Source organism: Carcharhinus amblyrhynchos, chromosome 1, assembly GCF_965287045.1.
Source record: "Carcharhinus amblyrhynchos chromosome 1, sCarAmb.v2.hapA, whole genome shotgun sequence".
Lineage (NCBI taxonomy): Eukaryota > Metazoa > Chordata > Chondrichthyes > Carcharhiniformes > Carcharhinidae > Carcharhinus > Carcharhinus amblyrhynchos.
Window position 1 is genome coordinate 124,399,215 of NC_137324.1, and position 1,153,433 is coordinate 125,552,647.

Consider the following 1,153,433-nt stretch of genomic DNA (forward strand, 5'->3'; position numbering starts at 1 on the left):
GATTGAAGTCTCCTCAGGGTGAAAAGCTTCCCATCCACTCTGTACTGGAAGCTGATTCCAGCAACACTGTCCTGGGAGGCATCATTCAGCATGGCAGTAAACATAATGCTGAACAGTGTGGGTGCAGCACACAGCCCTGTTTGATGTCATTGGTGACTGGGAATGCCTCAGAGGATTCTCCACCATCCAGTACTTTGGCCATCATGGAACTGGCGTACCATCTGAATGAATTTGGGGGGTCAGCCGAACTTTGACATGATCCTCCACAGGCTGTGTCGGCTGACAGTGTCAAAGGCTTTCGCGAGGTCAACAAAGATCGTGTAGAGCTCGTGATTCTGCTCCTGACACTTCTCCTGAAGTTGGCGTGCAGCAAAAATCATGTCAATAGTCTCGCAACCTTTGTGGAAGCCACACTGTGACTGTGGAAGCAGATGAGTGACCAGACAATTTAGCAGTACTCTTGCCTGTGATGGAGAGCAATGAGATTCCTCGGTGGTTGTCGCATACTTGCTGATTGCCCTTCCTCTTGTAGAGGTGTACGATGGAAGCATCTTTAAGTTCCTGAGGAATGAATTATTGATTCCAAAAGGACTGGAACAACTCAGTGAGCTTCTCGAAAAGTCCAAGACCAGCAGCTTTATAGATCTCTGCAGGTATGGCATCTGTCCCTCTGGCTTTGCCACTGGATGACAACTTTCGTGACTTCGGCTACTACCAGTGGGTTATCCATGACGCTGTTGATGTCAACCTGGGAATCCTGTCTATTGCCTCATCATTAATAGATGACGGTCGGTTGAGGATGGTTTCAAAGTGTTCAGCCCATTCTGCAGGACCTGAGCCCTCTCTGTAATGAGAGTTGTACCACCTGTACTCAGGAGGGGGGAACTCCCGAGAGATTGAAGTCCACAGAGTGTGTTGAGGGCTTCATAGAAACACTTCAAGTCGTTTCTGTCAGCGTATCCCTATATTTCATCTGCCTTGGTGCTCAGCCAGACATCCTGCATTTTACATAGTTTATTCTGGATTGTCCTTTTAACCACGTCTGAATACTGTGTTATTTGAAACCAGAGTGATGACATTGGAAATGTCACTCAATGTCACCGTTCCCAATAAATCATCTCCCAATGCAGAAACCACTCTCATTTTGGGAGCGTATTAATCAGCCTTTTTGCTCTTTGCAACCTCTCTGTGTCCTCCTCACAGCTTATCTTATCACATAGCTCAGTAATATGAGAAAATGTTGTTAAATGATTCTCTATCTCTTCATCTAAGATATTAATATAGATTGTAATTAGCTGAGCACCAAGAACTGATCCTCCCAATACTCCACGATTCACTGTCTGCCAACTTAAAAAAGACCTGTTTGTGCTCAATCTCTGCTTTCTCTCAGCTAATTAATTCTCTATCCATGCTAAAATATTATCCACAATTTTGTGAATCATTATCTTACATATTAACATCATGTGTGGGACCTCATCAAATGTCTTCTGGAAATCCATTTATACCACATCTACTGGCTCCCCTTTATCTATCCTAATAGTTACTTCCACAAAACACTCTAATAAATTTATCAAATATGATTTTTCTTTTATAAAATCATATTGATATGTTCTTATCATATTATGCTTTTCTAAGTGCATTATTAAAATTTCCTTAATAATTGACCTGGGTTTGATTCCCACTATGATAAATGATGGAATTTGAATTCAATAAAAAATATCTGGAGTTAAGAACCTATTGCTGACCATGAAACCACTGTCGATTGTCAGAAAAACCCATCTGGTTTACTAATGTCCTTTAGAGAAGGAAATCTACCGTCCTTACTTGGTTCGGCCTCCATATGACTCTAGAGTCACAGCAATGTGGTTGACTCTCAACTGCCCTTGGGCAACCAGGGATGGTCAATAAATGCTGGTCAGCCGGTGACAAAAAATGTCTCATGAATAAATGAAATTTGATTTCAAAATTTTCCCAACAATGTCAACTGCACTGCCTCTCTACCTTCTTGGTTACCCCTTCAAAAAACTCAATCAAATTTGTGAGACGTGATGTCGGTGTAGCTGGCTGGTAATTCACAGGTTAATTTCTCCCTCCTTTCTTGAAAAGCGGGGTAACGTTTGTCAATATCCAATCTAATGTTACAACTTCCATAGCAATTTTGGAAAGTCTTGAAGAGAACAGTGAGTGAAGGAGTAGAGTTAAGAAAGAAATGAGGAAGGCAAAAAGACACAAGATTGATTTGACAGATAAGGCAAATGAGAATCTAAAGAGCTTCTACAAATAAATAAAGGGCAAAAGAGTAACTAAGGAGAGAGTAGAACCTCTTAAGGATCAACAAGATCACTTTGTATGGAACTAGAAGAGATGGGTGAGATCCTAAATGAATATTCCTCATCTGTATTCATTGTTGAGAAAAGCATGGATGTTAGGGAACTTGGGGAAATAAATAGTGATGTCTTGAGGAGTGTACATATTACAGAGAAGGAGGTGCTAGAAGTCTTAAAGTGCATCAAGATAGATAAATCCTTGGGACCTAATGAAGTGTATCTCAGGACACTGTGGGAGGCTAGGGAGGAAATTGCGGGTCCCCTAGATGAGATATTTGAATCATGCATAGTTACGATGAGGTGCTTGAAGATTGGAGGGTGGCAAATGTTGTGCCTGGGAACTACAGGCCTGTGAGCCTCACATCTGTCGTGGGTAATTTGTTAGAAGGTATTTTGAGAGACAGGATCTACAGGCATTTAGAAGCCAGGACTCATTGGGAACAGTCAGCATAGCTTTATGAGTGAAAAATCATGTCTCACAAATTTGATTGTGTTTTTTGAAGGGGTGACCAAGAAGGTAGAGAGGGCAGTGCAGTTGATATTGTCTACATGGATTTTAGGAAGACAAGGTACTGCATGGTAGGTTGTTGCATAAGGTTAAATCTCATGGGATTCATGGTGAGATAGCCAAATGGATACAAAATTGGCTTGATGACAGAGGACAGAGGGTATTTGTAGAGAGTGGTTTTTTAACCTGGAGGCCTATGATCAGCGGTATGCCTCAGGAATTGGTGCTGGATCCATTGTGATTTGTCATTTATATTAATGAGTTGGATGAGAATCTAGTAGGCATAGTTAGTAAATTTGCAGATGACACCATGATTGGTGGTATAGTGGACAGTGAAGTAGGTTATCTAGGATTACAACGGGATTTTGATCAAATGAGTCAGTGGACTGATAAATGACAGATGGAGCTTAATTTAGGTAAATGTAATATGATACTTTTTGTTAGGTTGAATCAGGGCAGAGCTTACTCAGTTAATGGTAGGGTGTTGCAGAGAGTTATAGAACAAAGAGATCTAGGGGTACAGGTTCATACCTCCTTGAAAGTGAAGTTACAGGCGGACAGAGTAGTGAAGAAGGCATTCGGTATACTTGGAATCATTGGTTACAACTTTGAATGCAGAAGTTGGGATGTCTTGTTGAAGTTCTACAAGACATTGGCAAGGCCTCACTTAGACTTCTGTGTACAATTCTGGTCACCTTATTATAGAAAGGATATTATTCAACCGGAAAGAGTGCAGAAAAGATTGACTAGGATGCTACTGGGACTTGATAGTTTGAGTTATGAGGAGAGGCTGGATAGACCGGGAGTTTTTTCTTTGAAGCATAGAAGGCTAAGGGGTGATCTTATAGAGGTCAGTAAAATAGAGGGGCATAGATCACCGAGATAGTCAGTATCTTTTCCCAAAGGTAGGGGACTCTAAAACTAGAGGGCATAGGTTTAATGTGAGAGGGGAGGGATACAAAAGTTTCCAGAGGGGCAATTTTTTCTCACAGAGGGTATTGAGTGTCTGGATCAAGAGTTTGTAGTAGAGGCGGATACAAGTTTGTCTTTCAGAAAGTGTTTAGAAAGTTACATGGGTAAGATGGATATCATGAAATATTGGCCAAATGCGGGTATTTGGGACTAACTTTGGGGTTTAAAAAAGGGGTGGCATGGACAAGTTAGGCCGAAGGGCCTGTTTCCATGCTGTAAACCTCTATGACCCTATAAGTCATAGCCACCACAATCACTTTCTTTGCAGCTATCTCTTTTATTGCAATAGAGTGAAAGGCATCAGTCCTGGAGATTTTGTCTCTTAAATGTATCCAATATATTTTCATAGAGTCAGAATCATATAGCACAGAAACAGGCCTTTGGCCCACCATGTCTGCGCTGACCATCAAATACCAATCTACACTAATCCCATTTACCAGCACTTAGGCCATAGCCTACTATGTCTTGGTGATATAACTGTTCCTCCAGATGCTTCTTAAATGTTGTGAGAGTACCTGCCTCCACCATCTTATCAGGCAGTGCGTTCCACATTTCCACTACCCTCTGGGTGAAAAAACTTTTCCTCGGATCCCCTCTAAACCATTTACTCCTCAACTTAAATCTATGCCCTCTGGTCTTAGATACCTCTGCCATGGGGAAATATTCTTATGATCTACCCTATCTATGCCTCTCATAATTTTGTCTACTATCAGATCTCCTGCTAGCCTCCTCTGCTCCAGGGAAAACAAACCCAGCCTATCCAGCCTCTCCTCATAGCTTAAATTTTCCATCCCAAGCCACATCCTGGTTAATCTCCTTTGCAGTCTCCCCTTGCTGTTGTTAATTTCCTTGCTCTTTTCAGCACATTGCTTACTATTCCTGATCTGAACCTTGCGTCTTCTACAATGAAAACAGATATAAAATATTTGTTCAATCCTCTACCATTTTCTTATTGGTCATTATAATTTCTCCCGATTCTGCTTCAAGGGTACTAGCAATTACTTTAGCTACCCTCTTCCTTTAATAAACCGATAAAAGCTCGTACAGTTTTTTATTCCTGGCTAATTTACTCTCATATTCTACTTTTTCCCTTTCCAGCAACTTTTTATCTGATTTGTAAAACACTCCCAATTGTCAGACTTGTTGCTTTTGTTTCCAACATTTGTAAGCCTCTTCTTTTAAGCTAACTAAATCCTTACCTTTCTAAATAAGTCACAGATAGGTGTATCTTGCTGATTTTTTATTTTTCAATAGAATATATTGTTGAATATTTTGAAGTGTACTCTTAAACGTTTCCCACTGTTTATTTACCACCAATACCTGTTGGTATATTTACCCAATTAACCTTAAACAGTTCTCCCCTCTTGCCTTTTAGTTTTGTTTTAAGATTATTGTTTGCAACTAGAATATGTCACTTTCAAACTTAACATGGAATTCAATGGTATTATGATCACTATTTCCCAGTGGATCTTCTACTACAACATTATTAATTAATCCTGTTTCATTACACAACACTAGACCTAATATCCTATCCCTAATCAGATCCACAATCTATTGCTCCAAGAAGGTGTCACAAAAACATTCTATAAACTTATCTTCTAGGCTAAATCACCTAACCAGCACGTCTTTTAGACTGTGGGACAAAACTTGAGCACCCAGAGGAAACCCATGCAGACACGGAGAGAACGTGCAAACACCACACAGTCACCCAAGTTGGGAATCGAACACGGGTTCCAGGCGTTGTGAGGCAGTAGCGCTTACCGCTCTGCCATCTGTCCACCCATAGAATGCATCAAAGGCATTATGTGGGATAATGTCTCTTCAATGAAATGTCTCAAAAAAGGTTGCTTACATTTTTATCCTATCAAGAAATACACATTCTTTCCAGACTTGGGCAGTTTTGTGTATATTTACTGGCAAGGTAGGGGAATACCTGACTATTTAACTCCATTTAATTTTATGGTAAATTGTCCGTTTTCTACTCATTTTCAAAAGTAAAGAGTCTATTTTTTTTCAAATTTGAGAGCATAACCACAAGGTCATGGCAGGAATTTAATTCATGGTGACAGGGGACTCACGAATTGTCTGGACAGCTGGACAGAGCCCAGTGTCACCTCCTTTAGGGAAGGCCCAAGGTTTTAAATGGAGGGCCTTCCCCAGAATCAAGGACCATGGAGAGGAAATGCCATCCCTGAGAGCTGCCAGCCAATCAGAGGAGCAATAATGGGCACCAGTAATGCACCTTATAAGGGAGACTGGATGCAGCGAGGCCACAGCTGAATATGGGGGTAAAGGGGGTTGTAGGGAGAGGCTTTCTGGTTGGGAGGAATGGGTTGGAAGCTGTTTCTCAATGCCAGTTCCCTCAATCAAGTACAGGGTGCCTGATAACGAGACGCCCATCCAACCTGAGGGCCCACAAAGAAATTCAATCAGAATTTTAATTTTCAGGTTTCCCATATACTGACTGACCAACCTGACACTAGTTGAAATACAGTGACAACAAAATGAGCCCTTAAGTGCTCTGCCCATGAACATTACCGTCCAAACTTAATTGGGCAGCGGTGGGAGAGCAACAAAATTTCTAAACCACACTCCCTAGCTTCATTAAAAGCCACCTGCTCACCCATAACTTCCAAACGTGCCTTGGGGTAGGGTATTAAATTCCGCCTATGGGTGTATCTCAACTCTTAGCTAAAATGCAGTGGAGAATTTCCATTGTGATTCATGCTTAGCAGTTCTAAAAATTGAACAACATTCTTAAAAGTCGACTGATGATTAATGTTTCACTTAGAAACAGGGATGGGTCACATCCAGTACAATCAATAGGAAGTATAACCTAATAGAGTTCCTGAAATGATATCATAGGCATTGCCACATGAAGCAGCCAACCTTTTGCTTTTTTTTCAGTACTCACCACACTTGGCTTCATCAATTTGATACAAGGGAAGATTAATATACCCTTTGTGGCACAAGACTTAGTTGTACATCAGCTTTCTAATACAGATCATGTGGGAGACTGAATTTCTTCTTGTAATGACCTTGACTATACTGATACAAACAATTAATTTACCTTGGATCTCCTTGTCAACATTCTAGAAACAAGTGACGGTAACAATTAATAGCACCTACCCTCTTGACTGGACAATTTATTATAATACAACACAGATCATTCTCTGTAGCTGTGGCCTTCAGAGTTCAATACGTGAAGGAGTGAAAGTGGTTTCACATATTTTATGGCTTATTTTGCCACATCTATCCCTTTATTCAAATAAATGAAATGAGTTCATGGAATGGATTTTAGAAAAAAGTATGCCAGCCAGTAAGAAATTTAGTTCTCTTAGAAACACTGGGAGTTATGTTGAGAAAATGAGTTCTTTATGTTATTACTTCATATATTACATAAAAGCAACCTCGAATTTTAATAAAGTGCAAATGGTGATCATCCAGCATTTTATATTATTGCAAAAAATGTATTATTCTGCAGCCTTGTGTTGACATATTGGTTGCTGCGAGTTCCTTCAACTTCAATCTGTACACAAAAACAATGTGGCCTGATGAAGAAAAATAATACTTTAGTCTTTACCAGCTCAGAAACCACATCATCTTGTGTAATAGGGCTATCAGGGTGACAGCTCTGCCAAACATTTTCAAAAAACACTGGTATGTTGTAAAGCATTTAATCTCTCACATCCTAAGAACATCAAGGTGATTTAAGCATTATGTTCCCTCTTCCTTCTAATGGGCCAGGTTCTCCAAGCTCACCTACAGCTGGGATTCTCCAGTCCCGCTGCAGTGTGGCTGACCACCAGATTTTCCATTCTCACTGGCAGCAAAGGCGGAGAATTCTGGCCAATATTTCCTCTTTTCCTCTTATGAAATGAAACCATTTACTCCTTGCTTGAGTACGATTCCACTTGGTCTAAGAGGACATTATTGGTTGCGTGCATAATGTCAAGTCAGCAAGTTATTGACCCTGTAGGAACATTACAGTTAACCCAAGTGTGGAAATCAGCTGACATTCATATATGTGGGTCTATAGTGGGAATTAGTGAATAGTGATAAGGTGGAGGAACCCTGGCTGATTTTTCTGTTGGTTGTTCAGGAATGCAAAGCTGAATTGCAGACACCATTAGATCAGTTAACTAGATCCTGGATTGTCACCTGTCCATTAGTTACAAATTTACAATGAGGGATGTTCAGGGGACCTAATATCAAGGACATCTGACAAAAGAACTCAAAAAAATTAGCATTGGGACTAAAACTTGCACAAATTAAACACAGACTGCCCTACCCATAAAATGAAATGTTTTGCTCCTCCACGATGCTTGTAAAAACAGCACAGTGCATGACAACTCTACCTTACTGTCTCCGAAATTTCAACAGATGTATGAAATATGGACGGACACTGGTGCATGCTATCTAGTTCAGAAACTGATATTATATAACCACTGACTGGATGAGAATCAGCAAATGATCCCACTGCATATACAAACTTTCGTTTCCTTAGAGAGGCAGACTTGTCTGCTGAAATTCAGAGTTGACGAATCAGGTTGTATTTATCATTTTCAATTTATTCAGACTCAAAATGAGGTTCAGAACTCATCCCTGTCTGTCAGCTATAACCTAATTAAATGAGAGACAAGTGGTGAGAGATCAAATAACTAGATATGCAACACAAAGTTATTGAGGGAATAGAATGTGACTAACACTGAGAAAATGGTCGTTGGATTGGTCGTAAATCTTCTATCCCCATCCAATTACTATTTGTAAATTTAATTTAAAATAAATGAAGTAGGTGTTGAAGCTGCGAAACTTCAACTCCATGAGGAATAAGGAAACTGTGAGTCGGAGTTATGAGAAACATGAATAAGCATAAAACAGGAAGGAAATGTTTCAACAAAGGAACGGCTATCTTCAAGTTGAACTTAGGCAATCCCTGATAGCTCACACTGACAGGTTTGTGCAGCAAAGGTGTGGGAAAAAACTGAATGTATAAGAGTAGATGGAAACATTAAGTCCTAATTTATTCCTTGCTCATCAAGAAAATATTCATGGAGGAAGAATGAAGTGAAATCTTACTTCAGCAGGACTGCAAGATGGATGACAGAAATAAAAACTTGATTGGGAGTAAAACAGAGATGAAATTCCAGATTTTTGCCAATACTGCGAACAAAATTGTCCAAATAACTTAACCTCATAGAATCAAGAAATAGTTACAGCACAGATGGAGGCTATTTGGCTCATCACATCTGTGCTGGCTCGCTGATGGAGCAATTCACCCAGTGTTGTTTCCCTGCCTTGTCTCATGGTCCTGCACATCCTATCTGCTCAGGTAATAATCGAATTCAATTCTCTTTGCCTCATTGAACTTGGCTTCACCACACTCTCAGGAAGTGCACTCGAGATCCTAACCATTCGCTGCATGAAAAATTTTGCTTATGCTACCATTGCTTCCTTTACCAATTACCTTAAATTTCTGCCCTCTGGTTCTTGATCTATTCCCCAATAGGAACAAATTTTCCATATCAATTCTGACTCGCCCCTTACAATACTGGAATACCTCTATCAAATCTCCCCTCATCCTTCTCCAAGGAGAAAGGTCACAACTTTGCCAATCTATCTTTGCAATAACTGAAGTTCTTCACTGCTGGAATCATTCACGTGATTTTTTTCTGCACCCTCTCAAATCCCTTTGTATCATTGCTAAATTGTGAACCCCAAAATTGGATGCAGTACACCAGTTGAGGCCAAACCAATGTTTTAAACAAACTTAATATTACTTCCTTGCTTTTGTATTCGATGCCCCTGTTGATAAAACCCATTAACCGCCCTCTCAAACTGTCCTGCCTCATTCAATGATTTATGCAGATATGCATCCAGGTCCCTCTGCTCCTGTACCCAGCTTCGCATTGTACCCTTTACATTGTCTCTCTACATTCTTCCTGCTAAAATGAGCCACTTTATACATCCCTGCATTAATTTTCTTCTGCCACTTGTTCAGCCATTGTGCCAACCTATGCCCTTTTGCAGTTCTACATTAGCCTCTTCACAGTTCAAGTTTCATATTGTCCGAAAATTTTGAATTATGCCTTGTACACTAAGGTCTAAATAATTAATATATATCAGAAACAGCAAGGTTCTGAACACTAACCACTGATGAACTCCATCATAAACCTTCCTCCAACCATTAATCTATGTTTCCTGTCACTGCGCCTATTTTATATCCATGTTGCTGCTGTCCCTTTTATCCCAAGAGCTCCAACTTTGCCCACAAGCCCAATAGTGTGGCATTTTCCCAAATGCCTTTTGGAAGTTTATGTACACCAGCTCAGCATAGTTACCCTCCAAACTCTCTACTATCGCATTGAAGGGCTAGTTGGCCTACTCCTGCTCCTATTTCTTATGTTATGTTCTTGTGTTAAAAAATCAAGCAAGTTAGTTAGACACAAATTTTCCTTAAAATAATCCATGCTGGCTTTCTTTAATTTGCCCACATTTTCCCAAGTGACTTTTAATTTTGTCTCAAATTAGCATTTCTAGAAACTTCCATACCACCATGGTGAAATTTACTGGCTTGTAGTTGCTGGGCTTGCTTTTGTACCCTTTATGAACAGAAGTATAACATTTGCGATTGTCAAATGACCTGCACCACTGAAACAAGATTGGAAAATTTTGACCAGTGCCCCTGCAATCTCCACTTTCACTTCTCTTAGTACCCTTGGATGCATCCCATCCTGACACTTGATCCACCTCATTTCCAAGAACCTTAAGTGGGATTTTCCACACAACCCACCTGCGTGTTTCATAGCAGCAAAGGATGACTGCCATTGGCCAGAGGCAGGCTCTTCGGGTATGACGGAGGTGTGCTGTAGGTACAACTGGAAAATCCCACTGCATGAATGGCTGGAATATTCCAGCTCAAGTCTTACAATGCATCTATCGTGTTCTACAACAAACATACCATTGTAACAATTTCTCGTGCACCCACTCTATAAACATTTGCTTCTCTCTGAATGATTTATTTTTCTTGGGTTCTGTGCTTGAAGTCAGTTCCTTGGCAATTATTTGCCAAACTGCAGTTAAGTGCCATAATTTTTTTCAGTATGTGTGGACTAAGTAGGTAGGCCCCCAATCTACCTCAGTCAAAAGAGGGATTGCACCCTGTGGTATTGCCAAAGTCTGATCCATATACTAGCCTTCTAGCCATCTGACCAGCCAAACAACTGCCCACACTATTACTATCACTGGATAATTAAGGTCTCCCATTTTATCTTAACTTAGTTCACACAAGAATTAAAAATTGAAATCTAATTAAAAAACAGCTAAACATTTCCTGTGATAAAAAGACAATTATTTTCACCGAGGCAGGAGAGACAGACAAGAGGCCTTGGAAACAAGCTTTCCAGACAGCTAACCGGGATAAAACAGATGCTAGTGGGCAAGATAACAGAACTCAAGCAAACTGTAATTCTTGCACCTCTCTGTAAGGAATGGTGTGTATTTAGTAGGATTATCCCTGTCATGTTTTTTGAATACATGTTTCATACCCGTAATCCTATAGTCTTCTGGAATCATTCTCATATCCAAGGTGGATTGAAAGATTATGGTTAGAGTTTCTGCTATCTCTGCCTTGTTTCCTCCAGCATGCTTGGATGTATCCCATGTGACCTGGCTAACTTGTTCACTTTAAGTTGAACTTTGGTACAATTCTATTTAGCAGTTCTCTTCCAACTATTTCTATCTTATCCAACCTCCTCCATTTCTTCACCATTAACTTTGTCCTCTACTTTTGCAAAGACTTTTGCAATATACTCATTCAGTACCTTAGAAGTGCCTCCTCAAAAGGATTCCCTATTTTTCGCTAATGTTAAAATCCATCTTTACTTTAACCATCATTTTGCTTGTTCTATATTGATAAAATATTTTAATTCCCTCTTATGCCCATGCTCCCTCTTTGCCCTTCTTATCATCTTTTGCTTTCTCATCCACTATCTGTATACTGCCTGTTCTGCTTTCTGCATCCGGTTCCTGAAATTATCATAAACTATTTTTTCTTTCATTTTAACCTCTATTTCTTTTGTCACCCTGCAGGCTCGACCTCAAATAAAAGCAAAATACCACTGATGGAGAAATTCATAGTAGGTTAAACAAATTTTAAATAATCAGGGATTCAAGTCACTAATAAAATGCTAGCAATAAGTCAAATGACCTCAGATCAGCAGGGGAACTATCTACATGAAAATGGTATGAAAACAGTAGGAAATTTAAGTAAGTATTAGATTTGAACAAGTATTTCTGATTTAAACATGTATCTTGGTATTTTAAAATATATTAACTGTACTGTTAAAAGTAACTATGCACTTCAGCCAAAAGCAGGCTGCTACGAGAGATGATGGGATGAAGCTTTAGCAGACAGAACCACATTCTTTAGAACAATGAAACCACAGAATGTGCAAGTTCTTATCAGTGAAAGTTACTAGCAGTAAGGTTCTCAGAGCCCCTTTGTGAATAGGGTTGTTCTCACTGTCAACAAAAGCCAGGTCTTCTCAGATGTAAGAATGTACAACTGTCTGGTTTGGCCAGTGACATAGCAGGAATTAGTGGAAACATTAACTTTGACCTCTGTAAGCATCAGCTAAGCAACAGAGGAAGAAGCATCAGCAATAGGGGGAGGAAGCATCTGATGATATGGACCAATGAAATCCAATGATATCAGAGAGTAGAGTGTAATTGGCTAAGGTATATGACCATTGTTAACAATGATTGATTTGTATAAACATTGATTTGTCCATACCTCCCGCAGAGCGGGAGGAGCAAACTTGACAAATGTATAATTGTTTTGACAGATGAACTGTAACCTCAGAGTGGTATTGGAATGCTCAAAGCCTTCTCTCTTCGATCATTGGGCAAATAATGATACATCTGGGAAACTGGTTTTGTGAGTCTTTGTATAAGAACATAAGAACATAAGAAATAGGAGCAGGAGTAGGCCATCTAGCCCTTCGAGCCTGCCCCGCCATTCAATAAAATCATGGCTGATCTGTCGTGTCTTGGTTCCACATTCCCGCCCTCTCCCCATAACCCTTAATCCCCTCTCTTATCAAAAACCCATCAACCCGCGTCTTAAAAATATTTAGCGAGGCAGCCTCCACCACCTCAACGGGCAGAGAATTCCAGAGATTCACCACCCTTTGAGTGAAGAAGTTCCTCCTCAACTCTGTTTTAAACCGCCCCCCCTTTATCTTGAGGCTGTGCCCCCTAGTCCTACTGTCCTTTCTGAGCGGGAAGAGTCTCTCCACTTCTATCCTATCCATCCCATTCATCATCTTATACGTCTCAATGAGATCTCCCCTCATTCTTCTAAACTCTAACGAGTACAAGCCTAGTTTATTCAGCCTCTCCTCATAGCTCAACCCCCTCAACTCCGGTATCAGCCTAGTAAACCTCCTCTGCACTCCCTCCAAGGCCAAAATATCCTTGCATAAGTACGGTGACCAAAACTGCACACAGTACTCCAGCTGCGGCCTCACCAATGCCCTATACAGCCGCAGCAAGACCTCCCTACTTTTATATTCAATCCCCCTCACTATGAAGGCCAGCATCCCATTTGCCTTCCTGACCACCTGCTGCACCTGCAGGCTGGGTTTTTGCGACTCATGCACAAGGACCCCGAGGTCCCTCTGCACCGTTGCCTGCTGCAGTTTTTTGCCACGTAAGTAATAGTCCTTCCTACCATTATTCCTACCAAAGTGGACCACCTCGCACTTGCCAACATTAAATTCCATTTGCCAGTTCCTGGCCCATTCGCCCAGCCTATCTAGATCCTTCTGCAGGCTCTCCACACCCCCCACGCAATTTGCCGTTCCACCAATCTTGGTGTCATCAGCAAATTTCGACACCATACACTCGGTTCCCTCATCTATATAAATGGTAAATAGCTGAGGCCCCAGCACCGACCCCTGGGGTACTCCACTGGTCACCAACCGCCAATCCGAATAGCACCCATTAACCCCCACTCTCTGTCTCCTATTTGACAACCAATCCTCTATCCACGCTAACACCCTACCCCCAACTCCATGCCCCCTTACCTTCTGCAATAACCTCTTGTGAGGTACCTTGTCAAACGCCTTCTGAAAATCAAGAAAGACCACATCCACCGGCTCTCCTCTATCCACCGCCCTAGACACATCCTCATAGAACTCCAATAAATTTGTCAGACACGACTTCCCCTTAACGAAACCGTGCTGCATCTGCTCTATCAAGCAATTCTCCTCAAGATGCCTCGCTATTTCCTCCTTGATGACGGATTCTAACATTTTACCTACAACAGACGTTAAACTAACCTTGGCTGATGTTTTTGGTCTCCAGAGAATCCTACAACAACTGCAAATGCTGGAAAACTGAAATGGAAACAGAAACATATTGGAAAACCTCAACAGATTTGGCACATCTGTGGAGGGAGAAACAGAAGGGCGATCTTACCGGTTCATCATGTCGGTCGATCGGCGTGGAATCTGCATGACTTCTACAGGGCAGAAGAGTCTCTCTCTTCCTCTCTCCACAGATGCTGTCAGACCTGCTGAATTTTTCAAGCATTTTCTGTTTTTATTAGCCTGAACTTCAGTTTTTTTTTAAATGATTTCTCCTTATGCGACTGAATTATCTCTGCTTTGAAGGCTGTTTGTTTGTTTGATAGTTTATTTTACAGATAGAGTCATAGAGGCTTATAGCATGGAAACAGGCCCTCCAGCCCAAATTGTCCATGCCATCCTTTTTGTTTAACCACTAAACTAATCCCAATTGCTCACCTTTGGCCCATATCCCTCGATACCCACCTTACCCATGTAGCTGTTTAAATGCTTTTTAAAAGACAAAATTGTACCCACCTCTACTACTGCCTCTGGCATCTCGTTCCAGGCACTCACCAATGTCTGTGTGAAAAATTTGCCCCTTTGGACCCTTTTATATCTCTCCCTTCTCACCTTAAACCTATGCCGTCTAGTTTTAGACTCCTCTACCTTTGGGAAAAGATATTGACTATACAGCTGATCTGTGCCCCTCATTATTTTATAGGCCTCTATAAGATCACCCCTAAGTCTCCGTTGCTCCAGGGAAAAAAAATCCCAGTCTATCCAACCTTTCATAACTCAAGCCACGTCCTGCTAGCATCCTAATAAAACTTTTCTGCTGCCCTTTCTCGGTCTGTATCTCTCTATAAGGGGCATTTTCCCATCCCGCCTGCCACAGGAATTGTAGCAGGTAGGACTGGACCATGTAAAGGTCCGTTGACCTCTGGCAGGATTTTCTGGTCTTGGGGTGAGCTCGGCCGAAAAATCGCACCCAAGGTCTTTCCCTTTTAAGATGAATTTTTTCTCTCGGAGTGTTGCTAGTCTTTGAAATTCTCTTCCACAGAAAGCCATGGAGGCTGGACTATTGATTACATTCAAGGTGGAGTTAGACAGATTGATCAATAAGAGAGTGAGGTGTCCTCAGAGGCAGACAAGAAAGTGGATTTAATGCCACAATCAGATCAGCCGTGATCTGATTGAAGAGTGGCCCAGAAGGAAAAAAAAACAGTTCAAAATGTTCTAATCTTATTAGAAAGCAATAATACTGGCACCAGCAATACTGGAACTGCATTTTAGAATCATAGAAAGTTTACTGCACAGAAAGAGGCCACTTGGACTATTAAGTCTGCACCGGCTGAAAAACAAATCATCCAGCCTAATTCCACTTTCCAGCATTTGGCCCTTAGACCAAATGTTATAGAACTTGGGATGATACCTCTTAAAAGAGTTGAGGATTTCTGCCTTTGTTACTTCTTCAGACAGTGAGTTCCAGACCCTCCCAATCCTCCTCCACCTCATCTCAAATTTTTCTACCAATCACTTTAAACCTATGTCACCTTTCATCACTGACCTCATTGTTACAGTAAATAGCTCTTCCCATGCACTCTGGTCCAGGTCTCTCAACATTTTGTCCATCTCAAACAAATCTCCTCTCAACCGCTTCTGTTTCAAGGAGGGGAAAACAGCCTATCCAATCTTTCCTCAGAACTGCAATTTTCCAGTCCTGGCAACATCTTTGTAAATCTACCCTGTACTGTTTCTAAAGCAATGACATCCTCTCTTGTAATGAGGTGACCAGGACAGCACATATTACTCAAGTTCCAGTACTTTTTGTTATTCATTTATGGGACATGGGCATTGCTGGCTGGCCAGCATTAATTGCCCATCCCTAGTTGCCCTCAAGAAGGTGTGGTGAATTGTTTTCTTGAATCGCTGAAGTCCATGTTCTGTGGGTTCACCCATAATGCCATTAGGGAGGGAATTCCAGGACCTTGACCCAGTGACTGTGAAGGAACGGCGATATATTTTCAAGTCAGGATGGTGAATGGCTTGGAGGGGAACAAGCAGGTGGTGGTGTTCCCCTGTATCTGCTGCCCTTGTCCTTCTAGATGAAAGTGGTCATGTGTTTGGAGGGTGCAGAATAAAGTTCTTTGGTGAATTGCTGCAGTGCATCTTGAGATAGTACACACTGCTGCCACTGACCTTTGGTAGGAGGGAGGGAGTGGATGTTAGTGGATGTGGTGCCAATCAAGTGGGCTGCTTTGTCCTGGATGGCATCAAGCTTCGTGAGTGTCGTTGGAGCTGCACCCATCCAGGCAAGTGGGAAGTATCCATCACGTTCTTGACTTGTGCCTTGTAGATAGTGGATAGGCCTTGGGAAGTCAGGAGCTACTTGCTGCAGTATTTCTAGCCTCTGACCTGCTCTTATAGCCACTGTGTTTATGTGGTGAGTCCAGTTGAATTTCTGGTCAATGGTTAACCCCAAGGGTATTGACAATGGCGGATTCAGTGATGGTTACACCATTGAATGTTAAGGGACGATGATTAGAGTGTCTCTTATTGTTGATGGTCATTGCCTGGCATTTGTGTGGTGCGAATGTTACTTGCCACTTTTCAGTCCAAGCCTGGATATTGTCTAGATCTTGCTGCATTTGAACATGGACTGCTTCAGTATCCGAGGAGTTGTGAATGGCGCAATTGTCGGTGAATGCCCCCATTTCTGACCTTATGATGGAGGAAAGTTCATTGATGAAGCAGCTGAAGATTTTTGGGTCTAGGGTACTATCCTGAGTGGCTCCTGCAAAGATGTCCTGGAGCTGACATGACTGATCCTCCACAACCACAACCATCTTCCCAAGACTCCAGGCAGCAGAGTGTTTGCCCCTGATACTCATTGATTCCAGGTTTGCTTGGGCTCCTTGATACCATACTTGGTCAAATGCAGCCTTGATGTCAAGGGCTGTCACTCTTACCTCACCTCTGGAATTCAGCATAACCTCTTTGCTCTTATATTTTATGTTTTGACTAATAAATGAAAGGATTCCATTTGCCTTCTTATTCATCTTATCAATCTGCCATGCTCTTTTCAGGGGATCTGTGAACATTTATTCTAAAGTCCCTCACTTCCTCCTCACCTCCCAGTATTCTTCCATTTATTGTGCAATCCTTTGCCTGGTTTGACCTCCCCAAACGCATCATTTCTCAGTTTCTCTGGGTTGAATTCTACTTACCACTTCTCTGCCCACTTGACCAATTCATTGTTGTTAGCTATGGGCCAGTTGCAGGAAGGTGGGATTACAAAGGCACCTGGGTGTCCTCAGGCTGGTATGGGGAAGGTGGGCCAAATGGCCTCCTTCTGTGCTGTAACTTTTCAGTGGGTTTAATTAAAATGTCTGCATTATCCCTCTCTTTTGTGAAGAGAGATTTAAAGTATTCATTAAGAACCATACCCATAACCTTTCCCTTCACTCATAGAATAGAATCCATAGAATCCCTACAGTGCAGAAGGAGGCCATCTGACCATAATCCCATCCACACCCTATTCCCATAACCCCACATATCTACCCTGACATTATGGGGCAATTTAACATGGCCAATCAGTCTCACCTGCACATCTTTGAAGGTTGTCTTTTTGGTTATCTTTTTGCTCTTTTATGGACCATACTCTTTCCTTAATTATCCTTACTCTTAACATATTATTAAAACATCTTTGAGTTCTCCTTGATTTTGCTTGCCAATGTCCTATCCTTCCTCTCTTTGCTTTTCTAATTTCTTTTTAATTTCCCCCCTCCTCTTTTTATACTTCTCTCAGTTTTCTGTAGTGCTGAGTTCTCAATGTCTGCCATGAGCTTTTCTTTCCTGCCTTAACTTAAGCACCTTCCCAGCCAAATGGCCCTAGATTAGACCATCCCATCCTCTTTACTTGGGTTTACTCTGAACCCTTTTAATCTCCTTTTGAATGCTTCCCACTGCTCTGACACTGATTTACCTGCTGTCTCCGGTCTACTTTTGCTAAATTGCTCCCCAGCTTAATAAATTTGGCCTTGCCCCAATTTAGAATTTTAATCCAAATAAAAGCAAAACACTTTTGATGCTGGAAATCTGAAATAAAAACAGAAAGTGCTAAAAATACTCAGCAGGTCTGGAAGCATCTGTGGAGAGAGAAAGAGATTTGAATGAGGAGTATTGTTCAGAGTTTCTTAGAATTTTAGCTCCTGTTTTATCTTCGGCCTTTTCTATAATTCCATATTTTGTCTGTACTTACGTTAAAACTAACTGAATTATGATCACTACTGCCAAAAGCCTGTCCCACTGTGACTCCTTCCACTTTCCTGGCTTAATTTCCTCAAACTAAGTTCAGAATCACACCATCTTGTAGGCCAGTTACATTCTGGCCAAAAAGGTTCTCCTAAGTGCAACTTAAGAATTCTGTTCTCTCCATTCCTTTCGCAACAAAACAATTCCTGTTAATATTGAGATAGTTAAAATATCCTATTCTTTTGCAGTTCTCAGAGACTTAGCTACAAATTTACTGTTCTGTTTCTCTCTGGCTGTTTGGGAGTCTATAGATTGCTCCTGTTTAATTGGCTGCCCCTTTTTTTGCTCCTAGCTCAATCCTTAAGGCTGCAATTGAAGATTCTCGTGACATATCTCTCCTCACAACTGTAATTATTTCTCCTCCCTTTTTTATCACCCTCCTTACTTCATCTTAAAGCCCTGTAACCTGGCTGTTACAAGATATACAAGACCAGTTGAGATACACTTTATTGATAGCCTTCATTTTCAAGTCTTAGTGCTTTTTCCTCTTGGGAGAGCAGGCTCAAAGGGCCAGTGTGGGTTATGCCTGGTCCCATTTCTTGTGTTCTTATAGTTTTATGAGCACAAATACTTCAAATAAAAAGGTAAACTTCACTCTAAATGATTGATACTGCAATGATACATCTTAGGCAAAGAACATAAGAACATAAGAAATAGGAGCAGGAGTAGGCCATCTAGCCCTTCGAGCCTGCCCCGCCATTCAATAAGATCATGGCTGATCTGTCGTGGCTCAGTTCCACTTTCCCGCCCTCTCCCCATAACCCTTAATCCCCTCTCTTATCAAGAACCCATCAACCCGCTTCTTAAAAATATTTAGCGAGGCAGCCTCCACCACTTCAAAGCATAAGTATTCCTCAGACAAATGTGGCATTCTGTCATACCACAAATGCTGTTCTTCATTTATGCAGGGTAGGTCAGGGGTCCTATCTTACAACAGCTTTTAGCTTTGAATTTCGCAGGTAAGATTATCATCAGGAAAGCACACTTTTATGAACTCTCTCTTCACTGGATCATTAATCATTAAGAAGGTTTGGAATCTATGAATTAAAATATCTTTACAATGCACGTAGAAAAGCATAGTATGATTAGAACAAGTCAACATGGCTTTATAAAAGGGAAATCCTGTTTGACAAACTTAGAGTTTTTTGAGAATGTGACTAGCAGGGTAGATAAAGGAGAACCAGTAGATGTAATATATTTGGATTTCTAAAAGGTATTCAATGAGGTACAGTATGAAAGGTTAATACACAAGAAAAGGACTCATGGTGTTGGGGTGATATATTAGCATGCATAGAGGATTAGTTAATGGACTAGAAACAGAGAACAGGGATAAATGGGGCATTTTCAAGTTAATAGGCTGTGACTAGTGGAGTGCCACAAGGATTGATGGTGGGATCTCAGCTATTTACAATCTATATTAGTAATTTAGTTGAAAAGATGGGAGCAAATAGATCTAGGTTGACAGATGACACAATACTAGGTGGAAATGCAAGTGACTGAGAGGACACAGAGAGGCTACAAAGAGATAGAGGTGGGTTAAGTGAATGAACAAGATCACAGATATAACGTAGGGAAGTGTGGGGTAATTCAGTTTTGTCATAAGAATAGAACCATAGAATCCCTACATTGCAAAAAGAGCCCTATTTTCCAAAAGGGGACCCCATCTATGCCCTCCACTCTGTCCTATCCCCATAACCCAGTGCTTTTACTACTGCCCAATTGACACATCTTTGAAGGGCGGGAGGAATCTGGAGCAATTGGAGGACATGGGGAGAACCTCCACAGCCGTACAAGGCCGGGATCCAATTCAGGTCCCTGGCACTGCGAGACAGCAGTTCTAACCACTGTGCCACCGTGCCACCGTGCCACACTAGAATACAAAAGCAGAATTTTTAAAAAAGGTGTGAAACGTGTAAATATTGATATTCAGAAAGACTTGGGTGTACTCGTACAAGGAACGCTAGCAGGCAAGTACAGTAAGCAATTAGGAAAGAAAATTGTATGTTAGCCTTTAGTGCCATTAATGAATATGGCTAAGGCAGAGATAGAAAGATTTTACTCTGTCAAGGAGCTGAGGGATATGGGGATGGAGCAGGAAAGTGGAATTGAAGCCCAAGATCACCCATGATGATATTGATTTGGTGAGTAGGCTTAACTTGTCATATGATCTTCTCCTACTCCTATTTCTTTTGTTTTTATGTTCTTGAAGGAAACCTGATTTTGTCGCAATCATATATTTTCAAATTTGACTCAACTATAAGCTCTTCTTTATGATTTACGCATTAATTCAGTCTGTTCTTCCAACATGTAAATCATTAATGACACTGCAGTTATTCGGCAAATGTTAAGCAGACATTACTCCCCTGAATATTAAAAGGACTATTAAAAATGTGTCCATAAATCATGTATTATATTAATAGTTATGGCTCTTTTCATCTTCTATGTGAGACCTGGAACTGAAGGCATCATAAAATGTAATGATCCTCTTAATTATGAGGGATAATTTTAAAAACAATCGACAGAACAAGGTGGCAATTACATACTGAATATTCAAGTTGGGTTTCTACTAACAGATTTTGAACAATTACCTCCATGGGATATGTTTTCAAACACAGATTTATTTGACACGCATACCTACTTTAATAAAATACACAATACAATGCAGGATTTAGCTGTGTTGCTCCTAAGCTCAAGAATTCCCTTCTAATCCTCTCTGTTTCTCTCTGCCTCTCCCTCCTACTTTCATTTGCATCTTAAAAACTTACCTCTTTGACCAAGACCCTAATCACCTGACTAAACATTGCCTTACATAGTTTGGAGTTGAATTTTCATTTGCTAAAGCTTCCTTAAAGTGCCTTGAAGGTACTTTACTGTGTGAAAAGGGGTGTATAAATGCAAGTGAAATCACACAAAGTAGCTGAGACCAAAACTTTGTGTGATTGCAAGAAATTAGTTATAGCTCTTGGGGCTAAAAAGATCAAAGCATATGGGGGCAAGCGGGAATCAGGACATTGAATCTGATGATCATAATGAATGGTGGAGCAGACTTGGAGAGCCAAATGGGATTTTCCTGCTTCTAGTTTCTATGTTTCTACTAGTGGATTAGCAGGTGGATTAGCACCGAAGAGTGAAGAACTCTCTCCCTGTTTGTTCTGTTTCACCCTTACATCTTCCCTTCCTTCTCTATAATTCTACATTTTCAGTTCTTTGCACGCATAACTTCAATGAGATCCTCTTCTCTCTCTAACCACCAAAGCATCTCTCTTGCGGGCATTAATTCAAAGATTCACTTCCATGCTAATTCAAATATCATTTCAGCAGCACCTGTGTCCACTACCAGTATCTGTGATATAACTTCAGTTAACATCTTGTAATCTTCATTTTCAGCATGTTTTGAAATGCTTCATAAATGCTGAAATAAATGACCATTTTTTAAAGTTGAATTTTCCAGTCTGAGGTTAAGCTTTCAAGCCAATTCTTTACCTGATACATAAATTATTCAATACAATTACAGACATAGTGATACACAGGCATGCAGACAGCGATAGATCAGGAAATAAAAAGATTAAGCAGTGTTGTCATTTGCAAATACAGACAGAATCTTTCCACTTGTGCTTGGAACTAATGAATACTAAGTAGCAGATATTTTGTTGAATTACAACACTGACATTTTCTCTATTTTGCTATTAATTTCCCTGATACTCTAAAAGTCTTGATCTGTGAATGAAGCAAGTGATTAGCACTACTGGCACAGTGCTTAACACTGCTGCCTTACAGCGCCAGGGACTCAGCTTTCATTCCAGCCCTGGGTGACTGTCTGTGTGGAGCTTGCATGTCCTCTCCATGCCTGTGTGGGTTTCCGCTGGATATGTTTCCTCCCACAATCCAGGTTAGGTAGTTAGGTGGAATGGCCATGCTCAGTTGCCCTTTAGTGTCCAAAGATGTGTCAGTTAGGTGGATTAATCACAGCAAGCGTGCGGGATTAAGGTTTGGGAGGGTGGTGAATCTGGGTAAGGTGCTTTTTTGGAGAATTGGTGCACACTTGATGGGTCAAATGTAGTGATTCTATGACTATATGGCAACAGAAGGTCAGTGCATTTACTTACGTTTAATTCTAGAACTTTATTCTGCATACAAAAGTGGAAATTTGTCAAACTATCTACGTGAAAGCAAACTAAGGTAATAGGCGGGTTTTTCTGGCTCACTTCTGCTGGTGGAACCTTTTTGTTCTGCGGAATTTGACCTTCTGCAATGCTTCCCTGGTGGCAGGAAAGACAAGCCACACAAAATGCTGGAGACATCAGGACCAAGAGTTCACTGGCAGACAGCGAAGGAAATTTCATCATGGTGATGGGGGTGGGGGGAATTGTTTCTCCATACAGCGATAGTTATGTTGATCTTTGCTAGAAGTTGCTGTACACCTTCAGAATGCTGGTTAGCAGTGCTTTGCTTCTCTTGCATTTTCGACCATGTTCTAGTTGTAATGGGATTATTTGATTTGCTGATTGTATCATCATCATGATTTGACACCTGTTTCATTGCATTGTCATGCCATTTGGTGTTCGTACTTGAAAGTATTTGGGTTGTGTTGACAATTTCTGCTTGAGCCCATGAGCCATCAGTCAGGTGTTTATCTGATGTCCAAGTCTACTTTGTTACTTTCATGCCACCTGTGAGTATCTTACATCCACCCCCCGCACCTCTGTTTTTTGAGTAATGCATGAGGTACTCCTGGGAGTAACAATGATTGACCACTGGGGAGGTTTGATTGCATTTTTCTACCAAATAGTAATTTTGTATTGGTTCTGCAGCAAGGAGTTTGCAAGTTTGGAATGGGCTTGCATTCGTGAGCATATCGTATTCAACATGAATTGTGCTGTGCAGCTTGAAGACCTGCTTTTCAAAATCAGTGCTCTTTTCCCAGTCAAACATGGGGTTTCCAATGGTGCTTCTTGTGGTCTTTACCATTCTCTTGACGACATAATGGATGGTAACCAAAGGCATGTTTCTACATGCTAATAGGCCTGCAATCACTGGATCTGAGATGTTCACAATATAAAATATCTGGGGTGATCAGGGTGAGTTGTTGTAGAAACATTTAAGTGTAATAGGTTCCAAGGACACAATCATTAGATGAGTATACGTGTTGAGTTTGCCAGTGGTTGACTGAATCATTGTTTGCCACTTCTGTGAGTACGTACATTTCAGTACACAAATGAAAAGATGCTTGCACCCGCACAGATGTCCAATTTTAGAAGATTGGCTAGCCCTCCATGTTGGTATATAACCCAGATGGTGGCAAAGATTTCTGTTGGTACCAATACATTTTTTGGTATTCACCATGCTGAATGTCAGTTTACCTTGGGTATCAATGATCTGGCCATTCTCATTGTCTGTCCATATAAGTTGGCCAGACATTTGGTGGATCTTGTCTTGACGTTGGATGTATGTACTCTTGGTTGATTGGAATTTTGCACTTGTCTGGCTTTTGATTGTGGCTTCTCATGATAGCGGACCACTTGTTTTGGCCTTTGCTTTCTGCAGTGACACTTCCACTATTGTCTGGTGCCGTATGCCTTGCATATAGCATTATATCTGGTTAATTTCTGGGTCCAGCTATGAGGTCGCACAGCCCATATTGCCTACTAAGCTCGCCTTCATTGACTATTAAACCAATGGTGGATGAATTACATATAGCCTACTGAATCTGTCTATCGATGATTAAGGCTTCATTCTTGAGCCTGCTTTGTCATAATGCTTCCATATTATAACAGCTGAGTTGATCCAAGAGATCTTTCTGGTTTCCATTTGGATAGATGCTAACACAAGCTCAAGTATTCTGCAGGCTAGCTCTGCTATCATTAAGATGTACTGGCTTGTCTCTGCATGTACTTATTAATCAGTCAATTATTAATCGGTCTTGGTTAGTTGTTGCCTAAAGGATATGAATTCCAGGTGATGCATTCTGAAATTGAGTTTCACTCATAATTGGTCTTCAAGTGTTGAGTATATATTATCTGGATTTTTCAGATACTCGTCAGACTGACCTGATGGGTTCAGTCAATGAATACCTTTATTGCATATCAGTGATTTTAATGTCAATGATTTGTTCATCTGGTTCAGAAGTATTGAGGTCTGGAAATCTTTACTTGACACATTGTAGGAGCAAAGCAAACTTAGAAAATAGAACTGTTACCTTCCAATCGAGTTTTGGAAATTTGTGGTCATCTTTTAACTTTTTATATGATTTGTAATGCTCCCTGGAGCTCTCAACAGCTATGCAAGTTTCCTCCAACTCTTTTATAGTTGATCTAACTCTGAATTGCAATATCTTTAGTGACCATTGTGGTCACTACTTGAACTGCAATAATGCCGTGGATGAGGTCTTTACAATATTTCCTGGGCTCCAGTCACAAAGCAATGAGTCAGGAAGGAAAATGGCTGCAGATTTCAAAAGTGAAAGCAAACAGTGAAAATAGCTTTTTTAACAGGTTTCTTCTAACTGTTAGGATCTGTTACTGGATTGATTTTTCTTCCCAATCCAGTTTGCAGTTTTTAGTTTCCCCATACTTCCTACAGGGGCAGTGAGCAATTCTCCTGTTGCTGGAGTTCCACTTCAAGAAAAATCACCTGGAGGATTCTGTTCAACATCTGTCCTTTCTTAAACTTTGCAGCAGGTAGACTTGAACTGTTTACGTACTCCCAGATCTGAACAATTGTACTGGGACCTAGTGCCTGCTGGCTGGAGCATGGTGCAATCCCGGAAGAAAGAGATAGTGTATGAAGGATTCGTGCAGAGCTGCAGAGTCATTTATACATGGTGAGATTTGATGGTTGTTTCACTTTGACACCAGTTTTACTGGTTGCGGAGTTGAAGCTTGCACTCTACTCAGTCAAATCTTTAAAACTATGCTGCCACCCTGCTACCATGTTATGTTCTTATTCTTTTTGACATAAATGTACCAATTATACACAATGACTGGTTTAAAAATAATGTGGGTTCTTTAATCGAAAATATGACTATGTACTGATAATATTCACTGAGATGCTAATTATAATACATCTAATCTCTACCAGTGCTGCTTGCAGACTGACTACAAGTCATAGGGCACATCCTCTCAAGGTGTGTAATGATTGATGGTATAGATATTGCATGTCATCATATCATACAATACCATGGGATCTTTCACTCTGAGATGACATATGCAATCTCACATTAGCATCTCAACTGAAAGGTAGCATCTTCAATCGTGCAACACTCCATTAATATTGCATTAGTGTTTGAGCCTAGGAAAAAAACATACCACAGTTAACGTTTATGTCTTCACCATCTGCCCTGCCAGCAGAAACTTGCAATGAGAGAGGAACAGTAGCAGATACATGTCTAGAAGAAATAATTATGTGACTGTGCATGATCACAGTTTATTTTAAATAGCAGGGCAATCTACATTAAAGTTTCAGATAAACATATGGACATTGGGCAAATAAGCTTAGTTTACCGTATGTGTTGATTTATAGTACCAAATCCATTGATTCTCTGATATTGTCCTCAGGGCAGAGACATCTTTCGTTATTGCAGAATAAATATATCACCCCGATCCTCACTGAGAATTCTTAGTAAAGAAGTTATAAGGTTGCTTCTTTGAGCTCTGGGCACAGATCTTCATCTGCCCAGGGGGCATATTGAGAGAACTGACCCATATAACTCTGAAAGTTCAAGCAGTTAAATGAGGGTGAGAAAGTCATCAGATTGGAAGCTTGCCAGCTTCCTGCCTGGCCGACACACCACATGGATTTCCTTACCTGCTTGTCTGTCTGTGTAAGAATTTTCCTTCAAGTGCCCAGCAAATTAAATGCTCTTGCGGAAGCCACTGAACATCACGTTTTGCCAAGTAATAAGCTGTGTCCTCAGTTCACCCATTTCAAATGGATGCGAAAGATTAGTCTGGTTCTTGGTCTTTTTAAAAAACCTCCTTAAAGCTTTAATGATTGTGTCATTTTACTCCCAAACAATTGAAACATATCTTCCAGCCATTGGATTTAATGGAATAGAATGAAAGAGAACAAGAATAGGATACTAGGAGTGTCAGGTGAACCAGAGTCAGACGGACTGCATCCATTTACTGTACTACCAGCCATATCTGGGCAGCATGGTAGCACAGTGATTAGCACTGCTGCCTCACAGTGCCAGAGACCTGGGTTCAATTCCTGGCTTGGTCCCTGTCTGTCTGGAGTCTGCACGTTCTCCCCATGACTGTGTGGGTTTCCTCTGGATGCTCGGGTTTCCTCCCACAGCCCAAAAAATATGCAATGAGGTTGATTGGCCATGCCATATTGCCCTTTAGTGTCATGGGGAATGAGCTAAGGTAAATGCATGGGTTATGGGGATAGGGCCTGGGTAGGATTTTTGTTGGTGCAGACTCGATGAGCCAAATGGTCTTCTTCTGCACTGTGGAATTCTATGATTCTGTCCAAAGCCCAGTATACAGCTACTTAGCAATATTGGAAGGGAACTGCCTTTGCAGGCTCTGTTCAGCTTGGTGGCACTTACATTGTACCATCTGCTTCTTGGAGGTCTACAGCCAATCTCCACCATAGGGAGAACACTTCCTGGATCAGTCAAAGGGGCCAATTATATGCTTCTTGTCCGTTCCAGACATTGTCGTCATGGCAGCAAAGTTTTTCTTCATATTTATCAGACAAGTGATTGTTTAGCAGGACCGATTGTTTCACTTTTTTTCCCCCCAGTAAACAGCAACAGCAGAATAATAGGATAATTCGCTGCACTGATGTACTCTTCAAAATATAAGGATGATTGATGACACTCATGTAGTCTAGGCATTGTGCCAAGATCTACATGAACAAAAAAAGCTTTGATTCCATCAGTGTACAGCTGGCTAGTGATTAGTGGCAAGTTAATATCTATTCCTCAGACAATACTTTCATTTTAGGAAAATGATACTTGCCAGCCTTATGTCAAGGGAAAGACTGACCTGAAGGATTACTCTTCAGAGAACAATGTTCTGCCCTTCTAAAAATGACACCCTTGTGGCAGACATGCATAGGAACAGTGTGTGGGTGCAACAATGTAGGAGGATCATTACAGGAAATACAAAGGACACATTCAGCCTCAGTACGGGTGGCACGGTAGCACAGTGGTCGGCAGTGCTGGTCAGCATTGCTCCAGGGACCTGGGTTCGACTCCCGGCTTGGGTCATGGTCTGTGTGGAGTTTCCTCCGGGTGCTCCGGTTTCCTCCCACGGTCCAAAGGTGTGTGGGTTAGGTCGATTGGCCATGCTAAAAATTGCCTCTTAGAGTCCTGAGATGCATAGGTTAGAAGGATTAGCGAGTAAATATGTAAGGATATGGGGCTGGGGCCTAGGTGGGATTCCGGTTGGTGCAGACTTGATGGGCCAAATGGCCTCTTTCTGCACTGTAGGGTTTCTCGTTCTCTAACTTAATACAGTTGGATTTTCCTGCGACCACTTCTCCTGCCCTATTACTATCCAGGAGCAGTGTTCCTGAAGTGCATCTCAGCTTACAGCTTTGCATCAGACCTGACCTCAGACCTGACATGGGCGACATGGTGGCACAATGGACACATGGTGGCACAGTGGCTAGCGCTGCTGCCTCACAACACCAGGGACCTGGGTTTGATTCCAGCCTTGAGTGATTGTCTGTGTGGAGTTTGCACGTTCTCCCAGTGCCTGTATGGGTTTGCTCCGGGTGCTCTGGTTTCATCCCACTGTCCAAAGATGCACAGGTTAGGTGAATAGGTCATGCCAAATTACCTCTTATTATCCAAAGATGTGTAGGTTAGGGGGATTAGCTGGGTGAATATGTGGGGTTACAGGGATAGGGCTTAGGGTAAGATGCTCTGTTGAAGAGTCGGTGCAGATTTGATGGGCCAAATGGCCTCATTCTGCACTATGGACATTCTATAATTCGTTGAAGATTTGAATCCTTGTTGTAGTGGGAGATTTTAATCTCCCTGGGGTGGTGTAACAAATTGACCCCAAATTAGTCTCCCCTCAATCTGGTTTCCAATGTGCCATAAGCGTAGACAAAGGTCATGGGTGGAAGAGGGAACTCACAATGTTAAAATGGCAGCACGGGCTCGTTGGGCCGAAGGGCCTGTTTCCCGTGCTGTGTTGTGTTGTTGTTGTTGTTCAGCTACATACATGCCCATGTGAAGGTACCATTATATTTGGGCACCTGTACCTGTGTACACCTCAAATAGTCTGCCCAATATTTTCTGCCTCATTTGCCAAAGTCTATCCCCGTCAACTCTTTTCCCTCACTAACTCCCCCTGTTGCCACTTCATGGCCCCCACACCCCAGGAAACCTTCAAGAATCCTTGGGCAAAGTAAAAAGGACAGAGAATATTCAATCAATCAACAGGTTCTGCTACTTTTTGGACCTTTGCACCCAAGGCATGGTTGTCCCGTAGGCCAAAGTCCAGAATGTATAATGTCACAATGTCTTGACAGATTACCAAGGTCACTAAGATCATCCTTATCTGCTACATGGTTCAGTCTCTTCATACATTTCAATGCAAAAAGGTTTATCACTGGAGGAGGAGATAGCAGACAAGGATAGCACTTGTTCAGGATTTGAGTGAGAGCCAGTCTGAATTCAAGGGTTCTAAGATTGAGTGTCAAGAAGTGAGAAACAAAAATGAAACAAAATACATTTGCAGCTGTTATCTCTGAAATAAACACTCATTTTGGTGTAGCTATTTTTTATTTCCAATCCTTTTTGAACAATCAATAAAAAGCAACAAAGAGAAACAAAAGGACACATTGGATTGTAATATGTGCTTGCTCTTTGTGTTATTCCGAGGGCCACTTAGTGTTCAGTTGACAATGTATTAATATCACACACATTGACAGTCATAGATTTGTGACAAGTAGATGCATTCCGCCATCCATTTGCTGAAGAGGTTGCGAGGACAGTGACCAGTGTCCTCATTGGCAGCAAGAAGACGGAGACAATTTGGAGATTTCACCTGATTTAGATCATTGAGTAGATCAGTCTCATTTTGCATTGCAGTTGCAAATTTCCTTGCTGCAGATGACACTGGTTTGGACATGTATCTCTGCTAACCAAGGAACTTTAAATGTAACATGATTGATAACAGATAGGTGTAACCACGCCTGCAGATACAGATGGATGTGAACAATCAATTATACTGTCTGTTGATTACTCTAGCATTCTGTTTTGATGCAGTATCGTTGACTGTATGACATTATTTGAAAGAGGTGCATTTGAGTAATGGTCCATCATGACGCTTAGCCAACAATCACATGACTTTGCTGTCCCAGCTAGCTTTGAGAATGCAGGAATCCATTCACACTAACCACTTCACCTCCCTCTGCAAACACTAAAATCTTGTGAGCAGCCTGACCGGCTTGTTATCCCTTTGTTGGTCCGCTGCTTCTCCAAACACATCAGGTGGTGGGGACAGGGGGGGAGTTACCTGGGAAACCCTTTCATGAGGAAATGGTGGGCGGGGGGAGTCCCATGCAGGAACATTTTAAAATTACACTGAAGCTAGAGGTGGTATTATTTCTTCTAACTTTTTCAGAGTTTCTATTAGTAAATACTGGCAGAACCATCTGAAGTTAGAGATTTAAATCATTTTGTCAGATGGTTCCCAGTGCAGCGTAATTGTCCAGGGGAAGTTAGCACTTCTGGACAGCTGTCAAGTGAACGTGTGAACATCCGAGAGGGATTCCCCAGTACATCTTTGGGATATCCCCCAAACCTGATATTGGGAGCCAGGAGGGTACAGAATATTTTTATATCTGGTAAAGAGTAATATTAAAAAATACTTTTTTTTAAATGTCCCAATGATTTTTCTCCAGGCTGCATCCTGGAGATTGATCTTCAATTCCTGGAGACTCCAGGCCAATTCTTGCGCCATCTTCAAATGTATTTTAAAATTAAGATTACACTCCTTTGAATTCAATACTTTCCTGTCCATTGGACAGTCTTTGCAAAACGCCAACTGACGAGAAGGGCTAATGCTGTATTTATTTCTTTGCTCAGTTTTTTTGTTTGGGCCAAAATATTTATATTCATGAACTGGCAAATCAAACATGAAAATTAAGGATTTATCTTTCAAATATTAAAGTTGTAGAACAAGCAAAACAAAAGAGACAATTTTCATCATGTTATTGCCTCAATTGAGTTCATAAACTGTGTGGTAGCAGGCATTAAATTAAAAATTATTTCCTCTCCAGCACTTACCAACACTTTCACAATTGGTTTGATTTTCCAATAATACTGACCAGATATTAAACAATTAAGTGTGTGTTAGGTGAGGTCACGAAAATGGTGCCATTTTCCAACTTTACTGCTTAACTTGGTGCTCACATTAACCAATTACAAATCCTGAGATTCCCATTCGAGTTGTCATTTCAAGGGGTAATCTGGTGCTCTCTTAAAATTGTTGAAGGCCCTTAAGATTTGATTGGATTTGATTTATTATTGTCACATGTAGTAGTATACAGTGAAAAGTATTGTTTCTTGTGCGCTATACAGACAAAGCATACTGTACATAGAGAAGGAAACAAGAGAGTGCAGAATGTAGTGTTAGAGTCATAGCTGGGGTGTAGAGAAAGATTAACTTAATGCGAGATAGGTCCATTCAAAAGTCAGATGGCAGCAGGAAAAAAGCTGTTTTTGAGTCAGTTGGTACGTGATCTCAGACTTTTGTATCTTTTGCACGATGGAAGAAGGTGGAAGCGAGAATGTCTGGAATGTGTGGGTCCTTGATTATGTGGGCTACTTTTCCGAGGCAGTGGGAAATGTAGCCAGAGTTAATGGGTGGGAGGCTGGTTTGACTGATGGACTGGGATTCACTCACGAATCTACAGCACTGACTAATTTCCTGAATCCCAATTACCAAGCTGGCTACGTGGAGTACATTTCACATTGGCAATTAACCTCAACCACACAAATAAGGCGTGAAACAAAAACTGGGAAGGATCCATCGCCAAAATATAATTTTGCTGCTCCTGTTGCCCCACAGTTTTGTAACTTGAGTAGGAGATAGTGTTACTGCACTGAATCCATGAGGCTGAGAACTTCTTGAACAGCACATTTAAAGATGTGGTCACACCACAACCTAAGAGTATGCAGGGAGAAAGAGAACGGGTAACCACCAAATATTTAAAAAGCAACAGGTAGGTAGTGCATCCCACTCTTCAACTAGTGTTCAGTTCTGATTGGTTGCAGGCAGAGATAGCCATTTCTGTGGTTGCAAACATAAGTTCATTGTCCGGGTTGACGCTCTAGGGTGCTGAGCTCCCTGGTGGGGGGAGGGTGAACAGCCAGCAGTCATGGTCCACACATTGATCTGAAAGACATAAGTAGGCTGTGGGCCTACAGTCAGAATTTAGGGAGCTAGGTAGGAAATTGGCAGAATTGACATCAAAGCTTGTAATCTCTGGTTTATTCTCAGTACTGTGTTCAAATGGATATAGGACCAGAAGGATAAAGCAGATGAAAGCATGGCTGGAAAGAAGGTGTAGTAGAGAAGGAATTAGATTCTTGGGGCATAGGGACCAGTTCTAGTGAATATAGCTTGTACAGGCTGGGCAGATTGTATCTAAATAGGCCTGGGACTAAGTTCCTTGTGTGTTATTTTTCTTGTAGCTATTTGGGAGAGTTTACAAACTAACTTGGCAGAGACGTGGGAACAAGAAGATAATATTTGAGGGGAATATCAAGGTCCACGATTGAAAACAAATAAGAACAATCTAGATTAAGAATGATTAATTGGAGGAAAGTCAACTTAATGAGGGGATGAAATAACTGGAAATGAGAAAATGGCTGAGGCATTGAACAGGTATTTTTGTGCTGGTCTTCACAGTGGAAGACACAAATAACATGCCAAAAATTGATGACAGGAAGGCTATGGCAGGTGAGAACCTAGAAACTATCATTATCATGAAAGAGGTAGTGTTGGGCAAGTTAAGTCTCCTTGTCCTGATGGAATGCATCCCAGGTACTAAAAGAGATGGTGGGAGAAATAGTAAATGCACTAGTGGTAATTTACCAAAATTTGCTGGGCTCTGGGGTGATTCCCGCAGATTGGAAAACAGCAAATGTGATGCCACTGTTTAAAAAAGGAGCTAGACAAAAGGCAGGTAACTACAGGCTGGTTAGCTTTACTTCTGTAGTAAGAAAAAGGCTTGAATCTGTCATCAAGGAAGAAATAGCGAGACATCTGGATATAAATTGTCCCATTGGTAAGACGCAGCATGGGTTCATGAAGGGCAGGTCATGTTTGACTAATTTGGTGGAATTCTTTGAGAACATTACATGTGCAGTGGACAATAGGGAACCTGTGAATGTGGAGTATCTGGATTTCCAGAAGATATTTGACAAGGTGCCGTACCAAAGACTGCTACATAAGATAAAGGTGCACAGTGTTATGGGTAATGTATTAGCATGGATAGAGAATTGGTAAACTAACAGAAAACAAAGAGTGGGGGTAAATGGATGTTTTTCTGATTGGCGATCAATGACTAGTGGTTTGCCTCAGGGATCAGTGTTGGAACCATAATTGTTTGCGATTTACATAGATGATTTGGAGTTGGAGACCAAGTGTAGTGTGTCAAAATTCGCAGATGACACTAAGATGGGTGGAAGGACAAAGTGTGCAGAGAATGCTGAAAGTCTGCAAAGGGAGATAGATAATCTTAGTGACTGAGTGAGGGTCTGGTAGATGGAGTACAATGTTGGTAAATGTGAGGTCATCCATTTTAGTAAGCATAACAGCAAAATGGACTATTATTTCAATGGTAAAAAATTGCAGCATGCTGGGTGTCCTTGTGCAGGGATGGCAAGGAGCTGGTTTGCAGGTGCAGCAAGTAATTAAGAAGGCAAATGGAATTTTGTCCTTGATTGCTAGAGAGATGGAGTTTAAAAACAGCGAGATTATATTGCAACTGTATAACGTACTGGCGAGGCCATACCTGGAGTACTGTGTACAGTTTTGGTTTCCTTACTTGAGAAAGGATATTCTGCCACTGAAGGGGGTGCAGAGGAGATTCATTAGGTTGATTCCAGAGTTGAGAGGGTTGGTTTATGAGGAGAGACTCAGTAGACTGAGGCTATACTCCTTGGAATTCAGAAGAATGAGGGGAGATCTTATAGAAACCAATGAGATTATGAAGGGAATAGATCAGATAGAAGAAAGGAAGTTGTTTCCACTGGCGGGTGAAACTAGAACTAGGGAGCATAGCCTCAAAATAAGGGGAAGCAGATTTAGGACTGAGTTGAGGAGGAATTTGTTCACACAAAGGGTTGTGAATCTGTGGAATTCTCTGCCCCGTGAAGCAGTTGAGGCTACCTCATTGAATGTTTTTAAGGCATGGATAGATACATTTTGAACAGTAAAGGAATTAAGGTTTATAGTGAGCGGGTGGGTAAGTGGAGCTGAGTCCACAAAAAGATTAGCCATGATCTTATTGAATAGCGGAGCAGGTTCAAGGGGTCAAATGGCCTACTCCTGCTCCTAGTTCTTATGTTCTTAATTGGGGTAAGAATGGATCTGGTTTGAATAAACTGGAGTCAAATCTTGGCAGGAAAAGTAACAGCTGAACAATGGAGAAGATAGTTCAGGCGCAGTCAAAGTATATTCCCTCAAAAGGGAAAGGTGGGGCTAACAAATGCAGAGCTCACTGGATGACCAGAGAGGTAGAAAGAAAGTTGTGGAAGAAAATGTGTGCTTACGACAGATATCAGGTTGAATGTACAATTCAGAAACAGGCGTAATCTAGAAGGTTCAGAGCAAAGATGATAAAGCAAGTAAGAGAAGCAATGTTTGGGACGTGTGAACCAACACTTCCAGATCTATTGTCAGGTCTGATTGGTTCACTTAAAGCACTATTTGTCCTGATCTCCTTTGTTAAAGCCATTCACTATTCAAAGATAATCCTGGAATGTAAAGATAATTCCCAACATCTCTTCACCACCTCAAGCTGGCTTCTTAAACTACCCTCCTGTGCCTCTTCCATTCTCACCTCCAATAACAAGCACAAGGAGCTCACAAGTATCAAAACCATGCCTTCAGCTATGTTTGCTGTCACAATCTTGGACCAGATTCCATCCAAGTTTAGTTATGATCCAGATAGTGACCAATAATTTTGGTTTAAAGTAGTCAAAGTTTGTGATCACAGGTACTTATTAAAAGAACAAAACCATAGGATTACACAGTTTTTTTGAACAAACAAAATAAACTTTACAAAGTCAGAATTTACAATATCTAGCCTTTATTCTCACATTCAGAGTTAACATGATGTACATGTGATTGAACAGATAACCTGTGGTCAAACACATTACACAACAGAATAAATGGTAGATGAGATGAAGACAGATTCCACAGATTTCTCAGCAAGATGTCAATGCACACAATCTGCTTCAAGCTCTGTCTTCTTCACAAGGGATTTCAAGTCTTTACTTTTGAAGATCTAGTATCTGAATTCCTTTCAAGGTTGCTTCGATTCGGAAAGCTTCACTGACTGCTTACCTCCAAATAGTTCAATCTGTTTTGCTGAGACTTTGTTCCATGGATCTCGCAAAGGTGCATTCCTACCTCTAATTAGCAGCACATTCAAGTTCTTTCATAGTCCGTTAGGTTCACTAAGCTGACATCATTCTTGGGTTCCTGCCTTCTGGCTGCACTGAGCTATAAATGTCTTCCCAGGTTCCTTTTGAGGCCTAACCTTCCCCAGCACAGAACTAGCAAACCTTCACTACCTTCTCAGCTTTTCACAAAATCTCCTGAGCCCTGACTGTCTGGATACTGCTAACCACAGCATCTCCACCACCTCTAGCCACTTCTCCTTATTATTCAACACACCCAGTCATGTGGGCTTTCTTGAGCTTCACTGTTCTAAGCTATTTATGTCTCCCAAAGCTTCTTCTAAATCTTAGCAGTGTGCAACCACCAAATAGTCCCCAGAGCTTTTTCTAAGCCCCTACTTCATACAGCTACCAAATGGGTCCCAGGGTTTCACTGCTCCCAAACCCAGTCCTTCAGATCTAATCACAGCACTTTAGCTGTATTGAATATCTTACCCTGCTGCTGACCCTCGAAATGACGAACACTTGAGCTGATCTAGGCAACCCATCAGATCACACTAAGAGGGTCCCATGTTGGCTATTGGATCAAATGTAATAGGTATTGGAATATCCTAGGCCTTATATGCTATAATACCCACAGGTACTATCTTACAAAGTACACGTGGACAAAAAAAGTTAATTCTGTGACACTGCTGCTTCCTTCCTTTCCCCCAAACAACCAAGCCGGACCTTCTTTAAGGTTCACTGCTGTCCTGGAATGAAACTCCAACTTCCTCTAAATTCCATCCCATTTTAAACCCTACTTTTTCTGAGCTCATGCTGTCCATGAGCCCCACTTCTTGTTTCTGCTAACTAACTCCCACCAAATTGCTGAGCACCAAGCCTCCCTTCCTGGCTATCTTGCTAGTTTATCTAGTTAATGGTTCTTTCTCCTCAAGTATCATCCCCCTCTTTTAGATCTGCTTTTATCACCCCTTTTTTCAAATAGCCAACCCTTAGCCCCACTGTCCTTAAAAATTATCACCCTGTCTGCAATCTTCCTTTCCTCTCCAAAGATACCAACCTTAAATCCATTCTCGTTTTTTCTGCAATTCTAAGTTTACAATCAGAATTCTTCTCCCAAAACAATACTAAAGCCATCTTTATCAAAGTCACAGAATGCTTTCTTTGTGAATCTGAGGGTACTTCCTAATCTGACCACGGCATCCTGCTCCAATGTCTCTACTCCATCACCCACAGTGTGTCCAATGGTTCTTGCTTGGTTCCATCGCATTTATTGAATTATAGCTAGGGAATCACCTGCTTCATTTCTCACTCCAGCACTGTTGCCACTGGTGGCCCCCACAGATCTATCCTTGGCCCTTTTTATTTCTTCTCTACATGCTACCTTTTGGTGATATCATCAGGTTCCATCTGTATACTGATGACACTCTATCTCATCTTTACCTCTCTTGACCCCTCTGATTTGTAACATTGTTTGTCCAGCACCAGGGGCGGCACAACGGCATAGTGGTTAGCACTGCTGCCTCACAGTGCCGGGGACCCAGGTTCAATTCCAACATCGGATCACAGCTTGTGTGGAGTTTGCACATTGTCCCTGCGTTTGCATGGGTTTCTCCTGGGTACTCTGGTTTCCTCCCACAGCCCAAATTTGTGTACGATTGGCTATGATAAATTGTCCCTTAATGTCAGGGGGATTAAGAGGGTAAATATGGTGCATTATGGGGATAGGACAAGACCTGAGTGGGATTGTTGTCGGTGCAGGCTCAATGGGTAAAATGGCTTCCTTCTGCACTGTAGATTCTATGATTTGCAGACATTTCTACCAATAAATATTGGAAAGATTGAAGGCATCTATTTTGGTCCCTGCCTCAAATTTCAATTTCTAAATATTGTTTCCATCCCTCTCCTTGACAACTGTCTGAAGTTGATGCACACTATTCACAAACCTGGAGTTAGCTTTCACTCCGCTACAAGCTTCAGATCACATATCCATGTCATTACCTATTACTTCTATCTCTACAACATAGCTGGACTCTGACTCTGCTTCAGTTTGTCTGCTGCTGGAATCCTCACCCAAGATAAAATTGTGAGGAGGGCAAATGGCAGACACATGGGGACACCACCACCTAGATGTTGTCCTCCAAATCATTTGCCATTTTGATTTGGAAATATATCGTTGTTTCTTCACTGCCACTGAGTCAAAATCCTGGAAATCCCTCTTCAACAGCACTGTGGGTGTATCTACACCATGGGAACTGCAGTAGTTCAGGAAGAAAGCGCACCATCACCCCTTCTCAATTAAGGCAATTGGAGATGGGCAATAAATGTTGGCCAACTCAGCAATGCCTACCCCATATAAATTAATAAAAAAAAGTAAACTAATTCAAGTACTCTTTAATTGTTCAGTAATCACATGAGTGAGACTTGATTTAGGACTTACCTTTGGGTAGAACACAATGTACGAATGGATATGAGATAACGATATTCACATTTGCTATATAAATGCCAACATTAGAATATTTAAAACATTTTAACAATTATGTATGTGAGAATTTGGCAATAAGATTTTTGCTCTCCTCCTATTCCCACTTTTTTAAAGTAACTCTTTGTAAGCAGAAAATGATGGACATAAGAGTGCCAGCTTGCAAAATACTGAATTAATACAACTTTACCATTCCTTCTAAACTACATAAGAACATAAGAAATAGGAGCAGGAGTAGGCCATCTAGCCCCTTGAGCTTGCCCTGCCATTCAATCAGATCATGGCTGATTCCACTGACCCGCCTGCTCCCCATGACCCTTAATTCCCTTATCGATCAGAAATCTATCTACCCGTGACTTAAACATATTCAATGAGGTAGCCTCCACCACTTCAATGGGCAGAGAATTCCAGAGATTCACTACCCTCTGAGAGAAGAAGTTCCTCCTCAACTCTATTCTAAACTGTCCCCCCCCTTATTTTGAGGCTGTGTCATCTAGCTCTTGTTCCCTTTCTAAGAATCTGTCTGCCTCTACTCTATCTAGCCCCTTCATTATCTTACATGTCTCTATAAGATCCCCCCTCATCCTTCTAAACTCCAACGAGTACAGGCCCAATCTACTCAATCTCTCCTCATAAGCTAACCCCGTCATCTCCGGTATCAGCCTGGTGAACCTTCTCTGTACTCCCTCCAAGGCCAATATATCCTTTCACAAATAAGGGGACCAAAATTGCACTCAGTACTCTAGTTGCGGCCTCACCAGTACCTTGTACAATTGCAGCAAGACCTCCCTGCTTCTATACTCCATCCCCCTCGCGATAAAGGCCAACATTCCATTTGCCTTCTTGATCACCTGCTGCACCAGCAGACTGAGTTTTTGCAATTCATACACAAGGACCCCCAGGTCCCTCTGCACAGTACCATGTTATAATTTTTCACCATTTAAATAACAGCCCATTTTACTATTATTCCTTCCAAAGTGGATAACCTCACACTTACCAACGTTATACTCCATCTGCCAGATCCTCGCCCACTTGCTTAGCCTATCCAAATCTCTCTGCAGACTTTCCGCATCCACAGCAACATCCAGGAGCCATCAGCAAAGACCCACAAACCTAACATTGTCTTTTTCTGCAGATTGTGTGTATTTCTTGTTGTCTGCAGTTCAATGGTAAAGATTTAAAAAATACAGTCAACTTTATTTGATTCAGTTTTTTAATGCCATTACATAAATGGAAAGAAAGTCCACCAAATAAACACTGATTGAATCCTTATTTTGCCATTCTATTTCATCCCCATTGATTTTCATTTATCCTTTTGAGAGATCTCCCTACATAAAAAACGTTTCCTGTTATTCAGCTGTTTAATCACTTACTGCTGGAATAAACTCCCAGGAGGTACCCGTCTGCCCGTTTGTGCATGAAAAATTACCCAGTCATTATTTACTAGCATTAAAAAGAACATGGCTTCCTTGCATCCTGGGTGGTGCATTCAGTTCTGGGGAACATACATCAGGATAGTTTGTAATCTAACCCTAACCCTAATGTAAAAGTACTTCATCTAAATGACATATTACTCTTGCCCTTTTAGAGTCTGAGACATTGTCTGCTGGAATGTTTTTGGAGCAGATGCAGTTCAAAATGGTAATCCATTAAAGCAACAATGATCAAATTATATTATAAAAATGGTCAGTAGTCTGCATTCTTTGTCCAGAGGAAAAACCAAAATCCACTGTTTGCATTTGTGTAATTTATATGCAGTGAGGCAGTTTTAGTGAGTTAGCAAGATTGTCACCCTCTGATGCCATTGGGTGGATCTCACATTCCGCTGGTTTGTTTAGTTGAGTCAAGTCCACACAGATTCTAACTGAGCCATTTGGTTTTGAGATTGTGACTATTTTGTTGATATGGTTAACTCTTTGCTGTTACCCAATTGCAGCTTTGACTTATCCAAGTGCCTGTGAGGGGCCTTGCTTGGTGTGAAGAGGCAAATTGGTTCAGCATCAGCTCTGAGTGTAATATGGCATTTGGTTTTCAGTTTTCCCAAGGCTCTGAATAACCTTGGAAATTCATTCCTGAATGTTCTACCATGTTCCTCATCAGCTACCTCATCAACTTTATGCACCCTCTCCTTTCCTTCTCTATGCATGGTATGCTTTGTATGGCGTGCAAGAAACAATACTTTTCACTGTATACTAATACATGTGACAATAATTCATCAAATCAAATCAGATCAGAGATTGCCAGTTCCTCCATGACTTCCTTTAGTTTGAAGTTGAAGTGGATGGTGTTACACTGGAACAAATAAATAGGTTTAGAGGCAGACAATGACAGAAGATGGTAGATATGAAATCGAAGTCAGAAAAAGGATTGAGATAACCAAAAATAATTTTGTGAGAATGGAGGATGTGTTAGCAACAGCAAACCTCCAGCTTTTAACAAGGAAAAAAGTCATAAGATATTGCATTCTATCCACTTTCATGTACGCCTCAGAAATCTGGGCAACAAGTAATGATCTGTGAAAGAAAATAGAGGTTTTTGAAATGTAGGTGCTGAAAATTCCATATGCAGATCGGACAAATGAAGAGATGCTTAGAATTGCGAGAACAAAAAGAACTCTAAGAGCAGAAGGAAAATGTCAGTAATTCGGCCATTTGATCAGAGCTGAAAAGCTACAGAGATCTCTTCTAGAGGATAAAGAACAGGACAGCAGAAAGAGGTGCTGACCAAGGTGTAGTTGGATGACAGAAATTACAGAGCAGTTGGAAACGAGCTATAGTGGATGTATGAGGATGATGCATGGCAGACAAATGTGACAGATCATGACAGCAGATCTCCTGGTGGGAGTAGCTACAAGCAGCAATAGCAGCAGCATCAGCAGCATCCGCAGTAGCAGAAATAACCAACAATTGCATAGCTTAATTTATTTCAGGAGAGTAAGGCTCAGTGTCTTCAATCTAAAGCATTTCAACCTGCTTCTAAAAAAACGCTCAGTGTTTCTAAAACCGTACAAAGTGGAAGTTGTCTGAATGATTAATTACCAATTCTAGTGAAGTTTGAATGTCCATTCAGTAGTGTCATGTATGTTTGGGCCACTAGAAAATGTAATCTTTTCAGAAAATATATGTATGTTATTTTATAGACTGGAATATTGAATGCATCCCATTGCATGAGTAGAATTTTCTTTTATTATTTTCTTTATTCAATGTTAATTCTGTAGTTTCAAATAGTCATTAGCAAGGGCTAATTCATTCTCTGAGCAATGGATTTGCATCTGCTGGGGTCACATCTATAAATATTTGGAAATCTGTGACAAGTGCGTGCCTAACTCACTCTTGTTCCAAACAGGAACAAAAATGGAACTCATTGGGATGATGTTGATTACAGAACAGGTCCGTTAAAGAAGTCTTTGAAATCTTCTGCATGTTAGCAACACTTGTATTTATGTACATATTTACAGGGAAAAGAATAGGCAAGGTGCTATCTCGATGTCTAGATCCTTGCACCAACACCACATTGACCCTTGGTCAGAGTCATTTGTTTTTGTACACCTCTGTGTGGTCAGCTCTGTACTCAGTCACACCTTAACCATTTATGTGCCAGACTCTTATTCTACATCTCCCCCTCAAGTCCTTATCCCATAGATATGGAGTTACGCTAGTTTACTTCATTTCTCACATTGTTACTGGCCTTCGGCATTTACCTTGAAATTTGGAACAGTGGCATAGTGGTTAGCACTGCTGCCTCACAGTGCTAGGAACCTGGGTTCAATTCCCAGCTCGGGTCACTGTCTGTGTGGAGTCTGCATATTCCCCCCGTGTTTGCGTGGGTTTCCTCCGGGTGCTCTGGGTTTCCTCCCACATTCTGAAAGACGTGTTGGTTAGGTGCTTTGGCAATGCTAAATTCTCCTTCAGTATATGCGAACAGATGCCAGAATATGGTGACTAGGGGATTTTTCACAGTAACTTCATTGCAGTGTTAATGTAAGCCGACTTGTGACACTAATGAATAAACTTAAATTTTAATGCTATTACTATTCCAACATTCTCACTGACCCACCTCTCTCCTTTATGTCCATTGAAGGTTCAGGTGATTTGATGGCTTTATAAAACTTTCCATGCCTTGTTTGCCATTCTGTCTGTGAAGTGTTAGTTTCTATTGGTTCCGATTCCTGTTTTTGATGTGGAGCTTGCATAGGCATTTGAGCCTCAGCACTGATAGCTCTCCACCGTGTGTTGGAAAGAGCCAGTCTAGAGACTGGGCAGGGACCCCATTTAGTCAGGCTATGCCCGCTGCTGTGCCAAACTGGTAGGATTGGGCCAGTCCTCATTTCATCAGAGGACCATTCCTTGTTTCCTGAGGTCTGTCATCTGTCCTTATCACCCCACTGCAGATGTTTCAAGATAGATCAATGTGACAGATCATGATATCCAGACCTCAACCTTAACCTTTACAAAACTCTGGTCATGCTTCAGCTGCAGTATTGCACACATTACAGATGTCAAGACCTTGGCAAGAGTATAGAGGATGTTTACCAGGATAAAAACGTGAATTAGGAGAGGTTGAATAACCACAGAATTCTTACACAAAGAGGCCATTCAGCCCAAAAAATCTCCACCTATTCTCCAAAAGGGCATCTTTCCCAATCCCACCCTCCTGGGCCATCCCCATAAACCCCCTGCAATTACCATGGTTAATCCACCTAATCTGCAGGTCTTTGGACACCAAGGGGGCAATTTAGCATGACCAATCCACCTAACCCACACATCTTTGACCTGTGGGAGGAAACTGGAGCACCCGGAGGAAACCCGTGCAGACAGTCACTCAAGGCCAGAATCTAACTTTGGTCACTGGTGCTTTGAGGCAGCAGTGCTAACCACTGTGCCATCCCAAAGCTGAGGCTGTTCTTAGCACAGTGAAGTTTAAAGGATGACCTGTCAGAGCTATTCAAAATTATGGGGAGTTCAGGCAGAGTAAGTAGAATTCTCCAATTTCACCCACGGCTGAGATTCTCCAGTCCTACTGGAGATTTGGTTGAGTGCGAAATTCTCCATTATCACTGGCAGCACTGTTTCTCTGGCAAGTGGGTCAGTAAACAAAGATCATAAATTTAAAATAATCAGCAAAGGATCTGGAGGTGAATTGTCTTCACACATAAGGCTGATGAGATCTGGAACACGTGAACAAAGCAGCATTGAAATTAGATTCTACCAGAACTTTTAAAAGGCAATTGGACGTGTTATTGAAGATGGCTGACCTGCAGAGCTAGGGAAAAAAGCTGGGGTGGAGGACCACATTAGACCTGATAAAGGTGTACAAAATTATGAGAGGCATAGATAGGGTGGATAGTCAGAGGCTTTTTCCACAGGTAGAAGTGTCAATTACAAAGGGGCACAGTTTCAACGTGAGAAGAGAAAAGTTTAAGGGAGATGTGTGGGGGAAGTTTTTCACACAGAGATAGTGGGTTCCTGGAATGTGCTGCCAGAGGAGGTAGTGGAAGCAGCAACATTAAAAACATTTAAGAGGCATCTAGATGGGCACATGAATAGGGAGGGAATATGGGATATGGACTGAGTAAGGGCAGAAGGTTGTTCTTCAGTTTAGTTAGGGCATTATGATCGGAACAGGCTTGGAGGGCCGAAGGGCCTGTTCCTGTACTGTACTGTTCTTTATTCTTTGTTCTTTGCTTGTTCTTTCAAAAACCATCCGAAGCACGATGCTATAAAATTTCATTAAGAATGCCAAAATGTAACCATAAGTTCCGAAATTATTAATGTCAACACAAAAGAAGGAACTAGCAATTATTTAAAAACATCAACACTCCCCAGTATGGATAATTGCATTTCACAACTGAGACATTGCATTTGAAGTAAAGCTGCTGTTATTACGGAGACCAATGAGAGACAATGGGGCTCATCTCACAATTTAATAGCAAATGTGGAATAAATTTTGCAATACATCAACAAGATGTTATTAGCTAAAGCAGCAAGGGATGTATTTCAGTGCCATAAAAAAGTTCAACAAATAAAACCTACCGTATTTCATGATCGCTGTGCATCAAGCAGACCATGTACTTCCTTTCAAGCAAATTAAATTTTCAGCTCCAAGTCACTAATCTTATTTTAAGTAGTAAATATTCTCATTACTGAAAATCAGATTAACAACAATCAAGTGAACGTTTCAAGTTTCCACTCCAGTAGTGCAGAATTTTGCAAAGCAGAACTGCCAATTTGAATGAGTAAACGTTCATTGAAAATTAAATGTGATGAATCACTCAGGATAAGTGTTTAAATCTTTTGCAGTAAAAAGGCAAATAGGGTAGTGGGCTGCATTGTCAAGGCAATTAATGCAAAGGAAAAGAATTTTAGATTATTATCATATAAGATGTTGATTGGATATCTTTTGGTGTATGTTTTGCAGTTCTGGGGATTAAGGTAATTGCCCATGAGAGGATACATTAATAAATAGCAATGGTGGCATAGTGATAATATCACTGGGCTGGTGATCCCAGAGCCTGGGAAAAGGAGTTCAAATCCTACCAACGCAACTGGCGGAATTCTAATTCAGTTAATAATCTGGGATTGAAAGACTAATCTCAGGAATGGTGATTGTGAAATTATTGTCAATTGTCATAAAAACCCATTTGAAGCTCTAAAACACTTGAAAGGAAATTTGCTGTCCTTACCTCCTCTGGCCTATACAGGACTCCAGACCTCCAATGATGTGGTTGTCTCTTTACTGCCCTCTGAAATTGTGTGGCAAGCCACTTTATTCAAGGGCAATTTTGGATAGGCAACAAATGCTGGAGCTTGCCAGAGACACCCACATCAAATGAAAGAATGAAAAAAAGACAAATTTCAGGTATTTTAAATTCTGAGGGAAGGTTTAGAAAGTTTGGCTTGGTTAATGTGACCGAATTAAAGCTTCACCATCAAGAGTTTTCCACTGTTTATGAGGGAAATAGTGCCCAAGAGTATCAATATTAGTGAGTGCAAGTTAAATAAAGGGAAGGGGGGAGCTAGACGACAAAACCTTTTTACAGAAATTACAACTAGTTTGCTGAATATGTTATAAAGTAAGGCAACAGAAGTCATGTGAATGATATAAGTAAGTCCAAAAGGGAAGTGGATATATTTCTGAATTAAAGCTTGAGACACATTTTGAAAAGGTGTCTACTGGAAAGTGAGTTCATTGAAAAGGATCTGCAGTTACGGGGGTTTCTTTCATCTTCACCGTCTGGCTTGTAATTGGTAGAATTTAGTTAAAAACCAACCCATTAAGTTATAGAATCAACTTGATTTTCAATCAGTTGAGATTGTTTTTTTTTTGACTGCCAGAGATTCATGTCTCTTTATTTCATTGCCTTTTCTGCTTAGACTGGAGTCAAAAATCGGGCAATGGAAATGTCAGATTCAAGTATTTTACAGCCGTACACAATTACTAAATCAGCATCAAGAGAAAAACAAATTATTGTGGATGTTGAAATCTGGAACAAAAACAGAAAATGTTGGAAAATTTCAGCAGGTCTCACAGCATCTGTGGAGAGAGAACAATTTCCAGTCTGGGTTCAGGTCATTCAGACACAAAACATTAACTCTGTTCTCTCTCCACAGATGCTGTCAGACTTGCTGAGATTTTCTAACAAACCTTGGTCAGAAGATACCAATTTCCCAAGTTATAAATTACAACTGTATGCTTATTTCCCCCCATTTCTTCTTCTCTTTCCCCAGTTCTGTTCCTTTTATTCCTCCATGGGATAAGGATCTCACTCACAAGTCTGGAGTTAGTGGCCAAGCTGATTGGTTTGTTTGTCCTTTTCAGACAGCAGTTAAAAATCAAACACACAACTGTGGGTCTGAAGTCAGGTGTAGGCCATATCAGGCAACAAAAGCATATTTCCTCCCCTAAAGGATGTCAGTGAACCAGTTGGGTTTTTACAACACGCAATCATAGTTTTATGGCACCATTGATGAAATTGGCTTTCAATTCCAATTAACTGAAATTTTATTAACTAACAATTTAAATTCCATCAGCTGCTTTGGTGGGGTTTGAACACATGTCGTCAGGACATTATACTATGCCTTCACCTTGCCTGCTCCCTATTGCTTGCTGCTTGCGTCTCTTTACGTTTCTCATCTCCTGTCCAGGTGCTCTTTTACACCAAATTTGCCATTTCAGAGATTATTCTGTAATTACTATTGAATAATTAGCTTGTGGTAATTGAAAATACAATTTTAATCAGTTTGGTTATCAGTGATATTGCAGGGATAGGCCTGGGTAGGATTGTTGTTGGTGCAGACTTGATGGGCCAAATTGTCCCCTTCTGCCATGTCGGCATTCTATGAAGAAATGGCCCTATAGGCAACCCCTGTGCCTAGAGTTCTATCAATGCAAGTCACTGTGATGTTTTAAGCCAGGCCTGGGCCTGAGGTCCTTAAGAGGAACGGAATTGCAAACACATTCCCGTCCATTCTTGATCATCAGAAAGCTATTGGGACTGGAGCCAGTAAGTGGAGCAGCTTCAAAAATATCTTTCCAACACTGCTAACTTCATATTTATTCTCCGTACACTTTAAAGCTGCATCAGTAGTTAATTCAACATCAACCACTATCATTTAATGGCAAGTTGACAACAATTGTCCATTTTGAGCTGTCAAGCCAAGAATTCTGCTCCTGTCTTTCACAAACCAGTCAAGTATATACATTCCCTTAATCTACTAAGACACTACAGGAAGAACAACTCATAAATCAACAAAAGTGTTTGACTCGCTGTTGCTCCAATGTTCGTGTTTTTGTCTTATATAGTATATTCAGTCACTCAGTCACTTATACATTCTTACAATCAGTAAAAGCAAACATTTACAGTTTTACAGTAAAATAACTATTGTGTCCTTTCGCATTGCTTCAGTGAGACCAACACAGATAAATACAATTTGAAAGCCACCAGAATTTAGAAAACTTTGCCATTTTTAGCATCCTTCCATCTATGGAAGATGAGGGAATTACAACAAAGAATCCATTTCAGAAGGGGTGCCTTCCTATGGCGCACCTTTGCTGATCGTTGAAGAGGCCAGTCTTGAGATGCAAGTTCTGCCACAAATGCCCCATGTAAAACCCATGCCCCAGTACCAAACTACCTCATTAAGCCCCTGTCAAATTGCAAAATCCTCCTAAGTCCCCCATTTCAGCACTAACTCAGCACAACAGCCCTTTATCATACCAGCAAAGTCTTCTACCTCACCTCAGTACTAGATCCCTTAATAAAGCTCTCAGCTCTAAATCACTCCACCCAATCCCTACCTCACCACAGTACTCAATCCTCCAAATATAATTCCTCATCACAGCAAGATTCCCCAATATTAAAGACCCTCGATATGGACTCACTAACTCAGTGCTAAAACCAAGTCAGAAAACATACAGCGTCTGTATAGTAGCTGGTCCCTTTTAGGGGTGTACAGGAGGAGGGTTATGTGACTCAATGGGGACTGAGCACAGGGAGCTCAGTGCAGAGCACTGTTTTTTCTTTTGCAACCAGATTCGAACCTATAGCTGGAAGTGAGACCATCGTAAAAGTACTCTGCATATGTATGTGTTTATAAATGAACCGTTATAGTTTGTTATACTAACTGGTGGTTGCCAATCCTTGTAACTACTACACTCTGGTTAATCAGCAAGGCGTGATGTGGATATGCTGGCGTTGGACTGGGGTAAACACAGTAAAAAGTCTGACAACACCAGGTTTAAATCCAACCGATTTATTTGATAGTAAACTCACTAGCTTTCGGGTTTGTCCCTTCATCAATAATTGCTGATTCTAATCAGTAATCTGTAAACTGTCAGTGCTTTATATGCTCTGTCTGAGGCCAGAACTCTCCATTCACCTGACGAAGGGACAAACCCGAAAGCTAGTGAGTTTACTATCAAATAAATCGGTTGGATTTAAACCTGGTGTTGTCAGACTTTTTACCGTAATCAGCAAAGCCACAGGGTGGCCTGAGCTGGATCCCCAGTGTCAGGGGAATAACTCCTGCATTGTTAGAGGGAAAGGCCCTCCCTCCCAGACTCCAAATAGCAGCTCCCAGGGTAAAGCCAGCGGGCCCTGTTCTGAAGCCTAACACTGCACTGTACCGTTGAATTCTCCCCCCATCCCCACCAGGAAAAGCCCAGTTAAAAGCAGCACTCCCTCCCTCTAGCCAATCATTCCACTCCCTGTCGCTCTCTCCTGAACACCACCTCTCTCCCATTTGCTGACTCTCCTGCTCACCACCTCTCTTCCACTCACTACCTTGCTCCCACTCACCGACCCTTCTGCTGGTTGACTGTTTTCTGCTCAATGTTCTCTCCTTGTCAACCCTCCCATCATCTCTTTCCTTCTGCACATCAGCCCTCCCACTCACTGACTCTCCTAAAATATTTTGCATTATTTTTGTTTTGCTTTTGGCACTCAAGTTAGCAAGCCAGGCATCAATAATTTGTTTAATAATTCCACTTTCTATAAAACCATACGATAGAGGAGCAGAATTAGGCCATTAGGCCCATCAAATCTGCTCCACCATTTAATCATGGCTGGTAAGTTTATCAACCCCATTCCTTCCTCCCCCACTGCCATAACCTTTGACTCACTTACCAATCAGGAACAGAGGTTACAGGGATAGGGCCTGGGTGGTTGGTGCAGACCTAATGGGCTGAATGGCCTCCTTTTGCACTGTAGGATTCTATGATCTCTGATTCAAACCTATCTATTGCTTGTCTTAAATATACTTAGCGACCTGGCCTCCATAGCTTTCGGTGGCAATGAATTCAGTAGATTCAACACCCTCTGGCTGAAGAAATTGCTCCTTATCTCGGCTCTGAAGGGTTGCCCTTTATTCTGAGGCTGTCCCCTCATATCCTAGCCTCACCGCTAATACAGTCACTCAGATTAATGTTCTCCACTATTTGTGCTTTTCCTTTTGGAAATGAGTCTCCAGCAGTAGAATCAAGGAATGACAATGTCGTTTTCCTCACATGCAAAAGACATATAATGAGAAAAAGTAGAGTGTGGAAATTAAACATGGGGAAAAGAGAGATAGACCAAGAGGCTAAATCGGGGACTGAAAACACAGTTGATGAGAACTTTGAGGAGATTTTTCAACACTGGAAGGTGGTAAGGAAGAATGGAAGTGACAGAAAATTCTAGATAGTACAATCTTTATTAAGCGCCAATTGTAGAGCTGAGAAAGATGTGATGTGAAGAAATCAGTCATTAAATTAATATTTAAAAAATGGGAGGAATTAAAGCCATTAATGTTTGATTTGTTTTCATTCTTACGCATCATGATGGCGCCAGAGAGAGGCAACTTCTGAGCTGTCCCCAGTACAGCCCCTAATTCTATCTTTTAAACTCTTATTCTGTGCTTTTAAAACTGTACTCTAACTCTAATGTTGATTTGAGCAGGGGTTTGAGAGGGATAGGAAATTTGAAAATAGCAATGCTTAAAGTCTGAAGGTGTTTGAAGAGGGTGGGACTGGATGAGGTAAGCTTTGATTTTTGGGTGGCTGATTGCTCAAGCTTTCTACAATTTTGAAATTGTTAAATTCTCCCAATGAGTTGAAGCTGTGCTAGTATTGTTCACTCTCCAGATTGAAGACAGTAGGTGGGATTTTACGGCCTTGCCTCGTCCCAAAACCATAAATGCCTGGTTGCGGTCAATGGACTTTTCCATGGTCTGCCTCTTGCCCACTCTGATATCTGCGGTGGGTGGGTGGGCTGGTAAATTTGCAGCCAGTACATCAGGGTGGTGGTGACGAGGAATGGTCGGGCTCCTGTGATGACAATTTTTCCGAACTCTGGGAATAGCTGGTTTTTGAAATAATTGAACACTAGCCTTTAGGAAACCTTTACTCTTCCATTGCCCCTGCAACTAGTTAGATGTGCACCGTACAGTATACAAGCAGTTCATATTTCAAATGGTAAGCTTTTTCCTATTTATGTCATAAGATCCCAATTTCCATTATTAAAGAAGGGGGTGCCTTGGAGTGGTAAACACCTATCAGAATAGAATTGACCTTATCACCCTTGTTAAGGGAGTTATTTAGTTAATAGCCCCCTGTTGAAGCTATTACTGTCCTGCAACATCCCATAAGAACAATGATCAAAGAAAATTACAGCATAGGAATAGGCCCTTCAGCCCTCCAAACCTGCACCAACCATGCTGCCCGACTTAACTAAAGCCCCCCAACGCTTCCTTAATTTTAACAAGGGCACTGGGAATCCATGCCAATGGCGATGAGGGCATAATCTGTGGCATTTTAATGAGCAGAAGCTCGTGAAAGGTTGATGTGGGAGTCCAGATTGTGGAATTATAGAATCCTACGATGTAGAAGGAGGCTGATCGGTCCATCGAGTCTGTACTGACAATGATCCCACCAGACCCGATCCCCATCACCACACACATTTACCCTGATAACCTCCCTGATACTAAGGGGCAATTGAAGATGGCCAATCGACCTAACCCGCACATCTTTGGACTGTGGGAGGAAACCGGAGCACCCGGAGGAAACCCACGCAGACACGAGAAGAACGTGCAAACTTCAGACAGATAGTAACCCAAAGCCAGAATTGAACCCAAGTCCTTGACGCTGTGAGTCAGCAGTGCTAACCCACTGTGCCACCATGCCACTCTAGAAGATAGAATTAAGTTAGAGAAGTCAAATATTAATTTGATAGATGCATGAAATATATGGTTTTATTTTTCATTCTTGTTTAGGATATGTGTTATGGGCAGTTTTGAAAGAGAAGTCACGTGTTAGAGTGGCAGACTTTCATTCCCGGAATGACAGTGAATATGTTTTTAACATCTATCTATCTAACAGCTATCTGAAGGCTTTGCTAGTTATTTTTCCAGGTCAAGTGAACAAATTAGCAGATTACCATATTACCAGTTAAACACGTGACCTCTGGCTGCCAGTCCTTTTGTCGTATGGGCATCACTGGTAAGACAATTAATTATTGCCATTTATTTTTTATTACTGTGGTGTGGATGTTACTCGCCTCCCTGTCTTTCTCATTACCTGAAGAACTACAAACTACAAATTAAGTATAGGTGATGGAGTAATAGAATGATGAGTTGGATTGCCCTACTTTTTATGGACCGGGCTTGGCTGAGCAATTTTCTATATTTTGTAAGGACCGCATGTTGGTACAGTGGTTAGCTTTAGGGTCCTGGGTTCAATTCCAGCCTTGGGTCACTGTCTGTGTGGAGTCTTCACATTCTCCCCATGTCTGCGTGTGTTTCTGCAGGGTGATCCGGTTTCCATCCACAGTCCAAAGATGTGTGTTTAGGTGGATTGCCCATGCTAAATTGTCCCTTTAATGTCAGGGGGATTAGCAGGGTAAATATGTGGAGTTACAGAGATAGGCCCTGGGTGGGATTGTTGTTGGTGCAGGTCTGATGGGCTGAATGGCCTCCTTGTGCAATGTAGGGATTCTATGATTCTATATTGTTAGGTCAGTGTCAGTGCTGTAGCTGTTACTAGGACAGCTCTGTCAGACATACAGTTACTTCTAAAATATAGTTCTGCAGCAGAAGTTGATAATTTAAAGAAATTGGCAAAACAATAGAAGTGATACGAGGAAAAAAACTTCTCCTCACAGTGAGCAGTTATGGCCTGGAATACACTGATTGAGAGTATGCTGAAAGCACGTTCAATTGGAGCACTCGAAAGGCAATTAGACTATAACAATTTGCTGAATTTGTGAAGAAAGAGGAAAGGGAATTTGGGAGTAAACTAGCAAGGAATATAAAACATATTGTAAAAGTTTCTGGAGGTATGTAAAAAGAAAGTAATTAGTGAAAGTACAAGTGGGCCCCTTAGAGACAGCGATAGGAGAAATTATGACTGGGCACAGGAAAATGGTAGAGACATTAAGTGAATCATTTGTGTCTGTAATCACAGTAGAAGACAAAAAAACTTTCTGGAAATAGTAGGGAATCAAGAGTCTGTGAAAATGAGGAGCTTAGGGATATTATTAATGGCATAGAAATGGTACTGAGGACAAGTATGGGGCTCAAAATCAACAAATCTCCTGGACCTGCATCCTAGAAGAGGTGACTGCAGAGGTAGTGAATGCATTGGTTTTGATCTTCCAGGATTCCCTGGATTCTACGATCGTCCACATTGATTGGAAGGTAGGAAATGTAAGCCAAGTATTCGAGAAGAGAGGGAGTGAGAAAATAGGAAACACTGGGCTCATTAACCTGACATCAATGTAGAGAAAATATAAAATCTATTCTTCAGAACATGACAACAGTGAACTTAGAGAATGATAATATGATGATGCAGAGTCAACATGGATTTATGAAAGGGAGTTGTGCTCGACAGATGTTTCAGAGTTTTTTGAGCTTAGGTAAGGGGGGAATCAACCCATGTATTGTATTTGGATTCTCAAAAGACATTTGATATGGGGAAACACAAGAGGCAGAATTTTTCCATCCTGACCACCACGGGAATTGTAGCAGGTGGGGGCGGATCATGCAAAGGTCCATGGACCTCGGGCGGAATTTTCTGGTCTTGGGGCGAGTGCTGCCAGAAATCCTGCTCAAGATGTTATTATACTAAGTTAAGGCTGCTGGATTGTTGTAACATATTCGCATCGTTTGAGGATTAATTAACAGAAAAAACAGAGAGGAGAATCGGCGCTTGTCATCTCTCTGATTCACAGAAGCAGACTGCCATTTAACTCTCACCTATGCATTTATTGGCAATGTATAGGACTTTCATCCACCATTGGAAGGAACTCTTGTCCGTGAAGACTGTCCAACCAGTCTGGGTGTGAGATGCCAGAGGTGGACTGACGTAATCACAGTAAAAAATCTCACAACACCAGGTTAAAGTCCAACAGGTTTATTTGGTAGCAAAAGCCACGAGCTTTCAGAGCGCTACTCCTTCATCAGGTGAGTGGGCAGTCCCAGTCTGGTCACAGTGCTGCTGTGGCCAGAAGAGGTACTGCAGTACTCAATAAAAGCAAATTACTACGGAGCGCTGGCTGACCCTTCATCAGGTGAGTCACCTGATGAAGGACCAGCGCTCTGAAAGCTTGCGGCTTGTTCTACCAAATAAACCTGTTGGACTTTAATCTGGTGTTGTGAGACACCTTCCTGTACTTACCCCAGTCCAACACCAGCATCTCCACATCAGAGTAGGAATAAACAGGTCATTTTTGGATTAGCAGGCTATAACTAGCCAAGTACTGCAATATCTCAGCTATTCATAATCTATATTAATGACTTAAATGAGGGGGCTGAATTTAATGTATCCAAGATTGCTGACAGTACAAAGTTAGATGGGAAAGTAAGCTTTGAAGAGAATGTGAAGAAAATGCAAAGGGAACCAGGGCGATTAAATAAGTGTGCAAGAACATGATGGATGGAACATTATGTGGGGAAGGTCGAAGTTTTCTAATTTGGAAGGAAAACTTGAAGATCAGAATATGTTTAATGGTGAGAAACTGGGAAATGTTGGGATTGATAGACATTTCAGTATCCTTGACATAAATCACAGAAAGGTACAACAAACAACTAAGAAGGTAATTTAGCCCTAATCCTTTATTATAGAGGAATTGTAATACAATAATTGTTCTTACTGCAATTGTACAGTGCCTTGGTGAAATCACAGCTGGAGTACTGTGCGTAATTTCGGTCTCCTTATCTAAGGAATAGTAAGAAGTCTCATAACACCGAGTTAAAGTCCAACAGGTTTATTTGATATCACAAGTTTTTGAAGCATTGCTCCTTCATCAGGTGAGTGCTCTTGTCTAGAAACAGCGTCCAAAAATTCCACAAAGCCAAGATACTCGGGGACCTCTGACACAAAGTTTGGACTTATCTTTTGAAGTGTCCCTGACCATTTGATCCAAAAAGGGGATGCAGATCCAAGGAGCTTCTTTGGGGATCACCCAGTATAGCTGAAGGAAAAAGAGGCAAAAATCCTTGTAGATCTCCTCGCATTTCTATACAAAGCCGGTGCAGACTTTGAGTTAAAATGTCATTCCTTACCCATCCTCAGGGATAGCTATGAAAATTCTGGCATAATGGGGAAAAGAAGGCACACACAGACTAAAGGATAGCAGAAGTAAATTAGCCATAATTATTTTACTACCCCACAAATAAAATGCAGTTGTTTGTCACAGACATACTTACATTAACACTATAATGAAGTTATTGTGAAAATCCCCTAGTCACCACACTCTGGCACCTGCTCGGACACACTGAGGAAAAATTGGCATGGCCAATGCACCTAGCATGCAGGTCTTTCGGTCTGTAAGAAGAAGCCAAAGCAAACCCATGCAGACACCGGGAGAATGTACAGACTCCACACAGACAGTGACTCAAGCTGGGAATTGAACCTAGGTCCCTGGCGCTGTGAGGCAGCAGTGCTGACCACTGTGCTACCATGCTGCCCCAGTCTGCCATTTGTAAATTTTTCTGAATGTATGCTTCAGAAGACATTCCTCACATTCCATGCTCCTGTTCTCACTATTCTGTTCTTTGCACAATAAATTCAAATCTGTTTTCATAGTTTTGCCAGAAATTATCATCAAACATCAGCTGAAAATGTGAAGCACTTGCTTAAAAACTTGGAGGATAGATTAGCTGCTGTGTAGATTGGGGAAGGCACCAGTCCAAGTTGTATATGAGTTGAGAATCATTGGGCATTTTGCCTTGGATTTATGTTCAAGGGGGCATAATTTCCCCTTGGCCAGTCTTTGATTGAAACCCAAGTATTATTTTACTTGCCACATAGCTCTTGGCAAAAGAACAAAAGATCTGTCACCACCTGAATGACCATTGGTGATTATTACCAGCTCCTCATTTTGCTATTAATGCTGATTAATAAATGACTCAGATGGGCAACAATCGATTTCCTCTGCCAAATAGACATACATCTGCTTCATAACTTAAATCACAATTAAGAGCAATACTGAACCGTTGTATTAACACCCAATGCATTCTCAAGTGGGGCATGCACCCAATAAATTAATTGGTACTTTCCTTTACCCTGGGTTGGTCAGGAGTTTCCTGTTTCATAAGTTCTCAGCCTGTGTTTTTTTCCTCTGATCATTTTAGTGGGTGGAATCTTGCAGAATGGTGAGAGTGGGAGCAGAAAAACTTGGCTGTTGATGAACTTGTTGACCATTTCCAGCATTTTCAGCCTTTTACTCCCTTTCTGCTGGACTGCTGTGAAAAAGTACAGTCAAATAGTGTCAGCAACATCCTGAAATAAAGGCAGAACACCACAGATGATGGATATCTGAAATAAAAATGGAAAAAGATGGATACACTTAACAGATGGAGAATCCACATTAAATTTCAAGATGCTGTCGATGGAATTTTACAGCCTCGCTCACTCTGAAACCATAAAATCCCTCCTGAAGTCAATGGATCCTTCTATTGTCCATACCACACCTGCTCTGATTCCCATGGCAGGCGGGACAGTAAAATTTCAGATAAAAGCAAATTACTGCGGATGCTAGAATCTGAAACCAAAAGAAAAAATGCTAGAAAATCTCAGCAGGTCTGGCAGCATCTATAAGGAGAGAAAAGGGTCATCTGGACTCAAAACATCACCTGATAAAATTCAAGCCTGTTTCTTTCTCCACAGATATTATATTATAATTTTTATGTTTTAGTTATCTATTTGGGTTTTAATGTACAGTTTTAAATTACAACTGGCACAATCTTATTTTTCATACAACCCATTCTAAATCGCAAACAGTAATAGAAATGACACCGCATGGGCTGAATTTTACCTGCCCCTGGTAGCTCTGCTTCTTGTGGGAAGGGGGAGGGGGAAGGGGGGGGGTGGGGGCAGAAGAACATTATGTAAATTGGATGATGGTAAAACCTGCAATAGGTTTCTTATGCCTTCTGCAATACATGAAAGTACCTTCTTGTTATATGTTTGAAACAACACACTTATTGTCACTCGAGAGAAAGAAAATGGGTGTTGGCAGCAATGTTTAATTATCTTCATAATGAGATTCATAAATCTTTAATAAAGGGAGCGCTGGCATCGGTAAAGTTTAAGTTTAGTTATAGAGGCTGACATTCCCAACATAGCCTTGGAGACTTTTCCAATTCATGCTCACAGTGATGCAAGTAATGTGCTACAGGTGAGAATGATTTGTATATTCACATGTCATCAATGTATTCGGAAATGGCATTGTGTCGTCAAAAACAAACAAGGGTTTTTCAAATAATTCGGTATAATAAATCATCTGAAATCAACAGTGATGCTTGTAGCAAAATAATAAATACATAAATTTTCTGCTGATATTCCGCAGTGAGTTCACAATTTCAATGTTCTTGCAGGTTTTTAGAGCCTCCATAAAAATGTTATTACAAAACATCTTCTGATCGTATATTTTATTTAAATACAAGTTAAGCACTTAAGTGGATTGAGTAATCAGTGATAAGTGTAAATCTGCAGGAAAGAGGAAAAATGGGAATTCTTTCTGAGGGAAATATTGGAAGCTAATTGGATGCATCCTGTTGTATCATCAGTATTGTTTATCCCATTCTGCTTCTGATAGCGAGAAGCATTTTAACACATACACAGCACAGCATGTGAAACCCTCCAGTCCTCAATCCTGGAGAGGTTCATACATTTTTAATATCAGTAGTGCTTGTGAAATAAAGGGCAAGTTTTCAACTGGAAGTTGTCTATTCTATTAATCCCTTTTGAGTACGAAGTTATTTGATTCAATCCAATCAGCTAATGGGTCTTAGCTCAGACCCTAACAATTGTAAAATGACTTACAAGTGTTTAATACATAACCTCTTACCATAGTCTTCGTTAAAATTCCTATTAAAATTTACAAGGGCACTAGTTTTGCTCAGGACATATTTTGTACTTCTCAGGCCAAGTGTGATTTCTACAGTTTAATGTTAAGGATATTCTAGTCCCTGCATGTCTACAAAGCCACTGCTCTGCATGATGTTATTATCGTGTGTATAATAGCCACTTGTAAACAGTTTTCTTTCAGTTATTTTTCCAGTCTGCAATCACAAAATGTGCAATTGCATTCACAGTGCTACTGCAATGGAGCCCAGCACCTGACTAAAACACCCTTTAAAAACAAAGAGTTGGAAACGAGAAAGAGAGCAAATACACATACAAGGGGAGATATTTTATGATCCTGTAAAATTCAATGAGCCATTGAAATGTCCATTGATTTGGGTGGTCTGGAAAATCCCACCAGCATGAGGACTGGAAAATCTCATCACCACAAGGACTGGAAATTCCTACCATGGTGGACTGACAAATCCTACCATAGAAGACTGGGAAATCATGCTGGTGAGTGGAATGGAAAATTTCACCACCACGAGGACTGGAAAATCCCACTGCCACAAGGACTGGCAAATCCCACCAGCATAAAGACTGGAAAATCCTGCCAGAATGAGGACTAGAAAATCCCACTGGAGAGGAGTGGAAAATACCACCTCAGGATGGAGAGAGGGGAAACAGAAAGATCGAGAGATTAAGAGAGGAATAAAAGTTCAATTACAGGCACAATGGCCATTTGTTGTTTTTTTATCTTTTGCAAACAATGCCACAAGAAATTATCTGATATAAGATTATACAAAACAACATGACCAGATGATAAATCGTGCTGAAAATAATCAGACACAGTTTGTGACATTCTACTTTCAAGCGGCACGGAAGTTTAAACAAGATTTGAAGAAATCTGACATTGATGATACCCTGACTTGAAGGCATGCTGAAAAGTTCACATGAAGGGGAAAAAAAATTGATGATTGACGGGTTCCAGGTCCTAAAACTGATGCAAATCTCAAGAGATATAAACAATCAATTTGATTGTGGAGGAGGGGAGAAAGGATTGCAGGATAAAGGTTGAAACACCTTGGAGACCATTTCCACACAGTTGTGCCTGTAGTTTGACCTGCAACACACACCTTCCTTCAGGGCACACCTTCTTGGTTAAGTGTGCACTCAGAACAGTTGCCTCAAGGCTGATGAAGCCTCTGATCACTAATTAAATTGGCTCCAAAGACTCACCAAAGAAGATCATGCATGTGACTTTGCTGATCAGTGCGACAGTTACTGATCTCGCAACTAATAATATTTTTTATAGACTTTGTCTGAGTCGTTTGGAGAATGAGTGTTGCGCATCTTATTGGAGACTTCGTGGAAGCCCATAGGAAAAGGGGAATGTTTGGTCATGGCAAATGTGGGTGTCTGCCTGGATCTGGGAGAGGCAGGGAGGAGGACCTGAATCCAGGCAGAACAGTACCAGTTGCTGAAGGAGATAGAGAGGAGGGAGAGGAAGGTTCCAGACTTGTGGTGACTGTTTCAGCCTCCACAATCTGGCGATCATGAGACCTAAGCCGTTATTGTATTGGGGTCAGACTTATAAGCCACTGGAGGACAAGGCTGAGGAGGAGGATGATGATGAGGTTGAGGAAGAAGAAGTTGAGGAGAAGGGAGAAATATGACAGTAAACAGGACAGCACCAGAGGGCTCCAGGTAAACCATCTTCACATGAGAGAGGCAATTACTGCCGCCCAATGAAAGATTGCTTTTGAGTTAAGTCCTCCAGTTAAGTCCTCTACCAGCAGATTACAGAGCATGCTGCCAGGTGCCTTACCTTTCACAATTGAGGATCCAATAAGAAGTCTGTCTGCTGTGCCCAATCCTTCCAATCTCATCTCTATGAAGGACCCAATAAAAACACTCCCAATTCCACTATTACTCACGTATACTGAGTTTCTACCTAGAGCAATAACAATGGAATGTAAAATAACTGAGAGCATTTACAAATGTCAACCAATTAATGACAGTCTCTTTCCTACTCCAATACTTCAATGAAAAACAAAATGCAAGTGGCAGCTGCAAAGTGATACTTGCAAAGCCACACTTTGGAAGGATAAACCAAAATAGAACGAAGAGTGAAGTTGAACACAGGCATCTGGGAATACAGGTACAGGATTCCCTAAAAGTGACGTCACAGGTGGATAGGGTCATAAAGAGTGCTTTTAGTACATTGGTCTTTGCAAGTCGGAGTATCGGAGTGTAAAAGTTGGAGTGTTACGGTAAGGTTGTATAAGGCAATGGTGCAGCCGAATTTAGAGTATTGTGTACAGTTTTGGCCACCTAGTTACAGGAAGGATGTAAATAAGGTTGAAAGAGTGCAGAGAAGGTTCACAAGGATGTTGCCGGGATTTGAGAAGCTGAGTTACAGATAGAGATTGAATAGGTTAGGACTTTATTCCCTGGAGCGTAGAAGAATGAGGGGAGATTTGAAAGAGGTGTATAAGATTTTGATGGGTATACATAAAGTGAATGCAAGCAGGCTATTTCTCCTGAGGCCAGGGGAGAATATAACCGGAAGGCATGAGTAAAGGGTGAAAGGGGAAAAGTTTAAGGGGAATATTAGGGGGGGCTTCTTCACGCAAAGAGTGGTGGGAGTGTGGAATGAGCTGCCGGATAAAGTGGTAAAAGCTGGGTCACTTTTAACATTTAAGAAAAACTTGGACAGGTTCATGGATGAGAGGGGTATGGAGGGATGTGGTCCAAGTGCAGGTCAGTGGGACTAGGCCAAAAATGGTTCGGCACAGACAAGAAGGGCCCAAAGGCCTGTTTCTGTGCTGTAATTTTCTATGGTTTTTATGGCAGCTGAGTGAGTTCAGATCCTGCAATTCCCTCCCGTTTACAGCTCTGTGGGTGTTCATGCATCACCTGAACTGTAGTGGTTGAAGAAAGCAGTTTACCATCACCTTCTCAAAGGCATTTAGGGATAAGCAACAAATATTGATCTTGTCAGTGACAACTATATCTTATGCTTGAACAATCTAGGTCTGCCTGGCTGACAGACAGTGGCGGAGGGGTAGGGGATGGAGTAGGATTGCTACCATCCAGAGAGAGGCCAGTATGTTCCATGGTTCACACCTCATTATCTCTCTGGACAACTATTCAGCCTTCCCAATGATATCCTGGGGGGAGATACCTAAAAGTTGAGACATTCTGTAAGCCATTTTCAAATGAGGAGCCCGTAGCCACCATGCCAGCTGTTTGAGTTTCACTGCAGCCCTTGGACATTCCATAGCAACTCATTCACAAGCTGTTTGAAATTCCACGGAAGCTTCTATGACTGCAGTAGAAGCTTCAACCTCACTGATTAGAAACTTGGTGGGATTTGTCAATCTCTCCACATTGGTGATTAGACTCTGTCTTGAATCACAGGTCAAGCTGGAGATGGGCTCCTCCACCCCACCAAACCACAATCTATAAGCTTTCAGGCAGACTCTTCATTACATCTCCTCCTCCTTCTGGTATTATCCTCTGAGAGGGCATTGGCGACCATAGACTCACACTGGATTTGTCCATTATTATGCTTGGCAAAGTACTGCTGTGTTATAATCCGTTCATGGGATGTGGGCGTCACTGGTTAGCCAGCATTTATTGCCCATCCCTGAGAATTTTTAAGAGTTAACCACTCTGCTATGGATCTGGAATCACATGTAAGGCAGATCAAGTAAGGATGACAGATTTCCTTCACTAAAGGACACCAGTGAACCAGATGGGCTTTTACAACAATCGGAAATGCTTTCTTGGTCATCGGTAGATTCTTAATTCCAGACTTACATTTAATTCAAATTTCAACATCTAACAAGGTGGGATTCAAACCCTGGGTCTCTGGATTATTAGTTCAGTGACTATACCACTACGCCAGTCCAGATTCGAGGCATCATACCAACACTGTGTAGGCACCTATTTCCAGGTAGGTCAGGTGATTGAGGGAGGTCTCCAGCTTCCCATCCACCAGCTGGCATCAGGACATCATGCCTGGAGGACAGTGAGGAGGGAGTCTTCATCGAAACACAGGACAGTTTTGGATCTTCTTCCCTGCTTCTCTGGTACTCCCTTGCCTCGGGTATCAGTGGAAGAAAATGAACTGAGCAGCTGTTCACTTTTCAGATCTTTATATCTTGTAGATGATCAGAATTCATGCCATCTGTGTTCACTGGCAAAAACACTGAATTCTCAGTCTTTGCAGTATTTGACATTTTTTCAGAGTGGTAAGACTTACCTCAGACAATGCCTGATAATCTTGCTGAGTACAAAAACTTCCTTCTTGCTGTGACCTTGTGAAAATTGCTGGGTCACTTCACAGTGTCCTGTGCCAGGTGCCCCTATAAACGAGTTGCCATGACCTCCTTCTGGGTCACGGCCTTTGGGTTTGATCACTGGACATCCTGCCCCCTCTCTCTAATTGGGCAGCACCGGGGAGGGGGAGGTGGGGAGGGGAGTGTTTGTCTTGACAGTCCAGCATCTTGTAACACTGTTGCTGTTAGTTAGTATATTGCCATTTTATATGATGTGCTATGATGACGAGGGAGTGGGAGCTGGCAATCCTCCTACTTTCATGTGCAAGTCCTGCCCATCGAAATGCAATGTATTATTCAGCCAACTGTTCTAACAATGCCTCTCGGTTATGCATGATGCTGATTCCTGAGCTGGTGCCTATGACAATGTAGTGACTGATGCAGTTCCATCTCTCTTATTGTAGGTTTGTCTCAGGATTCCTTTGTTTCTTTCTCTTGCTGGAGGCAATGGTCTTTCATTCAAAAAACTTAGATTTACATCACTATTTACAAGGTGTGTAATAACAGGCACACCTTGTAAACAGAACATCGGGTCATAGAAACTGTTACATTCTTTAAGATATTGATCATTTTTCTCAGTGAATGACATCAGTATCAAATTGTTCCTTGCACACATACTTAGTAGCTACCACTAGAGTGAACTCTTTAATTTATATCTTCCTCGAGTCATTGTTGCATGTTTTTACACATACATCTTCCCCAAAAGTCTCTGCTTTTAAAAGGATCGTCACTTTGGTGGTTTCTCCCACCTTCCTGAATGAGTGTGGAACTCTGTCTGCAATAGTTGGGGATCCATTTGCTCTGAGGTTGGTTTCTGGGGGTTGTCACGCCTGGTTTCCGTCATTTGTGGATCTGTAGATGGTATACGGCTCATCCTGTTAATGATTTTCTGTGCATTGAATCAGGGCAGCTCTGTTTCTTTGAATGGTTTCTGACCAGATATGATCTTGGTTGCTGTAGTTTCTCTGTTACAGTATCTTCTTTCTGCTGGTCTCTGATCCGTACCCTCTCTCCTCTTATGAGAGAGGAAAAGTTGTGAGGCCACTGTCTGGTTCAAAGTACGGGCTTGCATTTCTCTGTAAATTTCTTTCTTTTTTCTGGCCTGATTATGGTCTTTCACCAACATGTGGGGAAGGAAAACCAGATGGGTTTTTAGCTTTCAACCCATCAGAAATTTGCATGGGGCAAAACCATTCTGCAACGGCGTAAAGTGAATACAGAGCACAACAAACTCAAAGTTATCATTCTCCTTTAGTAAGTCATTCACAGTGTGTGCATCTCACTCCACTCCTCTGTTAGACTGAGGCTGCTTCAGCAAACATGTGACATTTAACTTGATTTGATTTGATTTGTTATTGTCACTCGTGCGTTCGTATTCAGTGAAAAGTATTGTTTCTTGCGCGCTATACTGACAAAACGTGCCGTATGTAGAGAAGGAAAGGAAAGGGTGCAGAGTGTAGTGTTACAGTCATAACTAGGGTATAGAGAAAGACCAACTTAATGCGAGGATGGTCCAGTCAAAAGTCTGATGGCAGCAGGGATGAAACTGTTCTTGAGTTGGTTGGTATGTGTCCTCACCTTCCTGACGGAAGGAGGCGGAAGAGAGAAAGTCTGAGGTGCATAGGGTTTTTAATTATGCTGGCTGCTTTTCTGATATGCGCGAATCTGTTTGACTCTGCAAAGGTTTGGAATCACTCATTGGTAAATTCTGGCCCATTGTCAGAGATATCTGGAATGCTATGTGTAATAAACATTCTGTTCAAGGAGGTAATTATACAGCTTCAGAGGTGAGGCCATGAGGCTTTTGCGTCTCTTTCCATTGGGGATAATTGTCCACAATTATGAGACATATTTCCCTTTATATTCAAACAATTCCATGCCAAGGTATTCCCCTGCTGTCTGTGAATGGTGCTAGTGACCAGCTGGAGACCATCAAAGTGTGAAGCACCTGACCACCATATGAACTGTTGTGTTCTGGTTTAATACTTGACAATACCAAAATATCCTTGGTGAATCTTCCAGGCGGAAAGCTTGCAGTACTCCCAATCTTTCATCATATACCCAGAGGTCACTACAACTAACATGGTGACATTGTTCAAGGTGTTGCCTCAACCTAAAGACGGGCTTCTTGGAATGTATGTGGCCATCCATCTAGGCAGTATGTGTGAATCTGAATGCACTCTTCATCTGGTCTCTGGAAACCATGAAATTGTTGATACTTCTGGTCTGTTGCCAACAAATATTGAGCAGTCAGGGCTGTGAAAGCTTCAAAATCTTCAGTGAAAGTTTGATCTTGTTGTACTGGGTAATTGACAGGTATCCTTGACAGAGTGTCAGCTGGAGTCTGATATTTACTTTGTACATCTGCCAGAATAAAGTCAGATCACAGTCTTAATCTGAGTCACTGAATCCTCTCCAGCAACTTCATGATTTCTTTTGTTTTCAGCAAGGTTACAAGCAACTTACGGTCAGTCTCGACTACCGGCCCAGCATGAAATCAATGAATTTCTTGCACATTCGAGTCACTTTGAGAGCATGTTTTTCTATAACAGCATAATGCTGTTCAGTCCCAGTTGATGACCTGGAGACCTGGAGACATGATAAATAGATTTGGTTTGCTCTCATTTTGGACCAGGAATTTCACTGTTCCCAGTCTTGTCGCAGATGCATCCGCTGCGACAATCGTGGGAACTTCAGGATCAAGTGGTCGAGGATCTCTGAGGATGTTAGCGTTGTTTTGATTTCTTCAAATGTCTGCTGCCGATACTCAGTCCGGCACAAAGCCCAGGCCCTGTTGTAAGGAATGTCTGGGGGGGGGCGGGGTGAGGGAAGAATTTACCTAATTGATTGACCACGCCCAGAAACTTTTGGAGTTAGGTGTTGGAAATTCTTTTGTTGCTTTTGTTTTCTGTCAGTCTTTGGTAGTTGCTTGTATAAAATCCCTTAGGAGCTTTGGTTCCGTAGTTCCAGTTGCTTGTACAAAATGCCTTAGGAACTTTACTGTGGGCACAGAAAACTCACATTGTCATTCAGTATTAAGCCAGCCTTTTGCACTAAGTCTTCTCTGATCCATATTGCTTATGTTCTTCTTTCATTGAGCTACGGATCAACATGTTGTCCATGTGGCATTGACAGCTTCCATGTCCTCCAGCATGTTGGACATTGTTGAAAAATCTCTGGGGCAGATATGATGCCAAGTGGCAGACAGTTTGAACAGTACCATCCAAAGGGCATTGTGGAAGTGATTAGGAGTTTTGACTCCTGATTCTGTGGAAGTTGCCAGAATCTTCTATCAGCATCCTGTTCGGGGAAGGCTGTGCATTTTGCAAGTTTGGCCAAGTTCCCATCTACCGATGGCATTGAATTGATTTCTTTCTCCACCATCTTGTTGAAGTATATTAAGTCGACACAGATTTGAGTAGAGCTATTAGATTTTGAGACTAGTACTACACCAGAACAGCAATTGGTTGGTGCAGTGACTGGTGAAATGACACCCTGTTGAAGCTTCACCTTTATCTCACTCCTGACTCTTTTCAGAATGGGTGTGGAACCTTCTTTAATGTAAATAAACAAATAGGTTTAACATCTGTTTTCAGTGTAATGTGGGATATGGCCTTCAGTTTACCTTAGTCTTTGTAAAATGTGGGGAATTCCAGATCTTGTATCCAGAATCACAGAATTGGTACTGTGCAGAATGAGGCCATTTGGCCCATCATGTCTGCATTGGCTCTCCAAATAAGCATTATGACTTGTTGCCATTCTCTTGCCTTTTCCTTGAACCCTTGCACATTATTTCTATTCAAATAACCATCTACTACCCTCTTGAATGCCTCGATTGGACCTGTCTCCACCATATTTCCAGACAGTACATTCTAGAACTACTTGTGTAAGAAAGCTTTTTCTCACATCACAATTGATTCTTTTGCAAATCACTTTGCCTGTGTCATCTTGTTCATGATCCTTTTACAAACAAAGCAGTTTCTCCTGTCTACTCCGTCCAGCCCCCTCATGATTTTGAACATCTCTATCAAATATCCTTTACGCCTTCTCTCAAAAGAAAACAGTCCCAACTCCCCAATTTATTGTCAAAACTGAAGTTTCTCATTCCTGGAACCATTCTTGTAAACCTCTTCTGAACTCTCCCTAGTGACTTTGCACCTGTCCTATAGTGTTGTGTCCAATACACAATCTTGTTTAAATTTAGGAGGAAGCTCATTTACTTCAATGTTAGCACTCCAACAGAGGCTCTTATTTTCCTCCATTTCCCCAAGGAAGATAATTCCCTGGGTTTTACGGTTTTGAATTTCTTGAATGGGGTTCTTTTAATTGAATTCTCCTTCTGTCTTTTAACAGAATTCTCCCTCTGTCTTCTAAACACAGATTTCCTGGAAAGGCAGATCTATTTAAAATGGCTAACCTTGCCACAGCCACAACACTGCACAGGCATTCTGTGGACTTTCTTCCTGCCACAGCAACAACATTCTGCAGTTTTACAGCTCACAAGCTGAATGGGTGGGATTTTCAAGCTGCAGTCGCCCTGAAACTGGAAAATCCCACCCAACATCAATGGACCTTTCTGTGGTTCACTGCTACAGAGAATGAGAAAATTCTCCCCAATAGCTTAATTCAGCTGTTCCTGCACGATTTCCCTCATATTTCTTTCAAATATCTTATTCTCGACCTCCCCTTTCGGTCTGTCTAGTCAGATATACAACTACATTTGAAGTTACATTTTCTCAAGATTGTTAGGAGTCAGCGTGGTTTTGAGCTGAAACACCAACTATCTCTGATCTGGTCATCTTTTAATGGTCCATGCTAAGAATTTTTGGCTCAGAACAACTTGTTGATGAACGGATCAATCCCTTCACTCTGATTTTGATTGCATCAATTAAATTTTGCCATCCCAATCACAATACTTTTCTGAAGACTGAAATATGAGCCAAAGACTGTGACAACATCCTCGTTACTTACTTCAGCCCATCTGGTGAGCATGTCATTTGAGATATTCCTGATAACATACAGCAAACAGCTAACTTAGTCTTTGTTATCTTTATCATAGAATCTTACCTTGCAGAAGAAGGCCATTTGGCCCATTGAGTCTGTGCCAACCACAATCCCACCCAGATCCTATCCCCATGACCTCATGCATTTACCCTAGCTAGTCCCCAAGGCACTAAAGGACAATTTAGCATGGCCAATGCACCTAACCCGCATGTCTTTGTACAGTGGGAGGAAACCAGAGCACCTGGAGGAAAGCCATGCAGACACGGGGAGAACGTGCAGACTCCACACAGACGGGAATTGAACCTGGGTCCCTCGTGCTGTGAGGCAGCAGTGCTAACCACTGTGCCACCATACTGCCTTTACTCGCAAGATGGAGAGCGTTGCAATACCCAGTGAATTATCTTTATCAATTGTTGCCATTGCTAAGCTTGTCAGGGGCCCTCAATACTTTGAAATGCTTCTGGTGAGGGTAAAGTAGAAGACATTTCTCATTTGGGTGATGGTTCTGGTTCCCCATACTGCTTGCCTTCCTAGTCATTGGGGTGCCCTTGTGATTCTTTTCAATTTCTGGCGTGGTTGTTGCACTGGCGTGCTCTACCTGCTGCTCTGTAAAGTTGCTGTCTTTCTCTATGGGTGCACTCACTGCTGTCACCATCTGCTATTGTGCGTTTGCCTTGGAATTCCTTGGTTTCTTACTCTAGTAAAGATCCTGCTTGAGTCAATGGTTTTCCATTCAAAATACCTTTATTTACATCACTATCTATTTACAAGGTTATAGATGATCAAAACATGGCTACAGCTAGGGTTACTTTCTGAGGTGCTTTGCACTCATCTTCTCCCAGTGAGTGGCATCACTATGATATAGCTCCTTATGTACATGCTCAGTAGCTATCATTAGAGTTAACCCTTTATTCTGCACTATCTTCTTCAAACTACATCTCCACCTCCTGTTTCTGCTCTTCTAATAGGGCAAGATGGCTCATCCTCCTCTTAAAGTTAAGGTTAAGCTTACATTAACACTGCAATGAAGTTATTGTGAAAATGTCCTCGTCGCCATACACCAGCACCAGTTCAGGAGAATTTAGCACAGCCAATGCACATAACCAGAACGTCTTTTGGACTGTGAGAGCTAGTTACTCCAGGATGTCAGGTGGATCTTGTACCTGAAAGCCTGCCATGTAAAGCTAGAAAGGTTAGGATGTAGTTTGTGTGTCCAAGAAAGGATGTATGTGACAAAATATTTGGAGTTTGAGAGTGTGAATAGCTTTTGGCAGTTTAGGGATCAGGAACAGCATTTAAGAAAACTAGAATTGCCACATATCTCTGGGGATGTACTTCTGTCTGCCATTCCTGTCCTGATTACCACTAGCACTGCCTCCTCAGGCGAAGTTCTATCATACAGTCCTGCCTACCTTCTCCTGGTCAGATCCTGTGAATGCCTTTTATGTGCATCTTGTCCTGGAAGAGAAAGCGTGATTGCTGTGAATGATGCAGATGTGTGTGATGAAATGTGCCTGCAAACATTATAATGTACGATATGACAGATGTGTGTGTGTGTGTGTGTGGGTGTGTGTGCGCGCAGTGTCCATGTATGTGCAGTGTGCATGTACTGTGTGTGCTCACATGTGTTTGATGCCTCACATTGAAGAAGAGCCTTAAGCTGTATCTCATGTGTGAGTAATGCCTGTGTAAGAAACAATAAGGTGGGGTGTTTGAATAGTAATGTACATACATGGCAGCTACAGTATGATTAGGCTTTAATGGTGATGATGGTGCAAATATTCAGAAATTGCACCATCGGGTACACGGAGGGAGAATTCAGCATGGCCAGTACACCTTACCAGCATGCCTTTTGGAATGTGGGAGCAAGTTCCTCCAGGACATGAGGTAGAATCTTTTCTTGACCACTCACTGCAAATGATTATACTTTTTGCAACATTGGAGCCATATCCTAGAGGCAGATCTCTTAGCTGCAACTTCCATAGCGATCTCCTTCAACATCTGCCACATCATCTGGCTCTTTGACCTCCATCTGTCATGCAGGTTCACCGGAACATCCAGTTCCGAGAACATCTCTCCCATGGTCTCTAGGACAACCTGAATCATGTCATTGTCTGTTAGCCTGCCGGTGCCACATCACCAGTAGAAGCACGTGCATGGAGACTAAGTATAATATTCCAGGAAAATCACTCATAATCAGCACTTAAGTGTTAAATTCAGGAATCTATTTTAGGACTTTGAGCATGTTTAAATCATGGAAATCTGCAATGATCCCCAAAACTGCAGGTTAAAACCAAACTTACAGACAGGCACATCTTATGAGCATTAAATCCAGCATACGCTTTTCACCCTTTCCACAATATAAACCTGCACATATTCAAGTGAGACACAGGATTTAAATCTGTTTATTCCATCAGGCAGCAGCTAAATGGAATGGAATACATGGCTTACACTGTGCTAATGAACTCTTTCAATAAGTATTTTGTTGAAAAGGATATCAAAAATGTTAAAATAATTATAGTTGTATTGTTCAAGTGATCAGATACCCATGATATCCCTGTATAGCTGAGATGTAAGAGATTTATTAGAACATAAGAACATAAAAAAAGGGACCATTTAGCCCCCAGAGTCAGCTCCACCATTCAGTAAGACCATGACTAATTTGATTGTGGCCTAAACTCTACTTTCCTGCCTGCCGCCCATAACCTTTGATTTTCGTGGAAGTCAAAAAACCGTTTAACTCAATTTTAAATTTATTCAATGACACAGCCTTCACTGCTATGAACATACATACATACGTTTTAAAGTTTGAGGTTTATTTGTTAGTGCCACAAGTTGGCTTACATTAATACCACGATAATGTTACTGTGAAATTCCCCTAGTCACCGCACTCCAGTGCCTGGTCAGGTAAACCGAAGGAGAATCCAGCATAGCCAATGCACCTAACCAGCACAGCTTTAGAACAGGAGGAGGAAACCGGAGCACTCAGAGGAAACCCATTCAGAGACAGGGAGAATATGCAAACTCCACATAGACAGTGACCCAAGCCAGGAATCAAACCTGGATCCCTGGCACTGTGGAGCAACAGTGTTAACCACTGGGACACTATGCTGCCCCTATTAACATTCAATTTCGGAGTAAGAGTAGATAATTCAGCCCCTCATGCCTGCCATTCAATGAGAGAATGAGTTATCCCTTGTCTTTGGCAAGTTGAAGAGCAGAGATTTAAGGATGGATAAATAATCTAGAATTTTCTGGATTCCAACACATTTAGGCATAGCATATAAGGCAGCATGTATTCAAATAATCACACCTGCAGTTTGCAAACCTCTTTGTATGCTCCACCTACTTGGCTCTTGCAGAACAGGATAAGATGAAACTTTTTATGTGTGTCCACAGCCCCAGTGACATCCTGCTATTGTGGCTGCAGCAGTTAGGAGATTTCATTCACAATCTCTTTTATGAAGTTAATGTGATTTATGGATTTGTCCTCACTAAAGTTGAGGTAAGAGCTTTTCCTGCTGAAGGCCTTCAACTGATATGGCTACTTATTGAGTTCCCTTCTCTCCCCTCCTATTCCAGCAGCATGTCCCACTCTGTGTGACCTCTTCATTCTTCTAATCACATTTAATTTCCAGAATAAGCCCTGCCAGCACACTCATTTCTGAATGCATTTTTTTTGCATAAACATTTAGATAAATAGAAAGATATTTAATCAGCAACCAGGTCCAATTGACTATTGAAACTTTGAACAACACAGGAAAGCACTAACAACACATGTAGTCGCTAGAAAAAAAGGTCCACTCTTTAACTAACTAAATCAACTTGATCCCTTTAAATAGCGCCTTTATTTTGTTTAACATTGTGTTCAGCTTAGCAAGGATAAGACAGGATAGGTCTGGAGTATGACTGTTAGAAAACCACAGCACTGACATTAAGTTAACATTGCCCACTGATATGTGTCATGATCTGCCTGCTCTGAATCAGGCCAGCAATTGTTAAGTGGATGTACATAAAACATTTTACCAATGTTTGAATAGATATCTTTGCATATTTTGGCTTGTGATATACACCTAATCAGATGCTCAGATATAGTTTGACCTTGAATATCAATGTATGCAAATAATGGCTTGTCATTCATACACAACATGGAATATCATGTTAGAAGTGAGTTGCTGATATTTGAGAGGATTTTGACAGCCTCAGGTTTGAGACATATCAGCTGTAAACCAGCCAGAAGATATGCAAAATGAGACACAAGCGCTACAGGGAGTTGTGAGAAAAGGAGGGCCTGAAAAGATCATGGACACATCTGTTGTTTTGTTGGGTACAGAACGTTGATGTGACCTCCCTCAAGAGCTTCTTATACAAATGGGACAAGGGTCATTATTCCAAAAGATGAGAAAAAAGATGCTGAAGCACATCCATACAAACCATTAAGGGATCAAGCCTAGTCAGAGAATGACAAGAGAAGTGCTTGACAGGCCAGGCAGGAACAAAAAGATTAGGCACTGTATCTAATGCAGTGCTTGTAATGAACAATAAATTATAGAGTCATTCTTGTTTCACGACATCCCAGACAGACCATGGATGGAGTTTCAAATAAAGTCCACTGTCAATGGAATGGGTTATCTCAATGTGGCTGACTACTATTCAGACTACTTGATGTTAGATGAGCTGATGTCGACAACAACCTGTGAGATGGTGGAATAACTGAAAACACATTTCAGTCATTGTGGCATTTCTTGCGGCAGCATGGTAGCACAGTGGTTTGGGTGACACAGTAGCACAATGGTTAGCATCGCTGCTTCACAGCTCCAGGACCTGGGTTTGATTCTTAGCTTGAGTCACTGTCCGTGTAGAGTTTGCACATTCTCCTTGTGTTTGTGTGGGTTTCCTCTGGGTGCTCTGGTTTCCTCCCACAGTCCAAAGATGTGCGGGTTAGGTTTGATTGGCTAAAATTGTCCCTTGGTGTCCTGAGATGTGAAGGTTAGAGGGATTAGTGGGTAAAATATATAGGGATATAGGGGTAGGGTCTTGGTGGGATTGCGGTTGTTGCAGACACGATAGGCCTAATGGCCTCTTTCTGTACTGTAGGGTTTCTACGGTTCTCTGACTCTGACATTGTGATGAGTGGCAACGGTCCTCAGGTCACAAGTGAAAAATTTTGACACGACATAACATCGCCATTCTATTCCCAGTCAAGTGGAATGACTGGTGCAGTGGAAAAAATGGCCAAAAGGATCATCAAAAAATCTACTAGATGCAGGACAAATGAATACAAGATAATCACAGAGTTGGGAAACACTGACTGGCAGTATCAAAAGTAGTTCAGTCCAGCAACTAATGAAACGCTGATTGCTTTCAACAGCTAAGAAAACTACTGAAGCCAGAAGTAGTAGAGAATGAGTGACAAGATCAAAGAGTGAAACAACAGAAAGTCAACTTGATAAAGCTGCCAAACTGTTGCCAGAGATGAGGGTTGGAGACCCAGTCAGAGCGCAAACATCCAACACCGTGAAGAAATATCAACCACTTAACAATGTGGAGAAGCTGACACCTTATATCATTGGTTTTTCAGCAACTTAAAAAAACAGGGTGCAACTACTTGCACATTTCCTTAAAAGACAAAAAAGACTATTTGCACATGATATATCAATATCACTCCAAGATGATCTTCTGGAATCTTCTGGAATCTAAAGGACAGAACTAGTGGGAGTTGGCATTCAATGCCAAAAATGCTATGTCACACAATACTTGAATTGTTACCAGGGTTCACACTTGAATAGAATAAATAATGATGCTGGCAAAGATGTAGGTTCATAAAATCCTTTAACTAATTTTAGTGATCTATGTTTGAAAATTATAAATATATGCATAGCACATGATAGTTGATGAATAGTTCAAAAGATGTGCTGGTTAGGTACATTGACCATGCTAAATTCTCCCTCAATGTACTTGAACAGGTGCAGGAGTGTAGCGACTGGGGATTTTCAAAGTAATTTCATTGCAGTGTTAATGTAAGCCTACTTGTGATATTAATAAACAAACTAAACTAAACTACAGTGGAGAAGAGGCCATTCAATCCATCAAGTAAGCACTACAAGTGCCAGAGTAATTTACCGTCTACCCTGCCCTATAACCCCACACATTAAAATGGCTGATCCATCTAGCCTACGCATCTTGGGACACTAAGTGCAATTCAGCATGGCCAATCCACCCAACCTGCGCATCTTTTGACTGTGGGAGGAAACCAGAGCACCCAGAGAAAAACCCAAGCAGACAATGGGAGAATGTGCAAACTCCATACTGACAGTCACCCAAGGTTGGAATTGGACCCTTGTCCCTGGAGTTGCAAGGCAGCAGTGGTAACCACTGTGCCCACTGTGCCAATGATTAATTGCATGAAGAACATACAGTGTTATCAATGAGATAATGGGATGCAAAAATCAAGTTATAAGTTGGAACTTTTTCTGAAACAGTAACAATTTTCAAAACACTTATTAAACAGTGCTGCAAAATGACCTTGCAATAAAAATCAATTTGGGACAATTTGAACTATGTCGACTTCCTAAAGAACATTTAGGGATTAGAATTTTGCATCCAATTTTCTTCAATATTTGTACAATTCACTTTTCTTTCTCCAAAGACAAATGGTGGAATTTTCCCATCCTGCCTGCCAGGAACTGTAGTGGGCCAGACACAAACCATTCAAAGGTCTGTTGGTGTATGGTGGGATTTTCCAGTCTTGGGGCAAGAGCAGCTGGAAAATCCCACCCCGGAAGATTCAGTGGCCCAGCTAGAGGTCACTTAAGTTTCAGCAGAACCGGATGATCCCACCCAAAAAACTTTGAAAACTAAAAGCAAATTACTGCAGATGCTGGAATTTGAAACCAAGAGGAAATGTTGGAAAATCTCAGCAGGTCTGGCAGCATCTGTAAGGAGAGAAAAGAGCTGACGTTTCAAGTCCAGATGGCCAGCTTTGACAAAGGGTCATCTGGATTCAGAATGGCGGTCTTTTCTCTCCTTACAGATGCTGCCAAACCTGCTGAGATTTTCCAGACTTCAAAAAATGTTGGGTCACTTAAAACGCTGAAACTTTCGGTTTCAAAGCATAACCAGTTACAGGTATTACAGCTCTCCTACTAGAATGGTCCTGTTTCAGTGAACTTACCTTCTAACAAATTGACTTCAAGTGTTCAAATTTTTCACTGTCACCCTTTAGGCTTTGTAGTGACATTTACTTCTTTAGTGGTCAAAGACAAAATAATTATCAGTACATTCATATAATGTGCAGTGTGTTTCTGACTCATTAACTGTACATTTTTATTAGCTGGCAGCTACAAAGATGACTTGAGGCATACACTTCTGAAATCCGTTGCTATCCTTCTTCAGCTTGCCACTTCTGTTAATTAGCTATGATCAATGTTACAATTTGACTCCTCCAGTTTTCATATTTACATTGGTTGTATCTTTGCCTTCTTCACAGCTATGCTGGTTTCATGAGCTCTGAGATATATTGCACACATAGGGGCACTATATATAAAGTCAACGGAAAGTAAAAAGTTTCATTATGCATTCTTGGCTTAGAGACCAGAAATCCATTATTGAACTGAAAACCTGAGTCCCAAGATGAACATTACTTGATCGACACCTCTGAATTTCTGATCTCTTCTGCCACAGCAAGTCTTCTTTGCATTACCCTTGCTGAGAGCACCCTTGATGCTGAAGATCATTAAACCTTTGGAGACACTGAAGCCATGTGCAGTGCACCACATTGTGCCCACTGACCTGTGTGCCAAACTCTGGTCAAGCTTTCTTGGTTAAATGGGGCAGTCTTCTCTTGCCATTACTGGGCATCAGTATTTCCAGCCTGGTATTGACTTCCTCCACCAGAACCCTCAGGCACCCATCTGAATAATGGGAGATGTTCAGCAACATGCCCACCCATTTTCCATACCCACCAAGTGCTGAGGACAAGACCACCTTAAATTCTATCTTCAGTGGGTTTAGAAAACTCACTCTGCCTACCCCACATTCCCTAACTGCTGGTTGGGTGCTGTCTGCAGAGCTGTTAAACTCCTCCCGGGCTCTGCATTAAACACTGCCCTGATTCATTCCCAAACCAGCAGCACTGTCAGCCCAACTGGGAGATGTGTTTCAAGCTGGCTGGGCCATAATTGGTGTGCCATTCCATGGAGAATATGATCTTGACCAACATCATGTTCTACATCTGTTTCTTGGTAGAATTCCTGCAGCCAGAAGAGGCCATTCAGCCCATCGAGTCTGCACTAACTCTCTGACCATAATATCGTACCCAGGGCCCTCCCCCCATCCCTGTAACCCTACACATTTACCATGGCTAATCCCATTTAACATACACATAATGGGATACTAAGGGGCAACTTAGCATGGTCAATCCACCTAAACTGAACATCTCTGGATTGCGGGAGGAAACCCACAGACACAGGGAGAACGTGCAGATTCTGCACATACAGTGATCCAGGAATTGAACCCAGGTCCCTGGAGACGCTGTGCAATGCCAACTTGGAGTGAAGCCAAATTTAAGACCCAACACCAGTTCTCACAGGAGTCTTATGATAAATTTAAAGCCCACTATCATCTCAGTTTAAGGGTCTATCTGAAAAGAAGCTCCTTCCGAAATGCAACATTCCTTCAAGGCCAGCCTAGACTGTTCCCTCATAATGGACGTCATTGCTTCTGAAACTCAGCCAAAAGTGGTGCCAATTATGTCCAACTGATATTTCAATCCCATTTTAGGACATTATCTCGAATATATTGTATGCAGTATTCCAAGGTCATCCACTGGAATAAACCAAGATGAGCATTCAGGAGGAAATAGAATCTGAGTTCTCCTGGGGCCTCATCCAACACCACCAACATTCATACTCTCCTTGACTGTCTACTTATTCTTGCAGTGTGCAAAATGGCTGCTGAAGCTATTTCCAGATTTCAAGGATTACATAACTTAAAAGTCATTCATTGAGAAATGTTACTTCACTACCTGCTGAATACATTGCGACTTCCACAGGGCTGAGTAAGGAGAGTGTAGAATTGTACTGAAACAAGAGGACAAAAGCATGGTAATAATATGCAGCTATTATTCCATTACATCACAAAGAACAGCTGCAAACACAGCAAAAGATATCTTAATCTTTATAAGTACACTTTTTTTCTCCTGTTCTTACTAATTTATGCTTTCCCTGACTCTCAAGCGGGAATTGACTCTTTTCTAAGATATATACTGTCCGATACCTCAATAAATGAAGGTAACTACTTTTTTTCCCTTTGTCGTCAGGGTCAGGTCAAGGCCAGTTAAAGCACCAGTACCTACATCACACTGAATTAATACAGAATGGAGTTGAACTTGGGACCTATTCAACTTGGAACACTAGGGGTCAAGACCAATCATCAACCCCCCTGCATACTCCCTCACCCCCCAATTCCCCACCCCCACAGCTCCTACCCCCAACAGTGAGAGGCTTGCAAAATTGCAATTCCCATTCTCTAAAGTCCAAGTAATTTAACAGTCTGTTAGCATAGTCATACATCTGTTTGAAGTTGAATTGCATAAAACCGAACTATTTTCTTTGCACACGTAACCTGGGAACAGCATTAAATATTTGAAAGGACGATAGTAGATTGCAAATCCATAAAGAAAAATCAGTGAAAGTTCAATGCTTCATTAACCTTTCGTATAAACATTGCAATGCAATAATAGTTTTCAATCTAGCTGTCAAATGGCCTGTAAATTAAGAAATCAAACTCTAATAGACATAAGACTGGAAAAGAGATTCACATACAAGTCTTTAATGTCCTTTTTGTAGTTTTAGCTGCAGGCATCTTATAGCTGAATGCACAGCTGGTGTTAAAGTCTTAGGAGAATTACAAAGTACATGTAATGCAACCTATCTTCTACTTCTCAGGGAAACCTTTGAAAACTTGTTTCACAAAATGATTTCTTTTAATCAGGTCCCCAGTCCAACTTTTAAAAATCCAAAGATTTTGACGTCTAATAGCCAGATTACAAGGATTAGTAATGTAGCACACACACACACAGACACAAAATGATTTGGCAATTGAGTTCATTTCAGATTGTGTTGACCTAATGTGATGTACAGGTTATGAAGGAAAAGAAAGCAGCGTGTCTGCCAATTCAAAGAAACAATTATGTGGAATATTAAAGAGACAATAATGTGGTACCCAAATCATCACACATCTCCAGAAGTGGAATTCATTTTAGTAAAGCTAATTGGAAGAGAAAGGATTTTAAAAGCATCCAAATAAAGCTCTGCTGGAATGATATGAATTATTGCAAATTACAACACATTCCTTATCTCCTTGTTTTCATTTATTTTCCAGATTTGCACATGTTAGTTGCTTGCAACAAACCATTGACTGCCTGAAAAGGCCTTGAAACAAATATCTGCGTTTTGGGCACATTTCCTCACAGAAATCAGAGTAGTAGCTGAAATTGCCAAGTCACATAGATACTATTGATCACTTTGATGGCGATAAATGGCCAATTTTCTTTTGTCCATGTGCGGGGAAAAGGCTTGAACACAAGCACATTGATTGAAACCATTAATATTTTTGGATTACCTAGTGCCAGCCAGGCTATAAAAAGTGAAGAAAGTTTGATGGTGGCATGACTAACTGTATAGGCCTGGTTTGAAATTGATTCCTGAGGTTTGTAATAAATATTACTTCCAGTGCAGTTGTCAAAGGCAGAACCATTCAATGTTCTCAATGGAGCTAGGAGCATAAAGTACAAAGACATCACAATGTTATGAAAGTGTACAAATTAGTTTTCAGCTTCTGAACTGTAGTGTTGAAAGTAATACTAATATTACAGTAAAACTACTGTTATGATCCTGGCCCAGACCCCCATGTTTTTGGTAAGATTCAGTTTAATGTTTTGTTTGAAGTGGACAAAGTTTGAGATTCAAAATACTTGCTCAAATAATAAAGCCACAATATTCCATGGGCTTGAACAAAGGAAAACAGACTTTATTCTCCAAGTTCAGAAAGAAAAAAACAATCTATAACATCTATCTTATACTGTAAAATTCAGGGTGAATATAAGGTACATTTGAATTAATAGGCAAACACACCACACTGCACAATAAATGGCAGATGTGACCAAGACAGATTCCATTGATTTCTAACTAACCCACCACGCAGCAGTAAACACCGTGAGCCAACAAATCTTATTAAAGTTTTGTCTCTATCATAAAGGATTCCTTTCTTCACTTTCAAAGAACTTGTGTTGGAAGTCCTTCCAAAAAGTGGTCCAACTTGGATGGCCTCAAAGTTTGTAAGGTCTCAATCTCATCTCCAGTCATTCAGTTCTTCTGGATTCTTGAGTATTCACTCAAACACTGGGTCACAAGTACAACTTTAAATTTTCGGCTGCTCCAAAGTGTACCTTTGCCCCAGTGGCTCTCAATATGGAGTCACCAACTCTTTGCTGTCTTTTTGATCACCAGGGTTTCTTCTGAGCCCTCTTCAATCACCAGGGCTTGTTTTGACTCCCTTGCTATTTAAAGTATGCCAAGTCTCTTTTGTCTAGAGTTTTGAAGAATGAGAGGTGATCTAATCTACAAAATACTTAAAGGAATAGACAGGGTAGATACGGGTAAGACAGTTCCCCTGTTTGAGGAGCCCAGAACTCAGGGGCACAATTGCAAAATAAGCGGGAAGCCATTTATGACTGAATGAAGAAAAAAAAATTTAATCGGAGGGTTGTGAACCTTTGAAATTCTCTACCTCAGAGGACACTGAAACTCAGTCGTTGGGCCTTATTTTACTATTTGATTCCAAGTGCTAGGCAGACTTGAAACAGTGAGTATTTCAGATCTGACTTTTAGACCCATTCTGAGGTGCCCCCATACGCGCTCTACCTGAAAAAATATCAGCAATACCGAATTGTGCTACACAAGCCTGTGGGTGCGGCTTAACGCAGCCGAGATGCTGCAGCTTTGAATGGCACTTCCAACTACGCATGCGCAGAAAAACAATGATAGAATGAGGCTCCCCTCCCACATCCCTCCCGGGTTGGGTAATGCCTCCCCTTGGCCCCCAAAGATATTGCCCCACCCACACAACATTACTGACTCCCTTATCCCTGCAGGCCCTTCCCCCCCTTCCCCCACACTGCTTTCAGGCAGAGTGGCAGCGGACCCCCCTTCCCCCCACTGATCTCAAGCAGAGAGCCATTGGACTCACCTTCACCACCCCTGCCCCTACCGATCTCAAGCCGAGAGCCGTTGGATGCTAGGCACCTACCCCCTCACTAACCGGAGTGCCTGAATCAGACTTCTGTGCAGTATGTCTATTTTGCGCCAATTCTGGCTGGGCGAATGCAATGATAAAGGGGGAAGTGCCGGTACAGTTGGGCATGCAGCCCATTAAGTCAATTTTAATATGTGCTCAAAGTCCCGATGGCATATGGTCCAGATCATGGCCATTTTCAGGCTTTGGTAAAGGGAGAACCAGCACAAAGATGGGTGTGAACCGTGCAATTCACCTCAAGCCCGACTTTACTCAGATTTAGCGCCTGAAAATGGGTGCAACTTGATGGTAAAATTGGGCCCATTGAATATGTGTAAAGAAGCAATTGACAGATATTTAAATACCAATAATATAAAAGGATATGGTGTTAGGGTTTGGATCAGAAACCCCCAGGTATATTATGAAATTAACTAGACCCCAACTATTTGCTATTTTGGCCTTACTGTGTGGATATGATGTTTTACTCCATTGTTTGACTGACAAACTGGGAAGCTTTTATCAAAACAAACTTTACTTAACAATACAGTATTACTATAACAAATGAATTAGCTTGACATTTAACATTTATATAACGTTTAAACATGACATTGTAATTTTTAACTGCTAACCTATCGCTATGAATTCCAATTCAAGCAATATTCTTCTTACAGACTTAAAACCCCTGTTAAAATCAGTTAGCACACACGTGCTTGGGATTATATTGCCAGTCCTAGATTTTTGTTTGCTGGAGCAGACGAGTGAAGGAGCAGAGAGACAGATAAGAAATTACCTGTTAAAAACCTGTTTAAATAAGTTTAAAGCACTTTCGTAGTAAGAACTTACCTTGTAGAACTATTTAAATCATTTAGAAGCATTTTTGCGGGCTTTTTGTATTTACCGCTTTAAGAATTCTAAGGGAGTGGATAGCAGGGATTTGTGGGTGAGCAGGCTTTAAAACAGCGCCAGGTTTAAAAGGAGGCCTGGTGTAGACTGTGGGCAGCGTCGGAGCGGGCAGCGGAGTGAGAGGGAAGCAGAGTGAGCTATTAGGGCTTAGGATCAAAAGGGCTTGGGGGAAAAAGGGCCAAGTAAGTTCGTGTGGAAATTTTCAATACTACTACAGTGAATAATGGAGGGGCATGTGATGTGCTGTTTCTGTATGATGTGGGAGCTGGTGGACCCCAGGGTCCTTCCCAGTGACCATGTCTGCAGTAAGTGCAGGTTGCTGGAGGAGCTCCAGCTCAAGGTAGATGAGCTGGCCTCTGAGCTTCAGACACTGAGGCTCATCAGGGGGAGAGAGGGTGCCATTGTCAATGGGGTGCAAGAGACATCCACCCCCCCTAGACTGGCTAACTCTAAGGGTCAGGAACAAGAGGGGGCTGCTGAGCGGAGGAAGGAGGGTGGGGAGCGGAGGAAGGAGGGTGGGGAGCGGAGGAAGGGGAGTGGGGAGCAGAGGAAGGAAGGTGGGGAATGGAGGAAGGGGGGTGGGGAGCGGATGCCTCAGCCTCTCAATCTGCATAACAGGTTTGAGGTTCTTGCTTCCAGTTTGGACGAGGATGAGGGAGGTGAGGTTGGTGAGCAAACTGCACACGGTACAGTGATGCAGCAGGACATAGGCAAGGAGAAGGTGAAAAGGAACATAATCGTAATTGGGGACAGTGGGGTTAAGGGTATTGACACTGTCCTTTGTCACAATGACAAAGTGCACAGAAGGGTGTGTTGTCAGCCTGGTGCTCGGGTCCGGGATGTCGCATCTGGGCTGCAGAGGAACCTGGAGTGGGAGGGTGAGAATCCGGTCGTTGTGGTACATGTGGGTGCCAACGACATAGGCAAAATGCGAACTGAGGATCTGGGGAGGGAGTATGAAAAGCTGGGAATGGAATTAAAAAGTAGAACCGACAAGGTGGTTATCTCTGGGCTACTGCCTGAACCGAGTGCAGACGGGCGTAGGGTTGATAAGATTAAGGAAGTGAATGGGTAGCTCAGGGATTGGTGTGGGAGGAATGGGTTTGAATTTATGGGGCATTGGCATCAGTATTGGGGTAGGTGGGACCTGTTCGGGTGGGATGGGGTTGGTCTGAACCGTGCTGGGACCAGAGTCCTGGCTAATCATGTAAATAGGACTGTAGACAGGGCTTTAAACTAATTAGTGGGGGGAGGGTGCGAGGGTAGGTGATGTTACGGGGTCTAAAGTTAAGGAGAGGGTACAGGTAAGGGAAGAGGCCGAGGATGTCCCAATAATAAAGGGAGTAAGGGGCGTGAGTATGGTTGGTGGCGTTACGGCAAATAGGGTCCAGGTGAAGGCTGGGATGAAGGCACCTTATCTGAATGCACGAAGCATTAGGAATAAAGTGGATGAGTTGGTGGCGCAGATCAGCACAAATGGATATGATCTGGTGGCCATTACAGAGACATGGCTGCAAGGTGACAGGGACTGGGAGCTGAATGTCCAGGGGTATCAAGTGTTTAGGAAGGATAGGCGAGGGGAAAAAGGGGGGTGCGTGGCTCTGCTGATTAAGGATAGCATCAGGGTGGTAGCAAGGGATGATATAGGAACCAAAGAGCAGAACGTGGAATCGTTGTGGGTAGGGATTAGGAACAGCAAAGGGAGGAAGACGCTGGTGGGTGTCGTCTATAGGCCCCCGAATAATGATCTGGAGGTGGGGCGGGCTGTTAACGCGCAAATAAGTGCGGTGTGCAGGAATGGGATGGCCATTGTTATGGGGGATTTCAATCTGCATATTGATTGGTCGACCCATGTTGGACGCGGTGGGCTTGAGGAAGAGTTCTTGGAATGCTGCCGGGATAGTTTCCTGGAACAGTGTGTGTTGGAGCCGACGAGGGAGCGAGCTATCTTGGATCTGGTGCTATGTAATGAGGCGGGTAGAATTAGGGACCTTGTGGTGAAGGATCCTCTTGGGGAGAGTGATCATTGTATGGTGGAGTTTCTGGTGCAGATGGAGGAGGAGAAAGTGGGTTCCCGGACACGTGTCCTTTGTTTGAACAGAGGGGAGTACGGTAGGATGAGAGAAGAATTGGCGAATGTTGATTGGGGGAGCGTGTTGGAAGGTAGGTCTGCTGAGGAGCAGTGGAGGATCTTTAAGGAGATCTTTCTTGGTGCTCAGCAGAAATTTATTCTGATGGTTAAAAAGGACCATAGGAGGAAAGGTAATAAGCCATGGATAACGAAGGAGGTGAAGGAAAGTGTTAAATTAAAAGCGGAGGCGTTTAGAGTAGCTAAGAGTAGTGGTCGAGAAGAGGATTGGGAGAGGTTTAAATGTCAACAAAGATTGACAAAGAAGTTGATAAAGAAGGGTAGGAGAAACTATGAAGCTGGGCTAGCGCTTAATATAAAAAAGGATAGCAAGAGTTTTTATAAATATATAAAAAGGAAGAGGCTGGCTAGGGTGAACATTGGACCCTTAGAGGATGAGAAGGGGGACTTAGTGGTAGGGGATGGGGAAATGGCTGAGGTCTTGAATAACTTTTTTGTTTCGGTCTTCACGGAGGAAGACGTGAATAATTTGCCGGGTGTTAGCGATGGAAAGGTGGTAGGACTGAAGGGTCTCGATGACATTACTGTTACTAGAGAGGTGGTGCTCGACAGACTGGAGGGGCTGATTGTGGACAAGTCCCCAGGACCGGATGGAATGCATCCGAGGGTTCTGAGAGAAATGGCGGAGGTGATAGTGGATGCCTTGGTGGTTATTTTCCAGAAGTCGCTGGATTCCGGGGAAGTGCCGGAAGATTGGAAAGCAGCTAATGTTATGCCGTTGTTTAAAAAGGGTGGCAGGCAAAAGGCAGGGAATTATAGGCCGGTTAGTTTAACGTCTGTGGTAGGTAAAATGTTAGAATCCGTCATCAAGGAGGAACTACCGAGGCATCTTGAGGGGAATTGCTTGATAGAGCAGACGCAGCATGGTTTCGTTAAGGGGAAGTCGTGTCTGACAAATGAGGATGTGTCTAGGGCGGTGGATAGAGGAGAGCCGGTGGATGTGGTCTTTCTTGATTTTCAGAAGGCGTTTGACAAGGTACCTCACAAGAGGTTATTGCAGAAGGTAAGGGGGCATGGAGTTGGGGGTAGGGTGTTAGCGTGGATAGAGGATTGGTTGCCAAATAGGAGGCAGAGAGTGGGGATTAATGGGTGCTATTCGGATTGGCGGTTGGTGACTAGTGGAGTGCCCCAGGGGTCGGTGCTGGGGCCTCAGCTATTTACCATTTATATAGATGATCTGGAGGAGGGAACCGAGTGTATGGTGTCGAAAATTGCTGATGACACCAACATTGGTGGAACGGCAAATTGTGCGGAGGGTGTGGAGAGTCTGCAGAAGGATCTAGATAGGCTGGGCGAATGGGCCAGGAACTGGCAAATGGAATTTAATGTTGGCAAGTGCAAGGTGGTCCACTTTGGTAGGAATAATGGTAGGAAGGACTATTTACTTGCGTGGCGAAAAACTGCAGCAGGCGACGGTGCAGAGGGACCGCGGGGTCCTTGTGCATGAGTCGCAAAAACCCAGCCTGCAGGTGCAGCAGGTAGTCAGGAAGGTGAATGGGATGCTGGCCTTCATAGTGAGGGGCATTGAATATAAAAGTAGGGAGGTCTTGCTGCGGCTGTATAGGGCATTGGTGAGGCCGCAGCTGGAGTACTGTGTGCAGTTTTGGTCGCCGTACTTACGCAAGGATATTTTGGCCTTGGAGGGAGTGCAGAGGAGGTTTACTTGGCTGATACCGGAGTTGAGGGGCTTGAGCTATGAGGAGAGGCTGAATAAATTAGGCTTGTCCTCGTTAGAGTTTAGAAGAATGAGGGGAGATCTCATTGAGACATATAAGATGATGAGTGGGATGGATAGGATAGAGGTGGAGAGACTCTTCCCGCTCAGAAAGGACAGTAGGACTAGGGGGCACAGCCTCAAGATAAAGGGGAGGCGGTTTAGAATGGAGTTGAGGAGGAACTTCTTCACTCAAAGGGTGGTGAATCTCTGGAATTCTCTGCCCGTTGAGGTGGTGGAGGCTGCCTCGCTAAATATTTTTAAGACGCGGGTTGATGGGTTTTTGATAGGCAAGGGGATTAAGGGTTATGGGGAGAGGGCGGGAATGTGGAACTGAGCCACTTCAGATCAGCCATGATCTTATTGAATGGCGGGCAGGCTCGAAGGGCTAGATGGCCTACTCCTGCTCCTATTTCTTATGTTCTTATGTTCTTATGTTCTCGTGCACTTCTGGAAATAGTGACAGAGAGACATGTCTTGCTTCTTTCAGAACCAGGTAGAAGCTAACTTTTAAAACATTGTCTCTGCTGCAAGTTTATCTCTGCCCATTAATATGTGATACTGTTCCTGTCAATTAACCTAATAAAATCCTGCTCTGAAACCCAGGGAAACCTAAGTAAACATAAATGCATTAACAAACACATCCCTAGCTAAAATCAGTCATTATTCCACATGTTCAACATTTGAGTTACTTGCTGCCTAGACAAATTGACACATTGTAAAAAAGAGCTGACTTTTAAACATACCTCTTACAAGAAACATGAAAGAATATATTTTTAAAGGCACAGTATTATCACAATGGAAATAGTGTGAGGAAAAAGCATTGAAATGGATGACCATATTGAATGGCAGAGAAGACTGAATGAGCTGAATGCCTTACTCCTGCTCCAATGTTCCCACATTTCTAACACCATTCTTTGCTGTTATGAATCTGTATAGCTCAGAAGAAGAGTCGTACAGAATTAAAACATTAATTCTTCACTGATACTGCAAGACCTGCTGATTTTTTTCCCCATCATTTCCTGTTTTTACTTCTGTGAGTATATTCCAGTGAGAGCACAGCACGGAATCAGAAGCAGAGCTGTCAATGGATTAATGTGTGGCATGACGGATAAACACAAATGGACCCCATCTACAAGGAAGTGGAAAGGAAGCAATAGGACTGGAAGGAACCATATGTTTCTCATTGAATTTAATTGATTTAATTGAACCTGATTTAAATATCTGGACTTTGATTCCTGGTCAGATTGAGCCATAGCTGGCTGTCAGGTGGGAAGGCCTGCAGCATCAGGTCAGAGCTGGAGAGAGGAGTGGAGGAAAGAGGGACTAAATATGGGTCAGATACATTGGGGTTTGAGGTTTAGTGAATTGGATAGAATGCTGACAGAGCGGGAAAGATATAAAGGGGAGTGGTAGGAGTGGTAACCAATGATAGATCACTAGGACTAGGCAGGACCTACGGGACGGGTGAGATTTTTGCCCATCTGATCATCTAGGCTGCTTGGGCAGTCATGCCAGTGAAAATGATGGCCCTGTCACTGTTTTGATTTATTATTGTCACGTATTAGTATACAATGAAAATTATTGTTTCTTGCATGTGAAACAGACAAAATATACCATTCATAGAGAAGGAAAGGGGCGAGTGCAGAATGTAGTGTTATAGTCTGGAGAGCAGGTTGTCGCACATCCCCTGAACCTGCTTCTGTTACAACTGGAAGTGGGTTTGAAGTCAGAATTCCAATTATTTAGCCCCTCTCTATACATCCCTTGCTTCCACCCCCAACCCCCCACCCACACTGCCTACCTTGGGAGTTGAAACTCAGCCATACTTGGCAAAATTAGGAATAAGTGATTCAGGACGCAAAGATACATCAAGTAATGATCAAATAATAAGCACCTTACCATGTTATATGATAAGGCAGGCAGCTTTTTCATCACTCAGTGTATGTTAATAAGCCCATCATATTTCCAACTTTGGCACTTACTTTTCTAAAGTTCGTTTCCTCCTTTTGTCCTTCATCCTTACCAAACTTTCCCGAACAACAGGACTTCATCTTCCACTTAAATGAATTAAAGTTTGTTCTTTACCTCTCCTCGCGTTGTGTGTTCTTGAAGAGTGGATGTTGTTCCGCCTTGCTCAGTAGGAATTACTGAGGTACTCTCGGAATCATGCTGGGATGCTGGCGCCTCACGACTAATTTTACTATTCATGTTTTGAACCTTGCAGATACATTTTCTGCAAGTTTTCTTTTTAAATTAATCTCTGTGGGGAATAAAGTTTCTGCCTTTCTTTATGCTAATGTGAAAAGCAGGTTCCACTCAGCAGGTACTAAGAGACATCTATAAGGCAATTTCAAACAAAATGTTTAAAGCTGATCATTTGTGGAGCTTTTCCAATGCCTGTGAATTAAGGCAAAGGAATTATTTCAGAAGGTTGCAAAAAATTCCCAGCATTTTATCCTGTGCCCATCGGCCCAAAGTGCCTTTGTTTTGGTAGCAAATGGCTTAATGATTTTTTTTCTGATCAGCTAGGGATTGGTTATATTTATTCTTCTGCAGCTATAAATCACTAATTACACAAAATAAAGTATTAATCTTAAAAAGAAATTGGCAGTTTCTGAATGGGAAGATTTGTGCATATAAATATTACTCCTGTAACCTAGTTATATTAATTAGAAGGGTTTAAAATAAGAATAGCCAGATTCCCCACAGCATTGATTTGCTTTTAATTAAGTTGAATATTGATTGAAATGCAAGTTTCACACATTAAACAACTTAGAAGATCTAAACATCAAAACAACACATTCGTACAATTGAATGAATTGAGCAATTCGTATTGTGAATATTAACTAAAGTAACAAAGTCCATACAGTAGTGGTAAAAGTACTATTAATTCAGCAAATCCGTAATCACCAATGATTTTAAAGAGAACGACGTTATGAAAATTAACTACTTGCTGTTTCAGAGGAGTAATGGTGATGTATTTGATGTCCTAATTTCTGAGAACATTGGTGTTGTTGAACATTATGGTTGTTAAAATGGATGGGATATTTACTGATATATCTTTGCTGTGAGTGTCTGCAACTTCACCCCAAATATATTTTTATACAGTAATGTCGCCTTCATGAAATAAGATTGCCTTCAGTGCCTTCAACTGCCAGAGACAACACTGTAGATTCACAATAAATGGTCTGATGCATTTGCCATTCAATGTGGTGCAACCTTTCTGGGATTTAGATCTAATCCTGCTTGAAGCTGAGTTTCCACCTTCTCACTGAAAAATAAAGCATTGAAACTTATGGGAGTGAGGCTTTAGAACAGGGAAAGAGCTACATTCAGGAAATCCAGGAATGTTGGTTCCCCATACATCCTGGAGCTTCAGGGCAGATGTGATTGATTTTCCCCAATTAGCAGGCTCTAGGCAAAGCTCTAGGCAAAGTCGCAACCAAGGACCAAGTAAATTTAGTGAGGGTGGGAGGAGAGATCTCAAGACAGTGCAGGGTATATTGGTGTGGTGGGGACAGAGAAGCTGACAGACCATGGTATCAGTCATCATCAGGGTGGATGGGAGTGGGGAGGAGGACTCAAGAGAAGATCAGGGATTCTGTGATCATGAATGTTCACTGATTTGGGGAAAGGTTATGGAAATGAACAGAGGGTATATAGCTTTGCTTGTTGGACCTGGAGGAAACATTTGTTCTCCTGGACTGCCAGCATCACTGCAAAGTACTTGACGTTTATGGGTCAAAGCCTTTTTGCTTCCTCTTACTTGTCAGGTTTTTCAAGGGCTGGGAAACCAAGGTCAATGTGGCTTAATAACGTGACCATCATGTCCTGGAGTGAGACTCAGACCCGGATCTTCTAGTTCAGAGGCCCACAGCACCACAAGACCTCTCCTCAACTCAGGCTACAGATTCAGAAATCATTGAAACAAGAATACATGCTAACAAGGCCTTTAAAAGTAAAAATTATATTCATTTCTAGAAGAATTGAAATTGAGAAAAGCTATGTTCAAGGTACACAACGCTGTGTATACTACTAATGTTATACAAAATAAGAAAATAAAGAGAATGTGGGAGATACCAGAACTGAGGGAGTAGAACTATCAGGCAAGATGAAGAGACTCAAATTCCTTCCTCTAAAAAATGAGAAGACTGAGAGGTTATCCAACAGCAGTTTTTAAATTATGAAGTGGGTCAATAGTAAAAATCCAGAGAAAATGGCCGGTATTTTGTGACCTTGTTCAGATGAGGCTTGTAAAACCCCGCCCCACGCCAACGGGGAACTCCATTCTGTGAGCTGCACCTGCCCTGATTCTGGGACATGAGTGGCGGTAAAATTCCAGCCAATGTTTCCATTTATGGGGGGCCTAAAACTAATGGTCATCAATCTAGGAAAATCACCAATAAATCCAGAAAGGAATTGAGGGGTAACTTTGTTACTTAGTGAAATGGGTGTTGAGGGGGAAAGCTAGAGGATTAAAGAGGAAGAAAGGGAGAGAAGGACATGCGAACAGGGTTAGATGAAGAGAAGTAGGATGAAGCTCATGAGCAACATAAACATTGGCATTGACCAATTGGATTGAATGGATTGATTTTATGATCTAAATCTATGTAGAGTGCTGCATGGAACAGTGTCAGCATTGCAATTTGGTCAATTGGGTGAACTCAAAATTAGTGCATGCACATTAAATATGAAATCACATTTGTGACAACTATATTTGTGACTGTTGACTGTGGATAGTTCTTTATTCTTGTAAGTCCACTTACAGTATAGCCTAAGGGAATTTGGCACAGCAAAAACTAGTACATATTGATAGACCGGCATTGCAAACAGGATATTAGGGCACTTTCTTGCAGCAAATTGTAATGTGCTGCTACTGCTACAAACATTGAAATATTCATGCCTATAAGTTTTCATTAATTCTCACTACAAATATAAACCAATAGGCACATTAAAAATAAATAATTGTTTCAGGGAAATAGACCTCCAGATTTGCTTTATTTACTATCTCCATTTCAACTCACTGGAAGGCTATTAAATCAGTACAAAAAGTGTGCGCTCTGGCATCCAAGTTTATTTCTGCCGTGTAAAGATATTATTAGATTACTAAGAACATGAAAGAAGCTTGTTGCATTTATCATCCTGTCCTTTTAAATTCATAAATGATTCTGTGAAAACATAGATCTTTGTGTTTGCATCACTTTCATAGCATGTGGGTTGAATACCAAGTCTCAATAAGCCATTGTCGGTCCTTGTCTTGGGAAAAAATGAGAAGATTAATGCAAAACACATGCCTTTTAAAGGTTTATACCAAACAAGCAAAAACCTGAAGCTCTAAGGAGTCATACCACTGTGCTTGCTGACTTATTGTGGCTTCCAGATAAGCAATGCCTTGATTTTAAAATTTTCATTCTTGTTTATAAATTCCTCCATTATTCTCCCTATCTCTGTAATCTTGTCCAGGCCCCAAAACCTCTGCGATGTCTGTACTTTTTTAATTCTGGCCTTTTGAGCATGTCCTAGTTTAATCTTGTCACCTTTGGTCTCTGTGTTTTCAGATGCCAAGGCTGAAGCTTTGAAATTCCCTCCCTAAACCTCTTTGAGTCTCAACCTCTCTTTCCTCCTGTAAGACATTCCTTAAACCCTACCTCTTCAACCAAACCTTCGGTCATACGCTCTAATTGCTCCTTATGCGGTTCAGAGTTGAGTCTTGTTTTATAATGCTCCTGTGAAGAATCCTGGGATGTTTTATGCCATTCAAGACGTTCTATAAACAGAAATTATTGTTGTTTATCCAAATCAATTAACGAGCAGGATATTGTACCACTGTCTGGTTTATCAGCTTACTAGTCTACAAAAGTAGAAACAACTATATGGTACTGTACCAGAAATCTCACGGTGTTTAGCACTGCTGCCTCACAGCACTAGGAACCCGGGTTCAATTTCCGGCTTGGGTCACTGTCTGTACGTTGTCCCTGTGTCTGTGTCTATTTTCTCAGGGTGCTCCGGTTCTGTCCCACAGTCCAAGAGATGTGCTGTTCAGGTGCGTTGGCCATGTTAAATTCGCCCTCCGTGTACCCGAACAGGTGCCGGAGTGTGGAGACCAGGGGATTTTCACCGTAACTTCATTGCAGTGTTAATGTAAGCTACTTGTGACACTAATAAATAAAAAGAAAGAAGCAATTGATGTAATTTAGATGTGGAAATTAAAACTTTGCTGCAAAGATGAATTTATAGAAAGCGTTTTACTCTAAGCAATGGAAGCTGTGCTGTGTGACCTTCATAATTAGAGATTACAATTGCAATTGTGTAAAGAAACTCAGTTGTTTACACAAAACTAACCTACAATTCGAATAACAAAAGACAGTTATTTGATTAAAAATGGAAACTTCTTAATTAACATGAGCTGTTGCAGTTCACTTACATTTAAACCACTTGTTTTTATTATTTATTCCACATTCAATGTTGCAGTTCATCTAAAATTGATGAAAGAAATCAGTTACAAATAAATTGAAATGATAACTATAGTATCAAACTGTACTTTAGTTGTAATCATTTCAATTTATTTGCTCATGTTTTCTTTCACCAAATTTAGTATCAAACTGTATTCATATAATGCTTCTCGTGACACCGCACATTTTGAGAGAAATGAGAGGAGAGCCTGAACATTAGGCCGGAATAAACGGTGTAGGGGCTAGAATTGAAAACACTACAAAGGCATTCAAAATTCTGAAGAAAGAGGGTGAGTGGGCGGTAAGGCAAAGTTTGAGTTTTCTAAACCACGGTGATGTGTTATTTGATGGTAGCATTGGGGAGCAGACTTGAACCAGCCTGCTATTCCACCTGAGGATTATGAACATAGAACAAACCGATTAGGAGCAGGAGTTAGTCATGGGGCCCCTTGAGCATGCTCTGCCACTTAATAAGATCGTGGCTAATCTGCTTATGAACACAACTTGATATTCCTTTCTACGCCCAATATCGTTTGACTCCCTTGGCAAGAAACAATCTAACCCTGCCTTCAAAATATTCAACAACCCTACCTCCAAAACCCTCTGGCGAAGAGAGTTCCAAAGATTCACGACCTGAGAGAAAAAAAATTCTTCTTATCTCTATCTTAAGTGATCTCCTGATGCAGACTGCTGTTGTTCACCCGCTACGATAAAGTCCACTTGTAACTCCCTCTTACCTAAGAGGAATCTAGTGGAGATTCCAGGTGTCTCATTCTTCGCTCACATTAGTAATGTGATGGCTTGCAGCTCTGCATGTATAGCCAGGATCCCCTGAATGTGCTGCTGGTACCGGCCTGCCATTCAAGTTGCCAATGTCACAATTAAAGAAATAATACATGCAGAAAGAGGGAGGTCGCTTTGGTTATGCTGTGGATGGACTCTTTCACTGTCCTTGTCAGGGTATGTGTACCTCTGGAAGCTCTACCAGATCTTCATACACCTCCCACTGTACGCTCACCACTTGTCACCTTGGGGATACCTCCAGAGTCTTATTACCAACCCAGGCTGAATTAACGGGCACTTCCATACTCTGAGTGTTAGATGCCTGGGCTGTCACTGCCTCCAACAGCTGCTCCAACTCACTGTACTGCAGAGATTAAACCAATTGGTGCTTCCCTTTCAGCCAACACTCGCAATCCAACATGAAGTGAGCACCTGAGCTGGTGGAAGATGAAGACCAAGGATGGGCCTGTGCACCTTCAGGGTAGCCTCCTGTTCCACAAAGGTTGATATCTGCCTCTCAGGGATGATGGCTGCTGGGGATGATGGCTTACCTGTTGGAGAAGCCAGAGAGATGTTCAGAAAGAGATTGCTGTATTGCAGGCAGACACCTTCACTATTTAACCCCTGACACGTAGTGGTGCCCTCCCAGCCTTCCACTACCACAGCAATGATCTCTCAGATTTTCACCTGCCATCTCTAACTCCACCCTTTCTGGGGCCAGTGAATCTATACCCCAGGTGACTGGCCAGTTGCAGGGTGTCCTCCTCTATCTGAATCATCACTGCCCCATCAGTCTACTCTCAATCCTCAGCACACGATGGGAGGTGTCATTGACAGTATTATCAAGCAGCACATGCATAGCAATAGGCTGCTCACTGGCACTCAGTTTGGGTTCCACTAAGGTGCAGACCTCATTCCAAACATGGCAAAAAGAGTTGAATTCAAGATTGAGGTGAAAATGACTGCCCTTGACGACAAGTAGCATTTGACTGTATGTGATCGCAAGAATCACCATCAAAACTGGAGTCAATGGAAATCAGGATGAAAAACCTTCTTCGATTGGAGTCATACATGGTACAAAGAAAGATTGTTGTGATTGTTGGAAGTCAATCAGCTCGGTCCAGGGACATCACTGCAAGAGTCCCTTAGGGTAGCTTCCTAGGCCCAACCATCTTCAATTGCTTCATCAATACCTGCCCTCCTACATAAGGTCAGGAATGGGAATGTTCACAATGATTGCACAATATTCAGTACTTTTCACGACTCCTCAACAGTCCTCCTGAAGCAGTCCGTTTCAGTATGGGGCAAGACCTGGACAAAATTCAGACTTGTGCTGATAAGTGGCAAGTAATATTTGTGCCATACAAGTGCCAGGCAATAACCATCTGTCCATATTTCCTTGTCATTCAATGCATTACCATCACTGAATCTCCCATTATCAACATACTAGGGAGTTGCTTTGGACCAGAAACTGAGCTCAACCAGACATAAATACTGTAACTGCAAAAGTAGGTCAGAATCTAGGAATGCTATGGCGGATAATTCACATCCTGACTCCCTAAATCCTGTCCACCATCTGCATGGAACAAGTCAGTAATGTGATGGAATACTTTCCACTTGCCTGGATGAGGGCAACTCCACAAGACTCAAGAATCTCAACACCATCCAGAACAAATCAGCCCACTTGGTTGGCCATCCTTCCACAAACCTTCGTTCTCTCCACCACCGACACACAGTAGCAGCAGTGAGTACCATCTACAAGGTGCTCTGTAGCAACTGAGAAAGGCTCCTTACAAAGCACCTCTAAACCCTTGACCGCGACCATCTGGAAGGACAAGGGCAACAGAGACATGCGAACACCACCACCCAGAGGTTCCCCTCCATGCCATACACCATCCCAACTTGGAAATATATCACTTTCCTTTGCTGGGTCAAATCCTGGAATTTGCTCCCTTACAGTACCGTGAATGCACCTACACTACAGGATGACAATTGTTTAAGAAGGCAGCTCACCACCACCTTCAATTAGGGAAGGGTAATAAATGCTGTCCTAGCCAGTGAAGCCCACACCCTATGCCTGAATAACAAAAATTATAATAGTGGATTGAAAATCCCTCAGAATACAGCACCAATTAGTTCAAAGAATCATAGAATCCTTACAGTGCAGAAGGAGGCCATTCAGTCCGTCAAGTCTGCGTTGACCACAATTCCACCCAGGCCCTACTCCTGTAACTCCACATATTTACCCTGCTAATCCCCTGACAAAAGAGTCAATTTAGCATGGCCAATCAACCTAACCTGCACATCTTTGGACAACCAATGTTTGAATGCCCCCACTGACAATGAAAACAGTTTCTACTGATCAAGCACTCTTGGGCCTGTTTTAAAATCAGTTATGTGATCTCAGGAGTTATAACTGAAATATTTGGGATTTACTGTCATAGTTTATGACATTATTAAAATCCTGCCATCAAATAACAGTCTCGTAAAATAATGCAAGCAACTGTTATTTTATAAGATTTATAGTCAAATCAAGAATGTGATTTGAAGCCTCTCAGTTCAGACCCACGGCCATAAGTGGCATCGAAGTGGAAATGGTGGAGATGCTGTTCACCATTATGTTTCCAGTGGGCCCATAATTTCCTGACATGGCTGTTAAATTCCTGAGTGCTGAGGGGTTTCCTCAAGATCTCACTCCACAGCCAGGATTCAGGGAATACAGCTCTTTATTCCATCTACTCTCTCCATACTCCAAATGACAACTGCCCTCTCAGGGTGGTTCCCAGCCAGCTCGCCCTGCACCTTGGGTCACATGACTTGTTCCCTTAAAGTGGCCATGCTCCAACATACATAACAATAGTAATGCTTTAGACTCGATGGGCCCTATTTTACCATTTTGATCCTAAGTGCTGGGTGGACTTGAAACTGGAAGTGTTTCAAATCCGACTTTTAGAATTGTTCTCAGGTGCCCCCATATGCAATCTGCCTGAAAAAGTAGCAGTGATTCTGAATCGCACTGCACAAGTCTATGGGCGGGGCAAGGCTTAACATGCCCGAAACACTGCAGCTCCGATTGGAGCCACTAACTGCACATTCGCAGTAAAAAAAGAAAAACGCTCTCCTGCCATGTCTCCCTCGGGGCAGATAAAGCCTCCTCCGGCCCTCACAGACGTTGCCTCCTGCCCGCACCCCCGCCCCCTAGATCACACACAGAGTGACAGTGGACCCCTCCTGCCACCCTGCCACTGATTTGAATGGAGCCATCTACTCCCCTCCCTCCCCGCCTTTCCCCCCTTCCCCCCCACCGGTTTGAGTAGGGCCATCTGACCCACCTCGCTCTCTCCCCCACTACTGATCTGAGTCTGAGAGTCACCTGACCCACCTCCCTCTACCGCACCCCCCCCACCCCACTCCCCACTGATCTGAATCAGAGAGCTGCCGGAAGCTCAGAACTTACCTACTCAGAAGCTGGAGAGCCTGAATCAGACCTTTGCGGACCACATCTGTTTTACGCTGCATCTGGATGGGTGAATGCAGTGGTAAAGGGGGAAGTGCTGGTAAGTTTGTGTGTCCAGCCCATTAAGTCCACTTAAATGCACGCAAATACATTTAAATTGACGTCGCACCAGTTTCAGGTGTGGTCCCGATGGAGGCCATTTTCAGGACTTGGTAAAGGGGGAACCGGTGCGGATGTGGGCGCGGATTGCACTACTCGCCTTGTGCCTGACTTTACCGAGTTTTCGTACCTGAAAATGGGCGCAACTTGATGGTAAAATTGGGCCCAATACAAGGGTTTGTACTAATAAAACTGGCCTTATCAGCACTGTTACCACTTGTGATAAGGATTGTAACATAACAGCAGTTTATTTTTCATACCAAATATTTGTAAGCAGAGGATGAGTGGAATTGTAAAAGTGGCATAAATTGGTTCAGACTGGAGTGAGAAAATAGCAGCATTTTACACATTTTTACAAATAACACTTGAATGCTGTTAAATTGATTGCATATGGATCTTAAACTTAGTAGACTTAAACTTAGATTTATGCTTGAACAGAAACTCTGTGAAACAAGCCGACTAACAAAGGTATTTTTAAAATCTAAAAACAGATGTAAACAAACAGAATTGTTTTAAATATTTAAATTTTCATTCATGAGCTATGGCATTACTGACAAGGCCAGCATTTATTGCATAATCCTAAATGTCCTTCATTAGTTGGTGGTGAACTGCCTTCTTGAACCATCACAGTCGTTGTGGTGTAGGTACACCTACGGTGCCATTGTGGGGGTGGAGGAAATGCATTCTCGGATTTTAACTCAGCGACCAGGAAGGAAAGGTGATGTAGTTCCAAGTCAGGATGGTGCGTGATTTGCAAGGGAACTTGCATAAGAACATAAGGTAAATTGCATTGCAAATGGTAGTGTACCCAGGTACCTGCTGCCCTTGTTCTTCTGGGTGTAAGAAGTTGCAAGGTTGGAAAGTGCTGCTCAAGGAGGCTTGGCAAGTTGCTGCTGTGCTTCTTATAGTACTCACTATTGCCACTATGCTCTGGTAATGGATGGAGTGAATGTTTAAGTTGATGAATCAAATGGGCAACTTTGTCTTGTATGGGATCAAGCTACTTGAATGTTGTTGAAGAAGAACTCATCCAGACAAGTGGAGAGTATTCCATCAGGCTCCTGACTTGTGCTTTGTCGATGATGGACAGGTTTTGAGGAGTCAGAGTTGAGTTACTCCCTGCAGAGTTATTCTCTGCAGGGGGGGCACAGTGGACTCTGGTTAGCACTGCTGCCTCACAATGCCAGGGCCCAGGTTCGATTCCTGGCTCAGGTCATTGTTTGTGAGGAGACTGCATGTTCTCCCGATGCCTGCATGTGTTTCTTCGGGATGCTCTGGTTTCCTCCCACAGTCCAAAAGATATGCTGGTTAGGTGGATTGGCCACGCTAAATTCTCCCTCAGTGTATCAAACAGGCGCTGGATATGGTGACTAGGGGATTTTCACAGTAACTTCATTGCAGTGTAAATGTAAGCCGACTTGTAACACTAATAAATAAACTTTACTTTAGAATTCCCAACCTCTGATCTGCTTTTGTTGTGTATGGCTGGTCAGGGTAAGGCTCTCATCAATAATAACTCCTAGGGTGTTGATGGTGATGGATTCAGTAACGGTAATGATGTTGAATGTTAAAAGAAGATGCATAAATTCTTTCTAGTTGAAGATGGTCGGTGCCTGGCACTTGCGTGACGCAAATGTTAATTGCCACTTATCAGCCTAAGCCAGAATGTTGTCCAGGTCTTGCTGCATTTGGACAGAGAATGTTTTATTATCTGTGGAGTCATAAACAGGACTGAATATTGTGCAATCATTGGTGAACATACCCATTTCTGAGGGGGAAGGTCATTGACAAAGCAATTGAAATGGTTACCCTTCGACCTTTGTCTTGAGAATATCCTGCAGTGATGTCCTGGAGTTGGCCTAGACAACCACAAGAATCTTCTTTTGTGCTGGATTTAATTCCAGTAAGAGGAGAGCATTCACTCGATTCCCATTGACTTCAGCTTTATTCCACTTTGTTATTGCCACACTCAGTCAAATTCTGCTTTGATTTCAGGAGCAATCACTCCAGCCTCACTCTGGAATTTAACTCTTTTGTCCATGTTTACTCCAAGGCTGTAAAGTAGCCTGGAGCTGATCGGCCCTGATGAAACTATAACCGAGCATTAGACCAATGGGCTAGTAATTGGCTGCTTTGGATTTGTGCGGCCTTTTGTGACACAACATACCAGCTCTATTTTTCACACTGTTGAGTCAATGCCAATGTTGCAACTGAAATGGAACAGTTTTACTCGAGGCACAGCTGGTTTAGGAGCACAGGTGTTCAGTGCCTCAGCTGAAATGTGTCAGGGCCCAAAGCCTTGGATGTGCCAAGTGCACTGAGCTGTATTTTTGATATCATACGGGGTGCATCAAATTGGCTGAAAACTGATATCTGCGATGCAGGGGAGCTCAGGAGGAAACTGAGATGGATTATCTACTTGACACTTTTGACTGAAAATGGATGCAAACAATTCTGTCTTGCTTTTTATACTATCAAGTTGTCTTCCACCATCATTGGGAATATGAATGTTCCCATTAGTTGTTTTATTGCACATTCATTCCTGATCTTCCAATTGTAAGAAATCAGACCAGGAGTAGGCCATTCAGCCAATCAAGCCTGTTCTGCCATTCAGTAAGATCATGGCTGATCTGATTGTGGCCAACGTTTTCTTGCCTGTTCCCTGAACTCTTGTCTCTCCTGTAAATCAAAAATCTATCAAACTCAACTTTGAACATATACAATGACCCAAATTCCTGCTTTCTGCAGAAGAGAATTCAAAGGCTAACAATGTTAAGAAGTGGAATGGGAAAGAAATGTCTCCTCATCTCTGTTCTGACTGGGAGACCCACTATCTTTAAACTCGTTCCAGATACCCCCATTATAGAAAACATCCTCTTACCATCTAACCTGTCAAGCCCCCTCAGAATTTTATGTTTCAGTAAAATTACCTTTCATTTTTCTAATGAGTTTAGAGAACCTACACAGCTCTCTGTGTAGATGTGTAAACACTCTTGAGTAAACACTCTCAGGACTTGCGGTGAAGGATCCTCAAAGATCCTCTTGGAGAGAGTGATCATTGTATGGTGGAGTTTCTGGTGCAGATGGAGGAGGAGAAAGTGGGTTCCGGGACACGCGTCCTTTGTTTGAATAGAGGGGAGTACGGTAGGATGAGAGAAGAATTGGCGAATGTTGACTGGGGGAGCACGTTGGAGGGAGGGTCTGCTGAGGAGCAGTGGAGGATCTTTAAGGAGATCTTTCTTGGTGCTCAGCGGAAATTTATTCCGATGGTCAAAAAGGACCGTAGGAGGAGAGGTAATAAGCCGTGGGTAACGAAGGAGGTGAAGGAAAGTGTTAAATTAAAAGCGGAGGAATTTAGAGTAGCTAAGAGTAGTGGGCAAGAAGAGGATTGGGAGAGGTTTAAATGTCAACAAAGATTGACAAAGAAGTTGATAAAGAAGGGTCGGAGAAACTGTGAAGCTGGGCTAGCGCTTAATATAAAAAAGGATAGCAAGAGTTTTTATAAATACATAAAAAGGAAGAGGCTGGCTAGGGTGAACGTTGGTCCTTTAGAGGATGAGAAAGGGGACCTAGTGGTAGGGGATGGGGATATGGCTAAGGTATTGAATAACTTTTTTGTTTCTGTCTTCACGGAGGAGGACGTGAATAATTTGCCGGGTGTTAGCGATGGAAAGGTGGTAGGACTGGAGGGTCTTAATGACATTACTGTTACTAGAGAGGCGGTGCTCGACAGACTGGAGGGGCTGATTGTGGACAAGTCCCCAGGACCGGATGGAATGCATCCGAGGGTTCTGAAAGAAATGGCGGAGGTGATAGTGGATGCCTTGGTGGTTATTTTCCAGACGTCGCTGGATTCCGGGGAAGTGCCGGAAGATTGGAAAACGGCTAATGTTGCGCCGTTGTTTAAGAAGGGTGCCAGGCAAAAGGCAGGGAATTATAGGCCGGTTAGTTTAACGTCTGTGATAGGTAAAATGTTAGAATCCTTCATTAAGGAGGAAATTGCGAGGCATCTTGAAGGGAATTGCTTGATAGAGCAGACGCAGCACGGTTTCATTAAAGGGAAGTCATGTCTGACAAATTTACTGGAGTTCTATGAGGATGTGTCTAGGGCGGTGGATAGAGGAGAGCCGGTGGATGTGATCTTTCTGGATTTTCAGAAGGCGTTTGACAAAGTACCTCACAAGAGGTTATTGCAGAAGGTTGAGGGACATGGAGTTGGGGGTGGGGCGTTAGCATGGATAGAGGATTGGTTGTCAAATAGGAGGCAGAGAGTGGGGGTCAACGGGTGCTATTCGGATTGGCGGATGGTGACTAGTGGAGTGCCCCAGGGGTCGGTGCTGGGGCCTCAGCTTTTTACCATTTATATAGATGATCTGGAGGAGGGAACCGAGTGTAGGGTGTTGAAATTTGCTGATGACACCAAGATTGGGGGAACGGCAAATTGTGCGGAGGGTGTGGAGAGTCTGCAGAAGGATCTAGATAGGCTGGGCGAATGGGCCAGGAAATGGCAAATGGAATTTAATGTTGGCAAGTGTGAGGTGGTCCACTTTGGTAGGAATAATGGTAGGAAGGACTATTACTTACGTGGCGAAAAACTGCAGCAGGCGACGGTGCAGAGGGACCTCGGGGTCCTTGTGCATGAGTCGCAAAAACCCAGCTTGCAGGTGCAGCAGGTGGTCAGGAAGGCGAATGGGATGCTGGCCTTCATAGCGAGGGGGATTGAATATAAAAGTAGGGAGGTCTTGCTGCAGCTGTATAGGGCATTGGTGAGGCCGCAGCTGGAGTACTGTGTGCAGTTTTGGGCGCCGCACCTGAGCAAAGATATTTTGGCCTTGGAGGGAGTGCAGAGGAGGTTTACTAGGCTGATACCGGAGTTGAGGGGCTTGAGCTATGAGGAGAGGCTGAATAAACTAGGCTTGTACTCGTTAGAGTTTAGAAGAATGAGGGGAGATCTCATTGAGACGTATAAGATGATGAATGGGATGGATAGGATAGAGGTGGAGAGACTCTTCCCGCTCAAAAAAGACAGTAGGACTAGGGGGCACAGCCTCAAGATAAAGGGGGGGGCGGTTTAGAACGGAGTTGAGGAGGAACTTCTTCACTCAAAGGGTGGTGAATCTCTGGAATTCTCTGCCCATTGAAGTGGTGGAGGCTGCCTCGCTAAATATTTTTAAGACGCGGGTTGATGGGTTTTTGATAAGAGAGGGGATTAAGGGTTATGGGGAGAGGGCAGGAAAGTGGAACTGAGCCACAACAGATCAGCCATGATCTTATTGAATGGCGGGGCAGGCTCGAAGGGCTAGATGGCCTACTCCTGCTCCTATTTCTTATGTTCTTATGACTGCTTCCAATGCAAGTATATGTCTCCTTAAGTAAATAGACCAAATCTGTACACATTCCTCCAAGTCTCATCTCATAAATATCCTGTACAATTATAGAAAGACTTGCCTGCTTCATTACTTCATTACCTTTGCAATAAATGAAATAATTAGGAAGGCACATTTAATGTGCCTTCCTAATTACTTGCTGTATCTGCATGTGAACTTTTTGTGATTCATGTACAAGGACATCAGATTCCTCTGTACTGCAGCATTTTGCAGTTTCTGTCCACTTAAATAGTATTCAGCTTATTCATTCTTCCTGCCAAAGTGGACAATTCACATTTTCCCGTATTGTACTCAATGTGCCAATTTTTTTGTCTATTCACCTAACCTATCTATAAACTCTCCTCAAAACTTGCTTTCCTATTTACCTTTGCATCATCTGCAAATTTGGCTACAATATTTCAATAGTTAGTGTTTGTCAACATGAAAATGATCCACTTGTTACCACTCTCCTTTTCCTGTTAGTTAGTCAATCTTCTCTCCAGGCTATATCACTGGGAGTAATTCTGTTTATTTGGCAGAATGAGTCAGGACTGCAGAAGATTAATCTGTTGGTTGTGGAGTTCTTTAGCTCTCTTGATAGCATGTTGCTTCTTCTGTTTAACATGTATGTAGTCCTATGTTGGAGCTTCACCAGGCTGTTAACCTCATTCTTGGGTGTGCCAAGCACTTCTCAGGCCATATTCTGCACTCCTCATTGAACCATGGTTGGTCCTTTGGCTTGTTGGTAATGATAATGTGTGTGATATGTTGGTGATGAGGTTACAGGTTGTGGTTGAGTACAATTTTGCTGCTGCTGATGGCCCTCAGTACTTCATGGATATGCAGTTTTTAATTGCTAGATGTGATCTGAATCTATCCCATTTAGCATGATGGTGGTGTCACCCAACACATGAGGGTGACCTCAGGGTGAGTACAGGCCTTAATCTCCCCAAGGATTGTGCAGTGGTCATTCCTACTCATCATTGGTGGGTCTGCCACAGTTAAATTTATTAGAACAAGATCATATTGTTTTTTTCCTTTTAATTCTCTCATCACCTGCCAAGGGCCCTTTCTGACAGATATGTCCCCCATGATGTGACCGCCTCAATTAGTAGTGGTGCTACCAAGTCATTTGTAGTGTTAGACTGTCACCCACAGCATATTCTTTGCCCTTGTCCCTCTTCCAGATGCATTCGACATGGATGAGTAGTGGTTCATTATTTGAGAGAGGGTGGAAAGAGATAATCAGCAGGAGGTTTCCTTGTCTATGTTTAACCTGATGCCATGGAACTTCATAGGGCCCAGATATAATGTTGAGGACAGCCAAGGTCACTCTCTCTTGATTACACAATAGGGTGTTGCCACCTCTGGTGGGTCTACTCTATCACTGGGATAGGATATACCCAGGGGTAGTGATGGAGAAATTTGGGACATTGCCTAGATTGTATTATTTGGTGAGCATGACTATGTTAGGCTATTGTTTAATTGACCCATCTTTTGGACAGCTCTCCCAATTTTGACACAATTTACTGAATTAGTGAGGAGGAATTTGTAGAGTCAATCGGGCTGTGTATGCTTTGTCATGTTCCATGCCTGTGGACAAAGACTAGTGGTTCATTTTTTAAAAATCCTTAATTGAGTTTTCTTAAAGGCTGTTGAGAGTTTCAATCTCCAAAGGGCATTCTAGAATCGAGTTTAGAAAGCCTCATATTTAAGGCCAGCCTAGTTTCTGGTTGTACAATGCAGTTCCAGACAAAGTTATAGTGGGAGTCTGCTGGAACAGGAATGGGTTTTGGGGGATTATCACTTTCATTCTCACGATAAATGATGGTGGCATTACTAACGCGCCAGTGCTCATGACTAAGTGTATATTCCTATTATGCCATTTACTTAAATAACATAGATGTAGGAGTACCATTGGCTATAATTGAGAAGTAGCTGCTTGGTTTTAGGATAAAGGCTTCTCTGTCAAATCCTTCAATCAAACTGTCTACCTTCAATTATAGCTTCTGTACTCCCACACATCCATTATTACTATAGTCAGTTACATTTTTATTAACAAATGTTGACAGTTTCATTGTTAAAAGCAATAGCTAGTTCTCAGTTGAAGGTCAATGCAGTTGGAACTACTCAGAGGCAGTTAAGAAATGTCAAGGAACTGTTATTTAGCTGACTCACAGGCAGGATTTTGAGGTCGGTGGTGAATGCATAGCAACATTATGCTTGCAGCTGCCCACGCACTTTTAGTGCGGCAACTTAGGGTAAGTGAAGAGCATTTTAAGTGTCGCACCCTCTGCAGGAGATCAGGAGTGGATACAGGGGTAAGAATGCGCAGGGGTTAAAATATCTTAAAATGCTGACATGATTCCTCTGACTGTTGCATTTGACCGGTATGCATTGTGAGGTGCACAGGAATCCCCTTGATGCAGGGTGGGTCAGCAATGCAAAGTGACTGAGATTTAACCCAGCAGTCTTGCTTTAATATGGGTTTCCCAGACTGTCAGAGTTAACAAGGCGAGAACATGGACAAAGTGTTACAAGACATGCCAGAAAGCTTCCTTACTTGAGTGAAAGGCTTTTGTTTATGGGACTTGTTCTGAGTTTTCATAGCTTTGGAGGTTTCCATTTAGTGGTCATTTCTGCCATCTTGGACATTCCTGACTTGGATCTGAGCTTCCTTGCTGTCAGCTTTTGGGAACAGTTGTAGCTCTATTTGGAACTCACATCTGAGAAACAAGAGGAGCAGCAACATCAACACCACAAGCAGCAGGAGCAACCAGTCTTCTCCTCAGCCACCTGCCCTGAACAGAACAGCAGGGATAGGTGCAGAGCTCCAGCTCAAAGGAGGAGATATCCCGAATATTGGAACTTGGGCTGAAGGCCAGCTTTTAAACCTCACAACAGTGGGTGGAAAATGATGAATGGAAGGAGCCCAAGGCGAAGATAAGATGATGGTCATCTTTACAGCCACAGGAGATACTGTCCTCATTCTGCTCCAAGGCTGTGCTTCCGCCTGCAACAGGTGACAGATTTCAGTAAGCTGTGAGTTCTCGGTATTATTTGAAATTAAATTCTCACTTATATTCATTTTAGACCTTAACCATTTAGACAACAGGAATCAGTTTGGTGAGGTAACTTAGGAAATTTTTAATACGTTGTTGATACCTACTAAAGACAGGGCAGGACTTCATTTTTGCTCTCCAGTTCGGCCTTGGGACACAGACTGAGCGAGACTAGAAAATCCCATCCAAGGTCAACTGCTCACTCCCTACCCACTCCAATTCTGTGGCAGATGGGGCGGTAGAATTCCAGTGTCAATCTCTATTCTCTCTCTGGAACTTCTGCTTCCCTCTGGACAGCAATCATTTACTGCACAACCTACTCAGAGAAAGCTTCTGCTTATTAACTCATTGTTAGCCACAATCCACTGCGTGATCAATGATGTTATTGGATTCTGATTGGTCTAAATAAGGCAAGGCTATTTTTAATTGGCTTAATAGGTGCGTGGTCAATCTGTGGTTGGTCTAGGTGGGCATGATCAGTTTCTAATTGGTTTCTCGAGGTTAATGATTATCTATTGATATCATTTCCCACAGCCCCCTGACTGGACCTCTAATGTGTCAATTACTTGTGGGACCATCCCTCTTATTAATGTTTGTTCCTGTTACTTCTTGCTAAGATAAAATAATGTTTTCATATCTTCCTTGCCCATTTGTTCAGGATGGTGGAAATATACTGCCATGCGCCAATGATTGATAGCTTGAGCTCATCGTCACAACATCTCATTTAATTAGCATTTAAATCAAACCCCTATCAGTGACTTTATCTGTTGGGCAGGTTATTTGGAGGCTGCTGTCGCTCCTCTCTGTTGTTACTTGGAATGAGTTATTTGACTTTTAAAAGAAAGAATAAAATGGTAAAGTTGCTTATAACCTTAAAACTAAGAAAGAAATTTAGAAAGTACTGATTTGAAATATTATGCATAGAATGTAAATAAGAACAGATTTTATGTCTGCTTTTACTTGAGATAAATCAGCATGCGATGTCTAAGAACATGGATTGAGATATCTAATTGATCCGTTGGACTGCATTAAAACAGACACTGGGAAAGCTGGTGGTGATTGTCACGGGGGTGGGGGCGGGGGAGGGGGCGGTGGTAGGGAATGCTGGCAATTATTGTTGGCGGGGGGGGAGGGAAGGAGGGAGGGAATGCCAGTGGTGATTGTCGGGAGGTGGGAGAGGGAGGGAATGCCAGTGGTTATTGTCAGAGGGTGGGAGAGGGAGGGAATGCCGGTGGTTATTGTTGGGGGGTGGGAGAGGGAGGGAATGCTGGTGCTGATTGTCAGAGGGTGGGAGAGGGAGGGAATGCCGGTGGTTATTGTCAGAGGGTGGGAGAGGGAGGGAATGCTGGTGGTGATTGTTGGGGGGTGGGGGAGGGAGGGAATGCTGGTGGTGATTGTTGGGGGGTGGGGGAGGGAGGGAATGCTGGTGGTTATTGTCAGAGGGTGGGAGAGGGAGGGAATGCTGGTGGTGATTGTTGGGGGGTGGGGGAGGGAGGGAATGCCGGTGGTTATTGTCAGAGGGTGGGAGAGGGAGGGAATGCTGGTGGTGATCGTTGGAGGGTGGGAGAGGGAGGGAATGCTGGTGGTGATTGTTGGGGGGTGGGGGAGGGAGGGAATGCTGGTGGTGATTGTTGGGGGGTGGGGGAGGGAGGGAATGCCGGTGGTGATCGTTGGGGGGTGGGGGAGGGAGGGAATGCCGGTGGTGATCGTTGGGGGGTGGGGGAGGGAGGGAATGCCGGTGGTGATCGTTGGGGGATGGGGGAGGGAGGGAATGCTGGTGATGATTGTTGGGGGATGGGGGAGGGAGGGAATGCCGGTGGTGATCGTTGGGGGGTGGGGGAGGGAGGGAATGCCGGTGGTGATCGTTGGGGGATGGGGGAGGGAGGGAATGCTGGTGATGATTGTTGGGGGATGGGGGAGGGAGGGAATGCTGGTGATGATTGTTGGGGGATGGGGGAGGGAGGGAATGCTGGTGGTGATCGTTGGGGGGTGGGGGAGGGAGGGAATGCTGGTGGTGATCGTTGGGGGGTGGGAGAGGGAGGGAATGCTGGTGGTGATCGTTGGGGGGTGGGGGAGGGAGGGAATGCTGGTGGTGATCGTTGGGGGATGGGGGAGGGAGGGAATGCTGGTGATGATTGTTGGGGGGTGGGGGAGGGAGGGAATGCTGGTGATGATTGTTGGGGGATGGGGGAGGGAGGGAATGCTGGTGGTGATCGTTGGGGGGTGGGGGAGGGAGGGAATGCTGGTGGTGATCGTTGGGGGGTGGGAGAGGGAGGGAATGCTGGTGGTGATCGTTGGGGGGTGGGAGAGGGAGGGAATGCCGGTGGTGATCGTTGGGGGGTGGGGGAGGGAGGGAATGCTGGTGGTTATTTTTGGGGAGGGGATGGATTTTCGGGGAGAGGGTGGTTCTTCGGTGCAGAGAGAATACTGAGGGAGGTAGATGGCTTCATATCGGTAATTATTCAACCTTGAAATCTTACATCACTTCCTTAAGGCCATATGTTCTTTGTCCCTTTGAGTCAAGTTTGAGTGTGATGCTAAGCCTATATCATCTGATAAGCCTGTTCCACATGAAACCGTATTGCATTGACATACTTTGATTGTGCACAAACTCAACTAAAACTAATCATTAATCATCAGGTTTCTTATAAAGTGCCTCCTTTGTGAAACAGAGATATCACCTAATCCATTCTTCACTGTAATGGAAATGGAGAGCTTGTTCTCTGAAGAGCCTGGGGACACAGCCTCCTGGCAGAGTTCTTCTATCCTTCCTCCTCCTCCCCCTGTAAACAACTGTCCTCTTTTCTGTGCTGTCTCATATTTCCTGACATGCTGTAGGCCAAGGAGGATAGAACGTACAGCATCCATGGGTGCGGGCAAGTGGTCTGAGCAGAACCCAAGATCTTATCACATGCTGCACCACTCCTGTAGACTATGGTACTTAACTAGCAGCACCCCAAACACTTCCACTAACGCAGCAACAGCTAGCAGAAACCAGAAGCAATTACCCTGAATGTGATCTTTTTAACTAACTCTGCTGTGTGCTCTTTCCATGCTGAACACGTGTTAAGATATGGTGTTAGCTGAAGCATTCAGGTCAAAAATGGCAGTGCAGGCATCAGGTCAATGTTATATTTTGGAAAGTCTTTAAAGAGTGGAACTGCATACTACTGCCCTGCCGAAATGAATGATTTGTGCTCACGGGAAGAAAAGCAGAAAACAATTGGAGCTACTCAGCAAGAACTGTGGAGAAACAAAACAAGAGTTAACATTTCAGGTCAAGAACCATTCTCTTTTTTGTAATGCAGGGCATCAGAAGAGTCAAAGAATCCCTACCATGCAGAAGGGGGTCATTTAGTCTATCGCCTCTGCACCAACCACAATCCCACCCAACCCCTATCCCCGTTACCGACTTATTTACTCTACTAAACCCCTGCCACTAGGGTCAATTTAGCATGGCCAATCAACCTAACCTGCACATCTTTGGACTGTGGGAGAAAATTGGAGCACCCGGAGGAAACCCATGCAGACACTGGGAGACACGCAGACGCCACACAGTGACCCAAGCCAGGAATCGAATCAAGGTCCCTGGCACAATAAGGTAGCATTGCTAACCACTGTGCCACTGTGCCAGCCTAAAGTCACAGACATAGGTGGGAAGTGACTAGACATAGGAAGGCAGAACAGAATCAAGATAGGAAAAAAGTGTTCAATAAAGCAGGAACAGGATAACACATTCCAGGACAGCCCTGCTGTGGATGTTGGGAAGGAGGTAGAAGCGGGCTGTTAGGGTTGGGGGTGATGAAGTGAGAGATTGTTGAGGAAAAGATCGGCAGAGGCGATGAGGGCAGTGACGGTCCTGGAAACAATGCTTTGAAGTTCAGTATTTCCTGGGGAAGTAGGATGAAGTGTCAGACAGTTGGTGCTCAGCCACTGTCAGGCAGTGGTCAATTGGGCAGGCAACAACAACACCTATCGATGTCAGGAGGAGACCTCAGCAAGCAGAGTGCAGCAAGTTCAGCGAGGAAACAGATTAGAGTGAGGGAAGGAAGTAGAGAAATTAAGATGTCATATCAACAATTCTCAATTAAAAGATCAAAAGCAGTTAAGAGAGCAGAGAACAGGCTCCAGGTGGAGAGATAATATATGAGATAGGTGAAGGGCTTGCTGATTTGAGGGGAGGACTTCTGCACAAAGTAGTGAGCAGGGCGGCTCATTGATCTGAATCTTGTGTCCCTCTCCATGCTGTGCTGTGTAACCTGCTGAATTTTTTCAGCATTTTTCTGGATTAGATTTCCTGCATTCAGGAATTGTCTGAAAGTATGCTTTCCCTGCTTTACAGGTGATTCCCAAATTTTTGGAAGGCACTTTTCATTCTTTGAACTTTGTCCAATTTGATCCAGGTTTGCAGGCTTTGCAGGCAGTCCCAAATCCCTTTCAGGGGGTACCAGAGACAGGTCTGTGCCCAGCAATAAGGCTGGGTGGCTTTTCAGGGGCAAAGCTTCTGTTGGGGAAGTGGTGGGGGGAACTGACCTGAGACATGGAATGGAGCTGCACGGCAAGGGCTCCGCTGGGGAATAGGGGGTAAAAGTGGGGAAGGATGCACTCAAACACATAACTGGGGGTAGTGGGGCATTAGGGATCTATCCTCAGTGGCAGGATGGGGAACGAGTCAGTTACAAAAGGACACAAGTGACTTTGGGCCAGAATGGGAATATTGCTCAGTGAAGAAATGTTGAACTTACAAAGTCTGTCCTTGCCACTGTCCAGCCAGAGGGAGGTCATGTCAGTCCAGTTTCAGTCATGCCCAGGATGTTGTGCACAGGACATTGTCATAATATCACACATACTAGATCAGGGGTTTCTGGCAACATGCTGGGCTGCAGATAGTATGCTTTGTTAGGGAAGGCATCTGCAGCCTTTAGTTGGGGAAAAGGTATTGTGGGGATATTAAAGGGTGTTGAGGTGGGGCTATGTGTCAGATTGTGTAAGTGTCCCCAAGATGGGGAGGAGTGAAATCTACATAGGCACAACTACCTCACCACGTTCCAGGGGCGACAAAAGAACATCCACCACAACAACAAAGGGATCAGGGAATATAGGGAAAGGAGTTGGGAAAATCAAATTTGCAGAGGTAGCCACGAGGAAGAATTCATAGCACGTATTCAAGACAGTTTCCTAGAACCATATGTTGTGGATTCAAACAGGGATCAAGCCATTTTGGATTTAGTAATGTGTAATAAGGCATGTTTAATTAAAATCTCAGAGTAAAAAATCCTTTATGAAATAGTGACCATAACATGATAGAATTCACAATAGTGACCATAACATGATAGAATAGTTTGGAAAATTAGAAATGTGTTGCCAGCCAGAAGCGTGTATGAGCTCATACCATGCAAACCTTGCTGGATGACAGAGAGCACATGGAGTTGCACAATATATGGTCCTCCTCTATGTGTAAGCACATCCCTTCTTGGACATACCATATTCACCTTTCAAGAAATGCAGTCAAGATTGGAAACCACCTCTTCCACAACTAAGAATGAGTATAACGTGACCCTGCAAAGGATGTGAACAAGCTCCATTGCACAAGCACGCTTACCAGTAAGATCAAGGCAACACCAATGTTGAGAATAATCTGAAAAAGGGACATTTACTGTGGTAATAAACAAATGCACTCATAGACAAGAGACTGATGATAATGATATCTGTGATAAGTGGAGGGAGGCATTACGGTAACGCACCTGATTGACAGCAACACAGCTCACCAGAAAAAGGAAGCATACACAAAAGGAAATATGAAATGAATGTGATTCTATTGTTATGATCAATCATTCCATCATTGTGCTTTTAAATTTTTCTAATATTCCTAATTGCACTGCTATATCTGGATGCATTCTGACATCCTCAGCAGAGATTGGGCCAGTCTGCTGATAGCTAGACCCTATTGCCTATGATGATTTTGGCAAGTATTCTTTGGAAGGCTGAGGTCTGGAGGTCCCCAGCCTGCTTTGGGTTTCCTGCTGTGGGTCAGGTAGACCATACAATCACAACCCCATCCCATTATTACCCACCCAAGCTCTCATTTCCCGACTAATGACCACCTCCCCACACCGCTACTACCCTCCACCTTTCATGACTACTCAACTACCTCCTCACTGGCCTGATCACCCAACCTTCCTGGCCCCCAAACTAGTTCCAACGACCCCGCCACCATTCCCCAACCCCCGAGACCTGTCTCATTCACCTGCCTTCCTCACTTACCTTCTCTCCTATGAAAGTGGCTGAGACCTTTAAATTTACTAGTGTTATGGCAGCTAGAAAGGGATTGTGACAACACATTCTCAGATGCTGCAGCACTGCACAGAATGGATTCCAGGAGTCATTGTGCTTTGTATTTCTCAGTCTCGGAAGTGCAGGCAAGAAATAGACAGTTCCAGGCTAGAGTAAATACAAAAGACTGGAATGGTAATCCAACAGTGATTCCCACTCCACGGAAGATTTGGCCCATGGTTTCCCAGTCATATAGTCTGTGTGATAATAGTGTCCCTTTAAGGAAGGGTTTTTTTAAAACATGATTTCTGCAGCTCTCAGAGTTTCAGTGGGTTTCTTAGCTCAAAGCTTCAGTTATTGTTGTTGGCTGGATCACGATGAGTCCTTTTATTGCTTCCTAATAGTTTAAATGGGGTTTTTTGTGTTTACTCTGGGATTAGTTTTATGATCCAATATTGTTAGGAGAAAAGTCATGTGTTTTTGGACAGTTTATTTTCCCTTCCACTGAGTTTAAGGTTTCAGTTTTGTAAGTTAACCAACATTACTAAAACAGATGATCTGATTATTTATTTCATTGCTGTTTATGACATTTTGTATGCTCATTGTCTACTTCATTTTCCTATACTACATGATAAAGGTATATTTCATTGCACGCGGCACACTTGTTGATTTTCTGGAGAAAGGAGAAGTATTATTATCAGTGTTTTCGATATAAGGATTTGGAACAGGTTTGGCCAAATGGTTTCTGAAGCCTGCTTTTCCATTCAGTAAAATCATGGTTGATCTCTGAGCTTAATTTCACCTTCAGGTATTCCTTAATTCCCCTGGAGAGCAAAGGTCCTCCAACTGATTTTTTGACTTCATAGTTCCCTGGAGTAAAAAATTCACAATGCCCTGAGTAAAGACATTCCTCCATTTCTCAATCTTGACTGATCAACCCCTTATCTTGACTTCCCCCGATTCTCTTCCTGCACCTAGTGGTCCATTAAGACAGACTTCTGTCTATTTCCCATAGCTAGTATCACTAGTCTGTTACTAGGGCTTTATAACTTGAGGGCACCACTCCACATCAAGCATGGTTGACTGGGTTCAAACATTGGCATGTTTGGGAGAATTTGCAGCTTGACACTCAACCTGTTTGACTGCGTATGAACTCACCTTCATTGACCAAGTCTTGGGGTGGGATTTGAACCTAGAACTTCTGGCTCAGAGGCAGAGACGCTACCCACTGTGCCACACAACATCTTCCCCTTAGTCTGACACTATCGCCATAAATCTAAATTCTCAAGTCAGGGGAAACAATCTCTCAGCATCTACTCTGCCAAGCGCTCTCAGAATCTTCCGTGTGAACCATTTAAAAAAAAATCCCAATCTGACACAATGAGAAGATCCAATAAAAAGTACTTTCAAATGGATTCAGTGGCTGGAATGAAAAGAAGACCACCAGACTTGGCCTAGCCTTTCAAAAGTGCTAAATTATAATCTTCCATCAGCTAACTAAAACAATTTACTGCATCCAATGCAACTAACATGGCTGATCTTACTTTGAAAATGTCTTAGGAACCCAGTGAAATGTTATATACTGTGACCAGGGACAAATCCTTTGGGACACTCCCTTCCCTGCAAGAATATTAGTACCCTGTACACTATGTTCACTTCAAATATAGGAAAGCTGATTGTCACTCAGGAATAAAACATCAGTGGTTAACTCGCAAGAATGGCAAGCAATGGATTCCAGCAAAGCCTTTGACAAGGTCCCACAAGGGAGTCTTGTAAAGAAGGTAAACACACATGGGATGCAGGGTAGCTTGATAAAATGGATTTAAAATTGGCCCAGTTGTAGGAGACAGGGTGATGACAGAAGGCTGCTTTAGAGACTGGAAGCCAGTGTGCACTGTCATACCACAGGATCTGTGTTGGGCCTCCTGTTATTCATCATTTATATAAGTGGCATAGATGACTACGTGGGGGGTAGGATTAGTAATTTTGTGGATGACACAAAGATTAGCCGGGTGGTCAAGCGGAGTGTCCTGGGCTACTAGAAGATATAGACGGAATGGTCAAATAGGCAGATAAGTAGCAGATTGAGTTTAATCCTAAAAAATGTGATGTGGTACATTTTGAAAGGAGTAATTTGACAAGGAAGTACTCAATGAATGATAGGACACTAGGAAGTTCTGTGGAATAAAGAGGCCTTGGCGTGTTTGTCCACAGATCTCTGAAGGCGGAAAGGCAGGTTAGGGTGGTGAAAAAGGCATATGGGACATCGCTTTTGTTATCTATGCCTTGATTGATAAAGGCAGAGGAATCATGTTGGAATTGTATCGAACTTTGGTGAGGCCACAGCTAGAGTATTGTGTGCAGTTCTAGTAGCCACATTATAGGAAGGGTGTGAATGCACTGGAGGGGGTGCAGAGGAAATTCACCAGGATGGTGCCTGGAATGGAAGATTTAAAGTATAAAGAGAGGTTGGATAGGCTTGGTTTGTTTTCGTTGGAGCAGAGAAGACTGAGGGGCAACCTGATTGAGGTGTAAGATTATAAAGGTCATGGAGTGGATAAGGAGCTTAAGTTCCTCTTAGTTGAAGGGTCAGTCATGAGGGGACATAGTCTCAAGGTGAGGGGCAGGAGGATTAGGGGTGATGTAAGGAAAAACATTTTTTCGCAGAGGGTGGTCTCAGTCTGGAATGCACTTCCCAGGATGGTGGTAAAGGCGGGTTGCCTTATATCCTTTAAAAAGTACCTGGATGAGCACATGGAACTTCATAACATTCAGGGCTGTGGGCAAGTGCTGGTAGATGGGATTAGGTGGGAGTTCAGGTGCTTCTAATGTGTCGGTGTGGACTCGATGGGCTGAAGGGCCTCTTCTGCACTGTATGATTCTATGATTTAATCTGGATGTGAACCCTCAGCACCAGTATCAGCAACACCATGTATAAGGGCCAACACAGGATTGTACACTATACACACCCTACCTCACACTAACTTCACAAATTTCATCTTATTGAATCATCATAGAATCATCACAGAATCTCTACAGTGCAGAAGGAGGCCAGTTGGCCCAAGGAAACTGCACTGACATCAAGCCTACCTAGGCCCTATTCCCGTAACCCCACATATTTACCCTGCTAACCCCTCTAACCTACACAACCAGGTGCAACTTAGCATGGCTAATGCACCTAACCCACACACCTTCGGACTGTGAGAGGGAACAGGAGCACCCGGAGGAAAAGCCACGCAGACATGGCGAGGACATACAAACTCCACACAGACAGCGACCCAAGCTAGGGATGGAACCCGGGTCCCTGGAGCTGTGAGGCAGCAGCGCTAACCACCGTGCCACCCGAATGACAGTTCTTGGGGCTATGGCAGAAAGGGAATGCACACATTTTATTTTTGGTAGCTCAAAGACCATGACAGATTTTGCTCTCCCAAACTTTACAGCCCAGTGCTCTCTTGGCCAATTCATTTGAACATAAGAACATAAGAAAATAAGAAATAGGAGCAGGAGTAGGCCATCTAGCCCTTCGAGCCTGCCCCGCCATTCAATAAGATCATGGCTGATTTGTCGTGGCTCAGTTCCACATTCCCGCCCTCTCCCCATAACCCTTAATCCCCTCTCTTATCAAAAACCCATCAACCCGCGTCTTAAAAATATTTAGCGAGGCAGCCTCCACCACTTCAACAGGCAGAGAATTCCAGAGATTCACCACCCTTTGAGTGAAGAAGTTCCTCCTCAACTCCGTTCTAAACCGCCCCCCCTTTATCTTGAGGCTGTGCCCCCTAGTCCTACTGTCTTTTTTGAGTGGGAAGAGTCTCTCCACCTCTATCCTATCCATCCCATTCATCATCTTATATGTCTCAATGAGATCTCCCCTCATTCTTCTAAACTCTAACGAGTACAAGCCCAGTTTATTCAGCCTCTCCTCATAGCTCAACCCCCTCAACTCCGGTATCAGCCTAGTAAACCTCCTCTGCACTCCCTCCAAGGCCAAAATATCTTTGCGTAGGTATGGCGCCCAAAACTGCACACAGTACTCCAGCTGCGGCCTCACTAATGCCCTATACAGCTGTAGCAAGACCTCCCTACTTTTATATTCAATCCCCCTCGCTATGAAGACCAGCATCCCATTCGCCTTCCTGACCACCTGCTGCACCTGCAAGCTGGGTTTTTGCGACTCATGCACAAGGACCCCGAGGTCCCTCTGCACCGTCGCCTGCTGCAGTTTTTCGCCCCGTAAGTAATAGTCTTTCCTACCATTATTCCTACCAAAGTGGACCACCTCACACTTGCCAACATTAAATTCCATTTGCCAGTTCCTGGCCCATTCGCCCAGCCTATCTAGATCCTTCTGCAGACTCTCCACACCCTCCGCACAATTTGCCGTTCCCCCAATCTTGGTGTCATCAGCAAATTTCAACACCCTACACTCAGTTCCCTCCTCCAGATCATCTATATAAATGATAAAAAGCTGAGGCCCCAGCACCGACCCCTGGGGCACTCCACTAGTCACCATCCGCCAATCCGAATAGCACCCGTTGACCCCCACTCTCTGCCTCCTATTTGACAACCAATCCTCTATCCACGCTAACACCCTACCCCCAACTCCATGTCCCTCGACCTTCTGCAATAACCTCTTGTGAGGTACTTTGTCAAACGCCTTCTGAAAATCCAGAAAGACCACATCCACCGGCTCTCCTCTATCCACTGCCCTAGACACATCCTCATAGAACTCCAGTAAATTTGTCAGACACGACTTCCCTTTAATGAAACCGTGCTGCGTCTGCTCTATCAAGCAGTTCCCCTCAAGATGCCTCGCGATTTCCTCCTTAATGATGGATTCTAACATTTTACCTACCACAGACGTTAAACTAACCGGCCTATAATTCCCCGCCTTTTGCCTGGCACCCTTCTTAAACAACGGCGTAACATTAGCCGTTTTCCAATCTTCCGGCACTTCCCCGGAATCCAGCGACGTCTGGAAAATAACCACCAAGGCATCCACTATCACCTCCGCCATTTCTTTCAGAACCCTCGGATGCATTCCATCCGGTCCTGGGGACTTGTCCACAATCAGCCCCTCCAGTCTGTCGAGCACCGCCTCTCTAGTAACAGTAATGTCATTAAGACCCTCCAGTCCTACCACCTTTCCATCGCTAACACCCGGCAAATTATTCACGTCCTCCTCCGTGAAGACAGAAACAAAAAAGTTATTCAATACCTTAGCCATATCCCCATCCCCTACCACTAGCTCCCCTTTCTCATCCTCTAAAGGACCAACGTTCACCCTAGCCAGCCTCTTCCTTTTTATATATTTATAAAAACTCTTGCTATCCTTTTTTATATTAAGCGCTAGCCCAGCTTCGTAGTTTCTCCTACCCTCCTTTATCAACTTCTTTGTCAATCTTTGTTGACACTTAAACCTCTCCCAATCCTCTTCTCGACCACTACTCTTAGCTACTCTAAATTCCTCCGCTTTTAATTTAACACTTTCCTTCACCTCCTTCGTTATCCACGGCTTATTACCTCTCCTCCTACGGTCCTTTTTGACCATCGGAATAAATTTCTGCTGAGCACCAAGAAAGATCTCCTTAAAGATCCTCCACTGCTCCTCAGCAGACCCTCCCTCCAACGCGCTCCCCCAGTCAACATTCGCCAATTCTTCTCTCATCCTACCGTACTCCCCTCTATTCAAACAAAGGACGCGTGTCCGGGAACCCACTTTCTCCTCCTCCATCTGCACCAGAAACTCCACCATACAATGATCACTCCCTCCAAGAGGATCCTTCACCGCAAGGTCCCTAATTCTACCTGCCTCATTACATAGCACCAGATCCACGATAGCTCGCTCCCTCATCGGCTCCAACACACACTGTTCAAGGAAATTATCCCGGCAGCATTCCAAGATCTCCTCCTCGAGCCCACCGCGTCCAACATGGGTCGACCAATCAATATGCAGATTGAAATCCCCCATAACTACGGCCGTCCCATTCCTGCACGCCACACTTATTTGCGCGTTAACAGCCCGCCCCACCTCCAGATCATTATTTGGGGGCCTATAGACGACACCCACATGCGTCTTCCTCCCTTTGCTGTTCCTAATCTCCACCCACAACGATTCCACGTTCTGCTCTTTGGCTCCAATATCATCCCTTGCTACCACCTTGATGCTATCCTTAATCAGCAGAGCTACGCCACCCCCTCTTTCCTCCTGCCTATCCTTCCTAAACACTTGATACCCCTGGACATTCAGCTCCCAGTCCCTGTCACCTTGCAGCCTTGTCTCTGTAATGGCCAAGGACAGCCTTAATGTAGGTGAACTAACCTCCCCCTGTTAGCTGCAATAAGGTACATTCCACCTACACTCATGTTCAGCCCTCACACTAACAAAAGAAACATATGCAACATAACTCAATCCAAATGAATGAAGTTTCTGCTCAGAACTTGGGGAAAAAGAAGCATGCATTTTTGGAATTACTCGCACAGCTACAGTGAAAGACCCCTCTGACCTTTTAGGAGGAGACAGCAGCAGCAGTAATAAATCACCTATAGGCAGTCAAATACAATGACCCCACCAACTTAAATATCAGCAGGAACATTAAGTGCCAGAGGTGACACATCAGTGTTTAACTGAATTGACTTTACATTATTATGCAAGGTCAGTTCACTATACCTTCAGACTGTGGCACCAGATTACATTGTCCTCTTCACAGTTTCGAGTAATAATACTAAAGAGTGGAAGTAACTTTGCCACCTTAGGTGGAGGAAGATGGAATTGTAAAACAGAAAATGCTGGAAAATCTCAGAAGCAGCTGTGGACTGAGAATAAAGCCAACAATTCAAGCCTGATCCTACAGCTGCTGTCTGGCCTGCTGAGATTTTCCAGCATTTTCTGTTTTTGTTTCAGATTCCAGCATCCACAGTATTTTGCTTTTATCTTAAGACAGAATTTTATCTGGTCAGCTTTTTCTGCTTTTTAATTGGCTCTACGTTCTCTGTATAGAAAAAAATATTAGATACCATCAGAGAATGCAAAATGCTGCAAGATACACAAGGGACATCATTAAATAGGCAGCTGAGACCGTGCACTCTTGTGCAATGACTACCTAAGTTATCTCATGCTAGAGAAACATCTCATTCAAAGTAATTGACAGAACATCTGATCTTCCTCTTTGAATAGTAAGGAGTTAGAGTCAGGATATGCTCTGGGACAATACTCACTTGCCATTATACAGACATCTTTAAAGGTGGACGCTCCCTCCCAACAGTGTTCATCATCAGTTTTAATAATACTCAGACTGTTTTTGAGCTTTTCTGAAACAAAAGTCTAAGTGATGTTAAATTTATTTAAAGTAAATTGTAGATATTAAGAAGATATTGAAATTACAAAGTGAACACTGTGATCTCAGGAGAAAATACAACTGGTCATTTTGTTCAGCCTTATATCTTCTTACTGTACACACTGTGGCAAATTATAACTCACAAGAAGGTTGGTTCTGAGGGAGATGCTAAAACTTAAAAACATTTCAAAAGCAAACTTGATTCATCTCTAACCTCCTATTTTTGGATGTTGCAAAGGCAGGGCAAGGGATAGAGAGCCAGGAAGCAGTTTAGTCATTTCAAATAATGCAGTGACACTGGCTACCACGAATTTAATCTTGTTTTCAAGTTTAATCCTGAACAGTTGAAGTGTGGCGAGGGCAGCTTCAGGGAGATGTATAAGATAATGAAAGGGATGGAGAGGGTAGAGGTAGAGAGATTCTTCCCACTTAGAAAGGATAGCAGGACTAGAGGGCACAGCCTCAAGATAAGGGGCGGGGGGGGGTGCAGTTTAGATCAGAGTTGAGGAGGAACTTCTTCACTCAAAGGGTGGCGAATCTCTGGAATTCTCTGCCCGTTGAAGTGGTGGAGGCTACCTCGCTAAATATATTTAAGTCACGGGTAGAAAGGTTTTTGATAGACAGGGGAATTAAGGGTAATGGGGGGAAAGTGGAACTGATCCACTTCAGATCAGCCATGATCTTATTGAATGGCGGGGCAGGCTCGAAGGGCTAGATGGCCTACTCCTGCTCCTATTTCTTATGTTCTTATGAGAAGGCAAGCAAATTTAGCATACTGCTCGCAGTCCAAGAGGCATTTGAAGTGCTTTCTGTCAGCCCCCCTTACACTTGGCCATTTTCCTTGGATCAGACCCCTGCTCTCATCTCAACCATTCAAAGATGCAGCAGAGCTGGGGTTTGGGCCTCTCCCTGGTGTGGAGATTCAGACATCTGCAGGATCAGGCTGCCTCGTGGAGTCAAAAATCAGACTCCTCTCCACGCTCCTACCAGCTCCCGCACTCTCCAACAGCACCCTGCCTATCTGGTGCTCTTTGCCAACTGGAATCCAAACCTAATAATCAGCCTAACATCCATGATGTGGAGATGCCGGCATTGGACAGCGGTGGGCACAGTAAGGAGTCTCAGGTTAAAGTACAACAGGTTTATTTGGAATCACAAGCTTTTGGAGCATTGTTCCTTCATCAGGTGAGTGTTGACTCGCCTGATGAAAGGGCAGTGCTCTGAAAGCTCATGCTACCAAATAAACTTGTTGGACTTTAACCTGGTGTTGTGAGACTCCTTACCGTGTCTAACACCCAGACTGAGAACCTGGCAAAAAACTAAATATCCAGTTGTGTAGACAAGACAATGCTTCACTTGCGAATTTTAGACTTTTCAAGGGAGGAAGCCTATCACATCCATACCACAATCCAATTTAAATACACTTCACTAATGGGTCAGGCGAACAGATAGGAAATATTCAAAAGCTTTTTAATGGAGAAAGACCATTTTCTTATTTAACTTGTCAGGAGATTGCTTGTCTATAATAAAGGATAGAATGACTGAAAACCTTAAAATAATTCAGCTGATCTGAGAGCCAATATGAATTTCTAAATGTAGGTTAGGCCTGGCAAATTGATGTAGTTTTTTGAAGAGGTGATTGATATGCATAGGGGAATGTCCCTGGTTTTTCACTCCCAGTTTGGGAGTGCAGAGTTGGAAGATAATTCAGATTCGCAAGCCCAACTCAAGAGAAAATGACCTGGAAGGATGGATTTTTGTTCCAAAGTGCAGGGTTCCCTGGGAATCAGGCCAGATGACCCTGGAGTGAGTACAGAGGATATAGGGCATGGAGGTAGGCTGGGTAGAAGGTCTGTCTAAATGTATCAACACTGAAATTGAAAAATACCCAGCAAAAACCTCCTGCCCTCACTCCTCATGCCCCTCACACTTTCCATAGGTTCCACCCATGCCAATACATGCTACTTCATACTCCCACCTGCTCTCATGATTGCTCATACCTCCGTGTCAACTTGTGCCCCCCAACTATCTCCATGGTCTATAATGCCCTTTGTGCTGACCTATGCCCCTCTGCCCACCTTCCATTGCTGCTTAAGTATTCCATGCTAACGTTTGCCCTTCTCTGTAACCCCAATGGCTATTTATATCTCTAAGCCAACATAGTGCCAACTCATAGCCCAATCCTTTGCCCTTGCACCTATTATGCCAACTCACACATAGCAAATCTCAGGACCTATGGTCAGATTAAATTAAGCTGTGTCTATTGTAGACTTTGCATTTAAAAATTCTCATTCATTAAAAACATATGTACAACATTTACATTCCTTCAGCTACATTATCCGTTATGGCAAGAAATTTTTCATTCAATTGCATAATCCCTTATTAAAAAAACAAACATTGGGATTTATGGTCCTGATTCGAAGAGTCCCTAACCACTTGGCACTGTCAATCAACCTGTGAAATAGCAGGCACCCTACTACAATAATAGACCACTGTGAAATCAATGTTACAGCAGTAATCTAGTAATATTAACCCTTCTGTGGGTTAATATTGACAGCTACTTTTGACATCTTTTTTATTCATTCATGGGACATGAATGTCACTGACTAGCCAGCATTTATTGCCCATCCCTAGTTACCCTTGAAGGGCAGTTCAGAGTCAACCACTTTGCTGCAGCTCTGGAGTTATATATAAACCAGACCAGTAATGACAGCAGATTTCCTTCCCTTAAGGATATTCATGAACCTGATAGGTTTTTCCAGCAATTGACAATAGTTTCATGGTCATCAGCAGATTTCTTATTTCAGATATTTTTTATTGAATTCAAATTCCATTATGTGCAGTGACGGGATTAGAACCCAAATCCCCAGAACATTAACAGAGTTCCTGGATTAAGAATCAGCAATAATACCACTAGGTCATCACCTCCCCTACATCTCCCTTAGACAGTTCAGCTGATATTTTTCACAACTGTTTATGATTGTTTCAATGAGCTTCACAGTCCATGTATGTTTTAACACACATTTGTGTCTACTTTTAGAATTGCAAAGGGCACATTACCGTTCCAAAAAGGTACCCTGGGCATTAAAACAGATCCACAAAGTTGAAGCCTGCTCCTGCCAGTTTGTTTTGTGTGCATGGGATTTGAGATACCTTTCATACCAAAAGCACGCATCAATGGAGGCAGCTACTAATTTCTATTTCTTTTGTAAAATCACTCAGAGAAACATGGGATTATAAAGGACACTTGGAAGATAAAAGTACATGTTATTAAAGTGCCAATTTAGGTGTGAAAGTGCTAAGCAAAAGGAAGCAAAGAATGGAATGATTGTTCTTCTGATTGAACAGAAGCATGCAGTCAAGAGAAGTGTGCATAGAGTAGAATCATAGAATCCCCACAGTGCAAAAGGAGGCCATTTGGCCTATCAAGCCTGCACTAACAACAATCCCACCCAGGCCAAATTCTCCACCCTCACTTGCAGCTGTGGCGAGGTGTGAACAGCCAGTATGATCACGTCCCCAGTCCCAAGATGACTAGACACACGTCCACCTCTTCAGCAGAGTGCCCTAGATATGTCACACAACCTGCTGCTCTCTGCTTTCAGAGCCGTTGTCCTCTTACTAGGTTCTTCAGGTACCAGAAAACCCGTCCTGCTGTGCATCATATGCTTATAGACATGAGTGCAAGTTGAAGACACCATGGGACACCAATAAACATTACACACATTCAAAGCCAGAGTCTACGGCTGGCAAGGATTCAGAGGTACTAGTCCCATTACAGAAAACTCTCGTGTACACTTAAAAAAATACACCATTAAGTTACATCTCATTCAACAAGTTTGTAACTTATTCAAGGGGATTATGGTAAAACCATCAGTAAGTGAGAATGTTCTTGCTGATTCAGTTGGTTTCCATTTGTTTTAGCTTGGGGTGCCTCATTAGTGAATCCTTCGGAGAAGCATTGAATCACTGACAACCTCTAGATTTGTAGGTAATTGCACTCATTTGTGGACTCGGGATGTTGCTGTCCGTTTCAGTGGAGTGGTGGAAGTGAACACTGACAGTTTCATTGTCATTACTGCCATGGCAGTTTTCCCAACTCCACCAGTGATGGGCATTGTCGTGGACGCGACAGGAAAATCTGGAGAGCAGCCAAAGGTCAATTAACATTTGATGCAGGGCTTCTGCCCTACCTCAAAATACAAATTGTGTGCCAAGGTCTCTCCACCAGGAATTCCATGCTGAATCCTAGTAAGGATTGGACAGTTTATCAATCTGTTTTTATACAAGTCTATAGCTTGCTGAGGGAACATCCAGTATTAGGGTAAAGGAGAAGCTGGCCAAGCATGAGTTCGTAAAGGTGACAATCAAGAAATTATTTCCAACGTTGGCTTTTGGATGGTAATATGTTAGGGTGGCACGGCGGCCCAGTGGTTAGCATTGCTGTCTCACAATGCCAGGAACTCAGGTTCAATTCTAGCCTTGGGTAACTGTCTGTGTGGAATTTGCACACTCTCCCCATGTCTGGATGGTTTTTTTCCGGGTCCTCTGGTTTCATCCCACAGCAAATGTGCAGGTTAGATTGATTAGTCATGATAAATTGACTTTATGTGTTCAAAGATGTGCAGATTAGGTTGATTGGCCATGCTAAGTTGTCCGAAGTGTCTGGGGAATTAACAGGTAAATAGGTAGGGTTATGGAGTTAGAGCTAGGGTGAGATTGTTGTTGATGCAGGCTCGATGTGCTGAATTGCCTCATTCTGCATTGTAGGGATTCTATGATTCCAACATCTGTCCTTTATAGAATCAATGTTTGAAAGCAATGGAATAAAAATTAGGTAAAGGGTGGACAATCTGTTCTGTCATATTAGTGCCCAGGTAATAAAGTCAAAAATTACATCCCAACTATGTAACACAAAACAAAATTCAAGACAAACATCTCAACCATGATTGGAGAAAACGGAGAATAATTCTCTTCTCCTGCAAAGGTATGCCTTGGGGAAATTCATTAATTGAATTGCATGGACAAACACACCATCTAATACTTGCAATAGCCAATTGTTCACCCCTCATCTGGAGAGTCAGTGGATATTGCTAGTTCCTGCATGAAGGAGTTGCATACAAGTTCACAACAGCCATTACCTTCAGAGTTACCTACCCTGCATTTATTTTCCAGATCTGCTTTCAGGGTTGGTCATTTTTACAACAGTTATCTTTAGGAATCATAGGGCATGATATCCCCAAGTTCACGCTGTCAATGGGGAACAAACTTGCAAACTATAAGTAAAAGTTTAAAATTTATTTATCAGTGTCACAGTAGGCTGACATTAACACTGCAATGAAGTTACTATGAAAATCCCCTAGTCGCCACACTCTGGCACCTGGTCAGGCACAGTGAAGGAGGATTTAGCATGGCCAATGCACCTAACCATCACATTTTTCAGACTGTGGACGGAAACCAGAGCACCTGGAGGAAACCCACACAGACACAGAGAGAATGTGCAGACTCCGCACAGACAGTGACCCGAGGCTAGCAATCAAACCTGGTCCCCTGGTGCTGTGAGGCAGCAGTGCTAACCACTGTGCCATTGTGTCGCCCACAAAAATGATAAATAATAGTCAAGGGGCAGATACAGCTGATTCCCAATGTGCTCACATCGCATTTTCCTCCTCGAACCTTTTCTGAAATTACAAATAGTTAAAAAAGATTTTCTGCAGCTGCTGTTTCTCATAAAATTGCATCTACTCTTCAAACGTGTTTCCTTTTTCATTAGAAACACTGAGAAGAGGAAATCTTTCTGAGAGCATTTTAAAATGTCTGTGCAATTTGCAACTGTAATAAATTTAATGGAAGCCTCCTACATAATGGACATATAATTGGAACATTATGATGTCATGAAAATCATCATGGCACCTTTGTCTGTTCAGAGAGTGTTCCTGCACTTTGCTTTCACTTGTGAAATGGAACTGAAAATGTCACATCTGGTTAAAGTGAATTCAGCCTGATGCCTTCTAATAATCTCCCTTAGGCTGTATATTATTTATTCACTTCACAGCTCATCTTACTTAGTATAAGTCTTGACAGTTGCATAATACAGATAATAAGTATGCATCTACAAAGTGCAAGATGATTCATACTGTCATAATGAAGAATTTGGGCCAGTTGCAAGATCTTTTCTATAAAATATACACAGCAGCAGTTGCATTCATCCTTTAACATCAGTAATTCCATATAGATCCAAAGTATCCTCTGCATACTATCTTGTAGCTAAAATAGCTTCTTGTGAATTAGGATGTGTTTAAAGCATTGTTATGATGGCCCAGAATTTCCACCACTTGTAAGATTGGTGACGTGCACTGTAAATGTTGCTACTTTGCACGTCGTTCTGCTGTGAACTTCCTTCAATGTTGACCAGATTTGTGATTTGAATATATTGCAGACAGCAGGGTGGGAATCAGAATTCTTGCAACAAGCAATCAATGTGGTCTCAGAAATTAAATACAATGAATTGATCACTACACCTGCCACATAAACTCTTATTCTCATTTCATAAGAAACTTAATTCCTGTTTGCAATTAACCCAATAGTTGAAATTTTCCAGCTGTTGCTATCAGTAGGATATTCTGATCCCGCAGGTGGTGACTTTCCCAGTGCAAGTTCACCAGTGGCAACAGTAAAACCTGTTGGCAGCGTCAGGATCAAAACATCCTGTCACCAGCCAATAGTGGGCTGCCTCTAAAAAACATGGTACAGGGGTGGGGTGAGGTGAATATGGCGGGTTAGCTGGTGGCGCAGAGGGACAATTTTTATTCATTCATGGGTGTTGCTGGCTGGTCAGTATTTATTGCCCATCCTAGTTGCCTGAGGGCAGTTGAGAGTCAGTCACATTGCTGTGGATCTGGAGTCACATGTAGGCCAGACTAGGTAAGAATGGCAGATTTCCTTCCCCAGAGGACATTAGTGAACCAGATGGGTTTTTCCGACAATGGTTTCAAGGTCAGCAGTAGATCCTTAATTCCAGATTTTTTTAATTGAATTCAAACTCCACTATCTGCCATGGCTGGTTTTGAATCCGGGTCCCGAGAACATTAGCTGAGTTTCTGGATTAATAGTCTTCCGATAATACCACGATGCCATCGCCTCCCCTTGGATTGCTTTAATGGTTAGCTGATCTAACCATAGTACCATTTCTGAAATTCAAACCCAATTCATCAGTCCCCCTCTGGACTCATTTTAACCAGATTCTCAAATGGCATGTTTGGCGACTGTTTTACATTCTAGTTTTGCTGATGAACTCACCTGATCATAAAATTGAAGCTCAATGAATAAGATCTTGGGTGGGATTTTCCACAGTGTGTTTTGCAGCAGTGGAGATGGTCCACCGTCCACTTCCACCGAGGTCAACGAGGTTTCCCGTTGTTCGCACTCCCTGCTGCAAGGGAATCCATGGAGGGGGCTCGCATGCAATAGGAATGGACGATTCCACTGCCAGGAATGGTTGGAAAATCCTGCCTCTTATTTTTCAGTTAAATATTTTACAGCCCTTCAGATTGAACATTGACTTCAACACTTGTAGATGGCAGCCATGGTGATTTCTGTGCTTTTACATCTCCGCTGGATCCATCTTTTTTTTTCTTAACTTTTGCCATTACCATGTCCTTTTGCCTTGCACCCTCACCCCCTTTTGTCATTTCATCACTGCTACCTTCCATCCTACATTGAGTCAGAGAGTCATAGAGGTTTATGGCATGGAACAAGGCCCTTCGGCCCAACTTGTCCATGCCACCCTTTTTTTTAAACCCCTAAGCTAACCCCATTTGTCCGCATTTGGCCCATATCTCTCTATACCCATCTTACCAATGTAACTGTGTAAACACTTTTTAAAAGAAAAAATTGCACCTGCCTCTACTATTATCTCTGGCAGCTTGTTCCAGACACTCACCACTCTCTGTATGAAAAAATTGCCCCTCTGGACACTTTTGTATCTCTTCCCTCTCACCTTAAATCTGTGCGTTCTAGTTTTGGACTCCCTTACCTTTGGGAAAAGATATTGACTATCTAGCTGAGCTATGCCCCTCATTATTTTATAGACCTTGATAAGATCACCCCTCAGCCTCCTATGCTCCAGAGAAAAAAGTTCCAGTCTATCCAGCCTCTCCTTATAATTCAAACAATCAAGTCCTGGTAGCATCCCAGTAAATCTCTTCTGCATTCTTTCTTGTTTAATACTATCCTTTCTATAATAGGGTGACCAGAACTGTATACAGTATTCCAAGTGTGGCCTTACTAATGTCTTGTACCACTTCAACAAGATGTCCCAACTCCTGTATTCAATGTTCTGATCGATGAACCAAGCATGCTGAATGCCTTCTTTACCACTCTGTCCACCTGTGATTCCACTTTCAAGGAGCTATGAACATGTACCCTAGATCTCTTTGTAACTCTCCCCAACGCCCTACTTAATTGGGTAAGTTCTACCCCGGTTCAATCTACCAAAATGCATCACCTTGCATTTATCTGAATTAAACTCTATTTGCCATTTGTCAGCCCATTGGCCCAATTGACCAAGATGCCGTTGCAATCAGCGATAACTTTCCTCACTGTCTGCTGCACCGCCAATCTTGGTGTCATCTGCAAAATTGCTAACCATGCTTCCTATATTATCCAAATCATTAATATAAATGACTGTCATAGACTTTCGCACTTGTTCTTTCCTCCCATGCCCTACTTTCTCTGTCTCTGTCTTGCTTATAACCTGTTATAGCTGTAACTTTATCATGTCTGTTCTCTTGACAGCATTTCACATTTCGTTACACTGGTAGCTGCTGTTTGGATTTGTCCTCTTCTTATCAGGCAGTCCCTCAGGATTAGGAATGACTTGCCTCCGCTCCGATCCATGAGTTCTAGAATGATAAGTCCAATGCGCGATCTACAGATTCTGCCACATGCAGGGCAGGTGATCCAGAGACCGGGAGACAGAGGTGCACAAAGTGCAAAACACCAGGATCCGGGGAAGCCTGGCCTTGTTGTCATAAATGAAGTACTTGCCATTGGCAAGATTAAGCAGCCAGACCGTCAGATCCAGGGGATTGGCCTTAAGGAACTCAGGACAATCAGACCAGTTTTGCTGGCAGTTGCTGCATCGCTGTTTCCAATCTTCGGACAGCTTTTTGGTTCCAATCTTTTTTTAAAGCTCACTGGGCAACCATGAAGCTGTCCAGGCCTCAGTGGCAGCCTGGAATAATATCTTATAAATACACAGAGCTGATCCTGGAAATAGTGAGGGCTGATTACAGAGGCAAATAACATCACTGGGAGTAAATTCAGCTCAAGGTGTAAAACAAACATTCTGAGCTTGCCATTACGAGGTGAGTTAGGATGAAACTGGGTCCTCCATTCTTCTTAGTCACAAATTCATAGATTATTTATAATTCTAACACAAACAAGAACTACAACTGCTAGGGAAGGCAATGACCTAGTGACATCAGCACTAAATCCAGAAATTTAGCTTATGGGCGGCATGGTAGTACAGCGGTTAGCACTGCTGCTTCACAGCTCCAGGGACCTGGTTTCAAGTCCCGGCTTGGGTCACTGCCCGTGTGGAGTTTGCACATTCTCCTGGTGTCTGTGTGGGTTTCCTCCAGGTGCTCCGGTTTCCTCCCACAGTTCAAAGATGCACGTGTTAGGTTGATTGGCCTTGATAAAATTGCCCCTTAGTGTCCTGAGATCTGTAGATTAGAGGGATTAGTAGGTGGATATGGGGGTAGGGCCTGGGTGACATTGTGATTAGCGTGGACTCAATGTGCCAAATGGCCTCTTTCTGTACTGTAGGGTTTCTATGATTCTATGCTATACAAAGCCTGTCATTTCTGAAATAGATTCCACTTACGCACATTCAACCAGTTTCTTAATAATACATACTTGATACAAATATTACCCAAGGAATGTTTTTATCGATTCTAGTCCATATGTTCTTCAAAGTTGAAAAATAAGCAAAGAACTAATCAGAAATTGAAGAGAAGCATCTGTTGACCTGTGCTGGACAATTACAAGCACTGCTGGAGAGACTCTTTAATCTGACTTCAGTTAGCGGAATTACAGCTCTAGGCAAAAATGACTACGTTAAGTTCAAGGCTTTGGGCAGGACTGAGTCCTTCTGCTGAAGAGTAACAGAAAAAATAAAAATAATTTGCATTTATGTAGAACTTGAACAAGTCTTCACAATATCCCAAAATGCTTTATCCTCAGTGAATTGTTTCTGAAGTTCTCCCTGTAGTAAGGTGGGTAAACCAGGGGCAGACAATCATAAATTGCACAGAAAGTAAATGAATGATTGATCAGAAGATCAGTTTTTGGTAGTATTGGTTGATGCAGAAATATGATGCAGAACACTGGAAATGGTGTAACTGAACCTTATGTCCACATGACCTGACGTGTAGAGGCCAGATTTTCATCCCTGCGTCTGGTTCATCCAATCATGAGATTTCCCAGCTCAGCACCACAGCAAGGATTTTGGGGGTGGGGGCAGGTAGTTGTAGGAAGGTAAGGGGGAGGGGGTGAAGGGCTGAAAAAGGAGATTGGGGTGGGCAGTCCCAGAGCAAATGAGGAGGCTGCTGGGTGTGGAGGTGAGCTGGGCACAAGACCTGCCTTTGTGCTATGACACATTGTTTCAATAAATGATAAATAATAATATAGGTGGCACGGTGGCACAGTGGTTAGCATTGCTGCCTCAAAGCGCCAGGGTCTTGGGTTCGAATCCCGGCTTGGATCACAGTGTGTGTGTGGTGTTTGCATGTTCTCCCCTTGTCTGCATGGGTTTCCTCCATATGCTTCAGTTCCCTCCCAAAGATGTTCAGGTTAGACGGATTGGCCGTGATAAATTGACCCTTAGTGCCGGGGATTAGCAGGGTAAATACGTGAGGTTACGGGGAGAAGGCCTGGGTGGGATTGTGGTCAGTGCTGACTTGATGAACCAAATGGCGTTGTAGGGATTCTATGATTCTATAAAACAAAAAAATCCCTCCAACTCTGACCTGCCTTATCCTCACACGCTCCTTATGCCTCATTGAGGCCAACCTGTGACAATGTTTATCCCCCAGTCACCACACTTTTACTTTACCCCTCCATGCAAACACATTTAATATCCTTGGACATTTTTTTCAACAGCTTTGACACTTCTTGAATGATTTTGACAGCAGGACGGTTCTTTAACATTTCATTGACATCTGGACAATTCATTAACAGTTGGACAGCCCTTTAACATTTCCTTAACTGCTGGATGATTCATTGATAGCTGGACAGCTCTTTAACAATTCCTTAAAAGCTTGACATTTCTTTGACACTTGGTCGGCTATTTGACATCTTGACAGTCGTAATGAATTTGTGCATTAAAAGTTGCACAATCATGTTCACTTTTAACAATTCTAAAGGGTACCTTACCTCTCTCAAAGCTGTCTCAGGACCTTATCTAAGAGGTACCTTACCTCTCCAAAGGGTTACACTGGTGATACAAATGCATCCAACATATTCAGACTTCCTCTTATCTGTTCTAATTTGCACACTTCAGATTCAATACTCCTGTTCTTTCAAACTCCCACTTCACGAGACGCAGCTTCTGGTTTAAATGGCCAGCTGCCTCCACAAATTGTGCATGTGTGCACCCCAGTCTGATTCCAATCCTTTTCCCACAAATATGGGAAAAGCCATATTCGAAGCAGAACTTGGAAATTTCAACCACTTCTGGAATTTTTCACATGGCAGAGAGGCTTTCCATTATGGGTGAAAATGTATGCTTGAGTCTCCACATAACATCTCATTCAAAACACAGCATTTCTAATAAGGCAACACTCTCTGGGACTCAAATCCGTAACCATCAGACCTGATGGGGAACGGTGCTGTAGCTGTAGCAATTCAACCCAATGGATATTAAAAGCTGGCGAGATTAACCATATTATCATGAAATATGTAATTTTAAATAATTCAAATTTATTCATCATGTTGCTTTAAATCATAGAAATTTCAAAAAGTAACAAATAATATTTGAGTGAATCAACTGATCACCTTTACTTACCTTCTATTATTGGCACGTTCTCTTGACTGGCAGTCCTGGCTTGACAGTTTTTCCTAAGTATTTAGTCAATTTGCATTAGTTATTTTCTAGCTGGTTACTTGCTTTTTATTTGCCCATTGGTCTGTAAAGATCATCAAGTAATACACTTAATTTTGCATATGAAAAAGGAATGAACAAGTTATACTGTATGAACTGATCTGCAGGTATGAAGCTCTCACATTACCTTCCCTTGAAATTGCTAAGGCTTGTTGAATGCAAACTAATGGGGAAGCCAAGGAAACTAGACAAAACTTTGCATTCAGTGCACAAGTTAGTTATTACTGCATTCTTTAAACACAGATTCCCTCCTTCTGCTCTGGAGACATAAGGTGGGATTTTATGGCCACGCTCGCCCAAGTCTGGGAAATCCTGCCCAAGGCCAATGGACCTTTGCGCGTTCCATGTCTTTCCCATTACAATTCCTGTGATGGGCGGAATGTGAAAATTCCATCCAGAATCTTTTCACCGGCCTCTTTGTAGGAGCCTTTCAGCTGTACTGAACAACTTGCAACAACATCTTCTGGGAGCCATGGAAGTGAAACTGAAAATGAAAGAATAGGAGGGAAAATGAAAGAATTGGCGGCACAATGGCAAAGTGGTTTGCAATGTTGCTTCACAGCGCCAGGGAACCAGGTCCAATACCAACCTTTGGGATTGCCTGTGTGGAGGTTGCATGTTCTCCCTGTGTCAACATGGGTTTCATCCGGGTGCTCTGGTTTCCTCCCATAGTCCAATGATGTTCAGGTTTGATGGTTTGTCCATGCTAAGTTTCTCTGAGTTTCAAGGAGATTACCAGGGTCAATACGTGGGGGTATGGAGATAGGGCATGGGTGAAGTTGTTGTCGGTGCAGGCTCAATGGGCTGAATGGCCTCATTCGTCACCATAGGGATTCTATAATTCTATGAGGGAATGTCTGTTGGTACGGAAGATGGAACATGCCTGGGGGAACCATAGCTTAGACTTGCGCCAGACCAGAGCTGGAACTTGTCTTCTATGATGCTGAGTTATCTTGAGCAAGGTAAGTGAGTGCTGTGCCATTGTGTCTTGGGAGGATGGCAGCAGCTGAGGAAGCAACATGTTAATGCGACTATCCCTTCTCCTCCCTTCCCTGCCTCCATCCCTTCCACAATTCTCCAACAAGAAACCATGCGAATTGTAGGTTGGAGACAGTCTTTCCCTCCTATACAGAACAGATAGTCAGAGTATATATAACAAAAGCTGAAAAGTTTTCTTACGATCTTGGTTACAAGTATTGAACCTTTCCCCAAATATGAATTTACTGTCATCATGTACATAGGGCGCAATGCGCCGAACACATTAATGAGGCAGTCTCCAAATCACTGTCATCATCTGTACAGTGTTTAAACAATGGAATATTTTCCTGTCAAATTAAAAACATTGCACAATACTGTTAAAGTAAACTTTGTACTTTCTGGTTTGTTTACTAGTCACAGTGGGATCACCTACAGGGTGCACCCAAACTAACACTATTATATCATTGATGCTGTTTGTATTAACGATCCATGCTGCATATTGGATGATATTTGTAACCCTTTCCCTTTGACAACATCAGTTTACCAGGATCTGAGATCTTTTTGGTCAGTTGATTAGTGAATCTTGAAAGGAGAAAATAATAAATTGCATAATTGAGGAGGAGGGGTAAGTGGCAGCGGGTGGGGTGGGGGGAAACGATGGAATAATGTGCCTTGAAACAGGAGGACAAGAACCAGCCAGTGATTCTCCCCCTGACCCTGAATGAAGGGTCAGCCAATGGAGGTGTGTGTGTTTTCTCTGCATGCTCCTGACAATATCTCTCAATGTGTTTGGCTCATTCTTGAATGAACATCTCACATTCATCAGTGACCTCAGCCAGTCTGTTCATCATTTATGAGAGACCAGTAGATGTTGCTTATGCAGTTGTGTCACATTGCCTTGGGAATCTGAATCATGCCACACACATTATCACCAATGCAGACTGACCTCAACCACACCACCCTATTGTTGACTACACAGCTGTGATGTCTTTTGGTTCCAGTCATTCAGCAACAACTGCCAAATGTAAAGCATGACAATGCAATATGTCCTCCAAAGGAGGATGTGCCAACAAATCTACATATTGCACACAATGGATAAGTGAACAAAATAAAAATAAAACCCGCTGCAAATATTCAGCAGGTCAGGCAGCATCTATGGAGAGAAAGCCTTAGGCCCTAACTTACTCAGAGTAGCAATCAATGATGTCGGATTGCCAGTTCATACCCACTCACCTGCCACAAATTTCTTCAGGTCCTGTCTCACTAGACCGTCCTGACTCAGGCCAGATGATGTGCAGACAGTGAGACGGATAGCTGTGTCCAATATCGGAGTCCAAAGGATTTGCAACAAAGGAGCACAGGCCCCTTTCATTATGGCCAGTCTCATAATGAGGGAGAAAACCAAAGATGAATATGGGGACCAACCTTAAAGATGCACGGGAGTTCTCCAAAAATGTGCAGTGGGGGGGAAGAGGGGGGTGGAATTTGCAGGGATACTCCTTCAGAGGTTCCCAAGTAATTTTATTTTATTAATTCATGGACATTGGCTTTGTTGGCTGGCCAGCATTTATTGCCCATCCCTAATTGCCTTTGAGAAGGCGATGGTGAGCTGCCTTCTTCAATTGCAGTCCATGTTCTGTGTGGGTTGATCCACAATGCCATTAGGGAGGGAATTCCAGGATTTTGACCCAGCAGCAGCGAAGGAACGATGATCTATTTCCAAGACAGGATGGTGAGTGGCTTGGAGGGGAACTTGCAGGTGGAGGTGTTCCCATGTATTTGCTGCCCTTGTCATTCTAGGTGGAAGTTATTGTGGGTTTGGAAATGCTGTCTAAGGATCTTTGGTGAATTGTTGCAGTGCATCTTCTTGGTAGTGCATACTGCTGCGACTGAGTGTCGGTGGTGGAGGGAGTGGATGTTGCGGATGTGGTGCCAATCAAGCGGGCTGATTTGTCCTGAATGGTGTCTAGCTTCTTGAGTGTTGTTGAAGCTGCAGTCATCCAGGCAAGTGAGGAATATTCCATCACCTTCCTGACTTGTGCCTTGTAGATGGTGGACAAAATTTGGGGATTCAGGAGGTGAATTATTGCCACAGTATTCCTACCCTCTGACCTGCTCTTGTAGCCACTGTGTTTACGTGGCGTGACCAGTTGAGCTTCTGATCAATGATAACCCCAAGGATGTTGACAGTGGGGGATTCAGTGATGGTTACACCACTAAATGTCAGGGGGCGGTGGTTAGAGTGTCTCTTATTGGTAATAGTCATTGCTTGGCATTTGTGTGGTGCGAATGTTACTTGCCACCTGTCAGCCCAACCCTCAATATTGTCCAGATCTTGTTGCATTTGAACATGGACTGCTTCAGGAGTCGCGAATGGTACTGAACATTGTGCAAGCATCGGCAAACATCCTGACTTCTGACCTCATGATGGAGGGAAGACCATTGATGAAGCAGCTGAAGGTGGTTGGGCCTAAGACACTCCCTGAGGGTTGTTCTGGAGCTGAGATGACTGCCCTTCCACTACCATCTTCCTATGTACCAGGTATGAACCCAACCACTGGAGAGTTTGTCACCTGATACCCATTAATTCGAGTTTTGCTAGGGCTCCTTGATGCTACACTTGGTCATATGAGGCCTTGATGTCAAGAGCTGTCACCCTTGCCTTACCTCTGGAATTCAGCTCTTATGTCCATGTTTGAACCAAGGCTGTAATAAGGTCAAGAGCTGAGTGACCCTGGTGAAACCCAAGCTGCCTGTCTCTGAGCAGGTTATTGCTGACCAGGTGCTGCTTGATAGCACTGTTGATGATCCCCTTCCATCACTTTACTGAGTAGACTGATTGGGCGGTAATTGGCCGGGTTGGATTTGTCCTGCTTTTTGTGTACAGGACATACCAGGGTAACGTTCCACATTGTAGGATGGATGCGGGTGTTGTAACTGCACTGAAAGAGCTTGGCTGGGGGAGCAGCAAGTTTTGGAGCACGGATCTCTCGTACTACTACTGGAATTTTATCAGGCCCATTGCCTTAGCAGTATCCTGTGCCTCAAACAATTTCTTGATATCATGCGGAGTGAATCGAATTGGCTGGAGATTGGCATCTGAGATGCTGGGGACCACTAGAGGAGGCCGAGATGGATCATCCACTTGGCACTTCTGGCTGAAGGTTGCTGCGAATACTTCAGCCTTATCTTTTGCACTAATTCCACAGAAGCAACACTTTCACTTGGACAATTGCCTTACACTGAAAACCAACTGAAGCCGCGATTTAAATCGGAGACTTCAGATAGATCTGATTGGGTAACACCGAGATTTACCCAGAAACAATTACAATGATTTAAGCCTCTTTTAACTTCAGGACAACTATTGTACTGACCTGGACTAATCCCCTAGGGATTCTCCTAACACCTCCCTCCCCACCCTCCAACTACACACCCTCAGCAGACTCCCACTCCCCCAGAGTCTTCCTACACTGGCCCAATGATCTCCTTGACAGGACTCACCTCATGTCCCCAATCCCCTCGGGGTCATCCCTGCCTATTGACTACACCACCACAAGACTCTCTGACCCAACCAAACCCCAACCCCCCCCCAGCAGTCACTCTCTCAATTCTAACTACTTCCTTACATGGTATTTCCCCAACACCCTCCCACACCCCTGCCACCACCCTTACTGTGAGACCCAATCCCCCACACCCCACCACTTGGCGAGGTGCGATCCTGCCCCCTCAGGGATAGTACTGTAAAAGTGGGCGCTTCCCCCTCTACTTTGACTCTGCTGGACATGGACGCCAGGCCCCAAGGCTGTGCTGCACTGCCTGGACTTGTCTAGTCTGAGATGGAAGGTTAGAACAAATGGGGATTGAAAAAAATTGAGGTAAGTAATTGGGCACAGAGTGACAATCTGACACTGATTTCCACGCTGAGGAAATATTTAGACTCTGTTTGAGAATGCATGTGTCCTGAAGGATTGGAAAGTTGCCCATTTCCTAAAGGGAGCCTGGGATAACCCTGTATAATTATAAGCCTATGGTCTGGAATATGTTATATTCTTGTCAATTAAATATAAATATCTTGATGTAGAGCAAATAATTAGAGGCAGCTAACGTTGACTTCATGTGATCTTTATCCTAGCTGGTCCCCCTGACACAAAGAGGCGATTTTAGCATGGCCAATCCATCTAACCGGCACATCTTTGGCTTGTGGGAGGAAACCGGAGCACCTGGAGGAAACCCATGCAGAAACAAAAACTCTAGGCAGACAGTGCCCCTACTTCTGAGCCAGAAGATCCAGGTTTGAGTCCCACCCCAGGACTTCATGACCAAGGAAGATGTATTCATAGCATGTCCAAATGTGTTGAGGGTCAATCTGCAAAACCCTTAGAAGATGCTAATGGCGGGTGGTAAGAGTGTGAGGCATTCCTGGCCAGCTAACATTGATGCAGAATGCCTCACCTCAAGCTATAAGCCTCTGGCAACAAGCTAGTGAGCTGTTCCAGGAAAAACGCGCTATAGAATCAGATGAAATCATGCCTCATGCACCACTAGGTGCGTGAAGAAACAACACTCAGGACATGGACTTTGAAAACAAAAAAAATGGAAGCTTGACCTGGGATAGTTCTCTGAGATGACAAATATATCAATCTGGGGAGATGTAATTCATTTTTAGAAATCCATTTTCAAAGAGCAGGATTCTTCTCCCTCTCCACTATGTGTCTTGTAGCAGCGGGAGGTTATGCACCACTCACTGGTGACAGGATCTTATGGTCTCGGTGTTGTCAATAAGTTTTCCTGTTGAATGCAACTCTCTCTGCTGGATAATACGCAGTAGGGGTGTGCCTTGGGTGTAGGCATAAGATTCCGCTGGTGCAGACAGCAACAAGATTTTGGCGAATCTGTCACACAGGAGAAGATTGTAAATGATCAAAGGGGCAGGGAATTACATAAAAACATAGATAATAGGCCATTCGGCCCATTGAGTCTGCACCGATCACAATCCTACCCTATCCTCATAAACCGATGCATTTATCCTAGCTAGTCCCCCTGACATGAAGGGGCAATTTTAGCATGGCCATCCCATAAACCCACACATCTTTGGACTGTGGGAGGAAACCAGAACATGCAGAGGAAACTCATACAGACACAGGGAAACATGCAAACTCTATACAGACAATGACCGAAGCAGGGAATTGAACCTAGGTTCCTGGCATTGTGAGGTAGCAGTGCTAACCACTGTGCCAGTGTGTTACCCTGAGCATTCATTATGATCCTGGCTGATCATCCAACTCAATAGCCTGACCCCAATCCCCCCCCATATCCTTTTATACCTTTCACTCCAACTGCTTCTTGAAAACATTCAATGTTTTGGTCTCAACTAATTCGGTGAAAGATAACAATTAAGATCAAAATCTGATTAGAAGGGAGGATGCAGGGTAGGATTACATTTCTCATCGTGGTTAGAAGCAGGTGGTGTGGCCTCATGGAGTTCTGCTCTGGTTTGCTTGTTAGCTATGGTTTAGTTGGTAGCCAACTACATCTGAATGAGAAGCTTATGGGTTTCAGTTCCACTCCAGGCACTAGAACATTAAAATTTATCTTGATATTCTACCACAGGACTGTCAGCTGTTATGTCTTTTGGATGAAATGTTAAACCGAAAGCTCTGCCTGCACTCTAAAGTGAGCACAAAAGACCCCACAGCACTCCCCAGTGCCCTTGCACATATTTATCCCTCAATCAACATTACTAAAAAGTGGATTATATGATCATTATCACATTGCTGTTTGTGAGAGATTGATGACATGAATTGGCTATCACACTTCCTATGTTAAAGCAATAGCAGCATTTCAACAAGTAGCTCATTGGCTGTAAAGAGATTTGGGATGTCCTGAGGTTATGAAAAGCACAATCTATTTTGTTTTTCCTTTTTCAGTTTACAGTACACATCACTGATTTAGATGTAGGGCTAGAGGGAGTGTCCAAATTTCAGACAATACTAAAATAAGAGGCATGGTAGTAAACAGCTCCAGGAGCAAAGAAAACTGCAAAGGGATATTAACAAGATAATATAATGGATAAAAAGGAAGTAAATGGTATTCATTGACAGTAAATGTAATAATTGCAGCTTTTGGGAAACAAAAGCCAATAGCTATACTTTGAATAGAGTTGAGAGGCTGAGAAATGTGAAGCAGCAAATTGATAAGGTTATTAAGAAATCTAATGGAGTAGCAGCTTTTGCAAAAACAGGTACAAAATATAAAAACTGAATTGCTCCAGTGACTACACTTCAAAGAGACTTTAATTGATGAATCTTTGGCTGTGATTCAGTTGCTCGTACTCCTGCCTCTGGGTCTGAAAGTTTCAGGTTCAAGTCACATTCCTGACCTGTATGGGGGAAAGGTTTGAGGTGTTGGGGGTAGATTGAGGAGAGGTTTGTGGGGAGATGGTAGAGAGGTTGGTTGGGGCTTGGTAGGGGGAGATTGGGATATTGTTTGTGAGTTGGGGGAGGTTTGAGTGAGAGGTTGGATGGTGGTGTGGCAGAGTTGGCAGAGATTGGTATGGGGATTGATGGGAGGTTGATGCGGGGTTTGTGGAGAGGTTGGAGGGGGTTTGATAAGAGAAGGTTTGTAACTGGGGGGAGGTTCAAATGAGAGGTTGGATGAAGGTTTGGCTGAGGTTGGAAGAGATTGGTATGGAGATTGGTGGGAAGTTGGTGGGGAAGTTGATGGTGAGCTTGGAGGTGTTGGTAGGGAGAGCTTGGGGGATTCGAGGAAGGTTTGAGGGAGAGATTGGGGAAAGAGTTGGATTGAAGTTGGTTGGGGAAGTTATATGGGGGAGTTTATAAGCAGAAGTTGGGGCAGGTTGAGAGAGTTTGGGGAAAATCTGGGGGAAATTTGGACATATTCATCTGGCATTGATCAAAGAACAGAATGTTTAGCTACAAGAATGGCCCACAATTAGTGTGGTTTAAAGGGCAAACACCCAGATTTCTAATGGGTAATTTAGAATAGCTTCCATTATACAAATGCGCTGGAGTGTTTTTGGAGGTGTTGCGTTTAAGCTGCAGGATTTGGCAGAGAGCGTTGCTGCGTCTTCACAAGGAGGGTAGAGGACATGGTGATGTGTCCATTCACATGCTGCAACAGATATTGTATGGGTGTTCTGGATCTGCAGGCTGACAGGGAGATCAAGCAGAGGTGTGGGGAAGGCAAACTCTGCAATATTCCTTCTGCCAACTTGGAGCCTGATTCCTCCATGTTCCCTGACAGCAGTAGACCAGCCAGTGCATCCAACATCTCGTTGTGCAAGTCTATCAGCATACCCTTGTACACTGCCTCAGAACTCCTCATCTGATTCTCTTGGAGCAGAACTCATTTGCAGTCTTGCCCTCCAGTAAGAGGGCACACTCTTGGCACACAAACCATCTGCTTCTTTCAACCTACCTGCGATCCACACATGTTAAGTGACTCATCCTGTGCTGATCCCAACCCTGAATATCCTCCAAGGTACAGACAGTGACAGTATCTGAGTCAATGCTTGTAAGTTTCAGAACAAGTGAGAGCATATCTTTTCATCAGGGTTTTGCTCTTGCTCTTGGTCTTTGTTCTTGGGCTTCTGTGGTTCAACAGGTAGATGTTCATGGATGTTGGAAAGGAGAAAATCAGAAGGGAAAGGCTGAGGTGAAGAAGGTGGAGGGTAGCACAGTGGTTAGCACTGCTGTCACACATGCTTGGAATTTGCATGTCCTCCCTGTGTCTGCGTGGATTTCCTCCGGGTGCTCTGGTTTCCTCCCACAGCCTAAAGATGTGCGGATTAGGTGGAGAGTCAGTGCAGACTCGAAGGACTGAATGGCCTCCTTCTGCACTGTAAGGATTCTATGGTTCTATTGTTCAATGGTTCTTTGGGTTGGAAACCACGATGTCCATGGTCACAGCATCAGTGAGATTTCATGCAGGATAGCAGATTGGGAGTGACTTGGGAGATGAGAAGGGTGTAAGGCAGAAACATGCATAATGTTCAAAGTTCACAGCAATGCTGAACGTCACAGGCTCTGTCACAGCTGGCCCCATGACCCTGAGTTCCATCTCTTTTGTGGGGTTCAGGAAAACAAGCATCATAGCCACCCCAGTGGTTCTGCTATGCTGCCTTCTAGTGTGTCTCACTTCGTCTTCCAAGTTACAGAGCAGTGACTGTGTTTCCAAAAGACCATAAGGCCACAAGATATTGGAGTAGAATTAGGCTACTCGGCCCATTGAGTCTGATCCGTCATTCAATCATGGCTGATATTTTTCTCATCCCCATTCTCCTGCCTTTTCCCCATAACCCCTGATCCCCTTATCAATCAAGAACCTATCTATCTCTGTCTTAAAGACACTTATGACCTAGCTCCACAGCCTTCTGCAGCAAAGAGTTCCATAGATTCACCACTCTCTGGATGAAGAAATTTCTCCTCAACTCTGTTTTAAAGGATCGTTCCTTTAGCCTGAGGTTGTGCCCTCTGGTTCTAGTTTTTTCTACTAGTGGAAACATCCACTCCACATCCACTCTATCCAGGCCTCGCAGTCTCCTGTAAGTTCCAATAAGATCCCCCATCATCTTTCTAAACTCCAATGAGTACAGACCCAGAGTCCTTGACCATTCCTCATACGAAAAGCTCTTCATTCCAGGGATCTTTCTAGTGAACCTGCTCTGAACCCTTTCCAAGGCCAGCACATCCTTCTTTAGATTATGTGGTCCAAAACTGCTCACAATACTCCAAATGGGGTCTAACCAGAGCCTTAAACAACCTCAGAAGTATATCCCTGCTCTTGTATTCTAGCCTTCTGGACGTGAATGCTAACATTGCATTTGCCTTCCTAACTGCCGACTGAACCTACACGTTAACCTTAAGAGAATCTTGAACAATGACTCTCAAGTCCCTTTCTGTTTCTGATTTCCTAAGCATTTAGGAAATAGTCTATGCCTCCATTTCACTTTTTGGGTGTTGTACCTGTTGCAGCTGAACAGTGGGAGGTGCGAGGAAGCAGTCGGATTGGGTGTGAAACTGACAGTATTGAAAGGTATGTGACAACAAAATGGGGTAGCTGGATGTTAGGCAGGAAAGCTAGCGTCAGCCATACCTGTGCAACATTGAGCAGCCTGAGAAGCTGCTGGAGCAATGTCAGGTGAAGATCATTTATGAGCTTTACCACAAATGTGAAATCATTAGACTTCTGTGGCAGACACCTGAACCTGCTGGCCATCTGCTCTCAATCCTTTCTAAGGATTGTCCTCGAATGCTTCTTGGCATTTTGGCACTACCCTTTTCCATCTTTCTTGCTGCTAACCTCTGCTACAGAGGCAACCAGTATCAGCAGCTTGGTTGCAGCAGTAATTAACACTGTTGCCTCACAGCGCCAAGGACCCAGGTTCAATTCCGGCCTTGGTCACTGTCTCCAGGTGCTCTGGTTTCCTCCCACAGTCCAAAGATGTGCAGATTAGGCGCACTGGCCATATTGAATTGCCCCTTAGTATCAGGGAATCAGTAAATAGGTAGGGTTTTGGGAATAGGGCTTGGATGGGATTGTGGTCGGTGCAGACCCGATGGGCCGAATGGCCTCCTTTTGCATGTAGAATTCAATGATCATTGAACTTGGAGCTCTCCCTTTGCCTTGTTTAGTATTGCAGTAATAACATTGAGCAGCAGCCTCCAATAATTCATTGCATCTCTCTTAAAGAAGGAAACATTGACTACATCACACACTATCAGGACATATTGCTTGGTCCCCTCCTGAGTGCTCAGGCAGCAAGCAGCATGGGCCTCCTTTGGAACCAAATCAGGACAATGAGGAAACAACGCCAAATTTGCATACCTACCATCATCTCAATGGGCAGAATGCGGTTGTGACCTTGCGTCTAAAAGTTGGCATAGATCAATGTTTAAGCCCAAAGGTTTTCTGGTCCATATAATTCATCTAAGCACTGTATGAAATAAATTATTGGAGAGAATCAGTCACATATCTTGAAAAGCCCCAGTGACACATGTTAAGTCTTCCTATTATCAAATGTTAGTTATATTAGCTAACTTAGGCACACAACTTATTTGAGTAATTTTCCAACTGCATACTAGTGATGGTGAAATCACATCGAAACTCCATAGGGCACATCAAAAAAATCTCTATTAAGTGAACAATGTTTATGCTTGTTTACCTTGCACAGTGTTATCTCAATGTATAAATCTCGACAGCTCACTGCAAAGAGAGTTGGCAAATTCTATGTTGAGCTAAAAGAGTAGAAAATTTATGAGATGTTTAAGCGATTGTATCTCAAGGTCACCTGCAAAGCTTCCATGAAGATATTGGAGCTTTACAGTAAGTCTGCATTGTACTTTTCATCTACACTTGTGTTAACCTTTACCCCTGAGAACCGCATGAGCAATTGTGTCTGCAATTTTACCGTCAGATTTGATACTGCGCTCATGCCCATAACAGTGATGGTGCTAGATTCATTTAGATAATGAATAAAGTTTTTTTCTGCCCTACATGATGGTGGGGATTGAAATTGTATACATTGCCGCAGAAGTGAGAACTCAAGTTAGATAATGAATAACAGTTCTGTGCCCCTGGGAGAGATAGGTAATTTGTGCACTCAGAATTCAATCTCCTGTTGCAAGCTCAATGCAGACAGCATCTAAAAGTCAAAGAACCAACCACATACACATAGGATATCTAACAGTCCTGGCAATATTATGTACTGTTACAGCCAGAGGGCTATGAAGTGCCATCTGGAATACCTGATAAAATGATACATCATTTCTGAGACCTAATTTCTAAAGTGACTGCTGGGGATAGCTGACAAAGCCTTGGCTCAGATTTTGGAATCAGTCTCGCTTAAGCTAGCTCAGACTCAGACCCATAACTAAAAAATTTGCATTCTAAAGCCATTGGCAGCATTAGCAATGGTCTATAGTGAAAATGTGTGTCTCAGTCTCAAGTTATTTTCAGATAGCAATGAATGATCTTGATGCTGTCACAGAAATAATCTGCATAAACATATCAAATTCTCTCGATTACAGATTAACATTTTCATTAAAATAGCAGAGAAATTTCATGCGAACACATTAATCTGATCACTATGAATGTCACATTTCAACCCATTAATGAGGTTGCCACTTGCTGGTATGCACATTTGTATGGTCACAACAATATGTAACCCTAGACATGCTAACAAAGCTAGAGGCTAAACACATGGTCCTCTCAGAAAAAACATACATCTGCTACTATACCAGTGGAAATATACATGCAAATATCATCACAGTCAGTGGGCCTTAGGACTCTCAGTAGAAACAAATGCATTGTTTTTAGGTGTCAGCCATGGCTTTTACTCCAGAGTGAAGACATTACGGGCTCAGGTCCAATTCCAGGGCCTTCAGCACATAATCCAGGCTGACACTCCAAGTGAAGCAATGAATGACAGCCGAACTTTCGGAGGTTCTTTTGGATGCAGCATAAAACTGAAGGCTTGGGCTGGAATTTTTTTGGCTGTCCACGCTCTGTTGCTGCTGTAAGCAAGGGTGGAGAATTTGGTGCTCAAGACAAATCTCCGCTCACTGCAGTGGGATGGAAGAATCCTGCTGGCGTGAATGGCTGGGAAAATTCCGGCCTTGATCTTTCCAATGGATGTGAAAGCTCCCATCGCACTATTCAAAGAAGAAGAGGGGGTTCTTCCTAGTATTCGGGCCAATGTTTATCCCTCTCCTAGCATTACTAAAAGAGTTTGTCTGGTCATTATTAGATTGCTGTCTGTGTGCAAATCGAGTGCTGCAATTCCAACAATAAAAAGTTACTGTACTTTAAAATTATTACAAAATGCTCAGCAATGCCCAGAGTTGTGAAAGATGTTGGGATGATTCCCCCAGACTGCCGCGCTGCTCAAGCAGTGCAATGGGCTGGGAGACATCAGTAGAGGCCAGTTAGCAGGCTCCCCACTGGGCGCCATGACTTCCACACATCTCTGGCTTCACCTTTTTTCGAATCAATCAGTTCCATGTCAGGAATTAATGCAGCACTGATTTAAATTTTGAAATTTGAATTTAAATCCCATTAGCAGCGCCTGGGAATGAAGACTCGAGGCTCGCTAATATCAACCCCCTCCACCCAATCAGGGATGGCTCACTCCAGCGGGGTTTACTCCTGCTCCCCACTAATGGGGGATAGGTGGCTGACTTGATCAGTTGGGCCAGTGGGCTGACCAATGGCAGATGGACTTTAATTTAGACAAATGCGAGGTGACGCATTCTTGTAGATTGGACCAGGGCAGGACTTACTCAGTTAATGGTAGGGCACTGGGGAGAGTTATAGAACAAAGAGATCTAGGGGTACATGTTCATAGCTCCTCGAAAATTGAGTCACAGGTGGATAGAGTGGTGAAGAAGGCATTCAGCATGCTTGGTTTAATTGGTCAGAACATTGAATACAGGAGTTGGGACGTCTTGTTGAAGTTGTATAAGACGTTGGGAAGACCACACTTGGAATACTGTGTGCAGTTCTGGTCACCCTATTATAGAAAGGATATTATTAAACTAGAAAGAGTGCAGAAAAGATTTACTTGGATGCTACTGGGACTTGATGGATTAAGTGATAAGAAGAGGCTGGATAGACAGGGACTCCTTTCTCTGGAGCGTAGAAGGCTGAGGGGTGATCTTATAGAGGTCTATAAAATAATGAGGGGCGTAGATCAGATAGATAGTCAATATCTTTTCCCAAAGGTAGGAGAGTCTAAAACTAGAGGGCATAGGTTTAAGGTGAGAGGGGAGAGATACAAAAGAATCTAGAGGGGCAATTTCTTCACACAGAGGGTGGTGAGTGTCTCGAACAAGCTGCCAGAAATAGTAGTAGAGGCGGGTACAATTTTGTCTTTTAAAAAGCATTTAGATAGTTACATGGGTACGATGGGTTTAGAGGGATATGGGCCAAATGTGGGCTATTGAGATTAGCTTTGAGGCTTAAAGAACAAAAGGGCAGCATGGACAAGTTGGGCCAAAGGGCCTGTTTCTATGCTGTAAACCTCCATAACTTCAATGGCGGGAACAGAGGCCAATTGGGCCCTCCCCCAGGAGGTAGGGGGTAAGGGTGGTGTCCCCTTGGCAGTGCCAGCTTGGCCCTGCCGAGGGGCAAACTGGCAATGCTCAAGGGTACCTTGGCACTGCACAGCAAGCACTGGGGCATGCTATGAGGGTGGAGCCAGAGGGAGGTTGAGCAGTGGGAGGGGGTGCATTCCTGCTGCCACTCTGCAAAAGACTCATGGGCAGAGGAAGGGAAGGGGGTGATTGGGTCTGACCATCTGGGTGGCAGAGTAGTCAGGACTCCTGGGGGTGGGGGTAGAATTATGACTCCCAGCGGGGGAGGGAGGAGGAAAGATGGGGTTGCCGGGGAAGAGGGGGGGAATAGGATGACATGGGCTTGCCCAGAGAGATCTGGGAAGCCAGTAATCAGGAGGTTGAGGGCTCAGAGGGGCAATGACACAGCATCATGGGGCTGGCCAGTGATCAAGCAGCAGGCAGTGCGGAGTTACTGCGTATGTGCTGATCTCCACTCTGACAGTGGCCTGCTCAGTGCTATGCTGGCTGCCTCTCCAGCAGGAATAGCCCCGCCCACTGATTTTCAGTGTGAATCCCACTAGGACACACAACGCACAGAAAATCCCACTGAAATAATCGACGGGAGTTACTCGAGTTTTCATGCAAATTCGGCACTTGGAATTTTTTTGGGACAATCGCCCCATGCTATGTAAGTGCAAGTCTTTGGAATGTAACACTCCATGCCAATTTCCTCTCTTAAGCTTGCATATTGAACATGTTTTCAGCTGCAGAAAGGACCCCACCATTAGGTCTATTTCAAGGAATGGAACCCCATCAACCAACCCCATCAACATACTTGTGGACCCAAGAGGATGCAATGCCTGATGATGCTCCCTTAAGAAATGGCATTGCCACGACTGTGTAGCTGTGATATCATAGATTTTGTACATAAAAACTAGTCTTTTTTTAAAAAACACACAAGAGACAAAAGTCACCTGACCTTTTACGACTACAATAGGCGGGCTTTTCTGCCCTCCTCCCATGTCCCCCACACCATGTTTTCTGGCAGGAGAGGCAACTCATCATTGGCCACTGATGGAATCTTCTGGTCCCGTCAATGTCTGCAGTGTCGCTCACCCATCTCAGGGGGATCACCATCAAGGAAAGTAGAAGATGCCACCAGCGGGTAAGACTGGAATGGACGGCATAGTGGCACAGTGGTTAGCACTGCTGCCTCACAGCGCCAGGGACCAAAGTTCAATTCCAGCCTGGGGTCACTGTCTGTGTGGAGTTTGCACGTTCTCCCTGTGTCTGTGTGGGTTTACTCCGGGTGCTCCGGTTTCCTCCCACATCCCAAAGCTGTGCTCTTCAACTGATTGGTGTAGCAAATTGTCCCTAAATTAGTCTTCCCTCAATCTGGTTTCCAATGTGAAGTGCCATAAGTGTAGACAAGGCTCATGGGTGGAAGAGGGAACTCACAATGTTAAAACTGCGGTGTGGGCTCGGTGGGCCAAAGGGCCTGTTTCCTCTGCTGTGTTGTTCTTTGTTCTTTGTATGCTGGCTTTCCTTCATTCAATTCCTTTGTTTACTTTGTTTTATTTATTTGTGTCATAATTAGGCTTTCATAGTAAAGTTACTATGAAAATCCTCCAGTATGTGACTCCAGAGGCACTTAGAGGAAAGTGAGGTGGCATTGAACACCCACCCACATCTCATCTGCACTACTTGTTTCCCAGTGTAAGGGTAGGCTCCAGCCTGCCTAATGGAGGATTCCTGGACTTCCTACGGCACTGCTTCAGGACTGGAAACCTGTTGCTATGGTTCCATTTCCTCTTGAATGTGCCAGGGGATGGAATTACAAAGAGAAACATTTTTAATGCAAACACGTACAAAGAGTTTTTATTATCCATCTATGCAGTGCGGTGAATGGCATTGTAGGCGGCTGTAAGCAGCACAGAAATTGAAAGTGTTTCTGGTATTCCTGGAGTTATTATTTTGTGACTGCTATTGTGGGTTGATGCAGTTTTAAAAGCAATTGAGTGGACCAGAGCTTCATTAATTAGGTTGGCAAACAGTTCTTGCAATGGGAAAACTCATCAAATGATAAAAGAACAAAAACAGTGACTACCAGTAATTAGCTTTTACCCAGCTAGTTTGTGGAGAATATTAGAATAGCAAGCAATCCAGTACAGTTTGAATTTTAAAAATACAGCTCTGTCTGCCAATAACTACAAGGCACCATTATTATGGCCCAGAGGCTGCATTTTGCGTGCAGTAGGATCACTTATATTCTGGCACAGTACTAAAAATGTCAAGGGTCACATTGATAGAAGTGTCATCTGGCACTTCAGACCATTTAAACGGTAAATATATGCCATTTATCTCACGTTGCACCCAGTTAAAATAGCAGAGGAGTTCCAGCTCTTTTATCATCAACACAACTTACACTGCTCTCAGTATAATTGTTTATAAGTGTGCATTGCCACAACTGTGTAGCTGTGATATCATAGATTTTGTACATAAAAGCTAGTCTTTTTTAAAAAAACACACAAGAGACAAAAGTCACCTGACCTTTTACGACTACAATAGGCGGGCTTTTCTGCCCTCCTCCCATGTCCCCCACACCATGTTTTCCGGTAGGAGAGGCAAATCATCATTGGCCACTGGTGGAATCATCTGGCTCTGTCAATGTCTACAGTGTTTCGCATTGCTCACCCATCTCAGGGGGATCACTATCAAGGGATGCAGAAGATGCCACCAGCGGGAAAGACTGGAATGGACGGCATAGTGGCACAGTGGTTAGCACTGCTGCCTCACAGCGCCAGGGACCAAAGTTCGATTGCAGCCTGGGGTCACTGTCTGTGTGGAGTTTACACATTCTCCCTGTGTCTGTGTAGGTTTCCTCTGGGTGTTCCGGTTTCCTCCCACCGTTCAAAAGACGTGCTGGTTAGATACACTGGCCATGCTAAATATTGCTCGGTGTACCTGAACGGGCACCAGGGCGTTGGGACTCGGAGATTTACACAGTAACTTCATTGCAATGTTAATGTAAGCCTACTTGTGACGCTAATAAAAAAAACCCACCAATGTTTCTGGCGTTTCTAGAAGGCTACAAGTGGATTACAAATAGAAACACCCAGACATGTGAAGACATTTGAAATTCAATGTGCATTTCCAGAAACACCTTGACACTGACTTGCCTAGAAGGATGAAATCTTTTTTTAATCTCACCTAACCTGGAAGAATGAGAGCCATCCAAGTTAATGGCAGAGAAATTTAAAAAGTCAATTATCTTGGCTAAAAGACCTGGGCTGACCCAATATCTCAGATGAAAGTATAATTTGACAGTTTGGAATAATAGACATTTTCAGTTTTGAACTGTATAAAAAGAGTACGACCAGTTTGCGCAGAACCCTAGCAAAACCTTGGAGAGGCTTCATGAAAGAGGTGGCACAATGGCTCAGAGGTCAGCAGTGCTGTCTCACAGGGACCGGGTTCAATTCCAGTCTCGGGTCACTGTCTGTGTGGAGTTTGCATGTTCTCCTCATGTCTGTGTGGGTTTCCTCCGGGTGCTCTGGTTTCCCCCCATACAGCAAGGTGTGCGGGTTAGGTTGATTGGCCATCATAAATTGACCCTTAGTGTCAGGGGGTTAGCAGGATAAATAAGAAGGATAATGGGGATTGTGATCAGTGCAGATTTGATGGACCAAATGGCATCTTTCTGCACTGCAGAGATTCTAAGCTTCTAAAAGGATTCTTGGCCAATGGAGGCCAAAGTATTGTTTTTTTGAAAGACTCCAAGGAATCTGCAAATGCAGAATTATAGAAGAATAAATCACCTTCTCTCTCTCCTTAAAACTTGCTGAATCCATCTGAAAAGACAAATGCTGACTAATTGACTACAGAAGCCATCACAGCTACTGAATCACAAGTCTTTAACTGCAACATTTCACTCCTGACAAATAACACTTTAACTTTGTTATATTTATTTATCTTACAGTAATAGTTTAGTAACACAAGCAATCTTATCTTGCGTTAGACTAAAGCTTTGCTGTTAGTTATTTTTAATTTGAGCCACACCCAAATTAAAAGTGGGCTGCATCACAAGCATACAAATTCCTAGTTCACAGACCACTTTGAGGAAATGCCTTTTATATTGTTGCACCAACATGCTTTGTGTCCTCTGCACATATGACATAATTAATTTGCAACAATTACTGTGGGATACAACTATGATGTTCCTTGTCTCATGCATTCTCTAATTAAACCTACAATTTTGAAGAACTTTGGTGGTAAAGTTCAATAAAGGACAAAGTTTGGCACTGGATCAGTTGGCTAATATGTCCCCTGTCAATCTTTCTTTCATTGTGTGATGATGATGATAGAGAGAATAAACCACAGAACTACGCACAAAATATTGAACTTTAAAAAAGACTGCAGCTTTAATTTTCTAGAGGCAATCAAACCCAAAGATAGCTGAAAGTGTTTATACCAACAATTTGTTGAATTACTCCGTACTATTTCTCTAAAAGTCAATGAACCAACCCCCTTACCACCCCCACCGCCCACATCCCCCCCCCAACCTGATGGGGAATGGGATGGTCGTATCAATTGACAAGAGTGCCTTTGCATTCATTACAACTGTGCCTGTGGAAATAATGCTCAGAATTTCACTATGAATCAAGTGTTCAATCAATCACAAAGTGAAAAAGAGGATTACTCTCAGACATAGACGTGGAGACCCTGGAGAGAGTGCAGAGGAGGTTTACCAGGATGCTGCTTGGTATGGAAGGGCTGGGTTATGAGGAAAGATTGGGCAAATTGGGGCTGTTTTCCCTAGAAAGACGGAGACTGAGGGGAGATCTAATAGAGGTATATAAGATTATGAAGGGTATAGATAAACAGTGGTAAGCTTTTTCCTAGATTGGAAGCGCACATGACAAGGGGCCACGGGCTTAGGGTGGTGGGGGCTGGGGGGGGTTGGGGGGTGGGTGGGGGGGCGGCAAGGTATAATTCAGATGGTAGAGGAAGGTTTTTCACACAGAGGGTAGTGGGGGTATGGAATGCTCTGCCAAGCAAGGTGGTGGAGGCAGGCACGCTGGAGTTGTTTAAGAGTTACTTAGATAGGCACATGAGCAAGATGGAGTTGGAGGGATATAGGAGACTGTTTTAAATAAGGTTCGGGAACCTTGGGACGTCCCTGGGAATCAATTGATTCCTATGGACCTTCCAACATATTTTCTGGCTCACTTGTTTTACTTTTGAGCTTCTGGGGATTCCCTTGAATGCCTGTATAAGGATGTGTATGGTATTGATGTTTTTCTCTTTTAATTCACAGGTGCTTCAGTCCGCCTTGTTGTCCAACAAGGGGCATACACACGATGGGTCGTACGAGGACTGCTCTTGGATGTTTCGAGAGTTGTCTAGTACTTCACGTCATTAGTGTACGCTTAAACTGGACCAGATGCTGGGCAACACGACAGCTCAGTGACTATCACTGTTTGCTGTGCAGATACATGGATTTGGGCCAGTGTCTGCGGGAGTTTGCGCATTCTCCCCGTGCTTGCGTGGGTTTTCTCCGAGTGCTCCGGTTTCCTCCCACACCCCAAAGATGTGCTCTTAGGCTGATTGGTGTAACAAATTGTCCCTAACTTAGTCTTCCCGCAATGTGGAATGCCATAAGCATAGACAAAGGTCATGGGTGGAGAGGGGACTGATAATGTTAAAATGGCGGCGCGGGCTTGTTGGGCCGAAGGGCCTGTTTCCTGTGTTGTGCTGCTCTTTGTTCTTTGTTCTTTGAGATCAAAAAGACAAACAAGAGTTTGAGGCAAGTTTTGAGGAGTCTTTCAAAGGAGGGGAGGGAGATAGACTGCGGAATTTTATGGCTCTGTCGCAGAGAATACAGCAAGCCATACATAAGTTCATTGACTTCAACTGGAGTAGAAAATCCTACCAGCGCAAAATTCCACCCAGATAACCGGGAAAGGTTCAGAGAGGGACTCCACCTGGGAGTCCCCAATGCTGAGCCCCTTGTTTTCAAGCCCTCCCACCCTCTTGCCAACCTCCGTTAAAGAAGGGCACTCTGAACTGTGATATGGACAGGAACTCAGGAAGGAGGACACGGGAAGCGTTGCATCCATATCGGCCTTCGCAACCCATTTAAAGCAAAGGGCACCCCAAAATGAAGGGAAGGAATGGCCTGTAAATGATCCCTGTGACCCCTACACCTGATATGATGATCATGGGGCCGCCCCCTCCTCCAGCCCTGAGCTGCACTTATCTGTGCCCCCCTGTATCCTCTTCAGTGCCCCCTGCGCAGTGAACTCCCTGGAGTATTTAGGCCGCCTGAGCGCTCACCTCTGATATCCTCCTTGGAGGTGAAGGTGTCAGGCTCACGCTTGTGGGGAACTGCTGTAAATGGCAGCAGTGTAATGTTGCACTGGCGCCCACTAAATAGAAAGGGGAAAGTCTTGGAAAGAGTGCTCATTAATGACATGCTATTGTATTAAAATGGTTTTTCTGCGGTCCCGCAGCTTGTTTCACACCATTCTACTGGCAAGGGGGCTGGAAGATCGGAATTCAGAAACTAACCGGTGTGAATTAAACTTTCTAGATTTTGACCATGCGCCACCATTCCCACAGAGAGTGTGGGTTCAAACTTGCCCCTCTAGAATCCTGCTCTAATTGATTTCTTGCTGTCATGTGAAAGGGGCGGCACAGCTACCTCAAACACCAGAGACCTGGGTTCAATTCTGGCCTCAGGTCAATGTCTGTATGGAAACTGCACTTTCTCCCTGTGTCTGTGTGGGTTTCCTTTGCGTGCTCCGGTTTCCACCCACAGTCCAAAGATGCGCGGGTTAGATGGATTGGCCATTCTAAATTGTCCCTTAGTGTCAGGAGGATTGGCAGGGTAAATGTGAGGGATTATGGGAATAGGCCTGGATGGGATTGTGGACAGTGTGAACTTGATGGGCCGAATCTTTTGCAGTATAGATTCTATGATTCTATGTAAGAGTAAAAATCAAACTTCAAAGTACTTAAATGTGGCAGGTTCATTTTAAAGTTGACTTATCCTTATTGTTGGCAACAGAAATACTTCTTTCCACTGAGGCTGACCAGAGCACCAGTGATGCAGCCATTGTAAGATATTATAATAAATTCTACAAGCTTGTGTGACTGGCAACCCATGTGGAGACTGAAATTTGTATTCGTTCCAGGTAGAAGAGGAGAATGCTGATCCGCAGCATGTAAATAATCCTCCTGGAGGGAATTTGTTCCTTAGTTCAAAGCTACTACGATACATTTGGCTCGTCTTCTCTTCTTTATGTAATCGAAGAAATAATAGGAGTATTTCAACTGATAACCAATAGTGAGCTTGCTCTGATAGCAATCAAACTTTTCCTTTGATCACAGTAAAAGAACAGGCTGTCTGAAGGGGACTATTTTGGAGTCACGCTGTGAAATCCAAGTGATATCAAAATGGCTTTGTGTTTTACTTTGAATCCAAAACTGAGATGCACTTGTCCTTGGCCCCATTTTATTTGCATGCAGACTGCTGATACATGTAGCTCTTCTTGGAGAGCTGTGAGTTATAATCATAATAACCACTGCTATATTTTACTTCTAGCTCCTAGTTTGGTGGACTGGGCTTGAATTGAATTCAGATCTTGGAATTAAATCCAAACTAGTATTTTTATGCTTCTTTCATATTATAGGAGCACTGCCATTCTGAAAAAGTCCTTGGTCAACTTGTTGCATTTGGGAAAAGTACACGCTTCACATGAATGTCTGAGCGACGGATTTCAATTTCCTTTAACCCAGTCTGGTGGCTATGCTGTAAGCTACTTCAGATCTAAGTACTAGAATTCCCTCTCTGAACCTCAGGGGAGGTGTTAATAGCAAAAAATTCAAAATGGAGGATAGAGTTCATGGTCTAAAGTTGTTAAACTCAATGTTGAGTGCAGATGCTGTAAAGTGCCTAAACGGAAGATAAGGTGCTGTTCCCCCAGCTTGCACTGGACTTCACTGGAACATTGCAGCAGGACAAGGGCAGAAATATGAACATGAGAGCAAAATTGTGGATTAAAATGGCAAGTGACTGGAAGGTCAGAGTCATTCTTTTGGACTGTGTGGAAATGTTCTGCAAAGCAGTCACCCAGTCTGGTTTTAATCTCCCCAGCGTTGAGGTGACTGCACTGTGAGGAATGAATACAGCAGATTAAATTAAAAGAAGTAGAAGTGAAACATTGCTTCACCTGCAAGGAGATTCTGTGTTCTTGGACTGTGAGGGGAGAGGAGGTAAAGGAGCAGACGTTACACCTTGTGCGGTAATGGGAAGACGGCGTGGGGAGGGGACAAGCTGTTGGGCGTGATAGAGGACTGGACCAGGTGGAATCCTTGGTTCAGGAACAAATAAATATCGGGAGCCCTGTGGTGGAAGGTAACATCATCAGAACATGTGTGACAGAGATAGAGTATCCGGAAGAACAGAACAGAGTCCTTACTGGAAGCAGGAGGGTGAGGAAGTGCACTCGAAGTAGTTGTAGGAGTCGGTTAATTACAGTCTATTCCCAGAAATGGAGGCAGAGAAGCCAAGTAAGGGAAGGGATGTGTTAAAGATGGACTGTGTGCAGGTGGGAGAAGAAAAAGTAATGATCTTTCTCCCCCAGTTAAGGGGAAGAGCAGCAAGTGACACTGATACTGTCTTTGATGTGAGCGGGGACCCGAATAGGACTTTAATAGTAAACTAAAACTAAAATAGTGCGGATGCTGAAGATTTGAAATAAAATGATCATAAAATCATTGAATCCCTACAGTGAAGAAAGAGGTCATTCAGCCCATCAAGTCTGTCCTGACCACAATCTGCCCTCCCCCCTCTCCAGGCCCTATTCCCATAACTCCATGCATTTGCCCTAACTAGTCCCCTGAAGCTAAAGGGCAAGTTAGCATGGCCAATCCACCTAACTTGCACATCATTGGACACTGAGAGGAAACCGGTGCACCCAGAGGAGACCCACACAAACATGGGGAGAACATGCAAACTCCCCACAGACAGTGACAGTGGGAATCGTGGTCCATGGTGCTGTGAGGCAGCAGTGCTAACCACTGTGCCACCCAAATGGCCCAGTCTCCCTGTGATGATTTAACCTCCCTTGATTCAGGCAGAGATACCAGGGGTTGGTATGGGGTTTGTGGCTGCCGCTGGTGGGATATCAAATAGGCTCAATAATGAGCCAGTTGACACCCATTAACCCTAAGCCCACTGCAAGCTTTTACTAGCTCAGAAATTAAATGGAGGCCCATGGCTTTTCCGCCATACAGGAGGCAAATGGTAAAGCCCCAGCATTTGGCATTTTGTGCCTGATTTAAGGACCCAACATCAAGAAGGGGTGAGGGCCCCTAAAATCCCACTCCTGCCTTTGCCTCCGGTACACCATCTCCTTTCTCCCATGACTCCGATACACCGTGACCCCCACCTTGCCCTCAATCACCTCAGGTCAGGGATCCCATGATGATCTTGGACCTCTGATAAATGCATTGCTGCCAACTACCATCTTTCCCACTACCAGCAATGGACACTGGGCAGCCTCTGATTGACCAACCATTCTTGGCAGGTAGGGCTTCCCTGCTAGGGACCTCAATCATAGGACAGGCTCAACAGGCTACTTAAGTGGCTGAAGAGCATTTAGTTCTATCAGACCTCCCCGACAGAAATGACAGGGGTTCCCTGCCAGTCTCCCCACTGAGATCCCCAAATCCTGACAAATAAAATATTTTACAATATTTTAATAGCACTCCTCATATGAAAGAATGTACTCAAAACATTCAACTTTAAGGAAACAGTACAGTGGATGATAAACAGGAAGGAGAGGGGAAACCAGAAGTGGAAGGCTCAGCAGGGAGAAAGGAAATGGGTTTGATTCCTGGCTTGTGTCACTGTCTGTGTGGAATTTGAACATTCTCCCCGTGCCTGTGTGGGTTTCCTCTGGGTGCTCCAGTTCCCTCCCACAGTCCAAAGATATGCAGGTTAGGAGCACTGGCCATGCTAAATTTTCCCTTAGTGTCCCAGGATGCATGTCTTTGGGAGATTAGTGGGGTAAATATGTAGGGTGTAGGGATATGACCTGGGATGCTCTTGAAGAGTTCGTGCAAACCCAATGGGCCGAGTGGTCTTCTTCTGCACTGTAGGGGCTCTATGAACCCAGTTCTATATTTAAAAACATATTAAAGGAAAGAGATTTTGAGGGAAAAAATGGATGTCAGAAGGCTTTATTGAAGTAGGAAGAAAGGTAGCCAGGTTAGCACTGCTGCCTCATAGCGCCAGGGACCCAGGTTCGATTCTGGCTTCAGGTCACTGTCTGTGTGGAGTCTGCATGTTCTTCCCGTGTTCTGCGTGTGTTTCCTCCCAGTGCTCCGGTTTCCTCCCACAATCTGCAGATTTGCAGGTTAGGTGGATTGGCCATGCTAAATTGCCCTTTGGTGTCCCAAGATGTGTAGATTAGTGGGGTTATGGGAATGGGACTAGTGTAGGATGCTATGTCAGAGAGTGGGTGCAGACTCAATGGGTCAAATAGCCTGCTTCTGTTCTGTAAGGATTATATATGGAAGTGGAATTAGTCCAGTGAGTTCCAGTGGAAAATAACATAATATAACAAGAGAAAGACTTACATTTATATAATTATTTTGATGATATCAGGATGTGAGGTACGTTTGAAGCATAGGCTAAGGGGAAAGAATCACTGAAGTTCCGCATATCTGCTGCAAGGCTAAGCTTCTGAATCCACAGAGGTATTCATAATTAGGATGTCTATTTAAAACAGATATTTTATTACTTTATTTTCAATGCATTCAACTGTTGTAGAGTTACAGCTATTGAATGATGTTTTAACTATAAAGTTAAGTCCCATAGGCTACTCTCCCCTCTCCGTAAACTGACTGCTGGTAATTTAGCCCAAGAGTAAGATTGAGAAGTTGGGGCCTTCGTGAATAACCACAGTCAGCATGGGAATCGAACCCACGCTGTTGGCATCACTCATCATCACCCGTCCAACCAACTGCGCTAGCCAGATATGCCTGGAGAGTTTGATATTACTTACCGTTTTCCTTCTCTCAAAGAATTCTGGTGTAATTTTGCTTCCTATATATTATTTGTTTTCCATCTTATATGTTTGTTTATTAGTGTCACACGTAGACCTACATTAAGCAATGAAGTTACTGTGAAAATCCCCGAGTCACCACACTCCGGTGCCTGTTCGGATACACTGAGGGAGAATTTGCATGGCCAATGCACCTAACCAGCCCATCTTCCAGACTATGGGGGGAATCCAGAGCATCCAGGGAAACCCATGCAAACAGGGGAGAACATGCAAACTCCACACAGACAGTGACCCGAGCTGGGAATCGAACCCAGGTCCTTGGCGCCGTGAGGCAGCAGTGCTAACCACTGTGCCACCATGCCGCCCCTGCCTGCCTGCTGCACTTTCTTTTGCATTCTCACATGGAAAGGCTGTAGAGGTAGCAACAAGTGCAATTCAGATCTGAAGTGGAAGAATTAAGAACCGAAACTCAACAACTCATAATCATTGGGAAACAGACCTTATGATATCCATTCTTTTCAATGCTGCACACTCTAATTCGGCTGGAGTGGGACAGGCCAGCCACTCAAGAGCAATGTGATGAATTCCCATTAATACCCACTTTTTTGGTCCAGATAATGTGACAAAATATGGTAAACGAGTATCAAAGTTAGGGGTGTCTCTGAGGTCAAAGGTCAATGTACCATAAAATGAAAGCTCAGGGAAAAACACAAATGTAATATTTGTGGAACTCTGTGGATGGATAAAGATGTAAGGATGTAAGAATTAGGAATTAGGAAAGAGATATACATTAAGACACAGGCAACAGGGGAGTTTCAAGTAAAGAGAGATTACAAAGAAAATAAGAGAGAAATTTAAAAAAATTAGGAAGGCAAAGAGGAAACATTAAGTTATCAAGGAAGATAAAATGAAAAAGTAAAATATTTTACAGACTCATCAATAATAAAGGAAAGATTTGATGGAATAGGATCATTAAGGAATAGATAGGATAATACCACAGGTAATGATAGAGAAGAGGCAGAAATAGTGACTAATTATTTTGTCTTAATATTTACCAGAGAGATAGGACAGGTAGGCATGAAATTGAATGATGACATTAATAATGAGATGTCTCCGTTAAAAAAAATGTGATGTATTGGATAAACTAAACAAACTCAGAGAGGATAAGGCCTTAGTATCTTGTGGTTCCGAGCAGTTTGAAATAATCAGTCTTAGACACAAATGATTGGACTTTGATCACAGAAAGGCAAGTAAAATCCAACGAGTGACCTCCTGTTATCTGTCTGCCCGCTTGTCTGAAGTTTTTCTATGGGAGAGGTGTCAGGCAGCCTGACCCCTTGAGCTTATTGTAGCCGTAAGTAGCTATTAATTGGTCAATTCAGGACCTTGTCCCATTTTGTGTGGGAAGCCTGGGAGTTTTAGCTACTTGGGCTGACATTAAGAAAGTGGGTGAGGAGAGAGTGGAGACACCCTTTGAGGGTCCATAGGAGGCAGCCCCCAGGGATTTTCCACCTGGCCTCTTGAAGTTGGCCTCTTAGCATCCCCACACTGAGACCCCCAATTTCAGAGTTACCTGGGTGTCTTGGCATGGGACATTCTATAGTCACAGCAATGGCCATTGGCCCTGCTTGGTGCTGCTTGGACAGCAGAGCTGCTGGCCATTCAATTAGCTAGAAGCTTGTTAAGGTGGGACTTCCACTTGAGAGAAGGACAGGAGTCTCACCCTAAAGCAATGAATGCTACTTCCAGTGTTAAATTGCTGTGGGCAGTCATTGGGATCATAGATAGATTTCCTTATAGCCAGGGAAGTGGGGATCACATCGCCCAACAAAATCCAGACCAAATGCTGGAGATCTATTCCTCAGGTCTCACCATGTGGAATGGACTGATACTTTGGCCCATAACTTCCTCCTAGCAACCAGAAACAAGTGAATTCCTTTCGAAATTACCTGCATTCATAATTGCCACTCTAACTCCTGATGGGAGCAGCAGCCTTTGGCCTTCAGGGGGACAATCTTCGCAGCCCCAGTGTGGTGAAGGAAGATCCTAGCCACACTCCCTAATGACAGGGAGCAAATTGAGAATGCTTGTGAGATCACATTGTGAAACAACAGTTTTAAAGTGAAGACAGAGAGGTCAGGAAGATTCCCTGATATTATTAATCTATGTTGAATTTTTAAATTGGCTTTTAAACTGATTTTTGCAATTTCTTTTAAGCAAGAAACTAGGTTTAAACTAGTTTGACAGGAAGGTGGGATCCAAAGCAGTAGGGAGACAGAAGAGAAGTTTGAGGACAGCATAGAAGTTAAAGAGCATACATTAATTAGTAAAGGCAATGTATCCTAGTACCAGATAGATCTGACAGAAGCAAGACAGAGAGCAGGGGGAGTCCAGATTAAACTGCATTTATTTCAATGCAAGAGGCCTGATAGACAAGGCAGATGAACTCAGGGCATGGATGGATATGTGGGACTGGGATATTATAGCAATTACTGAAACATGGCTAAGGGAGGGACAGGACTGGCAGCTCAATGTTCCAGGGTACAGATGCTATAGGAAAGACAGGACATGAGGTAAGAAGGACGGGGATTTGCACTTTTGATTAAGGAAAGCATCACGGCTGTACTGAAAGGGATATATCCAAGTGTTCAGCCACTCAGTACTGTATATGGGTAGTACTGAAAAATAAGAAGGGGCAAATCACTTTGATCGGGTTGTACTATAGGCCCCAAATAGTCAGCAGGAAATTGAGGAGCAAACATGTACGGAGATTCCAGATAGCGCTAAGAAAAATAGGGTGGTAATAGTCGGAGATTTTAATTTTCCCAACATTGACTGGGACAGCCATAGTATTAGAGGGTTGGATAGAAAGAAATTTGTTCAGTGTATTCAGGAGGAATTTCTCATTCTGTATGTGGATGGCACGACTAGAGAGGGGGCAAAACTTGACCTCCTCTTGGGAAATAAGGGAGGGTAGGTGACAGATGTGTTAGTGAGGGATCACTTTGGGACCAGTGACCATAATTCTATTAGTTTTAAGATAGCTATGGGGAATGATAGGTCTGTCCGAAAAGTTAATATTCTAAACTGGGGCAAGGCCAATTTTTGTGGTATCAGGCAAGAATTTTCAAAAATTAATTGGGGGAATCTGTGGTAAGGAAAAGGGACATCTGGTAAGTGGCACGCTTTCAAAAATATGTTAACCAGGGCTCAGGGTAAACACGTTCCTCTTAGAGAGAAGGGCAAGGCTGGCAGAAGTCGGGAACCCTGGATGACTCAGGATTTTGAGGCCCTGGTCAAGAAGAAGAAAGACGCACATGATGCACATAGGTAGCTGGGATCAAGTGAATCTCTTGAAGAGTATAGGGAGTGTAGGAGTAGAGTTAAGAGAGAAATCGGGAGGGCAAAAAGAGACCACAAAATTGTTTTGGCAGATAAGGCAAAGGAGATTCCAAAGAGCTTCTACAAATATATAAAGGGCAAAAGAGTAACAAGGGAGAGAGTAGGGCCTCTTAAGGATTAACAAGATAATCGATGTGCGGATCCACAAGAGATGGGTGAGATCCTAAATGAATAATTCTCACCAGCATTTAATGTTGAGAAAAGCATGGGTGTTAAGGAACTTGGGGAATTAAATATCGATGTGTTGAGGAGTAAACATATTACAGAGAAGGAGGTGCTGGAAGTCTTAAAGTGCATCAAGGTAGATAAATCTGCAGGACCTGATAAGGTATGTCCCAAGACATTGTGGGAGGCTTGGGAGGAAATTGCGGGTCCCCTAGCCGAGATATTTGAATCATCGATAGTCACGGGTGAGGTGTCTGAAGATTGGAGAGTGGCAAATGTTGTGCCTTTGTTTAAGAAGGGCTGCAGAGAAAAGCCTGGGAACTACAGGCCAGTGAGCCTCACATCTATGGTGGGTAAATTGTTGGAAGGTATTTTGAGAGGATCTACAGGCATTTAGAGATGCAAGGATTGCTTAGGGACAGTCAGCATGGCTTTGTAAGTGGAAAATCATGCCTCACAAATTTAATTAGTTTTTTAAAGGGGTAACCAAGAAGGTAGATGAGGGCAGTGCAGTTGATGTTGTCCAGCTGGACTTTAGCAAGGCCTTTGACAAGGTATCGCATGGTAGGTTGTTGCATAAAGTTAAATGTCATGGGATCCAGGGTAAAGTATCTAAATGGATACAAAAGTGGCTTCTTAACAGAAGCCAGAGGGTGGTTGTAGAGTTGTTTTTCAAACTGGAGGCCTGTGACCAGCAGTGTGCCTCAGGGATCAGTGCTGAGCCCACTGTTATTTGTCACCTACATTAATGATTTGGATGAGAATATAGGGGGCATGGTTAGTAAGTTTGCAGATGACACCAAGATTGGTGGCATGTTGGACAGTGAGGAAGGTTATCTCCAACTGCAGTGGAATCTTGATCAATTGGGCAAGTGGGCTGATGAATGGCAGATGGAGTTTAATTTAGACAAATGAGATGTAATGCATTTTGGTAGATTGAACCAGGGCAGAACTTACTCAGCTAATGGTAGGGTGTTGGGAAGAGTTACAGAACAATGAGATCTTAGGGATCTTGTTCATACCTCCTTGAAAGTGGATTCACAAATGGACACAGTGGTGAAGGAGGCATTCGGCATGCTTGGTTTCATCGGTCAGAACATTGAATACAGGAGTTAGGATATCTTGTTGAAGTTGTACAAGGCATTGGTAATGCCACACTTGGAATACTGTGTATAATTCTGGTCACTCTATTACAGAAAAGATATTATTAAACAAGAAAGAGTGCAGAAAAGATTTACTAGGATGTTACCAGGACTTGATGGATTGAGTGATAAAGAGAGGCTGGATAGACTGGGATTTTTTTCTCTGGAGCATAGGAGGCTGAAGGGTGACTGTATAGGGGTCTATAAAATAATGAGGGGCATAGACAAGGTAGATAGTCAATACCTTTTCCCAAAGGTAAAGCAGTCTTAAACTAGGGGGCATAGGTTTAAGGTGAGAGAGGAGAGATACAAAAGTGTCCAGAGGGGCAATCTTTTCATACAGAGAGTGGTGAGTGTCTGGAACAAGCTGCCAGAGGTAGTAGTAGAGGCGGATACAATTTTATGTTTTAAAAAGCATTTAGATAGTTACATGGGTACGATGGATGTAGAGGGATATGGGCCAAATGCAGGCAATTGAGATTAGCTTAGGGGTTTTAAATAAAAATAAGGGCGGCATTGATAAGTTGGGCTGAAGGGCCTGTTTCCATGCTATAAACCTCTATGACTCTAATTAATCTTATTGTCATTGACTCATTTAAAGTGTAATTTTTAGTTTGATTTTTATGATTAAAGATGATTATTATTTGATATGTACAAATGAATACAGGTTTTGGTATTTGTTTTAAGTCTATGAAACTACTATTTATATCAACATTATGTTATTATATAACTTTACATTTTGCATTCTTATAAGTGCTCGTATGTTTTAATTTAGAATATGGAAACTGAAAGTGTAATTGGGAGGAAGGAGTTCGGGACTCCTCGGACAATGATTTGGATACCTTATTGCATGAGGTTGAACAAAGGAGAGTTCATATTTTGGGCCGCGGAAATTCTAAACCACCGTGTGTTTATCATTCTTCTGCCTTGTTTACTTCCATTATGTTATTCATTTATCTCACTTTTAAACTTGTTTTAATGTTTCAATAAAGCATTTATATAATTTCACATAAAATTTCATAAAAAACATTTATTAAAAACAAAGCTATAAATACAAAACTTTGATACCTGGTTAATATTTAACTGAACAATTAAATATAGCAGCTGCAGTATGACATTTTGTTTAATGGCCTCATCTTTTCCAAATTTATTGCAATAAAATATATTGTTTCACTTTAAGACAAAGATCAATATTTATTTTTAACTTTAACACAACAGTTCTGTTGTCTTTATGTAAATAAGGAGGTAAGGGAGGGAGGGATGTAAGAAGAGATATGGAAGGGAGTGGAAGGGAAGGGGAGCAGAGGTGAAGGGAAGGAAATGGAGGAGTGGGGACAGGAGGGGAAAAGAAGGGAAGAGAGGTGGAAGGGAGCAGAGGTGGAAGGAAGGAGAAGGGAAGAGAAGGGAAGAGGAGGGTTTGAACATATTAATTGTACATGTTACATGTAGCCTGAGTTTTCTCTTATGATCTCTGTGCCCACATCAAAGCTTCAAAAGAACCTCAGTGATTTTAAGAAGCCAAGCTAACAGTGTGATGTACAAGTGGTTGTGGAACATGATTCCAGATTTTCAATCTGCACTGGATTCTGCAATACCTGTCCAAGAGATAGTTCGCATCAGCTTACAGGAGACTTGCAGAAGTCAAATAAGGCAGTAAAATTTCCTAAAAGCATTTGAAGTAATCACTGAGGCTTGTAAGAATCAACATTATATCAGGGAGACTCTTAAACAACACAGCTTAAAATACATTGCAAAATTGAAAAGTACTTTCATGGAAGCTTATTATTTACTCAAAACTCACATGATCCATTATAGTTCCCAAAATGACAAACTAAAATCTAAAAATAATTTAAAATCTCTCTTTCATTATTTGTACTTTTTAAACATTATAAACACAAAAGATTAGCTCACTTATGAAATGCTCTCAGATGTGTATCATGCCTCTGCTCACTGATTCTAGAGGAAGAAAAATGTGCAAATAATCAGGCGTAAATACTTACCCAACTTCAGGGCAAGCAGGCCAAGTTAGAGCTGTTGTGTTTATTTACATTTAACTGCTTTAATGAAGAATTTGCAGGAAATGTTAGGATTGGAAGTTTGAATCTAGAGCATTTTCAGCATGCATGTCCATGTGTTGGGACTTCCGTATTGTGACGTGCCTGTGCCGTGCACAATCTCCATATGCCAGCATTTGGTATGGAAGGTATGGCCCATTAGTTCTCAGTAGCCTAACTGTAGTGCAGTCATGAGTGATTGGCACCCCACATATACATGTATACACAGGCATTATAATATTCCTAAATCATAGGGGAATAATATAGCCCTTGTCCAGATAGATTGTATTAACGTATTTTGAAAGAATCTAGGGAAACGTTAGCAGAGGCATTACTACTTATATTCAATACAGCATCAAAAAGAGGATTATTGCCAGAGGACTGACAGATAGCTCACGTTACTCTTATATTGAAGAGGGGGTCTGAACATTTCCAGGGAATTGTAGAACTCAACATCAGTGGCAGGAAAAGTAATGAAACCCTTACTAAGGAAGAGACTTAGTAAGAAATAAGAAGTTTAATAATGAATAGTCAGCATGAATTTCAAAAGGGAAAATTTTACTTTATCAATCTTCCTTACTTTGTAGAAGAGATAATAGAAAAATAGACAATGATAATGTCATTGTAATTTATATGGACTTTCAAAAGATGCCCTGTAACAGATAGATGAATGAGGCCAGAAAATGTGTAGTCAAGGGACAACTGGCAGAGTGGCTTGTTAGCTGGCTTCAAGAGAGAAAGCAGAGAGTGTGAGTAAAGAGTTAGTTATTCTGGATAGAAGAAGGTGGGAGGTGGTGTACCAAAAGGATCAGTGTAGAAATGGTGGACCACCTCTGCCAGACCCTGCAGGAGCTGGCACCACACGGAATGAGAGGACACCCACTGCCTGTGGCTCTTAAACTCACAACCACTCTGAATTTCTCTGTGAGTGACTAATTCCAGAGCAGCATGGGTGACCTGTGTGGCATCTCCCAGTCGAGTGCAGAGATAATTTACAAGAATTATACCAGAATTGAGTGGGTTTATATATCAGGAAAGGGTTGACAGGCTGGCTTTCATTGCATTTGGAAAAGGCTCAACGGTAACCTATTGGAGGTCTTTAAAATTATGAAAGATTTTGATAGAGGGATACAGAGAGTATGGCCAGAAATTTATCTTTAAAACAATGAAAGGTTTTGGTAGAGTGGGAACAGAAAGTATGCTCAGAATTTTACCAGCATGCCTGCCCAGATTCCAGGGGCGGGCGAGACTTGGGGAACAGCATTCTCCGTTAGCCTCGGGCGGGATCATCCTATGAATCTCGGGCGGATATGCTGGTAAAATTCCACCCTACATTTCTTCTTGTCAGGAAGAGTGTAACTAGTTTCTATCAATATAAGAAAGCCACCAAGAAATCCAGTAAGGAATTCAGAAAAAATGTTTTCATCCAAATTATAGAATGCCTACATTGCCGAAGGAGGCCGTTTGGCCAATCAAGTCTGCACCAACTCTCCGATACAGCATTTATGCAGACCCTATCCCTGTAATCGCACATATTTACCCTGCTAATCCCCCTAACTTACATATCCTGAGACACTAAGCAGCAATTTAGCGTGACTAATCCAGCTAACCTGCATATCTTTGGAGTGTGGGAGGAACCTGGAGCACCCGGGGGAATCCCACACAGTCACGAGGAGAATGTGAAGACTCCGCAGACAGCCACACAAGGCTGGAATCAAACGCAAAGAGTGGTCAGAGTGTGGAGCTCATTTCCAAAAGGAGTGGTTATTGCAAAGTATAGATGTATTTGAGGAGAAACAAAACAGGAACATGAGTGAAGGGAATAGGTAGTAATGATGATGGATTTAGATTGGAAAAGACGAAAGAGTGCTTGAGTGGGATGTAAACACGGACATGGATGGGATGAGCTGAAGTGGCTGTTTCTGTACTGTATAACCTATGGAAATCTATATAAAATAAAAATATTTCCATGATAGTTTCACACATTATCTTGAGTCGGTTCACTTGCGCCAAAAAGAACAGGAAAAGAAAAAAATGCAAGATAGCAGAAATATATAATGACATTGACAAATTACTGGAGAGCCAAAACAAAAGCAGGAAACATGCTAGAAATATTCAGTATGTGATGCTAACATTTTGAGTCAGAACTGGAAAACATTGAATATGTAATGGATTTTAAGCAAGTACAGAGGCAGGCAAAAAGTGGGAAAGAACAGAAGGGAAGATCTGAAAGGTGGAAGGCAGGAGGGATTAAAAAGGATGATTATGCAAGATAAGCAGAGATGGTAATGGAACAAAGAAACAAAAGACTAGTCCAGGAAAGGTGTAAATGACAATAGCAGGATCATTAGAGCTGCTTTCTAAAAAAGCAAAATGGTGGCAGTGTTTCTGATCTGAAATTATTGAGCTCAGTGTTTAACACCTGAAGGTCGGAATGTGCCAATTCGAAAGATGAATGTGCAGCTCCAGTATTCATGCTTTACTGCGTTTCATTGGAACAGGGTCAGGGTCTAAGGATAGTAAGGTCTGGGTTAGATACTAACACCTCTCTGCTTCCTCCTCTCCTTTCTCTTACTGTATTGCTTCTTTCAATCTCACCCATTGCCATGTTGTCATTAACCCCATAGACTTCCCCTTGATCAGTCCCAAACTATTCCTCAGCAACCGCCTGAGCTTCATCGTCTAATGCCTCGATCGCCACATGTTTCAAGCTCCGCACAACACAAGTTTCATTGCTTCCATCCCAATAATTTATTGGGAAGCTTCCCTTACACAGTTGATCCATTGTCCTGTTCCCAGCATCTCCCTTCATCTGGAACCCTCCAACTGGCCACTTACTTTCTCAGACCTTTTAATTGATAAGATCCAGAATTCCATCAGCTGCATTAATTTCTCTGTTCCCCTCACCAGCTCAAATTCCTTTCCTCTGAATTTTCAGCACTCCATTCCCACAGGTCCAAAACTAACATTAAACAGTGACAAGACTGACACAGCCTTCACAGGCTGGACACTGACTCTCTGATATCTCCTCCTACCATCCTTCGAGCAGGGCCATTATTTTCAATGACTTCATCTCTTCTGAAGATCCTCTTCTGCAGTCTCCAACCTCTGAACCCTGCAACACAGCATAACTTGCTTCAACATCATTCCCGTTATCCACAAACAGGATAGCTCCAGTAGATCCCTGGGTCAGAATTTTACCGGTGTGCCCGCCATGGGAATTGGAGTGGGCAAGGAGTGGAACATGGAAAGGTCCGTTGACCTCGGATGGGATTTTATTGTTTCAGGATGAGCGAGGCTATAAAATCCCACCCTTGGTTTCACCCTGTGATTGCCCCCAGAACAGATTCCTTCCTATCTCAAACAGTTTGTTTTTATCCTCGGGTCCAATATCTTCCCACTTACATGTGTGACTGTTGCACCCTCCACCACTGCAGCAGTTCCTTGGTCCTAACCATCTCCTTTTCACCAAGGACATTCATCCCCCACCAGGACGAGCCTGAATGGCAAATATTTTACACTTGGGCTCCCCAACTTGATAATTTCTTCATAGTTATTATTCTTTCAACTGCAGAGTAGAAGTCTTGCACTAAGGTCTCCACTGCAGCTGTTTGCCCCACAGTATTGACCTGGTTGTATTGGAGTGTATGCACTATCTTGACAGACAGAAGGTGATAGGACTTCTCCATTTTGTCGCTCAATCCAAAGAGTGGAGCTGAAATTCCTTCTTGATGTTCCTAACTTTGCCTTTGCAGCTCCAGCAACTGAGGCATTACAGAGTCCAGACTGTCAGCTGACTGGGACTCAGCAGATTCCTGACTTCCAGCAACCCCTGAGTCCCAGCACCCTGGCATGTCCCTGCCTCTGCTTGCTGTGGATCAGACAGAATGAGATGCTCATCAATCTGTAGCTCTGAGGCTTCTCTAAAACTTGGTCCCACTGAGGTGTGTGCCTCTACATTGGAGGATGTGGGTCAAATCTGTGACAATTTCTCAATGTTCACATCTGAGAATATTTTTGACTGTTGTCCGTGCCCTCTTTCTACTGGCTTGGCTGTTCCCCTGATGTTCTGATGAGAGAAGGGAAATTTCATTAGCACCTGGCAAGGGCCTTTACATACAGGAGACACGACTCATGTCAGTTTCATGTGACGAATGATACTGTTTTATCTCTGCCCACCTCACCACTGGCACAGGAGCAGTCAACTTCTTCCCTGGCCAGCTGAAGGGCTCTCTCCTCGAAGTTGGAGAGGACTTTTAAACTCGGGCGCTCCTCTGCCTGTCTGGAATCCCTCCCTCTTATTATGTGCCAACTTGTCCTGCATGGAAACAGATGGAGAGAACGTAAACAGGACATACACTGGGGCAGATGATAAGGATGCCTGGCATGTGGGATGGTGAGTGGTAGCCATGAGATGATAAGGAGACAACCCACAGGGGAGATGAAGACGTGTGTGGGAGGGCAAGTGCCAGTGTCCCTTGAGCTGGCAGTGGGTGATCTCCCTGTGGATGTGCATATGAGTGTGTGCATTGAAAGCGATGAGAAAGGTAACTTATTGTGGCAGAATAGAGGAGTCCATTCATCCTTTTCCAGCACTAGATACCTGTGCTATGCAACACATTGACGCTGACCACTGTGGCCACCACCTCTCATACTGGGCTGGTGTCCCAGGTAGCTGGTCTCCACCCTATGTGAGGTTGGAGAACATCATGCTGCTCCTCCACAGCATCCAGCAGTTTGTTGAGGGAGGCAGAGAACCTGGGGGCAGAATTCCTTGCAGTCATGAGTAGGTGTGGACCAAGCAAAGGCAGTTAGTGAGCACTGGTGTCTTAAAATGGAGCACCTCTTGATTAAAGCATTCAAGTCACAGCAGAGCAGACAAATCAGAGGTGGTATACATGGAGCCAGCATGAAACCCATAACCTAACATCTTTTTTTCTAAGGGGTGGCACGATGGCACAGTGGATAGCGCTGCTTCCTCACAGCGCCAGGAACTCTGGATCAATTCCGGCCTTAGGCGACTGTCAATGTGAAGATTACACATTCTCAGTTCATGTGAGTTTCCTCCAGATACTCCAGTTTTCTCCCACATGCCAAAGATTAATAGGTTATGGGAATTAATGGAGTAAATATGCGGGGTCATGGAGATAGGGCTTGGGTAAGATGTACTTTTGGAGAGTCAGCACAGACTAGATGGGTTGAATGGCCTCCTTCTGCATTGTAGGGATTCTATGATAATGTCACAGAAACCCGCCAATAGGCTAAACGTCAATTTTCCCACCTGCCATCAGACTTTGTTTAAAGTTTAAAGTTTATTTATTATTGTCACAAGCAGGCTTACGTTAACACTGCAATGAAGTTACTGTGAAAATCCCCCAGTTGTCACATTCTGGCACCTGTTCGGGTACACTGAGGGAGAATTTAGCATGGCCAATGCACGTAACCAGCACGTCTTTCAAACTGTGGGAGGACACCGGAGCACCCAGAGGAAACTCATGCAGACACGGGGAGAATGTGCAGTTTCCGCACAGACAGTGACCCAAGCCAAGAATCAAACCTAGATTCCTCGTGCTGTCAGGCAGCAGTGCTAACCACTGTGCCGCCCAAAATGTAGGGAAAATATGCCAAATATAGGGAAATTTCCACTCTTGGTTTCTCACTTCACACATAATCCCGATCTGCTGAATACTTCCAGTATTTCCTGCTTTAATTTTGTATCATAGGATGACAAACCTCATTTGGGCAATCTGTGACTTTGCCCAAGAGAACTGAAAGATAATTCACCATTACTACAGAATAAGTGACAACTTGCTACATGTTATTTTCCAACCAATGGGACAGGCAGGTGACCTGCATCTGACTTCTGTCAAAGTAACTCAGAAGGTACTAGATAACAGATGATTTTGAATTTCTTCAGCGCAAATGAAATTGCAGCAGCATTTCTGGGTCCCCTTATCTGAATGACCTAAATACCATGAATGCAACACAAAATAACTGCGTCAGTGAAGCACAAATGAGATCACACATAATTAATGTTGGAAAATAAACATTTCTGTAATGCTTTTGCAAGAATATTATCAATGTGGTCAGTTATTTTGCTGCAAATTTAGGAAAAGTGATAAGCTTGATGTTGCTCTCAACAACATTTTTTTGCTAAAGCTAAACTTCACTTTAGACTATGGTGTTTTGTATGTACTGAGAGCCAATAAGGGATCTGAGATCTATGCGAACAGGGTTAAAAACTGTGCGTCTCCTTAGCCAATCACATTGGAGAATTGCTACTGAGCAGTGCTAAGTCTGAATCAATAGGTGTCATGATGGAAGTGAAAGCATTTATGTTTCTTTTTTAAAATTAGATCTCCAAAAATAATTAACATCTGAGGGAATGAGAACCCATACTTGTAAATGTTAACTTTCAGTGCCAGAGTGGTTGTTTGGCAGAAATTAAGACTTAACACACTGCTAAAAGGGAAAATGGAAAAACTTTCATGTTTTTTCTGGCAAATTGTGTTCTTAGCATCTTTCTTGATTATAATGTATTTGAACAGGGTGCCAGACAGCAAAATGCCATTTTCAGGAAGATTTTCAAAGAACATTGCACCTTGATGGAAGCTTCTGAATTTTAGCTGAGACCAGATATTGCTATCGGATTTCAACACAAACACCACTGAACAGGTTATCATTTTTGCAGCAAAATCCGACCAATTATTTTCTTGGGCTTGTTATTGTCAAAATATAAAATATAGGATCGAATCACCATGAAGTTTCTCCCCCTCATCCACGTCAATTTCAGTGCCTGAGGGAATTCACCCCTGCTCCCCCATAAAGTAAGCGATTTCAACATTACATTGATATTTATTCAAAATAAAACACACTGTACTTCCAAAAACATAATGCAAGTCTATGGGTGGAACTATTGGGTTCAATAGCAGATGGTTAGGGAGGTGGGGGAGGGTGACGGATGTGGCAGAGGACACCTCAACAGTAGTCCAAGAATAAATTTTACATGGCTTGAATTTTCAGCAGGATTTTCCACTGGTACGTGCCACAACAGATCAAAAACCTACTGGAAGCCAACTTAAAACTGATCAGCATCCCACTAGTGGGATACAAATGAAGGCCCGACTGGAATCTTCCATCCATGTCCATGACACCAATAGAAAACATGCCAGTCCAGATTTGGTCTGGTACAACATGATATGTAGAAGTTAAAACTTAGCTAGAAAATGCCTGGAGCTGCCTTCGAAGTTGGGGATCGAGACCACCAGCAATCCTGAACCACAGCAGTGGGTGGGAGGGAGCATCTATCAGGTGAATCTTCCAGATACAGTGTCATTGAGGAGGTCCATGTTCCAGCCTCAGAACATTCCTGGATTTCCATCTACTCTCTCCAAAGGTGAATCAGTGGTGAGGTGTGCCTTTTTACTATGGTACCCAGATACGATGGCAGGACTCACACCATCATATACGCCATACCACGGAATATGCTCTTAAACTCCCTGTTGCAAAACTGAGGTTAGAGCTAGAAGATACGCTGTGGTTATCTCTTGGCCTCTACTGTGGGAAACATTCCCCATTCCTGCTCCCACCATGGAACCTAGTCCCGGATGGGAGAATTCCGCTGTCTCACAATTTGTAGAAGTGGCAATTTTCAGTAATTTTCGAGGTGGCTCACACCATAATTCAACAAGAGGCCAGAACAGTTTGTGTCCTGACCTCAATGAGGAAATCGCACTCATGTTTGCACATGGTTGAGTTTCCACCAGCTTTTTCCATGGTCATGTATCAGAGGAGGAGGTGTTAGGGGCAGAATTTCCCTAAGATAGATGTTTCTACATCCTTGACTCATAAAGAGCTCAGAATAAGGCTGGACGACTGTGGTGACATGGCCCCACCTGAAAGGTGACCCTTTGTGGGCCACATTATATGAAGAAGCCGTGTAGGAAGCCAAGCCAATTGGCAGTGCCAGCCTGGCAGTGTCAGCCTGGCATCTTAGCAACGCTTGCCGGGCTCCATGGCGCTGCCTCCGATCCCCCCAGCATGGCTATGACGCCTGGTCTCTGCTATTACAAGCGGTAGTGATTCTCGCCGCATGGCGTCTCACCAGTGAGGTGGGAAGCATTTGAAGCATGGAAGCAGCCATCCCTCACACGCTAATGGCATTTAAATGTGGGTAATCTTAAGCTAACAAGCTTTGCGCTCTTTCTGAGTACAAAACCATTCTCACTGGTAAAGTAGGGCCAGGTAGACACAAAAACCTTTCCCCTTGTATGCTATCTTCTCAGATCACCATGCTGATCAACCAGCTCTGTAAGCCAATGAGACTGTCTCCCTTATCTGGAATACCTTGGAGTAGCACAGTGGCACAGTGGTTAGTACTGTTACCTCACAGTGCCAGGGACCCGGGTTCAATTCTGGCCTCGGGTCACTGTTTATGTGGAGTGTGCACATTCTCTCCATGTCTGCGTGGGTTTCCTCCAGGTGTTCCAGTTTCCTCCTACACTCCAAAGATTGTCCATACTAAATTGATCCTTAGTGTCAGGGGGATTAGCAGTGTGAATACCTGTTATAGGGAAAGGGCCTGGGTGAGATTGTTTGGCTCGATGGGCCAAATGGCCTCATTCTGCACTGTAGGGATTCTATGATTTACTTTGATTGGCATCGGACTCTGAAGCACAGCTTCAGAGGAATGATAACTGAATATACAGTGATAAATTATGAAGACAGGTTGCATAAACTTGGCTGTATTTCCTTGAATTTAAAAGGCTGAAGGGGGAGCTAATTGAAGTAGTTAAAATGATGAAGAGATCCGATTCCAGAGCTCACAGTCTTAAAGGAAACGGCTTGTAATCCAGGAGAGAAATTAGGAAGAATTCCTGACATTAGTTTTTTTTTACTTTCAGACTCACCTTCTCACAAGCAGAAGCTCGCTCATGCAACTGTTTCTCCTGGACGATAGGTGTTGACACACCGATCAAATTCAGTAGTTTGTGTACAGAAATGTCAGGAGTAATTCTGGGTTACTAGTGCTACCTATCTTGACAGCAGTAGCCATGGACGCTGCTTCCAAAATGAATGAGCCCCCAATGGTTACAGCACAGAGAATTCCTGACAGTGCAGATCAGGATCACATGTGTAGGCTGCAGACCTCCTGTGTAACATGCAGCTTGACAACTAGTTCATCAGTCGATGCCTACCATTATTACTTCAGCTAAGAGAACAATTAAGAGTAAGACGCTTCCACAAGTAATATATTGCAGTGAATTGATCACAAGGGATTATTTAAAACTCTTTAGGAAAACAGACTGTAAACTCCTGTAAGATGCTTTTGATTAGGGCAGAATCTTCCATTTTGGAGATTAAGTGCAGTGGTGGGCAGGATTCTTGCTGGGTAGTCGGCTGGGTAAACATGCATCATCTCCCTCTTTTCAGCTTATTAATTATCATAGAATCTCTACACAATATAAGGAGGCCATTTGGCCCATCGAGTCTGCGGCGACCATAATCCCAGCCAGGCCCTATTCCCATAACCTCACACATTTATCCTGCTAATCCCCCTGAGACTAAGGGTCAATTTAGCGTGGCCAATCAACCTAATTCACACATCTTTGGAGTGTGGGAGGAAACCAGAGCACCCTAAGGAAATCCACACAAGCATAAGGAGAAAGTACAAACTCCACACAGACAGTGATCCGAGGCTGGAATTGAACCTGGGTCCCTGGCACTGTGAGGCAGCAGTGCTAACCACTGTGCCGCCATGCTGCCCCTCAAGCTTTAAATTTGCCCCATCTTTGGGATTGGGACTCTATTGGGATTTGAACCCAGGTCGCTGAGTTCCCAGACCAATACATTCCCTCTGTGCCAATGTCTCTGCGCAGTTATGCAAGGAACTCAGCAAATTTCATGCTGGGACAGGCAGGAAATCGCATACCCTGCTGTTAGCTCAAGGGGTTCAGGGTCCTGGCATCAGATTTGAATGATACCTGGACAGATATTCATTCCTGCAGGTCAGGAACCCTGCATTACTCCTCAAGAGTTCTTACAGCCGCTGCTCATACTGGTGAAGTTACCAGATGTGAGCCAACTATTTCCTGGGACATACAACGTGCCTCCAGCTCTAGATAAGAACACCGCCTGCGATATACCCATTGTTGGGTGACTGCTCACTATTGCAGTGCTCCATGTTCACCAGCCTCTTGATCTTATTGAAGCCCCACCGTTTCTTGCTGCTCAGGCCATTGCTCCTCACAGTCCTGTGCTAACCAGCGACAAGCCCACCATCTCCTCATCTGGATGACAGCCATTACCAAGGTAGGCTTGTCTGCAGTCTGCATCATCAAGGTCTCAGTGGATGCATAAACTGAAATAAATGAGTACATCCTCCATCTCAAAGCCAAAAGGCAACTGCTAAGCCCTTCAGTCTACTTCATCTAGATAACGCAGCCCAACTCACCCCCTCCAGGTAAAGGATATCCTGGAGGACCATAGAGGGATATTCCTCCTGAATGAATATGGGGACATGACTCTTTGACTAGGATGGTGAGAGTTATGTCCAAGAAGTCTCATGTGGATACTTATCTCCACTACTCTCAAGACTCTATAGAGAGAGACCATTGCATTGGCACCATAGCAAGACTCAGTGCATGATCCCGTGTCAGCCATGACCACTCACCCAGGAGGATGGAGGTTTGAATTGGCTGCCATCTAGCAGTCACACCTCTTGGAGGCATCCACCACCCTCCATCCGTCTCTGTATCTTAATATAGCTGATGGTAAGTGGCACAGAATGATCAGCAGCTCCAAACCTTGCTGGGAGAACACAATTGAGCATCTTTGACATCTAGTTGCCTCAATTATTAGTGTGCTCCTTTAGTTGGCCCCTTGTGCTGACCTTGAACTCAACCCGCCCAAAAAATTCCTGTTCCCACTTCAAGAATTCACATGTCCCAAGCAAGTGTGTTGTCAAGAATAGCCTTGAGATAATGGTGCACATAAGTCTTCAGACAGGCTCCACCAAGTTCTACCTTCCCCCTTTCAAACATGAACTTCCACCCATCACCATCGACCCACCCAATATCAGCATTCCTTTCCCTTCTGTCATCCTCCCCCTGTTATCGCGGACCCTATTGCAATTCACCTCCACATGCCTTCATTCTCCTCAGAGCCGACACCTATTGCCATCCCCATGCCCATCCTGACCCTGCCCCCTCCCATTATCCAAGCCACCTGTCTTGGTCTGCCTACATGACCATCTGATCAGACTTTCATCTACCAGACTCTCACCCTGAACCTATCACCCTCCCTCCTCTGTCTGTCCCTCCTACCAGCAGTACTCTGAGTTCTCTCACAAGACCCCGCTGTAACATTACTGAATTCTCTTTCAAGATATCCTCCACCTGCCATCCCCACCCTTTCCCCACCCATCCTCTGTAAACCTACCTCCCCTGTCCAGCCTGGCGCAGTTTATGATACAAGCGCCCAAAATCATTGTAGTGAAGTTCCTAAAGGCAGGTGAAAGTCTAACATACCTTCAAATCATTGCTGAAGTGACGCTCGCCAGGTCCACATTGCCTATGCACAGTGAGGAACATTGGAGTGGGAACATTATTCAGGTGAGTTGGCCTTTTAATGAGCATTCATGATATGTAAATTAATATGTAGTTCCCGACTTCGATCAACAGGAAACCTGACCCACCTGAAACCCAAACCAATTTGTTGCCAGCGGAAAATTGATTTTTCCCGTCACACCAAACTTAGTGCCCTGATTCTTACTGCCAACAGGAGTGGAAAATTCTGTCATAAATGTCCTTCTTCACAAAATAATATTATGTAAGTTTGAATCTATCCTGTAGTTTATCATTCCTTTATTTACAAAGACGTGAAGCAGCATGTGCACTGTTTTGGCAGTTTTCCATAGTTTCCATGAATTGCTCTCTATGGTTGTGGCAGGTAATGGGGAAATGCCCATGGTAATATATTATCATTATGCGATGCATTTTGCAGGTTTCAGTGGGCATTTAAACAAGCAGAAAATGGTGCTCAAACATTTCAGATAAACCTCCCAGTAAACCAAGATCCCTGTTGGTAGTAGAATGTCCAACATTACTCCCATTTGCTTTTCAAAAACAGTCACTGATGTTGCACAGGGACAGATACTGCATGGTCCCACAAATAAGAAATAAAATAAAAGATCAGATTTGTTTTAAATAGTTGTGGTCATCATTAAATGAATGGCACTGCACTTAGATGGTGTGATGCAGAAAAACAATGGTGAGAAGCCAATCAGATTTCTGTGATGTCCAAATGAAAAGTCTTCCCATGCTCATTTTCAGCTAGAAAGATTATCATCTTGATACTGAAAGTAAAAAGCGGGTGGTGGTGTTGGGTGGGGGAGAGGGGTGTAGGCGATCAATGCCAATCTCTTACTAAATAATAGCAAGAACTTTAAGGCATAGCTATCCTCTATGGTGTAACCATTCTGTCATTTTCAGGAAGTAATAATATTGGGTGGAATTTTATGAATTTCTTTGGGCCAGTTGCAAATCACAATTTAGTGTAAAAAAAGAATCAGGATCCGATTCTTGCTAGTAGTGCAGGGGAGGAGAGGAACGAGCAGAGCCTAATCTTGCCACTGAAGTTGGCTGCTGATCTCTTGAGGCCCCATTGTGCAGACACCCAGATCTTCCAGTGTACTGAGAGATATCCTGCTCCCCTCCCACATGTACACTGGGACCCCTCTCTAGTGGGCAGTGCCAGGGTGTCTGGTGGACACTGCCAGGCTGACTCTGCCCATGCTGCACTGCCTAGACCTGCCCCTGTCCATCTGTAATCTGCAATAGCATACATTCCTACTGGGAGACCATCACATCTGGTCTCTACCAACGGAGACCCACTGTCCAGGATTCACTAATGACACTAAAATGATGTAACTAATATTGAAATTTATTTTGCTGATGAAATCAGCTTTGCACCCAGAAAGGGCACAAAGCTTTTTTAATCAGCAAAACCTTGCCAGTACAATCAGGAGAGGCATGAAACCAGATACCAGCCCAATTTTAAGCCTCTCTCCCTGTTGCCAAACGACCAGCATGGCAAGCCAATAAAATCACACCTTTTATGTTTTCTAGGAGCCCCTATTCACAACACAAACGTATTTGAGTTGCAACCTGTAATATTTAAAGAGACTACCTTTAATTTTTCATCTATGCAACTGTAGCAGACACAATGGAGGGTCAAGATAAGAGCAGATTACTGTGGATGGTGAAGTCTGAAACCAAAAGAGAAAATGCTGGAAAATCTCAGCAGGTCTGGTAGCATCTGTAAGGAGAGAAAAGAGCTGACGTTTCGAGTCCTGATGATCATTTGTCAAAGTCTCATAATGGAGTATGAATTGTCCATTTGGAGTAACTAGCTAAATACATACCTGGTGCATTTCAGATTCAGTGGAGTTCAGCTAAAGTTGGGTTAGGTTAAGAAGCGCCTGCCAGTGAGAATTGGATTAATGAGTGCAATGCATTTACCATCTTCCCTCATTCCTTCCCCTGCTCCCTACCTGTACACCAATCCACACAACCATGAATAATGCTCTGTTAACTGAAAATTTGCTCTTTCTTTATTCAACTAATTAAATTGGTCTGATTGTAAGGTATTTTTTAAAATGCTTCCTCTTCCTACCCAAAGCTGCATTTTTTATGTTTCATGATTTTCTTAAATGTAATATTTAACAGTTTTAGCAAGAAAAGATTTTTCTCTCGAACTAACTTTCTAAAACAAGAATCTTACCAAAAGATAGCAAAGTTTCAGGATCTGACTGAAAACTGACATGTTTCTCTCCAGGGAAACAAGCAGGTTTTCTCTGCAGGTCTTATGACAATTTGTTAAAAAAACAGGAAGCATTTTTAATGCTGTAATTTTGAGGGGTAGGGCCTGAACATAAAAGTTTAACGTTTATTTGTTAGTCAAAAGTAGGTTTACATTAGCACTGAAATGAAGTTACTGTGAAAATCCCCTAGCTGGTAAAGGTGCTGTACTGAAGTCGGGGTGCTATTTTTAAAGAGTATCCTGATCAGACTAATAAATAACCTTCCTCACTCCACCACTGAAGTGTCAGAGGCTGCCACCCCATCCCCAGTCGACACCAGTAGCTCTTTTCCCATTCCCCCCCCCACCAACAGTTATCGCATGGGTGCCAACCTGGCACACCAACCTTTGCCAGGAGGTAGTGCCAGGGCACTGTCTAGCCATGTCCTTTCCCCCAGGGGCTATATACATGTTTGCACCCTGGGGGGACCCTGAAAACAGGTTCATGAACATTACCACAGGTGAATCTGTTGTAACCCTTGCCAATGTGACGTTAAAGGGTACAAAAGATTAGTGAAGGGGGAAGATTTTGATTTCATTTGATTTGATTTATTATTGTCCATAAGATCATAAGACATAGGAGCAGAATTAGGTCACTTGGCTCATCAAGTCTGCTCCGCCATTCAATCATGGCTAATATTTTTCTCGTCCCCATTCTCCTGCCTTTTCCCCTTAACCCCAGAACCCCTTATTAATCAAGAACCTATCTATCTCTGTCTTAAAGACACTCAATGGCCTAGCCTCTACAGCTTTCTGTGGTAAAGAGTTCCACAGATTCGTCATGCTCTGGCTGAAAAAAATTCTCCTCATCTCTGTTTTAAAGGATCGTCCCTTTAGCCTGAGGTTGTGCCCTTTGGTTCCAGTTTTTCTACTAGTGGAAATACTCTTTCCATACCCACTCTATCCACACCTTGCAGTATTCTGTAAGTTTCAATAAGATCCCCCCTCATCCTTCTAAACTCTAATTTGTACAGACGCTGAGTCCTCAAGCATTCCTTGTACGACAAGCTCTTCATTCCAGCAATCATTCTTGTGAACCTTGTCTGGACCCTTTCCAAGACCAGCACATACTTCCTTAGATATGGGGCCCAAAACTGCTCACAATACTCCAAATGAGGTCTGACCAGAGTCTAATACAGCCTCAGATATCACATGTGAAAAGTATTATTTCTTGCAGATGAAGCATACCATTCATTGAGAAGGAGGGGAGAGAGTGCAAAATGTAGTGTTACACTCATAGCTAGAGTGTGGAGAAAGATCAACTTAGTGTGAGGTAGGTCCATTCAAAAATCTGATAGCAGCAGGGGAGAAGCTGTTCTTGATTTGGTTGGTATGTGACCTCAGATTTGATCTGGCAAGGGGTCTCTTTAATGGCATTCAAATTTATTTAGAATCATAAGAATCCCTACAATGCAGAAGGAGGCTGTTCAGCCCATCGAATCTGCACTGACAACAATTCCATCTAGGCCCTACCTGTAACCCCGCATATTTACCATGCTAATCCTCCAACACTAAGGGTCAATTTAGCACGACCAATCAACCTAACCCCTACATCTTTGGACTGTGGAAGGAAACCAGAGCACCCGGAGGAAACCCACGCAGACATGGGGAGAATGTGCAACCTCCACACAGGCAGTGACCAAAGCCGGAATTGAACCTGGGTCCCTGGCGTTGTGAGGCAGCAGTGCTAGCCATCCACTTAAGATTTAAGTGGATGTAAATCAGGTTCTCGCCCATCATGCCTGTGAACTTGACTATGCCGCCAGCGAGGGTGTGGCAGAAATCGCTATCTTGCTGGTGAGATTTGGGATTTCCGGGTTTTGTTGTATCTTGAGATCCTCCTACCAATCCCACAGACAGAGAGTGCAGCCTCAAGATCTCCCTTGAATTTTTGGAATGGGAGTATTTTCAACAATACTACTCACTTTTGGTCTTTTGTTAAATCTAGTGGAAGAGGAAGATATGGACCTAAATCTCACAACTTAGCAATCTTTGTTCCTTTGTTTCATGTTTCTTTTCTAAAAATAATATTAAAAACTGTCAGCTGGAATCAAGATTTATGCAGCTCTCTCATGCGTTTTATCCTACCTAACCGTGTGCTTATGAAGATTTTATTTCAAGAGGCTGTTTGTTTCTTGGAAATGATCTTTTCTTCACTCTGACGCCGACGTCACAACTGATTATTTTCCCTTGCTCTCCCAGACGCAGCTCTGGAGCTGATTTGTGGGCAGAGATATCACCCTCACAGGGATGAGGGGAAAGGTCACTCTTTTGCATTGAGCCAGTTTTGAGCAGGGAATATAAAAATTAATTCACAAGGGAACATTGGATCTCTTCCATGAAAATGTCAGTAGCCTTTAATCATCACAGACATTCGCATTCAATTGAGTGTGAGTAGATAAAGCAGGAATTTAAGCCAAGTCTTCTGTGTGAATTGTTTTGGACAAATGAAATGTAGCAAAGGAAGATGATCCCTGGAGCAATATATTTCAGGTGCCAGAATGCATATTGAATATCTGCTTTCACTCTGCCTCAGCTACTTATAATTTGGTTTGTACCATCACACAAGCTCTTACTGGAACACTGAACAATGACTACTTTTCATTGCTCACACCCAAAATTGACAATGCTTGTTGAGTGACCTACATAGATCTTCAGCAAACCAACCCGACATTATTCATTCTGAATACATTTTGTTTTACTTCCATAGCTTCAGGTAAGAATTAAAGTCAATTGGCAGCCACAGCGATATTTGATGGTGATTTGAATCATCAGTAGAAAATAATGTGTAAATTAAAGATTTTGTCTGTTTAAAATCTTTGTATGATACACCACAGAAGGTAGACATTTGTGCCAGAATTTTATTGCCTCACCCAACCCGAGGCTCGAAAGTTCCTGCCTGAGGCCAATGGAAAATGTCATTCTGCGACCTTTCTCCAGCCTGGAATTGAGGGAGGCGGGCTGGTAAAATTCCGGCATTGATCCACCTTATTCATGCTGCCACTTTGAAAGGTTTATCCAATTTTTGCCATTTCCATGTCCTTTCCTCATTCTCCTGCAAATTTTCAATTTCAAGTATTTATCTAACTTCCTGTTGAAAGTTACTATTTAATCTGCTTCCACCACCCTTTCAATCAATGCATTCAAGTCCATGTCAGTTCACTGTGTAAAAGAAATAGCTCCTCATCTTGTGTCTAGTGCTTTTGCCAACCACCTTAAATCTGTGTACGCAGGTTACTGACCTTAAAACAAAATAACTTAAAACCTCAGTTAAAAATGGCAGGAAACTTTACTACAACAGTACTGAGCAATCATACAATAACATTGATGATAGTAATTTTCAAGCTGAATTGTCCAAATATAAACTTGGACGTCTGTTTCCTTCCGAATCCTGACCCATTTCCTTGGGATAGAATCATCGGAGATGCATATGACAGGATTCCCATAACATAGAGGGAACCCACAAGCACTAGGGTACAAATACAATGGGAATGCAGCACCAGACATGTCAGCAAAGGATTCAGAAGCACACCAAATATATCATCAGTGTTCCCATTGAAAACTCTGGATGAAACTGTATCCTTCAGCAGCTCGACCTAGTTCTGACAGGGAGGGAGAAGCTAGAGTGTCCTATCCCTCTATTGGGAGCTGCAGGGCATACTGCCAACTTCATTTGATGACAGTGTGAAACTGCAATAAGTGGAGTGGGCAAGAATAAAGCCTCTAGCTCTTGAGTCTCATCCCTTCTCTCCACAGTCAATGTGAATGAATACATCTTCACATCACATCTCAGACCCACCTCTCACACTGCTCAATGCACCACATGCCCATTGTTCACTGGCACTGTTCCGTGACACTCACCTTTAGGAGCCATATATTGCACCTCACCCTCACCAATCTTCCAATCATGTCAGCAGCACACACACCTTGACCCACCTCTGCTAATATGCAGCTATTGAGCTATGGAAAGCACATTGAACTATGACACATATACGCTGCCTCCCCTTAGGCCCTGCCCCACTCCTTAGGTTCTACCCTTTGGATAGTGCCAAGGTGTCTGGTGGGCACTGCCAAGGTACCAAGATGGCACTGCCAAGGTACCAGGCTGGCACTGGCAAGAGGGCATGGCCTACCTCTGTCCCTGACCATGTGGGGGGGACTTCTATGCCCTCCGGTCCCACCAGCGAGGCCATCACATCTCGTCCCTATTGGGAGGGGACCATATGTGATCCTCGCCGGTGGAAGTCCTCACCGGCAAGGCCATTAAGGCAAGCGATCCCAGGTGATTGTGACCCTGCCTCACTAATAATATTAAAATTAGAGAATGAATATTTAAATCAGCCTTGTGCCCTTCCCGGTTTCGAGGCTGATTACACGACCAGGGCCAAAAATATCGCAAGAGTCAAGAAACCAGGCACGGACCTGATTTTTTGCCTCTCTTGCCACAACGATTACAGTCACTGATGTTTTGATCTTTCATACATACATGTGAGCTACAGAACTGGTGAAGGACCAGCATGTGTGAATCCTACTGAATGTCTTTGAGAAGATGGTTCATTGAATCCTCAGGCCACAAATCATTTTAAGGGAAGATAAATTACAGGAATTCTTTATGTTATCCAAAATCAGGAATGCTCATCTCTGAGCTGGAGAGTCCATTCAGACTTACTGTTATGATTTGGTAAATGGTAGTTGCTCAAATCCAAAAGTGAAATTTGGGACAAGCTATCACAACAATTAGTATTTTATGATGAGAAAGTATCAGCACTGAAGACAGGTGCAAAAATTTTAAACCACTTCTAGAGATACTAATTATTAAATTTAAACATTTTTTAAAAGAACCTAACAGACACAAGATTACATTTACACAGTTAACTGCAGCTCTACAATGACTTTCCAAAAAGGTTTCTGTGTAATTGAACTCAAAGCTAAACATCCCTTTATGGCAATAGTTCTCAGAGATTTTGTCTATTAAAAATACCACAAATATCCACTGCTGCTACAAAGTCTCTGAAAATGGTTAGAAGGTGCTTTCTTTGCTGTTTTCAGCACACATCAAGATCTCATGACTATACCCTCTATACAGCCTTCAATATCTCTTTAACTGTGCTTCTGTCCTTTTCATCATTAACTCCATTGTTTTTATTTTCCTTTGGAAATCCCTTTTCCCAGAACATACGGATCTTTAATGGGTACTAGTTTTGGGAAAAAATAAATTTAATACTTCATTTTATCACAAAATCACAAAATACCACAGTGCAGAAGAGGCCCTTCGGCCCATTGAGTCTGCACCAACATATGAAAGGTCCTGACTTAATCCCACTTGGTTTATAACCTTGAATGTTATGGTGTGCATCATTTAGGTACTTTTTAAAGGATGTGAGGCACTGCATTCCAGACCGTCACCACTCTCCACATTTATGATCCAAACAATTGTATATTTTCCTTTCAAAAAACAATATAATTAACTTTAAGTCACCTCCCTTATCTTCCAAATGCAAATTTCCATTCATGATGCTCCCTGGTATTTCATCTTAGCCTTGCTCATGTCCTTCAAATTTCACACCTAACCTCTTTTTGTTATGTTTAACCTTGCAGTCTAACTGTCTCTGTCTAGTTAAATTAGTCACACACATGCGCAAACCTGTTTCACACAATACCACAGTGATGTTAGGAAAATATTGAAAAATATAATTTCACAGCTTATTTACAAAGTGAAGTAGCTGAACAACCAGCACAAACCAGATAACTTCAAGAGAGAATTTTCAAAACTATTCACAGGTCTGGGGAAGATGCAAATGACTTAACATATTACCTTAAAGTTAAATTCTGAGCCAATATGCTCATTTACCAAAGAGAAGTCCGGCACCCACTCTTAGAAAAGGTGAAACAAGAGATGTGGTGATATCGCCGGTAGTACAATCCACTTGTCAGTGCTTCAGCACGTGCCAGTCCCCACGTGTCTCACTACATATTTGTGTGGACCTCACACAGTTGAACAAGGCAGTGGAAACAGAGATCCACCCAAAGCCATGAAAGATTGACAAAGCTTAGAAGAAACTCAGTTTTCCCTAAACTGATTGCAAATAGTGGATTCTTGCAGCTACAGTTAGACCAGGAATCAAAATTAGTAATTGCATTCGTTGCACATCAGTCATCTATAATTTGGAATCACTTCAGTACCTGAGATTTTTCAAAGTAACATGATTGGCATTTTGAAAGGGCTGGAAGGAGGCATCTATCATATGGATAATATTGTCATTCATGGATCTCAGGCTATTATGCCAGGGTGCAAATAGTTTTACACTCAAAGAACAAGAACAAAGTAAGATGCTTTGTCAGAAAGTTGGTGTAGACTCGATGGGCTGAATGGCCTTTATCTTCACTGCAGGGACTTTATGATTCTGGAAAACCTCATGCAGCAAGGATTTTTCACTACTCTTTATGTTGCAGGACATCAGGACATTAATGTTTCATGGGCATTGTCAATCAGTTGGGTAAGTCCTTGCCCAATCTTGTATACATCAACGATGGACCGCCATGACAACTCCTGAAAAAGAACCAATTCTGGTATTTTTGGCCCATTACAACCCAGACCCAGCCACCATAGTTCTGGCTGAGACATCATCCATTGGACGAGGCATCAAATTGTTCCAACTAAGGGCATCAGCTCTCACGGACCTATTCTGCCTCACAGGCACTGACAGATACAGGGCATTGGTATACTGTGGCTGAAAATGAGGCTCTGGCAGTCACCAGAAGTGAAAAATTTTCAGATAACATCCTGAGACTCAAGTTTTCTATCCAAATGGATCATAAGCCATTTGTCACCACATTTAATAATAAAGAATTGGAGACAATACCATGCTAAATTTAAAGGTTTCAATTATAGTTCACATAATTTGACACCACAACTAAATATGTCCAAAGTGAACAAGAAATCACAGATGAAGTTTTATCTCACTCTCCTCTGGTGATTTGATTGATTTGATTTATTATTGTCACATGTGTTAGCATACAGTGAAAAGTATTGTTTCTTGCGCGCCGTACAGACAAAGCATATCATTAATAAAGAAGAAAAGGAGAGATTGCAGAATGTAATATTCCAGTTATAGCTTGGAGAGGTAGGTCCATTCAAATGTCTGATGGCAGCAGGAAAGAAGCTGTTCTTCAGTTGGTTGGTACATGACCTCAGACTTTTGTATCTTTTTCCTGACGAAAGAAGGTGGAAAAAAGTATGTCCGGGGCGCATGGGGTCCTTAATTATGCTGCATAATTAAACTTGCACAGAACAATGACTCAGCGATGGTACCAGTAACATTGGGGTTGGAGGATTAGTTGGGAATGAGGGGGATACAGGAAAATAGGATGTGTGAATATTTAATGAGTAGAATGAAGACCTCGGGGGGAGAAATGTGGTATATCGACGGTTGATGGCTATTCTGCTAATAGCTAGTATACATCATCAGTGACATCTGATCACATGTGACCAGAGCTCAGACAGAGATGTTTGTGTAAGAAACCTTGTGCTCATCTATCTCTGCACATGGCTGTATATAGTTAATAAATATTTGAAAATTCCTTGAGGCTCTGTGCCCAGCAGTCTATGTTAAACACACCCTGAGACTGAAGGACCAGATGTGCCATTGTTGCTTCTGGTGCTAAGCTGATGCTAGGTGGCCTGCCCTGTTCTATTATTTTTTGGCCTTGATAAACTTCTGATACAACTGAGTGGCTTTCTAGGCCATTCCATTTATTTATTTATTAGTGTCACAATTAAGCTTACATTGACACTGCAATGAAGTTACCGTGAAAATCCCCAAGTCGCCACACTCCGGCGCATAGTCGGATACACTGAGGGAGAACTTAGCACGGCCAATGCATCTAACCAACACATCTTCCAGTCTTTGGGAGGAAACTGGAGCACTTGGAGTAAACACATGCAGTTATGAGGGAACATGCAGACTCCATACAGACAGTGACCTAAGCCGGGAATCGAATCGGGGCCCTGATGCTGTGAGGCAGCAATGCTAACAACAATGTCACTGTGCCACCCCTGGGAATTTCAGAAAATATTTGAGAATCAATCATATTGCTACTTATCTGGTAAGGGTGGCAGATTTCTTCTCTGAAAGGATGTTAGTGAACCATATGGATTTGGAATGACAATCACTGAGTATTGCATGGCCTTCGTTACTAGAGCCACCTTTGAATTCCAGCTTTATTAATTAATTGAATTGAAAATACATCAGCTGCCATTGTGGGACTTGAACCTAATTGCTAATTAGGTGACATTACCACTAAGTCATCACCTCCTCCTAGAACATGGGAAAAGGGAAGTCAATGCATCAGAACACCAGCACCTGTAAGTTCCCCTCCAAGCCATATGACCCCCCTACTCCCACATGGAACTATAATGCTGTTTCTCCATGTCATTGGGTCAGCATTCTGGAACCCTATACCATACAGACTACAGTGGTTCAAGAGCCTGGCTCAAGGGTAATCAGGAATGAGCAACAAATGTTGACTTTGCCAGCGATGCTCACAACCCTGGACAAATTAAAAATAAATAAATAAATTACCCCAGAACACGGCCTATCTCATTTCACAATGTTTGTGGTTTTAGGATTGGATAATGAAGACATTGCCTGTAAATATGCTGGCCAAATCTAGTCTGATGGCATTACATAATTCTGTTTGGGTCATCACACTTCCAATGTCATTAGATACACGCAAGAGAAGCACCTGCTTATGCCACCCAACTTCACTGGCGTCATATGCCACGTGGAAGTGGCCAGCAGCATATTGCATGCATGAGGGGTAGGTTTTCACAGTGCCACCAGAAGCTACATTCTGCAATTAAATTTCACACCCCATTTATTTGTCTGACTGCTTATGCACTGTCAGATGGAAGCAAATCTGGCTGGGATCACAGCAAGCCGTGCCTTAAGCATTTCCTGTTAGCTGTTAGCAAGTCACTTTCTTGTGGTTTCACACTTGAATGATAGAACATAAACTAACTGTAAAATAGGTAATTCCACTTAGACGTGTAAATGTAAACATGAGCACAAAATGCAGCTCAGTGTTGAAGAATTCCAGGCATAATTAAGAAAGCAAATTCATTTTCAATACAGTTTCAATGTGCAGTGGGCATTGTATAGGAGATGGTGGATGGTGGGTGATGTGGGTTGACAGTGAGCCATTCATAAAATGTGGTAGGCGGTGTGTGATTACGGCAATGAGTGGTAGGCAGTGAGTGGTGGGCCGTGAACAGTGAGTGGTGGGCAATGAATGATGGGTGATGGGCAGTGGGCAGTGAATGGTAAGTTATAGTGGTGGCCAGTGAGTTGTAGGTGGTAAATGGTGAGTGATGCACAGTCGGCAGTCAGTGGTGGGCAGCGAGTGGTGGGTGATGGGTAGTGGGCAGTGAGTGATGGAAGGTAGGCAGTGAGTGGTGGGGAGTGGACTATAATTGGTGAGTAGCGGGTGGCAGATGGTAATCAGGGAATGATTAACAGTGGGCAGTTTTGGCAAGTAGTGCACAGTGAGTGGTAGGCAAACAATGATGGTGGTGCGCAGTGAGTGGTGAACAGTGGGTGGTGGGCAGTGGGTGATGGTGCTGGGCATTGGGCAGCGGGTGATGTGTGAAGGGCTGTGGTTAGTGGATAGTGGCTATTGTGGAATGGGAAATGCAGAGAGGCAGTGTGGGTCTGCAGTAGACAGTGGGCATAGACCAGTGTGTATTGGGCGGTGGGTGATACGTGTTGGGCAGTAGCTCTTTCCAGCATTGATGGACAGCTCACAGCTTGAGTGGGCAGGGTACCTGACATACATGTAGAGTAAACTTGTATCTCCTAAAGCAAAATACCTTTTCGTTAATCATGCTTATGAAACACAACTTCTCATGTTTTCCAGTGCATCCTATTTTTGTGATGCAGCTGTGAAGTTGTAAATGGAGGAGATCCGGACCAGGAAGGAAGTTCTCTGTGCTTTGGTTTTGGAAAGTCACTTAAACAAAATCTCAGCCACTAGGCGTGGAAGACCATGGTTGGGTTTGTGAATGCAGACAGCATATTTCCAAAGTTCTGACTGCCTTGCCAAAGATTCAATGACCTTACACGCACAGGAGAGATGAAGATGATTTATTTACCTGTCCTTCGTTCTGAATGAAGACTTGCAATAGCACACTTTAGCTTCAAATCTATCCCTTTCTCTCTGCACATGCTCCCCTTCTAATCACAATGCAGCATTGCACCCCTATTTTTCAGCAGAGAATCGACAGTGCTGTCAGACAGGAACTAACAACGTTCTACTTTTACAACAACATGAATGCAGCTCACTGCTGTGCCAATTCCTTGCTCACAATTGTTTTTCTATGTTGTTTACAACTTGCTGCTTCACTCTCTCAACAGGCACTTGAACGGCACAGTGACACAATGGTTAGCACGGCTGCCCCACTGCGCCAAGGCCTCAGGTTCAATAATGGCTTTGAGTGGACACTTAGCTGTGGGACCGGAGGAGATGGGTGAGGTTTTCAGTGAATATTTCTCCTCTGTTTTTACCGTGGAGAAAGACATGAAGACTTGGGAACCTGGGAAAGTTAGTGGCAATACACTGGGGACAGTTCACATTACAGTAGAGGAGGTGATGGATGTATTAAAATGTATGAAGTTGGATGAATCTCTTGCCCTGACCAAATGTATCCAAGAACACTGCGTGAGGCTAGAGAAGAAATTGCGGGAGCCCTGGCTGAAATATTTGCATCATTGCTAGTCACGGTTGAGGTACCAGAAGACTGGAAGGTAGCAAATGTTGTGCTCTTATTTAAGAAGAGTTGCAAAGGAAAATCTGGGAATTATAGACCGGTAAGTCTAATATCTGTGGTGGGTAAGTTACCAGAGAGGATTCTGATGGATAAGATATATAGGCATTTGGAAAGACAGGGTTAGATTAGGAGTAGTCAGCACGGATTTGTGCATGGGGGGTTCTTTGTTGAAGTGACCAGGAAGATTGATGAGGGCAGGGTGGTAGATGTGGTCTATATGGACTTCAGTAAGGTCTTTGATAAAGTTCCACATGGTAGGCTGTTCTGGAAGGTGGAATCCAGAAGAGCTGGCAAAATGTATATATAGTTAGTTTGATGGTACGAAGCAGAGGGTTATGATGGAAGAATGCTTGTTGGTCTGAAGGCCTGTGACCAATGCTGTGCCTCAGGGATCAGTGCTGGGCCCATTGCTGTTTGTTATCCATAACAATGATTTGGATGAGAGTGTACAAGGCATGATCAGTAAGTTGGCTGATGACATTAAAATAGGTGGTGTTGAAGACATTGAGGAAGGTTATCAAAATTGCAATAGGATCTTGGTCGGCTGGGGAAGTGGGCTGAGAAATGGCAAATGGAGTTCAATACAGCTAAGTGTGAGATGTTGCATTTTGGAAAGTCAAATCAAGGTAGGACTTTCATGATGAATGGTAGGACTTTAGGAGTATTGTGGAACAGAGGGGCCTTGGAGTTCAAGTGCACAGTCCTCTAAAGATGGAGTGGCAAGTAGATAGGGCAGTGAAGATGGCTTTTGGCATGCTGGCCTTCATCAGTCAGGGCATTGAGTATAGAAGTTGGGAAGTTATGTTGCAGTTGTACGGGACATTCGTGAGGCTACACCTGGAGTATTGTGTTCAGTTTTGGTGGCCTTGCTATAGGAAAGATGTTATTAAAGTGGAGAGAGTGCAGAAGAGATTTACAAGGATGTTGCCAGGGCTCAAGGGACTGCATTATGGGGAAATTTTGGACAGGCTAGGACTTTTTTCTTTGGAGCGTAGGAGACTGAGGGGTGATCTTATAGAGGTGTATAAGATCATAAGAGGATGGATAGGGTGAATGCACTTAGGCTTTTTCCCAGGGTTGGGGAATTGAGAACTAGAGGGCATAGGTTTAAGTTCAGACAGGAAAGAATTAGTGGGAACCTGAGGAGCAACTTGTTTACACAGAGGGTGGTATGTATTTGGAATGAGCTGCTGGAGAATCTGTTGAGGGAGGGACATTGACACCATTTAAAAGGCATTTGGACAGCTGCACAGATAGGAAAGGTTTCGAGGGATATGGGACAAATGCAGGCAAATGGGGTTAGCTTAGATGGGCTTTTTGGTTGGCATGGACCAGTTAGGGCCAAAGGCCTGTCTCTGTGCCACAGATTCTATGAATCCAAATTCCACCACGGTGGGATTCGAACCTGAGTCCTCAAAACATTAACTGAGTTTCACCACTAATAGTCTAGTGGTAATACCACTTGGCCATCGCCCTCCCACATTACACTGTGTTCCTCTCCTGCAATTCTCAGTACCCTACCATTAATTCTGTATTTCCTCGCCCTTTGCAAGTTCCATTACCTAACATTTCTCCAGACTGAATTCCATTTGTATCTTTCCTACAAATTGAGTTCATTATAATCTTCCTGCAATCTGAGGCTTTCTTCCTCACTATCAAATACACAGCTAGCTTTTCTATCATAAAAATATAGAAGCCTAGAAAATTGATAGCACCATAGGAAGCCATTTGGATGGACATATCTGCACAGGTCAAAAAAGCTTCACTCCATTTTGCAGTTCTTGCTCTGTAGCTATGCTGACCACACATGGATGTTGAAGCGTTCTTAACATGCATTAATATCTCTGCATCTATCAGTCTTTCTGACAGTGAGTTCCAGATAGCTCTTGGTGTTGAAATTATTTCTCCATTTTCATCCATTCCTTCTAGCAATTATTTTAATCAATGCCCCCTTGATTATTGACCTCTTTAATGAAAATAGGTCCTTCCAACCCATTCAAAATATATTCCAGAGGCTCCAAATCTGAAATCGGAACAGAAATGCTGCAAATTATCAGCAGGTCTGTCAACTTCTGTGGCGATAAAGAGGTTTCAAGTCAATGACGTTTCATCAGAACAACAAAACCTTTCCTTTCCACACGACGCTCCCAACTGATTCAATTATTCCACACAGCTAGAATTCTCTATTATTGACAGCATTTTCATAATCCTCCTCTGTACCCTCCCTCTCTTTTGTGATCACATTTTTCCTGTAATGCACTGTGCAGATTTGTATGTATTACTCTAGCTGCTGTGAAAGTTGTGCTTTATATAGTCCGAGCACAAGCTCACTGTTCTTATACTCTATGCCTCAGTCCGTGTAATCTGCTAACACCTTAATCTTGTTCCCTGTATTTAAGTCTGAATCACTGATAATTATCACGAAAAGCTGGAAACCTAGGAGTGAGCACTCTGAACCTTACCAAAAACAAACTTTCAATCTCGTGAACACACATTGACTGTCACTGGATTTATTTTGGATCCAACTTGCCATTTCTCCCTGATTCCCACAAGCTTTTACTTTTCTGAGCCTGACCAGTCTGCCATGTGGGACCTTGCCAAAACCCTTGCTAACATCTATTCAGACTGCATCAAGCTTGCTACCCTCTTGGACTGGGAGGGTTTGGATAGATTAGCAGAGGGGTGGAGGGGAAGGGGCGGGTTTATTGGATGAAACAGGAAGCAATGAAGGGGGACCGTCAACAAAGGGCAGCCCCTGAAGGGCAATTCTCTTCCTTCCTTCCCAACTGTGAAGCATTTGATTTTAAAATTCAGGCTTCCCGCTTGTGTCCTGCTACCATGCCAAATGCTTCATGAGATGTGCAGCATATTATGAGGGTGAATTAGCTTGATAACAGGCCTAATTGGCCCTTGACTCTTCATTTTAATTTGCCAAATTCAATGCCTGACCGGCAAGTATTTATATAGCTGGCCCAGTTCAGTTTCTGATCAATTGTAACTCCCCAGGATGTTAACAGTGGGGGATTCAGTGATGGAGATACCATTGAATGTCAAGGGGCAATGGCTACATTCTCTGTCATTGGAGATGATCATTGCCTGGCACATGTGTGATGTGGATGTTACTTTCCACTTGTCGGCCAAACCCAGGATATTGTGCCGGTCTTGTTGCATTTGATCATGGACTGCTTCAGTATCTGAGGAGTCGCAAATGGTGTTGAACATTGTGCAATCATCAGCGAATATCACCACTTACGATGGAAGGAAGGTCATTGATGAAGCAGCTGAAGATGGTTGGGTTTAGGACACTGCCCTGAGGAACTCCTGCAGTGATATCCTGTACCTGCTGCCTTAATGTCAAGGGCAGTCACTCTTACCTCAGCCCATCTCATCTCAGTTCTTGCCATAGCTGTGATTGTTCTTCGTCCTGTTAATGTACAATCCATCTGACTTGAACAGGTACAACTTTTGCCACAACCAGTCTGAATCTCGCAGAAATATAAAGGTCTCCCTCTTACATCGGGGGGAGGTGGGGTATTCTCCAGCCCCGTAGGAATGGTGCTGGTCTGGAGAATTGGGTGTCAGCAGAAACAGCTGCAGGCAAGTTCAAAAACAGCTAAGTGCTTTTCAGTTCCTCTCTTGTAGAAACATTGTGGTTAGGACAATTGGGGGCTGGAGTACTTGAGATGCATTGAACCATGAAGGGATAGATCAACAAATAACCTATCTGCATGCTGTTTAAAAACCATTAACCTGTCAGTCAAAAGAGAGTTCAAAGAACTGGACTGACATTGAATGGAAACAAGGCTTTTCAAAGGGTTTAATGGGATTTCAGAGTCTTCCAGCTTTCTATGAATGCTCAGAGACTTGAAATAAATTCTGTGTTAGTGGAATGGAGCTGACTTCTATCAGTCACACAAATACAATCCCTTCTACTGAATGGAGTGCTTCTGGTGGGGGTGGGGGTAACTGAGGGGAGAGCTTGAGGGAGTTGGGTGGGTGGAGTTGAGGGGAGGCTGAGCAGGAGCTGAGAGGTGGGGCTGAGAGGGGCTTGAAGGAGCCTAAGAGGGGTCCTGGTTTGGGGGGGGCGGGGAGGGGGCGCAGGGGTTTCTGAGGCGGGGGGGGGGTGCTGATGGGGACCTGAGAAGAAGGGTTCGGTTGCATGGAAAATAAGAAAATCAAAATCAAGATTAAGATAGGAGTGTAAGTTAGTGATGAGGAAGATTGTTACCAGAAAATAAAATGTGTGAATGTCATTTTGCAACAAAGAGTTTACAAAAGTAGAGAAAGTTAATAATCGAACAAACTTATAGGCTTTGTATCTGAATTCATGAAGGATCTGGAGCAAAATTAATGAGTTAACAGCTCAAGTAAAGACAAAGGAATATGATTTGCTGGCAAGTTCTGAGATAAGATTACAAGAAGACCAGGTCTGGGAATTGAATATCCAAGGGTATTTCAGAAGGATAAGGATGAGGGTGAGAAACTGGAATCCCACACATGCAATTTGTAGTTAAACAAGGTAATTACATAGACATGAGGATAGATTTGGCTCTAGTGGACTGGGCAGGAAGGTTAAAAGGTAGGCAGTTCTTTAAAGGGGTATTCAATTCCTCTCAACAAAAGTATATTCTGGAGAGGAAGAAAGATTGTAAGAGGGGAAAAACATCCATGGCTAAGCAAGGAAGTTAAAGGCAACTTAAGACAAAATTAAGACATGCCATATTGCAAAGGCCAGTGGAAAAATGGGAAACTTTGAAATATCAACAAAGAATTATTAAAAAAGTGATAGAAAAAGTAAAGGTCAATTATGAAAGAAAACTAGCGTGAAATATAAAAAAAAGGCAAAATCTTATATAAATATATAAAAGGGAAGAGAGTAGTTATCCCTTGGAGGATGAGATTGGAGAGTTAACAATGGAGAACATAGAAATGGCAGAGACATGAAATCAGCATTTTGTTTTCAGAATTGAGAACATTAGTACCATCCCAATAGTGACAGGTACTGCAGAGGAAATAGAAAGCGAGGAACTTAGACCAATCATTATCAATAGGAAATTAGTAGTCAACGAACTATCAGGATTGAAGTTACACAAATACTCAGGGCCAGATGGCCTACATCCTTGGGTATTAAAGGAAGTGGCAGTAGAGATAGTGGATCCACTGGTTATAATATTCTAAAATTCCCTGGATGCAGGAAAGATTCCAGTGGATTGGAATTCAAAATGGGAGGGAGGCAGAAAGTGGGAAACCATAGACCAGTTAGCTTAATATCCTGCTGTTGGGAAATTGTTAGAATCTATTATTAAGGAAGTAATAACAGGACATTTGGAAAGTCAAAACGCAATACATCAGGGTCAGCATGGTTTTATGAAGGGTTAACTCTGTTTGAATAAATTGCTAGTGCTTTTCAAGGAAGTAACAAGCCAAGTAGATGATGGGGGTCCTGCAGATGAAGTATATCTGGAAGGCAGTTGATAAGGTGCCTCACAAAAGGTTAAGATTACATGGGGTTACGGATAGTTAATTAGCTTGAATGGAAGACTGACTGATTCACAGAAGGCAGAGAGTTGGGATAAATGAATTATTTTCTGGTCAGCAAAATGTGACTAATGGGGTGCCACAAAGTTTGGTCTTCAGGCCTCAACTGTTCACAATCTATATTAATGATTTGGATACTGGGATAATAGGTACCAAAGCCAAATTTGCAGATGACACTAAAATAGATGGGATACTAAGTTGCAATCAAAACATGAGAAATTTACAAATGGATGTAGGTCACCTAGATGAGTGGGACAAAATGTGACAGATGGAGTTTAGGTAGCTAAGTGTGAGGTTATCTATTTTGTCAGAAAAATGGGAAGGTGCTTCAGTACAGAGGAATCTAGGTGTCCTCGTGCACAAGTCACAGAAAACTGGTTTTGCAGGTACAGCAGGTAATAAGAAAAGCAAATGGAATTTTGACATTTATAACTGAATGATTAGAGTGTTGCTATGGAAGTGTCACATGGATGATCCATCTCAGCCTCCTCCGGTATCTCAGATGCCCATCTCCAACCAATTCAATTCACTCCGCATGATATCAAGAAACATTTGGAGGTACTGGATACTACAAAGGCAACGGGACCTGATAACATTCCGGCAACAATACAGAAGACTTGTGCTCTAGAACTTGCTGCGCCCCTAGCCAAGCTCTTCCAGTGCAGTTACAACACTGGCATCTACCCAACAATGTGGACAATGTGGTATGTCCTGTACACAAAAAGCAGGACAAATCCAACATGGGCAATTACTGCCCAATCAGTCTACTCTCGGTCATCAGTAAAGAGATGGAAGGGGTCATCAACAGTGCTATCAAGCAGCACCTGCTCAGCAATAACCTGTTCAGTGATGTCCAGTTTGGGTTTTGCCAGGGTCACTCAGCTCCTTACCTCATTACAGCCTTGGATCACACATGAACAAAAGGTCCAGAGGTGAGGTGAGAGTGACAACCCTTGACATCAAGGCCTCATTCAACCGAGTGTGGCATCTAGGAGCCCTAGCAAAACTGGAATCAATGGATATCGGGGACAAACTCTCCACTGGTTGGAGTCATACCTGGTACATAGGATGATTGTTGTGGTTGTGGAGGGTCAGCCATCGCAGCTCCAGGACATCTCTGCAGGAGTCCCTCAGGGTAGTGTCCTCAGCCCAACAATCTTCAGCTGCTTCATCACTGATCTTCCCTCTGGCATAAGGTCAGAAGTGGGGATGTTCACCGATAATTGCACAATGTTCAGCACTATTTGCAACTCCTCAGATACTGAAGCAATTCATGTTCAAATGCAACAAGATCTGGACAATATCCAGGCTTCGGAAGACAAGTGGCAAGTAACATTCACACCATACAATTGCCAGACAATGACCATTACCAATAAGAGACACTCTAACCACTGCCCCTTGACATTCAACGGTGTAACCATCACTGAATGCCCCACTGTCAACATCCTTGAGGTTACTATTAATCAGAAACACAACTAGACTCACCACATAAACATATTGGTGACAAGAGCAGGTCAGAGGCTAGGAATACCGCAGTGAGTAACTCACCAAAGCCTATCCATCATCTACAAGGCTGTGACAGGAGTGTTATGGAACACTCCTTAGTTGCCTGGATGGGTGCATTTCCAACAACACTCAAGAAGCTTGACACCATCCAGGACAAAGCAGCCCACTTGATTGGCACCACATCTACTAACATTCAATCCCTCCATCACCGACACTCAGTACCAGCAGTGTGTGCTATCTACAAGATGCACTGCAGCAATTCACCAAAGATTCTTAGGCAGCACCTTCCAGTGGTAAATCCATGACCAATTTTATCTAGAAGGACAAGGGCAGCAGATACATGGGAATACCACCATCTGCAAGTTTCCTTCCAAGCCACTCACCATCCTAACTTGGAAATACATCACCATTCCTTCACAATCGCTGGGTCAAAATCCTAGAATTCCCTCCCTAACAGCATTGTGGATCAATCCACAGACTGCAGCGATTCAAGAAGGCAGCTCACCATCACCTTCTCAAGGGCAATAAATGCTGGCCAGGCTGCGACGCCCGTGTCCCACAAAAGAATAAAAAAACTCTATACAAGGCATTGATGAGACTGCACCTGGAATATTGTGTAGTTTTGGTCCCTATTTCTGAGGAAGGATGCAGTGGCATTAGAGGCAGTTCAGTGAAGGTTCACTAGATTGATTTTAGAGATGAGGGGTTTCTCTTATGAAGACAGATTGAGCAGTTTATGTCTACACTCCCCGAAGTTTAGAAGAATGAGAGGATATCCAATTGAGCTATATAAGCTCAAAGATATTGACAAAGTAAACATGAAGAGGATCTTCCCTCTTGTAGGGCAATCTAGCACAAGACATCATAGTTTTAGGATAAGGGAGTAGTAGGATTAAAACAGAGATGAGGAGAAACTAGTTCTCTCGACGGATGGTGAACCTATGGAATTCACTACCCCAGAGTGCAGCAGATGCCAGCAAATTTAAGGAGGAGATAGACAGATTTTTAATTAATAATGGGTTGAAGGATTATGGAGAACGGGCAGGAAAGTGGAGTTGGAACTGAGACAAGATCAATCATGAGCAGGCTCGAGGGGTTGAATTGCCTATGCCTCGTAGTTCGTATGTTCTTGTGTTCTAGACTGTGTTATGGACTCAAATTGTTAACTGTTTCTTTTTCTACAGAAGCTGCCAGGCCTGCTGAGTTTTTTCCAGCACTTTCTGTCTTCAACTGAAGACTGCTGTTGTTGAAGTATTGTTTATTTACCTCATTCATTTATCTTCAGAGCTCCTCATGTGTGCTCTCTGTGTCTTCATTTTTAATTCTGAGAATTCTCTGATATTTGTTCCTCAATCACTTGGCGCTCTGCACCAACTGATGATCCTCACTCGCTGGCACTACCTTTTAAATACAGATGTCTCCTTTTCATGCTGATTGGAGACTCACTGCCGTTCCATTGTATAGCAAGCCAAGGAGGGTTCTTAGTTCAGAAATGAGTTGCCAGAGGCATAAAACAGATTTCTTATTGAGGAGAGACTGCTTCAAATTCCATGGAGCCCTCAGCTTAAAGAAAGCTTATATGTTTGTGCACATCTAATTGAGAAGTTACAATTTTAGAAATAGTGGTGGCTATTTTGGCAGGAGGGTAAAAGCAGAAGATAAATGGATGCAAGGCTAATAAGACATGTCTGTTTGACAGTCAGAGTTTAATGTTCTAATTCAATATGGGAATGCATGGCACCTACACCGTTAAAAAAGTTTATTTTTCATTTGTGTCACAAGTAGGCTTACATTAACATGGCAACGAAGTTACTGTGAAAATCCCCTAGTCACCTGGGGACACTCAGGGAGAATTTAGCATGGCCAATGCACCTAACCTGCTCATCTTTCAGACTATAGAAGTAACTGGAGGGAACCCACACAGTCACAGGGAGAATGTGGAGACTCTGCATTGACAGTGACCCAAGGAAGAATTGCTACCACTGTGCCACCATGTATTATGACTGCTGACATCATTCCAAATAACATTGCATCAACAAAGAACAGCAGAATAAAGGCTGTCCTCCACAGAGAGCCAGGAAGTGCTCCAAAGACCATGGAGACTTAGAGCAGTTGTGATCAGGAAGTGAATGCAGCACTGCAGTTTAAAGATCTCATGCATAGTCAATGGCAGTAAATGTACCTTCAAATGATGTATCCCACCACCTGCACCACTAGGCTCAAGCAAACAAAACTCACTCAGACACTGGAGAAAGATGATGAAGACATGCTCACTCAATCACACTTTGAACAACTGGCATATGATTGCTTGGCTCACCCTAATGAGGAATCATAAAACCATAAGACAGAAGACATAGGAGCAGAATTAGGCCACTTGGTCCATCGAGTCTGCTCCACCATTCAATCATGGCTGATATTTGTCTTATCCCTTTTCCCCTGTCTTTTTCCCATAACCCCTGACCCCCCCTCATTAATCAACAACCTACATATCTCTGTCTTAAAGACACTCAATGACCTGGCCTGCCAAAGAGTTCCATAGATTCACCTCTCTCTGGCTGAAGAAATTCCTCCTCATCTCTGTTTTAAAGGATCATCCCTTTAGCCTGAGGTTGTGCCCCTTGGTTCTAGTTTTACCTACCAGTGGAAACATCCTCTCCATGTCCACTCTATCCAGGCCTTGTAGTATCCTCTAAGTTTCAATAAGCTCTCCCCTCATCCTTCTAAACTCCAAAGATTGCAGACCCAGAGTCCTCAACCGTTCCTCATACGACAAGCTCTTCATTCCAGAGATCGCTCTTGTGAACCTCCTCTGGGCCCTTTCAAAGTATAGCCAGTATATCCTTCCTTAGAAATGGGACCCAAAACTGCTCACAATACTCCAAATGGGGCCTGACCAGACCCCTATACAACCTCAGAAGTACAGCCCTCTCGACATGAATGCCAACATTGCATTTGTCTTCCTAACTGCCGACTGAACCTGCACATTAACCTTAAGAGAATCTTGAACAAGTGCCTTTGTGTTTCTGATTTCCTCAGCACTTTCCCATTTAGAAAATAGTCTATGCCCCCATTCCTTCTTTCAAAGTGCATAATCTCACACTTTTCCATGTTGTATTCCATCTGTCACTTCTTTGCCCACTCTCCTAACCTGTACAAGTCCTTCTACAGCCCCCCCTGCTTCCTCAATACCACCTTTGCCTCTACATATCTTTGTATCTTCTGCAAACTTAGCAACAGTGTCTTCAGTTCCTTCTTCCAAATCATTAATGTATATTGTGAAAAGTTGCATTCCACTGTTGTCAGTGTACGGGCTCCGACAGTTGAGGCAACAGACGAGGTAATTGAGGGATTCTACATTAGCCTTGAGAAATCCCTTTGAGCCCCAGCCAGCCAATCCTTGTCAGAGACTTCAACAGAGGTGGCGGGAAGCACAGAGATCTCTGAAATGGTAGGATTGGCAAGGAAGGATTACGGCAAACAAAATGTCTAGAACATGACCTTGTCATAACCACACCTCGGGCTGCTGTTCTCACTGCATCCTGAGATCCACGCTCAGTGCCGTACGCAGCCACATGCACACCCCTGGAAATATCTCTCCCGACCCACTCAAAGGATAAAGCTGTAATTGGTGATCAACCCTTCCTTGTAAGAAGGTCAGTCAAAAACATTTCCAAGTTCTTCATGGCAATCCACCCAGCCTAGAATGCCCAATGGGCCCCATTACCATTTCAACAATGATCTAAAGGCCAGCTTCTTCCTGCTGTCCACATCGTGAGACAAAAATGGAGTGGGAACCCTTAACATATTAGTAGGTGAAACTATTGACACAACATCAGAATATTAAGGACTCTGAATGAGGCAAATGAAGTGACTGCTTCAGACTCAACAAAATAGGCAATGGGTGCTGTTCAGGTTTCAAATTCAAGCCTTTCCTATCTGTATGACTTTTCTGTCCCTCAGTTTTTCTGATTGATGCTGGCAGTTCACTTTTTACCCTAAGGACATTCCGGACCATTAGCAGAGTTCAACTTGCCTGTATCAATACAAATGTTTGTTACAATATGTCGTATGCAATTTTAATATATTAACTATAATGTAGTTCTTTATGAGATCTTAATTCAAAACTTTCTGCATAACAGGAAGTAAATTCCACAAAATGATACTTCAATTAATGCATAAGTATTCAAATTACAATGACTAAATGTTACTTAAACTCTTCTTTAATTTGCAGTGATAAGTCTTCTTTTTGCACACTGATGATTTTAATTATGCTTAATTTAGATACACGAGATCATAATTGAATCCAACATCAAATGATTTTATTTTTGTTATAGATCATTGTCACGGTTAATTGGCTGAAATAGCCAAGAAGTTCATCATTACAGGATAGCTCTAAGGACATACATGGAATATTAAACATCATAAAGACTGAACAGAGAAATGCAATTTCTACAATTGAATGTTATTCAGTAATGATTTATGGAAATTGGATGATGTTGCTAAAAATGTATTACACTTTCACACAACACTAGATTTAAAGTAAGACAGTGAAATTTAACTCCTCTAATTAGAATAAAAAAAATTGGATGGGATAAATTCTCCTGCTCTCCATCTGTATCTTCAGTAAAAGTATAATAGCAATCCCTGTAGAAAGGTGTAAGGATGTTACATTAACCTCCATCATTTCTTGGGTGTCATGGAAAGATAAGACATGGATTTCCTGTAGGACTTTCTAATTGCAGGAATCTTCTAGAACCAAGCATTTCTGTGAGGCAAAATATAACATCAGGATTAATTTGAACAATTTAGAGTCTAGTGACAATTCAATCATTCAAGGAATCTTGCTTGGCTAGCTGATTACATTATAAAACTGCAAAAATATTTTTAAGCATATTCTTTATCTGAAGTTTTAGGTAGGCTGTTGACCGTTTCAATCAATTGGGGTGGCACAGTGGTTTGTACTGCTGCCTCACAATGTCAGGTTCTTGGGTTCAATTCCTGGCTTGGGTCACTGTCTGTGTGAAGTTTACATATTGTTCTCATGTCTGCCTGGATTGCCTCTGAGTGCTCCGGTTTCCTCTCACAGTCCAAAGATATGCGGTTAGGTGGATGCTAAATTGACCTTGGCGTCAGAGGGACTAGCTAGGATAAATGCATGGGGTTATGGGGATAGGGCCTGGGTGGGATTGTGATTGCTGCAGACTAAATGGGCTGAATGGCCTCCTTCTGCACTGTAGGATTCTATGATTTTAATCAAGCTTCCAGCATGATCCAGAGAGAAAATCAGGGCACTGCTATAAATGACTGAAGGTTGTCAGACGGTGAATCATTCCATACTGCAATCTCCCATTCCCATCGCCAGTTCAGGAGGAGCACCGGCAGAGCGTTGTCATTCATGGTGTTTCTGTTTCTCCTCAAGGAAATAGACTATGCTACAGGTGACAATTCTCCAAGAAATTAAGGAGACAAAAAGTTTAATTAAAAAAATATATAAATATAGTTGATTGGTTGTGTAGAATTTGAGTATTTGCTAGAAATAAAATGACACATTGAAGCTTTTCGTCTTGCACTCATCAGGACACTTTGCAAGAACACCCTTATATGATGAAAGGAATAATTTATACTGTACAAGAAGAGAGTTCTGATCGCTGGCAAGTGGACTCTGCTTAGACGAGACATTGCCATGGAGAATGCATCAGTTGATGGTGGCTGACATCAAGACCTGGCCAGCACCTGGCTAGCATTGTCATCTTTGAAATTCCAGGGTGGCCATGGTGTAATTCAGTAACTTTTGGGCAAAGCCACAGGAGATGGGCAGTTATGTGGGAACCCCCAGAGGATGATGCCATCCTCAACACCGAGCTTGTCTTTCTTTGTCAGATAAGGTTTTAGTTCATCTGAAAGCTGTCCTCTAAATTCCCCATGTAATATGGTGTTTTAATTTAGACAAGACTAGATCCTGTTGCATCTAGGTCTTGATTTCCTTTGCTGACACCGGTAAGCTGTGCAAAAAATTGATGCTCATCACAATCTTTTCCACAGCTGGTGATGAAGCTGGGTTTATGGACAATGGCAGATGACTCAATGCATTAGTGTTGGCTATCTGGTTCCCGAGGACAAGAGTTGCCGTTTAACACGGTTGAAAGCCTTCAGTTGAGGTAGTGGACAAACAAGGTACGGTGCAGTACTGGCTTTGGCCTCTTTTCAAAATAGCATGCGTTTGAACTGTCCATATATTCTTATCTCAGTTGTGGTCTTCTGCAGCACTTGCAGTAGTACATTGTCTGGCGTCCACAACCTTCTGGAATATGCCCCTTATGAAGCTGTCCCTGTCCTTCCTACACTGCCTAGTGATGCAACTTGGGCTCCACTGTTACAGGGGATTCTGTGTTTATTTTACTGATACCATTGTTCTCAGTTGAGGGTTGGACCTTGCATAAAGTCCCTCCCTGCAATTGGAGGACATTGCCATCTGATGTCCCCTGTAGTTCCTGAGCTTCTTTCTCTGCATTCTCCAATGATAGGGCTATAAATCTTTTAGAGTCAGGAACCTCCGGGTAGACTAAACCTTTCATTGCATTGAAGGTCAGGATCCCGCAGGACATCAACATCAACAGGACCGCTTCAGCTTCTCATCACCACAATATTGTTGGCCCAAAAAAGGTAACGCATGCACTCTGCCCAGTCTTCTGTGCTTGCATCCTGGGCTTCAAGTTTACCAAAGAGAGGCATTTCTCTTACTGGAGGATTACAGGTCTTGACACTAAAGATTAACATAGAAACATAGAAAACAGCTCATACAAAATATCTCTTTATCTCTGTCCTAAACCATCTACTCTGTATCCTCAGACTGTGACCCCTGGTTCTGGACATCCCAACCATCAGGAATATCCTTCTTACATCTACCCTGTTTAGTCCTGTTAGAATTTTATAAGTTTCTATGAGGTTCCCCTCTCATTCTTCTGAATTCCAGCAAATACAATTTAATTGACTGATGTTCTCCTCAGGTATCAGTTCTACCATCCCAGGAACCAGTCTAGCAAACTCTCTGCACTCCCTCTAGAACAAGAACATCCTTTCGTTGATAAGGATACCAAAACTGCACACAATCTTCTAGGTGTGGTCTCACCATGGCCCTGTATAACTGCATCAAGACATTTCTGCTCCAGTATTCAAATCCCCTCACTATGAAGGCCAAATTAACATTTGCCTTTTTTACTGCATGCTTACCTTCAGCGACTGGTGTACAAGGACATCCAGGTCTCGTTGCACACTCACTCCTCCTAATTTATGGCCATCCTGACAGTAATCTGCCTTCCTCTTTCTGCTACTAAAGTGGATAACCTTACATTTATCCACATTATACTTCATCTGCCATTTATTTGCCCACTCACTCAACTTGTCCAAATCAAACTGAAGGATCTCTGTATCCTCCTCACAGCTCACCATCCCACCCAGCTTTGTGTCATCTGCAAATTTGGAGATATTGTATTTAGTTCCCTAATCTAAATCATTAATATACATAGGCTGTCTGAAGTGAAGAACAAAACATATTTTGTTCCTCGTCACCAATGTAATAATCTCACTGAGACCAGTTTTCTGTCACCATCACCCTTTATTTACAACGTGCATGAAGTGCAGCTTGGTGGCTGCAGTGTATAGGTCGAGCACCAATGTCTTTGGACTGCCTACCTGAGAGGAGCCAGCTGGTTTTAAACCTGCCCACTGCTTCATCCCTGTTGGGGGAGTCTCCTGTCGCCTAAATGAGGAGCTCATTTTCTAACAGTCTCACATTGACTGTCTCCATGGTCATCATAATAGCTTTGTTGGGACCAATGTTCTTTACCTTACACGTATACATAATTGTTCTCAGGAGTCAGAAGAGGAGGATTGAAATTGATTTTGGGCAATGGTTCAAAGCAGCGATAACAAATGAGCAGCCTGTTTCACAACCTATCCAATGCTAACCTGACTTAACCTCAGGTTAGTTCAGTTCTGGTTTCTTGTCTTCCCCCAACTTCCTCAATCGTTCATAACTACACATTGAATAAAAAACCTTCACGGACAAGCTTAAATTCTTCTTTATGATGACAATGCCACCATAAATATGATAAGGCAGGACCTTCACCCTCCTGACTGGTGCACTGCTGAACTCTGCAAATTGTCTGGGGTCAGTCCAATTTCAACAAATTAAGGAGCTATCCTCCAAGCCAGGGAAAGTGTCTAACCTCTGATATTTCTAACTGTAGTCCTCGAAATTGATTGTTCCATGATCAATTACAGTCCCCGTTGACCTGAAAGACTTTAAAAGGCCTTGCTGGCCCTTACAACGTTGAATGTGTGTTTTGGAAAGTGCCTGTTATTTTCAGCATTGCTATTGAGCTAGTAACAAAAATGTGATGAATGAGATCTGTCATCAACACCCCATTAGTTCAGGACCTCTTTTTTAGATGTGATACCATAAAATCAATATAGCCCAGTGAAAGAGTGGGTATCTGGAACAGCATATAGCCACCCAATTCTATAGGCTTGTCGACCCAAATTACTCATGAAAATTTAAGCAACTACAAATCAAAATTCTCCCTGCAGCATTCTGTAATGCAAGCTCACTTTGAAGGTATCTGTTGAAGTCAGCATTTCAACTGATATCCTTCTTCCGTCATTAAAGGCCTGACAGTGTTGCTTTCCAGCATTGCTGGGGTCCTCAAGACAATACTGCCTCGTATTAGGCTTCTCTTTCCCTACCCCTGCAAGGACCAGTGAGCGTACACACATGCATATGCACACATTAACACACGTAGACACTCTTCATCCTTCTGGATCCGTCCAGGGATCTTGTGCAGACATTTGTAGGAACTCACCAAAATAAAAGCAAAATGCTGTGGGTGCTGCAAATCTTGAAAAAAATGCTGGAAAAACACAGCAGGTCTGGCAACATTTGTGGTGAAAGAAATCTTAGTCTCACTGAATCCACCGATGTACTGCCAACTTTACCGTTTTTTGTCCGTGAAGAATCTTCCACCGAGAATGCCTTGCCTGAGTCCAGGTCAGAGTTCATACAGGATCATCCTGCTAAAGAACCGGTACTTTTCCAGGGTGAATGTCAATTGGCAACCATACTTCAGTCCCAGCTGAATGTCGCCTTCTCTCTGGAGTTGAAATTAAATCAGTATTTATGTTTACCTTTTAGCTCCAAGTGTTTGTTTAAGTCTCATCCAATGGCCTATGTAAGGAGGAGGGAAGCCATCTACTGGCAACAGCTGAAAGAGTTAATTCATTGCTGGTTCAAAATGGTCTCCGCTGTACCTGGGTTTAGCAGCTCCCTTTGTTCAGAACAGACACGCTGGGCGGTATTTTCCATCGTGTTCGCCGCCGGAATTGTAGCGGGCAGGAGCGGACCCCGCAAAGGTCCGTTGACCTCGGGCGGGATTTTCCAGTCTCAAGGCGAGCCCGGCCAGAAAATCTTGTCGTCTGTGTGCGACCAGCACCGAGTGCAGCTTTGGATGAAGTGTGGAAGTTTGATGAGAAGGGGGAGTTTGGTGAAGCAGGGAAGATTGTATCCCTTTGCTTTTCTAACTTTTTCACCCTGTCGGAATTGGTCTCTGCTGTCCTACACGGGAGGAGATGATCTGCTGGTGAGTATCCTGTGAATATCTGATAAGTGATCAAGGATTTTTCATTGTAGATTTAAATTTGTCCTTCCATTTGTGATAAGATTAATTAATGTCTGAAAGAAAATAAATAATTGAATGAAATAATTAAGTAATTAGTTAAAGATCGTAAGTATGCCAGTATAGGTGATGTGGCAAGGCTGCAACATGTGAGAGTTCATAAATACTACTGTTATCCAGGCAAGCATATCTGCAGTAAGTGGCTGAGGCTTAAGGAGCTCAACTCAGAGTCATTGAGCTGGAGGTTGAGCTGCAGACACTGTAACACATCAGAGAGGGAGAGAGATACCTGGACGCTTTCTTTCAAGAAGCAGTCACACTCCTTAATATAGAATCTTCCAGTTTGAAAAGTAGTCACGGACTGGAGGATGTGACTGAAGCTGAGGCAGGCAAGGGAACCAAAGGGCAGGAGTGCCAGCCTCTGCAATTGTCCAACAAGTTTGTGGTTCTCTCAGCTTGTTTGGATGAGAATGGGGGCTGCAGGCTGGATGAGCTGACTGGTTTGGCATTGTGCTACAGGAAGCTATTTAAGTGGGGAAGCACATAAGAATGTAGCGGTAGTATGGGCCAGTATAGTGAGGGAGATTGACACTATTCTCTGTAACAAGAAGGGGCAGTCCTGATGGCTGTATTATCTGCCCAGTGACAGGGCTCAGGACATCTGTTCCAGGCTGGAAAAGAGTTTGCTGTGGGGGGGGAAGGATCCCATTGTGGTGGTCCATGTAGATACCAATGATATAGGCAGAATAAGGAAAGAGATTCTTCATAGAGAGTTTGAGGAGCTGGGCACTAAGCAACAGAACCTCCAAGTTTATAATCTCTGGATTATTACCTGAGCTGCATGCAAATTGACATAGGGTACATAAAATTAGAGAGATGAACATGTGCTTCAAAGGCTTGTGTAGGAGAAGTGGCTTTTGGTTTGTGGGGCACTGATATCAGTATTGGGAAAAGTGCAGGTGCACCATTGGGATATCTGGCTGCGATGAGTGTTCTTGCAAATCACATATCTAGGGAAGTAGAGAGGGCTTTAAAGGGAGTGGGGGGATGGTTCTGTACAGGGGATAGATAGTTTTACACAGCAAAAGGACATGGTAGCATTACAAGGCAACTATTTACATAATGATACCCAGAGTGTGACAGGAAGTGTCATGCAGCTCAAAGCGCGATTCAGTGCTACAGTGTATAGGTCCCCAAAGTGTTTTGACTGCTGGCCTGGGTGGAGCCAGCTGGTTTTAAACCCTCTGCTGCTCCTTCCATATTGGGCGAGCCTTCACTCACCTAATAGGGCTGCTTGTCTTCTGCAAGACTCACGGGGGGGTGGGGGAGGGCGGGAGGAACCTATTGGCCATACCCCATCGCCATCGTAACATGATCCTTTGAGACAGATCCATGCAATCGAATAAAGCTGTCCAGCCCTGGTGCACCTGCTTTGTTGACCTTCCCATTTACCTCACCCCAGTTAGAGTGAAACCTGTGACATGGGGAATTCCTGGATGTCACCCTTTGATGGAACCAGAGTTCTGCTGAAATCCAAATGATCCCTCCAAGTATTAAACTTGTTCTGCTGGTCATCTTTTTTAAAAGGGAAAGATTGAATTAATCCAAGAAATTGGAGATCAGTTATTTTAACATCTGTAGTTGGGAAACACTTTCACAGAGCTGGAAATTCATATGTCCAACTTCGGATATGGGACCTGTGAATTGTGATGTGTCCTTGCCCATTCAGACAGAGGTGAACATCATGCAAAATTTGAGTACAAACCTCACCTGAATAACTCTGGCAATGGCTAGTGTGCATCCAGAGCTGTTCTCTGCTTCCAAACAATACCGGTAAGTTCTGTACAATGCATGGAGTCACTGGCTGGATCTTCTGAACCCACTGATGGTGCACCCCACCGCAGGTTTCCTGGCAATGAGATGTGAATTCAACCAGAAACCCTGTTGACAACAGCAGGGACCAGAAGATCCCACCACTGACCAACAGCTGGCCTCCTCTTCTGCCACGAAACACATCATGGGTTGCATGGAAAATCCTGCCACCTGTGTCTGTCTTTCCTGGGCAACATAGCAGAGTAATCTGTTGAAGAACAAATTGTTGGACTGTGGTACCACTCTTGGCAGACCTGTGAGCTGGTATGGAAGCAAGCAGATCTTGCGTGACAGCAGACTGAACTTGGAGGCAGCATGACAGAGTTCCGAGCTGTGAATGCAGCACCCTGACATTAGGTGGCATCTGCTTTGTGTTCCAATGGGAGCTGACATCAGCCGTCAGGCACTGCATGGTGAATGGGTTTGCAAGTATGCTAATTGGAGTTGGCCACCTCTTCCATGCTGAAAAGGATGGACTCCAAACACATTGGAGAGCATTGTGCCAAATTGATGCTGTACTGCCCATGCTCCTTGACAATGCAGGCTTCCTGGCAGACTTCCCACTGCGTCAAGCTTTTGATTGTACATACCCATCAGCCTTATTTTTTCTAGCCTAACTAATTGGAGTATTCATCAGAGTCCTCTGCAACAGAATGCATGTACGGCCTCACCCTCCAATGGGCGGGTACTTTCAATAACCTTGCCGTCATGCATGCTGCTTGACTATGTGCAAATCCTGCCTCTGTGCTAAGCTCATACAGTGCCAATATCTGAGCTGGTTTCTATTGAAGGTGATCCTTTATCATCAATATCTTGTTGCTCTTCCACTTATTGGCTGCATGGCTATCTGATAGTTCTTGAGTGTCTGAAAGCATCCAATTAAGAAAAGGGTGAAAGGTTATTCGGGTTGGCAGGAATGTGGGGTGGAAGCTAGTATTAGATTAGTTTATTTTCATATGTATATTTCATATGTGTATATATTTTATATTTCATTCATCTTCTCATCCTTTCTCTACATATCCCTCTATTCCTGTCACCATTAGAAAATAAAAAGCCGACTCCTTTTTCAAATTTTCTATGTTTCTATGAATCTATTATGTATCCATCTAGTTTCCTCATAAGTGCATCCAGTTTCAACTATTTCCTGTGAAATTTCACATTGGAACCACACTCTGAATAAATTAATCCCTCAATTTCTTTTTGGATTTCTCAGTTTCTATCTTATACTTATGAATGCTAGTTTTGGTGTGTCTCCCACAATTAGAAACACCTTAAAGATCTCTATTAGGTCACCCACCCATCTTTTTTCTCAAGAAAAGAGATCCAATCCATCCAATCTTTCCTGATAGGAACAAGTTTTCCATTCCAGCGTCAATCTTATGAATATTTTTCCCATGCTCCACAGTGCCTTTATATCTTTTTATAATCTGGAGGCCAGAATCATGCACAGCAATCAAAGTGAGAGTTAAACTAAGTTCTAAACTCATTTTAGATAATTTTGCTGCTTTTTAATTCTGTTCGTTTAGAAATAAACCTGAGTGTCTGGTTTTTATTTGTAATGGCCTTATTATAATCTGCATTATTATGCTTAGTCATTTGTATCCCTCCATTCTTTTGATTGTCTATCCCATTTAGACTTATTTTAAAGAGGATGTGGCCTCCTTCTACTTCCTACCAAAAAATAACAATTACCTATATTGAAATTCATTCACTAATCACATGCCTATTCTACAAGTTTACTAATGTCTCCTCATATTTTGTCACAGTCATCCTCAGTATTAACAATACCTCAAATTTGGTGCCAGGTGCAAACTTTGAAATTACGCTCTTTTAAATCTTATCGATTTATCAATCTTAGTTATATCCAAGGGGAAGCACAGCAAGAGGAAAGAAGGAAGACTTAATTATATATTTATGGTCCCTTACCCCATCAAAAATGTCCCTGAGTACTTTACACAAAATGCATTACTTTGAAATGCAGTAATTGCTGTTACAAAGGTAAACAGCATGAGGCACCGAACACTTATGATTAATGGGTAGCATTGGCATGATTGATGAGGAGTCGGTATATACAGAAAGATATCCAGGTAGTTTTGCAGTGGGACAGACCTCCACCTATTTGTGGCGTTCTCAACGAGATCACATTGTTTATGCAGGGTGAGGAGTTAATGGTAAAGTTATTGGTTTACTGCTGCTGAAAAGGAGACATGGAACTTTCTGCTGCAGAGTTTAAAATGCTGCAACCAATTCTTTACCATGTGAAGCAGCTGAACAGAATGACTACGACTGAGGATGGAGTTGTGTTGGTGGGTTTGGGGCAAGGGAAGACAGTAAACATCCAACCATACAGTTGTCATCACCATATGCCTGTACTGCAGTGAGGTCTGGACTTTGTATCAGAGACACATAAGAGAACTAGAGAAATTCCATCAGCAATGTCTCTGCTGCATCCTTCGGACTCAATGGGAGTCTATTGCACACACACCAGTGTCCTTCTCAAAGGTCTTTGCTGACATAAGTTGTGAAAGATGAAGCCAGTACAATTAATCAATGTTGGATTGTCTCATCAATGGTGACCTTCTGAGAGAAATGGCTGCCCAGGTGTGGAAAATGCTCAACATATTCCAGAGTTTCTCCTTCAAGAGAGTGCCTCAAGGATCTGTTCTGGGACCCTTGTTGTTTGTCATTTTCATAAATGACCTGGATGAGGAAGTGGAGGGATGGGTAAGTAAGTTCGCTGATGACACGAAGGTCGGTGGTGTTGTGGATGATCTGGAAGGATGGCAAAAGTTGCAGCAGGACATAGATAGGATGCAGGACTGGGCGGAGAAGTGGCAGATGGACTTCAACGCGGATAAATGTGTAGTCGTCCATTTTGGCAGAACCAACGGGATGAATGAGTACACTATCAAGGGCAGAAGTCTGAGTAGTGTTGAGGAGCAGAAGGATCTTGGGGTCCGGGTCCACAGGACTCTTAAATCGGCCTCGCAGGTGGAGGAGGTGGTCAAGAAGGCGTATGGTGTACTGGCCTTCATTAATCGAGGGATTGAGTTTAGGAGTCGGGAGGTAATGCTGGAACTTTATAAGACCCTTGTCAGGCCTCATTTAGAGTATTGTGCGCAGTTCTGGTCGCCTCACTATAGGAAAGATGTAGAAGCTATTGAAAGGGTACAGAGGAGATTTACAAGGATGTTGCCTGGACTGGGAGGCATGCCTTATGAAGTTAGGTTGAGGGAGCTGGGACTCTTTTCCCTGGAGAGACGAAGGTTGAGAGGCGACCTGATAGAAGTTTACAAAATGTTGAGAGGAATAGATAGGGTGGACTCTCAGAGGCTATTTCCCCGGGTTGAAATGGTCGCTACGAGAGGACACAGATTTAAGGTGCGGGGAGGGAGGTTCAGAAGTGATGTTAGGGGTAAGTTTTTCACTCAGAGGGTGGTGAGTGAATGGAATCGGCTGCCGTCAGTGCTGGTGGAGGCGAACTCGCTGGGGTCTTTTAAAAGACTCCTGGATGAGTATATGGGGTTTAATGAGATTGAGGGTTATAGATAGGTCTGTAGGTTGGTAGGTGATGATGTGATCGGCGCAACTTCTGGGCCGAAGGGCCTGTTTGTGCTGTAGTGTTCTATGTTCTATGTTCTATGTAAGATATATGAACGATGGAATATTTGTGGGCTAGGGTGTGAGATGACATACGAAATTTGATTTGGCAACATTCATGAGCAGGCCAAATTTCTTCTGTGCAGAATTGAAAAGCTTGCGAATGGCTTGCAAATGTGGTGCAGATTGGACAACCAGACTGCAATCATCAACACGGTATAGAACATGTATGTCTACGTTTAGTTCTGGCATGGAGGTAAATAATGTTAAAAAGTTTTCATCCAGATGGTATAGAACATAGAACATTACAGCGCATTACAGGCCCTTCGGCCCTCGACGTTGCACCGATCTCTGAAACCAATCTGAAGCCCACCTAACCTACACTATTCCAATATCGTCCATATGTTTATCCAACGACCATTTAAATGCCCATAATGTTGACAAACATTAAAGTATTTAATACTGTGACCAGAGGGCTGTTATTTTTTGGTGAGATGAGTAGCTTTGAGATAGAAGTCCTGCAAAATCGACTTCAATGGGCTGATCACTGTGTCCAGATGACTGAAAATTGCTTCCCCCATCCAGTCTTGTTTTCTCAAGTGACCAATGGCCCACAGAAGGACAAACAGCTCTGCTTGAAGCACAATGGCATTGGCATTAATGACTGGGAGAAGCTTGCTGTAATCATTCTGAATGAGGAAAACTTGTCCATCCAGCAGCATCGTGTTTTGACGAAGAGCGGTGGCAGAGAAGGAAAGAAAAGGATAGATCCTGTCTTTGGATCCTACTACCTCATGTGATGACTTCCCCATGTGTCCAAAGATCTGAGTTCACTCAGGGCAGAAACTTACAACCTGAGTAGACATCATCCTCAAATCGAGGGGCAGTCGCTGACAAACAGTTTTTACATGTATCCTGATGACATCCAGTTTTACCTCAACATCACCTCTCTTGACCCCAGTGTTGATAAATTGTAAATCTCTCGATCCAATAATCAATACTGAATCAGCAGAAATTTCCCCTAATTAGTTATTGGCAAGAATGAAGTCATTGTTTTTGGTCCGTACTCCAAACTCCATTGCCTAACCCCTGACTCTATTCCAGACCCAGGCTGAGATTAACTGGACTGTTCACAACCTTGTGTCATATCTGGCAACTTAATGAGGTTCTGATCAGTATAAATACCTACTTCCACCACAAATAAATTGCCTGATTTTGCTCCTGCCTCAGCCCATCTGCTTATGAAGTCCTCATTCATATTTTAGTTATCTCTCGATTTGTCGATTCCAATAAATTCCTGGTTGCTCTCCCACATTCTATCTCCAGATAGACAAGAAAGTCTGGCAGTAATTTATGTGGTGAAAATGTTTCATCTATATATACATAGGGTAGACATTTCACCATAGTATTGACCATAAGCCCTTGTTGGGTTTATTCCAAGAAGATGAACTCGTGCCACCAATCGCTTCTGCGAGGGTACAGTGATGGGCTCTATTGCTAGTTACTTACAGTTACTCTTGTTGGCATTGTCCAAGAATGCAATATCAAATGTGGATGTGCTGAGCTGTGTACCTCTCCCATAAACAATACCTTCACCACTGGTACCACAAGGAATTGTGTTGGTGCTACACTTGATCGAGACTTTGCTGGTCTTAGCAAATCACATAATGGCCCAAAAGAGACCTAGGATTATCAAAAATTCAGAGAATGGTGAGGATGATATAAGTTGGAGCAACTTCAACCTTACCAGCAGCATAGGACGGAGATGTAAGGATGGTGCATTATTATGAAGGACTCATGTTATAGCGCCACCTAAAGGACAATGGATTTTATTACAGCAATTACGTGACACACCCAAGACTAAACAGGATGAAAGTGCTTACCCGAAGTTATTTTGGTGGCTGGATTTCGATTTAACAAGCATGTAGATCATTTGAGGAAGATGGTTGGGCCCGATACTGGGGACCAACAGATATCTCCTGTGGTTGACTTGTATTCAGCAGTTGCTGATACAGTGTTATAAGTGTGGAACCGGGGCAATCAACTGTTTTTGAAACAGAGGAGACAGTAACTACCGAAGAGAATCTCAAACCCAGGCTGATGAGTTTACCTTTTGTAACAGCCTGCTCAGATGCCTTACTCACTGAAGATCAGACATTCCTCCAGAGTCCGGGAAGGTCCTGACAGACTGAATTTGTAATGGGTTTCCTGATGGTATCCCTCATGTTGTGTTGAGTAGGCGTGCCTATGTGTAATGGTGTTTCTTTTGTTTTGTTCATAGGTGATCTCAGAAGTTAGGGGAGGAATGTGTGTTGTAATGTGGCCTATGGAGAGTTAGTGTGGGGAGCAGAGCCAATCGGGTGCAAGGGCACATTTCCTGGGTCAGGGAGGATCCTCAGTTGGAGCTGGGGAGCAGAAGAATGTAGACGTATATTACAGTTCTGTCAGACCATTGTTTGTACATCATATAAATATTGCTCACAACAAACCCTTCTTAACTTGAAATCATCATGAATCGCCAGTTATTACAAACTGGAAGAAAGTGATCTGAGTCAGAAGCTGGTAAAAATATTTATTGAGCATGTATATGCGGACGTCTGCCTTCCTCAACTTTCCAGTATTGTTAGTAGGCTGTTAATCATGGCTGCCCACTCATACTATTAGTAAACTGTTGTTGGTGCAATAAAAATAGCATTAGTTCCATCACCTTTTAATTGTTTTTCTGTAATCACCAAGATACACAAGGGAAATAAATGGCACAAATCTTGGATAAATTTAGCAACTGTTCTTCCCCACAGAGCTCCACAGGCGTCGCTTTATTTAGCTTTATTCAAGTTTCACTGCAGTCATGTTAATCTAAATAAGACATCGAAAAAAGTTAATTGGTACTATTTGAAGTGTATTCAACCTGTACCTGATTCCTATAAACTAAGTTCAACGTAGCTGTTGTACATAATTACATGGGGTGGAGGGAGATTAATGCCCAAACATTGGTGCGAATTGGTTTGGCTGTGCCAAATTGGAAAAGGTTTCAAACTAGGTCCAACCTGTCTGGGATTAGCGTGCACAACTGAGGCAGGACTGGGGATTAGTTTTCTTTTTTTTTTAAATCTATTTACTCATGGAATGTGGACGTCACTGAATGGGCCAGCATTTATTGTCCATCTCTAATTCCCTGATATGGCAATTGAGAGTCAGCAACATTGCTGCGGGTCCGGTTTAACATGTAGGCCAGACCAGGTAAGGATGGCAGATTTCCTTCACCAAAGGATATTAGTGAACCAGATGGGTTTTTATAATAATTAACAATAGTTTCATGGCCATCATCAGACTTTTAATTCCAGGTGTTTATTAAATTTCACCATCTCACATGGTAGGGTTTGAACCTGGCTACCCAGAGCAGTACCCTAGTGGCTGGATTACCACATCAACACCACCTCTGTGAGGTCATGTCCATCTTCAAATCAATGTGCTTTTCTGTACTGGCAAAGAAGGCATCATTGGCTAGCAAGATGCAATTGTGCAGCCATTCAGTCTGCAGCCAAAGTGAAGAGGTTCAAGGCCATGGTGAGTTTAATAGCTATTGGCAGGATGTGGTGACCAGTGACGCAAATTGTGAGTTATTCAGTAATGACGGCTTAGATGTCAGTGACCATCTGCATGGAGAGTCGCAAGATGGAATTCTCCGCCTTGAGAATAAGTGTGGTGGTGGACGACTCCAGTGGCACCTTTCCTGCTGACCAGAATAGCAGGACCCTCATGCCAGATTCAGTAGACTGTGCAGGATGTCAGCAATCCAGAAAAGGGAAAAGGTTAGCAGCCTCAAGAGGAAGTCTATACCTCAATTCAACCACCTTGCCCCAAGTCCAGAATCTGCAAGGTGCCCATGCCCTATTTGGATCTCTACATCTAGAGTCTTCATACATCCCCTTCCAGTAAACTATACAATATCTCTTTGACCTCCTTGTTTGGGAGCTTCCCATGCAGCCTTGTTAGAGTCCAGTTTCCCTCCCCTCGATCTTTCTACTTCTTATTGTTTGTCTTCTTCATCCATCTCCTTGTCTCTTTGCATGCCATCATGAGCCCTTGCTCTTCCCCTTGCCAACTCCCTTCCCCACCCCTCTGCTCCTTGCACAGCCCTCCTTCCATATTATTCACCCATGTTTTCATTCATGGCTTCTGCCTCTCTTTCCTCTTCCAGACCCATCTGTGGTTGTGTCTTTTTTGCAAACGTTGCTACCCTTCATCACCTCTGGGCTCAAAATCAGAGAGTTGTGCTCCCAGTTTTGGTTGCAGCCTTGCTTTTAGGCAGGTGGTTATCCAGCTGTGATTTGCTCTTCAGCCCCCAGGATGCCAGGGGAGTAACTATCCCATTTGATATCTGATTGCAAGGCCCTGAGCAAAGGAAAGGGCAGCTCCTTACAAAATGTCCTCACTTTGCCCTGTTGATTCTCTATGGGGCTGGGGTGATGTTCTGTGGTATCCTCAGTGTGCATATCCAACTGCCCTCAGCCATTCAGAAACTGACAGCTTTTAAAACCAATGTACCCCTTTAAATATTCCACTATCCCCCTCCACTAAGCCCTTTATGGGCTTTTCGATTGGTTTCATTGACCTCAGTTGAATGGAGAATGGGTTTCATATCTGCTCCCACCTCCACTCTGGCCATGATTGGCATCTCCAGAATTAGTGCCTTAAAATTCATACATCACATGGTGCCAATATTTTCAAGGGCCCATGTCCCCTTTCTCACCTTCAGGGGACCCTAGCAATTCAGACCTCTGTTTCTGGTTAGGCTGATCACAAATACTAGGCATCATTAAAGTGTGTTTTGCATATTCCATCTTCAAGTATCCCATACTTACACAAGGCAAAGATATTTCAGAGATGGCAAGGTTCTCCTGCCAGGTCCAAAAGCTAAGGACTAGACACAATGGCAGTCACTGGGACTACTGTCCCAGTAAGGATGGTGTTCTATTCCCAAGAGGTGCTGTCTCTTCAGAGGGGCTTTTGATAGGACTACATCTGGAGGAAGAGGACACATTATTGGAAATGAGTCCTCAAAGTAATGTAAGTGGGGTCTGGGCTTGCCAGAGCTAGCTATGTTGATGCAAAGAGGGCAACTATAATCACTAGAGCACTCCTTCATGAGCCAAAGAGTGCCAAAACAGGAGAACCTCTCCTCAATGGAGCCTTGTAGGAGACAGCTAGGATTGCTGATGGCCTTCCTAAGCGATGGGGGATCCTATCGCTGAGAAATGCCAGTGGAGGTGGGAAGGGGCCCTTAATTAGCCTCTTAAGTGGTCAATATGTTCCTGCCTGTCTGTCAATTTTCCCTTAGCTGGCAAACTTGCTTGATGGTGGGAAGGCGTCAAGCAAGCCACTTGAAATCATCCTGATGCCAATTTTCCAACTTTATCTCCTCCGTTGTTGTAAGTTAGGGAAGGAAGGAGGTTGCATACTTAGTTTGTATTGTCAAGAGGAATTTCAACCACAGAGAGTTAATTAAAATATAGGGCTGGAATAAAGCCAGTGTAAAATTAATGAATCAATGCACTTTATTCACAGTTGGTGATTTAGAGTGTGCAATCTCCAAAATGTACACAATGGTCAGATTATTGCATATTAATTCCATTGATTGCCAGTAAGATAGAGCAAAATGGAATAAATCTTGGGAAAGGAACTGATAAAAATGTTTTGAGCGATTAATCATCGCATGAAGACATAAGAACTAAGATGTGAAGTTAATTTGCCCACTCTGACACATTATTCATCATTCAGAGCGTTACAGGAATGTAAAAGAAAATAAAGTCCCATCCTATTCTCTAACCAATTTAAGTTTATTACCATTTCAATTTTATTTTCTTTCAATTAAAATATTGAAATTTGCATACTCTATACATATTTGGTACTTCCAGCCATACCCTTAAGGACCCCTGGTTAGGCTAAGTAGAGCCAGACTGACACCTACTTCCTTCAAGGGTAAAAAAATTTTGATAATAGATCATAAAATATTCATTCAATCCCACAGTGTAAGATACTTGATTTAGGTGGCTGCCAGCAATACCTGTGTCGTGTATTTGTGTCTGAACCAATATGGTACTGGATGTGTTTTTAATCCTGTTTCGTCAGGACAGGTTGAACACTACATTGGATATCTTTGCCCCCATTTGCTGACAAAAAAACAGCTGGAACCAAGATCAATTTCACTCTGATAATGCTGCTGAATTTCTTTTGAATCATAAAATCCCTTGAGTGCAGAAGAAGACCATTTGGTCCATCAAGCCTGCAGTGACAACAATCCCACCCAGGCCCTATTCCTGTAACCCCATATATATCCTGCTAATCCTCCTGACACTAAGGGGCAATTTAGCATAGCAAGTCAATCGAAGTCACACATAAGAACAAAGAAAAGTAAAGTACAGGAATAGGCCGTTCAGCCCTCCAAGCCCGTGCCGATCATGATGCCCTAATTAAACTAAAAAAAATCTTCTGCTCTTACTTAGTCCATGTCCCTCTATTCCATTCCTATTCATGTACCCATCCAGATGCCTCCTAAATTTGCTAATGTGCCTCCATCCACCACCTCCTCTGGCAGCACGTTCCAGGCACTCACCACTCTGGGTGAAAGAATTTTCCCGCACATGTTCCTTAAACTTTCCCACCTCTCACCTTGAACCTGTGCATTCTTGTAATTGACACTTCCACCCTGGGAAAAAGCCTCTGACTATTGACCCTATCGATGTCTATCATAATTTTTATAATTTTTGGACTGTGGGAGGAAACCAGAGCCCTTAGATCTTAAGAACATAAGAACATAAGACATAGGACCAGAATTAGGCCACTCAACCCATCAAGTCTGCTCCATCATTCAATCATGGCTGATATTTTTCTCTTCCCTATTATCCTGTCTTTTCTCTATAACCCCTGATCCCCTTATTAATCAAGAACCTATGACACTCAATGACCTGGCCTCCACAGCCTTCTGCAGCAAAGAGCTCCACAGATTTATTACTCTCTGGCTGAAAAAAATCCTCTTCATCTCTGTTTTAAAGGATCATCCCTTTAGCCTGAGGTTGTGCCCTCTGGTTCTAGGTTTTCCTACTAGTAGAAACGTACTCTCCACATGCACTCTATCCAGGCCTCACAGTATCCTGTAAGTTTCAACAAGATCCCCCCTCATCTTTCTAAACTCAAACGAATACAGATCCAGAGTCCACAACTGTTCTTCATATGACAAGCTCTTCATTCCAGGGATCATTCGTGTGAGCCTCCTCTAGACCCTTTCCAAGACCAGCACATCCTTCCTTAGAAATGGGGCCCAAAACCACTCACAATACTCCAAATGGGGTCTGACCAGACCCTCATACAGCCTCAAAAGTACATCCCTGCGCTTGTATTCTAGCTCTTGCAACATGAATGCTAACATTGCATTTGCCTTCCTAACTGCCAACTGAACCTGCACGTTAACCTTAAGAGAATCTTGAACAATGACTCCCAAGTCCCTTTGTGTTTCTGATTTCCTAAGCATTTCCCCATTTAGACAATAGTCTATGCCTCCATTCCACCTTCCAAAGTGCATATCCTCACACGTTTCCACATTGTATTCCATCTGCCACTTCTTTGCCCACTCTCCTAACCTGTGCAAGTCCTTCTACAGTCCCCCCTGCTTCCTCAATACTACCTTTGCCTCTACATATCTTTGTATCATCTGCAAACTTAGCAATAGTGTCTTTAGTACCTTCCTCCAAATCGTTAATGTATATTGTGAAAAGTTGTGGTCCCAGCACTGATCCTTGAGGTGCACCACTAGCCACCTGAAAAAGACCCCTTTATCTATACTCTTCGCCATCTGCCAGTCAGCCAATCCTCTATCCATGCCAGGATCTTATGCTTAACACCAGGACACTTAATAAATTGAACAGTCTCCTATGCGACGCCTTGTCAAAGACCTTTTGGGAATCTAAATAGATCATGTCCACTGATTCTCCTTTATTTAACTTTCTTGTTACTTCCTCAAAGAACTCTTAACAGATTTGTCAGACATGACCTCCTCTTGACAAAGCTGTGATGACTCGGTCCTACTTAATCATGCACATCCAAGTACCCTGCAATCTCATCTTTAATAATGGATTCTAAAATCTTGCCAATGACTGAAGTCAAGCTAACTGGCCTATAATTTCCTGTCTGCTGCCTCCCTCCCTTCTTAAACAATGGTATTACATTAGCTTGAAGCAAACCCAGACAGACACGGGGAGAATTCATAAACTCCAGACAGTCAACCAAGGTCAGAATTGAATCTGAGTCCTTGGTGCTGTGAGGCAGCAGTGCTAACCACTGTGCAACCGTGCCATAATTGCCAGAGGTGTTTTTTAAAATCCTTTTGACACATTCAACATTTTAACTCTGCTTGTTGGAGAAGGCACAACGTAACAGAAAGGTGTTAGCCTCAGCTCACTGGTAGCATTCTTACATCTGAATCAGAAAGATGTGGATTCCACTCCAGTTACTTGAAATCTGACCCTTCAGTGAAATTCTGAGGGAAGTGCCATTTTTCACAAGGCATGTTAAAACAAAAGCCGTTCTGCTCTCTCAAGTGGATATAAAAGATCCCATTGTCATTTGGGAAGCGGTAGGGACTTTGCCCAGTGCCCCTGCCAACATTTATCCCTCAACAATAATGAGAAAAGAAATACATGATGTTTATTTCGCTTCTGTATGCTAGACCTTGCTGTTGCATATTTTCCTGTATTAAAATAATAAAATTTACCATGCCAAACAGGAGTTACCCACCCATTACACAATCAACTGAGCGTCAGGCACTTTGGGAAATCCAGAGGTTATGAAAGGAGTTACATGAATGCAAATTCTTTCTTCTTAACGAATGGCACAATTTTAGGCTACTGAGTGCATTTCAAGAGATTAGGCTGGAATGTTCTGCCACAAGGAGCATGAAGTCAGAAGTTAGTATCATCTTTTTCTTTCCTTTTCTTTTCACCCTGTTCATGCTCAGTTTTCCAGACATATTCTGAGGAACAACACCATGAGTAAATATTTGTTCTTATTGTTTAGCTGAGAATCTGACAAAGTGGGTCACCTGCCTGTTTCTCATCTGCCCAATTTTCATTCCACTCGAACTGAGGTGAAAATTTACCATGTCAAACAGGCGATAGAAATTAGCCACCTATTAGGCATCTCACACAAATCTCCTTTTCAGGAGATTTTTCAGTGAGCAGGGGACAGATTACATGTGGTAGCATTGGTCAAAAAAAAGTTGATTGTTCTTGTTACACTCACAGGTGCTGACAGAGCTGTAGAGATTTGGGGCTTGTCTTCAAGTCCTTTTTCAGGCATTGTACTGGGAGCCTCCTGAAGAACAACTCCTGGAGAAAGGATCAGGAATGTCCATCTTGTATGCTAAGCCTGCTCATTGTGATATCTCCAGGTTAGCACCCTCCCCCTCCATTACTAACCATCCTTACTACTGTAGGAAAAGTGATAATTTCCCTCTACAGGTGACTGTCATCTTGTGGTCCCAGAACCTCAGTGTTGTGGCACTGAGCGGATTTCCACTCCACTCCTTTTTACGTACCCCAGATCTAGAGCTCACGCAGCCATCCAACCAAGCCCTGCTAAGGAATCACAGCTGCTCCTGGAGTCCCTTCTGTGTAGTGCAGCAGGGTCAGGAAGTGAAACTACGACCCCCTTTTTGTCCACTAGCTGCTATAAATGGTAAATTTAAAGGCCCCAGCCTTTTTGAGAGGCAGGAAGGTAAGTAGCATCCCAATTTGTGGGAGCAACATGAATTGCAAGTAATGGATAAGTTGCCTTCATAAATACGAAGTGTTGTGAAAAGCTGAAGAGCTTTTCAAGCACAATGAAACCTGACTCGGCAAATTTTCCAAAGTGAACCGGTAATCTGGCATAAAAAAGCTTTGCATTGCTGTTTTAAGAAGCATTTACTGTGCTAGTTTGTTGCGTTATTTACAGCTGCTAGGAGTACTCCAGTGCAAGGTGCACCATAGGGATAGACATTGCAATCCCTCTTTACAAAGTCTATACGAAAGATGAGGTTGAAGACAGGGATAAGGAGGGAGAACTGCCAGTTGCAAAGATGGTTAGCAATGGAGGAGGAGGGTGCTGACCTGGAAGTACCACAATGAGCAGGCTTAGTGTACGAGATGGACATTCCTGGTCCTTTGTCCAGGAGCTGTTCTTCAGGAGGCTCCAATGTAACACGAGTTTAGTACAATACCTGAAAAAGAACTTGAAGCCAAGTTCCAAATCTCTACAACTCTGTCAGCACCTGTGAATGTAACAAGAATGTAATCAACTTTTTTTGACCACTGGAAGGTTTCAAGCACCATGTGTAATTCTATATCCTGCTCACTCAAAAATGTAGATATTCCTATTGCCCAAAGGTTGTTCATATGACTACGCCCATGTAGCTTTCGTGCATCAAGAACAGCAGAACTGCCCACAAATTTGTGTAATGATGCACTTTCTTAGTGAACAACAAAGGATTTAGTTAAAAAGATCAACAAGAGCGACAGCATATCTGCAGTTAGTTCTAGAATGTCTCTGCCTAAGAGAACTCTGAGTCCCAGTTGGTCACCCAGGCCGGGTGACTCTTACTCTGCTGCGTTGCCGTTTAAAGGGCTTATTACCACAATTTTCTGCTTCTTTTATTTTATACTTGTGCTGACCATGAAATATTTAAACAAAATTCTCTATTTTCCCCAAGGCAGATCATGCTTTGGGTCAGTTGAAAATTGATTTGCTTTCCAAGCCTACAGAAAACAAAATTCTTGCACCATAATTTCCCACAATCGTAATGTTGTTTGTCACAAATGGTATACCTTGTTAAACCTGCTGTAATTGTACTTGTGTCCTGAGCTGAACTGTTATTTTCCACACAATTTTCTTCATCAGTACCTTTGGTTTGTTAAGTCTGTAGTGAGAGGGTGTAACCAATCACAGTTCACAGTGATGCTGGAATCTGAAACAAAAACAGAATGTGCTGGAAAATTTCAGCCAGTCTGACAGAGAGGAAAGAGCCAACATTTCAAGTCACCATCCTGACTCTCTCCACAGATGCTGTCAGACTGGCTGAGATTTTCCAGCACATTCTGTTTTCTTTACAGTTCACAGTAAACTTTTTATTAATACACAGAAGACAAAAATCTCTCATTTGACTGGTCTGAAATTTGAATTACATTGCAGAAAAAAATTGTTACAGATTCGTACTTGTACAGTTGCTAGTCACCTCATCCATTCAAAACATACACCCATTTCATATTTCCATTAATCAGATGGTACTACTAATTAGTACGTTCGCAGCTCATTATCTACAGATTTGTTCTTCTCAATTTGAAATAATATTTCAGCATTTCAGTTCATTAATATATTATGTTAATGTACCTATAACTGTACAGAGCATTATTGCAGCATTTATTTCAGAATGCAGGATTGATCATTGCTAAAGGCAAAATCATCAGCAATTGCTTGCTCACAATCCACTGACTGACTACTCCTAAAATATCAACATGTATAAAAAGATTATGTTTGTATGCATTGTCAATAAGTGGGTGACTTTTAAATAATAATGGAAAATTATATGTGATATTCAAGGTTTCCTTAAGGTAAGATTATTATAGTACCAATTTTAATCGAATACAATTTATCTCACTCAGTTAAGATAAGTAATTCCTGCTTGAAGGATCCGAAAATGTGGCTTGGGCCATTTTAAGTTCTAAGTCTAATTTGATGAGATAAAGGAGAGGATAGAGAAAGGTAGTGCAATAGATGTATATCTGGACTTCCAAAAAGCACTGCAAAGGATAAAGGAAAGGGCGGGATGTGAGACTAAATTAAACAGCTATTCCAAAGATCTGGCACTGATACGATAGGCCAAACGGCCTATTTCTTCTGAGGTAAACAAATCTATAAGAGTAACTAACACAACCAAAACTTGAACTGGATAATATCAGAGGTTAACATTCATAAAGTTGGGCCAGGAACTCAACGTGCCTTGAAATAGTCCACTTCCGGTTTTAACAGAGATGAAATGTGGGATGGCTGACCACGTTATAGAGGTATGTTGATCATTCAAAGGTTATACTGATGCTGCCATGATATTACCATGTCAGCTGGATTTCACACACCTCAGGAAACTTGATATGTGAAAGGATGTGAGAAGGGCTGAATTCATAAAGTGCGTGTCTTTACAAAACTGCTTGTGGGCCAGTAAAAACAAAAATATTTCCTTCAGGTCCAAGAACGCTACTCAGTAAGCCTGCTCTGCAATTTGTCTGCCCCCCACTGCACTATCATTTGACCACTTCCTGCTGCCCTGACACCATCAGGTGGACCCTCCACCCTCCAACCCCCCCATCCACCCTGAACTCCATCGGACCCCTCCAGTCACCACTTGCTCCAAGGCACTACCACATAATGCCTCAGCCGTCTCCACCCCTGCCAACCCTCTGTGCTCTGCAACCATCAGGCAGCACTCTCTGAGGGCCATCAGACCCTTCCTAATAACCATCTGCCCCCCCGCAACCAGCATCAGAAATCCCACTCAGCCACGACTCCACCCCTGGCCAGCATCTATTCCCCAATCACCAAATACACCCATTATTACCAGTTGCTTCATCCCAGCCACCATTGGATCTGACTGCCCCAATCACAACTGTCCACCTGACTGTGATCGAGATTCCCCCCTCCATGATTGGGATTCCCATCCCATGATCGCGAACCTACTCCTCATCATCAGGAACCTTGCCCCACGAGGTAGGATTTGGCATGGGAGTCACAGATTACCCAGAAAAGGTGGTTGAGTTTGTAATTGATTCTAAAGCAATTTATTCAGAAGCAACAGTTTCAATCTGATGCATGAGCTAAATAACAAAGAAAGCACAAGATCACACTGTGGCACAGTGGTTAGCATTATTGCTTCACAGTGCCAGGGACCTGGTTTCAACTCCAGGTCCCTGTCTGTGTGGAGTTTGCAATTTCTCCCATGTCTGAGTGGGTTTCCTCTGGGTGCTCCAGTTCCCTCTCACAGTCCAAAGATGTGTGGGTTATGTTGATTGGCCATGCTAAATTGACCATAGTGTAAGGGGGATTAGTAAGGTTATTATGTGGAGTTATGGGAATAAGGTCTGGGTGGGATTGTGGTCAGTGATGGGCTGAGTGGCCTCCTTCTGCACTGTAGGGGTTCTATGATCTGTGACAGGTAAAAACTGTTTATCATTCCTAAGGCCAATAGACAGATGATGCAGAGTGAGTATTGATCTTTATAGCTGATGAGTGGCAATTGCTTTTGCTCTCAGCCTTCTTCTGCTAACCAAAGTGTTGGGAAGCTTTACTGTCTTTCTCCATCTGGAGAAGGCTGAAAACATTCCTACCAAATAGCAGCTGTTTATCTTATTTCGAGAGGCTGGTGGGTGCCTCCTTGTCAATCACTTTTTCCAACCAATTTACCCGATCACCTAAAGACAGGCACTCAAAGTAAACCCTCCTATTTCCATTTGAAACCCATGAAGCCACCTGGTCAATTATCACTTGCTAAGATATTGTGCTTAATCTTTAATCAGCTGGATGGTACCATATTTTTGTCATGGGGGCAAGAATCTGGAGTTGGGAATTTTTCTGATGTCACAATTGACCTTCCATTCTGGCAGTGCCAGTCAATGGAATTTTCATCTGGCAAAGGTGAGAGCGAGCCCCAGGCAGAGGTAGAGGTGAATCAATGCCAAGGGGGCAGGTTAAATGGCCCACCTCTATTCACAGAGACATCATCCCCAAATTTCAGGTCAGTGTAATACCCCCAACTCACACCTACCTAACAGCCACTGTCCCCTTCTAGCCTTATGCTCCCTCACTCCCTTAGCCCCATCACCTCATATTTATTCCCATTAAACTCTTACCATCCATCACCCCTTTACTCCCTGCCCCCTTAGCTATCACTTACCTTTCTTCACCTCCAACACGCTTCACACCCCCGACCCCTCTTATTTTACACTCCCACCTTTACCACCTTTCCCCCTCGCTCTCCAAACACTCTCAGATCACCCAATTCACTTACCCAAAATCCACTATAAGCGGTACTCACAAGCACTATAATAATATTAGAAGTCTTTGAAAACACCTAAATCTGACAAAATAAATAAATATTACTGGAATGGCATCTCAAAATAATTACCCTCATCAGAAACTCAAAATAAACAAACATTCCTTGTTACACACTTAAAAACCATTAGACTCTTCAGATGCTCACAAAGTAGTCAAAATGAATCTGCCCACTTTCCCCAGGACAAACCCTGCAATACAGAACCGATTAATGATTTGGAAGACAGCCAAGCTATCAAACTGACATTCATGAACAACTGTGTAAACAAACCCTGTGGAGCAGAATCCCTTAGAGCCTTTGAAGACAACCAAAAGCTGAGGAATCCATCAAAGCTTTCAGACAGCCACATGGATAGCTGGGCTGTTCTGTAAGTATTGAATGAAAACCATGGGAAGAGTGGAATCAATTGACTCTGAATTGGACATTAATCGAAGCTTTTCATATTATACAATGCAGAACAACATTTTATCAAGTGGATGATCTGTTCCAAAGCATCTGAAGACTTTTTCATTTTTACAATGTCATTACTTCACATGGCAGCTCACAGTTGTCAGAAGTTACAACCTGACAACCAGATTATTTAATATTCATTTCATTTTTCCAATCACTGCACTGCCATAACTCACTTTAATGAACGTAGATAAAACTCAGGATGCAGCAGTTCATGATGAATTGTAATGGAGGCAGCACCTTTTTTTTCATGTTTTATACTCCTTCCATCTCCAATCGTATCTCCATGTGTCTCCAATCATTAGGTGTGATTTAGAAAGGCTTCCAACTGCAGACATATTGCTGGATATTGCAGGAGTTCTGAAACGTCCATTTTTTGAATGGTGGCGTCAACTTTTAAACAGCGGCGTGTTGGGGGTTCTTCACTCATGCCCTTTCCCAGACCATTGAACATGGTGGAGATAGGGATGGGGACAGAGCTTGTGGATCTGCAACACAGCCATTGTTTTTTCTCCCTGAACTGTGTGTGGGTTATGGTATTTGTCAGGTTTAGGAGTATCTTCAGTAGAATTTTCCCAGAAGTAGGCACAGAGGCGCAAAGGATGGGAAAAATATCCAGAGAGTCACCGGCCCCGAAGGCAGTTTTACCTGTCATATTGTTTGGCACGTAACTGAAAAAAAAATGAAGGAGCAAGTCCCAGGACCTCAATTGTAAAAGATCAAAGTGCTGTTTTAAAGGGCACCCCGATACAAGAAATTAAAAATAGAAACCTCTGCCCAACAAAAATCACCCCAAAACACTGCACCCATAACAACCTCCCCCCCCCCCCGAAGCAACCCCCTACAAAAGGCAATACCCCCCCAATGCCACAGTTTCTCCTTCCCCTCTCCCAAAGGGATGCCCCAGTGCAGGGCCCTGCCCCATGGCACTTCCCTCTGACATTCCCAGGAGACATTGCCTGGGTATGGCCCTCTCCCCCATCAAGCCAAGCACTCATCTGAATCTTTCTGGTGGGTTCTGCTTGCCAGGGGCATGCTGTAGGAGACTGTCATGATTCATGTTGGTGTGTCCTTGAGGCGGGGACAATCAGTATGGGAAATCTTGTCAGTGTAAAACACGTTTTGGGACTCTTGTGGGATTTCCCACTCCACTACCAATCCTGCCCTGTGAAAACGGGAATGCAATTCCTCTCCCACTACCCGCACTCCACCCTTCTCCCCCCCTCCCCCCAACTACCCCAACTACACCCTACCCTGCCCAACCTTGCTTCAGAGCCTGCGCTTGAGACATGTCTTTGGCAGAGATACCAGGTCTCAGGCTTACATTGACTATTTGCTTGGTGGGAGCACTGCATTCTAATTATTTGCTGGTCTGAAATTTCTGATACTATCCGTGTCAACAAACTTGACCGAGCTGCTGGGTCCGATACGCTGAGCTCTATTGTCTCTCCAACTCAGGGTCTACTTCATGAAGGTTAGTCTCATATGTCCTCTTCCATCTTTGCTCTAGGTCAAATCTTCTTGGGGTTCAGTCTTCTCTGGGAGTGGCCTCCAGATGCCTCTTCTTATCCCTCCATCTTCGCGCCCTTCTGGAAGTTTCCCTGGTTTCAAGCCAATGAGGTTATTGGGGCAGTGGTCACGGCACCCAATGAGATTGCTGATTCCATATATGGAAGATGCCACCCCCTCAGTGTCCATCCTCGGGGTGTATATAGCCTTTTGCCATATGAGATGACAGAGGGAATCTGAGGTACCAGAAAAAACAGTTCGAAACTGGGGAATACATAAATACTGTCCTTATTTTAGAAGCATAGAAACCCTACAGTACAGAAAGAGGCCATTTGGTCCATTGAGTCTGCACTGACCACAATCCCACCCAGGCCTATCCCTACATATTTACCCACTAATCCTTCTAATCTACACATTTCTATGGGCAATTTGTTTTAAAAACATGGTCAATCAACCCAACCGGACATTTTTGGACTGTGGGAGGAAACCAGAGCACCTGGAGGAAACCCACATAAACACGAGGAGAATGTGCAAACTCCACACAGACAATGACCCAAACTGGGAATCAAACCCAGGTCCCTGGAGCTGTGAAGCAGCAGTGCTAACCACTGTGTTACCATGCCGTCCAATTTTGTCAAGATTGAGCACCTCTAGTTACATCCTCCTGGGCAAGTCCAGAATTACCTTTGCTCGTCTTTGACCCAGGTTTGTGTTTTAAACTTGGCCTATTTGAATTCCCATCAGACCTGGCTGTAGAGATTGTTGATCACTGTTTAACTTAGATTGTCTAATTCTGTGTCGGGCCCAGTTGTTCAGGCCACTGGCCGCTTGGCCACACTTTGCCTCACTCGTTAGTGAAGAATCTATTTATGTTTGCCTTAAAATTATTCAATGACCCTGCCTCCATCATTCTCCAAGGAAGAGAATTTCAGTGACACATGACCTTCAGAGAAAAAAAACAAATTCTCTCTACCTTAACTGGGAGACCTCCTTATTTTTGTGTCCCTACTTTAAGTTCTTGCACAAAAGGAAACATCTTTTCAGCATCCACCCCATCCATCCCCCTCAGGATCTTCTATATTTTAATAAGATCATCTCTCATTCTTCTAAACTCCAACAGATACAGATCCAACCCGCCCAACATTTCCTTGTAAGATAACCCCCTCAGCCCAGATATCAGTCAAGTGAATCTTCTCTGAACTGCTTCCAATGCATTTGTATCCTTTCTTAAATAAGGAGACCAAAACTGTACACAGTGCTTCAGATGTGGCCTCGCCAATGCCTGCACAACTGTAGCAAGCATCCCTACTTTTATATTCCATTCCCCCTGCAATAAATTATAACATTCCGTTTTTCTTCCTAATCACTTGCTATACCTGCATCCTAACTACTTGTGATTCATGGACCAAAGCACCCAGATCCCTCTGTACCTCAGGATTCTGCAATATCTCTCCATTTAAATAATGTGCTGCCTTTCTATTCTTCCTGCCAAAGTAGACAAGTTCACATTTTCCTCATATTATACTCCATCTGCTAAATTTTTGCCTATTCACTTAACCAAAGAATCTCTTTGCAGACTCTTTATGTAGTCTTCACATCTTACTTTCCTACCTATCTTTGTGCGAATTTAGCAAGCTTTTATTTGCCCCCTTTATCTAAACTGTTGATATAGATTGTACATTGTTGAGGCCCCAGCACTGACCCCATAGCTTTCTTCACATTGTGCCAACTAGAAAATGACCCATTGATATCTACTCTCTGTTTTCTGTTAGCTATGATGTGGAGATGCCGGCATTGGACTGGGGTAAAACAGAAAGAAATCCTACAACACCAATTTAAAGTCCAAACAGGTTTATTTGTAGCAAAAGCCGCAAGCTTTGCTACAAATAAACTGGAACTCCCAGCCACCTGAAGAAGGGACAGGCTGTCCTGAAAGCTTGCGGCTTTTGCTACAAATAAACCTGTTTGGACTTTAAACCGGTGTTGTGGGATTTCTTTCTGTTCTGTTAGCTAAACAGTCCTCTATAGCCATGCAAATATGTTACCTCTAAGGAACTATTATTTTGCAACTTTGATGTGGCATCTTGTCAAATACCTTCTGGAAATCTGGATATACATCAATCCGTTCCCCTTTATCCATTGCTTGTCCCTTTCTTAAAGAACTCCACTCAATTGTTCAAATATGATTTTCCTTCCATACAACCATTTGACTCTGCTTGTATTGTGATTTTCTAAATGCCCTTCTATAACCACCTTAATAATAGGTTCCAGCAATTTTCCCATGACAGATGTTAACCTAACTTGCCTGTAGTTTCCTGCTTTCTGTTTTCCTTCTTTCTTGAATAGGAAAGCACATAGGAAATGAAGAATGGATGTTGCTAAAAGTTAAGTGGGAATGATGTGATGGATTAAGCTTGGCAAGAGAGAGTGAAATTTGGGAGGGGAGAGTGGTTGCTAAATCACAGGATGCCAGGTGAATCAGCAAATGTACTCAATTTTTCTGATCTGGATTTGTCATTAAACTACTTCCTGAATCCCAGATGAGGGGGTACAACATTTCTGCTGTTCACCTCCTCAGCTTCCTCCAACCACACCTTGGTGAGAGCAGAAGGTTTGTTTCTCCCAGTTTCTGGGGAAAGATGTCCATCCTGCTCATGACTGCGATCAGCATTGATTCTGGGGATTCGTCTTTGAGCCTGGGCACTGCTTGCGATCTATGTGCTGCATCAATCATGAACACCTCTAGTCTCCTCCAATCTCCAATGGGTACACTGTCTCTTTAAGTGCATCTCACATTGCCTCCTGTGGGTATGCATCACACCCACAGAGTAGCCTAGTGATGCAAAACTTGAAAGTCATTGGCCAGAACTCTCTGACCGTTCACGCTGATGGGATTCTCCAGTACCACTGGCAGTGCCCCCTATCTGCGGGTTTCCAGTCAGCGTGGGATGATGTCAATGGGAATTCCCATTCATAGCAACTGGACCAGAGAATCCTGATGCTAGCAGACAACATGCCACCTCCTGCCGTCAGGAAACATGTGGCTGGGAGGCCAAAGAATCTCAGCCGATGTATATTGCCTTTACTAAGATGGGACAACAGGTTCTGACCCATTCAGTTGACTTCCAGATTTCACTCGCATAATTCCACACCCCTGCTCAGAATCTGTCAATTAATATTGAGATTATTATTTCCATTGGTTAGCAAATCAATGACAGTGTTGCATAAACATAGGAATAAATTTCTAAGTAAATGGAAGTCTTAATTGTAGGATAGAAGATTTACTTTAATTTGCAGAGAATTATTGGAATATAGAATGAATTGCCACAGCAGTTTTGAAACTGTCAATCACAATGTTTAAAGAAAAAATAGATAAAATCTTGAAGAAGAATACTGTAATGAGATATTGCGGAAAAAGCAGGTGAAGTAGATTGAGAGCTCTCTTTAGAGTAGTACTAACATATGCATGACATGCAAATAGCCTTTTCCTGTACATAGGATTTACAGCATAGCAACAGGCAATCCCATCCAACTGATCTGTGCTTTTTTAAATAATTCATAAATGCATCTTCCTACCTCATCTGACTCTGTCAATGATCCTTCTATTCCATTCTGTGTCATGTAATTTTCTAGATTCCCATTAAATGCACCTATGCTATTTACCTCAGCCACTCAGTGTGATAGCAAGTTCCACAATCTCACCATTCTCTGGGTGAAGGAGTTTCTCCTGGGTTACTTACTGAACTTATTAGTGGCTGTCTTATATTTATGGCCACTAGTTATGGACTAATCCATGTCTCTACGCCTATCCTGTCAAATTGCTTCCTAAATTTAATTAAGTCTATAAGGTCATAACTCATCCTTTTCTTTTCTAAAGAAAATGGCCCTAACCTGTTCAGCCTTTCCAGATAAGTATAACCTACACTCAAGCAAAGATATCAAGGAGATAGGCTTGACATAGATTGCAGCCAATCAAAATAATACAGCCTATTTACTGTAAGAGACAGCCAGCAAAGCCCAGAGCAATAATTCAAGCTGCAGTCAAGTATACCAAATTGACACAGGGTTAAGTCTTTCCAAGAAAAGTATGTTCTAAGATTTACAAGCACAGACTGAATGAACCAACAAGACCATTGGCTTGATCAACCCATAAAGTGAATTTTCTAGCCACACACCCCCGAATGGCGGCGGAGGTGGCCTGCCATAGGCTGGCGATGGAATCTTTCAGTCCTGCCGCTGTCAATGGGTTTCCCTATTGGTTGCAACCTCTGCCACCAGGGAACCTTTGACGGGATCTGGGGGGTGTGGGTCATTACCGTTGGCCATATTGAAAGATACACCAATGGAAATGGCATGAAAACCTTGGTCATTATGTCCAACTTTAGATGTGATTCTGTGATTGAACAACACTTGAAAAACACTTCCTGACTGGGCCAAGAGTGACAATGAAAATCAATTTAAGATTGTCAGTGGTTCAAGAAGGCAGCTCACCACAACCTTCTCAAGGACAAGCAGGGATGGGCAATAAATGTTGGCCTAGCCATTTATAAAAAAATGATGGTCAGTTTTTGTATCAGAACTGTCTTCTCATTTCTTATAAAATTAGTAATGGATTCTTCAAAATCTTCCAGCATTCAACACAACTATGGTGCCATTCAGTAGACCCCTATATGAAAGATTTACACCACTTTTGTAAATGATATTATCTGCACATGTAAAATTACTTCTCAAAATATGTTGTTCATTTAGGTGTGCAAAAAGCTACATATATTCCCGCACAGCCACTGTCCTTTGCAGACAAAAGCAACATGTCCACACATTTCAATTAAACTGAAGCTCCAGGAGGAGTCATTCCCTAATTTATTTCTCAGGAAATGCCTTGACTAATCAGAATTTATCTGTCTGGTTTAAACTTGAACAAAGATTGGCAGTTAACTGTTCCATGCCCCATTCTTCAAAGCAAAGCCACTTGTCAACAAATCAGCACTCTCTTTCCATGCAGTATAAATTGTTGTTCGTCCATTACATTTTAAAAATTCTTGCAAGCTATCCTGATGAGCGCAAGGCAAAAAGCTTTTGATATCATCTCTCCTTTTTACAGCAATGATAATAAAAAAAAATTCAACACTTATGTTACAGAAATTATGCAACAAATCACCTATGAGCGTGATTCAAGGAGAACAAGAATACAGATAAGCTCCCACGGGGGCTTTCTAACTTTTATAACTTTGCAAACATAAGAAGGTGAATAACATTATTACATTTTCAGTTATAAATTGAAGGATATTGATGTCAGCCAGCAGACACTCATGATTATCTGCTAATTTGCTAAACTCAAACTGTCAAATGTTAATTTTTTTTCAGCAGTCACATCTGATGAAATATTGATGATCTTGCCATTTGGAAAATGGAACACATCGCTGGACTAATTAGCACCCTGCCACTTCTGCCCATCATTTTAATGTATCACTGGAGTGCTTACAGTTCGAGGCTTTCTGTGTGTTTAAATGATTAGCATTATCTTGAGAAGTAATTTTACATACGCAGATAATATCATTTACAAAAGTGGTATAATGCTTTGGTACAGGGTTCAACTGAATGGTAGCAGGGTTGTGCTGAATGCTGGAAGGTTTTGAAGCATCCTTGACTACACTCATTTCATAAGAAATGAGAAGAGGATCGCTAATACAAAAAAATTATCATTTCTTTTTTTAATTTATTCATTGGATGTGGGCATCGTTGACTAGGCCAACGTTTATTGCCCATCCCTGATTGTCCTTGAGAAGGTTGAGGTGAGCTGCCTTCTTGAACCGCTACAATCCATGTGGTGTAGGTTTATGCTGTTAGGGAGGAAGTTCCAGGGATTTGACCCAGTTAGGAACAAGAGCCAGGATTTTGATCCAGCAACTGTCACTAAATCTATGCAAGTTTCAAATCTGTATGTCAAATCAAAAATACGTCATAGAATCAAGGAGGTTTACAGCATGAAAACAAGTCCTTCGGCCAACTTGTCCATGCTGTCCCTTTTTTAATCCCTAAGCTAGTCCCAATTGCCCGTGTTTGCCCCATATCCTTCTATACCCATCTTACCCATGTAACTGTCTAAATGGTTTTTAAAAGACAAGATTGTACTTGCCTCTACTACTACCTCTGGCAGCTTGTTCCAGACACTCACCACCCTCTGTATGAAAAAAATGCCCCTCTGGACACTTTAGTATCTCTCTCCTCTTACTTTAAACCTATGCCCTCTAGTTTTAGACTCTCCTACCTTTGGGAAAAGATATTGACTAGCTGACCTATGCCCCTCATTATTTTATAGACCTCTATAAGATTACCCCTCAGCCTCCTACACTCCAGAGAAAAAAGTTCCAGCCTATTCAGCCTCTCCCGATAACTCAAATCATCAAGTCCTGGTCACATCCTAGTAAATTTTTTCTGCACTCTTTCTAGTTTAAAAATATCCTTTGTACAATAGGGTGACCAGAACTGTATACAGTATTCTAAGTGGGGCCTGACCAATGTCTTGTACAACTTGAACAAGACATCCCAACTTTTGTATTTTACATTCTGGCTAATGAAACCAAGCATGCCGAATGCCTTCTTCACCATTCTGTCCACCTGTGATTTCACTTTCAAGGAGCTATGAACCATACACCTAGATCTCTTTGTTCTATGATTCTCCCCAACGTCCTGCCATTAACTGAGTAAGTCCTGTCCTGGTTCAACCTACCAAAATGCATCACCTTGCGTTTCTCTAAATTAAACTCCATCTGCCATTCGTCAGTCCACTGACCCAATTGACCAAGATCCCATTGCAATCCTAGATAACCCTCTTCACTGTCCACTGCCACCAACCTTGGTGTCATCTGCAAACTTACTAACCATGCTTACTAAATTCTCATCCAAATCATCAATATAAATGAAAAATAACTGTGGGCTCAGCATTAATCCCTGAGGCACACTGCTGGTCACAGGCCTCCAGTTTGAAAAACAACCCTTTACAAACACCCTCTGGCTTCTGTCATCAAGCCAATTTTGTATCCATTTGGCTTCCTCATTCTGGATCCCATGAGATTTAATCTTATACAACCATATATCACGTGGTACCTTATCAAATGTATGTGTGTGTCTGCATGAGTGTATGCCTTTGCATCTGTTTGGAAAATACAATGCCAGAATGGAGAATACAAGCAAGTATATCCTCCAGGATTGGTGATGTCTGACAAGTATAAGGATAGAATGTACAGCTGCCAATCAGGTGGTCTACATGCCCGCACTTTCAAAAAATGCATTATAATGACACCGAGTTGGCAATTCAATGTCATTCTGCTAGTTTCCAATATCACAGAAGGTGAGTGAGTTCTGAAATTGAAAACAATTCAATTCAGAAGCTATTGAGTTGATTAAAAAGGCAATGAACTGCAATTTTACGTGCACACTCCATTTTTCGGCAGTCGCATGGAAAATCAGTGGGAGTTATTTGCATGAGGTATGAGGAGGTGGCGCAAGTGAGAACGGAAAGGACTGCAATAGGAGGCAGAGAGTGGGGGTCAACGGGTGCTATTCGGATTGGCGGATGGTGACTAGTGGAGTGCCCCAGGGGTCAGTGCTGGGGCCTCAGCTTTTTACCATTTATATAGATGATCTGGAGGAGGGAACCGAGTGTAGGGTGTCGAAATTTGCGGATGACACCAAGATTGGGGGAACGGCAAATTGTGCGGAGGGTGTGGAGAGTCTGCAGAAGGATCTAGATAGGCTGGGCGAATGGGCCAGGAAATGGCAAATGGAATTTAATGTTGGCAAGTGTGAGGTGGTCCACTTTGGTAGGAATAATGGTAGGAAGGACTATTACTTACGTGGCGAAAAACTGCAGCAGGCGACGGTGCAGAGGGACCTCGGGGTCCTTGTGCATGAGTCGCAAAAACCCAGCTTGCAGGTGCAGCAGGTGGTCAGGAAGGCGAATGGGATGCTGGCCTTCATAGCGAGGGGGATTGAATATAAAAGTAGGGAGGTCTTGCTGCAGCTGTATAGGGCATTGGTGAGGCCGCAGCTGGAGTACTGTGTGCAGTTTTGGGCGCCGCACCTGCGCAAAGATATTTTGGCCTTGGAGGGAGTGCAGAGGAGGTTTACTAGGCTGATACCGGAGTTGAGGGGGTTGAGCTATGAGGAGAGGCTGAATGAACTAGGCTTGTACTCGTTGGAGTTTAGAAGAATGAGGGGAGATCTCATTGAGACGTATAAGATGATGAATGGGATGGATAGGATAGAGGTGGAGAGACTCTTCCCGCTCAAAAAAGACAGTAGGACTAGGGGGCACAGCCTCAAGATAAAGGGGGGGCGTTTTAGAACGGAGTTGAGGAGGAACTTCTTCACTCAAAGGGTGGTGAATCTCTGGAATTCTCTACCCGTTGAAGTGGTGGAGGCTGCCTCGCTAAATATTTTCAAGAAGCGGGTTGATGGGTTTTTGATAAGAGAGGGGATTAAGGGTTACGGGGAGAGGGCGGGAAAGTGGAACTGAGCCACGACAGATCAGCCATGGTCTTATTGAATGGCGGGGCAGGCTCGAAGGGCCAGATGGCCTACTCCTGCTCCTATTTCTTATGTTCTTATGTTCAAACGGGGCCATGGCTACAGGTAACAGCTGAGCCTGTTGCTGAAGGTGGCAGCATTTGGTTGGTAGTAAACTTTATTTCTTCAGTTTTATTAGGCTGGCTTTACAAATAAAGTGAGAATAAGAAGGCAGGGGGCATTTAAATTGGTGGCCACGACTAACTTCCAGTTTACTGCCTGAACCCTTCTTTCACCTGAGGTCCCACTCCAGATGTGCAACTGGGCTCAAAGCTCCTCTTCACAATGCTCATTGCTTGTTTTCTCACATAGCATCCACTAGTAGGCCCTCCAAAGCTTGATTCACAGTGTTAAGATGGAGGAGGTAGGAACAAGCAGAGCATACACTTCCCACTCTGCCTCCATTACCCTGCTGGAAACCATACAATCCAGCCCATAGTTTCTCTCAGGTTTGACCAAAATATTAAAATGAAGGAATAGTGAAAAAAAGCACTAAAATTAACAATTTGATTCTGGCACTGCATTTTTATTTTAAGTACAATAATTAATAAATAAATCAACCATAATCCAAAAGACCCAAAGGTGATCATTTTGTGGAATCTCAAGAAAGATTAGTTTTCAATTAAAGATGTCTCTATTTTGAATATAGAAATGTACATTCATGTGACATGCACCAAAACACAGATAATAATAGTAAATTATAGTCATGGGCACATACCCTGATGGAGTCATATAATTTGGAATTCCTTCAGTAAAGGTATGTTAAGAAAGTAGACAAAGATTGAAAAGACTGGATGATCTTTTATTCTCTCATGTGGAATAATAAAGGAATTGTTATTTTAATTCGTGACTGTTATAAGCCAGGTCAGAAATTCCGAAGTGTTTTACCAAGTTAGCCTAGATCATAAGTTTTGAATTTGGTTCGGGTGAGGATAAAATGTTTGATAAAAGTGGGTTACTTGAATCATACCTAGAGGGAAACAAAGTTTATTTCAGAATACGTTTAACATATGATAAGAAAATTAGCATAACTTTTACCAATTACAAAAAATGAACAACCATGATATTGTATAAACCTTAACAGTTTAATATACTGTTCCAAATCAAACATACACCTGATTCTAGGCTTAGCACAGAAAGCAAATATGCTCACGTAATGCTAGGCCTTGCAGCTTTCCAATACCTGCTGTGGATTACTCCTTTGGATGTTCAATTGAAAACAATGAGGCCTTCTCAGTACTGGAACTTCCAGCACACCTTGAGAGACACAGAGATAATGCATGCCTCTAGCTTCTATTTGCAGGTCTTAGACAGCAGAATTTCCATTTGAGAGAGACAAAGAACATTGCTCTCAGTCTGCAGTCCAAATAGTTTCTTCCCAAACTAAAACCAAAATCTTTGGATTTTTCCCATTAAAAAAATTGCACTATAGTACTAACTGACTTATCATTCAGGCTCCGCCTAACAATTCCAAAAGGTCATGAAACATCAGGACACTATATCAGGCCCAGATTAAAAATAAACAAGGTGCCCATTATATTGCTTCAGCAACAATAAAATATACTGGTACAGATAGCATGACAATAACAAAAAGGCCAGGCCTGCTTAAAACATTTGCAGAAAAACATGAAGAACATATTGTTCTTAAAGGTACAGTATTGTCACACGACCATAACCTATTCAACACTGAATAAACTATTAAAGATCTCAAAATCAATTCTATTATTGTTGTGATGATTTTTGCTCATCAATAGCTTCAGCTGCGAGCATAAATCCATATATTCAGTATTATTGTTAACTTCTTCATGAGCTCATCCTTAGCCTTGAATTCATCAGCTGTTGTAATGCAGGTATTAATATACACATGAGTAGAACTGCCAAGCCCTTGACCTCGGATGTTAACTATCCTCTGGTCATTAAAAAAAATTAACACGAGAAACATTTGGAAGAAGTAACACCCAACAGATGCACTGGGGAAGAATTTCAGTTGATGTTCTTCCACTGTAATTTTAATGATAGATTGGCAGAAACTCTGGAAAATATTCCATATTTTTAAGTGAGTTTTCTATGTAAGCTTGTCACCAGATGACTATGCAATCTGACAAGCTAGTTGCCACAAATCACTTAAAATGCTTTCAGACGTTTTTTTAAACTGAGGTGACTGGCAGCAAGGATAATGATAGAATATGTAAGTTGAGCAAACGAGAAGTGATAAAATGATAATGTAGTTCGAGCATTTAATTGTGACAAAGCTAATACACAACCTCAGCAAGAAAAAAAACATACCTTGGGCAACGTAAGTTATAGATATCAGGACGACAGGGATAAGGTAAATCAATTATTAAAATATCAGTTAATAATGGTGAAAATCGTGAGCCCTGTGCTGTCTTGAAAAATTAAGATATGGTGCTAAATATATCCCGCGGTCCTAGGGGATTCTGTGCATACCTTTATCATTTCTAAACTCAAGAAATCATATCGAAGGCATAAAGCACTCAGGAGTGATCATCAATCTCACAATTAGATCATTTACAGAAATATGTCATGGAAGAGCATGTCACCTCGGGAGTATTGCAAGGTTTTGAGGATATGGAGCAGGAATCGCCATGGACAAATTGGTCAAATTCTGTTGATATTTTCTTTTCCTCTGCTCATTCTTAACACTTTTAAAAATGGTCATGTCAAAAAAAGCTCTCATGAGTGGCATACTTCCCAGTTTAATTTTATCCACCAAATGTCCCACTCAAGTTAATATTACAATAGCCAAATGGGCCTCATAGCATAATCAGTCTCTGGTCTGCCTCTGTCAGTGAGGATCCACCAATATTGGGAGGATGGCTTAAACACATATCCAGAAGTCAAAACTACTATGTCGTGGGACCTGACAATTAGAAGACGTGTGGGTAACCTGGGGATGTCTAACTGTTCACTTGCTCAGTTGCTGCTGGGTGAACATCAATGCCTTAGTTTCAGAAGGTAAAGGGTGCAATTCACCTGAATCAGCAGGAAACCAGAATGTTTCCCTGTGGCAACACTGTCAGGTGTGATTCACCCACATGATAAATGCAAATTCATGCATTGCATGTATCACACCAGTCAGCATGGGTGTTCATAAATTGGGGGGCATTTTCTAAATCTCCATATTTCTCTCTCCCCAAAAACAGATATGGTTACCTCCTTGTTGACAAGGGAAGCATCACCAACCTCTCAGCAAAGAGGGACAGCTTCCCCCTACTACTGAAACAATTGGTGACACCCTCCCATACCATCTTGCCTCAGACCCCCTCTGATCCTCCTTTCAGGTCCCACTTTGGGCTCTGCGCCTTGACATGCCAACAGTGCACTGCTCCCTTTCAACCAAATACTGACACTTTGGACCTCAAGGATGGGAGATGGGAGGGGTCAAGGAGGTGGATCCAGTGCCCATATGCCCTTCTGCCAGGCTGCAGACGGAAGTTCCCAAGCATCCTGGAGGGGTTGGGTGGGCATGGGCTGGGGTCAAGGGATTGACCTCACCACACTCCCCTGGGATGTGGCAACTCATGACTGGTTTGCCCCTTCCAGCCCTGGGAAAGGTGTTATTCAGTTTCCCTTTGCTTATTTAATCTGATAAGGCTACACAGCTGATCCTTGCTTGCACTGATTCCTCATCAATCTGTCATGTGACTTCCTGTGGCCATCTGAGCAGCCATGTTGAATTAGGAGTAGATATTATCAAGAAAATTGAGGGGCGAGTGTCAGAAATACCATCCCTCCAGCACTCAACCTTTTGTGACATCACAGTATTCAGACAGTATGTCTCCTTCCTCCATCTCAGCCAGAATCTGAGATGGCGGTGTTTAGCCATGGAGGTGGTCACTGAACTGAGCAGGGCAATGATGGTGCAGCCAGCAGTTATCAAGGTCACAGCAGCCCTCATTTATATGCTTTAATCTCTTTTTTGGCATCACTGGAAAGGAAAAATCAGAGAGTGTGTACACCAGGCAGCTGATGTGCGAAGTCCAAAGATGTGCGGGTTAGGTTGATTGGCCATGCTAAGAAATTGCCCCTTAGTGTCCAGGGATGTGTAGGTTAGAGGGATTAGTGGGTATAATATGTAGGGATATGGGGTAGGGCTTGGGTGGGAATGTGTTTGGTGCAGACTTGATGGGCTGAAGGGCCTCCTTCTGCAATGTAGGGTTCTATGATTCTGATCTGTCACTGCCAGTTCTCCACAGAGTGGTGAACATTAAATTTTGCACCATAGATTGTCTTTGAGCTGTGACTGAAAAACAAATGCAGAAAAGGATCTTAACGGTTGCACATTTTTGTAGAGGATGATAGGGCAATGGTTCCACTTGAAGAATACCTACATTTCAAGCATTAGTTATTCTTGGTTCCTGAAGAGTATTCAGTATTTGATAGATACAGCACATGAGGGCATGAGTGCAAGCCCTTTAGTTAAACTTCAATCAGCCTGTGCCCCCACTGTGTTTAAGATGGCTGCAGACTTAATGGTAAATAATGCAAATGGAACATCAGAGGGGTCTTCATCCCTTTAATTTTCCCAGGTCTGCTACATCTGGATTTGGATCATTGTGCACAGCAACATTTTCTAAATATAGTAATAACATTAAGGCAGCTATTATGCCATATGAACAATGCCGAGTAATCCCACTGACATTGCACTAAGACCTCATAATAAGCCCTCACAGTCTCTGAGATCCTATGTCACCTTTGTAAGAGTTCATTTGAAACTAATGCACTGCAGTGCTCCATTTGCATATTTGCAGGCAATTATATTTGAAAGCGCCTACAGTATCACTGACTTTGTCACTTCCATAACATTTATTAGCAATAAGAAACAGATTCATATTCTGCTTTTCATGTCAGCCGCCAAATAGTCAAAGCATGCAAATTCTGACAGCACTCAGCAATTATTTTTGCTATTCAGCTAACATCTGATCTTGTTTTGCTGCTGATCTGATTAGCTGACAGCTTCTCTTACATTGAAGTATATCTTACATAGATTATTATGAATATAATATTGTTTAGACAATAGTTCATATCTTCGAAACTTCTCCTTGTATTTTGGTAGGTTTTGAGGTGCATCAAGTGATAGGGATATAGTGGAGAGTGAGTTAACCAACTCAACAGTCTTTGCTTCCACACCTGGAAGTTTCCACCAGCTGTGGATGTTCCTCACTCAAGCTGGCCAAAGCAGTATCAACATAAATATCACTGCGGCATCACCATATTTACTTCAGCAAGCCTAATCCCAGGAGGTCCTGTCAACCCTGTCACCAATCCAGCAGTATGCCTGTTGGATCAGAGTATCCAGGTCATTGTTTGCTAAAAACAGAAAATGCTGGAAAATCCCAGCAGGTCTGATGGCATCTGTCAAGAGAGAATGGAGCCAATGTTTCAAGTCCAGATGATCCTTCATCAGAACTGTAAGAAAAAAAACTTAAAATTATAGAATCATAGAATCCTAACAGTGCAGAAAGAGGCCATTTGACTCATCGAGTCTGCACCGTCAACAACCTTAACCTGGCCGTATCCCTGTAACCCCACTAATCCCTCTAACCTATGCATCCTGGCACACTAAGTGGCAATTTAGCATGCCAATGCATCTAACTTGCACATCATTAGACTGTGGGAGGAAACTTTTGCTAAAAAAAATTTTTGTTGAAACTGAGTGAGCTTGTAAATTACTGCAGTTTTATCGTCAGAGAAACAATCATAAAGAAAGATACAAGACCTTACCATATCCATCAGAAATCTCTCAGAACATTTAACAACAAATTACTCGAAAAGCAATGGCTGCTGCATCGACAAATACAACAGTTGATTTGTCACACAGCAAGACCCCAGAAATCCCAAAGAAGTCAATGATCGGTTAATCTTCCATTGTGATATTGGTTGACAAAAGATCATTATTCAGGACAACAAGGGTCCTCCTTTCCCTTCTTCAAATGCTATGAAATATCCAACATTTGCCTGAAGAGATGAACAAGGGAGTGGGGAGTGGATTTTACGGACCCTGCAAGAGCAGAAAACATGGTGTACAGGGTGACTGAATCAGGCAGGATGCAAAATCTCCAATTCTCAACACTGGGTTGAGATGCAGAAAATCAGCATCAAACGTTAAAGTCAAACATGGTGGTGTTGTTGTGACACGTTGAGCTTCACAGTAACTTGTTAAGCCTCATGCTTGTGTAAGGCTCGTGTGTTGAACCTCACACAAGCATGCTGAGCTTCACACTGGTGTGTTGAATCTCATGTTGGCATGTTGAACCTTACACTAGCATGTTGAGCTTCATGCTAGCATGCTGGGCTTCACGTTAATATGTTGAGCCTCATGCTAGTGTATTGAGTCTCTTGTTGGCATGCCAACTCACATTAGCTTGTTGAGCCACACACTAGCGTGTTGACTCTCACACTGGCGTGTTGACCCTCACACTAGCATGTTGATCCTCATGCTGGCATGTTGATCCACACACTGGCATGTTGATCCTCACACCAGTCTGTAATAAATTTGAATGTTGTGATTACTCTTAGTGTAAAACATTCTTTTAAATTACATCAACCTTCAAGTTAAAGCTAGTAGCACATGAGAATCTCATGTCACTCAGTTCAGGCTTGCTTAAAAGGGTAGGCACTTGTCAGCTTTGTTCATTTGTCTGTCAGACTCATGGTTTTTCTTGTTTAACTCTATGGAACAAGGGAGGGGAATGGTTGAAAAGCAGCTTGCATAGTGGTTCGGGATCAGCAAGAGAGAGTTAGTGCTGAGGGGCATTTGGTGTGGAATGGGATGGGGGTATGAAGGAGTGATGTGGGAAGGAACTAGTGTCCTGAGTGTGTTGGGTGGAGGGGTGATGGGAAAACACAGTGAAGGTAAGAAAATGAAGAGCCTAGAGGGCAGTATCAAAATGAGTCACACATGACTCCATCCCAGGCTGGGGGCTGGCAGAGCCCTTTTAGGGCTTTCAGTTCACCTACAACATTTCAATTATTCTCACTGAGATTAATCTCAGATAACGCCCTTTACAACATCTACGGAGGTCCAACTGAGTCTGTCACCTGAGCTATATCCCACAGACTGGGGAGTACAACACTGCGCATGAACACCAATACCCAATAAAAAGTGAATTAAAAAAAAAGTATTTAATGGTGAAAGTCCTCCTGAAGAAAACAAGGTCTTCCTCACCACTTTGTTCACCCAGAGGTTCACCCCCTTACAGTGTGGCATATCCTTGTCAGAACTCCTGATGGGCAGGAAATTTTGCGCACAACTCCTGATCCAGGCAAAGAAACTCTTACTAGAGTTGATAGCTAAGATCACAGAATCAAGGAATCATAGACTCCCTACAGTGCAGAAGGAAGCCATTTAGCCCATCGAGCCTACACCATTATTTCACCCAGGCTCCATTCCTGCAACCTCATGAATTTACCCTGTCAGTCCCCTGACACTAAGAGGCAATTTAGCGTGGCCAATCAATGCTCATCTATGGACTGTGGGGGGAAACCGGAGCACCCAAAGAAAACCCACACAGACATGGGGAGAATGTGCAAGCTCCACACAGACAGTCACCCGTTGCTGGAATTGAACCCAAGTCCCTGGCCCTGTGAGACTGTGTCACCATGGCACCCTAATGTATCAGGCCATACAAGCAAAAGAATAGTCATGCAGACTGAAGCAAGCTTCTGCCTACAAAGACGGCACCACACTGGACACTTGCCATAGTTGCAGCTGGATGACAAGATCTAGGTCCCTTACGTCAGAGACAAGAAATAGTCCTCCAATAAAATGAGGACCAACCATGGTCCTAGCAGAATGTAATGCCAGAGATCACAGTCAGACACAATGGGAGTCTTCACCCTCTTCCTAGACATCTCCTTCTATTGCATGATGGATGATTATTGATATGGATACACAAATGTCAGTTTAATCCCTAAGCCAGAAACAAGAGCCAGATCCAATAGAGCCTGCCACTCTTCCAGCAGAATGGCAAACAAAACACAAAAAGGTATAAGACCTTTAGCTTGAACCTCCAACTTCAAGGATTCGAAGAGGTGAGATGGGATTTGGAGAATATTGTTAGTGCTAATATTGTAATAGGAATAATGTTGTAATAGCATTAACGTAGCATAAATAATGTGATGCATTACAGTTATTATGACAAACCTAAAAAAAGAGGAGAAAACTTACCTTTTTAAGACTGAGGTTGGGTCCTGATGGTCTATAGACATGTTGCCTGCCCTGAAAAAGGCTGCACATGTACACATTCTTCTTTTCATGATTTTAGGTTTCTGTGCATGCGCTGCCAGCGAATGGCAGAACATGTGCAGTTGGTGCATTTTTCCAGTTCCAGGTCGACAAACTTTTGCAGCTTGTTTCCTTTCATTTCTTTAGATTGGAAATCACTTCAGCACATAGAATCCCTACCATGCAGAAGGAGGCCATTCAGCCAGTTCGATATCAACAGTGCCATGGATGATCCACCGGTAGTAGCCAAAAGTCACGAAAACTGTCAGCCAGCTATCCAGTAGCAAAGCCCCAGGGGCAGGTGCCATACCCGCAGAGATCTACAAAGCAGCTGGTCCTGTACTTATCGAGAAGCTCACTGAGTTGTTCCAGTCCTTTTGGAAGCAAGGGTCCATTCCTCAGGAATTTAAAGATGCTTCCATCGTACATCTCTACAAGAGGAAGGGCAATTGGCAAGTATGCGACAACCACCGAGGAATCTCGGTGCTCTCCATTGCAGGAAAAGCTCTCGCAATTGTCCTACTAAATTATCTGGTCGCTCATCTGGAGCTGGGCCTGCTTCCAGAGTCACAGTGTATCTTCTGCAAAGGTCGCAGGACTATTGACATGATTTTCGCCACGCGCCAACAACAATGACACTGATCAGTATTCGTAAGTCTCACAACAGCAGGTTTAAGTCCAACCAGTTTATTTGGTAGTAATCCCACAAGCTTTCGGAAATGGTGTTCCTTCGTCAGGTGTGTGGAAGGTTCTGATCAGAGAAAAGCATATAAGAACACACACAGTTTACGGAATACTGATTAGAATGCAAGTCTTTGCAGCTAACCTGCTATTCAAGACTTGCATTCTAATCAGTATGCTGTGAACTGTGTGTGTCTTTATTTGCCTTTCTTTGGTCAGAGCCTTCCACACACCTGACGAAGGAACACTGTTTCCGAAAGCTTGTGGGATTACTATCAAATAAACTGGTTGGACTTAAATCTAATGTTGTGAAACTTCTTACTGTGTCTACCCCAGTCCAACGCCGGCATCTCTACATCATCAGCATTCAAAAGCCAGACTACTGAAGCAGCAGGAGATCCTGAGCTTAGGACAAGCATGAAATCTACAGTGCCACTCCCTGAACCATTCCAAAGTGCTGAAAGTTTTCCTCTGGTTCAAAACAGGGACAACTAGTGAAATAAATTGTCTCCATATTGAATAGTTTCGGCTTTGCACAAAGAGGAATAAAAGACTCCAATCAGTATTTTATTCCATGCAGTTGGTGCTGTTGCCAATGACAAAGTAGTGAGCCAGGGAGGAAATGAGGCTTCAAGTTCTTATGGTGAAGTCCTCCAGACATTCAATTAATAACTCAGTGTTTGAAAAGATTTAATAACTGAATGAGCAAAATTCAACAAGCAGAAACAAAGTGGCATAACTGTGGAAAGTTAGGAGATTTTAAAATTGTTTGCCAATCTAAAACACAAGTAGCCCACAAGTCAAAACAGAAATAAATAAAGTGAAATAAAAATAACTTACCTTGGGGAAATTAATGAAGCAAAAAAAAATTACTGGAGCATTAAGATAGAAATGGATGGACACTCCACAGAACATAAAATAGACGTGCAGGTGTTTCAGTCTTATCGGAGAAGTAAAGTGGCCTAAATATATCACACTACAGATCGAGCACATGTTACAGCAGGGGGTTTTCCAGTAACCATACAACAAAATGGTGTTCTGGCATGGTCACAGTACTCATAATCAGCGTGAATTTGACTCAATTAAACAAATCATGTGAGATTAACCTAATAGAATTAGCAGATGAACATCTTACCAAATTAACAATAAGTACCCACTTCACCAAATTAGGTGCAAAAAGTGGCTTTTGGCACTTGATTCTAGACAAAGAATCCAGATTGCTGACCACTTTCATCACCATTTGGTCATTATTGTTTTAATAGGTTGCCGTTCAGCATTGCTTCTGCACCAGAGATATTCCAAGAAACAATGTCTCAGACTCTAGAATGAGTAATATGCCTTATGGATGTCCTATCCAGATATGGATGAAGGAGAAAACATTGGAGTGGCACAGTGGCAAAGTGGTTAACACTGCTGCCTCACAGTGCCAGGGACCTGGGTTCAATTCCAGTCTTGGGTCACTGTCTGTGTGGAGTTTGCACTTCCTCCCGTGTCTGCGTGGGTTTCCTCTGGGTCTCCAGTTTCCTCCCACATTCCAAAGATAGGCAGGTTAGATGGATTGGTCATGCTAAATTTCCCGTTGGTGTTGAAAGGTAGGTGGATTAGCCATGGTAAATATGCAGGGTTATGGGGATAGGGTGGAGGGGAGGGCCTGGGTGGGATGTTCTTCCGGTGAGTCAGTACAGAATTGGTGGACCAAATGGTCTCTTTCTGCACTTTAGGGATTCTATGATTCAATGAATGTGACCATCGAAGTGAGAAGAGTCCTGAAAATTTTACAAGCTGCAGGTTTAACACTGAATGAGAAATTTAAAAATAAAAAATAACTGTATAAAAAATGGGAACAGGGCTGGCCAATTCTGGAAAGGGTGGGGTGGGGGTTGTAGAGGAAGGATACCAGCCTTACTCTTAGGAAGATGGATGGGCAACAATAGACTTGACAGTTCTTACTCCTTTCCCCCAACACCTCTGAAAAAAATACCTCTGACCCATTTACCAAGAATTGCATCTCTGGTACTGCCACCTACTAACCATGCACCAGGCCTGTTGGGTGTAAGCCAGGACTGGTATTCAGCATTGGTAACCGTACAGATCCAAACCTAATACAGATCCGGTTAGTAAAGGCACCCCACACACACAGCCCCCCTTCTTTGATAAATGAGCCCCTCTCCACATTCACTCCATATTTAACATTTGGACATATGATTACTGACCCACTCGGGGAAGTACATTAGAAACTGAGTTGGACTGATCTGAACAGATAACAGTCCAGAGATTGCATTGCTGATGCAGTTTTCTTACCTTGCAATAAAAGACAGGAAACAGATTTCCAGTTACGCACTTAATGAAAAATAAGAAACTGGGAGGATTGTCTCTGATCCAGTCTGATTTTAGCCCCCTTTAGACACAAAAGCAGTTTTAAAAGATTCACTTTTCTAATGACTAGGAGCAGTATTGTTTGATCGACGAGTGGGACTGATGGTGGACAAGTCCCCAGGACCGGATGGAATGCATCCCAGGGTTCTGAAGGAAATGGCAGAGGTGATAGTAGATGCCTTAGTGATTATTTACCAAACTTCGCTGGATTCCGGGGAAGTGCCAGAAGATTGGACAATGGCTCATGTTATGTCGCTGTTTAAAAAAGGTAGCAGGCAAAAGACAGGCAATTATAGGCCGGTTAGTTTAACGTCTGTTGTGGGAAAAATGCTTGAATCCATCATCAAAGAAGAAATAGCGAGGCACCTTGAGAAGAATTGTTTGATAGAGCAGACGCAGCACAGATTCGTTAAGGGGAAGTTGTGTCTGACAAATTTATTGGAATTCTATGAGGATGTGACTAGTGCGGTAGACAGAGGGGAACTGGTGGATGTGGTGTTTCTCGATTTTCAGAAGGCGTTTGATAAGGTGCCGCATAAAAGGTTTCTTCAGAAGGTTAGGGGGCATGGAGTTGGGGGTAAGGTGTTAGCGTGGATAGAGGATTGGTTGTCTAATAGGAGGCAGAGAGTTGGTATCAATGGGTGCTATTCTGATTGGCGGCTGGTGACTAGTGGAGTGCCGCAGGGATCAGTGCTGGGGCCTCAACTATTTACCATTTATATAGATGATCTGGAGGAGGGGGCTGAGTGTAGGGTATCAAAATTTGCTGATGACACAAAGCTAAGTGGAAAAGCAAATTGTGCGGAGGGTGTGGAAAGTCTGCAGAGGGATCTAGATAGGCTGAGCAAGTGGGCGAGGACCTGGCAGATGGAGTATAATGTTAGCAAGTGTGAGGTTATCCACTTTGGCAGGAATAATAGTAGGAGGGATTACTATTTAAAGGGTGAAAAGCTGCAGCATGCTACGGTGCAGAGGGACCTGGGGGTCCTTGTGCATGAGTTGCAAAAACCCAGTCTGCAGGTGCAGCAGGTGATCAGGAAGGCGAATGGGATGCTGGCCTTTATAGCGAGGGGGGTAGAATATAAAATTAGGGAGGTCTTGCTGCAACTGTACAGGGCACTGGTGAGGCCGCAGCTGGAGTACTGTGTGCAGTTTTGGTCGCCGCACTTGCGCAAGGATATTTTGGCCTTGGAAGGAGTGCAGAGGAGGTTCACTAGGCTGATACCGGAGATGAGCGGGTTGAACTATGAAGAGAGGCTGAAGAGACTGGATCTGTACTCGTTGGAGTTTAGAAGGATGAAGGGGGATCTTATAGAGACGTATAAGATAATGAAGGGGATGGATAGGGTAGAGGTAGAGAGATTCTTCCCGCTCAGAAAGGACAGCAGGACTAGAGGGCACAGCCTCAAGATAAGGGCGGGGGGGTGCAGTTTAGAATGGAGTTGAGGAGGAACTTCTTCACTCAAAGGGTGGTGAATCTCTGGAATTCTCTGCCCGTTGAAGTGGTTGAGGCTTCCTCGCTAAATATATTTAAGACACGGGTAGATAGGTTTTTGGTAGGCAAGGGGATTAAAGGTTATGGGGAGAAAGTGGGAAAGTGGAACTGAGCCACTTCAGATCAGCCATGATCTTATTGAATGGCGGGGCAGGCTCGAAGGCTAGATGACCTACTCCTGCTCCTATTTCTTATGTTCTTAAATTTAAACTTGCATAACCCACAATTACCAACTGACTCAAGAACAGCTTCTTCCCTGCTGCCGTCAGACTTTTGAATGGACCTACCTTCCATTAAGTTGATCTTTCTCTATATCCTAGCCATGACTGTAACACTACATTCTGCACTCTCTCATATCCTTCTCAATGAATGGTATGCTCTGTCTGTGTAGTGCGCAAGAAACAATATTTTTCATTGTATACTAATACAGATGACAATAACAAAATCAAATAAATCAAATCAAATTACAAGCTCCAAGACTAACCACTGACCCACAGCCAACTAATGTGATTGGAAAGTTCCCGCAACCCAGGAATATCACAGAGCTACAGAGATTCCTAGGACTGGTCAACCAAGTCAGCAAGTTCCTACCAAATTTGACAGAAACCAGTGAACTGCTGAGACAACTATTGAAGCAAGATCAACAGTGGTGCTGGAATGAGGACTAGCAAAGTGCTTTTGGGAAGATCAAAAATCTTCTAAATTCACCCAAACGTTTAGTACATTATAATCCAAAATTCCAAACAAGTGTAACAGTGGATGGATTGTCTATAGGCTTGGCCAAATTCAAAAAGCTGGAAAAGAAAAGAAAAGCTTTTTCCACCTTAATATCACTCACAATCACTGCAGAGAAGAGGTATGCAACTATTCAGAAAGAAAATCTGGCAACTGCACAAGCATATAAGAAGTTCCCTGATTATGTGATAAAATAAAGGTTTAAAATTGAAACTGACCACAAACCTTTGATTTCTCTTCTTAACTTAAAGCAGATTGTAATATCACCTGGAATTCAATGCTTTAGCTCAGGCTAATGAGGTACAATACAGTGACTGAGTATGTTCAGGGAAAGTACCAAACAACAGCAGATGCATGATCAAGATTACCATGGAAGGAGTCAAACGGGAATATTCAAATTTTATTGAGGAAGTGGAAACAAATACTCATTACTAAACACCAGCCACTATGATAGGACTATAAGAGATTAAGTAAACACAACCACAGGGTGATGAATGGATCCAAATTATAGAGCATTGTCAGGGAGGATGATCAGTTTATACTTTGAACATCCCAGTAATATGCCAGTACTTCAAACAGAGAAAACATTAACAACAATTAGCTAGTCACGCTTAAAACCCCTGGACTTGAAATTCTCCAAAATAAATCAAGGCCACTGAAGGACAGCAAAATACTGAGCAAGAGCCCAGCAATCTGTCTGATAACCAAACACTAGTCATTCAATTGAAGAACGATTATAGGCGGCACGGTAGCACAGTGGTTAGCACTGCTGCTTCACAGTTCCAGGGACCTGGGTTCCATTCCTGGTTTGGGTCACTGTCTGTGTGGAGTTTGCACATTCTCCTCGTGTGTGTGTGGGTTTCCTCCGGGTGCTCCGGTTTCCCCCAAAGTCCAAAGATGTGCGGGTTAGGTTGATTGGCCATGCTAAAATTGCTCCTTAGAGTCCTGAGATGCGTAGGTTAGAGGGATTAGTGGGTAGGGATATGGGGATAGGGCCTGGGTGGGATTGTGGTTGGTGCAGACTTGTTGGGCCAGATGGCTTCTTTCTGCACCGTAGTGGTTCTATGAGTCAATGAACGAATTATAAATTGTCTTAATTGTGCCAATAGCAGAATGAATCACTGGCACCCTCCATTTTTTCTCAAGGCAATGGGAATGCATCAGAATGGATTTATTTGCATTTAAAGGCAGAGGACGAGATTTTGCGGCCTCGTTCATCTCATCAAATCTTGTCTGAGGCCTATCCGTGGTCCACCCCTTGTTTGCTCCAATTCCTGTAGCATGGTAAAATTCTAGTCAAAGTCATTCAGTGTATCACAGAGTGTGTCAGCGGGATTCTCTCTGAAAATTAGGGGCAGAGCCTATTCCCACCCCAGAAACCGGCAAAGCATTATGCCGAGCAGGCCACTCTGCATGCACCGACCTGTCGGCGGTGGAGATCTGCACATACTCACTGGCCCCTTGTTGCCGGCTTCGTGATCACTGGCCAGCCTCACAACCCTCCCATTGCTGGCCTTATAGAGAACCCAACTCCCCTGCTTGCTGGCCTCTCAGACCTCCCCATGCAAGCCCTGATGTTTGCGCCCCATCCCTGGATAGCCCCGATCACCCCAATCTCCACCCAGCCAGGCCCAATCTTCCGATCGCCCCTCCACCCCCAGCAGCCCTGAACCTGGCCCCACCCTATCGGTCAGCCTCAATCCCTCCCTCTGCCACAAATTCCAATTCAGAGTGACAGTGGAATCCTCCCACTCCTACTAATCAACCCCAATGGGACCTCCTCTGGCCCCATCCTGGTGCCCAGTGGGCAGTGCCAAGATGTCCGGTGAGAAGTGCCAAGCTGGCACTGCCAAGCTGACACCATCTAAGGGGCACCCCCCCTTATCCCCAACCTTCTTGAGCAGCCTCAATGGCCTGTCTTTCCTCCAGCGGAGTCAGCCACCTGTTCCCCATTAATGGGGAGCAATTGTGAACCCCATTGGAATGGGCCACTTACAGCGTGGGGAAACATTAGCTGGTCAGGCACTCAGTCCTGGGCCCACTAGAACGTATAACTTAGAACAAAGAACACTACAGTGCAGTCCAGGCCCTTTGGCCCTTGATGTTGCGCCGAGCTGTGAAAACCAATCTGAAGCCCATCTAACCTACACTATTCCAATATCATCCATATGTTTATCCAATGACCGTTTAAATGCCCTTAATGTTGGTGAATCCACTACAGTTGCAGGCAGGGCATTCCATGCCCTTACTACTCTGTGAGTAAAGAACCTATCTCTGATATCTGTCCTAGATCTATCACCCTCAGACATCTGTCCTATATCTGTCATTGCAGTATCATTACTCATATGGAAATGAAGATTTCCATCTTGTAATCAGCTCCGCGTTGATTTCCAGCATGGAGCAAATGACGCTGGAAATCTTTGGCTGGGAGATGAGCAGAGGCCTTGGAGCACAGTGGGAAGCCCTCAAAATAGCCCCTGCTGATTTTTCCAGCACATGGCACAGTGGATTGGTAGAATCACACCCCTGGACTCACTCACAAGAGGGAACAACTTTTCAACATCCACCTAGTCAAGACTACTCAGACTCTTATATACTTTGATCAAGTTACCCCTCACTCTTCTAAACTGAAGTGGAAACAAGTCCAGTCCGTTCAACCTATCCTCATAAGACAGCCCACTCATTCCAGCTATCAGTCTAACAAAGCTCCTCTGAACTGCCTCCAACACATTTACATTCTTCCTTAAGTGTACACAGTATTCAAGATGAGGTCTCATCAATGCCCTGTAAAGCATAACATCCTTACCTTTATGCTCAACTCCTCTCCTAATAAAGGATACCATTTAATTGTTCTTGATTACATGTTGTACCTGCATACTGACTTTCTGCAACTCATGCACTACAGTATCTAGATATCTATACACCTCAGGATTCTGCAGTCATTCTCTGGTTAAGCAATATTCTGCTTTTTTCATTCTTCCTGCCAAAGTGAGCAACTTCGTATTTTCCCACAGTGTACTCCACCTGCCATTTTTGTCGCCACTCACTCATCCTATCCATACCCTTCAGCAATGTCCCAGACACCACAATCATACCTGGGTATGTCCTGTGTCACTGGCAGGACAGAACCAGCAGAAGTGCAGCGCAGTGATATACAGTCAGAAGGGAGTTACTCTGGGAGTCCTGAACATCGATTCTGAACTGCATGAAGTCTCATGGCACTAGGTCAAACATGGGCAAGGAAACTGCCTGCTGATTACCACGTACCATCCCCGCTGAGCTGATGAATCAATACTCCTTTTTGTAGAACACCGCTTAGAGGAGGCATTGCAGGTGGTAAGGGTACATAATGTACTGAGTGTGGGACTTCAATGTGCATCACCAAGTGTGTTACTTGTCCCTGAGCTGGCTGGTGCCTAAAGGATATAGCTGCTATACTGAGACTGTAGCAGGTGTAAGGGAACCAACAAGAGGGAAAAGACACCTGATCTCATCCGCATCTGTCCATGACAGTATCATAAGGAATGATTACTGCACAGTCCTTGTAGGGACAAAGTACCAGCTTCAAACTGAGGATATCTTCCATCATGTTGTGTGGCAATCCTACTGTGCTAAATAAGATACACTTCAAAAAGACCCAGCAGATCAAAATCAGACATCCATGAGGCATTGTGGGCCATCAGCAACAGCAGAATTGTACTCAATCACAATCTGTAAACCGATGGCCCGGCATATCTCTCACTCATTACCATTACCACCAAGCCAGGAGATCAACTCTGGTTCAGTGTAGAGTGCAGAACAGCATGCCAGCCTGGTGAAGCTAAAAAACAGGACTACCTGCATGCTAAGTAGCATAAGCAGCAAATAATAGACAGGGCTACACGATCTCACAACCAGCAGATCCGATCTAAACTCTGCAGTCTTGCCACATCCAGCCGTGCAGGGTGGTGGACAATTAAACAACTCGCTAGAGGAGGAGGCTCCACAACTATTCCATCTTCAATGATGGAGCAGCCGAACACACCAGTGCAAAAGACACAGCTGAAGCATTCGCAACAATCTTGAGTCAGAAGCGCCAAGCAGATGATCTATCTCAGCTTCGTCTGAAGATTTTCAGCATCACAGAGCCAGTCTTCAGCCAATTCAATTCACTCCACACATGGTATGAAGAAATGACTGAATGCATTGATATTGCAAAGGCTATGGGTCCTGATAATATTTCAGCAACACTACTTGTGCCCCAGAATTTGCCACTCCCCTAGCCAAGGTATTTCAGTTACAACACTGGGATCTACCCAGCAACGTGGAAAATTGCCCAGGTATGTCCTGTACACAAAAAGCAGAAAAAATCCAACCTGGCCAACAACTGTCCAATCAGTCTACTCTCGGTCATCAGTAAAGTGATGGAAGGGGTCATCAATATCATCCTGCACTTACTCAGCAGTAACCTGCTCAGTTTGGGTTCCGCCAGGGTCACTCAGCTCCTGACATCATTATGGCTTGGGTTCAAACATGGACAGAAGAGCTGAATGCAGCGGAGAGGTGACAGTGACTGCCCTAAACATCAAGACAGCAGTTGACCGGATATACTATCAAGGAGCCCTAGCAAAATAGGAGTCAATGGGAATCAGAGGGGAAACTGTCCGCTGGTGGATTCACACCTGACACAAAGGAAGATGGTTGTAATGATTGGAGGTCAATAATCTCTGCTCCAGGACATCTCTGCAGGAGTGCCCCAGAGTAGTGTCTTAGGCCCAACTGTCTTCAGCTGCTTCATCAATGACCTTCTTTCCATCATAAGGTCAAAACTGAGGATGTTTGTTGATGACTGCACAATGTTCAGTATCATTTGCGATTCCTCTGATACTGAAGCAGTCTACGTCCAAATGCAGCAAGACTTAGGCTGATAACTGCCAAGTAATATTTGCGCCACACAGGTGCCAGACAATGACCATCTCCAACAAGAGATAATCTAACCACCAGCCTATGACAGTCAATGGCATTTCCATTGCTGAACCTTCCACTATCAACATCATTAACCAGAAACTGAACTGGACCAATTATACAAAAACGGTAATTACCAGAGCAGGTCAAAGGCTAGGAAAACTGTGGCAAGTAACTCACCTCCTAACTCTCCAAAGCCTGTCAACTATCTGCAAGGCACAAGTCAGAGGTGTAATAGAATACTGTCCACTTGCCTGGTGAATGTATCTCCAACAGTAGTAAGAACACAAGTCCTCATTCACCTGATGAAGGAGCCTGAGACTCCAAAAGCTCGTGCCAAATAAACCTATTGGACTTTAACCTGGTGTTGTGAGACTTCTTACTGTGCTTATCCCACTCCAACATCGGCATCTCCACATCTCCAACAACACTCAGAAAAGCTTAACACAACCCAGAACGAAGCAGTCCACCTGATTCTTACCCCTTCCATAGACATTCAATCCCACCACCACCGATGAACAGTGGCAACCATGTGCACCATTACAAGATGCACTACAGGAACTCATCAAGGTCCCTTAGGCACCATCTTTCATATCCATGCCCACTACCATTTAGAAGGGCAATATCAGCAGATACCTGGGAATATCACCCCCTGGAGCCTCCCCTCCCAGTCAGTCCCCATCCTGACTTGGAATTTCTCACCGTTCCTTCATTGTCACTGGGTCAAAATCCTGGAACTCCTTCCCTAACAGCACAGTGAGTGTACCTACCCCTCAGGGACTTCAGCACTTCAAGAAAGCAGCTCACCACCACCTGTTCAACGGCAACTAGGGATGGGCAATAAATGTTTGTCCAGCCAGCAATGCTCACATCCCATAAAATGAATAATTTTAAAAAATCTTTTGTCCTCTTCACAACAAACATTTCTACCTTCTTTGTGTTATCTGCAAATTTAGTTGTCATGACTTTTCTCCACTTAAAGTCATTGATCGTAAAAAGCTGAGGCTCAACCACAAACTCCTGCAGGTCACCACTCATCACATCTTGCCAATCAGAAAAAGACTCATTTATGCATTCTCTCTGTTTTCTGCAAGCCAATCCATTTTCTATCCCCTGGCACCATGAGCTTTTATTTTCTGTAACAACCTTTGATGTGGCCAATTGCCAAATGCCTTATGGAAATCCAACTACAGTATGTCTATCAGCTCCTCTTCATCTACTGCACATGTTACTCCATCATAGAACTCCAATGAAATCCATAGAATCAAAAAACCCCTATAATGCAGAAGGAGGCCATATGGCCCATCGAGTCTGCACCAATAACAATCCCACCCAGGCCCTAACCCCTAACCCCACCTATTAAACCTACTAATCCTCCTGACACTAAGAAGCAATTAACATGGCCAAATCAACCTAACCCACACATCTTTGAACAGGGGGAGGAAACCCGTGCAAACTCAGGGAGAAAGTGCAAACTCCCCACAGACAGTGACTCAAGGCCAGAATCAAATCCAGGTCCCTGACACTGTGAAGCAGCAGTTTTAACCATTGTGTCACCACACCGCTCAGTAAATTGGTTAAACATGATTTCCTTTCACAAAGCAACACTGATTCTTCCAGATTACTAGGTGTCCAACTGTAATCTCTTTAATGGTCAATTCTAACATTTTCCCATGACAGACATCAAGCTTATAGTTTTCTATTTTCTCCCTCTCTCCCTTCTTGAATAGAGGGATTATATTGTCTACTTTGCAGTCTGATGGAGTCTTCCAGAATCTAGCAAATATTGGAAAATTAAAATTAATCATATTCTACCTCATTAGTTACTTATTTAAAACCTTAGCATGAAGTGAACCAGGACTTAAGTACTTGTTAGCCTGCGGCTCCATCAGTTTCCACAGTACCACTTCCCTAGTGATTGTAGTTTCATTAAGTTCCTGTCTCCCTTCCACTCCTGATTTACGGCTATTACTGGATTGATTTTTGTATCTTCTCTCACAAAAACAGAAGCAAACTATTTGTTCATTTCATCTGCCATTTCCTTATTGTTCACTATTAACTCCCCACTGTCATTCCCACAAAGATAATCACTCACTTTACTAACGCTTTTCTTTTTTAAATACTTGTAGAAACTATTTCTGTCCACTGGTTTCATTTCTGTTTACCTTCCTCTCATACTCTAATTTCTTTCTCCTGATTAACCTTTCAGTTATTCTTTGCTGTTCTTTATATTCTGACCAATTACCAGACCTGCCATTTACCTTTTGTGCAGTTATAAACTTTTTCATTTGTTTGATTACGACAATGCCATGCTGTTAAGAAATGCATTTTTGTCATGTTTCTGCTGCAGATTTTTTTCAGCAGTCACTTCTGTTTGTCGGTGCTACTTTGTCTCTAGCTGGCATCCTTGTTGTTCCTGCAGCAGCATAATTGATCTTAATGGTTGGAATGTCAGTTTTAATCTGAACTAATACAGGGTTGTTATTTAGTGTCCTCCCCTGGGGCTTTTCAGGGTGGGGTTTGATTAGAGTTTTTTGACAGGAAAATTTATTTGGCTGGGCAGGGCTAGAATCACAAAGAAACCCAGTTCATGTTGGTGCTTGGGAGCTGCAGAGAGAAGTAATTTTTTCTTTCTCTAAAGATTGGAGACTGGGATCTGTCAGAAAATATGCATCTTTCTCTGAAGTTCTGCTGATTGAAGCAGCCTCTCTGGAGGCTGCTGATTAAGAGTCAGAAGACAGGTGTCTTTCTGGATCTCTTTCTGAACCAGAGGACACTGATTTAAGATGAATGATAAAAAAATGAAAGACAAACATGAGAAAAGGCGTTTTTTTACTCAGCAAGTGGCCATGATCTGAAACAAACTGTCTGAGAGTTTGGAGGAAGCAGATTCAATCGTGGCTTTCAATAGGATATTGGAAAAGCATCTTAAGGCAAAATCAATTGCTGGTCTATGGGAAAAGGCAGTGGACTGGGACTAGCTGGCATGCAACACGACATGGCAAATGGTCTCATCCAGTGCTATGACCATTCTATGATTCTATGGGATGTATTTTGCATTCCTCAGCAGAGTGCAGAGGCAGAATGGGAACTGAATGGTCTGTTTACTATCCCCCTACCATCTCAATCTCTGCCATCTTCATTCAATCAAGCATTGGAAAGCCAATTAGTGGCCGTCTGCTGGGAAAGAGGCCTAACGATACAAAGAGGGACTCCACATCTATTGGCACTGTAGGCCGGGCATCACGCTGCAGAGGGACAATGACACAAACAGACAGTCGGTGGGACGTGGCTACAACTTTAAAGGCCCCTGCTCTCAAAATTAATTATTCTTTTATTGAAGTCTCAAAATGGATTTGAAAATTAGTTTAAAAAGAAAGTGCAGATGCTGACCATTCCCCAGCACGAACTGACACTACATTCAACCATGTCCTCCATGGTAGGCAGTTTCTTTTCCACCCTTTCATTGATACTTCATCGCTATCATAAGAAATTCTCAAACATTTTCACATCCAGCGTTGGAAGATTGTAGTAAGCATCAAAAAATTTCAGACGACTGGGTTGTGACCAAGTTTTAGAGTTGTTAATTAGTAATTTCCAAGTGGAGGATGGGCTGCCAATTTTCACGCCTGCTTGCCTTCCATAATTTGGGAGACTAGGGCAGTGCTTCCCGACCTTTTTAGTAGCAGGGCACACTTCAATGAGACAAACAATTCCAGTTTTTTTCAACTGAATCGATTAATCATAAACATCATATTTACTTACATTTACTATGGTTACAGTCTTATGAGAGAGGTTTGTAACATACAACTGAAATTCAATGGGTCAGAGCAAAGATAAGTTAATAACAATTTAGTGAGTTAGTGGAAAACCAAAATTTGACAAATTTATTTGAGTGTTTTGAGGATGTAGCTAGTAAGGTAGATTAGGAGGATCCAGTAAATGTAATATTATTAGATTTCCAAAATGCATTCAGACAAGTTGCCACACAAGATAAAGGCTTATAGAGGAGATTGTGGATTGACAGGTAGGGCAGGGCTGGGGGGGCGGGGTGCAGGGAACGGTACATATTAAGAGGAGTAGAGGATTGGTTAATGGAGTGGAAGCAGAGTGTGAAATGACCCTGTATTCTTAAACTGATTTTCTATGCATGGTGATAAGAGGCCCACTTCTCAGTAGCTCTACATTTAGAGTGACCAAAACTGTCATAAATCAACTGTGCACTGTATCATATCATACATCTCTTATTTAATTTCATAGTTTTAATCAAAACATAACTGTTTTCCAGTGAACTGGTGGTGGGGGAGTGGGGAGGCGAAGCCAGTTTCAGAGATTGGTCAGTCCCATTGCTGCCTCTAATCCACCTCATCAGTCTTCCCATTTCATTCAGCAAAAGGGCATTTATATTTATATTCACAAATGAACACTGGCTTCAACTGGTGCCCCAGCTAGTGGACTCATCTTTACGTCAAATTTGTTGTTTCAGGCTCTGGTCTCTATGGAGCATCTGCTGCCTCACTCAGCGCCTCCAGCTCCACGGCAACAACCTCAGCCAGTCTCATCCACATCAGTTTCCCCTGCAACCAACCAACCCCCCTCCCCCCCAACACCCAACATCCACACCCATCCCCACATCCACCCACATAGGGCCATAACTACTATCCGAACAAAATGCCACAGCCTCACAATGCAAACTGCTTCACTCTCTTTTGAATTTCAAATACTCGGGCTTGTTGGATGGCTTGATGCAACGACATGTGCGCAGGAGTGCCGGTGGCTGTGGCACGCTTGTACACTTCCCACAGCATGTTGTGACACAGTGGTCAGGAACCACTGGGCTAGAGTGATGACGGTGTATTGCTGACCCAATGACATCATGCCGTATTTTACAGTGAAGTTGGGGGGTGGATGGGTGGGGTTGGTTTACCTGATTTGCAGATAAACAATCCTGTCCTATGGATGGGATTTTCCAGCCCTTCCCACTGCTGGGATCTTTTGGTCCCACCAAGATCACCAGGGATTTAAATGGACCATGGGAAAAACTCAGCACGGTGGGGCTGGAAAGTATCGACATATCGCTGTCAGGGTGGGGTGTCTGATAGAGGTAAAGGTGGGAAAGGTCTTTGGAAGGGTGGTGCCAAACGGCACCAGAAAGTTCTCTGTGATAATATCCAGGGAATAAGTAAACCTGCTATCCGTTGGCTCGCTCGGCATGGGGGCGTTAAGCACATTTCAGGCCTCATCTATGAAGAAACCCTCTGAGCCCTGAAGGTTTTCTTGGAGAACATCATTTGGGACTTGGTTACCTATACCAAACAGGCCAAATGCAAGACTGTCAGAGCAAGCACGTGATGCTTTTACTGATACATTTCTCTAGCACACACTACATCAACTGAAATGATTGAAGTGCAGTTTTCATTCCAAAATGCAGGTTTAATTGAACAATCTTTGAGGTTCTTTTGGAAAGCTCAAGCTAGATGCAAGATGGTATTTTCCAGGTTTGCAAGCTAAACTTTGCACAATTTAACAAGTTTGTGAGCTGCATCAAGATAAGGACACTTAAGGCTGAATTTTAATTCCAAAATGAATTGGTTGGCATCTCGTTGGATGTTAAAATGCAAAAGAAATCTGAAACAGAAATTCAGTTCTCTTTGAATATATTCATTTCCAATATGAATGAAGATGGAGAAGGGGATGGTGACCAACCTTCTTAGGAAGTGGGTCAGTTATATAAAAATCAAATCAAAGCTGCCAATCTTGATTTTAACACTTCCTCTATTTTTAACTCATGTTATACAGGTTTCCTAGGCTTTGGGAAAAAAAACAGCAAGTGCAAGGAGACAAGAAGAGGCAAACCCATAGGGCTGCTGCCTCCAGACCATTAGTGGTAATGTCAAATCCCTTTACAAAAGCTAATAGAATTTAAATTGAATTAACAGATCTCGAAGTGAAAGCTAGTCTTAGTAATAGTGACAACCTACCATTGAATCTTGTAAAAACTCATCTAGTTTATTAATATCCTTAGAAAAGGAAATCTGTCATACACCATTCTAGCCTATATTATTTGATTTGATTTATTATTGTATATACATGTATTAGTATACAGTGAAAAGTATTGTTTCTTGTGCACTATACAGACAAAGCATACCATTCAGAGAGGAAAGACTGATGATAGCAGGGAAGAAGCTGTTCCTGAGTCGGTTGGTACATGTCGTCAGACATTTATATCTTTTTCCCAAAGGAAGAAGATGGAAGAGAGTATGTCTGGAATGCATTGGTCCTTGATTATGCTGGCTGCTTTTCTGAGGCAGTGGGAAGTGTAGACAGTTTCAATGGATGGGAGGCTGGTTTGGGTGATGGACTGGGCTTCATTCATGACACTTTGTAGTTTTTTGCAGTCTTCGGCAGAGAAGGAGCCACGCCAAGCTGTGATAATGATCAGAAAGGATACTTTCTATGGTGCATCTGTAAAAGTTGGTGAGTCGTAGCGGACATGCCAAATTTTCTTAGCCTCCTGAGAAAGTAGAAGTGTTGATGGATTTTCTTTACAATAACACCGGCATGGAGGGACCAGGTCAGGTTGTTAGTGATCTGGACATCTAAAAATGTGAAGATCTTGATTTTTTCTACTTCGTCCGCATTGATGAAGACAGGGGCATGTTCTCCACTACGCTTCCTGAAGTTCTTGACCTTTTCTACTTCGTCCGCATTGATGAAGACAGGGGCATGTTCTCCACTATGCTTCCTTCATTTTGATTTGATTTATTATTGTCACATGTATTAGTATACAGTGAAAATTATTTCTTGCACACTGTACAGATAAAGCATAACATTCATAGGGAAGGAAAAGAGAGAGTGCAGAATGTAGTGTTACAGCCATAGCTAGGACGCAGAGAAAGATCAACTTAGTGTGAGGTAGGTTCATTCAAAAGCCTGATGACAGCAGGGAAGAAGTTGTTCTTGTGTCAGTTGGTACATGATCTCAGACTTCTATCTCTTAGTCCCAATGGAAGAAGATGGAAGAGAGTATGTCCGGGGTGAATGGAGTCCTTAATTATGCTGGCTGCTTTTCTGAGGCAGTGGGAAGTGTTGACAGAGTCAATGGATGAAAGGCTGGTTTGTGTGCTTGATTGGGCTTCATTCACAATCGTTTGTAAACTTTTGTGGTCTTAGGCAGAGCAGGAGTAATACCAAGCTGTGATACAACCAGAAAGAATGTTTTCTACAATGCTCTCGACCCTTTCTACTTCAACCCCATTGATGAAGACAGGGACATGTTCTCCACTACACTTCCTGAAGCCGATGACTGTCTCCTTTGTTTTGTTGACATTGAGGGCAAGATTATTATCGTTGCACCAGTTCACCAGATTGTGTATCTCTTTCCTGTACTCTGTCTCTTCATTGTTTGAGATCCAACCCACTATGGTCACGTCATCAGCAAACTCAAAAATTGAGTTGGAGGGGAATTTCGCCACACAGTCATAGGTATATAAGTACAGTAGGGGGCTGACAGCATAGACTTGTGGGTCACCGGTGTTGAGGATGATTATGGGGGTGTTGTTGCCTATCCTTACTGATTGTGGCCTGTGGGTTAGGAAGCCTAGGATCCAGTCACAGAGGGAGGAGCCCAGCCCCAGGTCACAGAGTTTGGAAATGTGTTTCATAGAAATAAGAGTGTTGAAGACTGAGCTGTAGTCGATAAATAGGAGTCTGACGTAGGTGTTTTTGTTATCTCAGGTTCCAGGATTCAGTGGATGGCTAGGGTGACGGCATCTGTAGTGGACGTATTGCTGCAGTAGGTGAACTGTAGTGGATCCAGCAATCTGGGAGGCCAGAATTTATTCATGCTATGACTAAACTTTCGAAGTGCTTCATAATGATGGATGCCGGAGCCGCTGGACAACAGTCATTAAAGAACACTGCTTGGGTTTTCTTTGGCACCAGGATGAAGTAAATAGAGACATCAGATTACTGTAAAGAGATGTTAAAGATGTCTGCGAATACTTCCACCAGCTGGTCCCCAGAGGATCTGCTCATCCAAGCAGCACATCCTGGCCAGTCACTTTCAATGGATTGACCTTTGAGAAGGCTGCTCTGACATCTGCAATGGTGACCTCGGATACAGGTTCATCTGATGTTTCTGGGGATAGAGGACATGCTCTGGCTGACCTCTTGCTCAAAACGGGCGAAAAACGCATTGAGTCACTGGGGAGGGGTTCATTGGTGCTGGCAACTATACATGCCTTCATCTTGTAGCCTGTTACATCTTGAAGACCTTGCCATATTCGGTGAGACTCCGTATGCTAGCCTGGGACTCTAGCTTGGTTCGATACTGTCTTTTGGCATCTTTGATGGATCTCCATAGATAATATTTAGATTTCTTGTATAGTTCAGGGTCGCCTGGCTTGGACACCTCAGACCTGGACTTCAGCAAGCAATGGATATCCCCGTTCATCCATGGATTCCAACTGGGAAACACACAGATTTGCTCTTGTGGCACACATTCTTCTACACACTTACTAATGAAGTTAATTACTATAGTGGCATATTTGTTCAGGCTGGTCGTTGAGTTTTAAAATATTGACCAGTCCACTAGCTCAAAGCAGCCCCACAGGAGGTTATCCAATTCCTCAGACCAACATTGCATATTTTTCCTGAATGGATTCTCCCGTTTCAGTTTTTGCTTGTAAGCCCAGAGCAGGAGCACAGTCTTGTGGTCTGATTTGCCAATATATGGGTGGTGACAAAGCGGTGAGCATGTTATATATTTGTGTAGCAGTGGTCTAGAATGTTTGGGCCTGTGGTGGAACAGAAAACATGTTGATAGTATCTTGATAGGATGTTCTTGAGCTTGGCCATGATGAACAAGGCCTCGGGATGTTTCGTCTCAAGGCTATTCGTAGTGGTGTATATTTTGTTCAGCGCGGTCTTCATGTTGACATGGGGTGGGATATAAACTGCCATCAGGATAACAGAGGTGAATTCCTGCAGAAGGTAGTAGGGGCAGCATTTTAGTGTCAGGTATTCTGGGTCCGGGGAGCAGAAACTCGTCAGTGTTGCTACATCTAGGCACCAGGAGGTGTTGATTAGGAAGCAGACCACAGCTCCCCTAGCCTTGCCTCAGGCTGCTGTATGGTGGATTGAGAAGCTGTCTGGTTGTAGGGCACAGTCCGGTGAAGTATGAGTGAACCATGTCTCCATGAAACAAAGCACACAGCAGTCCCTTTGAAAAGTGAGTCTGGCTTTAAATTCATCTAGCTTTTTTTTGAATATGTGACTCCAAACACAAAATAATGTCTCTTAATTCTTCTCAAGGGATGGACAACAAATGCTGTCCCCATCACAGATGCCCACATTAGTGAATAAAAAAATAAGTTCTCCAGAAAACAATCCATTTATAATGTGATTTATCTGTTTCCTACCAAGTGCCGCCAGACTCCATGGATGGGATTTTCTGGCTGCATTCACCCAAAACTGGAAATTCCCTCCCACGGTCAACAGACCTTTGTATGATCCGTCCTTGTCCGCTATGATTTCCGTGGCAGGTGGGATGGGAAGGTTCCGCCCCATGGTTTGTTTTCAGGTCAAAGGCAAGAATTGGGAGACAGGACTAATCCCGCCATTCCTTTCCTATCTCTGTCCTAAGACACTGTGAGTAAGTGGGATCTTCTATGGGTCCAAGCCCAATTTGTGTAGAGATAGGCCAGCCAATGCAGGCTGAGTCCAAGGTGAGCAGGTTAAAAGGCCAATGTCCACTGCCAAAAATCTTTAGCCCAGTGCTTCTTATGTAATCAACAACCTATCAGTTGAACCTTTTGATCACGCTGAAAACCACCTCTCACTCTGCTTCCCCCTTCATCTGCACTCTTTCACACAACCTACCTTCATCATCTGTACCCCTCTCACTCATTGGCCACTTTATGAACCAAAATCATGAGCCCTATTGTATGGAAGCCATTGTGTAGCCCATAAAACTCCCTGAGTAAATAAACAGACTTTAAAACTACCATCTCAACAGATGTCTCAACTGAATAAATAAAAGCAATGGAATAAGATTAAACATTTACATCAGGTGAACATCCTAGACTACATGTTCAATTGAGTGAGACTGACTTTACCTTTTTATCCCTTAGATGAACATTTTTAACACAAATGGAGACTTTTCCACATTTACAATATTGATTTTTTGCTTGACAGCTTCTCAGATGGCTGAAGCAGCAATCTGGCAAACACATTGTTTAAAAGATAATTTAATTTTCCAGTCATACGTGTCATACCTCAGCTTAATGAACATAGATCAACTTGCGCTGCAGCCTTTCACAGTGAAGTAAGGAAAACAAAACCAATTTTCTTACCTTTTAAACTTCTTATGCCGACAGCTGCTAAAACTCAGCTGCCTCTGTGAAAATTAAAAGACCTACCTGGGGCCAGGCACTCAATGAATTCATGACACAGCACTTGCATCTTTAATGGATTCTGAGGCACATTTCCTCACCTGTCCTTGTGAAAGTGTAGAAGTAGAGATGGGAATTACAGCTGTGATCGCCATCAGTTCCCATGACCACCAACTACTTTCCCATCCACCATTGGTCTCCACAATTATCATCTGGGTCTGCTAACCTACTTCAATCCCAACACTCTCAGAGCTTGCCCCCAGGCTAAAATCCAAGCTTTGACTTGGGTTGAAATAGATATTCACAAAGAAAAATAATTCACATGCAAGGAACAAATGGAATGAGAGCAGTACAGTGGCACAGTAGTTTGCATGCTGCCTCACAGCACCAGGGACCGGGTTCAATTCTGGCCTCAGGTCACAGTCTGTGTGGAGTCTGCACATTCTCCCCGTGTCTGTGTGGGTTTCCTCCGGGTGCTCCAGTTTCCTCCCACAGCCCAAAGATGTGTGGGTTAGGTTGATTGACCATGCTAAATTGACCCTAGTGTCAGAGGATTAGCAGGGTAAATATGTGGGGTTATTGGAATAGATTCTGGGTGGGATTGTGGTCAGTGCAGACTCCAAGGGCCAAATGGTCTTCGTCTGCACTGTAAGGATTCTATGATCTATGACAATGATCAGTGTTAATCAACAATACTGCATACACTATTTCACACATATATTTTCAACACTTTAGGCCTTTTTTTGAAGTAACAAGCGTACCTACACCAAAAAACACTGATAATAACACAATGAAAGACATTTCTATTTTTATGAATTTGCAGGATGTGGGCATTTCTGGCAAGGCCAGCATTTATTGCCCATCCCTAGCTGCCTTTTGAGACCTTAATTTAAGTCAGAGTGAGCCTGAGGTAAACTGTGAAGAGACATTAGTTAGCATGTCATTGGAACATAGACACGTACAAACAGAAGTCAACCATTCAGCCTCCTGAGCCTGTTCCAATATTAATTAGATCAAGGTTGATATATACCTCAATTCCATTTCCTCATCATTTTCCCATGTTCCTTGATACCCTTATTGGGAGTCTATTGATCTCAGTCTTGAAAATATCCATTGATCAAGTAATCACAGCCTTTTGGTGATGGAGATTATCCATATTTCTATCTTTTGTGTGCCGAAGTGAACCACGTTTCCAGCCAAGAGTGGCCCTGGAACACAATTTCACATTGGCTGGCCAATTAAATATGGACTCGGAAAGGCTCAGTGTTGCTGGGGAAGGTGGAAAGACGGCAAGCACGGAGAAATGGGAGGGTGCTTCTAATATGTTTCCTCAGGGGACAGCTGATGCTGTCTCAGAGAGCTGTAAAAAACAAATTACAATTGAAAGTGCATCTGGACAGCACATTCAAATATGAACCTCAGTCTCCAAACATCTTTCAAAATTTTATTTCAGCTATTTCATAGAATCATAGAATGCCTTCGGTGTAGAAGAGGCCATTTGGACCATCAAATCTGCACTGACTCCCTGACACAGTATCTTCCCCAGGCCCTCTCCCCCACCTGATCCCTGTAACCTCACACATTTACTATGGCTAATCCATCCAGCCTCAACATCTAAGGGGCAATTTCCCATGGCCAATATACCTCAACTACACATCTTTGGATTGTGAGAGAAAACCAGAACATTCATTGGAAACCCACACAGACATAGAAAGAATATGCAAACTCCACACATTCACCCAAGTTGGGAACCGAACCAGGGGCCTGGGGCTGTGAGGGAGCAGTGCTAACTAGTGTGCCACCGTGCCACCCAATGTCGAGGTTATAGCAAAAACGTAAGGGCCATCTTGCTAATCAGCCCACCTGCCAAGCATTAAGGCAGATGGGCCTCATAACATTGAAATCAATTGGTTCCTTAACGGCTAAATTGCCTGCTTGATTGTCAGTGGCGGATGCTCTTTCGACTCTCATCTGCGCTTGCCATCTGGAATATTGCGCAAGTGAGCAATGATGACAGGATTCGCGCCCAATATCTTTTCACGCAATTTCACATGCTTCTGGATCGGGCGCCCAAGCAACATAAAGTTCTGGGCTAGGTTTACACAATCAATTGTCATGGTTCAAACCTCTAGGCCGTAGGGTTATCTAGTGATAACCCTATATTCCATATTCCTGCTATATTCCATGCAGGTTTGGTATCCAAAACTGAAGACCATTCTCTAGGTGAGGTGTGTCAAAGACTTAGGTACAACTCCAATATGATTTTTTCATTTTCCATTCCTGGCCAACTGACATGAAGAGTCATACACATTTAGCATTTTTGATTATATTGAGAACTATTTCCAAAAATTCCCTGAGAAATTTTTCAGTTATCATTTTTCAAGTTGAAACGAAGTGAAATGTTGCATTCTCCCTATGGCCATTTTCCATGTTTCGACAGCAAATATATGCAGACAAGCAAGTGTGCACATCTGCTTAATATCTGCTTAATTTTGCACTACGTTTTGATCACACAGAATTATGTTTTATGCGGTCTGCAGGGAATGTCAGAATCAGCATGTTTAATTCATTATCATCAATGTACTGTTTGACTGCTGAGCTTAAATATGCCTCAAGAAATAATGCTTCAGGAGCTAGTGACTGAGATTTACCTGCAATTCATGGTTATCTTATGTGTAAAACAAAAAAAAACTATTTTAAATGCCTTTAATCAACTTCTTCCTTTCATCACAACTAACCTCCAGCTTTTTGCTGTAAAAAGTTGTTTTATCACAAATTATCAGGCAATTAATAATGACAGCATGGCACTACATCAAACAGGAGTATTATTACACATACACTTGTCTTTATATTTTCTCTTTTATTGCTTTTGTTGGATTCCATACCTATCGCATCCCTTGCAACTGCTTTGCAACCAAGCCTGGGAAAGGTTTCAGAATCGTGTGAGTGACCCTACTTGAATGTTTCAGCTTTCCTTAAGGAGAGCACTTACGAACATAAGAACATAAGAAATAGGAGCAGGAGTAGGCCATCTAGCCCCTCGAGCCTGCCCCGCCATTCAATAAGATCATGGCTGATCTGAAGTGGCTCAGTTCCACTTTCCCGCCTTCTCCCCATAACCCTTAATCCCCTTGCCTATCAAAAACCTATCTACCTGCGTCTTAAATATATTTAGCGAGGCAGCTTCCACCACTTCAACGGGCAGAGAATTCCAGAGATTCACCACCCTTTGAGTGAAGAAGTTCTTCCTCAACTCCATTCTAAACTGCACCCCCCCCGCCCTTATCTTGAGGCTGTGCCTTCTAGTCCTACTGTCCTTTCTGAGCGGGAAGAGCCTCTCCACCTCTATCCTATCCATCCCATTCATCATCTTGTACGTCTCAATGAGATCTCCCCTCATCCTTCTAAACTTCAACGAGTATAAGCCTAGTTTATTCAGCCTCTCCTCATAGTTCAACCCCCTCAACTCCAGTATCTGCCTAGTGAACCTCCTCTGCACTCCCTCCAAGGCCAAAATATCCTTGCGTAAGTGCGGCGACCAAAACTGCACACAGTACTCCAGCTGCGGCCTCACCAGTGCCCTGTACAGTTGCAGCAAGAACTGGCTGGGAGGGGGGCAATGCGAGAGTTGGAGATGTTTACCCACAGAATTCCTATAGCGCAGAAGGAGGCCATTTGGTGCGTCAAGCCTGCACTGACAACAATCCAACCCAGGTCCTATCCTCATAAGCACATATATTCATTCTGTAAATCCCCTGACACTAAGGGGCAACTTAGCATGGCACAACTTAACCTACACATCTTTGGAGTGTGGGAGGAAACCGGAGCACCCAGAGGAATGACATTGGGTAAGTCTGCACACGGACAGTGCCGCCATGAGGCCTTGGGGTACAAAACAGAGGGATATGATTTAGTCATGGCAAAGTCACAATCATAGCCATTACCACATGCTCAATCTTCAGTCATTGATGAAATAAAGTCAGCATACGTTTGTCACACAGTTTGTAATTCTGTCATCAGCTAATTGTGAGCTTTCTGGCTCTCCAACCCCAACTGAGAGGGATATGGCTATGTTACTGATCTCAAAGGTCTCATTAACAATAGCCAGCTGGATGATTTGCGATGGTCTATCTCTAGCCCTCTTCCCTTTGCACTCTCCTCTCTGGTAAAGGGTGAAAAATAAAACTGTGAAAGAGAGAAGGTCAGCTATTCAATTGATGGATGCAGAGCGTTCAGTGAGTATGATAATACAGAATCATTGCATTGCATAACAATTAGGATGAATGGTATTGTCAGATGGATAAACAGGGAGTTGATGAAGTGCAGAGAAAATGAAGGCTGGGTACGTCTGAAAGTTGAATGGTTGTGAGGAGTGATGTGACAGAGAATGCTAAACAAGGCAAAGTGAAGGAGGTCAGGAAGAATTAAAGTAAGCAACAAATGTACTCACTTTTTCTGATCTTGTTTAGTCATTATATTGCTTCCTACAATACATCCATGACTGGATCACAACACTCTTGCTTTTGCTATCTCAGCTATCCCCAACCACACCTTTATGATGAGAGCAGCAAGTTTATTCATCCAATGCTGGAGAGAGATTAGTTCACCCTGGTCCTGACTGCATTCAAAAGTAATTTCAGTGGTGTGTCATTGAATCTGTATATTTTCTACAAACTATAGAATCATAGAATCCCTACAGTACAGAAGAAGGCCAATCGGCCCATCAAGCATGCACCAACAACAATCTCATCCAGGCCCTGTCCCCATAACTCCATATATTACTCTGCTAATCCCCCTGACACTTAGAGGAAATTTTACCATAGCCAATCCACCTAACCCACGCATGTTTGGAGTGTGGGAGGGAGCCAGAGCATCCTGAGGAACTCTATGCAGACATGGGGAGAATGTGCAAACTCTACAGACAGTAATCCAAGGTCAGTATCGAACCCAGATCCTTGGCACTGTGAGGCAGCATTCCTAACCACTATGTCACCATGCCATCCTTCTATCCTGAACACCTTTGTGCACTGCCCCTTTAAATACAGATAAGATCATATCAAGCAAGAACACTTCACATTCATGCTTGGTTTGGAGACCCGAAGCTCAAAAATCAAAGTTAATTGCGGCGGCTGAGTTGAGACCAAAGATTTTGCCGAATTGATATCTGGTTTTACGAATGCCTTCCATGGCCCCATTCTGAAACCACTGTCAGATTATTACTGGGGCCTTGGTCTCTGCTTGCTATCTCACCAATATGCTACATTAAAAACAGCGGCAATTCAATAAATGAGGAATCATAGCAATTTGCATCCATCACAGTGTATTGGCACTTCAGTGCATTCCACGCTGCTACGAGATACAAAATTGTTTTCCAATGAACAGCCTGACAGTAAGATAATTGATCAGCTCATTCTTTTCATCATACTATTTAAAACCAATAGGATTTCCTTTTACAGAAATGCCTGCCCACACACTTCCACAATTGTTTCCTCTTTGTTAGTTAGGCATTTTGTTAGGGGTCAGCATGGTGGCACAGTGGTTAGCGCTGCCACCTCACAGTACCAGGGATCTGAGTTCGATTCCCGGCTTGGGTCACTATCTATGCAGAGTCTGCACACTCTCTCCATGTCTGCGTAGGTTTCCTCTGGATACTCCGGTTTCCTTCCACAGTCCAAAAGATGCGCTGGTTAGGTGCATTGGTGCATGCTAAATTCTCCCTCAGTGTACCTGAATAGGTACCCAAATGTGGCGCCTAGAGGATTTTCACAGTAACTTCATTGCAGTGTTGATGTCAACATACTTGTGACATTAATAAATAAACTTTAAAAAAACTAACTTTCAAAGTTCTTCACTTTATGTCCATCATAGAACTAGTAATTGGAGAATGTTGATTAATGAGCACAACAATCAAAAGAGTTGGATTGCTATAAGTGGCACTAACTCTTTAAGTAATCGAAATCACAGCTTGTGTTACATTCAGAATATTGATAGCAATCTGCTGTTGGCAATATTGTTTCCCAGTTTGTTCACCATCCTTACATTGAACTGCATATGATAATAATGCAGGGCTTCTTTTCATGTCAGTTTTGATCACATTTTCAATAAGCTATCTCATATTGCACAGAGGTCTGGAATGATGAGTACCATTTCTTTTTTCATCAGTTGCATGTGACAGCTTTTTCCTTCAGTTACAATAAAACCTCTTTTAACTAAAGTCTGTGGCTAGAATTCTCCAGATGTTCACCCCAGCGGGATTCTTTGGTCACACTGGTGACACACACCCCCTACCATAGGTTTCCCGGTGGCATGGAGTGGCTTCAATGGGAATTCCAATTGACAGCGATAAGATCAGAGGATCCCGTCACTTCCCAACGCTAAGAAAGACGCCGAGGAGAGGCCAGAGAATTTTGCCCCCTATTCAAAATTTGTTGCAGTCTTGAAAGAAAATACAGCAATCATTACATACATCTGAATTAGGAGCAGGAGTAGACCATCTGGCCCCTCGGGGTCTGCTCCACCATTCAATAATATCGTGGCTGATCTGATTGTAACCTCAACTCCACATTCTTGCTCAGCCCCAATAACCTTTTATCCTATGTTCATCAATAATTTATCTAGCTCTGCCTTAAAAGTAGTTAAAGACTGCTTCCACTGCCTATTGGGGAAGTGAGTTCCAAAGGCTCACAAACCTCGAGAAAGAATTTCTCATTCATCAATATTGGAAAATATGTTGGGCAGATGTGCAAAAGAAAATAGTTTTTGATTTTTCATCTCATTTAAATATATTGGCCAGAATTTTCCAGCTGTTCACGCCCCATCACCACTGTAAGAGAGGACAGAGAATTTGGTGCTCAGCCAAATCTCTGTTCACTGCAGCGTGACCACAGAATCCCACCAGTGTGAATGGCCAGAGAATCCCACCCATTATACCTTGAATCTAAAAACATCAATTCTGAAAATGTCGGACAAAGATTGGTTAAATTATGAATTTAGCCACATATTAAAAGTTGAGTGATTTCACTATATTTCTCATTATGCTTTTGTTTGAAGGCTTCTTTAATTTTGAAAAAAAATGCATAGAAAATTAAAGTGAAAGCAAAAACTTGTGAATATTTTCTTGTAAATCTAGCAATGCATTCAGGTATTAATTTAATTAACATTCAGTTCCCACAATAATGATACAATTAATTGAACTTCAGAGGGGTGGGAGGTGGGGAGGTGGAAAAAAAACCCAGAAGGCGATCTTACAATTTACTGCCACAGCAGTGAGAATAGTAATTGTATAAATTTCCTTCCCTACCAATCAAATGCATTGCAAAAACCGTTACAGTCATCACGTTTAAATCGTTTGGGTAACAAGTGGAACAAGATATCCACAAAAGCAAAAAGCTACCAAAATTACTTTCCTTTAACAATATACTGATAGAGTGCAGCAAATAAATGGTGCTGCACTAATAAATAAGCTGCATGACTGAAGACTGCCAAAAGTAATTTGAATGATACCAGAACATTGGGTGACATGAAAATCTATGAGGTGAATGGTACCAATAATCACAACAGATCCACTTTTTCCTTTCTTTCTTACATTCGTTCTTAAAGTGAACTTAACATTAGCAGTAAAACGATTCGTCGCTTTATGTTCCTCCATGTCTACTGAAAGTAATTTATACCCGGTTTTCTCTTACGTCTCAGATTAGGGCATGTTGTGGCATGTTGCAATAATATATCTGATGTGTGTGAAAGAGGAACAGGCTGTGCACATTTTACGTTCATTCCTTCAAGGGATGAGGGTATTGTTGCAAGGTCACATATAGTTCCCATCTCTTGAGAAGGCGACGGTGAATGCTTTGTTGGGCCACTGCAGTCCACCTGGTGCAGGTATGCCCACAATGCTGTTTGGAAGGAAGATCCAGGATTCTGACCTGCACCAGTGAAGGAACAGCAAAATAATACCAAATCAGGATGGTGCATGCTGTGGGAGGGGAATTATAAAGATATGGTAGAAGTCATGAGCATTAGAAATACTGTTGAAAATCTCTGGCAAATTTCTGCAGAACTAAGCACATGGTACAAACTGCAGCTGCAGTGGGTTGGTGTTTGAGTGAATTTATATTTAAGGTAACACTGTGGTCATGGTACTTTCATGGCTGGCTCAGATAAGGTTCTCGCCAAAAGTGATCCTGGAATATTAATGATGGAAGATTCAATGATGGTAAATGCCAAAATAGATGAGGTTAGATTCTGTCTGGTTGGAGATTATCATTGTCTTGCACTATGCATCATAAATTTTATTTGCCATTTATCAGCCCAAACTAGACCCTTTCTCCAACTCATTGTGTCCTGTGTCATCCTCCACAACCTTGTTATTGTGAAAGGGTAATACTTGCTACCAGGCCTTGGGGTGTGAGATGGAGGGAGAGGGGAAGGAGGAACAGAAAGGAGACATCTGGGGCTTTATCTCTCTGGGTGGGCTGTCACTGAGCATCAATACAGACTCAATTCTTTTAGGACATCATCCTATCACCATCATTGCTCTGTGATTCCCCGCGTTTCAATCCATCTGCACAGCATCACAGCATCCTCTGGACCAAAATCATATTTTTCATATCAGTCATACTTGCAGGCAATATTAACTAGTCCCTGACTATACTTCCCCTACCGCTACCACATTCCTTTTCACTTCCCACACTTGAATGGCACCATGGTGCCCTCCACCCTGCAATCCTTGTTCTTTCCCATCGGTAGCAAGTGTTTTCGGCAAAGTCAAGACCTGAGGGTCCTCCATCACAATATACTGGATTCCCATGCCTGCCTGACTTTCAGTTAATCTCCTGCCCCTGACCATTGACTAACTCTATATATCTACCTAACCTAAAGAGTGTGACTGCCTCCTGGAACAAAGTACCCAGACACTCTTCTCCTCCCTGCTTCCCTGCAATATCGCAGCTCAGCCCCACAATCAGCAACTTTAAGACGAAGTTGCCCAAACCTCAGGCTGTTGCTGCCAATATGATTGTCTGGGACTGCAATGTATTCCAAAATTGCCCTGTGTTGGCACTCCACCTGCTCTGGCATGTGTGCCTAACCTTACTTATTTATTTTATTTAGAGGAAATTACTGGGGATGCTAGAATTTGAAATCAAAAGAGAAAATGCTGGAAAATCTCAGCAGGTCTGGCAGCACCTGTAAGGAGAGAAAAGAGCTGACGTTTTGAGTCCAGACGAACCTTTGTCACAGCCAAAAGGCATAGAAAGTCAGAAAGTCGTAGAAAGTCCTTTCTATGCCTTTTCGCTGTGACAAAGGATCGTCTGGACTCGAAACATCAGCTCTTTTCTTTCCTTACAGATGCTGCCAGACCTGCTGAGATTTTCCAGCATTTTCTCTTTTGGTTATTTATTTTGTTCTTTACTGGCTAAGAAAATTAAAGCAATAGCAAGTTATCCTGTTGTGGCCAAAAACTCTCGCGAGAGGGCTGTGATGGAATTTGGGCTGATCAGATCTCAGAATTTGATCTTCCCCTTCCCCACCAGAGAGGTAATCAGGTTCACTTGCAGTGCGGGCTGGAACCCGATTACCATCAGTTTAATGCCATACCATCAGATGATCCCCTCCTACCAGTGTAACATCATGCCAGTTGGAATCACTACTGCTCTGCAGCAGTTGAAGTTATCTTGCCGGGGGCACAGAGCCCAGTGTAGCCTTCAGGTGGTCAAGGATACGGCAGGTCACTACCCTGGCACTGTCTTTGATACCCTGGAAGTGCCAACCTGGCACCTCTGGGGCTAGGGCCAAGTGGGCAATGCCATTGGTGGAGCCAGGTGGCAGGGTGATGGTGTGGGGAAGATTGCTGATGAATGAACCGGCAGGGTTGGTGTGGATTGGCAGGTGGGACGGGTGGGAGGGGGGGAGGAGAATGCCACCCGAAATGAACAATAGTTTAAGTTTAAAGTGTCACAAGTAGGTTTCATTAACACTGCAATGAAGTTACTGGGAAAATCCCCTAGGCACTCCAGCGTCTATTTGGGTGCACTGAAAGAGAATTTAGCATGGTCAATGCATCTAACCAGTATATCTTTCTGACCATGGGAGGAAACCAGAGCACCCGGAGGAAACCCACGCAGACACAGGGAGAACATGCAACTCCACACAAGGCAGGGAATTGAATCCAAGTCCCTGGCGCTGGGAGGCAGCAGTGCTAACCACTGTGAAACCATGCTACCCAATAGGAACCCCGATGTCCATTGGTGATGGAGGGATCTAGGACATTGGTGAAAGATAAGATTTGGTAAATGACTTTGCTGGGACACTGTTTGATATCTCTCCAAATTTTGAGGCAAGTGCTTAATAAGTATTATGAGGAGGTCTTTGTAAGGTCAGCTGGGCTGTGTACGCGACTGATGCATCTATCCTCTATCTTAGTCAATGACAAGTGATCCATTTGGTTTAATTCTTGCTTAATGTTTCTGTAGCTGTTTTCATACAATTGATTGACTTGCTAGGCTATTTCAGAGGGCAACTAAAACCACATTGATATGGGTATGGAGTTCCACATTGGCCAGACCGGGTAAGTATGGCAGATTTTTTTCCTCAAAGGACACTGGGGGACAAGATGGATTTCCACCACAACTCAATAACTTCCTGGTCACCGTTACTAATACTAGCTTATAATTCCAGATATAAAGAAGTAACTCAATTTAAGTTCCCCAGTTCTGCAGTGCGTTGGAACTCATGCCTGCAAACCATTAGTCTAGGCTATTAGATTAAAAAATGATTGAAAATGATGGAAAAATTCAGCAAGTCCAGCCACCCACCTACAATTCCCCGCAGTGCCACTGGGAAAACAGCCAGTGTGAAACACATGTGGAACAATGTAGCATGCAGATGTCAGGACTCACCTGAATAATATCTGGGATTGCCTATGGAGTTCAAGATGGAGGCCAATGGCAACCCTGGAACCCTAGAACAACACAGCAGTTGGTAGGGGAAACATCTACTGGTGAACCTTCCAGATTATGCGTTCTGGAAGGGTTCCGTCTTCCAGTCTCAGAACTTTCCTGGAGAATGGTCTTTATTTTCAGGGGGCCAACTTATGGCCTCAGAATGCTCCCAGAGATCTATCTTCATTTTCAGGAGGTCCACCTTCTTTCTTCAATAGTGGGTCAATGATGTTGGGTGCCTTTTCAATATGGCATCCAGATAGGATGGAGAACTTTGTGTCATCAGGCCTACCCCGCCACAGAATATGGCACAAAATGCCCAGTTCCATAATTAATAAGCTTGGGGATGGAAGATTTGGTGTGTTTTCCCACGGGCCTTCATAGTGGGAAAAGCTCTACATTCCTACCCCCACCACAAGACTTAGTCCTCATAGGAGAATTTAATCTATAATCTATTTTTATACATTAAAAGCAGGGCATATCTTTTATTTTGTAAATTAATAGGTTTTATATTTAAATTAACCAGTTTATCTGTCAGAATTAGTTACAAAATACAATTTGTTATAATTGTCAATGTCTATAGAATGGGAAAAAAATCATTGGACTGTTCAATGAACAGGAAAGCCAATGTCAACATTGACCTCAGTGTCACCCTTGCAGAGTTGATTGTGTTCTTATTTCTAAGTTCTGGATTCAAATCCCACCTTGGGCTGAGTGTATAATATGAGCTGCTGTTTCAGTAAACCACTGTGGGTATACTGCATAGTTGGAGTTCTGTCTTTTAGGTGAAATGTTAACTTGAGTTATTTTCACTTGGTGAGGGAAGGTATAAAATGTCACTTGGCATTATTTGAAAAAAGATGTTGGGGGCAATTCTGCCATCCTGCCAATATTAATTTTCTAGTGCAGCGGGGTGGGAGAATTATGGTTGGGCATATTCCCGCCACGAGTACATCTCCTAGTGCCGGATTTCTGGCGCCATCAGATCTGCACTGGAAACCGACGGGAGGACCAGATAAGTGATTTTAATATAATTTAAATCTGTTTTTAATGTAATTAGCAGGCCCATGACTGAATTCTCCAGGCCTGTAGCCTCTCCCGCCATCAGAGTGTTTCACTCCAGCAGGGTTTACTTATGGTCCCCATTTTCAGGGAATTTTCGGGATGACCTGGCTGGAGTGAAGGGGGCAATTGGGCCCTCCCACGGGTCGGGCGGTGAAGCTTGGTACCCCCGGGCACAGGCAAACTGGCAATGCCAGCCCTTGCCCTGGCACTGTCCAAGGGGCAAAGTGTCCATGCCCAGGGGCACCTTGGCACTGCCCATCAGGCATGGAGCAATGCTAAGCTGGTGGTGCCTGGTGAAGGAGCAAGGCTTAGGGGTGATCGGGGTGGGGGGGGCGGTCCCACTGCCACTCTGCGTAGGGATCAGTTGAGGTAAGGAGGGAGGCCAGCAATTAGGACAGGCTGGGGGGGGAAGGTTCTGTGGGGGGACAGGGGGCGGGAGTCTGCTGGGAGTGTGTGCCGGGAGGGTTGGAAGTCTGCCTCTGCACTGTGGTGGGGGGGACAAATTGTGTGTGGGTTGGGGGGTTGGAGATCAGGGCGGTCTGGGTTGGGGGGGTTCGAGACTGGCCTGGGAATGGTTGGGGTGGGGCTGCAATCAGGCCATGGGGGTTTGGGAGGGCAGCACTGCGGGGGTTCCGGGCTGGCTGGCATCGAGCTGGCCAGTAAATGGGGAGGTTGACAGTTTGGGCCACTGCTCATGCACAAAGACCTGCTGATTTAAGTCCTTCTAACAAGAATAGGCCCTGCCCTGAAATCTAATTCAGGTGGCCTCTGCAGTACATAGAGTATGGGAGAGTCTAGTGTGAAGTCCCACTGAAAAAAAAGTGTGAATTACACCAGTTTCCCACAAGTTTAATACGTAGAACCTTTTTGGGAGGACCCCGACCGTTTTCTTTCAACCGATATCAATAATGTAGATTATCTGATCATTTGTTTGCTTGGTGTTTGTCGACAGTTCGGCGTATAAACTGACTGCCCCACTTGCCCAAATAAAGCAGTGGCTACACTTAAACACATACTTGCTGGTTCTAAAATGCTTGGCGCATCCTGAGAATGCTGTATAAATACAAGTTCTTTATTCAATTTTATGCACAGGGAACTGTGGAATTAATTGATTTTTTGCAAATAGATCCCATTTACTTCCTAAAAAGCTGCAGAAATTGGAAGCAATAATTTCTCTTTGGGAACCACGTGTATTTCTATGTAACAGTCTGTTAAACAAAAGCTCATTTTATTCCATTATTCGTAAAGTCACCAAAGGATAACAGAGAAGCTTCACTGAGTGAAGGACACATGGCAAAGTGAACAGAGAAATATTTTTGGAACTCGGTCAATTATTTTTTATCGCATGCATTTATAATTGGCTAATAAGAGATGACAAAATGAATTGCCAATATTATTTAAAATGCATAAGGTAACAAAAAAAACTCACAAAGAATGAAGCATTGCTTTAGCACTGAAGTCCTGCCAAAATTCTCCCCAGACAGTATTGGATTTACTTATTGTGCACAGTTCTCGTTTCCATCATAGAAGCGGGAGTATCCTTGCCAAATATTATGTTCTTCAGCTACTTTGCAGCTGTGTGAGCCAACACTTCATATTGCTGAAGATATATATTTTAAATGACAATCTTGGCACACGAGGTATGAGTCAAGCAATTTAAACTAAATTCTCCTGTGCATATGCTCATTTTAGTCTTTCTTTCAAGCCAATGAATGCAAGCAGAAGCACAATTCAAAGTGGCATTTTTCTCATAACTACAGTATGGTTAAACTGATTATCATTTTCACAGTGGAGCCCTCAATTTAAAGTTTGTACATGCATATTTCACTATTGCATGCATAAACATATGTAAAACAATTAGTGAAATGCTGTTTAGAGTTTTAATTTCATTAGTTATCAGAAATATCTTGCTCTATTAGCTCTTCCAGCAACCTAGGGCGATGATTTCCTCTGCGCTATGTTCAGTCATTATAAAGGAATTTATGATTTCATTACACTTAGCTCACAGAGATTCTCTCTTCGAGAAATATCAGATTGCACTTTTCTTTCACAATAAGCTGAATGCTAACATATAAAGGACCAGTAGTAGAAAATTGCATCAAAAACCAACCCTGAAATATTGTTTCTGCATGTAATTCCCCAAGAAACCCCAGCAACCACATTATAGCTGCAGACCATTTTGCATTGTAACTGACTACTCAACCAGCCCGATTAGCAACTGAGGGCATAATCTTAAACCTGGTGATGCTCTCTGGTGAATTCAGCGTGTTCCATCTCTGTACTTATTCCTTTTGGACAAACAAATTGAAAACCGAACACATGGAGCCATTTGGAAAATAGCTGTAATACAGTAAGCACTGAGACTCTGGTGGGAATGTTTTTGTTTTTCTCTGAATATTAATTTAGGCAAAAGGTGCAGGTGCATAAGCAGGCAAGCAAAACTGATATAAAGTGACAGCAGAATTTGCTCCCTTTGTAATTCTCCTCTGAGCCTTGCTGTCTCTTGAAATCTGTTAATAGAGATTAGCAAAAAAAAGATTTGTGAAGGACTATTATGATCTTGTTTAAACGCCAGTCATAAGAAATTTATGCAATATTACAAAGCAGGATAGAAACAAAAATTGAATCCTGAACTCAGGACCAGCATTAATCGGATAAATGAAGGGCAATATTTTAAAATGTCACAGCAGTGGCAGAAGTGAATGTACAGAGGAGTTTTCAACACAAAGCTTGAACGTAATAGCTATTACTGGCTATTGCAGAAAAAGGGGAGGGCAGCACAGAAACATAGAGGTCATACAAGGCACATCAGTTTTCAGAACAAACTACTCCAGACAGCACTTTCAGCACACGAGATTCAGCAGTGGATAAATAGGGCTTAGCGACAGCAGGGTGGCTGTGACTGAATGACACCCAACTGGTCCACAAAGACTTGTAGTTGGTCAACCATCCACACTGACTGAACATCACTACAATACAATATTATGCAACAGTGTCCTTTAAAAAATTACATGTTTTGTACTTAGTGTTTGGGGGATAAAAGAGACTATCTAGCTTTTTTCAAAATAGACAATATGTTGCTGAATTTGTAAATGAAAGACTCTGATGATGTTCTGTACAAGACTACCAAATTAAAATAAATTTAGAAAAAGAGTTGGCAAAGTTAGATTTAGAAATTCGCAATCGCTTATAATCACAGGTACATAGTGGAACAATTTTAACAGTTGTTATAAATAGCTTCTTTCTTTATTGCTATCAGTATTTATTTGCAGATACTTGTCCAATGCATCTCAATGTGACATTAATGAATATTTCACTTACATTAAGACTTTGGATGAAACAGAATATTGGATGGATTTGTTACAAAATATGAGAAAAATATTATCCAGCAGCTCTTTTACAAGTTTTATTTCAGGATCTTTTTCTCTGCACGTACACAGGTAACTGGATCTGAGATTAACTTCTGAGCTCCCCAGTATCGGATTTGCAGGGTACTCAGAAGATGTGTTAGGGAATTCCTCTCGGAATTTCACAGGTAAGCATTTGCACAATAATCGCCCAGAACTGCAAACTACCCCTGGGCAATTGTCTTGTACTGTTCAGAACCATCTGAAATTGTGATTTTAATTGCAAACTTCTGATGGTTCCGTAAAGGGTATACCAATAATTACTCATAAAAGCTTAGAAGACTTAAATCCTCATCTAACTCCTGGGTAACTGCTGTAAAGATTCAGTCCAGCCATTCACAAAACTTCCCCCACCTCCCTGAACCTCCAGGGAACTCCCCCACAAACTCAACCCACCCAGGGTACAACAGCCCCTTCCCCCACCACTACCACATTGACTAACACTCCTCCACAGTATTCTCTTCCAACTATTGCATTCACCTGACTTGCACGGTACTCCTCAACCACCCCTGTAGGCCCTACAATCATCCGTGGCTCAACTGGACTCACTTCCACATGACTTCCTAACTGCAGGCACAACCTGACCCTCTCCCTCTCACCCTTGCTGTTGTCCGACCCAAGCTTCACCATCCCTAAGCCAATCTTCTCTCTTCCCTTCCTGTGAGCAACACATCTCCGGCTCCGCACACCAAGGAAGGCAGTACTGCAACATCCATTCAGCATGAAAGCAATCACAGATTCTGAAGATCCGGGACCCCCGGGGACACCCACCAATATCATAGAATCATAGAAACACTACAGTGCAGAAAGAGGCCATCTGGCCCATCGAGTCTGCACCAATCACAATCCCACCCAGGCCCCAGCCTCATATACCTACAAATTTACCCGCTAGTCCTGCTAACCTACGTGTCTCAGGACACTAAGGAGCAATTTTAGCATGGCCAATCAACCTAACCCGCATATCTTTGGATTGTGGGAGGAAACTGGAGAACCGGAGAAAACCCATGCAGACACAAGGAGAATGTGCAAACTCCACACAGACAGTGACCCAAGCCGAGAATCGAACCCAGGTCCCTGGAGCTGTGAAACAGCAGTGCTAATCACTGTGCTACTGTGCCACCTGTCATCTCAGGCAACAGGGCATGGAAGGCAACAGGTTGCCTCAACCTCAGTTGTGGATCCTGGAGATACACCTAAACATAGCAGAAGGGTGAGAAAAAGTAAAAACACTTTAGGTACTTAATAGGCAAAGGGGAACATAGGCATTAGTAGAGATAAGTCTTCATTCTAATATAGCTCTTGTATTAAACATCACATTGTTCACATTTAAATCCTCAACACTGTCATTTCATGGTGCCATGTTCTGCAACCCCACCATGCACACTTAGTGCTTCAATCCTGTGGAGTGAGAGAATGACAGCGCTATGTCTCTGCCACCTCCACACTGATGACTCAGTAAAGATGCACCACTGTTTGCATAGGCCCCACTGGACGCACTCCCCCAAACCCCCAACACCCACACCCCAGTATCAAGGCTGAGGCCTCTCATGTCTGGCACTCTTCTTCAGCGATGACGGGGCCAAGGGCTGACAAAGTGTTGAGAGGCTGCCAAATTGGAGAAAAACACTAGGAGGGGGCAGTGGTCGCTGAGATTAGACATAGAATCCCTACAGTGCAGAAGGAGGCCATTTGGCCCATGGAGTCTGCACCGACCACAATCCCACCCAGACCCAATTCCCGTAACCCCACATTTTCCCTGCTAATCCCCCTGATACCAGGGAAAATTTAGCGCGGCCAATCAACCTAACCTGCACATCTTTGGTGTGTGGGAGGAATCCGGAGCACCTGACACAGACAAGGGGAGAATGTGCAGACTCTGCACAGACAATGACCCGAGGCTGGAATTGAACCCAGGTCCCTGGTACTGTGAGGCAGCAGCGCTAACCACTGTGCCACCGTGCCGTCCAGCATCTCTGAACTCCATAATAAGCTCGTTCATTATGGGTCACGCTCGGCTCTCTGCCAGGCAGGAATAAAACTTATCGCCAAGGATGAGAGAAGCATTGCTCGATACAAGTAATCATCATTCTCCTGCAAAAGTTTGGCCAATGGCTTAACACCCTGCCCATGAATGTAAGCACCATCAGGAGGGCTTCTCCTGGTATCACACTGGTGAATTGATGTTAGACCCCACACTCAGACAGCTGTGTGAGGACAATGGGGATAAGCTGCCTGAAAGCTCAAGCCCACTGGTTCTAGAGTTTTGACTGAGGGATTAATGTCAGGGTGGCAAGTTGTTACAGATGGATCATTTAATTTGCAGCCATTGTGAGCTGGGGGAATGAGGGGCCCTGGAAGGATAAAGTTGACATGCTAATTGAAGACTTCACACGATTCAGGTGTGCCTCGCCTGCCACAAGAGGAAGCAAGTTGCCTGATCAGCTCCCTGACGAGTCAATTATGTCACTTAAGCCATAACTGCAATACATGTGTATACCGCTAATCAGAGCCCAGTTACCCAGGTACTGCAGGGATTGGGGTGCCTTATTGATCCTCTTAATCACCTTTGTTTTAATGCTTTAGATTTATTTGTGATTTGCTTTTGCTTCAGGTGGTTTCCCCTTCAATGGGTTGCCCCTTTTATTTTGTCCCTTAGTTTATTGAATTGTGTAATTGTTTAACTGAAAGAGGTGGAAGTGTTACCCCTTTCTGACCAACGCTAGCCATGACTTTAAAGTGGCCGTGCTTGAACCCGACATCACACATGGCCTCGAGGAGGCATAGTTGTGAGATGGACTCCCGTCTGAGTGCACCTGCTCGAACGGCATTTTATATCAGCCCCATCTCACGGCAATGCCCTCCATGATCTTTGCTGCTGCATGGAGAAACTTCCTGTACGGGCTGTTGCTGCACACCTTCCACTTCCTTGCCCTCGCCTGTCTCCCAGACCTTGTTGCTGTCAAGCAGCAGTGGTCCTTAGTGGAGGTTCCTCTGCAGAGGGGTCCTCCTCTTTAACTTTGCGAATCTGAGGTAGAGGGTGTTGCACACAGCAGTGCCATACAACTGTAGGTTGCACCAATTCATAGACTCCCAAGAAAACTGTCCTTTTTGCGATCTTGTGGAGTCCGTGGACTATGTTTATATGGGGTGTTTTACACTGCAATCCCTCTTTTGTTATTAAAAAAGATTGTTACTCTTTTGTTTACATTTCAGCCCCATGCTCCTGATCGATGGGCACCTGGTGCAGAGGAAGGCAGGGAAGGAGGAAGACCTCCTCGTGAACCTATTCCTGGGCCTGGCCAAACTTGCCATCAACAAGTCTAGGCAGCAGGTAACCAAGGGGGTTGTTCAACCTGACTGACTGTCCCTCTATTGCGGCTACATTCACTGCCAGGTGTCCTTGGAGATGAAGCATGCAGGGTCCATGCGCATTGTTGAGGCATTTGGCATACATTGGGCACTGCAGGGATTGGAGCTCATTATTGACCCTTTTAATTAGCTTTTGGTTTGATGTTTAAGTTTCATTTGTGCTTTGTTTTAGTTTTGGGTGGTTCCTCTTAAAAGGGCTACCCTTCTTTCTTTGTCCCTCAGTTTATTTGTTTGTACTCAAAGTGTTACTCCCAAGCATTGAACTCCAAGCTTTGGAGTACTAATGTCTACATTAGAGAGATCACACTAATGTGGACCCCAGTGCAAGGCATGATGGTGAAGCCACTCATTACCCTCCTCATTCAAAGCCATAATGGGAGATATTGTTGATGTGCTCTGTGAGGTATCAACACTGGTCCACTGCATGCACACAACTGCCCTAACACTAAACACTTGGGGGAAATGGGGAGGTTAAGTTGGGGGTGAGGTATCACTGAGACTCCCTAGGATTGGTGCACATCGTCTAGGTGGAGTTGAGATGGACAACTGTGGAGAAGTGGCTGTTGTGTGAAAGGGAAGAAAGTGAGGCATAGGGTTGAAAATCAGAAATCATGATCTCACTGAATAAATTAACATTTTTTGATTCCCACCAGATTTTGCACCCGACTCAGTGGGTGGTCCAACGCAAGGTTAACATGGGTTCAAAATCACCTCCACTACATCTACTCATTCTCCTTTATCCACCCATAAAACCAAATTGGCTCTGTCCGGTTGTGTTATGATTTTCTGAATGTCCTGCTATTACTTTCTTATAACAGATTCCAGCATTTCTTAACAACAGATATTAGTCTGACAGGCATCCATTTTCCTGATTTATATCTCCCTCCTTTCTTGAATAGAGGTTTTCCAATTTCAGTTTTCCAGTCTGTTGGGCTCTTTCCAGAATCTATATAATTTTGGAAGATTACTACAAATGCATCCACTATCTTTGCATTAAGACTCATCACTCCATTAATCTTCCTTTAAGATTATAGGATGCAGCCCATCAGGTCCAGGGAACATGTCAGCCTTTATTCCCATTACTTTGCCTAGTGCTTTTTCTCTGGTGATCATGATTGGAAAGAGGAACTTAAAACATTCTGCCCGCTGCTATTCTTCTGTGCTTAAGATATCTTTTGTGTCTTCTACCATGAAGGCAGTTACAAATATTTGACAAAGTCTATTGCCATTTCTTTGTTTCTCATTATTGGTTCCCCATTCTCACCTTCTAAGGGTCCAACATTCACCTTTGAAGTTGGCTTGGTTGGAGAGGATATTGGCTTGGATTGGAGGGATCAAGAGAGCGATGGCAGAACTCAAGAAGGTCACAGTAGCAAGTTGGAGTTCAGGTATCAGACTGGGGGGAGAGAACAGTGGTTGGCAATGGCCTATGTGGTTTGTATGTGGAACCAGAATGCTCTACATTCGGGTAGTTATATTTTAGCACTTCCCTTTGTCCCGGACAGAAATTGAGTGCTTTATTGCTGTCTGTGACCCAAATGTTTTAATGTTTGAGGCTACTGTGTTTTCTTTCCTCAGAGCAATTTGTCCCAGTTTGAATCTATCCAGCAGCAGGTTTTTGTGAATTTAAAAATAAAGATGATTTATTATTGCATGCTTATTATTACATGCTTGCCCAGGAGGTTTGACTGTGACAATTCACCCATACTATCTCACACAAAGATTATGTGCTGATGAAGGAACAAACTATGATTGCAATCTGGAATTATTTCAGCCCTTTTCATGGCAGGGCTGCAATTTCTTAGATGAATTCATGCTTTAGGTCTTGCAAAAGCAGAGAATTCCAAGTAAGCTGTGACACATCATCTGGTTTAATTGCACTTTGGTTGCATGATTGACTTGCATCTTGTTTGATGGCTTAGATGGTGCTTCTGACAGTATCTGTTCCAGAAAAGCTTCTGCTGTGACATTTAAGAGCAGGCAACAAACATGGCCACCTTACCCATGTAACCTGCTACAAGTCCAAATTTATTTTCCAAATAAATTGGTGTGTTGGATCAGCAAACATGATAGGCAGATTTTCCAGTTGGGCTCCCTCCAAAATCTGAAAGTCCCACCTGAGGTCAACAGACCTTTGCATGGTTTTCCCCCACCTGCTATGATTTCCATGGTGGGCAGGATGGCAAAACTCTCCCCCCATGTGTCATTCGGGTGATCAGATGTTCTGTATTGCCAGGACAGTCCTGGTTTTTCATTAAACATCCTAGTGTCCTCGCAATTTCCTCACAATACTTTGAATGTCCTGTTGTACAGCTTTCCCATTCATTCTGCAGGGGTGGAACAAATTCAAATACTGTTTTTGTTTATAAATCCGGCCTAGATCTACCACTTTGCCCTGCTGTTGGTTCAATTTGTGTGCCACTTTGCCCCACAAGGTGACATTATACTTTGAGTTAAGAAGTGGTCAGCAATTCTGGTTAGGATGGAGAAAAAGTTGGGTAGCAGGAAGGCAGAAGGTACTTGTTCTAGTTGTTTACATCTACAGAGCATGGTTACCTCAGGACATGGTGGGAAATAGACTTTGAAAAGAAGAAAAGATATTGATTTATAGCCATTTCACATGTTTCTAGTAGTACAATGATAAAAATGGAGATTGTGCTGAGGAGTTGCAGAGGGAAATTTGTTGTGAGGGAGTATTCCCTTAGGATATCCCAGATCTCACACCTTTAGATTCTCAGATGGTCAAGGTTCTTGTGTTTGGGATGAGGAGCCATCACAACACAATGTAAGGTTGATGAGATCCATTTCATGTTTGTCTATTATCCATTGAGCTTCAATGTTTCTATTCTACATAGTGGGACAGAAAAGGCAGGTTAACTGACAAGTTACCACCCTTTTTTGTTGATGGTGCATCTTTCACAAAGGAATGTGTAAATTTTACAAGTGGCTGTGGTTGTCCATTACTTTAGTTAAGTATTTTCTGCGTAGAGCTGAATCCTGCCAGGTCACATGATATCTACCACCACCTTAAACATCCTTTGATGTCCACTTTTAAAAATATATATAGCTTTAAAATTATTAACATCTTCATATCTGTACTGGGTGTGACACCTTGTTAGTTGTGACTTGTACTAACTAAATGATTCCTGTTGAATTTAGGAGCTATTGTAGAGTGGGTCCCAAAACAAACAGTGGGCACCTGATTTGAAAATGGAAGTACCCTAACATCTATTTTGGCCATGGGCTCTAGATACTTCTTTTCTTGACCTTAACTCAATAGGGCTGATGGCGCATCATCAGCTCATGCACTGACTGTCTGTCACACTGGAGGCTTAGGTATCTACTTAAGCAGACAGCTTTTAACAGTGTAAGCCTTGTAATACTACTCTTATGATGCCAGTGTCAACTTCTTCAAACAGAATTTAAAGCCAAAGTCCTGCAGTTGAGAGGTAAGAGCACAACAAACATATGACATGATTACTACATGTAAAAGATTTAGGTTATGTAATTACCTCAAATGTAGAGGACCACACCTTTCTTATCCTAATTTATCACTTGCAGCAGGAATAGCAATTTGAGTTATCCAACTGTATAAATTCAGTCATGAATAATTGATTTAAACAGACTAGGTAACTTTTGAAGTATATTTTTACTAAACAAATGTTAACCCAGACAAGGTGCTAAGGAGCATTCCAGTGTGTTTTGATATTTTCCCCACATACACAGCAGCAAGAACTCATTTACATTAAATTGAAACACACCTGTATGAAATGAGGAAAGATTTGCACTGTGGTTGCTGGAAGTGACATGAAAATCAATTAGGATATTACAAAACACAGACAACAACCACTGCTGATATGCTTAATAACTAGCCCAACATACCCATGTGTACATAATGGAAATGACTATTTTACTTTATTTTACAGCCCAACTGATTTTTCTTACTTAATTAAGTAATGAATTATGACCAAAAAAGATCACAGCTGAATTTCAGAGTATTAATCCCCGCTGTTCATAATTAAATTAACCTTTCTCAAGCTGCTCAACCCCCATCATTCATGATTTGCCAACAGCGAACCTGATAATCTACTAACTTAAAACTTTCTTCTGAAAACATATGACAATGCTTCAAGCTTTGCTGGTTTGGGAGAACACCAGAATCCAGTCACAAATATTTCTGGCTCCAAATTAAATTAAACTGCCTGTCAGCTTTGTTCAGCTGGCAACACTAGCCTTTGGGTCAGAAGTTGCGGACTTGTGGTCCACATCAAGGCTGAGTGTGTAATCCAATTGGCATTCTAGCACAACATTGAAGAAACATTTCATTGTCAGAAATCCCATTTTTCTGATGAGATGTTAAACGCAGTATCTATCTATTAGCTCAGGTGGATGTAAAAGATCCAATGCCACTAATAAGGGAATTCTCCCACTGTAATGATTAACAGTCATCCTTCGATCATTAAAACAAAAATCAGATTATCTGGTCATTCACCTTATGTGATTTGTGGTACAGAATGGCTACTGTATTCATCTACATAATAATGACCTTGCACTCCCAAGTTAATTCATTATCATCATATTCAGAATGGTTACAGCAAAGAAAGAGGCCATTTGGGCTGTGACGTCCATATCAACAGTCTGCAAAAGCACCTCAGCTGGTTTCATTCCCCACCCTTTCCTCAAAGACCTGCAACATTTTTTTCTGATAATTATCTAATTATCTTGAAAGCCATGACTAACTCTCCCTCCACCATACTCTCAGGCAGAGAATTCCAGATCCTAATCACTTACTGTGTGAGAAAGTTTACCCCCATGTTGCCATTGATACTTTTCCCAATTGCATTAAATCAGTGCCCTCTGGTTCCTGAATCAATCAAGTGGAAACAGTTTCTCCCTATTTCTGCTCATAGCACTTAAGATTAGGAACACTTCTTTCAAACTTCCTTTAATACCTCCAGCCCCAGTTTCTCCATTATATCCTCATAACTAAAGTCCTTCCTTCCTTCATTTAGCAGCCTCAATCAAATCTTCTCAGAATCTATTGGGGGAGAAATTGATTTGCATAGTACCACTTCTTCCACTGAGGGCAAGCAGCACTGTGGGCCTTTATCTATGGAGCCCAAGTGATTTTGATCTAATTCAAGAGTGGGTAGCATGGTGGCACAGTGGTTAACACTGCTGCTCACAGGTTCAAGTCACTGTCTGCACATTCTCCCAGTGTTTGCATGGGTTTCCTCTGGATGCTGCAGTTTCCCCCCACAGTCAAAAAATGTGTGGGTTAGGTTGATTGTACCTTAGTGCAATTTAGTCTTAAATTGCCCCTTAATGTCAGGGAGACTAGCAGGGTAAATACATGGGATTAAGGGATAGGGTGGGTTTGTTGTTGGTGCAGGCTTGATGAGTTGGATAGTCCTCTTCTGCACTACGGAGATTCTATGTTTCTAAAGTTGCCATGCAGGCCATATGGGTAGCAAGTGCACTGGTGAATCAAAGTAAATTTGCAAAGCATTGTTCTGAGGCCATTGTGATAATTCATGTTCCTTAAACTAGGAGTCAGTGGTTCCCCTTGGAATATTTCCCAGTGAGTGGGAATCTCAAGTAAACAGGATTTAAAAAGCAGATAAATTCAGGAACAGCAGACATGGACGATTATAAATCTATTAACTATAAATAATGCATGAGAGTCAACATTGTGGATCACTATAAGAATAAGGACTGCAGCAGTTTAAATAGAAAGATCTCTGCCAGTTTCTCAGGGTATCTAGGGACGGCCAATAAATGCAAGTTTACTAGGATCACTCACGTCTGAAAAGCACAAAGACAATTTGTCCATCCAACATTTTATGGAACTGACAACAGATATGGCAGAATAGTTAGAAATAGGCAGCATAGTTAGTTGTAGAAACAACAAGCTGAAGGTTTTCTTGAAGAAGGTGGCACAGTCCTATCACTCTTCAATTGTTAGATGCATTGCTTTACATTCATTGGGCTACTTTTGATTTTGTGTTAGTGGATAATTGCGATGGAAAAATCAAGTCAAATTTATGTAAAACATGGACTTCACACTGACAAAATCAAAATTACCCACTCTGGGTAGTGACATATCAATGAGTTTTGCAAGTTTGGGTCTGTTATCACTGATGTCTTTGGCATTTCTTATCTGCCTTCTTTTCAAGTGGGGGTGGGAAACACTGACAATAATCTTCATTTCTTACAAGTGAAATAATCTAAAGTTGTTACTTTTAAGCTTCAGTTCCTGTCATGCAAGAATTTGGCTGGCATTTACTACTCATTTGATATGCCAGGTTAGTGCATTGCAAGAGTGGTGATGGAAACAAGAAAATTGTAGGTTTCCATTCACTAATATCTTGAATGCATTTGAATTGATAATGAGGTGAGTGCGCAGCCTTTTTAAAATTTACACCAACATACAATCCCTTATAAGAAATTTCATCTTTGCACTCACTGGGCAGGAAGTTTGAGGTCAGGAATTTATAAAATGAACGTCGCCACTTGCATACCTGTCAATGGTGCGGGAAATTAAGCCTAAGAGCAATTTCCAGACTATAAAAGAACCAATTTGAAAGGTGAATCAATACCAACTATGTTACTTTTACATATTAATTTAGTTCCGAGAAGAACTATCAGTTGTAGAGTTATGACTAGAATATTAAATAGCTTTTTGGTATATTTTTTAAAACTTATTTTTATTCTATTTAATTTTAAAATATTACCAGGTGCAGTAGAGATGGTACCTCATGTAGCACAGGCTGATTTGATGAGACATAAATAATGCAGAAGGTACAATATCTTCTGTCTAAAATATATATCAATCAGCAACTCATAATGTGATGGAATAGTATTTAAAAACTAATGCATTATCATAGGAGGATGATTTAAATTATCCTTGAAATATAACCAATAACATGAACTATTTAATAAGAAGAGAGGGTTCTTTCTGTATTTTGAATAAACTTACTCTGAGTAACAATTTCGAGTAGATTTTCACCTTTCTTTCCTGGGCAGGGAGGATTTCAATTCTTTAAAGGAATTGGTGATTTTTAAGTCTTTTTTTTAAGAGGTTTAATTAAAGAGAATGAAATACAGTGGAATTGGTGTAATGGGTGAAATTAGGCTCAATTTTTGTCCATTCTTGGGGTGCAGGGTACACTGACTGCTGTATTGGTAAAGGGGCATGACATGTGCATAACTAACATCTGACAAAAATATGTAGGGCAGGCAGATCATGCCATCAGTTGGAATGAAACAGTGATCTGATACCAGTGATGTCATTTTGGAGCTCCAAGTTCCAGCCTCATACTCTCCCTTAAACTCATACAGCTGAATACAATGTTAAGCATTATGAAAGACCCCTACCAATGTTATACACAGGCAGCAAAAACTTTCAAGTCAGTTGCTAGTTTATATCTTCTAGTTAGTGCTACAAACTTACACTTTTTGCACTTTTCATTATTATTTCACATTCCAAAGATTTACAGGGTGTGGTGTGGCAGGAACTGAAGCGCTTTTTGCTTACCTCAAGCTTCAGAAAATCCATATTCTCCCAGGTACGTATTCACTAGTCCTCTCGGAATCAAATATGATTGAGAGAATGAGCGGAGGTCACACAAAACAGGATTAGCTGCCAGAGAGAGGAGGGGTAAAGAGCAAAGCGTTCCCAGAAGAGGGTGATATCTGTCCTAAGTGTTCAAGGAAGAATTCTTCAGTCTGACTTTTATTGAGAACCAATGTTCAAGATACCTGCATTTCACCCAGGAAGTTGTCATTGGCATCCTGGCACAACAATTCCATGGCCTCAATTCTTCTGGAGGAGTCCTGCAGTACTTGGCTGAGTGGATCTTAAGACTTGTGGTCTTATGCTGAATGCAGCATAATCTTGTGATCATGAAGGAACAGCACATGCCACTGCCTATCAGGTGAGATGAAGATCAGGGACACAAAGAAGATGATGAGGTGGTGAGGACGATGAGAACAGCAGGAAGCAAAAGTGGGGGGAGTAGAAAACAGGCTGTAACCTAAGCAGCCCTTTTCTGCAAGACTTGTGCATAACAAGCTCACAACAGTGTGATACCAATAAATTCAATTCTCTTTTCACCAACTGCTAATACAGAGGATTTTTATGGGCAGAGGATTTTATGTTCATTTGCATTCAAGTGATATCAAATTATTATTTTTATGACAGGGTACAACTACTATAATCTTCACTACTGAATACTTATGGAAGTAATTCACAATTAATTTAGTTATTTCTAATGTATTCTTAGTGTCATCTGCATCCTTAAGGGAATTAAATGTGCTATTGGTGTTAGAATCCTGTCACATCTGGCTTCTAAAGATGTGCTCATTTCTAATTCCTTCTTTCCTCCTCTGACCATCTCTTTTCTTCTTAACACTTGTAGGAGACTTTGGGGGCGATTTTCCCACTTGCAGCACCTGGCGCAGATCGTGCTGATCCAGGGAAATAGCAGGCAGACCTAAATATCAGTTTTGCACCCTCTCTACATCCTGCATAATTTTGTAAGCCTCAGTCAGGACATGGGTAACAAATGCATGGGAACACCGTTACCTGTAATTGCACCTCCAAGCCAAACACCATCCTGACATGGAATTATGTTACCGTTCCTTCACTGTTGCTGGGTCAAAATATTAGAGCTCTCTTCCAAACAGCACTGTGGGTACCTTCACCACAAAGACTACAGAGGTTCAAGAAGGAGGCTCACAACCACCTCTTCTACAGTGATTAGGGATGAGCTGTTTCCTAACTGTTGATGGGTCAAAATTATGGAATCCCTGCCCAAACAGCACTGTGGATGTACCTAGATCATGGATTGCAGCTCATCTCATCTTCAAGCACAATGAGGGATGGATAATCAATGCTTGCTCGCAAGGCTCGCATCACATGAATGAACAGAGAAAAAAGGTCAAGTAAAATTAGCAGAACAAGAGACTAGTAGGAGTGTAACACAAAGCTTGTAGATCCAGTACTGAAAATGATTCAGTGACCTGGCAGGGTGACAAAAACTCAGCATACATCCACCTGTAGCCACCCTTAGCAATACACCACTCCTTCATACATCATTCACAACACTTGCTACCCCTCCTTCACTTCCTCAGCACCACTGGAATATTAAACACACCATCTCTCATCCTGACTCACTTCACATATTCATCTTCCAATTTCTCCTCTCACTACTGCCAAAAACTCCAATTCTTATCTCATTTCATCTAACCCGATGCATGTGCATTTATTCCCATTGTATTTTGTGAATAGGCACCATAGCCACTTTCCTCAATGGAATACAATCACCATTCCTTTTACATCTGTCTGATTCTATCTTAAACTCTATGCATTCGATCCATGAGAAGCATACATTCTTGAGACCAACTCATAGAGCAATTGTCTCCTCGCTTGCAGGGGATTGGCACAGAATGTCATAAAGAAATCTTAGACTGGTGAAGGAGGATCACATGATTATTGATATGGCCCCTGCGAAGGAGGAAGCATTGGAATTGAGCAATAACTCGGGCATTGGCAAGTCATGCTGCAACTGTATAGAATCTTAGTTAGGCCTCATTTGGAATATTGTGTACAATTCTGGTCTCCATATGACCAGAAGAATGTGGATGCTTTGGAGAAGGTACAGAAGAGGGTTACCACAATGTTGCCTGGTCTGGAGCATATTAGCTATGAGGAGAGTTTGTATAAACTTGGTTTGTTCTCACTGGGATGATGGAGGTTGAGGGGGCGACCCGATAGGGGTTTACAAGATTATGAGTGGCATGGAGAGAGTGGATAGTCAGATGCTCTTTCATAGGATAGAAAAATCAAGGGGATATAGATTTAAGATGCATGGGGAAAAGTTTAGAAGGGATGTGCAAGGCAAGTTTTTTTACACAGAGGGTGGTGAATGTCTGGAACACGTTGCCCGGGGAGGTGATGGGAGCAGGTACAATAGCAGCATTTAAGGGACATCTAGACGCATACATGAATACAATGGGAATGGAAGGATATGGACTCTGTAAATGCATATGGTTTTAGTTTAGGCAGACATCATGATCGGGGCATGCTTGGAGGGCCGAATGGCATGTTCCTATGCTGTACTGTTTTGTTCTGTTCTTTATCTATGATGGTGAGGTTGGTAGAGAAATGGGGTCTTGAAACTGCATTAATCATTCAGCTCCAAATCTCATGCAAAGCAATGTCATATTCAAAGGCCTTTGGCACATCAAAAACTGTGGTAAAGTTCTTCAAGTGCACATTTAAAGCTTCTCCCTTTCTGGTACGTCATGGTATTTTTTTACAATGATGGAAGTGGATTCAATCATCCCCATTATATAATTGGGGCATTACAATAGTAGGATCATATGATCAGAACTATTTGTGCATTTTATGTATGTCCTTCAATTTCTTTTGAGGCGGAATGGGGTGAGCTAAGGCTGCATTATTTAAAAGTGAATGAACAGATAGCACAGCAGGCATGATAAGATTTACTAAAATTTAAGCTATAGTCGTTGCATTCAGATAATAATGCAAGGAAAAGAACATCACATGCTTATCCATTGAAGAAAGGCACCTCGCTTAAAAAAAAAGTTTTATTTACAGTTCTATCCTGTATTTTGACCATTTCATATTCTTGCTTCCTACCTTGCACTTCATATTTTTAAAAAACTGGTTTCCTTTGCAATCTTTCCTGAAGCTTGCGGTCCCATAACTGCATCTCACTTCTGATTGTAGTCCAGAGAAGAAACTGAATGGACAGCAAGAGAGGCACACAGCAGTGCACATCCCCCATGACATCCCCTAGGCAGAACAGGAGGTAATTGGGTGGTACTTGAGGTTTTGGGAGCACTTGGGCATCAGGAGGAGGAGTTGGAGGTTCAGTGGGGAGTCAGGTCTCAGTTGTAGAACTCTTTTTAATCCTTTTAACTTCTTTGGGTAAATATCGTTGTAGGTGAATCAGAACTACCTTAATTATCCAACTTTAATTCACAATTTTCAAGGGTTCCAGAGACAGGGCAATTTCCCAATGGAAGTTGGGACATCCAATGCAATTTGCATGGAGTCATTGTATTAGAATTTCTGAAGGGTCCCTCGGTGCATCTGCCAGGGTACCTCCAGGGTGCAGCCATCCAAGGAACTTAAGATCTTGGACTATTACCTCAAATTTGCAATTTAGCAAAAGAAAGCCAATTAAACTTATCCACAAGTTAAGTGTGAAATATCACCATCTATTTCCTATTGCATAGTTATGATTTTGGGCTTGCAAACAATTGGTTGGACAATTGCCAGTATTGGTAATGCAATCCAAACTAGCTTGACATAAAAAAATTTATTGGAAGACTCAGAGAGGCCAGGGTAGACTGCAGAAGACCATTGACAACAAAAGGCAAAGAAAGGCTGGGCTACCAGCCAGTCTGAGAACCAGCTGAAAGTCACATAAGACCATAAGAAATAGAAAACAGAAGTAAGCCATTCAGCCTTTTGAGCCTGCTCCGCCATTTAATAATCATAGCTGATTTAAAACTCATGGACAGATTTTACAGATTGCTTGACCCAAGACTGGAAAATGCCACCCAAGGTCAATGGCATTTCCATGGTCCGCTCCTTGTCCTCTGAGTCCATGGTGGACAGGGCACTAGAATTCCAGTGACTAAATCCACTTTCTAGCCTTCTCTCTATAATCCTTAATTCTCCTACTGATTAAAAAAAAACTATGTCTCGGCCTCAAAAATGCTCACAGCTTCCTGGAGTAAAGATTCACCACTTTTTGAGAGAAGAAATTCTTCCACAATTCCATCATAAATGGGCACCCCCTTATTCTGTGACTATGTCCTCTGGTCTTACACTCTCCCATAAATGGAGACATCCTCCCAACATTTACCCTGTCTAACACCCTAAGGATCTCATGTTTCGATATATCACCTCTCACTCTTCTGAACTCCAAGAATTTCAGACCCATTCTGTTTAATCTTTCCTCATATGGCAGATCCTCTATACCCGAGATCATCGTAAGACATCAAAGCAAAAGTAGGTCATTTGGCCCATCGAGTCTGCGCTGCCATTCAATGAGATCATGACTGATGTGATACGATAATCCTCAACTACAATTTCCCATCTTATCCCCATAACTGTTGATTCCTTTACTGAGTAAAAGTCTGTCCACTTAACCTAGAGCATACTTAATAACCCAAGTTCTCCGGTCTTCTTTAGTAAAGAATTCCAGAGACTTACTACCCTCTGAGAGAAGAAATTCCTCCGTATCTGTGTCATAAATAGGCGACCCCCTCACTCTGTGAATATGCTCTCCGGTTCACGACTCTTCAATAAGGGGAAACGACCTCTCAGCATCTACAATGTCAAGCCCCCTGAGATTCCTATATATCTCAATAAGGTTGCCTCTCGTTCTTCTAAACTCCAATGAATACAAACCCAACCTAGTCAACCTCTCCTCATAAAAAAAAGCCTCCATATCCAGGATCAACCCAGTGAATCTTTTCTGGACTGCTTCCAATGCCAATATATCTCTCCTTAGATAAGGGCCAAAACTGTTCACAGTATTCCAGGTGTGGTCTCTCAAGTGCCTTGTATAGTTTTAGCAAGTCTTCTCTATTGTTATATTCCGTTCCCATTGAAATAAAGGTCAACATTTTATTTGTCTTCGAATTATCTGCTGAACTGACATATTTGCTTTTTGCAATTTATATACGAGGATCCCCATATCCCCCTGTGCTTTCTGCAGTCTTTCTCCATTTAAATGATATTCAGCTCCTTTATTCTGTTATGATTCAGGTCAGAAACTCCAAAATATTTTCTGGAACCTGTCTGGATTATAAGTTTTGCACCTTGAATTTGGCTAGGATAAGCATGATAGGTTTCACATCAGGTATGATTCAAATGACCCACTGGGGCGCTTTTATTGAACAAAGTTTATTTAAGAATATAGTTAACATGTATAGGAAGAAAATTAGCAAGAATTCATATCAATTACAAACAAAAAACAAAACAACCACTATAATGTACAACCTTTCATAAACACATCTAATGTGTTCTAATCAAACCAATCTCATAGACAAAAGACCCTTTTCACAGATTTATCACAGCAAAGACTAATACTCATGTGATACTGAACTTGAGACCTTTGGATGAAGTCTGAAGTTCTCTGGGTAGACTCGGGACTGTTTAAATCAGAACAGCTTCCCAAAACATCAGGGACTCTAGGCAAGCCACCAACATGTTCCTTCCTTCAGAAAGGCAAGACCTTGCTTTCAGCTAACCAGCAGAATTTCCAAAACTAAGGAGAGAGAGAGATTTATTTTCAGCTTGCTGCCCCTTCTAAAACTCCACTCTAACTGCAGCCAAACAGAGAGTGAAACTTTAAACTCACTGGGGAAAAAAAACTGCAAAAACATATGACTGTTTTCCTAACAATGCAGGATCGTAAAAAAACCCAGAGTTAAGATAAATAGGTCCTATTTAAGCTATTGAAGTAGCAATAAAAGCACATCTCCAGTCAAACCATAATGACATCAGCTGAGAAACACTGACTGTGAGAGGTGCAGAGATCATGATTTTTAAAAATCTCATAAAAAGTACAATAATGTCACAATTCTTCTTACAAAAGTACATAACTTCACATTTCTCTATATTGTATTCTATCTGCCAAATTTTTGCCTACTCAGCTAACCTGTCTACCCCCCTGTAAACTCTTTGTGTCATTCTCACCACTTGCCTTCCTACATATTTTTGTATCACCTACAAACTTTACAATCGTACATTCACTTCTCTCATCAAGTTAATAATATATATTGTAAATAATGTGTCCCACCACTGATCTATGTAGCACTCTACTAATCAGAGGTTGCCATTCTGAAAATGCCCCTGATCTCAACTCAGTCTTTTATTAGTTAACTAATCCTCTGTCCATGCTAATACATTACCCCTAACACCATGGGCTCTTATTAAGTAGCCTTTTGGGCGATACCTTATCAAATACTTTTTGGAAATCCAAGTATATTACATCTACTGATTCCCGTTTATCCATCCTACTCATTACAATCTCAAAGAGTTCAAATAAATTTGTCAGACATGATTTCCCCTTCATGAAGCTACTGCCATGCTGATTCTGCTCTATCATGTATTTCTAAATGCTCTATTACATTCTTTATAATGGGCTGTAACATTATCCTGATGATGGGTGTTAAGCTATCTGGCCTTCTATTCCTGCTTTTTGTTTCCTTCCTTTTTTTGTACATTGATACACTGGCAGCTTTCCAATCCTTTGGGATTTTTCCAGGATGTAAGGATTTTCAGAAGATTATTACCAGTGCACCCACTTGGTTTGTAGCTACTTCCTTTAATATCCTAGGATATAATCTATCAGTTCTTAGGAACTAATGGGCCTTTAGCCCCATTAGTTTCCCTAGTACTTTTTCTCTACTGATAGTCCTTGTATTTATTTCGTCTCACTCCCCTTTTACCCCTTGATTATATAGCATTTTTGGAATGTGATTACCATCTCCCACGGCGAACACTGATGCAAACTATTTGTTTAGCACCTCTGCCATTTATTATTGCCCCATTCTCGTTCTCTTTCTCTAAAGGGAGTATGCTCAATCTGGTCTAACTCTTCCTATTTATATATTTAAAAATGCTCTTACTATCTTTTTATGCTACCTGCTTCTCTACTCTCAGTTTATTTTCTCCCTCTTCATTATGTTTGGCCATCTTTTGTTGATATTTTAAAAAGTTTCTAATCTCCTGGTTTACGCTAATTTTGCCACATTGCATGTGCTTTTTCAGTTTAATGCTATCATTAACATTCTTGGTTAACCATGGTTGATTTATGCCATTCCTAGAATCCTTCTTCCTCACTGTGATGTACCTTTGTTATCAGTCATGAAATATTTACATAAACATCTGCCATTGCTGGTCAACTATCTTTCCCGCTAAACTCCTTTCTCAGTCCACTACAGCCAACTCTTCCCTTATTCCTTTCCATAGAATCCCTACAGTGCAGAAGGAGACCACTCAGCCCATTGAGTCTGCATCAACCACAATTCCACCCAGGCCCTATCCCCGTAACCCCTCACATTTACCCTAATTCCCCTGACACTAGGGTCAATTGAGCATGCTCAATTTGCCTAATCTGCACATCTTTGAACAGTAGGAGGAAACTGGAGCACCCAGAGGAAACCCACGCAGTCATGGGAAAAATGTGCAAACTCCACACAGGCAGTGACCTGAGACCGGAATTGAACCCAGGTCCGTGGCATTGTGAGGCAGCAGTGCTAACCACTGTGCCACCGAACCACCCTTTATTTAAAATGTAGCACATTTGTTTCCGACCCAAGTTTCTCACTCTCAAATTGAATATTAAATTCTGTCATGTTACTGCCACTGTTTCCTCAAGGATCCTTTTCTCAAATTGTTAACAAAACCTGCCTCATTACACATTATCAGGTCCAAAATAGGCTGGTCTCTGGTTTGATATATTGTTCAAGGAAACTGTCCCAAAGACTCTATGAATTCTTCCTTATGACTACCTCTGCCAATTTGATTTCCCCAATCCACGTGAAGATTAAGTTTGCTCGTGATTAATGCACTTTTTTTTACATGTCTTCATTATCTCCAGATTTATTCTCTATCCTACAATATAGCTACTCTTAAGGCCTATGTATAGGCTACTCCTGCCAATTTCTTCTTTCCCTTGTTATTTCTCATCTCCACCCAAGTGGATTCTGTATCTTCTCATCCAAGTTTAGTTCCTGTTATCATACCTATTCCATCTTGTACTAACAAAACAATGCCACCACCTTTTCCTTCCTGTCTGTTCTTACAAAAAGTCACATCCTTGGAATATTTGTTTCCCAGCTTTGATCTCCTTGTAACCACATCTCTGTGATGAAGATAAGTTTATAATCATTGACTGCAATTTGTGCCATTAATGTATTTACTTTGTGCTGAATACTATATGCATTTAAGTAAAGAGCTATCAAGTTGGCCTTGATACCATTTTTCCCTTTTTGACCCTATTTGCTGCTTTTTTTTTATGTTTGTACACTCTGTCTCCCCCTGTCACACTATGGGCACATTACCTGAATAACTAGCTTGTAATGCTGCCATATCCTTGTGCTTTGTAAGCTTAAATATTCCCTCTCCAGAACCAAAGTACTTAACCTGTTCCAGTTTCAAAGTTCACGTGAGAATCAACCTCTTAATTGTTTAACCACAAGAAACCTTGGGGCCTGCTGTGAACCCTTAACTTTACAGGACCTGTATTTCAACTTTGAATCATGGAATTCTTTCAGGAAACCATAGGCCTGCCAAGTGGGAGACTGGAGGTCATAAATCAGAGAGAGAGTGTGCGTGTGTATGTGCGCGTGTGTATAAGAAACAGAGTGCATGACATTGCAATAATTCAGGTAAGTGTGTGGAAATAAATCACCTTGTTTATTTTAGACTAAAGCTTGAATTATTTAGTTTGAAATGCTTACTCCAAGGGTAAGAAAATCACTTCCAATCAATACAAATCATACTGATTAAGGGCAGTGAGAGAGCAAGCACATTCGTTGGAATTCTAAAGCCTTGCCCACCATGGATTCAGAGCGGATGAGGGGTGGACAATGGAAATGTCTGCTGACACTCAAATGAGGCCATAAGATCCCGCCCATTCTGTTTGTGACACTATTTATATCACCATTTCAGCCCTACAATGACTTGAGATCAGCATGCTCTTCAAATGCTGGCTTTTTTGCAGTTTTATCACTCCAGCATTGCAGGAACTGCCTTCAGATACCTAGATCCGAAGCTCAGGAGTTTCCTCTCTAATCCTCTCCACCTTTCTGTCTCTCTTTCCTCCTTTAAGACATTATGTCTTTGTCAACTGTCCTAATACCTCTGTTGTGATCCCCATAAAGGTCAATAACTTTAAAGAAATATAAATTTCCTCGGGACTAATTCAAAAGATAACACCATAAAATTTCACATTTTAAGATTCTCTTACTTCTCTTACATTGATTAACCAAAAGCAACATTGACTGAACATTACAAAGTAGGCAACAAATACACTCAGCTACAGGTAAGATTTTACTAATTAATTTCTTAACACAACCCAAAACCCCCCACATCATATTTATACATTATACTGTACCTTGTGAGATCATCCATAATCTAAATTTCCACCTGCAATCCTCCAGACTCACAGACATTGAGCTCAGCCATTTTAACTGAATCATGATCACTGGATTGTATGTCTGAAAATGCTGAATGCGCTTCGAATGTCATCCCCATGAACAAACCCTGCAACAAAATCATTCAACTTTCTCACGGACATTGCAGTTTTGTATTAATTTTCTCAAATAAGATTATGGGTGATTTACTGCGCAACCTCATGTTTTGCAGCAGCAGGAGGTGGCCTAATATTGGCCAGCAGCGGGACCTTCTGGTCCTGCCATTGTCAATAGGGTTTCCCTGTTGAATGCACTCCTCACTGCTGTGAAACCCGTGGCAGGGGTGCACAGTCAGCGGAAAAGAATATCACACCGCTGCGAACAGCCAGAAAATTCCACAATAAGTTCACAAGTAACAGGTGAAGGAAAAGGCCATTCAGCCCATTGAGTGCATTCACCATTCTAAAAGATCATGGTTTATCTAATAGTGTAAACATATTAACATAACTATGTTCCTGCCTGCCCCTCCACCCACTGACCGCCCCCCCCCGACACTATAGCCCTCGACTCCCTTGTAAATCAAACATGTTTAACTCAGCCTTGAATATCTTCAATGAACCAACCTTCACTGCTCTCTGTGCAAGAGAGTTTCAAAGACCACGTAACCTCAGAAAGGAAATTCCCTCTCAGCCTCATCTTGAATGGGAGTTAGTTAACCAGTTCTCCATCAATGCTAATGTATTAATGCCAAAGCCTTGAGCTCTTACCCCAGAAAGGAAAAAAAAACAGTAAAATGAGGATATAAGCATATTGGTCTCAACTTGTCTTCTATACTTTAAAATACAACACCAGTAAGATGGGGAAATAAGAATACTGGTCTGAAATGTTTTTTCCTTCTGGGATATTGTACAATAACCTTTGAAGTGGCATCTTACTGAATGCCTTTTGGAAATCCTCTTTATCCCTTCTGCTTGTTACATCCTCAAATAAATCTAATAAACTTGTCAGACATGATTTCCCTTTCACAAAACCTTGTTGAGTCTGCTTGATTGTATTATGACTTTCTAAATGTGCTACTTACCTCTTAACAATAGATTCTAGCATTTCCCAATGACAGATACTAGTGATCCTCTGAACCAAGATAATGTCTCACTTCTGATCTCATCCTTTATTAAGAGAACTACCCCACCTCTTTTCACTCCTTCTGTAATGTCAAATATCCTTAATATTCAAGTCCCAGTTGTTGTAATTTTTCTAATAACTCTCTGGCTGTGATTTTCCATCCTTGTCCTGGTGGGAACTAATGCTGGGAATGTGGCATGGGTCAGTCAAAAGTTCAATGACTTTCAGCAGGATCGAATGATCCTGACAGCAGGCGGACCTAAAAATCCCACCCTTGGTAATGGCTATCACATCATACTCATATAATTCTCTTTGTATGATTAAAATGGTTTTCTTGTTGTGAATGTTTCATTCATTCAGATAAACTGCCTTTAATTCTGTTTTTTTTTAATAACCATTTTTCCTGACTTTTTTTCTGGTGCAGGCTTATGTTTCTGTGCTCTGTCCTTTTCTGTTGCACTCTGGTTATCATCACCTATGTCATTACCATGTATTATTGCCATGTCCTTTCTCTTTTGTCTTTCAAAGCTCCTCTCACTATTTAGTTAATAAACCTCTCTACTGCCTAATTATACAATTCACCATGACACAGCTTCCAGTGCAGTTCAGTTAAAGACAGTCCCATTGGTAAAGTTTTCTCTTCCCCCATCACTGACACCAGTGCTGCATGAACTGAAATCCATTTCCCCCACACCAATCTATCAGCCACATGTTCAACTCTCTGATCTTACTTACCCAATGCCAATTTGCTCATGACTCAGAGCTTATTACTGCTATGACTCTGCTTTTTAATTTAACCCTTGGTTGCTCATACCACCTCATCAGAACATTTTTCTTAGTTCTACCTATACCATTGGAATCCACATGACACAAAATAGATCTCAACCCTTTCCCTACTAAATTTAGGTACATTGCAAATATTTGTTGCCACGTTAAAAACCAACATTTAAATCTTTCTCCTCTCACTAATTAAAGTTCACTTTTTCGTTTCTCTTTCTTTTTGCCTAACTTTCTAATACAACTTGATACATTTTTAATTCTGTGAATTTTTATGAATTCTAGTTAACTCAACCTGAGTGCTATCAGGATTACTCTTTTTTCCTTAAGGTTCAGGCATTCAGCCAATACTTCAACAATCTTATCCAATTCAGACCCAACTCTTAAGCCAACTGTTACTGATCACACAGATCCAGGCAATTCATTTACATGTCACTCTTCAACCAACAAGTGTAAAGCTGCAAAGTGGTTCTTGCATCAGAATTTCTCAAGGCAATAGCCAACAATATTGTAAGCAAGATAATGTTCAATCTTTCTGGCTAATGCATATTGGCTGTAAATACTCTGATGTGTTTTTGGAAGTGTTCTGATGAGTTCCTGGATTTGCCACACAGTGTTGCTGCATCTACCCAGAGACAGCAGTGAACTTACTGACTTGCCCTCACAAAGGCTGCAACAAGTATAGAGGCGGCAGCTACAGTGCCGCTGGGTCTGTAGCATAACAGAAAATGGAGCAGAGGCCACATAGATGACAAGCTCTGCAAAATGTCCTCTGCCATGTTGGAGGCAAACTACTCCATGATCCTCCAACCTTACTGCAGCTGGCACAGGTCATGCTGATCCCAGAGAATAGCGTGCAGCCTAAAAATTGGTTTCATGCACAAAATAGTCTGTGATTTTCCCAGCCCCTTTCTAATGGCGCAAACCGAATTGCGCCCAGAAAGGGCTTTGTGTAATGGGCAAGAGCATCCATTGTAGGATGGAGTCCAAACTCTGGTTAGGAGCAGTCAGAGCAATCAAATGAAATATTTGATTGTGGTTTGGACCTGTATTGCAAATGTCCCCAAAAGTGCATGTGATACACAATAATGTGCATAACCATCTTTCCATCATTGCATAGTTTTGGATAATAGATTAATTCACATAGTTAGCCAGGGATTGTTGGATATTTTACATAGACCCACTGAATGATAGATGAACCGATTAGATCACAATCTTATCTTATCAGAAGAAGTTATGAGGTCAGAATCCATTGCCATCACAACAGAGAAAAAACTATGCTAATCCTCTGGACTGGGGTAAAAAGGTTGTATACAAATTATAGTCCTGAGAACTTCCATATTTCCTGATAATGATACAAATGTGTCTGAAACTATGAGAAAACTTGGCAGAATCAATTCCTTGAATCTTTGAATAAATGTATAGGAGTTTCATTAACAACTGCTAGAAGTAAAATGATCGTTTTCAAATCGCTGATGTACTATAAATATATTTCTGAACAGTTTCTGATCAGTTTTACTGACTTTATATTTCTTATTCTAACGAAGTAGCGAATTTTGCCTGAAAAATTGTGTAGAAAATACTGAACTGCTATTTTTGGTAGGGTATTTCATAACCTTTTTGTCAGAAAAAATAAAATCATGTTGACCTTATATCAATCTATCATTAGTTGTGGTAATTGATATGACGAAGTTACCATTCTCATAAATTGCATTTCTGCGAAATAAGTTTCAGATGTATTGCTGACAAATTTCAAGGAAGTTGATTGCTGTGGTCATCTGGGGAATGATTCGAGTACACTTCCAACTCTATTTCTCCCTGGAGTTGTGGGTTTTCTTCCCCTGCAAGGAGAGAAAACAGAGGGTTAGGGTACTAACTCTCTTAGGACAGCACGGGGCACAGTGGATAGCACTGCTGCCTCATAGCGCCAGGGATCCGGGTTCAATTCCAGCCTTGGGTGACTGTCTGTGTGGAGTCTGCATGTTCTCCCCATGTCTGCATGAGTCTCCTCCGGATGCTTCGGTTTCCGCCCACAGACACGCTGGTTAGGTGTATTGGCCATGCTAAATTCTCTCTCAGTGTACGTGAACAGGCGCCAGAGTGTGGAGACTAGGGGATTTGGGAGTAGGTGAGTAACTTCATTGCCGTGTTAATGTAAGTCTACTTTTGGCACTAATAAGTAAACCTAAACCTGAGAGAAAAACCAACATTCTGTTAAGCTTCTTGATCACACTTTATTTCTGTGCACCACAAAAACCAAAATCCCTTTGCTTCTTTCTCCACGGCTCCTAATCTCTCCGTTTATAAAATATTCAGATTTCGTCTTCCTGGGTCAAAAAATAGATTACTTCACATCATTAGTCATGAAACTGCTGTGACATGATCCACAATTAATAACTTTTTGCATTTCTATGGTTTCAGTTCTAACTGAATATTTTCCGATCACTCCAATAATGTTGGAATATCTGAAATTGTGTGTCAACTGTTTGAACCATAAAACATCACTGTTGCAAACACCATCCCACAAATAGAACTATACATTCCAACATGGTTAAAATAGCACCATTACATCAGTTCTTATACGATAGAAATGAGAGCAAAATGAGTGGAGGAAAGAAAATTTTAGATTGCAGATTTCAGGCACTTGACAAGAAGCAAATCGGTATTAATTTTGTTGATATACCTAAGTAGAAATAGTATTGGTTGAACAACATAATACACCTTTGTTTCACAGTTGTAGCATTCTGTTAGTCACTTGTTAGGGAATGTAAAGGTTCAATCATTTGATTCATTAGGTATTCAGATCTAAGTTGGCTGCAGTGGAAGCCTAGTATAAAAAAAATTCAACATTAACAGTTGGAATACAATTTAATAAATTAGTACTCAAAAGTGGAAACTTTAATCACATGACTTCCTTCAGGCTTAGGCAATGCCAGGAGACTGTGCCTTAGAGATGGGGCTGTGTGCAAATTTCCCACTTAACAACACTGAATTCAGTAACAAAACTGCCAGACAATGACTGAATCAGATATGGGTCAAAACCTGAGAAAAACTGAGGGAAGGGCTTGCAGGCCAGTGGGGAGATTACTATCAGCTTTATGATCAGAGGTGAGGCATTCTATTCATTTTGCATTCTGCTATGCTGCTGGCTGCTTTCAACTGCAGCAAACTACAATAGACAAATACTTACACAAACAGCAAATTACTCTTCAGTGACTGATCTGTATGTAATGATACTTACTACATTTGAAGCCTTCAAGGCAATACTTCAATTTGTTTCTTGCCTTGGTGCACATGCTTCATTGAGTGTCATTGATCCTCTATATTGTTATAACCCAAGTTGAATATGAATGAATGGGTCTTTTGCTGGTACTAACTTTTGCCTACGTTGTAACAGTGACTACATTTCAATAAAATACTTCTTTGATTATAAATCACTATGAATACTTTAGGTCATGAAAGGCTCCAGGTAACCCCGAGTGCTTTGACTAGCAGCGGCATTCAAAGTAAGATTTCATAATATATTACTCATTTGCTAAATCACACCTTCACCTCGGCCTTTGATTTCCTAGGCCATAATAAAACTTTCACTCTGATGTATCCCCTGGTACAGCTCTCATCCCGCTCCCTTAAGTTCAAGGTAGACAAACTTGAAAAGGTATGGCAGACAACTGGTTTCATCATTCACTGCCAGATCTGATTGAATCACAAAGCATTATTGGATCCTGCTGTCAGCTGCTAAAACTGTTCATTATTCCAGGATCATCCTGGACAATCTTCTTTGCAACTGAAAATAGTTACTCTGTACTCTCACCTCCAATAATAGCATGAAACGTGATAGAAGTTCATGGACTTCTTGTCATTAAGACTGAAACCATCTAATCATCTGTCTCTGCTGGATCCCTTCCTTCCATCAGCTTACTATGCCACACTTCCTCTAAATATTCCCCTGCCATAACATCTTTCCCCAGTTGCTCTCCTATCTCCCCTTATGCTCTTGGCAAATCATCTTGTCCATCAGACACCATTTCCACTAAACTGCTAATTAAGTCTGTCTTCAGATGCTGTCCCTCCCTTCTTGAAATCTGCCACCATTACTCCTTTCCTCAAAATCCAACCCTTGCAAATTCTGCCTCACTTCCAACTTCCATTTTCTCCTCAGATTTCTTAGATATACTGTCACCTTCAAATCCGTGCCCATCTTTCCCAGAACTTGAATTTGAATCCCATCAATCAGATTGCTGCCTTGCTACACCATTGAAATTACTTTATTCAAAGTCACAAATGACATCCTACAAGACAGTACGAAAACTAAACTAACCCAACCTTGGACACAGTTGACCACATCAACATCTAGTTGGATGGTATTGCACATGCTTATTTCATTCTCATTTATATATTCATAGCTGGGGGCATAATTTAATGTTCTAACCTGTGGCGAGTTTGGTGATGGAGGTATTTAATAAGGTGGGAGGGGATCCTGCTCCCTTACAGCTGTGTTGTGATTAAATCTGGTGGAGGATTGGCCTTCCCACCCTAGTGTCAATTGAAGCCCTTGAGTGGGCAATGAATATCCACAAAAAGACCTCATTCTTTCACCACTGCTATTAACCCAGCAGTGGGGGGAGATAGGCCATGCATGAAGCCTGAAAGCAAACCCTGTTGGGATTGCTCGCAGACGTCTGGGGAGGTGGTGGGCGGAATAAGTATCCCTTGCTCTGTACCTGAGTGAGGAATTTAGCATCGGGAAGGAGAGGGCACCCACTGAGAACTACCCCTTGCACTTGCTGCTGACCTTCCCCTCCCTACTTCTCTATGACCCTATTACCTCTGCCACTGCCCATCATCACCCAGCTGTGTCTGGAACCCTTAGCAAACCTGGGCCACACGTTTATTACTAGCAACAGTAATACTGCTGAGTGATGGAGAGCTGCTGGCCTCTGATCGGCCTGCATCTTGGTGGGTGGATGGGCCTTCTACCACCCTGCCACCAACCAACCAACCACCTCCCTCCCACCCCCACCGAGTCCTTGACATACAGCTGCCCAGTTAAGTTCTTGATTGGCATTTAATGCAAATAGACTTCCCAAAAGAGGCAATGCAAAGCTCTCACCCGCTCACCTACCTGTGGACAAAACTCTATCACTGCTATTAATTACTGCTCCTATGTCTACTTCCATAGTGTTAACTTTCTTGTCCCCCAAGGAACTATCTTTGGTCTCATCCTATTTCTCATCCTCATGCTGCTCCTCAGTTATATCATTCAAAGCATGCTAGTTTCCACATGTGCACTGACATACAGCTTTATCTCATCACCACTCCACTTGACCTCTCCGCTGTTACTAATTATTGGATTGCTTGGCTGACATCCAATACTGGATGAGCAGAGATTTCATTTAAATTTAAATTTAATTTAAATCAATTAAATATTGGGAAGACTGAAGCCACTGTTTTTGATCCCTGCTGCCAATTCCATCCCCGGGCTACAATTCCATCCCTCTTCCTGGTAATTAGTCAGAGTCTGAACCAGACCTTTGACAACCTTGGTGTCATATTTCAGCTTAAGATGAGCTGCCAGCCAGAAACCTATGCCATCACTAAAACTGTCTATTTCTACCTCTGTAACATCATCCAACTCTGCCCCACTTCAGTTTGCTGATGAACCCCTCAGTCAGGGCTTTGTCACCTTGAGACTTGATTATTCTAATGCATTCATGGTTAGCTTCCCACATACTACTGCATGTAAACATCAACTTATCCAAAAGTCTGCTGCCTGTGTCCTCATTCATACCAAGTCCTGTCTATCTGTTAATATTGAAATCAGCAAGCCACATTGGATCCTGGTGAAGCGATGTCTTAATTTTAAAATTCACACCCATGTTTACAAATCAGTCCAAGGCCTCACCTCTCACTATCCTCACAATCAGGTTCTCTGATCAGAACCTTCCACACACCTGATGAAGGAACACCGTTTCCGAAAGCTTGTTGGATTACCATCAAATAAATTGGTTGGACTTAAACCTGGTGTTGTGAGACTTCTTACTAATATATTAATACACTGTTAATATTGCACACTATTCAGGAACTATTAAATGCTAATATGACCTAAGTTTTTTATTGCCCAATTTGGTCAAGTAGGAATTTTGCATTCATTTATAGTAATATATTTTGTTAATAAGTTCAGCACCACAGGCACTGTAGCTTAGTGGCTATGGTACTGGGACAGCAACTCAGGCAATTAGTTTCAATCCCACAATGGCAAGTTGAAAAATTGAATCCAATGTATCTGGAAATGACCATGAAAATGATTGTAAAATTATCTGTGCCTCAGGGAAGAAATTCTGGCAACCTGGTCTTTTGATGACTGCAATAATCATGGGCAATTTTAACATTTTTAAATTCATTCAAGGGATATGGCTAGACCAGCATTTATTGTCCATCCCTAATTGCCCTTCAGGTGGTGAGCTGTTTTCTTGAACCAATACAGTCCATTTCCAGGATTTTGACTCCTATCAATTAGGCAAATCCAATTTGCAAAGGTGGCCTTGAAAATGAGTTCATAGTGTGTAGTCAGGTCAGTTTCCTGGAGTAATACATTTTCAAACCAACAAGAAAACAAACTATTTCAGATTTGATAATATGTAATGAAACAGGAATAATCAATGATCTCATAGTAAAAGCCCCTCTAGGCCATGATCAGAACATGTTAGAATTTCACATTCTGCTTGAGGGTGAGAAACCTGGGCCAGAAACAAGTACTTTAAACTTACGTAAAGGCAATAATAATGGCATAAGGAGTGAGCTCAGAAAATGTACTAAAAAGAGGGTAGAAAAGAAGTGACAGGCTTTTAGGGAATATACTTCCTAACTCTCAACAAAGATATGTTCCTTTGAGAAACAAAGATCCTGAAAAAATGCATTATCTGTGGCTCCAGGAAATTACGGATGGTATCAAATTGAAAGGAAAGATATACAATCTACTGCAGATATTAATGATTAGCCAGAAAATTGAAACCATTGTAGAAATTAGCAAAGGATGACTTGTTTTAGAGTGTCTTGCCTGCAGACAGATCTTCAGTAGTTATTCACCAAACACAAAAGTGTCATGAGTTTTACTCTAGGTAGGGCAAGGAGGAAAATCCCAGATGTATCTCAGCCAGAGCAGAGGTCGAATTCCATGCTGTTGGTACTAATCTGATCTATATGCTGGCCACTTGCTAACTGAGCCCCCAGAAGTATTCAAGTAAACTAATAAGAAATATTTTTTAAAAAAACGAGCTTTTACAAATGTACAAATGAGAGTAGATGAAGTGAGCATGATCCCTTAGAGGAGAGACTGGAGAATTAACAACAGGAAACAGGCAAATGGTAGAGACTTTCAGCAAGTATTTTACATTTGCCTTCAAGATAGAAGACAGAAAAATTCTGAAAATGTCTCAGCAGAAAGCAAGGAACTATAGCAGCCTACCATATCATTGGAAAAATACTAGAATCCAGAACATTTAGAGAATAACAATACAATCAAGTAGATTTGACATGGATTTATGAAAGGGAAATTGTTCTTGATAAATTGATTAGAGGTCTTGAGGATGCAACAAGCATGGTGGCTAATGAGGAACTAGTAGATGTAGTTTATTTAGATTTCCAAAGAGCATTCAGTAAAGTGCCATATAAAAGGTTGCTTCATAAGATAAGAGTTCATGGTATTTGATGTAATATATTAGCATGGGTAGCGGCTTGGCTAACGGATTGGCCACAGAAAATCCGGATAAGTGGATCACTTCCAGGTTAGCAAACTGTAACGAGTTGAGTGCCACAGGGATTAATGCTGGGACATCAACTATTTACAATCTATATTAATGACTTGGATGAAGGCACCAAGTGTATTATAACCAAAATTTCTGATGATACAAAGGTTGTCAGGAAGCAAATTGTGAGGAGGGCTCAAAAAAACTTTGCATAGGGCCTAGATTAAGCGAGTGACAAAAGTTTGGCAGTATACCATGGGAAAAAGTAAGGTTATCGTTTTGATGGGAAGAAAAGTCAAATAGAAAGTACAGAGGGATTTAGGTATTCCTGCACATCAATTTCAAAAGGTTAGCATGCAGCTGCAGTACCGCAAGGGGCATGGAGTATAAAAATAGGGCAGTCTTGTGACAACTGGACTCTGCATTTGTGACATCGCACCTGGAGTACAGTGAATAATTTGGTTTCCTTACTTCGGTGGGATATATTTGCATTGGTGGCAGTTTAGGGAAGGTTCTGAGGAAGTTTGATGTGGTAGCTGCAGAGTGGAAACTAAAATGAAAGCAAAATCCTGCAGATGCAAGAAATCTTAAATAAAAAACTCAAAACTTTGGGTGAAATTTTCTCCCCAAAATTCTAAGGGGGCAACCTTACCAAAAAAAATTGTAAAAGTGTCAAACGAGCATGAAAACAGGAATGTACACAGTATACTGTGAGATCTCTTGTCACCCCACACCCCCTCCCCCTCTCACACCCCCCCCCCCCACCAGGCATCACCAACCACTACCCCCTACCCACCAACCCCTCCTTCTTCCCCCCACCCCCCTCCCCCCCCCCACCCCCGCCCCCCACCACCCATTGCCACCCTGGACTTCATTGAACCAAATCCTCCCAATATCCGTCATGGCCAATGACCATCCCCATCCACCCCACGCTCACCCTCCCCCCTAACACCACTGTGGCAGATCATCACTTCCCCCCTCGATTGCCACCTCAGCTGATTTCCAGCAACGCCAAATCATCACACTGGCAGATCCCCACCTTCTCTTGATCACCACCCCCGCCGATCCCCATCCCTTCAATTCAGAACCCCCTCCTACAAAGCTCCTCCCACCTCACTTCATCATGGCCCTGTCCCCCATGGGCCTCCCCTTCAGACCGCATGGGTACTGCCAGGGTGCCAGACTAGTAGTGGCAGTGTGCCAGGCTGGCACTGCCCAAGGGGCACTTTCTGGTTCTGGCCCCAACCACCTGGAGGACTTCAATGACCACTGGTCCCACTGGTAAGGCTATCACATCTGGTCCCCATTTAGTGGGGACCATAACTGATCCTCACCAGTGAGGAGCTTGAACAGGTAAGGTCAAGTGAGTATGGATAATAGCATCTGGGACTCACTAATTATATTTGAATTATTTAACCAACATTGAAATTAGCTTTGTATCTCTTATGGGCATGAAGACGATTTCGCTGACAAATTATTGCCAATAACATTGTGAGAGGTAAGAAACCAGATGCAAACACAATTCTTCACCTCTTGCCCAATCTTGCCTCATTGATTGACCAGTGGAATGAGCTGATAAGATCACCCCTAAGTATCATAACAGCATGAAATAGGAAAGTTCCATGCTGGTCTTTGGATGAGCTCGGCACTGCAATCTTTTGCTATTCTGTCAATTTTTCTGACAGCTGGGAGTTTTTCGCCAGTGGGTGGGGAGCCTAAATACACGGTGGAAGCCGGCTTCAGAGTGCTGTGCAGGACATGTTCTCCCAACCCCCACCCACTCCCACAATCATCAGAGATGGCCATCATCAGCAGTATTGTTACCCCCCACACCAACATAGGCCGCCAGCATCAGGACATCAGGACTCTCTCGAAGAATCCCCTTACACACCTGAGATGCACCCCCACCCCCCCATATTAGGATGCCCACTCCTGCATGGCCCCCCCGCTCATGGCCACCCTTGCAGAGCTCTCAAATTTGCACCCACATTCCCCTTGCAGACCTCCCCTCATTGCAGAGCTCCTCCCCTTGCAGAGCACTCCCACTTGCACAACCATCCTCCTTTGCAGAGCTCCACCCCTACACGATCCCCGTCTTGCAACACTCCCCCACTTGTAGCACTCCCCTCCCTTTCACAGCTGCCCCTTTGCACAGCTTCCTCCCATTCATATCCCCTGTCATTGTGCATGGCATCCTTATCATAGCCCTATACACACTGAGGCTCATGGCACTGCCCCATGCATACAGTGCCCAATCAAGCACTGCCAGGGGCTCTGATCCCCTTAGCATGGCCATGACACTTGATCTCTGCTACTGGAAAGGAGTAGCGATTCTCACCACTGAGACGTCATGCCGGTGAGGGGGCGATGCATCTGGGGGGGGGGGGGTGGAAACCACCATGACAGACCCACTAACTATGTGTTAATGTGGTTAATTCTATGTAAACATGCTTTGAGTGTGAAGCCATTCTCGTTGGTGAAGCACAGCCAGGAAGATAGTGATCTGATTCACGCTGAACAAAAAAATAAAATTTTTGGCCTTGCACACTATCTTCTTGGCTTACCATACTGATTGACCAGCGAACCAAGCTGAAACGTTTACACCAGTTATCTGTTTCTCCCTGCACAGATGCTACTGGATCTGTTGAGTATTTGCAGCAATTTAAATTTTTATTGTAGATGCAGAGAAGGTTCTTCTCCTTATGCAGAAACCAGGATTAGGGACACAGTTTCAAAACAAGGTATTGTTATAATATGTCTTTAAACGATAGCAGCACATCATCACTCAAAGGGATGTGTATCATATGATTTCACTTTGGCCTCTGAGCATACCACAGCAGAGATAGCCCTGCTGATGTCCTCAAGCTTTCTATTCATGCATACTCCTGTGCCTAGTCCTAATAAATGAACACATGTGTTTACACCATTCCTTATAAGTGATTAGTGCCTTTATAGCACTGAAAAACACAACAGGGGTCTTCCATTCAAGGCAAAGATGAGGATGCATGTTCTTTCTCAATTGGTTGTTAGTCTTTGGAACTTGCTGCCCGAGAGAGCAGTGGCAATGGGATTAGTTAATATATCTGAGGTCAAGTGAGACAGATTTTTAATCTACAAGGGAGTCAAAGATTAAGGGGTGCAGACGGGAAAGTGGAGTTAAAACCACAATCAGATCAGCCATGATTTTACTAAACGACAGGGCTCCTTGGTCTTCTCTTGCTCTTCTCATGCTTTTATATTCACTAGATTTTTGGCCGCATCTCATGAGTGCTTATCATTCAATCTCCTCCCCTATCACCCAGAAGATAGAAGAAATGAACATAGGCACATATTAGGTGACAGTATGAAAAGTAATGATGTGTCTTTTGGTTGCAGCACTTTAGTCTTTGTATCATTAGGTAATAAAGGATATTCTGACTGTAGGGGGCCTGTGATTCAATTGTAGGAGAATCCAATGACAATGAAGCCAAGAGAATATCTAAAATTGACTCAAATTTTGTAACAGTGCCTTTGGATTATTTGATCACATTCATATTCAATACTTGAAAAAAAATAGAAAATCATCACTTCGTACTGATTTGTATCTTCACAGTTCTCAAGAGTCACATAACCTGTCAAACCTCCCAATGCCTGTCTGCAAATGAATATGTAACTTTGAACAATAGCGTGATAATTTCCTGCAGTGTCTGAAAAAACCCTGTACAGATGCAATTAGTGACTGTTATTGGTCCCAGATTACTGGAAGAAAAACAGGAAGTCCCTGAGGTAGAATTTGGCTTATATCTATGAATCCCTAAATGATTATATCATCTTGGACATTGTTGCTAAGCAAATACTAAATTATCAGCTCTGATTCATGCAGCTTTCATTTGCATATGGCCTCCTCATAATATCCCCTTCCTTTGTACCAGCCTTTCCAAATTGTTCTGCTTCCACTCATTGAAAATGATGGTTGGCACTGTTAAAAAGAAATATAATTTGCAAATGATTAGAAGGACTGCATTTGCTTTGTTGATTGTAATTTACCATGCTACTGGATAAAGATTTAAAGTATTTAAAAGCAATGTAGCAATTCAGCTATATGCCGGCTTCCCGTCAACAACACTGTTTATTGTGCACCAAAGGAAAAGCCTGCTCCTGTGGCTTACAGTCAGGTAGTCTTTACCTCGGGACCATCAACACCAATCCACGTAAAGATACAAGCTTAAATACCCCTGATGGCTGCTTCCTATTGGGCAGGCCTCCACTTGCTTAACAAGGCAGCTTGTACTCCAAGAAGCCAACTGTGGATCAATTGATGATTCCCCATGGCCTTCGTAGTCATTATAACAACTAGAAAACAAAAATCCATTAAACCACACACCTCTGGCAAAACTAAATTATAAAGATTTCTTCCCCAGAAGGCAAATGAGACTGGCTCATTGAATTAATCCAAGGCAGAGTTAGATAGATTTTTGCTGGACAAGGGAATCAATTGTTATAGGGGGTCAGACAAAAAAATGGAGTTGAGACCACGACAAGATCAGCCACAACCTTCTTGAATGGCAGAGCAGGCTGGAAAGGCTGAATGGCCCACTTATCCTTAAGAACTATGTTCTTATTTTCCTAAAAATGAATGTTGGCTTACTATTTGAGATCATTTATTGCTTTTTACACAGTGAACTACAGAAAAGAATTAAAACCAATAAAAATGAACCAGCTATCCAAAGCAATATTTCCAAATCAGCATCAAGTGGCTTGTAAGTTTTTTTAAGAAGTTCCCTTTCCAAGTTATTTAAAAGTTTCACTTGATTTAAAAAAAAAACAAGATATTGTAGCATCACAAAATGTCACCACATCCCAGTAGGGGAAAATAAATCTCCTTAGTAATATAATGTGTTACTCGTGATTTCAGATTCACTAAAGCCAACGAACAGGTTGGAGAGCTTCTCTGGAGAGGGAAACAGAGCAACACAAACTCAGTATTTGCAGCACAGAATCAGAGCATTCAAGCCACAAGATCTAGATTAGGGTTTATTTATTATTACTTAAACTTGAATATAATAAGATTAACCAGCAAACCTTAAAAGCTCTTATATAGTGTATGTGGACGTAAAGTATTCTACAAGTGTTTACCAAACTGCTGCTGAGAGTAATTTGCTGCTTTGTCTCAATGACATTACTGCTGCTGAGAGTAATTTGCTGCTAATGTCTCAATGACATTACTGTTACTAGAGAGGCGGCGCTCGACAGACTGGAGGGACTGATTGTGGACAAGTCCCCAGGACCGGTTGGAATGCATCCGAGGGTTTTGAAAGAAATGGCGGAGGTGATAGTGGATGCCTTGGTGGTTATTTTCCAAACGTCGCTGGATTCCGGGGAAGTGCCGGAAGATTGGAAAACGGCTAATGTTACGCCGTTGTTTAAGAGGGTGGCAGGCAAAGGGCAGGGAATTATAGGCCGGTTAGTTTAACATCTGTTGTAGGTAAAATGTTAGAATCCGTCATCAAGGAGGAAATAGTGAGGCATCTTGAGGGGAATTGCTTGATAGAGCAGACGCAGCACGGTTTCGTTAAGGGGAAGTCGTGTCTGTCAAATTTATTGGAGTTCTATGAGGATGTGTCTAGGGCGGTGGATAGAGGAGAGCCGGTGGATGTGGTCTTTCTTGATTTTCAGAAGGCGTTTGACAAGGTACCTCACAAGAGGTTATTGCAGAAGGTAAGGGGGCACGGAGTTGGGGGTAGGGTGTTAGCGTGGATAGAGGATTGGTTGTCAAATAGGAGGCAGAGAGTGGGGGTTAATGGGTGCTATTCGGATTGGCGGTTGGTGACTAGTGGAGTGCCCCAGGGGTCGGTGCTGGGGCCTCAGCTATTTACCATTTATATAGATGATCTGGAGGAGGGAACCGAGTGTATGGTGTCGAAATTTGCTGATGTCACCAAGATTGGTGGAACGGCAAATTGCGTGGAGGGTGTGGAGAGTCTGCAGAAGGATCTAGATAGGCCAGGCGAATGGGCCAGGAACTGGCAAATGGAATTTAATGTTGGCAAGTGCGAGGTGGTCCACTTTGGTAGGAATAATGGTAGGAAGGACTATTACTTACGTGGCGAAAAACTGCAGCAGGCGACGGTGCAGAGGGACCTAGGGGTCCTTGTGCATGAGTCGCAAAAACCCAGCCTGCAGGTGCAGCAGGTGGTCAGGAAGGCAAATGGGATGCTGGTCTTCATAGCAAGGGGGATTGAATATAAAAGTAGGGAGGTCTTACTGCAGCTGCATAGGGCATTGGTGAGGCCGCAGCTGGAGTACTGTGTGCAGTTTTGGTCGCCGCACTTACGCAAGGATATTTTGGCCTTGGAGGGAGTGCAGAGGAGGTTTACTAGGCTGATGCCGGAGTTGAGGGGGTTGAGCTATGAGGAGAGGCTGAATAAACTAGGCTTGTACTCGTTAGAGTTTAGAAGAATGAGGGGAGATCTCATTGAGACATATAAGATGATGAATGGGATGGATAGGATAGAGGTGGAGAGACTCTTCCCGCTCAGAAAGGACAGTAGGACTAGGGGGCACAGCCTCAAGATAAAGGGGGGGGCGGTTTAGAACGGATTTGAGGAGGAACTTCTTCACTCAAAGGGTGGTGAATCTCTGGAATTCTCTGCCCGTTGAAGTGGTGGAGGCTGCCTCACTAAATATTTTTAAGACACAGGTTGATGGGTTTTTGATAAGCAAGGGGATTAAGGGTTATGGGGAGAGGGCGGGAATGTGGAACTGAGCCACAACAGATCAACCATGATCTTATTGAATGGCGGGGCAGGCTCGAAGGGCTAGATGGCCTGCTCCTGATCCTATTTCTTATGTTCTTATGTTCTTTGTCAGAAGTTTTGATGATCCATGAATCAGACAATTAAATGGGATATTAAAGCAGTCAGTACTGACCACTCCACATTACTATCCACCCATCTCACTTCATTTCACTGTATCAGTGTTTGTGTCGATGGTTTCTGCTGATCAGAGAAAAAGATGAAGGAAATTCTTGCCTGCAGCTACTGGGAAAATATATTTTACAAATCTATTGAAAATGTTGATCAGTGCACGTCAGGAAGTTTAGGACAGGTCAGGTTGAAGGCTCAGCTGCAGGACAGCAAGAGCATACAAGATTGGAAGCAACAACAGGAACTTGAATAGCTAGTCTAACTCAATGCAGCAGAGAGTGACAAAAGGAATTCCAGGGGACTCATGCAACAGAGCCAGTCACTGGTCACAGGACTCACGCATGTAGAAGAATATGACAAAGATCATTCAGCAGTGTGAAAGCAGGTAGGAACTAGCAGAAACATTTTGGACTTATTCCAACATAGGACATAAGGGGTAAGAACTTTTTCACTCAGTAAGTTGTGAATCTATGGAATTCTATATCACAGAAAGCTGTTGGGGCCAGTTTGTTAGATATGTTCAAAAGGGATCTTGGCTAAAGGGATCAAGGGGCATGGAGAGAAAGCAAGAGTGGGATACTAAAATGTGTGATCAGCCATGATCATGTTGAATGGTGGTGCAGGCTTGAAGGACAGAATGGCCTCCCCCTGCAGCTACTTTCAATGTTTCTATAGGGTGTAAAGCCACAGTGGAAGAGCAAAAACTGACTCAACAGAAGGGAGGCCAGATAGTGGATTACAGGTAGTCCAGCAGAGAACGTGACCTCTGTAGAAAGTGGAACTGAACATTCTCAGTAAAGCCTTGAACATAAGAATATAGGAAATAGGGTATTTGGCCTATCAAGCATGCACAGGTGTTCAATGAAATCATGGCTGATCTAATCGAGGTCTTAACTCCAACTTTCTGCCTACACAATGAAGTTGGGCTCCATTGTAGCTCAATTATTGCCTCACTCAGCCTGAAATATCTCCAATGAACCAGCATCAACAATTCTCTGTGGTAGAAACTTCCAAAGATTATTGACCCTCAGAAAATACTTTCTCAGCATCTTAGTCTTGAATGGGAGGTCCCTTATTTTGAAACTGTACTTACAGTTCTTGATTCCTTCATGGGGAGAAATATCCTCTTGGCATCTGCACCATCAAGCCACCCTGGAATCTTATGTTTTGTTAAGATCACCTCTCATTCTTTGAAATTAAAATGAGTATAGGTGCAAACTGCCCAATCTTTGTGTGCAAAACGATGCCTTCACCCCAGAATCAATCAAATGAACCTTCCCTGAACTGCCCAAATGCAAATATATCCCTGATAAAGTACAGAGGCCAAACCTATACAAAGTACTCCAGGTGCAGCTTCACCAATGCCCTGTAGAGTTATAGCAAGACTTCCCTACTTCTGCCAAACTCCCTTGCAATGAAGGCCAGCTTTCCATTTGCCTTCCTTATATCATATGCACCTGTATGCTAACTATTTTGTGATTCATGTATGAGGATACCCATATTGCTCTGTACCACATAATTCTGCAAACTCTTTCCATTTATGTAATATCCTGCTTTTCTATTCTTCCTGCCAAAAAGTGGACAACCTCACATTATATTCTATTTGCCAATTTTTTGGCCACTCAATTAACCTATCTGCGTCCCTTTGCAGGCTCTTGCTGTCTTCTTTCCTACTTATCTTTGTATTGTCAGCAGATTTTGTTACAATACATCCAATCCCTTTATACGTGTCATTTTTTTAAGTATATGCAATAGTCACCAAGCCAGGCAATAGCTTCCACAGTGGCTGATTGGAGTTCTTTGAGCTCTCCACTGAATTTTGTGAGAGGACAGTCTTCAATGATGTGAAAAGTGAAATGCTTGCTCAGGTTTCAAGAATCCACTGTCCCCCACATCTAAAGCTGCAAGTAATAGTAACGCAAGTCATTAACATAAATTGTAAATATTTGAGGCTCCAACATTACCTCCTGTAGCATAATACTGATTAAAATTTGCCAATCAGAAAATGTCCCATTTATCCCATTAATTAGCCACATTTCTATCCATGCTAACATATTACCAAAAATCAGGAGCTCTTACCTTGTGTGGTAAACTTTTTTCTGGCAAATATCTTTTAGGAATCCATATACACTACATCTACTGGCTTCCTTTAACCATCCGTTTTATTTATGTCCTCAGAAGAACTCCAATAAATTAGTCAAACAATTTAGTCAGTGGAGAGGTGGTATTCTGTGCAGGACTCAACATAGCAGCAATGTAAAGCAGAGAAGCCAATAACATACTGATGTGTGACTTTTAATTTCACTGTGACAGATTTTTTTGTTACATCTAATTTTATCAAATATATTGCAATTGGGTTCAATGCTTCGAAGAAAGACATGCATTTTTACATTACATGAACATTCATTTCCTTTGCAAGGACACCAATTATAGCAATTTCTTGTGTGTATCTCTTTGGTTTACACATTCATGTCAAAATCTTGTTTGCAGTATTCTAACTGAGACTTCAGCTAAGTTTAACTAATATACATGTGTCAAGCCCATGCATCATGATGCTTCATTAATGGATTATTAATTATGACACTGACATTATACTTCTGTTTTTAAATGGAAGAAAAACATTTAGCTCCAAGTGAGTGAACACTTTGAGAAACAGAATTTGGAAAAAGTGTCAATCAGCATAAATTCAGGAAAAAACGGGACTAAGTTGAATAATGTGCTGAGGTTTTTGAAAACATTGCGATCATGAATAGGAAATTTCACTTCAGTATTTAATGTCTAAGGTGAGGAAGAATGGAGCAAGATGCAAAATGTGATTTTGAAAATTTGGTTAGAAACATAAAAAGAGCAGGCAGCCAAAAAAATTGGAAACTTCTGGCTGCAAATAGGTGACAAGCAGGATTCAAAAAGAGAAAATGCTGGAAAATCTCAGCAGATTTGACAGCATCTATGGGGAGAAAATAGAACCAATGTTTCAAGTCTAGATGACTGTTTTTGTTTCAGATTCCAGCATGCGCAGTATTTTGCTTTTATTTACAAGCAGGGTGGTTCGGGAACAATTTTGAAACTCCTGTTACTTTGTATTTGGGTTAAAGGACATAAATTTCAAAATAAAGAATTTGCATTTATACAGCAAATGCATAACTTCTGGGTATCCCACATCCAATTAAGATTTTTGTTTGAAGTGTAACAACTATTAACATGTAGGCAAATATGGAAAGATTCTTCAAATTACTTTGGAATAAAAGTTTTGATAACATGTTAATGAAGCTGACTGAAGAATAAATGTTAGCCAAGACATTAGGAAAAGTCACCTGCTCATCTTCAAATAGAACCCTAGAGTGCAGAAGGAGGCCATTCGGTCCATTGGGTCTGCACCAATCACAATCCCATCCAAGCCCTAGCCACATGACCCCATGCATTTACCCTACTGAGTCCCCCTGGCACTTAGGGGCAATTTAGCATAGCCAACTCACCTAATCTGCACATCTTTGGACTGTGGGAGGAAACTGGAGCACTCGGAGGAAATCCAGACAGACACAGGGAGAATGTGCAGACTCTACACAAACAGTGACCCAAGCTGGGAATCAAACCCAGGACCCCGGTACTGTGAGTCAGCAGTGCTGACCACTGTGCCGTTGTGCCAATCCATGGAACCTTTACCCTTCAATTAAGAGGGCTGATGAATCCTCAATTTAATTATCTTTCTAAAAGGCAGCGGGTGGGACTTTCTGGCCATGCTTGCCCCAAAACAGGAGCATCCCACCCGAGGTCAATGGGCCTTTGCATGGTCTGCCCCTTGTCCACTACGATTCCTGAGGCAGACTGGATGGGAGAATTCCCTCCAGCATTCCTGAAAGTGTACTATACTAAATGTTATCCCAGATTATGTGCTCAAGTCTAGTAGGGCTTAAAGTCATGACATCCTGGTGCAGAAAACAGTCTGCTACTACTGAGCTACGGCTGAAACCTAGCTCTTATCTTACTTGTTAAAACTCATTAATAATAAACATGTGAAGCATATTTTCTACTAACATCATTAAGAACTTATTAATGGTGGGATGCTGTGCTGTAATGGGGGTTCATAGGCATCAGGCATTTTCTGAGGGAGGTGAGGTGGAGGGAGGCAGGTATATAGTGGCAGCCCCATGGAATTACCATGATCATAAAAGGTTGAAACACACAGAGGGGTCCTTACTCATTGGGAGGCAGGTGACAATGCTCAGTGGAGGTGGCAGGAGAGTGGACAAAGCACTCATCATCCTCCTGGCACTGCAGAAGTATAACAGCAGGAGCAACCTACTGAGGTTGGTGGTCACCTGAACACGAGGAAGACTGCAGCTGGCAATGGAGGCACAACCTCATTTTTGTGACAATGCAGGGCTATACCCTCCACAGGAAGATTAAAGCCTCGGGTATCAGGAGAAGAAAGAAATGCAGCAGGAAGGACACAGAGGCCATACCTTCAATATAGGATCTAACAGCGAAAGTGGAGCTATCTGGGGATGACTGAGAACAAGTGTCAAAGAAGACTGTGACTCTCTAGGTAGATGTTTATAGGCTTCTATTGACTCATCACATAAACCTCAAATGTTGCAGGGGTGGAGGAACAGAAGCAGAAAAGCAAGGAAGTTATGCTAAATCTTTATAAAATGCTGGCCTGGCTTCAACTGGAGTATTGAGTTGAATCTTCTTAAGAGTGACAATCGCCATCAGATTGTAATTTATTGATCTTGTACTGGAGCTCCACATTTCCATCCAGACTTCCAAACTAGGCTGGGGAATCCAAGCCACGTCCCTATTTTTACAGCACCAGCTGGTGTATACCATTAAATTTAAATGTCCCAAAGCCACTTAGAGAAGCTGCAGACAGAAAGTTAGACATTAAGTAAACATGTAAGGGGGTAGGATGGTCACAAGGTGGATAAGGGGCTAGGGTGGCAGGTGCATAAGTGAGGGGTTAGGATGGCAGAGAGGTTTGGGCGGCACAGTAGCACAGTGGTTAGCACTGCTGCTTCACAACTCCAGAGACCTGGGTTCAATTCCCGGCTCGGGCCCCTGTCTGTGTGGAGTTTGAACATTCTCCTTGTGTCTGCGTGGGTTTCCTCCGGGTGCTCTGGTTTCTTCCCAAGTCCAAAGGTGTGCGGGTTAGGTTGATTGGCCATACTAAAATTGCCCCTTAGTGTACTAGGATGCTTAGGTTAGAGGGATTAGCGGGTAAAATGTGTAGGGATATGGGGATAGGGCCTGGGTGGGATTGTGGTTGATGCAGACTTGATGGGCCAAAAGGTCTCTTTCTGCACTGTAGGGTTCTATGATTCTCTGATAATTGGGTGGATGAGGGGTGGGGGGAATTGGGTGATCAGGGGGAGTGGTGATCGTTGGGCTGGCTGTCCAATGTTGAGTCAAGGGGGCTAATCTGGGGAGGTGACCCTGCAAAGTTTTCGTTACTAACATTAGGAGGCTTATGCCAAAACTGGGAGAGCTGTGTCATAAACTAGTCAAGTAACACATGATGTAGTCTTACTCACAGAATCATATCTTACATACAATATCCCAGACACCACCATCAGGGTAGAAGTCAGCAGTATGATGGAATACTCTCCACTTGCCGAGAAGAATACCACTCCAACAGCATTCAAGAAGCTTGACACCACTCAGGACAAAGCAGCTTGCATGATTGCTACCCCTTCCACAAACATTCAATCTCTCCACCACTGTCAACCAGTGGCAGCCATATGCACCATCTACAAGATGCACTGCAGGAACTCAGCAAGGTTGCTTAGACAGAAACTTCCAAAGCCATGCCCACTTCCATTTAGAAGGACAAGAGCAGCAGATACCTGGGAACACCACCTGGAGGTTTCTCTCCAAGGAACTCACCATCCTGACTTGGAAATATGTCACCGTTCCCTAAGTGTTGCTTGGCCAAAATCCTGGAATTCCCTCCTTAACAGCACTATGGGTGTACCTATATCTCAGGGGCTGCAGTTGTCCAAGAAGGCAGCTCATCACCACCTTTTTAAGGGCAAGTATAGATAGGCAATAAATGCCCACATCCCATAATTTTTTTTTCAGTTTAAAAGGAGATTTGACAGTAGTATTCAAAATCATGAACAATTTTGTTAGAATAAATGAAGAGAGAAACTGTTTCCACTGGCTAAAGTGTTGATAACAGAGGACACAGATTTAATGAGAATGGCAATAGAAAGGGAGACAATATGAGAAAGCATTTTTTTTTAAGCAGTGAGTTGTGATCTGGATTGCACTGTTTGGAAAGGTGGTGGAAGCAAAGTCATTGGTGACTTTTGAAAGAGATTAAGATAAATACTTGAAGGGACAAAAATTACAGGACTATGAGGGAAGAGCAGGAGTGTGGGCTGAATTGACCAGTTTTTTCTATCTGGTGACACAGGCACAATAAACCAAATGACCTCCGCTTCTGTTGCATAACTCTATAAATTCAGAGTTTTCGTCACTATTTCCTTTGAAGGATTTTTGAGGTTCAGTGAGATGCAGCCTGAAGTCCATCTACAATTCTATTAACTTACTATTTTACTGGCTCCTTTGACAGTCGTTTTTATATTTTACTGCCTGATTTCTTTCAGTCTAGATCGGAATGAATCCACTCCATTGATCTCTTCCAAGTAAGCTGACCTCTTGATGATGAATTAATCATGGCCTGGTGTCCATAGCTTATAAAACTATCTGTTTTAATGTCTACTACAGCTATTTTATGTAATATTTCAAGACGTCTGATTAGAAATTTTCTAGGTGGGCCATATTTGCAGCTTATGTCTTTTTAAGTATTTTTCACCAGATAAGACTTAACTTTTGGTATGTTTCCCTCCTTGTACTTTTCTTTTATACTTTCTAATTAACGTTAATGCCATTAAAAAAAAGGATTTTTTTCCCAGAATCATTTTATATCTTCTCTCTGACTAGCCTCAAAGTTGATCATTTACAAATCACTGTGGTAGAGTTTTGCTCTGGTGTCTGTGGGATAAATGATATTACCTACACATCAGCACTGAATCTTTAAAGAACAAAGAAAATTACAGCACAGGAACAGGCCCTTCAGCACTCCAAACCTGCACCAACTCAACTAAAACCCCCCACCCTTCCAGGGATCATATCCCTCTATTCCCATCCTATTCATGTATTTTTCAAGACACCCCTTAAAAGTCACTACCGTATCCGCTTCCACTACCTCCGCTGGCAACAAATTCCAGGCACCCACTCTCTGTGTAAAAAATCTGCCTCGTACATCTCCTTTAAACCATGCCCCTCACACTTTAAACCTGTGCCCGCTAGTAATTGATTCTTCCACCCTGGGAAAAAGCTTCTGACTATCCATTCCATCCATGCCTCTCATAATCTTGTAGATTCTATCAGCAAGTTAACTTCACATTAGAAATTTAGCATCCAGTTGCCACATTTCACTTTGCCACGGAAGACTTTTTATACTTAAGGTTATCAGAATATCGAACAGACTTCTGAACTTAACTTGAGAAAATGATGTAGATTTGTTATAAATGGTTTTTCAGTCAGTTAAAACTGACTTTGGGTTAGAACTCTTACAATTATCTCTATTTGGCATCCTTGGGATTTTACCAATAAAACAATTCTCATTTCTTTAACCCACTGGAAAGCATGTTATAGTCAATACGTGATGTGGAAATGCAAGTGTTGGACTGGGATAGGCACGATGAGAGGTCACATGACACCAGATTATAGTCCAATAGGTTTATTTGAAATCACAAGCTTTTGGAGCACTTCTCTGTTGTCATGTACAATGATGAAATGAACAGTGCTCCAAAAGCTTGTGATTTCAAATAAACCTATTGGACTATAATCTGGTGTCATGTGACCTTTCATATAGTTAATATAGTGCAAGTAAAACAACAACTATTTCTATAGCATAACAATAGCTACATAAAGAAACATGAGGATGTGTAACCAAAGGTTTGGTCAAAGAGAGAAGATATGAACAGCATTTCCAAGGAAAGAGGAGAGGCACAGAGTACAAAGAAGTGAAGTCCGATATCTAGGTTCTATTAAGGCCAAAAATATTCATTCCCTTCATTACAGACGCACAATTTCAGCAGTATGTTCTAGCAACAAGATGCATTGCAGCACCTTCCAAACCCCAACCTCGACCACCTAGAAGTATAAGGGCAGCAAATTCATGGCAACATCGCCATCTTTCAAGCCACACACCATCTTGACTTGGAACTATATCGTTGTTACTTAACTGTTGCTGGATCAAAATCGTGGAACTCTCTTCTCAATAAAAAGTGTATCTAGACTACTTGGACTGTCACAGTTCAAGGACGTAGCTTGCCATCACTTTCTTAAGGGCATTTAACCATGGGAAAGAAGTGCTGACATAGCCTGCAAGATCCATATTCCATGAAAGGATCAAAAAAGCAGCCCTAGTTATCTCCTACTTGAAGCACATGCCCCTCAACAGAGGGAATGGACACCAAAATCCAATTTGAAAGAAGCAATACCCCCAACGCAGTACCTCCAGGGTCTTTTAGAAGTCCTTATATACCACATCAAATTAACCCATTATCTTTCTCTGTTACCTCATCAAAGCAATTTTAAGCCCCACCCCTCCAACTTACCCCATTTGGCTTTAATAAATGTGTTCTGGCTTTTCCTAATTGATCTAGACTTGTCGAAGTGACTGCAAATCCTGTCCCAGATTCACCAAGATCAATTGACTGACTTGCAGTTAGTATGTATTTTTATACCTGTTCTAAAAAAAACATAAAATTTGCAAATCCCACATCCCCTGGCATCACCCCAGTGGTGAAGGATTGGAAGACTGTGGCTACTACTACCACAATTTCCACCTTTACTTGCCTCAGCACTCTAGAATCCATGTGGCCCTGATGACGAGGTGCAGCCAGCTCTCCAGTATTTTAGATTTATTACTTTTCAGCTCATCTAGCATCTCAAAGATTTTGGATTCTCTTTTGTATTTGCTGCCAGTCTGTTCAAAAACTATCTCTTTGAGCTTCTTATTTCTTTTTTCACTTCCGCTCTGAGCTTTTTTTTATTCAGCATGGTGTTTACTTGTATGAACAACCTGACTTCTTTCATTCACACTTTTTTCCTGTTTCATCTTACTATCTACCTCTTGCATCATTCAGCCGGCTTTGACTTTGGTTGCTCTACCAGTGCACATACGCTCTTTGGGGACATACCTCATCTGTATTTGACCTATTTCATATTCAAAGACAGACAATTGCTCATTTACAAACTTTGCCTGCCAATCTTTTGATTCCAATCAATCTGGATCAGATCCATTTTCAGCTCACTAAAATCAGCCTCTAATAATTATCTTCACTTTCGCTGAAATGTTTCCATACAGAGACTGGACCTAATTCATTCCACAGATTCAACAATACCTCCTTGGGCTAGAAGTGCACTGCTCAAGAAATACTCCTGAACCTGTTTAAGAAACCCTTCTCCTCTCTTCTCTTTATAGCTTTATAAGGATAATCAAAGGTCCCATTATTACCACTCTATAGTTCTTGCACCACCTTGTAATTTTTCTGCAAATTTGTTTCTTTCTATCTTGCCCTCAAATTATGCCCTACAGAATACATTCAGTATTGCAAAGGCATCTCTGTTGTTTCTTAACTCTGACCACACAGATTCTGTCCACGACCCCTCCAGGACATTGTCTCTCTCCAGTTTGTAATATTCTCTTTAATCTATACTGCCAACTCTTTTGCCTTCTTACCTTCCCTGAACATTTTCTATCCAGAAATACTAAGTTCTGCCCTTTTCTTAACCACCCCCCAAAAAAATGCCAGGACTCCATTACAACCACAAAATCAGGTTCCAAGTGGCTCTCTGTGCTTGCAGTTCACCAAACTTTGCCATACATATTGGCATCTGTGTTGATCCAGAGACAGTTTTGTAACAATGACATAGTTACAAGTCAAGGTGATGTGTGGCTTGAAAGGGTACTTGCAAGTGGTGATGTTCCCATGCATTTACTGCCCTTATACTTGTAGGTGGTCGAGGTTGCAAGTTTGGAAGGTGCTACAATGCATTTTGTTAGTGGAACATACTAATGAAATTGTGCGTCAATAATGAAAGGAATGAATGCCTTCAGCCTTAATAGATCCTAAGTACCAGATTTCATTTCTTTGTACTTCATGCCTCTCCTCTGTCCTTCAAAATGCTACTTAAAACTTCTCTCTTTACCAAACCTTTGGTTACATGTTCTCATATTTCCTTATGTAACTATGCAATGTGTTCAGTAAGTATGATTTTGTTGCAGACATCTGAACAACTTATTTCTCAGCTGGCATTTTACACAGCACTTGGGGAATGCACTCAAAAAAAAAATCAACACCTTTTAAAACAGTTTATTGTGGCTCAGCTGTAAATATTTCTTAACGATTCATAGCACTGGAATCTGAATTTGAAAGTTATAGAATGTTTATATCGAAGAAGGAGGCCATTCAGCACGTCTATATTGTCTCTTTGAAAGAGCAATTCACCTGGTGCCACTCTCCTATCATTTCCCCCATTGTCCCATATGTTTTTTTAAGTTCTCTTTTGGAAGTTTCAATTGAACTTGCCTCCATTACCCTCAGGCAGTGCATTCCAGATCCTAATCACTCACAGCATGAAAAAGATATTCTTCATATCGCCAATGCTTCTTTGCCAAAAAAAAATCTGCATCCTCTGGTTCTCAATCCTTCCACCAACATGAATATTCTTTTCTTATGTACTCTGTTCGGGCTCCTAATGATTTTGAATACCCAGAGAAGAGAGTGACTACTACTCCAATCTTTTTACCTACATGAAGCCATTCTCAGCGATCTTCTCAAATGCCCTTGCGTACTTCTTAAAGCATGATGATGAGAACTGGACACAATACACTAGTTAAGGCAAACCAATGTTTGTATAAAAGGTTTTCTTCCTTAATCATGGTTTTACACCCAATGTGGTTAACAGGGCTTTGAACTGTGTCCGACCCACCTCCTGGGCCACTGCTCTCACCCTCTCCCTCCGTCCCAAAACCAGGGTAGGGATCCCTTGTCCTCACTTTTCGCCCCACTAGCCTCCACATTCAAAGGATCATCTTCCAGTATGATGCCACCACTCAACACATCTTCCCCCTCACTCCTGCTGTCAGCATTCTGCAGATACCGTTCCCTCCGGGACACCTTGTTTCACTCCTCCATCACACCCAACATCTCACCCATCGCTAATGACACTTCCCATGCAATTGTAGGAGGTGCAACATCTGCCATTAGAGAAAGATAGATACTCAGCGAGACCTTGGTGTTTTCATACATCATTTACTGAAAGTAAGTATGCAGGCAATAAAGAAGGCAAATGGTATAGTGGCCTTCATAGGGAGAGGATTTGTATATAGGAGTAGGGATGTTTACTCCCGTTATACAGGGAGGTCATACCTGGAATACTGTGTGCAGTTTTGCTGTCCTTATCTGAGAATGTAAGTCATTGTTATAGTGGGAGTGCAGTGAAGGTTTACCAATCTGACTCCTGGATGACAGGTCCATCATTTAAGGAGTGCCTGAATCTTTGTATAAAGTTTAATACGACCCAGATATGTGACAAACGACTGTTAATTACCAACGTTTTTTTTAAAGGATCAAGATCCTTGATAGCGACACCATCAGGAAAAGGTTTTTAGGATAATATGTCCTAAACCCGACAAACGGGTGGACTCTGACACACACAGCCTGTCATATAGCGTATTCGAAATTCTTATCCCTAATTTTTGAACAAAATCTCTCGCGGTTGAACCAATAAAGTTTCCTACGTTCAGTTTTCAAATAGTTAATAAGACATGATTTAAACGAGAATATTCAATTTAAGAGAAAACGAGCTGAAGCTGGAAACGCAGTGCAATGTTGGTAACTAAGACAAACCGCAAGGAGGCGCTCATGTACCTTTACTCTGAATTTCTGAGCAAAGCGTATGAGAAACCGGGTAGGCTGCTCCTGAAAGAGTACCTTTAAAATAATCTGGCCCTTCAGTTACTTGGTCTGTCAAAAGAGTGACATAGTTGTTAATCAGCAATTCAAAGAAAATTAGCAATTACATAATGCTGTTCCTTTTGAATGGCGATAAACTGTTCCAATTGCTGGATTACTCTTGTAGGCACCAAGTATATGTACAAAAATGAATTGAGAGTGGTTGTTAAACTCTTGTAACTGGTCAACGTTTGACAGTTTCGGGTGACTTGCTGTTTAACATACGAGTGGTGGAAGGCGGCGCCGAGCCGCTTTTGACTCCGATTTAACATCTGGGAGGCTGCCAGTAAATTGATGATCGATTTTGCCAAGAATCTTCAATGCAAACAGTCGGGCTAATAGGTCTTGTGACCGATACAAGTGCTCTAAATATTTTCACTAACACAACACTTTGCAAGTTGTAAATGTGTTGGCATCATACATTTAAAAAAAAAGGTGTATATTTGTAACGTTGTTAACTCTGAAACTTGAGAAAGCACAATTAGTTTGCGATCTGGAGATTAACATTATTGCCTTCGTACAATCACAATGCCTAAGGTCACGTTAAATCCCTTTCTGGGACGAGACTGTTGAATTATTAATTATCTTCACTGAACTCCCTGCTTGTAATGGTTTTGTGGTGTTAAGGCAGGGTTGTTGTAACTGTTATCGGCTTGTGTTAGAAACGCCAGGAGAGATTTTAGCCACCTCCTTGGCTCTTTTATAGTCTTCACGTTTATTATGGATCTGGAGCTAACTGTTTATCCATCCACAGGTATAAGGATTATCGGAGAGCGGTAAGCCATACCCTAGGGTTGAGATGAGACATGAACGAGGAACACTACTTGCACCGAATTGCCCATTGCTGCTTTTAAAAGCGGCTTCGATGTACTTCTAATATGACAACAGATCCGTCAATGTCTCAGCACGTGCGTTTTCCAGATTGAATAACATACTGCAGTCGTCATTTAAAGTTGGCAAAACTGTTTTAAATGTATGAATGGAAGCAATATGAATTAAATATTAAGATACTTGAATCAGTATGTTTTTATACTTGGAAACTTGAACCTTGTTTTTGTTTAATTCCTTCATGTTGCTGGTCTTGTCAAGCCCCGGATTCCGGGCTAGCTGAAGTGAGACGTTGGTGTGTGTGTGTGTGACCGTGTTACATTTGGGTCTGGAAAAGGGGTCACACGCTGCAGGTGGTCGGAAAAGTGCAGCTGCGTTTTGAATGAGCTTGCGGAATGGTGAGCTTGGGGGGCGGGGGTAGCGCTGGAACTCTACTCTTGCAAATTAATTGAACTAAATGTTTTATTTAGCAAATCATTCATGGCGTAATTACAATAATAGCAATTCCAGCACTAGCAATGACAATTAAATCCTACAGTAAAATGTTAATGGTTATTATTTAGGACAAGTATGAAAGAGTGCTGGGAATGCATTGCAGGTCAATTAACATCGGCAAGAACGCTTTCGAATATGATAATAGATAGATTTGACATTCTGACGCATCCTAATCGGGATGTTGGGGCACACTTTTCTTTCCGATAGGGATCGATGGCCGCGCATTTGTATTGACCGTTCACATTTTCAACAAAAGACGATTTGTCAAGTTTTTTTTTGGGGGGGGCAATGAGAATGAGAGAGCTCGCATTGAAAACTGTCAAAGTGGCATTACAGCAAACATGACCTCGTGTGATCATACATAAGAGGAGAAAGTAGAACAATATCGATGTATGGTGCTAGACATGTCTGGCCTCCAATACGTCTCTCGTATTATATAATTTGATATATTAGCTTCCTGAGTAGCGTTCAAAGCAGCAAGACAACTCCACGAAGTGGCCAATTGAATCATAATGTTATGTTGTGCATCACAATTTCACACATTACTGCTGCTTGAGTGGGGGATAAGGAATATTTTGGGGTCAAATGAACTTCACCTCCGTTCAAGCGACCATCTAGCTAATTCGACTCCCATCACTTACGAAGGCACATTTTAAAAATAATTCAGTAAGGTGGTAGACGTTTAAAAAAACGAATACATTACACATTGCAGAAAATTGATAGGGGAACAGTTAACTCACTTGTGAGCAAAGTCCTCGCCATTTCACACAAGCAAAATACTGTGCGGGTGCTGGAAATGGGATTTTTTTTCCAGATGCAATGCTGGCAATACTCAACTGGTCAGGCAACATCTGTGGAGAAAGAGAAGGAAAGTTAACAGTTTAGGTTCAGATGTTATTTTATCAGAACCTAGGGTGGGATGGGGTACTGGATAGAAACGCAATGACTTTATTGTGGAAGGGGGGATAGAACTGCAATATCTTTTGTGGGGGGGGGATAGAAATACAATGACTTTTATGGGAGGGTGACGGAGATAGAAACGCAATGACATTTATGCGAAGAGGAATAGAAATGCAATGACTTTTATTGGGGGAGGGGGGGCAGGGATAGACTTTTATGCGGAGAGGGGGGTCAGAAATGCAAGGGGTGTGGCAGGAATAACATATTTAAATCTGGTCACCAAAAGTGGCTGGACAGTGCTCTCAGTTGCCCTCAACGCAGGCAGGGTCTATTGAATACATTCGTGCGAGTGTGCGCCACAGTAAAGTGTCAATAGGCAAATCAGCCTCCCGAAGCCCGGTGACCGCTGCCCCCGCGCGCACCAGCATCGGCCTGGGAGCGCGCGCCGGGCCGCTCGGGCTCGCGCCTTCGGAACGCGCCGGGCCGCTTGGGCTCGCGCCTCGCCTTCGGAACGCGCGCTGCCGCTGCGCCTTTTCGCGCGCACTCTCGCTGCCTGCCCCAAGTGCCGGCGCTCGAGCCAGTCGCGTGCGGAGGGAGAGGAGCTGGAGGCTGCACATTGCTGATAGCTGCAGCGAAAAGCAAGGGCAATGGTATCCCACACTCACTGACAATTCTTACACTATCAGTTATATTAATCTGTTCTCACACCTCGCTTTTTATCCCGATGTTTTCACTTATAGTGTTTCCCCCCCTCACACCCTGCCCTCCTCTTATTTTTACAGATGATAAAGGTCTTCATGTGTGTTGTTGCTGTAGCCTTCCTGCAAATAGAAGGCAGACAACGGGCGACGTCGGACAGCGGCAATTTTCTGGATGATAAACAATGGCTGACTACTATCTCCCAGTATGACAAGGAGCCCGGGCACTGGAATAAATTCCGAGACGTATGTACCAGTTTTCAGTGCTGTTGAGTGTTGAGGGAGCGTTGTTGCTTTTTTGCAGAAGTGTGTGAGAGAGGGGCTCTGAGTCTGTGTGCGCGCCGCTGTGAGTGAACCCAAAGCTCCTGAACTCTTGAGTATCTGCTGCGCTAACTGATCCCGTCACCTGACTTTTATTTTGTCTTCAAACTCCCGGAGATTTAGAATGAAATGTCACCCTGATTTATGCTGCGATCCTGACGTTTCTTCATTCAACTTTTGTCTTGCACAGGGATAAACCCAGTGGCAACTCATTTTGCCATGTGTCGACATCAGGAACTGGTATTTTTGTCTAATTGCACTGCTCTGTGACTGCAGACAGTTGTCTATCTCTGCCCAGTTGGTAGCCCCGGAATCTGATATGTTAAAGAAAGGCTTTCTGGACACGCGTGTATGTGTTAGGAGCACCATCCAGCTCCAATTGAACAGGCACCGCGAAGTGCTCAAAAAAGAGCTGGAAAAATTGGGTTCTACCCGGCTGGTCAGACCAATAACACCTTTTATAGTCGCCCCAGTGCTACCACTCGAACCTTTAACGTCTTTGTTGATCTGAATCGATTTGCTTGTTTCTCCTCTTCAGACGGTCTGCCGTCAGTTTTCTCTCGACATTCCAAGCAAACTTATTAAATGCATCAAATTAGGGTGAATGTATCCGGATGGGGAAGTAACAGAATTGCTGCCTTCGTGTTTTTCGCTGGGGTGCGGTGGCAAGAGGGCGTTCGGGGAAATTAAGCTACATTCTTAACAATCTGTTCAGCTGTCTTTTACGGCATTTTCATAAGGGTGCGTATAATGCCTTTTTTTTGCAGGTTAGTAATGAGTCAGTGGAAATCAGAAAATATTAGAAACGGGGGAATATGCGAGATGAAGATGAGCACCAGCCTCTGGCTAAAGAACACTTATTTTTGAAGGACATTGGTGGGAAAAAAAATTGAAACTGCAGTATTTTTTTAGAACGCAGGTGTAAGCAAAATCGCGACCACCCAGTTAGTTGCAGGTACAACGTACCTGTTACTTACATCGGTGCACTTAATGACCCACACACACCGATCAAGCCCCAAACCAACTTAGTCGTATGCAACATGATCCGAGACCGCCCGCACCGACAGAAAGATAAATTAGATGTGCACATTACATTTTACGTTTTATCTATCGAGGTAGCTGACCTAGTTCTGTGGTTAGATATATTGATCTATCAAACAGAACATACCATTATAGACTTTTTCTTGGCCAAAGAAGTCTCCCCCCTCCCTCCCCCAAGACAACAGAACACTACAGAGCTGCATTTATCCTGAAAGATAAAGTGATTTCAGTTAAGTGATTTAAAACTAATCGAGTCTATTATAATTGTTTGTTATATATGTTAAATATCAAGCTATATACCAAAGATGAAAGCATTGTGAAAATAAAATGCAAAATATCACAGCTGCTGGAAAATTGAATTAAAAACTAGAAAATACTGAACAACTCAGATCAGACAGCATATGTTCTGTCATCAGAACTGGTTAAAAATTGATTTTTTTTAAAAAGTGCTGGAATTAGAAAATCATGTAATTTGAAAAAAAGAACTGAGTATTACAACAGAAGATGCAATTTCTCCTATTCTTGTAATTTTTCAATGTTACCATTGATTTTTATTCTGCAAGTCCATTATTAACATTTAAGGAAATGCACAGTTTTATATAAATGCATTATTACATGAGAAACATTTTTTAAGAACAGAAAAATGTAATTAGATCCAAACAAGACCACATGGTGTAGATTTCTCCTCTGTTGCATGGATAGAAATCTAATGGCATAATCAATGGAATGAAGATTAGATGGGTTATATAATGGGTTGACAATCTCTTGTGCCTCTGACACCAGTAAGGGAATGTTGAAAATGATCTCCACATCTTTATCACTGATCAAATCCACCTATGGCTTTTTCACAATATCCATTAATCCTTACTCTAACTACACATTCAGTTGACTCAACCCTGTTGATGGTGTTCAGTAGCAGTCCTTGATAACATTACTAAATCACTATTTCCTAGTGAAAAACCTTTAATTCCCTTCTTCTGACTTATTAAAATTCTGTTCTCTGACATTTAAACTTTAAGTGCAGTAATTCCTTTTGTAATTTGGGAAATATCTATTCATATACCTAATATTCAAAGAAAACATGCCCAGCTATCTAGCCTCATAATTCGTATATTGACACCTAGACCCATTCTTGTTGCAAGAGCACATCCTCAGCTGAGAGGCACTGCCTTGTCTAGAATATTTTGCGTTCATTTGACCTGGCAGTCAGCATTGCTGCTGCCTGAGCCTCCAGTCTCAGGTGAGCATGATGGAGCTGAGCAGTGTGGTTGTGTAATGCATCATGATGGTGAGACTTTACCTGGCAGGTTCCTTATAATCAGCAGCTGGAGCTGGTGAAATGGGGAAGTGAAAGCAGGGCTGTGAGATTCAAAGGGAGGAATGCAGGTTTATAATGTAAGTATTAAGAAGAACAACTTTGAGAAAAGTTGTTGACTTCACCACAGTGATCATTGGATTTATCTTCTTGCATCTATTTCATGGTTGCCCTCAGCTTTTTCTGACTGTTTACTTCTCATAACAAAAGTTTGCCATGGATAAAAGGTACAATGCTTTGCACATGCATGAAAGGCTTATTATTATGGAAACATGCTGATTTCATTACGCATGTCTGGCTTTTGTGAAACCTGTCAAAAACATCACCAGTCGCCTATGCTTGCTGGTTGTCTCTCTATCCTCTCAAGACCAATAATATTCTTCCATGATTCAGTGACCAGAATTTTACTCAGTATTTTGCACAGAATGTGAATATTGACTTGCATCACAGCAGTATGAACCTTTTAGATTTGTATTTTAATCTTTGCAAAAGCAACACTGTCTTAAATAAAGCAGCTAAGCACGGCAGCTTCACAGATGTATCTACTATAAAATAATGTCCCATTCACTACTCTTTAAACTGAAAGCTGAGATTCCAGCAGTGCCCTCCAACACTGATCCTGTCGGAGTTTGTGGGGTTCTGGAAGGGAAGCATGTCACTAGAAGTCATTTTCATTATTTCATTATCTTGGGTGCATCTTGGTTGCATATTTCAACCCACCTCCCCCAAGACTGCAATCAGTTCCAGTTTAAGGGTGATAGTATATTTATTTAATTGTCTGATCTTCAGGGATGTAGATAGCTTTTGTGGCCTGGATTCATTCACCTCTCTACTGGAGGCCAAAAAACTCAGCTTAATGACCTTTTATGGTACATCTTTAAATTATGAGAAAATGTGAGGTATGGCATCTTGCCATTTTGCCTCTTCCATCCTGACAGGACTATTTTGTAAGGGCCCCTTATCACAAATACAGGGAATTCCCAATGAAGGCTGAAACCTTCCATTTTATTCCTGACTTTTCTTTGGTTCCATGGGACTGTAGACCTCTACTTCAATGCTAGGAATATTATAGGTAAGCCTGATGAGTTAAGGGCTTGGATTGACAAGTGGAATTGTAACATTGTTGCCATCACAGAGACCTAGTTGACGGAGGAGCAGAACTGGCAATTCAACATTCTGAAGTATAAAATCTTCAAGGGAGGGTGATGTTGCATTATTAACTAAGGAGTGAGTTACTGCAATAAGGAGGGGCAATGTCTTGGAAGGGTCTTCAAATGAGCCTTTGTGGATAGAGCTTAGTAATAAAAAGGGAGTAATCACATTGCTGGCTGTGTATCATAGACCCTGAACAGTCGGCTAGCAATAGAGAAGCAGATATGTAGACAATTCACCGAGCTGTGTAAAATAGGGTATTTGTATTAGGAGATTTCAACTTCCCCAACATTAATGGGGATGGTCATTGTATAAAGGGTTTGGAGGGGGCAGATTTCTTGATATGTATTCTGGAGAACTTTTGATTTTAATATGTAGAAGGTCAACAAGGGAGGGTGCAGTGCTGGATCTAATTCTGGGGAATGAAGTGAGGTAGGTGTTCAAGGTGGTAGCAACCACAACACAGTATGATTTAAGTCTTTTATAGTAAAGAAAGACAGTCTGCAAAAAAAAAAGGTTTTGGATTGGGGAAAGGCATATATTTAAAAAAAGCCAGGATCGTGGTAGACTGGGAACAGCTTATTGTGGGAAGATCTTCAGCAGAGCAGTGGGGGTGGGGGGGTGGTGCAAAATGGAAGTAGAGAGATTATCGGCTCAGCATATTTCCTTCAGGGCAAAATGTAGGGGCAATAAGCCCTGGCAACCCTGGATGTCTAGGAATATTTAGGACTAAATAAGAAGAAAGAAGTGGGGCGTTCAGCAGATAGAAAGGGAATAAATCAGCAAAGGCCTTAGTGGAGCATAGAAAGTGCAGGAAGGAATTTAAGAAAGAAATTAGGAGCAAAGAAAGGACATGAAAAAGCACTGACGTGCAAGATTAGGGAGAATCCCAAGATATTTTATAAGTATATTAAGGGGAAGAGGATAACCAGGGAAAGAAAAAGAGCCGTTAGGGACCAAGTGACGCAATCTGTGCATGGAGCCAGAGAACATTGATCGTATGTTAAATGAGTACTTCAAATCTCTTCACATAAAAGAAGGTAGATGTAGGTACAGAATTCAGGGAGAGAGGCTGTGAGGTTCTTGAAAAGCTTGATATAAGGAGTAAGGAGGTATTGGAGGGCTTAAAAGTGGACAAGTCCCCAGGTGCAGAAGAGTTGTTTCCCAGGCTGCTGTGGGAGGGAAGGGAGGAAATTACAAGTGTTCTAACCCAATTTTTTAATTCCTCTTAGCCACAGGAGAGGTCCCAGACAATTGGAAGAAAGCTAAAATGGTTTCACTTTTCAAGAAGGGTGGTAGAGATAAACCAGGGAATTACAGACAAGTGAGTCTTATATCAGTGGAAGGAAAACTATTGAAAAAATTCTAAAGGAGAAAATTAGTCTCCACTTGGAGAAGCGAGGTTTGATCAGGATGGCTTTGTCAGGGAGAAGCCATACCTCTCAAATCTGATTGAATTTTTTGAGGAGGTGATCAGGTGTGTAGATGATGGTAGTGTGTTGACAAGGTCCCACTTGGGAGACTGATAAAGTAGGTAAAGTCATATGGAATCCAGAGTAATTTGGCAAGATAGTTCCAAACTAGCTTTATGGTAAGGGACAAAAGGTGGTGGTGGAAGACTCTGTGTGACTGGAGGTAGGTGTCCAATGGCTTACCACAGGGATCAGTGATAAGTCCTTTGTTATTCACGATGTATGTTTACCATATGGATGAGAATGTGGGAGGAAGGAGGGTGATGATAAGCAAGTTTGTTGATGGCATGAAGATTGATTGGGTGGTTAATAGTGAAGAAGATGTGGACAGGTTGGTCAGATGGACAGATTGGTGGCACGTGGAACTCAACCCTGAAAAATGTAAGATAACAAGACAAGGGAAAAAACATGAATGGCAGGACACTGGGAAGCTCAGAGGACGAGGAGGATCTAGGGATGTTCATCGATAGATCGTTAAAAGTGGCAAGACAGGCTAATAGGTTAGTTAAGAGACATTTGCACAGAATTTAAGAACAGGGAGGTTATATTAGAACTCTCTAAAGTCTTGGTCAAGCCACAGCTGCAGTTCTGGTTGCCTCATTATAGGAAGGTTGTGATTCCACTTGAGAAGGTGCAGAGGAGATTCAACAGGATGTTGCCTGGGATGGAGCATTTGAACTATGGAGAGAGGCTGGATAGGCTGGGGTTGTTTTCTTTGGAGCAGAGACAGCTCGGAGACCTGGTTGAAGTGGATAAAATTGAGAGATATGGACAGGGTGGCTAGGAAGCAACTGTTCCCCTTAGTCGAATGGTCAGTACAAGGCGGCATAATTTTATGGTGAGGAACAGGAGTTTTAGAGGTGATTTGAGGAAAAACCTTTTCACATAGAGTGGTGGGAGTCTGGAATGCACTGCCTAGAAGGGTAGTAAAGCTAAGAAGCCTCACAACCTTTCAAAGGTAACTGGATGAACACTTGAAATGTCATAAGATTCAAGGCTATTCAAGCTGTGGGCCAAGTGCTGAAAAGTGGAATTAATGTTGATTTAGTATAACTTTTGTTGGTGCAGATTTGATGGACTGAAGAAGCTATTCTGTAACTATATATCATGTATCATATATATGTGTATGTATTTGTAATCTTGTCTGTGCATCCTTTCTCTTTAGAATTTCCATTAACATCTGTTATGTTTTTATCCTTTTTTCTGTTACAATTTCTGTCACAATGGCCATCATATTTTCCTGTCACATTCTATTCTTGGTCTATTGATATTAGGTATCACTTGAATCCTGCAGTACTTGATTTTTGTTGTAGTGGTGATGCTCCCTACTTATCCTTTGAAACCTTCAATGTCTGTCTTATGCTTTAATTGCATTGGGGGAACTCATTTGAAGCATTCAAGTGAGTTTAGCTGTTTTAAACTTGACTTTTAAAAAACAAACTTAATGGGTTCTTGCTTGCTTCTACCAGATTGAGGGCATTCACAATATGAGAAGATAACCAATGATAACGTTAGATCTGTTATAACGTGACAATAGTAACATGCTGTGAGGGTCAGCTGATTCTGTAGACTATGTAACCAATGACAAAATGATGTGGTGGGCAGCTGACCACCTGACTCAGTATAAATAAGAAGCATTTGGAAATTGTGGGGAGTGTGGATAGCCCAAGGTGCCAAAGAGGTTTACAGCATGGAAACAGGCCCTTCAGCCCAACTTGTCCATGCCATCCTTTTTTAATCACAAGGTTAGTCCCAATTGCTCACTTTTGGCCCATATCCCTCTATACCTATCTTACCCATATAACTTTTTAAATGCTTTTTAAAATACAAAATTGTACCCGCTTCTACTACTACCTCTGGCAACTAGTTCAAGACAGTCCCTACCTTCTGTGAAAAAATTGTCACCCTGGACTCTTTTATATTTCTCCCCTCTCATCTTAAACCATGCCCTCTAGTTTTAGACTATAAGATGATCTCTAAGCCTCTTACACTCCAGGGAAAAAGTCCCAGTCCATTCAACCTCTCTTTTTAATTCAAACCATTAAGTCCCGGGAGCATCCTAGTAAGTCTTTTCTGCGCTCTTAGTAGTTTAATAATATCTTTCTGTAATAGGGTGACCACAATATTCCCAGTATGGCCTTACTAATGTTTTGTACAACTTCAACAACTTCCCAACTCCTATATTCAATGTTCTGACCAATGAAACCAAACATGCTGAATCCTTATTCATCACTCTATCCACTTGTGAGTCCACTTTCAAGAAGCTATGAGCCTGTGCCCCTAGATCTCTTTGTTCTATAACTCTCCCCAACGCCCTGCCATTAATTGAGTAAGTACTGCCCTGGTTTGATGTACCAGAATGCATCACCTCAGATTTATCTAAATTCGGTTTGGCCTAAGCGTTGGAGTAATGAAGTTTCTTAATTAAACCTTTTTCTTTGATTTATTTGTTGGAGCAAGTTTTGTTTTATTGTTTGCAACCAAAGAGTTCCTTCTGCTCAGTGAACAACTAATTCCTCATACTTGTCTGGTTTTGTTGCCACTTTCTTGTTCCCTTTACTGTCCTTGAACCATCCTTTCTTGGGTGCTGGAAACAGATGACCCTATTTCACTACCACTGGTTAAGCCTTGGTTCTTATACCTCCTCTTTGAGTAAACCCATGTCCCCATTTCATGTTTGGACCTTGGTCTGCTGTGGCTTCCCATGAAATTTTTCAATGAAATTGTGTTGACGTTTAACAAGCTTTTTTTTTATAAGTTTTCAGCTATTGGATTTCTTAAAATCATTGTAAAGATTTTCAGATAGTTTTTTTGATATATTTGATACTGTTTTAAATCATTAGCAAACTGGCCTTTGTTCAGTTAGTGAAAGAATAGATACGTGGCGAAAAACTGCAGCAGGCGACGGTGCAGAGGGACCTCGGGGTCCTTGTGCATGAGTCGCAAAAACCCAGCTTGCAGGTGCAGCAGGTGGTCAGGAAGGCGAATGGGATGCTGGCCTTCATAGCGAGGGGGATTGAATATAAAAGTAGGGAGGTCTTGCTGTGGCTATATAGGGCATTGGTGAGGCCGCAGCTGGAGTACTGTGTGCAGTTTTGGGTGCCGTACTTACGCAAGGATATTTTGGCCTTGGAGGGAGTGCAGAGGAAGTTTACTAGGCTGATGCCGGAGTTGAGGGGGTTGAGCTATGAGGAGAGGCTGAATAAACTAGGCTTGTACTCGTTAGAGTTTAGAAGAATGAGGGGAGATCTCATTGAGACATATAAGATGATGAATGGGATGGATAGGATAGAGGTGGAGAGACTCTTCCCGCTCAGAAAGGACAGTAGGACTAGGGGGCACAGCCTCAAGATAAAGTGGGGGTGGTTTAGAACGGAGTTGAGGAAGAACTTCTTCACTCAAATGTTGGTGAATCTCTGGAATTCTCTGCCCGTTGAAGTGGTGGAGGCTACCTCGCTAAATATTTTTAAGACGCGGGTTGATGGGTTTTTGATAAGAGAGGGGATTAAGGGTTATGGGGAGAGAGCGGGAATGTAGAACTGAGCCACGACAGATCAGCCATGATCTTATTGAATGGCGGGGCAGGCTCGAAGGGCTAGATGGCCTACTCCTGCTCCTATTTCTTATGTTATGTTCTTATGTTATGTTCTTATGTTATGTTCTTATGTTAGATTGCTTTGTTTACAGCATGATTTGGGAGCAACAGGATAAAGATTAATTTTTTAAATGTTTAGATTATGAACAAGATTGATGGGGCCCTATTGTGCTGGTAAGAGGAGGATGGAATCAAAGTTCTATAGGTAGTAGGTCAACTTGGGAGTTGGGTCTATTATGAAAGCAGCAAAGTGATTTTTCTTTTGCACAGCAACAGTATCTTAATTTTGAATGAAATTTTTTATTGCCTCACAAAAATGCTGGCAGTAATGCAACACAAGAAAAGCAAAGTTTCCAAATATCAATATGTATTTGAAAAATTCTCTCCAAATCTTTGTCTTAAACATTATTATAACAAGCTCACAGCTAAGCAACAAATTCCATCTTTACAAAATGCAAGTTCACACGGCAAGTAGTTGGAATTTTTTTTGCAACACCCAATATGTGACAAAATTACTACAGTGCCATCTATAGGCATCACAGAAAAATATTGCATAGACATGTTTCAGGGCAGGTGTGGACACATTGTAAGCAAGAATTCATAGCAACTATTTATGTAGAAGTTTTCAAAGACAGAACATGTGTGTTTACTAACATTAGAATTTGAATGAATTTATGTTTGGCACTTCTGGTTTATAAAACTTTTCCTGAATTGTTGCTTTAATGAAAAGTTGGCAATGAATGAAAATAATTGGTATTTTGGAAAATTAATTACTAATCTTATCCAAACTTAAAACATTTATGTCATTTATTTAAATTGTAAGTAATGAAGAATGTTTCATTAATTTCAGAGCTGGAAGATAGGCTGCATTATTTGAAATTATTCTGAAAGACTTTCTACGGTCATTTTAATAAGCAGACCCTTAATAATCAAATCAGGATTTTAGCGATTATACCTACCATCAATGCCATTTTTCCCCAGTAGGTCATTAAAAAAGAAAGCAATGTTTTTATTAGTTCCAACTGGAAAATTCAATGCTGAGTGCCAGTAACATGGCCTCATAATGAAGACCTGGCATCTCAGATCATCTGCCTGGAAAAATTTCATTCAGATAATGCAAATGTTAATTTTTCTTTATTACTAAAACCGATAGATACCAGCATTCTTTCTGGTCCTGAATACAGATTTTAAAATCTTGCCATGCACAGTTGTTGTGACCCACATTCCTGGACCCCTGGGTCATCCTCTGAACCAGTATCAGCTTACATATTACCTTAACTTTCCAGAATGATTACTCACCACTTGCCTGCTTTCCAAGTAACTGTTATAAGATGCTGGGCATAGTTGGGTAGGTCTTATTAAGGTTTTAGTAATCTTGGGTAGTTTAACAGGAAATATTTATTAACTATCAGAAACTATATACATAGGAACAGTAAAGGTCCAAACTAAGAGCCGTTTCCATTCTTGTTTCTACACACAGCTCAATCCAGCACCACATTGCCCTCTGGGTTTTGGTTGTGTGTTCTCTTGTATCATGTGTGTTTGATACTCTGCTGAGTCCCACATTAACTCTTGTGTGCCAGACTCTCATACTCTAGTAACCTGAGTTTTTAATCAAAAAAAAGTTTGCATTTAACTAGTGACTTGAGACCAGATGTCTCTGAATGAGCTTTTTGGTCAGTGAAGTAGTTCTGAAGTGTAGGTCACAAATGCAGTTTCCAAAACACACCAACCAGTTTGTGCATAGCAAGCTCCCATAGACAATAATGTGATATTGGTCAGATCTTCGATTGAGAGATAAGTATAGGCTGGAACACCCAGGGGATAACTCCTCTGTTCTCTTTTGAAAGAGTATCTTGGGATCTTTTATGTTCATCTGAAAGGGCAAACGGAACTTTGTTTGATGTTTAATTCAAAAGATGGCATCTCTGATAGTGCAGCACCCCTTCAGTAATGCATTGGAGTGCCAGTCTTAATTTCTGTACTCAAGTCGTGAAGTAGGACCTGAACACTAAACTTTATGTTTTGGACAAGTGTCACCAACTGAGCCTTGGCTGACATCCAAGTTAAAATTAACTACCATGGTTCAAGTGAGGAATGAACAGAAATAAAACCTGCTGATTTAGTTTCCACACAAATATGCAGATAATTAAAGGATTTGTGCTTAAATTATTATTTGCATTTCTATAACTATTCTAATAAATAGAAACACAGTTTGACTTGTTCAATCACTAATCAGCAACATATTAAATATTTAGTTTACATAATATGTCAAAACAATTGAGAATACCAATTGTGTTGCCAGAACTGGATAGGGCAGAATACTAAATATTTAGTAAGGCTTTTGCTGTGATTCTGATCCAAATTCCAGAATGGGGGGCTCATTTAAATAATTTAAAGTCTCCACATGTAACAGTGCAATAGGAATGCTTAGCCCTTGGAGGCAACAGAAACTTGAATTTTACTGGCTGCTCAGTCTAAAGATGAAACTTGAGAAGGAAACATATTTTTCCTCTTCTGATGTTTGGCACTGTTGGCAAAGCAGCCACTTCTATTTGTATTGTTGATTGCCTTGTGGATGTTAACCCTCAATGTAGGCTCACAGCAAAGATTATGCCTGTTCTCAGACTTAGAACCTGTTAGAACTAGTACAATTCTGACAAAATGAGGCAGTGCTTTCAGACACCCCTTCATGCACTGTCATAATGTAAGGAGGAGGATGGGCAGATAAACTGTTTGGATCATAATTTACTGTGTAGCATTAAACAAATATATCAGTGCTAATTTTGGATTAGGTGGATTGGCTATGCTAAATTGCCCCTTAGCGTCATGGGGACTAGCTGGGATAAATATATGGGATTATGGGCTAGGGCTTGAGTGGAATTGTGGTCGGTGGAGACTCAAGAGACTAAATGGCCTCCTTCTGCACTGTAGGGATTCTATGATTCTAAAAGAATTACCTATATTAATTCATTATCTGTAAAACATATTATTTCTGTATAGTTAATGTATTAACATTCCTGGATATAGTCCACCCTTCCACTGTTACGTTCTTGTTCTCTTTCTGTCATACATTTTTTAAATCACACCTTTCAGTCATGTTAACCAATGTTAAAAAGGACTAAAGAACTGAACAGTAAGGGAATGTGTAAATCTAAAGTGAGGAAATAGAAAGGAAATGGCTACCAAATACCAATTACCTTGAATCCATAAAATCCTGGATGATTACTTGGGAGCCCACAAATAAGTAAAGGAACAGGAGAATGAATCAAGTTGGTGAAAATTGTCTTAGGGCGTGATCTTACAAAAAATTTTCTAAGTGCCGAATGAGCGAGAAAATGGGAGAGAATCGCGCTGCTTTTTTGGCGAGCTGCAAGTTGCAATCTTATGGCACTTAGTGCAAAACAAATGCCAGGAGATAATTATCATCAGGGAAGAGCGTGAGTTCACCAGTGAAGCTTGCTGCTGAACTCTTGGGGCACCATTGCACAGCTGCCCTGATCTCCTAGTGTACTGGAAGATCTCCTGCCACCTCCACCACACCCCACAAACATTGCCTCTTCACCCCTGTAGAATCTCCCATTTCCATTCACCAATCAGCCTCATCTTCAGGGTTCCTTCCCTCCCCAATTGCCACCCCTGCAGAATTTCCTCCCTCCCTCCCTGATTGCCTCCCCTGCAGAGCTCCCCTTTCTCCCCCAACCCCCTGCTGTCACTGCTCCACCCCCGTTTAAGTTCTTCCCCACTCAGGCCCCACCTGTTTGGCACCACCCATGGCACAGTAGTTGTGCTTGGTGCACAGTGCCAGGGTGTCCAGTGGGCATTGCCTGGCTCTGTCCTGACCAACCTATCGCACCCCCTCTCCCCTCACCCACCAGCCCAGGTGAGGCTATCATGTCCATTATCCCTTGATGAAGACCAGCTGTGATTCTCACTAGTAAGAAGCTGGACCGGTGAGCAGACACCGGGGTGGAACAGTTGCACAGGGAGCGGCACCGTAGCACAGTGGTTAGCACTGCTGCTTCACAGCTCCAGGGACCCGGGTTCGATTCCCGGCTTGGGTCACTGTCTGTGTGGAGTTTGCACATTCTCCTTGAGTCTGTGTGGGTTTCCTCTGGTTCCCCCCCACAGTCCAAAGATGTGTGGGTTAGGCTGATTGGTCATGCTAAAATTGCCCTTAATGTCCTGAGATGTGTAGGTTAAAGGGATTAGTGGGTAAATATGTAGGGATATGGGTGTAGGGCCTGGGTGGGATTGTGGTCAGTACAGACTCAGTGGGCCGAATGGCCTCTTTCTCTGCTGTAGTGTTTCTATGATTCCATAAGTTCAAATGAGCCCAGACAATAGCGTCTGAGACTCAGTAATGATATTAAAATTGGCTTCATGCCCAAAAAGGGTGTGAAACTAATTTTGCTGGTAAACCAGAGCCGGTATATTCAGAGGAGATGAGAAATTGGGCTGTTTCTGATTTTTCGCCTCTCACCTGATTGTACCATCTTGCCTTGCTGAACAATAGGTGGGATGAGGTCATGGGATTATGCACTTCAGCATCATTAATTTTCTCAGTAACTAAAATTCTGGATGTTTGAAATAAGGTTTCACTAAGAAGGAACTTTTACAATATGACCATTGTATTTACATGCAATTAATTTCTTTAACCATTTTGTGAAGTTTTTGCTTCAAGGTCTCAGCCTTCAACAACTTAGCCAATCCCAAAAGCCTGGGCTTGCACTCAATCATAGATTTCCCTCTGTGCCTAACATTTCCTGGATACTGTAGTTTGAATATGTGGAGTGCGCAGAATTTTTGACCTTGCGTCAGGATGATTTTATTTCTCAATGTACAGTGCAAATCTGTCTTCCTTTATCCTGTAAAAGATTTTTTCCAAACTGTACAAAAATCAATTAGAAAATACATTTTAACAGCTTTATTCACATTATCTGTTATTCATGAAATGCTTTATGGTGACACAAAGACCTGCTAAGGTAATGTATAAATTCACATGATTTTATCATATTTTAGAAGGGTCATATTAAAACTACTATGAAGCCTTTGATTTTTATTTCAGAAGGATGATAGGAATTTCTCTCTTTGAGCCAGTCACCTTGCAGCATTGTGTTAAAGTGCAAAGCGTTGAAACAAATACATCATAAAATTTAATTCATGTATTTTGGTTCATGGCACCTAAGAACACCGGCAAGATCAAGATTTGCCCCCTAACATTCTGGCAATTGCATGACAGGATAATTGAGTTTTTGACTAATCACAGCAATTAATCTCTATCAGTCTGTAACAGACCCAAATGTGAGAAAAATCCCAGTGGTGGAGAACCTTGGGAACCATAAGTTCAAGCCGAACTGTTCCTCTCAGACATGCTGCATTTACAGAATGTCATATTTCAAATTACTCGTACTGTACCCCAAGTGTTTTCTTTCTCTTAAAGAAATTCATTTAATTTCTGATTGAATGAATCAATGCTAACTGCTTCACCATCTCCCCAAGGAGCCTGTTCCATTGATTGATCATGTGCTGACAGAAATATTGTTACCCTTTGAAGCGCAGATTGTCCCCTTTGGTTCTGCTCTTCTGGACAAGGTTGAAATAGCTTGTTTTGTCTGTTAGTTGGTCCCTTTAGAATCCTGAAAACAATGATCGCATCCTGTTGCAACCATCTATTTTTGCAGCGAGAACATTCTTCAATAATTTAATCCTTCCATTTCAAGTCATTCTGTTTGCTCTCTTCTGAGTTGTTTAGATTCCTGCAAAATCCTTTCCGTGCTGTGGTAACCAAATTCAGACACAACATTCTGTGTGCAGCCATATCAATGATTCATAAACTGACAGGTTTGCCTTTTTATTTCAGTTCAATATTGACCTTTTCAATACACCGTAATATTGAATTTGCTTTCCTTGCTATCATTGAGCTTTAGTTAGTTGTCAATCAGAATGCCCGATCACTTTCATTTTCCATGCTAATATTGTCCTTTCATTGAAGTAATAGCCTTTTCCTGGATTTTCTATCCCATTTGAAGCACATTGCACTGGTCTGCGTTAGATTCCATTTGCTATTTGTCTATCCAGTTGTCAAGTATACTGAAAAACTCCTGTACCTTATCTGTTCAGAGTCAGCCATTTCATTTTATGTGAAACACTTAGCCTTAGATCATTTATAAAGAAATGAAACAAAAATCGTCCCAAAAACAGACCATGTTGGATTCCACCCTTCGCTTTCTCCAATCCCTGTGTCAGTACCTTCTGATTTTTGTCAGTCAACCAATTATATATCCATTATAAAATTCTCTGCGGTTCTCTACTATCTTCATTTTTTAATACCAACCTTTACAGAGGCACACATGTCCAACTGTACCTTGCTCTGCATTTAATTATATTTGTTCTCTTTTTCAAAACATGAGAGTAAACTACATTTAAGAAACTTAAAACTATCAACTTATTTCCATAAGTTAAAGATGGGAGGCATGATTGTCAAATTTGCAGATGACACAAAAGTTGGCTGTGTAGTTGATGGTGAAGAGGACGGCTATCGACTCCAGATGGGTTATGATGGTTGATGATGGTTTAGTTGAGTGGGCAGAGAAGTGTGAGGTAATGCATTTAGGGAGGGCAAATAAAGTAATGGAATGCTTAATAAACACAAAGTTATGGTGGCGGGTGTCGGGGGTGGGGGGGGGCAGTGGTTTGAGGGATTGAGAGACCGTGGAATGCAAGTCTGCAGGTTCTTGAAGTGGTCAAGAAAGCATATTGAATGCTTGTCTTTATTGGGTGAGATTTTGGATACAAAATCAGGGATGTAATAATGGACCTTTAAAACACTGGTTAGGCCACAGATGGATGGTTCTGGCCATTGCATTACAGGAAGGATATAATTTACAAGAATGTTGCCAAGGCCTGAAAATTGCAGCTGAGGAGAGTTTGGATAGGTTTGGGATGTGGTCCTTAGAACAGAGGAAGCTAAGTGATACTCTAATTGAGATGTACTAAATTATAAGTTGCGGGGGTGGGTGGGGGACAGGACGGTGGGGAACGCACAAAGAGAATATGCAGGAAAGACTTGTTTCCCCAAATGAGGAATCTCTTACCGGGGGCATAGATTTAAGGTGATTGGTAAAAGGTTTAGAGGGGACATGGAAAAACTATGTCACTTGGGATGGCGGGCATATGGAGTGTACTGCCTAAGTTGGTGGTTGACGTTGAAATGCTCAACCCATTTAAAAGGTATCTGGATCTGCATCTGGCCAGCACAGACATGATGGGCTGAATGGCCTCTCTCTGCACTGTCACTTTTCTGTGGCTCTATAATCTAGTAGGAAGAAAAGCATGGTTTGAACATCTGTTTTGCTTTTGGAATGGTTAAATATACATGGCTACTGCTTATTTTAATCATGTTGGATGCAGCTGCAGTTGTTAATAGAAGCACTAATTAATGATTTTGAAAATTATTCGTCAATGATTTGCATTCTTCTTCCCCTACAGATCCTGCCCACTAAAGTAGAATCAAAATTGAATAGATATTTCTGAATAAATTATTAGGGATTACTTTGTTGTGTATATACAGTTTACATTTATTGGAGTTGCCAGGTTTTTATTTATTGCCAGCTTCTGTAAAAACTGAAGTTCTTTCTTGATTGATAAATTACTTCAGCACCTATTTTTCAATTTCTTCTACCTGGCTCCAAGCCAAAGTTGCAGACTCCCAGGGCATTGTAGCAATGTTGCCCAAAATTGGGACACTTCCCCATGTTGTAAAAGCCCCATGGGTTCCACCTAGTGCTTAAAACCCAGGATTTCCCCATTCTCGCCTATTATTTATGTACAGGACTAATTTACTGTACTGTTCCTAAACCCCACCATTATGACTTTAGCGAGGCCCATGATGTGAGCTTCTTAGGATACAAGCACTCAGATTAAGGCAGTCGTGGCTTGTCTAGTTAGGGAGACCTGCATGTGTACTTAATGTGGAGTGTCAGGGTTACTGGCACTCCAGGTTTGTACTCTGTACAAAGAAGTACCTGTCTGATTGTTGCTTGCGATGTAAATATATCTAAATTTGGTGAAGGACACTGGCCTCGGAGGAATTATTTCAGCCATTGTCCTCAACCCAGTATTGTTAATGCCTAAACCTGCACTTGTTACAATTGTAGACTATTTCTCCAGGTTCAAGCCCATATGAAGTCTGACAACACCAGGTTTAAGTCCAACCGATTTATTTGACAGTAAACTCACAAGCTTTCAAGTTATTCACCTGACGAAGGGACATACCCTGAAAGCTTGTGAGTTTACTATCAAATAAATCGATTGGACTTAAACCTGGTGTTGTCAGTCTTCTTACTGTGTCTACCCCAGTCCATCGCCGGCATCTGCACTTCAAGTCCAATGCCAGGACTTGCTGACTACAGGAATGTTCAACTTGGTTTAATTGACTTCTACCACTTTTCCCCAAAAGATTAAAAAGAAGGGGAGAATTAAAATGTGCTTAAAAAGCAATCTTCATGAAAACCTAGGACAACTCCTAACTGCTAAATACTATAAAACACCTGAATATGAGGCTCAGACACTGCCACAAGAGATAGTATTATACTGCGAGTGTATGTGTGATTGATTAATTAAGGGAAGATCTGGTTGAGGTATTTAAGATTATTAAAGGAATTCATAGGCTAAATAGAGAGTATCTCTCTATAGGTTTTGGTGGAGAGTCCACAGCATGGAGGCATAACCTTAAAATGAATCTGCTCTGAAGAAGTCACACCCAATTCAACATTAACTCTATCGAGGATTTTCTACTCTCATTTGAATTGACTGGTTGAACAACAGGAGCAGGAAATATCACAAGATTAAATTTGTGTTTCATGATGAAGTAGAAGCAGAAAGTGATTGTCCTTCCCCTGTTAGTGACAAACCATGTTTCCTGATGATCAATGTTGGAGCCTCATTGCAATAAATTAACCTACAAATATCAGGTCCATATGCTGGTATCATACCCTGTGCCAACAAATCCATCCACATTATAATGTCAGAATGGCATGAAGCACAATTGGTCTCGGAAGACGTGCATCTGGCAAACAAGACTCCCAGGGGAGCATGAAGGTGAGTGCAGCGCTCGAGGGAGAGGGCAGTGCCAGCTTGATGCTAAGGGGAGGGGGCGCATCCTGGGTGAAGCTTATTACTTGGTTTGCTAACTATATGCTGGGGTGACCTGTAAAAATGTTGTCTGGATCATTGAGTCATTGATTTGATGGTGAGGTGGGAGAATTGAAGGCCACCTGCCAGCGATCTGTCGTGGAATCTGCGACTGTAACTCTTTTTCCTTCAAGTTCCGAGCCACATGGTAGAAAAAGCAGCTATTGTCATTTGAGGCCTCAACACCTCTTTTCCCTGACATCAGTCTGCCAATATTGGAGAAAATCCTTCTGTTTCCCTTTTCACAAATGCTGTCAAACCTGCTGAGAGATTCCAGCATTTTCCTGCTAATTTAAAATTTCCAGCAGTATTTTGCTTTTACCTTAAAATTAGAGCTAGGTGTTTGAAAATTTTGGAACTGAAATAGATATGTTTTTGTTAGACAAGGATAATAACGAACGAAAGAGGGTAAATTGTCAAAAGTACAGACCAATTATGGTTACATTGAATGGCAGGAGAGGCTGGAAGGCCTATTCCTATTCCAGTGTCCCAGAGACAGCAATTTGTGAAACAGTTCAAAACTCTGGTAAACATTGTCCTTTTTGGTCTTTTGAGTGAGATATTTTATTGTAACAGAGTAAGTGTTTATCCCATTTTGGGAAAGCAGTAATTAGTTTTATAATCACAGTAGTTGTAACAGGTAGAAGTCGAATTTGAGCCTTTGGAGAGGGCAAAATGTCTTTAGAATGACCATTCTATACGCCATGACTGCTATTTAAACAGCATTTAGTGTTTCATTTCATTGTTTAATAAAATATGTACAGTAATGGATTTCAGCAGTGTATTGAACTTTAATGCTCCATAAAAGAAGTGTCCTGCATGAGTGCTCACCAGATTAGAAAAACGTCTACCCTTTTTAAAATTGATGTTGTAAAGAAATACAATAGAGCAAATGCAGATGGCAGCTTTGGAGTCGGGGATAAACTTCATGTTTCAGATTGTAGCAGTGATCTCAGCTGTTCAACTGTTTCCCAAGTCATTAACCTTTGATATTGCAAACACCATCAATTCTCTAACCCTTGAGGCAATAGTTTACCATTGTGATTATCAACTGCATCCTATATGTATGCATACACACAAAGGCACTGAGACCCAACTATTTCTGATGAGAAATAGTGCTTACTGAGATAGCAGTAATTTGAAAATTGCAGACTAGCCTGTCAAGATTCACTGTAAATTTAAATTAGTGAATGGAAAATCAAGGGCTACAGGCCAGCCAGTTCCAGACCAGCGTTCCTTGTGAGTACTACATCTCACGTAGAGTACCTGACTGGGGAATTAATCCTATTACAAAATTCTTGATTGTTATTTCAATTAGGTATTCTGTTTTCAGCTGGAACAATCAGTTTGGCATAGAGAGAGAAAAAGGGGCATGCTGTACTGACATTCTTGTCAGGACACAAACAAGAATGCCAAATTTCAAAGGGAACTTCAATCTATACTACATAAGTAGTGATTAGCTGGCGTGTCAGCTCTGGTTGTCATGGTGAATTCACCTTGGAGCTACTGGCCCACATATTTTTGTTTATTGAAAAAGGTGCAATGTTTGAATATATTTATTTTATCTGTAGAGAAGTAATTTTTGCAAATATATGTAGCTTCTGGCATTAGTAAGTGAACTACATTGTGAGCCTGACTGATAATAAAATTGGCTGTTAATGTAATTGTTAGCACACTTGAGATTATTCAGCAGGTACCGTTCAATTACTGTCTAATTGCAGGACAAAATCGAATATTGGAGATTATGTTCTGAGTTTTGCAAGCATGGGTCGGTTGATTATGGTTAGTACTTTTCCAGTTGCAAGCAGCCAAGGAACATGCTGTTTGATACGATCCACTGGTTGTTGGGATGTGTGAGTTGCATACCTGCTATTACACCAGCGCTGAAATTCATTTACCACATTACTCTTTTTTGTGAAAGTCAACATTTTTTAGTTCAATAACAACATCCTGCTGGTAGAGAAAATCACTCGTGTTGCCACTGCATAGTAGCAACTTCACATGCTTTTCAAATTTGAGATACTTTACCATTCCAGGAAAATTTGAGATAGATTGGAAAATTTTCAGGTTCAAAAGTGGTGTCTTTAGGCTCATTTATGAGTGTGTGTGATACACAATAAGCAGTGATCTGACTGGGGTAAGGAGAGACTTGATGAGCCTTATTTCAGCATCAAGCTTGCATGGTGAGCAAAAGCTCATGTACGATCTACAAGATGACCAGTAAGGCCAATCCTGTAGCTTGTGGATCTATAGAAAACCCAGACATGTATATTGACCAATGAAGGTATGCATGTGGTCAACAGTGGTCCATTGGTGGATCTCCTAAGCAACATATCAAGGAAAGGAAGCACATTAGACTGCTCTATTTAAAAGATGAATTTGAGCTCACTATGGAGTGCATTAAATTGTGTCGGGACATTCTTACATGCAGTTGCATTTTCAAATATTACAAATATGTAATCTGAATATTAGAATTATGCAAGGGGGAGAATTAGGGGCTATTCTGTTAAAAATGTGTTTCTTGTGAAAACCAATGAAAATACTAGCAAGAGGGGAGCCTAGAGGGGGAGCAATAGCTCCATGATATATTTGCTATGGCAACATCTCAACCAATTAGAGCCAACTTTGCAACCAATAAACATCCTATTTCTCATGCAGTATAAATTGTTGTTCCCTCTGAACTTTATTATTCTTGCATCTTCTTGATAGCAAGAAAGGCTTTGTTAGTATGTCTCTTTTTTTTCAGCAATACTCAAGTTCTGTACCAGTATCCGGTGACTAAAGGGGAAAACATTAGAGCTAACAGATTAAAAATCTGTTTTCTCTTTCACAACATCTCCTTTTGAGATGAGAGATTTACCTTCATATAACAGTTGCTAACAATAATTGCCTATTAGTTGCACATAGTTCTCAATTGCCCTGAATTAGTACAGCACAGTTTAAAATCTTTACTTCTGTAAAGGCTGCATATTAGAGATGTGAGAGTAAATTTTATGAATTTGTTAGTTCGATTTAAGATGTTCACTCTTCTGACAATGCTTCTGGAGAATGCGTATGGAGGTCAGCAGGCTGTGTCGGAATTCTACTCCATTAAATCCCGAGGTCTGATATTACTCAAATGAAGGTGGGTGGATCTCTGTTTCTGAGTACTGAGAGCGGTATCCTGGGTTGTAAGAATGTTAGGAAAACTGAGTGAGATTACTGCATTTGTGATCACGAGGGGAGAAAGCAGTTCTGGGGACTCAGAGGTTGGAAATAGTGGGCATTGAGGAGTTGGTGTCAGACATTATTGGATCCTTGGATCAGACAAAATATATTATCCCTTGTGACCCTTTTAGGACACCAGGCATCTTTCCCATTGTAAGCTCGTATCCATATTAACCTGTACTGAAATACTAGTAAGTTTGCTGAAGTTTACCATCTTTTATAAACAAATTTCCATAAAAAACAAAAATGGACTTGTGTCCGTTTGTTATTCAGCTGAGAAAAGATTAAGTTTAAAATATTTATGAGTAGCATTTTTATACTGAATCTAGAGACAAGATAAAGATGCTGGGAGCGTCTCATGATCGATTATGTCCATGTCAATCATGCCAGACAAACCATAATGAAGAGCGGAGAGAAGAGGCCAAATAGCCTAATCCTTGTGCTTTTTTTCTTCTGTGGATTACAATGTCCATTTAGGCTTAAATTATATAGGACAAACAATAAAATATTTTAATTGTGAAGATCAATGCAAATTTGTGGAACAGCTTTCAATTCAACATTCGAGCCTAACAACTTTGGACTGTGAACTTGGTCCTCCATCTTGACTCCCCATTTAAAAAAAATGCTTTGTGTGTTTCTTCTCTTCACCTCCCTGCCCACCCCTTCATACACACACACACACACACACACACACACACGTGTCCATCTATTACTGGTTCTCAAGTTTTGCTTTCATTGAGCACTTATCTTTTTTCTTCTATTAACACTTTCCATTTCACATTTTGTCACTATCAACACCTTCTGTTGTCCTTAACACTGCCATTAAAATTTCCTTTGTCTTGTGCCTTAAAATTTTTGTACAATCTCTCCTACCGCTCACCTTAATCACTGACCTATTTTGCTCCACTCCCTCTTAAACAGTATAAACTCTATCACATTCCTTACTTTCTTTAGCCCTGAAGAGTCATATGCACTCGAATCTGCCAAATGTACTGAGTTTTTCCAGCATTTTCTATTACTGCAGATGGTGGAAATCAGATTTTGCTTTTATTTACTAAATCTTCTAATCATTCCATCAATTAAACAGCCAGTTATTGATAAACAATCTTACTGTTTTCTAACTTCTAACTTTCTAACTGTTTCAAAAAATAAAGCAAATATCTAATGAATCATAAGCCTTCTGTATTGGTGAAAATAAAAAATGAATAATTGTTAAAAATTCCAAATATGGACAGCTTTGCAAATTCAATCTTCAGTTTGTTTCAGAATCTTTTGGAAGAAGCAGTGTATCAGATTTCCCAAAAGATAAACCTTTATGCTTCAACTCAGCAAAATCTACTGATGAATTATTGGGAAATTCTCCAAATTGCACATTCTTGGATATGGTTGGTAACCCCCTTTAACTTTATGGAAGAGTATATTGAGTTGGTTTCAGTAAATACCTGCCTTTTGAAGCAAATCCCGCCTTGCTGTGAATTATCTTAGTTTTCTTAAAATACTTCTCACATTTTAAATTCTTAAAGCTTTATTTCATGCAAATTATATATTTAAATTTTTTGAGGCATGCTGAGACTTTGATGTAAAAACTTCAATGAGGACAAAATATAATTCAGTGGGTAGATTTAATAATATTGCAAGACCATTTGTACTTTGAACAATGTGCTGAATAAATTAAAGCTTTATCTGTCAACAAAATATTGGTTGGTTACTCAGGCCTTTCAAGATTTGTTATTTTCGTAAGTCTTCAGTTTGGCAGCTTTTTAGCTGCTCTTGGTTTTGATTCACCTTCGATGATTGGCTTCAGTTTTACATTGAGCCAATTAATACTGTGACAATAAGAAGTTAGCATAATAAAGTTTATTTTGTTAGTCACAGGTAGGCTTACATCAGCACTGGAATGAAGTCATTGTGAAAATGACACGGTTGTTGGGCATTCATTGCAAAACTTAATCTCATGGTAACATCTGTGGAGGTAGAAACAACTGATGTTTTGAGTCCAATTGAGCTCTTCTTCAGAACAAAGAAAGGATTGAATGCGATGGTTTTGTGCTTTTGGATAAAGGTTAGGAGGGAGTTGCAGGGCGAGCAAAATATGTAGATTGATGGTAGGTAAGATTAACAAAGATGCCATGGAACCAGAAGCTAAATGAGTGACATTTCTAGCATTAAGGAAATAAGGAACTGGCCCAGAGTAAATGTGAATAGCAGAATAATGGTCAAGTCTGACTGAAAACAAAATAGAATGTGTTAATCAAATTAATCTTCCTTGTGCTGCCTAATGTTAGTCAGATGAATTATGATTTGTAACAAGCATAGAACTACTTCTGGAGCAACCAAAGTGGATAGGAAAAGGACAATGATATTTATGGACGTGCTATGTATGCCGACATGTTGATTTCAAAGGACAGGCATTGGATACTCTGGTGCTACTGGTGTCATAAGTGCATTTGGTGAGATACAGGAATTTTGTATATATGTATACATATAGTATGTCTAATATAATGTCCAGAATTTTCTGGCCATTCATATTCTGCTGTCGCTGCGAGGTTGAAGAATTTAGCACTCAGTCAAATCTCCATTCATTGCAGCAGGAGCAGAGAATCCTGCTGTAGCGAATGCCCAGAAAATTCTGGCCTTGTATGTTTACGATAGAAGCTGTAAATGTTGTATCCATCTTATTGTATAATTCTTTTCAATGCAATTGAGAATTGTTGGCATGATATCTCCTATTTTAAAGTATTAGAGAAGCTGAACAACACAGTACCTCTTGAGTGCATTCAAGATGTAGTATAGATAAATGAGAAAGCAAAGGAATAGGATTTATAATGCTTTGATTGTTTTTGTTTAATTTTATTACCCCATCCCATAACCAACTACATCACCCTGGCATTCAATCTCAACTAATTTTTATTGCATTGAGATTTCCAAGTTTCCTGGGGACATAGAACATAGAACATTACAGCGCAGAACAGGCCCTTCGGCCCACAATGTTGCGCCGACCAGTTAAAAAACAATGACCCGCTAACCTAAACCAATCCCTTTTCGTCCATAAACCTATCCACGGATCTCTTAAACGCCCCCAAACTAGGCGCATTTACAACCGCAGCAGGCAGGGCATTCCAATCCCTCACCACCCTCTGGGTAAAGAACCTACCCCTGACATCCGTCCTATAACTACCCCCCCTTAATTTAAAGCCATGCCTCCTCGTGCTAGCTTTCTCCATCCGAGGAAAAAGGCTATCACTGTCCACCCTATCTAAACCTCTAATCATCTTATATGTTTCAATAAGATCCCCTCTTAGCTGCCTTCTTTCCAGCGAAAACAACCCCAAATCCCTCAGTCTCTCCTCATAGGACCTCCCCTCCATACCAGGCACATCCTGGTAAACCTCCTCTGCACCCTCTCCAAAGCCTCCACATCCTTCCTGTAATGTGGGGACCAGAACTGCACACAGTACTCCAAGTGCGGCCGCACCAGAGTTGTGTAGCAGAGTTTTTTTTTGAAACAGGCATAAGAATTCAAATTGAATTAATTTTGGTCAGTGTAATGCCGCAACAATTCCTGTCACATATATTTCTCAACACTTGAAGGGAAAATCAGTAAACTGAATGCTTTGATGTAGCTGGTCTTGAACATTGAACTTGGTCCCACAGCCCTAACCACAGCTTCACAAACCTCTACCCTCCACCCAGACTTGAGAAATTACAATAGACAGGGAAGACAAGTGCTTCACTTCTTTTCATGCTCTTTATTGATTTTTATGAAAGGAATGGGATCGTGGCTAATTATGCTTTCTAAATTTGCTTTTGGAGGATAGCAGTCAGTTGCTTTGGCCTCTTCTGTTGGATTTTTGTCTTATATGTAGATGCAAGACTTTTCTGGGGATAGAATCTTGCTTGAGATGTTTTGGATCTGGAGATGCACTAAATCTACAAACCTGCAGATTTACATTTGAATGGGCAATACACGATACAGTGCATGTTGACTCTGTACGAGAGGGGGCAAACAAAGTCCCTGTCTATTTGTTTGCTCATTACTGATTTCCTTTGAGTCTTATGGCACAGAAAGCAGGCCCTTTAGTCCACCATATCTATGCCGACCATCAAATGCCAATTTATACTAATCCCATTTACCAGCACTTGGATGATAGCCGACTATGCCTTGGCAATTTAAGTGGTTGGCCAGATGCTGCTTAGATGTAATGAGTACCTGCGTCCACCACCCTTCCAGGCTGTATTTCCATCACTCTTTGGGTGAAAGAATGCTTCTTCAGATCCCTCTAAACCACTTACTCACCTTAAACCTATATCATGTGGTCTTAAAGATGCCTCTGAAATGGGAAAACGGTTCCTACGATGTACCCTATCTATGCCTCTTATAATTTTGTATACCTCTCTCAGGCTACCCCTTCCGTCCTCCCGCCCGCCCACACACACACACACACACACACACACACACACACACACACACACACACACACACACACACCCCCTTCAGCTCCTCTGCTCCAGGGAAACAAACCCAGCCTAAAACCTGAAACCTGAAACTTTCCATCTCAGGCAACATCTTGGGGATTCCTCTTTGCAATTACATCCCTCTGATAGTGTGATGACCAGAATTGCACACACTATTCCATCTATGGCCTAAACAATGTTTTATAAAATTTTACCTACTCCTATGTCCCGGTTTATGAAGACAAGCATTCTGTATGCCTTCTTCACCACCCTACCTGTCTGTGCTGTCACCTTCAGAGATCTAAGGACTTGTACACCAAGGACGCTTTGTTCCTCAATACCCTCAGGGACCTACTGCTCACTGTGTATGTCTTACTCATATCAGACCTCCCAAAATGCGTCACCTCAATGCTTATCAGGATTAAATTCCACCTGCCATTGTTCTGCCCAACTTATCAGTTGATCAATATCAATCTATAGCCTAAGACTACTAAGACTATATTATAACCAATGTTCTTGTCATCTGCAAACTTAATCATTAGACCTTCTACACTCACATCCAAGTCATGAATGTATATAAAAAAAAAGCAAGGGTCCTAAAAATTATCCCTGTGGTACACCACTGGTCACAGCCCTCGAATCACAAAAATAGCCCTCCACCATCACCCTTTACATCCTATTAATGAGCCAATTCTGGATCCAATTTGCCAACTTAGCTTGGATTCCATGGGCGCTAACCTTTTGGACCAGTCTTCCATGTGGGACCTTGTCAGAGGCTTTACTGAAGTCCACATAAACCATATCAACGGTGCTATCATCATTAATTTATTTAGTTAACTTCACAAAAAACTCAGTTAAATTAGTTATACAGGATCTCCCACCAACAAAAATATGTTGACGTTCCTTATCAATCCCTGCTTTTCCAGCTATTGATTAATCCTGTCCTTCAGAATTTTTTCAATTATTTCTCTACCACTGATATTAGACTAACTGACCTGTAATTACCTGGTTTATCCCTGCTGCCACAATGGGTGCACTCTGAAATGTTCTGCTGCAAAATTTTAAAAATTGGACAGTTTATCTTCTCTGTAGGGAATGCCTGACCTCTGTAATGTACCTTGTTACAACAACATAGTTGAAATCAGTAACATAGTAGGGTACAGAAAGTGAATCTCCATTTCAGTTTTGTGATGGTGCATATCAATGCTCCACTGGTACATTTCAAGGTAAGACTAACAAATTCATTTGCTAATCGCTACAATTCACAAGTTGTGAAAAATGCAGCAATACGTTTAGAAGTAGAATGATTGTAATAGCAGGACCGAATCATCAGAATTTAGGGTTTACACTTTCTAAGGAACCAACAATTAGAACTATCATTCTTTTAACATTAAATATTGAGTTATGGTTTTACTCCTTTTGGTGCACTGGTGAATAGTTTAAATTCATATTTTGTATAATTACCTATTGATAGTGACTTCCATGTTTCAAAGTTTCCTAACTGTCACAGTTTATTACCAAATGAGGGAATGGTACTTCATTTTATAATTCAGTATTTTGTCATCAACATTCATGTTATTTTAGTGTCATTGTACACCAGTACAACCATAGTTATGTATACTGTTTTCGTCTTGAATTTAGTTTTTTGGATTTCCACTTTAACAGCCTAAGAAATCCATACTGTACAATAAGATCCGTTCTTTTCTCTGCAAGTTCTCATGGTATTCCCTGGCAAAAGCTGTGTTGTTCATTAACTCAAGAGTACCATCAAGTTATTGAGTACATTTTGAACATCAATATCTGTTGTTTAATGACCGGGGTTTGTGCTAAATGTAAATTGTATTTAAATAGATTGCAGAGAAATATAGTGTGGCTAGGTGACACTGTTTCAAACCCTTGAGAAAGAAGGAGCTTGCATTCATATAAAGCCTTCCATGATCATGGGACTTCTAAAATGCTTCATCCTAATAAATTATTTTGAATTGTAGTCCCGTTATTGCATGAGCAGATGTAGTGGTCAATTTATGCACTGCAAGTTCCAGAAATAGCAAGAGATAAACATTTTATTAGTAATATAGATTGAAATTGGAAAACTCCACATTGTTTTCAAATAGGACTAAAAAAACCTTAGAAACCCCACAGTACAGAAACAGGTTGTTCAGCTCATTGAGTCTGCACCAACCACAATCCCACTCATGCCCCTACATATTTACCCACTAATTCCTCTAACCTATGCATCCCAGGGCACTAAGGGCAATTTTTAGCATGGTCAATCAACCTAACCCACACATCTTTGGACTGTGGGAGGAAACCCATGCAGACACAAGGAGAATGTGCAAACTCCACCCAGACAGTGAATTGAACCCAAGTCCCTGGAGCTGTGAAGCAGTAGTGCTAACCACTGTGCTACCATGCCGCCCACTTGCAAGAATGGATGGAACCTCAATTTAACATCTCATCAGAGAGATAACATCTCTGACAGTGAGACAGCACCTTTGGCAGTGCAGCAATCAATACTGCACTGGAGTGTCAGCCTAGATTTTATTCTTTAAGTCAGGTCAGAGCATGGCGACTTCTTGTGAACTGTCCCCAGCATACCCTCTAATTCTATTTTTAACTCCATTGTATGCTTTTAAAACTTAACTCTAAATCTAATATACTCTCCAATACTGTTACATACCTTACATTAAGTTAATCTTTTTCTACACCCTAGCAATGGCTGTAGCACTACATTCTGCCACCTCTCCTTCCCTTCTCCCCAGGTACTCTATGAACGGTATACTTTCTTGTGCAAGAAACAATACTTTTCATTGTATACCAATACATGTGACAATAAATCAAATTGATTTACAATGAAGTACCTCATGCCTAGACATGAAGCCCTGAACAACAGGTGGATGGAGGGAGAGTATGAGGGATGGATAGCCATGGCTAGAACAAGTGTTGTAGGAAATCAGTGGTCAGAATTACAGCTTCAAACAAGAAGTAAGCTTGGATTTCAGCAAAACAGCTATTCAGTGCTGTGAGGAAGCAGTGATAATGAGATGCATTTTTGTGGTTTCCATCTCCATGTTCTGGGCTGTGGAGACACTCTGGAACAGAGGGCTGAGGTTTTTGAAATCCAGAAATGCCCCACAAATTGAAAATCCACCCCTGCTTTAAGCACAGTTCTTAGTGACAGCTGGGTGACTCTTCCAAATGAAGTGGTTTGTTAAACGGTGATGGTAGAAAGCTAGTGAGTGTGGGAATTTAATGCAGCAGGAGAACAAGGTGCTAAGCAATTTAAACCAAAGGACAGCAATAAATAAGCAAATGTATAATTACTCAGTAATTATTTAAATCTAAGGGGATAAAATTAAAATGAAGTAGAAGTTAAGAATATTAAAGGCATCAAATTGAATGAAATTAATCTGATACTCAAATGTAAAGTGATACAAGCTAAAATGTATGTTTGTTTGTCTACATCCATATGTGATCATAACTGAGCTAAACAATGGGACAACTAAGACTCATTGCCAATAATCCTTGTGCCCTGTAGAAACTTTTCTGGATGCTTCATGCATCTGTCTCCAGTTATTTGAGCATAAGTTCAAGAGGCAGAATTTTACAAGTCCCAGATGATGGGAATGGAGAGTGGGGAACCTGTAAGATAGTAGGGATCTATGTTGTCATCAACCGCATGCTTCAAGAAGTTGAGTATTTATTTCCACAATTAAAGGCCCCATTAAGGGCCATTTCATGGGACCTTCAGCATCTTGCCAAATGGCAGGGCATTGCCTTCTCCATCCCTGCCTGAGGAGCCTTTTTCCACAGAGGGGTCATAAAAAATTGGAGCAGAAGGAGGCCATTTGAGCTGCTCCAGCATTTATTATAATCATGACTGACCATCCAGCTGAATATCCTGATCCGGCCTTTCCTCACCATACCCTTTGATCCCCATTCACCCCAAGTAGTGTATTTAACAACTTCTTGAAAACATACAATGTTTTGGCCTCAACTATTTGCTGTGGTAGTAAATGTTACAGGCTGATCGCTATGTGTGAAGAAATTTCTCCTCATCTCTGTTCTAAATGGTCTACCTATATCCTCAGTCTGTGATCTCTGGTTCTGGACATCCCCTTCAATGGGAACATCCTTCTTGCATCTACCCTGACTAATCCTGTTTGGATTTTATAGGTTTGAGATTTTCCCCTCATTCTTCTGAACTCAACTAATACAATCCTAACTGACTCAGCCTCTCCATATATCAGTCCTGCCTCCTAGGAATCAGTCAGGTAAACCTCTGCACTCTCTCCACAGCAATAACGTTCTTACTCCTATAAGGAGACCAAAACTGCACACAATACTCCAGGTTTGGCCTCAGCAAGGCCCTGTATAATTGCGGCAAGACATCCCTACTCCTGCGTTCAAATCCTCTTGCAATGAAACCCAACACACCATTTGTCTTGTTAACTACCTGCTGCATCTGCATATTTACCTTTAATGACTTGTGTACGAGGATACCCAAGTCCAGTTTCACATTCCCTTTGCCTAATTTATGGCCATTCAGATAGCAAAAACTGGAAAGTAGATTACTACCATGGTAAGGAGAGGCAGCTCCCATGGCCCCAATGACTCTTCCTTGAGAGATTTGCGCTGTGAGGGACTTGGGCCTCCGTTGGCCATCTGAGGGTATCCCCATGCTAAAGTGACCTCTTGATGGCTTGGAGAAACAAACATCATTAGAATAAAAAGTAGTTCAGATGGGGATCAGTTGGAAGAGAGAGTCTTAAAAAGAGCATTGATATTATTTGGGGTTAAACCAATTAAATTGAATTATGTGTGCAAATGTACAGAGCATGGTAAGTAAAGTTGGTGAGTTGCAGACACAGGTAACTACATGGGATTGTAATTTGGTGACATTAATGGAGACCTGTCTTGCAAAAAAAAGGGCAAAAAGGCATCTAATATTCTTGGTTACATTATATTCAGGAAAGAGAGAAGAGAACAAAAGAGATAATTAGATGCTGGAAGAGGAGTGATGCATTTGAAAGTACAAAGATATTGAAACTTATGGTTAGAATTAAAGAACAATAGAGGTAAGATGATGACTGACCTAACAGTGACTTCATTTTCTTCCTCCCCATAACCCTCAACACCATTGTTGATCAAAAATCTAATTTACCCTTGAATATATTCAATAACTTTGTCACCACAGCTGTCTGGGGAAGAGTTTCACAGACTATAACCCAGAAGAATAATTTCTACACAGTTTTAATTGAGATATTCCTGATTTTTAATCTGTATCCCCTTGTTGTAGGTCCCCTATAAAGGGAAACATCCTCTTCGCCTCAACCCTGTCAAGTCCCCAAGGATCTTGTGGTTCAATAAAGTCATCTCATTCTTTTAAACTCTAATGGGTACAAACCCAACCTGCTCAACCTCGCCTCATAAGCTAACCCCTTCATCACAGGAGTCAGTCAAGTGAACCGTCTCTGAACTGCTTCAAATGCGATTATATCCTTAAGTAAGGAGAGCAAAACTGTACACAATACTCTGGATGCTGTCTCAATAAGCCCTGTACAACTATAACAGCACTTCCCTACTTTTGTACTATATTCCCCTTGAAATAAATGCCAACATTCCATTTGCTTTTATAATATTATGAGGATGTGTTTTTGTCAAATACTGGGGGGATGATTCTCCCAGAAAAAATTCCAAGTGTTGAATTCATGTAAAAACTGGAGTAAATCCCAATGTTTCTTTTCAGCAGAAGTTTCAAAATGAATCTCCCACACTCTGTGCATTGCAGGTTGAATCATCCTGAAATTCAGGGAGCGGTGCCTCTTCCCGCTGTTGCGGCCAGCAGCTTAGTGTTAAGTGGGCCACTGCGCATGTGCCGATCTGTCAGTGCTGTGTCCTCCCAATCGCTGGGTAGCTTGATTGCTAGCCAAGCCCACGACCCCTCATCACTGCTCCTCCAGTCTATGACAGCTGATCACATATCTGGGTCAGCCTCGACCAGCCTCCTTCCCCTTTCCCAAGCAACTCGCTGTACCCACTGACACCCAGCCCTGATCGCTGGCCTCCGCTCCTCTGTCACTCAGCCCAATTGCAGAGTGGCAGCGAGCCCCAATCTCTTGGCACTGCCTGATGCCCGGTGGGCAGTGCCAGGGTGCTCCCTGGGCATTGGCACTTTGCCCCTTGGGCAGTGTCAGGGGCCCAGGCTTACATTGCCAAGCTGGCAATGTCCAGGGGACACTCATTGGCCCTTGATCCTCTGGGGGGGGCCTTGATGGTTTCCCTTCACTCCAGCGTGATTGGGCTTCTAGCTCCCTGCAAGTGGGGAGCTATAATAAACACCATTGGAGTGAGCCACTCCTGGCTGGTGGGGGGTGACATTAACGGGCCAGAGATTTCAGTCCCAAACTCACTAATGATATTAAAAATATATTTAAATTGGAATTTACGTAAGTTATGCAACTCCACGCCAATTTCTGGCGTGGAGCTGATGATGCTGGAGATGCACAGAGGCTGTGGCATCCAATGGAGAGCCTGTGAAATGGTTTCTGTTAAAGTCTCCTGATCTGCTGCACTATAAAAGCAACGCAGCAGGCTGGCAGAATCACTCTCTGGATTTTTAAAAGATTTTCTTGAGACAAACCAAAGTGATTTCAAATCTATAGCAAGACAATCAAATCCATTTACATTGGCATAGCAAAGATGTGGGAGCTGCATAATTAATTAGCTAACTGATTTAATTTGGTTACTGTAGTCCCAATTCAGTTAATTTTAGTTCAGCCTAAACAAACTGAGTGCAAGCTTTTAAGGGAGGAGACGCAGGGAGGGCATGGGAGAACAGAAGAAAGGAATGCATTGGTAATATGGGACAGTATAGTGAGGGAGTTTGATAAGTGGAGAGTTTGTTGGGGGGGTCCTTTCTCAGCCATAAGGATTAGTTCTTGCTCTATTGCAGGGAAAGGGGTTACCTGTTTGGTGAGAATCTGGTAAGTGAGTCAGTTTTACTCTATCCCTAAGGTTTAGGACAGTGCACAATTTGGTGGTTAAGTTAATAAAATATATAAAAAACACCAAAAATAAGTAAATAATTTAATTAAGTAATTGTTTTAACCACTTTAAGGATAGCAGGACAGGTAATATGTCAAGGCTACAGCATGTGGGTGCTCCTAGCTAACAGTATGACAAGAACAAACAGTCAGCAGTAAGTGTTTGCAGTTTGAGGGACTTCAGCTCAGGGTCATTGAGCTGTAGACTCTGACAAATCGGAGAAGGAAGAAATTGCCTGGATGCTTTGCACAAAGAGGCAGTCACACCTTCTAAAGGCAAGATCTTCTGATTTGGTCAAGAGCAGGAGGCTGTGAGAACGAGAAAGATAAATAATGGGACAGAAGGCAGGAGAATCAGCCTCTGCAATTGTCCAATAGGTTTGCATTTGTTTGGATGTGAGGGGGGCCCCATTGCAAGAAAGCATAGAAAACCATTCAAGTGGTACTGGGGTTTCTTTTAAGGGAGCAGATGCAGGGAGGGCATGGGAGAAGAAAAGAAAGGAATGCATTGGTAATAGGGGACAGTATAGTGAGGGTGATTTATACTGCTCTCTGCAGTTAAGAGCATAAATCCAGAAGGCTGTGTTGCATGCCTGATGCCAGGGTTTGAGACATCTGCTCCAGTTTGGAGGGGGATGATCTTGTATGATGTACCCTATGTCAATTTGCTAATGGGCAGCATGGTGGCGGAGTGGTTAGCACTGCTGCCTCACAACTCCAGGGACCCAGGTTCGATTCCAGCTTGGGTCACTGTCTGTGTGGAGTTTGTACATTCTCCCCATGTCTTTGTGGGTTTCCTCCGGGTGCTCCGATTTTCTCCCACAATCCAAAGATGTGTGGATTAGGTTGATTGGCTATGCTAAATTGCCCCTTAGTCTCCCAGGATGCGTAGGTTAGAAGGATTAGCGAGACAAATATATGAGTTTACGGGAATAGGGCCTGGGTGAGATTGTCAGTAAAAAGTCTGACAACACCAGGTTTTAGTCCAACCTATTTATTTGATAATATACTCACAAGCTTTCGGGGTTAGTCCCTTCGTCAGGTGAATGGAGAGTTCTGGCCTCAGACAGAGCATATAAAGCACAGACAGTTTAGAGATTACTGATTAGAATGCGAATCCTTACACCTAACCTGCTGTTCAAGACCTGAAGTGGCTGATAATGTGAGTGGAAGGAGCACTGATCACAGTTTAAAGAGATGTGTATTGTCTCCAGACAGTACAGTAAGTGAGGTTTTGCAAACCCAGGCAAGTCATGGGGGTTACAGATAGTGCGACATGAACCCAAGATCCCTGTTGAGACCGTCCTCATGTGTGCGGAACTTGGCTATCAGTCTCTGTTCAGCGACTCTGCGCTGTCGTGTGTCGTGAAGGCCGCCTTGGAGAATGCTTACCCGAAGGTCAGAGGCTGAATGCCCGTGACCACTGAAGTGTTCGCCAACAGGAAGGGAACAGTCTTGCCTGGTGACTGTCGAGCGATGTTCATTCATCCGTTGTCGTAGCGTCTGGGGAGACCATGCAGTCTATACCTGAACCATGCAGAGTTCTTTTACAGCATTACTAGGGAAGTATAGAAAGCTTTAATCTAATAGTGGGGCAAGTGTTTAAATGTGGAAAGATGTGGTATATATGAGTAGAACTGAGGGAAGAGAGGTAAATACTAATCTAGGAAATGAGATAAGAGAATGGCAAGAAGGGACAGAAAAAAGAACTAAAAATGCACAAAGAATCAAGGCTAGTTGTTAACAAATGTAGAAAAAAAAGATTAAAGGCTCTGTATCCAAATGAGCATAGCATTCATAACACAGTAAAGAAATTAATAGTGCACAACGAGTTAAGTAAATATGATTTAATAGCCATTATGGAGACCTGGCTGCAGGAGGACAAGGATTGGGTCCTGAGTATTGAGCGGTATATGACATTAAAGAAGAATAGGAAGCTAGGTAAAGGTGGAGAGGTAACCCTGTTGATAAAGGATGGCATTGGCACAATAGTTAGTGATGATCTTGGTTCAGATGATCAGGATGTGGAATCAGTTTGGATGGAGCTGAGGAATAGTAGGGAAAGAAGTCACCAATGGCACTGGGTAGAAGCCCACCCTCCCCCCTCTACCGCAATGTAGAACAAAGTATGCAGGGAGAATTATTGGATGTTTGTAATAAAGGAATGGCAATAATCATGAAATACTTTAATCTACGTAAACTAGAAAAATTAGATTGGCAGCAATAGCCTGGATGAGGAATTCTTGGTATGCATTTTGAGATAGTTTCTTAGAACTTCATGATCTGGAACCAACCAGAGGAAAGGTTATTTTAGACTTGGTATTGTGTGATGTGACAGGATTAATTCAGGACCTCGAGTAAAGCACCCCAAGATAGCAGTGACCACAGTATCATTGAATTTTACATCTAATTTGAAAAGGAGAGGTCTAAGACTAGTATTTTAAATGTATATAAGGGCAACTATTTGGGCATGAAAGCTGAGCTAGGTATCGTGAACTGTGGGAGTAGGCTCGGGGATAGATCAATAGAGGAGCAGTGGCAGATATGTAAGGGAATGTTTCAAATTACTCAGTAAGTATTTCTGATGTCAAGAAAATTTCTAAAGAGAGGGCCCACTATCAACGGGTAACTAAAAAGTTAAGAAAGCTTGAGGAAAAAACATATAACTGTGTAAAGACAATTGGCAGGTCAGATAATTGGTTAGGATAAAAGAATAGCAGAGAATTAAGAAAAGGTTAATCTAGGAGAAAGAAATTAGAGTACACAAGGAAGGTGACTCAAAATTTAAAAACAGTAAGAGTTTCTACAGATATTGAAGTTGGAAAAGTGTAAGTAAAGTGAGTGGTCCTCTGGAGAGTGAGAATGGGGAGTTAATACTAGATAACAAGGAACTGGTGAATGAAATGAACAGATTACAACATTGTAATGAACTGTCCACCTTGCATTGCTTTTGTTCAAAGGATTTGTATACACTGTTAATTCATTTTACTGTGAAGTTGTTATCCAATGTATTATTTTTGAGCTGGCAAAAGGTGCTGTCCATTTGTTTCTCCGTACAACCGCTAGAATCAATGCAACGACTTTGTGACACCCATCCTTGAATTATATTCCTGTAATCGGTCACTTGTCTTTAAATTCAGAAGCAAGCATTTAAGGGCTTCCCTATAATGCAACCTGTACCTGTACCTGTGCTCAATTAAGCCATAAAGTTCTATTATATGTCTTAAAGTATAATGCAATAATTTGAGGAAATTAAAAATATGAACAATTATATCTTTTTCACTTGATGCACCTTTGTGATTTCTGCAGTGACAAAGCATTTGGAAAATGTGACAATTAAGAAAAAATGAGCAGAATCTAAACAAAATAGAGGAATTTGTCAAATTTGCTGAAGATCAATGTAAATATATTTGATAGTTTTGGTAATCAGTCTCTATTACACTGATAAAATGAAAATTTTATAAACATGCAATGAACAGAAACATTGCACCACTTAAATTGATTTTTAACCTTTTTTTGTTTAAAAAATACCTAAACTGCCCTGTGAAGATTGCTTGCAATACTTCACCCTGCAGGGTAAACTCACACCTCCTGCAGTGCAAACTGCATCAGTGAACATCAATGACAGGTGAAGTGTTTAACGCTGCTATACCAAGAGATGAAACTATGCAAAAAAAAATCCATTCAAGGATAACAATGAGTCTTTGAAATGAATCTGCAATACTCAGTTTATGTCTGTCCACACTTCTCTGGTCACTGGATTGATTTGGTGTGCAGAGTCTGGTGCATGTGAACACATGTCATGGGAAGGACTGAGTTTGTGTTGCTTGTGTGGCTGCCAGTGTTTGGTTGTGGCAGTGGGTTGGGGTTTTGGTGGTGGTAAAGAACAGTGCGAGTTAAGTGGAGCTCAGCATTAAAATTATCCTGTTTAGAGAGATTTGGGGATGTGTAGTGTTGATTGTTTGGGTGTCTGGTGTGTGCAAAATGGCAAAAGATGGGTTATTGTTGGCAGTGACCAGATGCAGGACTGTTGGTTGAGGGAAAGTTTATTAGTCACAAGTAAGGCTTACATTAACACTGCAATGAAGTTACTGTGAAATTCACCTAAGCCAAGTGGACCCCAACAAAAACAAGTGCCCATCTGGTTGGATTATGGAAGAGCCTGCAGTGCATGGGAGTGAACGTGCAGTTAAAGGTGGGTTGGTGGGCGCAGGAAAAAGAACAGGAAAGAAAGGTAGGAAGAACCTGATGACAGTTACCCCAACTGCAGATATTAAGGTTGAGTGTTAAATGTCATGAGAGGTTGGATGGCAAGACATGGATGGATGGTATGAGGCAATATGCAAGATCAGAGTAAAGTAGTGGGTGAGATGACATTAGAGGGTGTATGGGATGGGATATCATGGGAGGTGTGGGATGGGAATGGGACAGCATGGAAGGGGTGTGGTTCTCTCATAATTTACTTCTCTGCCATTGGTTGTATTCCTCTTGTTTTGCCCTTTTGCTGAGCCTGTACAGATGATGTCTTGTAGTTTTGGACATCAGAAAATCAAGTGCCCAATTTCATCATTTTCTTTCTAAGTGCTGAATCTGGGCGCAATTCAGATCCAGTTTGGAAAACTGCTCTCAGGTGAATCCATATGCACTCAGCCTGAAAAAACAATAGCGAGTCTGAGTCGTGCTGTGGGCGGGGCTTATTGTGTCCGAAACGCTGCTGGACTGATCAGAGCTTTGAACTGCACATGTGCAGCGAGAAAATACTTGGAAAAAATGCTCCCCTGTCACATCACTCCCGAGCTTCAGAAAGCAGGAGTGATGGCCCCCAAAGACATCGCTCCACCCGTACAGCATAACTGTTCCCCCTTATCCATCCACCCCCCTAGCCACCCAAACCAATTGCAATCCTCTGCCCCTCTTCCCCCTCACCGATCACCTGCAGAGTGGCAGCCATCCTCCCCTGCTCCCTGCCCCCCCCTACCCATCTAACTTGCCCACCCAACAGAATGCCCGGGCCTTCCCTCCGCCAGAAATACATCTGACCTGTCTTCCTCCTCCCTCCCCCGGCCACCCCTGCACCAGAGTATGATCGGGCCTTCCTCTCCCCTCTCCCAACCAGAGAATGATGGGGCCTCACCCCCCTCCCCACCCCACCAGACAATGATCCGGCCTCACTCCTGCCTTCCCTGCCCCCTCAACCAGAGAATGATCTGGCCTCCCTCCTCTTCCCCCTTCTCCCCCCACACCAGAGAATGATCTAATCTGCCCTCCCATCACCACACTGATCTGAGTCAGAGAGCCGTTGGAAGCTCTGAACTTACCTCTTCAGAAACTGCAGTGCCTGAAATAGACTTTTGCCGAGCATGTCTACTTTGTGCCAAATCTGGACTGGTGAACACGATGGTAAAGGGGGAAATGCTGGTAGAGTCAGATAGGCAGCCCGTGCCTGTTTCGGGCACAATTCGGATTGCAGCCGTTTTCAGGCCTTAGTAAAGGGGGCATCTGAGCGGACATGGGGGCAAATTGCGCTAATCACCTCACACCCAACTTTACCAAGTTTTTGCAATAGTAAAATTGGGCCCAGTGGTCAATTACTGCCGCATCAGTCTACTCTCAATCATCAGTGAGGTGATGGAAGGTGTCATCAACAATATTATCAAATAGTACTTGATTAGTAGCAATCTGTTCATTAACTCTTCATTTAGGTTTTGCCAGGACCATTCAGCTCCTAACCTCTGTAGCTTTGGTTCAAACATGGACAAAAGGGTTGAACTCCAAAGGTGATCTGAGTGATAGCACTTGATATTAAGGCAGCATTTGACTGAGTATGGCATCAAGGAGCCCAAGCAAAACTGAAGCCAATGGGAATTGGGGAAAAAAATCTCAGCTGCTTGGAGCCATATCTAATAGAAAGGAAGATGGTTGTGGTTGTTGGAAGTTCATGATCCCAGGACATCACTGCATGAGTTCCTCTGGGCAGTATCTTGGGCTAAACCATCTTCAGCTACTTCATCAATGACCTTCTTTCCATAATAAGGTTAGAAATGGGGATGTTTGCTGATGGTTGTACAATGTTCATTATCATTTATTCACAGATCCTCCGATCTAGTAGCAGATCACGTCCAAATGCCACAATACCTGGACAATATCCCGCTTAGGCGGACAAGTGGCAAATAATATTTGTGCCACACATGCCAGGCAACGACCATGTCCAACAAGAGAGAATTTAACCATTTGATATTTGATGCTGGTCTGATCGGAGCTTTGATCAAGCAACCCCTTGATATTTAATGGCATTACCATTGTTGGATCGCCCACCATCAACATCCTAAGGAAGGACTGCCATTGACCAGAACCTGAACTGGACTAGCTATGTAAGTACCATAGCTACAAGCACAGGTCAGAAGTTAGGAAACCTGTGGCACATAACTCCACCCGATGCTCCAAAACCTGCCTGGACATCTATAAGTTGCATATCAGGAGTGTGATGATAAACTCACCATTTGCCTAGATGACTGCAGCTCCAGTAACACTCAAGACATAATCCATGACAAAACAGCCCACTTGATTGGCACCCAATAACCAAGTTAAAAATTCCACACAAGCGCATGGTAGCAGAGGTGTATATCAATTACAAGATGCACTGCAACTGCTCACCAAAGCTCCTTTAGCAGTACCTTCTAAACCTGTGACCTCTACCACTTAAAAGATTAAGGCAGCAGACATACAGGAACACCATCTGCAAGTTCTCCTCCAAATCAGATATCTTCCTGACTTAGAACTATTTTGCCATTCCATTGTCACTGGATTAAAATACTGGAACTCTTCCTAATAGCACTGTGGGTGTCCTTAAACCTGATGGATGGCAATGGTTAAAGTAGGTGGGTCACAATCACTTGTTCAGGTCAGTTAGGGATAGGCAACAAATGCGGGTCTTGCCAGCGACGCTCACATCCCCATGAACAAATAAAGAGAATGATGTTAGTAACTTTATTAATCTGACTAGTCTTACTTTAACATCATGTATCCCCTGTCGATGAATGGTAAAAGTGCCTGGTCCCTTTATAAGGGGAGCATTTGAAAACCAAGAGAATGCTTGTGGCAAACAAGTGAGTTGTAAGAGTAATTTTGAATAAATAACATGCTTGGCCTTTAGCAGGGGTAATTTACCTGACACCTTGATGCTGTGAGAGTTAGAGTATGATCAGTAAAGCTGCATGAATGACATGTCTTTTGGCACCAGAATCTCGACTTGCCTTGGGCAACCTTGTGACGTCATTGAATTTAGTCCTGCACAATACCAAAATAAATAATTTTGCCGTGCCAACAGAAACAGATGTGATTTATTTCTGTAATCCATTCTAGTTATACCATCAGGGCTTATTCATTAGGATCAGTTTCCCCAAATTTGCCCCTTGCCTGAGGTGTGGTGATTCTCAAGTTAAAAATTATTCCCAGTCAGTTCTCACCTCCCACTTCCTTCCCCCGCTCATGGAGAGAGCAACCTATTATCTGGGACTATGGCAATTTTACCATTTTACTGTAGATAACACCAGAATTAAAATTTTATACGTTTGGAAACTTAGCCAAATTTTCTCTTTCTGGTTCAATTGTTTCACAAAAGTTTAGAGCTAGTGCTAATTCTATTGTTGTCGTACTTTGCTAATTGATAAGCTGTTCTACATCTTTAAGGAAAGAATAAAAAAGATTGGATTTAGATAGTGCCTTTATGAGCTCAGGACATCCTAAAGCACTTCACAGTAAGTGTAGTCATTTTTGTTAACAAAAGGAAATATGTGCACAGCCTGCTTCAAAAAACAGAAAAGGTACGAAATGGTCAGATAATCTGTTTTGCAGTGATGCTGACTGAGGGATGAATGTTCATTGGGACAGAAGGGGAGAAGTTCTTTGCCATTTTTCAAATGGAGTCTTATCCAACCACTATGATGGAGCTTTGATTTAAGTTCTCATCTGAAAGAATGAGCATAAATCAGGTCAAAAGTACATTAGTAGTAAGACCGGCAAATATAAAGCAATGAGAAATAGAGTGAGAATAACTATTGCAATGGAGCTTCTCTCTTGACAAGCTTAGAATGTCTTCGGAGTTGCAGAGAATGGGAACAGCACTTCCCAGCCATTGACTCATCTCCATGCATTTTCGTATTCTGAAAAAATAAAGGAAAAGGAGATTCTGTGTGGAGTTTAGTCTGTATATTGAGAGTTCTAACATTGATATGTTCATCCTGTAATGGATGTTAATACTCCACGTACATGTAGCAAATGGAATTTGACTTTACTTATCAGACTAGTAATGGCGATTGCCAAGTAAGTGATGCAATGCCTTTAAAAGTGATTGTTGGCATCTTGATGGCCAGTCTGACTTGTTTTCTGATAATCACCCTGACATGCTGTTTCACGTGCAGTACCATATAAAGCTCTATGTGTTGTAATTAGAATTCATTTAGTGAACCATTCAAAGAAGCAGTTAGATAGGCAGTCACAAACTTGTGCCATTGTAACTGTTACTAGTTGGGGCTTTCACTTGCATTAATTTCTGCTGAAGTCATATGCTGGAAACCTCCATCCAGTGCCACTGAAGTGAATGGAGTTTTGGTTCAATTGCCAAATTCTCCATTCTTTCTTGCAGCAGGGTGGCACAGATGAGATCAGGGAATCTCACCCACTGTGTTTTTCTTTTACAACTTTTAGAAGTGAGTGGTACCTTGTGCATTCTAATTCACCTGCCATCCCTTCAATGGTGGGTCTCTTCTCCAACCAATTGGCAAAACCAATCGGAATATCCACTGAGGTATGTTGCAGTGTTTTGGAATAGTAAGTAAACTATTCTGAGAATCTATTTGCCATGGGGAGAAAAATACAAATGAATCTGAAATGGCCTCAAAAAGGCAAAGTTTTCATTTTAAATTTCTTAGATTTAACTCTCTCCTCCAAAAAACTCTGAACCTTTGACTATGCTTTTAAATAAACACAGTCATGATACTCCCATATCATAGTTATTGGCTGTTTTCAATGGGAGGTTGGTCCACTGGAAATGCACATTGGATTTCCACCGGAGTTATGCTCACTAACAGGTTCTGTCCATCTATCTGTTAACATTTGAAAGTGGGCAATGTTGCCACAGTAAATCAGCACCTGTACATTGTGTTCATTTGTTGTATTTTTCATTTTAAGTATGTAATCAATATCTCATGATGTCCTGTAATTGACAATAGTTTTAAAATGTGCTTTGTGTCTTCATCCCTCAGTGTTGTGGAAGTACCAGTGAGCTCCTTTTATGTTTAAGAAAAATGATTCTGGTGGTTGTTCAGGCAAAAATTAAGCTGCCACTAACTGTTAGATTGAACATTGATTAGGTTGCTCAACAAATTTCTCTGTCCCCACAAGGAGATAATTGTCAGCAATTGCTTGTCAGCAATTTGGTCAGCATTTTCAGATGTAACATAGATAGTGAGGGTTGAAAGGAAGTTGCTTGCTCTTCCTCCCAATTTAGAAATTCTGTGTGTAACTAGGACAAAATGAAGGATAAACATGTAACATAGAGTACTTAATTGAATAATTCACATGAAAAAATGTTTTTTAGCTGCCAATTAATCTCCATGGATGTCAGCAGAATGATGAAAAATTGGTGTAAAATTTACAGGCAGATTTAAAAAGAGTTGCATCAAAGTCACAAGTCATTTTTAAGTGCTTTCAAATAATTCTTTGTATACTATGGGACTTCAACTCAGTTGCTAGTGATCAAATGTGTGGCTGTAGATGTTTATTTGATGCCCTAAACTTGTAATGTAATGTATTCTACTGCTCTTTTTAAGTAATTAGGTTTGATACATATTTCAAAATTAACACCATTCCCTGTCTAACAGGACTAGGAGCTTCAGAGGAAATATTAATGAGTAATTTTTATTTTTGTTAATATAAAAACAAAATACTGCTGATGCTGGAGATCAAATACTGAAAAAACTCAGCATATCTGGCAGCACCTGTGGGGAGAGAAACAGAATTCATGGTTGGAATTTTACCACCCTGCACCACAGGAGTTAAGCAGGTGAGGGGCAGAATGTGGAAAAGTCTGTTGACCTCAGGAGAGATTTTACAATTTTGGGACAAATGAGGCTGTACAATCCCATCCAGTGTTTCTTGTCCAATATGATTCTTCTTTGGAACCAAAGAGATTTAGAAACATGATGAATTTTATGCTGTTGCTCAAAGAGGAAGTGGGTTCAGGTCGAACAAAAGAGAAAGTCGTTAGATAGTTTAGCGGATAGGAGAGATTAAGTACCAAAGATGTCATAGCACATGAGGCAAAGGGATTTGTAACGGACACAGTAAAGAAACAAACGTTGACCTGGAGAAGGTTTTAATATATAATTAAGGTTGGCTGTGTCTAAAGGCAGAAACATAAAACAAGACACAAACTGGCACTTGGTTGGTGGTTGTTGGGGGAGGCAGGTGGGTGGAGGAATCAAAATTGAGGAGTGAGTTCATGGTTTGAAATTGCTGAACTCAAGTGTTGAGCCCAAAGGGCTGTAAAATGCCTTATTGGAAGATGTTGTTCTTCCCAGCTTACATTCGGTTTCACTGGAACATTGCAACATGCCGAGGATAGGAATGTGAGTGTGAGAACAAGATGATGTGTTGAAGTGAAGCTGAAGGTTGAGATCATGGTTCTGAAAAAATTGTCTTTTGTTCTTTCACATTGCAACTGAAGTTTAATTCATTTGCCTTTTAAATTTGTGAAAATCTGAAACTTGAAACAAAATGGATTCAACATCTGGCAGTACAAACACAGCAAATTCTGTGATTTTTATCTTTACTCATTTTAAATAAACCCATCTCTGAATTACAATTTACATTCACACAAAATCAAGCGCAGAAGAGTCTCTGAACGATTGCCATGTTTGCTAAATATATATTTTCTATCTCCTCAATAGCAATAGTTCTGTTTATCCACTTACTGGATGAAAGAAACAAAATACAGGATTCTGGGAAGTATTGCAAATGGGTCATATCAAATTGATCAACAGCTTGACACACACACATCACAAAGGACACTGATTATTCATTTTCTATTGTTTATTTTGAGCTACCACCTCAGATTAATTTTACTGTCCGGTGTGGGACAGAATTTACTGTGCCCAGCAAATGAATTGTGCCTACCATTTGTTAGGTTTGCTCTTGCCCTTCTAATTTTCATGAGCTTTTGGAGGCAAGCTGCTTTAAGTGAAAAATCAAAATAGTGCACCATTCTGTACAAGGCATCAGGGATCTGTGTGAACTGGGTGAGTTGCTGTGAACTTACTAACCAATCAGATTGAATAGTGAACTCATGCCAAATCAGATAGAGTAAAATAGACAAAAGGCAGATTGAGAGAGATTTTAAAAAAAGACACACAAAAAACATTTTTTTTAAACCTCCAACAAGCAAAAGTTGAAGAAATGAAAGGCACATAAAACCCATAAAAGTTGATGTTCAATGTCAAAAGTTTTTTTAATCAGCGAGTAAGAAATGGATAAGCCCTAACTTTCTTTAGTCCACGCAAACCATCAAAATGCAGAAACATTGCAACATTCAATTGAGTTGAAGGGAGTCAGGCAGCCAGTGGTCATTTTTGGGATGCTAATGGACTGCAATTTATGGATTCCATTGTTTAACCTTGAATGGTTGTAACTTGAAGTTGCCTTGCAATTTGTGCATAAATAATATTGAATACTGTGAGCTTCACGATTATTTTGACAATAAATTCTGGCCACTCTGCACACTTCAGTATGTCATTTCACTTAATTGCTTACTCCAATTCAGGGTTGTGGAGAATTGGAGACTATCCTGATCGACACTGAGTGGTAGGCAGGATACACCCAGAATGGGGCAGGTGCACACGCAACACATCATGCATGTCTGTGGACTGAAAGACGAACCTGCAGTACCCAGCAAACATCCACGCTGTAACAGGCAATGTGTGCAAATGCCGCTCAGATGCCCAAGGCTGGAATCCCTGAAACTGTGAGACAGCAGCATAGCCACTGCACCATAGTTAACACAAGTTTAACAGTAGGAAGCACCTTCCTCTAATTTGAATCACATTCTTCTCCACGTCCTCCTCACCTCACCCACAATGTACATATATTCATATGCATGCACGCACACGCACACACATACCCATTCGTGTTATTTAATGGAATTGTTCACTACATACAGCTTAATTGCTGGTTGACTTCAAGTTTTGATGCTTTGTTGCTTTTTCTGCTTTGCTGCAAGTTGCAGAAGTCTAGAGGTGCTGAAGGAGTTTTTGATAAATTCAAAGCTTCTGAACAAACTAGTTAATTTGCAACGTTGGAACATCAGTATGGAATAAGCATGACTTGGAGAATGAACTGAAGCTTCACAAAGCAGGCAAAATCACTGGAAGTGATAAAGAAGAGCTGTCAACAGGAGACAATATTTATCTAGAATGCTCAAGGACCAATATCCTGCATCCTGAGGAACATTGTGCAAAAACTTCTGTGTTTCAATAAGAATACCCTCATTGAAATCTGCCCCATGCTGCAGTGAAAACAGCAACCTTGGAGCAGGGAAAGGACTTGCATTGCCAGGAGCAGTAGAGGTGAATGTGGTGATGAACTTTGATATACTTGGCTCCTTCAAGACTGGACATATTTTGAAATATCTTGCACTTTTCTGTTCATTGCTGCATAAAGGAGGCCATTGAGGCTCTTGACACAATAAGGGCTAACTACATTTCATTGCTACTTGCCAAAGAGCAGTAGCAAGACAAAACACATGGTTTTGCTAATATTGCTGTCTTTTCCATGGTGCAGGGCATTATTGATTGCACATGTGTTACTTTGCAGGCACTGCATATCAACTCTGTCCTATACCATAATTGAAAGGGATTCCACCCTCAACGTTCAGCTACTGTGAGATCATACAGGTCAGTGCCTATTATCCTGGCAGCTGTGATGTCTTTCAGAGAAAGTTTGCTATGTCAGCCATATTTCAATCACCATGGCAGAAAAGATCTATCTGCTGACCTCATGGTTAAATACTCCAGTGCAAAATATACTTGTGTATGCACAGTACATGTCACCATTAATCAGAAACTAAAATAGACCAGCAATTTTTGGTCCACAGTTACCCTGTAGAGAAAGTTGAGGTTGAGAAACATGGGAAAGGATGACTTGAAAGGTTGGGGTGATGGTCTAGGGTTGGGGAGGGATGGAGTGAATGTAAGATGGAGATAGAGTAAGTCTTAGGATGGATAGGAAGAAAGGGTGGAATGAAGTTTGGATGATGATGTGAGAGGGATGTAAGGAAAGTGATGGGTATGGCTTGACAGATATTATGGGATGGGGAAAGTAGTGTTGCAATAAAAGCACTAATTGCACCACAAACGTTTTCCAGATCTCTGCTGGTTATTTTCCATGAGTGATCACTTCCACTGCCCAATGTTGTTTTTCCTTTATGACATCCTAAGCGTGGCATGTTGTATCTGTAACAAGCTGCGACCAAAGCCAATGAGAGAAAGCAAGATGTGGGTAAATAGATAAAATGGGTCACCTGTTCATTACCAACTTTTCTAGCATTCATTCAAGTTGCTGAAGTTGAAAGTTATTTGTATAGTGATTTGAAATTTTTGGGATAGTTGTGCTTTGTGTTTTCAATTTCAAATCAAATCAACAATTATTAGTAAGCAGAATGGGCATTACTCTTAAAGAGACAAATATGGTGTTGTTCAGAGGTATATTTTTCCTGTTGATGAGATATGATAGCTTATGCCTTGAGGCATTTAATATACTAGTTTTCCCTTTGGTTCAATAGATATTAAACCTCTCAGTGTGATTGTGGAGAAGAAAGTATTCAGGAATGAGATCAGGTAATGAATTGTTTATGGACATGTCTTATATTTTCTGAAAGATTTTTTGTAATAATATGCAAATGTTTGCTGTACAAAAAGTATCTGGATCACAGCAGCATCATATATTGAAGAGAATTAATTAGAGATTGAAAAACAACACCAGTACAGGGATCAAGTGGGAAGCTTTTGATATAAACAGTTCCGCTGGAGTTCAACTAAAGTGTGAAAACACCCCACTGAGAGCTATTAATTAAACTCTGCCCCATTTGAGATATTCGTGAGAGATTACATTGTGAGTGCAAGTTAAGACCACAAAGATTGGCCTGAACAACACCAAATGAAAATGCCTTAGTAATTACAAACCCCATGAAACAAGAATCTACTGTTCAATACTGGACATTCTCTCTTCCACTTCTGTCGGGAAAAAGATGCAAAAATCTGAGGCCATGCACCCACTGACTCAAGAACAGCTTCTTCCCTGCTGCCATCAGACTTTTGAATGGACCTATCATATTAAGCTGATCTTTCTCTACAATTTAGCCTTTTCCATAGCACTGCATTCTGCACCCTCTCCTTTCCTTCTCCTCTATGTAGTCTATGAGCAGTATGCTTTGTCTGTATAGCGCACAGGGAATACTACTTTTCACTGCATATCAATACGTATGACGATAATAAATCACATCAAATCAATCTATTTCTCATTTTTACCTTATAACACTCAGCAGTAGAGTCAGAGGTTATTTATTGTATGCTGGGAATTATATACGTCTTAAGAAGCAAAGGTCTGGTCAGAAGCAAAAATCCAATACAAGCAAAGTTGATCAAATCAAAAGATTGCATGTTAATATATTAATTATGGTTGTGACCTCTGTTGGGTAATTGTTTGCATTTGATTCTGCTAGGTGAAATTAGATTAGGACCATATTAAAACCATTCTCCTAGAGCTCATTTAGAATTCTCCAGTGCAACATATCTTTGCTGATTGTGCTTGAGGCATGTTTTGTACTTGTTACATGGATCCATATGTAATAAAAGTAGAAGTTAATGTTTGGGATTAGTTTTAGTCTTGAACTATGAAGTGTGTTATTACCATGGACAGCACCGATGTTACTTCAGCCAGATAGTCGCGGGAAAAATAAAGACTTAAAATTACGGTCGCATCATTCATTATCATTAAATACTCCAAAGCACTTTGCAGCGAATGCGATACTTTGAAGTGTAGTTACTGTTGAATGGTAGGTAATGCAGGAGCCAATTTGTGCATAGCAAGCTCTGACAAACAGCATGTATTAATGACCAAATAATTTATTTTTGTGACGTTAATTGAAGGGTAAATATTGACCAAGGTACCAGAGGTAACTACATTTCTCATCTTCAAAATAGTGCCATGGGATTTTTTTTGTATCTTGAGAGGATGGGTAGGATCTCAGTTTAACATCTTATCTATATTTTTTTGCTCATGTTCTGGAGGTAATTGAACACACAACTTTATGACTGTAAAGAGAATGCTACCAAATAAGCCATGGCATGAAGGATCAAGGATGAGTGCACTTTTCGGTAAGAGCATTAGGGCTTCTCACATCAACCTCATGATCGACTTAATTCTCTCAGGGTTTCCTCTGGGCGCTCTGGTTTCCTCCCAGTCAAAAGATTTGCAGGTTAGGTGGATTGGCTATGCTAAATTGCACCTTATTGTCCCAAGATGTGCAGATTAGAGTGATTAGCAGGGTAAATATCTGGGGTTATGGGGATAGTGCCTGAGTAAGATGCTCTGTAGGAGAAACCTAATGGGCCGACTGATGGCCTCATGCACTTAAGGGATTCTATGATTAACCAGTAAACATTTATTTGTACTTACTAAATGTTAAGGTGGGATTTGATCATAGAATCTTTTTTGCAGAGTGTCACTTCCCATTATCTTAGAAGCAACTTGACCAATTCATTATGTGGAAGTGATTTGTGTTCTAGTTTTTGAAAGGAAACAACATACTATGAAATCATCTTTACAGATTTCACTGAGAAACTCCTGAACAGAAAGGAATGCCTTGGGCTCAATGCCTATGTAAAAGATTGAGGTCAAATCCGAAAAGTGTTTTCTAAGATTTGGTTGCTAAAGCTAAAGGCATTAACACGGGTTTTGCGATTAACTGGTGCAGTTTCTGGGGTTGAAAGAGAAAAATGAAAGTTGGATCAGTGTGACTATACTTGAGGTAAAAACTAACATTAGCTATAATGCTTGTAACCATATATGCAGATGCATGTTCCTCTGCTTGGGAATATCTGAAGACTGTCATCCCAGAACTGAGTTTCATTCAGGAACTAGTGATGGAGTTGCAGCTGCTGCAATATATTTGCAAAACAAAATCCTCCACAGTGGCAGCACTTCCAAAGGGAAATAGTTATCGCAGCTCTCAGCTTCTGTGCCTGTGGTTTCTTCCAAGCTATCTCAGAAATATCCTGTAATACCAGATAATAGGGTAAGGATGCATCAAGCAAATCACCGATACTTTGTTCATTAGGACAGATGCCGTTGGCCCTTTTCAGATGGAAAAGCAGCAGAATCAGGTGTCACTAAATTTCTTTCATTTAACAGTGAAGCATAGTTTTCATGGAATCCATATCTGTATGTCTTGAACACAGAACAATTTAGTACAATCTGTGAGGCATAAATGCACATTATTGACGTACCAGTGCCTATGAAGAGCACCTTAACAGATCTACATTGTTGTATTTATCCCAGTGTGTTTCTTTCCCACCAAAACTGAGTAGTTTATTTCTTATCAGTTTTTGGATTTTTTATAGCTAGGTAGGATCACATTTACCTCGTGAACACGAGCTGTATAAAAGCATAATCTTAAACATGTAGTTTCGACACTTATTTGTGTCTTGACTGGAGTGTTGTTGAGTATTTATGGTCATCTTTCTCCCTCAATTCCCACCTCACCCTAACAATTGGCTTAAGCAGTTCTGAGACATTCGTCTTTAAGTTACATAGCTAAATCTGAGATCATGTTGTAGATGATTCACCCAAAAAATTCTAAGTGTCGAATTTGTGTAAAAACTGGAGTAAGTCACGCTGTTTTTTTCAGCGGGAGCTTCAAAGTGAATCTCTCTCACTCATGTATTGCAGAATCCCTCAGACTGAATCAGTATTCCCGCTGGGGAGGCTGGCAGTATAGTGCTAAGTGGGCCACTGTGCATGTTTCAGGTGGAAGATGTTTTCACTCTGTGTATAATGAAAAACGTAAGGGAGATCACAGCCAAGTCTCGTGCAACTATTGAAAATTTCAAATTAATTTTTAGTTATGAGGGAGTTGAGCAAATGATTCATCTCCCATGTGTTTGAATTAATGAGTGATTGCAAGTGGTGTTTCCTACCTTGCTGCAGCTGGTGAATCTCTTTTGTTGCTGCTGTTGGCTAATGTACACTGATGGAATGTACATGTTGGCAACCTTAAGGGGGCTAAACTCAGTAGCTCTCAAAAATAAACAGGGGGATCCTGATGTGCAATTAATTTGCATCCATTTGTTGTGATGCAGGCTGCATGTCAACTCAATACTGCCTGCTGATTGATCTGAATATGGTAGCCAACTGTGCTGTTGAGTCGCTACATAGTACAGTAGGGGGCCTAAAGTTGTAAGAGGCGAGCACCACTTAAAGCTGGCATGCACAATATAAAGCCAGACTGCCCCTTTGAAAGGAGAGATCTATTGTGCACGGAGCAGGTGATGGAAGTAATTCTGCTACTACTCCAGTGCAGAAAAGATTGGGGATTTGTACAAAATGTCAGAGCATGAATAACATAGTTATCAAATGCTTCATTGAAGGCCCCAATGTAGGAAGTGGAAAGGAGGAAAGACATTTTGTATCTGCCAGGGTTCAGAGGCAGATGTGCACAAAAGGCAGTGGGATCAGATAGCTGTGGAAGTCATGGCCAGGAGTTGAGTCTGAGGGTATGAGTGAGGCATCGCAAGAACTTCAAAGACCTTAAATAAGTAATCAGTGCGTTTTCAACCCCACAATTGATTTGTGCACTGAGCCTATGTTAAACAATATATGTATAATGTACTGCATCAGCTGGGATATATTTTAAAAATCCATAGCATGATATTGTTGATTTTTAATGGATGTCTAACTCTTCAAAATTTGTCAGAGAGCTTTTCCTCACAAAGAAGCTTTATGATTGCTTTTGATACCATTTGCATGCCATTATGCACTTTGAAGGTAATTAAATGATGACAAATTATGTTGCTTGAGTTTTGTATAATTTAAGTTGATGTCAGTTGACCGAAAATTGTCAGTTTATTGCTATTTAATTAGTTGGAATGTTAGCTGCTGATTGTTAAATATAAATGTCATTTTTTATGATAGGGTTCCAAACATATTACTTGCTTCCCTTTCAATATTTAAAAGCGACCATTCCCTCTGTGACACTCCTCCATCAGCCTCTTCTCGCTCGGAACTGTGGAAGTGCAAGACATAAAATGCATTTCCTCTCACTTCATCACTGCTCACCATGCAGGTCTCCAAATACTAATTATATTTAAGCAACAATTTATTTGTAGAATAGTTACAGAACAGAAGGAGACCAATTTTCTCACTAAGCCCATGCTGATTCTCAGTGAGAGCAATTTTGCAGTCCCAGTTTCTTGACTATTCACATTACTGTGCAATTTCTTTACCTTTGTGTGCTCATCTGTTTTGGTTTTGAAAGCCCCAATTGTATCTGCATCCACCATTCTTTCAGACAATGCATTCTACCGTTACCCCATGTTATGTTAGAATTTTTCCGTTATATGTATCAATCATCTTAAATCAGTCTCCTCATGATCTGGTCTCTTTTGGTGAGACTAAACTCAAATTGGGTGATCGTTTTGCTAAACACGTCTGCTCAGTCTGCAGATGTGATCCAAAAATCTGGTCACCTGTCATTTTAATTTTCTGTCACATTCCCACTCTGACCTCTCCAGTGTTTCCTGCACTGTTCCACTGAAGCTTGAGGAACAGCATTTCGTTTAGGCACCTCACAATCTTTGGGCCTCGAACCTTTAATGCAGCAATTTTGGATCACAACCACTGCTCACATTTTCTTAACAGGTTCTGTTATTCTGTTTAGGCCTCCTCTACATTCATCTTTTTAAAATTTCTTCCCATCCAATTCGTATGTTGTGCTCTCACTTATAAACCTCTACATCTGTAAATTCTTCCAGTTCTGACCACCATCATCTTTTGTAAACTTTAGGAGCAGAAGTTGTTGTCACTGCTTTAATGTCAAGTTCCTTTACTAGTCCAATACACCCCTAGGGGGCAAGTCTAACTCCAAGATGTCGCCATTGAACTTGTGTTGGGTGGCCACAGTGCTATGTGCTCTATAGTTTGGTCAGTGTTTCTGCAGTGACAGCCAGGTAAGATTTTGGGGTGCTATTTGTACATCAGGTGGTCATGTTGGTTATGACCAAGCTGTATACTGGTGCTTTGTCTCTGGAGGCTGGATGATGATAGCCTATAGAGTGGAATCTTGAACTCTCAAACCCATAGCTAAGATCATCCAACCATTCCTTTGGGGCCTTCTGGTCAACAGAACAAAGCTAAAAATCCAGTTCTGATGAAAGGACATTTAATGTGAAATTGTGTTTCTCTCTTCCTCCAGGTTGTATTACTAGTTTATTTTAACATAGCAGCAGATACCGAGTTTTGCTTTTTTAAATATTTAAGTAAGGTGGTTTATGTAAGATTGGTTTTCATTTCATTGTCACTGGCCTTATGATCTTTGCAATGTTGTAAACATCATTAAGAATTGTTCACAAATGAACACCACCAATGCAATACCACCAAAACAAAATACCAAATTATAAAACAAAATCTTAAATTTAACTTAGTCCCTTTTAATAAAATAATTCTGTTTTTAATACAAATCGGCGTGAATAGAAGGAAATGAATTTATGTGACCAGTAAAGTGATATTTGGTGATCATAGAATTGTTACAATTTGGCAAATGGAGACCCGTATTATTGAATACTCAGGGCTGTTAAGCCTCCATTGTGCTCTGTGCCTTAAAAGGCAATTTGTAAGCATCATTCATGCTGAGAGTCTGTGTGCACCAGGCTCATTAAGATATCAAGAAGCATAGATGAGGCCATGGTATCATAATGTCTGAATATCAAGCCAGAACTCCAGATGCTCGGCATTCAAATTGGCTAGAGGAAACACAGCTATGATTTTGGGTTCTTTAACTTAAAATCAACTCTTTTTTTTCTTTTACTTACTGTGAGTAGTGACTCTGTTTCATGTGAATTTATTGCTTTCTCCTCCCAAGACTGTACTTGATGAGAGCTGTATATATGCCTGCTCTCTTAACTATGCTGTACCTGTTTCTCAAGGGAGCTATTGTTATAAGTGCTAAAGATATTTCTCTAGGTATTCATTTCAATTCTGGAGGAAGAGGTGGAAGGCATAAAAGATAAGTGCATTTCTACTTTAGGGGATAAAGTATGATAATGACAGTGGCAGTGACTGTGTATCATGAACCTATTGTCCACTGACAGAATGGCGGGATTTGGTTTCCCACCACAGCTGTGGTACCAATGCCCTTGTCATTACCTGTTGGTTAGCCAGCCCAGACTGCTGACATCCATGCCAATGTGGTACAGTCCAAGGCCAGGTTTTCGCAATCCAGTGCTACTTAAGGTCATTCAGGACATGTATGAGGTGTCAGGGAGGGGTAGTACCTTTGGTGGGGGAACATGTCATGTCCTTTCAGGGCAGTTTGTCCACCCTTTGTCCCCACCTGGCACTCAGCTCTCACCTGTGGCTCCCCGTAGCTGTTGGCATGTGACAGTGGCCACACCCCCGGCAACGGCTTCGACAAGCTGGCTAAACCAGGTGAGGGTAGCCAACAGGTCTCAACCTTTGGTGAGATAGGGAGATGTCTATCCCAGCATGTGAAGACAGACTCCGGCAGATTGAGCGGAAGAGACTATTGGAAGGTCCAATGGTCAAGAAGGCGGTCTCTGCAAGCGTTGTGGAATGCAAAGAGCAGGACAAGACACAGAAGATGTCCTGATCATCCATGGCACCTAGTCCCATCTCCAGCCGTCTTTACTCTTGTCTTGCCACTGGATCTAGATGGGAATTGGGATGAGAGGGTGAGGCTGATGCTGCGCAACTCTCCCTCACTTTAATCCAAATCAAGCGCTAGTCTCGACACCATCATCATCATCATCAGTTTCCACGTGACTTTCTTCACAGAATATTACACATCAGATGGCAAAACAAAGTACCAGACACTGAAGTCCTTTCTAGAGCAAATCTGCCATCAGTCCACACACCGCTGATGAGAGCGCAGACCTGGTGGGTAGGTCATGTCATCCATATGTCAGATGAGCGCACCCAAGCAGCTCCTTTTTGGAGAACTCTCTGAAACGTTTCTTCTGCCCTCCTTGCGAGCTTCTTCCGGCAAAGAGACACTCAAGGCCTCCCTGAAGTTGCTGGACATAGACACAACCACCTGGGAAATGCTGGCACAAAACTGCCTTACCTGGCGCTGCCTCATTCACAAGGGCTGTCAAGCTTACGAAGCAAGGTGCATTGCTGAAGCACAACTTAAAGCGCGAGCTGCACAAGTCCAGAACCACCAGTGCAACAGCCACAATGCCCACACAAGTCTGCCCAATATGTGCCAGGACATTCTGTCCCCGAATTGGCCTGATCAGTCATCTTCAGACACACCGCAACCAGTCTCAAAATGACTAATGATGTCAAGGCCCTCATCGATGATGATGGACCAACAACAAGGACGTTCAACAAAGTCTCCCTCTATCCCCCCCACTAAATGTCACCTGCCTTCTATCAGCCATACTGCAGCAATGAAAGTGTAACTGCAGTGGGGAACTACGACAGCCAGAAGTGCCAAATGAATGATTAGTTGACATTTGTTTGGAATATTGGATGGTTTGATTGATAAGGTTGGTTTGGAATGTTTGCTCTAGTGGCTTTTACTTCAGCTTTGTGGCCAAGAAGACATTGTGTCAGTAACCTTGCAAAAGTTTACAAAGGTTAGTATGTGGGCATTTGGATTTGTTTGATGGTGCCATAGCTGGATGTGCTAATAATTGACAACACAGCTACAAAGGCCATGTTTTGATTGCCTCTTCTCTTTTCTCCTTTCTTCCCTGGCTCCTCCTCCTGTTCCTCTTCTCCTCAGTTGCTAACCATATATCTAATAAAAAGGGACGTGTGTTTCTATTTTTTTTTAAATTGAGAGAGACATATTGGACCCAAAATGGCTTTCATACTGCTTTAAAAAGAAGGCACCGGACAGTGAATTTTGCAGCCATGGAAATTGAAACGAGAAAATTAGGTTTTTGATAAATGTCCAGTTTATAAAATTGTACATAGCCAAGCTGAGTGAAGAAAATATGGGAGAATTGAAAAAAGAAATAAGAGCAGTAAAAAGACTGCATGAGAATAGAGTAACAAAAACAAAACCTGAGAAGTTTTTTCTAAAGATATAAATAGTAAAAGGGTCAACCAAGGAAAAGTGAGGCTTTTTTTGGGGCATATGGAAATGAGTTTGTGGAGTCAAAGGGTATGGCTGAGGTCCAACTTCGTACTTTGTCTCAGTCTTCACTGAAGGTCATACTGTCAAAATCACAGTAAAGAAAAGACTGGCAGTGCAATTGGATAGAATAAAATAGATAAAGAGGAGGCACTAATTAGGTTGTTGGCACTCAAAGTGAAGACACCCAGTTTCATTCAGATTCATCCTGTCTTGCTACAAGAATTAAGGTTAGAATTGATAGTGTATATTGACTTCCAAAGAGTTTAACAAGTTATGAAGTCACGGATTTGTTAGCAAAATTGAAGATCATAGGATTTAAGGGAGGGTAACAGTATGGATATTAATTCTGGGAGAGTTTTAGTAGATGATTGCTTTGTTGATTAGTCCTTCCATTGTTCCTTTTGCTATCATCATCCAAGATTTGATATACAGGACATAATGTCAAAATTTGTAGATGGAAGGAAACACAAATGTAGTAAACAATGAGGATGGATGTAATAGACTTCAAAGTGCTAGGCCAGCTAGTAAAATGGATAGAGTCGGAACATACGGAGTTTAATGTAGAAAACTGTAAAGTGATGCCTTTTCATAGAAAAATGAGGAGAGACAATGTAAACAAACATACAAACTTATAAATTAGGAGCAGGAGTAGGCCACTCAGCTGCACAAACATGCTCCGCCATTCAATAAAATCATGGCTGATATGATTGTAACCTCTCACCTACTCCTGCATATCTTTCACCTGTTTATCAAGAATCTATCTACCAACAACTATAAGTTATTGCGGAGAATAAAAGCTTAAGATATGGCACCATATCAAATGCCTTCTGAAAACTAAATGATACAACTTTAAAGGGATGCAGGAACAGAGACCTGGAGGTATGTTTGCAAATCTTTGAAGGTGACAGGACAAGTTGAGATTTGGAGCTGTTAAAAATGACATACCAGATCTTTGGTTTCATATACCAAAGTGTAGTGTACAAAAGAAAGGAAGTTATGCTGAACCTCTTCAGATTACTCTTTCGGCTCTAGCACTGCACTTTTGAAAGCGTATTAAGGCCTTGCAATGCAAGGAGATTTACTAGAATGATACCAGATGTGTGGGACTTAAGTTATGTGGGAAGGTTTGAGAATCTGTGGTTGCCGTCTTTGAAGTAAAGAAGGGATAATTCATGGAGGTGCACAAAATTATGACTCATTTTGACAGACTAAAGGAGATACTTGCTGGAATTTTACCACCTTGCCCGCCATGGAATCAGGACTGGTGAGGCTCGCAGAATGGAAGTCTCCATTGGTCGCGGGTGGGATTTTATGAGCCTTGCCCGAGCGAGGTCTTAAAATCCTGCTAATTGTTTTCATTGGCTGGAGGGCTGTTAACCAGATGACTTGGATTTAAGATAATTGGCAAAAGAACCAGGGATGAGATGAAAAGTTTTTTTTTAAGGCAGTGATCTGTACAGAAATAATTTCCTGAAAGGGTGGTGGAAATAAATTAATCGTAACTATCAAAAAAGAAATGGATAAGTATTTTAAGGTGGAATATTTACAGTGCTACAGGTAATGGATAGGAATGGGACTAATTGGATAGCTCTTTAAAAGCTGATGGAGACATATTGAGCTGGCTGGCCTTGTTCTTTGCTGCATCATGGTATCATTCTGTTCAAGTACCGATTAAGAATTTGGGATCTCCTGCATTTCTGACAAAACATGTTGCAGGATGTGTTACATTTGTTACACATGATATCAGATGATTTAACCCATTATATGCCTTGCTCATTTCCTTTCTTTTATCCAGGTATTTTGTTTGAAGTTTACAGCTGTCACACCCCATGAGATGATAGGAAAAATGTGTTTTCTTAATATTTTTAAAATAATGGAAATTGAATATTGATATTAACTCAACTTACGAACATTTTTCAAATGTATCGATTCAGATGGATAAGTCTTATGTACAATATATGATTTGGTTCTTCTGCATGATGAATATACGCATCTTTCTAGGGTTCAGATAAATTGCAAATTCTCAGCTGATGTATTCGGACTACTATATTCTTATGTAGTTTTCTGAGCATAATATTGAAGGATATAATATTCTAGCTCAATATTTCAAACTGGCCAGTATTCACTTTTAAAACAATTGTCAGTTTCGTATCATTTGGCTTAGGGTTTATTCATAAATTTTGGTATTTCTACAAAGTTGGGAGGAAATCACAAATTGAAAATTTAGTAGACATTAACACTTGTAAATATTAATTATTTAATAGCTTAATTCAATTTGTAAATTAGTTTGAATTGAATGTACTTACTCAAAAATCTCAAGAAATTGTTAGAATCTATTTCCTGTATGATCAAATTCTGCTTATTGGTTTTGCCATGTGATGAAGTGGCTTAAGATTTATACAGTTAATGGATACTTTTTATGAATGGTCAAACATAGTATTTTTTCTGACTTGCATTGTAGGCATTAAATTTAAAAAAAACTCATCATATTTGGGATAGGAAATTGTTCAAACGTATGTTAATATTGTTAAAACTGCTGTCTCGGCGAGGTTCTATAATTTATGGTTCCAGATGGGATACCCCTAACTTATTATGTTCCCAAGTGGGGAGAAATGAGTTGGCTCCCCATCTTTATTCAACCCCCTTGTATTGGTCACAGCAAGGTTACTTTACAAAGGACCCCGTCCCTTGTGGATACCTTTCAAAACAGCTTTTTTTTGAGGAAAAGAGTGAGTTTATTAAGTACTAAAATACATACACGCAGATTATAATTGAGAAGTGAGTCCAAAAATAAAAGTTAAAAAGAATCAGTCTTTGATTTGTCCATGCGCAGTAGACAGTAAAATGTTATGGTTGCTAAGTTGACTTTATTAGTTGGTTTGAGATGTCTGATTATCTAATTCTGCAAATTAACTGAGGAGTTATCCTGCTTCATTTTTGACTGACTTTGCTGACTTGCTTCCAGCAATCAGAGAGACTTTACCTGCAACAAGAAGCATGGCTTCTTGGATGTTCGTCAGCTATGATCTTCACAGCAAACACAAGCACATAAGAAGTAGAACATCGGGCTAGCATACAGAGACCAGAGTGCAGCTGGTTTTTAATTCCTTGTTATTGGGGTGGTGGGGTGCGGGGAGGAGGGGGGAGAGAGACAAATATGTCTGGGGTATAATTTGCAGGAGGTGGTTCTGCTGACGTGGTAATTAGCTTCCATCATCCCCACAGAAGATGACTGTTCAGAATCTGCATTTCTCCCTCTGCAAAAGGGTGTAACATTCCATTGTCTGTATCTGGATTGAGTACAATCCACATAGGAATTCTGGCAAGTGGTTTGTTTTGCGATCTTAGCCACTTTTTGCTTGTATATCCATTTTTTTTAAATCCCGTCTTATTTAAAAGCTCACTATGTCCATACAATTCATGGTTATGATCCATTGGTGCCGTATGTACTTTTTTTGTTTAAGTGACCCACGCTGGAATGCATAAATTTTACAGATGTTGCACAGTGGTGACTTAATTGCACATTGCAGTCCCCTGATGTAAACTGTGTCATCTGTATTTTGATAGAAACATGTTATGGCCATTTATTTCCCCTGAGTTTGATGAGGGTTGATATATGTACCACTTCAGTGGAATGTGAATAATGTTTTGTTGCTGTGTACCTTTAGGAAATATCCAGCAATTTTTTGTTGGCATCTAGGAAATTGCCTAATGTAATAGATTATTTAAGTAGCAAGTTCTATCATCTCTTAAAATAGGTCGTTATATGTAATTTCACCTGTGTAAAAATGTCCTTATTCTGGTGTCTAAAATGTTAATTCAAAAACATTTGGTGTATGTTTCAATTGATTGTAGATTTTGTTTTAACGTTCTTGGGAACATCACAAGGTACACGGCCAGAAGGCCCTGTTTCTTATAATCATTCATCTTTGCCTAGCATCAGTCCTCTCTCTCGAATTTCTCGATGCTATCTATCCCAGCCTCCCCAAGCTGTCCTTTCCAAGTATTCCCCACTCGCTATGTTTAAGTTATTTAGTTGCAAGTATTCAGTACTTTTATGATACTTTTAATCTATTCTGTTAAACTAAACACAGTCAGACCAGATGAATCTAAAGCAAGACAACTATTTAAATTCTCTCATTAATTGCCTTTGTTAACCTTATATTTTTCACTGCTTCAGCTGGCAGGGTGAATTAATCATCTTCTCTCTGGGTCACTGACTTCTTCCTGCTTGCTGTCACCTTTGTTCCATCATTAGCTGACAGGAGGTGATGCCCTGTTGGCTAACCTTGTCCAGGGAAGGTAGCTGAGTTTAAGCATTGGTTGAGACTGGGATATACAATTGACACATTTAGTTTTAGGTTTGGTTCCTACTAAGTCTTTGTGAATGCTGTTTGATTTTGTATTCTCCAGAAAAGAAAAATTGCAAGATGATCAAAATAATGCTTATCTTTTACAAGATAAAATGAATAGTGTAATATATGAAAATGAGGAGAGGGGAGACTTTGATTTAGTCAGAAATCTCACTTTACTCAGACAAAACTATATGTTTTTAATATGAATCTTCAGAACTTAATTCATACATGTGTGAATTTTAGATAAGCAAACAATGGGTAGGTTTAAGCTATTTATTCCTGTTTAAGGTGTACGTAAGCCTTTTGACAATGGCCTGAATTTTTTGGCTGTTGTGAAGTGATAGCAATCACTACTAACTAAAGGAAAGATGCCCACAACAATCTAGTGGTCTCTGTGGAGCAAGCTTCCACTTTCCCAAAATTAGTTTGATTCTGGTGGTAATTTTGCGAATATCTCCAGGCATCTAACACAGCATTGTCATCAAACAGGAGAAGTAGCCAATCTCATTAAATTATTCTCACTGACAGCAGACCAGGAAGTAAAACAGATTTATTTTATTCTCTGTTAAAAATGGTATAATAAATGATTGAGAAATGCATATTGAATTGAGGTAGACGCTTAAATATGAATGTTAAAATTATTACATTAAAAATAAGTGGCATTTCTTAAATTTAAGAAAATTTGCATAGAGGCAGAAAGACAGTTTTACATTAATTATGAACATAATTCATAAGATGGCACAGTGATTAACACTGCTGCCTCATAGCGCCAGGGTTCCAGGTTCAATTCCAGCCTTGGGTGACTGTGTGGAGTTTGTATACTCAACCAGTGTCTGCATGGGTTTCCTCCAGTTGCTCAGGTTTCCTGCAACAGTACAAAAATGTGTAGCTTGGGTGGATTGGCCATGCTAAATTGCTCCCAAAATGTGTAGGTTAGATGGATTAGCCATGGTAGATGAATGGGGTTGCGGGGATAGGGCAGGGAAGAGGGCCGGGGTAAGATACTCTGTCATGAGTCGCTACAGACTAGATGGGCTGAATGGTCTCTTTCTGCATTGTAGAGATTTCATGATTCTATGCATATATCATTTAAAAACACAGTAACATCTCATTCAATAAAGTGCAACTTCTTTGAGGCTTTCTACAGAGGCTAACAGTGTTAAAGTGGAAGCCCTCCTCAGTTCAAATGATTTCTAATTGACTGCAGTATACAGCATACGTTATGGAAAAGTATGGAACCATCGATAGAAACCTCTGTGCACATGTAAACTCCAGGGGGCTGAATTTTATGGGGGTGTGAGGAGGGGATTGTTGGGGAATGTGAGGCATTGCTCATCCTCCATGTTATAAATTTCAATTACAAAATAACCGTTATAAGAAAAACCTTGCTGCAGTAACACACCGCGGGCAGCCTACGCGAGCAGAGAGTGGGACTTCTGCTCCTTTTTGAGCTGGGGTTGGGGAGGGGAGCGGGAATGGTCAGGAAAGTGTGAGACCTGCGCCATCCTTGAGCATTGGACACCCCTCCCAGCAACGTTTCTTCCTGCCTTTTCACCTGTTGGATTAACAAATGACCTTCTACACCAACCTTATTATGGCTTGGGCAAAGTAATATTCTGGTAAAATGATTTGTTAATGAACTCCATTGTGCATTAATGCAGTTCGCGCCAATCAAAAGGGGCTGGGAAGATTATAAACATTTTGGCACCAGGTGCGAATTGGATTTTTAGCTCCTCTCGCTACTTCCCCAGCTTGCTGTCATTTCTCACCAGGCGCAGCGATGTATTAAAATTCTGCCCATTGGTTTCGCTGAAAGGACAAATTCTGTTCCTGTGCTACTTCTCCCTTGTCCTGTACATTTTTCTTTTTGAAGTGCACATCCAGTTATTTTGTTATTATGAACCTGCTTTCATCACCTTTTGAGATAGTGCAATCTAGATGTTAACAATTTGCTGCCTGAAAAAATCTTCTCATATTCCTTCTATTGCTTTGACCAAACAGCTTATGTCTTCTGGTTACTATCCCATCCATCTATAGAAACATTTCTCTTTAATTACTCTCATCAAAACTCCTAATGGTTTTGGCCATATCTATTAAATTTGCTATTACTCTTCCCTGCCCGAAGGAAAACAATGCTAGCTTCTCTGGTGACTCCATATTACTGAGTCCCTCATTTTTGGTAATGTTCTTCAAAATCTTTAAACTTTTTTGAAGGCTTTATCTTCCCCAAAACCTGATGCCCAGAAATGAATACAGTAGCTAAGGCCTACCTAGTGATTTTAAAAATATTTAGCATAACTATTTTTCCCCTTTATAAAGCAAAGGTTCTGAGTGCTTTCTTTTAACCGTTTTGTTAACTTGTCCTGCCGCCTTCAAAGATTTAATAATGTTAAGCCCTGGCCTCTGTTTCTGCACCCTATACGACATTTTATCCCTTAATACACATTGCATTTCATTGTTCCTCCCAAAATTTATTTTCTGCATTAAATGTCATCTGTGTTTGCCCATTTCATTAGACTGCCCATGACATCCTGAAGTCTGTTCAGCTATTTACCATTTATATAGATGATCTGGAGGAGGGGGCTGAGTGTAGGGTAACGAAATTTGCTGATGACACGAAGATGAGTGGAAAAGCAAATTGTGAGGAGGGTGTGGAAAGTCTACAGAGGGATCTGGATAGGCTGAGCGAGTGGACGACGACCTGACAGATGGAGTACAATGTTAGCAAGTGTGAGGTTGTCCACTTTGGCAGAAATAATAGTAGGCGGGATTACTATTTAAAGGGCAAAAAGCTGCAGCATGCTACGGTGCAGAGGGACCTGGGGGTCCTTGTGCATGAGTCGCAAAAACCCAGTCTGCAGGTGCAGCAGGTGATCAAGGAGGCGAATGGGATGTTGGCCTTTATAGTGAGGGGGATAGAATATAAAAGCAGGGAGGTCTTGCTGCAACTGTACAGGGCACTGGTGAGGCCGCAGCTGGAGTACTGTGTGCAGTTTTGGTCGCCGCACTTGCGCAAGGATATTTTGGCCTTGGAGGGAGTGCAGAGGAGGTTCACTAGGCTGATACCGGAGATGAGGGGGTTAGACTATGAAGAGAGACTGAATAGACTGGGTCTGTACTCGTTGGAGTTTAGAAGGATGAGGGGGGGTCTTATAGAAATGTATAAGATAATGAAAGGAATGGATAGGGTAGAGGTAGAGAGATTCTTCCCGCTTAGAAAGGACAGCGGGACTAGAGGGCACAGCCTCAAGATAAGGGGGAGCAGTTTAGATCGGAGTTGAGGAGGAACTTCTTCACTCAAAGGGTGGTGAATCTCTGGAATTCTCTGCCCGTTGAAGTGGTGGAGGCTACCTCACTAAATATATTTAAGTCACGGGTAGATAGGTTTTTGACAGACAAGGGAATAAAGGGTTATGGGGAGAAAGCGGGAAAGTGGAACAGATCCACATCAGATCAGCCATGATCTTGTTGAATGGCAGGGCAGGCTCGAAGGGCTAGATGGCCTACTCCTGCTCCTATTTCTTATTTTCTCAAGTTACTATCTTCCTAACTGTTTACTACATTCCTAAGTTTTGTGTTATTTGCAAGCTTTAAAATTATATCCCTAACACCCAAGATGAAACTATTAATATGTCAAAAAAGCAGTTGTACTCTTACCAAATTCAAGGGAGTAGCACAATATACTTTCACTCAAACTGCAAAGCAAATTTTCACCATTGCTCTTTTGTCAATTATATATTCATGCTGTTCCTGTCCCTTTAATCAATTTATTTCAGGTAGGCCTATGAGATGACAATTTATTACATGTATTTTGAAATCCATATACACATTAATTGCACTACCTTCACTGAAACTAGATAAATTAATCCAAGAACCCAGTCAAGTTTAAAAACTTAAAAATAGGAGCAGGAATAGCCATTCTTGACCTCTTGAACCTGCTCCACCACATACAATCATAGCATATCTATGTCAATTCCCATTTTTTCACATTATCCCCATTTTCCTTAATTCCCTTCATAATTAACAAATCTAGCAATCATTGTTTTGAATATACTCAACTGATTGTGGATTTACATCCCTCTGTAGTTTCAGAATACCAAAAATCCAGAACCTTTTGAAGAAATTTTCCTCATCTCAGTCCTAAATGGTTGCCCCCTTATTCTGAGACTATGACATTTAGTTCCAGGCTCCCCAGCCAGAGAAGACATCTTCTCCCATTTACCTGACAAGCCATAACAAATAAGATTGTTCTTCCCACGTTCTTCTGAATTTGAGGAAACATAGATCTAATTCAATCAGTCTTTACTCCCTGTACAATTTATTAATACCCAGTACTTAGTTCTGGTGAAACTTTGCTCCAAAGCAAGGCATATCCTTCCTTGGCTAAAGAGACGGAAACTGCAAACAATAATCCAACTGTGATCTCGGGCTCGATGAAATTCCAGTAAAACTTTGTTACATACTTCAATCCTTTTCTAATAAAGGAAAACACAACAGCAATGTGTACTTATAAAGTGCTTTTAATGTAATAGTATATTCCAGATGCTTCACAGGAGCATTATAAAGTAAAACTTGACAATGAAACACAAGGCAATATTAGGGCAGATGGCGAAATGCTTGGTCGGAGAGATAGATTTTCAAGAGCATTTTAAAGAGGAAAGAGAGCCATAGAGATGGAGAGGCTTGAGGAAGAAATGCCAGAGCTATAAGACCTAGGAAACTGAAAGGATGTTCACTAAGAGTTTTGGGGTTACAGAAGAGTACAGAGATGGAGGATTGATGCCATGAATGGTTTTGAAAACACAGATGAAAATTTAAAATCGAGGTCAGTGATGACAGTGGCTGCCAGTGAATGGGACTTGGCATCAATAAGGACATGAATTATGTATGACCTCAAATTTACAGATGATAGATGTGCATCAGAATGATCAAGTCTAAAGGTAACAAAGAGCTAGATGAGTGTTTCAGCAGTGGGAGAGTAGAGTCAGGACCAGAGCTGAAGTTCTGGAGGCAGAAATTGGCAGTCTTGTGATGATGGAGACATGTGGTTGGAAGTTCACTTGGGGTCACATGATGACAAGTTGCAAACAGTCCACCTCAGCCTCAGACAATTGCTAAGTCAAGGGAAACTAATAGCTAGGGAACAGTGTGTGTGGTGGCAATTGAAGGCAATGGCTTAGGTTTTTCCCCATTGCCCAGAAGAAATCTCTGCTCATCCCAGTACTGGATGTCTGACGAGCTGTCTGATTATTTAACTACTCTGGAGGAACTAAAAGAAGTGCCAGTAAAGTAGAGCTGGGTATGATTTGAAAGCTGGAGCTTTCAAAGAGGTTAATAATGGCACAAGTCAATTCTGACCTCCCAGATTGCCAAGATCCACCACAGTTCGCCTACCGCTACAACAAGTCCATGGTGGACACCATCTCCCTGGCCCTACTCTCAACGCTGGAATACCCAGACAATAAAGCACTTATGTCAGACTCCTATCTATTGACTACAGCTCAGGTTCAACACCATTAGTCCTATGAAACTTATCTCCAAACTGTGTGGCCTGGGCTCGGCTCCTCCCTCTGCGACTGGATCCTAGACTTCCTAACCCACAGACTGCAATTAGTAAGGATAGGCAACAACACCTCCAGGATCACCCTCAACATTGATGCTCCAGAAGACTGTGTCCTCAGCCCCTTACTATACTCCTTATACACCAATGGCTATGTGGCCGAATTCCCCTCCGACTCGATTTTCAAGTTTGCTGATGACACCACTGTAGTAGATCAGATTTCAAACAATGATAAGGTGGAGTACATGAAAGAGATGGAGAATCTGCTGAATGGGAGCACCAACAATGATCACTCCCTCAATGTCAACAAAACAACGGAGGTAGTCATCAGCTTCAAGAAGCATAGTTGAGGACATGCCCCTGTCTATATTGATGTGACGAAGTGGAAGTGATCAAGTTTCTAGGTGTCCAGATCACCAAAAACCTGATCATGTTCCATGATGCACTATAGTTAAGGAAGCCCACCAATGCCTCTACTTGGGAGACAAAGAAAATTTGGCATGTCCATTACAACACTCCAACTTTTACAGATGCACCATAGAAAGCATTCTTTCTGGTTGTATCACAGCTCGGCTCCTGCTCTGTTCAAGACTGCAAAAGGGCTGTGAATGAAGCCCAGTCTACCATGCAAACCAGCCTCCCATCTTTCTACACTTCCCACTGCCTTGGAAAAGCAGCCAGCATAATTAGGACCACGCACCCTGGACATACTCTCTTCCACCTTCTTCCGTTTTGAAAAAGATACAAAAGTTTGAGGTCATGTATCAACTGACTAAAGAACAGCTTCTTTCCTGCCATCAGACTTTTGAATCGACATACCTCATGTTAAGTTGATCTTTCTCTACACCCTAGCTAAGATTGTAACACTACATTCTGCACTCTCCTTTCTTTCTCTGTGTGGTATGCTTTGTCTGTATAGTAGTGTGCAAGGAACAATAGTTTTCACTGTATTCTAATACATGTGACATTCAAAAATATTTGATTTATTGACATTACAAGGAAAAGCATGGAGGTAAGAAAGAAGAGGGATCCATGCATAGACCCTTAAGAAATCAAAGATGATGGTATGGGAGTGAGAAGAGAAGACATTGCTGTATAGTGACTACATTAAGACTGGAATCAAACAAATGCAATCCCACCCAACTGGTGACAGTGGAGAGGTACCGGTGGAGGATGATTTAGTCATCGGTGTCAATGGCTTACATTGGGTGTAATTTGAGACTTTAATTAAAGCTGTTTCTATTCTAATGGCCTCTTGGTAATTCAGAACTAGGACTTTTTTCCAAAAAAGAGGCACATTATTGAAGCTTTTTTGTCTTGCGTTCATCAGGACAAATGCAAGAATTTCAAAGGGAGCAAGAAATTATACCGTGTGAGAAAATAGTGCTGATTGGCAAGTTGGCTGTGACTGACTGAGGCATTGCCATGGAGAGGTCACCAGGGAACTATGCACGGCAACATAGTGGTTAGCATAGCTGGCTCACAGCTCTAGGGACCTGGGTTCAATTCCCGGCTTGGGTCACAGCCGTGTGTGGAGTCTGCATGTTCTTTCCATGTCTGCGTAGGTTTCTTCTGGGTGCTCTGGTTTCCTCCCACAGTCCAAAAGACATGGTGGTTAGGTGTATTGGCCATGAGAAATTCTCCCTCAGTATATCCCAACAGGCACTGGAGGGTGGCGACTAGGGGATTTTCACAGTAGCTTTATTGTGGTTAAACTAAGATGCCTTGTGAGATGAGTAAATAAACTTCAAACTTTAAAAAACTTTATTGCTGCCATGCTTTTGTTCCTTTTTTTTAAAGTGCAATGTTTGGGCAGTCCCTGGACAAAAAGTATTGATTCTTTCAAAGGATCATTTAGATCCAAAATATTAGCTCTGTTTCCCACCACAGATGTTTCCAAACTTGCTGAGTTTTTTCTGTATTTTCTGTTTGTTTTCATGGTAATCTAAGCTCTCAATAGACCCACCTTGCTCAACCTTTCCTCATAAGCTATCCCCGTCATTGCAGGCATTAGTCTAGCGTACAATCTCTGAAGAGCTTCCAATGCAATTATATGATTTTTTTTCAAGGAGGGAGACTAAAACTGAATAAAGTACTTTGTTACTTTTGTACTCAATTTTGCTTTTAATGAATTCCAGCATTCATTTTCCTAATCACTTGCTTAACCTACATATTAACTTTTCAGATTAATGTACCAGGACACCCAGACCTCTGGTTAGGGGCACTTTTAAAAATGCATATTTCTAATTGTTAAGTGAGGTGAAAATAGTTTTATTTTCATGTAAGCTTGGTGTGAGCCTTGGTGCCCAGAAATCTGGGTGGACCTGAGCTGATGGGTCAGTCTTTTGTTTTACATACATGCATTTTAAAGAGGTTTTACAACCCCTGGAATTAAAGAGATGGGTTAAATAAAGGGTTAGACATTTAGTGTTTTTTTTGGGGTGAAAAACACAGTAGAAAAACTAGGCTGTTGCCTAATAAATATAGTCAAGTGATGCAGAGAAAAACGGGAGAGTTTAGTGCACATCAGTGAGTGAAAACAATGATTCTCCATTCTTTGAGAAATAGTACAAAACAACTGGGAGATTAAGTTTAGGTAATGCTTGTGTGTTTACTGAGTAGTTGAAGCAATAATGATTTTAATATGCAGTTTTGGGTGTCTTGGGAAGAGGTACAGGTTGGGTGAGAAGCATCAAGTGAATACTCAAGAACTCACTAGAAAGCCATTGCAAATCCATGCAAGAAGCTTTCACGTTAAATGAGTTCCTTCACTGGTTTAAGTGCCTATTAAGATATTGCGCGGTAAAGGAATATTGGAAAATTGAAATCCTCCTGTTGTGATTGCATTGAGATGTTTCCAACATTTTTTGCCTGCTATTCATTTTTTTTGCTTTGATAAATATTTTATTCTTTGTGTTGTAAGTTCATCAGCAGACTCCTGTAAATTTGTTCAGTAACTTACCTCCATGGTTTCTAAAAAGAAGTTAGGATCTATAAATCCAGATTGAATTCTGGAATTGAACTTGTCTAGTAGTAGTAATAGCTAGGATTGTAACACCATGTAGTCTTTCTCCATTTAAATAACATATCACTTTTCTATTCTTTCTGCCAAAGTTCAAGAGTTCACATTTTCCTACGTTACATATACTTGATCTGCCTATTTTTTGTTCACTTCACTCAATCTATCTAAATCACTTTGTAGACAATTTGTCCTCTTGAAAACTTATATTCCTGCTTATTTTTGTATCATCAGCAAATTAAGCAACCGTTCATTCAGTCTCTTATCCAAGTAATTGATGTAAATTGTATTTAGTTGAGACCACAGCACTGATCCCAATAACACTTGACTAGTTACAAATTGCCAAATAAAAATGATTTAACTCAACCCTCTGCTCCTTGCTCGCTGTCCAATCCTCTATCCATGTTAATACATTACCCCCATACCAGAGGAATATTATGAAGTAATTTCTGGTGTTGCTTCTTATTGAAGGAATTTAGGAAATCCAAGTATACCACATTGATGGGTTTCTCCTTATCCACTTTGTTTGTTACTTTGTCTTAAAACTCATATAATTAGTCAAGCAGAATTTTTCTTTCACAAAATCATGTTGACTTTGCCTGATTTTATGATGATTTTCTGAATATCCTGTTATACCTCCTTAATAATGATTTCTAGCATTTTTTCTTACAGCAGGTGTTAGGCTAACTGACATATAGTTTCCATCTTAATTCTCCACTTTCTTAAATAGTGATCTCACATTAAGTAATTTTCCAAATTGCTGGGACCTTTTCCGTATTGAGGGAATTTTGAAAGATCACAGCTGATGTATCTACTGCCTCTGCAGCCACTTCTCTTCAAACTCTAGGATAAAAACCGTCATGTCCAGCATATCTCTCAGCCTTTTGTTCTAATAGTTTTCCTAATACCTTTTCCTATTGATTTTAAGTTTCTTGCTCCCTTTTACCTCTGTTTTCAAGTATAATTGGCTCTTTCTGTGTCTTCTATGATGAAGACAGATTCAAAATACCTGTTAACTCTTCTGCCATCTCCTTGTTGCCTATTATTAATTCCCAGTTTCCATTTATTGGGTACTAACATTTGCTTTAGCCACCCTTTCCTTTTTGAATAATTACAGAAACTTCTATTAGTTTATATATTTCTTGCTACCTTTTTCTCATTCTCTAATTTATTTCCCTATTTCGTCATTCTCTGATGTCTTCTAAAGTCTATGCAATCTTTTGATCTACGACTAAACTTCTCAGCATGGTATGCTTTTTCTTTCAATTTAATACCACCCTTAACTTCCATAATTAGTCATGAATGATATCCTTCTCAGAGTTCCTCTTTCTCAGTTAAATATATCTTTGTTGAAACTTATGAAATATCGCCTTATGAAAAATCGCCTTACATATCTGCCATTGTTTCTCTACTGCTCAACATATTTCCCCAGTTTGTTTTAGCCAACTTTTTTTATGCCCTTGTAATTGCCTTTATTTAAGTTTGATCCACACTCCTAACCCTCAAACTGAATGTGGAATTCTGTCATGTTATGATCATTGCTGCCTGTAGGCTCCTTTTACTGTGAGATCATTTACTAACCCTGCTTTATTGCGCATTCACAGGTCTAATATTCCTTTATCCATACTTGGCACTCAAACATTTACTGCTTGAGTCCCTTATCATGAATATTCTTATGAACTCATCTTCCAGGCTAACTTTGACAGCCTGATTCTTCCAATATATATGAAGATTACATCACTACTGATTTTGTGGTACCTTTCTTACAACCCCATTACAACTTCCTACATAGTCTGTCCTATAGCATAAGTATTATTTGTGGGAGGGAGGTGGGGGGAAATGCTGTGGAATATCCCCACAAGTGATTTCTTACCTTTGCTATTACTTTTCTCTACCCAAACTAATTCTTCACCTTCTGAACTGAGGTTATTACTCTGTTGTATTACAATTGCCTGTAATGAACAGAGCTATTCCACCATATATGTCTAGCTGTATTTCTTTTCAAAAACTTACTTTGCAAATATCAAACATGTCAACCTAGAGTCAAATGTGGCAAAATAAAAAGTGTGCAATAACTTCTTGGATCAATTTAATTGCATAATTTATTACATATCACACTTCACATATTGCAGTTACTGTTACATATGCTTTGTTTGTTTATTTGCTTTCAGCTTCCATGTTTTGGGGTTGAAAGACATCATGTGACCATTTGAGGTTATGGTGGCACACATTCAGGGAAATAAACACCCACAGAAACACCTTTGATCACCGGCAGCAAATTAGATTTATTGTGGTTGTAAATCACTGAAAATAGATTCTTTGACTCTAAATAAGGCCTAGTAATGAGATTGTCGTGTTCACTTTGCTTCAGGCTACTGTAGACTGAGGGCAAAAGAATTACAGTCTGTCTTTATTTCTATTCTAACATGTTTATTAAACTGACAGTACATTTTATGACATTCTTCCATCTCTCAGAAAATAATGGATGGCCACATATCTAATGCAGATCTGTATCTTTTCCTGAATTTGTTTTGGGCTTCTACTTTTTTAAAAAAACTGCAGTTCCAAATGTTTCTTTACATTTCAAACTAGTAAAGCACACAATCCCATCTGTAATATCTTTTGTTTTATCATATAGACAATTTACTGTTTTGGATTGTTATCTTTCCAGCTCATTTGTAACTTGTTTGGAATACTGAGCACACTATAGATAGCAACAAGCAAAATCAGGTTAGAAATGAAGATCTGAAAGTGCATCAGTATATACAGACAAAAGCAAAATATTTTTTGAATGCTCAGATTATAACTATCAAATCATCCAATTTGTCCAGCGCACATTAGAATGTGAAATATAACCTGAAAATGCTGGAAATTTCTAAGATCTGTAGACAGAGAAACTGAGTTGACGTTTCAGGTCTGTGGCCTTGCATCAGAGCTAGAAAACATATAGGTTTTAAGCAGTTGCAGGGAAAGGGGAGGAAAGAATAAAAGAAAGCTCCTGTGAACAGGAGCATTGAAATGAACAGTAGAATCCTTACCAGCACCTACTATCTGAAAAAATATCATTTTGACTTAAAGGTCTTCCAAGTAATTTATGTTACCTCACGATGCCACAGTAAGGTGGCATGGTGGGCAGTGGTTAGCACATCTGCCTCAATATCAGGGACCCGGATTCAATTCCAGCTTCGGGTGACTGTGTGGAGTTTGCATGTTCGCCCTGTGTCCACATTGATTTTTTCCACGTGCTCTGGTTTCTTCCCACACTCCAAAGATGTGCAGGTTAGGTTTGGCCATGTTACATTGCCCCTTAGTGTCAGGGATTATTGGGAAAGGGCCTAGGTGGGTTTGTTGTCAGTGCAGGCTCGATGGGCCAAAAGGCCACCTCCTGCACTATAGGGATGCTATAATATGTTGCTTTAGATAAATTCAGTAGCTAATAACAATTCCTTGTCATAACCCAGGGAGTTTAATTGTATACCATTGGTGAACTCTATAGAACTTCAAGATAAACCATTCAAATATTTTTCAGTTTGCTAAATATAGCCTGTATTAGGCAATCAAAGAGCACAATGTAATCTGACATGCATTCTTGTATTTGCTATTGTGATGTGTTTTCTTCCCATCTATTAAAGAGAAGCAGACACACATACTTGATATTTATACATGCATTTTGCACTAAAAAGTTTATTTATTAGTCACCACATGGCAACGAAGTTACTGTGAAAATCCCCTAGTCACCACACTCCAATGCCTGTTTGGGTACACTGAAGGAGAATTAAGCATGGCCAATAATCCTAATCAGCATGTCTTTCAGACTGGGAGGAAATCGGAGCACCCGAAGGAAATCCACGCAGACACGGAGAATGTGCAGGCAGCGATCCAAACAGCGAATCAAACCCAGGTCCCTGGCACTGAAGTAGCAGTGTTAACCGCTGTGCTAACAAGTTCTCATATTCAAACAGTGTAAGTTTGATTACTCTGCCTTTCTAAAATTTTACCTCCTGATTCAATTGAGAAATGAATAGTCTTGTGACAGTGGATTTTCCACATCTGTGCATTACCCAAATAGTGTAAACAGCACTTCCTTATTTTGCATTTGACTTTTTTAAAATGAGCTTTATTACTCTAATCTGGGGAAGAAACTGTTCATAAACGGGGTCACTGTTTTTATTTCCAATTTTTGTTTTGCTTAAAAAGCAAAAGCAGTTAATGCTATTTCAGTAAGATGTATTTACAGCTTTCTCTCTCACCTTGGTTCTCCATCTTCCTCCAATATCACTGAGTTATGTATTTGCCTTTTTTCCTAATCACCGTAGCAGTTAACTCAGAGAAATTAAGAAATAAATTCATTTAAATTGCTGCCTGAAAATCAGACACATGAATGAAAAATTGGAAGCATCAGATAAGGAACCATCCCAGAGACTTCAATCATCCTTTAAAACCTATTCTAGTTTTAAGATGCTTTTTCATTTTAAAGATATTGCATATTTATGAGTGGAATAGTTAAAATATGCAATTAATGAGATTTAATTAGTTGTATTTAACATCCTAATTATTCAAATATGATTTGACATCCTAATTATTCAAAAATGATTCTCCTTATCTTCTCATTTACTACTTAATTTGTTTACACATATTAAGGAAAAGGAGAAACATTAGGCTTTGATTTTAGTCTGGAGAAGAGTTTCATGTTTCTGTGTGCGTGTGTGCTGGTGGCAATGGATTTTCTGAATACCCTGCAGCTTTTAACTACAGGGTTCCTTTTGATTTTTTTTCTTTGCTTCCTATCCACAAGTAGTCTGGACGGGCTGGAAGCCTGGAGAGCGGGCATGTATTGACCCCTGCAGCAGAACAAGCAGTCAAACTGGCTGGGGAGCGCTCAGTTATGGGTGGAAAGGTTGGAGTGCCAGTACAACAGAGTGAGGATGCCTCCAACCTACTGTCGAAAACTGAAAATACAAAAAGCACATATGACACTACACTGGGAAATGGGATTGTGCATTAAGTTAATTATTTGTGTTCTCCACCACAGGTCTTCACAGCCAGGAGACATGTCATCTGCAGTCTGCTGCAAGGCAAAATTCCACCTTTGAAAATGGTGACACTGAATATTCAGAGGATGCACCATCCTTTCCCTGCATCTCCACCAAAGCAGAGATTGTCACCTCGGTGAGAATCAGTCATGGTTTGGCTTGGTCGCCAGCTGGCGAACACGTCGTAGCAGCTGATGGACAATGTGATAGTCATATCCCTGACAGTCTGTGAATTGCTGGAGACCAAGCCCATGCTGAGCCCTGTGCCAATGCCGGGCATCTGGGCAAGGCTGCAGGAAATCTGCTGGAGAATATTTGGCACACACCTGCAGTATTCGTTTTCACTAGTGACAAGCCAGCTGCACGTTGATGAAATGAAATCTCTTTTGATTTATGAATGCTGCTGACTGTTCCAGGAAGCTTTCAGCACCATGTGTGCAATCAGCTGCCACTTATTTGTGGAAACACAGCAATGGAGCCAAATCCAAGAGCTCACGCTGCCAGGCTGTTGGGTTCTTTGGTTAACCTCACACAACCATTGGTCGCTTTGAACATGGCATTGGTATACCCTGTTATGCATTTGCGCCTGGGGGTTGTCATAGGCCCTGTATGGAGCCCTGGAATGTTCTGCTGGTATAGAAATTCAAGTGACTTTTCAGGCAATTGGCACAAAATTGGCTCCCATTCCACAGAACTGGGTCTTCCTGCAAGTACTGACATAGGTCTGAGACTGCTGTGACAATCTCAGCCATCTTTGACATTGCCGCTCTGACTTTTGCAGTTACTCTGTCTGCGCTATATTTGCTTACATGGCATTGTTTGCTGTGGCACAGGTCCGTTGTTGCGAGCATACTAAGCATCCTGATACTGTTCTGCCAGCTCTTGTTGTTCTTCTGGTCATTTGCTATACCTGACTTTTGCCCATTCTCTGCCAGTTCCTCTTCTCTGCCGCAACAATAACAAATGCTGTATATATTAGACGCATCTTATTTGCCCAAAGTGAACTGCAGACAGAAGGCTGGCAGTGATCTGCTCAGCACAGTTTGTTTGGCCTTTCTTCCTGATTTGATTGTGAACCAATAAGAACATAATAAGAACATAAGAAATAGGAGCAGGAGTAGGCCATCTAGCCCTTCGAGCCTGCCCCACCATTCAGTAAGATCATGGCTGATCTGAAGTGGCTCAGTTCCACTTTCCCGCTTTCTCCCCATAACCCTTAATCCCCTTGCCTACCAAAAACCTATCTATCCGTGTCTTAAATATATTTAGCGAGGTGGCCTCCACCACTTCAACGGGCAGAGAATTCCAGAGATTCACCACTCTGAGTGAAGAAGTTCCTCCTCAACTCCGATCTAAACTGCTCCCCCCTTATCTTGAGGCTGTGCCCCCTAGTCCTGCTGTCCTTTCTGAGCGGGAAGAACCTCTCAAACTCTGCCCTATCCATCCCCTTCTTCATCTTATACGTTTCAATAAGATCCCCCCTCATCCTTCTAAACTCCAACGAGTACAAGCCCAGTCTATTCAGCCTCTCTTCATAGTTCAACCCTCTCAACTCCGGTATCAGCCTAGTGAACCTCCTCTGCACTCCCTCCAAGGCCAAAATATCCTTGCGCAAGTGCGGCGACCAAAACTGCACACAGTACTCCAGCTGCGGCCTCACCAGTGCCCTGTACAGTTGCAGCAAGACCTCCCTACTTTTATATTCAATCCGCCTCGCTATGAAGGCCAGCATCCCATTTGCCTTCCTGATCACCTGCTGCACCTGTTGGCTGGGTTTTTGCGACTCATGCACAAGGACCCCCAAGTCCCTCTGCAACGTAGCATGCTGCAGCTTTTCGCCCTTTAAATAGTAATCCCTCCTACTATTATTCCTGCCAAAGTGGATAACCTCACACTTGCCAACATTGTATTCCATCTGCCAGGTCCTCGCCCACTCGCTTAGCCTATCTAGATCCCTCTGCAGACTTTCTACACCCTCCGCACAATTTGCTTTTCCACTTATCTTTGTGTCATCAGCAAATTTCAACACCCTACACTCAGCTCCCTTCTCCAGATCATCTATATAAATGGTAAATAGCTGAGGCCCCAGCACCGATCCCTGGGGCACTCCACTAGTCACCAACTGCCAATCGGAATAGCACCCATTGACACCTACTCTCTGCCTCCTATTAGACAGCCAATCCTCTATCCACGCTAACACCTTACCCCCAACTCTATGCCCCCTAACCTTCTGTAACAACCTTTTGTGCGGCACCTTATCAAACGCCTTCTGAAAATCGAGAAACAGCACATCCACTGGTTCCCCTCTGTCCACCGTACTAGTCACATCCTCATAGAATTCCAATAAATTTGTCAGACACGACTTCCCCTTAACGAATCTGTTCTGCGTCTGCTCTATCAAACAATTCTTCTCAAGGTGCCTCGCTATTTCCACTAGGGGCTAGTTGGTGCACAGCAGTGGACTTTTCATTGAAGAAAAGTTGCTGTGCACCAACTAGCCCCTGGTCTCCTCCGGTCACATCATGGCTAACTCTCACCTCGAACTGGTCTCCGACCACTAGTTGTCAAAGCTATGTCCCTGGACACACACACTGAGACACTGGCGCTTCAAGCCATTGCCATGTATCTTCACTCACCTTCATGAACTTATCATCCTTTACTTGCCCATCATCACCATTGATCAGCTATATGTCAGTCTAGAGTGGCTCTGTCACCATAGAACTACTTTCTATCAGCCTGGCCCTGCCTCCCACGATCACCACCAACCTACCAACTATTATCCTTAAATCTTTCTCTATCACCCGTAACCTCAGTTACCATCAACTCTCCCAATCTCGCCATTGACTGTCCTAAATCAACTTGATCTTTTTATCACGCTTGAGCTGCTTCAGCAGAAAATGGCCTTCCCTATGTCATCCAGCTCCAATCCTTAGTTTCCTCGGCCCTTCTAAGGGAAGTCACAACCCAGCCTCCTTCCCTTGGAAAAACATTTTTCCCCTTGCTGGATGGCTGCCATCCAACATCAATGCAGCAGCTCAGCTTCCTCTCCCCTAGTCCAGCAAAGTTTCCCATACTAGCAAAGCAACTCATATTCACTCAAAATCCTCCAGAAAGTCTGCTATGCACCGTTGTTAAACAGTCATGAATTTGAAGGCCTATGTTTCTCAGTCACTGCTGACTTGATTGCAAAGAAAACATTCAATATTGTGATTGTGTTTTAATGAATATGCATGATATGCTAATGGCTTAAAAATAGGCTCAGGCCATTTGCTTTTAGGAACCACATTCTGGGCAGGATTTTACAGCCTCACTTGACCTGAGACCGGGAAAATCCTGCCACCTGTGGTCAATGGACATTTTCATTGTCCGTTCCTCACCTGCTCCGATTCCGTGGTGGGTGGGATGTTAGAATTCCAGCTCCTTTAATCTAACTTACTTCCCAACTATCACCCAGTTGTCAGAAAGCTGTAATTTCCACTCTGGAATAGGTTAGTGTCCCTGCTTACCTCATTTTCCATTCCTGGGAGGCTCATTAGATTCCACACAATACTACATTCTAAAAAAGGTGCAGGGTCAGAGGGACCACAGAGTGCATGTGCATGGCTACAAGATACATTGAGAGAGTGGTTAGTAAAGCATAAGAGACTGGGAGTTCATAAATAGAGGCTTCAAGTGCAAAAGTGGGGCACTATGTTGAACCTTTATAAAACTTCGTGTTGCTTCCAGATCTTGCCACCTTGCTTTAGGAATAATGTGCACATCCTTGATGGGGTGCTGAGGAGATTTACTAGAATGATTCCAATGATGGGGAGTTCAGCTAAAAGATTAAGTTGGAGAAGCTGGTGATCTCCTTAGAGCAAAAGAGATTGATGGGACATTTGATAGCAATTTACAAGATTACAACAGGTTTGGATGACGTAGAAAAGGAAAATATCCTCGCTAAATATATTTAAGTCACGGGTAGATAGGTTTTTGATAGACAAGGGAATTAAGGGTTATGGGAGACAGCGGGAAAGTGGAACTGATCCACTTCAGATCAGCCATGATCTTATTGAATGGCGGGGCAGGCTGAAAGGGCTAGATGGCCTCCTACTCCTCCTATTCCTTATGTTCTTAAAAGCTTCCATTTGGTGATGCTACAAAGACAAGGATGCGGGGACGGGGAAATGTAAGTTTAACATTTTGGCAAGGGATGCAGGGGGAATATGAGTGTTGTGGTCCTCAATTGTGTTACTACTGGGTACCAGGTCCCAGAGTGAAACCCTGGCTTGATAGACCATAACTTTTATGTTTTGTTTAGAGACATGGATGAATGGACAGTAGGACTAGGGGGCACAGCCTCAAGATAAAGGGGGGGGCGTTTTAAAACGGAGTTGAGGAGGAACTTCTTCACTCAAAGGGTGGTGAATCTCTGGAATTCTCTGCCCGTTGAAGTGGTGGAGGCTGCCTCGCTAAATATTTTCAAGAAGCGGGTTGATGGGTTTTTGATAAGAGAGGGGATTAAGGGTTATGGGGAGAGGGCCGGAAAGTGGAACTGAGCCACGACAGATCAGCCATGATCTTATTGAATGGCGGGGCAGGCTCGAAGGGCCAGATGGCCTACTCCTGCTCCTATTTCTTATGTTCTTATGTTCTTATGTTCTTATGAGTCACAGGAATGCTGATTAATTTTTCCCAAAAATCAACCATTAATTAACTAAGAAAAAGATTAACTTTAATACACTGCTTATTTTTCCCATCTATATCTTTTTAAAGTTAAGTTTAAAGTTTATTTGCTAGTATCACATATAGGCTTACATTAATACTGCAATGAAATTACTGTGAAAACCCCCTAGTCATCATGTTCCAGCACTTGTTCAGGTACACAGAATTTAGCATGGCAATGCACCTAACCAGCAAGTCTTTCGCACTGTGTATATACAGATTTATAAGGATTACGTAAGTTACAAAATATATCTTCTATTATGATGTTCTAATTATGTACACAGTCCTTGTAAACTAATAAGTGATATGTGGTGAGGTACACCATGCTGTGAAATCAAGTGACATAAGTCACCCAAACAACTTATGTGGATTTTTCATCAAATAACCCAAGATGCTTGTTGCATTGTGAACCAATTAATCTTTCTGGAACTCTGGTTTCAATGAGGGTTTTCAAATCCATTTTCAGAACTTTTGGAAACTGGTCCCAAATAACCCGTACACTCAGGTGCCTTCACGGATCCACATCCAGGATTTCAACCTCTCTTTTAGTTTACCTGTGCCCTGGAACACCACATGTATTCAAATTTTCACAGAATCTCTTGGGTACCCAGTCACAGACCACCATTGCTTCAAGGTTATACTAAGATGTTACCGCTCTTAAGATCACATCAGATGACTGGTAACTCACTAGCCAACTTCTTCAGGTCTGCATCTTTTAGCCCTGTCTTTAACTGACAGCCTCACTCTGTCCCCTCTTTAAATTTGGTGAAGAGTACCTTGTTTGGATTCTGGTTCTTGGTTTCTTGGAATTCTTCTTTTCATTCCCAGATTTCCGACTTCTTTAGCTTCTGGGATTTGCTTTCTGACCCTTTATTGTCCTGCTTATACTGGCAGCCTCTGTGAACAGTGTCTTCTTGGCTTACCTGGTTCCAACCACAAACAATGTTTCTACTTTTCAGTGTGAGCCTTTGGTTGCTAAGTAGCAGTTTAGTTTATTTTTCCTTGTAATTGCTTTTATATTGTCAACCTTTAGTTATTATACAGGTAGGCTTAAAGTGAAACCAAAACCTTTAGACATGCAGACCCCTTCTTTAAAAAGAATCTAACTGAAGTTTTAACCCTTTCTTGGTGTACTAATTATGGTTAAACTTGTACTTCATTTTGATACCTAAATAAATTGTTTAAACCAGCTGTTTCCTATAAGTGAGGCAACACTTTTTTAAGCCTGAAATGTGCTGGAACACTCTGGCCAGGAGGGTGTTGGAAGCAGAAACAATTACCTCAAAAATAAATCAACTGGGCACTTGAAGGAAATCAACTTGCAGTGCTATGGGTATCAATTGGGGGAATCAGTGACTCATAGAGCTGACATGGACTCAATGGTGGAATATTTGGAATGGTGGAATATAACATTGAGCTTGGAGGAGTAACAGGACAATTTGGCCATAATTATATCGGATCTAAATAGGTTAAGGTTGAGGTCAGATTGCATCAACGAGGAGGCCAGAAACTATTAAACTCTTTGGGTTGTATGCCCCAGAGGATGTTTGACGTGAAATGTGAAATGTATAATGTAAGCACCCTTTGTAATTGAAAGGTAGTGAAGCACCTCATGTTCTGTACAAAAAGCAATTGATCTGTATTTCAATTTATGTCATGTTGAATTTGAACTGTTATGTAACAAGCTTCCAGAAAGTGAATATATAAAGTATATTTTTGAAAAAAATGCTATCGTAGGTATAGAAGATTAAGAAGTGATCTAACTGAGGTGTTTAATGCATTTGTTTGGATAGATAGCAAGAAATAGTTTTCTCTGGTGGGAGAGTCCAGCACAATCTGAAATTAGTTTTAGGCCATTCAAGGCTGATGTTGGAAAATATTTCTTGTACAATAGATAGTGAAAATTTGAAATAAAAAGAGAAAACGATAGAAATATCCAGCAAATCTGGCAGCATGTGTATCAAGAAATAGTAACGTTTCAGGCCAGTGACCTTGATCAGAAAGAGAAAAGTTAGAGATGCAAGTTTTAAGTAACTACAAAGGGAGGAAAAGTCAAGGAAAAAACAAAGGACTGTGATACTATTGAAGGCAGGAATGCTTAAATGATTAAAGGGATGATGGTGAAAATGTGGTAGCAATGAGACAAGTGAAGATACCAAAGAAGGGTCTAGAGTTTGTGTAAATGCCACCCCGTCCCCAATACTACTCCACTACAAGGTTTATGTGGCTAGGTCAATTGAACATTTCAAAACAAATTTTAAGACTTTTGTTTGGCAAAGATATTTAGAGTTACAAAATTAAGGCCAATAGTTGGAGTTAATTCTACAGACCAGACATGACCTAACTGAATGACAGAAAGGACTGAATGGATCAAATGGTCTATTCCTCTTCCTATGTTTCCATCAACAGCAAAAATGAAGAACACACTTTTGTATAGAATTTGTCATAGGTTTTTCCAAAGTGCTGCACAGCCACTAAGTTCCTTCTCAAGTATTCTTGCTGGTGTTTTGTAAATAAACGTAATAGAAGTGGACTCCGTGTTTTTAGCAAATGGTAGGATTTCACAAAGTTCAGTATGTCATTAATTCACACCAGTCCTATGTGTTCTTGCTGTATCAATTGCAAAGATCACCACTCTGTTGAGTTCACCTGTAACTGTACAGAATCGTGCAGGTACTTGGTCGTTTCAGTAACAGTGAAATCCACCCTGTCTGCTCATTTGAATTGTAAGTTTGCTCCTGGGAAATGAAGGCTGTCTATGAGATTGTTGATACTGTAACTGTGTATATCTATGTTCAGCTGCCAGCCACAGGTTAAATAATGTGCATGCATCTACTCCAGCCACATTGAGCACAAGGTAACCAGAGTGAAATCTGGAAGTTTTAACAGTTTAGGGACATTCTTCAGTAGAACCTGACTGAGGTCTTGCGCACCATTGTTATTTTCTGCTATAACTCCATTATACAATGAGGACACGGCATAGAGCATCCAGAGGAGAAGGACCCAAGCTATTGAGGTAGCTCACTGCTCTATGGCCAAAAGAAGTGCTTCTCTGAACAGAAACCAGAGATCATTTGGCTGCAGGCTGCACCATTTTGGAAGTTGCAGAGGCGACCTAGACCTGTAAATTAGAAATTAATTGTCACACCATTTTATAAATTTAAGACTAACACAGCAGATGTGTACATGTCTTGTCATTTTGTTATAGCTATAAATAGAGATATGATGCAGAGCCCACCTGAAATACTAAAATGATTTATTAACATAAAAGCCTAGCATCTACCTGTCTGTGGTCCCATTTACAAAGCTGGTCTATCCTGAATGCAGGAGGTGTTAGGGAAAGGTAGTCTACAAATGGTCCTGCTAGCAATCCTTAAATTGCCATCTAAAAACAGCCACCAAAAAGATCAGTTTAATTAAAAGAAAATCCTTAATGTGGAGTCAGCAGTTAGAATTGGGAATGGGAATGAAACTTTAAAGATACGATGTTAAAATGGAGAAGCACAGTAAGAAGTCTCACAACACCAGGTTAGAGTCCAATAGGTTTATTTGGTAGCAAAATCCACTAGCTTTTGGAGTGCTACTCCTTCATCAGTTAAGTGGGAGTTCTATTCACAAACAGTTTATGAACAGAACTCCCACTTATGGAGGAGCAAGCACTCCAAAAGCTAGTGGATTTTGCTACCAAATAAACCTGTTGGACTTTAACCTGGTGTTGTGAGACTTCTTACTGTGTTTACCCCAGTCCAATGCCAGCATCTTCACAAAATGGAGTAGAGCAGAGGAACCTTGGGTATAGAGTGGTGCTTGTCATTGAATATTGCTGCAATTGTATAAGAACCTAATATATAAACAAAGTTTATTTTTGTATTCTGACAAAACCAAAGAAGCATTTATGAATTCCTAGTTGAGCAATGGTTGAAGTATTAAATACAGTTTTGGATACTTCATTAAAAGAATGATATAAAATAGAATGATATAAATCAATAAAAATAGAATTAGATACAATAAAATGTAATTATAAATAAGGTTTTGTTTTTACTATGACTAAAGCTTTGAAGTTAGAACTTTTCCATGAAGGTTAAGGTGTGACCAGATTGAGCTTATTAAAAATTTGAAAGGCAGTGATTAGTTAAATAATAATTGTTTCCACTATTTATGATAATGGGAAAGAACATAAATCTGTGTGCTATAGTTGCACCCACAGTGTTGTTAAGGAGGGAGTTCCAGGATGTTGACCCAGCGGCAGTGAAGGGAAAATGGTATATTTCCTATGCAGGCTGATATCTCGCTTGGTGGGTAACAGGTGGTGGTGTTTCCATGTGTCTGCTGCCCTTGTTCTTCTGGCTGGGTAGCAGTTTTGGGATTGAAAGGTGCTATCTGAAGAATGGTGATAAGTTTCTACAGTGCAACTGGTAGATGCTGCTCATTGCTACCACTGTGCGTTGATGGTGGAGGGAGAGAGGAATGTACAAAAATAACATACGCACATACGAATTAGGAGCAGGAGTTGGCCACTTGGCTCTTCAAGCCTGCTCCGCCATTCAATGGTTCATCTGATTGTAACATCAAATTCATGCTCCCGCCACAACTGATTAAGTTTCAACGCCTTTCTTATCAAGTATTTATCAAAATATTCAAAGATTCTCCTTCCACTTCCTTTTGAGGAGGAGAGTTCCGAAGACTCTCAACCCCTAAAGAGAAAAAAAACTTAATCTGTCTTAAATGGAAGACCCCTTATTTACAAACAGTGACACCTAGTTCTAAATTCTCCCAGAGGAGGAAAAATACTTTCTAGATCTGTCCTGTCATGAGATAACCCTCCCAGTCCAGGTATTAGTCCAGTGAATCATTGAATCGCTTCCAATGCATTTGCATCCTTCCATAAATCAGGAGACCAATGTTGTACGCTGCACCCCAGATGTGATCTCACCATTATCTTGTATAACTGAAACATAACCTCTCCACATTTGTATTCCGTTCCCTCAGAAGAAATGACAAGCATCCATAAGCTTTCTTAATTACTTGTGAATCTGCATACAAACCTTTTGTGATTACTGCTAGAGGACACATAGATCCTTCTGCACCCAATGTTCTGCAATTCCTCATCATAGATAATATACTTTTTTTTAGTCTTCCTGTCAAAATGGACAATTTTGCATTTTCCCACAATGTACTCCACTTGCTAGGTATTGACTGGCCAGTTCCCTTAACCTATTTATATCCCTTTGTAGCCACCTTGAATCCTCTTCACCGCTTACTTTTTCACTTCTACTTGTTTCATCAGCAAATTTAGCAACCATACCTTTGGTTCCTTCATCCAAGTCATTATTAACAGTTGAGGCCCTGAGCTGATCCCTGTGGCACACCATTTGTTACATCCCACAAACCAGAAAATGACCGATTTATGCCTACCCTCTGTTTCATGTTAGCTAGCCAACTATCTGTTACCCTGTCACCACAAGCTTTTATTTTCTGCAATAACCTTTGATGAGGCATCTTATGAAACCTAAGTACAGTATATCCACGGATTTTTTTTTCTTTCCCCTTTTATCCACTGCACATATTACTTCAAAGAACTCCAATAAATTGATTCAACATAATTTCTCCCTCATGTTGACTCTTCCTGATTACCTTGAATGACCTGGGGACTTTTCAGACCATACCTCCAACAATTGGCTCAGTACCACTTTCCAGGTATTCATAATTTCCTCTCTTCCATTTCTGATTTATAGATATTTCTCAGATGGGGAGTTGGTTAGTTCAGTTGGCTGGACAGCTGGCTTGTGCTGCAGCGCCCACAGCGCGAGTTCAATTCCTGTACCGGCTGACGTTAGTCATGAAAGCTCGCCTACTCAACCTTGCCCCTTGCCTGAGATGTGGTAATCCTTGGGTTAAATCACCATCGATCACCTCTCCTCCTCAAAGGGGAGAGCAGCCTATGATCTATGAAACCAAAAGAGAAAACGCTGGAAAATCTCAGCTGATCTGTAAGGAGAGAAAAGAGCTTTGACAAAGGGTAATCTGGACTTGAACCGTCAACTCTTTTCTCTCCTTACAGATGCTACCAGAGCTGCTGAGATTTTCCAGCATTCAGATTCCAACATCCGCAGTAATTTACTTTTATCTGGGACAATGGTGACTTTACCTTTTTATTAACTTGTGTCCTCTATTGTGTTTACCAATGCAAAATACCTGTCCAGTTCATCTGCCATCTTATTTTCCATTATTAATTCTCTAGACTCACTTTTTCTTTTGGATAACTGCTCACTTTGTTAACTTATACTAAATTACATATTTCCTGCCATCTTTTTCTCATACTGTAATGTTTCCCTGCATATTAATCTGTTAGTCAGTCTTTGTTATTCATACTCTGTGAATCATTTGACCTGCCACCCACCTTCGTTGAATTATGTTTTTTTTAAGTTTAACCCTATCTTTAACTTTTTTAGTTAACCATGGATGGTGGCTCCTTTTCTTGGAATGTTCCTTACTTGTTGGATCCTGTGTGTTCTGAAATATTCCCTTAGATGTTTGCCATTGAATCTCTATTAACCTATCCCTTAACCTAATTTGCCAGTTCAATTTAGCTAGCTCGGCTTTCATGCCCACATTGCTTCCCTTATTTAAATTTAAAATGCTGTATAATCCCACGCCTCTGAATGCAAAATTCAATCATATTATGATCACTGCTTCCTAGCAGTACCAATGTCTTTGCACAATACCAGATCTAGAATAGCCTGCTCTCCAAGTGGGACCAGAACTTCCAGTTATAAGAAACTATGCTGAAAACATTCTGAATTGCTCATCGAGGCTACATTTGCCCATTTAATTTTTCTAGTCTGTATGTAAATTAAAATCCCCCATGATCATCACTGTACTTTTCTGACAAACTTTCATTTACTTTCTTTATGCCTACCACTTGGTTACTGTCAGGGAGCCTGTAAATCACTCCCACAAGTGATTTCTTGCCATTATCATTACTCATCTCTTTCTAAACCTCTTCCACATTCTGATTTCCTGAATTTAGTTCATTCCCCTCGCTTATGCTAATACCAGTGTTAGTTTATGGGGCTACCTTTCAAACATTTCCCAGCTTCCTGTCCTTCCTAAACATTATGCATCCTTCAATATTGGAGGCCTAATCTATATCATCCTACAGCCAGGCCTCTGTAATGGCTATCAGATTGTACCATTTATTTCTATTTCTCTACTATCAGTTTATCTGTTTTCTTTCAAGTGCTATGTGCATTCAGATACAGAGCCTTTCATTTTTTTTTATTCTTTGCAAACTTCTGCTTTATTTGCTGATTTAGGCTTGGATTTCTCTTCTGTATTCTTCTTGTGGTCTTTCTGACTTTTTTTATATTAATATTTTTCTCTCTTGCCTTGTTTCTACTCTGTGATTAACCACATCTTCCCAAATTTGGCCCCTTGCTCCCACTATTTAGTTTAAAACGCTGCCCACTCTCCTAGTTATGCAACTTACTAGAATACTGGCCTCAGCACAGTTCAATTGTAGACCATCCCAACAGGACAGCCCCACTTCCTCCGGTACTGGTATCAATGCCCCATAAATTGGAACCCACTTCTCCCACATCAGTCTTTGTGCCATGATGCATTCATCCCTAATTTTATTTACCAGGGCCAATTTGCATGTGGTTCAGGTAATAATTCAGAGATTATTACCTTTGAATTTCTGTTTTTTTTATTGTGTTCCTGGCTCCTCATACTGACCAAGCAGAGCCTCTTTCTTGTTTCCATCTATTTTGTTGGTGCCTAAATGTTCCACAGTTACTGGATCCCCATCTCGCTACAAGTTCTTCTCTGACTGAGTAGATATCCTGAATCCTGGCACTGGGCAGACAACACAGCCTCTGGATTCTTACTCTTGGTTATAGAGAATAGTGTCCATCCCTCCTGACTACTCTAACCCCTATTACCACTACATACATTTTTGCCTCCCCTATTTGAGTGATTTCCTGGACCATGATACCATGACCACTCTGCTCATCCACCCTTGCAGACCTCACTTTCATCCACACACATTGCAAGCACCTCAAACCTGTTCAACATTTGCAAATGCTGAGGCTCCCCCACCACTGTCGGCCTGGTCTCTTTATCTACCTCACTCGTGGTCACACCCTCCTATTCCTAGCCACTGACCAAAACAACCTATTTTGACCATCTTTTGATACAAATTGTCCTGACCTGAAATTCCTCTAGCTAATTACACTTTCTGCAGATGTGTTTGACCTGAATTGTATTGATGTCCAGGAGCTTCCATGTTACATAGCTGCAATACAGCACCTGCCCTGCGATTGTTACTTATGTTATTTAATTACTCATATAACTTGCGTTATATAGTTAACTTGGAGCAATTCCAATGCATACAATTTAATGTACTTATTAAATGCTCGTGCCACTTTCAGCTAAGTTACAATTAATTTTTAATTAGCTTACCAGCTACTCACCAGCCACCTCCTTTCACTGCACCAGAGTAAGAAAATTTAGAAAGAAGAGCAATTCCTCTCCACTCACCAAACATGATAGAAGCGAGAAGAAAACAAACCTAGAGACAGGCTTCACAGCCAGGTCCTCTACAAAAACATGTACTGAAATTAAAAAAAATATTTCAATCCTTATCTCCTTATTGGAAGTGTTTTTCACATGCTGTGTCTGTCTGTAAAAACAGTTCTTGCAGCTGCTGTTGTTTGCCTGAATTGTGTCCCCTTCAGGAATGCAGTCAATTTTCAGCTAATCTTTAGCCTTCTGAGTTTTAAAATGTAGTCAAGTTAGTAGTGTTAGTTAACCCCATACAGTCTAGCATTTAAATATAATTGCATAGGCAGAAAGATCTTAAAATGAAGTCTTTGCATGGATAAAGTCTTTGCATAGACTGAAGCAAACAGGGCTAAGCGTACAAAGGATGTCTCACATGGTAAATAAATACTGATGAATACAAATATGTTTACTCTTGTTCTGTTTAGTCGTGATACATTTGCTCTTATGATTGCTGAACAATGCTGCCTTGCTGTAAATCAGATATGGAGGACAGAGTGTCTGCCTTTGCATCTTTTATTCTCCTGATGTAAATTCCTTCATATCTCATTTCACCTCACTCAAAGGCTGTCAATAAACTGCCATGTAACATCCAAGTAGCACTCTCCATCAAAACAGACAAATACTTCCACTTTTAAAGCTTACACTAATGTTATGTTTCTGTCTTTTCCTACTTCGTTGTGAAATTCTAGAGCCAATTTTCTCCCGTGTTTACTTCAGATGTGAAGATATTATTTACATGGGCACTTTCAGAACATGACCTGAGCTTTAGACATGCCTTTGGCGATGCCAAACTGAAGGCCTGCCTTTTCAACCTTGCCCTTTGCTTGAGGCATCGTGATCCTAAAGTTAAATCACCACTAATCAGCTCTCCCCCTCAAAGGGAAGAGCAGCCTATGGTCATCTGGGACTGTGGCGACTTTACCTTTTCATCACAGAATATGTCAGTTTAATTTGCTGTTATTTTGAAGTTCTTTTCAGGAATAGGAAGGTAATGTTGCTCATGAAGGGTCACAATCAAATGGTACTTTGGAGATGCATGTGCAGCAGAGTTATATGTCAATTGCATTATATGAAAAGTGAGAGCCTGCAAGGCAAGTGACAAAAGCATGTATAAGGGTTTCAGGGCTGGAAGGACTGAAGTAAGTGGAGGACTGCATGGAGGTGGGCAATTCTGGAAATTAAAGTACTTTCTTGATGAAGCAAATATAAGGGTGTTACACAGACTGATATCGATTCTTCAGGGACCCAATGGGTGGTGATATTTGGAGGGGCAGGCGACACTGTGGGCATCCTGATGTACTTGTCCACGTATCACTATTATTGAAGTAACCTGTGTGGTTGCACAGCTGGCAACCTAAGGCCCTGCCCTACACTGGGATATCGACATAAGTCAGTGTCGTACTACTTGAAGCAGCATGACACAAACAATTGTTTTCCCATCATGGTATCTGAAGGGTTGAATAAGTGGTGAAGAAAATTGCCAAAACAAGAAGAGAGTGGCAGGTAGGATGTTCAAATACCAATTGCTAGCTTACCATTCCAATTGATGACATAGTTCTGCAATCTTTGTTACTTGTTCATTGTGTGCAAGTTGACAGGATATTCACTCAGATTTGTTGTTGTATAGATTCTGAAATTATTGTTCAGCACATTTGGTCCAGGTTGTCTTTAGGTTTAGAATTAACTTCAACAAAACTGAGCATCTGAGAAGCTAGACTTGGCAGGTTGCCTGTATTTTTTAGACGTTAAATGTTTGTGTTCAATTGTTTTCTTCTTGTCAAACAGTACATTGCTTGAAGTATGTTTGTTCCTACTGTCCTCTTTTGAAATAACTTTTCCATTATTTAATTTGTAATCTTGACTGAAAATGGTCATTTTATTCTAGGCCTATCTATTTCAGTAGTTTTCATTTTTCTTCCTCCACTGTGGTCTAATATTTTTGCAAGTTAAGTTGTTTATAGTAGGAGCATGTAGCGCACTTTCTTCAAGTGTCTACTTGACACAATAATCATTGGGTTGTTGGTTTAGATTCTGTTTCATCATTATTTTCTGCATCTAGAAGCAATCTTGGACTTTTTTCTATCCTGGCACTTTGTGTCTAGTGCTTTTGAAGACGGGTTAGCATGTAATCTTGTTACTATTATATGCCTTTCTTCTCTCTCTACTAACAATCTCTATTTTATTTCTGTTTAAGAAAGACGTTTGTTTCCCACTGCCAAGATGTTTACTTCTGTTTTTGTTTTGAATGTTGGTCAGGAAAAACTAGAAAAAGGGAAATTAATGATTTTTATGCAAGTGTGATGGAAGCCTTAAATTATCCAGAATCATGATGATGCCATCAGGTCTCAAATTCTATTTCAACTCTGAAAAAGCTCTGTGGCTTTCCTGCCAATGGAAGCAAAAGAGGGGCGGCATGGTAGCACAGTGGTTAGCACTGCTGCTTCACAGCTCCAGGGACCTGGGTTCGATTCCTGGCTTGGGTCACTGTCTGTGTGGAGTTTGCACATTCTCCTCGTGTCTGTGTGGGTTTCCTCCGGGTGCTCCGGTTTCCTCCTATAGTCCAAAGACGTGTGGGTTAGTTGGCCATGCTAAAATTGCCCCTTAATGTCCTGAAATGTGTAGGTTAGAGGGATTAGTGGGTAAAATATGAGGGTAGGACTATGGGGGTAGGGCCTGGGAGGGATTGTGGTTGGTGCAGACTCGATGGGCCGAGTGGCCTCTTTCTGCACTGTAGGGTTTCTATGAAGACTTCTGTGAAGGTAATTCAAGTAGTTTTTTAAAACAAATTATTTCCTTTTATAGAACAGAATCCCTTTAGTACAGGAGGTCATCATTTGGCCCATTGAGCCTACGCCAACAAAAATCCCATCCAGGCCCTATCCCTGTAACCTCATATATTTACCCTGCTAATCCCCCTGACACTGAGGGGCAATTTAACATGGCCAATCAACCTAATCCACACACATTTGGACTGTGGAAGGGGCATGAAATGGCTTTGGCTGGTAGGATTAAGGAAAATCCAAAGGCATTTTATTCCTATATTAGAGGCAAGAGAGTAGTTAGAGGGAAAATTGGTCCTCTTAGGGACAAGAGTGGAGAGTTATGTATTGAGTCGGAGGGAATGGGGGAGCTCCTGAATGAATACTTTGCGTCGGTATTCACGAAGGAGAGGGGTTCGGAATCGTGCGGTCTCTTGGAGGGAGCTGAGGATCAGTTGCAGGAGATATCTATTACGAGGGAGGAAGTGCTAAGGCTTTTAGGTAGCGTAAGGACGGATAAAGCTCCGGGGCCTGATGGTATTTATCCCAGGCTGCTTAGGGAGGTGAAAGATGAAATTGCTGGGCCTCTGGCGCAAATCTTTGCCTCTTCTTTGGACACAGGTGAGGTCCCAGAGGACTGGAGGGTAGCAAATGTAGTACTGCTGTTCAAAAAAGGTAGTAGGGATAACCCTGGAAATTATAGACCGGTGAGTTTGACATCGGTGGTAGGAAAATTAATGGAAAAAATACTTAGGGGTAGGATGTATGAGCATTTGGAGCGTTGCGATCTGATTAGGGATACGCAACATGGCTTTGTTAGAGGGAGGTCTTGCCTTACGAATCTGGTGGAATTCTTTGAGGAGGTGACAAAAACGGTTGACGATGGGAGAGCCGTTGATGTCATCTATATGGATTTCAGTAAGGCGTTTGACAAAGTCCCTCATGGTAGGCTGGTAGAAAAGGTTAAGGCGCATGGGATACGAGGCCAGGTAGCTAGGTGGATTGAGAACTGGCTGGGTAATAGGAGACAGAGGGTAGTTGTGGAGGGGACCTTGTCGGGCTGGAGGCCAGTGACCAGTGGTGTGCCGCAGGGCTCAGTACTGGGACCTCTCCTCTTTGTAGTATACATAAATGACTTGGAAGAGAGTGTAGGTGGTGTGATCAGCAAGTTTGCTGATGACACCAAGATGGCAGGGTTGGCGGGTACTGAAGTGGATTGTCAGGTGATACAACAGGATACAGATAGGTTGGTGCATTGGGCAGATAGGTGGCAGATGGAATTTAATCCTGACAAATGCGAGGTGATGCATTTTGGAAGGAATAATGCAGGGAGGAGCTATGTGATAAAAGGTAGACAGATTAGGAGTGTAGACATACAGAGGGACCTGGGAGTGCAGGTTCACAAATCCATGAAGGTTGCGTCACAAGTGGAGAAGGTTGTTAGGAAGGCGTATGGAATGTTAGCCTTTATAGGAAGGGGTATAGAGTATAAAAGCTGCCGTCTAATGCTTCAGTTGTACAGAACGTTGGTTAGACCGCATTTGGAGTACTGCATCCAGTTCTGGTCACCTTACTACCGGAAGGACGTGGAGTCTCTGGAAAGGGTGCAGAGGAGGTTTACCAGGATGTTGCCTGGCATGGAGGGGCTGGGTTACGAGGAAAGGTTGGAGAAACTGGGACTTTTCTCCTTGGAAAGACGGAGATTGAGGGGGGACATGATAGAGGTATATAACATACTGGAGGGAATAGATAGAGTTAATAGTGAGAGACTGCTCCCTAGACTGGGTACAAACACGAGAGGTCATGATTTAAGGGTGAGGGGGGAGAGGTATAATTTGGAAGCGAGAGGAAGGTTCTTTACGCAGAGAGTTGTGGGGGTATGGAACGTGCTACCGAGTAGGGTGGTGGAGGCAGGAACGTTGGACTCGTTTAAGGTTCAGTTAGATAGACACATGAGTGAAACGAGGATGGAGGGTTATGGTAGGGGCTATTAAATAAGGTTAGAACCTCGGGAGACACCGGAAAAGCAGGCTTGTAAGATTAACGTTTTTGTCTTTTTATTCTGCAGGTGGAGGTCCACCTCATGTCAAACGAGGGGCATGCACACGGTGGGTCGTGCGTGGGCTGCTCTTGGAAGTTCCGGGAGTGGCCTAGTACTTCGTGTCAGTGTGTGTGCTTGATCCTGGACCGGTAGACGGGCGCCGCAACAGCTCGGTGACTAGCACTGCTAGCTGTGCAGATGCATGGATTTGGGCCTGTGTCTGTGGGAGTTTGTGCATTCTCCCTGTGGTTGCGTGGGTTTCCTCCGGGCTCTCCGGTTTCCTCCCACACCCCAAAGATGTGCTCTTAGGCTGATTGGTTTTACCAAATTGACACTATTCTCCCCTGAATCTGGCTAAGTTAGGGGTTCCATTCGTAGACATGCAGGGTAGAATAGGTGTAGGGTGATGCGGCAGTGTGGGCTCATTGGGCCGAAGGGCCTGTTTCCCGTGCTGAGTTGTTCTTTGTTCTTTGTTTGAAACCAGAGCTACTAGAAGAAACCCACGCAGACACGGCAAACTCCACACTGGATCCATGGCGCTGAGAGGCATAGTGCTAACCACTGTGCCACCATGCCATGGACTTGGGGAAACAAGAGTGCATCTCCAGTTCCCACAAAGATTGTTTAGGCCTCTCACTCCACAGGCTCATCTCCCCTCTTACTGCAATAAAATGCCAGCCGGCAGCCAAGGGTGCTTGCTGGGGCAGCCACTTACTAATGTGATTTCCATCTGATTCAGCTGGGAAGTCAACCTTCAGTGTGTTAATGAGGCCCAAGGATTAAAATTGTCATTGCCTTGTTTTGCTTAGTCCGGCAGAACATTTAACTTGGTTGCCTTTAAAGTTAAAATCCACCACTAGCTTTTAAAATCCACCACTAGCTTTCGCAATGGTGGAATCGTAGTCCAAAGCATTCTCGAATCAGAGGCATTGTCAACAGCAACATTTCAATTGTGTATTACCACACTTTTTTTTCCTTTGTTAAAAAAAACTTAATCGTTGTCCTTTGTAGAAAAGTTTTCAATTGCGATATAGGTGTTTTAAGACCTTTTGGATTCTTACAGAGGAACTGCAAATAGGAACTGGCATATACCTACTCAATATAGTCAGGCAAATTGATAACCAGATTAGCATAGATACTATCAAATTCATGTTCTGTGCAGCAACTACAATTGCCTATTCATTGCCACTCTTGAAGAACAGCTGTACAAATACTTTACAACATTTTACTGTTGACCTTTCATGGATTTATTTTATTTTCCTTCGCACTGCTATGACTGCCAGTTTAAACCATTCCAAAAGCATTTAACTTCTGCTTCTATGCCTCCATCAGAATTTTTCATGACAGAGCAACATGCTCTGAGTGAAACAAGGAATGAAGTCAGTTGTCCCTGGGCAATTATTCAGACCCTGTCCACACATCATGGATCAATGTATCAATACCACTTGGAATGATAGCAGAGGTGGGAAGGCATCCGCTGACTGCAATTTGGGCTGGTGTTAGTTAAATTATAACATAATCTGGCAGAGTTGCTAGCAATTGTCAGCAATGCCTTCCTATAACCCACAAAAGTAGTATAGACGTTCCTATTCTATGTTCCAGTGGATAACAGTTTTCAACTTGATGCAAAATTAAGCAATTTAAACAACTGTTACTCTGACTCTGATTTGTTAACAGCATGTTAATCCCATTGTTGTAACTTGAACTGTGCATTACTCATGATCTTTCTTTTTTCCCATGCAACTGCATTTAATATTAAATGTTGGTGACATGCATGGAAACATGCATTTCAGCAGCAGGGAAGATTTTAAGCAATGAAACCCACTGTGAGCTGACAATGTAGAAGGTACATGAAGCCTCTGCATCACAGACACAACTTTACTTCACAACTCCATTGCCATTGACATAAGGCTTGAGAGCAGAAAGATGGCAGATGGCATAGGTGTATTTCCAAATTTAAATATTACTTGAATATATTTCATATTATATTGATTTCATTTTATTGTGTGTATCAGCATTATTTGTTGAGTCTAACTTAATCAGAAATCTAGATGTATTGGCAAACCTCATGTTTGGCAGTGTGTTGATTACAGGGGAGTTGAGGGCATTTCCTTTATTCTGGGTTCCTGCATTCATTGAATGTGCAAGTCAGTGTCCAGAGTTGTACTTGTCACTCTGTAGAATGTGGATGAACTTGCAGGCTCAGCTGACCTCCCTTCAATGCATCATAAAGGAGATTGTTCAATCTCTCACACAGTAGGGATAATTGAAATGTAGGCAAGCTTAAAGCCCTGTAAGGACTCTACTCAACACTGAGATGGACAGTACTGAGTCCACCTTTTAGGTCCTCCTTCTCTTGCCTCTTTCTACCATCCTACCCCCAGTAAATTTAGGATGCCGACCCCTTATTAATCCACTTCTCCCTGCCTCCGCCTCCAACTCTATCCCACAACCTCCCAGACCAACTGGATCATCCTTGCCAGTTCTGAGTCTTGCAAGTTGTAATTTTCCTGCTCTCTTCCTTTGTGCTGTAGAGTAAAACAACAGAAACTGCTGAACTTCGTCACAACTGCACATAGTTGACTGATACACACCACCTTCAAACAAATATGAACTGAGTTCCATGAGATTCTGGAGTGCTGCTGATTTTATCCCGAGATTAACTGTTTCATGCTCATGAATATTCCTGTTATTTACTACAAGTATAAACCCACCTCAGGCTGTTGTAATGCTTGACCCGCCACCACATACACATACATCAATTGTGTTCTTATCTCAAACCACCATCAGGAAATTAAAATTTTGCCTCCTGCGTAATTAAGGCATGCCACTTTTCTCATTCTTTGAGGACCGGGGTGGGGGAGGAGGGGGGGGCTCCATTAAATCCTGCTCCATAAACCTAAAAATGCATATTTTGTTTAGGGATTGTTTTTCTCCTTGTGGTTCAGTAGCAAGAACACCAGTGCATAAAACAGTGTGATATTATCTCTGGGACCTAGGTCACAGTTTAACCCAGATAATTGGTATGTCTCATGCCTAAGGTGGATTAATAGGAATTATTCCATACAGGCTGTGTTTGAGCATGGAACATTGGATGCAAAGGAAGATTGTGCTACATTCTCCAGAAGTGTCATCACTCGCTTGATGAACCCTCAAGATAAAGAAACACAGAACTCCCTGCAGAAATACCAATTACAGTCCAATAGATAGTTACATAGCTGTACCAGAACAAATATTTTCTCAGAAGAGGTAGCCAATTAGTTGCAATACTCATAGCAGAGGATTAACTTCTTTTGTTTGCTGTAGATATTGACACACTACCAAGAACAATTGCCTTTAAATTTACAAAACAGCATGAAATATTGTGACATTTTTATTTTATGATCTTTAATTGTTTAGTAATCAAAAATCTCTTATGTGATTTTATTATAACCCTCTCCCACTTCTTTCCCCCAAGTACCCCTCCTACCTAACCAAACACATACCACCATTATTTTTTTGTACCTATTTATTTTCCTGGAATTGATCAGGAATACTTATTTACTGTCTGAGAAGATGCTTCTCAAATGTCTTTCCTAATCCTTTCATCATAAGTAACTTGTATTTATTTAGTGCATTTAAGGTGATTCAGAAGAACATTACCAGGCAAAATCTGACACTGAACCACGTAAGGGACATATTTGAAAAAGTGACCAAATTAAAGCTTGGAGTGTTTTACAGATGTATAAATTTAGGGAGGCAATGCTGGATTTTGACAGCTGAAAACATTGTCATTAATGCTGGAGGAAAGATATCAGGAATCTTTGCAAGTGGCCAGAGGAGCACAGAGACCTCAGATGGCTTTAAAACTGAAAGAGGTTGCAATGCTAGGAAGATACAAAATTGGAGGAGTTTGAGCATAAGAATGGGGATTTTAGAATCCAAGTTTTGCAGAAATTGAAGCTGTAATAGCTCAGCAGACACATGGCCAATGGGTAATTCTTCTGTTTCTTTGCCTCAGTTATCTGCCACTGCCCCCCTCCATTATAGCAACTTCTGACTCACCAGGAGTAATACCACAGGAAATATTAGAATCAAGTGTTAATGTGAGATGAATTACACTACCACCCACAGTGATGCAGAAAGATTCCAGAGTCCGAGAATGGGATCAGCTCCATACCTGTACCTTCTACAATAACAACAGAGTTGTCATGACGGGAGACTTTAATTTCCCAAATATCGATTGGAATATCCCTAGGGTAAGGGGTTTGGATGGGAAGGAGTTTGTTAGGTGTGGTCAGGAGGGTTTCCTGACAGTGTGTGGGTAAGCCTACAAGAGGATAGGCTGTACTCAATCTGCTATTGGGCAAATAACCTGGACAGGTGTCAGATCTCTCAGTGGGAGAGCATTTTGGGGATAATGATCATAACTCTATCTCTTTTACACTAACATTGGAGAGAGGTAGGATCAGGCAAGCTAGGAAAGTGTTTATCTGGAGTAAGGGGAAATATGAAGCCATCAGGCAGGAAATTAGAGACGTAAATTGGAAGGAGGTATTCTTGGGGAAATGTACCGAAGTAAAGTGGCAGATTTTCAAGGAATGTTTGTGTGGAGTTCTGCACAACAACGTTTCGATGAGAGAGGGAGGTTTTGGTAGGTTACAGGAACTGTGGTACACCAAAGTTGCAATGAATCTAGTCAAAAAGAAAAGAAAAGCATACAAAAGATTCAGGGAGCTCGGTAATGTTAGGGATCTAGAGGAGTATACAGCTTGTAGGAAGGAACTTAAGAAGGAAATTAGGAGAGCCAGAAGGGGTCATGAGAAGGCCTTGGCAGGTAAGATTAAGGAATACCCTAAGGCGCTGTACAAATATGTGAAGAATAAACAGATGAGATGTGAAGGAATAGGACCTATAAAATGTGACGGTGGGAAAGTTTGTAAAGAACCAGTAGAAATAGCAGAGGTGCTCAGTGAATACTTCGGTATTCATGGTGGAAAAAGATCTTGGTGGTTGTAGCGCAGGCTTGCGGTGGACTGAAAAGCTTGAGTATGTGGACATTAAGAGGATGAGTTGGAGCTTTTGAATAGCATCAAGATAGATAAGTCACCAGGACCGGATGGGATGTACCCCAGGTTACTCTGGGAGGCGAGGGAAGAGATTGCAGAGCCTCTGGTGATGATCTTAGCGTCATCGATGGAGACGAGAGAGGTTCCGGAGGATTGCGAATGTGGTTCCTATAATCAAGAAAGGGAATAGAGAGAGCCCAGGAAATTATCGACCAGTGAGTCTAACCTCAGTGGATGGTAAGTTGATGGAAAAAATCCTAAGAGACAGGATTTATGAACATTTAGAGAAGTATAGTATGATCAAAAGTAGTCAGCACGGCTTTGTCAAAGGCAGATTGTGCCTTATGAGCTTGGTTGAGTTTCCTGAAAATGTGACTAAACACATTGACGAAGGAAGAGCGGTGGATGTAGTTTATATGGACTTCAGCAAGGCGTTTGATAAGGTCCCCCATGCAAGGCTTATTGAGAAAGTGAGGGGACATGGAATCCAAGGGGACATTGCTTTGTGGATCCAGAGGTGGCTTGCCCATAGAAGGCAGAGAGTGGTAGTAGATGGGTCTTTTTCTGCATGGAGTTCGGTCACCAGTGGAGTGCCCCAGGGATCTGTTCTGGGACCCTTGCTGTTTGTGATTTTTATAAATGACCTGGATGAAGAAGTGGAGGGTTGGTAAGTTTGCTGATGACACAAAGGTTGGAGGTGTTGTGGATAGTTTGGAGGGATGTCAGAAGATACAGCGTGACATAGATAGGATGCAAGACTGGGTGGAGAAGTGGCAGATGGACTTCAACCCGGATAAATGTGTAGTGGTACATTTTGGCAGATCCAATGGAATGAAGGAATATAATAAGGGTAAGACTCTCAGCAGTGTGGAAGATCAGAAGGATCTTGGGGTCCAGTTCATAAGACTCTCAAATCGGCTTCGCAGGTAGAGGATGTGGTTAAGAAGGCATATGGTGTACTGGCCTTCATCAATCGAGGAATTGAGTTTAGGAGTCAGGAGATAATGCTGCAGCTTTATAAGACTCTGGTCAGACCCCGCTTGGAGTACTGTGTTCAGTTCTAGTCGCCTCATTGCAGGAAGGATGTGGAAGCCATTGAAAGGGTGCAGAGGAGATTTACAAGGATGTAACCTGGATTGGGTGGCATGCCTTATGAGGATAGGTTGAGAGAGCTTGGTCTTTTCTCCTTGGAGAGACAAAGGATGAGAAGGGACCTGATAGAGGTGTATAAGATGTTGAGAGGTATTGATCGGGTGGATTCTCAGAGGCTTTTTCCCAGGGCTGAAACGGCTGTCACAAGAGGACACAGGTTAAGGTGCTGGGGAGTAGGTACAGAGAAGATGTCAGGGGTAAGTTTTTCAGAGGGTGGTGGGTAAGTGGAATCGGCTGCCGTCGGTGGTGGTGGAGGCAAATTCAATAGGGTCTTTAAGAGACTTCTGGATGAGTACATGGGATCTAATAGGATTGAGGGTTGTAAATAAGCCTAGTAGGTAGAGATATGATCAATGCAACTTGTGGGCCGAAGGGCCTGTTTCTGCTGTATTTTTTCTATGATTCTACTATAAATGTGGACATAGTTGCCAGTTGTTTATAAAGACTTGCTGTTAATGTAGTTGAGACTAGAAGTTGACTTCCTGGTGTCTGAAACAGAATTCTTCAACGTTGCATAGATGACCATTGTGCACGTCACCTGCATGTAACAGCTATCGACTAGCCCCACGTACCTGTTCTTTCCACATAATGATACAAATTTTGTATCAATTAAAACAAGGGTTCCACGGTCGGTTCAGTTAAATATTTTTTGAGTTACAGAACTTTTTTATGATAATAAATGTATACAAAGAAGACCAACATCTTGGTGTTTGTTTTGTATGTTTGTACCTATTGTGCAATAATAATGCATTGCGGTTTAATTCTTCAGTATAAGAATGTTTCTCAGAGGTTCCATCAATACTCTTGGGAAGTCAAAAGGGTTCTGCTGCTGGAAAAGTTTGGGGAAACCCTGAATTAAAATGTTTGGTAAAATTCATAGCCATGTTAAAATAAGAATGATGCCCAAATAATTGTGTCAGTAGCTCACATTGTGTAGTAGAAATAGATGTTGCCAGATAAGTGAACAATAATTCAGATCTTCAATGCTTGGACATTAATCTAACAGAACAGATTGCCTAGTTTTGCAGAAAGTACCTAATGGAATGAAAATTGGGCAGTTCCTCTATAGTGGAGGATGAGCTAGCCATCCAAGTGCTGAAGATGAATACTTCACTCATTATTTTATTGCACCAAGTAATCTTTACAAAATAAGCAGATTTCATATTAAACTATAGTATTTAATTCCCACTCATGATTTTCCTGTAGTCACCCAGTAATCCCTGCTGTGCATTGTTACTCCCAATGCATGATTTATTCAGCACACCTGTTTTAAAATGGACACTCTGTGCATCGCTGTACAGATATTTTATCTCATTTTAAATAGGATTTCCTCACTTGATGTTTAACCATCTGTTTAATGTTAAAAGATAGAGTCTGTTTATTGCCTTGTCGTGAATGCCCTTCCTCTATTTGTTGCTACATTCTACATATTTACATAAACAAAACAGGGTTTCTGTTTCTTGTAGATCCCTTTCCCCAACCTCACCCCACTTAGCAGCTTAAAGCCTTTGCAACCTCCCTACTTACCCATTCTGCTTGGATATGGCCCCATCCCTGTTATTCAATGGAACAGTTCCTTCCTGTTCTAGAATTGGTGCAAGGGTCCCATGGAAAGCAAACCCCCTTTTCCATGCCAGCCTTTATCCCATGTGTTACTTCTGATCTGTCTGCTCCTATGCCATTTGCATTGGCTTAGCCTAAAGATTACCCTCAAGGTTCTACTTTGCAGTTTAGAGTTTAATGCTGATGCTCTTTCAGTAGTGTCTTCTCCTTATTCCTACCTATGTGATTTATTTGAACATGGACCATGACAACCGCTCCCTTAAGTTCCTCTTCAACCATCATGAGGTATCCCTCACCCTGGTATCAACACATCTTCCTGGATTCCCCTTCTTGGCACCAGACGGTGCTACCTAGGTTCCAGATTATACAGTTCCCTATTACTATTCTGCTCTGTTCCATTCCCTTGTCTTTTCCTGGATTGCTTTCTGAGCCACAGTGCTTTGCTTTGTAGACATCTGCAGACATGTTTGCTCAGGATGGTTTTGCTGCTCACAAATTTCCATGTTCTGCAGTTCAGACATAACCTGCTTTGCCATGTATTAGACTAGCTTATTTAATTGAAATCTTTGTTCAATGATTATTTGTATTTATACCATGGAGTTTAGCTAGTTATATTACACATTTAACACAGTACTTACACTTCCCTGGCTCAAGTCTAAACTCCTGTCCCAGTTGAGAGAACAAACAAGCCTCAACTCCCCAGTTAATTAATTGCCTACTTAACTAATGAAAGCTCCTGGACTTCAGCACTCTGGACTCACTGTCCCTTGTTTCCTTTCTTGGATCATTCCCTTTTTTACAAAAGATCACGACAGCACCTCTTTCCTCACTATGTTGAAATACTTTACTCAAATTCCCTAGTTAAGTAAAGACTCTGTTGCAACAGTAGTCCATTGAACCTCAATTTGTGCAACTTACTTTGTGCATAAATATTTATGCTAGCTAGGATTCCAAAGACCTGGACCATGTCCTGCTTACTGGGTAACTGATTGAGAATTCTCCATTCACCTGACGAAGGGACAAACCCCGAAAGCTTGTGAGTTTATTATCAAATAAATTGGTTGGACTTAAACCTGGTGTTGTCAGACTTTTAACTGATTCTAACGAGCTACATGATTAGCTAACTGGCACTGACAAAGATCAAAAGAAAAAAAGTTAATGTTTGTTATTTGAAAGGGCGCATGATTGTGGTCAAAACAGGTCACATGACTTGATCATGCGGTCATGGGGTAGGTTTCTGTCTTAGTTTAATTTTCTATTTTGTGCAGAGAACATCTGTTTCAATAAACCTGTTATGTGCTATTTTGAATCTATATGTGAAAACCACATCTTATTTTTGTTGAGAGCCCATAACCCCTAATATAGGACATTACAATGTTTAAAGTTACCTTAAAAACTAAACGCGCACTTGATTGTATAAAGAGATGAACCCTTAACATTCTTTCACTCACTAAGTTCCCCAAGTTATGTAATTACCCTATTGCAGCAGGCCTCCATTCTGTCATCAGGTATCTCTTTTGACACATTCTGTTCAAAGGTACAAGTAGAATAAGAGAGCCATTTTTTATTCCTTCATTATATCCACTTGTTTAATTTTCTATCAGCAGTCACTGAATGGAGAATAGGATAAGGAGCCTTTGTATTTTTTTTCAACCATGTCTTCCCCACCCCTGCCAAAATCCAGGTTTACCAAGGATAATTGCAACCTGCATCCACAATTAGATCATGTAACTCCACATTGATATTTGCACCTGGGACTTTTGTGTAGTTAATTCGCTACATTGGGTGATGTACTTATTTAGTTGATCAGAGAGCACAGCAGTTATTTTAAAAGAACTTGAGCTATCAATTCATATTGAACCTTAGAACTGTTTAGAAGTAAAATAAAATAAAGTCATGTTCAATATTTTTAAATATGTTTCTATCTGGCTCCAAAATGTCCAGAGGCATTATTTGTGATGTAAGCAAAGCAATAACACCAGTGAAAAATGAAAACACATATTACACTATACAAATTTTAGTTCTATGTTAATTTTTTTATATTTGTGTACAGTTTTCTTTCAAAAGCTGAAAAATGTCTTTTATCAGTCAAAAGTGTCTTTAATTTGCAAAGAACAGTTATGTAATACTCAGGATTTCTTTAATTGAACTATGAGTTGATAATTTTAATTTTAAATATATAACTTTTTTGATATTAATTATAATAATTTTTATGTACAAAAATCACCCGTTATGTGCTAGTGAAGGTCAGTATTGAAATTATCTTTGTGATGCTCTTATCTATAAAATTGGATTACAGGTAGTATTAGGATTCTTGTAATTGATTTCATTCTTCATACATTTGCAGCATTGATACCCCATTGAAACAGCAGATTAAATCCAGCTTTAACATGAATGTATTTGGATCATAGAAATGCATAATTCTAATGAAATGTTAATTATTGTAGAGTGGAGATTAGAATTTATTTTGCACCAAATTGCATGTCTTTAATGCTGTGAAATTGCAGTTCCTTAAGACGTGTTCTCTCTAAATAATATTCATTACAAGGATCACTGAATTGTGGATTTGCCCCTTTTAACTGCTGCATTCCTTAGGAATTCATATCTTGTTCTAATTGAGCTTGACATCTTTAAATTTATTTGAAGATCTGAGGTACAGAATTTGCCCTGTTTTGGCAACATAAATGGTGTTTTGAAGCCAAAGTGGCTTTCAGGCCGTTGACATTCACTTCCAACACTGGCTGTGCAGATGACCATCTTGGCGAAGGCGTTAGTGCAGCTGTTCTGAGCATATGGCAGATGCAGGCAGATTGTGACATCAGTTAGCATTGATTTGATGCAGGTGTTGCCACTTTGGACCTCACCGCTCTCATTCCCTCTCTTAAACATGCTAAGCTAAACATTCATTCAGCAGCATGAAGGACTCCCTTCATTATTAAGATGGGTTTATTTAAAGGGACAGCAGCTTATGAATTAGTTCATGATTACTTTTCCACAGTGTTGGGCGTGAAGCCTAGATGGAGTGATGCTTGCTGCATGTTGGGCAGACATTGCTCCCAGTAATGGATCTATTGTTGCAGTTCCCTCTTTTCCTCTTGAAGTGCTGTATCAGAGAACTAGAGAAAAGGCAGCAAATAAGAGATCAAGCAGCTCAGAATGAAGAAGCTCTCATCAGGAGGTTTTGTCTACTTAATGTCTTCTGGAAGCACTTATTTTGCCTTCACCTAAGCCAGGAGCAGTGTGTTCATTGCATTCACAAAGGAGGTGGCCTTAGAATTCTACAACTTCAGACCTAAATGAGAATGGTTTTGCCAATGAATGTGAATGAAACTGCAGACCAGTATTTCTTCATGTCAGGATTCCTTCAGGCTGGAACAGGGAACATTTGTACTATTTCCAAGTTCACTGTCCACGGTGCATTAGAGGGGAAACAGAGCCTCTTTATGCCAGCAGAGGGAATTTTGTTGTGTTCTCCTTGAACAGTGAGAGTTAGGCAATGAATATATGTGGTTTTGCCTGGATAATGAGCTTCCCCACAGTGCAAAGTGCTATCAACTGCACACATGTGACTTTGTGGTTGATAAATTTCAATTCTGAGATGCAATGCAACCACAAAGTTTACTAAACTCCTGAGTGTGGTTGGTATACATACAAACCCAGAAGATTATGCTGATGGATGTTTGCTATCCTGGCAGCAGCATGCATCAGTCATCCTACACACTCCACCGTCCAACAATCTTCAGCTACAATGTCATAAGAACATAAGAAATAGGAGCAGGAGTAGGCCATCTAGCCCATCGAGCCTGCCCCACCATTCAACAAGATCATGGCTGACCTGAAGTGGATCAGTTCCACTCTCCCGCTTTCTCCCCATAACCCTTAATTCCCTTGTCTGTCAAAAACCTATCTACCCGTGACTTAAATATATTCAGTGAGGTAGCTTCCACCACTTCAGCGGGCAGAGAATTCCAGAGACTCACTACCCTTTGAAGAAGTTCCTCCTCAACTTCGATCTAAACTGCTCGCAACCCCCCCCCTTATTTTGAGGCTGTGCCCTCTAGTTCTGCTATCCTTTCTAAGCGGGAAGAATCTCTCTACCTCTGCCCTATCTAGCCCCTTCATTATCTTGTATGTCTCTATAAGATCTCCCCTCAACCTTCTAAACTCGATGAGTACAGACCCAGTCTATTCAATCTCTCCTCATAGGCCAACCCCCTCATCTCCGGTATCAGCCTAGTGAACCTTCTCTGCACTCCCTCCAAGGCCAATATATCCTTTCGCAAATGTGGCGACCAAAACTGCACACAGTAATCCAGTTGTGGCCTCGGTGCCCTGTACAGTTGCAGCAAGACCTTCTTGCTTTTATATTCTATCCCCCTTGCTATAAAGGCCAGCATCCCATTTACCTTCTTGATCACCTGCTGCACCTGCGGACTGGGTTTTTTGTGATTCGTGCACAAGGACCCCCAGGTCCCTCTGCACCGTAGCGTGCTGCAGCTTTTCACCCTTTAAATAATAATCCCTCCTACTATTATTTCTACCAAAGTGGATAACCTCACACTTGCTAACATAATACTCCATCTGCCAGGTCCTCACCCACTCACTCAGCCTATCCAGAACTCTCTGCAGACTTCCTGCACCTTCCACGCAATTTGCTTTTCTACTCATCTTTGTGTCATCAGCAAATTTTGTTAACCCACACTCAGCCCCCTCCTCCAGATCGTCAATCTGAGTTGAGGCCCTAGCACCGATCCCTGCGGCACTCCACTAATCACCAGCTGCCAACCAGAATAGCACCCATTGATTCCAACTCTCTGCTTCCTATTAGACAACCAATCCTCTATCCACGCTAACACCTTACCCCCAACTCTATGCACCCTAACCTTTTGCAGCAGCCTTTCGTGGGGCACCTTATCAAACACCTTCTGCAAATCAAAAAACACTACATCCACTGGTTCCCCTCTGTCTACTGCACGAGTCACATCCTCATAGAAATCCAATGAAATCCATAGAAATGTTAAACACGACTTCCCCTTCATGAATCCATGCTGCGTCTGCTTGATCAAACCGTTCTTTATTCTAGGTGTCTCGCTATTTTTTTCTTTGATGACGGATTCTAGCATTTTTCCAACTATGGACGTTAAACTAATCGGCCTATAATTCCCTGCCTTTTGTCTGCTACCTTTTTTAAACAGCGGTGTAACATTAGCTGTTTTCTAATCTTCCGGCACTTCCCCAGAGTCCAGCGAATTTTCATAAATAATTACCTAAAGCATCCACTATTGCCTCAGCCATTTCTTTCACAACCCTGGGATGCGTTCCATCCGGTCCTGGGGACTTGTCTACCTTCAGTCCCATTAGTCTATCAAGCACTACCTCTCTAGTGACAGTAACCGCATTAAGGACCTCATCTCCTACCATCCTTCTATCTTTAATATTTGGCAAGCTATTTGTGTCCTCTTCCGTGAAGACTGACACAAAAAACCTATTGAAAGCCTCAGCCATTTCTTCATCACCCACCGCTAAATCCCCCCTCTCATCCTCCAAGGGTCCAACATTCACTCTAGCCAGTCTCCTCTTCTTTATATATTTGTAAAAACTTTTACTATCATTTTTTATATTTAGAGCTAGTTTAGCTTCATACTCTATATTTCCTTTCTTTATTGCTTTCTTATTCATTCTTTATTTTTTAAATCTTTCCCAATCTTCTAATCGCCCACTATTTTTAGCCGCTCTGAACACATCAGCTTTTAATTTAATACTCTCCTTTATTTCCTTTGATAACCACGGCTGCTTATCTCTTCTCCTACAGTCCTTCTTTACCATCGGAATATATTTCTGCTGAGTACCGAAAAAGATCTCCTTAAAAATCCTCCACTGTTCCTCAGCTGTCCTACCAACCAATCTGCACCCCCAATCTACATTCGCCAATTCCGCCCTCATCTTACCATACTCCCCTCTGTTCAAACAGAGGACACAGGTTCAGGACCCTACTTTCTTATCCTCCATCTGCATCAGAAATTCAACCATACTATGATCACTCGTCCCAAGAGGATCCCTCACAAGAAGATCCCTAATTCTACCAGCCTTGTTACACAGTACCAGATCTAAGATAGCTCACTCCCTCATAGGTTCCATTACATACTGTTCAAGGAAACTATCCTGACAGCATTCCAAGAACTCTTCCTCAACCTACTGCATCCGACTTGGGTCATTCAATCAATATGCAGATTAAAATCCCCCATAATTATCGCCGTTCCATTTCTGCACGCATTAATTATTTGTTTGTTTATAGCCCATCCCACCTCAAAGTTATTATTTGGGGGCCTATAGACCACACCCACCAGTATCTATTTCCCCTTACTATTCTTTATCTCCACCCACAACAATTCCACATTTTGCTCTTTGCTCTTCTATTACTATCATCCTGATATTATCCTTTATTAACAGAGCTACCCCACCTCCTTTTTCCTCCTGTCTATTCTTCCTAAACACCTGATACCCCGGATATTCAGTTCCCAGTCCCTGTCACCCTGCAACCACGTTTCCGTAATGGCCACTAGATCATACCCATTTGTGCTGATTTGTGCCATGAGCTCATTCACTTTGTTCCGAATGCTTCATGCATTCAGGTAGAATGTCTTTATCCCAGCCTTTATCTGGACCTTATTGCAGAAACGCTACTAACCTCTCTCATGCCCCCTACCCCTTTACTCCTTTAATTAACTCCTTTAATGTCAAATCAAGTGACTGCACAGCACTAAGGGAGATCAACTATATGCCTTGTTTATGGCTCCCTTCAAAGCTCAGTCACACCTGGGCAGCATGCATATAACACAGCTATGCTGCCATGAGAAACATTATTGAGTAAATGACTGGAGTGTTGAAGCAATGGTTTAGTTGCCTGGACCAGTCTGGAGTAGCTCTTCAGCACTCATAGACCAGGTATCATGATTCAAGGTTCTGTGGCAGCATTGTAAGAATACAATCGTTCCTACCAGGGATTCAGTAAGTTTCCTAGAAAAAGGAGGAGAAGCTGCAGGAGAGGACACAGTCTTCATATCTACATTCTGGACTGGCTGGACTTGAGAGGCTCATTAAACTCCAGTCCCCATTGCACAACATCCTTACCACATTTCTACTTGTCTGCAATGGGAGCTATTACAGAACAACCATTTGATACCAACAAAATATCAATATCCCTTGTACATTTCCTTAGTCTCTGTCTTGTGGGGCTCTTTGCCTTGTCTAATGCTCCTATGCAGTGCTACCCCAGTAGTTGCACTCTGGCTGATGGAAGCCTCTGACTTCCCATGAAGAAACTAGCAGGAGACCTTGTAGAAATACCTCAAGCATTTCTGGGGCTAGAAGTGCTGGTTGCAGATTACACCACATTGTTTGGAATGCAACAATCTGGGTGGCTGGCTCAAGCCAAGGATAAAGTAGTAGTAAAAGCACAAATGCTATAATTCTGAAAGTGAACAGTTAGTTAGTGCTCCATGGAACCATTGCCACTCCCCAAGGCATTGCATCAGCAAAATAATAAAAACAAAATATTGTGGATGCTGGAGATCTGAAATAGGACATGGTGAAAAATTCAGTAGGTCTGGTGGCATCTGTGGAGAGAGAAAAATAGTGAACATTTCCTCTTCCAGTAGCACACTGAAGCAAATTCTTGAAAAACATGCTGCGTTGATTGATTTCAAATTATTTGTTGATTTTTGCCAACTGTCTTTTGCCAATACTTTGCTCCTAAAGTTGCATTACTGAGATTGATGGTCCTTTACGTTAAAGGACCGGGCCACAAAACAGTATCTTGCAAATGGTACAGTGAAATTCGTACTGAATTCAATATGACATTTTTGTTTTGTGTTTAACTGAAATAGCAACAAATATTTATCATTGTATACAGCATCTTGACCAACAATTCTATAATGGAAGCAGTGATGTAACAATGGTTCAAAACCAATAGAATAATGCAATTTTTATAATTTTATAAGTGAGTAGAATTGTTATGCAAATCCGAGCCTTTGTTAATAGCTTGAACATGGATAAATAATCTTGTGTTCTGTAAAACTAGGGTTCAACTACTGCACAGTTTGATTGTGAATTGACTGGCCAGCTAGTTTGAGGATAAGTTGTTGGTTGAATGTCTACAAAAATCTGATTATAACACACAAACATATGGCATTAAATATATGTGTGTGTTATAAACATCAAATATTAAAGAATATTTTCTTGTAAAGACTATACAGTCTAGCCATATGAAGATTGCTATTTATTCAGGCATTGCAATTTGTGACTAACAGATTCAGAATACTTTAAGTCATTATATATTTTTGATTCAGTGAATTATTTTGAGAACTGAATAATTATATAGCTGCATTTGTTTTTGCTAATTATTAATGTCATTAAAGTTCCTGTGTATTTTAATTCATTTATGGGATGTGAGCATCACTAGCTAGGCCAGCATTTGTTGCCCATCCATAATTGCCCCCAAGAAGGTGGTAGTGAGCTGCATTCGTGAACTACTGCAATCCGTGCGCTATAGATACAGAAAACATGAAATTATAGATGAATTAGCTGTCATTTTTTAATTAATCCATGTACATAATGTGGGTGTTGTTGACTGGGCCCGCACTTGTTGCCCATCCTTCAGAAGGTGGTGACAAGCCTTGAACAGTTGCAGATCCTACAATGTAGGTACACCCACAGTACTGTTAGGGAATTCCAGAATTTTGACCCAGCATTAGTGAAGGACCAGTGATATATTTCCAAGTCAGGATGGTGAATGACTTGGATGGAAACCTCCAGGTGGTGGTGTTCCCAGGTATCTACTGCTCTCGTCCTTCTAGGTGATAGTGGTCGTGGGTTTGGAAGGTGCTGCCTAGGGAACCATGGTGAGTTTCTACAAAGCATCTTTGGTGTACACAGCTGCCACTGTTGCTTAGTGGTGGAGGGATTGAATGTTTGCTAAAGGTGTTGCAATCAAGTGGGCTGCTTTGTCCTGGATGGTGTTGAGCTTCTTAAATGTTGTTGGAGCTGCACTTGTCCAGGCAAGTGGAGAGAATTCCATTATACTCCTAATTTGTGTCTTGTAGATGGTGAACAAACTTTTGGCGGGGTGGGGGGGGCGGGGGTAGCGCGGTGGTGGAATCAGGAGGTGAGTTCTTTACCACAGGATTCCTAGCCTTTGACCAGCTCTGGCAGGGACAGTATTTTAATGGCTAATCCAATTTAGTTTCTGGTCAGTTGTAACTTCCAGGATGGTTATAGTGGGGGAATCAGGATTGGTAATGCTATTGAATATCAAGGGGCAATGGTGAGGTGTTCTCTTGTGCCATTTATGTAGGTCAAATGTTACCTGTCACACAAGTTCCAGGAACGCCTGTATCAGAGTATGATTCTTTAATGCTCCTACAATCATTTATGTCTTTTTTATGAAAAATATGAGCCCAGTTGTTGTACTCAGCAGCTTGCTGCTGATCTTGAAGAAAGCTGTCTGCAAAGATCAAGTAATCTCTGTGACATAGATTTCACTTATCATGATGTTCATTTGAATCTTGCACCAAGTCAAAGGGGATCTCGGCACACAGGACTAGTAACATTGTCAAGCTGAGTAAGCAGGCAATCATAATGAAGAATTCTTGTTGACAGCAAGCCGGGGGGAAAGAAAACTTAATATTTAAAATAAATTGTATATTACAGACAGTGAGATTGCTATATACACATTCAAATATGAAATACAATAAACATTGACATTTTATATTTAAAAATATAGAATTGTTGTAATAAAAAAGCACTTTCAGAAACAGAGAGGCTGTCCAACAGTAGTTATGATTTATCATGCTGTTAAAGGTCAGTTGTATCTCATTGATACGGTTCTTTCAGAATTTTTTAGAAGTGCTATTTCGGCATGAAAGGCAATTTTTTGATTTAATGATTTCTAAAGATTGCTGTCAGCAGGGCTTAAGAGTGCACGCTACATGAGCAGACAGTCACTAACAGGAAATTTTGGATTTTCACATTTAACAATGCATGTGTGGATGCCAGAAGTTGCTGTCAGTATAACAGAGTAATGATGGCAAACGCTGACAATTTCACCATCATTATAGTCATAAAAACCTGGCCGGTGTATTTTGCTTTCATTTTTAAATCTTTATAATGGTTACACGCAATAATGGGGGATGTTGCATCAAAAATATACATCCACTCATAAGCTTTTGTGTAATCAAAGGAAGCAATTAAATATTCATTAACTGCTTAATAGCATAACAAGGTGCCTCAATGTCTGGTATATTCCTTTATGGCTTTAAACTAAATCTTTTATACATTCTTAGCTAGGTCAGTGATTTTATTGATTGAACTATAGTGAATTCATATTACTAAATCTGCTAATATGAGGATTATTATATCTGACGTTGTAGATAGAAAATGGCATGGTGGCACAGTGGTTAGCACTGTTGCCTTAAAGTGCCAGGAGCTCGTGTTCAATTCAGCCTTGTGTTACTGCCTGTGTAGAGTTTGCACATTCTCCCTGCGTCTTCGTGGGTTTTCTCTGGGTGTTCCAGTTCCCTCCCTCAGTCCAAAGATGTACAGGTTAGGTAGATTGGTCATGCTAAATTGCCCCTTAGGCCCAAAATGTGTCAGTTAGGGGAATTAGCAGGGTAAATGCATGGGATTACGGAGATAGGGTGGGTTGGGTAGGATGCTCTGCTGGAGAGTCAGTGCAGACCTCATGGCTGAATGGCTACCTTTTGCACCATGGGGATACTATGATTGTTAAACCTTTAACCCATATAGATCCTCAAGATGGCAAAATGTAAATATAAAGACAATTTTTCTTTGCAACTCACAAAAGCTATATTTTTGGTGTACATACAAAGCAACTTTGACAAAGGATCATCTGGACTCGAAATATCAGCTCTTTTCTCTCCTTACAGATGCTGCCAGACCTGCTGAGATTTTCCAGCATTTTCTGTTTTGGGCTCTGCATCTAAATGTGCATAGCATTCATGACAAAATAAGCAAATTGATAGCACACACTGAAGTAAATAAATGTGATCTGATAGCTATTATAGAGATCTGGCGGCAGGAGGATTAGAATTGGGTCCTGAATATTCAGAAGTGTATGACATTCAAGGAGAATAGGAAAATAGGAAAGGTGGAAGTAGCCCTGTTGCTAAGGATGGCATTGGTACAATAGTTAAAGATTACCCTGGTTCAGGAGATGAGGATGTGGGATTGTTCGGAGTGGAGTTGAGGAATAGTAAGGGAAATAAGTCACGAGTGGAAGTAGGCTATTGGCTCCCTAACAATATAAGTAAAGGAGAAATATTGAGTGCTTGTGATAAAGGGCCAATAATAATCATGGGTAACTTTAATCTACACATAGTCTGGAAAAAAAATCAGTTTGACAATAGTAGCCTGGATGTGGAGTGCGTGGTATGCTTTTGTGATAGTTTCTTCAAACAGCATGGTCCGGAAGGAACCAGAGAGTAGGTTATTATAGACCTAATATTATGTAATGTGATAGGAATAATTAATGATCTCAGATTAAAGGCACCCAGAAGTAGCGGTGACCTCAATATGATTGCATTTTGTATCCACTTTGAAAGGAAGAACAGTGGATTCAAGACTAATATTTTAACTTAAAATGCAACTACATGCGCATAAAAGCTGATACTAGGTTAGAGGTAAATAAATAAAGAAGTGGTGGCAGGCATTAAACAGGATATTTCAGAATCAGTATATTCCTGCTGGTTTTAAAACTAAAACCTAAGGGAGGAGCCACCATGGTTAACTAAAGAAGTTAAGGAAAGTGTGGCATAGCACCAGTGGCCCTGGTTCAACTCTGATCTTGGGTGACTGTCTGTGTGGAGTTTGCATGTTCTCTGTGTCTGTGTGGGTTTGTTCTGGATGGCTTGGTTTCCTCCCACTGTCCAAAGCTGTGTAGGTTAGGTGGATTGACTATGCTAAATTTCCCATTAGTGTCCAAAGATGTGTAGGTTAGGGGGATTAACTATGGTAAATGCATGGTGTTATGGGCAGGGGAGAGGACCTGCATAAGGTACTCTGTCAGAGAAACAGTGCAGACCCAATGGGCCAAATGGCTTCCTCCTTTACTATAGGGATTCTATGGGAAAATATCAAACTTGAAGAAAAAGTATATAACTGCTTAAAGATGAGTGGTAGGTCAGGTGAGCGGTCCAAATGTAAAGAACTGCAGAGTGTGACTTAATGGAGAATCAGGGAAAAAAAATTAGAGTACGAGAAGAACCTTATAAGCAAGGTAGCAAGAGTTTCTACAAGTATTTAAACAGAATAAGCGTAAGTAAAATAAACATTTGTCCTTTGGAGAGTAAGAATGAGGAGTTAATAGGGAAATGGTGAATGAAATGAACAGTTTTTTTTGGTATTCACTATAGAACAGACTGGAAACATTCCAGTCATAGCTATAAATCGGGAAGTGGAGGGGAGAAAGAAACATGGAAAAATTTCAATCACTAAGGAAGCAATATTAAGCAAACTAAAGGAGCTGCAGGCTGACAGGTCTGTGGGTCCTGATGGATTTCATCCTACGGTTCAAAAGTGATGGCTAATTAGATTGTAAATGCGTAGGTGTTAATTTTCCAAAGTTCATTAGATTCTGGAATGGTTTCATCAGATTGGAAAGTAACAAATATGATCCCTCTATTCAAGGGAGGGAGACAGAAAGCATGAAATTATTGAAGAAAGAGATGCTTTTTTTTGTTAAATTCATTTATTCACATAATGTGTGCATCACTGACTAGGCCACCATTTGTTGTCCATCCCTCATTGCCCTTCAGAAGGCGGTGGTAAGCTGCAGCCTTGAACCACTGCAGTCACCAAGGTGTAGGTACGCATATGGTGCTGATAGGAAATTCTAGGATTTTGACCTAGCAATAGTGAAGGAATGGCGATATATTTCCAAATCAGGATGGTGAATGACTTGGAGGGGAACCTCCAGATGGTATTCCCAGGTAACTGCTGCTCTTGTCCTTCTAAATTGTCGTGGTCATGGGCTGGGAATGTGTGCCTGAGGAACCTTGGTGAGTTCCTGCAGTGCATCTTGTAGATGGTACACATGCAACTATTTGTCAGTGGTGGAGGGAATGAATGTTCATGGAATGGGTGCCAATCAAGTGGGCTGCTTATCCTGGATGGTGTTGAGCTGCTTGTGTTGTTGGAGCTGCAATCATCTAGGCAAGTGAAGAGTATTCCACTACATTCCTGACTTGTGCCTTGTAGTTAATGGATAGTTTTTAACTGATTAGGAAGTGAGTTACTCACTGCAGGATTCTGAGCGTTTGACCTACTCTGGTAGCCACAGGATTTATACAGCTGGTCAGTTCTGCTTCTGGTCAATGGTAACCACCAGGATGTTGATTGTGGAGGATTCAGCAATGGTAATGCCATAGAATGTCTAGGAATGATGGTTCCCTTGAGGAGATGGTCATTGCCTGGCACTTGTGTGGTGCGAATTTACTTACCACTTGTTAGCTCAAGCCTGGATTTTGTCCACGTTTTGTTGCATTTGGAGATGGATTGCTTCAGTATCTGAGGAGTTGCAGATGGTACTGGACATTGCACAGTCATCTGCGAACATCCCCGTTCTGACCATATGCTGGAAGGAACGTTATTGATGATGCAGCTGAAGATGGGCCAAGGACACTACCCTGAGAAACTCTGGAATGATGTCCTGGAGTTATGATGATAGACATCTAACCACCTTCTTGCTTTGTGTTAGGTGTGACTTCAATCAGCGGAGAATTTTCCCCCTGAATCTCATTGATTCAGCTTTGCTCGGGTTCCTTGATGCCATACTTGGCCAAATGCAGCCTTGATGTCAAGGGCAGTCACTTTCATCTCACCTTTGGCATTCAGCTCTTTTGTCCATGTTTGAAGGCCGTTATGAGGTCAGGCACTGCATGACCCTGGCGGAACCAAAACTGAGTGAGCAGATCATTGCTGAGTAAGTGCTGCTTGAACGTGATTGATGACTCCTTTCATCATGGTTGATTTGCCCTGCTTCTGGCTTATTGGACATACCTGGGCAATTTTACACATTTCTGAGTAGGTGCCAGTATTGTAGCTGTACTGGAACAGCTTGGCTAGGGGCGTAGCAAGTTCTGGAGCACAAATCTTCAGGACGACTGCTGGGATATTGTCAGGGACCATAGTCTTTGCAATATTCACAGCCTCTTGCTATCACATGGAGTGAATTGGATTGGCTAAAGGCTGACATCTTTAATGCAGGGGGCCTCTGTAGGACGCTGAGATGAATCATCTACTCAGCAGTTTTGGTCAGTCCAAATGGGAAAGGTGGTAGAATCAATCATTGAAGTTATAATTGGGCATTTGGACAATTTAAAGTCAATTTAATTTGGATGAATCTGCATGCTTCTATAAAAGTGAAATATGTCTAACCAATTTACTAGAGATGATTGACTGAGTAACTGGAGGGGAGCCTGTTGACGTACTACACTTGGATTTCAGAAAACATTTGATAAGGTGCCGCACCAAATGTTATTGAAAAAAAAAGCACACAGTGCAGGGAGAGTAACATATTACCATGGATCAAAAATTCGCTTGCTGGCAGAAAACAGAATGCATAAATGGTTCTTTGTCTGATTGGCAGGATGCCAGTGTGTGATAAGTAGAGTTCTGTAAGGGTCTGTGGTGGACCTCAACTTTTTATAATTTACAGCAATGAAATAAATGAGGGGAGTGAAGGCATGATACCTAAAATTGCAAATGATACAAAGGTAGGTAAGAAAGTTTTTTGTGAAGAAGACCTATGGATTTTGCAGGTTGAGTGAGTGGGCAGAAATCTGGCTGATGGAATATGATGTGGAAATGTGTGAAGTTGTTGACTTTGGCAGGAAGAATATAAAAGCAGCATTAATTAAATGGAGAATGCTGAGATGCAGGGGGATTTAGGTGTTCTCATGCATGGGTCACAAAACAGTTAGTACCCAGGTACAGCATGTAATCAAGAAGGCTAATGGAATACTATCCTTTTTTAGTGACAGAAATTGAACATAAAAGTTAAGAATATTATGCTTCAGTTATACAGGGCATTGGTGAGACTGAATCTTGAACATTATGCAGTTTTGCCTCCTTATTTAAGGAAGGATGTAAATGTATTGGAGGCAGTTCAAAGGAAGTTAACTGGGTTAATACCTGGAATGAGCAGCTTGTCTTATGAGGATAGTTTGGAAAGGCTATGCTTGTTTCCACTTGAGTTTTGAAGAGTGAGGGGGTGACTTGGCTGAAGTATTTAAGATCCTGAATGGTATTAACAAGCTGGATGGTGAAAGATTGGATTAACCAACAAGAGAAAACAAGGGCACTATTTTAAAATTAGAGGTCACCCTTTTAGAATCAAGATGAATGTGGAGGGGTGGGGTGAGATAAGGGAGGAGGATTTCTTTGGGTCTGCTCCTATGTCTGGCAAAATTGGTCATTGACAGATTCAGGCAATGAGGGGTAAGGGGGTCATCCACTCCAGCTACTTGCTCCTCTTCACTTGGCATATTCACAACTGGTTGTCCCTGGAAGGGTGCACCCAGTGTTCGCTGGTGTGATTGAGGCCTTCCATGACCCCCACATTGTTGACCTCCAGAACCACATTTTAATTACATTTTTTTTTAATTTCCTTTGTGATTTTTGTCCTTTTGTTACAATGTCCCTTTATGGGGATATTCTCTTAATTTGTCAACTTGTTACTTTGTTAATTTGACCTTTTTATTCATTTGATCTACCTATAACATAAACAGCAACTGTGATAATAGGAGGGGGTAGTTGTATGGGAATATAGCTTTCTGGAAGAAGTAAAATCTTGGTTTATTTATTATTAACTAGCCATTGGATTTTACATCTTGGATCATGAACCACTGAAAATGAGTATTTACGAATGATGGATGAATGAGGCTTGGAGCAGGTTATATATGGACAGCAGAGTTGCAGATGAGCATAAGTTTATGTGGAGTGGGATGGGTGGTCAGCCAACAGAACATTGGAATAATTCAGTCTAGAGGTCACTAAGGCTTCGATGTGAGTTTCAACAGCAGGTGAGCTGAAGCAGAGTAGGAGTTGAATGTTGTTATTCAGATGGAAGTAGGCAGCCATACACATGCATTAGATCAGTATCTCGCATGACAATTTCCAGGCCTCTAAATTTTATATTTTGCACATTAAAATTAGATAAAAGACTAGACTCTATTTGATACTGAAAAGAGCATGACTTCCAACCATACAGTTTTGCAGCTATATTTTGTAAATGAATAGCTGGGAGAATGAGTCAGAATTGGTGCTATGCTGTTAAAGCCCGATTCCCATCTGGTGAAGATGTGATCCGGCTGCACGGACTTATTGGATTTACGATAATATCTGAACTTTGAAAACTTGTTTCCAATCAGTAAAGGCTTTGGGGTTGAAATTCGTGGGGGAATTCAACTGGATAATGGATCAACCAATTTATACACCGTGCCTCCTTTTCCTTTCTACTAATTTCAAGCTGACAAAAAGTGTGACCCAGGCTCTCTCAATAATGGCTATCTCCAACAATCCTGCATGGCTGAAGAAGTCCAGAGAGCACATTGAAGATGGACTGAACGTCCAAACCCATTGTGCAAATCATCAAAGCGCTACCCTGCCTAATCCCTTCCTGCAGCAAGTTCATAGCCTGCTTCATAGTTCATTGTTCATGGCTTCAAGCTCATATCTAGCTATTTTTTGTGTGCTAAGAATTTCTGCTTCTCCCATCCTTTCAGGCAATGAGTTCTCTCTTGGTGAAAAAAGTCTACCCTCTTCTGTCTAATCCTTCCACCAATTGCTTTACATTAATATCCATTATTTTATGACCCCTCTACTATGGTAAATAGTTTGTACTTATTTACTCGAGTCCTCATAATTTTATATGCTTTAGTTGCATCACTCTTCAGCCTCCTATTTTAACTGCAGCCTTTGCAATCCTTCCTCACAGCTAGAAATTTTCAGTCCTGGCAGCATCCTCATAAATCTCCCCTGTACTCTCTACAGTGCAATCAAACCTTTCAGTAATATGGTGATGAGAATTGTATGCAATATGCAAGTTTAACTAATGTTGTATACAGTTATATATGTTCATACAATGCAAGGTGTGTTACAAAGAACACAGGACTCTACACGAACAGGACCTTTGGCCCTCCAAGCCTGCACCGATCATGATGTCTGCCTAAACTGAAACAGTTTGCACTTATGAAGTTTGTATCCTTCCTTTCCCATCCTATTCATGTATTTGTCTAGTTGCCCCTTCAATGCCACTATCATACCTGCTCCCACCACCTCCTCGGGCAGTGCATTCCAGACATTCACAGTCTGTATGTAAAGAAAAACTTGCCTTGCATGTCTCTCAATTTTTCCCCACACACCTTAAACCTATGTCCCCTAATACTTGGCTTTTCTATCCTATGACAGAGCATCTGACTATTCATTCTGTCCATGCCACTCATAATTTTGTAAACCTCTATCAGGTCATCCCTCAACCTCCATTGTTCCAGCAAGAACAAATCAAACTACATTGATGTGTTATCCTTTGTCCATATTTAAAATGCTCAGAAAGTCCCAGAACTATAATCATGTGGTCAATGGTGTCCATTTTATCATTCCAGTCAGTTATATCATAAAAAATTATAAAGAAGGTAGTGATGATACATATTTCTTCCTGTCTCCTGAGTGGGACAATACCCTGTCTTTGCTTTCCTAACTTCTCTTTAATTTGAAAAATCTCATGGTACTATTTGAAACAGAGAAGGTGAATTATCTGCAGTGTCCTGCCACCACTATTTATTGCTCAAACAACATCACAAGAACAGATTATCACCCTAATTGCCCTTGAAGGTGGTGGTGAGCCATCTTCTTACATTGAAACATATATAGAAAATAGGAGCTGGAATAAGACATTAGGACTTTTGAGTCTGCTTCACCATTCATTATGATCACAGCTGATTATCAAATTCAATATCCTGATCAGTCTGGTAAACCTTCGCTGTACTCCCTCTATATCAAGGAGATCCTTCCTCAGATAAGGACACCAAAACTGAGCACCATAGGTGTGGCCTCACCAACACCTATACAATTGCAGTAAAGCATTCCTATTCTTATACTCTCATCCACTCACCATAAAGGTCAACATATCATTTGTTGTCTTTACTGCCTGCTGTACCTGCATGCTTTCAGTGGCTGCTACATGAGGACACCAAGGTCCCACTTAGTATCCACCTCTATTTGCACCCATTCAAATAATAATCTGTCCCATTATTCCTACAAAGTGGATAACCATTTCCTGATTAACTTGAACTTTTCTTACTGCTTAACTATAACCTCATTAATGATCAATTCTAACACCACCTCCACAACGGACAGTCTATAATTTCCTGCTTTCTGCCTCTTAAATAGAGGGGTCACATTCTCTTATTTTCAGTCTGATGGAGCCTTTTCAGAATCTAGCTAATGCTGGAAAATGAACACTAATGCATCTGCTACTTCATTAGCCACCCTTTTTAAGATCCTAAGATGAAGTCCATCAGGACCCAGCTTGCAGCTGCCTCAGTTTGTTCAGTACTGCTTCCCTAGCAATTGTAATTTCAGCAAGCTCCTCTCTCCCTTCCACCTCCTGATTTACAACTATTACTGGAATGTTTTTTTGTATCCTTTATAGTAAAGATAGAAGCAAAATATTTGTTCATTTCATCCACTGTTTCCTTGTTATCGACACTCAGCTCCCCATTGCTGTGCTTTTTTTCCTATTATTTCCCTGCACTTCCTGTACTCCTCTATGCTCTTTGCACTATTAACCTCTGATATCTGACAGACTTTCCTTTTTTTGTTTTATCTTGCCATCCACTGTGTCATCCACAAGGCTCGATATTTTCTTTAGTGTTGCTGAAAAAAGAGACATGCTTCAAAGCTTTTTGTTTTGTATTTCCGTCATCAGCATAACTCTCAAGAAATTTCTGAAGGTAACAAGAGAATGATGATTTATACTGCATGAGAGAAGAATACTAATTGTTTGGCAAATGGTTTCTGATTGGTGGTGGTATTGCCGTGGAGAATGCAGCATGAAACAGTTAACTGCCAACTTTATTCAAATTCAAAACTGGAAGATCAACTCTAGTTGCTGCACTGTCCTGGGGAAAGATTCAGCAAATGACTGTTCTCTGAGCTTTTGTTTAGTTGAAAAAGGTGCAATGCCTGGACATGTTCTTCCCATCTGCGTAGCAAAGGGCCAGTGTTGAATATGTGTAGCTTCTAGCAAGCGTGTGTAAGTCAAAGTGACAGTCTTAAATTGGCTTTCAATGTAATTCTTAGCACAATAAAGATTGTTTAGTAGGCGTTGTCCAATCCACAGAACTTGCTATCCCTCCAATGCAGAGAGAGGTCATTCGGCCCATTGAGTCTCTACAACTCTCTGAAAGAGCTGCCCTGGAACCTCATGTATTTACATATACACATCTTTGGACACTAAGTGGCAATTTAGTATGACCAATCCATGTTACATTCACATCTTTGGACTGTGGGAGGAAACCAAAGGAAACTTGCACAGAAGGGGAGATATATAAATTCCACACGGACAGTCATCCAAGGCCAGAATCAAACCTGGGTCCCTGGTGCTGTGAGGCACATAAGTAAATACTGTGTCATCATGCTGCCCAATCACAGAATCATATCTAATGTTGAACACTATAATTTAAGTTTGCAAACACAGGCTGGTTGATGCAGTCATTATTTTGTCTGTTGTGAACAGCCAAAGAGATGTGCTGTTCATACAATCTGTCAGTCACTGGGATGTGCAGCTTATGTAACTGGCATCACACCAGCACAGGAACTCAGTGTCCATTTGTGTGATAGGCAGGACATTATTTTGGCTTAACAGCAGCATTCTGTTAGTGGAGAATACAATTTGTTTTGCTGTTGCAAAGTAACAGCGTGCAACATATGTTGCTCAAATTTTGAGAGATTTTTTGCTTCCCAAGCAATCTGAGCTAGACCAGGCATTTTTCAAGAATGAAAATGGTGGCATTAGGCCCACTCATGACTTTGTGTGATATACAGTGAGTGATGCTCTGATCAGAGGAGCTGATATCCTGCAGGATGGCTTTAATGCATCCTATTTCAGCATCAAGCATGCATGGTGAACAAATGCCTCTTGTCCTATTTACAAAGTTGCCATTAAGGCTGATCTTCTAGCATATGGATGTATAGGAACACAATGTGTATATTTACCAGTGATGGTAAGCAGTAATAGGTAACCCACTGGCAGATTTCTTAATGAAACTTGTTTATCCTAAATCCCTTGACCTTATTGAGGGCCTCCTATTATTGTTTCACTGGTTTTGTCCTCCAGCAGCTGTTTCAGCTCACTTTGGTTAAATTGCTTACCAGCCTCCCTATGCCCCTGCCAACTTTTAACATATATTCATATTTTCTGTCTTTTTCTGTAACAATGTTGAATCTAATCTAATAATGATCGCTATCATAAAAATCCCACTGATATTCCTTTTACCTGCCGACCTCATTCCCTAAAGCGAAATCCAGAATTGTCCTCTATTAATGCTTGTCGCATGCTGGCTAAAAAACATTTCCTGAATACAATTTAGGAATTTTGTATGTGCTGTTATGCATAGAGGAAGATGTGGGATAATTTTTCCCTGTTCTCACCTCTTGGCTGACTGCAACAAGATGTATTTTTGAGGAAGGTTTAATGCTGTGATTTTAAAGAACTGACACTAAAACAGTCTTTCTGATAAATCTAAATTTAAGACAAAATCACATCGCCAGGATTCTCCCAAAAAATTCTAAAGCTGCAAAGTGCAGAAAAATGGGAGTAAATCTCATTGTGTTTTTTAGTGTGATCTCCAGAATGAATCTCTGACACTGAACACTGCGGAGTGCCTCCGTGATCCACTCTGGTAAGCAGAGGGCGGGCCAATTCCCACCCAATAGGCCAGCAGCATAGCACTGTCAGCCACTGCACACGTGACACCTCATTATCGGCCTCCCGATCGCTGGTCAGGCTTGCGAACCCCCATCACTGACCTTCCAACCTGACCAGCCCCCTCCCCGGCCGCTGGCCTCCTGGAGCTCCCTGGGCAAGCCCTGATGTTCTGCCACACTCCCTTCTCTCCTCTTGGGGGCGTCTCAGTGGCCTCTCTTCACTCTAGCGGGATCAGGCCATCTGTTCCCCCTTAGTGGAGAGCAGGGGAAAAATCCCACTACAGGGAACCATTCCTGGTGGAAGATGCTAGCAGGCCCAGAGACTTCAGTCCTGGACCCACTAATGAAATAAAATCGCGATTGCATTACTGTGAGCAGTTCCGCACCAATTTCCAGCGTGGAGTTGATTATGCTGGAAATCTTAGGCTGGGAGACTTGCGGAGGCTGTGATGCCCAGCGGGAAGCCACGAAATGGCCCCTGCTGATGTCTCCTGGTCCGCTGTGTAACTAGGGCAGTGCAGTGAGCTGGGAGAATCGCCCCCGTATTTTCCACAACACCTAAAATGTATGCAACAAGCACCCACTCATCTTTTGAGTCAGTGTTCTTCCTGTTCACTGGGTGACATCTCTTCCTCTGTCCATGTTGATCCCAGACTTTTTGGGCTGTTCTTAGAGTAAAAAAAATTAGTTATCTCCAGGCAGTTTTATCGCTGTGACAATATCAGTGTACTCCATTGTCCTTACAATGGCTTGATGACAGTTATAATTGACACAATGAAGAATGAATGATATTCCATCAACATTCCAGCCATAGGTAGCCTCCTGAATGCCTTTATTTCAAATCCCACCATCATGGGGCCAGTAAGTCCTAAAACAGTCATTGTCACTTTAAGTCTCTTCAACTGAAATGGAGAGTGTGGTCATCAGTACATGGGAAGGCCATTTACATTTTAATTACTTTCCAAAGATGTGTCCAGACCTGAAATTAGTCCCTGTCTGTATAGAAACCATAAAATAAGTCACCTGATTCTCTCGGGTCCATTTTGAGGGTAATTTCCATATTTCAGGCTTCCTTTTAAGCAAAGTGCCCATCTTCTGAATAGGTTTTACAGGCATGTGCACGATCGTGACACTTCTGCATCGTTCATACTGATTTAATATTAGGATGATTGAAATCTCCCACTATTAATGCTTTAATATTTTTGCATTTGTCGGAAGTTTGCTGTTCTATCCTCTTGGAATCTTTGGTAGTCTGAAGTACAGTCCCAACAGCAAGATTGTCTCTTTTTATTCCTTAAGAATATCAGAAATTGAAGTGAGAGTAAGCCATTCAGCCCATTGAGCCTACTCCACCATTTAATACAATCATAACTGATCTGATGAAGGCCTTAATGGATTTTCCTCCCTGATGTCCATAACCCTTGACAACTTTGTAGGGAGTCTAGATCGTTCTTGTAGTCCACACATCTAGCCTTGATTGGTGATTCTGTTAACATATCTTTTCACATTGCTGCAAAAGCTTCTTCAATCAATTTTGTGATCCTCATTCCCCTTTTTATCTGCTCTCCTATTTTGTCTGAGAACATTGCTAGAATGTTAAACTGTGATTCCTGCCCTTCTCCAAGTTTTCGTAATAATAACTAAAAAAAAACAAGGGAACAGGAGAAAGCCATGATATCAACCAGTTGAGCACTAGAAATATGTTTTAGATTTCTGCTTGCCTTGGTCTTCTTGACTTGAGTCTGCTGACCACTTCCCTGAAATACTTGTGAGATATCACAAAAACCTTTACAATGCCAATACTTGTTCCTTCACTCACGTAGAGAAGCAGTGATAAACACATTAAAAGATATATGCATGCATATTTCCTGCATTGGTGATCTTCCCTTTATTCATTCATGTGATATGGGCTAAGCTGGCAAAGTCACCATTTATGGCCTCTCTCTAACTGCCCTTGGAAATGAGGTGGTGAACTGTCTTCTTGACTGCTGTACTCTATGTAGGGTAGATACATCCACAGTTCTAGAGGACGTTCCAAGATTTGGATTTGGCGATGGTGAAGGAATGGTGATATTTTTCCAAGTCAGGATAGTTTGCGATTTGAAGGGGGAACTTGCAGGTGGTGGTATTCCCACATACCTGCTGCCGTTGTTCTGTTTAGTGGTAGAGTCACATGTTTAGAGGGTACTGTCAACGGAATGTTAGTAACCTGCTGCATGTGCACATTTCTTGCATTGGATGCTGCTAGTGGAGGGAGTGGATGTTTAGGTTGCTGGATAGGCTGCAAGTCAAACAGGCTGCTTTGTCCTGGATGGTGTGAAGCTGCTTGGGTATTAGAACATAGAACATAGAACATTACAGCGCAGAACAGGCCCTTCGGCCCACGATGTTACGCCGACCAGTTACAAAAACAATGACCCACTAGCCTATACCAATCCCTTTTCGTCCATAAACCTATCCACAGATCTCTTAAACGCCCCCAAACTAGGTGCATTTACAACTGCAGCAGGCAGGGCATTCCAATCCCTCACCACCCGCTGGGTAAAGAACCTACCCCTGACATCCGTCCTGTAGCTATCCCCCCTTAATGTAAAGCCATGCCCCCTCGTGCTAGCTTTCTCCATCCGAGGAAAAAGGCTATCACTGTCCACCCTATCTAAACCTCTAATCATCTTATATGTTTCAATAAGATCCCCTCTTAGCCGCCTTCTTTCCAACGAAAACAACCCTAAATCCCTCAGTCTCTCCTCATAGGACCTCCCCACCATACCAGGCAACATCCTAGTAAACCTCCTCTGCACCCTCTCCAAAGCCTCCACATCCTTCTTGTAATGTGGGGACCAGAACTGCACACAGTACTCCAAGTGCGGCCGCACCAGAGTAGTGTACAGTTGCAACATGACACTGCGACTCCTAAATTCAATCCCCCTACCAATAAACGCCAAGACACCGTACACCTTCTTAACAACCTTAATAACTTGATTCCCAACTTTCAGGGATCTATGTACACATACACCTAGATCCCTCTGTTCATCCACACTATTCAAAGTCCTCCCGTTAGCCCTATACTCGACACATCTGTTGCTCCTACCAAAGTGAATTACCTCACACTTCTCCGCATTAAATTCCATCCGCCACCTCTCGGCCCAGCTCTGCAACCTATCTAAGTCTCCCTGCAGACTATGACACCCTTCCTCACAATCTACCACACCTCCGACTTTGGTGTCATCAGCAAATTTACTAATCCACCCAACTATACCCTCATCCAGATCATTAATAAAGATTACAAACAACAGTGGCCCCAAAACAGATCCCTGAGGCACACCACTTGTAACCGAACTCCATGATGAATATTTACCATCAACCACCACCCTCTGTCTCCTATCTGATAGCCAATTCCTGATCCAACTTCTTAGATTACCCACAATCCCATACATCTGCATTTTCTGCAGAAGCCTACCATGGTGAACCTTATCGAACGCCTTACTAAAATCCATATATAACACGTCAACTGCCTTGCCCCCATCCACCTCTTTGGTCACCTTCTCAAAAAACTCAATAAGGTTAGTAAGGCACGACCTACCCGCTACAAAACCATGCTGACTATTTCTAATCAATTCATTACACTCCAGATAACTATAAATCCTATCCCTAATAATTTTTTCTAAAACCTTGCCCACAACAGAAGTAAGACTCACCAGTCTATAATTCCCGGCAAAGTCTCTGTTCCCCTTCTTAAACAATGGGACAACATTCGCTATCCTCCAATCCTCCGGGACTACACCAGAGACCAATGACGACCTGAAGATCAGAGCCAGAGGCTCTGCAATCACCTCTCTAGCCTCCCAGAGAATCCTAGGGTAGATCCCATCCGGACCAGGGGACTTATCTATTTTCAGCCCCTCAAGAATATCCAGCACATCCCCCTTATCAACCGTAATACTGTCTATTGTTTGAGTTGCACTTATCCCAACAAGCCAGCAATATTCATCACAATATAAATATGCCTTGTAGATGGTGGACAGGCTTTAGGGAGTTGATGAGGTGAGATACTTGTTGTGGGATTTACACTAACTCTCAGAATGTAGTTGGTGGAGGATTTAGTGATGGTAATGCCCTTAAATCCCAAAGGGAGAAGGTCAGATTCTTTGCTGTTGTAGATGGCATTGGTGTGGCTAGAATGTTACTTGCCATCTAGCCAAACCTGAACGTGGTCCTGATATTATTGCATTTGGACATGGACTGCTTCTTTACCTGGCAGTTTATGAATGGGACTGAATCTTGTCCAATCATCAGCAAATATTTCCACTTCTGGCCAAATAACGGAAAGGTCATTGAAGCAACTGAAGAAGATTGGTCTAGGACACTGCCCTGCTGAGACTTTGATATTTAGCCTCCCACAACCACAACTCTGCAAACTCCAGTGGAGATTTTTGCCCTGATTCTTCTGACTTCAATTTTGTTTGGGCACCTTGATACCACACTTGGTCAAAGGTTGTCTTGCAGTCATCTTCGCCTCACTATGTAATTCAGCTTTTTTTTCCATGTTTGCAGCTAGGTTGCTCTGAAATCTGACTTCAAGTCTGGCAGAATGTAAAGAGAGCATCGCTGATCAGGTTATTTATTACTGTATGGGAGCCACATGATAGCTTAGTCAACTACAATGTACATCACCTTGCTGACAATGGCAAGTGGACTAATGGAGTCATAAATGGCTGCGTTGGGTTTATCTTGTTTTGTCATAGGACATACCTGGGCAATTTTGCACATTGTCAAGTTGATTTCAATCAGGGCCTCCAGCTCAGAGGGGGCCTCAAATTTAGACGCTTGTTAATTTTTAGCTATTCAATAAGTTTTGCAACTTGCTTTTTTGAGCATAAGGAAATAATATAATAAAAGAAATCAAGTTTTGCTGTTCCATATTGTACATCAGGTACATCAGCGCAGCCTGTCTACTGGAGAAAAGTACGTGCATACGTTAAGGTAGCAGAGCTACTACACAGTTGAAGCTGTCATACTATTCACTCAGTAACTCTTTATAATGGATGGTTTTTCAGCATAAAGTCCTAAGTCAAAGAAATTGCTTCAGGAAATACTCAAACATGGGCTCTCTGCAGTGTTTCCTAATACCATATTTGCATTGCGTATTTTTATCAGTTTACCTGCATCGGTAGCTTCACTTGAATGGACTTTCAGTGTGTTGAAGTAGGTCAAAAACTTTCACCTTTTGACTGTGGCCAAAAATGTTTGAATGAGACCCCTGTTTAACATCAACTGTGACATTGCATGAAAACTCGATTATGCCTCAATAATTAATGCATTTACACAGAAGAAAGGCTAGGAAAGCATTTGTTAACTAATTTATGCCTCACTTTTTTGATGTCCTATTTAGTTTTCATGTATCATAATTTTTGGGACACAAAAGCTACAAGTGGGTTGGGCGTCTTTGAACCTCCAAAAAGGCCACATTTTGGAGCACTAGGCTTTAGAACTATAGCTGGAATGTTATTAGATCGTATAATCTTTTCTGTGTTCCGTGTGCTCAGCTATGTTTTGATGTTATATGGAATTAATAAGTGATAGTGATACGTAAGACCTCAGAAGGAAACTGAACTGGGTCACTGCAACTTCTGGCCGAAGCTGTTGCAGATACTTCAGCCTTGTCTTTTGCTTCCAGAAATACTTTTTGACACATGACTTCTAACATATAATGACAATTACACTGCCTTCATTCTCAATATTCTTTCTAAAGAAGAGATCAGCCCTCCATTGGGGATGACAGATTGCCAATAGGTCTCCCAAGGCTCTTGCTGGAAAGAGTCAACCTGCCTTCTTTGAACCTCCTGCCACAGATGAACCACCAATTGAAAGGCTACATTATTGTAGGGATGAAGGGAAAACATATAAAAAGAGGCAGGAAAACACAGACTTGGTTCAATTAAAATGTTGACTGATACGAGGCAAGTTGGAGGAATGCATGCAAGAAAAAGCAGTGAGTGGAAGTCACTGTAATTTGGGAGGAGAGCTACATTTTGTATATAAATGGGTTGGTGGCAGTGTTAAAGGGAGAGAACTTTGCTTTTACCATGGACATGGATCTTGGATGGAACATCACCTCATGAGCTGTATTTATAGATGTATAGAAGCTTACATGTGAGGTCCTGGGGGAATTCTTCCTGAAGTGGAGCCATCAATGTCTGTTTATCTTAGTGACAAACTTCACCTTTGGTAACAATGGATCTTTCTTCTTCTTAATATATCAGCAGATAACCAATAACCTTGGTGTCCAATTTTGCCGCCCATACTTCTTCGAGCAAGACACTCTGCTGCCAATAGGGTGGGATAGTAGGATCTTTTTTATTCCCTGATAGTGTGAATATTAAGTAAATTATCAAGAGCAGAACCAAATATAGGCCATTCTGCATTGCCACATGTAAAATCTTGGGTGCAGTGGTACAATTTTCTACCTATTCAAATCAGTAAAATTATTTTGCAAGGACTAATGCAATTTTCCACTTAAAGATTTTGGCTAAAATCCAGTGGTTAATGGAAAAGAGAAATACCAGAGGGATAAATTAATCCAACTTTAGGCTAAAAAGCATTTAATTGATTTACCAAGTTCATGGCTTAGAAATTACAAATATTATGTTTTTAATTATTTCATGGGCTGAGGGTGCTGACTAGGAATGTAGTGAGCTGCTTCCTTGATGCTTTCCATTAAGGACGGTCACCTCAGCACTTGGCTATACCGCAAGCCCACGGATAACCTCATGATGTTCTACTTCTCCAGCTTCCACCCTAAACACGTTAAAGGAGCCAACTCCTATGGACAAGCTCTCCATTTACACAGGATCTGCTCAGATGAGGAGGATCGCAACAGACACCTACAGAAGCCTTCATAAAAACAGGATATGGCACTCGACTCATTGATCGACAGTTCCACTGTGCCACAGCGAAAAACTGCATCGACCTCAGAAGACAAACACGGGACATGGCGGACAGAGTACCCTTCGTCGTCCAGTACTTTCCTGGAGTGGAGAAGCTATGATATCTTCTCTGGAGCCTTCAACATGTCATTGATGAAGCCAAACATCTCGCCAAGGCCATCCCCCCACTCCCACTTCTTGTCTTCAAACAGCCGCACAACCTCAAACAGACCTTTGTCCGCAGCAAACTACCCAGCTTTCAGGAGAACAGTGACCACAACACTACACAACCCTGCCACAGCAAGCTTACACATGCCGGGTCACCAACATGGATGCCATCATCTTGTGTGAGAACACCATCTACCAGGTACACGGTATAAATTCTTGCTACTTGGCCAAAGTCTACCTGATACTCTCCAGGGAAGGATGTCCTGCAGTATGGTACATTGGGGAGATCATGCAGACACTCTGATAACGGATGAATGAACACTGCTCGACAATCCCCAGGCAGAGGTGTTCCCTTCCAGTCGGGGAACACTTCAGCAGTCACGGGTATTCAGCCTCTGATCTTTTGGTAAGCGTTCTCCAAAGCGGCCTTCACGACACATGACAATGCAGAATTGCTGAACAGAAACTGATAGCCAAGTTCCACACAAATGAGGACGGCCTCAACCGGGAACTTGGGTTCATGTCACGCTATCTGCAACCCCCAGGACTTGCCTATGTTTGCAGAATCTCATTAACCATCTTGGCTGGAGACAATACACACCTCTTTAACCTGTGCTTGGCCCTCTCTCCACTCACATTATTTGTACCTTTAGATTTGATTATCTGTAAAGATTCGCATTCCAACCATTATCTTGTAAATTGAGTTTGTATCTGTATATGCCTTGTTTGTGAACACAGCTCTTCACTCACCTGATGGAGTAGCCTAAGACTCCGAAAGCTAGTGCTGCCAAATAAACCTGTTGGACTTTAATCTGGTGTTGTGAGACTTCTTATTGTTCTTGAACTGTTGCAGACCACGCAGGGATGGACTACCTAGATTTTCACCCAGCGACAATGAATAATAATGAACTAAATCTTAAAACATTTTTAATGCTTTGTTATTTGTCTTTTTCATACAGATATTCCCTAATTTATTTCAAGTAAGTTAATCCCACAGGTAAAACAGCAAACAGTAGCTGATATACAAATGTATTGTGCGGTTCCCAATTAATGTCACTCATAATATCAATAGATAAATTTTTCAGTCAATATTTTGATTATTTTGCTTTCAATGTCATATTCAATTTTTGTAATTAATATAATTAGGAATGAAAATTATATCCAGGAATGTTGGTGCACTAACAGCAATATTTTTAAAGTGAGTTCTTAAAAACTATTTCAACTGATTTGTGAGATTAATTTCAGAATTTGGTATTCAGAGGAAGAGTCTGATCTAATTGGATTCCTCTTAAATTAGTTATGAAAGTTAACAGCACGGGGTATCCCGCCTGAGGACAACGGGCCTTCCCATTGTCCGTCCCTTGTCCACTCTAATTCCTGTGGCAGGTGGGGCAGTAAAATTCCAGCCAGGATGTTTCAGCACGGCGCTCAAAATATTTTATGTCTAGAGGTCCTTCTAAAAAATAGGAATTTAGCATAACTGCAATCCATGAAATCAAAAGGCCTGAGTTTTCAGTTTTAACAAAGATAAACATAAAGAACAGACACCATGTATATTTGAGGTAAATTGTGTTTAACTAACTTGATGATGAAGTAGTGGAGAGGCTTGATGAGAGTAATTCTGTTGTCATGTATATGGACTTTTAAAAAGTTATTTGAAGTACCACGTAATAGACTTGTCAGCAAAATTGAAGCCCCTGTAATTAGAGCAACGATATGGTTACTGGGATAGCCCCAAGAGCTCTATTGGGAATCACTAAATGATCTCCCAGTGGAGTCACTGGGGGGAAATGTTTATGTCCCGCCCACTATAGGAATTGTAGTGGGTGGGAGGCCAACCATGCGAAGGTCCCACTGACTTCGGGTGAGACTTTCCAGTTTTGGGGTGAGCACAGCTGGAAGTTCTGCCCATTGACTCTCCCCTGGTAACAGGTAATGGTTTGCACCGCTGGAACTCATTACTTGAGTCTTTTATAAGGCAAACGTAGGACTGAGCCTGCAGAACTTAGTCCCAGGTAGGAACTAGTGTGTGTGTACCTCATAATTGTGGCTTTACTTTATGTTCTGTAAATAAATTATGTTCCTTTTCAGGGTTTCCTGAGTTATTGCAGTTATACATTTGGCTAAGGGACAAAAAGCACAAAGTAGCTGTGAAATAGTTTTTCAGAATGGTGTGAAACATAAAGTGGTATTTTATAGCAGTCATTATTAGGATTCCTACTCTGGTGTATTAAAGTATGACTCAAATTGAGTACATAAGGCACAGCTTCAAAGTTTGGGAAGAACATGAAAATAAGAAATGTCATAAACAATGTGGAGGATAGTAACAGACTTCAGGAAGACCTTGGTGAATTGGTGAAATGGGCAGATACATGGCAGTTAAAGTTTAGCAGAGATGGATGAAGTAATGTATTAGAAGTTTACAGCATGGAAACAGGCCCTCCGGCCCAACTTGTCCATGTCTCAGAACAAAGAATGAAGAGAGGCAATTGAACCAAATACTGTTTTGAAAAGAGTGCAGGAACAGAGATACCAAGGGTTTACATAAATCATTGAAGATGCCAGCACAAGTTAATGAAGATGTTAAAATTACATTATATCATTTTCTTTATAACTAGAAGCAGAGGCCAGAATTTTTATTGGCCTGACCAACAGATCGTGAGTCAGTCAGAAAATAATGGGAGGGAATCCACAATTTGGAATTCCTTCAAGGTTTTACAGAGTGTCTCTAACATTGGCCAGTTTCCTGCTTGGAGACCAGCCTGATAGATAGAGTGGACCACCAGTTGGATGGGGTGACAGCCACTGTCAGTCACAGCAACAGGTAACTCTGCACTAGAAATAGGGAGTGGGTGGGGGGTTGATCAGATGATGGGGAATGTTGAGGGACTCACGAGGGTGGGACATCAGGGGTTTCGTGGTAGAATGGGTTTGGAGAATTTCCACATGAAGGAGGGGGTGCTGATGAAGCTTGGCTTGGCTGGTGAGGAGGATTGAAGTCTGGTGGGTGAATTGTGTTTTGGAGGCTTCGGGCAAAGGCATGGAGGTAGAATGCCATGGAAGCTTTACAATCAGCTCCAGGATCCAGGACATATGTATGAAGGCACTTGCCTCCTGAATCCACCACATATTTGCCTCGCGAAAGATCCAGGTAATCTTGCGCTCAACAATTTTGACTAATAGCAGCTAACTTTAAAAAGCAGAATGACAGATGCTTGCCTCGTCATTATGGTTAAAACTGTAACTTGCTTCCTTGGATTGTGGGTTGGTCACCCGACAGCTTCAGGTCTCCGTTAAAGCTGCAAATGGGCGGGTGGAAATAAGTTTGGATTGGGAAACTGATTTCTTGGACTTCAGCCCCCTCTCTTCTATCTGACCCAAAGCTGCCATTTTACAAGTTAAAATTCAGTCCCACCCCTATGCATTACACTTTAGGAAACATGTTAGGACCTTGCAAAGGTTACAGAAATATATATATAAATAGTGCCAGAGATGAGAAACTTCAGTTATTGGCAAGGTTAGAGTAGCTGAAATTTCCGTCTCGAAAACGAAGAGATTTAAGGGAAGATTTAATACAAAAGTTCAAAATCTTTTGAAGTTCTGATGGTACATAAGGAGAAGTTGTTTCTGCTGTAAGATGGGTCCATAAGATGAGGACACAGATCTAACATAATTAGTAAAAGCACCAATGTGAGATGAAAAGTTGTAGATATGGAATGTACAATTTGAAAGGGTGGTGAGCACAGATTCAGTTGTAACTTCCAAATAAGAACTGGATAAGTACTTGAAGGGGAGAAAATTGCATAGCTATGGGAAAAGATCTGGGGAATGGTACCAAAGAACTGGTATAGGTACAATGACCCAAATAGTCACTTTTGTCCTGTTAGTTTCTATGATTCTAAGCACAATTTGAAAATAACTGTATTGCCTCAATTGGATGAGAATTGAGGTGATAGTAATGATGATAAGTTGCAAGATCAAATTTAAGTCTACATAAAGAGGGAGGGAGGTGCATCCTTCTTCCTGTATTAAACTATAATTTGCCATCTAAACATAGGGAATTATCCATAAGTTCAGAACTGATAATTTGAATGATGAGCAAAACTCTGTGCCGAAATGGAAAGATATCCAGAATAAAAAAAAATCAAATGAATACTCTGAAGTATGCTATTTGATGAACTGAAGTTTAATTTAAGTATAAAGAAAACATTTCCTTTTTGGACAGCTCAATATTCCATAGAATTTTAATTGCCATTGTACAAAATAAAGGTTGTTGCTAGGTCCAAGGTCACAGGATGCCAATTAGAAAAAAAGTTAAACACTTATTGAGATACAAGTCAAAGAACCCAGATGATTGTATGGTGCCTTCATAGTCATTAAGTTGTTTAAGGATAGCATCCACTTGTAGAACTGTGCAAATTCACAGCACTAAATTATGCTCCCAGCTAAGTACCACTTCTTAAATCTGGAAAAATTAAATAGTTTATATGCATATTAGTATTTAAATAGCAAAATTTTTGATACTTCAAAAAGTTTAGTTTAATCAAAGGAAGAGTTTGCAGAGCATTAGCAGAAGTGCAAGGTACAACCTGAAGCAGAAAGGAACTGATGAACCATGGGGGGCAACAGTCACTGTGGCTGCAACGTTCCTTACATAGAATGCTGATGTATTACTGTAAAGATTTGTGATCCTTTGCCAGTGTTAGAAATTTGAAAAATGATCCAGCAAACCAGCGAATTTCTAAAACCCAAATGAAACTGTGATGATTGAGATTATACTGCAGTTACAGGTAGTTTGAAACCTAGGGCAAAGCTGCTGCCTCAAGAATTTCTCCTACTCAACCTAAATTTTATATGGAATTGGGATTTTTAACTATAACAAAGACATATGGGACTTAGCTACCCTGCAAAATTCATCCAGCAGCAACAGACATAGCACAGTCAGAATGTCATTTTTGCTAATGTGGAAGGCATAGAAACATATTAATCAAAAATCCCTCATCTAACTTGAGTAAATTTACCAAGGTGCAGCGTGAGGCTCCAATAGCAGCACATACAGTTGGGGAATCAGGGTTAAAAGATTGAAGTCTGATGCATGTATCTCACATCCAGACATATATACACATGATTATACCAGGAATAAAATAAAATCTAATTTCTATGCAAACACTTGACATGTTGCAAGTTTGTAATTTAGCCAGTCCATGATTGCATAATTTAGTGGCTGTGGCAGAGCATATCAGGAAAAGAAGAAAACAGTGCTGAAGAAGACACGGTCCAATTTGTACTAATGCAAGTTGCTGTCAATCATTCACGTTTGCTCCAGTAGAGAGTAGCATCTGAAGCACTGAGAGCTGTTAACAGTTCTCCCTTTCTAATTGTAGCTTGTACATTTCCTTTGCTGTGGATACACAAACATTTGGTTATTAAGTCCCAGGCTTGCTTTTTTATGATGTAGTCCATTATAGGTTTGACAGGGTTTTTATTTTTTACAAAATATCATCCAACATTCAGCCAAACAATTTGCATAAAATTTGGATTGTTTTGACTTGGTTTGAACCTATGTGTGGCTTGATCACATCATACAACCAATCTGACAAATCTGGGCTGCCAGTTGAACTTTATTCCTTCTTTCTCTTTCCAGAAGAGCACATAGAATCAATAAACATGATCAGCCAAAGCAATCAACATAGACTAAAAAGTAAATGATCTGACATTGATTTTAAACTGGACAAAAAAGGTCAAAGAAAAGGAACAACAACTTTTGCCATTCTATTGTAGTGAATATCAATTAATATTCATTTAGTGTACAAATCCAAATGAAAACTAAGGGAAGCAAATTAATGTACATTTTCTGGGTATAATTTAAGGACATTTCACAATTACCAAATCTGATCAAAAACTTATGTGCTTATATTTTATAGGCTGCTTGGTTTTAATGCCTACATTTAATAATGACATGCTTGAAATGAGCCAAGTCAAAACTCTAGACAGACGCTGTTTTGTGCAATGGAGAAAAGAAAACAAGCAAATGTGCTGAGAATCACATTAAGCACAGTTGGATAAACTGTCGTCTTATGAAAAATGTAATTAAAAATTAGCCTCGTTTAGAGACATGCATGCAGACTCAAAACTGAGCATACTTTTCAACAGTGCACACCAATAAAGAGCAGACACCTGGGTGATCTTCCTTTTCTTGAACAAATAAATAAGTAACTGTTCTTACTGTAATGGAGTGAAAATCTGCATATTTTGCTTTTATTCCAATTAAAGCTACTACTAGAACAGTTTAATACGCATCTTTGTGCCTGTTGCATTGTAATTTGCAGTGCACATTTTGTTCATTTGAAGACACCATACTGATACCAATTGTACCAGTAGAGGGAGTCTGAAAGTAGAAGCACAGAATCTAAAGAAGTTGTTTTATTAAAAGAAACCATTGTACTTGTGCACTTTTAATTCAAGCATTCTCTGGCTGCTTCTAGTTCCAAAAGCCTTTCATTGGCATTGAGGATGGTGCCAGATAAGAAGATATACATCTTCTTGCAGGCTGTTGCCAACTTTCAGAGGAGAGAACAGCATTTTAGCTGCAATCTTAGGGAAACAGTCAGGCTGTTTCAAAGGCGCACACAATCTCAGAGCAAATAAGCAGGAAAGCTTGACAGCCAAATTCTATCACTTTTGCTAATGAAAATTGCATTGTCTACATCCAATCTGTGACCCTTTGCAGTAGATTTGGAGCCATCATCTATGTTCTCCCATTGGCAAAAGTGATTGCAATCAGTTTCAAAAGGTTGATGGCAGGATGTCTTTTCATCACAGAGGATAACAGGAAAAAAAAATTATGACATTGAAGAATTAGAAGATATTCTTGAAACATTTTTGCCTGAGCAAAATTACTCTGACTCTACAAAGAAACTGATGCCCTATTTCATACCAAAGAAAAATGCAATGTACAAGGCAATTATTGTCAAAAGCATGAAGCAATAATCCAGCAAGACAATTGAACTCATTGCCTGTATTTGACTCAATTAGTAACCAAATGTGACTTTAATGGTGTCAACCATGTTGAGAGGAAAATCAAAATATAAATCAGCAAAGGTTTTCTCTCCACCAACAATGACAAAGAACACAAGAGAAAAACAGAAAGCTTCCTGTGGTGTTGGAGTTAGCAAGATCAGTCTCATTTTGAGTTCAGAGCTATAGAAGTTGTGGATGCCAAAAAACACACGCCCAAGTTCAGCTTTTGTGAGCACTGTTAATTTCTTACCTGCCAGAACACCTGCAAAGCAACAACAGCAATCTTTCAAACAGAATTACATGTCCAAGCAATGTTTCCACTGTGGAGTTGGCTCCAGACAAAGTATTGGGTGAATAGTACAAAGCCTATGGAAACCCAGCCATTTTGCTCGTGTTGTTCATTCATCAACAAAATCAATTACTATGATCAATATCAACAGAAGGGTGTCACGTATGCAAAGCACGCCTAAGCAGTGAGGGAATCCAAGCAAAGTTGAGTCAGATGACCCTGAACCTCCCTGTGTGCTTTCTTTTAGTAAAAAGTCTGACAACACCAGGTTTTAGTCCAACCGATTTATTTGATAGTAAACTCACAAGCTTTCGAGGGGACTGCCTCTTCGTCAGGTGAATGGAGAGTTCTGGCCTCGGACAGAGCATATAAAGCACAGACAGTTTAGAGATTACTGATTAGAATGCGAATCTTTACACCTAACCTGCTGTTCAAGTCTTAATGTGGCCGACAATGTGTGTGGAAGGAGCACTGATCACAGGCGCACTGATCAGTGCTCCTTCCACACACATTGTCGGCCACTTTAAGACTTGAACAGCAGGTTAGGTGTAAAGATTCGCATTCTAATCAGTAATCTCTAAACTGTCTGTGCTTTATTTGCTCTGTCCGAGGCCAGAACTCTCCATTCACCTGACGAAGAGGCAGTCCCCTCGAAAGCTTGTGAGTTTACTCTCGAATAAATTGGTTGGACTAAAACCTGGTGTTGTCAGACTTTTTACTGTGTTTACCCCAGTCCAACGCTGGCACATCCACATCATGCTTTCTTTTAGACATGACAAACAGCCATGCATGACAGTGACCATTGGCTACTCAAAGTAAATGCTCTTGTAGATGGAGGCACAACTATTATTGTCATCGGAGACAAAATGTACAAGAAACTTCAGGAATGCCAGATTCTCTGAAAACCAGGGAATACAAAAGTTTTCCCTTACAAGAGTGAAAGATCACTGAAAATTCTCAGAACTTTCAAAGCATCAGTCTCATTCAAAGATACCAGATTGAAGGCTACATTTTATGTCATATCTGGAGACTGTGAATGTTTATTAGTTTCCACACGCAACCAATCTTCACAAGATTGCTGTCACATATGCAGTTCCTACACAGGCCATAATTTAGTGGCAAGAAACTAAATTGTATGCTGACTGCCTCATTGGTATCAGCAAACTGAGGGATGTTGCATGTAGACACAAATGTACCCCCTCTAATGCAACAACAAAAATGGATACCATTTCATGTTGGGAAGCAGACTGAAAAGGAACTTCAGCACCTGCTTGATCCTGATGTTGTTGGCAATGAAACTAACCATTGGGAATGAGACTCCATGCATGATATAAAATTGAACTTGCAGAAGAATCAACACATCTTGCAATATTTTGCACTCACACTGGACTTTTTGGATAGAAGAGGTTCAACTTTGCAATCATTTCAACAGCTGAGGTTTTCAGCATTTCATTCAGTCTGTACTTCAAGAACATAAAGATATGCTGATCATCAATTATCACATTCTCATCTATGATCCTTCTGAAAGTGAATTTAAAGTAACCCTACATTCATTGAACAAAGACAATTGTTTGTTCAATGAAGGTAGAATAAAAATCTTCAGCCATGTGTTCAGTAGTGAAGGAGTATCACCTCATCCACAAAGTTGAAACCATGACAGATATGCTATGGGCCTGACAAATGTGTAGGAACTTCACAGTCTGCCTGGACACATTATGTACTGTAGTCACTTCATTCCTGACCTTGCTATGCTATTTGCCCCCATGCAGTCTGACAAAAGAAACAACTGTATGGGAGTAGATTACATCACACAAATAGCCGTATACAAGATCAAACAATACTTGTTAGCAGGTTGCATGAATGCCTATTTTGACCATGAGAAAAGTACTCAACTAGACATGCACTTAAATGCAGTTCTCATTAAAAAGGACAAAAGCAGGGAACACAACAGTTGTTTTGGTGGCAAGATGATTGCTAGTACCTGGGGACAATGTTATTTACAAGCAGGGAGAGAAATGCTGTTCATAACATTGGGTATCGTACATATCCATTTGTTTGTATGGAAGGGATTTTGAAGCTATAACTGATCACAGATCATTAGTAAATGGCTTCAACATCCTGTATAGGTAGCAAACCAGTTGTTAGAGCATTGGATACTCAAAAGAACAAGAGTTCCATGTTGAGTAACAGCCAGGTGAGCTCAACTCAGCAAATATCTTTTGTGATATTTGTTGTCAGCACTCAATCCTCTAGCCATCAGGAAAAGGTCCCCAAACAACATCTTAACCAAATAAGATCAAATGCCGTGCCAGAATCATTAGTGGCAGCAAAATGAGATGAGCCTTTACAACTAAGTATTATGGAGGTAGAATCACGAAACTGGAAAGACATGATCAAAGTGAAATTGTTCACGCTCTACAAGGTCTTCATAACATTTGAAATGAGCCCACTGTCACAATCACATTTGGTCTTGTGTTATGCAACACACAACTTATTGTTGTGTTGTCAGCGTAGAGCATGAAGCTCGCCAAGATATTGTCAAAACCAAACAATTCCTTAGGGAAAATATGGTTTCCAGGATTTGATATTAAGGTAGAACACAAAATCAATCTGTGTTTGCCATGTCAAGCAACCACAATGTCACATCTTCATCCTCTCATGGTGTCTAAAATACCTCCAGAATCATTGATTGAGATTATTGCTAATTTCAGGTTTTCACACTAGTGAACATCTGCTTGGCATCACTGACAACCATAGCAGATTCCCAGTCATGGATTTAGTTCCATCTACGCCAATAAAAAGTCATACCAAAGCTTGACTAGATTTTCACCTTGTTTGCAATCCGTCAAATGGTGAAAAGTGAAAATGGGTCCCTATTCAACAGCAATGAGTTCAGTAAATGTGTGAACTATCTAAATTCTAATCATCAAAAATCACACCCCAGTGAGCAAGAGTAAATGGAGAAGCTAAGAGATATATGCTCATGTTTTTAAAAAGTGATGCTTGCATCTACAGCTGAGAGAAAGTCATGGAGTAAAACCAGTATCATTTCCTTTACAAATACAAAATGACTTGACTTTTGGAAAGGCTCCAGTTACTCTTAACATTGCACATCCTTTGTGCACTTGTTTTCTTGAGCTACCCTGTGGAGCTAAGGATTGGCAGGTATGGAAATATAATTGACCTCGGGGTCCTTGTGCATGAGTCGCAAAAACCCAGCTTGCAGGTGCAGCAGGTGGTCAGGAAGGCGAATGGGATGCTGGCCTTCATAGCGAGGGGGATTGAATATAAAAGTAGGGAGGTCTTGCTGCAGCTGTATAGGGCATTGGTGAGGCCGCAACTGGAGTACTGTGTGCATTTTTGGGCGCCGCACCTGCGCAAAGATATTTTGGCCTTGGAGGGAGTGCAGAGGAGGTTTACTAGGCTGATACCGGAGTTGAGGGGGTTGAGCTATGAGGAGAGGCTGAATAAACTAGGCTTGTACTCGTTAGAGTTTAGAAGAATGAGAGGAGATCTCATTGAGACGTATAAGATGATGAATGGGATGGATAGGATAGAGGTGGAAAGACTCTTCCCGCTCAGAAAAGACAATAGGACTAGGGGGCACAGCCTCAAGATAAAAGGGGGGCGGTTTAGAACGGAGTTGAGGAGGAACTTCTTCACTCAAAGGGTGGTGAATCTCTGGAATTCTCTGCCCATTGAAGTGGTGGAGGCTGCCTCGCTAAATATTTTTAAGACGCGGGTTGATGGGTTTTTGATAGGAGAGGGGATTAAGGGTTATGGGGAGAGGGCGGGAAAGTGGAACTGAGCAGCGACAGATCAGCCATGATCTTATTGAATGGCGGGGCAGGCTCGAAGGGCTGGATGGCCTACTCCTGCTCCTATTTCTTATGTTCTTATGTTCTTATAGAATGAGAGTAAATACAGTGAAACATGAAACTCAAAGCTGTAACTTTAAAGCCAGGATACAAAGAGCTAGTGAAATATGATGGTCATGTTGGGATGGAGCAATCCCTTATGGCATTCAACCATTTGTGACCAACATAAAAGGATCAATGATCACTTCATAATTCATCATTCTTCAAAGCACTGACAACCCCATGTATAAGCATTGAATCTGATTCCAACATTAAGAACATAAGAAATAGGAGCAGGAGTAGGCCATCTAGCCCTTCGAGCCTGCTCCGCCATTCGATAAGATCATGGCTGATCTGATGTGGATCAGTTCCACATTCCCACTTTCTCCCCATAACCCTTAATTCCCTCGTCTGTCAAAAACCTACCTACCCGTGACTTAAATACATTAGCGAGGTAGCCTCCACCACTTCAATGGGCAGAGAATTCCAGAGATTCACCACCCTTTGAGTGAAGAAGTTTCTCCTCAACTCTGATCTAAACTGTCCCCCCCTTATCTTGAGGCTGTGCCCTCTAGTCCTGCTATCCTTTCTAAGCAGGAAAAATCTCTCTACCTCTACCCTATCCATCCCATTCATTATCTTATATGTCTCTATAAGATCCCCCCCATCCTTCTAAACTCCAGCGAGTACAGACCCAGTCTATTTAGTCTCTCTTCATAGTCCAACCCCCTCATCTCCAGTATCAGCCTAATGAACCTCCTCTGCACTCCCTCCAAGGCCAAAATATCCTTGCACAAGTGTGGCGACCAAAGCTGCACACAGTACTCCAGCTGCGGCCTCACCAGTACCCTGTACAGTTGCAGCAAGATCTCCCTGCTTTTATATTCTATCCCCCTCGCTATAAAGGCCAGCATACCATTCGCCTTCTTGATGACCTGCTGCACCTGCAGACTGTATTTTTGCGACTCATGCACAAGACTCCCAGGCCCCTCTGCACCGTAGCATGCTGCAGCTTTTCGCCCTTTAAATAGTAATCCTTCCTACTATTATTTCTACCAAAGTGGATAACTTCACACTTGCTAACATTGAAGGACATGAATTAGATAAGACCATACCTGAGGTTAGATAATATCATATTCATGAGAGAAATCATCCATCATACCTGTGAAGTGAACTATTTTCAGTTGTTGAGCAAATCTTTGATTATATATAACTGGGTGCATTTTTAAAAGTAATGTAAGAATCATAATACGTAATGCACTGTTCAAATTATGTTTCAGTTTATTATATAGACTTTGAAGATGAATCATTAAAACATGCAATGCCTCTCATTTACTGAGGAGAGGAATATAGAGCAGTAATATTTTTAAATTGCAATGTACATTTTGTTCAGTTGAGGATATAATACAGAATTGTACCAGCAGAGAGAGTCTGGAAGCAGAAGCAGAATACTAAGATGCTGTTTTAATAGACAAAGTCACTGTGATTATGCATTTTTATTACTGGATATCTCTGGCTATCTCTTGTCCCAAAGCCTCACGGTAGGACCCAATTAAAATCAGAGTAAAAGTTCCTGCATGGTGCTTTACATTATCAAGTTTATACATGTCAAGCAAATTATAAAGACCAGGAACTAATCACTACAAAACACTACCACCAGTGGTTGTGTTTAATCTGTCTGTGCACTGATGGGATCTTTTAATATGCTTGAAAAAATCATGTTCAGTTACTGAAAATACAATGCTTAATAATTGAAATGCATTAGGAAAGTATATTATAGCCAGTTTCAAAGTAGGCTCACAACCTGATCAATGACAGCAACCAGCTTTGAGTTTGTGTCAATTATGCAGCAATTTGGTGTAGACTTGTCTGCTTACTATAAATGATAAGTCCTGTGTTTTTCCATTTCAATCAGATATCAGTATCTGTCAGTTCCTTTCTGGTGTGACACAACTTCTGGCCTACTGACAGTTGTTTTGTAGAAAACCAAATTTCACCATCATTTTATAGTGGGAGGAACTTGTAAAGAGAGACAGACATGAAGATGGCCAGGTCAAACATTTAAGGACATTTCAAAGACATCATCATGCACTGGGTATGGTCATAACATGCCTGAGGACCCACCTGGATGACACGGTGGCACAGTGGTTAGCACCGAAGCCTCAATTTACTAGAGACCCAAGTTCAATTCAGCCTCGGGTGACTGTGTGGAGTTTTCAAGTTTCCTCCATGTCTGTGTGTGTTTCCTTTGGATGCTCTGGTTTTCTCCCATACTCCAAAGATGTGTGAGTTAGATTGATTGATGTGGATGTGCCGGCGTTGGACTGGGGTAAACACAGTAAAAAGTCTGACAACACCAGGTTTAAGTCCAACTGATTTATTTGATAGTAAAGATGTGGATATGCCGGCGTATCAATTTACTATCAAATAAATCGGTTGGACTTAAACCTGGTGTTGTCAGACTTTTTACTGTGTTTAGATTGATTGACCATGCTAAATTGCGCCTGAGTGTCAGGGTAAAGTAACAGGGTAAGTATATGGGATTAGGGGGACGGGGACTGGATAGGCTGGTTGTTGATGCATTCTCGATGGGTCACATTGCCTCCTTATGCACTGTAGATAGTCTATGATTCTATAACACACGAACACAGTTAACACACTGCTTATTAAAAAATAAACTATTTACAATTAGATTAACTATACAACTTTAAACACAGATCTTTGAAAGTATGAATACTTGGCAGAATAACAACTGATTATTTTCCTCCTATAAGTCAAGTCAAATAATTGGTTTGCAAGCTGACTGACAGGGTCCTCAACCATATCCAACCCATCTCCCCTTTCTCCTAGAACCATCACAGGATTTCCCTTGTCCTCACTTTACACTTCACCAGCCTCCACATTCAAAGAATCATCCAACTCCAGCATGATTTCACTATCAAACACATATTCCCTTTACCTGCCATGTCAGCACTCCACAGGGGCCGTTCCTTCTGTGACACTCTGGTTCACTAATCTATCACTCCACCACCCCCTCAGAAGAAAGACCTCACCCCCTTCCCATGGCACCTTCTCTGCACCTTCCATGTTCGCAAGAGTTGAGAAATCAGAAGGGCAAAAGAGGGGCACGGGATTACTTTGGCAGATAAGGTGAAAGAGAATCCAAAGACATTCTACAAATACATTAAGGGCAAAAGAGAGCAGGCTTCTTAAGGATCAACAAGGTCATCTATGTGCGGATCCACAAGAGATGGGTGAGATTCTAAATGAATATTTCTCATCTGTATTTACTGTTGAGAAAGGCATGGATGTTAGAGAATTTAGGAAAATAAGTAATGATGTCTTGAGGAATGTACATCTAACAGATAAGGAAGTGTTGGGACCTGATAAAATGTATCCCAGGATGTTGTGGGAGGCTAGGGAGGAAATTGTGGGTTTCCTAGCAGAGATACTTGAATCATCGACAGCCACAGGTGAGGTGCCTGAAGATTGGAGGGTGGCAAATGTTGTGCTTTTGATTAAAAAAGGGCTGCAGGTAAAAGCGTGGGAACTGGAGGCTGGTGAGCCTCACATCTGTAGTGAGTAAGTTGTTAGAAGGTATTCTGAAAGACAGTATCTACAGAAGCAAGGACTGATTAAGGACAGTCAGCATGGCTTTGAATGGAAAATCATGTCTCACAAATTTGAGTTTTTTGAAGGGTAACCAAGAAGGTAGATGAGGGCAGTGCGGTGTAGTTGATATTGTCTACATGGACTTTGGCTAGGCCTTTGACAAGGTATCGCATGGTAGTTTGTTGCATAAGATTAAATCTTCAGAATCCAGGGTGAGTTGCCAAATGGATACAAAATTGACTGGATGACAGGAGACAGAGGATGGTTGTAAAGGTTGTTTTTCAAATTGGAGGCCTGTGACCAGCTATGGGCCTCAGGGATCAATGCTGGGTTCACTGTTATTTGTCATTTATATTAATGATATGGATAAGAATTTAGGAGGCACGGTTAGTAAGTTTGCAGATGACACCAAGATTGATGGCATAATGAACAGTGAAGAAGTTTATCTTGGATTGCAACAGGATCTTGACCAATTGGCCCAGTAGGCTGACGAATAGCAGATGGAGTTTAATTTAGACAAATGCGAGGTGATGCATTTTGGTTGCTCGAACCAGGGCAGGACTTACTCAGTTAATGGTGGGGCGTTGGGGAGAGTTACAGAACAGAGATTAGGGGTACGTGTTCATAGCTCATTGAAAGTGAAGTCACAAGTGGACAGGGCAGCGAAGAAATCATTCGGCATGCTTGGTTTCATTGGTCAGAACATTGAATACAGGAGTTGGGATGTCTTGTTGTAGTCGTACAAGACCTTGGTAAGACCACACTTGGAATACTGTGTGCAGTTCTGGTCACCCTAGAATGGAAAGGATATTATTAAACTAGGAAGACTGCGGAAAAGATTTACTAGGATGCTATTAAGTTTGATGATATGAGTTACGAGGAGAGGCTGAATAGACTGGGACTTATTTCTCTGGCGCATAGGAAGCTGAGGGGTGATCTTATAGAAGTCTATAAAATAATAAGGAGTATATATCAGTCAGTATCTTTTCCCAAAGGTAGAGAAGTCTAAAACTAGAGGGCATAGTTTTGAGGGAAGAGATACAAAAGGATCCAGAGGGGCAATTTTTTCACACAGAGGATGATGAGTGTCTGGAACAAGCTGCCAGAGGTAGTAGTAGAGGTGGGTACAATTTTGTCTTTTAAAAAGCATTTGGCAGTCACATGAGTAAGATGACTATCGAGGAATATGGGCCAAACATGGGCAGTTGGGACTAGTTTAGTAATTTAAAAAAGTGTGGCATGGACAAATTGGGCCAAAGGGCCTGTTTCTATGCTGTAAATATCTATGACTCTACCACTGATCAGTCCATTTGATAGCCCATGTATATCCTCCTATAATCTAAAGCGATCTTCCTCACTATTTACCACCCTTCCGATTTTTCTAACTTCCACAAACATACTGATCATCCCTCCTACATTTGAGTCTAAATCATTTATATAAACCAACAAGGGACCCAACACTAATCCCTACATGACCCCACTGGACACAGAGTTCCAGTATGGAAAACAGCCCTCGATCATCACTCTCTGCTACCTGCCACTCGGCCAATTCTGGATCCAATTTGTCAAATTTCCTTGGATCCCATGGAACCCCACTCTCACTATTAGTCTGCCATGTGGGATTTTGTCAAAAGTCTTACTGAAGTCCAAGAAGACTATGTCAAATGCTTTGCCCTCATCTACACACCTGGTTACTTCGAAAAATTCAATCAAGTTTGATGGATATGACTTCCCTTTGGCCAAACCACGCTGATTGTTCTTGATTAATTCATGTGTTTCCAAATGCAGATTTATTCTGTTTCTCAGAGTTGCTTCCAATACTTTCCCTACCACTGAAATTCGACTGACTGGCCTGGTTTATCCCTTCCTTCTTTAGCACTATCGTCAACATTCCCTTTGTCTTGTGTCCATGACGTCTTTGTCAATCTCTCCCACCTATCCCTGACCTTCTAATCTATATAATCCGTCACATTTCTACCCCTCTTCAGCTCTGAAGAACAGTCATACTGACTTGAAATGTTTACTGTGATTCTTCCAAAAGTGCTGAATTGGTGAGAAAGCTGTTCTCAATCCTGACTGTTCTGTCAGTTCACCTTCTCACCTGAATCTCCGCAGTCTGTGCACTGAAGAGGTCCCAGTCGGGAATCTCATTAAAAACCGATGGGGGGTGGGCTTATTCATGCAGGAGTTTGACAATTCTGGAACTCTGTGAAATGTCAGTCTCCCCGTTTGCTGGCCAGCACAGGATCCCCTCAGTGCTGCCCCTCCAGCCCCCCTCATGGCCCGATCGCGTCCCCCTGGGCCAGACCTGGTAGCACCCCACCCAGGCTGGGGTGCCCATGCCCAGGTCGCACCATTCCCCGCTTCCCAATCCCCTGGGGGCCCCAATTGCCCCCCTTCATTCCAATGGGGTTTCCCGCTACTTCCCCAAACGTAGAGAGCTCGGCTGAACGCTGCTGGAATGAAGCACTTCTGGCGGAGTGGGAAAAGTGATTGGGACCCATCCGCCGGTTTCCAGTGTGGTCTGACCGGCGATTGTTCACCGGCTCTGGGAGATGCACACGCGCCAATCCCCGTTCAAGGCTGCAGATGCACTTCTCCCACCTCGAGCGGACAGAAAAGTTGCGGGTTGCAATGGGAGAATTGCGGTTCTTGTCTCTGTCGCTTTCTCAGCAAATGCTGCCAGCCAGACCTGCTGAATTTTTCCAGCATTTTCTGTTTCTATTTACAATTTCCAGCATCTGCAGTATTTTACTTCTATTTTAGTGATTTATAAAGCCCTTCTGATTAGGTTTTGTTATAGAGTCAGGTTTCAGGACCTGCAGAAGATTTAACATTTTTTTGCTGTATTTGCTGTCTTTTAATATGCATCGATATTTTTGTGGTTCATCAAGTTTTTGTAATCTCGTCAAGTTTATTAACATCTTGCGTTCTTCTGGTACATTCCTGGTTGGTTAAATTCCAGCTGCAATATCTTGTTTTTCTTCACAAAAGTCCGTGTGTACTTTTTGAAATAGGTGAATTTCACATGACGATGGCTATAAAGGAACTTAGAGGCTTATTTCTGCAATTTGATTGCAAAGATGATGTTAATTGTTTCCTTTTCTATTTATGAATGGAAACTTCACCATCCTAGTAGATACGTCACTGCCATCTTGCTTATTTTGTCATCATGGTCTCTATGCTGTTTGCTGGAAGAGATTTTGTATTTTAATCCCATTTCATTGCTACAAAACATTATATTGGGAGGAATTTGTAAGAAGAGACATAACAATGTTATCTGATCGCAAATTTAATAGCACCATTACTGAAAATACATACGTGTGCAAAATCTTCTGTTTCTTGTGAGGGAAGTGTGTTAGTATCCATTACCGGACAGGAAACTGTGTAAAATGGGTAACAGTGAGAAAAGTTACACTATTCTAAGAGGAAGCAATGGCTGAGAAATGTCTTAGAGCTGCTCCCATTCCACCAGTGCTATTCTGCCTGACTTCTAGTGGTACATAAGGAAGAGTTGGACCAGAGGGATATGGTGACAGGGTGGGAAGAGGTATGTGGAATAAGAGAAGGGACATGTGGAGAATAATGACTGGCATAGATTAGCTATTTGAAATAATGGCTTATTTCTGTGTAAATTGTAAAATTGTAGCTAATGATCCATTTGGTAGGATTTTGCAGGCACTTTTTGCTTCAGCTTACCTTTCAGCCAAAATTGTTGAATACGAGAACTTATGGCTAGGACAATTCTTGCAAAATGTTGTTAGATTATTTGTTTCCTGTACACTAGTCATGGTTCATACGTGATTAAAAACCTAAATTCATCTGCACATAATGGTCAGCCAATTTAATATGCAACAGTTCATCAGGATAGGCTTCATTTGAACATGCACCTGCAATTAGGAGTTCTGTGGTGGACACGGTCTAGTGTAGTCAACATGCTGTCACAAATAGATAACACATTGTTATTGTAACAATTGGGTACAATGTGGATCAGTTCAGTCTGAGGACCAGCATCCTATGACCAGGATTTTATCGCCTCTCCAGCCTGGCATCATGCTGTTATCCTATTGAATTGAATGGTGATTTAAATAACTTGCTTTATTTTCCATGAGGAGTGATGGTTAGATGCGTCCATATAATCCTGGGCCGTGCTTCTTTTCAGCTTAAGGAAGCTGAAGTCAGCTTAAGTCAAAACTCTATTTAAACAGAATTGCAGGAGAATTTATGGATGGAATTTTACAGCCCCTCCCACTCCGTTCCCACCGCAACAGGACTATAAAATTCTGCCCTAAATTTACTTTTAAAATATTTACAGCTGCTGGCCTGCTGTAGATTTGTTTATTTCATTTGATAATCTGATTGGAATTGAACGCACACCCTCATCATTATTAGTATACTCCAATTTGTGATATGCTCCAATGAGTTAATGAGCATTGTATTTTATTGTATCTTTTGTTCTGATCTGGTTTGTTGGAATCTGGCAAATATCACTGAAGCAAGCCATGCTGAGCAGCAGTTTTGATTGACAATTGTGACTGGGATTAAGACATGGCTTCACTTTGTGGAAAGAGCCAGGCTAAGACTGATGATTCATGTGTACAGCCTCAGATGGATAGTTCCATGACATGGAACTAGTATGCATTGGCTGATGTGCAGGCTATCCTCATCCAGCATGTCATTCAGTTTGAGGCTAATGAGGAGACAAAGTTAAGTTTGGAATCCCACAGTAGTATGAGCAACCACTTACGTGGACCATTGTTGTGTTTTAGTTCAGGAGAAAAACCATTGCTTTTTTGAAGAAGAAACCAAAGTGACCTATTGTAAATATATTGTTTGTGATACCGTTCATTAACTTGTCTTAAGCTAAATATATTGCCTTATGATTTATCACCAAGCTTCAGTCTGTTGGAATGTACATTCAATCTGCTTTCCAAAGATTAGAGCTGGTAATTTCATCAGCTTACCACTGTTATTTTACCACAAGTGTGGCAGAAGCCCCATTTGTGCATCTGAGGAAATTTTCTTCAGGCAAAGTTATGTAAATGAATTGAGGGTTAGAAGACAAACTTGTCCATATATACAAATAAAACTACTTTCTAACTGTTTGTTCTGTATCTATAAATCTTGCTATATTTCAATGGCACAGATGTATTACAATGATGATGTTCCACCTGGTGCTTCTGTACACTTGTGGAGATAGGGAAAATCACAGGTGGAATGATGTATTCTTCTGACACAAAGGCATTTTGGATTGACAGTGAGCCTTCAAGACAGTCTAATTAACATATTTACAATATCTAGATTTAGCTTTGTTATAATTTAAGCAGTAACAATTAAAATATTTTTTTCATTCAATCCCATGTGCCTTTGAGCACAGCATATCTTCCTAGCAAAAACTATTAGTATTCAGGGTTTAATACTGTATCATATAAATCTTGCACAGTTTAGTTAAATATTTAATTATGTCATCAAATTGGTAGTATAAATGTTTTATAAGTTTTGTTAAAATACTTTTTGGAATCTTTTTAAAGGTTTAAAATGAAGGTAAATCTTTCCCAGTTCAATATTTGATCAGTCCAAAGCAACATTCCGCTACATTTTTTCCTCAGTGATCAAGTTTTGACCAGCTAAATTTCATATAATGTTCCTTAATGAAAAATGTCGGAAAATGAATCATAAGCTTGATGCTATGTAGTAACATATAAAATGGCTTATCTGAATAGTTGATCATATGGGAGTTTAACAGTTTTCATTACAGTGATGAGAGAAGGTCTTCATTTGAAGTTTTCTTGAAGTCAGAAATTTCTACAAATTTGATAGTAACGTTCAAAAGAGAATTGGATAAATATTTATAGTGGAAAAGTATAGGAAAAAACAAATGACTGGGATTAATGGAAGTGCCGGAACGGACACAATGTCTGCGCTTTGTCACTTACTAATTCTAAGGTAGTTTTCACATTTTGTCTTTTGCCTTGAATCTATTTTTGCACATTGGCGTGGTATTGATTTTTAACAATTGAATTTGAATTTTGTATAATTCTCAAGTGAATTAAATGCTAGGAAAAATACCTGATTACTATGATAAGTCAGCACTTTTTTTTCCACGGAGCAGTGGTTATTCAGTAAAGCTTAATCATTAGAGCATAGCCTGATTGTATATGTTGTTAGGATCATCATGCTATGACCATGAACTACTGTTAATCACTAAGATTTTAAATCCCAGTAGTTTCAAACGTTTATATTTTTCTCAACTTCCACAAATGCTCATCCTTCCTATCGTGTAATAAAACAAAATGGATTATAAAAACTGGGAAATCCTCTCCTTTTGCTGTAACTACTTAATTGATGAAGGTCTCAAAGGATAAAGGTGATTGACAGGAAAGTAGAATTGAGAGTAGCCATGACCATATCAAATATTGAAGCAGGCTTGAGGGGCCAAATGGTTCATGGGTTTGTTTGTCCTGCAGAGTGGGAATTGCAACCTTCCAGTGGCCCTATGTGCATGACTCCAGTGAAGTTCTGGGTTCGGAAATTTGCATAGTGATGGCAAGTACCCATGCCAATATTAATGTACCTCGAATTAGATGGATAGAGACTGCTGGAGTACTTGCCAGCCACATTTCAGTGAAGCCAGTAGTCCAGTGGAAAGAGCTGCAAAGATTAGCTCCTTATTGAGAAAATTAATTTCACTGCGACCAACAGATTGGTCTTGGGGTATTTTATGAACAGTGTCCGGAAAGGTTTTTTGAGCTTAAGTTCCATCCTTGGAGGTGCTATATTTGTCAAAAAGAAGACATTGCAAGGATATAGGGAAAGAACTGTGGAGCTAATTGGATGGATCTTAAGAGTTAAGCAGATATGAGGAGCACAATGGTTTCCTCCTGTTTATTTATGATTCTGGATTGTATAGTAACTGATGCTGACTGCCATATAGTACATTGGGGGCATAGAAATAGTGAAAATTCCAATACCATCCTCCTAATCCTTTTACTATCAGACAGCAATGGGCAGATACCAGTCTCACCTGATTCCAACCATAGAATAAATCCTGACATCCATTTACTTGAGCTGGAGACCTGACATTACCAGCTCCCACCCTATTTTCTCCTACATTGAACTCACCTGCCTCTGTTAACGCCAACAGTCTTTCCTGAACTTCAGAGAAATTAATCATTAACATATAAATAATCAGCATTGGGAAAATAACTTTAATTAAAAGCTGAGCACCTTGAACAAGTTTGCAACATGTAGTAAAGGGCATTGATGTCACTACTGAGTAATATGACCTTGTTGCACAAAGCATTCCTATTGCTCGTAACACAAGAATGTTATACTAGGTATGAAATCATGAGTAGTCTGAATCTCCAGCGGAACAGCAATCATTTGTTGGACAGTCACACCACCACAACATTTCCATGTCCTGACATCGCTCCAAATTTTTTGCTGGGTCTGTGAAACCTAACTTCTCTAGAATTGTGAAATACAGCATCTATCAAAGAGCGACATTGCAACACTGCAGTGTCCCCTTTATATAGTTACAATATGGTAAGTTTAAAGATGTAGTATGAATGTTAGTAAATGGGTTAATGAACAAATGTATAAATGTAAATGTATGTTATCGCATCTGCATAATTTGCTTTTGTTAAATGTCTAGAGATGTTGCAATTGTAGAGGAATTCTCCATGGCAATGCCTCTACCAATCAGCCCTGGTTTCTCATATAAAACTAGAGGGCATACGCTTAAGGTGAGAGGGAAGAGATACAAAAGTATCCAGAGGGGCAATTTTTTCATGCAAAGGGTGGTGAGCGTCTGGAACAAGCTACCAGAGGTTGTAGTCGACGGGGGTACAATTTTGTCTTTTAAAAAGTTACATGGGTTCGATGGATATAGAAGGATATGGGCCAAATGCGGGCAATTGGGATTAACTTAGGGTTTTTTAAAAAAAGGCAGCATGGACAAGTTGGGCTGAAGGGCCTACTTCTATGCTGTAAACACCATGACTCTATGACCTCTATATAGTATAAAAGTGTTGCTTCCCCTGACATTGGTATTCTTGCAATTATTTTGATGAGACAAAAAATTTTGACAAAATGCATTTTTCAGCAGTACTCAAGTTCTGTACTACCACATGACTATTTAATAACTTTGTTGATAGTGCTATAATATATACATGAAATAAGAATAGAAAAAACTGGAATTACTCAGCAGGCCTGTCAACATCTGTGGAGAGACCAAAATTTAAAATTTTAGTTCTGTGACCTTTCATCAGAATTTTCAACTGTGATATAAGTGTTAGTCTTTTATTGGGTTTAGATGTTAAATTATTTCTAATTAAGAATATTGGTCTGTGAACAACATTAATATAGTTGACAAAATCATTAAATCATTACAGAGCCAGCTATTTTTACTGACCAGTGACTTCTCTATTATGCAATAAATAAATTTTATATTCACAAGCAAACAATACTTTGAAGTGTGACTTAATTGGTCTGTGAGTGAATGAAGGACAGGTGCATCGATGCTATGTTATGGCAGTCTTCATATATATGGATGTGGATCAATGAAAATATGCAATTTGTTTATATGAGAAACCAAACATTAACATATACCCTATACTAATCTATAATGTGTATCTGATAAAACATTAAGGGCTCACTGAGCAGTAAGAATCAACACACATCATTCGCATCAACTCTTCAGAGGCAGTATAAATTGTTTCTGTAGAAATGAAGTGCTTTTTTATATAGATCTGCAGTTATCATGGTCCTGTTTCTATTATCATTATAGGATGTTTTGACTGTGTATAAAATAAAATTATAATTATAGCATACCACCTCTTTTTTTGGCACATGCCTCTGTTTTCTTCTTTCTGCAGAGCTACTTCTCCCCCACTCCAGAGTAAGCTCAACAGGAAATCTTTGTCCATTGCAAAGGTAGTTTCAGTTTATATTTCCTCAACCTAATGTTGTAGGAGCTGGTACATATAAGCATTAGTTAGATGAAGATCAACCCACAAGGTTTGCTTCATGGCATACCATGTCACATCATACATCACACCTCTTTCTATCATTTAATCGAGGTTGTAATAGTGAATTCTGCTAATTAGGCAATGCATTAAGAGTTGCTATTACAATTTATATTTCCAGTTTAAATTAAATTAAATTAAAATCACACGTAGCATTTTAAGAATACAGTCCTGTACAATTACAGGGGAATTTAGAAATCCCCAAGGAAAATTCTCCCATTTGGCAATTCCCAATTTATAACACATTGGGTGGAATGCTCCCAAAAAATTTTTCAAGTGTCATCATGGTGATCCATACCAGTCCCTTTGGTGCTCTCCATACTGCAGTCCATCAACATTTAATGCACTGAAAGAGCCTCCATGTGTAACACATCATTATGAAGTCCCCAAGCATGTGACCACCAAATTGTCCACAGCTGTGTGCTGTCAACAATGGGGAGCTGCATTTAAATGCTCCTCATTACTCTCAGCCAGTCACGCAGACTGCCGTTTATGGAGGGAGAATTCGGACAACTACTAGATACCTTGGTGGAAAGGCAGAGCTTCCTGTGTCCCCGGGACAGAAGATGACCAAGAAACAGGGACTCCAATGCAACCTGGGATGTGGTGGCTGCGGCAGTCAGTGGCCATAGCCTGACTCTGAGGACCAATGCTCAATGTCAGAAGAAGATGAATGATCTGAGTGTCCCCATCCATCCCAATCTGGTATCAGTCCCATCTGTCACTTCTGGAATGTACACCTCAACCCAGTCCTGATGCCCCGTGGCCGTCTCATACCCAGTGACCCTCCCCCGCCCCCAGCATTCTCCTCAAATCTTACACCCACCAAGCTATGCCACCCATCACTCATGCACTCAATCTCATGCTCCTCATTCTTGCACGATGGGCTCAAACCTTTAGCATCTTTAGAAAATGGTCAGGAAAATTGCAAACTGTTTGGTGCTGGGAGCAAAACGGATTTTTAGGCTTGCACACTATTCTCTTGCATTGGCACAATCTACTAATGGTGCAGCGAGGTCAGAGAATTGCACCGGTCATCTCAAATTTCTTGCTCAATTCTACACACGCAGTGGTCTAAGCACTGTTTTTGCGCAGCATCTAACCTATTTGTTGCTCAGGGATAGACTTCCTATTTTACTTCCTGCATCAGTCCTGTAACAGCAAAGGTGACAAATTTTCAGCTGCTTCCATCAAACAGTCCAGTGAGAAACCTTCTTCCTAAATTTAATTTTTTTCGGTCTACAGAGATTGTGGAAAGATTACATGGTTCTCTTAAATGCCCAAGAGCTTGACTTCATTTCAGCCTTCCTTGCCTCTTCTTTCGTTGATTTGCTCTGTTTATTAAACCTGTTCCAAGCTCACCCAAATAGATTGCAAGTGCCAGAGGCCAGCGATCCGCAAGTCTGAATTTACTGTAGTAACCCGGGCTATATATCCTGAACAAAATATCTGCTCAGGTAAAATGCTTTAAAACGTATTGCCCATTTTTTTCAAAAACTTGAAAAAGGGGCAGCTAGGTTATCCATGTGGAAATAGAGAAAATAATATAACTTTCCAATGCAAAATTATTAAATCTTAATTAGTTGACTTGGAATTCTCCACTACCTGCATGGTCCATCATCTTTTGGTTTTTTATTTAGGTCCATTAAATGTTATATATTTTGCTGCATTTTAATGTAAGGATCTGGGGAGGGAGTATGAGAAGCTGGGAATGGAATTAAAAAGTAGAACCGACAAGGTGGTCGTCTCTGGGCTACTGCCTGAACTGAGTGCAGACGGGCATAGGGTTGACAGGATAAAGGAAGTGAATGGGTGGCTCAGGGATTGGTGTGGGAGGAATGGGTTCGAATTTATGGGGCATTGGCACCAGTATTGGGGTAGGTGGGACTTGTTCGGGCGGGATGGGGTTGGTCTGAATCGTGCTGGGACCAGAGTGTTGGCGAATCGAGTAAAGAGGACTGTAGACAGGGCTTTAAACTAATTAGGGGGGGGGAGGGTGCGAGGGTAGGTGACGCTACGAGGTCTAAAGTTAAGGATAGGGTACAGGTAAGGGAAGAGGCCAAGGATGTCCCAATTGGTGGCGTTACGGCAAATAGGGTCCAGGTGAAGGCTGGGATGAAAGCGCTTTATCTGAATGCACGAAGCATTCGGAATAAAGTGGATGAGCTGGTGGCGCAGATCAACACAAATGGATACGATCTGGTGGCCATTACAGAGACGTGGCTGCAAGGTGACAGGGACTGGGAGATGAATGTACAGGGCTATCAAGCGTTTAGGAAGGATAGGCAGGAGGAAAGAGGGGGTGGCGTAGCTCTGCTGATTAAGGATAGTGTCAAGGTGGTAGCAAGGGATGATATCAGAGCCAAAGAGCATAACGTGGAATCGTTGTGGGTGGAGATTAGGAACCGCAAAGGGAGGAAGACGCTGGTGGGTGTCGTCTATAGGCCCCCGAATAATGATCTGGAGGTGGGGCGGGCTGTTAACACGCAAATAAGTGCGGCGTGCAGGAATGGGACGGCAGTAGTTATGGGAGATTTCAATCTGCATATTGATTGGTCGACCCATGTTGGACGAGGTGTGCTCGAGGAGGAGTTCTTGGAATGCTGCCGGGATAATTTCCTTGAACAGTGTGCGTTGGAGCCGACGAGGGAGCGAGCTATCTTGGATCTGGTGCTATGTAATGAGGCGGGTAGAATTAGGGACCTTGCGGTGAAGGATCCTCTTGGAGAGAGTGATCATTGTATGGTGGAGTTTCTGGTGCAGATGGAGGAGGAGAAAGTGGGTTCCCGGACACGCGTCCTTTGTTTGAATAGAGGGGAGTATGGTAGGATGAGAGAAGAATTGGCGAATGTGGACTGGGGGAGTGCGTTGGAAGGTAGGTCTGCTAAGGAGCAGTGGAGGATCTTTAAGGAGATCTTTCTTGGTGCTCAGCAGAAATTTATTCCGATGGTTAAAAAGGACAGTAGGAAGAGAGGTAATAAGCCGTGGATAACGAAGGAGGTGAAGGAAAGTGTTAAATTAAAAGCGGAGGAATTTAGAGTAGCTAAGAGCAGTGGGCGAGAAGAGGATTGGGAAAGGTTTAAATGTCAACAAAGATTGACAAAGAAGTTGATAAAGGAGGGTAGGAGAAGCTATGAGGCTGGGCTAGCACTTAATATAAAAAAGGATAGCAAGAGTTTTTATAAATATATAAAAAGGAAGAGGCTGGCTAGGGTGAACGTTGGTCCTTTAGAGGATGAGAAAGGGGAGCTAGTGGTAGGGGATGGGGATATGGCTAAGGTCTTGAATAACTTTTTTGTTTCTGTCTTCACGGAGGAGGACGTGAATAATTTGCCGGGTGTTAGCGATGGAAAGGTGGTAGGAATGGAGGGTCTTAATGACATTACTGTTACTAGAGAGGTGGTGCTCGACAGACTGGAGGGGCTGATTGTGGACAAGTCCCCAGGACCGGATGGAATGCATCCGAGGGTTCTGAAAGAAATGGCGGAGGTTATAGTGGATGCCTTGGTGGTTATTTTCCAGACGTCGCTGGATTCCGGGGAAGTGCTGGAAGATTGGAAAACGGCTAATGTTATGCCGTTGTTTAAGAAGGGTGCCAGGCAAAAGGCGGGGAATTATAGGCCGGTTAGTTTAACGTCTGTGGTAGGTAAAATGTTAGAATCCGTCATTAAGGAGGAAATTGCGAGGCATCTTGAAGGGAATTGCTTGATAGGGCGGACGCAACACGGTTTCATTAAAGGGAAGTCGTGTCTGACAAATTTACTGGAGTTCTATGAGGATGTGTCTAGGGCAGTGGATAGAGGAGAGCCGGTGGATGTGGTCTTTCTGGATTTTCAGAAGGCGTTTGACAAGGTACCTCACAAGAGGTTATTGCAGAAGGTCAGGGGACATGGAGTTGGGGGTAGGGTGTTAGCGTGGATAGAGGATTAGTTGTCAAATAAGAGGCAGAGAGTGGGGGTCAATGGGTGCTGTTCGGATTGGCGGTTGGTGACTAGTGGGGTGCCCCAGGGGTCGGTGCTGGGGCCTCAGCTATTTACCATTTATATAGATGATCTGGAGGAGGGAACCGAGTGCAGGGTGTCGAAATTTGCTGATGACACCAAGATTGGGGGAAAGGCAAATTGTGCGGAGGGTGTGGAGAGTCTGCAGAAGGATCTAGATAGGCTGGGCGAATGGGCCAGGAAATGGCAAATGGAATTTAATGTTGGCAAGTGTGAGGTGGTCCACTTTGGTAGGAAGAATGGTAGGAAGGACTATTACTTACGTGGCGAAAAACTGCAGCAGGCAACGGTGCAGAAGGACCTCGGGGTCCTTGTGCATGAGTCGCAAAAACCCAGCTTGCAGGTGCAGCAGGTGGTCAGGAAGGCGAATGGGATGCTGGCCTTCATAGCGAGGGAGATTGAATATAAAAGTAGGGAGGTCTTGCTGCAGCTGTATAGGGCATTGGTGAGGCCGCAGCTGGAGTACTGTGTGCAGTTTTGGGCGCCGCACCTGCGCAAGGATATTTTGGCCCTGGAGGGAGTGCAGAGGAGGTTTACTAGGCTGATACAGGAGTTGAGGGGATTGAGCTATGAGGAGAGGCTGAATAAACTAGGCTTGTACTCGTTAGAGTTTAGAAGAATGAGGGGAGATCTCATTGAGACGTATAAGATGATGAATGGGATGGATAGGATAGAGGTGGAGAGACTCTTCCCGCTCAAAAAAGACAGTAGGACTAGGGGGCACAACCTCAAGATAAAGGGGAGGCAGTTTAGAACGGAGTTGAGGAGGAACTTCTTCACTCAAAGGGTGGTGAATCTCTGGAATTCTCTGCCCGTTGAAGTGGTGGAGGCTGCCTCGCTAAATATTTTTAAGAAGCGGGTTGATGGGTTCTTGATAAGAGAGGGGATTAAGGGTTATGGGGAGAGGGCGGGAAAGTGGAACTGAGCCACAACAGATCAGCCATGATCTTATTGAATGGCGGGGCAGGCTCGAAGGGCTAGATGGCCTACTCCTGCTCCTATTTCTTATGTTCTTATGTTCTTATTCTCAAACAGCTTTTTTTTTTCATTTTCTGCAGTTCTTGTGCCCTGTACTTTCCAGTTTGGGACAACAGGCATTTAATTTCTAGAAAAAGTAAGACTATGACTTGGCTGGTGAAGGTCTTAGTGTCTGCAAATTACCTTCCTCCTTAAGGAAAGTGTTTGCCCTTCATTTGCTAGAATACATTATGTCCTAGCGAAGATTAGCAATTTACTGTGTGGTGTTAACTTGATCCTATCATTTCATGGTACCACACACTGTGCTGTGCAGTGTTGCTGTTTAATTTTTCACTTTTTTTCATTTACTGTAACATTTTTAAAACCATTTGTGACAAATCGAGATAAATTTAGGAATGACGTTGAAATGTTATTAATCAGGTACGTTTGAAAAATGTAGATGGCCACATCAACTTAATGTAACTTGTTAGCATTTTGCACTGATGCACATACAATCCATATTCAGAGTCACTGTTTTATAATGACTGGATAAATAACATTTCTTATTTGTAACATGGAATTCTGGGATTTTTATCGATTTTTCAGAAATTATGTTCACTGCCTACACGATTTATAATAAGGGCTATTTGTTTGATAATTGAACAAATTATTTTTTAATTTCTGCCAAGTTTTGGGGATTATATTCCATAAACATTTTATTTCTGTGAAAGCTAAAAATGAGTTACCTTAATGTTTGTGGATAACCTAAACAGCATTATTTAGATATTATTGGCTTCATTCTAATTTAGCAAGTTAGTTTATATTGCAGTTTTAATGCATTATTATAATACAATAAATCATATCTCTTATCAGGGAACCTGACCTCGTGTATGAGTGGGACTTTGGTCTGCTGTGCTTCATTTAGTTCTGCAATTCCAACCAATGTGATTGTTATCATGAACATTGCACTGTACAGTACTGTACGACAGAATAAATCATTTGATTATTCTGCATAGAATGTAGCAAACCTCCTGCATCCTCACTAGTGCAATACACAATTTTTAAAAAATTAATATTTTCTCCATTTGTGAATAAAGGGTTAAATTGCCTTTTTGTCAAATGTAATAACTGCTCATCAAAATGTTACCAAAATGATTTTGTGAAACATATTTTGTGATTTGAAACAAAATAAAATCAAAATAGTGCAACTATCATTGTGACTTTAGCATGCTAAATTAACACCTAAGCTGTACAATTGATGAAAGTTTAAAATTCCAGCTCAGCAGTGCATAATACTCATGTGCAATACTGCAGAAAAATGTTGAGTTACTTACTAGATTCTGTATCCCTGGCAAAATGTTGTTTGGAGCGTAGCAGTATTTGTGAAGCTCATGTTGCAGGGATCAGATCATATTCAAGGTAGCAGAGAAAGAGAGCCAAACTACTCTATGAGCTTGTTATAGTTCCATCATATTATCTGACTAATGAGTTATTAATGTTTTATTGAGGTAATAAAACATTAATGTTTCCTGCATTATAACAGTGACTACACTTCAAAAGTACTTCATTTCTGTAAAGCAGTTTGGGACATCTTGATATCATGAAAGGTGCTATATAACTAACACTTCTTAAAAAGGATGGTTCTATATCCAAAGACATAGCACTCACTGTTGTACAAACATATAGGGTTGTCCTTCAATCTATGTTATATTCTTGATACCAATGACAGTATAGGCAATATTTTTTATAATGTATAATTACCAACTGGCATTGAAGCTCATTAGAAATGTTCAACATTTTTCATCACTGCCCTTAATTTATTGATGAGCAAAGCATTATACTGTAGTTAGGTTTCACAAAAATGTCATGACAAATAAATACAAATTAAAAATATATTTTGTAGGTCATTACCAAAGCTATTGGCATGAGCATCATGACAATTTACTAAGAAGGCTATGAATCTATTGCCGTGGTTTTTCATTTAATTGTTCTTCAAAATTCTAATTATTTCTTTGCAATTCCATAGATGATTAATTGATTGCTTTTTTTTGTGGCTTCCCCTTGAAATAAGAGCTGAACAGAAATACACAAGCAGAAATTCAGATGGCACTGTTACATCATTGGAAATATCGCGTGGCAGAACTTAGGCTTACTGTTTTCTGTCTGCCAATGTTACAATGTGGATATGCCGGCGTTGGACTGGGGTAAACACAGTAAAAAGTCTGACAACACCAGGTTTTAGTCCAACCGATTTATTTGATAGTAAACTCACAAGCTTTTGGGTTAGCCCCTTCGTCAGGTGAATGGAGAGTTCTGGCCTCAGACAGAGCATAGCTTTATATGGTCTGTCTGAGGCCAGAACTCTCCATTCACCTGACGAAGGGGCTAACCTGAAAGCTTGTGAGTTTACTATCAAATAAATCGGTTGGACTAAAACCTGGCGTTGTCAGACTTTTTACTGTGCCAATGTTACGGACAGGAAGGATTTAATTTAAAGCAGCCTGATTTCTCCTCCCCCCATCCATCGGTAAACAAAGATTTCTAAAATTTGTTTGATTTCTTCTTTTTGAAGTGATGGGGTATTTTCAGTTTTTGAGGGATTCAATCCTCTATTAAAAGCTACAGCAAACACGAGATAAGGTATAATCAGAAAATTAGTTTATTTTACACACACTCAAAACGCAGGATAGAGGGTTCACAATGTAGCCCTCAGTACATTCAGACAATAAAATAGGGATAAGGGAAAGAAAGTGGTATGGGGTAAAGAACACAGGCAAAATAAGATTTATTGCTTCACGTGAGCCTGGAGTCCAGAATCAAAATTCGTTCAGAGAGGTTAGTCGGCTGAAACTGATGTGGCGTGATCCAGTTTTCCAGTGGCACCGACTTCCATGATGGAAGAAGCACATAGAGCTGAATCAATCTTATAGTAGGTACGAGTACAGAAATTTAGATGTTGGCAGTAGAAAACAGGATAGATGAAGGCCATTTTAACCTGGATTGAGCTCTGTTTCAGGGCCTCTTTGTCCTCAGAGGCCTATTGGCTGGAATTTTACCATTCCACCCGCCATGGGAATCAGAGCAGGTGAGGGGCGGACCACAAAGAGGTCCTTTGACCTCTGGCAAGGATTTTATGGTTTTGGGATGACCAAAACCATAAAATCCAACCCATTGTTTCTATTGACCAGAACACACAGAAATGTAAAGGATTTTTGGGCATTTCCTTTCAATTTGTTTCCTGCAATCATAGCGAGCAATTGCGCATCTTCAGGGATAACAAGATCGTTGATGTTTTCTGAAGGTTAAAAATTTCTTGTGTTGAGCAGCTAGTCAGGGTTCAGTCAATGTAAAGTCTTCACCTGCCATTTAAAGAATAATTTTATAAGTAACCAGGATAATATAGGCAATTATATATTCCTTTATATCTTATGGACATGAAACCCTGTTTACATTTATTGTGTTCCCAGCTTAAATGCCATGGATGGGGGCTTTTTAATGTGTTTTTATGTAATTTTAGTGTGTTTCTGACTAAGCTCATGGCGCAAGAGTTCTCTCAAATGCATCTGTATTATCCAATGCATTGTAGTGACGTGGATCAGATCTACATTTATTAAGCAATAAATGAGAGCTGTTTTTTTTTTGATTATAGTGTTAATTTAATTGTAATGAGTTCTGGATTCACCTTATTTGTTTATAACCTCCTCACCCGCACAATGTTCCACAGATTTTTTCAGACTAGTTCCTTAACAAGCATTTGATAGCTGTTAACAAGTAATTTGCCTTTCTTTCACATGTCAATTCAAGTTGCAATTCTTTTTTAACGTGGCAGCAACTCACCTCGGCAGTAAAGAAAATAAAATAGTTTATTACTGTTTGTCCATTAGAAAATGAAAAATGGTTCTACCATAAGCAGACAGTCCACACCACCAGACAATTTGCTCCAACAGTTTAATGCTTAAGTGAAGGTCAAAATTGTGTTCTGTATGTCCTGTCAAACAACCATCTTTCTATTCATGCTGTTGCGTTTTCTCTTACATGTCTGGAATTTTCTAGGAGGTTTCTCGTGCAACAGCATATTGAACATCACTTGTAAATTCAATATGCAGATCTGGCAATTGGATTTTAAAAAATCATTCAGGATATGGGTGCCATTGGCTAGGTCTGTATAATTTGCCCTTCCCAAGTTGCCCTTGAGAAGATGGTGAGTTGCTTTCCTGAACCACAGTCGTCCATGTGGTGTAGGTACACCCACAGTGCTATTAGGGAAGGAGTTCCAGGATTTTGACCCAGTGACAGTGAAGGAATGGCAATATATTTCCAAATCAGGATGGTGAGTAGCTTAGAGGAGACCTTCCTGGTGATGGTGTTCCCATGTATCTGTCATCTTTGTCCTGGATGTAATGAGTTTGGAAGGTGCTGTCTAAGGAGCATCGGTGAGTTCATGCCATGCATCTTGTAAATAGTACACACTTTATATTGGTGGTGAAGGGAATGAACACTTGTGGATGAGGTGCTGAACATGTGAACTGCTTTAAAATGCACTTAGGGCAGGATTTTCCGGCTCTTCCCACCAGTAGGATCTGATCCTGCCGGAAGTGAACTCACGAGGCAGTGAGACATGGAAGCAGAGTGTGTCTCCCTTTTGATATATGAATTACCAAGTCTTGAGAAACCCAGTCTGCAGCCATTACATTTAAATCAGACTCCCAATTACATCCAACACCAAGACATGATCTTCAAAAGACTCGACCTGCTGCTGAAAACAGCAACAGGTGCAGCTGCAAAGATTGGTAGCCTGCTGTCTGTTGTATTGGATTTGACCCCCCATCCCTTTACCCTCTTCCTAATTGCAAAGCCAAAGCAGATGGACTTTGTCTTTGGCCATTTAACTTCAATAGAAAAGAAAGTTTGCAGGATGTCAAACTGGTTGCCAGTTCACGATTGCTAATTTTGTTGAATTTCTGAAGACAATCTCACACATTAATAAATAGAAACAGAAAAAGCTGGAAATATTCAGCAGGTCTGGTACTACGTGGACCAGAACACTGATGACCATTTGTCAGTACTGGAAACATTTAGACCTGTATCAGGTTTTAAGCAAGAACAAAGGCAGGCAAAGGTGTGAGGAAAGGAATAGGACAAAAGGCAGACCTGTGATAACATACAAAGTAGGAATGATTAAGTGACAAAAAGAATGAAGGTGCAAGGAAAAAGAGGATTGTTTTGTTGGGACTAGATTCTCTGCTTTCTCTCTCTTGATATTTTTCAACTATCTCAGATAGCATATGGAACTGCATTGCTTTGCATTCTGCTTTAAAAAAAATGGAGTCAAGGTTTTTTCCAGAATTAGCCAAGGAATTTATTGCATGCTGGAGAATAGCCCATGGAATGGACTTCCAGGTAGAAGAGAAAAAGGCCTGAAATTGTTGAAGCAGTGTTACGATCCCAGTTGATTTTAATACTGGACAAGCCAAATCTCCGAGTGAAACCTGGCTTGATAACTCCTAAGTTTTCTTTATTTTCAGAAATCATGAAGAAAAGTTACTGAACAAATCCACAGGAATTTGCTGATGAAATTTTAACAAAAAGATTAACACATTTATTCATCAAGAAAAGTGAACTATATTACATTAGTAAAAGGTTGGAAAGATCTCGATACCAACATAAGAAAAATATTCAAGTATTGATGATTCCTTCACGCCAGCTATATTTTTACAGATACATACAAATTCAGAAAGGTAAAACAATTTGCCAAATCTGTCTTATACTCTAATATTCAGGGTAACTATGCAGTATGTGTGAACCAACTGGTAAACTGTAGTTGGAAACATCACACACCAAAACTAAATGACAGATCTGACCAAAACAAATTCTGTGGATTTCTCAACAATCACCCAGGCACTTGTCACATTGTGATCAAAAACTCTCTTTTTCATGAGAATTTTCAAACTCCACATTTGAAGAAATCACTTTGGAACTCTCTACAAACATTGCTCCACTTGGGTGGCTTCAACATGGATCCGCCTCCAGGGTTTCAATCTTACCTCTGGATTTCAGGTTTCACCTTCTAAGCACATTCAGCCTTGCCAAGCAGAACACTACAGTTCCAAAAATTGTTCTTACGGCCCGCAGCGTAGAGCCACCAATCTTTGGCTGTCCTCTTAGATGTTCAAGGCTTCTTTCAAGCTCACCTTGTCTACTTCTCACAGCTCTCTGTTTCTAATCCAGAGCCTATGGCTCTGCTCCCCTCTTCACAACTTTACTTAATGGGGATCTGTTTCTCATATTTGTCCTTATCCTTTACCTGGGACATTTTTCTGAGACCTGTTTCTGCCCCACTTTCTGGTTTGGGATCATCTTTGTTTGTGACTGTCTCCCTGACCCCTCCTCATGTCCTTGTCCCCACTACATCATCTCTGCAATGGCGTTCCTGTTCAGGTCACCTGACATGCAGTTTTACACTTTCACTTTTCTGCATTTGCAGAATCTGGCCTAAAGACTTGAAAATGGAGAACTGCACATGCATTGTCCTTTCCCAGCAGAAGTTCTGAAACTCCAAACTTATGATCTAAACTCAAGATAAGTATCGGAGTTTGTCACCGAGCAATTAGATGATTTAACAGGTGGAATAAAGGACTATCCTGGATTGATGATATAAGTAGTTTCTCTTACCTATAATTATTATGATTTTTATAAGATTGTATTGCTTGAGATCTATGGTTCAATGTGTTTTCTGTATGATTTATATTCATTTGCTGGCTACTTTCTGAAAAGTCACGAGTTTTTAAATCTTTACCTTGAATGAGATTTCGAATAATGAGAGGCTCCTTTTAGAACAACAATTTATTTCTCATGAAGTTGGGATTCAAATTGATTCAGGAACTTGTAGAGCAATTACCAATAGTTTGAATACTCACAGTATTTTCTCAATAACTTCATTACATTGTTGATGTATACCTACTTGTGACTAATAAATTAACTTTAAATATTGAGTTAGCCTAATGTTAGGGAAGGTGATGCATCTTCTAACATCAATTCCTATTTAGTCTTTGTGAAATTAATTTCCAGTTATGAACCAATACCCATTTGAAGTATTTGTATATGTTATAATATCCAGCTAGTGGATATCTAGGTTTTGATAATGTCTTTCCACCATGGGTGATAGTTAGCAAAGTTTTTAACACATAACGCCTAAAAATAAAGCTCAGGTAAAATAAGATCTTGGGTTTAGCAATGAAAAGTGCAACTTCGTTTCATGATATTATCTGACTCTTACGTTGCAGTGGTGAGAGATATTTCCCACTGTATTTGGAACAATAAATCTAATACTGTTAATCAAGGATCGGAATCTTCAAGTGGAAAGTTTAAATTAAAGTTAAAACAGCTTAAGAACACAGATGTATGAGTTTGGAGTAACAGAGTCATCTGGTGGATTGAAACAATCTACATTCACCTTAGGGACCTGTTATAAATTCTAAAGATTCAAACAAGAGTCGAAAAGTCCACTGTCTTCAGAGGCTATAATAACCTGTTGTGAAATATGTTTCAGCAGTCACAGTCATGCTTCTGGTGCTTAAGGTTCAAAGTCTGCAGCTAAAATTGCCTAAGTTCAATGCCAGGTGTCATTCTCACTTAGAAATGCAAGTACAATGGATGATGTTAGAGCAAATAAAAATGTTTTTATTGCTGCAAGGAGCGCTCCTTTAGTGCTGAGAATAAGTCAAATTTCTACAATAGTGTAGAACATAAAGAACTTAAGAAAGAGGAGCAAGAGTCGGCCATCTGACCCCTGGACCCATTCCGTCATTCAATAAGATCATGGCTGAGATGATTGTTGCCTTAAGTCCACTTTCCTGCCTACCTCTCATAACCTGTGACTCTCTTGTACATCAAAAATTTGTCTAGGACAGCTTTGAATGTATTCAATAATTCGGCCTCCACCGAACTCTGATCAAGGTAGTAATTGCAGTGGCCATGTGCCCCAAGCACCAAGTGTCCTGTGGATCCCTCCAAAGTGGACAGTCTCACATTTTTGCAAATTATACTCCATCTGTCAAACTTTGGATATTCACTTAACCTTTTTATGTCCCTTTGTAGTCAGTCCCATTATTCAAGTCATCAGAACAGATTGCAAATAGTTGAGGCCCCAACATCAGACCCAGTGGCAACCCATTAGTCACAATTTTGTCAACCTGAAAATGATGCATGTTCCCCACACATTCCTTCTCTTGTTAGCTAATCCTTTATCCATACTAACATGTTACACCCACATAGTGGGAGCTTTTATCTTGTGTAGTAATCCTTTAGCATTTTATCTAATGCCTTTTGGGAATCCTAAATACACACCTGCCAATTCCTCATTATCCACCATGCTTATAAATTCCTCAACTCATTCAAATAAATTTGACAAGCATGATTTCACTTTCATAAAACCACGTTGACTTTGCCATTGATTTTCTAAGTGTTCTCTACTGCTACCTTAATAATGGATTCCAGCCTTTTTCCAATGACATATACTTGGCTAAGTCACTTCTAAAAACCCGAAGCGGGGAACTTGAATAGAAATGTTACATTTCTGATTTTCTAATTCACCGGGAACCTTTCCAGAGTCTATGGAATTTTTGAAAGATTACAATCAATGCATCCACTATCTTTACAGCCACCTTTTTTTAAAAGAGGCTCGGGTGCAGGAGGAGTTAACCATTTTATACCCAACCTTGGGAATGCTGGATGCACAATGGGATTCAAGGAGCGAAGAAGTCAGTCATGTTTAAAAGTTAAACCTCTATTCAGTATAATTTCACAAGTAAGTTTATACATGATAGGAATGATTTCAGAAGCAAAGTATCAGGCAAAATGTGGAAACTATTATCCTCTAGTGATATCCAAGAATGTTTCTGCAGGGATTGGCTATTGGGTTGAAGAATAGACTTTTTCAATGATTTCTAGCTGTGCAACTAATTACATTGGAAGCAACTCATAGTGGTTTCAGTTACAAAAGCAAAAAATACTTCCATTGCTGGAAATGGAAAATAAAATCCGAAAATGCTGGGAATACTCAGCAGATCTGGTTGCATCAACAGAAAGAAAAATGAAATGATTTTTTTAGATTGGTGACTTTAGTAAACAGGGAAGAATGAGCTTTCTTTTTCTCTCCAGGGATGCTGCCTAACCTGTTGAATATTTCCTGCACTATCTGTAGATAATGGGCTGAATTTTCCAGCCCTAGTACTGGTGGGATCTTTTGAACGGATGATCAATGCAAAATGCCATTGACATTGGCAGGACTGGACGATCCTGCCACAGGCCAATGGCAAGCCAACGGAAAAACAATGTGCGGGGTGCAAAATCCTGCCCAATATTTCTGTGCAATGAGTGGAAACTTATTTTGATTTTAGAGTGTAATTCAAGGTTTCATTTATATTTTTGACAAAATTGATTCACCAATTCATTATTTAACTTGTTTTTTCTTGTCTCTAATGCTTGCCCTCACAGGAGGTTGAGGTTTGTATTCATTTTTCAATTTGTATGCATTACGATAATTTACTCACGAGAAGGTCAAAACATTACTAATCCACAAACAGATAACATTTATTTCTTAAATCCTTTTTTTGTACTTTTTCAGGATGACTATTTCAGGAGCTGGAACACAGGCAGACACTTGGACCAAGGTACCGTGTCACAAATCTCTTCAAGATTCTGACTAATGTCGTTTATTAAATTTGAGTTTTCAATCCAAAAAGATGTTCAGAACAACATATTCATAAAGTTGTAAAATCAAAAGTACTCGATGACTGAAAAATTCAACAAAGTATATAATTCCATTATAATTATATTTTCTAAAATCTCAAAAATCTAATCTTTGCCTTCCATTCACTGCAATATTCCTGCAGTTACTGATCTGCTCAATTACACCACACCCTCACCTTGAATGTTCTAGACCTTACAAACCTTACACTCTCCGACCTAGTCATTCTCCTGGTACGGCTTTCATTTCCAACCTTCTAAGTCCAAGGATTTCAGATTTGAATTGTTATCATAGAATCCCTACAGTGCAGAAGGAGGATAATTCAGCCCATCGAGCCTACACCAACGACAATCCCATCTAGATTCTATCCCCGTAATCCTGCAGGTTTACCCTGCTAATCCCCTGACACTAAGGGGCAATTTAGCATGGCCAATCAACCTACCCCGCACATCTTTGGAGAGTGGAAGGAAACCAAAGCACCTGGAGGAAAACCCCGCAGACATGGAGAATGTATAGATGCAAACGTGGGGATGAACAGACATTCATGACATCTGGCTGGATGACATGAAGCATTACTGGATCTAGTCTTTGGATTAGCTCTCGGCTTCTTCTCCTTGACTGCGAACTGTCATCTTAAATTCCTCTCCATGATTCTTCAACTCTCACAATAAGTGAGGGCATAATTACGATTAAGATTGACATGATCTAATTAGGTACCCCTGACACTTTCCTCCCTTCTGGTCATCCACCAGGCAAAACTGACTCAAAGGTTGCTCCTTGTCCTAACCATTAGCATGCATCTTTCTCTCCTTGTGCCATCCTTGAGTTTATCTTGTCCGTCAGATCCATAGCACTCTCAGTCAAACCTTTTCCAACTAAACTGCTGACCGCTCAACCTTGACTCCTGGCTCCAGTGTTAGCTGATATTGTTAATTGTTCCCTCTCCTTCAAATCTGCGATCATTATCCCCTTAAAAAAATACAATCCTTGACCCCTCTGCCCTTGTAAGCTATCACCTGATTCCCACCTCTTTCTTATCCAAATTACTTGAATGTATTGTCACCTCTTAAATCCATGTCCATCTTACCAATTCTTACAGTCAGGTTTCCACTCTAACACAGTATGGAAGTAGCTCTTATCAAAGACATAACTTAAATTCTTTATGATTGTGGAAAAAGTAAACTATACTTAAGTTATCTGTTTTCTGCCTTCTGAATCTATCTGCAGTCTTTGACATAGTTGATCATGCTGTCATCCTCCAATGTCTCTCCAGTGTCATACTCTCATTCAGATGGATGGAACTACATTAGCGTAGTTCCATTCTTTTCTCTTCTCTCATATCCAGAGTTTCACTTCCAATGGCTTCTCTTCCCGCTATTGCGGAATTACCTCTGGAGTCCATCAAGGTTCTATTCTTGGTCCCCTTCTTTTTCTCATTTACACGCTGTCATTTGGTGACATGATCAGAAACATAGTTTACAAATGTACGCTGACAACACCCACCTCACCATTACCTTTCAACCAATTCCTGATATCTATGTTGCCATCTAACTTATCTAACATCCAGTATTGGATGAGCAGATATTTCCACTAAAGTCACTGACTTTGGTCCCTCCCGGAATTTCAATGCCTAGTCTCTGACTTGATTCCTTTCCCTGGCAAATGTGTGAGGCTGAAGCAGACTTCACAGCTTTGGTGTCACACCAACATGAGATTCTGACCACTAACCTGTACTGTCACTGAGATCTCATATTTAGAGTCCCAGGCTCTTCCCCATCATCATTCATCCATGCCTTTGTTACTTTGTGACTTCACTGTTATAATGCACTCTGGCTGTTTTCTTTGTTCTGTCCTCCATAAACATGAGGTCTTCTGAAACTCTGCTAGCCATGCTGTAACTCACGCCAAGCCTATTTCATCAATCAGCTGACTTAAATTGACTCTTGGTTAAGCAATACATAAATTTTTAAATTTTACTCCCTTTCATTAAGGTTCTCAATTGTCTATACCTCCTTTTCTCTAATCTCCTCTAGCCCTGCAAGCCATCAAGATTTCTGCTTTCCTTCAATTTTGCCTCTTGAATATCCCTATTTAGTCACTCCTTTATTGGCATTTCTGTCTTCAACCGCCATGGCCCTGAGCTCTGGAAATCTCTCCATAAATCTCTTCTTGTCTTTCCACCTTCAAGGTACTCAGTAAAAACAATCCTTTAGACCATGGCTCAGTGTTTAAATTTTCATTTCTACTATTCTATGAAGTGCCTTGGGACATTTTACTAGACTAAATATTTGTATAAATAAAAGTCATTTTTGTAGCTGGATGGAACATTGATTTAAAAAAATAAATAAACACCAGCAACTGATCTTGATGAAAACATTTGTTATGCATATAGCAGAAACATTTGATAATAATGTGTAAACTGGATGCTGTTATTATTTATATATAGTACCAACAAGTGTAAAATAATTTGTAAAAATTGATTCGTGGTTACACCATTATAGTTCAAATCAATATTCTCCTCCACAGAAGCTAGAATTTATTTTTCTGAATCCTGTATCACTGGTGCAGATATTTGTCAAGGACACAATATGTTAGAGAAGATTTTAATTTCAGCACGAGGACTGAAGCCATTCTTGTTAAACCCATTAGCCAAGTGGGCAATTTCAATAACTTTTCCTTCTGAAAATCATCTTGTAATAGACCACCTTAAAAATATATAATTTTGTTCTTTTAAGCCATTTACAGATCTTGTGAACTATATGTCAGTGCTTATGTTAAGAATCTGCTAGAAAGCAATATGCAGTATTTGTTTATAATTTCTCTGGATTATGTTTATGTATATACCTTAACAGTAGGAACCATTCGTTTGTTCAATAAAAGCAAGAAGCATGCTTCTTTACCAGCTTTAATAATCAACCAGAGTCATGTGAGCGAAATTCAGAACTTGCATTGACACTGCAGATGCCAATCTGGAAGCCTATGCTGCAGATCATCACATACTGAGGAAGATACTAATGCAGCATTGCCTTTGTACAGCAGAGGTATGTGACCTGGGGTTATTATAATATCACTCAGCCACACAGATATCATGGAGGATCAGTTTCCAAATTTGGACCATAGAAGGAGGCCATTCGGCCCATCAAGTCTGCACCAGCAAAGATCCCACCAAGGATATTTACCACACTAATCCTTCTAACCTACACATCCCAGGACACTAAGGGGAAATTTAGCATGGCCAATGCACCTAACCCACACATCTTCGGACTGTGGGAGAAAAGCAGAGCTCCTAGAGGAAACCCATGCAATGGGGGAGAATGTGCAAATGCCACACAGTCAGTGACCCAAACTGGGAATCAAACCCAGGTCGCTGGAACTTTGAGACAGCAGTTCTAACCACTCCGCCGCCCATGCAGGAGCATTCACTAAATTTGCTTGTTCCTCGCCACTCACCAAAGAACAAGCCCTCAGCTGCCTACCATTAGTGTCACTTAAAGGACCAAGCAGCCAACTTGCCATTAAGAGAATGTTGAATCATTTGAGTGTTTCTGGAGAAAGTGGTGAGCTTTTGGATTTTTTGAGTGTTGCTGCATCCTCATGGCAAGGGCAGAGGATTTGGTGACCTCTCCACCTGTGGCCTACAATGATAGTGCCTCTTTGCCTGCAGCATGACAGGGAGATAGAGCAGAGGGCACGGAGAGGGTAAGCTCTGCAAAATGCCCTCTACCATATTGGAGCCAGCTTCTTGATGGCAACAGGCCAACCAATTTATTCAATGTCTCAGCGCATTGATGTCAGTGTTCTTCTGTGTGTTGTCTCATCAAAATCTTCATCTGAGTTTCCTGTAGTAGAACTTGTCTGCAACCTCTGGTGAGCTGGTACGTGAACCATCTTTTTTCCCTTGGTGTGGCTCCAGCCCACTCATGTCCTATTGCCCATCACATATAGATTCCAACTTTATACTAGTCTTTTAGGTACATTAGGTGACATTAGCTGAGCTGGTGGCTTCAAATTATGGCCCTCGCATCAAGAAAATGATAAGATCAATTTTTAACACCATAGTTCTACATCTGGCATTCTGTGCATTAAAATAAAATATATAGGCTACAAATGTGCGTAACAATCATCTTTCTCATTCTGCAACTTTCCTTTATTATTTTGTGTGCCACCAGCTGTTTGCAAACAGGCAAGGTGCATGCTGCCACATATTATAGTGATTTTTTCTTTCAGAAACATTATTTTCAGGGAGTCACATGATGAAACATGTTTCTGTGAGCTCTGGTGTCGCTTATCAATAATCCTTTCATTTATCCTGCTGCACAGCTCTTAATTACCTAATCCTGGAGTGAAAATTCCATACTATGTCCCTAGAAGATTTCTGGCTAAGTATTGGTGAGAAAGTGTGGAAAACTGTCAAAATATAATCCTTGATTAAAAGGAGCATCCAGAGGCAATCAGAGTGGAGCTGAATCCTCAAAGTCCTTATCCTTTTAAAACCAGGGACATCCATTTATTTGTGGTGGAGTGCAGCCCTCAGTGTACTTATGATTGAGGAAAAGGCTGTGTATGTTGTATGGTTAGTGGGCAGGCTCTTGATTTGGTGCTGTCAAAGGCATTGGAGAGGATGACTGCCAATGTTATTGAAGTTATCGATGACAAATTCAGCCTTTTGTCACAGAATATCAGTACTCACACTGCTGACCTTCCAAGTACCAATAAGAGATTTAATGAAGTCAAGGAAAAAATCTTTACTGTTGAGAACGCAACTTCCTCAATTTAGGCAATCCTTGGAAAATCAGCTCCATGGTATATCAGATATCCTGATGGAGAACCCAGGGCCAGAGAAAGAGTATCTGTGTATCAGTTTTCCAGAAGGAGCTGAAGATAAGCTCCCAGTTACATATTTGGAGAGATAATCTCGACACAAAAAACTGGTGGTATTAAACTTGAAGGGACACATCATATCTTGTCTATGAGGCCTAGGGGCAATCAATGAACCCGGCATGTTGTTGTGCATTTTCATAACTTCAGAGATTGCCAAAGAATATTGGATGTGGCGAGGCAGTGCTCTATGATGGTCCTTTTTTTCCAAGCCTTCTCAACAGCGATAAAAGAGAGGCGCAAAGGTTTTGATTAAGTTAGACAATGTCTGAAAGCTATCTGATTGCAGTATGCCCTGCTGTATCCTGCTACTCTGAGAGTTACATATGATCTTCAAGGATGTTCGACAATTCTACTGAGGCTTTGCCCTTTCTAAACTCCACAGAAGGCAATGATTTGGAAACACAATCTGCAGTTCATTGTTAATACTGGACTGTACCCCTATTTTGTTTCTTATCATTATTGACGGGTAGTCTAGTAAATGAGCACTGAGATGAATTCCGCCTATTATCCTTTTAAAACCAGGGACATCCACATACTTTTGGTGGACTGCATCCCTCAGCATGATCCTTTTGTTTGAGGAGTGTGCTATGTAGGTTGTATGGGACATGTGTGGTGCGATACTCATCCGTCCTCTTTTACAACACTTGCGTTTATAACGGTGGAATATACTGTGTGGTATCTTTTACTGTAATAATGGCTAATATGAGTAATGCCACTTCAGAGGTTGGAAAGTGGCTTAGTACAGAGATTTTGGGTATGGTCCTAAGAGTCCTCTCAGTTGCTGAGGAAAACCTCCTTAGAACTAATGATGTCATTTTTTTTGTATTTCTGTTATTTTGAAGACAAAAAACTTTGACTTACTCCTGTAACAGTACAGACAGATCGTATATTCTGGGAAAAATACATTGTTTTGTATCAATACCATTTCCAATGTAGTTGGAGATGGGGAAGTGTATTCTGATGCATACCCAAGCGTGGTGTTAAATCCTGTAACTGAGGATGTGCACCGCTTTGCAATATACTCGTGGCTTTATCTCTGAAATATCTTTTCATTGTTTATATGGTGGGAAGTGCCGATTGCAATGAATAATCCAAACTAACTCTTTTGGCCTTTTCCTGTCTTTTTCTGAATGCACGGAAAAATGATAAAGCTCTGTCAATTCTGTAGGGTTTGTTGCGTTATTTGTAAAAATGGGAAAAATCTTCAATAAAAGTATATATTTTTTAAAAAGCATTCTTTACGAAGTGATATTAGGTGTGATTTTTGGGTTCTTCCCGCCAGCGGGATCTTCTGGGGATTTCCTGATGGCGAGGAGTGGAACCAATGGGAAATCCCATTGACAGTGATGGGTACAGAATCATAGAGTCCCTACAGCGCAGAAAGAGGCCATTTACCTCATCGAGTCTGCATGGATCACAATCCCACCCAGGCCCTATCCCATAACACCACTTATTTACACCACTAACCTGATACTAAGGGGCAATTTAGCATGGCCAGTCAACCTAACCCGCACACCTTTGGACTGTGGGAGGAAATCGCAGCTTCCAGAGAAAACCCCACTCAAGCACAGGGGGAACGTGCAGACTGCACAGGGTCACCCAAGCCGGGAATTGAATTCGAACCCTTGACGCTGTGAGGCAGCAGTGCTAACCACTGTGCCATCATGCTGCCACTGCCTCGGCCAGCCAATGGCAGGCTGCCTCCTGCTGTCGAGAAACGTGCCATGGGGTACAGAGATGCAGAAAATCCTCCATTGCCTTCTGATAATGTCTTCCTTTTTGTTTCATTTCGCATGCGTCCTTGTCAATAGAAGGAAAATGTTGCACTTGGTAGACAATGGTAACACGATTTATGTTAAGCACTTTTGAGTATTGGCAACTTCAATCAATTGTCAGTAAATATTTCTCAACAGAGTCTTTGTAGAGTAGTCGTAAATGTTGCTAAACAAAGTCGGTGTTGGATCGATTCATACCTCCAATCATTTTTTTCTTATTGGTAGAGTTTCTAACAAAAGTTGTCATTTCTCAAGGAGGTTTTGGAAATATTTGGAAAAATAAATTTCTCTAAATGAATTGTTTCAGTGCTAATATTTTAAAAGGAATCTACAGAATAGCTGATTTTGTGGCAAATATTTTGTTGAAACAGAATTTAAAAAATGAAATGCGTGACATAATTTAATCTGAGCCCTGAGGAAGATAATCGCTCTATGATCAATTAAAATCACGAGCCCCTCTCCACATGAACTGGATGTAGCCACAAAGGAACTTCCTAAGGGAGAAAAAATGATCATTTATCTGAATCACCTCTCGTTTAAGATAGGGGTCTGACATGTTTGCACAAGTGAAGTGACTGTTCAAGTTTTAAGTAACATAGCTGCAATTCTGAGAGACTACATCCAATTAATGCTAATTTCCCCTTTTTGAGACTTTGACCATGTAGGCGATAAGAGGCAATCTGGTGTCAGAATATCAGGAAACATTTATTAAATAATGAAAGATAATACTTAAAAAGTTGGACAGTGGGTTGAATTCTATGTGCCCCGGCAGGCATGTTCCCCATCGGAGAATAGCACATAAAATGGGATCCTTCCACCGGATTCCTATCCATCCCTGAGCTCATCTCTAATATGGGGTATAGGCAAGTGCTAAAATCAGCAGCCCACCCATTTTATGTACTTGAATAATGGAAGGTTAATTAATCTTGTTGCCAAACCAATTGTTCTTGATAATATGCTGCTCATGCCATAAAATATTCAACATGGGCAGTAGGGCAGGAATAGAAAGCCTTTTTTTTAACCTCAAAAACTTAAAGGGCAGGAAGGAAGGGGGACAGTCTTTGGAGGCTGCCCTTTGCCAGTTGTGGAGCCACCTCCCCTTAGGGTGAATCCTCTCTTCTTTTCTATTCACTTCCTCCCTCCCTTTAACCTACATATCTCTCTTCCTCACCCTCCTGACCCAAAACTATTGACAAAGCTGTTCTGTGGACCTAAGGACCATGGTCTTCTTCAGTGCCAGCAGCAGCCACATGCCTTCGTGGTGCTGCCAAACAACTTTGACCCAGTGAGGGTTGGAAGCCCCACTTAGCCTTCATTAGTCTGCCCTACAATGTATTTTTTCTTTGAGGCAGGTGGCATGGATCAAGCCCGTTTCTCTCTCTCTCTCTCTTTCTCCAATCCAAACCGTCTGATTTAGGCTCAGGTGCAAGACAGCACATGGTCCTCCCTCTCTGTCACTTCTGTGATCTTCTGGTTACAATTAGTCTCTTGCCTGTGTAAGTTTTCAGTTTTCAACCTCTGCATGAGTTGCTGGTGAAAGCTGGTACTTTATAACTCATTCTGATAGGCTGCCGATGCACATGATCATTGGTATTTCTGGACTGGTTTGGGTGCAAGTTTGCTGATGACATCAGGGTTGGATCTCAACGATGAGACTGAGTACAGGAAAGAGGTAGAGAATCTGGTGAACTGGTGCAATAATCTCTCCCTCAATGTCAACAGAATGAAGGAGATAGTCATGTACTTCAGGGAGCATAGTGGAGGACTTGCCCCTGTTTATATCAATGGGGACAAAATAGAAATGGTTGAGAGTTTCAAGTTTTTAAGTGTCCAGATCACTAACAACTTGTACTGGTCCCTCCAAGTTGATGCTAGTTGAGGATGCCTACCAATGCCTCTACTTTCGCAGGAGACTAAGGAAATTTGGCATGTAAGCTACAACTCTCACCAATTTTTGCAGATGCACCATAGAAAGCATTCTTTCTGGTTGTATCACAGATTGGTATGGTCCTGGTCTGTCCAAGACTGCAAGAAACTTCAGACAGTCATGAATGAAGCCCAATCCATCACTCAAACCAGCTCCCCATCCATTGACACTATCTACACATTCTGCTGCCTCAGAAAAGCAGCCAGTATAATCAAGGACCCTACGTACTCCAGCTATTCTCTGTTCTACCTTCTTCCATTGAGAAAAAGATACAAAAGTCTGAGGACATGGACCAACCAACTCAAGAACTGCTTCTTCCTTGCTGCCATCAGACTTTTGAATGCACCTGCTTCGTATTATGTTGATCTTTCTCTACATCCTAGCTATGACTGTTATTTTACATTCTGTACTCTCTTATCTATGTACGGTATGTTTTGTCTGTATAGCGCGCAAGAAATAATACTTTTCACTGTGTACCAATACATTTGACAATAATAAATCAAATCAAGTCAGCAACAATCAGTTCCTGATTCCTTAAGGTTGGCAAGCATCTATAGATGTCAATTGCTGTTACCTCCTAACTGGCAGTGGTGAACTTGCATTTTATGGGGCCGCATGCTCACCTTCTTTTCAGTGCGCCCCATGATGACATGCCTTGCCCTCTGCGGTTTCATGCCCAAACCCAATTAAGTCCCCAATGACATTTGCATTTCAAATGCTAAATAATTAATGGTCGGTCTTTAGCTAATGTTTACACTTCAAGAATTAATAAAAGTTGTCTACTCCGATCAATATATTGTGCTTCCAATTAATGTTGCTACATGTGATGATGTGAACATTTATAAGTAGTTTGAACAACTTTCTAAAAAGTAACTTGTGTTAGTAAATGCTTGCTTGTGTGTAAGTTATGCCAGACTACAATGTAAGGTGCAAAAATTATCAGATTTTTGAAAACATTTAAAATCCATTATGTATTGTGTTAAATCTCTAAACTCAAAGTCTGTTGTTTCCCATTTGAAATATTGCTTAAATATTTTTTCCAAAAGCAAAAGCATATGAACCTTATTTTTTTAGGAGTAGTTTTTTTATAGAAGAGTCATATTATTTTGAATGATTGAGCCCTAGCACTTTATATCCATACAGCCCAGTGATTAGGTATCAATAGCATTAGAAAGCATAAGGTAAGGAAAAGTCAGAATAAAGTTGATAATTGTTTTAAAATCAAGTGTTTCCTAGTGGTGAAGGGGGTTCCTCGCAAGCTTCCTTCATGAATGGGATCCTGCTCACCCCTTCCTTTATAAACCAGTGGTTGATAGAAATGGCTGGTCGAAGTTCTGCTTGGCAAGAATCATGATGGTCTCCACCAGCGGAGACCAGGAATGATGGCTTCGCAAGGGGGATTGGAGACTGTTGAAGCCCCTTGGATTGGGACAGGGCCAGTCTGTGCCAATGGGGCAGTGCCAGCATAGCAGTGCCCTACTGGCATCCTGGCACTGCCGACTGGACACCCACGCAGTTGGGGCCGGAGTGGGGCAGAGCCTGTGTGATGGACCTATGATGGATGGGAGGGGAAGGAGGAACTGTGTCGGATAAAAGGAAGGGTGTGACTCTGCTGGGGTTGTCATTGGGGTGGGAGGAAGGTAACTCTGTGGGTGGGGACGATCAATGGGGTCGGGGGGGGTGCGGTGTGGGGATGCGGTGATGTCAGTGGGCGGGTGTAGACCAGCATAAGGGTGATCATTGGGATGGAGGGGTGCCTGATGTCTGTGGGGTGGAGGGAGTAAACTGGCACAGGAGGCAATTGGCCTGGGTGGGGGAGTGGCAGGGGGTTCAAAGGGTAGGTCCTGATATCTGTGGGGCAGGTGGGTGTAGATGGCAGGAGATCTCCCAATACAGCACATTGGCATTCCTGAAGCTCAGCAGCCGACTTCTCGCACAGGTCCCCACTCCATCTTGCTGGTGAGAATCACATCTTGACACTTTTTTTTTGCATCAAGTGCCATCAGATTTCATTTTCAAATTTTCCAAAAAAAGTGGCCTGAAATTCTTCCATTTTCTTGCTCGTTTGACACTTCAAACTATTTTTGTTAAATTGCCCTTAGAATTCACAGAATCCTCACTGTGCAGAAAGAGACTATTTGGTCCATTGGGTCTGCACTGACTGTCCAGAAAGCATGCCACCCAGGTCCCCAGGCCCTCTCCTTTGCCCTAGCTATGTAACTCTGAGCATTTACCATACCTGAGCCATCTAACTTAAATATCTTTGAACTGTGGAAGGAAACCAGAGCACCTGGAGGAAATCTATGCAGACATGAGAATGTGCAAACTCCATGTAGTCACCCAAGGTCAGAATCAAACCCGGGTTCCTGGTGCTGTGAGGTAGCAGTGCTCACCACTGTGTCATTGTGCCACCCATTCGACTCATTAGATCTGCACCGAATCTCCAAAATCTTACCAAGGTCCACCCGCCTGCCCTATCCCTATAGCCCCATGCATTTAGCATGGCCAATCCACCTTACCTTCACATTTTTGGATATTAAGGGGCAATTTTGCGTAGCCAATGCACTTAATAGAGCCTTGTTAATGAGTCCTAGGTATTGAAGCTGATAAGCGTTCATTGCAAAGGAAGTGCAGGTGGACTTTCTGGTTACAGAGTTGGGTCTATTCAACCTTGACTGACTTCACAGCAATAACTTTGCAATTGAATAATAAATGTGCAGCTTTGAATGTAAGCTTATGCTATATATCACTTGTCAAGTAAGGATCTCCACAGCCACATGGCAACAGTGTCCAACCTTGATTGCAATGAAGTAGAATATAATATTAGGTTAATTGATATTTGACTTAATTATTACACAACTAGATTACAAACTAATTGTTAAACATTAATTTTGTTGCAGTTTCACTTTTTTTTAATCACTGATCAACTGCTGTACCAAAAAGTTGCTTGTAAATATATATGTTAGTAAAAGTTGTAAGAAGTTTATGATGTGAAAGCCTGTATAGCATTGGATTGAACACTTATAGTGGCATACACTTTCCCTAGTGAGAGCATCAATTCCACTGTCTTTACAGAGCAGAATGCATTGAAACTCCCAAATGACACAATTTCGGCCATATATTTTTCTGCTTCTAAATTCTCTATTTCATTATTTGTTCTTTCCTTATCTTTTTGAGAGAGAGCAGAATTCCAAAAATGCATAGAATTAGAAATGGAAAATTCATTCATTCTAACTGAGAAAGGAGGCCATTTTGACTAAATACGTAGCAGTCCTGAGAGACAGTTATATGAAATGGTTCTCCTGGCATGAACTTCGCTTTCTGGGAGTACATTTTGAGAGTTTGGGAATATATTCCATGTGGTTTTCTGCATGTTGATTTAATGAAATTACTTTTCGTGTCTCCTGAATGCATGAGCAAAGCGTAATTGCTTTAGCCAATAAAATGTCTTGGGAAGAATGCACCTGAACTTGAGAGTTTATTGGAAAAAAGACAGCTTGATACGTAAGTTGACATTTTTCTGTGAAAGAAAATTGCATCTCTTTTACCTAATGAAAAACTCAAGAAATGAAGCTTTCGTTTCAAGCCTGATGGTGATCTCTGTAGTTAAATCCTTTCCAATTGCACTAATGAGGCAGAGATTTTGTGATGCTCTGCACTTTTTTTCCCCTTGCAGTTGCTGATTAAGTGCATTGTACTTTTGGTACTGGTAGCCGCATGACTGCAAAAAAGAAAAGAAGGCTTTACAAAAAAGGATATTTATGGAAAACAAAGGGGCATAAAGGAAGCATACATTGTGTGATTTGGCACACAAAATTGAGAGCAAGCAACTGAAGAAAATATAAAAAGGAGAGAGAACAAAAAGATGATTGAAACAAAACCTCATGATGAACCAAAGTAGGGCAAGCAATTTGGAAAGAAAACGACTAAGCAATAGAAAATTTCTAAACCGGAGATAATTTGGGTTCAATCTAGACATACGTGCATAGATGTAACGAGGTGTGTCCAAAGCTAGAGACATTTTGTTGAACGAGAAAATTCAACTGAGACTCAAAAAAGAAGCACTTGATTAATCCAGGGCTAATAATGCAAAGGAAAACAAGCTGAGTATAGAAAATACATCTCTGAAGCAAAATAGATTCTTAAGCATTTCCTCTCACACATGCACTTTAGTGCTAGAGGTCACAAAAAGGTACAGTTACTTAGGCTAATGTGGTTACAGTGGATTTTCAAGTCTAAATGCTGTAAATTCATTAAAGGGGAAACATAGGTTAACTAGGATTAAACCAAGGAAAAGGTTTTAAAATGATGAAATGCTTGAAAAATGAAGGTTTTATTCATTGGAGCATGGGGGCGGTGAAGGACCATATACAAGTCCTGAAGCTTTTACATGGATTTAAGAGAGCAGAGGTGGAATATTGTTTCAACTGATCAGTGAACCATATACATTTAGAATTAGCACAGGAGGCATAAAAAGGCAGCTGAATGATTGTCTTTCCTTGCAAAATATGATTGAAATATGTTATACATTACAGCATTTATGAAGAAAGTAGATAAATGTTTAGGAAAGAAAAATATTTAACAACAGGGAAAAAGCGAAGGTGATTGGAATCGATGTGTCAGATAGTGAACAGCAGTACAAACACAGTGAACCAAATGATATTCTCTATGCTGAAATCTCTTCTCAATTTTGGAAACTGTTCCGAGATTTAGGGGTGAGGACAGGACCAGTATAAAGTTAGCGCAGATGGCGGGAGTGTGAAATATTATTGGATGTTGCAGTGGTCCATTGGGGAAGGGAAAATTGTGCCCTCCAAAATCCTATTCAGCCCGTGAAATTTTATTTTATGTTTGTTTATTTATTACCCACTAATAGGTTTACATTCACACTGCAATGAAGTTACTGTGAAAATCCCCTAGTCGTCACACTCCAGCATCTGTTCAGCTAGACTGAGGGAGAACTTAATATGACCAATGCACCTAACCAGCAAGTCTTTCAGACTATGGGAGGAAACTGGAGCACCTGGAGGAAACCTATGCAGATACGGGGAGAACGTGGAAAGTCCACACAGACAATGACCCAAATCAGAATCAAACTCGGGTCCTTGGTGCTGTGAGGCAGCAGTGCTAACCACCGTGCCACCCCATGTGGGTGGGATTCAGCATTGATAATTGTCTGTTGGACAGAAGATGTTCTTCATTTGGGAGTTTAAGTGGTGTATTGTTGGACTTTTTAAATCACAGAACCATAGAGTGCAGAAGAAGTCCTTTGGCCCATTGAATCTGCACTGGCACACGAGAAAAACACCTCAACTCCCACCTAATCCCATTTACCTGCACTTGGCCCATAGCCTTGAATGTTATGATGTGCCAAGTGCTTATTCAGGTACTTTTTAAAGGATGTGAGTCAACTTGCTCCCAGCACACTCCCAGGCAGCACATTCCAGACCATTACCACACCCTGGGGTTTTTTCTCACTTCTTCCCTAAATCACTTGCCCTTCACCTTGAACCTATGTTCTCTCAAGATTGACCCTTCAACTAAGGGGAACAGTTGCTCCTTATCCACTCTGTCAACGCCGCTCATAATCTTAGATACCTCAATCAGGTCACCCCTCTGTCTCCTCTGCACCAATGAAAACACAAGCCTATCCAACCTCTTTTCAAAATTTAGACCTTCCATCCCGGGCAGCATCCTGGTGAATCTCCTGTGCACCTCCTCCAGAGCAATTGCATCCTTCCAATAATGTAGCAACCAGAATTGCACATAGTACTCTAGCTGTGGCCTCACCAAAATTCTCTCCAACTCCCAACATGACTTCCCTGCTTTTGAGATCTATGCCTCAATTGATAAAGGCATATTTGACACTTGCCTTTTTCACCACCCTTCCAATGTGCTCTTCTGCCATCACAGGTCTATACACAAGCACACCAAGGTCCTTTTGTTCCACGGAACTTTCTAGTGTCATGTGGTTTATTGAATACTTCCTTGTCAAATTACTCCTTCCAAAGCGAATCACCTCACTACTGTCTGTGCTTATTTTTTCTTCTGAGTGTTGCGTTCTTCTATGCCCTGTTTGCTGTGGTTCCTGATTGAATGTCAACAGCTCTCTTCAAATGTTTTGTTTGATTAAAGTGCAGCCACTTATTCTCCTACATGTGCTTGCCAGCCTTGGGTTTATTGTTGCTGTCAGGTGGAAATTGCATTTTTGTTCTTTCTATTCCTTATTAATTCACTCCAAAGCCAGATGGTGAACTAGGAAACTAGACACCAATCTCTTTACTTAATACTAGATTTGTTTGTCAGAATGCAACATTACATTATGTCTGCCTCCTCCCTAACCAATACCCAGTGATTCAGCAGTCTTTCTTTATACTGTTTGAGTGAAACAAATGAACAGAAAGATCAAATTAAGAATTGGAACAAATTAAGTAGGGAGGGGTGGGGGGGGAGGGGTAGTCCTTTAAAGGGACACCGTCCAAAAACAAATTCACAAAGGAATCTTATAAAACTTTAAATCACATTGTGGTTTTTGGGGTCAATGATGCACCCCAGCCACTGTGGTGTCCACTGGCTATGGGAGGCCTCAAATCATGCAAGTGGACACTACACTCCACCTGTCTACAGACACTCAGCCACAAAGATACCTATGGAAGAGGGGCAGACAGTTGGACCAGAGGACCCCCTCAACTGCTCAATGCCTGGACCTGTTAATGGCCAATTTGGCTCAGCCCACAAGGAGGGCTCCCCCCATCCCCACTCCTCATGCCCCTCCCCCCCACCAGGTGCCAAAAGATCAGGAGCATGGGGTTGAAGTACAAACAAGAATTAAATGAAAAGTTATTGAGAAAACCAGAAAGGGGGTGCAAATGCTTATAACCTATGTACATGTGGTCCATAAACTCTATAAGGCTGCAAAAAACCCCTGTGATCCAAAGGTTCAACTAAGGTTGTATGGTATTTCTTTATGCTGTTTTGACAAAATTTTAACAAAATGAACATATCAACAAATTAAGGAAATGGATAGTCCCTTTTGTTTTGTTTGTTTGAAGGGACAAACAAAACCCCAAAAGGACACTGAATAGTTTTCAAATCAGTCAGTTTCTAGGGAGAAATTATGCACTTCAACCCACGTGGTGTCCACTGATCATGGCAGAAGTCTTTCTTTCTATATGCACAAGGTACTTTGTTAATCATTGCCTTTCACCTGTGTACCCTTAACTCCAATAATAAAATTAATGTACTATTAACTGTCTTCAGAGAGAATCAATGGAATGTTCTAGTGATTCTATTCCGTTCTATGAGAGCTATACCCCAAGGCATGTCTTTGAGCAATAGCCACAGTAAAAGGCTCTAAATGAGTGGCTACTGTATGGGCAGCACAGAGAAATGGGGTTTACAATACATTGAACTTTTAATTTAAGGAAACTGTTCAATTGATACATAAACATTGATTTTAGGTTCTGGAGAAGACAGGAAACATAACTTAATGGAGTTATCACCTTTTAAGCGTCCTGTTAGATTTTCCTTTTCACTTGATTTCACCATTGCTTATTTTTCACACCTATAAAATTTAAAATCTGTTTTATAGTAATGATCAAGTGCAAAGTGGACAGTGGCAATAACTCAGAGGAACGTACTTCCAGTCAATATCTTGGCATCATGAAGCATGGTGCTACCAGTAATTGGAAGGATTTAAAGGCAGGTCGCTTACAAGAATAGGAGCTCAGCAATAGCAGCAAAGTTTAATGTTGAGGAATAGAATTTTTGTTTGCTGATTGGGAATTGTGAATGGTATGTTGAATCCTTGATGTCAAGGTGAAGATGGCCATCATGAATTGAGTAGAAAAATATCTAATAAAGGAGGTGGAGCAACCAAAAGTTGAAAATTTGGTTCCATCCAAGTTTTTAAAGTTGTAATTGCTATAGAGTGTCTTTATTATGCATTTTCTTATTTAAATCCATTGCTGATTTCATAATTAAGTGTTGTTATAGCATTAGTTGTTGTTGCCACCTGTGTATATTTGTATTTATCGTTATTATTTCTGATTCTTTGCTGTTGCTGTTATTTCGATGTTTAAGTAGCTGCTCCTGATTTTGGGTTCCTACTTTATTTTAAATTTCATTATTTTTATAAAGAAATTTAACTTTCACAAATTTTGACTACCTTTCAGTGGCCAAGTTACTACAGTAATGTCTGCATGGAATCTGAAATAGCCAAGTAGTCTCTGCAGTTCACCTGAAAGCATTTGCAAGACAATAAAATTGTGGATTGCTGGTTTTCAATATAACCACTGGCTCTGGGATGCAGTAGTTCCTTTGCCGGGTAGTTTTGGTTTGTTTACACACTCTAAAGTGTAATCCTACTGTAACTTCAGATCGGCCATAATTCCCCAAAAACTGGCGGTTCAGATGCTCATATTAAGGTTCGGGTGACAACTTGGTCCTGGACATCTAGAAAAAGATTAATATTTTTCTGACACGCTAAAGCAAACCTCTTTGTATGGTGTAGTTGGGCAAGTTCTTCTGTTCTTAAAGCAACATTTGGTAGCCCACAGACACAGTCTGCAGGTGCAGCAGGTGATCAAGAAGGCGAATGGAATGTTGGCCTTTATAGCGAGGGGGATAGAATATAAAAGCAGGGAGGTCTTGCTGCAACTGTACAGGGTACTGGTGAGGCCGCAGCTGGAATACTGTGTGCAGTTTTGGTCGCCGCACTTGAGGAAGGATATATTGGCCTTGGAGGGAGTGCAGAGAAGGTTCACTAGGCTGATACTGGAGATGAGGGAGTTAGCCTACGAAGAGAGACTGAATAGACTGGGTCTGTACTCATTAGAGTTTAGAAGAGGAGATCTTATAGAAACATATAAGATAATGAAGGGGATAGATAGGGCAGAGGTAGAGAGATTCTTCCCGCTTAGAAAGGATAGCAGGACTAGAGGGCACAGCCTCAAGATAAGGGGAGGGCAGTTTAGATCATTGTTGAGGAGGAACTTCTTTACTCAAAGGGTGGTGAGTCTCTGGAATTCTCTGCCCGTTGAAGTGGTGGAGGCTACCTCGCTAAATGTATTTAATTCCCCTGTTTCTGATAGACAGGGGAATTAAGGGTTATGGGGAGAAAGCGGGAAAATGGAACTGATCCACATCAGATCAGCCATGATCTTATTGAATGGCGGGGCAGGCTTGAAGGGCTAGATGGCCTACTCCTGCTCCTATTTCTTATGTTCTTATGTTCATTTCCTCTGAACTTACCAACACATTTGCAATGGTTCAATAGTGAAGAGACTCCCCCAAACCTGTGATCTTTGAAGTTATCAGTGGTAATGGTTCCAGTTGGACACATCTTTGCGTTTGATGCAGATTTCATTTTCCCCTTGCTGTGAATTCTTATATTTTATCTCTACTAATCTGTAACAAGAATGGAGAGAATTTAAAGCACATTGGGCTATTGCTATAAGGCTTCCCAGTGTTGGAAATGTGTATATGTTGAGTTGGAGAAATCCAATCCAGAATTTCTGAGGTAAGGGTTTACACAGAAATTAGCCAGAGTTATCACTTGAGAACCCTGAGAACCATCCAAAAAAGTGACTTAAATCACTAACTTCAGATGCTTCTCCAAAGGTTAAACAAATAGTTTGTCAGAAGAAGTTGCAAGAAATAAAACCGGTCCCTGCATGGGACTTGCCCAAACCCCCCAGTGACTCCCTGTCATCACCCTCTGCCCACGGTCTCATCTCCCAGTGATTTTCCCACCCCACAACCTCCCCCCCCGCCGTTGCAATTCTTTCCATGCTTCGACTGCCCATATACCCGAATGGGAAGCAGACAACTTTATTGTTTTATAAGCAATTTTTGCACGCTAAATAATATCAGTAATTCAAAATGGTCAATTTGTTGTGGTTTAGAGTGTTTGTCTCAGGAGAAATCTGTATACACACCGTAAGATGCCAGAGGGAACACAAAAATTGTACATATTTTCTATGCTTCACAGCTACAGATATTGGACTATTTGTCAATACTATGTATGTGCAATCACTTGCGTAAAAAATGTAATCATGTTGCAGATGGACAAGTGGCACTGAAAGTGCCATATTTATAAGTGGCATATTTATAAACAAACGTGTTCACACATTTACACATAATCAGTTTGTTTATAATTGGCAAAATCTGTCTTTTTGAAGGTCATTTTCATCTTTCTGTTGAGTTCAGAGGAAAATCATGCAATTTCTATAATGAGTAAGTTATTTGCTCTGTCAGTTTGCCACCCAGGTGGCAAAAGTGAAAATGATGAACTTTCGGTTCCTTGTTCGCCTTGATTGGTGAAATGAAATCTGCCGAATTGTAAAACTGCCCCTCCTCCCCACACACATACCCACATACATACATCTATATTTCTTTCAATAATTCATAATGTCAATTTTTTGCTATTGTTTTATAATTTTAAAATGCTGTTGAATAGTAGCTAGCGTTTGAAAAGTGATAAATTTCATAATCAGAAACGAAATTTACATTACTGATGTGAAATAATATACAGCTGTATGATCAGGCAGCTTCTTCATTAACTATCCTAAATGAAAATACCACTGCAGTCTGATTGTGCATTTTCAATTAGTTGATTCAATTAAATTTAAAACAAAAATCAGAAATTACAATTAAATTCAGACCCAGGTAAGCATCAAACTCCATCATGCATGCAGTATTTTGACTATTTTTGTGATGCTGTTGAAATCATTCTGTGTCTGCTTTAAGGGATGACTTGCATACTTTTAGTTGATCTACCTGACCTTTGGCAGCATTACATTCACTTATGCAGAATTATGCACTAGATGGTGATTAGTTCAACGACAAATGTCAATATACAAATGTCCAAAATATTAACTTTAATCAACTTATTCAATGAATAAAATATCTACACAGAGAAGTCATGTCTGACGAATTTATTGGAGTTCTATGAGGGTGTGTCTAGGGCGGTGGATAGAGGAGAGCCGGTGGATGTGGTCTTTCTTGATTTTCAGAAGGCGTTTGACAAGGTACCTCACAAGAGGTTATTGCAGAAGGTAAGGGGGCATGGAGTTGGGGATAGGGTGTTAGCGTGGTTAGAGGATTGGCTGTCTAATAGGAAGCAGAGAGTGGGGGTCAATGGGTGCTATTCGGATTGGCGGTTGGTGACTAGTGGAGTGCCCCAGGGGTCGGTGCTGGGGCCTCAGTTATTTACCATTTATATAGATGATCTGGAGGAGGGAACCGAGTGTATGGTGTCGAAATTTGCTGATGACACCAAGATTGGTGGAACGGCAAATTGCGTGGAGGGTGTGGAGAGTCTGCAGAAGGATCTAGATAGGCTGGGCGAATGGGCCAGGAACTGGCAAATGGAATTTAATGTTGGCAAGTGCGCGGTGGTCCACTTTGATAGGAATAATGGTCGGAAGGACTATTACTTACGTGGCGAAAAACTGCAGCAGGCGACAGTGCAGAGGGACCTCGGGGTCCTTGTGCATGAGTCGCAAAAACCCAGCCTGCAGGTGCAGCAGGTGGTCAGGAAGGTGAATGGGATGCTGGCCTTCATAGCGAGGGGGATTGAATATAAAAGTAGGGAGGTCTTGCTGCAGCTGTATAGGGCACTGGTGAGGCCGCAGCTGGAGTACTGTGTGCAGTTTTGGTCACCGCACTTACGCAAGGATATTTTGACCTTGGAGGGAGTGCAGAGGAAGTTTACTAGGCTGATGCCGGAGTTGAAGGGTTTGAGCTCTGAGGAAAGGTTGAATAAACTAGGCTTGTACTCGTTAGAGTTTAGAAGAATGAGGGGAGATCTCATTGAGACATATAAGATGATGAATGGGATGGATAGGATAGAGGTGGAGAGACTCTTCCCACTCAGAAAGGACAGTAGGACTAGGGGGCACAGCCTCAAGATAAAGGGGGGGGGCGGTTTAGAACGGAGTTGAGGAAGAACTTCTTCACTCAAAGGGTGGTGAATCTCTGGAATTCTCTGCCCGTTGAAGTGGTGGAGGCTGCCTTGCTAAATATTTTTAAGACACGGGTTGATGGGTTTTTGATAAGCGAGGGGATTAAGGGTTATGGGGAGAGGGCGGGAATGTGGAACTGAGCCACGACAGATCAGCCATGATCTTATTGAGTGGCGGGGCAGGCTCGAAGGGCTAGATGGCCTACTCCTGCTCCTATTTCTTATGTTCTTATGTTCTAACAGGTATTGGGCTATATTAATATCATGCAAGAGGAAAATAATATTCTATAGATGGAAAATATATTGACTTGGAAACATTATTGTAAGGAAATTACCTTAAAATGTCTGCGACATTTACAGTTGTCTTCAAGAATGTTTGAACAGGACTTTTACATGTTTGCCTCATTTGTAAAGGGATAGCTGTTATTTTCATGGGTGTAGTAGCTTGCCCCTTTAAGGGGTGTGTATCATGCGATCTGATCGCCCAATCGGAAATGAACAGAGCGCGAGCTTTGCAGCCAGATTGATCCTGGAACTGAGGACATCAATTAAAGTACTTTGTATAAATTCATAAATAGTAGTAAAGCCACTGTTGTGTGTTAGCTGACTGGCGTTTGCCAATTGGTGACGAGGTAAACAACAAAAACTCAGATTGCGATGAAAAATTAAAGGAAACTTCATTTACAAGCATTGCAGAACAAGTCCAATTGAGTCCAGCCTACAGAAGAGGGAAAAGTAGATGCGCCTCTCCTCTGAAAATTATAAGCTTTCAAAGCTGCCACAGAAGGCTTGGTAATGTATGTGGAACATTTATAATATGTTTTCTGTGCTAATGGAATAGAGGAGGAGGATAAGAAGAATGTTATATTGCTGACTGCATGTGGCACCCAGAGATATAACTTGATCCAAAGTTTAACATCCCCAGATGCTCCTGACACTAAAATGTGGCAAGCTTGTTGAGCTGGCAAAGAGGCATTACCAATCTAAGCCCTGAGTGACCTGACAAAGATACAAATTTAATTCCATGCAAAGAAATTCTCCCGGGGAGATCATTACCACCTTTATAGCAAGGCTATGACAAATCGGAGAGCATTGCGATTTTGGATCAGCATTGAATGAAAGGGACTGATGTAAACAACACAGCTATATAGAGAAAAATGTTAACTGAATCAGAGAGAACTTTTGAAAAGCACTGGAAATGGTGTCAGTGATGGAGAGCGCTGAGAAGGGTGCCCAGGAGCTTCAAAGTATGCAGAGCAATGAGGTCCACCAGTTGGGGTGGGAAGTGAAGGCGCTGGTTTAAGTAGAAGCATAAACGCAGAAGGTGGAAGAGTCACAAAGTATAGTAGAATTTAAGTAACAGCCTAGCAATAACGTAGAGTGGTGCGGGTGAATAATGCTATTGGTGCGGGGGAAGTTACTGTCTGGAAATGTGCAGATTTAGAGAAGCAGAGTACTTTGTGTGTGGAAGTAAAGAACATTTGAAGTAGAAAGATAAAAACAAGCGAGGCCTGCCTGGTACCAGCAGAGTTAACAATCCAGCACCAGTGCGTAGTATGGAGGATTACCAAACTGGTGAAGAGAGCATTTTGTCATTGAATAAGATGAAAGTGGGCAAGGTATTCCCCATCACAGTGGTGTTCTTAGTGAATAGCCACAGGAGGCAGACCCCTTGGTCCCCCACAGTGATGGGAGGCAGACTCTTCTTCCCCAGCCCTCCCCGATCGCTGTCCTCCCTCCAGCCCCAACCAATTTTGTCTGCAGAGTGGCAGCAGGTTTGCCTCATGGCCCTGCCCCTTGACACTTCCCAAAGCCAGGTCAGCAATGTCAGGGTGCCCATGCCCAGGGGGTACCACCCTCGCTTCCTGATCCCCTGGGGTGCACTGATTGCCCTCCCTTTCACTCCAGTGGGGTCTCCTGCTATTTCCTCGAAAATGAGGAGCTAATCTAAACCCCGTCAGAGTGAATTTGTATTGGTGGGGTGGGAGATGCTAATGGGCCTGGAAAATTTGGTTCTGGGCCTGATAATTACATTTAAATTGCATTAAAATAAGACTTAAAGTACTTATCTGCTAGTCCCGCTGGTTTTCTGCATGATCCTGTGTACGCCAGATATCCAGCAGTGGGAGATTCGCATGCATCGGAAACGCATGTGCGAATTCCGCAAGTTGGCGCATGCACGAATCTCCCGGCCTGACCCAGCAAAAAAATTCAGCTAGTCGGAAAGGGAGAATTGTGCCCCCATATCTGCAGTGACTACAAGCTGATGGTGAAACAGGCTGTGAAACTGGATAGGTACCCCATCCCCAAAATAGAGGATCTGTACGTTAATTTTGATGGGGGTCTGACAATTTCAAATTGGACATGAACCATGCATACCATGCGTTAAAACTGGATGATGCATCAAGAGGATATCTAATCATAAGGGGGATATACTAATGTACACATAGACTGTTTGGTATTTTGTAAGATTGCTTCATTTTCCAGTGCACAAAGGAGAGTTTGCCGCAGGTTTTTCCTGGAGTTGTTTATTTGGACAGTGGTTTAATAATAGAATCCACAAATTTGACCAATTTGGATGAAGTTTTGAAGAGATTTCAGGAGGTAAGAGTGTGCCTAAAATGAGAAAAGAGTGCTTTCCAAGCAAAGGAGATGGCTTATTGGGTGGATGCGAGGAGTTACACCTGTTGGAGGAAAAGTGAGAGTGATTAAGCACGTCGTGCCCCTAGGAACACCTCAGAATTCAGATCCCTCCTTGGAATGGTGAGCTATTAGGTGAGTCCCTCCTAAATTTGTCTACATTGCTAACACCATTGCATGTGCTGTTAAAGAATTGCCAGCAATGGTACTGGAAAACACCACAAAAAGAGGCTTTACCAATTTAAGTAGGCACTTGAGTCATCATAATTATTAGCGCATTTCGACCTCTCTTAGAAAATAGTGCTTACATGCAACCAGCTCAAAGGGTTGTGGCTGTGTTGTGCCATATAATAGATGATGGGTCAGAGAGAGCCATTGGATATATATCAAGAACCCTATTAGTTGTGGAAAGAGGAGCGGATACTTCCATGATAGGAAAAAAGGCCTAGCTGTTACCTGCAGCATCAAGAAATTTTATCAATCCACATACCATCAATACCATTTATATAGATGATCTGGAGGAGGGAACCGAGTGCAGGGTGTCGAAATTTGCTGATGACACCAAGATTGGGGGAAAGGCAAATTGCACGGAGGGTGTGGAGAGTCTGCAGAAGGATCTAGATAGGCTGGGCGAATGGGCCAGGAAATGGCAAATGGAATTTAATGTTGGCAAGTGTGAGGTGGTCCACTTTGGTAGGAAGAATGGTAGGAAGGACTATTACTTACGTGGCGAAAAACTGCAGCAGGCGACGGTGCAGAGGGACCTCGGGGTCCTTGTGCATGAGTCGCAAAAACCCAGCTTGCAGGTGCAGCAGGTGGTCAGGAAGGCGAATGGGATGCTGGCCTTCATAGCGAGGGGGATTGAATATAAAAGTAGGGAGGTCTTGCTGCAGCTGTATAGGGCATTGGTGAGGCCGCAGCTGGAGTACTGTGTGCAGTTTTGGGCGCCGCACCTGCGCAAGGATATTTTGGCCCTGGAGGGAGTGCAGAGGAGGTTTACTAGGCTGATACCGGAGTTGAGGGGATTGAGCTATGAGGAGAGGCTGAATAAACTAGGCTTGTACTCGTTAGAGTTTAGAAGAATGAGGGGAGATCTCATTGAGACGTATAAGATGATGAATGGGATGGATAGGATAGAGGTGGAGAGACTCTTCCCGCTCAAAAAAGACAGTAGGACTAGGGGGCACAGCCTCAAGATAAAGGGGAGGCGGTTTAGAACGGAGTTGAGGAGGAACTTCTTCACTCAAAGGGTGGTGAATCTCTGGAATTCTCTGCCCGTTGAAGTGGTGGAGGCTGCCTCGCTAAGTATTTTTAAGAAGCGGGTTGATGGGTTCTTGATAAGAGAGGGGATTAAGGGTTATGGGGAGAGGGCGGGAAAGTGGAACTGAGCCACAACAGATCAGCCATGATCTTATTGAATGGCAGGGCAGGCTCGAAGGGCTAGATGGCCTACTCCTGCTCCTATTTCTTATGTTCTTATGTTCTTATATGGGAGACATTTTAGTATTATCACAGACCACAAGCTACTTTTAGGGCTTTTCAAGGAAGACAAAGTAATTCCACCACTTACTTCTGCTGGAATACAAGAATGGGCACATTTCTTGATGCCCTATGGATATACCTTTGAACATCGGCTCAGGGCTCACATAGCTACCATAGAGACCCACTACTATCGAGGATTAAACATATGATACTACATGGGAAGCAGGATGAGAGAGCTTTGGAGGAAATGAAACCTTCTCAGCTCAGGAGAGATGAGCTTGGTTACGAGCATGGTGTCATCTTTTGGGGAGCGAGAGTGGCTGACTCAATTTCAGGAAGAGAGTTCTTGTTTGAAGAACTGTATAGTGCCCATGCAGGCACATCAAAGATGAAAATGCTGGCAAGAAGCTATGTTTGGTGGCCTGATATCATTGCTGATATGGAAAGGAGTATCAAATAATGTGACCAGTGCCAATTACAGCAGAAGTTACCTGCTACAGCACCCAGGTTGGCTGGGGTGAGAGTTTGCATTGATCATGTTGGTCCATTTATGATTGCAGTGTTCCTTTTGTGAGTGAATACTCATTCAAAATGGATGGAGGTGTTCAAAATTCAGTTCACAATTCATATGCCACAGTCGAGAAACTGCGCTAATCCTTTGCTACTAATGGCATACCAGAAGTAGTTATCTCAGACAATGTAACAGAGTTTATAAGTGTTGAATTACATAGACTCCCTTCATCTAACAGATTGGTTGAGCACGCAGTTTAGACTTTCAAGACTGGTATGAAGAAACAACCACCCGCATCACTAGAAACCAAGATAGCATGAGAAACCATGATTCGACAAAAGTGGAAAGAGCATTTGAGATAAGTAATTCAGTTTTTGTAAAGAATTTTGGAAGTGGACCAAGTTGGGTCCCAGGAGTTGTTGTACCAGGACAGGGTCACTGTTCTATGAATTGAAAGTGCAGCACAAGTTTCTGAAGAAACACATAGATCATCTGCAGAGATGGGAGGCAGTGTCACTGCCAGATCCAATTGTACCAGCAAATAATGATGTTTGTCCAAGGACTGTAGGTGACTGCTCGACCAGTAACAGACAAAGTGCTGCTCCCAGTAGAACCATGGAAATAGTGGAAAGTGATAGTGTTGGTACCAGGAGAGAGACTGGGGAAAGCAAATCCAACTGCAACTACTTCTACAGTTGAACCTCAATCAATTGAGCTACGTTGCTCCCAGAGAAAGAGAGAGTCTGCTGACAGACTGAGTTTCTAATAAACCATGTTAAAAGTGTTCATTATTGATAACGTTTTGAAATTGTATAAGTTGTAAATGCGTTGATGATAAGGGATGTAGAGGGAGGGATGTAGTAGCTAGGGACCCACATCAGTAGGGTCATGTGACCCAATTGTCTGATGGGGAATAAGCATAGGTATCTCTGGGCAGAGTTGCAGCCAGATTGATCTGAAAGCTGAGAATGAACACATTGGTAAAGCACTCTGTTTATAGTTATAAATAGTAATAAACCCATTGTTGTTTGTTAGCTAACTGGTAGTTGTCAATTATTGCATTTACTACAGTGGATAATATCTAATCTTGATCTATGTGACCTGGCTCCTCTTGACTTGAAAACAGTAACAACTGGAGGGAAATTAAGACCAGAAACCACATGGCCAGATGCAAAGGAGAATAACAAACAGAAGAGCTGCAGGGTGAAGACACAGCTTTGGTCACAAAGGAAAAACAGACTGAGAGAGAAGAGGATCTTTGTGAGATGAAGAAGTGCATCACTTTCAGGAAGAAGTCAGTTTTCTATTTGGCAGAAAAGGAGACAGGAATTCTTGGAGGCAATGTAGGAGCTGGCTAAAAAGATTTAAAAACTGGAAAGTCCTGTGAATAGCTCAAAGATGCTAAAGAGCTGTGTTTTTTCTTCAGAACTGGCCAGCTCTTGAATCGTTGTGTTATCCCTTTATCAGTTGAAAAGGAACACTGGAAAGTGGCACCATCAGGACTATCATGACATGAAGCAAAGTGGGTTCATTGGAGTGTGTCTTGCTGAAACTGTTAGGTGAAGGCTGCTGTTGGAAAGGACTTATAACTTACCCTGCATGAACAAAAAGCAGTATGTTCTGGAACTGTGCCACATGCCCACAGTAAGTGATGTGGGTGATAATGATTATATAAGAAGCATCTTTGCTGTATTGACTGTTCAAAATAAAATTTGTTTTTCCATGTCAAGTAAAATTTACCTATTGGTTCATGTGTAACTTGCTACACAAATTGGAATATTGTTGGTAATTTCTTCATTGGGGGTCATTCATTAAATTTGGATCTTGATTTAAGATTTCCCCATGGGTATTGTAACAGTTAGTGCTATTTAAAATACATTAAGTAACTTTTCATTTGTAGGGTCAGGAAGTTGTGACTACCACTGCAGGGGTATCTACACCATGCAATGAATCCATGCCAATGGAAATTCCTATGTTAGTCCACCCATGCACAAGGCTAGTGAAGCCCCAGGAATCTCAAGTCTACTCATTTTTAAATGTATGTCAGATTAATACTTTTTATGGTTAATGCATAAAACCTCACTCATTATATTGCTATCATTAGTAGTTCACTGTGACAGGCAGCAAATAAGTTCAAACAAAAATGAGTCATTGCGGTTATTCTTCAGATGTTCACAACTGCTGTAAGTTGTGAGCTGAAAAGTCAATATTAACATTCCTGCTACATCCATCATGGCTACAAGGCTACAGATTATTTTTAAATGCATTCATTTGACAGACAGTGACTGACATAGAACAGCTTACACATGCAATTTACTGATGTAGGTCCTGAGATTTCTCACTGAGGCTATCTTTTTAGTTGACAAAGTATGTTTTCATCATTTGGGCTTTTATATACAAAAACAACAGCACTGTTTTTGCTTTAGAAACATGAGCAATAGTAGTAACATGAAAGACAACAGGGGAGGACAAGCTGTGACTCTGTATACATAGGGGAAAAACAGTTTGTTGGAGTATATTTCTCAAATTATATGTGTCTAAAATTAAATGGATTAACTTGCTGAAAGTTAACTAAGTAATGTACATGGCCTCTTGTACTTACCAAGGAAGATTAAACATGCTCAAGAACAGGCAACCATCGTTAAACTAACTTTATACTCCACTAACAGAGAGGGCAGTGTTACAAAATGCTCAGCTATTTATTACACTCCATCCCCTCTTGGAAGAACAATTCACAAATAAAATGCCGAATGGCACAGGTACAGAATTTTGCAGGATACAATATGACAAAACCAATATCCATACCTGAAAATTTAACAGGCTTTGTTGCATATTTATTTCTTCTGTGTTCGAACACTATCTTATTATGTAAGCAAGTTTATGTAGATTGTGGGATTATTCTACAAGAAAATCGAAAATTGTATAGCCTTTATCAAAGAAAGATATACAAATTACTACCTAGCTTGTCACCTAGCAAATACTTCTGCAAGATATCTTCACAATAAAGCTATCCACTTTACTAGAAATATTTCAATCCATTATTTGCAAACCAACTTCTAAAAACCTTTAATTTTGACATTTGGGTGTTGGACATAGCAAATGAATAAATGTTGAGGCTATTGCTATTGATCAAAAAAGACACTTTCACTTGCACTTCAAATACATTGACATACACTCATTCCCATGGTTTTCTGGTATTTCGCCATTGGTTGAAAGGAATCTTACATGAATCATTTCACCTTCTGAGACACAGATCATAACTTTTCAGTAATTCTGTAATATTTACATCTATCTTTGAATGCCAAAGATAGTATTCTTGCTATTTTAAAAATAGTTTTCATACAAACTATCCCCATGTGTGTTTGATGAATTTCTTTTAACAATATGTCTTTAAATCATAGTAGAATAATGACTATTAAATCCCATGGGAGACAATCTTGACCTACACTCAGTTCATTTCTAAATGTGAAATACTCCTGCAATTTTTCATCATCACACTATTGAGGCCAGCCATTCAGAACATAATTGAGCACTTTACTGAGCTTCACATCCTTGCAAGCTTCTTAGTTACTTTTTTTCTAACAGACACTGGCACATAATTTGCAAGAAACTCAGTGGCTAAGAATGAATCAGTCTTCACAGGAATCTTGAAAAAATGTCCACAGTTGCATGATCTGCTAACTTACAACATTTAATATTGTACTGACAGTCTTTGTTGTTCAAGCACCATTTTGTGTTCTCTTCACACTTCCTCAATGTTAGACATGTTCTTATTGATTCTTACTCTGAATAACTCCGTTTAGTTTAATTGTACTTTCTTAAACCAATCCCTTTCCATAAGGAAGTTTTACTTCCTCTGAGTAACATCAATGGCAAGCAACAAGACGCATTATCATATTCCAATCTAACACTAACTTCACCTACACTGGAATACAGTTATTGGAATAATCACTCAATTTCATACTGATTTTACATAAGGAAACATGGTTTAGGGACAACTTATATTCTCCTTCTGAGATAACAGATAGAGTTGCTGATGTGTCAACAGTGAAGCTATGTTATGAATCTCCAATCTTCATTTCTACTGTGGGTGCTGGCATTTTATCTTCAGCTCTTTCATTTATATTTTGCGTATGCTTTTTTTCTGCGTATCTGACTGAGTGCAACTCTTGATCTTTCTGGTTGAATACATCAACTTCTATTTGTACATTTGTCATATGCACATTCGAGGAAACCCAGACTCCTGAATTAGCTGCCACAACCTTAACCTGGAGCATCACTGCAGCCTGGAGTTTTACTGTGATCTGGAAAATTCTAGTTTTCTCAACTGCCACATCCTCCCGGTCTGCATATGACCAACTTTACAAAGGCATAGGACTTTGACTGGAAATGGGAACATACAAATGATGGCTACCATGGCAATAACGGCATTTAAATTTCTGACTGAGACTGTGTGATCATAACTGCTGTGGCCTGGATCTTGCCAAACTACAGAGGACGTCCCTTGTAATTCTCAACTATATCTCTTTCTGTCATTTCTATAGCAAGTAACATTCATGCCACACAAGTGTCAGATAATAACCAGCTCCAAAAAGAGAGAATGTAACCGTTGTCTCTTGACATTCAATGGCATTACCATCTCTGAATCTCCCACTATCAACACCCGGGAGGTTACCATTTATCAGAAACTGTATTAACCAACCATGAAAATACTGTTGGCCTCACTGCTGGAACCGGAGGCCATTCACTTCACCTCTGAATCTTCCATATCACCTGGTTCTCACTTGTATTGTCAACCTGGCATCTGTCATAAGCATGCTTTTTCTTCTACATTTTATTCTCTATTTCATATCAAGGGAGCTCTGGATTTTGTTGATCTACCTTTCCTTTTGTTGTATGTTCATGTTATTTCTAATGTTTCCTCACTTAACAGCCTTGCAGTGGAACACGGGCATTTTAAGAGACCAAACATGTGATGTCACTAATTATACCACAGGCAATTTGCATGGGCGAACTGGCAATCTATCTTAGCAGCCTGCAGTGTTAATATTTTTTCAATAAAGTTCTTCGTTTGAAACTTCGTGGTCTGCAACCTATCTTTTAAAGCCACCACAGTAGGAATATACCACGACTGTGCTTGAACAATCTCCTCATTAAAGGCGGCCTATTCATTCAGTTACATTTTTGCCTGCCAACTTTTGATTGCAATTGTTCCAGCCCAGATATTACCCTATTGAAGCTGGCTTTCACGCTGTCAATTATTCTTCCACTGGAAGGTTTCTTGTCCTTTTCCATATCCATCTTAAACCTTATGATACAATGATCATTGTCAATCAAATATTTCCTGACTGACACTTGATCCACTTGGCCCACATAACTTTCAAGCGATACTCCCATCCTGCTGTGTTAAAAATCAGGGCAGCGGGCCGGGAGGTTTAAAAGGCACCTGATTCGCGGGACTGGTGCTGGGTGTCTGGCCCTCGGCGCATCTCTCAATGCTGGATTTATGGCGCCGTCAACTCCACACTGGAAATAGGCAAGGAGCTGCATAAATTACGTTAGTGTTCATTTTAATATAATTTAAATGTTGTTAGCAGGCCCGGGATTGAAATGTCCAGGCCCACTAGCCTCTTTGCTCCCCCTTCCAGGAGTATTTCACTCCAGTGGGGTTTACAGGAGCTCCTCACTTTCGGGGCTCTGATGGCCTGAGCTCGTTGGAGTGAAGTGGGGGCAAACCAGGACCCCCGGAGGGTCAGAAGCCAGAGGTGGGGGGCACCCTAGGCATTGGCACCTTGGCAGTGCTAGCCTATGCTCAAGGGGCAAAGTGCGAATGGGATGGGGCCTAATAGGAGCGATCTGTGGGGGTGAGGGTTCCACTGTCAGTAGAGGGAAAGAGGCCAGCGTGGGGGTGGGGAGGCTGCCTAGCAATCGGGAAGCCGACACAGGGGCCACTGCACACATGCCAATCTCGGCGCTGACAGATCAGCACATGCACAGTGGCCTACTCAGTGCTATGCTGTGGACTTCCCAGGTGGGAATAAGTCCCAATAACAAGATTTTTAAAATTGTGAGTGTGGGGGATTCTATTCTGAACTCCCACTGTAAAAACCAGCATGATTTCCTTCAGTTTTCACACAAATTCAATACTTTGAATTTTTTGGGGAGAATCACCCCCAGGTCTATAAATGCCTCTTTTCTCATTGGATTGGAAAGTTACTGCTTAGAAAAAATTCCTGAATATACTTTAGGAACTCTTGCCTTCTCTTTTCCATGTTATTATTCCTGTCTGTATTCAGATAATTAATGTCCCCCATTATAACTACTCTATAATTCTTGCAACTGTCTGTAATTTCCTCACTCCCTAGATTCTGACTGCAGTACCACATTATTCTTTCTGCCTGTCTTTGACCCTAATGTGGACATTGGCTGCTGGCTGTTCACTTTCACCCCTCGGAGTGCTCTACAACTGCTTAGCAAAATCCTTGACTCTGTCCCTGGAGGCAAAATACTATCCTGGTTCCTGTCTGAGGCAACAAAAACACTTGTTACCCTAACTATCAAATCTCCTATCAGTATTGCTCTTCCAATCTTCTTTTTGCACCCTTGTGCAACTTAGAGCCAAATTTAGAAGTTCCAAAAATCATGTCATAATGTTCTTAAGCCCTTAATTTCTCAAATACATTAAAACACATTCCATCCTATCCTCATCATCGCCTCTCTGTTGTGTATTGCAGAGTAAGATTAACACATGCTCAACTGCAGGCAGTCATTATTGAGCTAACTTTATTTATGCCTGCCTAACAGAGTGGGCAGTATAATAAAATGTCCGCTAATTTGATACATTCTCATTAACTAAAGAATTTTCATAACAAATGTACATTTTCAAAAGAGCAAGAAGGGCTTAATAGAATTTCTAGTTTTGTGGAAACAATTTTGCTAAATAAAGGACTAGCCTACAGCAGCTATTATGATGCATTTGTGAAGGGCACAAGCTGCTTTATGAAGTCTCACAGACTACAGAGCTCTCAGTGACAGGGAATAACATAAGCCCAGATTGAAACCAGAGAGATGTTATGTGACCAAGAAGGAAGTAAAGAGTTTAGACCAGTATTCGTATGTCCCTGGTTTACTGGTGTGTCATGATGTAGAGATGCCGGCATTGGGCTGGGGTAAACACAGTAAGAAGTCTGACAACACCAGGTTTAAGTCCAACCGATTTATTTGATAGTAAACTCACAAGCTTTCGAGGTTAACCTCTTCGTCAGGTGAATGGAGAGTTCTGGCCTCAGACAGAGCATATAAAGCACAGACAGTTTACAGATGACTGATTAAAATGCAAATCTTTACACCTAACCTGCTATTCAAGTCTTAAAGTGGCCAACAATGTGAGTGGAAGGAGCACTGATCAGAGAGGGGATTAAGGGTTATGGGGAGAGGGCGGGAATGCGGAACTGAGCCACGACAGATCAGCCATGATCTTATTGAATGGCGGGGCAGGCTCGAAGGGCTAGATGGCCTACTCCTGCTCCTATTTCTTATATTTTTATGTTCTTATGATATGTATTGTCTCCAGACAGTACAGTAAGTGAGGTTTTGCAAACCCAGGCAAGTCACGGGGTTACAGATAGTGCGACATGAACCCAAGATCCCTGTTGAGACCGTCCTCATGTGTGCAGAACTTGGCTATCAGTCTCTGCTCAGCGACTCTGCGCTGTCGTGTGTCATGAAGGCCGCCTTGGAGAATGCTTACCCGAAGGTCAGAGGCCGAATGCCTGTGACCGCTGAAGTGTTGGCCAACAGGAAGGGAACAGTCTTGCCTGGCGATTGTCGAGCGATGTTCATTCATCCGTTGTCATAGCGTCTGCATGGCCTCCCCAATGTACCATGCTTCGGGACATCCTTTCTTGCAACGTATCAGGTAGACAACGTTGGCCGAGTTGCAAGACTATGTACCATGTACCTGATGGATGGTATTCTCACGTGTGATGATGTCATCCATGTCGATGATCCGGCATGTCTTGCAGAGGTTGCTGTGGCAAGGTTGTGTGGTAATGTGGTCACTGTTCTCCTGAAGGCTAGGTTGTTTGCTGCGAACAATGGTCTGTTTGAGGTTGCGTGGTTGTCTGAAGGCAAGAAGTGGGGGCGTGGGGATCGCCCTCGCGAGAGTCCAGAGAAGATGTCGTAGCTTCTCCACTCCGAGGAAGTACTGGATGATGAAGGGTACTCTGCCCACTGTGTCCCGTGTTTGTCTTCTGAGGAAGTGTAAAGATTCGCAGGTTAGGTGTAAAGATTCGCATTCTAATCTGTAAACTGTCTGTGCTTTATATGCTCTGTCTGAGGCCAGAACTCTCCATTCACCTAACAAAGAGGTTACCCTCAAAAGCTTGTGAGTTTACTATCAAATGAATCGGTTGGACTTAAACCTGGTGTTGTCAGACTTCTTACTGGTGTGTTCCATTTTAAAGTGTACGAAACCAGTTCAGATCAGTATTCCTATTTTTCCTATTTTCTGTGGACTCAGCTCCTGAGTGTAAAATATATAGGATTTGGACTAATAGACTGTCACAAGTGACAGAAGGGGCAACAACTTTACCCTTTTCTTTCTCTGAAATCTCTGTCATTGAAGCTGAGCTGTTTGTGATTTGAAAACCTACCAAAAGACCCCAAGAATTCTTAAAAGAAGATTCTGAATCAAGACCAACGCATCTTAGAAGAAAGAGACTTAACTAACTGTGACTGTTCCAGTGAGAAACCCAAATACCAGCATCTATTGTGGAAAGTGCCCCTCCAGTTGTAAACAAACATCCGGGCAGTCCGCAAATATGTTTGGGGCAATGATGTAGGGCCAGGAGAGTTGGTGGGGGTGGGGATTGTATTAATGTTGTTTTTGTCTGAGCAGGTGGTTGGACATACGTATGCGTTTTTACCCTTATTTTAGTTCTGCATCTTTGCCCTAAGTAAATTTTAACAACAAAATTCTTTACTTGTTAACTTAAGAAACCTGGTTGACTTATTTCTCCCATCAAACTACATACAGTTAAGTATATATACTGAATTAGTAATATCCTTATAAATTCAAACTCTGTTCCAACCAACCCAAAAGTGGGATATAGAGAGGAGTCAGTTCACCCCTTCTAACCTGGTTTTAACAAGTCATTAGGATTATGACAGGTGATTGGCAGAAACCCTGTGGGAATTTAACCTGCTTTGCTTTACCTTCTGACTAAGCTACTTGTGAAGGGACTAATCAAATCAAATATATACAGATATTCTCAATGCTATTTCTAAAATTTAAAAAAACTGGACAAAGAATGCCTGAATCTATATCTGCCTGTGATCCTCGAAGAAAAGGAACTACCTCGCAGTATCAAAGAAGTTTGCACTTTGATAGCCCTAAAAAGACCTTAATACCCCACTGATGATTTCCCAGACCAAATTCAAAGAGAGCGGTCCAAAGGCCGTCAGCATTTCATTTCCTGAGTTGGCTAGCCAACCCAGGAAAAAGGGCCTCACAATCTTCCTTTCAGTCTTTAGTGATTGAGACATTTAACCATCTTGGGGACCCAGGCAAAGGATACACGTATCTGGTCAAAAGTAATGTGAAGAAGTAGGAGTCACGTAGCATGGACCTCCAGCTTGTGTAACCAATAATATGCCTTGCTATATTACAAAGTCTCATCCTATAAGCAGCCTCACAGAAAATGAGCTGTAGCTCAGGTTAAATACGTGGCCCCCATCAGCAGCACTGTTTCTACTGGAATTATATACTGTTGCCTACAAGACTGGTCCACCTCTCCATCACCTTGTATGAAGTCAACATCACTGGAAAAACTGAATGAATCAGTTTTGGTTCTCAGCTCTCAAACCTCCTTGAATTAGTAACTTGTTGGACTTAGATTCTAGGCTCTGGGACCCACATAGAACACTGTTTTTTTCTGTGTGGTCTCTGCAACATAAATCTTTACTTTCGCTATCTCTCTTTTACTGTAAAAATGCAAAAGGAGCAATGTTGCGACTCCCCCCTCTCCACCACCACCACCGTCCATTTTGAGCGTGTGCCTGTCTACGCACTCCCTTGAGTTCATCCTATCTTGAGTTTGCTGTGGGATCCTTAATAGGAATTGGACCACACCAAAATGGAGATGTTGGGAAATAGGCTGTGGCTTATAAATGGAGAAAAAAAATCAAAACGCCTTTTCATTTATGGCCAGTTGGTGAGAGAAGAAGTTGGTACTATTTAAAATTAACCGGTCTCCTGTCCATAAAATACTGTTCTGCAGAGGGGAATGACCATGTAAGATCTTTCTTTGTATGCTGGATGAGGATTTTTTTTATAGTAGTCAGCAGTTTTCCTGCGAAGGTTTGTACAGTTGTGGTAATGTTAACATTCAGTTGTCCGCTCATGCTATTGCACCACAATTTCCTTTTCTCTCTGAGGGGCAATTCGAAACAGGTTTTTCAGCTTAGTCCCTTTGATCTTGACATACTTGGGCATAGTTGCAAGGCTCATCACTGCTGCAGAACCTCACAATTTTTACCCTCCTATTTGTGTGTGCCGAAATGGTAAGTAGAATCAAAGAATCCCTACAGTGCAGAAGAGGCCATTTGGCCCATCAAGTTTGCACCAACTCTCTGACATTGTATTTTACCCAGACCCTCTTCCCTGCCCTATCCCTGTAATCCCACACATTTACCACTGCTAACCTCATCTAACCTACACATCTTGGGATAGTGAGGGACAAGTTGGCATGGCGAATACACCCACCCTGCACATCTTTGGACTGATGTCTTAAGTACTATATAACTGGAAATGAATGACTTGGTATTCTGCAAGGCATTTTGATTTTCAACTTTAATTTTGATTGCTTTTGACAGAGAACATGGTGTTTCTATATTTATTCAATTTGCTTCCTCTGTCATGTCATACTCCACCTCCCTGCCCAATTTCAATTGGATATTGAATCACCTGATGATAAAAATGTTTTTTCACTAATTAATTTTGTTAAAGCTACATGCAGTTGTAAAATAAGTATTTCCTCAGTAAAGAAGACGCTCCAGCCATTAAGTAAACAGCCTTCCAATTATTTCCGGAATGTTTAGACTTGGGCCCTGATTTTCACTCCTGGGTCAGATGCATTAAGATGGGAAAATTCCTGGCTCTACAAACTTAATGTTTAAAACTGGCCAATTTTCTGATTTTTGTTCCGGGGTGGAGGTTAGTCCTTTGATAGCTTTGATAGAGTGTCTTCCCTATCCTAAAGTGCACTTATCCTCTCCCAAAGGTGTCATCGGACCAAATCCAAAGGGAAACCTTATCTCTCCTGACTATCCAGATGAATCTACCAAGTTGCAACCAGCTCTTGCCTGTTCTAAGCTGCACACTCCAATTTCACACTCCTGGCTTAGCTTCTGTCGAAGCAGCCAGCAACATAAGTGGCCAGTTGCCTCCACTGAGAGGTGCTTTGTTATGGTGAAATCTGGGTCTTTACAATTATGTGACCAATTATATAACCTTTTATATGACCTTTCATGACCAATGAAGTACTTTTAAAGTGTAGTCATTAGTGTAATGTGAGAAAGATGGCAGCCAATTTTTGTACAGCAACTCTCACAAATAACGATATGATAATGACCAGATAAAACATGTTTCTGTGATGTTGATTGAGGAATAAATCTTGACCAGCACACAGGGGATAGCTCCCCTGTATTTCTTCAAGATAGTTTTTTGTTCTCATTTCAGATAACTCTGGGAATTCCACTGAAAGGGTGAGTGTTCTGTGGGAGTCCTGAAAGGTATTACATTCAAAATGACTCCCTGTAGATTCTAAAAATGTGTTTGGGATGTGGTCTGCACCTTTAAGCATAGGCAACCAACAGTTCCACTCTAAAAAGTAGGACTCCCAGAAGTTTGAAGGTTTGATCGCCATCAAATTATAGTCCATTGAGAATATGCAGGATTTGTTGCACAATACGATAGCCAACGTAGGGGAGTTCACTACCTACCCTTAATCAGATTACAGAATTGCAGTTTTCTGTAGACCACCTCCAAGGGCATCCACAAGGAACTATTCCTAAAGGAGGTCCAGGCCTGGTCATAGGATATTTCAGAATTCTGTAACTAATGGCATGAAGATCTTCGGCTTCAATCTCTAGAAGACCTCTCTCAGGGGATTTTCTTTGCTGGTGAGTCACTTGGACAGGACCATAATGTTATTCCAGCAATCTTACCACAACAGTGTGCTGTGCTTCCCGTAAACAGATAACCAAGAGTGCCAAGAAAGTGCTAGAAACAGAGACATGAACGGATGAAATGAGGGGAGCATTTCGCAAGATGACTCATCTTCTGTGATACTCAGCTGTCTCATTCCAAAAACTCCTGCCAACCCTAAAAATGAATAGGCCAAGATAACCACCACTGCGGATTAACCAAGATTGTATATTTGCAGGGAGTTTGTCTGTGTTTGTTGAAGGGCTAAATAACCTATCTTATCTTAGACCTTTGAGAAAACCAGGAAATAACATCAACTTTTCTTAATCCTATGATTGAATTTAGAAACACAGGTTGTAAGATAGTACAAAATATTCAGCATTAGTTGTCACCAAGGAAAGAAACAGTGCAACATGCAAAATAAAAAGTATGTTCAATCAATAGCTTTAACACTCGCCACTAAGTTTCTAGTTAAGAGTTAATTAAGATTACTTTGTCTGTTCTCTCAGGCTAAACTATTGCATATTTCCTGAATTTTACATTTCTGTTTGTTGAATTTGTTAGGTTTTCTTTTGTTGTCATGATACTAAATGGGATTACAGTAGTAGTCCAGGAAGAACCTGGCTGCTCTTTGTAACTAATTATCCATTTTAAGTGAATTGTTTCTGGACTTTCTCTTTGTGTTTTCTAATCATGGTGCTCAAGTGAAACTAACTATCTGCTAACTTTCCTTCAATGTTGCACACAATTGAACCTATTTCTGCACCTACTGCATGTTGATTTTTCTTCAGATAGTAAAATTATGATGGATTTAGCACAGCACCATAATTTTAGACCTGCACAACAATGCTTCTCTATCCCAAGTTGAGTGGTAGAATTTTTGCTTCAGTGGTTCAATAACATGCTCTAATTAGTTCCTGGAGATAGGTGCCTCATTATATGATCTGTGATTACACACTGTGTCATCAGCCAGCTGAGATGGTTCTGTGATCTCTCAAGATCCATTCATCTATGAAGAACTCATGAAATAAAGGTGTGCTGTTGATTGTGAATGAATGAATCAGGGAAGCATTTTGGACAGCTCACGTCAGTTATACTTGTGTGGTGCAACAATGATGGTCACAGACAATCTGAACATTTATGAAGTTGAATCGCTTCCGGTCCATCTGAACCTTACAAAACGTAGAAAATTGATAGGCATGAGAAAACCAGCCAAGCTTGTTCCACAGTCACAACTGCTGGTGTATCACAAGACATTTCCCATCTACCCTGACACCTTCACAACCCCTTACCAGCCATATAAGCCATATATGGAATAAAAGTTAAAATTCTAAATTGGGGCAAGGCCAATTTTGGTGGTATCAGGCCGGAATTTTCAAATGTTAATTGGGGGAGTCTGTGGGAAGGCAAAGGGATGTCTCGTAAGGGACACGCTGTCAAAAGTGTGTAAACCAAGGTTCAGGCTAAATACATTCCTCTCAGAGTGAAGGGCAAGGCTAGCAGAAGTGAGGTACCCTGGACAAATCTGGATATTGAGGCCTTGTTAAGAAGAAGAAAGAGGCACGTGACATGCATAGGCGGCTGGGATCAAGTGAATCCCTTGAAGAGTATAGGGAGTGTAGGAGTAGAGTTGAGAGAAATCAGGAAGGCAGAAAGGGGACACAAGATTGTTTTGGCAGATAGGGCAAAGGAGAATCCAAAGAGCTTCTACAAATACATAAAGGGCAAAAGAGTAACAAGGGAGAGAGTAGGGCCTCTGGAGGATCAACAACGTCATCTATGTGCGGATCCATAAGAGATGGGTGAGATCCTAAATGAATATTTCTCATCAATATTTACTTTTGAGAAAAGCATGGAGGTTAGGGAACTTGGGGAAATAAATAGTGATGTCTTGAGGAGTGTACACATCACAGAGAAGGAGGTGCTGGAAGTCTTAAAGTGCATCAAGGTAAATAAATCCCCAGAACCTGATGAAGTGTGTCCCAGGACATTGTGGGAGGCCAGGGAGGAAATTGCAGGGTCCCCTAGCCAAGATATTTGAATCATTGATAGCCATGGGTGAGGTGTCTGAAAATTGGAGAGTGGTAAATGTTGTGCCTTTGTTTAAAAAGGGCTGCAGGGATAAGCCTGTGAACTACAGGCCAGTGAGCATAACATCTGTGGTAGGTAAGCTGTTGGAATGTATTTTGAGAGACAGGATCTACAGGCATTTAGAGAAGTGAGTACTGATTAGGGACAGTCAGCATGGCTTTGTGAGTGGAAAATTATGTCTCACAAGTTTGACTGAGTTTTTTGAAGGGGTAACTAAGAAGGTAAATGAGGGCAGTGCAATTGAAGATGTCTATATGGACTTCAGCAAGGCCTTTGACAAGGTACTGCATGATAGGTTGTTGCATAACGTTAAATCTCATGGGATCCAGGGTGAGGTATCTAAATGGATACAAAATTGGCTTCTTGACAGAAACCAGAGGGTGGTTATAGAAAGTTGTTTTTCAAACTGAAGGCCTTTGACCAGAGGTGTACCTCAGGGAGCAGTGCTGGGTCCACTGTTTTTTGTCATTTATATTAATGTTTTGGATGAGAATATAGGAGGCATAGTTAGTAAATTTGCAGATGACACACCAACATTGGTGGCATAGTGGACAGTGAAGAAAGTTATCTCCAATTGCAATAGGATCTTGATCAATTGGGCCAGTGGGCTGACAAATGGCAGATGGAGTTTAATTTATACAAATGCGAGGTGATGCATTTTGGTAGATTGAACCAGGGCAGGACTTACTCAGTTAATGGTAAGGTGTTGGGGAGAGTTATAGAACAAATACATCTAGGGGTACATGTTCATAGCTCCTTGAAAGTGGAGTCATAGATGGACAGTGGTGAAGAAGGCATTTGGCATGCTTAGTTTCGTCAGTCAGATCATTGAATACAGGAGTTGGGACGTCTTGTTAAAGTTGTACGAGACATTGATAAGGCCACACTTGGAATACTGTGTGCAATTCTGGTCACCCTATTATAGAAGGGATATTATTAAACTAGAAAGAGTGCAGAAAAGATTTACTAGGAATCTACCGAGACTTGATGGATTGAGTTATAAGGAGAGGCTGGATAGACTAGGACTTTTTTCTCTGGTGCGTAGGAGGCTGAATGGTGATCTTATAGAGGTCTATAAAATAATGAGGGGCATAGATCAGCTAGTCAATAACTTTTCCCAAAGGTAGGGGAGCCGAAAATTAGAGGGCATAGGTTTAAGGTGAGAAGGGAGAGATGCAAAAATGTCCAGAGGGACAATTTTTTCACACAGAGGATGGTGAGTCTCAGGAACAAGCTGCCAGAGGTAATAATAGAGGTAGGTACAATTTTGTCTTTTAAAAAGTATTTAGGTAGTTACATGGGTACGATGGATATAGAGGGATATGGGCCAAATGTGGGCAATTGGGATTAACCTAGAGGTTTTAAAAGAAAAGGGTGGCATGGACAAGTTGGGCCGAAGGGCTTGTTTCCATGCTGTAAACCTCTATGATTTTATGACTGTAATCAGATAGGAGGCAAACAAAATGTAGGCAAAACACAGGACTAATAAAAATTAATTTGCTGGAAAACTCCTTTCCTGCCCACTCAGGTGATCTAAACCAGTCCAGGATGTAACATAGACCATGTCTATCTGTAAAGTCATTTCCCTTCAATTTGGTGCAATCTCTGCAGTATTTCATGTCAACTCTGGGATGCAGTTTTTTGAGGGACCAACATGGCTTCAGTAAGGCTTTGACTATGTGTCTTCAGGAGTTTTCAGAGCTCCAGCATTTTACAGATAAACGGTTATGACTTTCATGAAAACGTATCAGGGAAATCCAAGAAATTGGAAGATTTTCTGTAGGAGTTATCTGCTTGTTATGTATTCTAAACTGAGGGAATATGAGCAAGATCATTAAGGCAGGAACAGTGTGACTGGGAATCTAACCGTGCATTTGATAGACTACTGAGTCTAGCAACACTGCAACCTGATGTTTACCTGAGGCAATACAGTTACAACGAGTAAAAAACATGAATAAACCTGATTAGGTTATTAAGGATTCAGAGGAAGAGATGCAAGGCATGAAGGAAAGGTGCCATAGGAAAGATGGAGTTTACTTTTAAATTCTAAGAGCTAAAATAGAGAGGTTATGATAATTAAGCCTAGAAGAGTGTGGTTCTAAAGAATTTAGTTAAGATAAGGGGAACATCAAAGGGAAAAACATATTTAGGGGGATACTGAAACCTATGCAAGGGTGCTGATTTAAATCTCAACCAACAGCAGGTTAGATGCTCAACTCCCAGCAAGCAGTCTGTGAAGGACGTCAGATTTGCAAAGCCAATTGCTGGTTAGACCTCAGAAGGTCTGACTCCAACCGACATGAAGGCACTGTGTGGTTAAAAAGTTGTTAAATTTTTATAGACCTTAAAATCTATAAAATGTTGTGGAACAAATTGGGAAGAGTTAGCTCTGCAGGTAGTTAAGATTGTTTGTAACTGCTTAAAATAGTAATACTATGTAAAGCCATTGTACTATCTAAATATACTTCTAGTTTAGTCTACTTTTTTCTGTTTCTTAATAAACTATTACTTTGTTGAAAATCATCACAAACAGCTGGGGACATAATTTCCAGATTTCTAATCTCTCCTCTTAATATGTGAATTGCAAGCACCTTTGAGTGTAGTTGTTTCAAGTTTCCCTACTGGTATTGAACAACTTGGCATTTGCCATTAGTCATACCCTTAACATAATGTTGTATCAATGGTATGATGTCTCAGAATTCCTAGGATAGCTCTCACAAAAACTCTGAAGATGTACTGATAATGTCCAAGGATGTGTAGGTCAGGTGGGTTAGCACTGATAAACGCATGGAGCTGTGGGGTGGGGATGGGGGCTGGCAGGGGTTGAGGGGGGGGAGTGGTGGTGGTGTATACCTAGGTAAGATGTTCTTTCAGAGAGTCAGTGGAATTATGATGGACAGAGTGGCATCCTTTTGCACTGTAGGGATTTATGGTTTTACAGCTTAAGCCAGGGAACAGCAGAGCAATCCCAATGATAATTCCAAATCCTGTTTTCGACACTGAGACACCAGGCTAATTAAAAGTACATGGGAGCATAACATTAACTTCTATTTTGCATTATATAAAAAAGACCATTACAAAGAAGAATTTAAGTCATAAAACAAGCTTTAATATTGTTTGATTTCTTGTAAGGGTGGTATATGAAGCAGCACCTTGGCATTCTACAACTTTTAGCTATAGGTCATATAAATTCTTCTTGGTTTCTGAAGCAAGTTGTGTAAGTAGTCAATGCAGATTATTGATTTAATTTTGTAATCAATATTTGCTATCCTGACTATTTCCATTTCACAATCAACCTCTCGTTTGATCCTAATTGTACTGGAGCCATAATATTACATTTGATTTTCTGTGTGTAAGTCTAGTCTTTCTTTCTAATCCAAAACCAAAAAATTAACCAATTTTCTTTATAAGAATCAACATACATCGTATTCTCTTTCAACTTGCATTATAATGGAAAATGCATGGGGTGGCTGTTACTTATAGCAATCGTGAGTGGGAAGAAATGGAACAGAGAATTTTCGTGGTCTATTTACCATGGGCTCAAATCCAATTATGGCTGAAAACTCTTGTTTAAGTTCTTCCTCATTCCCTGCTGGCAATGTAATCATGTTAATGCTCTGAAAGGGTGGGAACTGATGCTGAGTGGATTGGTGGGGGGATACATGTATGTTGGGGGGTGACCCAAACATGGCGGAGGTGGGGAAGTTGCCGCATTTTGGTCAAAGGATTAGGAGTGTTCCACTTGTTTGCGGGGGATCAAAAAGTCCAGGGTGAGGGTTGGAATCTGAGACTTAAAGGATGTTCCAAACTCTGTAGGATCTATGAAGCCCCACCCTACCAAAATGGTAACACAAGATACACCCCAAAAAGCACAGGCTTTTTTTTTGCATAAGTGTCAGAAAATCTGGGATGAAAACCTGACTGTGTTTCTGGGGGAAAAAAAACATGCTAGTTTTCATTCAGAACCTGACACTTGCCATTTTTTTTTGGAAAATTCCACACGTCATTCTGCAAAGTGGGCGGGTGTGTGTCTATGTGGGGAGATTGCAAAAACACTAAACGTCAGTAGGTCAGGAGCCCATTGATTTTAACATTTAAATGGTTGTTTTGGAACAGCATGGGAAATCCCTGGGGAAACAATTAAAGTATGTTTAAAAAACCATTGACTGAAGATCTTACAGTGCATTCAGGTTTTAATGTCGGCACATGGGTTTGCCAAACTCTGTAAATTCATTGGGGTCAACAAGGCAAAAAGAAAGTAGGGATTGATGGAACTGTGAAATTGACAGGCTACAAAGTGTTTATAGAATCCCTACACTACAGAAAGAGGCCATTCGGCCTATCAAGTCTGCACTGACCATAATCCCACCCAGGTCCCACCCCCATATCCCTGCATATTTTACTCACTAACCTCTATAACCTGCACATCTCAGGACACTTAGGGGCAATTTTATTAGCATGGCCAATCAACCTAACCTGCACACCTTTGGTCTGCTTATGCAGGGGCAGTTACTTTTTTGCCTAAGGCTTTTGCTCAGAGGATTTGTTCTGGGAGTGTGTTTCACCGCCTTAGAGGTGATTTTCAACATTTTGACGGTCAAGAAGAAATTAGATGTAGGTCTTGGGGCTAAAGGGATCAAAGGATATGGGGGGAAGGGGGGATCAGGATATTGAATTCGATGATCGGCCACGATCAAAATGAATGGTGGAGCATTCATTCAAAGGGCTGAATTGCCTACTCCTGCTTCTAGTTTCTATGTTTCTATTTCTGCCATCTTGGACTTTTTCTTACTTCGATCTGCACTTTCCAGTTGCCCACTTTCACAGCAGCAATGGGAAACAGCTCCACCTTGGAGTTCTGATGATGAACAAGCGAAGCAGCATCAGCAACCTTCTTCTAAACCACCGGCTGCTACACAAACAGTTATTGAGATAATTGCTGAAAAAACTCAGCAGGTTTGGCAGCATCTGTGGAGAGAGAAACAAATTTAACAATTCAGGTCCACATGACTCTTTTCAGAGCTCTCTCTAGCTTTGAAGAAGAGTCGCACAGACTCAAAATATTAAACTCTTCTTGCTCCACAGATACTACCAGCCCTGCTGAGTTTTTACAGCATTTTCTGCTATTATTTTAGATTTACAGCTCCTGCAGTATAGTGCTTCTACCTCCAAAGTTATTGGAGTTATTTAAGGATGTAACAGGTGGGATGGATAAAGTTGGCGGGTGGGGGGGAACCAGTAGATATAGTGTAAATGGAGAGAGAATGCAGAAATCTGCATACAGACATTTCTGGGTATCTTCAAACTTTAGCATGCAGTTACGGCAATCAGTTAGGGAAGTGAAGTAAGGGGGATTGCAAGGGGGTGGAGTATAAAAATAGAGAAGTTTTGCTTCAACTTGATAGGGCGTTGGTGAGACAACATCCTTATTTAAGGAGGAAAAGTACTTGCATCACAGGCAGCTCAAAAGAGTTTCACTAAGTTGATTCCTGAGAGGATGGGGTTGTCTAGTGAGGAAAGATTGAGTAGATTGGGTCTGCACTCATTGGAGTTTAGAAGAATGAAAAGTGACCTCATTGGAACACACAAGCTTCTGGAAGCTTCACAAGGTAGATAGTGAGAATATGTTTCTCCTCAGAGAAAAATCTAGAACCAATGGCCAGAGTTTGAGAATAAGGGGTCTCCCATTTAAGATGGTGTTGAGGAGGAATTTCTTCTCTCAGTGTGTCATTAAGTTAGAAAATCTCTATTCCAGAGAGTAGTGAAGATGGATCATTGAATATAGTCAAACTGAGTTAGACAGATTTTTAATGAAAAAGGGGGTGAAGGATTTTGGAATCCTAACAGCAAAATGGACTTGAGGCTCTGATCTGATCAGCCCTGATGTTATTGAATGGTGGGACAGGATCAAGAGGCTAAATCACCTACTCCTGCTTCTATTCCTTATGTTCTTATGATGCACAGGACAAGTACTACAGAAGTCACATGAACACGAGTGGTTACTGAGCAAGCCATTGGACTGCTGAAGATGCTGTTCAGATGCTTCGACAGTTCTTGGGGCACCTTCAGTATGCAACAACAAACAAGTCCCGAATGAGTTATCTGCTGTACCTTGCATATCATGACATACCAGAATGGAATGGAGCTGCAGGCACATGAAAGTAATAACTATGCTGCATCTTTGGAGGAAGAGGAATAGCAACAGTAGAAGGAGGAGGTTGTGCTTTTTGTGCCAAGTTCTCTCCATTCGCATATCCAGCTGCTAATGATTCACCAGACTGTGTTATGTGGGCGTGGTATAGCTAGTTTGAGGCTGTGAAGACCTGTGGCTCATCAATAATGACCCCACTACCCTTTACCTCCCTCACCCCAACACAAAACATTCCCACAGTCCACTCACTGATACTAGCTGCGCAACTTCAATCTCTTTCATGTTATCATACCATTTACCTAAAAGCCTATGTTCACTTTGCAGGCAAGAGGAAACAATGGTGATGACTGGACAATGGGTACCTAAAATAAAGTTTATGTTGCTTTACAATTATAATATCGTGAACAAATTAACAGATATTTAAATAACTAAGTGACTTGCCTGTGCCACTTCAAAACCTTTGTTTTCCTTTTTCTACCATACCTAAATGATGTTCCACGTGTGTTTTCAGCAACACTAGAGACAGGCTGCTCAGTATCCTGTCCCTGCTTGAAACAAATGTGTCCTCTGAATTTTGTAATCCACTATAACAACATGACTATAGCCTCAGATGCCCCACCAAGGTGTGTGTATTTTAGTTGGTAGGTGATGGGGAGTCATTTGATGCTGTAGCCTCAGAATGCACCATCTCTTCTGAGGACTCCACAGTTTTCTCTGGCAGCAGCTGCTGTGTCACTGGCTGGCTGAAGAATGCCTGAGAGATGAGCAATATGAATTAGAACCAATACGGTGTTAGGTTGCAGGGTCGTCATTTTGCTGATGATATTTCAATTGTAGATGTCAAACCTGTCAAACTAAATGTTTAAGTGCCATGTGGTGCTGTATTATCTAATTCTGCCACAGGATATCTGGGAGACTTCCATCTCCAGCAGACAGGCACATTGCAATTTGGGTGATTCCCAATGTGTAGCGGTCAGGATGGCACTGACACGAGGACAAGTTCTCTCTGTTGTGATATCACTTTCAGGGAATATGCAAATTAGCAAGTAGCCAGGATTAGGGTAGCATATGAACCAGCAGCTTGTATAGTGTGTGTAGAATTGCAACTCTGCTATCCTTGTGGAAAATAGTCATTGAATCTATAAAATAGACCTGTCTGCTGAGCCATTCTCGAGCTTATCTTCAAATAAACTGAACATACATCTAGTTTACCAGTACTGTGTGTGAAATTGGTAGGTTTGTTTACACAAAGCAAATACAGAAATACAACATGATGGCAGTGATGTGAATTTGAAAACCAGAGAAAGAGTCTCAGAGGCTATATGCACATTGAAACCCTGGGAGAAAGAAGCCCGCTACACACAGTGCTTTGCAAAACAGTGAATACTTAATTTGTGGACTAGTTAATGGGAGTAGTTAATGGGAGCAACAAGTTAGTTAGAGTTGTGTTGTGCAACTAGTTTTGAATCAGGTAGAAAAAGCTGCAATACCATTGCGATATCCTTGGGCAACATTCTGGAGCAAACACCAAACTGTGCGAAATGAAAAAAAAACCCAAACTGCAACAAAAGAAGAAGAGGGATGGGAAAATAAAACACAGCAGTTGCATTAGTGAATCTCTCCATGCAGCAGAGAGGTTGCAAATTCCCAATACCAACAAATTCTCTAGCATGAATTGGATGTCCTGTCAAAACGTAGGTTTTTCAACCAAAAGATGGGACTATGCTATTTAGGTTATCCATCAGAAACAAGGTAAACAAGGGGTGAAAATAAAGATAGCCATTGAAACAAGAGATTGCATCCAGTCAACGTTTGGATCAGAAGAGGATCAGAAGGCCCCTGTTAAGCTATGGAACCAGCTGGAGGATTACCTCTGGTTAAAGTGAACTTCAGAATTCACTGTTTGGAGCTGATGTTCGACAGTCATCACAGAAATCAAATGATCAGTTTGTCAGGAGGTGCAGTGATAAATGAAAGGAACATGATTTTTCGGAAACTGAGCTGTCTGAATGGTGAATGAAGCTGTTTATAGCTTTGACACCAATTACAGCCTCCCAAGAAGATCTTTAAGAGAAAAGAAAGGTCACAAAATTGACATACTGCTGAAGGGTGGCGGAAAATACAAAGCCATCAAGCCTATAAGCATTAGATACAGCTATAAATATTGGTGCAGGAGTGAGGATGCAGAAAGCAAGCAGGCCACGTTGAAATTGTGCATTTACTGCACCCACCATGAAGCTGTTCTGCATTCCTAGATCTTTGGATGGTATGTGCTGTTAAAAAATATTGGGTTCCCCTATGTAGGAAATCTGGACATGGATGTGCAACTAGAGGTTATGATAAGGTACAATCAAACAAAAACATACTGGTAGTAATAGCAGGAAGTGCACCAGAAACAGACTTAAGAGCAAGCACAGGCACAAGATTAGTGGCCAGATAGACCAGTGTGAAGACTCTCGGGCCTTGTATGCTGTGAATATGACACAAAGGGTGGGATTCTCCCTAAAAATTCTAAGTGCCGATTTAATGTAAAAATTGGAGTAAATCCTGCTGCTTTTCCAGTCAGATTTTCAAAATTAATCATCCACACTCTGTGCATCACTGTGAGCCCTAATCACGCTAAAAAGCTGGAGCTGGGGCCTATTCCCGCTGGAGAGGCCAGCAACATAGTATCGAGTGGGCCACTGCGCATGCGTCGATCTGTCAGTGCTGAGATCGGCATAGGCACAGTAGCCCCAATTGCTGGCCAGCACAATAACCACTGTGCATTCCCACCCCTGCCACACAGGTCTCCTCAACTCCCCAATCACTGGCCTCGCAGATGTTTCCGAGCCAGTCCCAACCTGATGTTCACTTGGCAGTGCCACTTTGCTTGGGCAGTGCCAGGGGATCAGGCTGGTCCTGCCAAGCTGGCAGTGCCCAAGGGGCACCCATTCCTTATCCCTGACTTCCTGGGGCATCGCCACGCCCCTTTACTCCAGTGGGATCGGGCTGCCAGCTTCCCGTTAGTGGGAAGCTGTTGTAAACCCCACTGGAGTGAAACACACCTGTTATTGCTACCAGTATGTTTTTATGAAATTCTTTCAACATAACAATCATAACAAGGATGACTGTGAGAGATGGATGTAAGATAACATGATGAAGGTGAATATCAGGTAGGGATGTATGGACGTGTCAAGAAAAACAAATGTCCACTCAGAAGCCTCTGATGAAGGACCACCTAAACTCAAAATATTAGCTCTATTCTCTCCCCAAAGAAGCTGTTAGACCTGCTGAGATTTTCCATTGTCTGGCTTTGTTGCTGTTATTTATAATCTGATTTGGTTTAATGTTTTAAAAGCAGAAAATATGTAAAATGCACAGCAAGTTATAAAAACATAAAATTCTAATATGCCTGTTAAAAACAAATGAACAACCTCATGTGCCCAGCAGGGTGTGGAGAATGCATGATTTTTATGTCCATTAAGGTTTTGAAATTCATCATTGCTTCAAAATAAAGCTGTTACGCACTTGTTTGGTTTGTGTTTCACTTTGCATTGTAAATTAGTAACTCAGAGGTCGGGGCTTGTGTCTGGGGGCATAGATTCAAATCCCACTACATTTAGATTCCAACATGGTTGACTGGTGGATTTAAAATCAATATTTGAAGATGACAGAGCAAGTTGACAAGAATTTCATAATCATAAGGTTATGACTTTAATAATAAAGTACAAAAGAATGGAAGTTATGGTAAGACTTTACAAAGCACTAGTTAAGCCTCAGCTGGAACATTGTGAAAAGTTTAGGAAAAATGTCGAGGCCTAAGAGGGGGTGTAGAAGAGATCTATTAGAGTGTTGATGAAAAAGGAGACGTGCTGTCGAAGCTTTCAGTCTTGCACACATCTGGAAGATTCACAAGAATACCAAATCTGAAAGGGAGCAACAATTTATACTGCGTGGAAGGAGAGCACTAATTGATTGACTAGTGGACTCCTGACTGGTAGTAAAAATGGCACAGCTGACAGAAAGATTGTTAACTGGAGGGCCTAGATTGGCAAAAGAACCAGAAACACCATGAGCAAGCAATTTATATGAGTTGTTGAGATCTGGAATGCATTGCCTAAAAGACTGATGGAAACAAATTCAATGTTGACATTTAGAAAAGAAATTGGTTTGAAAAAAAAGGTGACGGGGAAAGATTGAAGGAGTGAAATTTATTATATAGCTGTGCTACATACTGACATAGGTATGGTGGGCTGAATAGCCTCTTTGAGTTCTGTGGTTTTCATAGCATTCTATGATCCTGCGACTTACGTTGCTGTAAAACCTCAAATCTTGCCTTTATACTTCTGTAGTGAACCACACTTAGTTTATTTATGGATGTATTATTAATGGAATTCACTCTGAAAATTATTGGCCTGAATATATTCATTGGTTTTAAATTTAATTTCTGATTTTAATCACAAGATTCTGACACTTTTGACCAACATAAAGTGAATTTGTTGCATGCTATGTATTTTTAATAAATTTATCTGTACTTATTTGAGACAACACATAATATTAAATGAACTGTTAGTGTATGGAAGCACTCACTAAATTGGATAGTTTGTATGTTAGCTGCTGGAAATATTCCCTTGCTATTTTACTCAGTAGAAAATATATTGGTAACTTCCCAAGGCATTCTACTTTGCATCTTGCCCTGATTCTAATTAAGACCGAGTAACTAGCAGTGTTATTTTTCCTGACAACCTGATTTGTTGCTGTTAAATTTGACAGCCGGGGAGCAGCATCTGCTGGAGCTTCAGATCCAGGCGGTCTCTCCAGGTTTGGAAACTTGACATCTCATTGCAGAAGTGGGAACTGAATGTCATTTTACTATCAACCTGCATGATCACCTTTGTGATTAAAGAGTACACAAGAACACACAGTTTTTCTGCAGAATGGCTAATACAGTTATCATGTGCTGTCTTCAAATACATTTTTGTGCCTTGCTGCTTCAAATTTTATTGAATGACTGTGGAGATATTAAATTCTACGTTACAAGACTATTGAATACCTTTGAAGCCAAGCATTAAAAAAAATAAAGCATTATCTTCTGGAACTCAAGAAGAGTAATCCCTTGGCTCCCTATTTTTATTATGCTGCTTGATTCCTACTTCTTAGAACAAATAAATATTTGATTATACTGCATCAAAATTTAGGATTTCTCTGACTTAATAACACAGGAGTTATTATTCACAGGGGATTCCTAATGCAAGAAGATGGGACTGAAAGAAAATTCAGCTTGATTGAAGTGGATGTAACATCTCTTTAAGAATTACTTTTCTGCAAATATTCTGTACCTTGTCAATACTCCTGGATTATTCTTGAGTTTCCAGGAGTTAAAGATTAATCTCCTTGCTGTGAGCTCCCCAGGAGAAAGATTATTTAGGCATAAAAAAAGGGTGAAAGTTCATTTGACAGAAATTCAAGCATCATCCAACCAGGTAACAAAGGGGAGATGAATAAAAATCTTCCAAATCAGGAGCATTGCCCCCATCCAGAAACATTTAATTGGACATGACGTTGTGGGTGGCATTCCTGACATCATTATTACATGGCAGACTGATGGGTTTAAAAACCAGAAACCTACACATATTGTTTAAATAGTATTTAGGGTCGTTGGTGACCCAACTGACTGCCATTTTCATGAGCCAGCAATAATACATCTATAGAATTAAATTTATGCCATGTATGGTTCCTTTATTTTGAAGGGAGAACTTGTAAGGGTAGATAGAAAAACTTCAGCTGAGTCCTGAGTCTCTGTTTAGCAGTTCAGAGGTCTGTAAATGCTTTTTAACATGTTTCCAAGTTCTCTGGTGCAGTGCTCCCTTCGCTACTGCATTGGAGAGTGGCTGCTGATCTGCCACCTCTTTTGCCCTAGATGACTTCAGCAGGCATCCTTTGTGTGGCTGTGGCTTTGGGTGGCCTGCCACTCTAGAAGACCCTTGCTGAGAGCTAGGAGAATCTAAGTCACTGCAGCAGTACTTGAGGATGGTGCCAATGGTGCATAGAGGGAGAAGATGATGTCCCTATCAGAATTGCCCTGACAGATGGTTCCTGATGGCAGCAGCTGCTGCTCATCCTCCAGTGGTTAACTGCCAACCGATGTCGTCTCGGTTTTGGGTATGTAACCATACTCCCATATGCCCTGTCACCCTTGTAACATAAGAACATAAGAACATAAGAACATAAGAAATAGGAGCAGGAGTAGGCCATCTGGCCCTTCGAGCCTGCCCCGCCATTCAATAAGATCATGGCTGATCTGTCGTGGCTCAGTTCCACTTTCCCGCCCTCTCCCCATAACCCTTAATCCCCTCTCTTATCAAAAACCCATCAACCCGCTTCTTAAAAATATTTAGCGAGGCAGCCTCCACCACTTCAACGGGCAGAGAATTCCAGAGATTCACCACCCTTTGAGTGAAGAAGTTCCTCCTCAACTCCGTTCTGAACCGCCCCCCCTTTATCTTGAGGCTGTGCCCCCTAGTCCTACTGTCTTTTTTGAGCGGGAAGAGTCTTTCCACCTCTATCCTATCCATCCCATTCATCATCTTATACGTCTCAATGAGATCTCCCCTCATTCTTCTAAACTCTAACGAGTACAAGCCTAGTTTATTCAGCCTCTCCTCATAGCTCAACCCCCTCAACTCCGGTATCAGCCTAGTAAACCTCCTCTGCACTCCCTCCAAGGCCAAAATATCCTTGCGCAGGTGCGGCGCCCAAAACTGCACACAGTACTCCAGCTGCGGCCTCACCAATGCCCTATACAGCTGCAGCAAGACCTCCCTACTTTTATATTCAATCCCCCTCGCTAGGGTTTGGGTTGCGTACTGCCCCTTTAAGTGTGCATGTCAAATGATCCTTGAGGGATTAGCTCCTCCCAGTGTGGGACCCAGTTGTGTAGTCTTAGATCTGACTATGGAACAGTGCACACCTACAATAAGGAGCTCCCAGTGTTCAAGTTACCAAGCCTACCATATGGTTCTTTTGGCACCATAATTCAATAGGTGCATACATAACAGCCCTGGCTCTGGATTCAAGTTCAGAGCCTATGCGATGGTGTACAGTCAGAGCACATACCAACAATTGCATCTGCAATACTCTCAGTTTGCCCCTTCAGGTCAAATGCCCATCTGTCCTGGAGGAAGCTTGATATTCCAAAGAATGGGTGAACACGGTACACATGGATTAGATGGACTTATCTACAGTCGGGGCCAGAGCACTTAACCCTCTGGTATACCCCCGAAATCTTCACGGACCGTGCATTGGGCATCCAGCGTCTAACATTTTATTGAATACGCCAGAAACTCTTCATCTGACTGGGACTCATTCTGGATCACCCTGGACACTCATTTGACTGTCCACGGCCTGCTCTACCACACTGTCAGGCAGATGCACGTATGATTGTGAAGTGCCCTCACCAGTGTCCACGATTTGACATCCTAATCCCCACCAACCTGCCAGTGTCTGCAGTGGTGTTTGGGGCAGTGAGAGGTTGTAGCTTTGTATCCTCTGACGGTTTTTCCTCCTCCTCCTCAGAGGAGAATGGTGGCATGGCAGCACAGGAGGGTTTAACGAAAAGGCTTCACCTGTCACAATGAGACATAAGTCAGGTGTTAGTGGACATTAAGGACCTTGCCACATCAGTGCAATGACAAACTCTGCAACATTATTTATGTCCAACATAAGGAATGAAATTCTGCAGACACAGTGGACGTCATTTGAAGCTTCCGATAATGAAGCTTGATAAGGTTCCAGTGTCTGAACTCTATTAGCAAGGTTCATTGAATAATGTTGAACTTCTATTCACCTCCCACTTTCTCTCTCCCCTTTTCTGTCTGATTGAGCCTTTTGTCATCTCACCAGACCCAGGCCTTCTTCCAATTTCGCCTCTGTCAGTGGTCCGGGAAGACTGTGTGTCCGTCAGCATTAGTACCTCCTCTTCAGAAAGACTTGGACTGACTAGATTTGGAACATGCCCTCCTGTCTGGGCTCACTCACAAGCATTGTGGGGTTACTTCTTTTAAAAAGATATAAAAGTGTGCACTCGTTAACAATTTTAGGTTGTGAGACCAAACATTTATTAGCAAATTGGATGGCAGCCTGGATGCTGTGCGTTCAGCAAACTCCCCACAACTGAACCAAAGCTTTAAGCACACAATAACATAATTGCTTACAGCACTGTCTTTATGTTGCTTTGAAACTCCAGCCAATGCATATTCCTCCTGCATTTGAAATGGCACCCTGGAGCACACTGGTATGGTATTGCACATATTGAGGAATTACTCGCTCTGGATGCCCTCGTGAGGTCCTTGAGCTTTTTTTGGCCTTGGGGCCATGTTCTCCTGATGAGCCCAACACTGCTGATCTCCTCAGCCATCTGCTTGCAGACAGTAAATTTTTAGTTTGACTTCCTCCTTTTCCTAATGCTTTTCCATAAGCTGCTCACATTGGTTGGACACTGCACTGGTCTGTAAGCGTCCTCATTGAATCGAGGGGCTGGTTTAGCCTATCTCCTCTACCTCTCCCCTTGCTCCAATAATGTAGGCCTTTGTGAAAGAAAACATGCAACAACTGGACCACAGACCAATACAGATATATGGAAAATGTGTTCAGGTTGTGAAATACTGCCGCCTCTGTTCAGTGCCAAGTTTAGGGACAGCAGACCTCAGAATAATAAACACTCACCTTAGAAGCCTGGAAATAGCTGAACTCCAAATGATCCTGCAAACTGTGAACAAAGCCAGCATTTACTGAGTTCCCTGATGCTGTTCCATATCAGGGGACCTCAGATATTGGACATCCTGCCTCCATCACTGAATTGGGTGGGAAGAAGGCCTCAAAACCTTCCTGGAAATTAACAAGCACCAATTGATGCATTATTGGATTCATTTTGAAGGTGGGCCCAGAAATTCGAACATAACCCTGTGATCATCACCATCTACCGCCAAGCTAGGCAGTCACAGGTGGGCTGTCACCATTCCAGGCATTCCATCCCCAGATCTTCCCTTACAGCTGCCACACAGCCTTAAGGATCACCGGAATCTAACCATTATTCCTCCACCTCCAATACCCCTGCACACCCCAGGCAGTGGATTGCACCTGAATAAGTACAGTCATGGCACTGTCAGGCTGCCTCTTTTGGAGTAGACTAGAACCCAAATTTTTATGAATGTAGTGATTGGTCATTTCTGATGTAAAGCCCGAAACTCTCCGTTGTGATGGCCGGAATTTTACCGCCACACCTGTCCCGGAATCGGGGTGGGCCCAACTCGCAGATTGGAATTCTCCATTAGCCTTGGGCGGGATTTTACGAGCCTCCCCCGAGCAAAGTCGTAAAATACCGGCCGATGTGTAGAGATCTTTGGAGTCTTTTGCATAACAGCTTAAATTGTTGCCCCTTTACATTTGGATCCTTGTGTCCTTTTGAAATTGCTATGAGAAGGATAAATGGTCATTCAGATCCTAGCAACAGTTGGCCCCAAGCCAGCATGATTTCTTGAAAGAAAGAGCAACACGAGTCAAGGTGCCCAAATCCTTCAATTGACATTTAAATCTGGCTAACATGTCTCAGCTGAGCCTTGCTTTCCATGTCCTGAAACTAAAAATTAGGCGGTACCCTTCAATCGGCTCAAAAGTGCAACAGTCAGCTCTTCTCACAAGCCCTCAGACTTATCCAATGGCATTTTTTTCTAACTCATTTTTCATCAACTTTTCATCAGCCAAAATAGTGCTGTTCTAGTTCTAGTATGAGGCCATACATACAATGAGCTACTGAGATGTTCCCATGAGACCACTGACTGCCCCCAACTGTGTTACCAGTACCCCTTTTCCAGGCTGAAGATGCCTCCCCTGACTGTGACTTTGCCATATACTTTTCCACTAAATACCAAGCCACCAAGCCACCAACCCCCTGGACCAAACTTTGCGAGGGACTGACTTTCCTTTTTCATCCTGACTGTCTGATGTGCACAGCCCCAGGGTTGCTTTTGCTTTCTGGTTCTGACTATAGGTCTGCTTAGCTCCAGAATTGCCTTTGCTTTCTACTAGCCCCGACTATATGGTGCGCACAGCCCAAGGACTACTTCAGAATTATATTCCCCCCCCCACCACCCCCCGGCCCCGGTCATGTGTTTCTGTCCACTCCTTCCCTCCTGAACTTCCTCAGACAACACTTCCCCTGCCACCCTCCGCCCCAATCATGTGTCTCATTCAACCCCATGTTTTGCCTCTGCTTTGTCTCTACTTCCTGCTTGCCCCCCCACCACCCGCCATGTAACCCTTCCATTCCAATTTCTTCCCTTGTCTCAGTATAACCATCCCTACCCCCACCTCCCAATCAGGCATGACTTACAACCCCTTTGCTTTCCCTCTGGTCTTGTCTGAGCATCTTTGACATAGAGTCAAAACAGACTGAACACAGCGCATTGAAAGATAGAAAAGGGCTGCATGCGAAAAACCACAAAGTCACGAACAAAGTGCCGTTCACCGGGTGCACATTTGTTATATCCAGTCATAATTCACAATGATCTAATTAGCTGCTGGTGTGGCCATTTAATTTGGAGTAGGGGGCATGATTCCTGCAAACTGGATTTTTAATGAGCATTCATGAGATGCAAATGCAGTTTTCAATATGTTGTGGCAAGTAGCCGGACTGGACATGAAATTTCGGAGAGCAAGATTACAATTCATTTTTATGCCAACAAAAACCTGACTTTGCACACCAAATTTTTTGGTTCCACTTGCCATGCTGCTGGTGGGATTACAACACCCACCCTTACTCTTTCTGTCACCTACAGCCAGAGTCTTTATGCTGCACCTCTGGGGAATCCATTGACCATGGTGGATGGAAATTGCCTTCCAGAAACCTTGCTTCTTCCAGTCATACCAACTGACATACCAGCCTAGGAACTTGCAATTTCACTGTCCATGCAGCCCATTACAGTTTCAGCTGATCAAATCTGAAACTCCAAGATTACTTTTCAGACATCATAAAGCCAAAGGTTGAAAACTAAATGCCCATTTAGTCATTGTGCCTTTAAGTCACAGCATACCTTGCCTTCCCCAAACATGGGTATATATCCAGTGATAGGTGCTTCGAATGAGTAACACACCCACTTTGTGTAAAGCATCTGAACCTGGGAATATAAAGTAGGTCAGGTGCTTTCATCTGCCTATTTCCAATTCACTCCACAGCAGATTTGTCTGGGTGCAGGAGAGATCCGGAATATCAGAACCATTTGTTTTATTGTTCTTTGCATGGAATGGAAGATAAAACCTTTCTCCTGCAGCAGTTTAAGCAACTAATTGTGATACTTGTATTACAAAGGAAAAAATAATTAATCTTTTTTTCAGGCAGTGTTGTTTATTCCTTCATACCATATCTGTCATTTGCTTTACAAGTAGCTTTATTAATAGGATGGAATTATCTTAATTGTCTCTTATTGTAATTTTAAATTTTCAACAACGACTGCAAAATGAATTCTCTTTCAACTCGACTAAAGCTTTCTGCAAGGATTAATTTCGAATAAAGTTGCAAACTGCTCTGTATCATTGGTAATGATCATCTAATCTGAACTCATTGGAACCATTTGGGATTCTTTTCATTGCTGAGGTCACAGCAGCTTGTTACAAAGATGTCTTTATGGTATACTTCAGCTGAACTGACTTCTAATATCTGTTTAGCACATCTAAAGCCAGATTAATTGCATTAATTGGTATGTATGAAAGCATGAAGTGAAGTCTTTGTAATCAACTTGTATAGTAATTGCCACTTTCAGACCTAATACTGTACCTTCAGGGTGCATTTGAAGCAAGCATCAGGGACATTCAAAAGTATTTAACTCAGTTGGAGCCTTACTGGTTTGTACTTCCAAATAAATCTAGGTCTTGGGTGAGGATTAAACTCATTTGAGCCAATTTAATACTATTCTGTGAGAATTCCTCAGTCATTCAGTTCAGTATAGTACAGAATCTGCTACTGTATATAGTACAGAAGTGTCATGGGAACATCAGTGCAGGAGCTCTTTTTTCTCGATTTAGGTTGCCACTAAGAAGGAGTCGAAAAGGGATAGCATTATTTATGTACAATTTAGTTACTCCTTTGAGGAATGTTGGACTATTGTAGCAAGTCCATTTATGTTGTGTTTATACTTTGATGAAGTCAATGTTAACTCTAACCATCTGGTAGCTACAATCACCCAGTGCCTTGGAATGCCAGGATAAGAGTTGCTGTTATTTTCACTTAATCTCTTGAGCTGTCAACAAAAATGCCAATCCAAAGTTGGTGAGCTTCTTTTCAATATCTGCACATCTGGTTTTGATGTCATTTGGACCTGATTGCAATTTTTACTAGATGACTCATGTGGGAAATGAAAGTAAATACTTCCATTAACAAGCAAATGAGAAAATGGACCAGGAGATAATGGATAGAATTTTTCCAAAAAATGACAAAGTGCACAATCTTATGAAAAAAATTCTAAGTGTCGAACGAGTGAGAAAACAGGAGGGAAAGGCACTAGTTTCTTCAGTGAGCTGTGAATCTCAATCTTATGTCACTCAGTGCAAAGAAAGAGCCTTGATCCAATTATCACTAATGGGGTGGGGTATGGGGTGGTATGGCGGTGTGCAGAACCTAAAGCCCGATGAAGCCAGCTGCAGAGTGCTTGGGGTGCCATTACACAGGTGCCCCAATCTCCCAGTGAACTTGGAGACCTTCTGCCACCCCCTGCCCCCATGAACATCTATCTCCCCACCCCTCCTCACCCTGCCAGCTAATTGCTTCCTGTGTGCTGGTTCCCTGCACACACACCACCATCACCACCACCTCCTTTCTCACCACCCCCTCCACCCCCCGACTCCACTGCCAATTACATGTTATATTCTGTGCTGGTCCCTCTCACCCTCGGCCATTAGCCCCTCACCACCTTCTTCTAAGCCTGCACAGTCGTGTGTTCCCCCCCCCCGCCCCCCCACCCTCCCAGCCAATCACCAACCCTGTAGTGCTCCTTTGCAAAGCAGTATGGTCGTGTTTCTAGCAGAGAATTAGTCAGGATAGACAGAATGAAACTGTTTCCTAATGTTGAGGGGCCTAGAAAGAGGTGTCATTGATATCAGTTTAATTTTAAATGTTTTAGAACAGAGAAGAAAACCAAAAATTCATTCTTGCTGGTTGCAAGTCTGTGTTAATCTCGACACAGTAGCCACATTAACCATTAACTTTCAGAGTTAATGGTTAATGTGGCTACTATGTCAAGATTAAATCAGATAGTTGAATGAAGGAAAAGGATTGAGGGGATATTGGACCAGAGTGAATAAGTGTAATTAGGACTGTTTGATTACATGTTGAATAATAATAATATCTACTGGTTGGGTAAGGTGGCCTGTCTCTGTGTTGTAACTTGAATGTATTTGAATATAGGTATTCTGTTGTGCAATCAGGGAAGAATTTGAACATGAGAATCAAACTTCATTAACTTACAAAAAATCCTAAGGTGATTTGTTTCACATATTCAATAAATCCATAGCTTATTGTTAAGTCGCTTGCATTATGGCGAACAAATAAATAAAGTCCCTTTCGTTATTAATATGGAATTACATATTAGTCTAAAATGGAAATTTATTGTTTTCCTTTCATTGCAAAAATACAAAGGCCAAGACCTTCTGATCCTGCCAAAGTCAGTGGCTTTTGGGTTGCTTACCGGCCATGTCACAGGGAAACCTACCACAGGAAGTTCTCTTCGGCAGGACCGCAAGATCCCGCTGGCAAAAAGGACCAGAAATTCCTGGCCAAAAACTATGTGTAAAATCAGAGTTGCTGCAGCAATTTCATGAACATTTGTGTCCCTGCTGGAATGAAAGATGTGTGCTTCAAGACAGACGTGGTGCATAAATTGTCACCTTGTACAATGACAAAGGGGATCTCAGTGACTGTAACAATTACTAAACAGATTAGGAATCTTCTTTGCTTGTGTTCCTTTGACCAGATTGCTGAATCTGGCATCACCCATCTACTTTGAGTGAAATGCTGTTTGCTGATGATGTCGCACTGGCATCCTGCATTGTAGTTGATTTGCAACAGCTTGTAGATTGCTTCTGGATGGCCTGCAAGGAGTTTGGAGGGACAATCAGTGTCAGGAAGATCTGGCAATGACATCCTGAGGGTAAGATTGAAACTTTCTGACTCATACTTTAATCTTCTTAAAAATATTATTATTGAGAGGGCAAAGTTTAACCAGAGCTGTCAACAACAGGGTGAAGAGATTGACTCATTCACCAATGAATTGTAGTGCCTAGTCATAAATTGAGAGTATGGAATAGTCTTTGGTATTTTAGATAAGAATCCCTGTCACTGCTTACAACCTCAGGAAGATTTAAATTAAAGCAAAGCTGTGCAGCTCACCAGACAGGTCGAAGAGCAAAGACAGAAAAAGGCTTTTGTGTGAGATAGGAGGGAAATTTCCCACGATCAATGTGATGAAGTCATTCAATTTGTAGGTTCTAAAACTGAAAGTATAGGAAAGCTGTATTCAGGGAAATGCCCTGAAAATGTACCAGTGATCTTTTTCCAAAGGCCCTGCTGTAGCGGGAAGAAGGTCCACAGGCAGAAAGAATGCCCTGCCCAAATTATGCAGTGTCATGGATATGGCAAGTTAGGCCCTTTTAAAGTAGCCTGTCATTCCAGGAAATCTGTGTTTACAAAACAGAAGGCGAATTATGTCAAAGGAATCACCATCCAAGAAATTCAAGACCTTGACATTTTGGAAAATACTTTTTTTAAAAGGAAAAATAGAAATTGCAGGTAATGAAAATCAGCTTTGAAATGTTCTCATTCAGGTAAATGAACAGGTGTCCCAGTTTTATCTGACAAAGTTTCATGGCTAATTAATATAATTCTGCAACCTTCCTCTGAACAACTTCAAGGTGCAGGAGATATCACACTAAGAGCACGAGGGCAGCAGCAAGTTATCCTTCACTTTAATGGGAGAGAGATCTTTGATGCACTCGGGGTGATATTACGCATGTGTCCACCATGAGATGTGGACGCAAAAATCTCATAAGACTCAGAACACGCAATTCTTATCAACAAGATCTCATTTTCTGATTCACCTCACCCTTTGCCAATGAAGTCACGTGGGTGGGAACCTCATTTCAATTCATATTAATAGATTGTAAAATAATGAAAAGAGCTTCCTCACCATATGTTCCCCCCCATTTTTAGAATTCTCCCAGTGAAGTTTACAACAGGTGTTTAAAAATGTGAAGCAATCAAGCCAGGAGAGAGGGCCATGTCCACATTGCTCTTGGGAACCCTGGCATTTCCTCCTGGTGCCCCCCTCCCAACCCCCCCACCCCCCCACCCCAGCACAGCCTTTTTTATAAAGGAAGTGAAATGTCGACAAATAAATTATTGAAGTTTTAATAGACTAACCCAAGATTAGACATAGATCACTTGGTGGGCGACAGAGTGGACGTTCAGTGGCTTGGTGCATACGAGTTATTTTGTCACAAAAATGCAGTATAAAGCTCCTTCTGCTATAACATTCTGTAGTTACAGTGATAGAAGATCATTTTAAACTACAGTAGTGCAGCATGTTTTAATTTCTCATCCTTAGGCACCTCAGGGTAAATTTTCCCTGGTTAATTTATATCGTGACTTTGTAAATTTATTTGTGAAGATTTTATGTTTGCCTTTCCCAATAAAAATCCTAAATGCATTCTAGAAATAATGAACAGAGGAACACTTCATAAGCACATTAAAAAGTGTGGTTTTGCTTAACGCCAAGGAATTCTTACTCGTTTATTGCTTCTTTGGGTGAGGCTGCCAGTTGGTGCTGATAGAGTTGTTAATTTTGAAGTACTGATATGAATCCAGTGGGAAATAAGTTGAGTTAAATAGATTCATACAGCTACTGGATAGAGATTTTCATTTTGGGCAGGGTGCAATCCAAGTTTCAGAATTGTTAAAGTTGTTGTACCATGAGTCCAGCCAGGCAAGTGATTCTTTCCCAACTTTTCTTATTCTGGGATATATTTCCACTTTATCATGGCAGAAATAAAGAAAAACACTAATTCATCAGTAATAATTTTTATTTGTTTGTCCACATAACCGATCACATTTGAAAGTAATTTCATTTGTGTTATGTGCTGTGGAACATTTTTAAAATGTGCCATGTAGCACAAAGTAATTTATTTATTTTTATCTGGCAAAATGTTTTTGGTCAAACTGTCTTACAATTCTTTCACAACAACAGTCCAAATTGCAGCATACAACCCTGCTCATGCTACTTCGTATTTAACAGAATTATATTGCTTTTTTTTTGCTTAGGAATTTTAATATGCCAAATAAATGTTTGAGCTGTCATTTGCATTTATGCAATTTTGAAAAAACGTTAATAAAATTTAGTCCCTAATTGACTGAAGTCACTGGGTTGTCATGTCTCATAAATACTTCTAGACTCAAGGTCATAGCCGTTAGCTTATAAACTGCGCATAATCATTTGGACTTCACTTTTGCACAACAGACACAAAATGACAGACATTAGAAAGTACCTCAATATGTTTTTATAAATAGATATCCTGTGGGTTATTTTAAAAAGTTAATGGCGTCAATTTTCATCCTCACTATATGGGTGGTAATCCAGCAGAGAGGATCTGCTGATTATTGAATCTGCCCAATTTTCGTTCCACTGATTAAATGGAGATGATTAGGTTTTTTAAGTTATAGAATCAATGGTTTAAAGGTATTAGGGGTGGAATTGGTCAGCAGAGCAAAACAGGCTGGTCATGAAACAGCAGTGATATTTCACTGTACAAAATCTTCTTTCGACTGGAGTTCACAGAATGATAGTTCAAACTCTTTAATGTATTGGTCTTGCTGCCAGTTTTCTTTGATTTGAAATGAAAGATCTTGGCCATATTCTCCAAGGAAAATAGAAATTGGTAGAGTACAAAGCTGACTGCTGATTTGCTATGAACTAGTTTTCACTGCTGTCGTGGGTGGCACAATTTCACCCTGGCTATAATTTTACGTTTTATTGCTATTTTCGTCCTTTCTAAATAAAGGAGAATGATTTGTATATTAACGCCTTACATGGCAGCAGAACAATTTAAAACATTTGACAATGTACTACTGAACCATTGGAAATGCCTGAGATAGGCTTCCAGGCCTGTGCTGAGTTAGTTGATTTCTGGTAAGCTGACAGTTGAACAATGCATTTGGCATTGTTCCTATGTTAATAAGGAGAAAAAATTTCCAGGGTTAATATTTCAGATTCCTATCCAGTGAAACTGTTAGAATGCACTTTTGCCTGCTTCAGATGAGGACAGATTGGTCTTACGTGAAGTTTTTGTTCATATAATCTATCAAAAAACTTCCTGGCCAGGTTCACACTTCCATGAGGTATGTAAAACTTGTGCATGTATAGCGCAAGTTTTTTTCAAATTCATTTTCAGGATTTGGGTGTGATTTTCAGAATGGGTTGGTGGTAGCCTTTTAAACATTGCTTAAAGTTCTGAAACAAATGATTAACTTGCTTTAGACCTTTACAGGGGAGAATTAACAGTCTACTATGTTCATTTGAGACTGAAATAAGATACAAGCCAAACCTGTTAAAGGTGGCAGATGTCCTTAATTCTACAAAGGAAGTTAGTAAACCAGAGAATGCTGGAAAAACAGAGCAGGTCTGGCAGCATTTGTAGGGACAAAAAACAAAGTTAATGTTTCAAGTCCATTTGACTCTTCATCAGAAGTAAAGAGATGGAACCATTTATATACCATTTATTTACCATTTATATAGATGATCTGGAGGAGGGAACCGAGTGCAGGGTGTCGAAATTTGCTGATGACACCAAGATTGGGGGAAAGGCAAATTGTGCGGAGGGTGTGGAGAGTCTGCAGAAGGATCTAGATAGGCTGGGCGAATGGGCCAGGAAATGGCAAATGGAATTTAATGTTGGCAAGTGTGAGGTGGTCCACTTTGGTAGGAAGAATGGTAGGAAGGACTATTACTTACGTGGTGAAAAACTGCAGCAGGCGACGGTGCAGAGGGACCTCGGGGTCCTTGTGCATGAGTCGCAAAAACCCAGCTTGCAGGTGCAGCAGGTGGTCAGGAAGGCTAATGGGATGCTGGCCTTCATAGCGAGGGGGATTGAATATAAAAGTAGGGAGGTCTTGCTGCAGCTGTATAGGGCATTGGTGAGGCCGCAGCTGGAGTACTGTGTGCAGTTTTGGGCGCCGCACCTGTGCAAGGATATCTTGGCCCTGGAGGGAGTGCAGAGGAGGTTTACTAGGCTGATACCGGAGTTGAGGGGGTTGAGCTATGAGGAGAGGCTGAATAAACTAGCCTTGTACTCGCTAGAGTTTAGAAGAATGAGGGGAGATCTCATTGAGACGTATAAGATGATGAATGGGATGGATAGGATAGAGGTGGAGAGACTCTTCCCGCTCAAAAAAGACAGTAGGACTAGGGGGCACAGCCTCAAGATAAAGGGGAGGCGGTTTAGAACGGAGTTGAGGAGGAACTTCTTCACTCAAAGGGTGGTGAATCTCTGGAATTCTCTGCCCGTTGAAGTGGTGGAGGCTGCCTCGCTAAATATTTTTAAGAAGCGGGTTGATGGGTTTTTGATAAGAGAGGGGATTAAGGGTTATGGGGAGAGGGCGGGAAAGTGGAACTGAGCCACAACAGATCAGCCATGATCTTATTGAATGGCGGGGCAGGCTCGAAGGGCTAGATGGCCTACTCCTGCTCCTATTTCTTATGTTCTTATGTTCTTAAAATGTATTGAATGTTGTAGCTGGGAGACATTGCAAAAGATGTAATGAACTTAAGAACAAGTGACAGATGACCCGGTGTGGATAGGGGGAAGGGAGGGTTTTTGAGATGATAAATGTACGAGATATTTTAAAAAAGGGTTAAGATGGAGAAGAAAGATCACCGTCAAAAGTTGTTGAACTCAGTGTTGAGCCCTGAGGGCTGCATTATGCCTTATCAAAAGAAGAGATGCTGCTTCTCCAACACTGCTTCTGCATTGGACTTTACTGGAGCTTAGCCACAGGCCAAGGATGGACATGTGGACATAACAGCAAGGTGCTGAGTTAAAATGGCAAGTGACAGGAAGGTTTAGGAATGTGAATGTGGAGATTGCTCGGGTGGAAAGTGAAGACGGGGGATCCGTTCATGGTTCTGGAAAGGAGGCAAATGAGTGAGGGCAGTGATGCAGGAAATGCGTCAAACCCAGTTGAGAGCCCTGGGCGGGGATGGGGGGGGGGGGAAGGATCTTGAATAAGTTAAAAATCAGACGTGTCTGAAATGCCATTTTCAAAGGTGGTGTCACCAAAACAGATATTAGAGAGGCAGAGAAATTGGGAAAAACTAGTTAGACAATCTAACTCCTTCATGATCACATCTACTTCCACCAGCTTTTTATACCTAGGCATTTAAATTTATATTTAAAAACTGTCTGTGGGATTTGCATTATTAATCAAGGCATCTGGATCACTAGTTCAGTAACATGGCAATTATGGTACTATGTCCAAAGCTGATGAAGGTAATGGGGACAAGCATGTGGAAAATATAAAAATACACTCAAATGCAGATTTTTCCACCATTTAAAAAAAGTACAAAGGTATTGTATTTTTCATAGGACATTGTCTCTTGATGGTGTTTATGCCAGTTTTACTTAAAATGTGAATGTGCTTACAGAGAACATGTAGCACACAAAGGAATCATGTGATACATATAATTCACACATAAGCAACCAGTCTGGAAGAGTGCTTTCTAGTGTATCTGTGAAATGTATATTGTCATAATTCCAGCCTGGAGATGAGAAACAGTTTTTTTAAATCTAAAGTAATTTAAAACTTGTCTGCATACAAAAGTAGCTGCTTGGGACAATTGAAAGGTTTTGCCAGCTTGATGGATATCCATCCTAGTGACCTGAGCGCTCATCATTGCCAGGCATATAAACAAACTTTCCTGACCTTGGCAGTATGCAACAGACAAATTGTGATAAATAAATTAGAAGTTGTCCCCATCACAGACTTTTGAGGCTTCACCGTTCTGCATCCAGCCTGCTCTGCCACTGTTTAAAAACTTGTCATTTGAAATTTTTTTTTTGCAAAAAATATACCACTTCAATGACAGGCCTTCACTCCACCAGGTTGCTATAGATATTGCTCGTGACAACATGCTTGTTATCACATATTACTAATGTGATCTCCACTAATAGCATTGGTGTTGCCACATGCCCAGCAGCAGAACACCCTTTGCTTGGCTTGCTTATAAAGAACAAAAGAACAAAGAACAAAATCAGCCCGGGAAACAGGCCCTTCGACCCAACAAGGCCGCGCCACCATCTCGGCACCACCAGTCCCCCTCTCCCCCAACGACCCCTGTCTAATGTTTTATGGCCATCCAGATTGAGGGAAACTGATTTAGGGACAATTTATTCCTGCCAATCAGCCTAACAGCACATCTTTGGGGTGTGGGAGGAAACCAGAGCACCCGGAGAAAACCCACGCAAGCACGGGGAGAATGTGCAAACTCCCACAGACACCGGCCCAAATCCATGTGTCTGCACAGCAATCAGCGATAGTCACTGAGCTGTCGTCTTGCCCAGTATCTTGTCCAGTTTAGGCACACACTAATGACATGAAGCACTAGGCCAATCCTGAACAACCAAGAGCAGCCCCAGTACGATCCATCGCGTGTATGCCCCTCGTTGGACATGAGGTGGACCGACTTAAAACTTGTGAATGAAAAGAGAAAAACATTATTATCATACCATACCCATTTACATTACCAGGGACGCCCCAATGCTAATGACCCTTATTTAAAACAATCTCCTATATCCACCCATCTCCAAACCAGTCATGTGCCTGTCTAAGTTACTCTTAACTTTGGATTTGGCATGTGTATGGAGGAATGTTACTATTAAACATGGTGCATATGTAGCAATATTTGTCAAAAAGGACTAACAATTGCCATCCATACAATTTTGAGAGGCACTAGAAATGTACTACTGACTCCGCACTACAATGTGTGGATTGTAAGTTGTGTGTAGAAGGCTTTTTTTTCATTCATGGGACATGAGCATCGCTGGCTGGTGAATATTTATTGCCCATCCCTAGTTAAGACCACATTGCTATGGCTCTGGAATCACATGTAGGCCAGACCAGGTAAGGATTGCAGATTTCCTTCCCTAAAGGGTATTAGTGAACTTGATGGGTTTTTCCGATAATCGACAATGGTTTCATGGTCATCAGTAGATTCTTGATTTCAGATTTTTTAAATTGAATTCAAATTCCATCATCTGCTGTGATGGGATTCAAATCCGGATCCCCAGAAAATTAGCTGAGTTTCTGGATTAATAATCTAGTGTTAATACCAAGAGGCCATCACCTCCCCAACAGTGCTAAATGTGTGAAGCATGGTAAATGGATATGAATGGTAACTTTTGAGTCCAATTGATATAGATGGGTGGATATGGGTGTAAAGAATTGAGCAGTGGAAGAAGTAGTAATGCATTTGATAGGATATGACAATAGAAGATGAACTCACTTAATTTGACGATATGTAACAGGTTTAACAATTTTCCTGTACTACATTCAGATGCTTGGAGAAACATCTTGGCATTGACCTCCTCTGCCATAACTTTTCTCATTGCCTCTTCCCTAATGGAGGGATTTTTACCCAACCTTTAGATACAGGGACCATAATTTTACCAGTCCACCTACCATGGGAATCAGAGCAGGCAAGGGGCAGCCCATAGTAAGGTCCATTGACCTCGGGCAGGATTTTATGGTTTCAGAATGGGCAAGACCATAAAATCCCACCCAGGGTGTCTTTCTTCCTCTTATTATTTGTTCTGTCAGAAGTTTTTAGTGCTTAATCTCATGCATGATCAGCCATTCCTCAAAGAATCACAGCCCAAATTCAATTTTCAAACAATTCCCACCATTTCTTGCAGTTGCAACCTCCCTTTTAAGAGATGTAGACATCTTCAGGAATACAAGACACTTTTGATATTAGATCCTTATGATGCATGCAACCAAGTGAACACAATGTGGAGTGCTGGCTGCACTCATTTTTAAAGAAGGCAGCACCATGTTAATCACTACACCTACTTTCAGAATTTAGCCAAATTGATTCTCACTTAGTTTCAGTGCCACAGGAACCTGAGCTTTTATTAAAAGCCTTAATGATTTAACAGGTTTCTGGATAATGAATCATGCGACAACAGAATGTTAAGGATAAACATTTGAGTGATTTTTATTTAATAAGCCACTTTCGTTTGGTCACATATGAAAGATTCATCTCCTTTCACAAGAATATTTCTTTCATAATACAATAATTGAAAAATTGTTTTTCACCTGGGAAGAGAGGAGATTAAGGAGAGCTGTCGCATCATTTTGATCACATCATCGGATTCAATAGTAAAATGAGTAATTCATCATGTTCCATTGTTCATATGTGAATGTAAAGTGATTTGTTAAAGAAGTTTTCCACTGAATTGGATGCATCCTTTGTCAAAGCTTCCTCTTCAGATGGGTGGAATTCTTCCACACTCCACCAGCGAGTTTGGGAGGGTTGGGGGAGGGGGGTGGGGGGGGAATGGTGGGAGGAGAAATTGACAGGACACTCAAAATTTAGTTTTATTCTGATGTGAATTTTTCACATTATCTTCTGCCAGTGCCCATCATGGAGGATCAGGAATCCCAAAGGAGGCCAGTGTGAAACCAATTTGCAACCCTCTAATGGGATGCAAATAAAGGCCCAACTGAATTCTTCCTCCTATTGCATCAATGGGAAAATACGCCAGTATGTCCGTGGCTTGCAAAAGTTGGGACTCACCTTTAGGACCTTACTCACATCACAGACATTCGAGGACAAGATGATGTTGGAGGCCTGCAGCTCATGGCCACCAGAGGAATATATCATGTCTCGAATTATGGGTGGTTCCTCATGTCAATGGTGCCAGCATAAAGCAGCTCTCAGAAGGTAAAAGGTCTCCATGGGGCGGCTTCTTCACTGATGTCAGATCTGCTTTGGAACTTCAAGGACTTTGCCATGCACTGATAGCATCTTCCATGGTCTTTGTTGACTTTTTGGACTTGCTATGGAACATTGGGTCTATTGCCATGGTAAGGATGCAACAAAGGGTGGGGTGGGGGTGCAAGGTTGGGTATGGGTGGGAGAGGAAGGTCTTAGGGAGGGTGTGGTGAAGCTGGAAGAGAGGACTGAAAGTGTTGGGTGGGGTGGAACTATCAGGAGGAAGGAGTCATGGGAGAAGGATGCAAGTTGGAGGTACGTGTTATGGGGAAGAAAGGAGTAAGAGAGTGAATTGAGGGGGTGAAGAAGTAAAAGGGAGGAAGGTGTAATGTCCAGATGAATGTGCAAGGGAGGGCCTTGGTCTCTTCCTGGATTCATCTGTAAGTGAGAAAGAAGAGCACAAGTGACAGCATCAGCTGCCTCCAAGATTGCATGGATGAATCCTTAGCGGGTGGATGGCTAAGATCAAGCTCCCCATTGCTGATAGTTCTTTCGTGCACAACTCCCGCAAACTCAGATGTCCTCTCTTCAAACTTAGTGAGAACCCTCAGGTATGGCTCCCCCTTTCCCACCAGTACCTGCAGTAATAGCAATTCTCAATGCAACTGGAGATTTTTATTAAAAAGACAGTTTTTGGGATGGTATTTGATCATTATGATCAAGCAAAGCTGTTTGCTGATGGTAACACTGGGAGCAAGTAGAGAGATTTCAAACCATCAACATGGAAACATTGGATGCCAAGAACAAGCTGGTGTTGCCATGATTGAAATAACATGAAATATATTGTGTAGTACTGTAATTAACACATCATTTGAATATGTCTACTCATCGCTGGACAGAAATATTCAACGATTGCCATCGCTTATGGTGAAAAATTCCCAAAGTGTTAGTGACCTGTGGGAAGAAATCTAGTAGAATGGGTCTCTGTCCTCCTCAGTACTGGCCAAAATCTAGTCTAGTATTTTACAGTGAAAGAGTGTGTAATATTTTGGAAAGCGTGGGGACAGTGGAATAAGGAACTATTTATTAACAGGAATAACCATATACAGAAAGTGAGAAAGATGCTGTTTACTTTGACTGCAGACTGCTGGAGAGAGACCATGCTCAGCCTCAGGATTTGCATGCTTTGACCCGATTGGCTGGAGGAGTCATATGACTTTCCAAAACTTTGCCCTTTAAAGGGGCTTGCTGCTAGAGAGTCTTATACAGTGAGAACCTAATATGCATTCAATATAGGCAACCCTAGCCAACGGAGGCAGAAAAATCTAACTATCTGGCACATTCACATAGCACATTGAAAATTTCTGAAGCTTTGGAGAACTTTTATTTGTCGGGCACAAAATACCTTGATCCTCACCTCTCGTTCCTCAAGATAATTATATATAAACTTATTTTCATGCTGTCTTATTTGGCAGTGTTTTAGCACTGAAATCAATGAACAAAAAACACAGGCAGCGAATTAAGTTACTCAATCTTCAAACTGCTTTTGGCAACCTTGTTGTTTTTCTCACTCATCGAGCTTAATATAGCTTAGCAAATAAATACACAAAAAATGTTAAAAAAAGTTTTTTAACGTAACCTTAAAGTTACAAGCTGAGACTTAAAAACATATTTTTATCTGTATTATGGTTTTTGGAAAGCAGTGTTCCCCAAGGGTCGGCACTAGGGCCACTGCTTTTGTTAATATTTATTAATAACTTGGACTGAGGTGTACAGAGCAACATTTCAAAAGTTGCAGATGATGCAAAATTAGAAGTGTGGTGAACAGTGAGAAGGGTAGTGATAATCTTCAAAAAAGCAAGGACAAGCTGTTGGAAATAATGTATATGTGGCAAATGAAAATTAGCACATTGAAGTGCAAAGTGATATATTTTAAAAGGATGAACAGGGAAAGGCAGTATAAATTAATGGGTACAATTCTGAAGGGAGTGCAAGAACAGAGAGACTGGGGTGGCAATAGTGGTGATAGCGGCATATGCACACAGATCATTTAATGTGGCAAGACAGGTTGAGAAAAGCATATAGGATCCTGAGCTTTGTAAATAGGGTCACCTATGGAATAGAAAAGCAAAGAAGTTACGATGATTTATGATGTATAAAATGTTGGTTCTGCCACAACTGGAGTATTGTTTCCAATTCTGGGTACCACACTTTAGGCAAAAACTTTAGCAAGAAATTAGCAAGGGTGTTAAAGAACAGTTCCAGGGTTGAAGGACTTCTGTTTGATTGGAGAAGCTAGCACAGAGAAGATTGAGAAGAATCAAAAGAAATTTTCCAAATCGTGAGATTTCTTGACAGAGCAAATAGAAAGACATTGCTTCCCTTGGTGGAAAGGTTGAGAACCAAAGGATACAGATTTATGGTGATTGGCAAAAGGACCAAAGACAACTTGAACCAACTGTTGCCAGCATGTGATTATGATTTTGAATGCACTGCTTGAAAAGGTGGTGAAGGCAGGTTCAATCATGCTTTTCAAAATAGTATTATATAAGTATATGGTGGAAAGAAATGAAGGGCTACAATGAAAGGGCAGGGTATTGGAAATACCCCAATCACTCTTTAAGATTATTTGAAGGACCAAATGGCCTCCAACTGTGCTGTAATCATTCTATGATTCAATGTAGACCAAGGTCCAGATTCTCAGGCAGGAGACTCTGGTACCATTTGAAAAATAGTGGGCAGGTCCCAATTCCAAGATTCCCTTTCCTAATCCCACTCCTGGATTCCCCCACTGTTTCTTGGTGCATGATAAAGGTGCAGTAGTGAACTTGCACCCTGTAGTCCTCACCTGCTGTGCTACATTGTGAACATAGGCATCACCAAGCCCCTGGCAAGTTTAATGGAGTCACATTAGCTTCTCCATGATTTGTGTTTCATGGCTCTCAGGGGAGTCATGAATGATAATCAGCATTTGGAACTTTTTGAAGGGTAACTTCAAAGCTCTTACCCATGCCCCCCTCCCATGCCAACTTAATGCAAATGTTGCCTGCTGCACAGTCTGTTTTAACCCTTATAGGGTGGACAATTAACTACGAGTAGACATCTTGTTAGTACAACCAATATTTATTTAAACCCACACAACCAATAATCACCCAACCAACCAACAATAAGTTATCTTACAGGAAAATATTAAAGTTCAAGTCCTTGAGACCTTGACTTAACTTTGCGTGACTGGCAAGTACCCAAGCAGATATTTATCTGTGCGCTGGTCTTGGTAGTCATCTGCGTAGTCTGGTCCTTTGGTCTGGTGTGGCACTCTGGCTCTGGTCTTCTTTCCTTCCTTCTCAGGTGTGGTGGCTCTCCGGTGTTATAGCTCGTTCGTGGGGTCAGAGAGAGAGAGAGAGTGATTCCTGGTTGTGCAGCACCCTTTATACCCTGTTTGGTTTCATGCCCCTTTTTAGCCATTGCCAATCAATTGATCAGGACTTGATCACCCTGATCGATAAGAGTCCAATCAGGTGCTACCACACCGATCTCTGGGCATGTCCCCAGTGGCCATGTTGTAGGTACTGGAAGCACATAGGTCACATACCTCCCTCCTAAATAAGGGTTCACGGTGCCCTAATGTCTGGTACACAACCCAGTGTGACTATAAAGTCCCTTTCAGCCTGGAAATGACCCATATCCTGTTTATTCACTCGTCAGGGTTGCAGCCTGTTTGTCTCTGTCTTTAAACTGCAGCCTGTAGTTTTAGTTTCTTGCCCAATTGTCCCAGAGTGCTTTACAAATCACTATTTGAGATGGCCCATTTGGCCACACAAACTTATGCCCCCACCTATGCCTATGGTTCCTTATAGCCCTCTTTCCCCCCTTCTCCACCCCAGCCCCTCATACCCTTCATGTCAGCCCATGACCCTTCCATGCTCATTCACACAATGCACACAATTTGCAGAATGAATAAACTGAACAGTAACAATGGCATTGTGAAACTGCTTAGAAAAAGCACCACTTATAATTTTCTGAAAGCAAACTGGTGTTCCTACAACACTATAATAGTATCAATCACGCAGGGCATTAAACTATTAGTAACAGAAACTCTAAGCATTTGATGTCTTTTAACCTAGTGTAGATAAACTTTTGAGACATTGACAAAAGATATGACAGAAAAATCAGTTCATTACAAACTCTCAGAAATGGGCAGCATGGTGGCACAGTGGTTAGCATTGCTGCCTCACAGTGCAAGGGACCCAGGTTTGAATCCTGGCTTGGGTCACTGTCTACGGAGCTTGCATGTACTCCCCATGTCTGCATCGGTTTCCTCCGAATGCTCCAGTTTCCTCCCACACTCCAAAAATGTGTGGGTTAGGTGGATTGGTCATGCTAAATTGCCTGTTAGTATCGGGGGACCGCATGGGGTTATGGGGATAAGACCTGGGTGGGGCTGTGGTTGGTGCAGACTTGATGGGCCAAATGGCCTCCTTCTGCACTGTAGGATTCTATGATTCTATGAGATGTCAATCAAGCAAAATCAAAATTTCCTTGCCCATGTATCAACGAACTCATTCTTTTTTGAGTCTGGGTTCTCAGCCAAGACTCTCATGCATCCTTCAGTTGCAGCAAATCACACATGTACATGCACTATATTATGCCTCACATTTGCCATCCAATATTATTACCCACAACTCCTTTTTCTGAATCCTAAACTTGTGAGGGAAGGGACCAATGCGTGTCAGGTGGTGACCTCTTCCCTGATCCGAGTGAATGAAAATGGTTCTTCATTGCTCCTCCCCCTCCTTTTCAGTCTTGGCCTCACCCCATCTTGTGATCCTGACTCAGGTGATCACACACACTAGTATTTTCTTGTTTCATGTGAAAGGCAGAGCAGAGTTGTTAGCGTTTTCTAGTATATTGTCCTAACAAGGAGTGGGGTCACCTGCTCTAGATTTTGAGACAGCAATCACAAATGCCTGCTAGTGGCTAATTAGTGTCTGAAGCTGTCGGATTTTATTGAACACTGGATGTATCTGCTTCAAGGAGGCAACAGTCTGTTGCCCTGACTCCTTCAAAGCTGTTCTTGAATCTTCCACTTTCTCATTTAGTCTTGATTTTCTGATTGCAACTCAATATTTTGTTCCAGTGCTTACTCTATTTTTTGTCTTATAATGCACTCTGTCATGTGTTTCCTGTTCTAAGCACAACTTATTGTGCTGTCCTACCTACCATCTTTTCCTTTTTTAAAATATGTCTTCGTCTTCATTTAATTATTTGTGCTTTTATTGAAACTCATGAGATTGAGCAAGCTTGACAGAGTGGATGCTGAGAGGATGTTGCGAGGGAATCTGTGCTTTTAAATCAAATTATATTTTTTGAGGCAGAGCTTAATTAAAATGAACTGAAAAGTGTAGCAGAAAGGGAACTGGAACAGCTTAACATCGGAAAACTGACCCTCCCAGTTTCTTTAAAAAAAAACAAATTGTTGGCTGGGAATCAGACTATCTCCAAGAAAGTTTTGAGCTGAATTCTTTGTGAGGAACAAAGGGTTTTGGAGGACTTTATAATCGAGTGTGTTCATGAAAAATCTGAGTGGACAAGTGAGCCAATTTGTAAGATTTGTTTTAGTTGTTTCTGCCATTTCATGCAAAAGTTGTAGTTTATATTTGACCACAATTTGTCTGTTAATTCATTATTAATTCATGTTAATTCTGGGTGTTAGAGTATAGGATAGATAATACTTAATTTTCACTTTGTTGACTCTTGAATAGTAAAGGTTCTTCTGTTTTATATCATGGAATCTTGTGGTTTCATTCTTTTAGTAAAGAACTTAGATTGTGTATTTAGATTTTTAAAATTAGATATTGATCTCTATCAAGATAGTAACAATATTCCCACCATGGGGAAGTATAAAACCAGGGGGCACATAAGGGATCTCTCATTTCAGGGAGACGAGGAGAATTTTCTTTCTCTCAGTGAGTCAGTAATATAATGTGAGAAATAGAAGAATGAACAGGGTGAGGTTAGGACCAGTCGAGGATAGTAGTGGGAACTTGTGCATGGAGTCAGAAGAGATAGGCATTGAATGAATACTTTTCTTCAGTGTTCACTAAGGAGAGGGGCCATGTTTTTGAGGATGAGTGTGTGATACGGGCTGATGGGATGGAGGAGGTAGATGTTCTGAGGGAAGATGTATTAACAATTTTGAAAAACCTGAGGGTTGATAAGTCCCCTGGGCCTGATGGGATACATCCTAGGATACTTCGGGAGGCTCTGAGATTGCAGAGCCTTTAACTTTGATCTTTGGGTCCTCACTTGTCAATGGGGATTGTGCCAGAGGACTAGAGAGTGGCGAATGTTGTTCCTCTCTTCAAGAAAGGAAATAAGAATGACCCTGATAATTATAGGCCAGTTAGTCTTACTTCAGTGGTCAGTAAGTTAATGAAAAAGGTCCTGAGGGATAGGATTTATGACCATTTGGAAAGATGCGGCTTAATCCACGATAGTCAGCATGGTTTTGTGAGGGATAAGTCCTGCCTCACAAATTTGATTGAATTCTTTGAGGAGGTAACTAAGTGTATGGACTAAGATAGAGCAGTTGATGTTGTATACTTGGATTTTAGTAAGACATTTGATAAGGGTCCCCATGGTAGGCTCATGAAGAAGATAAGGAAGTGTGGGATAGAAGGAAATTTGGCTGATTGGATAAGTAACTGGCTGTATCATAGAAGACAGAGGGTGGTGGTGGAGGGAAAATTTTCAGACTGGAGGCCAGTTGCCAGTGATATACCACAGGGGTCAGTGCTGGGTCCTGTGCTATTTGTGATTTTTATCAATGACTTGGAAGAGGGAACTGAAGGATGAGTTAGTAAATTTGCTGATGACACCAAGATTGGTGGAGTAGTGGATGAGGTGGAGGGCTCTTGCAGGCTGCAAAGAGACATTGGTAGGATGCAGAGCTGGGTGAAAAGTGGCAGATGGAGTTTAACCCTGATAAGTGCGAGGTGATTCATTTTGGTAGGACAAACTTGAATGCAGATTACAGGGTCAATGGCAGGGTTCTGAGAAATGTGGAGGAACAGAGAGATCTTGGGGTTAATATCCACAGATCTCTGAAGGTTGCCACTCAAGTGGATAGAGCCGTGAAGAAGGCTTATAGTGTGTTAACGTTTATTAACAGGGGCTTTGAGTTTAAGAGCCGTGGGGTTATACTGCAACTATACCGGATGTTGGTGAGACCACGTTTGGAATATTGTGTGCAGTTCTGGTCACCTCACTATAAGAAGGATGTGGAAACATTGGAGAGAGTGCAGAGGAAATTTACCAGGATGCTGCCTGGTTTGGAATTATGTCTTCTAAGGAAAGGTTGAGGAAGCTGGGGCTATTCTCTTTAGAGCGGAGGAGGATGAGAGGCAACTTAATAGAGGTTTATAAGATGATGAGGGGGATAGATAGAGTGGACGTGCAGAGACCGTTTCCTTGGGTGGATGTAGCTGTTACTAGGGGGCATAACTATAAGGTTCATGGTGGGAGATATAAGAGGGATGTCCGAGGTAGATTCTTCACTCAGAGAGTGGTTGGGGTATGGAATACATTGCCTGCTGTGATTGTGGAGTCGGACACTTTAGGAACTTTGAAGTGGTTATTAGATAGGCACATGGACCACAGCAGAATTATAGGGAGTGGGATAGCTTGATCTTGGGTTTGGACATAGCTCGGCACAACATTGAGGGCCGAAGGGCCTGTATTGTGCTGTACTGTTCTATGTTCTCTTTGGTATTCTCTATCGCAGAGAGCAGTAGAGGCTTGGTCATTGAATATATTAGGGGTTGAGTTAGACGGATTTTGATCTGCACGGGAGTCAAGGGTAATTGGAGCAGGCAGGAAAGTGGAGTTGAGGCTGCAATCAGACCAACCAAAATAATCTCAAATATATTTCACCTCCACAAAGTCAGTGCTAAGAGGGAATGCAACATCTCCTTGAATGCAAGAGACTGAATCACAAACATCTTTGTGTTATCCTTGATTGAATTCTGACATACAAAAAACATCTGTGTAAAACAACAGCAAAAATCAAAATGGGAAACAACCTCCTCTGCAAACTTTGAGGATGTGATGCTCAAACCTCAAAGACCTCAACTCTTGCCATCGTTCACACGAGAACTGGTGCAACTCATCCCATAACAGTTTTGTAGATACCCAGCACAACATAATGTGTATCTTCTTGGGTATTCTTTGATCAACTTAACTGTTTTGGTTTCCAATCCTAAGCAACATCCCATCCTCTCACGTAAGGTGGGAAATTGCAACAAGAAGCTCCTGCAGAAGGTTTACATCAAGCCAAGCTGCCACCACATAAGGACTTTACTAATCCACCTACTACTCTCCTCCCATCACGCCAACCTGTATGGCCAAAACCACCATGCCAAGGAATAATAGCAGAGGCCCTATGGCAGCAGAAATGGAATCAACATGCCACTATTAAAAACCACTTCCTCATCACAGATCCCACAGCCTGCCCACCTGCTTACATCCTGTCACAGCAACATTGGGCACTCTCCAACTGTTTCGCACTGGCCAAGACCTTCGTCCAGCCAAGCGATACAAGTGGGGCCTTGCTAGGAACCGAAACTGCAGCTCTGGTGCACTCCAATCAGTGACTCACATCATTGAAGACTATCCCCTAAGAAAATTCAGTGGAGTGTTCTGAAAGGTCCATTTAGGCATTACTGAAGCTATTGCCTTGGTTAGTGATTACTGTGCACACTTAAAAAAAAATGGCATTGCAGGTTTGAGAGGTTGAATAGTATACTCCTATTTCTTATGGTCTTAACAGATTTAGACAGACTTCATTGTATTTGAATTTATAAGTCACAGGAAGGGAAATGTACCAACATTTTCTGAATTTCCTGCTGCTCTCAGTCTGTTTAATCAGACTGCGTGCATAAAAGATAAATGTGAATATTTACACTGATGCCATCATCTGATAGAAAACTAAACTTGCCGGGGGAAAAAAAGTAGTAAAGGTCTGTTGATGGGAGTTTTCTTTTGAGGGCGGGGAAGAGATGTAGGAAGGATTCCAACTTCTCTCTCAAGTTGCATCACAAGAGCATAATTGATATACCATTTTCAAAGGTTTTTATTCCCTGCGCAATCTGTCATACAGACTGGATGGTCCAATTACATTAATACACAATATTTATATTGGCCAGTAACATTCTACTTCCTGGCATTATTAGGAATTCATTGGCTAATTTGACCCAAAAGTCCTTCCTCTATTGCTTAGCAACCTGCTTTCGTACATCAGGCTGTTGTCAGACCATGAGAATTGTTAAGGAATCAGTTTCCCTGTCTGGCTGGCCATACCTTTATCAATATTTCCATTCATTGCAATTAGCACTTAAACATCTCTATTCAATTGTAATCTCAGCAATTTTCTAGCTGCAAATGGAGATTTTGCTCTAATAATTCTGTATCCTATCATTACAAGAAAATGCAGTCTCTCTGATTTCACATTTTCCCATTATGCTGTGGGGCAATAGCTTTTGACCAAAGCTCACAAATCCTTTAAAATGATATTTCAAAGTTTCAATGTTTGTTAAAAATCTATTACTGCAGTTAATAAATAATGCCTTTGCATAACATAAGTAGGAGGCATATCATGATACTTTTGGTATAAAGTACAATATGGTCTCTAACTTACCTACTTTTGTTTAAAAGCCATTTAAGCAGAGGTTTCAATATCCCCTGCTACAGTCCCCCCTCTTGGCCCTTGGTTAGCCCAAGAATAGACCACTACATAGATGTATCCCAATAAATATCCTTTTGGATGACCTGATTTCTAGTACCCTTACTTCCCTACTCTGACTGCCATCACTGATGCTGTGCTTTCCATGGACTTAGAAAGTCACGAACATCCACATTTGATTAGTATACAATTATTAATAACATTAGGATCACAATGAAAAATAATATAATCCCTTGCACAACCAGTGTTCCCAAAGAGCCTAGCCAGCTTGAGAGGCAACTACCTAAGGTAAATGGTTCATGGTCTTTGAGTTTCTTCACCTCCTTCTTGATGTGTTCAACCAGGTTAGTTATGTTTTCTGAACTGTCTGATATTTAGGTGCAACATTCTGATCCAATAACTGCCCATCCCTCACTTTGCTGCTAAGACATAATCCAATGCCATTCTATATTGAGGCACCACTGTACATGTGGCAACAATTTCATCATTGATCTTTGTGAGGGCAGTTGCTGTATTGGCAACTTACTCCAAAATGGAGTGCACAATCATAATTTCTCACATTGTCTTAGCCACTCCTAATTGGGGAAATTTTATGCCAAAAAACCATTCTGTCTTTGTGATAGCTCGCCAATGTCTTGGCAGGCAAGGGAGTTCAGGAGTGTGAAATATGCACGGAATTACATATCCAAGGTAACAGACCTCTTCCATATGACAGGAAGATAAACATACATGCTATCACCACAAATCCAATGTACCAGCTCCACTAAAGCAACACAATATATTACACGACTGGTCATTACTGGTAGACTCAGGCATAGCACACTCCTTGGGGTTACTGTATAATCAAATTCGCTTACACCTAATTTTTTCCCAGAACCTCCCAAATTCTCTGTGCAATAGATTTCTTTTGGTTTTGGTTTTGGCTGCTTCAAAGCCAGGCTAGGAGCTGATCTTATTAGATTAGGTATGTATCCCTCATATAATTTAATCTTCCTGCACAGGCTTCATTGTTGTAAAACTCTTCCCTTACCTCCCAACTTGAAAATCCTGATATGTAGGTATATCCCCTCCCACATGAATAGGTATGAGTGAACATACCCAACACTTTGTCTGATTGGTCAATCTAACGTGTGTGTGCCAAATATAAGTAAGTATTAACGTGTACCTCCCAAGGGAAATGTTGAAAGACCTCAGTTGTTGGTCCTACCCAAATCAACAATCTGTCCATTTAATATTAAAAAGATAAAAACACATTTATTCATAATGAGTTCTTACAGTCAAATCCCAACTGTTGGTCAATGTCAAGTAAATAAAATTTATTTATAAACTCGCGTAGCAACCACGTTACACTCTGTTACACTTGCTTCTGTGTTGGGGTATGTTCAGTTAATTTTGATTGTAGCTGAAGATGTTCAAGAATCTTCACTATAGCAGATGATATTCTGTGAATATAAACCAAAGGTGCCTTATTGTCCTTAAAGTTAGTAACTTGTTAATTAAATCATTTCTACTTCCCTTTTTCTAAAAACTCCACTACAATTAATGCCATGATCCAGCCTAATCTAATAAATTGCGTACAAATTTGGATTCTCTTTATTAACATTGCTGTAAATATAAAATTTCAGGATTGCTCGTTCGGGTAAGGTTTTAACTGGGTCCAATGTTGCCGTCGTACCATAAGTCTCCTTGATCAGGACACATGATTGTCCTGTAAGCACCACTCACAATGCCTTTCCCAACAACATCCAAGCCCTTTTTTATCTGTCATTAATTTCACCATTACCTTATCTTCTGTGTAGGCATTTAGGAGTATTCTCTTTTGCCAGTTTAGTCCAGTCTCTGTGCTGCTGCTGAGTGATTACCTGCTCTTTGAGAGAATGTAAATAATCTATTAAATCTCTCATACATTGAAATACTGCCCCTTGGCCTATCTCATGTTCACGTCCACCTGTAATTGCATCCTCTGGTAGGTGCATTGTTCTGACTGTCTTCACTTCAAAATGGGTCAGTCCTGTTCCATGAGCAGTTTGGGATTAGTCCTGTTCCATGAGTAGCACTTTGTCGCAGCAATATTGCAGGTAAAGCTTGCATCTAATTGTTTTTTTTTCTAAACTAGTTTTAGCTAGACTGTTGTTCAGTGTTTGGTTCATACGTTCCACTATCCCTGAGCTTTGAGGGTGGTATGGTGTATGAAATCTTTGCTTTATTCGTAACATTCAACAGACTTCCTTTAAAATTCTTCCTGTGAAGTGGGTTCCTTGGCCTGAATCTAATTGAAGAGGCCTTCCCCACCTAGGTATTATCTCATTTACAGAATCCTACAGTGCAGAAGGACACCGTTCATCCCATCGAGTCTGCAACAACCATAATCCCACTCAGGCCCTATCCCCATAACCCCATGCATTTAACCTAGTTAGTCCCCCTGACACTTTTTAGCATCGCCAATCCACCTAATCTGCACACCTTTGGACTGTGGGAGGAAATTGGAACACCCGGAGGAAACCCACACAGATACAGAGAAAATGTGCAAACTCCACACAGACAGTGACTCCAGCCAGGAATCAAACCCAGGTCCCTGGCACTGTGAGACAGCAGTGTGCTAACCACTGTGCCACCTTGCCTCCCCAAAGACATGGGACATTAGTCCAACAAAGACATTGGTCTACTATTTGCCAATAGTAGACTAACCTACAATTACTAAACAATACGTCTTTCCTTGGTCCCTTGACAAAGGCCCTGTAAAATCCATTTGTAAATTTTCCCATAGTCCTTTGGGTCTTGGCTAACTTGCCATTTTAATGTTTAATTACCCTGCAGGGACGATCTGGCTCCACTAGGGTGCACTGCAAACATCTCTGACAAAACTTCGCCACAACTCTTCCCATCTGCTTCCACCACCAACATTCCCTTAACAGATTAAACATTTTGCTTCTGCCTATGTTAATCTGTGGTACATTTTCAACAATTGCTGTATTACCTCGGAGACTATTATTTTTCCTTCCCTTCTCCATTGTCCATCTGGTCTTTCTCCGTCATTATCCCACATTTCCTTTTCCTCATAACCTGCTTGTTCCTGGACTTGTTTCACATCAATATCTGAGCTGTCCCTGAGTACTAAAGTTGCTACTCCTGTAGCCTGTTTCCATTCCCAATCCTGTTCCACTAAAGCCTTCGCTGCTTTATCAGCTAAGCTGTTTCCTTCCTGTGCCTGACTCGTAATTTTTTGGTGGGCTTGAACTTTTGCTACTGCTGCTTCTAGGGGGCTATGAGCTGCTCACAGTAAATTCCTAATTAAATCCTCATTCTGTGCATGTCCCCCACCAGAAGTACAAAATCACATCTAGTCTAGGCTGTAATCATGCACTATTCCAAACGCTTATCTGTTGTCGGTTTTTCTTTGCCCAATTCCGCTACTTACGCTGAATTATTCCTGAGGATTTGTTCTCATGCAATCACCATTCCTTCATCATCTACCACCACCATGCTTTGTGAGATTCTCCATTGACATACTTTCTTGCCCCGTCTACATATGGGTTAATCACTCCTTCACCTGCAAGTGGCTCCTCTGCTAACCCTCCACTTGCTTCCTCAGTCACTTCCTCAACCCAATCATTTTCCATTCCTTGCACTCCAGTGGGATTCTCCCTTACATCTCTGCTGATCGCTACATGTCTGTGTCCTGGTAGTCATGGCTTGCTTTAAATTCCTTCTCTCCCCATTCCACTCTCTTGCATCTAACTCTTCCTCCTTTGATCAGCTCCTGTAAAGACTTTACAAGCACTGCATAATTTCTTACAAAATTCCTGCAGTAATTAAAAAGATTCCAATACTTGTTTTACCCATTTTCCAGTGAGATGCCTTTGCACACAAAGCATAACTTTCTTTCAGTCCTCTGGAATTTCTTTTTTTACTAAATTCTACAACATAATAACATCTTTGAAACAGAGATCAAACCTTTCAATTTGATTCCAGGCAGTAACTTAGTTTTGTTACTCATTCTTTATTTTAGGTAGCATTATTTTATTAAGGTAGCTTGCTTGCAGCACATTTTCTTATGTCAGAATTATTCCAAACTCAGAAAACAGTGTTGCAGGCTTTCAAATATTCATTAGTGTTTATCTCTTTGTATAAAAAAAATGTTGTTTATTGTTATCATCTAAACTTTTTTAGAACCTCTTCAAAAGTTTATTTTCTTGTTTCACCATTGTTGTTCCCTATATCCATCAAATGAATCCCACCTTTAATCCTATCCTCCTCCATTTACTATCAGCTCTTTGAAAATGTCTCTTTTACCCTGTTCACTTCCCATATCTCATCTGTACAACATATGCCTGTTCCTTTCCTTTAATGTTCATTTATTCCACTGGATTATTTCCCTCATCTCCAACTATAATAATCTGTTGGTTTAGTAGTAAAAGCTGGCTTTCCCTTTGAGCCTGTCTGGCATCTAATGCAGTTTTCAGCCTTCCCAGATCCAAAATTTACAACAGGGTGTGCGTACCTCTGAACTACTTCTCTCAGCCTTGTCATTGATTCACTAATTTTAAACATCCATTTCTCACAGTTCCACTAAAATGCTGTAAGGTCACTATCATTATTGAATAGCCCTAATTTGACCGGTGCTACTATCACAAGTTATTCATTAGGGGTGAATGTTTGCATTCCCCCACTTGTTCTACCTTGTGTAATCTCCTCACTAAATATTCTCCTCCCTGTGCTAGATTTTGATTTGAGTTAGCAATTTCTACTGTATTGGCTTAAAGTTATTGCAGATCTTTAAAGCACAAAGATCCATCCTGTCTGGGACAGAATTGGTTAATTCTCTACTTGTTTCAAAAGGGGCAGAGAAAGTTTTCTCAACTGGACATCATGACATCATTCAAAAAACTCCGTACTGACTCCTTTTTCAGAAACTAATTTTAAACTTGACAAGAAGTTTTAATCCAGATTGATCCAAAACTAGATTTATCCTGCATTATTCTCAATCTAAGTTTCACTTTTTCATATTCAATTATGTTTACAACTCTGCTCCCAGCATCAGAATGATACAAAATCAAATCAACTGTTTGCTGAAATGGTTACATTTCTTGCAACTTTACAGATGTAATGCCATTTTGAGATTGATGCAGTTTTTAAATGTCCTTTTCCAAAATGGCAGAGCTCAAATCTCTGTCAAGCTCCTTTCCCTTCTATTGGAAGTGATTATGACCACCGACCATTTCCAAGATTAAGGAATTTCAAAAATCTATATGCATTCCAATCTCTTTGATCTTAACTCTGCATCAATATCACTATTATAAAATCCCAACAGGGGAAAATTTATAAAAGTTACTGTCACTAGAGAGGTAGTGCTTGATAGACTAATGGGACTGAAGGTGGACAAGTCCCCAGGACTGGATGGAATGCATCCCAGGGTTCTGAAAGCAATGGCAGAGGTGATAGTGGATGCCATAGTAATTATTTATCAAAATTCGCTGGACACTAGGCTGATACCAGAGATGAGGGGGTTGGACTATGAAGAGAGACTAAATAGACTGGGTCTGTACTCATTGGAGTTTAGAAGAATGAGGGGGGATCTTATAGAGACGTATAAGATAATGAAGGGGATGGATAGGGTAGAGGTAGAGAGATTCTTCCCGCTTAGAAAGGATAGCAGGACTAGAGGGCACAGCCTCAAGATAAGGGGGTGGCAGTTTAGATCGGAGTTGAGGAGGAATTTCTTCACTCAAAGGGTGGTGAATCTCTGGAATTCTCTGCCTGTTGAAGTGGTGGAGGCTACCTCGCTAAATATATTTAAGTCACGGGTAAATAGGTTTTTGATAGACAAGGGAATTAAGGGTTATGGGGAGAAAGCAGGAAAGTGGAACTGATCCACTTCAGATCAGCCATGATCTTATTGAATGGCAGGGCAGGCTCGAAGGGCTAGATGGCCTACTCCTGCTCCTATTTCTTATGTTCTTATTGTGCAGCCTTTTAGCTCTGATGGGCAGAGTGTTCCAGGATCTTTTTCGTCCTCCGTATTGAGCGCAACCAACCTCTCACATCTTTCCCCACTGCACAACTTTTCACTCCACTGTGCAAGGCAGTAGCGTGTGTCCGTCCATGCACCCTCCCCCTTTGAGGGTAGTTTAGCATTCAGTGACACTGTATCGCAACCTCTCACGTCGATTCGGGTGAGTCAGTTTATTGCTCTGATGGCCCAACGTGCACTCCTCTGACTACTTGGGGTGGTTAAAATAAAATATACTCACCCACTCTGCTGGAAACCAGCGACTTCATCCTGCTCGCAGCGCCAAAGTTGTTGATGGGAGTTTTCTTTTGAGGCTGTATATTGCGAATACTTAAGCTAAATCCAAAGACTCGAGAACTCAGTGTCCTGATTCAAAGACGTGTCTTTATTTGACCAATACAAATTGGGAAGGAGGTGCAGGAAGGGTTCCAACTTCTCTCTAAAGTTAAAACACAGGAGCACAATCAATATACCATTTTTGAAGGTTTATATTCCCCGCTCGATCTGTCCTACAGACTGGATGGTCCAATTGCATTAATACACATTATTTACCTTGGCCAATAGTATTCTACCTCCTGGCATTATTAGAAATCCATTGACTAATTGGACCCAAAAGTCCTTCCTTTATTGCATAGCAACCTGCTTACATACATCAGGCTGTCAGACCATGAGAATTGATAAGGAGTCACTTTCCCTGAAGCCGAATACTTCAATTCATTGCAATTAGCACTTGAACACTTCTATTCTTTTATAATCTCAGCAATTCTTCAGCTGCAAGGACTTTACACTAATGATTCTATCCTATCATTACCAGAGAGTGCAGTCTGTCTGATTTCACTTTTCCCCTTTCACTGCAGGGCAATTGCTTTTGACCAAAGCTCACAAATATCTTTAAAACTACATGTCAAAGTTACAATACTTGTTAAAAATCCATTACTGTGGTTAATAAACAATACCTTTGCATAATAAATGTAGGAAGTACATTGTGATACCTTTGGTATAAGGCACATTATGGTCTGCAACTAACCTACTTTGGTTTAAAAGCCCCTTAAGCAGGGGTTTCAGTATCTCCTGCTAGAAGTTCCAAATAGTATTAATGCTTTCAGAGGTTTCATTCTCAGTAGTTTTCTGGCGATTTGTGCTTTAATTTTTGTGCTGTTTGCATTTGTGCTACACTAAAGTTCAAATATAATGACATCATTTGTTGTGTTGCTTATACTTGAAGAATAAAGCATTACCTTAGAGATTTCTGACTTTGCTATGATTTTTTTTAAGTTTGTTTATTAGTGTCACAAGTAGGCTTACAATAACACTGCAATAAAGATGCTGTAAAAATCCTCTGGTGTTAAAAAAACTAGCAATTAATGCCACAGAACAGAGAGCAACATAGCTTTGATGCTCATCTTATTTTGAAATTGTCAAACAGAATAACATCAAATGGAATTCGTGGTATTACAGGATATGCAGGAAAGTGTTGGTGAAATCTAAAGGAACAGACAAAGCTGGACCACTTTAGATACCTCCTGATGAAGGCCACAGGGCTGAAGATAGAAGCTTTTGGACAAACAATTTGTCCACTACTTCAGCCTTAGGAATCATGAGAGCCAAAAAATAAATTAAAGTAAAAGGAAGCTTTGTCAAGTAGGAAAATAGAGCCTTATTAAAAGATATTTCTGCCAGCTAATTGACATAGGTAGTGGCTCATAGGTATCAGAGCATTTTGCAAACATTATTATGTCTTTATGTCTGAGTCATAAACATTAAAGCACAGAAACTGGCCATTTCGCATTTTATGTGAGTCACCTAATCTAGTTCTACATTCTTAATAGTTTCAAATAACTTCCAACAATTCCTTTATGCCAGCATTAATCAAATTAATTTGAAAGCATATTTATGGACTTGTTTCCATAAAAATTTCCGTCACAAAATTCCACCATTCTCACTGTCCTCTCTGTCAAAATAAAGGAAATCAATTTCTAAGCTTATCTTTATTTTTTGGACTAGGAATGACAACTGGTTTTGTTACCCCTTTGTTTTGGTATTTAAAATGATGTACTTAGTTTCTTTTTTCAATTATTTTCTCTAGGGCTCGATTCTACCAAAGATCCATGCCTAAATGTGAAATGTAGTCGACACAAAGTGTGCATCGCACAAGACAACCATAGAGTGGTTTGCATTAGCCATAGGCGACTAACACACAGGTAAAGTACTTTATTTAAATTTACCCCATTTGATACATTGTCAATATTTTTCACTTGAATTATTTATTTACAGTCCTTTCCAAAAATATAAGGCACATATGCTTTGTTAATCTTGCACAATTAAAATTCAAATAAGACATCATGTATGTATCCTATGCAATTAAAAAAAATCTGATCCACTCCAATTTTATATAGTGGATAACACAAGGTAGAGGTTGCTTTAAATAGCATATTTTATGTAGTGAAGGATTGCTTTCTTTAATTTTCAAAGATTTAGTTTTAGTGGCTAAATACATTCAAAGGCTTTAAAGTTCCATAAGGGTCATACATATTTTTGCTATTGCCATGGGTTCCGCCAATCTCCTTAAGAAGAATGGTGGGTGATCTGTATCACCCCCCACAAAATTTCAGCACCATAATTCTTTATGTAAACTTTGGGGAATAAATGTAGTGTTCTGCCGAACCATAATACTCCCTCGATTGCCTGACAAACTTAAATCAACTTAATAAATTTCCAAATAGATAATGACATGATGAAAGGAAAAATAATTTCAAACCATGCTGTATTTATTCTTTCTTGTGTATGTAGACAGTAATGCATAATAATCATGGAAGGTTTGTGCAATACAACTTTGGCAGTGAACATACCTGATAACAAGTGCTTCTGAGTTGTGTTAAGTTGCAAATAATTTATACAAGGATTGGCTATGTTAATAATTAAAATAAAATATAGCCTGAATCCTCTGAGGAGTGGCAATCATTGTTAGTTTGCCATCCTGTTCCTACCTTTCTCTGCCACATCTTGGCTCTCATTCCTGACTGGGACTTCCAACCCCAGCATCTTCAAAAATGTGGATTGCACCTTCAGTCAGAGTGCTTTCTCACAGCACTGGATCATCAGGGGAAAATGAGCCAAAAGTTTTTACAACACTAGCTGCATGTGTGAAGTGGGTAAGAGGGTACATAGAACATAGAACTCTACAGTGCAGAAACAGGCCCTTCGGCCCATCGAGTCTGCACTGACCACAATCCCACCCAAGCCCTATCCCCTTACATTTACCTGCTAATCCCTCTAACCTACACATCTCAGGAGGGTAGGATAGCAAGTGGATGAGATTAGTAGAGTAGAAGATCGTTAGGATGACAGATGGGTAGGGTGGCAGTGGATAGAATAGTGAGGTCAAGTTGAGGGGAGTTGGGGTAGTCGCAGTGGGGTAATCATTCAGGGGGCTAGTTATAGGGTGGAGGTGAGAGTTGGAAGGTTTGGGTCAAGTTTGGGTTCAATGTGTGTAATGGGATCGGGGGTTCTATTATATAGCTAGCCAGGATTTAAACTGGTATTTTTCTGTCTGACCTCTCCTGGTACCATCCAGTTAGGTATATCAGAACTATCCATTAGAGTTGGAGACTTTTTTGGAGCAAGCCAGGGAGTATGGGAATTGCCTATCGCAAGTTCAAATCTCCCAGGCAGTTTCCACAAAGTCAGTACATTTGGAATTCCTGACACATGTTTTGGAGGTATGTCCAGTATCTGACAATTTGAAGATGGTAAAATCTGGGACTATGATTCTGGGCAATTACTAACATTCTTTTATGGTCAAATGTTTTGTTCACTAATCATCTCATGAAGTCCTGGTAGATACTATAACTTGTATGAATCAATGTTTTCACTTTATTAGATATATATTTAGGTAGTGTATTATTGAATTAGCCACCAATTTGATTTGCTGCTGAGATTTTTAAATCAGCATTTAGATATTTAGCATTATGGTCAATCAAGTCTACCTCAAAAGAACTGCTGAGAGCAATGCATATATTGGACAGAATCTCCCGTTCCTGCCAGCAGTGGGAATTGTGGATTTGCTGAGATTGGAAAAAGATAGTTTCCTGCCAGTGAAAAATTATCTCAGGATTTTGTTCTCCCGAACTTGATGGCGAGTTAGAGGTGGGTTGTGTTTCAGGAGCCACATTTGCATCTCAAAATTGCTCGTTAATAGGCCAGTGTGCTGGAATAATGTTCACCCTCCAACTTAAGTGCCCCACTTAATTAGAATGGTCAGTTTTACAATGTCGATGGCCGTAGTGAAATGGCTGGAGCTGATGGAGTCAGCGACTGTAATCTGTTAACATCAATTCAGTGATGTATCATTTTACGCAGTTGTGTAGTTCGATTGTGAATTTCTAAATCTGTAAAACTAACCTGTAGGAAACTGCAGAAAGTGAAACCTCCTGCCAAACAGGATTCAAAAAGATGGATTGCAGCTACAGTGACTTCTGGATTACAGTGTATTTTGTGCTGACATCAGAATGCTATAGTTCAGAAACACAGCATCTTCAATACAACTGTGCATCCATTTATATATAAAATCTACCACTTCAAAATGTAATGTAATTTATAATTTTTCCAACCCTTTCTCCTAAAACATAGTATTTAATAATAAATACTGGATCAGTGATTTAACAAATGAAATACAGTTGTCAATCATGGTTACTTATATATGGGTGGGAGGGGATAGTGCAACATAAGAGGAGAGGAGTGAGAAAGATGCAGGACTGGGTGTTGGGGAACATGGGGGTGGGGTAAGATGGAAGCAGTACAAGCAGGGTATAAAGTAACAGAGTGGAGTAATGAAAGACTGTTCTGGGCAAGAGTTATAGGATTGTCCAAAGAAGAGTCAGAGACTGTCCTGGGACTGAGGGCATGTAGTCAGGGGGCACTGGCATATTGAAGAGACTGTTTTGGGGCTGAGGCCATGCAGTCAAGGTGGTACAGTGGTTAGCACTGCTGCCGCAGAGTGCCAGGGACCCAGGTTTTGACCCAGGGATTTCAGCCTTTGGTGACTGCCTGTATGGAGTTTGCACATTCGGCCCCATGTCTGTGTGGGTTTCCTCCGGGTGCTCCAGTTTCCTCCCAAGTCCAGAGATGTGCAGGTTAGGTGGATTGGCCATGCTAAATTAAGAACATAAGAACATAAGAAATAGGAGCAGGAGTAGGCCATCTAGCCCTTCGAGCCTGCCCCGCCATTCAATAAGATCATGGCTGATCTGTTGTGGCTCAGTTCCACTTTCCCGCCCTCTCCCCATAACCCTTAATCCCCTCTCTTATCAAGAACCCATCAACCCGCTTCTTAAAAATATTTAGCGAGGCAGCCTCCACCACTTCAACAGGCAGAGAATTCCAGAGATTCACCACCCTTTGAGTGAAGAAGTTCCTCCTCAACTCCGTTCTAAACCGCCTCCCCTTTATCTTGAGGCTGTGCCCCCTAGTCCTACTGTCTTTTTTGAGCGGGAAGAATCTCTCCACCTCTATCCTATCCATCCCATTCATCATCTTATACGTCTCAATGAGATCTCCCCTCATTCTTCTAAACTCTAACGAGTACAAGCCTAGTTTATTCAACCTCTCCTCATAGCTCAATCCCCTCAACTCCGGTATCAGCCTAGTAAACCTCCTCTGCACTCCCTCCAGGGCCAAAATATCCTTGCGCAGGTGCGGCGCCCAAAACTGCACACAGTACTCCAGCTGTACATAGCTAAAGATGTGTAGTTAGGGGGATCAGTGGGGTAAATGTGTGGGCTTACAGGAATAGGGTATGGGATAGGCCTGTTTAAGATATTCTGTCAGAGAGTCAGTGCAGACTCGATGGACTGAATGGCTTCCTTCATTGTAGGGAGTGTATAATATTGAAGAGGCTGAATGGGCTATGTGAGAGGGCTCTGCTTGGCATGTATATCTTGGTTCTGGTCTTGGGCAGGGGAAAGCCTCTTTGTGGTTGTGCATAGTAAGGTGTACAGGGCATGGTCAGTCACATAAGGCATTTGGTCTGTGTATTCTAGTCACAGTACTGTTAATCAAAATGGAACAGTAACATTCAGGGGAGATATCTGAGATCTCTACATCGATAGCTAAAAAGTCATGGGTGGCTGTTGGATGGTTCTATGATGGGGAAGTCCTGAATGTAAGGGATCAGGTTGAAACTTACATGGGGGAACATCGATATTGAAGGATTCAGTGAGGGAACGGGAATATAAACATGAACAGTGATAGGGTCAGGCGGAATGCGGAGGCTGGATTGTGACAGGAAGAATGAGAATTAGGAGATGGAGAAAGGTGAGAGGAACTTGGTGGATCATGGAATGTTGGAAACTAGTCTCATGAAAATCAACAGCACCATTTTCACATTTACCTAAGAATGATAGTTTGAAAAACAAGCTTAAAAAAATCGATTAGAGAGGGGTCTCTGGATACATGGGAGGATTTCAGCCAAACATTTTTTGGCTGATTGAAGAGGCATCCTATAGAATTCCTGCCTAAGCCAGCTGAGTGTTAGACCAGAGAGTCTAATGCACAATGAATGAGTTTGGCTTCTTTAATAAAGTTGCACATTTAGGCAGCAATTCATTAATTTTAGGTGCTGCGATGCATATGGTCTTAAAGGCAACTAATCCTTAAAGGGGCATGTGAAAATGAATATAAGGTCAATCAATCAAGGGCCATGGATCCTACAAGCCTCAATGTTCCCACTGTATTGGTCATGGCATCAAGGCATCATGCTTGCAAGTATGACGCGTGCAAGAATTGGCTATTGACAGTAATTGTCAAGATCACTGGAGGACAACCAACAGAAGTTTGACTGTGAGTTACACGTCATGGATCTTTTGACTCTAATTAAGATCATCATTGTGAATGTGCAGCTACTTTCCAGCATCTAGGATGGTATCACATTGCGAGGGGTGGCCTTGGTATACAGGGTACAGACTGAGAGTAAGTCAGGGCGAGAGACTGGGATCCTGTCATGTATATGAAGGGAGATCATTCAAGGGGAATAACTATTGTAACCATTCTCAAATACAAGGAGCATTGGAGAATGCACATTGTAGGCAACACTGTCTTGTGTTAATCAATGATTAGAATGAAGATAAGGCCTGTTGCTGCTTGGCACAGCAGACCATCGTCCTGAGAATTGAGAGACAACAGGGCCCTCCAAAGTTCCAAATGTTGCTTAGGAGGGGTCAAGTACGTGAAGATGTTTGCCACAATCTATGACCTACAGAAGGGGAGGTCATACACAGAGATAAATGAAAGACAGTGCCACAGGCATCTTTGCTTTGTTAGGGATGCAGTAGCTCAAATTTGCCAAATTTCCCATGCAACACAGACTTGTGGAGCATTCAAAGTTACCGCAGTACTGAACTTTTAAGTCAGCTAATGCTTCCAGGTCTCCATCGGGAACCATTGCAAAATCACGCAGTCAGCGACGTGGTGGTGACACATGTCCTGGCATTTTCAGTAAAACTCATCATTATTTGCAGTTCCGTAAGGATGAAGCAAGCCAAGTTGTGGGATTTTGCCGGCAAGTTGAGAGCACCATTGACTGCTGATATTTGACCTTGGAAGCTCCTTAGATTCTTTAATAGAAAAGGATTTTGTTCACTAAACCTCCCGCTATCTGTGGTCACAGAAGGTAGATCCAGCATGTTTGTGCTATGTATCTAGGGAGCTTGCATGACTTTTAGATTTTGAGTCATTACAAATGCCAGAGATATTTAGAGACTTCAACTGTTAGATGTTTGGCCTCTGTTATCCTCTGCATTGAAACTTGAAGAGAACTTTGATTGTGAAAACTTGCCTTCATTTTATTTCCTCTTGAAATGTTGTGACTAGGTCGACTTGGGCCTGTCTGCCACATCATCCCCATGCAATAGAATCTTCATGTGGCTCTTCTGAATCCTTGTTCTGTTCAGATTCATCCCATTGCAAGTCCTCCTCATCTGAGGAGATGACCTCCCTCTGGCAATACAACTCCCCTGCAGCTCAAAGTTGTGCACTGAAGCATGAAACTGAAATGACACTCGGTTGCCAGTCAAGAGTGTACCCAAGAAGGGATACAATGCTGCACATTCCACTACAGGGTCCTTAAAGAACAAACTATTGACCTTTTAAAAATGCATTTTCAATGTTTGGACAGGTCCAGTGGAGCTCTCCAGTACTCACCACAGAGAGTTTATTGCATCACCGCAGGGGACAAAAAAACCTTCATTGTCAATATATCAGGAAAATTCTTTAATCTCCCAATGATCATCAAATTATTATAAATCACCTTCAGCCCTAATGATGGAATCTTCCTTGGGAGGCATAGTAGTCTTGAGATCATATGGCCACTGTAGAATGTAATTAGCACTCGACCAGCACACCTCCCTAAGCAACTACACAGTTCAGCTCTACCATGGCATCAACAAGCCAGTGGGCACGGCAGGCTTCAAGCAGCTGAAATGCCATTGAACACATGGACATACTTAAGCCAATAGGGCAGCAGCTTATCAAGACAACACTAACAGGAAAACCATTCATTAATGGTTAGGACTTGACCATTACAAGAGGAAGCAAAATCCAAACAGCAACAACTCTTCAAAATTCACCTCTCATGGATGAACAAAGCCAAGCCTCATCTTGCTACTGAGCTGTCCTCAGACATCAGGAAGCAGTAACCCGTTTCACTACAGCATGCACTCAAAGCTGCGAGTTTCATTTGCATTGTTCTCATAGAGAGTGGCTCAGAAGATACCATTCATAGAGAAGGAAACGAGACAGTAGTGTTGTAGTCATAGCTAGGGCGTAAAGAAAGATCAACTTAATGCAAGGTAAGTCCATTCAAAAGTCAGACAGCAGCAGGGAAGAAGCTGTTCTTTAACCAGTTGGCACACGACCTCAGACTTCTGTATCTTTTTCCCGACAGAAGAAGGTGGAAGAGAGAATGTCCAGGGTATGTGGAGTCCTTAATTATTTTGGCTGCTTTGCCGAAGCAGCCGGCAGTGTAGACAGAGTCAATGGTTGGGAAGCTGATTTGCATGATGGATTGAGCTACTACCTTTTGTAGTTCCTTGCGGTCTTGGTCATAGCAAGAGTTATACCAAGCTGTGATACAAACAGAAAGAATTCTTTCTATGGTGTATCTGTAAAAGTTGGTGAGAGTCGTAGCTTAGTCTTCTGAGAAAGTAGAGGTGTTAGTGGGCTTTCTTAACCATAGTGTTGGCATAGGGGGATCAGGACAAGTTGTTGGTGATCTGGACACCTAAAAACTTGAAACTCTCAACTCTTTCTACATTGTTCCCACTAATGTAGACAGTGGCATGTTCTTTTTACACTTCCTGAAGTCAATGACAATCTCCTTTGTTTTGTTCACATTGAGGGAGAGATTATTGTTGCTGCACCAGTTCACCAGATTCTCTATCTCATTCCTGTATTTTGTCTCATCATCGTTTGAGATCTAACCCACTATGGTGGTGTCATCGGCAAACAGTCATAGGTGTATAATTAGTACAGTAGGGGGCTGAGAACACAGCCTTGTGGGACATCGATGATTGAGGATGATCATGGAGGTGTTGTTGTTGCCTATCTGAACTGATTGTGGTCTGCGAGTTAGGAAGTTCAGGATCCAGTCGCAGTGCCAGGGCCCAGGCACTATTATTTCATGGGAATAATGGTGTTGAAAGCTGAGCTTTAGTCAATAAACAGGAATCTGATATAGGTGTCCTTGTTGTCTCGGTGCTCCAGAGTTGAGTGCAAGGCCAGGGAATTGGTATCTGCTGTGGACCTGTTGCAGCAGTAGGTGAACTGTAGTGGATCCAGGCAGTTCAGGAGGCTGGAATTGGTTTTTGCCATGATGAGCCTTTCAAAGCACTTCATAATGATGGTAGTCGCTTTTCTCATTCATATTGTTCAAACTATTTTCTTAATTCAGTTTAGAGGTTAAAACATTTTTTTCTTCTATGATCATCATTCTAAGCTGATCCTGAACTGGTATCAGAACAGAATTGGCAAAGAAGTCTAATGTCTTTCTTCTAATCTGGTAAATGTTCAGTTGCTCACTGGAAATGGAAACCCTAAAATTGATCAGTAGAAAAGGTTATGCCTGAACCCTTCCATTCACACAACCAACACTCCCTCACAGCCATCCCGCAGTCCAGGAATCCAACACAAGTAACAGAAAAGCATATTACTGAAACAACTTATTCCCAAGCTGCTTTCTCTGCTGCCTTTTGACCAATATCTCCATCCATCTCCACTGCGTCTCAAGTTACCCTGACAAAGCTCTTCAAAGTCAAGGAATGAAGGGAATAAAGAAATGGGGAGGAAAGAAAAGGAGGTTGATGAGAGGAGATGGGAATGAGCAGGAGAAGGAAAGGGGAAATAAGAGAAAAAGGAGGATGAGTAGGAGAATAAGAGAAGGATGGAAAAGCAATCAGTCAGGAAAACTTGTATTACTCCCTCAGAAATGTCATTAGCGTAAATTTCATAGCTGTCTGTATTTAAGGATACCTTTTAATATGGCTTTCAGCCCCTTGAATGCTGAGCTGCAGAATATCATATCACTGAGACAGTATTTGATGTCCCTAACATTTTCAATAATAGATATTTCTGAAACTTATTTATGTATTATAATCTAAATTCATAGGAAAGATATGATGCAATTTTTTTACCTGACAGTAATTGTTCCTCATCTTTACTGAGTGTTCACTGTGAAAAATGATGTAATACCTTTCTTCGACAATAATTTATGAAGTTTGAATTGCAACCAATTATTTTCTCATGTAAAGAGTTAAGCAATTTGCAGAGCTTTTGTTAAAAAAATCAATTAATATTACAGTTATCCAGAAAAATCATTCAATATTGTTCCACTGAGTACTTTTGCAAGGGCGTTCGAGTTAAACTAAGAGCTTAGTTTACAATGGGTTCTTGCCCATAAGAAGCTGGTACATTTAACATTGTACAAGAAATAACATGGATTAAAATTATGGGTTACATTTACACTAAGTTGGAAGTGAGAGGGTCATTAGAATAATACATTAGAGAAGAGATCGAAGGTGAACAGAGGACTGAAAGAGACAAACAGCTTTAGAATAGAAAGCATTTCAGAAATAAGGGTCAGATGAGAGTAAGTACTGAGCAAACCTAGATGGGTTAATTTTGCATGTGCTTGAACACCTGAGTGTGGTACCTATGGTTTGTGAGCCACAATTGCAAGTGGTGACACAGATTATTATTCAATGGCAACAATAGAAAGTTGGCTCAAACAAGGGGAAGGATACGCATGCAATGTACCTTGGAAGGAAATTAAAAAATGACATCGATCAGAGATAATGTTGCAACATCGGAAAAAGATGATATATAGGTAGTTGATAAGTCAAAATCTATTTTATTTGAATTTTATGGGATGGTGGAAGAGTGGGACCCATCATGTGCCAGTAAAATTTTGTCACAGAGTGGTGGTGAGCAGTTACTTTTTGGACTGACGAATGGTATTCAGTGGGATTCACAGATAGCAGTATGAGCATGAATGCTTTTCTTGATGTATATGTTAAAATAAGACTTGGATGTACAGGACATAGTTTCATAAATTCTTGATGACACCAAACTGGAAATAACAAAAATGGAGAAGTATTGAGAACTATGAAGAGACAGTGATAGACTTCATAAGCATTTGGACAGACTGGCCAAATATATGAACATGTGTGATTGCCTCCTGAAATAAAGTGGCCAGCTAACTCTCCCCAACCATGATGCCTTGCACTGTCTGCCAGTCAGACACTAGCTCAATAACTTTGAGCCGAAGTTCCTTGTGCTGTAGACATTTTACCATGGATCCAGTTGTTCAGGATCAGAATGCTGTTCTCAAACTCTCACATGCTGCAGTTACAGCACATCAGATGCCCTGCTAAGTCTAGCTTTCTTATTTATTTGGTTAGTTTGTTTTTCTCTGCTGGTCATCAAGTAGAAAATGGAGAAAAAATATGTTGATCAGTTCCTTTCATTAAATTCATACAGCTTGACAGAATCTCTCTCTCTAGTTTCCTGACCCGAGTCCTGCCCCCGACCACCCTTCCCCACACACATATGCTTGCCTTCCCACCTCTAAGCAAAAAATCCAGCCCAGAATTATGCTATTACCTTCATAAAGTACTAGTTAGGTCCTAGCTGATGCATCTTTTTCAATTTTTAGCACATCACTTTAAGAAGAATCTTAAATTCTTAGAGATTGCACAGAAGAGCTTTACTAGAATGGTAGCAGAAGTGAAAGACTTAGTGATGTGAATTGAGTTGAGGAGCTAAGGTTGTTCTGTTTAGAGCAGAGTTGAGGATGTGTTTATAAAGAGGTTTAAAGTCATGAAGAATTTTTATAGAATGAATAAGGAGAAACGGTTTCCCATGCCGGAAGAATCAGTAAGCAGAAGAAGGTAACTGGCTAGGAACCAGGATCAACCAAGTTTTAAGATCTGGAATATATTGTCTGAAGGGATGAGATAAGCAGATTAAATCATAACTTTCCAAAGGAAATTAGGTAAATATTTAAAGGAAAAAATCTAAACCATTGTGGAGAAAGATTAGAAAAGTGAGATTAATTGAATAACTCCTTCAAAATGTTAGCACAGCATGGGATGAATGGCTGCCTTCCGTATTGTATAATTCTGTACATAGAATTGGTTTTGTAAAGTTCTTCAGAGCTTTAATGCATTGTAAATTTGGCAGAATGTTTTGTAAAACTGACAGAATTTCTAAAATGTCTTACACAGATAATCTTTAAATTGGTAGGGAACCAGGTACTTTAGGTCATAGTCAAAGATTAACCAACAGGTTCATACAAAGTGCTTAATACATCTTTTCCGAAACACTGTTTCCAAACCTGCTCAATGCACACAGTAAGAAACACAATTAGTGCCTCATTGAGCTAACCCTGTTAGTATAGCTCTCTTTCAATGTTCCTTAAACAATTACATACCTTCACTACCATCATTGCACATTCAATCATCACAGAAGGGTTGTAGCACCTGCAACTGCACAATGCACTATACAGCTGCGATATCTACCAAGCTACAAAATCAAAAAAAGTGATGAACAAGTTTAAGAAAGCTGACATAATCTAACAACTCAAAAAAAAGGAACGACTGGAAAGCACCCCTTAGTTAAGGCATGACTTCAAAATGACCAAATAATTTACATTTACCTAAGATTTTTATCAGGATCACTTTCTCCAAATCTATATCATCACAGAAACCCTACAATGTAGAAAGAGGCCAATCGGCCCATCAAGTCTGCACCAACCATAATCTCAGCCAGGCCCTACCCCCATATCCCTACATATTTTACCCACTAATCCCTCTAACCTACACATCTCAGGACACTAAGGGGCAATTTTAGCATGGCCAGTCAACCTAACGCGCACATCTTTGGACTGTGGGAGGAAACCCACACAGACACGAGGAAAACATGCAAGCTCCACATGGACAATGACCCAAGCCAGGAATTGAACCCAGGTCCCTGGAGCTGTGAAGCAGCAGTGCCAACCACTGTGCCACTGTGCCACCCGTATTTCAGTAAAGTTTAAACTCATTTTCCTCCAGTACGTAATGAAAACTGATGAGTTTCCAAGACCTTGTTTGTGAGCTCTTCAAAGGCTTATTCTGCTTTTGCTGATTTAACATCACAATTGGCTCCAACTGCATTTTATTACTGATGCCTGACTCATATTCAATCTCTTAATGACTAAGTTTGTCTGGTGTTTTTAAATCTTTAAAGCATAATAACAATTAGACAGGACTTTGTTCATTGAATAAATTTCATCAGTCTGCTACTATTCTATTTAACAAATTATTTCAAATTGACATAACCGTCAGAAGCTAATTCGTTATTTCTTCTGCTCATGTGAAAAGATGTAATAAATTATATTAATTGTCTTTTTCATAGCTCTAAAATATTTACTGTGATTTTAAACTAAACACTGACCAATAAATCAATGCTGACTTCTCCAGAAATAAACTTCTTCTAAAGTTCACTTCTTCATAAATAGCACTGTACCTTCACATGGTTAAAATTATTCCTATGAGGCTACACAATGAAACCAGCAAAACTAATAAATGTGTTTTATTAACAGCACATTCTCCTGCTTTGTTATCATCCAATTTCAAATTGTGGTGGGGAAAGAAAAACTTGGGACCTAACTTGAGGGTGCCCTCTTACATCCTACAGGATCACTGTGAGCCTCTCTTTTCCATCCTAGTGCATGTAAATGGTCTGGAAATGAAGTCCTCAATGAATCCTCCTCCTGTACACCCATGGTACCTCTTTCAAATGGCCACCGTCCAAAAGGTAATGGTAGGCGCAGTGAAGCAGCGAGAAATGCTAGAAAGGACCCTCACATCTCTCCGAATCTTAACTGAGGGTTTTACTGGGACATCTGATCAGAAACTGAAGGTACTTTTGTCTCTTCGGCATATTTTTGCCTCTTATGATTCAGCAGCAATGGTATCAGGCTTGTTACCCTGCCAAAGTGAGTTCATCTCACTGAGAACCTGCTGTGCATGCTTCGTAATGCCTGTCCAAGGAGATTGAGTCATGTGTCGGTCGTAGAGTTTGTAGCAAAAGGCAGTGCATTGTATGCCAGCAAATTTGCACTAGTAATCCAGAGGCCTGAGCTAATGATTTAGAGAGACAAATTTATATCCCATCGTGGCAGCTGCAGAATTTAAATTTAGTTAATCAAATGAGAAAAAAGCAAGAACCAGTAATAGTGATTGCAGAACTCTGTGTTGTCATTAAAAAAACAATGTTTGTCAGGGAAAGATATTACGCAGACTGACCTATGTAACTCCAGATTCGATTAAAATATGGTTTACTTTAACTGCCTGCTGGAATAGCCTAGCAAACCACCCAGGTCTATCAAGCTGCTGCAAAAAAGATAAGAATAAAGTAGCAAGAACGTCAGATTTGACAAAAGCATACCCAGCCCAACCAATCCTGTGAAGTCCTCCTCAATAATATCTGGGGAATTAGGCCGAAATTGGGAATCAACAACCTGACATAGACATGTTCAGAACATCATACCTTTTCAGCCATTGTCCCAAACATTTCCATCACCATCCTTGAGTGTTTTCATTCTGCCAGCAGAAAAGACTTACCAGAGGTGGCAGCACAGTGGTACAGTAAAAAGTCTGACAACACCAGGTTTTAGTCCAACCGATTTATTTGATAGTAAACGCACAAACTTTCGGGGTTAGTCCCTTCGTCAGGTGAATGGAGAGTTCTGGCCTCAGACAGAGCATATAAAGCACAGACTGTTTACAGATTACTGATTAGAATGCGAATCTTTACACCTAACCTGCTGTTCAAGTCTTGAAGTGGCCGACAATGTGAGTGGAAGGAGCACTGATCACAGGTTAAAGAGATGTGTATTGTCTCCAGACAGTACAGTGAGCGAGGTTTTGCAAACCCAGGCAAGTGTTGGGGGTTACAGATAGTACGACATGAACCCAAGATCCTTGTTGACACCGTCCTCATGTGTGTGGAACTTGGCTATCAGTCTCTGCTCAGCGATTCTGCGCTGTCGTGTGTCGTGACGGCCGCCTTGGAGAATGCTTACCCGAAGGTCAGAGGCTGAATGCCCGAGACCACTGAAGTGTTCGCCAACAGGAAGGGAACAGTCTTGCCTGGTGATTGTTGAGCGATGTTCATTCATCCGTTGTCGACAATCACCAGGCAAGACTGTTCCCTTCCTGTTGGCGAACACTTCAGTGGTCACGGGCATTCAGCCTCTGACCTTCGGGTAAGCATTCTCCAAGGCGGCCGTCACGACACACGACAGCGCAGAGTCGCTGAGCAGAGACTGATAGCCAAGTTCCACACACATGAGGACGGTCTCAACAAGGATCTTGGGTTCATGTCGCACTATCTGTAACCCCCAACACTTGCCTGGGTTTGCAAAACCTCACTCACTGTACTGTCTGGAGACAATACACATCTCTTTAACCTGTGATCAGTGCTCCTTCCACTCACATTGTCAGCCACTTCAAGACTTGAACGGCAGGTTAGGTGTAAAGATTCGCATTCTAATCAGTAATCTGTAAACAGTCTGTGTTTTATATGCTCTGTCTGAGGCCAGAACTCTCCATTCACCTGACGAAGGGACTAACCCGAAAGCTTGTGCGTTTACTATCAAATAAATCGGTTGGACTAAAACCTGGTGTTGTCAGACTTTTTACTGTGTTTACCCCAGTAATGTATACTACTGTGCTGATGTGGATGTGCCGGCGCATCCACATCAGCACAGTGGTATACATTTGAGAAGGAATGGCCATTGGTGTCCTCAATATAGACTTTGAACCCTATGAAGTCTTGTGAAACCAGGTCAAACATAGGCATGTGAACTGCCTGCTAATTACTACCTACCATCTCCCTCATCTGAGCAATCCATACCTTCCCTTGTTCAATTTCTGCAGTAGAGATTTTCAAATATTCACAATACTTTGAAGACTTTTGCTCCTTATCTCAATCTTAACTGATTGGACCTTTATATACTGAGGCTACTTAACTCTGACACTCCAACCAAAGTTCTCTTTAAAATGTATTTGTTTTAAACAGCCAGTATTTTCAGCGCACAGTAAGCTTTAACTATTCTTGTGTGGCTACCCATGTCCTCGAACAAGGCTGGTGCAATACCTCCCCAGTTGTTATATATTCATGGATCTGCACAGCTTGATGGAAACATTAGTTGGATTTCCATTCTCCATCCATGCTGAAATGGATGGAGGGACCATTTGAAAATGGTAGTTGGAAACTGATTCTTGGATTCCTACCCGCATTCCTGATTTGTGGGATTTCTATGGCTTTGGAATAAAGGTGCAGGTAGTGAATCTGCCCTTGCTCACTCTTTTGTGTGGCGGGTATTTCAGAATCCCCACAATTCTGATGGTGCCATGCAGTTTTTTTACAGGTGATGTGGTTCACATCTCCTCAGAGGAGTTGTCAATGATGGGGATGTCTAGACTGGAGTTAGGGCTTTTGACAGGTGAGTTAAAAACTTTTGCCTATCTCTAATGTAATACTTAGATGGTATATTTTATGTTTTATTGCAGTGACTTATGAAAAATGTTACTTCATAAAAGGTAATTTTCCATTAAATTGACCAGCATTGTGTAAGTGGTCATTTGCATTGGAATACTTCATCCAATGGATAAAGGGATGTCTTGCACTCAACATGATTGAGAATCTAACTTTGTTATATCATCTAGACACTTTGCTTTCAACTTAATTTAAAGTCTGATGAATTGTGAGCCTTTGAAACATTCTTCCATTATTCACTATGGGCAGAGTTTGTGAACCTTATAATAGCACAGACAAGTCTTTGAAATACAAACAAAACTATCAAAATAAATAAATATCCACTCAAAAACCACTTCAAAGAAACAACAGGCGAAGTTTTCAAATTTGTCCTCAATGTGCTGACTCCAGGTAGAAAACTGAATAGCTCACAGGCTGTACAATTGGGTTCTCTTGCCAGGTACTACAGCACAAAGAGGAAAAGTGTTATAGGCATCTCTGATGCGTCACTCTGGTGGGGTGGGGCCTGATAGAGCCTGCAAGACCTGATGCACAGAGATCAGGGGAACCCTTTTTATAGGACATCCTGATCGACAGTAAAATAACTCCCCTTACAATGGCTATGGAAGGAACTCCTTATGGCCACAAGCACCAGGATAACCTCCTCCCACACACCACCAGGGCAAAGCCCCCTGCCGCCCCAGACGGGCACTGGAGAACCCCACCTCCATATAGGCACCAGGGTATCTCCTCTTCCCCCCCTTGCCTCCCCAACACAAGTCACAGGGCAGCAGCTTCTCACACATAAGGGCACCCCCAACACGGATCTTCCCAGAAAGGCCCACATGGCACTTCCCCTGTTAGGGCCAAGTTAGGGTGGCTTTGATTTGATTTGATTTATTACTGTCACATTTATTATTATACAGTGAAAAGTATTGTCTTTTGCGTGCTTTACAGTCAAAGTATACCATTCATTGAAAAAGAAAGGAGAGAATGCAGAATGTAATGTTACAGTCATAGCCAGAATGTAGAAAAAGATCAACTTAATGTGAAGTAGGTTCATTCAAAAGTCCGACAGCAGCAGGAAAGAAGCTGTTTGTGAGTCGGTTGGTACGTGACCTCAGACTTTTGTATCTTTTTCCTGACTGAAGAAGGTGGAAGAGAGTATGTCTGGGATGTGTGGGGTCCTTGATCATGCTGGTTGCTTTTCCGAGACAGTGGAAAGTATGGACAAAGTCAATGGATAGGAGGCTGGTTTGCGTGATGGACTGGGCATTGTTCACGACTCTTTATAGCTTCTTGCGGATTTGAAAAGAGCATGAGCCATACCTAGCTGTAATACAACCAGAAAGAGTGCTTTCTATGGTGCTTCTATAAAAGTTGGTGAAAGTGGTAGCGGATATGTCAAATTTCCTTAGCTTCCTGAGAAAGTAGAGGTGCTGATGGGCTTTCTTAACTATAGCATTGGATTGGTGGAGCCAGGACAGGTTGTTGGTGATCTGGACACCTTGAAACTTGAAGCTCTCGACCATTTCCACTTCATCACTATTGATGTAAACAGGGGCATGTCCTCCACTACGCTTCCTGAAGTCAATGACCATCTCCTTTATTTTGTTGACATGGAAGAGAGATTATTGTCATCACACCAGTTCACCAGATTCTCTATCTCATTCCTGTACTCCATCTTGTCATTGTTTGAGATCTGACCCACCATGGTGATATCATCAGCAAACTTGAAAATCAAGTTGGAGTGGAATTTGACCACACAGTCACACGAGTATAAGGAGTATAATAAGGGGCTGAGGAATCAGCTTTGCGAGGCATCAGTGTTGAGGATGATCATGGAGGAGGTGTTGGTGTCTTTATTATGGTTTGTGTGTTTGGAAGTCTAGGAATCAGTGGCAGAGGGAGGAGCCAACCCAAGGCCATGGAGTTTGGAGATGAGTTCTGTGGAAATAATGATGTTGAAGGCTGAGCTGTAGTCAATAAATAGGAGTCTGACAAAGGTGTCTTTGTTGTCCAGGCGTTGCAGGGTTGCATGTAGTCCCAGTGAGATGGTGTCTACTGTGAATCTGTTGCAGCAATAAGCAAATTGTAGAGGACTCAGGCAATCTGGGAGGCGGAATTGATTCGTGCCATGACTAACTTTTCAAAGCACTTCATGACGATGAATGTCAGAGCCCCCACCAGGTGATAGTCGTTAAGATATACTGTCTAGCTTCTTTGGTACAGGCATGTTGGTCATCCTCTTGAAGCAGATAAAAACCTCAGACTGATGTAAAGAGAGTTTAAAAATGTCTGCAAATACCTTCACCAGCTGGCCTTTGCAGGATCTGAGTGCACGTCCGGGAACCCCATCCAGGCCAGTCGATTTCCTTGAGTTGATTTTAAAGAAGGCTGCTCTGACTTCTGTGATGATGACCTCTGATAGTGAGGCTTCCAGGGTAAAGAGCATGCTCTTGCTGACCTCTTGCTCAAAACAAACATAGAATACATCATCCGGAAGGGGTGCATTGATGCTAGCAATTCTACATGCCTTCATGCTGGTTATGCCTTGTGGACCTTGCCATAGTTGGTGGGAATTCATGTGGCTAGCCTGGATTCTAGCTTGGATCGGTATTGTCTTGTGGCGGCTTTGATGGATCTCCGTAGATTTCATCTGGATTTTTTGTATAGGCCAGGATCACCTGACTTGAATGCCTCAGACCTGGACTTCAGCCAGCAGTGGATATCCCTGTTCATCCCTGGTTTCCGGTTAGGAAACACATGGATTTTGCTTCTTTGGCATACATTTTCTACACACTTAGTAATTAAGTCAGTTACTGTAGTAGCGTGCTCATTCAGGTTGGTTGCTGATTTTTTAAGTATTGACTAGTGCACTAACACAAGGCAGTCACATAGGAGATCATTCAATTCCTCAGACCAACATTGCACGACTTTCTTTAAAAAGGCAGGGGTCAATGTCCAGGCACTGCACGGGCAAGTTCTTTTATCCCTGGACTTTCCTTTGCACCCCGTTAGATTCTTCTCAGTGGCTTCACATTTTAAAATACCTGATGTAAACCTTGCCAAATCTGGTGGCGGGAACGGAGGGTGGGGGGGAGGAATGTACTAAATGGGGGGAATGTATGATGTATATTATAATTCATTAAAATGTACCTTTTGATGTCACTGCTGAGGGGTGAAAAATTGGGAAACAAGATCTTGTTGGCACAGATCTCATTTTCTAAATCACACGGGAGTTTGTGCCCATGTTGCTGTGTGTGCTGAAGGAAAATGCTAGTGTAAAATTACCATCATTATTCTGTCAGCAACTGGTAAAACTGCCAATCAAACATGGTCCCATTGAAAACATGTTTAATCCTCTTAGCATCTCTTTAATCTTGACCAAATAAACAAACAGGCATTCAAAGCCACTTCAATGAAAATTTACTACAAGCTGATAAAACTGTCAATGAAACAGGCTAAAAGCCACCTTGACAGCCAAGTAACACTCTAAAGAATTTAATCTATTAATGGGTTTGGAGCTCAGCCATGCATTCATATTGGAATTCAGTTGCTATGTAAACAAAGATTATAAAAGTGAATGTGTTGCAGTGACAGCATTGCAGTGTACAGAAGAATAAATGCAGGAGGACACCTGAGACTAAGTCCAGGTCCAGATAAGTTCAAGAGTTTCCAGGGCAGGTTGGGTATGGAAGGCTGGGGGAGAAGTGATATTGGAGATTTAATTGGAGTCTTGGATGAAGAGACCATGGAACTCATGAGGGAATTGTCACCAGACCTCAGAAGGGGGCTTCTGATGGAGGTGACCTCCTGCCCTTTCTACCCGTGATCTAACTGATTTTTTGATCCTACAAATCCCCCGTATAATTTTTTCTGTCTCAGCCTTTACTTTTGCTTATCTCTTCCATTCTTCATGCTTCTAGAAGCTCTTACAATCTGCTTTATTCATAAAATTCTCAATCTTAGTCCTGAAAAAATAAGACATTCAAAGTTTTTACATTTACACTTGGAATGTTTTTGTTGAATATTTCAGCTGAAACATGCTTGTGCTTTGTGTTCCCTATCTGCACCAATAAACTCAAAGAACTGGCTGGCACATTGATGAAAACGACCATCTGTTTGCCAGCAGAAATTGATATAACAATCATTCTTTCGTGTTACAACACAGACTGCAACTATTGATGGTCCCCCTAATCAAATTCATCTCATCAGCCAGATAATATGTGGAACAATAAAATATCGAGTTGTTACCAATTTAAGCAAAAAGTTAGTTAGTAGGATGGTATCTTGAAAAGCAATTGAAAAGCAATCACTTTCTCGTTCACTAAAAATTATTTTTTAAAAAATTGACCATGATAAAGAGATTGGGATTAATTTTCTCTTTCAGTGCACTTTTGGCAACAGACTGGCATTGTCTCAGTTGGAGGCCCAGTTCATTTTGAGGGTCCAGCCTCATTAGATATTGGGCCAGCAGACTACTAGCAGAAATTGAATGGAGCATTGTGAAGTTCCAGCCATCACAATACTGGGCAGCCTGGTTTACCAGTAGGCTGGGCAAAGCTTAAGGCCTTTGGCCATTGGGGGGGGCGGGGGCTCTGATCTGGGAGTGGGGGATAGTCAGAAGTATTTTGTGGAGCCTGATAGAGCATTCTGGCTCCACATGAGCTTACCAAACTAAAATGAAATGTATCTGTTACTCTTCATCATGCTCTTCCCAATTCAGTCCTAAAATCATATCTAAATCTCATTGACATCATAGGACCCCAATTTGAATTTTCAAAGCTGCCTGCCCAATACACTTGAACAAAGTGTCAATAACTGCAACAATGGCGGCACCAGGACAATATATATTCCTTATTAATTCATGAGACGTGGACGTCACTGGCTGGCCAGCATTTATTGCTCTTCCATAGTTGCCCTTGAGAAGGTGGTGGTGAACTGTCTACTTGAATTGCTGCAGTCCATGTTCTGGCGTTGACCCACAATGCCACAAAATGCCCTTCCTGACAATTTTCAGGAGGTCACCTCCTTGTTTATGCTAGGTGGAATTTTTCTAAATTCAGCCCAATGTTCTACAAATTTTATAAAAGGTAGCCACAGATTGTGCTGCAGTTTTCCTACAATGTGAGTCGTGACTGGAATTCTGAATATGCCCAATACAACGGTAAGAACAATAGACTAATGATGAAAAATTCCCTTCTCATAATGAATATTTTAATAATTAAAAATATAATCATTACTTTTGGTGGACTTGTAATGCAGGAACTGAAACAATTGCATGTTACTGGCTAATTGAGAATTATAGTTGATTTTCCTCCTATCTAATTTTGTTTTAGTTGATGATTTTGGATTGCTGGAATCAGTAAAATAGTTGATGTGGTCCATTGTTACAATATCACCAAAAATAGTTTGCACCAAAACAGTTAAACCCTGCCAGTCTGTACGACCATTCATTTAGAGCCCGCTTGCCATATAAAATTGGTCACAGGTGGGCATGTCCAGGGCCTCCATAAGATTTTTTCCAATTACTTTCCAAGCCTGGCTTCTGAGAGCCCTGCCATTTATAGTGGAAGCCTGAGCAGAACACAGTTCATAGAACCATAGAACCCCTACGGTACAGAAGGAGGACATTTGGCCCATCGAGTCTATACTGACCACAATCCCACCCATGCCTCATTCCTGTAACCCTCATTTACTCTGCTAATCCCCCTGGCACTAGGGTCAATTTAGCATGGCCAATCAACCTAACCCACACATCTTTGAACTGTGGGAGAAAACCAGAGCATCCAGAGGAAACCCGCGCAGACACAGGGAGAATGTGTAAACTCTACAGAGACAGTGACCCGAGGCTGGAATTGAACCTGGGTCCCTGGCGCTGTGAGGCAGTAGTGCTAACCACTGCACCATTGAGCTGCCCATGGATATGCTGTTGAGCAGGCCTTCCTGATTAATATCCTAGAAACTATATAAAACTTGTTCTGGACATTGATTTCTTGCTAAAATAGGCAAAGTTGTTTGCCATTTGATGGTCTGGAATTTCTTTAATGGTTTCTCTTCCAACTAGTGAATGTGGAAAAAGCATTATTTTAATATTGGAGCAACAGAGTTTCTTTGCTAATTTATAAGATGGAGAGGAAATGAAAGAAGCTGGATTAGTATCTGAAAGCATGTGGCATCTCAGAAGATTTTGTTTCTGACTTTTAGTTTATTAGTTTGAGACACGTGGGTTTCATTGGAAAGGCCATAATTTAGTACTCATTCTTAATTGACCTTCAGAAGGTGATGGTTTACCGCTTTCTTGAAATACTCCCACAATGATGTTAGGCAGGGAGTTTGAATATGTAGTCCCAGTAATACAGTTGTAAGGCAGGTTGGAATATTAGGTGAAGGGAAACTTCAATATCAGGATGCTCCCATGGAAATTTTGTCCCTGTCCTGTTAAGTTTGCAGGTTTGGGGGATGCTGTTGACAAGTTGCTGCAGTGCAATTTGTAGATGGTACGTCTTGCAGACACAATATATTAGTTTTGGAGGGAGTGAACATTTAAAGTAGTGAATAGGGTGCCAGTGAAATGGATTGCTTTGTCCTGGACACTGTTGAGGTTCTTGAGTGCTGTTGAAACTATGCTTATTGAGGAAAGTGGAAGATGTTCCACCACCTTCCTAACTTATGCCTTACAATTGGTGGAATGTTGCTGGGTCACTGGGAAGTCCTTGTGGAGGAACTCTACCTGCAGGGGATCAAGATGATACCTTGATGTACTGTCCCTCTCTCCTGCAGTAACTGGTGCTGTTCTGCCTGACTGTATGTCATTCTCCCATCCCTCATTCAGATCAAAGATGTCAATTAACAAGACACCCTTTTCTCCTATTCAGTGGAGTAGTACAGCAGTCAGTGAAGTCCCAGAATAAATGTTGATCAAGTGTTGGTGAAGTCTTGACAATGTTTCCCAGGAAGCTTCTTGGTGTGTTTCAGAAGTCACCTTCATAACTCTAGTAGCAATTAACATGAAATAGTACCGCTCTAAGTAGTGTTTGAAATCAACATAGTGTTGTACTGAGTTTCTTCCCAAAATCAGGTTATTGTTAGGAGAGGGCATTAGTTGAAGTGCCAGTCACTAAAATATAGTTTCATTAAATACTAGCAGACATCTTAAATGGCAATAACTGTTTAATGAGTCTCCAAGTGACCGTCCCTCATTAAGGTGGATTCAACTGCCTTACCAAGTTGACAGGGACAATTTTCTCAAAAAACTTTTAACTGCCCAATGGACGGGAAAACAGGAGGTTTTCCCGCCTGCTTTTTGGGTGAGTTTGGTAAAATGAATTTGCGGCACTCTGCAACAGACGCCGTCAGGTGATTAACGACAGTAAGTGGCCTAACAGCCCCTCCCCCCACAACCGCCCCCTCAATGGCCTCCACCATTACCACCACTGATGGCTGGTCCCAGCCTCCAACGACCAGCCCCGCCAGTAGCCCCCACACCCTGATGCAAAGTTCCACTCTTCCCTCCCCAATTTGAATCTGCCCCACTCTGACCCCGCCCCTTCAGGCCCCGCCCTCTTGGCATTGCCTGGTAGGCACCGGTAGTGCCAGGGTATTAGGCTGGCACAACCCAAGGGGCACTGTCCCTCCCAGCCCCCAGCTTCCCAGGGGCTCAATGGTGTCTGGTCCCATCAGTAAGACCATCACGTCAGGTCCTGATTGCTGGGGACCATCTGTGATCCCCGCTGATGTGGACTTTCACCGGCGAGGTTGGAAACATAAGTGAACCTGGACGGCTGCATCCGGGGCTCACTAAACAGATATAAATGACATTATAAATATTTAAATCAGTCTCTCACCATTCCCCGGCATGAGGCTGAACACCTCATAAGCAATGACCTGGGAAGATCGCGACCAGCTGGAAGCAATCCCTGTTTTTGGCCACTCGCTTAAATTTCCTGGCCCACAACGATACTCGACAAGTGCAGCGGGGTGGAAAAATTCTGGCCGGCATCTTTTGCTGAACGCCAGCTAAATTGAGGTCATGGGTTTAAGATATTGCCCTGTCCATTTCACAGGCTCTTAGTGTATAAAATATTAACCAAGGAATATCCCAAGATTTTTCAGAGGGTTAGCTGGCAGAATTTACAGAGATAAGGCCTTGGAGTAATTTTAATACAAGGAATTGTGGAGGGTGAGCAAATGAAGGTCAAAGAAAACAGGTATGATGTGTGGAAGGGATTTCATATAAATTAGACAACAGGCAGCAGTTTTTTTTTTGCATGAGTTCAAGTTTATGAAGGGTGGGAGGCTGGCCAGAAAAAATACTGGAATTATCAAGTACATCAAGATGTTACCTTAATGTACCATCCCTCTTCCTGCAGTAATTGGTGCTGTTCTGCCTGACCACATGTCGTTCTCCCATTCCTCCTTCAGATCAAAGATGTCAGTTAACAAGACTCCCTTTTCTCCTGTTGACTCCTATTCAGTGGAGTATCAAATTTGGAATTTACAAAAAATGGATAAAAGTTTCAATTGCATATATGCCTCAGTGAAGCTTTTACAAAGAACAACAAAGAACAACCCAGCACGGGAAACAGGCCCTTCGGCCCGCGCCGAGCCCGCGCCGAGCCCGCGCCGCCGCATCATCCTACACCTACTCTACCCTGCATGTCTGCGAGTGGAACCCCTAACTTAGCCATATTCAGGGGAGAATAGTGTCAATTTGGTAAACCAATCAGCCTAAGAGCACATCTTTGGGGTGTGGGAGGAAACCGGAGCGCCTGGAGGAAACCCACGCAACCACAGGGAGAATGCGCAAACTCCCACAGACACAGGCCCAAATCCATGTATCTGCACAGCTAGCAGTGCTAGTCACTGAGCTGTTGCGGCGCCCGTCTACCAGTCCAGGATCAAGCACACACACCAACACGAAGTACTAGGCCACTCCCGGAACCTCCAAGAGCAGCCCACGCACGACCCACCGTGTGCCTGCCCCTCGTTTGACAACAAGGTGGACCTCCACCTGCGGAATAAAAAGACAAAAACGTTAACATACAAGTCTGCGTTTCCGGTGTCTCCCGAGGCTCTGACCCTATTTAATACCCCCTACTATAACCCTCCATCCTTGTTTCGCTCATGTGTCTATCTAAGTAAACCTTAAACGAGTCCAACGTTCCTGCCTCCACCACCCTACTCGGTAGCGCGTTCCATACCCCCACGACCCTCTGCGTGAAGAACCTTCCTCTCACATCCAAATTATACTTCTCCCCCCTCACCCTTAGATCATGACCTCTCGTAATTGTACCCAGCCTACGGAGCAGTCTCTCACTATTGACTCTATCTATTCCCTTCAGTATCTTATATACCTCTATCATGTCTCCCCTCAATCTCCGTCTTTCCAAGGAGAAAAGTCCCAGTTTATCCAACCTTTCCTCGTAACTCAGTCCCTCCATGCCAGGCAACATCCTGGTAAACCTCCTCTGCACCCTTTCCACAGTCTCCACGTCCTTCCAGTAGTAAGATGACCAGAACTGGACGCAGTACTCCAAATGCGGTCTAACCAACGTTCTGTACAACTGAAGCATTAGACGGCAGCTCCTATACTCTATACCCCTTCCTATAAAGGCTAGCATTCCATAAGCTTTCCTCACAACCTTCTCCACTTGTGTTACAACCTTCATAGACTTGTGAACCTGCACTCCCAGGTCCCTCTGTATTTCTATACTCCTAATCGGTCTATCTTTTATCACGTAGCTCCTCTCTGCATTATTCCTTCCAAAATGCATCACCTCGCATTTGTCAGGATTAAATTCCATCTACCACCTATCTGCCCAATGTACCAACCTATCTATATCCTGTTGTATCACCTGACATTCCACCTCAGTATCCGCCAACCCTGCCATCTTGGTGTCATCCGCAAACTTGCTGATCACACCACTTACGCTCTCTTCCAAGTCATTTATGTATACTACAAAGAGGAGAGGTCCCAGTACTGAGCCCTGCGGCACACCACTGGTCACTGGCCTCCAGCCCGAAAAGGTCCCCTCAACAACTACCCTCTGTCTCCTATTGCCCAGCCAGTTCTCAATCCACCTAGCTACCTGTCCTTGTATCCCTTGCGCCTTAACCTTTTCTACCAGCCTATCATGAGGGACTTTGTCAAACGCCTTACTGAAATCCATATATCCCCTCGCCTAACTTCCGGTACGGAAGTAAACTACACTCTCACAAACCCCGCAAACCAGAAATACAGTCCCAAAGCGATTCCAGTAAATCAGTTACTCACCACAGCCACCAAGTACACTGCTCCGGAGAACAATACGTTGGTGGAAATAGGCAATCATTGTGATCGAGAGGAAATGGAGTTGGAAACTAAGCACAGGTTCAGTTAGAATAACAACATTGTGAACCACCTGGTTCAATCACAAACAATGGGCAGGTATAGTGATGGGGTCAATGACTTGGAGACAAAGGCCCAGATTTTGATGTCTGGACCAGATTCACCAAATCAGGAGATTTCCTGCTTCAGTCGACTCAACCTTTATAATTGTCAGCCAACAGGTCATATTTTTGATTGGGGGTGGGGCTGTGGAAGAGTCCATATTTCATAGGCATACAGGAGGGTAGTGAGTACTGCGGCGCTGTAGACCTTCAGTTTTATTGCTGGGCTGATTCCTCGACGTTACCATACAGTGGAGTGCAGTCTACCAAAAGCAGAGCTTGCCTTTGCTATTCTGCAGTTAACTTCTGAATCAAAAGTCACTGCTTGGGAGAGAGTGCTACCAAGATAAGTGAACTGGTCCATTGCCTGTAGTTTCTGCCCTTTGATTGTGATTATGGGTTCTGTGTACAGTGCATGAGAAGCAGGCTAGTGCGTGACTTCGGTCTTTTTAATGTTGATGGTGAGTCCAAAGTTGTCACAAGCCATGGAAAATTTGTCCATACTGACTTGTATCTTTGGCTCTGAGCCAGCATACAGGGCGCAGTCATCAGCAAAGAGGAAATCTCTCAGAACAGTCTCTTTCATTTTGGTAACAGCTTGAAGTCTCCTCAGATTGAATTGATTCCCATCCACTCTGTACTTGAGGCTGATTCCAGCAACACTATCCTGGAAGGCAGCATTCAGCATGCTGAACAGTGTGGGTGCAGCACACAGTCCTGTTTGACGCCACTGGTGACTGGGAATGCCTCAGAGGGTTCTCCGCCATCAAGTACTCTGGCCATCATGCCATCATGGAACTGGCGTACCATCTGAATGAATTTGGGTGGGCAGCCAAACTTTGACATGATCCTCCACAGGCCTTGGCGGCTTACAGTGTCAAAGGCTTTCGCGAGGTCAACAAAGGTTGTGTAGAGCTCATGATTCTGCTCCTGACACTTGCCATGAAGATGGCATGCAGCAAAAATCATGTCAGTAGTCCCACGACCTTTGCGGAAACCACACTGTGACTCTGGAAGCAGGCCCAGCTCCATATGAGTGACCAGACGATTTAGCAGGACTCTTGTGAGGGTTTTTCCTGTGATGGAGAGCAATGAGATTCCTCGGTGGTTGTCACATACTTGCTGATTGCCCTTCCTCTTGTAGAGGTGTACGATGGAAGCATCTTTAAGTTCCTGAGGAATGGATCCTTGATTCCAAAAGGACTGGAACAACTCGGTGAGCTTCTCGGTAAGTGCAGGACCAGCAGCTTTACAGATCTCTGCGGGTATGGCATCTGTCCCTGGGGCTTTGCCACTGGATAGCTGGCTGACAGCTTTCGTGACTTAGGCTACCACTGGTGGGTCATCCACGGCGCTGTTGATATCAACCTGGAGAATCCTGTCTATTGCCTCATCGTTAATAGATGACGGTCAGTTAAGGATGACTTCAAAGTGTTCAGCCCATCTCTGCAGGATCTAAGCCTTCTCTGTAATGACAGTTGTACCATCTGTACTCAGGCGGGGGGAACTCCCGAGAGATTGAGGTCTGTAGAGAGTGTTGAGGGGTTCATAGAACCGTTTCAAGTCATTTCTGTCAGCATATCCCTGTATTTGATCTGCCTTGGCGCTCAGCCAGGCATCCTGCATTTTACACAGTTTATTCTGGACTGTCCTGCGAGCACTGGTAAAAGCATTTTTCTTGGCAACTGAAGATGGGTCATTCTGACAGGCCCGATGAAGACGGTGCTTTTCAACACGTAGAGCCTGTGTCTCCTCATCATTCTTATCAAACCAATCATGCTGCTTGCGGGTAGAGGGCTGAAGTCGGTTGACATTGACACGACCACCTGGGAAACGCTAGCACAAAACCACCCTATCTGGTGCTGCCTCACCCACAAAGGCTGTTAAGCCCACAAAGCAAGGTGTATTGCTGAAGTACAACTTAAGCGCGAGCTGCGCAAGTCCAGAGCCACCAGCGCAACAACTACAGTGTCTACACAAGTCTGTCCAACATGTGCCAGGACATTCCGTGCCCGAATTGGCCTGATCAGTCATCTTCGGACACACCACAACCAGCCTCAAAATGACTAATGGTGTCGAGGTCCTTATCGATGATGATGGACGAACTACAACAACAGAGCAACCAATGTAAACAAGGTGACGGTAAAATAGAGTTTGGGTGTTATCATCAGTGATATGCAGAAACTGACATCGGCTGCAGAACTTTTCATGCAGTTAAATTTCCAAGGTTGCTATTTATCCCCTAGTTACAGTTGTTGTGCTTTATTATTTTCATTGCAGTGTTAAACTATGACTGGCAAAAACACTTTCCGTCATCCATACATCTGTCTGGTTACCATTCATATTCGCTGGCAAGCTGCTTAAACAGTTCTTACAAGACTAGAAAATCCCATTGTGGCAGAAACGTGACTGTTCACAGTAGTTTAGAGTTAACATAACAAATTTACTGGTGCTAAGGTCTCCCTTTGAATAGATTCCTGTCACTAGGTGATAACACTGAAAGGACAGTGAATCATATCTGTGTCATTCATAGATGTTCATGGTGAACAGGTTCTTCACTTACTACACTTACTTCACTAGTTTTGTTAATTGAGCAAACTTTCTGTATTCTGGGACAAGTAGAAACATAGGAACATAGAAATTGGGAACAGGAGTAGGCCATTTGGCCCCTTGAACTTGCTTCTCAATTCAACTAGATCATGGCTGATCTTCTACCTCAGTGTTGTTTTCAGTGACTTATGAACAAGATCCATTTCGATATCATCATTTCCCAATCCTACCATTTAAGAAATACTCTGCATTTCTGCATTTCCGTTGAAATGGAAAGCTTCATATTTATCCACTTTATTATCCATCTGCCATGTTCTTGCCCATTCATTCAACCTGGCTAAATCCCTTGAAGCCTCTTTGCATTGTTCTCGCAATCCACATTTCGACTTACTTTTCTATCGTCAACAAACTTAGAAATGTTACATTTGGCCTCAATATCCAACTTATTCATGTAGCCTGTGAGTAGCAGGGGCACAAACATGGATCCTTGTGGTACTCCACAAGTCATAGCCTGACAACCTGAGCATGACCTGTTTATTTCTACTGTCTGTTTTCTGTCTGTTAACCATTTCTCAGTCTATGCCTGTATATTATCCCCAGTCCCATGTGCTCTAATTTTGCTTGCTAAACTCCTGTGAGTGACTTTATTGAAAGCCTTTGAAAATACAGATAAACTGCATACACTAGTTTCCCTTTATCAAATCTACTACATCCTCAAAAACAACTTGTCAAACAGGATTTCCCTTTCATGAATTCATATTAACTGCCTAATCCTATCATTATTTTCTAAGTGTCCAGTTATCATATCCTTCATAATAGAATCTAGCATTTTCCTTACTACTGATCTTAGAGCACAAGTGCTGAACTTTCATTGTACTCCTATGGCAAGTATACTCTTCCATAGGCAAGGTGCTCAAAACTGTGCACGATATTCCAGGTGCAGTCTTACCAAAGCTCTATTCAATTCCAGCAAGACATATTTACCCTTATACTCAGGTTATTTCTACAAGAGTCGGATAACATTTTCTACCTTCCGATCTCCAGGAAGAATTCCCAAATCGATAGTATTTTAAAAGATGATGACTAATGCCATCTGCTATCTCAGCAGCACTCTCAACAGTTTGGGATGTAAATCATCAGGTCCAATGGATTTATCAGGTGAAATATTACCAAAAAATGGCAGTGTGTTGGTTCCAGCATGAAAAATAGAGTGTGACCTGCTGACAGTGTTGGCATGTTTTTGGATTGAATCTTATGCCTCATTAGTGATAATTTTTATGCCCATGAGTTTCACGCCACTCAAGCAGTACGTTCCCTTTGATTCACCCGGCCCGCAATGACTTAACTGTTGTAATACTGGGGAACTCCAGAGAATGGCTCTCCAAAATTTGATCCACATCAACTGCAGGCAGATGGCAGGCAAGAAGGCAGCACCTCGCTTTGCACAGGAAGCCTTGCTGGATGAGTGGATCAGAGATGGGGAAACACTCTTTCCCCGTTCTAAGAGACAGCCTTCCAGCAAGGTCATAACTGTGGACCTGTATCAAGAAGGGAGGACAGCAGCCCTCCTTGGAGTGCAAGACCGATTGGGGGAGTCCCATCTTCTTCTGTCTGAGGAGATGGTGCCATCACTGCAGCACACCAAGGCCAACACTGCGTGTTTGGTATCTATATGATGTTCACACCATAGTGCAGGACTTCAATTGCATGGTGCAAGCACTGATGGGGATCTCTGAGTATCAGCGCCAGAGGAAGGCGGGGCTTCTGAATCTCAATTCAGCTGCCCCTCAGTCCCATGGAGGAGCACAGGGGTCCTCGGGAAAGACAATCAGCAAGAGTACAGCCGGGGGCACACCAGCCAGTGGACATTGGTGTCTCCAGCACATCTGCCCATGGGCGGCAAGGTAGCACAGTGGTTAGCACTGCTGCTTCACAGCTCCAGGGACTTGAGTTTGATTCCTGGCTTGGGTCACTGCCTGTGTGGAGATTGCATGTTCCCCTTGTGTCTGCATGGGTTTCCTCCCACAGTCCAAAGATGTGCGGGTTAGATTGATTGCCCCTAGTGTCCTGAGTTGCGTAGGCTAGAGGGATTAGTGGATAAAAATGAGCGATATGGGGATAGGGCCTGGGTGGGATTGTGGTCGGTGCAGACTCAATGGGCTGAGTGGCCTCTTTCTGTACTGTAGGGTTTCTATGATTTCTATGATCTGATACACTCCTCCCAGTGAACGACACAGTTCCAGCCCTGACACTGAGGAGGGGAGCAGTAAACATCCATGCTGCCTGAAAACAGGCCTGGATCCTCAAGGCCCTGGTCCCCCAGGGGACAGCGGCCAAGACCATCTCTGACAAAAGGGCACGGAAGTCAGCAGGCTGTGGGAAATCATAGGCACTTAGTGGGCATGGGTGAATATAGGCACCAATGTAGATAGGTCACCATTTTGTTTCGAATATTTGGCAACAAATTTCACTTGGTTCATCCACAGTGCCTCCACTTTTCTGTCATGCCACCAAGCATGGGGGAACCATTGCGCTTACCTGGCATCTTATCCCTGTGGAGTGTGTGAATGGCAATGCTAAGTCCATCCCACCCCCAATGAGGAAGGGCACTCCACCACTGTGATATATACAGGGACACAGGAAAGAGAACACAGGAAGCACTGCCTGCATACCAGTTTTCACAACCGCCTTAAAGCAAGAGACACCCCGACATAAAGGGAAAGTAAGGCCAACAAGCACCCCTTCTCCCTGACATGGCAATTCTGGGACTCCCACCCCTGACCCTGAGTCGAACTTATCTGTGTCCCCCATTCCTCTCCTATGCGCCCTGAACAGTGCACATCGTGAAGGGTACTGGCTGCCTGAGTGCTCACCTCTAAAATTACCCTTGGAGGTGAAGGGGCTATTTTCATGCTCATGTAGACTTGTAAATGGAACCTGTGTGACATTCCAGAGAGAGCACTCACTAATCACATGCTAATTTTTAAAATGAGCTTTTGCTGGTCCCGAAGAGTGTTTCAGATCACTCCACTGGCGAGGGGCCAGTAAGATTAGAGCTTGGAAACACAGCAGCACGAGTGGTGCTCTCTGGATTTTGAGCATGTGGCACCATTCCCGCAGATGGAAAGTGCGGGCTCAAAATTACCCCATCAACTTTCAGTCCTATTAATTTCCCCAGTGCTACATTTTACTAACACCAGTTTCTCACTAGCCCCTTACCTTTCTAGTATTCCTGAGAGTTTTTCTGTGTCTTTCTTCATAAAGACAAACACAAAATATGTGGCAGTGTTTCTGCTGTCTCTGTCGTAGTGAGCCCACTTCGAGTTTTTGCTAATCTTTTCTGTTTTACGTGCCATTTTTTATGTTTCTTGATAATTTATTTTTATATTCTGTTTTCTCTTTATTGGTTTCTTGGCTCTTGTTTACTGAGTTCTAAAATATTCCCAAAGCTCAGATCTACTGCCAGTTCCCTTTTTAAATCTAAACATCTTGGAGCTTCCTGCCCACAGTGCCTGAGAATAATTTCAGACCATAAGACATGGGAGCAGAAGTAGGCTATTTTGTCCATTGAGACTGCTCCATTATTCAGGGAGATCATGGCTGATGTGATATGACAATTCTCAACTCCATTTCCCCACCTTATCCCCATAACCCTTGACTCCCTTACTGATTAAAGACCTGTCTTTTTTTTAGGATTCTGTTGTCTGCGGGAACAATATCCAGCAAAGGACCTGTAAATTTGGGAGCTCTTCTTTCTGATGATCCAGAGCTCCAGAAGCTGCTGCTTCTGACTTATTGCTGCAATGTTCTGCTGCTCCCCAGCAAACAACCTTATGCTTCTTTGTCAGCAGCTTTTTAAAGTGAGCACAACACTGAATTTACTCCCCTGCCAATGGTATAAACGAATAGGCAACAATATTACTGCCACAAACATGCCTGCGTTATGTGATTTTCTTCAGTTCAGGAAAATGGGTTAATAGCAGTTACGCATGGATGAGGGATCAGTTCCACCACAGCTAATCCATTATTGGTTATTTATTACAGAATTGTCAGTGTGTACAAAAGTGCAGGAAATTGGGATTGAAAAGCTCCAGCTTGTTGTGGCTAATAAAAGCAGTAGAGCAGATTCCAACAGCTGACTGAGCTTCTTCAGTTCATATATATTCTTACTAACGACATAAATACAGTAGACATCTTGTATAATTTCTGACATGCAATTAATAATTTTGCTATGAATCTAGTTAAATCAGGCATTTTACAGTCTTTGTGTCATATTATTAAAGCCATCAATATCTATTATAGAATTAACATTTTTTGCCGGTCAGTAGTGTTACCTGGTTCTACATATCTCCTTCTTCACAAATTATTTAAATAGATTTTATTGGCTGAGAATATAGGATTTCCCAGCCAGAGTAACGTTATCTGGATTACAACTGGAACAAGATGTAGAATCCAACCCAATTTCTTGTTCAAGAAAAGTGGACACACTTGTGATGCTACCATTTATAATATGTAAACTGGAGTTCCTATTTATTCGCAAAAAAAGTGCATGAATTAATTATGAATGATTGCTTAATTAGTCATTAGATAATTAATTGTGCCCAGCTTTATGTTCATTGGAAATTTTGCTATAAATGTGTTAAATCAGGCATTTTGCAGTCTTTGTGCCATACTATTAAAGCCACCAATATCCATTATATAATTAACATTTCTTGCCAGTCAGTAGTGTTACTGATTCTACATATCTTCTTTTTCACAAGTTATTTAAATAGATTTTCAGATTGCTAACTTCCATACTTGTCTGCCCCTAATCAATATGTTGCCCAATATTTTACCATCTTTGGCTTTATTGTTAGCTCAAGAGGAGGAAGATTTCCATTTTTGGTATTTATAACAGGATTGTCAGTGTGTTCGTAAGTGCAGGAAACTGGGATTGAAAAGCTATAGCTTATTGTGGCTAATAAAAGCAGCAGAACAGATTCCAACAGCTAACAGTGCTTTTTCAGTTTATATATATTCTTACTAAGGACATAAGTACAATGGACATCTTGTATAATTTCTGACATGCAATTAATAATGGGGACACTGAGAACTCAGGTTTTCCCAGCCAGAATAACATGATCTGGATTATAGCTGGAGAAATACTGGATAAATTACTAGAGACCAACTTTTGTTTCTTTCTCCATTTGTTCCTTTTGGGCTTTATACTTGGAAAGACACCAAGCTGCATTTCAATATTTTCCCCACGATTACATTGGGAAATTAAATCGAATGAATAATGGGAAAGTGACCAAGATTTATTTCCCAAAAGAGCTGAATGTTGTAAGGGAATGTATTGAAGCAGCAATATGGATGAGAAAGGGAATGTGGATGAGAATAGGAACCAGAAACCCAACATAGGCTGGAAATCAAATACTGCTGTATTCCTTGACTTGATTAGATGCAATTTACCCTAGTTTTCTCAGATTCTTTCGAAGAGTACTTTGCATTTGGAAAAGCTTGTCATCTGCAAAATAAAAATAAAATGAAGGTAACTGATTCGCAACGTAAAGGTAAAGAAAATACCTCCATTCATATATTGACATTCATTACTTCAAGACATCCCAGATCTTTTCATAGCCTGTTCTGTATAACTGAAGTGAAATCATTGTCATAGAGAAACTTGGCACCCACCTTGAAAACATAACAGTGCTGCAAACTGAGCAGTAAGATATTATCACATGAACTAGGAGTAGGAGTAGGCCATTCAATCCAATGAGCCTGCTCTACTATTCAATGTGTTTTCTTAAACAACTTGGGATTGTTACCACTGTAAAATGATCACATCAGTCTGTAATGTTGATTGGAAATGTCTTTGGGTTGATAACAGAGAATTATCACATGGCAAAAGTGAGTCTCCCAATTCTAATTTCAGTTTTTAAAGTTGGGATTGATCCCTTCAAATAGGGACTGGTTTCTTCTTCTTTTCCTAATTTCTATTCAGAAACAAGTCTGGGAAACAGCCCATAAAACACATTCCTAAGGTTTGCAAAACTTCTTCTCTTTCAAACTGCAATGTTTTAAACGGAACACTGATATTTTATCCTCGCCATAAATATTCTTTGGGTCTACTATTACTTTTTCTGAGCAATTAACATAATTTAAATAAAAGACTTTATAAGGGGCTACCATCAAACTGGTGTCACTTTCCATCTGACAAACAATTTGTTAAAGTTAAAAACAAAAAGTAAAATTACTGAAGCTGCTTTTTAAAGAAAAAAAATCTCCATTGTGTTTTATTTCAGTGCTACTATAATGTGAATAAGTAATATAGCAATCAGTTACACATTTTGGTACACTTCTGTACTTGTGGGTGTTTAGGTATGGTACCAAAACATTTCTCCACTCTCAGCAATAAGTGTCAGGTCAGGTACTGCACAGCTGAAATGCAAAATAATGCTGCCTTGACAATGCATTAACAACATGCTTTAGTCCCAACCTTAAAAGAGCACCTGCAATAACATCAGCACTGCAAGATGCTACAATATTAAGATAGTTTTTTGCTGTGATATTGCCTGCCAACTTATTCCCATTTTATGAGAAAGCAATGGTCGCATTATATGTAGAAGATTGAATTAGATCTTCAGTCTTGTATGTTCTTGCAGTTGGCAACAAGGGAAATTTAGTCCCATCATTCTGGGTTGGATTCAAATCCAAACCCATACCAGGAAATGAAAATGTTTGGCTGAATTCAATGACAGACACTTGTAAGCCCATGTGTCCTCTCCAGTGACAAAGTAGGCTGAGATTTCAAAACAATACTGAGGGAGTGTTATACAGTTGAGAATGCAGACCTTTAATGAGACATCTAACCAAATTGTATTTATCTCTATTTCTAAGGTAGATGTAAATATCCCCCGCTATTTGAAGAGGAGCAGCGAAATCTCCCCAGCATTTGTGCCAATACTTATCCCTCAACCGGCATCACAAAAATAAATGATCTGGATATTTACCTCATTGCTATTTATGAATCTGGCTGTTTGAAAATTTTGCCTGTGTTGCTATATTTCAAAGTTACTTCATTGATGGTGAATCATGTAGTCTGTTGTGAGGATGAGAAAAGTACTATAAAAGTGCAAGTTATTTCATAACCTTATTGCTTTGTCATGTCTTCACAGGTAAAATTACTATTAAATTCACATCTAGCACCAGAGAAAGCTTAATAGATAAAATTATCTTAGTAAATTTACCAGGGTATCTGATTTCTAAAGCTCCCCAAGTTATGGAGAATGACATCATTTTCTGTTCTGACGGTAAAGAAATTTTGCACATGAAAGTATTGCAATAAATAATGAAAGCCAGATTATATAATTAGCTTTCCAAAGCAACTTTCTGTAAAATAGGAGCTTACTGGTAAACTTTTGGGTATACTTCATTCATCCAAGGTGTTTGCATTTGAAATTTTGAAAAGATCATGGTGAGCAGAAAATTATTATAATCAGTTCTAATTAAGCACATGCTGTAGAAACAAAGAAGTAATGACAGATTGGTACATATTTGCAGTTTTACAAGTCGGGCATAGAATTCAGTGACCAATTCAGTAAAACTCAATCCCTATTTTAAGTGCTTGTGACCATGAACAAATGCACATTTCTCAATTTATATACAAGGAACCTGCAATCATATATTTATATAGCTGTTTACCATGTCATTGAAATATTTTTCAACCAAGTCATTATTTATAAAACATAAGTATGGTTTTGTAAAAATAACAATTTTTTATAGCACTTTTCATAAATTAGTATAATCCACTTCAGAAAAAATGCTATCACTTAGGTAAATGTACTAGCCACAAAAAAAATGAAACCATTGAACTAGTTGTCACTTGGTAGTACAACTTCAATATTGCAGAAAAGAGGGACATGTTTCCAAAGCATTTTGTTTTGCACTCATCAGGACAAACAAAAGAACAGAAAATCAAGCCTTTTATACCACAGGAGAAAAGGATGTTTATTGGTTGGCAACTTGATTCTGGCCAAAATATTGTCATGGAACAGAGAATGAGGCTTCCCAAGCTCCCACATAATACAAATAAGCAGCAAGGCTTGAACATACTCCTTTTGTTTGCAGTGAATATGTGTCTGCTGCCAATTAATCTATTTTTGATCTGAGTGAATTTTCACCTTCAATGCCTAGGCAGAGTGAATTGCCCATCTTTCATAGAAACAAGGGGGAAAAAGGCAAGTTTTACAATGAACATACAATCCAAGCCACAGGATTGAAACTTAGAATGTGAAGGCAGAAATTTATCTGATTATATTGGCTGAGGAAAGAAGATAAGCCAAACACAAGAAGGACTGCATGCTGTTCTTTAATGGGACATAATAAACTTGCAAAATGGGTATATAAATGGCAAATAATTTTCAAAATAGTTGTGCGAGATGTTGCAATTTTGGTCTGAATAAGAAGCTGCATATTCCTTGGAAAGTAATAGTCTAAATGGGGTAGAGAAACAATAGGGCCTAGGTTACAGAGTCATAAATCATTTAAAGTTATAACTGTTGGAGTACAGGTCCGGTTAAGTGACACCCGCAGTGAGAGTCCGGGTGGTTATAAACCTGTATCTGTGCTGAGCTTTTCCGTTCTAATTATTGTTGTTGGTTAACAAATTACTGTTGTAATTTGAAGTTTCCTTGTTGTATTATCTCACATTGGCGAGGAGATATTATTAAACTAGAAAGAGTGCAGAAGAGATTTATTAGGATGCTACCGGGACTTGAGTTATAAGGAGAGGCTGGATAGAGTGAGATTTTGTTCTCTGGAGCATAGAAGGCTGAGGGGTGATCTTATAGAGGTGTATAAAATAATGAGGGGCACAGATCAACTAGATGGTCAATATCTTTTCCCAAAGGTAGGGGAGTCTAAAACTAGAGGGCGTTGGTTTAAGTTGAGAGGAGAAAAATACAAAAGAATCCAGAGGGGCAATTTTTTTCACTCAGAGGGTGGTGAGTATCCGGAACAAGCTGCCAGAGGTGGTAGTAGAGGCGGGTACAATTTTGCCTGGGCCAAATGCAAGCAATTGGGACTAGCTTACGGGTTTAAAAAAAAGGGTGGCATGGACAAGTTGGGCTGAAGGGCCCGTTTCCATGCTATAAACCTCTATGACTCTATGAGAATAAATCAGCCAACAGTCACCCAAAATCAGTATTTGGAGGGACATGGACAAGTTCCTAAAATCCCGTAAACAAAGAAAAAGGTTATCTATGCCAGCCATAGTTAAATAGCTATGCCATCAGGAAAATGGATTTGTTTGATCCGGAGGTTGAAAATTGGGGCTAATACATTGAAAGGCTTTGATACTTTTTTTGCTGCCAGTGAAATACTTTCAACGAAAAGCAGAAAGTTATTTTATTCTCATATTGTGACCCACAAGCATATAACGTTGTAAGAAATTAAAATCTCTGCAAGCAACAGATACTAAATCTTTTGACCAGTTAGTGGCACTAGTGAAGAACCATTACAATCTCTGACCCTCCATTATTATACAGTGATATAAGTTCCACTCAGTCCTGTGAGATCCATGGAAGACAGTTTTTGCTTTTGTAGCTAGGCTTCGTTAAGTGACAGTTCGTGTGAATTTGGTCCATCTTTAAATGATATATAACACAACTGTCTGGTCTGTGGTATCAGTAATTTGAATATTCAGAAGAAATTACTGGCAGAAAGTGAAATATCGCTAGACAAGGTGGTTGAATTTGCTCAAGTGATTGGATGTGCTGAACAAAGTGCTTTTGAACTGTAAGGTGTGTAAAGCAATATCATGGGAAATGACTGTTGCTTGAATACTAGTAGTGAGAAAAGGAAGAGAGGTAATCAGCCACATGGGTTCAATACATATTATCATTGTGGGGGAGACCATCCCCAAGACAGATGCAGATATAAAGAGTTTGTTTGTTTTAGGTGCAATAGGAAAGGCCACATATAAGCCAGATTCTGCACCCAGTTTCCAAAAAAATCAATGACGCCAGTGAATAAGGTGAGGAAAATCTGGAAGAAAAGTCTGAAGCTCAGAAGCTCAATGTTGTGAAGCTAAAGAAAATCCACCAAAATCATTTGTATGATTAAAGGGTGTCCATTACATATGGAAGTCGATACAGGCAATTCAGACATGGTGGTAGGAGTGCAAAAGTACTAGTATTTACAAAAAAAGGCTTCCAACCCTTGAAGCTTAGTAGTCTAGATTAGCAACCTGTACATTGGAGGCACTAAAGATAATGGCACGACGTCAACACTGGTGTCTTATCAGCACCAGTGTCATATCAAAACCAGTTTGCCCAGTACCCCTAACGGTTGTGAAAGGACAGAGGTCAAATCTTGTGCTTCATTTAGATTTATTGACTGAAAGTATCCAGCTATAATGAGCAGCAAACTATTTAAAGAGTGTACATCTCTTACAATAAGAAGTTTCACAGCACCAGGTTAAAACCCAACAGGTTTATTTGGTATCATAAGCTTTCGGAGTCACTCATCTGATGAAGGAGCAGCGCTCCAAAAGCTCATGATTCCAAATAAATCTGTTGGATTTTAACCTGGTGTTGTGAGACTTCTTACTGTGCCCACCCTAGTCCAACGCCGGCATCTCCAAATTATGGTTACATATCTTACGGCAAGGTGTCATTCAACTCTACAACTTTATGCAAATCTGTGGTACTACTCAAAGATTGCTGGAGAAGTCTGTTGGATCATAAAACACATGAACAGGGACAAGAGCTATTGGAATGGACAGCCAGGAGGTGATGAACTGCATGCTACTCCTGCTTTTTACTGTGAAAATGTTTTTGGATCCTGTTGGTATTGTAAAATTTAAATAATTTAATGAGGCTCCCACCTGCTTCAAGTGTCAGTGTTGGCACCTTAAAGAACCCTAAAAATCCCAAGCAAAGCTTTGGCAGACAGGATGAGAACAGCAAATGCAACAGTATGTTTATCAGGCCACAATTACTGGGCAGATTAAGTTAAAATTGGACTTAACCAGCATAAAATCTGGATTTGTAATGTCTGTTTTTTGTGAATAGCCCTAAAGGTCCAAAATGGTATCCGTAGTGTGTGCACACTAAGTATAGGTGGTACCAGATGCCACATTGGTGGGGGTTGTACCGCACGTGTGCAAGCAAGTGAACATCCAACAGAAATATGCGGAGTCGGCAGATCATGACATTAAACAGCATGTAACATTAATTCATGCAAGGACATGTATTTTGGAGTTCAACACTCAAACTAACACCTTCTCAATTATGCGCAGCAGAACACATGTTCAGAAACATGAGGAACCTTACCATTGCTATTTAAAGGGATCATCAGTTACTTTCAAGTTAGCTCCGATTGATTTTGGCTGCTTGCTGCTAGCATTGCATTTTGTGTTTTTTATGCTTTTATAAAGTTGCTCTACAGGGAATAGTGTAGCAGGTGTTGAAGGGTTTGTGCTGACTTAAAGGCTTCTGCAAAAGTCACGGACTCCCAGGTGGCGTAGTAGCCAGTATTCCCTATGGACTACAGCATGACTGGGAGAATGAGCAGAGACAACACAGAACAGAACATCAGCAAGGAGACAGGAAGAAAGGCCTCAGTGGGACATCATTTCCAATCAGGGATGTTCAGGGAGCAATTCTCCTATTTGAACCTCAGCAAATCCACTATCTCTTGCTTCCACATCCTGTCACAATAATCCTGGTCATATGTACAAATGCAACTTCCAGAGGACATGGAATAGAAACCATAGAAGATTACAGCTCAGAAACAGGTCTTTTGGCCCTTCTTGTCTGTGCCGTACCATTTTTTGCTTAGTTCCACTGACCTGCACTTGGACCATATGCTTCCACACCGCTCCCATCCATGAACCCGTCCAAGTTTTTCTCAAATGTTAAAAGTGACCCCGCATTTACCACTTTATCCTGCAGCTCATTCCACACTCCCACCACGCTCTGTGTGAAGAAGCCCCCCCTAAAATTCCCTTTAAACTTTTCTCCTTTCACCCTTAACCCATGCCCTCTGTTTTTTTGTCCCCCCTAGCCTCAGTGGAAAAAGCCTGCTTGCATTCACTCTATCTATACCCATCAAAATCTTATACACCTCTGTCAAATCTCCCCTCATTCTTCTGCACTCCAGGGAATAAAGTCCTAACCTATTCAATCTCTCTCTGTAACTCAGCTTCTCAAGTCCTGGACACATCCTTGTGAACCTTCTCTGCACTCTTTCAACCTTATTTACATCCTTTCTGTAACTAGGTGACCAAAACTGTACACAATACTGTCAATTCGGCCTCACCAATGCCTTATAAAACCTTACCATAACACTCCAACTTTTATACTTGATACTCGGATTTATAAAGGTCAATGTACCAAAAGCACTCTTTACGACCCTATCCACCTGTGACGTCACTTTTAGTGGATTCTGTACCTGTATCCCCAGATCCCTCTGTTCAGCTGCACTCTTCAGAGTCCTACCATTTGCCCTGTACATTCTACTTTGGTTTGTCCTTCCAAAGTGCAATACCTCACACTTGTCTGCGTTAAATTTCATTTGCCACTTTTCAGCCCATTTTTCTAGTTGGTCCAAATCCCTCTGCAAGCTTTAAAAACCTTCCTCACTGTCCACGACACTTCCAATCTTTGTATCGTCAGCAAATTTGCTGATCCAATTTACCACATTATCATCCACATCATTGATATAGATGATAAACAACAATGGACCCAACACTGATCCCTGTGGCACACCACTAGTCACAGGCCTCCACTCAGAGAAGCAATGTTGCACAAATAGCTGTAAAAGTGACAGTGGCTATTAACTGATGCATTAGGGCTCCTTGCATGCTGTAATCATAGATATTGGCATCATTGTTCCCCTTTGCATGCACTGCTGTGTAAAGGAGGCCACTGACACATAGCCCAAAAGCAAACTGACTGCATTTTATCTTCTCTTGTCAGAGGGCAACAGGCATAACAATTTTACAAAGATTGTAGGTTTCACCTGGTGCAGGGTGCTGTTGACTACACAGATAGCTTTGCAGGCATCTCATTAACTCTGAGATGCACACAACTGAGAGACATTCCATTCTCTCCCCATCTAGCTTGAGTGCAGTCTGATAGAAAAATCTGCTCATACCTTTGCAGTAGTCACAATGCCATTACAATGTAGCAGTTTCTGTGCCATTTGCATTCCAGCCACCATGTTACATCAATGGGTGGCTACTGGCTGACAAAGGCTAGCCTCTGAAGAAATAGTTTACAACTCTGGTGTTCAGCCCACGCATGTACACGTTGTAATCCATGCTGCCAATGAAATGTGATCAAGCAGACCACTGTTATACCAAAACAATTTGCTGGCTGGACCACTCTGGAGGTGTCTTACAGTACTCAGCAGAGTAGTTGTCAAGGTTTAAGTGACTGCTGTGTGCAGTATTCCTTCACTATTATGAGAACATGGTCCATCATAAGCTATAGGACAAGAAAGAAGAGGCAGGGAGGAGTCAACTTGGACAGCACTTTACCAGATTGTCAGTGATCAACTTGTTTTATCAAGTGGGCTATAGTTTGGTAAGTCTTACTAAAGTTTTTGTATCCTTAGGTAGTTTACCAGTAAATTATCTACTAGAAGCTGTATACATAACTACAGTAAAGGTCCAAGCTAGGAGCTGCCTCCGTACTTGAATCATAGAATCCCTACAATGGAGAAAAAGGCCAGAATTGAACCCAGATCCCTGGCGCTCTGAGGCAGCAGTGCTAACCACTGTCACTGTGCCGCTCGCTTCTGTACCTTGGTCTATCCAACTCTACATTGACCCTGAAATGTGGGTCAAGTGTTTTACATCACTATGTGGGCAGTAATGTACTCAGTCCACATTAATCCATTGTCTGCCAGAACCTATACTATACAACTCACCTCACTCTGATGCTGGTAAACAAATTTCAATTCCCCATTAATCAACAGTCTTTAAATTCCCTTCTCTCTATCACAGCATCTGGAATCATAGAATAGAATTATAGAATCCCTACAGTGTAGGAAGCGGCCATTTGGCCCATTGAATCAGCACTGACCAAGCCCTACCGCCATAACTCTACTTACCTCCTGATACTAAGGGGCAATTTAGGATGGTCAATCAACCTAACCTGCACATCCTTGGAGTGTGGGAGGAAACCCACGCAGACATGAAGAGAATATGCAATCTCCACGCAAGCAGTCACCCAAGCCAGGAATCGAACTTGGGTCCCTGGTGCTGTGATGCAGCAGTGCTAACCACTGTGCCACAGTGTTTGGTCACAATGCAAAAATTAAAGCCAATATAAAATTAACAATCCAAGCTGAATTTATAAATCAAATCATGTCAAAATATGTGTAATTGTCAGCTAATCATCCTTGTACATTCATTTAGTGCCTGAGGTCAGTGTGTTTTGCCTGTCTTAGTGCTCCAACATAGTGCTACCCCAATGGCTGCAACATCGCTGGTATAATGTCACTGACTTTATAGGGCAACTGCAGATGGCTCTGGAGGTCAGCCTCCAGCAGTTCCAACACAAGAAGGCTGGCTTTGGACGGCATCAGCTTGGAATGCATCATAACAATCTGGGCTGGCTGGCAGCCAACAGCAAAAGTTCTGGTGTGTTGGCTGTGGTAGGAAGACAAATGCTGTCATCCTGAGAGGAGAGACCACATTCATGTGCCATGGAGCCAGTGCCACTTATCTGGCACAGCACCTCAGCAAATCTGGTACCTTGGAAGACAGATTGCTGGATTAATATGACACTTTGCAAGCCCTTTTGAACATGGACATTTGCAATCATGATGCAGCATCAACCTGAGGTTGTCTTCCAGAAAACTGGGTTTGCATGAGAGCATTCAGGCATTAGGTAGCTTCTGCTTCTGCTGAAAAGGAAGCTGAGACTCAGTCATCAGAAACTGTATCGTGGTTGGGTCCACAAGTCTGCTAATCAGATTGGTCACCACTTTCAAGTTGGAAAGAATGAATTCCAAGCTGTGTGCCAAACCATGTGCAAAGTTGATGCCAGCCTTCTCCCATGTTCGTTGATGTTGAAAGCAACTTCCCAATGCACCAAGGATTTCATTGCCACTACCCAAGAGGCTTGGACCTGCTGCATTGCCATGCTTATCTGAGTCTTCTGCAGAAGAACTAATGTGTGACTTTGCCCATTAGGGAGCTGACACAGACATTCTGCTGCTCACTGCTCTGACTGCAGGCTGTTCATGTCCAGTGGCCCACCATGTGCAAATTCTCCCTAAATTCCATGCTTTTACAATGATCCGAGCTGGTGGGTGGAGGTGTGAGATCAAGTGATGGTGTTTCTTCATTGTCAGTGATTCCTTCTTCTTACAGTACTGCTGGGCTAGATTACAGTTCTTGGCCTCTTAAAGGGATAAAACACAAGTATATGTTGTAGTGAAGGGAGGGAAGAAAGTGTAAGTACATGTAAATTGGAAGAGAAAGTGAGATGAGTGGAACGTGAGATGAATTCTTTCTGTGTTTAAAATTTATTGATTAGTGTCACAAGGAGGTTTACATTAAGACTATAATGAAGTTACAGTAAAAATCCTCTAGTTGCCACACTCTGGTGCCTCTTTGGGTATGGTGAGAGAGAATTTAGCGTGGCCAATGCACCTAACAGCACTTCTTTCAAACTATGGGAGGAAACTAAAGGAAACACACGCAGACTTGGGGAAAACATGCAGGCTCCGCACAGTGACCCAAGCCGGGAATCAAACCCAGATCCCAGGCACTGTGAGGCAACAGTGCTAACCACTGTGCCACTGCTGTCCATCAGAAGATCCTGACATTTATATTTTCAGCCCTGCCATTGGTCATGACCTTAGCAGTGGCTGCTCAAATGATGGCAAGCATCATCTCCTGCATGGTCATAGGACATGCAGCCATGTCGGTCCCCTGCTTGTTAGCATCTACTGCCTCTGGTTGTGTGTCACCTTGTCCTGTGAGAGAGAGGAAGTGTGTTAGTGAGCGCAGTATATTTTTTCGGGGTTTGTGGCAATCACAGTTGAAGAAGTGGAAGTCCGTTTAAGCTGTGAGATGTGGTGTGAGGCTTGAAGCAATATGGAGTGAGTGAAGATGAGGTGAGTCTATGAATATTGAGTATTGTCCTGATTTGTTGAGATTGTTGGTAAGTGAATGATGGTTGCGTAGTTCATTAAACAGTTGGTGTGATATGATGTTTTAAAAAGCATTCGCTGATCTTGATGACTTGTATGAGGCAATTAATTGTTTTGCAGGACTACACTCAGGTTCTTGGGTCATGTTTCTAGTATTGACCATCCCAGCCATCTGGTTCCATTACTTTCAAAGTTTGACTGGAAGTCTTCCTGTGAATAGAGTACAATCTCTCCTCCTGTGCACTTTCTAGATCAAGGTTTCCACTGCAGTTGGAACACTTCGGAGGCTGTTATCACCTACTATTACATCCATTTCCATATCAGAAGGGGTTCCATTCATCTCCTGCTATAACCATGATGCACTTAACGTTTAAGAGGTACAGGCTGACTTTAAGTAGCAATGGCTTCTCAATTTTTGACCCCTGCTGAGTATGAATCATCTGGTTGTCTGCAAGCTGCAATCATGTTAATTAGCAGGCAGCAGAAGCAATATGTTAATCCCATATTGCTATTCCCATGCCTATTTCGAAGGCCATCGAATTTAGCCAATGGTTGGAATTTTCTGGCTGTTCACACCCCACTGCCACTGCAAGCAAGGACGGAGAATTCTGCTGGTGTGAATGGCTGGAAAATTCCAGTCAATACATAAGAACATAAGAAATGGGAGCAGGAGTAGGCCATCTAGCCCCTCGAGCCTGCCCCGCCATTCAATAAGATCATGGCTGATCTGAAGTGGATCAATTCCACTTACCCGCTTGCTCCCCATAACCCTTAATTCCCTTATCGATCAGAAATCTATCTACCCGTGACTTAAACAATACATCCAACAGCTCAGGATTGCAGTGTTGTCTTTGTATTTATGCTCAACTCTGGCAATGGGACTTACATCCACAATTTACTGCCTCAAAAGGCAGGTGGTCACTTAATGATAAGTGGTTGCCTATAGCAGGAGAAAAGTGTTAGATCACATTTGAAGTGTCAGAAAGGGTCACAGTTGTTTTCAACATTTAGAAAGGGTGCATGCAGGTGGGGGTGGGGGGGAAGAAAATAAGTTGCATCCAAGGTCAAAAAAGGAAAATAAGCAATGTGTATACAAAAAGCAGAGCTTGCTGAGAACAGAATCCTGGACCATTAATCTGGGCATGCCTTAGTCTGAGAATAATCCAGGGCCAGCTTCATTTCACCTAGTGCCAATTCAAGTATAGATGGTTTCTTTATTTTCCCAAAATGTTAATACATACTAACAAAGCCACAAAAGCATTAAAGGAAAAGTCTTACCCTATATTATTTAGGAACTGCTGCTCTCACGGACCTCTTTTATTTATTCCCACACCCAATGGGAATAAAGTCATAACGGTTTACAGCATGGAAACAGGTCCAACTTGTCCATGCCTTCCTTTTTTTTAAAGCCGCTAGAAAAGAACAAAAAGAAATTAAACCTGGCACAATCACACCTGAATTATGCTCAGCGTGCATTTACATTTCTTTTGCATTAAATCTGGGTTCCTTTTGAGGGTTCACAGAGAAGCATTTTGTCAACGTACAAGTGTTGGAATGTAAGGCAGAAAGAATCACAAAATTCCTACAGTGCAAAACAAAGCCGTTAGGCTCATTGAATCTGCACTGACCACAATTCCACCCAGGCCCTAGCCCCATAACCATGTATTTACCTTGCAAGCTCCCTGACACTAAGGGACAATTTAGCATGGCCAGTTGAAGTTGGTTCATTGCCTGTTTTCCTAATTCAGTACTTCCTTTGCACATTCTATCCCAATATGTAGGACTGTGAAAATGTAAGCTACTTCCTTCTCAAGTTTTAAAAGCTGGAGCATGTCCTCTGCTGTTCAAATTGGCATTGCTTTCAGTCCAAGTTCCAACCTGGCACTCTTCATCTCCAGTGCCTCTCAGTTAACCTTCCACTATTCTTCCGCTTACAGTCTGTTCCTTCCCTGTCCTCTATGTTGCTGTTCATTTTCAAATTTCTCCCTTCGTCCCTCAGAATCTGAATGCTTTTGCTTCGAAGCACTGCTTACTGCAGGCCAGAATCCCTGTTCTTGATGATTTTCAGCTGGAGCATCTGGAGACTGGAACCTCTGCCATTAACAGAAATGATCTAAGGAGAAATGAGATCTGCACTGTTGTTTTGCAGACCAGGTCCTAAAATGTTATGGATTGTTGTGAAATGCAAATAATGGGCATCTTAACACATGGTCATTATTTATATAATGAAAATCTTTTTTTCTGGAAGTCAAGAATAATAGTTTCTACCATCCTCACTAATGCCGCAAATAATCAAGATGTCATACAGTTAAGGTATTAAGAACCATTCTTTGAAATGTAACATGAAGACATTAACATCAAATATCACACCTGCGATTTGGTGAAAGAGAGAGATTGCGATACTACCTGTGGATTGGCATGCGTTACCACGATGACACATTAGTGGCAGCAGCTTGGCAACAGGCACCATCATTGAAAACAACAATCCACAGTGTCACAAGGCAACTTCATGGGCAGCATCTGTGGCAGAAATTGCCTCTCAAGTATTGGTCCAACAGTTATCAGCATAGGTGAACTAAATAAAGAAATAGATCGCTTGTGTGTGTCCATCATCTCTCTCTTAAAGGATGGCAAAAACATTATACTGTCATTTTACAAGGCAGTATTGTGATTTGGTGTCAATATTAGCTGTACCTGTAACAGATTAAAATTTAAAGATGAATAATCCAGAGTAGGTGACTTTAAAAATTTCTCTATATTTCAATAATTCTAAACTCAAATTCCATGAAACAAATGAATGTGAAATAAATTATATAAATAATATTAATTTATTATTCAGGGCAAAATTACAGAATCGCAGAAGAAGTCATTTGTCCAGTTCTGAATGCAACAGCTCTCTATTGGAGCAATTTACTTTGTGTCCACTTCCCCACCCTTCTCCTCCTTTCCCTAAACATTCGTCCTTTTCAGATAGACTATTTAAGAACAGCTAATTTTCTCTTTCATGCCTCCATTGAGCCTGCCTCCACTGCATCCTCCAGCAGTTCATTCCAGATGCTAACCACTCGCTGCATGAAAAAGTATTTCCTCATATTGTGATTGCTTCTTTTGCCAATTATCTTCAATCTGTGCCACATTGGTTTCAATTGTTTACCAATGGGGGCAATTTTTCCCCCATGTACCGTCATGATTTTGAATATTGAATACCCTATCAAATCTCCCCACATCCTTCTCTTCTCCAAGTAAAACAGTCCTAGTTTCTCCAACCTATCCAGAGTCATAGAGTTTTACAGCACAGCAACAGTTCCTTCAGTCTATCATGTCAGTGTTAGCCATCAAGCCCCTATCTATGCTAATCCCATTTTCCTGCACTTGGTCCACAGCCTTCTTATGCAATGTCATTTCAATTGCTCATTTAAATGTTTCTTAAATGTTGTGAGCGTTCCCACCTCTACCACCCTTTGAGGCAAATCCCATGTAAATCTCCTGCAGCTTATCTTAAACCAATGTTCCCACTCACTGACCTCCTTACTAAGGGGAAAAGTTCTACTCTGTTTCTGTTCCTCTTAATTTTGTACATTTCAATCAGCTCCCCCTCAGCCTTCTTTGCTCTAAAGAGAACAACACCAGCCTAATAAGCTTCTTTTCATAGCAGAAATGGTCCAGCCTGAGCATCATCGTGGTGAATCTCTTCTGCACCCTTTCTACTGCAATCACATCCTCCCTGTAGTGTGATAATCAAAACTGCACACAATATTCTGGCATTGGCCTTCTGGGCATTTTATACAGCTCCATTATAACCTCCGTGCTCCTTTATACTATGCCTCGACTAATATAAACAATTATTCCATATGCCTTTCTAACCACCTTATCAATCTGTCCTGCTACTTTAAGACCTATGGACATGCACTTCAAAGTCCCTACCCCCATTCATTGTGTGTACTTGTGCCTTGTTTATCCTCACAATATACATAATCTCACACTTTTTCAGTATTAAATTCCATTTGCCACTATTCTGCCCATCTGACCAGCCCATCTATATCATCCTGTAACCTAAGGTTTTACTCCTCACTATTTACTACTCCATCAATTTTTGTGTCATATGCAAGCTTTCTAATCACACACCCCACATTCATGTCTAGATCATTAATATACACTACAAACTGCAAGGGACCCAGCCTGCAGTACACCGCTTGACACAGATTTCCAGTCACAAAAACAACCTTCGACCATCACACTCTGCCTCCTGCCACTAAGCCAATTTTGGATCCAAATTGCCCTGGATCACATGGATTCTTATCACTTTGACCTGTCCAAGGATGTGCAGATTAGGTAGATTGGCCATGGTAAGTTGCCCCTTAGTGTCCCAATATGCATAGGTTAGATTGATTAGTCGTGGTAAATGTATGGGGTCACAGGGATTGGGCAGGGGTAGGGCCTGAGTAAGACACTTAGTCAGAGGTTTGGTGCATACTAGATGAGGCCAAATGGCCTCCTCTGCACTGTAGGGACTCGACAATTCTATGATCAATCTCCCATCTACCTTAGCTGAAGTTCCTCATTCCTCTGACTATTCTCGTGAATCCTTTCTGCGATCTCGCTAATGTTTTGACATTCTTCCTAAATTTTGGTGCCCATAACTGGATTAATCTTCCAATTGAGGTCAAACTAGAGTTCTATACAAGTTTCACCTAACTTTCTTGTTTTTATACTGTTCTGACTTTATTAACCAAATCCTCAGATGCTATATGCTTTATTAACCAGACTCTCAATCTGACCTGCCACCTTTAATGACTTATGCGCACATACACCTAAGTTTGTTTGCTCCTGCATCTCCTTTAGAATTGAACTCTTTATTATATGTTGTCTCTCTGTGTTCTTCTTACCGAAAAGAAATACTTCACACTTCTCTGCATTAGATTTCAACTGTCACTTGCCCACCCATTTCACCAACCTGTCTCTATCCTTTTGAAGTTCCACATTGTTCTCCCCACAATTTGCAATGCCTCCAAGTTTTGTATCATCCACAAATTTGGAATTTAAACCAAGGCCCAGGTCATTAAATATATATCTAAAAGAGAAATGATCCCAACACTGACCTTTGGAGACCATCGCTACAAAAATTGCTCCAGTCAGAAAAACATCCATTAATCATTGCTCTGTGCATCCTACTCCTCAGCCAATTTTGATCCATATTACCTCTTTCTCTTGAATTAATAGTCATTTTAGAAAAATGCAGGTTAATCAGGGAAAGCTAGCATGGACTTGTTAAGTTTAACTAACCTGCTGGAGATTTTTTATGAGGTAGCAGAGAAGATTGATGAGGGTGCTCTTGATGTGCTGTACATGGATGTTCAAAACAGTATTTGATAACTGGCCGCAGAAAAGACTTGTGGGCAGTGTTATAGTTCACTGGTTCAAAAGCACACAAGGAAAATCGTGCTCCAGGGTTCAAAATCTCCTGGGCCTTATAATCTGGAGTAAACAGATGATTTGCTGCCCTTAGACTCTGCGTCCTGATTCCCATCCTATGTTAAATATTGGTGATAACATATTTTTAATAAACCAATAACATAGGTAAATGGAGAAAGGACAAAAGTGTGAGATCTCGCATTTACATATGCTAACATTTGCAGAACCGTCTATTGAAGGTCCATGTAAATAAATGGATTGATGTTCTACTTGACCTTCGTATGCCTTCAAGATATTTGTATTCACTAACTGGAATCTTATCAAAGGCCATGAATCCATAGCAAAACTCATCAATATCTCCAACATTCACAACACGGTTGCAGTTAGAAAATTTTACCCTTTTAGTTCTCTCTTTCTCCCACCTTTCCATATCTTTAGAAGATTTCATTGGCTTAATCTACTTAACTCTATTTGATGCAGCTGCTTTTGAACTTGTTAAAGTGAAGCATTGAAAGGAATTAGCAGTGACATTTCAATCCTCTAAGTTCTCAGAGCAGCTGCATGTATATCTGAATTAGTTGAGATTTATGCTAATACTAGAGAAGTCCTTCATTTGATTAAAGAGGCTTGAGATTGCCACTTGAAAAATAAATCTATAATTTTAAAGCAAAATCTGCAGCCTATATTGCTATCATAGTTATGACTTCATTAATACATAAATTAAGAAATTGATACAGTATCACTTTTTTTGATTTGAAATGATGACTTGGGGGGGGGGGGCAACAAATTATCCTTTTTAATCATCAATAATGCTTGAAGCAGGGGAATTTATATGGGTACTCCTTGTCTACTAATTGTCTCGCCACCCCATCTCAATTACCTTCAGGGTTTCTACAAATTTTAACTAAATTTAGAAGTTTCATTGTGGATTTTCAGTGCTGGTAGGACTATGATTTATGGGGACTGGGGCAGGAAGCACCAGCATGATGCAGTTTTAACTCAGAGGCCACAATGGGAATGGCAGCCCAGAAGCAAAGTGAAGCCCGGGGCAAGAGAGGCCCACTGCTTCATTGTAGGCCAAGAAGAATACTCCTGATTTACTAAAAAATGTAACAAATCATTTATCCAGGGCTCCTGTGGCCCTGAACTTATCTGCTGTCAGCTTTCTTTGGTGGCTGTGACACTCTGCCATAATCCCCAGGTAAAATAGTGCAGAGCCTGAATGATGGCAGATGTCAACATTTCATTATTAATGAGGACCTAAGCTGTGTGGCAAGTGGCTTGATGCTCCCAGGAGTTAAAATGGCACTGTGCACAATACATTAGGGATGTAGCATGTTGTATATGGCTGTAGTTTTTAAACTCCACTTACATTGTCTGACAAGTGCATAGGATTAGACTCGGACTGCTGGGTTGAAAATAGGTCAGCTTGCAACTACCATGTTGTGTTGAACTATTTTTAAGAATTCAAATTTCAGCTCGGTTGCTTAAAAAAATCAGCAGTGCCTTTAGTTTTCCATAAAATTGCCAACATGGTTTCATCTCCACTGACATTTTTGGAAATGGACCTTGCTGAGAACTATTCATGGCATCAGGTTTTGTAACTGTAAATATTCAACAACTGAATTCTAAATTTAAATATTTAAAGTTATCAGTAATATATTTAAAGATCTTCAACTACCCCAGGATTCTCTGGGAGGCAAGAGAAGTGATTGCAGAGCCTCTGGCTCTGATCTTCAGGTCGTCGTTGGCCTCTGGTATAGTACCAGATGATTGGAGGTTAGCGAATGTTGTCCCATTGTTTAAGAAGGGGAACAGAGACTTCCCCGGGAATTATAAACCGGTGAGTCTCACTTCTGTTGTGGGCAAGGTTTTGGAAAAAATTATTAGGGATAGGATTTATAGTTATTTGGAGAGTAATGAGTTGATTGGAGATAGTCAGCATGGTTTTGTGGCGGGTAGGTCGTGCCTTACTAACCTTATCGAGTTTTTTGAGAAAGTGACCAAAGAGGTGGATGGGGGTAAGGCAGTGGACGTGGTGTATATGGATTTTAGTAAGGCGTTTGATAAGGTTCACCATGGTAGGCTTCTGCACAAAATGCAGATGTATGGGATTGGGGGTGATCTAGGGAACTGGATTAGGAATTGGCTAGCGGATAGGAGACAGAGGGTAGTGGTTGACGGTAAATATTCATCATGGAGTTCGGTTACAAGTGGTGTGCCTCAGGGATCTGTGTTGGGGCCACTGCTGTTTGTGATTTTTATTAATGATCTGGATGAGGGTATAGTTGGGTGGATCAGTAAATTTGCTGATGACACCAAAGTCGGAGGTGTGGTAGATAGTGAGGAAGGGTGTCATAGTTTGCAGGAAGACTTAGACAGGTTGCAGAGCTGGGCCGAGAGGTGGCGGATGGAGTTTAATGCAGAGAAATGTGAGGTAATTCACTTTGGTAGGAATAACAGATGTGTTGAGTATAGGGCTAACGGGAAGACTTTGAATAGTGTGGAGGAGCAGAGGGATCTAGGTGTATGTGTACATAGATCCCTGAAAGTTGGGAATCAAGTAGATAAGGTTGTTAAGAAGGCATACGGTGTCTTGGCGTTTATTGGTAGGGGGATTGAATTTAGGAGTCGTAGCGTTATGTTGCAACTGTACACAACTCTGGTGCGGCCACACTTGGAGTATTGTGTGCAGTTCTGGTCCCCACATTACAGGAAGGATGTGGAGGCTTTGGAGAGGGTGCAGAGGAGGTTGACCAGGATGTTGCCTGGTATGGAGGGGAGATCCTATGAGGAGAGGCTGAGGGATTTGGGGTTGTTTTCGCTGGAAAGAAGGCGGCTAAGAGGGGATCTTATTGAAACATATAAGATGATTAGAGGTTTAGATAGGGTGGATAGTGATAGCCTTTTTCCTCTGATGGAAAAATCTAGCACGAGGGGGCATGGCTTTAAACTAAGGCGGGGTAGTTATAGGACAGATGTCAGGGGTAGGTTCTTTACCCAGAGGGTGGTGAGGGATTGGAATGCCCTGCCTGCTGCAGTTGTAAATGCGCCTAGTTTGGGGGCGTTTAAGAGGTCTGTGGACAGGTTTATGGACGAAAAGGGATTGGTTTAGGTTAGTGGGTCATTGTTGTTGTTTTTTTTTTAACTGGTCGGTGCAACATCGTGGGCCGAAGGGCCTGTTCTGCGCTGTAATGTTCTATGTTCTATGTTCTACCTTAGGTAAACATAAATGTGCCTGTGTATTTTGTAAATATAATAAAATTTTTAATCATTGCTTAGACTTCTATGGCATTGTTCAAAGCTAATCTTATTCTGAGACTGTGCCCTCATGTTTTAGATTCCCCAACCAGGGAAATCAATCTCTGTGTCTACCTTATCAAGCCCCTTTGGAATCTTGTGTATTTTAATGTAATTGTCTCATATTCTAAACTCCAGAAAATATAGTCCTATTGTATTCAGTCTCTCATTTCAGGACAGCCCCTTCAATTTAATTAACCTTTGCTGTAATGCCTATAATGTATGCACATCCTTCATTAATATGGAGACTAAAGTTCCACTTAGTATTCCAGATGTGGTCACACCAAAACCAAGTACGATGTAGCAAGAATTCTTTAGTCTTCTACTCCAATCCCTTTCTGATTGTTTGCTGTACCTGCATGCTAATTTTCTATATTCTTTAAGTGGGCACCCAAGTCTCTCTGAACATCAATACTTAAGTTTCACACTGATTGAAAAATAATTTGCTGTTCTATTACAACCAAAATGATTAACTTAACACTTCCCCACATGATAGTCTATATGCCAGCTTGTTGCTTACTCACTTAGGTTGCCTATATAAACTTTGCAACCACATTGTGTCTTCCCCACAGCTTATATTTTCACGTAGCACTGTATCGTCAGCAAAATATAAATTGTAAATAGCTGCTGCCACAGCGCTGATCTTCATGGTACCCCACTAGTCATGGCCTGCCAACCCAAGAATGCCCTGATTATGTTTAATCTTTGCCTCCTGGCCATTAACCAATCATCTATCCATGCTGAGTTCCTCAGGGCAGTGTCTTAGGTCCATTTTCAGCTGCTTCATCAATAACTTTCTTTCTATCATATAGTCAGAAGTAGGGATTCGCTGATGATTGCACATTGTTCAGTGCCATTCAAACTCCTCTGATGCTGAAGCAGACAATGTCCAAATGCAGCAAGACCTGGAAATATCCTAGATGGGCTGACAAGTGTCAAGTAATATTTGTGCCATATAAGTGCCAGGCAATAACCATCTCCAAGAACAGAGAATTTAATCATTGCCCCTTGGTATTCATTGGCATTATCATTACTAAATACCCCACAATCAAAATCCTGGGGATTACCAATGATCAGAAACTGAACGGAACGAATCAGAAAAATATCATGGCTACTTGAACATGCCAGAGCCTTTGAATCTTGCAGTAATTAACTCACCTCCTGACTCCCCATAAGCTGTCCATCATCTACAAGACACAAGTCACGGATCGAAGACAGAGATAGATGGGTTTTTGATTGATAAGGGGATTGGGGTAATGGGGAAAAGGCAGGATAATGGGGATGAGAAAATAATCAGCCATGATTGAATGGTGGAGCAGATGCGATGGGCCGAGAGGCCTAATTTTGCTCCTATGTCTTATAGTCTTATAGGAGTGTAATGGAATACTCTCCATTTGCCTGAATGAGTACAGCTTGACCAACATTCAGGAGCTTGACACCATTTTGAACAAAGCAGTCTGCTTGAGTGGTGCCACATTCATTCCCTCCACCTGACAAGCGGCATGTACCATCTACATGATGCACTGTAAGAAGTCACCAAGGCCCCTCAGACAGCACTTTCAAAACCCACAAATGCTGTCATGGACGAGGACAGCAGTCAAATGGGTACACCATCTCTGAGAGGTTCCTCTCTAAGTCACTCATCATTGTAACTTGGAACTATATCGCTGTTATTTCATTGTCCCTGGGTCAAAGTCCTGGAACTCCCTCCCTAACAACTCAGTGGTTCTACGTGCATTACATGGACCATTGTGGTTCAAGAAGGCAACTCAACATCACCTTCTTAAGGACAATTAGGGATCAACAATAAATGCAGGCCATTAACATGAATGAATAACAATATATATTACCCCCCTTTGTCCCTACCTTGCCTACAAATCATTTTGTTTCGCAACTTGTTGAATGCCTTTTGGAAATCCAGGTTTACACCATCAACTGGCTCCTCTTTATCTACCCTAATAGTCACTAGCTCAAAAACACTAATAAATTTGACAAAAAGGGTTTCCCTTCAGTAAAACCATTTTGACTTGTTCTAACCATACTATACTTTTCATTGCATTATTAAGATTTCCTTAATAATTCCAGCATTTTTTGAATGATTGAGGTATCTAATTGGCTGGTCATTCTCTTGTTTTTTTTTTCTTTCTCTCCTTTCTTAAAAAGCAGTGTTACAATTGTCAACTTCCAAACTGATGGGACCATTACTGGATGCAAAGAATTTTGTAAAATCATAGCTAGCGCATCCAAAATCTTTGCAGCTATCTATTTTAGAACGCTCCTGTGTAGGCCACCAGGCCCCATGAATTGGTTGGATTTTAATCTCTTTAGTTTCTGCAATATTTTTGCTTTGCTGATATTAATTGCCTTAATGCCCTTGAACCTTTCAGTTCTTAAGCAAACCTGTATTTCTGGTCTGTAACTTATGTCTTCTACTGTGAAGATAGCTGTAAAATATTTGTTTGTTCAATGTCTCTGCCATTTTTTCATTTCCTTTGATAATTTCCCCTGTCTCTGCTTCTACCAAAGTTTAATTTAATTATTCTTTCCTTTTTATATATGAAGGAAAGCTGTTGTTACATTTCTAGCAAGTTTACTCTCATATGTTATATTTTATTCTCTTTTTATCAACATTTGGCAGTTATTTTCTGGTTTCTAAAATATTTCTGATCCTCAGAATTGTTTCTGTTCCTTGTCCCTCTCTTCTTTTAATCTAATTTTGCCCTTAACTTTCTGAATGAGCCATGGATGGGTCTTTCTTGCTGAATTTTTGTTTTTCAATGGAAAGTATTTTTGTTAAAGATTGTTTCTTTAAATGTGTCCTACTGATCATTTACCCCCATACATTTCAATCTATTAATTCAATCAATCGTAGCCACTTCTTCCTTGAAACCTATGTAATTGGCTTTGTTTAAGTTTAAGATTCTTGGAATTCAGTGGTATTATGATCACTATATCTCAGTGGATCTTATAATGAGGTTACTAATTAACCCTGTCCCATTACAAAACACTTAAACTAAGATAGCTTTATCCCTAGGTGGGTTCCACAGCATATTGCTCCAGGAAATTGTCACACAAGCACATACAAGTTCATCTTCTAAACCATTCTTGGCAATTTGATTATCCAAGTCTGTATGAAGATTAAAACCTCCACAATTTTTACATCACCTTTGTAACAAGCTCCAATAATTACTTGTTTAGTGCGTTGTCTATTGGGATAATGACTGTTTGGAGCCTATAACTTATTCACATTGCTGTGCTGTGGCTCTTGCTATTCCCAATTTTCACATACTGATTAGCATCATAATCTTCTGAGACCATTTCCTTTCTCACAATGTCCATATGTCATCCTTTACTATCAAGACTATACCTTCGCCCATTGCAACTTTGTCTGTCTTTCTGACACATTGTGCACCCTGGCATATTTATTTGGATGTGGGTCTCAGAATCACCATAATAATAGGAGGGGTCAAGGGAGATCACTTGCGAACTTTACTTTCCCTTCTTATCAAGCCATCCCTTACTTTAAAGGGGCTGTGAAGGCTGATAAGCAGGCAGTGCTTCCCGTGTCCTCCTCCCTGGATTCTAGTCCATATCGCAACTGAGGGAGTACCTTTCCTTAGTGGAGGCTACCAGGGCAGCGGCAGCGGCGGGGGGTGGATTTCAAAACAAGAAGCTCAGCAGTGACTGTGAGTTACTGTCCAATCTTTCTTTATAAGTCAGACCTCTAATCTCTGGAATCGATCTAATGAACCTTCTCTCAACAGCCTCCAATGCATTCCTCAAATAAGGGGATCGAAACTGTACATAATATTTTAAGTGTGGTCTCACTAATGCAGTAGCAGCAGCATTTCACTACTTTTATATGCTATTCCTTTAGCAATAAATGCCAAGACTCTATCTGCCTTCCTTATTACCTGCATACTAGATTTCTGTGATTCATGCACAAGAATACTCAGACCCTCTGCATCAAAGCACTACGAAGTTTTCTCAATTTTAATAATAACTTGCCTTTACATTTTTCCTACCAAAGCAGATAATCTCTCACTTATCCACGTTAAACTCAATCTGTCACATTTTGCCCCATTCATAATCTATCCTTATCCATTTTTAAATTTCTTATTTTGTTATCGCAACTTACTATCTCACCTATTTTGGTGTCATCTGCAAATCTCGCTATGGTACCTACTATCCCTGCATCCAAGTCATTAATATAGTTGTAAATAGTTGGGGCCCAAGGACCGAACCCTGTGGCATCCCATTAGCTACATCTTGCCAACCCAAGAAAGATGCATTTATTGGTTAGCCAATCCTCTACCCTAGTTCCATATGAACTTGTGTACTCACCTTTTCTGTGGCACCTCACTAGATGCCTCTGGAAGTCCAAAGATATTACATCTACAAGATCACTATTATTCACCTTGCTTCTTACATATTCAAAGAACCCAAGCAAATTATTCAAACATGATTTACCCTTCATAAAGCATGTTGACTCTGATGGATTGTATTCTGACTTTCTAAATGTCTTGTTATTACCTTCTTTATAATGGATTCTAACAATTTCCCAACAACAAATGTTAAACTAATCGGCCCATAGTGTTCTACGTTTTGTCTCCTCCCTCCACCCCACCTTCCCCCCCCCCACCCTTTTTTAATAAGCTCACTGTATAGTATTTTTCTAATCAACTGGAAACATTCCCGCATCCAGGGAATTTTGGATTATTGTAACCAATGGATCCATTACCTCCTATATGGCCCTAGCATGTAGGCCATCTGCCCTGGGGACTTAACTCCCTTCAATTCCAGTAGTTTGCTCAGTACTATTTCCATTGTGATGATGTTAGTTTAAGTTCCTGCCTTTTTCTGTTAATATTAGGATAATATTCATGTGTGCCACTCTAAGCATACCATGCTCTGACCAATACCAAAGATGGACGAAAACTGAGGTAAAATATTGATTTAGTGCCTCACCCATTTCTGCATTTCCCACTATTAACTCCCCAGCCTCATTTTCTAAGGAACCAACATTCACTTTAGTTACCCTCTTCCTCTTTATATACTTTTAGAAGACTTCGCTGTCCATTTTTATATTTTACTCTAGTTTTTTTTCATAATTCACCTTAGTTCTTTTTATTTTGTTTGCACCACTGGCCTTTGCAATATAGCATGCCTTAGTTTTTGTCTTTGTTATCCTTAATTTCCTTACTTAATGTTTGCCCCCTCTTATGACTTTTCCCCGTCAATGGAATAAATTTTAGGTGGGAGGACTTGAATAACTACCACTGTTCATCAACTGTCCTATCTTGTAGTGTTCCTGCCCAGTCCACGGGGGCCAAATCTGTCCTCATACCTATGTAATTTCCTTTGTTTAAATCCAGAATGCTCGTGCAGGACACCAGTTTCTTACCTTCAAACTGAATTTGGACTTCTCGTGTGCTACGATCACTCTTGCTGAGGGTGATCATAGCATACTAGAATTTTCCTTAACTATGAGATAGTTTATGAGCCCTATCTCATTACGTAATACCAATCTAGAATAGCATGTTCCCGGGTTGGTTCCACAACATATTGCTCCAAGAAATAATCTCTAATACATTCAATGAACTCTCTCTTGAGGCTATGCTTGCAATTTAATTATTCCAGTCAATATACATGTTAAAATCACCCTTGCTTATTGCCGTACCTTGCTTCCAAGCCCTCAACATTTCTTGGTTTATACTGTGTGCCACTATGGAAATATTATTTGGGGACCGATAGATTACTTCCACCAGGGACTTCTTTCCATTGATATTTCTTATTTCCACCCAGATGGATTCTACATCTTGGACTCCAGTGTATGCATCATTTCTCACTACAGCACCAGTATCTCCCTTTACTAACAAAGCTACATTGCTTCCTTTTCTTTCTTGCCTCCCCTTCTGAAATGTTGAATACCCTTGAACTTTCAATTCCCTAACCTAATTTCCCTGCAACAATGTCTCCATAATCACCACTAAATCATAGCCATTTGTTTCAATTTGCACCTTGAACTCATTAAGATTGAGGTGGCCTGTTGTCTGAGATGACCTTGGTGGATGTCCCCTGGGGAGGCCAGGACTTTGATTGTCCCGGCATGCTTTCAGGCAGCACAGACGTTTGACTGTTTCCCTGTTCAGTGTCTGGGGCTGGAGTGTGTTGCTCATAAGGAGGGGTTTGTCAGATGAACTAGTGGCACCCAGCATCACCTGGCTGGAGGACCCCAAGGTGCACTCCTGCCAATCCCCTTCCCTTTTGATTCCCAGGGGCTCCTGTGCTCTCCTATGGGATGGAGGGGCAACTAGGATGAGATCCAGAAGTGTTGTCATCTTCTGGCGCTCACACTAATGGATTCCCATCAATGCCTGCACTATGCAGTTGAAGACCTGAGCTCACACATTCAGATATAGAGGTCATGAGCTGGGCTATGGTGTGGACAGCTCCTGCCTTGGAGTGCACATCCTGTGCCAAGATCTCTGTAGACAGGATAGATAGGAAAGACTTGTTTCCCCTTGCTGAGGGATCAATTACTAGTTACCTTACATGGTACAAAAGTTATGCACAGAATTTAAGATGATTGGTAGAAGGATTAGAGAAGCCTCCCTCCACAGGCCCTGAAGGCCACAATGCTATTCTATGAGGTTCAGGCACTTAGTTGGCCAATGTCATGGTTTCTGTCCCAGCGAGGAAGTCCCACTCACCAGCAAGCTGCCTCTTTGAGGAGTTATAAAATTTTAGCCTTTGAGATGGCAAAGGAGAATGAGAAAAAATCTTAATGTGAAAGACAGGCCTAGGTGATATAATGAAAATAAGGGAATGGCAGACTTATTAAATAGTTGATTTCATAGAATCCCTACAGCGCAGAAAAAGGCCATCTGGCCCATCGAGCCTATATCAAAAAGGCATCCCCACATAGTCCCCCTTCCCCCAATCCCCATAAGCCCATGCATTTGTCAGGGTTAATCCATCTAACCTGCACATCTTTGGACACAAAGGGGAAATTTAGCATTCCTGCTCCACCTAACCTGAACATTTTTGGACTTTGGGAGGAAACCGGAGCATCCAGCAGAAACCCACACGCAGACATGGGGAAACTCCACACTGTCACCCAAGATTGAAATCAAACCTGGTACTGTGAGGCAGCAGCACTAACCACTGTGCCACCATGCCTCCCTACTCGAAGGCAACAAAATGGCATCGATAGGAGGAAAAGTGAAAGTAATTAAAGGGAAAGAACATATTAGGTCAATGCAAGTAATATAAGGTAATGGAAAAATAACATGTAGAAGTTTACAAATCTCTAGTACTTGATGGTTTATATCTCACTGTTAAAAGTAGGTGAGGAAATTGCAGGTGCTTTAATCAAGATCTTCCAAAACTTTCCTGATTCAAGAATTTTCCCTTTGAATAGAAAATTCAAAATGTCACTGCAACATTTTCATATTTACCACATTTTTTAAATGAGTGCAGCTACCTCTCAGATACCTTCCCTTGTACAATGACTGTAATAAGCTAGATCTTGTATTTTTACTCAATCGTTAAGAATGTCTCTTGTTAAGTTACTTACTGTTGTCCAGCAAGTGATCTCAGCTAGTTAGTTACCAGACTTCACTATTCACTGATTCTTAAATTATTTTTATTTATCTCTCTTTTGTACATTTTAAGTAGTCAAGCCTGTGAGACAACTTGGTTGTTATGATAGATAATTTAATGATACACAAAAGCCCATGACAATTGGTTTGGTTTTCAGATGTTGCTCTGTGCTTGCTTGCTCTTCATTCATCTTACGATGAAAACTTTGAGGGTCTGTACCACTCTTTCCTTCCTGAATTCCCTGTTTCTAGTCCTGGCAGGAGGACATGCCAGGAGCAAGAACTAGCATATCTAAAAACGAGGTGTCAATTTGGTGAAGCTACAAAACAGGATCACTTGCACACCAAACAGCATAAGTGTCAATAATAGACAGTGCTAAGCAATCCCACAACCATTGGATCAGATCTAATTTCTGCAGTTCAGCAGTGATTGATGCTTGACAATTAAACAACTCACTGGAGATGGAGGTTCCACAAGTACCCCACCCCCCCTCCTCAATTATGGAGGAACCCAGCTCATCAGTGATAAAGATAAGGTTGAAGCATTCATAGCAACCTTCAGTCATAAGTGCTGAGTGGGTGATCCATTTTGGCTTCCTCCAGAGGTCTCCATCATCACACATGTCAGTGTTCAGCCAATTTGATTCAGTCCACATCATATCATGAAACTGCTGAAGGTACTGAAACTGCTGAAGGCACTGGATACTGCAAAGGCTATGGGCCCTAACAATATTCCAGCAATAATACTGAAGACTTGTGCTCCAGAACTTGCCACGCCACGAGAGAAGCTGTTTCAAAACAACTAGAACAGTGTTATTTACCCAGCAATTTGGAAAATTGCCCAGGTATGTCCTGTACATGAGCGACAGGACAAATGCAATCTGGTCAATTACCGTCCCATCAGTTTACTCTGGATCATCAGCAAAGTGATGAAAAGGGTCATCAGCAGTGCTAACATGTGGCACTCACCTGCAAGCTGCCTGTTTGAGGAGTTATAAAATTTTAGCCTTTGAGATGGCAAAGGAGAATGAGAAAAAATCTTAATGTGAAAGACAGGCCTAGGTGATATAATGAAAATAAGGGAATGGCAGACTTATTAAATAGTTGATTTCATAGAATCCCTACAGCGCAGAAAAAGACCATCTGGCCCATCGAGTCTGTATCAAAAAGGCATCCCCACATAGTCCCCCTTCCCCCAATCCCCATAAGCCCATGCATTTGTCATGGTTAATCCATCTAACCTGCACGTCTTTGGACACAAAGGGGAAATTTAGCATGCCTGCTCCACCTAATCTGAACATTTTTGGACTTTGGGAGTATCTTTATCACTGATTTTGCTTGCTCTTCATTCATCTTACAATGAAAACTTTGAGGGCCTGTACCATTCTTTCCTTCCTGAATTCCCTGTTTCTAGTCCTGGCAGATGCTCACAGATGTTCAGTTCAGGCTCCACCAGCGTCATGCAGCTCCTGATCTCATTACAGTCTTGTTCAGTCATGGACAGAAGAGCTGAATGCCAGAGATGAGGTGAGAGTGACTTGCCTTTGACATCAAGGCAGCATTTGACCAAGTATGGTATCAAGCAATCCCAGCAAAATTGGAGTCAATGGGAATTGGGGAAAATTCTCCACTGGTTGGAGTAATAGCTGGCAGAAAGGCAAGTGATTGGAGGTCAATCATCACAGCTCCAGGACATCACTGCAGGAGTCCCTCAGGATAGTGTCCTCGGCCCAACCATTTTCAGCTGCTTCATCAATGACCGACCTTTCATCATAAGATCAGAAGTGGGGATGTTTGCTGATGACTGCACAATATTCAGTATGATTCTTGATTCCTCAGATAGTGAAGCAGTCCATGTCCAAATGCACCAGATCCTGAACAATTTCCAGACTTGGGCTGATAAGTGGCATGTAGCATTCGCACCACACGTGCCAGGCAATGACCATCACCAATAAGAGAGGATCTAACCATCACCTCTTGATATTCAGTGGCTTTACCATTGCTGAATCCCCCACTACCAACATCCTTGGAGTTACTATTAACCAGAAACTGAACTGGACTGGCCACATAAAGAATGGTTATTAAAGTAGATCAAAGGCTAGGAGTTCTGTGGTGAGTAACTCACCACCTGACTTCCCAAAGCCTATCCATGATCTAAATGGTACAAATCAGGAGTGTAATGGGATATTCTCTACTTGCCTGGGTGAGTGCAGCTCTAACAACGCTCGAGAAGCTTGGCATAATCCAGGAGGGCAGCCTGCTTGATTGCCATTTGGCCCATCGAATCTGCACTGACTCTCCAACAAAGCATCTTACACAAGCCCACCCCTATCCCTGTAATCCCACACATTTATCGAACTAATCCGCCTAAACTACACATTTTAGGACACTAGACAACTTAGCATGGCCAATACATCTAACCTGCACATCTTTGGACGGTGAGAGGAAACTGAAGCACCTGGAGGAAATCCATGCAGGTATGGAAAGAATGTGCAAACTGCACACTGACAGACACTCAAGGCCGGAATCAAACCCGGGTCTCTAGCGCTGTGAGGCAGCAGTGTTAAGCATTGTGCTGCCCAGAATAACAAAGACCAGCTCCTGAATGATTTCCAAAAAATATTGTAATGATAGAACTATAAAATAACATTTGGGCCAGGTTATCTGGCTGTTCTTGCCAGTAGGAAGTTCTGGTCCCTCTATCAGCAAACCCCTGCCCTGCGTTTCTTGGGAGGAGCGGTGGTGTATAGAAGCTTCCAATCCTGCAGCTGGCCAATGGCCGTTTTCTCCACCATGCGCAACATAAGAACATAAGAACATAAGAAATAGGAGCAGGAGTAGGCCATCTAGCCCTTCGAGCCTGCCCCGCCATTCAATAAGATCATGGCTGATCTGTCGTGGCTCAGTTCCACTTTCCCGCCCTCTCCCCATAACCCTTAATCCCTTCTCTTATCAAAAACCCATCAACCCGCTTCTTAAAAATATTTAGCGAGGCAGCCTCCACCACTTCAACGGGCAGAGAATTCCAGAGATTCACCACCCTTTGAGTGAAGAAGTTCCTCCTCAACTCCGTTCTAAACCGCCTCCCCTTTATCTTGAGGCTGTGCCCCCTAGTCCTACTGTCTTTTTTGAGCGGGAAGAGTCTCTCCACCTCTATCCTATCCATCCCATTCATCATCTTATACGTCTCAATGAGATCTCCCCTCATTCTTCTAAACTCTAACGAGTACAAGCCTAGTTTATTCAGCCTCTCCTCATAGCTCAATCCCCTCAACTCCGGTATCAGCCTAGTAAACCTCCTCTGCACTCCCTCCAGGGCCAAAATATCCTTGCGCAGGTGCGGCGCCCAAAACTGCACACAGTACTCCAGCTGCGGCCTCACCAATGCCCTATACAGCTGCAGCAAGACCTCCCTACTTTTATATTCAATCCCCCTCGCTATGAAGGCCAGCATCCCATTTGCCTTCCTGACCACCTGCTGCACCTGCAAGCTGGGTTTTTGCGACTCATGCACAAGGACCCCGAGGTCCCTCTGCACCGTCGCCTGCTGCAGTTTTTCGCCACGTAAGTAATAGTCCTTCCTACCATTCTTCCTACCAAAGTGGACCACCTCACACTTGCCAACATTAAATTCCATTTGCCATTTCCTGGCCCATTCGCCCAGCCTATCTAGATCCTTCTGCAGACTCTCCACACCCTCCGCACAATTTGCCGTTCCCCCAATCTTGGTGTCATCAGCAAATTTCGACACCCTGCACTCGGTTCCCTCCTCCAGATCATCTATATAAATGGTAAATAGCTGAGGCCCCAGCACCGACCCCTGGGGCACCCCACTAGTCACCATCCGCCAATCCGAATAGCACCCATTGACCCCCACTCTCTGCCTCCTATTTGACAACCAATCCTCTATCCACGCTAACACCCTACCCCCAACTCCATGTCCCCTGACCTTTTGCAATAACCTCTTGTGAGGTACCTTGTCAAACGCCTTCTGAAAATCCAGAAAGACCACATCCACCGGCTCTCCTCTATCCACTGCCCTAGACACATCCTCATAGAACTCCAGTAAATTTGTACCACAGGAGCACGTGGAAAATCCCATCCTTGTTTTTATCACAAAAAAAATGCTGCAGAAATCATAGTGAACGTGGAAGTGCTTGAGACACTGGATGGGTTACAACTGATAAAATACAGGAGGGATTAGAAAGGGTGGTTATACTAAAAGTTCATGGTTCACCGTGACTTGATGGAATGCATCCGAGAATACTGAGGAAAGTAAGGGAGGATAACCATAATTTTCCAATTCTCCTGAGATATAGGAGAGGTTTTAGAAGACTGGAGAATTGCAATTGTGACATCCTTGTTTTTTTAAAAAAAAAGTTGTAAGGATAAACCCAGCGACGATAGTCAGTCGGTTTAACCTCAGTGTTGGGAGAACTTTTAGAAAGGCTAATCTAGGATAAAATTAACAATCTCTTGGACAAGTGTGGATCAATTAAGGAAAGCCAGCACAGATTTGTTAAAGGCAAATTGTGCTTAACTAATTTGATTGCTTTTTTGATCAGATAAGAAGGAATTGATGATCTTACTGAGGCTGGTGTGATGCATGTGGAATTCCAAAGGCTGTAAGATAAAGTACCACATATTAGACTTACCAGCAAATTTGAAGCTCGTGGAATAAAATGGACTGTGGTATCATTGGTGCAAAGTTGAATAAAATGAAAGGGGAGGAGTGGCAAATGGTTGTAGTTCAATTGGAGGAATGTATACAGTGGAGTTCACTAGGACCACTTCTTTTCTTGATATATGTTAATAACCTAGACTTGGGTGTACAGGCCACAATCTCAAAATATTCATTTGGTAAAACTTGGAAACTTTATGAACTGTGAGGAGGTTAGTGATAAGACTTTAGGTAGACACCGTTGTAAGGTAGAAATGGCAAATGCATGGCAGATTAAGTTTAATTCAAAGAAAATGTGGAACACATTTGGTAGGAAAAATGAGGCAATATAAAATATCAGTTACTTGGATAGATGACTGATGCTGGGGTTGTTCTTGGAGATGAGAAGGTTGAGGTGAGATTTAATGCAGGTGCTCGAAATCATGAGGGGCCTAGACAGAATAGGTAAACATAATATGTTCCTATTGGTGTAAGGTTGTGTGCAGCTGACAACACCAATACAAGGTGAATGGCAGAAAGATTGATGATGAAATGGGGAAAAATCTTTTTTATGCAGCAATTCCAGATCTGGAATGCACTGCCTGAAGTTATGGTGGAGGCAGATTCAATCATGACTTTTAAAAGAGAATTAGATTAGCACCTAAAGGAATAGGATTTGCAGGGCTACTGTGAAAGCATGAGGGAGTATGTAAGCAACTGAACTGATCTTGCAGAGAGCCAGATGGACAGAGCGGTCCAAGTGGAATCCTGTGCTGTAACCATTTAATGATTCTAACTTCTCTATCTCACTTTGTTTTTTCAACTCCTCAAGGGATTAGGGGCTAATTAGAGGTCAATGTGATTGGAGGATTAGTGAGTGATTATGCATAGACTTAGATTTTCTTTTTGCCTAAAATTTCCTGGGTAACTAGTCAGGTAAGTAAGTTGGATGCCTCTGACTCTAATGCTTTTTTGGAGGTTCCAGACACAGGAATTACCCATTTGAAATCTAATCTTCCTAGGCAATTACCATGTAGACAGTTGTCAGAACTTCTAAGGGACCCATAGTGCACCTAGCAGGATACCTTCAGGGTATGACCTTCTGGAAATCTGAAGTTCTGGACTATTGTCTCTTTTAGTATCCCGTGCACTACAAAGGTACATAGATGCAATCTTTCATTGCTGAAGCACATGTAGACTTAGTTGCAATATCATGGGTCAGTGAGTCCAACTTACATTCAGGTATGAAATTGCAATTTTCTGACCAAGTCATCAGGGATGGCATATTTATATGTATTAGCCTTGAAAAAGCGACATGTGTATTAAAGCATGTTGAACAGTCCAGTGTTAAGTGTAAAAAGGATGAGTAGACACAGAAATATCCATTCATGTAAATCTTCAGTGAGCAGTGAAACAGAACTTGTCAATTATTCTTTGCCTGAGTGTTCAGGTGATGGGACTGCAATAAACAGTAATAACATTTTAGTAAAGAGATCCAGCTGGCCCAAGCATACGCATCAATTCAAGCAGCGGTGATGTGTAGCTTAACTAAAAAAAAACACAATACAATATAAAACTGGGGATAGGGCCTGGGTGGGATTGTGTCGGTGCAGGCTCGCTGGCCTCCTTTTTACTGTAGGGATTCTATGGATTCTACTGTGGACGCTGAAATCTGAAACAAAAGCAGAAAATCCCGTAAAATCTCAGCAGATCTGACAGCATCTGTGGGGAAAGAATAGAGCAAACATTTCAAGTCTAGATGATCCAGACTTGAAACATTGGTTTTATTCTCTCTCCACAGATGCTGCCAAATCTGTTAAAATAACACAGTGACCTTTTCAAATTGCTTCAGCTGGAGGTTCTCAAGTGTCAACTGTGGTTATGCTAGTGACGCCAGTCCCTCAAATACAAAGGGATATTGTGAATCTATATATAAATGTTTTTGGAGCTGTTGATTGTATGCATATTTCCCACATCTTTTGTTAACCAATCTCAAGCAGCAAATATTCTGAAGATGTCACCTCTAGTACTAGATCCTTGGAAGCTACTGCTGCAGTGATTTTCCATCCTCTTCTCACCAAAGATGGAACAACCACACTGAAGGCAGGAGTTTGTATAGACAAGGCCTTACTTTCAAAATCTTGCTCTGGAATTAATTATGCATCTGAAAAGTTTGCTTCTAGCAATCCTGAAAACTAAATTTGAAACAAATGTTAGGAAAATGGTCTTTACTAAAAATAGTAAATGGTGAAAATACTCTGCTGGACATTGTAATAGAAATAATAAGTATTAGCAATATTCAGAATGCAATTTGTGTTCAAGAAATAGGCTGGCCAACAGGAGTCACGAGCTTTAATGAAAGTTACACCTTTTTGCAATATTATGTTATGCGTTGTGAATGATTTGACACTGAAGGAAGTGACAATTTTTACACTTATTTTTGACATAGCATGAAAGAAACTGATCTGGCCCACAAGCAATGGAAAGGAGCAAACTGCAAACCATGTCCAGTAGTTCATCCTCGTCCTGTATGTGGAACAGATGGCCATGTCTACTCTTCTCCGGTAGGATATATTTACAAGGAAACCGTAAGATGTTTAATCATTTTTATTTAAAATGTTTTAATTATGTGGGAATGCACTGTCAACCATGATTCAGAATTCATTTGTAAAGAAAGGATAGAATAATTCTACTCATAATATACCCTTCATTGTATTTAAAAAGTACACAACTTTTGTTATTTTTAAACTTTTAAATCAAGCCCACCCGAGCTGTTGATGTTGTCCATGGTTACAATTGCAACAAAGGGTCATTAGTTCTGCAATAATAACCACTGTGTAATTCAGACCTAGTTGATTTTAAACAAAATATTTAACCCACATTGATTAAGAACAGTATTGGTCTTGTTCAGATATTCTACAATATTCCATTAATTGATGAATTAATACGTGTTTCTTCCACAAAGCACAAGCTGATATGATTTACTGTTTCATGGGCTACCACGAAAGTGAAAAGATTTCCACTTGCCCCAGTGGGCACTTTAGCTTTCAAAGGGAACAGGTTCTATCGTTCTGTTATTTGGCTACCTTTGACTGCAAGTATCCCATCATGATAGGTTAATGGTAGGGCTTTGGGGAGGGTAACAGAACAAAGAGAACCGGGGGTACATGTTCATAGCTTCTTGAAAGTGGAGTCAAAGGTGGACAGAGTGTTGAAGAACGCATTAGGCATGCTTGGTTTCATTGGTCAGAACATTGAATACAGGAGTTGGAATGTCTTGTTGAAGTTGAGTAAGACATTGGTAAGGTCACACTTGGAATACTGTGTGCGATTCTGGTCACCCTATTATAGAAAGGATATTATTAAACTAGAAAGAGTGCAGAAAAGATTTACTAAGATGCTACTGGGACTTGATGGATTGAGTTATAAGGAGAGGCTGGATAGACTGGGACTTTTTTCTCTGGAATGTAGGAGGCTGAGGGGTGATCTTACAGAGGTCTATAAAGTAATGAGGGGCACAGATGAGCTAAATCATTAATATCTTTTCCCAGAGGTAGGCAAGTCTAAAACTAGAGGGATAGGTTTAAGGTGAGAGGGGACAGATACAAAAGGGTCCAGAGGGGCATTTTTTTTTACTCGGAGAGTGGTGAGTGTCTGGAACAAACTGCCAGAGGTAGTAGTAGAGGCGGGTACAATTTTGTCTTTTAAAAAGCATTTAGATAGTTACATGGGTATGATGGATATATATGGCTTATTGCAGGCAATTGGGATTTGCTTAAGAGTTAAAAAAAAGGGCGGCATGGACAAGTTGGGCCGAAGGGCCTGTTTCCATGCTGTAAACCACTATGATTCTATGACTCTAAGATGATGTCACATTTGAGCTATTTGCGAAATAAACTAATCTCTTTAGCATCCAACTCTGACCTGTAACCGAGGGATACGGAAAGCTACAGTGCACTATATTATCAGTAAATCATGAAGACACACATAGATGCATGTAATTCAGTACAAGTCAATCTTGGCCACTACATTATCCTATCCACAGATCTTAGCATTGGATGGTCAAGTGATGTTTGCTCAGCTGTTGTTGCATAGTCCTGATATTGATGATAATATCCAGTGTACTGTTTTTGTTCTGCCTGATTATAGGCAAGTACACAACTACTTTCTTAATTAACCATTCTCACCTACACTTTCTTGACTTTCACTCGAACATGTACATGTACGACTCCCAGATTAATATCTTTTGGTGAATTGTGCCCAAGCACTTTATTCCATTTCACCTCTGGACAGTCCCAGTTGGTATCTAATTCTCCTGTTTCTTTCTTGTGTTATCAATCAGTTTAGTTTTACAAAGTTTACATTATTATCTCATTCATAAACCCTAAAGGAACTTTACTGTCCAATAAAATATCATCATCTTTAAAGCATGGATCAAATGTATCCACTTGGTCTGTTATGACTTAACCAAGCCTCCTCTTGGACCATTTTTATTTCCCCAAATAACCTTTTATATTGTGCTTGAATCTGTTTTATCACATCAAAATTGTCCCAAATCTAGACAGTGGTATTGTTGAACTGATTGGACTTGACCAGTTTAATTTTATTTCTCCAAAACGAATCTTATTTCATACAAAGTATTGGGAGGGAAGACTACACTGCTAATGTTTCATTCAATAAAAAATTGTTTTCCCCTTAAACGTCGGATGAATTTGCCCTCTTGAGTGCTTGAAAAAGCAACAGTTTCCAATTTCAAGAACAAATGGTGTTACAACAGGACTAGACAGAATAAATGCAGGGAGGATGTTCCCGATTGCAGGGGAGTGCAGAATTAGGGGTCACGGTCTAAGGATACGAGATAAACATACAGGACTACGATGAGGAGAAATTTCTTAATCCAGAGAGTGGTGATCCTGTGGAATTTGCTGCCACAGAAAGCAATGGATGCCTTATCAAAGAGTTAGATACAGCTCTTGGGGCTAAAGGGATCAAAGGATATGGGGAAGGGAGGCTGGAACTGGTTACTGATTTGGATGATCAGCCATGGTCGCAATGAATAGCAGAGAAGGGCTGAAGGCTAAATGGCCTACTCCTCCTATTTTCTATGTTTCTATGTCAACAATTCTTGGATTGAATACCATTGCGCCACCACCACTACTGGGTAAGTTCTGTTGATGGAACAGGATAAAATGTCAGAATGATAGTTGTTTATGTCAGGTTGCTGTTTGATTAGTATGTGAGATAACTCTCCCAGTTTTGGCACATGTTCCCAGCTGTTAATAAGGAGCACCCACAGGTCTACAGTGCTGAGAGGTCAATGCGGTGGTCTGTCTGGTTTCATTCCTTTGAGACTTTTTAGCGGTTCAATACAACTGATTTGGCTTTCCAGGCCATTTCAGAGGGCATTTAACATTGCTCGAATCACATGTTGGCCAGACCAGTTAAGACGTCAGATTTCCTTCCCTAATGGACATTAGGAACCATATGGGTGTTTATGACAATTGACAGTGGTTTCATGTTCATGACTTTTAATTCCAGAATTTTTTTTATTGAATTCAAATTCTGCTATCTGCCATGATGGGATTCGAAACCAGGTCCCAGGGCATTGCTATAGGTCTTTGGATTACTCGTCCAGTTATAATACCACAACGCCACCACTTCCTCCATTCAATAAGATATTAATTGATCTGGATCTTAACTCCATCCACATGCTTTGGCTCCATACCCTTGTATACCTTTGGCTAGCAAAAATATATCAATCTCAAGTGATTAGTTGAGTCAGCATCCACTGCTTTTTGTGAGAGAGTTTAATTGTCATAACAGAGAAGTGTTAATGTTCCTCAAGGAAGGAGAAATCACCCTCTTTATCTGGCATAGTCTACAAATGATTCCAGTCTTACAATGTGTGGTTGGCTCTTCATTTTCTCTTCATGTTGAGCACTTGCAGAACAACTAAACAGAACAACAACAGAATTCACTGCAAGGAATTCTGTGGCTAAAAAAGACCCATCTCCACTTTCCCAGGGCAAACAGGGATAGGAAATAAAATGTTGACTTAGAGAACACTGTCCAGATCGCAATAAACGGAAGATAGGTAATCCAATCAGAGGGATTAAAACCAAGCATGTGCACATTACATAGAATTACCTAGAATTTTACAGCATAGGGGCAGGCCATTTGGCCTGGCAGCTCGATGCCAATTTATGATCCACACAAATATCTTACTACTTTACCTCACAAGAACACAAGACCAGGAGGAGACCATTCAGTCTATTAAACCTGTTCCTCCATTGAATGAGATCAAAGTTGATCCATATCTCAAATTCATGATCTGACTTTGTGTTTTACCCTTATATATTCCCCATGGCTAGCAAAAAGCTAGACTTTAAATTCTGTATTTATTGGGGTTGCATAGTGGCACAGTGGTTAGCACACAGTGCCATGGACTGGGTTTGATTCTCAGCTTGAGTCACTGTTTGAGCGCAGTTCCCCCTGTGTCTGCTTGAGTTTCCTCCTGGTGCTCCGGTTTCCTCCCACAGTCTGAAAAACATGCTGGTCAGGTCCATTAGCCATGCTAAAATTCTCCCTCAGTATATCTGAATAGGCACCTAGAGGATTTTCACATTAACTTCATTACAGTGCTAACATAAGCCTACTTGTGACACTAATAAATAAACTTTCCACCACCTGCCATGATGGGATTTGAACCAGGGTCTGCAAATATTCATCATTACAGCCACCTCCCCTATCCACACATTTGACATTGATGAATTGTTAAGATGGCAACCAAGGTTCAAGTGACCTTTCCAACTTCAACACAGTATATAGGAAACTCCCAAAAAGTTCAGAATTGCATCCCATTGGGTGGGATCGGCCCTTGGAGTGTAAATATTAAGGTTATTAGGGGCAGAATAATACCTTGGGTGGGTTCTGCACCAAGAAGTCAATGGTATTTTGATTTCCAGGTCTGCTTTTGGAATGTATTCAATAGTACCTTGATTGGGGCTAATCAATCGAAAAGGTGGGTTTGAGGCCTTCATCCTGTCCAATGAGTGCTGAGGAGTGGGGTGACCCACCAGTGAAATCATGGCCAATACTTGAAGGGTCCCCTGACATGGGACAATGTATAGGGACTTGGGAAATGTAGGATTGAATATTTGACTTTTCTGGGTAATTTGACATTGAACATTTTGCAGGCTTCTAAGATGATTGCCTATATTTTGAGCTCTACTGTCTCCAAAGTGTGGCACAGTTCAGAGGTTGCATTCTTTTAATCAAGAGCAATTCCTCACTCTTTTGAATGGAGGAGTTGTATGGTTGTTACCAAGTTTCCCACCACCAAAATGGACCCCATCAGTCTCGCAGTGGACACAGAGGAATTCATCAGGGGAATGAGGCTGCGGGAGTTCTTTCACAAACCCCAAGAGGCCAACAGCAAACACAATGAGACAATCAATGAACCAGAACAGCCAACAGAGAGATCCGTAGTGCAGCAACCGAAGAGGAAAGAGTCCAATTGGACTCCTCCGAAAGGCCGCTGCTCTTGACTGGACACATATGCCCAAGCCATCAGAAGGTGCGTCAACACTAGATTCATCGACCACACTCACAAGACAGCCCCGAACATCATCCAAGCACAACACAATGCCATCCATGCTCTCAAGACCAATCGCAACATTATCATCAAACCAGCAGACAAAGGAAGGGCCATCATCATACTGAACGGAGCAAAGAAGTGTACGACAACTGAACAACGAAGAACACTACAGAGAGTTACCTGCAGATCCAACCAAAGAGCATACCCCCGTCAACTCAATACTCTGATCAAGACCTTTGATCCAGACCTTCAGAGCACCATCCGTGCTCTCATCCCACATACTCCCCGCGTTGGAGATCTCTACTGCCTCCCAAAGATACATAAGCCAAACACACCCGGCCGTCCCATCGTATTGGGCAATGGGACCCTGTGGGAGAACCTCTCCGGCTACGTCGAGGACACCCTGAAACTCATTGTACAAAGAACCCGCAGCTTTTGTCGCAACACTACGGACTTCCTACAGAAACTCAGCACACATGGAGCAGTTGGACCAGGGGCACTCCTCATCACAATGGTTGTCTCGGGGCTCTACATCAGCATCCCCCACGACGATGGCATTGCTGCAACTGCGTCAGTACTCAATGCAGACAACTGCCAGTTTCCAGATGCAATTTTACAACTTATCTGCTTCATCCTGGACCACAATGTCTTCACTTTCAACAGCCAGTTCTTCATCCAAACACACGGAACAGCCATGGGGACCAAGTTCGCATTTCAATACGCCAACATCTTCATGCTCAGGTTCGAACAAGACTTATTCACCGCACTGGACCTTCAACCAACGCTATTCACTAGATACTTCGATGATAGTCTCTTCCTTTGGACTCTTGATGAACAATCACTGAAACAACTATATGATGACATCAACAAGTTCCATCCCACCGTCAGATTCACCATGGACTATTCTCCAGAATCGATTGCATTCTTGGAAACATGCATCTCCATCAAGGACGGTCACCTCAGCACTTCACTGTACCGCAAGCCCACAGATAACCTCACGATGCTCCACTTCTCCAGCTTCTACCCTAAACGTGTTAAAGAAGCCACCTCCCACAGGCAAGCCCTCCGTATACACAGGATCTGCTCAGATGAGGAGGATTGCAACAGACACCTCCAGATGCTGAAAGATGCCCTCATAAGAACAGGATATGGCGCTCGACTCATCGATCGACAGCTCCGACACGCCACAGCGAAAAACCGCACCGATCTCCTCAGAAGACAAACACAGGACACGGTGGACAAAGTACCCTTTGTCGTCCAGTACTTCCCCAGAGCGGAGAAGCTACGACATCTTCTCTAGAGTCTTCAACATGTCATTGATGAAGATGAACATCTCGCCAGGGCCATCTCCACACCGCCATTTCTTGCCTTCAAACAACTGCACAATCTCAAACAGACCATTATTCACAGCAAACTACCCAGCCTTCAGGAGAACAGTGACCACAACACCACACAACCCTGTCACAGCAACCTCTGTGAGACATGCTGGATCATCGACATGGATGACATCATCTCACATGAGAACACCATCCACCAGGTACACAGCACATACTCTAGTAACTCGGCCAATGTTGTCTGCCTAATCCACTGCAGGAAAGGATGTCCCGAAGCGTGGTACATTGGGGAGACCATGCAGACGCTACAACAACAGATGAATGAACATCGCTCGACAATCACCAGGCAAGAGTGTTCCCTTCCTGTTGGCGAACACTTCAGCGGTCATGGGCATTCGGTCTCTGATCTTTGGGTAAGCGTTGTCCAAGGCGGCCTTCACGACACACAGAGTTTCGCACGCATGAGGACGGCCTCAACTGGGATCTTGGGTTCATAACACACTATCTGTAACCCCCATGATTTGCCTGAACATGCAACATCTCACTTACTGTCCTGTCTGGAGACAATACACATTTCTTTAACCTATGCTTAATGCTATCTCCACTCACATTGTCTGTACCTTTAAGACTTGAATAGCAGATTAGCTGTAAATACTTGCATTCTGATCAGTATTCTGTAAACTGTTTGTGCCTTTATATGTCCTTCTCTGATCAGAACTTTCCACTCACCCAATGAAGGAACAGCATTCCGAAAACTTGTGGGTTTACTATCAAATAAACTTGTTGGACTTTAACCTGGTTTTGTGAGACTTCTTACCAAGTTTCCCAACAGAGATAGCTGTGTCATTGAAGTGAAGGAAGATGTGGGGAAGATGGGTCAAACCAGCAGCTGGATTCACTTGGAGCTCTCCTGGGTGCAGGCATTCCTGCAAGATGTGAACAGCTAATGCCAACCCCTGGCAAGGACAGGAAGCCAAGGCAGACATATGCAGCATGGGAGGAGATGACGAAGTAGGTCAGTGATATCAGAGGTGCATGATCCCATTGCCAAAAAAGGCTCAAAGGCCTAATGAGGATGGTCAGGGTGAGTAAATTCTCAGCATGTGCAATCCTGGGCCAGTGCTACAGAGTGTGCTTGCAATTGTAGGAGGAAAATGAGTTTGGCTGGTCATCAAAGGCAGCATGATTCTACAAGGACACAGCTGCCTTCAACAATGTCATTGCATTTCAAGCAATGCTCCAACTCTAGGGGGGGCTTTCACAGAATGAGCATATTACACACGAGCACAGCATCCAAACTGTCACTCACTCAGATGTTAGTGGATTGGAGACATACCATTGATATTCTAAAATTATTACGGATTGCGTGTTTACAAATCCTTACAAGAGCAGATTGGTGACTACCAAACCTGAAAACTCACAGTCGTTTTGAGGAGGAGACATTGATGGTCCTCCTGGAGTACAGGCAGAGGCAAGATTGGAAAAAGGCCTGAGTCTGGTGAGATGGCAAAAGGCTTATGCAGATAGAGGAAGAGGCAGGGACAGTGGTAAGCATCATTCAGTGAAGCTGGTTACGTAGTTCAGATATCGAAACCTTGATAAACCTCATTATCTGAAGTATCAGGTTTTCATTTAAGTGTCCACTATGCCTGCAGAATCTTATCAGGCATGTTGAACATTAAGCCGCCTTGTCCTTGAGCTAATGTGCAAGATCTTTGCCTACTCATCCCCCTTACTTATGTCTTTTTTTCAAAGGAGAAGCCTCTTTCACTCACCCTCTACCAAAGGCCATGCTGCCACTCCCCTCTGAGGAGGAGAAAAATCCTTCAGACAATGCAGCATCACATCCTGTCTGAGCACAAAATACCATCAGCAATCATGTCAAATGGGTCATGCCAACACTGGGTGAGGGCACCTCACGGTTGCATGTTCAACTGCCAGACAGTGTGGTGAAACAACTCTTAGGAGTACTGAGGAATATCAGGGGTGACCTAGAGTCTGATTTCAGATCGGAAAGTGAGCCTCCTGTAAGGTGGAATATGCTCAATGTCCAGGTTGAGGTACTTTGAGTTTTGGTTGGTACGTCAGAGAGGATGCATGTTCTGGCCTGGACTTTGGAGTGTCCAACCAGGCCATGAGCACCGTGATCACCCAGTCTTCAGTGCGATAAGCTTCTTAGGTGGACAGATTGATGAATATCCTGGAGGGACAAACTGAGCATTTAGTGGACATTATTATATGCTCTGACCCAGACACCATTGCTCTGGCTCTGAGCTCAGAGAGCCAAAGCCAGGGCAACAAGGAGAATGGGTATTTAGCCACAATCCCAGCTCTGGGAGCTTCACCGGTTGCTAGGGAGGACCAGCTGGTCCTTGTGCCTGAAGATGAGCAGCAGCTGCCTCCATCTGGAAGTATCATTCTGATGAAGGAAGCATCTTCTCCATTCACCATTATTTATACAATCCCCAAGTAGTTTTGCAGTGACTGAACAATCTCAGCAGGAGTCTTCTCAAGGCCATAGCTGCTCTAGGACACTTGCTGAGGTCATAAATGATGAGCCATGCCTCTCCAGTGCAGCACCAAGTGAGGGGGAAGCATTGCACTGGAGAACCTGTAAATGCACTAAACAAGATCCACATTAGTCACCAAGAGGGACAGCTGGGTGAGCTGCATATTGTTTGCTAAAAATCCTTCCGCATTTGTAAATAAACACACATCTCACAGGCCCTCATGCTGATACTTTAATTGTGGGCTGTGGCACTTGTATCAAAAGGTTTCGGAAAACTTGGTAATGTAGATGCAAGGCAGGAGGGCTCCTGTGTTCATATTGGAAAGTGGATGGTGTGTAGATATGATGGTTACAGGACACAATCATAACACATGAGCAAAGGATCTTACTAATGAGCACTGTCTACCATTACACTGGCGTATGACATATTGAAATGTCTAGTGTACTATAACTTCCCTGGTATCATGGCCATCCTTTGATCATGTCCAGGGCCTACCACCTGAACATTTGTGTATTCCCTTACCATACCCTCTCCATCATTCTCTGACTATTGACCCTATCTGCCTGGCCCTCATCCTCCAGAGCATCTCCTTTTTGGATAATTACGGAAGGCACTGCACACCGTTACCATCAGGGACAAGTGTGAAAGAACCTACTGCAGTGCCTCTCCAGATCTGTCCAGGACTGAATCCTACCTCCAGGATTCTGATCGTCTGCTGGACTATTGCCCTGGTGCTTCTGTGACACTCATTATACCTCCTTTGTCCCTCAGTCTGGGCACCCTCACAGGTACCATTAGCAATCTCTTCAAGGCTACCCATTATTACTTTCATGAGCCATCCAACCAAAGAATCAGAGCTACTAAACAGGTCTGACATCTGTGAGTTACGAAGGGGGAAGGAGTTGTGGCTGCTGCTCAGGTACCTGGTGCAAAGCTGTATAATCCACGGATGGTGGTCACAGCCAGCTGGAGGTTCAGTGAGTGGAAGCCCTTCCTGTTGATGAAGGTGTAGGGCTGTCCATCAGGACCCTTTATGGTGACATGAGTGCAATCAATGGTTTCTACACCTGTGGAAACGTGCAATTGCTCTAAATCATCAGGCTCTGTGCAGTTAACTTCGGGTTTTTTTGTGTGCAGGCAATATAGTTCTCTCCCCTTCAAAATATTGCACCAGTGAAGACCTTTATGAAGTGATATGCAGCAGAGTGTGTAAAAATCCTGTGCTGAAAAAGTTAAGCATGACAGTAACATTCAAAGCTATAGGCATCAAGGGCCACCTTACACACCTGGAGCTCACCTTCCCTCTGAGCATATTACAAAGTGATGTGACTGTGACTTGTGGTAATGTGCATCTTCTGCAGATAGCTCAGTCTCTGCCTGGAGACTCTTGGGGTTTCATAAGATCTTCTATGCGTTGACTGAAGATTTTGATGTCCCGCTTGACCCTCTGGGTTTAGTGGGTCTCTTAAAAACAGTGCATTCTGGACCTCCTGCTCTGCACATTTTCCTGTCACTCTCCTCCTCCTGATCCTCCTCTCTTCACTGGAGGTTGTTTTTTCGACCAAGACTGCAATGCCTATATATCTCAGAAACTTTATAGCCCTGGGGGATGACCAAGAAAAAAATGAGGAAAAGCCTCTATTTCATGATTTTTAAATGGATGTCTGCTCATTAAAATAAACATTCCTGATGTTACACAAGTACTAACTACTACTCTGGACCTCTGGGCTCAACTGTAGTTTTGAAACCCATCCAGTAAGCTTATCCATGAAAGAAACAGATCTCATATATGTCGTGATGCTAACTCTATAAAGGCATATTATGACTGTCAGGGCATATTATGCTGATTAGTTAGTTTAGTTTAAAGTTTATTTATTAGTCTTAACAAGTAGGCTCACATTAACATTGCAATGAAGTTATTGTGAAAATCCCCTAGTCGTCACACTTTGGCAGTTGTTCAAGGACACTGAGGGAGAATTTAACATGACCAGCAAATCTTTCGGGCTGTGGGAGGAAACCAGAGCACCGGAGGAAACCCATGCAGATACAGGGAGAACATGCAAGCTCCACACAGACAATGACCCAAGCCAGGAATTGAACCCGGGTCCCTGGCTCTGTGAAGCAACAGTGCCGGTCAGTAGGTCAGCAACAATCTTAAATATAATTTGGAAATTAACATAATGCGGGTGGGGCTCTGACTTTTAAGCCTGCAAGCTGCATCATTCAAAACCAGTTTGATGGTTTTGTAACTGCAGCCCAACGTTATCACATCTACAATGTCTCCGGAGGCGGGGAACACTCCCGATTTAGGAGCACCTTATTCAGGCTTATATGTGGAATTCACACTTGCTATTGTTTGAGGATATGCCCAAAACACAAGCTCTGATTCTGTGTACAGAATTTTGCCATCCCTCCTGCAATGTGAATCGTAGCGGGTGGGATACGGACCATGCAAAGATCCTTTGACCTCTGATGGGATTTTCCGGCATTGTGACGAGTGCAGCTGGAAAATCCCACCCCATGTCTCCCAAATGAGAACCCTAACACAGAGCTTGGCAGAAACAAAATCATCCTGTATCAGTATAAAGAACTCATCCATTATCTTAATTCTGTAGCAATGGCTTTCCACTCAGCCATTCCAGGTGAACAATACCAGTATTTGTCATGATACTAAAACTGCCTGGAAATATCAAGTTTTTATCTGAAGATCCAGATAGACTTTGGCAGAAAACAACAAAAGAGACAACAGCTGCAGCCAAAGGCTGTGTAATCTTTGCCTTTGAGGATCCGGAGGCTGTACATCTTAAAAGAGCTTCCCAGCTTGATTCAAGTCCATCCATAAAAAAGTTGATCTCCAGATATCTAAATCACAATTGCCTAGCTTTGTGATCTACTGCACATTCATCCTTTTAAGGAAATCCTCCAACAATCTAAATATCTAATTTAGTTGTTCGAACCCATCTGAACGGCAATTCAAAGGTGGACAAAAGAGTCCTTTCTTCTTTGGGCCCACAGCAATTGTTCTACTATGAATTAACATATGAACTATGAACTATTCTTTTGGTTTACAACTTGTAAAAGTATACTATTTGTGTTAACTGTACCCTTGTGTGTATGGGAGTGATTGATGTGGCATTTGGGCTTCAGGGTTGAATGTGTGAAAATTGACAGTTTTCATTTGAACCCACAAAAGCTTGCTGATGCTATTTATAATTGACCACATACCTTGGAAGCTGAGAAACACACATCTTCCTCTCCAAAACAACAGTCAATATGGACAAAAAGGGAATGGGTTCTTCAATTTATGTCTCCTCCTCTGTCTATAAGAATATTGTATACTAAAAACAAAGTAACTTATAAAACTTGTGACAGTGGAAAAGGAATCAAATATTTCCCTTTTTCCTTGTTTTTTTCATCAAATTTATTATTTTTCTCTCAAATCAATCACCAGTTTCTGATGATTGTTAATTCGTCCATTTATGACACATCCCTGTCATAAATGAGCGACTCTTTATTTTTTAACCAGTGACCCCTAGTTCTAGATTCCCGCACAAAAGAAAAATCTTTTCTGTATTCACCTTATCAAGACCCATCAGGATTTTGTATCATTCAAGTTTCCTCTTACTTTTATAAACTTCACCAGATACAAGCCTTACTTTGTAAGGCAACCTGCCCATTCCAGGTATTAGTCTCTGAACTGCTTCTAATGCATTAACATCATTCTTTAAATAATGAGGCCAGATGTGGTTGCACCAATGCCCTGTATAACTGAGCATAACCTCCCACGGTGTAAGGTCTAAAATGTTGGTCTAGCTTGGCTAGCTAACAGGAAATGGAGAGTCAGCATAAATGGGTAATTTTTGGGTTGGCAGCATGTGACAAGTGGTGTGCCACTGGGATCAGTGCTGGGATCTCAACCACTGTCATTGTGCATAACCTCCCCACTTTTGTATTACATTCTGCTTGCAGTATACGATAACATTCAGTTAATTTTCCGAACACTTGCTGTGCCTGCGCACTAGCCTTTTGTGATTCATGTATCAGGGTATCCAGAGTCTTCTGCGTCTCAAAGCTCTGCAATCTCTCATCATTTAGATAATTTATTCTTACTTCCAAATTGAACATTTTCACATTTTTTCATATTATACGCCATTTGCTAGATTTTTGTCCACTCAACTTTGTATATTCTTTTGCCCTTTGTAGCCTCCTCATGTCCTCTTCACAATTTATTCTCTTAGCTATTGTTGTGATGTCAGCAAACTTAGCAACAGCACCTTGACAGTGGTTGACATCACAGCACAAATCTCTGTGGCACACGACTTGTCACATGCTGCCAAAAAATTCCCATTTACACTGACTCTCTATTTCCTGTTAGTTAGTCTCTGTCCATGCCAATATGTTAGCCCTTACACCATGAATGGGGACCAGTTTGGCTCAGTTGGCTGGACAGCTGATTTTTGATGCAGGACAATGCCAACAGTATAAATTCAATTCCTGTGCCAGATGAGGTTATTTATGAAGGCCCACTTTTTCAACTTTGCCCCTTGCCTGAGGTATGGTCATCTTCATGTCAAATCATCACCCATTGTTGGTCACCTGGGATTATGGTGACTTTACCTTTGCCTTTTACACCATGAGCTTTTATTTTTTGCAATAACCTTTGATGTGGTGCTTTATTAAATGCTTTCTGTAAATCTGAGTACAGTACGTTCACCAGTTCCTCTTCACATGTGACTCCCTCAAAGAATTCCAATAAATTGGTTAAATGTCATTTCCCTTTGCACAAAAACCTCATTACACAGGATTTTTCTAAGTTCCCTTCTATTATGTTTTTAATAATACCTTCTGATATTTTCCCCTATAACAGATACTAACTGCCTGTCGTTTGCTGTGTTCCATCTCCCTCTCTTTTTGAATAAAGGAGTTACATTTAGTACCTTCCAATCTAATGGAACCTCTACCAAATCTAAGAAATTTTGGAAAATTAAAAGAAATGCATTAGCTGTCTCACTAGCCACTATGCTTAAAACCCCAGGATCAGGGGTCTTAAAGCCTCAGGACCCAAGGATTTGTCAGCTCACAGATGCAACAATTTGCTCATTACCACTTCCTTGATGATTGTAATTCTCTTGATTATCTCCTTCCTTTTCATTTCCTGACTTGTAGCTATTTCTGGAATATTACTTCTGCCTTCTGTAATGAAGACTGATGCAAACTACCTGTTTGCACTTCCACAGAGAGTTTATCCTCTCCTTGGAATTTTTCTTTCTCATTGGAATGTATTTCTTCTCTGTATTCTGAAATATCCCCTTGAATATCTGCCGCACCATCTCCACTGACCTATCTCTTAACCTAATTTGCCAGTTCAAAAAGTCCTCTTCTATTCTGAACAACTTCCCGTTAGTCAAACTCTTAAGGGGTAGGTGAGGAGCAATTGACAATGATGGGTCTTAGACTTTCAGTAACCAAATTAAGAAAATAGTGTGTTTTAAATGTTTGAATTGATTTAAAATGAGACCACACACCTTTAATTTAAACTGTATAAAGCCATTGCAGTTTTCAGCTGTAATCCAATTGCAACAATGTCATCTGAAAAGTTCAAATGATATTATACCAGACCCAACAGCAACTGTAACTGTAACAGTGGTTAGCACTGCTGCCTCACAACGCCAGGGACCCGGGTTCAATTCCCTGCCTTGGGTCACTGTCTTTGTGGAATCTGCACGTTCTCCCCGTATCTGCGTGGTTTCTTCCGAGTGCTCCAGTTTCCTCCCAAAGTCTGAAAGATGTGCTGGTTATAAAGTCATAGAGGTTTACAGCATGGAAACAGGCTCTTTGGCCCAACTTGTCCATGCCACTTTTTTTTAGGTGCATTGGCCATGCTAAATTCTCCCTCAGTGCACTTGAACAAGCGCCGGAGTGTGGCGACTAGAGGGATTTTCACTGTAACTTCATTGCACTGTTAATGTAAGCCTATTTGTGACACTATTAACAATAATAAACAAATCATAAACCTAAAAGTTTTCAAGGCATAATTTTTAAAAAAAAAACAAACTTCCTTTGCTTTTCACAGTTGCTCAATTTAACTTCAAGAAAAATGTATCCACGCTGAAGTCTTTATATTACACCGCAAATTACAAGCTTTCGACAATTCTGGCTGCAAAATCATAAATGAAAATGAACATTTTCAATAGCCATATTCAGACTTTCATGAACCTTAAAAATATTGACAAATGTAATGGGTTATGAATACCAGATTTTTTAGTAATTCCAGGTCATGACCCACGTTTAAATCAGTTTAAACATGACTCTGACCTATAGTATCTAAAAAGTCATACCATATATATAAAATTAAAAAATCAACCTACTTAAAATAGCATATCCATAATGAAAATTCATTGATTAAAATACTGATTTTTTTTGTTAATTTACATCTTAAATTTGTAGGTCAGCAAATGTTGAGATTTTATCCAGGGAAACCCAGAGAATATTAGAGAAATTCACGTCAATGCTTGTTTGTTGTGTTCCTTTTCACGAATTGAACAACTCTTCAACAGTTTGGGCTGGATTTCCTCCTCAGGAAACAGGAAGCCTGCTCAATTCTGGCTTGTGAACTCACCTCCGTCGCTAGCCTGAAGGGAGGAGGGGGTTTCTGGGATTCTGGGCCTTGATTGGTCTGGAGACAGGTGTATCATTCAGTGAGGCAGACCCAAGGTGGGAACATAGGCTCTGGAATAGGAAAATGTGGCCTGTTTTCTAATTAACAGTGTATCCAAGGCAATCTCAGGTTAGGCAATTTTATAAGATTAAAACTTGATTGATACCATCCTCAAAGAAATGCTGCATTTCAAATGATCAGCAATGGTACTCTGTGCATTTGTTTTCCAGAGAATGGGTACAGATGAACTATTAAAATATCCTTAATTGTGCATCAGTTTAATAGAGCTGGCACATAAGAAACAATCACAGCAAATTTACTCATTACAAATATTCTAATAAAAAATGTAAATTATTACCAAAAGGTACATTGAAACATAAATTTGACAGTTATCAAAGGTATAGAAAAATAAATAGAACATGACCCTGTTAAATTCTGAAAGATAAAAACATTTTACTTGTAAAACTTTTCCCACCTTCATTTCATGGTTCTCTTTCATGCAGCTGGCCTGAAACCCAACAGCTGCTCAATGCAGCTGCCTCACTGAAAATTTTAAAAATTCTTATTGGAAATGAGCTTTTCATGAGCCCACAACAAATGTAAGTTAGCTCCTTAATAGGAGCAAGCCTGTTCAAGGTCCAATCCCTCCAATTCCCACCCACCAGCTCTCAGGAAAATGACAGGGAGGTAGGATTTCTCGCCATGCTGCTTGATGATCATTTTCTTCTGCCGTTGTTTCTGTCCAATTGAAAAGGGGAATATTCCAGCCCACGAATTCCTGATGCAAGGGCCTGGTCCTCTTGGCCACGTTCATACTTGATAACATCATCTGCCATCTTGTCAGGAAATTAGTTTGGCAATTGTGGCATGTGTGATGCCTTTCTTTTGCTTTAAACTTTACTGCAGTTTGTGTACTTTTTTTTTGATAGCATGTATTTGAGTATGCTGTATTTGAGTGTATTGTATCTCCAGTAGTATATGTTGCTTCCCCTATTGTTTGAGGAGCACACTTAACTCACAGGTAAACTCACCCACCTTTTTAGTACTGCATTCCTCCTGCTGTTTGTACTTGACATGTCATGCTTCTAATTGCTCAGATTTTGAAACTAATTTAATGACACGGCTAAAATTATGCACTTTTTCAAATCTAATTGGGTTTTCAAACTTCTAATTCTAATTGATCTCAGTTTGCGCATTTGTCTAACTATGCCTGTGATAGCTCCCTAAATCTAATTTGTTAGTTTTAGAATTTTCTGTCCTTGCCACAGATTTCCATTTATCCTTTTTAAACACTCCTCTTGCTCATATCTGTTTATTGTTTGCTGATTTAAGTCTGTGCATGGCCTGAATGACTTTTTTCACATACGTATGGATGGTAAAACATACATCTCCGGTGCACCTCAGACTTATTTCTCACACGATTGTCCATCTTTTGAATAAAAACCAAATGTATCCAACTGATTTACCTTTGTTTAATGGATCAATTACCATTTATAACTTGGTCATAACTAAAACCCCCTAAATTATCAAGCCTGAACCAGTCATTGCTTTACACATAGATAAAAGCAAATTACTGCTCTGATGTAGAGCCATCTGGATGTGCAACAGATGCTGTCAGATCTGCAGAGATTTTCCAGCATTTTCCTTTTTTGTTGTGATTTCTTTACATTTGTTATTTTCAAATTTTTAGCTCAAGTGCACCCAGACAATGTTTCCAGACTTTCCATTAAATGGGCGCAACCATGAGCTATTATCCATATGATTTAGACAAAAATACTCTTAAACAACAAACTTAGTATATATTGACTAACAACAACATTGATCTCATGCAATGATTTATGCTATTACAATACTGAGCAATTAATCCAGTTTGCTTCCTCCATGAGGACTAAGTTAATCAGACTTGTAGCTTCATGGGCTACCATCTGACTGTCCACAAGAGCACTGTAACGCTCTGAGGGGAAATGTTCTATCATTCTGGTGTTTGGCTACTTTGTGTTGCATGCACTCAAACATTATTTCACCAAGCTGAACCCATTCCTGAGCTCTTCACATAACTTCCTACTCAAGGCTATTATTGTTGTGGATTATGAGTGGCTGAGGCCCAGATGCTGCTCCTTATAGTGCTCCACTGTTTGTAACTTGACAGCCAGATGATGACCTTTTATACCTTCTGTATCTGAAAACCATTTCTCATTCCATGCTCCTGTGGTGACCCCAGTCCCATGAATTTTGACTTTGTGTGACAGTATATTTATGCTTTATGAAGTTAAAAGTATATGATTCCCTCTTGTCTAACTTGCCAGTTACAAATTGGATATTAAGGTAGTGGTATGCCTTCCTATTCATGAAGGGCTGTCCATTTTGAGACAGTGCTCACAGGATGAGAAGGGTGCCATTGCTTGCCTCCTAGACCTGGGCATCCCAGCGATGTTACAGCATCCTGCCGCCCAGGCATCCTTCTAGGCTCGGTCCAGGTGGAAGATGATTTAATCTGATGCCTGGCATACGGGGCATCTGCTTGCTGATGGTTCTGAGATCCCACACAGGCCCCTGCTCGAGAATTGGGAAAACCCTGTGGTGAGGAAGTTTAGGGAAGCTGTCACTTTCATGTCCACCGGGAGTGGTTGGCCTCCTCATCCTTTTGCTAGGCGGGTAAGAACCTTGCACATTTTCCCTGTGAAGGTGCAGTCTTCAGCAGCACACATTGTATGATAGCTCATGATTGGGTGCCACTTGTCCCCTCATGATGTCCTGGTGCTAGGTCATGTGGTACTGGGTCAAGCCAAGGTTGGCCTTGGCACTATCGCCACATGGCTTTGTCAGCAGGAATAGTGCAAGCTGGCCTGGCTATATACTGATATTAATTTAAATCTGTGAGAAGATGGAAAGAGAGAGAGAGAGAGAGACTGTCAACAAGGTCACCCATCCTTTACCTTTCAAGTCCTCCCTAATGCCGTTGTGATTCAACATATGAAGGTTAGCTTGCATGGGCACAGACACAGCTCCTTGGCCTTTAGCCTGGCTGATCTCTCCCTTCACCTCACCAGTTATGGAGCACATCATGTTCTGGTGCGAGAGGATGACCCTCAGGGGCCACATAGCCGTGAGCCGCAAAGCCCTGCCCATGGCTGCCTCTTCCCCAGAGCCATACTTAGATTTTGTGCCTGGGGAACTAGCTGGTTTAGTGCTAATGAAAGACAGTTGATAGAAGGCTCAGGGCTACCAGGAATGTAAGAGGGGACAGGTGCTCTCAGAGGCAAAGAAAGATGCCATGTATATGATCTGGAGTGGCCGTCATGTCACCTTCTTCCTGGGTAGTTGCCACATTTCAAAGAGGTGTTCAGCCATGGTGTGAATTGACATTTTCAGATCAAACGGCAGACCATTTATTTGCCCCCTGGCCCCTTCCAGGAAATAGAGTTGACACCATGTCCCTTCAATGAGGGACACTTGTGCCTTTTTGTATGAGTTGTGGCAGCTGTGTGTTGGGTGCAGACATCTGGGCAGGCATGTGGCTTCTTCTGAAAAAACTGAGCTGGTGCCACAGACTGAAGATTATTGTTACTCAGAGATGTGTGCCTTTGATAGAAGCCACACAAGGATTAAAATGAGAGTCCCGTCATAAAGTTGTTGTGATCAGTCGGAAGGGTTTGCGATTGTAAATGTTATCCAGTTGCAAAAAGATAAAGGCAGAGTGAGCAGTTGCAGGGCAGAGCAAGAGTGCATAAGCCATCATGGAGCACTGAGTTATAATATCAGCAGTGAAGTCTTTCATGTGACATGGGCTATCTGGTAACAGCTCTTATCTGCTACTGGTGCATGTGATCCTTGTGTGGAGTAAGGGTTAGCAGATCTCAGCTGTGCTGCTCCCTTATCTGCAATGGGGCTGTCAAAGGGGGGAGATCAAAGAGGTGTGCAGACAACTTGGACTCAGTGGAACCTGAAAGAAAAGGAGCCTTAGTGGAAGTGATATATACTGTAAGGGAATGTTGTTCAGAAAGGAGAGGCAACAGCTGTGGCTCGTTAGATGAAGCAAGGGCAAGATCACATTGTGACTGGATTGTTATAGGAAACATTCTGGATTGAGTGCATTACTATTGTTTAACTGCACCATGAAGAAGTCCAGCCAAGACATCCATGTCCCAGGGACCCCAAGGTCATCTTCTTCACATCAGCATGAGCCACCACCCTATGATGATTTGCAACAGCCTTGCGCGGTCCAAAATAAAGTTGCAAAGCATATTTACCTCCTTGCGCCTCCTCAGATTCCATGGCACCGAGTCCCCAATTTTCAGGGCCTGATCAAATCACACCGGGATGACTGCCAGCTGGGGAGGTGGGTGCATTGCAGGAGGCCACTGAATTGGGCTTCCAGAATGCTAATGACAGTCAATGAGGGTTTGTGCAGCAGGTTCCTGTCTGCTCTGGGCTGAACCTGATCGGGGATGATGGGGCATGTCAGGAGCATTGCAACAGGTTTGCTGCCTGGTTGGAATCCCATTTTATGTCCAATGCCCCATTGAATGAGCCATTGGGATTCCCGCCACGTGCAAGCGGGCCTGGTGAATCCCCAGTCATACTTCATTTTCAGGTGTGTACATACAGAAACTTGCCTTGAATAAGACCCTAATAAAAATCTGCCAAGTATGACAAGCAATTACCAATGTAAAGTAGATAATGAGTATTAAGGAGGGATAACTGCTATACTTATATGTTGTGGCATAGAGTTTCCACTTCAAGCACAGTCGTAAAACTAGGCAAAATTCTGTTGTCTTTTTCAAAGTGAAATAATGAAATAAATTTAATGTAACTGATTTGGTCCACCATTGGAGGAAGGGACAGAGGCAAGGACAGCGGCCATCCCCCTGTCTGTTGCTGGGTACCTTAATCGGTACTCAGTCTCTTTGAAAGAGAAATGATTGTGAACACTATCAGTTTTATTGTCATTACAATTGTAAATTCTAGATCATTATTTTGATCAGGTTACAAGGCCAGTTGTGTGGATTGGGCAGATTTGGGTGAAATTATTTTTGGAAGTAATATCAATAATAATTAATAGCTCAATTTGTACTTGACATAACTCATGTTTATAATTTCCTGATCTTTTGCTTGCTTTTATGTATTTTCAGATAATGCTACTAGAGCAAACTAGTGAATACTCTATCCCTATAACCTATTAGTCAGCTCAAAGCCATGTGGTCTTCAATGAATGAAAATAACTTTATCATACATTTGTTAAAATCGGTTTAAAATAAAGGGCTTGGCTGTTCCATTAAAATCTTTTGACCTGCATTCCTGAAGGAATAGAATATTAATAAATCCTAAATAACATGCAGATTGTAATCAATGAGGCAAGTGCTACACCTATAGAACAGAAAAATAAATTTTGCAATGGGAAGCCAATCCTCATTTCTAAAAACATGTATATTACTACCAAGTATTTAAGTTTAGATCATAAGTGCCATTTTCTGATTAGAACTTTTTTGACATTTTGTGAACATAATGATCAATTAGTTACATTGTACATCATGTCACAGACATTCTTTTAGTACTATGGTCTATTGCAGTTGAACATCAGTCGAATAAATCAACAGTCTATAATAGATTATGAGTACTCGATAGTTATCACAAGAACAGTGTAATTATCTCAGTGAGCAAACTATGATGCTTTTAATATTATTGAAAGGTTTCAGTATTTATGGGAATGCTTGAAGAGTTACCCATACTTAGGAGGAAGAAAACTGGGAAACTAATCACCCTCAATCTCTCAAAATAAATTGTTAGCTTTCTGAGTAGCAGAGTTCATCTCGGTCAAAAAATTTGCAGTGTCAAATATTTTGTGCTGCTTGATTCTGGAAACGTGAGTAAAAGTAATCCAGAACAAAGCTGAATTAACAAAGTCAAAAGCTATGTAACAATATTGTTTGGACAGGGACTTCACTTCAGGCTATCTCCTCAAATTCAAACAGGGTGACAATACAGCAAGTGACAACTTACATTTTGTCTGGACTTCCTTTTTTGTACTAATTAAAATCAGAATATTTCTGTAGTTCTAGTTGAGCTTGCTAATGGTTAGTTCCCTAGGTTGCATGTAGCATTTTTTTTGCAGTTTTCAGCTCACTACATGGAACTTAGGAGGCAATTCCCTGCGACCGAGAGCCCCAGCCGGGAATCCCATTGGCCCATTGAATCAGGCAAGAGGGCTGAATCGGGTGAGAGGGTCAAATCGGAATTCTCGTTGGGTGTCCAACTCATTGCAAGTATTCCATGCTGCTGTGGCTGCTCTGATCAGGTTCTCACCCAGAGCAGGTGAGAACCTGAATACTACTGATTTAAATACATTTAAATGTAACAGTCAGGTTTGAGGCTAGATGCTCCCACTTCCTTGTATGTTGCTACCAACCCCCCCCCCCCCCCCCTCCCCAACCACCACTATGCCCTGTCGGAAGTCGGGAAGTCAAGTGGGTGCCAATCTCTTATCCTGATAAATGGGGACCAGATACCATGGACTCCCAAGTGTGGTGGGGAAGGGCGAGGAGGTGTCCATTAACCCATTTGCCACTGTCAGGCTGCAGATGTAGGATCCCTCAAAGGACCTGATGGTTGGAGGAGCTCAGGCTGGAAGGAAGGGGTTGACCTCAGGGCTGTTCCTCAAGATGGGGGACATCACTCATGGGGATGTCCTTCATCGCTGGACCTCTCCTTCTTGCCCTGGGAAACTTGGAAATCACTCTTAGGCAACTGTCAGTTAAAATCTTTATTCTCTGTGTTCTGTAAAAGCTTTGAAATAGCCTGATATTTATACCCACCTTAACATCTGGAATCTTTCAGAATCTCAGCAGCACTCCAATCTACTGTATGCCTTTGTTGATTTCAGAATCCCCAGGTGTTACCAGACCTCTTTGAAGTACTTTGATTGATAGGAGATGTCACTTTCTCTAGGCAGATCCCTTTGCTTTCTCTCATAATCCCCTGCTGCTCTGAAAGTTCTAGAACTGCTTTAATTACAGTTCCAGAGCAATTCAAAGAGGGGATTAGCTGAAGATTGTTTATGTAAGAAACTAATATTACATTAACTGCTAAAAGCTTTTCTGACTGACAATTTTAGGGCAGATTCAAAAGTTCATTGTTTACACAGTCAGCTCATATTTCATTAAGCCTGATGTGCTTCCTGTTTTTGAATTTTTTTAAGTATGCTTTTTCTTTGGTCTGAAGACCCTCCTCAAAAGGCCAAGCGTGTACTTTGACTGCTCTTTTTACATTGGGTGTTTTCAACCTCTTATGCCAGAAGAACATGCCCATACTGGTTCTTTTCAGCCATAGAAGATGGCACAACTCAAAGATTGCGGTCGGGGGAGGGAGAAGCGGGGATGTTCAGAGGCCTTTGGAGCCCCTGAATGGTTAGGTAAATGGCTGGATAGTGCCCAGGCTCTGTTATCTCTCACCATGACAATGCCACCCTGACAGTGAGACTGTCAAGCTGGCAGTGCCCACTGTGCCTCATTCCTGTGGAAGGGAAGAGGGGAGAAGTGGTTTGGAAGGAGGGGGATGGCGGTGTCATTGACCTGGACATTTAAAAATGTGCCCCAATTTCTATGGACATTTAGTGGTACCCTTTAAAAACAACACCCTAATTTCTATGAAGTCAGATTTGCTGCTGTGTTTGATATTGAGAATTTCTTTGCAGCTGAAGAGTGTTGAATCCCACATGGTTAGCACTACTAGTGCCAGCAGGAAATACTCCATTTTTTGCACTTAGTCTTTTTTCAGGCGGATCACGGCCTCAGTTTCCACAATAGTGACTTATAATACTTGTTAACTGCACAGATGTTGGTTTGTTAGATACAGTATGAAACATCACATTATTGTGAAAGAATACCTCCTTATGATACCTGATACATTGTCATCCTTTTTCATTACTACATTGGCAGCTTACCTTTATGCTCATACAGCAGAGATGCTGTGGCAGACTCTATCAGGTCAGAAAGAGTAGAAGATGTGGCAGGTGCTAACTGGTGGACTTTATTTGGTGTGAGACAAAATTTTGGTTCTTGACGGTGGGGCGTGGTTTAGATGCAGTAATTAAGTCAGTAGCATGGCAGTAGTGAGTCAGGCCTCATACTGTCCCTTAGTAGTTTCCTGCTTACATTGCGTGCTATGAATATTCATTATTTTAAGACCATTGTAATCAAGACTTACCATAAAGATTAAGTTAATAGGGCTATTGTTTGAAAATGGTGTGCAGTAGTTGGTTTTGTACAATTGTGTCTGAGATCAGCAGTTTTATTTGTTGAACTTTGTAGCACTGGTCTGCTGCAGGAGAATGGCAGCTTGCATGGAGACACAGAAAGCTAGTGGCTTTTGCTACCAAATAAACCTGTTGGACTTTAAGTTGGCGTTGTGAGACTTTTTATTGTGCTGACACAGAAGAAGCCAGGGTGAGTTGGGTGAATGGAGAGGTTGGGAGGGATAGATACTTTGGCAGAGGACTGGATTGTGGAGGGAAGTTTGCAGACAGTCAGTCAAGATAAAAAACTGAGAGACCTGAAGGGCAGTGTCCACACTGTACATACATGGGCCCATGTCAGGGCATTGACTGGCAGAGGGAATGTTCAAAGTCTCAGTAGGCAAGTTGAATTGTTAGAGAGAGTAGGTCCAGTTTGAAGTTGGGACAATTGAGGGTCTCATAGGGATCTGAAGAAAAAAGCGCTAAGGATGACCAAGGGAGTTTATAAGATCAAAAGGTGGATGTCAAGAGGAACAGTTGCGGGCTCAAGGCAGAGAGATGGGATTCACATGCCTCCCAGCTGATTGTTTCTTGACACTGCTCGCTGGTGTCAGGATCTTCTGGTTCCACTGCTGTCAATGAGATTTCCCGTTGATTCCATGTCATAACCCCAGAAACCTATGGCAAAGGAGTTCTATCAGTGGGACTGTATGATCCCACCAGAGTGAACTGCCAGAGAATTCCAGTCAGAATTTCCAATTGAAGGGTGACAAGGTAATCAGAGGAGGTTGAAGAGTGACAGAATGATGTTGGGAAGATCAAGGGTAATGGGACAAGCATAAAAGGAAAATGTGTGTATGGTAATAGAACCATTGAGAAATTACAGGACAGAAAGAGGCCAGTCAGTCCATCATGCTTGCGCTAACCAAAAAAAATTGGCTGCCCATTCTAATCTCAACTTGCCGGAGATGAGAGGGTTAATTTATGAGGAGAGATTAAATAGACTGGGCCAGTACTCGTTGGAGTTTAGAAGGCTGAGGGGGGATCTTGTAGAGACTTACAAGATAATGAAGGGGCTAGATAGGGTAGAGGTAGAGAGATTCTTTCCACTTAGAAAGGAAAGCAGAACTAGAGGGCACAGCCTCAAATAAGGTGGGGGGGGGAGCGGGAGGGGGACAGCTTAGAACAGAGTTGAGGAGGAACTTCTTCACTCAGAAGGAGATGAATCTTTGGAATTCTCTGCCCATTGAAGTGGTGGAACCTCGTTGAATATGTTTAAATCATGGGTAGTTAGATTTCTGATCGATAAGGGAATGAAGGGATATGGGGAGCAAGTGGGAAAGTGGAACTGATCCACTTCAGATCAGCCATGATCTTATTGAATGGCAGGGCAGGCTCGAAGGGCTAGATGGTCTACTCCTGCTCCTATTTCTTATGTTCTTAACTTCCAGCATCCTGCCTGTTGCATTGCAGGTTACAGGACTTTAAGTGTAGCTCCAGGTAGCTTTTAAATGAGTTGAGTGTTTCTACCTCCACCACCAAACCAGGTAGTAAATTCCAAACACACAACATGCTCTGGCTGAGGAAGCTTTTCCCCATGTACCCTCTAATCCTTTTACTAATAGCCTTAAATCTGTGCCCCCGATAATTGACATCTCCGCCAGCAGAAACAGGGCAACCCCATCTAGACCCTTCATAATTTTGTACACCTCAATCACGTTATCCCTCAGCCTCCTCAGTTCCAAGGAAAATAACCCCAGCCTATCCAATCTTTCCTTATCGCTGCAACTTTCCAACCCTGGCAATGCTTTTGAAAATATCTTCTCTACTTTCTATGTGGCAATTATGTCCTTCCAGTGATATGATGACCAGAATTCCAGCTGTGGCCTAATGAGCATTTATATAGTTCCATGTTGAGTCCTATTGCAAAGTTTCTGCAAATTCTCCAAAAACATATGTGGTGATTGAAGTAAGAGAAACTCAGAGTTCTGGAGGCGTTTTGATTGTAGATAACAGAAGGAGCTGAAAATCTCACTATCATCAGTGAAATTTTCGCTATAGGTGAAATCCATGGGCATGCATATTCTCATAATATTCACACATTTGACTTGCTGGAAAACCATTGGGTCTTGTATACCCCAAAATCCCTGCAACCTTGGGCTAGGAGGTGAGGCTGTGAGAAAGGGGATCTGTTACCAGTCAACAAGAAAGGGCTGCAATGCTAGCGACAAGCAACACCAGAGAAAGTGGCTAGTTAGGATGCAACCATCCAGAGAACACACCGTAGATAACAGGCACTAGAGCATAGTTTTGGCCATGATGCCTAGACTCATAGTTTATAGCCAACCCATAACTGCTGCACTGTCAGCTGAAGGCAGCTTTCGCCAATGAAAAACTTCACCTGACGTGATCGCACCTCTTTCTTATACCTGCTCTTGGCACTTTAAAATTTAATTCAAATCCACGTGGGAACTGGCAGAAAGAAAGAGAACAGAGGTGCTGCTCACTTTCGGTTTGGCCATCGAGCAGAACACACCTTGAATAAGGTACGGCCCAGAGTCTCACTTTATAATAGTAATTTTGATTGACAGCTCTTTGGGATGCATTTGTTAGCCTTTGCTGTGTTCCTGAAGCTATGAGTCCTGACAATATCCCAGCTGTAGTGCTGATGTCTTTTGTGCTCCAGAACTAGCTGTATCCATAACCAAATTGTTCCAGTACAGCTACAATATTAACACCTATGTGACAATGTGAAAAATTGCTCAGCTATGTCCGGTACACAAATAGCAGCACAAATCTGATCCAGCCAATTACCATTCCATCAGTCTACTCTCAACCAACAGCAAACTGATGAAAGGCATCATTGACAGTGCAATCAAGTGACACATCCTCACCAACAGCCTGCTCACTAATGCTCAATTTGGGCTCTGCCAGAACCATTCGACTCTCGACCTCAATCCTGCCTTTGTCCAAAAGATGAAAGAGTTGAATTCCAGAGGTGAGATGAAAGTATTTGCTCTGGATGTCAGGGTAGGACTTGACTGAATGTGCCATCAAGGAGGCAGCTACTCAAATTAAAGCCAAATTGCATAAGGGGACTTCCAGCCTGCCTTCATCACAATAATTGGCAAGCTCCTCCCAGATAAATATTTAATGAACTGAACAGCGTAAGATCACACATTCTGCTCCACAGCGGAAATCACTCCCACTTCTGCGCCTGACAGTGAACTTAAGACTCCAGAAGGGAATATCCCTGCCAGGAGCTATATATGGTTTCCAATGTAATATGAAAATAGCTATAGAAAGGGTATGGATTATGTCAAGTGTGTTAAATTATTTAAAAAGTGGCACACTTTTCAAGTGATGTAATATTTGACATCAATATTCATTATACTATAATATTCAAATCCTTAAAACTGATTTGATTTGATGTTGCTATGTCTGAAAATTTTAAGCACTCTTTGATAACTATCAGGGTGAACAATAATCTTTTGACTTGGAGCATTAATTATTGTGTAATGTTTCGTTGAACTAGTTTGGATTATATCATAAGTTGTAGTATTGTAATATTTTTAAGAACTCTATGAAGACTCATAACAGCTCAAACACACTGATATTTCAAATACTTTCTCAAAAGATTTACCAGTAACGGACTTTAAAAAAAATCAATGCAGATTGTAGAGGATGAAATGTATTGCCCACAATCTTTCCACAGGTGTTATGTGGTTGGGGGTGGGGGGGTTGAAGCTTTCCCAACGCCAGCGATCTTCCTGGAGGAGGATCATCACCAGCAGAAGCTATCCACCCAGTGCAGCAGGGAGCCAATCTGCAGAATTAAATGCTGATTTATGGGCTGATTAGAGATCTATAATTCTGGCCTAAGGGAGCCTGTGCTTCCTGTTTTAACCTCCACAACCACTAGTGGGCTTCAACTGTGGCCAGTGGTCATCCTGTGGAGGGTTTTTCTTTCCTGTGGGTACTCCTGGCAGCTATGATCACTGTTTATTCAATGTAATACTGCTTCAGAGTATACCTCAAGATGGGGTTGTCCATGCATTCCCCTCCCGAGGTTGGCAGCACCCATTTCTACTGGTGGGGCTGACAACTTTCCAGGGCTACACGTTCTCTGATTGTGCCTACAGTCCCAGGATGCACCCACCATCTCCCAGATGTGTCTTTTAATTCAGGAAGATTGCCCAGCTAGAGAGTCAGAGACACCCTGAGAGTCAGACTGGGGTCAGGATCAAGAATTTGTCTATCGCCCATATCCTATGTGCATTAGATCTTGCCCTATCGTTGGAGTTTGATTTATAAACAACACTATTACTGCTTGTCAAATACTTTCTCTAGGTCATAGTTCACTACACAGCATCTTTCTCAATTCCCTATCTGGTACAAAACTGATTTAATTGTTCTGACTGACAAGAGCTTGTGCTATTTTTCTAGAACTGGAACACTGAGAGTTATATTTAGCTTTATTATTACAATGTTGGTCAATTCAACAATAGTTTAATGACAATATTTGCAATAAACTACATTAGTTGATTTAAACATTCTCAGGGTTATTTCTCCATAGAAAGTTACATTAATTGTGGTAATAGCAGTAGATTGGCAACAATATCTCAATCCTCTTTTTTACACTAGGGATCTGAGTTCATGTTAATTTCTTGAGTTTAGAGCTAATATTAAGACTACCATAACTGCAATTTTTCATTGTGGCAGAAGCTGTCTTTTATAATTGGACAGATTGCAGTTGCAGACCCAGATAAAGTTTTCTACTTTTTATATAGCATAATGTCCAGTCACAAGAATAAGGGCACAAGAGCTAGTTTCATGTCATCTGAGCATGATACCAAAATTAATATGGTATGTTTGAAAAAATAATTAAACAGTACTATGAGTAAAATCATGAACTTGAAAACCTGCAAGCTGTGGCCCAGCAATTGCATTGAAGTCATGCCTGTCCATGCTCTGCAATATGACCACACTGCAATTTGACACAAGTATACCTCAGGTATTCACCTACCCCATGCATCAATGGCCAACTAGATCCCCATTAACAACCCCCTCCTCCCACAAGGCCTCACTTGCAGCCCCATTCACAAGGGAAATAATATAATTATTTCCAGAACTTTCTTTTTAAGCCTGTATATATGAGGGTCTAGGTCACCTCAGTGGCTTGAACGCCACCACTACCCACCACCCTCTGAGTCCCAACCTTTCCATATGGGGCACTGTTCTGTAGGCTAGTATGTTTCGTCTGAATTGGCAATTCATCACCAGAAAATACCATGTCTCACTGAACCAGAGAATTGGAAACTCTGTTCATGGGGAACCTCTGTTTAGCATTCAAAAAGGAATTGAGCAAAAAAAGGGGAAAAAATGCAAGGCTTTGGTGAAAGTTTGTGACTGTGTGAGGGTGGAAAAATCCCATTCTAAGTAAAATGGAAAAGCAAAGATCAATGTAAGCATGTGTGCATAACAAAGGGACTTGGGTACAAAACTGATAAGAGGTAAATTGAGGACTGAAATCTGTTAAACAATTGTCCACATAGTGGGGTAAAACTTGACTTTGTGCAAGTGCAGAACAAATGATATAGAGTGAAAGGTTAACGTCAGGTGATCCTGATGCTGATGCAACTAAATGATGTGACTATAAGAGAATGCCATATGACCAAGAGACCCGATCTGAAGCAAAAGTATAACCTTGTGTAGAGTACTGAGATGTACATAGACCTGAAAATCAACACGAATGGGTTTTGTGGATAATTGTGTTCTTTGGGCAACAGACAAACCCAAAAGAAACCCGTTCTGTACTCCAGATCCAAGATGAAATGTGTTGGCAGCTAGTGGTTTCTGTTGACTGTGCATGTGCACAGTCTAAGATTAAGCAAATTTTGTACGTCAGCTATGACTCTAACCAATTTTTACAGTTGCACCGTAGAAAGCATTCTTCCTGGTTGGATCGCAGCTTGGTGTGGCTCCTGCTCTGCCCAAGACTGCAAGAAACTATAAAGGTTGTGAATGCAACCCAGTCCGTCACGGAATCCAGCCTCCCATCCATTGACTCTGTCTACACTTCCCCCTGCCTCAGAAAAGCAGCCAGCGTAATTAAGGACCCCATGCACTCTGGACATACTCTCTTTTACCTTATTCCACCAGGAGAAAGATACAAAGGTCTGAGATCACGTATCAACCGACTCAAGAAGTTCCTTCAGACTTTTGAATGAACCTACCTCACATTAAGTTGATCTTTCCCTACACCATAGCGATGACTGTAACACCACATTCTGCACTCCCTCCTTTCCATCCCTATGGATGTTATGCTTTGTCCATATAGCGCGCAAGAAATAATACTTTTCACTGTATGCTAATAACATTTGACAATAATAAATCAAATCAAATGTGCACCATCTGAAACGTGGTTGCAACAGACAGAGCATAAAGACTCATAAAAACTCCAAGAGAAGTCTTCAGACGTGGAAGACCTATAAATCCTTGGAAAACATACAAGAAGAAAATATATTGAGGCCTCACCTGAGAAAAAGAGCATAATTCGTGTTGCAGAATGAAACGGACACACTGATATTGGCCCAATTTTACCATCACATCGTGCCCATTTTCGGGTGTGAAAACTTGATAAAGTCAGGGATGAGGCGAGTTGCACGATCCACATCCGCCTTCACGCTGGTTCCCCCTTTAACAAGGCCTGAAAATGGCCATGATCAGGACTACGCGCTAGCCATATAAATGCATTTGCATACAATTAAATTGACTTGATAGGCTGCCCGCGCAACTTTACTGGCACCTTTCCCTTTAACACTGCGTTCATGCATCCGGAATCAGCGCGAAACAGACATACTGCACGTAAGTGCGACTTGGGCGCTCCATCAGTGAGGGTTAATGAGGAGGTAAGTGCCGAGGGTCCAACGGCTCTCTGCTTAAGATCTTTGCGGGGAGGGAAGGAGGGGGGGAAGGTGGGTCCAACAGTTCCCTGCTTGGGATCAAAGTGGTGGGGGGGACGGTGGTGGGTCCACTGCCACTCTCCCTGAGATCAGTGGGGAGGAAGGGGAGTCTGCTGCTACTCTGTTGCCACTCTGCCTGAGATCGGTGGAGGGGAAGGGGGGAGTGGCTCCTGATCGGCCTGGGTGACGGGTGTGTGAGGGGAATAAGGGGGTCAGTAATGTTCGGGGCATCAATGTCTGCGGGGGTCATGGGGAGGTATTATCTGGTCCGGAAGGGATGTGGCAAGGGAACATTATTCTATCTTTCTTTTCTGCGCATGCGCTGTTGGAGGCGCTGATCGGAGCTGCAGGATTTTGGGCATGTTAAGCCCTGCCCACAGGATTGTTTAGCTCAATTCAGACCCGCTGATATTTTCACAGGAAGAATGTGTATGGGGGTACCTCAGAACGGGTATAAAAGTCAGATCTGAAACACTTCCAATTTCAAGTCCACCCTAGAATCAAAATGGTAAAAGAGGGCCCATGGAGTCCAAACAGCAGTGACCTGATTCAGTCAGACACTCAAACTTCTGAGGCAGCAACTGATCCAGAGCTAGGGGTAAGTACTCCCAGAACCTTTCTGAAACACTGAAAGCTCACAACAAGCTTAACACTGGAACATTGGAGGTAGCAATTGTCCAGATACAGAACAGCTTCAGGTTTTTGTACAGAGGGCCAGAAGGATTAGGTCAGTACTTTATGCAGTAGGGGTCATTACATATGATTACATTGCATGACAGGGCAAATGAGGCTTCAAACTCATAGGAGAAAGTCCTCCAGGTATTAGATTTGTACTTTAGTGCTCAAAAAAATTAGATCATTAAGTGTGCAAGGTTTTATAAGAGGCAGCAAAAATCAGGCAAATCAATGGACTCATTTATAAATGACCTATATAGATTTGTGGAGACTATATGATCCTTAAGGATGAATTTATACACAACTGTGTAATGTTGGGGTCTTAGCTGAAACCTTATCATATTGCTTGCGGATAAGGAAAGAATTAACTCTCACAAAGGTACTGCGAATAGCATGATAGACCAAGCTTCGGGAGGAAAGCAGAATGGTTGTTCGTGAAGAAAGTGATGTCCTTTAAAAAATGAGTGAAACTGTTCAATACATCTGAAATAAAAATGAAAGCAGTAAAGCAGTAAAATCGGGAAAACACATCAACTACCACTTTAAAGTGTTTATTAGTGTCACAAGCTTACATTAACGCTGTAATGAAGTTACTGTGAAAATCCCCGAGTCACCACACTCCGCCATTTGTTCAGGTACACTGAGGGGGAATTTAGCATAGCCACCTAAATGTCCACCATATTTAGCCAAGCCACCTAACCAACTCATCTTTCAGACTGTGGGAGGAAACCAGAGCACCTGGAGGAAACCTCCACAAACACGGGGAGTATGTGCAAACTTCGCACAGGCAGTCTCCCAAGCCGGGAATCAAACCTGGGTCCCTGGCACTGTGAGGCACCAGTGCTAACCATTGTGCTACCATGCTGCACCTTGCATCTTGAGATGCTTTTAGCGTGGCAGGAAAACCTTGTACCACAGGAAGAATGCACATTAGGGACAGCTGAATTCCACAGCTGTGGGAACATAAATGGATGCCATTTTTGTACATGGTTCATCGAGGGAAGAACGTGACTGTCAAGTGAGAGCATTCCTCAAAGTTCTACAAGAAGCAGTTTTGACATTAAACGACAAATGTGAATTTGCAAAACCCATGATAAAAATGCCATCTAGAATTCAACATTTTAGACTGAGAATCATGAGGTACAGGGCACGATTTTCCTGCCCTGATACACCACTCGACCAGCGCAGCAGGGTGGGAAATTTAAGCAGGACCCAAAAAATTGGATTCACATCTGGCGTCCGGCAGGTTGCGATCTTCCCAGGTCACTTTTCATGATGTGATCAGTCTTGTGTCAGGAAATGCTGCAAGGCTGAGTTAAATAGTCAGTACCTCATTTCAATATGTTCAGCGAGCTCCATACAATATTGTCCGGGCTCATTTGGCTATCCCACCTCGTCTGAGGACATTCACCCCAGTGGGAATCACAGCTGGTCCCCAGCAAAAGGGACCATTTGTGATGACCTCATCGATGGGATAGGAGGCCATTGAGGTTCCCTGGGAGTTCGGAGGCCGGGGGGGAGCAGTGCTGACCTGGCACTGCCAGCTTGACATTGCCTACCGGGCACAAGTTAGTGCCAAGGTGGGGGGCCTCACAAGAAAGGGCCACATGGGGGTAGAACCAGATGGAGAAAGAGGTAGAAGGACGAGAACGGAAGACTCTATCAGGGGTGTGGTGTGTCAGGGCCGCCTCTGCATTGCACAAAATGCTGCAATTAACTGAGATTCCACTTGCCAAATAATGGGCAAGAAAACCTCCTGCTTTCCCACCTGTTGGATGCTTAGAACTATTTTGGGAAGATCAACCCCACGATACAGTTACACAGTCAGATGACAATGAATGCATTATCAAAAATAACACTGGAAGGGATCAAGCTGAAGGACTTACATTTCATTGAGGAAGAGAAAACACATACTTCGCTCATCACAGAACACTTAATAGACACTGATAAGAGATTATAATAAGTTAAGCAATCAGGATAACAAATGCATCAAAATAAAGGAGTATTACAAGAATGGATGGTTGGAGTATACTCTTGACAATACTTCGCACAGAAAAATAACACAATCATCGGCTCTTTCTTGGTTTTTAATGCTAGACTAGTTATCCCCAAATCAATTTGACTAGATGTTCTACAGGAAATCCACCAAGGTCACATGGGAATAGCATTATGCAGAGTAAGAGCCCAAAAGTCAGTTTGTGGCCAGGCATCAGTCGCTCCATTGAAGAGTTAATCTCAAATTTCCTGACTTGTCCAGCAAATACCAATAGCAGAGTGAACCATCAGCATCCTTCACTTTTCCTTCGAGGCCATGATAGCACCTGGGAATAGATTTATTTGTGTTCCAAAGGCAACGTTTTCATCATTTTTATTAACTGTTAATCCAGATGGTCTGAAGTGAGTGCACAGTACAACACCAGGTGGATGAAGTTATTTCATCACTAAAAAAAATTCATGACACCCTGTTTCCTGGGCATTGTGGCATCAGGCAACGTTTTTCCATTTGCTATTGAGCTGTTATGTAACTTTGCAGAGGAAAATGGATTCTTGCATTCTACTGGTTCATCTAAATATCCTCAGTCAAATAGAGAAGCACAGAGAGAAATTCAAAGAATCAATAAATTGATCAAAAAGAACAAAGATATTAACTTAGCCGTTATTAACTACAGAAGTTCATCACTTTAAAAAACAGGTTCTCACCTTCAGAACTACTGATGGGAAGATGTCTGTGAACACAACTCTCAGTTCTAGAAAATAAACCCAAAATTACCTCAGATGATTGCAGGAACATTAGGAAGTGTGTGGAGCAGCAAAGAGACAGTCCGGCTAGCAATTTCAACATCAGACACAGAGCATAAGACTTGAAAGTGCAACAACCCAGGGAGAAAGACTGGATAGGAGATCATTATTGTAATAGAAATCTTATTGAAACAATTGAAATGGACCGAGAAATTATCAGAAGGAACTGAAGAGCATGGATACCATTGGTACGGAAACCAATAAAATTTTGGATGTGCTGTTTAAATCTGGATGAACACAAGGAACCAGAAAATAGTAGAAAGGATACGATCTTCCAGCTGGAAGATGCTCCTATCATGTGATGAGATCAGTCTAAGTCAACATGGATTCACTGAAAGGAAATCATACTTGACAAATTTTCTGGAACTCTTTGAGGATGTGACCAGTAGAGTGGACAGGGTGAACTAGTGGATGTTGCGTATCTGGACTTTCAAAAGGCTTTTGACAAAGTCCCTCACAAGAGATTACTGAGAAAAATTAAAGCTCATGATATTGGGGGTAATGTATTGATGTGGATAGTGAACTGGTTGTCAAACATGAACAGAGAGTGGGAATAAATGGGTCCTTTTCAGAGTGACAGGCAGTGACTAGTGGGATACTGCAGAGCTTAGTGCAAGGAGCCTAGCTATTCACAATGTATATTAATGATTTGGAAGAAGGAATTTAATGCAATATCTCCAAATTTGCAAATGATACTAAGCTGGATGGCAATGTGTACTGTGAGGAGGATGCTAAGAGGCTGCAGAGTGACTTGGACAGGCTGGCTGAGTGGGCAAATACTTGGCAAATGCAATATAATGTGAATAAATGTGAGGTTATCCACTTTGGTGGCAAAAACAGGAAGGAAGTTTATTATCTGAATGGTGGCAGTTTAGGAAAAGGGTAACTGCAATGTAACCTGAATGTCATGGTGGGACAGTCGTTGAAGGTTGGCAGGCAGGTACAGCAGGCGGTGAGGAAAGCTAATGGCATGCTGGCCTTCATAGCAAGAGGATTTGAGTATCAGAGTAAAGATGTCTTGCTGCAGTTATACAGGGCCTTGGTGAGACCACAGCTTGAGTATTGTGTACAGTTTTGGTCTCCTAGTCTGAGGAAGGACATTCTTGCTATTGAGAGAGTCCAGCAAAGGTTTATTATACTGATCCCTCAAATGGCAGGACTGACATATGAAGAGAGACTGGATTGACTGGGCTTGTCCTCACTGGAACTTAGAAGAATGAGAGGGGATCTCGTGAGACTGGACTGGCTAGATGTGGGAAAAATGTTCCCAATGTTGGGGAAGTCTAGAACTAGGGGTCATTAGTCTAAGAATAAGGAGTAAGCCACTCAGGACTGAGGAAGAACTTCTTCACTAACAGAATTCTCTACCACTGAAAGCTGTTGGGGCCAGTTAGTTAAATATATTCAAGAGGAAGCTGGACGTAGTAGCCCTTGTGGCTAAAGGGATCAAGGCATATGGAGAGAAAGCAGAAGTGGGATACTAAAAGTACATGATCAGTCATGATCATATTGAATGGTGGTGCAAGCTCGAAGGGCTGAACTCCTGCACCTATTTTCTATGTTACTATGTTCAGCCTCAACCTTGAAATTGAATAAGGACTGGATCAGGGAGACTGGTAAAGGCACCACAGGGACTGACCCTTTGAAGTCCAAGACTTTTGGGGAAGGTATAGGAATATGCATATAATTAAAATAAAGATGTAAAGGAACACTTAATACTGATGTAACTAGGATGCAATTGTTTTATCTGTTAATTCTCAGATACTTACGACCAATTTGCTTACTCCAATGTTTTATCCTGGTGCCCTTATTTGCAAGTTGGACAAAGGACAAACACAAGTAAAGGTTCAACAAGTTGATTAATAATAACACTTTTAACCCTTAAATTACCTACATAAAACAAGAGGGTACCCCCGATTCAAGTATAATACCCGCAAAGATGGTTTGGTTAAAACTGCAGGTTCGATTCTCTGAGTCCCTCTGGCCCATCATCACGTAGGTAAGTCTCCATGGCAGCTTCTTCCTCCCTTCCTTCCTTGTCTGGTCAGCCTCCCAGATATCCAAGTGTCGCCTCCTTCATCGAATCTTCGCTGCTGGTGTCTGAAAATATGTCCCTTAATCCCCTGCCTACTTGCCTTTCCAGAAACTTCTCTGGCTTCCAGCCAATGAGCCCCCAGGAGGGCGTTTCAATACCAGTCGGTTTCTTGATGTCTGCCTGACAGGACACCAGGGTCTGCCCCAGGTGTCCATCTCCATGCTGTTGCTTACATGTAACCTGTTATCAGATTAAACCAACTGCAGGAACTTTCGATGACAGAAAGTCTGGCCTGATCTTCTAACAATAAAACAGTGCATTTCAATGTTGTGCAATGGTGTCCTGTTAAGTTTTAGTTGGGCGCAATGACCTTTGATGGGTGATTGATGAATCAGGCCCAGACATGTTTGTATATTGTACAGTTGGCTGTGTTTGATTTTAATATGCCCAATTCTTTAATTTAAGATATCCAATTTTATCAGCCTTAAAACTAGGCCCTGTTTATATTACACAATGTCAACTGATTAAAAGTTTAAGATCTTGGGAAGCGGAAGTACAATCTTGTGTAACGTACCAAACTTTACTTTCATCTGTAATAAAAAAATGATTTTTTAACAAGTAAGAGTTTTTAGTAGCATTCCCATGGTATGAGGCAGCCCCCCTCAAAAAAAATTTAGACCCCAGCCCAAGAAGAAACAGGTGGTAGTGGGTTGATTTTTTTTTACACCCCACTCCCACTTTTGAAATTCAATATGAAAAGAGGCAAAATAAGCTACTGAGTCACTATCAACCATTTTACATTTTTTCACAACGTGAAGGTCTACTCCAAAGATTAACCAGTTCACAGAGTAGGTTCGTAGCTAAAGTCATTAGGAACATTGAATGACATACAGGAAGTGTCAGAAAATGATATGAATGAACTGCCCTTGCACTGCTCGCAGAGAAATCACCACTTGTTTGCAGGTACACACAACACTTAATACTGCTGAAATAATCTGTGGCTGTTTAATTGGTTTTCATATTTACCCCAGTACAATATACAAAAATATAAAGAAGTATGTAAGCTATATTTCATTAAATATTTTGTTTCTTTTTAATTGATTGTTGGATTATTTCTTTCCCTTTCTCATAGTGCAAACTGGAATATCAGGCATGTGTTTCAGGCAAGCAGATCTCAGTCAAATGTGAAGGGCGGTGCCCTTGCTCCTCAGATAGATCATCAACTGAAGGAAAATATGGAAAAAAAGGTAAATCTTAATATTTTACTGGCTCTTTAAATTGACATTTTGCAGAATGAGTTTTGTACTCCTTAGTTTAGTGAAGGTGTTGGAATACAAGGGTGAAGAATGTTAATTTCGTACTTATCTTATATTCTTTGTGTTGAAAATACAACATACATACAAGTTACTTAAGTAAGTTTTTTTAAGATTCTAACATTTCAGCCAATTTGTTTCACAATAGTTTCAGTATTAAAGATGCTTCAAAGAACACTTCCTTATGCAAAAACTAAAGAAATAGACTTCAGGCTGAAGTTTATTCTCTCGATATGAGACAAACTGGTGTCAGGTGATTAGAAATGGATATATGCTGAGGTCTCATCCCCATAACGAAAGCTGGATATTTTGAAAGTACAGGAGAGGGAGTAGGTCTTGATCACACATAGCATTCCTGCTCTTGTTGGCTCCATCACTAGGTGATTATCTTAGACCTCACAATTTTCATGGAGTCAGGCTAACTTCTAAAAGTGATATGGAACATGAAAACTCTGAATTTTTATGAAGCGTGGGACTAGTTTGGAGTTACGAATCTTTTGACAGGTAAGTTCAAAGGGTTTGACAACTTAATATATCATAATGAAATGCTGTATGATAAGTTATTAATGTTTTAATGCAATAATAATGATTGGGCTATGTTCATAAAAGTTAGTGACCATTAAATTAGTCAGCATTGTGAAAGTATAAAAGTATTCAGATGTATTACAGTACTTTATCCAATGGCTAAAATATGTTTTTCTGCATTGAACAGTAATACTATTCAGATTTGACTTTATGAATTGACCACTGTGATTTATTTTTTCATTAAATATCAGATCAGGAATTTGTTCGTCTTTAAAAAACAAAAGCAATTAGAGCAGGAATAGGACATCTAGTGCTTCAAGTCTGCTCCACCAGTAAATAAGATCATTGCTAATCAGATGCGAACTTTACTCCATTTTCCTGCCTGCCCCCATAACCTTTGATTCCCTTGCTCATGAAAAATCTCTCTAACTCAGCCTTGAATATATTTAATGGCTTAGCTTCTCCTGCTCACTGGTGGACAGAATTCCAAAAAGGAATGAGAGAAAGAATTCCTCCTCACTTCCATCTTAAATTGGAGATCCCTTAATTTGAAACCATGGCCCAGTTCTAGACAGCCCCATGAGGAGAAGCATCCTCACCACATGTACCCTGTCAAGCATTGTCAGAATGTTGTATGTTTCAATAAGATTATGTCTCCCTCTTCTAAATTTCAATGAATATAAGCCAAGCTCTCAACATTTCTTCATAACTCCTTCTTACCAGGAATTAGCCTCATGAATTTTCTCTGAACTGCTTCCAATGCAAATGAATCCCTCTTTAGATAAGGTGACCAAAACTGCACATTGTCCTCTCGGTGTTATCTCACCATTGTCCTATGTAGTAGCAGGAAGACTTCCACACTTCTATACTCAATTTCCCTTGCAATAAAGGTGAATATTCTGTTTATCTCCTTAATAATGTGCTGTGCACCCATGCTTACATTTTGTGATTCTTGTACAGGACACTAAGGTCCCTCTGTACCATAGCATTCTGCAGTCTCACCATTTTGATTGTACCCTGTTGTTGGAGAAATCCACACTAGGTTGGAAAACTTTTAAATAATCAAGGATTTAAGTCACTAATAAAACTACCAGCAATAAGTGAAATGACCCCAAATCAGACTCTCAATCTAACAGGGGAACTGTCTGCAAGAAGACGGTATGAACACAGTAAGAGATTTAAGTAAGTATGGGATTTGAACAAGTATTTCCGATTTAAACATGTATTTTGAATTTTAAAATGTATTTTAGCTGTATTTTTAAAGCAGTTGTACATTTTAGCCAAAGGCAGGCTGCTGCCAGGCATGATTGAATGAAGGCTTAGCTGACAAACCACATTCTTTGGAACAATGAAACAACAGAATGAGCATAGTTTTATCAGCAAAAGTACAAACGATATGATTCCCAAAGCCACCTTATGAATAGAGCTATTCAAGTTTCTCAGATGTGAGAATGTCAGGATTGGCCATTGATGTAAATAAAAGTTGGTGGGAACAGTAACTTTGACCTTTGTAGCTAAGCATCTGGGGTTGCTAAGCGACAGGGAGAAGAAGCATCCAGATTCTACGGACCAATGAAATCCCATGATGTCAGAGAATAGAATGCAATTGGCTGAGGTATATGACAATGTTAATAATGATTGACTTTTGCTAATAATGACTGGTTCATAACTACCAGATGGGCAAGAAAAGTAAAACTTGAAAAATGTATAATTGATCTGCTTGATGCACTGTAACTTCAGAGTGGTATTTGGAATGCTCAAGGCCTTCTCTTCTAGAAAAGTAGAAGCTGCCCAGTGCTAACCTCCTCCATCGATCTTTGGTAAATAAAGATACGCTTTTAACCAGGACACTGGCTTTGTGAGTCTTTGTATTAGCTGAAGTTTTGACATTTCTTAGTCTCTGAAAAGACCCATCAACACAAATTTTTTTATTCAACCTGCCAATGTGGACTACCTCATATTTTTCCATAACATATTACAGCTGGCAAATTTTTGTTCACTCACTTTTAATCTTTCTAACTTGTCAGACTCTTTGGGTGGGATTTTCTCGCAGTGGTCAAAATGTGGCAAGGACACAAGTCAACTGACTAACTGCCTCTAACAGATTTATGTCCTTTCTTTAGTAAGGAGACCAAAACTGCACACAGTGCTCCAGATGTGGTCTCACCAATGCCCTATACAAGTGTAGGAAAATATACCTACTTCTTATATTCCATTCCACCTTGAAATAAATAACAACATTCCATTTGCCTTCCTATTCACTTGCCGCATCTGTATGCCAATCTTTTGTGATTCATAGACCAGGATACCAAACCCCCCTGTTCTGCAGAGTTTGGCATTCTCTCTCAATTTAAATGATGTGCTTATTTTCCATTCTCTCTGCCAAAGTGGATAAGTTCATATTTTCCCATATTCCATTTACCAAATTCTTGCCCATTCAGTGAACCTATCTATACATCTTTGTAAACTTCTTTTGTCCTTTTCGCAGCTTAGTTCCTACCATGATAACATGATGCTGTGTCATCAGCAAATTTAGTGACCATACTTTTGGTCCCATTATCCAAATCATTAACATAAATTGTATATAGTTGAGGTCCCAGCACTGATCCATGTAACACTCCACTTGTCACATCTTGCAAACCCAAAAATGTGCCATTTATGCCGACCCTCTATTTCATGTTAGCTAACCAATCCTCTGTCAATGCCAAAATATCAACAGCCAAGGCCATGTGCTTGTATTTTGCAGATTAATTGTAGCAGTAGCAGCTTGTCAAATGTCTTCTTGAAATCTAATTGTAGTGCATCCACAGGTTCCCCTTTACCCATGTTGTTTTGTTACTTCCTTAAATTACTCAAATATTGTTTCTCACTATTGCATTGATCTCATTCTTTATTAACAGAGTTACACCATGACTTTTCCCTTTCTTCCTGTCCTTCTGAAATGTCAAACATCCTTGAATCTTTAGGCCCAAGCTTTGATCACTTTATAACCATGTCTCTGAATGGCTATCGGATATTTACTTATTTCAATTTGTGATATCTATTCATCCATCTTGGTATGGATGCTGCAAACACTCAGATAAATAGCCTTTAGTAGTCTCTTTTTGTTGATTTTTTTTGCCATCTCTAACCTCATTTGCTGCAGCTCTCTTATGTTTGTATGCTCTCTCCCTTTCTGTCACTCTCTAGTTATCATTGCCTATATTGTTTTGCTGCACAATTGCCTTTGCCCTTTCTCTTATACTTTCCAAATTTCCATTCATGTGAAACATTCCCCACCACCACCCTATTTATTTTAAAGCTATGTATGCAGCCCTTGTTACATAATTGGTTCCAACTAGGTTCAGATGAAGGCCATTCTAGTGGTATGTCTCTCTCTCTCTTCACCGGTACTGGTGCCAGTGTCCCATGACTTAAAACCTATTACTCCCATTCCAATCTTTGAGCCACCCATTCAACTTCCTTCTCATTTACTCTATGCAAAACAGGCAGAGGTTCTGCACCTAAGCACGACCAAAGGAAAATTCGCTATGGTATGTAGAGGTCCCAGCCTTGTTTACAATCATGCTGGTAAACAAGAGATGCTGATGAACTGCCTGAGTAATTTCTGTCCCAAAATCTTTGCTCTAGCTATTTTGAAAGAATTTTTGAAATCTGTGTTGATATTGTAATTAAATGTAGCATTATCGATAGTGAAGTTGCTGCATGATATTATTTATATGTTGTCAATCTTTTTGATCATTAACTATGTCTTTAGCTGCAAGATAATTGCTACTCATTGCTTGTTAGTAGGAGTAGAGCTTCTTTTCTTGTATTTTCAAACTTGGGCCCTGCATTCCTACTGCCAGACATCTTCCCTCAGCAATAATTAAGTTTATTTATTATTGTCACAAGTAGGCTTACATTAACACGGCAATGAAATTATTGTGAAAATCCTGTTTGCCACACTCCAGTGCCTGAATTGAACCCCAGTCCCTATGAGGCAGCAATGCTAACTACTGTACCAGTTTGCTGCTGCTCCTGAATCATCCGACTAATAATTCTGATGATTCTGTGTCTTCAAACTAGCACAGACTTATAGGTCCTGCAGCAGTGAATATCCTGCCTTCCAGTAGGTGAGTTTCCAGTCACAGCTTGTTTCTGACAACAGGCCTTAAATACTGTATTAAAACAGATCCCTTGTGGATTCTTAACCCATCTTTTAGAGAAAATGAGGGTCGGGAACCCACAGATACCAATTTCAGGAGCCAGATTGTGAGGTGACTAACCAAGTGCTGTAACCTCCACCCCTCTTCCTCTCTGCCACCCCCACAACCTGACCTTCAAATATAGCCCTGAGGTAGGACCAGACCAGAAAATCTTCACACCTACCAATGATGGAAAATTGCAGGCCTGTCTGCTGCCAGTCCCATGGTCATTTTTAAACAATTGGCCCAGGAGCCTTAAACTCTTCCCCACTTATTTAACTTGTTTTTAATTTTTTTTTATTAATTTGTGGGACATGGGCATTGCTGGCTGGCCAGCATTTATTGCTCATCCCTCACTGGCCTTGGAGGGCAGTTGAAAGTCATTCACATTGCTGTGGCTCTGGAGTCACATGTAGGCCAGACCAGGTAAGAATGGCAGATTTCCTTCCCTAAAGGATATTATTGAATGAGATGGGTTTTTTTGACAATCAATAATGTTTTCATGGTCATCAGTAGATTATTAATTCTAAATATTTTTTATTGAAATCAAATTCCACCATCTGCAGTGGTCCCCAGAACGTTAGCTGAGTTTCTGGATTAATATTCTAGCGCTAACACCATTAGGCCATTGCCCTCCCTATGCCATTTATCAAACCCTCCGTGTGTGAGATTTCATATACAAAGCTCCAGGTGGTATCTTAGTGACAGTTTACAGCTGAACACATCTTTCATTTGCCTGATGGCAATGTCTATGGAATGCAAAAATAAAAAAAACCTTAGCATTGGGAAGGTTTCACTAGAATATAGTGTAACACATTTCAATCTGTTAAGTCATCAAAATACTTATTTCACTATCCCAATGACTGTAGACTTTGGGTGTGTCTTATTTTAATGTTTGTACTGCCTTTATTCCAGACTGATTCAAGGGATAATGAGCCAGACCCAAAATTCTATCTACCAGTTCTGTGTTGTTTGCTCAGTGCTATCTAAGGTAGTAGTGCTGAAGCTCTACTATGTTATGTTCATTGAATATCATTAAGTTTGCTGAAGAGTTTTAGCCTCATCTGTGAACAGTTATCCATGCAGTCTTCCTGGCTGTTAAAACAATAGTGTGGCATCATTTGTTCTAGAATAAAGGAATTGTGACTACTACCAAGGTAGCAAATATTCAAATGATTCTCTCAGTACCAGTAGCTATAGACCATCTTAATGTCTGTGCAAATAGTAAAATTGAAAAACACAGCCTTTGGGTACTATCTACATTTTGAGGGAACCTGACACATTAAATGTGGTGGAATGTATCTTGTTTCTGGTGGAAGAAATCTATTACCTACTTTACGCATTGATATAATACTAGTGGTGAGGTTTGACAGATATTTGGCAACCTGCTGTTATTTGGAAGGAGCTAATAGCACAGAAGTTCAAAGTACTTTGCAGCCACTGACAGACCCATTCTTGTGTGGAACTGATCTGAAGGTCTAGCTTGAAGACACAATATATTTCTGCTACTGCCTCCATCATTGCAAATGTTCATGGTCAATACTCCAATAATATGTCAAGATAGATGCTCCTTGGGCTATAATATACACAGCTGAATGAAGGCAAGTGTAATATGGTCTGCTAAGGTGTAAAATAAGCTCCCTTCCAGGACTCCTCCGATCCTTCTGTTCCCTGCAACCAGTAAACTTAGTGATATTCCTACTAACATACCACAGTTAGAGCTGCAACACTGCATTAGGTAGCACTAAGCAAACAACACAAAACTGACAGATAAAATTTCAGCGGCAAACAACTTTATTACAGTAAAAAAAATCAAGAGGTCTACAGAAAACCTGCCTCAAATTAAATTTGCCTCGACATCTCTTCCAAGATTGGATCCTGCAATAGCTGACTGGGCATTTCAATAGGCATTTTCAGCTAGCAGTTCTTTCCTAGTATTGTGACCAGGTTGTGAATAAAATAGGTGATTTAAATACATTTGCCATTTCTATTAAATTAAAATTAAATGATTTTGTCACCTTGTTTCGATGTTAGCATATGTTGTGTGAATTTATAAAGCGTCCTCTGGCGCAACAACTATGTAGTGAAATGCATTGCACTTTAGGGAATCAGCAAGCGTAAGATCTGGCCAATACTGGACACCACCCAATGGGCACCCATGGAATTGGTTTCTGTAATGCAGTTGGGCTTTTCTGTACATATGTGGTTTCTCTTAGTCCTGTTTCTTCGTGTCTGTTAATTTGTGATATGCTGATATCCCTGCTGTAACAAGGCACAAGCAAGCAGTCTCGGAGGATTAGAGGAACTGAAACAACTAGACCAATCATTACGCAGTTATAGACAGTTCAGCTGATGGAGATGAAATGGAGCAAAGCAGAAGGTGGGAAAATGAGAAATGATCAAAACAATGACGGAATTCGGTAAGAGGATGAAGAGTAAGGAAAAAAATTGAGGTTGAGTGTGATGAACCTCATTTCTGTTTCTTTCATTTCATCTAAACAAGATCATACCCAAGTTGTAAAAATTGTAGCTAAAAAGACAATAGCGGAATGCTCCCATTTGAAATTAAGTCCCAGCATTGGAACTTGGAATGTTTCCAGCTGTGGAGGCCAACAGGAAACCACGCCATAGCTTCCAACCCCAGCCTACTTAATTACGCAACCAGGTGTTTTATGCTTTGTTCTGTGGCCAGGTAGGCATGTTGGCATGTAGTCTGCCATTTTGAAAAAAATGCCCAACATCACTGACACTTTATTGAAGAGAGAAGATGGACTCCTGAAAGTGAAGATGGATCCCCAGGAACATTCTGAGACTGGAAGATGGATATCCTTGCTGACACTGACTATGGAAGATCCACCTGTAGACGTTCCCCTCAGCCACTGCTGTGATGTTCCAGGGTTGTTGGTGGCCTCCATCCTGAACTTTAGAGTAGCCCTAAACATTATTACGTGAATCCTGGCATCTGCAGGCCACATTGTTCCAGATATGGTTTGGTCCAACATGTTTTCCTGTTGGCATTGTGGAAAACCTGGCATTGGTGGATGATCCTGGACAGGCCTTCATCTGTATCCCATTATCAGGAAACAAATCAGTTTGACGACAATCTCCAATGTGTTTCCCAAACCGTCCATGGTGGACACCAGCACACGATACTGGAGGAAATTCATGCCAGCATGAAACTGATTTTTGTACTTGCACAAAATTCTCTCAACTGCAGCCCATCATTGAACCCATCAGTGGGGCCATGACAGAACTCTATCCAATGAGTATTTTGAAGTGCAGAGTGAGGTTCAGCTGGAACGAAAAGAAAATGACAACAAAAGAAATTGTGTCCAACATTTCAGCACACTTTTAAAATACTGCATTGGCTTTAGTCGCAAATATCAAAACCTTTCACTTATTTGAAGTGAATTTGGTTAATTGCTTGCAGAACTAAGAACAACCTTGAACTCCTTTATGTGTTATTAAAGGGGTTAATGCATTGGTAAATCTTATTTCTCAGAATTTCTTAATAGTTTTGTATTTGAGGCAGTTACAGTTGGATCTGATTTTCAGATGTTTTGGTCCCAATGTATATATTTAATATTTAATTGTTTGTTCAGTTCTTTTATCCCTACTGACTTTAACATCAGCTTCAGCTGTCAATAAGTTAATATTTAGTCAAAATAATTGCTTGTCTCTTTTGTTGGTGGAGAAGAGTCATAATTACTTTTTACTAAATGCTATGTTGGAAAGGGTGTTATAAATTCAATGATAAAGCAAGATTCTTCATTTACGTCATTAAAAATTTTAATTGAAAAAAATGTCAGACTAAAAGGGAAGATTGGAGCTTTTAAAAAGAAGTGCAAACATGCAAATTCAGTTGAGCGTGAATGCACTGACAATGTAAACCAACCTGTCTGTAACAGATTATCAGGACAAACAAAATCAGTGACCTTGCATCTAATGAGAATAAAAGGTGAAAAGGTATTTGGAAACCAAAAGCCGTGAGTCAGTAGAGATGTAGAAATAATCTGTGTCACTGCTAATCTTGGCAAGTAACTTTTATTTTACAGGAGTATTGGAAGTGCAGTCCCCAATGCCTCAAAATAATAAGCAGTTCGCTTTCTTTTCAGATTTCTGTAATGGTGATTAAGAGTTTATGTGATCTAGATTCAAATTGGTACAGTAGAAAACCATTAATAGCTAAACATTTGTGCTCACATTCACTTTGTTCTAAGATGTGAATGTTTCAAAAAGATATGACATTTAAATGGAGCAGCACAGCATTTTCCAGGCACTGACTGACTTACTGAACCCCAAAATGGCGGGTAGGAAGTGGGTGCACATTTATAGACACGCATAGTTTGCCCTTGAAATATGCATTAGGTTGTTTGCATTTGTAAGTAAGAGGCTTAATAACAGTTTTAAGGCCCAGTTGCTTGGTTAGACTGAGGTACAGTAAAAAGTCTGACAACACCAGGTTTTAGTCCAACCTATTTATTTGATAGCACAAATCCCAGATGCACTCCGAAATACCAAGACATGCAGTCTCCCCAGCTTCTGTCTGGGCCTTGTGGTAGCTGTCAGGTGATCTGCTGCAGCCCACTGGCAGATGGCAATAACAATGAAGTGTGTGGGGTGAGTAGATTTTACTGCGTCTGGGGCTCCCTTGAGATTTTTGGGTGCAGTTTCAGTGGGCTTGCTGTGGGTGCAAAGCAGACGGCAATGGGCCATTCTCAACTTTTAAGGATTGAGTTCTCAACGTATTTGGTTTTTTTGGTCTCTTGAGGTAACTTTTTTTATACTGAATATATTTGGTGCCAGTGGAATAAAGAATCATTGAACTGGAACCCTCATGTATTTAGTATGCTTTTTTCCAGCCTTACATTCCCAATCTCACAATTAAAGACTCCATTAAGGCTTCCGCTGTGCAACTGGTAACCCATTTTAAATTTGACAATTGTGTGAGTTTTCCTGGGGTTTGGAAAGCTGGAAATAAAACCAAGATGGGGATTGTTGGCTCCACAAGCTAAGTCCCATTTTTTAGCACTGCTTGTTGGCTAGGAGTACAGGAGCCTCTGTCCATCATGAAAACCTTTGAGTTCATCTATACCAATGCAGACTCTACTACAACCAGCAAGCTCTCTCCAGCCCTGATTGCTGACCCTACTCTGCTGCCACAATGGATCATCATCTTCTTGCCCACTCCCTACCTCTGGTATTCACCCACTTATTGCTGGGTCTGCCCACGAGGGTTCCCAACACCAGCCTCCTAACACATGTTTACTGATTTTTCCCTCCCAGCTACCTTTAATATTTTAAGCTAACAGTCAGCTTGTTGGTGTTGAACAATTGAAGGTTGTCTGTTTCAATGTATCAGTTCAGTTGGAGTGTGGGGCTAAAGGCTGTCAGAACTATTCAATTTGATTTTTCTCCTGCTTTGACTGCATATGAACTTGTCTAAAAAGGTTTTAAGATAACTGGTGAATTTTTGATTCACATTAAAGACTATAAAAAATAACTTGTATATAATAACAACAAGTTTCTCAAATGTAACCTTGAATAACTTTTGTCAAAGGAACATTCTGGGCACCCTAACTTAAAAGATTTTTCTCTTCCAGGCTGCTTCGAACCACTTTAAAGATAAGTAAACAGCTCCTTGAGGTGAATCCATTAGCTGGTCTTATTTGTTGCTGACACTACACTTGCAAAATTGCTGGATTTTGAAAATAAAACAGGGAGTTGGATTGATGCAGTGACATGTTTTACTTAATTCTGCTGAGATTGTCATTTTTAAAATGTTCTTACGGTGCACAACTGTGATGTGTGCTGCAAACTGTGGTGCTGTATTATGTGAATACAGTAGTTGATTACGTTCCATGACTTTGATAGCTGTTTGATTAGAACATCCATTGGGGAAATCCTTATGTTTCCATGCAGTTGACAGCAGAAAAGGCGGTATTTGCCTCATAAATACCCAAAGAGATATATAAATATTGATATTAGTGTGCAATAACAGTATGATCAATTATTAACCCTTGACTCAAGGTATGTCAACCTAAGACTACATTATTCAGTTCTTTATCCATGGCACCTCCGAATGGTGCTGTTGTTTCCCATCTTTTTTCATGATTGTATTTTTTAATTCCAAATCAATTCTTTCGACAAGGTCAAAGTTGATTGTAGATCATTGCTGTGCGCAAATTGACTGCATTGTTTGTTCACAGTGACTATACTTTGAAAGTATTTCACTGATTGTGAAATATTTCACAATATCCTGAGGCCAAGAAGGGTACTGTATAAGCAAAAGTTCTTATGTTTGGCAAGTTTTTATATGGCTATGATGATCACCAATTGATGAAAGCAGCTCCAATAACATTCAAGAAGTTTGACATCATATAGGAAAATACCGCACTTGATTGGCACCCTATCCATTCTCTCCTCCACCAGCAGTGTGCACCATTTTTAAGTTGCACTGCAGCAACTCTTTCAACAGTGTCTAAACCTGTGACTCAAACCTCCTAGAAGAACAAGGACAACAGAATCACCACCATCTCAAGTTCTCCTCCAAGGCACATTCCATCCTGACTTGAAATTATATTGCCTTTACTGTCACTGGATCAATGTTGTGGAACTCCCTCTTTAAAAGCATTGTGGTTGTATATGTACCACATGAACCACAGCATTCATGAGGATGGTTTACCTTCTGAAGGTCTTAGGCAATAAATACTGGTCTGGCCCGTGATGATGAAATCCCATGAATGTGTAAAAAAGTCAAATGCTTCTTTGTTAAATCTAAAATTAATTTAGATTGATGTCTTAAAATTTTCAAATCAAAAAATGCTTGTAATAATTTCTAAATTTAAATAATTTATTCTCCAGAATTGGTTTTGGTGAAAGGTCATCAACCTGAAGCGTTGGCTCCATTTTCTCACCGTGGATGCTGCCTGGCCCATTGCATGTTTTTAGCATTTTCAATCTTTGTTTCAGATTTCCAGCAAGCACAGTATTTTCCTTTTTAACCAGTTTCAGTCTTTTTGTATCTATAGGAACATAAGTGAATCTCAACTCAATGCTCACAATCTGCACTCAACACTTAAATGCAATTAATGTACAATTAACAGATATTCTTTTCTCTGTTTAAATAAAAATAGAACCAGTGTCTCCCAATATGGGGAGATGATTTAGCAAGGAAGACCGCAAATGACATTTAAGTACATAAATGAGATTTCCCACCTTTCTTGATGTGAATCTTGTTACTTCATTGACAGGGCTTGGGACGATTGGGCTGTGAGATCTTGCTGGTGAGGATCTCGCTTTTGGCCTTGTGGAATTTTGCACCAGTGTCGGCGTTTGCGCCTGTGAAATCCTGGCTGTTATCCAGATTCATTAAATAATGAGAATCAATACATGTTTAAATTGGAAGAAAGAAAGAAAAATTCTGCCCAACATGTTAACCAATCCATCCTAAATGGCATTCAAGTAGAAGTACTGTCTAGTACTATAAGTTAATTGAATCCCTACATTTGCATACAATTAAAAACAATTAATGTACAATTGAAAGAAAAGACAATACAAATGACAAATGGAACGAATGACCAATTAATCTGCTTTTGGTGCAGTTGGATCAGGGAGGAATCTGGGCCACAACGCCAGAATGTCTTGATTTTCTTGTGAAAAGATTCATGAAATTTTCTACATGCAGATGAACTGATGGATGGTCCATGGGGTTTAGTATTCCATCATAAAGACAACACTTCCAACCACTACAATGTTGAGTAAGTGCTAACAAGTGACTTGAACCCCAGTCTTCTGACAAGAAGTAAAAGTACTATTGGCTGACCTAATCTGACATAAAAATAACAAAATGTCAAGATTATGTGGAAAAATTAAAAATTCTTTGGCCAAGAGGAGGAATGATTTTTACCCGCACTTCGACTAGAAGGTCATAGAGGTTTACAGCATGGAAACAAGCTCTTCGGCCTAACTTGTCCGTGCCACTTTTTTTAAAAACCCCTAAGCTAATTCCAATTACCCGCATCTGGCCCATATCCCTCTATACCCATCGTACCCATGTACCTATCTAAATGCTTTTTAAAAGATAAAATTGTACCCGCCTCTACCACTACCTCTGGCAGCTTGTTCCAGACACTCACCACCCTCTGTGTGAAAAAATTGCCCCTCTGGACACTTCTGTATCTCTCCCTCTCACCTCAAACCTATGTCCCCTAGTTTTAGACTCCCCTACCTTTGGGAAAAGATATTGACTATCTAGCTGATCTATGCCCCTCATTATTTTATAGACCTCTATAAGGTTACCCCTCAGCCTCCCACACTCCAGAGAAAAAGTCCCAGTCTATTCAGTCTCTCCTTATAACTCAATCTATCAAGTCCCAGTAGCATCCTAGTAAATCTTTTCCGTGCTCTTTTAATAATATCCTTTCTATAATAGGCTGACCAGAATTGCACACAGTATTCCAAGTGTCGTGTACAACTTCAACAACATGTCCCGACTCCTGTATTCAGTGTTCTGACCGATGAAACCAAACATGCCGAATGCCTTCTTCACCACTCTGTCCACCGGTAACTCCACTTTCAAGGAGCTATGAATATGTACCCCTAAATCTCTTTGTTCTATAACTCTCCCCAACGCCACCCTATCATTAACTAAGTAAATCCTGCCCTGGTTCAGTCTACCAAAATGCATCACCTTGCATTTGTCGAAATTAAACTCCATCTGCCACTTGGCAGCCCACTGGCCCAGTTGATCAAGATCCCATTGCAATTGAAGATAACCTTCTTCACTGTCCACTATGGCACCAATCTTGGTGTTATCTGCAAGCTTACTAACCATGGTCCCTATATTCTCATCCAAATCATTAATATAAATGACAAATAACAGTGGGCCCAGCACTGATCCCTGAGGCACCCCTCTGGTCATAGGCCCCCAGTTGGAAAGAACAACCCTCTACAACCACCTTCTGGCTTCTGTCAGGAAGCCAATTTTGTATCCAGGTAAATCTCATGTTTTCAGCTCTTGCTTTCAGTAATATCTAACTTCATAACAGCTGCAAACAATGTTTCTTTTAGCATACTTCCATCTTTTATCCCCTACAGTAATAATGTAAAATGTTACAATTATTGACAATTTCAGCTACCACAAGCATGTCATACTACAGCTTCAATCTTATTCCCTTTCTTCACCTGCTGTAACCCATGTTAGGTCTGTTTTGGGGCTGTCAGCATCTTTTCAGTTGATTGTCTATTTTCACTGTATGGGCCCAATTTTACCGTTGTCTCACGTCTGTTTTCGGGCACGGAAACTTGGTAAAGTTGGGCATGAGGCCGTTAATGCAATCTGTGCTCATGTCTGCACAGATGCTCACTTTACCAAGGCTTGAAAATGGCCGCGATCCAATTTGTACCCAAAACAGGCGCAACGACGATTTAAATGAATTTGCATGCATTTAAATTGAATTAATGGGCTGCCCGCCCAACTTTACCAGCATTTACCCATTTACCATTGCGTTTGCCAGTCCAGATTCGGCTTGAAACAGACCTGCTCAGCAAAGGCCTGTTTCGGGCGCTCCAGCTTCTGAAGAGGTAAGTTCAGAGCTTCCAATGGCTCTCTGACTTAGATCGATGGTGGAGAGGGAGGTGGGCCAGATCATTCTCTAGTGAGGGAGGGGTGGGAGAAGAGAGGCCCAATCATTTTATAGTGGGCGGGGGGGCACGATTGTAGGAGGAGGTGGGTCAGATGTATCTCTGGTGGGGGCGGGGGGGGGGTTAGGGAGAACAGATCATTGTTTGGTTGGAGGGGGCAGAGGGAGGTCAGATTGTTCTCCGGTGGGGGGGAGGGTGGGGATGGGGGCGGCAGCCAAGAGAGGCAGTTGTCTGGAGGGGTGGGGGAGGAGAGCAGAGGGAGACCGGATTGTTGTCTGGTTGGGGGAGGAGGTGAGGGCAGAGGGAGGCTAGATTGTTGAATTGGGGGTGGGGGGGTGGGGGAGGGCGGGCAGAGGTGGGGGAGGAGAGCAGAGGGAGGCCAGATCATTCTCGGGAGGGGGGGCGCGGGGAGGGGGGCAGGGGGGACAGCTGCCACTCTGCGGCTGACTGGTGGGGACAGAGTGGGGCAGAAGATCGCGATCGGTCTGGGTAGTGGAGGGGTAGGGGGAAATGGGTGGATAAGGGGGACAGTTATATTGTGGGGGCCACTGCTTCCATATTTTGCTCCTGGGCTGTTTTGTCTGCTGTTTGCAGCCTGGGAACAATGTGACCACGGCACGTTTTTCCATTTCTTTCCTCACTGCGCATGTGCAGTTCAGAACTCCGATCGTTTCAGTCGTGATAAGCCCTGCCCACAGCGCAATTCAGATTTGCGATTTTTTTTCAAGGTAAGTGTGTATGGGGATGCCGGAGAACAGGCTTCCAAGTTGGATCTGAATTGCGCCCCAGATTCAGCACTTAGAATGAAAATGGTAAAATCAGGCCCTATGTTTGTGACTGATAACTTAATAGTTGATGAATAGAGGACAAGAATAATTTGATACATAATTTTAAAAAAATACTTTATTTGTCCATGGGATATGGACTTTACTGTCAAGTTTAGCATTTATTGGCTTGAGAACATGGTGAGCTGCCTTCTTGAACCTTTGCCAACCATATGGTGTTGGTACTATCACAGCATTGGTGGATAGGGGTTCCAGAATTTTTTAGCTTTGAGCATAAACAAAGGACACTCTGATCTGGAACTTCCTGGGCCCCACCTCACCCACCCTTGCCCAAGGCTAGAGACCCCATTCCAAAATTCCAGAGATGGGGTCACATTTATACAAGTTTACATTTACATTACCTTCTAATGCCTACAAGGATGCATCTTGACCTCATCCTTCTTCCAAAATGGACCGTGAAAGCATCTTCATAAATGGTCCCAGGGTGTGTTTATCATAGACTACCGGAAGCAAGGCTTCCAGGAACCTTCAAACATTTGTTTCTTACATACAACTATGTGCAGGAATAGATAAGCATGCGGCTCTTTCCAGAACCATCTGTCTGTCTGAACTTGGATCACATGTGATCTGATATCAGTTGTTTGCACAATAGCTTTTCTGCAGACTGTAGTTCTCAAGGAGGCTGGAGGATAGTTCCTCAATTAAATGAGGCAATTGCTCTCCACTAAGGCACCTTAAAGATGAAAGGGAAAAATTTTTGAGGAAGATTTGGAACTCATTCAGACTTGGCCATTTGATGATGGAGAAATTGGAATTTTGAGCTCTAATAAAAATGAGATGAAATGCCTCTATTTCTGTCCCAACTACCAAACTCCCTTGGAAGCTGAGGCATTTCAGGGCCTCCATAACTACACTTATCAGTGGTGTAAGAAGAAAATTAGAGGCTGAGTATTATCCATTATGCTGCTGAATCTTACTGCAATTTGAAAAGTTTGTCCTCTGCTTGTTGGTCTTTTTAATCTCCATACAACATTGACAGTACATTTCTATTACATGCAATAGGTTAGAGAATTCTAAAAATGTTGGCATGTTATGTTAGTTGATAAATGCTAGTTATATATCCCTTTGGAGTAGATCACATGCACTTCTGATTAAGTAATAACTGCATTTGTACAAAATGTTCCATGCGTTAGCTTTCAGCAATATGTGGATAAAAGGGAATACAGATGTACAAGATGAATTTTTGATCACTAAATAGAAGAACAAGAGAAAGATACTCCCCTTGGGTGTATGACCTCAATACACATTTCCATAGTGTGTGGGCCTGTACATAAAGGTTTTTGTGCACTTGATAAAGCAGTAAGCCAAAAGCAGAGCATATATAACTGTTTTTTGACTTTTGGGTTTCCCTTACTTCCTTCATTACTGCTAAGATGGTGTGTGACACAAGTGAAAGTGTACCATTGTATAGAGAAAGTAGCTGCAACCATGATCAACTCAATCATTTAGAAGTGACATCTCAAGACAGCAGAAAATGAAAGCAAGACCAGCCAATAATAAGCAACAGAGCATATCATGGTAAAGAGCTAGCAGCATTCAACCTCGATCTGGATAGGGAGCAAAGCAAAGTCTGGTGCAGTCAGGCTGGACAAATCAAAAAAAGAAACACGCTGAATTTCAAGATTTTCCACACTTAACAGTAGATGTTTAAGTATGTGCATGTGTCACGAACCTGGCTAATGTTAACTGTGAGGGTATCCCAACTTGGAAACATTGGTTTGTGATGTGAGGAATCGTGTGTGATACGCAAGGAGAACAGAATCATAGAATCCTTGCAGTGCAAAAGGAAGCCATCTGGCTCATCAAGTCTGCACTGACCCCAGAAAGAACATCTCACCCAGGCCCACCCCCATGATCTTTCCTTGTAACCCCACATATTTATCATGGCTAATCCACCTAACCTGCACAACTTTGGACTGTGGGAGGAAACAGGAAACCCATGTAGGCCCTGGGAGAACACGTACACTCTGCACAGACAGTCACCTAAGGCAGGAATTGAAACCAGGTTCCTGGCACTCTGAGACAGCAGTGCTAACCACCGTGCCATCATGTCAACTCATATTATGCTACTTATTAAAGACTATTACAATAAAGAAAAGAAGCATATATATTAACAAGGTTATAATGAGACGTGCTGGTTAGGTGCATTGACCCGAACAGGCGCCGGACTGTGACGACTAGGGGAATTCCACAATAACTTCATTGCAGTAATGTAAGCCTTATTGTGTCTAATAAATAAACTTCTAAAACTTTACTTTAAAAACTTTATAATGGTTTAAGCCAGTTACATACAAGACTACTAAACTTTCTAATCCAAAGTACATTTACAAGATCTGAACTTTTTCAGAACTTCCATCTTTCAAAACACCAATAGATCTATAAATAAAGGCCAGGTTATAGTTACCACACTGTATATGATTGCATAGTTGTTCTGGAGAATGTCTTCTTAGTTCAGTGAAAATATGTGTTTTTAACTGCCTCCATGAAAATGTTCTGCACTCTTGCTTCTGGTTTGCTAACTAGAATCAGCTTGCAGGCTGGACTCTGCCCCTCAGGCTGCCACAAAAAGGTTGCAATTATATCCTTATTTCCTTTTGAAGATTCTCTTTCCATATATTTGGCTGTCGGTCCTCTTGGCTTCTGTTAGTCCTCAGAATAATGTATGTGTGGCTTCCCTGGATGGTGCAAACATCTATCCCAAAGTGTTTCCTGTCAGCAGAACAACATATTTTGTTTGGTCTGTCTATAACGACTAATCTTGTTATTGGGATTCAAATCCTGTGAAAATACCTTTTGAAATGCTGGTGGCTTTGGACCTACTGGCATATTTAAGACACCTGAAAGTAAGGCATTTTCCATTAAATTTGATGTATGATATCAAAACAGAGTCATCATGGCTGGACTTTGAGTTCTGTTGGGCAACACTGATTTAGATGTTTTATTCTTCAGAAAGAAAAATAACTGGCATGTTTTCATTGCACAACTGGAAGCAATAGTGAATTTGTTAACACTGAATTGGCAGTGGTGGCACCTGCAAACATTGAGGTGTCTGGAACTTAGACCTAACTGAAGGAAGCTTCCAGGTCACTATAGTGAAAAAACAAGTAGGTCCAAATAACTATATTGAAGTGTTTGTGGAGGACAATGGCATGGATGGAATTTTGCCACAACTTTGTCATAGGCCCAATTTGATTATAAAAATTAGCATTTAAAATCCATGGGGTTCTCTCAGTCCTTGTCATAAGGAATCCAAATAGAAAGCTTGCGACTAGAAGAATTTAGCCAGTTAAACTGCTTCGGGGATTCCACTGATCTTTCTTCAGAGAATCATTGATGCTTCATGTAGCAATCATGTAGCTGTCCATCAATTTTATGCATATTTGACTGAAACAATAGTTTATGTAGTTGCTTATTTGAAAAACAATTGATTTAAATCAGAATAAGATTTTGCATTGGTATAATAACCTGTCGATAATGAACTAGTATTAACTGAACAACTCAAATTGGATGAAATTTAACTGTGATCTCTGATGAATTAAGAAAGGTAAGCACTCCAGGGGTTTACTGCAGTATAAATATAGGAACAAGTATTTGGTTGCATTACTGAAATGCAAGTTTTAAAGGAATAGGCCCCTGAGAGCTGAAGAACAATAAGCAAGATATCTTGTTAATGTATACCTGCAGAATTTTGACTTAACTGACAAAATGTTGTGATTGGGATCTGAAATAAAACTCATTCCATAAAGTCAAACTAATTTCTATTTAGCTGGCTTAGTTATGCCACATGTCAACTTGGGTAAGATTGAATGCTTTAAAATACCAGAGACGCACTTGCTGACAGCAAAGCTACATTGCAAAATATTGTAAGACCTACACTTCACTCACAGGCTAATTTGTCACATGAACAGTTTTGTAAGATTAGGAGTTCTTTTTTATTTGATGCTTAACCTTGGGAATACATTGGGATAGATTTCATCATTTCATGTCTGTGTATTGCTTGGGCAGAGGACCAAGAGACGGATTAGGTGAGGAAGGTTGCATGTTCCGAACAGAACAATCCCAATATTGTTCCATTCCTATGTTAATGGGAGGAAAATTAATTAAAGAAGGCTTTCTACTGAAAGTTTATGGAGATATTTAAAAATATTAAGTTTCAATGGGGTGAATAAAGAAAGGCTATTTCCTTAGGCTGTCAAGTCTCAGGAATTGAGCCATCAATTTAAAGTGATAACCAAGGCAGTAAGGAGGAATTTCAGTACACAGGGGGTTATTGGAGCTTGGAATGCTTTATCACAAAATATAGTAGAGACAGTTACACATTAAAAGAGAAAGTTGGATAAATGTTGGAAGTAGAGGAAGTTATGAAGCAATGAAAAGAGAACATGTAGAAGTGCTGAGCACCAATGACTGGCAACCAAGGACTTAGAATAATAACAGTTTATTTTGTCCTCTGAGCAGTTTGTACATGCTCTGTTTACCCACACTCCAGGGAGAGGTTCCATGCTACTGACACCTGGGGAAGAGAAGGTAACCTTACCAAAAAAAAATTCTAAGTCCAGAGCAGGTGGGAAAACTGGAGAGTTTCAGATCTGTTTTTTAGACGAGTTCAATTCTGTTTTCTTATCTACTCAATACCTGAAAAATCAGCAGAAATGGTTCCTCACCTGTAAAGGGAGGGGCCGGAGCCTAAGTCACCCAAATGCTGACTGAGAACAGCAGAGGATATCATTGTGCCTGTGCAGGCCTCTACATGTGACCTGTTGTCAATCAGCCTCTGCTACACTCAGCTGGCCTCCACAAAGCAAAAAGCCTCAAAAACATAGCAACCTCCCCATAGGACTGCGGCCTATTGTGACCACTCTCGTCCGCTTGGACTGTCCCTCCCCCTCCTTCTGTGATCAGCCACATGAATCCCCCCTCCCGCGGTCAGTCGCCTGACTACCGCACCCCTCCACCCCCATGGCCAGCCCCAATCATCCCCCTCCCTAACCCTCCCACCCGTCCAATCCCCCCCATTCCCTAAAGCGGTGGTTCCCCCTCTCTCCCTCCATCAATCCCAATGCAGAATGGCAGTGGATTCCCCCTGCTTCCCCCCACCAACTCTAATGCAGTGTGCACAGCATTATACCTCTCCTCCCCCAACTGAGGATGCCCTCAGTCTAGCCTTACCCCCAGTAGGCCTCACTCCTCTCTGGTGCTGCTCCCTTGGCACAGCCATGTGACCAGTGGGCATTGCCAGGATGCCTATGGGCAGTGCCAGTGTGTAGTGTAGGGATGATGATGTGGAGATGCCGGCATTGGGCTGGGGTAAAGAAGTCTCACAACACCAGGTTAAAGTCCAAACAAACTCCACTAGCTTTTGGAGCGTTGCTCCTTCGTCAGGTGAGTGGGGAGTTTTGATGTGCCAGGCTGACATTGCCCAAGGGGATACTCCCTCTCTCTGACCTCCGGGAGTTTGGGGGTGGGGTGCCCACTGGCCTCGAGTGCCAGTAAGATCGTGAGAGGCGAGAAATCAGGCATGAACCTTATTTCTCAGTTCTCTCGCAATCTCCCTTGTTCGCTCAGCCCATTGGCCGGCAAGAGGCAATGGTAAGATCATCCCCCCACCCCATCTCTTATGCAGCATCCATGTGATCATCTGGTATCTTCCTCGTTTAAGTTGGGACAATCAATGGTGCTGAGGTGTACCAGTGCACGAGAACAGTCATTGGGTGCAAGCTATTTGCAGTATACAAATTAAACATGCTAACAACATGTAACTATTTACATTGTGCGAAACATGGATTTGGCTGCTGATGCATAGCCCATCATATTTTCTTCCCACTATTTCCAAAAAAAAAGAAAGGGTAGTCGTAGACTAATTCATGACATAGTTCCAGAACCTTGTATTTGGTCATACACCCTGAGCACTGAATTATGCCAGTTGGTTAAGTTGAAGATGCACTTGGTTTGGTGTCCTCAGTGTGGATACATCAGGTGTCCTTTTGGTGTACCTAGTGGTGCAGGGTTTTCTGCATTGGCCTCTGGAAGATCCTCATTTTCATGGTATTGGGGATTAGATTGTAGGCTGGATGGCAGTTGATGGTGCTGGTTCCAATACCTGCAGTAGATGACACATAATGGGCACACTCCAAAGGCTACCACATAGCTGTTTGGCTACCACATAGCTATTTGTGGAACATGGCTGTTTACCACTGTCAGATTGTCATGACCATGCATGGTTTGGATCCAGATCGTTTGACCAGGCGTTAAAGGGCAGAATCTATAAGCATTTCAATCATTGTACCTTTCTCCCTTCAGTCGGTACTCCATGGAGGCAACACTCATGTTGGTTTCAAGAGGGCCTTGACAATGTTGTTTGTGGTCCTAGTGCACTTTCTTAAACTGACTTGGCACCTCACTTGATGCTTTCCAATGACTGTTTTCTCCCTTACTGCCCCTCATTTTTAAGCTGGTCAGTCTCCTCCCTTTATGTTCTACACTGGCTGGGATACTGTTGCTCATTTTTAAGCCATTTTGGCTCCTCCCTTGTTGCAGCTGCACTGACTGGGGTTCCTCCCTTACTGACACTCCTTTTTATGCTGACATTTATATCCCCTTTATATGCTGCACCTGACTTGGGTACTGCCTCTTTTTCAAATTGGTTGAGCTCCTTCCTTGGTGCTCAGAGTTTACTCCATATTTTCCATATTGTCGGGTAGATGCCAGTATCATAACTGTACTGAAACACCTTGCCTTGGGGCATAATTAGTTATGGAGCTCATGTCTCCGTAATGTTGCAAAGATGGTTTCAAAGCCCAAAGCCTTTGCTGTGTGCAGTGCATTGAGCTGACTCTTGGTATCATGAGAAGTGAATCAAATTGGCTGAAGATTGGAAACTGTGATGCTGGAGACATTGGGAAGGGTCCAAGATGGATTATTCAAGCAGCACTTCTGGCCATGAGTGTTGCAAGTGCTTGATAGAAATGCCTTTGTATATAATTGAAAAGTTTAAGCCTTTTATTTACCACTGATTGATGATTGGTTAAGTGTAGCTGCAGGCTTAAACGAAGGAGCCCAGGTAGACAATTTGTTAGTTCAATGGACATGAGAAATAAAGCATTTTTTATTGCAGCAATGCATAACTTGGATTCACTTACAGAATTCAAAGATACATAAATCATGAATGTTTTGGTCAAATTTGGGTGATGGTCCTAATGAGAAAAGCACTTGAACACATTTTCATCAACATGATGCTTTGATCATTCTGTGGAAATTTCAAATAATCTATAGAAACACAAAATAAATTTTGAGCACAGATTTTAAGTGATAGCTTAACTTCACCTTAAGCTTAACTACCATAAGCTTAACTTCACTGGAGTACATTTTGTAAGCTTAGTATTTATACTATACAACAAGAAATATGCCAGCATGAATAAACAGTTAAATAAATTATAACATTAAAAGCTGGGAATAGGTCAGAATTCCAGAGCTAATACTTACGATTATGGTGTCCATTTCTGAAATTATGCCACAGCATCTAATCATTATCTGTGCTTGCAACCAAAAGACATTAGAAGCATGTTGATATTATATCAATTTTTATCCAGGGTAGAAAAATGTGAACAAACATTCCAAGAATCAGTACACAATATTGTAATTTAAATAAGCAGACAGATATATCGACACACCAAGTGTTAGGTTAGAAGTTTTCCTCTAGACGTAATTAAATCTTTCTTCACTCCTTGTTGATGGTCAAGAAATGAAATAGAATTGCCTTGGCTGATTTCAGCAAGTACTTAACTGAATGGAAACATATTGTACAATAAACCATTAAAAATGCAGCAATATTGTTGGTAAATTTTCAGAGTTGAGCTACCCTGCCTGAGGTTAACTTGAATATCCTTCAAACAACAACTACACAGATCATGTTTTTAAACAATTCTGACTGATATTGAATTGATGACTAAAACATTTCACTAAAATGGAAGTAACTCAACAATCCACATTTCCTGTAAATTTTCTTAGGCTGCTGATAAACTAACACTCTCTTTACAGTAGACTGCAGTTTTGGCATTTATCCTCAGCTGTAGTCAACTATTTACTGCATTAGCATCATCCATTAACCACCATCCATAATTAATTTAAAAAAACTAAACATAGTATGTTTAGTTTTAAACAATAAACTTTGAAAAAAGTGTTTATTGTGCAGGTCCAGAAGATAGAATATGAATACAGCAAAGAATGATCAAAAGATTGATAAGAAACAGAAAAATTAGAGTGCTAGCGAAAGCCAATGAGAACTGTAAAGACAGATAATTCAGGGGCAATCTTACTGGCTCATCATGCCTGTTGATCGGCGTGGCAAGCTGCTAAGATAACAAGAGGCAAGAAACCGGGCTCATACCCAGATTCTCGTCTCTCGTGATCTTACCAGCACTGGATTGCTAGCATGATCAGCCCAATTTAAATATTATTAGCCCAGCACGCAATCATCTGAAGGTTCTCACCAGTGTGGAGCACGTATGGTCCCCAGCAATACGGACCTGATGTGATGGCCTCACCAATGGGACTGGAGGCCATTGAGGCCACCAGGGTGATCAGGGGCAAAGGGACATTGCCTGTTGGACAGTGCCAGCCTGGCACTGCCTACCTGGCATCCTGGCACCAGGGCGATGCCATGATAGGGGTGGGGTCTAAGGGGAGGGACAGAGGCAAGATAGAGGCAGAGCTTAAGGGAGGTAGGGGGAGCTGTGCGCTCAGTAATTGGGGATCGGTCAGGGCACCGATTTTCCAGGTCAGGGCAAAATCAGTTGGGGGTTGGTGGGGGGTCGGGAGGAGTGGTGGAGATGATCAGTTGGGGTGGGTATCAGGGTGGCGACTGACTTTGGGGGGGGGGTGAAGCGATCGGTTGGGGAGGTCAGTGATGGGGGATTGGAGGGGTTGGCAATGCCTTATGGTGGGGGGTTGGACTGACAGATCGCTATTCTGTTTCACATAACACAGAGAAATCTACGCGTGTATGATATTGCCATCTAGTACTTCTGAAGAGAATAGACTCCATCCACTTCCACTACTGGCATGAATTACACTTTGCCTCTTTTTTTGCACCGTACCATAATATTATGTCTGAAAGCTAACTGAAAAAATTGGTGCGTTTCTCTCCCATTTTCACACTCCTTTGGCACTTGGAATATCTTTTGGTAACATTGCCCCTAAGTTTCTATCATGAACATACAAATTAGGAGCAGGAGTAGGCCACCCAGCCGTAATCTAATTATAGCCGCAAGTCCACATTCATGCCTACCTCCCCCCCACCCCCCCAATAATCTTTCATCCCCTTATTAATCAAGAATCTGGAAATATTTTAAAAAGAAAAGAGCTAACAAAGTGAATGCTATAGAAAGTAAGGGGCCTTGTAGAAAGAAGGAGAAAATAAACTGAGGATAAACTAGTAGGTAACATAAAAATGGACATTAATCTTCTTTAAATATATAAAAAGGAAAATAGAAGCCAAAGTGAATATAGCCTCTTATTGGATGAGATTGAAGAATAATAACGGGGAACCAGGAAATGGCAGCAGAACTAAATAAATACTGTATGTCAGTCTTCACAAAGAAGAGACTAATAGCTTTCCAAAAATATTAAATAATCAAAGGGCAAAAGTGTGAAGCGGGGTGGGAGAATAAATGCAATACCTATCACTAGAGAAACGTATTAGGGAACTAATGTAGCTAAAGGCTGATAATTCCTCGGGATTGATGGGTTGCACGCGAGGATATTAAAGGGAGTAGCTACTGAGAAAGTGGATGCACTGATAGTAATCTTTCAAGAATCCTTAGCTACTGAAGAAGTCCCATAGGATTGGAAAACTGCCCATGTAACAGCCTTATTCAAAAAAGGAGGGGGACAAAAAATCATAACTATAAGCTAGTTACCTTAACGTCCAGCATTGAGTGAAAGTCAGAGTCCAATATAAAGGATCAAAGCATAGAGCATTTAGAAATATAGACATAATCAAGCAGAGTCAGCATGGCTTTGTGAAGGGGAAATCATGTCTGACAAATTATTAGAATTATTTGAGGTCATAACAAGGAAGATAGATAAAGGAGAACCAGTAGATGTAATAGACTTGGATTTCCAAAAGGCAAACCATAAGATACCATACAAAAGTCTATTTAATAAGAGCCCATTGTGTTGGGGTGGTATATTAGCATAGATGAAGGACCGGCTAAATTATGGAAGACAGAGAGTTGAGATAAGAGGGGCATTTTCGGAATGGCAACCTGTAGGTAGTGGAGTACCACAGGGATCAGTGCTGGGTCCGCATTATTTACGGTATATAATAATTACTTGGACGAGCTAAGCAATGGTACTGTTGCCAAGTTCGCAGATGACACAAAAATAGGTGGGAAGGCAAGTGGTGTAGATGACACAAAGAGTCTACAGAGAGATGTTGACAGCTTATCTGAGTGAGAAAATATCTGGCAAACGGAATGTAGTAGAGGCAAATGTGAAGTTATGCATTTTGGTAGGAAGAATAAAGGAGCTGAATATTCTTAAAATGGAGAGAGACTGTAGCAGGAAAGGATTTGGGATCCCTGTGCAGAAGTCATAAAAAAACTGACATGCAAGTTCTGCAGGTAATGGGGAAGGCAAATGTAACTTTGACCTTTATTTCAAAGAGAATGGAGAATAAAAATAGAACCTTGCAAAAACTGTACAAGGCACTAACTAGACCATACCTGGAATACTATAAACAGTTTTCGTCCCCTAATTTAAGGAAGGATATACAAGTTTTGGAGGCAGTTGAGTCCAGAAAACGTTCACTAGGTTGATCCCAGATATGGAGGGATTTTCTTACAAGGAGAGATTGAGTAGGTTCGGCCTGTGCTTATTAGAGTTTACCAATAAAAGAATAGGAATTACCTCTATCCAATCATAGTTAAGGTTCATCATGCATACATAAAGGTATAGTGTCCAACTAAAGCTTTTGCATGCTATATCATCATGAAATGATAACTATATCTCTGACCAATGGTCTCTCAACCTCCCTTTCCATCGTTCATTGTTCTAATGCGCAGGCATGAACTGCAACTGCACATCATTCGATTAAATAGTCCTTGAGCCTTATCTGGGCTTACTTTAATCAAAACCTGTCATGTGCATAAAGCTTTCCCTGTGTGACTGAGGTTCAGCTTGCAGCTTATGTGATTTTTAAATGTGTGTGATTTTTAACCCTTTCAAGAGGATACTAGTAACATCCTAAAAATAGCTGCAAAATCAGAAAATGGAAACAAGGGAGAAATTCAGTGAAATTGCAATTATTAGAGAAGTGGACTGAGTAAATTGTTCAAGCCGTAGGGTGACAAATCCCTGGGCCCTGATGGACTTCATTCAAGGGTCTTAAAAGAACTGGCTAGTGAGATAGTTGGTGGAAGGGTGGGAGGAACTCAGGAAAATTACATTCAGCAGGGAAGTGTTAGGATAGGAGGGAGTGTGGACTTGAGGTCATAATCAAATCAGCTATGATCTCATTGAATGGTAGAGCAGCCTTGATGGGCTGAATAGCCTACTCATGATCACAATTCATATGCACATATTTAATAGATCTTGGTAATCTCCTCCAGCCCTCCAATCCTCAAAGTATTTGGACTCATGTAACTCTGGCCGCGTGTCTGTGCATGCGTGCATGTCGAGGAGATGTGGAGGGAGGGAGTCTGGCAAGAGGGGCTACCGAATGTGGAAGGGCATTTGAGAAGAATGGCTGCTGTGTTCCTGGGGAAGGGTGGATGTCAATGTGTCTGCAGTGGAGGGGGAGGTGGGATGGCAGGGAGGTGCTTCACCAAATTTCCTGTCTCCTGGGAATACGGCAAACTTGGCTGAAATCCACATGATTTCAAAAAGTATTAATTTTTTTCCAACAGATTTTAAAGCATAGATTTTTACAATTATGTGATGATCTGTGATGCATGAACTTTATTAATTATATACTGTTACTATGCTGCTTTGTTGGTATTTTGCTTTTGCTAGCATCTGGGGTCACATTAATATGCAGGTGTTAAAATAGGGCCACATTGGACAATGGTGTGGGAAGCAGCGCCTTAAAAGCAAGCTTTTAGTTACCTGACCTAATATCTCCTTGTGTGACCTGATGTCATTTTGTGCATTTAGTAAATTTGATTTGCTCCTGGGTCACATCAACAAATTAAGGCACAATTAACAAAACAAATTTTAAAAAGAAATAATTTCATTCAAAATGCTTATGTAGTGTAATCCAATTCTAATGAAGCATTTGATAATTTTTTTTAATATTAAGAAGTACCAAAACCTGTTCTAATGATAGAGTTACTGTGAATTTATATTCTTTGTATAATACTCAAAAGGAAAGACAATGTCCTGTGTGTGGGGAGGTAATGAGCATGGTCTGGGGGCAAGGAAGGGGTAAATACTGTTTGGCACAGAGCATTGTCCAGCTTCAGTGGAGATTGTTGGGAAGGGAGGGGTATGTTGTGGCGATTGCTGGAGTGCTTTGAAATACCTGATTTATTTGGAGTTATGCTGGCTTTACACCTTCTATGAAAAAATTTTCAAGTAACTCCATGTAAAAATCTGGGTAAGCAGAGCACAAACAGACCCAGTCTCACCATTCTCACCAATTACACAGCAGCTTGGACGAGCTAAAATCAAGAATCGGAAGTTTAAACATCCCTCTGGGGCCATAGAGTCATTAACAGCCCAAGAGGAGGCTTTATGGCCCAGTAAACCAGTGCCAGTTCTGTTTGGAGCAAGTCAGTCCCATTCTCTCACGCTGTCCCTTACCCCCAGGAACTATACAAGATGTGACAGCAATCATTCAGATCAGGAGGAAATGGAGACAATAAGTCCACAATCATAAAGTTACAGCTGAAACTTGATACCAGAGCACAGAGTAAGATTTTATTCAGACGATATCAGCAGAGCTATTCCTGAAAATAAGAAAAAATGGTTAACGAATGAAAAGTGCTCTGAAACCAAGCAATATCATGTGGTCAAATGGAGGTTCAACAGTTAGGAATGACCCAAATCAGAATGACATGGAAGAAAAAAGCCCTTAACTGCATGTCCTCTGTCACTAAAACAGATGGACCTGCTATTCTGAGTTTGAGCAGTTACAAAGAGCTGCAGCTGATTTTAATAAATCATGAGATGAAGGAGGCATCACTGAAGATAGTACAACAATTTAAAAGTGTTCTCCAATCATAAGCAAGAAAGATCTAGTAAAGTTTATCCAGCACATTCTATTGAGATTATAAAGTAGTGTGGACGGAGAAAGAACGGCTGCAAAAATAAGCTAACAACAATAATGACAATAGTGGCTTTAAAATGGCTATTCTGGCTGAGAGCTAAGCATGCTGGGAATTTTGGTCAATTTATAGATTAAAATCAGATGCAGATTGTAAAGATGCTCTAGTTTGGGAGCTGTGATCTGAAGCTTCCTGTGTTGGTCAGATCAGGGAAGTTGTTTACATTAACTGAAATAACATGACTACAATTTTTATGGCTGCTATGTATGGGATATGTAAAATGAGCTAAGCATCATGGTATCATTCAAAAGTAGGTTCACTGGATGTTTGCATCATGTGATCAATTTCTGGTTGGTTGGATGACAGAGAATCTTCCAGAAGTGGAAAATTGTGGGTAAAAGACGTGTAAATTCTTTGTTTGGCAGTGATGGCTCGGAAGACACCAACCATCACAACAAAGCTTGTACCCTGAAGAATGCTTCAGAGAAAAGAAAATTGATTCCATAGTGGGGATATTTCTTGGCCAAAGTTTTCCTAACTCGGTAGTGTCTATTTTCAGTCAAATTGTTAAAATTGAAGTTCAGTTAGAGTTAAAGTGCAGTTTAAAAGTTAAAAGTTAGTTGAAAGTTAATATTCAGTCAAAGTTCAGTAAAGAGTTAATGAGTTGCAACTGTTTGTGTTTGAGTTGGTACTAGAAGTGTTAAGTAAAGAAATAGTTGAATTACTGTCATTGTTTGTCTATTAAACTGGAATGCTTGGAAAGTGTTCAAATTAAAGCCATATAACAGTAGGAATAGAAATAAAAGGAAAGTTTGAAAAAAACTGAAGTGATTGACAGAGTTTCAGACCCAAGAGGTTGGGAAAATTCCATTACTGAGGGAGAGAAACCAAATGGGAGTTGTGGATTTTCCCTGATCCCAAAGATGTTGAGCAATAAAGAGTAATCACTGCCTTATTCTAAAACTGGGAGAGATCACTGGTAGGAGTGATCATGATTCGAGAAATGGCTATTGGAACGTAAAGCTTGATGAGAAATCAACATCTGACACACCCTCTAATGGTAAAAATCCCTATGTCTACCTTTCAATCTTAAAGAGAACAATTATCTTTTCCAGTAGAAACTAGATAAGATGTTCAAGGGGTACAAAGGAGCAGTCAGCATTGCTATTGATATCCAAATCAACGGTGCAGGCATGAAGACCATCTATAGGAAGTTACAGGGCGAACCAGGAAAGCAGGTTCAACAAATTCCGACGAATGCGTTGTGAAGATGGCAGAATGTTAGATCTTTGGAATGGTGTAAACACCTGATGGAGTCAAACTGAATCATGGAAAAAGCTATAGCATTCTCTGATTTGGAAATTTCAGGAGACAAGAAGAGCTGAGGTTATTTCCTTGGCCTGAGCAGAATGAGTTCTTTCATACATCAGATGTTAGAACATACAACAAACGTACGAGAGCTGAATGAGAGAAGATGCTGAATACCAGTATCGGAGTCACATGAGAGGTGTTTCAGCAGACTCAGAGGTGGAATATGGAGGGAAACAAGCCTGCCACAACATGCTGAGTATCCTTTACCTAAAACCCTTGGGCTGATTGTATTTCAGAAATGAGATAATTTTTGTTTTCAGATACAACGTATAGGCTGAGACTGCTTACATTACAGTAGTTGAAACCTAGGGTAGCTATAATCTAAAGTAAATAAAATGGCTGAAAACATAGGATGTACTATTGAACAATAAATACAGAGTACTTGTAATAAGCTCCCATTCTTGGCGCCATCTGCGATTCTACTTGTAGAAGAGGGTTCGGAAGGTAAACAATGCAGATAAATATTGCAAAATAAACAGTGCAAACAACTAGACATCCATTGCTAAAGGCTGGGTGTGATCGGTGAGGTTCGTGTTAACTTAGGTCACAGACTTCTTCCGGGAAATGTTGATGAATTTTTTTTTTAAGTGCGGTTTTTGGTCGTGTTCAGCTTTCGGATTTTTGGATTAAAGATACTCGATCAGTAGCTATCACTCCGCAAATAGATGTTGCTACAAAAGGTCCCATCATGATTCTGGTAAGAGCAAAACCCAATAGCATTCACATCTGCTAAGACCAGAAATGCCAACAAGCTGTTGGCAGTGCGTATGGATATAAGAAATAGCATTAATATCTCTGTGGACAAAAATTCATAAATGAGAGTGACATTCATCCACTAGAGCAAAAATGTAAGACAAATTTGCATAGGCACCAGCAAGACTGTGAGGGTTGCTCTTGAGGCTTCAGAGGTATGATTTCACTTTGAAATGCAAGTCAGGAACAGAAATGAAGACAAGTCAAGAAAGGGAAGGGAAATGTCAGAGATGGATCATGTGAAGATAATTGAGGGGTAGAAACTGGAAGCAAGTTCCAGCCAAGAGCATGAAGCAGCACAGAAACAGTCGTCAATGTATAAAAGAGTTGTGGGAGAGGACCAAAGTAGGGCTTGAACGAAGAATGTTCCACATACTCTACAAAGAGACAGGTACAACAGGACCCATATGGGTACCCATAGCCACATCTTTTATTCAAAGAAAGTGAGACAAGTTAAAGGAGAAATTGCTCACTTAGAGGACAAGTTCAGCCAGATGGAGGAGAGTAGTAGTGATGGGGATTGTTCCTCTGAGGAAAAAGTAGGGAGTTCCCAGACTACCCTCCTGGGGAATGGAGGTGCAGAGGGATTGGAAATCTATGGTAAAGCGGAGGCTGTTAGGCTCGGGGAACTGGAAGTTATTGATGTGATATAGGGGCATCAGAGGAATTGTGGATATAGATGGGAAGAGACTGCACAAGAGAGGATGGAATCCAAGATAGGAAGAAATGAGTTCATTGGAGCAGGAACAGGCTGACACAGTGGACCAACCAGGACAGTCCTGTTTTGGATTTTGGGAAGGAGGTAGAAGCGGACAGCCTGAGGTTGGGCGAGTGTGAGATTGGAAGCTGTTCAGAGGAAATTGCCAGAGATGAGATCAGAGACAGTCCTGGAAACAGTGGCTTGATGCCAGAGAGAGGTAGAAGGAAGTGTCTGAAAATCAGTGCTCAGCCTTGGAGATAGAGGTCAGTATGCCAAACAACAGCCCCACTCTTGTTGGCAGGTTTGATGACAAGTCAGGGTTGGACCTGAAGTGAGCAGATTGCAGCAAGTTCAGAAGGAGACTGTGAGAGGGGCAGAGAAAATGAGATGGCTGTGTCATGCCAACAATTCTGAATGAAAAGTTCAAGAGCAGGTAAAAGGCTGGAGGGAGAGATGATATCCACTGAAGTAGCACACAGACTATGACATACTATGGGAACTGATTTGTTCATACTCAATCAAAAATGGTAGCTTACTGTCGAAAATATAATTCAAAATTCCCATTGATCAGAAAGATGAAAGATTTGAGAGCTACAACATTCACCACAGCAGCATAAGCTGTGTTTGCTGAATAAGGAATTTGTGAAAAGATAATGTGTGAAAATGGAACGAAATTCACCCACAGAAAGTTTAAGGAATTTATTGAACAGTAAATGTTTTACAACAGAACATCATCACCATGTCACCCAAGGATTCATAAAAAGACAAATGGTCAAGAGGACTGTTATGAAATGCTGAAAGACAAAGAAAATTCAAGCTTTGCCTTACGGTTATGTTGAGCTACATTTCTCAAGCTGACATGAAATCTTCTGCAGAGCTACTGCTGGCAGAAAGTACAAGGCAACCCTGCCAAGCAAGGTACATCCTGCAAATGACTAAGGAAAAGAGGAAAGAAGATAAGAATTCATTGATGTAATGATACTGCTAGTGGGACTGGAAGATTGCACAAAGAACAGTACAGCACTGGAACAGGCCCTTTGGCCCTCCAGATCTGCGCCAGTCGCATTTACCTATCTAAACCAGCTGCTTATATCCCTCTATTCCCTGTTTGCTTATATGCCGATCAAGGTAAGTCTTAAATGTGGCTAATGTGACTGCATCAACCACCTCACTTGGCAGTGCATTCCAGGCCTCCAACATCCACACATCTCCACTGAGCCTTCACTCCCTTGAACTTGTGCCCCTTTATAATTGTCATTCTGGGAAAAAGCTTCCAACTGTTCAGCCTATCTATATCTGTCATAATTTTATAAACTTCTATCAGTTTGCCTCTCAGTCTGTCTTTCCAAGGAGAACAATCCGAGTTTAATCAGTCTCTCCTCAAAGCTAATACCCTCCATACCTGGCAACTTCCTGGTAAACCTTTTCTGCACTCTCTCCAAAACCTCCAAGTCCTTCTGGCAGTGTGGTGACCAGAATTAGATAAAGTATTCCGAGTGTGGCCTAACCAACGTTTTATACAACTGTAATGTAATTTGTCAACTTTTATACTCGATGCCCAGTCCAATGAAAGTAAATGTGCTGTATCCTTCCTTCATTAACTTTTCTACCTGTGCTGCCACTTTTAAGGATGTGTGGACCTGTACTCCCAGATCTCAGTGTGTGTTTATGCTCCTGATAGTTCTGCCATTTATTTTATAGCTTCTACCTGAATTGAATCTTCCAAAATGCATCACCTTGTATTTTTCTGATTAAATTCCATTTGCCACTTCTCTGCCCAATTTTCCAGCTTATCTATATCCTGCTATATTCTCTGACAATTTTCATCAGTATCCATAACTCTGCCAATCTTCGTATCATCCACAAACTTGTTAATCAGACAAACTATGTTTTCTGCCAAGTCATTTATACATATATTACAAACAGCAGAGGTCCCACCACTGAACCCTGCAGAACACCACTAGTTACAGATCTCCATTCAGAAAAACAGCCTTCCACCATTACCCCCTGTCTTCTATGGCCAAGCCAGTTCTGAATCTATCTAACTAGTTCACCCCTTATCCCTTAAATTTAATCTTGTGCAGCAACCTGCCATGAGGGACCTTGTCAAATGCTTTACTAAAGTCCACGCAGTCAACATCCGCAGCCGTTCCTTCATCAATCACTTTTGTCACCTCCTCAAAAACCTCAATTAAATTAGTGAGACATGACTTCCCGTGTACAAAACCATGCGGTCTGTTGCTAACAAGACTATGCAGTTCCAAATGTGTATAGATCTTATTCCAAAGAATCTTCTCCAACTTGAGCACAACAATCCAGGCTGACAATCCAATGCAGTACTGAGGGAGCACTGCATTTTAAGTCATGTTGTCTTTCAGATGAGATGTTGGACCACCCCATCTATGAACTCAAATGGATGCAGAAGATCCCATGGCATTCATGTAAAGAAGTGCAGAAGAGTTATTGCTGGTGTCCTAACCAATATTTGTCTCTCATTTAACATCACAAAAAAACAGATTATCTTGTCATTATTACAACGCTACTTGTGGGAATTTACTATGCACAAATTAGCTGAGGTGTTTTACTTCACTACAGTGACTACAGTTCAAAAGTAATTGATGGACAGCAAGTGCTTTGGGACATCTGGTGCATGTGAAAGACCCTTTTCTTAATTAAATCTCTGTTTATCCTGACTTGCAATACTCTGTTAGACTTACCTTGTCAGATTCTATAAGGTGTTCTTTTTTGTGTCTGTTCCCAGCTTGTGTGTGTAATGTCTACAGCACTTACCTGATCAGGATATTCTAAAGTACCATATGGAGCAGTCCTCTTCACAACCATCTTATGACAGTTTACCACTTCTCTCTCAGGTCATTTAAACTGCACTTTTTATCTTCTAACTACCATTTGGCCTTCCATTCATTTTGATACTTATCTGCAGCCAATGTTTTGATCAACTACTCCTTCATTGCTATTCCCCAGTCTCCACACCCATCAAACTCTTTACTCTTTTGCACCCCAGTCATTCCCATCCCTCAAGCATTGCTTCCTCAACTACAAAGGGTGCAGACTTGAGCCTATATGGTGCACAAGCATCTGAATCATTCATCATCACCTGGACCATAAAGCTGGACCATTTAATGCTCTGTCAACCAAAACTGTAGAAAGTGGCCACTACTCCAGGATCCTCAAATAATTTTAGAATTAGCATTGTCTGTTTTCATCAACAAAGTCTGACAAGTATTTTCAATTCATGTTAAGCTTTATAATGGTTGGAATAATAATTGCCTCCACATGCAGCAATTTACCTTTAATTCCCATGTCCCTTAAAATGTTATGTATCCGTCATTAGACTAGCTCTCTGCACAAAACTAAAATTGCACAGGCAGCGATGAATAATTATTCAAATGAGCTGACTATGGAAAATTGTAGGCAGTCAGCTTGCTGCACTTTTAATGAGTTTTGCACGAGCCACTACACAGAAAAGCCTTTTTGTCCGACATTCAGACACGAATAAGCTGCAATTTACTCTAGTTAATCATTTGGGAAGATCAAAGCCAAAGGCTCCGGATCTCTCCATAAATACTGCATCCTCATCACCAATTCTGTTTCCTCTCCCATTGTTACAGACTGAAGCAGACTATTTGCAACTTTGTCATCCAATTTGACCCCAAGCTGAACTTCTGATCCAAAGCATTTTCCATTACAGAAACATCCTATCACCAGCTCTCTAACATTTCCCACTTATACCCATCAACTTCTCTGCTTTTTTGCCACTTCAAGACCCAATGATTCCAATGCTCTTGCCAACCTTTAATTCTTCACTCTTCATAAAGTTCAGCTCATCCAAAATCATGTTGGCTGGATACTATCCTAGAACCAGGTCCTGCCCATCTGCTATCCCTTTGCTTGCTGACCTATATTGGCTCCTTGTTCTGATGCTGAGGACCTCAGGAGAAGGCCAGGATGGATCATCCACTCAGCACTATGGCTGAAGATAGTTGTAAATGTTTCAGCCATTTCTTTTGCACAGAAACTCAACTGGGACTCAGCACATTAACACAGTGGCTACAAGGGCAAGTCAGAGACTAGGAATACTGCGATAAGTAATTCACCTCCTGATTCCCCAAAGCATATCCAGCATCTACAAGGCGCAAGTCAGGAGTGTGATGGAGTCCCCACTTGCCTGAATGGATGCAGCTCCAACAACACTCAAGAAGCTTAACACCATCCAAAACAAAACAGCCTGCTTGATTGGTACCACATCTACAAATATCCACCCCCTGCGCCACCAAAGCTAAATAGCAGCTGTGCGCTATCTACAAGATGCACTGCAGCAATTCACCAAAGATCCTTAGATTAGACAGCATCTTCCAAACACACGACCACTTCCATCTTGAAGGGCAATAGCATCAGATACATAGGAACACCACCACCTGCAAGTTCCTCCTCAAGCCACGCAGGGTCCTGACTTGGAAATATATTGCTGTTTCTTCACAGTTGCTGGGTCAAAATCCTGGAATTCCCTCCCTAACTGCATTGTGGGTCAACCCACAGCACATGGACTCAGCGATTCAAGAAGGAAGCTCACTGCCATCTTTTCAAGGGCAATTAGGGATGGGCAATAAATGCTGGTCAGCCAGCGATGCCCATGTCCCACGAATGAATTTTAAAAAATGCGTTGGAGTCCCCATCATTGAAGATGCGTATATTTGTGGAACCTGCTCCTGTTAATTGTTTATTTGTTCACTACCATTCATGTGGTAAGAATGCAGAACTAAGATCTAATCCAGTGCTTGTGGGATCACTTAGCTCAGTCTTTCACATGCTGCTTCTGCTGTAGTCTTGTGTTGCAGCTTCACCAGCTTGACACCACATTTGGTGTTGCTTCTGACACATCATCCTGGACTCTTCTTTGAACCATGATTGATACCCCAGCTTCATGGTAATGGAAGAGCAGGGGAAATGCCAGGCCATGGGGTTACAGATTTTAGTTGCATACAATTCTATTGCTGTTGATGGCGTACTGCACTTCATGGATGCCAGTTTTGGTTTGTTTGGTCTGTTAGAAATCTACGCTATTTGGCACGGTGATTAGAGCCACACAGCACAATGGAAAATATCCTCAATGTGAAGATGAGTCTGTCTCCACTGCAAATGTGCAGTGTTCACTCCTACCAATATTCTGATGGACAGATGCATCTATGATAGGTTGATTGATGAGAACAGAGTTAAGTAGAATCTTCCTTCATTGGTTCCCTTATCACCTGTCACAGTCCAGGTCGAGTAGATGTGTCATTTAGGACTCAAGCTAGCTTGGTTAGTAGTGGTGCTACTGAGCCATTCTTGGTGACAAACGGTAAACAGTGAAGTCCCCCAGTCAATGTACATTCTGTGACCTTTACAGCCTCAATGCTACCTCCAAGTAATGTTCAACATGGAGTGTTACCAATTAATCAGCTGAGGAGGGTGGTAGGAAGTGACCAACAGAATGTTTCCTTACTCATATTTGACCAGATATCATTAAACCTCATGCAACTGGATGTTGATACATCCCAGTAAGAAGCCTCGCAACACCAATAGCTTTATTTAGAATCATGAGCTTTCAGAGTGCTGCTCCTTCATCACCTGAAGGAGGTGAGGTACAGTTGTAGGATCAGGAAGGTAGTCAGGGGTCAGAAGGGTTGTCAAGGCTGTGGAGGAATTAGTCGGGGAGTTGGGAGGGTATTTGGGGAGTGGGGGATAGCTGGGAGTAGGGCAAGTCGGTAGCTGGGAGAGGCAAGAGGATAGTTGCAGAAGTGAGAGGGTAGTTGGAGGCATGGGGAGTGTAGTCAGAAGATTGGGAGGGTAGTTGGGGATCAGGAAGTTAGTTGAGGGCTGAGGTTAGTTGAGGGTCAAGAAAGTAGTCAGTGGTGTTGGGGTGGTCGGGGAGTTGGGTAGTATTGTGGAAGGGCAAGGATGGTTGGGGTGCAGAAGGGGAGTGCAAGAAGGTAATTGGGGCTGGGGGTAGTCCAGGTTTTGGGAGGGAGGTCAGAGGTCAGCAGGCTAGCCAGAGGATGGGGATGGTTGAGGAGCCGAGAACGTAGTCAGATGTGTGTGGGTGTAGTTGGGGAGGGTAGTTGGAAGTGTGAGGCATTTGATGATCAGCCATGATCTTAATGAATGGTGGAGCAGGCTTGTAGGTCCAAATGGCCTACCCCTGCTCCGTGCTTCTATTTCAGGTGGTTGTAGGGAAGGGGATAGTCAGGCTGTCTAGTGAGGGTTTGGGGTTCAGGGGTTATTACGATAGTTACCCATGAGTTAGAAGTAGTTTTAATTCATATAGATTTTCCTGGATAACTATTTTGTCAGGAGGGTCAAAACCATCAAAAGTGTCTGATTTAATCTGGAATATCAGATATTACCAGTGCAGAGTAACAAGACCATCAGAAGTTTAAACTTGCTGGACAAATCCTGTGCAGTACTTGTTTGGAGGCTTCAGGCATCCAAAAACATCTTCTGGGATATCTCCTGGGTACGAGTCCCCAGGTATTGGAAATTCTGGCACAATGTTTCTTACTTTCTTGTTGGTTGTGTGTGAGAATTTTTTTAAGTGATTGACCTCTGAGACACCACTTAATGCTGGGAAACCTCAGAGATCACTAGATCACTCAGCGAAACTTCCTTTGAAATCACTGATGAGCCCCCCTGGTTCACCACTGATCACGAAGTCTGGATCAGTCTGATAGCTTCCTAGATACGTATACCAATTTTTTTTTAATCCCATTTTTGAATGTAACATTCTCAAACTGCCATGGTGGTATTTGAACTTGCATTCTCTGAATGAATAGTCTGGGCCATGGCATTGTGGTTAAGCAACATAACTAATATTCTACTATACCAGTTGTATAAGTTTTTAGGTGTTCAGATCACCAACAACCTGTCCTGGTCCCCCAGAGCCGACATTATAGTTAAGAAAGCCCACCAATATCTCTATTTTCTCAGAAGACTAAGGAAATTTGGCATGTGAGCTATGATTCTCAGCAACTTTTACAGATGCATCGTAGAAAGCATTCTTTCTGGTTGTATCACAACTTGGTATGGCTCCTGCTCTGCTCAAGACTGCAAAGAACTACAAAAAGTTGTGAATGTAGCCTAATCCATCACACAAACCAGCCTCCCATCCATTGATTCTGTCTACACTTCCCACTGCCTTGGCAAAACAGCCAGCATAATTATGGACCACACCCACCCCAGACATTCTCTCTTCCACCTCTTCCCTCAGGAAAAAGATACAAAAGTCTGAGATCACGTATCAACTGACTCAAGAACAGCTCCTTCTCTGCTGCTGTCAGACTTTTGAATGGACCTGCCTTGCATTAATTTGATCTTTCTCCACATCCTAGCTCTGACTGTAACACTAATTTTTGCACTCTCTTGTTTCCTTCTCTATGATCGGAATGTTTTGTTTGTATTGTGTGCAAGTGACAATACTTTTCATGTAATACATGTGACAATAATAAATCAGATCAAAATCAGTTATTGCAAGGTGTCTGATCCAAACTACTTGGTATTTAAAGAAGCTTACTTTGAACCACCTATTCAACTTTTCTTCCCATCAAAAAATACCTTTGATGTCATAAAATTGGCATGGTTATTTTAACTTGCTAAGAAGGATTGATTTATTTTTGCAAAGATGAATTTTACTCCTATGTATCGGGAAGCTGGTTACAAAAAGGTATTCCTGAATTAAAGAGCAGGATTTCTTGGCCCCATCATGGTATCCAGTCTCAGGTTCCAAAGTGGAGCATCTAGGTCTTTTGGCTCAGGTCAAGTCAGATCAAACCCAATGCGAAGTGCAATGCCTTGGGTCTTGTTTGTCTCTCTTGAGGGGACCTTGAATTGTATTCAATTGGATTTTGAAATTGGATTTTGGAGCAAGCAAGGAAATAATTCGAGTTGCCAAGTCCACTCTGAGCATTGGCTTTGTCACTTAAGGTTGGAGTGAAACCTTTTTAAAAAATCAAGGTGGACCTGCCACAGGAGATTCAACAGCTCAGCCATAGGTCCTTTGACTGGATGATCCAGGCAGAGGGCAAGCCTCAAAAATACCATTCAAAAGTACAATGAATGGAAGAATGTGCTGTGTAATTTATAATTATTATAGAAATGCAGACTATTGAAATAATAAAACTTAGTTTGCTGTTTAGTTATTTACATCCACAGGTCTTCAGCTTTCATAGTACTGTTCTGATTAAATTAAGAAACCTTTGACATTCTTTTTGTGATGAAGGCTTTGCCCCTAGCCATTTAAATGAACTGATGTGATTGTGATTATTTAGGGAAAACATGTAATTGTAAGTGTAATGGCAATTTCCTGCTGTAAACTGCACAAAGTCTGATATGGTCAGCTTATTGTATTCAACGGAAGAAATTAATTCGAGGAGGTGAGATACGCAGTTACCCTTGGATTTTATGAAATAAATTTCAAAAATGTGGTTGATTTTGAGAATAGGCTATATTGACAGAGATAGGGGGCAAACTTTTCCCCATTCAACTAGGTGTGGGGGCAGGTGTGAAAAATGGGCCTCTTTCCCATTGTTGTATCATCTGCCCCCCACCTCATTAGTTATGCACACATGTGATTCATGTCAGCTGTCTGATAGGTGGTCACTGTTTCACCCACCCTGCAATCAGCTTATGGCTTCCTCACTCCAGGCATCCTATTTAACTGGCATCTCTGTACAGCTTTGTCAATGTCTGCAGCACAGATCTGTTCCCAAAGGGAAGAAACATGCTGCTTCAAAATTCAATGACGCCTCACTGGAGCACCTGTTGGACATATTAAAGGTCCGCAGTGATGTCCTGTATCCCACTCTGGCTGCAAGAGGTCTAAAAATGTCATAATCTGGCTTGGGAGGCAGTGCAATGATAAGGAATGCCACCACCATACAAAGATGAATGATCTCATCCGTTCCGCCAGGGTAAGTCAACCACTTCATCACTCACAAGCCCACCACGCATTCATGGGCAAATCACTCACTACCAACTCAAGGAACATCCTCACTAACTCTCACACACTCCATCAGGGCCCATCTTCTCTGGAACTAACATCATCATTCCACCCATGACTCTACTCTGATCTGATCTGATCTAATCGAATGGTGAAGCGCTATCAATCGCTCTCATCATCTCATAAACCTGTTAAGTCGCCTCTCATCCTCCTCCGCTCTAAAGAGAATAGCCCCAGCTCCCTCAACCTTTCCTCATAAGACCTACCCTCCAAACCAGGCAGCATCCTGGTAAATCTCCTCTACACTCTCTCCAATGCTTCTACATCCTTCTTATAATGAGATGACCAGAACTGAACACAATATTCCAAATGTGGTCTAATGTCCGGTATAGTTGCAGCATAACCCCACAGCTCTGAAACTCAAACCCCCTGTTAATAAATGCTAACATACTATAAGCCTTCTTCACGGCTCTATCAACTTGAGTGGCAACCTTCAGAGATCTGTGGATATGAACCCCAAGATCTCTTTGTTCCTCTACATTCCTTAGAACCCTGCTGTTGACCCTGTAATCCACATTCAAGTTTGTCCTATCAAAATGAATCACCTCACCCTTATCAGGGTTAAACTCCATCTGCCAGTTTTTGGCCCAGCTCTGCATCCTATCAATGTCTCTTTGCAGCCTGCAAGAGCCCTCCACCTCATCCACTACTCCACCAATCTTGGTGTCATCAGCAAATTTACTAACCCACCCTTCAGCCCCTTCTTCCAAGTCATTGATAAAAATCACAAAAAGCAGAGGGCCCAGCACTGACACCTATGGTACACTGCTGGTAACTGGCCTCCAGTCTGAAAATTTTCCCTCCACCACCACCCTCCGTCTTCTATGATACAGCCAGTTACTTATCCAATTGGCCAAATTTCCTTCTATCCCACACCTCCTTATCTTCTTCATAAGCCTACCATGGGACACCTTATCAAACGCCTTACTAAAATCCATGTATATAACATCTACTGCTCTACTTTTGTCCACACGCTTAGTTACCTCCTCAAAGAATTCAATCAAATTTGTGAGGCAGGACTTACCCCTCACAAAACCGTGCTGACTATCCCGGATTAAGCTGAATCTTTCCAAATGGTCATAAATCCTATCCCTCAGGACCCTTTCCATTAACTTAACGATCACTGAAGTAAGACTAACTGGCCTATAATTACCAGCCACCAAAGTAAGACTAACCGGACTATAATTATCCTAAATCAGTTGTTGGAGCCACAATGACAATCATTGGAACATCAGGAAGGGTTGGCAGTATTCCTTAGATTACAACAGATGATAGAGGTTTCCATCTGCCTTCAGTACAAGTTGATACCACTGGCATGCCAAGGATCCAAGGTCAACACTAGCTGATTCGTGGCTGTTGTGGTGCTGCATTGCTGCAGGAGCAGTACTCCAATGTTGTAACCCTTGGTGGCGTCCATCAGTGGCTGTCTGAGAGTGGTATGTGACACCTGGATTTTACTCTATCTGTCCCTCTCCTCAAGGAGTCAGCCAAGGGCACTGGACACCCATAAGGAGGAGAATCAGCGGTTTGATACCCTGAGTCCTTCCAACCAGGTGAGAGCTTCGTTGCCTCAATCGTACACAGCCAATGTTTGTTCTTGGCTGTGTAAGAATGAGGGAGAGGTGTTCTCCAATCACATTTTCATTTTTGAAAGGTGAAGGTATGGTGTCCAAGGAGAGATGTGTTCATGCATAGAGAAGCCTCATATATCATGCTACTCCATGTCCTCTCTGTCCTTCTGCAGGGTTTTCATGCTTTGAGGCAATCCTCAAGAGTTTGTGTCCACTGCTGTCAGCCTACTGCATTTTCCATTTTCAAAGTATACATCTGCTAAGCCCACCAATAGGTGGCAGCATCTTCACCTTAAGCTTGGCCCTTCTTGGCACATTATTGACCTGGTGCTCAAAATCCAACCTTAAGCATCTTTTATCCTGCAATTCTTTGCCTTGTGATGACATGGCTCTCGTCAAAAATTAGAGATGCAGTGCTATGTGTCCCCTCAACTGAGCACTGTCTGGGGCCACCGATACTAATTCCAAATGGTGATTTCTGGCTGCAAATAGAGACTTTAAGCTTACTCTGGAAGTGCATATGGTTGCTTTAGACCATAGGTGACCAAGACGTCAATCATGATAGTCTGATCCATTGGGATCTAGGTTCCAGTCAACTGCCCAATTTCTGCATACCTCATGTGTAGAATCAGAGAATGCATGGTAGGTATGCGTGCACGGAATCAGCACAGTTGTGGTGTGAATTTTCTGCATGCTGTACTTGCGCAAAACTGGTGCATGCATGATGTGTGCTTTTCGTGTGCACTTTCTCTGTGGAAAAGATGAGAGTAATCTTTATAATATGGTGTTACAATAGAAGCAAAATGGTATACTTACTGTTGTGCACTTTTGGTGAAGGCAGCTGCATAAATCCTGCATAAGCTGCTTCCAGTGATTTGAAAACTATATGTTACACAACAGTAAACCCCTGCTATTTAGGGTACAGGAACATATGTTGTTTCATAGGAATTGTAATCCAGAGATTTGGATTAATGATCTGGAGGACAAGAGTTTAAATCCCATTATGCAGTTGGAGAATTTAAATTTAATTCATTACGCTAGGTTAAATTTCTGAAACCAGTGACCACTAAAGTACGAGATTGTTGTCAAAACAATGTTTTGTTGTGCCCTTGAAGGGAGGAGATCTGTCATTCTGACTGGTCTGGCCTTTATGTCTTCAGATCTACAGGAATGGGATTGAATCTTAACTGCCTTCTGAAATAGCCTATTTTGTACTGAAGAAGACAGTTCATCACCAATTCCTCAAAGACAACTAAAGATAAGCAATAAATGTTGGTTTTGTCCACATCTGTTGAATGGATAAATAAAAATGACTTCTGTCCTTTAAAATATGAAAACAAAATAAACAGCAAATTAATGTGCTTCTTCAAAAATTGAGTAGCAAAAATCCAAATATTTCAGTAGGAAAAATAGTATAAGGTTGTAAAGCCTATTGTGTAACATTTAATATCCCTGTTGGGGATGGTGGGAAGATTATGCTGCTAGATTGAGTCAGGATGACTGTAGTGAAAGCAGAACCCAAATTCCTGCCTTAGACTTTGTGGATAGGAGTGAGATGCACTGAAACTGAGATCTACTCTTTGTTATCAACAGTGCATGTCCTTAGTGGGTTAATAGTGTGTGTATTGTGGACTTGGCAAGGATTAAGGCTGGCCATGAGGGCACAATGTCTGTGTTAGAGAGGAGGCATTTTAATGCATGACAGGCAAGTGTTGAACATCGTCATGCTCAGGTAGTCTATGTCCATATTAAACTGAGGATAAATGCAACCTTGGCATCAATTCTTGGAGAATGTAGCAAATGGAGTCACCCGATGCCTGGCTCTGTGGAGCCATCGGCGTCACTGGGTCTCAGTCATCTGCAGATATGATGCACAGGTTCTGTAGCCCCTGTGTCATGTGAACTGCTTATGCACAAAGTCTCCATGAGCCTCATCCTCTGTGTCTGGAAAAGGCCTTGCTGATCTTTGGTCTTCAGGATGTTGTCCTCCCTTTGGCAATCTAGGCACCTCTGTTGTAATGTTCTTCTCTTCTGCCTGTAAGCAATAATGCAGGCAGCAATAAATCTAAAGTCCACCTCCCTGATGGTGTCCTCTCTGCAGTATCAGTGAGAAATAATCAATTGTCAGCATTGATCTTTAAAGGTCCTTTCTCTAAATGACTCATCAGTGAGTGGTGGTTCAAGGACTTTGTCCCCATGTCGGAGAGTACACACCCATGAAATGATGGCCATTGTGGGATGTTTATCAAGACATCCCTCCCACCACCCAACTAACATAGCCGACTGCTATGAGATTGTTTCAGCCAGTTGTTTCTTGGATGTGCTACTTTCAGCCCAGGCACTGGGAGCCTCATTCTCTGCATTTTAATACCACAGTATCAGGAATAAGCATGTGTGTAAATGTTCATCCAGGAAATGAGATTATTTGAGGGGGACCTGAGGCTTCTCTTTAGTGAATCATTCAATTCAACTTTCTAACAGGCTTCTGGATCTTGTCCTGATTGTTCTGGAGCTCATATTGACTCATAGGAATTTCTATGACCAAGGAGTTAGAGGAAGGCAAACAATTAGAGCCACCCTGTGGGATCAGTCTCGCATGAAGCATTATTACTTCCTGATTTCCTGTACTGTGATTGAAAGGTTCCTCACATGTCCCAGCTGTGCCTCTGTCCTCATTTGGGAATGCACAGCTCAGTTGGGTTCCACTTTAATTAGTCAGAGAGAAGGCACCTCAAGGCAGGTGCTACAGCGCAAGGGGGGTTCATAGCATCTCAGACTGAGAGTTGCACACAAGAAGATGGAGAAAATTGCAATGGAGGTGCCTAATTCACCAAAGGGAGGAGCAGAACCCTTAAAACCAAGGGGTAATAGGGACTTCTGTATACACACAGGATGAGCCCAAGAGAGTCATCATTCATAGGCATCTCACTGTTCCCAGGACCTATAGACTATGCATGGACTACCTATAGATGAACTAGAACCAGTGCAACTGATCAATGTGCATGCCAAGGGAGCTGGTTACTCACATATGCCACCTTCTGCAGGATTTGGCAGTGTGGAACTCAGTGACAGTAGCTCCTTCCAGGACTCCGCTGCAAATCTGTGTGGGATCTTGCAAGACTCAGAATGTTACACATTGTACAACAGAAAGATCCTGGATTGTGATATTTGCCTTCATTTTGTGCAGGAATCAAAATTTCGTATCTGATTGACACATAAACTGCTCATCATAACAGGAAGCCATAGGCAAGGAGACATTATTGGGGTGTATTTACAATGATCAACATTACATACAAGGTTTAATACCGTATCCATGTTGTGAACTATATCTTCTTGACCTCTCTAACCTTGCCACTAAGTTTTGGTGCATCCCTGACATCCACAGTAGGGGTGGAGACTGCCTACTGGCTGCTATGCCCTGTTGTCTCTGCTGACCTTGACAGGTGTAATCGGGAGGGCGAAGGTTTGCTTTTGGGATGCTGATGTGTGGTAGTGCCACCCTCCTTGGCCTGTAGAGTGGAGCTTGGAGTCCAGGAAGAAGGGATTCAGATATGCAAAACACTCCAGGAGCCACTTTTGGATAAATGACCCTCGAGGGTGCATTTGATGATCTTACCGTCTAGGGTGCCTAAGTGTCCCTGGCTGAATCCTTGAGAGGGAGGGACAACTGAAGTATGCTTAAGATGCTCTATGCTGCTCTCAGATTGATTCTAATGATTGCCAGTCAGTGCCTCAGCAATGGAGTACAGCTCCTGCACCAGTGCAGGACCGAAGTCCTGGGCCAAGGTCTCCACAATGGCCATCAGCCAACCAGTGTGGATCTTGTTGCTTTGATATATTGGCACTATCACTTTGGCCTGAAGATGGAAGGACTCCTTCACAATGCTTTGCAATCTGAAGAATGCAGCAGACATCACTTCCCAATGTTCCTGAGCTTGTCCTTGCAGCTAAAGCAGCTGAGATAGGACTGAGCCTAGAGGCTCCTCATCTGACTCAGACTCAGCCGCCAAGCACCAAAATCCTCGGACATCCCTGCCTTTGCCTTCTGTGTGTTGGACAGTGCGATGTGCTCACCAGATTGCAACCCTAGTACTAGTTCCCATAAAGGTTTTATGTTTCCACACTGGTGAAGGGTGTGGATGAGCACTATGACAGCCCTTTACTATTGGTGTCTGTAAATTCCTCCTCCACGTGTCCTTGGGATTGAAGTCAAGAGCCTAACTCGTGGACCCACATGGCTTCACAGATGTGTCTGCAATAGAAAGTAGAGATAATTAGTGCATTGATAATAAAGTTCCATGTAAAATTGCAAAAAGTAACAGACCTGAGGATTGGGAGCTGTTCAGAATTCTGCAAAGGAGGACCAAGTGATCAATTAAGAGGGAAAAAACTGAGTAATAGAGTAAACTTGCAACTAACATAAAAGCAGAGTGTATAAGCTTCTATGTGTACGTAAAAAGAAAAAGGTTCATGAAAACAAATGTAGGCCCCTTGCAGTCCTAAATGAGATCGTTTATAACAGAGAACAAGGGAATGGCAGAGTAATTAAATTATTTTAGTTCTACCTTCAGGGAAGAAAATCCAAGTAACTTCCCAGAAGTGCTAGGTAACCAAGGACTTGGTGACCTTTGAATTGAAAGAAATTTGTATTATTAAGGAATATTGCTAGAGAAATTAATGGGACTGACAACCAATGAATCGACAATGCCAAATAATATACCATTCCAGAGTATTCAAGGAGATGGCCATGGAAATAGTGGATGCATTTATTGTTACCTTCCAAAATTGTGTACATTCTGGAACAGTCCATGTAAATTGGAGGGCAGCAAATGTGATCCACTATTTAAAAAAGGAGAGAGAGAAAACAGGAAAATACAGACCTTTGTTAGCCTAAGAAAACAAAGAATTGTAATATTTTTCTTTTGGTGCTATCACTGTTATATTTCTTATGTACTGGAACACAGGCTGTTGGGGGTTGTGACTATGGCAATGGAGTAAGAGATGGGGGAACTGCATGAGTCTAAACTAACATTAAGTAGTGATTTTGATATATTAATGATCCAAAATGAACTTCAATCAGAATTCATGTATGACAATAAAAGAAGTTGTTTTGAAATAGATGTTTCAGTTCACAGGGGGATATATATTGGTTGTAAAATGTGTAATTTAGTCAGGTAAAGATAGGGTAAGTTTACTTACAAATCATAAGGGCTCGAGTAAAGAAAGGAGTTTAATTAATTCTGGGAAGAAAACACTTCTGAAGAGAATGGGTAAAACAATAGTGAAATCAAATGGAAGGAATGTACTCAAGAAATGCTGCTTAGATCTCCCAGAAGACAGCAGGATAGCTGATTCGAACTCACCGAAGACAGTGTGAACTAGGCCAGACTTGGAAGAACTAGTTGCTGTCAGCTTCAGAGGACACCCCAGTAGAAAAGTGCACTGTGTGGTAAAAATTACTGGAATTTTTTAAGTTTTAAAATCTATAAGGATAGTTGCTAAACAGGAAAGGGGTAGGCTAGCTCTGAGGGTAATTTAAGTTAAGAATCTTTTGCAACCATTACTGTTTGTTGTGTAAGCCATTGTTGAGTTTAAGCATAATGTTGCTTTATTTTTTCCTATATTTTTTAATAGATGTTTACTATAAAATGGTCAGAGGTAGTTCAGACAAGTAGTGATTTCTGGATTTCAGAACATCTCTCACAGCATACAAATTGCAAAAACAATTTTGGCAGCTGTTACAAGTTTCCCTTTGGGATTTGGGCAGCTTGGTATTTACCATCAGCTGTGCCATAACATCAGTATTGTAAAATACTGGAGCCCATTGTAAAGGATGTGGTAACAGGACAATAGGATTAGACAAAGTCACCTTGGACTCATGAAAGAGAAATTGGGCAGAATTTTTCCCAAAACATTTCCTAAGTGTCATAACAAGATGAAAATGGGAGTCCTCCGTGCCAATCTTTGCAGCGAGCTCGGCATTGCAATGTTCCGACACTCTGTCAACTTATTTGACAGTTGGAAGCATTCTTTGTGTCAGGACGGTTGGGGGGGGCGGGAGGGGCACCCTAAGTGCTGTGGTGAAGCCAGCTTCAGAATGCTCACATGCCATTGCGCAGGGCATCCTAATCTGCCAGTGAACTGAGAAACCTCTTCCCACCATCCCCCCATTCCCCGCAATGGACATTGGCCAACCCATCTTCATTGCTGTAATTGTTAGCCCCCCCACTCCGCCCCCGTCCCGCACCCCATCCCCCCACACTAATATCGGTTACTGGGATTGGCACATCAGGACCCCCCCATCCCCCAGTCCGTCTCCAGGCAGGCTGCACTCCCTCCCATCTGCATTCCACCCCTGTACGGCTACTCTATTACATGACCCCACTCCTTACGAAGCCCCTCCTTTCATGACTACCTCTCTTGTGTAGACCTACTCACTGCTTATGTCCTGTCATTGTGCATAGCCCTTTCCACCATGGCCCCATCCCCACTCAGACTTCACCTCCATTTAAGCCCCACCCTTTGCTACAGTCCCATCACACTTATGGTGCCCAGATGGGCACCACCAAATTCAACATGGACATTGCCAGGTGGACATCGCCCAACCACCCGAGACCACCTTTGTGGCCTCCAATCCCCCCGGTGTGGTCATGGCACCTCATCTTCACTACTGCAGAGCAGTAATGATTCTCACTGGCAGGACATCATGCCAGCAAGGTGAGAAGCATCCAGGAGGGTGCAAGCAACCATACCAAAATCGCTAAGCACGTTTAAATGTAGGGAGCAACTCCATTCGTGCCAGTAAAAGTGGGGATGGGGGTGGTGGGTGTTGCAGGAAGATAACAATGGCGTGAATCAAATTTTTGGCCTCTATCTTCCCGGTTGAGTGAATGGGTGAATACATGGTAGATGTAGTACAACATGGACAAGTGTGAAGTTATCCACTTCGGTAGGAAAAACGTAATGGCAGAGAATAAAATGGTGATAGATTGGGAAGTGTTGATATTGATGTATGAAAGGACTTGGATATCCTTGTACACCAATCACTCAAAGCAAGGTGCAACAAGCAGTTTGAAAGGCAAATGGTTTGTTGGCCTTCATTGCAAGAGGACGTGCGTCACAAGCAAGGAGGCCTTACTGCAGCTGTACAGGGTCTTGGTGAGACCACACCTAGAGTATTGAAGCTTTGATCTCCTTACCCAAGAAAGGATATACTTGTCACAGAGGGAGTTTAGCAAAGGTTCGCCAGACTAATTCTTGGGATGGCTGGATTGTCTTATGAGGAGAGATTAGATAAACTACACATTTATTCGTTGCAGTTTAGAAGAATGAGAGGGAATCTCACCGAAACAAATAGAATTCTGACAGGGCTGGTCAGACTGGATGCAGGGATGTTGTTTCCTCTGGCTGAGGAGTCTAGAACAAGAAATCAGTCTCTGGAGATAGGGAAGGCCATTTAGGAATCAAAGAGGGAGAAAACTTCACTCAAAGGGTGATGAACCTATGGAATTCTCTACCACAGAAGGTTGTGGAGGTCAAGTTACTGAATATATTTAAGAAGCAAATAGATTTCTAGACTCTGATGGTGTAAGGGAGTATGGGGAGAGTGCAGGAGTATGCCGTTGACGTAGAGAATCAGCCATGATCATATTGAATGGCAGAACAGGCTTCAAGGACCAGGTGACCTCCTCCTGTTTCTATGGCTGTGGCCTGTGAAACAGGAGACATCACTCACAGCGTGGTTGTCTGATGGATTTTGCTGTGCTGGATCCTCACTAGGTTGAGCGCTGCCAATAGCCCACAAACCATCCAAATACTCAACGGTCTGCTGAATCTCTCTGTCTTCAAAGTCTGTCAGGACTTTGAGTTCAGCCATTCGACACCAGTCTGGAACCTTTCTCTTTTGTGAGCCAGCTTTTCCTGCATGAAGACAGATGGAGAGAGTGCAAGCAGAATGCCTTCCAGACCAAATGAGGAGGATGTCTGGCATGCGTGTGGGTGGTGAGTGGTGCCATGGACTGGATAAGGTCACGATCTGCAGGGGAAATGAAGGTGCGTGTGAGAGAGTAAGTGGTGATGTCTCTTGAGCTGGCAGTGAGTGAGGTCCCCGCATCTGTGTGATGGTTTTGTGAGTGTGAGAGTTAAGAGTGATGAGAAGAGTAACTTACCCTGGTGGAATGGAGATCATTCAATCTCTTACAGCACTGAATGGTTGTCCTCTTTTGGAATGTGCTGATCATCGTTGCCAACACCTCCCATGCTAGATTGGTGATCTTGCTTGCTGGTCTCTCAAAGTGGAGGTAGAGGACCTCAATCAGCCCTTGAGGGAGGCATCGCTAAAGTTAGGGGCAGCATGTTTCCTGGATTTGGCGACCATCTGTTTCTAACAGCTGTCTATGCCTGGAGCATGCTGACTCTGTTAATGGTTGGCCTTTAAGTATGGTGCCCACATTACTGAACCCCTGAGGTCACAGCAGGTTGGACAAATCAGAGGCAGCTCCACCAGCATTCCAATGTAAAACCCTTGCCTTTGATTTTTTTTTTAAACAATGCTCCACATGATATGGAATGAAATTCCATCATTGCTGTTGGTGAATTGAACACTGATTTCCTTGCCTGACATCGCCAATTTCAGGGAAAATCCCATGCTATTTCTCTGGTCAAAATCAGTTTTCCACCTTAGGAGGGAGATGGTGGCCATTAGCAGTTGTGCAGGTATAATAAGATAAGAGGTTTTGATGGTTGTCTCTTCGTAATTAATCAAGGCTAGGGTAACAGTCTGTCTCCTGCTCCCTTATTTCACTGTTTGTATTGGGTCCAAGCAATGATAGGTGTGGGATTCCATAAGAATGAGGGTTGAACTTTGCTGTACAATTACTGTTGGCAGTTTTCAAAACTTGCAAATCATGTGACCTGTAGCAGACATTTTTGGGCCAGCAAAATCCATTTTTAATTAAAGAGAAATTAGGGTTCGATTTACACAGTTTATGATCTCTTTCATGTCTTATGGACATAACAGTGTCTAGAAACTAAAATTTTTCAGACAAGAGATGACTATTTAGTTCAAAAGATATGGTGCCTTTGTCACCATAAAAGTCACCAAAAAAATCTCCTTTCATAACTCCCAACGTGTTAATTGCTTATTTTCTGACTGCAGCTAAGATTTCTGCTGATGATTTATTGATTATAAGCCATAGATATCTCTCCTAATAGTCTTGCTGTGCCACTATTCGAGTTAACATATATTTTCTCTCGCTCCAAAACACCTTTAGTTGTCCATTCTCCATTTATACAATCTGCTTCAATGGTTTTTCATAGTAAATGATTGCACAGCTTTTATTTTTTGGGGAGAAAGGTTCCACATGCTTTGCTTCTTGCTATTAATGAACTACGGCACAATTTTCCCAAAGAATTTCTGAGTGTTGTCACAAACGGGAAAACTAATGAGATTCCTGCTGGGAGGGTTGGTGCAATTCAGTTCGCAATCAAGAAAATGCAGAATTATTTTTGGAGCTTGGGGAAATTATCACTGAATTCTCCTATATTTAGAATTTTTTTTGAGTGGGTACGTACAAATCCTGGCAAAATCAGTTCCTCAAAGATGTAAAGGGTAACCTCAAAATTAAATCGAAGTTCCACCACCACCCCACCACCCCAATCTGGTATTCCCCCATGAATACCCTGAAAACATGGGGAACACTCTTGACCCTGGGAAGGCAATCAACTAGCCTGATTTGCACATGAGGCTCACCCCCTAATTTTTTGACCTATGTCCATGATTTTTTAATGCTTTCCTACAATGAACACTTGTCCTAATAAGTTTTGTCAGTTTTTAAATAATCTTGAGCATAAAAAAGTCAAAGAATAATTTCCTTCATTTTTTTCTCAAACTAACATTTTGATATCTGAAATCATCATGGTTGCTCATGTCTCATCTTTTCATGGGCAATAATGTTTGTCATTAAGTGACCAGAACTGCATAAAATATATTGCATGGTGTATGAGCAAAACTCTCTGCAGCAACAATACCTGTATTGATTTGGACTCAAACTTCTGTAAGCATATCAAAGTACTTTATTTGCATTTTTATTGCATCTAAGTGTTTATTTTTCATTACAGCTGCTCAATTTCTTTAGCGATAAGCTAAAAATGCCACCTCCATTATCTCATAATGGGTGATATTGGTTTTTGCCTGTAACAGGAAACAGACTCATAATGAATAACCCATTTTACATCACACCCAATTCTACTTTTCAGTGAAATATCTTTTTCATGCAACTGGCAAAGAACAATTTTCTGTCTTTTTAGAGAATCAATTACCCACCATGATACTTTCAAAATACTGCTGGAATACTTGCTAGGAAATTGCACACTCCTAGCCCATGATTTTCCAGCCTTAAGTATTACTGGGCAGGAAATTATGGACTGTGGCAGCAGAAATTCCCATTGACTGGTCTCTGCATGTATGAGGAATGTTAAAATGGAAAATCTTTCTTATGATTCCTCGTGATCATGTTGATTATTTTACACTTATCCGTATTGAATTGCAATTTTCAACCCTCCCACCCTCTCCCCACCACTGAAATTTTGAGTCACTATGTAAGAGGCAATGTGCATATCGGTGTAGATGCATGAGAAAGGAGCAAGGCATAAGAGAAGACATGCTATGCCTGAGTTTCAGAGAAACCTGTTCTTTCATATTTCCCTATTTCTTCTATGATTTGACATGGGCATCTGGTTGACCTTGTATGAAGGAGTGAAGAGTCCATGATTTGAGAATCCTATTTTTTAAAAATTTTTTTACGCATGCAGGTGTCCTTGGCTGGGCCAACATTTAATGCCCATCCTAAACTGCCCTCCATTAGAGAGGGCATTTGAGAGTCAATCACACTGCTGTGAGTTTGGAGTCACATGTAGGCCAGACCAGGTAAGGATGGCAAATTTCCCTCCCTAAAGGACATTACATAAGAACATAAGAAATAGGAGCAGGAGTAGGCCATCTAGCCCTTCGAGCCTGCTCCACCATTCAATAAGATCATGGCTGATCTGAAGTGGATCAGTTCCACTTTCCCGCTTTCTCCCTATAACCCTTAATTCCCCTGTCCGTCAAAAACTTATCTACCCGTGACTTAAATATATTTAGCGAGGTAGCCTCCGCCACTTCAACGGACAGAGAATTCCAGAGATTCACCACCCTTTGAGTGAAGAAGTTCCTCCTCAACTCCGTTCTAAACTGTCCCCCTCTTATCTTGAGGCATTGCCCTCTAGTCCTGCTATCCTTTCTAAGCGGGAAGAATCTCTCTACCTCTACCCTATCCATCCCCTTCATTGTCTTATACGTCCCTATAAGATCCCCCCTCATCCTTCTAAACTCCAACGAGTACAGACCCAGTCTATTTAGTCTCTCTTCCTAGTCCAACCCCATCATCTCCGGTATCAGCCTAGTGAACCTCCGCTGCACTCCCTCCAAGGCCAATATATCCTTCCGCAAGTGCAGCAACCAAAACTGCACACAGTACTCCAGCTGCGGCCTCACCAGTACCCTGTACAGTTGCAGCAAGACCTCCCTACTTTTATATTCTATCCCCGTCACTATAAAGGCCAACATTCCATTCGCCTTCTTGATCACCTGCTGCATCTGCAGACTGGGTTTTTGCGACTCGTGCACAAGGACCCCAAGGTCCCTCTGCACCATAGCATGCTGCAGCTTTTCGTCTTTTAAATAATAATCCCTCCTACTATTATTTCTGCCAAAGTGGATAACGCTTGCTAACATTATACTCCATCTGCCAGGTCCTTGCCCACTCGCTCAGCCTATCCAGATCTCTCTGCAGGCTTTCCACACCCTCCATGCAATTTGCTTTTCCACTCATCTTTCGGTAATCAGCAAATTTTGTCACCCTACACTCAGCCCCCTCCTCCAGATCATCTATATAAATGGTAAATAGTTGAGGCCCCAGCACCGATCCCTGCGGCATTCCACTAGTGACCAACCGCCAACCAGAATAGCACCCATTGATACCAACTCTCTGCTTCCTATTAGACAGCCAATCCTATATCCACGCTAACACCCTACCCCCAACTCGGTGTACCCTAACCTTCTGTAGCAACCTTTTAGGCACCTTATCAAATGCCTTTTGGAAATCTAAAAACACCACATCCACCAGTTCCCCTCTGTCTACTGCACTAGTCACATAAGAACATAAGAACATAAGAAATAGGAGCAGGAGTAGGCCATCTAGCCCTTCGAGCCTGCCCCGCCATTCAATAAGATCATGGCTGATCTGTTGTGGCTCAGTTCCACTTTCCCGCCCTCTCCCCATAACCCTTAATCCCCTCTCTTATCAAGAACCCATCAACCCGCTTCTTAAAAATATTTAGCGAGGCAGCCTCCACCACTTCAACGGGCAGAGAATTCCAGAGATTCACCACCCTTTGAGTGAAGAAGTTCCTCCTCAACTCCGTTCTAAACCGCCTCCCCTTTATCTTGAGGCTGTGCCCCCTAGTCCTACTGTCTTTTTTGAGCGGGAAGAGTCTCTCCACCTCTATCCTATCCATCCCATTCATCATCTTATACGTCTCAATGAGATCTCCCCTCATTCTTCTAAACTCTAACGAGTACAAGCCTAGTTTATTCAGCCTCTCCTCATAGCTCAATCCCCTCAACTCCGGTATCAGCCTAGTAAACCTCCTCTGCACTCCCTCCAGGGCCAAAATATCCTTGCGCAGGTGCGGCGCCCAAAACTGCACACAGTACTCCAGCCATAGAAATCCTCATAGAAATCCAATAAATTTGTCAAACATGACTTCCCCTTAACGAATCCATGCTGCATCTGCTCGATCAAACCATTCTTTTCTAGGTGCCTCGCTATTTCTTCTTTGTTGACGGATTCTAGCATTTTTCCAACTACAGACTTTGAACTAACCGGCCTATAATTCCCTGTCTTTTGTCTGCTACTTTTTTTAAACAGCGGCATAACATTAGCCGATTTCCAATCTTCCGGCACTTCCCCGGAGTCCAGCGAATTTTGATAAATAATTACTAAGGCATCCACTATCACCTCTGCCATTTCTTTCAGAACCCTGGGATGCATTCCATCCAGTCCTGGGGACTTGTCCACCTTCAGTCCCATTAGTTTATCAAGCACTACCTCTCTAGTGACAGTAATCACATTCAGGCCCTCAACTCCTACCATCCTTCTATCTTTAAGATCGGGCAAATTATTCGTGTCCTCCTCCATTAATGAACCAGATGTTTTTTTATGGCATTCACCAATAGTTTCATGATCATCATTAGACTTTTAATTCCAGATTTTTATTGAATTCAAATTTCCATTCGCCATGGTGGGATTTGAGCCCAGGTTCCCAGAGAATTACACTGGGTCTCTGGATTGCTAGTCCAGTGATAATTCCACTATGTTATTAGTTCCCCTAGTCAAGATTATGTCTTGCAATATGTACTGTCTAATTCTCCATTCAGAAAACTATTTTTGCAGTTTTGTAAGTCGAAGTAACACTTGTATCAACTCTGTGTGCCAGATGGTGCCTCATACAGTTTTGTTGTGATATCTCTTATTTCTCTCTTAAATGTGCACTCTACTTTTGTGGAGGTGAATGGGATGCTCTTTCGGAGAGTCGATGCAGACTTGATGGGTCGAATGGCCACCTTTTGCACTGTAGGGATTCTTAACAATGATGACTTACAAATGTAAAAATGTTAACAGACAACACATTGTTATTTCAACCTTTGACTCCCTACACATTGCATGATAACTTGACTCATCTTATTTTGCAATGTATCTTAAAGTGTGTAATCTTCTGTGTCTGTCCCCAAACCATACATACAATGTAAACAGTGTTATGCCTAGGCAATACAACCTTCTATGCACAGTGTATACCTGCTTTAGAGGATGCTGTGTTGCGTCAAACAACACTCATCAGAATCAATTTATACAGCAATATCTCTACCTCATCGACCATTGAAAATGTTCTCCAAACTTCATATCATGCCTACAGATTGGATTTTTCACCTTAATTATTTTCATCTACCTGCTCCTTTCAATTTGAAAAAGCTTGCCAAAGAGTTGTATTTTCCTCCCCATCCCAGTATGACCATGTACCTTTAAGTGGGCGTACACCTTTAAATTCGACTTGCAGCCTGATTTTGCATTCTCCTCATTAGGCTAGTTCTCCACGCATGACCAAAACTTCACAGTAGGCTATTATTTATTATGTAAATGAGCTGACCCTGAAAAATTTCAGGCAGTCAGTTCAGTGCACAGTTGGCCTGCTTTGTGCCGGCAGCCAGTCACTTCCGTAATCTGTTTAATCAGAACAGCAAGTTCATCCCTTTAAATCATTATGAATGGGCTGGCATTGTTCTTGCATTACTGAGTATTTATTGTTTCTCTTGTTTTGATTTCATGTGCAAATTTGCACATTTTTCTTCTGTTTAGCAGAAGCATTCTGAGAATTACAAAGATCAGTTGTAAAAGAGAAATGATTTGAGTGTTTTTAGAAGTGCTTTCATAACGAGTACTAAAAAGTAAAATGGAAAAGGTGAAATATTTATTGTTCACTAACTGTATCGTGACTTCCATCAAATGCTGTCAACCACCCGGCAAACTGTTGATTCAGGCAATGAAGGCTTAATCCGTCTTTGTTCTTCCATGAATTTTTAAAGCTGTGCAGAATAGTCACAGAGCAATTACAGGCAATTCTTTTTCCACTATCTTGATTTAGTAGGAGGACATTAATATTAAATCAAAATCTATGGAGAATGAAAATAGTATGCGAGTAATCACGTTTTAGTATACACTAGCAAGATCATTTTAAGTTCCCTCGTCATCTGGCTTTTCTCAGTAAAATGTGTATTCTAAGCAAGAAGTCTAATTCTCCCCCGAGTTTTCATCTTCTGAGAAGCAACATTGAAGGAAGAATTTTACACTCCCCCAAGGCGGCTGTGGGAGTAGGGGGTGAGAGTAATGGAGTGTAAAATTGAACAGACAGGATTCCCCAAACCCAGAAGCAATTTGGTGCTTGGGCAGGCAGGGTCTTGGGTGGGAAATCCACCCCTTCACCTATTAAGGCACTTAAGTACTGACTGCCACTCAAAGGTATTATCCTGCCCAATCTCAATTTTTAGGCTGGCAAGAATGGATGTGGTTAGGTTGTATACTTTTCCCCATTTTGGGTGAGAAGTGGGGGTTGGAACTTCACTCTGAAGGTCCCCTCAGAGTTGGGGCATCTTCCCACCTGGGAATTTGAAGTTCTGGGATCCCCTTCCCTCTGACCTATCTCTTGACGCCACAGTCACTCACCCTACTCATGGGCTTGCCCTCCCCTCCCCCGGTCGGGACGTAGCTTTTCAAAGGTCCTGGAACTTAATCCCAGACAGAACGCTGCAGTACCACATGCAGGCTCGAACAAGACTTCTTCACTGCACAAGGCCTTCAACCGATGCTACACACTAGATACATCAATGACGTTTTCTTCCTTTGGACTTATGGTGAGCAATCACTGAAACAACTATATGATGACATCAACAAGTTCCACCCCACCATCATACTCACCATGGACGATTCTCCAGAATTGGTTGCGTTCTTGGACACACGCATTTCCACCAAGGACGGTCACCTCAGCACCTCACTGTACCGCAAGCCCACAGACAACCTCACAATGCTCCACTTCTCCAGCTTCCACCCTAAATACATTAAAGAAGCCATGCCCTATGGAGAAGCCTTCCGTATACACAGGACCTGCTCAGATGAGGGGGATCGTGACAGACATCTCCAGACGCTGAAAGATACCCTCATAAGAACAGGATATGGCGCTCGACTCATCGATCAACAGTTCCAATGCACCACAGCGAAAAACCGTACTGACCTCCTCAGAAGACAAACACGGGACACAGTGGACAGAGTACCCTTCGTCGTCTAGTACTTCCCCGGAGCGGAGAAGCTACGACATCTTCTCTGGAGTCTTCGATATATCATTGATGAAGACGAGCATCTCGCCAGGGCCATCCCCACACCCCAACCTCTTGCCTTCAAACAACTGCACAACCTCAAACAGACCATTGTTCGCCGCAAACTACCCAGCCTTCAGAACAGTGACCACAACACCACACAACACTGCCACAGCAACCTATGCAAGACATGCCAGATCATCAACATGGATGACATCACCACACATGAGAACACCTTCCACCAGGTACACGGCACATAGTCTTGCAACTCGGCCAACGTTGTCTATCTAATACGCTGCAGGAAAGGATGTCCCGAAGCATGGTACATTGGGGAGACCATGTAGATGCTACGACAACGGATGAATGAACATCGCTCGACAATCACCAGGCAAGACTGTTCCCTTCCTGTTGGTGAATACTTCAGCGGTCACGGGCATTCAGCCTCTGACCTTCAGGTAAGTGTTCTCCAAGGTGGCTTTCACGATACACAACAGCACAAAGTCGCTGAGCACAGACTGATAGCCAAGTTCCCCGCACACGAGGACGGTCTCAACCGGGATCTTGTATTCATGTCACACTATCTGTAACCCCCATGACTTGCCTGGGTTTGCAAAACCTCACTTACTGTACTATCTGGAGACAATACACATCTCTTTAACCTATGCATAATGCTCTTTCCACTCACATTGTCAGCATCTTTAAGACTTGAATAGCAGGTTAGTTGTAAAGACTCGCATTCTAATCAGTAACCTGTAAACTGTCTGTGCTGTTATATGCTCTGTCTGAGGCCAGAACTCTCCATTCACCTGACGAAGGGCAAACCCCGAAAGCTTGTGAGTTTACTATCAAATAAATTTGTTGGACTTAAACCTGGTGTTGTCAGACTTCTTACTGTGTTTACCCCAGTCCAACACTGACATCTCCACATCATGTACCACATTTGGCCATTGCAGCACTGTGTCTGGGTTGGCCATAGGCCCTCATGATGAACGTAACATGGCAGTGGAAGATCGAGAGTTGGCAGCTGCGTGTTAGGCATCCACTCACAGGATGGCAAGGACTGATCACTCAACACCCTTAAAATTCTGCCCTCACATTGTATTTCTTATGTGTTTATATTTTATCCTAAATTAAAATGTAATTCTCTCAGGTGGAAGATTATTCTTTTGCTTGACTTATTTTTGCCAGTGTTTTGGAAAATGGAAACAAAGGAGAACTTCATATTTTTGTCATATGTGAAATCAACTCATCTACGCATATTTAAAATATTCTCTGAAACCATTTTAGGTTCATTGTCTATTACGCACTGATCATTAGAAATTGATTTATTCCACTTACCGCCAAAATCGAAAGATAAATTTAGTTGCATAAAGTCCTTCAGTCCATATGATCCCATCAGTCTAGAAAACAAATCCTTACAGAATCTTAATTGAATTCTGACTTCCATTCTTATTGGTAACTGCTTCCAGCATTGGTCACTCTTTACATAAATAAATGTAGACTTTATAACTCTTTTCTCATGATAGCATTTCGGATTTATTTTCTCTACCTTTAAAGCCACTGTAAAGGCTCTTCTGAAATGTATCTTTTGAAACGTCAATAGCCATAATTCTTCATACTTTCTTTGAGAGAGAGCAGCCTTACTTCTCTGCCTTTAGAGCCTGATAGGCCGTGACAGAATCTATCAGCAGACTGTAAGACTTCATATGATCCTAAGAATTTCATGTCAATTATTTTGATAACATTACTCAGCATGCTATTTGCTTCATTTATTGCCACCAAACTATGTTTGACAACAGCCAATGCAATTGCTAAAGTGTTGCTAAAAAAGCAAGGGGAAATCAATTCCTCTGATAAGTGGTTCAGTGACCAAAGTTCATAAATTCAAAATAATTGGCTAAAGTAATAAAAGGGAAATTAGGAGAAATGCCTTCATATGGAGACTGGAACACTTGAAAGTGTGATGAAATCAGAATCCAGAGAAACTTCCAAAAGGCAGTTTAACAGGTACTTGAATAAGACTGATTTATAGGGTTCCAAGGGAAAAACTGAAGTATGGGGCTAAATTGGGCAGTTCTTTCAAAGAGCCAGCACAGGCAGACTGGACTGAACAGTCTAATTCTGTGCTGTAAGATTCAATAACCAGGATTTTCTGACCACACTGCACCAAGTTCACTCAGATGTCTGTTGACTTTTGCGAGGCTGGAAAATTAAGGCAAATGAGTGATGGAGTTGATTAATGTTCTTCTTTCTACTTCATACTTGGCAATTTTGTCCTATGCATGAAGTTCTGCTTTTACTATCAGTATGCAGAACCTCATTTTTATGTGGAGTGATGTATAATTTACAACATAGAGATAGGCCATTCAGTCATACGTGCCTATGCTGATGTTCATGCTCCAGTTAAGATTCCTTACGTCGCCTCATCCAAACAACACACCTTTCTATTCCTTTCTCAAGTGCTTATGTAGCTTCCACTTAAATGCATTTGTTCCTCAACCTTTTAGTGTAATTGCATGTTCCTTGTTTTTACATCACTGTGTAAATAGTTGTCTATTTTGAACCCCATTTATCATGTTCCAGTTCAGGTGCAAACTCAGTGCAAGATCTTGTTTGCCTCCCATGAATCTACAATCCTGTGGCTTGGTCTAACATGTTTCTGCTTTCATTCCAGCCAGAGGACCACTATTAAATCACTCATTACTTAATTAATGGAAAAAAAACAGTTTTTCTTTCTTAAACAATGATCAGTCACCTCTGAATCCAAAAGCTAATAACAAGTGTAGTAATTAGAAACTTTTACATAGTTTGATTTATAAAACCATATTAACGATTAATGGATGTGACCACATGGCAACCAGCTTGTTGGTTGATGTCCACCATGCAGACGTAATGGGGCAAATAGCCTCCTTCCACACCTGAACAATTCGGTGCTACTGTCTTCTGAGCCATCAAGAATTACCTAAGAACTATTTTCAAAACACTTGGGAAACAGGATGTATGGAAAGCAACAAAACATTCCTGGAATCCTGTTTAATATTTTATTGAAGTATTCAAGGAAATCTAAGTATGTCAATCAATTTTTCACATGGAAATCCCAACATGTAGAATCATCCTCATATGACCTTTGTTTCCTAATGATATCTTATCCTAACTTTCAGCAGCTTAATCTGCTAAAATGTGGAATGATAGTTCCCCTGCACAAGGTAATATTCATCAGAAAACTCAGTGAGGAGTCATCCTTCAAAGGGGCAAATTGTAAATTGATCACTTCAATTGATTTTCCATTCTTACTAGTTAAGAAGAAGAATTTGCCAGAGATAATCCATCTGATTGATGACCCCTTTGCAGGTTACCTTAAAAGCCCTTCTCCCAAGAGATTGCCACTTAATGGAGAGTTATCCGTAAACAGTATTTAGATATTAATGTGTTCACCCGTCTTGAGAGAGCCAAAGGTTGATAGACTGTTTTTTTCTCCTCAGTTATATCTGCGACCATCCATTAAAATTCCAGGCAAGGTTCTCTTAGAAGAAGATAATGCTTTTGCATACACAAACAAAATAAGTACACCAGTATTTGAAAATTAAAGAAAAGTACTTTGGTCACATCTGGTAAACTAATGTTTATTCTCCACATGAGGATACTTTCAAATACTGGCATCCCATTTTCCTCTATATTCTGACCTACTGAACATTTAACATTAGACAATAGAGTAAGTGCATGTGGCTGCACTGAATTTTTAATATAGTTGGTATAGTAACCAAAGCCCAAGGGGCATTTTGTCTATTCTGTATTTTTATAAGTACGAATCCTATAGTTCTACTTCAATTTTCATTTGTTTTTAGAATATAAAGAGATTAATGATTTTTTTCAATTTCTAAAAGAAAGTAGGTTACCTTGTGGTGTTATTTATGCACATGTGTAAAATGCAAATACTAAGAACTGGGGCTTAACTTTGTACACAGGAAAATTGAGTGACATGAGAAATGGAAATGATTTCTGAAGAGAGCTGAAGATAGTCACCAGCTACATTGAAAGAATTGCCTAGATCATTGGTTCTCAACCTTGGCACACTATAAAAAAAACTTTTGAGGCACAGTTCCTATTCTCTCTTTTTGTGGTGATTTTCAGCTTTGTTCGTCGTCATGGAGAACGGCGATGAGGTCAAAAGTCTAAAGAGAATCGGAAAACACGTGTTTCCAGATTTTACTATGCAAGTGTGAGTGCCAAAAATCTGATTTCCACCATGATAATGCTGAGTACTGATAGTTTCAGTTGTAGCTGTCGCAAAACATGGGCCATTGACTTGGAAAATGTAAACACAGCAACACAAATGTAAACTGTGTAAAGGGAACCTAGATTTCCTGAAAAACACAGTTCACAAATAATTTTGTCCAGTTCATACAAGATTTAATATTTGAAACTGTCATCAGCATTGATTGTTTCTCTCCATAGACGCTACATGATTATCTGAGTTTATTCAGCATTTTCTTTCTCTTGTGTCAGATTTCCAGCATCTAGTATTTTGCTTTTGTATTAATATTTTGGGTACTATTATCCCAGGTAGAAAAATGAATTATGATAAAGCAGTAACATAACTAAAAAAGGGAAAGCTGAAGTGCAGGATAGAAGTCTCAGCATAACGCTAATGTCATATCTAGATATTAGCTAAATTTAACTATCGACACAAGTTCCATAGTTTCAACATTGTGTCACTTTTTACCTCTTCTCACTTGCTTATCCCAGAATTTATGCTCCTTTTCTGAGTTTTTGATTTTTGTGCTGGTGCATGGGGCTTCAGTTCCAAGTCCCTTTGGTCCTGCGCATTGGCCTGACCAATATAAAACATATAAACCATGCATGTGCAGCTCTTTCCCAGCCAGCGCATATGTGGAAGGCCTGCAGTTCATCAGGTCTTAGAGATGCCGACCACAGAGCTAAAGATGAAGGTTGGTTTTAGTTTAATTACATGAGCTTTTAATAATTCTGAATATTTTTTCACGGCACACTTGGGGGTCTTCTTGGCAAACCAGAATGCTGCGGCACAAGGGTCGGAAACCACTGGCTCAGATACACTTCATTATTTTTGTTTTAAGCAGTAGTTTTGGCACTCTGTGATGTAAAATGTTTCTTCAGAAAAATTTTATTTCTGAGGAAACATTTCTGTCATTTCCGTCAGAGGATTATTTCACTTTAAAGTGAGTAATCTTTTTTCCTTTGAGATCTCCTGCTAAAGTCCTTAGAGGACTATCAAAAATTATGATTTGTTTGTCTGGGCTTTCATTGTTGTCAGCTTCATTTGGAAACATTCTGTTGTCTATGTGTTGTGTTACCATGGAGGCAAAATGTGTGTAGGAGATGCTTGGATATTTTGGATGTGGCCTGAATAGATTTTGTGCATAATGTTCTTCAGTATTCACATAAATGTATTGAAGCAGAAAAATAGCAAATCATTATATAAGAAATTTACACAAATACATGAATTTTTTTGGGGAGAATTGCTGCCATTAAAATTCAATGACTTTGTTCAAGCACATTTCATTAAATTTAAACACAAGATGCAGTTTTCACATTCATAATATATATTTCCAACAAGAACAAAATATATATATTTTAATCTGGTTAAGCAAAATGTTAAAAATGTCAACATTATTTATGAATTTACAAAGTTGGGAGTTTGCATTAAAATACACATTTCATCAATCACCATCCATTGGTCTTAAATTTCTATGCAACAAAAATCAGATTGGATATATTTTATTAAAAAGCAGTTTAAGTGAAATCATTCCATATTTTCTGAGACATTAATCAGGAGAAGTCTGGTGTACGGAACATTAATTTTGTGGCAGAATGAAAAAGCAGCTGCAGTTTCCTGATATGATATCTAGGGCTTTTATATTAATTGTGTCGTACCACAGGTTAACTGGAGTAGAAAATTCATTACGTTTAGCTAAGTACTAAGGGAATCAAACTGCAGTCATTTAATGCTATTTTAAAACATAAAAACTTCTGAAATAACTCCTAATTTTTTAGCATTATATTCCGTGAATGTAATTATTTTTCAGACTTTATTTGAGACCTCACCCTTTTATATAGCTTACGTCAACTAGAAAACGAAGTGCCCCTAAGTGTGATTTCCCACAGTTGTCACTCATGTTGATGGTTGGCCAACTAAGATTTAACATTGCAACTGAAAACACTCAGCAGGTCAGTCAGTATCTCTGGAAGAACAGACAAGCTGAGGTTTCCAGTGAGGACTCTCCATCAAAACCAAACACTTTATTTCTTTTTAAGACATAAATAGGAAAATATCCCTGGCAATCTAACATTCATGCCCCACTGCTGCTGCAAGCGAGGACAGAGAGTTTTGCACTCAGCCAAATCTCCGCTCGCTGCAGCGGGACCAGGGAATTCTGCTGGCATGAATGGCCAGAAAATTCCAGTCCATAAATATTAAACATGGCATTTTTCTACTGTGATCAGTTTCTGTTTTTTTTAGTTTACTGGTGAAACATCAGGGAAATTAACAATCTCTGGCAAGCAGCAGGCTGTTGTAGTTGAGAAAAATGCTTAACTGTAACAATTGCATTTTTATGATGCTTTATAAAATAGGAGGCATTTTCTGGACTTTTCTACTAGTGGGGTCTTCTAATTCACTAATGACAATCCCACAGCAGAGGATGCAAAAAATGGGAAACCCTGTTGACAACAGCAGGATTGGATGATCCTGCCACTGGCAAATGGCAGGTTATCTGCACTGCTGCAGCACAAATGCCAAATAAGGAATTTTAATCCACAAGCTGGAAAACAGATATTTTTAAAACACAGAAACTGAAGTGTTTTGAACTTACAACTGCAGGTGGCTACCCCCAGTTCACATATATTTCACATTCCAATTCATTGGGCTGGAGTCTTCTGTCTACAAAACCATTAGAGCCCATGACCTCAGGGGAATGTGAAGGACTTACATCTCCTGCCTCATTAGAAAAGCATCTATGGTATCACATGAGGTGGTCAACTGTTGGAGACAAGCCATTAAAACTATTTGGACAACCTGGCTAGGTTAGCTTCCAGACATGGGCTAATAACGGCATCTTTGGAATATGCTGACAATATTTTTTTGAACTCCCTAGGAAGGATGGTCACGTGACAAGCCAGCCCTTCTTTTAACCATACGAAGCATATGTTTTCCCAGCAGCAATGAGGACAAGCAGTTTAGGGTGACCTAAGTGGGGTCCCTCCTGCCTCCTTTCTCACCAACTCAACCGGTAAGCTTTAAGCTCTGGATAAAAGCAAATTACTGCGGATGCTGGAATCTGAAACCAAAAGAGAAAATGCTGGAAAATCTCAGCAGTTCTGGCAACATCTGTAAGGAGAGAAAAGGACTGACTCTTGAGTCCAGATGACCCTTTGTCAAAGCTTTAAGCTCTCTTTGCTGGCTGTGATCATCTAGGAATGCTCTACTGCAGATAGAGAATTCGGAAAAGAATCCAACCCAGTACTACCAATTCCCAAAGAACACCCAACTCAGCTGCCAATAGCTTTCAAATTTATCCTGAATGCAGCAGAGTACAGACTGCGTACTCTAATTTGGCCAATCCATCTTTCCCCTCTCTGTTATCTGTATGCGTATATGAATGCAAACATCAATGTCTATTTTATTTTTTTTCTTAAATAGGCTTAAGTATAATAAAACTAACCTTTTCCTTTTATTATAAAGCCGAGGTTGATCCTCCCTCTGAAAACTGACACCAAAACGCCTTGCCTTATAATCTGCAAGAAGTACATGTGAAATAGCATGACCTGCACTTCAGCAACTTCTAGTGGTTAAATACAAAATAAATCTCTGGCACTCACTCTAAAATTGACACATAACAATTTATTTATCCAACTAACAGTGAATAAAACGCTTAACAAATCAGATAAATCCCTACTAATTATTTCCAAATAAGACAAAATTCTAAAAGTATGCTGTTCCAATAAATACAATTCCCACTCATTAACAAAAATAGAATTTAGTCACTATCTAAATTACAACCAGGTTTTGTGGTATTCCAGAATATTTTGGGCCTTCTCTGTTGATTTTTCTGTCTGGAACTTATTTCTTCTTTGATACCTTAGTATCTAGGTGGTACTTTTTCTAATACATAGATGAAGCTATGCGAGCCAGCGATTCCCTTTCTGAGAGCAGTGAGCTGTAATCTCTGGCAGGTGGTAGTTGCTCTGTCTTTTTATCCCACAGTTCCCCTTCTTTTATACCTGTGATGACATATCAATATTTCCCACAATGGGATTGGTCCTAGGTTGTCAAAACCATCAAGTTTAGATTTTATAGGGTTTTAATATCCAAGTGTCTGATTCAGATTGATTGGCTAAATTTAAAAGCCTGTTGTCTTGGTAAAAACTGATGCTTGGCCTTTTGATATAATTGTTTCAGTTTGGGGCTCCCTATGTGCTTGCATTTTTTTTAACTAAGCACAGAAAAAGCACTACTTTTTAAAGGGACCATGCAATTGTTTCTCCCTCGCATTTTACAATTTTACAAACACCAATCTACACTGTTCAACTTTACAACACTTTGTTAATCTGAAATAAACCTGACCTCTTGGTTCTTTTATGATCACAATGTGTAACTAGTTAATTCTTTAGAATTGGCAAGTATATCCTTTTTCACAAAGCTGCTGCATTGCATCTGGTGGATGATGCACACTGCAGAAACTGGCGCAGAAGTGAATGAATGTTTATGGTGGTAAATGAAATGCCAAACAAGGAGGCTGTTTGACCTGGATGGTGTTGAGCTTCTTGAGTGTTGGAGCTGCACTCATCCAGGCAAACGGAGAGTGTTCCATCACACTCCTGTTTTGTGCCTTGGAGATGGTGGACAGACTTTGAGAAGTCAGGAGGTGAGATACTTACCATAGGATTCCCAGCCTCCGATCTTCGTGTAGTCACAGTATTTATATAGTTAGTTCAATTCAGTTTCTGATCAATAGTAACCTCACCACCCCCCCTACTCCGATGTTGAAAGTGGCGGATTCAGCAATGGTAATGCCATTGAATGTCAAAGATGATGCTTAGATTCACACTTGTGGAGATGCTTATTGCCTGACAATTAGGTGGCATGAATGTTATTTGCCACTTGTTAGCCCAAGCCTGGATATTGTCCAGGTCTTGTTGAATTTGGAGATGGACGGCACTAATGTCTGAGGAGTTGTGAATGGTGTTAAACTTTGTGTGGTGAGTGAGAGCCATGCAAAGAAATGGCAAGTGGAAGAATCAGGCAGCGAAGTGACGAGTGGGAAAGTCGGGCAGAGAGGAGGTGAGAGGGAGATTGATAATATTGTGCCTTTAAGAAATGTATTTATATCATGTTCCTTGTGAAGGGTATGTTTAGAATTCAGCTCCAGTTTTCATGGTGTTGATTTGTCTGCAAACCAGGCAGCCCTGTGCTGAGAATGCAGGAGAATATTTGGTTTTAGATAATGAGGGGCTTGTTTTAATGAGTTATTGCATCTCTGTTTATTTTGTTTCTTTCCCCCAGGGTTTCAGAGAGGGGTTTTGATTAGGTTTATTGACAGAGGCAGTGTCATGTGAATGGGCGGAGATAAGCTTGAAGGAAAAAAAGCACAGTTTTCTTTTACTTTAAAAACTGTTAGCTTCTGCCTGACTCTGAAAGAAGCAAGAAGCGTCTTTGTCTCTCTCTGGAGGCTACTGTTTGTGTGTTGGATGACAGTCTGTGTGGAGTTTGTACATTCTCCCTGTGTCTATGTGGGTTTCCTCGGGGTGCTCCAGTTTCCTCCCACACTCCAAAGATGTGCAGGTTAGGTCGGTTATCAATGATAAATTGTTCCTCAGTGTCCCAAGATGTGTAGGTTAGATGGATTAGCTATGCAGACTCACTGGTCGAATGGCCTCCTTCCCCACTGTAGGGATTCTATGAGCCCTATTTTACCATTGCGCCATGCCTGTTTTCGGGTACGAAAACGTGGTAAAGTTGGGTGTGAGGCCATTAACGCGATCTGTGCCCGCGCAGAAAGCCACTTTACTGAAATTCGGGAATGGCTGCGACCCGATTCATGCCTGAAATAGGCACAACGGCGATTTAAATGTATTTGCATGCATTTAAGTTGAATTAGTGAACTGCCCACCAACTTTATCAGCATTTTCCCCTTTACCACCATGTTCACCGATCCAGAATTGTGCTGAAATGGACCTGCTGAATGAAAGTCTGAAGTGGGTGCTCCAGCTGCTGAAGACGCAATGGCTCTCTGACTCAGATCAGTGGTGGGAAGAGGTGGGGAGGGGAGGGAGACAGGTCAGATCATTCTCTGGTTGGGGGGTTGTGGTTGTGGGAGGTAGGGGAATGAGGCCAGATCATTGTTTGGTTGAGGTGGGGGGAGGGCCAGTTATTGTGTGGTGGGGGAGGAGGAAGGTCAATCATTGTCTGGTGGGGGAGGCGGCGAAGGCCGATCGTTACCTGGTGGGAGGGGAGGGGGAGGCCGTTTGTTACCTGGTGGGGGGAGGGGGAGGCCGATCATTGTCTGGTGGGGGGTGGTCGGGGAGAGGGCCGATCATTGTTTGATGGGGGGAGGAGGGCCTATCGTTGTCTGATGGGGGAGAGGGAGGGCCTATCACTACCTGGTGGAGGAAGGGCTGATCATTATTGGTTGGGGGAAAGGGATGTGGGCCAGATCATTCTCTGGTGAGGGGGTGGGGAGGACGTAGGAGGTGGGTCAGATGTTCCTCTTCGGGGTGGGGGTGGGGAGTGAGGCCAGATCATTCTTTTGGGGGGAGGGTGGGGGGGTGGGGGTAAGACCAGATCATTCTCTGGCGGGGGGGAGTGAAGTCAGATCATTCTCTGTGTGTGGTGGAGGGGTTGAGGGGCCAATCGCTCACTGGTGGGAGGGGGGGTGAGCAGATAGATCTCTGGTTGGGGGGGGGCGGTCAAGGGTGTCTGCTGCCACTTTGCGGGCGATCGGTGTGGGGGAAGTGGGCAGGGGGTTGCCATCGGTCTGGATAGCGGGGGGAGGTGGATAAGGGGGACAGTGATGTCTTTGGGGGCCATTGCTCCCGCTTTTTGCTCCCGGGCATTTTATCTGCTTTTTACGGCCCATGAGTGATCTGACACGGGCTTGTTTTTTCAAATTTTTTTTCTAACTGCACATGCACAGTTCATGTCTCTGATCATTTCGGATGCAATATACCCGCCCACAGCATGAATGGGACTCGCGATTTCTTTTTCAAGCAGAGTGCATATGGGGGTGCCCGAAAGCAGGTTGCCAAGTCGAATTGCACCCAGATTCAGCACTTAGAATGAAAATGGTAAAATCAGGCCCAATGGTTCTAATTTCTTGATGTCATGCGGAGTGAATCAAATTGATTGAAGACTGGTATCTGTAACTTCGGGGACCTCAGGAGGAGGCCAAAATGGATCAGTATTGTGTAAATCATACGTATGGTCCGGACTCAGAGTCAGCTCTGTCGGCTCTCTGATATCAGTACGAGAGGTCACATGATACCAGGTTACAGTCCAACAGGTTTATCTGAAAGCACAAGCTTGGGGTGCATTGCTCCTTCATCAGGTGAAGTGGAGAAAGGCCTGCAGGCAGGGAATGTATAGGCGGAGTAATAATAATGCAATATCGTCAACCAGCATCTCCACATCATGTTATCAGTAGGGTGAGCCTCTGGGTGATTCAGTTCTCCAATCGAGATGACTCGCATAATGAGATAGACCTGCAAAGGTGATTTAGTTTTGTAATCATTAGACAATGGTATCAAAGTTCTAGTAGAAAGAATGTGGGAGTCAGGCATTTAATCCATTTAAAGGTATGTAGCCCCTTTTCTAAACAGCTGCTTGGTATATGGAAAAATGGTAAACTTAGCTTTGCAGCTCCCCAAGGCACTATTTTCTTATATTTTCATGCACTATATCCCTCAGACCAACATATCTTGTAACTTCACTCATTCTTTTCTCTCCAGGCACCTTTTCACCTTACCATGCAAGCAGCCAAAAAACACTCAGCTTTCTGTCATCTCATACCTGTGTCTCATACTTTTCTCTATAAATGTTGTCCTTCCTTCCTCTCCACTCTGGCCATTTTTCACAGTTATAACTCTTTCTTTGCAGAAAAAGAAGCACAGAATTCCAGGAAGAGGGAGAGGACAGAGTGCAGGAGGAAGGAGGGGGGGAGTGCGATTGACTCTCCAATGATAGCCACCTTGATGAACAGTGGCATTATAGAACATAAGAACATAAGAAATAGGGGCAGGAGTAGGCCATATAGCCCTTCGAGCCTGCCCCGCTATTCAATAAGATCATGGCTGATCTGAAGTGGATCAGTTCCACTTCCCCGCCTGCTCCCCATATCCCTTCATTCCCTTATTGATCAGAAATCTATCTACCCGTGACTTAAACATATTCAATGAGGTAGCCTCCACCACTTCAATGGGCAGAGAATTCCAGAGATTCACCACCCTTTGAGAGAAGAAGTTCCTGCTCAACTCTATTCTAAACTGCCTCCCCCCACTTACTTTGAGGCTGTGCCCTCTAGTTCTGGTTTCCTTTCTAAGTGGAAAGAATCTCTCTACCTCTACCCTATCTAGCCCCTTCATCATCTTGTAAATCTCTAATAAGATCCCCTCTCAGCCTTCTAAACTCCAATGAGGACAGGCCCAATCTACTCAATTTCTCCACATAAGCTAACCCCCTCATCTCCGGTATCAGCCTGGTGAACCTTCTCTGCACTCCCACCAAGGCCAATATATCCTTTCGCAAATAAGGGGACCAAAACTGCACACAGTGCTCCAGTTGCAGCCTCACCAGTGCCCTGTACAGTTGCAGCAAGACCTCCCTGCTTTTATATTCTATCCTCCTCGCGATAAAGGCCAACATTCTATTCGTTTCTTGATCACCTGCTGCACCTGCAGACTGGGTTTTTGCAATTCGTGCACAAGGACCCCCAGGTCCCTCTGCACAGTAGCATGCTGCAACTTTTCACCATTTAAATAATATTCCATCCTATTATTATTTCTTCCAAAGTGGATAACCTCACATTTGCTAATGTTGTACTCCATCTGCCAGGTCCTCGCCCACTCATTCAACCTATCCAAATCTCTCTGTAGACTTTCCGTGTCCTCCACGCAATTCGCTTTCCCACTCATCTTCGTGCCATCAGCAAACTTTGTTACCTTATGCTCAGCCCCCTCCTCCAGATCGTCTATGTATATGGTAAACAGTTGAGGCCCCAACATCAATCCCTGTGGCTCACCTGGTTCATTGGGATGAAGGTCTTTTTATAGGAGGCCACAGATATCAGCAGTGAAGTGCTATGAAGTTCAGCCACCTGAATCACTGGTGCACACACATGTTGAGGGAGTTGTTTCTCTATTTATACATCCTGTGTTGGGGGTCTTGCCTCCATAGAAACCCTAAAGTGCAGAAAGAGGCCATTCAGCCTATCAAGTCTGCATCAACAACGATCCCACCCAGACCCTATCCCTACACATTTACCCACTAATCCCTCTAACATACATATCCCAGGACACAAAGGGGCAATTTAGCTTGGCCAATCAACCTAACCAGCACATCTTTGGAATGTGGGAGGAAACCGGAGCACCTGGAGGAAACTCATGCAGACACAGGGCGAATGTGCAAACTCTGCACAGACAGTGACTCGAGCCAGGAGTCAAATCCAGCTCCTTGGAACTGTGAAGCAGCAGTGCTAACCACCATGCTACCATGCCACCCAGTTGATCTTGGAGTTCTCCTTGGAATTTGATCTCTGTATCCTGTGAAGTGACATGTAACTGAGGAGAAGGAAGTTGATATTGCTGATGGTGTGATTTGTGCTGCTCTTGGTACTATTGGAGTTGGCGGTGCTATTCCTCTTGTTTCTCATCAGAGATTCACGATTGAGCTGCATAAACTGCTCCCACCCTAAAATGAAGGCTGACAGCAGAGAAGTGCAGATTAAGGTGCGAGTTGTTCAGGACAGATGAACTGACTGCCAAGAAAATGCAAATCACCTGTCAAACAGAAAGAACACAATCTGAAAAGAAATGTTGTTAGCAGCAGTCTCTCATCTAGGCATGGCTGCAACCCTTCAGCTTTACTGTTTGAACGTTTCCCAGCCTGTCATTTTCACTGAAGAAGCAGTTCTCGTTTCACTTGCCCTGGCAAGATGCAGAAAGTTCAAAAAACCTATATGCTTGCCATTAAAGCAACAATGTTGGGTTAAATCCTCAATTAATTACCTCTGAATATTTTAATTGCTTAACTCTTGGCTCCATGGGGGTTTTCCACTTGTCTTCAAATCCACCTGAGTTAAGCTTTGCAATGGGAGTGCTTGTCCCCAAATCTAACCCCTCCTTCACAATTAAAATTCTGCCCCTTGAATTATTCTACAACACAGCAGCTCAAATTATACATTCCAGACAAACTGTTAGGTATGCCTTGTTTTCAAAAGGACCAGAAATCTGGTCCAACCTACTCCTGTTGCAAAGAAGGAGTGATTCCACACTATAATGTCCCATGGTGAGTTGTGGTACTCTAATGGGAAGTGCAATAAAATTTTGCTCCAGTGATATTTCCAAGATGCACTTTGAGTGTCAGGTTATGGAGTATTGGACTAATATATATTGTTATCATTGTAGCCACAATCTTCATTTTATTTATTATATGAATTGGCAATATATTCTAATTGGCAATTAACTCTCAGGATTTTTTATTTGGTTTTGGCTATGGAGAGCCTTTATTGAGTACTTTTGAAGCTGAAAACAAATCCTGAAATAAGATATTGGTACACAAGTGCCTGTAAACCTCAGGAAATCATGGACATATCCATCCTCCTCCTCCTCCCTCTCATTTTCAGTCTTGACACAAGCATGGTATTATGTTGACAGAGTAAATAATCCATTTTATCCAAGGTATTTTGGGATGTTATATTTGTTTTCAGAATCATGTGATACATTTCTGCCCATTTATATTGCAACCCACTTGTTTGTGATGACCAAATATGTTTTAATACTTAAAATTATGGGACGTTTCAGTATTTTTGTAGTATCATCTGCAATTCTGTCCACATTTATACAAAACAAGGGACCTTACCCTTGGTCAGCAGGATTACATAAAGCACAGATACAAAAGGGTGAACGTGCCTCGCAATCATAATTTTAAAATATCTGTCAAGATACGAGAGGACATAGGTTTAAAGTGCTGGGGAGCAGGTATAGAGGAGATGTCAGGGGTAAGTTTTTCACTCAGAGGGTGGTGAGTGAGTGGAATCGGCTGCCGTCGGTGGTGGCAGAGGCGAACTCGCGGGGGTCTTTTAAGAGACTGCTGGATGAGTACATGGGATTTAATGGGATTGAGAGTTATAGATAGGCCTGGTGGGTATGGATATGATCGGCCTGTTTGTGCTGTAGTGTTCTATGTTCCATGTTCTATGTTAATCAGCAATGATGAAGGAATGGTGATAGGACTCCAAGTCAGAATGATGTATGAATTGGAAAGGAACTTGCAGGTGATGATGTTTCCATATACCAACTGTCCATGTCCTTCTTGATGATTGAGGTTGTGGGTTTGGGAAGGTCTATCAATATTGAAGAAGCCCAGGCAAGATGCTGCAGTGCATCTTGTAAATGGTACACACTACAACTATGGTTCATCAACGACAGAAGAAGAGATTGCTTAAGCTGCCTTTTTTGCTATTGATAGCAGCTGCCAAACACAGGACCTCTAACACCAAGAAAGACATGGGCAGCTAGTGTATGGGAACACCATCATCTGCAAGTTTCCCTCCAAGTCACATGTCATCCTGATCTGCAGTATTATTGCCATTCCTTCATCATTGCTGGATCAAAATTCTGGAACCCGCTAAATAAGAGCACTATGGGGGTACATTCACCACAACAACTACACTGTTTAAAAAGATGGGGGTGCCAGTTATTTTGTATTGGGTCATATCAAAGTTTTTGAGTGTTGTTGGAGCATATATTGATCTAGGCAAGTGGAGTATCATCCTTCATACTCCTGGTTTATAACTTGTAGATGGTGGAAAGACTTTGAAGAGTCAGAAGATTAGTTACATTCCACAGAGTATCCAACTTGTGACCTTAACATGTATCTACATATTTATGTGTTGGTCCAGTTACGTTCCTGTTCAATGATGATTGTGGGAGAATTTAGCAAAAATATTCCTGTAGACCATCAAGAGGAGGTTGGTATACATAGAAACAAGGAGTAGGCCATTCGGTCCTTCAAGGCTGCTCCACCATTCGGTATGATTATGGCTGATCCTTGATCTCAATGCCATATACCTGCTTTCTCCCCATAGCCCCTAATGCTATTAAAACCTAAAAAAGAAATCCCTTTCTTGAATATATTCAGTGACTTGGCCTCCACAGCCTTCTGTGGTAGAGGTTCACTACTCTGTGAAGAAATTTTCCCTCATCTCCGTCCTAAATGGTCAACCCTGTATCCTGAGGCTGTATTTGTCATCTGATTCTAGATTCCTCAATCAGGGAAAACGTCCTCTCTTCTTCCAGCCGTGTTAGGAGATGGTTATTAGCTGGCACTTGCCTGACAAGAATGTTACTTGTTGCTTATCTGTCCAAGGCTGAATGTTGCTCAGATCTTGTTGCATGCAGTAAAAACTGTTCCATTATCCAAACAGTAGTTAATAGAACTGAACACTGTGTAATCATAGTGGACATCATCACTTCTGCTGTTATATGGAAAGAGTCATTGACGAAGGAGATGAAGGTGGTTGGGCCTAAGAGGTGCTGAAAATTAACCATTCCCTCAGCACTCCACCTGAAGATGATAGTAAATGCTTCTGCCTTGTCTCTTGCACTCACACGTTGGGCTCTGCTATCAATGGGGATAGGAATTGTCATGTGGTCGCTTCCTCCCATTAATTGTTTAATCATCCATCAATGTTCATGACTAAATATGGTAAGAGTGCAGAGTTTTATGATCCATCAGTTTTAGAATTGCTTAGTTCTGTACAGTAGCATGCTGCTTCCACTGTTTAGCAACCCTGCAGTTCTGTGTTATAACACCACCAGATTTGCACTTTTGGTGCTGTTCCTGCAATGGTCTTCTGCACTCCTCTTTCAACCAAGGCTCATCCACTGGCTTGATCGTAATAGCAGAGTGAGGAATATGGTGGACCTTGAGGTTACAGTTTCTTGAATACAAATCTCTACAGTGCCTCGTGGATTCTCAGTTTTGAGCTATGTATGTTCTGTATCTATCCAATTTAGCACCGTGGTAGTGCTTTGATGGAAGGTGTTCTCAGTGATAAGTGCAGCTGTTACTCCTACCAGTACCCTTAAGGACAGATAGATCCATATCAGGGTGGTTAGTGTAGATGAGATAGAGTAGGTTTATCCTTGGTGTCGATTCTTTTACTACCTGCCACAATAGCTTAGCAGCAAAATCCTTCAACCAGTAGTGATGCCACCAAGCCACTTTTTGTGATGGACATTGAGGACCCTCCTTAGAACATGTTCTGTGCCATTGTTGCCTCAAGTGATTTCGAGCATGGGGGTATCTGGTTCATCATCAAAGGGGGAGTGATAGCTGATCACCACAGGACATTTCCACGCCTGTATTTGGCTTGATGCCATGAGACTTCATGGAGTTCTGAGTCAATGTTGAGGACTCACAGATCCATTCCCTCAAATCTATATACCACTGTGTTCCCACCTTGGGGTGGCATGTTTAGCACTGCTGCCTCACTGTACCAGGGACCTGGGTTTGATTCCCGGCTTGGGTCACTGTCTGTGTGGTGTCTGCATGTTCTCCCCATACTTGCGTGGGTTTCCTCTGGGTGCTCCAGTTTCCTCCCACAATCTGAAAGACATGCTGGTTAGGTGCAAAAGCTATGCTAAATTCTCCCTCAATGTTCCCGAACAGTGCCGGGGTGTGGTGACTAGGAGAGTTTCACAGCAACATCACCGTGGTGTTAATGTAAGCCTACTTGTGACACTAATGAATAAACTGAACTTTAAAACTCTAATGGGTCTGACCTACAGATGGGAAATTTCATAGCCAGGGATACCTTTGAAGGAATCTGGGACATTACGTGTGATTCAGTGAGTATGATTATGTCAGGCTGTTACTTGAGTACCTGCGGGACAGCTTTCCCAATTGTAATACATGCTCCCAGAAATTAATGAAGAAGACTTTGACCTAGATGTGCCTTTAATGTGCCCGGTGCCTGGGTCACTAACATCAAGTTTGCACGACCCTTCTCTATACCTTATTGGCCTCAGATTTCTTTGACAAGCCTGAGTAACACATTTTGTACAGAAAGACGTTACAATCAAACATCAATACCAACAGTCTCCAGAGGCAATTTTTCTGATAACCATTTTCCTGCTGTCAGGCTAATGCAGTTGATTTGGTCAGTGATAGCTTTCGATCCCTTGACTTAATTCTGTGATGAGGAGAGGGAATTCAGCATGATCCTATTTCTCACTGAAGTGAAGTAATATTAGCAGTACCCATCCTAATCAGCCTTTCACTTTTATGATTTATTTTTAGAATTGCTGGTAGTTACTGAGGTCTTGCTGTTTGGCATACTGCTATGATTTTTAAAAAGGACAATGAGAAAAAGCAGTTTGCATAATACAGCATTGTAAGAGAGACAAAAAAAATTAAAAAGATCACGATAGAAAGGTCAAATTAGAGAAAGTTAACAGAGACCCCTTACGGGCAGGGATTGGTGAAATTATAAGTGGAATAAGAAAATAGCAGAGACATTAAATGAGTATTTCAGCCCAGAATGTTTCCCCTAAAGTGCATGTGCAGAGCTGGGAAAATTTCCAAGAAGAAACTCGAAGAAACTGCCCTGAATAGTAGGATTGCTATTCTATGGGGTGGGGGACAGCGCACTAAAGTAATGCCTATTGCCCCCAAAACAATTCAGAGGCCAAATGCCAAGGTGGATTGTTTAAAAAGCTTATTTTTGTGGTCTGGGCTTATCCCAGTGGTAATAAAAGTCGTTGGAACCTCTAACCCTCAACCCTCACTGCCCAAGTTCCTATCGACTCCCCATATCCCACCCAAATCACCATATACTCTCACCCAAACCCCATGGCTCTGTGCCAAACTAGTGCCAGCCCAAGCCAATCCATGTCCCTCATTTTATCTCCATAGCCCCTACACTGACTTATGCAAACTCAAGAGCCCCTATCCACCACTGTTTGCCTGACACCTTTCATGTCAACTCGCCCAGTTCATATTAAATGGACTTTCATCAATGAGTGTTTTTTATCTAGTGATACTTAAAGATACTTAAAACTTTATTTTATTTAGTCTCAGCATGGCTCCATAGATCTGTTCACCATGCATTGGATGGATTGAGTAATTAGATTGAATGGACAGGATTGGAGATGAATATACTATAGGGAAATGTGAAGTTATACACTTTTGGAAGGAAAAATAGAAACAATTCTTTTTTAGATGGTAAGACACTGAGAAATATTGATACTCAGGGGGACATGGGTGTCCTTGTACCTGAATCACAGAAAGCTTACATTCAGGTATAGCTAAAAAAGCAAATGACACATGAGCTATTATTACAAAGAGATGAGAATATTAGAGTGCAATTGTTGTACAGCAACTATATAAGGTCTTGTTGCAATACTGTGAACGGTTTTGGTCTCCAGATTTAAGGAAGGGAGCAACAAAGATCTGCAAGTCAAAATCCTGGGATGGGAGAATTGTGTCAGGAGAGATTGAGTAGACAGGGGACTACATTCCATGAAATTTAAGAGAGTAAGACGTGATCTCATTGAAACATACAACATAGCTGCTGGAAGGAATCTTGCCTCGTCAGAGTTAGAGGTAACACTCAGAATAAAGAGTTATTTATTTCGGACTGAGATGAGGATAAATTTCTTCAATCAATCGATTGTGGATCTTTGGAATTTTCTAGTTCAGATATTCAGAAATTGAACATATTCCTTTGTCACATGTACTAACATACAGTGAAAAATATTGTTTTTGTGTATGCTATACAGACAAAGAATACTATACATAGCGAAGGAGAGAGCGCAAATTGAACGTTATAGTCATAGCTAGGGATTAGAGAAAAATCAACTTAACGTGAGGTAGATCCATTCAAAAATAAGACATGGGTCGATAGGGCATTAAGGGATATGGTGATAGTGCAGGAAGGTGGAATCAAGGTAGAAGATCTGTCATGATCATATTGAATAGCAGAACAAATGACCTTCTCCAACTCATATTTGCTGTTGTGTTCTGAAAAGTTCTGGACTTGATATGCTGGCTGGAAGAATTAATTGGATGTAATTGGAGTAATGAAATTGGAGTTATGCACTGAAAAATTGTATCATTCAACAAAAGGTAAACATTTTGCTTTCATAAAAAGATACATTTAACAAACATAGGTTCCATATTTAATTGTATGATCATTCAGCATATAGGCTAATTGCTAAATGACAAGTACAATTTACATGACATTACTATGCTTAATACTGAAATTAATATTTATGCTGGGAATTTGATGGTCCATTGCGTTAGCACATTAAAATTTTACTTTTGAACCTGTTTACAAATGCAGCACAGGCTGTTGGGATCATATTACCAAATCCATAAGGATCACAAAATATTGTGGATACTGGAGATTGGAATGCTGGAAACTCTTCAGTGGATAAGACAATATGTGTAAAGAGCTAAGTGTAGTTCAAAGGCTGATTTTAACTCCCATGTATGGGCAGGTGGGGTCACGTGAGAGATGAAAACATCAGAAGTCTTGAACAGGAATGAAATCCATCCACTTACAATTTTAACACAGGCAGGCAGCCAAGTTACTTGCAGGAAGCATGTTGATGTGAATATTATAATGAGGCTATGTGTCTTTAGCAGTTATTCCCTAATTAACTACAAGCAGCCAGATTTCCTGGCACTCAGGAGTAGCTTGAAAGAAGACAGAGAGACTGATGCCATGAGGTTACTGTCTTTACGGCACTGTTTGTGGGCCAGAAGAAGCCAAAGTATTTCCCTCTTCCCTTACAAGCTACCCAGTAAATAGCCCTCCACTGCCCCGTCCCCTGCCCCTATCTTGCCTATAATCTGCCTGGTCCGCACTCTGCATACCATCAGATCTCTGGGTCACCAGCAAGAACCCTTTTTTCCCCCCAAACCAGATTCCCTTGAACACTTACCCCTCTCCCATGATCGTTCTTACTCATTAATCCAAATTTTGCACGTGACACAAGCAAGTTCTCCTTTCCATATTTACACTATGGAGACAGTAAATAACATTTCTAATAAGTCTCCCAATGGAGATATTGGGGGTGATTCTCCCAAAAGTGCTGCATTGTTGGGAAAACTGTTCTAAATCTCGACGGTTAGTCAGTTCAGCTGCTCACCCGAATCTCCATACTCCGTGAACAGCAGAGGTCCCAGTCATGAATATCATTAAAATCCTGGCGGAGTGAGGGGTGGGGCAGGGCATATTCACACCTGCGCAGTGGCCCCGATCTGTCAGTCTCTCCATTTGCTGGCTAGCTCGATCGCTGACCAGCCGGGAGCAAGACAGTAAGAAGTCTCACAACACCAGGTTAAAGTCCAACAGGTTTATTTGGTAGCAAATGCCACTAGCTTTCAGAGCGCTGCTCCTTCATCTGGATCACAGCAGTGCTGCCCCTCCAGCCTCCCCCAGGGCCCAATCACGGCCCCCACAACAATTCCCAGACCAGCCCTGACCACCCCCCCCTTGTCCTGGAGCACCCCATTGCCCAGGCCCCACCCCCATAGCAGTGGCGATTCCCCCATCCCCCTCACCCAGCAGACACCCCCGCCCCAAGGCAGGCCCACACTCAACACCCAGCCCACCCCAATCGCTGCCCTCTCCCCTACCCAGCCTGATCCTAGGTGGCAGCAGGACCCCCCACCTATGGCCCCCTGGGCCCCGCCCACAATAAGCCCCAACCACTTGGTAATGTCTAATGGACAGTGCCAAGGTGCCCACTGGGCTTGGGCACTTTGCCCCCGGGCAGTGCCAGGGGTACAGGCTGGCATTACCAGGGTACCCATGCTCAGGTGGCACCACCCACTGCCACCTGACCCTCTAGGGGGCCCCCGATTGCCCCCTTTCATTCCAGCGGGATCTCCCGCTAGTTCCCTGAACATGGGGAGCTCGTCTGAATCCCGCCGGGATGAAACATTCTGGCGGGGTGGGAGATTCAATCAAGACCTGAAAGATCCTGATAATGAACTACTAAACATATTAAAAAAAAGATTTAAGTTACTTACCTGCCTTCCCGCCGGTTTCCAGCGTGGTCTGACCAGCGACTGTTTGCTGGCTCCGGGAAATAAGCATGCATTCCCAGTGCATGTGCAAATCCAAGTTCAAGGCTGGCGATGTGCATCTCCTACCTCAACCCAGCAGATAAGTTGCGGGTTGTGATGGGAGAATTGTGGCTGGGATTTCTGAAAAATGATAAAAATTAAGAAAGGATTGTTAATTAGGTTAATTCATTTGCTAACTAACAACAAACCTATCTGCTCTCATTGGCACCCTGCCTGTCAGGCAGATTCCCCTGGACAGGAAACTGACTTAAAGGAGTCCTGCAGTTAAATTCTACAAGACATTCAGGAGACCTATTCTCTCTCCTCGCAACCTGAATTCCAAGTGAGTTTTTAGGTTTCCCAACTTTGACAACATCCCAACACCAAACTAACTCCCTAGCTGAAGTTTCAGGCCAGTGACTGATCATCAGAATTATCATGAGCCCAATGCTTGTTTAAAGTAATTTTCTTTACAAGAATCTTCAATTTAAGTAAGGTACATAGTTTAGGTACATTGGCCGTGCTAAGGCTCAATGATGATAGTTCCACCTCTGAATCGAAAGATTGTTAGGTTAATCTTCACTCCAGAGACTTGAGTACAAAATGTAAACTGACACACTAGTGCCGTAGTGAGGGACAGTTTAATTATCAGAGGTGCTGTCTTTCATTGGAAACATTAAACTAAGACCCGATCTGAGCTTTCAGGATCAAGTGGCACAATTTTGAAGAGTAAGGATATTCTCACCAAAATTCTTGCCAATATTTATGTCTCAAACAGCATCATGATGAACAGATTATCTATTCATTGTCACAAAGTGCTCTGTGTTGCTAAAACGACCCAGGTGTACCTCGCCAAGTTTGTTTTATTCCTTCAAGGGATGTGGACTTTGCAGGCTAGACCAACATTTATTGCCCATCCATAAATTGGCTTTGAGAAGGTGGTGGTGAGTTGCCTTCCTGAACCACTGAAGTCAATGTAGCATAGGTACACCCACAGTGCTAATAGGAGGGGAGTTCTGTGATTTTAACCCAACAGCAGTGTCAAACTGTTGGTCCAACATCCAGCAATGGATGAGTAGAAGTTTAATCCAACCAAATATTGAGAAGACCAATACTAATGTTTTGAGTCCCTATCATAAAATTCATCCCTTGTCATAGATGTTGTCTGAGGCTGAACCAGATAGTTCAGAACCTTCCATGTCCTTTTAGTCACAGCAGCGAATTATATTTTCCTCCCCTTGTTGGGAAAGAGTATCTTTCTCTCTGTCAACTCAGAACATCAGCAATGCCACAAATGGTATATTATAAAATTACTCTGCAGCTGTTGACTATCCTGAATCAATAGTGAAATGTCTTCCTTTTTTTCATACTCCTTCACATTCTTTCTTTGAATTGGCCCTTTAAATATTCCAATTGTGATTGTGTCATACCATCTACATCATACTACTGCCATGCATTTGATGCTAAATCAAGGAGTAATATTAGAATTAAGTAGCTGCATTACAGACAATGTTGTAATAAAAGCAGAAACCATTGGAAATGCTCAGCAGATCAGTCAGCATCTTTGGAAAGAAAAACTGAAATAAGGGCAGAATTTTCCCAAATTCTGGCAGTGTCAGCTTCAGTCTGAAAACCGGTGTGTGCCTCTCCAGTCACATTTTCACTCCAGATTTTCTGGTACTCAGTGCACAGAGATTCTGGGGGCACAGTTTATGCCTTCACTCTGGTGGGAAAGAACCTGATAGAGCCAGCAAGACCTGCTCCGCATAGATCAGACTGCTAGCTTTAAAGGGCACTCCACTCTGCGCTAACATAATCCCCCCACACAAATATGGAGGACATCCCAAAAGTATTGGGACGACTCCACCACAACCATGCAAGCATCAGGGCATTCTCCCCCACCCCATCAAGCAAGCATTCTGTTGCCACCTGTTGCCCCCCCCCCCACCCCCCAAACAAGCAATCATCAGGTCATTCACCATCCCTCATCTCGTCCTCCCACCAAGTAAGCGTCTGGGCAGTCCCCCCTCCCCTAACATGCAAACATCAATGCACTCCCCTCATAGGGGTCATTCCCCCCCTAATAGGCATCAGCCCTCCCCCCCACGGACGTTGGTGTGTGCTCCCCGCTCCCCACCCCCCCACTACGCATGTGGAATTGCTCCCTCCCTTTAATGGGTCCCTCGAAGGCCTTCCCTTGGCAATACGAATGAGGTTGGCATTGCCAAAGGAGAGTGCCAGGGTACTGCCCAGCCATGTCTCTCACTACCCTGGGGATATACACACCTCTGCACACCCAACGTGATCATCATGATTGGTTTTCATTTTTGGAAATCAATAGTGGTTTGTACCAGCATGACATCGTGCTGGCTGTGAAGGCAGAAGTAACGGCATTGATTCAAATTTGTTTTAAAATATGCTATTCAGGCTTACGCCCTCTTGGACCCCAACCTAAATTATGTTATAGAGGGGGGACGGGGAAGGCCTGAAACCAAAATCTCACTAGTGCAAATCCCATTTTGGGTCTCTCATGACATTCAGCAACCATTATGGGATTTGCACCTGTGCCTAGCGAGGCCACTAATTTGTGGCCAACATTTCAGGTCTTGACCTTTCAACTGAGATGTTCTTGTACCCTGCAAGGGGAAAGGGATATAAAAGTAAGGATGTTTTGCTACAGTTGCACAGGTCTCCTTACTTAAGAAAGGATATAATTGCATTCGAAGCAATTCAGAGCAAGTCCATTTGGCTGATTCTTAGGATGAGGGGGTTATCTTATGAGGAAAGGTTGGGTTTCTAGCCATTGATGTTTAGAAGAATGAGAAGTGATCTTATTGAAATGTTTAAGATCATGGCCAGGGTGGTTCTTGAAGGGATGTTTTCCCTTATGAGAGAGACTCGAACTGAGGGGCATAATTTAAAAATAAGGGGTTTCCTTATAAAATGGAAATGAGGACAAATCTTTTCTCTCAGAAGGTAATTAGTGTTTGGAATTCTCTTTGCTAGACAGTAGTGGAGGCAGGCTAATTGAATATTGTTAAGGTTCAGTCACACAGGCTTTTGATTGAGGGTGTCAAAGGGTACAGAGGGTACAATCAGATCAGCCATGATCTTATCAAATGGTGGAACAGGCTTAAAGGGCTGACTGGTCTACTGCTCCTAATTTATAGTTTCTGAGTAACCCACTAGCCGCCCTCTCTACCCTTCCCCCCACCCCACTCCCAACAATCACTCCAAAGAACTCTAAATTTTAAAAGTAACTAGTTGTCTGTAATATGCTTTGATATATCCTAAGTTTGTGGAAATTCAGTATAAATCCAAGTCTTCCTTATTTTTGATAAGTGTATGAATAATAATAGAAAATCTGCCACATCCTTAAATGTAACAGAGTGTATAATATGTTACAAGTTTTATTACTTTGTTAAGACACTCTAATTTTTGTTGTGTAACATCTCTACAGAGGCTAAAAGGCAATCAAAAAATAAATCTGGCTTTGTAAGCAGAACTGAAATCTGGAACATTTGATTACAATTTTAAATTGAAGTAAATTTTATTTTCAATATGAAAAAAGACAAGGTAGCCATGAAGCTGTCAGTTTCACTCTGCTGTTACCTCATTCTGCTAATGGCTAAACAATTAAATGTAATATCAAGGATAGTTTGAGCTGGCATACGGTCTGAGCTAAAACACATCCTGTCAAGTTTATGTAGGAAGCTTTTGATTTGTTATGCATATTTTCTATTAGGCCTGTGTTACAGCAATCTTTCATGTTTGTCTTTTCCCATTAAAGCTTCATTTATCAGTTCATCAAATATAGTAATGGTTTGGTTCTGAATTACTTCAGTTCCATTTATTTTATTGTTTATGTTAAATTGTTTTATTACACATTGCTGTATAATGATTTGATCTTATATCGGTATCCTACCTGAATCTATACTCAGCTAGAACCAAACACACTGAGAAAAAGCTAACTGTTAGAATTGAATGTTACAATGCCTCAAACACTAACCGTTCTCATCTCTGAGATCCAGATATTAATCCAGCCCAGCCTGTCTGCTAGACATACAGGTTACCCATGAAATGAGTTTAGGCAATCTGAAAACAGTTCCTTGTGGGCAAAAAGATCCTAAATTGGCAATTTCAATTAGGTTACCTATAAGAATTGCTCAGGGAAATAGCAATAAATTGTGCTGGTGCAGGAGATTGCTCTCTTGACCCTAGGCTGAGGCATGTTGCTGCAATAGAGCAAAAGGGGTTTTACTCTATAATCAATTGTGCTAAAACTGAACTAAAAGTCCTTGATGTTGATACCGTGTACATCTGAGTGACAAAAAAGGAAGTAAATCTATTCTCCAACACTAATCTGCCTAAACTATGATATGAAAGGCATTCAAATCTAACATTCTGCTATAAACAGGCTTGGATTTTCACACCCACAGGGTCTTGAAAGTTGCTCACTCGACAAACCTGAGTCAGGAGAAAGTGTCTTGAATGATCTCATTTTTGTTCTGGGGGTGGGTGAGGATGCAATCAAAAACAATACTTCAGCGTGATGTGAAGGTGAGCTATGTGAAAGGCCTGCTCCAGAATTTCTAAGAAAAAGAATAAGACAAAAGACAGCCCTCCAGCCCTCACACCCATCCAACATACTCCCCAAATCCCATCCATGCCAAGTCATGCCACCTTATGGCCCCACCCACCTTGCCATGAGTTGATCTCCTTATCAGCTCATGCCCCTCGAACCATCCCCATGGCCATTATAGCCCTATGCTAATTTAGTGCCAACTCATGCCAACCCATCAGTAGAAATGTACTAATGCCATTTCTGAAAGTGACATCTGCACTTCCTATTAGTACCATATTTGAAGATGCTTAATTTTTACTGTGCTTTGTGCAGAGAAGATAGGAGAATGTCACATACAGATGGGAAGCAAGAAATTCTGTGCCAGCCCTATAAGCTTTGGGAATCTAGCATCATAATTGAATTCAGATGAAAGAAACAAATAAACAATCAAATAAATGTAACATGAAATGATGTAATGCCAAGAAACCAAAAATGGACAAAAACAAATTAGGACTAACTCCATCAAAACATAAGTGGAAATGTTTCAATGCTATACTTCTCATCTGCAGGTTTGTTTGCCTCAGCTTTTAAAGGTGCAGAGAGCAAATTTAGTGCCAAGGATGTAACTCTAACTCCAAGAAATGCCCCAAATGAATAAAATAAGAAGGCAACTGCAAAATCTTCCTGCACCCACACTGTAACACCATCAAGAAAATAAATTATAGTTACAACAGATCAAATGCACTGACAAACATCCTAGTTCTTTGAGACAGCTGTACCCAATATATACCTGTGCTGACTATAATGCATGGGAGAGGCTTTTCTGCCCCCTGGTTTGCATGTTCTGTTTTCTATTTGCTAGTCAATTTATTTTAAATGAATTAACATCTGTGAAACCAGGAAACAGAAAAACTGTGTCTAGACCAAGGACCGGCACATAACAAAATACGGGCAGTGAAATTTCAACAAGGTCTTCAAAGAAGCTCTACCTGTCTGGAACCTGTTAAACCAGATTGCATTATCAAAGCACTGCTGTGACATATTCTTCATATTTGCACTTAAATATTCTCCGCCCCGGTTTTCAGCAGACATGAAAGCCAGTGGAAGCAGAAAATCTAACGGGAATCCCCAATCAGGTTTTACACTGTGAGGATAACCAGTTCTAATTGTCCCCACCCTCTGCCAATGACATAATGGGTTCCTGCCATGAAAGGTTAGGAACCCCATTACCATACATGTTAATATCATTACTGGACTTCTCCACTCTATTATCCCCACAGCCCTTCCCAGCTGACATGACATCATGTCAGCGGAGTTTATAACAACTTTTAACAAACAGGGTTTGGGCAAACGATCCCTGTCGAGGGCGTACTGGTAAGTACAGAACCCAGGGGAGAGTGGGTCATTCTGGCCGCTGCACCTGACATTGTCCTGGACACTGCTCCTTGGCACATACCCTAGCTCATCGGCACAGTGCTGGAGAAGGGGGGCTTCATTTGGGGTGGTCTGTGGGGGATGTGAGTTCCCCATGTTCATGGGGAGAGGGCGGGGAGGGACGTTCCCCATGATGTGGTGAGTGTTTTCTGATGGGGCAGGGATTGGGGGTTGTGAAGGGATGCATGGTGCCATATGATTTCTTGAAGATGGGGCACCTTTTAAAAAGTGCCCTGATCTCTGGAAGGCTGAGGTTACTAACAGGGCTGCTCATTAGATCTCCAGGATTTTTTTTTAATTGAATTTCTGAAAATATGATGAGAAAAGTTGTCAGTGGAGCCAGTAGCTCCACCCCACTTTTCCTACTTGAGTTGACAGTCAATAGACAAAAGAGAAAATCCCAGTAATTGTCATGAGGTTCTGAAGTGTATTTGTATGGAATGTGAGATACTGAGATAAAGTAACGTTTGTGTAGTAACCTGTGCTTTTAGTTGAATGATGGTGCTGGCGTTGGGGTCATTTAAGCAAGGGTGGAAGGGGGTGGGTGTTGGGGGTGTAGGGATGAGTGTTTCTTGCTTGACCCCCTGCACAAAAAGTCGGATTCAAACTGGCTGACTTTAAAAAGGCCACGTCGCAGTGATAATGCACTGTGGGTGGTCTCAACAAGCTGAGGATTGAATTTAGGCCTTCAGTGGAAGAAAGTCCCATTCTTGAGAGCTGCTGACCAATTCAGTTAACTGGTGTCTCCTGCAGTCCTAGCAGCGCCAGATGAGAGCATTGGGCACTGCTGGGACTGCAAAGAGGTCCACAAAGAAGTGTTATTAACATCGGAGACTGGTAAGTCAGACCTGTTAGGAGAGGAGGGAATAGGCACAGCTGGGGATTGAGTTTTGGAGGCCAGTCAGGGACTACCCCCTTCTTTCCCATCTTTTACATCTGCCCCATTCTTGTCCATCTTCTACTGCCCAGTCTATTATGGCTGTGGAATGATTAAATTCCTTAAGTGACCATTAATTGGCTACTTAAGGGCCTCAATAGACCAAATGGACATACCCCCTCCCCATTCTTCCTCCCCAACCCCACATAGCAAACTTGGCGGGGGAACCAGAAAATCCAACTCTAAATCTAAAAGGCTTCATTTTATTGTTCTTGAGCAGAATTTTCTTATTTTTCTGCCATAATAGCTAAGAAAAATGACATGGTAGCCACCGGCTCCAAGGATGGCTTTCTGTGCTATATATTTAGATCATAGGAAAAAGGTTAAGGGGTGGGTCCCATGACATCACACTGGCAGATCAGGCTCTGATTGAACTTAGCTTGTCATTATCATGGGCACCCCAATTTAAAAAAAAACCTCTTCCATCCTCCCATTTATCACACCACCACCACAGAATACTGTCCTCCCCACGGAACCCCTGAACCACAAAACTCCCCTACAGGACTCAACTCAGTTCCCCCTAGCACTTCTTTCTGGCACTGTCTGGTATACATTTGTGGGGGCCTGTTGTGACTGGACTATTCAAAGGGAGGGACCTATCAGATGTAAAGACCTGATAATCATATGTGAAACAGTCAAATGTGAATCTCAACGTTCAACGTCCCATGGCTTTCCATTTGTTATGACAATAAGAGCAGTTCCTTCCAGCGTTAAGCCCTGTAACTGTCCCTCTCATTTGATCCATCTTCATTCATTTTATTCTTTAAGACCAGCCTACCCCTCACATGCACAGCAGGGCAGACAATTGAATATCCGGATGGTGTGTATTCCTCATTTTAGACAGAATCCTGGGGAACTGCTCCACAGTGACTGAGTAGTCTGTGATATGCCTACTCATTTCCCATTCTGTAATGTTCTTGGCATCCCAATTTAAAACAATGTCAGCAGCCCTGTCACAATTTTTAAATTGAGTTACTTTCTCATGCATCTTGACATTGGTCAGGCTTTTTGTTACATCATGATAGCAGTTTCTTGTAATTCAAACTGACGGATTACCTCTTAAATGGGAAATAGGAAATCTGGCTTGATCAACGTGAAGCATTACTTTAATCTTGCTTACTTTCCTTGTGTATGGTGACAGAGCAAACTGAATTTGATTTTTCATGGAATACATGATCGTTCTATCTTCACTGTTTCAACTACAAACACTACCAAGTTGATCTACATGAAAATCAGTTTTTATTAGTTCTACTCATTTTTTATGAAAGCAAGCTGGAAGAGAAAGATAATGGTCAATATTTCTTAAAAAATTGAAAGAATCTCTGGATGTATGTTGCAAAATTAAGATGCACATGCCTGTTTTTTGGACAGTGTGGATAGTGTAAGTGATCCAAAAGGTGCCTATATACAACTCTGGTGTGAGTTGTACCGATGCCATTTTGGTAAGGACATTAGAGCTGCACTTAGTGAGCATCCACCAGTAATCCCAGAGCAGACAGACAATGCTCTATATATAAAGCTGATTTGATGCAAGCTTTGCTATTTTGGAGCTCAATGCTCCAGTTGATGTTCTTGCATAAACTTGAACAGTGGAACATGCATTAAGTAGCAAGAGGAACCTCTCACCCATGCAATTTAGAGGGATTGTCAACTTCATTCAGATTAGTTTCTGATTAATGAGCTTTTTACTGATGTTGCTGCGGTTGGCAAGTATTTTGTGTTTCACGATGCATCAGGAAAGGGAAAAATTATATGGGCAGTTGGTTCCAAGAGGCAGTTACATTCCTTTGCTTGGGTCATTTGATTTGTTTCATTGCCATGTACTGTGAGTGATGTGACTGTGAATGAGAGGCAAGTATGGGGATCAAGAAAATGGAGGTAGAGGAGATTCAGCCTTTGTCCAGTAAGTTTAAGGTTCCTGCAGATTTCATGGATGAAATCTGGGGCTGCCGGATAGGCGAGCAAGCTGACCATGGCACAGTGGTTCAGAAAGCCATTCAAGCAGAGGGTGTTATTAAGAATGCAGTGGTAGTAGGGGACAGTGCAGTCAGTGGCTAGGTATAGTTCTCTGTCACTGAGCGTGAGAGTCCAAAAGGCTGTGCTTCCTGCCCAGTGCCAGGGTTCAGCTTATCTGCTCTGGACTGCAGTAGAAGAGAGAAGATCCAGTTGTCATGGTCCAAATGGATACCAACAACAAAGATTGGACTAGGATAAAGGTTCTGCTTAGGGAGCATGAGCCGCTAGGATCTAAATTAAAAGCAGAATCTTGAAGGTAATAAGAGTAAATAAGCTTAGAGAATTGAATGCATGGCTTAAAAACTGGTGCGGAAGAAATGGGTTTTGATTCATGATGCACTGACACCAGTGCCAGGGGAAATGGAAAATGGGAGTTGTACCTTTAGGATGGTTAAGATCTGAACCATGCTGGGACCAGTGTTCTGGCAAGTTAGGGCAGTAGAGAGGACTTTAAACTAAATAGTAAGTCAAGGGATCAAATGAGAGATGATGTGACAAGACAGTAAGGGTAATGATAAGAGCACGGCAGGAAGGACAGAGCATACCCACGTACGAGTATGCTCGCTGATAAGGTTAGAGGTTGCAAAAATATGTTTTCCAACTTGAACCTCCCACCAACTCAGCTCCTCTGCTGACCCGGCTCCATTCCCTGGCCCCAATTCCCCCTAATGTGTGATACCAGCCCAAAATGTCCGAGCCCGATGTTTTGATCCCCCATATGTCCACATTCCCTATCCCCAATGTCCAGATCCTCCCTTCCCTCCCCCAGCCCTGGATCCTTCCTCACCGATATCCAAACCTCAATCCCCACATCCCATTCACTCACTTCAGAAATTTAATGTCTCTGTTTCAATGGGATCTTACGCCTGATGGCAGCTGGTGCGGTAAAAGGACATGCCCTCCTTTACTCCGCTTGTTTTGTACTTTGCTACTGGAGCCGTGGACACACATCATTTCTTCAGTCTCACCCAGCCTGAGTCAGGAAAGTCCGATGAGCAGGTGCTTTACAATTTAAGCAGATAAGTCTCTGTGGAGTAGCGATCTGCCACTGATTGTCACTCTGAGGAAGTTATGGGCCATTATGTCTGATCTAATAGTCAAACACAGTTATGTCGTTGCAAGATGACAAAGGCTGGGGCCTAAATTTTCAAGAGTACATGACATTTCAGATGGTCAGAAAGCTCAAAAAACATGATGAGGTAGCTCTGTTAATTAAGGAGAACATTAGTACAGTAATGAGTGACAATCTTAGTTCCACAGATCAGGATGCAGTATCAGTTTGAGTAAAGACAAGGAATAGCAAAGTTAAGAAGTCCCTTGTAGGAGTAAAAAAAATCACAGAATCCCTAAAGCGTAGGAGGCCATTCAGCCCATCAAGCCCGAAGCAACAACAATCCCACTTAGGCCCTATCCCTGTAACCCCATGTATTTACCCTGCTCGTACCCCTGAAACTAAGGGGCAATTTAACATGGCCAATCAACTCAACCCACACATCTTTGGAGTAGTTTTATAGGCTTCTTAATAGTAACTATGCTGTAGGACAGAGTATGCAGAAAGAAATAATGGGAGCTTGTAAGAAAGGTACAGCAATAATCGTGTGTAATTTTAATCTACTTATAGATTGGATGAATCAGATTGGCAAAGGTGGTCTGGAAGATAAGTTCACAGAATGTTTTTAGGATGGTTTCTTAGAACAGCACGCTCTAGAGCCAATCGGAGGATAGGTTAATATGCAATGAGGCAGGATTAATTAATGGCCACATATTAAAAGGGCCTATATGTAGCAGTAATCATAATATGATTGCTTTCCACTTTCTGTTTAAGAGAGAAAAGTGGGTCTAACACAAATGTTTCAAACTTAAATAAAGGCAATCCAAAGGGTATAAGCATAAAGCTGGCTAAAGTGAATTGGGAAATTAAGTTAAAGGATAAGTGAGTAGAGATGCAGTGGCAGACATGTAAAGAGAAATTTCATAACACTCAGCAAAGATACATTGCATTGAGAAAGAAACACTATGGGATGGATGCACCATCTGTGGTTAACTGAGGAAGTTAAGCCGTGTGAGAGCAAAATTTATTGCGGGAGCAAAAATAATTTCTCATTGCCATAAAAATAGGTGGTGATTGGCCTCTCTCACCTTCCCGCAACAGCTCAGGAACACTATCTGAATACATCAGAATATTGTGAATGCTCATTATTGAAACAGCTCATCAATATCACGCTTCCACGCTGGACCAAAAGGCCACACTGGCATCCAGTGTGATTCACAACCGCATGTGAGCAACATGCACCTGGGTAACCTGTACTTCACTCTTGACTTTGAAGTTTGTTCACTTACTTTGCATCATGCAGATTTTGCAGGCAGCACCACTTCACCTGCAAGAGCGAGTTACAGAGGCAAGATACTTTATACCAGACCAGCAGTAAGGTGAGGGTAGGTTGGAATGTGCTGTAGGGAAAAGTCTCTACTGAGTGATGGCAGTTGTGGTGGAGGAGCAGGAGACATGTTCAGAGGCATGGGAAGGGCTGGAGGGCCAGGGCTCAACAGGGGAAAACAAGACACAGGTAAGGTAAGTGCAGCTGAAGGGCAAGAGTTTGACTGGGGTGAAGGGGAAAGACTGAGGAAGAATACTCTCAGATATACAGCATGAGGAGGGAGGTGGTTGGGGGGGGGGTGAATCTGGGGAGAGGCTGAGAAGGGAGGCTGGGGGGGAGTCTTCTTGGCCAGATTTGGGATAGAGTCTCTTACAGAAGAATACAAGACAGCTGGGGAGAGATTGGGAGGATTGAGGAGTGAAGAAACACTTCAGTTTACATTTCTGAGCTTCCAACATCACTCATTGTCTCAGTCCAGGGAGGGGTGGGCATGTCAGTCCACTGTCAGTCATGCCCAGCATGGTGCACAGGACAATGGTCATCACCTCACATATGGCAGTCCAGCAGGTTTCAGGCATTGTACTCATCATAGTGAGGGGATGAAACTGCAGCCTCTGAATCAGGGACAGGTAGTGCAGGAATGGGCAATTCAGTCGTCTCATGGGGTGAAGGGGGGAGGGGGGGAATCCCAATGTGTAATGGTATAGTAGCTCTCAAAATGGTGAGGGGTAAAGTCTACATAGGCCATTGGCACATCCATCTCAAACAACTCAGGGGGTAACATAGGGATAGAGACAGAGAAAGATTTTTTTTGAAAAGTAGGAGCAGACTATTCGCCCTTCAAGATGTACCACCATTCATTATAATCACGATTGATCCACTATCTCAATAACATATTCCTGCATTTTCCCCATACCCTTTGATGCCTTTAGAGTCTAGAAATCAATCTATTTTGTTCTCAGATATATTCAGTGATGAGGCCTCCACAGACTCCTGTGGTAGAGAATTCCTCAGGTTCATCATCCTCTGAATGAAGAAGTTTCTCCCCATCTCAGTTCTTTATGGCTTACCCCATAACCTGAGGCTGTGATCCCTTGGTCTAGACGCTCCAGCCAGAGGAAACAACATCCCTGTGTCCAGTCTGTCCAGCTCTGTCAGAATTTTATACATTTCAATTAGATCCCCTCTCTGCTATACTCAGTGAATATATGCCCAATTGACACAATCTCTCCTCATAAGACAATCCTGCCAACTCCAGAATCAATCTGCTGAACCTTCACTGCACTTCCCCTGTGGTAGGTATATCCTTTCTTAGATAAGGAGACCAAAGCTGCACACAGTACTCCAGGTGTTGTCTCACAAAGGCCTTCTACAGCTGTATATGACATCCTTGCTCCTGTACTCAAGTCCTTTTGAAATGAAGGCCAACGTACCATGCATGTTTTCAGTGACTGGTGTGCAGGGGCAACCAGGTCCCTTTGTATGTCAACATTTCCCAATCTATCACCATTGAAATAATACTTTGCCATTCTGTTTCTCTGTCTGAAATGGATAACTTCATATTTACCCACATTATACTGCATCTGTCATATATTTGCCCACTCATTCAACTTGTCCAAATCACCTTAAAGCCTCTTAACATCCTGCTCGCTGCTGACATTCCCATCAAGTTTCATCTCAACAGCAAACTTGTAAATATTACATTCATTTCCTCATCTAAATCATTGATGTATATTGTGACTAGCTGGGGCCCAAGCACCCCTGTGGGGCCCAGCTTTTATTGCTGCTCCCAGCTTTTAATTGCTGCAGTGCAAATATTGGGATTGTAGACAGACTCTCTCCTGGCTTTTTAGCTGATGGGTGGGGAGGGGGTGTGGGTGTGCCATAAAATCTAGCCCCATGACCAAAATTTTCCAAATCGGTTCATGATACTGTAGTCAACCACAATTCCAGGTTGGGAACTTTATCATGGGAAAGAGAGGATGTTACTTATGAGCTCCCCTGAGGTGCCCAATTAAGAAACCTTATCCAAATAAGAACAGGGGCTCTTAACAAAACTGGCAGGCCTAATGAGAGTGCATAAGTTGGAGGTGTCCTCTGGAGGAATATAAATTTGTAAAAAACAATAACTGTCATCTCCAGGATGGCCTGCAGACCGTGCCTGTAGCCTTTTGATCTGTGGCATAGAAGAAGAGGGATTTAACGGTGCCATCAAAGGATCTCTGGCCTACTTGCCAAGTGGCCACCTCCAGACAATTGCTGCGCTGTCACTAATTTGTCCCTAAATGGTTACTCAATTAAACCTAATTAACTAGCAGTCTGTGCCAGGTAGAATCATATCAGAAAGCTGGCCTAATCCGGTATTCTCCACACATGACACACATTCAGACTCATCCCTGTGTGACCAGGAAAATTCTGTTCCTGTTGTTCAGTACAGAGATGGTCAACAAAGTTTCCACAGTTAATCTAACAGCTTGAATTTTAGCAATGCTCTGCTGAGGTTTGCTGATTTAGATTGATGCCGTGAGGTAGAATAATGGGGCTTGTCCATTGCAGAGAAAGTCGGTTTCAGCTTCTCATGAATTGGCCGACAGATGTTGGCAAAAACATTCATGATTATATTCTGTGGGTAGCACATCATTTATTTAATGTAGTTATTTAATGTGGGAAATGGCTGGTTAGCTTAGTTAAGTCCCCAATAATTGGTTTAATTAGTGTTTTAGTTGCTGTGTGCTAATTCATTAAGCCATGCTTAATTCATCATGGAAAATGCAAACTGACAAACATTATGCCGAAAGTAGGATTACTACTAAAAGAATTACACTGCTAAAACAGTAACTGAATGACTATGCTTCCTTATACAGGATGATCCCAGCCCACATCTTTAAATCTAATTATGACTCTTTGTATAAAACCCATGAGCACCTTCCAGTGCTAAGTATGCAAGGTTATTCAGGGTGCTAGATTATATCAGTCCAAAGACATTGGCAGGTAGAGTTTGTGGCTTCTTCCACTCAGCAGGGAGTTGGGAGTAGACAACACAAAGCTGTAGTGGAATATCTTGATGTTATTGAAACACAATTTTTCAATACTCCATCTGCCTGAAACAAAGTTAACAAATCTCCAACATCACAAATGTATTACTTAAAGCTTTGAATCTCAGTGAAGTATAAAGTGTAGTGTTTGCGCTGTGTAGATTTGAATGTAGGATACACAATTACAAAGCGGTTAAGAATCATAGTAGCCTGGATTTTTGTGGAGTTGGGGCAACTCCATAGTCTAGTTTGGAAATCTTTTGAAAGGTAAGTTCAACAGGTCTTGCCCATGCACCTTATGCCGCTTCCATGGCCTCCTTAACTCCCAGGCCCCCTCATGTCCATTCACCCATTATGAACAGGGCACATTCGTAATGATCCATATAATAATAATGGCAAGAGTTAAAATGCTGAGAAAAAATACCTAATCATAAATCTTTGGAAACAACTGCTATTCCTATTTAAGTGTCAGTTGGGCAGGGCAATCATAGTCTCAATAACAGAGGCTTTAACCACTTCATGCCTTGGTGGTTATTTTCCAGACATCGCTGGATTCCGGGGAAGTGCCAGAAGATTGGAAAACGGCTAATGTTACGCCGTTGTTTAAGAAGGGTGCCAGGCAAAAGGCAGGGAATTATAGGCCGGTTAGTTTAACGTCTGTGGTAGGTAAAATGTTAGAATCCGTCATTAAGGAGGAAATTGCAAGGCATCTTGAAGGGAATTGCTTGATAGAGCAGACGCAGCACGGTTTCATTAAAGGGAAGTCGTGTCTGACAAATTTACTGGAGTTCTATGAGGATGTGTCTAGGGCGGTGGATAGAGGAGAGCCGGTGGATGTGGTCTTTCTGGATTTTCAGAAGGCGTTTGACAAAGTACCTCATAAGAGGTTATTGCAGAAGGTCGGGGGACATGGAGTTGGGGGTAGGGTGTTAGCGTGGATAGAGGATTGGTTGTCAAATAGGAGGCAGAGAGTGGGGGTCAACGGGTGCTATTCGGATTGCGGATGGTGACTAGTGGAGTGCCCCAGGGGTCGGTGCTGGGGCCTCAGCTTTTTACCATTTATATAGATGATCTGGAGGAGGGAACCGAGTGTAGGGTGTCGAAATTTGCGGATGACACCGAGATTGGGGGAACGGCAAATTGTGCGGAGGGTGTGGAGAGTCTGCAGAAGGATCTAGATAGGCTGGGCGAATGGGCCAGGAAATGGCAAATGGAACTTAATGTTGGCAAGTGTGAGGTGGTCCACTTTGGTAGGAAGAATGGTAGGAAGGACTATTACTTACGTGGCGAAAAACTGCAGCAGGCGACGGTGCAGAGGGACCTCGGGGTCCTTGTGCATGAGTCGCAAAAACCCAGCTTGCAGGTGCAGCAGGTGGTCAGGAAGGCAAATGGGATGCTGGCCTTCATAGCGAAGGGGATTGAATATAAAAGTAGGGAGGTCTTGCTGCAGCTGTATAGGGCATTGGTGAGGCCGCAGCTGGAGTACTGTGTGCAGTTTTGGGCGCCGCACCTGCGCAAAGATATTTTGGCCTTGGAGGGAGTGCAGAGGAGGTTTACTAGGCTGATACCGGAGTTGAGGGGGTTGAGCTATGAGGAGAGGCTGAATAAACTAGGCTTGTACTCGGAGTTTAGAAGAATGAGGGGAGATCTCATTGAGACGTATAAGATGATGAATGGGATGGATAGGATAGAAGTGGAGAGACTCTTCCCGCTCAAAAAAGACAGTAGGACTAGGGGGCACAGCCTCAAGATAAAGGGGGGGCGTTTTAGAACGGAGTTGAAGAGGAACTTCTTCACTCAAAGGGTGGTGAATCTCTGGAATTCTCTACCCGTTGAAGTGGTGGAGGCTGCCTCGCTAAATATTTTCAAGAAGCGGGTTGATGGGTTTTTGATAAGAGAGGAGATTAAGGGTTATGGGGAGAGGGCCGGAAAGTGGAACTGAGCCACGACAGATCAGCCATGATCTTATTGAATGGCGGGGCAGGCTCGAAGGGCCAGATGGCCTACTCCTGCTCCTATTTCTTATGTTCTTATGTTCTTATACCTATTAATCTTGTCCAAATAACATTGTGACATTGACAAAAGAAGTCACAGAGAAAAAAAATTTATCACCACTTAGCAATGTCAATCAAGCAGAATGAAAATTCCACTCGGTTGTAAAAATAGAACCCCCTGTTGAACTAATGCATTGGAGACTCTTGGAATTTCGGCAAAGATTCATAATCAGATGATCTGCCAACTGTTTCAATGGAAACAAATGGAGCACAGGTGGAGAACCCTGATGTTTAGCCATCTGTTTCTCAAGCATTTATGAAGTTACTTATTCAATCTAAATCTCCAAATTTTCTGTCCTGCAGTTATCAATTAAACAACTGTAGAAAAAAATGGCTATCCAAAAAAACAGACATTTACTGGATATTGTTAATGGGCTTTTGTGATGAAATATATGTCAATCAAAGCAAGATATACCTAAGCAGAGATGAAAAATGTGTCGGAATACATGTAGGAATACAGATGTGAAGTTAGCTTTCAGATCCAAGAAGAATAGTGATAAACTGAGGTAATAAGTATGTAGTTTTCCATTTCTTCTGAAAGTCAGGGACCCCTGTTCCCTATGCTCTCTAAAATGAAGGTTGATCATATAATCTAGATTAACATATCTATATAATAGTGAAGGAGTGATACTTTATTGAAGGTACCTGCTTTGAAACGAGATGTTAAACTCAAGCTTTCATAAAATATTTGTTGAGTAAGGTAAGCATGAAATATCCCACAGCACTGATCTCATTACTGCCAAGATTGTCTACACAACAGTAGATGCCACACCACAAAAGTAATTTGTAGGCTATGAAGACATTAACCAAAACAAATCTTGTCTTTCTATAACATCCTTGTTCATGCAACAAGCACACCATGAACACTTAAGATCTTTTGAGTGTTTAAATTAAAACTGAGACTGGACTTAAGGCAGGCTCACAGTCATCCTCACACACTCAATCTCTGGCATTCATCCACCCATGGTTTTGGAGGTAGTATATTGGCATGGATAGAGAATTGACTAATGGGCAGGAAACAGTGAATAGGGATAAGGGGGTTCTTTCTCAGGTTGGTGACTGTAACCAGTAGTGTTCCACAGGGATCAGTTCTAGCACCGCAACTGTTTGCGGTATGGTGGCACAGTGGGCAGCATGATTGCCTCGCAACGCCAGGGAACCAGGTTCAATTCTGGCCTCTGGTGACTATCTGCGTGGAGTTTGCACATTCTCCCATGACTGCATCTGGGTTTCCTCCAGATGCTCCTGTTTCCTCTCACATTTCAAAGATATGCAGGTTAGGTTGATTAGCAGTGCTAAACTGCCTCTTAATGTCAGTGGGGATTAGCAGGGTAAATATGAGGGATTGTGGGGATAGGTCCTGGGTGGGATTGTTGTCAGTGCATGCTCGATGGTCTGAATGACCTTCTCCTGAACTAGGTATTCTATGATCCTCTATTAATGACTTGAAACAAGAAAGCAAATGTACTGAAACCAAATTTGCAGACAATACAAAAATTGGTGGAAAAGCATGTTGTGAGAGGAATACAAACAGTTTACAAAGAGATCGTGATCAATTAAGTACAAAGAACAAAAACAGCCCGGGAAACAGGCCCTTCGGCCCAACAAGCCCGCGCCGCCATTTTAATATTACCAGACCCCCCTCCACCCATGACCCCTATCTATTGTTTTTATGGCAATCCACATTGAGGGAAACTAATTTAGGGACAATGTATTACTTCCAACCAACCTAATAGCACATCATTGGGGTGTGGGAGGAAACCGGAGCACCCGGAGGAAACCCACACAAGCACGGGGAGAATGCGCAAACTCCCACAGACACTGGCCCAAATCCATGTGTCTGCACAGCAAACAGTGATAGTCACTGAGCTGTCATGTTGCCCAGCACCTGGTCCAGTTTAAGCACACACTAACGACATGAAGCACTAGGCCAATCTCGAATATTCAAGAGCGCCCCAAGTACAACCCATCGCGTGTATGCCCCTCGTTGGACAACAAGGCGGACTGACTTAAAACCTGTGAATTAAAAGAGAAAAAACATTATTATCATCCCATATACTTTTCCATTATCAGGGTCGTCCCACTGTTTATCAACTTTATTTAAAACAACCTTCTATATCCTCCCATCTCCAACCTATTCATATGCCTGTCTAAGTTACTCTTAAACAAATCTAGCGTGCCTGCCTGCACCACCTTACTTGGCAGAGCATTCCATACCCCCACTACCCTCTGTGTGAAAAACCTCCCTCTAATATCTGTGTTATACCTCTCCCCCCTCACCTTAAGCCCGTGGCCCCTCGTACTGTGTGTCTCTAACATAGGAAATAGCTTACCTCTGTTTACTCTATCTATACCCTTCATAGTCTTACATACTGCTATTAGATCCCCCCTCAGTCACTGTCTTTCAAGGGAAAACAGCCCCAATTTGCTCAATCTTTCCTCATAACCCAGTCCTTCCATACAAGGCAACATCCTGGTAAACCTCCTCTGCACTCTGTCCAGAGTCTCCACGTCCTTCCGGTAGTAAGGCGACCAGAACTGGACGCAGTACTCCAAATGCAAATGGGCAAAAAGTTGGTAAATAGAGTATAATGTGAGAAAATGTGAGGTTGTTCATTTTGGAAGGGAGAACAAAGTCTTATTTAAATGTAGAAAAACAGCACTTGGGATACTTGTACATTAAACACAGAAAGTTAGCACAAATAGGTGCAGCAGGTAATCAGGAAGGCTAATGAAATGTTAGCCCTAATTTCAAGGGAGTTGGAGTATAAGAGTAGAGAAATCTTGCTGCAACTATACAAAGTACTGGTGAGACATACTTGGAGTACTGTGAGCAGTTCTGGTCCTCTTATTTAAAGAAAGATATTACTTCATTGAAGGCAGTTCAGAAGAGGTTCACTAGGATGATCCCTGGCATGGAGGGATTGACTAATGTGGATAGGTTAAACAGGTTGTTACTCTACTCATTGGAATTTAGAAGAATGAGAGGTGATCTTATAGAAACATTGGATTTTTAAGGAGCTTGACAGGGTAAATGCTGAAAGGATGTTACCCTTCATGGGAGAGTCTAGGACCAAAGGGCACAGTCTCAGAATAAATTGTGCCAATTTAAGACTGAGAAATTTATTCTCTGAGAGGATTGTGAGTTTTGGTGTGCCTTGCCACAAGAGGAGTGTGGGGTGGAGTTACTGTGTAAATTTAAGGTGGATAGATTTTTCATTGATCGACGAATCAAGGATTATGGGGAAAGGGCAGAAAAGTGAATGTGAGGAATTCAGCCATGATCCTCTTGAATGCTGGAGCAGGTTCAAGGGGCCAAACAGCCTAGCCTGTTCTTATTTCTCATGGTCTCATGACTCTGCTCCACTTCCCTTAGGCCAGCAGCCCTCAGCACGCTCACCAATGTGGTGTTTGCTGCTTCTCCAGTCAATTACGTTTTACTCCCTCATTTATTGCTGATACGCTCACAGGTCGGCTTATCAGTAGGAGAGAATTGGCCTGTGATTGGAAGCGTAGCTCCAAGAATAGTCTTCCATTGAAATTCACCAGTTTGACTGGGAGTTTTGAAAAGTGGTGCCAGGGCTGCACCGAGGAACTTTGCAGGCTGTATCCAGCCCAAGGGCCACACTTTGGACAAGCCTGAGTAGAACAGTCCCATAATCTCAGCAGGAGATTATATTAAACAATCTTGTGGTCCAGTTGTAGTGTCCTTACCTCAGCCAGGACCTGTTGACCGTAGAAGGTGCATTCATAACATGCCCATTATCCATCTATAAGTCCTTCCAATATGCCTCTAGCAGGTGGTAACAGTGGGAGAGTTTCCTGGTCAGCCAAGTGTAGGCAGTAACAGCAAAACACTGCAGTAGTTTGCCAAGCATGGACCAATAACAGAAGTCTATGGTCACTAACATCATTTCAGGGTAGGGTACCTGAAGAGAGAAAAGGGAGCCTGAGAGTGTTAATATAAAAATCAAGTGTTTTACTTTAGTGTGAATATCTTTAATGTTGCAAGTGTTGTAAGTAGTGGAAAAATTGCTAAAATTAGAAATGTAGGGTGACATTTTCACACATTCTTTCAAATTGTCAGACTTCGACTGAAAACTGGCATGTAACTCTCCAGCTACTCAGCCCACTTTTCACTCCAGATCCTGAGCCTCTAAGAGTTAAAAAAAACATTATTGGGTGAGGGTTATGCCATAACATGGGCAGGGTGAGGTCGGTTGCATAGAGATCGAGGTGCCATCTTTAAAGGGTGCCCCGATTCCTCTCACTTCAACCCTGCTCTTGCAGGCATCGAGATGATTCCCCATCACCGCAGTTTCAGGGGCACTTGCCCCTCTCACAGGCATCAACCCCTTCCAACTAACAGAAGGGGGACCTCTGTAGTGGGGCTGCCCTGACCTAGCATTTCCCCCAGCACAGGCTGGCACTGCCATTTCAAAATGGAAGTGTTAACCTGTACCAAGTAGGACAGTACTCTGTCCTCTCCCCCTCGGGCCATACTTACACTTGTGCCCGTGGGTGGGATCCCCTCAACTGAATCTTGTTTTTCAAAACCTCTTGTAAACCTCGCTGATGTCATATCAATGAGGTTTGAATATTCAGTGAGGGGGCTTCGTGTGGTGGGAGGGGGGAGGCAGTGGAAGGGGTGGTGTTGGCTTGTTACTTCAAAATTAATTGAAATCCATTGAAATTAGGTTCTTGCCATTTGTGGGTGTGAACCTCGGAGAATGGAAACTTGGGAAACACGATCTCTCTGCAGAGAATCACGTTTCCTGATTCTCTGCGCCAGCAATGCTGCAAACCATTAATGTGGGCTCAAAGTTGCCCTTGTACTTGCACTCCAAAAATAGTTAATGGGGGTGATGCCTTCTCCTCCCTTTATAAATGGGGCTGTATGTTTCAATTTGAAAGCACATATATACAAAACAAGTAAGTGGTCTTATACTTCATTTGTTCCTAACCTGGAAGTTACATTTAATCCTCAGTGCTGCTTGATACTCAAATCTAGTTGCTTCAGTTTATCAGTTTTGAATTAAAATCTGAGTGGCATACGACATCAGGAGGACAAGTGAAAAGCTAACATTTTAAATCAACTCATTTTTATCCTCAATTGATCAGCTTGTGAAGTCTTGAAGTATATTGTCAAAATTGTTGCATCCTTGAGGAGGTTAAACAGTGCTTGATGTTTTGGATGTTGTGTCACCAGAAGAATAAGGCAAATCTATGCAAGTTGATAAATGTATTATTTGATCACATTTTAGTGTCTAATTTTTGTTTCTTTAGCAGAATGCAGTGACAGGGAGTTCAGAGAAGTTGTGTCAAGACTAAAGGACTGGTTCAAAGTGCTTCATGAAAATGGAAACCACAACAAAAAGACTCGTGGGCTTCAGAGACAAGACAAGGACAGAGTTAGTGAGTGACTTCACATTTTTGAACTGAACTTTGTACTTCGCGAAAAATTGCAAAACAAATCACGTACTACAATTAGAAATACTATATTTAACCAGCTGCCAACTAATCTTTTTAATTTTGAACAAATTAACTCTTCAAAATGTTCTCCTCTCTCAAATGATTTCATTCCAGAAAAATATATACTTGTGACACAGACAAGATTTCACACAAGTTCATTTGGCTATTTGATAACCAATTTACAGTATATACCTAGGGCTCAAGCTACTATTCTCCAGTCATCATCTTCCTTCCATGTGCCCCCATTACTTTGTCTCCATCTCTCCCATATGTGATCTTTTAAAATCTTGGACAACTAAGTATACGACAATTGTTTGAAATAAAGTTAATTAATCCCCAGATTGATTACTTATCTTCTCGAATCTTTTAGAAATCATCCCAAAGTCTTCAGTGGAAATCACAGCAGCTCTCAGTGGAGCGCATTCTGTTGGGGCCTCTCATGTCGGCCATGGGTCAGTGATAGTACTCTCATCCCTGAGTCAGAAAGTCATGGGTTCATGCCCCACTCCAGAGACTTGAATTCCTTAGGGGAAGTCCTTAGCAAGTGTGAGGTTATCCAAATTGGCAGGAATAATAGTAGGAGGGATTACTATTTAAAGGGCGAAAAGCTGCAGCATGCTACGGTACAGAGGGACCTGGGGGTCCTTGTGCATGAGTTGCAAAAACCCAGTCTGCAGGTGCAGCAGGTGATCAAGAAGGCGAATGGGATGCTGGCCTTTATAGCAAGGGGGATAGAATATAAAAGCAGGGAGGTCTTGCTGCAACTGTACAAGGCACTGGTGAGGCCACAGCTGGAGTTCTGGTCGCCGCACTTGCGCAAGGATATTTTGGCCTTGGAGGGAGTGCCGAGGAGGTTCACTAGGCTGATACCCGAGATGAGGGGGTTGGACTCTGAAGAGAGGCTGAATAGACTGGGTCTGTACTCGTTGGAGTTTAGAAGGATGAGGGGGGATCTTAGAGAGATGTATAAGATAATGAAGGGGATGGATAGGGTAGAGGTAGAGAGATTCTTCCCGCTCAGGAAGGATAGCAGGACTAGAGGGCACAGCCTCAAGATAAGGGGGGAGCAGTTTAGAATGGAGTTGAGGAGGAACTTCTTCACTCAAAGGGTGGTGAATCTCTGGAATTCTCTGCCCGTTGGAGTGGTGGAGGCTACCTCGCTAAATATATTTAAGACACGGGTAGATAGGTTTTTGGTAGGCAAGGGAATTAAGAGTTATGGGGAGAAAGCAGGAAAGTGGAACTGATCCACTTCAGATCAGCCATGATCTTATTGAATGGCGGGGCAGGCTCGAAGGGCTAGATGACCTACTCCTCCTCCTATTTCTTATGTTCTTATGTTCTTAAGTCATGTGGACCAGGGCTAAGGAGGTCATCAAACTGATCCTCTTCACCATGAGGCATGGGAGGAAAAATCCCCATAGATCAGTTAGCCTCCTAATCAAGCTTGGTTGTAAGTGCTAACTAGCTGTCTTTCAGCTGAACCATTAAACCGAGGCACGTCTGCCCTCACATGTGAACATACAAAATCCCATTGCACGATTTGAAGAGGAACAGGAAAGTTCACACTATCACATTATGTCTTGAATAATATTTATCCCACAAACAACATTATTAAACAGGTGATATGACCATTTATTTGATTGCTGTTGTGGGATCTTGGTGTGCACAGCTTTGTGCCTACATTGCAACAATAACACTCAAAATTGGCTGTAGAGTATTTTGAGACATCCTGAGCTGTTAAAAGCACTTATAAAATAACAGGTTCTGCCTTCCTTTCTTTCTAAGGATCTAATGAGTGGAAATCTTGCAGTAGCCTAGCTAGATCCCCAGACACAGCAGCCTCAAGATTCACTACTTCCTGGTCAGAATTTAAAATGATAAATAATTGGGATAAAAAAAAACAGTGGAATTTGATTCCATCCTAAATTTTAGCACCTGTCAAAGAATGTACCAACTTTGCTTGGCTGTAAGAATTTCAGATCTTAGTTTTTCCTGTGATCTGTAGTTGGTACATGTGCTATTTGTAGATGGAAACTGATCTGATGACAACAGATATCCATTGTTGAATTCCCAATTTGTGTTTCAGTTTCACACTGCTCTACATGAGCAGTAAGTCACCGTTAATTTCTGTTGGTGAAACAATCCTCTTATAATTCATCACCAGCAGGGGGGACTAAATATAAACATCACATCAAAAGAAGATGGGCCTCTGTATGCCTTTCAATACTACTCAGTTTTGCTTTTAGGACCTGAGCTTTCACGCTGTATGTTGCTGCACAGATTCTGTGCAGAAGAAGCAACAAAGCAAGAATTTAATCCCTCTTGCAAGTTTGCATTTGGTTTGGATATTGCATTTGCAGCGCAAGAGGCTTCTGTTGCCTCATGTCACAAGCATTATTAGAGTGTTTTGCATTCTAGGGAAATATTGAGTCTTCTGGCAATTGCACTACTTTGTGCAATGGGGTTCAGCACCGTCTGATGAATCAAAGAAAAGGTAAAGTAGCAAGCTGTGCAGCTACCCATTGGTATGTCGTAAATGTAGTAGGTTCTTAACTCTCAGCCATCTGTTTCATATCAGGAAAAAATAATTGGTTGAGGTATCTAATGGAAGGAAATTCACTACCACCAGCCCAGGAAAGTTTGAATATATTTCCTATCTATTTCTGATGAATATAATGATTGTTTTTTGTCATGCTAGTTTTTGTGAACTGTGGACCCTTGGAATTTTTGAGTGATTTGTTTTAATATGGAGGGGAATAGCCATTTGAAGACATTTGTTTAGGACTTCGGCCTCTCCACTGCTGGATTTTCAGACACCTTTCCTGAACAGGGGACATGACCTGCATTGATGGGCATTCCTTTAGGACTTTGTCAACTCTTTAAAAATGGAGAAGAAACAGGGAAGGACAAAGATGAATACAAGCAAGAGTCATTGCATGATTTATCAGTATTCCTGAAGCAGCAGGACAAAGATAAAACTACAAACATTGCACTGCAGAACTATTTCTGGATCAGATTTAAATGTGCAAAAGGTGAAACCTACCAAACAGTGAAAGGGGTGTGCAACGATTTTTAAAAATGTACCTTTGTTACATATGAAGCTGATAACGGTGAAAGTCTGCATTTGTTGTATTTTTCTTTTTTTCATGGGATATGGGTATTGCAGGTTAGGCTAGCATTTATTGCCCATCCATAATTGCCCTTGAGAAGGCAGTGGTGAGTTGCCTTCTTGAATTACTGCAGCCCAAGTGGTCTATGTATATCCTCCTGTTGGGGAGTTACAGGACTTAATCCAGTGTTGGTGAAGGAACGGCAATTCAATTCCAAGTCAGGAAGGTTTGTGACATGGTGGTAGAACTCCTATGTTTCTGCTACTCTTGTTCTTCTTGGCGGTTTAGGCCACTGGTTTTATCTAGAGCTTTTCTCTGTTAGAGATGGTGTTGGCAAGTCTGAAGCCTTTTTGTATATCTGCATTTTTAATGAGGTTTTAAGACTTTCAAAGTGGTTCAGGGAAGCCAAAACAAAATAGAAAAAAAACTGTGCTGTCGTCTAACAACAGGAGGCCGAAAGAGACAGGGGGAGACACAGAAAACATTTAGTTCAGTTGGATGAAGAAACCAGGTTAAGCTGGACCCAGGAGTGGGAACTGCACAGAGCAGATTCCTCAGAAGAAGAAAGTCCCCAAAACCAGGGAATGCAACAGGAAACTGTCCCAAGAAAACAGCTATGTCAAACGACAAGGAACAGTGAAGCTCAAGTAAGGAGCAGAGAAAAATGATCTGAATTAAAGAGAAAAGGCTGCAGGGTGTAGAATCAAGGCAAAGTGGGCCTGCGGGAAACCAGAAGATCCAAAGGTACTGCTAAGGGTTAGTGATTCTTTACTACGGTCTTTTGGAGTGATAGTATCCTGCTTGGCACAGCCAAATACCTGAGAGTGTGCCTGAGGGTGAAGCTGAGTGTCCGAAGGAAGCCGGGGAGGGGAACATTAGAAGGAGAGTTCAAAACGTTGGAAGTGAATCCTGGTTGGAGAAGTCCAAGTGAAAGCGTCATTGGAGAGGAGGTGGATTTTTTGAAAGTGCTGATTATAAATCCTCATGTATAAGACAGAGTTTGAAATGATTGGTTCATATTGTGACGAGTGTCTAGGGAGCGTTCATAAGAGATCCATAGCATCTGTTTTGGGTGGCATCTTTCACTTGGTTTCAGAGTGTGGTGCATCATAGGTTGTCTGTTGATTTACATGAATTGCATACTTATTATAAGGTAGATTTTGCAACTTGTGTTATCCTTATAAATCTGTAAAAGTAGAGATGGACAAAGGAGTAGTGTAACATTAGTTAATCTTTTCTAGTTTATGAAACGTTTCCAAACAGAATATTAATGTTAGGATCAATCAGGTTCCACTCTGGAATCTGACTTGTCCAGTAGTAACACTGTCATGACAAACGCCCTGGTGAATACCTCAGGACACTTCCAGAGCAGTTCAGCCAATGGTCTGCTCAGTGTGTGGCAGCATAGCTTTTGCTTTTTGCATCCTGACCACGTTTACGTGGATTGTGGATAGCACTTGTTATTCAATAGCCATTTGGCATGGTGGCTGAAATGCAAATGGAGCAGTCGACTGCTGCAAAATGAAGGCATTGTGACTGCTGCAAGGATAGCAGGCATGGTTCTCTGAGAATCTCTGAAATCTCAGAATTCAAACACTGCACCCACAAAGCAGCATTGCAATCATGATGAACCTGCATGCTTTCTCCAAATGCTTCTCACTGGCAAAAACAAACGAAATATATTCAACAGTTTTTGTGTACAGAGCTTCAGTGATCTCCCTTACTCAATAGAGAACAGCTATTGTAAATAGTAGAGTCCCCAGCCAGGAAGGAAGCGGAGACATGGTCACTATCAACTTCATGGCCACTGTCGATGCCATCCTCACCCTGCTTTAAGGCTGCAGCTCGGCTGCTACAAGTAGCAAATTTCAGTGAGCACCTCACAGTTGTTAGTGGGAACTTGCTGGGTGAATATTTGTAAATAATAACTGACTGCATTTCAAAAGTAATTCACTGGCTGCTGTGTAGCATTTTTGAATGTCCCGCAGACAGAAAAGTGTCTGTATAAATGTAATTTTTTTCCTTCCATGAAGTGAGGTAAATTCAAAATCTGGAAATTATGTCATGAATTGCAAAGGGCAGAGCTTCTGATTTGGTGCAGTTGGCAAAACAAAGGTTAGTTCTTCGTTCAGATTTCTGCTAAAAATCACTTGTATAATCAGAAATACAACAATCTGTCTTGAACTAGACATAGAGGCAACATTATCAAATGTAATACATGTTCTTTTATCATTACTTGAATATTCCTTGAATTATTTAAGGATTTAACCTGATGCAGTTTTATTAATACCTATTCTTCAGGGCATGAGTAACCTGGTTAAAATATCAAAGCAAATTACTTAAAAATGATATTGAACCATTTAATAGTTTGGTTGATGTAAAGTTATCAATACCCTAGCAAATTAGGTATTATTTGAAATGTGCACTATTTGAGAGTCTTTCTGTTGTGTGCCGAGTCATGTGGATTGTCCTGATTCAGGCTGATTGAATCTTGAACCAGCATACAAGGTTCATGATAGAAAACATGAAGATAAGGTAAATTTTAAAAAAAATAAGTGAATGAAGGACACAATATACATCAGAAATGAAAAAACAATGTTTACAAAGGATTACAAAGGATATACAGCATAGAAACAGGCCATGTAACTCAACCAGTCCATGCCAGTATTTTTGTTCCACTCAAGCATCCTTTCATCTTTTCTCATCTACATTGACTATCATAACCATCCATTCTCTCTCCCTCAGGTGCTTGTCTAATTTCCCATTACATTGAAATATAGGGTGGCACTTTCCCCCCAAAATTCCAAATGTCAATGGCAAGGAAATTGGACTCCTCAGCGCCGGTCTTGTTGGCGAGCTCCACATTGCAACCTTCTGACAATTTGTCACTTTTCTTGACAGTTGGGAGCTGTCCATCAGTAGGGGGTGGAGGGGGGGTGGAATGGAGCTTACATGTGCCAGTAAAGCCATCTTCAGAACCCTTGGGTACCATTCACAGGACATCCTAACCTGCCGGTATATTGATTGATCTCCTCCCGCCTGCTGCACAGACATCAGGTCCTCCCCCCACTCCACTGGTACATTGTCACCATTCCTTTCTCTCCACCCCCACCCAGCATCAACATGTATCGCTGGCTTCAGGATATCAGGCCCCTCCTGATGGGTCTGCTGATGGACCCAACATGCCCTCCGCCAGCCCGATGATGACCACCTCCACGACCCACCTTGCATGACCCCCCCTACATGACCACCATCTCCTCTACACACCCTTGCATAGGCCCCCTGAGAATTAGCACCCATCAATGTACATCGACTCCCATCAACATGGATAGGACATTGTCAGATTGCATAGCATCCTTATCATTGTATATAGCCATCCCCATCATCGTGCATGCCCCAACATCATAATCCCCCCCGTCATAGCCCCCCTTCCTTTGGCACTGTTCCTGGCACACTTATGGTGTCCAATTGGCACTGCCAGTGTACCAGGTGGGAACTGCCAGGCCATGCCCCTGACCAACCGAGGGCTTCAGTGGCCTACGATCCCCCTCGACATGGCCATGGTTCCTGGTCTCCTCTAGCGGAGTCCAATAGTTATTTGCTCTGGCGTGCATTCTTGCTGGCATGGTAGAAGCACCTGGAAGGGGAAGCAGCCATGCCAGACTCGATGATATGGAGATCCAGACTCTCTGGTGCTAATAAGCTTCGCGGCCTTTTTGAGAATGAAGTCACTCTTGCCAGTAAAATGAAGCCGAGGAGCACAAATTGGATTTTTGGCCCCTCGCGCTATCCTCCTGGCTTGTCACACAGGTCGATGGATGTGGCAAGCTGGAAAGATCATGTCCGTAATATTTGCTTCACTAACTCCTTTTAGTGGAGAGTTCCATAGGCTTTAGGAGAAGAGGTTTTCCTGAATTCTCTATTAAATTTCTTGGTGGCTATCTTATATTGATGGCCTCTTGCTATTCCCCACAAGAAACATTCTCTCAGTATCCATCTTACATGTAGTGCACGTTCATTACCTTTATTTGTTACATTCTTCCCTTTCCAGTCATAAGTTTCTTTGGTTGGAGCTTAGCAACCTATTAGAAAATTTTGGACGCATTGTTCAGTTTTTCTCCTCGTGGGGAAAAAAAATCATGGACAAAACATTCGTGAGCATATTTTTTCAATTGTTTAGTGTGTGTGCGCTACTTTTAATGCTATGAACTCTCAGAAAATGCCTCCGTTAGTGTCCTCTAATCCTATTAGCTTCCTCAGTTAAGAAAGTAACAATGGCTAGCCTTCTGTATATGCTTTGAAATGTCCACTTTCCAGTATCTGTGATGTCTCTTAATGTATTCAGACCAGTGTCAGGACTCTGTTCAAGTTCCTCAGAGCTCACAATGGGAGAAAGTTAACTCTATAGGATTGGAGATTGTGAAAATGAGAGGAGGACAGACTGTCAAACCCAAGTGAGGTTGGGACATGGCAGGGGCTATGGGGAGGAGCATTAGCTGTGTTAGGTGCCACATGTGGGAGTTCTTGGAGGCATCACGTCTCCCGAAGGCCCACATCTGCCTCAAGTGTTTAGAGCTGCAGCGCTTGAGGGCCCGGGTCAGGCAACTAGAGGTGCGTTTAGAGGATGCATTTCTGGTCAGGGAGAATGAGGAGTTAATGGCTAGGAACCATGAACAAGTGGAGGTCCCAGGGGCTAAGGAGCAGGATGGGTGGACAACTGTTAAGAGGAAGAAGAGGAAGAAGAAGAATAGTTCTGCTCCAAAGACCACCCCAGTGGCCCCCCAAAAGACATCGACAGGGGTACAAAAGGAAAGACAGGAGGGCCAGAATGACTCAGAGGGAAGGAAGGGGGCTGGCAATGTGATAGTGGTGGGGGATGGGAGGGTCAAAGGAATTGACAGGAGGTTCTGTGGGCAGAAGCGTGACTCCAGGATGGTAGTCTGCCTCCCTGGAGCAGGGGTACAGGACATATCGGAGAGGATAGAGGGAATTTTGAAAGGGGAGGGGACCCAGGCAGAAGTAATAATACACGTAGGTGAGAGGGATGTAGGAAGGCAGAGTAGGGCAGATGTACACAGGCAATTTAGGGAGTTGGGGTCCAAACTGAAGAGCAGGACCTCCAGGGTGGCATTCTCTGGGTTGCTGCCTAGTACAAACAGGGCTAGGAATAACGAGATCATGCAGCTGAACGTATGGCTGAGGGATTGGTGCAAGGTAGAGGGCTTTACTTTTGTAGACCACTGGGAAGTATTTATGAGAGAAGGGCAACTGTACAGGAGGGATGGGGAAAATTTGAATGGGAGAGGGACAAATGTCTTAGCAGGGAGATTAGCTGGAGTGTTTAGGCAGGGTTTAAACTAATAGGGAGCGGGGGTGAGGATGAGACTGATAGCTCATTAGACACGGGTTGAGAGTGAGTTGGGTGATAGGGTAGGTTTGGGTGAAAGGAAAATTATCAGGGGGAGCGAGCTTCTGAGTGGCCCTGGTGGGTTGGACTGCGTCTGTTTCAATGCGAGGAGTGTGACAGGTAAAACAGATGAGCTTAGGGCCTTGATGTTTGTGAGGAAGTTAGATGTGGTGGCAGTAATGGAGACGTGGTTAAAGGAAGGGCAGGACTGGCAGCTGAATGTTCCTGGGTATAAGTGTTTTAGGTGTGACAGAGGAGGGTTGAAAAGAGGTGGTTGGTTGGCGCTGTTAGTGAAGGAGCACATCACAGCAGTGCAGAGGGAGGATAATATGGAGGAGGTAGGGATTGAGTCGCTGTGGGTGGAGTTGAGGAATAAAAAGGGAGAGATTATGATGCTAGGGGTATACTATAAGCCACCCAACAGCCCGAGGTCAGTGGAGGAAGGTATTTGCAGAGGCATTTTAGATAGGTGCAGAAAGAATAAGGTGGTTGTAGTGGGTGACTTTAATCTTCCTGGAGTGGATTGGAAGGTGCCTAGAGCTGGGGGTATGGATGGGGAGGAGTTTGTAAAATGTGTGTTGGAAGGGTCCTTGGAGCAGTACGTAACTAGCCCGACTAGGGAGGGGGCTATACTGGATTTAGTGTTGGGTAATGAGCCAGGGCAGGTGGTTGAGGTTGAGGTAGGCGAACATGTGGCTAACAGTGACCACAAGTCTGTCTACTTTAGGATAAAAATGGAAAGGGATGAGTGCCGTCCGAAGGGGAGGGTGCTGAACTGGGGGAAGGAGAGCGATAGCCGGATTAGGAGGGAGCTGAAGGACACTGACTGGGAGGGGTTGTTAGCTGGCAAGTCCACGGTTGGTAAGTGGAAGGCTTTCAAGGGCAAACTGATAATGTTGCAGGAAAGGCATGTGCCGGCAAAGAGGAAGGATGGGAAAGGCAGTATTAGAGAGCCGTGGATTACAGGGGGTATCGAAGACTTGGTCAGGAAGAAGAGGGAGGCATATGTTAGGTCAAAACAACTGGGAACAGAGAGTGCGCTGGAGGAATATAGAGAAGTAGGAGAGAGCTTAAAAGGGGAGTTAGAAGGGCGAAAAGAGGGCATGAAATGGCTTTGGCTGATAGGATTAAGGAAAATCCAAAGGCATTTTGCTCTTATATTAGGAGCAAGAGAGTGGTTAGATGGAAAATTGGTCCTCTTAGGGACAAAGGAGGGGAGCTATGCATCGAGCCTGAGGGAATGGGGGAGATCCTGAATGAATACTTTGCGTCGGTATTCACGAAGGAGAGGGGTTTGGTGTCGTGTAATGTCTTGGAGGGAGCTGTAGATCAGTGGAAGGAAATATCCATTATGAGGGAGGAAGTGCTAGGGTTTTTAGGTAGCATAAAAACGGATAAAGCTCCAGGGCCTGATGGTATTTATCCCAGGCTGCTTAGGGAGGTGAAAGATGAAATTGCTGGGCCCCTGATGTAAATCTTTGTCTCTTCTTTGGACACAGGTGAGGTCCCAGAGGACTGGAGGGTAGCTAATGTGGTACCGCTGTTTAAAAAGGGTAGTAGGGATAACCCTGGTAATTATAGACCAGTGAGTTTGACATCGGTGGTAGGAAAATTATTGGAAAAAATTCTTAGGGATAGGATGTATGAGCATTTGAAGCATTGTGATCTGATTAGGGATACGCAACATGGCTTTGTCCAGGGGAGGTCTTGCCTTACGAATCTGGTAGAATTTTTTGAGGAGGTGACAAAAACGGTTGACGATGGGCGAGCCGTTGATGTCATCTATATGGATTTCAGTAAGGCGTTTGACAAAGTCCCTCACAGTAGGCTGGTAGAAAAGGTTAAGGCACATGGGATGCAAGGACAGGTAGCTAGATGGATTGAAAACTGGCTGGGCAATAGGAGACAGAGAGTAGTAGTGGAAGGGTCCTTTTCTGGCTGGAGGTCAGTCACCAGTGGTGTGCTGCAGGGCTCAGTACTGGGACCTCTCCTCTTCGTAGTACATATAAACGACTTGGAAGAAGGCGTACGTGGTGTGATCAGCAAGTTTGCGGATGACACCAAGATGGCAGGATTGGCAGATACTGAGGAAGATTGTCAGGTGACACAGCAGGATGTAGATAGGTTGGTGTATTGGGCAGATAGATGGCAGATGGAATTTAATCCTGACAAATGCAAGGTGATGCATTTTGGAAGGAATAATGCAGGGAGGAGTTACATGATAAAAGGTAGACCGATTAAGAGTATAGAAATACAGAGGGACCTGGGAGTGCAGGTGCACAAGTCTCTGAAGGTGTCAACAGAGGTAGAAAAGGTTGTGAAGAAAGCTCCTAGCCTTTATAGGAAGGGGTATAGAGTATAAGAGCTGTCGTCTAATGCTTCAGTTGTACAGAACGTTGGTTAGACCGCATTTGGAGTACTGTGTCCAGTTCTGGTCACCTTACTACCGGAAGGACGTGGAGACCCTGGAGAGGGTGCAGAGGAGGTTTACCAGGATGTTGCCTGGCATGGAAGGACTGAGTTACAAGGAAAGATTGGAAAAACTGGGGCTCTTCACCTTAGAAAGACGGAGATTAAGGGGGGATCTGATAGAGGCGTATAAAATAATGAAGGGAATAGATAGCGTCAACAGTGGTAGGCTTTTCCCTAGATTGGGGACAACTATTACGAGAGGTCACGATCTAAGGGTAAGGGGGGAGAAGTATAATTTGGACACTAGAGGAAGGTTTTTCACGCCGAGGGCTGTGGGGATATGGAACGCGCTACCAAGTAAGGTGGTGGAGGGAGGCACGTTGGACTTGTTTAAGGTTTACTTAGATAGACACATGAGCGAAACAGGGATGGAGGGTTATAGTAGACGGTATTAAAAAGGGTCAGAGCCTCGGGACGACACTGGAAATGTAATATTACATGTTAATGTTTTGTCTCTTTTAATCCACAGGTGTTGGTCCACCTTGTTGTCAAACGAGGTGCATGCACACGGTGGGTCGTGCGTGGGCTGCTCTTGGCGGTTTCGAGAGTGGCCTGGTACTTCGTGTTGTTGTGTGTGCTTAATCCTGGACCAGCAGACAGGCACCACAACAGCTCAGTGACTATCACTACTAGCTGTGCAGATACATGGATTTGGGCCTGCGTCTGTGGGAGTTTGCGCATTCTCCCTGTGGTTGCGTGGGTTTCCTCTGGGTGCTCCGGTTTCCTCCCAGACTCCAAAGATGTGCTCTTAGGCTGATTGGTGTACCAAATTGACCCTACACTATTCTCCCCTGAATCTGGCTACATTAGGGGTACCATTCACATACACACAGGGCAGTGTAGGTGTAGGAAAATGCTTTGTTGAAATGGCGGCGCGGGCTCGTTGGGCCGAAGGATCTGTTTCCCGTGCTGGGTTGTTCTTTGTTCTTTGTATTGTGCCTGATCAAGTTGACAGTATGCTTGCATGTACTGCATTACTGCAATATTTGCTGTATGTGAATACGTACTCAAAATATTCTATTTGCTCTCTTCACAGAGCAAGGAGAACCAACTGGTCAGCAACATGTACCTGAAGGGCATCAGTTACCAGGGCGCCAACTTGAAGCAAGCATCAGGACAGATACAGACACTTTGCAACATTTGTACAGTGATGTGGATAAGGAAGCACGCAGTAAAGCACAGGGCACTGATGTTGGAGGTGGGGTTTGATAAGTGTTTTGGAAGTGCGAGACTGAGTTATGTGTTATATACCCCTGCCGTGTTACTGCTACTGATAGTAAACATTTACTTTCTGACAGTAATGGTAGAATACGTGAATCATGTTGAGCAGTCTGTTGCTTTCCCATATGCTGTACCGGTGGTATCAATAAGTGTTCTGAATAGCTGGAACCAAACAATCAGGGACTATTTCAACTTGCTATTTATAGACAACGATAGCAGAAGGGGTAAGAGATATTCTAATTGTTACCTGATCATTGAGATTAGTGGACATTATGAGGACATTCCCTCCAGTATTAGCATGTGTAGCAAAATACATGAGCAGTTAAGTGCTACTCATGTTTCTTTCTAGTACGTCTCTACCAACATAAAGCACTGCATAAGTGGACTCTGTCTCTAATATGCAGTGAAGCAATGCATCAAGACTCCTTCAACAGCATTTTTCAAATCCATAATCTCTATAGCTCGAAGGAAAAGCAAATGTGTTGGAACTTAACGCCAAGTCACTTACCATCCTGATTTTGGAACTATATCATCATTCCTTTACTGTCACTCAGTCGCATATAAGGAGGATGTTGAACTTAGGCTACTCATCCAGAACTGAAGGAAATTTGATTAAAAATTCGAAACTTTAATGAGGAGATTAGAAAAACCTTTTATGAAAAATATAAGTTTGTGATGAAAGCAATCAAAGCTGAACTGATTAATATCTTCAGAAGATAGTTGAACAAATATAGGGTTAGTGAAAGGATTCATATGAAAAATCAAATACTCCATTGACCTGCTGATTCCTTTGCTGCTGTGGGATGAGAGGGAAAAGTAAATGCAACTGGGTTAATGGACCAGATATAAGAAAATTAGGTGGGTGGATGTAGATATTTGCAAGACAACCTTGTCTGACTTTCTGTCCACTGATTTTATCTGAACTTCACTCACTAATCCGTTATAGCTAAATACCTGAGATTTTCCACTCCCGTTTTCAGCAGATACAGACAATCCTGTGAGAACACCAAAATACGTTTTATGCTGATGGGGTTTCTCATTATGATTGTGCCCGCCGCTGATCAATGATGTAATGGATATCCAACATTGAAAATCAGGCTCCCAATTTGAATACATTTAAATATTATCAGGCCTTTACACCTGATAGTTCCCCATGTTAAATTGTCCATTCATGTTGGTGGGAAGTAATCAGCAGCATCCTTCTCACTCTCTTTATATAATTTTTCCCATTAATAGTTTTTTAGTTACTCCATATGGTAGTTGCCTCTCTTTCCAAGATATTACAACTTGTTAACCATCGTACAGCATAATTTTTGAGAACAATATATTCTGATTCCCAGAACTGATTTGCAACAATTGGGTAAACTTTTTATTAACAAAGTATGACTGACCAGAACATTTGCAGAAGAGACATTAGCTGCAATATTTAATTGGTCTGTTTAAACTGTGACAGAATATGCAGACATTTGGATTCCACCAGCAGTAGAAAAGGCCCAGAAAATGTGGACCATGAGCATCAATTGCAAGCAGTTGGCAATTACAGACCTAATGCACACAATCACATGCACCCATGACATGCACCTGGTGAGCAAAACCAGCTAGAATTGGTCAGGTGAGTACAGCCCCCAGGGGGCAGTGGGTGAGTGGGGGGAGAGGTTGATACCCAGGCAGTACCCTGACACTGCACCTTGGCACTGTCTGTATTGTGTGGGTATAGGTTCCATGGAAGGAGTGGTGCTTCTGAGTCCATGGGGAAAGTTCCACAGTTGAGGTTTTCAATGGCGGCATGTGTGATCTGTGGTTGGGGGCTTCCCTTGGCAGGGGGGAGAGGTGGGTTCAATGATTCATCCGGGGGGGGGTCTATTTTTGTTAATTAATTCAGGGCACCTTTAAAAACAGCACCTTGATCTTTTATGAACCTAAGTTGCTGGTGGGTGGGCTCATTCAGGGGTCATAGTGTTGTGGCACCTCTCCCTTGTCTTTTGTTTCACTAAAAATACTGTGGAGCAAACTGTCCCTGGGGCAGGTGGCTTCCACCCCATTTTTTCCACCCGCTGCACTACTCTGCACAAGAATGATAAAATACCCTGCGACTCAACTGCATATAGATGAGAGATGCAAACCCACCTCTATCACTCTGTGATTGTGTGCATTAGGTCTGTAATTGCCAACTGCTTGCAATTGATGCTCATGGTCCACATTTCCTGGGCCTTTTCTACTGCTGGCGGAATCCAAATGTCTGCATATTCTGTCACAGTTTAAACAGACCAATTAAATATTGCAGCTAATGTCTCTTCTGCAAATGTTCTGGTCAGTCATACTTTGTTAATAAAAAGTTTACCCAATTGTTGCAAATCAGTTCTAGGAATCAGAATATATTGTTCTCAAAAATTATGCTGTACGATGGTTAACAAGTTGTAATATCTTGGAAAAAGAGGCAACTACCATATGGAGTAACTAAAAAACTATTAATGGGAAAAATTATATAAAGAGAGTGAGAAGGATGCTGCTGATTACTTCGACTGCAGACTGCTGGGAGAGTCAGCCCAATTGGCTGTGCAGGTCACATGACCATCCAAAACCTCACCCCTTAAAGGGGCTCACTACTACATCCCTCCCCCTTTAAGTCCCTTATTAACACTTACCAACAAAAGTTAGAAACACAAAATGCTCGTAAATCTCAGCAAATTTGACAGCATCTGTGGAGTGAGAACAAAGCTATCCTTTCACATCTGGATGACCGTACATCAGAGCTGAAAAGAGTAGAAAATAGGATTTAACAAAAGTTAAACTATTCACAATGTAACAACATAAATGAGTTCATTAGCACACTATCAGACCCTTCCTCAGGCTAACTTGTTTCCATACTGCTTTCAACCACAACAACTGGTGAGCATGTTTGGAGCAGACTGCCCCACTGGTTCTCTATGCAACTCCCTTCTCAAGTCATCTAGAGGCTTCTTCAATACTTTTCCATGAACTACTACTTCATATGATACGAGGTCCACCCTGATCATGACACGCCTGTGACTCAACTCTGACTAGTCCTAAAACTTTTAGCATGCATTAGATCATCTACTTCGAATGCAGGCGTTGTTGAATGATGATATTTCTTTTGCATACTCTGCTTTGCCTCCATCCTTCCTGCCAAATTTGGAAACACCAGGTCCAACATAATTCGATAACATCTATCAATCAATAACTCGGCAGGACTTATTCCTGTGGTCATGAAGGGTGTTCTGCAGGTTAAAAAAAAACACTAATTTGGACTGTAGGAATGCTGGTGGTTGCTTTTTCATTGCTGCTTTAAGAGTTTGGACAGCTCTCTCCACCAATTCATTTATGGAGGGGTGGTAAGGTGCAATACGTATATGCTTAATGCCTTTTGATGACATGAAATGCTGGAACTCCTCGCTGGTAAATGCTGTCCCATCATCTGAAAACACCTCCAACAAACCCTGAGTAGCATAGGTTTGCCTTTTCCTTTGCAATAGTAGAAAAGAAGTTTTGGAATCCACGTCATAGCTGATTAGCCATTTTGAGTGTGCACCGACTGTAAGTAGGAACATTTTGCCCATAAACGGGCCTACAAAATCAACTTGGAGTCTCACCCATGGCCGATCTGGCCACTGCCAGTAATATATCAGGGCTGCTGACTATCTTTTGTTGCATCTGGCATAAGTCACACTGGTTAACCTTGCTTTCTATGTCTGCCTTCCATATCTGCTACCACACATAGCTGCAAGCCAACATTTTCATCTTGGACATCCCTGGATGGGCGCTGTGTATTTCCTCCACTAATAACTTCCTGCCGGGTATTGGAATGACCGCCCTCAGTCCCCACAGAAGGACATCGTCTTCACAGCTCAATTCATCCTTCCTTGTTTGGAAAGGTTTTAGTTTTCAAACGTTCGATCATAATGCCAACCATCAAGAACCATATGCTTGATTCTGAACAATATTGGATCCTTCTGGGTATTTAATCTATTGTGATGAAGCAGATAGAAATTCGAGGCAAGGATAATTTCTTGTAGCAATGAATGGGCAGAATACTTTCATGGTAAATGGAGATAGCTCAAGGTGTATGCATTTGACATATGTGTGCCCAGTCTGTGTTGGAAGTTATATTCATAAGCAGACAATTCTAAAGTCCAACACAAATGCTATTAGAGGGTTGACTTTGCCTTCTCTAAATAAGATTAACAGATGTTTATGATCAACAGTTATGGTGAATTGGCATCTAAAAACATATTGATGGAATTAATTTATCCCAAAGATGATGGCTAACCCCTCTTTCTCGATCTGTCAGTATTTCTTTACTGCATTAGTTAGGGGCCTTGAAGCATAGCTGATGAGCCTCTCTAACTTACATAACATAAGAACATAAGAAATAGGAGCAGGAGTAGGCCATCTAGCCCTTCGAGCCTGCCCCGCCATTCAATAAGATCATGGCTGACCTGTCATGGCTCAGTTCCACTTTCCCGCCCTCTCCCCATAACCCTTAATCCCCTCGTTTATCGCCTTCCATTGTTTGCTGGAGCAGACGAGTGAAGGAGCAGAGAGTCAGATAAGAAATTACCTGTTAAAAACCTGTTTAAATAAGTTTAAAGCACTTTCGTAGTAAGAACTTTTAAATCATTTAAAAGCATTTTTGCGGGCTTTTTGTATTTACCGCTTTAAGAATTCTAAGGGAGTGGATAGCAGGGATTTGTGGGTGAGCAGGCTTTAAAACAGCGCCAGGTTTAAAAGGAGGCCTGGTGTAGACAGTGGGCAGCGTCGGAGTGGGCAGCAGAGTGAGAGGGAAGCAGAGTGAGCTATTAGGGCTTAGGATCAAAGGGCTTGGAAGAAAAAGGGCCAGGTAAGTTTGTGTGGAAATTTTCAATACTACTACAGTGAATAATGGAGGGGCATGTGATGTGCTGTTTCTGTATGATGTGGGAGCTGGTGGACTCCAGGGTCCTTCCCAGTGACCATGTCTGCAGTAAGTGTAGGTTGCTGGAGGAGCTCCAGCTCAAGAAAGATGAGCTGGCCTCTGAGCTTCAGACACTGAGGCTCATCAGGGGGAGAGAGGGTGCCATTGTCAATGGGGTGCAAGAGACATCCACCCCCCCGAGACTGGCTAACTCTAAGGGTCAGGAACAAAAGGGGGCTGCTGAGAGGAGGAAGGAAGGTGGGGACCGGAGGAAGGAGGGTGGGGACCGGAGGAAGGAGGGTGGGGACCAGATGCCTCAGCCTCTCAATCTGCAGAACAGGTTTGAGGTTCTTGCTTCCAGTGTGGACGAGAACGAGGGAGGTGAGGTTGGTGAGCAAACTGCACACAGTACAGTGATGCAGACGCAGGCAAAGAGAAGGTGATAAGGAATGTAGTCGTAATTGGGGACAGTGGGGTTAAGGGTATTGACACTGTCCTTTGTCACAATGACGAAGTGCACAGAAGGGTGTGTTGTCTGCCTGGTGCTTGGGTCCAGGATGTCACATCTGGGCTGCAGAGGAACCTGGAGTGGGAGGGTGAGAATCTGGTCGTTGTAGCACATGTGGGTGCCAACGACGTAGGCAAAATGCAAACTGAGGATCTGGGGAGGGAGTATGAAAAGCTGGGAATGGAATTAAAAAGTAGAACCGACAAGGTGGTTATCTCTGGACTACTGCCTGAACCGATTGCAGACGGGCGTAAGGTTGATAAGATTAAGGAAGTGAATGGGTGGCTCAGGGATTGGTGTGGGAGGAATGGGTTTGAATTTATGGGGCATTGGCATCAGTATTGGGGTAGGTGGGACCTGTTCGGGTGGGATGGGATTGGTCTGAACCATGCTGGGACCAGAGTCCTGGCGAATCGTGTAAATAGCTATGGCAGGATTAGGAGGGAGCTGCAGCAAACTGATTGGGAGGGACTGTTAGCTGGCAAGTCCACGGTTGGCAAGTGGGAGGCTTTTAGGGACAAAATGAAATGGTTGCAGGGGAGGTATGTTCCGGTTAAGCGAAAGGATGGGAAAGGTAGGATTAGAGAGCCGTGGATTACGGGGGATATTGAAGACTTGGTCAGGAAGAAGAGGGAGGCGTATGTTAGGTCAAAACAAATGGGTACGGAGAGTGCGCTGGAGGAATATAGAGAGAGTAGGAGGGAGCTAAAAAGGGGAATTAGAAGGGCGAAGAGAGGGCATGAGATGGCTTTGGCTGGTAGGATTAAGGAAAATCCAAAGGCATTTTATTCCTATATTAGAGGCAAGAGAGTAGTTAGAGGGAAAATTGGTCCTCTTAGGGACAAGAGTGGAGAGTTGTGTATTGAGTCGGAGGGAATGGGGGAGCTCCTGAATGAATACTTTGCGTCGGTATTCACAAAGGAGAGGGGTTCGGAATCGTGCGGTCTCTTGGAGGGAGCGGAGGTTCAGTTGCAGGATATAGTTATTACGAGAGAGGAAGTGCTAGGGCTTTTAGGTAGCGTAAGGACGGATAAAGCTCCGGGGCCTGATGGTATTTATCCCAGGCTGCTTAGGGAGGCGAAAGATGAAATTGCTGGGCCTCTGGCGCACATCTTTGTCTCTTCTTTGGACACAGGTGAGGTCCCAGAAGACTGGAGGGTAGCAAATGTGGTCCCGTTGTTCAAAAAAGGTAGTAGGGATAACCCTGGGAATTATAGGCCGGTGAGTTTGACATCGGTGGTAGGGAAGTTAATGGAAAAAATACTTAGGGGTAGGATGTATGAGCATTTGGAGCGTTGCGATCTGATTAGGGATACGCAACATGGCTTTGTTAGAGGGAGGTCTTGCCTTACGAATCTGGTGGAATTCTTTGAGGAGGTGACAAAAACGGTTGACGATGGGAGAGCCGTTGATGTCATCTATATGGATTTCAGTAAGGCGTTTGACAAAGTCCCTCACGGTAGGCTGGTAGAAAAGGTTAAGGCGCATGGGATACGAGGCCAGGTAGCTAGGTGGATTGAGAACTGGCTGGGAAATAGGAGACAGAGGGTAGTTGTGGAGGGGACCTTGTCGGGCTGGAGGCCAGTGACCAGTGGTGTGCCGCAGGGCTCAGTACTGGGACCTCTCCTCTTTGTAGTCTACATAAATGACTTGGAAGAGGGTGTAGGTGGTGTGATCAGCAAGCTTGCTGATGACACCAAGATGGCAGGGTTGGCGGGTACGGAACTGGATTGTCAGGTGATACAACAGGATATAGATAGGTTGGTGCAGTGGGCAGATAGGTGGCAGATGGCATTTAATCCTGACAAATGCGAGGTGATGCATTTTGGACGGAATAATGCAGAGAGGAGCTATGTGATAAAAGGTAGGCCGATTAGGAGTATAGACATACAGAGGGACCTGGGAGTGCAGGTTCACAAATCCATGAAGGTTGCGTCACAAGTGGAGAACGTTGTTAGGAAGGCTTATGGGATGTTAGCCTTTATAGGAAGGGGCATAGAGTATAAAAGCTGCCGTCTAATGCTTCAGTTGTACAGAACGTTGGTTAGACCGCATTTGGAGTACTGCGTCCAGTTCTGGTCACCTTACTACCGGAAGGACGTGGAGTCTCTGGAAAGGGTGCAGAGGAGGTTTACCAGGATGTTGCCTGGCATGGGGGGACTGGGTTACGAGGAGAGATTGAAGAAACTGGGGCTATTCTCCTTGGAAAGACGGAAATTGAGAGGGGACATGATAGAAGTATATAAGATACTGAAGGGAATAGATAGAGTTAATAGTGAGAGACTGCTCCCTAGACTGGGTACAAACACGAGAGGTCATCATTTAAGGGTGAGGGGGGAGGTATAATTTGGAGGTGAGAAGAAGGTTCTTTACGCAGAGAGTTGTGGGGGTCTGGAATGCGCTACCGAGTAGGGTGGTGGAGGCAGGAACGTTGGACTCGTTTAAGATGCAGTTAGATAGGCACATGAGTGAAACGAGAATGGAGGGATATGGTAGGGGCTATTAAATAGGGTTAAACCTCGGGAGACACCGGAAGGGCAGGCTGTATGATTAATATTTTTTGTCTTTATTCCACAGGTGGAGGTCCACCTCGTGTCAAGCGAGGGGCATGCACACGGCGGGTCGTGCGTGGGCTGCTCTTGGAAGTCCAGGAGTGGCCTAGTACTTCATGTCGGTGTGTGTGCTTGATCCTGGACCGGTAGACGGGCGCCGCAACAGCTCAGTGACTAGCACTGCTGGCTGTGCAGACACATGGATTTGGGCCTGTGTCTGTGGGAGTTTGCGCATTCTCCCTGTGGTTGCGTGGGTTTCCTCCGGGCGCTCCGGTTTCCTCCCACACCCCGAAGATGTGCTCTTAGGCTAATCGGTTTTTACCAAATTGACACTATTTCTTCCCTGAATCTGACTGAGTAGGGTCCCATTTGTAGACATGCAGGGTAGAATAGGTGTAGGGTGATGCGGCAGCGCGGGCTCGTTGGGCCGAAGGGCCTGTTTCCCGTGCTGGGTTGTTCTTTGTATAGGACTGTAGGTAGGGCATTAAACTAATTGGGGGGGGGAGGGTGCGAGGGTAGGTGACATTACGGGGTCTAAAGTTAAGGAGAGGGTACAGGTAAGGGAAGAGGCCGAGGATGTCCCAATAATAAAGGGAGTAGGGGGCATGAGTATGGTTGGTGGCATTCTGGCAAATAGGGTCCAGGTGAAGGCTGGGATGAAGGCACTTTATCTGAATGCACGAAGCATTCGGAATAAAGTGGATGAGCTGGTGGCGCAGATCAGCACAAATGGATATGATCTGGTGGCCATTATAGAGACGTGGCTGCAAGGTGACAGGGACTGGGAGCTGAATGTCCAGGGGTATCAAGTGTTTAGGAAGGATAGGTGGGAGGAAAAAGGGGGGTGCGTAGCTCTGCTGATTAAGGATAGCATCAGGGTGGTAGCAAGGGATGATATAGGAACCAAAGAGCAGAAAGAGGAATCGTTGTGGGTGGAGATTAGGAACAGCAAAGGGAGGAAGACGCTGGTGGGTGTCATCTATAGGCCCCCAAATAATGATCTGGAGGTGGGGCGGGCTGTTAACGCGCAAATAAGTGTGGCGTGCAGGAATGGAATGGCGATAATTATGGGGGATTTCAATCTACATATTGATTGGTCGACCCATATTGGACGCGGTGGGCTCGAGGAGGAGTTCTTGGAATGCTGCCAGGATAGTTTCCTGGAACAGTGTGTGTTGGAGCCGACAAGGGAGCGAGCTATCTTGGATCTGGTGTTATGTAACGAGGTGGGTAGAATTAGGGACCTTGCGGTGAAGGATCCTCTTGGGGAGAATGATCATTGTATGGTGGAGTTTCTGGTGCAGATGGAGGAGGAGAAAGTGGGTTCCCGGACACGCGTCCTTTGTTTGAACAGAGGGGAGTACGGAAGGATGAGAGAAGAATTGGCGAATGTTGACTGGGGGAGCGCGTTGGAAGGTAGGTCTGCTGAGGAGCAGTGGAGGATCTTTAAGGAGATCTTTCTTGGCGCTCAGCAGAAATTTATTCCAATGGTTAAAAAGGACCGTAGGAGGAGAGGTAATAAGCCGTAGATAACGAAAGAGGTGAAGGAAAGTGTTAAATTAAAAGCGGAGGCATTTAGAGTAGCTAAGAGTAGTGGGCGAGAAGAGGATTGGGAGAGGTTTAAAAGTCAACAAAGATTGACAAAGAAGTTGATAAAGAAGGGTAGGATAAACTATAAAGCTGGACTAGCGCTTAATACAAAAAAGGATAGCAAGAGTTTTTATAAATATATAAAAAGGAAGAGGCTGGCTAGGGTGAACGTTGGACCCTTAGAGGATGAGAGGGGGGACTTAGTGGTAGGGGATGGGAAATGGCTGAGGCCTTGAATGACTTTTTTGTTTCGGTCTTCACGGAGGAGGACGTGAATAATTTGCCGGGTGTTAGCGATGGAAAGATGGTAGGACAGGAGGGTCTCAATGACATTATTGTTACTAGAGAGGCGGTGCTCGACAGACTGGAGGGACTGATTGTGGACAAGTCCCCAGGATCGGATGGAATGCATCCAAGGGTTCTGAAAGAAATGGCGGAGGTGATAGTGGATGCCTTGGTGGTTATTTTCCAAACGTCGCTGGATTCCGGGGAAGTGCCGGAAGATTGGAAAACAGCTAATGTTACGCTGTTGTTTAAGAAGGGTGCCAGGCAAAAGGCAGGGAATTATAGGCTGGTTAGTTTAACGTCAGTTGTAGGTAAAATGTTAGAATCCGTCATCAAGGAGGAAATAGCGAGGCATCTTGAGGGGAATTGCTTGATAGAGCAGACGCAGCACGGTTTCGTTAAAGGGAAGTCGTGTCTGACAAATTTATTGGAGTTCTATGAGGATGTGTCTAGGGCGGTGGATAGAGGAGAGCCGGTGGATGTGGTCTTTCTTGATTTTCAGAAGGCGTTTGACAAGGTACCTCACAAGAGGTTATTGCAGAAGGTAAGGGGGCATGGAGTTGGGGGCAGGGTGTTAGCGTGGATAGAGGATTGGCTGTCAAATAGGAGGCAGAGAGTGGGGGTCAATGGGTGCTATTCGGATTGGCGGTTGGTGACTAGTGGAGTGCCCCAGGGGTCGGGGCTGGGGCCTCAGCTATTTACCATTTATATAGATGATCTGGAGGAGGGAACCGAGTGTATGGTGTCGAAATTTGCTGATGACACCAAGATTGGTGGAACAGCAAATTGCGCGGAGGGTGTGGGGAGTCTGCAGAAGGATCTAGATAGGCTGGGCGAATGGGCCAGGAACTAGCAAATGGAATTTAATGTTGGCAAGTGCGAGGTGGTCCACTTTGGTAGGAATAATGGTAGGAAGGATTATTACTTACATGGCGAAAAACTGCAGCAGGCGACGGTGCAGAAGGACCTCGGGGTCCTTGTGCATGAGTCGCAAAAACCCAGCCTGCAGGTGCAGCAGGTGGTCAGGAAGGCTAATGGGATGCTGGCCTTCATAGCGAGGGGGATTGAATATAAAAGTAGGGAGGTCTTGCTGCAGCTGTATAGGGCACTGGTGAGGCCGCAGCTGGAGTACTGTGTGCAGTTTTGGTCGCCGCACTTACGCAAGGATATTTTGGCCTTGGAGGGAGTTAACTTCCCTAAGCCACTTGCTGTTGAATTCAGCTTGTATCTCTGCATAGTCACTGAGGACTTCAGGTAATAATTAATACCCTTTCATTATTTCTGTGACTCCTTCAAAGGTTTTAGTGTCAGGAGTGACCAGAAAAATCAAGCTCCTTATCAAATATGAGTTTGGGCATCACAGGCTGTTAACAGAATTACCCTCTGCACCCGTGCACTTCTCATTTTGTTTGCTTTGAAGGCATATCACAGCAGTTTAGCATATTGAACCCAACCCTCCTGAATTAGGTTTGATTGGCTCAAGCTTTCCAAATAGAGGCAATGTGATAACTCGCTGACAGCTGAATAGACTTGCTTCCAATAACTTGCACAGGAGGTCTGCTCTGCCTTTTCCATGGCAAATAAAAAATGCTTCCTTGATCGTAGTCTCCAAATACAATATCTTGGAAAGAGTGGTGACCAAGTGGAGTCACTAAAGAACTGTTTATGAACAGGAATAGCTATATACAGAGAGTGAGAAAGGTGCTATCAATTATTTTGACTACAGACTCCAGACTGAATGGGAGAGCCCACACTCAGCCACAGGATTTGTGGGTTTGAGCCTGATTGGCTAATTGGGTCACATAACCCTCAGAAACCACACCCCCTTGTAGGGACTCCCTACTGTACAAGTAAAACTAGTAGCTGAAAAGCAGAGCTTTTCAATAAATTCCTCTTTTTTTTATGCAACTGCAGCACATTAATCAATAGCATGTGAAGAATTTGAGCCAGGTCATAGTCATAGAGTCATAGAAGTTCACAACATGGAAGCAGGCCATTTGGCCCAACTTGTCCATGCCACCTTTTTTTTAAAAACCTCTAAGCTAATCCCAATTGCCCGCATTTGGCCCGTTGCACAACTGAAACAATGACTGCATCGTTTACAGAGCAGCTTGAACCTCCTGCATCAGGAAATACCACCTTAAACATCCCAGAATAAACTTAAAATTTTCCCATGATGTATCTACTGAAAATTGCTGAATCGTTTACAGATTTCCACCACTGTTGACATTTGCGCAGTTTAATTTTTATAAAATGCTGTGTTCTGTTTCCACATGGTGTAGTCCTAATTCTGTCGTCAGATGTCATCTGCCTGACTTCGAATGCTGTTGGTCGTTTATCCTGAACAGAGCTGACTCATCACACTAACCTGAGTACAGCTCCTATTCAGGCTTGTTTGAGAGAACAGACTGACTTGAAGCACAATTGCTGATTTAAAACTAATAGGATAGTTCTTGAGCAGTAATGAGTGATTTTCTTTATGCTGATAGTAGTTTCTAACGTGCAGTGGTTTCACAGTCTGCTACAACTGTGCTGGGAATTCTTAAGAATTTTTTTTTCCAATCTGGTCCGCTGTTAAACCAAGTGGGAAAGTGTTCAATTCTGTTCGGTACAGCCATCCTTTGCCATATATCTTTTCTGAACAAATAAACTGTGTAAGGTATCTGGTTTATAGGCTTCTTGTTTAAATTCTGGTTTTATGATCATCTTTAATTAAGGTGTTTACAACCCTGATCTAAATTTAATCTTGTACTATTAAACTGTTGTTACAAATGTTATGACCCTGGACCACATCCCCAAACTCTTGGTAAGATCTGGTTAGGGACCAATAATACTTTATTTAAAGTAGAGGAAGCTTGAGATTCAAGACACCTACTAAGAGAATAAAGCCACAGAATCCCACAGATTTTAAACAAACAAAAATGAACTTTATTGTGCAAGGTCAGAAAGATAAAACCATTTACAATCTTGTATTGTAACATTCAGGGTTAATATTGTGAGAAACGCAGCTCACAGTCAAACAATTTAGTCAAGTCAAATTCTGAAGGAGCAAGATTTTTATTTAACGTTCTTGCAAGACCGGGTGTCCAATAAAATAGGCACACCTTACATAGATTTGCAGCACATTTTATACTTTTTTACAAGCATTGTAATGGCTTTGCAATGTGTTGTTCTCCCCTAATTGGTGGTCCCTGTCCCATCTGTGTGTTGTTATTCCCCTATTGGCTCGAGGTGCCCCAAGTTCCCATCCCCTCTACTCCCCATCTAACCATGTCTCCTGTTATCACAAGAGTGCATTAGCAAACTCATCCATCTTATCCAACACTGTTACATGTCCAGTTCAGATTGGCGGTAATCAATCCTTTGCCAACTTAATCACTGCTGTCCCGACCATCTCAGTGACCTTTTCCCCCTTTTATGCTTAGTTGTAAAAACAACACATCTTGTAGACCATTTGCTTTTTGTAACTTGGGCCTCTTACATTCCTTCAGGATGTGGTGTATGCTTCACTGCACATCACACCTCTGATGTTATCTCCACATCACAGGCAGTCTTTTTATTATCCCTAACTATTGCTGTGTTAGCAGCATCGAACCTTATGTCCTATGTTTGTGACTAAACTCACAGTTGTTTCCATAATGTGGGTTATCAATGTGCCTGGCTATATCCAGTCTACCTAACTTTAAGCTATTTCTCTATGCTGTACAGATATATATGTTAACAGCATCTTTACCTATTGCTCACAATATGAGGTACATGTGAACTAGCAGGCCATCTGTGGCTGAATACATAAGAACATAAGAAATAGGAGCAGGAGTAGGCCATCTAGCCCTTCGAGCCTGTCCCACCATTCAATAAGATCATGGCTGATCTGAAGTAGATCAGTTCCACTTACCTGCTTTCTCTCCATAACCCTTTATTCCCCTGTCTGTCAGAAATCTATCTACCCGTGACTTAAATATATTCAACGAGGTAGCCTCCACCACTTCATCGGGCAGAGAATCCCAGAGATTCATCACTCTTTGAGTGAAGAAGTTCCTCCTCAACCCTGATCTAAACTGCCCCCCTTATCTTGAGGCTGTGCCCTCTAGTCCCACTATCCTTTCTAAGCATAGAACATAGAACATTACAGCGCAGAACAGGCCCTTCGGCCCACGATGTTGCACCGACCAGTTAAAAAACAATGACCCACTAACCTAAACCAATCCCTTTTCGTCCATAAACCATAAAGCGGGAAGAATCTCTCTACCTCTACCCTATCTATCCCCTTCATTATCTTATACGTCTCTATAAGATCCCCCCTCAGCCTTCTAAACTCCAACAAGTACAGACCCAGTCTATTTAGTCTCTCTTCATAGGCTAACCCCCTCATCTCCAGTATCAGCCTAGTGAACCTTCTCTGCACTCCCTCCAAGGCCAATATATCCTTCCGCAAGTGTGGCGACCAAAACTGCACACAGTACTCCAGCTACGGCCTCACCAGTACCCTGTACAGTTGCAGCAAGACCTCCCTACTTTTATATTCTATCCCCCTCACTATAAAGGCCAACATTCCATTCGCTTTCTTGATCATCTGCTGCACCTGCAGACTGGGATTTTGCAACTCGTGCACATGGACCCCCAGGTCCCTCTGCACCGTAGCATGCTGCAGCTTTTCACCTTTTAAATAATAATCCCTCCTACTATCATTTCTACCAAAGTGGATAACCTCACACTTGCTAACATTATACTCCATCCACCAGGTCCTCGCCCACTTGTTCAGCCTATCCAGATCTCTCTGCAGACTTTCCACGCCCTCTACGCAATTTGCTTTTCCACTCACCTTCATGTCATCAGCAAATTTTGTCACCTTACACTCAACCCCCTTCTCCAGATCATCTATATAAATGGTAAACAATGGTAAACAATAAATGGTGTATTCATATAAATGAATACACCACACTGCACAGTAAATCTCAGGTGCAACAAAGGCAAAGGCCACAGATTTTTCAACAACCCACGTGGACATCAGTGAAGACCATGAGTCAACCAATCTCATTGGAATTCTATAAACACGATTTTCCCACCCACTACACTGCAAAGCAGGATGGGAAATGTAAGCAGGAAGGCAAAAATAGGAATCTTGCCCTGTGTCTGGCTGGCCACAATCTTCCCAGACCACTTTTGTTGACATAATCAGCTGGTGCGAGGCTGATTTTAATGTTAACTGGCTGATTAAATCTGTTTAGCATGCCCAGAATGCTATGTTCCGGGCACACTTAGGTTTCCAACCTCACCAGTGGAGATCTACAGCAATGGGGATCATAGCAGTTCCCCAGCAATGTGAATCTGATGAGATGGTCTCACTGGTAGGACCGAGCACTGGGCACTGGGCAGTGCTATGGGTGTGGAGCCTGAGGAGATGGGCCCTCACATAGAGGTGGGACCATACGGGGGCTGAGCTAGACAGGGCAGGGGAGGTAGGAGGGGAGGGAGGACTTAGTATTGGAGGAGTGGAGGCTAGTGGTGGGGCTGGCCATCATGGGTCAGGGCCAGTGATCGGGGGGAGGTTGTCTACCAATCTCCCAGTATACTGGGCTATTGGTACATGCCCAGTAGCCTCCTGACCACTCTGCTGTCGGCCTCTCCAGTGGATTTAGGCCCCACCCCCCCCACTGGCATGAATCACCTGATAGTCGCTGTATTGCATAGAGTGCTGTAACTCAACTCACCCAAAAAAACGAGCAGGAAAGCCACCCGTTTTCCCACCAGTTGGACACTTTTGGGAAAATCGCCCCCTACCTCTCTCATCAGTAATTCCAGTCTTTGCCTCCAAAAATCTTATCTTGGCATTCTTTTCATAAGACGCTCCAATTCAAATAACCTCAATGATGGCCTGCCTCTCAGGGATCCAAACTCACTTCCTGAGATTCCAATCCCCTGGATTCCCAAATGTACAATCAAGCACTGAATCATAAGCACAATTTCAGCTCTTCGACCACACCAAGCAGAACATTACTGCTGCAAAGAATACATTTGACTGAGTCAGCAATCTTCTGCAACCTTCTTGAATCTTTAGGACTTCCCTGAGCCTTGTTCACTATAACCTGCTAACTACAGCTCTTTTCCTACTTGGCACTTCTTTCTCTGTTCCTTTATTTTTAACTAAACTAGAATGTCTTCCTGTACCTGTCTCTGTTTGGGACTCTTCTTTTTGGACCTGTTCCCGTCCACTCTCCCTTTGGGCTCTCTCCACGGGCCAGACCCTATGTTCAACCCCCCCATCCCCCCCGACCTTATTGCCAGCCCTTATCACATCCTGGACAGCTCCAACCACCCCACCTCTCACCCCAATGACCAGCCCCAGTCACCTCTTCCCTCCCTCACCCAGCAATCCTGATTGCAAAGTGGCAGTGGGTCATTACCCTTCGCCACTGATATCTCCCAATAAACCCCATTCCCTTGGCACTCCCCAGAGTTCAGTGGGCAGTACTATTTTGTCCCTTGGGCAGTGCCAGGGTGCCAGGCTGGCACTGCCCAAGGGGCACCCCCTCACCCCTAATCTCCCTGGGGATGTCAATGGCCTCTGTTCCCCTGTTCCATCCAGAACGTTCAGAGCATCTGTTCCCACGAGTGGGGAGCAGTCGTGAATGCCGCAGGAGGGAACCACTCCTGGCACTGGTGGGGGGGAAACAGATACACTAGCAGGCCTGGAGAATATCATCCCAGGCCTGCTAATCATATTGAAACCCCCATTTGTGAGGGAAGAGACAACTTTGAATAGGGATAAATAAAAACCTGCGGGCAGATCACACAAGCATTGATGAACGAGGCTGGACAGCTATGCATTTTGCTGCATTTTATGATGTTTCCTGTATTAGGGCTCTGTATGGAAAGGACCCCAAATTTTTAGAATTGGAGACTTCAGCTGAATAAGTGTTCAGTGATTTATCTATCAGTGTCAAATAACAAAAAACCTACAGCCTGTATTGCACTGCATGTACTTTTGTGTATTTATGACATAAATAGTGAAAATTCTATAAGATTCTAATATTGTATTCCATGGGATAAACTTAATATATTTGACATTAAAATTAAACTGATATTGTTCTAAAACGTAAACAAAAATACTGAAATCCAATGTAATAAGAAAGATTTTAACTTACATAAGCCCCACTTTTACCTCTGGGTGCCTTTAAATTGAGTGGGATGCACGATGGGAGTTGTTTTGACTTCTGGGCCTTACTGAATTTTGTTTGCAGTGTCTCAAACCCAAAGCCAGCAGAAATCAACTCAGTGGCCAGGAACTGAGTAGGGTAACAAGATCACAGGGGTCAAGGGAAAATTCCTTGGCATGTGATTAGAGTTTGGTTGGGAGAGAGGTGCTTCAAAGATCTACTGGTGAAGGAATGGAGATTAAAGCCTCAGTATTGGAAGGCCCAAAGATTCGGCTTAGACTTCTTTCTGCTCAAAAGGAATCCTCCCAAATTCAAAAAAAAATCTGCTTACCTCGGCCTCTTCTGACCACTCTACTGCCTTGCCAGATGGCCACCTGGTACCATGTTAATATTCAGCCTTAACCTTTTTCCATGCAAATGCATGTTTCACTCACTGCTACCTTATACTGGGACATAAAAGATCAAGCAGGAAATATGGGATGTTGCAAAGGTCCTCAAGCATTTAAGACATGCCCACTCTTTGCGTCAAAACCAATTGACATATATATGAATTTGGTACCATGCAACCCTGCCTTGGTTTTAAGCTAAACTTTTGTTTGAATTCAATAACATCATTGGCATCAATAGCATTCATACTTCCATTAGATCTCCACCTGCCTGTGGTAAGTGGAATCTGCAAAAAGGTGGGTATGTGGGTTTGTGGGAGGCAGTGACATTGGTACAATAGGGAGGAAGTCTTCCACCTCATGGTCATTATTCACATTCTCCCCCATCATCCACGCTATTCCTCCTAGGGGAGCTATTTTTAAGTTGTGTCTAAGTGTCTTTATTTATTGGTGCTGTATCAACTTGTTTGAAGATACTTGTTTGCTTTTCCAATTTAACATACCTGTAAGGCATTTCATTGTTACAGCACCGGTATCCCTTAATTTAATGACAAGTCTGCATTGAAATCAGTTTGATCCTTCACAGGACTTTGAATAAATTGAGAGCAGGCTGAGATGTCACTAGAGTAATCATTCTGAGTGCCCGGACTCCCAGTGATGACTGGCACTCGTAGTAAGCACATCTCAGCGAATCACAAGCACATAGCCCATGGTCCTCTATCCATTAAAATTAAAAGACTTCATGATTCTAACTTCCCAGGGTGCTGCCTGCAAAATCCATTCGGAATTTCCAATCACAAAATCATCCCTTAAACCTATCCTGCTAGAGAGTATTTGATCATAGGTTTCCTTGCAAATGGATTGGTACAAAGTACTCAGTTACTATCGATCTTGATGTATAAATTGGCTTTTGAAGCCTCGGAATAGCCCTCCACAAAGGATTGTTGACTTATACACTGAGAAGTAAGCACAACTTGCCATGTATATATGTCAGCTGGTTTTGGTGCAAAGAGTGGGCATGTTGTGAACACTTGAGGACCTTTGCAACATCCCATATTTCCTGCTTGTTCTTTTATGTCCCAGTATAAGGTACCAGTGATTGAAACATGTATTTGCATAGAGAAAGATTGAGGCTGAATATTAATGCGAGTTTCACCTGTCATGGTTGAAAAAGGGAGTCAACATGTATGCAAGTATATGCGGAAACATGCGGCAGGATTTTATGGCCCCTCCAACCAGCAGGATATTCTAATCCTGCCAAAGCCAATGAACAAAGCCAATGATTTAAAAAACAAAGAATGACTAAGAAAGCGATAAAGAAAGGAAAGATAGAGTATGAAGCTAAACTAGCTCCAAAAACAAAAAATGATAGTAAAAGTTTTTACAAATATATAAAGAAGAAGAGACTGGCTAGAGTGAATGTTGGACCCTTGGAGGACGAGAGGGGGGATTTAGCGGTGGGTAACAAGGAAATGGCTGAGGCTTTAAATAAGTTTTTTGTGTCAGTCTTCACGGAGGAGGACACAAATAGCTTGCCGAATATTAAAGATAGAAGGATGGTAGGAGATGAGGTCCTTAACGAAATTACTATCACTAGAGAGGTGGTGCTTGATAGACTAACGGGACTGAAGGTAGACAAGTCCCCGGGACTGGATGGAATGCATCCTGGGGTTCTGAAAGAAATGGCAGAGGTGATAGCAGATGCCTTAGTAATTATTTATCAAAATTCGTTGGACTCTGGGAAAGTGCCAGAAGATTGGAAAACGGCTAATAAACAAAGAACAAAGAACAATACAGCATGGGAAACAGACCCTTCGGCCCAAAGAGCCTGCGCCGCCATTTTAACAATGTGCTTTTCCTCCTCCACCCTTGACCCATGTTATGCCGCTATTTAAAAAGGCAGGGAATTATAGGCCGTTTAACTTAATGTCCGTAGTTGGAAAAATGCTAGAATCCATCATCAATGAAGAGATAGTAAGACACCTAGAAAAGAACGGTTTGATCAAGCAGACGCAGCATGGATTCGTGAAGGGGAAGTTGTGTTTAACGAATTTATTGGATTTCTGTGAGGATGTAACTAGTGCGGTAGACAGAGGGGAACCGGTGGATGTGGTGTTTTTAGATTTCCAGAAGGCGTTCGATAAGGTGCCTCACAAAAGGTTGCTACAGAAGGTTAGGGAGCACGGAGGTGGGGGTAAGGTGTTAGCGTGGATTGAGGATTGGCTATCTGACAGGAAGCAGAGAGTTGGAATCAATGGATGCTTTTCTGGTTGGCAGCTGGTGACTAGTGGACTACTGCTGGGATCGGTGCTGGGGCCTCAACTGTTTACCATTTACATAGACGATCTGGAGGAGGGGGCTGAGTGTAGGGTAACAAAATTTGCTGATGACACAGAGATGAGTGGAAAAGCAAATTGCATGGAAGGCGTGGAAAGTCTGCAGAGAGATCTGGATAGGCTGAGTGAGAACATAAGAACATAAGAAATAGGAGCAGGAGTAGGCCAACTAGCCCTTCGAGCCTGCCCTGCCATTCAATAAGATCATGGCTGATCTGTCGTGGCTCAGTTCCATATTCCCGCCCTCTCCCCATAACCCTTAATCCCCTCTCTTATCAAAAACCCATCAACCCACGTCTTAAAAATATTTAACGAGGTAGCCTCCACCACTTCAACGGGCAGAGAATTCCAGAGATTCACCACCCTTTGAGTGAAGAAGTTCCTCCTCAACTCTGTTCTAAACCGCCCCCCCTTTATCTTGAGGCTGTGCCCCCTTTCTGAGCGGGAAGAGTCTCTCCACCTCTATCCTATCCATCCCATTCATCATCTTATACGTCTCAATGAGATCTCCCCTCATTCTTCTAAACTCTAACGAGTACAAGCCTAATTTATTCAGCCTCTCCTCATAGCTCAACCCCCTCAACTCCGGCATCAGCCTAGTAAATCTCCTCTGCACTCCCTCCAAGGCCAAAATATCCTTGCGTAAGTACGGCGCCCAAAACTGCACACAGTACTCCAGCTGCGGCCTCACCAATGCCCTATACAGCCGCAGCAAGACCTCCCTATTTTTATATTCAATCCCCGTCGCGATGAAGGCCAGCATCCCATTCGCCTTCCTGACCACCTGCTGCACCTGCAAGCTGGGTTTTTGTGACTCATGCACAAGGACCCCGAGGTCCCTCTGCACCGTAGCCTGCTGCAGTTTTTCTCCACGTAAGTAATAATCCTTCCTACCATTATTCCTACCAAAGTGGACCACCTTGCACTTGCCAACATTAAATTCCATTTGCCATTTCCTGGCCCATTCGCCCAGCCTATCTAGATCCTTCTGTAGACTCTCACCACCCTCCGCACAATTTGCCTTTCCACCAATCTTGGTGTCATCAGCAAATTTCGACACCCTACACTCGGTTCCCTCCTCCAGATCACCTATATAAATGGTAAATAGCTGAGGCCCCAGCACCTGGGGCACTCCACTAGTCACCATCCGCCAATCCGAATAGCACCCATTGGCCCCCACTCTCTGCCTCCTATTTGACAACCAGTCCTCTATCCAAGCTAACACCCTACCCCCAACCCCATGCCCCCTGACCTTCTGCAATAACCTCTTGTGAGGTACCTTGTCAAACGCCTTCTGAAAATCAAGAAAGACCACATCCACCGGCTCTCCTCTATCCACCGCCCTAGACACATCTTCATTGAACTCCAATAAATTTGTCAGACACGACTTCCCTTTAACGAAACCGTGCTGCGTCTGCTCTATCAAGCAATTCCCCTCAAGATGCCTCGCTATTTCCTCCTTGATGACGGATTCTAACATTTTACCTACAACAGACGTTAAACTAACAGGCCTATAATTCCCCGCCTTTTGCCTGGCACCCTTCTTAAACAACAGCGTAACATTAGCCGTTTTCCAATCTTCCGGCACTTCCCCGGAATCCAGCGACGTCTGGAAAATAACCACCAAGGCATCCACTATCACCTCCGCCATTTCTTTCGGGACCCTCGGATGCATTCCATCCGGTCCTGGGGACTTGTCCACAATCAGCCCCTCCAGTCTGTCGAGCACCACCTCTCTAGTAACAGTAATGTCATCGAGACCCTCCAGTCCTACCACCTTTCCATCTCTAACATCCGGCAAATTATTCACGTCCTCCTCCGTGAAGACCGAAACAAAAAGTTATTCAAGACCTCAGCCATTTCCCATCCCCTACCACTAAGTCCCCCTTCTCATCCTCTAAGGGTCCAACGTTCACCCTAGCCAGCCTCTTCCTTTTTATATATTTATAAAAACTCTTGCTATCCTTTTTTATATTAAGCGCTAGTCCAGCTTCATAGTTTATCCTACCCTTCTTTATCAACTTCTTTCTCAATCTTTGTTGACATTTAAACCTCTCCCAATCCTCTTCTCGCCCACTACTCTTAGCTACTCTAAATGCCTCCGCTTTTAATTTAACACTTTCCTTCACCTCCTTCGTTATCCACGGCTTATTACCTCTCCTCCTACAGTCCTTTTTGACCATCGGAATAAATTTCTGCTGATCACCAAGAAAGATCTCCTTAAAGATCCTCCACTGCTCCTCAGCAGACCTACCTTCCAACGCGCTCCCCCAGTCCACATTCGCCAATTCTTCTCTCATCCTACCGTACTCCCTCTGTTCAAACAAAGGACGCTTGTCCGGGAACCCACTTTCTCCTCCTCCATCTGCACCAGAAACTCCACCATACAATGATCACTCTCCCCAAAAGGATCCTTCACCGCAAGTTCCCTAATTCTACCCGCCTCATTACATAGCACCAGATCCAAGATAGCTCGCTCCCTCATCGGCTCCAACACACACTGTTCCAGGAAACTATCCCGGCAGCATTCCAAGAACTCCTCCTCGAGCCCACCGCGTCCAACATGGGTCGACCAATCAATATGCAGATTGAAATCACCCATAACTACGGCCGTCCCATTCCTGCACGCCGCACTTATTTGCGCGTTAACAGCCCGCCCCACCTCCAGATCATTATTCAGGGGCCTATAGACGACACCCACCAGCGTCTTCCTCCCTTTGCTGTTCCTAATCTCTACCCACAACGATTCCACGTTCTGCTCCTTGGCTCCAATATCATCCCTTGCTACCACCCTGATGCTATCCTTAATCAGCAGAGCTACGCTCCCCCCTTTTCCCTCCCACCTATCCTTCCTAAACACATACCCCTGGACATTCAGCTCCCAGTCCCTGTCACCTTGCAGCCACGTCTCTGTAATGGCCACCAGATCATATCCATTTGTGTCGATCTGCGCCACCAACTCATCCACTTTATTCCTAATGCTTCACGCATTCAGATAAAGCGCCTTCATCCCAGCCTTCACCTGGACCTTATTTGCTGGAACGCCACCAACCATACTCACGCCCCTTACTCCCTCTATTATTGGGACGTCCTCGGCCTCTATCCTTACCTGTACCGTCTCCTTAACTTTAGACCCCGTAATGTCACCTACCCTCACACCCTCCCCCCCCCCCCCCAATTAGTTTAAAGCCCTGTCTACAGTCCTCTTTACACGATTCGCCAGCACTCTGGTCCCAGCACAGTTCAGACCAACCCCATCCCGCCCGAACAGGTCCCACCTACCCCAATACTGGTGCCAATGCCCCATAAATTCAAACCCATTCCTCCCACACCACTCCGAGCCACCCATTCACTTCCTTAATCCTATCAACCCTACGCCCGTCTGCACTCGGTTCAGGCAGTAGCCCAGAGATGACCACCTTGTCGGTCCTACTTTTTAATTCCATTCCCAGCTTTTCATACTCCCTCCCCAGATCCTCAGTTTGCATTTTGCCTACGTCGTTGGCACCCACATGAACCACAACGACTGGATTCTCACCCTCCCACTCCAGGTTCCTCTGCAGCCCAGATGCGACATCCCGGACCCAAGCACCAGGCAGACAACACACCCTTCTGTGCACTTTGTCATTGTGACAAAGGACAGTGTCAATACCCTTAACCCCACTATCCCCAATTACAACTACGTTCCTTTTCCCCTTGTCTTTGCCTATGTCCTGCTGCATCACTGTACCGTGTGCAGTCTGCTCACTGACCTCACCTCCCTTGTCCTCGTCCAGACTGGAAGCAAGAACCTCAAACCTGTTATGCAGCTTGAGAGTCTGAGGCCTCCTCTCCCCACCCTCCTTCCTCCTCTCCCCACCCTCCTTCCTCCTCTCCCCCCTCTCCTTCCTCCTCTCCCCCCCCTCCTTCCTCCTCTCCCCACCCTCCTTCCTCCTCTCCCCACCCTCCTTCCTCTTCTCAGCAGCCCCCTCTTGTTCCTGACCCTTAGAGTTAGCCAGTCTAGGGGGGGTGGATGTCTCTTGCACCCCATTGACAATGGCACCCTTTCTCCCCCTGATGAGCCTCAGTGTCTGTAGCTCAGAGGCCAGCTCATCTACCTTGAGCTGGAGCTCCTCCAGCAACCTGCACTTACTGCAGACATGGTCACCGGGGAGGACCCTGGGGTCCACCAGTTCCCACATCATACAGAAACCACACATCTCATGCCCCTCCATTATTCACTGTAGTAATGTTGAAAATTCTCGTCCACACTGGAAGCAAGAACCTCAAACCTGTTCTGCAGATTGAGAGGCTGAGGCATCCGGTCCCCACCCTCCTTCCTCCGGTCCCCACCCTCCTTCCTCCGGTCCCCACCTTCCTTCCTCCTCTCAGCAGCCCCCTTTTGTTCCTGACCCTTAGAGTTAGCCAGTCTCGGGGGGGTGGATGTCTCTTGCACCCCATTGACAATGGCACCCTCTCTCCCCCTGATGAGCCTCAGTGTCTGAAGCTCAGAGGCCAGCTCATCTTTCTTGAGCTGGAGCTCCTCCAGCAACCTACACTTACTGCAGACATGGTCACTGGGAAGGACCCTGGAGTCCACCAGCTCCCACATCATACAGAAACAGCACATCACATGCCCCTCCATTATTCACTGTAGTAATGTTGAAAATTTCCAGACGAACTCACCTGGCCCTTTTTCTCTCCAGCCCTTTTGATATTAAGCCCTAAATGCTCACTCTACTTCCCTCTCACTCCACTGCCCGCTCGGACGCTGCCCGCTGTCTACACCAGGCCTCCTTTTAAACCTGGCGCTGATTTAAAGCTGGCTGGCCCACAACTCCTTCTAACCACTCCCTCAGAATTCTTAAAGCAGTAAATACAATAAAATAAATGCTTTAAACAGTTCTACAAAGAACAAAGTGCTTTAAACTTATTTAAACAGGTTTTTAACAGGTAAAATCTTATCTCTCTCTCTGCTCCTTCACTCGTCTGCTCCAGCAAACAATGGAAGGCTTCACCGTGTGACCACTTGATAATTAAAGCTGGCTGGCCCACAACTCCTTCTAACCACTCCCTCAGAATTCTTAAAGCAGTAAATACAATAAAATAAATGCTTTAAACAGTTCTACAAAGAACAAGAGTAGGCGAGGACCTGGCAGATGGAGTATAACGTTAGCAAATGTAAGGTTATCCACTTTGGTAGAAATAATAGGAGGAGGGATTATTATTTAAAGGGCAAAAAGCTGCAGCATGCAGAGGGACCTGGGGGTCCTTGTGCATGAATCGCAAAAACCCAGTCTACAGGTGCAGCAGGTGATCAAGAAGGCGAATGGATGTTGGCTTTCAGAGCGAGGGGCATAGAATATTAAAGCAGGGAGGTCTTGCTGCAACTGTACAGGACACTGGTGAGGCCACAACTGGAGTACTGTGTGCAGTTTTGGTCCCCGCATTTGCGAAAGGATATATTGGCCTTGGAGGGGGTGCAGAGAAGGTTCACCAGGCTGATACTGGAGATGAGGGGGTTAGCTTATGAAGAGAGATTGAATAGACTGGGTCTGTACTCGTTGGAGTTTAGAAGGCTGAGGGGGGATCTTATAGAGACTTACAAGATAACGAAGGGGCTGGATAGGGTAGAGGTAGAGAGGTTCTCCCCACTTAGAAAGGATAGCAGAACTAGAGGGCACAGCCTCAAAATGGGGGGGGGGGGGTACAGTTTAGAACGGAGTTGAGGAGGAACTTCTTCACTGAGAGGGTGGTGAATCTCTGGAATTCTCTGCCCATTGAAGCGGTGGACGCTATCTTGTCGAATATATTTAAGTCACAGGTAGATAGATTTCTGATAGACAAGGGAATTAAGGGTTATAGGGAGAAAGCAGGAAAGTGGAACTGATCCACTTCAGATCAGCCATGGTCTTATTGAATGGCGGGGCAGGCTCGAAGGGCTAGATGGCCTACTCCTGCTCCTATTTCTTATGTTCTTATGTAACTTTTGAACAGCTTGCTGCATTTTCCGGCCCAGCCTCCATCACAGCTGGGTTGTTAAATTCAATGCATCATTTTTGGGTATGGAAAAATGCAGTTATCTTATATGGCTGGTCAATGTATACGCTGCTATTAACGGTATATATTGCCATTGGGCTACAAATCTTAGTTCAAATTGATTCTGTTCAAATCATGAACAACATCTAGGTCAGCTTCACAAGGTTGATGGAACCTATTTAAATTAGACTGGGACAATAACAGCCACAGATAAGAATAAGAATGCACAATAGTGAGTACAAAGCAGTCTCAACCTCCCCAGGTGTAGCTAATCGTTGAATTCCTGTAAGATTTTAAGATGTAATGACCATGTTTTTTAAAGTGAATTATATGGTCTTGATCTTCCACAGAGATGCACACATATATTGGTCCAAAATATAGTGAAAGAGTATTGTTGGGTTAAATGCACACACTATGCATAAATCATCCAGCAGTTTGTGGCAAGGAAAAGATACAGTGCAAATTCGAAATCACCTCAAATCACTGGACAATTTGCACTGCCCTGCAAGAACCAGCCCTGCAAGAACCAGACCTCACTATCAGCTTGCCTGTGTCTTTCAAGAAAGTGCTGGATTTGTATTGTAAAATCACATTAAACTTGTTGCAGAAAGTTAGGACAGGTATTTAATGATGTAAGGTTGCAAGATGCCTGACTCCAGAAAATTTTGGGCCATAGTTACCCATTCCGAAAGGTAGGTTTCATGGGGCATAATTTACACAACTGACACCTACACACCAGGCATCTAGTGGCATTTGCCATTCATTAAACTTGCCCTAGCAGCATTCAATTTTTAAATTTTTTGCGTGGAAAGTTGCTGAAAGTATGAAATGATAACGCAGCAAAGGAAACTGGCTATCTGGGAACTAAGTGGGGAGACAATTGTATCTATTTTTAACCAATCAGATTGAAGGATTCTGAAATGAACAGCACAAGGACTGAGAAGGAAATGTAAATCAGAGTGTCAAAATTTAATCTCAAATCAGGTATAGAAAGAGAGAATGAAAAAATATTGGATTAGAAGAGCAAGAAAGATAATTTTACATTCCAATAAGAATGGACTCCACATTTGTAATTTTTAATGCCAGAAAAGTTGTTTTGCATTAATTAACACTTATAAAATTGTTAAAAATATACTTGAACTAAAATGGACATGACTTAATTTATTGGAGGAAGCTTCATTTGTATTGTCTGCACAAATGTAGGAAATGAATGCCATTCAACGCATTTCACCGGTGAACCAGATGATGAGAAGCAATATCCAGGAAACTTATAGCAGAATAGCACAACCTAGACAGCAGTTTTTGGATTTCAATATTTAACCACACATCTTTCCTTGTCTAAAATTGCCTTGCATTTGTACTTAATTATAGTGAATACTATTACTTTTGCCATCATTTTAAAAACAAATCATGGATCCATGTTATTCCAGTTTGAGTAATATAGAAACTTCAATACATCTGCCATGGCATACCCAAGGTTATGTTTTATTGGCATAGTTCTAAGTTTCTTCGTCTTGCAAGGCTTCTGATCTTGTCTGTGTGTAAAATAAGCAATAAAGAAGAGTTTAAAATGACAGCATATTTAGGTACTCAGTTATGGATTTTGATCTTGGCTGAATCCTAATGTTGCATTATTACAGTGTAACATTCTAGTGGGCATCAGTTGGATAATGTTAACTTAGATACAATTATCACTAATGTAAATAATTTATATTATTTTAGTAGCTGATAAAATGTTTTATTGTATTTTAAAAATCACATGTTCTTTTCCCTGCTGTTCCTTAGGATTTGACACTAGCATTCTGCCCATTTGTAAGGACTCTCTTGGATGGATGTTCAACAGACTGGACACAAACTATGACCTGCTGCTTGATCAGTCAGAACTGGGAAGCATTTATTTTGATAACCATGACCAGTGCATGAAACCATTTTTCAACTCATGTGATACATACAGAGATGGTCGCATTTCCAATAATGAGTGGTGCTATTGCTTTCAGAGAAATCAAGGTGAGAGGTCATAAGGTTCTTAATATATTGGTGGCAACTTTGAGAGACTTTGGTCCCAGTGTGTAGCTTTGCTAAATTGGATTGGAGGGCAGGTATGGACCTGTAACATTCTTGCCTAGTGAGGCTTCACTGCGGCAGAGCTTCACAATGTTAACTCTTATTGTTTGATTTCCAAGCTTACTGCACAATGTAAATGTTCATTACTGTTGAAACTTTGTTTTTATGATTCATATCTGAATTTCATAAAATCTGCTCGACACCAGTGGTATTTTTCAATTTCAATACTTAAATTATGATCTAATTTTCTTTCTTCGGTTTGAATATATATAGATGCTCAGTATTTTAATTGGTTGCTATTGTGAATGATAAACATCCATGAAAGTAAAATCCCAGTACCTATTTACCATTATACAACAAAATTAAAATTAATTGAAAACAGCAAACATTGCATGACTGAAATTAAATTCAATTATTTTATAGTCCTGTTTGCATTAGTAGCATTCTCTGGGGAATGTTTTGTTTTTCACATAAACTCAAAAGATGAAATTTGCCATAGATGGATGCATGAGATGTTTCTACATGGATTGGGTCTATTTTTACCTATGTACACCCTGAGGAAGGCTCCTTAAAATATGAAACACTGACTGACGACCCTCTTATTCTCCTAAGCAGCTGCCTCGCCATTTTTATATTTACAGCACTTTCTGTTTCTGCTTTCAAATAATTCTCCATTTTATTATGTAGTACATTGGGTTCCATCTGACATTATTTCAGAAAATGGGTACCATCCCCCACTTGTGTACTTCGTATGCAGGCTTAGCGTGGTTTTGCATGACTAGAACTGTTAGGAACAAACAATATATGTGAAATATTAAGTAGTCCAACTGGTACGAGAAAGGTACAACCTTTAGCTGGTGAGGGTGTAAAATGAGTGGCTGAAGATGTTTGCCATTTATGTAACCCACCCGATTCTCTTTTCCATTGATTTCTCAGAAAGGAATAATCTGTTTCGTTTTTCTACAGAGTACAGTTAACTTTTGAGTTACATAATCCATTCCCATATCTTTTGATAAGACTAAGCAAAGTGAGTTACAATTTACGATTTGTAATATTCCTGCCGATGGTTTCATTTTGATATAAAAACAGTTTCCTTGAATAAGGTTATGGGGGATTAATTATTTAGAAAACAATCTAAAAAGATAATGTGCAGTCTGGCTATTTCAACTGAATATTTAATAGGAGGTGTTCATGTGATAAAGTAGCTCTTCGAAAAAATATATCTTTGCCCCTTAGTTGAGATACTGTAACTGCAAACAGATGCACACTCGCTCTTCTCAAGCGGATAGATAATTCTCCCTGCCCAAATCAATGTGGCTGATGTGTTTTCAACCGATTTGCATATTGATTGGTGGATGTCCAGATAATGGACTGGAATGTTGAAGAAGGCAGGAATTTGTGGCTGGAGGTATACTTTAAAAAATAGAAAGCAGAAAAACAAGAGCAGTCAAAGGCACAGGTGGAAAAGGGCGGCAATCAAAACAGAGACATAAGAAGACCTGCCAATTTTCCTGCCAGAATCGGCAGAATTAATAAGGAAGGAAAATGTACCTGAAAGAAGTGGGAACAAGTAGCTTAGTTGGTAGTGGCAAGAAATGGACAGCATTTGTACTGGATGTTAGTATCACCTTCTCCAAGAAATTTATTGACTGGCCAGAAGGGTCCTAAGATAGGTCTCATGCCTACTTTTGCCTGGGCATAAAGGCACCATTGCATGCACACAGCTGGAATAATAATGCAAAGCACCTGAAAGCTATAAATGAGTCTTCACCATTCCCACAAGCTACAGGCTTTTGCAAATGCTCTAGCTTACTCATTGAAACATCCCAATGATTCTCGGAACTGCAATATCAGCATACCCATTAGTATGTGTTCCAATTTTTTTTGTCTAATAACAATTGCCCTATCCTTTGAGAAGGCAAGTGCTCTCAGTATAAGAAAACATCAGGCTTTCATGAGATTTAGATTCCTCCCCATGTAGAAGAAGTAATTCAGATCCTGCAGAGGTCTGTCCTGGAGACATTGAAAGAGGAGAAATGAGATGTGTGGCATGACACCAGAGGATTAAATGTCCTATTCTAAATAGAGCTGGTCATCAGAGAGTCCAAGGCCACAAAGTCCTCAAGAGAATTATTTAGATGAGGGGTTCACATGTTCAGTGTTGTAGTCAGTGGTACCCATGTCTGCCCAATAAGGAGCCAGGTGTAAAAACACAGCCCTGAACTATGGCTGGCATTTGAACAGAAGGATTTACATATTTTTAAATTCATTTTAGGGGATATGAACATCACTGGTCAATATTTATTACCTGTCCCTAACTGCCCACCATTTCAGAAGGCATTTAAGAATAACTGTTTTGTTCATTCATGGGACATGGGTGTCACTGGTTGGCCATCATTTATCGCCCATCCCTACTCGCTCTTGGATTGATACAACTGAATGGCTTGCTAGGCCAATTCAGAGGGAAGTTGACAGTCAACTACATTACTGTGGTTCTGCAGTTACATGTAGGCCAAACCAGATAAGGTCAGCAAATTTCCTTCCCTAAAGGACATTAGTGAACTAGACGAGGTTTTCGACAATTGACGATGGAGGCAGATACAATTTTGTCTTTTAACGAGCATTTAAACAGTTACATGGGTAAAATTGGTATAGAGAAATATAGACCAAATGCAGGCGATGGCAACTAGTTTAATTGTAAAAACTGGGCGGCATGGACAAGTTGGGCCAAAGGGCCTATTTCCTTGCTGTAAACCTCTATGACTATGATAATAATTTCATGGTCATCAGTCGATTCTTAATTCCAGATATTTATTTTTTATTGAATTCAAATTCCACCATCTGCCGTGACTGGATTCGAACCAGGTTCCGCAGAACATTAGCTGTGTTTTTAGATTAATAGACCAGCAGTAATACCACTAGACCATTGCCTCCCTTAGCATCTTCTACCAAAGGCGACCCCCTCCAGTGGGTTCCATTGCGATGGGACAGGCAAACAGTGCAGTATGTTGTAGACGTATTGCTGTGGTGTGGGACAGAGGCAGAAAATCCCAAGGGTGGTATTCTCCCATTTTGGGACTAAGTCCAGTTGTGGGAACGTAGAGCTTTTCTAACTGCAGAAGCCGGCAGTCAAATCTTTCAGCCTCAACTTTATTGTTAAGCATACAGATGTTTTGCGTCATATTCTGTAGCGGGGCAGGCTGCCCTCCTATCTGAATGCTATATTGATGTCTAACATCATTGACCACAATTGAAGAAAGATGTGGATCTCCTGAAAATTAAGTAGGCTTTGGGAACATTCAGGGTTGGATGATAGACTTCCTCCAAGACACCAATCTAAAAGATCCACCTGCAGGTGCTCCCCTGACCTACTGTTGTGGTGTTCCAGGGCAATGGGCAACCTCCATCCTGAATTCCCAGGGCAGCCCGGGCATTGTTCAGATGAGTCCCAATTTCCTCAGGACACATTGTTCTGAATATGTTTCATGCTGGTGTGTGTTCCTGCCAGCATTGCAAAGAATCAACAGGGGGTGGCTGGGTCTTCATCTGCATCCCATTAACAGGATGCAAATTAGTTTCATGCTATCACCTGGTGGGCTTTCCGACTCACTATTGTGAATACCAGAGGAAGATCTGACTGTAAATTGATGTTGGCATGAAACTGCTTTCTGTGCCTCCTGCCATATTCTCCCCACGCCACCCTCGAAGCCGCCATGCCACTCTTGGGAGATTTCCACTTAAAGATACAGGAATATCAGGAGAGAATAGAGCAGCAAGATTTGTCGTGGACAGCCACTGGTAGTTTTTTTTTGTTTCAGTTAAAAATGAGAACATTCAGTGCTATGCAAGTACAATCAATTGGTCATTGATTAGCGATGTCTTTAAAATTGAACTTTCCATCGCTAGGCCATGGTAATGCAGAATGGCAATAATATAAGTCACTGGCAAAAATGATTCTATGTGGGGAATGGTCTATGGCATTTTGATCTGTCTGGACTTTAGTCAGTCTCAAAATGGATGTTTACAGTGTTCTATGTTGGACTTTTATAAATGACTTTTATAAATGGAACTAATCAATTTGAAAGAAAGAAAACAACTTCTTGAGACATGCAAGGGTAAATATTATCTGTCAGGATAATTGCTCCTCAACATTCTATTTTTCGAAGTACAACGTAACATCGATTATTTAAATAGTTGGCACAGTGATTAGCACTGCTGCCTCACAGCACCAGGGACCCAGATTCAATTCCAGCCTTGAGTTTATGTGGAGTTTGCACACTCTCCCTGTGTCTGTGTGGGTTTCCTCCTGGTGTTCTGAGTCAGAGATGTACAGCATGGAAATAAGTCCTTCGGCCCAACTCTTCCATGCCGACCAGGTTTCCAAAACTGAATTAGCCCCATTTGTCTGCATTTTGTCCATATCCCTCTAAACCTTTCCTGTTTATGTACCTGTCCAAATATCTTTTAAAAGTCATTTTATTTGGCTCTACCACCTCCTCTGGCAGCTCATTTCATATACACACCACGCTCTTTGTGAAATGATGCCCCACAGGTCTCTTTTAAATCTTTCCCTCCTCTCTTTAAACTTACGCCCTCTAGTTTTTGACTCCTCTGCTCTGAGGAAAAGACCTTGTCTACAGTGTCCTCCCACAGTCCAAAGATATACTGATTAGGTGGATTGGCCACGATCAGTGTACGGGGTTAAGAAGTTAGGGCAGGGGATTGGCCCTAGTGTCTTTCATAGAGTCAGTGCAGACTCGATGGACTGAATGGTTTATTCTGCATTGTAGGGATTCTGTGATTTCCATTTTACTAAAGCAACTTTGTAAAAATAACAGAGCTTTTCTGTGTTTTTTTTAACCACTTGGCTACAAATATATTATCAACTAAGTTATTTTGAGATTATGAGATCCTTAATTCAACAGCACTTGAAAAGGAAAATTAATTACAAGATTCTCCCACTTGGAAAGAATTAAGACACCAAATAATTAAGTGACCCCAAGTGTGCTACCAAAATTTTGCGTAATTCAGTCCTTGAAAGTGATCCAAAACCTTGGATTTTTGAAATCCAAAGCAGCAAACAGAATTAACAGGATACATACAACTGATACTTAATAAACCCATTGCTGCAGTTGAAGGTCATTAAGAGTTAGGTGAAAAGAATTCTAGTTTTTAAAAATCTTTTCATAGGATGTGAGCATCACAGGCATGGCCAGCATTTATTGCCCATCCCTAATAGCACTTGACAAAGTGTTGATTGGCGACCATCTTAAACCACTGCAGTCCATGTGGTTTAAGTACATTCACAGTACTGTTAAGATAGGAGTTGACTATAAGATGTAGGAACAGAAGTAGGTAGGCCATTAGGCCCATTGAGTCTGTTCCATCATTCAATGAGGTCATTATTGATCTGTTATAATCCTCAACTCCACCTTCCCAAATTATCCTCATAACCCTTTATTCTCTTACTGAGTAAACATCTGTCTATCTCAGCCTTGAATATACTTAACAACCCAATCTCCACAGCTCTCTGCAATAAAGGATTTCACATATTCACCACCTTGTGCAAGAAGAAATTCCTCTTCATCTCTGCCTTAAATGGGTGACCCCTTATTCTAAGATTATGTCCTCTAGTCCTAAACTCTCCTACAAGGGGAAACAACCTCTCAGTATCTACCTGTCTAGCCCTGTAAATCCGATATGCTTCAATAAAGTTGCCTCTCATTTTTCTAAACTCTAATGAGTACAGGCCCAGCCTACTTAACCACCCATCATAAGAAAATCCTTCCATACCCAGGATTAACCTAGTGAGCCTTCTCTGGTTTGTCTCCGGTTCTTTTGTTAGGTGAGGAAACTGTTCACAGTGTTTCCAAGTGTAGTCTAACTAATGCCAATTAGCAAGCCTTCTCTATATTTATATTGCATTCTTTCTGAAATAAAGGCCAACATTCCATTTGCCTTCCCAATTACCTGATGAACTCTCATGCTAGCTTTTTGTGATTCATGCACAAAACCCCCAAAATTCCTCTGTGCTGCAAATTTCTGCTGAGTTTTTTCATTTAAATAATATTTAGCTTTTTTATTCTTCCAACCACATTTATTCCATCTGCCAAGTTTTTGCATACTCACCTAACCTGTATATATTGCGCTGTAGACTCTTTGTGTCATCCACAAGCTTGCCAATAGTACATTCACTTCTCTTATCCAAGTCATTGATATATATTGTAAATAATTGTGGCCCTCTCACTGATCTCTGTGACACCCCATTAGTGATCAAGCTTTGTCCTGGATATTGTTGAGCTGCTTGAATGTTGTTGAAGCTGCTTACATCCAAGCAAGTGGAAAGTATTCCACCACACACTTGATTTGTGCCTTGTAGATCGTAGACAAGATTTGGGGAGTAAGGAGGAGTGAGTTACTTAAAACAAGATTGCTAGCCTTTTACCTGCTCTTGTAGCCATAGCATTTATATGGCTAGTCCAGTTAAGTTGCTGGTCAACGTTAACCCTCCAGGATGCTGATGGGATTCAGTGATGATAATGCCATTGAATGTCAAGGAAGATAGTTAAATTATTTCTTGCTGGAGATGGTCATTTCCTGTCACCTTTGTGGTGCATACGTAACTTGCAACTTATTATCTCAAGCCTAGACATTGTCGAGATCTTGCTACATATGGGCACAGATGGCTTCAGTTTCTTAGGAGTTGCTAATGGTGCAGAACATTGTGCAACAACAGCGAGCATCCTCATTTCTGACCTTATGATGGGAAGGAGGTCATTGATGAAGCAGCTGAAGACAGTTGGAGCTCGGACACTACCTTGCAGAAATGTCATGGGTCTGAGATGGTTGAGCTCCAACCATCTTCCTTTGTGTCAGGTATGACTGCAACCACTGGAGAATTTTCCCAGATTCCCATTGATTCTCCAGTTTTTCTAGAGCTCCTTGTCCCATTTGTCAAAATCTACCTTGATGTCAGGGATGGTTACTCTCATGTCACCTCTTAAGTTCAGCTTTTTTAGCCTTGTTTGGACCAAAGCTGTGATGAGAGCAGAAACTGTGTGTCAGTGGTGAAGGGAATAAAGATTGAAGGTGGTGGATGGAGTAATGATCAAGCTTTGGTGGAACTCAAACTGAGTGTCACTAAAAATAGTTTATTGCTGAGTAAGTACCACTTGGTAACATTGACAACATCTTCCATCATTTTGCTGATGATGGAGTGTTGACTGATGGGACAGTAATTAGCTGGGTTAGACTTGTCCTATCTTTTGTGGACAGAGCATATCTAACCAATTTTCAACATGCCAGGTAAAATCCAGTTTTGTAACTGTACTGGAACAGCTTGACCATGTGTGCAGCTTGTTCCAGAGAATCTCCAGTATTATTGCTGGAATATTGTGAGTCCTCATAGCCTTTGCACCGTCAGTGCCTAAAGCCATTTCTGAAGATCACATGGAATGAATCAAATTGGCTGAAGACTGGCATCTGTGAGGCATGGAACCTCAGAAGAAGGCCAAATTAAATCATTCACTATAACTATCATCAAGCAACATTGAACTGATTTGATTTGCACCGTGTACCACCAAATTAAAATCATGCACAAAGGGGAAAAGTGTTCCATTTTAAATTGATTTAAATTCCAAGGATGCATTTTCTTGACCTGCTTCCCAGAGACACTGAATTGCCTGGGCACAAAAGCAGAAAATCAACAGAGTGGAGCCCATGTCTGTTCCAGAACTCACTTGATTTTCCTTTCTTTTGAATTTATGAAAGAAAAATCAGACAGGTTTCTTTGGAGGTATGCACTCCAACCTACACAGTTACCCAAGCATGAGATCCAGCAACTTGAATGAAGACCCAGGAAAATCTCCCCTCAGATTTCTTTACTGTAACTCTTGCCACCTCAGACTCTGGTATTGTTGAACACAACTCCAGCTCTTCCATCATCAAACCCTACCCCTTATTGTGGATAACCCCATTTCTTATCAGATCTTTACAGCCGACAGAGAGAGAATCTTATACTAGATCACAGTGTGTTTCTTTCCACTAAAGCACTGGAGGTGAACAATAAATGTTTTTAACTCAGTGCATCACCATTTAAAAAATTGTTTTCATTTTTAAAAGATTATCTCCATTACAATTCTTGAATTTAGCATTATTCCAGTTCCTACCACTGTATTACAACTAAATAGGTTTTTACGAGTAGAAAACCTAGCACAGACATTGTACCCAAAGTTGGCAGAGCAATGGTTCTACTGCTGCCACTTTTTCCACAGAATATGTGTGATTTTTTTTAAATCAGAAGAACTGGTGCTTGCGCATTTCCAGATCTGAGTTTTGATTATAAGAACATAAGAACATAAGAAATAGGAGCAGGAGTAGGCCATCTAGCCCTTCGAGCCCGCCCCGCCATTCAATAAGATCATGGCTGATCTGTCGTGGCTCAGTTCCACTTTCCCGCCCTCTCCCCATAACCCTTAATCCCCTCTTTTATCAAGAACCCATCAACCCGCTTCTTAAAAATATTTAGCGAGGCAGCCTCCACCACTTCAACGGGCAGAGAATTCCAGAGATTCACCACCCTTTGAGTGAAGAAGTTCCTCCTCAACTCCGTTCTAAACCGCCTCCCCTTTATCTTGAGGCTGTGCCCCCTAGTCCTACTGTCTTTTTTGAGCGGGAAGAGTCTCTCCACCTCTATCCTATCCATCCCATTCATCATCTTATACGTCTCAATGAGATCTCCCCTCATTCTTCTAAACTCTAACGAGTACAAGCCTAGTTTATTCAGCCTCTCCTCATAGCTCAACCCCCTCAACTCCGGTATCAGCCTAGTAAACCTCCTCTGCACTCCCTCCAGGGCCAAAATATCCTTGCGCAGGTGCGGCGCCCAAAACTGCACACAGTACTCCAGCTGCGGCCTCACCAATGCCCTATACAGCTGCAGCAAGACCTCCCTACTTTTATATTCAATCCCCCTCGCTATGAAGGCCAGCATCCCATTCGCCTTCCTGACCACCTGCTGCACCTGCAAGCTGGGTTTTTGCGACTCATGCACAAGGACCCCGAGGTCCCTCTGCACCGTCGCCTGCTGCAGTTTTTCGCCACGTAAGTAATAGTCCTTCCTACCATTCTTCCTACCAAAGTGGACCACCTCACACTTGCCAACATTAAATTCCATTTGCCATTTCCTGGCCCATTCGCCCAGCCTATCTAGATCCTTCTGCAGACTCTCCACACCCTCCGCACAATTTGCCTTTCCCCCAATCTTGGTGTCATCAGCAAATTTCGACACCCTGCACTCGGTTCCCTCCTCCAGATCATCTATATAAATGGTAAATAGCTGAGGCCCCAGCACCGACCCCTGGGGCACCCCACTAGTCACCAACCGCCAATCCGAATAGCACCCATTGACCCCCACTCTCTGCCTCCTATTTGACAACCAATCCTCTATCCACGCTAACACCCTACCCCCAACTCCATGTCCCCTGACCTTCTGCAATAACCTCTTGTGAGGTACCTTGTCAAACGCCTTCTGAAAATCCAGAAAGACCACATCCACCGGCTCTCCTCTATCCACTGCCCTAGACACATCCTCATAGAACTCCAGTAAATTTGTCAGACACGACTTCCCTTTAATGAAACCGTGTTGCGTCTGCCCTATCAAGCAATTCCCTTCAAGATGCCTCGCAATTTCCTCCTTAATGACGGATTCCAACATTTTACCTACCACAGACGTTAAACTAACCGGCCTATAATTCCCCGCCTTTTGCCTGGCACCCTTCTTAAACAACGGCGTAACATTAGCCGTTTTCCAATCTTCCGGCACTTCCCCGGAATCCAGCGACGTCTGGAAAATAACCACCAAGGCATCCACTATAACCTCCGCCATTTCTTTCAGAACCCTCGGATGCATTCCATCCGGTCCTGGGGACTTGTCCACAATCAGCCCCTCCAGTCTGTCGAGCACCACCTCTCTAGTAACAGTAATGTCATTAAGACCCTCCAGTCCTACTAGATCACAATTTCTGAAACTGTATTAAATGCCTGGCAAAAACAGTGATAAAAAGACTAAAGAAATTCACATGGCATCGTGGGAAGTAATAAAACCTTTTTTTAATATTATTGTTCACATAAGGATATAAAAATATATCTTGAGCTGAATTTTATCCTCTGAGATCTGATCAGAAAGCAAAGTGGAGATCTATTTGATTTATACAGTTTGCTTCAAAACATTCCTCATATCACATCTATTTATAGAGACTTCAATTTGTTTTCAATGATATAATAAACAATTTGATGGTGCTGCTATTTGTTTCTTATCGCGCCTTTGAGTGCCTTTGTTAAATTGAAAACATTTTAGCTAGAAACGAGCAACACCATCTGTTGCTTACTTGCCTCTTCAAGTTGCAAGTTCTTTGATGTGATCTGTATTTATCTTACAAATTGGTTTTGGCCAACGGGAGCTAATGCTTTATAAGCATTTTGTAAGTATTGTGGTGCTGCTTCAGAGTATTTTCATTTGATCCTTTCAGGTCTTCACAGGTACTTCATGTGAAAAAATAAGAACTTGGCACATTGTACGCTGAATTTCAGCAAAGAATTATCAGAGATGAATTCAAAATTCAAAAACATATCAGGATGGTTTTTGCCCCTGAAGCCACTTGTAAATTTTGGAAGGTCTTCTCAACACTTGTTACTGTCAACTTGAACAAAATAGAAACCTTTAGATCATGCTTCTATAATGATGATTTATAAATTTGATAAAGATAAGTTCTAAAATTGCATAGGTGTTCCAGCAATCTCCCAATGTGTGCCTTGTGGAGATGTGCCCGACTGATTGGAACCCACATACACCAGATCATTACCTTGCAAAACCTTTTCTATTGGCATTATGAACTAGAGCCTCCCCCTGCCTTAACATTCTATTAGTATAAGGGGGCTGGTCCATAGGAATGGACTCCCTTAGCTGGGGTGGTTTCCATCTCTTGGACCTGAATTAGGACTCGGTGCATATTAAATGAATGTATACTTGTTCTCTCAATATTTACCTGGACTGTCCTCATTCAGTACTTACCTAGTCTGTCCGAGTTCAGTACTTACCTGGAGTCCTAGTTGGGAGTCCAGGCTGAAGTTCAGATCAAGATTCTCAGATATGAAGACGAACAAATTTTGGTCAAGGGATTTTGATTAACCAACCCGTGTTTGTGAGGAACCCCTGTAGTAGTATTCAGATTCTTCTTCATGGATAGAAATGGGTGAGGAAACTGTACACATTTCCTCACTAAACCGTGTTCACCTGGCAGTAAAGATACTTCAGTAGCAAAAAAAATTCACAAAGTAAATCAAAGTTTTAATTAAAAAACTTCATTACACCACCACCTGGGCCACCAATGATACCCCCAGTCCCCATCTGCTTTCTATTTATACCAGATCAGCTGACCACCATAGCATGTTAACATTGGTTACATTATAACAAACTGGATAGTAATCATTGATGTTCCCAGGGTCTTTGAGGGGGATGTGCCATGGAACTTCAGCAATCCTGCAAACTTTAACAAGGTAAGTTAAAAATTCCACTGTAGATGCAAGCACAACCTAACTGCCATCACAGTTACCATGGTTCATTTTCTAAGTCATACAATGAGCAGGAATTCAACTTACTTTGTGTAAGACACTCATTGAATCTTATCTGTTTGGCTAAGCTTTTAATCAACTGACCTAATTCTCCTTAAGTAGCTCAATGTCATATTTTGTTTTATAATACTTGTGGGAAGTGTCTTGGGGCATTTCCTTATTTTAAAGGCATTGCATAAATGTTGAAAACTTGCTCATGTGAAGTGGCACCACATAAGCTACAATCTATACAGCCTGTGCATGACTTCTCAGCTGTATCAATGAGGAACTCTCACAGACCACATGGGCTTCATCAATGATATAAATGGGAAATGCATATCAGTAAGGGCCCACAGTGCTGTCTGCCCCTGGATATCGACCTTGTCTGCATAGCAAGCACATTTGCTTCAAGCAAGCAAATTTTCTTACATTATGTCAATCAATTTATTTCCCCCAAGGTCAAATATGCTGCTAATATTGTAATTATAGAAACATCTTGTTCTGTGCAAAATCCCCATCATCTCAGGCTTTTATTTTATAAACAAATATGTTAATTTTATCACAGTGCAGAATAACCAAGAAGTATAAATGTTTTGGAAGTTTTACATCATATGTATCTGGTGTACACAGCTGAGTACTTTTGTCTTTAATCATCTGAAACCCTTTTCAAGTAACATGTTGAATTCATTTCAGACCCACCCTGCCAGCTGGAACTGAGCAATATTCAAAGACAACAGCGGGGAAAGAAATTGCTTGGTGAGCTCTGGATTATTATTTTATTAAGATGTTAATTCAAATAATGGAAATAATGTGAAAACAAATAAACCAATAAAACCTTTTGAGATATTTTATCAATTATATAGGGTATGTTTAATTTTGTAATAATTATTTTAGTCTTTTCCAATATATTGATCTGAAAATTCTTTTATACTTACCAGGAAAGTTAAAATGAGAAAATAGAATATTAGTTGTTTGATGCAGATTTTAAATGGTTGTATTATGCATTTATTTAAATATTAAGTGTACATTTTTGTGGCATGCATATTAGTATTGTCATTTCATAAGTATTTTTATGTTAACATTTTGATGAAATATTTGCTGAATTTTATTTATTTGGCCATTTTTTCACATGAGTTGGTTGTGTGGAATCAGTGATAACTTTTTATTCAGCAATGTTTAAAAAAAATTGAGTTATATAACTGATGACAATTGATTATGGCAATATAATCTGGTGACTGTTTCCACATGTGAGGCCAGTCGTGGTGCCATGCGTGGAAGCAAAAGATGGAATATGGAGGAATGCCGTGAACAGTGTTATGTCCCCAACTATTCATGTATGCACGAACACATTTGCGCACCCACACCTGCAGACAAAAGTATCCAACCCTCATTTTGACAGAAGATTAGTGAAACTGAAGTCATTACAATTAGTACATATGGTTGTGTGTAGGTTAGGCATTGGATATGGTTCATGCAACCTGTCTTATGAACATGCACCCTATCCATTACTCCCATTCAGTTCAATTTATTGTCATTGGGAAACCTGTTGATACTAATAGTGGTACTGAGGGCAAAAGATAAATTAACAGCATTGGAATAGTACACAAAACTAAATCTTTTCCTGTTTAAGTTCCTACTTTGTCCTTTAATTTTAATACAGTTGGATTTAAATTTCCAAACCCCAAACCCTTTGCTCCCCTTTCAGCCCCTTCCCCCAATTTGTCAAATTTAGAATTCTTGACCAACTTTACAAATCTCTCAGTAGCTTTACCTTAGATATATTTTCAACCTATATCTCAGCTTGTGATCATTTGTCCGCTGACTGTAAACTTCTCTACAACCCTTCTCATTTATCAGAGAGCTTTCAGCTATTTAAAATCCATGCCAATATTCTCTATAGACCCCTCAACCTTACTTTATTTCTTTCTCCTGATGGTCTGGTTGACACTTAACCCTCAACCAGAATCACCAAAATAGGTTATTTGGACCTTTATTTCTTTGCAGCTGTGGGATGTTGATATAAGCAAACTGATTGTTGATTTTTTTTCCAACTTTGCAACAATAACCATACTTCAAAGATATAGTTAAGCTGTGAAAGCATATTGGGATGTTCTGGGGTCCTAAAAAAGCAGTGTAAAATGCACAATCTTTTCTTTAAATTTTCCACAAAAGTTTTTTTATCCTTTTTTTGTTATTTCCCAAACCTTCAACTTCTGTGTTTTGTTAGTTGAAGCATTAATGACCTTTGTATTGACTTCTCAAATAGCTTCCTGCAACAAAATGTTAGGATCCTCTTAAAACAAATGTATAGATTTTTTTGAACAAACTGCCATGTATTTTATAAACCATATGCCTGGGCAGCACTTAACAGAATGGAAAGAAAAGGGAAAAAAAGGGAACAGGATGTTCTTTGCAATTGATACAATTAGCAATCACACTGTTATGAGCCAGGAAGTAGTTTAAACACAGATGAGGTGTTGAAGAAGTAGGAGCAAGAAAGAGAGAGTCAGCCATCCTTAAGAAACAGCTCAGTTAGAAATGAAGCGTTGAAGGAAAAGATTGTTTGTGCAAAAGATTGTTTTCTTTGCTGAACTGGAAACCAGTCCCAAGTTCTGGTCATGTAAGTTGTATGAAGTGGTAATCACTGGCTAGATTTGACCAATAGATTTATAGTTGATGTTTGGGAAAAGGCACCTCAACAAAGTTTAGGATTATGGCGGAACAGATACTTTTGGGTTTTCAGTTCTTGAGGGATGAAGTGCTTACTGTTAATTTGCTGAAATAAAAGATTGCTCTTTTGTAGCATTTTATTATCTTTATTCTATGTTATTAAATACTCTTTTTTTGTTTAATGAAAGAAATGTTTGCATTCTCACTGTTTCCACAAACGTTTCTCACTATTATCCAAAAGAAAACACCATATGAAATTAGTATTTCAGGGTGGAACACTTTCACACATAACAGCAGTGGGGTTTAAAAAAATTCCTCTTTAGTCTCACTAATTCCATCTGTGACAAATTTGAACACATCCGGAAATCCATAGCCATGCCCTCTCTTGCACTTTACCCTCAACCTTGCCAAGTTCAACCAAATCCATGTGGTCCAATGATGCAAACTTATGATCTTTCAACGCATTTGTGATCTTCCTTCATCCTATAAGGAAACTTCCACACTCTATTCCCATAGCTTGATATAGCTGTTTGTCCCTGCACCCTTTTCAGAGGCTTATCACTGATGTCCTTGCCCTGGGAATTCTTCCCAAAAGCCATTATTCTTGACTAGTTAGTTCTCTCTTTTTCCTTTGAAAATTCCTTTAGAACTTTTCTTTCACTATTTCTGTGGTTTCCACCATGTCATTTTACTTTCATGGTTCAGCCTTCATTTCTCCACATTTTCAAGCACACTGATACATTTCTTTTACACTTAGAGTGCAAATACCTTTTGTTCTTATGTCAAGTAGCAGAAAACTTTTAAACAGCCTATATCATGTTATTAAATGAACAAATAGTTGAAATGAACTAAAGCCAACTCAAGTTGTACTACAAAGAGCCTGACTGACACTTTAGAAAAACTTGAGCCATCTTTGAGTCTGATAAACAGAAAAGGAATACACGCTGGATCATTGAAATGATGACCTAGATATTAGCCTAGGGATTATGGTGAATGGTGTTATTTCCTCAATTCTTTATATGTTTTTATTTATCATTTTCCTTTCTTCAGTTTTGCAGAAGATTTATCCATTAAAGCAATAAAGAAAGATATTTTAAATGATTGTACTAAAAGTCACAGCAATTTTCAGGGCTTTCTTCTCAGGAGATAGCAATAAAATACTGACAGGAATCAAATAAACCATGACTGAGCAACATGGTTGACATTATTGCAGATGATTTTAAAAGGTGGGACTATCGGAAGCTACCAGAAGATTCTGTAGCCATGTACTCAATGAGCTCATTCCTTCCTTGGCAGGGCACTAATGCTAGAATTAATGCCAGAATTGTTGAACCTTATGGTTATTATTTTTTGTATTGGTAAATAGCCTCAAATATCACATTGAAAGGAAAACTGCTTTGACTTTTTAAGTGCTCTTGATAGAAAATCCTGAGGGAATGTCTTCAGCAGCATTTCATTGTGAGTGTCTTGAAATTTGTTTGGTTCATAATCGCATTACCATTTCCAAGAGAACCAAGGGGATTCCAGGGTCCTGAGGCCAACTTTCGCTTTGAGCAAGGAGCAGGTGGAAGAGACATAATATATATCCTTTGTTGCAATCAGAGTGTTAAGTTAGTTCCGATGTTCTCATGCATACTTAATGACACGTGTTTGGTTATTTCAGGAATTTTTCTTCCAACCTGTGATGAAGATGGTTATTATAAGGCAACCCAATGCCATGGCAGTGTGGGACAATGCTGGTGTGTTGACCGTTATGGGAATGAAATGAGAGGATCTAGATCAAGTGGATCACCAGACTGCGGTATGGATTAAAAAGCAAAATAATACTTTTACTCCAAAATCTTACTGACGTTTGCGCCAATGGGATCTTATGGTCCCATTGAAGGCATATCCCCGTCATAGGTTTTGTGTTGGTGAGGGCTGCGTTCAATGGGAAACCCCATTGATAGCAGCAGGACCATAAGATCCAGCCGCCAGCGAGTGGCGCACTGCTTCCAGTCGCCGCAAAACATACAGAGGAGAGCAGGGAAAATCCTGCTCTTTATCTTATAATTTTTTAGTCTCATACTTAAATCATATGCAATTTCCAAAGCTATACATATCACATTTTATTTAATTAAAGCATTCACTAACATTTCCATAATCTGATACTAAGCTGTTATTCTATTTTGGTCATCTAGAAGTTCTCAGTATACTAGGCCTAAGGCTAAATAATATTCTCCACAATTGTAAGCATTTCCCACTTCACATAACGTGTTATGGGGCATGATGTTGGATGCCATTTAGGACATCATCGTGCTAGTTTGCCATAACACGTATGCAGGCGGGCCAAAAAGTCGGGAAACTACCTGTGTTATTTAAAGATCTATTTAAAAGACAGTTCAGCTAATTAACTAGCCATCTCACTACAATAAGAACATAAGAACATAAAGAACATAAGAAATAGGAGCAGGAGTAGGCCATCTAGCCCTTCGAGCCTGCCCCACCATTCAATAAGATCATGGCTGATCTGTCATGGCTCAGTTCCACTTTCCCGCCCTCTCCCCATAACCCTTAATCCCCTTGCCTATCAAAAACCTATCTACCCGCGTCTTAAATATATTTAGCGAGGCAGCCTCCACCACTTCAACGGGCAGAGAATTCCAGAGATTCACCACCCTTTGAGTGAAGAAGTTCCTCCTCAACTCTGTTCTAAACCGCCCCCCCCTTTATCTTGAGGCTGTACCCTCTAGTCCTACTGTCCTTTCTGAGCAGGAAGAGTCTCTCCACCTCTATCCTATCCATCCCATTCATCATCTTATATGTCTCAATGAGATCTTCCCTCATTCTTCTAAACTCTAACAAGGACAAGCCTAGTCTATTCAGCCTCTCCTCATAGTTCAACCCCCTCAACTCTGGTATCAGCCTAGTAAACCTCCTCTGCACTCCCTCCAAGGCCAAAATATCCTTGCGTAAGTGCGGCAACCAAAACTGCACACAGTACTCCAGCTGCGGCCTCACCAGTGCCCTGTACAGTTGCAGCAAGACCTCCCTATTGTTTATTGCAGCTCGACAATAAATACAGTCAGACAGCAATAATACACCAACATGGTGAGATTTTTAAAAAATGGAGAATATATTTTTTTAAGGACAAGCCCATTTAGGTAAGACCAGAGTTTCAGCTTTGCAGTTCAAAATCACTTGCCTGCAAGAATTGCTTGTTTGAGTGTGCGGAGTGACATTTTGGATGTTTTTACATGAAGAGGCACCTCTTCTCATTGGGAAGGGTCTTTTGATTGGTCATTGAATATTCTCCTGTCCATAACCCAAGGTTGAGGGATGAAAACTCTTGGAGACAAATGGGGATTGAATTCTCATTTGGAAACACAACCTCCAGCAGGGAGGAGAGAAAGACTAGAAGGGTGAGAGGAAGAAGAGAACACAAGAATGCTCAGCTATTTTGGTTCCTCAGGAAGGGAATAGAGCAACACCAGACCACAATGGTCTGGAGGAGCCTAGAAAGCCTCACTGGAGGGACAAAGGAGCTATGTCGCTCTAAAGGTCTATAGGCAGTGATTCAGCTAGCTGCAAGAGAATGAGTCTCAGTGCAGAAGAAGACTTGGGCTTTTAAGGGTGACTGATAATCAAAATGTTAAATGCTTGCAGGGGATCTCACCCAGCTGGCTTGGGAGCTACCCAATTCTTGCCTCATTGAAGCTGACAATGCTGATTTACTTCTTTGCAACAGATTCATCCCAGGCCGCTTGTGGAGACTTTAGTGGCATCACCCAGCCTGCTAAACACCATTGCATCAAGATATTCACAGATGCAATGTTCCAAAGGGCTAGGAATTACATCTCCTTCACACAGGATGTCCAAGGTGAAATGGATAAATCGCAGACCTGTTGCAGAAAGAAGATACAATGAGAACCATGTCAGCACCAGGCCATAGTGGAGCAGATTCTCTGTCTCCTAAAGATACAATTCCTGTGCTATGATCTGGAGATGAATTATCTTACTCTCCCTCACATTTGTCCCTGATGTTCAAGGTTTACTGTGTCCTCAATAACATCGCCATCTAAAGTTGAGATGCCCTCATGGATGAGAACATGTCAAATGGCAGCCATTCCTCTGAGAACACGGGTGATGATGTTTTGATGGGCCACAGTATTGCTCCTGCTGATGACCCTGGCTATAATCAAATGGATAGGTATGACACCAGGGACGCCTTAAAATAGCAAAGGTTCCTATTCTATGTCTTGCCATTGATGCAGAAGGGGTTTGATGAACTCTTGACCCTCCTTTTCCCAGTGCTAGGCATGATCAGGTCATGTTGATCATACGTTGCATGCAGGAGGGCACCAAGGGCAATCTCACTGAATCTGGGGGCAGCTTTTGTAGAACACCTCTCCCCTCACTCCAATGGTGCAGACGTTTATGCTTAGAAATATGGAATAAATGTACAACTCCTCAATGTCAAAAGGTGGGACACTTGTTTATTTTTTTAAAAATTTCTGCCATCTACGAAGATTGACACAGTTGGCCAAGATTAGTTAAAATTTAAATTGATTTGCCTGGCCAGACTCAAAAACACACGTTAACAGGGGGTTTGAGTTTAAGAGCCATGGGGTTATGCTGCAAATATACCGGACGTTGGTGAGACCACATTTGGAATATTGTGTGCAGTTCTGGCCACTTCACTATAAGAAGGATGTGGAAGCATTGGAGAAAGTGCAGGGGAGATTTACTAGGCTGCTGCCTGATTTGGAGGGTGGGTCTTATGAGGAAAGGTTGAGGGAACTGAGGCTTTTCTCTTTAGAGCGGAGGAGGATGAGAGGCGACTTAATAGAGGTTTATAAGATGATGAGAGGGATTGATAGAGTGGACATGCAGAGACAATTTCCTCGGGTGGATGTAGCTGTTACTAGGGGGCAAAACTATAAGGTTCACGGTGGGAGATATAAGAGGGATTTCTGAGGTAGATTCTTTACTCAGAGAGTGGTTGGGCTATGGAATAGACTGCCTGCTGTGATAGTGGAGTCAGACACTTTACGAACTTTCAAGCGGTTATTGGATAGGCACATGGAGCACATCAGAATTATAGGGAGTGGGATAACTTGATCTTGGGATTGGACATAGCTCGGTACAACATTGAGGGCCGAAGAGCCTGTACTGTATTGTAATGTTCTATGTTCTACATCTTCACAATATTTGTAGGTTGATCATCTGATAGATAATCTGACTGTCCTATGCTAGGGGGCCCTTTAAATTGCTGGCCATTATCTTGTTCCAGGTCATGTCCTGCCACCTCAAATTTGGGATATCCCATCCTCAGCACTCATTGGGTGAGATGCCAGTCTCACTCAGCTCACTCAAATGAGCAAGCCTTGCATGCAACGGCAGACCCAGGCAACATCCGGGCACAGAACCCTCCATCAATGAACCCTCCATATTCACCACCTAGATTTCTCAAATTATTTTGGATAGTGCACATTATTAAAAATAATTCTACTTTTATTCATTGATATATAATTTTGTCAAAATTCTTTTTGAGTTGCATCTAAATTACATAATTTAGCTAGAGAATGTCTAACAAATGTGAAACTTCTTAGCTAGGAAATGCAATGAAAACCAAAATCTAGATTAATGTGATCTGAAGCACAGTTTGTTCAAACCTGTACGTTAAAGCTTGTAAAAAGATTAATTGACTGTTTCAGCAGAGTTAAATGTGCATGGCTCCAGGAATACACAGCACTTTACAGCCCATTAGATTTCTATGGAAATATAAATTGACCAAAATACACCACAAAACCTGCAACAAATACCTTATGCAACAGTGACAAAGTGGTTTTACATTCCAGAAGAATGAAAGATATTATTCTCAGAGGTAACCAGAGATTCTGATTAAAATATGTGTTTAATTCAATGAATAAATAATAATGTGAGCCATAACATCTTATTCATTTTCTTCAACAAAATCTCCTTGTTGCATCCTACCACCAGCGATTTATGACAAGACTTCTTCAGTTTTGAGTCATTACTGTTCACCAGTGCTCACTTCACACTGCTTGAGCATCACTCGCAACCGCATATATCTACTGCCTGTTTTTCTTCCCAGTAGATTGATTGCTATGGATCGCCACCCCTGTCTGCCCTGTGCTCCTCTTGCATATTTGCATAGGCCAACTTCATCCAATCCATTATATCCTTCATCCATTTTCTCCTCTGCTTCCTTCTGTCAATCTTCACTTCCAGTAATTGTCTCTGTATGCCATCTGCTCAAATGTTGTGACCAAAATATTACATAACCTTTCTCTCTTATGTTATGCACTAATTTCCTCTTTTCTTCACCGGAATTACTAGCAATTCTTCATTCATCTGTGTAGGATATGCAGTACTCATCTATGTCATAGAGTCATAGATGTGTCCATACCTCAAATGCATTCAGCTTGTCAATCGTCACTTTGTTTGTTGGTCATGCATCTGAGACATATACATGAAAAAATGTACCATTTCAGCATTGCTTTCCTTAGATTCAAGTTCAGTTTCTTTGATGATAATGCATCCTTCATTCATAACAAAGCTGGTCTTAGTTATCACAGTTGTCCTTTGGATAGAATCATAGAGGTTTACGACATGGAAACAGGCCCTTCAGCCCAACTTGTCCATGCCATTCAGTTTTTACCATTAAGCTAGTCCCAATTGCCTGCATTTAGCCCATATCCCTCTATATCAATCTTACCCATGTAACTGTCTAAGTACTTTTTAAAAGACAAAATTGTGCCTGCTTCTACTGCTACCTCTGGCAGCTCGTTCCAGACAATCACCATTCTCTGTGTGAAAAAGTTGCCCCTCTGGAACCTTTTGTATCTCTCTCCTATACACCATTAATGTTTTGTGGCCTATAAACAAATCCTACCAATGCTTTTTTCCCCCTTGCTTATTCTTAGCTTCACCCAAACATATCTAAAATTTTTCCTTGCAATCTAACTAATGTAATGATCTCACCAGTGACTGAGACTACTCCACCTGTTCTTTCTTTTGTGTGTTCTTCCTAAATGTCAAATGTTCTTGAATATTCAGTTCCCAGCCTTGGTCTCCCAGCAGTCACACCTCCATAATGACAATTAGATCATACCCATTTACTGCTGTTTGTGCCAGAGATTCACCTGCCTTATTGCGAATGCTGCATGCATTCAGTAGAGTGTCTTTAGTTCTACCTTTTTAGAATTGAATTTCATAAATAAAACATTGTTGTCTGACTAGGACAAATGTTTTCACAAGGAAATATTTCATTGATGGGTTATTTTCTAGGTGGTGATGTAGAAATTTCAGGTGACTTTGGCAGTGGTGACTTCCATGAATGGTCAGATGATGAGGATGATGAGGAAGATGTCAATGACGAGGAAGAAGAGGATGAAATTGACAATGAAGATGATGAAGATGATGATGATGAATATGATGTGGGTGGCTACATATGGTAGTCTAGAAATGTCATGAACTTCAATATTTTGCACGTTTCTATAGTGAAATCTCATGAGTTACTAGACGCATTAAAAAGAGAACAAGAGATATTTGGTCGACGTGTATATTTTATACAATTATACCCTCAAACATGGTTACTCCAGAAATAGGTCTACATCCCTTTAAAAATTGTTGCAGTACATCTTAACTATGTCATTTTGAAAACATAAATTAAATGTTATAATCCAAACCAATTAAGAAAATTACAATACTGGAACACATGAAAAAATCTTGAATGTTTTGAAAAACAGTTTCCTTTAAATTGTGTTCTTTCATTGTAGATTTTCACAGCGATGCAGTAAACCTAGTCTCCTCCTCCTCCGCAAATGGCTTGTGTACGCTGCTCATTGGCGTTGACCTTGAAACCACTAGCCACAGCTTTGATTTGTTTGTTTTGGAAACTTCATATCCAGATGACAAAGGCTACAATGTACTTATGTCATCAGTATATAAACAAAAATAATTTGTCAGTAATTAGTTTTTACATATGAACATTATACTGGTGGAATTTGAAGCAGTTAGAATTTTTAGACAGAGATGGTTATGGCAACAAAACATTCTTGCCATATCTCAACGTAAGCATTGATAAAGAATGTGGATTCCTTGCCTATGAGTGATTTTTTTTCCTTTTTCTTACAATAAAATATGATCATCATTTTCAAGGTATGTATACTTTTAATTACTAGTTTAACAATGAATAGAAGTCACATTACGATGTGCCTTTCAACTTAAAAATAGACATTTTTTTCTTTGCCTATGAAAGGTAAAAGTTCAGGTATATTTAAATAAACCTGATCACAGTTTAAGTACTGCAGCTGCAAACATGGGGTAAAAGAAAAATAATTTTAAATAATTAATTTTTCAATAGTTATGGCAGTCATTCTATGGACAATGAATATATACCAGTAACGTGTAGCAGTAGCACTTAACAATTTTGCTATAGACTAAATTGCCCTGTATTTATGTTAGCATGTTAATTGATTGTATAGACATGTTGAAATTCCACCGCCTTGATGCATATTACAGTTGAGTCTTTTACGTCCTTTGTCAACTAAAATCAATGTTGTTTGTAGTCACTAACATAACATTAATTGCGTGCTGTTTATTTGGATCATTTGACTGTCAGTTCTTAAACGTCTCTTCTGAAATCTGGACTAAAATATTATAACTCATTTTCATTACTTTTTCCTAATAGATTGAATTTGCATTATAAAATGAGAAGCTATGCTGCATTTTTTTTTACTGTATGTATAGTTTGCAATAATAAAGGACTCCTGTAACCAATCACACTGATGGGTGTTATTGCCATTACATAAGATTAGTGACTTTTCTAGTAATCTGAAAAATTCACATGCCAGAGACAACATTTTGCTTTATGTTTTGCAAAGACAAGAAAGCAGATATGAAACTGGCAGAGCTGATAGACCTGAACTGTATCATTAGTTCCTGTTTCGTTCTTTGACTAGGGAACAAAATCCAAAATGTATATGCTTGAAAGAATGTACACAGCAACACTGACTGGCTTTCAAATATATGAAAGCTTTCTTCTAAGAGACATCTAAGTGACTAGCCTCTTATCTCACTGCGCTGAGAGATGTGCAACCTGGGTGTAGCCTAAAATCTCTTCTTAATGCGGACTCATGCAGCATAGAAGGAGATAGATCATCAAAACTCATTACATAAAATCATTTCTCCTCAACTTCCCCTTTTCTTGCCAATTATCTAAGGACCATTAATTACTAATTTCTTTGAATCCCTTAATTAATATTCATTCTCTGGTTGTGAGTATCTCTGGTAAGACCAGTATTTATTGCCATTTCTCGTTGCCTTTGTGAAGGTGGTGATGGGCCTTGTCCATGTGTTAATATATGTCCAAGGCCCTATGCTATGTAAATCGGTGGAAGCTAGGAGGTGATGTTGTTCCCATGTATTTACTGCCTCTGCTTTTGTCATTCTATGTGGTGAAGTTCACTTGTTTGGAGGCTTAATGCAGATCAAAATGCCAAAAATGTCTTGAGTTTTAGTACTGATTCTGAGTGATCAAACTCTGCTTTTGACACTGGTAGAAAACAACTATACTTGAAAAAAGTCTAACCATCTACTCCTGTCCATGAATTGACAAACATTCTGCTTTCACGTTGGAATAAGCATCTTATGTGAGAGCTAAGATTTTACCTGTTAAAAACCTGTTTAAAATAAGTTTAAAGCACTTTACTCTTTGTAGAACTGTTTAAAGCATTTATTTATTGTATTTACTGCTTTAAGAATTCTGAAGGAGTGGTTAAAAGGCATTTGTGGACCAGCCTGCTTTAATTATCAAGGGGCCACACGGTGAAGCCTTCCATTGTTTGCTGAAGCAGAGAGAGAGCTAAGATTTTACCTGTTAAAAACCTGTTTAAAATAAGTTTAAAGCACTTTACTCTTTGTAGAACTGTTTAAAGCATTTATTTATTGTATTTACTGCTTTAAGAATTCTGAAGGAGTGGTTAAAAGGCATTTGTGGACCAGCCTGCTTTAAATCAGCGCCAGGTTTAAAAGGAGGCCTGGTGTAGACAGCGGGCAGCGGAGTGAGTGGGCAGCAGAGTGAGTTAATAGGGCTTAATATCAAAAAGGGCTGGAAGGAAAAAAGGCCAGGTGAGTTTGTTTGAAAAAACAAGGAAAAAAAATTTTTTTCAAAACTACTACAGCAGGAAACAAGGAAAAAAATTTTTTTCCCCATAAAAAATTACAGTGAATAATGGAGGGGCATGTGATGTGTGGTTTCTGTATGATGTGGGAACTGGTGGACCCCAGGGTCCTTCCCAGTGACCATGTCTGTAGTAAGTGCAGGTTGCTGGAGGAGCTCCAGCTCAAGGTGGATGAGCTGGCCTCTGAGCTACAGACACTGAGGCTCATCAGGGGGAGAGAGGGTGCCATTGTCAATGGGGTGCAAGTGACATCCACCCCTGCTAGACTGGCTAAATCTAAGGGTCAGGGACAAAAGGGGGCTGCTGGGAGGAGGAAGGGGGGTGAGGAGCGGAGGCCTCAGCCTCTTAATCTGCATAACAGGTTTGAGGTTCTTGCTTCCAGTCTGGAAGAGGACGAGGCAGGTGAGGTTGGTGAGCAAACTGCACACGGTACAGTGATGCAGCAGGACATAGGCAAAGAGAAGGGGAAAAGGAACGTAGTAGTGATTGGGGATAGTGGGGTGAAGGGTATTGACACTGTCCTTTGTCACAATGACAAAGTGCACAGAAGGGTGTGTTGTCTGCCTGGTGCTCGGGTACAGGATGTCGCAGCTGGGCTGCAGAGGAATCTGGAGTGGGAGGGTGAGAACCTGGTCGTTGTAGTACATGTGGGTGCCGGCGACGTAGGCAAAGTGCGGACTGAGGATCTGGGGAGGGAGTATGAAAAGCTGGGAATGGAATTAAAAAGTAGAACCGACAAGGTGGTCGTCTCTGGGCTACTGCCTGAACTGAGTGCAGACGGGCGTAGGGTTGACAGGATAAAGGAAGTGAATGGGTGGCTCAGGGATTGGTGTGGGAGGAATGGGTTCGAATTTATGGGGCATTGGCACCAGTATTGGGGTAGGTGGGACTTGTTCGGGCGGGATGGGGTGGGTCTGAACCGTGCTGGGACCAGAGTGTTGGCGAATCGAGTAAAGAGGACTGTAGACAGGGCTTTAAACTAATTAGGGGGGGGGAGGGTGCGAGGGTAGGTGACGCTACGAGGTCTAAAGTTAAGGATAGGGTACAGGTAAGGGAAGAGGCCGAGGATGTCCCAATTGGTGGCGTTACGGCAAATAGGGTCCAGGTGAAGGCTGGGATGAAAGCGCTTTATCTGAATGCACGAAGCATTCGGAATAAAGTGGATGAGCTGGTGGCGCAGATCGACACAAATGGATACGATCTGGTGGCCATTACAGAGACGTGGCTGCAAGGTGACGAAGTTGATAAAGGAGGGTAGGAGAAGCTATGAAGCTGGGCTAGCGCTTAATATAAAAAAGGATAGCAAGAGTTTTTATAAATATATAAAAAGGAAGAGGCTGGCTAGGGTGAACGTTGGTCCTTTAGAGGATGAGAAAGGGGAGCTAGTGGTAGGGGATGGGGATATGGCTAAGGTATTGAATAACTTTTTTGTTTCTGTCTTCACGGAGGAGGACGTGAATAATTTGCCGGGTGTTAGCGATGGAAAGGTGGTAGGACTGGAGGGTCTTAATGACATTACTGTTACTAGAGAGGTGGTGCTCGACAGACTGGAGGGGCTGATTGTGGACAAGTCCCCAGGACCGGATGGAATGCATCCGAGGGTTCTGAAAGAAATGGCGGAGGTTATAGTGGATGCCTTGGTGGTTATTTTCCAGATGTCGCTGGATTCCGGGAAAGTGCCGGAAGATTGGAAAACGGCTAATGTTACGCCGTTGTTTAAGAAGGGTGCCAGGCAAAAGGCGGGGAATTATAGGCCGGTTAGTTTAACGTCTGTGGTAGGTAAAATGTTGGAATCCGTCATTAAGGAGGAAATTGCGAGGCATCTTGAAGGGAATTGCTTGATAGGGCAGACGCAACACGGTTTCATTAAAGGGAAGTCGTGTCTGACAAATTTACTGGAGTTCTATGAGGATGTGTCTAGGGCAGTGGATAGAGGAGAGCCGGTGGATGTGGTCTTTCTGGATTTTCAGAAGGCGTTTGACAAGGTACCTCACAAGAGGTTATTGCAGAAGGTCAGGGGACATGGAGTTGGGGGTAGGGTGTTAGCGTGGATAGAGGATTGGTTGTCAAATAGGAGGCAGAGAGTGGGGGTCAATGGGTGCTATTCGGATTGGCGGTTGGTGACTAGTGGGGTGCCCCAGGGGTCGGTGCTGGGGCCTCAGCTATTTACCATTTATATAGATGATCTGGAGGAGGGAACCGAGTGCAGGGTGTCGAAATTTGCTGATGACACCAAGATTGGGGGAAAGGCAAATTGTGCGGAGGGTGTGGAGAGTCTGCAGAAGGATCTAGATAGGCTGGGCGAATGGGCCAGGAAATGGCAAATGGAATTTAATGTTGGCAAGTGTGAGGTGGTCCACTTTGGTAGGAAGAATGGTAGGAAGGACTATTACTTACGTGGCGAAAAACTGCAGCAGGCGACGGTGCAGAGGGACCTCGGGGTCCTTGTGCATGAGTCGCAAAAACCCAGCTTGCAGGTGCAGCAGGTGGTCAGGAAGGCAAATGGGATGCTGGCCTTCATAGCGAGGGGGATTGAATATAAAAGTAGGGAGGTCTTGCTGCAGCTGTATAGGGCATTGGTGAGGCCGCAGCTGGAGTACTGTGTGCAGTTTTGGGCGCCGCACCTGCGCAAGGATATTTTGGCCCTGGAGGGAGTGCAGAGGAGGTTTACTAGGCTGATACCGGAGTTGAGGGGATTGAGCTATGAGGAGAGGCTGAATAAACTAGGCTTGTACTCGTTAGAGTTTAGAAGAATGAGGGGAGATCTCATTGAGACGTATAAGATGATGAATGGGATGGATAGGATAGAGGTGGAGAGACTCTTCCCGCTCAAAAAAGACAGTAGGACTAGGGGGCACAGCCTCAAGATAAAGGGGAGGCGGTTTAGAACGGAGTTGAGGAGGAACTTCTTCACTCAAAGGATGGTGAATCTCTGGAATTCTCTGCCCGTTGAAGTGGTGGAGGCTGCCTCGCTAAATATTTTTAAGAAGCAGGTTGATGGGTTCTTGATAAGAGAGGGGATTAAGGGTTATGGGGAGAGGGCGGGAAAGTGGAACTGAGCCACGACAGATCAGCCATGATCTTATTGAATGGCGGGGCAGGCTCGAAGGGCTAGATGGCCTACTCCTGCTCCTATTTCTTATGTTCTTATGTTCTTATGTTCTTTCCTTCTTAGAGACCAATCTGTTTGGACAGTTGTAGGTATTACAAAAGCTTGGCTGAATTGTAAGTGCTACTGGGCTTCAGCAAGTAAATATTACATTCAATTGAAATGAATGACAATTTCAAGACATTGTAACACCAGATTGTGACTTTGATTTCTGATTTGTTCAGTCCAGCTAATTGGATTACAAGTACTGCAATTTTTTTTGTGTGGCAGTATGCATTTTTTTCACAGTTTCAATGTTTTTTTCATTCATTCATGGGACATGGACATTGCTGGCTGGCCAGCATTTATTGCTTATCCCTAGTTGTCCTTGGAGGGCAGTTGAGAGTCAACCACATTGCTATGGCTCTGGAGTCACCTGTAGGCCAGATCAGGCAGTGATGGCAGATTTCCTTCCCTAAAGGATATTAGTGAACCAGATGGATTTTTTTGACAATTGATAATGACTTCATGATCATTCGTAGATTCTTATTTTCAGATTATTTTTCTTGAATTCAAATTACACCACCTGCCGTGGTGGGATTCAAACCCAGGTTCCCAGAACATTAGCTGAATTTCTAGATTAATAATCTAGCAATAATACCACTAGGCCATCATCTCCCCTGTACTCTAAGTGTATAATGTCATAACTATGTTTCGGGGTTGTGTGTTTTAAACAAAAGGAAAAAGATGTGGTTTGCACACACATATTCAAAGTAACACACACTGGTTTATTGAAAGAGATGCTGTCTGCACATAACAGAAAAAGTAATTAAACAGCAGCCTGTGAAACACCCTAATGACATCACCATCAAATCATGTGATCAGCATTTAATGAAATCATGCAATCACTTAAATATAACAAAGTGGTTGATTCTGCTTCATCATCACAAGAAGTGATGAAATGTTTCATGATCTTGCTGTCTCTTGTAGAACTTCATGGCAAGATTAAGTCACAGTTTTTTAATACAGCTAGTGTTTTTCTTATCTCAGTAGCCTCTATAAGTGTTATGTGTTATCACAACCTAGACGAAGAATAATATATGTTGTAGCAACAAATATGGAAAAGGCTCTGACAGTGCCAAACAGCTTCAAGCAGATCACAGGTCTCAACTGTGCAGAAGTATGGCTGAACTGGAACCCCAGATTTGCCAGATACCTTACTGCATCAGGCTTCATTGCAGTTGAGAGCAATAAGCAGGTTAGCACGCTATTATACATTAAGGGTGGCTGTACAGACAATATCCCAATCAGGCAAGGAATAAATAAAGGAAAAGCTATGTATGATGAAGTAATAAAAGCACTTGATGCCAACTTCAGTCTGTACAAAAATACCATTGTTAATTGGGCTAAATTCAATGTGTGTCCAATGTCACAGGGGAAAATATTGACACATTTATCAATGTTCTATGTAGACTTGCAGAGAACTGAGTATGGCAACTTAAAAGATGAACTAATCAAGGACAGAATTATTGATGGAGTCGTGGATGAAGCATTGACCACTTGTAACCGTAAGATGATTGAATCGTAACAAAGGCAATTCAACTGAGCAGACAAGCTAAGGACATGAACTAAAATAAATTGGTGATTCGGGGTGAGAGGGAGATCCCTATCTCAAAGCTGACTTTCTCAGTGGAGTAGGTTAAATGTAAAAGCAAAGAGGTGGCCATACAAAAGCAGGGGAGGTAGAGATAGCATTCATCAACCACCCCACCTAACTGTAATTGGTGTGGTGAAAATGGTGCCACCAAAAAGGTTGAATGCCATTTTTGAGAAAGAAGGGTCACTTCCAAGCTGGTGTGGAAGCAATAAGACTGTATAGAATAAGCAAAAATAAAAGCCTTCAAATCGTGAGAAGATCCATGAAATTAGAGACATCAATATATATTCCATGGAGAGATCCAGAAACCAAGAGGAAGCTACTGAAGTGCTGATGTCCCAGCAAAGAGGAAACAAGGCATGTTCAAGTTATACACAGTTTTGATTCTTTCTAATGCTGAACTATAGTTGGAAAAAAGGCCGTTTCACAGGCTCCCCATTATCTCCAGCAGCTGGATTTCCAGCACCATCATGACAAGACCCGGCTGAATAATGCACTTGAATGTGAAATTCATCCAATGTTATAATCCTTAACAAATTTGGGAAAGAGTCCAAACTTCACAAGTCTAGGTGCAAATAGTGGCCATTGGCAACTATCCCTCGATGAAGAGTCTAAGTTTCTCACAACTTTCATTACACTGTTTGGAAGGCTTTGCTTCAACAGATTCCCTTTCCAAGCCAGTGCCAGAAATCTTCCAGATGACAATGTCAGGCCTCCAGAGGAATTGGGTGCAGAGAGTAGATGTGATGCAACACCCTCTGAGGCTTCCTCCTCCTCAGAGGAGGAAGGAGGTTGCTGGATGGTATCTGCTGCACTTTGTTCTGAAGAGGCTTTTCCTGTAACAGAGAAAAATCAGCAAGGAGGTAATCAGGTATCTAATCGCTTCATATATCAGCATTATCACATGATGCACATCAACCATTTCACAGTCTGACATGAATGATTAAAATGCCATGGACACAGTGAACCCTTGAATGGTGATTTAAAACTTGATCATGAAGCTTGTCAATGTGCCAATGCATGAACTCTATTCACTGGAAACATTGCATAATTCCTAAACTCCATTAAGCAACCACTAACCATTTCCTCATTAACCAGTTTGATACATTGATTATTTTGCCAGAAAGCAGCCTTCCTCCGATTTTGCCACTGTTGCGAGTTGTTTTCTAACAATGTCAGCACTTCATCCTCATAGGAGTCAGGATTCCAGATTGGATAGACCTGCAGAATAGGCTCTTCCACACTCATTGTGGGTTCGCTTCTCCTGAAAAGATTTGACACAGAGATTTCATCACAAATTTTAAACTCTCTTAATTTGATTTATTATTGTCAAGTGTATTGGGATACAGTTGAAAAGTATTGATTCTTGTGCAATGTACAGGCAAAGCATACCACTCATAGAGGACATTGAAGAACTGGAAAGGAGGGGTGCAGAATATAGTGTTACAGCCATAGCGAGGGTGTAGAGAAAGCTTCATATATGGTACGTTAATTCAAAAATCCAGCGGCAGCAGGGAAGAAGCTGTTCTTGAGTTAGTTGGTACGTGGTCTCAGATTTTTGTATCTTTTTCCTAATGGAAGATGGTGGAAGGGAGATGTGTGGGGTCCTTGATTGTGCTGGCTGCTTTTCCGAGTTAGCGGGAAGTGTAGATGGAGTCAATGGATGGTAGGTTGGTTTGCATGATGGACTGGGCTACGTTCACAACCCTTTGTAGTTTCTTGCAGTCTTGATCAGAGCAGGAGCCGTACCAAGCTGCGATACATCCAATATGGATGCTTTCTATTGTGCAATTGTGGGAAATTGGTGAGAATCGTAGCAGACATGCTGAATTTGCTTAGCCTCCTGACAAAATAGAGGTGTTGGTGTGCTTTCTTAATTATAGCATCAGCATGGAGGGATCAGGACAGGTTGTTGGTGATCTGGATACCTGGAAACTTGAAGTTCTCTATCATTTCCACTTCATTACGGTTGATGTAGACAGATAAGCATCCAACCCATTATCAGATGAGAGCATGACTGCCTAAAGCCTATGCTCATGCGTCATAAGGTGAGCCTGCCAACCACCTGTCGTATAACTAAATCATTGCTTGAAATGCAAAGTGGCATGATATAGGATAGCTGTGTCCTTGTGGAATCATGTTACTTTTGCTAAACAATGCCTTCTCCATTTGTTAGTGAGATCTGTATTGCACAGGTCCAACATTGCTCATGCTCATGCCATACTCATCTTCATTAGGTCACTGAGCCTTTTGAAGCACGGGAACAACTCCTTCCCATCACGCTAACACTATTGACCTATTTGGCCACATCGTCTCATGCAGCGCTAGTCTGGCTATGTTTCCTCCTCTTGCCAGCTTTTAATATGAGCTGGTCATGTCAATCATATTGTGCACACAGGAGGGTATCAAGGGTAGTCTTGATAAATCTCCAGTGGCTCCAATAGCTCAGACATCCATCACCAATGCTTGGAAATATGTAATAAGTGTACAACTCTTCAATGCCAAAATGTGGGAGACTTGCCAATGTTTAAAATTTCTGCCACCTATGAAGATTGACATGGTTTGCAGAAAGTAAATTAAATTTAAATTGAGTTACCTGACCAGACTGGAAAATGCATAAATCTTCTCACTGTATAATATGCACTCGATTGATCACCTGTTGGGTCACCTGACACTGCCCCTTGTCAGGCAGCCCTTTAATGTTGGTCGTGACCTTGTTCTGGGTCACACCCTACAACTTCAGAGAACTGACATCCAGCTCTCCAGTCCTAACTGGGTAGGATGACAGTCTATAACCTACCCCTGCTGATAATTTGGCAGCAATTAATGCTTTTTTGGGCACATTCCAATGGCAGAACCAGACTTCAGAATACCACTGATGCCTAGGTGTGGGACCGACTGTCAGTGTGTTTCAGCCTTGTGTTACAAATAGATATAATTAAGTGAATGGGGAAAACTGTGGCGAGTAGATTTCAATATTGGCAAGTGTGAGCTAATTCATTTTGGACTCAAACATGATTGAACAGAGTATTTTTTAAATAGTGTAAAGCTCAAAATAGGGGAAATCCCAAGAAATTAGGGACCCATGCACATAGATCATTAAAATATCAAGGGTAGATACAGAAAATATCATCCAAAAGGTGAAGAGAATGCAAGGCTTAATTGAGAGGATTGGCATGCAGGAAGGCAGAAATTATGCTACAGCTATACAAAATGCTATATCATACTTGGGACATGATCAGTTCACCTCAATATCTAGTTCACAATGTTTAACTCTTGACGTCCAGAGACAGGATTTAGTAGTGTGTTTAATGTAATAAGAAGTCCCAAGATGCTTCACATGGCATTTTAAAGTCATGTATGTCACTGAGACAGATAAGGCAAAATTAAGGCAGATGACCAAAAGTCTGAGATATTTTAAAGAGGAAGGTATGGGAGACAGGCAGCTCAGTTTAGGAAATATTTCCAGAGCTTAAGGTCCAGGTCGCTGAAGGCAAGGCCATCGATTGTGGAACAATTAAAATTGGGGTGCTCAAATCCAGAGGACTAGAGATATGTTGGAGCACTGTGTGATTGGAAGAGATTACGAAGAAATAAAGAACTTGAAGAACAATCTTTACTTATTGGCATTTAACAGCATCTTTACTCTTGTCAATGCCCAAGAGAGGAAGTGTGGGCCCTGGTGCTTCCCTTGTTCTGGGCCCTTGTTTCACCCCCACCCCCAATTCCCCAATCTCATATTTAACCTTCCCCTTCCATCACATTTTTTTCAATTGATTTAAGTTTATGTTTGACATTGTAAGCTGAAGCTAATATATCTAAAAGGCAATTTTTATGTTAAGCCTATTTTGACAAGCAGAGGGATATGCAATTTTTAACTACCACCAGTTTTGCACGTCATTTATATCATTGCAATGTGGCACACATTGTCCATGTTTCCTTATAGACTTTGTAACCTGAGGTGAGATAAATTGGCACTTCTGCCTTCTTGACAGTCTCCTCTTACATTTATTATTATGCAGAATACTCTGCCTGAATTCCAATATATATTATTTTGCAGATTGTTAACTACTAATGCTGCAAGTGTAACTGTGGACCATCAATCAGTCTTGCAGCCCTACCTATCTCTGCAGCCTCTTCCAGCCCCTACAACCACTCCCTATCTCTGCAGCCTCCTCCAGCCCCCACAACCCTACCTATCTCTGCAGATTCCTCCAGCCCACAACCCTACCTAACTCTGCAGATTCCTCCAGCCCACAACCCTACCTAACTCTGCAGCCTCCTTCAGCCCCCACAACCCCTATCTCTGCAGCCTCCTCCAGCCCCCACATCCCTACCTACCTCTGCAGCCTCCTCCAGCCCCCACAACCACCCCCCACTCTATTTCTATAACCATGATGTGGAGATACCAGCGTTGGAGTGGTGTGGGCACAGTAAGAAATCTCACAACACCAGTTGTTCAAAAAGCTTATTTGGGGTATCATGAACTTTCAGAGGGTTGCTCCTTTATCAGGTGAGTGGGAGTCGAGTTCACAAACAGGGCATATATAGACAGGCTCAATTGCAATATTATGGATGGAATGCAAGTCTTAACAGGTAATCAAGTTTTTACAGGTGCAGACAATGTGAATGGACAGTAGGATAATGACAGATTAAAGAGCTGTGAATTGCCTCAAGCCAGGATAGTTAGTAAGATTTTGCAAGCCCAGGCCAAATGGTGGGGATTACACAGAGTGTGACATGAACCCAAGATCCCAGTTATGGCTGTTCTCATATGTGAGGAACTTGGCTATCAGTTTCTGCTCGATGATTCTGTGTTGTCTTGTGTCTTGAAGGTCGCCTTGGAGAAGGCTTACCCGAAGATCGGAGGCTGAATGCCCTTGACTGCTGAGGTGATCCCCGACAGGAAGGGAATACTCCTGCCTCGTGATTGTCGAGCGGTCTTCATTGTCGTAGTGTCTGCATGGGCTTACCGGTGTACCTTGCCTCAGGGCATCCTTTCCTGCAGCATATCATGTACACAATGTTGGCTGAGTCACATGAGTATTATTGTGGGAAATTACCACTTCAGAGTCAGACTGGAGGTGCAACAACACAGTTTTATTTAACAAAGCTTTGTGGAGAAAAGGCACTGGCACTCTGCAGTACTGGGCAGCTACCTTCTCTCAATAATACAATAGGAGTGGTTTATTTTTATACTTTTCAGACAATGGGTAGTCTGGACATTAGCCATTTAACACATCGTTATAGTTGAGTAGGGTCGATAGTTTAACACATCGTTACAAGCCAGGCAAATACAGACATTGGCATTTAACATTGCATTGTTTCATAGAATTGATACATTTTCTCTATCAGTGACTATCAATGACTTAGTTTCAGTATTGGTTTTTCTGTGTTTATGTATTCCTGTTCCCATTTATGGCTAATCTCTTCATTGTCCTAGGTCTGTCCTTATCTTAAAAGTGCCTCAAGCTCTCTACTGGCTTCCTGCAGTGTCTGATTCCTGCATGTTTAACTTTAAATAACTGTAAGTCCTGCATGGTTTTTAGTTTCAAGTAGTTGTCTGCACTAAAAGTCAGTGCCTGCTTAATGTCTCTCTCCCAGGTAACTTTTTTATGTGCCAGGTAGCCATCTTTGTGATTTTTCCCACGACAGTCTCCTCTTTTGTTCTGGATTATTATTATTTTTAATAATCCCTAGACCAACAGCAGCATCTTCACATGTAGAGGTCAATTTTCTTCTTTCCTTCTTCGTTTCTTCTGATGTCTTCGGGGATCTTCATCATGGGTTTTTCCTTGATGGATACACTGGCTCTTGGCACAATTCCCGTTACCATAACCTTGCAGCAGACTTTTAGGAGCCAACAATTAGACAACAGACAATTACAATTGAAATGAGTATGACCAATCCATGAAATAAATAAGATTCCCAGGACCCATCACTAGCCATTCCAGCCACTTACTTCCTTTCTTGGGTCCCTGTCTGAAGCTATCAAGTTGTTCTCTGATGTTATTGATGACTTGTGTAATGTTATAAGACTTGTCTGTGACATGGGTTATGCATTTACTGCCTATAATTGTACACACTTCCCCTTGTTGTGCTAACTGGTAGTCCACTGCGTATTGTGTCTTTTGCGCATCTAATCTCAGTTCAGCTATTTCTTGGTTAACAGCCTCTAGTGCTTTTGAAGTGCTGTTTCCCAGGACTGTTAGTCCACAAACAATATGATTCCTATTCTTTGCACTAATCACTCCTGCTGCCCCTCCCAGAGATAGGGCTCCAAGGAACCCATATCCCAGTGAGGATCCCATTGTGCCCGGGGCTTCTCAATCAGCGCAGAATTCCTTGCTGATAGCCTGAGTTACCATTCTCCTCCATATATGCCCCCTCTGAGGGCATGGAAGCGTCAGTGATCCTATTGTTCCTACTGCAAAACAGTTTGGCAGGTTTGGTGTTTCTGTCGTGTAAGTACCATTGAAGAGGAATACATATCCCTACTTAGCCCGGTAACATTTAGTGCCTTGATTATGAGTTTGTTCATATTGCCAATTGTTTGGTTTACTTGATTCCCTGTTTGATCCCATCACCTGGTAAATATCAAATGGGTATGTCCATTTGGCTGAGCTTATGTGAATTCCATTGCACTGTCCACAAATGAGCTTTCTTCCCGCGGTTACATTCAAACACTTCTGTTCATCACAAGCATTAACCTGGCAATGTTGATGGACACAATGCATCTGCACGCAGGAATCGTTCTTGGGGACTAGGAGACAAGTATATCCCCATCCCTGCCCCGTAAAACAAAGCGGATTGCTTGCAATATTCCCTTCCACCTGTTGGAATCCCCTGCACATAGGGATTTGCAAGTTTCATGCATCTCCCTTGTATACCTCTTTTATCCCAATTTGTCCCTTACTGGGTGCATCTGATGTATCTACAGTATATAAGTCATGAGGGGGCCACCCAGGGGTGGCTACAAATAGGGTTTCTACCGATTGTGCTAATGGGTAACATACAGTTCAAGTCCTGTGTAAATGTACGTGAGCTTTGCAAATAGATTATCCTCCAATCCAGTCAAATTTACAGTCGCAACAATGCAAAGTAGTAGTTACATACGTGATTACATACATATTTGCAACGATCAAATATCAAACCTAACACTATAATTTATATAATCTCCAAAAGTTAAATTATCCATTGACCCGCACATGTCAGTTGTTCTTGCTTGTAGTCTTTGCCTGTGTTGACTCATGCATTTCATTGTCTAGTTTCAGCTGTGTCCAATGTTTCCATACACCTTTCCCTCTTATGCCTATACAGGCACAGCTGGCTCCACTAATTATAACTTCTTATGGCCCATTCCATTTTGATGCAAACCCTGGTTTTACTAGGACGCGACTTCCCACTGTTGGGACGTGAGGGAGCATTTCAAGCTCTCTCTCTGCGTCTCGTTGTTCCTGATTGTCTTTTATCAATTTGTGCATCCCTTTGAGTTGGGTGCTTAGTTCCAAAACATGTCTCCTGATTTTACCTTTTAGTGGACCTACATCGGTCCTACCTGTTATGATACTTTCTGGTAATTGCATTGCCTGTCCTGTCATTAGTTCATAAGGGGTTAATCCAGTTGTCTGGTTTGTGGTAGCTCTTAATCTCATTAGTATAGTTGGCAATACCACTGTCCACATTTTTCCCGATGTTTGTATGGCTTTAGCTAATGCATTCTTAAGTGTTCTATTCATACGTTCAACCATTCCAGACCCCTGTAGGTGGTAAGGGATGTGAAATTTTTGTTTTATCCCCGTTTCCAGCTTTCCAGTGAAATGTGTCCCTTGGTCCAAATTGATTTGTAGGGATACTCCCCATCTAGGGATTACGTCTTCTGCCAATATCCTAGCCATGGTGATAGCAGTACAATTTGTATTAGGGAGCGCTTCCACCCACCTGATAAACTTGTCTATAATAACCAGACAATAAATTTTTCCTTGGGATTGTGGTAGTGGCCCTGTGAAGTTTATTTGCAGGTGTTCCCAGGGTCCCTTTAATCTCGGCTGGTGTCGCATTTTAATTTTTATGGGTCTACCAGGGTTGTGTTGCGCGCACGTCACGCATCAGTGACAGTGTCGGGCTATATCTCTTCCTATTTTTTTCCACCACCATTCCTTTCCTATACTAGTTATCATGGCCCCTCTATCCACGTGTGAAAGACCATGGTGTGGTTCCAATAGGGCGTTTTGTTCACTCTGGTGCTATTACCTTATCTTCCCATCTCCATATGTTATCAGCCCCTTTGACTCCTCCCTGTGCTTCCCATCCCTCCTTTTCCTCTTTTGAGATGTCCTCATGTAAGTCCCAAATATCTATTTTGTCTCCTGTCTGTTCTATCACTGCTGTTGGCAGCTTGCCAATTGTTTCCTGTCCTAAGGCTAACTGTGCCACCCTATCCGCGGCTTGGTTCCCTTTGAAATTTAATCAGCCCGGGTTATCTCTTCCTGGTTCTTTCTGGTGCGCTTTAATTTTGATTACTGCAGCTTCTCTCGGTTTCTCGCTAGCTCTCAACAATGCTTCAGTTCTTTGCTGGTGCTTAATAGGGGTTCCTCCCGTGGTAATGAACCCTGTTCTTCCCCATGCCGTCATGTAGTCATGTATGACTCCGAATGCATAGTGACTATCTGTATAGATAATCTGTAATCATACATGTAGGTGAGAAGGACGTAGGAAGGAAGAGTAGGGGGGAAATACGTAGGCAATTCAGGGAGTTGGGAGCCAGGCTGAAGTGCAGGGCCTCCAGGGTGGCGTTCTCTGGGCTGCTGCCAGTGCCCAGTAATAGCAGGGATAAAAATAATGAGATCCCGCAGCTGAATGCGTGGCTGAGGGATTGATGCAGGACAGAGGGTTTTAGTTTTGTAGCCCATTGGGAAGTCTTTGCAAAGGAAGGGCACTTGTACAAGAGGGATAGGGAACATTTAAATGGGAAGGGTACACATTTTTTTTGCTGGGAGGTTGGCTGGAGTGTTTTGGCAGGGTTTAAACTAATGTGGAGGGGGAGTGGGGAGGAGAGAGACAGCTCAGGCACTGGGAGTGGGAGTCAGTTGGAGGTCAGGGTAAGTCTAGATGATAGGAAAATCTCCCAGGAGAAGGAGGATCCAAGTGGGCCTGAGGGTCTTCAGTGCATCTGTTTTAATGTGAGGAGAGTGACGGGTAAGACGGATGAACTTAGGGCCTTAATGTTCGCGAGGAATTTAGATGTAGTGGCAGTGACAGAGATGTGGTTAAAGGAGGGGCAGGACTGGCAGCTAAATATTCCAGGGTATAAGTGTTTTAGGTGTGATAGGGGAGGGTCGAAAAGAGGAGGGGGAGTGGCGCTCTTAGTTAGGGAGCAGATCACAGCGGTGCAGAGGGAGGATAACATGGGGGGGTTGGAAATTGAGTCTCTGTGGGTGGAGTTGAGGAATAGGAAGGGGGCCATTACTATGCTCGGAGTGTACTATAGGCCGCCCGACAGCTCGCGGGCAGTGGAAGAGGGTATATGTAGGGACATTTTGGACAAGTGTAGGAAGAACAGCGTTGTTGTAGTGGGAGATTTTAATCTCCCTGGGGTGGGTTGGAAGGTGCCTAGAGCTGTGGGGGTCGGACGGGGAGGAATTCGTAAGATGTGTATTGGAAGGGTCCTTGCAACAGTATGTAGATAGCCCAACTAGAGAGGGGGCTATACTGGATTTAGTTCTGGGCAATGAGCCAGGTCAGGTGGTTGAGGTTGCGGTAGGTGAACGTGTGGCTAATAGTGACCACAACTCTGTCTGCTTTAGTATACAAATGGAAAAAGATGAGTGCTTCCCTAAGGGGAGGGTGCTAAATTGGGGGAAGGCTAGATACAGCCGGATTAGGCAGGAGCTTAGCGATACAGACTGGGATAGGCTGTTGGAAGGCAAGACCACGTTAGGCATGTGGGAGTCTTTCAAGGGAAAACTGAAATGGGAGCAGGAAAGGCATGTGCTGGTTAGGAGGAAGGATGGGAAAGATAGGATTAGAGAGCCGTGAATTACTAGAGATATTGAGGACCTGGTTAGGAAGAAACGAGAGGTGTATGTCAGGTCTAAGCAGCTGGGAACGGAGAGAGCGTTGGAGGAGTACAGAAAGAGTAGGAAGGATCTCAAAAGGGGAGTTAGGAGAGCAAAGAGGGGGCATGAGATGGCTTTGGCAGGTAGGGTTAAGGAAAATCCAAAGGCGTTTTACTCCTATCTTAAGAGCAAAAGGGTGGCTGGGGGTAAAATCGGTCCTCTCAGGGACAGACGTGGGGAATTGTGCTTAGAGTCCGAGGGAATGGGGAGATCCTGAATGAATACTTTGCGTCGGTATTCACGAAGGAGAGGGGCTTGATGTCTGGTACGGTCATCGAGGGAACGATAGAACAATTGAGAGACCTATCGATTACGAGGGAAGAAGTGTTAGGGCTTTTAGGTAGCATTAAAACCGATAAATGTCCGGGACCCGATGGCACTTATCCTAGGCTGCTCAGGGAGGCGAGGGATGAGATTGCTGGCCCTCTGACGCAAATCTTTGTCTCTTCTTTGGACACAGGTGAGGTCCCAGAGGACTGGAGGATAGCGAACGTGGTACTGTTGTTTAAAAAGGGTAGGAGGGATAGCCCGGGTAACTATAGGCCAGTGAGTTTGATGTCAGTGGTAGGTAAGTTGATGGAGAGGATTCTTAGGGATAGGGTGTATGCGCACTTAGAGCGTTGCGATCTGATTAAGGATACGCAGCAGGGCTTTGTAAAGGGGAAGTCTTGCCTTACGAATCTGGTAGAATTCTTTGAGGAGGTGACAAAAACGATGGATGAAGGACGAGTCATTGATGTCGTCTATATGGATTTCAGTAAGGCGTTTGACAAAGTCCCTCATGGTAGGTTGGTAGAGAAGATTAAAGCTCATGGGATACGTGGCTAGGTATCTAGATGGGTAGAGAACTGGCTTGCAAAGAGAAGTCAGAGAGTAATAGTGGAGGGGTCTTTTTCTAGCTGGAGGTCTGTCACTAATGGTGTGCCGCAGGGCTCAGTACTGGGACCTCTTCTCTTTGTAGTGTATATAAATGATTTGGAAGAGGAAATGAGTATTAGCAACTATTAATCGATTCTGCATAAAAGGGAAGGAATGTTTGAAGAAGGTACTTTTTAATCAAAGTACTTCCCCCTCCAATGAATAAATGATTGTTCCATAAAAATCTCTACCTTTAATACAGATCCTACCAGATTGAACGCCTATATGCCAGGACTTTTTATAGCGTTGCAAATCAGAAAGCACTTGGAATAGCTCCATTGAAAATGTTGGAGACTCAGATTGTGACTTTAAATTAACCTTATACTTTCATTAAGCCAAATCCCACCCAAACCCAGAAAATATTATTTTAGTACTGTGGTGTGCGGTACTGCTACACTGCTGGAATAACTGCAGAATCTTAAATCAGCAGCTTTCAAGGTTTCTTGTAACAGGTAGACTCTGCAAATATTGGCATTCAGCCTTGCACATCCTCCATGCTACCATTACCATCAAGTCAGGAGATCAACCCTGCTTCAATGAAGAGTGCAAGAGTACATGCTAGGAGTAGCACCAGACATATCTAAAAATGAGGTGTCAACTTGGTGAAGCTACAATACAGAACTACTTGCATGCAAAGCAGTCAAGGCAGAATGTGATACACAGAGCTAAGCAATGTTCAACCAATGGATCAGGTCTAAGCTCTGCAGTTCTCCCACAACCAGTCATGAATTGTGGTGAGCAATTAAACAACTCACTGAAGGAGGAAGCTCCACAAATATTCCCATCCTCAGTGGTGGGATAGGCCAGCACATCTGTGAAAAATACAAGGCTGAAATATTTGGAATAATCTTCAGCCAGAAGTGCTGAGTGGATGATCCATCTTGGCTTCCTCCTGAGGTCACCAGAACACAAATGTTAGTCTTCAGCCGAATTCGATTCACTCCATATAATATCAAGAAATGGCTGAAGGCACTGGATACTACAGAGGCTATGGGCTCTGACAACATCCAGGCAATAGTCCTGAATACTTATGCTCCAGAACTAGCTGCACCTTGAGCCAAGCCAATACACACTGACAACACTGTCACCCACCTAGCAATGTGGAAAATTGTTCAACTATGTCCTGTACACAATAAACAGGACTAATCCAGCCTGGCTAGTTACCACCTCACCAGCCTACTCTTGATCATGAGCTAAGTGATGTAAACAGCCACTGACAGTGCTAAGACGCAGCAGTTACTGTGCAATACCCTACTCACTGATGCTCAGTTTGGATCCCGGACCTCTTTACAGCTTTAGTCCAAATATGGACAAAACAGTTGAATTGGTGAGATGGGGTAAGAGTGACTTCCCTTGATTCCAAGCCAACATTTGAGCAAATGTGGCATCATTTGTAACTCTACCACTTAGAAGGATAAGAGTAGCAGATGCATGGGAACACCAATAACCGCAAGTTCTCCTACGAGCCACACACCATCCTGACTTGGAACTGTATCGCCATTCCTTTACTATCACTGGATCAAAATTCTGGGCATCTCTTCCTAACAGTAGTGTGGGTGTACCTACACCAGGACAGCAGCAGTTCAAGGAGGTAGCTTAACACCATCTTCTCAAGGACAATTAGGAATGGACATTAGATGCTGGCCCAGCCAGCCATGCATACATCTTGTGAAGCAATTAAAAAAGTACAGTGAGCACCATTAGAGCCATCATTATTTTAACAAGGAAGTCTGGGCCAATGAAAGAATGTAGCTTATAAAAGGTCAGCTTTCAAAATCCAAATGCTGTTCAACATCATCGCGAAACAATCTTTGTTCCAATAACCAACTAAAATATCACACTGTGTTTCTGATCAATTCTTGTCAGTTAGTTTGACACGTTTTAACATTGCCCAAACTGTGCATGTTGAAATATTTTGTTGCTGCAAAAACATAAACAATGGTCAATTCTTAACCTTTTATGTTCAGAAGAAGACATTTTATTTTCCACGTACTGCCACGAGAAGAAGATTGTGGCCTTACATCACCCAGAGGAGGAAAGTAGTCAACACATTATTTAACCAAGGGCAAGAGCAGTGAAAGTCTAGAACAGGCCTTGAAGATTTGTCAGAGAGGAGTGTTGTTTGAGGGTTAGCAGAAATCCTAGATATCCTTGCACAGCAGCCTGCAAAAAGAAACATCCAATATTGAGAAGGTTGACAGCAGAAGTGGAGGTAAAACATGAAAAAAAATGAATTTTATCAGAAACATTTCTGGCAATCAATTATCGGATTATATCTGTATCAATGTGTGCCTGATAATGTCTGTCCTGGGCTCCAGCATCAGATCATATCTGTATCAGTGTGCTTCTGATGGTGTCAGATTATATCTGTAACTGTGAATGTCTGTCCCCAGCTCCAGTATCACATTATATCAATATCCACGTGTTTTGGATAGTGTCAAATGATATCTCTATCAGTAAGTGTGTGTCCCAGACACCAGCATCAGGTCATATCTGTATCATTGTGTTTCCAGTATTTACCCCAAAAGTGGTGGACAGATCCAAAAAATAATTTAAAAAAACAAATGGAATGTTACTTTTTCTTTCAAGGAACACAAATTGTTGGAAATTATGTTGCAGTTATTTTGAGTTCTGCTTAGACCACAACTGGAGTTCTGGGCAATGGGGGAGCAAATGCAGCTTTGATGCACTAGGATTTTAGGAGGCATCTGAGATCTTAGAGTGTTAAACAATGAAGGCACGTGGCACAGGCTGACTTGTATTGTCTGAAGTATAGAAAGATTAAGGAGAGATCTATTGGAAGTTTTTTTAAATGATTAAAAAACATTATATAAAATAAAGACAGGGACTATTGTTTTTCTGGTGATTGAGTCCAGGACAAGATCAAAAATGTAAATCTGAAAGTGACACCTTTTGGATTCAACAAGGAATGGCTTATTAACTAATATATCAAAATAAGGACAGAACTAGTACACAAGTCTCCTCTCCTTCCTGGCTCCAACTGAAGTTCCTCCCCACCCCAGGATTCATGCCCTTGTTCCCAATTGGCTCAGGTTTCCACGCAACCTCTCCATAGGGTCCAGTCCAATCTCATGGCCTGCCAAGTATCACCCATTAAAAGGAGCAATGTTACCAAGCTTTTTCCCTCCATAGTGCTTGAATTCACCTGTGCACAAAAACAAAAGAAACATCGTTATACATAGGCATATAGACACAATAACACATTAGGGACACCCAAGAGAAAAGTCCCTTCACAAATTCAATCAGTCTGGAGACATCCGGACTCTGGAGGAACATCTCAACTCGATATTGGATCTATCAGCGAGGATTCAATCCATGCCGGCAGATGCAAAAGGCAAACTCATCTATCCAAAGTTGACATCTTCCTCAGTAGCTGCTGCTTTCATGGCTTCAGAAGCCATGATTCTCAATTCCACATTAACCACAGGTATCCCTGGATCAGCTACTGGTGAACACGAGTCCACCGCAGAACACACGTGCTGGTCCGCTGTATCAGGCCTGACTCTCTTCCTTGAATGATCCACATGTTTTGTACATGATGACCTTGTAATTCTACAACATATGAGGCAGGTCCTGTTCTTTCTGTAATTTTGCCTGCCACCCATGTCGGTCATCCAAAATTTCTAACCATAATTCAGTTATCAACCTGAATGCTCAGTCCCTTTTTCTCAAATCATAGTTCTCTTTCTGGAAGGTTTTGTGAGATTTCACCCTCGCCACCAAATCTGGAAATACCAAATCTAAACGGGTCCACAGGCAGCGTCCCATTAATAATTCAGCTGGCATAACCCCTGTAATAGTAAGAAACCTGCCAGGGGTAAAGGTTGTGGCCTCTGAACTTGCTTTTCCATAGATGATTTACATGTTTGTACAGCTCATTCTGCTAAGCCATTTGAAGCTGGGTGGGAAGGGTCTGACCGAACGTGGCGAATGCCATTTTAATTGACAAATTTTTAATGGATGGCATGACACTAGAAAGTTCTGTTCAACAAAGAAATCTTGGTGTGTTTGTCCATAGACTTCTGAAGGCAGAAGGACATGTTAGAAGGATGGTGAAAAAGGCATATGGGACACTTGCTTTTATCAATCAAGACAGTTACAAAAGTAGGAAAGTCATGTATAGAACTTCAGTGAGGCCGCAGCTAGAATACTATGTGAGGTTCTGGTCACCACATTATCGGAAGGATGTGATTACAGTGCAAGGGGCGTAGAGGAGATTCACCAAGATCTCTTCCGCAACCCCTTTTAAGTTATGAAGAGAGGTTACATAGGCTTGGGTGTTTTTGTTAAGCATGGTAAGAAATCTCACAACACCAGGTTAAAGTCCAACAGGTTTATTTGGTAGCACAAGCCACAAGCTTTCAGAGTGCTACTCCTTCATCAGCTGAATGGGAGTTCTGTTCACAAACAGGGCATATAAAGACACAAACTGTTAAAGACACATCTCTTTATCCTGTGCTTAACTCTGTCTCCACTCAATTGTCGATACCTTTAAGACTTGATTACCTGTAAAGACTTGCATTCCAAACGTTATTTTGTAAAGTGAGTTGGTGTCTTTATATGCCCTGTTTGTGAACACAACTCCTACTTACCTGATGAAGGAGCAGTGCTCCGAAAGCTTGTGGCTTGTGCTAACAAATAAACCTGTTGGATTTTAACTTGGTGTTGTGAGACTTCTTACTGTGCTTACCCCAATCCAATGCCGGCATCTCCACATCATATTTTTGTTGAAGCAGAGAAGACTGAGGGGCGACCTGATTAAGATGTACAAGATTATGAGGGACATGGACAGACTGGAATAGGAACAGTTGCTCCCCTTAGTTGAAGGGTCAGCCATGAGGGGACATAGGTTTAAGATGAGGGGCAGAGGGTTTAGGGGGAATTTAAGGAAAAACATTTTTACCCAGAGGGTTGTGACAGACTGGAATGAGCTGCCCAGGATGATGGTAAAGGTGGGTTTAAAAAGCACCTGGATGAGCACCTGGTACGGCATGACATTCAGGGCTATGGGCCAAATACTAGTAAATGGCTTTAGGTGGGAGGTCAGGTGTTTCTCATGTACTGGTGCAGATTCAATGGGCCAAAGGGCATTGTATGGTTCTATGATTGCGTTGTGGCGTCTTAAATCATTGTAACCTAAAGGAGGATCAAGAGGATGGTTTTTGTTGAATACTTGTCCTAAAGAGATGGCCGTGTCTTAAAATGAAATGCCCATCTTTAGTGGGTGACACAACTTGGTAAAGGATTGATGCCCAGCAGCTTGTTAAACAGCTGATCACCAATTAAAAATGCCCTTACTTACCTAACAGTGATCAGCTGTTTGGAATAAATACAGCATACAAGAGACACGTTTCTGCACGTCTGTTCAGGATCCCCTTTTGTCTGGACTAAGACAAAAGGAGAAAATGCGGTCAGACAGTGGAGAGAAGGTCGGGAGAGTGAGGAGTGGTGAGGTCCTTCCCCTTTGAGGTATAACACATCCTTCTTCTTCTGGACCTTCTCTACTTCAGTTGCGCATCAGAGAGCTTAGTCCCTAAGCCATCCTGCAATGTGCCATTGTGGCTTAGAATTAGATGAAACATTTCCTTACTCCATCAACCCATCCCATAAAGAGTCCCAGAAGATCATCATTCCTTTCCAGTGGATGGGACTAGATTAGTGGCCCACCACTCTGAAATGAGTTGGAGGAGGCTGCTGGGTGCAGAGGTGGGCTGGGGTGGAAAGGTTGTCTCTGTGCCCCTGCACTTCATTGAAGTTAATTTTTAAAGTGTTTAGATCAAAAATCATTCTCCAGCCTCACTCGTAACCCCATACACATTATCCATGCTAACACATCCATGTACTGTACCCCCATGCCACCCTCTGCCCCTCTACACTCGCCCCCAATCCCATGTCCCTCTACCCAGTGCTTGGTCCCTCTTATCCCTTTTGCTCCCCTACCTATAACACAGGCTCCTCATACACCCTATGCCAACACATGCTCATTCCAACCCTCCATGGCCCATCATATCCCTCATGTCAACACATATCCATTCATTCCCATTGCCCTTTATAACACTCTGCCAACTTAGTGACGACTGATGTTAATTCATGCCCTACCCTTTACCCTTGCCCCCTCCATTGCAACTCAGTATCCACCATGAGCAAACTTCAGGAGATATGTTGACGTAAAATAAAGTTACATTTCTATTGATAATGTCACCATTTTAAAAAGCGCACTCATTGATAAAAATGATACAATATATTGAAATCCATCCAATTAATCTCTTCTGTAAACAAACATTTCTATTCTATAACTACTTGGAGCTGTCAAGCCACTCACTTAACAGGCAGCCCACTGTGATAATGTTAGGTTGTAAAATCAGTCATGTGGCACAAATCCTATAATGATAGTAAAAAAGGTTATGTCAATAGACAGCAAACTAAAAGACACTAGGTGGGATTTTCCACCACCCTATAGCATTTCTTGTGGTAGCAGAGGCAGCCTGCCATTGGCTGGTGACGGGATTTTCCACTCCTGCCATTTCAGCCGTTTTTCCTGTTGTTTGTACTCTCCACCACTGAGAAGCCTATGGTGGCTGTGGGGGGGGAGGGGGTTGGTCGGTTGGGGGGGGGGGGGGGGGTGGGGGTCCCTCATGGCAGGACTGGAATATCTTTGGCCCCTGTGCTTTTTGATTTACATGCATTTGTTAAAAAAAAGTCCGGAAGAATTAAATCCCTTAGCAGTATTAACAATTCCAATGAGCTTTGACTGTTCCAATTAGTTTATGCACTTTTATGTATCATCAGACCTACTTTTCACAATTGCCTGACCTCTCCAAGAGGGTGTCTTACCTCTCCTAAAAGTGTCCAGGGATTGTATCAGAAGGGGTACATGACATCCCCAAATGGGTACCCTGGCTACCCAAACAAACACACAAGACTCAGACCTGCTCTGACCAGACCTCACCTGCACACTTCAGGTTTCACACACATACTTCACCAAAATCACCAATGACTGCAGAAAGCTGATGATTTATATGAACAGTTGTCTCCAAGAATCACAGATGTGCTCAAATGCCTCTCCCCACCCCCCCCACATCTTTCCCCAACTCCCTGTGAAAGTGGTGCAGGCTAGGTTCAGGGGCAGGATTCCAGATTTGGCTTCTGTCGTAATTTTCCTGTCGATCGAGAGCCTCTCTTTCTGCACAGAATTTCAGCCTACATGTCAAATAGTTCCCTCTGAACCTTCAGTGACAGCAAGTGTAAGGAGCTCACACATACTGCTCCATGAAAACTGTATTTAATCAACATTTGAAAGCTGAATTTGCAGGTTGCCCTTTAGGCACCTCCAGGCAAATTTACACTATGGTAATCAGCAATTAGACCCAAAATGATTTGCTAAATTCAGACTCTCAAACAGGCTAGTCTGTTTTTCCTTTCTGTCACAATCTCTGCTGAATTCTTAAACTCTCCCAATATAAATAAACTATAACACTACCTGAGTACCAGCTAACCATAAGTATTTCCATTGCTCATAATTCCTTCACAATACAAAGCTGTTCAGATCTTCGTGTCACCAGATTCACACCTAGATAGATCAACTAGTTAGTCACAAGCTGAAGATGCTGGTGTTGATCTGGGGTGGGCACAGTAAGAAGAATCACAACACCAGGTTAAAGTCCAACAGGTTTATTTGGGATCACAAGGGTTTGGGAGCACTGCTCCTTGGTTAGTGGAGGTTAGTTCATGAACATAGCATGTATAGACAGAGGCACAATTGCAAGATAATTACAGATTGGAATGTGAAGAATGGTTGGAATGTGAGTCCTTTCAGATTTACATACTCCACCTTATATCATAATACAGGATCAAGGGTCTTCTGTCTGCACAAACTCCAAACCAGCACGAGATTGTCCTTCCCTCCTGAGATGAAGTGGCTGCTGTCATCAGTCCAGTCCTGGTAATGCCTATTCAATGTGAGCAGAAGATTTCCAGTAGATGCCTTCCACAAGTAGATGCTCTCTCCAATCTCAGCAGTAATATGAATGCGATGCAGTGAGACAGGTCAGAACTCCAGCAAAGATGATCTTCTGCTGCAGTTTTTCCTTCCTCTGCAGGAAGTCACAGAGCACAAAACCTATCAGTTCTGCACCCCAGGGAAAGAGAATGAATATGAGATCACCAGAAAGAAGCTATAGTAATAGGAAGAGGTCCACGCCCAAGAGCTAATAGAATTGAGATGGACCAGGGAAAATCTAAATAGAAATGGCAATGCCTTAATATCCTTCGAAACAAGCCAATAGAAGCTTACTACTCAGGGCAGCATGGTAGCACAGTGGTTAGCACTGCTGCTTCACAGGTCCAGGGACCTGGGTTCGATTCCCGGCTTGGATCACTGTCTGTGTGGAGTTTGCACATTCTCCTCATGTCTGTGTGGGTTTCCTCCCACAGTCCAAAGATGTGCGGGTTAGGTTGATTGGCCATGCTAAAAATTGCCAATAGTGCCCTGAGATGAGTAGGTTAGAGGGATTAGTGGGTAAATATATAGGGATATGGGAGTAGGGCCTGGGTGGGATTGTGGTCGGTGCAGACTTGATGGGCCAAATGACCTCTTTCTGTACTGTAGGGTTTCTATGATTCCTATGATCTGTAAGAAGACAAGAAACAAGACAAAGTTTTATAGTCAATCAGGAGAAGGACAGTCATTTCGAACAGAGTGTAGAATGTGCTCAGAAAGAGATCAGAATAAGATCAGGAACATTGGTCCATGTGCATCAGAGACTAACTCTATGAAGCCTGAGACATTGAGAGAAATGTAGGAGGATGCATATGGTTGGGAAAAGACTTGGGGGAGATACAAAGGGTTAGAAGCATGTGATGCTATGTAACTGTGTTGTGATGCTTAAGTTTAAAAGTTTATTTATTAGTGTTACAAGTAGGCTTCCATTAGCACTGCAATGAAGTTACTGTGAGAATCCCCTAGTCGCCACACTCCAGCACCTGTTCAGATACATTGAGAGAGGATTTAGCGTGACCAGGCTTTCTGTGAGGAATACAGAGTAGCCTGGAGTACCTGCTGTTTAGGAATGATTTTGTGGGAGATGGGCTCCAAGAGCACTCAGGAGGAATGGGCTCCGATGGAAGAGATTGATCCACCCGGTCTTCATGGTACCTCCTGATGAGACAAAGGTGTAGCACAGAGGTAATGAGGGCCAGATAACACAGGTTATATCAAACATAATATTTATAACATAATGAAATGTCACAAGATAATGAAATATCTTGTGACATTTCATTACGTTATAAATATTATGCTTTAGGGTTAGATAGGGTGGACAGTGAGATCCTTTTTCCTCGGATGGTGATGGCTAACACGAGGGAATATAGCTTTAAATTGAGGGGAGGTAATTATAGGATGGATGTCAGAGGTAGGTTCTTTACTCAGAGGGCAGTAAGGTCGTGGAATGCCCTGCCTGCAGCAGTTACGGCCTTGCCAAATTTAAGGGCATTCAAATGGTCAGTGGATAGTATTGGAAATATGGATAATATTGGAATAGTTTAGGATAGAGGGTCATTAGACTGGTTCCACTGGTCGGTGCAACATCGAGGGCTGAAGGGCCTGTGCTGTAATGTTCTATGTTCTATGTTCTAAGATGTTTCCCGAGAGAATGATAAAACAAAGTATGACACCAAGTCACGTAAGGAGATACTAGATTATCTGAAGCTTGGTCAAAGTAGTGTGTTTTAAGAATTAAAAAAGGAGGAAAGCGAGATAGAGGGGTGAAATTCCTGAGCTAGAGGCTGAAGCAAGTGAAGACCAACATTAGTGGAGCTGGGACCACTGGGGACACACAAGAAGCCAGAATCAGTGGAGTACTGAAATCTCAGAGGGTTGTGAGGAGCTAACAGATAGGGAGGGGTAAGGTCAAAGAGGGATTTGAAAACAAAGATGAGAATTATAAGTCAAAGGAGCAGGTTTTACAGCCTCATTCATCATAAAATCCTACCTGAGATCTACAGACCTTCCCATGGTCTGTCCCTCGCCTGCTCCAATTCCCATGGTCGGCAGGACAGTGAAATTCCAGCCAAGATGTTGCTTGATTGGGAGCCAATCTTAGTTGATGAGCATAGGGGTGATGGGGTAACGGGGTTTAGAGGGAGGTAAGACATATGCAGAAGTATTTTAGATTGCATCAGGTTTATGGAGGTTGGAGTGTTGGAGGTCAGCCAGTAGTACATTGGAATAGTTGAGTCTAGAGGTGAAGAGGACATGGTTGAGGGTCTTAGCAGCAAATGAGCTGAGGTGAGGTGAAGTCGGGCAATATCATGCAGGTGGAAATAGACATTCTTAGTGATGGCACAACCATCAAGTCAGAAACTCACCTCAGAATCAAACACCGAGGCTAAGAGCAGACTGGCTTAACCTCAAACTGTTGCCAGGGAGAGGGGTAGAGCTAGGAGCAAGGGAAAAGAGTAAGTCTAAAATTAATTGATTAACACAGAGCTAATAGGAATGCGCGTCCACTTGGAAGGAAGACTTGTTCCAGAATGTTAGTAACCATGACACACAAAACCCTGAACCTCCTGAGGCATTGGCGCTCGGTTACGTCTAGAAAGCCAATCTTCTGCCTGTATGTATATCCTGGAGCTTAATGTTCATCCCCTCTGTGCTGTGGAATGGCAGGTAGTTGAGGAGAAGGCTGCCGCTGTCTGGTGGATTTGCTGTTCCTCTTACTCCTTGTCACAGAACCAGAGTGCAGCTCCGTAAGTGGCTTCCGTGCTGTTTTGCAGGATGATCGCTGGGAAGCGCAGATCAAAGTCAGAAACTTCCAAGGTGGCAAAAATGACCTGCAAATTATTGCAAATCACCTCCAAAGAAGTATATGCTTAGAACAAAACCTGTGAGTGTTAGCCTTTGATTTAGTCATATCTCAGTATTTAAAACCATTCTGGTCTCTTATTAGCTCAGCCCCTTAGTCCTCATTGTCCTCCCATGGCCAAGGTTATTTTTCAGACGGTGAAGCTCAAAGTCCCAGAGTCCAGGAACAGCTAAGTGTGGAGGTGTCTGAGTGGAGGGGGGAGTTGAGGTCCTGGGAAGTGGGCAAAGGAGGGATGGGGGTGTTGATGGAGAGGCGAGAGGGCAGGGGGAGGGAGAACCTGTGGGGTCAGTTCTATAATGGGGATAACCAATGATGAAAGGAAGCTATTGATAAGGCCTGGGAAAGCTATGCACTCAAAGAACAAAGATCAAAGAACAGCACAGCACAGAAAACAGGCCCTTCAGCCCTACAAGCCCATGCCGCCCATTTTACCACTCAGTGAGTGCCTTATTCAAGTCTTTCATCGATCGTCGACATTTTTGTCTACCTCTAGTGGAACTCCACAATAAAGGGGATGTAAATTTAGGGAATTATATGCATGCCAGATTAAGGAGATCCAATTCAGGGACAATTTATTGACACCAATCAGCCTAAAAAGCACATTTTTGGGATGTGGGAGGAAACCAGAGCACCCAGAGAAAACCCACGCAAGCACGGGGAGAATGTGCAAACTACCACAGACATTGATCCAAGCCGGAGATCCGACCTGGGTCCCTGTAACTGTACAGCAGACAGTGATAGTCACTGAGCTGACATGTTGCCCGTCAATTGGTCCAGATTAAGCGTACACTAATGGATGTGAAGCACTAGGCAACTCTCGAAGCAACATCCAAGAGCAACCCTCGCATGACCCACTGCGTGTATGTACCTTGTTGGCCAACAAGGCGGACCGAATCGCCCGTGGATGTAAAAGGAGACATCAATAAACATAAATAGACATTCAACAGGCTATACAGACAGTAACAGAAGATCCCCAATAGCTCCAATGTAAGTGACAAGGTGAGCCTTAAAATTTGTTGGACAACTGATTGGAATCTATTAGTTCCCAGGAACGTCCTGAGGCTCTTGATCTTCAACTAGAACATTCTTTTGTATCCCTCCATCTCCAGTCTGCTCATGTGACTATCCAGGTAAGTACAAAGAACAAAGAACAACACAGCACGGGAAACAGGCCCTTCGGCCCAACGAGCCCGCGCCGCTGTTTCAACATTGCGAGTCCCCTCTCCACCCACAGCCCTTGTCTATGCTTATGGCATTCCACATTGGAAACCAGATTGAGGGGACACTAATTTAGGTACAATTTGTTACACCAGTCAGCCAAAGAGCACATCTTTGGGGTGTGGGAGGAAATCGGAGCACCCGGAGAAAACCCACGCAAGCACGGGGAGAATGCGCAAACTCCCACAGACACTGGCCCAAATCCATGTGTCTGCACAGCAAACAGTGATAGTCACTGAGCTGTCGTGTTGCCCAGCATCTGGTCCAGTTTAAGCGTACACTAATGATAAGAAGCACTAGGCTACTCTCGAAACATTCAAGAGCAGCCCTCGCACGACCCATCGTGTGTATGCCCCTTGTTGGACAACAAGGCAGACTGAATCACCTGTGGATTAAAAGAGAAAAACATCAATACCATACACATATGCAAACATTCAAGGGAATCCCCAGAAGCTCAAAAGTAAAAACAAGTGAGCCAGAAAATATGTTGGAAGGTCCATAGGAATCAATTGATTCCCAGGGACATCCCAAGGGCTCCTAATCCTTATTTAAAACAGTTTCCTATATCCCTCCATCTCCATCTTGCTCATGTGCCTATCTAAGTATCTCTTAAACAACTCCAGTGTGCCTGCCTCTACCACCTTGCTTGGCAGAGCATTCCATACCCCCACAACCCTCTGTGTGAAAAACCTCCCTCTAACATCCAAATTATACCTCGCCCCCACCCCCCCCCCACCCCACCCACCCCCCCCCCCCCTCACCCTAAAACTGTGGCCCCTCGTAATGTGTGTTTCCAATCTGGAAAAAGCTTACCACTGTTTACTCTATCTATACCCTTCATAATCTTATATACCTCTATTAGATCTCCCCTCAGTCTCCGTCTTTCTAGGGAAAACAGCCCCACTTTGCCCAATCTGTCCGCATAACCCAGCCCTTCCATACCAAGCAGCATCCTGGTAAACCTCCTCTGCACTCTCTCCAGGGTCTCCACGTCACCTCCTCAAAAAATTCTACCAGATTCATAAGGCAAGACTTCCCCTTAAAGAAGCCATGCTGCGCATCCCTAATCAGATCGCAACGCTCTAAATGCGTATATAAGTCTTAAACAACCCTAGCGTGTCTGCCTCCACCACCCTACTTGGCAGTGCATTCTGGGCCCCCACAACCCTCTATGTAAAAAAATCCCTCTAACATCTGAGTGATACCTCGCCCCTCTCACCTTGAGCCCGTGACCCCTCATGATTTTCGCATCCAACCTGGGAAAAAGCTTCCCACTGTTCACTCTATCTATACCCTTCATAATCTTATCCACCTCTATTAGGTCTCCCCTCATTCTCCATCTTTCCAGGGAGAACAACCCCAGTTTGCTCAATCTCTCCTCATAGCTAAGGCCAACATCCTGGTAAAACTCCTCTGCACTCTCTCTAAGGCCTCCACGTCCTTCCGGTAGTAAGGCGACCAGAACTGGACGCAGTACTCCAAATGTGGTCTAACCAACGTTCTATACAACTGCAACATCAGATTCCAGCTTTTATACTCTATGCCACTTCCTATAAAGGCAAGCATACCATATGCCTTCTTCATCACCTTCTCCACCTGTGCTGCCACCTTCAAGGATTTGTGAACTTGCACACCTAGGCCCCTCTGTGTTTCTCTTTATAACTCGTGAGTTATACAGAGTGCAGTTAATGACCATTTAATATTTTTTAAATGTCAATTCCGTGGGTGTTACAGATGGAAATCAGCAAGTTTCTGCTGACTCCCTGATACACTGAGAGTTTTAGGTGTTTTAACCTGCTGTTTATACGGAAACTCACCCACCTCGGCAGGGTAAAATCCCCCCAAGTTAATCAATGATTGTTGAATTGGCAAGATGTGCCGAATGTGTCCCCTAGGGAAGTTTGTGATGGCACTTTTCATTCACTGAGGCATCTAGAAAGATAAGAACAAGAGAATAGCCTATTCAGCTATTCAATGATTTCAATTCGATCATGATGGATCAGAACCTAACTCCATCTACTCACCTAAACATCCTTACCTCACCAAATCATTTCAGTTTGAAATTACAAACTGACCTCAGGAGAAAGATATTACATTTCCACTACAGGGAAGCACTTCTTCATATGAAATAAATTCATGAAATAAGCTGCAAATTATGCTCCCTTGTTTTGAACTCTCCCATCAGAGAAAATATCTCCTCTCCACCTAGGTTTTATAAATTAGCAGCCTCTGTGCAGAGCTTCGTACAGCAAGGCTTCGACCACAAGGATCACTGAGCCCTGCAAGATTTTCCACTCAGTGTAAAAGATTGAAAATTACACCAAGTGTTTTGACTTTTCTGGTCAAACTCCTGAATGAGCACCCTTAATTTTTGCACAAAACACAATGCATGGCTTCTTTATTTGGAAAAAAATACCCCAATGCACTTAAGGACTTGGACTTAAGCAAAGAGGTGAAAAGCACAAAATTTACTGTGACAAGTTCAGGCAAGGTAAACTATGCCAAAGAATGCAGAAGATGGCAAACCACCAGCAAATTAGAATGGTGGATGGCTATAAAGTTTAACAGAGGTAAATATGAATTTTATAAATAGGAAAAGAATGACAAACAGAAATTTGTGAACGTGAAACTTCCATTTAACACCAAAAGAAAAGTCCATATTTCTGTTAAGTATGTAAAGAATTTTCATTTATGTCACACCACTAACAAATTCAAATGGCCCAAAGTACTTCACAGTCATTGAAATGATTTTGAAGAATAGTCAGCGATGTCACGTTGATAAGCAGCAGTAGCCTATTTTGCACCTAGCACGGTGCCACAATCAGCAACAACGTAAACAACCAGATAACTGGTTTTAGTCATGTTTGTGCAAGGGATACATTTTGGCCAAGGCACCAGGAGAACTCATTTGCTCTTCTAAAAGTTTTGCACCCATCTGAGAGTCCAGGCAAGGCCTCTATTTAACATCTTATTTAAAAGGCACTATTTCTAGCAGTACAGCCTTTCCTCAGTCAACACACAAAATTTCAACCAAACTTTGTTAGCCAGCTTGTTCTAAAACTGAAAACTGTTTGAACACGTATCCAGACCCCAAATTTACTTACTCCATAATTAATATATGTCAGCCCCTTTCTTTCCCCATTGCTTATCTCCTGGGCAACTTAGTCACCTGATCATGTATTCGAAGCCAAGCGTTTTATCATAAATCCCCTTTCCAAGACACTTAGTCTCAAAAGGACAACCACCACAAAATATATTTTTCCCCAAAAGCACATGGGATAAAGCCCTACACAGAGAAAAATATATCAACAAATAGAATATTCATGATTCTTCCTTTTGATTTTCGGAATACCTGCAAGATATGATTACAATAGGATTTGAAGAACAAACACTGCATCCAAAAGTAAACAAGTTGGCCATAATCTGAAGTTAATTAGGTTAATGGATAGAATTTTACAACATCAATAAAACAAGTGAATTGATTTCAACACAAATTAGATTTGGGCGGTTGTATAAATAAATTAGTACAAAGATTGAAGCAGATTACTGAGAAAAAAAGTGGGAATTAATTTTGTAATTAAGAATCACAGATGTTAAGATATTTTAGCAATTTTTAATAACGAATTTGTCTTGCATATGAATATGTAAGGAGAGTAAAGTTCAGTTCTAAATGGACTATTGAATTCTCAATAAAATTAAGCATTTCTTCATTGTTAAATTCTAAAGTAAAATGGTCTATAATATATGGTCATATGGTCATATTATAATGATGACTTTTACAACTGGACAAGATGCTGCTAGGATTTTTTTAATTAAAAGTTCTCAGTTCAAAAAAATATTCTCCACTTATTCCCAAAACAAAACTATTAATCTTATCACATTGCCAACGGCATATTAAGAAATGTTAGTCGCATTCCTTCTTACCAGGGGTCTAAAATCAAGCATTATTTCATTTAACATACTTTAAATTATACATTCACAATGTTTTATTCTTATAATTAGCTATGTTAATTAAATACACTTCAATTCATTAGAATAATAATTAGTGTTCCACATTTGTGATGTTGCATGTCAATAAGCACATGAAATCAACACTTATGAACTATTTGAGTTACAGTCTCGAGGCATATCTCCTCATCATGTTCCTTTGATGGGATAGCTCTTGTCGTGGATTTATGATACATGATTCTTCTGGGTACCACATTCTTTATATTATAAAAGGATGATGCAGAAGATTATTATGGGGGCGATTCTCCTCCCAAAAATTCTAAGTATCAAATTTGTGTAAAAACTGGAGTAAATCCTGCTGTTTTCTTCAGTGGGTGTTTCAGAATTAATCTCTCACACTCTGGACACTGCAGAATGCAAGATTCACTCCAGAAACTGGAAGTGGGGCCTATTCCCGCTGGAGAGACCGGCAGCATAGCACTGAGTGGGCCATGGCGTATGCATCAATCTGTAGTGCCGAGATCAGCGCACGCGCAATGACCCCAGTCTGCCTTCCTTCCGATCGTTGGCCAGCTCAGTCACTGGCCAGCCCCACGACCCGGCATCACTGGCCATGAGCTCCCACCATGGCCCAATCGCTGGCCCCCAGAACATGCCTGGGGCAGTCTTGACCTCCCCACCCCACCATGCAGTCCTGATCTCAGGATTTCTCCTGCCCGATACCCCACCCCCAATGGCAACCCCAACCGCACCCCGCTTACTACCCCTGTTGTCCTGACACCCCCCCCTTCCAGAAGCCATCCTCCTAGCAGGCTGCCGCCCTTCCTACCCCAATGGCTTGCCCTGATTGTTGGCTTCCCTCCTTTTGTCACTCAGCCCAAATGCAGAGTGGCAGCAGGAACCCCCCCGCCCCCGACATCCCCACCACCTCCACTGATCGTCCCACGGTCCCACCCTTCAGACCCTGGTGCCAAGGCATCCCTCAAGGGGGCACCCCTCCGGTGCCCGGACCTCTGGTGGGGCCTCTATTATTCCCCTCTTTACTGCAGTGGGGTCGGGTCATCAACTCTCCTATATTAAACCCGACTGGAGTGAACTACTCTGGCGGGGGTTGCGGCATAGAGGGCGAGCAAGCCTGGAGATTTCAATCCCGGGCCCGTAATTATATCACAGTGACACTGGAAGACAGGTGAAGGCTGTAGCACTCAGTGGGGAGCCAGCCAAACAGCCTGTGCTAGAATCTCCCGGCGCAGTGTGCTACAAAAGCAGAGCAGCAGGATGGAAGAATTGCCCTCCATATGTTTTGAGATGATAATCTCGTTGAATGGTTCAAGTAACAATACCATGCAAAACCTAAATGCTTATATGAATCAGACATTTTACATCCTGCCCATCATTTGTTATATTGATGTTATAGGATCCCTACAGTGCAGAAAGAGGCCATTCAGCTCATCGAGTCTGCACCAACAACAATCCTACCCAGGCCCTACCCCCATAGCCCCATGTATTTTCCCAAGCTAATCCCCCTGACACTAAGGGGCAATTTCCCATGACCAATCCACCTAATTCGCATATCTTTGGATTGCGGGAGGAATCCGGAGCAGCTGGAGAAAACCCACGTAGATACGGGGAGAATGTGCAAACTCCACACAGGCAGTGACCCGAGGCCAGAACTGAACCCAGGTCCCTGGCGCTGTGAGGCAGCAGTGCTAACGACTGTGCCACCGCTCTTCCCTCATGCAATCCTTCCGAACAAATATTCATTTATGCGCCACCGGAGCAATTATTTGGCATTACAAGATAAATTATTTAACACCAATAGAGGAAGATCTGCCCCAGTTCTATTATGATTATTAATTTCTAGAACTGCTCTTTGCACACACTGTTCAGGTGCTTTAACAATCCCATTTCTATTTCTTGCTGCAAAAATTAAAGACAATAATATCTTATGAAACAATGTTCTCATTTTCAAGTACAAGGTATACTCCCCTTCTTGCATTTTAGTTATTTCACCCATTTTTGATTATCCATTAAATTTTTATGTACTTTTAAGAGCCCCCATCTTCATATTGACTACAATATTCTTCAATACAACCTTTTATCCTTCCTAAACTCCCCTTTTCCATTTATTTAATATTTATTTCCTTCTATATTATTTCTTCTTTAATTATTTTTAAGCATCTTTTTTCTATCTATTTATATCCACCCTGATGTGCTCCCATTATCCATAATGAGAATGTATTTAACTGATGTTTATGATCCATCTCATGATTAAAAATCTTTCTGATGCACTTGTTAGATTTTTTTTTGCAGCCATTCATTCTTGGCTTATTTCCCCTTTAAGTTCATGGGAATTGGAAACTTTCAGGTCCAATGCCTTTGATTATTTGGCCAGAATGTTTCCACTGCTCATGCCAGTGGGATTTTCCCATTCCGCTGCAGTGAATGGAGATTTTGATTTGATTTGATTTGATTTATTATTGTTACATGTATTAGCATACAGTGAAAAGTATTGTTTCTTGCGCGCTTTAAAGACAGAGCATATCGTTCATAGAGAAGGAAACAAGAGAGTGCAGAATGTATTGTTACAGTTATAGCTAGGGTGTAGAGAAAGAGAGAGTTTAAAAGAGTTAGAATGAAGTTTTAGAAGCATAGGATGAAAGTAAAAGATAGAATTTGAATGTATGTTGGGCACAGCTTGAAAGAAGTCACCTCACTCTGGCGCCATCTTGGAATTGGACATTGGCTGGGCGCCAAATTCTCCAACTTGGCTGCAATGGGAACATGGCGTGAGCAGTCAGTTAGATCATGCCCCGTTTCATTATTTCCAAATTCAAGCCTAATTAAGTGTTATTTTCAAAGAACTCTCCCGTCTTCAGGTCATTTATTTGTCATGTTTTGTTATCCAGAGCCACATATAGTGCTTGTATTCTTTGCTATCAAACACTGTCAAAAATAGCTTCCAAAATCCCTTGCACCAAGTTCACCACAAGGTTTCTCTATCATCACAGTCCACCTTTGAATAGTTCAAATCTGACGTCCTTACAAATCTGTTGCAGCCGCAAACTTCTCTCCACTGCCTTCGCCAACATGATTACTGACCCCATAGTGTTTCTTCAACAAATCTCAGTGGAAACAATTTGAGAACCGCCTCTGAGCTTCTCTTTCTAAAACAGTAAATTTACAGTTTTGCAATGCATCATAAAATGATCTGCAATTCAGCCACATTCTGCTCCTAGTTATAGGTAGCAATACGTACTTTTACCTGAGAGAATAAACTGTTCATCAAGATGAAAGAAAAATTATTATATTTCAGCAATTCAATCACCGCTCCATAAAATATGCATCATTCAGTTGCCAGCAGCTGACATGAGCTTACATTCATGATGTATTATCATAATCTGTCTAATAGTCTGCTCTGACATATTTTTCAGAAAAGCTTGGCTTTGAGGCAGTATGAATATAGTGAATACAAGTTACAGGATCGAGGCTAATAAAATGATGATGCTCACTCTTCCATTTATTGGTTACTTTACCTCCTCTCTAAGGATCTCGGAGATTTCCTGTGTTAATCTAAAGCAGCCTTCCCAATCTTTTTGCTCGTGGAATTGCCTTTGCATATTTTTCTCATTCAAGGAGCTAATGAGCAAATTTCAAAAGACAAGGGGCAGGATTGTCCCAAAATATTTCTCACTTCCCAATGTGAGGGAAAATTGAATTAAATCCCTCTGGTTTTTTTTAAACCATACTTACCAGAGCGAATCTCCGACACTGATTCACTCTGACAAATTAGGGCCATGAGGCATATTCCCACTCGAAAGGCCAGTAGCATAGTGCTGAGCAGGCCACTGTGCACGCACCAATCTGTCAGCATGGCGATTGGCGCATGCGCATTGGCCTCCCACATTGCAAGCCTCCTGATCACTGATCAGCCCCACAACCCCCCATCGCTGGCCTCTTGGACCTCCCTGGGCCAACCATGAATGTGATTGGGTGTCCACTCCGTCTCTCACAATGCTACCCACAGCCTCATTCAGTGTCTCACTCTGACCACCAAACACTCACTCATTCACGCGTATATTCACTTGCACTCTCCTCGACAGGTTTACTGAGTCGCTCATTAACTCTCACTCCCACACACACACTTAGTTACTCATTCTCACTCCCAGCCATACACCCAGTCACTCACTCTCACTCCCATGCACACTCTCTTTTATGCAGTGTCCGTCTCCCACGCACTCTCTCTCTCTCTCTCACACACACACACACACACACACACACACACACACACACACACACACACACACACACACACACACACACACACACACACACACACACACACACACACACACACTCTGACACATAACGGCCAATTTTATGATCTCACTCATCCCAAAATCATAAAATCCTGCCTGATGGACCTTCCTCCCCAATGTCCGGCCCTTGCCTGCTGTGATTCCTGTGTTGGGCAGGGCAGTAAAGTTTGGACATGCACTCTCTCCCAGTACTCAGTCCTCTGCCACCTCCTATCCACTACTCACTCTCTTGCCTCTCCTAAATGGTGCTTAATCTGTTGCCCCCTCCTCCCTGGTACTTACTCCCTTGTGCCCTCCCAGCCCCTGACCAACTCTTGTAGCCACAGTTGTGGAATGGCTGGTCCAATTTGGGGACCTGAGTTGGGGGGTGAGGGGAGGGGGGCAGGGAGCAGAGATGGATCATGCATTTGGCACTTCCAGTTGAAGATAGTTCTGAATTTTTCAGCCTTGTGTTTTGCACAGATGTGTTAGGCTGCCCTATCATTGAGGGTGGGAATATTTGTGGAATATCCTTCTCCAGTCACTTGTTTAATTGTCCACCACCATTCATGATTAGATATCTTAGGATGCCAGATCTTGGATCTGATTAGTTGGTTGTGGGATCACTTAGCTCTGTTTATCGTATGCTGCTCTTGTTACTTGATGTACAAGTTATCCTGAGGTGTAGATTCACCAGGTTGACAGTTCATATTTAGGTGCCTGGTATTGCTCCAGGCATGCTCTCCTGCACTACCATTGGATCAGGGTTGATTCCCCTGTTTGATGGTAATTGTAGAGTAGAGGTAATGATGTTACAGCTTGCGGTGACATATAAAACTTTCTTACTGCTGATGGCCCACAATGTCTCATGGCCCAGTTTTGAGTTGCTGGAGATATTTAACTCTATTTCATTTAGCACAATGTAGTGCCACACAATATGATGGGGGTGTCCTCAATGTGAAGGCGAGACTTTGTCTCATAGAAACATAGAATCATAGAATCCCTACAGTGCAGATGAGGCCACTTGGCCCATCGAGTCTGCACTGATTCTCATAAGAACATAAGAAATAGGAGCAGGAGTAGGCCATCTAGCCCTTCGAGCCTGCCCCACCATTCAATAAGATCATGGCTGATCTGAAGTGGATCAGTTCCACTTTCCCACTTTCTTCCCATAACGCTTAATTCCCTTGTCTATCAGAAATCCATCTACCCGTGACTTAAATATATTCAATGAGGCAGCCTCCACCAATTCAATGGGTAGAGAATTCCAGAGATTCACCACCCTTTGAGTGAAGAAGTTCGTCCTCAACTCCATTCTAAAGTGCCTCCCCCTTATTTTGAGACTGTGCCCTCTAGTTCTGTTTTCCTTTCTAAGCGGGAAGAATCTCTCTACCTCTACCCTATCCATCCCCTTCATTATCTTATATGTCTCAATAAGATCCCTGCTCAGCCTTCTAAACTCAAAGTACAGACCCAGTCTATTCAATCTCTCCTCATAAGCTAATCCCCTCATCTCCGGTATCAGCCTGGTGAACCTTCTCTGTACTCCCTCCAAGGCCAATATATCCTTTCGCAAATAAGGGAACCAAAATTGGTCAACATAACAGAAACCAGTTTTTAATCTCAGATTTATTAATTGAATTTAATTTCCACCGGCTGTCACGGTGGGATTTAAACCTTCCGCCACACTTTAAATTTTGTTGTGTCAGCAACCTAAAGTGACAGTAAAGTAAACATTTAAAGTTGCACACTCTGAGGTAAATGTTGGCCTGAGTTAGTAGCACATAACAAGCATGCACCTGAGTCAAGGTGCTTGAGGATTGATGGAACTTGGTCCTTAGGCCTTGTCAACAATTCACCCAGTGCACAGGCTATGCCATCACAAGCAGCTCACCTGAAGAAAGTGATCAGTGTCGGGGCTGCCTGCCTCATCAGTAGTAGCTCCCAGGAAGCCTTGGGAGAAGGGAGCAGAACAGGCTGACAACAGGAAATGACTGCAAATTCTATGAAGCTAGAGGGGGGTGATGCTGGGGGAGGGGGGGAGGTGGGCGTTGTTCCAGTTCCTCAGAGTTTCCTAGAAATGTTTTTTGTTTGATTAAATCCATGTTAATTTTTCATTGGCAGCGCCGGGAGTCATTGAAGAATCTTGCGGCCTCCCATCTGCCCTCTCATCATTAACTAACTGCAGCAAGAGGCCCTTCAACAGCTGTTAGCCTAATTTACTGACTTAAGGAGCCTAATTTCCTTTTAGGCATCCAGTCACGGACGTTGCTGTATTTGGCTGTGACAATATTTGAAAAGTACGCTTCAACACATTCTGGGATTAATTGAGACAGTGAAATGCACTATATAAATTCAAGTTCTTTCTCTTAACTTACCCTAATTGACATTGTGAGTGAAAAGTATAGTGGCACCCCCACCCACCCTCCTTCCTCATGGTGTGTTTTCCGACAGTGGAGGAAGTTCGCCAATGGACACCAGTGGGATCTTCATATCCGGCCAAAGGCAGTGGAGTTTTGCATGGCTTGCTGACTGCGCTATCGGGGAAGTTCTGGCCAATGGCGACTCGCCTCTGCTGCCAGATAGCCTGCCATGATTGGGGGGGGGGGGGGGGGGGGGGGGGGGGTAGTGCGGAGGTTGGTGGGGAGACGTGCCACAATTTCTACGCAACATCTTCTATAAAATCAACCATTTGTAGCTAGCCAACCCCTAGCCCCTTGATAGCAAGAATGCCTCCAAATGTGTTCAATCCTAATGATGCATTGTGGCATGGTCTGCAGCAAAATGATAGCTCTGAGCAGTATCCATCAGAACTCGATCAATCTGGAGCTCTGTGTAGAAAGTAAAGAGTTAATATGTCCACCAGCCAACTTAGAAATACCCATACTGTGGGAACCTAAGGATGGGACGCAGCTATGTTTTGCACCATATGATGGTATCGCTGCAATCAGAGCTCAAGTTGAGCTGTCACTGCTATCTTAGTTTATACTTTTCCAAGTCTCACAGAAGGTTGTTTGTACCACGCTGTAAAAGGGAGGGGGGGCTTCAACCCGGTTACATTGGACTTCACATCAGACTGGGACCATGAATGGTGCCAGGGCCACGCAAGCTCCAGACCAGCTATTGTTACCAGGGTGCCCGACAGGCAGAAGGCCTCGAGATTGTTTTTTTATTTCTCTTGTATTATTTACTCTTTTGCAATAAACCATTATAATAGCTTAGAGATTATAATTCTATTCTGTGTCATATTTAACATTCTCCTGGATCATTAAAAGAACAAAAGGGAACAAGGATCTTCTGTGTTGCAGTTCCACTGAAACCAGGTAATTCATGCAAAATGCAATGTATTTAGTCTTGACATTTTTATCTTTGTCTCACTGATTAAAATGGTTTTAACAATCTGAAAACAATTGAAGAAGGTCATGCTGGTAGGTCATCATGCTTATATAAAGACAGTATGTTAGAGACCTCTTGTCCTCATATCCAAATTTCAGTGCTAAATGAAGATTCATTGACTGCATATGTACTTTAATGATTTGATACTGATACACGAAACTGATAGAGATCCAAAACCAGCCAAGATGACAGATGTGATCATATCTACAAGTGACAACAATGTGGACATAGAAATGTAACTAAATTGAAAGCTATCTAATTACTCAGTGGCCTTGACATTTTGAAGGGAACAGGATTGCTATCAAAATGCACCATGACCAAGCAATCAAAACATGTTTAAGATGTTAATCATAACTTTGGGGTAACTTAATGGGCACCAATTTTGGAGCTCATTACTTAGTATTTTGGGGGTTAATTTATTAAGCACAACTTTGAAGTAATTCATTGAGAGGAACTTGTTATATCATTGATCCCAGCTCTAGGGTAATTTAATGAGGGCGATAAATTAAATGTTGAAGGGCAGAACTACAGTGACTCATTAAAGTAGACTGACCAAATAATTGAGAACAGTTCAGTAATGCTGTATCCCAGAAAACTGAAGAAATATTAATGAGGATTTATGGCAGAGAGTCTATGCTGAATTTTAAACACCAATTAATTTAATATGGATCATACGTTACAGGTCCTCAGTAATCTTTAAAACAAAACATTCACTTAAAGGGACTTGTTAGAATAAATATATCACTTAAAATATTCCTCTGAAGTATACTTAGATCAAAATCCACTTTATCTTGTTGAAATTTAACATGTTAAATACAAGAAACTTATTCATCTGAGTCTTAGAACCTAAAAGTGAAAAAGGGTTTGGAAGGTGCTGCCTAAGGATCCTTGGTGAGTTCCTTCAGTGCATCTTGTATTAAAAAAACTTCATGAATGCATTTAGGAATAACTTTGACTCTGGGTGACAGCGTAAGTTAGGTGATTTTGGATAGAATCTTGTGCCCTTCACTGTGGCAGGTTTGGTGAAAGGGAGGCATTTAATTGGGTAGGAAGGTGGTGGGTGGGGACCCACTAAATTCCCATTTCTAACCCAATTAAGATTGTGGCAGGAAGACCCATGGTTATTCTTCAAGTCTTGCTACAAACTTAAGTCCTTAAGTGGCCAGTTAATGAACGTTTAAGCCTCCCATTCTGCTAGCGCTGGTATTAACCTAGCTGCACGTTGAGGGCTGGCCATGTGGGGAGCCCAACTTGATATATTTACTTAGGTCTTGGGGCGTGGGATCAGTGTGGTGCTCCCTGGTTCAAAAGCATTCAGTACCTGATTGAGGACCTAGCATCAGGAAGGGAGCTCCAATGAGAGACACCTCCTTGCTTCTGAGCCCCTCCCCTGCAAAGTACTCCCCACACTCCTGTCTCACCCCTGCAGGCACCACCCCTTGACCCACAACTCATAGACCCTGCCTCCAGTGGGCGGTGCCAGGGTCCCCAGTAGGTATTTCCAAGGTCCCAGGCCAGCAATGTCTAAGTGCCAGGCTGGCACTGGCCAAGAAGCATGCTCCTTTGCCCTCATCCTCTCCAGGGAGACTCAATGGCCTCTGGTTCCACTAGAGAGGCCAACACAACTGCTCCCCGTTCATGGGCAGCAGGTGTTTTCCTCGCCGGAGAGAACTGCTCCCGGCAAGACATAAAGGCAAGTGAGCCTGGATAATTGAGTGCTGGGCTCACTAATGACATGTAAATTAACATTAGAATAAATTACCTTAATTTATTCAGCCTTTCACCAATATCCGGTGAGGGGCTGATCTCACCTGAAATCCGACTTTCGGAAAACCGAGAGCTGAGAAATCAGGCGTGACCCTAATTTCTTGGCTCTTGTGCGATTTTACCGGTTCACTCCAACCATCGATGGACGGGACGAGCCACTAAAATCCTGATCGATATCTCCACCATAATGAGAAGTTACCTTGTAAGAAACCTTTCCACAAGGTAGGATCTTTGGGATTAGTTTGACTCTAGATGGTAAGAGAGTGGATTGAGAATAGGCTGAAGACTTGTGGGGAGCAAATTATAATCAATGGAATTGAATCTGCTTGGAGCTCAGTTCGCAGGGATCAGTGTTCAGACGTTTGCTAATATTTGAATTGATGGACTAAGATACAGGTATTCTGGGAATGGTCCACAACTTTTCAACCATACTAAGTTAGGTACAAGAGACAGAGAGGCCAGTTAAAGCTTAGTTATTTGTCACAGGTAGGCTTACATTAACACTGCAGTAAAGTTTCCATGAAAATCTTCTCGTTGCCACAATCCAGAGCATCTGGAGGAAACCAGCACAGATATGGGGAGGACGTGCAGACTTCACAGAGCCAGTGACCCAAGCCGGGAATCAAACCCAAGTGCCTGGTGCTGTGAGGTAGGGACCCATGATGGCTACCATCTAGAAGGACAAGGGCAGCAGACACATAGGAACACCAGCACCTGGAAGCTGCCCTCCAAGCCTTTTAAAGTTCATCCATTGGTCACAAGTAAGGCTTACGTTAACACTGCAATAAAGTTACCGTGAAATTCCCGGAGTTGCCACACTGCGGCACCTGTTCAGGTCAATGCTCCTAACCAGCATGTCTTTCAGACGGTGGGAGGAAACTGGAGCACCTGGAGGAAAACCACACAGACACAGGAAGAACATGCAAACTCCACACAGACAGAGACCCAAGCCGAGAATCGGACCCAGGGCCCTGGCACAGTGAGGCAGCAGTGCTAACCACTGCACTACTGTGCTACCCCTATCATGGATATGCAAGAAGATCAAGATGGTGTGGAGGACTGAGCTCACGTTTGGAAAATATTGTTCAAATTAGAATGGTGTGGTGTCAGGACACGGAGCAGGACACTGAAAATGTAATAGGCTCCAAATACTTCGAAGAAGAGGAGGTAGACAGCCACGTGCACAGTGAGGGGAGCCTGATGATTCAAAGGAGCTCATGGATTTTAGTGTCTCACTTTGCCAGGCCTTTGTTATACTTGTTCATAAAATGTGGGTCAACATTTATTGCTCATCCCTAATTGCCCTAAATTGAATGGCTCACTGGACTATTTCAGAGGGCATTTAAGAATCAGCCACATTGCTGTGGACCTGGAATCACATGTGGGCCAGAACAGGTAAGGATAGCAGATTTCCTTCCCTAAAGGAGCATTAGTGAACCAGATGGATTTTTTGCAACAGTCAACAATGGTTTCACAATCATCTTTAGGCTACTTAATTCCATATCTCCTACTAAATAGGCTGCTAGATTCTGCCTCCCCCAATCCTCTCAGATTCTCATCCCATCTCTTTTGAGCATAGAACTCTCTCTCTATTCTGGGATCTTCCCTCCCACAAATCTTATTTTTTCCCCTCCCCATTTGTTCATGGGATGTGCATATCACTGGCTGGGCAAGCATTTATTGTGATTCTGCAGTCACATGTAGGCCAGCAGATTTCCTTCTGTAAAGGGACATTAATGAACCAGACAGGTTTTTAACACCAGTTAACAATGGCTTCATGGTAATCCAGATTTTTGTTGATTCAAATTTCACCATCTGCCTTGATGGGATTTGAACTTGGGTCCCCAGAGAATTAGCTTGAACCTCTGGATTACTAGTCAGTGACAATACCACTACTCCACTGAAGCCAGAGCCAGAAAAATGCTCCTAAGCTCCAGGACCTCCATATACCTTATTAAATTGTATTAATGCATCCTTATGTTTGAGTTATTAGTGATGTTTTTCTTCTTTATTTGATGAGTAAACAAGTAGAAACGAAAGGGGATCAGAAATGCTATACTGTCTACAGGTCTAATACTGCTTTATTTAAATTGTCTAATATTTCCTTTTTTGCATTGAAATCCTATTTTGTTGTGTCAGTTGCATGATATAATTCAAATTGATTTTTTCCAAGGAAGAACTGCTTCAAATTCTCATTTCTAGACTGTAAAGATCTCAGGCCAGATCTTAGGCAGTATGCCAAGTTGTGGTCACTGAGACACCATTATCAGTACAGATACATCAAGATTTGGAGGCAGTTTAGAACAGGGCTTGAAGAATAATTCCTATTATTAAAGAACTGAGTTGCAAGATGAGACTGAAGAGAGTTGAAATTTTCAGCCTTGAAGTCTGTCATATGAAGTGATCTTGAGGAGCCATAAAATGGTAAAGAAAATGGATCCATAGACAACTTTTTAGCTTTACTTGCAATCGTTTATAGTTTCAGCACAATAAGCTATACACAGATAAGAAGTGTTCCTTTACAATGCTATAGACATGTATTAAAACTGACAATAAGCATCAGATTGATGGGCATTACAACTGTCGTGGTTCCCCAGGACGACAACTTATGTAGCCCGATTGAAACAGAGAGTCTGAGTTGTAATCTTCCAAGCAGTAGACTTTATTTTCCAGTACAAGAGAATAAAGCCGGGATGTCCGGAGCATTCCACTGGACCATCGGCTTACAGTCTTTTAAGTACATTTCAGCTCCATATCTCAAGATTCTTATCTTGTCTTTACAATGCGACCTCGTTTAGCCACCATTGTTTCTGTACTGACCCCTTATTTACCTTGCTTGAGATTGGTCACCCATTGTTACGTCTCTTTTCCTCTCGAAACCATGGTAGTTACATCCTTTGCCCTTATCTTTACGACTCTGCTTGTACAACAATAGTGGTTTAGCTGACTTAGGCCGAATGTGAAGAAAAACATGCTCACTTTATTCTTTCCTGCTTGTTACGATCATATATTAAGCTGGACAGCTGTATAGTACCCATTGTCTCCCCAAGTGACTGCTGTTTACTTTCATTAATGGATAACTACTATACTACTTCATCGGGTCGCATGCACTGATTTCATCAGCTATACTTGATTATGTGAAATAACCTACTAGTCCCATCCTATCACCCATCCTAAATCTATTTCAGGAGAAACATTCTAATATATGCTCTAACTATAAATTCTTTTACATATCCCCCCTTTGAGACTATCTCTTAGTCTCATCCTAATTCTCAAAAGTTAGCTTAAGTAGTCCCTTTGCTTGATCCTATTCACATACACATATTTTATCACATTTACAAGCAATGTGGGGGAGCCAAAGATTTTGGTCAGGGATCAATGTCCCTATTCTAGCTTTATCATAGCCGTATTTATCAAAGTCCTGATTCTTATGTTGCTCCCCCAGATTGCCTATTGCTAACAGCTATCGGCCAAAAACCTTCCCACTCTTGTCTAGGGAAGGGGAAAAGACCGATCACTGTGTACAGACTAAATTTCTTGGTCTGAATAGGTATCGGCAAGGCATTATTGTTGTTAAAAGACGATCTTCCACGTAATATGGCTACTTCGCAGAGTGACAGGCTTCAATTTCGACCAGGGTCATTGTGAATTCATCCAGCGGGGGTAGTTCAACGTCTCCCCACTCCTTGGTTTCTCCTCCCGAAAGTAGGCTGCTCGTCACTTGTGTTACCATTTGTCGTACTGCTAATCTGGCAAGGAGGGATCTCAAGACAGGTAAAAAACAGCAAAATATTAATCCCAGGATGGTTATTGTCATGGCTGCCACAACTCCAGCTTTAGCAAACCAGGCCCCCCATCTTCCTAACATATTGTCCAGCCAATTCCATACCCCATGCCCGAACCCAGCGTTCTCCTTCACTTCTTTCCTAATATTCTTCAACTTAGTCATGGCCTGTGTAAATGACCCCTCTGGGTCAGTGTTATTAGGGATAAATGTGCAACACTGGTCCCCAAACATAACACACACCCCTCCTTTTTCTGCCAGGAGCCAATCTAATGCTTGTCGATTCTGCCAGGTCATCTCGCTCGTCGCATCCAACTGCTCCCCCAAAGCCTCTAGGGCGTCATTTGTATGATTAATAAACCTTTGTTGATTATAATAGATATAATTAATCCATTCTGTATTCTTGCTGGGTGTGATCCAAACGAAAATGGATTCAAATCCCGCAGCTATCTCATTTCTGGCTTTAAACTCATTAGGAATGCCTCGAGGCTGTCCAATCGCGTCTAGTCGTACCTCAGGATTAGGGGTGTATGCCCTTCTGATCTTTCGGGATTTAATTTCTCTCTCTACTGGCAGTATTATAGTGCTTTGGGCGAGCATAACTAGGGCACACACTCCCCTCCAGTTTGGTGGTAATCGTGCCAACAACCCTTTCTCTGGGCCACAGAGCCACCAGAGGTCGGCCAACTGCTTTCTTTGCACATCTAGCACCTCCGGGGGAGGCGGGGTCCCCCCTTTTCGTGGGAACAAACTACGAATATCAGACACATCCCACATTCTTTTACATCTCCCAGCATACTCCCCTACGTCGGTTCCCTCAAAGCCCATTCTCCAGTAACAATCTTGGACCTGTAAATCAGGGTCTATCCGCCACTGGTCAGGGGTCTCATCCATCGTTATCCGGGGCCATTTCGGGCACTTTGAAGCTACATGATATGTGCCATTCCCCACCCCGGCATATAAAATGCAGTGGTATTGGCATACTGGCATTTCCCTATCATCGCCTAAAGTTCCCGTACAGTTTACCATTTGTACAGCAATCTTCTGGTCCTTTATGGTGTAAGTGTACGGATAGGTCGCATATGTTCCCTTACAGTTCTCCTTCTTCCAGCTTTCCTGCCAAGTCCTGCATTCCCCTGATCCCCATGGTATATCAATTACCCGAATATGGGGTTTCTCTGATGCGCACACCACACACCCTTTCCCATCAGCGTTCTTCCAGCCCGTATACTCAGCCCATTTCCACCATCTGTTGCTCTGTGCTTTCTCCCAAATAGTATTCGTGCTTACTGCTCGCCTAAGCTCCGCTTGCTTTACTGCCCTACCTTCCCGGTTCTGCACCCCTGTGCTCTCTGCGCTCCATTTTCCTTTCCTACTGGTCAAGGAAGTCCCTGAGGGAAATAGTTTCCAAATCCCAGGTGGGGAAAGAGGCCCCTGCCTCTCTCCCACCTCCCTCGGTACCTTGGCTAACAGGCCCAGGCTGGACATTTGTATCATCAGCCAGCTCATGCACAGAGCCACTTTCACCGTTCTCTACTTCTTCCGTTCTGATTTGGCTCTGTTCCTCCTCCTCAGAACTCCCCCCGTGTAGTCCTATCTCTTCCTCACTGCTACTTCTATCCAGATGGTTGCTGTCCTCAACCTCCCTTCTCTCCCCTACCCCTGGTACCGTTCTGGTGCAATGGTTTAAGTGATACCACAATGTACTGCCTTCTACTTGCAGCGCCGTGGGAGAAACTTTGGTGACTTCAAACGGTCCTTCTCGTCTCGGTTCGTTCCAACGCCTCCGAAACTTTCTGATGTATACTCGATCTCCAGGTTTGATCTGGTGTTCTGCTGCAGGGCTCTCCTCTTCCTTGGCCTTTTCCTGTTCAAATATAGTTCTATGTATAATAGTTAATTGCCGTACATACTCCCTTGTGTCCTGATCTAAACACTCCAGCGTGGGGCCCCCTGCTCCCCTAATCTTTGGCACCGGCATTACTCTTCCTGTCATCATTTCGTGTGGGCTTAGATGCGTAATTCTGTTTTCCTGACTTCTGTATTGCATTAGAGCCAATGGCAAAGCATCTATCCAGTTTTTCCCTGTTTCACTGCAAATTTTGCTTATCTTGGCCTTAAGGGTCCCGTTTGCCCTCTCCACCATTCCTTGAGACTGAGGATGATACACACATCCAAACTTCTGCTTTATCCGTAGTGCTGAGAGAGTCTCTCTCAGCACCCTTCCGATAAAAGCAGATCCATTGTCTGAACTTAACTGCATGGGTATGCCAAATCTTGGGATAATTTCTTTTGACAGGAAGTTAATCACCGTTCCAGATCCTTGATCTTTGGATGGCGTTGCTTCAATCCATCTGCTAAATCTATCAATAATCACCAGCATATATCTTTTCCCTCTTACCACCTTTCCCATATCCACATAATCCATGCATAGGTGTTTAAAGGGTCCTTCGGGAATGGGTATGTGCCCTATTGGGGCAGTGATGCCCTTTCTGATATTATTCTGAGCACACACCTCACACTGACTTAGTATGTAATCAATTGAGTTCTGTAAATATGGTGACCAAAATCCTTCTTTTTTGATCTTTCTAGCCACTTCCCCTCTTGCGCAATGATCAACCCCATGCGCCTCGCTGATTAGTATGGTTAGTAGCGGTGTGGGTGCTATGATCAACCCCTCCCCATTTCTCCATATTTTATCATGCTGTCCCTGTAATGCTCCCCTATCCTTCCACATTGTCCTTTCCGCTACCGAGGCTTCTTCCTGCACTTGTGCCACATCTTCTAATGTAATTTGGGGTTCGATGTTTCCCGCACCTGGCCCTGGATGCGATCTTGCTATTTCTACTGGGGCTATTGTAGCTTTGACACATCCTGATGCCTCTTTAGCTGCCTTATCGGCTTTGGAGTTTCCCTGTGTAATGCTATCTGTTCCCTTTTTATGTGCCTGACACTTGATTATAGCTAGTTCTCTTGGATTCATCATGGCCCGTATTAATGTTCTGATTTGACCTTCGTGTTGTATTGGTCCCCCTCCACTTTTCACAAATCCCCTTTGTCTCCATATTGCTCCAAATAAGTGGCAAACTCCATGTGCATAAGCTGAGTCAGTATAAATTTCTACTGCTTCCCCCTCTGCCAGTTCACATGCTCTGGTCAATGCTTTAAGCTCCGCTAACTGGGCTGAGCATGGCTGCTCACATTCTTTTGCCTCTATTACCTCAAATGTTTCCCCCTTCTGTTCAACTATTGCGTAACCAGCGTGATTTCCCACATGATCCCTATAGCATGAACCATCAACATACAGTGTTCTCTTTCCTTCTGTATCTAACCTATCTGCCTTTAGGTCTTTCCTCAGTTTCATATACGCTCTTGTCTCTCTTATGCACTCATGCTCCTCTCCCTCATGTGGCAATGGCATATAATCAGCTGGGTTGACCCTATTACACTTTACTATCGTAATGTCAGGGAATGTAGTCAACATTTGAAAGTGATGAATTCTAGCCGGCGTCAGGACAAACCTCCCTTGTTCAATCAACTCAGCCACCTTATGATATACATGTATATTTATTGGATACCCCATTGTAACTGTGGCTGCCTTTTCGTAAGCCCACCATGCTGCTGCTAGGCCTTGATAGCAAGGGGGATATCCCAACGCGATATTGTCTAGCCTGGTGCTATAATATGCTACAGCCTGCCTTCGTCTGCCCTTGCAATTCTCCTGCATTAACACTGCTGTAGCAAATCCTGCTTCTCTGTTACTCACAAATAAGTCAAAGGGTTTGTCATAGGTTGGTAAAGCCAATGCTGGTGCCTGTGCCATTTCCTTCTTTATATTCTCAAATGCTTCCGAGGCATCCTTATCCCATCTTAGTTTGGCTTTTAACTCTTCACATCCCGCCTCTTTCATTATTTTCCGTAGTGCCTGTGTCTTTTCTGCATAACTTTCAACCCATTCCGAACTGAATCCCGTCATTCCCAAAAATGTCATCATCTGCCCTACTGTCTGTGGTTTTGGAACCTTTAATACCGCTTCTATCTGCTGTAAAGCTATTCTTTTTTGTCCTTCCGATATTTCCCTTCCAAGATATTCTACTTTTTTCTGGCATAACTGCAGCTTTTTCCTGGATACTTTATGGCCCCCTTCTGCTAGTTTCTCTAATAGTTTTAGACTGTCCTTCCTGCATTGTTCTCTTGTCTCTGCGCATAATAATAAATCATTCACATACTGTATCAATGTTCCCTCCAACTGTATCCCCTCCAAATCTGCCCTCAACACCTGGTTGAATGCATGTGGGGAATGCTTAAATCCTTGGGGCATCCTATTGTACGTGTATTGTTTCCCTTCAAACGTAAATGCAAAAAGATACTGGCTGGCCTGGGCCAGCGGTACGCTAAAAAATGCTGAACATAGGTCTACCACAGTAAACCATCTACTCTCAGGTGGTATGTTAGTCAACAGGGTGTAAGGGTTTGGAACCTCTACTGGCATATCTTCCACTACCTCGTTAACTGCCCTCAGGTCATGCACCAGTCTCCATTTTTCCCCATCCGCCTTTTTCACTGATAGTAGTGGTGTATTGCACCTGCTCCGAGTTTCTTTTAATACCCCTGCTTCTACCAGTCCCCTGATCGTTCCTCTAATTCCCTCAATTGCTTCTGCCTTAATCGGATACTGTGGTCTGTAAGGTCCTTGTCGTCCGGTCTTTAGTCTAACCTCCACTGGATTAGCGTTTTTGACCCTTCCCACATCCGTGTCCTGTCTGGACCATAGCTCCTGTGGGATGGAATTCAAATCTCTTTCTAGACCTTCTCTCCACTCCTGTTCTTGCTCTCTGGTTTCTAACTCTATCTTTACCTGCTTTGGTTTCCCAAGTATCTTATCATCCAAAATTATTTTTATCATTTGTCCATTAGTGGATATCCAAACATCTACGTTGTCTGTCTGAACAAATTCTAATTCCCGTGCCCTCAGTACCATTGGTCCTAGGTCTTTCGATCTGTGTCCCGGATTCACTTTTAATGTAACATGTGGTTCCGACCCAGACACAGAGAACCATTTGTTAACCCATTCATCCCTCACGACCATGAGGGCTGCTCCCTCCGGTCCAATTAGAATGCTTCCTAACCTTATTTCCTGTTCTTGTCCTGTCTCCTTTCCCCACTTTTCCTGTATCTCGGGTTTCTGTTCTTCATCAAATATCATTGTGCTGTGTAGTTCTGTCCTTGGCCATTCGGCCTGTGGAACCCAAGTATCTATCAGCTCCCCCCAAACTTCCCATACCTGTTTTTTAACTTGCTGCTCTATGTCTCCCAACCAGTACACATTAACCCCTTCCTTTCCTGGTACTCCAAGTGAATACACTCCCGTCAAATCAATTCCTTGTTCTGTACATTCTAATTTTAGTCCTAAACCTAGGATTGCATCTCTTCCTAATAAATTTAATGGCGTTCTATCACACACTAATATAGGTACATGAGTAGTTTTGCTTCCAATGGTGACAGGTACCGGTGTTGTCATCTGAGTTAACGTTACTTTCCCCGAGAACCCCACAGTTTTCACAAACTGGTTTGATAATGGTAGGTGATTCGCATATTTTGTTTGTATGCACGTACACGTGGCGCCGGTGTCTATCATCATGGGGACCTCAACCCCTCCTACTCTAACCCCAATTATGGGTTCCTGATCTGCTGTATCTGTTATTTGTACGTACTGTCCTACCATTTCAGGGTTCTCTGGGCCCCCCTATAGGGAGCTCTGAAAATTCACAGGTCCCTGCAGCACGGGGGTGTTATTCAACGGCATTTGCGCCATTTGCTGGCCTATCTGCTGCTGGTTTTCTCCCTGCCTGTGAGAGTTCTGTGGGCAATTTCTTTTTATATGTCCTGCTTCCCCGCACCCCCAGCATACGCCTGGAGGGCCAGGCGGCGGTCCCTGCCTTAGAAGCTGCTGATTTCCCTGTCCCTGTCCTCTCTGATTCTGATAGAGTGGCCTGCCACTTCCCTGTCCTTTCCCATTTCTATTCCAATCAGTCTGATTTTGTGGGGTATAAGGGTTCTGATAACTCAGGCCATAGCCTCCTGGGTTCATGGACAGCGGGAAGGCAGAAATGTTGTAGGTTATGATGGGCTGGCCTCCATCTCCGTTCCTCCCTAGCATCGGTGCAGGTATTTCCTCTGTCTTTTGGTTCACCACCATCGGTGCTATTTTCTTGGGTGTGGGGTCTTCTTTCACTTTCAGCTTTTCCTTATTTTTAATTTCTTCCAGCTGGGCTTGCAGGAGTTTGCGTTGTATCTCCTTCAACTGTTTGTCTGCATTTTTTTCCTCCCTGCGGTGTCTCTCCACTGCATGGGCAACATAATCCACAAACTCTCGGTAGTTTTTCGAATCCAGGCCCACCACTTCTTCCAGTCTTGCCTTAGCTGAAGTCGGCAGGCCTTCTAGGATTGCGGCTCGGAACAGGGAGTTGGTTAGTGGATCTGTTAGAATGTCCCTCTCCGTGTCCCTTCTCCACCTTCTTAATTGGTTTTCTATGTACATGGCCGCATTCTCTTCCTCACCCAACGGTTCCCCTCTCAGAGTTTTTATATCCATCCGATTGGGGTACATATCCCGTAGTGCTTGCCAAATGTCGTGGCGGTATGGGTCCATTAGTGTTCCATCCACATCCGGGTCATATGCTGCGGTTGGGATGGCTGCACGTCTCATCACCTCGGCCATTTGGTCCATTCCCAGCACCTTTGTTGAGAGGGCTTTGATGTCACCCAGCGCCATCCTCTTTCCCATCATTCCAGCCTCCAGCTGTCCAATCCACCTCCCGGCTCCGTCCAAAATATTGGGTAATTCGTTAATTAAATTAGGCAAGTCCTGACCTGACCAAGAGACATATTGCAGTCTGCCACCCTTCAGAATCACCGGGAACGTCCCTTTCTCCCTTCGTTCCTCGGCTGGATATTTTACAGTTTGCTGTCTTTTTCGCAGTGATTTTCTTCGTTCCCCCACCACTAAGTGTCTTTCCCCTTCTTCGCTACTACCTTCTGCCCCTCCTTCCGCTCCTTCCTCTATTTTTTCTCTTTCTGGCAGCTTCCATGTCCGTACCTTCCCATACTTTCGTCTGTTCCCCCACCCCTGTGTTTCCCAGCACCTTTCCCCTATGTCTCTCTCTCTCTCTCTCTCTTCTGTCCTCAGTCCGACCCTCTTTTCTTCTTCCCTTTTCTGTGACGTTTCACTTTCATATTCATAAGAATTATTCCCAGTTCCCTGCCCACATTCTCTTCTAACACTATTCCCTTCCCCTTCTTGTCCCACATTCTCTTCCCTTTCCATTACCTTTTTTGCCCATTCCAAAAGGTCTACCACATTCGTTTCCTCCTCCAGCTGCCTTCTTCTCCGGATCAGCCCGTCCAGATTCTTTTCTGCTCTCCTAGTCTCTTCCTCAACACCCTGTCTTTTTTCTTCCTCTTTCTGCGCCCACTGTTCCTTCGTCATTTGCTTTATGTCATATTCTCCCTCAAAATTCATTGTCCCTGATATGACTGGATACAGCCCCGTGGAGCTCTGCTCCTCTCGGTATGGGGGTGGGGCTACATTTGGATCCTTCAATTCTTTCTTCTCCTGAACCTGGACCGGCATTTGCCTCCTATCTCTCCCCCATGCCCTTCTTCTTTCTCTCCCTTCTTCCTCGAATAACGCCAATATTTCTAATTCCTTTTCCCGCTTCTCCTTCCTTTTTCTCGACTTATCCTTAATTTTGTAGTTCTTCAACATTCCCTTCTGATCCTCACACCTCTCTATGCACCACGTCCCTTCTTCTGGCCACTGTGTGTTCGTCTTACTCGTTCTTTTAGCCCATTTCTTAGAAATATGCACTATATCTCCTCTAAGGGCTGGGAACTTATCCCCTAGTATTTCCACTGGTGTTTTAGCCTTACTTGCCATTATTTGTACTCTCGTCTCGCTGCCGTGATCTTTATTGCTTAATTCGTCAGAGTTTGGTATTATAGTTATTATCACTCGGTGTACTGTTTTTCCAGGCTCGGTCCCCTGTTCACTTATCCCTTGCGACTCCCCTGTCAGTATCTGCAACTCTAACCGGGGTTCCGATATCCACCTCTCCGTGGCCCCCTTCCCTGGCACTATCTTTCTTTCCCTGGCTAGCGGGTAGTAGGACTTCACCTGCTCGTCTATGTGTATGAAAATCCTATACCGGCCAGTTCCCTTCGCTAAGGTTTCTAACTTTATCTTGTTTATCCAATTTCTATTTGCTATTCCTTCCCAGTTTACATACGGCCACTCATTTTTAACCTCATCCAAATTAGTTATATGTGTACTCTTTTCCCAATCCAGTGTCGCTTCCGTTTTTGTTCGTTTTCTCACTCCCCTAACTGTCCCTCCCTTTTTAAGTGAGTACACCGATTTCACCACTAGGAGGCACCGATTTCACCACTAGGAGGCTTTGTTAACGTCGTTTCCCGAATTGTCAATTCTTACTCCTAGTGTGTTCCGAGTCCCCCTTTATTTCTACTCTCCCTGCTGCTGTTTTAAACTAATCCGTCTTTCACTCCCTTTACTCCAACCGCTCGCCTCCTCCCCTTAGTTTTGACTACCGTATTAGGTAAGAGAGCAATCTCTCACAGATCTCTCTCCCTCTCGGTTGACGTCTTTTTCCCGAGGTCCTGGGTAGGTTCGGACTGGCAGGCCTTCCTACACTTACTCTCCTTGGGCAAGTCGTAACCTGGAATCCCGCTTCAAACCGCTTGACTAACCTAATTGCATCAATTAGCGTTCGGTTCTTTTTGCGTCGCGCTTTTTACCCACTCACAGACAACACAGTATTCGCAGCGCGCTTTGCATGCAAAACTCTACCCTTCAGATCAGACTCAGTCTCTCAAAGTGTTTTGCCCAATTTTTAACTTTTACCTACGCAGGATATCTTTTGGGTTGGGGAGATCCAGGACTAACAGCGAGCCGGGTGCGCCGGGCCTCGAGATCCCTTTTCCGACAACAAGGATTTACATGCAATATAAGTCTGCTTACCTTGCTGTCAGAATGCCGGCTTTGGGATGTCCAGCCCCGGTCGGACCACCGTCTCCGCTACTCCTTCCAGATGCTATTTTCCAGGCGGTCTCCCACAACACCCTGCTCGCAGCGCCAATTTTGTCGTGGTTCCCCAGGACGACAACATATGTAGCCCGATTGAAACAGAGAGTCTGAGTTGTAATCTTCCAAGCAGTAGACTTTATTTTCCAGTACAAGAGAATAAAGCCGGGATGTCCGGAGCATTCCACTGGACCATCGGCTTACGGTCTTTTAAGTACATTTCAGCTCCATATCTCAAGGTTCTTATCTTGTCTTTACAATGCGACCTCGTTTAGCCACCATTGTTTCTGTACTGACCCCTTATTTACCTTGCTTGAGATTGGTCACCCATTGTTACGTCTCTTTTCCTCTCGAAACCATGGTAGTTACATCCTTTGCCCTTATCTTTATGACTCTGCTTGTACAACAATAGTGGTTTAGCTGACTTAGGCCGAATGTGAAGAAAAACATGCTCACTTTATTCTTTCCTGCTTGTTACGATCATATATTAAGCTGGACAGCTGTATAGTACCCATTGTCTCCCCAAGTGACTGCTGTTTACTTTCATTGATGGATAACTACTATACTACTTCATCGGGTCGCATGCACTGATTTCATCAGCTATACTTGATTATGTGAAGTAACCTACTAGTCCCATCCTATCACCCATCCTAAATCTATTTCAGGAGAAACATTCTAATATATGCTCTAACTATAAATTCTTTTACACAACCTTGTTACTTCTATGTGATTAATTTTACATTAATTTCTAATTTGGTAAATTATTGGAGAAGCCTGCTCAGGCAAATTATTAGCGTTGACCAAAATGGCACAGGTTCAAAGTAATAAAAGGCAAGTTTAGGATTTGTATCAAAAGCTTTTCATATAGAGAGTGATCAAAGCATGGGGTGGGCTCCTGGGTATTATAATGAAGGCAAAAGCCTGAGAACCATTAAATATGCAGTTGGATGCCCTCACAAAGAGATTACAAGATTTTTCTGAATGGCAAAATTATAATGATTTGAATTATGTTGTCCATCTCTATTATCTGATCTGGCAAGTCTAGCTATTTTCATAGCATTAGTCTTAGCAGCACAACTTTATTAATGATTGCAACCAACCTGCAATGAAACTCTAAAATACTTATCCTTTTCTGTTGGTAGCGGGTTTAATTCCTGCCTTAGGTCACTGTCTGTGTGGAGTTTGCACGTTCCCCCCGTGTCTGCATGTGTTTCCTCCGGGAGCTCCGGTTTCCTCCCACATTCTGAAAGACATGCTGGTTAGATGCATTGACCTGAACAGGCACCAGAGTGTGGTGACTAGGGAATTTTGCAGTAATTTCATTGCAGTGTTTGTTAATGTAAGCCTTACTTGTGACTAATAAATAAACTTTAACTTTTAGTCCTGGGCTTCTCATATATCAAGCTGACTTTGCTAATATTTTGTCAGGCAAAGCCAACTTAAGACAAAATTATAACCCTCTGAAGATAACGTATGAAACTAAAAGAGGGGGTTGCAAATATATTTGAATATTTAGTGTTGTCAGATTTTCCTCCATTCTGTGTTGTAGTTGTTCCATCTTCTCCTATATCGTGTGTTTTTTTAAAAACATTTTTGACAACATTTTAAATAAATCACAGAGGCAAAGCAAAGTGTCAATTTGGTAAAAGCCATAGTTACATTGGAGTACAGAATGACCATAAAAGATTGATTGGAATGGATAGTGAACCAGCCTAAATCATGTGACAGATATAAAACCTGCATTATCTGTGTTATGTATTTGAAGTGGCATAACATCATGTGACCTGTAGTGACATTAGCAGAGGGATTCAAGGGCATTTGAGGCTCTTCCATCTTGGACCTGAAGCAAGCAATATCTCCTAAATCAACCTGCATCATGCTTGACTTAAACCTACAATGAGGAAACTGGCAATGAGGATGGGATTAAAGGATCTTTTTGACCAGGTTCAAAGAAAATAAAATCCAGCACTTCGGATTGAAAAAAGCAATCAAAGGCAAGGAAAAGAAATCTCCGATGCAATACAGAAGGGTTCAGGATAAAATAAGCATAAGATGAAGGATAAACTTACCATTAAATAAAATGGGTAGATTTCCAAACTGCGGAGGTTACACGCGTGATAAGACAAAATGGGCTGCAGTAATGGAAACTCACAGGACAATGGAAAGAAAACTACTACTTGGGGAAAAGATAAAAATCAGGGTAAAGGAAAATAGCTGCATTGTTAGATGGGGTGATTTCTTACATTGTATGAGAAAGAAGGCGAATGCATCACCTATGGAGTAGGTGCAGTCATCTTGCACATCATGCCCTTGGGAAAAGAAAAAAATGATAACCTTCACTTCATGAACTCTCACTCATGTAAAATTGAATTATGCTCATTTGGAAAAAGGAGTTCTGAGTATTATTTTCAAAGTAAGAAGATTTCATCAATACCTTTATGAGCATAGCTTAATTTTTTTTGATGGATCACTGAACCCTGACAACAATCTTCGGGCTGTATAAATGTTTCCCTCCTTCAGCAGTTAGTAAGTTACAGAGATGGTTTTGTTTTCATTGGACACTGTCCAATGATACGAAGTAGTGTCAATTAGAGCAATGCGAGTGCTGATGCTTTGTCAAAATTACCATTACAAATCAAGAAAGAACCTGAAGAAAATTTTGTCAACATATTAAATTCCTCACAAATGGACAATGTACGTGTGATTTCATCCCAAGTTCAGAGACACACTGGAGCTGATCCAGTAATAGGGAAGATTATGGATCTAGTCCTAAAAGGAATAATGACAGAAGTACATCATAAAATCCCAGACCTCAAGTCTTACAAGAAGATTTGTGCTGACAGTCCAGAGCGTAGTCTTATAATGGGGAATCCAAATGACTATTCTTCTGTGCCTGCATGGAGGAATCCTTGGACAGCCACATGAGGAGTATCCAGATGTGGTGAAAATGAAGCATTTTTTGGTTATTGTCGGTGTCTAGAGAAAGTGGGGTAATGTCAGTCTTGACAAAGAAACACGCCACTGTTCCCACCTTTACATGCATGCAAATAGCCAAAACAATCATGACAGAGATTCTTTATAGATTATGCTGGGTCAATGGAGGGACACAAGTTCCTTGTAATCGTAGGTGCACATTCTAAATGGCCAGAAACAGTGATCATGAAATTCACCACAGTAAAGCAGATTACTGAGAAGCCGAATGAAATATTTGCTCAATTTGGGAAACCAGAACAATGTTACACATGCAATAGCACAGAGTTCACCAGCAATGCTACTTTTGAAAAAAAACTCAGAACAAAGATTGACCTTTTGACACCAGCTGATACTACAGAGATTGTCAAACGACAGCAAAAAGCGCAGACTGCTAGGAGGGAACAGATATCTTAAACGAGGATATTTACTCAGTGAGAATGAGTGCTAGCAAGAAGCTACACTGCCAATACAAAATGCTGTTACCCTAGCAAAAACAGGTGCAATATCTTACACCGTACAGATGGATGGTGGGAGAGTTTGGTGACATCATACCAACCACATTAGCCTCATGCAGTGAAATAACTGAAGCTTCACAAGAAGTACGTACATCAGAAATGTTAAGTAGTGATACCACTGATCAGAGACTAACAACAGAGACAAATCCAGATCCTGTTTCTGAAGAATCTTCAACACCAATGGCACTGGAATAGTTTCACATGAACATAAGAACATAAGAAATAGGAGCAGGAGTAGGCCAACCAGCCCCTCGAGTCTGCCCCGCCATTCAATAAGATCATGGCTGATCTGTCTTGGCTCAGCTCCACATTCCCGCCCTCTCCCCATAACCCTTAATCCCCTCGCTTATCAAAAACCCATCAACCCGCGTCTTAAAAATATTTAGCGAGGTAAGAATTATCAACAGAAGAAAGTCTCGAATATCCAAAGTCCAAAGCATTGACTACAATCCAAAAGAAATAGATGTACCATCGAGAGACTGTCTTATTAATTATATATGTGGGAAATTATGTATAACAATATATCTATCATTTAGTTAGGTCTGCTGTTGAAACATTAAGGAAAGATGTTATTTGTAAACTAAAGAAAAGGGGGGGATGTTATCAATTTAATGTGATTGCATCTCTGCTGATTTAATGCCACATGACATTAGTGATGTATGGAGAGGGATTCATGGACTTTTAAGGCTCTTCAGTCTTGGACCAGAAGCAAGCAATATCGCCTAAATAAACCAACATTGAGTTTGACTTAAACACACAAGTCAATACATAACAATCTGTAACCTCAATAACTTTTTTCATTGTTTTGTTTGGTCTGTTGTGAAATTGGATCAATTGTGGAAAACTTTTTATTTTAATGACAATCTGTAATGATGCATGGTTTATGTCTCCACGTTATTCTCACTGGTCCATAGGTTAATTTGGTGCTGGAGTCTGGCACATAGTGATAAATATGGATGCACAGCGGACTGCAGCAATGGAGCCAGACATGTTCAGAACAAATGGAGCAGTCTTAGCTTCTCGTCTCGCTGGTTGACAGGCAGGATGAGCCGGTAAGATGGTGAGATAGGTGGACATTCAAGTTTGCGCCCGATTTCTCACCTATCGGTATGGTACCAGGCCTGGATATCCAGCGAGATCAGCCTTGTGCCCAAAAACAGCTCGAGGCTGATTATAAAATTTAATTCTATTTTAAATATGATTTAAAATTATTAGTGAGCCAGGGATGAAATCCGCTGGGTTCACTTGCTTTACAAAGAACAAACAAAGAACAAAATCAGCCCGGGAAACAGGCCCTTCGGCCCAACGAGCCCGCGCCGCCATCTCAACACCACCAGTCCCCCTCTCCACCCTCATCAGTGAAGATCCTTATTGGTGAGGATCACATATGGTCCCCATCAATGGGGATGTGTCATGATGGCCTTGTCGATTGGACAGCGGGTATTGGGTCCCCCAGGGAGGTCAGGGGCAGCAGGTGCCCCTTGGTCAGTGCCAGCCTGGAATCCTGGCAGTGTCCACTGAGCCCTGGAAAGTGCTAAGAGGAGAGGTCCTGAGGGGTGAGCCTAATGGGTGGGGGTGAAGCCTGGATGGGATGGGGCACAAGGAGAGGCAGACAGGGGACAAGCTGAGCACACAGCAACTGGCGGTCAACTGGGGAGTCGACGATTGACTGGACCTTGTCGGTGATCAGTCATTGGAACTGGGGGTGGGATCAGCACGGACAGTACAGGGGGTGGTGCAATTGACCAGGGGGGGATGGGTGGGGGGCATATAGGCTGTCGAGGCCATCAATCATGAGGGAGGGAGGTGCGCAATATACAGGGGGATGGGATTACACAGACTATACAGAACAGAGTGATCTTAAAGTTTAAAGTTTTAACGTTTATTTATTAGTGTCACAAGTAGGCTTACATTAACACTGTGATGAAGTTACTGTGAAAATCCTCTAGCTGCCATATTCTGGTTCCTGTTTCAGTACACCTTGAAGGAGAATTTAACATGGCCAAATCACCTAACCAGCACATCTTTCTGACTGTGGGAAGAAACTGGAGCACTCGGAGAAAACCCACTCAGACTCAAGGAGAACACACAGACCCTCCCCACAAAGTGACCCAAGTCGGGAAATGAATCTGGGTCCCTGGTGCTGTGAGGCAGCAGTGCTGACTACTCTGCCGCCATGCTACCTCTGCATGCCCAATAGCATCCTCTCGTGTGAGCAGCTGGCTTTCTGGTGAGCTCAGGCCTTGTCCCTTCCCCCCACTGGCGGGAAACAGAGTGAGCATTTTCTTTTCAGAGTGACATAAGATTGTGTGGCCTTGCCAAAAAACAGGTCTGAAACTTTCCCGTTTTCACGCTCATTCGGGACTTAGAATTGTTTTAATAAGATTGTCTCCCCCCCACCCCCCACCGACCCCCCGCAGGATTTTAACTCAAAATGGTCTCCAGTATTTAAATGCACCACTGAGAATCAGAAACTCTGGGAAAAGGGAATCCGGGAATCAGTTGTCATTTTTTGTGAGATCCCACATCATCCTGGTTTGGTGAAAATCTAACCCAGTAATTTCACTGCAAATGTTCTGTGGGCCTCCGTGAGTTACAACCCATCAGGAATAATAAATGCAATGATGTTAAAATCTGCAGAAACCAAAAAAAACACTCACTCTTAGAAATATAAATCAACCAACTGGGGATAATCGTAGAATACTAGCTGGCATGCTAAGGGTTAATAAAATAACAACCTTAAAGAAAAAGTATTACTGTGCAGTGTAAAGCATTTGTAACTGAAGTACTGCATTGCTTACTTGACCTCTTGTGAGTTATTTGTAACCAAATAAAACTAAACTCCACATTCAGACAGGATTCATTTAATTGATTGCTTCTGTCAAAAACTTGGCAGGCTACAGCCACTCTGTATGTCATCTGATTATGAGTGGAAAGAAATCTTATTGCTACATAAGTTATATTCATAAACACTCTCCCACCTTGATTATTTCTGCATATATAAATGACCCACCTTTGATTTTAATTTCAAGCAGGCGAATCAATTCACAAATTCTCTTTGCTATTGTCAAAACACATGTCCAAATTGTACCTTAGGAAACTGCAAGCTTACTCTCCATTACAATTCATTCAGTGCAACTTGGCACTCATTAGCATGCCTTTTAGTAGGTAGTGACTTCAAGGAGTAAGTTACCTTTGACAAGCAAAGGTTAATACTATGCTAACGAGGTGTTCCTCAGCTAATGAATAGGCTGCTCCTATTGGCTACACAACATAAAATGCAGTACATCTTTTTGTTAATAAGTTCAAATGAGTATCTGCAGAGGACAAATTATAACTAAGCTTGACACAGCTGGTCCCAGTTTGTCTTTCCCTGTGGAGGTTGGATTGAAATGAAAATCTAATTTTATCTGCAGAATATTGTTCCTTTGTGTACCTATGCTTAATGCAGTGATGGGCCGCAGTTGTTAAAATGCACACCGATGTAATGATTTGTATGTATATTATACCCAATATGCGATTCTCAATTTTGTGCATGGAATTTGAGGTTTTTTTATCACCATAGAGCTGCAGGTTAAGAGGCAATCACAAGTCCTTTCAGTCAGTTTAACTGGATAGTTTCCTTTTCATAGCGAAATCACATTAAAACACTGTAAAATCAATGTGGCGCCATTGGAAATCTTTAAGGAAGCATGAAACCCACAATAAAGAGCATGGTAATGTCTTCATTATCTTTTTAAGAAAACGTGAACCGATTAAACTAAATCAAACAAACTAAGGGGCAAGTATTTACTTTTATCTAGATCACATTCTTTGATATGTAGGTTACCACATTAAAACAAGTCAGATTGAAGAAATTAGTTGATTCTTTCTTTGCCAGAAAGGTTAGATAACAGTTGATGTCCTGGGTTTTGTGAGCATTCCATTACAGCCAGGCAAGTTGATTAGCCTTGTAATTGGGAAAAGACTGTAAGTCTGATCGAAACATAATCAGGACCAGTCTCAAACCATTTGACACATCTTCATGCAAAAGCTTGTAATTCCACATGGCAACATAGCCTTTTATTGATTTACATGACAAATGGCAGCCTAGATTTCACAATCAATTGTTGGCTCAAGAAAAAGTGGGTCAGGGAAGAAACCCATCCAGCTTTAGTTGAGCTGTTATCACATATATTTGAAGGGTCAGCATCATATTCATTATATAGTCCCATGCTTGCCACAGAAAACACATTGCTCATTGGTGAGAAGAAGATCAGGTGCAATGCAGATCTAAAGCAGTGTAAAGGGGCAGTCATAATTTATATTCATCTTTGGAAGTCAGCAATTTTCTTTAGAGAAACATTTTTTATGATTGCCTAAAGCATTGCCAGGTTGATATCTCTGAGGGTATTTGCAATGAAGAAATGCATGCCAAAAGCCCTAAAATTAATACTTGTCCCAGGAGTGCTCATAATCCTACTACATTGACCTGGAATTCTACAGATGGAAAAATAAACCCTTCGTAACTCTTGTGACGAGCAGTAAAGACAGACCCAGGTCCATTTTAGTTCAGTGCTCTAGTTTAAATAACTAGAGCCAACTTCCTCTACGGTCAGGTATCAGTGATAGATTTGGGAGTATGTTTCTTCAGGTGATATGAATAGGAGTTTAATGAATTGTGTAGAAGATTTAAGGCATTGAAAGTGGACCTTTATTTGTGCAGGACTTTGCATGAATGTTAACAGACCCATTAATGCAGTGGGACATTTTCCAATTAAGAAAAGACTTCCTGTATGATTGCTTGATAAATGGTTCTTCAAGCTACTTGTGGTTCCTTCATAGAGCAGGATGGGTTTCATCCTCTGGGACTTCCATAATGATGCTTTGCAGATGAAGCCATGCGATGTGAAATAATTACCATAATCCTTGAATCCTAGGTTTGACTGAATGCCGCCAGATCTGCCCAAGCATTTGATTCACTGCGCCACATCTCATGTTTTGTTATTATTGTTATCACAAGTTGTGTGTGCAAACAATGTTTTGGCATAAATTTGGGAGTTCATTTAATGGAATCCTTAATGATTCCTATGGTGGATGCATGTACCTTCTTATGACTGTGTTCAGTTGGTGCCTATGAATAAATAATAGTGTCATGAATCATGGCAGCTACGGGCAGCCCTGATCACAAAATATCACCTTGATTCAAATATTGCTGGGGTGGTGGACTGCCTTATAATGAAGGCATCATGTTAGTTAGGTGGGAAATGGGAGCTACAAGAATGGGTCTTCCTCTATTGCACTTCTGAGAAAAGAATACAACTTGAGTGGGAAGGTAACAGATCTAATGCCATCCATCTGATTTTCTATTCCTCTAAATTCTGATGAGATTTCCCGCCATGTGATGTATCTAGGCAATCTATTATTAGCCTAGAAAATTTGCTGTACTGGTTACAAAGCTGTTAAACTTTGAGAGGATATATGTTAGCCCAGATGAACAAGAAGCAGGAATAGGCTATTCAGCCCCTCTCGCCTGTTCTACCATTTAATATGATGATGGCTGATTTGATTGTAACCTCAAATCTACATTCCATCTAAATCCCATAATCTATCACCCATTTGCTTACCAACAAACTTTCCAACCCTGCCTTAAAAATATTCAAAGGTACTGCTTCCACTGCAAATTTGGGAACCATCACTTCAAACCCTCCATCCAAATCACTTAAATAAATTGTAAACAGTTGAGGCCCCAGCACTGACCCCTGTGGCACACTGCTCATTACATCTTGCCAACCTGTACAAGACGTATTAATGCATAACCTCTGCTTCTTGTTACTCAGCCATTCTTCTATCCATGCAGACATTCTATCCTGTATAACATGAGCTTTTATTTTCTGCAATAACATTTGATATGGCATGTCATTAAATGCCTTCTGAAAATCTAAGTACAGCACATCCATCAGCTCCCCTTTATCAACAGGACTGTTTAATTCCTCAAAGGACTCCAATAAATAAGTTAGTTAAACCTGATTTCCCTTTCATAAAACTATGCTTGATTACCTTGAACTTATCCAAGTGCCCTGCTATAACTTCTAACTTCTAACGTTTTCCCTATGACATATGTCAAGCTAACTGGCCTGCAGTTTCCTGCTTTCTATCTCCCTCCCTTTTTGAATAATGTGTAGGACAACAGGTAATGGAACATGGGTAAAATCTGTCATCTCCAGAACTTCAGGAATCCTGCCACTATCTAAAATTGCACAGCCTTCTCATATTACTCTCAGTGGGGAAATAAATAGAACTGCTTGCTCAAGCAAATAAGACATCAATAATGAAACAGAAAATATTGGAAATACTCAACAGGATTGGCAGTATTTGTGGAGAGGGAAGCAGAGTTAACAGTTCAGGTTGACGACAATTCATTAGAACTCAGCAAGGCATCAGTAATTTGTTTTATCTGACTCTGTACCGCTTGTGTCATAGGTTGCTAGTGTGGTATCCTCGAATGAATCTGAAATGCAAAAGTTAAAAGATATTATAATGCTTCACATTTGTGGTACTGTGGAAGATTTTGGCTGCAGATTAGCTTGCAGCCTGTGCCACAGTTCAGCCATGGCATCCATGTCAAATTGAAACCTCCAAAGGCAGTGCTTGCCTAGATAGATTGGCACTCCTGTTTGTAGATTCTGGCAACTGAAAACAAAGTGGTAAGCAATGCCAAAATGCCTTCTTAATGTTCATTCCAAAATTACATTCAGTGCTTTTTAAATGTATTTCTGTGTGTTACATGGTCATTAGCAATACTGGATGCCAATTTTGTATGGCATCCGCAGTCCTACCCAAGCATGAACTCTTTCAAATGACAATGTTATGTGGTCATTTTGACAGCACTCGCGTAGATACAGCCATTAATGGGCAGATGTTATTTAAATAATTCAAATTAGGAATTGGGCAATTGGACATAGCCAGATCCGACCCACATAAAATATTACAGGCAGCTGACTACTGTATGAGGGAATGCAAAGTAAAATGAATCGAACAATCAATGATGTTAACAATGGTCTCACCAGATGATAACTTGGTGCCAGAAATGTTGACATTAGGCAAGTATTTATATAATCAGAAAGAACTCTGAACTTCAGAGATCATGAACACCCTTAAAACCTGAAACTTTCACGATAATAATTCAGGTTCCTTTGAGGGGCAGGTCACATTGACAGTCATTGGCGATATTCTTTGCAACACTATTTAATGAGAATCTCAAGTTAAGTGCTATTTTATCACCTGCATATATCAGTCCTAATTGGACTCGAGTTTCCAGCATTAACAAGACTTAGATGTGTTTGTATTACAGGCATCAGATTTCACATCCTTTCTGCTAAATCAGTGAAAGTATAGTCGCTTCTGTAAGAAGCACCGACACTAACAAATCCGGATATGATAAGAAGTATTTCTAAGACTGTGGCAATCTCTGATGCTCATTGGTAACCACAATGTGCTCAAAATCATTGTAGTGCCATATTATCATTCATTCAGCACATCAGGGAGGCAGAGATGCAATCACAACACAGCATAGTCTTTGCTTCGACTACTAAACACCACCAGAATATTTTGTTTTGGAATTCCACAGCTCACCTGCTGAGCTTTGCATACAGCTCTCATGAAAAGTTGATGACCGAGTGACATGTCAATACTGCAGTTTTACACTTGGGTAAGAATAATGAAAAAGGTTAGTCAGCATTAACTTCTGCTCAGAGCAAAACTGGAGGATTGGACTGCATTTTTATTCCGTCTTGTTTGCTGTTTGACTGCAGCAGGTAGACAGAGTAATAACAGACTAAAATGGAATACAGATACCCTGTGGATGGAAATTGTCTGTCTCTGGCCAAGTACCATTATGCAAACTAAATCAGATTTCAGGGATGTGAGAATCATGGTTTACTTTTTATTTTCGCAGACCCCGTTACTGAAATGAGAAGGAAAGAGTAAACAATGAGCTGCTGGGATGTTTAGATAAGTGGGAGAGATAACAAGTGTTGGAACACTGCCAAAGTGTTGGGCAAGAAAGCTTCATTTTCATTTCCTCCTGACAGACATCATCATCAAGCACCAGGGAGAAAGTTTGGTCTACATCCAACTTCTGCCTTTGCGTTTAGCTCAGCCCATCAAAGCTGCTATCGGAACCCTGAGACTCACAGCTAGAAACTCATGTGCTAGACAGCTGCCAAAGGGTAGGAAATGTACTCTCATTACAAACTCGATCTTGACTTCCCACCACATAGGTACGGCCAAAAAAAGTCACCATCTGAAAACTGCATTTGGATCTTCACTTCTGCAAATAAGGAACAGGACAGTTTCACCATGTTGAAAGTACTCCGGCCACTGCTGGTCAATAGTCCCCAAGTGACACCCTGACCTCCTCCACCTCCAATCACCGTCACCCATTCCTGATCACAGTCACCGCCCCTGCCCCCTCCCCCCCCCCCTCCCCCTCTCCCCTCACCCCTCCCCAATCACTACCTTATTCCTTTCCTATATGCCGGGGGAGGGAAATTTGTATGTAAATTCAAGTCTTTTCGTAGCTGGCCAGTTTTGGTAAAAAATACTTCCATCTCTCTGAAAGGCACTCTTTTCAAAATAAAATAAATTGACTAAACACAAGCTTAACTCAATTAATGTTGTTCATCTCCCTCCAGGTCTGCTGAAATGACAAAACATGATTGGATCTGATTTGGTTTATTATTGTCCCATGTACTGGTATACATTGAAAACTATTGTTTCTTATGCACCAGATAAAGCATACTGTACATAGGGAAGGAAAGAAAGGGTGCAGAATGTACTGTGACAGTTGCTTTAGAAGTATAGAATGAGAGTAAAAGATAGAATCAGAGGGTATGGCGGGCATAGCTTGCAAGAAGTCACCATGCTCTGGTGCCAACCTGAATGATAGATTGTTTTAGCAGTTCTAAGTGTTAACTGAAAGTGATTTAAAACCCATGGCAGCCAGAATTGCACACTCCTGCAGACTGTTCAGTTCTCCTCAGTTTCAACATACTGACCTTGGTAAAGTACCAGAAAGATTATAAAATTCAAAATCATTAATCATATTAGCCTTGAAATTACATCATGGGATACTAGTTTATGAACATCGACAATGTCTAACTGAAATTCCCTTTTGGTTGTTTCATCAGTGTTATTTTAAAAATGTGTTCATGCCATTCCTGAGTAACAGCAAGGGGCATCCCAGATGGACGCATTGAATATTTATACCACAGTCTGGTTTCAGGGTCTGTTTTAATCATTGGATGAATTTCTTTTCTTAGGAGTTGTTGGTATTTGGAATTCTCTTCCAAAGAGAGCAGGGGAGGCTGGGCCATTGAACATATTCAAGGCTGAGTTAGATAAAAGGGGTGGCACAGTGGTTAGCACAGCTGCCTCACAGCACCAGGAATCCAGGTTCAATTCCCTACTTGGGTCACTGTCTGTGTGGAGTCTGCACATTATCCCCGTGTCTGTGTGGGTTTCCTCCGGGTGCTTCAGTTTCCTCCCACAGTCCAAAAATGTGCACATCAGGTGCATTGGCCATGCTAAATTGCTCCTTAGTTAGAGGGATTATCAGGGTAAGTATGTGGAGTTATGAGGATAGGACCTGGGTAGGATTGTCGTCAGTGCAGACTTGATGGGCCAAATGGCCTCTTTCTATGATTCAATGACAATAAATTATAGAAGTCCAGGTAGGCCCTAACTAGCATCTTATACAGCTGCAACATAATCTCCTATTTTAAAACTCCATCCCTCTAGCAATGAAGGACAAATATCCATTTGCCTCCTTAATTACCTGCGACACCTGCAAACCAACTTTTTGTGATTCATGCACAAGGACACCCAGGTTCCCCACTGAACAGCAGCATGCTGTAATTTTTTACCATTTAATTAATAGTCCATTTTGCTGTTATTCCTACCAAACTGGATGACCTCACATTACCAACGTTGTATTTCCATCTGCCAGACCTTTGTCCACTCACTTAAACTATTCATATCCCTTTACAGATGTTCAGCGTCCTCTTCCATCTTTGCCCTGCCACTGATCTTAGTGTCATCTGTGAACCTTGACGCACTACACTTGGTCCCCACTCCAAATCATCTATGTAAGTTGTAAACAATTGTGGTACTAAAACTGATCCCTGAGGTACACCACTAGCCACTGATTGCCAACCAGAAAAACACCCATTTACCCCCACTCTTTGCTTTCTGTTAGTTAACTAATCCTCTACCCATGCTAAACATTACCCGTAATGCCGTGCACCTTTGTCATACATATCAGTGTTTTGTGCAGCACTTTGTTGAACGCCTTCTGGAAATTCAGATACACCACACCCACCAGTTCCCCATTGTCCACCACACTCATAACGCCCTCAAAGAATTCTACTAAATTAGATACACATGACCCGTCTTTATGAATCCATGCTGTGTCTTCCCAATGTGACAATTTCTATACAGATGTCTCACTATTTCTTCCTTGATGATAAGTTCAAGCACTTTCCCCGCTGCAGAAGTTATGCTAACTGGCCAATAGTTGTCTGCCTTTTATTTACCTTCTTTTTCAAACAGTGGTGCCATATTTGTTATTTTCCAATCTGCTGAAACTGTTCCAGAGACTAGAAAAGTTTGGAAAATACCACTCGTGCATTTGCTATTTTCCCCGCTATCTCTTTCAGTATCCTGGGATGCATTCCATCAGGGCCAGGAGACCTGTCTACCTTTAGCCGCAATAGCTTGCACAACACTGCTTCTTTACTGATAATGATCATTTCTAAGTCCTTACCTGCCACGGACTTCTTGTCATCAATTCTTTTCATGTAATTTGTGTCTTCCACTGTGAAGACCAACACAAGATACCTGTTCAATGCCTCTGCCATCTCCTCATTTCCCATTAATAAATCCCCCTTCTCATCCTCTAAATGGCCAATATTTACCATAGTCACTCTTCCTTTTTATATATTTGTAGAATTTTTTGCTATCTGTTTTTATATTCTGAGGTTGTTTACTCTCATAAGCTATCTTACTTTTCTTTATAGCTTTTTTCATGGCTTTCTCCTGACTTTTAAAGATTTCCTAATCCTCTAGTTTTCCACTAATTTTTGCCACTTTGTATGCATTTTCTTTCAACTTGATACCCTCCTTTACTTCCTGAGGTATCAATGGCTGACTTTTCCTACAATCCTTCCTTATCACTGATATATACTTTTGCTGAGCGTTATGAAAAATCACTTTGAAAGTCCTCCATTGTTCCTCAATTGTTCCATCATAATTGTTCCATTGCTCCCAGTCTACCTTAGCCAGCTCTTCCCTATCGCATTATAGTCTCCTTTGTTTAAGCACAAGACACTACTATTGGATTTCACCTTCTCACACTCCATCTGTATTTTAAATTCAACAATACTGTGATCATTCCTTCCGAGAGGATCCCCAACTGTGAGATTATTAATTATTCCAGTCTCAGTATACAGAACCAGATCCAGGATAGCTTGTTCCCTCGTAGGTTCCACTTCAAATATCAACCTAGGACTTGCACAGCCTCTAAAATACAAAGGTCACATTACCCAGTACGCCAGAGATAAACTTGCTGAGTTGCAACAAAATGGGATGACCTTGAAAGGCTTATGTACAGGTCTCCAAAAAATTGTGTAGGGGAAAGTTTTCTGACAGTCCATGTGTCACGACCTGCAAAGTGCAAGGAGTCTTGACAAGAGCAAAAGTCGATCAGCTTTGAAAACTTCAGCTGAAATACCACCAGGATTGCAGGTATTTTTGTTTTTCATCCATGTTATTGCTTGTTGAAGCTCTCTCATTGATGGTGGATTCGACCATAGGATCCTAGAAATAGCCGGGAGCATATCAGCTTGGATTCCCAAACTGAGGAGTTGTTGACAATGTTATTTCCAGCACTGAAGGATGATGTTGTCATGGTTAAAAAGAGAAACACCATTCTGTGAGCAAAGGGATTTTTTCCATTTGATCTTGGTCTAGTTATGGACCTAATGGCTTCAAAAAAAGTTTTAAAGTTTAAAGTTTATTTACTAGTCACAAGTAGGCTTACATTAACACTGCAATGAAGTTACTGTGAAAATCCCCGAGTTGCCACACTCCGGCACCTAGTCGAGTACACTGAGGGAGAATTTAGTATGGTCAATACACTTAACCAGTACGTCTTTCAGACTGTGGGAGGAAACCGGACCATCTGGAGGAAACCCATGCAGACACAGGGAGAATGTGCAAACTCCACACAGACAGTGACCCAAGCCGGGAATCAAACCCGGGTTCCTGGCCCTGTGAGGCAGCATTGCGAATCACTGTACCACCATGCCGCCCCAACAAAGCTTTGCATGTCAACATATTGTATCTCTCGGGCCTTTGTTTCCCAGTATATATCCTTTATTTGCCAGATTTGGGCATCAGCTTGAGTTGTTGGAATGTTGCCTTTTTGACTTGCATTCTTGGATTGTTCTGCCGGCCAAGTAATTTACTTTTATTTTATTATAATGAGCTATTTCCTTCCCTTCCTTGACCTCTGTGGTACTATTTCTGATAATAGACAGACCATCAGTATTCATTACAAACCCACCGCCTCCATAGCTACCTTGACTACAGCTCTTCACACCCCATTCCCTGTTAAGACTCCATCCAATCCTCTCAGTTTCTCAGCCACCGTTGCACCTGTGCTGCCTTCGAAAACAGCAGTTCTGACATGTCTGCCTTGTTCCTCAGCCGAGGATTCCTTCCAACTGTGATGGACAAAGTGCTCAAGCATGTCCGATCATCTCCTGTACGTCAGCCCTCTCCCCTTCCCCTTCCTGCCAGAACATGACAGGGTCCTTCTTGTCCTCACTTGTCACCACCACCACCCCGCCTCTATTTTCCTCCTGACACCCTGGTCCACTCCTCCATTTTCCCAAACCCTTCAACCCATAGCACCATTCTCTGCAGTCATTGAAGTTGCAGCAGCTGCCCCTTTACCTCCACTCTTCTCACAGTCCAAGGATATTTCTTTCAGTTGAAGCAGCATTTCACTTGTACCTCCTTCAGCCTGGTCTACTGTATTCACTGCTACCAATGCGGGCTTCTTTACACCGAGGAGACTAAATGCAGACTGGGTGACAGCATTGTGGAAAACTTCGTTGATCCACGAGCATGCTCCCAACCTTCCGGTCACCTGCTATTGCAATGCGGCATCTTGTTCTCATGCCCAGATGTCCATCCTAGGCCTGCAGCAATTCTCCTAACGCAATCTTCTGAATAGGCACATTCCAGCCTTCTGGATTCAATATTGAATTCGACAACTTTTAGGCATTATCTTCCCTCCTCCCCCAGCTTCAGTAGTTTGTATTAATTGTTTCTCAGCTCCCCCAACCTGCTCCAACACAACTGCGTCCCTCCCTCTTGGCCACCTGTCCCTTGCTCCCGTTAACAATTCTGCTATTATATCTTTTGCCACATTAACACTCTCTTTTGTCTTATGTCCATGATAAATTTGTCAGTCTCTTCTTTGCCCTGACCTATCCTTGTTTTTCTATTTTGCCCCACCTCCTACCCCCTTTCCAACTATACAATTCTGTATATTTTGACCTTACTTTGGATCGCTAGAAAGGTCATTTAGATCTGAAATAACTCTGTTCCATCTCACAAATGATGCAAAGTTTATCCAGTATTTTGTATTCTTACTTTTGATTTCCAGCACCGACAGTAGCCAAGGAGAAAGTATGGGAACTGAAAGAAAAGTCAGATGAAAGCCCTATTACATCTTTGGCCCTGTCTATTACTGTTCAATCCTTTCTACAGGAGGATGATGAATACAGAGGACCCAATTTTACCATCACCTTGCACCTGTTTTCAGGCATGGAAACTTAGTAAAGTTGGGCGCGATGTGAATAGAGTGATCCACGTCCGCCTCCACATCGGTTCCCCCTTTACCAAAGCCTGAAAATGGCTACAATCGGGACCACGACCAAAACGGGTGCGACGGTGATTTGAGTGCATTTGCGCGCATTTAAATTGACTTAATAGGCTGTACGTCCAACTTTACCGGCACTTCCCCTTTTACCACCAATTTTGCCCTTCCAGAATTGGCGCGAAACAGACATGCTTCATAAAAGTCTGATTCGGCACTCCAGTTAGTGAGGAGGTAGGTGCCTAGCATCCAATGCCTCCTGCTTGAGATTGATTGCGGGGGGGGGGGAGGTGGGCGGTGAATACAGGGTCCACTGTCACTCTGCCTGAGATCGATGGGGGAGATGGAGGGTTCACTGTCACTCTGTCTGAGATCAGTGGTGGGGGAAGAGGGGTCTGCTGCCACTCTGCCTAAGATCAGTTGTGGGGGAGGGAGGTCTGTTGACACTCTGCCTGTGATCAGTGGAGGGGAATGGCAGAGGGGCCTGCGATCGCTCAGGGTGCCGGAATGAGTGGGGGGATAAGATGGTGGTTATGTTGTGGGGATGGGTAACATTTGTGGGGGCCAAAGAAGGCATTATCTGGTCCAAGAGGAATGTGGCATGGAACAGCATTCTATTATTTTTCTGCACATGCACAGTTGGAGGTGCCAATTGAAACTGCAGGATTTTGGGCATAGTAAGCCTTGCCCATAGGCTTCTGCAGCATGATTTGGCATTGTTGTTACTTTTCCAGGCAGAGTGCAAATGGGGGCATCTCAGAACGGGTCTAAAAGTTGGGTCTGAAACACAGTTTGTCAGACTGCAGAAAACATCAGAGGAGGCACAGGGAGTGCTTCAGAAACCGTGGCAGCAGGGGCGACACACTAGGTGGGTAGGGCAAGGCAGCTGAGAACGTAACTGCCTGATTTTCTAATGACTGCCTGTGTGCTATTGTGGAGGCAGTGAGTGCCAAGGCGGGCCATACTTATGCTGCGGGATGACAAAAGGAGGGCCACACCACCAAACCAAGAAGGTCTGGGCAGATGTGGCCACCGAGGTCAGCGGACATGACGTAGTGCACTACAGATCGATACTGTGCCAGAAATTTTTCAATGTTCTTCTTTGTTCAGCAAGGATGAGCACCAAATTGGCATGGTCCAGTGTGGAGAAGTCTGCAAGGTTGCCCATCCTTAGTGTAGGGATGTAGAAATTAAAGTTACAGAAGACACATCTGTGTGTGCTAAAGTTATACTTACCGTGGTACACCTGGCGGGATCCCCTCAACTGAATCCCATTTTTAATTACCTGTTCTGATATTGAATATTTAGTGTGGGGGGGGGGTGAAATCATGTAGCAGGGAGACCCATTAATAATGTTAGAATGTAGTCAAATGTATTTAAATGAGGTTCCTGCCCGTGAGGCAAAGGGCAGAGAAAATCAGAAAACGAAATCTCACCGGCAAGAATCACGTTCCCCAACTCTCATAGGATTTTGCACCCACGTCACCAATTAAGCTCACATGTGGACACAGGCACAAAGTTACCCACCGCCCCCCCACCATGTGTTTATTTTCAACAATATACAAGCTCTGTGCTAGCAGACAACTGTTTTAAGATTATTTTATGCCTCGTGTAAGGTGAGCCCATATTGGAAATTGGTGTATTGGGAGTACTTCATTGTTTATTTTTAATTTTCATACATAAAGAAGATATCAGGAATTGTGGAGGGCGAGAGTTTAGTAAGAGTGACAAACCTAAAGTAATTTTATTGGTGAAGAAAAAGCATTGGAGCAATTTATGGACAAAGATAACTTAAGAATTCCTTGAACTTGATAGCCTATTCCTCGACTTTTGAAACAATAACCACAGGCATTGTGGACACATTGATTTTGATCTTCTAAAATTCTTAGATTTATTGAACATATGTAGCTCTGCTATCTAAGAAAGAGTGAAACAAAAACAGGGAGCTATGTTAGAAATAGCAAATTGAGTATTGTTCCTCCATTAGGTCTTGAATCAAGTAAGGGAATGTAGTTCTGTTCATCCTTATTCCAGGAATTACTGATGACTTTTCGTCTATAATCACTAACATCTTTTTACTCCGATACATTTGTTCTTTATGCTCTCATTTTATTTTAATATTAAAAGTAATTTTCAGTAACTAGCATAATAGGAAAGTTCATGAATTTACCCTTTCACATCCATTTAAATGTTTTAGTAATTAGAATTACCAACAAGGGGTATGATAGCATAATAGTTCTATTTCTGAACTGATTATCCTGAGGCCCAGACTAATGATCTAAACACCATACAATTAAATCCCACCATTACCGCTGAGAAGTTTAAACTCAATTAATTAAATAAATTGGGAGTAAAAAAGCTAATGCCAGTGATCATGAAAGTACTGAGTTGTTGTAAAAGCCCATCTGGTTCACTAACATCCTACAGTAAAGGAAATCTGCTATTATACATGCTTTTGTCTATTTTTGATTGCAAACCCACAGCAATGTAGTTGACTCTTATCTGCTCTGAAATGGCCACTCCGTTGTCATTCCAACCTTCTCAAGCATATTTAGGGATGGCCAATAAATGCTGGTCTGTAAATGACACCCATATACTATGAAGGAATATCAAAAGCTTTTTTTTCATCCACTTGTGAAAGATAATATTGATAGCATTTTCTTTCATTAGTTCTGATTTCCTCATTGTAATATGTTATTAGTGTCCTAAAATCTCCTTACTTGCATCTGTTTTGTGTGCGTATTATACATTTCAGTGCAGTAGTACATCCCCTCATGTTATATCTGGATGAGGAGTAGATTTGCTTCTCTCTATGTTGCTGCTGGTTGTAAGTGAATGTGATTGTGGAACAGACACCAGATTCATTCTGGCATCATTTGTTTTGTTCAATTCAGAGTTGAGAGATCTCAGATTAGATTCGATCACGGAAATGTTCTTTTTATGTCAATCTTTTTTGTTGAAAGGTCAAGGTGAAGGAACAAGCTCATGACACTGGGTGCCATGTGTAAAATATATTAAAAGACATGTTGGAAATTAAATTTAAAGCTGCCGGTCTTTATTAATTTGGTAGCAGATTTCTCTTTGAGTCAGAAGATTGTGGGTGCATGTTGCATTCCAGGGATGAAGGACTCGAGAGGCCAGTAGAGTATGTCTCAAGAACCCTCTCAGAAGCTGAAAAGGTCTGCTCACAAACTGAGAAATAAGAACTATCATTGGGTTTTAATATCAAGGAATTCCATTAGCATTTGTATCGTAGGCACTTTACCATTGTTTCTGATCACAAACAAGTTTTGGGTCTTTTTAAAGAAAACAAGGCTATTGTCAATTGCATTGGTAAGAATTCAGCGTTGGGCATTTATCCTCTCTGCCGACAAATGTACCTTCAAGCATCGGCCTGGGAAACAGATAACGAATGCAGATGCACTTAGCAGCCTACCTTTACAAAAGAGTGTTTCACCTCCCCCAGTATCACAGGGAATTGTTATAGTATTGAATTTCTTGAATGTGTTTCCAGTGTTGGTGAAACAGATCAAGTACTGGATCAGTTGGGATCCACTGCTGTCCAAAGTGAGGCAAAGGATACTAATGGGTTGGGCTAACGAGCCAGTTGTTGAAGAGATGAAACTATATTTTATGCAAAAAGTTGAGTTCCCAAGATGACATCATACTTTGGAGAACAAGAATAGTTGACCCTATACCAGGAAGAGAGTTACTCCGAGCTGAATTACACAGTGGACAGCCAGGTATGTCTAAATGAAGATGACTTGCCAGGAATTATACTTAGTGGTCTGGTCATTGACACCAACATTTACAGCCTAGTCAAACACTGTGAGCACTGCCAATTACCAACAAAGGTTGCCTGATGTGGACCCACTGAACTCTTAGGAGTGGCCTGGCTGGCCATGGGTAAGAGTCCATAAATATGAATATTGGTCCATTCATGGATATAATGTTTTTGATCCTTGTTGATGCATGTTCAAAGTGGATAGAAGTGTTTAAGGTAATGTTTCCAACATCACATGCTACAGTTGAGAAATTATTTCAATGTTTTTCCACCCACAGAATAATTGAGGCTATAGTGTCTGATAATGGAACAACCTTCAAGAACGCTGAGCTTCATAACTTCATCACCATCAATGGTACCAAGCTCATTATGACGGTGCCTTACCACCCAGCATCAAGACTAGCTGAGTGAGCCATCCAAACTTTTAAATCTGACCTAATGAAGCAGTCAAGAGGAATCCTGGAGACTAGAGTCTCATGTTTTCTTTTTGGCTACTAGACTACTCAACATGCAACAATAGAAGACCTACTAGCAGAGTTGTTAATGAACCATCATCTCACAATGAGATGGAGCCTCATGTTTTCAAATTGCCAGGAGGGTAGGGGCCAGCCAAAGCAGTCAGAAGGCAAGTCATAATTCATGTCAGTCAACATTGTTGTCTATAGTGGATGATCATAGAATCATAGAACCCTACAGTGCAGAAAGAGGCCCTTCGGCCCATCGAGTCTGCACCAAACACAATCCCACCCAGGCCCTACCCCCATATCCCTACACATTATACCCACTAATCCCTCTAACCTACGCATCTCAGGACACTAGGGGCAATTTTAGCATGGTCAATCAACCTAATCCACACATCTTTGGACTGTGGGAGGAAACCGGAGCACCCAGAGGAAACCCGCGCAGGCACGAGGAGAATGTGAAAACTCCACACAGACGGTGACCCAAGCCGAGAATCGAACCCAGGACCCTGGAGCTGTGAAGCAGCAGTGCTAACCACTGTGCTACCGTGTCGCCCCTATACATGATGTCAAGTATGTGGGGAATTTTGATAGTGTCTCCAGTTGGGTCCCTGAAATTATTGTCTCTAAAACTGGACCCCTATTTTATCAAGGGGACATGGAAGCAAGGCCAATCCAAAAACACAGAATATTTGAGATAAAGAGACATGCCCCAGTAGCCAGTTTTGTAATCAGGAGGTATATTACCATCGGGAAATGTTGCTATTTTAGCACTGGGTGTGCTGTGACACAACCAATGCCTCCATAGAAACAAATAGAATTGCCTCTGCCTGTAGAGACACTTGTCAATGTAATTTTGGTTGATAGCAACCCTGTGGAAGCATATCACACAGGGGAGTTAAGCTGTCCCACAAGGTTTTGAAAATCTCAAAAGACTTGTGTTATAATTGACTAAATTCATGTGCTGAAAGTTTAATTAGCTGGGAGTATTTAAATCAAGTATTGACATTTAAATAAAGGGACTTTGAGGGGGAGGGATGTGGTGATTGGCCCTTTCAGGATTAGTCTGAAGCGGAAGGGTCTCATGACCCAGGGGAGCAACTGGGGAGCCGATGGGGAATCAGCTGCTAAGCATGGACTTCTGTACTCAGTCACAAGGCTTCAAGCCTCTGCATTGATTAACCTCTAAATAAATGTGTTGTGTTTTCCCTAAGATAAAGGCAAAATACTGTGGATGTTGGAATCTGAAACAAAAACACAAAATGCTGGAAAACCTCAGCAGTCTGAAAGGATGGCCAGAATTTTACCGGCATGCCTGCCTCGGAAGCGGGGAGGGCAAGGCTCGCAGAACGGCATTCTCCATTGGTCTCGGGTGGGATCTTACGAGACTCAGTGGGTGAGGTGGTAAAATTCTGACACATGTGTAGAGAGTAGACGAGTCATCCAGACTTGAAACATTGATTCTGCTCTCTGTCCACAGATGCTGTCAGACCTGCTGAGATTTTCCAGCAATTTTCTGTTTTCGCGTTTTCCCTAAACTGGTGAACAAGGATCCTTATAAAATCCATGCTGACTATCCTTGATTAATCCATGCCTTTCAAGTGATTACTTATATTGTCCCTCAGAACTTCTCAAGCAGTTTACCCACTCCTAAGGTAAGATTGAATGACCTGTCTTTATTTGGCCTATCACTTCTTTTTAAACAACAAGCAGAGAGGATTGGATGCCGATGATCTGAGCCTCCACTCTATCCTTCTTGTTTCTCTGAGTAGCCTGTGATACATTTCATCCAGGCCTGGTGTTTTATCCACATTCAAAGATGCTGAACCCCTGAATATTCCTTCTTTCACTATCTTTATCCTATTTAATATTTAACATTCTGCCTCCTTAATTATAATGTCTGCATTGCTCTGCCCTTTTTTTGCAACAGATGCATTACATTTATTAGGAACAAGGCCAAGATATCTGCCTCCACGCACAATGATCATTTTGGCCTCTTATTGGCTCCACTCCTTTTTTAGTTATCCTCTTTACATGTACTTAGAAAGCATGTTTGATTTTTCCTCCATTTAGTTACTGATTTTTTAAAGTCTGCTCTTTGCTTCCCTAGTTTTCATTTTTAATTTCACCCCTGCACTTTCTGTACTCCTCCAGATCTACTGCAATATTGTACTCTCAGTTTCTAATGTAAGATTCCCTTTTTTGGCTCATCTTATTGTGTGTGTGTGATATATTTTGCACTTTTATTGAGTGACTGATAAAAAAGGAATACAAACCATATGGAAACAATGGGCAAGATTTTATGGCCTTGCTTGACCCAAGACTGGAAAGTCCCACCCGAGGTCAATGGACATTTACATTGTCTGCCCCTCGCACGCTCTGATTCCCGTCGTGGGTGGGGCAGTAGAATTCCAGCGTATATGTAGGTTCCTTATTGTAGCTTGAATTGGGAACATACATACACACCACAAACACAGGAGCATGTTTACACACCTCTTACTCATAAGACCTACACCCACAACTCCTACATGAGACGGAGCTTTCTTCAGTGACTCTTCACTTGCAATTTCTTTGGGGAGGCAGTGGTGTAGTAGGATTGTCACTGGACTAGTAATCTAGAGAGCTACGGTAATGCTCTGGGAAATCCAGGTTCAATTCCCACAGTGGCAGATGGAGAAACTTGAATTCAATAAAATTCTGAAATTAAAAGTCTAATGCTGACCATTAAGCCATTGTTGATTGTTGTAAAAAACCCATCTGGTTCACTTAAGTCCTTTAGAGAAGGGAATCTGCCGTCCTGACCCCATCTGGCCTACATGTGCCTCCAGATCCACAGCAATGTAGTTGACTCTGAAATGCCTTCAGGGATGGGCTATAGATGTTAGCCTAGCCAGTGATGTCCACATTCCATGAACGAATTTAAAAAAAATCTCTTAAAGTGATCGCATAACACACAGCCCCTTTTTTTTCCATATCGCATTAGTCAGAAAACAAACATAGAATGTACAATGTGGTTGTGATTCAGACTAATTATACAGGAATAAGGTAGCACATTGCGCAAAACCAAGAATCTCAAAAACATAGAGGAGGTCTACTTAATCAACCCAATCTCTGCTTAGAACTGTGATCATCTTCACCACTCTTCTGATTCACTGGTAGTTCAGAATTTTTGCTCATCTGTATAGGTCACCTCCAAGTTTTCATCCCTGAACCTTGTTCCTGACCTTGTCCTTGACACAATAGGAGTATCTGATGCATCGTATAACTCTCTTTGTTCCGTCTGATGTCTTGACCTTGAAATAACAGGGCTGGTGGCACACCCTAGCAACCTCTATAGGATCATCCTGATGAATGATTGAGAATCTAACCTTCTGACCTACTTGCGATTCTGGTTCAGCTTGCCTGTCATGCGACATCTGTAAGGAAATTTGTACTCAGTATGTAAGCATGTTAGTACTTAGAGAATTTGTACTGAACAATTGTACCTAAACTGGGTATGAAATATGGAATCACGGATAGTATTAGAGTGTCTTCCTTGAAGTAGAATTGGGATGGGTAATCAAGTATAGTTGATAAGTAAGTAACCTAACATAATCAAGTGTAGCAAATGTGATCAGAGCAGGAGACCCAGAGAAGTAGTATAGCAGTTACTTATTAGCAAATGCAAACAGCAGTTACTTGGGGAGACAATGGGTACTATACAGCTGTCCAGCTTAATATATGATCGTAACAAGCAAGAAAGAATAAAGTGAGCATGTTTTTCTTCACATTCGGCCTAAGTCAGCTAAACCACTATTGTTGTACAAGCAGAGTCGTAAAGATAAGGGCAAAGGATGTAACCACCATGGTTTCGAGAGGAAAAGAGACGTAACAATGGGTGACCAATCTCAAGCAAGGTAAATAAGGGGTCAGTACAGAAACAATGGTGGCTAAACGAGGTCGCATTGTAAAAGCGAGATAAGAATCTTGAGATATGGAGCTGAAATGTGCATAAAAAGACTGTAAGCCGAGGGCTCTGTGGAGTGTTCCGGACCTCCCGGCTTTATTTCTCTTGTACTGGAAAATAAAGTCTACTGCTTGGAAGATTACAACTCAGACTCTCTGTTTCAATCGGGTTAAATAAGTTGTCGTCTTGGGGAACCACGACAAATTGGCGCTGCGAGCAGGGTGTTGTGGGAAATCGCCCAGAAAATAGCATCTGGAAGGAGTAGCGGAGACGGTGGTCCGACTGGGGCTGGACATCCCAAAGCCGGCATTCTGACAGCAAGGTGAGCAGACTTATATTGCATGTAAATCCTTGTTGTCGGAAAAAGGGATCTCGAGGCCCAGCGCACCCGGCTCTCTGCTGGTCCTGGATCTCCCCAACCCAAAGAACATCCTGCATAGGTAAAATTAAATTGGGGAAAAACATTTTGAGAGACTGAGTCTGATCTGAAGGGTAGAGTTTTGCATGCAAAGCGCGCTGCGAATACTGAGTTGTCTGTGAATGGGTAAAAAGTGCGACGCAAAAAGAACCGAACGCTAATCGATGCAACTAGGTTAAGTCAAGCGGTTTGGAGCGGGATTCCAGGTTACGACTTGCCCAAGGAGAGTAAGTGTAGGAAGGCCTGCCAGTCCGAACCTACCCAGGACCTCGGGGAAAAGACGTCAACCGAGAGGGAGAGAGATCTGTGAGAGATTGCTCTCTTACCTAATACGGTAGTTAAAACTAAGGGGAGGTTATGTGATGAGGGAGCAGAAAGAGTAGAGAGAAGTATGTCAATGGAACTGGGAACCCTGACATAGGCTTTTACTGAGGTGCGGGGTGAACGCTAATAGCAGTTATGTATTTGGAATTGTGCATGACTATATGACTGTTTGAGAGAGAAGGGGATTTGTCACGACATGAGACACCCATCAAATTTATTAGAGGCCAGTGAGCTCCCACCAGTAAAGGGTTAAAAAAAGAGACAAGCAGGCTGACTCTGTATGGTACAGAGAGAGAGAGAGAGAGAGAGGGTGGAACTGTGTAATTGAGACCCTCAGGTGATGTAATAGGTATAGCCAATCAAAGTGAATTGCTTTAAGTTTACTAAATTATGCAGGGATCGGACAGAGATTTGAATTCTGCCAAGTGGGAAAGGTGGACCATTTAGGCACACAGTAGATTTGATTTTGTACTTGCCTGTGTTGGTTACAAAGGCAGAGCTGTAGAAATAATTAAACATGTAGATTGCACATTAGAATGCTTTCAGTATTTCTTCGTGCATCTGTGTTCCAAGTGATGTTTTGTTTTATTGTACCAGAATTGTAAGAAGGTGCAAGGGTCTTGATTTAGTGAGGATATTTAATGGTGATAAAAATAAATCTTATTTTGGATTTTCTGAATCAGGCTTTAGTTAATTAAACTGCTGTACTTTGACTCACAATTAGTCTCAGAGGATCTGTTTATGGGTCCGGTTGAATGGCCACAACCGGAGCTCCGGAATAGATTACCGAATTTAAGGGAGTGAATCAAAGTACAGTAGGTGCTCATCTGTGATGAAAGAGTGTGAGAGTGTGTGAGAGGTCTGAGCTGAGCACGTGCAAATAAGGAGGTGTCTGTCTTTACACCCAGCCTTAGACCAGTTGTAAAGAGGGGTAGCCCCCTATGCGAAGCTCAGAAGTTTGAAGTGAGTGTAAAGGCTAGAAAAGGATGCCTGGGATGTGATGTTCAGATGAGAGTAAGAAAGAATCTGTCTGAGAGATCGCCGGAGTAAAGAAAGATAGTGCCAGGACAGGGGGCTACGGGGAAGTGGATATCGGAACCCCGGTTAGAGTTACAAATACTGGCAGGGGAATCACAGGGGAAAAGTGAACAGGGGACTGACCATGGAAAGGCAATACATCGGGTAATAATCACTGTGATACCAAACTCTGACAAATTAAGTGATAAAAATTGCGATACCAATCTGAAAAGACGAATAATGGCAAACAAAGCTAAAACACCAGTGGAGATGTTAGGGGATAAGTTCCCAGCCCTCAGGGGGGATATAGAACACATCTCTAAGAAGTGGGCTAAAAGAACAAGTAAGACAAATACACAGTGGCTGGAGGAAGGCACCTGGTGCATAGAGAGGTGTGAGGATCAGAAGGGAATGATAAAGAACTATAAAATCAAGGATAGATCGAGCAAAAGAAGGGAGAAGCGAGAAAAGGAGTTAGAGATATTGGCGTTATTCGAAGAAGAGGGGAGAGAGAGAAGAAGGGCATGGGGGAGGGGTAGGATGCTAATGCCAGTCCAGACTCAGGAGAAGAAGGAACTGGAGGACCCAAACGTAGCCCCACCCCCATACCTGGAAGGGTCAAATCCCGTAGGACTGTACCCAGTTATATCAGGCACAATGAATTTTGAGGGAGAGTTTGACGTGAAGCAAATGACAAAGGAACAGTGGGCACAGGAGGAGGAAGAAAGGAGACAAGGTATTGAGGAAGAGTCTAAGAGGATGGAAGAAAGCCTGGATGGGTTAATTCAAAGGAGGAGGCAGTTAGAGGCAGAAGTAAACGCGGTAGATCTTTTTGAATGGGCAAAAAAGATAATAGAAGGAGAAGGAGACAAGAGGCACGAAAGAAGAGGGACTGGGGCCAGAAAAGAATGCGAGCAGAAAATGGGAGAGGATCTCCACGAATGTGAAAGTGAGATACCACAAGAAAAGATAGAAGGAAAGAGAGTCCGAGGGAGGGAAAGAGGAAAAAGAGACAGAAAGCAGCACAGAGGAAAAATGCTGGGAAGTACAAAGAGGGGATGACGGACGAAAGTTTGGGAGAGCATGGACATGGAAGCACCCAGAGAGAGAAAGAATAGAGGAAGGGATGGAAGAAGGGACAGAAGAAAGTAGTGAAGAGGAGGAGAGACAGTCAGTGTTAGGGGGACGAAGAAAATCAATGCGGAAAAGACACCAACCTGTAAAATATCCAGCAGTGGATCGAAGGGAGAAAGGGATGTTCCCGGTGATTCTGAAGGGTGGCAGACTGCAGTATATCCCTTGGTCAGGTCAGGATTTGCCTAACTTAATTAACGAATTACCCAACATTTTGGATGGAGCCGGGAGGTGGATTGGACAGCTGGAGGCTGGAATGATGGGAAAGAGGATGGCGCTGGGTGATATCAAAGCTCTCCTGGCAAAAGTGCTGGGAATGGACCAAATGGCTGAAGTAATGAGACGTGCTGGCATCCCGACCGCAGCATATGATCCGGATGTGGATGGAACACTAATGGACCCATACCGCCACGACATTTGGCAAGCACTACGGGATATGTACCCCAATCGGATGGATATAAAAACTCTGAGAGGGGAACCGTTGGGTGAGGAAGAGAATGCGGCCGTGTACATAGAAAACCAATTAAGAAGGTGGAGAAGGGACACGGAGAGGGACATTCTAACAGATCCACTAACCAACTCCCTGTTCCGAGCCGCAATCTTAGAAGGCCTGCCGACTTCAGCTAAGGCAAGACTGGAAGAAGTGGTGGGCCTGGATTCGAAAAACTACCGAGAGTTTGTGGACTATGTTGCCCATGCAGTGGAGAGACACCGCAGGGAGGAAAAGAATGCAGACAAACAGTTGAAGGAGATACAACGCAAACTCCTGCAAGCCCAGCTGGAAGAAATTAAAAATAAGGAAAAGCTGAAAGTGAAAGAAGACCCCACACCCAAGAAAATAGCACCGATGGTGGTGAACCAAAAGACAGAGGAAATACCTGCCTATAACATTTCTGCCTTCCCGCTGTCCATGAACCCAGGAGGCTATGGCTTAAATTATCAAAACCCTTATGCTCCACAAAATCAGACTGATTGGAATAGAAATGAGAAAGGACAGGGAAGTGGCAGGCCACCCTATCAGAATCAGAGAGGACAGGGACAAGGAAATCAGCAGCTTCTAAGGCAGGGACCGCCGCCTGGCCCTCCAGGCGTATGCTGGGGGTGCGGGGAAGCAGGACATATAAAAAGAAATTGCCCACAGAACTCTTACAGGCAGGGAGAAAACCAGCAGCAGATAGGCCAGCAAATGGCGCAAATGCCGTTGAATAACACCCCCGTGCTGCAGGGACCTGTGAATTTTCAGAGCTCCCTATAGGGGGGCCCAGAGAACCCTGAAATGGTAGGACAGTACGTACAAATAACAGATACAGCAGATCAGGAACCCATAATTGGGGTTAGAGTAGGAGGGGTTGAGGTCCCCATGATGATAGACACCGGCGCCACGTGTACGTGCATACAAACAAAATATGCGAATCACCTACCATTATCAAACCAGTTTGTGAAAACTGTGGGGTTCTCGGGGAAAGTAACGTTAACTCAGATGACAACGCTGGTACCTGTCACCATTGGAAGCAAAACTACTCATGTACCTATATTAGTGTGTGATAGAACGCCATTAAATTTATTAGGAAGAGATGCAATCCTAGGTTTAGGACTAAAATTAGAATGTACAGAACAAGGAATTGATTTGATGGGAGTGTATTTACTTGGAGTACCAGGAAAGGAAGGGGTTAATGTGTACTGGTTGGGAGACATAGAGCAGCAAGTTAAAAAACAGGTATGGGAAGTTTGGGGGGAGCTGATAGATACTTGGGTTCCACAGGCCGAATGGCCAAGGACAGAACTACACAGCACAATGATATTTGATGAAGAACAGAAACCCGAGATACAGGAGAAATGGGAAAAGGAGGCAGGACGAGAACAAGAGATAAGGTCAGAAAGTATTTTAATTGGACCGGAGGGAGCAGCCCTCGCGGTTGTGAGGGATGAATGGGTTAATAAATGGTTCTCTGTACCTGGAGCAGAACCACATGTTACACTGAAAGTGAATCCGGGATATAGATCAAAAGACCTAGGACCAATGGTACTGAGGGCACAAGAATTAGAATTTGTTCAGACAGAAAACGTAGATATTTGGATGTCCAGTAATGGACAAATGTTGAAGATAATCGTGGATGTTAAAATGATCGGGAAGCCAAAACAGGTAAAAATAGAGGCAGAGATTGAGAAGCAGGAGCAGGAGTGGAGAAAGAGCTTAGAAAAGGATTTGAATTCCCTCCCACAGGAGTTGTGGTCCAGACAGGACACTGATGTGGGGAGGGTTAAAAACGCTAATCCAGTGGAGGTTAGACTAAAGACCGGACGACAAGGACCTTACAGACCACAGTATCTGATTAAGGCAGAAGCAATTGAGGGAATTAGAGGAACAATTAGGGGACTGATAGAAGCAGGGGTATTAAAGGAAACTCGGAGCAAGTGTAACACACCACTGCTACCGGTAAAAAAGGCTGATGGGGAAAAATGGAGATTGGTGCATGACTTGAGGGCAGTAAATGAGGTAGTGGAGGACATGCCAGTAGAGGTTCCCAACCCCTACACCCTGTTGACTAATATACCGCCTGAAAGCAGATGGTTCACTGTAGTAGACCTATGCTCAGCATTTTTTAGCGTGCCGCTAGCTCAAGAAAGCCAGTATCTCTTTGCATTTACGTTTGAAGGGAAACAATACACGTATAACAGGATGCCCCAAGGATTCAAGCATTCCCCACATGCATTCAACCAGGTGTTGAGGGCAGATTTAGAGGGGATACTGTTGGAGGGAACGTTAATACAGTATGTGGATGATTTATTATTATGCGCAGAGACAAGAGAGCAATGCAGGAAGGACAGTTTAAAACTATTGGAAAGATTAGCAGAAGGGGGTCACAAAGTATCCAGGAAAAAGCTGCAGTTGTGCCAGGAAAAAGTAGAATATTTGGGGAGAGAGATATCAGCAGGGCAAAAGGGGATAGCTTCACAGCAAATAGAAGCAGTACTGAAAGTTCCGAAACCACAGACGGTGGGGCAAATGATGACATTTTTGGGAATGACAGGATTCAGTTCAGAATGGGTGGAAAGCTATGCAGAAAAAACACAGGCACTACGGAAAATAATGAAAGAGGCGGGATGTGAAGAGTTAAAAGCTAAACTAAAATGGGATAAAGATGCCTCGGAAGCATTTGAGAATATAAAGAAGGAAATGGCACAGGCACCAGCATTGGCTTTACCAACCTATGACAAACCTTTTGACTTATTTGTGAGTAACAGAGAAGCAGGATTTGCTACAGCAGTGTTAATGCAGGAGAATTGCAAGGGCAGACGAAGGCAGGCTGTAGCATATTACAGCACCAAGCTAGACGACGTAGCAATGGGGTATCCTCCTTGCTATCAAGGTCTGGCAGCAGCTTGGTGGGCATACGAAAAGGCAGCCACAGTCACAATGGGGTATGGAATTGGCTGGACAATATGTTAGGAAGATGGGGGGCCTGGTTTGCTAAAGCTGGAGTTGTGGCAGCCATGACAATAACCATCCTGGGATTAATATTTTGCTGTTTTTTACCTGTCTTGAGATCCCTCCTTGCTAGATTGGCAGTGCGACAAATGGTGACACAAGTGACAAGCAACCCACGTTTGGGAGGGACAACTAAGGAATGGGGAAACATTGAACTGCCCCCGCTGGATGAATTCACAATGACCCTGGTCGAAATTGAAACCTGTCAGTTTGCGAAATAGCTGCACTAGTGGAGGATCGTTCTACAACCTCACCGATGCCTACGGAGACCAAGAGACTTAGTCTGTACACAGGAATCAGTCTTTTTCCCTTCCCTAGACAAGGGTGGGAAGGTTTTTGGCTGATGACTGTTAGGGGCAGGCAATCTGGGGGAGCAACCTAAAAATCAGGACTTTTGCTAGACAAGCCATGATAAGACTAGAATGGGGACATTGATCCCTGACCAAAGTACTTGGCTCCCCCACGTTGCCTACAAGTGTGATTAAATATGTGCATGTGAACAGGGCCAAACAAGGGGGACTATCTGAGCTGGCCTTGGTAATTGGGATGAGACTAGGGGATAGTCTCAAAGGGGGGATATGTAAGGAAATTTGTACTCAGTATGTAAGCATGTTAGTACTTAGAGAATTTGTACTGAACAATTGTACCTAAACTGGGTATGAAATATGGAATCACGGATAGTATTAGAGTGTCTTCCTTGAAGTAGAATTGGGATGGGTAATCAAGTATAGTTGATAAGTAAGTAACCTAACATAATCAAGTGTAGCAAATGTGATCAGAGCAGGAGACCCAGAGAAGTAGTATAGCAGTTACTTATTAGCAAATGCAAACAGCAGTTACTTGGGGAGACAATGGGTACTATACAGCTGTCCAGCTTAATATATGATCGTAACAAGCAAGAAAGAATAAAGTGAGCATGTTTTTCTTCACATTCGGCCTAAGTCAGCTAAACCACTATTGTTGTACAAGCAGAGTCGTAAAGATAAGGGCAAAGGATGTAACCACCATGGTTTCGAGAGGAAAAGAGACGTAACAATGGGTGACCAATCTCAAGCAAGGTAAATAAGGGGTCAGTACAGAAACAATGGTGGCTAAACGAGGTCGCATTGTAAAAGCGAGATAAGAATCTTGAGATATGGAGCTGAAATGTGCATAAAAAGACTGTAAGCCGAGGGCTCTGTGGAGTGTTCCGGACCTCCCGGCTTTATTTCTCTTGTACTGGAAAATAAAGTCTACTGCTTGGAAGATTACAACTCAGACTCTCTGTTTCAATCGGGTTAAATAAGTTGTCGTCTTGGGGAACCACGACACATCTTCATCTTCTCTTGCTTTGAAAAAGTATGCCTGTTCCTGTGGAAACCATAGGAAGAAGGCTGGGCAGAGCAGTTCTTATCTACATGTCATGCTCATCTTTTAAGAATTGAACTTGCTGTTCAAATTTATGTGTTTGTTGCTTTTATCTCGGTTAAATACGAAAGGATTGCCTCCACCTTTTTCTCCACTTTAACCATTCCAGTGAGCAGTTGCTGCTGTACTGTTTAAATTTGTTTGTGGATCAACATGTGGGTTTCTTAAGCTTTCATTCTCACAAAACATACAGCGGTGACGTTTCTGTATTTGTCTATAATCAACATTCGACTTTCCAATTTGCAAGTGAAGATTCCTGTTGGCAGCCTCTGTAAGCTGTCAGTGGTTCTTTTTCTCTCCAATTTTCACTGTTTCCACTGTAGCTTCGATTGTGTCAAAGGAATAAAAGAATAGAATATAAAGGTAAGGAAGTATTGTTACAACAATGCAAGGCATTGGTTAGTTTGCACCTGGAGTATTGAGCACAGTTTTGGTCCTCTTATTTGAAGCAAGATGTAATGGCATTGGAGACAGTTCAGAGGCAGTTCACCTAGATTGATTCCAGAGATGAAGGATTTGTCGTATGAAGACAGATTGAACAGTTTAGGCCTATACTCTCTGGAATTTAGAAAAATGAGGGGAGATCAAATTGATTTCATTTGATTTATTATTGTCACATGTATTAATGTGCAGTGAAAAGTATTGTTTCTTGCACGCTACAGAGACAAAACATACCATTCATAGAGAAGGAAACAAGGAAGTGCAAAATGTAGCACTACAGTCACAGCAAGGGTGTAGAGAAATATCAACTTGATGCAGGGTAAGTCAATTCAAAAGTCTGACAGCAGCAGGGAAGAAGTTGTTCTTGAGTCAGTTGGTACGTGACCTCAGACTTTTTCCCAAAGGAAGAAGGTGAAAGAGAGAATGTCTGGGGTGCATGGGATCCTTAATTATGCTGGCTGCTTTGCCAAGGCAGCGGGAAGCGTAGACAGAGTCAATGGATGGGAGGCTAGTTTGAGTGGTGGATTGGGCTACATTCATGACCTTTTGTAATTTCTTGCAGTCTTGGGCACAGCAGGAGCCATACCAACCTGTGATATAACCAGAAAGACTGCTTTCTATGGTGCATTTGTAAATGTTGGTGAGAGTCATAGCTGACATGCCAAATTTCCTTAGTCTTCTGAGAAAGTAGAGACGTTGGCAAGCTTTCTTTATTATAGTGTTGACACGGGGGGACCAGGACATGTTGTTGGTGATCTGGACACCTAAAATCTTGAAGCTCTCAACCCTTTCTACTTCATCCCCTTTGATGTAGACAGGGGCATGTTCTCCTTTACGCTTCCTGAACTCAAAGACAATCTCATTAGTTTTGTTGACATTGAGAGAGAGATTATTGTTGCCACACCAGTTCACCAGATTCTCTATCTAATTCCTATACTCTATCTTGGCATTGTTTGAGACCCGACCCACTACGGTGGTGTCGTCAGCAAACTTGAAAATCGAATTGGAGGGGAATTTGGCCGCACAGTCATAGGTGTTCAAGGGCTGAGAACACAGCCTTGTGGGGCACCAACGTTGAAGATTATTGTGGAGGGGGTGTTGCTGTCTATTTTTACTGATTGTGGTTTGTGAGTTAGGAAGTTCAGGATCCAAAAGGTATGAATAAAGTAGACATGGAGCAGATCTTTCTCTTGAGGGACATTCTAGGGTGAAAGGTCTGGTCTTTGGATAAGCGGCAGCAAATTTAAAACGGAGTTAAGGAGAAATTACTTCTCCCAAAGGGTTGTGAATCTATGGAATTCGCTATTCCAAAGTGCAGTGGATGCTGGAACAGTAAGTACATTTAAGGAGGAGTTAGACAGATTTTTAATTGGTAATGGGTTGAAGGGTTATGAGGAGAAGGCAAGAAAATGGGGATGAGGAGCATATCAGCCATGATCAAATGGTGGAGCAGACTCGATGGGCCAAATGGCCTAGTTCTGCTCCTATATCTTGTGAACTATGAACTTATAAACTTGTCTGTTCCAAGCAATTTCAGGTATTTAACTGACTGAATGCATTCCGTGTTGCCACTTTCTGTACATTGCAGCGTGGTGCCGACTTAATCTGTTGTGATGACTAATAAAGCTAGGCATGCTGGAAGTCCAGTTATGGCGGGCCCACATACAAAACAGTTGATCCACACATTTTGATTTCCTATAGCAGCATTGCAAGTTTACTGTTCCAGTGCATTTGATTGGTAAGCCATTGAAGGCAGTCAGCCTAGCCATGGTTGGTCTTACCATAGGCTTCCATTTCTCTACATATATGGCCTTCAATGTACAAAGAAGTAAGATATTAGCATTTGCTTCTAGATCAATTTTAACCTTACGTGAGTATTTACCTCTCTTTTGCAGCCATATAATCATAATCATGGTGAACATGTCAGGTTGCACAAGGCCATCAAATGGAAAACTTGTTTAATCAGCATCTGAGCATAGTTCTCATTCAGGTCCTTTTCTCATTTCACTTCTTCTCTAAACTGGTGTGTCTTCTTAATCTTCTGCCATGTGTTGCCATATCTTTGACTGCCCCAACACTTGTACTAATGACAGCCAGCCACGATGGCTTCTCATTTTCTTTTATTGTGAAGTAATGTGACAATGCTCCACCCTTTCTTCTTCTGTATGTGGTCTTTTTAATTGGTCTGTACTGGGCGGACACGATTCTTGATTCCAAAATCCAATATATCAAAAAAGTCATTTTCCTGGGCTTTGTTTTGACACCATGCAACAAACTGGCCAAGTGACTCATCTTGTCATTGTCGCTATATTATTAACTCCGACCTTTGGATTTTTACTTTAAGTTGAATGTCCAGGGATATCCATGGCTGGAATGTCATGCATCCTGCCAGCACTGCCACTGAGAATGGAGAATTTGACACTCAATCAAAACGCCATTTGCTGCAGTGGAATTTAAGAATCTTAGCTGTGGGCGAAGTTGGAGGATTCATGCCCATATCTTGCCAGAGACCTTCTGATCCTCATCCCTCAATCTTGACTTGTTCAGTGCAGTATGATCTTTAGTTTTACAGTCTGTTTCTCTGGTTCACTTACTCCTTGAGCCAGATGGAACGCACTCCATCTGTTGGTGAAAGAGTTTGAACTCCTGTACTATTTAAAATGCTTTCCAAATTCATGACTGTGTATTGAAGTGCCATTTCCTTGCTGTGCCAATCTTCTTCACAGGTTTTCCTGCTGTGGTGTTTCACACCCTTGTCTTTTTTCACTAAACTTGCTTCTTCACAGTCTGTTGTTTTATTTTAGAAACTCTTTTTTTTTAAGCCCCAGTGTTTCTAAAACTCTTTTTAAACATTCATTTTATTTAAAACTCCTTTTTTTTAAGTGTTTTGGAACCACAATTCCTCTAATGGTATTATGGATCATTCTTGTACTTTCAGAATAGGCTCCTAGCCACAAAGTGAGTTCACATGGGAATCCACTGACAGTAATAGTGATGTAGTTTCTGGCATGTTGCCAGAACACACTAATCTCATGACTATTCAGTTTGCCCCTTGAACTCCAACCCAGCTACCAGGTGGCTATGGTACTACCGACCTCTTCAAGGTCCCAGAGGCCTGATTGTGATGGGTTTCCTGGACTGCTGAACTTCTGGCGTATCGTCAGCCAGTTCAGAAAGTAACCAGCTGGCACAGTTTCTCCAGCACTGTCACACTTTTGTAGTGGTATGCCTCAAAAATTCTCAAATGCTGCCACCATGTTCTGATCTGTATTTTTTACTGTGTGACTGATACGGGACTCAGAGTAATGCAAACAATATATGGAATTGCTCCTTCATTATAACTTGAACCAGGTCATATATACACACCGCAAGTACCAGGAACATGATTGAACATCTCTTACTCAGTCAGTCTACACCCACAACTCTGGGCATGTCAGACATGACATCACTTCCTCCAGTGAATGTGTACTTTTGGGGGGGATTTTATGGCTTTGCTCATCCCGAAACCATAAAATCCCACCTGAGGTCAACGGACCTTTACACGGTCTGTCCCTCGCCCGCTCCAATTACCATGGTGGGCGAGGCAGTAAAATTCTAGCCACAGTCTCTTAAAGTGATTCATTTTAATCCCAGCAATTTCCCCAATTCAATTTTCTGACTAATAAGGATTTCCTTCAGTCCCTCCTTCATGCTAGATCCTCTGTCTGTAGTATTTCTGGAAGGTTATTTGTGTTCTCCTTAGTGAAAACAGATCTTGTATTCTATTTTCTCCTTCCAAATTAAACCCATTGCCCTCCTCTGCTGAATTTTAACTTTCTCTCAGTCCTCAGGTTTGCTGCTTTTTCTGGCCAATTTGTATGCCTCCTTTTTGGCTTTAACACTACCCCTGATTTCCTTTTATATCCATGGTTGAACCACCTCCCCATTTTACCCTTACATCAGACAGGGATGTATAGTTATTGAAGTTCATCTATGTATTCTTTAAATATTTGCAATTGCTGATCCACTATCAAACCCTTAAGCATCCTTTGCCAGCTTATCCTAGCCAATGCATGCCTCATACTATCCCAGTTAATCTTCCTCAAGTTCAGGACCCTAGTCTCAGACTTGATGTCAAAATAAATTAAATATGTGCCGATTACGGGTTTGAGAATTTTTCCAAAATCAGGATTAGAGAAAACTGCCCAATTCCAGGTCATTCCATCGTTTCCATTATTTATTATTGCCTGAGAATGCTGTAGTCTGTCTCACTTTTGGTACCAGTTAAGTCTTCAAGTAATTAATTAAACTCTTTGGGGTAAATTTTCCAGTCCTGTCCGCGATGGAAATCATCATGCGTGAAATGGAGAATTGTCCTTTGATCTTGAGTGGGGATTTCCCTTCCTGGGGCTAGCACAACTGGACAATCCCTCTTTTTGATTTGATTTATTATTGTCATATGTTTTAGTGTACAGTGAGAAGTATGTTAGTTATACGCTATACAGGCAAAGCATACCATACATAGATAAGGAAAGGAGATGGTTGAGAATGTAGTGTTACAGTCATAGTTAGAATGGTAGAGAAAGATCACTTTGGTGCGAAATAGATCCATTCAAAAGTCTGAGGGCAATAAGGATGAAGTTGTTCTTGAGTTGGTTGGTACATGACCTCAGAGTTTTGTACCTTTTTTTCACGGGAGAAGGTGGAAGAGAGTATGTATGGGGTCCTTAATTATGCTGGCTGCTTTTCCGAGTCAGCAGGAAATGTAGACAGAGTCATGGGAGGCTGGATTTAACCGATGGATTGGGCTACATTCACGACCCTGTGTAGTTTATTGCTGTCTTGGACAGAGCAGGAGCCATACCAAGCCGTGATTTAACCAGAAAGAATGCTTTCTATGGTGCATCTGTAAAAGTTGTTAAGAGTTGTAGTGGACATGCCAAATTTCCTTAGTCTCCTGAAAGTAGAGGTGTTGGTGGGTTTTCTTAACTATAGTGTCGGCATGGGGAGACTAGGGCAAGTTGTTGGTGACCTGGACACCTAAAAACCTGAAGCTCTCGACCATTTCTACTTCAGCCCCACTGATGTAGACAGGACCATGTCCTCCACTATGCTTCTTGATTTACCATTTTTGTTTACATTGCTTTATAAACTCATTTATTAGGGAAAATGAATTGGGTCAATATATCCTGGTTATACTGCTTTGTAGCTTAGATATGTATTTGGTCAAAATTCAATAAATTTCTTGTCATTAATATGACATTGTGGAAAGAGAATTTTGCAAATTTACCACAAATAGTTTTTTTAAATGATTATTTCTAACTTCTTAATTTCTTTACTGTTATTTTATATAAACAGAACCAGTCTGGATTGAATTTATTTTACAAGTTGCGGGGTTGAACAGTGGTGGTGGAGAGATAAATTTTATGGTGCGCATTGTGTCCAATTCAGTAAAACAAACATTAATTCTGCACCTGACAACCCTCATTTCATTCATAAAGGACAAGAACTTTCAAGGAGTTTTATAAATTAATGCTTACATTCTTGCTAGAAGTAAATATTGATTTAGAATTATGTGCTAAAGAAACAAAAATCCCAATTGCTCCCAGTTGATTGAAACCTGGAGATACTAATTTAATTATTATTGTGTAATATATATTACCTTTACACAGTTGATGAAGGGGAACAATACAGCTTTATTGAAAAATCAAAGTGCTTCAATATTTTGCAGGGAAGTCAAACATTTTTCTGTATTTTGTCTGCTGCCCATTACTCCAGACTGTCGTCACTTGGATATTTTGGAGAGAAATTTCCTCTTTTACTCTTCAACATTGAAACTGAGCAAAGAGGTCAATTTGGGAGGACTGCACACTTCAAATGGAGCCTACCTGATATCTCTCCATGGACAATTACTTAACACCTAAGCAGTCCATGTTCAAATGCAGTAGGGCTTCGGCAATATCCAGGCTTGAGCTGACAAGTGGCAAGTAACGTTCATGCCATACAAGTGCCAAACAATGACCATCTCCAACAAGAGAGCAGCTAACAGTCAACCCTTAACATTCAATGGTATTACAATCACTGAATCTCCCACTACCAACATCCTGGGGATACCATTGACTGTAAACTGAATTAAACTAGTCATATAAACACTGTGGATGCAAAAGCACAGTGGCACAGTGGTTAGAACTGCTGCCTACGAATGCCTAGGACTTGGGTTCGATTCTGATATTGGGTGACTGTCCATATGGAGTTTGCATGTTCTCCCATGTGACTGTGGGTTTCCTCCAGATGCTCCCGCTTCCTCTCACAGTGCAAAGGTATGCAGAGTAGGCGGATTGGTCATGCTAAATTGCCCCTTTGTGTCTCAAGATGTGTAGGCTAGGGGGATTAGTGGGGTAAATACATGGGGTTACTGGTGATAGGGCCTGGATGGGATGCTCTGTCAGAGAGTCAGTGCAGACTTGATGGGCCGAATGGCCTCCCTTTATGGGTTTTATGGAAGAGAGAGTCAGAGGCAAGGAATTCTATAGCGAGTAACTCACCTCCTGACTCCCCAGAATTTCTCTACCATCTGTAACGCACAAGTCAGGAATGGGATGGGATACTCTCCGTTTGCCTGCATGAATGCAACTCTGACAGCACAGAAGAAAGCAATCCATTTTATTGACACTCCATTCATAAACACTCACTACCTTCACCACCACAGACACGCATTAGCAGGAGTATGGACCATCTACAAGATACACTTCAGGAACTCACCAAAGCTCTTTAGTTAGCATCTGCCAAACTCATGACCACTATCATCTAGAAGGACAAGAGCGGTAGACATATGGGAACACCACCACTTGAAAGATGCCCCCCAAGCCACTCACCACCCTGACTTGGAATTTTCTCATTGTTCCTTCTCTGTCACTGGGTCATAATACTGGAAATTCCTCCCTAACAGCACTGTGGGTGTACCTACACCATGTGGAATGCAATGGTTCAAGAAGGCAGCTTACCAACAGCTTCTCAAAGGCAATAAGGGATGGGTTAGGTTGACTTAGCCAGTGACACCTATATGCCTTGAATGAATAAAGCAAAATCCAAACCTGGAGGATGACAATGCACCAGCCCTTTTATTTTAACTTAAAATTTTAAATTCAAAATTAGTTATCACTGCTGAACCAGTTGCTTGGGCACATTTGAACTCTGAGAAACCTCGAGCAGCTGGTTGTGATTTTTGAAATGCTTCCACATCTCCAGAGAAAACCATTGAGCCCCTCGTTACTCCTTCTAAACCTATGGATAAAATACACTATTCCAGTCATGAACAAACATATTTAATTCCTTAAGGGAACAGAATAATGTAGAAATTTTATCTGATAATGGGAAGCTTGATATTACATTGAATCCAGCACTTACAAAGAAAAAGAGCTTTAAAAGCGCACATTATCAAAGGCCATTCATCAGGGGATAGACCTCCATAGCAACAAGAATGAGTCCAAGCCAGCCAGAGGTCATTCTGAACAAATGCACTTGTTACATTGTGGATATTGGAAGCAAGTAAGTGTGTTTATCAATTGTGGATTATATTTGTAGGAACCTATTTTTGACAAGCCACCACCCCATGTGTGTTGTTCTATGTTAAAGTCTTTTTACACTGGGCAGAATTTAGACATGAAATGGATACTCCAACCTCTCTGTGTCAGCCCCACTTCACACTGTAATTTCTTGACTGCTCACTAGCCCACGCTTCATCTCTGTGCAGACTTACAGACTCTCTCTGAAGAATCAATATGAAGCCATGCTACATTCCAATGGGAAGCATCAAAAGAATTGGAATCTTCTCAAGTGGCACGGTGGCACCATGATTAGCACTGCTATCTCACGGCACGAGGGGCCCACGTTTGATTCCCAGCTTGGGTCATTGTCTATATGAAGTTTGCACATTCTCTCTGTGTCTACGTGGATTTCCCTCGGGTGCTCTGGTTTCCTTCCACAATCCAAAGATGTGTGAGTTAGATTGATTGGCCATGCTAAATTGCCCCTTAATGTCAGGGGGACTAGTTAGGGTAAATGCATGGGGTTATGGGGATAGGGCCTGGGAGGGATTGTGGTCAGTGAAGGCTCAATGGGCTGAATAGCCTCCTTCTGCATCGTAAGATTCTATGGATTCTAAGCAGTTTGAGACAATCTTGAGTCTGTAACTTTCATTATGGGATTATGTATTTTGGAAACTCAGGAAGCATTATTGTAATCATTAGAGCAATTTGAATTTGTGTGTGAACCCAAGATATTGTTGAGATTTTAATATTCATTTTATATTATATTAAGTTGATGCTTGCGGACAGTGTGAAAACTGCAGCATGTTCAATATTCTGGTCAGAACTTCCATTGTGGAGTCTAAATTCATTTGGTGTGGGAAGTAGGGGTGACTATCACTGTGGGGTTAGGGCGGGGGGTGTGTCGCAAGGCAGCTGACCATGTACGACCATCTCATTAAGTAAGCATCCAGAAGGAGATTGCCAGTGCTCTACACCGTTACCTCATGTGGTCAATGGTCAGGGTGCCATATTTAAAGGGCACCTAGACAGTCTGTCCAATCCATCCACTTTTGCCCACAAAGCCTTCCTCCTTCCTTGGTCATCCTCCACACAACTTGCACTGCCACCACTTGCTCTTAAACATAGGCTGGCATTTACAGATGGTCCCCAAAAAAGATATTCCCCAAACAGCAGCAACTCACCATTAATCAACGGTAAAGTCTACCTCATGAGGTGCATGCCACTTATGTGCAATCAAATACGTGAATGTTCTAATTCCTTGCTGGCAGCGAACTTAATTTGGAGGGGGATCTTTATTTTAAATAGCAAGTATGATTTGCATGTTCGTTGGGAAGAGTTAATTCACCTTTAAAGTCCTAAGAACTTAATTCCTGAAGTTTATCCATGCCATTGGGAAACTAATACTTGGTCTCACACCAAATCACACCAAATGAAGTTCTCCTGCAGGTGGGACCTGAAGTGTTACGTTGTGGCATTCTAGCATTGTCAAGAGAGTTCAGTCTTTGTTAGGAATGAAGGGTATTTATTGATAGGAGAAATTTGATGCCCTTGGCTGCCAGGAGCAGCAGCTCCAGACTTTACATACTTACTACATGACTGCTCAATGACTCTGCCTGAGAGAGGAATCCACCTCTACGGTGATCAGTTACTCTCAGTTTCCATTAGTCTCTGAAATCTGGTGACCCATTTCTGCTGTACTGTCTTAAAGAGACAGACATTACACATACAACAGGAAGATTCTGCCCTCCATATCTATTGTGGTAGAGAAGTCGATGATTCAGAAAATTAATTGATACTGTTTTAAAATTTAGATGGCAGGAGGCCAAAGGGAAGCAAGCAAGCCCCAGTGTATTTTATTCACTGATAATTGTCAAAAAGCGTCCCTGAGATACTTCAATCTTTTTTGGATTCAAGAGAGCTTGGCTCTCCAGAGAAATTATAGATCATAGAATAGATCATAGATCATAGAATCCCTACAGTGCAGAAGGAGGCTATTCGGCCCATCGAGTCTGCATTCATCACAATCCCACCCAGGCCCTATTCCCGTAACCCCACAGACAGTGGACAGAAATTTCAATTCCTGTGGTGGAACATGATTGCCCATTAGCTTTACTCCTTGTCCATTACCTACACCCTTTATATACCTAATTGATATACATCTCACCAGGTGTACCTATTGTACACCCTGCCCATTAAAATCTATCCCAATTTTTGAAAATTGGGTAAGATATAAAGATTGGTGAGTGGTGCTCATGTTACACCCCTGGTGTCCAGTAACACTCTGATGAAAGTCTTCCTGTGTTTAGTGCAGTGCTAGGTATAAGTTCCTCAGAGTCATTTCAGCTTGGGCTGGTGTTATTTCACAGTGTGTGTGACCATTGACATGGTTTCTGCTTCATATTACCAGCTGGTGATGGTGATGGTGCAGGAGTAGCTCCATGGAATTTCCCAATCTGTGTTACCGAGAAAATATTGAAAGCTAACGCCGTATTTCTCTTCTGTGTGAACCTTGTAAATGCTAAAGCACAAGGCGGGCTGAAGCAGTTCCTTTGCATGTCCAGTTTAAGAGAGTCAGAATTGTGAAAGATAAAGTGCTCAGAAATTACTTTATTAAAGAACGTGACAGGAAGCATGTTAAGTCCTTTCCACACTGATTAGTAATCTTGTGCTTGAGAATAAGCAACCATACTGCCATCTGTTCAGTCTCTTGTATGTAGCTTGTTGGCCTTTATTGGAGGTTAACACTGTTCTCCAGGGTTGAAAATTGTCTTGGAGCTGTGTTCTAACAAGATAATATTTAAAAACTGCCTGCATCTCTGCCTGTCAATGCAAAAGTGATAGATATATATATATATATAATATTCACTTATGCTTTGAACTGGACTGATTCTGTTTCTAAATTATATATACTTATATAAGTAAATATGTTTAAAATAGTGGAAATGTTCTTGTATTTTGTTTCAATGCACTTGCTTCGCTGCCACAGTAAAAATGTTTTTTTTGTTTTATTTGAATCTGTATTGCTGCTGAACCCATTTCTTATTATTCAGAAAGAAAAGTCCTTTGAAACAGCTATTTGTTCATTCACAGTGAGTGCCGAGTCACAGACAATGTGGCAGGTATTCACAACTTCAGCCCTCTACTCCAAAAATCAGTGAAAGCTGAGGAATAGGGGGAGGATGTAATTTTAACCCTACTGAATGTGGGCGTAACTGGTGAAAGAAGGACAAAGTATTGTGGGAGCACAAAAATGGGACTTATCCAGCGGGATTGTCCCCACAATGTCAGGAACAACATTTGCACTCATTTTAATCTCAGTAGCAGGTCTCCCTGCAGCAACCCTCCCCGCAGCAACCCTCCCCACAGCAATGCTCTCCCACGTTGGAAAGTCTGCCCACTACAGCTTGAAGTCACGTTGACGCTTTTTATAATATCTATTTAAAAATGGCAAACTGGCGTGTTTGCCTCTGAGTGAGTTCAGAGGTCAGCATTGGTCGTCATCAGCTATCGCTTTGTCAAAGGGCACTGGAAAGGATAGGTGGAGCCAGCTACATGGTCCAAGGTAAGTTCTGTCTTGAGCAGGCATTACTGCTGGGTGGCCTGGGGGGGATTCTGTCTCGAGCAGGCACTGCTGCTGGAGAGTCCAGGGAGATTCTGCCTTGAGCAGGTACTGCTGCTCGGGATCAGCGGAGGGGTTCAGACTCAAGCAGGCACTGCTGTGGGGGGGTCCAGGGGAATTCTGCCTTGAGCAGGTACTGCTGCTCGGGATCAGCGGAGGGGTTCAGACTCGAGCAGGCACTGCTGTGGGGGGGTCCAGGGGAATTCTGCCTTGAGCAGGCACTGCTGCTCGGGATTGGCGGAGGGGTTCAGACTCGAGCAGGCACTGCTATGGGGGGGTCCAGGGGAATTCTGCCTTGAGCAGGCACTGCTGCTGGAGAGTCCGGGGAGATTCTGCCTTGAGCAGGCACTGCTGCTCGGGATCAGCGGAGGGGTTCAGACTCAAGCAGGCACTGCTATGGGGGGGTCCAGGGGAATTCTGCCTTGAGCAGGCACTGCTGCTCGGGATCAGTGGAGGGGTTCAGACTCGAGCAGGCACTGCTGCTGAAGAGTCCGGGGAGTTTCTGCCTTGAGCAGGTGCTGCTGCTGGGGGTTCCCAGGGGGATCCTACCTCGAGCAGGCACTGCTGATTGTTGGGTCTTGGGGGGAGGGGGATGGATTTTGCCCTGAGCAGGCACTGCTGTTGGGGTGCTGCCTCCTGCAGGCATTGAGCCTTGAGTTTATTGGGACAGTCAGCTAACCATGAAATGGTTTATGGAGGGGTGGGGGGTTGGGGAGTGGGGGGGAGCTCATGATGTTCAACTATGTGTGCAAGCATGAAGGAAGCTGTTCAGAGACAGAGCAAGGCGGCAACTGGCAAGGTAACCTGGGCAGGGGCATTTGGTGGGGGTGCAGTTGAAGAGATTGGGAATATTGAGCTGCTAGGCTACTTCATTCTGAGGGGGAAAACTGGGGTGTGAGGGGGTGGTCATAGGCAGGCAGTGGGAGGGGGAGACTGCAGTCTTCAGGCCCTGTGCCTCCTTGATGGGTAATGCCACCAGAAAAGGAATCCTGGTCTAGTGGATTTGTTGGGTGTCCAGTTGAAGGATCCACTAAGGTGGGCCGCAGGGCAGTAGGTAGGTTTTGCCTATGAGTTAATGACTGAGTATGGCCAGCTATAGAAAGATTTTTGCATATCAGATCAGTGATCCATTTGACCATTAACATTCCTTCAGTGTGACAGCTAAGCAGTTATGCCCATCAACTTATCACTATTAAGGGTTAACTGTTAATTGGTGATCAATGGCACTCTCACACAATAGTGATGTTAACCCTTTGCAGACCGATCTCTCTATTTTGTAAGTGCCATGGTGTCCCTGCATCATTCTCTGTGAGGGCAAGAACTTACACCCTTCTAGGGCATAAAGGCTGATTGGAAATCCCTGGTCCAACAGGTGTAGGTTCTGTGGCTTCCTTATAGGGCCCTCCCACTCTCCCTTTTGAGAGAATGGTGCACAGGGCCTTAGAATGGTTCATGCCCTATTTGAGATCTCAGGAAGAACAAAGAACAAAGAACAAAATCAGCCTGGGAAACAGGCCCTTCGGCCCAACGAGCCCGCGCCGCCATCTCAACACCACCAGTCCACCTCTCTACCCACGACCCCTGTCTAATGTTTTATGGCCATCCAGATTGAGGGAAACTGATTCAGGGACAATTTATTCCTGCCAATCAGCCTAACAGCACATCTTTGGGGTGTGGGAGGAAACCGGAGCACCCGGAGAAAACCCGCGCAAGCACGGGGAGAATGCGCAAACTCCCACAGACACCGGCCCAAATCCATGTGTCTACACAGCAATCAGCGATAGTCACTGAGCTGTCATCTTGCCCAGTATCTTGTCCAGCTTAGGCACACACTAACGACATGAAGCACTAGGCCAATCTCGAACAACCAAGAGCAGCCCCAGTACGACCCATCGCGTGTATGCCCCTCGTTGGACACGAGGTGGACTGACTTAAAACCTGTGAATGAAAAGAGAAAAACATTATTATCATACCATACCCATTTACATTACCAGGGACGCCCCAATGCTAATGACCCTTATTTAAAAGGATCTCCTATATCCACCCATCTCCAACTCAGTCATGTGCCTGTCTAAGTTACTCTTAAAGGACTCTAGCGTGTTCACCTCCACCGCCTTACTTGGCAGAGCATTCCATACCCCCACTACCCTCTGTGTGAAAAACCTCCCTCTAATATCTATGTTGTACCGCTCCCCCCTCACCTTAAGTCCATGGCCCCTTGTCCTACGTGTCTCTATTATAGGAAATAGCTTACCTCTGTTTACTCTATCTATACCCTTCATAATCTTATATACCTCTATTAGATCCCCCCTCAGTCGGCGTCTTTCAAGGGAAAAGAGCCCCAATTTCTTCAATCTTTCCTCATACCCCAATCCTTCCATACCAGGCAACATCCTGGTAAACCTCCTCTGCGCTTTCTCCAGAGTCTCCACGTCCTTCCGGTAGTAAGGTGACCAGAACTGGATGCAGTACTCCAAATGCGGCCTAACCAACGTTCTGTACAACTGCAACATTAGACTCCAGCTCTTATATTCTATACCCCTTCCTATAAAGGCTAACATACCATAGGTTTTCTTCACCACACTCTCCACTTGCACTGCCACCTTCAAAGACTTGTGCACTTGCACCCCCTGGTCTCGCTGCGATTCTATACTCCTTACGGGCTTACCCTTTATCATATAACTTCCCCCTACATTATTCCGGCCAAAATACATCACCTCACATTTATCCGGATTAAATTCCATTTGCCATGTATCTGCCCAATCAACCAGCCTATCAATACCCCATTGTATTGCCAGACACTGCTCCTCACTGCCCGCCAATCCAGCCATCTTGGTGTCATCAGCAAATTTGCTGATCACACCACTTACTCCCTCTTCCAAATCATTTATATACACTACAAAGAGAAGAGGTCTGAGTACCGAGCCCTGCAGCACACCACTAGTGACAGACCTCCAGCTAGAAAAGGACCCCTCCACTGCTACTCTCTGACTCCTCTTTGCAAGCCAGTTCTCTACCCATCTAGATACCTGACCACATATCCCATGAACTTTAATGCTGGAAACCCCCAGGTTGAGTGAGAAAAGGATGGTGTGGGATCCTGTCCATTCTGCGAGACTATAAGGAAAAGGTCCTCCATGTGATGAGTAACAATCAGGATGCTGCTCCTGGGGATGGATGGGCAAATGGTCAACCCATGAAGGCAAATCCTCATTGGCTATTCTCTCTATTTCTCCCCTTGCAGTGAGTAATGCAAAAAACAAGAAAGAACTGTGGAATTGGCTGTCATTTCTCCAGCACTTTGGGAGAAGAAAGGATGACAACAAAGGCATCCAGCTTTCCAGAGACAGGAGCAAAACCCTGCTGCTACAGAAGGGTCTCCAGAGAACAGCTACTTGGAGGTGCCTTCTACGTCCCAGGGTCTACAGATGGCATCTAACTTCCTAGAGATGAATGAGAACCAGTTGATGATGATGTTGCCTGTCCAAGAACATGGAGGCTCATCTATGTAAACCTGCAGAAGTTGGTGCCACATGGACCTGGAGGGCATCCACTATCTGTGACTTTGAAAGTCACAGCACTGTCAGCTTTTACACAACTGGCTGCTTTCAGAGCTTCAAGGATGACCTTTGCAGTGTCTCACAATCCTCCACTTATAAGTACATCAAGAAGGTGATGGACATACTCTTTGCAAGGGATCACAAATATATCCATTTTGACCAGGGCCAGGCTGCCAGAATGCAAGAGCCATGTGACTCACCCAGATAGCAGACTTTCCATAAATGTAGTGGGTCATTGACTGCGCTCATGTGACTATCTGATCCTCATGTTATGAAGGAGTGCCGTTTATCAACCGCAACCTGTCTGCAATAACACAAAGTGCAGCCTCCAGGTATGTACCAGGTTCTGAGGGGATGTTAAGAACATAAGAACATAAGAAATAGGAGCAGGAGTAGGCCATCTAGCCCTTCGAGCCTGCCCCGCCATTCAATAAGATCATGGCTGATCTGTCGTGGCTCAGTTCCACTTTCCCGCCCTCTCCCCATAACCCTTAATCCCCTCTCTTAGCAAAAACCCATCAACCCGCTTCTTAAAAATATTTAGCGAGGCAGCCTCCACCACTTCAACGGGCAGAGAATTCCAGAGATTCACCACCCTTTGAGTGAAGAAGTTCCTCCTCAACTCCGTTCTAAACCGCCCCCCCTTTATCTTGAGGCTGTGCCCCCTAGTCCTACTGTCTTTTTTGAGCGGGAAGAGTCTCTCCACCTCTATCCTATCCATCCCATTCATCATCTTATACGTCTCAATGAGATCTCCCCTCATTCTTCTAAACTCCAATGAGTACAAGCCTAGTTTATTCAGCCTCTCCTCATAGCTGGGGCTGTTGTCCTTGGAGTTGTGGAGGTTGAGAGGGGATCTGATAAAGGTGTGTAAGATTATAAGGGGCATAGATAGAGTGGGTTGGAAGGCACTTATCTATTAGTAGATGTGTCAATAATCAATGGACATAAATTTAAGGTCATCAGTAGAAGGCTGAGAGGTGGGTTAGTGAGAAACGTTATCGCTCAGTGGATGGTAGGTGACTGGAACTCACTGCCTGAATGAATGGCTGAGACAGGAACTCTCACAACATTATGAAGTATTTAGATATTCATATTACATCATGCTGTAACCTCCCAGCCAATGGGCCAAACTCTGGAAAATAAGATGATTGTAGTCAGATCTTTGTTGACATGATGGACTGAATGGCCTCCTTCCATGGTGTAAATGTATATTGATTTAATCAACTCAATAAGCTGCCTGTGACAGGACAGGTTGATCAAGAAAGGGAAAGGCTGGGAAGGTCTCTTCTTGCACCACTCAATCATTATTCCAGACATTCCTCTTTGGACTATTTTTAGTGCACTAGACTTGTATCAAGTTCATTGCTGTGCTATTTTAACCAAATTATTATGCTGTCATTTTAAACAGATAAAACTTCTTTAAAATTTAAGACTCAGGAATTTGATGTGAATCTGATAATAAGTTCATGACGAATATTACATGGCAAAATTTCTACCATGAATAAACCAATAAAGGAGTAATGAATTTCTTCACCTTCCAGCCTCCCTGAAATTAGGATTCATTATTTCTGCCCTTCTCAGGCACATTGTTGGAATTCACCACCTCTCTCAGTCTTTTATTTCCTTTTTCATTTTGTAGACAACTCAAGCTTTTCATTATTTTCTTCACTCAGATTTCATTATTAAGAAGGAAAGGGTACAGGGCGTGATATGGGGAAGTAAAAGAAAAACTTTGAGTGGGTGCCCTCTGAGGTGCCCTCTGCTTCTAGTTTTTCCTACTAGTGGAAACATCCTCTCCATCTCCACTCTATCCAGGCCTTGCAGAATCCTGTAAGTTTCAACAAGATCCCCCCTTATCCTTCTAAATTTCAATGAGTACAGACCCAGAGTCCTCAACTGTTCCTCATACAACAAGTTTTCATTCCAGGGATTATTCTTGTGAACCTCCTCTGGACCTTTTTCCAAGACCAGCACATCCTTCCTTTGATACAGGACCCAAAACTGCTCACAATACTCCAAATGGGGTCTGACCTATAACCTCAGAAGCATATCCCTGCTCTTGTATTCTAGCCCTCTGGACATGAGTGCTAACATTGCATTTGCCTTCTGAACTGCTGACTAAACCTGCACGTTAAGAGAATCTTGAACAAGGACTCCCAAGTCACTTTGTGTTTCTGATTTCCTAAACATATCCCCATTTAGAAAATAGTCTATGCTTCCATTCATCCTTCCAAAATGCATAACCTCACATTTTTTCACCATGATGTATTCCATCTGCCATTTGTTTGCCCACTCTCCTAATCTGCCCAAGTCCTTCTGCAGCCTCCCTGCTTTCTCAATATTACCTGTTCCAATGGTCTAATCCTGCAACATATGTGATCCATTCACAATTGGACTGCATTTGGAATGCATTTAAATTAGACTGTCAGTCTGCTAAATTTCCTGTGAAATTAGGAGCAGCTCACTTGTGAAGCGGTGTCAATTCAGGTTGCTGCATGGGAGAAAAGGTGATCAATACAGGAGTTGACCAGGTGCCATAAATTGTATGTGTTGTGGGGCCCCAGACATACCAAATGCATTCAATTCACATGCTAACCTCAGAAAGAGTTCTAAAATAAGTATTAGCCCCCCCACCCCGGTGGCACAGTGGCTTCACAGCACCAGAGATCTGGGTTCAGATTCCCAGCTTGGGTCACTGTCTGTGTGGAGTCTGCACATTCTCCCCATGTCTGTGTGGGTTTCCTCTGGGTGCTCCAGTTTCCTCCCACAGTCTGAAACACAAGCTGGTCAGATGCATTGGCCATGCTAAATTCTCCCTCCAAACAGGGGCCAGAGGGTGGTGACTAGGAGATTTTCACAGTAACTTAATTGTAGTGCTAATGCAAGCCTTCTTGTGACACTAATAAATAAACTTAAACCTATAGTGTATGCAAAAGAGCCCAAAACCAAGTTCAGGTGTAGGCTCCCAGCTTCTACACTGGTCAAAGTTAGGAGGTAGGTGTGGCTATGAGGGGATGTTGGGAGTGGGAGGAATAGAATGGCAACAAGGATTACCTCTGTCAGTATGGCAGACAGTGCACTTTCCATACAGAAAGCATACACAGACACTGCTCGCCACCTTGGCTGCTCAGAACCCCATGTTATGCCTGTAAAAAGGATGCAGCACCAATAAATTTCTAGTCCTAGCATTCTGGATGTTGATGAGTAATTAGAATATTTCTGAGACCTTGCAGACTTAAATGGCAAAACTATAAATTTCTATTCAAACTTTGGTCATGTATATATGTATACAATGTTGATATCATTCATCCAAGGAGAAATCCACCAATTTTGCATGCACCATCCGCAACTATGACAATAACTTGATCTCATATAGCACCTTTGATATGGGAAAACATCCAAAGGTATGCAAACAGGTGGAGGTGAAGGAGACATTGAGATATATAACCAAAAATTTACTCAAATAGGTAGTTTTTATGGAGCATCTTACAGGTGAATAGAGATGTAGAGAAACAGAAAGATTTCGAGATGGAATCTCAGTGCCTTAGAGCCCAATTTTAACATTGCATTGCACCCATATTTAGGTGCAAAAACCTGGTAAGGTCAGGTGTGAGGCAAGTAGCACGATCTGCGCCCTCCTCCACGCCGGTTCCCCTTTTACCACGAAAATGGCCACGATCGGGACCATGCCCAAAATGGGTGCAATGGCCTTTCAATGCATTTGCATTTATTTAAATTGACTTAGCGGATTGCACGCCCAACTTTATCAGCACTTCCCCCTTTAACACCGCGTTCACCCACCCAGAATTGGTGCAAAACAGATATGCTCCATAAAAGTCTGATTCGGCTGCTCCAGTTAGTGAGGAGGTAGGTGCCTAGCGTCTGACACCTCTCTGCTTGAGATCAGTGGGTGGGGGAAGGGCGGGGGGCGGGGGGGGGCGGTGTCCACTACCACTCTGTCTGAGATCAGTGGAGAGAAAGGCATCTCCGCTGCCTAAGATCAGTGGGGGGGAAGGTAGGTCCACTGCCACTCTACCTAAGATCAGTGGGGGGGAAGGTGGGTCTGCTGCCACCGTGCCTGAGATTGGTGGCGGGGGAGAGGCCTGTGATTGACCTGGGTGGCAGAGGAGGTGGAGGGATAAAGGGGTCAGGAATGTTGTGGAGAGTGGGGCAATGTCTGTGGGGAGCAGGGGGAGGCAGCGCAGGAGGGATGTGGCAGGGGAGCATCATTCTATCATTTTTTTTCTGTACATGTAGAGTTGGAGGCACTGATCGTTCAGCCCCACCCACAGGCTTCTGCAGCATGATTCAGAATCGCTGATACTTTGCAGGCAGAGTGTGTATAGGGACGCCTGAGAACGGCTCTAAAAGTCGGATCTGAAACACTCCCAGTTTCAACTCTGACCAGAACTTAGAATCGAAATGGTAAAATAGGGCCCTTAGAGCTGGGCAGTTGAAAGTATAATTATCTATGGTGGGCCTTGTGATGAGCTGAAATTAGGAGGGCAAGCAATCAACAACCTAGCAATGAGCAAGAGCAGGAGCAGGAATAGCTGACAGTGACCTGTATTCTATTGAAGTGGGGTTAAGTGAAGCACTCTTTGATCCACACTCAAATAAGTGAGAGGACCAACCTGTTAAGGGTCATGTTGCACTGTGCAAGTTCAGCACATGATAAGTGAAGTGCTAAGTCATTTGAAAATCAAGTTCAGGTCAGCAAGAGGGGCAGAGCCAAATTTAAATAAATGAGTTTGTTCCCGACATTTGCTCTAATTGCTAAATTATTCAGCTGGAAATGTGTGCACACTCGCCATCCACCATTTTGGAAGCTCCTTGGTGATTATTTGCTGGACTGCAGCAAAGTGCTGTGATTTTCACCATGGATAAGACAGGGAGGTAGGCCTTCAATCTTCTTCAGTCAGAAGGAGGATCAAACCCCATGTTTCTGGCACTACTCTGATCCACAAGCTAGCTATCAAATCAACTGAACTACTCTGCCTTCATCTGAAAACATTAGGAGGCCAGTTAGAGCCTGAAAAATCATGTGTTGTATAATGCAGTTTTGATCTGATTTATTATTGTCACATGTATGGTATACGGTGCAAAGTATTGTTCTCTTTGTGTGCTATACAGACGCAATATACTGTTCATTGAGTACAAAAGGAAGAAGGAAAGGAGAGAGTGCAGAATATATTGTTATACTGATAGCAAAGTGTAGAGAAAGATCAGCTTGATATAAGGTAGGTCCATTTAAATAAGAACACAAGAACATAAGAAATAGGAGCAGGACTAGGCCATCAAGCCCCTCGAGCCTGCCCCGCCATTCAATAAGATCGTGGCTGATGGCAGCAGGGAAGAAGTTGTTCCTGAATCAATTGGTACGTGACTTCAGACTTTTGTACCTTTTCCCAAAAGACTAAGGTGGAAGAGAGAATGTCCAGGGTGCATGGGGTCCGTGATTATGTGGCTGCTTTTCCGAGGCAGCAGGAAGTGTAGACAGATTCAATGGATGGCAGGCTGGTTTGTGTAATGGACTGGGCTTCAATCACAACCCATTGCAGTTTTTGAAATCTTGGTCAGTGCAGGAGCCATACCAAGCTGCAACCCAACCAAAAAGGATGTGAGTTTTAACCAGACTTTGAAAAGTCTGGTTAAAGACTCTAATTTTAATTTTAATTAAAGATTTTGATGTTTTTGATATCAAAAATACCAAGACTGCAGCATCAAACAATTCACAAAGGATTCCTTTTATTTTCCTGTTTCACAATCGTTGCCGCATTACCTTTTAGGAAGAAAATACTTTATTGCGGATTAAATTATTACGATCATGGAGATGTTATTTCCCACAATGCAAATGGCAAGTAAAATACAATATTGTTTGTGTGAACTTAATGATTACTCAGTATTAAAGACATTGACATTACACCTGGACAGGGCAGTGAACAGCCGATGATCACAGTATTGAGAAATAGAAGAAAGAGATGATCTTGCCAATCATAAGTCCTCCCATCCATTATAATTGCTGGGGTTCTTCAATTTTGAAGCAATTTTCCTTCATTTTGAAAGGAATTGCTCTTCTAAAATACTTATTGATCAGTTCATATTTCGTTGCATGAGCTCTAGAATATTGATTCAAATGTATTAAAAATCCTGGATATTGATACCAAAAATAGAGTCCTTCTGCAAGGGCTTTTAGGCTTAATCAACTATCTTGAGAGTTAAATTGAAGTGAACAATCCCTGCACTACTGGGTAGGCTAAAGCTACATTCATACTATCAGGCCTCAAGCCTTTTTAAATTAGGCCGGTATGCTGCGGATGCCTGCTGCACAACTATCGGCAACCTGCCGGCGGTTGCACTTGAGTAAATTCTGGGAAGGGAGATGATTGGAAATAGGCCAATTCATCTTCCAGACTGCTGTGGAGTTGAAAGGAGCACTTCAGCTCTTCCTAGCTTCCCATTCAGATACATCATTTATTTTCAGAAATATATCTATTGAGTGGCAGCCTCCAATAATTCTTTCCAAGACAGCTGATTAGACAGCAGAAGGACTTGGCTATTCTGGTTGTACCCAGCTCAGTGCGCCAGCAGCATTCAGGCCATCTCCACTTTGAGATGTAGGTAACATTGAAATCGGCATTTGCATCTGCTATTGGTTTAATACATGTTGATATGAATCCTGTGGGTTTATATTCCTATGTGAAATGTGCCCATAGCTGCCTGTTATTATTAGAAGCTTAGATGCTTATCTTGCATTCTAAAAGTCTTTTTTCAGATATTGAGACAAGGGAAAGGTCAGGTGTTACATAGTCCAAAACCTGATATAAGTTACCAGTCATTGGGAAAAATGAAGGATGAAGCTTTGGCAACCTGGCAGTGTTGAATTAGTTTGATACAAGCATAAGCTTCCTTTAGATAGGCCAAGCATGCATTCTTAAATCCCGGATCTGGAAACATGGGGTCCCAGCCTAATTTATGGCTTTTCTGTTCATTCTGGTTGAAGTTATAGCAGGAGTGCACTGAGACTACAGATCTTGTTGTAAAATGTTCAAATCATAGTCAACATTGTAATTTGTAACATGGCCACAATTTGCAATGTTTGAGTGATAAATAGGGACCAAGGCGCTGGAAGAGTTTCAAAACACAGATCGATCCATGCAATATAACTAAAAAATCCATTTTGTGAGCAAAAGTCAAAAAGTACAACACATCTTTAAAAAACAATTCATAAATGTCAGGTCACCAAAACAATTTAGTATCTTTCCATACAGATGAACAGCTCTAGAGGAGAGAAGGCCTCTCCAGAATTGTAAAATGGGAAACAATTACCATATGCCACCATGAAAACTGAAGGCAAAATGAGGCTTTAAATGTGTCCGTCACAAGGCCTCAAAAGTAGTTAAAAGTTTCCTGAACCTGAAATTTGCCACTTCGCAAATCTCTCCACCTGATGTACAACCAATTCTTCTGTCCAGTGACGCACTGCATCAGGGTCAGAGGTCTGACAAATAGATGTGTGTACCTGTTATGGAGCAAATGGAAGCTATGTTCAAGACAGAACAGCATGACCAGAACAGAGCACAGAAAATAATAAAACTGCAGAGGTGGATCGAAATGAAACACCACAGAATAGGGAGGATAATATATATACTGCATGCAAAATTTAATATTCTACCTTCTGAGCACCTTGGTGGAAAAAGCAACTAAATAAAATATGAGCTGCTTGAGTTAGCAACCAATTAATTGTTAAATGTTAAACACAATGCATAATTTGCTATTTGTTTAATGGAAAATTCATGCACCTGATGTTGTTGCCCATCATTTACAATATAGAATCAGTTTTCATTAGTGTGAATCATTAGACTTAATTAAAATTTCACTTACTTTCACACTTCTAATTAAACAGCACCACTAAAATGCAGAAACATTTACATTTACAGTCAGGCATCATCTATGAGTCTAATTAGTCCATTAATTTATAGAATTTAAGAGATGTTTGTTTGCAAAATTTTACAATGTATTAAATATTGATCATGTCATGCTTCTAAGCAAGCAAATGGTGCTGACAATATTCTGTTCAAAGTGATAAAGAAGCCTGGGAATATAGGGCCACAAGTTGTCACAATGCTGGATCTTTGACTATTTTTCCACTGCTGAGTCATAAACATAATAGATATCCTCACAGGCTGTTAAAAATGAGGCACTAGACAAAAGATGGCTAATATACTAATTGGAAGTCAATTTTCCCACAAACTAAATAATGAAAGGTTTGTCAGCTTGGCTGCAGGTTTGGAATGATACCTGTCACCATATGTTTGTTCTCCTTTGGTAAGTAGGTTGAGAACTAGCAAAGGGGGAACCTTTCTTGACAGTGAGCTAGAGTTCTTATAAAGTAAGGGCATGGGATAGCTGAAAGTCTCTCAACCAGCAAATTGTTGCCAAAGGGAAGTAGATGTCTGATGGAAGAAATGTTCTTGCCTTGGGTTGTAGGTCAAAATGCAGTTAGTGGGGGCTAATTGCACCATGTAATAGCCGTTTTTAGGAGCTGTGCAGTAAGGAGTAGAAATGGGGTATGAGATGCATGATCACACCTCTGACAGGAAGTGTGCTGGACACCAACTGACAAATGGATAGCGTATGCCCAAATCTAATGGCCACTGACTGGATTTGACACAATTTTCCTATGTTTGGCCTTGAGTCATCTTTAGGAAGTAGTCTGGTTGGTGCTGAAGTACTTTGTGTTGTTGTGTTATGAAAGCCATTTAAAAGCTTGCATGAAACAAATTACTTCCAGTAGGGCTACTATCTGCCTTCAGAACATAAGAACTAAGAGCAGGAGTAGGCAATTCAGCCCCTCAAGGCTGCTCCACCATTCAATACAATCATGGTTAATCTCATCTTGGCCTCAACTCCACTTTCCTGCCTGCTCTCCATAACCCTTCAATTAAAAATCTGTCTGTCCCGTCCTTAAATGCACTCGATGTCCCAGCAATCACCGCATTTGGGGTAGTGAATTCCACAAATTTATGAGCCTTTGAGAGAAATAGTTTCTCTTCATCTCTGTTTTAAATATAGCATCCCTTATTCTACAACCATGACCAATTGTTCTAGATTGCCCACAAGGACAAACATTCTCTCTACGTCTAATTTGTCAATACCATGCCCCCATATCCCTTAATACCTCCAGTTATCAAAAATCTATCAATCTCAGATTTAAATTTAAAAATTGGCCTTGCATCATTTGTAGAAGAGAATTCCAACTTCTACCAACTTCTGTGTGTTAGAAGTGTTTTCAATTTCACTTCTATAAGGTCTGGCTCCAATTTTTAGACTACGCTGCCTAATCCTAAATTCCTCATCTTGAGGGAAGGATCCTTGCTACCACTTAACAGGTCACAAGCTGAGGAGCAACAGCATGAGGAGGAAGAGGAGGAAGAGCAGGAAAATGTATGGACATCCCCTTTCTGCCCAGGCTGCACATGATCAAATAATTACTGAATAATACCAGTTACAACAACCACATCACCCCATTCATCAGTAGCCCCAGGCTCCTTGCCTTTCATCTATCACTGATCATCACTTCATTCCCCTTCCGATAGCACAATAAAAACAAGAAATATATATAGGAATTCAACTTTATAAATTCACTCATTAAGGAATGTTACAAAATAAAACTATGCCCCTTGTGCATTCCCTTAGTATCTGCTTTGTCATGTGCCTGTTCCTACAAGGTGGTTCCCAAGATCAGTTTACAGTTTGGAAGGCTGTTGACCTCTGACTAAAAAGATGGCTGATGGCTCCTGTGAGGTAGCAGTGCTAACCACTGTGCCACCATGCCACAGTTGTTGATGATGATTCTGCTATTCCTGTTTAATCTGCTCTTGACTTTGATCTGGGGGAAGCATGGTCGCACAGTGGTTAGCACTGCTGCTTCACAGCTCCAGGGACCTGAGTTCGATTTCCGGCTTGGGTCACTGTCTGTGTGGAGTTTGCACATTCTCCTCGTGTTTGTGTGGGTTTCCTCTGGGTGCTCTGGTTTCTTCCCACAGTTCAAAGATGTGCGAGTTAGGTTGATTGGCCATGTTAAAATTGCCTCTTAGTGTCCTGTGATGCTTAGGTTGGAGGGATATGGGGGTAGGGCCTGGGTGAGATTGTGGTTGGTGCAGACTTGATGGGCTGAATGGCCTCTTACTGTACTATAAGATTTCTATGACCTTTCATTTGTAATATCATCATCCCTTTTGTCATTTAATCTCTCCTGCCTTCCAATTTACCATAGATCTTCTCTTTTTTCTTGTTCCCACCAATCCCCACCACCCAGTGTGTTTTCCCTGTCTCCGTGCTTGGTTAAATTCCTTTACATCGCTAACTTTTACCAGTTGTGACTAAAAGTTATTGACCTGAAACATTAGGCAGAATTTTACCTGAACAGACCCACATTAAGCGGGGAGGTTGGTAACCAGTTGGGAAACGGATTATTCTATCAGCAGGCTTTACCCTGGTTCTGCGACTCAGCCAAGGCATTAGCAATCTGTTTCTCCTGACCAATCAGAGAGGTGAGCTGAGGTAATATATGATATCTGTCAAAAGGAGGCTTCAAAGTCAAAGTGATGCCAGCAGATATCAGAATGGCTTAAATAAACAGCTTTGGAACTACAGGAATGGTGAGGAAAATGGGAAGGCTGCCTCCCCACCACCCCCACTGCAGGACCTAAGGGATGTTCCCCTCAGTCAAAACAAAGAGTCCAGTCTCTCAAACCAAGCAGGTATGGATGGAAGTGGCTGAGGAAGGCATCAGTAGGTGTCTGATTTCTTGAACCAGCTGATGGCTTACCAAGAGGTTCCAGGTCTTCAGGATGGCAGCAAAGGGGATTGTCAGAACACTTCCAGTTGCCAAATCCCACATCTGACTTGCCCAGCATTCTCCTGCACCACACTCCTCTGGTAACAGACTGGTAACTCCACTTATTCCTCCCTTTCGCTCTCTCCTCACATCCTCATCTGAACCTCCAACACTCACACATTTGTATCATTGTCACCATCTAAACAGCCCATTTCTCACACTTACTTCTCTGCTTTCTCTTCTTGCAAGAGAAGAAAATGCAGAAATTCACAGAATGGCAGGGAACTGGGGAAGAGCAGGGTTGGCAGAGGTGGTGGCGCCCTCCAGCATTGAACACCTTGATGGCCACCGATAATCCATGCTTACCTGGTCCACTAAGTAGGTGGTCTTGTTGCAGAAGGCTGCAATGAAAGCTTGAGCCTCCTGAGGGGCTCACACATGTGAAAGGAACTGAAACTTTGCCCCTTTATTTCTTTATCTAGCTTCAAATCCTTTAGGAAAATTCTCAAATAAAGCTTTATTTTTTCAATTAAGGAGGATGCCATACCAATCATTTCCAAACTCATCATGATAATTAAAAACTCACTGTTAAGCTTTCTGAGTACTTCATACACCTTTTCCTCAGGATTTTGTTCATCGTCCGTGCTTTCGTTCATTCTCATACACTGAACCGCAGCTTCCTTTGCCTTGGAGAATGTCTCTTCTTGCTTTGACATCGAGATATGTGTTTCGTAACATATTCAGAAACAGAACAACTTATTTCTTGATTACCTTTAAGTCTCTAGGGCAATTCTCCTAGCTGCAATAACTGATACAGAGTCCAATTTCTCGTTTTTAAAGCTTCAATTATTGAGCAAATTAATTTTACAAAAAGATGATCAAACAAGTGACTAAAAAAAATACTTTTCTTGTGTGGAAATCTTTTTGTCCTGCACATTACCAGGGAAGTAATAATACCGAACTCTGCCTGCAATAGGACTGTCTACTCTTTTCCCACCTGCTACAGGCAAATGGTGTTGGGGAGGGAGAGGCTTACTTTCCAGTGGATTTCCGTTCTGGTTCAACCATTTATTGCCACCTTACATGTCTGTTATAGTGAATATGGAAATATTCCTGGGATAACCATGATTTCCCATAGCAGGAGGAAAAGTCTTTGTAGTGCTTCCATCCCTTCTGTTCTGGCTCCCACTTACCTTATACTAGAAAACCAATGTTTCATTGTTTGCACTGTTTCTTTTCCATTAACTGCCTAACCACTGCTTGTAATAGTGTACTGATAGTCATGCTACAGTATCACTGGCATTTTGAACATTGGGCAGGATTTTCCTCCTTCCCTGTGGCATGTTTTCAGGCTGCAGAAGTACCTTGCCAATGACTGCAAGTGGCATCTTCCTGTCCTGCTGATGCCTATGGGCATTTTACATGGCTCACCTGTTCTGCCGCTGGGAAACCTGCTGCAAGGAGTTATCTTTGGCAGGATCAGAAATTCCCTCCTGTGGGAAGGGCCAGAAAATCCAACCCATTGTGCAGTGATCTCCACAGTGACAAATAAATTTCTTTATAGAAGATGTTTTTCCCTGCAGCTGACTGGAATAAACCAAAGGACAATATTTCATGTTTTAAGACGTTGTACTGAAACAAATAAAATAAAATAATTGTAAGTCAAACACTATTTAACAGGCAACTTATATATCGAACAGAAGAGGAGCTTTTGCATTAGCTAACAAATACAACTGAGTTATGTCTTCCAATTCCTTTCACTGTGTACTGCACATTTCAGATATATAGGGGTGAATTTTCTGGTCCCGCTTGTCCACTGCAGGATTCAAAATGGGCAGGATGGAAAATTTGGCAGAACATGTAAAGGTCTGTTGACATCAGGTAGGAACTTCTAGTCTCAGGGTGGGTGGAATTGGAATATACTCTCCATAGCGTTATAAGAATGATTGCCAAATCACTCACAGCTTTCCAGCAGGTACACGTCTCCCTGTCACACCACATTACAACTTGTAGCGTTCTTCGAAAGTCAATCCATTCAGCGATATTCTCCCTGATTTGACTTTCACCCCAAGGCTCAACTCTGCAACTATTTGTTCCTTAAATCTCCAAAGATCCCAACCATTCCTGACCTGGTTCTCAAACAGAAAAGCAGATCCTTGCCAAAATCTGCTTCCACAGCCTATGCCTCACAAAAGCAGCTACCACAATATTGTATTAAGATGTGGAAACTGTCATTTGATTTTCAATATATTTCAGTTTGAGTTTCTGTCCTAAACAGATTACATGAGCCTATCTCCAGGCAGAGGTTTAGTAATGTCACAACCCTCCAATACTCAACATTCTGCTTCACCTTAATTTATGGGAGACATTTTAAAACATTACTTTTTTATTCATTCATGGCAAATGGATGCCGTGGGCTTGGCCTCCATTTATTGCCAATTCCTAATTGCCCTTGAGGCAGTGGTGGTGAGCTATCTTCTTGAACCTCTGAAATCCATATGGAGTCGGTAAAGGCTCAGCACTGTTAAGGAGAGAGTTTCATGATTTTCGCCCAGAGATAATGAAGTAATAATGATATATAGCCAAGTCAGGATGTCATGTATGTAGCTTGGAGTGAACTTCAGGTGATGGTGTTCTTGTGCATCTGCTCTCTTTGTTCGTGTAGAGGTTGTGGGTTAGGGAGGTGCTGTCAAAAGAGCTTTAGTGTGTTCCTGCAATGCAGATTGCAGATGGTACACACTGCTGCTTCAATGCATCGGTGATGGAAGGGATGAATATTTATGGAAGGGAAGCTAATGAAATGCGTTACTTTGCCTTGGATCGTGTCAGGCTTACTGGATGTTGTCGTAGTTGCATTCATCCAAGCAAGTGGAGAGTATTCCATCACACTCCTGAATTGTGCTTTTGGATGATTTACTCACTGTAGGATTTCTAGTCTCTCACCTGCTCTTGTAGCAACAATGTTTATATGTCTAGTCTAGCTTCTGGTCAATCGTAGCCCCTGCGGTGTTGTGAATGAGGGATTCAATGATGGTAATAACATTGTATGTCAAGGGCCGATGATTAGATTTTCCATTGTCGGAGATGGTCAGTGCCTGTCACTTGTGTGGCGCAAATGTCACTTGCCACTTGTCAGGCTAAGGCTGGACATTGTCAAAGTTCTTGCTACATTTGGACATAGATAGTTTCAATATCTGAAGTTGGATATGCTCTCCAAAATCTCATATTTTGCTGACTCAATTTACAGACATTTAAACTCAAGATAATGCCATTATTATAGAAGATGATTAATACATCATTTGCCTTTTCCTATGCCTACAGATTTCTGAATATGGTTCTGTTGGCATTTGAGGATTACAATGCTTTGTTTCATTACCGAGTTGCAAAACAAGTGCTTAACCCTTAAGTCTCTGGGTTTTTTTGAAGAGTTTCCTTTGAGAATCTGTTATATCAAATAAATATGTTGCTGCAAGTGTTACAATTTTCAATCCTCCCAGTCATTTTTGAGAACCACATGTATATAAAATGTGCACCTTGTGGATCACAGGCAACAGACTATATGGGAACTATTTTTAGACAGTTCAGTAAATGAGAGAAAAATTTGTTATCAAAACACTACAATTGTAATGGATTACCATATAGGCCTCATTGTTACCAAATGGGGCTAAGCTGAACCACCACTACCAATTACAAGCTCTAGGTAAGAAGAATGCCTAAAGACATGGGTAAATCAGTCATTAAAAGAAAGAAGTTGCACTTATATATTGCCTGCATTAAACTCAAGTATCCTGAAATAATTTATACCAGTTAAATACTTTCTGAATTTAAGTCACTGTTGAGGTGCAGACAACGCAGCAGCCAATCTGAGTACAACAAAAATAGCAAGGCTATAGTAATTGGATAATCTGTTTCAGTGATGGTGATTGAGGCACATATATTGGCTACGACAATTGGGACGGGAATTTCCAAGCACGCTCATGCCGAAACCAGGAAATCCCGCCCGAGATCAATGTTCCTTTTCATGGTCTGCCCCTCGCCGCTCCGATTCCCATGGCGGGCAGAATGGGTAAACCTTTCCCTAGGGATAACAATCAAGCTCTTCCACAAAACAGTGCCGTAGGATCTTTACCATCAGCCTACGAGACTGAATTAACTTCTTACCTGAAAGTCGGTATCTCAGTACAGCGCTGCGTGTCAGCCTAGGTTTTGTAGTTGAGTCATTTAACTGGAACTTGAGCTAACAAAGATTTGAGCCAGGAGTGAGAGTATTATAATGAGGCATGACTGATGCTGACATTAAACCGAAGGTGTCTTTAAAAAAGGGTGTGAGAAAATAATTTGCACTGCCTGTACTACACCTAATCTCCCACTGCTTTCAAGTTTCATTTATAGGATAACTCTGAGTTTTCTGAACCTTCCTGCCATTACATCATGTGGCAGAGACCTTTCTTACATGTGCAACAGGGTTTCTGTCAGGTTCCCAATGAAGTGTTGGCATTGCAACAGCTGTGAGCCTGGGCTTAAACCATTCGTGCTCTAGAGATCAATCCTGCAGCTAGATCGTTTTTAATTTCTGATAGCTTTGATCATGTAGTTTTTTTAAAACAAATTTATTTGAGAAAATAATGGTGTTTTGGTTTTAAATGTTAACTTTCTGCCACTAATTTAGAAACTTTCAGATATCAGACTGTCAGCCTGTTAAAGACTCCACCCATTATTCCTTTTGTGATATGTATAGCGGCAAGCTAGTTCACTACTATGCATTTACCACCCAGCAAGTTAAAATCTACTTCATAATCTTTAGCCAAAGTTGGTGAAAAACTTACAAAAATACTATGGTATAGTTGTTAACAAAAGGGCTGAAAATAATCCAAATGTAGAGGGTTTTGTTAACTCAGTTAGTACGTCCACTTGGCATTTACCTGTCCGTTATATCAACAGGGATATTAATCAATGTATTTAAAAGGTGAAAACCTCTGCTAAAATAGCAGGTAGAAGAATGGTATTATGAGGGCTTAATGTGCTTGAACACTAATATCGCAAACAATAATTTCTAGACTTCAGACTCCCTGATAGAATTTACCTGATAAGTGATGGAAAGACAGATGCAGTATCAGGAAGCACCATTTAATGTTTCCATGGGTTTAGGAACTGTTCTACTGACTTTGAATATTCCTTCAGCTTTAATCTGATGCCAGTTCTAATTGTCAGTGTATACTGAATAATGGATGACTGTGTCTAGCCATGAGTTGGGCGATGGGAGCAGAAATGAAAGTGACTTCTGCTCGGGGGGGTGGGACTGCAGGCCACACTCAAGCTAGTGCTCTACGTATGTCTGCATAAGGAGCATGGTGTATCTTTCTGCAGAGATAGGCAGGAAGTCACCGGCCCTATCCTTATCTCAGAGGGTCAAAGATCCTTGCACCATATTTGAAGGACTCACAGGCAGACATTCACTCTCTACAAGGCAGGAGCTCTGGATTCTGAATCCCTGGGGAAGTCCCAGACCTGTCAACGTATGGCCCCATGGTTCAGCAATATCTCCTGCAGATTCTCCTCCATGCTGGGGAAGTTGGGAAGCCCTGTTTCCTAGTGATGGCAGCAGGAGACCCTCCCATCTGATCAAGGTGACATGGGCAGAGGTCGCAGTGGAGGTTAGCTTTCCTGGGGCCCACAAGAGAACAACCCAACAGTGTAGAAAAAGGATGTATGATCTGCTACATTTTGCCAGGGTAAGTGACATGGACTACTTACTTCAAAGTGACATCCATAAGGGTATCAGGCAGTGTAAATGTGCAAGTGCAAAGGGATGTCAGACAGGACTTTGGGTTGAAGGACTCAGCACCAAAGGGGACATGTGCACTGTATGTGTGGTAGCCACTTCATGCTTCCAATATTCTGCCAGTGTTGTTAATCACTTACAAGGGGGGTGGAATTCAGGAGCTGGTATAGGCATGTATGTTCCTAACTGCTCAGGATGATATTCAATCCTTCTTTCTGTCTGCAGGATAAGGGTGTGCATAACAAGAGAGCATGGACTAAGACTGGTGGTCAAGAGGGTAAATCACTTTTGAAGAGGAGGATGCAGAAGTAATAGGGGAGGAGTGGGGCTGTGCCTGGGTCAAAGGAGAGGCAGGACTTCCCCAACAAGCCAGTGAGGACACTTCCAGTCTGCAGCTGTCAGATGCACCAACAAAATTTTACACCAACAAAAGGGCAGCACAGTGGTTAGCACTACTACTTCACAGCTTCAGGGACCTGGGTTCAATTCCCGGCTTGGATCACTATCTGTGTGGAGTTTTCACATTCTCCTCATGTCTGCGTGGGTTTCCTCCAGGTGCTCTGGTTTCCTCCCACAGTCCAAAGATGTGCAGGTTAGGTTGATTGGCTATGCTAAATTGCCCCTTAGTGTCCTGAGATGCTTAGATTAGTGGGTAAAATATGTGGGGATACTGGGATAGGGCCTGGGTGGGATTGTGGTTGGTGCAGATTTGATGGGCTGAAAGGCCTCTTTCTGCACTGTAGGGTTCTATGATTGAAAATTAGATATTGTTTAGACAAGGGAGCCAGCATGGACATCCACTAAATATTTTCCTTCGCTATTCCAGGTGCGGAAAGAATAGGGGGAGGAATAAAAGACAGCCCATCCACAGATCCATGAGCAACCTCACCCCTGAGCATGATGGTTCTCAATCCTCTACCGACACAGAGACAGTCACCTTGGTAGTGCAGAATCTAGACTAGACTCAGGGTAACAATCTGCTGAGCACGTCACTGACACAGGTCCACAGCTGAGGGGGAAAAAAGACACAGCCAATGTCTCTGACACTAGGAGGACTGCTGGAGAACAAGCATCTGCTGAGCCTGGTGCAGATGATGAGTCTCTGCACTTGGCCATAACTGGCATGTTGGTGATGTTGAGATGGGCAGAGGAAAATATAGGGAAGCTTCTGGTTTTCTATTCTTCAGATCACAGAGGGCGACCATCACTCCTTTCCCCCCTCAAACTGCTTTGACTATGTTCCTTGCTGCTCACACAGCCTCTTTAACTCTCCTTGAATATTCTTTGCATCCACCCACATCTCACATCAGGGCAACAATTTCAGCCGATGCAATGACTTTGTTGCACAATTTACGCAGATATCATTCTCAGATCTCAGAACCTGGTGAGCTGCAAGTTGTATGGCCAGTGCTTAAGTATCCTCATGTCAGAATAATCAGTAATTATCATGCTGATAATGTGAGAGAAGTGTTTTTGTAGGCAGACATTATTGGACTCTGATCAGATACAATGCCCTAAAAAGCTTGTGGCCATTGAAGCAACTAATAGCAAGACAAGAATTCAGGACTCTTCCAAAAGTGCAATATATTTACAAGTAACAAAACCACAAAGGATGGTTGTACACTCATGTCACCTGTATGCCTTCAACATTGGAAGAACAGCTTAGTCTGAAGCTCATTGTGAGCTGCCTGTGAGATCACCTCTACTGAAGCTGCTGCCTTGAATGTATTCATTCTTACCGCCATTGAATGATGCACCTTGACCAGTGGTCTCACTGTCCCCTTTAAAGGCCTTTGCAGGGCATTTCCTGTCCTCCATCCTTTAAGGAGAATAGCCCATAGTTGCCTCTGCCTCTCTCACCTCCTCTTGAACACCTGAACTATGCTCTACCACCCTATGCATGATCTCCTAAGTGTCTGTGCTGGTGGAGGATGTGCTTGTTGGATGTGACACTGCTGGCTCTGCTATCTTAGCTTCTTGTGATGGTGCCAATGCTGTGACAGGACTCTGGTGCTCTCTATCTATTGTACACACTATTGGAGACACAAAGAGGAGATAGTAAGAATGAACAATTGACAGCAGAGACCACTGCAGTGCTAAATCTTCCCAATGCAACCAGGGCTTTGATGTATTGTCACTATCCTTGCACTCTACCCTTTTCGCCGATAGATTGCCAGTTCTTTTCATTCTCTCCTTCAGGTATGCCCATCTCTCCTTCCCTGACTTTGTCCTGCTGATGTTTTCTATTGCTTCCCCCACCTCACTCCCCTCTCCATGGCAGTCACAATAACCACCTGGGGCACTCCTCCTCCAATGAGAGCACTCTGCCTGACATCTTGTACAGTTTTCTCCTGCAAGGACACAAGAAAGAAGATAAGGCATTACTGACTTCTCAGACAATGCCAGTAGCTCTCATACATGAGAAGCTGTATGTACCTGTGCTGGCAGGTCCTCAGCACTGCAAAGGATCTGAGTATTACTGAGCAGACAGTAAATACACACGTTTTTTTGCATATTCCGGAGCAGCATATGCTTTTAGGCTCCTCAGCTGATGTTTATGCTGGAGGTTGCAACAGGCTTTCTTGTTGCATCCACTTTGCCAGTGTGAAGGGGATCGCTGAATATTTCACAGCACTGGATGCAGTTCCTTCAGATTACACTTCTGCTGTAAACTGTTGCAGCAACCTCCAGCCATGTCTGTTCAGTTAGGTAGCCGTCTCCTTCCACCCACTGGAAAGAGAATCTATTTCCTCTCCATCACAGCCTCAAGGAGGACCTCAAGATTAGAATTTGAGAACAGTAAAAAGTCTCACGACACCAGGTTAATGCCCAACAATTTTATTTGGAATCATGAGCTTTTGGAGCACTGCTTCTTCATCAGGTGAGTAGCCACAGCCAGAGCAAACAACGTTTGCAGGCATCAGCACACCCCCAAGTGCAATGGGCTAGCCTCACCTCCTACCTGATCATGGTTTCACTCCACTAAGTAATACCTTGCTTTGTTTAATGAACTAATAAAGACAAGAAATCTAATTTCTTGTGCAGCACAGTAGCACAGTGGTTAGCACTGCTGCTTCACAGCTCCAGGGACCTGAGTTCAATTCCTGGCTTGGGTCACTGTCTGTGTGGAGTTTGCACATTCTCCTCGTGTCTGTGTGGGTTTGCTCCAGTTTCCTCCCACAGTCCAAAGATGTGTGGGTTAGGTTAATTGGCCATGCTAAAATTGCCCCTTAGTGTCCTGAGATGTGTAGGTTAAAGGGATTAGCGGGCAAAATGTATAGGGATGTGGGGGTAGGGCCTGGGTGGGATTGTGGTTGGTGCAGACTCGATGAGCTGAAGGGCCTCTTTCTGCACTGTAGGGTTCTATGATCTAATTGATGAAGTGATTAATAATATAACTTTTCTTAAATTATAGTAAGTGGAATATTGCATTTTTTCATGGGTCAAAGATCCATATCAGCCAATAGAGATCTGTTGAAATTCCTCCATGTGTTAGTTTTAGTCTGTGCACCAAGTTCTTGAGTCTGCCGTTTATACTAACATTAACCATAACACATTATAATCATTATTGAACAGACTTGTACTAAGATTTACAATGACTTACTTCTGGGTTAGAACTGAAAGGAAAAAATATATCTCAGGTGCAAACTCATTGATACCAGCTTTTTGATGACAGGTTTCCATCTGAAATACAAACTGTTTTCTCTCTTTTCAGATTCTGGAAACCTGCTGTTTTCCGGCATTACAGTCTGCCACCTTCTCAAGGGCAACTAGAGATCGGCAATAAATGTTAGTCTAGCCAGTGACACCCACATCCCAAAAATGAATATTTAAAAAGTGCTAATCTTTTTCTCTTGATTGAACTCATTTGCAGGTTAAGTTGAAGCTACGAATTTCACATTTTTTTTTAAAGAACCAAGCTTTTCCTGGTTATTGCCTGTTCACAGGTTTTGTCTGCTCTGGTTTCTCAACTAGTTTTCCATATTGACACAGCAGTTTCCACTACAAACGGTGAACTGGGTCAAGCAATTATGACAGGAACCTGTTACTCCAAGATTTGCTATTGAATGTGGAATCTGCTTGACTAAAGCAAACCTATGCTTACAGAAATTCCACTACATTAATTCACTTGTGTATAAACAAAATGAAATAACATTTTTGTTTTAATGAAATTATTAATCGCTTACAGCTCTCTTCCACATTTTAGCCCATAAGGAGCAGTGAAATGTGTCCAACAGATCAATGAAAATTGGTGCCTTCGGTCACAAAGCACTTAAACTTTGTCAGCATGTTCATTAAATTGCCCAGATCAGTATACGTAATGAATAAATTATTTTTACTTTTGCCACTAATTAAAACTATTACAAGGATGAAAAATATTTTCAATTTACTAAATATGAGCTACCTTAATGGATTTTAATCCTAACAGACAATGTAAAGGACCAAGTTGCACTTATTCCAGAAACCGTTATCTTACGTGCTCCTTTACTTTTAAGATCTGGTTACAATCAACAACCAAGGGTGAGACAGAAAATCTGATAGAACGTTGAGTGCAGGGTATTTCCGGTCTTGGGATGCACACAGCCAGAGAATCCTGCCCCAAATCTCTTCAATATTAAGGGGATAATTTTAATGTAACCCACGCATGATGAAATTGATAAATTAAATGCAAAGCTACTTTTACACCTCATCTAATTTTATGTTCCATTGAAGTCAAAGTATTTATTCAGGAAAGGAGGGAGACAGAAGACAAGAAAGGACAAGGCAGTCAGGGGAGGTAACGGCCTTGTTATGTTATCACTAGGTTATTAATCCAGAAACTCAGCTAATGTCTTGGGGGCCCAGGTCCAAATCCCATTTGAATTTAATTTAAAAGATCTGGAATTAAGAATTTATTGATGGCCATGAAATCAATGTTGATTGTTGGAAACACCTATCTGGTTCACTAATGTCCGTCATGGAGGGAAATCTGCTGCCCTTACCTGGTCTGGCCTACATGTGGCACCAGAACCACAGCAATGTGGTTGACTCTCAACTGTCCTTGAAGGGCAACTAGGGATGGGCAATAAATGCTGGCCAGCCAGCTACACCCATGCCCCATGAATGAATGGATAAAAAAGTTAGCATCACATCGTTCATTGGGAAAATACCAACACCCACTATTTTGGAAGTAATTGCAGAGTGTTTGAAAATCTTAATACAAAAAGGCAGAGTCAACACAGCTTTATGAAAATGAGATTGTTTTTGACCAAATTATTGGAGGTCTTTGAGGATATAAAAAGCCAATTGGATAAAGGGGAACCAGTAGATATAACTAACAGGAAGGAGAGAGTTGGGATAAATAGGTCATTCTTAGGATGGCAAAACTGTAACTAGTGTAGTGCCATAGGAATCAATATTGGCCATTAGCTATTTATGGTCTATGTTAATGAATTGGATGAAAGGAATGAGTGCACCAGGGCTAAATTTGCTAATGTCAGGGAAATGATTTTAAGGAGAACACAAAGCATAAAATTTTCACTCTGGCATCCAGTACACCAGTTGGGAAGTTTCCCAACTCCACAAACCTGACTCAGGAGAAAGTGTCCCATGTGGTCAGATTTTCCCTCTGCAGGAGAGGATGTTAACTGGTATTGGCCCACCAGCCTGGGAAACAAACTGTGCTACTGCTCGGTTGTTGAAGCAGTCCAGCAGAGACTATGATATAATGATAGCGCTCAGGCTTAAGTCAATGACACCTTTTGAAACTGCACCTAAAGCACAGCGGCACAATGGTTAGCACTGCTGCCTCACAGTGCCAGGGACCCGGGTTCAATTCCCAGTTCAGTGTGGAGTTTGCACACTCACTCTGTGTCTGCGAGAGTTTCCTCCGGGTGCTCCGGTTTCCTCTCACTGTCCAAAAACATGCGAGTTAGGTGGATTGGGCATGCTAAGTTGCCTCTTAGTGTCAGGGGGACTAGTTAGGGTAAATGTGTGGGGTTATGGGGATAGGGCCAGTGTGGGATTTCAAAAGTAAAAGGACAAGAGATGTAAGTGATTTGACAGCTTAACAATTCCAAAGCCCTTATCCATTTTATGCCCATTTATGTCTTTTAACAATCCCAATTGAGTACCTGTCTTTCCCAAAGGGGTACCTCATCTCTCCAAAAGAGTACCTTACCTCTCCAAATAATTCCAGCAGGTTTTGACCTTTCCTTCAGATGTCGAAAGCCCATGAACAGTGTTTCAGGAAGAGCGACCAAAATCGATTTTGTTTGAAGGCAGCTGCACTTTTAAACTTGAAGCTGCCTCCGTGAGTCCTAGGCTTACAAAAAATGTCCTGGCCCCATTTGATAAGCTAACCAAAAACACATTCGGTTTGCTGAATTTAAATTGGAATTAAATCTATAGGCAAAAAATTGCGAAGGTGGGAAAAGTGATTCAAAAATATTATTTTAAAAAATGCACATCTTTCTGGAGAATCAGAAAACAAACATGGAATTTAATAGCATAATTTCCGACTTGAGAACAATTTGTTATTTTGTCAAAATCCAGATCTTAAATTCTCCATTAGAGAACTGATTTTCTTCTCTGGTTGTAATCATGCTGCACCAACTCATATCTGAAATGACATGCTGTCAAGTGCAGCATAGCTGTGTTTATTTCTGCACTGCAATGAATCCTATATCCTTATATTCTTAGCTGACACAGTGGAGACACAAACTTGATTTAGACAAGATCCATCATCCCCACAAGTTCCTATGTGACAGAACCACTTTGGGCCATCATCAAATTAGCCTGGGAAAGGAACAGAAAGAACACAGATGTGGATCGAAAAGTAATACAACCTTACACCATGGAGGATAATTGATTTCTAAAAACAGCAAAGAATCCATTTTGTTTTACCAAAAATAGGTACAGAAAAACATTAACCCAGATTTTCCTGTCAAAGTGATGGTGAAGCTAATTGTGCTTACCATTATTTATGATCAAATGCTACAGCAACTTCAGGTGAGAGTAGATAAGCGGTTAAACTCAAAAATTGAAATGGTGCCACAGAATATCAAACCTTGTCTATTTCTTTTTAGTCATCTGTTAATGATGGTTATTGTTATCAATCCCTCTTGCACTTAAAATTAGTTACAACAAATGTGGGATCTCATTCCTTCAGATTTCAATTAATGTCGGAGATTTCTAAAATGTTAAATTTTAAAATTTACTTTCTGTCTTTCGATTTTTCTCTCTATTAATGGGTGGCGCGGTGGCACAGTGGTTAGCACTGCTGCTTCACCGTGCAAGGGATCCGATTTGAATTCCGGGCTTGGGTCACTGTCTGTGTGGAGTTTGCACATTCTCCCCGTGCCTGTGTAGGTTTGCTCTGGGTGTTCTGGTTTCCTCCCACAGTCCAAAGATATTCAGGTTAGGTTGAGTGGCCACATTAAATTGTCTTTTAGTGTCAGGGGGGGTCAGGAGGGTAAATACGTGTGGTTACCGGAATAGGACCTGGGATTGCTGTCAGTGTAGACTCATTCTGCACTGTAGGGATTCTATGAATCTATTTCTTGTTCTAGCCTGGGCTTGGTTTTGGATTCATCATTCTAATTTATGCTTCCTTTTCTGTCTTTGTAATGTTAATTTCACAATCAATTTTGGTAAGGAGATGCACACATAGATCCTGGGTATCCTGTTTTCCTTGCTGCAGTTTTAGCAAATCCCACTTTCAGCGACTTACCACTCAAAAGTCCAAAGGGGCAAGACCAGTTAATGGCAGACATCATTAAATGCTTTGCTACAGTAATATTTGCCCAGCTTTCTTCCTTATAACATTTATATAGTAGTCGTTACTCTTTGAATTTTGCTTCAATTTTACTAATAACTTTAATGGCTAAATAGTTTTGTGAATTGGACAATGTGATTAAAAATGACTATCTTCTGAATCACAGAGTTTCCGCTAAGAGCAAATTTGATAATGTAGAAAAATAAGCAAAATACTGCGGATGCTGAAATTTGAAACAAGAGAATGCTGGAAAAACTCAGCAGGCCTGGCAACATCGGTAGGGAGAGAGAAACACAGTTACCATTACAAGTCTATTTTGCTTAACATCCAACAGATTTTTCCTTTCTCTCAGTCATGACAAAAAGCCAAATGGACTTGAAATGTTAACTCTGTTCTGTCTCCCTACAGATGCAGAATTTTTCCAGCATTCTCTGATACAGATTCCAGCATCCACAGTACTTTGGCAAAGTATTTATTTCCTTGAACTTTTGTTTAAATTCATATGCATGAGACTGATTACAAAGCCTGCCATGATCAAAACAATTGGACAGTGTTTTTGAATGTAATTTTTAGCTTTAAAAATTGTTTCTTGATATTTTTAAGGGATGTAACTTGGTGAAGTTTGATTAATACAACTGAAACTAGGCCCATCACAAAAAAAAGCATTTTTGATAACTGTCAATCTACTACCTGTAAACAACTTGATTATAAGCATGGTGCTGAAAATGACTTTAAGAACTGTATTCACTGATTATATCTTGGTACAGTGATTAGTTCCCTTGTATGTTCACTCCAGCACCATCTTGAGCCCATCAGATGCACGATAGAAGGCATTTTTCTGGTTGTATCACTGCTTGGTATGGCTCCTGCTCTGCCCAAGACTGCAAGGAGCTATGAAACGTCGTGAATGTAGCCCAATCTATCACGCAAACCAGCCTCCCATCTATTGACTCTGTCTAAACTTCCCGCTGCTTCAGCTAGCAGCCAGCACAATAGAGGACCCCACGCACTTGGATGTTCTCTCTTCCACCTTCTTCCTTCAGGAAAAAGACACAAAAATCTGAGGTCAGGTATCAACTGACTCAAGAATAGCTTCTTCCCTACTGCTATCAGACTTTTGAATGGACTTACCTTGCATTAAGTTGATCTTTCTCTACACCCTAGCTATGACTGTAACATTACATTCTGCACACTGTTTTTTCCTTCTCTGTGAATAGTATGCTTTGTCTGTATAACGCACAAGAAACAATACTTTTCATTGTATGTTAATACATGTGACAATAATAAATCAAATCAAATCAAATCAAAATCAAAATTATAACAAAAAATCAAAAGTTTTACAGATGTGCTTATTAGTCACCTTACAATCAAAAGACGTGGGCTAATTTTTACAGCCTCCTCAAAGGCCTAAAAACAAACACGATTAAAGGAAACTCACAATGGTGATTAAATCAACCTTGGTACATGCCCAGTTTTTGTGCCAATGTCTGCTTGTGCTGAACTTAATCTTTTGCTTAAAATTCCCTGAGCTTTTATGTCAATTATACTAATTTCAGGTGAATTATACTTAAAGAAAGGAGTGGCACAATATTGGGGAAGTTTCCCCCCGATATAGCCGAGTCTCCAGATCTCAGTGATCCAGGTGCAAACCACATAATTGTTACACTTAGGATAAAGTACTGAATTCAAGCTGCCCGCTTGGTGTGGGCCTCCTTCTGCTGTAGCTGAAATAGCAGTAGGGGCAGGATGGGACGCATAAGTGGCCATTAATTGGTACTGCCAATCATTGAGCTCTGTATCTCAACTAGTAAAGAAAATTACCCCATGTGTCTTAATGACTTACCTCTCTGTCCTGCTACCTTCAAGATTCTGTGTTTTAAAATTTGTTACTGGGATGTGGGTGTCACTGACAAGGCTGTCATTTGTTGCCCGGCCCTAATTGCCCTTGAACTGAATGGCTTGCTAGGCCATTGCAGAGGACAGTTAAGTGTCAGCCACGTTGCTGTGGGTCTGGAGTCACATGCAGGCCAGACCATCGCCGAAATTTTGCTGTCATTCATGCCAGCAGGATCTAACAGTCCTGCCTACAGTGCATCCCTGACGCACGTTTCCCAGAGGCGAGGGGTACGCTCAACAGGAAACCCTGTTGATAGCAGCGGGACCATATAACCCTGCCATCAGTGAGGGGCATGCTGCCTCCTGCTGTCGCCAAGCATGTTGCAGAGAGGAAGAAAAATCCTGCCGCATGGAAGGATGGCAGATTTCCTTCCTTAAAGGACATGTGTGAACCAGATGGGTTTTTACATTAGTGACAGTTGCCATGCTCACCATTATTGACATTAGCTTGATATTCCAAGTTTATTAATAACTTAAACCTCCCTGGTTGGCAAGGTGGAATCTGTGGACCAATATTTCCTTTAAACTTTTATTGTTATGCACAGCCTTTGTTTTTCAGTGTGCTGTCTCTTTTAAATTTGTTGCATGTACCCAGCTTACATGTTATTTATCAGAGAACTAAAGGCCTGGGTGGTTCTCTTCAGGTGTTTGTGTGGCCACACACCCATGCAGATTACTGGAACACTGCTGTGGACTTGCACTTTAAGGTCCTTCTGTTCCTTTACACTTATGAGTATTCCATTATTTATTGTGTATTCGCTTGTCTTGTCTGTTCTCAGCAAATGCATTACCTCACTCTTCTCTACACTGAATTCCATTCACCACTTTCCTGCCCATTGAACAGTCCAATAATATTTTCCTTCAGTTTTCCCCCTCACGATCAAATGTAGGGTCAATTTTTGTGTCATTTGTAAACTTCCCGATCATGGCCTCTACATTTAGATCTAAATCATCAATATATACTGCAAACAGCAAAAGACCCAGTAGTAAGCCCTACTGAACCTCACTGGAAACAGCCCTGCAGTTACAAAAACACTTGCTAGCTATTACCCTTTGTTTAATATCAGTATTGGATCCATTAGCTGACATCAGCTTCTAGATATAGCAGTAACATTTTTAGAATACTTACGCTAACCGCATTACTTTCTCGTAACTGACTTGATTATAGTTTAATAAATTTACTGTGATTATCTCAGAATTGTTCCACCATCAGTAAATGTCACTATGCGTCAGCAGCAAGGGAGAACACTGGCTGGGAGAATAATTCCTGCCAGAAAAAATTAACATGAAGCTTGTTACAAGTTATAATGATGTCCGTGTATAATAAAGGAACAAGTTTATGAGTCATCCAAAACCCACAGGGGGACTAATGTCTTGTAATTTCTCTTGTGCGCCCTTGCATTGTTGGCTAAAGAAACTAAATACACATCAACCACTGTTGGTGTTCTTACGGTTACATGTTGCAGCTGCTTTGCCTGTATAAGCACAGTTACTCACCTGCCCTTCATCCAGCTGGATGCTGCTACAATGAAATGTTATCATTAGAAGATGGTTTAGGGGTTAGACAGGAAACGGTGATGCTCAAATGGCGGTCATAACTTGAACTATTCCAGTGAGATTAATCGGCCAATTCTATCCTAACACCAACCACAGGAAGGTAATCATCTTCAGAAACACACTTACACAAAATAGATCGGCTTTTATTTGGAAAGGCAGCAATGTCAAATAGTTGAAATTGCTGACAAACTAGCACTTAAATGCTGCTATTGCCTAACCATGAAGATGTTAGATAGGTAGTCACGATATGGATGTATATACACAATTGCGTTGTTCATTTGGAAGTTGTTTCAACTCATTTCTGATTTTGGAAATGAAAGCCATACATATATTTTTCAAACTGCCATGGATATTTCAAATCTTCTTTGTTAACACTGAATTCAGGAGGAAGAAAGCTTGTGATGAATTGATCATTTTCTACTTTTTGCATCCCAATCGATCAATTGCTGTCAGCCAATTACTTCTTAAGACATTGGAGGGCTTTTCTGACCATTCACACCAACTGGATCTTCTTGTCCCACTGACAGTGAATCCCACTGCTGGGGAAGACATAAGGAGGGTGCAACAACAGGAAACTCTGTTGACACTGGTGGCACCATGTAGTAGGGTAAACTCAGGGAGTGTGGAATGTATGGAAAGGGTTAAACAGCACTGTAGTTTCCACTTACTGCAGGCAGACATAGCAAATTATAAATAACTACATCCTAGACAGCACGAAAACAGTCACACCTCAGGTGAGATCATTCCAAGGTTACAGCAACCATAGGAGAATTAATACCACTTATCAAGGCTCCAAAAAATCTAGAAGAACCATTGTAGTTCTGAAAAACTAATCAAGTATCCAGGCAACGGGACAATTAACACACCATCAAAATCAGTTTGACAAACATAAAGCTTTGATATTGCAGATAGGTAGACAGAAGATGTCTAGAAAATGTCTAAAGCACACAAGACAATGGAAACATATAATGAGATCAGAACAGTAACCAATTCAAAGTAACAATATTATGACTTGATGTAAATGTAACACTTTGCAATGTAGAGAAATGTAGAGAGAGTATGTAAGAACCAATGATCAGTAGAGTAGCTCAGAAGCAAGCTGGAGTTACAGCCATGAATTCTGGATAAAGCCATTTTTGTTGAAGTTTTACACAGTCTTGAAAGACTTTGTTTGTTTATTCCCTCCTACACATCAGAAGATCCCACTCCAGCCAATGGTGGACCACCTCCATCACCATGAAATAAGACACAGAGGCACAGAAAATCCTACCCATGATGTGGGACTCACCCGACTTCTCCAACTGGTGGACAAGCTCCATGTCACACTCCATGTATTTTGCCCGTTGCTTTTTTATTTTATCTGAACAAAGTGATCTGTCCTCCTCCAGCTAGTGGGAGAGGTTAGAAATTGAGGGCACAACCTCAGAGTGAAGGGATGCTCCTTTAAAACTGAGATGAGGAGGAATTTCTTTAGTCAGAAGATGATGATTCTGTGGAATTTATTTCTACAGAAGGCTGTGGAGGCCAGGACATTGAGTGTCTTTAAGACAGAAATGGATAGGTTCTTGACCAATAAGGGGATCAAGGGTTATGGGGAGAAGGCAGGGGGATGGGGATGAGAATCGTATCAGCCATGATTGAATGGCAGAGCAGATTACAATGGGCTGAATGGCCTATTCTGCTTCCATATCTTATAATCTTATGGCCTGATGGTTGTCAAGATTATCATGGTGGTGTGTGTGGGGGGCAGGGGGGCAGGGGGGAGGGGCATCTAAACATCAGTCTATCTGCATGTTCAGGGGCCACACCTCATCGGACCCCAATGTGATTTAAGAAGAGCATCTAGCTGCCCTTGGTTCATGGGCAGAAATAGTAGCTCAATGTTAAGTTTTGACTTTGTTGTACAATTCAATGAAGGATTTATAAATTGTTCTGACATTTCTGTCTAATTTCTGCTGTCCATTGAGACTTCATTTATAGCCTTGTTCCCTCAATGGGCTGCAAGTCATGGACTAAGCTGTTTTGAGTTACTGCCTCAGCCTTGCCGGTGAACACCTGGGCACTGGGCAATAGAGTGCGTGAAGTGAAGGAGTCAACACAAGGGTTGCATGAAGTAAAGGCTTTATTGGAATGTTTCTCCAAGGAAATAAGGGTCAAATGAAACGTCTCTATTAATACATCCTGAGAATCGCTTGTACAAATCTCATTTTTACCTTACCTCTGGTTCGTGGAGTCCATCAACTTGCATTGCCTGACCAGCTGCCTCCTCTACATTGTAGAAAATAGAAGCAGTGGTCGTCATTCAGCCCCTTGAGGCTGCTTCATCATTTAATGTGTTCATGGCCAATCTTCCATCTCAATGCCATACTCCTAATCTCTCCTCATACATCTTGACACTTTTAGAGTCTAGAAATCTATCTCCTTCTTAAAGATATTCTGCGCTTTGATATCCACAACCTTTGTGGTGGAAGGGGCAGCACGATCCACAATATCTTTAATGTTCAAATGATTCCTCCTTCTGCAGCACTAAGTTGCAGTGCACGGCAGATTAGTATGATACAGAAGACCACACTGGGCTATACTGAAGGTCTCTACTGGATTAACCTAGACATCTGAATTGCATCTTCAATAGATCCATGTCTACTAATTGATCACTCAGGAAGACACAGTGGGTTAACTATTGGTTAACCTGGTTGGTTGGTTGAGCTGGTGGCTATTTGGTTGCAAAGTGTATTGATCTGTGTCTGAAAGAGCGTTAAAGTATTAAGCCAGAAATGAAGATCAAGAGGGTGCTAACGAAACTGATGGAAACTAATATGTGACAAGGACAGTATAAATATCAGCCTGGCTTTGGGTTCGTGCAGTGTAGTGAATGGAGCCTAGGTGAAGGTCTTATGAGGAAATGCTGAGGAACTTGATGCTATTTTCATTAGAGAGAAGAAGGTTAAGAGGTGGCTTAATTGAGGCATACAAGATGATCAGAGAATTAGATAGGCTGGACAGTGAGAGCCTTTTTCCTTGGATGGTGATGTCTAACACGAGGGGACGTAGCTTTAAATTGAGGGGTGATAAATATAGGACAGATGTCAGAGGTAGGTTCTTTACTCAGAGGGTAGTAAGGGTGTGGAATGCCCTGCCTGGAGCAGTAGTGGACTCGCCAACATTAAAGGCATTCAAATGGACATTGTATAGACATATGGATAATATTGGAATAGTTTAGGTTAGAGGGTCATTAAATTGATTCCACTGGTCGGCGCAACATCGAGGGCTGAAGGGCCTGTACTGCACTGTAATGTTCTATGCTGTATGTTCTAGTCAGCCAGCTCAGACCTATACCCCGATGGAATGATTACCTAGGAGCAGTTTTAAGTATAAACTCCAATAAAAAGAAAGGAAAACTAGAGAGAGAGACCCATAAGGGAAAGTTATGGGAACCTGCAAGTTTTGAATACATATTTAATAAAAACTACTGTATTTTAAGCACAGTCAGCATGTTGAGAATTTTGTTGTTTAGCTCAGATGCATATTCACCAGAATTTAGGGCACGGACTTAGGGTGGAATTCTGCCAAGTTGGGTTTGGTGGAGGATTTGGGGGCAGAATATTGCAGGAGGCCCGGAGGTTGGTTTTATACTGGTGTAAATTTACAACTGGTTCCTGCCATGGTGGATCTGAAAGTCTGGCAGAGGTTAGCGTGAACCTTGTTTGCATCCCATCAAGGGGTTGCATGTGAAGGCCTGACCCCCTCTGTTGGATTCTGTGTGTGGAACAACATGGTATTCAGACATTAGGACTTATCTGAACAAGGCCTGAAGATAGCAATAAGAGACCAACCAGGAATCTCCAGGACCTGCCTGCAACATCCCCCATAATACTGGTTGCATCTCCCAACCTCAAAAAAATTGGGCTGTCAGAACCGCACAGAAAATCAGCATGCTGCTGATTTGCTTTACTTTTCATACCTTAGCATGCTATTATCTGGATCGACATGGCAATCTCTGCCCATGTTTGTGTCTCCCGTCTCCTTGGCATGATGTAACTTTGGCGTGAATCAGAGTAGATATCGGAGTCTCAATCTGGCGTGGCAGCCTTTAGCTGGCTGTGAAGTGGCAAGTGCTGCAAACGGAGCACAGGGGATGTGACAGGCAGGCCCTGGAGATGCCTGGTGGGCTTATCCTGCTACCTTCAGGCGCTGGCCCATGGACCAGTGATATCGGGGGTGAGGGGCTGGAGGGCTTCTATTTTCTCAGACAGAGAGAGAGAGAGACTCCACAGTGGAAGGCTTTCAAGATGAAAGGACTGAGTTGTTGGGCTGATGCCCCCATCGTCAGGAATCTGCGCCTGAAAGGGGAGGGGTGAGAAAGACTAAAGAACTTCGTTTTTCTCACCATTTACAGGGGTGGGGGGGTGAAGACATTCTGGGCTTTTTCGTTGCTGGCCCACAGGGCTGAAGATCAAAAGTCCCCCCACCTGCTGCTGCTGCTGTCCCCAACATCAGCACCTCCCTCCTTCCTCCTGACTGTGGTACTGGCCCTCCTTAGTGCCCAGTCCACTGTCCTCCCTCCGGCTCCTCCAATTCCCTTCTCTCCCCCTCTCTCTGACACAGGGGAGAGAGAGAGCACCTGGACCCACCCCACCCTCCCTCTTTCCCTCTCTGTCCCCCATTAGCCAGGGCAGAGACACCATCCCCCTCCCACCTACCATACCCATGACCCCTTCCCTCTCTACCCCCCTCTCTGTGCCAGACTGTAAAGGCCAACGAGGCCCCTCAGACAACTATACGGAGAACAAACAGTCGATATGCCCTGCCGTTCATCTGGGCAGTCTCGGGGACCCCGCATGCAGGGCTGCAGCAATTTGTGAACAGGAAGAGGTTCCACTTCCTGAATGTGACCATTGAAATGAGGATCATGTGGTTCAATGCACACCACCCAGGGAGTATCCACGACAGCTTTGTGCACAGGCAGTCGGGCATTCCTGGGGTCTTTGAAGTTAGGCCCAGACCAAGGCAGACACCCACTACCACAAGGCCCTTGCAGCCGCCTGGTCTATCGTAGAGCGGTGCATCGGCCCGCTTAAGATGTGGTTCGGCTGCTTAGACTACTCTGTGGGGGAGGCCTTCTAGTATGACCTTGTGCCTGCTTTGCTCATCATCATGGTTTGTTGCGCTCGGCACAGCTTTGCCCGGCAGCGGGAAGATCATCTGGAGCAGGAGGGGTAGGAGGAGAAGAAGGTGTAGCGAGAGAGTGAGGTGGACATCCCGCCATATGAAGAGCTGGAAGAAAGATGGTGGGTAGCAAGGGAGGCGTTGATTGCTACCTGCTTCACCTAGCTGGTGGTGTGCAGTGAGGAGTCTGCAAACAACACACATCCACCACACCCCAGGAGCAAATGCAGCCGCCTCCAAACCGACTTGGGCCCTCAAACCTCTTCCCCTGCTCCTGTGATCCCACCACCCTATTTGCCAGAAACATCCGAACATGTTAACGTCCCTGGGTTGGCAATGATTGTGAGTCTCGGGTGAAGGCTAGAGGATGATGACGACTCACTGCTGTGCATACTGGGATCCTGCCCCTGGTGCCACTGAGATCTGACTCCTACCTGTACTCTGCACACTGACATCCTGGCCAACGTAGCTGTAAGGGTTGGGGACACATGTTTTTTGGCCAATTGGTAGGGGGTGGGGGCAGGTGACACTTGCACCAAGGGTCTGGTGGATTTTGGGGAAGCTAGGGCAGGCACTCTGAAACATTGCCTGAGTCTGCAAGGCTCAACAGGTAGCGCCTCTATGCATGGGAATGGGGACCACTCAGCCCAGTGTGTGGGTTGGGGGGGAGCGGGGGGGTCATCAGAGACACATTAGTCACAGCAGTGAGGTGCAATTAACAGTTTATTGGCGGATGTCCCCTGGGTGGCCGGGACTTGAAGAGCCCCAGCTGACTTGCAGATGGCACTGTTTCAATGCCACCTGTTCATCTTGCTGGCCCTGAGATGCCCTGGTGTGAGGACGGGAGGAATCAGAAGGTTTTGGGGCATCTGGGATCTCAGGGGATGGGGGGAAGGCCCTAGTATGGGTTCAAGCCCTCCCTCTTCCCTTGGGGTACCCAGAGGCCCCGAGGGGTCCTTGGGACTCCAGGGTAGCTGGACTGAGGTCCAGAAGCTCCGGCATCACCTGGCCCTGCCAGGCGTGGAGACCTAAATGCGTCTGTCCCATGATGTGTGATCCCTCAGCCCTGGCCTTCTGAGATTCAGCCAAGCTCTGGAGCCCCTCCACTACAGCACTCTGTAAATGAGTCAGGCTCTGGGCTAAGTTGTCAAGTCTCACAGCCACTGCCTGCTGTGTGTCCAGAATGAGATCCAGCCATGGCCAGCTGTATCTCCCACCTGACCTTAACAGCCATGGCCATCGAATGCTGTGCCTCCTGGATGCTGGAAACTTGCCCATGGCCCATAGTGTCTCCAGGATGGCCTGGACCCTGTAATCCATGAATGCAAACCCCTGAGCAAGACTTCCCACTGCAGTCACCACCATTGCAGTTTTGGCCTAGGTCTCACACTGTATCGGCATCACCTCCCACAACAGTATTCTGTTTGAACTCCATGAGCAACCTTGCAGTCGCAGCATGGTTGTTGACAGCCCTTCCACAACTCCCTGGGTTTCCTGATGCATCTCCATCACCTTGGGAGGAACAAACTCAGAGGCCTAGCAGGTGGCTTGGGGACAGCTGAATCCTGGCCTCCGGTGGGCCTCTGTGTGCCTGAACCTTCAGAAGTTGCTGCCCCCACCCGACGTGCATCAGTGTCTGTGATGTGCTCGACAAATCGTGACCCAGAAGTTTCAACAGTAAAGGTACCCACTGTGGTGATAGTCTCTGTGTTGGTGGGTTGTGTGGTACATGCTGGTGCTGCTGCCCTCAGGATTCCTCAGTGCCTCCCTCCGAGGTGTCAGCCAGGGGACCGTGGGCAGTTTGCTCCAGAGTAGCGAGGGCGGCAGCAACACCTGAAGAACCACGTTCCTCTGGGTCCAGAGCTGGAAAAACAAGAACACATTAAGGGAAGGGAGGCAAAACATTCTATGCAGCATTGCACTCACTTCGAGGATGACCTAGGTTGAGGCTGTGCTTCTGCTCACTTGCATGCTGGACGCCAACTTGGCTGTCGGTAACCAATGGGGTAGGCCCACCATCCCGGCCAGCTCCATGATTTTCAGAAACACAATCACCTCTCAAAGTGAGGACTCCCTGTATGTGCTTTGAGAGGAGTCGTGAGCGATGCATTACAGTGGGTAGCTCTTAGTCCCTAACAACTAGCTTTTCATCATCTACCTGGGGCATTGGGAAAATTGCCACAATGTAACAGTTATAGCAGCTGTCAAAAACCAAGAACAGGCCTGCATGACACACCGCTGGTTATCACACACAAGTTGTGTATTAAGTAAGTGAGCCCTTATTCTACATAAAGGCTTGTCTGAAAATGCCCATAAGGCAATGCAAGTGAAGAGTCCCTAGGCTTAGAGAGTGCTACAATCTATGCAAAACCAAGAGTCCTATCCTGTTGCTTCCAGATACCAATGGAGAAAGTGATGAAAGATGTCACGTGCTTAATGCATGCATCAACTGCCCACTGGTTAATGTTAGTAATATGCACTGTGACAATCTAAGAAGGAACCAGACTGTGACTTTGACTACCATAGTAGTTGGTTGGTGGTCTTGCTGTAGAAGACGGTCTAACTCTGTCACAGCCTCCCTGGAGAATTTAACTTAAGCACTGTCCAATGCAGCAATGTAGGCATGTTGTCCTGGGCTCTAAGTTCTGTTGGGAAGGTACAGCTGCGTCCTTCCATTTCCTGCAGATCTGTGTGTTCCTCCATCATGACCTCCTATGCAGAAGATCAGGGGGGGCCAGTGATGACAGCACCAGGGGGTGTGTGTGTGTGTGTGTGTGTGTGTGTGTGTGTGTGTGTGTGTGTGTGTGTGTGTGTGTGTGTGTGTGTGTGTGTGTGTGTGTGTGTGTGTATGTGTGTGTGTGTGGTGGGGGCAGAGGGGGGGCGGTGGGGGGAATTGTGCGTGCCACTGATGAGGCCAGTGATGTCTGTGGGGGATTGTGGGTGCCGGCAGTGAGGCCAGCGATGGGGGTGGGGAGTCAGTGGGGGGAGGCGGGGTGAGGTGGGGGAGGGTGGTGGGGAGGCGGTGTGGGCCAGCAATGTCTGTGGTGGGGGGTGGGGGGGGAGGGAATGAAAAGAATCCTGTTATAAGTTCAGAATGTTTACAGACACTGCAGGCACTTTGAAATTGTCTAAGTAGCCAAGACACCACAATGTAATCAAAGAAAAATGTGTCTCAGTGCTTTAACTAAGTAGTAGCTGAGGATTCCATTAGCTCATTAATTCAATAAATAAATGAACTCCTTTTGGTTTAAGAATTTGATAGTTGATTGAAAAATGCATGTGACAGCAATTTTAAACCACATTTAGAACTACTTAATTAACCTTGCGGAAGTTAATACATACTGCAACTTTGCATATCTAATTGGCCATAAGGAGAGGTCACTGATCTGCACAGCTAATAAACAATCTGTTCAAATTTTGGTCATTCTGTAGAACCATCTGGCTTTGAGCTTTTCAGCTAACAGTAATGGATATTTCAGTCGACCAGTTTATGTTGCATTGAACTGGACTGATTAGATCAAGCTACTGATTCCGAATAAACAGAAAGATAAGGTGGTAAATATCTGGGGATGGAATTTTGTTGTGGCTTTTTGGAGTTTATTACTAGCGTTGCACAAACAGTGAACACCCCAAGCCAGTAGGCCAAAGGCCAACTTGATATTGGTCCTTGGACTCATCAACATTTTTGCACAAGTAGCCAATGCATATTCTTTCCCCACAGATGGCTTGCATATTTTATTACCAAGGATATTTGGTCATTTGCTGGCTGGGAGCTGTGGATAAATCCTGGGAGATGGATTTCAGGGCAGTAATGGGACAGGGTGGCGTAGAGGGAGATTGCTTAGGGGGTTTCTATTGTGAGGACATTAGAATCATGGGAATACTCTTCCTTCTTCTGGTTCTACAGCAACAATTTTAGAGTTTAAATAAGAGCACAACATTCACTGGTAGCTGCAGAGCCCACTGACACATCCTAAGCAGAACAGCATTATCTCCTGTTTCACTGATTGCCAATGAGTTTTGGCAAGGAGATCTGTTGGCACACTTTCCATGGTTGTGCTAGTACCAGTGGGCTGTCGATTTGCCAATAATCACTGCTCAATTCAGACTGTTCAGAGCACAAGTGCAGATTGGGTTTGGGACATCCCATTGTTAAACTTGCCACCATTGTTCCCATTTTATACAATAAATTGGGTTTACCCCACACAAGTTTGTACCTCCTGGGCTTTAAGTTGTGCCTTCTGAGATTCAATCTTACAATATCACAAAGGGATATTTAATTGGAAAACCTTTATACATAGACTCAGGGTTGAATTTAGTATTTGCATCAAATGTGAGGCAAAAGATTATCTGAGTGTAAATATAATAAAGACAAGGGATGATTTTATGTTATTAGTATAGAAACTGATGATAGTCCAGTTTGCAAATGTTGGTTGGGAACCAAATTTAAAAATATTTTAAGCAATAGCAAACATTTAAACAATTAATTCATAATTTGTAATTAATTATTGTTATGATTCCAATAGAGATTAATAACCTTTCAAGAGGGAAACCCCATGATGTCAATGGAAAGAAAACTGATGGACAAGATATCACTTTTAAATGCTTTTATTGTAACAAGCTAACGAAAATCAACGTAACTCAAACATTAATTAACAGGTGAAGGCTATTTCAAATAAAAGGATACGCTTCACTTTAAATAGTCAATACAGTAAAGATAAGCTTCATGTAGTTATAAGTGCTCTCATTACTTCTTGAAGAGCTCTAAGGTGCAGTGAGATCGGGGTGTCTTAGTGCATGAATCACAAAGTAAGTATGCAGTTACAGCAAGTAATTAGGAAAGCGAGGGAAATTGATTACAGAAGTTGGGAGATTATGCTTGAGTTATATAACACATTAGTACCTGGAGTACTGCGTACAGCATTGGTTACCATATTTAAGGAAGGATGTAAATGCATTGCAAGAAGTTCGGAGAAGATTTACCGGACTAATACATGGAATGGGTGTGTTGTCTTTGTGGAAAGGTTGAACATTGCTTATGTCCGCTGGAATCTAGAAGAATAAGGGATGATTGAAACATAAAAGATCCAAAGGGGTCTTGACAGAATCGATGTGGAGAGGATGTTTCCTCCTGTGAGAGAAGCTAGCACTGGGTGTTACTATTTAAAAATAAGGGGTCACAATTTAAAAACAAAGATGAGGGCCACTTCCTCAGAAGGTGGCAGAAGCAAAGTATTTGAATATTTTTAAGGCTGAAGTAGATAGATAGCAAGGTGGTGATAAGTTATTGGGGATAGGAGGGATGCAAGTCTGAGGTTACTCTCAATTCAGGCATGATCTTACTAAATTGCGGAATAGATTTGAGGGGGTCAAATGGCCTAATCTTCTTGTCTGTTTTTTCACACGTATGAGACTGTATAAAATTGCAGTCTTTCCAACTCAGACTCAATTACGTAGGGTGTCTTCTCACTTCTGACTCAATGTTCTCAGCCTTCGAGTTGCATTCGCCAGCAACTCTGATCCATGTAAATTCCCTGGACATGGTTACCACCGACACGGTGCACATCTATGAACCCTCTCACACTTTGGTTATGACAGTTCTGCCAGTACAGAATGTGTTTCTTCTCCCCTGAATTTGGCAATTTCTCCTGTTCTTCTTCAAAACCGGGAACCAGACCAACCTTGGGGATTTCTTTGATGCTGGTTTCAGAGATTTCGCCTTTTAAAAGAGGTTCTGGATAGTCCTGTTTAGATTTCAATTCTTGATCTCCATTTCCTTCCCTGTCTGTTAGTTTTCTAATGTCCAAGTCTCTGAAAGAAAAAGTGTCAGGCAACCAAACAGTTCAATTTTTTTAAAGGACAATTGAATTCACACCATCCTGTTCAAATGCAGGATCCCTTTCTCACTAAGTTAGAACTTCAATTATGATCTGATCAACAAGGAGAGTTTGATAATCCTTTTTATCCAGTTCACAAATTGCCTAAATCTCCTCCTGTTCATCTCGTATTCTACTGAACTCAGATTCTGTTCAATTTCATTTTGGTAAAAGTTTAATTTCTTCTTTCTGAAGCTGCCTACTATTAGTCCTGGACTCAGCTTTTCCACTGCATTTTAAAGTATGCATTTCATAGAATCATATAATCTACAATGGGTTTCTTCAGGTTTCCTCCCACTGCTGCCTCACAGTGCCAGGGTCCCAGGTTCAATTCTGGTCTTGAGTCACTGCCTGTGTGGAATTTGCACATTCTCCCCATCTCTGCATGTGTTTGTTCTGGGTCCAAAGATGTGTGGGTTACTTTGATTGGCCATGCTAATTTGCCCATTGTGTCTTGGGATGTGTATGTTAGATGGATTAGCAGCAGTAAATATGTAAGGTTATAGGGATAGAGCCTGGTTAGGATTGTTGTTGGTGCAGACTTGAAGAGCTGAATGACCTCCTCCTGTACTTTAGGGGTTCTATGATTCTATAGTGCAGAAGGACGCCATTTGGCCCATCGAGCCTGCACTGATAACAATCCTTCCCAGGTTATATCCCTGTAACCCACATTTTTATCTTCCTACTCTTTCTGACATTAAGGGGCGATTTATCATGGCCGATCAGACTAATCTTTGGACGGTGGGAGGAAGCCAGAAACCTGAAGGAAACCCACGCAGACATGTGGAGAATAAATAAACTCCACATAGACAGTGACCCAAGGCTGGAATCGAACCTGGGTTCCTGGCGCTGTGAGGCAGCAGTGCTAATTACTATGCCATTGTGCCACTCTTTATCTCATTATTAGTTGTGGTTCTTTATAAAATTTTCCACATCTTGCATGCCCTTTCTCTGCGTTTTTGATTCTGGCTCTTTTACAACTTCTCTAACCTTCCTTAACATTTTCTCCTTAACCTGAAGCTTTACTGTCCTTTTGAAGCTAATGTTTTAAAGTTTTAAAGTGTATTCATTAGTTTCAGAAATAAGATTACATTAACACTGTAATGAAGTTACTGTGAAAATCCCTTAGTGGCCACAATCTGGCACCTATTCAGGTACACCAAAGGAAAATTTAGCATGGCCATTGCACCTAACCAGCATGTCTTTCAGACTGGGGGGAAACTGGAGAAAACCCACATAGACACGGGGAGTATGTGCAGACTCCGCACAGACAATGACCCAAGGCCAGAATTGAACCCAGGTCCCTGGCACTGTAAGGCAACAGTGCTAACTACTGTGTCACCATGCCACCCTAATGGGTCAGGTTTCTCACACTTTCAATGCATCTTTAGTCAGAGCATCAATTTTTACACCAGGTTTGCACAAAGTAATTGTTTCTTACAAGTCATTCTGCTTTCCCTGTCAAACTTCTATTTCGATGTGGAGATGCCAGCATTGGACTGGGATAAACGCAGTAAGAAATCGCACAGCACTAGGTTAAAGTCCAACATGTTTATTTGGTAGCAAGTGCTAGTGGTGTTTGCTATTAAATAAACCTTTTGGACTTTAACCTGATGTTGTGAGACTATTTCTGTTTCAGCAGTCTTGGCAAGCTTTCCGAAAATCACTCAATATGAATGCCAAGACATTTCCCAACAAGAAATCCATTTCTTCCATAGGTAAATTAGGATCAAACCCCATTGTAACAAAACCATTAGCATTGTCTTATTTTAAATTAACCTCATGCAAAGGAATGGGTAAACAATTTTCTTCAATACTCTATACAAATACTTTTTTATTCAGGGAATCCCTTGGAGAGGGCTTAATATTACCTGTTACCTTCAATGACTGTGTTGTTATAATATCTCTGAAGGTAACAATTGACATGCCTGCCTTATCACATAAAACTGGGGACATTGCACCTTTAAACAGAAAACTTCTCAAATTTCCTGCACCCTTTACTCCAGTAAATACATGAAAACCTATTGGTTTGTTATAAACTTTACTCACTAGGACAGGATTCCCTGGAGGGTCACTGTCAATTCCACCAGTGCAGCAGGTTTGCTTCTCCACTTCCATTTTCAATTCGCCCTCTACATGTCCTCCTATATGACAAGAATAATATATCGGTCCCTTCAAATCAAACTTACCATCTGGTCTGGAAATCATATTTTAAGTTCCTTTTAAAGATGTTGTTTATGTTACAGTGCATTAATTGTGCTCCTTTCACATAAGACAACTAATTGGTTTATTGGCGCCAAAAAGAGATATAAATAGGCATTCAATTAAACTGTGACTGTTAGGTTACATTTTATGAGGCATTTCATCAATCATCATATACTTCCTTTCACAGAGTATGTTGCTGCGGCATTCCTAACTATAGTGTCATGTTTACACATGTCTCTGAACTCATTGACAAATACCCATTCATTATCAGACATAAATTTAGCTGGTTCCGTTTTCTTCATGATGTTTTTTGTGTTTATGGTTACTATGTATTACTGTAGAAAGATTCAGTTGGGATGCCAGATCCATACATTGTACAATGAAAATATTTTGATCTTTGCCCCATACTTTTAGATCCACAGAAACGACCTCATTAAAGTCATGTGCCAATAAAGGGTTTACAATAGAATGTGGGGTCATGTTGCAGTACTTTTCATTAATCTCTTCCATTAGACTCATATTTTCTTCATCAATCACATTTTCATCTTGTGGCAGGGTTTTGAATCTTTAACAAGTAGAATGAACAAATTGCCCATGTAACTTTAAAACAAATTGATTTTCTTACTCCCCCAATTCTTATCACTTTATCATGAATACCAGTCTAACATATCGATAAGAAACATAACATTTTCCAAAAGAGTTACAATGGCTCAAACCTCCCGTCCTCTGGATTGTCAGAAACTGGACACCTTGAAAATCCCATTGCAATGGCTCTGTGGGAGTTTCCCAAAAGGTTTGATCTTGCAATAGTCAATTCCCTTCTCCCTGGGACCCCCTGAAAACGTCTCCAATTCCAAGTTAGGAGTCAAAGATTTTGAATAGTTCTGACTTACTTACCTGGACAGATACCCTGGCAATGTTTAATAGAACATGCAAACATGTGAATTAGGAGCAGGAGTAGACCACTTGGCCCTTGAGTCTGCTCCACCATTCAATAAGATCATGGTTGATCTGATTGCAACCTCAATTCCACATTCCTGGCCACTATCCACAACCTTTCACTGGTTTATTGAGAATCCATTGACCTCTATTTTAAGAACATTCAAAGATTCTGCCTCCACCACCCTTTGAGGAAGGGAATTCCAAAGATTCTTGACCCTCTGAGATAAATATTGCTTCTCCTCTCGGTGTTAAATGGGTGATCCCTTATTTTTAAACAGGGCAGCTCAGTAGTACTGGTTAGCACTGCTGCTTCTCAGCGCCAGGGACCCAGACTTGATTCCCAGCTTTGGTGACTGTCTGTGTGGAGTTTGCATGTTCTCCCTGTGTCTGCGTGGGTTTCCTCAGGGTGCTCCGGTTTCCTCTCACATTCTGAAAGATGTGCCAGTTAGGTGCATTGACCCAAAAAGCACCAGAGAGTGTCAACTCGGGGAATTGCATTGTAACTTCATTGCAGTGTTAATGTAAGCCTTATTTGTGACTAATAAATAAATGTTATTTTACTTTTACTTTACAGTGAGCCCTATTTTTAGATTCTTCAACAAGAGAAAACATCCTTTCCATAGCCATAGAGTCATAGAGGTTTACAGCATGGAAACAGGCCCTTCGGCCCAACTTGTTCATGCCGTCCTTTTTCTTTTAAACACCTAAGCTAGTCCCAATTGCTCACATTTGGCCCATAACCCTCTATACTCATCTTCCTCAGGTAACTGACTAAATGCTTTTCAAAAGACAAAATTGTACCTGCCTCTACTACTGCCTCTGGAGGCTTGTTCCAGACACTCACCACCCTCTGTGTGAAAAATTGCCCCTCTGGACACTTTTGTATCTCTCCCCTCTCACCTTAAATCTATGCCCTCTAGTTTTAGACTGTCCTCCTTTGGGAGAAGATATTGACTTTCGAGCTGATCTATGTCCCTCATCATTTTATAGACCTCTAAAGATCACTCCTCAGCCTTCTACACTCCAGAGAAAAAAGTCCCAATCTATCAAGTATCTCCTTATAACTTAATCCATCAAATCCTGGTAGCATCCTAGTAAATCTCTTCTGCTCTCTTTCTAGTTGAATAATATCCTTTCTATAATAGGGTGACCAATACTGTACACAGTATTCCAAATGCAGCCCTGTCAAATTCCCTCAGAATGTTATATGTTATAATCAAGCCACCTCTAGCTCTTCCAACTCCAGCAAATAATTCTAGTCTAACTGTTTAGTAAGTAAACAACTGCAACATGCCCTCACCCCACCACCAACTTACCCCAATTTCCCCCAACCTGTCCTCAGCACCTGACTTGCCCCTGATTCACCACCAATCCTCCTGACATCTCAGCCCTCCCAACTCTTTCCTGAACTTACCTTATTCAACCTTCCCACCTAAATTTCTCCCTTGACCCACAGAGCCCTGACCTGACCTTACAGTCTATGATGACCATGGTGATCATGAAGCAATCATTGATTATTGTAAGAACGCATGTGATTTACTAATGTCCTTTAAAGAAGGAAATCTTCCATCCTTACCTAGTCTGGCCTACATGTGACACCAGAGCCACAGAAATGCGATTGATTCTTAAGTGCCTTCTGAAATGGCCTAGCAAGCCACTGAATTTAAGGGCAATTAGGGATAGGCAACAAATGCTGGCCTTGCCAGCAACACCCACATCCCATGAAAGAAGTTAAAAAACTACATCCCCTTAACCACTTACATCATCCACCCTTCCCGTACCCATCATTGCTGTGTTGTGCATTGTGGTATGGATGGTAGGAAGCTTGGAGTGTTAAAAACTAATGAGGCTTTATTTACTAGGTGTGTTTACTACAGGTTGTTTCTTCCCTCTGGCAGTAACCTGTGCCAGCGACCTGTGATGTCACTTCTGATGAGGACATGCTTAATGTGGGATAAAACTGTTCCAATACCATAAGATGATGTGTCACATGCCAACAGTAGAGGTGGGGTAGGATTGAAAGGCATGAGGTCTTCAGATTTGAACAACACTTCTTCTGCTCCCGTGAAAGCATTGTCACATTGATCCGACCACTTCCATTTCTTGTTTTAACACAACAGGTTGTGCAACAGTTTTAAGATGGTTGCCAAATATAAAACAAATCTTTTATTGTGATTCAAGAATTAAAGTTTATTCATTAGTGCCATAAGTAGGCTTACATTAACACTGCAATGAAGTTACTGTGAGAATCACCTAGCCACCACATCTGGTACCTGTTCGGGTACACTGAGGGAGAATTTAACATGGCCAATCAACTAACCAGCATATCTTTCGGACTGTGGGAAGAAACTGGAATACGTGGAGGAAACCCACGCAGACACAGGGAGAACGTGCAAACTCCACACAGGCAGTGACCCAAGCTGGGAAACGAACCCAGATCCCTGGCACTGTAAGGCAACACAGCCAGCAACTGTGCTGCCACAATTCTATGAAGGATTGCAACTGGTTAATATTCTGAGTTGTGGCTGCCATAGTGATAGCTATGACCTTTGAAGGATATTTGTGAAGGTTCATGGCAGCAATCACGTATCTCAAATACCCGACTGAAGACTTGAAGAACTCACACTTGTCCTTATGGACTGTCAGACCATAATGTTCCAATCTCAGGAGACTGGCATCCAAATTCCAAAGCTGCTCCTCTTTATCTCTTCCAGGTATTAGGATGCCACCCAGATAACACTGGACTCCACTAAGTCCATTCAGGAACTGATACCAAACGGTAATCTTTGGTGCTGAAATAAACCTTTAATTGTTAGAAGTTCCAGTGACTTCTGGTCTATACTGATCTGTATATATGTCTGGCTCATGTTGCATTTGCTAAAATGTTGGCCTCCTGCCAATCCTGCAAATAGGTCATCAATATGGGGTAGAGGGTATTGTTCCACACACGATACTAGATTAAAGGTAAATTTGAAGTCTGCAAATCCATACGGATCCATCCTTTTTGATGGCTGGTACGATTGATGTAGCCAATTCACTAATACTGACAGGTTCCAAGACTCCTCTATGCCAACCCTTCACCAGTGTATGTCTTCAGCATTATTCCTGAAGATTTCAAGGGAAGATGTCTGGCTTTTTCCTTACTGGCAGCAGCAAGACTGCTCCCCCAGTGTCGACTTCCGTCTACATTGGCTGTCCATCCAGCAGTGGAGTGAGTGACCCACTATCTATTTATAGCACCAGCAATGGTTCGCACATTCAGTGACAATTCATCATCAAACTGTGTGTCGCTTCATTTCTTTCAATCCTTTTGTACAGCATGAACATTTCTTCTTTTATTCTGTTTACATGCTGCTTTGGTTTGTTCTTGCTTCTTATTACTTTTGTTTGTAGTTTGCTTTTTCTTCCAACAGGCACACTGTATGTGAAAACAAAACAGAAAATGCTGGAAAATCTCAGCAGGTCTGACAGCATCTGTGGAGACACAACAGAGCCAATGTTACGAGTCCGGATGACCCTTCGCCAGAGCTGAGATGAAGGATCATCCAGACTCGAAACATTGGCTCTATTCTCTCTCCACAGATGCAGTCCGACCTGCTGAAATTTTCCAGCATTTTCTGTTTTTGTTTCAGATTCCAGCATTCGCAGTACTTTGCTTTTATCACTCTGTATGTGACTTTTTTTCCACAGCTTCTGCATATTATATCCATGCACCAGCATTCCACAGCTGAAGGCCCTGGCTTTGCACATTGGTAAATATATAAGCCTCAAAGCTTTGAAGTGTCGACTTAGCTGACATTTTGTGTATTTGAGTATTTGAATTCAGTTGCTGAGCTTTTTTTGCAGCCAGCTCCACCATCAAGATAGTGATCTCTATGGTCTTTTTCAAATTACGGTTAGAACATAGAATATTTGAGCGCAGTACAGGCCCTCGATGTTGCGCTAACCTGTGAAATCAATCTAAAGCCCATCTAACTAAGACTATTCCAATATCACCCATATGTTTATCCAATGGCCATTTAAATGCCTTTAATATTGACGAGCCCACTATAGTTGCAGGCAGGGCATTCCACGCCCTTACTACTCTTTGAGTAAAGAACCTATCTCTGACATCTGTCCTATATCTATTACTCTTGGTTAGCAACTATTTCTTTATTGCCTCACTTCTCAGACCAACGACCAATCTGTTCCGAATTGTAACATTCAGCATATTACCGAACTCACAGTCTTTTTAGTACAGCCATGAATTGTGTAATTGATTCCGCTTTTTCTGATGTCTTTTGTGGAATCTGAAGCACTCTGCAATCACCAAATTTGGGGAATAGTGTGTTTATGGGATCCCTACGATTTGTTTATATCATAGAAGCTTACAGTGTAGAAGGAGACAATTTGGCCCATCAATTCTGCCCCAACTGAAATCCCACCCAGGCCCTATCCCCACAGCTCCATGCATTTACCCTAGCTTGTCCCCCTGACATAAAGGGGCAATTTAGCATGGCCAATCCACGTAACCCGTACATCTTTGCACTGGGAGAAAACCGGACCACCCGGACGAAACCCACACAGGCACGGAGAGAACATGCAAACTCCACACAGACAATGACCCAAGTTCGAAATCAAAGCCAGGTCCTTGGCAGTGTGAGGCAGCAGTGCTAACCACTGTGCCTTATGTTTTAGTGCCTGGCTTCTTCAGTTACATTAAATCTTCAAGGGATTGAACATATTCCCTCATCATGCTCAAGAATTAGGAACGCTAACAACTTCTGCTGTTTTGTTTGCCTGTACAAAATAGTCAAAATGCTCAGCATAGGAGCCCCATTGCTCTACATGTTCATCGAAGGGTCCCACGGCACTGAAATTTCCCAAAGTTTTCTTCCTAATGGAGATTCCTCTCATGCACTTTGTTTCCAGCAGCTACATTGCATGGTTTCTGATTGGAAGATTTGGGCCAACAATGTCCTTCTTGTGAAAACTGCAGATGTACTGACCTTCCAAAAATAATTGCCTTATCATGTTCCATATCAAGTTTCATTTGTGTCTCCTTTTATAGAAAGTTTGTTCAACATCAAAGGTATCTTACTAGAGGCTACATGAAGTGACCTACTCTAGCTATTTTACATTGAATGGCAATTTTTTAGTAACCGGATCAAGTACCAGTGTTTTTTCCACCTCAATCTGCTCTCCCTCTGGGTCTTCAGACGCAGGCCCCATTGGCTGACCAGACAACAGTTCTAGAGTATCTGAAAATATAAATGCACAACAGGAAGTATGGATCGTGAGATGGGGGTGTAAGGGGAAAGCAACAGGTGGACGGTATCTATAATCCACTGTTTGTACATCATAACAGTTAGAGAGATGAGGGTGAAGTAAGATTTTAAAAGACCCATTAAGCAGGAACATACTCTCACTCCAGATGGCCCTCGTCACGCTACTGGCTATTGTTCTAGTGACGGTTGCTCTAATTACTCCCAGCAAAAGCTCTTCCAAGAGAGCGAGCACATGAAGCCTTGTCTGCCCACATTGATTTGCTGATGCAACTATCGACTGTGTGCCAACCAGTTCTGAAAGAGAAAGGGAAATCTGTCAATGAATGTGTTGCATTGTGTTGGGCGATTTGCAACAGTTGAATAGCTGGCGGTATGTGCAATCTGTATGATGTGAGTCTGCAACGTTCAGCAGTACCAAGTACCTGAGGGTGAGACAAAACATTTGACAGTGAACTTTGAGTTGCAGTTGATGCAGATTGTTGGTAGGTGAGTGAAGAGGGAGTGGTGAATGGGCAGTATGTGAGGCTAGTGGTGCATGAATTGATGGATTCAATTTGACCATTCAAGTGATGTCATTAAACTGCTTGTGGCATTGCAGCCAGATTCTCAGTGACAGACTGATGGCATTGACTGCTCCATCTATCTGCTCCCACTACCTTCTAAGTACTTGTCTTGTTGGGGAAGTGAGTCTCTTTCCATTGCTTCCCCTTCAGCAACACCAGCAGGACATCAGAATACCTGAGAGATGTTCTATGGTCCGTTGTGACATCTTGGGGCTTTGCTGAAGTACTTCAAGTGTTGTCCAAGCATTTTCTCTCTCTATTATAGCCAGAATGCATCTTGCCTTTAAAAGCTGCAGTCTGGCTTTGAAGTGGGGAGAATAAAGAAATCGTTACCTGTACACAAAATGGTTGCCTGGCACACAAATCAACCAAGCACTAGTTTTTAGCACAGTCACTTAAAGTTAAAACATACAGTAACCGAAATGCTGCAGGAAGTTAGTCAAAGCTTGAGGCACTTTAAAGATAAGGGCAGACCCAGAACAATAGCGACTGATAATAGGATCAGCCCTAGATGGGAACAAAAATACATAAATGCAACAAAGTGAATGTATGGAGTGAAACCAGTCATTGATAGAGGAAATGTATCCATTCTGTGAACAATGCTATGTTAACTGCCCATGTCTGTACATGTCTGATTGTAACAATGTGTTAACTATTGATCACCATGATCTGTCTACTCAACTATAACGATGTGTTAAACGGCTAATGTCCGGACTACCAATTGTCTGAAAGGTACAAAAATGATCAACTGCTGTTGTATGATTGAGAAAGTAGCTGCCAAGTACTGCGGAGTACCAGTGCTTTCTCCCAAAGCTTCATATTATTGAAACCTCCAAGTCTGACTCCGAAGTGGTAAATTTCCCACAACAACTTTACGTAATGCACCTTAATGTATCGCATTAACCGATGACACAGTGGTTAGCACTCCTGCCTCACAGCACCAGGGACCCAGGTTCAATTCCAGTCATGGTCACTGTCTGTGTGGAGTTTGCACATTCTCCCGTGTCTGCATGGGTTTCCTCCAGATGTTTCGGTTTCCTCCCACAGTCTAAAAATGTGCACATTGGCTGAACAGGCTATGTTAAATTGTCCATTAGTATCCAAAGATGTGTGGGTTCCATGAACAAAGGCCCACTGCTGAGACATGCAGCCCCTCAGCAGTGCATCAAATATTCGACTGACCACCAAGATCATGGAAATCAATAGGCAGATTTAATTTAAGTGGTGGGGGTCTTGCCTGTTGGCTAGAGAACTGGCAAGAGCCCCACATAGCCTCTTTTCAGGAAGGCCCACTGCATGGGAAGTGGTAGATCAAGGACTCCAGGGGCATAGGACCAGAAGCTGCATGCTAATCAGAGACCAGCAGCTCTTCATTGTTTGGTAACGCCACTAGGATGGGTTGGCAGCTTCTGGTAATGCACCCATCTGAGGTTCCAGATCACTGGGGGACATTAGCCACAAATGAATGCTGGTGGGGAGCGGTGTAGTGCTTTGGGGGTTGTGGGGAGGGATTTTGGCAACAGTGGTTGCTTTCAGCAGGCTACCCCCTTTCCTAATTATTGTCCGTTGATCAGGCAATAAGTGCCTTTCAACAAGAATATATTTGTCTTGGAGGGTGTGCAATGAAGTTTCTCCAGACAGTTGTGAGATGAGAGGGGTAGACAGGGCCTATATGCTCAATCACTCAAACTAATGAGAGATGATCTTAGTGAAATGTATCAAATTCTTAAGGGGCTTGGCAGTGTAAATGCTAGGAGGATGTTTCCCCTGGCTAGTGACTCTTGATATAGAGGTGCAATCGCAGCAGAAAGGGTCAGCAATTTCTGACTAAGATGAAGATAAATCACTTTGCTCACAGGGTTATGAATCGTTGAAATTCTCTACACCAGCAAAGTGTGAATAGTCAGTTTTTGAGCATATTTAAGACTAAAACTGATTGATTTTTGGGTGTTAAAAGGAAATGAAGAGGTTTGGGGATAATGTGGGAAGGGACAGTTGAAGCAGGTATTTAGCCATTATCATGTTGATTAGTGGAGCAGGTCTGAGGGGCTGAATGGCTACTTCTGCTCATATTCCATATATTCTAAGAAAAGTGATTAAATGACTGGCAACTTAGAGCTGTAACAGGTCAAACCTGACCATATAAATGGCAGATAAAATTTCAGCTAATATAAGCCATTTTCTCTTCTTAAATAATATATTTGCAATGTTTCTGATGTTCAATATCTTGACTAACATAATATTAATTTTACTTTATATTAAACCGATCATTGAATTTTCCCCAGATATCATAATTCTAGCTTAATCATGTTGTTTTCTGCACCTTTAAGTCCTAGACACTGATATATTACAGTGCGATCATGGCCACAAGCTAGCAGTGTGGCCATGATGGAGAGCCCGTTCCTTGCTGGAACAACACTACCACTCATTCTATTGTTCATCATTTGTTGTACTCACTCAAATAATACACTTCACAAATAGTGTTTTGGCATTGTGGAAAAACTCTGTATCCAATAAAATAAAATCTGTCAAAGCACTGTCAAACTGCGGCCTGAGATCTTCTATTCAGCAGCTTGTCTAAGGCTGACACACATTACAGATAAGTTTGGCCCCTCTGAAAGATGAATTCTTCTGTGTAGTAAGCTGCCTAATGCTGATCTATCCGGCTGGTTACTTACAGGCTCCTTTGTACGAGCAGGCAGAATTTGACACACCTCAAACAACTGTTTGAAATTGAAACCATTACATCCTTCTTTGTTAAGTGAAATTGGAATCAATTTCTAAGTTGCTGGCTCAGCATTGTTAAGCCATCAGATAACATGAATTGAATCTTCCAAAGAAACGTTTATGTTGTCCAAGCTGAAAGATAGACCAGAAGATATTTCCTTTTTTTAAAGTGTTCTGGTAACTTTGTAAAATCTAATATAATGTGCAGCTTAAGCATCAAGGGATCGTTTTCACCACAACGTTCAAATTGCTGGCATTGATTTGCTCTGAACCACTTTTCTTAAAGAGGGGGGAGAAATGGCTGTTCATGAATGATGCTGCATTGAAACTGCATTTCTTTACTTTGATCAAATTTACCACATTGTTGTATTTATTTTCCTCTTGTTTCCAAAGCTGCTAAAACTGGAAAATTTCCTAACTGTATGATCAAAAAAAAGTGCAGGCTAAAAGTTGTATCTTACTAAAATGTGAGCAAAAAAATCTATCAAATTAGTGAAAAATGGTTTATTTAATACAGAGATATGAGACTCGACGGGTCCACTTTTATTATTTCTTTTGAGGAAATAGGTCAAAGCCACAGCCTGTTATGAGGTTCATTAAAAATAATTGAAAAGAATCTGAATTTGAACTACTTCTGCTTATTTGAGAAACTAATTAATCTCAACTTTGATGAGTTTTTTTGGCAGGCAATTAAAGCCAACAAATCTTCCTTTTATTGAAATTGTTATTTAATTGTAGAATTCCATTCAGATTGATCGTTAGATTGCTGCTGCGTCTAGAAATTTCCCTGACACAATGCTGCTACATATTCCTCCTGGGATCTTCCAAACCCGGCTGTCCCAGAAATGTGGAGCGCAACGTTCCTTGGGGAACTTCATCACATCATAGCAGAGTTTGGGAAAGATAAAACATGCCATTTTTACAGCACTAGTTGCCATTTGGTAAGTTTAAATGTCCAGTCTGAATATTAGTGAATGGGTGAGTGTTTTAGTGACTGTGTGGTTGTGATGTGGGTGGGTGATTAAGTGGATAGGTGAATAAAATGGGTAAATGGTAGGGGAGTAGGTGGCTCGATGCACCAGGTGGATAATGTGGGTGGGTGGGTGAGATGGGTATGTGGGTAAGCATGTGAGGAGGAAGTGGGTGAATGGACAGCCAGGTCTGGAATAATCTGGTCAGGTCAGAATTTTAGCTGGGTCAAGTTGGAAGGGTAGCCATGGCTTTGGGTGGGCAGGGGTGGGGGGGTATCAGGGAGATTGATTCGGGGTCCAGTTGTGTGGTTATCCAGGAGCTGGATTAGATTTTAATCTATCTAACATTTTTGGGCAACTATTCACTGGATCTATCCCAAGCTTCTGACTCCAGTTTAAAGTTGGGGATATTTGGGGAGAGCCCCAGGGAGCAGGGGAGTTTTTTCCCATAGAGATCTGCAGGTCAGGTCTTGCACAGAGTTCCGAGTTGTACATCCAGTCTCCGACAATCCGGATATTGGATGATTTGGCCCATTACTATTTCTTAATCCAGGATGGATTATGTGATTAAAGAATAGTTGTAACTACAAAAGTTAGGAAACATGAATGTCATGGAAAATGTCTCTATGGAGATAGAATGTACATTGCTTTATACTATCATGAATGAAGATATTTCATAAATAATAAAGAATCACTTTCACTCCCCATATAAAATTAATATAATGGCACAAAATCTAGTTGCATTTAAAAGTTTCTGCAAAACATATATGATTGTAACAATGAAAGCAATTACTCTTTTGGAACCTTTTATAAGGTGTATGTTTTTGCATCATTCATTTTCCATTGTATTTTTGTTTTGTCTAATTCCACATGTTAGAACAGATAGAAAGTTACTGTTAATAATGATATGATTAATAAAATAATGGATGATGCATGGGGAACCTTCAGAGCTGAAGAAGCAGCATGTGATTTAAAGTTCAAAGTTTAGATCTGTCCTGTGGTGACATGCCGTGGCTGTGGATAGCAGGAAACAGAGAAAAATTCTATTATGTGCTAGCCTTCTCCTAAAGTCATATAGATAAGTGGACTTGATCAGATGGCCTATACTATCATGGAGTCCAATCTCGACTACAGAGGAAAAGATGTGGGCAGGTTGCCAGTCTTAACCAAAGTTATGACTTAGCTGCAAAACAAGGAGTGTCAATGATAAAACCTGAACTCTACATTTATGCCAGAAAAACACAAGCTGCTGTAAATATTCCACAACACCCTGTATTAATCCAAAGACTCCACATGAAGCTGCAAAGCTTCACAAAACATTTATGTGTCTGCTACTCCCTCCCAATCAGTCTAACCATCTGGATCATTGTTCCCTGTTCCGCTAGCCATCAGTTGCTGAGACAGGCCAATGAAAATGTGCACTCAGCTGTGGGAATCTGTAATTTTGTCAAAGCGATTATGTGGCCCCCAGCAAACACTTTCTCAATTTTAAAAACAACAGCTTGCACTTTTAATATAGTAAAATATCCCAAGGCACTTAGAGGCAACAGTCCTTGATTCTATCAATTTATTATAGTTTCAGGCCACCCCTTGTTATGGTCTAGCAGGAAGAAAGGAACAAATCATCAGGGAACAGTTGGGGGAGATGGTGGCAATAAGTTTCATATCATTAATGGAACTCTTGTACATTTACAGAGATACCTAAGAGATTTGGCCTGGGTCTCTGGGTTACTTGTGGGGAAATTGTGGGCGGCACAAAGTGGTTAGCACTGCTGCCTCACAGCACCAGGGACCAAGGTTCAATTTGATCTTGGATCACTGTCTGTGTGGAATCTGCACATTCTCTCCATGTCTGTGTGGTTCTCCTCCTGGTGCTCTGGTTTCCTCCCACAGTCTAATAATGTGTGGGATAGATTGATTGTCCATGCTAAATTGACCTTAGTGTAAGGGGGATTAGCAGGGTAAATGCATGGGGTTATGGGAATAGGGCCTGGGTGGGATTGTGGTCAGTGCAGGCTCGATGGACCAGATGGCCTCCTTCTGCACTGTGGGGGTTCTCTGATTCCATGAAAGAACAGCGTTCTGATTCCAGCATTTTCTGTTTTTGTTTCAGATTTGAGCATCTGCAGTCATTTAATTTTATCTCTGACTTACTTGTTCAGTAACTGTTCCACCACCTACACCCCACCCCGCACCCACCCCCCCATCCCATCCCCCCACCCTTCCCTAGTACTTACAGATTTAAGAATACCAAGATATTTTATCACTAAGGAAGAAAACCTAACATCCTGATCCCAACTGGTTGTTTGGATCATTCCTAGTCGTTGGATCTCAATTCTAACACATGCTGTTTTCATGGCTTTCTCAGTTTGAGAGGATCTTTCTTTTGGTAACCATTTTCTTTCAAGTTACCAGCAAACATCACCTTCTGTAGTTTGGGCAGCATGATTTTACTCTGAGCTTCAACGTCAAGCTTCGTCTTCAGGTTTATGGTTGTGGCCTTATTTCTCACCTTCCTCCTGATCTAAATAGTTGTGTGAATTTATTTTCTCAGGAAACAGTCATATTCAAACATTTCATATGTGATGTTTCCTTCTGCCTCTATATGCGAGACATTTCCTTGTCTGTGATCTCATGTGGTCATCCACAGCTCTTGGACATCTTTCTCTCTATCGAGTGTGCATTACTGCTGTTTTAACTACATCAATCCCACTGACTTCCCATGATTTAATTGAAGCTAGCCATTTGGATAGTCAGCATCTTCATCCGTTTACTCGCGGCTTCATGTGCTATGGCAGTGCCAAGAGCCTGCAATATTGTGAGCTTGTCCTGTTCAGTCAGAGCTTTTGTATATCAGTGTGTAGAGCTCCAAATGAACTTTTATCCATTTCTTTGAATTTACTTTAGACCACATTTTTCAATCTCAAATCAATTGTCAATGAGCTTACCTGGTTCCTACCTCAGGTTTTGAAATTCACATTCATGGATCTGATGGTTTGACTTTGGCTGGAAATGTCTTCTGAACTCCTCAAAAAAATTTGTGTGGTGTTTTTAACTGTCATTATCATCATCTTTCAACTATTGAGAAGATCTAAGTCTTTCCTTCCTACAAAAGGATGCAGCTGATCCTTTCCACTTCACTGGTGACTTTTAAAAAACAATTGTATGTCAGTTTGCACTTTTGTTTAAACTTCTCAAATGCCAATTCAATATCATTCGCTTCCCAATTCATGCTGAGCTGTAACTTTGCGTTCATTGCTATGATGGTGGCTATTTCATTTTTGCACAATTCACTCTGTTCTTTTTCTCTCTCTCTGACATTACTTCTAGTTGATTTTTCTCCATCTAATTTGGCTTTTTTTAATCAAATGCTATGGTTTTATTGAAAAGCATCTGCTGTCATCATGTAAGTTTGTTTTTCCCCAAAATTTGAAATAATTTAGACCCAGGTATTGAAGTTAGCATTAACTGTATTTCTCCAGATCTCTACCTATCTGCTGCAGAATTATACATTGTTGCTTTGGTACATTGGTTGGACTACATTAATAAGTGATATAGAATTCTGGATATACATGTATCCATGTGTATAACAATATACTTTCCACATCATTTTGAATAATGCAACATACATGTTCAGAAAATCCAATAAAAATGAGTCCTTGTTATCAATGTCAGCAATAAGGATTTTATTATCAAAATAATGGTTTCAAAGCCTTATATAGCCAATTGGGGGCAATCTACATCATTTCAGATGTCATGGCTTTCAGTTGCAACCTGGCATATTAAGTATATGATGGTTATATAACATTATCTTTGCAAATTGGTAAAGCTTGTTGCTAGGCCTTGTTAGCTGTTCAATCCAGGAATGCATCTGTGAACTAAATTAGCATCCACAGCAATACAATTTTCAAAAAAATAGAATTTGCCTACAATAAATCTGTGTCCATATACATACAAGTTATAGAATAATGAAGAGCAGCTTCCGATTTATTGATTGTTGAACATAAAAAAAACTCCAAACAGTTAATAGTGGCTTCAATGACCAATGTTTCATTGACAGTATAAATCACTCTCTATCCCTAACAAAAATGCAGAAAGTAACCTCAAATTAAAGTTGACCAAAATGTTTTGAAAAGGGAGCATGAAATGATCTTTTCAGAATAATGACTTGGGTGGAGGGGATTTTCAACATTTTCCATAAAAAAAGGATCTTTTTACAAATCACCTTGTTTTTGATTGGATTGAAAATTGTCACATGTATTAACGTACAGTGAGAAGTATTGTTTCTTGCACGTTATACTGACAAAGCATACTGCACATTGAGAAGAAAAGGAGGTGCAGAATGTAATGATATAGTCATAGCTAGGGTGTAGAAAAAGATCAACTTAATGGAAAGTAGGTCCAAGATATTAATGATATCAATGTGATATCAATGGTTCTTTCATCTTGTTAAATTAACTCTAGGTACTCCCTTCATGAGGCTAACACATTGTGAAACTACACTTGGAATGCTGTCTATAGTTCTGGTCACACTATTATAGAAAGGATATAAGAAAGAGTACAGAGTACAGAAAAGATTCACTAGGATGCTACCAGGACTTGATGGTTTGAGTTATAAGGACAGTCTGGATAAACTGGGACTTTTTTCTCTGGAATATAGAAGATCAAGGGGTGATTTTATAGAGGTCTGTAAAATAATGAGGGGCATAGATCAGCTAAATAGTCAACATCTTTTCCCAAAGGCAGGGGAACTAGAGGGCATAAGTTTAAGGTGAGAGGGGAGAGATGCAAAAGGGTCCAGAGGGGCAGTTTTTTCACACAGAGGCTGGTGAGTGTTTGGAACAAGCTGCCAGAGGTAGTAGTGGTACAATTTTGTCTTTTAAAAAGCATTTAGACAGTTCCATGGGTAAGATGGGTATAGAAGCATATGGGCCAAATGCGGGAAATTGGGACTATCTTAGTGGTTAAATACAAAGCAGCAGCATGGACAAGTTGGGCTGAAGGGCCTGTTTCCATGCTGTAAACTTCTATGACTGTATGACTTCTGGCATATTATTTGAAGGGAATCTTCTAGACTGTCTGGAGAAGTCTACAAGATTATAAGGGGCATAGACAGAATGGATAGTCAGAAGCTTTTTCCCAGGATGGAATAGTCAATTATTCAGGGGAATAAGCTTAAGGTGTGAGCGGCAAGGTTTAAAGGAGATGTACGAGACGAGTTTATTACACAGAGGATTGTGGGCGCCAGGAACTCACTGCCGGGGGAGGCAGTGGAAGCAGATACAATAGTGACTTTTAAGGGGTGTCTTGACAAATTCATGAGTAGGAAGGGAATAGAGGGATATGATCCTCAGAGGGGTAGGGGGTTTTAGTTCACATGGGCAGCATGGTCAGTGCAGGCTTGGAGTGCTGAAGGGCCTGTTTCTGTGCTGTGATTTTCTTTGTTCTTTGGAAATCAGATCAGCTCATTGTTACAAACAATGCATTGGTTATCCAGCCATGGTGGCCTCTAGTAGTCTCTTTTAGGACAACTGGTTAGGCCACCCACAGCAGCACAACACATGTTTCATCCATTTGTACCTGAAACTGTAAATTCCCATCTTTAAGCAGCTTCCTGTTAGTTTCCCATGGTCATGCTGAGTGTCTATTTAGACTTCCAGCTGAAAATTGCATCCAATGGAACTTGGACACAGAAGGGTAGCCGAAGGGCAACACAGATTTTCAACCAGTTATTGTCCCTGTTTATAGATCAGAAGCATCAACAGTTGAAAATCACCTCCTCTCTCCCTCAGGTCATTGTAATTAGTCACAATGATGTTAAAGACAAATATAAATGGAAAGAGCCAATTACTATGTTATTCCTTGTGACACAATGGATCAAAGGAAATAAATTATATTTACATAGTGCCTTTCAAAACCCTCAGGACATTCAAAAGGGCTTTAAAGTTGATGCAATACTTTTGAAGTGGTCGCTCTTGCAATGTAGGAAACACAGCATCTGATTTACACCCAGCAAAGACCCATAGAGACACGGCTGACATCTCCTGGATAACAGTAATCCCGAATCTTGGTCAAAGGTGCCTCATCACTGTTAAGAAATACACAGCTGGAGAAAACTGATTGAACATCTGAAAAGTGTAAGGGTGTCTGTTGCCTCTATTCCCCGATGATTGGGAAGATGATTCTTTGGTTAGAGTCTGTGTTTGGTGAGGCAGTGAGGCACTGGCATCCTTTGAAAGTACACATTTCTCCACATGGTCAGCTGTTAGAAATTCAGAAGCAGAAGGCTTAGTGCAACTGAGGAAATTCAATTCTTTCACATCACAGAAGACTTTCCTACAAAGGTACAGACTCTGCTGTGCTCCCGCAACTACCTGCCAACATCTAATGGTCTCTTGTTAGTAGTTTTGCAGTGCATTCTCCATCATCCTGTTTCTTCTCACTGCCTCTCATTATATAAAACATGCAGAACACAGTAACTATTCTTTTAGATTTTACAATGGAATATGGCAAAGTTCCTCCTGAGTTTTCCAAATATGTTGTTCTCTGCTTTCATTATTTCTCTATCAGGACTTAACAAATGGCAGAAAGTGACTTTTAAATGATTGCCAGCCATACCATTAGCTTCTAGCCACTAAGCACTGGAATTCCCAATGTAAATGTCTCTGCCTGTCTCTCTGCTTTTAAAATGTTCCTTTGAAGCTTCCTCTTTGATTGCCTTTGATCTCCTTATGCAGTTTAGTGTCAAATTGTTGCCTGATTAAACTTGGGCTGTTTTACTATGTTAAAAACATTACATAAAAATAAACTGGTGTTGTACTAAAGTTCAATTGCGACGTACAAGAAAAAAATCATTTATTCATTAATCGAAACAATGCTCCTCATTTACTTTCAAACAAGAACAATAATTTACTGAAACAGCTCCCAGAGCACCACTCCACCCAACCTTCACAGCATTTCAAGTCAGAGGTTGACTCGAGTAGAGATCTTGTCGTACATTGGGTCGCGTCCCAGCCTCTGAGCCAGAAGCTCTGGGTTTGAGTTCCACCCAGAGCTTGATGGCCAAAGAAGGTGCATTCAGAACAAGGCAAAACAGGTCTTGCAACCTGCAAAATTCTTCCAATGTGCCAATAGCAGGTGAGACTCCTGGTCAGCCATGCTTGATGTGGAGTAGCGCCCCTCAAGCTATAAGAGTAGTAATGAGTTCCAGGGGTAACAAGTTATGGAAACAGATGAAAGACTGTCTTAGTGCACCACCATGTGCTGGAAGAGAATTGGAATAGACTGAAGTCCCATTTCATTACCAAGATCAGTAATAATTCGGGGCAAAGTGACAAAATGGCAAATAAAGGCAAAGGCTTTATAAAATATAGACAATTAATCAAAGGCCCTGTGTTGGGAATCTGGGGCTTGAGGAAATAAACAACAGAAGACACTGAGTATAACCAAAGAAGGAGGACTGCACACCTAGATCTCTCTGTTCGACAACAACCCCCACCCCCGATCATTAACTGCGTTGGTCTTGCCCTGTTTTGTCTTACTAAAATACAAACCTCGCATTTGTCCATTCATAGTCTGCAGCTGCCTCGCTATGTCCACTGACTCATGTCTTGGTCAATCTTTACTTTAGATGTTGATTGGACAAAACCCTACATCACCCCATCCCACACAACATGACCAAGTGACAACAGATTTGGCCACTCTACTCCATCCTGAGCTCCCTTGTGAGGTGAGGGCATGATTCTAATCTTCACTTCCAGGCCTTATGCTCAGCTTGGCCCATGGTGGGGCATTTGTCAATGGGCACTTTAAAACAGAGGGAAGGATTAGGAGCATTGCTCTTGGACAATTTGTCATAGCCACCTTTCTACAGTGGTATTGTAGCTTCCCAGTCAGGCAATGGTACAGCATCACCATAGCAGTCATTGAATTTGGAAATTCATGTACCAATCATTGATATTCTCACACTCAAGTGCTGCTTGAGTGGGCACAATTGCTTGATTAGTCTGATTCCAGGCATGTCAATTGATTCCAACTGAAGTGTTTTAGTTGCACTGGGGTACTGATCAGTGATTTTTTTTTATTAGTCTTGCCTTTGTCTACATACTGCCTCAATAAGCCCCCTAATGCCCTCTAAAACTAGAGGACATAGGTTTAAGGTGAGAGGGGAGAGATACAAAAGTGTCCAGAGGGGCAATTTTTTCACACAGAGAGTGGTGAGTGTTTGGAACAAGCTGCCAGAGGTAGCAGAGGCAGGTACAATTTTATCTTTTAAAAAGCATATAGATATTTATATGGGTACAATGGGGATAGAGAGATATGGGCCAAATGCGGGCAATTGGGATTAGCTTAGGGGTTTAAAAGTAAGGGCAACATGGACAAGTTGGGCCGAAGGGCCTGTTCCAATGCTGTAAACCTCTATGACTCTATGATTCTATGATTGCATGGAACCTTCAATCGATGCTGATTGCCCAAACTCACCGTACTGCAACCTATGTTCAGGCTTCCTTTCGCTCTCGCTAGCCCTTCAGAGAAACCCGTGGCCTGAAACCAGAAGGCAGCCTTGAATACGCTGCTGTTAAGAGGTGCCCACAATTCCTCCACCATTCTCTCCAACTCCTTTCTACCTTGAAGATGTAGAGGGGCCCCATGAGCACTTTGCCAGCTTGATGAGTGCCCTCACCTCCAAGTTCCCCTTGGACCCTGCTTGCCAGGTGCACACCTATTGAAAGCAGTTGTACATCATGCGGTATTGACATCACATCGCTGACGTAACCATGTGATTCCAGCAAATGACCCCCACTTTGGCCCAATAGAATAGCCAAAGGTGGAGAGGGTCTGACTGGGGGCAATGAGAGTGAGAAAATAAACAACAGAAGACACTGAGTATGACCGAAAAAGGAGGACTGTTGGGCAACATGACATGCAGGCAGCCCATGAGAAGGGGATGTAGAGGAGAAGTGAATGGTCTATAGGAAAGGCATAGGCCAGAATTTTACCGGCCTGCCCAACATGGGAATTGGAGTGGGCGAGCAACAGAGAATGGGTATATGTGTTGACTTCAAGTGGGATTTTATAGTTTCGGGATGAACAAGGCCATCAAATCCTTCCCATAATCTTTTTACGAACGCCATTGAATAAATAATCTAAAATTTAAGCATATAATTTTATTTTAACTATCAAGCCACATGAAAATAGAGAAGAAATTGAGAGCAATGAAAAATATAAACAAAAAGAAGTAACCATTCAGAAAAATCAGCTCCATTTACAAACTTAAAAACCTCAGCAGAACCTTCTGACCTCAGGGGAAATCACTGTTGGCTCCATAGCACCACACTTCGTCCAATTTGTATAACTGCAGCTGAGAATTCGCAGGAGGCACTCCAACTATGAATGAAGTTGCAATTAAAAAGAGACTAACAGAGAATGGTGATAAAAACGTATCGGAGGATGTAAGATTTTATAGGCAAACATTAAATGATCTACCTTAACCCAGAAAGAAGAAATTAAGACCAAATATAGTTTTCAGATGAAGGGGGCTTTGAGGGGGGGAGTAGTTGGACAGGGCAGACAAATATAATTAATTCCCCATTAGGCAATATGGGGAGAGAGCATTAGAATCACATCACTGACGGTGTGGCCACATTTGGGGTACTCACACAATGAGGGGCCGAGGACTAAGCTTTCATCCTGAGGGTGGACTGGGTGAAGGGGTATCAGTTCCTCTTCTCAGCTGGAAATAGAATCATAGAATAATGCAGAAGGAGGCCATTCGGTTCATCGAGCCTGCACTGACAGCAGTCACACCCAGGCCTATTTCTGTAATGCCACATATTTACCTTACAAATTCCCCCTGACACTAAAGAGCAATTTAGTATGGCCAATCCATCTAACCTGCACATGTTTGGACTGTGGGTGGAAACTGGAGCATCCAGAGGAACCCACATGGAGAGAACGTGCAAACTCCATACAATCACCCAAGGCCAGAATTGAACCCTGGCCCCTGGCACTGTGAAACAGCAGTGCTAACCACTGTGCCACCATATGGAAGAATTTATCACCAATAGCCCATTTTTAATGAGACTGGGACATGAGAACTTTTGACTTAGAAAGCCTCTGCCCAGTCCTGTGATAACATTGTAAACAGTGTAGATGGAAGCAAGTTACAAATAGACCTTGGTACATTAAATAAAAACTGTGGCAACTGGATTTCTATAATTGGCAAACGCGAGAACATCCACTTTGGACCTAAAAAGGTACTTCTTCAATTGTGAAAAAAATGAGGAACAATGGAGGACCAAAGAGACTTCGCAGTCCAGGTATACAAATGACTATATCGTCATGAGCAAATATAAAAAATAATGAAAAAGACTAGCAGGATACTGGCCTTTATACCAATGGGAATAAAGTACAAGGGGGCAGAAATCATGCTCCACTATATAAAGGCTCGATCAGACCAAGAGTGCTGTAAGCAGATGTCAGGACCTTCAGAAGGATATATTGACCATGGAGGGAGGGCAGCTTTGATTTATTAGAATGATACCTGTAATAAATTGAAGGTGACTCATTGTGGCTCAGAGGATAAAAAGGTTTTACTACCAACAATAAATAGTTATTTACAACAAGGGTCTGACGGAACAAAATAAACAACTATTCTCTGCTGCTCCCTGGTTCCAACTGAGGATCGTCCCCCGACCCGGGATTCACTCCTTTGCACCCAATTGACTCAGTTTTCCACCGCGACACTCTACAGGGTCTGGTCCGATCACGTGGCGTACAGGGATTTAAAGGGCCACACTATCACACTGTGGGGCAATCCGGATCTGGAACAAGAGGTCATTGGTATAGATTGGGAGGTGGTAGATTTAAGACTGAGAGGAGGCGGAACTACTTCTTGCAGAGGGTGGTGAATTTGTGAAACTCACTGCCACAAAGCACGGTAGAGTTTGAATCATTGAATAGTTTCAAGAGGGGGCTAGATATATTTTTAATAAAAAAAGGAGTATGGGGAACAGGTGGGGAGGTGGATCTGAGACCAGGGGGAGATCAGCTATGACCTGATTGAATGGCGGAGCAGGCTTGAAGGGCTGAATTTGCCTGCCTCTGCTTCTAATTCCTATGTTCCTATTTTCCTGCACTCCCTTCTCCCCCTAACTCCTGAGTTCACCTATGGATGAAACAAAAAGAACATAATTAACATAGGCAAACAAATTACAAAAAACATCAGGAATAATCCAGGGGAACTCATCATAAATTAGGTGAATCCAGAGACATCCAGACCCTGGTAGAGTGTCTCAATTCTGTGCCAGGTACTTTTGGAAATGAAAAATGTGATCCGGCAGATGCAAAAGGCCAACTCATCAATCTGGGGTTGAAATCCCCGGTAGCTGCTGTTTCCTCAGTTGCAGCAACCACTGGTAGCTCCGATTCCACACTTGCAACCGGGATCCCTGCAACCAATCCTGGTGAACCCGAATTTACTGCAGATGTTGCCTGTTGCTCTCCTCGTCAGATGATCTACGCGTTTCTTGACAGAACAACCTTTTATCTGTGACAAAGGAGATCGGTCCTGTTCTTTCCACAATCTTGTCTACCACCCATGTCAGCCTTCAGGTACCCAGTGGGTCCAATGCTTCTCCATGGGAGAGAGGGGCAGTTGGAGCGATGTTCAGAAGCCCCGCCATTCTCTCGCGCATGACACCCATGGATTCTCCCCAGTGCCTGCACCGTGCAGCTGAAACCCTTTCTTTTTAGCCAAGTCAAATAAACTAAATCAAAAAAACTCAGGGACAAAGCAAGTAGGGAAGCCCACAAAAAGAAGGGTACTATCTAAAACCATCCCCTCCCCACTATCACATTATCTCAACTTCCAAGGGTTAAATTACAAGAAGAAATTCATAGAATCCCTACTGTGCAGAAGCAGACCATTTGGCCCATCAGGTCTGAACCAACTTTCCAACAGGGAATCCCACCCAGACCCCACTAATCCCCCAAATGACATGAAAGATCAATTTAGCATGGCCAATCAACCTAAATTGCTCAGCTTTCAACTGACATAAATCAAGTTTGTATTTCTTGGGATGTTAAGGGATAATTTGTTGAAAGCGTTTAAGATATTAAGATGCACTAATAGAGCAATGAAGTGCATCAGTTTGTGATGGTTTGGGAGTCCAAGATCATAGGAAGCAAAATTTCTAAAAAAAACTGGAGCCAGACCTTTCAAGAGTGAAATTAGAAAACACCTCTTCCTACAAAAGGTCGTGAGCACGCTTAAGGGCTATGTGACTTATTAATTTTCTTGTCTTCTTGCTTCCTTTAAATAAAACCTTAAAGGTGTAGGTGAAGACTTTGGATATACATGGGCAAGCAGAATTTGGTGCTGGGCAGAAATAGAAGCATTTCAGTCCCAATTGATCTTGTAATCATTCGAGCGAACTCTCAGTCAAACCGCTCGCTCAGGCCACTGGAACGCTTGAGGATTTTTGCCTCCGTATATTCTGACCTTATTTTTAGGCAATGCTTTGAATCAAGTATTTATGTGGTAGAATTGCCAACAGTAGTTTCCAGAAATTGTTTTGCAGTCTTAATCACACATTTTGTCAGTCTCATGCAGTAGATTAGAACCCTTCTGTACCTCACACTTGTTTCTATTCTTACTGTCAGAAAATAAATATACCCAGTACTTACTACAGGTCTGAACCTGTCTTAATAAAAACAAAGCTCCAGAGAGAACAGAAAGCAGCTGCTGCACATAAATCTAAATAATCACACTTGCTGACTGCCTTAAAGGTCATTAAAAATTGTCTTCTGAATTATGATGAGTGGAAACAGATAAATCAGGCCTCTACCTACTTTCAATTGCAGGGATGCTCCACCTACTCTGCTATCAGACCTGAAGTGTTTTAGCTGCGATATGGAAGTCAATTGTTTTCAATCACATACTTATGAAATAAGAGAATAAGTTTGAATAAACCTGGCTAGCATGAGATTGCCTCATTTCCAGAGGCTCAGAGTAGAAAGAGATGGGCAAGACTATTCTTGATTTGATTATCTTAGAAAGACAGAAACCCTACAGTGCAGAAGGAGGCCATTCAGCCCACACTGACAACAATCCCACCGAGGCCCGACCGCCATAACACCACACATTAACCCTGTTAACCTCCTTGACACTAAAGGTCTATTGAGCATAACCAATCAACCTAACCTGCACATCTTTGGACTATAGGAGGAAACCAGAGCGCCTGGAGGAAACCCATGCAGACATGGGGGGAACATGCCATCTCCACACAGATAGTCACCCAAGGTCAGAATTGATCCTGGACCCCTGGCACTGTGAGGCAGCAGTGCTAACCACTGTGCCACTGTGCTGCCTGAAAATTATCATGAAAAATGATGAAATCATGAAAACTATTTTGTTATATAATAGCTATCTACTGTACATGACTGATATAAACAGTTAATTATTTTCACTAAGTGAAGACTTTTTTTCTACTCACATGTTCATTTTCTATTCCCATTTTATGTAGAGAACACTGTTTTCTGTCACACATTTTATCTTATGGGTCCTGCTTTTATTAATATATTCATGGGCAAAACATTGCCATGTGAAAGACAAGTCATTTTTTTCAACATAATTCTGCTATTACAACAGGTATGATAGACTGAATGGCCTCTTTCTATGTTGTATCATTCTATGGTCCTAAGCCAACGTAAAAATGTAATGTTCACCATTGGTCGAAAAACTCAGCTTTGCAGATTGGTAACATGCACACACCCATCCAATATTTCTTTGGATTAACTCAATGAAAAGAAAGATCAGAGGAGGTATACAACTGACAGTCAACCCACATAACTGATTTTACAGCATAGTGGTGAAAAGTAAATCTATTCAAATGTAATGCTATTACATTTGAAGCTTCTATTGGGCTGTTCCTGGGAAACACATTCATTTAGATTTGTTGTATCAGTGGAACTTAAATACTTTACTTGTGCTATTTACCACATATTCAAGAGGTGGAGATGCTGTTGGACTGGGGTGGGCACAATAAGAAGTCTCACAAAACCAGGTTAAAGTCTAACAGGTTTATTTGAAATCACAAGCTTTCGGAGTACTACTCCTTCATTAGATGAGTGATGAACCTGTTGGACATTCACCTGGTGTTGTAAAACTTCTTACTGTTTATTCAAAGCTACTTAATTTAAATTTGGGGACTGTTTGAACTAAAATTGCACTAAAAAGGGCCACAAGTCATTCTAGTTTGAGTACCTGACTTGAAATTATGAATCATGTTTCTTACATTTTAGAGACAATATTCAATTTATGTGCAGCTGAACCTGATGGACAAGAGGCCCATGCAAACTCATCTTCCCGTATCATCAGGACATAGTCAAGTGGCCCTTGGATTTCTCATTTTGCTTCCCTTGCAAAGGTTTTCCAATTCTTTACCTTAAATAAAAGGAAGACCAGATGGTGTCCACTCCACTAGGTTTTATGTAATTCTACTCCTTGATTTTCAAAAAATCAGGTGAAGCTTTTTTTTTACTCCAGAACGGATCATTTTCCTTCAAAACTCTTTTATTTACCTAATTATCCATATATGAGGTTACAGACCATCAGGAAGTAATGACAGCTCCTTTCTCAGATATTTCTCATTCATCTTCTCTCTAGGTAACACCACTGCAACATCGTTCCTTGCACAGATGCTCAGTAGCTGTTATTATAGAATCATAGAGTCCCTACAGTGCACTAGGAGGCTATTTGGCCCATTGAGTCTGCACTGACCATAATCCTACCCAGGCCCTATCCCTGTAAGCCCACGTATTTACCCTGCGAATTCCCCTGACACTAGGGGCAATCTAGCATGGCCAATCCACCTAACCTGTGCTTCTTTGGACTGTGAGAAGAAACCGGAGGACCCAGAGGAAACCCATGCAGACACGGGGAGAATGTGCAAACTCCACACAGACATTGACCCAAGGCTGGAATTGAACCCGGGTCCCTGGCGCTGTGAGGCAGCAGTGCTAACCACTGTGCTGCCCAGAGTTAAATTATTAGAGTTAAACCTTTACTCTACAATCTCATTTTTCATGTCTTGCTGCTTAAGGATGGGGAATCCACAAAATTATTTCTCAGTGACAGTAGGAGATTTGAAATGTCAAATATGGGGTTAAATTCTTTCAAATTCTGGCTCCATTTGGTTTTGCGATTCCTGCAACACAATAACAAGAGGTGTGGGTTTGATGAACGTGGACACAGATTTCCCATTTTCTCTCTGGCCCAGCATCTCTTTTTCGTTTACTTTCTTCTTCCATTGTTGGTCAAAATGTGGAATCCTTGTCCTATGGTTGGGCTGAGAGAGAAAGCGCATTTCTACTTTTTAAAGTTTATTTATTAGTGTCAAAAGCAGGCTTACATTAACGCTGCAATGAAGTCACTGTGAAAATCCCTTAGGTGCCACAGCCCGGCATCTTTTCGGCTGCTCTGAGGGAGAATTTATCATGGTCAATGCATCTAACCAGCATGTCTTTCAGATTGTGGAAGAAAACCAGAGCACCCAGAGGAAACCCATGCTGACACAGGGAGAGTGTGCAGATTCCACAAAGATAGTGACGCAAGCCAGGAATTGAACCCGGGCCCCTGACACTGAGGCAGCAGTGCTAATTACTGTGCCACCATGCCACCCTTATGAATATGGGCCTCATTATGGACAAGGAGCATGACTCTATTCCTTTTCTCTCCGGGGAAGCAAATTCAAGACATCCATTTATCGACCTGGTCAACGTTATTTTAAAACATATTCTCTGTTTATTCCCATGCTTTATGATTATTGGCTGTTGCTGTTCTGCTTGTTCCTAATTCATGTAGGACTACAATAGCACAGTGGTCATGTTACTGGACCAGGAACATGGAGGCCTGCACTAATGAACTAAAGAGTGAGAGTTCAAATCCTATCACATTAGCTTGAGAATTTGAATCCAGTTTTAAACGGCTGGAAATATAAAACTGTTGGAAAAGGCCACTAGTAAGGCCCTTTGAGGAAGGAACCATTTTGTCCTTACTGGGCCTCACCAACTTGGTTAAATCTTAACTTTCTTTTAAACATTACGAAGGATGAAAACTTATTGAAGCAACTTCATCACACAGACTGCAATAGTTTAAGAAGAACACCCACCAACACATTGCCAGGTCAACAAGGATGGATAAAGAATGTTAGCTTTGCCAGCAATGCCCAAATCGCAAGAATAAACAAATAAGAAAATGAAATGGAAGATAGTCATCATCTGGCATTTTCCCTTCTTCAGGCTTTGTGCTTTTCTTTAATTGCTGTCCTTTTTCACTTGAGTTGATTTCTGCAATGATTAGCATATTAACTAAAAGCCAACTTCTTCTTTTGATATTTCTGGCTTCCACTAATCTTGCTTGCACTGACCCTTGTCTACACATAAACTTTCAGTTGGTTGGTGGACAGACTTTGAACAGCTCATATTCACTTTTCTCAGCACAATGTCAATATGCAATGACAGGTACTTTCAAATTGCTTTCCTATATTTAAACCTTTGTTCTGCTCAACATACATGTCTAGGATGCCTGAAACTATTGCTGATGTTACATTGATGTTAATCAGAAGAGAACAATGGAAAATTATTAGAAACACAGATCACTAGAAATGACAACGCCAATTAATGTGGTCATAAAAATAATCAAACAAATCACTGGAGTTCGTTCAGGTAGAAGGATAGATTTGATAAATAGGAAAGTTATGTGACACTTGTATCTAATGTTGGTTACACAACGTGTGGAATACTGGGAATAACTTTAGTTTCCATGTTATAAAAACAGATAGAGATACTGGCAAGTATACAAGTAATTACATGGGTGATATCAGAACTGAAAAATCAGAACTGTCAGGAAAGATTGATCAGGCTGGGATTTTTTCTGTAGAAAAAAGAGAGCTGAGGTTTGGCCTATTAGAGTTCTTTTAAAATAATGATGGGGTTTAAAAGGATATAGAGAAGTTGTACTGAGAGATTGTTTCCCCTTGTGGTAGAGTCTAGGACCAGAGGACATAATCTCACAGTAAGGGGTCACTTACTTAAAACAGAGATTAGGAGGAATTTCTTCTCTCGGAAGATAGTGAATGTGTGGAATTCTTTACTGCAGAGAGCTGTGGAGGTTGAGATGTTAAGTATGTTCAAGACTGAGATAGACATATTTTTAATCGTTAAGAGAATCGCGGATTACTGGGATAAGCTGGGAAAGTGGAGTTGAAGATTATCGTATTAGATCAGTCAAATTTTCATTGAATGGTGGAGCAGTCTCCTTAGGCTGAATGGCCAACCTCTGCTCCTATGTCTTATAGTCTTATGGCCTAGAATTGTTTCCACTTGTGGGAAGACCAAAGCTAGAGGTAATTCCCAATAAATCCAAAAGGGAGTTTGGAAGAAACTTTTCATCCTGAGAGTGGTTAAAATATGGAACTCACTGTTGAAGGGAATAGTTGATATGAATACATAGATGCGTTTAAGATGAAACTGGAAAGCTAGATTAGCTCATGAGGAGAAAGGAACAGAAGGGTATGATGATGGAGCTAAATGAAGGAGGAGGAAGGCTGTGAGGAGGTTCATGTGAAGTATAAATCCTGCCACAGCTCAGTTGACAATATGGCCTGCTGATGAGCTGTAAACTCTATGTAATTCTATCAAATAATTTTAGGGGCAGCCCTAATGCTCAACTAATGACATTGCATTATCTTAACAGTTCCATCTACAGAGGATGTACATTGGAATCTTGAGAGCAGACTGCTCTTAATGTGAAATAAATGTCCAAATTGCCTGATTAGAAGTAAACCACAGCAAAATCACAGAAATGTACATTTTTGATATGTATTTCCTGTAATGGCAGTTTTATCACTTGTAACAAAAAAAATTGGCAACCAAATAAAACACAACTTCAATTATGACCCCAACATGGTGGCACAGTGGTTTGCGAGGGACCCGGGTTCGATTCCCAGCTTGAGTCACTGTCTGTGTGGAGTCTATATGTTCTCCTCTTGTCTATGTGGGTTCCCTCTGGGTGCTCCAGTTGAGTGCTAGTTAGGTGCACTGGCCATACTAAATTCTCTCTAAGTATACCCAAACAGGTGACGGAGGGTGGCAACTAGAGGATTTTTACAGTAACTTCATTGCAGTGTTAATTTAAGCCTACTTGTGACAATAAATAAAAATTTTAAGCATGTTTTTAAGCAGTGAGCCAATTGACCAGTACAAAAATTATAAGCTTGTTATTTCAGGCTAAAAAGAGGAGAAAAACTCAGCAGCAACAGAGAAAGTTGTCTTTCATCCGGCAGGTCCTGCAAGCTCCTAATGAACTGTTATTAAATGTTATGAGAACCCCTTTGTGGAGATGAAGGACCCCAAATATAAAAGATTAGAGGCAATGGGAAAGGAGAATAGAAAAGGTAAACTCTCTGCCAACCATCAGAAAGACTTGGAAAAAAAACTGAAAGCAGTTTAAAAAGAGCTCCAAAGGTTGTGCTTGTTAAGCATGCAAGCAAATCATGTTGAACTGCCCTGGAGAAATGCTAATGAGGAAGGACCTATGTAGGATACTGAAATTGTGAACAGCAGGATTTTGCAAATAGCATGACACATGCTAAAGTGGCAAAGAGAAAGTACTGCAGGAAGCAATTCAAACCAGCTAAATTGCACGTCTTCATTTATACTTACTCTTCCACTTAAAGGCAAAGCTTGTACATAAAAAAGTCCTTGCGTACTGGCAAACACCCAGACCACAATGTTATTTGAGGAAGCAATCTGATTGAGATCTCCGGAGGTGCAAGACTGCATGTTCTATCCATAAACAGAGATTGAACTCAAACATGTAATAGAACATGCAATAACAATGCAGCAACCTTATGGGTTAGTATTTCTTCCTTACTTAGTGTACCATCTGCTCTTCTCACAGTCCAAGCAGGCCGCAACGTTCCAACACCAAAATCCGATGATCACGGCTCACCAAAGCAAATATCAGTATCCCAACCCTATCAAAACCTTATAGGCCAGCACAATGGTACTGTGTTTAGCACTGCTGCCTCACAGTGCCAGGGACCCAGGTTCAATTCCCGGCTTGGGTCACTGCCTGTGCGGAATCTGCACGTTCTCCTTGTGTCTGCATGGATTTTCTCTGGGTGCTCCGATTTCTTCCCACAGTCCGAAAGATGCGCTGGTTAGGTGCTTTGACCATGCTAAATTTCCCATCAGTGTATCTGAACAGGGGCTAGGGGTTTTTCACAGTAACTACATTGCAGTGCTAATGTAAACCTACTTGTGACTAATAAATAAACTTTACTTGAAGATATCATAGAACAGAGAACATTTATCTGCTGCAGCTTTTTCTGTGCCAATGAACCATGCTGAGCCATTTTTGTAATTATAGATTTTTATTCTTGGTGTTATAGTGAAACTTTGCTCTAATCTTTCTAGAACCCTATTATCCTTCTTGTGAAGATGTGCCCAGAACTTCTTCCTGTACTCCAATATCTTGAACAGATTCAATATTATTTCCTTGCTTTTATATTCAATTGCCCTTTTTTTGTCTTGAAACAGTCAATGGTGCAGACACACATAGCTTTGGGAGAGCTCAAAGGAATCACAAGATGAGTCACTGAACACCAGTGACAAAGAGGATCTGTACTCGTATTGATGTCAAATGCAGATCAAATATGTTGAATGACTCATTACCAAGATCTGCAAAGTCCTCCTATTTGATTCGACTGTGGAACTTTAGAATACCATGATATAGTCATTAATGAAGAAGACATTAAGAAACTAAAATTAGTATTTTTACTAATATTTTGAAACCTTCTTTGATGACATCTCATGGTCAATTGCATAGATTTGTGAGATATCCTGTGATGTTTGTTAATCCTTTTATCCTCTGAGGGGATTCACAGCGATGCAAGATATGACAAAAGCCATTTTTTTGAAAACCACAGACGAAACTTGATCACACATGTTGAAGATAGAATTTTTGAATAGACCAGGCTGAAATAAATGTTTTGCTACCAAGTAACAGATGGGCTCCAGTGGGATCCTCTGTCATTACCTGGAAGTTCATTAATTACTTTATCAATTAAATAAGCATCTTTCAATTTATGCAACTAACCAACATCCTCAAGCAGTGCACTTTACAATTTTCCCATCCGATATTTAAACCATGTGATGATATTCACTGCTAAAAGCAATCTTCACATTGATTAAACCCTACAACATGTGGTGGGTGGAGTGGGGGTTAAATTGGACTGTGCATTTTATTTTGCTGCTACGTGGCCACAAGAGCTATGAAAGTGGAATATAAATGCATGCATACAATTCCTATGGGAAATGCACAGGGTGGTATATTTTGCACACACCTAATGTTCACTAGCAGTATACAGAACAAACATTGGCACAGTGACCAACACTGCTGTCTCACAACTCCAGGGACCCGGGTTCGATTCTGGTCTCGGGTGACTGTCTGTGTAGAGTTTGCACATTTTCCCCTGTCTGCAAGGGTTTCCTCCCACAGTCCAAAGATGTGTGAGTTAGGTGGATTGGCCATGCTAAATTGCCCCTTAGTGGCAAGGGAAGTAGCAGGATAAATTTGTGTGTTTATGGGGATAGAGCCTGGGTTGGATATTTGTTGGTGCAGGCTCAATGGGCCAAATGGCCTCCTGCTGCAGTGTAGTGATTCTAAATATCATAAAGTGAATCAGTATACAACTTCTATTTGAAGCCACTGCTGTAATTTTCAAACTCCACACTCTTGCCAATGCCATGCCAATCCCATGCATCTGCATGCCATTGATACATCAATAAGACAGGAAAGAAATCAAAACTGCCTACACCAAACTTTATTTTATTTTAAAATTGACTTTTGTTGAAGCAAAATATAACTGCTACAGGACTCAAGCTTCCAACAGGAATTAGATTAACAAAAGAGTTCCTCTTTCAATCTTGTGGAATATTATAGCTCATTGTAAGGACATTATAATCACAAAACCAGGGGACTTGCAGAGATTGAAAATCATTATTCCTGCATACTTGTTAACAGGTCCATCTCACACCTGGGACTGTCCACGTCAAAAGAGGAACATTGAGGGGAAAAAGTATGTAATTTATATCTTGATAAGCTTACACTTCTAGCAGAGTCACAGAGTCTGATCAGACAATGGCTTCCTGAAACGAGGTCTTCAACATAGATGGTAGCCGGAATTCTACCACCAGGCCTGCCCAGGAATCAGGGCGGGCGCAGCTCACAGAATGGAATTCTCCATTGGCTGAGCGAGATCGTAAAATACCGGTCGGTGATTCAGAGACTAATGACTGGGACATTATAAGCATAAAATAAAAGCCAGACCCTGACACCGGATGAACATCCTTTTTGAAATCATTGTGGAGGATCACATAACTCAGGTGACTATTTTGAAATCTCCATATTCAGTTGAGAACAAGCAGTCTGCTGATTACCTCCAACCTGAAAAGAACAACAGCAGGTCTTCTTGCTGATCAAGCAGACAATGTACTTCAGCTCCTTAATGCCAGTTTTACTTTAAAAGCATCTGACCGTTACCTGCCATGCAGTCTATGTACAGAAACCTCAGCATGCTGTATCATCATTTGCTTTCAAGGACTTGTTGCTGCTGTCTCCAACCAGGGATGTATCTGAATTGAACTTCTCCTTGAAGGAAACTTCCTCTAAACTTTGACTTTCTGCACTCTGGAAATTATTTGCACTAATATTCCTTTCTATGGTTCTTTTATTGTAGTTATTCATAGCCGTAAAAATGCCTCTTTTCCAGCTCCTTTACTGCAAGTTTGTGTGAGAATGCAATTATCTCCACTATCCGCCCCCTCTCCCAGGTTTGAATGTGAAATAAACTAAAGTTCATCGGAAAGAGAGTTTGCGATGAGTTGCTTATGAAAGTGGACCACACAAAGTGAAGGTCTGGAGGTACCTGCCGCAACCTAGTTTTAAAACAATTAAAAACACATCTGCTTATCGACTGACAATTAAACAATTTTAAAAAATCAGTTTGCCTGTCTCTCCTTTCCATAATAGCATACTTAATGAAATGAAATATCCCTGACGTGTGGTCTTTAAAAGGATTATGAACTATTCGCAGACTGGTGATTCTTTTCTTTCTGACTGGTGCAATTGTATCTGTTTTTGAAACTTTATTATACTTGGATAATGTTTGAATAATTTGCACGGAGTGGTCTGGCTGGTCCTGAGGTACTTTCTTCGTTATTTAAAATATTGCGCAGTAAGTAGTTGCTTCCAAGCAGATCTGATCTAAGCTCTGCAGTCCTGCCACAAGTGGTTGTGGATGGTGGTGGACAATTAAACAACAGGAGGAGGAGACTCTATAAATACTCCATTATCAACATGCTGGCAGTTATCATTGACCAGAAACTGAATGAATTACTCATATAAATATTATGGCTACACCTCACCTCGACTCCTTGCTTTGGATTCCTAACTGGAATCTTCTGGATCAAGGCTTCCCTAGTCTCCTTGCCTCCAATAAGCATCCTCATTTTGGGATCTTGATCCTCACCCTGGGGCTCCTGAGGTTCTACCTCAGATTCAGCACTGGAATTATCCACTGTGGCCTGTGGAGCAACATCACTTCCTTCATCCTCCAATGCGTCCCTTGACGATGAAGGTTGTGCAGTGTGCAACAGACAACAATAAGGAGAGTATTCAGGAGGATATTGAAGTGATCCCCCTGAGTGGTCCAGGAAAAAAAGTCTCATATTGAATATGTCTATGGACTCTTCAATTATTGCCCCTTTGGAAGCATTTCTGTAGATGTAACTCTTCTTGGCTGCAGTTTTTGAATGTCTCTGGGGCATCATCAGCCTCCAGGAGCCAGCCATCCAAGTGTTCTGAAGCCCTGGCACCCGGAGTGATGGAGGACATAGCATCATGGCAGCTTCCTGGATACCTGGCACAGTCCTGTAGAATCTCACTCTTCTGGTCACATTCAAATTAAGAGTAGAAGCCATTTCTACTGGCAAAGCTTACCCACTGGTGCCTTGATGGGCACATACGTGCAGTCATTGGATCCCTGAATTCGGGGAAATTCTGTAAGACAAGCCTCTGGGTCATTTTGCCTGGCTGACCTCATCTGTCCTGAACTGAACAAAGGTGTTGACTCTTTGGAACAGTCAACGAGTGGCTTGCAGCAGTGGGCAGCAGATTGTGAGATTCCACCAAGATCTCTCACTGACCCCCGCAATGAACTTGAAGCAGAAAAGCTCAGGCTGCATATGCCATTGGCAGACGCTGGCCACCTGTAGAGTTGGAGGTGATTTTGGGACCATTTGGCACATGGAGAGTATAGAATTCCTGGAGAGATGGGGAGTCTTCTTCAGCACTGAACCTCAGACATGTCCAGATAGCGTGTATGCTGACAGTAAACTCTACCTGCTGGATAACATCACCTTCTTGGACCCTTCTGCCCTGTACTTCCTGCGAACCTTGTTCCCCTTCTGGCTCTGTCTCTCATACCATTGCTCTTACCCTGAGATGCTGCCTGTGGACAATTGGCCCCCTCTCTCTCCAGGCACTCACCTCCTTTTCTGAGGCAGTCCCCTCAGCAGAGAATGCAATCTCCATGTCTATACAGATGGTGGCACATGTTTCTGCATTAAAGGAACATATCAGCAAAAAGCCATTGCAAGTGCGAAAAAAATCAGACAGCTTTTCAGAACACCACAACAATGCCAGAAATGATCTCTAAAGCAACTCCAAGCAACTCACAACAGAACTCCTAACCACTCACTTTAGTAACGTCTTGTGGGCTTTTTATCCCACCCAGCCTGGATACAGAATACATGAAAAAGTGAAGGCAACCCAGTTGAGTGGCCAAAGCACCAACAGGAAAAGCACACAGGCCACTTAAGATCACTGTCGATTGCTCTTTAAATGGTTTTAATTGGCCCTTTAACTATTAGTGGACACAGTTCCGACTTCCACACATGCCACCAACAAAATACCATGAGGTGGAGCAATGAGTTTGGGAAGCTGTCCCAGTGTCATTGTGTTCCATTTTGTGATCGTTCATGTCAGTGAGCACAAAGTTCTTGTTTACATTGCAGTTCCTTCATTAGACCAGTATGATAGAATGCCTACATGCAGAAGGAGGCCATTCAGCCCATCAAGCCTGCACCGACAATAATCCCACTCAGGCCTTATCCTCATCACCCCACATATTTACCCTACTAATCCCCCTGACACGAAGGAGCAATTTAGAATGGCAAATCAACCTAAACCACACATTTTTGCATTGTGGGAAGAAACCGGAGCACTCAGAGGAAAACCACGCAGACACGGGAGAATGTGCAAACTCCACACAGACAGTGAACCGAGGCCGGAATTGAAACTGGTTCCCTGGCGCTCTGAAGCAGCAGTGCTAACCACTATGCCACCAAGCCACCCTTGAACTCCCTTCTGTGGGTGTACCTGCATCACATGGACTGCAGCGGCTCCAGAAAGTGGCTCGTCACCACTTTGATTTGATTTGATTTGATTTATTGTTGTCACATGTATTAACAGTGAAAAGTATTGTTTCTTGTGCATTATACAGACAAAGCATATCATCCTAGAGAAGGAAACGAGAGAGCGCAGAATGTAGTGTTACAGTTATAGCTAGGGTATCGAGAAAGATCAACTTAATGCAGGGTAGGTCCATTCAAAAATCTGATGGCAGCAGGGAAGAAACTGTTCTTGTGTTCTTGGTACGTGACCTCAGACTTTTATATCTTTTCCCCGATGGAAGAATGTTGAAGGGAGAATGACGGAGTGCATGGGGTCCTTATGCTGGCTGCTTTGCCAAGGCAGCGGGAAGTGCAGACAGTAAGGACAATACAGGATGAGCAATAAATGCAGGCCTAGCCCAATGATGCCCATATCCTGTGAGAGAATAAATAAAATAAAAAATACCATTTATTAGGCCTCTTCTTTAAGAGGTGCAGGTTGACTTTAAGTAGTATTAGCCACTCGGGATATAGGCCCATGCTAATGTGTGCAGCCTTTGAACAGCACAAGGAGGAGCGTCTACATTCAAGGATAATTTAAAACCACAGCAGCTCAAATTTAATGCACTGCCTCAACACAATGAACAGGGGCAAGTTAAACTTGTAGACAATCTTCATGTCTGTTCTTTGGAGATATCTCACTTAAACCCCCAATTTCCAACACATCCACAAAGATAATTCACTTGTTAGCATAGCAGTGATAAGAAAGGTTACATTTTTCATGTAAGCACATGCAGGTTTGGACATATCACAATAAACATTTCTCAATTTGGTTTACAGCAGTAACATTTCTGAAATAGGTGTAAAGAAAGGGTGAAGCAATGTGATCTATGGACAGGTTCGACTGAGATTGTGGCTGTTCTTGAGCTGGTTGCAAACAGAAAATAAATCTTTCTCCTTCACAAACACATGCACAAAAGAAAATCTTTCCTGTGAACTGCTAAAAATTAATTGAGGAAATGTGAAATGTTAATTATATAATGAATGGTTTGCAAGATACAGCAATAATGGTTCTGGAGTACTCTGGGATGCATGCTACACCAAAATAATAGAATTGCTGGAGTAGATGGGTCTAATTTTGATTTCATCGTAATTGCCAGATTTGCACTGGTTTTCAAAAGTGTCTTTAAACAGGGTCAGATAACTAGCTTTAAATCCTTTGGTCTCTATTTCGTAATTTATTGATCTGCCTAGGTTTTGTTTCAAATCAATTTACTCACTGCATTACATAGATCCCAATGATTCAGATTAGCATCCTGTAAACTAAATATAAACCACTAATCTCAGTAAGTGATATTAGTTGGCCTTAAAGCCAGAAATAATCACTTCTTTTTCCCCAACCATATTGCGGATTGGTTCACGATGAATTTGGGCCCTCCCGCTTGCCCACCGTAATATCAGCGGAAGAGGAATGAAAACTAGAGGTGCAATGTAAACCAGGTTTTGGGCTCTCTTCTATTGAATTTGTTTTTCAAGAGGATGAGTGGGAGAATCTTGGATCCTGGGGTAGGTTCACTCCTATAATTTAGGCTGACATATCAGCCCAGCAATTCCGGTTTCCAGGGTATCGTACTCAGAGGTCAGATGAGGTCGTGGAGAGGTACCCTGAGGATGCACTGGGACCACACTCCTGGAAGTCCTCACAAAAAGATTGCATGACAATTTTCCAGAAAGTTCACACTTCCATTAGGCAATTGTTCAGCTCTGTACTGACCCTCCATGGTAGACCCACTGGGACTACCTCGGTGACCCTCCACAGAAATCCACGATGAACACCACCCCTCCCCGAATACACCCCATCTCTGAGTTTACGATCGCTTGTGTTCCCATGGAAGTATTCCAGAAACATAGACTCACCCAAAACATTTAGCATCAAAGAGCTACTCTAGTATGGACATAAATAAGAGGCAATCCTCACAGGCTGACAAAGCTTAATGGTCCTGTGCACAATGCAATTGTTGCCACACTCACTAGAACACCCAAACCTAGCAAGGCATATGGCAGAAAGGATCATTGGTAGTGGAAATGCTCCAGAGCAATGGCTGATGTAGACACAAACAGCCATGCATTGCAAAAAGACCATACTAAATGGGTACCTTCAAACAATAAGAATGACCATCCGGTATCTCATCAGTAAGACACATGAGGTGGCTGACAAGCCAGAAAATTACAATAGTCATAGAATCATCGAATCCCTACAGTTCAGAAGGAGGCCATTTGGCCCATTGAGTCTGCACTGACTCTCTGACAAAGAATCTTACCCATTCTATCCCTGCGTATTTACCTTGACTGATCCATCTAACCTACACATCTTGGGACAATTTAACATGGCCTATCCACCTAATATGCACATCTTTGATGTGTGGGACTAAACCGGAGCACATGGAGGAAATCTGTACAGACACAGGGAGAATGTGCAAACTCCACACAGACAGTGTGTGCACAATGAAATGAAGAGCAGTGAACACAAATTTCACACCATCAATCACACAGAATACATAGCTGCCATCAGACTCGTCAAAGTGTTTGACAAGATTCAAATTAACTGTCCTAAGAAATTTGGTAAATATTCATTCTGGCCAAGATTGACACTGGGCAAGAGCTAATGTATCATTATTATAGTACAACCACTCATTCATAGATCAAAAATCTGTCTAACTTACTCTTGCATATATTCAATGACCTTCATTGTTCTCTGGGATAGAGAATGTTAAAGACTAACAACCCTCTGAGAGAATAAATTCCTCCTTATTTCCATCTTAAATGGGACACCCCATTGCCAGAATTTTACTGGCATGTCCACCCTGGAATCCAGGCAGGTGAGAATGCAGATCGGAATTCTCCTTTGGTCTCGGGCGGGATTTTATGAACCTCACCTGGCCAAGGTCATAAAATCCCTGTACATATTTTTAAACTGTGTCCTCTAATTCTGGGCTCTTCCACAAGCAGAAATATCCTCCCAGCATCCATTCTGTCAAGACCCCTCAGGATTTGATACATTTCAAGAGGATCACCTAAGCATTCATGATGAACTGTAAAACAGGCAAGACCATTTTTTACTCACCTTTCATTCTCTTCCCACCTCCAATCTATGGTTAACACTTCCACCTTTAGCAGTTAAAATTCTGCCTCTCATTTCAAAGTAATTGTTCACAGTGAGGTCATGGAGGAAAGGTTCTAAAGAGCTGAACATTCACAGGAATTTAAAAAAAAGAATTAGAAACCTAAAGCTATTTGTCCCTATTAAATCTGACCTGCGGACACCTAGTACATTGCTCATCAAAGCAATAAGTGTACAAACTATTTGTGCATCTGGAGAAATGAAGACAGTTGATGTGCAGGAAATATGTTTCATTCAGTATGGAGCCTTCAGGCAATGCCTGAGGTACTTCAGGCTGTCACAATTAACAAAATTCAAAGCTACCTGGGATCCTTCATGAAATCAAAAATCAGACAACTGAACTATATTTAAATATTAATAATATGGAAATGTCTGTTTCAAATCACTGTTTTATAATCAAAGTAACTTTATGAAACAAAGTAAGTTGTTGGCTGTATAGAAAGATTGCATTTTTATAGCACCTATCATGATCTCAGGACATCTTAAAATGAATGCTTTTCCAGGAATTGGACTGTAAATGGTGGAGAGTTTTCCTTCAATTCCCATCAACGTCAGTTGTTATGGACTCCTTGATGCCACACACAGTCAGTTGCTACCTTTGTATCAAGAATGGTCACTCTCACTTCTGATAACTTCTCATTCTTCTAAAGGCTGATGAGTATAGGACCAAACTGCTCAATCTTTCCTCTTTACCCCCACAGTTAGCCTGGTAGATTCCAAAGCAAGGATATTCATCCTTAAGTAAGGAGAATAAAACTATACATTGTGTTAAATCAGAGGGGTAAATTCAGCACATCTGGCCGAATCTGTGGCGAGAGAAACAGAGTTAATGTTTCTCGTTTGTATGGCTCTTCGGCAAGACTAAAGGAGTGTAGAAATGTGATGGATTATACTGATTGGGAGGGTCTAGAGAAGGTGGATCAATAGAAGGTCAGAGCTAAGGAGAGGTTGACAAAAATGCCATGGACACAACACAAGGAAATGTTAATGGTAGCATTTCAAGTAAATCAATATTTCACTTGCATCTCCTTCAGTTTAGCCTATTGTATTCATTGCTCCTAATGCTGTCTCCTCTACACTGGGAGTTGGGAGGGGGCAGTTTGGGTGACCACTTTATGGAATAATTTCATTCAGACTGCTAGCATGACTCCAACCTTCCTGTCACTTGTCATTTCAACTCACCAACTTGCGCTCATGCCTAGTCCTTGGCTTGTTACAAAGCTTCAGTGAATGCCAATGCAAACTGAAGGATCAACACCTCAACTTTCAAACAGCCACGTTACAGCCTCTGGACTCAACACTGAGTTCAACAACTCTAGACTGTGAATTTTCTCCTTCACCTTGACTGCTTTTTTTTGTTTTATTTGTTTGTCCCAAAGCAACCCCCTCTTCTCCACATTGCATTCTGTCACTTGCTTTTTAATTTTGCTTTCACTGACCACTGACCTTAGTTCTCCTATTAACCCATTTTGCTATATTATCTTTATGTCACTATCAGCTCCTTCTTTAGTCCTTAATGCTACCATTAACACTCTTTTTATCTTCTGTCCTCAACATCTTTGTCAATCTCTCCAGAGTACTAAACTATCCTTGATCCTTCTACTCTGCTCCATCTTCTCTATCTCCTCTCCAATTATATAATCAATCACATTTCTACCCCTAAAAGTTTAAAGTTTTTATTTATTGTCACATAGGCTTACATGAACACTACTGTGAAAATCTTCTAGCCGCCACACTCTGGTACCTGTTTGGGTAGTCATGATGTGGAGATGCCAGCATTGGACTGGTTTGGGTACACAGAGGGAGAATTTAGCAGGCCAATTCACCTAATCAGTACATGTTTCGGATTGTGGGAGGAAACCGGAGCACTCAGAGGAAACCCTCTAGACACAGGGAGAGTTTAGAAGAATGAGGGGAGATCTCATTGAGACGTATAAGATGATGAATGGGATGGATAGGATAGAGGTGGAGAGACTCTTCCCGCTCAAAAAAGACAGTAGGACTAGGGGGCACAGCCTCAAGATAAAGGGGAGGCGGTTTAGAACGGAGTTGAGGAGGAACTTCTTCACTCAAAGGGTGGTGAATCTCTGGAATTCTCTGCCCGTTGAAGTGGTGGAGGCTGCCTCGCTAAATATTTTTAAGAAGCAGGTTGATGGGTTCTTGATAAGAGAGGGGATTAAGGGTTATGGGGAGAGGGCGGGAAAGTGGAACTGAGCCACGACAGATCAGCCATGATCTTATTGAATGGCGGGGCAGGCTCGAAGGGCTAGATGGCCTACTCCTGCTCCTATTTCTTATGTTCTTATGTTCTTATGTTCTTATACAAAGTCCACACAGACAGTAGTCCAAGCTGGGAATCAAACCCAGGTCCCTGGTGCTGTGAAGCAGCAGTGCTAACCACTGTGCCACCATGCTGCCCCGCTTAGTTTTGAAGAAAAGTTATACTGGGTGAGATCTTAGTAACTAGCAGGATCTTCTGTCCCCATCGATGGTGCAGTTTCCTGGCTCTGAGGGGTGCATTCAATGAGAAACCTTGCTGACAATGGTGGGCCCAGAAGATCCCACCACCAGCCAATGGCAAGTTGCCCTGTATCGCTGCAAAACATACGGCGGGTTCGGGGAAAAGCCCACCAACAAACTTGAAGTATTAACTTGTTTCTCTCTCCTACAAATGTGATTTAGACTCAAACAAGCCTCAGTTAGTCAATTCACCACTTCACAGTTTAATTTGAATTCTTATGGCTATGAATGACTGTACAGTGCGGGTAATTGCCTTTTACCACATAGAAAGGCAGCTGCACTCACTAATCTCTTAGCTGCACTTTGGTTGAGACATAACCTGTCAGAGGAAACAACTGCTCTGTGTATGTTCTCAGAATAATGTTTGCAGGCTTCAAGGAAAGGTGCTTCAATTTTTCTTAATATATTGACTCGGGAATCAACAATGCAGCCATCTCCATGTCCACTTCCATCTTTACTAATTTGCCTTGAACTCTGGGCATTGCCCAGAACTTGTCTGCTTCACCTTGTAATGACAGGACATTTAACTTCAACTGTGTCTTCTCAGCCTGCTCTGTTCCATTCACAGACCCCACAAATTCCTTGCCTCATCTACATTGGCCATTTGCCACTTCCTTTGGGATTTGTTCCCTGACCATTTCATGCTCTCATTGCCTGCCATTGGCATGTTGGAAGCATTTTGTACATTAATCATAACCTATTTGGCTGTGAAAGGAAATCATGTTTCTTAGCCATCAAGAACTGGGGTGGGACTTAATAAGAATATAAGAACTAAGAGCAGGAGTAGGCCATCTGGCCCATCAAGCCTGCTGTGCCATTTAGTGAGATCATGGCTGATCTTTTCGTGAACTCAGCTCCACGTACCCGCCCATTCACCGTAACCTTTAATTCCTTTACTGTTCAAACATTTATCTATTCTTGCCTTAAAAACATTCAATGAAGTAGTCTCAACTGCTTCACTGGACAGGGAATTCCATAGATTCACAACCCTTTGTGTGAAGAAGTTTCTCCTCAATTCAGTTCCAAATCTGCTTCCCCTTATTTTGAGGCCATGCCCCCTAGTTCTAGTTTCACCCACCAGTGGAAACAATTTCCCTGCTTCTATCGTATCTATTCCCTTCATAATCTTATATGTTTCTATAAGATCTCCCCTCATTCTTCTGAATTCCAATGAGTATAGCCCCAGTCTACTCAGTCTCTCCTCATAAGCCAACCTCTCAACTCCAGAATCAATGTAGTGAATCTCCTCTGCACCACCTCCAGTGTCAGTATATCCTTTCTCAAGTAAGGAGACCAAAACTGTACACAGTACTCCAGGTGTGGCCTCACCAGCACCTTGTACAGCTGCAACATAATCTCACTGTTTTTAAACTCCATCCCTCTAGCAATCAAGGACAAAATTCCATTTGCCTTCTTAATTGCTGCACGTGCAAACCAGCTCCTTGAGATTTCTGCACAAGGACACCCAGGTCCCTCTGCACAACAGCATGCTGCAATTTTTTAACATTTAAATAATAGTCCATTTTGAGAATGACCTCACATTTACCAATATTGTACTCCATCTGCCAGACCCTCGCCCACTCACTTAGATTATCTGTATCCCTTTACAGACTTTCAACGTCCTCTGCACACTTTGCTCTTCCACCCATCTTAGTGTCACCTGCAAATTTTGACACTCTACATTTGGTCCCCAACTCCAAATCATCTATGTAAATCATAAACAATTGGGGTCCCAACACTGATCCCTGAGGCACATCACTAGTCACTATTCGCCAATCAGAAAAACACCCATTTAACCCCACTCTTTGCTTTCTGTTAGTTAATCAATCCTCTATCCATGCTAATACATTACCTGTAACACTGCACCTTTATCTTTTGTAGCAGTCTTTGGTGTGGCACATTGTCAAATACCTTCTGGAAATCCAGACACACCACATCTACATGTTCCCCATTGTCCACTGCACATGTAATGTTCTCAAAGAATTCCACCAAATTAGTCAAACGTGACCTGCCCTTCATGAACCCATGCTGTGTCTTACCAATGGGACAACTTATATCCAGATGTCTCGCTATTTCTTCCTTGATGATAGATTCAAACATTTTCCCTACTACAGAAGTTAAGCTAACCGGCCTATAGTTGCCTGCCTTTTGTCTACCTCCTTTTTTAAACAATGACTTGAACCTGCAGCTTTTGGCTCAGAGACAGGAACACTACCCCTTGTGCCACAAGACCTCCTGCATGATACAGTATTGGCAAGTAAAATTTAAAAAAACCCAAATATATTTTATAAATACATAATGAGCAAGAGAATAACAAAGAAAAAAGTAGAGCCACTTAGAGATCAGAAAAGTAACTCAGTTAGAGACTGGTCAGCCTAACCATGGTAATGGGCAAATTATTGGAAACAATTCTGAGCGACAGTATAAATAGTCATTTAGAAAGATATGGATGAATTAATTCATTATACATTATGGGTTTAGCCCATGAAATGCAGGAGACAGTAGGGGGAAATCAGTGCCTTTGAACACAAGTAGGTTTAGTGGAATCTAAATTCTCATAGCAACTGATGTGTTTACGATTGGGTTATATATTGCAACCAGAACCATTTCTGTTCTCATCAAGATAGTGAAAATATAAATATTGAGGAATGAAACATTTCCATTTTGACAGCAATTATCAAGTATTCCACAATTGCATGGGCCAGATATGTCAATGCTGAAAAATGAAGAAATCTGTGGTGGAAGAAGGTTTTATGCAGTGAGCTCATTTATATTGATTAGAATCAGTGCATGTGTTTATTGGAGTCATTTGTGGGGAATTTAATTATCATTAAAGTTCCTGATTAAGGTGCTGTCTCTTTTATTAATGCATCGATTGGGATGAATATACACACTGCGGTGGCATTTTAAAGCACTGGTGTTTATCATAGTGACAACCAAAAATGTAATGCTGATTTATCAAGGCATCATTTTAGTATTCCATCCTTACAGTGTTTAGCAGCAGAAATGTTCCCCGTAAATACACTAAAAGACACATTCACACTCCAGGGCTATATTTATATTCCATAGAAATAGATTTGCAGCACTTGATTGTGATGCTGCTGATTTCTTTATTCCATCCTTTTCTTCACAGTGAAAAGAAATTCCCATATCAACGGATCAAAAGTTCTCCCATAGTTCAGGGGAATTATGTCAATTTGGTGCAGGTTTCTCTTCAGTTTTTTGATGCATTGAAAACATAGCTTTGGACTGGTGAACCACAACAGAAGAATAATACAAACATTGTTCACACTGCATTCCCAAATTTAAAGGTTGAAGGCAGCTGGCAAAGGCCATTCAGCCCATCTTAGCCTGTTTATCCAGTAAGAAAAACCCACAGTTGCTCTTAAATTCACAGCATTCAAATGCCTTTTGAAACCTCATGCCAATATGACCATTTTGATAGAACTAACAAGGAGATATTAATACCCATTAACATCTTGTTCTGAGGTCAGTACGTAACATTGAATTCTGGGGTTGAACATCATCATCATACTTAATAACTGCAATACCAATATTAAAACTTCACTTTAGAGTTAGATAACACCAGAGACCCGCTAGTGCTGTCCTCATCAGCGCATTCATGGTATTACATGTTAAAGGAACATCTTAACATATCAGACTTTGTTCTGTTCTGATCCGTCCTAGTTTTTGCTATCATAAAAGCAAAATACTGCAAATGCTAGAAATCTGAAATAAATACAGGAAATGTGAACAAACAATCATATGGGTTAAAGGCAGGAGTAATTTGCTTATCCCTCAATGCCTTTTAATAAGACCCTGGCTGATTTGCTTGTAACCTTAACTCCAAATTCCCACCTACCCCTGATAACCTTCACCCCCTTGCTTATCAAGAATGTCTACTTCTGTCTTAAAAATACTCAAGACTCTTCTTCCACTGCCTTTTGAAGAAGAGAGTTTCAAAGACTCGTGACTTTCTGAGAGAAAGAGTATCTCCTTGTTCTATTAAATGAGTACCCCTTATCTTTAAAAGTGAACCCTAGTTCTGAATTCTTCCACAAGAGGAAACAACCTTTCCACGTCCACCTCAAGACCACTCTGGATGTTGGCTGGGATTCTTCTAAAAAAATTCTAATGCCTCAGTTCACGTGAAAACGGGAGTAACTGCCATTGGTTCTTTTAGCAGGAGTTTCAGATTGAATCTCCAGCACTCTGAGCACTGCAGAATGCCCTAGCAGGATTCCTTCTGTAAATCTGTGGGCAGGGCCTATTCCCGCTGGAGAGGCCAGCAGCATAGTGCAACATTGTGCATGTGCAGATCTGTTAGTGCCAAGATCAGTGCATGCGCAGTAGCTCTGCATTGCTGGCCTCCTGATTGCTGGCCTACCCACTCACTGGCTAGCCCCGCAGCCCCCATCGCTAGCTTACTGACTTCCCCACTCCCTGATCGCTGGCCTCCTGGACACCTGTGGGCCAGTCCCAGTGTCTCTCAACCTCCCCTCTCCCTGGCCAGCCCCAATTTCCCTGACCCCTGGCCAGACCTGATCTCCTCAACACCCTCCCCCACCCAGCAGTCCTGAACCCTCCAACCAGTCCCAACACACTCCTGCACCCCCGGCAGCCCCAACAACGTCCCCTCAATCGGGATGGCCAGTCCTGATCTTCATCCACCCTCCCCCTGCTGCTGATCCAGAATGCAGAGTGGTGGCAGGACCCCTACCTTCTCCGGTCACTCCTAATAGCTCCACCCCCTCTGTTCCTGCCCCCTTGGCAGTGCCAGGTGCCCCTTGGGCATTGCCAGTTTTCCCCTTGGGCAGTGTCAGGGGGCCAGCCTGGCATCTTGTGAATTCCTCATGTAGGTGACCTTTGATTTTTGCAGTCTATAACGTGGATCAAAATTCTCCATGATTATCACCGAATCCTCCGACAAACTCTCATTTTTTCTTCCTTTACATTGCATCCTACCATGTGGTTAATGTTCGGGAGACTCAACTCCACTCCTACAAGTCCCTGCTTGCCTTTATCATTTTTTACCCCTACTCAAACTGCTTCTACATCCTGAACTTAGATCATTTCTCATTATTGTGCCAATATTGTCATTAATAAACAGTGTTGCACCTCAAACTTTTCATAGCTCCCTGCAGCAGAGTGTAGTCTTAGACCTGAGTGCAGTGCTAAAGTTGGAGTGTGGTGACTGAGAAGATACGGTGAGGACAAAAATGAGTTGATCCTTTCCTTTTCTACCTTTCCTCAGAAAGAAGAGCAGAAGCTTTGGTAAGTAGGATCTGTGAATATTTCTACTGTTTTTATACACCTAAACTAGAGGAAGTAGAAGTAAAGGGAGTGATCTAAACTAATCATTAATTAATGGAACGTGGGTGTTGTTGGAAGCATTTATTGCCCAACCCTAATTATCCCTAACCGAGTGTCCTTGTTGTGGATCTGGAGTCAGATAAGGATGGCAGATTTCCTTTCCTCAACAACATTGGTGAACCAGGTGGGTTTTTACAACTTGGGTGCCCAGATCATTGCCCCAAGTCTTTGGATTACTAGTCTAGTGAGAATACCACTATGCCACCACGATTATTTAAGAGTAGCTCATGGCAAAGAAGCTTAAACATGTGGAATGCTCCTCTTGTGCACCCTGAACTATGTGATTATTTACCAGCCCCCCCTCCCCACAAAAAATAAAATAGTGCTTCTTCCCCCCCTCACCCCCCACCAGCCCCCTCCCCCTGCCCACCCCACTGACCAAAGGAGAACCACCAACCCTCACCAAAAGGGGGGGCATCCTCCCCCCCCACCCAAACCCCCCACACCCCCCTCCTCTCCCCACACACACACAAATAACAAGTAATTCCCAACACATGACACAGGCGTGTAGGTGGACTGGTTCAAACCCCCTCCCCTCAGACCTCCATTCAGATTGTGCTCTCTTAGATCTCCACTTAGGCCTCCCCTTCCCCCTCAGCACCCTCATTTAAACTCCCTATCCCCTCTGATCCCCATTCAGCCTCTCTCTGGGCCACGCACCTTGGCAGTGCCAACAGTGCACTGCCATCTGGCAAGCTGGCTCCTTCAGCCCCGAGGGCACATAGGATGGGACTGTCCAACCTGGAATTTCACAGGGTACCCGGGTGCTTTCAGTGTGAGACTAGCTACAGGTAAACTGGTAGAGGGGGCTAGGGGGTGATTGTTCTGGTATATCTGTTCCCTTCACCCTGCACTGTTAAACAGTGAGGGAGCAGTTGGTAAAGAATTTTCAAGATCGACAGACAGTCACCTGCTTTTCTTGTGACCTCATTGTGACCAGACAATTTAAAATCTTGTCAGCTTAACTGCAATCTCTACCCAGAGCACTGCCTGAGTAAGTGCTAGCCCTTTAAATGTGAGGCCACATTCTCTTTCCAGGTCATTGCCCAACCTCGCTGCCTCTGGGCTCCCTGCCCTTGGGATATAATTCACTAGGATCGAATACTCTGCCATATTAAATGGCTGCCTGGCGTTTAATGGTACCAGGAGACGAATATTGGGAGGGAGCAGGCATGTTGCACCCTTCCACTTCTGCCAGCAAGAGCCCTATCCTGCTGTTAAATTCAGCCCATGATGCCTGGAGGACACATCATAGTTACACCCCTCATATCACACCACACCACACCACAGTGGCTCAGTGATTAACACTGCTGCTTCACAGCGCCAGGGACCTGGGTTCGATTCCCAGCTTGGGTCACTGTGTGGAGCTTGCATTCCCCTTGTGTTTGTGTGGGTTCCCTCTGGGTGCTCTGGTTTCCTCCCACAGCCCTAAGATGTGGGGGTTAGGTTGATTGACCATGCTAAACTGCCCCTGAGTGTCAGGGGAATGAGCAGGTTAAATATATGGGGTGGGATTGTGGTCGATGCAAACTCAATGGGCCAAATGGCCTCCTACCTGTAGGGATTCTATGATATACATATCCTATAGTTATGCATCTCCCAGGAGAAACAAAGTAAACCTGGTTAAAAATCTAGGAATTTTTCTTTGACTCCCTCAGGTAATTAAAACCAATCTAAGGAGATCATATTGACCAAGCAATACTAAAATCTAAAATAAAATCAAAAAATGCCTGAAAATACTCAGCTGGACAGGCAGCATCTGTGGAGAGAAAAAAAATTAACCTTCCAGGTTGATGAACTAGCATTGGAATAAAAGAAAAATGTAAATGTAAGAGTTATTAAAGCAGTAGAAGGGGAGAATGCTGAAAGAGAAAAAGAGAAATGTCTGCTGCAGGATGGAGAGCAGGGAAAACTAACTAAAAAAATGTTTGATGATGTAAAAGTCAAAGAGAATGGGAATGGGTATAGTAGAGAAAAGGTTGCATGTAGATGAGGAGTGAATAACTATTTAGCAGACAGCTAAATGCAATATAAAGAAAACGAGCCAGCAAAAAAATCACATAAACAACAAAATGGAGGCAGAAGTTAAGATCTAAAGTTCTGGAACTCAATATTAAGTCCAAAAGGCTGTTGAGTGCTGAGGTGAAAGATAAGCTGCTCCTTCTGGAACTTGCATGGACCTTCACTGGAATACTAAAGCTGGTCATGGACAGAAAGATCAGAGTGGAAATTAGGTGGAGAATTAAAATGGCAAGCAATAGAAAGTTTGTGGTCATGCATGCGGACTGAACAGAGGTTGTCCGCAAAACAGTTACCCAGTTAGTCTCAATCTCCTCAGTGTTGAGGCGATCACATGATGGACAGTGAACACAGTCTCCTAAATTGAAAAAAGTACAGGGTAGACCACTGTTTCTCTTGGAAGAAGTGATTGGGGCATAGGGCAATGAAAAGGAGGAAATGAAAGAACAGGTCTTATATCTCCTCACTTGAGTGAAAAGGTACCATAGGGAAGGGAGGGAATTGGCTGAGAATTGAACTAGGGTGTCACGGAGAAACCAATCCCTTTGCAATGCTGAAATGGAGAGGCACGGGAAGATTTGTTTGGTGATGGCAACACATTGGAATAGCGAAAATGGCAGAAGATGATTTGTTGAATAAAGAGGCTGGTGGAATGGAATGTGAGGGTCAGGGGACCCCCATCATGGTGCTGGGAGGGAGAGTTATGGGTGAAAACAGAAGAAGGTGTAATGATTCAGATATGGGCTGGTCCAGTCATGAGTGGCAAAACTCCTCAGTTCAGATAAAAGGAAGATATGTCGGAAGCACTGGTATGGAAGGCTGCATTATTAGAACAGATGCAATGGAGAAACTGGAATAATGGAATGGAGTCCTTACAGGAAGCAGGGTATGCGGAAACATTCTCTAAGCAGTTATCAGAGTCTGTGAACATTTAATGACAATCAGTTCATATAGTCTGCCTCTAGAAATGGAGACAAACAAGTTGAGGAAGGGAGGAAGCAGAAGCCTCCTCAAATATCAACAAACTAAATTGTTAAAATGTTTTTTTGAAGAAGTCCAGTGTTGCATTTGCTCTCCCCACGACCATCCTTCTCCCATACCTCCCTAGCTCACTTCAATCCCATCTGCTGGTGAGGCTAGCTAACTTACATTGATCTCTCTGCCCAAGCAAGGTGATGGAATTAACTTGGCCCATGTATAATGACGAGGCCCCGGGGACAATTTCCATCAATCCTCAGGTCTTTTGCTCCAGCCACATGCTGAAATCAGAAGATCTGATGCATTTAAGCAATTCTGAGCCCACGGGCTTAGACTAATTTCCTGACCTTGATGCCCAAAGTATCATTTTCCTAGAGTTCAGGCAGAGGTTAGCATCAGAGATGGGAATATCTGTCACTGTGAACCATGCATGTTTTTACTTTAAACTCAACTAGCTGAATTTTCTGGAGAGGGTATTTAATTTTTTTACTTTTTTTTCTGCAAACATCATCGTGGCATCATTTCATGCATGTCTGCACCTTTTCTATTCCCAAGTTTAATGAATAAATGACACAATAGACTTTTCTACTGCCTAATTTTATCTCCAGCTAAAGTCTTGTGGTAAATAAAACCTTTTGCAGAAGCTGACATATAATGGCCTGATAAGGTTTATTGGCTCAAGGGTAAAAATCAATCAGTTCCACTCAATAGAAGGATTATTTATTTGTAGAGAAAAAGGCAGAAGAGCTTTGAAATGCACCAAGCTAAACGAGTGACAGATAAGGAGCAAAAACATGACTTGCTGTGATTTTCATTTCCCTTTTAGTTATCTTTCTCTAACTGCTTGCTCCAGAGCTGGGTTTAATTCCATCAGGACAACAAAAGCATTCACTAATTGACATTGATTATTGGATGGGGAAAAAAATAGCCTGCCTGCTCTATCACCAGACAACGAGGGGGAAACATGATTCTATCAACAGAATTAACATTTGTTCTGTGTTTGTCTGTTTCAATGCAATCCTGCCCTTCTGACTGATCCATCAAGGGTAATGAATTCAGGCAGCCAAGTGCTAAACATATCAGTGATTGCATGTTGCATTTTGCCATTCAGTTATGGTTCATTTATCGTCTCCGTTTAGTCTAGGATTCTCTAAGTAACCCTCTGCTTTTTTAACTGTCTCTGCAATAGTCTAATATGATGTGGAAATGCTGGTGTTTACCCCAGTCTAATGTTCCAGTGGTTTCTCCTTCCCCCTTTTTAATATGCTTCTTTGGTTGCTCTAAACACAAAAAAGCTTATTCAGGAACGTTTATGTTTGAAAGATAGATATGGTGGGCATATGGTGCTGTTTAGTTGAAATCTCACCAATATTGAAGTAACACTCACAGAAGATAAAGATCTTGATATTAATACAGGGTTGCGGGATAGTGGAGAAGAACATGTAATAGTACAGGATGTATAGACCATTTTTAGCTAGAGTGCCTCATTAGCATTTTATATCCCAATATAGCAACATTTGGAGTATTGTGGCTAGGTTTGGTATCCGTGGATGGAATGGATATCAGGACTCTGGAGAATTAAGGCATAGAAGAGGGTAATCAGATATAATGTTCTATCTTTGAGCTGTAGTTACTAAGGTGGGCTTCAGGGTTGCTACTAGTTTCATTAGAAAACTTGCAGGCTTGAAGGAAATATAGCTGGAAGGTTGAAGGGACTTCAACCTGTAATACATGTAACCAGTTCAATTGGTTATTTGAGTGAGATGCTGGAAGATCTTCTTTTAACAGGCAGTCATTATGCTTGGGAACAGATTAGGAAAATATAAGTGACATCTTGACCAAGAGGTGAATCTCTAAGCTGATCCAGAGAGTGTTAATAAAGCTGTTCTCTGAATCAATAGATTAGTCAAGCAACTGCATGATGGATTATTTTCTAGCTTTCTTGCTTCTAGCAATTTATAAAAATTATTAATTAATTTTTTGATACATTGCAGCAAATGTTCTGCCAAGATAACATCAATATTCCAATTTCCTCATGTCCATAATTTGAATGAGATTACTTATACTCATTTTGCAATGAACATTTTCTAGTGGTAGGCATCTTTCATTGATGAATTTATACATTTCTCTGTCTGGTAATAAGTTGAAAAGTGAGATTTATACTTTATTATATAGTAAAGTTATTAAGATGCAACTGATGGAAGCATAGGCTGCAGAGTCAGAACTATGGTGTCGTAACTCTATTCCTGGCCCACAATCACTGTAAGTGCAACTTTCCTGCTGGAAGTGTGGGATTTCGCTGGTTTGTAGACTTTCCAAACTGAAACTGATCAGATCTAACGTCTGCAATCCTCCCACATTCAGTCAAGGAGGGGACCGAGACAGAACATCACTTGGCACATCTGGCTGAAGATAGCTGCAGATGCTCCAGCCTTATCTTTTGTACAGATGTTCTGGGCTCCCCCATCATGATGGTGATACTTGTGAAGTCTTTTCCTCCAGTTGACTTTTTAATTGTCCACCACCATTCATGTGTCCTAACCCTGACCAAATCCAGCTATTTCATCAATGACCTTCCCTAAGGTCAGAAGTGGCAATGTTCACTGATGATTCAACACATTGTTATTCCTCAAATTCTGAAGCAGTCTGTGCCCATTAGCAGCAAGATCTGGAGAACATTCAGACCTGGGCTGATAAATGGCAAGTAACATTCCTGCCTCACAAATGCCAGAAAATGACCATCTCCAACAAAAGAGAATCTATCTATTCATCTTTGACATTCAATGTCATTAGCATTACTTAATCCCCCATTGTCAACATCCTATGGGTTGTCATTCACTAGAAATTAGACTGGACCAACCATATAAATATTGTGGATACAGGAAAAGGCCTGGGAATTCTGCAATAAGTAACTCATCTACCGACTCCCCAAAGCCTGTCTGTCATCTATAAAGCATGTCAGGAGTTTGATGGAATACTGACCATGATTTGCCTGGATTGGTGCAGCTCCTACAACACTTAAGAAGCTTAATATCAACAAGTACAAGCAGCCCACTTAATTGACACTCCATCCAACAACTTAAACATTCACTCCCTCCACCACCATTACACAATGGCAGCAGTGAGTGCTATATATAAAATGCACTGCAGCAACTCATCAAGGATCCTTTGACAGCACCTTTCAAATCTGTGACCTCTACCACCTAAAAGGACAGAAACAACAGACACATATGAGAATATGACCATCTGCAAGTTCCCCTCCAACCCACACACCATCCTGACTTGGACCTGTATTGACTTTCCTTCACTGTTGCTGGATCAAAAACCTGGAACTCATTTCCTACCAGCACTATTGGTGCCCCTACACCACATGTACTTCAGTGGGTCAAAGAGGCAACTCACCACTACTTTCTGAGGGCAATTAGGGATGGACAACAAATGCCGACCTCATCAGTGACCACCTCCTTTGAAGGACTAAATAAACAAAAATAAGTTACCTAAAGACATGGGAATTCTTTGGCTATGTTCCTAGAGTTTTGTTTCCAGTCACTGACCACATCAATAATGCTTCTTTCTAAATCTTCCATTAATGGGATTCTGCTAGATTATTCAAAAACTTCCGAAAGTAGTAAATTTGCATGAGTGTTTTAAGTTTTGAAAGAGGTACAATACTGGTCAGGAAATAGATTTCAAGGTTTTCATTCATTCACCTGCATTATTGACAAATGAATCAAATCTTAAGTTCGTTCCCTAGAATTTAGTAGCTGCCAAATAAAATTGATTAAATGGCTTGAACTGCATGAATCTCAACCAGAAGCTAACGGAGAACAATTTTATGTTATTGCAGCTTGCCATATATGTCTCCAAATCAATGAACCAATGTCCCATAGCAAGGATTTATTAGTAGTGTAATAACATACATATATTATATATATTAGAAGAACAAAAGAAAAAACATTGATGAAACATTCTTCCCATCCAACAAGAGTGTCATGTTTGATTTTGTTCAACCAATGTGACAGGGGCTATATGATCTATCCAACTACAGCCAGAACCTAATTTTCCAGAAAATGTACTGTACAGTGACAGATGGGAGGAAGTTTCTTTCCTAGACTGTGTTGTAATATGCTTTGAAAGGATAGTGGCTTGCCATCACTACAAGAGAAGTGAGTCATGTTCTTGCTTTGTCCTGCTCATAATAGCAAAATAATCGACAGTATAGATATATCTTAGCACGGGACATGTAACGCGGTCTAAGCTTGAAAGAGATTTTTTTTATACATTCAAGGGATGTGGACTTTGCTGGTTAGGCTAGCATTTATTGGCCATCTCTAGTTACCCTTGAGAAGGTGGTGGTGAACTGCCTTCATGAACTGCTGCAGCCCATGTAGTGTAGGTATACCCACAGTGCTGTTGAGGAGGGAGTTCCAGGATTTTGACCAAGTGACAGTGAAGGAACAGTGATATATTTCTGAGTCAGAATGGTAAGTGGCATGGAAGGGAACTTCCAGGTGATGTTGATGCTCCCACGTACCTGCTGCTCTTTTCCTTCTAAATGGTAGTGACCATGAGTTTGGAAGGTGCTGTCTGAAAAGCTTTGGTGAATTCCTGCAGTGAATCTTGTAAATGGTGCATGTTGCTACTACTGTTCATCAGTGAGGCGGAGGGAGTGAATGTTAATGGATGGGATGCCAATCGACCAAGCTGAATGGTGTCAAGCTTGTTGAGTGTTTTAGAGTTGCACTCATCCCAGCAAGGGGAGAGTATTGCATCACACTTGGACCTTGTTGATGGTGGACAGGCTTTGGGGAATCAGGAGATGAGTTACTCGTTACATCTGACCTGCTCTTGTAGCCCCAGTATTTTTATATTGCTTGTTCAATTATGTTTCTGGTCAATGGTAACCCCCAGGATGTTGATTTTGGGTATTCAGCAATGGCAATGCCATTGAATGCCATGGGGTAATAGTTAGATTCTCTCTTGTTGTAGATGGCCATAGCCTGACACATGAGTCACTCAAATGTTCCTTGCTAATTGTCAGCCCAAGCCTGAATATTGTTCAGATCTTGTTGCATTTGGACATGGGCGGTTTCAGAATTTGAGGAGTCACGAATGATACTGAATGGTGCAGTCGTCAAAAAACATTCCCACTTCTCACCTCATGATAGAGGGAAGATGATTGATGAAGCAGCTGAAGGTGACTGAGCTGAGCACACTACCCTGAGGAACTCCTGCAGTGCTGTCCCTGAGCTGAGATGACTGACCAACAACCTGTCTTTCTTTGTGCTAGATTTGACTCCAACCAGTGGATAGCTTTCCCCCTGATTCCCATTAACTCCAGTTTTGCTCAGGTTCCTTGATGCCACACTCAGTCAATCAAACACACAGCATATGCCAGGCCGTGAGGCTACAGATTGTGGTTGAGTACAATTCTGCTGCAGCCAATGGCTCACAACACCTCATGGTTGTCTTAAATTGTTACATCTGTTTGAAGTCTGAAGTTGCTGCATCCATTTGAAATCTATCCCATTTAGCAGGATAGTAATGCTACACAACACAATGGAGAGCATTGTCAATGTGAAGATGGGACTTCATCTCCACAAGGATTGTGCAATGATCACTCCTACCGATACTATCTTGGACAGATGCATTTGCAGCCGACAGATTGGTAAGGATGAGGTCAAGTATGTTTTTCCCTCTTGTTTTTCCCTCTAGACCCAGTCTAATAGTTTTGTCCTTTAGTACCCAACCAGCTAATCATAATGGTGCTACTGAGCCACTCCTCTTGAGGATGGACATTGAAGCCCCCACCCAGAGGACATTCTGTGCTCTTGCCACCCTCACGCTTCCACCTAGTGGTATTCAATATGGTGGAGTACTGATTCATCAGCTAACGGGGGGTGGTAAGTAGTAATCAGCAGAACATTTCCTTGCCCAGGTTTGACCTGGTGCCACGACACTTCATCTTCATGGGGTCAGGAGTGAATGTTGAGAACTCCCAGAGGAACTCCCTCCCGAGTTGCCCTGCTGGGCTGGTCCTGCTGGTGGGACAGGACATACACAGGAATGGTGATGGAGGTGCCTGCGATATTACCTGTATAATATGAGTCCTTGAGTATGACAATGTCAGGCTGTTACCTGACTGATCTATGAGATAACTCTCCCAAATTTGGCACAATCCCCGGATGTTAGTAAGGAGGACTTTGCAGGATGGATAGGGCTGGTTTGCCATTTTGTTTCTGATGCTGAGGTCTATATATGGTGGTCCATCTGGTTTCATTCCTTTGAAACCTTTTAGTGGTACAACTAAATAGTTTGCTCAGTCATTTCAGAAGGTGTTAAAAAGTCAACCACATTGCTGTAGGTATGGGGTCACATGTAGGCCAAACAAGTAGATTTCCATCCATAAAGGGGTTTAGTGAACCAGATGGGTTGATTACTACAATCAACAATGGCTTCATGCATTTGAATCCAGTCCCCATAGCATCATCCTGGGTCTCTGGATTACTAGTCCAGTGACAATATCACTATATCACCAACTCCCTGACTAACAAATAACCCAAAGTGAAGTCATTGAAAATAATAGACCCGAATAGCATACTAAATGCACCAACCTCTTGGGATTTCTTTGTGAGATGTGCAGACCAGTAGTCATGCTTGGTATCAAGGTTAGAGAACAATTTTACACCTGCAAATTTCAGATTTAATTCTACCACTGTGGACATTTTGTGAGGACAACATTTCAAAGCTGCATTTAAACATTGTGAATTTCTCCTTTCTGACACAAGTAATTGAATTGCACCAGTCTGTATGCTCTTCTCCTCTCTTAAGGATTTTGCCTCTCTCCATTTTGCCTAGTTTGACCTTTCATTTGTCTTGTAAGTGGATGCTGCAATAATGTGGTAGATTTTTATGATGCTATCCCTTAAAAACAGACAAGCATCATTAGCAGGTTCAAAACATTGGCAGGATCAGTATTCGGAACATGGACATTTTCTGTCAGTTTCTTGACGGCGATAAGATGACTACCGTAAAGAAGAGTTGGCGGCCTAGCAGGAGAGGCTGGGTTAAAAGGTGCAGAACCTATTGGTTTTGAACGGAAGACTCATTTCAATCCTTTTTGAAGGGATAAGGTATTATAAACTGCTTGTTCAATTCATAGCATAATGCTACTTTATCAATTGCATCTGTATTGGCAATATTTACACCAAATATTTTAATTTGTTGGGCAGAAATTTATGCTCGACTATGGGCATAAAATGGGCACTTTCCCCAGTGCCTTAGCCCATCCTACTGCAATTTTATGAGTGACAGGGAAGTGTTCGAGTGGTGTGCCCGCTTTTCTACCAATTGAGGCCTTAATTGGCCCGTTACCCTGGCGGTCAAGATTTCAAAGTGATCTTTCACAGTGCTCAGCAAAAATATGTACCAGTGATAAGGAAGGACTGTAGAAAAAGAGATGATCAGCCATGGATATCTAAGGAAATAAAGGAGGGTATTTTTAAAGGTCAATAGAAAGCCACAAATAAAGTTATAAAGAAAAGTAAGATGGATTATGACAGTAAACTAATTCAGAATTTAAAAACAGATAGCAAAAGTTTCTACAAATATATAAAATGAAAAAGAGTGGCTAAAGTCAACATTGGTCCTATAGAGGATGAGAAGGGAGGTGTAATAACTGGAAATAAGGAAATGTAGAAATGTGGAAATGAGGAAAGTAAGCTTACATTACTGTAATTAAGGGGGTGATTCTCCCAAAAGCACTGAATTGGCAGGAAAACTGTTCTAGATCTCAACTGTTTTGTCAGTTCAGCTTCTCACCCGAATCTCCCCACTCTGTTCACTGCAGAAGTCCCATAATAAGTTTTTTATTAAAAAGTGGGGGGGCACGGCATATTCGCACCAGAGTTTGACAGTTCTGGAATTCTGTGCATGTCTAGTGGCCCCGATCTGTCAGTCTCCCCACTTGCTGGCCAGCTCAATCACTGACCAACCCGGGACTCCCGCAGTGCTGCCCCTTCAGCACCCACCCCCCCTCCAAAGCCCGATCGCGGCCCCCACAACTATTCCTGAGTCAGCCCTGAACTCCCCGTCCCGGATCGCCCTGATGTCCACCCACCCCCCTAGCTATGGCGATCCCCCCACCTGCTGACCCCTCCCAGGTCAGACCCACCCCCCCAAGTGGTAGGACCCCCCTGGCAGAGTACACATCTCCCCAGCCCACTCCAATCACTGTCCTCCCTCCATCCCAGATCGATCGCCATGCAGAGTGGCAGCTGAACACCCCCATCCCTACTGATCACCCTAGGCCATGCCCATAATAGGCCCCACCCCCTTGGCACTGCCTGATGTTCGATGGGCAGTTTTGTGCCCCCTGGGCATGTGTACTTTGCCCCTTGGCCAGAATGACCAATCCCGGGGGGGGCACCACATCTCCGCTGTCTGACCCCCTGGGGAGTCCTGATTGTCCCCTCTTCATTCCAGTGAGGTCTCTGAACATGGGGAGCTACTCTAAACCCTGTCGGAATGAAGTACTCCTGGGAAGGGGGAGATTCAATTGGGACCAGTAAGTTCTCGATAATTACATTTAAAATACATTAAAAAAAGATTCAAATGACTTACCTGCTTTCCTGCCGGTTTCCAGCGTGGTCAGAACTGCAACTGTTTGCCGGCTCTAGGAGATGCGCATGCATTCCTGGTGCATGAGCAAATTCTGGAACAAGGCCAGTGACGCTCATCTCCCACCACGACCCGACAGAAATGTTGCCGTTCGGGATGGCAGAATCGCAGCCTGGGTCACTGTGAAAATCCCCCGAGTCACCACATTCTATCGTCTGTTTGGGTGCCCGAAGGGAGAATTTACCAAGGAAAATTGACCTAATCAATGTGTCTTTCTGACTGTGGGAGGAAACTGGACCATCTGGAGGAGACTGATGCAGACACGGGGAGAACGTGCAAACTCCACACAGTCACCCAAGCTGGGAATTGAACCTGCGTCCCTGGCACTGTGAGGCAGCAGTGCTAAACACTGTGCCACCATACCGCCCCATACGGCAGATAACCCATATGAGGATAACCCAGGAGGGGTAATTGGACAGCGTTGGCTCAGACAAGGTGGGCCGAAAGCCTTAAACATGAGATAGAAGACAGGATGGTACTGAGGAAGTGGTGGGGGGGTGGAGGGGGGGGGTGTGGTGGTGGGGGGTGGATGTGGGGGCGGTGGTGGAAAGTGGGGAGCCATTGAACAGTCATTTAGAACACGGAAAGGTCCATTGACCTTGGACGGAATGGTACAGTTTTGGGATCCCTCCCATTTAAATATATTTTACATTCTTTGTTAGAAATATATCCATTTTGATCATAACCTTGGAGCAAGGATGCATTATAAAGAGTACAGGGGAGAGTTATGAGGATATTGCAGGAACGAGACAAACTGCGGCTATAAGGTTGTCTTCCTTGGGTCAGAGGTGGCTGAGGGGAGATAGAATCATAGAATCCCTACAGTGCAGTAGGAGCCTACTTGGCTTATCGAGCCTGCACCAACCACAATCCCACCCAGGCCCTATCCCCACATATTTACCCTACTAGTTCCCCTGACACTTAACCCCACGTATTTACCCCTACTCGCGCTTGTGATATTGAGGGCCCGATTTTACCATTTTGAATCTGGCGTGATTCAGATCTGACTTGTAAACCAACTTGTTCTCAGGCACCCCCCCCATATGCACTCAGTCTGAAAAAGGAGTCATGAACTTGAATCGAGCTGTGGGCAGGGCTTATCGTGCCTGAAACCCTGCTGCTCTGATCGGACTTCGTATGTGCAGTGAAAAAAAATTTGAAAAATGCCCCCCTGCCACATTGCTCCTGGGCTGCAAAAAGCCGCTCGGGATCGATGGCCCCCACAGACATTGTCCCACCCCCACATAACTGTCCCCCTTATCCAGCTAACCCCCCACTACCCAGACTGATCATGACCCCATGCCCCACCTCCCCCCCACCGATCATCCGCAGAGTGGCAGCGGACACCCTCTGCCCCTGGCTCCCCTGTTTCCACCCACCAGAGATCCAACTGGCCTGCCTCCCTCCTCCTCCCTCCCCATCAGTGAACGATCGGGCCTCCTCCTCCTTACCACCCCCCCCCGCACCAGGGAATGATCTGTGACCTACCTCCCTTCCCCCCACCAGAGAATGATTTGGCCTCCTCCTCCTCCCTCCTCCCCCCCCCTAACCAGAGAATGATCTGGCCTGCTTCCCCCTCAACTCCCCCCATCCCACCCCACCATCAATCTGAAATGAAATGCATTTAAATTGACATCATGCCCGTTTTGGGCATGGTCCTGATCACATCCATTTTTGGGCCTTGGTAAAGGGTGAATCGGTGCAGACATGGGCGCGGATTGCACTATTCACTGCATGCCCAACTTTACCAAGTTTTCACGCCCAAAAATGGGTGTAATGTAATGGTAAAATCAAACCCTAAGTGGCAACTTAGCATGGCCAATCAACCTAACCCACACATCTTTGCACTGTGTGAGGAAACCAGGGCACCTGGGGGAAACTCATGCAGAGGAGAATGTACAAACTCCACATAAGCAGTGACCCAAGCTGGGAATCGAACATGGGTCCTTGGTGCTGTAAGGCAGCAGTCCTAACCATTGTATCACCATGCTGCACCATCATTTCTCATGGAGTATAAGGGACCTGATACCTTCATTTTTTTTGTATATTTTTGAATGGACACCTGCATTTATCTATGTTCAGACATTCATTCCCCACCTAACAACAGCAGTCTTTCTTGTTTTAATTAGAAACATTCAAATCTAAGCATTTAATTTTAGTAGCTTGTTTACAATTCATAAAATGTGGATACAGGAAATAGCTGATTAAATACAACTTCATATAGCTGCTGTTAATGAGGATGGTGGAAGGAAAGTTAAAATTTTTAAAGCTATTATGTGTGTGTTTTTATAAATTTTGCTCTCTCCATTTTGCGTCAATTGGAAGTATTATTATTAAGTGGCTTTCCTCACCTGAAGCAATGTTTTATTAAATGTCTTGTACTTGCAGCTAAAATTAAATTTATGACAACTTATGAACATATTCTCTGCACTTTTTCTGTAATTGCTTCTTTACAGAAGATTTTAAGTAATTTATATTCTAACATTGCAAATTACTTCATTTGCTCCACTTAAAAATCGTTTGGTTTTCAATATCTTAAATGGATTTGAAATTGAAAGACAGGAAGTTAGACATGAATGGATTCAACTTTCATTTGTGCCTTCTGCAAAATCAGAATCTTACCAATGTTAATCTGTTTAAACAAGTGCTCTGCCATTGCTACATTAATTTGAATTGACTGGCACAGAACATTTAACATTGAGCCATACAGAAGAGTAAATATTTGTGCGCAGCCTTCTATAGGAATCATGCACCAGACTTGAAGAATGACAAGTGATTGTTTGAAATAAGTCCCATGCTTGGGTGGAAACAAAAATGAACTATTTGGAGTGACACTTGAAGTCATCGATCAAAGGACATCGCGTTACCGGCCCGTCTATTATTATACTGGGCGCTTTCCATCTTTAACACATGAAAGGGCGCTAGCATGTCCTTGTTTATTTTTTTTAAGAAGTCAAGTGCTTTAGGCACAACTCCTACCAATGAGAGGAGAATGCTCCATCATACTAACAGCTCTTAGCTATGGCAGTCTGCATGAACACATAAAAATCCATTCATCTACACTCCCATGTACTAAGTGTAAGAATAGTAATTAATCACATGAAACATGCAGGGTAAAATTTCAAAGAAAATTACTAAAATAAAGTTAGAGGCAAGAAAATAGGCTCAAAATGTCACAATAAGCGGAAAGGAAGTTATTTCACAATGGGTTAAATCAGTCCAGACATAGCTTACATTGTTTTTATTCTTAGATGATCCAAGGATTTATTTTTATCATGACAGCCACGAAAAAGCCTGTCAGCCTGAAACTCCAGAGATCCGAAGCTACTGTTAAAAGTGCGATGGAGCGTTGACCTCTTCCAGATATGTAATAGGCTGTAGAAAAAAAATCCCAAATTGCAATATTGAGGTCATTTCCATGGATAGAATGGGCTGCTGGTGCCCGGAAGAGTTTCTGCTGCGTCAAATCTATGTAAGGTGCTCACAGGCCCTTTTCCAAGAAAAGAAGTTGACAAGTCTTCAGTTTAAAAAAACAGCATTTCTCCACCAGTCCCCACACCACCACCCCCCCCGCAACCCTCTGCCCCCAACCAATAATTGACACACACTGTGATCAATTACCTTAGTTTACATAAAGTTTGAGTGGAATGAGCAGAGTTCCTAGTGTAGCATGCAAACTCCTCCAGGTACATTGCCTTTATGTACGAAAGTGGATAGAAGATCCACATGGGCACATGTCCACTGACTGGAAAACGGTTGGCTGATTGAAATGGAGCACTATTTTGGTATTGATACTGGTATTAAAAATCCTTAAGTGTGAATCTTTGGGACTAAATTTTCAAGAACGGAGAGCAGTTTAATCACCTGCTGGTGGCTGGCACTTGAGATATAATTAATTTCCACCAGAAATTATTAGCTTTGTTAGCACAGTTACAGATGAGGGCTTTTTTTGCTTCATTGTCTGATTGACAGCTTTATGATGATATGATAAGCTTTTTTTATGATCTCTTTTATCAACAGTATATGTTTATTTGCACAATATAAAGATGCAAGTGCTTATAGCTTCTGTTATGGATATTATAAAGGCATGGTTGGTTGATACTTTTATTAAATTGACCTTTATAAAGTTGTAGCAACAATTTTAACAAAATTACGAACGGATGTTTTTTTTGAGGAGTTCTACACATAACATCATTATAATATGGTTCATTAATTCTGTACAGAGCACATTCTGGATGAAGTGGTATGAAAATGTCATAGGTTTGCTTGTAGGGTATGGGAAACCATTGGCAGTTTGGGAGGCGGGGGTGGGGTGGTGAGTGAGTTGGCATGGTGGATGTGAGGGGCCGTTCGGAATATGTGGGTGACATGTATTGGCACACAGGGCTAAGGGCAAACCTCCAGGAGAGTAGAGGTGGGGTGGCGGAGATAGTTCCCCTTCCATTTTGAGGACCCTTGTGACTTATGCTCTTATCATTTCGATTGTGATGCACATCTCCAAAGACTCCTCCATTTTAAGGTATCCATCTGCTTTCCTTATCATAGAATCTCTATAGTGCAGAAGGAGGCCACTTGGCCCATCAAGCCTCCACCAACAACAATTCCACAAAGTCTTATCCCCATAACCCCTCATATTTACCCTCCTAATCCCTGATATTAAGGACCAATTTAGCATAGCCAATCAACCTAACCAGCACACTTGTGGATTGTGGGATGAAACCAGTGCACCCAAAGGAAGACCACGCAGACACAGGGAGAATGTGCAAACTCCACGCAGACAGTCACTGAAGCTGGGAATCAAACCTGGCTCCCTGGTGCTGTGAAGCAGCAGTGCTAACCACTGTGCCACCTTGCTGCCTGAGCAACACTAAATCGGTGGGGTGCTAACCTTCCAAAGCTTGGGCAATCTGAGTGCAGCTACAGCCTCGGTTACCAGCCTGCAGTTCTTATTTAGACAGAGGATATGGAGGTGGCCAGTTAGGATTTGATTTGATTTGATTTATTTTTGTCACATGTATTAACATACAGTGAAGAGTATTGTTTCTTGCACACTATACAGACAGAGCATACCATTCATAGAGAAGGAAACAAGACGGAGCAGAATGTAATGTTACAGTTATAGCTAGGATGTAGAGAAAGAAAGATCAACTTAATGCAAAGTAAGTCCATTGAAAAGTCTGACATCAGCAGGGAAGAAGCTGTTCTTGAGTCGGTTGGTACGTGACCGGTTGGTACGTGAGGTTTAAATGTCAACAAAGATTGACAAAGAAGTTGATAAAGAAGGGTAGGAGAAACTATGAAGCTGGGCTAGCGCTTAATATAAAAAAGGATAGCAAGAGTTTTTATAAATATATAAAAAGGAAGAGGCTGGCTAGGGTGAACGTTGGTCCCTTAGAGGATGAAAAGGGGGACTTAGTGGTAGGGGATGGGGAAATGGCTGAGGTCTTGAATAACTTTTTTGTTTCGGTCTTCACGGAGGAGGACGTGAATAATTTGCCGGATGTTAGAGATGGAAAGATGGTAGGACTGGAGGGTCTCCATGACATTACTGTTACTAGAGAGGTGGTGCTCGACAGACTGGAGGGGCTGATTGTAGACAAGTCCTCAGGACCGGATGGAATGCATCCGAGGGTCCTGAAAGAAATGGCGGAGGTAATAGTGGATGCCTTGGTGGTTATTTTCCAGACGTCGCTGGATTCCGGGGAAGTGCCGGAAGATTGGAAAACGGCTAATGTTACGCCGTTGTTTAAGAAGGGTGCCAGGCAAAAGGCGGGGAATTATAGGCCTGTTAGTTTAACGTCTGTGGTAGGTAAAATGTTAGAATCCGTCATCAAGGAGGAAATTGCGAGGCATCTTGAGGGGAACTGCTTGATAGAGCAGACGCAGCACGGTTTCATTAAAGGGAAGTCGTGTCTGACAAATTTACTGGAGTTCTATGAGGATGTGTCTAGGGCGGTGGATAGATGAGAGCCGGTGGATGTGGTCTTTCTGGATTTTCAGAAGGCGTTTGACAAGGTACCTCACAAGAGGTTATTGCAGAAGGTAAGGGGGCATGGAGTTGGGGGTAGGGTGTTAGCGTGGATAGAGGATTGGTTGTCAAATAGGAGGCAGAGAGTGGGGGTCAATGGGTGCTATTCGGATTGGCGGATGGTGACTAGTGGAGTGCCCCAGGGTTCGGTGCTGGGGCCTCAGCTATTTACCATTTATATAGATGATCTGGAGGAGGGAACCGAGTGTAGGGTGTCGAAATTTGCTGATGACACCAAAATTGGTGGAAAGGCAAATTGTGCGGAGGGTGGGGAGAGTCTACAGAAGGATCTAGATAGGCTGGGCGAATGGGCCAGGAAATGGCAAATGGAATTTAATGTTGGCAAGTGTGAGGTGGTCCACTTTGGTAGGAATAATGGTAGGAAGGATTATTACTTACGTGGAGAAAAACTGCATCAGGTGACGGTGCAGAGGGACCTCGGGGTCCTTGTGCATGAGTCGCAAAAACCCAGCCTGCAGGTGCAGCCGGTGGTCAGGAAGGCGAATGGGATGCTGGCCTTCATCGCGAGGGGGATTGAATATAAAAGTAGGGAGGTCTTGCTGCGGCTGTATAGGGCATTGGTGAGGCCGCAGCTGGAGTACTGTGTGCAGTTTTGGGCGCCGTACTTACGCAAGGATATTTTGGCCTTGGAGGGAGTGCAGAGGAGGTTTACTAGGCTGATGCCGGAGTTGAGGGGGTTGAGCTATGAGGAGAGGCTGAATAAATTAGGCTTGTACTCGTTAGAGTTTAGAAGAATGAGGGGAGATCTCATTGAGACATATAAGATGATGAATGGGATGGATAGGATAGAGGTGGAGAGACTCTTCCCGCTCAGAAAGGATAGTAGGACTAGGGGGCACAGCCTCAAGATAAAAGGGGGGCGGTTTAGAACGGAGTTAAGGAGGAACTTCTTCACTCAAAGGGTGGTGAATCTCTGGAATTCTCTGCCCGTTGAAGTGGTGGAGGCTACCTCGCTAAATATTTTTAAGACGCGGGTTGATGGGTTTTTGATAAGCGAGGGGATTAAGGGTTATGGGGAGAGGGCGGGAATGTGGAACTGAGCCACGACAGATCAGCCATGATCTTATTGAATGGCGGGGCAGGCTCGAAGGGCTAGTTGGCCTACTCCTGCTCCTATTTCTTATGTTCTTACCTCAGACTTTTGTATATTTTTCCCAATGGAAGAAGGTGGAAGAGAGAATGTCCGGGTGTGTGGGATCCTTAGTTATGCTGGCTACTTGCCAAGGCAGTGGGAAGTGTAGACAGGGTCAGTCGTTGGGACGCTGACACCCAGAGAATTGTGCCAGATTGTGAACTGCAAACTATGTGGGTCAGGAGCCAGAAATTCTCCAGACCCCTCAAAATAAAAAATCAACGTAAGATTCTGCCTAATGAATGGGTATAATATGTAAGTACTCTAATTTACAAGGTGTGACTATTTGTGTCTATATGTATTAGTAGCTTCAGTGATTCGATAAATGCCCCACCACCAAATATCTGATGACACTAATATGGGTTGCTTTGTAAGCAGTGTGGAAGGAAGCATAAAATTACAAAATATTGACATATTATGTGAATGGGCAAAAACATCAGGAGATGATGGTATTATCGCTAGCCAATTAATCCAAAAACTCAGCTAGTGTTTCGGCAACCCATATTCAAATCCCACCACGGCAGGTGGTGGAATTTCAATTCAATAAAAAATATCTGGAATTAAGAATCTACTAATGACCATGAAACCATTGCTGATTGTTGCAAAAACCCATCTGATTCACTAATGTCCTTTAGGAAAGGAAATCTGCTGTCCTTACATGGTCTGACCTACATGTGACTCCAAAACCACAGCAGTGTGATTGATTCTCAACTGCCCTCAGACGACTAGAGATGGGCAGTAAACGCTGACCAGTCAAAGAGGCCCATGACCATTATGAATAAAAAGAATCGTGGCAAATGGATTTCAATGTAGGTAAATATGAGGTCATCCACATTCCCTTCCTAACTGTTTATAATCAGTAAGCTTTTTTGCGTGTGTCTTATAACCCTGATTATGTGGACAGCATGAATAGACCAGCAGCAAGGCTTTTTGTGGATTTAAACAAAGAAAGCTAATTGTTTATTGAGCACCTCACCCCAAAACCTAATGCTATAACACTCAGACATCAAACACACGAACACACTGTGGGAAAGTACAAATGAAGAGAATAGTGCACTGTTACAAGGAATAGTTCGTAATTCAAGTGGTGATCTTGTTCTAAAGATAATGTTTTGCTCGGTGATAAAGGTGTCTTCACTCCTGAAGTGCAGCTTAGGTGAATTTGACAGCCAAAGTCATAAACTGGAGTCATTTTCAGGATTTTCTCAAAGAGATGGACATTCTATAGGTCACAAAGATGGTTGTTTGTAGTCGAACTCCAGGAAGTCAGTTTTCTATATTGATGCGAAGGAACTGGAACAGGATTGGATTCCTTTTGATGTTCCAGCCTCCAGTTCTTAAGGCATAAATGTTACTGTCCTTACTGACCAGCCTCTCTTTCTGCCAACAGCATTTAAAGATTAAGTGGGATCCCACATAGTTATCATTCCACTTCCAAATATGATGGTGGTCTTAGGTTGATGAGCCATGTCCTGTTTTATTGTTTTAAGACCTTCATCCTGAGTGTGTTAAGAAAACTACCTCCTTTGTTTCAAAATGACCCATTCAATTCAGGAATGACTTCTGATTGTCTCAGGTTATATGTCATTTACCCTTTCGCTTCTGTTAGACAATGAGTCAATCCCTGAGTGCATAGAGCAAGTCATCTGACCTTTGGCAACCATCTTTGCAGCTTATTATGCACTTTTTAAAGGAAAAGTCATTTTTAAAGAACCCAACATTGAATAAAATCTGTATTTTAAAAGTTAAGAATATGACATGTCATTACTGGAACATGGCAATGTTAAGGGGATGAGAAAGGTTCATTAGAGTGAAACTGTTTCTACTCATTGGCCAAAGGTTCCAGATCAATCATGATCCCATTGAATGATAGAACAGGTTAGATGGACAACAGCCTACTGCTGTTCCAATATTTCTTAATATACCATTTCTGTTGGGTATTTTGAAGAAAACTTTTAACCATGCCACCTATCTTTTGCAAAACTCAAAATACCATATAGTCATCACTCACCCAGCGGCGCACCCCAGTGCTCAGGAGTCACTGTCAACAACTTTACACTGCAACTCATTCACACATCCCTTCAAAGTACCTAGTCAGTCACACATTTCATTCTGCCTTCACATGTACCAGCTATTTAGCTAAGACAGATATCATCCAAACACACTGACATATAGTCAATGGCATCCATCCTTCCATTTTGCAGGAGAAGATAATGCACAATAGGAGAGAAAGCCAGAGGGCTGGACGAGAACTAGTTACTTGGAGGAAACAAGCCTTTTCATCATGGCACAATGTTATGGAGCCAGTGGCATCCAGTGTCAGTGGAGGTAACGCTTCATCCTCATCTTGAAATAGAAACAGCAAATGGAGCGACCTTCAACGTTCTACTTTCGTCCGCCACCTGAATTTCCTCACCCTAATCTTCCCCTTATGCTTCTGTGCTATCAGATTGGCAAGATCTGCTGCTTCCTCAGCCCCTTGTAGAAGGGCAAGAGGAGGATGTGAACACTGAGGAAGAAGCACAATGGTTAGCATGGCTGCCTCACAGAGCCAGGGACCTGGGTTCAATTCTAGCCTCAGGTGACTGGCTGTGTGGAGTTTGTACGTTCTCCCTGTGCCTGTGTGGGTTTCCTCCGGGTGCTCCAGCTTGCTGTCACAGTCCAAAGGTGTGTAGGGTAGGTGCATTGGCCATGCTAAATTGCACCTTAGTACCCAGAGATGTGTAGATTAGGAAGATTAACAGGCTAAATACATGGCGTTACATGGATAGGGCCAAGGTAAGATTAAAAAAGATGGGTCGGTGCAGACTCGATGAGCTAAATGGCCTCCTTCTGCACAATGTGGGTATGCCGGCGTTGGACTGGCGTAAACACAGTAAAAAGTCTGACAACACCAGGATCTCCAAGAAGATTGCGCATATCGACACAGACATCAAGTTTTTACAGAGATGCAAGAAAGCAGACAAAGATCTCTAAACTGTCTGTGCTTTATATGCTCTGTCTGAGGCCAGAACTCTCCATTCACCTGACGAAGGGGCTAACCCGAAAGCTTGCGAGTATATTATCAAATAAATGGGTTGGACTAAAACCTGGTGTTGTCAGACTTTTTACTCCTTCTGCACTGCAGGGATTCTATGATTCTATGAGAATTCTATGATTCATTCGACCTAACACTCACAGACACCAGTTCAGACAGTGGCACAGCATATTGCTTAGAGGGTTGTTTAGAGTCTGAATCCGCACACAGTGAGACACTGGACGTGAGTTGCTGCAGCCTGGATAGGAGAATACATCAGCTTATTTTTAAACTCCCCAGAGACTGAGCTTGCATATCAGTTCTGCTGCAGGATCTCAGATGAGGACCTCAGTGGGATGGACTATGGAAAACATGACGAACATGCACACTAAGATGTTTGGTGCATTGACCAGCCTGTTCAAGAGACTGCAGTCACTGGCTAAGCATATAGAGGACCCCACTTCACCAAGACATATGACATCAGAGAACATAGAGCCCTTCCTTTTCTTTCTGTATTTGCTGATATATCTTATAAATCTGATTTATCTCAGTGCAAAGATGACACTAGTTCTCAATCTACAACAGGTTTATTTACAATATTTGAAAATAGTTCAGTAATTACAGAAATTCTACACATGTGTTTTCAGCCCAGATCACAGAATGTTGTCAGTTATTAAAGTTCGCCAGCTCCACCAGAGGTTTAAGTAACTAAAGGCAGTGACCATAGATTATTGAACAAACTAACTATAATCAAATGCAGATCCAACACAGACCATTGAATACTACACTTTCCACCACAGAATTGGAGCACCTCGCTGGCAGCACACCTGGAGCAGCTGCTGGGCTCTGCATGGTGGCACAGTGGTTAGCCACCATGACCCGGGTTCAATTCCTTGCCTTGGGTCACTTTCTGTGTGAAGTCTGCAAGTTCTCCCCATGTCTGCGTGGGTTTCCTCCGGGTGCTCTGGTTTCCTCCCACAGTCCGAAAGATGTGTTGGTTAGGTGCATTGGCCGTGCTAAATTCTCCCTCAGTGTACCCAAACAGGCGCCGGAATGCAGCTATGAGGGGATTTTCACAGTAATTTCATTGCAGCGTTAATATAAGCCCACTTGTGACACTAATAAATAAACTTTAAAAACTTTAGCTTTTGCAACATCACAGTTCATGTCCTTCTGATGAATCAGGGTTGCAGAGAAAGCTCAGGGGTCATGAGAGACCTGGCAGGTGGCATGCAGGCTCAGACTGCTGCCATCACGACGCAGATTGCTGCCATCATAGGCGCGGATCTTAATGTTCAAGGGGGCATGCAGGCTTTCAGAGCAGTCCAGCAAATTACACTGTGCTGTCCCATGGGTGTGGGCACCATAGAATTCAAACCTGCTGTTCTTTCTCCGGATGGTGGCATTTGTGCTCCACTAATTCCACTCAGCCATTGCCCTTGTTGTTGTTTCTCAGCCAGCCAGCCTGCCCACACTACTGCCACTCATGTCGAAGTAGTGTAGTCTGATGCTGTCTTCAAATCCCACAGCCAATTCAAGAGTACCCTTCATGGCCATCTGCAATCTCCTCCAGTGAAAGTCAACATGCAACCATTAGGGGGAGCTCTGCATAGGAGCATAAGGCCAGTCAAGAGCAACCGCAAGAAAGACGAATGTGCTAACATCAGACTTAAGCTTTTTCCACCAGTGTGGTACTAAATTATTTGGTAATTACTGATAACTGCGGGTTAGTACTTGGCAATTTAATAGCCTTGTGTGCACAATAATGTTCCCAAGTGTTGCAGTGTAAATTGATGTTTGTGCTAAACCTCAAAATCTTTTTATTCTGACGAAATTTACGAAACGTGTTCATGAAGTTAGGACACTGTTTGAGTTGTGTCAGATCAAAAAAAAATTTGCACGGTGGCACAGTGGTTAGCACTGCTGCCTCACAGCGCCAGGAGTCCTAGGTTCAATTCCAGCCTCGGGTGACTGCGTGGCGTTTGCTCATTCTTCCCATGTTTGCGTGGGTTTTCTTCAGAAGTTCCGGTTTCTCCCACAGTCCAAAGATGTGCAGGTTAGGTAGATTGGCCATGCTAAGTTGTCCCTTAGTGTGAGGAGTTCTAGCCATGGTAAATGCATGGGGTTATGGGGATAGGGCCTGGTTTGATTAATCAAATGGGCCAAATGGCCTGCTTCTGCGCTGTAGGATTCTACGATTCTATGTCGATTTCTGAGAGGCACCTCACATAAAACTGGAAATTATTGTCAATATTATAATGAACAGCTGTGCTATTTGTAGATGCCTAATGCTGGCAGTGCACAGTAGTGCAAATTTAACACCTCGTTATCACTTATTAAGAAATTAGTTTAGGAGGAAGTAGCTTGTCAGTACTATAGTATTGAAATAATGTGTCAGCTCCACTGCTCTCATTAATCCAGCTATAATTGGTTCTCAAATTAATTGTTTAATTATTTTTCCAAAAGAATTTGTTTTCCAAAGCTTATGCTTGACATGTGTGACGCATTCCTAACCTTCATAGACATGCAATACCAGTGGATGGTACAGGCGGTTTTGGTTGCAATCTATCTGCTACCCAGCTAAACTAACACAGCTTGGGTCTTTGACCTACAGTGGGTACTGGATTCAGTGCTCTACCAACAGCCCAAGGGGTACCAGAAACAACACAAAAATGCTACTCATAATGGAAGCTGGTATGCAAGGGATACAAGAAGAACATGTAAGGAGAATACCCCGCACACCACCACCTGGGAGTGATTGAGGAACAGTGCTTCAGGCAGCTATGGTTACCTCAGAGACTGTGACTGATCTCTGCCAAACTCTGACAGAAAGACCCGCAGACATTGTCAATCACATCCTGTGTTAGTGGCGGCTCACTTGATAGTGCGATTGCTTCTGAATTATAAGTTTCTGGGTTAAAGTTGCACTCCAGGGCTCGAGCACGAGAGTCAAGGTGACATTGCAGTGTGATACTTAGGGAACATTGCACAGTTGGAGGTGTCGTCTTTCAGATGAAACCTTAAACTGAGGCATTTTTGTCTGCTTGGCTGGATGAAAAAGATCCCATGGCACTATTTCAAAGAACGACAGGGATTTTATCCTTGGTGTCCTAGACAATTATTATCTCTCAATGAACGTCACTAAAAGCAGATTATCTGGTCATTATTGCATTGCCATTTGCTGATTAGCTGCCATGTTTCCTAGATTACAACAGCGACTACATTAAAACTTACCCTTTGGCTAGAAAGTGCACTGAGAGATCCAATGGTTGTGAAGTGTGCTATTTAAATATCTCTCTTTTATATGGTACTCTCAGCAGGTTGTAAGTCATCATTACCATCAATTTTACTTGTCAAGTCCTTCCAGCTTTGCACTTCGTAGAATCATAGAAACCTGAAGAGGCCATTCGGCCCATCAAGTTTGCACCAGCTCTCTGACAGAGAGTCAGCTCTCCTGCCCTATCCCAATAACCCCACACATTTTCCATGGCTAATTCATCTAATCCACGCATCCACACTTAGGGGCATGTTAGCATGACCAATCCACCTAACCGGCATATCTTTAGACTGTGGAGGAAAGTGGTGGACTCAGAGGAAACCACGCAGACACAGGGAGAATGTGCAGACTCCGCAGTCACCCATGGCCAGAATTGAACCCAAGTCTCTGGCGCTGTGAGGCAACAGTGCTAACTATTATGCCACTTTGCCACATGTGCACTTTTTGTGAGGTAGAATTGAATGCCCTTTCCTGAGATATTTTCTTGGAGGTAGGGCATTTAATTGGCTTACTTGGGACCACCATTTACACTGCTGTGCCCTATGTGAACAATTCTATGTCTTATATGAATTATACAGATTTTCACCAACACTGAATGATGAAAACGAATGTTCTACTTTTATTTCAGGTGAAAGTGTGAAAGTGGTCACAAAGGACACGAGGCATCATTAGTAGATCTCTCCATGGGCTTCATGGAATGCGAGTTTCTCTATTGCCCAAGTGGCAGCTCGCTCAGTGAGAGTAGAGTGGTGGGAATTTAAAACCCACGCTCACAGCCGAGACCAGGATTTGACCAAGCTTATGTAGGTTCAGAGCACAGGCCTTGATATGTTGTAAGACTCAAATGGGGCCTTTCCTTTGTGCTAACAAAGCAGTGTTGTACTGGAGGACTGGCTTTGGTGAGGTGATGAAGGTAAACAAGATTTATTTTTCTTCTTCTACTCCTAGTAACCGTTATCATCAAGCAGAAAGCAGTGTTCCCTTTCTGGTAAGAATAAAAACAAAAATGCCTTTTTTCCATAAGCTTGAATGAAAAGACTGGGCCCAATGCGTACATCGTGTGCATTACTTCTTTTGGGCAAATAATATTGAGGGAGATGAATGATAGAAAGTAATTTTTCTCACAGTATGTGGGGGCCCAATGTTCATCATAATCAAAAGCAAAGCAATCAAAGGGGGAAAACAGTCCCAAAAAAATCACAGAGTTAAAATCCTTCTTAGGATTTTTTTATTCATTCACGGGCCATTGGTGCAGCTGGCTGGCCAACATTTATTGTAAGAAGTCTCACAACACCAGGTTAAAATCCAACAGGTTTATTTGGTAGCAAAAGCCACTAAGGAGTTCTTAGGAGTGCTACCCCTTCGTTAGGTGAGTGGGAGTTCTGTTCACAAACAGGGCATATAAGTACACAAACACAATTTACAAAATAGTGATTGGAATGTGAGTCTTTACAGGTAATCAGGTCTTAAAGGTACAGACAATGTGAGTGGAGAGAGGGTTAAGCACAGGTTAAAGAGATGTGTATTGTCTCCAGCCGGGACAGTTAGTGAGATTTTGTAAGCCCTGGCAAGCCATGGGTGTTACAGATAGTGCGACATGAACCCAAGATCCCGGTTGAGGCCACCCTCATGTGTGAGGACCTTAGCTATCAGTCTCTGCTCAGTGACTCTGCGTTGTTGTTTGTTGTGAAGGCCGCCTTGGAGAATGCTTACCCGAAGGTCAGAGGCCAAATGCCCGTGACCGCTGAAGTGTTCCCCAACAGGAAGAGAACACCTTTCTCTGGTGATTGTCGAGTGGTGTTCATTTATCCATTGTCGTAGTGTCTGCATGGTCTCTCCAATGTTCCATGCCTTCAGACATCCTTTCCTGTAGCGTATCAGGTTGACAACGTTGGTCCGTGGCGCAGGAAGAGGAAAGAGGAAGAGGAAAGAGTCGAATTGGACTCCTCCGGAAGGCCGCTGCCCTCGACTGGACATGTATGCCCAATCCATCAGGAGGTGCGTCAACACCAGATTCATCAACCGCACTCACATGACAGCCTTGAACATCACCCAAGCACAGCGCAATGCCATCCACGCTCTCAAGACCAAGCACAACATTGCCATCAAACCAGCAGACAAAGAAGGGGCCATCGTCATACTGAACAGAATGGATTACTGCAAAGAAGTATACCGACAACTAAACAATGAGGAACATGGCAGACCGTTACCCGCAGATCCGACCAAAGAACACACCCATCAACTCAACAGACTGATCAAGACTTTTGATCCGGACAGTCAGAGTGCCCTCAGTGCTCTCATCCCACGTACTCCCCACATTGGAGATCGCTATTGCCTCCTGAAGATACACAAGGCAAACACATCTGGCCGTCCTATCATATTGGGCAACGGGACCCTGTGCGAGAACTCCTCCGGCTACGTTATGGCATCCTGAAACCAATTGTATAAAGAACCCCCAGCGTTTGTCGTGACACTACAGACTTCCTACGGAAACTCAGCACACATGGAGCAGTTGAGCCAGGGTTACACCTCATCACAATGGATGTCTCGGCGCTCTACACCAGCATCCCCCACGGCGGTGGCATCACTGCAACTGACTCAGTACTCAACTTTGACAATTGCCAAACTCCAGACGCAATTTTACAACTCATCGCTTCATCCTGGACCACAGCCAGTTCTTCATCCAGATGCATGGAATGGCCATGCAAACCAAATTTGCACCTCAATATGCCAACAGGTTCAATCAAGACCCTTCACCACGCAGGACCTTCGACTGATGCTATACACTTGAGACATCGATGACATTTTCTTCCTTTGGACTCATGGTGAACAATCACTGAAACAACTATATGATGACATCAACAAGCTCCATCCCAAAATCAGACTCACCATGGACTATTCTCCAGAATCTGTTGCATTCTTGGACACACACGTCTCTATCAAGGATGGTCACCTCAGTACTTCATAGTACCACAAGCCCACAGATAGCCTCATGATGCTCCATTTTTCCAGCTTCCACCCTAAACACATTACAGAAGCCATCCTCTATAGGCAAGCCCTCCATATACACAGGATCTGTTTAGATGAGGAGGATTGCAAAAGACACCTCCAGACACTGAAAGATGCCCTCATAAAACAGGATATGACGCTCAACTCATCTATCGACAGTTCTGACGCGCCACAGTGAAAAACCGCACGGCCTCCTCAGGAGACAAACACAGGACATGACGGACAGAGTACCCTTCATCGTCCTGTACTTTCCCAGAACGGAGAAGATATGAAATCTTCTCTAGAGCCTTCAACATGTCATTGATGAAGATGATCATTTCACAAAGGCCATCCCCACACTCACTTCTTGTCTTCAAACAACCACACAACTTCAAACAGACCATTGTTCGCAGAAAACTACCCAGCCTTCAGGAGAACAATGACCACAACACCACACAATCCTGCCACAGCAACCTCTGCAAGACATGCTGGATCATTGACATGGATGCCATCATCTCACATGAGAACACCATCCATCAGGTACACAGCACATACTCTTGCAATTCGGCCAACATTGCCTACCTGATACGCTGCAGGAAAGGATGTCCCGAGGCACGGTACACTGGGGAGACCATACAGGCGCTATGACAATGGATGAATGAACACCACTTGACAATCACCAGGCAAGAGTGTTCTCTTCCTGTTGGGGAACACTTCAGCAGTCACAGGCATTTGGCCTCTGATTTTTGGGTAAGCATTCTCCAAGGCAGCCTTCATGACACACGACAATGCAGCGTCGCTGAGCAGAGACTGATAGCCAAGTTCCGCACACATGAGGATGGCCTCAACCGGGATCTTGGGTTCATGTCACACTATCTGTAACCTCCACAACTTGTCTGGGTTTGCAAAACCTCATTAACTGTCCCAGCTGGAGACAATACACATCTCTTTAACCTGTGCTTAACCCTCTCCCCACTCACATTGTCTGTACATTTAAGACTTAATTACCTGTAAAGACTCGCATTCCAACTATTATTTTGTAAATTGAGTTTGTGTATTTATATGCTCTGTTTGTGAACTGAAATCCCACTCACCTGATAAAGCAGCAGCGCTCTGAAAGCTAGTGGCTTGTGATACCAAATAAACCTGTTGGACTTTAACTTGGTGTTGTGAGACTTCTTACTGTGCTTACCCCAGTCCAACGCTGGCATCTCCACATCATAACATTTATTGCCCACGTGTAGTTGCCTGGGGGCAGTTGAGGAGCAACACACAATGACATGGCTCTGGAGTAACATGTAGGCCAGACCAGATAAGGACAGTAGATTTCCTTCCCTAAAGGACATTAGTAAGTCAAATGGGCTTTTCCAACAATTGACTATGGTCTCATTGTCATTGATAGATCATTAATTCCAGACATTTTTTATTGAATTCAAATTCCACCAGCTGCCATGGCAGGATTCAAACCCGTATCCCCAGAATATTAGTTGAGTTTCTGGCAATAATACCACTAGACCACCACTTCCCTGGTGATTGGTGAACTACTATGGGAAAATCATTCTGGACTTGGCTACATTACTGGCCGCCTTGCACATCCTGCTGGGGAAGTATCAAAGATGGTTGTGGAAGACACCCTAGGCTGAGGTCTTCAACAAAGTAAGACAACACAATTATTGTCACCAATCCTGTTAGCCCATTTTGACCCTAAGAAAGAACTCATTCTGGCATATGAGATGTCCGCTTACAGGATCGGGGCCATGCTTTTGCATTGTTGAAAGATGGAACAAAAGGAACCGCAGCTCATGCATCCAGGGCCCTCTCAGATGCTGAGCGTAGTTACTCACAAAATGAGAAAGAGGGATTTAATGTTTTTGACATTAAAATATTTCATCAGTCCATCTATGGTAGACTCTTCATAATTGTGACAGACCACAAACCTCTATTTGGGCAATCCCCACTATTACCTCTGCCCAGATACAACGTTGGGCTTTGCTACTTGCTGCTCATGACTGAATACCTTTTAGTGCATGATGCTTTGAGTCACCTATCACTATCTGCTTCGCCGGCACTAGGAGAAGTTTTGATGACATTACATTATTTCGAAACTCGTATCCGCAAAGCCAGTTAAAACCTGAGTGCAGAGACACCCAACTTTATCCAAAGTGAATCACATGTTTGTGAATGGTGAACTCAGAGGAATAATCCTCAGAAGAGTTGAAGCCTACTTGACCAAAAAGAATGAGCTCAGTGTGGAGGATAGTAGAATTCTTTGGGGGTCCCAAGTGGATGTCATTCATCTAGGACAGCATTCAATACTCAAGGAACTACATAACGGCAGTGACAGAATAGCGAAAATAATAATGCTGACGAGGAGTTATGTCTGGTGATTTGGTCTTGACTCGGAAATCATGGCCTTAGTAAGGCAGTGTGATCTAGTCAGGTGAATCTAAAGCTTCTTTCTTGAGCCTCTTTGCACCCATGGAAGTGTTTGGACAGGCCAGGAGTGAGAGTCCACGTGGACTTTGCAGGTCCTTTTACTGGCATCATGTTTTTGATCCTGGGTCGATCGAGGTGATGGCACAATGGTTTTACCACTAGACTATTAATACGGAAACTCAGCTAGTGTTCTGATGATCCAGGTTTGAATCCTGCCATGGCAGATGGTGGAATTTGATTTTAATTTTAAAAAATCTGGAATTAAGCATCTACTGATGACCATGAAACCATTGCCAATTGTCATAAAAACACATCTGTCCTTTCGGAAAGGAAATTTGTCATCCTTACCTGGTCCGGCCTACATGTTACTCCAGAACCACAGCAATGTGGTTGATTCTCAACTGCCCTCCAAGGGCAATTAGGGATGGGCAATAAATGCTGGCTAGGTAGCGATGCTCATGTCCCATGAATGAATTAAAAAAAAACAGAATGGTTAGAGGTAGATGGCAATGAGCTCCACTTCTTTCCTACTGAGTGAACAGGAGTTCACCCGATGAGAGATGAGTGGCAGGAGTTTAAAACCCACGTCCACAGCCTGATTGTGGATTGCGTAGGCCCAAAGCTCAGACCTTGATTTGTTGTAAGCCACAGATGCAGGTTTTTCTTTTTTTCCATTGTTTGCTGGAGCAGACGAGTGAAGGAGCAGAGAGAGAGATAAGATTTTACCTGTTAAAAACCTGTTTAAAATAAGTTTAAAGCACTTTGTTCTTTGTAGAACTGTTTAAAGCATTTATTTATTGTATTTACTGCTTTAAGAATTCTGAGGGAGTGGTTAGCAGGCAGTTGTGGGACATCAGCTTTAAATCAGCACCAGGTTTAAAAGGAGGCCTGGTGTAGACAGCAGGCAGCGGAGTGAGTGGGAAGCAGAGTGAGCTACTAGGGCTTAATATCAAAAAGGGCTTGAAGGAAAAAAGGCCAGGTGAGTTCGTTTGAAAAACAAGAAAAAAACAAAAAAAATTTTTTTCAAAACTACTACAGTGAATAATGGAGGGGCATGTGACGTGTGGTTTCTGTATGATGTGGGAGCTGGTGGACTCCAGGGTCCATCCCAGTGACCATGTCTGCAGTAAGTGCAGGTTGCTGGAGGAGCTCCAGCTCAAGCTAGATGAGCTGGCCTCTGAGCTTCAGACACTGAGGCTCATCAGGGGGAGAGAGGGTGCCATTGTCAATGGGGTGCAAGTGACATCCACCCCCCCTAGACTGGCTAACTCTAAGGGTCAGGAACAAGAGAGGGCTGCTGGGAGGAGGAAGGGGGGTGAGGAGCGGAGGCCTCAGCCTCTTAATCTGCAAAACAGGTTTGAGGTTCTTGCTTCCGGGCTGGACGAGAACGAGGCAGATGAGGTTGGTGAGCAAACTGCACACGGTACAGTGCTGCAGCAGGACATAGGCAAAGAGAGGGGGAAAAGGAACGTAGTAGTGATTGGGGATAGTGGGGTGAAGGGTATTGACACTGTCCTTTGTCACAATGACAAAGTGCACAGAAGGGTGTGTTGTCTGCCTGGTGCTCGGGTACGGGATGTCGCAGCTGGGCTGCAGAGGAACCTGGAGTGGGAGGGTGAGAATCCAGTCGTTGTGGTACATGTGGGTGCCGGCGACGTAAGCAAAATGCAGACTGAGGATCTGGGGAGGGAGTATGAAAAGCTGGGAATGGAATTAAAAAGTAGAACCGACAAGATGGTTATCTCTGGGCTACTGCCTGAACCGAGTGCAGATGGGCGTAGGGTTGACAGGATTAAGGAAGTGAATGGGTGGCTCAGGGATTGGTGTGGGAGGAATGGGTTTGAATTTATGGGGCATTGGCACCAGTATTGGGGTAGGTGGGACCTGTTCGGGCGGGATGGAGTTGGTCTGAACCATGCTGGGACCAGAGTGCTGGCGAATCGAGTAAAGAGGACTGTAGACAGGGCTTTAAACTAATTGGGGGGGGGAGGGTGCGAGGGTAGGTGACATTACGGGGTCTAAAGTTAAGGAGAGGGTACAGGTAAGGGAAGAGGCCGAGGATGTCCCAGTAATAGAGGGAGTAGGGGGCATGAGTATAGTTGGTGGCGTTACGGCAAATAGGGTCCAGGTGAAGGCTGGGATGAAGGCACTTTATCTAAATGCACGAAGCATTCGGAATAAAGTGGATGAGCTGGTGGCGCAGATCGACACAAATGGATACGATCTGGTGGCCATTACAGAGACGTGGCTGCAGGGTGACAGGGACTGGGAGCTGAATGTACAGGGCTATCAAGTGTTTAGGAAGGATAGGCAGGAGGGAAAAGGGGGGGGCGTAGCTCTGCTGATTAAGGATAGCATCACGTGGTAGCAAGGGATGATATTGGAGCCAAGGAGCAGAGGGTGGAATCGTTGTGGGTGGAGATTAGGAACAGCAAAGGGAGGAAGACGCTGGTGGGTGTCGTCTGTAGGCCCCCGAATAATGATCTGGAGGTGGGGCGGGCTGTTAACGTGCAAATAAGTGCGGCGTGCAGGAATGGGACGGCCGTAGTTATGGGGGATTTCAATCTGCATATTGATTGGTCGACCCATGTTGGACGCGGGGGGCTCGAGGAAGAGTTCTTGGAATGCTGCCGGGATAGTTTCCTGGAACAGTGTGTGTTGGAGCCGACGAGGGAGCGAGCTATCTTGGATCTGGTGCTATGTAATGAGGCAGGTAGAATTAGGGACCTTGTGGTGAAGGATCCTCTTGGGGAGAGTGATCATTGTATGGTGGAGTTTCTGGTGCAGATGGAGGAGGAGAAAGTGGGTTCCCGGACACACGTCCTTTGTTTGAATAGAGGGGAGTACGGTAGGATGAGAAAAGAATTGACGAATGTGGACTGGGGGAGCGCGTTGGAGGGAGGGTCTGTTGAGGAGCAGTGGAGGATCTTTAAGGAGATCTTTCTTGGTGCTCAGCAGAAATTTATTCTGACGGTCAAAAAGGATAGTAGGAGGAGAGGTAATAAGCCGTGGATAACGAAGGAGGTGAAGGAAAGTGTTAAATTAAAAGCGGAGGAACTTAGAGTAGCTAAGAGTAGTGGGCGAGAAGAGGATTGGGAGAGGTTTAAATGTCAACAAAGATTGACAAAGAAGTTGATAAGGAAGGGTAGGAGAAACTATGAAGCTGGGCTAGCGCTTAATATAAAAAAGGATAGCAAGAGTTTTTATAAATATATAAAAAGGAAGAGGCTGGCTAGGGTGAATGTTGGTCCTTTAGAGGATGAGAAAGGTGACCTAGTGGTAGGGGATGGGGATATGGCTGAGGTATTGAATAACTTTTTTGTTTCTGTCTTCACGGAGGAGGACGTGAGTAATTTGCCGGGTGTTAGCGATGGAAAGGTGGTAGGACTGGAGGGTCTTAATGACATTACTGTTACTAGAGAGGCGGTGCTCGACAGACTAGAGGGGCTGATTGTGGACAAGTCCCCAGGACCGGATGGAATGCATCCGAGGGTTCTGAAAGCAATGGCGGAGGTGATAGTGGATGCCTTGGTGGTTATTTTCCAGACGTCGCTGGATTCCGGGGAAGTGCCGGATGATTGGAAAACGGCTAATGTTACGCCGTTGTTTAAGAAGGGTGCCAGGCAAAAGGCGGGAAATTATAGGCCGGTTAGTTTAACGTCTGTGGTAGGTAAAATGTTAGAATCTGTCATTAAGGAGGAAATTGCGAGGCATCTTGAAGGGAATTGCTTGATAGAGCAGACGCAGCACGGTTTCATTAAAGGGAAGTCGTGTCTGACAAATTTACTGGAGTTCTATGACGATGTGTCTAGGGCGGTGGATAGAGGAGAGCCGGTGGATGTGGTCTTTCTAGATTTTCAGAAGGCGTTTGACAAAGTACCTCACAAGAGGTTATTGCAGAAGGTCGAGGGACATGGAGTTGGGGGTAGGGTGTTAGCGTGGATAGAGGATTGGTTGTCAAATAGGAGGCAGAGAGTGGGGGTCAACGGGTGCTATTCGGATTGGCGGATGGTGACTAGTGGAGTGCCCCAGGGGTCGGTGCTGGGGCCTCAGCTTTTTACCATTTATATAGATGATCTGGAGGAGGGAACCGAGTGTAGGGTGTCGAAATTTGCTGATGACACCAAGATTGGGGGAACGGCAAATTGTGCGGAGGGTGTGGAGAGTCTGCAGAAGGATCTAGATAGGCTGGGCGAATGGGCCAGGAAATGGCAAATGGAATTTAATGTTGGCAAGTGAGAGGTGGTCCACTTTGGTAGGAAGAATGGTAGGAAGGACTATTACTTACGGGGCGAAAAACTGCAGCAGGCGACGGTGCAGAGGGACCTCGGGGTCCTTGTGCATGAGTCGCAAAAACCCAGCTTGCAGGTGCAGCAGGTGGTCAGGAAGGCAAATGGGATGCTGGCCTTCATAGCGAGGGGGATTGAATATAAAAGTAGGGAGGTCTTGCTGCAGCTGTATAGGGCATTGGTGAGGCCGCAGCTGGAGTACTGTGTGCAGTTTTGGGCGCTGCACCTGCGCAAAGATATTTTGGCCTTGGAGGGAGTGCAGAGGAGGTTTACTAGGCTGATACCGGAGTTGAGGGGGTTGAGCTATGAGGAGAGGCTGAATAAACTAGGCTTGTACTCGTTAGAGTTTAGAAGAATGAGGGGAGATCTCATTGAGACGTATAAGATGATGAATGGGATGGATAGGATAGAGGTGGAGAGACTCTTCCCGCTCAAAAAAGACAGTAGGACTAGGGGGCACAGCCTCAAGATAAAAGGGGGGCGGTTTAGAACGGAGTTGAGGAGGAACTTCTTCACTCAAAGGGTGGTGAATCTCTGGAATTCTCTGCCCGTTGAAGTGGTGGAGGCTGCCTCGCTAAATATTTTTAAGACGCGGGTTGATGGGTTTTTGATAAGAGAGGGGATTAAGGGTTATGGGGAGAGGGCGGGAATGTGGAACTGAGCCACGACAGATCAGCCATGATCTTATTGAATGGCGGGGCAGGCTCGAAGGGCTAGATGGCCTACTCCTGCTCCTATTTCTTATGTTCTTATGTTCTTAATAAAGCAGTGTTATACCAGGAGACTGGCCTTGGTGAGGTTATTACAAGATAGAAAAGTGGAAGAATGGCTCTGAGGAGAGTAGTCCTGGCTTATGACACTCTTGCAGCAACGTATGCACGTGAACAACACAAGTACAACAAAACTAATGCAACAGCATGAGTGGTCAACCACTGGCATCTTGAAGCAGTGATTCATGAGGATGAGATTGCAGTTTGGGCATCAGTTCTCACCTGCCTGCCTTCTAGTCAGCTGGCCATTCTCTTTTTCTTTATTTTTCATGGGATTCGAATGTCATAGGTTGGTCTGACATTTGTTGTCCTTCCTTAATTGCCCTCAAACTGAATGATTTGCTTGGCCATTTCAGAGGACGTTAACCACATTGTTGTGTGTCATATGTAGGCTAAATCAGGTAAGAATAGCAGGTTTCCTTCCCTAAAGGACATTTGTGAACCAGATGGGTTTTTACAAAGATCAGTGATAGTTGTCTCAATCAACATTACTGATACTAGCTTCAGATTGCAAATGTATTCACTGAATTCAAACTCCACCAGCTGTCATGTGCGATTTGAACCCATGCCCTCCAAATATTAGCCTGGGCCTTTGGATTACTAGTGCAGTAATATGCCACCATCTCCAACTGTAATGCAAGAACAGCTCACTGCTTCTGTTCAAAATGCATAACGTATCACGAGAACACAGGGGTCATGGGATGGGTGATAAAGGTTTGCTGCTAACCTTTACTAGAAATCAGAAAATGAGAGAAAAGGCAGGATAGCACCATTACAATATAAGACCCCTACAGTTACGAGTACGCTCAAATATATCCTAAAATGTAGGTGACAGAAAGGATGAGAGTTAACATTGCGATACATTTGGGCTGCTCTCACCTGAATGATGGACTTGGGGTGTAAATAAGGAAGAAATTTGCTGGGCTGCTCAAGGTTGCCACAGTGAAAGTGTTTACACTTTAGAGAAATGTAGTAAAGTTGTCTTAAAAGGCATTTTAATAGCAATTCAATCTTGTGCACCACCACAAAAAAGCAATATACAGCTCTTTGGCAACTGTTCATCTATTTTCCAATTGCACATCCATTTTATTAGGACATTCCACATTGCTGCCTTTCATAAGATGTTGATTCATGACGAACATCAAGCTCACTAACACATACAAAATACGGATATGCTGTCACAAGTTTAAGAATTTACTCTTGGTTTCAGGAAAAGGCTGCATGTAACCCCGGTGCCAGCAAATACAGCTTATTTAAGCTTATTTATTTATTTAAACTTATTTATTTAAGCTGAAACCCTTGATCCTGAATAAAATCCTGAGTATTGAGGCAATAAAGGGCTCGGGAGCACAGAGACATCATAGAAATTTCCCAAACTCAAGACTAATGTCATTTTTATTTATTATTCTTTCTCTTCCTACTTATTTATAGAACCCCTACAGTGCAGAAGGAGGCCATTCGGCCCGTTGAGTCTGCGCCATCCACAATCCCACCAAGACCCTATTCCCGTAACCCCACATTTCTTTTAGCTTGCTAATCCCCCGGCACTAGGGTTAATATAGCACAGCCAATCCATCTAACCTGCACATCTTTGGTCTGTGGGAAGAAACCGGAGCACCCGGAGGAAACCCAAGCAGACACGGGGAGAATATGCAAATTCCACACAGATAGTGACCAGAGGCCAGAATTGAACCTGGGGCTCTGACGCTGTGAGGCAGCAGTGCCAACCACTGTACCACTGGGCCACCATTTTGCCCCACTTCCATACCTCTTCACACATTGGCTTATAATGCAATGCTGCAGTTTTATACCTCATGTCTTGCCACGTAAAGCTTTGTATCTGTGCAGTGTTGGACAATCCACTTGACAAAGCGCAAACTCCACTGAAGTCCATGGCCACACTTGAACCCTGTATAGCAGAATGCAGCACCCATCCCTGCACCAACACTCCCCTCCCCCACATCTCCCCGCACCCCCCCCCCCCCCCCCCCCCCCCACAAGTCTTCCTCAGCCTCCATCTTCTTGGGCAAGGTTCTACCCTCAAGTACAGCTTCAAAAATGAAAAACATAAATGTTGGAAACATTCAACAAGCCTGGCACCATCTATGAAGAGAGTGGCAGAGTTCATCAGAATTTATGATGGGACCATCAACTTGACACACTGGCTAGCATTTTACCAGCCCTCAGGATGAGCATCGGGAGGGTGACGTGCTGTTAAATTCCTAGGGAGGCATGTGTGGTCAGCTACCCGAGAAGGTCTCATTGTCCGGTACACTTTCCAGGTTCAGGGACCAGATGCCCACTCCAAGGAAGTGAGTAGTCAGTTACCATAATTACATTAAGGGCTATTTTACTTGGCTTTTGGCACTTAGCTGATGCAGGGCTGATCATCAGTTGCATGGAAGGGGGCCAGATAAAGGAGGCCTTCCTACAACATCCTGGTGGGCCAGGTTCAATAACTCGAAGTGGGGGGGGGAGGGATTACACAAATAATAAGGAGAACTCAAAAAATCTCTTTGGAGATATTTCCCCTTTAATATTCAGACCTATGATTTTTAAAATATATATATTTTTTAATTTACCCAGCACAGATCGCCTGTTCACAACAGCAACCCATGCCTGGTGAGGCTTCAGAGCTGCTGCCCCTCCTGCCTGCTAACCTTAGTTGGATGGGTCCTGGTACCAATGGTAAAATTCAGGCATGATTCTCTCTTCACAGATGCTGCCTGGTCTGCTGAGCGTTTCCAGCGTTTTTTGTTTCAGATTTCCAGTATTTGCAATATTTTGCTTTTGTTCAAATATGAACACTCTGACTGGAAACCTTTGTATCGGTCTTCACAGTGGAAGACACAAATAACATGCCAAAAATTGATGACAGGAAGGCTATCGCAGGTGAGGACTTAGAAACGATCATTATCACTGAAGAAGCAGTGTTAGGTAAACTAATGGGCTAACGGTAGTCAAGTCTTCTGACCCTGATGGAATGCATCCGAGGGTACTAATAGAGATGGCGGGGGGATTAACAATTGCACTTGTGGAAATTTACGGAAATTCACTAGACTCTGGGGCGGTTCCAGCAGATTGGAAAACAGCAAATGGGACGCCACTGTTTAAAAAAGGGGGTAGACAAAGGACTGGTAGGCCGATTAGCTTAATTTCTGTAATGGGCAATGCTCAAATCTATCATCAAAGTAGAAATACCGAGACATCTGGATAGAAATTGACAGCATGAGTTCATGAAAGGCAGGTCATGTTTAACTAATTTAGTGGAATTCTATGAGGACATTATGAGCATGGTGGACAATGGGGAACTGGTGGATGTGGTGCACCTAGATTTCCAGAAGGCATTCGACAAGGGCTGCACAAAAGGCTGCTACATAAGATAAAGGTGCATGGCGTTACAGGTAATGTATTAGCATGGATAGAGGATCGGTTAACTAACAAAAAAACAAAGAGTGGGGGTAAATGGATGTTTTGCTGATTGGCAATCAGTGATAGTGATGTGCCTCAGGGATCAGTGTTGGGACCGCAATTGTTTACAATTTACATAGATGATTTGGATTTGGAGTGTAGTGTGTCAAAGTTTGCAGCTAACACTAAGATGAGCGGTAGAGTAAAGTGTGCAGAGGACACTGAACATCTGCAAAGGGCTATCGATAGTTTTAGTGGGCGAGGGTCTGGCAGATGGAGTACAATGTTGATAAATGTGAGGTCATCCATTTTGGTAGGAATAACAGCAAAGTGGACTATTATTTAAAAGGTAAAAAAATTGCAGCATACTGCTGTGCAGAAAGGCCTGGGTGACCTTGTGCAGGAATCACAAACAGTTGATTTGCAAGTACAACAGGTAATTAAGAAGGCAAATAGAATTTTGTCCTTCATTGCTAGAGGGATGGAATTTTAAAACTGCAAGATTATGTTGCAGCTGTATAGAGTGCTGGTGAGGCCACACCTGGAGTACTGTGTACAGTTTTGGTTTCCTTACCTGAGAAAGGATAGACTGGTACTGAAGGGAGTGCAGAGGAGATTCACTCAGTTGGTTATGGAGTTGAGAGGGTTTTGCTTATGAGGAGAGACTGAGTAGACTGGGACCATAGAACATAGAACAGTACAGCAGTACAGGCCCTTCGGCCCTCGATGTTGTGCTGAGCAATGTCTGAACTTAAGATCAAGCTATCCCACTCCCTATCATTCTGGTGTGTTCCATGTGCCTATCTAATAACCGCTTGAAAGTTCCTAAAGTGTCCGACTCCACTATCACAGCAGGCAGTGCATTCCACACCCAACCGCTCTTTGAGTAAAGAACCTACCTCGGACATCCCTCCTATATCTCTCATGAACCTTATAGTTATGCCCCCGGTAACAGCTACATCCACCCGAGGAAATTGTCTCTGAACATCCACTCTATCTATACCCCTCATCCTCTTATAACCTTCTATTCAGTCACCTCTCATTCTCCTCCATTCTAAAGAGAAAAGCCCCAGTTCCCTCAACATATACTCATTGGAATTTAAATGAATGAGGAGAGGATTTTATAGAAACACATAAAATTGTGAAGGGAACACTTAAGACAGAAGCAGGGAAGTTGTCCCCACTGACAAGTTTCACTAAAGAGCAAGAGGGTAGCCAGGGAGAGAGTTGGCCCACTCAAGGACAAGGGATGGAATCTATGCGTAGAGTCAGAGGAAATGGGCAAGGTATTAAATGAGTACTTTGAGTCAGTATTCACTAAAGAGAAGAACATGGTGGATGATGAGTCTGGGAAAGGATATGTAGATATTTTGAGTCATGTTGAGATCAAAAAGGAGGAGGTATTGGGGTTCTTGAGAAACATTAAGAGACAAGTCTCGAGGGCCTGGTGGGATATACCTCAGAATACCGAGACAGGCAAGGGAGGAAATGCTGGGCCTTGAGCGTAATCTTTGGATCCTCACTGGCTCCAGGGGACATCCCAGATGACTGAAGAATAGCCAATGTTGTTCCTTTATTTAAGAAGGGTAGCAAGAATAATCCAGGTAATTACAGGCCGGTGAGCCTTACATCAGTGGCAGGGAAATTATTGGACAGGATTCTTTGAGACAGGATTTATTCCCAATTGGAAATAAGTAGATGTATTAGTGAGAGGGAACATGGTCTTGTGAAGGGGACGTCGTGTCTCACGAACCTGATCGAGTTTATCGAGGAAGTGACAAAGATGATTGTTGAGGTTAGGGCAGTGGGTGTTGTTGACATGAACTTCAGTAAGGCCTTTGACAAGGTCCCTTATGGCAGACGGTGAAGTCGCATGGGATCAGAGGTGAGCTGGCAAAGTGGGTACAAAACTGGCTCAGTCAAAGAAGACCGAGGGTAGCAGTGGAAGGGTGCATTTCTGAATGGAGGGCTCTGACAAATGGTGTTCCTCAAGGATCAGTGCTGGGACCTTTGCTGTTTGTATTATATATAAATGTATTGGAGGAAAATGTAACTGGATTGATTATTAAGTTTGCGGACGACACAAAGGTTGGTGGTTTTGCAGAATGCAATGAGGACCATCAGAGGATAGAGCAGGATATAGTCAAGTTGGAGACCTGGGCGGAGAGATGGCAGATGGAGTTTAATCTGGACAAATGTGAGGTAATGCATTTTAGAAGGTCTAATGCAGATAGGAAATATACAGTAAATGGCAGAACCCTTAAGAGTATTGTTAGACAAAGGGATCTGGGTGTACAGGTACACAGGTCACTGAAAATGGCAATGCAGGTGGAGAAGGTAGTCAAGAAGGCATAGGGCATGCTTGCCTTCATCAGCCGGGGTATTGAGTTTAAAAATTGGCAAGTCGTGTTGCAGCTTTATAGAACCTTAGTTAAGCCGCAGTTGGGATATGGTGTTTAATTCTGGTCGCTGCACTACCAAAAGGATGTGGAGGCTTTGGAGAGGGTACAGAAAAGATCTACCAGGATGTTGCCTGATATGGAGGGCATTAGCTATGAGGAGAGGTTGGAGAAACTTGGTTTGTTCTCACTGAAGTGACGGAGGTTGAGGGAGACCTAATAGAAGTCTACAAGATTATGGGAGGCATGGACAGAGTGGATAGTCAGAAGCATTTTCCCAGGGTGAAAGAGCCTAGGGGGCATAAGTTTAAGGTGCGAGGTGCAATGTGTAAAAGAGATGTATGAGGCAGATTTTTTTACGCAGAGAGTAGTGGGTACCTGGAACGCATTGCCGGGAGAGGTAGTGGAAACGGATAAGATAGTGACTTTTGAGGGGCATCTTGACAAGTACATGAATATGATGGAAATAGAGGGATATGGTCCATGGAAGAGTAGGGGATTTTAATTAAGTTAAGCTGTATGGTCGGGGCAGGCTTGGAGGGCCGAAGGGCCTGTTCCTGTGCTGTAATTTTCTTTGTTCTTTGTCTTTGAGTTAAACCAGAACTATGGGGCATAGCTGCGTAATAAGGAGGAGCAGATTTAGGACAGAGTGGAGGAGGAGGTTCTTTACTTAATGGTTGTGAAACTGTGGAACTCTCCTCCAGCCATTGCAGCACTGTGCCTGGATGGCCTGGAGTGCTATCAGCCCATCTTTGTGAGTGAAATGGCAGTGGGTCTGTTAGAGTGGGTGGAAAATCCAGGCCTTAGGTTTTAATGAATCTCATTCACCACAACTGTGCATGCTTTAAATGCCGCCTTTGTTTCCAAATCACATTATCAGGCACACTGTACAACGATGCTTTGAATTATCCACATCAAATGTCTAGACTGATCAGGATACAGGTCACTGTACAATCCCACAATCTCAAGACCACTCTTCTGCTGCATGCTGAATAACTTCCTCCTGCAAAGACACTTCATCATGGAAAAGACACAAGTTCCAAATTGATGGCAGAGTACAAGTTGCAGAAGTGACAAAAAGAAATTAGTTGCCAAATGATTGGTGAAGTGAGAAGGGTCAGTGTGCCGGATACTAATTTGTCGTACCTTGCAACAAATGCCTGAAACTACCCAATAGCAACCTACACATAGAGTGACCTTCCTGCAAATGCCTTCTCTCCTATGCAGCTTTTCAATTACTGTCAATTCTGATCTTGAGCTTGGCTTATTCCATGCAATTACATATAAATACGTGGCACAATATGCAGCTCAAGATCTGAGCATTCATATTTTCTGTGAATATCACCAGAATGATTTGGCACGGCTCTTCCCCTTTATGTTTTCAAGTTTCTTCACAGTGTAATGCATCCACTCTTGTCTTTCTGCTCAACGATTTCCTATTGAATGTGCTAATTCTGGTAATTGCCAGTTTATTGGGGTTGTGGTGTCACAGAACATTCATGTGATGTGCACCCAGTCACTCTATGCAGACATGTTTACTGCTGCTCTAACTGTCTGATCCTGCTCATTTTCTATATCATCTACTGATGCTAGCACAAGGATGCTTGATAATTGAAAATAGTATTGTTCTGCAAGCGAATCACCTGATCTGAGAATATAAGCTCAACTTCCCAGTATGAGTGCGGCTCCAATGACACTAAAGGAGCTTGACAACACTCAAGCAGCCCAGTTGATCAGCAACCCATCCCACCACCTTAAAGATTCACTCTTAACACCAAACTACAGTGAAAGTCGTGTGACCATCCAAATGATGCACTGTGGCAACTCGCCAAGGCTCCTTCAACAACAACCTTCAAACCCATAACCTATACAACTTGGGTAAACAAGCATGCCAGATAATATGGCAGCATCACCATCTGTAAGTTCCCTTCCAAGCCACATACCTGCCTGATTTAGAACATTAAAAGAAAAGAAATAGGGACACAAGTAGACAATTTGGCCCCTCACATTTGCCAGTAAGGTCTTGGCTGATCTGATTGTGGCCTTGACTTCACTTTCCTGCCTGCCTCCCTTGTAAATCTGTCCATGTCAGCCTTGAATGTATTCAATGATCCAGCCTCCACTGCTCTTTGGGGCAGAGAATTCAAAAGATCAATAACTGTCTGAGACAAGGAGTTCCTCTTTATTACCATCTTAAGTGGAGAACCAATATTCTGAAATAGAGACCCCGAAGCTGAAATTTTATCACCCTGCCCGCCACAAAATCAGAGTGGGCAAGAGACGGACAATGAAAATGTTCATTGACCTTGGGCAGTAATTTCCGATCTCACTCGAGCAAAGCCATAAAATCCCATGCCTAGTTCCGGATTTCCCAACAAAGTAAAACACCCTCTCGGCATCTACCCTGTCAAGTTTCCTCAAAATTTTCTATGTTTCAATCAGGTCACCTGTCATACTTCTAAATTCCAATGAGTATCGATCAAACTGGCATAATCTTTCTTCAGAAAGCAATCCGTTCATCCCAGGAATTAGCTAATAGTAAATCTTCCCAAACTGCCACTAATGCTTTGGAGACCAAAACTGCACACAGTGCTCGAGGTGTGGTGTCTATTAGTGCCCTGTATATTTGTAACAAGACTTCCGTATGCTTATACTCCACCCCTTCTAATAAAGGCCAACATTCCATTTGTTTTCTTAATTGCTTTCTTTATCTGCATGCTAATTTTTTGTGATTCATGTGCAAGGAAATGTAACATCATTTGGTATGCTCCTTCCGTTTAAATAATATTCTGTTTTTCTATTAGTACATTTTCACACAATATACCCCATCTAACTTGAAAATATTTTGCTGTTCCCTTTTCAGATTAAAAATCTGGAATTCCCTCCGTATGGGTATACCTATGTCACATAGATTTGCAGCAGTTTAAGAAGTGGCCCACCTTCTTGAGCGTGACGAGGGATAGGAAAAAGAAAATGCTTGTCTTTCCAGAAAATGACCACATCCCGTGAATGAATAATAAAAAAAAAACTATTACAACTGCTGCTGCAACGTGCCATTAAAAAGAGAGGAACACCCCAAGACATTTCAAAGAATCATGATGAAAAGCAGACACCAAGCCAAAGGAAAATAAATCTAATGGGAGATCAAAAGAAGATGAAGAGATGGGGCAGTTTAGAAAAGGAGTTCAAGATCATTAAGCCAGTTCAGCTGAAACCTTGTCTTCAATGCTGGAGAGAAATAATGAGGAGATACAAGAATCTGGAATCAGAGGGTTGGAGAGTTCAAGCTGGTGCATGCTGCAGAGCTATGAGATTGTGAGTTTTTTTTTATTCATTTGTGGGACATGGGCATTGCTGGCTGGCTGGTACTTATTGCTCATCCCAATGTCACCTGGGATGATAGTGGTAAGCTGTCTTCTTGAATTGCTGCAGTCTATGTTCTGTGGCTTGACCCATAATGCCATTAGGGAGGGAATTCTAGTATTTTGATCCAGCAACTACGAAGGAATGACAATATATTGAGAGCTGACAATATATTTCCAAGTCAGAATGGTGAATGGTTTGGAGGGGAACTTGCAGGTGATGGTGTTCCCATGTATCTGCTGCCCTTACTTCTAGATGGAGGTGATCGTGGGTTTGGAAACTGCTGTCTAAGGATTTTTGGTGAATTGCTACAGTACATCTTCCTTGTAGATAGTACACACTGCAGCTACTGAGCGTCGGTGGTGGACGGAATGGATATTTGTGGATTTGTGGTGCCAATCAAACAGGCTGCTTTGTCCTGGATGGTGTCAAGTTTCTTGAGTGTTGGAGCCATCCAGACAAGTGAGGAATATTCCATCACACTCCTGATACCCTTTAGATGGTATATAAAGGATAAAAATTTAAAATTGATGACATTAGGTGACTGGGAGCCATTGCAAATCCAGCAAGGAACAGAGTGCTGGATGAATAAGCCTTGGTGGAGGACAAGATGTGGGGAACTGAGTTTTGGATAAGCTAAAATTTATGGAGAGCAGCAAAGAAGTCTGGTCAGCAGTTTATCATGGATAGGCCGGCGAAGGGAGCAAGAGATATCTCAAGGTCCATATGAATAACCCTGCTATTAGACACTACATATTCAGTGACCTACCTGAAAAGCAGAAATTTGGGAAGAAATGAGATGTATAAATTTCAAGCTTAAAATCATCTATAATCCATTTGCCAAGAAGTGGATTTTAGAAAATATTGAACATTTACACTTGGAGCCCAAAATCCTTATTGTGGTCATGTGAATTAAAGATGACAAGTACTTGAATTTGGACCTGATGCTTGCAAGTGTAATCACACCTCCTTGTAGATTTCATCCAAGAATTTTAATAGAAGGCTCATACATTCATCACTATTAACTGATGGACATTCATTTCACAAAATGCCTTACTTCAGATTTTATTTCCTATAGGAAGCAACAACATCAAGGTCAAAACTTGTTTTCTGTTTGGTGTAATAATTCCTGTTCACCAGTTAGGTAAATAACAGCTGCAGCACTTATTTACATATAAATATAATACAGAGACTTGCAGCCTCGTGGCTGCCAGTCAGCTTCCAGGGTTATGGGTGGCATGGTGGCATAGTGGTTAACACTTACAGTGTCAGGGACCTGGGTTCAACTCCAGCCTCAGGTGACTGTATGGAGTTTGCACATTCTCCTGGTTTCCTCCGGGTGCTTTGGTTTCCTTCCACAGTCCAAAGATGTGCAGGCCAGGTTGCTTGACCATGCTAAATTATCCTTTAGTGTCCCAAGGTGCAACAGTTAGGGGAGTCAGCAGGGTAAATATTGGGGTTACCAGGATAGGGCCTGAGTAAGATGCTCTGTCAGAGAGCTGGTGGAGATTCAATGGGCTGAATGGCTTCTTGCCAGGATGGTCCCCCACCCTGGTCCTTGATTGGTTACTCAGTTCATGTCACTCTCTTCGCAGATCGCCCCTGAAAGGGGAGAAACACCTCAGTCCTCATCTCTAAGTTCTTTTCTGCATAATCAAATTACTCAATCCCAAATAATTAGTACATTAAACGCATGCATTCTATTCTTCACAAATTGAGTCTTTCAGGTAGTTTCCGATTTCTAGTTGGAGCACTGTAACTCCTCATTCGGGGGTGTTTCCACTGGGGTGCTTTCTGAAGTAAGCACCATACTAGGCATCTCCCCAGGAACTGGTAACTCAGCTTCATCCATTTCCATGGGGCTGACAGACCTGCCTGTTACAGACTGACTCAGTACTTTACTGCTTGAATACTCCACTGCCCTGATGGCAACAGGGTTCCAGATGACACCTTCAGGCAACCCTGAGATGCTGAAGGAACGATAAAATATTTTCGGCCAGAATGGTGTGTGGTCTGCAGGGAAACTTGGAGGTGATGGTGTTCCCACAAGTTAGAAGACTTGAAACTTAGTCCTCCTTTAACTTAATTAATTACATTAATATTTCCCTTTTCCTTTTGGAGCAGCCCTTACCTTACTTTAAACCAAACCAATATTTACCTCCTGCCCTACTTACTGATCTGGTACACAGCTCCCATTATCCAGGACCTTTCTGCTGTACACTCAGCTCATTTTGTCTGGACAAAGAATTGAGGCTTTTGTTTCTGAATTTCACACACACTCAGAAGCTTCATGATGTTTAGGGCCAGAGGACTTTGCAGAATATAGGGAAGTCTCTGGCCTCGTAGAATGGGCAGAGTGATGGCACAGTAGTTAGCACTGCTGACTCACAGTACCAATGATCCAGGTTCGATTCCAGCCTTGAATGACTGTCTGTGTGGAGCTTGTCCATTCTCCCCGTGTTTCCTCCGGGTGTTCCGGTTTCCTCCCACAGTCCAAAGATGTGCAGGTTATGTAGATTGGCCATGGCAAATGTTCCAAGTTTATGAAGATAGGGCAAAGGGCCTGGGTGGGATTCTCTTTCAGACAGTCATTGCAGAATCAATGGGCTGAATGGCCTCTTTCTGCATTGCAGGTATTCTATGAATGCTTCTCTGATGCTCAGTGGTTGCTTTCAGGCACTTGAATAGGTCAGATCTGGAACCTCAATGATAATTCAAATCTCTCCAGCAACAGAATTTTTTTCCCAAGGTTCAACATTTACATGGAGTTCAGAGCAGCAATTAACTGTTCAATTGTAAATCATGTGGCATATCCTTGGCTCATCCATTGCATTGTTCAGACGCTGGCTGTTTTTTTCTTCATGGACTTGATAGTTCTTAGCCGCGTAATGTAAGCAGTTGGCTTTGTGAAAACGATGGTTGACAACGTGACTGATGGCCTTTATGCTAAAAGCGGTGTGGGCTCAGCCATAAGAAATACATTATTGAGTGATAAAGCCAGTGAAGAGATATATACAACTCGCTCATACATGATATCGTTGATTGTCAGTTTTGTTCCCCAGAGCCTATTTGCTATTAATTTCAACTGATTTCAGTGATTTAAACTGACTTTTGAGAAAATTATAACAACATTAGATTCCTCCCAGTACCACGTTGTGTCCTTTAGTTGGTAATATCAATTAGAGGGAAAACTCAGCAGGGACAGTTTGGATCCAGTTGATAAAATAGTTTCCCCTAAAGCTGCTTTTTATTAGCTAATTGTTCTGACTAAATAACCAAGAAATTGCTGTCAAAAGGATTGATCATTGTTAGCAGCTTTTGTAAAAGAAACCTTAGCAAGTTAGCAATAGAAGATCAAAAAGCCAGATTACAAAACTGTGATTGATGAAATACCGTCCCACTCACTGCTCCTGCACCCATTCAGATGGCACAGTGGCACAGTTGTTAGTACTGCTGCCTCACAGCTTCAGAGATCCGGGTTTGATTCCTGGCTTGAGTCATTATCTGTGCAAAGCATGCATGTCCTCCCAGTGTCTGCGTGGGTTTCCTCCGGGTGCTCCAGTTTCCTCCTACAGTCCAAAAGGCGGGCTGGTTAGTGCATTGGTCTTGCTAAATTGTTCCTCAGTGTACCCGAACAGGCACTGGAGTGTGGCAACTTGGGGATTTTCACAGTAACTTCACTGTGATGGTAATGTAAGTCTACTTGTGACACTCATTTTAAACTTTATGCCAACAACCTACTCAGTGAAAATAAAGCTTCAAGCCTATGTCGCCAAATTTACAACAAAAACGGACAAAACTTAGCAAACTTTACCATGAAAAGAGGAAGAGATAAAACAGTTTATTTAGTATGACATTAGGAGCAGGAAATCTGTTCTGAAGGGCAGAGTAATAAGGCACTTGGCAAATCACAACATGATTGGATAGGGCTGAGACGGTCTTACAAAAGGAAAATCATGTTTAACAAATTTGATGGCGTTTTTGGAGGGTATAAATGGGAATTAGTAGAAGTAGTATATTTGGATTGTCAGAAAGCATACAATAAGGCAATAATTAAGGTGTTGTTACACAATATTAGATTCCATGGGATTGGTGGAAATATACTGTGTGGTTTGAGGATTCGTTAACAGACAGAAAGCAGACAGTAAGAATAAATGGGTCATCTACATGTCAGCAGGCTCTGAAGAATGGGATACCACACGATGAGTGCTTTGACTTCAGCTTTTTCAATCTGCATCAATTATTTAGATGAGGAGGCTGAATATAATGCATCCATATTTGCTGATGGTAGAAAGCTAATTGGGAAAGTAAGCTGTGAGGAAGACATAAAGAGATTGAGCAAGAAGGTGACAGAAAGAGTACAATGTGGATAAGTGACAAATTATCCATCTGGTAGGAAGAATATAAAGAAAAGAAATGAAAGAATAATAAATATGGGTTTGCAGAAGCATCCTCCTATATGATTCAAGAGTTATCAGGCAGGCAAAATAAGCAAATAAGGAGGGAGATATTCTATAAGCCTTTAACACAAGAGGTGGAAAGGTAAAGATGTCTTGGTGTAATTATATAGAGCTTTGATGAGACCACACCTGGAATACTGTGTACAGTTTTACTCTCCTGATCTAAAGAAGGATATACTTGCCTTAGTAGGATTACAATAAGGTTTATGATATAGATTTTTGGAATCAGATGTTGTCCTCTAAAGAGAGGTTGAGTTGATTGGGCCTTTATTCTCCAACGATTAGAAAAATGAGAAGTGGTCTCACTAAAAGGTATAAAATTCCGAGATGGTCTTGTAGACCAGGTGGTAACATGGATGTTGAGATGATACGGGTACAAAAGGGATCATTTGTCAGCAGTGCAGGAGTTCTTCCAGCGTGCGGACACAGCTTGTAAAAATTGCTCAATTACTGTTAATAAACATCTGTTCTTGTTGCTTCCTGATCACCAGTTATTGGAATCCAATACTTCTACATGATGTCAGGAGTTAGCTGAATGGCAAGGGGCTCTGCTGCATCAACTTGCTCATGTTCGATAGAAACGTCACCAACAACCAGATAAAATTTGAAAACCATGGCTTATCTACTGTGGTGCCCACCTATCCATCAAATCACAGAAGGTACAGGCATACACTCTCTTAAATTTAATGGGGACCCATTAAATACAACTCCTCAGCCTGTGAAACATGTCCAGACAGGGTGTGCCATTGTTTGTACAGTGCATGTTCTCTAGGTGCACCAGTACCATGATTCCCTCCAACCCTGGATGTCACTGGTAGGAGTTGCTGTGGGTATTACCTCTGCAAAGACATAGGGATGATGAATCTCTGACCATGCAGTATCAGCCCTTTTTGTATAGTTAGCTCCTCTTGCAACCAAAGGTCGGAACAAAGTAAGCAGTATCATTATGCAGCAGTGATGAAGGGGAAAGAGGTATTATCTCAGAATTGGTTACACACTCCTCTAGAGCCTGGTCAAACAGTCAGCATCCAGATTACACTAGTCACAACAAATTGGCAGTGGTACAAGGTCATGCCCCATAGCCAAATAGCTATTTGGTTTCCTTGGATAGTGAATTGCTGCAGTGATAAATGACTGTACGTACAAAACCAGTGTTATCTATTGTAGGTATCTAAACTACAATAATCAACCACCACAGTGCCCCATGCATCCTGCCTGCAATCCAGACCTTCCACACCAATGGAAATGGAGGCCACACCAGAGGCCAATGCAATAAGCCCTGCAAAGTTTGAGCCTACCCCGGAGGGCTGAGGATACACAGCTGCTGAACATAGATTTTTATGCACTAAGGGAATTTAGGGACATGGGGAGTGGGTGGGAAAGTAAAGTTGTGGCAGCAGATCAGCCATAGTCTTATTGAATGGTGGAGCATGCTCAGAGGGTGGGAGGGTAGTGTTGGAGGGGGGCTGAGGGGGAAGGAAAAATTCTTCTCTTGCTTCTATTCTTACGTTCTTACTACTAATCTTAAGTGAATAAAAATTCTGGTCCACTCTACATAACATAAATTTTAACAGCATGAAAACCCAATGCCATTTACCACTGCAGCAATTCACCAAAGATCTTTAGACAGCACCTTCCAAATCCATGACCACTTCCATTGAGAAGGACAAGGGCAGCAGATACATGGGAACACCACCACTTGCATGTTCCCCTCCAAACCACTCATCATCCTGACTTGGAAATATATCACCGTTCCTTCACAGTGGCTCAGTCAAAATTCTGAAATTCCCTCCATAACAGTATTGTGGGTCAACCCACAGCACGTGGACTGCAAGGTTTTGAGAAGGCAGCTCACCACCACTTTCTCAAGGGCAACTAAGGATGGATAATAAATGCTGGCCAGCCAGCAACACCCATGTCCCACAAATGAATTTTAAAAATTACCTCAACAGGTATTCTCCTCCTTTCCTTCCCAATAAGGTCTTTATACTTTTGAGTTTTACTCACATCTTGCATAAGGAAGACACCAACACAGGAAGAAAGATGTCCAGGTCGATGCCTACCACTGTGTTTGTAACTCATGGTCACAGATGGGAAGGGCTTGCTGCAGAAATTCAGTGGCTTGGGATGCTAGTGGTGATGGAGATGCTAGAAATAGGCCAGATCATCAGCAGTTTGAGATCATTGGATGCAAACAAATGAATTAAAATTTACCTGTAAAAAAAGCTCAAAGTGATTGTCATGATTTAAGCACAAATTGGAGAGAAAGCTTGAGGTGTACAGATGGGGAGCTAAATATAAAAATGCAGAAGTTGCTGTTAGCAATGTGCTGCTCCCACAAAAGTTGCATATGAACAACATTTCACCATCTGGTTCTTTCTCCATTCAAATATGTTGAACTGCTGCAAGTCCTGTACTTTGCATGGTAGAACAAGACTAATCTTGCCACAGGATTAGGGCTTGTCCATTTGAGTCTGTGCATCTATTTCAATAGAGTGATATATCTTAGTTAGAACACCAGCTTGCACATTCTGGGCAGGATCTCGAGCTCACTCTGTCTGTCCATGAGACTGGCGGCGGGAGATCAAGATTCTGCAGAAGCCGGAAATCACGAATCTCACAAGTGATTCCTGATTTTCGCCGTACCTCGCCGGCAACATAATCATGTGCGAGAACCTGCTTTCAATACAGTTTAATATATTTTAATATAAATAAACACCCCCCAACTGCCAGATATTGACCCTTCACCGTAATTTAAAACCGTGCCAACGTGCCATCACATTGGTGAGCTTTACAGCTGGTTCATACACACATGGTCCTGTTGTGGGATTCCCCCTGGGGGTCTAAGGGTGAGCATACCCAGTCTGGCCTACATATGACTCAAGAGCCACAGCAATGTGATGAATTCTCAATTGCCCTCCAAGAGCAACTAGGGATGGGCAATAAATGCTTGCTAGCCAGAGATACCCATGTCACATAAAATGAATTGCCAACCAATCAGGTTGACTGTAGCTCTCTCAGGCAGGACTTCTTCCCAGATGGGAAGTCTAGATTTTAGCCAATTAATGCCCCGCCAAACATTAAACAGTTATGAGGCAGTTGGTATCAGCTGTGAGATATTACCCATTGGCTCTTCAGTGGCGCGACAGGAAACCACACCATCTGTCCCAGGTTTCAACACCGAACAGAACTCAATCTGAATGGCTAAAGGCGGTACACGGTTAGTTGCCCTATTCACACAGGCCCCAAGATGCCCTTTAAAGGATGTTGGGCTATTCTGATCTCATACTAATAGCAGCTTCCAATGCAAAAGGTTAAATAAATTAAATAGACAGGAACTTATTTAATGCATATTTTCACATAGGCATTAGGAACATTCCAACCACTAAAGGTGGAGTATTAGCACTTTTTCAGTATTCACAGTTATTACCTGCAATTGCTAGTATTTTACTCAGTTGATAATGTTATTTTGCTCTGTGAACACCGCACAGAAAGGCATGAAATCTAGAAGTGAAAATTCAGGATGTCTTGGTCAGTTTCAGGCCAGTTCAAGGCAAAAGGCTAATTATATTAGCAAATTTAGAATGGCACTGGGAATGTTGGTACATGTGAATAAGACTCTTACCAGAAAGAGATAGCTGATACTACAATTCAAAACCTTCTCTATCTTGCTTCATACAACTGGTCTTCCCTACTCTTGGCAAAACCTCTTTCATACATTTCCAAATATATAACACAATGAGATTAATTGCATCAAAATACATTATCACAACACGTAGGGCATCAGAGTGATAATAATGCACATCTTCTCTACTCAGAGAAGTGTTTTCCTGGAGATACTGCTCTTTTAGCACTTCCTGAGCATGTGTTCTATGTTTCCCATAGCTTGCATAGTTTACTTTAATATCAGCTGCTCATTTCCTTCTCACTGAACTGCCAGCCCACTTCGTTTTCATTGACTAGAACATTAGATTTTATTCAACTATCATTGCAATACTCCATCTTTAATTGATGATGCGTGTTCCTTTTCAATATTCAGTTGGGCTAAAAGAAAATAGGCATTCTTTCATAATGGGTGTACAGTTCTGAAGGCTGCGGCATAATGGTAATGTGAGTGGAAATGCCACTAGATGAGTAATCCAGGGGTCCAGACTAATATTCTGGGACATGAATTCAAATCCCAACGTGGCTGCTTGTGGAATTTGAATTCTGTTTTAAAGTTTATTTCCTAGTGTCACAAGTAGGCTTATATTAAGACTGCAATGAAGTAACTGAAAATTCCCTAGTTGCCACACTCCAGTGCCTATTTGGGTACACTGAGGAAGAATTTAGCATGACCAATGAGCATCTTTGGACTGTAGGAGGAAACCGGAGCACCCGAAGGAAACCCACACAGGCACAGGGAGAACGTGCAAACTCCACTCAGACAGTAACCCAAACCAGAAATCAAACCTGGGCGGGTGCTATGAGGCAGCAGTGCCAACCACTGTGCTACCGTGCAATATAATGTTAGCCTCAGTAACGGTGACTATGATGACTATTATCGATTGTTGTGAAAACTCATTTGGTTCACCAAAGTCTTTTAGGGAGGGAAATCTGTCATCCTTACCCAATCTGGCCTATATCAGATGGCAATATGCGGTTGACTCTTGGTTTCCCACCAAAATGTCCAAGCCACTCAGCTCAAAGGCAATTAGGGATGGAGAATGAATATTCACTGTGATAGTGACACCCACTTTCCATAAAAGGATAAAAGAAACCTCCCTCCTTACCCCACCAAACCATTCTCCCAGAACGACCTTGTTCAGGTTTTGTCCTGAGATGTAGCTACTGGATTTTCTTCAGTATTTTATTTTCCTTCATAACTTCAACTGTTACTATTGTTCTTCTGTGGTTCTGCTTGGAGGAGATGAGAGAATGTGCTGTTTTACAATGACAGGGCATTGCATTGTATAACACTTTAGATATTCGTATGAAAAGTAAGACCATATTTACTAAAAATGTAAAATGTTGCAAGTCATCAGTACGTCAGACAAAATCTTTGGAAAGGGAAACAAAACGAACAGCCTGGATTTTCTCAGCTCCGTGGAGACAGGGTTGGATATGGTGGGGGGTGTGTGGGGGTTTGTGTGGGGGTTTTTGTGTGGGGGTTTTTGTGTGTGTGTGTGTGTGTGTGTGTGTGTGTGTGTGTGTGTGGGGGGGGGGGGGGGTGGGCGGTTGGTGTCAGAGGGAGGTGTGTGGAAGGGAAATGTCAGGATGGCTTCCCCATGCATTGCTGCATCCAGGGACTTATATAAGGTTGGACTGGAAAACATTTATCTGACCACAGATGCAGGCAGCTAATTAGTGCAATTAAAGACAATAAAATTGTTTATTACTGACAATTGTTGATTAATTATCAATCAATTTGCAATGGCACCAGTACTCTTCTGATAGTCAATATTCCCAAAGGCTCTATGCCCCAATGATCTCTGGACAGCAAAGGCTACAAACTGCATCTAAAAACCGGCTGCAGGTTGACCTTCACCCTGAATGACAACCAATACTCCTTGAGTAAATCATTGCTCCTATTGTAGCCACCAAATATTGGTGAATATCCTGATTAATCCCATTATTGTTAGCTGCAACATGTTTCACTTTTTGCTGGTACCAGGTTCTCCAAGGAGAAAAATAATGATGATCAAAGGATAAAAAACAATAACATAGTCCAGCAGCATCTTCTGCTGTTCCAAAAACTCCTGGAACAGCTCACTGGGCATTTTCATTAGTCATAATAGTATTAAACCATATAAAGAAAGGTTCACTGCTCATCGTAGCTGATGTCTGTCAGATAGCAGTAATGATGTTACAAATACAAGTATAATAAATCAGAGTTCTTACATGCAGATGCCATGAAAGGACAGGGCCAGCTTTGGCCGTGGTGATTCCATATTCACAAACCTGATCACACTCCCGTGTGTAGACACATTTCTGAAGATGGACCATTTGAATAAGGTAATAGAAGGTCTCTTTATCTGCATTACTGGAGTTTTTCAACAGAAATATGTTCCCTTCAACTTTAGCATCAAAGGTTCTTTGGATTGAGTTTCCCACTTTCCCTCTGTCTATTCCAGTCATACTAATACCAAACAGTCCTGTCTGACTGAAACCATGTGGATCAATTTTGCAAAACTATCTGATGTCTGGATGGGTAGCTTTTAGGAGTAATTTAAGATCTACTGCAGCTTTGTATAATCCCTGCTGTGCTGTGATACTCAATGTTAAATATTGTGATTTTCAAAGGTGTTGGAAGTGGAGTATAGATTATGATCAAGTGGACTTATCTCAATAGTCTGTAAACTCTCATCCTAACAACAAGGCCAATAAATGAGAGTTTACAATCACATGATTTTTTTTATTCTTCCTCAGTTTGATAATTCATAATTCCCGAACATAATAATGTTTGCTCAATGTTTACCATTGAGCAAACATTAAGTGGCCTGAGTCAACTTGTCAGAAATATCTGATCATTCATTCACCACTGTCAAAATGAACTTGGAGAACTGTTTCAGTTAACACTGGGTGTGGAGTGGGTGTTAGGGAGGTGAAGAACTTGGGAGGAGGTCTACCATTCCAGATCTCCACCCATTCTGCGCTGTGTATTGGTGGCACGGTGTCACAGTGGTTAACATTGTTGCCTTACAGCACCAGGGATCCGGGTTCAATTCTGGCCTCGGGTCATTGTCTGTGTGGAGTTTGCATGTCCTCCCTATGTCTGCGTGGGTATCCTCCCACACTCCAAAGATGTGGATTAGGAAATCGGTTGATTGACCATACAAAATTGCCCCTAAATGGCCAGGGAACTAGTAGGGTAAATACGTGGGGTTCTGGGGATAGGGCCTGGGTGAAACTGTTGAAAGTACAAGCTCAATGGGCTGAATGGCCTCGTTCTACACTGTGTGGATTCTATGATTTTGTGTGTAAACATCGACTTGTGTTTCAGATGGCTGACAAAATCAGACAAACACATAATTTTGATGTATCCTAAAAAAATGCCTATGTCCACATGCATGCACACAGTTTCTCATGAATCTAACTGGCAAATCACTGTTCATTAGTTTTTCATTAGAGCACCCAGAGGAAACCCACACAGACATGAGAGAATGTGCAGACTCCAGACACACAATGACCCAAGCCGGGAATCAAACCCAGATCCCTGGTGCTGTGAGGCAACAGTGCTAACCATTGTGTCACCATGCTGCCCATTAAATCATTGCATCCTGTGCAAAGACTGTATTTTCCCTGTGTCTGTGTGGGTTTCCTGTGGGGTGCTCTGGTTTCCCCCTACAGGCTGAAAGACGTGCTGATTAGGTGCATTAGCCATGCTAAATTCTCTCTGTTCTCACCCCAAACAAGCACTGGAGTGTAGTGACCAGGGGATTTTCACAGTAACTTCACTGCAGTGTTAATGTAAGCCTACTTGTGACACTAATAAGTAAACATAACAAAAACTAAACAAACAAACAAAAGACTGAGTCCCCCACTGGGATAGGATAACTTTTACCCCCACCCACTGCTACTGGGGCTGAACTTGATTTTACCTGTTCTCCAACCTTTCAGTTTTCCATGTGCTTCCACTTTTATGATTCTGCTGCTTTAGTGCTGGGCACTAGCAATTCCTCCCATCCCAATTCCAGTACCATTGAATGACACAAATTAATTAGGAAATTATGGAGTAAGAGACTTCTGATATTACTTGCAACCAGCCATATTTTCCTGAGACTTTTGCCCTGCTTGCTGTTACCCTCACCATTAATAGTTTAAAGGTAATTATCATAGCTCTGCTCCCCACTTAAATCAATAGTAATCACAATATTCCTGTGTAATTGCCAGTTTTTGTGCCATATTGATTTAAAAATAATTAAGATGGGGGCCTAGCAACAGCATGATTTATTGACTTTAAATGCATTCCCTGATTGCATTGAAATGCGAGACTAATGGGTTTGCTGGTCTGGATTTGTTGAAAGACAGGTTGTCAAATAACAACAACTTATGTTTATATAGCACATAGTAAAACATCCCAAAGCATTTCACAGACATATTATCAAACAGAATTAGACACCAAGCCACATATGGAGATATTAGGAGAGGAGATCAAAATATTGATTAAGGAAGTAGGTTTTAAAGAAAGGAAGCAAACTAGGGGGATTTGCTCTAGTTTGCAAGAGGGAATTCCAGAGTTTGCAATCTAGACAGCATAAAGCGTGTCACCAATAGGGGAGCAATTAAAATTCAACATGTGCAAGAAACACAAATTGGAGGAGACCTGCAGGTTATAGAGATAAAAAAGGTGAGGCCTTCCAAAACAAGGATGAGAATTGTAAAGTCGAGACATTGCCAGACTAGCAATCACAGGGGCGGTGGATGAATAATAATGCTTGGTGCGATTTAAGATGCATGCAACAGAGTTCTAAGTGAGTCTAAATCTATGATGGGAGACTTGCTTGGAGAGAACTGTAATAAAAAGGATTTGTCATGAACCCAGCTAATGCTATCTATGAAGGTGTTTAAATCCAAACCACATTTACGAGATCTGAACTTTTTCTGGACTTCCCTCTTCCCAATCAACATCCATTCAATAGATCTATAAGTAAAGGCCAGCTTATTGTTCCATATGATATATGACTGTATAGTTATTCTGGGGGATGCCTCTTGGTTCAGTGAAGGCATGGGTTCAGCTGCACTCTTGCTTCTGATCTGCTAGCTAGAACCAGCTTACAGGCTGTGAGATGGATAACTTGCCCCTCAGGCTGCTAGATGGAGACTGCATCCTCTGCTTCCATGAAAGGCTGGCAATTATACTATCATTTCTCTTTGATGATTCTCTCTGGATATTTGCTGTCAGTCTCCTCAGCTTCTATAGTTCGGCATGCCTTCCTTTGATTGTTTCAAATCATCTAAGTAAAGTGTTTCCTATTAGTAGGACGATGTATTCTTTTGGTCTGTCTATTCTACTAATTTTGTAACTTGGATTCCCATCCTGCGGAATACCTTTTGAAATGTTGGTGGCTTTTGACCTGTTGGCATTATCATGACAAATTTCATCGGATTATATAGGATATATGACACAGAAACAGGTCATAAAACAGGTCATAAAACTTCTGCTCCACTTACGCTTCCTCACATTTTTCTCATCTAAATCTACTGCCTTCTCCATCAAATACCAGTCTAGTTTCCCCTCAAATACATGCTTCAATTACTCCCTTCGATAGCAAGTTCCACATTTTCACCAATCCTTGGGTAAAAATGTTTCTTCTAAATTTGCCTTAGAATTTCTTGGTGACTATATGTAATTGAACATTACTCAGGTAATATTCTTCCCCACAAGAGGAAACATTCTCTCTACATTCCCTCTAATAAAACATTTCATTATTTTAAAGATCTCTTGTATTTTTCAGTTGCTTAATTGATCTATCTTTGATTATGTTATTCTGTTCCCTGATCTATGTAACTTCACTTAATTGCATATGCATATGGTGGACTAGAGGGAATTATACAAGAAAGCATCCAGAGAAAAAACATGGGTTCTGGCTAATGCCTGTATGTGTACAAAATCCTGTAAGTTCTGAGAAGGTTTGAAGTATCAGAAATAATCATGCTATAGATTTGCAACTAGTGTCATTTCAGCATTTTATGAGATAAATCAGACGTATAGATATATAGCCACCAATTGAATGCATAATGCCTCTATTAGATCACCTTTAGTCCTCAGTCTTCATTCTCCAAGAAAAAATAAATTTATCCCATCTTTGTCTGATGTGTAAATCTATGCATTTCTGGTACCACTCTTGTAAATTTTTTCTGCACTCTCACCAGTGCCTCTATATTCTTTTATTCTATGACCTGAACTGTAGATAATACTTTAAGAAAGCAATTGTTAAGAAAAAAGGCATAAGTGATGGTTTCTGCAGCAGATGAGATGAACAATTGCACAGTCATGTTGATAAAAATATTTTATTAACAATTCTTTTATTTTACATTTTTAACTTTGTTTTGAAGCATTGATGGCTGTTATAAAAATATAATGTTTTGAGACAGTGACAGAAGTACTTGGACAAGTAAACTGGCTAGATGGTGCAACAAAAGCTTTTACAAAGAATATTGATCCTTAAGTTCACTAAAGCTGAAAGACATTTAGGTGACCTTAACTTCAGCTCTTTTCTCATGTTTAGATCAAAACATTCTGTATCTATATGAAAAGCTAGTGTTATACATCTGTTAAATTTCCTACACTTTGCTCAAAATTAGATGAGGTCTGGAATTATTTGGAGTATCAACCTACTTCAATCTGATACATTTTTTTCTTGCCTGGGAGAGTTATGTTGCTACTGCTAGCCACTAATCCCTGTCCCCTTCCCATAATGCTTTAGACTGAATGGATCTGTCAAGTTGGTGTATGAAATGGCAGTGCAACCATGCCACTATTGTTTCTCTGTGACGCTCACTGCAACATATTCTGACTGGAAATGCTGGAAAATATAGAGGAAGTTGCTGACAGTGAGGATGCTGCATTAGAATGTTAAATTTAGTATATGCATCACCAATCACACCATTACAGGAAAATCAGGACCACTGTGGTAAAAGGCAACTCATTAAGCACATATTGGTCAGGCATTGAGATGCTGGTGAATATACTCAACCCATTTGAAAAGCTCTAATTGGTAGCTGAGTTCCACCGATGCCTCATTCTGTTGTCCTAAGGTTATGTGAGACTGGAAGTTACTGTTGCCCAGAATAATAGTGGAGCTTTGATTCATTTGCAATATGACATTCCTTCCTCATCTATTTTAGTGCAGGCTGAAATCCAATTACAATAAATGTTATCACGAACAGTGATTGTGGGTTTATTGTTTTAAGGTCCCAAAAAATCCAGAATTGATGACAAAGAAACAACAATTATTCTGTTGAAAATAGTATCCTGTTGTAGCCTGCTGACGAAATGTAACTTGGAGACTGAAATTCAAACAGGAAAGTTTGGAAATGCTCAGAAGGTCTGGCAGCATCTGTGGAGAAAAAAACAAAGTTAACCTTCCCTCAGGAATTATTAAATAAATGATAAACAAATACTTCCTAAAATAGCAGAAATAGGAAATTGAGCCATAAGTCCAAAGATGTGCAGGTTAGGTGGAATGGCCATTCTAAGTGGCATGTTAGTATCCCAAGATGTGTACATTAGGTGGATTGGCCATGCTAAATGGTCCATTAGTATCCCAAGATGTATAGGTAAGAGGTATTAGCAGCACAGATGCGTGGGGTTATGGAGATAGGGCCTGGGTAGAATGCTCTGGTGGAGAGTTGGCACAAATTTGATAGGCCAAATGGCCTCCTTTTGCACTTTAGTGACTCTATGCAAACGACTTCAGTGCTGTAAACATTGATTCCTGGACTAATAAACAACGGTATATTTGGCCATGCTAAAATTGCCCCTTACTGTCCTGAGGTGCGTAGGTTAGAGGGATTAGTGAGCAAAATATGTAGGGATATGGGGGTAGGGCCTGGGTGGATTGTGGTCAGTGCAGACTCGATGGGCCGAATGGCTTCTTTCTATACTATAGGGTTTCTATGATTCTATGTGTGAGCAATGAGAGTGGTGGTGGTGGTGGGGTGCCAGTGGTGGTGGTGCAATTATTTGGAGCCCGTTTGAAGAGGTGGATAAGAATTATTGTAATTTATATTTGAGAGATGGAGAAATGTAGAACTGTACTCATCTTTGATACCATTGTCGTGCTATGCCAGTAAAATATTCCTTGGATTGTCCTGGGGCTACTGACCTAGCCAGCTCCTTCCAGATCTGCTATATTTCCACTGGTTGTATTCCTCACATTGATGGGAAAAGACTTGCTATTACTCCCCCACGCCTCTTCAATCAATGGCTTGTAAAAGAAAATCTGAGGAGGTTGCATCTGACTAATCTTGCAGCGTGCAGCAATAAAGGACTGCAATGTATGTAAATTAAATAAGATTCTTGCTTAGCTGGTAAGTGATTCAGTCCACATCAAAGTGGCTGCACAACAACTATATAGAATGAATAAACCCTTGTTGTTTTGTCTTATGTTTTAAACAAGTTTCTTTGACGTGATCCTAATAGATACCTTGTAAATCTGTGCAATTCTTTGAGTGGACAATAAATCAAGTGGGCACAGCCAGGGAAGGTATACGCTGCAAATATATAAGAATTCTCTCCATTGTCTTTAGAAGACAGAGGAAATTGATAACAAAAGGAAGAGAACATCAAGTATTATACCTAACGAACAAGTTCTTTAAAGTTCACTCAAACAAAAAGTAGCTGCGTCACTAATTTCACTGGTTATCACAAGACAATGTTATATGAATGCGTCTAATCCATATTTATTTAAAATGAGAGAGAGTTGGCTGGGAAACCCACTGAAGTATAACTAATGAATGATTTAAAACCCAGATGATACATTTGTTGACCTACACCATGAATGTTTATTATTACCACTGCCAGTAATTCAGTAGTGACATTTTAATGAAATATTCATGAAAGAATAAGACCTATTTTCTGTATGTCAGACTCCTGGTATTTTAAAAGCTGTCAGAATAAGATGAGACCAGCTTTTTAACAGTACTCTAAAGGAACAATATCCCCTTTGTTGGCCTACACCACTTGAATTTTTATTGCCTCAATGTCAGACTTATTCAGTGTGCTTTCACTCCAGTTATTTTGAAGTTTCATGTATTTTTCATAACAGTAATGAAAGAAGTGGTAGGAATAAAGCAGAAATTATCTTCTGCTAAATTTTAGGAGAATTCTCCCTCACCCCCTGCTAAGTTTCCTTTAAACATTGACACATGACAAGAGTATGGTACCACAATCCAGTACAGACAGAAAGCCCAACTGTTGTTTACCCAACTGATCAGAACAAAGGATTGCTTTCTGCAAGCCTTATGATACTTAATCCTTGGTAAGCCAGATATCTGACACATTCAGGAAACATTATTGTGTTGTAAATCCTTAAACTAATTTGGGAAGCCAATGTCTATAGTTTTCTTCTTGCGCATTGTACGGCAAACATTCCTTATAGGAATGGACCTTACTTACTTAAATTCAGATAAATTCAGCTAAAGTTATTTATCTACCAGAGCAGTGTATTGACAGATTTCTCCAATTAAAATCATCTTATCAATTCAAACATTGGCTTGCAGGATTACCTAGAGGCAAGTGGGAAGAATCCCAGTTTAAAGCATATTTTTAGTCTATCTCTCAACTATCTATCTGACCTAATGGACAGGATTTTCCAATCGCACCTGGCCCAGAGGCTGGAAATTCCTACCCGAGTCAACTGACCTTTAAATGGTTCCCATCCTACTCATGATGATTTCTGCGGTGAGCAGGACTGGAGAATCTATCCATTGAGTCCAATCCCCTTCCTCCGAAACTTTACCAGAACTAAGTAGCCCCAGCTCGTGGAACCTTCCTCCTAGCTGCACACATTGGGTGGATTAACTGGCCCCAAGGGTCGCTGGCAGGATTCACCACTGGCATTCTACAAGTAATGGGCTGGGGCTACACCACATAGAAGTCAACAACATCACTGAGAGAGCTGGGGTGTCTAGAGAAGACTCCTGACTGGGCATCAGGTGGTGGCCAATGGACAGTGAGGAAGGTTTTCAAAGCTTGCAGAGGGATTTGGACCAACTAGAAAAATGGGCTGAAAAATGAAATTTAACGCAGACAAATGTGAGATATTGCACTTTGGAAGGATAAACCAAAGTAGAACGTACAGGGTAAGTGGTAGGACTCTGAAGAGTGCAGTTGAACAGAGGGATCTAGGAATACAGGTACAGAATTCACTAAAAGTGACATCACAGGTGGATAGGGTCGTAAAGAGTGCTTTTGTACATTGGCCTTTATAAATCGGAGTATCGAGTATAAAAGTTGGAGTGTTATAGTAAGGTTATATGAGGCATTGATGAGGCTGAATTTGGAGTATTGTGTACAGTTTTGGTCACCTAGTTACAGGAAGGATGTAAATAAGGTTGAAAGAGTGCAGAGAGGGTTCACAAGGATGTTGCTGGGACTTGAGAAGCTGAGTTACAGAGAGAGATTGAATAGGTTAGGACTTTATTCCCTGAAGCGTAGAAGAATGAGGGGAGATTTGATAGAGGTGTATAAGATTTTGATGGGTATAAAAAGAGTGAATGCAAGCAGGCTTTTTCCACTGAAGCTAGGGGAGAAAAAAAACCAGAGGGCATGAGTAAAGGATGAAAGGGGAAAAGTTTAAAGATAATATTAGGGGGGGCTTCTTCACGCAGAGAGTGGTGGGAGTGTGGAATGAGCTGCCGGATAAAGTGGTAAATGCGGGGTCACTTTTAACATTTAAGAAGAACTTGGACAGGTACATGGATGAGAGGGGTGTGGAGGGATATGGTCCAAGAGCAGGTCAGTGGGATTAGGAAAAAAATGGTTCAGCACTGAACAGAAGGGCCAAAAGGCCTGTTTCTGAGCTGTAATTTTCTATGGTTCTATGGTTCCAGTACTTAATACAGGCTAATTAGATTACAAGTATTGCAAGATTGTTTTTCAAAAGGTAGATTACACTTTTCTTAGTATCAGTAATATGGAGGCATTTGTTAAAGAAATTTACTTTTTGGTGGCTGTTTTGCATACTAGGCATTCCTCACCCACAGAAAAGTCAGAGGAAAATAATATGGGGTCAAGAATGTGGATGAAAATTGGATTTCCTCCAAAATAAATAACCAAGAATCAATAAATCTTCTACAAATACATAAAGGCCAAAAGAGTAACTAGAGAGAGAGTAGGGCCTCTTAAGGATCAACAAGGTTTTCTATATGCGGATCCACAAGAGATGGGTGAGATCTTAAATGAATATTTCTCATAGTGTTTACTGTTGAGAAAACCATGGATGTTAGGGAACTTGGGAAAATAAATAGTGATGTCTTCAGGAGTGCGTATATTACTGTGAAGGAGGTACTGGAAGTCTTAAAGCGCTTCAAGGTAGATAAATCCCCGGAACCTGATGTGTACCCCAGGACATTATGGGAGGCTAGGGAGGAAATTATGGATCCCTTACCGGAGCTATTTGAATCATCGATAGTCACAGGTGAGATGCCTGAAGATTGGAGCATGGCAAATGTTGTGTCTTTGTTTAAAAAGAGCTGCAGGGAAAAGCATGGGAATTACAGATCTGTGAGCCTCACATCTGTGGTGGGTAAGTTGTTGGAAGGTATTTTGAGAGACAGGATCTCCAGCATTTAGAGATATAAGAACTGATTAGGGATAGTCCACATGGCTTAGCGAGTGGAAGATCATGTCTCACAAATTTAATTGAATTTTTTGAAAGGATAACGAAGAGGCAGATGAGGGATATTGTCTACATGGACTTTAGCAAGGCCTTTGACAAGGTTGTTGCATAAGGTTAAATCTCACGGGATCCAGGGTGAGGAGGCTAAATGGATACAAAATTGGTTTGAAGACAGAAGCCAGAGGATGGTTGTAGAGGATTGTTTTTCAACTGGAGGCCTGTGACCAGCGATGTGCCTCAGGGATTGGTGCTGGGCCCACTGTTATTTGTCATTTATATTAATGATTTGGATGAGCATATAGGAGGTTAGTAAGTTTGCAGATGACACCAAGATTGGTGGCATAGTGGACAGTGAAGAAGGTTATCTCGGATTGAAATGGGATCTTGATCAACTGGGCCAGTAGGCTGATGAATGGCAGATGGAGGTTAATTTAGATAAATGCGGGGTGATGCATTTTGGTAGATTGAACCAGGGCAGGACTTACTCAGTTAATGGAAGGGCACTGGGGAGAGTTACAGGACAAAGAAACCTAAGGGTACAGGTTCATAGCTCCCTGAAAGTAGAGTCACAGGTGGACAGAGTGGTGAAGATGGCATTCAGCATGCTTAGTTTCATTGGTCAGAACATTGAATACAGGAGTTGGTACGTCTTGTTGAAATTGTACAAGACATTGGTTAGGCCACACTTGGAATACTGTGTACAGCTCTGGTCACCCTATTATAGAAAGGATATTATTAAACTAGAAAGAGTGCAGAAGAGATTTACTAGGATACTACTGGGAGTTGGTGGTTTGAGTCATAGGGAGAGTTGGATAGACTGGAGCTTTTTTCTGTGGAGCGTAGGGGGCTCAGGAGTGATCTTATAGAGATCTATAAAATAATGAGGAAAATAGATCAGCTAGATAGTCAATATCTTTTCCCAAATGTAGGGGAATCCAAAAGTAGAGAGCATAGGTTTAAGGTGAGAGGGAAGAGATACAGCAGTGTCCAGAGGGGCAAATTTTTCACAGAGAGGGTGGTGAGTGTCTGGAACAAGCTGCCAGAGGTAGTGGTAGAGGCAAGTACAATTTTGTCTTTCAAAAAGTGTTTAATTACATGGGTAAGATGAGTGTAAAGGGATATGGGCCAAATGTGGGCAATTGGGACTAGCTTAGGGGTTTAAAAAAAAGGGCGGCATGGACAATTTGGGCCGAAGGGCCTGATTTCTCTCTGACTCTATGACTCTAAATGCGACCATTCAGGTAGCAAAACACAACCTCCAAATGGAGATATGGCTGTCATTTTCCATTCCCAATGGAACTACACACAGTATAAGATATATTAATAATGACCTACTCCACCTCTGTAAGATCGTCAGAATATTCAATGTATCTGCTACTGAAAGTTTCATTCTTTGGTTTCAGCTGGACTTAACTATTCGACCTCCCTTCTCACACTCGGCCTCACATCTTCCTCCATAAAAGTAGATCATCCAAAATCCACGCATACTATATACATATGTTACCCTTTATCTATTCTACTAGTTACATCCTCAAGAAATTCTAATAAATTGACCAAATATGTTTCCTCTTTTGTAAAATATTGACTTTGTCCAATCATACTTTGATTTTCTAAGTGCATTGTTAAAACAAACCACAGGCGGAATCTAGTTCATTTCTCTTTAAATGTACTCAATATTAGCTGATAATTTCCCTTAAGAGGAAAGACTTTGGATGGAATTTTCTGAAAATTTGGCAGAGTGTCAGGTTCTAAATGAAAACTAACATGTATCACTCCAAATGCACAGCTGAGCTTTCGCTCCAGATTTTCTGGCATTCAGTGCACAGAGAATCGGGGGCATGGTTTGCCCCATCACTTTGTGGTGAGGCGAGGCATGATAGAGCCAGCAAGGCCAACTCCATAGAAATCAGGTGGGCACCATTTTTAATGGGCACTTCGATCTGTGCTGTTATTAAACTCACAATCCCCCTTTCACAGACACAGAGGAAGCCCCAACAAGAATTGGGGGACACCTCCCCCAAGTATTATCAGGGCATACACTCCCCACCACTCCCAAACATGAAAGTATCAGAGAACAATCTTCACAGACATCCCCTTCCCTCCCTCACGGGCACCAAGGCATGCACAAGGGGAATTCTCACCCCTCCCAATGGGGCTCGTAGAGGGCTTGGCCCTGGCATTGCCAGTTTGGGTAAAAGAAAGGAGACTTTATTACGATACATTGAATTCTCAGAAGGCTTGAAGGGTAGATGCTGGGAGGTAGAAGTAGAGGTGGTCCCTTAGGGGAGAGTCTAAGGCCAGAGGGCATGATCTCAGAGTAAAGGCCGCCCATTTAATACCAGGATGAGAAAGGATTTCTTTTCTCAGAGGATAATGAATCTGTGTATCGTTAAGTATGTTCAAGGCTGAGAAAGTCAGATTTTTAATATGTAAGGGAATCAAGGGTTATGGGGATAATACAGAAAAGTGGAGTTGAGCATTATCACATTAGATCCGTCATTATCTCATTGAATGGTAGAGCAGACTTGATGGGCTGAATAGCCTACTTTTGCTCCCATGTCTTATGATCTTAATTGTTTTGGAGGTTCCACCTTGCAGTTAAACTTATACCCTCTGTCCACCCCCACCTCATTGTTAGGTTGATTCTTTGATTTTGATATAGTCAAAGGAGATAGCTCACTGTTAGCTTCCCAATTCCTTGTATTTGGTTCTCAATTTGACCTGACCCCTGCTCTACCGTCAACTTGTGTAAGTGTAAAATCATTACTGGCTGAGGGTTTCTGGCCCTGCCATGGTGGGACCTGTTGCAGGTGTTGTGTTGGGCCAACCAAAACTCCACTGACAATTTGCAGGACTGAATGACCCAGCAGGGATAGGAAAATCCTGCCCATTGTCTCTCAATGGCCTAGCCATCCAGTGCGCAAAATCTTTCCTACCCAAAACTGCTTATTACTCCTGGATCACCAAGAAAAGCAAGAATAAACCCAAAGTCCTTTATTATTCTGTAATCAACTGCCTTTCTAAATGCCTCTCTCTCGTTGCTTCTACTTTCCCGTCAAATGCTAGTTGTGAGACCCTCATGAATGTTTGTTGCCATGATCTTTGCAGCTGCCTTCACTTGTCTCTCCCTATCTACTCACTCACAAGTCTGAGAGCCTCCATCCCAGTGTTTCCAGCCTCTCCAGTGTTGAAGTCTCTGTCTCTCTACATGTTGTCCATGAACTTCCTCCAGCACTCACCTTATGTTTCAGTCCCACGACCTGTTCCTTGGATTCCCTTTCCATTCAATTCTCAACCAACTCCTCTCTTAAAATCCATCCCATGCCCCACCCATATTGACACACATTATTAATGGCTTCCTTTCCTCAAGACCATCCTCTACTCACAACACTGCTTCTATCACACTTCACTTTAAAGGTAGAGGTAGAGGTAGGGATGCTTCCACGGCACCACAAGATCCCATTCTTTAGCTACTTTATCAAAACCTATCATAATCTTATACACATCTATCAAACCATTTTATTGCCTCAATCATTGCAAAGAAGCTGATTTTGTTCAGTATTTTAATACAATAATGTTAATTTTACATTGATTTGCATTATTTATATCTACCATGTAATTTTACATAATCTATTTCAAACTAGATATTTAAACTATTACTGATTAAAGTAGTCATTAAATGCATGAGTACTTCAAGGTGCAAATTGTGAACATTATTGCCTATGATGACTGAAGGGAATGTTTACTTTCTGTGCACAGGAATTAGCATTGCAGTACAAATGTTTGAGCTACCACAGATCTGACAGCACAGTGTAATACATTTATTTAACTGTGCACACACACAAAATGAAGTGTGCTGTTTTTGAAAACCAGAGAGCTCCTGGCCAGTCAACTCCCCAGAAAGTGCCTACTGTGCATTCCTATGTTTTGCCATCTGCTACCATCATTTGCCTTTTCTTCCCCTAATCTCCTCTCTTCCCTCCAATAAAGGATACATTTCAGCTCTTAACTACAAGTTAACCACCACTTGCCACACCCTGACCCCAAATGCCAAGAATACCGGACAAAAAAACCAGCAGCACTGCGGCACAGAGGCACACATGACCTCACACATGAGGGTCACATCATCACATGGAGATGATGTAATCACACATGGGGATCCATCATGATTCAAGATGGAAAAGACACACTGCAAAGCAGAAAGAGACAAACGTTTCTACCGTATTAGCCCCACTTCACCAATTGTTAAAAACACCAAAAGTGGAAATGGAGGAAAAGAACAGACGAAGCCTTCATTAAACAGGCTGTGCAACCATCTGCCTTGTTGGTGCAATTCGAACCAAACAAACCCTTATTAGTAACCTGCGATGGTTCACCACATGGAGTGGGAGCTGATTTGTTCCACTGGATGCCATGCCTGATGGAGCAGAAAGTCCCTTTGCCATTTCTCTTAGAATGTTGCCCGACACAGAAAATAAATACTCCCAAATAGACAAGAGAAGCTTGATGTCATCTGTGCAGTGAAATAGTTTCATCAGTTTATGATAGTATCAGACCACAAGTCATTGTTGGGTCTATTTGGAGAAGGGAAGCTAGTGTCATCAATCGCTTCTGCGAGGGTGCAAAGATGAGCGCTTTTGTTAACAGCGTGCAGTTATACATTTCAGCATCGACCTAGAATGCAGATATCACATGCGGATGAACTTAGCCAGTTCCTTTTGCCACAAACAGTAGCATCACCACTGGTTTCTCAAGAGATTATACTGGCTTCACATCTGGTAGAGACCTTGCCTGTTTCAGCAAAACACAATGTTGTGAACAGAGAGAGACCTTGTATCAGCGAAAGTAAAAAAGATGCTCATGTAAGGGTGGTGGTATGAGAAGTCAGAGTTGTCAAAACCCTTCCAAGGTAACCAGTGAAGGTGGGGTGTTGCTGTGGGAGGAGGGGAGGGGGGGTAGATTTATAGTCCCACCCCAGGGGAGACCACTCCTGTTACAAGAACAGCATGACTCTCATCCAGGTTAAAGTAGAATGAAAGCCATAGCCAGGTGTGCTGGCCAGGCATTGACAAAGAAATAAAAAAATGGTTAATCAACTGGCCTAGGGACTATGGGTGAAACCATTTGGAGAATTGTTTTATGATACCTAAATTTTCCAGCCTCCTGACCTCGATTTCCACCTTTGATGAAGGGCATAAGCCACAAAGTGGGCCTGAAAAAACTTTAGGTGTTCCTTCCTGATTCCGATAGGCTTTAGCTTTAGCACTCGGTATACATCCTAATTCACCTCGGAAGACCTCAGAATATTTATACAGCAGTTCCTGAAAAATGGTTAGTCCCAGTTGCAAAGCTCTTTCGTGGTAGTCCGTGGCAGTGGCCTGACCATCCACCGGCAAGGCTTCATACTGACTTTCTGGACCATTTATGGATCATTTTACTTTTATTAGCGGGCGCATACTCCAAGTGGTTAGATGTTCAAGTGATGAAGTCAACAACAGTTATGGCCACCACTGACAATTTAGCAAGTTATTTTCTATTTTTGGCATTCCAGAAGTGCTTGTGTTGAACAATGGCACATTAGGGGCCTGACTTCGATTCCTGGCTTGTGTCACTGCCTGGGTGGAGTTTGCATGTTCTCCCCATGTCTGCATGGGTTTCCTCCAGGTGCTCTGGTTTCCTCCCATAGTGCGAAAGACGTACTGGTTAGAGTGAATTGGCCACGCTAAATTCTCTCTCAGTGCACCCGCACAGGTGCCGGAGTGTGGAGACTAGGGGATTCTCACAGTAACTTCATTGCAGTGTCAATGTAAGTCTACTTGTGACACTAATAAATAAACTTTAAAAAAAAACTTAATGGCAGTCGAGTTCCAAAAATTTCACAAGTCCAATAACCATGTAGAGTTGGCATCAACCACCAACCAGCATCGAATTGGCTGGCGGAGCATGTGGTCCAAACATTAAAGTTGTCAATAAAAAAAAGTGAATAGACCACTTTCTTTAAATATAGCCAGTTTTCTATTATCTTATAGCACCACCCCAAACCATGGATCACACTAGCTGAGTTAAGATTCTAGTGACGGCCAAATTGTGAGATTCGCGCTGAGCATCTGGGCTTCTGCAAGTCTCCCGGCCCAGGTTTTTTTGGTGTCAACGGACCCACGCTGAAAATTGTAACCAGTATTAGATGCATTTACGTACCTTAACATCTAATTAGAGGGTATATAACTAGAATTTCCAGTCATACACTAGCATCTCCACCCCCCCCTCTCCCCGGCATGATGTCACTCTGGCAGGGTTTACAAGTATAAAAGTCGGGACCTGGCATGGCAGCATTGAACAGGTTAAGGAGGTAAGTGCTATGGAGCTGCTGTTCCTGGAGGGCAGGACGCTGCCGCTGATGGCCATGAGATGGGAGAACAGTCTGCTGAAAGGGTGTCCAAGAGAAGGAGGGTGTGGAGGCCTAGGTGGTATCAGACCAGGACATCATTCAAGGAGCTGTCGGAGGTTATGTGCCATCACTGGCTCCATCTATCCAAGGACACAGTCTGGCACTTGAGTGAGATGCTCGCACAACTGGCACCTGAAGGGAAGGGCAGCCACCTGCTCCCAGCAGATGTTAAGGTGGGTCATTTCAGGCACCCAGTGGTGACCTATGTGGGATCTTACAGGCCTCAGTGCACAGATGTGATCACCAGTTGATAGGTGCCCGGTTCGCCCGGGCAAGCCAATACATACACTTTGATGTTGGCCAGTGTCAACAGGAAGCCTGGGCTGCAGGCTTTGCCGCCATTGCAGGGATTCCCCAAGTCCAAGGGACACAGAAAGCCCTGTGATCCCTGCAAAGTGAGGAGCAACCATTTATTAACCAAAACAGATCCACTCCCTCAATGTGCAAATTGTTTGTGATCACTGGATGATCATCATTCAGATCCATTCAACATGCTGACTTCAGCCTCTTCAGTGGAAATAGGCACCGACTCTGGATTTTAAGCTTGATTCACATGACTGACCTCTGCAGTGCACAGAGTGCTGGAGATTCATTTTGAAAACCCCGCTGAAACAAATTGGGATTTATTCCAGTTTTCATGCAAATTTGACACTGAATTTTTTTGAGAGAATCCTGGCTGAATATACCAAAAAATAGTTGTGTAACATGTAAACTTTATTCTTTCAATTATTCTTCCAACAGAGTTTCATGGTCAAGAGCACTTGGCCCTAAATATTTTGACTGAGTTGTATTTAAACCTTTTCATTACTCTTAGTTTGGAGACTTACTTTTATTTAAAATGATACATCACGACAGATACAGCTATAAACTTCCATTCATTTTTCCAGATTCACTTACTCAGCACGAGAAGCTGTTAATTGCAAAATAAAAAGTCAGCAGCTCATGGAATATTAGTGTTTCAGATTTGAAGCGAAGGACTTTGAACAGGAAAAGACTAATATTGAACGATTCTCTATTGCAGATTGTGTGCAGACTTTTGGATTTTTGTTCCCTGTCACAATCCAAATTCAGGGATTGATTCAGCCACCTGAATCTTTTCCTGCATCGAGTTGTAATGCACTCGTGTTACATTTATTGGATTCAAATTTCATGTGCTCCAGGGAGTAGCAGAAATTGATGGTGCGGATTTCTGAGCCACGAGAAGCTTTAGTTTGCTGATTTAACAATTTGCAACATGGGCATTTTGGTGCATTTCTAAATCTGAATGAGCTGATTACTTTCAATAGACTGGGGCTTTATAAAGATTTCTGAGGCGTAATCATTTGGTAACCTGGGTTCTGAGGGCTGAGGCACTATTCCATGCACAGATGTTGTCAGAGTTCACTGACTGATTTATTTGCTATTGCCAGTAAGTTTATTCTATCTCCTCCTCTCAGTACAAGTGCAGTAAGACAATGTGGCACCAACAACTAGGGGCTGAAATTCGTCTTAGGCCACGGCACAAGATGGCCTAGTAAATTGTCAGCTCATTTTGTAGCTCATCCACTTCTGTACAAAAAGAATCCATATTCAAGGGTGGCGCAGTGGCATAGTGGTTAACACTGCTTCCTCACAGCGCCAGGGATCCGGGTTCAGGGGTCACTATCTATGTGGAGTTTGCACATTCTCCCTGTAAATGCATGGGTTTCCTCCGGGTTCTCTGGTTTCCTCCCACAGTCCAAAGATGTGCAGGTTAGGTTGATTGGCCATGCAAAATTGAACCAAGTGTCAGGGTGATTAGCAGGGCAAATATGTGGGGTTATGGGAATAGGGCCTGGGTGAGATTGTGGTTGGTGCAAACTCGATGGGCCAAATGGCTTCTTTCTGCACCATAGAGATTCTATGATAAGATGCACTGCAGCAACCTATCTGGGCTCAGAGAACAAAGAACAAAATCAGCCCAGGAAACAGGCCCTTCGGCCCAACGAGCCCACGCCAACATCTCAACACCACCAGTCCACCTCTCTACCCACGACCCCTATCTAATGTTAATGCTCCTTAAACATTTCAAACCCGAGAACTAAACCATCTAGAACGATAAGGCAGCAGATGCATGGGAATATCACCACCTGAAAGTTCTCCAAGTCACACACCATCCTGACTTGAAACAATTTCCATTCCTTTATTGTCGCTGGGTTAAAATCCTGGAATTCCCTCTCCAGCAGCACTGTGGGTCCACTTGCGCACCATGGACTACAGTGATTCAAGAAATTCGCTCACCACCACCTTTTCAAGGGCAACAACCTCTGGCCTAGCCAGCGACACCTACATCCTCTGAAGGGATGAAAAATAATGTTTAGGGGTATTATGAATATTGGAAAATCCCTCGCAAGAGGCCTGCTAAGTTGTCTGGTCACTCATCTGGAGCTGGGCCTGCTTCCAGAGTCACAGTGTGGCTTCCGTAAAGGTCACAGGACTATTGATATGATTTTTGCTGTGCGCCAACTTCAGGAGAAGTATCAGCAGCAGAATCACGAGCTCCACACAATCTTTGTTGACTTCGCAAAAGCCTTCGACACTATAAGCTGACAAGGCCTGTGGAGGACCATGTCAAAGTTCAGCTGCCCCACCAAATTCATTCAGATGGTACGCCAGTTCCATGATGGCATGGTGGCCAGAGTACATGATGGTGGAGAACCCTCTGAGGCATTCCCAGTCACCAATGGCATCAAACAGGGCTGTGTGCTCGCACCCACACTGTTCAGCATGCTGTTTACTGCCATGCTGAATGATGCCTTCCAGGACAGTGTTGCTGGAATCAGCCTCAAGCATAGAATGGATGGGAAGCTCTTCAACCTGAGGAGGCTTCAAGATATCACCAAAGTGAAGGAGACTGTTTTGAGAGACTTCCTCTTTGCCAATGACTGTGCCCTGTATACTGGCTCAGAGCCAGAGGTGCAAGTCAGTATGGACAAATTTTCCTTGGCTTGTGACAACTTTGGACTCATCATCAACATTAAAAAGACAAAAGTCATGCATCAACCTGCTCCTCGTGCACCGTACACAAAACCCATAATCACAATCAAAGGGCAGAAACTACAGACAGTGGACCAGTTCACATATCTTGGCAGCATTCTCTCCCAAGCAGTGACTATTGATACAGAAGTTAACTGCAGAATAGCAAAGGCAAGTTCTGCTTTTGGTAGACTGCGCTCCACTGTATGGTAACGTCGAGGAATCATCCCAGCAACAAAACTGAAGGTCTACAGCACCGCAGTACTCACTACCCTCCTGTATGCCTGTGAAACGTGGACTCTGTATCGAAGGCATGCAAGACAGCTCAATCATTTCCACATGACTTGTCTTTGCAGAATATTACGCATCCAATGGCAAGACAAAGTACCAGACACTGAAGTTCTCTCTAGAGCAAGTCTACCATCAATCCACACACTGCTGATGAGAGTGCAGACCCGGTGGGCAGGTCATGTCATTCGTATGCCAGACAAGCGCATACCCAAGCAGCTTCTTTTTGGGGAACTCTCTGCTGGAAGACACTCGCGTGGAGGGCAAAAGAAATGTTTCAAAGACACAGTCAAGGCCTCCCTGAAGTCACTTGACATAGACACAACCACCTGGGAAATGCTGGCACAAAACCGCCCTACCTGGCGCTGTCTCATCCACAAAGGCTGTCAAGCTTATGAAGCAAGATGCATTGCTGAAGCACAACTTAACCACGAGCTGCGCAAGTCCAGAGCCACCAGCACAACAACTACAGCGTCTACACAAGTCTGTCCAACATGTGCCAGGACATTCCATGCCTGAATTTGTCTGATCAGTCATCTTCGGACACACCGCAACCAGCCTCAAAATGACTAATAGTGGCCCTCATCGATGATGATGGATGAACAACCTGAATTGGAGTAAGTGATTTAATGAAAATGAAGCGAAGAAATGTTTGTTCATTCCATATTTGTTGTTTGATGAAATCTGCTTGAAACTGTAATTTTCCCAATTATAATTATTGCATTAAAATATTTATTTGACAGGATAATTCAGCAGGTTCAGTACAGGTGAGTGTTGCAGCCTCCCAGATTTTCTTGTATTTGCTATATCTGTGAAATCCACATAATCAAGAAAGACATCTTTTAGTAGTCCAATAATAGACAATATCAACACCCAACCAGCACTTTAACCATCCACCCCTCTACCATCACTGACTCACCATGGTCACAGTGCGCACTGTCTACAAGATGTGCTGTAGCATTTCCCAAATGCATGACCTTCACCAACTTGAAAAGCAAGAGCACTAGATTCATGGGAAAATGATCACCATCAGCTTACCCTGTAAGTCACACACCATCCTCACCAAAACATGTATCATTCCTTCTCATTTCTGGGTTAAAATTCTGGAACTCCCTATCCAAAAGCATCAAGGAGACACTTGAATAAAAATGATCCCCATAAACTTCTCAAGGGCAATTCCAGATGGATGATAAATACATTTAATCATAGCAATAACAATAAATCCAAAAAACAAATTTTTTAAAATGTGCGGTGCAGCAAATAAAAAGCTAACAGGACTCTAGAATGATAGATGAGTGGAAGTACTGAGGCTTAGTTATATATTAACCAGTGCACTCGTCCAGGTAACTCCAAAGTCAAACAACAAAATATTTCCATGTGCAAGGGCAATGTCACAGGAAGAAAGGTTAGAAAAGTTTGATCTGTTCAGCTGTAAGAGAAAACAATTAAGAGGACCTGGCTTACATATAGGAATAACATGGGTAAGATAAGGACTGAGTGTTACATTAAAAAAAGAGAAAAGTTTGGACGAATGAAAGACAAGCCCATGATCAGATAGCAAAAGAGGTATCTTCCTTCCAAGGGCAATAAATAATTAACATGCCTTGGACGTGGTAATGACACATTTGTATATCCATAATATATACCCATTTATAATTAATGGGTACTTAAGATATAGTTCCACACTCAGCTGGAACAGGACAAATACTTGAGGCAAGATTTAATGGACCAAATGGCATTTTCTCATCTTTTGATGTAACTACTGCTTTAGTTTACATTTGCCGGAAGCAATATTTGATCGATTTGTAGATTCTGTGATTTAAAACAAATGATTGCTTAATAATCAATCCAACTTTGTTTTCTTTTCCATCTTTGTCAATGATCACCCATTCATTTTGGTTCTGATACTAAAATACATTACTTTAGATTTTTCTCTGTCAAATTCAATTTGTCATTCCGTAGTTCACTGTTTAATTTTGTTACATCCTCAACAAATTTCTTTAGGTTTTCAAAGTTGGATTTTATTTGTTGTCAAACCATAAAAATCAAGCGTAACTATGCTCATTTGCGGCCATTAGCTGCAGCTGGCAAAATCTCTCACAGAGTGATTTCCCCATTATTTACATTGGAATAAATGGTGCAAATTTCCTTAATTCATTTCTTTTCTCAACTATTAGGATCAAATGAATCACCTCCCTCTCCGGTTATAATCCTTTCATTTATGGAGCTTCTAAAAATATTACCTGGAACCTGGCCTATTTCCTGATTCATTACCTTGAAGTTTCAAATAAGCTATATTAGACCTGTCATTTATTGCTGCAAGTGTGCATTTCAATTTCTGATTCATCATTTCTAGCATCACATTTATCTCTCTACTTGACAGTTTTGGTGCTAAAGATATAAAAATATGGCACTGACAAGATCATTGTCATTGAGTGAAAAGAACACTATGCTGCTGATTTTATAGTAGATCTTCTACAGAAATACTGACGCGTTATTTTACTATATATTACAAAATAGTGTTAGTATTAGTGTTTCAGCTTTTCACGTTTATTTATTAGTATCACAAGTAGGCTTACATTAACACTACAATGAAGTTACTGTGAAAATCCCCCAGTTGCCACATTTCAGTGCCTGTTTGGGTACACTGAGGGAGAATTTAGCATAGCCAATGCATCTAATCAGCATGTCTTTAGGACAATGGGAGGAAGTCCATGTAGGCACGAGAAGAACGTGCAGACTCTGCACGGACAGTGACCCAAGCCGGGAATTGAACCTGGGTCCTTGGTGGTGTAATGTTGAACTGTGAGATCTAATCAAATTATATTTGATTTTACAGAAAATGATCAATTACAATCATGGAGTACTATTACAGTCAAAATCTTCTGTAGATCATGCACAGGTCAGTACAAGTCATGAGCTCTGAATTTTATTCTCATCTTGTTTGTGGGCTTTATTCAAATCAAATTCCCGAATTTGACTGGTGACAATATCACCATTTCAACTTTGAATGGTTCATCTATGTCACCTATTATTGAAAGTTTCGTAACCAAATTGAGAGCACAGCAATCTTTGCAGAGGCAGCACGTTGTCACTTGCCCTGTGTCAATCTTGGCCAATTATGAATCGTTAATGTATCTTGAATCAAATGTAAGAAAAAATGATGGAATATTCTACACTATAGAAACTGTAGAATTCCCATCATTGAAGGTTGACCTGATTCAACACAACACATCCACAAAAAAATCAGACTATTTTAGTCTTATGGGGATGATCCAGGCATCTCCTGGGGAGTCATTTTTAAAGGCCATTATGCTGGAATTCTTGCAATCTAATGTTTATCACTAACATACGGGAATAGAGCAGATGAGAAGACTCACAGGAGAGATAATCTATTGGCCGGATATGAGAGTGACATTGAAATCATCATTAACAAGTGAGAGGCATGTCAAGTGCATATGTTAAGTCAGCACAAAGCATCATTAATTCCACCTGAAATTCCTACACATCCTTGGTCAAAAATCACATTCAACCTCTTTCTTGTCGGTGGCACTGATTTTATTATCATGGTCAACTACTTTTTGTGATTGGTGCACCAAGGACACCCAGGTTCCTCTGCACAACAGTATGCTGCAAATTTTTACCGTTTAAATAATAGTCTATTTTGCTGTTATTCCTACCAAAATGAATGACTTCACATTTACCAACATTGTACTCTATCTGCCAGACCCTTGCCGACTCACTTAGAGTATCTATGTTCCTTTGCAGATGTTCAGTATCCTCTATACACTTTACTCTACCATTCATACTAGTGTCATTTGCGAACATTGACACTACACTTGCCCCAACTCCAAATCGTCTATGTAAATTGTAAACAATTATGATCCCAACACTGGCCCCTGGGGCACACCACTAGTCACTGATCGCCAACCAGAAAAACACTCATTTAGAACATAGAACTTAGAAAAACTACAGCACAAACAGGCCCTTCGGCCCACAAGTTGCGCCGATCATATCTCTACCTACTAGGCTAACCTATAACCCTCAATCCTACTAAGTCTCATGTACTTATCCAAAAGTCTCTTAAAAGACCCGAACAAATCCACCTTGACACCACTGCCGGCAGCTGATTCCACGTACCAACCACCCTCTGAGTGAAAAACCTACCCCTGAAATCTCCTCTGTACCGACTCCCCAGCACCCTAAACCTGTGTCCTCTTGTGCACCCTTTGTATGGCTTCCACATCTTCCTGTAATGAGGCGACTAGAACTGAGCTCAGTACTCCAAGTGGGGTCTGACCAGGGTCTTACACAGCTGCAGCATTATCTCCCGACTCCTAAACGCAATTCCTCGATTGATGAAGGCCAGTACACCATGCGCCTTCTTAACCACATCCTCTAACTGCGAAGCTGATTTGAGCATCCTATGAACCCGGACCCCAAGATCCTTCTGATCTTCCACACTACCAAAAGTCTTACCCTTGATATTATATTCCTTCATCCCATTTGACCTGCCAAAATGAATCACCACACACTTATCCGGGTTGAAGTCCATCTGCCACTTCTCCGCCCAGTCTTGCATCCTATCTATGTCTCGTTGCAACTTCTGACATCCCTCCACACTAACCACAATACCTCCAACATTTGTGTCATCGGCAAACTTACCAACCCATCCCTCCACTTCCTCATCCAGGTCATTTATAAAAATCACAAAGAGCAAGGATCTCAGCAGAGATCCCTGGGGCTCTCCACTGGTCTCCATGATCTCCATGCAGAAAAAGACCCACCTACAACCACCCCATGATCTCCATGCAGAAAAAGACCCACCTACAACCGCTCTTTGCCTTCTGTGGCAAGCCAGTTCTGGATCCACAAAGCAATGTCCCCTTGGATCCCGTGCCCCCTCACTTTCTCAATAAGCCTTGCATGGGGGACCTTACTGAATGCCTTGCTGAAGTCCATATAAATTACATCTATTGCTCTTCCTTCATCAATGTGTTTAGTCACATCTTCAAAAAATTCAACCAGGCTCGTAAGGCATGATTTGCCCTTGACAAGCCGTGCTGACTATTTTTGATCACACTATACCTCTCCAAATGTTCATAAATCCTGCCTCTCAGAGTCTTCTCCATCAATTTACCAACCGCTGAGGTTAGACTCACTGGTCAATAATTTCCTGGGCTTTCTCTTCTACCTTTGTTGAATAAAGGAACCACATCTGCAATCCTCCAGTCCTCCAGAACAACTCCTGTCTCCATTGATGATGCAAAGATCATTGCCAGAGGCTGTGCAATCTCTTCCCTCACCTCCCAAAGTAACCTGGGGTACATCCCATCCAATCCCGGTGACTTATAGAACATAGAACACTACAGCACAAACAGGACCTTCGGCCCACAAGTTGAGCCGATCACATCTATACCTACCAAGCCATAGAACTATCTGTAACTTCCAATGCCATTAGATCCCATATACTCATCCAGAAGTCTATTAAAAGACCCCAGCGAGTTTGCCTCTACCACCACCGACGGCAGCCGATTCCACTCACTCACCACCCTCTGAGTGAAAAACTTTCCCCTAACATCTCCTCTGTACTTGCTTCCCAGCACCTTAAACCTGTGTCCTCTTGTAGCGACCATTTCAGTCTGGCTTTGAAAAGCATCAAGTTATCTAACTTGATGCTTTTCAAAAGCTCCAACACATCCTCTTTCTTAATGTCAATATACTCAAGCTTTTCAGTCCGCTGCAAGCCTGCACTACAACCACCAAGGTCCTTTTCCATTGTGAATACTGAAGTAAAGTATTCATTGAGTATCTCTGCTATTTCTACCGGTTCTATACAAACTTTCCCACTGTCACATTTGATAGGTCCTATTTCTTCACTTCTCATCCTTTTTCTCTTCACATACTTGTAGAATGCCTTGGGTTTTCCTTAATCTTACCAGCCAAGGCCTCCTCATGACCCCTTCTGGCTCTCCTAATTTCCTTTGTAAGTTCCTTCCTACTAGTTGTATACTCCTCTAGATCCCTAACATTACCTATCTCCCTGAACTTTTTGTAAGTTTTTCTTTTCTTTTTGACTAAATTCATTACAGCTTTCGTGCACCACATTTCCTGTAACCCACCAAAATTTCTCTGTCTCATCGGAACATTGTCGTGCAGAACTCCAGACAAATATTCCTTGAAAATCTTCCACATTTCTTCTGTACATTTCCCTGAGAAAACCTCCTTCCAATTTATCCCCACTCTTTGCTTTCTGTTAGTTAACCAGTCCTCTGTCCATGCTAAGACATTACCCGCAATGCCACGCACTTTCATCTTATGCAACAAGTTTTTGTGTAGCACCTTGTCGAATGCCTTCTGGAAATCGAGATACCTCACATCCACCAGTTCCCCATTGTCCACCGAGCGCATAATGTCCTCAAAGAATTCTACTAAGTTAGTTAAACATGACTTGCTTTTCATGAACTCATGCTGTGACTCCCCACTGGGACAATTTATATCCAGAAGTCTTGCTATTTCTTCCTTGATGATAGATTCAAGCATTTTCCCCACTACAGTAGTTAAGCTAACCAGTTTATATTTACCCGCCTTTTGTCTACCTCCATCACATTTGCTGTTTTCCAATCTGCTGGAACCACTCCAAAGTCCAGCGAATTTTAGCAAATGACCACAAGTGCATTTGCTATTTCCCCCGCCATCTCTCTTAGTACTCTGGGATGCATTCCATCAGGGCCAGGAGACTTGTCTAACTTTAGTCCCATTAGCTTACCTAACAGTGTTCTTTAGTGGTGATGATTGTTTCTACAATGAAATGGTCTACATGATGAAATCCCTAAGAGTCAAGGTAGAGAGAACAAGCAAGATCTACAATTGCAATGTTGCATCTGAGAGCAATGACTTTAAGTGTAGTTATTCTGTCACTGAAAGTGCTCGTGTTTTACAGACTAGTGCATACCAATTTACCTAGTCTTAAACATTCTACTCCCTCAAAAACTAGTCAGCAACTTTTAAAACTACAAGAGAAGATGAATAAGGTCAACGATAAAAATACAGGTACAGAATTGCCCAGTTTAGAGTTGGGACAACAAGTTTAAATCTAGAATCCCACAGGAGGTGCATGGCAACCGGCTGAGATGTAAAAGATTTGTTCAGAACCAATGTCCTATGAAGTCTTTAGACACCAAAGTACAATGATGTACTTCATGTATGTATTCAATGATGTAGTCATGATGTGGAGATGCTGACGTTGGACTGGGGTAAACACAATAAAAAGTCTGACAACACCAGGTTTAAGTCCAACCGATTAAGTCCAATCGGTTGGACTTAAACCTGGTGTTGTCAGACTTTTTCCTGTGTTTTCAATGATGTAACCAGGAACAAATCAGATCCACTCCAGCTCCTCAACCCTCATTCAGTCCTATTTCATCTAGGACTAGATTCTAAATGCAACTAGGGACAACACATGAGAATGACAATTCCACAGATCAATATGAAAAATTAAAGAACGCATTAGACAAGATTACCATTACAAGGTCCGGATGCACCAAAAGATTACCTATGCTTTTAGAGACTCGAAAGATTAATCAGTTTTATGCACTTATGTAATGGTAACTAAACATGAACATGTATTATAAATAGTTATACCTGTTTGGAAGGGGGTTGGGGGGGTAAGTATCTTTAAACAAAAGGGGGATATTGTAGTATGCATTTAATGGATACCAGCATGATATCATTAGAAAGCAAATGTGACATGTGATCCAGTCTTAGGTTCACTTTTAATTTGAGCAGAGCGCACACACACATTTGTGTCTTCAATTATGTCTATAATTGTTCTCATGTACCTAGTCTTAATAAGTGAAACCATAGCATGTTTATCCAATCCCTAAAACTGATTGCTGCTTTGTGTAAATAAGCCCAAGATATTGGGTGGGATTTTCTGGCCACGCTAGCCCCAAAATCTCACCCGAAGTCAACAGAACTTTGCATGGTCTCTCCCCACCTCCCCCCCTCCCACCTCCTGCCCCCACCCCACCACTCGCCACAGGAATCATAGACAGAAATATTCTCCATTTATATCATTATAATAACATAATAGTCTCCTATGCTGTTCCTATTCCCAGAATGAAGGCCAGTTTCTACATGCTTGGAAACACAATCTAGGCAGTTTATCAAAAAAGGATTTAGACACCATCAACAGTGTAACAGTGTGTGCACACAGAATAAGTGGTTACTGCTCGTATTTGACTTCCAGCAGCAGCATGTGTGCAGCGGAACAGGCATGTACCTGAAAATATTGAAAGATCAATGCAGCTCACAATTGTTATCCAGTAATCTCAGCTGAGAGGTATTCATGTGGACATTTCTTGTGGACAGGATTGAACTAAACCATGATGCCCTCACAGTTGAACAGTTCCTGGGTCAGTTAACTACTTACGATTCAATCTGAAAAGTGACATATTTTTGTTTCACAAACTATTGGAAGCATTTTAAATGTCAAAGACATCCTGTATTGTATTTTTGCTTTGTAAATGTGCAACTAAGGGCAGCCATTATTATACAAGCTAGAATTAAAAATAACATTCTGGAAAGGGTTACTTATGCCAGTGTTCTGTCCTCCCTCTTGAACAACTTATGAACCCTTAATTGTCTAAAACTGAAAGCCGTGAGAGCAGCCTGGAAAATGATTAGTAGCTTGGTACAATTGTTTCGCTGGTGGTTAGCTGTTGTCTGAGTGTTCAGAAGGCAGCGATTATTAATGTTGATAGAAGTCAGGAAGTAATGGCAATGAAAACAATGGGCAACTAGAAAAATCATGTCTGCTTCCTTAAAGTGCATCCCCAGCTCCACCAGGGCACTCAGAAATTAGTTCCTTCTATGTTTGGGATGACATTGTGTGGTCCCATCTGCCCCGGGGTTTGGAAAACCATGCTGAGGTCAACAGATCTTTGACTTGTCCAACAAATTTAGTGTCCAGCCTGCAACAATTTCCCGAGCAGACAGGACTGTAACATTTAGGAATTGGTTTGGGTTGGAGTTAATTCCAAGTACAAACCTCAGCTCTGGAGATCTCCTTAGTGGTGATATTGTGACAACATGGCACACAGAAACAGATCCATTGACTTTTTTAACTTTTTAAATAATTCCACATTTCCCATGCCAGAGGGATATCTTAGTAGGCGACGATTTTTAAAAAGTTTTAATTCTTATTGATGATGCCAAATTTTGCCATTGGGAGCCCAAACTACAAAAGATAACACAGCACTGAAGTTTACATGGCTGTCTGTAAACAGCAATTTGGATCTGAACAGACAAACTTAGCCGGAACTTTTCAGCTCTTCATGCTGGAGGGAACCTTGGGTCTTGCCGACAGCACACCCTCATCACAGCTTTCCCCATGGCGAGGGGTGCATTCTACGAAAAACCTCATTGACAACGGCAGAACAAAAAGATGTTGTGCCAGCCAATGGCGGGCAATCTCCAAAGCTGCGAAACACGCAATGGGTTCCGCAGAAATCCTGGCTAAGGCTCCAGGGTAAGACAGTTCTGAGGATAGATTCAATCTGCTATTAATACTGCTGACATATTTAAATCTTCTCCTTCTCCTTTCTCAGCCGGGGGAGTGAACATTTAGAAAGATAGGAAAATTCTCTTGCCAGTGCCATTTGAATGTTGGCAACTCTATTTGTAGGAGCTGATGCTGGTCGTTACGTCTCTGCTGACATGTGATCACCTTAAACCCTATTCTTTATTGACATCCTGATAGGTAGCAAATGACAAACACCCCAGGGTGCATTCTGCCCTTCCAAGATGCTTAACTCTGAACAACAGTGAGGCTTGGGTTGATAAGTTACATTCACACCACACTAGTGCCAGACAATGGTCATCTCAGCCGCAGAGAGTTCCCTTGACAGTTAATGGCATCATCATTGCTGAAAACCTCACCATCAACATTCTGGGGGTTACCATTGAATGGATCAGCCATAAAATACTGTGGTTACAAGAGCAAGTCAGAGGCTAGGAATTCTGTGGCAATGATTAACCTCCTGACTCCCCAGAGCCTGTGCACCATCAACAAAGCACAAGCCAGGAGCATAATGGAATCCCCTCCACTTGCGTGAATGAGTGCAACTGTAATCACATTCAGAAAACCTGACACCATCTGTCTGAGGAACATGCCAGGCCTGATATCTTGTGAAGAGGAATGGTAGCCAGACTCAGGTATTTACTGAAAAGTAGTTTATTTGCATCTGTACAGTATGTACATGGTGGGTTATTGTGTGGGTACATCTCCTCTAAGCATTGCTTGTCTCCTGTAAAGAGTTTCAAGCATATGACTACTGATATCACAGGTGCATGATCGTCTCCATCATTTATTAGTATTTCTACTCTAATAAAACTTTACACTACACCATCCAGGGCAAAGCTATCCATTTGGTGGCCTCATCCACCATCTTAAACATTCACACCCTCCACTACTAGCAGATAGTGGTAACCATATGTACCATCTACAAGATGCAGTGCAGCAACTCACCAAATCATCATCGATAACATGGGGCCTCTACCATCTAGAAGGGCAAGTGTAGAAGATGCATGGGATACCTGCAAGTTCCCCTCCTTTCCTGACTTGGAACTATAGCACTGTTCCTTCACTGTTGTTGGATCAAAATCCCAGAGCTCCCTTCCAAATCACACTGTGAGTGTACCGACACCAGCTGAGCTGCAGTAGTCCAAGGGGAACACCAACTTTCCTACTTCTACATGTGAAAGAAATACCTGACATTCTTATTCTTGTTGGCTTTGCTTTGATTCTATTGAAGGACATATGTGTGAAAGTCAAGAACAGCATTCCAAGTTTGAATTGCCAGCCATTGCACACTTAACTTCAAAGAACAAAGAACAAAGAAGAATACAGCACAGGAAACAAGCCCTTCAGCCCTCCAAGCCTGTGCTGCTCATTGGTCCAACTAGACCATTCGTTTGTATCCCTCCATTCCCAGTCTGCTCATGTGACTATCCAGGTAAGTCTTAAACGATCCCAGCATGTCCGCCTCCAGCACCTTATTTGGCAGTACATTCCAGGAACCCACCACCCTCTGCGTAAAAAACATCCCTCTGATATCTGAGTTATACGTCGCCCCTCTCACCTTGAGCCTGTGACCTCTCATGATCATCACCTCCGACCTGGGAAAAAGCTTCCCACTGTTCACCCTATCTATACCCTTCATAATTTTGTACACCTCTATTAGGTCTCCCCTCATTCTCCGTCTTTCCAGGGAGAATAGTATAGGGGAAATCTCGTATAGCTAAGACCCTCCATACCAGGCAAGGCAAGGCTTTCAGGCATGAAAGGCTGAGAGACTCGGGCTGAATTCTCATCAAGGAGGTGGGAAATGAAGCTTGGTTTGTTTTTGGGTCACGAGTGCACCTTCATAGGCACAAAGACTGCTTTCCTGTTCAATTAAGGATGCCAGGAAGGCTCTTGAAGTTGAAGGGCTAATCAGAGGCTGCAGTACGTAACCATTAATTGGAAGTACAGTTCAATAAGAATGTGCCCTCTCAGCCATGTTATTTAACAAGATCAGGATGGTCCTTGGCTATAGTCCAACCCAGGGAGGACCTGTAGACTTTCCAGAAGCACTGGTGCCCGAGCCTACCACTGGATGTTCTCCCACAGGGAGTCAATTGGCCCCTTCATTGCATCCAGAAACTAGAGGTTATCTGGAAATCCCTGTCAGCCTCATAAACTTACCTTTAACGAGGCTTTTAATGAACCTAAATGCCTGCTGTCTCATGTGATTGGGGTCGTTCACAGGTCCAAACACACCTCTCCAAAAATTGGCCAGTGCTGGTACCTACCATTGAAATCCCCACAGTGCTAGTATTTGCTGCCACTCCTGCCTCTATTCCTGCATTTGGGTGGGAACTGGGGGGATGGTACAAAAATTCACTTGGCTAAGGTATCGGGGGCCTGCTGGCACCTTTTCAATAAGAAGCCAAGCAGGGGAAAATATCTCCAGAAAAGGTGGGAACAAATATCAAGGAATTACTATTTCAATAATCCAAATGGAACAAACAACAACTGAATTTCTTTCAAGAAGTCTTGTCAGACCCTGTGGTACCAGCGGCTGATCCTTTAAAACTTATTTATATATCACAGTCTTTTTATGTTCTGGCAAAAAGTACTTTATGTTTTAGTCTTAAGTATACTTATGCTAAAATAATAAATCAGTGCTTAACCTGTAAACTGCTTCTCTAATGCTCCACTCCAGAAAATGCAGTTAATAAATAAATATAGACTAAGCAAACTGAAGAGATTATTCCACATTATAGGGAAGATCCATGGTTGATTAAGTCCTGTTTAGAAAGCCGTCAGTGCTGCGTTATGATGATTTCTGCCTGAAGCCATAATAATCAGTTGAGACATGAATAAAAATGTACATCTTTAATAAGTCTATTTTACAACAGCAAGAACAAGCCCTGAAACACTTCTCTTTTCTTTGTTTTGTTATTATTTAAATTTCAAGTGAGAGGTTTTGAGATTATTTATACATTTGACATGCCTGATGAGGTTGATTATTCAAATATTAGTGGACAAGTAATGCATCTATCCCATGTTAGCCAAGGTTATCAGTTGACTGCTGTTTTAATGATGGTTCCCTATTCCCAGCTCACTCAGAGGGTTCTTTGCTGCTCAATGTCTCTTTGGTTCTGACAGCCTCTTAGAAACCACATGATGGTAGAATTTTCAAATCGCACAGTTCATGTACAAATGTATGCAACATTCTTATATTCATGACTTTGTGTACAGGGTTCACCAGAGTATTTTAAACAAGTCATTCCTGAATATGAATCGCACATTAAGGAATGTTATACAAACTTGTCAAAAGTTGGCACCCAAACTGCACAAATTTGATTCTCTATTTATAAGAATACAAGAATAAGAGCAGGAGTAGACCATTTGGCCCATCAAGCCTGTTCCACTGTAATTCAATGAGATCATGGTCGACCCGATCACCCACTTTGACTGAAAGGTCCTTATGCCTGTCCTCATTACGTTTGCTTGGCTGAGAATCCAGCTCATAAAAGCATTATCTCAGCAGGTGATTCTATTTCGACAACTGAATAGAACTGTTGACATCTTTCAGTGGTTATAACAAGATATTCTTTCTGTGATCTCTTTTGTCACCATCTTGATGTTTATTCACACAAGATTAAGAGATATGAAATGTTTGAAGCTTTTATTATTGATATTTTAATGGGCTGTCTGACTTAAACTTTTATGAAGTTGTGGGAATAGCAGTTTATTTTTCAAAAAAATTGGTTAGTGGATGCCTTTTTTGTGAGTAATTTCGCACATGCCATTTTTGCTCCATGGCTCTGTACATACTGTATACATGATGAATTGGCATGGAAGGGTCATGAGTTGGGATAAGTTGAATGGAAGAGGCATGGGGACATGGGTAAGACCAGTGAGCTTGCCTTTCAGAAAGATTTCCACATCCAGGCTCAAGACTCCTCTGAGGACCCTGAACAGAAAATTTGGAGGAGCTATCCCAGCTCCACAAACATTCCAAGGGGTGGGTGGCAGCAACAAGATGCTCACCTCTGCAATGGAGTCAGCCAGGTTGGGTGTGCAAGGTGCAGGCTTGCTACCCACATCCTTATCCTATGTCACTAAAAATGGAGAGTGCCAGAATAGGAATGGATCACTCCTGCCATTTTTAAATGGTTATGAAGCCATCCTGACTTGTGGAAAATTTTGGCCTTTGTGTTTTCACAATTTGTTTTGCTACCTATCTTTGTATCATCAACAAATTCGGCTTCAATGCACTTGGTCCCTTCAGCCAAGCCATCAATATAAATTGAAATAGTTGAGGCGCCAGCACTGAACCTTGTAGTGCTCTCTACTAGTTACAGTTTGCCACTCTGAAAATAATCCAATTCTCCTGCTGTCTCTTTCCTCTTAGTTAGCTGACCCTCTATCCATACTTATATATTATATCCCAACATCGTGAGCTCTTATCATATGTATTAATCTTTTCTGTGGTACCTTATCAAATGCCTTTTGGAAATCCAAATATTGGTTCTCCTTTATCTGCCCTACTTGTTACAACCACAAAGAATTTGGTAACTTTATCAAACACAAATCCCCTTTCATTAAACTAAATTAACTCTCCTTGATTGTATTTTGATTTTCTAAATGTCCAGCTAATATTTCCTTAACAATGGATTCTAGCATTTTCCCAGTGACTGATGTTAGGCAAACTAGTCTATAGTTAATTGTTTCCCTCCTTTCTTTAATAGAAATGTTATTATGCAGTTGACTGATAAAGAAGGGAAATATCAGAATCAATTCCATCTTGCCCCTGCCATCCTTGGCCTGCCCCCAGACACTCAAAAGACACAAAATACCAGATGTGCAGGAGGATTCAGCTGATTTTCCTGGTTGGGTGAGTTGCATTCCCTTAGAAGTGTGCTGCAAATTAGAAGGCAGAAAACCCTGAGGTGTAAAGGTCATCTCAATGGGGAATACTCTACAGATCTTCATTGCTTCTGTATCGATTTGTTTCTTTGGCGTACCCCTAGTCTGTGGATATCTCTGACATAAACCATCTTGAAGTGGATTCCGGAAACTCCTTTCTATCCCTATATTCAAGGTATAAGTCGAGGCCAAAATTAGGTGAAATGCTCACAAATGTTCCTTCCATTTCCTACATTAACTGGACCTGCACCTACTACAGATGCACATTTTCATTGAACAGTGAGTTCAATGGGCCAAGTGACCTATTTCTGCTCCTACGTCTTATGGTCACACTGAGTTATTTTGAACTGGAGGTGTCCCAAAACTTCAAGGAGACAGAAACTTGATGTAATGGGTGCCCCCCTCCCCCAGGCACAACAAAGAAGAAAATCCATTTCTTTCTTTTAGCCCACTGACAGCATATTCATGGAGAGTTTTTTTTTACTTCCATTGACTTTAATATATTGTCAGTAAAACATATTGGCTGAATGTGACACAGAGATGATGAAAAGTTGACAACAATCCCATCTCTTCTAGCCCTGGAAGGCACAAACAGATGTTATAGCCATATGGTAATTAGGTGCCTAACAATATGTCTTCTGTTCCCTTGATGATGTCCTGCCTCCAATAACCACCAGTCATTCCGCGAATTAGCAGCTGTCCGGTCTCACCAGCATCACCAGGAGCAGTGACCATTACTAGGACTGGAGTCAGTCCCCAAGTGGGAGTGTCGCTGGAGGCCAAGGTTCCAGGTAAGTGGGGTGTCCTAACTGGGGCCAGTCAAGACAGAATGATGATTTCAACCTTTCCCACTGGGGGTGCCCTCAATGGGGTGCAGTGTGCTTGAACAGAAGGTAGCCGCTACCCTGCCAGAGCCTCTGCCAGGCTGCCAGGGGGTCATCTTGCAGCATGGTTGCTGTTAAAATAGCAGAGGTGGTGAGAGGAAGCCATGTGTCCATCAGGTGGCAACTTAGAGGCCTCAATTGGCTCATGGCTGGTCAGACTGCCCAACATTTATCCTACTGCTGGTAAAATATAAGGAGCAGCAGATAAGCAATGGAAAAAATCATCCACCACCCCACCGCCACCATCTTCCCCAACCCTGCCATCATTCCACTTGATTTTTTTTACCTCCATTCCTCTCTCTATCACTCAAAACTTCCAACACACTCCTGGGGAAGCACAAAAGCTTGGCTGTTATTTCCACCCTAGCTATGACTGTAACACTACATTCTGCACTCTTTCCTTTCCTTCTCTATGCTTTGTATAGCGCGCAAGAAACAATACTTTTTACTGTATGCTACTAATACATGTGACAATAATAAATTAAATCAGATCAAATCAGAATGAGGCCCAGACATTATTGCAGAAATGATTTAAAAAAAAGATATATTCTACATACATCCAAAGATCTATCCAAACATCCAAATATATTCTGCATACATCCACCAACTTGGAACAAGGTAAATGCAACTTGGTGACTGTGCAAGTTGATCAATGTGATTTCTGATACCGACTGAACTAAAAGAAACTTTGAAAAAAACGGTGTCTGCTTGAATTTCTTGAAGGGGTAAGTAATCAAAGTCAGTCCGGAGTCATGGAAATTTCCAGAGTAATTGGGGTATGAGGAAAATTTAAAAACTGTTAGCTATATCTTAATGAACGTTCTAAACAATGAGCACTTTAAATTGCATTTGTGATGAAATTTTAGTAACCAATTCTGATTGCTATGATATATCAGAAATTACCATAGATACACATATTAAATTTGCCGCTTGAAATTACTTGCTTTCTTATAATAATAGTTTTCAGTACGTGGATAAGACAGTCTTAGTGAGCTCACAACTGAGATGCACATAGTGTAATCAGGTGCAAGCCACAACAGGTAGAGTTCATTTAGAGAACCCATTGTTTATATCCAATTCAATCCAATCAAAGACCAATTCAAAGTCTCAGCAAGTGAGACATCCCGATCTAAGCTGACAAGACAGGCTGCCGCTTCCTGTCTTGAGCTTGATCTACATGATCCAAGCTGATTGGGGCAGGCATTGCACCTCCTCCAAGGCTTGATCTCATTTGCATCTTAGATAAAAGGCTGAGATGCCGCTTTAAAAAACTGCTTCAAATGAAGCCTCAGTGTAATCTCATGACTTCAACCAAGTTCAGGATGCCAAAACTACGCTTGATCTTAGCCAAAAGGCCGAGAAGCAATTGTTTGCTTTAATAACAACATGTCAGCTTGGATGGTGTTACAATCATTTAGCATCTCTGACATTTCTCTATTCCCCATTATAAATTATCCTGACTCTCCCTGTAATGGAACCATATTTGTCTTAGCTAAGCATTTCCTTTTCACACACCTACAGAACAGTGATAGGCAACCTCGGCTGGTGACTGAGCCACAAGAGTGGGTCTCCTTCATCTCAGTGGGCCACAAGACTGAAATCAAGCTTTTTCACTAACCATGATCCAGTGAATAAGACTAAGTACATTTAATACACACCAAGTATTTCATAAGTTATAGAAAATGCTTAATCATTCATGTATTAAGAGGACTATCAACTTCTAATGGTAAAAAGTAGAAGAAATATTTTCACTTTGGAAGCAGCAGGAGCACATGGCTCTCACAGTCAATGTTGTGTGCAATCAGCATGCACCTCACTTCAATTATCCTTGCTTTACATGAATATCACTTCAGTCATACCGGTGGAATAAAAATTAAGAGGATGGAAATCAATTGAACATGACAACCCTGCACATGGGGCAACAGTTAACAAAATGTCTTGTAGGCTGCATTCAGAGCTCAGGTGGGCCGAATGTGGTTCCCAAGCTGCAGGTTGCCTTCACTGCTATAGAAGCTTTCACAATCCATTTTATGTTTTTTGCTAGTTTACATTCATATTCTATTTTCCTTTTTTTTATAAGTTTCTTGGTTCTCCTTTGCTGTATTGTAAAATGTTCCCAATCCTCTATTTATTGCAACTTAATAAGCTTTTTCTTTTAATCATGTATAATCCATCATGAATCCCTAGTATTAACATCTGGGGGCTACCATTAACCAGCGACTGAGCTGAACCAGCCAAATAAATACTGTGGCTACAAGAGCAAGCCAGAGGTTTGAAATTCTGCAGCCAATAACTCTCCACTTGATTCCCCAAAGCCTGTTCATCATCTACAAAGCACAAGTCCAGAAGGTGATAGAATACTCTTCACCTGCCTCAATGGGTGCGTTCCAACAACAATTGATAAACTCAATACCATACATCCAAAGAGCTTGCTTGATTGGCACCTCATCCACAACCTTAAATGTTCCCTCCCTAGACTACCAATATACATGGCAGCTGTGTGTGCCAGAGACAAGTTGCACTGCAGCAACTTGTTAAGACTCTTTAGAAATGCAACCTCTAGAAGGACAAGGGCAGCAGATTCATAGAAATATCCTCACCTGCAAGTTCCCCTCCGAGCCACTCACCACTGTTGGTGTATCTACACGGTAAGAAGTCTCACAACACATGGATGGCAGTGGTTCAAGAAGGCAGCTCACCACCATCTTCTCCAGGACAATTAGGGATGGGAACAATGTTGGTCTCGTCATCAGTGCTGAGACCCCATGAAAGGATGCATTTCTTTTTAAAAGCTGGAATAATTGATACATGTAGATAATGAACCATCAGCCCAGAAATATGCCCCCCGAGGACAGAAACAAAAACTGCTGGAAAAGGTCAGCAAGTCTGGCAGAATCTGTGGATTTTACAGTTAACATTTTGAGTCTGTATGACGGTTCAGAATTCCCTCTAACCATGCTCAACTATCACTGAAATGAGCTGTGTCAGTCACTGAATACTGTGATGATACATGAAAAGGAAGGAGTCAGAGGGAGAACATGGTCAACATAATCATTATATGGTTGATACAACATTAGCAGAATTACTCTATTAAAAACTGAAAATTTCTTTTTACATTTTTATACAATTGTAGAACTTTCCACACGATAAGAGGACATTTGACCTTGTGCCTTCACACTGGAGCTATTTACTTCAATCCCAACTGCCTACGCCTTTTATTTTTTCCCCTTGTACTTGCTTGAATGTGTATAGAAATAAACAAAAAAAAGATAAAACAATAAATAAAATAAGCAAAAAGAACAAACCACCTTTGGCAACCCATATGTATAGTAATTGAAGCCCTTGTATTTAGGCCTCAAAAGAAGAATTTGTCAATCAAACCCTGATGTACTATCCTCACAGGATTCCTTATTTTAGCTGGCTCAGAATCATCACCGTACTTCATCATCTGTAGAAGCAGCTGATCTCCTTCATCAAACTGCTTGGTGCTGTTTCTGACCTCTGTTGTGTTGTAGAAATGATGATTTTTCTGCTCAATTTCTCTGGAGTGTATTGCAAGATATTCCCTAACAGTTCAAACCTTGGAATCACTGCATTGGGACCCAAAATGTTTGTGCTAAAATGCTCATGTTACTTACTAAAAGTGTCCTCCTCCAGCTGACAGGGAATTACTACTTGTGCCAACATCCAGAATTCCATCATATCACCGTTGATCTGTAGGAGCTGACCTGCCAACTCATATTCACATTCAAATGTGGGATTGTAACCCAGTTGCTGTACGATGAAGACTGCACATGTACTAGAAATCAAGCAATACTAAGCATTACCCTTTTTCTATGGTTAAAGGTCACCATAAAGTTAAGCAAAATAATCTCTAATCCTGTAGAAATACTCAGCAGGTCAGACAGAAACTCTGGTGAGAGAAATTGAAGATCATCATTTATTTTTATTCTTTCATGGGATATGGGCATTGCTGGCTAGTCCAACATTTATTTCCTATCATTAATTGCCCATGAGGCGGTAGTGGTGAAATACCCTCTTGAAGCGCTGTGGTCCACATGGTGTAGGCACCTCCACAGTGCTGTTAGGAGCATTGAAAGGTCACCATTTGAACTATTAATTCTGTTTCTCTCTCTCTCTCCATTGATGATGCATGACCTGCTGAATATTAATAACTCTTTCTGTTTATATTTCAGCAAACATTTTTTTTTGTATCTCCATGCCTACTTAGGAATGATAATACATTTTCTGCAGTAGCGCAAGCTGCAATGCAAACAACTTGGTGAGGTCCTGCAGGGATGGTGCATCTGTTTAAAATTCCTGCCTTCATACTCTGCTCTTGATGCTGCTTTCTGATAAAAACAGAATGAGCTTCAATGTGCCAAACTCTTGTGACTTGGATACCAGTGTGCAGAAAACTGACCAGTTCCTGGGGAATTTCCATTGGAAGGAGTTAGTGGCATAAGGATTTAAAGCCCTAGCCAATGCTGACACTACCCTTTCTCCATACCTCCAGTGGGTAGGACAGTTTGAGGATAGGTCGCCTAACAAACAGCTATCCTACTTGAGTAGTAAGGAGCTGACCATTCTGACACTCCAAATGCTAGTTAAATCTCCTTTCCTATTAAACTTCCTTCACTGCTTCCAAGTTTCCTGAAGCTGTATTTCTCCACGCTCCTTTCCCATTGGCCAAGTGCTCTGAAATAAACCTGACAAGATGCATCGGTGGTGATAAACTCCCTGGAGTAAGTTGTGAAATGTATACAGGAACCTCAGGGTGGTTGTGCATGCAAATTTGACATAGGTATGACATACTGCGAGAGCAGTTAGCAATACATATGGGATCTTGAGCCTCATGAATAGAGATGTTGAGTACAAAAGCAGGGAAATTATTTTCAAGCTGTATGAATCTCTGCTTCAACCACAACTAAAGCATTGCATCCAGTTCAGGTTATCAAATTTTAGGAAGAATGAGATTTATCAGAATGCTAGTAAAATTTAGTTACAATATTACACTGGAGAAGCTGGAGTTGTTCACCTTGGAGTAATGCAGTTCGACGAGAAATTTGTTATTGGGGCACAAAATAATGACAGGTTTAGAAAGGGTAGAGTTCTTATTCACTTACAGTACAAGGATTAAGGAACACATTTAAGTTTCTGAGAAAGGAATGCAGAGCGGTTGTCAGAAAGAACATTTTTACTCAGCAAGTGTAAAGGATCTGGAACTTACTTCCTGTAAGGATGTTGGAAGTGGAGACAGTGAATGATTTCAAAAGGAAATTGGATGAGCACTTGAGGGAAATAAACTTAAACGGCTCGGGGGATAAAATGAGGGGATGGGACTGATTAGGTTGTTCTACAGAGAGCAAACACAGATCTGATGGACCAAATAGTTCCCTTCTGTGTTTCTAGGGGACTATTAAACCTTTCTGCACCATTTTAGTTTTTATTTTTTGGCATTTGATGCAAAAAGCAGCCAGAATGAAAAATGAATGAAATTGTATTGAATATTCAAATGCTCCTTCTCAACTAAAACTGATAATGTCAGTGCATTAATATATAATGCATCTTTCCCTTGACAAAGAACAGTTTCAGCACTGTGAGAATACATTATTTTTTATTCATTCCTGGGATGTGACACTGCTGGCTAGACAAGCATTTATTGTCCATCCCTAATGGTCTTTGAGAAGGTGGTGATGAGCTAGCCATCTTCTTGAACTGCTGCAGTCGATATTCTGTAGCATCTATAATACTGTTAGGAAGCGAGTTCCCAGATTTTGACCCAGAAACAGTGAAGGAACGGCAATATGTTTCCAAGTCAGGGTAGTGAATGACTTGGAGTGGAATTTCCAGGTGGCGGTGTTCACAGATATCTGCTGTCCTTGTCCTTCTGCGTAGCAGAAGTTACAGGTTTGGAAGGTGCTGGTCAAAGGATTCTTGGTGAGTTGCAGCAGTGCATTTTGTGAATGGTACAATCTGTTGTCACTGCGCATCAGTGCTGGAGGCAGTGAATGTTTAATGTGGAGAATGTGGTGCCGGTCAAGTGGGCTGCTTTGCCCTAGATGGTGTCCAGAGTAATGTTGGAGCTGCACTCGTTCAGGCAAGCAGAGAGTATTCCATCACACATTTAATTGGTTCCTTGGATGGTGCACACAGGCTTTGCGGTGTGAGGACATGGATTACTCTACATACAATTCCCAACCTCTGACCTGCTCTTGTAGCCACAGTATTTTTGTGGTTGACCCAGTTAAGTTTCTGATCAATGATATGCCCCAGAATGCTGATAGTGGGGGATTCAACAATGGTAATGCCTTTGAATACAGTAAAAAGTCTGACAACACCAGGTTTTAGTCCAACCGATTTATTTGATAATATACTCGCAAGCTTTCGGGTTAGCCCCTTCGTCAGGTGAATGGAGAGTTCTGGCCTCAGACAGAGCATATAAAGCACAGACAGTTTAGAGATTACTGATTAGAATGCGAATCCTTACACTTAACCTGCTGTTCAAGACCTGAAGTGGCTGATAATGTGAGTGGAAGGAGCACTGATCACAGTTTAAAGAGATGTGTATTGTCTCCAGACAGTACAGTAAGTGAGGTTTTGCAAACCCAGGCAAGTCACGGGGGTTACAGATAGTGCGACATGAACCCAAGATCCCTGTTGAGACCGTCCTCATGTGTGCGGAACTTGGCTATCAGTCTCTGTTCAGCGACTCTGCGCTGTCGTGTGTCGTGAAGGCCGCCTTGGAGAATGCTTACCCGAAGGTCAGAGGCTGAATGCCCGTGACCACTGAAGTGTTCGCCAACAGGAAGGGAACAGTCTTGCCTGGTGATTGTCGAGCGATGTTCATTCATCCGTTGTCGTAGCGTCTGCATGGTCTCCCCAATGTACCATGCTTCGGGACATCCTTTCTTGCAACGTATCAGGTAGACAATGTTGGCCGAGTTGCAAGAGTATTTACCATGTACCTGGTGGACAGTATTCTCACGTGTGATGATGGTATCCATGTCGATGATCCGGCATGTCTTGCAGAGGTTGCTGTGGCAGGGTTGTGTGGTATTGTGGCATATCATTGATGAAGACGAATATCTCGCCAGGGCTATCCCCACACCCCCACTTCTTGCTTTCAGACAACCACATAACCTCAAACAGACCATTGTTCGCAGCAAACTACCCAGCCTTCAGGAGAACAGTGACCACAATACCACACAACCCTGCCACAGCAACCTCTGCAAGACATGCCGGATCATCGACATGGATACCATCATCACACGTGAGAATACCGTCCACCAGGTACATGGTAAATACTCTTGCAACTCGGCCAACATTGTCTACCTGATACGTTGCAAGAAAGGATGTCCCGAAGCATGGTACATTGGGGAGACCATGCAGACGCTACGACAACGGATGAATGAACATCGCTCGACAGTCACCAGGCAAGACTGTTCCCTTCCTGTTGGCGAACACTTCAGTGGTCACGGGCATTCAGCCTCTGACCTTCGGGTAAGCATTCTCCAAGGCGGCCTTCACGACACACGACAACGCAGAGTCGCTGAGCAGAGACTGATAGCCAAGTTCCGCACACATGAGGACGGTCTCAACAGGGATCTTGGGTTCATGTCGCACTATCTGTAACCCCCGTGACTTGCCTGGGTTTGCAAAACCTCACTTACTGTACTGTCTGGAGACAATACACATCTCTTTAAACTGTGATCAGTGCTCCTTCCACTCACATTATCAGCCACTTCAGGTCTTGAACAGCAGGTTAAGTGTAAGGATTCGCATTCTAATCAGTAATCTCTAAACTGTCTGTGCTTTATATGCTCTGTCTGAGGCCAGAACTCTCCATTCACCTGACGAAGGGGCTAACCCGAAAGCTTGCGAGTATATTATCAAATAAATAGGTTGGACTAAAACCTGGTGTTGTCAGACTTTTTACTGTGTTTACACCAGTCCAACGCCGGCATACCCACATCATGAATGCCTTTGAATGTCAAGGAGATGGTTAGATTCTCTCCTGTTGGAGATGGTCATTGCCTGGCACTTGTGCAGAGGAAGCCAGGATGGATCATCCACTCTACACTTCTACTGAAGATGGCAGCAAATGCTTCAGCTTTCCATTTTGCACTGATATGCTGTGCTTCCCCATCATTGAGGATGGGGATATTTAGTATAGCCTCCTCCTCCAGTGAGTTGTTGAGTTGTTCACCACCATTTATTACTAGGGCCATAAGTTTAGATCAGTCCAAGCCTAAATGTTGTCCAGGCCTTGCTTCATATGAACTGCTTCAGTATATGAGAAGTTACAATGGTGCTGAACATTGTACAATCATCTTCAAACATCCCCACTTCTGACCTTATGCCAGCAGAAAGGTCATTGATGAAGTAGCTGAAGGTGGTTGGGCCTAGGATATTAATCTGAGGAACTCCTACATCAATGTTATGGCATTGAGATGTTTGGCCTCCAACAACCACAACTATCTCCCTTTGTGTTAGGTATGACTCCAACCAGTGGAGAGTTTTCCCTCCGATTCCCATTGACTCCAGTTTTGCTAGGGTTTCTTGATGCAACATTTGGTTAAGGGCAGTCAATCTCACCTCACCTCTTTTCAGCTCTTTTGTCCATGTTTGGACCAAGCCATGCTGAAGTTAGGAGGTGAATGGCCATGGCGGAACTCAGACTGAGCATCAGTGAGCAGTTAAGTATGTGACACTTGATAGCACTGTCGATGACACTTTCCATCATTTTGCTGATGATTGAGAGAAGACTAATGGGCCAAGAATTGGCCAAGTTGTACTTTTAATGTACAGGTAGATCTGGGCAATTGTCCACATCGCAGGGTAGATGCCAGTGTTGTAGCTGTACTGGAACAGCTTGGCTTGGGGTGTGGCAAGTTCTAGAGTACAGGTCTTTGGTACTATTGCCAGAATATTGTCAGGGTCCATAGCCTTTGCAGTATCCAATGCATTCAGCCAATCATTGATATCATTTGGAATGAACTGAATTAGCTGAAGACAGGCATCTGTGATAATGGGGACCTCTGGAGGAGGCCAGGATGAATCATCCACACTGCACTTCTGACTGAAGATGGCAGCAAATGCTTCGGCTTTTCATTTTGCACTGATATGCTTTGCTCCCCCATCATTGAGGATGGGGATATTTAGTGCGTTGTTTAATTGTTCTCCACCATTTATTACTAGGGCCATCAGTTTAGATTTGATCCATTGGTTATGGGTCTCTGGATTACTAGTCCACTCACATTACCACCTCCCCTCTTCTGGTACATGACCATGAATGCCCCCGATGATGAAACTCTAACAAACATTTATCCTGCGTACTCTGTGGGACACAGAATAACTTTATCCATCATTAGGCTGATCTTTTACTTCAATGACTGGGCATTAAATATCACCTGGTCAGAGGGCAAAGAGGAAAACTTTGCGGGGATGCTCACTCACTTGGAACAGAGCTCACCTGATTTTCTCTCCATTTAAACTAAAGAAAGTCCGAATGATTCTATAAAACTCAACTGACTCAAGAAGAGCTTCTTCCCAGCTGCTGTCAGACTTTTGAATGGACTTACCTTGCATTAAGTTGATCTTTGTCTTCACCCTAGCTAAGACTGTAACACTACATTCTGCACTCTCTCCTTTCCTTCTTGATGAATGGTGTGTTTTGTCTGTATAGCATGCGAGAAACAATACTTTTCATTGTATACTAATACACGTGATAATAATAAATCAAATCAAATCAAATCAAAAGGGGGGCTGTAATCTTCCCAATTAGATTTCAGCCAGGTGTTGCTTCACACCCAGGTGATAAAGATTAACATGTACCCCAACATATGTCAGCAGTAGTTTATATTAAATTATGTGGCTGACTTCCTTGAGTTCCAGTTACTTAACTCCAGCAGCTACTAAATACAACGTGATGTCCAATTCCTGTCTGCTAATTATGCCAATAGCATTATAAATGCTGCCCTCTTGTGGTAAAAGAACATGCAACAATAAAGAATGTTCTGAAATTATCCATCGAATTTTTGTGTGCAAGACTTCACAAATCACCTGAAATGCTTTTCTCCTCTATTTTCACAGAGCATCAATCCACTTACTTTAAATGTAATAGCTGCAACCTTGGTTGTGTGAAATCCTGTGCCAAATGCTGGAATCTTCTATGCTCCGTAACAGTGAGAATAGGCTCAGTGGCAGTCTTGCCACTTCACCAAGGATCTCTATAAAACTACCCATTAGCCTTTTCCTAAATGCTACCCCATTGAAGTTCTCATCCAAGTCCTCTGTCATAGAATTCATCAGTGACTTTTCTCTCCAGGGAGCTCCAATACACAATACTTTCTGCCTGCAGTACCTTCATAAGATCTTAGAATCCCTACAGTGCAGGAAGAGGCCGTCCTGCCAATTGAGTCGGCACCAACTTTCTGAAAGACCACCCCACCCAAGGCCTTCTGTGTCTCCATAACCCTTGCTGCCATTTACCATGGCTGACCCGCTTTTGGAGCGTGGGAGGAAATCAGAGCACTTAAAGGAAACCCATGCAGACACATGGAGAATGTGCAAATTCCATACAGACGGTGACCCAAGGCCGGAATCTAACCTGGGTCCTTGACGCTATGAGGCAGCAGTGCTAACCACTGTGCCTGGTGATTCATGATGTAAAGATGCCACCTCCATACTACCTTTTAAAATGCATACAGTGTCGATGTCTGAGGTATTAGCTGCAAATGTCAGATCAAGTGACGCTGCTTCTCCTTCAATGGACCACTTCTAGAATAGAATCAAAGAATCATAGAATCCCTACAGTGCAGAAGGAGGCCATTCATCCCATTGAGCCTGCACCAACAACAATCCCACCCAGCACCTATCCCTGTAACCCCACAGTTTTACCCTACTAATTTCCCTGACATCGTCCTAACAGTAAGGAGCATGGCCAATCAACCTAACCCGCACATTTTTTTTATTCATGCCCTCCTTTGTGAAGCCGCACTGGTGGACCAGGCAGTACTTTGAGGTTGTAAAGCAAGAAGTCCATAGTGACACTATTTGCAGCTTGTGCATCATACTAGATTGCAGAATGAGGGTGAAATACTTTCTAAGACTGTCTGCTCCAATTCCCTTGGCTGCATGTTCCTTGAGAACAACCCATTGCAGAAACATGACTTCTCCCCGTCTTTCCAACTCCTGGAGTTTGGCCTCTAATGCTGCTTCAGCAAACTGGATTAATTCATCCTGTCCTGCTTATTTCTTGTGAGGAAAATTTTCTGAGACATTTCCAGTGCTTATCTCCAGATAGATCACCTTTAAGACTGCATCATCACAATCGCATGTTGGGTAATCACATGTAACAATTCCTGCGCACATAAACTGGCACTATTGAATTTTCAGCCCATTCCAATGTTTTTATTAAAATTATTGGGAGAGTTTCAAATGAATATGTTAATCACTTTTGTCAGAAGCAAAGTATAATTTGTATTTATCTGGTACCTTATCATATCACAGAAATGACTCAAGCAAATTCATGTACAATGAATGACCTTGAAATCTGGTGACTTGTTATTGTTTAATATGATGGCATGCAGCTTTAAGGGATTGTATCTTACACTATTCTCAATCATTACACAACTTGACAGGCTGTCTTGCGACTTGTAGTCAATCTGCAAGCAGTAGGGAAAAGATAAGATGTGCTGTTCTGAGCCTCCTAGTTAACTTTATCTGGATATAGACATATCTTCAAATAAAGAGCTCACATTATTCTCTCACCAATCCCTGTGTATGATTGGTACATTTACATAAAGGAAGACTGTAACAGTTATGCAAGCAATGATTGCTTCCTTGTAATGTACTTTAGGAAGAGATAATGCAAGAACATTAGGAATATTTGGACATTTTAAATAAAGGACTCAGAATTAAGAAATATTTTTAAATGATTCCTGTTACCCAAAGTCTGAGACAGATTCTTCCAATTATGATTAAACATTGATGGGAAATTTTCCCAGATTGTTTCCAGTCCATTGCAATGACTTTTAACAGAAGTAAACACTTGTGCTTATATAGCACCTTCCCTGACTTCAGTATGTCTCACATCACTGTACAATAAATGAAACATTTCTGAGGTTTAGGCACTGTTTTGATGTAAGGATTTTCATCCCGTATGCCTCCATAAACACTCAGAAATCTGCCCAGACAGCCTGTTTTAGTGATGGTGGTTGAAGGATAAATATTGGCTAGGACACTAGGGAGAACTTCCTTACTCTTCCTGGAATAATGTCATGGGATCTTTTCTATCCACCTTACAAGGCAGATAGAGCCTCGGTTGAATGGTTTATCTGAGCGACAGCACCTCTAACAATGCAGCATTCTCTCAATATTAGACTGAAACATGATGAAGGGTCAGCCCAGATTTTGTGCTCAAATTGGATTTTGAAGCCACAACATGCTGACTCCAGATGTTACTATTGAGCCACAGCCCAGTACACTTTAGATAGCAGAAACTGAATAAACTCATGACTGTTGATTTTTGACTAGTGGCGTGAAGGGGGCAATTTCCACTGATATTGCAATGCTTAACATATTTATACAAAAAACCTTTGTGAACTACTTTAGCAATAACATTAAAATTTCAGATTAATGCGTTCATAACAGCATTAAATTTTATAAAATACATCAAGCAGTGTACTGTCAAAAGACAAATAAAACTAGATGATTTGCCTTATCTGTTCATGCAATTCAACAGTGAATCAGAAATTTAAATCAACACAAAACATAAGACATCTTCTACTAAGCTTTTTCCCACTTGGCTGCTACCAATGCCCCAAACCTCGAACTGAGCACAGCACAGATTATGAATATTCTGGGAGTGGAAAGAACTATTAGAGGCCAGGATTTTACAATGCCGTTATGGCATGTCTCCCACCAGCAGATGTGGTGGACCAGCGAAATTTTTGTTTATTTTGGCAGAACTGTAATACCTCACCGGGTAAGAGGGACCCAAAACTATTTGCCAGTGATGATGGTAAAATACATCTTAAGAAAAGCAGCAGTGATAAAGAAATAAAATATATAAAATTTTCTATGTGCAGCCCACCAACCACTGAATCATAGAATCCCTACAGTGCATAAGAAGGCCATTCGGCCCATCAAGCCCACATGGACAGCAATACTACCCAGGCCCTATCCCCACAACCCCAATCATGTACCCTGATATTCCCCCGACACAAGGGGTCAATTCAGCATGGCCAATCAACCTAACCCACACACATCTTTGGAGCACACAAAGTGTATTAGGTCAAAAAGTGAAAAACATACACCCTCTGGATGGGAATAATTACCTAAACAAGAGGTACATTGATGTAGATTCAGCTGCTAATAGAATGAGTTAGAAATTCAGATCTTTACTGTGTGTTGCTGATTCGTTTGAAAATTAACCCTTCCAATCCTTAACACCATAACACTACAATTAACATCAGTAGCACATAATGATGTAACATCACAAGATTGAGTGACTGTGATCTGGTGGAAGCAGCAATTCCAACCTCATGCACAGGACTCAATATCTACGCAATAGCTGTCAGTAAAGAGTAATGACTTTAACAAACTACAGTCTCAAGCAGCTAACTTTGGGAAAACAAGACAAGTCCCAAACAAACCTTGTCTTAAATTACAGTTCTGAGCAGCTTATTTTGGGAGAACAGAGAAGCCTCAAAGAAATCCAACTAAGCTGCAAACAGTTTACTTAAATATGGTATTGGCAGACAGTGAGTAAAAAGACCCTGAAAACTTTAAGAAACAACTACAGACCTGGCAAGTCAAGAGATCCTTGAAAGAAAGATAAAAGGAACAGATTCAAAACTCACCAAAATGTTTGAGTATTGTGAGTTTTGCAGGTGCAAACTGAGACACAGACTCAGAGACCAGATACCAGTAAGCACGGGCTCAAAACAGCAAGCAACACCAGTAGATAACAATTCCAGAGTTTAATAGAAGCATGGAATCCACACTGCCATTCCCAGAGCCATTTTTGAATTCTGAAAGCTCACAATTGGTTTAAAGCTGGGAGAACTGGAGAAGGAGGTTCATGAGATACAGAACTGCTTCTGTTTTCTACCAAAATAGATCAAAAAGGTACATTACTTTTATAAAGTACATTACCATATAAAATACATTACTTTATATGGTTGGATCTATTGCTGATGATGTGACAGCAAGGAAGGGAGTTGGAGACTTAAGCTTCTTATGAAGAAGTCCTGGAGGTACTTGATTCATATTTCAGCATTTGCTGAAATGTAATTGTAGAAAGGGCAAAATTTACCAAAATAAAACATAGTCCAGACAAAGGCAAGGATTCTTTCATCAATAACATATACAGGCTGGCAAGGAACTAGTATTATGGAATTTGAAGGGAGGAACTGGTTTGTGATTGAATAGTAGTTGGGGTCCTAGATGAAGCATTATTAGAACTCTTACAGGCAAGAGAAAATTTAACATTAAGAAAAGCAGTACAAATCAGGAGGCAAAATGATCTTCAAAAAAAATCAGGCATTTGTTCACATGGAGAAGATCAAGTGAGAACATTCAGTACATAGGCCATAAGAAAGGAGGTGCACTAAAGTTTAAGCCTGCCAAAATGAGGAGGAGTGCAAAAACTGCCATCTTGAACTGTTGTCAAAGTTGCAGCAACAAACTGTACAAGTGAGAAGAATATCTAATAGGTGGAGCAGATTCTCATAACTGTCAAAAAACAAACCACTTCAAAACTGTCTGTCATTTAAAACTGCTGTAACTGTAAGAAGTGGGAGAAAATGTTATACCAAAGCCACATGTAAGAAGTGAAAGAATCACGACAAGAGGATATAACCTCTCTCAGAATGAGAAATGATACAATAAATAAATGCTGAAGTGTTAGTCTTAAAGGGGATGGACTCCCCGCGGAATTTAAGCTAGAGGCAGAAGCAGGGGTTTCTGTTTTATCAGTAAAATGCCTCAAGCAGTTTCCATTGCAATCCTCAGCTATCAAGTTACAAGATCTGGAGAGACAACATTGAAAGTCAAAGGTTAACTCATGGCAATGTTGAAGTATAATGATAGAGAAATCATCCAACCTCTCTAAGTCATGCAAAATCAATACTAAGCTCTATATTAAGCAGAAAGATATGCATACAATTAAAGCTGATCTATGAAATGGATAAAGTTGCTGTTACAACAGGACAATCAGGAATAAAATTCCCAAATTATTTATGCACCAAGAGAAACTAAAGATTGAGCACTATATCACACAAGAGCTTAAATCCAGTTTGCCTCTTTACACCAAGGAAAGTCTCTCACCCATTCTTGGACAAAAGCAAGGGTGAAATTGAGAAGATTCTATTGCAGGGAATTATCTCACCAGTCATTATTTCAATAAAATGGTGCCCAGTAACGGTTATGATCCCAAATGGCTCAATCAGAATCCTTGTAGATTTTACTCAACTAAAAGAAAATCGGTGGAATGTGAAATCCATTCAATGGCCTCAGTGGATGAAGATTCTGCCAAAGTAACCAAGAATACTTTATTTACCAAACTGGATGCAAACAGCAGATTTTGGCAGTTGTCTCTGGACAAAGAATCAAATTGCTGGAGATATATCTCAAATCCTAGAAGGCATAGAAAAAAATAACACGCAACATTAATGGAAGACCTGCATGTGGTGTGACACTACTATGCCTTTAAGAAAGATATCTTAAGCATGTTCTCTGTAATTTTAAGCAGACTTGTTTTTTGCTTATGGTACCAATATGCCTAAGCAGATATCTTTTGTTTTGTTGCTAGAGTCATATAATAGGCTTTTTATTTATTTTCAATTTGGCCTAATGCACTGACCTGGATTTTACAACTCTTTTGAATTGTTTGGGGGGGGAAATGATTGACAGCTCAGATAGGACAATTTATTTTTCTCACAAGAGTTTTTTATTTTCAGTTTTGGCTGCTGGCTAATGGAAGGTGTTTGGACTCCAGGCTGGATGTAGTGTTTTATCTTTCTCCCTGGTATTAGAACTTTTTTAAAGTCTAAGTTTTAAATTTATTTATTAGTGTCACAAGTAGATTACATTAACACTGCAATGAAGTTACTGTGAAAATTCCCTAGTCGCCACACTCTGGTGCCTATTTGGGTACACTGAGAGAGAATTTAGCATGGCCAAAGCACCTTACCAGCTTATCTTTTGGACTGTGGGAGGAAACCAGAGTGCCCAGAGGAAACTCACATAGACACAGGGAGAACGTGCAGATGCTGCACAAACAGTGACCCAAGCCTAGAATAGAACCAAGGTCCCTTGCATTGTGAGGCAGCAGCGCTAACCACTGTGCCACCATGTCATCCTGCTGGCTAATTAGAAGTAGCCTCTCTTGTCTTTCTGGAGTAAAGATTTTGCTGTCAGTGGTTTGCTAGTTAGAGGCAAGCATTGGCTCTATCTCTACCTCAAGGGGTGCTGGGAGCTTCAGGATGGGGAAGTCAGAGTTTCAATTCTCCATCAAAGGACTAATTCACAGCAGGTGTTGTAGAGCTGCAAGATCCAGCATCACGTGAGTAAATTTCAAAGGCAAAGCTTATTACCTAGGCTGATTCCAAAAATAGCTTGGAGTTTCTGATCTGGATTATAACAATGGCTCCATGAGGAAGAGCTGGCTGCAAAGTTAGAGCAGTCCTGAGAGTCCTACAATATGCAATTCTAACACTAATGAAGAATATGAGATCGCCAAACACATGATCAAATTTTTAGGTCATATAGTACATGTCACAGGAATCACTGGTGAGCCATAAAAAAAATTATTTCAAGTGCAGAGATACAGTAAATGTTTACTTCAAGTGCATAGAGACAGTAAATGTGGATCTGTTTACTATGCCTTGAGCTCATTATCGGCAAAGATAAACCATAATCAAGAAAGAAGCATTGGCACAACATGGCCTTGCAAAGAGTTTTCAGTCTATGTGATAGGGTTGTGATTCAAAATAGACAGGGCTTTAAACTAATTAGGGGGGGGGAGGGTGCGAGGGTAGGTGACGCTACGAGGTCTAAAGTTAAGGATAGGGTACAGGTAAGGGAAGAGGCCGAGGATGTCCCAATTGGTGGCGTTACGGCAAATAGGGTCCAGGTGAAGGCTGGGATGAAAGCGCTTTATCTGAATGCACGAAGCATTCGGAATAAAGTGGATGAGCTGGTGGCGCAGATCGACACAAATGGATACGATCTGGTGGCCATTACAGAGACGTGGCTGCAAGGTGACAGGGACTGGGAGATGAATGTACAGGGCTATCAAGTGTTTAGGAAGGATAGGCAGGAGGAAAGAGGGGGTGGCGTAGCTCTGCTGATTAAGGATAGTATCAAGGTGGTAGCAAGGGATGATATCGGAGCCAAAGAGCAGAACGTGGAATCGTTGTGGGTGGAGATTAGGAACAGCAAAGGGAGGAAGACGCTGGTGGGTGTCGTCTATAGGCCCCCGAATAATGATCTGGAGGTGGGGCGGGCTGTTAACACGCAAATAAGTGCGGCGTGCAGGAATGGGACGGCAGTAGTTATGGGAGATTTCAATCTGCATATTGATTGGTCGACCCATGTTGGACGAGGTGGGCTCGAGGAGGAGTTCTTGGAATGCTGCCGGGATAATTTCCTTGAACAGTGTGTGTTGGAGCCGACGAGGGAGCGAGCTATCTTGAATCTGGTGCTATGTAATGAGGCGGGTAGAATTAGGGACCGGTGAAGGATCCTCTTGGGGAGAGTGATCATTGTATGGTGGAGTTTCTGGTGCAGATGGAGGAGGAGAAAGTGGGTTCCCGGACACGCGTCCTTTGTTTGAATAGAGGGGAGTACGGTAGGATGAGAGAAGAATTGGCGAATGTGGACTGGGAGAGCACGTTGGAAGGTAGGTCTGCTGAGGAGCAGTGGAGGATCTTTAAGGAGATCTTTCTTGGTGCTCAGCAGAAATTTATTCCGATGGTTAAAAAGGACAGTAGGAAGAGAGGTAATAAGCCGTGGATAACGAAGGAGGTGAAGGAAAGTGTTAAATTAAAAGCGGAGGAATTTAGAGTAGCTAAGAGCAGTGGGCGAGAAGAGGATTGGGAAAGGTTTAAATGTCAACAAAGATTGACAAAGAAGTTGATAAAGGAGGGTAGGAGAAGCTATGAGGCTGGGCTAGCACTTAATATAAAAAAGGATAGCAAGAGTTTTTATAAATATATAAAAAGGAAGAGGCTGGCTAGGGTGAACGTTGGTCCTTTAGAGGATGAGAAAGGGGAGCTAGTGGTAGGGGATGGGGATATGGCTAAGGTCTTGAATAACTTTTTTGTTTCTGTCTTCACGGAGGAGGACGTGAATAATTTGCCGGGTGTTAGCGATGGAAAGGTGGTAGGAATGGAGGGTCTTAATGACATTACTGTTACTAGAGAGGTGGTGCTCGACAGACTGGAGGGGCTGATTGTGGACAAGTCCCCAGGACCGGATGGAATGCATCCGAGGGTTCTGAAAGAAATGGCGGAGGTGATAGTGGATGCCTTGGTGGTTATTTTCCAGACGTCGCTGGATTCCGGGGAAGTGCCGGAAGATTGGAAAACGGCTAATGTTACGCCGTTGTTTAAGAAGGGTGCCAGGCAAAAGGCGGGGAATTATAGGCCGGTTAGTTTAACGTCTGTGGTAGGTAAAATGTTAGAATCCATCATTAAGCAGGAAATTGCGAGGCATCTTGAAGGGAATTGCTTGATAGGGCGGACGCAACACGGTTTCATTAAAGGGAAGTCGTGTCTGACAAATTTACTGGAGTTCTATGAGGATGTGTCTAGGGCAGTGGATAGAGGAGAGCCGGTGGATGTGGTCTTTCTGGATTTTCAGAAGGCGTTTGACAAGGTACCTCACAAGAGGTTATTGCAGAAGGTCAGGGGACATGGAGTTGGGGGTAGGGTGTTAGCGTGGATAGAGGATTGGTTGTCAAATAGGAGGCAGAGAGTGGGGGTCAATGGGTGCTATTCGGATTGGCGGATGGTGACTAGTGGGGTGCCCCAGGGGTCGGTGCTGGGGCCTCAGCTATTTACCATTTATATAGATGATCTGGAGGAGGGAACCGAGTGCAGGGTGTCGAAATTTGCTGATGACACCAAGATTGGGGGAAAGGCAAATTGTGCGGAGGGTGTGGAGAGTCTGCAGAAGGATCTAGATAGGCTGGGCGAATGGGCCAGGAAATGGCAAATGGAATTTAATGTTGGCAAGTGTGAGGTGGTCCACTTTGGTAGGAAGAATGGTAGGAAGGACTATTACTTACGTGGCGAAAAACTGCAGCAGGCGACGATGCAGAGGGACCTCGGGGTCCTTGTGCATGAATCGCAAAAACCCAGCTTGCAGGTGCAGCAGGTGGTCAGGAAGGCGAATGGGATGCTGGCCTTCATAGCGAGGGGGATTGAATATAAAAGTAGGGAGGTCTTGCTGCAGCTGTATAGGGCATTGGTGAGGCCGCAGCTGGAGTACTGTGTGCAGTTTTGGGCGCCGCACCTGCGCAAGGATATTTTGGCCCTGGAGGGAGTGCAGAGGAGGTTTACTAGGCTGATACCGGAGCTGAGGGGATTGAGCTATGAGGAGAGGCTGAATAAACTAGGCTTGTACTCGTTAGAGTTTAGAAGAATGAGGGGAGATCTCATTGAGACGTATAAGATGATGAATGGGATGGATAGGATAGAGGTGGAGAGACTCTTCCCGCTCAAAAAAGACAGTAGGACTAGGGGGCACAGCCTCAAGATAAAGGGGAGGCGGTTTAGAACGGAGTTGAGGAGGAACTTCTTCACTCAAAGGGTGGTGAATCTCTGGAATTCTCTGCCCGTTGAAGTGGTGGAGGCTGCCTCGCTAAATATTTTTAAGAAGCGGGTTGATGGGTTTTTGATAAGAGAAGGGATTAAGGGTTATGGGGAGAGGGCGGGAAAGTGGAACTGAGCCACGACAGATCAGCCATGATCTTATTGAATGGCGGGGCAGGCTCGAAGGGCTAGATGGCCTACTCCTGCTCCTATTTCTTATGTTCTTATGTTCTTATGTTCTTAAAATTAAAGCAGACCATAAGACATGAGTCACTTTTTTAAACATGAAAGAAATTGCAATGAGACCACCCAGAATCCAGTGCTTCAGACTAAGATTAATGAGATATGACTCCATAACAGAGTATATTCAAGAGAAATATCAAACAACAGCACATACATTGTCATGGATGCCATCAGAAGGAACCAGGCAAGTGGATTCACATTTCATTGAGGAGATGGAAGCACATACATCCTTAATTACGCAACACTTACCAGCTACTCGAAAAATGTTGCAGGAAATAAAATAAGTATGATAGCAAAATGATGAGTATCTCCAGATGAGAGACTATTTTCTGGAAGGATGGCTAGATTATACCCATAATAAATGCAAATATCCATACTTTAAATGGTGCAAATGCCCCACAATCATTGACAATTTACAGTTTTCAATGAGACAATAGTTATACCACGTGCACTTTCATTTGATGTTCTTTGATGACTTCACCAAGGTTATTTAGGCTTAGCAAAATGCCAAGCAAGAGCCCAGAAATCAGTCTGGTGGCCAGGTTTTACTTATTCTATAGGAGAAATAATTTTCAGCTGTCTTATGTTCAGTAAACTGTGAAGAGCAAGAAGATCCACTATCACTTCTAATTTCCATCAAAGCGATGGCAGTACCTAAGAATAATGTTATTTGATCTTATGGAGAAAATATTCCTTAGTGTTATTGACTACTAGTCAAGGTGTATTGGAGTTAACAGATTCCATAGAATCACAGTGGAAACAGTCATTCAATTACTGAAGGGAATGTATGCAACACATGGCATTCTGGATATTGTAATGTCAGGCAATTGTCTTCAATTTGCTAATAAAGTTATTCCAAAAATTTGCAAAGGAATATGCCTTCATTCAAGTAACTAGTTCACCCTATTATCCACATGCTAATGGAAAGGCTGAGGGTGATGGACAAACCATTAAAGGCTTACTGAAGGAAAATGAAGACATTCATCTAATTTTTCGGATTTACTGAACTTCACACCATAAAATGGTTTCTCACCATCTGAGTTATTGATGGGAAGGAGATTGAGAAAACATCTTCCAACTCAAATACAGAAACTCAAATACAATATCGTCTCAAATGACTGTGAGTGGATAAAAAAAATGAGGAAAAACAGCAAGACAAACTGGCACGTAATTTTAACCACAGACATAGGGCACATGAGTTACCAATGCTGAAACCCAGAGAGAGAGTGTGGGTATGAGACCAACAGAGATAAGGCACATTCATCGAAAGAACTCTACAACTAAAATCATACGGGATTGTTACAGATGGGAAAGCTAAAAGCAGAAACCAAAGTGCTTGGAAAGAAAGCCAACAGAAAGTTGGGCTTACAACTCTGATCCTGAAGCAGTAAGGGAGAGCTCGACAGCCACCCGGAGAAGAACATTCACACCAGCTTAAGGGAGACTCTACCTCAACCTCAGAAAGAGGTCAGAAGAAGATCAGGCAGTTTGGTCAAGGCACCTCAGAGACTAATCCTGTGGAGTCTGAGACTTTGGGGGGGAAATGCAGGACGCTGTAAATTTAATGGAGATAATGTAGAGGGTTAACATCAGAAGCACATGATGCTGTGGATATTGGGTGAATTGAACTTCTCAAGGCTAAGATTTATGGATTTTTATCTGGAAAGGCTAACAGGCAGTAGAGATCAATGGCAGGTAATTGGAGTTCAGGTTCAGATTAGCCATGATTGAACTGCATGATGGAGCAGGCACACAGAGCTAAATTGCCTTTCCCTCTCTCTACGTTCCCACATTTTGCTGCAGCCCTACATTTTTGAACCGCCGACACATAAATACTCAACAATTTAACTGCAATGTATGTATTTATGTGGTGTTAACACTGTCAGCATATATCACAATGCTTCCTCTTGGCACTTGCACTTTGTTTTCAATGGGATGTCACTAACTTATTACTGCTTCTAAGAGTTAAATGTCCTGGCAGTGACTTAATTAATAGTGTGCTTGGATTGCAGTGGTCCTAAATCCATCCCTGTCCTGTTTTTTTGCTGGTTTTACATTTCAGTGAGCTATGCCCAGTGCCATTGAGATCTGTTGATCCTGCTCACTTTGTAACTCATCCACTGTCACTTGCTTGATGGACTGGATGGACTGAGAGAATTGTTTGTTCCATTTCTACTGCAGACGTCATCCTGCTGCTGGGAAATCTCTTGGCACGTTGACAGATCTTTATGAGAGCAGAACTTTGGGCAGCTATGAGGTCTGTAATTT

At 42.2% G+C, this 1,153,433-nt stretch overlaps 1 protein-coding gene across 2 annotated transcripts; it reads left to right on the plus strand.

The window, feature by feature from the left end:
- Positions 1-327,315: 327,315 nt before the first annotated feature.
- LOC145344818 (testican-3-like) lies at positions 327,316-850,135 on the plus strand. 2 transcript variants are annotated; one of them, XM_080192030.1, is made up of 12 exons: positions 327,316-327,571; positions 327,704-327,865; positions 493,134-493,179; positions 579,732-579,846; positions 647,280-647,394; positions 684,766-684,880; positions 786,865-786,990; positions 799,076-799,237; positions 826,790-827,011; positions 839,372-839,434; positions 843,012-843,149; positions 848,642-850,135. In XM_080192030.1, the coding sequence occupies exons 1-12, from the start codon at positions 327,569-327,571 to the stop codon at positions 848,809-848,811; spliced, it is 1,437 nt and encodes a 478-aa protein (XP_080048156.1). In that variant the 5' UTR covers positions 327,316-327,568; the 3' UTR covers positions 848,812-850,135. The 2 variants fall into 2 exon arrangements, with proteins under 2 accessions (XP_080048156.1, XP_080048147.1); XM_080192021.1 differs by having other exon boundaries at positions 327,325-327,571; positions 786,862-786,990.
- The last annotated feature ends 303,298 nt before the right edge of the window (positions 850,136-1,153,433 follow it).

Bases quoted from the DNA above. Each gene is read 5' to 3' on its own strand.
- LOC145344818 (XM_080192021.1), top strand. The intron at 579,847-647,279 runs GTAAAGTACTTT...TTTTTGACATAG, and splicing joins CATAGGCGACTAACACACAG to CATGAAAGAAACTGATCTGG. The intron at 839,435-843,011 runs GTGAGCTCTGGA...TGGTTATTTCAG, and splicing joins GCGGGGAAAGAAATTGCTTG to GAATTTTTCTTCCAACCTGT.